The sequence below is a fragment of the Anomaloglossus baeobatrachus genome, chromosome 6, assembly GCF_048569485.1.
Source record: "Anomaloglossus baeobatrachus isolate aAnoBae1 chromosome 6, aAnoBae1.hap1, whole genome shotgun sequence".
Lineage (NCBI taxonomy): Eukaryota > Metazoa > Chordata > Amphibia > Anura > Aromobatidae > Anomaloglossus > Anomaloglossus baeobatrachus.
The window spans coordinates 181226976-182380408 of NC_134358.1; the positions used below are offsets into that span (position 1 = coordinate 181226976).

Consider the following 1153433-nt stretch of genomic DNA (forward strand, 5'->3'; position numbering starts at 1 on the left):
CAGCTCTTCAGGTAAAGAAACCGACGTGTTTATTTCATCATGCAGACACAAAGAATGACATGACCAGCACTACGCGTTTCAGGTGAAACACTCACCCTTAATCATGATGCTGGAGAGACGGCGCTACAGAGTTTATATGCAAATGCTAATTAGTGAAACAGATGTTTAAATCACTTAAGCACCTTACATACTTGGAAATGAAGTTTCCATGAAGATTATTACATAGATATAAAATATGATACAAATTTTCAAATCTAAAAATAAAAAAAATAATCTAAAATTTAAGGTGGATTTTCAGCAATACACTGTAGATTTTCTCCATTTGCGAATGAAGGGTTCAAATATTGGGCACATTGAAACATGCACCTATAGAAAAAAAGTATCAGGAATTACAATCTTGCACGCAGCAAGTCATCACCCCTTACATACCATTAAAGCCATACCAGTAGGGGAAACCCAACGGGCATATAGAAATTGTAATTCACAAATAACTTTACAAGCTGAAGTAAACACAATCAACTCAAGACTTAAAAAAAGAGGATACAAGAACTGGATGCTCAGTAGAGCACAGAAAATTGCAAAATTAAAAAACATTCCAATTAAAGCTCCCATCCAGATCTCATCTAAAAACCAATCGATTGCCAATTCAGCTATTACTCTAGCATTACAATATAGCAACCAGTTTGCAGATATACGAAAAATCTTTTTCCGCAATTTAAATACATTGAAAGCAGATATAACCCTAAAAAAAATTCTTGATAACAATTTCAGAGTAGTTGCCAAAAGAGCAAAGTCACTGGGTGATAAATTATCCCCAAGTGACATTAATAACAAAAAATCGAATCTTATAGGCACTAACTGGTTGTCCCTGAAAGGTTTTTATCAATGTGCAAGAAGACAGTGTAAGTTGTGTCCATTGACTCCCAAAAAGACTGTATCTTTTTACAACAATGCTGGCAGTAGCCATGCGATTAACACTTTCATAAATTGCAGAAGTACTTACATAGTTTACCTAGCAGAATGTACAACCTGCAAACTAAAATATATATATATATATTGGAAGTACAAAACGGGAACCTCACATACGCATATGTGACGCCCTGGGCAAGCCAGGGGTCACAGGTCATGCACCAACACACCCTACATCCCAGTCAGGAACACCAAAGCTAAACTAAAATCCTTGTTGCCTTCCTCCAGGGGCTGATGTTCACACCAGGGGGTGGGCCAGGCGGTTGGCTCCGCCCACCGAGGAGTTCACAGCTCTGGAGGCAGGAAGTACCAGGCAGATTAGCCCAGGCAGGGCTCAAGTAAAGTTCAGTTTAGGAAGTGAAGGAAGAAAAGTGGTAAAGGAGGAAAGCAAGAGTGGTGACAGGAAAGAAAGAGAGTGGAAAGCCTGAAGGGTCCAGCTGTGTGTAGGACCAGGTCAGCAAGGTCAGCAACGACGGTGACTGTCCAGAGGGGTGACTGTTCGGGAGTTCCTGGAAGGACCGTGGACGGGTAGTGACCCGGTGGTCTGGAGCAGCGTGCAAAGGACAGTCAGCACCAGGGCAGGGGCCTCTCGGACCTCGGCAGGGCTAGGAGTCGCCATAATTTGCCAAATCCGTCAGTGAAGGGGACGTTGATCCCTCAACAACCAAGTCCCGATTGAAGGCAACAGTCCAACCAGTAAAGAGGAATACCGCCACCGCCAAGGCACCAGTTCCTCAGGGCCAGCGTCTGCGGGCAAAGTAGAGCTCCCCCGGTCCAGCTTGAAGCCGGGGAGCGGGTTACCGGTGGGGACCCATCGCTACCAACCTAGAAACATCAGGTGCAGGTCAGAGGGACATCACCATTACCTACTGGGAGAGCAAGTGCAGCCGTCCGTGGGAACCGTCTTTCCAGCCGTGTGGTTTACCATAAAACTGTGTCAACGTCTCAGGCTGAGTGGGTACCACAGTGCCGCAAGGCACAGCGCTGCCCCCGCGTCCCTGTGCCCACCAGGCCCTGAATCTCCCTCACCATCACCGGGCCCCGGGATCACCAACCCCTACCCACGGAGGGGCAACGCAACATCTCGCTGCTACCCACCATCATCCCCGGGCCTATAGAGCAGCGGTGGTGAAATCACCACAACCGTGGGTGGCGTCACGGACAATAAACAATTCCCACACCCAACAAACCCCCTTTCACTCACGGGCGAGGAGTGCCGCTCGAGAACCCCCGGGATCCGGCTCATAGCTCGAGCCACCACTGAGCAGCAGCTGCCGGACCCGAGCAGAAGGGGTGAGCGTAGTGTGCTGACACCCTCCTCCCCGCCCGCGACACATAAAAGAACATTTATATGACATAACACATAAGAAAACCTCTAGAGGCATCTCCCAATTATCAAAACACTTCATTAATAAACATCAGGGCAAAATTGACACCCTACAGGTATACGGCATAGAAAAAATAATAGGTCACACAGAGGGGGTGACATAGAAAAATTCTTGCGTAAAAGAGAGGTCTGGTGGATATTCAAACTGGGAACTACTTTCCCCCATGGTTTGAATCTCCGCAGAGACCTTATGATTTTTTACTAAATAAATAATGAAAAAGTTTGCCATATCATTATATTGTAAAAAAATCCCTGTACTTTATAAATCAACTATCAATTACAAATTTATCAATCATTAATAGTATAATATCGACTTGATATGTGGACACTGGGCTTTTAAATGTTTGTTGGCAACCAACCAGTTGCAACACAAAAATCTATCCCTAAATGTGTGATTTACAATTCCAATTCACATTACCTGCGGCTTGTGAAACTCCTGTGCGGTGCGCATCTATGGTCATGGTATGATCCTTCTTGCTTTGCCCGTGGTGCATAGTCCTTTCTATGACGGTTGGGGTGCTTGCCAGCCGCAAGGTATGTTTTGTTCCTTTTTAAAACGTGAGGTTCAAATTTCAATGTTTGCGATATCAGTCACTCTGCTAAATTTATGAATGGGCGCACTGCAGACTCAATCGTGTCATTCATGGAGTGTAGTTCATTCTGTCAGTGGTAATCTACCAGCTGGCCACTGCAGTAAATGTATATGGTCGGCTTTGCTACATATTGAGCACAATTAAAGTAATGAACATACCAGTGATAATCTAATACAAATAGTTATAAACAACAAAATATTTTAGTAGTCCTTATCTGAGTATAAAATATACCCAAATCTTATTTACATTAATGCAGCCTATCAATGAAATCATCTTTATAAAAATTGAGAATTGGTCTCTCTATTCAAGAATATAAATTCATCAAAACAGAGAACTCACACAAAAATGGGTTATTTAGGTAATTTTGGTCACTTTGCACTTAGAATTATGTTCAAAAGAAATACGATATATGTATATATATATATATATATATATATATATATATATATATATATGAAAAATAAATTATTATACATAAAAAAAAAAAAATTCTTATGTGCATTTTTACATGTGCAGATTCATTTGTGTATGATCATGTGCTTGCACACATTTCATGTGCACACACTTTTAGATGCTATATCTGCACATGTATATTGGCACACTATAATCAGCATGCCAGAATTTATGTATATTTTTAATCTAGTCCAGAAATTTGAAAATTTGTATCATATTTTATATCTATGTAATAATCTTCATGGAAACTTCATTTCCAAGTATGTAAGGTGCTCAAGTGATTTAAACATCTGTTTCACTAATTAGCATTTGCATATAAACTCTGTAGCGCCGTCTTTCCAGCATCATGATTAAGGGTGAGTGTTTCACCTGAAACGCGTAGTGCTGGTCATGTCATTCTTTGTGTCTGCATGATGAAATAAACACGTCGGTTTCTTTACCTGAAGAGCTGGATATTCTTCCTTTTTTCCTACATTGTACCGGGCTGTGGCAGTGCCTGTCCGTGCTCCAGGACGAAACCGGGATTGAGCTTTCACACGGTGAGCTGATATATAATATTGGCAATCCATCTATGGTTCATTTTGATCATCGTCAAACTGTCTGCACTTTCCGTGGATAGTTGTGTGCGAGTACCTGTTATTATTGACCCTGCTGAGCTGAAAACACGCTCAGACAATACAGTCGCAGCAAGGCAAGCTAGCACTTCCAAAGCGTATAAGGTGAGGTCTGACCAAGTGTTGAGCTTGGAAACCCAATAGTTAAAGGGACCAGTAGACTCTGAAAGCACGCTAATACGGTCACCTACATAGTCTTTCACCATCTTACTTAAGTGTTCCCTCCTTGTCATAGTTCCCCCAACCGGTATCTGGTTCTGAATTGATGGTTTGTGGAAAATGGACCAGTTTTGGCACATTAGTCACCTGCCAGAGTTGCTCCTACTATGCGTAGCCCTCTTTTGTAATCCTGTTGCGTGAAATGAGAAGCTACCTCTTACGCCAGCATGATCTGAGGGTAATCGTTTCATCAACTGCTCCACTACAGCCCTCTTGAATGTGTCCGTAGTACAATCCTCATTTGCCTCGACAAGTAGCAAAGTGAATTTGTCTTTGTAGCGTGGGTCAAAAAAGGTACATAACCAGTATTTGTTGCTACCAAAATGTGGACTAGCCGACAGTCATGAGAAAGGCAGTGTGACATGAACTGTGCCATGTGTCCCAGACTCCGAACTGGAAACTTTTGTGTGTCACTGCTAAGAATACATTCTGTCTCCCTAAACCTCCTCTCCTTTTCAGTCTCTCTCTCCTCCTCCTGCTCCTCCTCAGGCCATCCATGCTGGACAGCCCTGAAGCTTGGGTTGTCAATCCCTTGGTTACCAACTTCAAAGCATTCCTGTTCTTCATCATCCTCCTCATCCTCATGATGCTGACCAAAGGTGGCCAGAGCCTGTTAGCTGAGGTTATGCAGATTACTAGCAACCATTGTGAAGTCTGGATCCACAGACACCTCCACTTTGATCAGTCAGACCATCCAGAGAGCGTTTCAATATACAAATCAGTGGAATGGTAATGCTGATAAGAGCATCATCGCTGCTCACAATGTTGGTACAGTGATCACAATTCTCTAGGACCTGAAAAATGTCTGCAATCCACACCCACTCTGCAGTACTTATGTCTGGCAGCTGCGTCTAACGGGCATGTTCCAGCTGGAATTGGGATACTGCCCTCTGCTGATCATGGATCCTAGCCAACATATGATAGGTTGAATTCCATCTCATAGGGAGATCACATATTATTCTGAGACGAGGCAAGTGTAAGCGCTGCTGCAGCACTGCCAGGCCAGCAAAAGAGGGAGATGACTTGCGGAAATGGGCTCTAATACGTCGTACCTTGGTAAGTAGGTCTGGTATCCCAGGGTATTTTTTGATAAAGTGCTGAACTACTAAATTTACAACATGGGCCATACAAGGAATGTGTACAAACTTTCCAAGCTTTAAGGCTGCCACCAGATTACGACCATTATCGCACACTACCATCCCTGGACGGAGGTCAAATGGTGCAAGCCACTCATCTGTCTGTTCAGTTATTGCTTTCAAAAGCTCAGGTGCCGAGTGCGATTTGTCACCAATACGGATGAGCTTCAGTAGACCGTGTTGTGCTTACCTGAGGCAGTGCTGCAGAGATCCCAGGTGGGGAATGATGTTGACGGTTGGATACCATCAGATGTTGAGGAGGATGCACAGGAGCCAGATGAAGAGTAGGAGGAGGAGGGAGTTGTTGCTGTATAGGAGGCTACTGAAACTGTGATTGAAGTGGAGCCCGCTATTCTGGGCGTCGGAATTATATGGAATGTTGCCAGCTCAGACTCTGTACCAGCCGCCACCAGGTTCACCCAGTGTGCCATTATTGAAATGTAGCATCCCTGTCCACTTCCACTTGTCCACGTGCCTGTGGTTAAGTGGACCTTCCCTGTTATAGTGTTGGTGAGAGCCCGTTTGATGTTAACGGACACGTGATTGTGGAGCCCGGGGATGGCACAACGTTAAAAATAGTGGCGGCTAGGCACAGAGTACCGATGTTCTAACAAAGCCAAAAGGTCACGGAAAGCCTCTGTTCCCACAAGCCGATATGGCAACATCTCAAGGGCTATCAATCGTGCAATGTGTGCAATTATGGTTTCTGCCATTGGGTGTGTAACGGGGTATTTTCACTTCTTTTCGAAGGTCTGTGTTATGGACAACTGAACGGAAGGCTAGGACACCGAAGCGGATGTAGGCATTGATGATTGAGTTTGGCCAACATCAGTTTGGGAGAAGGAGGCATCAGCGCCACCTTCTTGCATACCAGTTTGGGAAGCAGGCAGCAGAGGGGAACTGGCAGAGTTTTGAGTCTGGAAATCGTGTTTTTCACCTAGAGCTTTCAATCACCTAGTGGTGTACTTGGCTAACATATGGTTTCTCATGCTGGAGGTGCCCAAGCTGGAAGTATTTCTGCCTCTGCTAAGCTTGGTCTGACAGATTTGACAAATGGCAACCATTTGGCCCGAAGGACTCTTGGAAAAAAACTCCCACACAATCGCAGCTCTGACCATTGGACTCTGAGATGGCACAGGTGGTGCACGGACCCTTGGACTCTGAGATGTAACAGGTGGTGCACGAACCCTTGGACTCTGAGATGCCACAGGTGGTGGTGTCATGTGCACAGTTGATTGATCTCTGGCAGTGGTCGAAACCCTATCTCTTACAGCCTTTTTGCGGACTATGGGCACATGCTCCTCTGCACTGCTGCTCTCGCAATCCATGCCACCCGTCCATGTTGGACCAGTCACCTTATCATCGACCAGGTCGTATTCAAATTCATGAAGGTCAACATCTTTGGTAATGGAGGTTTCAGGCTGACCTGAGGGCAACTGTGTCTCATCAGCCTCCAACACTTCCACCTGATTGTCCAGCATGTCACGGCCAACAACATGGCTTTCTTCTGGCCTTGGGTGCTCAAAGATCTGTTCATCACTGCACACCATGGTCTTATCTGCATTGGTGGTGTTGCAGAGGCAAGAAAGGTCAAAGGGTCCTGTAAACAGTTCCTCAAAGTAACCTGCTTTGGGGTCATATGATTCCTTAGAATACTGATGTTGTGAGGAAGGAGGACCATGCTGAGGATTCGATGGGCCAGCCTCTGGGCTACTCAAGTCTGTCTTTGTGGACCCTTGGGATTTGCTACTCGAAAAGTAACTGGAGGTATTTTCTGCTAGCCAACTCATTAGCTGCTCGCACAGTTCTGGGTGCACGAGTGGTTTCCCACATGGACAAGAAATTGTGCTAGGAAGGCAGAGGTAGATTAAGCAGGAACCTTTTTCTTTGGCTCGGTCACAATGATTGGTTGACCACCACTGTCACTATCACCTCGTCCACGGCCCTTACTGCCTCTTTTTCCCATTTTTTTGTTTCATTATTTGAAGGTGAATACTGTAACGTGACCTTTTGTACAGGCAGTGGTGCCAGGTTGTTAAACTTGTGTTAATAGTTTCCCACGATAGATGTTTCTGTAAGTCTAAAACATGCAAGGTACCTTTATTGGACAAAGTACCACTTGGAGGAGTCGACAAAGATGTTGTGAATGTCTTTCAGCCCTTAAAGAAAACAGGGTTTGACACCACTTTTATTTTAGTATTGAATTTTGGCACTCAGACTGTGATTTAGTAAGAGCAGGACGCTATGTAGGTTCTGTAAGATCTGAAGCCATCACCAGAATGCTAGGTTGCTGCTAGTAAGGTATTGGCTTTCAGCCAGAAGTATAGCCACTGACACCGAGTAGTAATTAAAATTTGGTAAGACTGACACTGTTTTAATAAGAGCAGGACACTATGTAGGTTCTGTAAGATATGAAGCTGCCACCAGTATGCTAGGTTGCTGCTGGTAAGGTATTCGCCTTCAGGCAGAAGTAGAGCCACTGACACCAAGTATTAATTAAAATTTTGGAACACTGACACTGTGTGTTAGTTGCAGCAGGCCACTATTTAAATTCTGTAAGATATGAAGCCACCACCAGGATGCTATATATTATGGTATTTGGCTTCAGGCAGAACTACAGGCTGTGACAGCAATTTTTTTTTTTCTTTTTTTAAACTTACACAATTTTTTTTAGCAGTAGGGTACTATGGAGTTTATGTACGCTATGAAGCCAACACAAAGACGCAACTGTGCTGGTATGAATTGAGATGGTGGCTGACAGGCACTACACTACACCTGAACCCATTGTTTTGTCAATTTTGGGACCTTTTTTAGGAAGTTGTAATACCTATTCCCAATACAACACACACAAAGGATGTAGCAGTGCTGGGATTGTTGATTATTGGTAGCAGATGTCAGGACAGCTTTAAATCTGCCTGTGAAAAAGCTGTCCCTATATTACACACTGCAGTAACAGACTGTATGCAGCACTAATAAGAGGATTTTTTTTTTTGCTGGTTTAAAATAGGAACGGATCTCACCGAAAAAAGCAATGCACTACCACTTAAACTAAAGCTATTTTTGCTATTTCTTCACCTGCTAGCACCTAATGCACACTATCTTCAGCCCTTAAAAGGACTATTTTGGATTTGGCAGCAGGAATGCTATATCAAACAACGCACTGCACTGTCCCTATATCTGGTTCTACGATTTACACAGCCGCTAGCAGCTAATGCAAAATATATTCCCTTAGAAGGACTATTATTAGTTTGCTGGATAAATACTCTCCCGCACACAGTACAGTCTATCTACACCGCCAGCTCAGGAATGAATGCGTGCACAAAATGGCGGCAGCCTTATATAACCCCTATGATGCTGTTCGGCCAAGCCAATCACAGTAACACCACAACAAAGATGGCTGCAGCATTACTGTGAGGGCAAGCAATATCAGATGTGTTCATTGGCTGGAAAAAGGCGCCAGGAAGTCAAAAATGAAAATAAAAGTATCGAAATGAATACCATATTAGCCGTCGGATAGCGAATACCTCGAATACCCCATTATCCGTTGGATTCCGAATAGTGGCGAATACATCCGCTCATCCCTAGTGTCATTGTATTATGCCCCTTTAATGGCTTGACAAAATCTCAAAACTGACGATAAAATAGATTTTACTGTGCAAAACGATAGGAAACATTCTTTTCTGTATAATGACATGTTTCTAAGGCTAAGTTCACATTTCCGTTGATTTGTATCAGTCACATGCGTCGCTTGACGCATGTGACTGATGCGCTGTTCAACGCTGTACAACGGATGACAAAGAACAGAATTCTTTGTCAGATTCCGTTGTGTGCGCGGGGCGGAGTTTTGGGGCAGAGCCGAGCGGGGGGCGGGGCCAGGCGCTGAGGATGTCAGTGGAAGTGCTGCGGTCTGCATGGCTGGGGACAGGTGAGTGTATCTGTGAGTGAGTGAGTGTGTGTATGTGCATGTATGTATGTATGTATGTATGTATGTATGTGTGTGCACATGCAAAGTGCGGGAGGGGGCGGAGCCGAGCGGGGGGCGGGGCCAGGCGCTGAGGATGTCAGTAGAAGTGCTGCGGTCTGCATGGCTGGGGACAGGTGAGTGTATCTGTGAGTGAGTGAGTGTATGTGCATGTATGTATGTATGTATGTATGTGTGTGTGTGCACATGCAAAGTACGGGAGGGGGCGGAGCCGAGCAGGGGGCGGGGCCAGACGAGGGTGTCAGTGGCAGTGCTTGTCTGCATGGCTGGGGACAGGTGTGTGTGTGTGTGTGTGTACATACATGTGCGGAGTGCGGGAGGGGGCGGGGCCGAGCGGGGAAGTGTCGGCCTCCCTGCACACGTAACCAGCCTAAATATCGGGTAACAGCAAAGCACCCGATGTTTACCTTGGTTACCCGATATTTACCTTGGTTACGGGCCTACACCGCTTAGCGCTGGCTCCTTGCACCGTAACCAGGGTAAATATCGGGTAACCAACCAAAGCTGGTGACGTGTGCAGGGAGCCAGAGAGCATGCGCAGCGAAATCCGACGGATCTCGCTGCTCAAAAAACGTTACATGCTGCGTTCTCCCCGCCCGGCGGTCAGTCGTTCCACGACTGATCAGTCGGGCGGAGGGTGCAACGCAGCATCATCAGTCACAATCCGCTGCTCATACAAGTCTATGGGAGCAGCGGAATCCGCTAAACGGATTCCGCTGTTTACAAGAGCAGCGGATTGTGACTGATAGATTTTAGCGGAAATGTGAACTTAGCCTAAGGCAAATTTAACTAGAGAGAAAAACTGCCTGCTCCACCTTTTTGGCTATATTCACATTTAGCGTTCTTTAAAAAACCACATCAGTTTCCAATTTCAGTCAGACAAAATAAACAATTGTCTGCATTAGCTTTATGAAATCTCATCCATTTTGCTGGCGTAGGAGGTGATCGAGTTGCCCATACCCCTGATGAGTAGTGTGCTGTATTATTGTATTGTATGCGAAGTGTTTTATATGTTTGCTCAGCGGCGATGCTGCAGGAGGATGTTTCTCCGACATACAGTCAGGGCCAGAAATATTTGGACAGTGACACAAGTTTTGTTATTTTAGCTGTTTACAAAAACATGTTCAGAAATACAATTATATATATAATATGGGCTGAAAGTGCACACTCCCAGCTGCAATATGAGAGTTTTCACATCCAAATCGGAGAAAGGGTTTAGGAATCATAGCTCTGTAATGCATAGCCTTCTCTTTTTCAAGGGACCAAAAGTAATTGGACAAGGGACTCTAAGGGCTGCAATTAACTCTGAAGGCGTCTCCCTCGTTAACCTGTAATCAATGAAGTAGTTAAAAGGTCTGGGGTTGATTACAGGTGTGTGGTTTTGCATTTGGAAGTTGTTGCTGTGACCAGACAACATGCAGTCTAAGGAACTCTCAATTGAGGTGAAGCAGAACATCCTGAGGCTGAAAAAAAAGAAAAAATCCATCAGAGAGATAGCAGACATGCTTGGAGTAGCAAAATCAACAGTCGGGTACATTCTGAGAAAAAAGGAATTGACTGGTGAGCTTGGGAACTCAAAAAGGCCTGGGCGTCCACGGATGACAACAGTGGTGGATGATCGCCGCATACTTTCTTTGGTGAAGAAGAACCCGTTCACAACATCAACTGAAGTCCAGAACACTCTCAGTGAAGTAGGTGTATATGTCTCTAAGTCAACAGTAAAGAGAAGACTCCATGAAAGTAAATACAAAGGGTTCACATCAAGATGCAAACCATTCATCAATTCCAAAAATAGACAGGCCAGAGTTAAATTTGCTGAAAAACACCTCATGAAGCCAGCTCAGTTCTGGAAAAGTATTCTATGGACAGATGAGACAAAGATCAACCTGTACCAGAATGATGGGAAGAAAAAAGTTTGGAGAAGAAAGGGAACGGCACATGTTCCAAGGCACACCACATCCTCTGTAAAACATGGTGGAGGCAATGTGATGGCATGGGCATGCATGGCTTTCAATGGCACCGGGTCACTTGTGTTTATTGATGACATAACAGCAGACAAGAGTAGCCGGATGAATTCTGAAGTGTACCGGGATATACTTTCAGCCCAGATTCAGCCAAATGCTGCAAAGTTGATCGGCATGGCCAATTCTTCAGGCCGATCCGATTTTTGCCAAAATCTTACCCACTAAACCTAAAATTACCTTCCGCCGCTCCAAGAATCTCAAGGACCTTTTGGTCCATAGCCATTACAATGTCAGTGGACAGAAAACTCTTTGGAATCTCCCCTTAACAAGAAACAACCAAAGTGGGTGCTCCCCCTGTGGCTCCTGCGTCGCCTGCCCTAATATATTGACTTGTCAGGATTTCACTGACTCTAGTGGCAAAAAATCATTTAAGATCAAGAAATCTATTAATTGCAACACTAGAGCAGTGATATACTATGCTACATGCCCATGCCCTAAAATATATATTGGGCTTACCACCAGGAAATTAAAAATTAGAGTCAGAGAGCATGTATTGGGGATTACGGCGGCCCCCGGAGAGGATGATGTATTGAAACTAAAAACAATTCCCCGGCATTTTTTGCAGTGCCACAATGCAGATGGGACATTGCTGAAGGTGAGGGGTATTGATGCAATTGATCTGGGGATCAGGGGTGGCAATCTCAGTAAACGCCTTGCTCAACTTGAGACCAGATGGATATGGACACTTTCTACTATGTATCCATCTGGTCTCAATGAAAATATGAGTTTTGTTCCTTATCTGTAGAATTGGTGTTTTTAGGTTACTTTGGTGGTACTTTCTTTTAACTGGTTTTATTTTGTTATTTTAGGTGGCTAAACTACAGTTAACGTTGATAATGACCCTTTGACATCATTGATATGGGGCTATATCGAATATACGGATGGAATCAATAGATGGATATAACTGGAATTCCTAAGCAACATGAATTAACATGATTATGTGGAATGTATGTGTATGTATGTATGTATGTGTGTGTGTGTGTGTGTATGTATGTATGTATGTATATGTATATATATGTATGTATATATATATATATATATATGTGTATGTGTATGTGTATATGTATGTGTGCATTTATGGTTATCTATTCACATGTTACCTATATAATTTACTTGTCTACGGTATGTTGTGCTAATGTGTATTTTATTGCATGATCCTATTATTCAATTTTTTGTATAGGTAGAATCTGCTGGAATTAGCTGCTATGATGATGTTATAGATGTATTACATCCTGATATATATATGTCTCTTTTTTGGTGATATTGTTACACCATTGGATTGAAAATTCCGGTGATTCTATATTTGTTTCCACTATTATATCCACTTTTGGTCCCCAGATGAATTACATGCCCTGTTATCTATGTGCATATGATTTGTACGCATGCTTGCTATCTTTCCTCCTCGCCCTCCGGCTCCCGTGTCTTTATGGCTTCGGAGAGTGCTGATCACATCATGTGGTCGGCTCACCCTGGGTCCTGACGTGGCGGCCGTTTGTTGATGAGGATTGTTATGGCAACGCATGCGTCATTTACCTGGTCATAGCACACCGATTGGTGGACATACATTTAAATACTGACGTTTACCGCCTTTATACTGCCCCTGGACGAAGGTGTGTTGCCGAAACACGTGTAGGGCGTCTTGTTTTTTGCTGGGTATTATCCACTATTCTATCTTTAATATATCAGGTAATAATATCATTGATTTCTCTATAATGCTAATGCGATCACTGTTAGCCTGACCAGATTGTTATCTGCAATGTTTGAGTCAGCGTGATTCTTTCTCTGCTGTGACTGCTTAATGATGCCGTGGAGTGCTGGGCTGCGATAGTGTTGTTGCTGGATATATGCAGGGACCTGCAATGTTTTACGGGTCAGCTTAATTCCTCTGCTGTGACTGCTAAACAATGCCCCTTTACTGGACTGGATAATTGCGTCACTCCATACAATTAGAAACCTGATTTACAACATAACATCAGATTTATAGGACTCTCATTAACCCTTGAATCATATAATCTCTGCACATAATAATAGATGCATGTCCCTAGCTAACCCTCCTGTGGGGTTAAATACAATTGTCGGGTTGGTGTAGCCACCTGATTTAAACCCTTTATACATATCCAGGAGATAAATTTACATTTTAGTAATCTTAAACATCTGCTATAATTGTGGGTTAACACTGACTCTCTAACAATATCGGCACCTTCTTCATATTATATTAAGTAGGAACAAAATAGTTTCCCTACTAGCAGAGTGATCAATGACAGCTGGAGGAAAACTACAACCTTTAATCCACAATTCTATGCAGCTATAACTGGAAAATTTAGCCCGTGGTGCTGTGTCAATTATATTGCAGAGATGTATATATTATTGGGTTTTCTTATGTCCTAATATAACACACTGGATTTATAAGGTGGTTGTATTCAATCCTTGATTTTTATAATGTCAAAATATTAAATAGTGGGTTATGCTGGTAATTGCAAACCGTTATGACTATAGTGGATGTTGGATTGATGCAACCACCTGTTTTGATTCCCTGGATATGTCCGGCAGCAGTATCTCTATTTTAGCGCTGTACCTAATTCTAACAAATGTGCGTTTCTCCTATGTCTGCTGACTGTGCTGCTGATTTCAGCAACGTCTGCAGCCTACTATGATACAACTTATGTACAGATACGATTTTATACTCATACAATATTGCAGGATGTATTAATATCATGGCATAGTATATTTGATTAAAGTATATCATTAGGTATCTGTTATAAAGGTTGGAGGCTGCATAATACTATTTGGACAACTGGTCTTTGTCATACTTTATATGTTACAATATTTTGGAAAGCCGATGATTGTTCATTAATAATTATAGGTGGATTTGCCCAGTTTGAATTTTGTTTTTATGGTGTTTTTTACCTGCACCTGATAATAAAATAAATATTGCACATTAATGGACTGTTTGATCGCCTCTTTTTCCTCTTTCTTGCTAATTGTTAATTGCGATTGTCCTGATAGTCCTGATAATCCATATATTTAAAATAACTCATGAATATGTAAAATTATGATAAAAATTGGATCTATGTGGATATTCGGTATGGTCTTAATGTTTGTATATCAGCCAAATGCTGCAAAGTTGATCGGACGGCGCTTCATAGTACAGATGGACAATGACCCCAAGCATACAGCCAAAGCTACCCAGGAGTTCATGAGTGCAAAAAAGTGGAACATTCTGCAATGGCCATGTCAATCACCAGATCTTAACCCAATTGAGCATGCATTTCACTTGCTCAAATCCAGACTTAAGACGGAAAGACCCACAAACAAGCAAGACCTGAAGGCTGCGGCTGTAAAGGCCTGGCAAAGCATTAAGAAGGAGGAAACCCAGCGTTTGGTGATGTCCATGGGTTCCAGACTTAAGGCAGTGATTGCCTCTAAAGGATTCGCAACAAAATATTGAAAATAAAAATATTTTGTTTGGGTTTGGTTTATTTGTCCAATTACTTTTGACCTCCTAAAATGTTAGGAAATCTATGCTTATGGTTTCTTCTGAAGGGGTTCTTGGCTTATATGTACGTGACGCACAGCTCAATCAGAGCTGAAAAGGCCAATCCATATATGTGTGGCCAGATGACGAAAACCGTTACGGTTAGGGTACTGTGAGACTGAAAATAGTGCGCATAGCGCAAAATGGAAATTCCTTGAAAAACTTGTATATGGCTGGGTAATATATTATATTCAGGTCATAGTCCAAAACAATAATTTTGAGGAAAAATGCTTGTTTTTTTCATAGTCAGAGGTTCTAAATGTTCAGGAACATGGGCTAAGCAGGGAACTGTGGGTATAGCGGTTGCTGGGTAACAAACCTAGGTATGAGGAAACCTGAGGAGGTGAACCGCGTGTGTGCCCAGTGCGTCCGGCAAGGTCCTTGCCCACAGTTCCCTGTGCTATATGTGCTATACCCACAGTTCCCTGCTTAGCCCATGTTCCTGAACATTTAGAACCTCTGACTCTATGAAAAAAACAAGCATTTTTCCTCAAAATTATTGTTTTGGACTATGACCTGAATATAATATATTACCCAGCCATATACAAGTTTTTCAAGGAATTTCCATTTTGCGCTATGCGCACTATTTTCAGTCTCACAGTACCCTAACCGTAACGGTTTTCGTCATCTGGCCACACATATACGGATTGGCCTTTTCAGCTCTGATTGAGCTGTGCGTCACGTACATATAAGCCAAGAACCCCTTCAGAAGAAACCATAAGCATAGATGAGATCTTACCATTGATTCTCCACGGGATACCCCATATCCCCAATTGTAGGCAATAGAAGAACTAAGACATTTGACTGCGCACATCAGCCCTGTCCTTTCATATATATCAGGACTACTATACATTTAGTCAGTCTGTCCGACCAGATGAAGGCCGAAACGAAGGCCGAAACGTTTTAAGGCGGACCTTCTGCAATTGTACCTCTTTTTTTCAATAAATAATCTGAGACAAATACAGACGTTTTACTTCTTGACTTTCCATTGCGAGGCATAACGGTGTGCCGGAGTTACCCTCTTTATATACCACATGCAAGTGGACTACTATCCTAAAATTTCGTCAGATTAGTACAACCCTACTCTGCCTATAAAATCAATCAGCTAATAGCCTCCCTGACATGTTTCACCATAACTGGCTTCATCAGGGTACGTGTATGTGGTGTCTGGTTCACGGCCGGACACATTATTCAGCAAACATATTAGGTTTGCTCTACTTGCTAATTTTAGATTGGTCTATTTATTTTGTGAATAGAAATAAAAGTTAAGTTTTATCCATCTTTAGTTAGAGTACCTCTAGTTGCCCTATGGGCAAATTTTGTTTGTGTTAATAACCCTATGCTGATTGAGGATATAGATTGAGGTTTCAGTGTTTGAGTATGATGCTCGAGCACAAGTGATACTTGATAGAGTAGCGAGTGTGCCCGAGCACCCTGATGCTCAATCAACTATTGAGCAGCGGCGAGCACGCTCATGCATCACTAATAGTAACACCTACATGGTGTAGAGTGTAAGCATGCTGTGCCTTGACCTGTTTTCCTATGAGGGGGTATATTCACATGACATTTGCATGAGGCTGGGGTCGATCAAATGCCAATTACAACATATGAGGCTATGCATATGCCCAGGGGTGGGATTCAAATTTTTAACAACAGGTTCTCTGTAAACCCCAAGCAGTTGAAAACCACACCCATTCAGTAACCACACCCATTTTGTTAGCCACACCCATTTACATGCACTTTCCTCAACCAAAAAATACAAGTAATTTAAAGTATAATCTCTTTCCCCTTCTTCCCCTCCTCTACCTTCACTCTCCTGCCAAGCACCAGTTGTTCCAGTCACTGTCAGTCATATTTTATTAAACGGGTTTTCTACAATTTTTAAAAATTATTACAAAAGGAGCCATGCTAAAATTGGAACGGACGACCTTCCCCATACAGATCCCGTCATGCCTGCTTTCCCCCTACAAAATCCCATCATGGCTTTTTTTTCCATCAAATTTTATCCCATGGCTCCTTTCCCCATATAGTTACCATCTATGCGGCCTCCTCCCCCCATATAGCTTCCATCTATGCAGCCTCCTCTCCCCATATAGCTCCCATCTATGCAGCCTCCTCTCCCCATATAGCTCCCATCTTGTGTGGCCTCCTCTCCTCATATAGCTCCCATCTTATGCAGCCTCCTCTCCCCATATAGCTCCCATCTTTATGCTTCCCCTCTCCCTGCATCTTTGGCTCACTGAGCGCTTACGTGCTCCAAGCACCAGCGGCCTCTCCTCTGTTTTCCGTCCTCCTCCACGGCTCGTCTCTACATGCTGACGCTGACAGACGGCAGGAGGAGGAGTTACCTCCTCACACTGCCGTGACCTATGTAGCATCAGCGCGTCGCTGCATGCCGGGTCAGGGAGCAGACAGGCTCCACTGAACCCGGAAGTGCGGCGCGGAGGTACAGGGATTCATTTGTGCTAGTGTCTTAATGAGACACTAACACAAATGAATACAGGGAACCGGATCACCAGAGCTGTTTCTTGCCGGTTCTGGGAACCGGCTGCTATTTTAACCGGTTCCCCAGAACCGGACAGAACCGGCTGAATCCCACTCCTGCATATGCCTGTCAACATGCCATAAATTTCTAAGGTAGAAATATTTAAATGAGAATCTGAATTGCAAACAGACACAATCCATAGACAGGTGTAACACTATTTCTAGAGGAATACGGACATGATTTTTTAACCTGTTCAATTTAAGGTTTCAGTGTCTATACTTTTGTAATGCAGAGATGGGTCCAAGAGGAGAACAGTTCGATTATACTGTATAAAGGAACAGATTTTGAAAGCATGTCCTTGAGCTCTCTAAAAACCCCTGTCTGAACCAAAAAAGTCCACTATGTGATATTATGCCATTGTTCATCAAATAATGAAGCATCCTTATTGAGATATTTTTAATAAGATTTAGTTAATTTTTGTTAGTGTTTTAATACTTGAAATGCTCTTGTGGTGATAAATCACTTTTTTTTCTTAAATTTCTTAGCACAGGATTTGCGCCATCAAATAATAAAATGAATTCAGTAATATGCCAGAAGAATTAGGTTGGGAATTAACATACAACAAAGGCTTATGCTCATGAGCTAAGTACACATGGAAATGAAACCCGGGACATCCTGGCAGCAAGCATTGTTTAAGGCAAAGCAGATCCAAGCTGGAGAATTTTAACATTCCTAAAATCTGACACAACCATGTCTCCTGTGTTTAATTTACTGTGACATTCATTGTGAATTTTGTGTCACAGCAGGAGGCTGTATAGGAGATAATTAGTTCTAACAATGAATTCATCATATTTATTGTATATTATATATGTAATATCCCAGATCCCAAAATACAGAATTGCATTTGTGAAGATTTTCCAGCCAAAACTGGAACATATTTTAGGAAATCAGCTCAACTATGGTAAAGTGTCCTTATGTTGCTGATAGAAGAGGTTGACAAAATGTCCATGGGATAACAGCTTCTCAAAAGTTAGTTCAATAAGGGCAACAAATACCAACTCTCTGTTGTAATTTTTGTAAAAATAGCTGGCTCAAAAAAAAATTATGCAAATATATTTTCAAGTGGAACCCTAAATATTCACTAATATATGTATATAGGAAATATTGCGTATAAGTTCTCTTTCACTGCCTTTTCAGTAGTTACATAAAATGCCCAGCCTGAGGCACTGCTTTACACAACTGGATGAGCACAGGTGTGCACACACAGACTTTAAAGGGAACTTGTCACCAGATTTTGGCGTTCTAAACCAAACTAGCACCTTAAGCAGCACCTGAGCTGCATTCTATAAAGGTGCATCTTATGCCTTAACTCCCCCGGTAGACCCCACAAATACCATTATAATATCTCCCGCCATGTATGCAAATTCATAGGTCCAGTCCAATGGGTATCCTATTCTGTGGTTCCTGTCCCTCCTTTCAGCGCTGATCTCTGTCCCCCTTTGATAATTGATGTGGATGATGCCACCAGCGCTATCCCCGTAGCCGGACAATGCACTTTCAGAGACATTACCGAATCAAGCAGGCGCATTTTGCTCTGCCCTATTGCGGGGAGAGCCGAAAACATAGGTGTGCCTGTGTAAACTGGCAAGTTCTCTGCGCAGGCGCGAGATTTTGCCACAGATACATGGATGACGCAGGTGACGTGATCCACATCACCGAGCAAAATCTCGTACCCTCAAGTGATCCCATATTAGAAATATCACTGTGTAAAGAATTCATCTAGGGGAGTAGTGAGTATTTTGAACCCACAGGTGCCTCACAGAATTTTATAACATTCGGACGTGGACATATAACATTTCAGTGCAAAAATGAAATTTTTGTATTAGCTGCTAATTTGCCAGTTACACAAGGGTTAAAAGGTGAAAATGGACCTTACAATTTGTTGCACTATTTCTCCTGAACGCGATGATGCCTTCATATGTCATCAGAAACTACTGTTTGGCCACACGGCAGGGCTGAGCAGGAAAGAGCACTATGTGGCCTTCAGAGCACAAATTTTGATAGAATAGTTTGCAGGTAACATTTTCAGAGCCCCTCAGGTTCCAGGAAGGCAGAAACAAACCAAAAGTGACCCCATTGTTGAAATTGCACCTCTCAAGTTATTTATCTATGGCTGCAGTGAATATTTTGCAGTATCCACGCCACACTCTTTTTCTGGAAAATTACAAATATGCCAATTAAGTGCCCATATATTGTGTCATCATATATTGTAGCGCCCCTATACATTCCATCCACATATATTGTAGTGCCCCAATACATTACATACCCCAGGTAAAGTGCGCTCTGCATTTACACATGGTTGGTTACTGTGGTTTAACTACAAAGAGGCTCAGAAGGAGGGGGGGTATTTGGGTTTGGGAGCACTGTATTTTTATCTGGGAGTACGAGCCATATCGCTTTCCCAGAGTCTTTGTTCAACCGGTAACGTGGGACCTCCTATATTTAATTTACAATGATAGCTGATAGATCTGAATGGGGACGGGTTTTGTGGGGGTAAGTTAGTGGTTTTATTGGTAACATTTTAGGGTACAGAACATTTTTTGATCTCTTTCAGTACAAGACTGGGATCACATTCTTGTGTTCTACACTGAGCACTTAAATTAGGTTTCCATTTAAATCCCCCAACAATGACAATCTGTTTGGCATCTGTATGGTTGGTGTCCATCTTGTTAGGCATGCACAGAGCTCTGGTTGTCCACATTTGTGTGCTAAAAAGATGACCAAAATGATAGGACACTACCAAAACAGAGAGCAGACAGAGTCAAAAAGTGTCTCTATCTGCCTCATTAGAGTGAGTGGTTCCAATGGGGATTTTGTCTGAATCATGAACACCCTTATGTAAGTGCTCAGGGAAGAGCGCAGGATAAATATCATCTGACATTTATTCACATTTTTGTGAGGTAGAATGAAGAAAAAGATAGAAGTACAGGAATAGTTCTTATTTTTATTTTTGCGTGGATCATAGTACGGTATTAGTGACAGGATGGATTTATTTGGTAGGTCGGTGTGATTTCAGCAATACCAGATTATATAATTGTTTTTATAGTCTGCTTCTATCATACAGTAAAAATGCTTTTCTATAAAAAATAGTTTTTCCGACGCCATATCCTGAAAGCTGTAACTTTTTCATTTTTGGGTGCAAACAGGGCTGTAAGAGAGCTTATTTTTTGCATGGGAAATTGGAGATTTGTTTAGGTACTATGTTGGAGAACATAAAACATTTTGATTGCTTTTAAAGGGAATCTGTCAGCAGGTTTTTGATACTCCATTTGAGACCAGCATAATGTAGAAACAGAGACCCTGATGCCAGCGATGTGTCACTTACTGGGCTGTTTGCTGTCATTTTGATAACATCAATCTTTTCTCTGCTGCAGATCTAGCAGTTATACAAAGGTCATGAATAGTCCTTCTACAACTTCTCACAAAATAACTCCACGTCAAACTCCATGGCACCCACATGTCTGACCAAAGCACGTTCATATCACTGATGTCACCACACAATCCACAAAAGAAACAAAATCACTGACCTGGTGGATTATTTACAATAAAAACATTCTTTTAATAGTATATTTCAAAAGCAACCTATATCCACCAACAAGCGTAGGTCTGCCTGGTACAACCATTAGAATATAAAATGCTTCAGATTTAGAATAGTAAACTCAATATACTATCGTTTAGCCCTGCATATATCAGACCTTTATTTTTATCATAGTCCACTGACCATAATTTATTTCTCAGCTATAAACATTTATATAGTGGCTCGATTTATGTGTTTAATCTGAATGCACCATTCTACATTAGTGCATCTGAACAGACACCTCCAACTCATCTGCATTTCTAAGAAAAAAACTTAATTTGATTTCCTTGGCTTATCTTTAGGAGGCATCATCTTTCCATGTCCTGTTGTGTTCCATGTCCTGTTGTAACATTCATTTAAATGTTGTGTTTGGTCTCAGTAATTCATTTGTAATTTGCCTGAAGAAGGAGCCTCTGTGCTCTGAAAGCTTGTTAATATAATTTTTCTGGTTAGCCTATAAAGGTATCACTCCTAAAATACTTTTGTCATTCTTGGGACATAGTATTTCAATTGATTTTTCTGGCTAACACGGTACCACAATATTACCCTGTATTGCACATTGCAGTGGTACTAAAAGACTAAGGCGGGCTTTGCACACTACGACATCGCAGGCCGATGCTGCGATGCCGAGTGCGATAGTGCCCGCCCCCGTCGCAGCAGCGATATGTGGTGATAGCTGGCGTAGCGAAAGTTATCGCTACGCCAGCTTCACACACACACTCACCTGCCGTGCGACGTCCCTGTGGCCGGCGACCCGCCTCCTTGTTAAGGGGGCGGGTCGTGCGGCGTCACTGCGACGTCACACGGCAGGCGGCCAATCAGAGCGGAGGGGCGGAGATGAGCAGGATGTAAACATCCTGCCCACCTCCTTCCTTCCGCATATCCTACGGAAGCCGCAGTGAGGCCGGTAGGAGACGTTCCTCGCTCCTGCGACTTCACACACAGCGATGTGTGCTGCCGCAGGAGCGAGGAACAACATCGGACCGTCGCGTCAGCGTAATCATGGATTACGCCAACGCTGCACCGATGATACGATTAACGAGCGCAAAAGCGTCGTAATCGTATCATCCAGCCTTTACACACTGCGATGTCGCATGCGATGCCGGAAGTGCGTCATTTTCAATTTGACCCCACCGACATCGCACCTGCGATGTCGCAGTGTGCAAAGTGCCCCTAAGAGTCCTGAAATGGTTAATTCATTATCGGTTGGGCCTGGTACAAATATTATAAAACATGTAACTACATCATATTAGTCTCCAATAAATATCCACCCTGATCATAGAATAGGACAAATTCTGAGAAATATACAATTCTCCCAGTAACTCAGATTACACTATATATTATCTCATTATTTCTACACGTTACCCCCACTAAATGAGCTGTGTATTCCTCAGGATTTAACACTAAAATACCCAGTATCCACTGGAATTACATTCATTTCCAAAGTATTTTAACAGTGAGCTCTGGTATTATTTAAAATTACAAAAGTAATCAGTCGTGCTTCCTAACATGTGTGCAGCATTATTCCTACCGTAGCCCGTTATCCCTATATAGCACTACTCTCATATAAGCATACTGTATTTCCTAAGCATTAACTTTAGTTTATACTTTTGTCAGGAATACGCAGATACTGCCACATCGCATCCTGATACTACATGCAATGGCTACAAATATGGACCAGTGGTTGTACCAGGCAGACCACGCTTATTCGTGGCTATAGGCTGGTTTTAAATTATACTATTAAAAGAATGTTTTTATTGTAAACTAGAAGGTGGCCCGATTCTACGTATTGGGTATTCTAGAATTTACGTATTGTGTAGTTCATGTATGATTTTTGTTATATATATATATATAGATGTTGTTGTGTGTAGTTACCAAGTGTTTGTGTAGGGGCTGTACATGTTCTGGGTGTTGTCTGGGTGTGACGGGGGGGTGAGAGCGGTGTTGTATGTGCGTTGCGTTGTTTGTGGAGCGCTGTGTGTCTGTAGCGTTGTGTGTGTGTGTGTGTGTTGCGCGGTTTGTGTGTGTGTGGTGTGTTTTGGGGGAGGTATGTTTTGTGCAATGTGTGTGTTGTGCGGTATGTGCGTATATTTGTGTGTGCCGCGGTGTTTGTGTGTTGGGTGTTGTGTGTGTGCAGCGTTGTCTGTGTGTGTGGGTGTCTGTGTAGGGCAGTTGTTTGTGGTTCCCAGTGTGTGTGTGTGGTGTGTTGTGCAGTGCACGCGCGTGTGTGTGTGTTGGGGGGAGGTGTGCACTTCCCATCGTGCTCCATCCCCCATGCAGCGCACTCCCCATCGTGCTCCATCTCCCATGCTGTGCACTCCCAAACGTGCTCCATCCGCCATGCTGCGCACTCCCAAACGTGCTCCATCCACCATGCTGCGCACTCCCAAACGTGCTCCATCCGCCATGCTGCGCACTCCCAAACGTGCTCCATCCGCCATGCTGCGCACTCCCAAACGTGGTCCATCCGCGATGCTGCGCACTCCCAAACGTGCTCCATCCGCCATACTCCGCACTCCCCATCGTGCTGCATCCCCCATGCTGCGCACTCCCAAATGTGCTCCATCCGCCATGCTGCACACTCCCAAACGTGCTCCATCCGCCATGCTGCGCACTCCCAAACGTGGTCCATCCGCCATGCTGCGCACTCCCAAACGTGCTCCATCCGCCATGCTGCGCACTCCCAAACGTGCTCCATCCGCCATGCTGCACACTCCCAAACGTGCTCCATCCGCCATGCTGCGCACTCCCAAACGTGCTCCATCCGCCATGCTGCGCACTCCCAAACATGCTCCATCCGCCATGCTGCGCACTCCCAAACGTGCTCCATCCGCCATGCTGCGCACTCCCAAACGTGGTCCATCCGCCATGCTGCGCACTCCCAAACGTGCTCCATCTGCCATGCTGCGCACTCCCAAACGTGCTCCATCCGCCATGCTGCGCACTACCAAACGTGCTCCATCCCCCATGCTGCGTGTGGAGACACGGGGCTCAGTGGGTGCTCTCGTCCACTAAAACCCTTTAGAAAGACAGCGTGGCTCAGGGCTCATCCCAACTGAACGCCGGCCTCCTTAACCGTGGGCATAACACTACTCAGACAACACAGGCTGAGGGAACCACAATAATTAGACTTTATTGGATCCCCAAACAATTAACGGCACATAACACATAACCAGCAAAACACAAATGTAACAGGCAACAGAGTCTCACCCTTCCGCTGGCTCACCAGGGATTTAGAATGTCCTTGCCTCAGAGGTTCCAGGGCCGCTTACTCCAGTCCAGCAGCACCCCGCTTTTGGTGGGCACCCACCGAGAAAGGAATAACGCCAGATTTAGGAAGCTGTGTGAGGTCTGCAAAGTCTGTAACAGGTGACTGAACTGTCCCAACCTGAGTGTCCTCCTTAGGTAGTCCTGGTATGATGTTACAATCCTGGCAGCCGGAGTCGAAATCCCTAGGCTGTGGATATGGTCTCCAACCGGAACCGGAGCCCCTAGATTGAAGCCATAAGATATCCTGATCCTCTAGTCAGCTCCAAAGAGCTTAGACTGGATCCATCAGCATCCATCAACCTTCATCCACTTGGATACACTGCGTCCTCATCGATTGGTTGGACAAGATTGCTTCTCCCATTGGAGGAATTTCAAGCTGCATGGACAATGTTCATTTAAATGATGTGCATAGAAAGACTGAGGGTGTAAATGTAATCTGGGAGTCACCGACTAGACAATGGCTACTAAGGTAATTACATTATCAATACACAACTACAATACAATGGTTACTGGAAATGTCTGGAGAACAATACGTCTAGCTTTCAGTGGCCAACACAATTACATTGAGTCAACAAGAGTCTTGTAAAAACAATGAGGGACTTCTCCCCCATCTATAGACAATCTATCATGCTGTCTGGCTGGATTTTAAGAAACTTTAACCCATGAGAGTCCATGTCGTCACATTCCTCCCCCTTCTTAATATTAGCCAGACATGATAGGCTTCCGATCATCCTTCTCCTCTTGACGGCATTGTCCTTTTTAATGGTGAGGTCAGCAACAGAGGCTTGCATCTATACACCTCCCCCTGATTACCTCCCCCAAGTTGAGCAGCCATATTGTGGGCAAGCACTAAGGTGGGGTCCATGAGTTGGGCCTGCACAAATCTCCCACTATCAATCCTCCCCCAGTCAATAGCCACAGTGTGGTTAGGCTTACTCACGGTTCTTGGCTCAGAAGTCGATGATGGAGACCGGGAATGCAAACCATCCCTGGAAAAGATGTTAGAAAGATCCACATCAGGGTCCTGCTTGGCTTGGAGGTGGGTGATGGCTTCTTCAAACTGACTGGCTAGTCCTTGTCCTAGGTCATTCTCCAAAATGACTGGTGTGAGCAGGTAATTCACAAGCCCCACTTTCACTTCCCTTTGAGTGGTATCCGAAACAACAGGCTTGGTGGGGCCATCTATGAACCCCACTTCAACTTCCTCCTGGCTAGTCCCCGAAACAACAGGTGTGTGGACGGTGTCCATAAGCTCCACATCAGCCTTGCTCTGGTCAGTCTCCACAATGTCAGGTATGGGGAGGCTGCTCACAATCCCCACATCGATCACTTCCTGGATGGTCCCCAAAATACCAGGTGTGGGGAGGCTATCCACAAGCTCCACCTCGACCTCTCCCTGGTCGGTTTTTAGGTCCAACTGCACACATGCCAGAGGGACGTCTGAGCGCTGGCCCTCAGCCAGGGAGATGGATAATTGGGAATCTGGTACAGGGTCTTCTGGGGAAACAATAACTGGGCTTACCAGAGTGATGGAAGATCCAATGTCTCGAAGTCCCTGAGCCTGTATATCACCGACCTTGACCGTCTGGATGTGGGGATGGAGGTTGGCTGGTGTACGGTGTCCGACCTGCCGTAGGGTGTGGACTGGATAAATCACTTCCTCAGCTATTGGTGTTTCTTGGGAGTAGCATTCCTCAGGTCTCGTTGGTTCATCTCGGCATATGTTGACTGGTTGGAGTGGCAGACGGGCTCCAAGCATGCGGCCTCGGTTTTGGAGACAATCTTTATCTAGATGTCCATTGCGCCCACATGTATAACAGCGCCATAGATTGGGCGAGTCACAGGCCCTGTTTGTAGTCCTTCGTTTTGGCGCAGCTTCTGCTGGGTAGCGGGACCATCCTTCTCGACCGGCTGGTGTTAGCAGTACTACAGCTGGAATCCCATAAACATATTCCAGAACATAAGCCCTCTCTTCTCTTGAGGATCTAGGCCCCAATGCATCCAACAACGCTGTGGCTTGGGCCATTTTGGACAAAGTTGATTCCCAATTGTCACTAGATCCATGATGTGGCACATAGTTTAAATCCTCTTGGTCAATATCGGCGGAATCCTCATCGTCCTCTGCATCATTCTGGGCATCCCAACGGACTAATTTCTGGATCAAGGCTGACCGAGTCTCAGCGTTCCAGTAGATAATCTTTCGCCTCTGGCACAGATCCTGTAGCATCCATTTACTGCAGCGGTCGTAACTCCTCTCTTGTCCTTGTCCCATGGCTGAGCTGGTGGGGTTGGACATGGCAGCGTCCGAAACCTGAATGCCTCCCCTATGGCCTGCTGGGTATGCTTATGTGCCTCCCTGGTTGTTGAGCCCTGGACGGTGTCCGAAAACACCAGTCCGCTGCAGCTCCCCTGGGTAAACCTGGCTGAGTAGTATCCCACTGCTGCCACCAATTGTGGAGACACGGGGCTCAGTGGGTGCTCTCGTCCACTAAAAGTCGCCGCCTTTAGAAAGACAGCGTGGCTCAGGGCTCATCCCAACTGAACGCCGGCCTCCTTAACCGTGGGCGTAACGCTACTCAGACAACACAGGCTGAGGGAACCACAATAATTAGACTTTATTGGATCCTGGGAGTCACCGACTAGACAATGGCTACTAAGGTAATTACATTATCAATACACAACTACAATACAATGGTTACTAGAAATGTCTGGAGAACAATACGTCTAGCTTTCAGTGGCCAACACAATTACATTGAGTCAACAAGAGTCTTGTAAAAACAATGAGGGACTTCTCCCCCATCTATAGACAATCTATCAGGCTGTCTGGCTGGATTTTAAGAAACTTTAACCCATGAGAGTCCATGTCGTCACACTGCGCACCCCCCATCGTGCTCCATTCCCCATGCTGCACCAGCATCAGCCTCTCTACCCGCAGCATCAGCCTCTCTCCTCCCAGCATCAGCCTCTCTACCCGCAGCATCAGCCTCTCTACCAGCAGCATCAGCCTCTCTACCAGCAGCATCAGCCTCTCTGTCCCCAGCATCAGCCTCTCTGTCCCCAGCATCAGCCTCTCTCATCCCAGCATCAGCCTCTCTCCTCCCAGCCTACCCCAGCCTCAGCCTCCCCCAGCATCAGCCTCTCTCCTCCCAGCATCAGCCTCTCTCCTCCCAACATCAGCCTCTCTCCTCCCAGCATCAGCCTTTTCTGTCCCCAGCATCAGCCTCTCTCCTCCCAGCCTACCCCAGCCTCAGCCTCCCCCAGCATCAGCCTCTCTCCTCCCAGCATCAGCCTCTCTCTTCCCAGCATCAGCCTCTCTCCTCCCAGCCTACCCCAGCCTCAGCCTCCCCCAGCATCAGCCTCTCTTCTCCCAGCATCAGCCTCTCTCCTCCCAGCATCAGCCTCTCTCCTCCCAGCCTACCCCAGCCTCAGCCTCCCCCAGCATCAGCCTCTCTCCTCCCAGCCTCCCCATGCCAGCCTTCCCCAGGATCAGCCTCTCTCCTCCCAGCCTCCTCCAGCACGCCGTGCTCCTCTGCCAACACTCACACACCCGATCGCATACACTCACACACACCCGATCGCATACACTCACACACACCCGATCGCATACACTCACACACACCCGATCGCATACACTCACGCATACACACATTGACGATATCGCACATACGCGCTTATACTCACAACATCCGGAGATACCATGCTTCTGGCCATGTGATCCTCCGGCAGGTCCTGGAAGCTCACAGCACAGTATCGCCGCCGAGAAGCAAGCGATATCCCAGGATGTTATGAGTATGTGGATGCGATGTGATGTGTGTGTGAGGTGTGTGTGTGTGAGGTGTGTGTGTGTGTGTGTGTGTGTGTGAGAGCGAGTGTGATCTGATGTGTGTGTGTATGTGTGTGTGTGTGCTGTTATGTGTGTGCGTGTGTGGATTTTCCGCCGCTGCAGGACCTTGATGCGCTGGTAACTATGCTACCATGGTTACCAGCGTATCTCATCCCCCGCTCGCACGGGAGCCCACACCAGCATACGCCGGCCAGCCCCAGCAATGCGAGGGTATGTGTCGGCTGGTTTGGCGGCGTACGCTGATGTGGGCTCCCAGGGGTACAGTACTCACCTGGTAGTCGTGGCTCCCTGACCGTGTCGGTTCGGGGAATGCGTGGGGGGGCGGGGCCAGAGCTAGCGTGCATTGCGTGAGGGGGGCGGGGCGTGGCAGAGTTGCCAATGCCTGCAGGGTGCCGGGGCGAGAGGCCAATCTGTGGGGGGGCGGAGCCTGGGCGAGCGGCCGGCCAATCCGTGTGGGGGCGCAGCCTGGGCGAGCGGCCAATCTGTGCGGGGGGCGGGGCCATGGCGAGCCCAGCGGCCAATCAGCTTTGTGTCACCGTAAGGACACAATTTTGGAGCAAGACAGACAGACAGAATAAGGCAATTATATATATAGATAATCCACCAGGTCAGTGATTTCAAAGCACGTTCATCTCTGGTACACAGAACCCGTCTCCTTCCTGAACAGTATAATGGCTAGACATTCTAATCTTGCTTGTACTTGCGTATACTTGTTTGTACAGATGAACGAGGCACCTTCAGGTATCTGGATATTGCATTCAAGGATGAATCAGACTTGAGCAAGTCCACAATTCTCTTCCTGAGATCTTGGCTGATTTCTTTTGACTTTTCTAGGATGCTACACAAAGAAGCAGTGTGTTTCAGGTGTGCATTAAAAAACATCCACAGGTGTGTCTCTAATTAACTCAGATGTTGCCAATAAACCTATCAGAAGTTTCTAAAGACATGGCATCATCATGGGCTGTCCCATATTGTTTAAAGGTATAGTACTCGGAGTGTATGTAAACCTTCAATTTTGAAGAAAGTAATAAAAATGCCTGAAAACATTCTTTCTCTCTCATTATACTGGTATTTGGCAAATTTAAATAATATTGGTTTCTAATTGACCTAACACGGAAAAAGTGTATTCTGATTTCATGTCAGATAGTAAGAAAAACATGCAGATGTGTCTTTTTAGATAGTGTATGTAAACTTCTGGTTTCAACTGTATGTTCTCATGCCAAAGGTGTGCCTGCCTATATAGGTGACATAAGTCACATCCAGCCATCCATCCAGTGCCTGCATTATCAGACATCAGTAACCTAGTGGATGTAATAGGTGGGCAATTCTGGGACAAGAGGAGGTGTAGTGGGCATTTTCAATACAGCGGGAATAGATCAGGCTCAAGGAACTGTGCAAACTGAATTTCGTGTGTGAATACCCAGTGATTGGGCCGGATATTGCAATCTAAGCACTGTCTGTGTTTCATGGACGCGTGAATTTGACCTTACACAGTTGTGAGTGAAACATCTTTATTAATTCTGCACTTTGGATTAATCTGCTTGTTTGTAATATTTCACATCCTGGATAACCTTTTTAAACTCCTGGCTAACACTTGCAGCACTGAGACAAGGGTCTGAATCTGTATATTAAAAGTCTGGATATAATATTTTCATAGAAATCCGACTAAACATTTCACATGATTTACCATATGACATTAATTAACATATTCCCTGTGTTTCTATAAACAATGTGAAAAAAATATGCATATGTTAAAAAAAGCTATATGTGCAAATAAATCCCTCATATTCCAGCTATTTAAGGATTTAACTTTAATCATTCCAGAAGTCAACAGCTTTCAAAGTTAACCCACAACCTATAAATGTAGTCTTCAGATCTTTAGCTTTGCCCTGGGGAAAGCAACCAATTAGGGTATTTTTCTAAATGCCGAATGTCTGGGTTTGTTTTTGACTTACATTTTCAAGACAAGTTATGCCAAACTTAGTTAAAATATATTTAATCTAAAATTTAAAGTATAATATGAATTCACTGGTTATGAAACCTCTCATTAAATACATTACTGCACTTATGCTTCCAATATCTCAAGTTTAAAAAAAAATACTTTTCATTAAAGGAGTATTCTAATTTTTATGATTTTTTTCACTATTTATTCTATTATAGAAAAGGAAAAAATACAATTTTCTAAACACATGTATGAGTCTCATGAATGTCATATAACTTTGTTGCTAACTAAAGGCCACATGACTTTTGCCATGTTTATCCCTCTCAGCACTTTGAAAGAGATGACTGCCCCATGGGCTGTATCATTGACTATGACTGGGGCCCACTGTAATGTTAAATAGGTTCTTCACTACTTATATATTGAGCCACTGCATTGGTCATTGATATCAGATTAGTGGGGGTCAGACACCTGGCAGCCCCACTGATAAGCTGTTCTTGGTGAAGGCAGTGGGTGGATGTAAGCGGTTACTGTTATGATCTGGTCACGTGGACGATCACAAAAATCCCATCAGCAGAAAAATACAAGAGTAGTTGGAACCTGAGCTGACCGCAATCCCTTATCTGTCAGACCACACTAGAAGTAGCCGTGGAGCGTTCCTAAACACACCTAGATGCTTCGTCACAGCCGAAGAAACTTACTGCACCTCACAGATAAAAATGAGGAGTAGTCCCCAAAGAAATAGCAAGCCCCCAACAAATAAAGCCAACGGTGATGTAAGAATACACAATACACAGATTGGAAATATAGATTAACAAAGGTGAGACCCGACTTCCTAGATAGAACAGGACAGGACAGATAACTGATTGCGGCTAGCAAAAAACCCTGCAAAAATGCCAATCTACTGATGATAAAAATACTGAGACCATACGGACTCTCCCCCACTATATTAGGTACTCTTGTGAATAATGGGAGAAACAAAATACCAAAAAACACAAGAAGTAAAAAAGTGCAAATAATCAAACAAAACAGGGAGAATCTCCCTTTTCTTGCAGTGGGGCCTGCAGAGGGGGAACCCCCATGCTCATTAAAACAGAAAGACAATTCCTCTCCTGCAAGAAAACAGACTTTAAATAAAATAAAAAACAAACACCCTTAGGTGTGGATCAGGCAATAAAGCAAAGAACTTGCAACTTATGTGGAATGGTACAGGCACAGGATTAATGGAAGAACAAATCCAAGCCAATTCAGAGACTGAGGAACAACATCTATCACCGGCCACAGCCGTCAGAAACTACTCTTCTATATAACCCAGGCTGATCTGCAATTGGGCTTCCCAAACTCCCAATTAACTCCCACACCTGTTGAGTCACAGTCAGGTTCACCCCCAATCCTGACCACCACAGGGAGCGCCAAACCATCACACCCTCGGATGAAATCACAATAAGTTACGGTGCTAAAAAGCACAACTTCTTCAACTGTATAGCAACAGCGGGGGTGAGGGGGATGTGTTGCACTTGTGCACTTATTCAAAACATATTCACTCCTATTTATTTAAATAGGTACAGAATAACAGTACCCAGCCACAGCTACTATACAATTAACAGAGATCTCAACTAGATCACATCCAGCACCAAGAGCAGCAGATCGTCGGGAGTGCTAGGTGTTAGACAACCACCTTAGCAGGGCCAGACTGGGACTAAAATTCAGCCCTGGCAATTGGGGGTAAACAGGCCCACTTTTCGCGTGTTGAATGTGTAATATCTTTGTGCACTTGTAGGTTGGGTAACACGACCATATAACATGTAGTCACGGCTGCGTCCAGTACTACAGCTCAGTCCTGTTTATTGCTCTTAGTAGCAGGACCTGGTGAAGCCACTATTTCCCTACAGAGATGGGTCTCGCAGATAAGGAAGAGGATGCTGCCTGGCCTGCACACACTGCTGAGGAGCGCGGCGGTGACTGTAGATACAGCGGCCCACTACAGGCACCGGCCCACTACAGGGACCGTCCCATCTGGCATTTGCCAGAATTGTCCTATAGTCAGTCCAGGCCTGCACTGTTATGATCCGGAACCATGGAAGACCACCACAAATCATTGGTAAAAGGTGACAAGAGCATTGGCAACTAATCTGGCCGCCATCCCCTTACTAACCATCACAACTAGAAGTAGCCGAGGGGTGAACTAACATCCTGTGCACCGCGAACCCAGCCAGAAAACTAACTATCCTAAAGGAAGGAAAGATGAATAACTCTCTGCCTCAGAAAATAGACAAGAATAGCAAGCCCCCCACATTCAAAGACAGCGGTGATATAGGAAAAACACAATGCACAGATAGATGACAGGATTAGCAAAACATGAGGCCCCCACTGACTAAAATAGGAAAGGACAGGAAAGGGACTGATGGTGGCCAGAGTAAAACCCTGCAAAATTCCAAATTCCTGATAGTACAAAAAGGCCCTCAGATCGCACGATCTGAACTCCATCCTATACCAGGTGCTTTTGTCATACCAATGAACAGAAAACAAGAATCATAACAAATTCAATAAGCCACAAACACATGGACCCAAAGGATCTATACTCCAAACAGAACTGCAGGCAGTTCCCCAGCCAAGCGACTGAGGGGAAAAACTCTACATGCAAATAAACTGAAAACAACCACAGCAAATGACAAACCCAGATAAGAGCAAAAGAACCAAACAATAAATAAAGAGCAAGCACTTATCTGGGGTAGATGTGGTGTGGAGCAGAATGAAGCAGGCTGGTGATACAAAGAACAACTGACATCCGGCATAGCCAGCTATCAGACCAGGATTTAAATAAGCAGAGAGTTAGCAAAGGAAACGCCCATTGCACAACACACCTGGTCCAAGTCCAAACCATTCCTGGCCACCAGAGGGAGTCTCCCAGCAGCCAAAACATAACTAACATTCACAACACTGCACCTTAGGATAGATCATCAATATGAAAGAACCCTTTAAAGTACAGGTATGTGAGCAGAATTGTAAATTTATGTATATTAGAAAAAAAAATACATGGCTTACTATTATTTACATATATTAAAATTTAAAACAATTACAAAAAACCTTTAGCTATTTGGTTGCTGTCATCATCCTGTATTTTTCTGTTATATATAGTGACCAGAGATAAGTTATTAAAGCGTTGTTTCTATCTCTACCTTTCATTGCTAAGACAGGAATAGCTGCTTTTAGGTCTTGACCATCAGAGATGAGGCTACAAAAACAGCATGTCATACCTCAGTTTCAGGACTTGATCAAGTGACCTTTTGCTGCTTAGCAAATCTTCTATTCTGCCTAGCCACAGCCTGTTCGGTTTCTGTCCAACAGCTGATTGTGCTCTTACTTTTGCTTTTCTTCCCTTGAGTTGCTGCTGGTCAGGTGTTTCTCACTTTCCTATTTTGTCTCGGTCCTATCATAGCTTGGGTGGGGCTATTTATACTCCCCGGCTTTCATTGCTGACCATATTTCTAGGTGGATTTTAGCTAAGGAGTTCCAGCCCTGTAACTAAAGGATTTTGCCTGCTAGGCAGAGACCAGATGCATTACTGTTCTGTGTTTGGTTATTTATTTTCCCAACATCTTTCCTCTGTCCTCAGGTTGGTGGGAGGTTTCCCTTGCTTTCCTTTTTCTCCTTTTTCCCTTCTTGTCATGTGCTTTAAGTTTGCCTTAAGTTTCCCTTAAGTTTTAAACATACCAACCAGGGCTATAGCTTTAAAGGGGTGTTCTCAAGATGAAGTTTCAGGAGTACACAGCTACTGGATTCCTGCTTTACAGGACAATGCGCTCCTGAAGATTGACTGCTTAGATCAACAATGCTACCATGCCACCATTCTGAATAGTCAATCTTTATTAACACATCACTCTTTAGTATTGTGCTTTCTCTCTCACAAAGCTTTGCCGCTGCAAGAAGCACAGGAGTACTGAGGCTGGTTGCAGTCAGTAATTAGTTTAGCTGCAGAGTGGAGTGAGCTACCTAAAGCATAGTCCAGGCCTACACAACATGCGTTCCACCATCATGGGCGATATATTTATGTATGCAACATTATAATGATATTTTATTTTTAGGGACACTGTGTCATGAAGCGCTTCTGAAGATAGAGAAGAGGGAAGTCTGGAGAGATGAGCTCTGGATATGAAATCTCATAATAGCCTTATTATTGTTAAGGACATACTGGAAGTTAAGGGTTCATTCAATACAATTGTATACGGTGCTGACCTGTCATTGCAATTGTTCGCTGTACTAATCTTGGTAATGTGTTCATGTACTGATGGTGGATCTGGAGCTGCATTCATGCACTGATGTTGGTTCTTATGCTACATTCATGTACTGATGGTGATTCTGGTGAGATAAAATAGCAGAGTTGGAGGGCACAAGTTCAAACCTTGAGATCACCTCTGGCACATATTTGAAAGGATATCAGTATAAGAAGAAAAGAAAGTGCCAACAAAATGGGGATCACCATACAAAAAAATATTTTTTATTGAAATACAAATATAGACAAACTCTAGAGAAAAGAAGGTTAAAGGTTAGGTTAAAAACATTTAAAATCCTTTTGGAAATGCATGAATACCCCACATCCCCCAGTAGATCCTACCAATAACAATTCAATATACTAAGGTATCCCCATGTAATAGAATAAGGCAATAAAGTTAGAGCAACAAGGCTGTACAGGCAAGGAGTTTTGTGCGCACAGCAAGAATAATAATGAAGAAACAGAACAAAATGACAAAATGTAGAAAAGACGGCCTGATTAAGAAAAGCCCTGGTAAATACAAAACCAATAAAAACACCTGGTAACATAAAATACAGAATGAAAGGCTTTTCTGCAAGAGTAATATAACAGGGCAAAAGGTAAAAATGTGCCCTGTACCATAGAAAAAACCCAACAGCTGCAGTAATTATTAAGACCTAGAGAACACACTGAGAAGATATAGTCTAATATGAGCCCAATACCTAAATACAAGCCAATGCTACAAAATAACATACCACCATGGAGGTAAAATATGTAGATAATAAGTTGCTGAATAGGAGGGGGGGTGCAGCCCCATGCGTATCGTCAAAAGGAATTTTTTTGTATGGTGATCCCCGTTTTGTTGGCACTTTCTTTTCCTCTTATAATGATGGTGATTCTGGTGCTGCACTCATGTACTGATTGTGTTCTGATGCTGCTTTCATGTACTGATGGTGGTTCTGGTGCTGTGCTCAGGGTGGTTTTGGTGGTTCTGATTCATGTGCTGATGGTGGCTCTCATCTTGAATACATGTAGCAATCCATATTGTGCTTCTTGGCTACTGTACAATTTCAAAATCCTTAAAACGTAAGTGTTTTGAGCTATAAGGAGGATTGGGGAGTTCTACTTGATTTCTACTCCAAAAATGCAATTTAACTAAACATGGGTTCAGACTAAATTTTTGGAGCAGAAGTTTACCAAATCCTCCTCAAAAACTCAAAACTTGGTTCACATTATGTAGAAATGTACAATTTGTGGTTCTGGTGATGTGTTCATGTAAGTTATCTTTTACATTTTTTAGGACCCTTGGAATTAGTTCGGATGGCAATGTGGCTGTTGGGTCAAAAAATATTGTCCACCCCTGGCATAGACCGTGCTTATGCTTCCCACTCCTTATCTGGGCAACTGGTCACACTGGGACTGCAGGGTGGCTAATAACCTAAGCAATGAGCTGTACACTGTAAAATTAAAATTCCCTCCATTCTTGAGAATGGAGAAGATTTTTAATAAGGGGTCAATTGCAAAGATGCTTGTTCTTTTTTTAAGCACTTTGCAATTTTAGCCAGTTATGAACTTAAGGCAACTCTTTAAAGGTGAATCTGAAATTTTCAAAGTAATTATTTTATAAAAGTAAACACAATTAATTTTCAAAAGACTTTCACAGTAAAGATATTTCCAAATGTATATAAGAATGTGTCATTCAACAGGAGGAATATAATTTGCTGATAGATTATAACATGAACAAAAGGACAGTGTTATTTATAGGTAAACACTGTTTGCGAGTAATATGAGAAGAAATAAGAACCCAGACCCATTATGTAAGCGTCTAAACCTCCCAGGTGGCCACTATCTCAAGGGCATGTTCTTCTGCCTCACATTCCAAAACACTGCAGATCAGAGAACATGATCAACCCTGACTATTCATGAAAATCAATTTTAGAGTGATTAATGAATCACCAAATTGATCTACTGAAAAGGCAAATACTTTATATCTTCATAAATACAGCAATGTTTCATTGATGACTCAATATATGTGTATCAGAGGCTAAAAAAGTACAAGGATTATTATTACCCTTCTTTGGTCAACTTTTCTTTAAGGAAAAGTGTCAGTCAGTGAATGCTAATGCTTTGCAATTAACATTTGTTTTATTTCTTGTTGTCTAGTTCATCTCACCTTCCAAGTAAATTACTGGTTGAGCATACTGTATATATGTTCAGCTTCTATATATATATGGCAGACTATGCAGCTGCAATTGGGCTCTGAGTTAGGGGTCCCCACCAAATATGCAGGCAGCACCCCCTGACTTCTGTAAGATTGGAGCTTATTGACCAACTGAGTCTTTTGTTTCTTGGCTGGCAGTACAGAAATTATTGGGAGTAGACCATTTGGGTTTGTTTTGTTTGTAAAGTGTTTATGTGTTTAATACTTTTACTTCTAAAGTCTGTCTCTCAGGTTAAAAAAAACAATATTTTAGGAGTTAATTCATATATATTTTCCCAAATGTGCCCTGCTATAGAGGTAAAAGTGATTATTTGCCTTGAAGATGGATTCAAACAGGTAGATTTGTGTTCAACATTTTTGTGACTTTCATCTGAATGGGGTTTGCAGAATCCATGTGCTGCCTGGTAAAATACCTATAGCTGGAGAAATTTAATAAGATTTTCTGCAACAAAAAGCTGATTGTAATTTTACACTCAGGGCTCAACTGACTCTAGTTAAAGGCGCATTCCAGAATAGGGGCCTATAGGGGCCTCTAGACCCTTAGGACCAGGCATGTCCATATGCGACGCATGGAAATAATGCACCAACCTACTGGCATTAACTTCCCACATTCTTTTCTATAGATGATAACACTTCCAGTGTACTAGGTATTAGAGAGAGCGACTAACAAAATGAGAATCAACAATTCTTGCCACCTGAAACTCTAAATCACCATCAACAATAACAGGAGGCGACGGTGAGGGTAACGTCTCCAAAGGCACGATATATTTCTTGAGCAATGACCTGTGAAACACATTATGGATTTTGAGTGCTTGCGGTAGGTCAAAATGATAGGCCAACAAATTAGTAACGGTTATCACATTGTACGGACGAATGAACCTAGGACCTAGTTTTCAAGAAGGAATTTTCAACTTGATATTTCTGGTAGACAGCCATACAAAATCATTCACACACAAGTTCTGACCTCACAAACATCTTACATCAGCCATGCATTTGTTTCTGTCCTCCATAACCTTTATGTTGCTTTGTATCCTTTGCCATACAGAAGAGCACAACAATGAAAATTGTTTCTCACCAGGAATCCCCGAAAGCTCATCTCTACTGAAAGCACAGAACTGAGGGTGAAAGCCGTATGCACCAAAAAATGGTGACCTACATGTGGTCAAACAGTTTTTGCACACAATCATTTGGTGTTTATAGCAGTCAATGTTTACATTTGTGTAAGTTTACAAAGTCGATGGTTACAAATTTTCATAATACCTTTTTGTGCTGGTATTATAATTAAAACCAGGTTATTCTGCAAAGAGAGTTCCTGTTTACATTGATATATTGATTGGCCCGTTTGCACAGTAACAGTCAAGATTTACATCAGACTTTGTTTACTATTAATTAAAAACTGTATAGCACTTTTTTGGCTGGTACTTTCCATATTAGCTTGTGTTACACATAACTTGGAGGCACTTAGCACTTTATATATTCAAGAGTAAGTAGAACATCAGTTTATATAAGCTCAGGGATCAAACCTATTTTTCTGGACTAAATGACAGAAAATAGGGGGTTCCAACTGTCTGGGTCATTGTCACCCTCATGACAGTGCAAAGTCATTGTATTGATAAGGACAATTAGGTGTATATAGATTGTAACGTGTATTGTCACTCCTGAATTCCCAGACTAGCTGCACCTAAAGGTCCAGTCACACTAAGCAACTTACCAGCGATCCCAACAACGATAGGGATCGCTGGTAAGTTGCTAGGAGGTTGCTGGTGAGATGTCACACTGCAACGCTCCAGCGATCCCACCAGCAACCTGACCTGGCAGGGATCGCTGGAGCGTGGCTACACGAGTTGCTGGTGAGCTCACCAGCAACCAGTCACCAGCCCCCAGCGCCGCGTGGAAGATGCTGCGCTTGGTAACCAACCCGATATTTACCTTGGTTACCAGCTCACGCAGCTACACGTGCAGAGAGCAGGGAGCAGCGCACACTGAGCGCTGGCTCCCTGCTTTCCTAGTACAGCACACCTGGGGTTAATTACCCGATGTGTGCTGCAGCTAAATGTGCACAGAGCAGGGAGCAGCGCACAATGCTTAGCGCTGGCTCCCTGCTCTCCTAGTACAGCACACATGGGGTTAATTACCCGATGTGTGCTGCAGCTAAATGTGCACAGAGCAGGGAGCAGCGCACAATGCTTAGCGCTGGCTCCCTGCTCTACTAGTTACAGCACACATCGGGTTAATTAACCCGATGTGTCCTGCAGCTACATGTGCACAGAGCAGGAGCCGGCACTGACAGTGAGAGCAGGGGAGGCTGGTAACAAAGGTAAATATCGGGTAACCAAGGACAGGGCTTCTTGGTTACCCGATGTTTACATTTGTTACCAGCCTCTGCAGAAGCCGGCTCCTGCTGCCTGCACATTTAGTTGTTGCTGTCTCGCTGTCACACACAGCGATCTGCGCTTCACAGCGGGACAGCAACAACTAAAAAATGGCCCAGGACATTCAGCAACAACCAACGACCTCACAGCAGGGGCCAGGTTGTTGCTGGATGTCACACACAGCAACATCGCTAGCAACGTCACAAAAGTTGTTCGTTAGCAGCGATGTTGCTAGCGATGTTGCCTAGTGTGACGGGGCCTTTAGACCAGCATAGGGATATAAGGGCGAGCCGTCGGTGAGTGGGGTTGCCATTACGTTAATCTAGGGTGCCAACCTCTGCGGCAAGGAAGGGGAACGATAGGGCTCTGGCCATTCCTAATCCTAAATCATTGCACTGTGTCCATGGCTTTATGTTTTACAAATTGTGTTTTTTGGGGAATTTTCTGATTTTAAAAAATAATAATAACGTGATTTTAGTTTTTTTTTCCTTTGGTCTGTATGATTGATTACCCCTTCGTTGTATCTCAGTTGGTAACTCAGCCAGGGGTAAGTAAGATGGCCAAACTTCCTGATTCTCAGACACAAAACACCTAAGGTACGTTTCTAGACTTTGATTCAGATGTTCTGTCTGATTATTTGATTGCGAATAGAACACCAAAGAAAAGGAAAGCTGTACCCCCAGGCGAATACAAAACGCTTTCCAAAATTTACAAACAAACTGGGTCCAACAGTTTGACACCACATCAGTGGGAACCCCATGAAGCTTCACGAGCTCAGTGAAAAACACTTGAGCTAAAGTCTTAGGGTTAGAGAGCGTGGGTAAGACAATAAAGTACACCATTTTACTAAACCTATCCACTACTGCTAAAATTACAGTTTTTCCAGTGGATGAAGGAAGGTTAACATTAAAATCCATGGATAAATGTGTTCATGGTCTGTTAGGTATAGCCAATGGTAGGAGAGACCCAGATGGATGAGTATGCTGGATCTTAGAATACACACAAACATTGCAGGTAGAACAAAATTGACCCCATTCAGATGCAACTTTGGCCACCAAAAATTATGAGAAAGGAGATCCAATGTCACTTTACTACCTGGATGATCTGCAAGAGCCAAGTTATGATGCTCTCCTAAAATTCTGAGTTTCAGATACAAAGGCACAATCTCTCTGAAGGACAAGCAGCAGAGACGTCCCCCTGAGCCTTCAATACCTCACCCTAAAGATCAGAGCACATGGTGGAAATAGTAGAGAGAAGAGTGTTCAGACAGTTCTTCTTACAGAAATCACTCCACCCTGTAGTCTCCCTGAATTGCCAATTAACCACCAGATTGTGCTTAACCAGCCAGAGGAGGCCCAGTACTATAGTGGCAGGAAGGCCTACAAGAACATAACACAACATAACTTAATTGTAAAGGACCCCTTTGCAAAGGTTCAAGTTATACACAAATCGTATCAAACTGCCCTGCCCAAGAGATGCAGAGTTGATTGCAAATATGGGAATTAGGATTTCACCAGAACACTACAAGAGAGGAGAGACCATGAGTCTTGACCAATCCACCATATTTGCTCCCACACCATTATCCAAAAGAATGGAAATAATCTCAGTCTTCATACCCATAACAACCTCTGCAGGTAGGACACACTTTGTTGCACCTGTGAAGGAGATATACACTCTCAGGCCGCAATCCTTCACACAACCTGGGGTATGAAATCTTTCAGAATAATTATTTTTCAGTTTATCTATTGAAGGATATGCACCAATGAATGACCTTTTTGTCCGCAAAAGAAACAAATCCCCCCATCTTGCGGTGAACTGCAGGTGACCCAGACTGAAGAGGGACTCTCGCTAACTGCATGGGTCCATCTGGAACAATGGGAGAGCTTTCAGTCCCAGGGAGGTCTTTAGAAAAATGAAGTCAACACGGGTCTATCCCTTAGGCGTCTGTGAATCCGGATGACTAAAGCCATGGTGACCTCTAAAGACTTGTGCTTCATACATAGCCAGGGCATTTTCAAGTCTTTCAGACAGGCCTTAACAAATATGGCTTCTGAGGGCGGGATCATTTCACCTGGTGTCAGTACCCCATCTGCAGAACTCTGAACATAATTCCTCTTCTGACTGACCCCCATACCAAAGCTTACGTAGCTTGGACACAGCAAGGAAGACTCAGTCTAGGTCATTATAAATAAGCCACAAAGAACTCATCTAGTGACTGAAAGGACTGAGAACTGGTTAGAAAAGAGAAGGTCCATGATTCGGGAGCTCCTTGCAGAATAGAAACAACAATCCCAACCTGCTGTTCCTCACTGACTGAGGAGCGAGGGCGAAGCTTGAAATTTAGTTTGCAAACCTACCTGAAAACTACAAATGTTTCCCTCCCCCCAGCAAACCTGTCCGGGAGGGCTACCTTGGGCTCAGGTTCAATCTGGCTGGAAGCCAAGACCAGAAGACCTGCAATCTGCTGCACCTGCTGCACAACCTGTGACTGCAACTCCATCACGTCCAGAGAAAAACTCTGCTTTTGTCATACAAGAGACACAACTACTGTAGATTCATAGTGGAATCTCAGGAGAAAAAAATATATATATTTTACTTTAAGGTCAGCTATAATGTCACACAGTGACTACCAGGGCTCCACCAAGTATAAGGCAACTCCTGGCTAGCACCAAAACACACACTGTATACCAGGAACACGATACAATGGTGGGCCCTGGCACTAAGGGGAGGGGAACGGGGTCACCTCCTAACACCAGGGGGTGATCCCTACAATCTCTAACGTCTCTACACAGGTTTCTTCCCCCCTCCACCAAACATGTGCCTAGGCCCTCGCTGACCATAAACTCACCCTTAGGCTATGTGCGCACAGTGCGTTTTTCGCGGCGTTTTTGCGCGTTTTTCGGGTGCGTTTTTTGGCCTCAAAACTGCAGGACTTTGCTTCCCCAGCAAAGTCTATGAGTTTTCATTTTTGCTGTCCGCACACATCTGTTTTTTTTCAGCTGCGTTTTTGTGGTGCCACAAAAACGCAGCATGTCAATTATTCCCGCGTTTTTCACTGCGCTTTTCATCCATTGAGTTCAATGGGATGTTGAAAGACGCAATGAGAAACGCAAATAGCTGCGTTTTGGTGCGTTTCTAAGACCAAAAACGCAGCTATAAACGCAGGAGGTGGGTAGTAAAGTGACGTGTACAGGAAGAGGATTCCTTCTGTCAGTATATACAGAAGCGTGAATCCTCCCAGTACCGTCACTGCCGCTTCCACCTCCCGTCCTGGGCATGTATGCTGCCGTGCGGCGCCATGTCTGGGCAGGAGGTGGAAGCGGCTGCAAAAACAAAAGTTAACAGTAGAAAAAAAAAAAGTTATACTCACCTGTCTGCAGACTCCCGGTGCCATGCCTGCTCCCATCTCCTCTCACGGTATCGCCACCCCCGCTCCGGCTGTGTGCAGACGGCCGGGAAACCTCCGATGGATGCAGGACCTGGCGATGGATCACCTGATGCAGTCACCTGACGCATCAGGTGATCGTAAGTATCGCGGTGACGCGGGCACCCGGCAGGTATCAGCTGATGCGTCAGGAGACTTCATCCCTGATTACCGGCAGCTGCTGCAGCGATCAGACGGGATCAGACTCCTGCCCCATCGCTGCAGGAGCTGCAAGTAATCAGCACATAAGTGAGTATTATTTTTTTTTTTTTTTTTGCACCGATGCATCAGCTGATTGTATAATCGGCATTTATACAATCAGCTGATGTGTGATGGGATTCAGGCACTTGATCCTGACACATCATCTGATCGCTTTGCCTTCCAGCAAACCGATCAGATGATATTGGATCTGGATTGGACGGCGCGGGACCCTGACCCAGGATTACTGCGGAGGGGGGGGTTCTTTATTTCAATAAAGATGGAGTCACTAATTGTGTTGTGTTTTATTTCTAATAAAAATATTTTTTTGTGTGTTGTGTTTTTTTTATCTTTACTAGAAATTCATGGTGGCCATGTCTAATATTGGCGTGACACCATGAATTTCGGGCTTAGGGCCAGCTATACAGCTAGCCCTAACCCCATTATTACCCAGCGAGCCACCCGGCATCAGGGCAGCTGGAGGAGTTGGATACAGCGCCAGAAGATGGCGCTTCTATGAAAGCGCCATTTTCTGGGGTGGCTGCGGGACTGCAATTCACAGCGGGGGTGCCCAGAAAGCATGGGCACCCTGCACTGTGGATTCCAATCCCCAGCTGCCTAGTTGTACCCGGCTGGACTCAAAAATTGGGCGAAGCTCACGTCATTTTTTTTTAAAATTATTTCATGAAATTCATGAAATAATTTAAAAAAAAAGGGCTTCCCTATATTTTTGGTTCCCAGCCGGGTACAAATAGGCAGCTGGGGGTTGGGGGCAGCCCGTACCTGCCTGCTGTACCCGGCTAGCATACAAAAATATGGCGAAGCCCACGTCATTTTTTTTGTTTGGGGGGGCAAAGAAATCCTGCATACAGTCCTGGAAGGAGGATGCTGAGCCTTGAAGTTCGACAGCTGCTGTCTGCTCTCCTGCATACACTATTGGATGGAGGATGCTGAGCCTTGTAGGTCTGCTCCCCCTGACTCTCCCTCAAGCATACAGTCCTGGATGGAACATGCTGAGCCTTGTAGTTCTGCAGCTGCTGTCTGCTCTCCTGCATACACTATTGGATGGAGTATGCTGAGCCTTGTAGTTCTGCAGCTGTCTGCTCTTCTGCATACACTTGTGGAGAATGAAGAACACATTGAAGAAGGAAATGACATCAGACCTTTTTTTTTTTGTTCACTGATAAAAAACGCATAAAGACGCAGTGAGCAAAAACGCAGCAAAACGCAGCAAAAAAACACACCAAATCGCGGCAAAACGCGTGCGTTTTTTGCCGCGTTTTTTTGACGCGGGTGCGTTTTTTGCAGTTTTTGCTGCAAAAAACGCACAAAAACGCAGCGTCAAAAAAACGCAGTGTGTGAACCTAGCCTTAGTAGTGAGCAACTACACTACGTCAACATTAGGATGGAAAGACAAACAGGGAAGAAAGACACAACAAATAAAATTTTGGCAGGAACATCTCAGCTGCAACCGAAGCAACACCTCAGCTTTTTCCTGAGACTGGTTCATTCCAAGTGGACAGCAATAGGAATGAGCTACATACAACATGAAATGGAGTGAGGAGTGGATATTTATAGCAGAAGGGAGTGGCTGTAGTTGAGGTTACCTTGCAGGATAAAAAAGAACCTTTGCCACAAGATCACATCAGGCCATGCCACACTTGTAACACTCAATCTGCACTCCATTCATTGTCTACAAAACTGCTGGAGAAAGCAAAGACTAATTGACTTTTGCTGGCAGTCCCATAAACAACGAATCTAGTAGAGTCCTTTTGTTTGGATCGTTCTGAGTCAGACCACTTAGAACTTATCAATCCATTGGATTTATTTTCTTACTTAATGGTAAGTTATCCACCAATCCTATACTTAGGGGATGACTTTCAATTCTAGCAATGCTCCATTAAATGCAAAAGTAGAATTCTGTCACAAAAAACTTTGTGATTATGTGTCTTGCTAAATTCTACTAAAAAGGGGGCTGAAAGCCCGTACTTACGAAGCGCTCGCTGATATCCTAATCAGGCACGAATACTAATATTCTTTATAGCAAGATACTATTTATTTTAATAGCACATGAATAGTTAATGGTACATAGGCATTTAGAATCTTATATAATAACAGAAATATGCATCAACATTACCGTTTGTTGTAGCAATCCTTTCACATCGGAGGGAACTCGAGTTAATGATAAAGGAATCAACATCATGGCATCTTGCATCACAGGAACAGTGCGTACGTACACTTCAATGTCCTGGAAGGTTTTCCCTTAACATTAAACGAGTCCGGTGTATTTTTATAGGAAAATTTGTAGGTTGTGTTTAACTGGTCACCAGCATGTGACAGCTGAGTCATGTTCATGTAACTTGACCACAAACTGTTGTGGGCACCGGCAGCTTCCTGCACATTTCCTGCACATCCTGCCAGTTGACAACTGACCGACCACAGTTTGACCATAGTGTTAGTGAAATATTGCAATGAGCCGTAAATTTCATATGCAAGCTTCCTTAAACCTGTCTTTAAGCCAACCACAAGTTTCCGGTAAGTGGAACTGTAAATGTTACTTCCTTATTATCTAAAAACTGCTTCAAAACCTGGTTGACATGTATTCCTTGGTCATCATATCGGCCTTCCAAAGGACTTCTCTTTGATACTGAATTATTGATAGGTCAAATAATATCTGGGATCACTCCTATCTTTTATGATTATGATCCCTATCTAATAGTCATTCAAACTTCAGTCATATCACATTGGTATCACAATCGGTCCTTGATCCCAGGGATTATTTTCCATCATCAGTATTCCACTAGAAGAAGATCACTCGGAATATACCATACCATGACCAAGAAATATTGTTTGCCACAAATTTTGTTTTCTTGGTTTGTTTAGATAAACGTTGAATCACAAATATAATCACTTTCACTACTTTTGTACAGTATATTAAAACTAAAAGCAATATTATCTGAAAAGCTCCCTTGAACATCATGTGTTTTGGCATTTGCTCGATATTCAAAGGAATCATTACACATTACATTTCCCGATATGTTACTACAAGTTTCACTAGACCCATTTATGAACATATTGGCATAAGGCCATAACATATCATGAATTGTCCTTTCCACTAAGCTGGGTTTAAAAGCATCTACAGTATTTATAGCTGTCCCAAAACTTATTTTTATATTCCCCATAGAGATGAATCCCAGGTTAGTCAGTCCAGTCTTATATCTTAGTACCCAAATTCCTCCCTTAAAAGCCAGATATTGCAAATTGGTGACTGTTGTATTCAAATTGCCTTGCCACCATGGAAGATTGATCCATCCCACTATGGAAATGGGTACTGTAGTATTCTATAGACGAACAGTTCGAGTGTCTTTATCAGCAAGATGATCAGAACAACTTTTCTACTTTAAGATTTCCTCCATCGATACCGGGACATCCAGATAAGGGATACTGGTGGCTGTAACCGGAGAATGTGTACAGATCCAGCAATCTGTGTGTTGAAAATGTGATGGTGCATCAGAAATTCATTCGCCATAGGTTCCTCCTGATGTAGACTTGTCCATCCAACGACCAGAGAGGCAAACATCAAACACAGGAATTTCTCCATCTCATCACTATCGAGCTCTTCCCAGTAACCGATACCATGGATTCCGCTTATTTACCACACCTTCTGCAAATAAAGATGCACTATTATTCTCGTAAATAACATTTTTCTTGTGGGACATATTCCCACTTCTCCACTCCTGGTCTCATTATCAGGAGAGTAAGATCTTTTCCGACCGCTATTACCTCTGTCTCTGAGGGCGGTCCTTGGAGGTTTTGAATCCATATTTTTGCTCCTACATTTTTAATATTAGAGGATCCAAAACCTTTAATACCCCGTATTGTTAATTCTGCCGGGGCAGTTCCTTCTCTTATTTCAGACAAGTTTATTGGAATTATCAACATCTGAGCCACCTTCTGGTGTTTCATCAAGATCAAAGGTTCATTTCCAAAATTTAGCATCAGTACCTTGATTTCTCCCTGATAATCTGCATCTATTACCCCTCCCACCACTATGGCTCCTTTTAACACTAAACTAGCAGTGGCTATTTGACCATAATGATCCTTTGTTATCTGGCAACCCAATCCTGTTGAAATTGGTTTTACCTTACCTGGGGGTACCACGACAGTTTCCAATGTACTGAGGTCTAAACCTGCTGAATAAGGTGTCGCTCTTTCTGGTGTGCCCAAACAGCTGTACCTTGCCTTGTCAACTGTTGGACTGATTTGTCTGATGGTTGCTGCTTTATCTGCTTCTGAATTAAACAAACGTTCAAGTGAGTTAGTAGGGACATGAGCATCGACATGAAATACAGTGGTCTTGGTAGATTGAATAATCCCTTCAATGTCTTGCCACACTTCCCTGACCATCTCAAACACATTTTGCTATTTCTCTCCCCATTGGAACTCATATTTTTTACTCGTTACTTTGTACAAATGAGCCAACATTTGTCCCAAATGAGGGATATGTTGTCTCCAAAAATCAAACAATCCAATATAAGACTGAGTCTCCTGTTTGGATTTAGGGACCGGAAAATTAATAATTTTCTGTCTGGCATTGGGCAAGATCTCTCTGTGCCCCTTGTTCCACTGAATCCCTAGAAATGTTACCACCTGAGACGGTCCTTGAACCTTGGCATCACTGATTTCCCATCCTTTACTCCACATATGAGCAACCAGTTTTGTCAATTGATCTTTCACACTTTGCTCATCTTGTCCTTGTATCATTATATCATTGATATAATGTGAAATCTGCATTTCCTTATGACAAGACATAACCCCAAAGGAGAATTTTCCTTTGGTTCGATTAAGAGTCATCCATTTTAGGATATCAATTCCCAAAATATATTCTGGTATAGGTACTACCAGTACCGTATACTGCTTGATAAGTAAATTACCTATCTTCAAAGCTACCTGTGTCTGAACCCCGGTGATCACTTGACCACCTAGTCCAGCAATTTTTACTCGAGGTCCTTTTATTTTTTCTGGGTTTCCATGAATTAAAGTAGCCTCCGCCCCCGTGTCAATCAAAGCTGGGACTCTTTGAACATTTCCCCCTTTCCAATGTATGCTAAGATTGACGTAGGGACGTTCGTCCCTTTTTATCAATAGGGGGGCTTGGCTGGCTACCTATGGTAAATCACTTCCTTCTGAACTTTCATTTGCACAGACTTCAGTCTGTGTATTAGCCCTTCCTTCCGTGACCTTTGTGGCCACGGCTGCAGCCAGTTCTTCCCATGGATAAACTGACTGAAAATCTTCCCAAGACACTTTCTTTGGGGGTTTTTCCCCTTTTCCTTCTGATTTCTTTACCTTGGGGGTTTTTGAGCCCCCTTCCACATTTGTAGTGGTCACTTTCTTTGTGGATAGAACTTTCTGTTTGTACAACTTCCATAATTCTCCTGTCTCCTTTCCATCAATCCTTTCCTTATTGATCCCGGCTTTAAGCAAAGCCTGGAACATGTCTTTGCGACACACCCGTGGGGCCTCCCTACTGATTTTTCTTTCCAATCAGGATTGTTTGGCTTACTGTTACCAACATGGCCTCCAGGGGATGGTTTATCCCACTGTCCCATATCCTGTAACTCCCTCATCCTCCCTAGAACTACACCGATTGATTCTCCAGTCAGCGCTACAGTTAAGGTTAAAATAACTGTTTTGTATGCTGGAGGGGCATGTTTAACCAGCATATTTCTTATGCTGGCTGTCAATGGGTACTGGAGATAATCATCATCCATTCCCAAAAGAGGAAGAGCATTCCTCATTGCTTCTTCCTTCAGCCTTTCCATACCATCTTTTAAGGTATACCAAGGTTTATCATTGATAGGAAAGTCTGCTTCTGATGGATATTTGTCCAGAAAAGCATGGGCTAAGATCATGATTAAGTTTTGAGTACCATGCTCATTATGATCAACAAAATAATTTTTTATTGATCTCTGAATTTCTGGGTCACGAGACATGGTGACAAATTTTGCCACATCTCCGGCGTCAAAGTGCACTCCACCTCCTCCGAGATCGTGCACCCAGACCAACCAGGGAATTTCTCCTTCTCCTGGTTTTTGTCTAAACTGTGTTAAAATGCTATCAACTTCTCCCTGAGAGTAATCTTCAATGGTTACTCGATTTTTTACATGAGGAATCGTTCTCTCATTTATGATGGCATTACCATCTTCGTCATATTGCAGATTCCCCTGACCATCCCGGACATGTTCCCGGATGATCTCATTCTCTGTCCTCTCTAGGCGCCTCCTTACTGGGTTAGCCTGAATCTTCCCTTTATGGTAATCCTCCTCATCAGATGATGAAGATGAATCCCACACATCCCCATCCCAAGTATCGGGATCCCAGTTTATAGAAGCTGAGACGATACTTTTATGTACTTTGGTTTTATTTACCTTTCCTCTTCTTTTCTTGTACTTATTTTGAGCAATTTTTATGGCAGCTTTTTCTGCCACATTCTGATAATGTTCCAATTTATCCTTCAACAGTCTGGTATTACATTCCAGAACTGTTTTCAGGCCACCTAATTCTATCATCTTTTGTTCCATCTGGGAACTTTTCTTCTGCATCTTTAGATTACGCTCATGCATTACACTATATGCACTTGCCAAAATCCAGATGTGCCGTGCTAAAGACACTACATCACCTGCTTTCACAGGGACACTACCGAATACATTTACATCAGTAGCTTCACTACCCTTAAGCTTGTCCTGCCATTGTTCTGCCAATCCACAAGACACTACATCACCTGTTTTCACAGGGGCACCACTGAGTACATTCACATCATCAGTAGCTTCACTACCCTTAAGCTTGTCCTGCCATTGTTCTGCCAATCCACAAGACACTACATCACCTGTTTTCACAGGGGCACCACTGAGTACATTCACAACATCAGTATCTTCACTACCCATAAGCTTGTCCTGCCATTGTTCTACCAATCCACAAGACACTACATCACCTGTTTTCACAGGGGCACTACTGAGTACATTCACAACATCAGTAGGTACACAACCCTTAAGCTTATTCTGCCATTGTTCTGCCAATCCACAATTGACCAATTCATGTGCTATAAGATTGTAGGGAGCCTCAATCCAGCTCGGGATCTCCACAACAACCTCCTTAACATTATCCTTATGTTTTCTGAACATTTTGACACTATGCAAAAAGATTGAAAAAATATATCTGGAAATTTGCCAAATATATGTTTTTAATTTCTAAATTACAAAAATTCGTTAATTACTTCTTATAGAAGTAATCCTGCCGACTACGCCAATTTATGTATCCTGCCGACTACGCCAATTTATGTCTTGCTAAATTCTACTAAAAAGGGGGCTGAAAGCCCGTACTTACGAAGCGCTCACTGATATCCTAATCAGGCACGAATACTAATATTCTTTATAGCAAGATACTATTTATTTTAATAGCACATGAATAGTTAATGGTACATAGGCATTTAGAATCTTATATAATAACAGAAATATGCATCAACATTACCGTTTGTTGTAGCAATCCTTTCACATCGGAGGGAACTCGAGTTAATGATAAAGGAATCAACATCATGGCATCTTGCATCACAGGAACAGTGCGTACGTACACTTCAATGTCCTGGAAGGTTTTCCCTTAACATTAAACGAGTCCGGTGTATTTTTATAGGAAAATTTGTAGGTTGTGTTTAACTGGTCACCAGCATGTGACAGCTGAGTCATGTTCATGTAACTTGACCACAAACTGTTGTGGGCACCGGCAGCTTCCTGCACATTTCCTGCACATCCTGCCAGTTGACAACTGACCGACCACAGTTTGACCATAGTGTTAGTGAAATATTGCAATGAGCCGTAAATTTCATATGCAAGCTTCCTTAAACCTGTCTTTAAGCCAACCACAAGTTTCCGGTAAGTGGAACTGTAAATGTTACTTCCTTATTATCTAAAAACTGCTTCAAAACCTGGTTGACATGTATTCCTTGGTCATCATATCGGCCTTCCAAAGGACATCTCTTTGATACTGAATTATTGATAGGTCAAATAATATCTGGGATCACTCCTATCTTTTATGATTATGATCCCTATCTAATAGTCATTCAAACTTCAGTCATATCACATTGGTATCACATTATGTGATCAATTATGTTATCCCCCGAGAACCACTGGCATTGCCGTTACCTTGATTCTTTACATAGAACACTCATTGAAGGCAATGCTTGTGAGAACAGACTGTCTGTTCAGCAGCACTTGACATCAGACTACCTGATCGCTAAAACCTGCACTATAAATATACTGTACATTGACATTGTTTTAAGAAACAGTATCCTTAGGCTATGTGCGCACGCTGCGTTTTTTTGTGCGTTTTTGGCTGCTAAAAATGCACAAAAACGCACCTGCATCGAAATTACACATCAAAAACGCATGCGTTTTTACCGCGATTTGGTGCGTTTTTAGCTGAGTTTTGCTGCGTTTTTGATCTGTGCGTTTTGCTGCGCTTTTCCAATGCATTGCATGGGCGGAAAACGCAGAAAAACGCAGGAAAGAATTGACATGTCCATTTTTTTTTCAAGCTCAAAAACGCAGCTTAAAAAAACAGTTGTGTGCGGACAGCAAAAATGAAAACTCATAGACCATTTGCTGGGGAAGCAAAGTCATGCAGTTTTGAGGCCAAAAACGCACCCGAAAAACGCGCAAAAACGCCGTGAAAAACGCACTGTGCGCACATAGCCTTAAGCAGTTAAAATGAACTTTTCATTCCACTTAAAACAGTACTTGCATTATAATTAGTCAATTGATGAAAAAAAACTCTGAACTCTGACTACAGATATGCTGATATCTACAGATATGTTATAAAGCTCTTTAATGCATCAGACATTGAATTACAGGTTAGTTGCCTACAGGTCGGTATTGGAGTTACCTCTTTCTTCCATCAATTTGAATACTTTTCCCTGGAAGCATTTCCATGAAAGCCCAAGGCTATTTCCAAGTACGAACCGTTATTTACAGACGAGTCGTGGGTCTCCTGACTAAAGTTGATAGTCTCATAGGCATATATGAGGCTGTCACGTTTGGATCAGGAGACAAGCAGCTGGTCCACAAATCACGATAAACTCTTGGACCATGAAGCATGGATGTGTGAATGCAGAATAAACCCTAAACCAGCTGGATTAAGGTAAATTAGCAACCTTAAAGGCAACCAATCACCAGCATTTTCGTATATAACTTAAAGCCAGTGTTATACTGGCACTATCAGGCTGATTCTCTGCATACCTGTAGTGGTCAGCTCGGATGTATAGGTTTTGAAATCCAAAAAAAGTAAAGTTTATAAAATTAGCTGCTTGTTGAGTGACAGCAGCTGAGGAGCAGATAAAATATTCATAGTTAACCCCTACCCCTGTTAGAATTAGCATAAGTATTATACAAGCAATTCACTTTGTCTCTTGCAGGACCTGTGTGAGGTCATACCCATGTGACCTGGTATCCAGCTTCTGGTCACATGGGTATGATGGGGTGGTGGGCAGCAATTGGTAATAAAAATTAATTTTTAATTAAATATATTAAAAATGACTCAAGGTCTGATTGTTCACCCATGCAAAAAAACCACAATGACTGGACAAATGAACAATTTGGGTTTCGTATCAGGAAATTTTTGTATAAATAAATTTCACAGGGAAAATATATAGTCAGATATTCTATACTCTTATGGAACCTCACTAGTGGTTCTCTTACCCACAAAGTCATGTGATTTATAATCAAAAATTCTGACTATTAGTACCTCAAATTGTTGTGCGGAATCTGACAGAAGTAGGGTATCATACCTTGACCCATCCTCTCTGGCAGAAGCATATATGGATATTACCTTAATTAGGGCATAAGGCATAAACATCCACAACAGATTATTTTAGCCTAAAGCAAAAATCCATGAACGTGCTCAATGCTCTCCTTCTCTTCCCAACACGTTTCCTCTTTAGCGATTCATCAGGGGAATATATTTGGATGCTTATCAAAGGAGCATGGAACTTGTTTTATCCCTGTGCATGAGCTTCCATGTCACGCTATGTCAGGGGCCGCACTTCCTATGGAGTCCACGTGTGCTGGTTATTTATCTAATCACATGGGTATGACCCCACACAGGTCCTGCAAGAAACAAAGTGAATTGCTTGTATAATACTTATGCTAATTCTAACAGAGAGAGAGAATAATTTTGAATACTCAGCTGCTGTCACTCAACAAGCAGCTAATTTTATAAACTTCACTTTCTTTGATTTCAAAACCAAAACATCCGAGCTGACCACTACAGGTATGTATAGAATCAGCCTGATTGTGCCAGTATAGCATTGGCTTTAGCTTATATACGAAAATCCCGGTGATTGGTTCACTTTAAGAAGTGTTCTTCTTGCCTTGCTATAGTACTATTCATAAACAGTTTTCAAACAGAAGACCTTTCTAAAGATGATGATAAATGATGTACAATCTCTCCTTAAACAATTGGGCTGTAAATTTGAGTTAAGAATGAAATAATTGTATACTAATTTAGTTAATATGGATTTCCTGTGGATATAATATATGCAATTTCTGGAAAAAATGTAACTAAACCCAAAATTGCAAATGTATCACTATATATTTAAATATACTTTCATTGAATTGCACTCAAATACGTAGGGGCTATTTGGTGTTGCTCATCTTCACATCGAAAGGTGAGTGGTTCCAATGATCCTGCTGATATCACACACCTGCCATATGCAGAATGTGCATGACACCTCCAATCATGTATTCATCCTGGCAGGCATGTGTGGAGACATCACCAGCGGCACTCACTTCCCGATGCGGACACAGACAACTCATTTAAGATGTATATTCCACCCAGCAGCAGGTAGTGGAAATTATGCTTGAGATTAAACTGTTTACAGTCGTTAATATGTTATTTTTATACCCAAATGTGGTCTTACTCATCAGTGTTAATCGAAGAGATTTAAACCCTACATGATGTGTATACTGTGTATAACAGTCTGTCATCATCTTTATTACTTCCTCCTCACAACCAAGTATCACTTTATTCTGTTTTTCTTTAAAAAGAAAAATATTATGAAATAATCTGTATTTTCTCACCATTGCTTATAGTTGTTACATTAATCAGCAGGAAACCTACCTTTATAAATATTAATTTTGCAGGAAGTGAACCGGGGAAACTAGTTTTATTTTTCATAGTTCTGTGTAACAAATGGTTTCAATTTTCAAGCCACATGCAGTCATACTTCAGCAATGTCTGAAAACATGTGCTCTCTGTGGGGTACCATATGCTTTATTTATATTACCAGTTGGCACCTCTCTGCCATCCTTGTCATACATTCTTGAAATCTAATGATCTTATCTAAAAGGTCCTCAATTGATTCCTGTAAAGGCATTACTGCCAGTGAGTTACCAAACAGGTAAGAAAAGCTGCAATATGAAAACAATATAAGGGCTCATTCAGACAAACGTATTAAACGTTTGTGCACTGTTCACATGCAAAACGGGAAGCATACGGACATCATAGGAACCATTGTAAGTCAATGTGATAGTTCACATGAATGTTTTAAACACATGGACTGATGTTCTGAGCGTAATAAAAAAAACATCATGTTCTACTTTCCAAGAACAGCAAGTCAAGCAATCATCAGCATGGAGCCCCAGATAGATTAAGATTGACAGTCATTTTGAGTTTCTTCCATTTTCTAAAAATTCCGCCAACAGTTGTTGCCTTCTCACCAAGCTGCTTGCCTATTGTCTTGTAATCCATCCCAGCCTTGTGCAGGTCTACAATTTTGTCCCTAGTGTCCTTAGACAGCTATTTGGTATTGGCCATAGTTGAGAGGTGGGAGTGGGATTGATTCTGTGGACACAAGTGCAGAGTAGGAGGAACAACAGGTCTGTGAGAGCCAGAATTGCTTCTGGTTGGTAGGTGATAAAATACTTGTTCCTGCAATAAAATGCAAATTAATTATTTAAAAATCATACAATGTGATTTTCTGGATTTTTGGGGGTATTTTGGTCTGTCACAGTTGACGTGTACCTACGATAAAAACGACAGACCTCTCCATTCTTTCTAATTGGGAAAACTTGCAAAATCAGCAGTGTATCAAATACTTATTTTCCCCACTGAATATTATATGTAACTTTTAAAAACCATGTATAAAATCACAAACAAAAAAGTGCAAGGTAAAGAAAATGCATATATTCTAAAAATATTCCACCTAAATCACATCTCTTTATAGCGTATACAAAAATAGTGATAGTGATTTGGATCTTGTTTTTTTGATCAAGGATAACCCTAAACGGTACCACTAACAGGACACCAGATCATTACATACCACAAAATTCTTATAATCTTAATGCTAACTATATTCAGATTACAGTGGTGACTCAATTATCATGTAGGATCACAATGGTGACATTCAAATAACTAATATCACAATGGTGTTGTCAAATCAGGAGGGTCACATCATCAGGTTTCCTCCTTGTACTAGGCACTATCCCTACAATGAACCTGGTTCTGGCCCTTCTGACATCAAGACTACCACACTAACAAGCTGACCAGGTAATATCAATGATCCTCTTGATCCCTATCAACAGCTTCCCTACGCATTTCCATACAAGGTTTCATCAAAGGAATCGCTGCATAGATTGCAGGACTGTCCACAGGATATGCAAACCCATACTAAGACTCATGTATTTGCTCCTATACCCAAATTGTCTCTTCAGGGAGGAAGGAGACGAACTCTAGTGCCACCTATTGGCTTGTTAAAGAGCCACTTTTGGCTTTTAGGAATGCTACTTCCAATAGGAGGCACTAGAGTTTCATGACTTACACACTCAAATACACACCAGATTGCTCTCCCCAATGGGGACCAAGCTAGGGTAGGGTCTTAAGGTAGCCTCCAAATATGGGGGCACCACCCACCATTGACAGGGACCCAAGGGAGGAGCAGCCACTAGGGGGAGTCAGGAGCCAACACAACAGTGAGAAGTTTTCCAGCAGGAGAGGACAGTGCTCTGTTGGGACACAGGAGTTGTTCTTGCGGTTGCCAAGGTGTGAGCTTAGTTGCTCCCTCGGAACTGGCGCCATGCAGGGTGCAGGTCCCTAGGGAAGATCACACATCAAGTTGGTTTTCCAGAATCTGCCAGGAAGGGGGGGTTTCAAGCTTCCTTGGCCACAAAGAGCACGAAGGCACATTGCCAGATAGCATCCTGGGCCTTGGACAGCACCAGGCCCCATTGTGGAGTCGCAGTACCTGCAAATACGGACAGGAGTACTACTCGAGACAGACTGGGGTCCCCAAGAAGCTTTAAGCCATGGGGATCCAACACACAGGGCGCTAGGAGGAAGGGACCCACCGAGCATCATACCGGACTGACCTCCAAGAGAATTTGGGTTCGACAGAGCCCATCGCAGTGAGTGACCAGTACTACCCGAGCGGCACAAAGAGTGAGTAAAGACACCTGGAACCGCAGCATCTGACTCGGACTCTTATTACCGGCGATGCCGCCCCATGCCTCGGTGCTAAAGGCCTTCGCCATCACTATTCCCCTCATCATCCTCCCCGGGGCCTGCTCCACCTATGGTGAGCGACTCCATCTCTGCTGCTATTACCATCTGCCCCAAAGGACAGCGACAGCAGCGGCGGCTAATCTCTGGCCGTGTACCACAGGTGGTGTCACGACATTTACACTACTGCTACCCCCATCATCTTCCCTCCTTATTGGTGTACACCTCAGGGAACGAAGCTGGGCATGCCACCGCGACATCCCAGATCATCACTCCGGCCCGGCGACGAGTAACTCAGGTACGAGACCCCGTGCCTGATTCCCCCTGCCCCCTGAGTGCTACACATACATTTCGATTTCTTGGTGTAGTTTTAATTATTTTGGACTTTTAATAGGTTTTTAATAAAATTTGCCATGCTTTATCCATTTTACCCTTTTTTCTCCAGTTTTTCTGTGATTGTGATTATATAGTATATGCTATATGTTTTGAGGGGTCCTCTCACCTCTTTATTGAATGTACTTTGTGAGTAATTACTAATATTAAAAAGGTTTTCCACTACTAATTTCATCCCCTTTCATATGTCCTACCTTCATATGTTCTACCTCTTTGTTACAATCAATTTTCTAATATATTTCTATTACCTGCCCTGCTCCTGTAAGCTTATGCCTGGGTGGCTCATCCAGTCTTCCTTTATGATTCTCACTCTGCTACTTTCCGATCTGGAAACCAGAGTGGGATGAACTGAGCAGTGCAGATCATCGGTGGTAGCAGGACTACCTCTCAGTGACAGCAATCTGGGCATATATCCTCAGATCAGACTTCTCTTTCCTCTCTGCCTGAATCCTGCCAATGCTTTGCAGTGCCATGCCTTCAGCTGACAAGACCTGTGATGTGCTGCTTTTATTAGAAAGCATACAGCTCAGCTTGTCAGCTGAAAGGATGGCATTTCAAAGCTTCAGCAGGATCGTGGCAGAGAAGAGTGAAGCTTGATGAGAGCCTGGTCATGCACGGTGCAGACTGACTCTGCCGAAGCTTTGAAGTGCCGCTGCTCAGTTTGTTTTATTCTAGTTTGCATAACAGAAATAGTCATGCCACAATAGACTAAATGACCCACATAGAGATGAGCTTACAGGAACAGGGAAGGTAACAGAAATATATTAGAAAATTGAAGGTAAGAGTTAAGACATGTGAAAGAGGTGAAGTTAGTAGTTGAAAACCTCTTTAAGGGTATGTGCACACGATCAGGACTCACTGCGTCCTGGAAGCAGTGGGTCCTGACCTGCGTGGCTACGAGTCTTCTCCACAGGAGAACGCAGGAGACCACAGCTGCTTGTACCTACGATCAGGGTTGGGTGCGCTGTTGAAAAGTTGAACATTGAAAGGAAAGTGGAAAGCATTAACAAACAGTTTCTCATGTAAAAATTTAAAGGGAATCTACCAGAAGAATGTCCCCCCCATAACTATTTAAAAGTTCATTTTGCACTTTCAAAAACAAGTCTATCAATACTTTTAAATGTCCAGTCCCTTCCTCCGTTACTGAAAAATCAGTGGTTGAATAGATCTATACATGAGGCTGAAGTGCTTTTTATACGTTGAAGCTCTTCCCAAGTCTCTGTTATTCTGGCTCTATTCTCCACCCAGCTTCAAGCAAAGGAGTTGTCCATTCGGGAGGAGGAGGCGGCGCAGGAAGGGGAAAAGAGCTGAAGTGACAGAAGCTTCCACATATTGAAAACACATCAATCTCTGATGATTTCTCAGTAACATGGAAACAAACTGGCCAAATAAAGGAATTTCTGGACTTTTCTTGTTCTATGCGAAAAAATTACGTTACTTTTATTCTGTCTGTAAGTACATCAACAAAGCCAAACCAGAAACATCCCTGGTAATATTACAAAGCTGTCTGTAGATGGGCTTCTGGCTTGGCACTAATACCTGGTCATGTTGCAGACGTTTAAAGGGTCGAACATTTCATACACATTATGCTAAAGTCATCCAACCCTGCCATTATTGGGAGATCGGCTGACAGACTAATGTGTATGAAGGCCTCTTTAATCTCCACCAACACATGGTGTTAGGAGAGAAGATTGGCACTTTGGAATTCCAACAGCCAATGGTTTTGTTTTTGGAGGAGATAAACTTGCATGTTAAGATAGTTATATAGGTTGAAAAACAATATCGGTCCATCATCTTCAACCTTTTTCCACCAGCTATATGTGGCGCCCTGGACAACTCAGGACATCACAGGTACTGCAACAACACACCCCACACCCCGGTTAGGAACATCAAGGTCAGACACAAATCCTTGTTGCCTCCCTCCAGGGGCTGATGTCCACACCAGGTGGGGCGGAGCCATGCGGTTGGCTCCACCCACCGAGGAGTTCACAGTCCTGGAGGCGGGAAAAGGAAAGAAGAACAGTTGAGAGAGTAGAGAGTGAGAGTCAGGGGAAGGAGTAGTAGAGGAACTGACTGGTCGTGTCCGGGTACGTGGCCCGGGCACAGAAACAGCAAGGTTGGCAGAGGGTGGTGACCGTCTGCAGGAGAGGCTGATCGCCGTACAACCGTAAGGACCGTGGACGGGCGGTGGCCCACCGGTACCGGATCGGGGAGCGAAGAGAAGCCAGCACCATCCGGCAGGGCCTACGGACCCCAACCAGGCTAGGAGTTGCCGTAAAACCGGTCAAATCCATCAGCGACGGGAACCTCCGGGGTTTCCCAGCAGTAAAGACCCGACTGAAGGCAACCGTCCAAACCGTGAGGGAGATAAAGCTACCGCCAGAGCTATAGCTCCCATGGCCAGAGCCTGCGGGCAAAGGAAGGGCTCCCTTAGTCAACATACCGCTGGGGAGCGGGCTATCAGTGGGAAGCCATTGGGGCCGAGAACAGAACACCGGTGCAGGGAGAGACAGTTCCCGCCAACCTAACGGGAGTGACCGCCGCAGCCGTCTGTGGGACTCGTCCATCCAGCCGTTTGTTTTACCAGAGACTCCGTGTGCGTTACTGGCTGAGTAAGTACCACCGTGCCGTCTGGCACTGCGCTGCCCTGTGACCCTGCACCCGGCCAGGCCCCGCAACCCACCTTCCGACCTCCACCACCGGGCCCCAGGACCACCAAACCCCCCCTACCCACAGAGGGGAGAAAACATCTCAGCTGCTCCCTGTCAACGCTCCCGGGATCCCCGTACAGAGCAGCGGTGGTGTCCCAACCTCACCACAAACCGTGGGTGGCGTCACGGACAATATCCCTAAACCAAACCACCCCTTTCACTCACGGGCGAGAAGTGCCGCTCGAGTCCCCGGGATCCGGCCCACCGCTCGAGCCACCGACCGAGCGAGCAGCAGCAGTAGCCGGGCCCGAGCAGTGGGTGAGCGCAGCGCCCTCCCCGCCTGCGACATATACATTCTCTATTGCTGCTTCGAGAGAACTCTAATAGCAGCATTCTCAGGAAACACAGGAGCCCTCAGCTGATTCTTCCTGTTTATGGGAAAATCGGAAGGGAAAGCTGTAGTTTGAAATAGTTTTTGGCCAAGAACTATCTCATGTGCATGGGAGCCTTAAATTACAAATTAGCAACCACTCCAAAATGGTAGTTGGGAGATAACTTTCACACAGAATGAAAGGAACTGATTTGCACAATTTATCCTGTTACATAAATGGCTCATTTCATTGTGAGGTTTCCATGGTAGAGGATCTCTGCTCAAGGATCATGTATACAAAATAGATAATTGAGTGTTAGTCATTTGATCTTAACATGACTATATCTTGAGACCTAGGTTATTAAAAGCCTCAGCTATAAGTACAGCTTTGCGTGATATTCAGTGACTTAATGAGAATTAACTTCCCTTGTGATGTTCATTGAACATCATAAGATCAGTGATTGTTAATTGTCTACGTTACACAATTTATAATAAAAATAGATTCATCCTGTTACCTTATATGACATTTCCTTAGATTAGGGTAAATTAAATGAATGGGCACTTAAATAAAGGTCCGTTTTGTTTTATAAGCTCTCTCTTCTCTCTTAGATGTGTGTGAGATAAAAACATTTTGTGCCTTATTATAAAGTCTGCTGTACTACATTCCTCTTGAAAAAAGAACTTGAGATCAACATTTGCAAATGTTTAGCCATCGCGTACACAAACATAAAGCCTCATTCAGACATCTGCTTTTTTCACTTATGAGAAAAAATGAATCTAATTTCATCAGTGCTTTATGGTTTCTTAGTTCTTAAGGCTAAAGCCAGACATAAGTCCTCCCAGTTCAACCAATAACGTAACATTTTGATGCAGAGGAAGGCAAAACCCCATAATTGCCCATTGTGAATCAACGTTCCATCACATAATCTATTACCTATAGTAATATTATATTTTTCATTAAATGCATCTAGGCCAAAAATTGAACTTTTTTTTAGTGAATCAACCATTACAACATCATGCGGTAGAAAGTTTCATTGTCCCACTGCTCTTACAGTAAAGAATCTGTCTGTGATTATGATTTAACCTTTTTTCCTCTAGACTTAGTGGATGCCCCTTTGTCCAAGTTGTAGACCTTGGTGTAAAATATCAATAAATATATCTCTGTACTGTCCATTCATTTATTTGTACATTATAATCAGATCGCTCACAAGCCTTTGTTTTTCCAAACTAAATATCCACAAGTTTAAAAACTTGTCTGGGTATTGGCATCCACCCATTCCCTTAATATCCTTGGTTGCTCTTCTCTACACCCCTCTTTAGTTCAGCTATGTCCTTCGTACAAGTCAGGGACCACAATTGTACACAGTATTTTAAGGGGTACTTTGCACACTACGACATCGCAGGTGCGATGTCGGTGGGGTCAAATCGAAAGTGACGCACATCCGGCGTTGTTGTCGATATCGTAGTGTGCAAATCCTTTTACATACGATTAATGAGTGCAAAAGCGTCGTTATCGTATGATCGGTGTAGGGTCTGACATTTCCATAATTTTGCAGCCATGTCGGTACGATGTAGTTCCTCGTTCCAGCAGGCAGCACACATCACTGTGTGTGAAGCCGTAGGAGCGAGGAACATCTCCTTACCTGCGTCCCAGCTGCATTGCGGAAGGATAGAGGTGGGCGGGATGTTTACGTCCCGCTCATCTCCGCCTCTCCGCTTCTATTGGTTGCCTGCCGTGTGACGTCGCTGTGATGCCGCACGACCCACCCCCTTAGGAAGGAGGCGGGTCGCCGGCCAGAGCGACGTCGCAGGGCAGGTGAGTGATATGTGAAGCTGACGTAGCGATAATATTCGCTACGGCAGCAATCACAAGATATCGCACCTGCGACGGGGGCGGGGACTATCGCTGCAGCGTCGGTAACACATTGTTACCAATGTCGTAGTGTGCAAAGCCCACCTTAGTGTGGCCGCACTAGTGACTTGTGCAGAGGTAAAACTATGTTCTTCTTATGAGCATCTATACCTACTTTAATTATTTTGTTCACCTTGGCAGCAGCTGCCTGACACGTCACTAAAGTTGAGTTTGCCGTCCACCCATACTCTCGTCTTTTTCAGTAACAGTTTTTGATTTTCATCAGTGTTTGGCCACAGTCCACAATAAACATGGACATATGATAAGCACTTGTAATGCTTGCGGGTGTGAGTGGGGAGTGGACCCACTGGGCCATACCACACAGAATACCTGAGGGGCGTGACTATGGCTCATAGCAGTTTTCACCAGAGCCACTGAGGGTGGATTTGCGCTGCAGGTAGAAATCAAGTGTCTCTCAGGGACTCTCAATGCTATGACAGCAGATCCCAGGGGTATAGACACGCACAGTCTCTGATGAGGCAGGTGCAGCCGAGATGGCAGATGCAACAGGATCGGTCAATAAGGTACTATGTTACAGCAGCTGGTACAGCAGGATTGGCCAATAGGGTACGATGCAGCAGCGGTGACTGGGATGTCAGGCTTGGCTGATATAGTATGAAGCAGCAGCTGCCAGGACTACAAAACAGACAGCTGTAAAAAACACAGCAGCAGCACATAGGTAAGGGACCTGAACAATTAGCAACACATCTCTAAGATTCAACCACATTGCCCAGGCATCTCCCATAAGGGGAGGGTGCCTTAAATACCTGATGGCTTTCAGCCATAGGCTGAGAGACACTTCCAGGAAAGTGTGCTCTGGCCCTTTCAGAAAAGGTGTGGGCACAGCCTAAGAGTGCTCCCAGGAGGCCTCTGCAGCGTATGCAGGCCCTGGGAGTCAGCAGCATGGACCAGGGCGGGGGGGCATTACAGCATGATAGTTCATAATGAGTATGTGATCCATCTGTGAAAAACACATACTGAACACATATATGAAAAACAGACATATAAATGAGGCCTAAGTCAAATAAGGGATAATTTATTTTTATGGTGAATGTCCCCATTGTATTAACTCTGTAAATATGCAGGCACTTTTAGTTTTTGCATTTCCTTTTTATTTATTTCTTTTTAAAGAGTCTACTCATAACGTTCATTTATAAACATATGAGGGCTTTTTGTGGGACAAGTTGTAATTGCATTGCAAAATAGGAAAATATCCAAATACAGTAAAAAAAGTAATCCAACATTGTTTTTAGAGCTTCAGTTTTCAGGCAGTTAATTGTGCAATAAAAATGACCAGGGAACATGATTTTCAGGTCACTCTGATTACCACAAATATATAGTTGTTTTTCTATTTTAGTGGCTTAATTTTTTTTTTTTTTAACAAAAAAAACTATTTGGTTTCTCTTAACATATTCCAACAGCCATAACATATTACAGTTGTGTGAGAATGCTGTTTTTACTCATCCCCATCTGACCTGGATTAGACTATAGGCCCCCCTAAGGTCAAGTTTAAAGAACCATTTTCCATTGGCAATCTGATTAAATAGGTCAGGAATGAGTGTCAGGGCATACGGATCATGAACTGTTAACAAAAAGGGAGAGAGCCAGCACTGCTTGAGAATGGCATGCAAACAATTAAAAGTGAACATATTATTCCAACTGTACTATAATACAAAATAATTGATCAATTCTTTGAGCCACCCCTGCCACGTCACGGCAAATCTCAATAAGGGGGGTCCTACTCTATATTTAATATTTACATTGTGCCATGCAGCCTCCTAAATTCATTAAAAGCAGAACCATATTGAAGCAACACATATGTGACGCCCTGGCTGGGCCAGGTAGTCACAAATAGGTCCCTGCACTACACCTTTCCCTCACAGGGGACATCAGCCAGCCTTTAAAACCCTATTCACCCCTCTCAGGGCTAGATGGACACACCAGGGGGCGGAACCAAGTGGTTGGAAGACATCCACCAAGGAGTCTGGACAGCCCAGGGGCGGGAAAGTAAACAGTACAGTGTTAGAGTTCACGTTGGAGAGGAGTGTGGGCTGGAGCTGGGTGCAGCTCCAGCAGAGGCGAATACCCCAAATTGAACGGCGCCAGGATAGGAGCCCTGGTGCCAGTGGCTAGGAGGCAGACGGCGGTCTCCGTCTGCAGGAGCCAGGAAGACGGCTCGTTGGAACCGAGGTGGACCGGGACAGGGTAGTGGCCCACCGGTACCGACCCGGAGAACCAACTCGGAAACCAGAGCACACAGGGGGGTACTCGGAACCTGAAGCTGGGACCAAAAGCGACTGGAACTGGTTAATTTACCGATTGAGGCCAGGACTAGAGGTCCTGTCTTACCCAAAGTCCTTATTAGAAGACAACAGCCCACCGAGGGGGATAGAAGGCCACCGCCAGGGCTCAGAGATCCCACGGGTCAGTGTCTGCGGGCAAGGGCTCCTTAGGCCACATCCAGCCGGGAGCGGACTCCTGAAGTTTCAAGCTCAGGCAGTCCACCATCTTACAAAGGTGCATGAGAAATACAGAGACCACCAGCCGGGTGGGAGACCAGAACGCAGCCGGCTGCGGGCACCGACCACCATCACCTTGGTTTACTAGAGACTTGTGTGTTTCCTTCAATAGTGAGTACACTAGCACCCTGCGGTCGCCCACCTCCCTGCCCCAAAAACCCAACGGGTCCTGGGGCCACCATCCCTGCCCACGGAGGGGTTAACAACTTGCTGCACAACATCTCCCCTGGGTGCCCCTGCAACTGCAGCGGTGGTGTCCAACCTCCCTACACACTGTGGGTGGCGTCACAAACTTAATACGGCTCAGCCCGTACATATACGTCCTACATCCACCACTATAACCCCCTTTTTGATTGAAGTGACCGCAAGACCCCCGGGTCCGGAGAACCTCGAGCCACCCACAGAAGGTCCGGATCCGAGCAGCTCGGCTGCTGAGAGCGGGGCGGTACACATATACCTGTAACATTTCAGAAATCGCTTCCATGTTTTCAAGGAAAGGCAACTGCGAATGAAGGCAATCCAGGTCACAGCATGTGCAGCAAACACCACACACGCCAGGACAATGTCAGAACTAGCCCTCACAGTGCCAGACCAAGGTCCATGAATGAAGGCAGAACAGGTCCAAGTATAAGGTGCTTAATTAACAAAGCCTGTGGACAAGGGGTTGAATGTGAACAGCCACCAATATATAATTTTGATAGAAGCAGAAGGAATTTTCAAACCAATCCAGGCATGCACGGCATGGTGGGAGTCAGCCACCGGACCAGTAAACAACAAAAAGTGGGGGAGCCAGCACTGCACTGAGAATGGCATGCAAACAATTAAAAGTCAAAATTCACATATTATTCCAACTGTACTATAATGCAAAATGAGATTTTTAGCAAATAATTGATCAATTTTTTGAGCCACCCCTGCCACGTCACAGCAAATCTTGATAGGGGGGTCCTACTCTATATTTAATACTTACATTGTGCCATGTGGCCTCCTAAATTCATTAAACCATATTGAACCATATTGAAGCAACACATATACCTGTAACATTTCAGAAACCTCAAAAAAATTGATCAATAATTTGCTAAAAATCTCATTTTGTATTATAGTGCAGTTGGAATAATATGTGAATTTTCACATTTAATTGTTTGCATGCCATTCTCAAGTAGTGCTGGCTCACCCCTTTTCTGTTGGATCTTCAACTGTTGTCTGGTTGAGCTCACAATGTCCACCATCCTTGTTTTTAACAAAGAAGAAACCAGCAGACATCGGAGACGAAAATGGCCTAATGTGCCCTTTAGCCAAACTCTACGTAATATACTTGTGACGCCCCTGGCCTATCAGGTCGTCACAGGGTACTGTGCAATCTGCCCTTCTGTGCAATATCCACCTCCTCCTTGGTTATGGGTTCCCAACTAAATAGTGTTGCCAACATCAGTCAACTAGGTGGCAGATTGTGCTCCGGGTCTAGTAGGAGCTGGACCCCCGGTTGCAGGGGATCGTGACAAGGGGCACAAAACTGTCGAGGAGGACAGCCGGCAGCCTTGTACCATCACCGGGCTGGGACCAGGGCATGACGGGGTACGTGGACCCTAGGTCAAGGAGTAGCTTCAGGCAACCTGACAATTTACTCGACGAGAACGGGTCCTTCAAGATCCGCTCTCCATCAGCTCCAAAATCGGGGTACTAGCGCAACAAGGGGGATAGGTCTTTCCACCAAAACGGTCCAGAAAATCCCAAGCGTGAACCCTGAAATCAAGCTCCCACAGTTAGCCACACTGGGGAGCGGGACCCGACTAGTTTTATGCTACCGGGACCAAAAGAAGAGAGAACTTAGTGCCAGGAGTAAGGTCACAGATCACCAGGCAACATCAAACTAGCTCCCCTCAGCGGCAGCGGTGTTCAGAACTTTGGTTTATCCAGTTGTCGGTGTGAGCTTTTGGATTGAGTGAATATGCAAGTGACCCCCTTAACTCCCCACGGCACTCCCCGAACACCATCACCGAGTCCCGGGGCTTTTCCCCTACCTGTGGAGGGTTCTAACACCTGGCTGCCCAAATCCATCACCCCCGGGTACTCCCAACTGCAGCGGTGGTACTCCAAATTACCACATATCACGGGTGGCATCATGAACTCTAACACAATCCCCTGTAAATACCCCCTTCATTTGAGTGGCCGCACGACCCCCGGGTCGGAGACCCCTCGAGCCACCATGGATCCGGATCCGAGCAGCAAGGCTGCTGACACGGGGGCGGCATACCTCAAAAACCTGGCGTCACTAACAGGATATGAGCAGGACCCAATTACCTGGGTGACGTGCACCTTGAAGACCTAAACCGCGAGTCAAAATTCCCGTTTCCCGCCATTTCCGCCATCTTTTGGAGCCAAAACGCCGTCTTCACCACAAAAGTGCGCGAAGCCAAAGCCCCACCCTTTGTCCTGAGAGTAAGCCCGGAACCGGAAGTTCCCAGAGGGCCACAGCATTGAGGAGAGTGCTGAGCGAAAACCGAGGGGTGTGATGGCATGTAGCAGCAGCGGAAGAGAAGCAGGGAAGCCAGGACTCTGCCATAACGTTCCTGGACAGCGCAGAGGAAAGATAGCGGAGCAGAGCTGGTCACCGAAACATGCTGTGACCGCAACCTGGATTGAGGAAGAGATGGAGCAGCTGTGCAGGAGAATGCGGATGCAATTTCTGTTTATACTGGACCACTGGAGGGAAGAGATGAGGAGCCTGACGATGCGGTGCAAGCCCATGAGATTGAGATCCCCCGTGAAAAGACGGTAAGCGGTTACTCAGTCCCTATTGATTGCCCTAATCTGGCCGATGCGGCTGAGGGATCTGAACCACCCTCGCTTCTGTTGAGCACTCCGCCGTCACCAACCCCGTCCTCCCACCATGGCAGTGGAACCTTCAGCCCCTGTATACGAAGCTACAGCTACAGAAATCCCGGTTCCGTCTCTCGACTCAGTCACGACAGCGGTTACCCCGACACCGGCCAGACCAGACCCGGTCACATCACCGGGCCTGTCCTTAGAGGCGGAGCACCCGGACTCTGCAACCCCGGCTGTGGAGCAGTCGGTACATCTACCCGATGTAGCGGAGGTGGAGCCTGAAGAGTTGCCGGTTCCATCTCTGCGCGGCATCCTAACGGCTGTTGAGGCCGCAAGAGTGCACCTAAAGCCAAAGCCAGCTAGGGGGTCGAAGCCAGACGCTGACGCCCCCTACTGGGAACGACCCTTCCAGAAGTTACAGATGGAGATAACATGAGACCGGCGACAACGGAAGCTTGCTACCCGTACACGGAAAGAAAAGGAGCAGGTGAGGAGTGTTGCTTCCCGAGTCCGGGGGCCACAGTGCCGTGGTCTAGTGGATCGGTTTGACCCCGTGCAAGGATGGGGGTTCATCCGGGAGGCAGGCCACACAGCCGGGGTGTTCGTGTCCCAAAGGGATGTTGCACAGCACCTCCCCAGGGAACATCACGAGTGGAATTTAGAGCCCGAAGAAATGGCTACCTACACTCGACATTGTGGAGAGCGGGGCTGGTATGCCCTAAAGGTGACCAAGCATGTCATGTATGAGAAACAGTTTGTGCTGGCGTCGGTAGTACGTAGTCGCAAAGAAGCATGACTATGGGACTAGGTAGTTTAAAATATGTAAATGTTATTACAGAATGTTAGGTATCTGTGTTTTTGTTTGTTATTTTTCAAAGTTTATTACTTTCCATATAGAAAAAGTAAAAAAAAAAGATAAGCGCTTAATCAACAGGTTTAAATGAACGAAAGAGGTTACCAGATTGTCGAGAAGATTCTGTACAGTGTGTACCCCGGTACATGAACTTTATATTTTTGCACCAATGTTTATAAAAATGGACCATGGTCATAGGACTGGTTGTGACCAACACAAACTTGTGTTCTTGTAAATAGTTGCACCTCCTGTGCCTACCAGAGTCATCTATCCCAACATCCGGGACCTTAACCAGGTCACGGACCCACAATAGGTTTGCAGGTCAGTGTGTTTGGGTGGCGGGTTAATGGGATCCGGGACATTGGGACTGGACTGTTGCAGGAAGAGGCTGCAACGGCGCAGGTTCAGCCTCCACTAATAACGAAACCGGTAGCGTTCCATCGTTGGAATGATGAACTCTAAAGTTTGGTAAAGTTCAAGTGTCCAGCCTCCCTAATGTGGGAAGTATAATGTAAATAAAAATGTTTTTCTACTTTTACAGTTTTGAAAAAAAAAAGAAAACTTCTGATGTCCTGTAGCTCAAGGACGAGCTACGTTTAACCAAGGGGGAATGTTATGCCCCTGGACTATCAGGTCATCACAGGGTATTGTGCAATCTGCCCTTCTGTGCAATATCCACCTCCTCCTTGGTTATGGGTCCCCAACTACATGGTGTTGCCAACATCAGTCAATTAAAGTCCTAGGTACACACTGCACTACACCCACCAGACACACCAGTGGACGGCCTGAGCGGAATATGGTCGCCCACTTGGGGGGTTGGTTAAGGGGAGGTCAGGCGTGTCAGTCAGTTGAAGTTTGGAGTTTGAGAGTGAATGAGAGAGGAGGTCAGGAGCCGGGCTCCTTGGAAGCAACTAGGTGGCAGATTGTGCTCCGGGCCTAGTAGGAGCTGGACCCCCGGTTGCAGGGGATTGTGATAAGGGGCATGGAACTGTCAAGGACAGCCGGCAGCCTTGTACCATCACCGGGCTGGGACCAGGGCATGACGGGGTACGTGGACGCTAGGTCGGGGAGTAGCTTCAGGCAACCTGACAATTTACCCGACGAGAACGGAGCCTTCAAGATCCGCTCTCCAACTGCTCAAAAATCGGGGTACTAGTGCAACGATGGAGATAGGACTTTCCACCAAAACGGTCCAGAAAATCCCAAGCGTGAACCCTGAGAGCAAGTTAGCCACACTGGGGAGCGGGACCCGACTAGTTTTATGCTACCGGGACCAAAAGAAGAGAGAACTTAGTGCCAGGAGTAAGGTCACAGATCACCAAGCAACACCATCGGGGACGGGACCCAAACTAGCTAACCTCAGCAGCAGCGGTGTTCAGAACTTTGGTTTATCCAGTTGTCGGTGTCAGCTTTTGGACTGAGTACGCAAGTGACCCCCTTCACTCCCCTCGACGCTCCCCGAACACCATCACGGAGTCCCGGGGCCTTTCCCCTACCCGTGGAGGGTTCTAACACCTGGCTGCCCCAATCCATCACACCCGGGTACTCCCAACTGCAGCGGTGGTACTCCAAATTACCACATACCACGGGTGGCGTCACAAACTCTAATACAATCCCCTGTAAATATCCCCTTAGTTTGAGTGGTTACACAACCCCCAGGTCCGGAGACCCCTTGAGCCACCGCGGATGCGGATCTGAGCAGCCCGGCTGCTGACACGAGGGGCGGCACATACTCCTTCAGAGCTAATCTCTCAGAGATCAACAAATTACACAGTATGCACGTGGGCAATTTTGAGCCTGGTCTCAACCTTATGGTGCATTCATAAGGACTATGCGGCGGCAACTACTGTGACAACCCTTCTCAGAGAACCCATCACCAAAATCTGAGAGAGGATCTGGAAGACTATAGGTAACCGCCGAAATACAGGTTCCTAGACAGTGTTTTGTACTTCATTTAATTATGTCTTCGGTTTTCCAATCAACAGTGGGGTTATGTAATGAAAACCAGGGGAACCCTAATTCAATTTATGCAGGAAGGTTTTTAATCACATAACAAGATATGAGCTATGAAAGGAGTACCCCTATATGGAGTTCCAGCCCCTGTACACATTCACTCACCTGAAAATGAGGTGACAAATCAATGGAAAAATCTGTACCAGATTTCATAACTTCTTCACATCTAACCGAGAAGAGTGAGCAAACTGTTCATCAATTATGGTTATCCCTGAACCACTATCTAGAAGACTGTAATAATAAAAAAAGAAGTAAGGTTGACCAGAGACTGTCAGCAGTAGAATTTTTTTTAAAAAGTCCAAGTTTATTTTATACACGTTAAAATACAGTGCAGCATGTTGCAGCCACAGGGCTAAACTTTAGGAGCAACAATTCTATGCGTTTCAGCTATAGGAAGCCTAAAGGCCCCGTCACACGCAACGACGTATCTAACGATATATCGCCGGGGTCACGGATTCCGTGACGCACATCCGGCATCGTTAGTGACGTTGTTGCGTGTGACACCAATAAGCGACCGTTAACGATGGAAAATACTCACCAAATCGTCCATCATTGACACGTCGTTCATTTTCAAAAAATCGTTGATTGCTGAGGACGCAGGTTATTCTTCGCTCCTGAGGAACCACACATCGCTACGTGTGACACCACGGGAACAACGAACAACAGCTTACCTGTGGCCGCCGGCAAAAAGGAAGGAAGGAGGTGGGCGGGATGTTACGGCCGCTCGTCTCCGCACCTCCGCTTCTATTGGGCGGCCGCTTAGTGACGCCGCTGTGACACCGCACAAACCACCCCCTTAGAAACGAGGCGGTTCGCCAGCCACAGCGACGTTGCTAGGCAGGTAAGTCCATGTGATGGCTCCGAACGATATTGTGTGCCACGGGCAGCGATTTGCCCGTGACGCACAAACAACGGGGGCGGGTACGCTCGCTAGCGATATCGCTGCGTGTAAAGCCCCCTTTAAAATAAAAAATAAATAAATCTTTATTTTTATATAGCGCTAACATATTCCGCAGCACTATAATCATGGATGTGTCCTTTTTTGCCACTGAATAAACAAACTACCCCCCTTTTTGGAGTTGAGTGTTGAGTAAAACCCATCCACCGAAACATTAGGAATTGTTGATAAATCTATGGTTAGTAGACCAAATTTTGAGCATTCTATTTAAATCTTGCCCTGACACTCAGTTCTTGCCAATTAGAAGCCTACGGACTCTGGTTTCTCCTGTTGATCTATATTATCTGACTTGACTGCTTGTTATCTGTAATGACCATGGATTGACTAGGCCTTTCATCTGCCTGATGATTCTGCCTCTGATTCCATTCTGCTGGTTCTGGCATTGGCAATCCAGCTAACTAAATTCCAGTACTGACTTCTGACTTCATACTTGGATTGGTCTCTTCTGACTATCCCCTGCCACTTTGCTCTACTGGTGAGCAGCTGCTTTATAGAAACAACCCAGGAGGCCCTGCTATAAATCCAGATTCCTGTAAAGGGGTTAAAGAAGAGAGGAGAGGGTGTGCCTCTGAGACCTGTAAAGCAGAGTGTCTTGTGCCAAATGTGTCCATGGAAGCCCTTTCTAGAGTTGCCAGATTTCCAAATACAGACCTCCATAATGAGTGTTTGGCTTACAGTTATAGTATGTGTATGGCCAGCTTATAGTGAATCTGTCAGAAGGATTTCACTTCCAATACTATTTACATGACCATGTAGCTCTTTCAAAACATATCCAACATTACATTTGTGACGCCCTGGCGCCGCCAGGCGGTCACATAGTTTAGGCCCCCGCACAACACCTTCCCTCACAGGGTTAAACCTTGCCAACCAAATCCTAGTCACCCCCCCCAGGGTAGGAAAGGCACATCAGTGGGCCAACCAGGCAGATAAGAAACGCCCACCTAGGGGCCTAGAGAACCCGGGGGGGGCAGGAAAAACAGTTAGTTAAGTCAAGGTCAGTGAAGTGGTAGTAGGAGCGTGGAGGAGAGGAGATAGACTTAGCTCAAGTTCACTGGCGCTGGGGTTGGAGCCCCGGCGTATTGGCTAGGTGGCAGATGGTGGTTCGTGTCTGACAGGAGATGGGAAGACGGCATCCGCCAGGGCCCAGGAGATCCTACGGGTCCGCGTCAGCGGGCACGGCTCCCGACCAAAGATACCAGAGCGGACTCCCGTGTTCCACACCGGGAAGTCCCTTTTACAAAACACAGTGCAGAGGAAAGTGACCAGACCATCATCCTAGGTGGGGGACCCGAGTACACCAGGCCGCGGCGGCCGGCCACCAGCACCTTGGTTAATTATTGGACTTGTCTGATTTCTTTAAGCGTGAGTAAACTGAGACTCCCTGGTCTGACCAGGCGCGCCGGCCCCTGCCATCACCGTCCCTTGCACCGAGTCACCAGGCCCCAGGACAACCATCCCTACCCACAGAGGGGTTAACATCCAGCTGCCATTCCATCGCCCACAGGTGCCCCACAACCGCAGCGGTGGTGTCCCTCTTCACCACACACCGTGGGTGGCGTCACAGACTGACTACGGGAAATCCCGTACAAACACGTCCTTTTCATTTGAAGTGTCCACGTGACCCCCAAGTCCGGAGAATCCCTCGAGCCACATTACGGGTCCGGATTCCAGTATCCCGGCTGCTAACGACGTGGGGGCGGCACACCTCAAAACCTGGCATCACGAACAGGATTGTAACCCATCCACCTACCTGGTGGAAGTGCGCCCTGTTCTGGACTGTCAGCGGTGCTTCGCTGCAAAATTTTGAAAAGCCACCATTTTGCCGCCATTTTTAGGCGTGAAAAATGACAACCCAGCATCTTCTTTCCCGAGAAAGGGCGCGAAGCTGAAGCCCCGCCCCCTGGGAACAGGGCCGGAAGGAAGTAACACCCTGAGGCCGAAAACGAAACTAAGATCCACGCGAAGAGAGTGTTCGCAAAAGACCAAGGGGGCGGGCAGAAGACCTGCGGCATGTGACCCGAGGCGATAAGAGGAAGGGACACCAGGACTCTGCCATCTTTTGTTCCTGGACACCGACAAGCAAGGATGTCTGACCGGTCCGGCAACCCGACTAAGGAGGAACCTGCTCCCGGGTCGGCTGACTGGGTGGAAGCCCAGACTGCGAGGATGTGCCGCAAAATCCAAGCACAGGCCAATTACCTGCTGGCGAGATGGACAGCCGAGATGAGGGTTCTGGCTGCTGCTGTGCGGGCACGGGAAGAGGAGATGACCTCGGAGGAGTGGGTAAGCGACCCACGCCCCTATGTTCCACTTGAACCGGCCCAACTGGCTGAGCAGCTCGGTCTGCCCCCATTCGCCATGTCGCCTCCCTCGCTGCCCGTACCTGTAGTTAGTGCCCCAATCGATCCACTGCCCCAATTCACGGCAGCGGAATCCATTGCATCTGCCCGCAAGGACCCGGCAAGGGAGTCCTCAGGCCACGAGCATACCACCCGAACCGGCCATGAGCAAGCCCAAAGCCCGGAAGACATCCCCTCCGGCCCCGAGCCCGGACGCGCCAAAGATGACATCACCCCCGGCCCTGAGGATGGCCGTGCGCATGACGTGACTGGCCCCAGCAGTCTGCTTGGCCGCATCGGAGGCAGAGCCGACCCAGAAGTCTTTCAAAGTTGTTATCCACAATATTACTGCATACCCAGTCCCGGTTGTGGAGCAGCCAGGACGCACTTGCAGGGAAGCCGAGCAGGCTATAGTGGAACGGAGCTCTCAGCTGAGAATGGAGCCGTTCGTAGCCGGCACCGAGAGCATCTGCATGAACTGAGCTTCTGAGCAGGGGGAGGAGCCTGAAGACCATGCTCCATACTGGTAGCAGCAGCAGAAGAAGCTCAGGAAGGAGATTGCTGCTCGGGAAAAGAGAAAAGCGGAGGTGCTGTCCCAGACATACCTGGAAAAAGACCACCTCTGGCAATCCACCTTCCGAGTACGGGGTCCGACCTATCGTGGGCAGGTCCGCCACTTTAACCCTGAGCGCGGGTGGGGGTACATCTACGAGCCGGGCATGGATGCTGAAATTTTCGTGTCCCGGAGGGATGTAGCCCCACACCTGCCCACAGGACACCCAGATCGAGACCTGGAGCCCAGAGAGTTGGTCTCGTACAACCGGCACTGTGGAGAGAGGGGGTGGTTCACCCTAAATGTAAAGAAATGGGTGAATATTGATGGGCAGCTGTGCCTCCATCCCCCTTCACCATCTTCGGCAGCAGAGGATGAGTGGTATGTGTCCCCGTTGGGATAGTTAAACAGTTCTGCAGTTATCTTCATTTAAAACAATGGACCAAGGCCGTGAACTGGCAGGCCAACCCAAAAACTATTGGGCCTTGTAAATATGACCTAACACCACCTTCTTGATCCGCACCGACCCGGTCGCCGGAGAGGCTGATTAGAAGAAGGGCCTGCGGTAGAGTAGGCCAAGGCCCCATCATCAATGCAACCGGTGACTCCCCTCCAGACCGTGGAAACCCGTAACAAGGACTGTCGGGTAATGAACTTATTACCCGGCCCGTGTGGACGTTACCCGGACCCGTTCCTGGACTTGGGCAAAGGGTTGCGCACCTGTTTTTAGCGGTGCCACCAGGGAACAGGTTGTTTTGGGTGGCGGTGGGCGAAAAAGAAGGTGGCCCGGTCCGTTTAAAGTTTGTAACGTTTAAGCTATGTACCTCCTGTACCGGGAAGAAATGTTTTAAAATTTTTTATTCATGTTTAGGCTGCTTTCACACAACCGGCTTGAGCTCTGCGGCTCAATCCGGCTGTGCAAGCTATGCAGCGGATGCGGTGAAGACACCGCATCCTTTGCATAAGTTTTTCCCATGCGGCCCGTCCGGTTTTTGCCGCTTGCGGCATGCTACTGATCATGCGCAGTGGCAAAAACCGCATGCGGCGGCCGGATGCGGTTTTTGCCGCATCGTGCCGCATCCGGCCGCCATAGGCATGCATTGAAAAATGCGCCGCATCGGCCGAATGTGGCGCGATGCGGGTTTTTTTGCCGCATGAAAAAACGTGCTAGGCAACGTTCCATCCGGCCGCCGCATCGCCTAAATCTGCCTAAATCTGCCGCATGCGGCAAAAACCGGATGGAACGCAAGGCCTTGCGGCACAATGCGGCACTAATTAAAGTCTATGCAGAAAAAACGCAACCGGCAGCAAAAAAAACCGGTTGCGATTTTCCTGCAAAGTGCCGGAGTGTGCCGCATTGCAGAAACCGAAGGTGTGAAAGCAGCCTTACTGTTCAATACATCTTTTCCATTTTTACCAGGTGCTGTTTAACAAATGTTGGTGGTCGGACAGCCAAGACAGACAAGCGGTCACACAGTTTAGGCCCCCGCACACCTTCCCTCACAGGGTTAAACCTTGCCAACCAAATCTTAATCAGCCCCCCAGGGTAGGAAAGGCACACCAGTGGGCCGGACCAGGCGGATGAGAAACGCCCACCTATGGGTCTAGAGAACCCAGGGGCGGGAAAAACAGTTAGTTAAGTCAAGGTCAGTGAAGTGGTAGTAGGAGCGTGGAAGAGAGGAGACAGACTTAGCTCAAGTTCACTGGCACTGGGGTTGGAGCCCTGGCGTATTGGCTAGGTGGCAGACGGTGGTTTGTGTCTGACAGGAGACGGGAAGACAGCAGCCGGAGATCCGAGGTGGACCCTGGCAGGGTTGGAGCCCGCCGGCACCGACACCGGAGACCCAAACCAGAAACCGTGCACAGAGGGGGTACTTGGACCCTGAAGCCACGACCGGAACCAACAGCCTAGCTAATTATCCAATTGAGTGCAGGATTATAGGTCTTGTCCCAACCAAAGTCCCAAAAGCAGACAACCACCCACAGAGAGGGATAGGGCATCCACCAGGGCCCAGGAGATCCCACTGGTCAGCGTCAGTGGGCACGGCTCCCGACTAAAGATACCGGGAGTGGACTCCCATGTTCCACACCGGGAAGTCCCTTTTACAAAACACAGTGCAGAGGAAAGTGACCGGACCATCATCCCGGGTGGGGGACCCGAGTACACCCGGCCGCGACGGCCGACCATCAAACACTTGTCTGATTTCTTTAAGCGTGAGTAAACTAAGACTCCCTGGTCTGACCAGGCGTGCCAGCCCCTGCCATCACTGTCCCCTGCACCGAGTCACCAGGCCCCAAGGCAACCATTCCTACTCACGGAGGGGTACATCCAGCTGCCATCCAATCGCCCCCGGGTGCCCCACAACCGGGTGGTGGTGTCCCACTTCACCACACCGTGGGTGGCATCACAAATTAACTACGGCAAATCCCGTATAAACACGTCCTTTTCATTTGAAGTGTCCGCGTGACCCCCGGGTCCGGAGAATTCCTCGAGCCACATTACGGGTCCGGATCCGAGCAGCCTGGCTGCTTCCAACATGGGGGCAGCGCACATTTACATGTCCAGTCCATTTGAATTAATAAGCAAATGAAGCTAAAAATATGTTATGAAGCCTCTATCACTCCAGCTCTATTCCCTGACTAGTGATACCTCCTCCTGCTTGACTAACAACGTCTATGTGACTTCAGGTAAAGGAGGAGGCGGCACTGTGTGCCAAATATTATTATTATTATTATTTATTATTATAGCGCCATTTATTCCATGGCGCTTTACAAGTGAAAGAGGGTATATGTGAAACAATCATTAACAGTACAAAACAAACTGGTATAGGAGGAGAGAGGACCCTACCCGTGAGGGCTCACAGTCTACAGGGAATGGGTGATGGTACAATAGGTGAGGACAGAGCTGGTTGCGCAGTGGTCTACTGGACTGAGGGCTATTGTAGGTTGTAGGCTTGGTGGAAGTGGTGGGTCTTGAGGTTCCTCTTGAAGCTTTCCACGGTAGGTGAGATTCTGATGTGCTGTGGTAGAGCATTCCAAAGTATGGGGGATGCACCGGAAAAATCTTGTATGCGATTGTGGGAAGAGGAGATAAGAGAGGAGCAGAGAAGGAGATCATGTGAGGATCTGAGGTTGCGTGCAGGTAGGTATCGGGAGACTAGGTCACAGATGTAGGGGGGAGACAGGTTGTGCATGGCTTTGTATGTCATTGTTAATGTTTTGAACTGGAGTCGTTGGGTGATGGGAAGCCATAAGAGCTGAAGTGACACAAGCGTCATATATAAATAGTTAGTCAACCTCATTTGCATATCAATTCAAATGCTAATGTCTCAATAACACAAGAATGTACTGGCCATGTAAAGGTATTGCTGAACTCATCTTGGAAAGAGCTACATGCACATATATATAGTTTGGGGAGTGAAATCTTGCTAACAGATTTCCTTTAACAATACTATATGGAGAGAAGGTATGCACACCAGTGACTATGTAAGGGGAATATATGAAAAGAAGAAACTGCTGTGTGAATACTGACATGAAAAATCCAATAGCTATATGTAAGAATGAAAATATGAAAAATGGAATCTGCATTACTGCCATGAACATATGAATAAAGAGAAATTTAGCTACTGAATTGATCAATGCAACAGAACCCCAACACTACGCCAAAGTATTTCTCTAGCTAGTGTGTGTCCTCTCATTCAGTTAAAAAACTTACCGTGTATGGGAAGCTGAGACCCAGGCTATATATACGATGTGGATTGGCAATAGGTGTGGGTGGGGCCGTGTTCACAAACGAAAGACTATATGCACATATATATAGTTTGGGGAGCGAAATCTTGCTAACAGATTTCCTTTAACAATACTAACTCAATGAATATTCAAATAAAATGGTTGTGAATTTGTGCACATTCACTAATCATTAGAACCAGTGTTTCAGTATATAAAGTGTGAACCAGCATACAGCAGATTAGAAAATCACTAGTCACTCACATAAGGTTGCTGTTTATTTCTAAGTGACCACAAAGAGTTTCAAGATCAAAGTGTCCCTACACCCATCACCTCAAGACAGCTGTAAGACCTAAACAATTCCTACAGATAGTGGGGACCCTATTGTTCAGTGGCTGTTTCTTTCATTATCTGATAACTTATATATATAGGTGGGAAAGTGAAATGAGATCTAGCATAAAATAAAGTCAATAATTTAATTATTTTGATTCACATCTGCTGATATTACGAGTAACGAGAATAACTTTTCAATCTGCCATGAATGTGCTTGTAGTGAAACATGGCGAGCATGGCAGTATACCAATTAAAATATCAAAGCTTTTTTTTTACGTGACCTTGTAAAAGGTCTTTTGTTATTTCCCTTTCAAGCACAATTACAGCATATTGAGTATAATTTATGCCTATATCTCTCACTAACCTACTCTCAAAGAAGAAAGCATGTGATATTTTTATCAGTTTAAAAAGGAAATCAAAATGCTTCCACATCAAAGCTGCTGTGTCACTAGAATCCTCAGAACTGGTGGAATACATAAAATTGTGGCTCTTCTGAAGATGAAACAAAAAATGATTGCAATTGAAGAACAACAAAGGCAAAGCTTTGGTTCACAAAGGGACACTATTAAGCCCTGCTAAGGTTGACTCTTTGCCAAACGATTCAAATTATCTCCACTGGTGCAGCTAGATTTTTCCCCTACTTTTTATTTTTTTTCATTTCTGGTCATATGTTATATTCCTTCAAAGCAAAATTGTTACTTTTTGCTTATCTGGATCAGTAAAAACACAATATATTTATATTCGGTCTCAATGAAAAGTCTGTGATCTTTACATGAATGCATTCCATGGAAATCTACTCATAAAAGCCAAGTCTAAAACACATAAAAGTCAATAAAACATTTAATATAAGAATTGCACATAGGAAATGTTCAGTATTAATTCATCCCCGTGCCTCATGGTAAATATATATAATTCTTAAAGCTCTGATATTAAAAAAAAAAAAAATACAGCACATTTCAAAATTTAAAGCATATTTTTTCATTAGAAACGGAATAGAATAAAAATTATTTAGAGCATGTGTTTCAGGATGTTTAATAAAATCCATAAATTGTTTTTTGCTAAAAATTTAGAGCCGCTGGCATACCATGTGTCTACTGTAAGGTCCATACAACAGTTTATACACTCAAAAGAAATGCAGGAGGTCCGTTATTATTACATCAGCATGTCATTACTTGTTTCTTGACTGCTCACATATATGTGTTGTTTTTTTTTAATCAGATAAATTTTTATTTTTCACCAAGTATACAAAACATGTGTTATATTTTCAGCAATAACGAGCAGAACTATAAACTTTCCCTCCCCAACATCCCCTCCCCCTCAGCGTACATATTACCCATATCAATATCAAAGATCTTACATTTTAACCCTTCAGTAGCATATATTGGAATGTATAGAACTAAATATCTCTGCCCATAGTCCAACATCTCCCAACTCTAATATTTATCCATATTGCAACCACGGATTCCACAATCTATCAAAAAGTGCAAGTTGTTTCCTTTTCCCATATATGCTTCTCTCCATTCGAACAATATGATTAACATATGCGACAAATTCCCCTCTGGTCGGTGGGTCCCCCTGCATCCAGTGTTTGGCAATTAGATTCCTTGCCGCATACAGCAGTCTGGCTATCACTATTGTAAAATTGTTGTCTGCTCTAATTTCCACCATGTGACCTAGAAGACATACCAGGGGTTGTCTGGGAAGTTTACATCTATAAGCTCCTTCTATTCTATTAAGAACAGTTTTCCAAAAGGGTGCCAACTTGGGGCACATCCACATCATGTGGAAAATGCCGGCACCTTCTCCATTACATCTAGGACAGTCGGAGTTACTCCTCAATCCCATTTTACACATAATTAGCGGGGATCTATATGCCCTATGTACCACGTAGAGGTGGGATAATCTTGCTGGTTCACTCATTGATAATTTCGGTATGTATTCCAAAACACTATCCCATACCTCATCAGTGATCCTGTCTATCTCTGCCTCCCAATTAGTCCTAGTGTTTACACTAGATCAAGCAAATATGTATGCAGTAGGTCCCTATATATAGTAGATATGATTCCTCTTGTGGGTCCACTACTACACACATATTTCAGTACTAGGTCTGCCTGTACCAACAATGATTGCTTAACCCCCTGAGCCACCACTGCATGCGCGAACCGTTTGTACTGGTACCACCCAAGTGGGGATATCCTAAACATCCTGTATTTGTGTAAACTATTTCAGACGTCCCTGGCTAAGAATTTGCCCCATATACCATATACCTTTACGTGCCCATTCCTTAATTTTGCCTATCTTGTATATCTCAGAGCAGTTTTCATTGTCCCACAACGGAGAAAATTCAGTTATTGCTGTAATCCCTCTTATTTGCTTGATCTTCCTCCATATTCTATTCATCAGGCTAAGTGTGGGGCTCGTTTTTCCTACTCTCCCAAATGATCCGTCCTCCAGTCCGAACACTAATCGTTTCCGATGCAGAACATGCCCTAACAGTCTGGATGCTGGGTCTACCACCCCTAAATCTGCCCATCCCCTGAAATGTTGACTCTGAGCTTCCAGATAATATATTCCCGGATTGGGTAGTGCTAGCCCCCCCCTCATCCTTCGGTCTCTGTAGCGTCTCGAGTTTAAGTCTAGCTTATTTGTTCTTCCATATTAGAGCATGGAACATGGAATCAATCTCCTTAAAGTGACTCTGAAGGATCCAAAAAGGAGAATTGTGAAACACATAGAGTATCTTGGGCATAAGCATAATTTTAATAAGATTAATCTGTCCTATTACTGATAAATAAAGCTTATTCCAAGCAGTTATCTTACTTCGCAGTTGCTTCAGCAAAGGGACTAGATTAATAGTAATGTAGTTTCCAATTGGCATGGATACCTGAATGCCCAGATATCTAAACTGGTCTACAACCCGCAGTCTGTTGACCTCATCACTTAGGATCGATCTATCCACTCCCGCGTCCACCTGAAACAGATTCGATTTGGTCCAATTGATAGTCAGTTCAGAGATCCCCCCGTACCGCTCGATCACCTGCATGGCACAGCTCAATGATGCCCCTGGGTCTCCCAGAAATAATAGAATGACATCTGCATAGAGGGCTATCTTCTCTTCTAGATGGCCATATACAAATCCCTTTATGTCTCTGCTCTGCCGTATAGCAGCCGCCAGTGGTTCCACTGCCAGAGCAAAAAGGAGAGGCGAGAGCGGTCATCCTTGGCGAGTACCCCTTTTTAAATCCACTGTGTGTGACAACATTCCATTAATCCTCACTTTAGCTACTGGTCTAGCATACAACAGCTGTATCCAGGATATAAAATTAGGGCCAAATCCCATATGTCTTAGCACTCCCCACAGATATCCCTATTCCACACTGTCAAATGCTTTAGGAGCATCTAATGAAGCTATTACTCTCTGTCCCGGATTGTCCACCGGTAGTTGCATGTTAAGGTATAATCTTCGTATATTTTTTGCCATGGATCTATTAGGCATAAAACCCGACTGATGCTGGTGGATTAGGGAAGAAATCACTTCTGTTAATCGATTAGAGAGTACTTTGGCCAAAAGTTTTACATCCGTCGTTAACAGTGAGATGGGCCTGTATGATTCGGGGAGTTTTGGATCTTATCCTCTTTAGGTATTACTGTTATTATCGCCTCCCTCATAGACTCTGGCAGTGTCCCCCTCTCCCTTGCCTCCTCCAAGACACTCAGCAAATTGGGTAAGAGTATTTCTTCCAGAGATTTGTATACCTCTACCGGCAGACCATCTACCCCCGGGGCTTTTTCATTTGCCATGCCATGCAAAGCTCGCTCTATCTCCTCAAGTGTGATAGGGCCCTCTAGACTGTGTTTCTCTGTCTCTGTATTTTGGGTAATGTCATTGCACCTAAGAAAGCCTCTAGGTCGCTCTGTCTCGTCTCCCCTCTAGTGGAATATAATTCCTCATAAAAGGCTGCGAACGTGTCCAGAATATCTACCCCCTCCGTAACCAAATCTCCCGTTGTGGTGCGAATGCAATGCACAAAGGATGATTGTCTCTGAGTTGCCGTCACCACCGACAACAGATGTCCCACCTTTTCTCCCTCCGCATAAAAGTTCTCTTTTTGAAAAGCCTGCTTCCTAGCTACTTTCTCCAATAGCACCTTATTAACTTCTTCCTGCCCTGCTTTTAGCTTCTGTCTATTCTCTGGTGTGGGCTGTGTTACCATCTCTGCTTCTGCTCCCTTTAAGGCCTCTAAGCAATCAATTTCCCCCTGTCTACTACGAGACTTACACCGACAAACGTCTCTAAATAAAAGGCCTCTCAGGTATGCCTTCATGGCGTCCCAAACTACCAATGGATCCGCACTACCTCTATTAAGGGCAAAATATTCCAGAATCTCACTGGCTATACCGTCCACGTCAATACTTTTTACCCAAACCGGATGTAGCTTCCATTCTCTTGTTAGCCTCTCCCCTACTCCCCGTTTTTTAATAGATACCAGTATTGGACTATGATCCGATATTACTCTAGCCAAATATTCAACATTTGAAATTCCAGAATCCATCATTTCATTTCCCAAGGCCAGGTCTATACGGGAAAGCGTACCATGGGTCGCTGAGTGACAGGAAAAACAGGTCATCCCTAAATTCCTTATCCTCCAAACATCTAGCAACCCCAATTCTTGAATAAAGATAGATACTAAATGCTGTTGCTCCGTCCCTCCTCGCCTCCAGTGAGTTTCTGCTTCTGTCCCAATATGCATTTATGACATTATTAAAGTCACCGACCAACAAGAATGGCAAATTCCCCCATTTAGCTGAACGCTCGCTCACCTCTCCAATTTTGACACTAGTGTAAGGCGGTGGAACATATATAGCAGTAATGCATAGTAATTGTCCATACAACTTACAGATCACCATTACATATTGTCCCTCTGTGTCCATCCATGTCTCCACTTCTTCATATAGGGCGGATCTATGGACCAACACAGAGACCCCTCTAGCATAAGTAGAAAAAGTAGAGTGATACGCCTTTTGCACCCATCGCTTGTTCAGTACATTTGTCGTTTCGCTCGTCAAATGTGTCTCCAATAAACACATTATTGATGGTCTCTGGTCTAGCATATATTTTATCGTGTCTCTTCTACCTCTACCTGACAGTCCCCTTACATTCCAACAAATATTTTATTCTCCTCTCCCATGTTGAAAATTACTAGTTATCTTTAACCTTTGTTAGGCTGCATAATTTTGCCAAAATTTCTCGACCCCTTATCTCGGAAGGTGGTGGAGATATTTTATTGAAATTTGGCCAATATATTCTGGACCAAAACTGCTAAGATGTCACAAAATTTCAGCCCTCTATGGCTTTTCGAAAAAAAAAAATTATTGCAATTTAAAAAGGGAATAGTTACAATTGTACCTATTCAGCCGGACGAAGGTTAAACAAACATCCTGTCCCTCTGTACGCTGAGTCTTTCCCTTCGCTAACCCGCCCCTTAGAACCACCCCAACAAAACTTCTCCACCTCCGATTTACATCTTTAACTCCGTTATAGGGAATGAGGTCTGTCTCCCACAGACCGGTCAACCTCCTTCCTCCTTTTCTCTCATACCAAACCTGTCACATCCCAGTGAGTAGAACCAGAATTGTCCAGCTTAGTGGTAGGAAACTTCTCCCTGCCCCATATAACACTCAGGGACAGGAGCAAGAGATCAACAATAATAACCTGGAAGAGAAAGGAAAAAAAAAAGGGGGGGGTGTACCGTCACTGCCATAAAAATGGGCTTATAAAGTCTCCTTCTCCTCTAGCATATGCAAATGCTTATGAGTAGCCAGTCCTGTAGTCCAGGAAAATCATGAAATTGCAGTGTCACTCATAGCCAGCTTCTATCCTTCTGCTGTTTGCAGCTTCCTTGCATTGATGTCTATCCATTTCATGGCCTCCTCTGGATCAAGGAAAAAGTGCACCTTCTCCAGTGCTGCTACTCAAAGTTTTGCTGGGAACATCATGGAATATTTAAAGGGAACCTGTCATCAGAAATGTAGCTTAAAACCTAAACATTTCCCCCTCTGCAGCTCCTGGGCTGCATTTTAGCAATGTTCCTGTTGTTTATGTGCCCCCTTTCTGACCAAAATAAAGACTTTATAAAGTGGTACCTTTTTGTATTGAAATCTTGATAATGGTACACGGGGGCGGGCTCTCTGGTGGCCGTTAGTCTGCCTCCTGTCGCTTTAGGCCGTCCCCCATCGCTCCATTCCATACTTCAGAATGCCACCCACTGCGCCCGAGGTGCCGCCCACGCGAGGACCGCTGGTCACGTGTGTCGCAGGCACGAGATCATGGGCGGCGCTGAGACTTCTCCTGCTGGATGCCGGTACCTTCCCCTGCCCTCCGGTGTCACGATAATCGTCAGCCGTGCAGTGGCTCCAGCGGTATCATGGTGAGTCAGCAGGAGAGTGTCTCCCTGTGTGTGCTCACATCCCGGTCCAGGCTCCGCCCCCCCATATATATGTGTTTAATGATTTATTATGCCTATGTAGCACCCCACAGGGCCTCAGGGGTTACTCGTCACCGGACCAGTGGTTTAATGGGGTTCGCTGTCACTGGCCTGACCCAGCTCTGTGGCCCCATTTGCTACATGTAAAAACAGGTGCAAGGGTGTCCGGTGTAAAAGGGGGATGGAAAGAGGGTGAAGGGTCCCTGGGAAGTACGTCACCGGTTGCATTGGTGACAGGGATCTCAGCCTCCTCCACCACAGATCCTCCCTATGACTTTTTCCTCTCCCAGGAACGGTGTTGGATGGGGATGGGGGATACTTTGCAGTACAACCCGTGGTGTGCGGCCAGGGATCAGCTGCCGCTGCGAGATGTTGCTCTCTTAGGGACTGGTGTTCACGCAGCTCAGGTAGTCCAGCTGCCCACAGGTGGAGCGAGTCCCGGGGAGGTCGGCGGCATCTGGGGAAAGGGGCCGTAGGCGCTGAAGCGCGGGGAGATGGCACCGGTAAGAAGAGGCTGAGGCAGCAACTGCGGGTCCATGTCATTTACTTACAGTTCTTTAGAAGGCTGCCCTCTGTGTACCTGTCACTGCCATGCTGGGCCCCAGCTGATCCCGGGTAAGCAAGAAGCAACCACCAGTGTCCGTGAAAATGTAATACCTTTCTCCTCTGCATGTGTAGTGTAGTGTGGATCCCCAAGGCATGAAGCGACTTGGGGACTCCAGTTCCACATTGTGTCCCATTCAAAATGGGGTTAGCCCGGGGACTACCTACTCTTCCCGCGACCCTTCAGAATCTGATGAAGCAACCTGAAGTATGGTCCATCCTAGGGCTCTGCAACCTGACTGCACCAGTCCCAAGGGAGCGGTTCAGCTTCCTCTCGGCTGCCGTGTTCTCAGTCTCATAGATCACCCGGTGGTCTCATTTACTCCCAGTCTACCCGGTTCCGGTTCCCTCCAGCCTGTCCACTTCTACGAGTAAATGGTGTTCCGGCTCTCTCTGTCTCCTTTCCCCTGGAATAGCTCTCAAGCACTCATTCCAGTCGGCCCCTCTGAGGGGAGCCTTCCGGCGCGCCCCTCAGAGCTCAGAGACCTGTCTCCTTCTGTGTCCCAGACTGACTGATCTGTCTCGTTTTTCTGTCTGCTCTTTCTCCTCACTCCTAGTGCCCCCACCCTCTGGTGACACACCCTGATCGGGAATTCCCCACTGCCATGGTAACCACCTCTGCCCTAGGTTCAGTGTGAAAGCACCTGGTTTCCAAATTGTGTAACTTGATATGAACACAGGATGTTGTGTAAAGCTCCAAACACCAGCGGTTAACATCCTCTAACCTGGATCAGTACAGCACCCTAAATCAGATGCAGTACCCTGTAGTGACTGAGGCCTCAGGGGTGCCACAACTATTTTGTGGATTTTTTTTCTAATTGTTTTTTCATATTACAATCATGGTATCCTTACAATGTGATTGGTTGTTTTAGGTGTGTTTGTTGACCCAGAAACGCATCAGCAACGCCACTTCTTTGCATTAAAGTGAACCTGTCACGAGGTTTTTCCCTTTTGAGCTGCGGCCACCACCAGTGAGCTTTTATAGACAGCATTTCATAAAGCTGTATATTAGAGCCTAGGTCACTCTGTATAACCTAAAAAATACCTTTATTATTCTCACTTAGGGGGCGGTCCGGTCCATTGGGCGTCGCTGGTTTCAATCCGGCACCTCCTCTCTTCCTTCCATCGCCATCCTCCTGCCCACCCTGTGTGCATGACACGTCCTGCATCATTCACACAGAGGTTTCCATTGCACTCCTGGCCATGCACACTTTGATCTTCCCGGCTGAGAGCAGAGCACAGTACTGTAATGCACAGGCACCATAAAAGGTCAAAGTCCGCATGCGCCTGCACATTACAGTACTTTGATCTGCCCTCATTCGGGTAGATTAAAGTGCACATGGGCAGAAGCGCAATGGAGGCCTCTGTGTGGATGACGCAGGACGCATCATACACACGGGGCTGTGCAGAAGGACGGCAATCGCACAAGATGGAGGAGGTGCAGGACTGAAAGCAGCGACACCCATCGGATCGATCTGCTCCCTAGGTAAGTAAAATAAAGGTGTTTTTTATATTATACAGAGCGACCTGGGCACTTATATGCAATACTCTAGAATGCTGTATATAAGGGCTCACTGGTGATGGCCGCAGGTCATAAAGGAAAAACCTGGAGCCAAGTTCCCTTTAAGATGGTGAGTACCAAGCTGTAGTGGGAGATAACTGAGGAGGGAGGAAAATAGATCACTCACACCATCTAGTTTAGTATGTGGGTTGCTTTTGAAGTGAGGAACTTGTAAGCAGTAGTTTCCCTATGTGCATACTAATGCGCAAGAATATCCATGCACACAACTCACTTTTGCATAAAAAAATAGACATGTATTCCACATACCCCTGGCAGTGCAAAAAGTTGATTTTTAGATTATGAATGATGGCAAAGCTTGTGTTAATTTTTTGTGTGCCAGTGTCTATTGAAAATAAGAAATGCACTATAATTAGACATACATGTAACTTTCTCCTTGGCTGATCATTCATTCTCAGAATTCTCAATTCATTCGTAATGTCTGTATTCATTGAAGACAGATTTTCTCATCTCTGAGATCAGAGATGATAGTTGGTGTTTACAAGATTCAATGGAGAGTGGAGGGGGTGGAAGGTCAGAGTCAGGCCCATTCTGCAGTAAGTTCTCCGGAGACACCAGGAACACTTTAATGCACTCAAATAGATGAATTCTACTTCATCACACAATTACTGCAACTGTTCCAGATAGCCGCCTACAATCATTTCTGGTACTCAATTGCAATTCTTCAAAAGCTATTGTTTATCTCCTTCTTTAAATAATATTTAAATGAAGTGATTTCAGAACACATCGACACGCTGTTCTTAGCCCGCTAGGATAAAGTTTCCATAGCACTTCTCTAAAGCCTCTCCTGGATGACTGCAACAACAATAAGTGTCTAAACACATCATTCTCTCTATTTTTATGTTACTTCTGCACCAAACCGTGTATACTGCATTTTAGTGGAATGGTAAGGTCTAGAGATTGACCAGCCAAACAGTTGTGTGTTTCTGTGAATGGACCGGGTGTACATGGGCCTCCACATCACAATACTCCATGTTGGACACCCTCACACGCTACACTTCTGCCCTCTGCAGAGCAGCACTAGACTGGCAGGGAAGATATGAGGAGTCTCAAGCGGGCTTTACACGCTACGATATTTCTAGCAATTGCTAGCGATATCGGACACAAAAGCACCCGCCCCCGTCGTGCATGCGATATCGTGTGATCGCTGCCGCAGCGAACATTATCTCTACGGCAGCATCACATGTACTTACCTGGTCGGCGGCGTCGCTGTGACTGCTGAACAATCCCTTCCTCAAGGGGGAGGTGCGTTTGTCATCACGGCGACGTCACCGCGACGTCACTAAGCGGCCGGCCAATCAAAGCGGAGGGGCGGAGATGAGCGGGACGAACATCCCGCTCACCTCCTTCCTTCCTCATTGCGGGCGGGACGCAGGCAAGGTGAGGTTCCTCGCTCCTGCGGTGTCACACACAGCGATGTGTGCTGCCGCAGGAACGAGGAACAACATCTTTAAACAACCATTAACAATTTTTGGTTTTAGGACGACCTCTCTATGGTGAACGATTTTCACCACTTTGGAGGACGTTTAAGATCGCTGGTAAGTGTTACACGCTGTGATACCGTTAATGACGCCGGATGTGCGTCACTAACGACGTGACCCCGACGATAAAACATTAACGATATCTAGCATGTAAAGCGCCCTTCAGTCATTTTTTTACACTGCTGTTGCCAACTAAAAGCTGAGCTCTGATTGGTTGCTATGGGCAATGCCAAGACTTATATTAAGGAAGTTCTGGTAACTCTGTGAGTAGTTAAAAGGTCGATATTGACTTTCAGGATTAATAATTTCCGTTTCAGGTTTAGCTTCTTATCCTAAGTCATGTGCCAAAGCTCATTAAAGTGTTGATAATAACTGTTAGGTTTTCTACATCCAATAGGTGGCACCAGAGATCAAGTTCTCCTGAAGACGCAATTTGCATATTTAGATTCCAAAAGGAGCATTGCATGACCTATAAGTCTCCTTACTCTGGCTTATCACTCTCAGCAAGGAGAAAATGACCTCTCTACACCCCCAGTCAGAGGCAACATACCTAGTCAAATCAGATCTCCTGCTTCCACTGACAAGCATCACGTGTCTGCACATGGATTTTATGGTTTGGCTTCTTAACTAAAGGTGGTGTCACACACAGCGACGACGACAACGCCGTCGCTGCTACGTCACCATTTTCTGTGACGTTGCAGCAACGTCCCATCGCTGTCGCTGTGTGTGACATCCAGCAACGAGCTGGCCCCTGCTGTGAGGTCATTGCTCGTTGCTGAATGTCCTGCTTAATTTTTTGGTCGTCGCTCTCCCGCTGTGAAGCACACATCGCTGTGTGTGACAGCGAGAGAGCGACGAAATGAAGCGAGCAGGGAGCAGGAGCCGGCGTCTGGCAGCTGCGGAAAGCTGTAACCACTGTAAACATCGGGTAACCAAGGGAAGACCTTTCCCTGGTTACCCGATATTTACCTTCGTTACCAGCCTCAGCCGCTCTTGCTACTAGTGCCGGCTCCCTGCACATGTAGCTGCAGTACGCATCGGGTAATTAACCCTATGTGTACTGTAGCTAGGAGAGCAAGGAGCCAGCGCTAAGCAGTGTGTACGGCTCCCTGCTCTCTGCACTGTGACATGTAGCTGCAGTACACATCGGGTTAATTAACCCGATGTGTACTGTAGCTAGGAGAGCAAGGAGCCAGCGCTAAGCAGTGTGCACGGCTCCCTGCTCTCTGCACATTTAGCGACGTTATGATCGCTGCTGCGTCGCTGTGTTTGACAGCTAAGCAGCGATCATAACAGCGACTTACAAGGTCGCAGTTACGTCACAGAAAATGGTGACGTAACAGCGATGTCGTTGTCGCTGTGTGTGAACCCGGCTTAACTAACTCATTTGGAAAGACTTGTTAAATGGTCAATATTGACTTGTAGGATTGCTACATCCAATAGGTGCAGCCAGAAATGAAGAACTCTTCCTTCTGAAATTGAATAATTACAAGGAGTCCAGATCAGCAAGGACGATAAGAAGTGTTTTTTTATGTAATAGGAAAGTCTTCCTATTATTTTTTTAACTAAAACCCTAGATTTAAAAAAAGCATAAAAACACGTGCTAAAATCCTGCACACAATACTATTTCTTTATCCTACTCACATACAGTATATAGCGCTATTAATTGCACAGCGCTTTACAAACGTATCTCCCGTCATTAGATGACTTGTGATAGCTGTGGGATCTGAGCTTCACATGAACTTGTGAGACTCTGGATTATAAATGGGATTGCTTTCTTTTGGTGTAGCAAGGGTTAATGGCATTTACCTTGCTGGTAACTCCTGGTTAGTTCATCTCAGCTGCACCCAGTTTGTGACCAGTCCCCTTCCATTTAAATAGTCACATAATCCGTAACCTGATACTGGTAATAGATTCCTTCTATTCTGACCACCTTGGCGGGAGGAAGTCTCTAATAGCTGCTGGAGATCAGCTGCCAGAGTTCTGTTGTTGGAGCCATGTCGTCTGCAGCCCTGGTGTTTGGCTGCAGCAGTCAAGTTTGTTTCAAATCCTTTTGTGTATGTTGCCCTGTTTGTCCTCCTTCTGCTATGTTATAATACAGTAGCGGTGGTGTCTAGTGTACTCACTGGACTTCTCACTAGACAGTGTGAGTGGAGGGACATTTAGGGACTAGGCAATTGACGGCGACAAGGGGAAGACCTCGTATAGGGACATTGGGAGAGCACAGGAGCCAGATCCAGGTTAGTGTCAGGAGGTGTCCCATCCCCAGGTCCCTGTCGTCATGGTCTTCCTCTCCCTTCCTATCCCGTTGTAAACTCTGCACAGGACATCCCCTCATCCATGAGTGACATGTAATCATCACTGTCCTCATTGGGAATCACAATCTACATTCCCTATCAGTACGGTCTTTGGAGTGTGAGAGGAAACCTGAGAACTTGGAGGAAACCCACACAAACATGGGGAGAACATTCAAACTGCTTACGGATGTTGTCCTTAGTGGGATATCATCAGCCTGCCACATGAATGTCTCATCCTGTACTGTGATACAGAACAAATAATTGCCTTTTTCTAAAAGATCTATATTAGGATCTGTGGCTCCAATTTAGGATTTGCTAAAGTCACATTTCTTTTTTGTCTTTTCGTATTGTTAACATTTTTTTTGTGCCAAATTCTTTAAAATGGCAGATGTAGGTCACGAATTGCATGCAAAATAAAAATGTTCTTTTCTGTCCTTAACACATTTATATAATAATATAATAATCTTTATTTCTATAGCGCCAACATATTCCGCAGCACTTTACACATTTAGCAACATATTAGTGTAAGTCACATATTTAGCAAAATGACGTAAAATTTGCACCAAAATAACTGTCGTACATAAAAGCACTATTGAGGGAAAAGGAGCACATTTGCATTAAATTTTGTAATTTTTTACACACAAGTCGACCATCAGGGTTTTCGATAGGGGGGTACTCTGACTACGGATACTTTACTCTCGATGGCGTTATCACAGGTGGTCGGTCCCGGCTTCGCGCCCTGGGCACTCACTCTGAGGCTGTGGAATGGGGTTCAGGGATGATTTTGGGGATATACGTGACGCCACCTGTGGTGTCTGGTAAGCGGGATATACCAGCGCTGCCCGCGGCCGACCTCTGAGGCGATGGTGACGGCAGCTTAAGATCTCTCAGCTCCCCACAGGTGGAGATTTCTTACCTTAGGGTGGCGGGTTGCTGACCAGGAGGGAAGTGACCGAGCGGTGATGGCTGCCTTCTTCTCTGAAGGGTCCTGTAGAACGGCGGAGAGATGACACACCGAGTCCACATCAGCTTAAACAAGTCCTTTTTACTAGCATCTGGTTTATTTTGCACAGTTCACAGCAGCAACAGTTCGGTTACCAGAAGGCCAATGGTCACAAGTTTCGGAGGAGATTTGATGACAGAGTCTCTCTCTGAGGTAACCTTTCTTAGTTTCTTTCTCGGTCTCTGCTCTGAGGGCTCTGTGACTCCCTCTTTAACCCACTCGTTAGTCTCGTCACTGGTTTTCCCAGGGGTCTGATGCTGCACGATTTCTTTAACTATCCCGCAACAGCGTCGTGAACTCGGCTTGGGGTTAGTAGTCAGAGTCTTGATGGGTACCGGGACGCCTCTTATTTAGGATCCCAGGTTAATGGTCAATGGTTTTGGGGATAAACGTGACAAACCTCCTCGGTCCCGTTATACCGGTGTCGACCTGAACTCTTCAGCCGGCTCTCGCCAGACCTAAAGCGTCCCCTTTCCGTCTGGGTTACCCCTTTTCCAGTGTCTTTCTTTTCTTTTGGGGCACTCTCGCTCAGGACGTCGGGCCTATGTTATTTCTAGCCCTTCTTTCAGTCATCAATTTACTCTCATCTCTTCTTGTCACTCCTTACTGACTGACTGTTAACTGACCAACTGTCACCCCGTCGTCCTGGCAACCACATCGCGTCTCATGCTCAGATAGGCTCCACCCCCCTATGGACCTACTATATAAACAGTCCCAGGAATGTGAAGGTAGGGGCTGCTGAGTCAATGTTACTCAATCTAATATAAGACTCTGCATTTTTCCTCTCTTTCATCTGTGACCAAAGGGCACTGCACCTTGATGTTAAGGTGCTGTATTCCCCTGTAGTGCCTAACCACAGGGGCGCCACACACACATTTGATGAAGCAGTCTAAAACACATGGAAATGATACATTGACGTAAAAAAATCTAAGAAAATACTTTAAAAGGTGCAAATCGATTGATCAATTTGTAGTAAATCAAAAAGTTACTTACTGATAGAGATATTCAGTCCAAAAAATAGCAAAACTGCAGTAATGGATCAGGCCCCATGTTTCTGAATGTGTAAGTAGACACTTCTGCATTCATGTTGTTACTAAAAGATAACATTAAAGGAAAACTGTGAAGTCAAAAGGAGCTAATAACCTGCAGATATGGAGTTAATCTACAGCCTTGGGCTTTCAGTCATAGAGGTGAGGTCTGAGCAGTTTCAATCACCACTTAGTTGTAAGTCAGTGCAGGGCCATGGTTACAGCCACCGCTCACTGTATACTGAACAGTAGCTGCTCCGGCGGCACCTCTATAACTGAAAGCCCATAAAGGCTGCCAAGAAGAATAAATTTCATTTTCTACAGGCAGCCGGGCTTTCAGTGTGGCAGCCAAGCAGGTTTGGAACGCACCTATGTACTGAGCCAGATACCTGACCCTAGGATGACTTTAGAGCTGGGCTCTAGAGATGGGAATGGGTGGGATGAGCTCTTCATCAATGCCACTAAACACTAAAGAAGACACAGGGAGCACACACATGGGCAAAGTGCATGAACAACTCATCTCCAGATGCCTCAGGAAGATGTTCAGCAAAGAACAGCAACGATCCTACAGATGAGTACAAGCCACTTGCTTGCATCCAGAGCTTGAGAAGGAACTAAGTATCACCAGACCAGCACAAGTCCAGGGAAAATGAGAGTGTTTAAACCCAAGGGGAAATACAGATGATTAGCAGGTAAGAGGAGCTCCGAAGGGCCATAGAGGGAAAGGAATGAAAACCCAGCAAAGGAAATACCTAGTACACTAAATACTAACAGCTGGAATAATAGAAAGTCAGGGACCATTTTGCCCAACCAAACACTGTGACCTTCTATTGCCGGACACCACAGGACTGTCTGTCACTATGACATGCTCATACTGGAACGCGTGCTGAATTGTTCAATGGCAACATGATGCTACACGTTTCCCCGTAATTGGGTGCATTTTTGCTGTACAATAGGCACACAATATTTTACACCATATTTATTTATGAAACATTCTTGCTTTTTGCTAGTATAGCTATGGAGGATGGTGGGGGCTATACTGTGCATAAGATATTACTAATTTTAATAGCCACTTCTAGTAGAGGGTAGCATCTGTCTGCAGGCAAGCGACCTATTTGCAAGGAAATCCCACCACTTTTTAACTAAGAGAAATGTAGATAACCAACTATAGATAAAAGAATATCTTAGCACAGAGAAATATTTGTAGGCTCAGTAACTGTGTTATAATGTGCATGCTGCACAAAGTGTACAATATGGCGATATACCAATATTTGCACTGTTCATTATACATTTGGGCAATGTCTAGCAGGCTTTGAATAAAATATTGAACAAAACACTCCCTTTTCTGTCTAGTTCCCTGTAGCAAAGTATGGCTGTACATGGACACTCATGGGCACTGTCTTGGTAAGCATGAGGGCATTGTAGTTATTATCGGTATACTTTGTGCAATAAATACAGTAGGTACCATAGAACGGTAATTTAGCACTTAGCTCTCTTTGGATAATGTGTGATGTCTGTGTATTATCCACATGAGCACTACCAGGGCACAACCAAATCTGAAAATTCTGTTTCTCTTCTTTCATTTCTACAACACTATTAGACATGCAGAATGGATCTCATCAGCATAGACAATATGAGGACTTTTTTGTCACTTTATTGGGCATTTTCTTATCTTTCCATAGTTCACTGCAGTTGTTTTATTATATCTAACAAAAAAGGAAAAAGCATTAGACCACATCCCTATTTATCACTCAAATGCCAAAAGTCCTGCACTCAAGTGGCCACAATAGAAGACTTACACTGCCCTCTTGTGCTAAAAGCTGGAAATACCAGCATATTGAAAGAAATACTCTGTATATACACTAAACATCATAGTATATACAATTTTCCATATATATGTATAGAAAGCCTCTATAAAATAAAAATGATGCACAAAAAAGCCTGCAAACTCTTTGCTGAAGACAAGCAGACTCGGGACATGAATTACTGGAACCATGTCCTGTGGTCTGATAAGAATAAGAACTTATTTGGTTCAGATTGTGTCAAGCTTATGTGTGGCAGCAATGAGGTGAGGAGTACAAAGACAAATGTGCCCTGGCTACAGTCAAGCATGGTGGTGGGAGTGTCATGGTTTGGGGTTGCATGAGGGCTTCCAGCTGTAGGAAGCTACAGTTCATTGAGGGAACAATGCATTCCAACATGTACTGTGACATATTGAAGCAGAGCATGATCTCCCCTATGGAAACTGGGCCACGGAGCAGTATTCCAACATAACGACTGCAAACACACATCCAAGACGACCACTGCCTTGCTAAAGAAACTGAGGGTAAAAGTGCTGGACTGGCCAAGCTGTCTCCAGAACTAAACCCAATTGAGCGCGAGGTCCTTAACATCCAACAGCTCTGTGATGTCGTCATGTAGTAGTTAAAAATTCCAGTGGATTCCAGTGGCTCCTGTGGAAAATAATTCTGTGGCTCCATTCCCAAGAGAGTTAAGGCAGTGCTTGAAAATAATGGAGGCCACACAAAATATTGACACTTTGGGCACAATATGGCCATTTTTACATAGGGGTGTACTCAATTTCATTGTTAGCAGTTTAGACACTAATGGATGTTTGTTGAACTATGTATGGGTAAACCAAATTTTCACTGTTATACAAACTGTACACTGACTAGTTTACATTGTATCAAAGTGGCATTCAGTGGTGTGAAGAAGTGTTTGGCCCCTTCCTGATTTCTTATTGTTTTGCATGTTTGTCACACTTAAATGTTTCACATCACCAAATTTAAATATTAGATAAAGATAACAACTAAACACAAAATGCAGGTTATAAATGAAGGTCTTTATTATTAAGGGAAATAGAAATCCAACCCTACAGGGCCCTGTGCAAAAAAAAGTGATTGCCCCCTAATCCTAATAACTGCTTGGGCCACCCTTAGCAACAATTGCAATCAAGCATTTGTGATAACTGGCAACGAGTCTTTTACAATGATCTTAAGCTGGGTTTACACACTGCAACATCTCAAAAGGACATCGCTGTAACGTCACCGGTTTTGTGACGCAATAGCGATGTTGTTTGCGATGTTGCAGTCTGTGAATCACATCAGCGACCTGGCCCCTGCTGTGAAGTTGTAATCGCTACAAATCGTTCAGGACCATTCCTAGGTCCTTTGTTTCCCGCTGTGCAGCATGCATCGCTACAAAGTTTCAGTGTGTGAAAGACTTTGCAGCGACTTTGTTAGCAACTTCCCTTTCAAAAAGCTGCTTATCAACGTCCCCAACAACCAGCTAGGTCGCTCTGCAGGTCCGGATCGCTGTTGTGTTGTTGGCCAGGTTTGCCTGTTTGACAGCTCACCAGAGACTCACCAGAGACTTAGGGAGGTCGCTGTTACGTCACAAAACCGGTGACGTTACAGCGATGTCCTTTGCGATGTTGCAGTGTGTAAACCCAGCTTTAAGCAATTTTGGCCCACTCATCTTATCAGAATTGTTGTCAGCCACAATGAACCACCTTTTTAAGGTCATGCCACAGCATCTCAATCAGATTGTCAGGACTTCAAATAGGCCACTCCAAAGTCTTTATTTTTATTAAGCTATTTAGAGGTGGACTTGCTGGTGTGTTTTTGATCATTGTCCTGCTGCATAACCCAAGTGCGCTTCTGCATGACGTCATTGACCTCTTTGATGAGTCGTTGCTACACTTTTGGGATAATTTTGGTCGGCCAGCCACTCCTGAGAAGGTGCACCATTGTTCCATGTTTTCGCCATTTGTGGTTAATGACTCATTGTAGTTCGCTGGAGTCCCAATCACTTTTTTAGACAGGGCCCTGTAGGTTTGGATTTCTTTTTCCCTAAGTGTCCTTTTACACATAGTACGTACCAGCAATCCCACCAGCGATCCACCCTGGCAGGGATCGCTGGAATGTCGCTACATGGTCGCTGTTGAGCTGTCAATCAGGCAGATCTCCACAGCGACCAGCCATCAGTCACCAGCGACCCGTGTAACGACGGCTCCCTGCACACTGAGAACTGGCACTCGTTGGTCTTCTGCCATGAAAAACGCCGATGCGTGCTGCACAGTGGGAGACCAACGAGCAAAAAATGGTCCTGATCGTTTTGTCATGATCAGAGACCTCGCAGCAGGGGCCAACTCGCTGCTGCTTGTTACACACAGCGATATTGCTGGCGAGGTCGCCGATACGTCAAAAAACCTGTGACATTTCAGCGATCTCGCTAGCGATCTCGCGATGTGTGACGGGGGCTTTAAAAAAAAAAAAAGAGCTTCATTTAAAATCTGCATTTTGTGTTTACTTGTATTATCTTTGATTAATATTTCCATTTGTTTGGTGACCTGAAACATTTAAGTGTGACAAACATACAAAAGAAATCAGGAAGGGCAAACACTTTTCACATAACTATATCTTCAGTGCTGTCCCATGAAGTGATGTAAAATATTTACAAAAATGTGAGGGTTGTACACACTTTTGTAATATACTGGGTGTATACATATACATTTTAGCTGTTTATCAAAACATATTCAAGATAAAGTTATATAATCAATATGGGCTTAATGTGATGCTCTCAGCTTTATTTTGAGGATATTCATATTCTATTTGGATAAGAGTTTAGGAGTCACAACTCTTTAACATGTAGCTGCCTCTTTTTCAACGGAGCAAAGGTAATTGGACAATTATCTTGAAAGCTCATTAATGGAATCATGGACTATTCCCTTATTAATCCAACAACAATTAAGTAAAAGGTCTTTCGCTGATTCCAGGTGTGGCATTCATATTTGGAAGCTGTTGCTGTGAACCTACAAAATGCTGTCAAAGGAGCCCTCAATGGAAGATAAACAGACCATCAATAGGCTGAAAAAAAGTAGTCCATGAGAGAGATAACAGAAATGTTAGGAGTGACCAAATCAACAGTTTGTACATTCTGTAAAAGAAAAAAAGGAGCACTGGTGAGCGTGGAAGTCCAAAAGGTCTGAACGTCCATGAAAGACAACAGAGGAGGATGATCATAGAATCCTTTCTAGGATGAAGAAAAACCCGTTTAATTAAATCTAAAAGTCTACGCTATGAGTAAGTGCTGATACTGGCTTAGCTGTACCAAGGCTAGGCCAGTATTTACGTCTATGGCTCTTTGCTTGAGAACTATTTTGTTTACAACTCTACGCTTTAATTGCATCTCAGTTGTTTCACTGTAAATAAAAAATATTGGCAAGCAGAGCCCAAATGACGAAGATTTGATCAATGTCCGAGTATTTCTGGACCTAACTGTGTGTGTATGTATATATATATAATATATATATATATATATATATATTGTGATGACCTGGGCCCTGAACGTCTTGGGGCACACGTCTGGCAGCGGGATCAAGACACACACAAGCACTTTGTCACTTAAAGAATCTCGGTGATTTATTCACATCCTCATAAACCACGCAGTGTAATGGGCCACAGCCACTTTCCCACAGGACAATGTCTCACTGTCTGTTTAAACTGCTGATTGTTCATACAGTTCATTCTCTGGCATCAGCCAGTATAGTCCCCTTTCTGGGGTGTTACCTGCCAGTAGGTTTGCAGGCTGTCAGTCTGCCTCCATCCAGTCCAGGGAGACTCTCACACTGGGCTCAACATCCCGGCCCTTGTACACGTTCCAATTCCTCACAGCCTCAGTGGATTCTGCAGCTCCCTGACATTTCAGAGCTCTCACTAGCTCTGTATGCACAGGATCTCCTGCACATGTGCTCCAACCAAGATGGCTCCCACTAGCACACAGAGATCATGTGACAAACGACAGCTCCATTAAATCCCATGAGACACACCTACGTATGGGAGGTATGTGGATGGTCAGTCCCGCCCATCACTTCTGACCATCCCATGAACCCAGCCCTGAATGTGTACAACAATCCTCATGGAACTACAAGTCCCAGAGAAACATTCCAGGTTCAGATCACAGAGGATTTCCCCCTCTGTGACACATACCGGCCATCTACCACATTGCATCCTTACATATCCCCCCCCTCTGTTCCAACTTGTAGGGTGGAACACTCGACAACCTACAGTGACCCTGAGACAGGGCATTAGGGAAACCATACCCTACCAGTCGAATGGGCCCTCTACGAAAACTTGGAGTTTCTGCTCCTGACCGACTATCCGCCACTGTCACCAAACCCTCCTCAGTGAACCCTCTTCTCAGACACGTCCGCCGGTCCGACATATCGTTCCATAACTGTCTCCAACGGTCAGTGTGGTAGTGAGACACCCCATCAGTCAAAACTACCGTGCGGCCTGACTCTGCGCTAACCAGTCCACTAGAGGGGCTCTTGTCCAGGTACCTCACAACCGAGCCGACAGGAGATCTCCCACAACTAGACCCTGCACACTCTCTGTTTGCCAATCTACTATGGCCTCTTCTCTCATGACGTCTTAGGTCACCTTTCCATCTCCGCCTTTTCCCACCACCACTTTTGGCTATGGACCAGTCACTCCCTCCATCTTTTCTTTCAGATTTTGTTTTAGAGGGCTTGGACCCTTCAGAGTCTGTGCCATAGCCTGATTTATAGGTAGGTCTTCTATGACCTAGGCTCCTTTCCCTACAGGACCTACTTCCCTTGCCAGTGAAGGCAACAAGTTCATCAGGTGGACCACCCTTCTTCTCTGGGCCCTGGCCCGAAAGCGGTCGTGACCTCAAACTCACTTGACAAAGTGTCTCTGCAATCTTCTGTCTTTCAAGATCCATTTGCTTTAGTTCTTCCAGGTATCCCAGGCGGTATTCTAGGAGAACTCGTACGTTTTCAACACACTCCTTTGTTCCCGCCATGACACATGGAACCATACCAACTTCACAGGATAACCTGGCTTTATGATAAACCTTAAGTCTTACTCTCGTCACACCGGATGTATCAACCATCTCCTGCATGACTCTTCCATTTCTGCCAATCAGTTTCTTGACAAGTTCTCTGGGCACTTGTGTGACCTCTTCCACAAAGTCCAACAGCCTTCGAGCTGTTTTCACTGCTTCTTCAGTTTTCCCATAGATTTGGAATGTTCCACTGTGCTCTTCTAATTCAATCGCTGTAATACCTGGAACCTTCCTGGCTTGCTGAATGTTACTTTTCAGCGCTCTTAATGCGAGCCCAATTAATGATTTCTTCACCACCACAACTTCCTGAAATTCTGCAGTGAGCTGCTTCATACACTCCAAGCGTCTGGTGTCTTCTTCCATCTGTGCCGAGATGAGCCATTTCGTGCGAAGACACTGCAGGTGCATGTCACTCAGGATAGCCACCCGCTTCTTTGTGACATTACTGGCAGAGCACACCACCAACCGACAAGTCTCTGGGGCAAAGTACACTTCACAGGCCCCTACAGCCTTCTTAAACGTCTCATGCATCGACTTATGGGCACAGGCTTTTCTTAGGTCTTCGGGCACATCTACCATGCACTTAAAGAATGGACCGGTTTCTTGACCTTCAAGGAAATTAGACCATTCCTTTGGTCTCTTGCATCTATCTTTTTCTCTCATGCACGGCTCCACCTCTTGAGTTACACACTCTTCCGGTTCTGCTCCAGCCTCAGAGCCTTTGGGTTTGCTACTCTTCTTAACCAAGACAATCTCTATGTCTTCCATCTTGGTCTTACCAGGCAGGTCACTCAGGCTATCAGTTCCTGATAAGACCTCTGGTCCAGACTTCACCTCATCAGAGACTCTTTTCACTTCTGCAGCACCAGCTGTCTCTTGGGTCTTCACTGCGTTACCTTCAACTTCCTTGCGGGTCTCTGCAGTGTCACATTCAGTCCTCTTTTTTTCTGCAAGGGTGTCACACCCTTCAGCGTGGTACTCTGTTCCTCTTAGACCTTTGGCCCCGTTTTCACCCTTCATCACCCCAACACTGGGTAATTTACCGGTCTGCTCACCATGACCTCTATGGATTTGTACTTCACCAACTTTCTCCAGGATTCCTTGTCCTGTATTACCCTCTAGGATTTCACCTCCTACAGTGCTCTTGTCCGACAGACCTTCTGCTTCATGCTTGGAATCTATAGGAGACACCACCATTACTGCTTTGGTTGGCTCATTTTTTGACATTTCACCCTGCTGATGTCTGTCGTTACAATGTGTCAGTTCAGTTTCTGATACCTCTTTCTTGTGTAGGACATCGCTGTCTGACTCTACCTTAGCAGTTGCTACTGGCAATGCGTTTTCCTCGACCAGGTACTTCACTTTCTCTGCACCCTCAGACGGGATACCTTGCACAAGCTTTTGGCGCTTATTACGTCTCCGGCGTCTGGAGGAGGTTTTACCCTTCTCAATTGTCTGTACCTCACTGCACTCTCTTGTCCTTTTATAAGAGTCAGTGTCCATTCTGGAGTCATCGTCACTCCCCCTGGCGTCCTGGACTATCATGTCCCCACTTAACCAGATATCTGCCTCCCTTTCTGGAGCTACCCCGTTTTTAACGGTCACACTATTGGTTATTCCCTTAGTCCCTATGTCACCAAGTTGGGTCCGTCCATTTTCTTTGGTCACCCCTAACTTAGGACAGTCAATTTTAGAAGGTACTATCTCCTCCTTACCACACATAACTCCACAACAAGGACCCCTTTTCACCTCCCAATGTGGTAGGGTTTCCTTTGGGCTGTTCTGGCTCTTACACAAGCAACCGGATACGTCCCCCTGCTTCCACAAGTGCACAAATAATTTAGAGTCCCAACCTATAATAATTGGGTGCAGTAAATCTGAGACTACACCAACATCATGAGAACCACTGTCCCTGGCTGTCTTTATGACCACGCTGGATACTGGGTATTCTGTCTCATTATTGTGGGTGCAGCTGACGTGGATCTTCCTTCCAGGAATCAAGTTGACATCAGAAGTGGCCCTCACCAGGGTCACCAAGCTCCTTGAGTCTACGACCCCTGTTACAGATTCCCCATCCACTTCCACGGAACACAGACGTGGCTTCTCGTCGGATGGGTGGTCTATACCGCAAACCGGGCACTTGTGGCATGAACACTGTTGTCCCTGGCTACAGTCCATCTTCGCCACTTCACCCTTGGATTTGGGATGCTCTGCACCATTTTGGGGGACCACCGCTTTCTGGGACTCCTCCCCCTTTTGGGCATCCACCCCTTTATGGGACTCCATCCCCTTATGGGCAACCACCCCTTTATGGGGCTCCACCCCCTTATGGGCAACCACCCCTTTATGGGACTCCACCCCCTTATGGGCAACCACCCCTTTATGGGACTCCACCCCCTTATGGGCAACCACCCCTTTATGGGACTCCACCCCCTTATGGGCAACCACCCCTTTATGGGCTTTCTGTGGCTTCCTTGCAGTGTCCTTAGATCCCAGTTCACACCGTTCCCCTTTATCTCCCTGGGTACCCTGTGCCCGTACTGGCCCCAGAAGGGAACTCACAAACTGGTCCACTGCTGCCACATCTCTGCGCACTGACAGCTCCTGCTGTCCACACACAAGGAACTGGTACAGCTCCTCCATAACGTCCAGGCTTGCGGCTCCACTCATGGTCGCTCAGCTTTCCCGGAACTTCGTGGACCCGCCGATCCACCGCAAGCTGCTTGAGTGCGCCGTCAATTTTCGTGGACCCGCCGATCCACCGCAAACCGCTTCAAAAAATGTTTTCGTGGACCCGCCGATCCACAGCAAGCAGTCCGTATCCACAAGAATATGTCCTAGGCCGTTGCCCTTAGCAACCAGGCTGTGTTGCCCCTAGCAACCAGGCTGTGTTGCCCCTAGCAACCAGGCCATATGCCCGCGTTCTCCACCATAATGTGATGTTGCACCTTGCACATTGGGGGTTACTCACTCAGCATGAGGGCTTCAGGTAAACACGGGAGGCACATCCTTATTCTCAGGCTGCTTTATTCAGACTTTACACAGCATACTGCCAGGACTGCATACAACAATGGCATTACAAGCAGGATACAGGCACGTTCCCCAAACACCAGGTCTCCTGGTTCAGTCCGGCACAGAAGTCCCAGCCTAGCCTTCTCAGACAGCAGGTTTCCACACCTCCACCCCCAGACAAACTCGGTTACTTCCTTCACCACAGGAAGTTCAGAGCAGGGCCTTGCAATTCCGGCTGGCCTCAGTGGATTCTGCAGCTCCCTGACATTTCAGAGCTCTCACTAGCTCTGTATGCACAGGATCTCCTGCACATGTGCTCCAACCAAGATGGCTCCCACTAGCACACAGAGATCATGTGACAAACGACAGCTCCATTAAATCCCATGAGACACACCTACGTATGGGAGGTATGTGGATGGTCAGTCCCGCCCATCACTTCTGACCATCCCATGAACCCAGCCCTGAATGTGTACAACAATCCTCATGGAACTACAAGTCCCAGAGAAACATTCCAGGTTCAGATCACAGAGGATTTCCCCCTCTGTGACACATACCGGCCATCTACCACATTGCATCCTTACAATATATATATATATATATATATATATATATATATATACACACACAGTATATATACTGTATATGTGTACACACACACACAGACACACACACACACAGACGCACACACACGTCCAGTAATCCTCTGATAAAACGGGTCAAGCAGCAATGCATTGGCAAAAAAGTTGTGCAAACACAACGTTTTTGTCCATTTTTAAATATGTGTATTTAGCTGGATCAGTTTTTTAACATTGGAGTCTACGGAAAACAGATCAGTTAACAGATTTCTATTTATCTTCCATTTAAAACTGATCCAGTAAGCAAAAAATGGATCGTTCACAAATAAAAGAAAGACAGATGGATTAAATAGCAATCCATTAATGGATCTGTTTCTATACATTCCAGTGTGAAAAAAAAAATCTAGCTGAAATAAAATTTTTTAAAAACGGACAAAAAAGTTGCGTCTGCACAATTTTCTTGACTACAGATTGCTGCTGGATCCGTTCTAACAGATAATTACTGGACGTGTGAACATAGCCTGTGTGTGAACACCCTCTTATAGTTGGGATGTGTTATGTTGAGAATAAGTCAATCACATTTACAATCATGTTAACTTAAGCCAGCTTTACACCTTACAATTAGGTATGCGATCTCGTATGTGATGTGACACGCCCAGGTCGCATATGCGATCTAATGAGATTGCACGTAGGTCGTTCATTTGCTGTCACACGTGCGTTAGTATTCTATGTTAAATTGATCAATTTTGTGTGCGATCCTTTAGATCATGTGTTCTGTGACGTATGCATTGGGCACCTTTTTTTTTTTTAATTTATTGACTTGCCAAGCGTGTGTAATGTGTAGGGGATGCGTTTTTACTATGTCATCTGCCGTTCAGCTCTGCTACATGGCCGCTGACAGCAGACACAGACAGCCATGTAGCAGCGGTGAATGGTAGATGACAGCAGACACAGACAGAGCCGCACTGTCAGAATGAACTGGGGTGAACCTCACCCGACTTCATTGTCATGCTGCGGCTCTGTCTGTGTCGCGTCCCGATTAGCGGTCACCAGTGAAGACTCACCGGTGACCGCTAAACTCCTGAGTAAGTGAATTGAGCAGCCCTCTCTCATACTCACCGATCCCCGATCCCCGGCTCTGCACGGCATTCACACTGCTGAGGCGGCTTTTACTGTTTTGAAAAAGCCGGCCGCCCATTAAACAATCTCGTATTCCCTGCTTTCCCCGCCCACCAGCGCCTATGATTGGTTACAGTGAGCCACGCCCCCACGCTGAGTGACAGGTGTCACACTGCACCCAATCACAGCAGCCGGTGGGCGTGTCTATACTGTGTAGTGAAATAAATAATTAAATAATTAAAAAAAACGGCGTGCGGTTCCCCCCCAATTTTAAAACCAGACAGATAAAGCCATACGGCTGAAGGCTGGTATTCTCAGGATGGGGAGCTCCACGTTATGGGGAGCCCCCCAGCCTAACAATATCAGCCAACAGCCGCCCAGAATTGCCGCATACATTAGATGCGGCAGTTCTGGGACTGTACCCGGCTCTTCCCGATTTGCCCTGGTGCCGTTGGCAAATCGGGGTAATAAGGAGTTATTGGCAGCCCATAGCTGCCAATAAGTCCTAGATTAATCATGTCAGGCGTCTATGAGACACCCTCCATGATTAATCTGTAAATTACAGTAAATAAACACACACACCCGAAAAAATCCTTTATTAGAAATAAAAAACACACACATATACCCTGGTTCACCACTTTAATCAGCCCCAAAAAGCCCTCCTTGTCCGGCGTAATCCAGGATGGTCCAGCGTCGCATCCAGCGCTGCTGCATGGAGGTGACCGGAGCTGCAGCAGACACAGCCGCTCCGGTCACCTCCACGCAGGTAATGAAGACAGCCGCGCCATCAGCTGAGTTGTCACTGAGGTTACCCGCTATCACTGGATGCAGCGGTGGATGCAGCGGTGGCCGCGGGTAACCTCAGTGACAGATCAGCTGATCGCGCTACTCACCGCCGCTCCGGTCAGCTCCAGTCAGCAACTGAGGTGAGTAGCGCGATCAGCTGAGCTGTCACTGAGGTTACCCGCGGCCACCGCTGCATCCACCGCTGCATCCACCGCTGGATCCAGTGACAGCGGGTAACCTCAGTGACAGCAGCTGATCGCGCGGCTGTCTTCATTACCTGCGTGGAGGTGACCGGAGCGGCTGTGTCGTCTGCAGCTCCGGTCACCTCCATGCAGCAGCGCTGGATGCGACGCTGGATCATCCTGGAGTACGCCGGACAAGGAGGGCTTTTTGGGGCTGATTAAAGTGGTGAACCAGGGAATGTGTGTGTGTTTTTTATTTCCAATAAAGGATTTTTTTCGGGCGTGTGTGTTTATTTACTGTAATTTACAGATTAATCATGGAGGGTGTCTCATAGACGCCTGACATGATTAATCTAGGACTTATTGGCAGCTATGGGCTGCCAATAACTCCTTATTACCCCGATTTGCCAACGCACCAGGGTAAATCGGGAAGAGCCGGGTACAGCCCCAGAACTGTTGCATATAATGTATGCGGCAATTCTGGGCGGCTGCTGACTGATATTGTTAGGCTGGGGGGCTCCCCATAACGTGGAGCTCCCCATCCTGAGAATACCAGCCTTCAGCCGTTTGGCTTTATCTGGCTGGTTTTAAAATTGGGGGGGACCGCACGCCGTTTTTTTTAATTATTTAATTATTTATTTCACTACACAGTATAGACACGCCCACCGGCTGCTGTGATTGGGTGCAGTGGGACACCTGTCACTCAGCGTGGGGGCGTGTCTCACTGTAACCAATCATAGGCGCCGGTGGGCGGGGTAAGCAGGGAATACGAGATTGTTTAATGGGCGGCCGGCTTTTTCAAAACAGTAAAAGCCGCGTCAGCAGTGTGAATGCCGTGCAGCGCCGGGGATCGGTGAGTATATGAGAGAGGGGGATAGACTGACATGGACAGAGAGAGAGGGACAGAGATAGTGACTGACTGACAGAGATTAGTGAATGACAGACATTGTGAGGCGCTTCAGAATGCAGCTTTTCAGCTGCGCTCTGAAGCAGACCTTTTTTAAGCTGCGGTGCAGAGCGCACACATGCGCACATAGCATCAGACATCACAATCGTATGATGGATGTCACACGTTACAATTCACTAGTTTCGTACAACAAAACGTCCAATGTATGAGGAATAAACGACGTGTATGCGATCACCGTATTTTCGTTCAATATCGATCGCATGTAGGTTTCACACGCAAATACCTCACGAACGATGCCGGATGTGCGTCACTTACAACTTGACCCCGACGACGGATTGAAAGATTTATTGAAGTGTGTAAAGCAGGCTTAATATTCAGTACACAGCTGCCATAATTTAAAGCAGACCTGGGCAAGGGGCGGCCAGTGCAGATGCAGAGTGCCTGCAGGAGGGGGGAGCAGTGTGAGTGCAGGAGGAAGGTGCAGAGTGCCTGCAGGAGGGGGGAGCAGTGTGAGTGCAGGAGGGAGGTGCAGAGTGCCTGCAGGAGGGGGGAGCAGTGTGAATGCAGGAGGACAGTGCAGAGTGCCTGCAGGAGGGGGGAGCAGTGTGAGTGCAGGAGGAAGGTGCAGAGTGCCTGCAGGAGGGGGGAGCAGTGTGAGTGCAGGAGGAAGGTGCAGAGTGCCTGCAGGAGGGGGGAGCAGTGTGAGTGCAGGAGGAAGGTGCAGAGTGCCTGCAGGAGGGGGGAGCAGTGTGAATGCAGGAGGACAGTGCAGAGTGCCTGCAGGAGAGGGGAGCAGTGTGAGTGCAGGAGGACAGTGCAGAGTGCCTGCAGGAGGGGGGAGCAGTGTGAGTGCAGGAGGAAGGTGCAGAGTGCCTGCAGGAGGGGGGAGCAGTGTGAGTGCAGGAGGACAGTGCAGAGTGCCTGCAGGAGGGGGGAGCAGTGTGAATGCAGGAGGACAGTGCAGAGTGCCTGCAGGAGGGGGGAGTAGTGTGAGTGCAGGAGGAAGGTGCAGAGTGCCTGCAGGAGGGTGGAGCAGTGTGAATGCAGGAGGACAGTGCAGAGTGCCTGCAGGAGAGGGGAGCAGTGTGAGTGCAGGAGGAAGGTGCAGAGTGCCTGCAGGAGGGGGGAGCAGTGTGAATGCAGGAGGACAGTGCAGAGTGCCTGCAGGAGAGGGGAGCAGTGTGAGTGCAGGAGGACAGTGCAGAGTGCCTGCAGGAGGAGGGAGCAGTGTGAATGCAGGAGAACAGTGCAGAGTGCCTGCAGGAGGGGGGAGTAGTGTGAGTGCAGGAGGAAGGTGCAGAGTGCATGCAGGAGGGGGGAGCAGTGTGAGTGCAGGAGGAAGGTGCAGAGTGCCTGCAGGAGGGGGGAGCAGTGTGAGTGCAGGAGGGGGGAGCAGTATGAGTGCAGGAGGACAGTGCAGAGTGCCTGCAGGAGGGGGGAGCAGTGTGAGTGCAGGAGGAAGGTGCAGAGTGCCTGCAGGAGGGGGGAGCAGTGTGAGTGCAGGAGGACGGTGCAGAGTCCCTGCAGGAGGGGGGAGCAGTGTGAGTGCAGGAGGAAAGTGTAGAGGCCTGCAGGAGGGGGGAGCAGTGTGAGTGCAGGAGGATGGTGCAGAGTCCCTGCAGGAGGGGGGAGCAGTGTGAATGCAGGAGAACAGTGCAGAGTGCCTGCAGGAGGGGGGAGCAGTGTGAATGCAGGAGGACAGTGCAGAGTGCCTGCAGGAGGGGGGAGCAGTGTGAGTGCAGGAGGAAGGTGCAGAGTGCCTGCAGGAGGGGGGAGCAGTGTGAATGCAGGAGGACAGTGCAGAGTGCCTGCAGGAGAGGGGAGCAGTGTGAGTGCAGGAGGACAGTGCAGAGTGCCTGCAGGAGGAGGGAGCAGTGTGAATGCAGGAGAACAGTGCAGAGTGCCTGCAGGAGGGGGGAGTAGTGTGAGTGCAGGAGGAAGGTGCAGAGTGCATGCAGGAGGGGGGAGCAGTGTGAGTGCAGGAGGAAGGTGCAGAGTGCCTGCAGGAGGGGGGAGCAGTGTGAGTGCAGGAGGGGGGAGCAGTATGAGTGCAGGAGGACAGTGCAGAGTGCCTGCAGGAGGGGGGAGCAGTGTGAGTGCAGGAGGAAGGTGCAGAGTGCCTGCAGGAGGGGGGAGCAGTGTGAGTGCAGGAGGAAGGTGCAGAGTGCCTGCAGGAGGGGGGAGCAGTGTGAGTGCAGGAGGATGGTGCAGAGTCCCTGCAGGAGGGGGGAGCAGTGTGAATGCAGGAGGACAGTGCAGAGTGCCTGCAGGAGGGGGGAGCAGTGTGAGTGCAGGAGGATGGTGCAGAGTCCCTGCAGGAGGGGGGAGCAGTGTGAATGCAGGAGAACAGTGCAGAGTGCCTGCAGGAGGGGGGAGCAGTGTGAGTGTAGGAGGACAGTGCAGAGTGCCTACAGGAGGGGGGAGCAGAGGAGCAGCACTTGTGTCTTATCAGGTCCCCCGTGTGCCTGCAATAGAAGAAGCAGATGCACAGGGGACTCAGAGAAGGCAGCCAGAGGAGCCCTCAGGCTCTGCTGCTGCAGTGATACCAGCCTGTGCCCTCAGCACCCCTAGGGCCAGTATGTATGCTCTCCACTGGCCACCAGGGCCAGTACGTATGCTCCCCACTGGCCAGTACGTATGCTCCCCACTGGCCACCAGGGCCAGTATGTATGTTCACCACTGGCCACCAGGGCCAGTATGTATGTTCCCCACTGGCCACCACGGCCAGTATGTATGTTCCCCACTGGCCACCAGGACCAGTATGTATGTTCTCCACTGGCCACCAGGGCCAGTATGTATGCTCTCCACTGGCGACCAGGGCCAGTATGTATGCTCTCCACTGGCCACCAGGGCCAGTATGTATGCTCTCCACTGGCCACCAGGGCCAGTATGTATGCTCTCCACTGGCCACCAGGGCCAGTATGTATGCTCTCCACTGGCCACCAGGGCCAGTATGTATGCTCTCCACTGGCCACCAGGGCCAGTATGTATGCTCTCCACTGGCCACCAGGGCCAGTATGTATGCTCTCCACTGGCCACCAGGGCCAGTATGTATGCTCTCCACTGGCCACCAGGGCCAGTATGTATGCTCTCCACTTCCCACCAGGGCCAGTATGTATGCTCCCCACCAGGGCCAGTATGTATGCTCCCCACTCGCCACCAGGGCTAGTATGTATGCTCCCCACTCGCCACCAGGGCCAGTATGTATGCTCCCACTGACCTCCATATTTTCATTGAATCTTTGTATTGTTTCACTTACTGTTTGTTTATGGAGGGTTAGTGTATATACCGTACTATATACAGTATTGGGTAAAACTGAGTTTATTATATTAGTCCGGCCCTCTAAAACCATCCCAATTTCTCATGCGGCCCCTTGGGAAAATGAATTGCCCACCCCTGATTTAAAGTGATTCTGAATAACTCCTTATAAAGTTTTTTATCTAGTAGGATTTGCCTGATATCGTCTGAGCATTACAACAAGAGTCATGGCATATAAACAGCTTACAACACAGCAAAGGGATCTCATTGTTGAAGGGTTCAGTCAGGAGAAGGCTACAAAAAAATTCCAAGACATTATATATACTATGGAACACTGTTCATCAAGAAGTGGCTTAAAACTGGCACAGCAGTGACATTAACTTGAACTGGATGTATATCAAAAATTGATCAAACAACAAGAAGAATATTGGTCCAGGAGGCTGCAAAGATACCTACAAGCAAGATTATTGAACCTGCAAAATATCTGGTAGGTACTAGTTGTGTACTACAACAATCTTTTGTATTCTTCATATGGCTAGCCTGTGGGTAGCCAGGCAAAATGGAAGCATTTTCTTGAAAAGAACAAACATAGGAACCCAATTATATTTTGCCAAAACCGAAAAGAAGTACGCCAAAAGCAAGTAGGATAACACATTACAGTCTGATGAGACCAGGGTTGAACCTTTTAGCCATAATTCCTAACAGGTATGTTTAGCACAAAGCCAAGACTGCACATTACAAAAAGAACATCATACTATCAGTAAAGCATGGTGGAGGCAGTATTATCCTTTGGAGACCTTTTTTTGGCAGCTGGAACTGGGGCTTTAGTCAAGGTGAAGGGAATTATGAACAGTTCCATATATCATTCAATTCTGCATCAAAACCTTCACGCCACTGTTAAAAAGCTGAAAAGGATTTCCACCTATCAACATGATAACAACCCTAAAGGGGGCTTTACACGCTGCGACATCGCTAATGCGGAGTCGTTGGGGTCACGGAATTTGTGACGCACATCCGGCCGCATTAGCGATGTTGCTGCGTGTGACACCGATGAGCGATTTTGCATCGTTGCAAAAACGTGCAAAATCGCTCATCGGTGACATGTCCGTTCTCGATTATCGTTACTGCAGCAGTAACAATGTAGTTCGTCACTCCTGCGGCAGCACACATCGCTATGTGTGACGCCGCAGGAACGAGGAACCTCTCCTTACCTGCCTCCCGGCCGCTATGAGGAAGGAAGGAGGTGGGCAGGATGTTCCGGCCACTCATCTCCGCCCCTCCGCTTCTATTGGGCGGCCGCTCAGTGACATCGCTGTGACGCCGCACGGACCGCCCCCTTAGAAAGGAGGCGGTTCGTCGGTCACAGCTACGTCGCCGGGCAGGTAAGTATGTGTGACGGGTCTGGGCGATGTTGTGTGGCACGGGCAGCGATTTGCCCGTGTCGCACAACAGATGGGGGCGGGTACCCACACTAGCGAGATCGGGACCGATATCGCAGCGTGTAAAGTAGCCTTAAGCATACCTTCAAATCAACAAAAGAAGAGAAAAACAAAGTTTTGGAATGGCCTAGCCAGAACCCAGATCTGCATCTAATTGAAAATCTATGGGTGACCTGAATAGGGCACTGTACACAGGAGATGCCCTCATAACCTGACAGATTTGCAGCACTATTACAAGGAAGAGTGGGCAAAAAATGCCAATTCTAGATGTTCCATGCTGATAGATTCCTACCCATAAAGACTGAATGCTGTTAGAAATTCAAAGGGTACTTAAACAAAATATTAGTTTAAGGGTGTGCATATTTATGCAACCACATTATTTTAGTTCTTTATTTTTCTTTTTCCACCTGAAAAGATTTCACTTTATTTTCCAATTGAATTGTACAGACTATGAGTGATATAGATGGGAAAAGTTCTGAAATGATTCTTTATATGATTTTTTTTACATGACCCTCATCAGTATTTTCTGCATATGAGAAAATTGACCTATTTTTTTGATCAGGCTGTGATTAGAGTTCTTAGCATAGTGTGGGATGACTATCATTAATTTTTCTTGTACGTAGAGAAAATAAAAAACTAATTTTCACTGATGCTTTTATGACAGTCAGTAAAAATTAGACTGCACTCAGACGTCATTAAACTGCGGTCTTATTTTTTCAAGGACCCTTAGGGGTACTTTGCACGCTGCAACATCGCTATTGCAATATCGTCGGGGTCAAATCGAAAGTGACACACATCCGGCGCCGGTAACGATGTTGCAACGTGTATAGCCTAGATGCACCGATAAACGATCGCAAAAGCGGCGAAAATCGTGATCTGTGTAGCGTCGGTAATTTTCATAATGTCGCACCAATAGGAGATACGATGTTGTTCCTTGTTCCTGCGGCAGCACACATCGCTGTGTGAGAAGCCGCAGGAGCGAGGAACATCTCCTTACCTGCCTCCACCGGCTATGCGGAAGGAAGGAGGTGGGCGGGATGTTTACGTCCTGCTCATCTCCGCCCCTCTGCTTCTATTGGCCGCCTGCCGTGTGACGTCGCTGTGACGCCGCACGACCCGCCCCCTTAGGAAGGAGGGGGTCGCCGGCCAGAGCGACGTTGCAGGGCAGGTAAGTGCGTGTGAAGCTGTCGTAGCGATAATGTTCGCTATGGCAGCTATCACAAGATATCGCATGTGTCGCGGGTGGAGGGGATGCGCTCGCCACGCTCGGGTCCACGGCTGCTGCTGCTGCTCGGTGGCTCGAGCGGTGGGCTGGACCTGGGGACTCGAGCAGCACTCCTCGTCCATGAGTGAAAAGTGGGTGGTTTGTTTTGGGAGATAGTTCGTGACGCCACCCACGGGTCATGGTGATTATAGGCACCACCGCTGTTGGTGACGGGGATCCCGGGAGAGATGGTAGGGAGCAGCTAGGATGTTGTCCCCTACGTGGGTAGGGGTTGGTGATCCCGGGGCCCGGTGGTGTAACGGGGAGGCTGGATGGCTGGGGGTGCAGGGTTGCAGGGGCAGCGCGGCGCGGTGACGGATGGCACTGTTGTACTCACTCAGACACAGATGCACAGAGTCTCTGGTAAACCAAACGGCTGGATGGACGGGTCCCGCAGCCGGCTGCAGTGTTTGTGCTCTCCCCGGACAGTGTGATGGTGGCTGTCTTTCTCTGCACCTTGTTAGAATGTTCTGACTCCTGTGGTTGCCCACCGATAGTCCGCTCCCCGGCGTATAGGTACCGAAGGAGCCGGTTTTGCCCGCAGGCGCTTGCCCTTGGATCTCTAGCCTATGGCGGTGGCTGTATATCCTCACGGTGTGGACTGTTGCCTTCTGTCGGGTCTTGGTTGTTAGGAAATCCCTGGGGTTTCGGTCACACTCGGATTTGACCGTTGTCGGTGGCTCCAAGCCTAGTCGGGGTCCGATGGCCCTGCCTGTGTGCTTAGCTTCCCTCCGCTCCCCGGTTCGGTACGGGCGGGCCACCGCCTGACCCCATTCCTACGGTTCCACAGAGATCCACTAACTCCTGCAGACGGCCACCACCGTCTGCAAACCTTGCTGTTTGTGTCTGGGCCCCTACCCAGACACCGACAGTTTCTGACCTCTCACTTTCACTGTCTACTTGGATCTCTGTCTCTTTTCCCGCCTCCAGGCCTGTGAACTCCTCGGTGGGTGGGGCCAACCGCCTGGCTCCGCCCCGCCTGGTGTGGACATCAGACCCTGGAGGGAGGCAACAAGGGTTTTTTGTCTGACTGGTGTGACTATCCAGGGGAGGGGGTGTGTATGGTGTTATGTCTGTGACTACCTGGCTAGTCCAGGGCGTCACACATGTGCGACGGGGGCGGGTACTATCGCGCTCGGCATATCCAAAGTACCCCATAGACTTGACTTGCTGAAACTTAGATAAAAAAATCAGACATGTTTCTGTGATTTTCCATGGACCGCTTGATCCGCCAAAAATCACAGACGTATGAATGGCCCCAAGAGCTATCATATGTATGAGTGATATCTGTAAAAACCATGGATAGTACTCGTAAGATAACATCAAATGTGTAAATGAGGGTCCAGTCTCACCTCTTGGATTAGATATTTATGGCATATCCTTTGAATCTGCAATAGATATCTAATATGGGAATATGTTTCTAAGTCTATGTTTAGAATGATACAAAAAACAATAAGGAAAAGCTCACCCTGAAGGAATGCCTAAGTCCTTATTATGCCTTCCTTCAGATCCAAGCAGGATACCACATAGCCAGCCGCACAAAATGATCCAATAGAGAAAAAAATAAAAGATTATTCATCACACCGGCACTAACAATATCGACCTCATAGGTGGTTACATAGGAAAACAACACGTTTCGGCAGCGATGCCTTCTTGTGGTCTTATTGCTATTGTTACAGAAAGACTTTTAAAACAAAATACCTCCCCATGTTTAGAATGACTTTATAATCAGTGCGATGTCCACTGTGCAATGAGAGTAGGAAGATTAATGGGAACAAAATAATTAATAGTAAAAAAAAAAAAAAAGACCCAGGTAAACACTTTAACCCCTTCACGACCATGGACGGATTTTTCCGTCATGGATCGTGTCCCGGTAAGCCCCGCCCCCCGCAGGCAGGCGGCGTGGATCGGCACACATATCAGCTGTTTTCAACAGCTGACATGCGTGCCTACATGTTCCGAGTGGAATCGCATTCCACCCGGAACATTAACCCCTTAGATCTCGCTGCCAAAGTCTGGCAGCGAGATCTATATGCGCGCGGCCATGTTTTTTACTTACCGCCGCCCCCTCCGGACGTCACGTGAGTGATCACGTGACGTTCGGTGGTTGCCATCGTAGCACAGGGTCATGTGATGACGCCTGCTGCTACTAAGTTTCACTTTCCTTTTTCCTCGGCACAGAGCAGAGGAAAAAAAGAAAGTGACTATTTCTGCTGTTTACAGCGGTATAGCTATGATCAGCAGATAGCGATCAGAAATCGGATTGCTGATCGCTATAGCCCCCTAGGAGGACTAGTAAAATAAAATAAAAAAAGTAAAAAAAAAGTTTTAAAAAATTAAAAAAAAAACCAAAACCTAAAAGTTCAAATCACCCCCCTTTCCCCCCACTGAATATTAAAGGGTTAAAGAAAAAATAAAATATACACATATTTGGTATCGCCGCGTTCAGAAATGCCCGATCTATCAAAATATAAAATCAATTAATCTGATTGGTAAACGGCATAGTGTCAAAAAAATTCCAAATGCCAAAATTACGTTTTTTGGTCGCCGCAAGTTTTACGCAAAATGCAATAACAGGCGATCAAAACATAGCATCTGCGCAAAAATGCTACCATTAGAAACATCAGCTCGAGACGCAAAAAATAAGCTGTCACTGAGCCATAGATTCCAAAAAATGAGAACTCTACGGGTTTCGGAAAATGGCGCAAAACGTACGCCACTTATTGGACAAGCTTGTGAATTTTTTTTAACCCCTTAGATAGAAGTAAACCTATATATGTTTGGTGTCTACAAACTCGCACCGACCTCAGACATCATACCCACACATCAGTTTTACCATATAGTGAACACCGTGAATAAAACATCCCAAAAACTATTGTGCCATCACACTTTTTTTGCAATTTTTCCACACTTGGAATTTTTTTGCTGCTTTCCAGTACACCATATGGTAAAACTTATGGTTTCATTTAAAAGTAAAACTTGTCCCGCAAAAAACAAGCCCTCATATGGCAAGATTGACGGAAAAATAAAAAAGTTACGGCTCTCGGAAGAAGGGGAGCAAAAAACAAAAACGCAAAAACGGAAAGTGCCCCGGGGCTGAAGGGGTTAACTCCTGGACCACATTCTTCAAATCTCAGTGCTTTGTCCCCCCCCCGGTGAGCTAACAAAGAATTAAATGCCAGTGTGACGCCCCTGGACTAGTCAGGGCGTCACAGAGGATTGCACGCTCTTTACTCCATCAGCATCCAAAAATCCCAATCACACCACACCCTGTCACACACACCAGTGGGCTACTAAGCTGGAATAGGGCCGCCCACCTAGCGGTCAAGCAGACAGGTGGGAGGTGACAAGTCAGTCTAGCGTAGCCCTCAAGCAATGAAGAGCTAGGGGGAGCGTGTGGCTCCCTGGGGAGTTAATGGTTGGGTTGCAGACGGTGGTCTGGGCCCGGAGGAGTCGGAGATCCGGTCGCAGGATATTGGGACTGGGTGCCTGGACTAGTCTTGGAGGACAGTCAGCAGCAAGTACAATAGCCAGTCTGGGACCGAACGCATAGCGGGGTACTGGACCCTAGCTCGGGGAGAAGCTTCAAGCAACCCAGCAATTAACCTGCGGAGGATAGGGCCTTTATGGACAGTCCCCATGAGGCTCAGAGATCGGGGGCACTAGCGCAACGAGGGGGATAGGGCTTTCCAACCAAAGCAGCCCACTGAAATCCCAAGCGTGAGCTCCTGAGAGCACAGCTCCTTCACTCAAAAAGTGGGGAGCGGGGCCTGAACAGCTTCAAGTTTACGGGCAACTTGGACACTACAAAAATTTGTGCATGGAGGCAGGCTCCGGACCATCAGGTAGCGCTGCAGGGGACGGATACCCGGACGAGCTTCCCCAAGAGGGCAGCGGCACCCAGAGACTTGGTTTAACACGTTGTCAGTGTCTGCTTTTGTATCTGAGTGAGTACCCGATTACCCCCTACCCTCAGCGAGCCTGCACTCCCTTGAAATCCCACCATCCAGAGTCCTGGGGCCTTCCCTACCCGTGGAAGGTAACGTCATCTGGCTTCCCCCCCATTCCATCACCTCGGGTACTCCCACAGGCAGTGGCGGTACTCCCTGTGACCGCACACCACGGGTGGCATCACAAACTATATTTCCCCTGTAAATAACCCCCCTTTTGCATTTAAGAGTGGCCCCTAGCCCCCGGGTCCGAAGACCCTCGAGCCACGAGTAATCACCCCCGGATCCGAGCGGTTCGACCGCTGCTGGGTCGGCACACAAGAGTCATATGACATTGTTTATTACTGTATATTACACACATGCACAGCTAATAATTATGTATAGCACACAAGACACGCCCACGGGGATTACTCGTCACCGGGCCGGTGTCGGTTTTGGTTGTCACTGGGACCTGGTCCGGTGTCAATAAAGATGGAGATGATGGGAGTAGTTATGTCACGCCACCTGTGGTGTGGGCCAGTTATCAGCCGCTGCTGCAGAAAGTCTCTCTCTTCTGGGGCAGATGGTGACCCAGCTCGGGTGTTGCAGCTCTCCACAGGCAGAGCTAGGCCCCAGGGAGGATGTTGGGAGTAGTAGTCGCCTATGGCGCAGGGGCACGATGTTGAAAGCGCCGGCAGTGATGGGACGACACAGAGGGTGCAGTTCAAGTTCTTTACTAACTGCTAACACACCACCGTTGGAGTGCCGGGCTGCGCTGCGATGGGCTTCAGCCGATCCCGGATACTTCGGAGGTTGAGGCCGGTGCTTCCTTCTGTTCATTCCCTTTCGAGTGGTCTTCCCTCCACCCCAGCTCCTGGGCCGTGGAACGGGTCACGGGTGCCTTCCGCATTCCCCATGAACCCTGGGATCCCCCTTCTTCCTAAGAACCCGGGTCGAGCCTCCAGCTCCAGACCACTGGCCCCTGACTATCCGTGTCTGTGCTTGTCTGTTCCTGAGTACAACCTGACTCGGACGCTGTCTGGTGCTCACTCCCCACTGCTGGGGCTTGCTGCCGGAGACTCCCTGTGTGTGTGTCTGATCGCTCCTAACTACCCCTGTTGGTGCCCCGCCTCCCACGTTCCTGAACTAGTGGAGAAGGGGTCCCATGCCTGGTGATGGCCACCCCCACACCTACCCTAGCCCAGTCCCAGTGGAAGAGCTCCTGTGTTATGTCATGGATGGTGTATTGTTTGTGGTTTACCGGTGCCGACCTCCTCCGCATTCGAAATGAATACTGCACCTCGGGTGAGGTGCAGTACCCTGTGGCGCCACAAACACATATGTCGCGGGCGGGGAGGACGCCGCCGCTGCTGCGCTCTCGCTAACGCTCGGGTCCAGCACTGCTGCGGTTGCTGCTCGGTGGCTCAAGCGGTGGGCCGGATCCAGGGACTCGAGCGGCGCTCCTCGCCCATGAGTGAAAGGGGTGGTTGGTTTGGGGGATTTAGTCCGTGACGTCACCCACGGGTCGTGGTGAAGATGGGCACCACCGCTGCTGGTGACGGGGATCCCGGGAGCGATGGTAGGGAGCAGCTGGGATGTTGTTTTCCCCCTCCGTGGGTAGGGGGTCGGTGGTCCCGGGGCCCAATGATGTGACGGGGAGGCAAGGTTGCAGGGACAGCAGGGCGCGGTGCCGGTTGGCACGGGTGTACTCACTCAGTAAGAAATGTACAAAGTCCTCGGTAAACCAAACGGCTGGATGGACGGGTCCCGCAGCCGGCTGCTGTGTCTCTCCCCGGACAGGTGATGGCAGCTGTCTTTCCCTGCACCTTGATTTTCTCAGTTGACTACTATGGATCCCCAACGGTAGTCCGCTCCCCGGTGTATGGGTACCGGATGAGACTGTTTGCCCGCAGGCGCTGGCCCTTGGGTCTCTAGCCTTAGGCGGTAGCTGTATACCCTCACGGTGTGGGAGGTTGCCTTCAATCGGGACTTTTGCTGTTAGGAAACCCCTGGGGTTCCGGTCACATTCGAATTTGACTATTGTCGGTGGCTCAAAGCCTGGTCGGGGTCCGATGGCCCTGCTTGTGTGTGCTGGCTTCACTTCGCTCCCCGGTCGGTACCGGCGGGCCAATGCCCGACCCCGGTCCTACGGTTCCGCGTTGCTCCACCGTCTGCCAACCAGTGCCCGGGCCACAAACCCAGACACCCAAGTGTTTACTCCTCTCACTTCCACCTCCTGGACTAAACTGTCACTTTTCCCGCCTCCAGGCTTGTGAACTCCTCGGTGGGTGGGGCCAACTGCTTGGCTCCGCCCCACCTGGTGTGGACATCAGACACTGGAGGGAGACAACAAGGGTTTTTGTTTGGCTGGTGTCCCTGTCTAATGGGGGTGGGGGTGTTTGTGTGTTATCTGTGACGACCTGGCTAGTCCAGGGCGCCTTACATACAGCTCTGATCCTTGTATATTGTTAAAAAAATATACTCTTAAATATATTTTCCTTCAAATACGTAAAAGCGCATGAAAGAAAAGAACTTCAAAAATGTAAAAAATAAATGTATTTTATCTATTTATAAATAGTTGCCAGGGTTCAGTTACAGAAAGGAAAAATAATATACTTTGATAGCTTATGTAAAGAGTTCATTTAGTCCATACTGATCAATGGGAAGTCTTTACCCATCTTTCTTTGGTTTCTGAATGGCAAGGCAGGGGATGTCATCTCTTAGCGTGTCTTCATCTTGCAGCCTCGAGTCTTCTTGACAGCAGGCAATGTGGAGGAGCGACCAAGTAGCCCCCTCCATCGTGTATTATATACCAGCTGCTCAGTCCATATAGGGTTGGTTTAGTTAAACATAGTTCCATATGACATAATGTTCTAGAAGCTACCAGAAGCTTCTGGAAGGATTTATATATATCCTTCCATGCTCAGCATATATATATATATTCAATATGGATATTTTAATACTTATTCCTTATAAAAACTTTATTAATATACTATGCCCTCCAACATAAACAGAACTATGAACTTATATGTCCTCCTATAAAATATTTGATAACTAGATGTATTAATTTTAAGGTTTTTACAATTCCCCCTTGAAGCGGGTGGAGTAACCCCGAAAGTTAATTAATACGTCATTAAAATAACAAATCTTCTTTCCTTATTTGGCGATAATGGATTAATATCAATAATAATGATGAATAATAATTAATTTGCATTATTCATGTTATAAGTTCAATAATATAATAATGTTGATTCCTGTTATGATAGGCCATGACTGATCAATCATATAAAAATATATAACTATACTTCGCTAGACCTAAAAAGAAATGCAAAAAAAAAAACAAATCCGGTCACCATTTGATGTCCTATGAGTTGATGTCCTCTTATCTCCGATGTAATCCAGCATAAACACAGTCTCTTAGAAATAACTCCTTTGATAAAAATGAATGGTTACCGATTTAGTACAGTCCCGTATTGCGTTTATCATTGTTAGATCAAAGTCCATAAACTTTATTTTTTTATTACAAAGTCCATAGCCAATGTTGATAAACCACAGTTCATGAGTGTAGAAGAATAGCAAAAGTCTTTGATGTCTGTGCAGTGTAATTTACATTAGTCACCTTTTATCCTTCATGCTGCCTGTTGTCAAATAACCCAGGAACAGATGTTAAGACGTTCTTGGTCAGCATGACAGGGGTTAACTTTAACACGTCATTGCTCTTCTTAGTAACTTTAGGGAGGTCTTAATGCACAGACCATGTGTCATTGTCCATCCTTGAACCATAGGACCATTGTGTTTCTGAAGTGCAAACACGGTAAGTGTATTTTGTATGTTACACAGTCTTATTTGAGACGTTACCTTATGGACCTTTTTGCAGAATTCCTTTTAACTTTAGGAAAATTATAAAGTCTTTTCATCTTCTATAATCTTGATTGAAGACTGATTCATTCCCTAATCTAAATACCAAATATGGCAATAACTATCACTAATAAATGTCACAGCGTATCATAACTCTAATACTATAATACCATGTCATTATTATTATCGTAAAAGTATTAATATAATTGATACTCAGAATGATAAAATACTGCACAAGGGTATAGACAATAGTATTCTCATGTAATGACCTTTTTTGTCATTGGTGTATTACCCTTCCAAACCCATAGGTGGCAATGTGTTGAATGTAACCAAAATATAATATAAAATATGAAATAATGTAATGTGTACCTATAACATGTATCATATTATAAATATGAAAGGCAACAATGTGGCTTTTAGTTAGATCATTTGTAAAATTATAAACCAAAACAAATAACCTTTTAGGAAAGACTGGATGATTCCATCAAAACACAATAATACCCATTATAAATTATTATTGATTAAAAATATAATATATATTATTTGTAAATATAAGAAGGTAAACCTAGATATACCTCGATCTTCCATCTTTATTACTCTAATTTAATCATTTGATTTGTCTATTATTTATTAAATAACCTACTATAAGAAAATGTGTAACTATAAGTAATATTTCATCCTTATTGTGTTAACATACTAATATAAAAAATAATGTATAACTAGGAAGTAAACAATTGTATATATTGATGAAGGAAGTATCTTTTCTTCCAAAAAATGGAACTTTTCCCTTTTAATATGATTCATATTTAATAAAGTAATATTCTTATATTAGATATTACTGAACTAAATATTGAAGTGTTCTCTCAATTGAGATATTTAAAATCTGAAGAAAAAATAAAAATTGTAGAATTTAAGATTTTGATTAAAAATATGAATATTAAATAATAATTAATATAAAAAAAATAGGAATAAAAGGAAAAATGAGAATTGGAATAAAAATAAAAATTGAAATAAAAAATAAGGCCTTCTATGTATATAACACCTATGTCTTTAATAATACATAACCTTAACATTACCAGTATCTTATAGGATTTCCATACCTATCATATAAAAATAATTAAGTCATGTAACCTTGCAAATAATACACTTCTCTTCGTATATAAATGCATTATGATATACTTCAAATATGTTTTTTATTCCCAATTCTTCCTTTGTACTTGAAATATTAATTATTAAAGTATCCTGTTAACACATATATTATCAAATATAAATGTGTGTGATTGAGACCAAACCTCTCCCTTTCAATATCATGAATTATGATATTATAAAAATTAATATGTTTAGATCAAATTAAATTAAAATTTGTGTGGTATATCTTCAAGACCATATTATAAATATCACTTTCATATTTGAAAAGAAAAATTATTACCAATCTATGTATCAGTAAAAGAAGTGACTAACACAAAAGATCCTAGCATCTCTATATTAAAGAAATATGTCTAAGAATAATATATATATCCGGTATAAATTCCTTCATTTATACTTATGTACTATAACTTATTATCTAATAGTATACATACATATATTATAACCTCGAAGTTAAAACAAAAATTCCCTTTTTTTTTTTTCTCTGGATCCAAGTACTTTGACTTTAGCATTTGCAGCTGCTCAAACAATCAATCATTCATAGACACATCTATGCACACAAGACTGTCATAGTTCTTTAACATATACTTCTACATAGAGACTGACAGACACATATCCCTTTTTTCCAAGTATTCTATGCGCATTTCAAAAATTATGTTACTAATTTGAAGTACTTCTCGAAAAAAAATAAAAATTCCAATGTATTACATGCTGTACATATGACCATGGAACAAACATTTATTATTAGCTTTAGTAATTCAAGCCACACATGGTCTGGTTACGTGCAAAGAACACCATTCCAAAACAGCAAGCAGTTTTACTACACTCCAAAGCTCAGATTACATTTCTAATAACTCTAAAGAAGATGTATGTATATTCATAAAAGAAACATTAAAATAATAGTTCTCTGGCAATTGGTACCTGAGAAAATAATTATTATTATTATTCGTGCTTTCGCGATTAATCTTACCCAATAAAATATATGTTACCTGATTGAGTGAGGACAAGAACAAATGTATAAATGAAAAGTTAATACTTCATCAATCTGCTTTACTGATAAATTCTGAGGGAAATAAAAGAATAAAATTATTATCATATTTATGATAAAAATGAAACACTTAAAATCTGTTACTTTCTCTTATTGTTTTATTTTAAATATTATTATTCATATACAGAGATCAAATTATTAATTTATAACATTAAACTATCATTTTACTAAATGAAAATCTGACCTTGATTTACTATCACTACCTTTAATATATATATATATATATATATATATATATATGTGCATAGATTCACTGTATATGAATAAACATATTTATCAAACAATAAAATTAATTTACCCAGAAATCCACTTTATTTAACTGAAGACCATACCTAATTTTTTCTTCAAAGATTCGATTTATTAGATTCCCTTTGAACTTATAGGAATCTCTGAACTTATGTAATTCAAGGTTTTCTCTTATTTGAGAGAGAATGTCTCTCTCTGAAAAACCACCCAGCTGTCGCGGACTATCAAACCCTAACCCAGGGAAAGAGTCTGCACAAGACACCTGTTTCTGTCTTTCAAAGCTATTACTCATCATTTGTCTGGGATTTTCAATCCCAGTGACCAATCCCTTCACTGGTGACAGGGGTTTTTCCTGTGAAAAAATACTTTTAGATGATAAAAATTGGGGTGGATTGTATGGTTTATAACACGTATGCATCTTCCTCCGAATTGCATACACCCTGTCACAGAAATATCTGGATCTGGGAGACACTGTTGGTTTTTCACGGAAACTCTCCCTTTTTCGTGTTGGTTTTTCAGAATTAATTAATTTCTGTCTTGATTGACTTTGGCGACTTCTAACAAAATTGATAAATGTCGTACATTCGAATAGGGACTTTTTATTTAATGCCACCGCACAAGCTGCATTATCAAGGAAATTAAATTTCTTGATGAATAAACGTATCATTCCATCCAATCTGACATTTGGAATGACCGCCCTATACAAACGTTCAAAAACGGACATAAATGAGAACGTACTCTCATTCTGTTCAATTTGTAATTCCTTCAACATCTCATAGTTTGCATCAGATTCATTCCTTGCACAGAAGATGAGATATTTCAGCCTTATGATATCGTTATCATTTGAACAATCAAATGTCTCATTGTCAGAAGACTTTTTTAATGCCAATTGTCTAAAGAAATGCTGAGGTAACCACATACGGAATAACTGATTCGTCTCACTATTGGTTAAATTTAACTTCTCAATGGAACTTTCAAATATCTCTGAATTTCTGCAAACATGTATTTTAGGATTATATGCGGGAATTAATTTGCATATGTCCAATAAATTTTTTCTAAGTTTAATCCCTAACTTGGCCTGTTCTATTTTTAGAAACTGATCGTCGCCATTTTCTCTCTCCACGTGTCCTTTCTGCACGTCTCCCACTCTGGCTCCTCCCCCTTCTGGCTTCTCTACGTCATTTCCTGCTTCTTTCCCAGTATGCTGAAAATGACCTTGATTACGTAGCACATGTCTGCCGCCATTATCAAAATTCTGATTTGAAAAATCACAGTCTAAACCTGATTTATCACTTCCAACATTACAGTCAGAATTCACAATATCACTGACTGACATTCCAGGGTCTAAGCAGTCTTTGGATTTCTCTGTCACTGACTCTCCTGACAATTCAGGTTGTCTATTTCCACCATTTTTACATTTTTCTACGATCAACTTGTGAAAATCATAGACTAAATGACAGACATTTCTGATTTTCTGTTTCTCTCTATTAAAAGACCTTGCACATTCTACACGTGAATTCTCAAGGTCACACTCCTCATAAAAGCGTAACCAAATCTCTTCCACATTAGAAATATCTGAATAAGTGAACTGAAGTTTACTTTGCTTAACATATGAAGAGATAAAATCCATTTTCTTACCTGAAATAATCAGATGATCTGATGGATGATCCTGTAAGACTTGATTCACCTTGTTCAACCCGTCCAATACTTCTTATGGACTGACTCTATCTTTCTTGCTCAAAAATACGTCAAAAGTTAACTTCTGTGGCTTTATAAAGTCTTTAAAGTTCATTTAAAAAAAAAACATTAATGCAAATTGACTTATACGTATTTCCTAGGTTCTGCGTGATTTTTATAAATTGTCGATTCCTGATCTTTTGCAGGAGATATATGTCTCTGTCTCTCCCCCCGTATGCAAAGTGAAGGAAGAAGCACAAAAAATGTAGAAAAAACACGAATGACCTGGCTCGCCAAAATGTAAAAAAAAATATACTCTTAAATATATTTTCCTTCAAATACGTAAAAGCGCATGAAAGAAAAGAACTTCAAAAATGTAAAAAATAAATGTATTTTATCTATTTAAAAATAGTTGCCAGGGTTCAGTTACAGAAAGGAAAAATAATATACTTTGATAGCTTATGTAAAGAGTTCATTTAGTCCATACTGATCAATGGGAAGTCTTTACCCATCTTTCTTTGGTTTCTGAATGGCAAGGCAGGGGATGTCATCTCTTAGCGTGTCTTCATCTTGCAGCCTCGAGTCTTCTTGACAGCAGGCAATGTGGAGGAGCGACCAAGTAGCCCCCTCCATCGTGTATTATATACCAGCTGCTCAGTCCATATAGGGTTGGTTTAGTTAAACATAGTTCCATATGACATAATGTTCTAGAAGCTACCAGAAGCTTCTGGAAGGATTTATATATATCCTTCCATGCTCAGCATATATATATATATATATATTCAATATGGATATTTTAATACTTATTCCTTATAAAAACTTTATTAATATACTATGCCCTCCAACATAAACAGAACTATGAACTTATATGTCCTCCTATAAAATATTTGATAACTAGATGTATTAATTTTAAGGTTTTTACATATATCACACACATGCACAGCTGTGATCCTTGTATATCACACAAACATGCACAGCTGATCCCTGTATATCACACACGTGCACAGCTCTGATCCCTGTATATCACAAACGTGCACAGCTCTGATCCCTGTATATCACACACGTGCACAGCTCTGATCCCCGTATATCACACACGTGCACAGCTCTGATCCCCGTATATCACACATGTGCACAGCTCTGATCCCTGTATATCACACACGTGCACAGCTCTGATCCCTGTATATCACACACGTGCACAGCTCTGATCCCTGTATATCACACACGTGCACAGCTCTGATCCCTGTATATCACACACGTGCACAGCTCTGATCCCTGTATATCACACACGTGCACAGCTCTGATCCCTGTATATCACACACGTGCACAGCTCTGATCCCTGTATATCACACACGTGAACAGCTCTGATCCCTGTATATCACACACGTGCACAGCTCTGATCCCTGCATATCACACACGTGCACAGCTCTGATCCCTGCATATCACACACAGCTGACCCCTGTATATCACACACAGCTGATCCCTGTATATCACACACACACATGCACAGCTGATTCCTGTATATCACACACACACACATGCACAGCTGATTCCTGTATATCACACACACACACATGCACAGCTGATCCCTGTATATCACACACATGCACAGCTGATCCCTGTATATCACACACATGCACAGCTGATACCTGTATATCACACACGTGCACAGCTGATCCCTGTATATCACACACATGCACAGCTGATCCCTGTATATCACACACATGCACAGCTGATCCCTGTATATCACACACACGCACAGCTGATACCTGTATATCACACACACACACACACACCTAATCCCTGTAGATCACACACACGCACAGCTGATCTCTGTATATTACACACATGCACAGCTGATCCCTGTATATCACACACATGCACAGCTGATCCCTGTATATCACACACATGCACAGCTGATCCCTGTATATCACACACACGCACAGCTGATACCTGTATATCACACACACACACACACACCTAATCCCTGTAGATCACACACACGCACAGCTGATCTCTGTATATTACACACATGCACAGCTGATCCCTGTATATCACACACGTGCACAGCTGATCCCTGTATATCACACACATGCACAGCTGATCCCTGTATATAATGCATTGCGCTCTGCTACACACATCATTTCCCTCTCCTGGGAAAACTCCACTGCTGCAGCCTGACAGCCCCGAGCCTGACTCTACCTACACCACGTGACTGATCATATGGCGATGACGTCATGTAAGGTCCTGCAGCCGCCACTGACTTTTGCCTTCCGCCTCCTCCGGTTCCGCCTCCGGGTGACGTATGATATTATTGCCGGAGCTGTCATGGCGGCTCAGAAGATCAATGAAGCTTTAGAGCATCTGGCGAAAGCGGAGAAATGGTAAGAGGAGGCCGGAGAGGGACTGTGCCGCCTGGTGTGGCCCCTGCTGCCATCATGCCCCTGTGTGGGGCCGGGCATCCTCCGCCCTGTATTCTGCCAGCTCATGTTTATGGCCTGTGGTTCTCTGTAGGACCCGGTGATAATGGACAGCTCTGCTCCTGTGCCGCGGGGCCCCCTCGCTCTGCTCCTGTGCCGTGGGGCCCCCTCGCTCTGCTCCCGTGCCGCGGGGCCCCCTCGCTCTGCTCCCGTGCCGCGGGGCCCCCTCGCTCTGCTCCCGTGCCGTGGGGCCCCCTCGCTCTGCTCCTGTGCCGTGGGGCCCCCTCGCTCTGCTCCCGTGCCGCGGGGCCCCCTCGCTCTGCTCCCGTGCCGCGGGGCCCCCTCGCTCTGCTCCCAGCTGCCTGGGTCCTGCCATGTCCTTCCTTATAGCTCTGCCATTCAGGAGTGTAGGAAAGCTGGGTGATGGCCTCCCTGTCTCTGTGACTCAGGTTTCCTCCCTGCATTCCTGGCTTCCTCGGGATCTTCCAGTCCTGAATGTTGAGCTGCAGTGCCCGGACCTATAACTATCATCTTGGGCATGTACAGGGGTCCTCTTGGTGGCCAGTGACTGAGGACTTCCCTTACTGCCTCAGTCTTCTTTGTGAAGCTCCTCATTTATGGCGGTTCTGGAAGCTCGGGGATTATCAGATTATCGGGTGCAGATTTCCAAGACTTTCTCTATTTTCTTTTCTTTTTCTCATTGTATTTTTCATTGTTTTTATAGTTTGAAAACCGGATTCTTAAAGTGGAAACCAGACTATGACAGCGCCGCGTCTGAGTATTCCAAGGCAGGTACGTACAGAAGTGACCGCAGCTGAGGAATGGGGGACATAATATTGGTGACACCGGGTGGGAGCACAAAGCGTGATCTCTCTGTCCGAGAAAAACAGTCCGATTATGCGAACCAGACTCTGATCAGTGGGATTCACTGTTCTCAGAGGTGGAGAGAAAATATATGTTTCCCTTCCTTCTCCATCCGGTCTGTATGTGACAATCGCTTCACACTGATGTCATCTGAGCGCAGTCTGATGTTTTCCACCCAACCATAGACTCACTTGGCCAATTTTGATCTTACACTCAAATCAAAATTGAACGTATCTTTTTTTTTTTTTATTTCCTTGGACCACTCAGTCCAAGGAAGACATCGGACATGTGCACGGTCTCGTACAGAATCATAGATTCAAGTGCTGTTCATGAAAACCAAGGATAGGAACATCGGTTGTGTGCACGAGCCGTAACTGTGAGCAGGACTGCAGGGAGTTGTATTGTTAGAGGGGTCCTCTGGCCTCATGATAAAGATGACATCCTCAGGATTGATCATCAATTCCAGACTGGGGGATCTCACTGCGGGCACCACACTGATCAGCTGGTACAGCATCCCTGCCGAATTGATGGGCTCATTTTTGGTTGACTGCATGGTGCAGAATTGTTCTACATTGTACGCTAAATTCTGGTATAATTTTTAAGAGATCTGTGCCTGAGATGGAGGGGGAAAAAAGTCCCATGTCTTTTACAATTTTTTTTTTTTTTATAAAAAAAAAAAAAAACACCTTATGTTACTGTCACAATGCCAAGAATGAATCTGCCCATAAGAGTCTGTCTCCCAGGCTGCATGGTGACAGCTGTCAGATTTCATAGGCTATGTGCCCACGGGAGCTCGTACCTGCAGATGTATCCGCAGGTACGGCCGCAGGTTTACCGCAGCTGCCCACTACAGCGGAATAGCTGCGGTAAACCTGCGGACTTTCATGAGGTAAACCTGCGGACGTCCTGGCATCTATCTCCATAGTGGAGAGCCAGGATTTCCGCAGGTAATTCCGCAGGAATAACTGACATGCAGTTGTGTGCGGCTGCGGGACATCCGCAGCATATTCCGCAGCCGCACATTCCACAGCATGGTCACAGCACTCCCCATGTCCCATAGGATAACATGGGAAGTGTCTGTACCTACTGAAACCTGTGGATTTATCTGGAAAATCCAGATAAATCCGCAGGTTTTCCGCGGCAAAATTCGCAGAAGCAAGCTCTCGTGGGCACATAGCGATAGTGTATTTACAGAGTTAAATTGCTGTCATCGGAGGAAAATCTGTTTTTTAACTAATGTATTTTTCTCAATTGAAAATATAAGATTAATCATCACTTTTTTTTTTTTTTTTTTTGTATGGCTATATTCACACGTGTTTTTTTTTTTTTTTTTTTTTATGAAAATTAAAAGTTGTTTTTTACAGCACCAGCTAAAGCTATAACATTTCAGAAATCTCATGCACATGTTTCTTTTATTTTTTCCTGACTGATTTGGAAAACTGCTTTTTTAAAAAAAAAAAAAAATGCACCTTGTCCGTTGCAGCATTTTGCAGCATTTTTTTCAGTTCTAGAAAGTGAAAATGTTAGATAAACATTTCTGTGAAAATGTCAAAGTAAAAATGCCCTACCAATGTGTGAAAGTAAATAATGTCCTATCAGTTCCTCTCCCATCCTATCTTTCATGAACACATCCAACCATGTTGTGCTTCACACATGAATCCAGCTTTTTGATTTAGAATAGTCACTATTTTTTTTTTTTTTTTTCAGTCATAAAAAAACATTTTTCCCCTAAACACTCTGATCTAGTTGCCCTTTTTTTCAAAAATATTTTATAGTTTCTCATGCATCTTACGTTGGTGGCCTAGCACCTTGTATAACCTGATCTTGGGATCATGAAAAAAAACAGCAACATAGTTAGGAAAACCGGCAGCTTTTTTTAATGCCAAGAGATCAGGTTTTGGCTGCAGAAGAAAAAACAGTGTGAACACAGCTTATGAGTGTTTTGTTTTTTTTTTTGTTTTTTTTTATTCTTTTAGAAAAATTAAACCAATATACTTGTGGTGGTGTATAATGGCCTTGGTTTGCTCATCCAGGGTACAACGTTTGCACCTGCAGTAAAAGGGCTAAGGCACATTTAGGCTACTTTCACACTTGCGTTCAGCGCAGTCCGTCACTATGGAGAATAGCGCAGTCCGTTAACGCACTGCGCTATTTTCCATAGACTTGTATGAACGACGCACTGTAATGCAAGTGTCAACATTGCATCTGCTGGACAATGCAGCGTCGTTATTTTGATGTTGCGTCGGGCAGAAGGAACGCAGAATGTAACTTTTTTTGAGCAGCGGAATCCGTAGGATTTCACTGCGCATGCTTTTTTTTTTTTTTTTTTTTCTTATCACATAAACTTTATTTTGTCTCTCGGTGGTCGAACGTTCAGCCGAGCGCCCGCCCGCCCGCATGTGAGAGCGCTCAGCTGAGCGCCCGGCCGCCGGCATGTGAGAGCTCTCAGCTGAGCGCCCGGCCGCCGGCATGTGAGAGCGCTCAGCTGAGCGCCCGGCCGCCGGCATGGGAGAACAATCAGAGATGTGAGAGCAATCTGAGCACCCGGCCGCCGGGTGATCAGCTGATCGTTCACAATAGTCTGCTGCCGGTAAACTGTCAAGAAGAAAAAAAAAAAAAAAAAGCCTTCTGTTGTTTTGTACGATTCATTGCATCCATTGTGCCATTATATGCAACGCATCCGTTACACAACGCAATGCAACGGATACCGTTCAACGCAAGTGTGAAACTAGCCTTACTCACGGGTTGTTGAGGATGTAACTATGGATGCAGCCATTATGTTGTGGTCATTACTTGTACAGTCAGGGTTCCGTGTCTGATGTGTCCAGAGACGTCTTACTCTCGGACACCTGCCAGGACAGGACTACTTTAAAGATTAACAAAAATAATTGCTGTGAATTACATGACTACTTGAGCTTTGTTAAAGGGATGTCCAGACTTAGGTTTCCTGCTCATTACCTTGGCATATGGACAGATGTCACCACTTTTCTGAGGCGACAGTCTGCCTCCTGGTGAATACCGCACCGGAGTCTTATAGATTATAATAGGACCTCTGCACGTTCTTCTAATGTATGGCGACTGCCTCAGCAAATGTACCGTCCAGCGTCTCTACCTCTGATACCAGACAATTGCCCGAGTCCTGTTGTCTAACTAAATGTCAATCGTTATATGTTGAAAAGTCAGTAATATTCTGATATATTTTCCTTCATTTCTTTATTATTTTTAAGATCTAAAATTACTGTCAGTCAATGGAAACCTTCTTTCTTTCCAGACTTATCCCTAATGAGGACTTTTTACACATTGTCGGTGTACACAGGTCTAGCTGCACAATCTGCTGTGAAAGTTTGTTACAGTGTATCAGTGTAGGTTGAGTGTTCGGTGAGAGCAAGCGAAGGTATCCAGCCATTTGGATAGAAAACATATTAGTAGAGCTTAAAAGGTTCCAGATACATTAAAAATGGTGCCTCAAGGCAAAAATCAAGATGTACACTGCCTACAAGTAGTATTCAACCCCCTGCAGATTTAGCAGGTTTACACATTCGGAATTAACTTGGCATTGTGACATTTGGACTGTAGATCAGCCTGGAAGTGTGAAATGCACTGCAGCAAAAAAGAATGTTCTTTCTTTTTTTTTTTTTTTTTTTTTTTTAAAATTGTGAAAAGTTTATTCAGAGGGTCATTTATTATTCAACCCCTCAATCCACCAGAATTCTGTTTGGTTCCCCTAAAGTATTAAGAAGTATTTCAGGCACAAAGAACAATGAGCTTCACATGTTTGGATTAATTATCTCTTTTTCCAGCCTTTTCACCGCACCCCGTGTCACTGACCGTACACTGTGTGCACAATTATTAACCTGTTTTTTTTTTTTATTTTTAAATGATTCATTGCATTATTAAACAACTACATCGCTGTCCGTCAAACCGAAAGGTTAATAAACCTGAAAACTGAATATATGAAAAAGTGACGTTTTGTCTTTCTTAGGAGACTACCTGTGTGTGCAGAATTATCCGGCGACTATTAGGCTATGTTCACACAACGGTTTTGCTGCATTTTTTTTCCTCATTTTTATGCAAATATAAAGCTGCACTTTACAGTACCAGCAAAATCTATATTCCAGAAAAAATATGCACACACAGGCACATATTTGCTTTTTTTTTTTCTTTTCTCCGATAAATGAAACTAAATTTATTTAAACATGTACTATATACACGACACATCAAAAATGCAGCAAAACCTGTTTTCCGTAAGCAGCTTTTTTATTGCCAAGAGAGCAGGTTTTACTGCTAAAACAACAAACAAACAAAGCAGCGAAAACTCAACGTGTGAACATAGCCTTAGTGTGCACAATTATTATGTCACTAAACGAAAAACGTAACTTTTCCCATCTCAATTGTTTATTTTCATCAGTTAAAGTGAGAATAATAACCAAACAACTCGATCCGTGTGTGTGTGTGTGTGTGTGTGTGTATATAATATATATATATATATATATATATATATATATATAAATATATACAAAGCAAGAAGGCCTGCGGAGACACCATCACATGTTTCTCAACGCTGGCAGGAAACTAGCCAGGTCTTTCACCGGGAAGGAACAACCACGGGAAGAGCAGTCTCCAGTCAAGGAGACCACCTATGCCAAACATGGTATCCATCCACAGACAGCCGTTTCGGGGTATTTGCCCCTCATCAGTGTGGAGTAGGAAGCTTGCTTTGAATATTTCCCAGGGGGCATTGCTCTAGAATCACTGCGTTGAGAAACACGTGATGGTGTCTCCGCAGTGGTGGATGTTGATCTCCCTAAGGTCAACCATCCTTGCTCAAATATATATATATATATATATATATATATCTATATATATCTCAGTGGCCAATATAGCCCCCTTCTTTTCAAGAACTGTTAGCTTCTTACAGTAGATATCCATGACTTTGGAATTTTTTTTCCTTACAAAGCTATGATTTTACAGTAAGGCAGTTGCTACCTCCCTGGTTGTGTTTGTTTTTTTTTTTTTTTTTTTTTTTTTGTGCCCAGCGCTGATCTCTTCCGGCTCAGAGCGATCACAGATGGCCCCTGCCAACAATGCAGCAGCTTCAATTGACATCACGTCATTAGAGCAGCTTCTCTTCCGCTTTGCTCTACTCACAGGTGTCACTGACTGTCATGCTGATTGACTGCCGACTCCATGCTGGCTAAGGCTATGTGCGCACGTGTGCGCTCTGCACCGCACCGAAAAGGTGCGCTTCAGAGCGCAGCTGAAAAGCTGCGTTCTGAAGCGCATGGTGCCGGCAAGAACGTGCGCTCTGCCTGCAGCTCCTGCCATAGACAGAGCAGGGGCTGCCGGCAAAGCGCACGGAAGAAGTGACATGTCACTTCTTAGAACGCAGCGATTCGGGCAGCAGCCGAAGCGCTGCGCTCTAATATGCCACGTGCCTACGGCCCCTGCACAATCTCCATAGATTATGCAGGGGACGCAGGACGCATGCAGTTACGCTGCGCTACAAAGTGCAGCGTAACTGCATGAATTACGCACATGTGCGCACATAGCCTAACTGCAATCTTCTTTTTTTTTTTTTTTTTTTTGCCTAATTCTGCACACCTTGATAAAGTGTTGTATCTTGGACAGCACCCTCCCGAATTACGCAAGTACACATCACCTGATCTGCTTCATACAATAAGCATTCAAGATTTTGCCTTTTGGAAGTTGGAAAATCAGCGTAAAAATGATATGGTGAAAGTACTCCCCTGTTAATGGTGCACACATTGCAGTTTAGCGCCTCGCCTCTCCTCTCTATAAGAACATGATCATAACATTCTTCAATATAGATCATTATCTGATTGTCCTAAATATCACATTGATGCTTCCCCTTATAAGTCTGTCCCTGTCTTTTCAAAACAGATATGGCACCCGTGTTGTTCAGTTACGACCAGACATTATAATAATGATTAGAAAAAAGCCTTCCATCTTTCTGGTTAATGTGTATGCTTTTGTATAATGATATGATGGTTTTACTTGTTTCTTACAGCTGTTGCCTTTAAAAATGCCAAACAGTACGACCAGGCCAAAGATGCCTTTTTAAGGGAGGCTGAATCTCATGAGAACAACAAAGCGTATCCTTTTTTGAAATATCAGTTTGGTTTTTATACACCATGGATACACAATTACAATAAAAAAAGTAGCATTTAAAGTGAAAATAAAAAAGCAGCTTTTAAAGAGAAAATAAACTATTATTATTTTATCCAGCATGGAAAGTTGTCAAGCTTTACTACTCCCCTTTAGGCTGCTTTCACACTACGTTTTTTTAACATGCGTCATGAACGTTTTTTTGCTGTAAAAGCGGATCCTGCTTTTACAGCAAAAAAATGCATGCAAACGCATGTTATTTTGCAGGATCCTGTCACTGGATGTTTAGGGGCGGGCATTGGAGTCATGTGATCGGGAGTGAGGGGAACTGAATGGGACAGACTGGGAGCCGGCATCTGACAGCTGCGGAGGATCGTAACTAAGGTAAACATCGGGTAACTTGTTTGGATGCCTGATATTTATCTTGGTTACGAGCGTCTACACACGTAACCAACGTAAACATCGGGTAACTAAGAGAAGTGGTTACCCGATATTTACCTTGGTTACGAGTGTCCGCAGCTCTCAGGTGGGGGGGAGACAGAGAGAGGGAGGAGAGACAGGGGAGAGAGATGGGAGGAGAGAGAGGGAGGGGGAGAGAGACACTGATCACGGAGGCTGGTTTCTGGGCATGCTCAGTAGAGCAAGCAGGATCCTGTCTATCAGTATGCCAGCGTTCACATGCGTTTGCGTGCTGTTTAGTCAGGATCCAGCAATTTGCAGTATTTGGACGCAGCTCAAAAACGCTACAAGTAGCGTTTTTGGAAAATGTTAAAAAACTGCAACTCGCTGGATCCTCACTATAACGCACGCAAACGCATGTGAACGCATGTTAACGCGAGTCCATTGCAAATGCATTGAAATGAAAACGCATTTGCACTGGATCCGTTTTTGCGTTAAAAAAACGTTCATGACGCATGTTAAAAAAACGTAGTGTGAAAGCAGCCTTATTTGTGGATCTGGCAGAATTCCTGTAAAAAATTGCATGCAAGTGGCTTCCAAATTCCTGCTTTTGCCCAGTCTATTTAGGCTGCTTTCACACATCAGTTTTTTAGCATCAGGCACGATCTGGCGAAAAAAACTGATGCGGCGAAAAAACAGATCAGTTGCATCAGTTTTTTTCCATCAGTTCCGTCAGTTTTTTGACAGATCCGGTGTGATACTGAGCATGCTCCGTTCAAAAAAACGGATCCGGTGGCCGGATCCGCTTTTTTGCCGCATTACGCCGGATCCGGCGTCCATAGGCTTCCATTATAAAACACGCCGCCGGATCCGGCACGATCCGTTTTTTGTTTTTTTTTTTGCCGGACACAAAAACGTTCACTTCAACATTTCATCTGGCCGCCGGATAAGTACATTTTGCCGGATCCGGCAAAAAACAGATGAAACGCAAGGCCATCAGGCACAATCCGGCGCTAATGAAAGTCTATTGGGGGGAAAAACTGATCCATCGGCAACAGGCGCCGGATCCGTTTTTTCATGTTTTTGCCGGGTTATGCCTGATGGCAAAAAAAACCGATGTGTGAAAGCAGCCTTAGGCTAATTTCACACATCAGTTTTTTTACATCAGGCACAATCCGGAAAAAAAGCGGCTAAAACTGATCTGGATCCGTTTTATCCCCATTGATTTGTATTCGCGCCGGATTGTGCCTGATGGCCTTGCGTTGCATCTGGCTTTTGCCGGATCCGTCATAATTGCCTAAAGCGGCGGCCGGAGGGAACGTATCTTGTAACGTTTTTTTGTCCGGCATAAAAACCGCATCGTGCCGGATCTGGCGCGATACGGCGTGTTTTACAATGGAGGCCTATAGACGCCGGATCCGGCGTAATGCGGTAAACGGATGCGGCTGCCGTATCCGTTTTTGTAAACTGAGCATGCTCCAATGTATTGAAAAAAAAAAAAACGGACCCAGCAAAAAAAACGGGCGAAAAGGATGCAAAAACGGATGCGCCGGATCCGTTTTTTGACATCAGTTTTTGCATATTCTGCACCGGATCCGATGCATCAGGCACACGCCGGATTGTGCATGATGCCAAAAACTGATGTGTGAAATTAGCCTTAGCCAGGCTCCAGCTGCATTGTTATCAGAACTGCTGATGAAAGGGTCAGCTCCTGTGTCCTCTGAGTGTTTTGCGTTATGGACTGCAATGCACAAACTGGCCATGTGTCTCTTGACCCAAACTCAGTTGGGGGAAAGTGGGGGGTGCATCTTATAGTCTGAATGTAGGGCATGGCTGCGGGGAATGAGGGTGCTGCAGTGGAGCGGGTCAGCAGCAGCATGTGCATGCTGTAGCAGCGCTTGCCGTGACCACTTGGGCCTGCTCATTTCATATGCACGCCCATCCTCCCGCCCAACATCTCTAAGCGCTGAAGCCGGCGCTGACAGGTGGGCTGGGGGTGCGCACATAGTAAACAGCTGGCCCGCGTGATCACCCCTGGCAACTACAGTCTGGAGTGATCATGTGCGGCTATATTCACTGTCCCTCTGCCCCCCGCATATCATAATCAGTGCGGGGGGCAGTGAATAATTACGGTATACTGACCGGTCCCTGCAGCATCGCGATGTCCTCCTGTCTGCCGGCCGCTGATGTGTGTGTGGAGAGCGGTGAGCACAGCGATGATGTCATCCCTGTACGCACCGCTAGTATCCACACACAGGCGAGTCGGCAGACAGGAGGACATCAAGATGCTGCAGGGGAACGGCTCCACACAGGTCAGTGGCGCTACTGCTGACACAGAGAGGAAGATGATCGATGCTGCAGGGAGTGAGGAAAGGTGAGTATAAACGTTTATTTATTTATTTTTTTGTGCGATAGGATACAGGCCATATAGCAGGATGAGGGCATATACCAGGATGGGGGTATATTATGAGCAGGATGGGGGGGGCTATACCAGGATGAGGGACATATATACAAGGATGGGGATGATATACAAGGCAGGAGGATCATTACCAGGATGGGGTACCTTTTGTACAGAATTTTATGACATTACCCCCATAATATTATCAGCAGCAGTTCCTCGCCCCATAATAGTGTCATGACCACATTTTTTGCTTAAAATTTTATTTTCCTCCTCTAAAACTAGGGTGCGTCTTCTGGTCCGTTGCGTCTTATAGTCTGAAAAATATGGTATATATCCATGATCCGACCATGACACATGGACGTCTGAATGAGCCATAAGTGACATAAGTGTATTTCTGTACTGATGGTTGTTTTGGTGATTTAGTCTTATTGGTTGTGATCCTGTATACATGCAACAATCCATAACTTATAAGATCACGTGATACATGGCTGTGTTAATACTGTTGTGCCATCTGACAAGTTAAGGTCTCTGCATTTCTATTGATTGAGATCAATAAAGGTGTTTTCCAGGTTTGTCATGAAAGTTTGCAGTCACTCAATATGACTGCAGACTTGAGTCCTCAAAGTGCACACACCGTACGCTATCCGGATTCTCCTGTGCCAGTGGCAAGTGCGGCTAGTCATGTATGAGATTTGTATATTTTTAGCCACATTTCGAGTAGACATGCATGTCCTCTCTCAATACAAGTGAATTGAGCGAGGCAGAGCATGTCAAGTCGCCACATGACAGCATGAATGCAAATCACATGCTTGGGATTGAGAGATCTCCCACTCTCAGCTCTCGCATTGTAAAATAATTACAGCTTGCAGTGCACACGCTGTGAAGATTAAGAAGTCTGCAGTTGCATAAAGTGACTGTAGACTTAAATCACAGACTTGATCGACCCTTTTACTGCTCCTAACATAAATGTAGGAACCCCCTAACTTTTTAGATGGTACAATAATTTATTAACATGGCTATATATTGCATAATCTTACAAGTTATGGATTGTTACATATGTACAGGATCAGAAAATCAGTACAGCACAGGAATACATCACCAAAATCAGTATATGAACACAGCACCAGAACCACCAGTAGTACATGACTACAGCACCAAGCTTAGTACAGTGATCCATTGTAATAGCAGGTTAGTTCCACATCCAACTATATTACATGAACCTATAATTCCTAGTATGTTTTTATTTTATTTTTTTTTTTTAAAGAGGTTTTTCCACTATCAAAGTTCATTTTAATCAGTAGATCAATAATATGTTCCACAATTGAATGTGGTGTTTTGTTTTTTTTTTGTTTTTTTTTTAAAAAAAAAAAATCCTGTGCCGAGATTTTATATATGTGCCCCTGCTATGTTCGGGGCAATGACCTTGTCTGACTGTACAGGAACATGGTCTGATCATACCACATCTCTTGGGCATGGGAAGAAGAAAAAGAAATTATGCAGGTCACATCATGGGATTGCAAATAATTCTTTCTTCATTTTCTTTAAATTACATAATAAAAAACAAAATCCAGCACTCAAACGGATGAACTGAAATCACTTGAGGCTTTTATTTTAATGATCCAACATACATTTGTGTGATAGTGACATTTCGGTCTGTTTGACCTTTATCAAACTCACTCTATAAAAATAAAAGGTTATATGGTATATAAGAAAACATGACTAAATATAGAGAATCCTTACAGAAAGGTTCAAATATTGCTCATTATGGGCGGCACGGTGGCTCAATGGTTAGCACTGCAGTCTTGCAGCGCTGAGGTCCTGGGTTCAAATCCCACCAAGGACACCATCAGCAAGGAGTTTGTATGTTCTCCCCTATTTGTGTGGGTTTCCTCCGGGTTCTCCAGTTTCCTCCCACACACCAAAAACATACTCACAGGGAACCTAGATTGTCTCCATTGGGGCTCACAGTGTTGTCATTGTATGTAAAGTGCTGTGGCATTATTTGCGCTATATAAATGAATAAATATAATTATTATTTTTATGTAATCATGATAGCCTGACCACGCTGCTAACGTCGCCCTGACCTGGAAATGTCGGGGGTCAGACCTTCAAATATTCTCTCGCCTGAAAGAAGAAAAAACAATTGAATTAAGATCCTGCGTGTCACAGCTTCTTTGTGTCTGTCTGCTTAGAAAACATGAGGCACACTCCCAGTGAGCTGGAAAATGTAGTCCTGGCAGATGTCTCTGATGCTGCCCCCTGGAGGCTGTGCCTGGGGCAAATACCCTTCCTGTTCTTCCCTCACATATGCCCCTGCCAATATGACTTGGGCTTGTTTTCCAACATATCTCACAGAGGCTTGATCACTTAAAGGGGTGGTTCACCCATCTTTTTTATTTTGTCTATGGATGTAACTTACCATTTTGGGAGTCTTCTTACTTGGTCTCTATTTCCAGTTCTGGCACTGAGCGGCACTATCCTGCACGCTCAGTGCCTGTCACATGACCCCTGGAGCTGTGGCCGCCAGCATCCTCTGATGTCCCGACCAAGTTCCGGGCTCTCAAACTTGACGCTTACGTCAGAGGAGGCTGGCACCACTCACACTGACTGGGCTGTGGGCGGTGACTACCGCACGTCACAGCCCAGCATCGAGGGGAGGATCCAGAGAGCTTTAGGCTGTGTGCACACGTTGCGTTTTTTACCGCGGAAGCGCTGCGTTTTGAACCGCAGCGTTTCAGTGGCAAATTGCATGCGTTCAGCTTTCCCAGCAAAGTGTATGGGAAAGCTGAAAAATCAGTGCACATGCTGCGTTTCTTTCCGCAGCGTTTTGGATGCCAAAAATCGGTGCGGAAAGAAAAGCAGCATGTCACTTCTTTTGTGCGTTGTGGCTGCGTTCTCTCCCCCATTGAATCAATGATGTGGGGTCAGAACGCAGCTACACCGCATGGACCTGCATTTTTGTTGCGGTCCGCGGCCTTTGTCGGCACGCCAGAACGCAGGCATTTACCTGGAAGTGAGGTCAAGAGGCTTCCTGTTGACCTCACTTCCTGGCAAAGCCCCCGGTGTCGCCAAAGTGCCCGCCCCGACCACCGCCCCCCCCCCCTCCCGAAAATCCAACATGGCCGCGCGCACAGTAGCGCACCGGCCGCCCTGCTCCTATGTTATCTGTCGCATGTGCCTTGAGACATGCGACAGAAAAATGCACCCAGGCCCTGCCCGTTCACCCCCTATTCCCCCCGGTGTCATACATACCTGTCCGGTCGCAGCGCTGATCCCCCGCGGCCCCCTCCTTCACAGTGCACGCTGGCCGGTCACATGAGCAGATCAGCTGACAGCCAGCACAGTGTTCAGTGTGAGCTGTGCTGGCTGCTCGCACTCTGCAGCTGTGACCCGGGGAGAGTGGGTGCAGATTTTTGGCACCCACTCTCCTCAAATGGAGGGTCTGCCCTCCTAGAAAATGGGGGATACGTTCCCTGAACGTGCCCCCATATTATAGAAGGTCCAGAGCCGACGTGGGACATCCAAATGGATTTCTGCGGACCCATTTTTTTTTTTATTAAATTGGAGAACAAGGGAATGATTTGGGGAGTGTTTTTTTTTCTAATAAAAAAATTTTTGTTGTCTTTTTTTGCTTTTGTTTACTGTCAATTAGTTATGTCGGGTGTCTGATAGACGCCGTGACATCACTAATTGCTGGGATTGATGCCAGGTGACATTACACATCTGGTATCAACCCCATTTATTACCCCGTTAGCCAACGCACCAGGGCGCGGGATGAGTTGGGGCGAAGCGCCAGGATTGGCGCATCTAATGGATGCGCCACTTCTGGGGCGGCTGCGGCCTGCTATTTTTAGGCTGGGAAGAGTCCAATAACCATGGCTCTTCCCACCCTGAGAATACCAGACCCCAGCTGTCAGCTTCACCTTGGCTGGTGATCTAATTTGGGGGGACCCCACGTTGTTTTTTTTTTTTTATTCTTTATTTATAAATAAAAAAAAAAAAAGCCTGGGGAGCCCTCCAAATTGATCACCAGCCAAGATGAAGCTGCCAGCTGTGGTTTGCAGGCTACAGCTGTCTGCTTTACCCTGACTGGCTATCAAAAATAGGGGGGACCCCACGTCATTTTTTTCTTGGATAAATACTAAGCTAGGCACCCTTTAGTGCCACATGAAAGGTACTAAAGGTGCCAGCTTAGAATATGCAGGCGGGGGTGGGACGTTCTATATATTTGACATCCCTTCATCCATTGACGCTTTTTAGGCTGTGTGTCCACAACCAGGGTTTGCAGCGTTATGGGCGCTGAGTGTTTTCCCTGCGTCCATAACGCTGCGTTGTGCAGTAGAAGCACAGTGGAAGGATTTTGGGAGATCCCATGCCCACTGTGCTTCTTTTCTCCGCAGCATAAACTGACCGGTAGCGTGGCTTCCCGAGCCTCAGCATGTCAATTTATGCTGCGGAGACGAGAGTGTTCTCTGCAGGTAGCATAGAGCTCCACAGCAGCCTGAACCCAAATCGTGGGCATGGGCAGCTGCAGGAAGGCTGACACTGTACTAGACGCCGTGTCGCTGGATCATGGCCACATAGCCTTAGGCCTCTTTCACACGTCAGTGATTCTGGTACGTTTGTGCTTTTTTTTTAAACGTACCAGGATCACTGACATACGCAGACCCGTTATAATGAATGGGTCTGCTCACACATCAGTGATTTTTCACTGCACGTGTCTCCATGCGGCGTACCCGCGTGTGCGTGATTGCCGCACGGAGACATGTCCATTTTTTTTTGGCATCACTGATGTTCCACGGACCACGCAGTGGTGTGGTCCGTGAAACACGTGCCAGAAAAAAACGTGCTTTTAAAATAAAAATCATTTTAACTCACCCGGCGTCCAGCGATGTCCTCTGCAGCCCGTGCAGCTTGCTGCTTCTGAGCCGGCTCATTATTGTCGCGCATATTCATGATGCACGACACAGCCGACCCGGAAGCAGCTGCTGCGGGGGTCAGCGCCGGCCGGATGCTGCACCGCGGGAGCGATCAGCACCATGGAGAGCGGGAGCGGGTGCAGGTGAGTTAATCTCTAAGTGCAATCACGGGCCACGGAGAACGGAGCCCGGATTGCACTTAGACAACCCATGTGTGCCGTGATTCACGGCACACGGAGGGACATGTGCGTGTTTTACATGCCAGTGAAAAACGTCAGTATTTTTCACTGACGTGTGAAACGGGCCTAAAAGTGAGAATATTGTTGCTACAGCAACATTTTTGGTGAAGTAGCTGTGGATTCAAAATGCTTAATATACTCCTGAATAAAATCCTTGATGGGTGCAGATTCCAAAATGGGGTCACTTGTGGGGGTTTTCTGACGTATAGGTACCTAAGGGGCTTGGTGCGCGAAGTTTATTTTAACTTTTCCAAAATTCAAATGGTGCTCCTTCCATTCCAAGCCCTCCCATTTATCCAAACAGAATGTGGAGAAGGAAATGACATCACAGGTTTTTTTTTCCAAAGGTCTGTGTTCAACCAACTTTATTAACACTGACCAGTCTTAAAAAACGCACCTAAAAAAACGCATGAAAAACGCATGCGTTTTCGATGCGTTGTTTCTCAAAAAGCATTGTTTACAATTCTCCCCTCTGCCAGAGGGTGCGTTTTTTTCCGCGCGGAAAAAAAAGCAACGTGTGCACATACCCTTAGTGTGGAGCGGTGAATGTAGAGCGGCGCCGCTTACCATCGGTCAGCTGTGGGAGGTGCGGGCTCCAGTGTGCAGGGGTAAATGCAGAACAGTCTGCTTTACCATCAGTCAGCTGTGGGAGGTGCGGGCTCCAGTGTGGAGTACAGGGGGGGGGGTTCCTCAGCTGAAATCCCCCACCCCCCCCCCCCCCTGCCACGCATGTGAATGATCACACTATCCACCCGCCCGCTGTGCTCAGCTGTCAGGAGAGCCTGCGGTGTCGGCAGTGTGATCATATAATCCTACCAGCAGCACAGGTCCCAGAGTGGAGACGGTGACATGCTCTGCTCTTACACATAGTGTGCTATATGTCACTATCTTGCTCCACTCTGGGACTTGTTGTGCAGGTGACCGGATGATGAAAGCTCTATTACCATGATTAGGCAATGCACACAGGAAGGAGGGGAGGGAACTGTTTTGGTGGAGATCTGAGGGGAGGGAACAGTTAGAGTGGGTGTGAGATAGATTGCTAGTTACTGCAAAGGATTATGGAAGTTGTAGTAACTGAACCCAGGAAGTCAAGAGAGCGATTAACCCCATCAGAGCTGGAGCCAGAAATGAGGATGTTCTGCTAGAGCACAATAAAAGGTAATATTCGTAAAATAACATGATAGATGTGTGGAGAGGCACATAGCAAGATTTATGAGGAAAAAAAAAAAATCGGTTTTGGTAACTGGACAACTTCTTTAAAATGTAAAGGTCTAATCCTCACTTTTTAATATCTTCATGTCCCTTTACATCATTGCTGAACAGTTTTTTTTTTTGTTTTTTTTTTTCAATGTGATGGGGCACCTTATGTGGCCGGAATAGGCTACAGCCATTCTAGAAAACTGTTGCAATAAATGTGCATACTTGACCCGCAGCAACGTTAAGGTTGATGGTACGTGTCAAAACAACATCCTTATAACTGACAGTGCAATTTGCTGTCATCTCTCCCCAGGCAACCAACATTTACACCCCATCATCCACAAGATATAAAATAGAAAGTGATTCATCTGACCAGACCTCCCTCCATAACTGCTGTGTGCCCATTTTAGGTAATTTTGGTGGTGGAAAGAGGTCAATGTGGGCATTCTGAGCGGCCATACCTGTGCAGCCCCATATGGATTACAATGAGCTGTCTAACTGTTCTCACACTTCTTAATAATGAACAGAATTAGGCTGCTTTCACACTACGTTTTTTTTAACATGCCTCATAAACGTTTTTTTGCTGCAAAAGCGGATCCTGTTTTTGCAAAGAAAAACACATGTTATTTTGCAGGATCCTGTCACTTGAAGTTTATGGGCGGGCATTGGAGTCATGTGATCGGTAGTGAGGGGAACTGAAAGTGACAGACTGGAAATTCAGACGCAGCTGAGGGCAAAAGACAGGAGAGAAAGAGAGAGGAGAGAGAGAGAGAGGAGGGAGAGATAGGAGAGAGAGTAGAGCAAGAGGAGAGAGAGAGATAGGAGAGAGAGATAGAGAGTGAGATGAAAGAGGAGGAGAGAGAAAAGAGTGAGGGAGAGGAGGCAGAGAGACAAAGAGAGAGACTGTGATCACGCCAGGTTGGTTTCTGGCCAAACAGGATCCTGTCTATCAGCATACCACCGTTCACACGCGTTTGCGTGCAGTATAGTCAGGATCCAGCGACTTAGTGTTTGGACGCAGCTCAAAAACGCTACAAGTAGCGTTTTTGAAAAATGTTAAAAAACTGCAAGTCGCTGGATCCTCGCTATAACGCACGCAAACGCATGTGAACACATGTTGACGCGAGTCCATTGCAAATGCATTGAAGTGAAAACTCATTTGCACTGGATCCGTTTTTTGCGTTAAAAAACCGTTCAGGACGCATGTTAAAAAAAAAAGTGTGAAAGCAGCCTTAAGCGGGCTTTACACACTGCGATATCGGTCCCGATATCGCTACTGTGGGTACCCGCCCCCATCTGTTTCGCGACACGGGCAAATTGTTGCCCGTGCCGTACAACATCGCACAGACCCGTCACACATACTTACCTGCCTGGCGACGTCGCTGTGACCGGCGAACCGCCTTCTTTCTAAGGGGGCGGTCCGTGCGGCGTCACAGCGACGTCACTGAGCGGCCGGCCAATCCCGTAACATCCCGCCCACCTCCTTCCTTCCGCATAGCGGCCGGGAGGCAGGTAAGGAGAGCTTCCTCGTTCCTGCGGCGTCACACGGAGCGATGTGTGCTGCCGCAGGAATGAGGAACAACCTCGTTACTGCTGTAACGATTTTTGAGAATGGACCCCCATGTCACCGATGAGCGATTTTGCACGTTTTTGCAACGATGCAAAATCGCTCATCGGTGTCACACGCAACGGCATCGCTACAGCGGCCGGATGTGCGTCACCAATTTCGTGACCCCAACGAGTTCGCATTAGCGATGTCGTAGTGTGTAAAGCCCCCTTTACTGTTTTGGGCAGTTTGTGCTACAGGAGCTTTTCTGTGAGGTCTGACCAGATGATCTAGCCTTCACGCTCCTTGGTTTCATGACCAGGTCCCCAGCTCGTCAGGTGTCCTTTTCTTGGACTACGTCTGGTAGGCGCTAAATACTAGGAACAGAGACAAGAACTGACATTTTGGAAAAGCTCTGGTCCAGTCGTCTAGTCATCACAGCATGCCATGTGTCCGAGGCACTCAACTCCTTACACTTGTTTGTTTGTTTTCTCCTGCTTCACGGTTTACTTTTTACCTGATATATATCCAACCTCTGACATGCAATTGTCACAAAATGATCACTGTTCCTCACACTCACAGACAGTGATTTTATGGTTGGGGCTGATTGGTATATAATGAGATGTTAAGGAATGACAGGAAGATATTTAGCTAGCTCAGCAGCAGTGTTACGGGTTTGCAGATGCCTTCTCGTCCTGATGAGATGTCCCATATTCCAGGCCTCACCCGACCATACTGTATGCATCATGTAATTAGAATATTGTCAAGTTTTACAAAAGTGGGAACCAAAATTAACTTGAGTGTCTTGTGGGGTTGGAGAGTTACTAGTTAGTAGATGTGAATGACTGGAGTGTCACCATGTACATGGCTCTAAGGACTAACTGGCTTTACACAGATGATTGCATGCGGCACCCATTGCTACCCATGTAGCACGCAGTCTACAACTGGTCCCAGCATTCTTGTAACTTCATTTATTTCACATTTTGAAACCTTAACCAAATATTACCAGTCTTTTTCATGCTGCAAAGTAAGTATAATCTAAATACTGTAGCTGGCTGTGGATTAAAGGGGACAATAATGTAGATTACTATGTGGAAACGGCTTTAATTCTTTGCTCACAGTTAATCCCACTGAGCTACAGATTTGTAACATGTCCCCTTCTGATTTTTGGCAGGCGCAGTGTTATCATGGGCTTTGTGTGGATTCGGTTGTGCAAATACTGCAATATGCACAAAGTGCCTGGCCTCAGTAGTGGTAGAAATGTGTGGAGACATCCATGTATTCTGCTGACTGCGATCTGCACCAGGATTTCATGACCACAATGCCGTCAGTAATCCGAACAGGAAACATCAGTGTGTATTGGTAACATATAGGGGTTCACCTGCTTAAGAGACCCCCAGAAAGCTCCCACCTGTTCATGATTTGCAGACATGACTTCATCTGAATCAGGGTCATGTTATAATACATGTGTAATGCAACAGCTTCTGAAGAGGAAATGTCTGGCTGGCAGCTGATACACACGTCGTCAAAATTGTTGGTACCCCTCATTTAATGAAAGAAAAACCTACACTGGTCACAGAAATAACTTGACTCTAACAGAAGTAATAATACATAAAAATTCTATGAAAATGACCAAATGAAAGTCAGAAATGGCTTTTAAACCATGCTTCCACAGAATTTTTTTTTAAAATAAAATTGATGAAACAGGCCTGGACAGAAATGATGGTACCCCTGAAAACAATGTGACAAGAGACATGTTAAATCAAGGTGTGTTGTTTAATTAGCATCACAGGTGTCTGCAATCTTATCAGTCAGTGGGTCTGTATATAGAGCTACAGATACTCACTGTGCTGTTTTGATGACATTGTGTGTACCACACTCAACATGGACCAGAGGAAGCAAAGGAAAGAGTTGTCTCAGGAGATTAGAAAGAAAATTATGAAATTAATGGAGAGCCATAAGAGCAAACAGATGGACCCTATTATAGTCAATGAGGTCTGTTGGGTGCCATTAATGTCTGTCATGAGACAGATCCAGCATGTTCTTCATTGTGCTGTAGAACGAATCAGAACAGTGGAAATTACAATTGCAAATGTAAGCTGAGCCTAAACCGATTAGTAGGGTTGTATGTGAGAAGTACACCATTTTATAGGGTGTTTGGATCCTAGAATGTTAGAGTTGAAGGGACCTCCTGGGTCATCTGGACCAACTCCCCGCTCAATGCAGAATTCACTAAACCATCTCACAGGGTAGGTAGTTTTGCTGGGTCTCCTCTAACATTATGTTCTGGGAATTATACTGATACAATGTCATGTGTCTATAAGGTCAACACCAGGATTTCCTGGTAATAATTTTCTGATCTAGTTAATCACATAATTTTAGTTCTATCACGGTAGAGACCTCTTATTGTCCATAAGTGCAGAACTACAGAGTGCGGCTCCTGTATGCAGTATGACCCAGGCGTTTTGCTATGTTTTATTGTAACCCTGACATATACCTGATGGACGGAGCAGGACAGGTATTCTTTTATGTCCTCCATCTGGATAATAAGGGGTCTGTTTGATTTATGTGCTGAGAGCTTTTCTGCCGCATGTGACAACCATACAATGCTAATACAGCGGTATATACAGTAATCTGTAAGGTTGGAGGGGGTGGTGGTAGTTCTCGGTACTATACGGTCATGTCTGACGTTATTCGTAGGTTTCACTATATATTACTGTAATTTCCTGTAACATCCTGTACCATCCATTATTTTATTTTAACAGAGCTTATGAACAAGCAGGGATGATGCTAAAGGTGAGATTTGGCTGTGGAGTTGCTGCCTGACTTCTTGGCTGATTTTGATTCGTTTCTGTGAGGTGGCCTTAAGGCCCTGTCACACACAGAGATAAATCTGCGGCAGATCTGTGGTTGCAGTGAAATTGTGGACAATCAGTGGCAGGTTCGTGGCTGTGTACAAATGGAACAATATGTCCATGATTTCACTGCAACCACAGATCTGCCAAAGATTTATCTCTGTGTGTGACGGGGCCTTTAGTGCTGTGATGTTTAGAGCATTAGATCCGCAGAACATTCATACATTTAGTTTTTTGGGGGGTTTTTTCTATTTCATTATTAGGAGATGCAGAAACTTCCTGAAGCCATCCATTTGATAGAGAAAGCCAGCATGATGTTCCTGGAAAATGGCACTCCTGACACCGCTGCCATGGCACTAGAACGGGCCGGGAAGTGAGTCCATCAGAAATAAGCCGGTCTGCTCCACTCGGTCCTGAATTGAAACGAGAATGACTCTTTATATCGTTTGATTTCAGGCTCATCGAACACGTAAATTTGGAAAAAGCCGTGCATCTATATCAGCAGTCTGCAAATGTCTTTGAGGTACGCTTGTGTTTTTATATTTCTACATTAGTTATGTAAGAGCACCCTAAAATGAATGGCAGATGCACAAGTGGATGAGTGGACGCACTGTACAGGTATCTGCCATTCATATAGAAGAGGTGGTGCCTGTGTGCCAGTTATACACTGAGTTATAAAGGTTAGACCTTGTCCATTGTCATTAACCCCTTCCCGACATTGCTTTTTTCATTTCTGTTCTTCTTCTTCCAAGAGCTGTAACTTTTATTTTTCCATCCACATGCATGTATGAGGGCTTGTTTTTTGCAAAATGAGTTCTACTTTTGATCGGCACCATTCATTTTATCATATCATGTACTGGAAAGTGGGAAACAAGTTCAAAGTGTGGCGAAATTTCAAGGGAAAAAAAAACAAAAGCGCAATTACGCATTCGTTCTTTTGGGTATTTTTACCTGCAGTACTTATTACAAGCTAAAAATTATAACTTTTTTTTTTTTTTTTTAAGTCCATGGAACTGTGTGAAAGCTTGTTTTTTGCACCTTGAGCCAAAATTTTTATGAGTACCATTTTGGGGTAGATATGATGTTTTGATCGCCTCTTATTCCATTTGCTTTCCAGTGGTACAGCAGCCAAAAAAAAAACATTTACCAATTAGCTTAACTCCTTAACGACCCATGACGTACTCGGTACGTCATGGATCGTGTGCCGTTAATCCCCGCCCCCTGGCGTGGGCGGCGGCGATCCGCGCACATATCAGCTGTTTTCAACAGCTGACGTGTGCCTGCTAGCCAGGGGTGGAATCTCTTCCACCCGCGGCCATTAACCCCTTATATTTCGCTGCCAAAATCTGGCAGCGATATGCATATGGGCGCCGCCAAGACAGTTACTTACCTCGCCCCCACCGGAAGTCACGTGACATGATCACGTGACTTTCGGTGGTTGCCATCGTAGCACAGGGTCTTGTGATGATGCCTGCAGCTACGAAGTTTCACTTTCGTTTTCACCCGGCTCGGAGCAGGGTGAAACAGGAAGTGACTGTATCTGCTGTTTACAGCTGTATAGCTGTGATCAGCAGATGGATAAGAGCGATCGGATTGCTGATCGCTATAGCCCCCTAGGGGGACTAGTAAAATAAAAAAAAAAGTTATAAAAAAACCTAAAAGTTCAAATCACCCCCCTTTCACCCCATTGAAAATTAAAGGGTTAAAAAAATAAAAAATATACACATATTTGGTATCTCAGCGTTCAGAAATGCCCGATCTAGCAAAATATAAAATCAATTAATCTGATCAGTAAATGGCGTGGCGGCAAAAAAAATTCCAATACCAAAATTACATTTTTTGGTCGCCGCAAATTTTGCGCAAAATGCAATAACAGGCGATCAAAACGTAGCATCTGCGCAAAAATGGTACCGTTAAAAACGTCAGGTCAAGACGCAAAAAATAAGCAGTCACTGAGCCATAGATCCCAAAAAATGAGGACGCTACAGGTTTTGGAAAATGGCGCAAAACGTGCGCCACTTTTTTTTTTGGACAAGCTTGTGAATTTTTTTTAACCCCTTAGATACAAGTAAACCTATACATGTTGGGTGTCTACAAACTCGCACTGACCTGAGGCATCACATAGATACATACGATCACACTTTTTTTTGCAATTTTTCGGCACTTGGAATTTTTTTGCCGTTTTCCAGTACACTATATGGTAAAACATATGGTTTCATTTAAAAGTACAACTTGTCCCGCAAAAAACAAGCCGTTATATGGCAAGATTGATGGAAAAATAAAAAAGGTACGGCTCTCGGAAGAAGGGGAGAAAAAAACAAAAACGAAAAGTGCCCGGGGGCTGAAGGGGTTAATTAAGCTTATATTTTGATCATACATTTGCAAACCATGCAATACCAAATATGTGTATATTATTTTTTTTTTTTATTTTTTTTGAGAGCCAGAACGAGGCCCTCATAGACTTGTATTGATTTGTGCACTCCATGAACACTGGCAATTTGTGATCAGCAGGAAGCTCGAGAGACCGTCAGAAGCGGCGGTGATAAACGTTGAAGCTGCCGGGGGGGGGGGGAGTAAAAGAAAAAGGTTGTGGGACTTAGGCTACATGCGCACGCTGCTCTTTTTTGCTGCTTTTTTGGATGCAGTTTTGTCAGCAGAACTTTCTGACATTTGACTTCCCAGCAAAGTCTATGAGAAGTCAGATTTTCTATGCGCATATTGCAGTTTATTTGTCAGCAGTTTTTTGTCAAAATTTTGTGACAAAAAAAAATGCAGCATGTTCATTCTTCCTGCGTTTTTGTCAACATTTGTCACCCATTGAAATCAATGAGGGCATCAAAAATGCAGGAAAAATGCATGCTAATCAAAAGTGGTGCATTTTACCTGCCTTTTACCTGCATTTTTGGTACCAGAAACGCAGGTGATTTGTCAGGAAGTGAGGTAACAGGCAAGTAGTCCCGCCCCGTCCTCCACGTGTTCCCCGAAGTACCGCTGTCCCCAGGGGAGATGATGTGGAGGACGGGGACTATCAGCGGCGGCGGCAGCGAGAGGGAAAAATCAATGTTTTCAGCTGTCAATGTCCATCCCCCTCTCGCTGCCGATAGTCCCGTCCTCCACATCATCTCCCCTGTATGTGCACGCACAGGAGAGATGATGGACCCCTCTCGCTGCCACCGCCACTGATAGTCCCGTCCTCCACGCTCCTGTCAGCTCCACGCAGTAGCGCGATCAGCTGAGCTGTCACTGAGGTTACTCGCGGCCACCGCTGGATTCAGCGGTGGCCGCGGGTAACCTCAGTGACAGCTCAGCTGATCGCGCGGCTCTCTTCAGTTGCTGCGTGGAGCTGACCGGAGCGGCAGTGTCTGCTGCTTCTCCGGTCACCTCCATGCAGCAGAGCTGGAAGCGAGGCTGGACCATCCTGGATTATGCCTGACATAGAGGGCTTTTTGGGGCTTATTAAATGGGAGAACGAGGGAATTTGTTTGTGTTTTTTATTTCTAATAAAGGATTTTTTCAGGTGGGTGTTTATTTACTGTCACTTACAGATTAATCATGGAAGGTATCTCGGGGAGACGCCTGACATGATTAATCTAGACTTATTGGCAGCTATGGGCTGCCAATAACTCCTTATTACCCCGATTTGCCAACGCACCAGGGCAAATCGGGAAGAGCCGGGTACTGTCCCAGAACAGCCGCATCTAATGAATGCGGCCATTCTGGGCAGCTGCTGACTGATATTGTTAGGCTGGGGGGCTCCCCATAACGTGGAGCTCCCTATCCTGAGAATACCAGCCTTCAGCCGTATGGCTTTATCTGGCTAGCATTAAAATTGGGGGGGACCGCACGCCAATTTTTTTTTTTTAATTATTTCTAAAAATTTTTTTTTTTTCTTTTTTCAATTCAACAAGCTTTATGGGCTTGTTTGAACTGAAAAATACATTAAATAATTGACAAAACTGCAGCCAAAAACGCACCAAAAAAGCAGCAAAAAACGCACCAAAAAAGCACCTACATTTTTTTGTGACATTTCCAGGCTCTCTCTGACAAGGTGCAGTTTTGGCTGCAGTTTTCGCTGCAGTTTGTGAACACGAAAAAGAAGCAGCGTGCGCATGTAGCCTTAGGGATACTTTACACACTGCAACATCGCATCTGGAATATCGTTGGGGTCACGTCGTTAGTGACGCACATCCGGCGCCGGTAACGACATCGCAACGTGTAAATCCTAGATGCGCCGATAAATGATCGCAAAAGCGCCAAAAATCGGTGATCTGTGTAGCGTCGGACATTTTCATAATGTCGGGTCGACCGCAGGTACAATGTTGTTTATCGCTCCTGCGGCAGCACACATCGCTGTGTGTAAACCCGCAGGTGCGACAAACATCTTACCTGCGTCCCGACGGCAATGCGGAAGGAAGGAGGTGGGCGGGATGTTATGTCCCGCTCATCTCATCCCCTCAGCTTCTATTGGCTGGCCGATTAGTGACTGTGACGCCGAACACACCTCCCCCTTGAAGGAGGGATAGTTCGGCAGTCACAGCGACGTCGCCGAGCAGGTATGTGCGTGTGAAGCTGCTGTAGCGATAATGTTCGCTACGGCAGCAATCACCACATATCGCATTTGCGACGGGGGGCGGGTACTATCGCGCTGGACATCGCTAGCCGATGCTAGCGATGTCGCAGTGTGTAAAGTACTCCTCTGGAGTGATGCTTTAATGGAGGAAAGGATGGGTGATTTTGACTTTTGTATAATTCTTTTCAGATTTACTTTGTACTTTATTAGTTCCCTTAGGTGCATAGTAAATGCTGCTAACAGACATTGACAGCGGCATTTATCAAGATAACAGCTGTGGTTGGAGTTCCGCACCATGTGCAGCTGTGAGAGGCAGATGATGGCTAATTATCCGCTATCATCTGCCAGGTAAGATGCATGCTTTTCTTGCGAGCCTGCATCAAAGTCAGAAAGCTGGCATATGCTGTAAATCTACATAAATATAAAGTAGATGTGTATTCCACCATTGGAACCTGCATTTGTTTTAAGAACTAGTGAGTTATTTCACAATCAGTGGTTACATGGTCATAATCGCCATTGATTTGTAAAGGATATCGCCTCTCTCAGATGGCGGCGTGTAACGGGGCCCCATTGTCAAGCTAGATGAAGGTTCCACTGGTGAGATCTGCAATTGGTATATATTTATCCTGCGAATAATGGCAATACCCCTTTTAATGGCATATGTAAAAGGTGCAACATATAAACCTCTACATGTATTCCTATTCCTTTTTCCTGTGTAAGTCTTAAAACATTAAATCTGGCATGAACCCTGGGTGCAGATTGTATGTGTTATGTCTAGGAAACTATATGTACGTATACTAGCAGTCCGGGCTCCCTAATATTTATGACCACTGAATCTGATGATATCATATTGGGCAATGCTCAGCCCTCCGCATGCAGTGGCCATGCCTGCTCAGTGTCGGTCTGTCATGGAAGGAATGTAGGAATCCTTTTTTTTTTTTATGTTTCGGAAGGGATGAGATTTTATTTATGGATACTAAGTATTATGACATAGTAGATTTGTAACGACTCTCAGAAGGGTCAATGTAGGTTTAACACAGTTTGACATTTCCAAGAGTCTCGCTAATTCTTCACCGTGGAGGAAAAATCATTGAGAAGTCACCAGGAAACCTACAAACTCTCCTGTAGCTTCAGAAAAATTGCCTAGTTTACTTGGGGCATTTTATTTCTCAAAGCGAGAATTGCACCCTAAAAAAAATTGAACTTTGAAAGACTTTTTTTTTTTTTCTCATAAATTTAATTTACCTACAGTTTTTAAAATATTGTTTTACACTTTCATCCAATCCTCAAACTTTCCTACAAAGTGATCTTTCATCTCTTATGTCTGATTCCTCCTCATCCTTACACTGTGTGCAGACTTATTAGGTAAATGAGTATTTTGATCACATGATACTTTTTATACATGTTGTCCTACTCCAAGCTGTATAGGCTTGAGAGCCAACTACCACTTAAGTAAATCAGGTGATGTGCATCTCTGTAATGAGGAGGGGTGTGGTGTAATGACATCAACACCCTATATAAGGTTTGCTATTAGGCAACTTCCTTTCCTTTGGCAAAATGGGTCAGAAGAGAGATTTGACAGGCTCTGAAGAGACCAAAATTGTGAGATGTCTTGCAGAGGGATTCCGCAGTCTTGAAATTGCCAAACATTTGAAGCGTGATCACTGAACAATCAAGCGTTTCATGGCAAATAGCCAACAGGGTCGCAAGAAGCGTGTTGGCAAAAAAGGCGCAAAATAACTGCCCATGACTTGAGGAAAAATCAAGCGTGAAGCTGCCAAGATGCCATTTGCCACCAGTTTGGCCATATTTCAGAGGTGCAACGTTACTGGAGTATCAAAAAGCACAAGGTGTGCCATACTCGGGGACATGGCCAAGGTAAGGAAGGCTGAAAAACAACCACCTTTGAACAAGAAACATAAGATAAAATGTCAAGACTGGGCCAAGAAATATCTTAAGACTGATTTTTCAAAGGTTTTATGGACTGATGAAATGAGAGTGACTCCTGATGGGCCAGATGGATGGGCCAGAGGCTGGATCAGTAAAGGGCAGAGAGCTCCACTCCGACTCAGACGCCAGCAAGGTGGAGGTGGGGTACTGGTATGGGCTGGTATCATCAAAGATGAACTTGTGGGACCTTTTCGGGTTGAGGATGGAGTGAAGCTCAACTCCCAGACCTACTGCCAGTTTCTGGAAGACTACTTCTTCAAGCAGTGGTACAGGAAGAAGTCTGTATCGTTCAAGAAAAACATGATTTTCATTCAGGAGAATGCTCAATCACATGCATCCAACTACTCCACAGCGTGGTTGGCCAGTAAAGGTCTAAAAGATGGAAAAATAATGACATGGCTCCCTTGTTTACCTGATCTGAACCCCATAGAGAACTTGTGGTCCCTCATAAAATGTGAGATCTACAGGGAGGAAAAACAGTACGCCTCTCGGAACAGTGTCTGGGAGGCTGTGGTGGCTGCTGCACGCAATGTTGATCGTAAACAGATCAAACAACTGACAGAATCTATGGATGGTAGGCTGTTGAGAGTCATCATAAAGAAAGGTGGCTATATTGATCACTAATTTTTGGGGTTTTTGTTTTTGCCTGTTAAATGTTTTATTTCTAATCTTCGTGCAGTTATATTGGTTTACCTGGTGAAAATAAACAAGTGAGATGGGAATATATTTGTTTTTTATTAAGTTGGGTAATAAGTCTGCACAGTAATAGTTACCTGCACAAACAGATATCCTCCTAAGATAGCCAAATCTAAAAAAAACCCGACTCACAACTTCCAAAAATATTAAGCTTTGATATTTGAGTGTTTTGGGTTGATTGAAAACATAGTTGTTGATCAATAATAAAAAAAATCCTCTAAAATGCAACTTGCCTAATAATTCTGCACACGGTGTATTCATGAAACGTAATTGTCTACATTTCTTTAGCAGGTTATGTCAGCTTTCGGAATTAACTATGATGACTTGTGCAAAAGTTTAGAATTGCACAAAAATTGTATTTTTTTTTTCAGCATTCTGCAGTTTTAAATTACCGTATTTTTCGGACCATAAGACGCACTTTTTTTCCCCAAATGTTGGGGGAAAGTTGGGGGTGCGTCTTATGGTCTGATTATAGGGCTGCGGCTGAGAATGAGGGTGCTGCGGGTCATCGGGGGCACGAGCAGGCAGCAGCAGCGCCTGCCGTGACCACGTGGGCCCGCTCATTACATATGCACGCCCATCCTCCCGCCCATCTCTCAGCGCTGAAGCCGGCACTGACAGGTGGGCGGGAAGACGAGCGGGGACGCGCGCATAGCAAAGAGCCGGCCGCATGATCACCCCTGGCAATTACAGCCTGGAGTGATCATGTGCGGCTGTATTCACTGCCCCCCGCGTGTCATCATCAGCGCGGGGTGCAGTGAATCAGTACACTCACCCGTCCTCGTGTGTGGAGCCGCCCCCTGCTGCACGCGATGTCTTCCTGTCTGTGCCGGTCAGCTGATCTGTGCTGAGCTGGTCAGCTGATCGGCACAGACAGGAAGACATCGCGATGCAGCAGGGGAACGGCTCCACACACACACAGGTCAGTGGCGCAGAGAGGAAGATGATCGGTGCTGGAGGGCGTGAGGAAAAGGTGAGTATAAACGTTTATTTTTTTTCTCTGTGCTATAGGATACAGGCCATATACCAGGATGGTATATGAGCACGATGGGGGCATATAGCAGGATGGGAGTATATGAGCAGGCAGGATGGGGGGGGGTATGTGAACAGGATGGGGGGGGGGGGGGTATGTGAACAGGATGGGGGGTATATGAACAGGATGGGAGTATATGAGCAGGCAGGATGGGGGTATATGAACAGGATGGATGGGGGAATATGAGCAGGATGGATGGGGGGGTATACCAATAGGATGGGGGTATATCAATAGGATCGGGGTATATGAACAGGATGGGAGTATATGAGCAGGATGGGGGAATATGAGCAGGATGCTGGTATAGGAGCAGGATGGGGGTTTATAGCAGGATCATATACAAGGCAGGAGGATCATTACCAGGATGGGGTACCTTAGTAGAGAATTTGGGGACATTACCCCATAACAGTGTCAGCAGCAGATCCTCGCCCCATAACACTGTGTCATGACCACATTTTTTGCTTAAAGTTTTATTTTCCCATTTTCCTCCTCTAAAACCAGGGTGCGTCTTATAGTCCGGTGCGTCTTATAGTCCGAAAAATACGGTACATGTACAATTTTTAAGAAAGATTATAAACCAGAAATGGTGAAAAGCCTGGCACAAATGTATGTGAACTCGATGCGGCACTGATTTTGTACATTTTCCAGAAAAGTGACCCTTACGATGGAAACAATAATCTGAAGAATTCCTGGACGATAATGCAAAACAATCCAAAACTGCTTAGGTCACAATCACCAGGAGTTGCATTATTCTGTATGGAGGGCTGCGGGTGGGGGATCGCATTATTTTGTATGGAGGGCTGTGCGGGGGAGGGGGGGGGGGCATTATTCTGTATGGAGGGCTGCGCGCGGGGGCCCCCCCCCATTATTCTGTATGGAGGGCTGTGCGGGGCGGGGCCATTATTTTGCATGGAGGGCTGTGCGCGGGGGGGGGGGGGCATTATTTTGTATGGAGGGCAGGGGGGCATTATTTTGTGGGGGGGGCATTATTTTGTATGGAGGGCTGCACGGGGGGGGGGCATTATTTTGTATGAAGAGCTGTGCGGGGGGGCCCATTATTCTGTATGGAGGGGCTTCGCGGGAGGGGGGGGGCGTTATTTTGTATGGAGTACTGTGCATTGCAGGACTAATAGACCTGATAAATATATGCAAATAATGAAAAAATGTAAAAAAAATATTGAAAGCATCTCAATTTATTCAGTGTCAAGTATTTGCATATCATTAACAGGTCTATCGATATTGTGATGGAATATTTCTTTCTTGGTAATGCAATTTCATTGATAAGTAGAGAAAAGTTTGTTTTGCATGATCTCTGGGTTCAGGTCTCTAAGTATCCCATCTTTTCTGGACACTGTCGGAGAAATTACATAATTGCAGCAGAACACCATGAATTATTACTGCCTTTTACATGTAACGTCTTCATTGGTAAATTTTAAGTATTATATCTTCCTTCCCTTCACAGAATGAAGAACGTTTACGACAAGCAGTGGAACTTCTAGGCAAGGCTTCAAGACTTCTAGTGCGAGCTCGCCGGTAATGTTTTCATATATACAGTTGAAACCAAAGGTTTACATACATCTAAAAAGACACATCTGCATGTTTTTCTCACTGACATGAAATCAGAATAAACCTTTCCCGTTTTTTTGGTCAATTGGGAACCAAAATTATTTATATTTACCAAATTCCATAATAATGAGAGAGAGAGAGGCTGTTGTAAGACATTTTTATTACTTTCTGCATTGACATTGGTGCATAAGTTCTTTTTTGTGGTTGACCATTGAGTATAATATTGTCTCCCAGCAATTGTGAACATAGAGGACGATAAACTTCTTTTATTGCAGCTCTGCCACTTTATTCTAGTGATTTCTGGGGTCCTGACTTCTGTGACCCTGTCAATGCTGCCAAGTAGAGCTACCACAATCTAAGTAAAGTGTATTCCTGTCATCACCAATCCAGGCAAAACCACTGGAATAGTCTCAGTAATGTAATGACTTCTACATATAATAGATAATCCAGTTAGCGCTGATGCTGCCTTTGACATATGTACAATACAAATGCAATGATTTGTAGCTTGACCGCCACCTTGTCTGTTACAAAGATGTTATGTTCATTTACTGATGTTCTGTTCTTTCAGGCTTGATGAAGCTGTAGTGTCCATACTAAAAGAAAAGAATATGTACAAAGAAATAGAAAATTATCCCACATGTTACAAGGTATGGAGCACGATCATCTAGACTTTGTTTCAAGCATATGATACTCGTGCATACTCGCCTATGGCAAGTACCAGGTGGGGGCAATATTAAAATCACACCTGAAACCATATAAAAAGTATATAAGAAGTTGACTCCATATTTGCATTATGTGTCTGTGTGTGCCAAACTAAGTATGGAGAGCAGAAAGGGGAAAAGAGAACTGTCTGAGGACTTATAATCTTGAGACTGTTGATATTTTTCAACAATTTTAGTTCTCAAATCTATCTTCAGAGATCTTGTTCCTTTGTCCATGGTGTGCAACATAATGAAGAAATTGACAACCCACGGCACTGTAGCTAATCACCCGGGACGTGGAGGGTAGAGAAAAATTGATGAAAGGTTCCAACGCAGGATAGTTCAGATGATTTATAGGCAGCTCCAATCAAGTTCCAAAGAATTCAAGTTGTCCTGCAGGCTCAGGGTGCATCAGTTTCAGTGCAAACTATCCGTCGACATTTGAATTAAATGAAAAGCTATGGCTGGAGACCAGGAGGACCCCACTATTGACACAGAGACATGAAAAAAGCTAGACTGAAGTTTGCCAAAATGTACGTGAGTAAGCCAAAATCCTTCTGGGAAAATGTCTTGCGGAGATATGAGACCAACATAGAGCTTTTTGGTAATGTACATCATTCTACTGTTTACCGATAATGGAATGAGGCCTACAAAGAATAGAACACAGTACCAAATAGTCAAATATGGTGGAGATTCAAAGATGTTTTAGGGATATTTTGCTGCCTCTGGCACTGGGTGCATTGACTTTGTGCAAGGCATCAAGAAATGTGAAGATTACCAAAGGATATCGGGTTGCTATATTGTGACCAGTGTCTGAAGAATAGAATAATAATCACAAATATACTTCAAGTAGCCCCCAGTAATATAGAAATGAAGCGCTGGAGAGGTCTGACGTGGCAGCAATGAGTCTGAATTTAAATCCCATTGAATACCTGTGGAGAGATCCTAAAATTGCTGTTGGGAGAAGGCACCTTCCAATAAGAGAGACGTGGAGCAGTTTGCAAAAGAAGAGTTAACCAAAATTTTCATTTGAGAGGTGTAAAAAGTTTATTGATGGTTACAAGATTCGATTGATTGTAGTTATTTATTACAAAGGGTGTGCAACCAAATATTAATTGAAGGTACCAACAATTTTGTCTGGCCCATTTTTTGGCATTTTGTGTGCTATTATGTCCCAATTTGTTTTTCTAGTTTTTAATAGCAATAATTTCCTAAGAGAAATACTTAATTTTCTGGAACAACTTCAAGGATGCAACACTTTCGGCCATGACTGTAGGGCTGAAATTACTTTTATTTTCAAGTTATTTCAGTGACCATTGTTGTTTCCTTCCTTTTAACAGAGTATATTCAGTGTGTGTGTGTGTGTGTGTGTGTGTGTGTGTGTGTGTGTAGATATATAGATAGATTAGATACAGTGCCTACAAGTAGTCTTCAACCCCCTGCAGATTTAACAGGTTTGATAAGATGCAAATAAATTAGAGCCTGCAAACTTCAAACAAGAGCAGGATTTATTAACAGATGCATAAATCTTACAAACCAACAAGTTATGTTGCTCAGTTAAATTTTTAATAAATTTTCAACATAAAAGTGTGGGTCAATTATTATTCAACCCCTAGGTTTAATATTTTGTGGAATAACCCTTGTTTGCAATTACAGCTAATAATCGTCTTTTATAAGACCTGATCAGGCCGGCACAGGTCTCTGGAGTTATCTTGGCCCACTCCTCCATGCAGATCTTCTCCAAGTTATCTAGGTTCTTTGGGTGTCTCATGTGGACTTTAATCTTGAGCTCCTTCCACAAGTTTTCAATTGGGTTAAGGTCAGGAGACTGACTAGGCCACTGCAACACCTTGATTTTTTTCCCTCTTGAACCAGGCCTTGGTTTTCTTGGCTGTGTGCTTTGGGTCGTTGTCTTGTTGGAAGATGAAATGACGACCCATCTTAAGATCCTTGATGGAGGAGCGGAGGTTCTTGGCCAAAATCTCCAGGTAGGCCGTGCTATCCATCTTCCCATGGATGCGGACCAGATGGCCAGGCCCCTTGGCTGAGAAACAGCCCCACAGCATCATGCTGCCACCACCATGCTTGACCGTAGGAATGGTATTCTTGGGGTCGTATGCAGTGCCATCCAGTCTCCAAACGTCATGTGTGGGGTTGGCACCAAAGATCTCGATCTTGGTCTCATCAGACCAGAGAACCTTGAACCAGTCTGTCTCAGAGTCCTCCAAGTGATCATGAGCAAACTGTAGACGAGCCTTGACATGACGCTTTGAAAGTAAAGGTACCTTACGGGCTCGTCTGGAACGGAGACAATTGCGGTGGAGTACGTTACTTATGGTATTGACTGAAATCAATGTCCCCACTGCCATGAGATCTTCCCGGAGCTCCTTCCTTGTTGTCCTTGGCTTAGCCTTGACTCTTCGGACAAGCTTGGCCTCAGCACGGGTGGAAACTTTCAAAGGCTGTCCAGGCCGTGGAAGGCTAACAGTAGTTCCATAAGCCTTCCACTTCCGGATGATGCTCCCAACAGTGGAGACAGGTAGGCCCAACTCCTTGGAAAGAGTTTTGTACCCCTTGCCAGCCTTGTGACCCTCCACGATCTTGTCTCTGATGGCCTTGGAATGCTCCTTTGTCTTTCCCATGTTGACCATGTATGAGTGCTGTTCACAAGTTTGGGGAGGGTCTTAATTAGTCAGAAAAGGCTGGAAAAAGAGATAATTAATCCAAACATGTGAAGCTCATTGTTCTTTGTGCCTGAAATACTTCTTAATACTTTAGGGGAACCAAACAGAATTCTGGTGGTTTGAGGGGTTGAATAATAAATGACCCTCTGAATAAACTTTTCTCAATTTAAAAAAAAAAAAAAAAAAAAAAAAAAAGAAATAACATTCTTTTTTGCTGCATTTCACACTTCCAGGCTGATCTACAGTCCAAATGTCACAATGCCAAGTTAATTCCGAATGTGTAAACCTGCTAAATCTGCAGGGGGTTGAAGACTACTTGTAGGCACTGTAGATAGATTCAAACGTCTGGTTTTGAATGCAATATCTACATAGGTGTATAGAGGCCCATTTCCAACAACCACCACTCCAGTGTTCTAATGGTACATTGTGTTTGCTAACTGTATTAGAAGGCTAATGGATGTTTAGAAATCCCTTGAAAACCCTTGTGCAAGTATGTTAGCACAGCTGAAAACAGTTTTGCTGATTAGAGAAGCTATAAAATTACCTTCCTTTTGAGCTAGTTGAGAATCTGGAGCATTACATTTGTTGGTTCCATTAAACTCTCAAAATGGCTAGAATTAGAGAACTTTCATGTGAAACTCAACAGTCAATTCTTGTTCGTAGAAATGAAAGGTATTCAATGCAAGAAATTGCTAAACTGAAGATTTCCTACAACGATGTGTACTTCTCCCTTCAGAGGAGAGCACAAATAGGCTCTAAGCTGAGTAGAAAGAGAAGTGGTAGGCCCCGCTGCACAACTGAGCAACAAGACATGTACATTAGAGTCTCTAGTTTGAGAAATCTACGCCTCGTAAGTCCTCAACTTATCAGACAAATTTGCTTCTTAGTCTGCCAGAATTGATTAGACATTATCAAAATTGTCAACTGTAATGTAAAATCTGTATTTAGTGAAGACTTTCCCATTCCTGAGACTGGAGATGGCAGATGTTACTTAGATCTTTAGGACAAATCCTTAGGATTGGATATCAGTATCAGATGAGTGGAGGTCTGACACCACCACAATCAGCTGTTTTTACCAATGGTGACTTCCAGATGTAACTTGTTTGTTGTGGAACAGCACAGTTCCATACACAGTGTAGTGGCCGTTTTCTGGTACTGCAGCTAATTATAGGCAGCTGTCACAGAATTGCTCTGAATTTTGTCTGTAATTGAAAAAGCTTTTTACATGAGTGAAATCCTAGGGATCAAAGTATTCCTGACACAGATGCCTTATGAGTTTTGCCCTTTGAAATAACCTTTCCTATTGCTGTCTGTATTTTCTTATTTTCTATAGAAAACAATTGCTCAGGTGTTAGTCCATCTTCATAGGAATGACTACGTGGCTGCAGAGAAGTGTGTGAGAGAAAGTTACAGGTAAGAAGATCTGTGCTGAAAGGGACAGGACCTGGAGGATGGGGGGGGGGGGGGCGAGGAACCTGGAGGATGGGGGGAGGGGGCAAGGAACCTGGAGGACGTGGGAGGGTGGGCAAGGAACCTGGAGGATGGGGGGAGGGGGCAAGGAACCTGGAGGATGGGGGGGGTGAGCAACCTGGAGGATGGGGGGGGCAAGGAACCTGGAGGATGGGGGGGGGGGGCAAGGAACCTGGAGGATGGGGGGGGGGGCAAGGAACCTGGAGGATGGAGGGGGCAAGGAACCTGGAGGATGGAGGGGGCAAGGAACCTGGAGGATGGGAGGAACCTGGAGGATGGGGGGGGCGAGGAACCTGGAGGATGGGGGAGTGGGGGGGGCGAGGAACCTGGAGGATGGGGGAGTGGGGGGGCGAGGAACCTAAAGGATGGGGGGGCGCAAGGAACCTGGAGGATGGGGGGGGGGGGCGCAAGGAACCTGGAGGATGGGGGGGGGCGCAAGGAACCTGGAGGATGGGGGGGGGCAAGGAACCTGGAGGATGGGGGGGGCAAGGAACCTGGAGGATGGGGGGGGCAAGGAACCTGGAGGATGGGGGGGGGGCAAGGAACCTGGAGGATGGGGGGGGGCAAGGAACCTGGAGGATGGGGGGGGGGCAAGGAACCTGGAGGATGGGGGGGGGGCAAGGAACCTGGAGGATGGGGGGGGCGAGGAACCTGGAGGATGGGGGAGTGGGGGGGCGAGGAACCTGGAGGATGGGGGGGGGGGCAAGGAATCTGGAGGATGGGGGGGCGAGGAACCTGGAGGATGGGGGAGTGGGGGGGCGAGGAACCTGGAGGATGGGGGGGGGTGGCAAGGAACCTGGAGGATGGGGGGGCGAGGAACCTGGAGGATGGGGGGGGGCGCGAGGAACCTGGAGGATGGGGGGGGGGGTGGCAAGGAACCTGGAGGATGGTGGGGGGGCGCGAGGAACCTGGAGGATGGTGGGGGGGGGCGCGAGGAACCTGGAGGATGGTGGGGGGGGGCGCGAGGAACCTGGAGGATGGTGGGGGGAGGGGCGAGGAACCTGGAGGATGGGGGGGGGGGGGCGAGGAACCTGGAGGATGGGGGGGGCAAGGAACCTGGAGGACGGGGGGGTGGGCAAGGAACCTGGAGGATGGAAGGGGAGAGGAACCTGGAGGATGGGGGCGGCAAGGAACCTGGAGGATGGGGGAGTGGGGGGCAAGGAACCTGGAGGATGGGGGAGTGGGGGGCGAGGAACCTGGAGGATGGGGGGGGCGAGGAACCTGGAGGATGGGGGGGGGCGAGGAACCTGGAGGATGGGGGGGGGCGAGGAACCTGGAGGATGGGGGGGGGGGCGAGGAACCTGGAGGATGGGGGGGGGGCGAGGAACCTGGAGGATGGGGGGTGGGCGGGGGGGCGAAGAAGCTGGGGGGGCGAGGAACCTGGAGGAAGGGGGAAGGAACACGGAACCTGGAGGAAGGAGGACGGAACCTGGCTGTATTTACCTTGTATACCGGCCATTGCTCCCTTCATTTACATAGCAGAAAACAGGATTTCCACTGAAGCGAGTAATATATACAGTTCATTGCTATCTGCCAGTTAGGCCGCATTTACACTTAGTAAATCCAAAACATAAACTATTGAAAGATTTACACTTCTTCTGTGATCCGCTTCTAGCTTTTACTTGCAAAATAGGAATGTGAATGTGCAAGTGTAAATGGAATGATTGGGCAAACACGTAAAGGTCACAAGCGAGGGCATTAATTATAAACAATAATACACCAGGGATCTTATACATCGAAAACATGAGAAACTCGAGTCAGTATCAAAATACACATTTATTATTTAATATTGGTACATACAGAAAAGTTTTTGGGGTTTTTTTTGTTTTTGTTTTTTACTAAAATATTGTGTTTAGTATCACAGTAATCAGATCCCAATCAAAAAAGGCTAATCCGTTAAGTCCACTACAGGGTCATCATTTTACTTGTTGACCGAATATTAATGATCACAAATTTTATATGTAGTACTGAAAAGGTCAATCGTACAATAATGAATTCCCACTTCCCTACTACATATTCAAGACAAGTAAAGGGCTTTCTTTTAATTTTCTGAGACAGAGAGACAGCAACCAAGTGGGCATCGCAGTAAAAACATCACTCCATCTTAACATAAATTTATTTTCCCCGCGATGACCAGTAGATGGCAGCACAACTATGTCAGAAGTTAATCAAAGTTGTCCCTTTTTCAATAAATGGTAGTATAATCAGACAATCAGATTCATACAATATATGTATAATATAACTCCTTACTACATCTTGGGGATGCAGTGGGGGATCTCCCAGTGGGTATGCACCAATGCATCCAGAATATACCTTAGCAATAGACAAAGTTGCTGGAGTAATTAAACAGCCTTTATATCTATTGTTACCCTTAACTTATCTAATCACAGTCAAACAGGAAATTATATAAACTTGTAAAAATAGTGGCAGAAAATGTGCCTAGTAATTACCCATAATAAGAGTGGAGCAACCGGATAGCTCCCCGACACGTGTTTCGCAACTTGCTTGTTCACTCCCCCCTTCATGATATTTGCTGTACATACTGTATATGGTGCTATGATTAGAGCTAGCGGCATCATTATCATCAGCGTGTGTCAGCTGGTGCTGATGGTTACCATGGCAACCTGAGGCCCAGTAATGGCTTTCGGTTAAGTGAGCCATTGTGACTTGTAAGGCTCTGCAATAAACAGGGTCTAACAGGCAAAGTATCAGTATCCATATCTAATATCCTGTACTACAGAAATATTGCAGGGTACTAGATCAGCGATCAGGCAAGTAAAAGTTCCATATAGGAAGTAAGGAAAAAAAAAATCCCAAAGCTCAAACATTTCAATAGTAAAGTATGAAAAGGTAATAAAAAAATATTTTGCCAGAAAAAAACTTATGTAAAAAAAAAAAAATGCATATTTGGTATCTGCGCCTCCGGATCGGCCTTAGCTACAAACCTGTACCAGCATTTTCTCTATAACGACACACAAAAATGGAAGAAAAGGTGATCACCTCATCGTATAGTAAAAAAATGGTATCACTATAAATGTCATCTCGCCCCTCAAAGAATGCGGCCCCTCAACTTCACGTGTCCTGGACCTTAGCGTATGTTCAATCAGCAGTTTGTTTTCACTATGCTGCTTGTGTGCATAAGGGAACGTGTACGGACCATTGGTGCTAGTGTACATGAGCAATCGTCCAACAGGATCTCATCTCTAGAAAAAAATGCCAACCTGCATTGTTCAGGTCTGTTTTTGTATGGGAATAGGTAACGTATTGGCAGGCAGCTCCGCAATGTGGATGAGCGCAGATAGCGGTGTATGAATCCAGTTACAGCAGGAATCAGCGGGGGTGCCTGGCCAGATTAGGACAATTGTCTGACCCTAGTCTATAAGGGTGGCTTTACATGCTGCGATATCCGGCCCGATATCGCTAGCATGACACCCGCCCCCATCGTTTATGCGCGACGGGCATATCGCTGCCTGTCGCGCACAAAATCGCGCACCTCCGTCACACATACTTACCTGTCCTTCGACGTCGCTGTGACCGGCGAACCGCCTCCTTTCTAAGGGGGCGGTCCGTTTGGCGTCACAATGACGTCACTAAGCGGCCTCCCAATGTAAGCGGAGGGGCGGAGATGAGCGGGACGTAACATCCCGCCCACCTCCTTCCTTCCGCATTGTGGCCGGAGGCAGGTAAGGAGATGATCCTCGTTCCTGCGGCGTCACACGTAGCGATGTGTGCTGCCGCAGGGACGAGGATCAACTTCGCCCCAGTGACAGCAGCGATAACTGGCAGCGGACCCCCATGTTAACGAGGAGAGATTTTGGACGTTCTTGCAACGATCCAAAATCGCTCCTAGGAGTCACACGCTAAGACATCGCTACAGCGGCCGGATGTGCGTCACAAAATCCGTGACCCCAACGAGATCGCTGTAGCGAAATCGTAGCGTGTAAAGCCTGCTTTAGGCTCACCACGTGCATGGTTTATGCTATCTATCGCACCCAATCAGATCAGATTTTTTTTTTTTTTTTTCATGGTCAAAGCTATGCCGAAAAAGAAACAAAAGCGGAAATCTAAATGATTGCTATGGCCAACAAATCATTTTGATGCCGTTTTGTAGCCTTTGCAGCCAGATGAGATTGGTAATGCTCATGAAGCCTCCATTATATACACAGTCTGCTCACATTAATTGTGCTCATAAGTACGTCTTCTGCTTTTCCATTTCTTATATTTTAGTGCAGGACCAGTCAATAACGTAGTTTTGCAGAGTAAGCAAGTTGCTAATAGTAAAGTGGTTCATGCTTCCTTCCTTGACAGCTGTCAGGCGCAGCGTTCTTGTGCAAAGAGCTTTTTCATTGAATTACTGTGTATTGTTTAGTATGGAAATCAATGATAACTCAATTGTGTGACCTTGTCTACAATAAAACAATTTACTAACCCAATGGATTGCATCACTAATAATGGACATACATTTTTTTACATTGTTTCCTAAGGAAAAAGGTCACAAAAGGTGTCAAATATTCTGCAACCTTTAAATGACTTTCTCAACTTTTGTGATTAGATTCCACTGCAATCCATCTCTAGACTAATGGATGCATATTGAATTGATAAGGTAGTTTTGTGGTTACCTACACTTTGACCTGAATAGTCTACATGGATTTTGAAGTTGTTAATTCTGTTCATGTAACGGAAAACTATAGTCTCATCTTGGGGAGATTCATTCCCCACCAAGGCTACAAAATCCCAGTGCAGCTGTGGCACTCGGATCAGACGCTCTCTGATCAGACCATAAAATAAAGTGGAGGGAGCAGTAGTACATTTTATTGTGAGCCGCACAAATAGTTTTAGTATCACTTGAGATGAATAATGTTGTTGAGACCAGTGGTTGTCAGAATTGTTTCTTCTCATTGTATCTCAAAGTACTGCATTAAAAGTAGGATTTTTGTGTACTCACCGTAAAATCTCTTTCTCTGAGTCTTCATTGGGGGACACAGGACCATGGGTTATGCTGCTGTCACTAGGAGGCTGACACTAAGTAAACATAAAAAAGTTAGCTCCTCCCTAGCAGTATACACCCCGGGCCGGAGGCGGGCTCAGATCAGTTGGTGCACAAGCAGTAGGAGGAGTACCAGAATCACCATACATAAACACAAGTTGTAACTAAAACAATGCAGCCGTGCAAACAAGAGGTCTATGAACATAAGACCGCTGAAAAATAGCAGGCAAATGCAATTGAACAACCAAAAAACCAAGCAGGGTGGGTGCTGTGTCCCCCAATGAAGACTCAGAGAAAGAGATTTTACGGTGAGTACACAAAAATCCTACTTTTCTCTATCGTTTCATTGGGGGACACAGGACCATGGGACGTCCAAAAGCAGTCCCTGGGTGGGAATACCGAAAAACCCGCAGATAGGAAGAAAACAACAACCTCCCTCGGCGGGCTTGCACTATAATTGAATGCTGCCACCCTATTACAGGTGTGCAACTGCTGCCTGCAAGACCTTTCTCCCAAAACTAGCATCTGCCGATGCTTGGGTGTGAACCTGGTAGAACCTAGTAAAGGTGTGCAGGCTAGACCAGGTGGCGACCTTGCAGACCTGGTCGGCCGACGCCTGATGCCTAATCGCCCAAGAGGCTCCCACTGCACGGGTAGAGTGTGCCCTTACCCCCCGCGGCGGAGACTTGTCCCGAATCCGATAGGCCTCTGATATGGCGGAACGGATCCATCTGGCAATTGTGGCCTTGGATGCCGATTCACCCCTCTTGGGACCAGAAGGGAGGACAAACAGACCATCTGACTTACGGAACGGCGTGGTTCTGGAGACATAAATTCTAAGTGCACGCACTAGGTCCAGGGTGTGCAAGGACCTCTCCAAGCTGTGAGAGGGGCCAGGACAGAAGGACGGAAGAACGATTTCTTCGTTCAGATGGAACAGGGAGACCACCTTTGGGAGAAAAGCGGGATCTGGCCGGAGAACCGCTTTGTCCTGGTGAAAAATCAAAAAGGGGGAACGACAAGAGAGAGCTGCCAGCTCTGACGTCCTGCGAATAGAAGTGATGGCAACGAGAAACACCACCTTCCAAGACAGGTGAGAAAGGGAAGATTCTCGCAAGGGCTCGAATGGGGGGCCCTGAAGTGACCCTAGGACTAGATTAAGGTCCCACGGCTCTAGAGGCCGACGGTACGGCGGTGCCAGGTGGGCCACTCCCTGGATGAAGGTCTTAACCTGTGAACGAGCGGCCAGTGGCTTCTGAAACAGGATTGATAACGCCGATATCTGGCCCTTTAGTGTTGCGAGCGAGAGACCCGCATCTAGGCCTGACTGCAAGAATGCCAATAGGGAAGGAAGGGAGAAGGCGAGAGGAGAAGAAATATTATGCTCTTCACACCACCTGAAGAAAACCTTCCACGTGCGGTAGTAAATTTTTGATGAAGATGGCTTCCTGGCCCTAATCATTGTCTGAATCACTCTTGAGGAAAAACCAGCCTTAGCTAGAACCCAGGATTCAATGGCCAGGCCGTCAAATTTAGGACCTGTGAGTTCTGATGGAAAAGAGGTCCCTGCTGCAGGAGATCTGGACGATCTGGAAGGCGCCACGGAGCGTCTGCGAGGAGCTCAGTTAGTTCCGCGAACCATGCTCGCCTGGGCCAGTCCGGAGCCACTAGGATGACCGGTATTCCTTCCGCCTTGATCTTCTTGAGGACCCTCGGAATTAGAGGTAGCGGAGGGAAGATGTACAGGAGACTGAACTGGCTCCATGACAGGGTGAGGGCGTCGACTCCTAAAGCCAAGCGGTCGCGGCATCGCGCTACAAATTGCGGAACCTGACGGTTGAACCGGGAGGCCATTAGGTCCACGTCCGGAACTCCCCATCTGTCGCAGATCTGGTTTAAGACTTCCCGGTTGAGGGACCATTCTCCGGAGGCGAGGCCTTCCCTGCTGAGGAAGTCCGCCGCCCAATTGTCCACGCCTGGGATGTGTACCGCTGAGATCAGGGAGTGATGACACTCGGCCCAGTGCAAAATCTTCTTGACTTCTCGCATCGCCCCGACACTTCTTGTGCCGCCTTGGTTGATGTACGCCACCGCCGTCGCATTGTCCGACTGGATCCTGACCGGGCAACCCTGTACTAGGTGCCGAAACTGCTGCAAGGCTAGCCGGATGGCTCTTATCTCCAAAATGTTGATCTGGAGACAACTCTCCCTCGGTGACCATCGGCCCTGCGCTGTGTGATGCCGAAACACTGCTCCCCAGCCCTGGAGACTGGCGTCGGTGGTCACTATCTTCCAGTGGAGCGGGAGGAAAGACCTTCCTGATGCGAGGTTGCGTTGATTGAGCCACCAACGGAGGGAGTGGCGGGTCTCCGGCGAAAGATGAAACCTGCGGTCCAGAGAAAAGGGAGATCTGTCCCACTTCTTCAGCAAGGCCAGCTGGAGGGGCCGGAGATGGAACTGTGCAAAGGGTACCGCTTCCATCACCGCCACCATACGACCGAGGACTCGCATGCCGAACCTGATGGAAACTTGGCGCTGACGCCGGAGAGCGCGGAGGCCTCGTTGTAGGGAGGACATCTTCTCCTGTGTGAGGAAAACTCGCCCTTGGATGGTATCGAATACCATGCCTAAAAAGGTGATCCGACGGGCCGGGGTCAGTGAGGACTTCTTCCGATTTATCAGCCACCCTAACCGTGAAAGGGTGTCGATCGTGACATGAACCCCAAGACAGTCCTCGAAGGAAGAGCCCTTTATCAACATATCGTCCAAGTACGGGATGACCATGACACCCCTGGAATGCAGGACGGACATGGCAGCAGCCATGATCTTCGTAAAGACCCTGGGTGCGGATGCGAGGCCGAAGGGAAGAGCCGTGAACTGGAAGTGATCTTCCGCTATCGCAAAGCGGAGGAACTGTTGGTGAGAGGTGGCTATCGGGACGTGAAGATAGGCGTCTTGAATATCCAGCGATGCCAGGAATTCGCCTACCTCCATGGACGCGATGACGGACCGGAGTGACTCCATTCGAAACGGCCGAGGCCTCACCGACCTGTTTAGAAGCTTTAGGTCGAGGACGGGACGGACAGAGCCGTCCTTTTTGGGGACCACGAAAAGGTTGGAATAGAACCCCTTGAAACGCTCTGCGGGAGGGACTGGTACGCTCTGCGGGAGGGACTGGTACTCCGGCTTGGAAGAGGGAGTCTATGGAGTGAAAGAACGCGCGAGCCCGCGCGGGAGACTCGGGAGGGCGAGATAGGAAAAAACGTCTCGGTGGCTTTGCTTCGAATTCTATTTTGTAGCCTGATGTGATGATCTCTCTGACCCAGGCATCGGCGGTCAGGGGGATCCACACATGCTGAAAACGAGACAGACGCCCTCCCACAAGTCTGGCGCTGTTGCGCGCCGACCGCGAGTCACTTGGAGGAACGTCGGCGGTAACCAGAAGAGGATCTCGTGGACTGGCGGGGGCGTGAACGCCAGGCGGGATTGGTCTTGAATGACGGGGTCTTCCTGTCTCTCGGAGGAGAGCGGCTTTTCCACGGCTGGGGATTGGAGTTGAAGCTGCGAAAGGGCCGGAAACGAGCGGTGGGGCGCCGATTCTGGAAGCGCTTGGGGCGCAATTGGGGGAGATGTACTCTTTCCTCCCGTTGCATCGGAGATCAACTGGTCGAGCCTATCTCCGAAGAGACGCTCCCCTAGGAAGGGCAGGGAAGTTAGTGACTTCTTAGAGGCCGCATCCGCGTTCCAGGACCGGAGCCAAAGGGCTCGACGGATGGCCACATTGTTGCTGGCGGCCTGGGTCGCGCAACTTGCAGACGCCAGGGCTGCATTGAGCAAGTACTCACCCGCGCGGGAAATCTGCGAGGCGATGGGAACCAGGTCCGGATTGGCAGGAATGGCGCGGAGACCGCAGCGTAGTGTGTCCGCCCAGGACATCAGGGCCTTCGCAACCCAAACCGAGGCAAAGGCCGGAGAGAGGGATGTGCCCGCTGCCTCGAAGGCGGAACGGGCCAACCTGTCAATAGTACGGTCCGTAGGGTCCTTTAGAGACGTACCGTTAGTGAGTGGAAGGACTATGTGAGAAGACAGGCGGGAGATTGGGGGGTCGACCACAGGGGAGCCTGCCCAATCCTTTCGAAGACCCTCAGGAAAGGGATAATGCAAATCGATGGACTTACCGCTGGTAAATACCCTGTCCGGCTGTTGCCTGTGGCTGCGCAGTAACTCAGCGAATTCTGGATGTCCGCTGAATGTGTTCTGTGCCCGCTTCACCCGCTTAAACGAGACCTGGGTGCTCTGGGAGGAGACGGGGTCCACCTGTACCTTCAAGGTCTGGTTTACTGCTTCTATCAGGCTATTCACCATGCGCCGAATATCAGCCGCCTGCTCTGAGTCCTGCAGGGGTGCCGCATCGGAATCATCATCGGAGCAGTCAGAAGCCTCCCTGGAGGACTGACGGTCTGGACCTGGGGATGAAGGTGAAACCTGGGAAGAGTTTGAGGACGAGACCTGGCGGGTCCGTTTCTGAGCAGCAGAGGAGGACCCTGCAACGGGGCTCACCTGCTCCGGAGGCGATTGCGCCGGGTCTGCGGGAATCTGGGCGAGCGACGGCAGCAGGCGCAGAGCTTGCGTGATGGTCCGAGAAGCCTCAGAGAGGGAATCTACGGACTGGAACAGGGACGCTAGCCAGTCGGGGGGGGCGGGACGCAGGGCCCTGCAGCATATGGCGCTGTGGCGTCTGCGGTATCAGAAGCGTCGGCCGCGGAGTCCTGCGGAGGCTGCGCGTCTGTAGAACAGACGGAGCATAGTGGGGCGTCCTGACCCTGGGAAAATTTGGACTTGCAGGAGGAGCATGCAAAAAATAGAGCAAAGGGGGCCTGCTTGGATTGGGTGGGCTTAGCCTTAGGCATGGTGAAAACAGGTACTCTCCCTGGTGGCTGCTAGGAAGGAGACAGGAGAGGGTTAACTCGTCCCTAAACTCAGAATGCTACCTAGTGAGGGCTACTCCTTAGGAGCAGAGCTTACCCAGGTCCTGCGTGCTGCCCACCAGTCCAGAAGGGGAAGTCCAGGAGAGCTGGCCAGAAGAGTCAGAACGCCGGCGCGCTGCAGCCTCAGGGGACCAGAGGCAGGCTAAAATGGCGAGGGGACGCTGGAGGGGGCTGGGGGAGGAGCAGGATTCCGGCGCGAAAAACCGGAGGATTCACAGCCCCCATTATCAGCCAGGAGGCAGAGCAGTGGGAGGATACAGAGGGAGACGACCGGCGGCCAATAGCGATGCAGCGGGGGCGTGGCTAGGACGCAGGAGCGACTAGGCCGAGACCGGGGACTAAATTTATGGAGAGGGCCGGGGGAAAGTGCAGGAAAGGTCGGTCCTACCTGCAATCGGCGGCGCCGGCCCAGCGATGGATGCGGTGCAGGCAGGGCTCCCTGGCCCTGCCTGTGTACAGCGCTGCTCGTCCAGGAAGGCTCCGGGGGAGAGCATGCTGAGGCAGGGTAGTGGACATCATGATGGGGGTAGCAGCCCCCTTTCAGGAGAAGGCAGCGTGACAGGGCCCCATCTATTACACACGCTGCGGAGGTTCCATCCCTGCTGTATTCCCCTGTACGCCCTTTGGGGTGATACCGCAGGGCGAATCAGGGGTGCCCACAAAACAACCTGCCCACACGCGCACCCCCGGGAGTGGTACCACGGGGACAGACGGGGGAGAGGGCCCGAAGTCTCAAGCCCCTGCGACCCTGGGGAGTGGTACCCACAGGGCTGCGGAGGATGAGTGAAGCGAATACCTGCAGAGAAAAAGACGACAGGTATGAGAGTGATGAGCGGCGCCGAAATAAAAGAAAAAAGCGCAAAAACATACATGGCTGAGGGGGGCCGAGACAGCCCACATCAGCCTCCTATGACACTAAGCTAAAACTGATCTGAGCCCGCCTCCGGCTCGGGGTGTATACTGCTAGGGAGGAGCTAACTTTTTTATGTTTACTTAGTGTCAGCCTCCTAGTGACAGCAGCATAACCCATGGTCCTGTGTCCCCCAATGAAACGATAGAGAAATTACCATTATTCACTATTTTCTCAATAGTCATTTCCTCCTTGATTGATTGTGGCACACTAAGACTCTATTTCTTTCTATAGTATTCCAGGTTTCAGTGGTAGTGAGGACTGTACTGCACTGGAACAGCTACTAGAAGGCTACGATCAGCAGGACCAGGACCAGGTGTATGACGTTTGCAACTCTCCCCTTTTTAAATACATGGATAATGATGTAAGTGCCCACAGGTTATATTCTCCTTTTGACCCCTGAAACTTTAGTGCATGTATAAAAGCTCTTTTTGTCCAACGATTAAAGGCAACCTGGTACCAGTTTTTGAGTATCTTAACAAATGCCACCACCTTTGTCCACTCCTTTACAGTAGCCCACAAACATGGCTATCATCTCTATAGGTCTAAAAATACCATTCAAATTTCTTCCACGTTGTATGATAATCAGAAAGGTCCAGGTATTATGGCTAAAATCGAAGACCTGGCACTTCTGTAGGTGGTGCACAAGTAGGATCCAATCACATCAGCAATGTTAAAGAAAATTTGGCATTCAGATCTTTATGCAAAAAGAAGTGAATTCCAGAGCATAAGCAGCACAAAGTTTCTGTCCACAACAGACCTTCCTCAGTGAGTGAGCACTCACTTCAGAGGTGAACATCACAAGGATCACACAAGTGCCTGTTCCTCCCAGGAGACTCCTAGACTCATCCACCACTGCACACTGGGGAAAAGGTCTGTTATGGACCAAAATGTTTGTGTTGCTTATTCTCTGGGAATACATTTTACTTCCTTTTGCGTGAAGATCTGAGTGCCAAGTTCTCTTTAACAGATATTATGGCTGACATCTATTCACAATGTTCACCTTTTACCTGCTCCATTGATCACAATATATTTTCTGTGGATCCAGTCTGTTAGTATTATACTTTATTCATCCTTTTGAATGAAACAAAACGTCAGTTACCAGCATAGCTGCTAGTAAAAGTATGGCGCAGTGTAACCAGTAAGGATCAAGTGCTTGGCGGAGCATCATGGCCCCTTCAGATGGGTGTTGAGAGCCATGCCCCCTCTGAACTAATGTTGATGTCCACACCAATTTGCCTTTTCTAGTACCTATAGGACTTCATCATAAGAGACAAAGAAAAAACAGCTCACCAGACCATGAATGGATAATAGCAGTGCCCGGATATCCTGGACCGGTATCTAGATGTATATAATGAAGTAGAAAAAATGAAGATTCCAGCACCGCTCAGTAAGATTTAAAACCTAGCTTTATTAGGAATAAAAGTTAAAAGCCATGGAAAAACATCCATTTAACTCCATAAGTAGACTAGGTAAGTTTCTGCATCTACGCGTTTCAGGCATAACATGTTTTTTCGTGACATATTGTACTTCATGTCAGTGGTAAATTTAGGCCGATATTTTTTGCGTTTATTTGTGAAAATTTTGGAAATTTTGCGAAAATTATGAAAACTTCGCAATTTTCAAACTTTGAAAATTTATACCCATAAATCTGAGAGATATGTCACACAAAATAGTTACTAAATAACATTTCCCACTTGTCTGCTTTACACCAGCGCAATTTTCGAAACAACATTTTTTTTCGTTAGGAAGTTAGAAGGGGTCAAAGGTCATCAGCAATTTCTCATTTTTCCAACAAAATTTACAAAATAATTTTTTTTAGGGACCACATCACATTTGAAGTGACTTTGAGAGGCCGAGGTGACAGAAAATACCCAAAAGGGACCCCATTCTAAAATCTGCACCCCTCACTCTGCTCAAAACCACATCCAAGAAGTTTATTAACCCTTTAGGTGCTTCACAGGAACCAAAGCAATGTGGAAGGAAAAAAATTAAAATTTTACTTTTTAACACAAAAATGTTATTTTAGCCATAACATTTTCATTTTTACAAGGGAGAAAAGAGAAAGTGCACCCTACAATTTACTGTGCATTTTCTCCTGAGTAGGCAGATACCTCATATGTGGTGGAAATCAAATGTTTGGACACACGGCTCGGAAGGCAAGGAGCACCATTTGAATTTTTGAGTGCAAAATTAGCTGCACTCATTAGCGGACGCCATGTCGGGTTTGAAGACCCCCTGAGGTGCCTAAACAATGGAGCTCCCCCACAAGTGACCCCATTTTGGAAACTAGAGCCCTCAAATAATTTTTCTAGATGTTTCGTAAGCACTTTGAACCCCTGGGGGCTTCACAGAAGTTTTATAACGTTGAGCCGTGAAAAGAAAAAACATTTTTTTTTACCACAAAACGGTTGCTTCAACTAGGTAGCTTTTTTTTTCCACAAGGGTATCAGGAAAAAAATCACCATAAAATTTATAGTGCATTATTTCCTGAGTACGGCGATACCTCATATGTGGTGGAAAGTAATTGGGTGCATGGCGGGGCTCAGAAGAGAAGGAACGCCATTTGACAGCAAAATTGGTTGGAATCATTAGCGGACGCCATGTCACGTTTGGAGACCCCCTATGGTGCCTAAACAGTGGAGCTCCCCCACAAGTGACCCCATTTTGGAAACTAGACCCCTCAAGGAGTTTATCTAGATGTTTAGCGAGCTCCAAGGGGCTCCACAGAAGTTGATAATGTTGAGCCAGGAACACAATTTTTTTTTTTTTTTCACCACAAAACTGTCACTCGAACCAAGTAGCTTTTTTTTCCACAAGGGTATCAGGAAAAAATGCACCATAAAACGTATTGGGCAATTTCTCCTGAGTACGCAGGTACCTCATATGTGGTGGAAAGTAATTGTTTGGGCGCATGGCGGGGCTCAGAAGAGAAGGAACGCCATTCGACAGCAAAATTGGTTGGAATCATTAGTGGACGCCATGTCACGTTTGGAGACCCCCTATGGTGCCTAAACAGTGGAGCTCCCCCACAAATTACCCCAATTTTGGAACTAGACCCCCTCAAGGAATTTATCTAGATATTTGGTGAGCCCCTTGTACCCCCAGGGGCTCCACAGAAGTTGATAACGTTGAACCGTGAAAATTTTTTTTTTTTTTTAACCACAAATTTTTTGCATCAATCAGGTAGCTTTTTTTTTTTTTTTTTTTTTTTTTTTTTTACAACGGTATCAGGAAAAACTGCGCCATAGAACGTATTGTGCAATTTTTCCTGAGTACGTAGATACCTCATATGTGGTGGAAAGTAATTGTTTGGGCGCATGGCAGGGCTCAGAAGAGAAGGAACGCCATTTGACTTTTCAAACGCACAGACGCGGTGCACTAATCGGCCGCTGCAGGACGCACGGTCGGATGCGATACAAAAAGCGTCAGGGATACGGAAAAAAGTCACGCCAAAAATTGAGCAGGGATGCCGATCCGTTATGTGCATCCCTGATCAGCGCTCGGCGGGACGCACGGACAGATGCGATACAAAAAGCGTTGCAGATACGGAAAAAAAGTCATGCCAAAAATTGAGCAGGGATGCAGATACGTTATCTGCATCCCTGATCAGTTCTCGGCGGGATGCACGGACGGATGAGGTGTAAAAATGGACAGCATACAGGAAAAAAAAAAAAAGTTATACTCACAGTACCCAGAGGATTAGCAGGAGGATCACTGACCAGAAGAGCTGCAGAGGAACAGCTATACAGGAGCAGCAGGCAGGATGCTGGGCAGATCAGCAGAATGCCCAGGAAGGACCCAGCGATGGAGGCAGAGGTGATCGGGCCAGTTAAGACCTCGGACGAGCCGGTGGAGGGAGCTGCAGAAGCAGAATAGAGATAATGGGGGAGGCAGTCAGATCGCAGGGGGAGCAGATCGGGGCGTGGGGGGGTCAGATCGCAGGGGGGCACGGGCAGGGGCCAACACGGGAGCGCGCACGCGCTGCAAGGTGAGCACAGTACTCACGTGCAGCAGGAGCGGTGACCTCAGCTACGGCGGCGGCAGCAGCGGTGGCGTGGTACCACAAGTACCAGCCACTGCATGCTGCAGACATGTTGGGGGAGGGCTCGCAGGCCAGCACAGGCCTGGGGAGGGCGGCCACTGGCAGATCAGACCGCCCCACTGCACACTGATTGGAGCGATTGCGCGTCATAGCACGATCGCTCCAATCAGTGCTGCAGGGGCTGGGGGCGACATTTTAGAGCTCCGGCTATGATTTGTTGAAGCTGCTAGAGCAGATCATAGTCGGATCTCACAGTATCGCAGTAATTCTGGCATTATTTTTGCCGAAATTAGTGCGAACGATGTGGTTGGCGGTTCAGATTTGAACAGCCAATCACATCGATCGTCGATAGGGGGTGGCGATGCCACCCCCCCTGGGGTCAAGCAAAGGTCCCCTGCTGTAAGAAACAGCAGGGGACATCATTTGAAAGCCGTTGCTATGGCCACGGCAATCAAATGAAGTTTAGGCCGTAAAATTACGTCCCTGGTCGTTAAGTCACGTTAAAATAGGACGTAATTCTACTGCCCGCGTTCGTGAAGGGGTTAAAGGCATGTGCCTGAAACGCGTAGTCGCAGACTCTTATTGGTCTACTTTATGGAGGTAAATGGATGGTTTTTCAATGGCTTTTAACTTTTATTCCAAATAAAGCTGTTCTAAATTTTACTGAGCGGTGCTGGAATCTCCATTTTTTTTTTTTTTTCTACTTCAAGACTTCATAATAGTTGTTGAAAATGATAAAAAAGACATGGTGCCTCCTAGCATAATAAAGTTATTAGAAGGTGGAGACATAGTTGGTTTGTGGGGAATGGGCTCATCTTTAGGCTTCTACAAATACAGGCACAGTCCCGGTAAAGGCTTTCCTGGCATTGTGGTTTGTCGGCTACTTCGCTTTTCCACAGTGACGGTGGACAAACACAGCAGGATAAACAACAATGTAGAAAAAAAGTTCAGGACACGGTCACTGCTAATGGTGACTGTCCAAAGAATAGATGATGCCATGTAGGTTGATTTCTTAGTAAAATATTCAGTCTAGCAAATTGATATCTTCATCAGGCTAAAATACACCAAATACTTCATCACTAGTCCCCGTGTCCTGCACTTTTTGTTACATTATCTATAGGACTTGAAACATCAATCACTTAAAGACCTACATAATTCTCTAAGGTCTCATTCAGATACAAGTATTATCTGTGGGTTTTCACAGACTATAACAGGTGCTATGGGGCCATTCACATGTTCATGATTTATTTTTTTTTCCGGTCTGTGGAAAATCGCAGATAGAAAAACAAATGACATGCGGATCACATTCTGATCAAAGTCTGGTTTGAAAAGTCCCCCATTTTTTTTCGTACATGAGAAAATCATACATCTGAATGAGCCTAACAAACAGTGGATTTTTGTTTTGTGTGTTTTTTGTTTTGTTTTTTTTTTGTTTTGTTTTTTTTAGCCCCCACCTCCCATGTCTAACACGTTAAAGAGAACCTACCACCAGGATTTTGCAATATGAAGTAAAGGCAGTGTCATACAGGCACTAGGAGGCTGAATCCAGGCATACCTGTTGTAGATAGATCCGATGACTGGTTGATGAAATATCTTGAATCAAAGTTGCAGAAATGCCCTGCACTTTGTGTACACCTGGGGCAAGCCTTTGTGTGTCGGCTCCTTGACGTTTATTCCTCCTGGCTTTCCTCATTTTCTTATTTTGAATCTCACGCCATGCCGCCGCTGCTGTTGTTGGCAGCGCATGCACATTGCCACAGTAATTCTGTCTTCATTAAAATGGCACCAAAGTCTGCGCTTGCGCATACCGTGATCTTTTAGTAAAGATACTGCGGTGAAGACTGAGAGGCATCGGCGCATGTGCAGTTTCTTCAATAACATGGCGGCGGAGTCCGCGGTACGTGCATGCGCTGACTCAAATGCCATTTTAATGACAGAATTACTATGGCAGTTTGCATGCGCTGCTATCAACAACAATGGTGGCATGGCGCGATATTCAAACAAGGAAAAGGATGCAAGCCAGGATGCCGCCGGAGGAGGAATCAACTGCTAGGACCTGACCCTCAGGCTCGCCCCCCCAATGCACATGTCAATTTAAGAGCAGTGCATTTTTATAACTGTAATTAATTATATTTCATCAATCAAGCAGCCGACCTTTCTACAACAGGTATGTCTGGATTCTGCATCCTACTGCCAATAAAGCACTGCCTTTACCTGAGATAGAAAAATCCTGCTGGTTGGTTCTCTTTTTAAATTTTAGCAATTGATATTAAAAGCAGCAACTCCAGAGATAAATGGTAAGGATCAGAGTTTTTCTAATCCTGGTAGCCTGGTATTCAGTTATTTCACTCACTAATATGCGGAATGCAAAAAGTAAAAGCATATGGAAATGGTGAATATAAAATGGCAATATTGTGGAACTAATTAGGTTTTTGCCTAATGTATAGAAAAAACAAGCCACATTTTAACATTTTAATTTTTGTTATGACAGTATGCCAAGCTGGCACTGAGCTTGGTTGTTCCAGGAGGTGGCACCAAAAAGAAGTCTCCAGCAGCCTCACAGAACGGTGTATCACAGCCGGCACCACAGGGCGGCTCCCAAGTTGAAGAAGATGATGATGAATATGCCGGAGGCCTCTGTTAGGATTGTCCATCTCGCCAAGGCTGCTCACATGCATATCTGACCTATAGTCCATCCCTTATATCTACAAAATACACCACAGCAGATATAATATGAGATGTTTAATGATTTGCTTCATTTTATGGCATTATTGTGAAAAAATCTACTTCTACCACATTCTGTCTGTACAAAAGCTCCACTGTATTTAAGAAAATGGATATGGATCAATATTCTTCCCTGCTGCACAGTTATCCTTTATATCCTTGTAGCATGTACCTTTACTTTGTCATTGACAATTGATTGGGTGCGTTTAATTATTTTGTTTGTACAAATGTGTTTTCCTGTAAATTACTGGAAGTAATTGTGACATGGCTATTAAATATTTATAACTCTAGCCATATGTATGTGCTTCAGTGCCACCATTTGTACACCTTCTCACAGGTATCAAGATCTAGGTCAGCGGCTCACAATCTTTTTTTGGACCGAGGGCCATATTGTCAGATTAACCTACCCCATGGGCCACAAAGAAACCTCATAAATATCTGATGGGTACTAATTCCAGTTTTATGACTTCCATAGAACAGGAGGTTGGAGATATTTCTCTCTCCCATTCACAATCCAAAAAGGAAAAGACCATGGATTCAGGTTTCTCCATTATAGCTTACGTAAGACGCTGTCACAGGGGAATGATTCCCTTTTTCCTATAAACTACAATGCTTAGGCAGCACTGATGCATGGACTCCTCTTTACTAGTGATAGCGAATAGTAACGATTTGTGTTCAGAGTATTCCTAACGAATCCCAAAGTACTATTTGGGTATAAGTCACAAATATTGACCCTAATGTCGGTTTTCAGTAAGCATAATCCGAACACAGTTACTATTCGCCCATCACTACTCTTCACTTGTTCTCCTTACCTAGATGTTGACTTAGTCTCAAACACAGTGCACAATTAATAATTACCTGTCCCTGTGGTGCTACCTGACACACCTCCCTTCCATGCAAAATACATATGTGTAGACACCAAACACTGTCAGGCAAGGGTCAAACAGGCTTTGAAGACCATATGTAGCCCCAGACTGCAGGTTGTGCAACACTGATGCACAGTTCAGTCTCCTTCAGATTGGAGTGTTAACTGGTGATTCTCCTGACACAGAAATACACAGAATTCAAAGCACTCATTTCAGAAATGCCAATGCTTTACAATATGCCTCTCTGGTCTGTAACATGGGCACTGGTAAAGAGGCATTGGACAAGACCTGTCAACCAGTGGCCTCTACTGAATATAACTGAATGCAGTAGGGCTTCTTAGCAGAGCTTATTCTCAAGGAAACATGGTTGGGGGGATAAGTTTACCCTCCATAAAGCAGACATCCCTTCCGAGGAGAATCATACTTACCAGATCCCGGACGTCTGCGTCATTCCCAGGTCCCCCTGCAATCTTTGGCGAGCGCTCCCAGCAGGTATGCTCCACACAGTCCTCCCCTGCTTCTGGCCGACACACATCAGATCGCACACATACCACATCCAGTGATACTGATTGCTTATGGCCGGCAGGGGAACCTGGGACACAGTGCAATGGAGTGCGATTACCTGCGGAGGAACGTATACATGCATTCCACCCAGGTCCTTGCTCTTCACTGCACTACGTCCCAGGTTCCCCTGCTGGCCAGATGCAATCAGTATGACTGGATGTGGTGAGTGTGTGTGCGCGATCTGATCTGATGTGTGTGCGATTTGTGTGTGCGGGTGTGTGTTCCACCACAGGTCCTTGATGCATTCCACTGCAGGTCCTCCTGTTCGGCATCTGGTTAATATGATTGCGAGATCTTCTATCTGCTTTCTTTTTGGTGGTGTCTACTTTTTATAATGAAGTTTCCTGCAGTGTCTTTAACTATTTGTTAGCTGCATGGACACTTCATTATTGAACTGCAACTAGGGTTTATTTTCAGGGTAAGGCTTATATTTAAGCCTTACACCAAATGTCTGAAAATTCCTGCTAGAGATTATTTTCAGGGAAACCTGGTACTATGAATATCCATTTAATAATGGCTGTATAATCCTTTTTTGAAGTTGACCTTCCTGATATTACAATTAACTTTTAATGTGTCCATGTAGATATGAACTGGTAAAGAACTAAAACCTCATAAAAAATATGCAGCCATTCTGACGTTGATTTTTCAAAGAAAGTACTCCAGTCTGATCAGGTCTAAGACTTATTAATGTATGCAGTTCATATTTTAAAATCTGGTGGCAGATTTGCTTTAATCGGAATGCGATCACATAACCGTTGTCTGTAAATATCATAGTAATGAAGAGCAATTCAAAGAGGAGGAGGATTGTGCACCTCAAAATGAAACCAGCAGAATTTGGCTGCTTCTTAAAGAAACAGTGTTTCCACTGTCTATTGCGGGGGGAGCAGGACGGTTTCTGCTATTGTTGTGGCCCAGCCACTTGAATAGGTCATAGCTGAAATGGACAGATGTGGCTCTGTTTCTGGAAAAAAAAATAAGTATGATCTTACTAACGTATCGGGTAGTCTAGAATGTGTATGTAGGTTAGCAGATTGAATAGTAAGGTAATGAATGGACTGGATGGGTTAGGTTTAATTTAGTAGAAGGAACAGTTTAGATGAGTCTAATGTTTAATGATGTCCATGGCTTGTAATGAAAGAAGGCCATGAATAGTGTAAAGTTAAGTAAAAATATGCTGATGCTGTGATGTGAACCAATGCTGGTATGTGCCCCCCATCGTGGTGCAGCCACCATCCTGACAGGTGCCCCCATCCTGCTGGGTAAGAGCGCTTTCACACTTGCGTTCATCGCAATCCGCCACTATGTAGAATAGCGCAGTCCATTAACGTACTGCACTATTCTCCATAGACTGGTATTGATGACGTACTGTAACGCAAGTGTCTGCGTTGCATCCGCTGGACGACGCTGAGTTGTTATTTTAATGCAGCTTCGGGTGGAGGGAACGCTACATGTAGCGTAGCGTTTTTTGGGTCGTTAAAATAACGCACATTGACTGACAGATTCCATTGGAATCCGCCAAGGTATCTAATGATTGTCTGTCTATAGTGGCGGATTCCACCGCTATGTGCTAAGTGGCGGAATCCGCTGACAAATTCCGTCACGTTCTACTGAGCATGCTCAGCATGTCCAACAGAACGATCTAAATCATTTAAAATCACTCCTGGTCTCTCTTCTCCCCCCCCCTTTCCCTCCCTCTCTCATACTCACCGAAAACGGGCGCGGCGCTGCACTGCTGTCACAAAGCTCCGGCGGCTTTTCCTCTTTTGAAAATGCTGGCCGCTCACTATTCAATCTCGTATTCCCCCGCCCACTGGCGCCTATGATTAGTTGCAGTCAGACTCGCCCCCACGCTGAGTGACAGCTGTCTCACTGCAACCAATCACAGCTGCCGGTGGGCGGGTCTATATCGTGCAGTAAAATAAATAAATAAATAATTTAAAAAAACGACGTGCGGTCCCCCCCAATTTTGATACCAGCCAAGATAAAGCCACATGGCTGAAGGCTGGTATTCTCAGGAAGGGGAGCCCCACATTATGAGGAGCCCTCCAGCCTAACAATATCAGCCAGCAGCCGCCCGGAATTCCCGCATCCATTAGATGCGACAGTCCCGGGACTCTACCCGGCTCATCCTGAATTGCCCAGGTGCGGTGACAGTAGAGGTAATAAGGAGTTAATGGCAGCAGCCCATAGCTGCCACTAAGTCATAGGTTAATCATGGCAGGCGTCTGCCCGAGATACCCTCCATGATTTAACCTGTAAGTTAAAGAAAATAAACACACCTGAAAAAATCCTTTATTTGGAAAAAAAGACAAAAAAAAAAACCTCTTTCACCACTTTATTAAACCCCCAAATACCCCTCCAGGTCCGACGTAATCCACAGAGGTCCCACGACGCTTTCAGCTCTGCTACATGAAGCTTACAGGAGCGGCAGTAGAACACGACCGCTCTCTACCAACTCCACGCAACAACTGAAGTGAGCCGCGTGATCAGCTGTGCCCTCATTCAGGTGACCCGCGGACACAGCTCTCGGGTGGAGGACTGCAGCTGTGGCCGCGGGTCACCTGACTGACGGCACAGCTGATAGCGCGGCTCACTGCGGTTACTCAGGTGATTTGCGCTTACCTCTCTCTCTCTCCTCCCGACCGCAAATCTTTTCCCAGCGAAACATTAAAAAAAAAAAAAAAAAACGCAAAGCGTTCTTTTACAGGAATCAGTTACTTTATTAACACACTATTTGCAACACAACACAAGTGTGAAAGCAGCCTAATGTGTGCGGGGTGGGTGGAGCCGAGCAGGGCCATGGCGCTGAGGACGTCCGTGCCGGGGATTGCATGGCTGGGGAAAGGTGACTATCCGTGTGTGTGTGTGTGTGTGTTCAGTGTATACATGCGGGGGGGGACGGAGCAGAGCGGGGAAGTGTCGGGCGTCGTCCTGTCGGTCCGTAGTTCAGGCTGTTCAGTTAGGCTCCCTGCACACGTAGCCAGGGTAAATAGCGGGTAACTAAGCAAAGCGCTTTGCTTAGTAACCCAATGTGTACCCTGGTTTCGTGCGCAGGGAGCCTTGGCTGACCCGTTGGTCGCAGGCTCATTAGCGCACACGCTGTGGCGACGGTTGTCACTGTAATGACGTCATTTTGGAGCAAGACAGACAGAATAAAGCATATACATAGATATATAATAAATATATATATATATATATATATATATATATATATATATATATATATATATATATATATATATATATATATATATATATATTTTAAAGAGAACCTGTCATGTCTCTAAGTGATATTAACAAGCAGTTATATGGTTTACCTGCAGGTCAGTAGCGTTATGTTATCTGGCTGCCTTACAGAAAGTGCGGCTACTGGGAGAATATGAGCTATATTCTTTCTGGGAGCTGCCAGCTTTTAGTCATTTAGGCATGCCACAGCACTCTGACAGCTTGCTCTGCAGAATATCTGCGCAGAGAGAGTTCCAGGGCGTGCTTACAGCTGACGATCACTGAGTGCTGAGCGGTTATTGTACCCACTCAAGACGCCCCAATATGATAGTCAGTGGCTCCCATGCGAAATATGGTTCATTTTCTCCTGGTAGCCGCACTTTGTATAAAGCAATCCAACAGCAATGTAAATCTATTGACCTGCAGGTTAGTATCATTTGTGGACAGAACAGATTCCTTTTAAGCAAGACTTGTCAACCTGAGCTGTTATGTACAAATATAAATTTTGTCTTGTAAAATATTTCTATTGCGGACTACTGACCTTCTCCATAAAAGTGTGTGTGTGTGTGTGTCTCTATACAGGTAAAATATATCTTTGTACCGTGTTAGCCAGTAAAGATAAAAAATGTTTTAAAAGAACTGAAGTCCTCAGTGGTTGATACCTTTTAATGGCTAAATGAAAAGATGGTAATAATAGCAAGCATTCGAGACTACTCAGGTCTCTTCATCAGGCATGGTATAACACAAAATCTGAAGAGTCACATATAACACATATAACTTGGTGGTTTTTTGTGGTTTTTTTGGTTGTTTTACTGCACTATTCTATGTCCTGTTGTGTATAAATATGTGACTCTTCAGATTTTGTGTTATACCATGCCTGATGAATAGACCTGAGTAGTCTGGAAAGCTTGCTATTTATTACCATCTTTTCAGTTAGCCATTAAAAGGTATCAACCACTGAGGACTCTCAGTTCTTTTAAACAATTTTTTGTGTGTCTATATACATAGTGTGTGTGTGTAATATATATATATTAGATATATATAGATATATATATATATATATATATATATATATATATATATATATATATATATATATATATATATGAGAGAGAGAGATATAATATAATTTTTTTATTTTTTTTTTATTTACCAAGGCCATTGTTTCTTATTATAAATGTGACTACATGCATGGCTTGCATAGATCAGACAGTAGGGGGAGCTATTCCTCAACCTGAGCAATGTGCAAGAATGAAGTGGAGCACAAATCCCAGAACCTCGCCCTTGTCTGGTATTAGATTCTCTAGTGTTGGATGTTACCCTTATTGCATAAGATTGCCTTATGATTTCAATAGAAAGTATAGAAAACTCATGAAAATGGATTCACATTTCTCTAAATACATTTTGCTCCTTCTTTTTTGTTACATATTTTATTGGCAATGATTTTATTGAACCAGTTACACTAATATAGTGAAAGTCATGAGTACAGTGAATAATCAGACGTCCGTCCCCCCCCCCCCCCCTCCCCAGTATATAGTCTGAAGACCCCCATACCAACAATTCGGGTATATTGAGCACGTTCCATAAGGGTAAGTTACTTATTGTTTCTGATGCTGCAACCTCTCACCGCTAATGAGGTAAATTACGGTACATGGCGGTTTTCATTTTGTTTTTGAGTGATTCACACCCCCCCTGTGTATTATATCGGGTTTTGTTTGTCCTGTGTTTTATCATGTTTTCTCATGTGCTGTTTTTGTCTCTTTTTATTTAATGTGTTGTTTTCATTAAAACTGCTGTTTTGGACACTTTGTTACTTAGCTGTGAAAAACAATATTAGTAGTCATGTGCGGACCACATAGGTTTTTATTTAGTTTCTTCTGCTGAAACATAAAGGTCAATTGCAATGTCTCTGTCCAGGATTAACCCCAGAACAATCCAGAACACATACCTGTGCTATATAAAGGGCCACGAATAACACCTGTACCCATTGTGTGGTTTGAACATGATAATGCCTATGGGCCTCATTCATCAGAACTGTCTGTGTTGCCCATAGCAACTAACCAGAGCTCAGCTTTCATTCTCCTTCAGCAGTGTAAGAAATGACTGAGACCCCTCGTACCTTCCCTGCCAGTGTAGTGCTGCTCTGCGGAGGGCAGAAGTGTGTGTGGGGATGTCCAACATGGAGTATTAAGACAAAAAGACTATTGGTACTACCTAACATGCAGTGTGAACAGGTGCATAACTGAACATGACATTCATAAAAGCTAAAGGATTATATTCTCTTAGCAGGTTCCTATTTGCCCATACACATGGACTTCTTTTTAAACCCAGAGAGAGGCTTCAGTTCAGTGTAGGTACCCAGTATTATAAGATATACCGTGACGTGGCTACTGTTCACATTGCATCTTTGTGAGTGCCGTCAGTCTTTTTGTCTAGATTATGAGGCCATGCCTTCATGACTGTGCACTCCCTCCCCCCCCCCCCATTAGCCACAGGTAAGATTGTATTCTCTATAGCAGGTTCCTACTCGCCCATACACAGGAGGTTTTTAAACCCAGATAGAGGCTTCAGTTCAGTGTAAGTTCCCAGTAATGAGAGATGCCTTGACGTAGCTACTGGGCAGATATAAAAATGGCCATTTTTGTATGGTAAATATTTTTTTTTTCTTAGATTTCCTTTAGCAGTAATGCATATCTATATTCTTATATTTATGGTTTGCATGCTTTAGCATTACAGAGTGAAACTCCTTTTTTTTTTTTCTCTCAACATGGAATATTGTGATAGTGGAGGCCTATGTACACCAGGACTATTCACAGAAACACATGACTGTATCCTTGGTCAATTCAAAATAGTTTAGTTCCAAACAAAGCAGTATACATGGTTTATTGTGGAAGTGGATTAACCCAGGACACACAGAAAGTGCAAAAATAATGTCCAGAATATTGAAGGTGTGGTTTGCGAAAGGAGATTCTGGATATGATAAGTTAGGCACAACATACTGGTGTAAGTACACCACTGCTAATGACTAGAGTTGAGCGCGGTTCGTGGTTCTCCAGTTCGCGGCTCGAGTGATTTTGGGGGCTTTTCTAGATAGAACTAGAACTCGAGCTTTTTTGCTAAAGCTCGATAGTTCTAGATACGTTCGAGAACGGTTCTAGCAGCAAAAAAAACAGCTAATTCCTAGCTGGCTTTCCGCTGTAATAGTGTAAGTCACTCTATGACTCACACTATTATGACATTTCAGTGTATAGTGTGCGGGAACAGCGCATTCAGATCACTGCTGTATGTATAATGGCGATCGCCATTTTTTTTCTTTTTCTCCTTGTCTTCCTTCCCTAAGCGCGCGCGTGCGTGTAGTGGGGCGGGCCAGCATGTCAGCCAATCCCAGACACACACACAGCTAAGTGGACTTTTAGCCAGAGAAGCAACAGCATGTGTGATAGGATGTCCATGTCACATGTCCCTGCATTATAAAACCGGACATTTTCCTCCAGCACGCCATTATCTGCCTTCTGCGTCCTTGGTGTCAGACATCACTGGCGCAGCTCCTATCGCCGATACTGCTGTATACGCTCCATACACAGCGCTGGACAGCATAGGGATAGCACTTTCTATCAGTCCTTTTAAGGGCTCATACCGGCAGGGTCAGAGCCATAGGTGACAGAGTTTAAAACAGAGTTTAACAGCTACACAAGATGACAGCGTCTGTGTAGCTAAGGTCAGGGATTTCCTCGCTGCATTTCCTCATTAGGAGGGATAGAAAGGCAGGCTTCCTTTCCTCTACCCAGAGACCCACAACCCTGCCACTGTACCCTCCTGCCCTTTGCACACTCAAACTCATTGTTACTAAGCCATTATACTAGCAAACACTGAGTGAACTTAGTGGCATCCTAAACGTGGCTGTTGGACTTCTGTATCGTCCCACAAGTGCAAAGATATTTGCAGCACCTCTGCCTGCATTGCACACTCAAACTCATTGTTACTTACTAAGACATTATAATACCAAAAATTGAGTAAACTTAGTGGCATACAAGAAGTGGCTGTTGTACTCCATTAGTGCCCCACTGGTGCAAATCTATGTGCAGCACCTCTGCATGACACCCACCTGCCCTGTTTTTAATAAGCTATAATGATAGCAAAAAATACTGCCATTTAGTGGCATCATAGAACTGGATGTTGTATTTCATTATTGTCCCACTGGTGCCAAGCTATTTCTAGCACCTGTGCAGGACACCCTCATGCACGTTTTGCTACGCTAATGTTATAGCAAACTCAGGGAATTCATTGCTGCATTTGATAATTCGGAGGGATAGAAAGTGAGGCTTCCTTTAGCTTTTCCTTCTGTTCATAGACAGCATCTCCAAGTCCACACCCGAAGAGCAATTTCTCCTCCACGTGTAAGTGTGGAGAGGCAGCTAGTGCGCATGCGTGTGTCGATTTACCCCAGCTGCAGCCTAACTACAGTGTTTCGCCTAGTGAGTATGCTCAGCCTGACTGTGCCATTCCTGAGGCTAAGTCTTCATTTCGGGATACAGCGCATGCTCCCACACTTAGTGTGAAAAGCCTCTTTGCACAGGTACTTGCATTCCGTGCCGGGTCTAAGTCCTGTTTTGTGCTGAGACACCATGCTAAAGCTGATAGTCTTTTTTCAGAGACTCTATTTCATGCAACTGACCATGCTCAGGCACTTACTGCATCAGAAACTAGGTCCGGTAATGAACTCTTTGGCCCTGCCCCTGATGTGGGGGGGCCCATATAGACCACAGGGCATCAGGTGTCCTGACGATGTGGCCAGGCCACTCCCAAATGGCTTGCAGAGGCCCGCCCCTATGACTTGTCACCTCATTATTGATGGTCAGACGATGACTGGTGAGGTGTTTGTGTCGTGGCAGCCATGAGGTCATTATTGAAGTTGCGGTTCCAAATAGGACGCTAGTTATGCCACTCCTGACGTGTCACTCTGCTTTTGTCTCCAGGAGGTGCATTGTGGTCCACCCTGGTTTGGGGCGGACCCAGGTTATAAAACGGGCTGGAGCCAACAAGGAGGTGCGCAGTCTTCTATTATGCTCCGAAAGAGCACACCTCCATGTGTTGAACCCATTGCGGCTTTAGGCCAGAGGTAGGCAGGGATAGGGCGTCGATGCAGGCAGCCACCACAGTTGGTAACGCAGAACGGTTAAGACCAGCTCCTGTCCTACAAGTCCTGCTTGTGCAGCCCAGTGGCATTAACAGGCCTGCTGCTGCTGATGCGCCTGCTGTCCACAGGTCTGGCCACAATGCACACGGTCAGCGTACTGAATGGCCCCTGTGATGTTAACAGAGAGTTCCTGGGCTGGGTGGGCGTGTGGACCCTGTGACGCTAACAGGGCTCCCAGTCTCAAGATCCGAGTGGCGTCTAACTCGGTTCAGGCAACTATTAGTTTCATAGCCACACAGATCTGTATCCTCCACCTAACCTTCCAGTTGGCAACCTCTCCTTTTCCATCTGGGAGCACGGTGGACATTGACTGCTGATGGGGATATATACCTTTCTCTTTCTTTTCTTATTAATTTTCGTTATATAGCGGTAACATAGTATATACCACCTTATCCAAATCTGCCAGTCCCACCGTAACAGATGGTGTTTCTTCATCAAATGTTACTTTTGCTTAACCAACGGACAAAAACTTTTTTCCCCTTTCCAACACACCTGTTCCCCTTTCCACCAGCATTTGTCCTTTTTCAACTCATTTGGTATATGACCAAAAGTGCAACTCTGCAGGGACACCGTACTCAATGCCATCTCAGCACAGCAGCCAGCCCTCGGTCCCTCAGATGTGGACAAGTAAAAGCCCATTTCCTCCTATCCATGACAAAGCGTTGAGATTCACTCTGTGCAGCACTGGTGTTTACTGGAAAAGCAGATCTAAGAATCTGTACCACCTTCTGCAGATACTCCTGTATACGTGCGTCCCTTTCTATGGCAGGAATTATTTCGCCAAATTTTGTCTTGTACCGGGGATCTAACAGTGTGGCAACCCAGTAGTTAGCATTACTTCGAATTCGTACAATCCGAGGGTCATGTTGTAGGTAGTGCAGCAAGAAGGCGCTCATGTGTCTTGTGCATCCAGGAGGACCAAGTCCTTGGTGTGTTGGTGGCAGAGAGGTGAGAATCGTGCCTCCTTCCTCTGCCCTCTCCCCCCAACCTCGCACAACCGAAATGTGAGCAAGCTCTCACTCATCTGCTGAGTCTTCCATGCCCATCACCAGTTCATCCTCCATTTCTTCATGGGCTCCTGCACCTTCCTCAACAATTTTTGCTGATACTATGCGCCCTGTTAATCCCTCTCCCCCACCGTCCCTTGACTTCCGCCTAGGTGCCGCTCACCGTCTGGACCTTGTAGATCTTATTATCCCTTCTGCATATGACTCCTCCTGTACTTCCTCCCCTTCCTCTTGGACCAACACCTGACTCCGAATAATGCATACAGTGTGCTCCATCTTGTAGATGACCAGAATTGTCACGCTGAGAATGGCATCGCCAGTGCTAAAGATCTTCGTCGATATTTGTAAACTGTGTAGAAGGGTGCATAGGTCCTTGATCTGACACCACTCCAGCAGCGTGATCTGCACCACCTCTGGATCAAGTTAGCCCAGGGTATATGTCATACCGTATTTCAGCAGGGCTCTGCGGTGCTGCCACAGACGCTGAAACACGTGCAGATTCAAATTCCTGCGTGTCGGAACATCGCATTTCAGGCGTTTAACCGCCAGACCCTAAGACTTCAGGAGCGATGAAAGCTGTTGAGCTGCTGGGTGCGAAGGATGAAAGTGAGCACATAGCAGCGTGCCCGCTGCACAAGGCCATGTAGGCCGGGATGGTATTTTAAAAATTGCTGGAGAATCAGATTCAACACGTGAGCCATACAAGGCACGTGTGTCACATTGCCCTGACGAAGGGCCGCAGACAGGTTTGCATCATTGCCGCACATGGCTGTTATGTCACCAACGTAGTCCACTCAATCAATTTGTACTCCGGTCGCCAGGTGACAACGTGTTCCTTTCGTGCATAGTGCTGATGATGGGAAAGGAGTCGATGCCAGCGGCGCAGGTGGACGCAGGTTATGGTCACCCACTGGGTTTCGTTACCTTGACAGATACAGAACCACAGGCTGAATGTAGGTGGTGGGTATCTCACAGATGAAGTACCATCATTCAGCTACAACCAATGGGAAGACACCACACCCTTTTTTAGGCCCCTCCTGTCTGCAGACCACTGCCAGACAAAGCTATGAACCTCTTGTTACTGTTACCCCCAGTTCAGTTTTATGAGTTTGTGTGCTTGTTACCTGACTACTTTTCCTGCTTGCTGTTTATGTACCTCGTTGGCCGATCCGCATTTCACCTCTGCTTGTTTTCTGATTAAGTCCTGGCCATCCCATTCTGTTCCTCTTCCTCAATTAATGTTTTTGACCCTGCATGACTACTATTCTCTGGAACTGCAGCCTTCCACAGGTATTGATCAACTTGGGCCCTGTGTAATTCCAAATCACTGTATAGGGGTTAAAGGGTTTCAGGGTTCTGGGTGTCCAGCTTGGTGAGTGGCTTGCCTCTAGCCTATCCTTTACAGCCCATCTGAGTGTGTCAATCCAGGCAGGCGTTACACCGTGCCCTCTGCAGAAGGCCATGTAGGCCGGGATAGTGTTTTAAAAATTGCTGGACAACCAGGTTCAACACGTGAGCCATACAAGGCACGTGTGTCACATTGCCCTGAAGAAGGGTCGCAGACTGGTTTGCATCATTGTCGCACCCGACCTTCCCTGACTGCTGGTTGAGTGTAGACAACCATTGATGAAACTCGGTCTCACTCTCCAGAGCTAACCGTCCACAATTCCTCAGCGGTGTCTCACATTTCCCCTACATTTCAAAGTAAACATTTGACCGCCTGATGGCCTTGAGCTCTGCTGCCAGCATAGTAAGGAGGTGTGTGGGATTCCTTGGGCGCAGTTACAAGGAAGGGTGGCCTGACCACACAGGGTTTTTGGCCGAGGTGGAGGACCCACACGGGGTTAAGGAGGCAGAAGCAGTGGAGGAACTTGTACATACAGAGGAAGGATTGACACACAAGTCGTGGGGACGGCAAGACTTGTACAGCAAACCCTTCTCCATCTCTCACTATAGTTACCCAGTGCCCAGTCAGCAACATGTAACTCTCCTGTCCATGCTTACTGGTCCAAGTATCTGTGGTGAAATGCACCCTGTCACACACAGAGTTTCTCAAGGAATCGGTGAGGTTGTGTCCGGCCTGCTGTGGTAGCGCGGGCACGCCTTTCTTGGAGAAGGAGTGACGACTGGCTATCGGCTCTTGGGGCACTGCAATGGGCATAAGGTCTCAAAAATCCTCGGTCTCAAAAGGGTGTAGAGGCAGCCTTTCTGTTGCCAACAAGTTGCAGATGATGAAACTCAACCTCTTAGGCATGTCATGCCCTTCGAAAATCATGTAAAACACAGCGAGGGGACTCCAACCACAGTCTCCCTCGTTGCCACTAATTGGGCCACACACACCCCACTTGACTGGCATCAGTTGACCCCCTTTTGAAAAAGAAAAAGATGCTTTGCATGAAGCACTCTCAAAAATACGCGTGCCTTTCCCGTCCCCTGGATGACCCAGGGGAAGAAAAGTCCTCTGAGAGCCATGACTTGTTCATCTTGGTTCTTTTAGAAACACAGCGAGGGGACTCCAACCACAGTCTTCCTCGTTGCCACTAATTGGGCCACACACACCCCACTTGACTGGCATCACTTGACCCCCCTTTTCAAAATGAAAAAGATGCTTTGTATGAAGCACTCTCAAAAACATGCGTGCCTTTCCCGTCCCCTGGATGACCCAGGGGAAGAAAAGTCCTCTGAGAGCCATGACTTGTTCATCTTGGTTCTTTTTTCAAAAGCGAGGGGACTCCAACCACAGTCTCCCTCGTTGCCACTAATTGGGCCACACACACCCCACTTGACTGCCATCACTTGATCCCCCTTTTCAAAATAAAACAGATGCTTTGCATGAAGCACTCTCAAAAATACGCGTGCCTTTCGCCTCCCCTGGATGACCCAGGGGAAGAAAAGTCCTCTGAGAGCCATGACTTGTTCATCTTGGTTGTTTTACAAACACAGCGAGGGGACTCCAACCACAGTCTCCCTCGTTTCCACTAATTGGGCCACACACACCCCACTTGACTGGCATCACTTGATCCCCCTTTTCAAAATGAAACAGATGCTTTGCATGAAGCACTCTCAAAAATACGCGTGCCTTTCGCCTCCCCTGGATGACCCAGGGGAAGAAAAGTCCTCTGAGAGCCATGTCCACATTGTCAGTGGACAGACACGTGTGCTTATCTGCCAGCAGACCCCCAGCAGCACTGAAGACAGGTTCCGAGAGAACGCTGGCTGCAGGACACGACAAGATCCCCAAGGCGTACGTGGCAAGCTCAGTCAATTTATCCAGATTGGAAGCCTAAAATGAGCAGGGCTCAAGTTGCACAGTAATGGCATCGATGTTTCCTTGCATATACTCATATATCTGTGTCTCCTCCTCTTTTTCCTTGTCCAGCTCTTTTGTTTTCGCATGAGTATATGTCCTTGTCACTTTCCCATGTGTTTGTGTTGTGTTGTGAGTTGTTTGTCACCTTTTGGACACCTTTGAGGGTGTTTTCTAGGTGTTTTTATGTGTTTGTGATTGTCTGCCATTGTTTCCTATGCAGTTCGAGTTCGGTTCGTCGAACGTTCGACGAACCGAACTCGAACGGGACCTCCGTTCGGCGAACCGACCTCGAGCCGAACCGCGACCGATTCGCTCATCTCTACTAAGGATGCAGTCACACGGCCATATAACATTAAGGACAATCGCATCATAATGCTAGGCCTGGCTGGGGGCCCTACTGACCTGAGTGTGACACCATGTAGTTCTAAGCAGCTCTCACACTCGGGTCAGCAGAACCACAGCCAGTCCAAACATTCTGATGCATTTGTTGTCGATGTTATACAGCTGTGTGACTGCACCCTAACAGAGACTATTCAGAGTAGTAGTGATTCATCACTACTCTCTAGGTCTGGTCTTTGAGACCATTTTCAATCCAACTACAAAACACATTTTCCAACATAAAGACCATAATTTACACATTAAATGGACAGTGTCAATTGCCTTTGCAAAGTCCAAAAACACTGTATCCAAGGCTACCCCTCTGTCCAAGTTTCTATTCACCTCTTCCTAAACACTAATTAGGTTAGTTTGACAACTGCTGTCCTTGGTAACACCTCACACTGTTCAAGACCACGTCCAAGAAATGTATTAATCCTTTAGGTGCTTCACACGAAAAAATAAAAATTTTACTTTTTCTCCCACAAAATGTTACTAAGCCATAAAATTTTGCATTTTCACAGGTGTATTAGGAAAAAAAAAGCACCAAACAATTTGTTGTGCAATTTTTCCTGAGTACCTTGATACCTCATATGTGGTGGATATCTACTGTTTGAACGCACAAAAGGGCTCAGAAGGGAAGGAGCACCATTTGGATTTTTGAAAGCAAAATTAGCTGGAATCAATAGTGGAACCCTTGAGTTCCCCCACGAGTGACCCCATTTTGGAAAGTAGACCCATCAAGGAATTTATCTAGATGTTTGGAGAGCACCTTGAATCCTCGGGTGCTTCACAGACGTTTATAACGTTGAACCATTGTATTGCAAATATAAAAATGGCTATTTTCAGTCCATACATTATGTTAAACTATATAACATATTGTTCATACAGACAGTCAATGTGTTCATTGTGACAAAATCTTTTGATTTATTTAACCCAAATATCTACTGTTGATTTATGTGATTCTTGAGAGTTTTGAATTGTGTGGGTTTATTGCTCCATTGTCTGATGTTTGAGTTGTATCTCTGATTCATCGAATTCCAAAGGCTGGCCACGGGAGGGCAAAGGTGAACTAGTCTAGAACACATTAACAACGCTTGTGTAATATTGTGCAAGCCACTATTTAAGCTCCGAGAAATATGGCAATGACAGAAGATATTTGTGTACTTGTATGCGTGGGATGCCCGATTCAGTGTTGGGACTTCCAGGAGTTCTCTGTCTTTCTCGTGCTTCTCCGACTAATGTTCCAGACAGATGAAGTTCAAAAGCTCCTTGGTGATGTAAGTATTTAACTTGTTTGTTATGTTCAATATACAAAAGTGTACGCAATATCATACTTTTCCTTTAATTTTGTATTTTATATTAACCTTTAAAGAAAGGCAATTAAGTAATTTTATTATAAAGTCATATCTGAACCTTAGTGTTAAAAATTTGGCAAAACAACAGTGAAAATAAAAAAAATACATTTTTACCACAAAATTGTTAGTTCAAACATAGCTTTTTTTTCACAAGGGTAACAAAAGGAATTTGTTGTGCAAGTTCTCCTGATTAAGCTGATACCCCATATGTGGTTGAAAACTACTTTTGAGGTACAGTGCAAAGTGAAGAAGGGAAGGAGCGCCATATTGGAGTGCAGATTTAGTTGGAATGGTTTCCGGGTTGCATGTCCCCTGAGGTGCCAGGACAGCAGAACAACCCCCCCCCATAAGTGACCCCATTTTTCAAACTGCACCACTCAGTTAATTCATCTAGGGGTGCAGTGAGCATATTGACACAGGTGTGTCACAAAATGTTATATTTATTTTTTATACTATTGGGTGGTAAATAAAAAATAATTACATTTTACCTCTAAAATGTTGTTTTAACCCCAGATTTCTAATTTTCACAGGGGGAATAGGTAAAAAAAAAAGGCCCCTTAATGTGTTACACAATTTCTCCTGTTTGACTGCACCACAGGGCACCACGATTACCACGATACCAGATTTGTATAGTTTTTTTAGGTTTGGCTACTATCACACTAAAAACGCTTTTTTACAAAATAAAGGTTTTTCGCATCGCTGAACTTTGAAACCTATAGCTTTTTTTTTTCCGCCGACAGTCATGTAAGGGCTTGTTTTATGCAGGATGAGTTGGAGTTTTTATTGGTACTATTTTGGGCCTCATAGTAGTTTTTGATTGCTTTCTTTTCCACTTTTTGTTGGGCAGAATCAAAAAGAAACAGCAACTAAGGAATAGTTGTTTTTTTTTTATTTTATTTTTTACACCGTTCACCATGACAGTTTTATTCTTCAGGTCAGTACGATTACAGCAATATCTCAATTATGTAGTTTTTTTGTTTTGCCACTTTTATACCATAAAAACTATTTTATAGGAAAAAAACAAAACCGTTTTTACATTGCTGTATCCTGAGAGCTATAGCTTTTTTTATTTTTTTGGCTGACAGAGCTGTATGGCAGCTTGTTTTTTGCGGGACAAGATGATGTTTACAGCTGTTCCAGTTTTATTTATATATGACTTTGATCTAGCTTTTTACAACTTTATTTTTCAGCTGTATTATAAAAAGACATTGTTTTTGCTACTTTTTTTTATTTATTATTTTTTTACGGTGTTCACTGAAGGGGTTAACTAGTGTGACAGTTTTCTAGATTTCGGGTTGTTACGGATGGAGCGATACACATTTGTGTACTTTTTTTTTACACAAATATTACTATTTAGGCTATGTCCGCACTTTGCGTCGTCCTAAACGCATGTCAAAACGCACATTTTGGCAGTAATTGATTTTGCCAAAGTTGCTTTTGTCCACAAAATAGCGCTAAAAATGCATTCGTATTTACAGCGTTTTTGCCGCGTTTTAGCGCTTTTTACATGCTTTTCCATTGCGTTTTGACAGGTGCATTTTGAACATAAAGACACTGCTAAATAAAGTTTAAACAGTCAAACCTAATGAAAAAATAGAAAAAAAGGAGCACATTTAATTTTTGAAAAAATAAATAAAAGTTATATTTCATATAATTATGGCGGTTTTATACAATTTTGCGGAAAAATATCAATAAATTAATATTTTTCTTTAATTTAATTGTCGGACTGTGTGTGTGTGTAAAGGGACATATTATTCAATGTCAGAAAAACATGCGTTTTGTAAGTCCAAAACGCATGTTTTCAGCACCTAAAAAGCATGTAAAACGCTGGAATTTTGATTTAGCTTGCTTTTTGCCATTTCTTATTGACTTCAATGTTAGCAAAACGCAACCAAAATGGCAAAAACAATTAACATACTGCTTCTTTGAACGCATGGTTTTTGCCACAAAATATGCAAATTAAACGCAGCGTTTTGAACTGCAAAGTGCGGACAGCAAATCCACATTTTCCATAGACTTTGCTGGAAAAACAAAACGCATGCCTTTTGGTATGAAAACGTTGCAGTTCAAAACAGACTTAAAATGCACCTGAAACGCAGGTGAAAACACAAAGTGCGGACACAGCCTTAGGCCTGTGCCACACATCCGTGCCTCCGGCACGTGTTTGTCATTTTTTACACGTACCGGCGGCACGGAGACACGTACAGCAATGCTACCCTATTGTAGCAGGCACACACACGTAAAACCACACGGAACGTGTGTCCGTGTGCGTTTGTACGTGTGTGCGTTTTTGAAAGCGCTGACATGTCCGTTTTTTCACCGGCAGCACGGGTGTCACACGGCCCGCACCCGCACCACACGGGTGTAGTGTGGATGCGGTCCCGTGTGACACGCGCCGGAGAAAACACACGTCAGTGAAAAAAAAACAAAACATTAACTCACCTTCTCCAGCCCTCCTGTCTCTGCCGCTGCTGCCTCTTGCTGCCGACCGCCGCTCATTATTCTCATTGAATATTCACTTCACTGCCTGGCAGCAGCAGCAGCGGGGAGACGGGAGGGCTGGAGACCGAGGATCAGCACCACGGACAGCAGCGCGGACAGCAGGAAGGACCAGGTGAGTATGATAATTACCGGTTCTACGTGTGCTATCGCGGATAACACACGTAGAACACATGTGGCCTGCACGTACCAGAGACACGTACTTACCTGCACGCAACACGCAGGGAAAATACGTGTCTCTCGGCACGTGCGTGAATTTCACGTGAGTGTGGCAGAAGCCTTAAACATATGTAAATAATAAGCTCCGTAACACCATACAGTGATTGTTGTGGATATGGATTCTGCCGAATCCCCACTGATGACACAAACTCAGGATCATAATAAATGCAAAAAAGGAAGATAGAGTTTTTATAGTGCAAAATCGTACAAAAAGTTTATTGAGACATAGGGTGAACATCCATTAAAAGCACATAAAAAGTACCCAGACCAGGTCTTAGGCTATGTGCGCACGTTGCGTCGGAGTACCTGCAGTTTATTCTGCACGTTTTCCTTCCCTTGGTTTTTGACCAAATGGCTTTTGACCATTTTTTAGCGCTAAAAACGCATGCGTTTTTACCGCGTTTTTAGTGCGTTTTTAGCGCTTTTTACCTGCGTTTTCACCTGCGTTTCTGCAAATGCGTTTTCGAGATCAAGACACTGAGAAATAAAGTTGAATTAGTCAAAAAGAATGAAAAAAGAGAAAAAAAGTATAAAATTAACTTTTAATAAAACTATATGGGAAATTATCATTTTTAATGAGAAAATAGTGGTTATGCACATTTTATCAGAAAAATAGGTGAAGTTTCTAATTTTTTAACATTTAAATTTTCGGTTATTGTGTGTGTGTAAAGGAACATTAGAACCCATTAAATTTTGTCCAGAAAAGCATGCATTTTTGAAGCCAAAAATGCAGTGGAAAAGCAGGTAAAAAGCATGAAAAACGCAGGAAATGTGATTTTGGTTGCGTTTTGCCATTTCTCATTGACTCCAATGTTAAGGAAACGCTGCAGAAATGGCAAAAACAACTGACATGCTGCTTCTTTTTCAGCATGGTTTTTGACCACAAATATGCAAATTAAACGCTGCAGAAAAAAAAGCAAAGTGCAGACAGGATTTCTGCTTTTCCCATAGATTTTGCTAGCAATCAAAAACGCATGCGTTTTAGCGCAAAAACGCTGCTGCTAAAAACGCTGCAGAAACGTGGGAAAAAACGCAACGTGCGAACATAGCCTTGTATACAAATTGCTAGGGATTCAGGATATATAAAGCGTTTACAAAATTGTAAGACGGTATTGTTATTCTAATATATTCCATATTGGACAATGCCCATAATGGATCCCCTCAGAATCCCCAATACGTTAATATACAAACAATATTAGGCAGTGGATAACTACCAACGGTGATGGTAAAAGCAGAATAACGGATGGTCATGGGAAAGACCCTCAGGAAAATGCCCAACGTACAGATCGAAGTGTTTTGGTATTAATCCTTCATCAGGGGAGAGGCATCCTGGTTGTGTCCCCCAATTCACCGGGTTTAAATAGTGGTAGTAAAATCTGGGCCTACCGGAAGTCCAGAAATGGCGCTCGCGCTGACGCGCTGGTCACATCCCGCAAAACATCAGTCGTCACGTCATAATCGCGCATGCGCGGGAGCGAGGACGCATCGCCATGGCTCTCGTGCAGGCGCGAGACGTCTAGACAGCGGAAGTCATGCGAGGACGAGCTCCGGAGCCAGCGCGTTCGCACTGGGACCGCCAGGTAACACTGAATGGTAAGTAACCTATAGTGACTGCTATACAATAACGGACAAGTTATATGAGATTCACAATATAGCGCCGGATACATGGATCAAAGTGTTTTTCTCTTTTCAGATGGTGCGAATTTTTCATTCCATCTTTATTCATCCTTATGTTTATTCAAGAGAACCTCGATACAAAAACAAGGCACTATATTAGCCTATAAGTGAAAGTATAAATAAACCCATTGTTAATCTAGGGACACAAGATATCTAAAATCATTAAAACGCTAAGGATGTAGGTGAAAAAAGGGGGTAGACAGAAGCACTAAACAAGACAGAGACCAGAAAAGTATTCCTATAGTATACATGTATACATGTACGGTATATATGTACAAAACTTGATATACCCACAACTGTACACACGCGTTTATCCATGATCTCACAAGAATGAGTAATAACTGACAGACTCGTTGAGCCTCTAGGGGCCAGACTGTCCAGAGTCACAATCCACTTGGTCTCACACTGTGCCAGGCGCTTTTTGAGGTAATCACCCCTGATCCCATCCTCTATGGCATCAATGGCCCTAATTTTCAATTTAGAGGGGTCACAGGAATGGTGAGATCTAAAGTGCCTGGGTAGTGTCTTAAGCAAAGTGGGATCTGTCTCTGACTTGGCTGCAGCAATGTCCCTCACATGCTCCCTGACCCTAATGCGGAGCTCACAAAGGGGTTAACTAGTGTGACAGTTTTCTAGATTGGGTTGTTACGGATGCAGTGATACACATTTGTGTACTTTTTTTTTTACACATATTAATATTTATTGGAATTATATTTCTCAATTTTTTTGTTCTTTATTTTCTTATTTTTTTTTTACAAATATTTTTACTTTTTTTTTATTTTTCACTTAATCCCTTTATAGGACATTAGCCCACAATACTCTGATTGCAGCTGCAATGTTCTGCAGTGCTCGATCACAACAGAACATCACAGCTGTCAGAGCTGGTCTGAGAAAGCCTAAGGCTATGTGCCCACGCTGCGGATTTTGCGCGGATTTTGCGCGGATTTTGCCGCGGATTTGCCGTGGATTTCCCGAAAATCTGCAGCAGCAGCACTTCCAAGCCATTTCAATGGCATTTTGGAAATGCTGTGCCCATGCTGCGGATTTTTCCGCTGCGGATTTGCCGCGGATTTTGATCCGGAAAAATCTGCAGCATGTCAATTGTTTGGTGCAGATTTGGTCCGGATTTTTGGTTTTGAATGGGGGAAAAAAAAAAAAAATGAAATCCGCATCAAAATCCGCGGCAAATCCGCGGTAAATTCGCGGCAAATCCGCACCCGCGGTAAAGTCGCGGATTTTCAGGCAAAAAAATCCGCAGGGACATTCTAGCGTGGGCACATAGCCTTAGGCTTGAAACACATCTATGCGAGTAAAATCGGTCCGACTGGGCTGAAAAAAACTCGGCTGATTTTAGTTCACGTTATGTCCGAATGCAACGCAAGTGCGATGCTTTTTCTGAATAAATTAATGATTTTACTAGCGTGTGTAATGCGTGTGTAATGCGTATTTTTTACTATGTCATCTGCCATTCAGCTCTGCTACATGGCCGCTGACCAAAGGCAAGAAACCTGTGGAAAAAAAGCGCATAGGGTCTTACCCTGATAAACAGGGGGTATAGTGAAGAGTAATCCTACTCACCTATTAGAGTTGTGAAAGGCACAACTCCTGTAACCACATATATAGATCAACGGCAGCAGTAACCCGATTGGCAGATAACAGAGAGAAATAGCGGAGATGGGTTTTTAAAAACCGCGCCAGAGATCCCAGATGTAAACTTGATCAATGTACACTTTATTTCGGCATAGGTATACGCGTTTCAGGGGTCTCAGCCCCCTTCCTCAGGACCAGCAAGCACAAGATACATCAAATCTCTTTTTTTTTTTTACAAGTTTATTAAAAAATTGCAAAATAAGATATGAATAATGCACAACATTTTAATTATATTTTTTTGCAGAAAACACCCAAAAACTTTTTTTTTCAAAATTTCAAACAAAGATATGAAAAACACACAAAGGTATATAAATCTAGAGTAAACTAGCTGCAGCTATATTTCTTTTCTAACTTTTTCTTTTCAATTTTGAACGTCAAAGGAAAACTGGAGACAAAACAGGCCCTCCGCCACGCCTGAAGACCACAGACACCGATGCCAAAACAGACGACTCCCTTCACCATTTCACTCCCACGCGCCCCAGAGACCCCAACTGTCCCATTCCTCAGGGAAGAAGGAGACAGCCGGGGTCCCCGAAACGCGCAGGAACGAAACAACAAAAAGAATCATCCTTCCCGACACCAACGTCTGCGGCCCCCAAGCACGGCAAAAACCCGTCTCCTCTCCAGTCCTCCTTTGACGTTCCACTTGTGCAACAGGGCTGCTGCTGGACCGCTCAGGCGCGCACTCTTTGTTGTTTAAGGAGTTGTGACTGGCACAACCCGATCAGGTGAGTGCATCACTTCTATATGATTTTGCCCAATACATCGGGTAAGACCCTATTGCGCCTTTTCTCTCCTATTTAGTTTTTCTTTTCAATTTTATTGGTTTTCCAAATAATTTTCACATGTTATCTTTTCTGGAAAATGTTCTTTACAGACATTTTCCCAACAAGTGGTGCAATATCGCTCAGTTTTCCTCTCTAAGTTTCTTGGAAAAATGAAACAACGCTTTTGTTCTCTTTCTCCTGGCCCTGGAATATCCTGAAACAGCATGCCACACCCTTTCATTGCTTCTTTAGTTTGCTTTGGCAACCATTTCATGTTGCTTTGCTCCATCATGTGAGGCATTACAAGTTCATGGCAAAGGTCCTTCAAGAATAGGCGTCTCCTGTCCTTCCTCTGTGCATGGAATTCTGAATGAGTTTCTGTTTACATAATGAATGAATTCAGGGCTGCTACATCATGGCCGCTGACAGCAGACACAGACAGCCATGTAGCAGAGCTGAATGGCAGATGACAGCAGACACAGACAGAGCCGCACGATCAGAATGAACTCGGGTGAACTTCACCCGACTTCATTGTCATGCCGCGGCTCTGTCTGTGCCGCGTCCTGATTAGCTGTCACCTGTGAAGGACTCACCAGTGACCGCTAATCCCCGGAGTGACTGAAGTGAGCAGCCCTCTCTCATACTCACCGTTCCCCGATCCCCGGCGCGGCGCTGCACGGCGTTCACACTGCTGCGGCGGCTTTTACAATTTTGAAAAAGCCGGCCGCTCATTAAACAATATCAAATTCCTTGCTTTCCCCGCCCACAGGCACCTATGATTGGTTGCAGTGAGACATGCCCCCACGCTGAGTGACAAGTGTCTCACTGCACCCAATCACAGCAGCCAGTGGGCGGGTCTATACTGTGCAGTGAAATAAATAATTAAATAATTAAAAAACCGGCGTGCGGTCCCCCCCAATTTTAATACCAGCCAGATAAAGCCATACGGCTGAAGACTGGTATTCTTAGGATGGGGAGCTCCACGTTATGGGGAGCCCCCCAGCCTAACAATATCAGTCAGCAGCCACCCAGAATTGCCGCATACATTATATGCGACAGTTCTGGGACTGTACCCGGCTCTTCCCGATTTGCCCTGGTGTGTTGGCAAATCGGGGTAATAAGGAGTTAATGGCAGCCCATAGCTGCCACTAAATCCTAGATTAATCATGTCAGGTGTCTCCCCGAGAAACCTGCCATGATTAATCTGTAAATTACAGTAAATAAACACACACACACCTGAAAAAATCCTTTATTAGAAATAAAAAAACACAAACAAATTCCCTCATTATCAATTTAATAAGCCCCAAAAAGCCCTCCATGTCCGGCGTAATCCACGGACCTCCAGCGTCGCTTCCAGCATGAAGGTGACAGGAGCTGCAGCAGACACCGCCGCTCCTGTCACCTCCACGCAGCAACTGAGGTGAGTAGCGCGATCTGCAGAGGTGTCACTGAGGTTAATCGCGGCCACCGCTGGATCCAGTGGCGGCCACCGGGTGACAAGAGCGGCGGTGTCTGCTGCAGCTCCTGTCACCTTCATGCTGGAAGCGACGCTGGAGGTCCGTGGATTACGCCGGACATGGAGGGCTTTTTGGGGCTTATTAAATTGGTAATGAGTGAATTTGTTTGTGTTTTTTATTTCTAATAAAGGATTTTTTTGAGGTGTGTGTTTATTTACTGTAATTTACAGATTAATCATGGAAGGTTTCTCGGGGAGACGCCTGACATGATTAATCTAGGATTTAGTGGCAGCTATGGGCTGCCATTAACTCCTTATTACCCCGATTTGCCAACGCACCAGGGCAAATCGGGAAGAGCCGGGTACAGTCCCAGAACTGTCGCATATAATGTATGCGGCAATTCTGGGCGGCTGCTGACTGATATTGTTAGGCTGGGGGGCTCCCCATAACGTGGAGCTCCCCATCCTGAGAATACCAGCCTTCAGCCGTATGACTTTATCTGGCTGGTATTAAAATTGGGGGGGACCGCACACCGGTTTTTTTTTATTTAATTATTTATTTCACTGCACAGTATAGACCCGCCCACCGGCTGCTGTGATTGGGTGCAGTGAGACACCTGTCACTCAGCGTGGGGGCGTGTCTCACTGCAACCAATCATAGGCACCTGTGGGCGGGGAAAGCAGGGAATACGAGATTGTTTAATGAACGGCCGGCTTTTTCAAAATAGTAAAAGCCGCCGCATCAGTGAGAAAGCCGTGCAGCGCCGCGTCGGGGAACGGGGAGTATGAGAGAGGAGGGGAAAATGACTGACAGACTGTGAGAGAGGAAAGAGTTCTGCCCAGCGCAAGGGGGAGGAGAAATACGTCAGTAAATTTACAGGTGCTTTATTTTGCTTGGTTTCCAATAAAACGATCATATAAACATATGAACAGTTAAGACATAGTCCTCCGTGGATATTGACTCAACAGCGACGCGTTTCGGCTACTGGAGTGTAGCCTTTGTCAAGTGGCTTTAGTATGTGAACTGAGTCCTCTTTATACCCATACATGAAAAAGTCCTCCAAACAAACAGGTGCAAGTTCTTGCTGAATTCCTCAGGGTTAACCCATGATGGAACCACAGGCTCAAGGTGTATCACAGTACATTGCAAATATATGGGTTCAAATGGAATATAAAAGAGACATGCACATTGTATAACAGTTCTCTCATATCAACAGACACTGCTTGAGTGTTACATTATAATATTCATATGGTAAAAGTTACATAAAAAATATACAAATGTATAACAGAGTGATGTGAACTATTACCAAAGAGAGTGTGTCACAATATAAATGCATTGCCATAATTGCTCTGTTCCATGGAAATGACAGAATAACATATGTATTTGATATTCCATACCCAACAATCTATGCACAAATACAATTATATCCAGAAAAAAAAAAACCTTAAGTATACGTATGTTTTACTATTTATTTATTTATTGTATATCATCTATAATTGTTGTTCTGTTATTTTTAAAGTTTTATTTTTGTATATATTAACCTTTATTTAATCAATTATATATGTATTTCATGCTACGGAGACATGGCAATCAATTGTATTGCAATATCAGATCTTTGCGTATATTCAGACCATTTGGCTGCCTAGTTCCCAATTTAAAGATCCAAAAAGACTCACGATTTAGGATTTTACGTCTATAACATCCCCCTCTGATGGGTTTGTGAACCTTTTCTATGCCACAAAAGCTGAAACTACTGTTGTCACCTCCGTGTACTTCAGAAAAATGTTTTGATACCATTGAAGTACCAATTTTATTCGTTCCCAAGGCATCAGATAAGTGTCGCCTTATGCGTTTCTTAAGGGGACCAATAGTGCACCCTACATACTGAATTTGACATAGGATGCATGTTATTAAATAGATTACCCCGGTGGTGTTACAGTTAATGAATCCATTAATGTCATAGGTATGGCCATTGACTATAGAGGTAAATGTTTTCGTCCTACCAGCATAAGAGCAAGAAATACATATATTGTGATGACATTTGAAGAAGCCCTTCAGGTCCAACCATGTGGAGCTCTTCTGAAGGGGAGATTTTAAAACACTTGGGGATACCATGTTACCAATTGTGGGACCTTTTTTTGGAATGTATCTAATATCACACTTGGTTAATACTTCCCTGGTTGTCAGATCACTGTTCAAAATGGGAATGTATTTTCTCACAATTTTTACAATATCATTAAAATCCTCACTGTAAGTGGTGACGAAGTTTATGACATTATTGTCATTACTACATGGGGGTTTTACCCTAACTATTAGCAGTGACTCACGTTTGATCCGAGAGACCTCCTCATATGTCCTAGCTAACAAATCTTTTGGGTAACCCCTATCTCTTAGATCATTGCACTTGTTCTTTAATACTTCATCCAAATACCTGCTATCTGAACAATTGCGTTTAGTTCGAATTAGCTCCCCCTTAGGGATGTTAGTAGTCACATGCCTAGGATGACACGAACCATATCTCAAAATGGTGTTCTCACTTATGTCCTTGTGATAAGGAGTAATTAGCACATCTGGCGTACCTCCGCCGGCCTGCAGGGTGATGTCCAGGAAGTTTATTCGGCTTTGATGATAATTTGATGTAAAACGCAAATTAAAATCATTGCGGTTGATATACTCAATAAACGGACCGATTTCCTCCTGGGTACCACCCCATGCCAACAGGAGGTCGTCAATGTACCTTCCGTACCATATTATTTGCCGTTGCCATGGGTTACCATCGTTCATCAAAAAAATCTCTTCCCAGAAACTCATAACGAGGTTAGCAAGGGAGGGTGAATATTTCCCTCCCATGCTAACGCCCTGTTTCTGGATGTAAAAAGTTCTATTAAAGAGAAAATAGTTTTTATTCAAAAGATATTTAGTAACATCAAGTATAAAGGACTGCATGTGATTGTCATAGTCGCTATATTTGCATAGAAAATGTTTGAGTGATGTCATAATGACCTCATAAGAGATAAGAGGGATAAAGAGCTACCACATCTGCTGTCAGCCATGTAAAACGATCTTCCCATTGAAAATTTTCAAAGGTACAAAGGACACTTTTAGTGTCCCTTATGTACCCCGGCAAAGATTTGACCAGGGGCTGCAAGGTATGATCTAGCCAGGCCCCTATTCTCTCCGATAGAGACCCTATGGCCAACACAATAGGTCTGAATTTCGTGGGGAATCCACCTTTATGCACCTTGGGGAGGGAGTGGTAGATGGGGATGACAGGATTATCAACATATAAAAAATGCATTAATTTTTGGGTAATAATCCCCATCTCCACTCCATCCCATAGTACTGATAGCAGTTCCTTTTGGAAAAATAGGGTAGGATCCCCCCCCCAAAATCCCATAGGTGTTACTATTGCTAAGAAGTTCTACATTACACTTTATATACAGATCCGTGTCCAAAATGGTGATTGCGCCCCCCTTATCCGCCTTTTTGACCGTGATATGCCAGTCATTTTTTATTTCTTGTAAAGCTGCTTTTTCTAGTTTGGTGAGATTAGATCTAATGTCCCTGTGCGAGGAGTGCAGTTTTACCAAATCTTCCTCAATGAGGTCTTGGAATCTATCAAAAATCAAGGGTCTGGAATTAATGGGATAATAATCAATATTGTGTGTATGAAAGGAATTCATGTTTGCTTTAATAAAGCCACCACTTTCTGCTTCCAATTGTCTCAAAGAAGTAATACCACACAATTCTGAAAAACTGGGAATTAAAGTGGTAGTGGCAACATTAATCCCATCCATTCTATCAATATCAGTAGTGACATTTTCCCCTTCACAACCCAAAAAATGAAATTTCAATGTTAAATTGCGTGTAAACTTATTAATGTCTAACAAGGTAGAAAACAAATTAAAGCGTGTTTTAGGCTATGTGCGCACTAGAAATGTGAAGTTTCTCAAGAAAATTTCTTGAGAAACTTCTGGGAGTGAAAGATTTCCGGACCTCTGGAAAAAATCCGCACCAAATCCGCATGCGGATTTGCCGCGGATTAGCCGCGGAATAGCCGCGAATTTGCCGCGATTTTCCCGCGGGTGGTTCCCTGCGGATTTTGCAGGCTGTACTGCCGAAATCCGCAGGGTACCTGCGGAAAAGAATTGACATGCTCATTTTCTCAAGAAATTTTCTTGAGAAATTCTTCTCAAGGAAATTTCTTGAGAAAAATCCGCACAGTGCGCACAGCCATTTTTTTTTCTCATAGAATTTGCTGGGAAATGTCTGCACAAAGATTGCAGACATTTCTCAAGAAATTTCCGCGGTAAATCCACAGGTAAAACGCACTAGTGCGCACAGAGCCTTAGGAGCAAATCCCAAACCTTTGGAGAGCGCAGACAAATGTTCAGGTTGAAAAATTCTGGTGGTAAGGTTCCAAATGGTGTTCATATTTTCTTTTTCCTGGTAGATTGCCTTGTTTGCATTGTGCTTTCTACCGGCTCGCCGTCCCCGTTTTTTGACTGCAATGGACCCAAATCGTCCTGGCTGTCACTCTGATCCAATTTTTCAGATGAGGAGTGAGTGAGGGAATCTCCTGATGTCTCCGGATAAGAAAAACTGACGCGTCTTTTGCCTTTATTCCTTTTAAATGCAAATTTGGATCCAATTCTAAGTTTTTTCCACGTATAAACTTGATTTTTTGAATAATCTTCGTTATCTCGTTCCCATTTGCGTCTTTTAATATCCACAATTTTATTTTCTAAATTTTCAATGTTGTTAGACATTTTCTTCATTAGGTTCTCATAATTGTCGGGTTTAACCACATTAGACATTTTTTCTTCTATCTCAGTGATGGTTTGTTGTATTTTCACTAACTCCAATTGCTCATATTTAATAATGCAGTTCATCAAACTCAATGAGCAGGTAGACAAAATGTCATTCCAATCAGTAAAAAATTGATCTGGATAAGGATAAGTGCAGTCTTTCGTGATTCTTAAACCTCTGGGCACCATTTTTTTATCCACATAATTACTGAGGAATTCAGCATCCAACCATAATTTTGTTTCTTTTGTTTTTTTTTGCTATTAGTTGTTTGTATAGGTTTTTAAAGTCCTCATTAGCAATATCCCCTGGAGGAGTTGCTTGATTCTTATTCAGAAAAACATTTTGTACCAAGCGTTTGCGTCTTTCCTGGACTGACATTACGGGTTCCTGTCCGGTGTCCATATTGCAGAAAAATCACCAAGGACAAAAATAACCCCGTTATGGAAGCACAGAGGAGCACGAAAAACCAGCAGTTCAAGAGACAATAAGAAAAACTTTCAGCTCACCCATTCCATGTGCTCAGATTTCCCTCTGCTGCTCGGGCTGCAGGTGCTGTTACCTGAGTATAATGAAGAGGAAAGAGTTCTGCCCAGCGCAAGGAGGAGAAATACGTCAGTAAATTTCCAGGTGCTTTATTTTGCTTGGTTTCCAATAAAACGATCATATAAACATATGAACAGTTAAGACATAGTCCTCCGTGGATAGTGACACAACAGCGACGCGTTTCGGCTACTGGAGTGTAGCCTTTGTCAAGTGGCTTTACTATGTGAACTGAGTCCTCTTTATACCCATACATGAAAAAGTCCTCCAAACAAACAGGTGCAAGTTCTTGCTGAATTCCTCAGGGTTAACCCATGATGGATCCACAGGCTCAAGGTGTATCACAGTACATTGCAAATACATGGGTTCAAATGGAATATAAAAGAGACATGCACATTGTATAACAGTTCTCTCATATCAACAGACACTGCTTGAGTGTTACATTATAATATTCATATGGTAAAAGTTACATAAAAAATATACAAATGTATAACAATCAGAGTGATGTGAACTATTACCAAAGAGAGTGTGTCACAATATAAATGCATTGCCATAATTGCTCTGTTCCATGGAAATGACAGAATAACATATGTATTTGATATTCCATACCCAACAATCTATGCACAAATACAATTAAATCCAGAAAGAAAAAAACAAAACAAACCTTAAGTATACGTATGTTTTACTATTTATTTATTGTATATCATCTATAATTGTTATTCTTTTATTTTTTAAGTTTTATTTTTTATAGACTGTGAGAGAGGGACAGAGATAGTGACGGACCGACAGAGAGAGAATAGAGACCGAGAGGGAGAGACCGACTGACAGAGAATAGTGCTTGACAGACATTGTGAGACATCACTCGTTTCCAGTGTTTTAGGAATTGTGAGAAATGTATTTAGAAAATCGGATGTCACTAGGATGGTGTGAGTGCCGGTCCGTGACATCCGATTATTTACACGCTCCCATAGACTTGCATTGGAGAAACTCGCAAAAAAGCAGCATGCTGCGATTTTTTTCTCAGTCTGATTTGGACTGAGAAAAAAAATCGCAAATGCGAGCTGAATCATTGACTAACATGTGTCCGATTCCAATGCGAGTTTTTCTCGCATTGCTCTACTGCGAGAAACTCGCAAGTGAGAAGCAGCCCTAACACTAGAAGTCCCAGAGAGGGGTCATTTAACATTTTTACCTTTGGAACCCAGAGACGGGTCGAATGACCTGAAGGATATTAGCTAACATCCTATAATCACCGTCTTTTGTTCTGTAATTAAGGCCATTACTGTCGCACCACAGGAGGTTGTTGTTTTCCAACCTCCTGTGGTGCGACAGTAATGGCCCCAATTACAGTTTGGACTAAGGGTCATTTGATCCTCTTTCGGGACTTCAGGGGGGAGCTTGAAATTTCTGGGACTTCTAGTGCTAAGTGATCGTACTGCTGAAATGATCACAAAGGCTTTCTGTAGTCAGGTGACCTGGCGGTCGTCATGACGACCTTGGGTCACCATGACAACAATCGGGCCCTCGCAAATATGTCTCGAGGGTCCCGATTGGAGGGGAAAAGGAGCACGTTCCCTCTCCCAGTGCCCTAAGCTGCGCAATCGGTATCAATAGCGGCATTTAGGGGGTTAAAGAACCAGGGATGGTGCGGAGACTGTCCCTGGCTGTAAGGGCAAGGGCTCATCTGTATGCCAAGTCCCTGGCATCGATCGCGTGTGCACAGCACCCTGTGCCCCTGCTATTGCCAGGACGTATCAGTATCTTCTTGGTCATTAAGTAGTCAAAAAATAGGATGTACTGCTACCCTCTTAGTTGGGAAGGGGTTAAGTGTATAGCAGAAATATACCACAAAAGTCTCAGAAGTGACCAGAAGGTATATTTGCTACTAAATGTTCAAACTTACTTTCACTTGATGTTTTTTGGTCTTTTCTGCCCAGTTTGGATGTTTGTGTATCTTGCATAGCAATCCCTGCTGTGGTCTCTTCGTAATTGCTGAATTAATCAATAATGCAAATTGTGTCCTACATCCCAGCAGACACTTCCAAAATATTAACATCTGGCTCTAGGAGAGCTCATGTGCCATATTTTTCTAGAGCAATACTTTTGAAGTGTCTCACCAGTTAAACATGGCATGTGGACAGAAGACAGGTAAGAATTTCCAGATACTTAAACAAACATGCTTCCGGTTCAGCTCTATTATCAGCACTATTTGTTATAACGCTTTGCCTCATATACTGTATATTTAGCTGCTGCTTCCTCTCAACTCTACCTCCCTCTTGCACATTCTTTCAAATGAGGTAGCAAAAACCTGCAGACAGATGCCCTTTAACTCTCATCCTTCAGCACATTGGAAACCTGCCAATCTTATTCAGTCCTCGCCTTCTCCCGTCTCTTTTAATGGTGTACTCTGGAACTCACAGTCAGAGAGCAACAAACTTCTCTACATTCCAGATTATTTCCTTTCCAATTCTCTTATCTTCCTAGCTCTTATAGAAATCTGGATCCAGCAGTCTGACACCACTGCCACTGCTGCTCTTTCGTATGGTAGCCTACAATACTCACATGCCCCCAGTCATGAGTACTGACCAGGTGAAGGTGTTGGACTGCTCTTTTTATTATAATGGGCTTTCCAGATTATCCGTCCTGTACCCTCACATATATTTCATTCCTTTGAAGTCCACAGTGTCAGACTTTTCAAACTCTTCTCCCTGTGAGTGGCAGTTGTGTATCACCCTCCGGGCTCCTCCCATAAGTTCCTTGATCACTTTGCTACTTGGCTTCCACACTTTCTATCCTGTGAAATTACCACTGTCATTATGGGGAACTTTAACATCCCCACTGATGACCCGCTCTCCCCATCTGCCCCCAATTTTCTTTCTCTAACTTCCTCTTCTGGCCTTTTACAGCTTACTAACTCTCCTACACATGAATATGGAAATATTGGACACTGGACCTGATCTTCACCCGACTCTGTTCTGTGCATGACTTTAATAATTCACCTCTGCCCCTCTCTGTCCACAACCTTTTTTACTTTTCTGTCAAGAGCCATCTTCACAGCCAGGACACTCCACTTATCACACCATAAATCTAAGGGCCATCAATACCCAGCAACTTATGAACAATATACAGTCATCTTTAGCTCCCATCTCCTGTCCAGGCTCGTCATTGTCGCATTATAATCTAAAAATAATTCAGGTGGGTACTCCCAAACTTCATGGTGCTCATATCATGGAATGGAATTCCAGAATAGGCAACATATAAACGATCATCACTCACATAAATCTTGTTCCTTTTGTTATTTTCCAAGTGAGAGATTACATATACAGTGATGTGTTTTGGTCTTATATCAGACCTTCCTGAAACAATGCATTGATATGTCACATTATAATAATACATTCCAGAGTGCCCTGGATGAAGCTGCACCAGCTACTCACAGAAAGACCCAACACAGACAGCAGAAAACTTGGCATATGCTGCAAACACATTTTCTCTAGCGCTGGTCAAGGTATGTCGAGTGGCTGTGGAGAAAATCACTTTCAGCACAAGACTTCATCCACTATAAGTTCATGCTCAAATATTATAACTCTGATCTCCATCTGGCCAAAGAAATCTACTTTACCACTCTCATTGCATCACTAGCCAACAATCCAAAACGGCTTTTCAATACCTTCTAATTGCTCCTAAGCCCTAAAGTGCAGGCCCTGGTCACAAACCTCAGCTCTGATGATCTGGCCACTCTTTTCTTACAAAAAATCACGCACATCCGTCAGGACATTTTTACAAAATCCCCTCATATTCTGAGCCTCCTTCCACCCTGCACCTGAAGCTCATTTTCCATCTTAAAGCCCGTCACAGAAAAAGTGACCAGGCTCCTTGCTTCTTCTCACACTATAAAAACTCACCAAAAAGGAGCCAGTATGTGCACACACAGAGTGTGGTGAGCCTTCCTCATAAAGATGACTGCAGCCCAGGTGCATGATGCTGATGATACAGCCACACAGCCTCCACAGCAAGGGGAAGGGGGGCTGTTTAGCATAAGACATGCACACTCATAAGGCTTGCACTAGGAGCCCATCATATAATGAGTGAAATGCACAGTGTCTGAACTGTAACCTACAAATGACGCCAAAAACCTAGGTCAGGCAGGCTAAAGAGCACTATATAAGTGCATCTCACACGGATACACGAGATGCACAGTGTCTGAATTATGGCCTATAAATGACGCACAGCACCAGGTCAGGCGGGTCAGTTACCACTATATGAGTGCATAACACATGACAGGCTCACCATTTAACCACCCTTCTTCTCACACTATAAGCTGCACAAGTGACCTTGTGCCGCCCCTGTGTAAGCAGTCAGGCTGCTCAGATCCGGATCCGTGGTGGCTCGAGGGGCGTCCGGACCCGGGGGTCGTGCGGCTACTCAAATGAAGGGAGTATTTACAGGGGATTGTGTTTAGAGTTTGTGACTCCACCCGTGGTGTGTGGTAAGGAGTACCACTGCTGCAGTTGGGAGTACCCTGGGGCGATGGAGTGGGGCAGCCAGGTGTTGGGACCCTCCACGGGTAGGGGGGATGCCCCGGGACTCGGTGAAGGTGTTTGGGGAGTACCGTTGGATGCGAAGGGGTCACTTGCATACTCACTCAGTCCATAAAGCTGACATCGACAACTGGATAAACCAAAGTTCTGCACACCGCTGCCGTTGAGGGGAGCTAGTTTGGGTCCCGTCCCCGATGGTGTTGCCTGGTGATCTCTGACCTTCCTCCTGGCACTAAGTTCATTTGCTTGTTGGCCCCCGGTAGTATACAACTAGTCGGGTCCCGCTCCCCAGTGTGGCTAACTGTGGGAGCTTGCTCTCAGGGTTCACGCTTGGGATTTTCTGGACCGTTTCAGTGGAAAGTCCTATGCCCCTCGTTGCGCTAGTACCCCGATTTTAGAGCGGGTGGAGAGCGGATCTTGAAGGCTCCGTTGTCATCGGGTAAATTGTCAGGTTGCCTGAAGCTACTCCCTGACCTAAGGTCCACGTACCCCGTCGTGCCCTGGTCCCAGCCTGGTGATGGTACAAGGCCGCCAGCTGTCCTCCTCGACAGTTCCGTGCCCCTTGTCACGATCCCCTGCGATCGGGGGTCCAGCTACTACTAGGCCCAGACCACCGTCTGCTACTAAGTGGCTTCCAAGGAGCCCGGCTCCTGACCTCTTCTCTCCTTCACTTCCATAACTTCACTGACTTACTCCTGACACTCCTGACCTCCCTTTAACCAACCCCCCCAAGTGGGCGACCCTATTACACTCAGGCCGTCCACTGGTGTGTCTGGTGGGTGTGGTGCAGAGTGTACCTAGGACTTTACTAGCTGTTGTCGGCAACACTATGTAGTTGGGGACCCATAACCAAGGAGGAGGTGGATATTGCACAGAAGGGTAGATTGCACAATACCTTGTGACGACCTGATAGACCAGGGCGTCACAACCTTATTCCCTCACATCTCCTTCAGTCTCTCTCCCCAGCTGTCACTTCCTACCAAACTAGAATATTTAACCATTCTTTTTCGTCAGGTATCTTTCCCTCAACAGTCAAACACGCAGCCACAACCCCTCTACTTAAACCAGAACTGTGCTGCTTAAGGCCCCGTCACACTAAGCAACATCGCTAGCAACATCGCTGCTAACGAACAACTTTTGTGACGTTGCTAGCGATGTTGCTGTGTGTGACATCCAGCAACAACCTGGCCCCTGCTGTGAGGTCGTTGGTTGTTGCTGAATGTCCTGGGCCATTTTTTAGTTGTTGCTGTCCCGCTGTGAAGCACAGATCGCTGTGTGTGACAGCGAGACAGCAACAACTAAATGTGCAGGCAGCAGGAGCCGGCTTCTGCGGAGGCTGGTAACCAATGTAAACATCGGGTAACCAAGAAGCCCTGTCCTTGGTTACCCGATATTTACCTTTGTTACCAGCCTCCGCCGCTCTCACTGTCAGTGCCGGCTCCTGCTCTGTGCACATGTAGCTGCAGGACACATCGGGTTAATTAACCCGATGTGTGCTGTAACTAGGAGAGCAAGGAGCCAGCGCTCAGTGTGCGCTGCTCCCTGCTCTGTGCACATTTAGCTGCAGCACACATCAGGTAATTAACCCGATGTGTGCTGTAACTAGGAGAGCAGGGAGCCAGCGCTAAGCGGTGTGCGCTGCTCCCTGCTCTGTGCACATTTAGCTGCAGCACACATCGGGTAATTAACCCCATGTGTGCTGTAACTAGGAGAGCAGGGAGCCAGCGCTAAGCGGTGTGCGCTGCTCCCTGCTCTGTGCACATTTAGCTGCAGCACACATCGGGTAATTAACCCGATGTGTGCTGTACTAGGAGAGCAGGGAGCCAGCGCTCAGTGTGCGCTGCTCCCTGCTCTCTGCACGTGTAGCTGCGTGAGCTGGTAACCAAGGTAAATATCGGGTTGGTTTCCCGATATTTACCTTAGTTACCAAGCGCAGCATCTTCCACGCGGCGCTGGGGGCTGGTCACTGGTTGCTGGTGAGCTCACCAGCAACTTGTTTAGCGACGCTCCAGCGATCCCTGCCAGGTCAGGTTGCTGGTGGGATCGCTGGAGCATCGCAGTGTGACATCTCACCAGCAACCTCCTAGCAACTTACCAGCGATCCCTATCGTTGTTGGGATCGGTGGTAAGTTGCTTAGTGTGACTGGACCTTTACTACAGACTGGTCTCTAATCTTCCCTTTATCTCTAAACTCCTGGAATACTTAGGCTGTGTGCACACGTTGCGTTTTTTACCTCGGAAACGCTGCGTTTTGAACCGCAGCGTTTCAGTGGCAAATTGCATGCGTTCAGCTTTCCCAGCAAAGTGTATGGGAAAGCTGAAAAATCAGTGCACACGCTGCGTTTCTTTCCGCAGCGTTTTGGATGCCAAAAATCGGTGCGGAAAGAAAAGCAGCATGTCACTTCTTTTGTGCGTTGTGGCTGCGTTCTCTCCCCCATTGAAATCAATGATGTGGGGTCAGAACGCAGCTACACCGCATGGACCTGCTTTTTTGTTGCGGTCCGCGGGCTTTGTCGGCACGCCAGAACGCAGGCATTTACCTGGAAGTGAGGTCAAGAGGTTTCCTGTTGACCTCACTTCCTGGCAAAGCCCCCGGTGTCGCCAAAGTGCCCGCCCCGACCCCCGACCCCCCTCCCGAAAATCCAACATGGCCACGCGCACAGTAGCGCACCGGCCGCCCTGCTCCTATGTTATCTGTCGCATGTGCCTTGAAACATGCGACAGAAAAATGCACCCAGGCCCTGCCCGTTCACCCCAATTCCCCCCGGTGTCATACATACCTGTCCGGTCGCAGCGCTGATCCCCCGCGGCTCCCTCCTCCTTCACAGCAGACGCCGGCCGGTCACATGTGCAGAGCAGCTGACAGCCAGCACTGTATTCAGTGTGAGCTGTGCTGGCTGCTCGGCACTCTGCAGCTGTGACCCGGGGAGAGTGGGTGCAGATTTTTGCACCCACTCTCCTCAAATGGAGGGTCTGCCCTCCTAGAAAATGGGGGATACGTTCCCTGAACGTGCCCCCATAGTCTAGAAGGTCCAGAGCCGACGTGGGACATCCAAATGGATTTCTGCGGACCCATTTTTTTTATTAAATTGGAGAACAAGGGAATGATTTGGGGAGTGTTTTTTCTAATAAAAAATTTTTTGTTGTCTTTTTTTGCTTTTGTTTACTGTCAATTAGTTATGTCGGGTGTCTGATAGACGCCGTGACATCACTAATTGCTGGGCTTGATGCCAGGTGACATTACACATCTGGTATCAACCCCATTTATTACCCCGTTAGCCAACGCACCAGGGCGCGGGATGAGTTGGGGCGAAGAGCCAGGATTGGCGCATCTAATGGATGCGCCACTTCTGGGGCGGCTGTGGCCTGCTATTTTTAGGCTGGGAAGAGTCCAATAACCATGGCTCTTCCCACCCTGAGAATACCAGACCTCAGCTGTCAGCTTCACCTTGGCTGGTGATCTAATTTGGGGGGACCCCATGTTGTTTTTTTTTTATTATTTTTATTTATAAATAAAAAAAAAAAACCTGGGGAGCCCTCCAAATTGATCACCAGACAAGATGAAGCTGCCAGCTGTGGTTTGCAGGCTACAGCTGTCTGCTTTACCCTGACTGGCTATCAAAAATAGGGGGGACCCCACGCCATTTTTTTTTTTTGTTTTTGTGATAAAAACTAGGCTAGGCACCCTTTAGTGCCACATGAAAGGTACTAAAGGTGCCAGCTTAGAATATGCAGGGGGGGTGGGACGTTGTATATATATTTGACCTCCATTGACGCTTTTTAGGCTGGATGCCCACAATCGGGGTTTGCAGCGTTTTGGGCGCAGATTGTTTTCCCTGCGTCCATGACGCTGCGTTGTGCAGTAGAAGCACAGTGGAAGGATTTTTAGAAATCTCATGCCCACTGTGCTTCTTTTCTCCGCAGCATAAACCGACCGGTGGCGCAGCTTCCCGAGCCTCAGCATGTCAATTTATGCTGCGTAGATGAGTGTTCTCTGCAGGTAGCATAGAGCTCCACAGCAGCCTGAACCCAAATCGTGGGCATGGGCAGCTGCGTTCTCCCGTGGGAAACACTCACATCTCTGCAGGAAGGCTGACACTGGGTACTAGACGCCGTGTCGCTGGATCATGGCCACATAGCCCAACAGTGAGAATATTGTTGCTACAGCTACATTTTGGGGGAAGTAGCTGTGGATTCAAAATGATTAATATACTCCTGAATAAAATCCTTGAGGGGTGCAGATTCCAAAATGGGGTCACTTGTGGGGGTTTTCTGACGTATAGGTACCCAAGTCTTAAAAAACGCACCTAAAAAAACGCATGAAAAACGCATGAAAAACGATGCGTTGTTTCTCAAAAAGCATTGTTTACTATTCTCCCCTCTGCCAGAGGGTGCGTTTTTTTCCGCGTGGAAAAAAAAGCAACGTGTGCACATACCCTTATTCTACTCTCAGTTAATCCACTACCACTCTCTTCTTGATCCTTCACAATCTGGTTTCTGTTCTTTACACTACTGAAACTGCCCTAACTAAAATCTCTAATTACCTATTAACAGCAAAATCCAATGGCTACCACTTCCTGTTGTTTCTCCTAGATCTCTCTGCCACTTTCAATACTGTCGATCACCAGCTTCTCTTCACCATGCTCCTCTCTATCGGCCTCAAAGACACCGCTCTCCCTTGGTTCTCCTCCTACCTCTCTGACCGCTCCTTCACTGTATTCTTTGCCGGCTCTTACTTCGTTTCTCACCTTTCTAACTGCAAACACTCTGACTGTCGCTCTTATGTATTCTCATGTGGACTACTGTAACTCTCTACAGATCAGTCTCCCTCTAATCAAACTTTCTCCTCTACATCCATCCTAAAGACGGCGTTATACGCTATGATATATCGTGGGATTGCATAAGTGATCGCACCCGCCCCAAGCGTTTGTGCGTCACAGGCAATTCATTGCCCGTGGCGCACAATGTCATTAACTCCCGTCACACATACTTACCTCCCGACGTCGCTGTGGGCGGCGAACATCCTCTTCCTGAAGGGGGTGGGACGTTCGGCATCACAGCGACGTCACACAGCGGCTGCCCAATAGAAGCGGAGGGACGGAGATGAGCGATCGGAACACCCCGCCCACCTTCTTCCTTCCTCATTGTCGGCGGGACACAGGTAAGCTGTGTTCGTCGTTCCCAGGGTGTCCCACGTAGCGATGTGTGCTGTCTCAGGAACGATGAACAACCGGCGCGCACAAGGAGGAACGACATTATGAAAATGAACGACGTGTTAATGAGCAACGATAAGGTGAGTATTTTTGCTTGTTAACAGTCGTTCGGAGGTGTCACACGCTACGACATCTCTAACGATGCCGGATGTGCGTCACAAATTCCGTGACCATGACGACATACCGTTAGATATATCGTAGCGTGTGACGGGGCCTTAAGTGTGGCAGACAGTGTCAAATTTCTGTCCAGCTGCTTCACCAATGCCTCCATCTTGTGCTAGTCATTACACTGGCTGTCCATCAGCTACAGAATACAATACAAACTTATATCTTTCTCCCACAACGTTCTGCACCACCCAATACCTCATCCTTCACTCTGTCTCTCACCCTACCCATCCCTTCCGTTCCACAACTGATCTTAAACTAACATCATCCATAATCCTAACCTCACATTTCCCTTTCTAGACTTTTCTTGTGCTGTGTCAGTTTTCTGGAATCCAATACCCCAAACGATGTGACTAATATCTAGCCCACCAAGAGAATAGGTGTATCAAACATAACTAAGAAAAAAAGTCCCTAAAAACTTTACCTTTATTTATATCATTTAAAATGTGTCTCAAACAACAACAAAAAAATCTATAAAATACCATGCCAAAAGATATTTTCAAAGAATAGAACTATCTAGTACACAGAAAAGGGAGGAGAGCTACTAACACTCTATGATAAATTCTCCTTCCTGTGAACTACCTAGCAGCGGAGGTTGGCACCCTAAATTATCAATATGGCGCCCCCACTCGTCGTTGACTCTCCCTCGTCTCCCCTGACTCACCCTACCACATACAGTATTGAAAAATGGTGTTCATGCCTAGGCAAAGTGCATATAGTGCTAACAAACAATGCAAACAATTCAGGGGGGCTACTTATCACTTAGATGTGCAGAAACCAAGCCTCAACGCGTTTCCCATTTTGGTTCATCAGGAGGCTGATATAATCTTTGTGTCAATCCAATAGCATGATGAGATGATGTTGAGGGTATACCGAACACAGACTTTAAAAAAGAAACCAAGTTAGGGTGCTTTACATATGCATACCACTTGTGCCGGGTATCACTGTGCTCAGGTATGCTCGTTGCTCAGCCCAGTGCAAGCCGCTTGCAGTGTTTTATTTTCTCACAGGGGGTAACAAGAGCCTGATCAGATGTAGTATGTACAAAAAAATATGGAAAAACCCATCCACCCTCTCCTGGAAGTGTTCTGTATATGGCTAACCGTATGTGGGCAGGGACCTGAACTGCCCGATTATGATTTCTTTTGGGGTTCAGGTCAAGTCCAGGTCCCAAACTGACCTTTATATAAAGTCCGGATGAAGCCGCCGAACCGAATTCCACGGGTTCGCTCATATCTAATTGGGAGTGAAACAAATAAGGAAAACAGTGGTATGGAGTGAAGAGGATAAAGCAGACCCTGTGATTTGAAGCACCAAAATGAGCTGGAGAGGATGTGATTGAGGAATAGAAAGAAATAACACTGATAAGAGGTTTTCTGAGTGCTGTAAATTTATTTATTTGTTTAAATAATGAAGAAAGCAAAATATGTAGTTTAATGTAGAAATAGCAGTACAGACCTTAGGATGGCAAGAGCCGTGAATTCACATGAAAATTATTTTTTAAAGTATAAAACAAAAAACATTATAAAATATATACTGAACAAAAATATAAATGCAACACTTTTGTTTTTGCTTCGATTCTTAATGAGCTGAACTCAAAGATCTAAGACTTTTTCTATGTACACAAAATGCCTTTTCCCCTCAAATATTGTTCACAAATTTGTCTAAGGCCCCCTTCACACTTCCGTGAAAAACACGCACGTGTGTTATGGGCCGTTTTTCAGGTCCGTATCCCGTTTTTGTGACCATTTTTATGGTCCGTGTGGCATCTGTGTGAATTGCGTATGCTAGCCATGTTTGTGTGCAGAACGTCCGTGTGTGCGTGTGGAATTAACGTGTATGTGTACGTGGAATGTCCGTGTGGAATGTCCGTGTGTGATGTCCGTGTGTGTGATGCACAATGTTGTTTATAAATGTCGGCTGACAGCCGACAGAGATGCGCGATGAGAATGAACTCGGGTGAACTTCACCCGACTTCATCCTCATACCGCGGCTCTGTCTGTGTCGAGTACTGATTAGCGGTCACCTGTGAAGGATTCACCGGTGACCGCTAATCCCCCGAGTGACTGAAGTTTCCCCCCCTCTCTCATACTCACCGATCCCCGATCCCGCTGCACGGCATTCACACTGCTGCGGCGGCTTTTACTATTTTGAAAAAGCCGGACGGTCATTAAACAATCTCGTATTCCCTGCTTTCCCCGCCCACCGGCACCTATGATTGGTTGCAGTGAGACACGTCCCCACGCTGAGTGACAGGTGTCTCACTGCACCCAATCACAGCAGCCGGTGGCCGTGTCTATACTTTGCAGTAAAATAAATAAATAAATAATTAATAAAAACGGTGTGCGGTCCCCCCCAATTTTAATGCCAGCCAGATAAAGCCATATGGCTGAAGGCTGGTATTCTCAGGATGGGGAGCTCCGCGTTATGGGGAGCCCCCCACCCTAACAATATCAGTCAGCAGCCGCCCAGAATTGCCGCATACATTAGATGCGACAGTTCTGGGACTGTACCCGGCTCTTCTCGATTTGCCCTGGTGCTTTGGCAAATCGGGGTAATAAGGAGTTAATGGCAGCCCATAGCTGCCACAAAATCCTAGATTAATCATGTCAGGCGTCTCCCCGAGATTCCTTTCATGATTAATCTGTAAATTACAGTAAATAAACACACACACCAGAAAAAAATCCTTTATTAGAAATAAAAAACACAAACATATACCCTGGTTCAACAATTTAATCAGCCCGAAAAAGCCCTCCATGTCCGGCGGAATCCAGGATGGTCCAGCGTCGCATCTAGCTGTGCTGCATGGAGGTGACAGGAGCTGCAGCACACACAGCCGCTCCTGTCAGCTCCACGCGGCAAATGAAGAGTGCCGCGTGATCAGCTGAGCTGTCACTGAGGTTACCCGCTGTCAACACTGGATCCAGTGACAGCGGGTAACCTCAGTGACAGCTCAGCTGATCTCACGGCTCTCTTCATTAGCTGCGTGGATGTGACAGGAGCGGCGGTGTGTGCTACAGCTCCTGTCACCTCCATGCAGCAGAGCTGGATGCGACGCTGGAGGTCCGTGGATTACGCCGGACATGGAGGGCTTTGTCGGGGTTAATAAATTGGTGATGAGGGACTTTGTTAGTGTTTTTTATTTCTAATAAAAAAAAATTTCGGGTGTGTGTGTGCTTTTTAACTGTCACTTACAGATTAATCATGGAAGGTATCTCGGGGAGAAGCCTGACATGATTAATCTAGGACTTATTGGCAGCTATGGGCTGCCAATAACTCCTTATTACCCCGATTTGCCAACGCACCAGGGCAAATCGGGAAGAGCCGGGTACAGCCCCAGAACTGTCGCATCTAATGTACGCGGCAATTCTGGGCGGCTGCTGACTGATATTGTTAGGGTGGGGGGCTCCCCATAATGTGGACCTCCCCATCCTGAGAATACCAGCCTTCAGCCGTATGGCTTTATCTGGCTGGCATTAAAATTGGGGGGGACCGCACGCCGGTTTTTCTAATTATTTATTTATTTATTTTACTGCACAGTATAGACACGCCCACCGGCTGCTGTGATTGGGTGCAGTGAGACACCTGTCACTCAGCGTGTGGGCGTGTCTCACTGCAACTAATCATAGGCGCCGGTGGGCGGGGAAAGCATTGAATACGAGATTGTTTAATGAGCGGCCGGCTTTTTCAAAATAGTAAAAGCCGCCGCAGCAGTGTGAATGCCGTGCAGCGCCGCGCCGGTGATCGGGGAACGGTAAGTATGAGAGAGGGGGGGAAACTGACCGACAGACTGTGAGAGAGGGACAGACAGACAGAGAGACCGACAGAGAGACAGAGAGACCGACCGACGGACTCAGGGAGATTGCCGACATACACAGAAATAGAAAGAATGGCCGACATCACTAGAAATAAAAACACAAAACGGACACGGACTATAGGTAGATGCATACGTGTTTACTAACGTGTGTGCACATACCCATAGACTTTCATTGTGTCCACGTGTGCGTGCTCCATGCAGATAACGGACATGCATCCGTGCAAAACGCAAACACATACGGATCACGGACACGCACACACTGACATAATGAAATAACGCACGTGTGACCACAATCATAGATTAACATTGGTGCATGTTTGTCCGTGTCTCCGGTATATATGGAAACGGAACAAACACGCACGTGTTTCACGGACGTGTGAAGGGGGCCTAAATCTGGCATGTCAGGGGTGGCATATCAAGATACTTATTAGACAGCATGATTATTGCACAGGTGTGCAAGGTCTCTAACATCCACCAGCTCCGTAATGTCGTAATGGACGATGGAAGAGGATTTCAGTAGCAACTTTTGAAGCTCGAGTTAACTCCATGCCCAAGAGAGTTAAAGCAGTGCTTGAAAATAATGGTGGCCATACAAAATAGTGAAACTTTAGGAACAATTTGACCATTTTTATTTGGGATGTACTCACTGTTATTGCCAGTGGTTTAGACATTAATGACTGTGTTGAGTTATTTAGAGGGCACCAAATTTATACTGTTAAACAAGCTGTACACTGACTACTTTACATTGTATCAAAGTGTCATACCTAGTGTTGTCCCATGATAAGATATTAAATAAATACAAACGTGAGGGATGTACTCTTGTGATATACTGGAGGGGTGTACGTTTGTGATATACTGTACTTCTGTTTCTTCACAAATAGAGATGGGTGAATCCGGAGATGTTCAGGTTTGGTGGGTCCGATTCAGGACTTGAATCCCAACATCTGACTGGACGCCGAACCTCATATAAGTCTATGGGGACCCAAACATTGTGCTATAAAATGGTGGTAGAAAGGGCTAGGGAACTGCAAAGCAGGACAGCTATACTTGCCGAGTCTCCATACGGCTTTCACACTGCTTCTGGGTTTGCTCATTAGATCTCATGCATATTCACTGCTTCCATACCCACCCTCTGTGATAGCGTCTGTGATTGGTAGCAGTGTATTGCCTACATAAGCTGTTTTTTCGTGACCACTTTCCAAAGAAGTGCAGTAGATTGCAGTATATTATCTTTTTCCTTGCTAACAAGTGTCACACACAGTCACTGTTCTTCTACCGGTGTTCTATCGATTGTGAATATAATACATAATAGACATTGCTTTGGACCGCCAGTGACTTTTCATTTTTCAAATGTAAAAGATGAAATTTTTTTGCCTGAGATACAAAGGAAATGTGTCCTTTTTAATGTTGTGCCTATAGAGATCATTTCATCTTCAACTTGCTTAGAAGTTCACAATAACAGTCATTTTGACCAGGGGTGCCCAAACTTTTACATGCCACTTTAAGAACTGTAAAGATGATATTAGCAAAAATCTATCCATTTTTCTGTCAATGTTTATATAGTTAATATAGTAACTCCAGCCAGCAAGGAGGGAATATTTAAGTGAATATACAGCCTGTGGGCTTGGATGAGACCACATTACATGGGATAGCCTGCTGGGTCCCGTCATACAGTATGTTATATTACTGGGCCCCTTCACTCTTCTGTTTTTGTGAGTCAGCCTTTCTTGCAATACTTGTTGATTTAACAGTAAAAGAAACCCTCCAAGGATAAAACAAATCTGGAAGCAATTGAAATGTTGGAATAGTTATACAAAAGCTCATGGCTAGTTGAACTGTTAGAAAAATGAAAGTGTATTAAGCCTATTATTTCCCAGCCTTATCCTCTGACGCTCCTATGGTTGAACCTTAACCCTACAAAATTCCAGGATGTTGTAGGTAAATAAACTTAATTAAAAAATTGTGTTAATAAATGGAGAGAATAGATATCATGCTCAGATTTCTCTCTTCCAAACTGTTAAATTAAGAAAAAAATCATAAAATATACAATCTCACAAAACACAAGCATTTTAACAACTAAAGGATGACTGTAATAAAGGGAATTGTGTATCACTACCATAAGTTTTCAATAGCAGTACATGGCTGATGAAAAAAAAAATTAGAATCAGGAGGAATCCCCGAATGTACAACAGAAATACAGTGTGAACAGGGCCTAAGGCTGCACAAGGGTGACTTTCATTGTTTTTTGCTCTCTCCACGTTGTGCCACTCCAAAACTTATTGCTGTACTTAGGATATTTAAAGACATTAACAATAGTTAATTTCTTGTTTAATCCCAACACTCAGGAAGGTTACACGTAAGATAATAGACAAACAGTCAAATCAGGTACATGCAGTATGGGAGGCCTGCATAAGGCAATAGAGCCACCAGCAAAACAACCATGGGAGCACTGTTTAAAGGGGCAGTATTACTCTCCTACAATTTATCTTAAAGGGAACCTCTTATGCCATCCAAGCTAGCAGCATTCACATTTAAAAATCAAAATTCCCTTCCTAACCAGCCCTGTATAACATCAGTCTCTAAAATCAATGAAAAAAAAAAGTATTTATTACCTCTGTTTTTTGTATGCAAATTAGTGCCTTGACTAGTTGAAGGGGGCGTTAGCTTCCCAGAATAGTCTCTTTCCATGTTATCACATCACTGGGCTTAATATCATGATTTCCAAGAGTCGGCATCATTGCAGCTCCTGGAAATCTGGCTCAGTTCAACAGCGTCAGAGTGCTTCTTAAATCAGGTTTACACATCCTGACTTCAGAGAGGTGCATTGCGTATAATCAGAAGTGCAGAAGCTGGTTCCGATCATGCATAGTACACCTCTCTGAAGCCGTGACGCGTACACCCGGCTTCTGGGGAGCACTGACGCTGCTGAAATGAGCCACGTGCATGAGCAAGATTTCCAGGAGCTGGCTATGACGGCGGCTCTTGATCATGTTAGCATGCCCACCGGGGTGTAACAACATAGAAAGAGGGCCATTAGTCAAGGGAAACAACACCCATCGACTAGTCAAGGCCCCAATTTGCATACAAAAAATGGAAGTAATAAATGCCTTTATTTACACATTGATATTAGAGAATGATGTTATACATTGCTGGTTAAGAAGGGAATTTTGATGTGCAAATGTGAATGTTGCTGGGTTGGGTGGCATAAAAGATTTGAGAGGTTCCATTTAAAATAAGAGATTTTACTGTTGTAAGATGGTGGCCAAGTTCCTAACCCTGAAGACACCAAATTTGTTCTTGAATATATATATATATATATATATATATATATATATATATATATATTCACACACAATATATAGTTGTATAAAAATAAATAATTTAAAAAAATTACGTAGCGCTCCGCAGTATTTTTGTTTCTCAGCGCACATAAAGGAGACGGTTACTGGCTGCCACCCCCGTCTGCCTGGCTATACCTTGGCTGGCAATAAAAATACAGGGAAGCACATTTTTTTCTTTTAGTTATTTAAAAAGCGTGAACTTCCACTGCATTTTCTATTGCTAAGGGTAATCCAAGTAGCTACTAGCTGCTAACCCCTAGTGCTTGCTGTTACCTTCACTGGCAATGGAAAATCCAGGGAAGCTCTTTTTTTTTTTTTAAGTTTTTTGTCCAAAAAATAAAAAAAAGAATGACGTGGGCTTTGCCATATTTTGTATTCCAGATAGGCGCAGCAGGCAGGTGCAGGCTGCCCCCAACCCCTAGCTGCCTATTTGTACTCAGCCGGGAACCAAAAATATAGGGAAGTTCATGAAATAATTTAAAAAAAACAACAAAACAACGGGGGCTTCGCACCATTTTTGTGTCCAGCCAGGTACAACTAGGCAGCTGGGGATTGGAATCCATAGCGCAGGATGGCTCAAACTTTCTGGGCCCTCCCCGCTGAGAATTGTAGTCCGTAGCCGCCATAGAACATTTTCATAGAAAAAGAAATGCTTTCATAGAAGTGCCATCTTCTGGCGCTGTATCCAACTCCACCAGCGGCCCTGGTGCCGGGTGGCACACTGGGTAATAAGGGGTTAATACCAGCTTTGTTTTACCACCTAGTATTAAGCCCGAGATTCTTAATGTCACGCCAAGTTTGACATGGCCATTAAGAATCTCCAATAAAGGGTTAAAAAAAGACACCACACAGAGAAAAAATACTTTATTAGAAATAAATACATAGGCACACTCCATGTATATTACTCCCTCTCACCCCTCCTCGATCCTGGTCTTCTGTCTTCTTCAACCAATCTAGCTCTGCTATATCAGGAAGCACAGGGGAGGAAGACTCAATGAGTGAGCGGAAGTTGTCGGTTGGTAAGCGGTGACGTCACCGTTGCCACCGTTGCCATAGTAACCTGATGGGCGGGTTACTATAGCAACGGTGATCTCCGATCACCTGATTCCAGGCGCCGCTATTCATCAGCTGTGGTAGCTAATTCCTGCATGTGGGCTGACTCTGTAGAGCGCCGACATGCAGGGACGGTGAGCCAAGCATGTGCCTAAGCATCTCGCTGGTACACAGCGCTCGCCAAGTATACTGAATACTGAGATGCTTGGGCGAGCACCGCGTACCGGCGAGATGCACTGACAGGACCTAGCATGACGTCATAGCCATTTGACCCAGTCTGTAGCCAATACAACATTCACACGTGACTGGTCACATGCTATGACATCACGGAAGGTCCTTTTGTTTTCGAGCGACACAACGATGATTGTACTTGGAAGCAGAAGTAAAAGGAGACAGTGTCTGCAGGACACGTCGTGGCAGCTGTAAGTATAATGACAATGTTTATTATTAACTGTATTCTTTATTTTACAGCCCCGCCACCCTATCCCATAATTGTAAAGTCAAAGATCAGTGATCGGGGGCTTCATAATACTATATAGTTATTTGTATGTTGTTGTGGGTTTTTTTGTGACCTCTTTCATGAGTCTTTGGTGCGCTCTTGGGGTAATTTTGGTTAGCCAGTCACTCCTGATAAGGTTCACCACTGTTCCATGTTTTCGCCATATGTGGATAATGGCTCTCATTGTGGTTCACTGGATTCCCAAGGCTGTAGATATGGCTTTATAACATTTTCCAGGCTGATAGACCTCAAACTACTTTTTTTCTCATTTGTTACTGAATTTCTTTGGATTGCAGAATGATGTTTAGCTTTTTAGGATCTTATGGTCTACTTCACTTTGTCAGGCAGGTCCTATTTAAGCGATTTCTTGATTGAGAACAGGCAGTAATCAAGCTTGGGTGTGGCTAAGGAAATTGAACTCCGCTTCCCAAAGATGTGATAAACCACAGTCAATTTTTTTTAAGGAGGTGGGGAATCACTTTTCACACAGGGCCCTGTAGGTTTGGATTTCTTTTTCCCTTAATAATAAAGACCTTCATTTATAAACTGCATTTTGTGTTATCTTTGTCTAATATTTAAATATATTTGGTGATCTGAAACATTTAAGTGTAACAAACATGTAAAAGAATAAGAAATTAGGAAGGGGAAAACACTTTTCCACACATAGTACTCAAAATAACAAAGAAAAAAACACTGGCATCACCCAAGCAGTCAATATCACAGACAAAAAAGACAAATTGTAGAAAAAAAGATGATGTGGTGCAAAACACATGGAAATCAGATTGCACTAACCATCCGTAAAACACATCTTTATTTAGAGTACATTAAAACTCCAAGCAGGACTGCATGGCAAGGACACAGCTTGCACATACAGCAGCCATTTTGCGTGCTCCACACTCTTCTACAGGTCACGAGAGACCTGCAGAAGCGTGTGGAGCACGCGAAACGGCTCCATGCGCTTCTACATTTTTCTTGACTGTATATACCGTGTTTCCCCAAAAATAAGACATCCCCCGAAAATAAGACATCCCAGGAGTTTTCAGGGAAGCTTTAATATAAGACACCCCTTGAAAATAAGACATAGCTGCGGTCAATAATGAAGTGTAATGCAGCGGTGAAAGAGTTAAAGACACTGCAGGACACTTCATAATAGGCAGCGGGCACCCCCAGAAGAGAGAAGACAGAAGAAAGAAGACCCCCGATCATACTCACTAGATGCCGACCGGGAGCAGGTGAGCGCATCAAGGTCCTGCAGCGGCGGAACACACACACACACACACACACACACGAACAGACACACACCTCACACACACATCAGATCGCATCCACACACTCACAACATCCGGCGATATCGCTTGCTTCTCGGCGGCGATACTGTGCGTGCAGTGACCTTCCAGGACCTGCCGAGGATCACATGGCCGGAAGCATGTGGTATCTCCGGATGTTGTGAGTGTGTGCGCGCGTATGTGCGATATCGTCAGTGTGTGTGTGAGTGTATGCGATCGGATGTGTGCGTGTATACTGTCTGATGTGTGACTGTGTGTGAACATAAGCGATCGGAACTGTGAGTGTCGGCAGGAGGCAGAGGAGCACGGCGTGCAGCACAGCTGCCGGGATCGTGGGGTGGGTGGGAAGAAGTGGGGTGGGTGTGTGTTTGTGTGTGAGTGAGTGTGATCTGATGTGTGTGTGTGTGATCTGATGTCAGCCAGATGCAGAGGAGCACAGCTGCAGGGAGATCACAGGGAGAAGTGTGTGTGTGTGTGTGTGTGTGAGAGAGATCTGATGTCGGCCAGACGCAGGGGAGGCATGCAGCACACCTGCTGGGAGATCACAGAAGGATCTGGGAGCCATACAGACGCCCGGGGCTGGTAAGTATGATGATCCTGGGAAGGGGGGTCTGCTTTTTGTGGGGGGTAAACTTACCCTCAACCATGTCTCCTCGAGAATAAGACACCCCCTGAAAATAAGACATAGTGCTTTTTTCAGGGCAAAAAAAAATATAAGACAGTGTCTTATTTTCGGGGAAACAGGGTAGTACTGTTGTCAGAGACTAGGAAGGAATTAGGTTTTGTGAAAAAGTTTGATTTCTACCCAATCTTTTTAACAGTAGTCATATGATAATGCCAAATCAACATATAGTAAATGCATCAAACAGTACAATAACAATCTTGCTATTTTATAGGATTTATTTATTATATTTTAACATGCAAACAAATATGTACATTTAAAAGGCAAGTTATTATTGTGGTCCTGAAATATCTTTTTTAAATGATGTACCCTCTATCTCTACCACCATAATAGAATGTGTTTTATGTAATCTACAACATGCTAAATATATTTAGTGATTCCCGTTTCCTTCTGATTAAAGAGAACAGTGGAGATAGGTGATAATGCCGCGCCACAGATCACTTCAGGAGCAATAAGATTAACGTATCTTTATTGGAATAGGTCTACGCGTTTCAGGAGCCACGCTCCCTTCCTCAGGACCGTGAAGAACCAAGAGACATCAAATTTGATGTCTCTTGGTTCTTCACGGTCCTGAGGAAGGGAGCGTGGCTCCTGAAACGCGTAGACCTATGCCAATAAAGATACGTTAATCTTATTGCTCCTGAAGTGATCTGTGGCGCGGCATTATCACCTATCTCCACTGTTCTCTGTTATCTGCCGTCGGGTGGCTGCTGCCTGGATTAACGATTTACATGCTGTCAAAGGGGTTGTGACTTGCACAACTCCATCTGGTGAGTATTGACTCCCCTTCCCTCACCCCATATTATTGGGGTAATACCCTATTTGCGCTTTTTGTCCACAGTTTTATACAGTTTCCTTCTGATTAAAGGAATCATGAAGGGTTTCACCATAACATTATCATAGCGCGGCCTGGACGTTATGTTTATAAATGTGAGTGCTACCGATGATCTAACCGCAGTTGTTTGCAATTTTGGTTTTGTTCTCTCATTTACATCACACAACACTTGTCTAAGCACATTCTTAAAGTGGCTAAGTGTTTAGTGTTATAGAAGGTGGATACTGAACAAAGGCGCTATGTAGCTGGAATACCTAGAATACAATAGAAAGGAATATAGACACATTCAGCACATTGCACAAGTCAAAACTCTGCCAAACACATTCCAAAAAAGTGATGTCTCCTTATTTTCGACAAAGCTTTCTCCTCAATAGTGTATTTATAGATTATCTATCACAATATTAACACAGACGAATATTAATTCAGTTCATGACTTTTACTTCATATAGCCAAACAAGGCTATTACAGTTTGGTATGTTTTACAGGCTTCTATTCCAATTCATTAAGTAGTAATGTAAAATAATAATCATAAAGATAGCTTCATAATTTAATCACTTCACCCCCAGGTGATTTTCTGTTTTTGCTTTTGCTCCCCTTCTTCCGAGATCCGTACCTGTTTTATTTTTCCATTAATAATCTTGCCAAATCATTGCTTATTTTTTGTGGAGACTTCTTTTTGGTGTCACCTCCTGGAACAACCAAGCTCAGTGCCAGCTTGGCATACTGTCATAACAAAAATTAAAATGTTAAAATTTGGCTTAAGTTTTTCATATACATTAGGCAAAAACCCAATTAGTTTCACAATATTGCCATTTGTTATTCACCATTTCCATAGGTTTCTACTTTTAGCATTCCACATATTAGTGAGTGAAATCATTGAATACCAGGCTCCTAGGATTAGAAAAACTCTGATCCTTCCCATTTATCTCTGGAGTTGCTGCTTTTAATATCAATTGCTAAAATCTAAAGAGAACCAACCAGCAGGATTTTTCTATATGAGGTAAAGGCAGTGCTATACTGGCAGTAGGATGCTGAATCCAAGCATACCTGCTGTAGAAAGGTGGCTGCTTGGTTGCTGAAATACTTTTAATCCCTTCACGACCGGCTGATTTTTCGCTTTCCGTTTTTTTTCGCCATTCTTCTTCCGAGAGAAGTAACGTTTTTTATTTTTCAGTCAATATGGTCATGTGAGGGCTCATTTTTTGCAGAACGAGCTGTACTTTTAAATGAAACCATGAGTTTTACCATATAGTGTAGTGAAAAAGGGAAAAAAAATTCCAAGTGTGGAAAAACTAGCAAAAAAAGTGCAATTGCACAATTGTTTTTGAAATATTTTATTCACCATGTTCACTATATGGTAAAACTGATGTGTCAGCTTGATGCCTCACGTTGGTACAAGTTCATAGACACCAAAAATGTATTTTTATCTAAGGGGCTGAAAAATTCACAAGTTTGTCCAAAAAAAGTGGCGCATTTATTGCACCATTTTCCGCAACCCATAGCGTTCTCATTTTTCTGGATCTGAGGTTTAGTGACTGCTTATTTTTGCGTCTTGAGCTGCCGTTTTTAAAGGTACTATTTTTGTGAAAATGCTACGTTTTGATTGCCTGTTATTGCATGTTGCGCAAATTTTGAGGCAACCAAAAAATGTAATTTTGGCGTTTCGATTTTTTTGCGGCTACGCAGTTTACCGATCAGGTTAATTGATTTTATATTTTGATAGATTGGGCATTTCTGAATGCGACGATGACAAATGTGTATATTTTTTAAACCTTTTAATTTCGAATGGGGTGAATTGGAGGTGATTTGAAATTTTAGTTTTTTTTTATAACTTTTTTTAACTTATTTTTTATTTTACTAGTCCCCCTAGGGGACTATAAGGATCAGCAGTCTGATCGCTTGTTCATTTCTGTAGCTCACAGCTGCACAGCTGAGGTCTGCAGAAATGCTGCTCTCCTCTAACACACAGCGCTCTGCCGGCAGTGGGTGGAAGTGACTCATGATAGCTACAAGAGTCATCACATTACCCTATGCTACCATGACAACCATCATCTCCAAGTGATCACGTCACGTGACTTCCGATGGTGGTGAGTGAGTACGCGCTTACACACACGCCGGGCATGTAGATCAGGCTGTCACAGTTTGACAGCCGGATGTAAGGGGTTAACAGGCGCAGGTAGATTGCGTATTCACACATTAGCTCTTCAAATCAGTTGCCATGTGCGGGGATCTCAGCCGGCAGGGATTACCCAGTACGTCATGTGTCGTGAAGAGGTTAATATGTAAACAAGTTAACATTGCAAATGTAGTTGGATATGCATAGAAATATATCGTCAGTTATGAGCCATCAGGTTGATTCAAGTCAGCAATGGCAGTATTTCTCCAATCTGCTGCTTGAGTTTTAGGCCCCTTGGTGGCCATATCTTTTGACGCTAGCTGTCCTATTTCTTTCTAGTCTTTTATTATTTCTTTAATATTAGTGTTTTGAAATTGAATGGTCATAATTGTTACGGAGTAAGGTAACGGCCATTTGACTTGTTTGTATTCCTTAGCAAAATTATTTAGTTATCTTGTAATTTTATAACATTTTGTCTCAACTTCCTTTGTATAGCTGTGTAGACTTTAAAGAGAACCTGTCAGCAGGATTTAGCACTATAAAGTAAAGTCATGGTCATAAAGATGTTGATTTAATGGATGCCTACAGTGAAGGAATCCGATTTGTGGTTGTTGAATAATCTTCCTCTAAACTTTTCATCTGATGACGTATTCTTTGTATTGGTGTGCATTGGGACGGGATGTGGGGTCTTCTTCTCTTCCCCTCTGCCTGGTGCCTCTGTTTCTACTACTGATGATTATTCAGTAACGTGCTTCTTTTTTAAAACTCCACGCTGCTACCCCTATCATTGCAGAGGGTGGGACATGCCCAGTGTGATTCTCCAGCCGGTCTGCAGGTTTTCAAGAAAATGCGAAGGCGGCGTATTCGTAAACTGAGATTTCAGCTCAATGATCTCTTCAGTAAGCCGAAATCTCAGTCTGCGCTGCCCCGCAGCCATTTTATTGAAGGCCATACTCGGTGTGATTCTACAGATTGTCTTCAATAAAATTACAAATACAGATGGAACATGTCACTTGTGTGTTTACACACATAGGGAAGAAAATGCAGGAATGTAGGGCTATTATAACTTGGTCAGTGTCTGATTGTTCCAGTTTATTGGCAATGTACATTTAATTGTCCATAAAGAGACTGCCTATAGTGTTATAGTGTTTTAAGAGATTTGTATTATTTTTGGATGATTCTTAAAGGAAATCTGTCAGCAGATTTTTGCTATGTTCTCAGAGCTGCATGATTTAAGCAGAGAGCCTGATTCCAGCGATGTACCACTTACTGGACTGCTTGATGCAGTTTTGATAGAATCCCTGTTTTCTTTGCTGCTTTAACAGTGATCAGGGTACTGAGCCGTGTGTCACCCCGCCGTTTGATAAATATCTTGACCGGACAACTTAAAGGGAACCAATCATTAGGATTTTCGTATATATCCTAAAGCCAGTGCTATAGTGGTCAGCTTGGATGTTTAGGTTTTGAAGAATAAGAAAGTAAAGTTTATAAAATCATTAGCTTCTTGAGTGACAGCAGCTGAGGATCAGATAATATCTGGGAGGTATTCATACTTATCTCCCCCTCCTCTTAGAATTAGCATAAGTATACAATCGATTTAACTTTTCTCTTCCAGGACCTGTGGTGAGGTCCGACCCATGTGACCAGAAGGGGCAGGACCTCAGGAAACAAAGCTGTTACCAGCTGGTCACATGGGTATGACCTCACACAGATCCTGCAGGTAAAAGTAAATCGATTGTCTAATACTTATGCTAATTCTACCAAGGGGAGGGGATAACTATGAATACCCCCCAGATATTATCTGATCCTCAGCTGCTGTCACTCAAGAAGTTGAAGATTTTATAAACTTTACTTTCTTGGATTTCAAAACTTAAACATCAGAGCTGACCACTACAGGTATGTATAGAATCAGCCTGATAGTGCCAGTATAGCACTGGCTTTAGGTTATATATGAAAATCCTGGTGATTAGTTCCCTTTAAGACCAATTTTAAGTGACTACTTTTCTATAGTGGTGCTTGAATGCTTGTGAACCCTTTAGAATTTTCCATATGTCTGTATAAATTTGACCTAAAACTACATCAGATTTTCACAAAAGTCCTAAAAAGAGATGAAGAAAACCAAATCAAATAAGTCAAAAATTTTAGACTTTGTTATTTTTCAAGTAAAGGTAGAAGGATCTGATATCACATGTCTGAGTGGCAAATGTTTCTGAACTTCTGCTTTCACTATTTGGGGAGACTCCACCATGTGCAGTGATAACGGCATTTAAATGTTTTTGGTAACTGTTCATTTGTCCTGCACAGTGTCAGACTGGGGTGGCAGAGTTTCACCAGTAACATTGACTCTAGGGGCCCAGTAACCAACTGCATGCAAATATTGCATTCACAAATTTTACCTGTGCTTCTGTATAATGATATACTGGGTAGTTTGTAAAATGAATGATGAGATGCTTCCTTTATCTGTATGTAGGGAAACAAGTGTATTGTTCCAACTACTGATCATAGTTTGGGGTTAAGGCCGGAGTTCCACTTGCGTATGACACGTGTGAGTCTCGCATCGCATCACCCGACACGGCTTGATGCTCTCTGGACACGAGCGTCTCAGCTGCATAGAAATACAGCAGTCGACCCGCTCCTGTCAGGAGAGTGCGGCCGTGCCAGGGTGATGTGATGCGAGACCCGCGCGTGTCATACGCAAGTGGAACTCCGGCCTAAGAAACATTCTACTGCAAGGAGGCACACCGGTGAATTCTACTGTGGGCCAGTCCAAGCCTGGTCCTGCATATTGGCTTGGAAGAATTTTATCTCATTCCTTCCCACAAAAGAGCTTCAGGTCTGTTATGTTGGTGTTTTTTTCCCCATAAACTGCTTACTTCAGGTCCTTCCACAACATTTCTATTCAATTAAGGTCAGGACTTTGAAACTTGAACATTATTCTTCTTTAAACATTATTTTGTATAACCAGTTGTGTGCTTTAGATCGTTGTATTTCTGGATAACCCACATTCTTTTGAGTATCAGTTCATGGACAGATGACCTGACACTTTTCTTTAGAATATCCATATAAAATTCAGAATTCATTCTTCCATCAATAATGGCAAGTGGATTGAGCCAAGATGAAGAAAAAGAGGCCCAAACCATGATACTACTAACAATGTGTCTCACAGATGGTATGAGATTTTTAAGCTGTGATGAAGTGCAGGGGTTGAGACCATTTTTTAGAATTTCGCATCTTGTCAGTAACTTCATTAGAATTACCCCGCCTGGGATCTCATTATCTTATTATTGTATGTAAACAACTGTATCAGGCGCCTTCAAACCCTTATCTAATGTCCTTTTTAATGCTCTTAATGTTGCTATTTTTAGTTGAAATTTCTGCAGCTCAGAGATTTCCTGAACGTCAAGTATTATCTTGTGGGAAATTCTTCCCATAGGTTTACCCAGATCGTATTCTTCTGAGAACAGCGACATTTTTTTTTGCCAAAGATTGAGTCAAATAAAAACCTTGAAAATATATATTTTTTTCTCTTAACATTATATCATAAACCTCAAATATTAGTATATTAGTACATTAACCATACCATCTAGCTTCGGAAGACTAACTTTTTCTTTGTTCAGCTTCAAGGTGCCAGGAAATGGTTTTGGTTTATAAATGGATCAAGTACACAGTTTCTACAGCATACCAATGTCTTTGCTTAACATCACCACTGTACATAAAAGCTCAACAGCAGTGTCAATTTTGGAGTAAGACCTCACTTTGAATCAAAACTGCTAGTAGGTCTCATGATCTTCTGCTCATTTAGTTCTTTATGCATTGGACATGTCTTCTTCAGATCCAGCATTTTAGTGTAAGAGCGCTATGGTCTTTCCATACAGGTAAAATATATCTTTGTACCGTGTTAGCCAGTAGAGATAAAAAAAAGTTTGTTTAAAAGAACTGAGAGTCCTCAGTAGTTGATACCTATTAATGGCTAACTGAAAAGATGGTAATAATAGCAAGCTTTCGAGACTACTCAGGTCTCTTCATCAGGCATGGTAAACCTTATCAATTTCTTGATTTGAACACTCCTAACTACTTTTTACTGACTTACCAAAGCACTAAATTGGTTTTGTAACCTCATTGAGCTTTGAACTTCATAGGCAGGTGTATCTTATCATGGGAAAAGGTATTTAAGCTGGCCACTTGCAAGTTGTTCTCCTATTGGAATCTCCTATGAAGAGTGGCATCATGGGCTCCTCAAAACAACTCTCAAATGATCTGAAAACAAAGATTATTCAACATAGCTGTTCAGGGGAAGGATACAAAAAGTTGTCTCAGAGATTTAAACTGTCAGTTTCCACTGTGAGGAACATAGTAAGGAAATGGAAGAACACAGGTACAGTTCTTGTTAAGCCCAGAAGTGGCAGGCCAAGAAAAATATCAGAAAGGCAGAGAAGAAGAATGGTGAGAACATTCAAGGACAATCCACAGACCACCTCCAAAGACCTGCAACTTCAACTTGCTGCAGATGGTGTCAATGTACATCGGTCAACAATACAGCACACGTTGCATAAGGAAAAGCTGTATGGGAGAGTGATGCGAAAGAAGCCGTTTCTGCCAGCACGCCAAAAACAGAGTCGCCTGAGGTATGCAAAAGCACATTTGGACAAGCAAGTTACATTTTGGATGAAGGTCCTGTGGACTAATGAAACAAAGATTGAGTTGTTTGGTCATACAAAAAGGTGTTATGCATGGAGGCAAGAAAACATGGCATTCCAAGAAAAGCACTTGCTACCCACAGTAAAATTTGGTGGAGGTTCCATCATGCTTTGGGGCTGTGTGGCCAATGCCGCCACCGGGAATCTTGTTAAAGTTGAGGGTCGCATGGATTCAACTCAGTATCAGCAGATTCTTGACAATAATGTGCAAGAATCAGTGACGAAGTTGAAGTTACGCAGGGGATGGATATTTCAGCAAGACAATGATCCAAAACACCGCTCCAAATCTACTCAGGCATTCATGCAGAGGAACAATTACAATGTTCTGGAATGGCCATCCCAGTCCCCAGACCTGAATATCGTTGAAAATCTGTGGGATGATTTGAAGCGGGCTGTCCATGCTCAGCGACCATCAAACTTAACTGAACTGGAACTGTTTTGTAAACAGGAATGGTCAAATATACCTTCATCCAGGATCCAGGAACTCATTGAAAGCTACAGGAAGCGACTAGAGGCTGTGATTTTTGCAAAAGGAGGATCTACAAAATATTAATGTCACTTTTATGTTGAGGTGCCCATACTTTTGCACTGGTCAAATTTTGTTTAAATGCGGATTGCACATTTTCTGTTAGTACAATAAACCTCATTTCAATCCAGAAATATTACTGAGTCCATCAGTTATTAGATATATGAAACTGAAATAGCTGTTGCAAAAACCCAAATTGTTATAAAGAAAAAAGGTTAACATTAATAGGGGTGCCCAAACTTTTTCATATGACTGTATCTTCTTACCATTGTTAGGGACATACTGGTTCTTGCAGGTTCATTTAAAAAATTGTTTAAAAGAACTGAAGTCCTCAGTGGTTGATACCTTTTTAATGGCTAACTGAAAAGATGGTAATAATAGCAAGCTTTCGAGACTACTCAGGTCTCTTCATCAGGCATGGTAAACCATGCCTGATGAAGAGACCTGATTAGTTTCGAAAGCTTGCTATTATTACCATCTTTTCAGTTAGCCATTAAAAGGTATCAAGTACTGAGGACTCTCAGTTCTTTTAAACAAACTTTTTTATGTTCTTTCCATTCATTCCTGAGTTGCTACTAAATTTCCTTTACTGCTGTTAAAAAACAGTAATTAAGTTTATATCACTATTATTGCTCTTTGCTTTTTGCTGTTTTTAAGTGGAATTACTGGGTCTAAGGGGCACTTTGCACACTACGACATCGCAGGCCGATGCTGCGATGCCGAGTGCGATAGTGCCCGCCCCCGTCGCAGCAGCGATATGTGGTGATAGCTGGCGTAGCGAAAGTTATCGCTACGCCAGCTTCACACACACACTCACCTGCCGTGCGACGTCCCTGTGGCCGGCGACCCGCCTCCTTGTTAAGGGGGCGGGTCGTGCGGCGTCACTGCGACGTCACATGGCAGGCAGCCAATCAGAGCGGAGGGGCGGAGATGAGCAGGATGTAAACATCCTGCCCACCTCCTTCCTTCCGCATATCCTACGGAAGCCGCAGTGAGGCCGGTAGGAGACGTTCCTCGCTCCTGCGGCTTCACACACAGAGATGTGTGATGCCGCAGGAGCGAGGAACAACATCGGACCGTCACGTCAGCGTAATCATGGATTACGCCGACGCTGTACCGATGATACGATTACGACGCTTTTGCGCTCGTTAATCGTATCATCCAGCCTTTACACACTGCGATGTCGCATGCGATGCCGGAAGTGCGTCATTTTCAATTTGACCCCACCGACATCGCACCTGCGATGTCGCAGTGTGCAAAGTGCCCCTAAGGGTATATTTTTCATAAAGCATATATGACTTATAGAGATAAGTGAACCCGAGGTTCGGTGTTCAGTGTTCGCACCAAACACAGACTTTAAAAAAACAGAGATTGTTTTTTTCATTTATCTAAAGTCCGGCTGAACACACCAAACCTAACTTCCATGGGTTGGCACATTTCTAATGACTTTTTGTATGCCTTATTGACATCTACCATATTTATATTTTCCTAAAAGGGAATTCTGCTTTAAAGGTGTTCTCCAAGAATGAGATAAAATGGAGTCCCTAATACAGTTCCATCTGCAGCATGTTCTAGTTACGCGTCAGACTGAAGACTTGCAGCTCCCGAGACCTGTATTTTAACTGAGAAAAGCTGTATGACACATACCTCAGTCAGCAGCCAAGAGCACAGCTGTGACATGTCAAGAAATAGGTTTTAACCCACGTTGTGCTCAGTGAGATCTCCAGCATAATCCTCCTTATACTCTAACAGGCTGCCAGCTATATAGCGGTGCATGGAGACTAGCTGCATCCAACTGGAAAACAAATAAACACTGAGAATGAAGGTGCAGATGTTGTCTGAGGAGGAATAAATATATTTCTTCACATATAACAGCCATGTTCCCGGTCAACTGAGGTATGTGTGATATAGCTCTTGTCAGTTGAGACACAGGAGTAGGATGGATTGCAGCATGAACTATATTAGGTACACTATTTTATCTCATTCTTTGAGAATCCCTTTAACAGCTGTCCCCTTTTCCAGATTCTCATCTCTTGGCCAGAGTGGAGAGGTGTTACATAGTCTTCTGCTCTAGAACACCTATTCTCGCCTACATTACACAGTCAATTGATGTGATTAAGTACTATGTAAGACACACTATCCCCTGTGGTTGTGCTGCAGGAAAATTAAATATCTACTACCATGATATCCTACAGATAATAGCTGATCTTTTGGGGTCAAATTAAGAAGGGCGTTTTACATTAGGTATCTTTTTTAACAAGATAAAAAAAATGTCCTTTTTGTATTTTACTAATAGAGACAATCAGATGAATATTTAAGTTTTCTACAATTTGGCAATTGTGACAACCACAGTTTGTATTGTCAAGGTAGCCTGGGCTATAGATTGTTCGTTCAAATGTAATAAGATTATCTGTGTATGTAAATAATCAAAATATAGATGTCATTGCATAATTATCTGTGTGTCTATATGACAAATGCACAGATGCCATAATATGATTCTAAGCTGTATGGTCAAGAAAGAGTTAACCAAGGACGAATGGACAAATGTACAAACAATAAACAGAGAAGGTGTTAATGCTTATCAGTGGTTTCACACAAAGAGGGAATGTATTATCCGTGGGATGAAATGTGGGTTTCTATGTCCCTACGCACCTCCCTGTACTGTTTTGATGTGTGAGAAAAGACAGATTGATACTTTTGTACGTCTGAAGGTTGAAATGTAATACTAAAATCTGAGCTATTGAATATCCGAGCCAGACGCCTATACTGGCTCAAAGAGTGAACACAGTTTCTGTGGTCATTGCTTCTGAGTTATTTATTATATCTGCGCAGATAGCTAATTTGGACCCTTCCTGTGGATTTGCCCTGAACAAAGACTCCATTAGCAGTCTTACCTAAATTTCTCCCTTGACAGTTGGCGCATCCAACGTGGAACCCCTCAAAGGACGCATTGCCAACCTGGAAATACCGATGGTTTGGACGTCACGGACTGAGATCTCCCTCTCCTCCAACCAGGCTGATCACCTCTGACCCCGGTAACTGTTACATACTGTGTATTCACTGCCATTGTGGTTGGTCTTGGAGAGGAGGGGGTGATGGGCTGTGTGTCCTTATCGGTGTTAAAGGTACCTGATTGTGACTCAGGGGTAGTGCCCGCTGGGGCTCAGTAGCACGGTCCCAGCCCTGAGGTGTGGATCGAGAGTGTCACACAGGATCCAGAGGACGGTTGTTAGGGCAGGAAAGATGGTGGTGGCCGGATATAGCTAGTTAGACTAACCCAACCCGGTCTGTAATTAAAGACGCGGGGGGGGGGTACACCAGTGATCTGCTATTTTTGGAAGATCAGTGCTCCAATTTTTAGGAAGATCTGTGACTAAGTTTTTGGGATATTTCCTGAAGTTTTTGGAAGATCAGTGCCTTAATTTTTGGGAAGATCTGTGACTAAGTTTTTGGGCTAATTTTTGACCAATATTTGGAAGATCAATGCTCTAATTTTTAGCGAGATCTGTGATAAATTATTGAAAGATCAGTGACCAGGTTTGGGAGACATTTAGCTGAGGAAGCGGCTACTGTAGAGGTGTGGCCTTAAGTTCCGGCCGGACTGTAACGCACACCGCATAGTCATAAATTAGTGTAATCCGGACACCACCAAGATAGCAAAAATGTTCAGACAGAAAGCTGAAAGGCCTGAAGGTAATAAGAGATTGTTGGTTGATGCAAAATTGTTTGGCAGAATAGCTCAGATATTGCTATCAGAAGGATACATTGAGGTCGAAGATGAAGATGAGCAAGGGGATGTTGTGTTTTACTACAGGTTACCCAAGTCTGAGCATGGTTTTAGGGGCACTCGGGAAGGTTGTTTTGTTGCTACTTCGCCACCTGATCCTCGACAAGCCCCGGAGCTACTCACAGATGTTGCGGTCCCACCCACTGGCCAGAATCCCTTAACTCTTTCTGTACTGCCCACACCAGCCTTGGTTCCCTGCCCCAGCACCCACCTCACAGTTAGTAAAGCCACCCCCCACAACTCTCACATTGACCCCGACCACTCCGGTCCACTGTTTTTCAGTCCACGATATGCCCAGATATTTACTACGCCTTCGTACTGGAGATCTGTTCACACAAGAGATAGGGGTGTATGTATGAGAAGTGTTTGCAGCGAGACGTGGGAGTGACAGGGAACGGTGGGGGCTAGCCAGCTCATCAGAAGTCGTAGAGAGAAAAAAAAAACTGACTGAGTAAAAAAGGACAAAAAAAATAGTTCCAGCAGATTTACAAAGCTGTTTGTGTCTCACGTACTAATGAGTGCTTTTCCCGGCTGGTGGTGTGGGTTTTCTTTAACCCTTAGAGTTCAAGATTTCACAATAGATTATTAATAGTATCCTGCTAATACCTAAATAGTTAAATTAATTTTGCAGGAAAAATTCAATTTCTTGAAAAATACAAATTAGTTTTTTTGTTTTTATGGTTATATTTTTGTTTTGTGTTTCTGCATACAAACTGCCAGTATTTTATTAATTGGTTTTCCTTTGTTTTATAGATACAGTATATACGAACCGTGTTGTCTATTGTAAGGTTTCAAAATTCCCCAGTAGTGTATAAGTCATATTCATTGGTTGTTTAATCATATTGTCTGCTGCTATAAAACTGTGAATTTTGTCCAATTGGTACATAGAAAAACAAAAACAAAAAATAAAGGGGGAAGAAGATATCTATTATATTTTCCAGCCGTAGAAGGCGCAGCAGACATATTGGATAGGCTTTAAAGCTGGTCTTTCTTTTGTAACAGTCATGTCATATTTACTGGACTTCTATGAAATATGTCTGTTATAAGAATGATCTAATGAATATATTTTTTAGTTTTTGTTTTTATAGATGGAATAAGATGCTGGTCGATTCTACACTGGATATGCTACAGTTTACACAATATGAGGTAGTCTAAATTTGAACCACTCCCTCCCCTTCTATCGGTACAGGAGGACGTGACATATTAATGCCCTCTCTGGTGGGTGGAGCAGAAGTAGGTAAAATAGTCAAATGTGTATGTAGGATGTAGATCTTTCCTGTTGTCAAATGAGCTAGGTATGCTGAAGATAAAGTCTAGATCTGAGCTGATGGAATCAGATGGAGATCCCCGCAAAGGTGCAGCTGACCAAGAAGCAGTGAATGGGCCTAGAGTTGAGGAGTCCTTTACCAATGCATATGGACCATACCTCGGTGGCACCTGTCATGTCAGTGACTTCTGTCACTCCTTCTGTTCTTAAATCCCTACAGGAACAAGCGAATCAACAAAGAATCGAGTGCGTGACGCAGGGAGCCAGCTGACTGAGGAAAGTCTGTGGATAAAGTGCGGTAAGCAGAGGCATGAGATCTTTTCTCAATGATGGCCCAGGTAACATGGACTAAAATCTGTGAAAGACAGATATCAGTGTGCGCTTTGGTGACACCAGGGTTCAGTACCCAGGTGGGCAAACTCACCCAGTCTTGTAAAACACGTCCTTCAAACAATGTGAAAAAAAAACTGTAAAGAGTCCGCAGAAGTATCCCGCACCTCCTCTACCCATTTTTAGAGACTGCAAACTGATTATAGATGTATATCATGAGCACGTTGTATGCAAGTCTGTGCGTGTTGTGTAGATTTCTTTCCAGGTTTGGTCAGAAGCATTCCAGTGCAGAAAACGATGTTAATGCTGAAAATTCACATAATGCAAGTAGTATGTAAAAGAAAAAAAAAACTAAAAACTAACAAGTTGTGAACCAAATGCATGTTTTGTTTCCCCTTAGTAATAAACAGGTCTCTATGTAAAATCTTTTTTGGTTTAGCACAAGGCACGTATAATTTTTATATGATTGACTAATAGTGAAATAAACAAGTGTATTTTCTAATTTCAGATCCTAAATCAGAGTTAGTAGTATATGGTTTTCAGTCAGGAGACTGATTAATCCTAAAACGACAAGCGAGAAAGAGCCATGAGTCAAGATTAGATGAGTTGATCCAGCTTCTCCCAGCCACAGAAGTTTCGATGAAGCTCAACAGCAGGACAACATGGATTCATGCCTCGCATTGCAGAAGGGTCGATCTACCGGAGCTGCACTGAGCATCTTGCTTGTATTTATCCTTTTCAAAAGACCTGTACAGTCTCAGACCATCATTGCCAAAACAGTTAGAAGAGAGGACTTGGAGAGCCTTGAGACATGAGAAAGTCCAACTACAAAGGGTGAGGACTCACCTAGGGGTCCTTGGTCTCAAACCGGTGAAGAAATCCTTTCCCGTCTCCACCCATGCCTCAACGTTCAGTCAGGCAGGTTTTCCCAATAGATCTTTCTTCCTCTTTTGTTAAGGGAACACAGTACCCTTAGTATTTGGAAATGGCAGAAGTGAGTCTTTAGGGGGGACTGTTGAGGGTACGAATTGAGAAACCTAAAATACTTAATTCAGCCATTTCACAGACCCAAAAATGTGGTTTAGTTGATGCAACCTAATAATTTCTAAATGTTTTTGTTTCCTACTAATTCATATATGAATATATTCAGTGATTTCCCTTAATACAAAATGGCAGCTGTGGACTCTCTTATCTCGTGAAAAATTTTTTGGAAGAGCGTATCCCATCAGGCTGATGTCTCCCCGACCTAGTCTGCTAAGCACTGGCAGTGACACGCGAGTTAACGTCACATCTCAGAAACCAATGGACCTGAAACAACTGAAGCAGAAAGCGGCTGCCATTTTACTCATTATTCCAGAAGGCTTCTCTAAAAGGCACTTTACATGCTGCGATATTGCTATCGATATTGCTAGCGAGCGTACCCGCCCCCGTCGGTTGTGCATCACGGGCAAATTGCTGCCTGTGGTGCACAACATCGCTTACACCCGTCACACGGACTTACCTTCCCTGCGACATCGCTGTGACCGGCGAACCGCCTCCTTTCCAAGGGGGCGGTTCGAGCGGCATCACAGCGACGTCATACGGCAGCCATCCAATAGAAACAGAGGGGCGGAGATGAGCGGGCGGAATATCCCACCCACCTCCTCCCTTCCTCATTGCCGGTGGACGCAGGTAAGGAGATGTTCGTCGTTCCTGCGGTGTTACACATAGCGATGTGTGCTGCCACAGGGACGACGAACAACCAGCGGCATGCACCACCAACATTATTATGAAAAGCAGCGACGTGTCAACGATTTTTGACGTTTTTGGGATCGTTGATCGTCGCTTCTAGCTGTCACACGCTGTGATGTCGCTAACGACGCCGGATGCGCATCACAAACAGCGTGACCCTGACGATATATTGTTAGCGATGTCGCAGCGTGTAAAGCACCCTTAAGTTAGCGCTACAAACTGTTCACATGAAGCATCATCATGCTTTGTTTTTTTATCAAGAGCAGATCACCTAGGTTCACGAGATGGCCCTAAATGGACTAGCACTGACCAAGTATCCTCCTTTTTGTTTCATATCCGGAAAGAAGAACCATAGACAATCTGTAGCAAATGTTTTTTGATTTCAAGATAAGATTTAGATTCAATCTTCCTTGGTCAGGATAATGTGCCCTAATGAAAGTAATAACGCCAATCCTAATAGCTCCTATAAATCATGAAGCTATCTTTAATAAATAAAATAAGTTCCAAGGGGGTGGGGTCACAAATAAGTTCCAAATAAAATATATCTAAATGGGAAAATTGTCAAATTTAAGGTTGACAACATTCACAGATATCTTATTAAGGGGGGACTGTGAAGGTAGCCTGGGCTATAGATTGTTCGTTCAAATGTAATAAGATTATCTGTGTATGTAAATAATCAAAATATAGATGTTATTGCATAATTATCTGTGTGTCTATATGACAATTGCACAGATGCCATAATATGATTCTAAGCTGTAAGGTTGAAATGTAATACTAAAATCTGAGCTATTGAATATACGAGCCAGACGCCTATACTGGCTCAAAGAGTGAACACAGTTTCTGTGGTCATTGCTTCTGAGTTATTTATTATATCTGCGCAGATAGCTAATTTGGACCCTTCCTTTGGATTTGCCCTGAACAAAGACTCTATTAGCAGTCTTACCTAAATTTCTCCCTTGACAGTATCGTCTATCACAAAGAATTCAAGCACCTTATATTCCATTTTCCTTTTTATTTCCTATTTATAGTTTCCTCTTTAAAATACACACATAATTCATATAAATATGTATTACCTTACCAAAATTGTATGTTTCCATTGACTCTTATTAAGATTTATGACAAAAAAAAACAGATTGTGAAAAAAATTTATTTTAAAATGTTTCTTTGTAAGAAAAAAGCAGCCATTGGAAAAGTCCCATGTCACGCAAACAGTATTCTACAAAGGTCCTCCATTATCAGTACAATGTTACAGCAGTTATATGACCATAGCACCTGCTGCTTCATCATGCAATGTGAAATTCAAGGAAGTAAAACAGTTTTTTTCATTAATAACGTAGAGAAATAAATACTTGTAAGGTCATTCTAACTTCCAGGGAACAGCTCATTGTTGGATGGCTAGAATTTAGTGGTTAAAACATTCTCTCTAAAGGATTTGTTTAATGACATGTGAAAAGGTCCACTTTAAGCAGCAATATCCAGAAGAGGTTCTCCTAATGGATCCTTATTAGGGATGATCGAATACCTCAAATATTCGGCTTCGCGAATATTTGCCTAATAGGTCGCCGTTATTCGACTATTTACGAATATTTGATGCGCAATGTAAGTCTATGGGAAACCCGAATAACAACTATTCAGAACTATTCGGGCTTCCCATAGACTTACATTGCGCATCGAATATTCGCATATCGGCGACCTATTCGTCGGATATTCACGAAGCCGAATATTTGAGGTATTCGATCATCCCTAATCCTTATGTTTTGGTGATAAAATAATGCTAGGTTGAATATTAAACACCACAAATTACTATATTTATTATTGGACTCCAGAGCATGATGTGAAATCTAACGTGATGTGAATACCACACCTATTCTGGTGCTGCTTTGAGTGTCCCAGGTACTTACTACCAGTGAGGACAGCCACTTTGTTAAAACCAACACTTGGTAGCATATCGGTGCTAATACTGTTGCTGCTAACAGTTACTTGCACTATTATTTGTACCAATTATATTTAGGTAAAGGAAACATATTATAATTACCGATACTGTTAACAAAAAGGCTGCCCTATGGTGCATACATGACAAATATACTATAAAGAAGAAATAATGAATAATAATGAGCAGTAGCAATTCCACTCTGGGCAACCATTTTCACTATTCACTATAACATGGGCCACATTGAGAACTACATAAGTGCATGCCTTTTGCATATTACATATTGCAATTTACAAACAGTGTTAATTAAATAGTAGCCCTTAATTAAACTATAAGGAATGTTGAGGTTAAAAAAAAAAAATCTCCAGTATTTTACGCTTATTTTGGCTGCAAATAAAGAATGCAATGACGTTATTTTCAAGTAAATGTTAAGCATATTGTAAGCAAACAAGATTCTGTGTGCTTTATGACTAGCCACTGTTTTCTCCATGTATTACCTAAATGGCTGCTTATCACGTTTACTTCTTCTTTTTTTTTAAGTTGTGCCATTTTTCCCGGATGAAGAATGTAAAGGTTGAGAGATTAGAAATAAATAAAGTAAAGGCCATTTTTAATTAGGGTAAGCGTTGGACATAAAAATAAGACTATAGTGAAAAGAACGATGAATATGTCATGTAAACATTTTCTTTCTCTGTTTATAAAACAAAATGTACAAGCCCTAAAAAGGTAGAGTTAGAGGCATGCATCCCAGCCTGTAACAACAGTGTAACAAGTAATTATGATATATTCATCTTAAAGGAACCGCTGTTGGCATGGCCTTGAGCTATCTCTAAATACTTTTTTTTATTATTATTTTTGTTTATTTTTTGTTGTTTTCCTGAGAAAAAGTCAAATAATTGATGAAAATATTCTGTTGGGAAGTTCCAATAAAATAAGGCAGTTAACAAGATTGTCAGTTAGTGTTTTACTGAATGTAGAGTGAGGCTTTAATGCATAAATAATGTTTCCCTATACCATACAACTACCATACAACTGTGCAGTCATTTATTTACCCTTTGCTGCAGTAAGTCTTGTCAGGATTATCAAAAAAAAATAAAAATGACTGCCATTTCCAGGGTATAGGACACTCGAAAGCAGCATATTGCACATTTCAAGAGATGTCTCCGGAGAAGAAACACTTGTACAGATGTATATTCCCGCTTTGGCTTTGTATTGGTCCTACCTTGGAAAGACTTAGATATCTAATGAAAAGTTTCTGTGATGTTGTTGGCTTCAGATAAAAAAAAATACCTGATCCTCTGTTACTTAGCTTTTTCGCACTTTATCGGTAACTGCTCCTTCATTGCAAAAGTCCAAGCTCTTACGAGAGCCATGGCAATATTGTGCTTTTAATAATCCAAATGAAGTCAACTGAATCACTGAGTTCATTAATATTATTTATTTTTTTCTCTTGTCCATTTGATCATAGTTTCTGGTGAACGGTATAAGAATATTAATTTGGCATATAAATCTTCTTCCAGTTCCAATTCTCCAGTCTCTCTTACTAGGAAAATGTCTGTGCACAGTTTAAGGATACGGTCCACGTTTGGTAGTTCCTCAAACATTATGGAGTGGGATATTCCGCTGAAGAACTCTCGAACAAATTTTCCTATTACGAGTACCACAGAAGCGTACAATCCCATAATTCTGAAAATAACAATATAAGGCATGTTAATCACATGCGGCTTGTTCGGTAGTCAATAAATATATAGTAAACATTAGTTACTTGTCTGTGTTAGGTCATATTGATTTAACCCCTTCACCCCCGGCCGATTTTCCATTTTGTTTTTGCGTTTTTTTTGCTCCCCTTTCTCCGAGAACCGTAACATTTTTGATTTTTCCATCAATCTTGCCATATAAAGGCTTGTTTTTTGCAGGACGAGTTGTTCCTTTAAATGAAACCATAAGTTTTACCATATAGTGTACTGGAAAACGGCAACAAAATTCCAACTGCTGAGAAATTGCAAAAAAGTGCGATTGCATAATTGTTTTTGAGATATTTTATTCACCGTGTTCACTATATGGTAAAACTGATGTGTTGGTGTGATGCCTCAGGTCGGTACGAGTTTGTGGATATCAAATATGTATAGGTTTACTTTTATCTAAGGGGTTAAAAAAAAATCTGAATTTTGGCCAAAAAAGTCCCACACGTTTTGCGCCATTTTCTGCAACCAGTAGCATTCTCATTTTTCAGGATCTATGGCTCAGTGACTGCTTATTTTTTGCGTTCCGTTTTTATTGGTACTATTTTTGCACCGATGCTACGTTTTGATGGCCTGTTATTGCATTTTGTGCCAAATTTGTGGTGACTAAAAAACATAATTTTGGAGTTTGAATCTTTTTGGTCGCTGCCCTGTTTACCGATCAGATTAATTGATTTTATATTGTAATAGATCGGGCATTTCTGAACGCGGCGATACCAAATATGTGTATATTTTTTATTTTTTTAACCTTTTAATTTTCAATGTTGCAAAAGGGGGGTGATTTGAAGTTTTAGGGTGTTTTTATTTTTTTTTACCTTGTTGTTTTTTTTTTACTTTTTTTTATTTTACTAGTCCCCCTAGGGGACTATAAGGCTCAGCAGTCTGATCGCTCATTCTTTTCTGTTGATCACAGCTACACAGCTGAGATCAGCAGAAAATTTCATCTCTCGTCACTGGCAGCAGCCGGCAGGGCATGCTAGCTACAGGAGTCATCACATGCTACCATGACAACCATCGGCTCACAGTGATCACGTCACTGCGACGCTGATGGAGCCCGGTAGGTACAGATGTACCACGCCGGGGATTTAAATGGGTCTGTCACATTTTGACAGCACCATTTAAAGAGGTTAATAGACAGGGGCGGAACACGGTTCCATTCGTGCCTGCAAGACACACGTCAGCTATACAAATCAGCTGACCTGTGTGCGGATCACCGGCGAATTAGACTATGACCGCTTAGGACGTAATATTACTGCCCGCGGTCGTTAAGGGGTAAAATTGGAAATTATATGAAAGAAATCATATATAGTAAGTCTCAGAATATGGCATCAATAGGATCCATAGCTGAGGAATATTTCTTTTGCCACCTAATATGAGAGCAGCATAATGTAGGAGCAGAGACCAGGATTCCAGTGGTGTGTCACTTTCTAGGCTGGTTTCTGTATTTTTTTAAAAAAATGTTATAAGCCAGTGATCATAACTAGAGGACTAATAGGCCTGCAGTGATGTAGACTTTCATATGCATCAGCTCTCTATAACCCTTCCCCCACCACTGATTGACTGCTTTGTGTGCATAGGCAGAAAACTGCCATTCAGTGGAGGGAGGGGGTTAGGCCGGTTTCAGACGTCCGTGTTTTAGGTACGTGTGACATCCGTTGTTAACACAGATGCCACACGTACCCATGTTATTCTGTACTGGTACTCACACGGCCGTGTTTTCACACGGACCGTGTGACATCTCAAGTCCCCACACGCACACACAGAGACATGTCTGTTTTTTCTCTGGCAGTTCGGGTGTTACACGGATCACAGACTGATGTGATCCTTGTGACATCAGTGTGACACGTACTGGAAAAAACACAGGTCTTTTTAATAAAAATTATATAAATAATAATAAATATTTTTTTATATATTTCACTGAATATTCACTGCACTGATTAGCTGGAAGCCAGACCACTGCTGGAGACTTCAGTACCAGGGACCGCATCGCTGGGTGAGTATAGAGCAGAGTGTGTGTGTGTAGTGAGAACCTGGAAGCTGGAGCATCGTGGGGGGAGCATCGGAGAGTCATCATAGTTTCAAATGAACTCTGATGAACCCGTGAAGCTGTAGTGCGGGTGTCGTGGAGGTATCATCAGGATGTCATCATAGTTCATTGGGAACTCCAATGACCTCCTGGATGTCACTGTACTTGCAGAATAATCACCTGTCCCCGCGGTGCTTTCCTTGGAGGTGCTGTACCCAGCGTTGTCCCCGCAATACTCCAGCTTCCAGGTCCTGAGTGCGGTGAATAATTAATGAATATAATGAGCGGCGGTCAGGAGTGGGAGGCAGCAGAGCCGAAGAAAACAGGTAAATATGGAAAAAAAATTATTTCAAAGACCCGTGTTTTCTACGGTACCTGTCACACGTGTAATGCTGCCACCAGGGGGAGCCAGAGCTCTGTAGCATAATACACTGCACAGAGCAATGAGAACCAGGAAGTGAATTCACAGCGTTCTCATGCATTACCTCAAAGCACAGCTGAGAAGCAGAGCATGCAAGGAATAGTCAGACAGGCTGGGTCAAACACCGTACGGGCAGAAGCAGGACCGGAGGAACGAGCAAAAGCGGTGTCAAAGTCAGGTCAAGGTCAGTATCGGAGGAAGCAACCGAGTGGGGAAATAGGAGAGGGAACAGAGGACAGGAGGGACGACCAGGGGATGGAACACAGACAAGGGCACGGGGGCACAGGAACAGACAGATCAGGATATCACTCACAGGACCAGCAATCACAGGCAAAGCAGTGCTAAGCTTATAGCTGGCACTGATTCACTGGAAATGCCAGCTTTTAAGGCATCCAGGGTCTGGAAGTGAGGTTCGAGAGAAGGCTCCGCCCCCTAGCCATGTGGACAGGGAGGCGAATCATGACAACACGTATGCAAACACGGATGTCACACGTGTGACACGTGTTACACACATATGACACACATATGACCATAACCATGTGTGTGACTTGTACATGATTAAACACGGACGTCTGAAACCGGCCTCATATCGACCTCAGCATTCAGAGAACTGCTAGATTTATAGCAGATAAAACTGTGATTTTATGGTATTAAAATAACAGCAAGCAGCTCAGTAAGTAAGTAACACATCATAAGAATCAGGGTCTCTGCCCCTACATTAAACTGCTCTAAGATGGGGAGCTAAAACTGTGTGATGGATTAAATTTATCTAAATTAATTAAGCATTTTAAGTGGGTTTTCTGATGAAAAGAGTTCTATGAAATAGAGATGATGGTAAAAATGATAGATGTCAGAGTTCAGAAATCTCAGCACTTTTTGAAGGTTAAGGTAGAAAAATATAATACATCTCTTATTTGGCTGGTATACCTGTTTTGTGTTGCAAAATTATTTACCTCATCCCAGATATAACTATGGTTCCTCCTGGTAATGGCTGTCAGAAAATGTATTCATTTTTAGCTATTGCTACAAAGTGAATTCAAAGCTTTGTATCAGAAAAAAGGAGCCTGAACCATATGTGATGATTTGTTCTGAAATTCACCAGCAGAGAAATAGGGACCTAAACCGATCGTGAAAAAGGAGTATACTAAACTGATATGGTATATATGTATATATATATATATATATATATATATATATATATATATACATACACACACACATACAGTTCAGACCAAATATTTGGACACACCTTCTCATTCAAAGAGTTTTCTTTATTATCATGACTCTGAAAATTATAGATTCACATTGAAGGCATCAAAACTATGAATTAACACATGTGGAATGAAATACTTACGAATTGCTAAACAACTGAAAATATGTTTTATATTCTAGGTTCTTCAAAATAACCACCTTTTGCTTTGATTACTGATTTGCACACTCTTTGCATTCTCTTGATGAGCTTCAAGAGGTAGTCACCAGAAATGGTCTTCTAACAGTCTTGAAGGAGTTCCCAAAGAAGCTTAGCACTTGTTGGCCCTTTTGCCTTCACTCTGCGGTCTAGCTCACCCCAAACCATCTCGATTGGGTTCAAGTCTGGTGACTGTGGAGGCCAGGTCATCTGGCGTAGCACCCCATCACTCTTCTTCTTAGTCAAATAACCCTTACACAGCCTGGAGGTGTGTTTGGGGTCGTCATTGTCCTGTTGAAAAATAAATGATGGTCCAACTAAATGTAAACCGGATGGAATAGCATGCCGCTGCAAGATGCTGTGGTAGCCATGCTGGTTCAGTATGCCTTCAATTTTGAATAAATCCCCAAAAGTGTCCCCAGCAAAGCATCACCACACCATCACACCTCCTGTTCCATGCTTCATGGTGGGAACCAGGCATGTAGAGTTCATCTGTTCACCTTTTCTGCGTCGCACAAAGACACGGTGGTTGGATCCAAAGATCTCACATTTGGATTCATCAGACCAAAGCACAGATTTCCACTGGTCTAATGTCCATTCCTTGGGTTCTTTAGCCCAAACAAGTCTCTTCTGCTTGTTGCCTGTCCTTAGCAGTGGTTTCCTAGCAGCTATTTTACCATGAAGGCCTGCTGCACAAAGTCTTCTATTAACAGTTGTTCTAGAGATGTGTCTGCTGCTAGAACTCTGTGTGGCATTTACCTGGTCTCTAATCTGAGCTGCTGTTAACCTGCGATTTCTGAGCCTGGTGACTTGGATAAACTTATCCTCTGCAGCAGAGGTGACATTTGGTCTTCCTTTCCTGGGGCGATCCTCATGTGAGCCAGTTTCTTTGTAGCATTTTATTGTTTTTGCCACTACACTTGGGGACACTTTCAAAGTTTTCCCAATTTTTTGGATTGACTGACCTTCATTTCTTAAAGTAATGATGACCACTCGTTTTTCTTTACTTAGCTGCTTTTTTCTTGCCATAATACAAATTCTAACAGGCTACTCAGTAGCTGTGTATCCACCAGAGTTCTGCACAACACAACTGATGGTCCCAACCCCATTTATAAGGCAAGAAATCCCACTTATTAAACCTGACAGGGCACACCTGTGAAGTGGAAACCATTTCCGGTGACTACCTCTTGAAGCTCATTAAGAGAATGCCAAGAGTAGTGTGCAAAGCAGTAATCAAAGCAAAAGGTGGATACTTTGAAGTAGCTAGAATACAAGACATATTTTCAGTTGTTCCACAATTTTTTGTGAAGTATTTCATTCCACATGTGTTAATTCATAGTTTTGATGCCTTCAATGTGAATCTACAATTTTCAGAGTCATGAAAATAAAGAAAACGCTTTGAATAAGGGGTGTCCAAACTTGTGGTCGGTACTGTATGTATATACTATACACACATATATATATATGCATACAGACACACACAATTCTGATAACTTCTATAATAATCGGAAGATTCTTACCCATATCCAGCTAAGAATCCAAGGCTTGGAGGACTGACTTTGTCACTGAAAACAAATAGTTCCAAGCCAACTTTGCTTGAAGAAAGCTTCTTAGTCTGATTAAGAACCCACCACTCTCGAGCAAATTCACCAGTACCATTTCTCTCAAGAGAGACAGTAATATTTGTGAATTTGCCATCTGTTAAACAGAAGAAACACTTAGCATGAAAACATATGTTGCCTATGACATCTATTATTTGATTGCAACCTGAAATGCACTTTTCGCAGCAGACAATACTTACTGTGGAGCAGCTGCCGTAAGGGCTTTGCAATAGAATCACTTGGTGCTTTCACATACCATGGATAGATGTGTTCAAGCGTTCTAGCATAAAAAAAAACAAACAACAAAGATATTGAAGTGCAACATAAATACCAACCAGCTCTGCCAAATATGTAAACCAATAACCAGGCCAAACACAACATGGCACAAAGATCAATGATCTGCAGAAATCTTGGTATTTTTGTTCTATAAAGACATATGCACTTGAAATTAAATACAAAACCTTTTGTTGTAAATCTTTTATGCTGTAAAACGTGCAAGTATGCAGGATGTCAACAGCATGCTAGCATCAGGTATCAACTTGGTTGCTCCTGTTGAACACAGCAGAAGGCGACAAATCAATAGACAACCCTGGTACACCAATGTCACAAAAAAACTGCAGCAAGCTGTGCAGACATGATGGTCAGGGGTACTGTCGTCCAGTGACCTGGCTGTCTTTAGAGAGAGAGCGCGGACAGAGGCTCTTCCAATTGAATGTCTTTACTCCTTCCCCGTGGTCAGAACACTACTCAGACAACACAGGTGAGGTTACCTTGTAAGACATTATTAAATTTCCAAAACAGAACATATAACATGCAAGATGTTGCAAGTGATAGAATCTCATCCTTCCGCTGACTCCCCAGCTATTAGAACCTCTGTGACTTTGGGGCATCCAGGGCTACTACCTCAACCAGCATCAGCCCACTTTTGGCGGGCCCCCACTGAGAGGAGACAGCGGTAAGCTTAGGAAACCAACCGAGCACAGCGAGATATGTGACCAGGTGACCGGATAGTCTCCATCTGGGTTCTCCAAATGAACTTGTGGACTCCGTATTGGATAGTGAAGCAGTCCTGTAATCCACCAGCTAAAAACCATGGACCCCCAGCTAAAGTCTTTTAGAATCACTGGGAATAGGAGCAGGCCCCCTTTTACATGCCTCAGCTCCAGATGATTCAGACTAGTACACTGTAGGGGGCTGATTCAATCCACAATCAGCAGGCATTCCACAAATTAGCATACAAAAAGGGCACTGGACAGTCCCACATGAAACAATGGCCCATGTTCCTTGACTCACTGAACAAGGGAACAATATGTCTGACATAATTAAGAATAGTTTACCCACACACAAGTGGCCAGATATTTCTTACTGATGCTGAGTTGTCACATTCCTCCACCTTTTAATTAGTGTCGGAGACTGCTCGATCCCTGGCAAGGGTCACTGTTGATGGGGCTGCCAGATGTGATAGGCTTTTGATCATCCTTCTCTAATTCTTGGGTCAGTCCGTCAACATTCCCATGATCTTTGCCTTTTTATGTGAGACAGAAAAATTATAGTACCACAATTGAATAAGTATCCATTGTCAAAGCAGTCCAATTTAGCCAACTTAATGGATTGTGGTCAGTGAGGACCATGAACTCCTTGCCATCGAGGTATGGCTGAAATTTTTTCAGGGCCCATACTATGTCCAAGCATTCTTTTTCTATTGTGGCATATGCCCTCTCCTGGTCCAACAGCTTCCAAGAGAGACGTTAATCGGTGTTCTTGACCATCGGCCCCTGCTTGGCTGCACACAGCTTCTAGTCCAGTATCCAATGCATCTGTTTGAATAATGAACCGGCAGTGGAAGTTGGAAACAGTGAGGACTGAGCTCTGGTCCAGCTTGACTTTCAACTGTAAGAATGCAAACTAAGAATGTGTTGACCTTTTCTTGGTTGACTAGGCGGGGTCACTGGGTAATGGTTTCAACTTTTGCGGGTACAGGATGAATACACCTACTTCACAACTAATGTCCCAGTACCTCGGCAATCCTCATCTGGCATTTGTCATGTCAGATGGTGAGTTGGGCTTTGGATATCCTCTGCAGCACAAGGGACAAGTGCGGAAGATGCTCTTCCCAGGTGCCGCTGAAGATAGCAATGTCATCCAGGTAGGCCTGACATCCCTCTAGTAATTGGTCTACCACTCTTTGGAAGGTAGCCGGGGCATTCTTCATAATAAATGGCATACTGGTAATTCATACAGGCCAAAAGGGGTGATGAACACAGACTTCTCTTGAGCCTTTTTGTGAGTGGGATCTGCGAGAATCCCTTGCTCAGAATGACGTTAGATATGCTCCTCCCAACCTCTCCAGTAGTTAATCAACTCAAGGCATCGGTTGGGGGTCTGTAACGGTAACCTTATTGAGTCACTAAAATGCACACAAAAGCAATTACTTTTGTCCTTCTTGGGCACCAACTCTACACTGACCGTCCATGAGCTATGGGAAGAAACTATGACACCCATTTTCAACATCTCATCCACCTCGGCCTTCCTCATTGCCAACACTGGAGGTGTCACCCGGTAGGTGGGTTGTATGCCCCTGTGTTGACATGATGCTGGACCAGGGGTGTTCGAGAAGGCCAACTCCTGAATAGAGGTCCAAATGTTCCCAGCAGGCTTGTTAACTGCTGCTTCTGTGATGGACTAAGACATTCTCCTAATGAGATATCCGTTTCTACCATTCTCCTTTTGGACTCCCCCAGTAAGTCCAGGATCTGGTTCATATATGGGTCATCTAAAGGGGACAACAAATAGTTGATGACCTCCTGTTGCTCATAAGCTTTTAACATGTTGACATGGTAGGTCTGTTCATGAAAACCTGCACCATCCAGGGCCATGGTGTAGTTAGTATTACCACATTTCCTGGTAGCATTGAATGGACTTGACCACATGGTTTGCAGCTTGTTTTCCTATACTGGCTCTAGTACTAGAACCTTTTTCCCAGTCTTGATGTTTGGACTCCACATACAGGCTAATGAACTGCTTGAGAGTTCCATAGAACCGCTTACACAAGCTGTTACTTTCAAGGTGGTAGGGTGTGGTGCGCCTTGGAGCAACTTCCATGTTTCTCCCAGATGGTCTAAATCAGCTTGCTTTGGAACTGGTCAGCCTGGTCGATCGATATCTCTTACAGTAATCTACTTGACTAAAGGTATCTAGTAGTGCTTTAGCCCCATGTTCCGCATCTATGGATGACAGGCCAATGGCTTCTGGGCAGCAGGTGGCAAAGTTGACCAGGGTGAGAATGCACCTTTTTCAACTGTGGCTGGGAATGGCTAAGGGGCCTACTAAATCTATGGCAACCCTCAGCAATATTTCACCTATCAAGGACATTGACTGGAGCGGGATACAACAGGGGGCACAATGGACAAGTATTTCTGTAGCACTTGAGTGAGCCTTGGCCCAAAAAACTATGCATCAGGTGACCCTGGGTCTTTCTGACCTCCATGTGCCCAGCTTCAGGGAAGTCATTTCCCAAACGCAGGAGTTGGGGGGTCAGTGCTGCTGGGGTACCACAAGCTGATGGATACAGGTACAGAATTTATCTAGGGAGGATGTAGGCTTTTCCCAATATGATAGCCCCGACTCCCATCTATACACCTCCCCCTGATTTCTTTCCCCAGATCAGGCAGCCATACTGGTGAGAATCTCTAGGTTTGGCGTACGTGAGTTCGGCTTCCCTAAACTCTTAACGATCTATCTCTCACCAGTCAATGGCCACAGTCTGGTCAGGTGTGTGCATTGTTGCCAGCTAAGAGGAGGTTGATAGAGACTTTGAATGCGGATTATCCTTGTAAGAGGTGCAGAAGGATCTGCATCAGGGTGCTGCTTGGCTTGGTTGTGGGTGATGACTGTGACAAACTGGTTGGATAGTCCTTGTCCTAGGTTATTCCCCAAAATAACAGGGGTGGGGAGGCCGTGCCACTTCGATCTCTTCTTGGTCAGTACCCCAGTTCAGCTGCACACGTGCCAGAGGAATACCTGAGTGCTGACCCCCAGCCAGAGAGATGGTCACTTGGTGGGCTCATAAATGGTGTTCTGGGAGACAATATCTGGGCTGACTAGGGTGATGGAAGACCCAAAGTCCCAAGGCCTTGATGTTACCGACATTGATCGGCTGGATGTGGCAACAGAGGTTGGCTGATATAGGGTGTTGACAGGCCGTATCACTTCCTCCGCTGTTAGTGTACTCAGGAGAAAGCCTCCTTTAGACCCCAATGGCTCATCTCAGCAGACATTGATGGGATAAGCTGTCAGAAAGGCTTTACCCATGGGGCCCCAGCCTTGGAGACAATCTTTGGAAATTTGTCCAAGTATTACATGTATAACAGTGCCATGGGTTGGGCAATTCACAAGCTCCATTTGTCCTGGTGGGGCTTCTGCTGGATAGCATGATAATCCTGCTTGAGTTATTGGTGGCCACTCAAGTCGATGATTGAGGAATCTCCTGGGATTGGTTGGCATATTGGATCACAAGCAAGGTTGATTCACTGTAAACTCATAAGGCAACTGGGCAGCTTGCTCTGGGGTGTCAGGCTTCTTCAGCATTCACTCTCATATTTCTGTGGTCATTATCTCCATAAGTTGCTCAAGCACCAACACGTCCCAGAGAGCAGCATCGGAGTGAGTAGCCTGACAATCAAGCCAGCGGTTGCACTGCTGTCTGGAGTTGACTGCCAAGTTCTACAAAGAAGGCACCCTGGCGAGACAAAGTCCAGAACTTGATGCAATATCTCTCGGGGTGATGGTAAAAATGGCCATCACTGTATCCTTAATAGTCCAATAGTTCAGGCAGTCCCGAGGCCCACCCAGTCAAACAAGTCCACAGGTATCTAGCCCAATCAGCTGTGGGCACCTGGAGCATCAGCATCAGGGTTCATCAACTGCAGTGCTGGACTCATTAAATATTGGCATGTTCCTGTAGCGGAGGTGATTTCCTTGGTACCACCATGGAGACCACCATGGAGGTAGGGGCGGCACTGGCAGAAGAGGAACTGGAACTCCCAAAACTGATTCCATAACACAAGCACTCTTCCCGCATAAAGCTATGGGCCCCAATGTGTCAAACAACTCCTAGATTCGAGCTGCTTTCTGACTGGGTTTTAGAGTCCAGACTGCCACTGGATCCTTGATCTGGCAAGCATTTTAATTTCTTTGGCTCAATCTCGGCAGGGTTTCGTCATTCTCAACGATGTTCTAGGTATCCTAGTGACTAATTCCTGTATCAAATCTGACCGAGTGTCGGTGGCCCGGTATTTGATCAATCGATGCTGGCACAGCTCCTGTAGTTGCCATTTCCTCTTGCTGCTGTATATCCACTTCAGTCCTCTTTCCAAGGCAAAGCTGGTGGGGTGGAACAGGATAGCATCCGCAATCTGTATGCCTTACCTATGGCCTGCTGGGTATACCTATATGTCAGCCTGTTGAGGGCCCTTAGACGGGGGTCTAAGAACATCAGACCCTTGCAGCTCTCTCAGATCAGCCGAGCTGAATAGTATCTAACTGCCGCCATCAGTTGTGAAGACATGAGGGTCAAGGGTGCTCTTGTCTTCTGGCCTGTCAGTCTTTAGAAAGACCGCATGGACCTGAGCTCATCCCACTGAGTGCCAGTACTCCTTCCCCATGGGCAGAACACTACTCAGACAACACATGGTAAAGTTACCACACTTTAGTAAGACTTTATTGGGATCCCAACATAAAACAGAATATAGTATTTTGTGGGCACCCTCTGAGAGGAGATAGTGGTATGATAGTGGTAGGAAGCCAACCGAGCACAGCGAGGGAATGTACCCAGGTGACTGAATAGTTCCAACCTAGGTTCTCTAAACGAATTTGTAGACTCAATGTTAAGTAGTGGAGTAGTTCTGTAATCCACCAGTTGGAACAATGGTCCCTAGGCCACAGTACTGTAGAATCACTGGTGACAGGAGCAAGCCACTTTTTTAGATTCCTCAGCTCCCATTTCAGGACACTATGTCCCACAGGATTTAATATTCCCTCATTGTTCGCTAGTTCAATTGTCCACAAGATGACCCAAACTAGTACACTGTAGTGGGCTGATGCAATCCAAAATCCAGCAGGCAATCTACAAATTAGCATACAAAAAGGGCACCTGACAGTCCCACATGAAACAATGGCCCTTGTCCCTTGACTCAATGAACAAAGGAACAATAAGTCTAATTAATTAATTAAGAATAATTCACCCCCACACAAGTGGCCAGATATTCCTTATTGACATTGAGTTATCAAACAAGCATACAGGGTTGCAAAGTTGATTCACCACATTTAAGTAAACAATTTTCACATTCAAGTTGGCTCTCACCTTTGCTAAACAGGAATATTTAACAAATCATATATATTCTCTATCCCACAACCCTAAACATTTAATCAACCCTTTTAAATTCTTCCTCCATAAATCTCTGCCCTCTCCAACATTCCTCATTTCTGTAGAAGATTTTGCTGCTCACTTCAAAATAAAGATCAACCACATCAAACAAGACTTTAATGTACAGCCATCTCAACCATTCTGTGTAACAAATCAATGCCCTTCTCCGATGTCCTTCTTTACCACCATTACTGAGGAAAAACGTTTTCATTTTCTTTCCAAATCACAAGTCATCAGTTGTGCACTTGATGCCATCCCAAGCCACATCCTTGCTAACCTCATCGCCACGCTTATCACAGCCCTAACTCATCTCTTTAAAGAATAAGCTTAGGTGTCTTCCCTTCCGCGTTCAAACACGCAACAATCATACCTATCCTTAAGAAGTCATCATTTGACCCAACTTTTATCTCCAACTGTCTCCCAATATCGTTACTCATGTTCGCTTCCAAACTCCTTGAAAACCACATTGATCTTTCTTTCCACCTCTCATATAACGCACTCTTTGATAACCAACAATCCAGCTTCTATTCCCGCCACTCCACTGAAACCTCCTTAACCAAAGTTACAAATGACTTACTAACTGCAAAGGGGAGAAACAATATTCTATACTTCTTTATCAGTTATTTGCCTTTGACACAGTTGACTACTTCCTTCTACTATAAATCTTCTTTTTTGCAGGCATCAAAGGTCTTGCCCTCTCCTGAACCTCCTCTTACCTCATTAATTGCACATTTATCGACTCCCATTCCCACACTACATCTTCATCCTGCCCTCTCTCTGTTGTGTCCCTCAACACTCTATCCTGGGAACTTTACTCTCTTTATCTATACCTTTGGTCTGGCATAACTTAATAAGTCCATGGCTTCTAGTACCACCAGTATACTGATGACACGCAAATTTACCTCTTTGGAAAAGATGTCACCTTTCTGCTACCCAGAATCCCAAAGTGTCTATTAGCCACACCTTCTTTATTCTCATCACGTTTTCCAAAACTCAATGTGGACAAAATTAACTCATAATCTTTTCTCCATCTCAATCAGCCCCCCTACCAGACCTATTATAACTATAAAAAAATAGAATTCTTTCGTCTGTACAGCAGGGCCACTGCATAGATGTAACCCTTGCCTCTGCCCTGTCCTTCAAACCGTAAATCCAAGCCCTTACTGCCACCTCCAATTCAAAAATATTTCCAAAATTTGTAGTTTCTTAAACCTTGAATGTACTACAATGTTGGTGTGTGCTCTTATCTCTGGCCCTGACAACTTCCTGCAATATACTGCCCAAGGACTAAGGCTGTGTGCACACGTTGCGTTTTTTACCGCGGAAACACTGCGTTTAGAACCGCAGCGTTTCAGTGGCAAATTGCATGCGTTCAGCTTTCCCAGCAAAGTGTATGAGAAAGCCGAAAAATCAGTGCACACGCTGCGTTTCTAAACGCAGCGTTTTGGATGCCAAAAATCGGTGCGGAAAGAAAAGCAGCATGTCACTTCTTTTGTGCGGTGTGGCTGCGTTCTCTCCCCCATTGAATCGATGATGTGGGTCAGAACGCAGCTACACCGCAGTGAGCTGCTTTTTAGTTGCGGTCCGCGGGCTTTGTCAGCATACAGAACACAGGCATTTACCTGGAAGTGAGGTCAAGAGGTTTCCTGTTGACCTCACTTCCTGGCAAAGTCCTGGAAAGCCCCCGGTGTCGCCAAAGTGCCCGCCCCGACCCCCGACCCCCCTCCCGAAAATCCAACATGGCCGCGCGCACAGTAGCGCACCGGCTGCAACCTACTCCTATGATTTCTGTCGCATGTGCCTTGAGACATGCGACAGAAAAATGCTCCCCAGGCCCTGCCAGGTCACCCCCTATTCCCCCGGTATTCCCCCTTACCTGTCCGGTCGCAACGCTGATCCCCCGCACCCCCTCCTCCTTCACAGCAGACGCCAGTCAGTGCGGTCACATGAGCAGAGCAGCTGACAGCCAGCACTGTGTTCAGAGAGCTGTGCTGGCTGCTCGCACTCTGCAGCTGTGACCCGGGGAGAGTGGGTGCAGATTTTTGGCACCCACTCTCCACAAATGGAGGGTCTGCCCTCCTAGAAAATGGGGGATACGTTCCCTGAACGTGCCCCCATATTCTAGAAGGTCCAGAGCCGACGTGGGACGTCCAAATGGATTTCTGCGGACCCATTTTTTTCAAATTTTTTGATTAAATTGGTTAACGAGGGAATGATTTGGGGAGTGTTTTTTCTAATAAAAATTTTTTTGTCATTTTTTTTGCTTTTGTTTACTGTCAATTAGTTATGTCTGGTATCTGATAGACGCCGTGACATCACTAATTGCTGGGCTTGATGCCAGGTGACATTACACATCTGGTATCAACCCCATTTATTACTCCGTTTGCCAACGCACTAGGGCGCGGGATGAGTTGGGGTGAAGCGCCAGGATTGGCGCATCTAATGGATGCGCCACTTCTGGGGCGGCTGTGGCCTGCTATTTTTAGGCTGGGAAGAGTCCAATAACCATGGCTCTTCCCACCCTGAGAATACCAGACCCCAGCTGTCAGCTTCACCTTGGCTGGTGATCTAATTTGGGGGGACCCCACGTTATTTTTTTTTTTTTAATTCTTTATTTATAAATTAAAAAAAAAAGCCTGGGGAGCCCTCCAAATTGATCACCAGACAAGATGAAACTGCCAGCTGTGGTTTGCAGGCTACAGCTGTCTGCTTTACCCTGACTGACTATCAAAAATAGGGGGGACCCCACGCCATTTTTTTCATTTTTTTTTTTTTATAAATACTAAGCTAGGCACCCTTTAGTGCCACATGAAAGGTACTAAAGGTGCCAGCTTAGAATATGCAGGCGGTGGTGGGACGTTATATATATTTGACATCCATTCATCCATTGACGCTTTTTTGGCTGTGTGCCCACAATCAGGTTTTGCAGTGGTTTGGGCGCTGAGTGTTTTCCCTGCGTCCATAACGCTGTGTTGTGCAGTAGAAGCACCGTGGAAGGATTTTTAGAAATCCCATGCCCACTGGGCTTCTTTTCTCCGCAGCATAAACTGACCGGTGGCGCAGCTTTCCAAGCCTCAGCATGTCAATTTATGCTGTGGAGACGAGTGCTCTCTGCAGGTAGAATAGAGCTAAAGTCCACAGCAGCCTGAACCCAAATCGTGGGCATGGGCAGCTGCGTTCTCCCGTGGACAACACTCACATCTCTGCAGGAAGGCTGACACTGTGTACTAGACGCCGTGTCGCTGGATCACGGCCACATAGCCTAAAAGTGAGAATATTGTTGCTATAGCAACATTTTGGGTGAAGTAGTTGTGGATTCAAAATGCTTAATATACTCCTGAATAAAATCCTTGAGGGGTGCAGATTACAAAATGGGGTCACTTGTGGGGGTTTTCTGATGTATAGGTACCCAAGGGGCCCTGCTAATGTGACATGGTGCGCGAAGTTTATTTCAACTTTTCCAAAATTCAAATGGTGCTCCTTCCATTCCAAGCCCTCCCATTTATCCAAACAGAATGTGGAAAAGAAGGAAATGACATCACAGGTTTTTTTTTCCAAAGGTCTGTGTTCAACCAACTTTATTAACACTGACAAGTCTTAAAAAACGCATGGAAAACGCATGAAAAACGCATGAAAAACGCATGCGTTTTCGATGCGTTTTTCTCAAAAAGCATTGTTTACAATTCTCCCCTCTGCCAGAGGGTGCGTTTTTTTCCGCGCTGAAAAAAAAGCAACGTGTGCACATAGCCTTACACTCTTACACCTCTTCAGTCTGTTCTTAAGCACGCTGCACAATTAATTCACCTCTCCCCCCACTTCGGCAATCCCTTCTCTGGCTTCCAATCTAGCAAATTCAGTTTAGGGTATGTGCGCACGTTGCGTACTAGCCCAGCACCGTAAAAGGTGCGCTTCAGAGCGCAGCTGAAAAGCTCCGTTCTGAAGCGCATGGTGCCGGCGAGAACGTGCGCTCTGCCTGCAGCTCCTGCCATAGACAGAGCAGGAGCTGCCGGCAAAGCGCACGGAAGAAGTGACATGTCACTTCTTTTTGCGCAGCGCTTCGGCAGTAGCCGAAGCGCTGCGCTCTAAAACGCCACGTGCGCACGGCCCCTGCACAATCTCCATTGACTGTGCAGGGGACGCAGGACGCATGCAGTTACGCTGCGCTACAAAGCGCAGCGTAACTGCATGAATTTACGCAACGTGAGCACATAGCCTAAACAACTTACACGGCTATTCATAATCTGTCTCCCTTATATATTTCCCAATTAACCTCCTGATATTTCCTTACACTTAATCTCTGGTCCTCACAAGTCCTCCTTCTGTACTGTGCTCTTGTGCATTCATCACCCAATCGTCTCCAAGACTTCTCCACCATCTTTTGGAACTCAGGGCCTCAATATATCCGATTATCTCACAGATTTGGAACTTTGAAAATGGACCTGAAAATTCATCTATTTAAAAACGCCTACAGCCTGCAATAACCCCACTGCCACCTCACTACCACTGGAGCTGCTGCAACCTGCAGACCTACTGTCTCCTTCCCTAAAACCCTGTGGACTGTAAGGTCATAAAAATAAGGTCCTCTTCCCCTCTGTACCTGTTTACTTTTTTTTTTTTTTACATATATGTTATATATGTAACCCCTTTTTTTTAACATGTACAGTACCCTGGAATTAAGGGTGCTTTAAAAAGAAATTATCATAATAGTAATATGTACATGAACAGAATTCAAAAGCCTATATTTAAGCCAGGTAGGGTATGGATATTGTTGTTTGGTTAATTGAGTCCACACATGGTTAACACCATAACACTGCACCTGAAAAGAATCAGAAGGGGACATTATCATCTGGCGTTATATTCAGTTTTCAGGTCTGTAAGTGCAGATGAACACAGATCAGCATAGATGTACGAAGGTTTTTACATTTTACATGTCCACAAATGGAACTTTTTTAAATTCTGTTCTGGTAATGGTCCTTTAATATGTTGAAATATGTCATTGCATTAAATGGTTTTATTTGAAATGCTGTAGATAAGTTAAAACCATAAGTGATCCTTAGAATATGTTGTTTGTTTTTTGCTATACTTACACATTTCTTGAAACTGTTGAGTTCATCATCTCCGCAAGGTCTTTTCGTGTACTATTGGACAAATAAATAATTTCCTTCTCACTGGTGACTTCTGCTTTAGCTCCAAGGTTCATATTTCTAAATTGGTGTATAAAAGATAAACTGTGTTACTAGTTACTATTCAGTGGAGATAAGTTCTCACACAATCTGATCATGGCTACATCTGTTCTTATTTTAGAGGTAAACTGTTGTTGACTCTGCAGCCTTCAAATATTCCCATAATGTGAAACCAGAAGTGATGAGCAACCACTAACTTGCTTGGGTGCTCGGCACTCAAATCGAGCAAACCACAATGCTCGTGTTCTCATCTTGAGTAAAGAGTATATTGAAAGTCAATGTACAACTCAAACATTTTTCCAGGATGCGCTACCAGGACTTTGGGGGGGAGGAGGAGGAGGGCATAAAAAGTATTGAAATGGATGGATACAACGCTCAAATGGAATGAGAACAGCATGGGGATGCATATTTAACTCCGAGGTCGCTGTTGGGAACAATGTTATTAGAATATTACGTCACATTCACAGACTGACAATAAAACATACAAAACCGAGGATAAAATGGATTTTATAGGAAAAAATGGTAGAAAACAATTTTTCATAATGATTTGTATGTAATGCTAATTAAAAAAAAATGGAAATTTAAAAAAAAAAACGCCTCCTCCATCCCTTATGCTATGTTCACAAGTAGCGTTTTTGCTGAGCTTTTATACATTCTCATTGCTTTCAACGGTGAATACACCATTAACCGGTAAATGTAATTTTAACAATTTATTACCTTAACTGGGTATGTGGTGTGTGTGACATGGCCATAAACATCCTGTTTAATTTATGAAAAAGGGACTCTGAAACTCACAAAGCCTATGTGGACAATGCAAGAACTGCAAAAACACAGAAGGAAGAGGCACTCCAATAAGCCCTGTATTAGACAAAAAGGAGAACCTCATACATATTCTGTTAAAAATGTTAGGTAGTGGGACTCCTACACTCATAAAGACCATGCAGGAAGTGCAAAACCTGTCCAAAAATTACAAAGAGGGACTGCAATACACCCTGGAAGACACATTGAGGAGAATCTCAGAATACATTTTTTTCCCACTATTAAGCAGTGTGACTCTAACACTAGTAAAGCCTATGCACTATGTGCAAGGGCTGCCAAAAATTAGAAGGAGGGACTGCAATACAGCATGCAAAACGATGAGAGACTCTGATTCAATTCTGGACAATTTGAAAAACATTCTAACTTCCAAACTGGGAAAGCCTATGCACTCCGACAGAGGCCTAGCTAAAATGACAAGGAAGGATTGCAATACAGCCAGCAAGAGACATAGTTCGGTATAAGTGGAGTGGAAGGAAAGGGTTAATCCGCGCTTCCTTGTGGATAGAGGAAATCACTCGGGAGAAGTAATCTTCGTGATTTTATTAATTCAATGCGTTTCAGAGTCTATACGACTCCTTCTTCAGGCATCAACATGATGTATAGTACAGACCAAAAGTTTGGACACACCTTCTCATTCAAAGAGTTTTCTTTATTTTCATCACTCTGAAAATTGTAGATTCACATTGAAGGCATCAAAACTATGAATTAACACATGTGGAATGAAATACTTAACAAAAAAAGTGTGAAATAACTGAAAATATGTCTTATATTCTTCAAAGTAGCCACCTTTTGCTTTGATTGCGGCTTTGCACACTCTTGGCATTCTCTTGATGAGCTTCAAGAGGTAGTCACCAGAAATGGTCTTCCAACAGTCTTGAAGGAGTTCCCAGAGATGCTTAGCACTTGTTGGCCCTTTTGCCTTCATTCTGCAGTCAAGCTCACCCCTAACCATCTCGATTGGGTTCAGGCCTGGTGACTGAGGAGGCCAGGTCATCTGGCATAGCACCCCATCACTCTCCTTCTTAGTCAAATAGCCCTTATACAGCCTGGAGGTGTGTTTGGGGTCATTGTCCTGTTGAAAAATAAATGATGGTCCAACTAAACGCAAACCGGATGGAATAGCATGGCGTGCAAGATGCTGTGGCAGCCATGCTGGTTCAGTATGCCTTCAATTTTCAATAAATCCCTAAAAGTGTCACCAGCAAAGCAACCCCACACAATCACACCTTCTCCTCCATGCTTCACGGTGGGAACCAGGCATGTAGAGTCCATCCGTTCACCTTTTCTGCATCGCACAAAGACACGGTGGCTGGATCCAAAGATTTCAAATTTGGACTTGTCAGACCAAAGCACAGATTTCCACTCCTCTAATGTCCATTCCTTGTGTTCTTTAGCCCAAACAAATCTCTTCTGCTTGTTGCCTGTCTTTAGCAGTGGTTTCCTAGCAGTTATTTTACCATGAAGGTCTGCTGCACAAAGTCTCCTCTTAACAGTTGTTCTAGAGATGTGCCTGCTGCTAGAACTCTGTGTGGCATTGACCTGGTCTCTAATCTGAGCTGCTGTTAACCTGAGATTTCTAAAGCTGGTGACTTGAATAAACTTATCCTTCGCAGCAGAGGTGTGTTACGGGGGGCTGTCTGATAATAACCTAAAGGAGTATCAGACAGTCAGGGTCCACCATGCAAAGACTCTGCTGCAGACTATGGCAGAGTGCAATACCTCTGTTAACTCACAGAAGGATATAAGTAAGTAAAGCAATTCCTCCCTTACTTGGAGGGTGTGTGGAATGATCTCTGTTAATAATCACAGAGACAAAGGCAATGTGTGCGAAATGGCACCTACCTAGGTCCACTCTTCTAGTGGTGCAAAAGAGACGAACAGCAGCGTAAGCCGCACAAAGCTCCTACCTGCGTTCGCTCCACTAGTGTGCGAGGACACGAACCACTAGATATGGCACCTGCCTAGGTCCGCTCTTCTAGTGGTGCAAAAGAGACGAACAGCAGCGTAAGCCGCACAAAGCTCCTACCTCTGTTCGCTCCCCTAGTGTGCGAGGATACGAACAACTGCTAGTCGCAGTATAAGGAACGTTACCCTAGCGGCAACGTCCACCTACGAGTCGAACCACAAGGCCCAGCCAGACCATGTGCCTCAGGCACCTGCCTATGTCCGCTCCCCTAAGAGGTAAGGATACGGACAGCAGCCGAAGCTGTAAGGTATAAGAACGCTACCCTGCCGGTAGCGCTCACCTAGCATAGACAGAGAAATGCCTAGAGGAACGCGCACAGAGCGTCTACTCTTATGCATGAACCAAGAGGACTGAGCGCCATGCGGCGTGTGTCAGGGTCTTATATAGACTCTGTGCCTCATCCAAGATGGAGGACACCAGAGCCAATCCGCTGCCAGAACGACAGGAGTGACATCATGCTGGCCTATCACCGAGCAAGGCATCACAAGCACATGACCAGCGACCAATCGGCATAGAAGGTGTCAGAGACATGTGACCTCGTGTCAGCGATGATGTCACCCGCACATGTGCAATGGCTCCAAGATAGGACTTAGTCTCCGGCGCTCGCACATGTGCAGTAGCAAGAAATCTGGACTTAGTCTCCGTCGCTCGCACATGTGCAGTAGCAAGAAATCTGGACTTAGTCTCCAGCGCTCGCACATGTGCAGTAGCAAGAAATCTGGACTTAGTCTCCAGCGCTCGCACATGTGCAGTAGCAAGAAATCTGGACATAGTCTCCAGTGCTCGCAGCAACCGTAACAAGGTGACTCTTGGTCTTCCTTTGCTGGGACGGTCCTCATGTGAGCCAGTTTCTTTGTAGCGTTTGATGGTTTTTGCCACTGCACTTGGGGACACTTTCAAAGTTTTCCCAATTTTTCGGACTGACTGACCTTCATTTCCTAAAGTAATGATGGCCAGTCGTTTTTCTTTACTTAGCTGCTTTTTTCTTGCCATAATACAAATTCTAACAATCTTTTCAGTAGGACTATCAGCTGTGTATCCACCAGACATATGCACAACACAACTGATGGTCCCAACCCCATTTATAAGGCAAGAAATCCCACTTAATAAACCTGACAGGGCACACATGTGAAGTGAGAACCATTTCCGGTGACTACCTCTTGAAGCTCATCAAGAGAATGCGAAGAGTGTGCAAAGCAGTAATCAAAGCAAAAGGTGGCTACTTTGAAGAACCTAGAATATAAGACATACTTTCAGTTGTTTCACATTTTTTTGTTAAGTATTTAATTGCACATGTGTTAATTCATAGTTATGATGCCTTCAATGTGAATCTACAATTTTCAGAGTCATGAAAATAAAGAAAACTCTTTGAATGAGAAGGTGTGTCCAAACATTTGGTCTGTACTGTATATCTCCTGGGTCCGCGGCAGCCATCGTGGTTATCCTTTGTGCTTTTTTGGTAGTTCACAACTATACTAGGTGAGTGCGTCTAAGCATATTATTTCAATTTCTGCCAAGATAAGACACCATCTGCCCTCTTTGTTTTTCCAGAAATAATTTTAGCAAGAGACATAGAAGAGAAAGTCCCACCTAAACTGACAAGGGGAGAAGGCAATTAAAGCCAGCAAGAGACATAGAGGAAAGACTCTGATTTAATTCTGGAACAATTTTAAAAACATTCTGACTCCCAAACTGGGAAAGGCTATGCGCTCATAGAGAAGCCTAGTAAAAAGAATAAGGACGGATAGCTATACAGCCAGCAAGAGATGTAGAGGAGAGACTCTGATTAAATTCTGTACATACGCTGTGGTTTTTACTGTGGTGTTGCTGCATGTTTTGCTGCAGAAAATATTCATAACCTTTCTGCAGTCCTTCCCCAGCAAAACCTATGGTAAAAAAAAATGCTGTGGGCACACTGCGGTTTTTATCACCTACAGGTTTTTCTGCATGTTTTCTGCAGCAAAAAGAATTGCATATCACTTCTTTTCCGCAGGTACCTACGGTATTTCACTCAATTGACTGTAATGTAATCATGAAATACTGCAATGAATAACGCAGGTAGCAAAATATATGCGTTTCATTGCGTTTTCCTGCGTTATTCCTACGGTATTTTTCGCGTTTTTCAGGGCATAATGTTCATCACTACCCTGCGTTTTTCAAGGAAGTGATGTTATTAGGAGAGGAAGAGGAAGTTGAGCAGAATAAACACACACATATCATATACAGACACATACATACAAACATACAATGCACATAGAAATCAAACGTGCATATTAAAAATAAAAAAGGAAAAAGAAGCGTGGGTTCCGCCGTATTTTTAACGTCCAGCCAAGGTAAGCACACAGCGGCGGCCCGGTATTCTCAAACTGGGGAGGGCGAGGGCCATGGTTAATGCCCCCCCATCCCACAGCCAAGAATATCAGCCCGACGCTGCCCCGAGAATGTCACATCTATTATGCGACAGTCCCGGCCTGTTACCGGCTCTTCCCGATTGCCGTGATGCGGTGGCAATCGGGGTAATAAGGAGTTAATGGCAGCCCATAGATGCCACTAAGTCCTTGGTTAATCATGGCAGCGTCTATGAGACAGCTCACATGATTAACCTATAAGTAAAGTAAATAAACACACACACCGAAAAAATCCTTTATCTAATATATAAAGCTAAGTTTATGTATGTGTGTATGTGTGTGTGTATGTGTGTGTGTGTGTGTGTATGTCCGCTAAAGGAATCCGCACCATCGCATTTACAATCACGAAATTTTGCCCAGACACTCCATGTGACCCAGGGAACGTCATAGACTATGTTTGCCGTGAAAATTTAACCCCGCACTTTACAGTTACCCTCTAAAAAACTGCCTACATTAAAGTGAATAGGAGCCTGGAACTACTGGTTATTAATAGGAGCTGTGATTTGTTGCTATAGGAACAAAGGACAGTCACAGTATAAGAAGCTTATGTGTGAGGTAATATGATGTCGGTGGGGAGATGGATAGAGAGAGGGACAGAGAGACAGACAGAGAGAGACAGACAGACAGACAGGGAAGGAGACAGACAGGGAAAGAGACAGACGAGAGAGAGAGAGACAGACAGAGACAGATGGTAAAAGAGACAGACAGAGACAGACAGTAAAAGAGACAGACAGACAGACGGGAAAAGAGACAGACAGACAGACAAACGGAGAAAGAGACAGACGGGGAAAGAGACAGAGACAGATGGGGAAAGAGACAGACGGGGAAAGAGACAGAGACAGACGGGAAAAGAGACAGAGTGAGACAGATGGAGAAAGAGATAGACAGAGACAGATGGAGAAAGAGACGGACAGAGACAGACGGGGAAAGAGACAGACAGAGACAGACGGGGAAAGAGACAGACAGGGAAAGGGATAGACAGGGAAAGAGACATATGGAGACAGATGGGTAAAGAGACAGACAAAAACAGACAGACAGATGGGGAAAGAAACAGACAGATGGGGAAAAAGAAAGACAGCAAAAGACACAGACAAAGACAGACTGGGAAAGAGACAGAAAAAGAGATGGGGAGACAGACGGGGAAAGAGACTGATCTGGGAAAGAGACAGCTTGGGAAAGAAACAGAGAGATAGAGACAGACGGGGAAAGAGACAGACAGATAGAGACAGACAGATGGGGAAAGAGACAAAAGGGGAAAGAGACAGAAGGGGAAAGAAACAAACGGGGAAAGAGACAGATCGGGAAAGAGTCAGATGGGGAAAGAAACAGAGGGGGGAAAAGACAGACAGAGACAGACAGACAGAGATGGGGAAAGAAACAGACCTGGGAAAGAGACAAACTGGAAAGAGACAGATGGGGAAAGAAACAGAGAGATAGAAACAGACAGGGAAAGAGACAGGGAAAGAGACAGACGGGGAAAGAGACAGACGGGGAAAGACAGAGACAGACAGATACAGAGATAGACAGACTGATACAGAGACAGACAGAGAAATAGAAACAGGCAGAATGAGACATAGACACAGTGACAGTTACTATCCTGGGCAACGCCTGGGTACTACAGCTAGTTTGAAATAAAACACAAAAAGCCCCCTTGGTCGCCACTTTATTAACCCCCCCAAACACACAGCTCAGGCGTAATCCACAGAGGTCCCACGACGCTTGCAGACTGATCCAGCTGCGTCTGACACATAGTACTCAATGCAGCCTCGTAACGAGACTGCAGGGGTAACTCCAGGTCATTTCTCAAAATCAGTGATGTCAACACATTACCGCTTGCGAGAACTTCAAGGCCTCACCAGCAGTAATAGTGATGTCACCGACCGGCAGTGACCCTGCTGCAGGGTCACTGCTGTATGAGAAATACTGTGGGAGAAACAAAAACAGAAATAAAGCTAATATCTATCTATCGATCTATCTCTCTATCTGTCTATCTATCTATCCATCCATCCATCATTCCAGCTAGCTAGCTATCCATCTATCATTCTATCTATCTATCTAGCTATCCATCCATCCATCCATCTATCTCCCTATTATCTATCTATCTATCCCTCTATTATCTATCTCTCTATCTATCCCTCTATTATCTATCTATCCCTCTATTATCTATCTATCCCCATATTTATCTATCTATCCCTCTATTATCTATCTATCCATCTATCTATCTCCCTATTTATCTATCTATCTAGCTATCCCTGTATTATCTATCTATCTATCTATCTATCTATCTATCTATCTATCTATCTCTCTATTATCTATCAATTATCTATCATTCTATCTATCAATCCATCTATCTATTATCTATCTATAATTCTATCCATCCATCTATCTATCTATCTATCTATCTATCTATCTATCTATATCAATCTTCAATCTATCCATCCATCCATCCATCCATCCATCTATCATCTATCTATCTATCTATCTATCTATCTGAGGCCTAAAACACACATCCGTGAAAACCACGTCCGTGTAAAACAGGCCGGTTTTCGGGTCTGTTTTCCGTTTTTTAGGTCCGTTTTTATGGTATGTGTGGCCTGCGTATGTATCCCGTATGCTAGCCGTATGTGCGTGAAATGTCTGTGTGCGCGTGTGAAAATTAACTGACATGTGTTTGTGTTGTCCGTGTGGAATATCCGTGTGTGATGCAAAATGTCGTTTACTACATGTCGGCAGACAGCAGACAGAGTAGCGGGATGAGAATGAAGTCGGGTGAACTTCACCCGACTTCATTGTCATGCCGCGGCTCTGTCTGTGCCGTGTACTGATTAGCGGTCACCGGTGAAGGATTCACCGGTGACCGCTAATCCCCCGAGTGACTGAAGTGTCCCCCCCTCTCTCATACTCACCGATCCCCGATCACCGGCGCTGCACGGCATTCACACTGCTCCAGCGGCTTTTTCTAATTTGAAAAAGCCGGCCGCTCATTAAACAATCTCGTATTCCCTGCTTTCCCTGCCCACCGGCGCCTATGATTGGTTGCAGTGAGACACGCCCCCACGCTAAGTGACAGGTGTCTCACTGCACCCAATCACAGCAGCCGGTGGGCGTGTCACTATGGAGTATAGAAATAAATAAATAAATAATTAAAAAAAAACGGCGTGCGGTTCCCCCCAAATTTAATACCAGCCAGATAAAGCCATACAGCTGAAGGCTGGTATTCTCAGGATGGGGAGCTCCACGTTATGGGGAGCAACCCAGGCTAACAATATCAGTCAGCAGCCGCCCAGAATTGCCGCATACATTATATGCGACAGTTCAGGGACTGTACCCGGCTCTTCCCGATTTGCCCTGGTGCGTTGGCAAATCGGGGTAATAAGGAGTTATTGGCAGCCCATAGCTGCCAATAAGTCCTAGATTAATCATGTCAGGCGTCTCCCCGAGAAACCTTCCATGATTAATCTGTAAATTACAGTTAAAAAACACACACACCCGAAAAATCCTTTATTAGAAATAAAAAACACTAACAAAGTCCCTCATCACCAATTTATTAACCCTGACAAAGCCCTCCATGTCCGACGTAATCCACGGATCTCTAGCTCAGCTGCATGAAGGTGACCGGAGCTGCAGAATACACCGCCGCTCCTGTCAGCTCCACGCAGCTAATGAAGGCAATAGCGCGATCAGCTGAGCTGTCACTGAGGTTACCTGGATCCAGCGGTGGCCGCGGGTAACCTCAGTGACAGCTCAGCTGATCGCGCTACTCACCGCCGCTCCGGTCAGCTCCACGCAGCAACTGAGGTGAGTACCGCGATCAGCTGAGCTGTCACTGAGGTTACCCACGGCCACCGCTGGATCCAGGTAACCTCAGTGACAGCTCAGCTGATCGCGCTATTGCCTTCATTAGCTGCGTGGAGGTGACAGGAGCGGCGGTGTCTTCTGTAGCTCCTGTCACCTGCATGCAGCAGAGCTGGATGTGACGCTGGAGGTTCGTGGATTACGCCGGACATGGAGGGCTTTGTCGGGGTTAATAAATTGTTGATGAAGGACTTTGTTAGTGTTTTTTATTTCTAATAAATTATTTTTTCGGGTGTGTGTGTTTTTTAAATGTCACTTACAGATTAATCATGGAAGGTTTCTCCGGGAGACGCCTGACATGATTAATCTAGGACTTATTGGCAGCTATGGGCTGCCAATAACTCCTTATTACCCCGATTTGCCAACGCACCAGGGCAAATCGGGAAGAGCCGGGTACAGTCCCAGAACTGTCACATATAATGTATGCGGCAATTCTGGGCGGCTGCTGACTGATATTGTTAGGCTGGGGGGCCCCCCATAACGTGGGGCTCCCCATCCTGAGAATACCAGCCTTCAGCCGTATGGCTTTATATGGCTAGTATTAAAATGGGGGGGGACCGCACGCCGTTTTTTTAAATTATTTATTTATTTAGTTTACTGCACAGTATAGACACGCCCACCGGCTGCTGTGATTGGGTGCAGTGAGACAGCTGTCACTCAGCGTGGTAGGCGTGTGTGACTGCAACCAATCACAGGCGCCGGTGGGCGGGTAAAGCAGGGAATACGAGATTGATTAATGGGCGGCCGGCTTTTTCAAAATAGTAAAAGCCGCCGAAGTTTTTATAACAGCCGTGCAACGCCGCGCCGGAGATCGGGGAACGGTAAGTATGAGAGAGGGGGGGGACTGACCGACAGACAGCTAGAGGGACAGATAAGACAGAGAGACCGACCGACAGACATAGAGACCGACCGACGGACTGAGGGAGAGAACAAAACAGAAAAAGAAAAAAGACCGACATCACATGAAAAAAGCACAAAACGTACAGGGAGCAAACAGAGATGAGTCCGTGTCACTCGGACGTGCGCACAGACCCATTGACTTTCATTGGGTCCGTGCTGCGTGTTGCGTGCAGAAAACGGACATGCTGCCGTGCAAAACGCACACAGGTACGAATCACAGACACGGACAAACGGACATGCATCAAAAACGCACGTGGAGCTTTTATCATATAATAACATTGGTGCACGTTTGGCCGTGTCTCCAGTATACACGGAAACGGACCAAACACGCACGTGTTTCACGGATGTGTGTTTCAGGCCTGAAGTAAATGACACTTTTTTTTTCAATGTGCTTTATTGCATAGAATGCATTAAAACACATGTACCAACCCGCGGCAAAACCGCGGCAATACAGGGTTCGGGTAGTAGGGTGCGGTTTGCAGCTTTTTTTTTATCGTAATGGGGTAATCTTTCAGAGCCTGCGGAATTTTCTTAAGACAATTCCATTTTCTTTTGCGCACAGGGCCTTACTTGTGTTCTTGATTATATTTGTGTAGGGATTAAACTTGGGACCAACTTGGGATCCAACAGTTTGGTAGTGTAGTCAGTATTATGAACTGTTCACTTCTGCTATGGGTGGATTTAAATTTAGCTTTAAGCTGCAGAATGATCTCTGAATCAGTGTCATTTTTTCCTTCACCTTCTACTGTTTCACCTACCACATTAAGGATCTTTTTTCTTTTTTTTTTTTACTTTTTCTAATTTTTGTTGGCAATATCCTGGATAATGTTTTTGTTTTTTTTTGCAATGGGCAATTCTTCGATGTTAGAAAGTGATTTATTCAAATACTCTATTGTTAAATCAGGATTTATAAAATCCTTTGTGTTGGAAGTAACAGGTTCTTTGAAATTTTCTGCCTGCAGAGTATTTTTCTCTTTTGCAAGTTGCTTTCTACAACTGTCACAAATTTTCATGCCTGCATTGATTGATGGATTTATATGAAACATCCAATCTTGTACAGGCCTAAGATTTTTTTATTGTTGTGTGTCCAGTTTTTTCAAAAGGATTACAACAGCATATATTATAAAATTATGTTCCTTGAAAAGTAGCAGCCATTGCTGTGTAAGAAAAATACAGATAATATTACGTAAGGAAGATGGGTAATAAAAATAAAGATTTACAATACACTTGAGATATAACTGTGTTACTATAAAGTGAGTATTAGAGCTAGCGCACACAGGTTTTTTGTCTGCGGATAAACGCTGCGGTTTTGGCATTTTTCTACCCAATTTTCACTATATCTGCATTAGTTTTTTTTAATCGCTAGTGAAAACAATGGCAGCTTTTTTTTCATATAGTGATAAATCACTGCAATAAACGCAGCATTTAACAGTTGTGCAAGCAGTGATTTACTCAGTCTGTGAGTGTTTAAAAAAACACTGCATGTGTTTAACCCCATTGAAATCAATGGGGGGTGTTTTTCTGAACAATAATCACTCAGAATACTGTAGCGCTGAGTATGTATTAACCCTTAAAAAGAAAAGCATTAAACTAATAATATAAATTTACTCAAACTTTAAACACACTCACCAATATTGTAGCACACCAACTCCCTTGATGCCTGTGTAGAGAACGGTTTGTTCAAAAGTGAACAAGTCCTGGCATGGCGTCCACATGAAAGCTCTGAAGCTCTGTCTTACTTTTTATATTTTTAAATATGATCCCATTGTGATCCCAACTTGAATTATGGTACAGATGTGGCCAGGAACATAGCAGGCACATGTGCATTTTTTGAAATTTTAAATTAACCATTTTTTTTTGGAAACTCGTTTTAAAATTTTGCATTTGCGTTCGTACGGGTAAAATATTAACAGAGATACTCTTGTGACATATCTGGTGAAAGCCTGTATAGTTTTGAGTAGAATGGTGTTTATTTTGTTTCTCTATCTTTTTTCTAGCCTGAGTTATGAGGAGAACTGTAAAGGCAGGCAACACTGAAATTTGCACTTTTTCCAAACTTTAAAAATCAATTAAAAAAAAAATATCTAGATTTTTTTTTTCTTCACATTTTGCATTCACTGACAGACTATGACTAAATAACAAAATCTCAAAAGAATTAAAATATAGAGGTAAAAATCATTGGTTCACTTGACATGGAATGGCCCATTTCCTAAGGTCCTGGGCATCTCTAGCAGCAGAAGAATAGAAAAGGTTCATCGAGTGGAATCTCCGCAAGGTAACCAAGACAAAACGGCTAACAAAAGACCAAGGCAAGTTATTATGAAGTATTTGGACTTCACAGATAAAAACGCCATTATCCAAGCTTATAAAAGAATGAAACAACCCTTGATGGTACATGGCTCCAAGCAGCTATTGTTTGAGGACGTTTCAGCAGAAATGACAAGACAGAGGAGGTTCTGTGCATCGGTCTGCATGACCCTTTAGAAGCAGATTGTCCGCTTTCAGCTAAGATACCCGGTAACACTTCATATAATACAGCGGGATGGCTCCTCGCGGGCGTTCACTAACCCAGAGAAAGCTGAACAGTTCTTCGAGCAGATGATGGATATGCGCAAATCTTGTAGCCCTGCTGGAGAAACAGGGAGAGACGAGTCGAGCCCAAGAAGAACATCGGAGGAAAGGAGACCAAAGGAGCAGAGGTCCAGAGACAAGACTAAAACACCTTCATCAGCATTCTGACAGAGGTGCGAGAACGTTATCCAGTGAATGTACTATAATGCTTTGTAATCGTACTATATGATGGCTGACATTGAGTAACTGTTCAGTAAATTGTCTAAATTATGTTGGTCCAGGAATGGTAATGGCAGGAAGGACCGGAGACATAGGTCAAATAGACCAAGGGAAGTCCTGTTATTACTATATGTCATTCCCCAAGCTCTCATTTCTCTTCTCTTCCCCTCTTCTTCCCCTCTTCTTCCCCCTCCCCCACCTTTTTTCTCTTCATAATCCCCCAATGTTTCGATACTAAATTTCCAAACAGAGTCCCTTACAAGACATATAGAGAAAACAAGGTGGGAGCAGGAAAGTGGCCTCATAGTCAGGAAGAAGAGGCGTTCAAAAGCTATGCTATGGAATGATTACATTTTGTTTATGTGCAAGGCTAGGTGGCCAGTTCCAATAGCCACCACTAGTCACCCTCAGTTTAGTTATGTATCATAATTGTGAAAGAAGTTAGGTTGTGTGCAAGTTATTGTGTTTACTTTAATGAAGTATTATTCACAGGTACTCAAGATAATGCAATGTGTAGACACGGGAAAGTGTAAATGTATTTGGAAAATGTGGCATCCTATAACCTATTTGATTAGTTTATGCGTGTTATAACATGGAATATTAAGGGGCTACAGTCCCCCCAAAAGCGCATGATTGTCCTTAGACACTTGAAAAGGCTAAGACCAGATGTTGCCCTACTGTGGGAAACCCACATGGGGAAAAAGTAAAAATTATGGGTAGGAAAGGTATTCGGCTGTCCCTCAGTAGAGAAAAGCGGGAGTCCTCACACTAATCAATAAATCCTTCAAGGGCGAATCTCACAAAATCTACAAAAATGCAGATGGCAGATGATACGTACTTTCATTGACACTCCCCTGGGGGTTTTAATACATATACATCAAACGACAGCAATAAGAAATTCTTTCATAAACTGGAGGCCAAATTACTGGGAGATATGTACCCACTAAGAATCCTGGGAGGAGACCTGAATGCAGTAATTAATGTCCATGAAAACAGGAAACATACAAAAAAGAAGTTAGGTAGTGTCACTAGCCACGATAAAGTTATCCCTACACTACTACAATCAACAGGCTTGAATTCACACATTTTTCACATGGAATTGAGTCATGGTCCAGAATCAACTATGTATTGTTGTCCCCTTTTGTCATGCCTAGGGTACAGTTGGTTAACACTTCAGATATGATGATCTCCGATCACTCTCTGGTAATATTAGACCTGACAGAGAAGTATCCAAAAGGGTTAGATTTTTTTGTAGAGGTTCCCTTCTTATATGTAAAGTAACAAGGGGTTCATACTCAAACTGAAAGAGTGGTGATCGGAATTTCTGAGGGATAACGAGGGATCAGACAGGCCTATTCTGGGAAACATCGAAAGCGGTGGTAAGAAGAAGAAGAATCTCGCTCACTGCCGCCATTAAAAAAACAATTCACAAAAATTTTTAACTAATGACCAACAAACTAAGAGAGGCGTACTTACAATTCCATATGTCCCCCTCTGATAAACATAGAGAGATCTAGTAAAGGAACAAAGGAGCTTCAATAGCTGGGCAGAAAAGAGAGAACACTTGTACACAACATCCCTAGAGGTAAACTTACACAGATTCGGGAATAAAGCATGGAAGCTGATGGCTAACTTAGTCAGACATAAAAATTTCAGCCAAGGCACACTACAACTGAAAGATGATAAAGGGATAATACACACGGACCCTTATAGGGTAATTAAAATCTTAGAACTATACTACAAAAACTTGTATCCTGAAAAGACAGAACAAAATTTACATTCAACTCTGCTAGGTAGCCAAACACTTCTGAAATTAACGGAAAATCACAGGCAGCAGCAATCTCTCAAGAGAGAGATTCCCTTTTCACAAATGGTGATGTTACATTTCAAATAATATATTCAAAAAAGAGGTGAAAATTTATCACACTGTCTATTTCTAACATGTATATCATACATTAACAACCAGATCATCAAGTTTCATATCGTGTGAACTATAACACTAAAATATAAAATTTAATAATTGTGTGCATGAATACTTTATTATAGGAACTATAGATATCTTGGTGGTACATTGTTATGTACTTTTTATATTTCTGGGTTTTTTTTGCCTTGATTCTCCTCTCTATCCTGTGGTGTTTAGTCAGGTGACCAGGCTGTTACCTGCGTGCCATTTTTTTAATTCCAAATCGATTCTGTTCTCTCTATATATAGCTTATTACTACACTGGCTTGTTGTACACTTGTGATTTATCTTGAGGAAGGAGGCATAGCCTCCGAAACCCGTTATAAAATCACCTTCAGTAATCTCTGTCTGCTCCATGAGTCTGGCAGCGCGGTGTTAACCCCTTCACTTCGTTTATCCATCATACGGGGACTGCTGCAGCCGAGGATTTCTAAGCTTGTTCTGTGGTTGTGACTGATCACAACCCATGAAGGTGAGCAATTTCCTGTTTTACATCCCTCTATTCCACAAAGATAAGACCCCATATTACCCCTTTGTCTTTTTCAGTAATTTGTCAAGTCTATGATAGAAAAAATATCTCCAACACTAACAGATTTATACAATAAAATATTAGGGGGAAAGAGGAACTGAAATCAAGCAGCTTAGAGTACATCACACTCATTCCAAAACCCGGAAAAGATCCAGTGAACCCAAGTTCTTATAGGCCTATATTTGTGATAAATCTAGATATTACGCTCCTATCGAAAATAATGGCAGACAGGCTAGCGAATATTATGCCGGAGTTAATTTTGCATTCACAAGCTGGTTTTAGTAAGGGACAATCGGCCACATCTAATATCCGTAAAGTATTATTAGCCTTTGACAGAGAGAATTTAAGATCTATACATCAATAATGCCCTGCACTACTAGCCATCGATGCTGAAAAGGGATACGATAATGTGAGATAAAGGTGGCTGTACAAAGTGCTGCACAACATGTTATTCCAGGGATCCTTCTATACTTATGTTCATTCGATTTATAACGAACCGAGAGCTCAAATCTATATCCCAGGTTTCCCTTTGTGTAAGGGAACTAGACAGGAGTGCCCACTGTCCCCGTTATTGATTAATCTCGCCTTAGAACCGTTGACAAGACTGCTGGACAATCCGAGCACGTTTAGAGGAATTCAGATACGAAAAAGGACGATTCAAGCCACAATGTTTGCAGATTACATCCTCCTGTTCTTGTCGAACACGGGTAGCCAAGTGTCAAATATCTTGGACATTCTGACGTCATTTGGAGTTAACTCAGGGTTTAAGATTAATGCCTCCAAATGCGAGTTGCTGTTCCTAGGAAACCCGGACCCAAGAGGACCTCAAATTGCAGCTAATTGGGGACTGAGTACAATATAGCCAAATCACACATAACATATTTGGGCTTAAGAATATGAACATCCCCGCTTCCTTATATAACTTAAATATTCCACCTATAATAGTGAATATATGTCGTGACATAAGAATATCATACTCTAAAGCGGGCTTTACACGCTATGACATTGCTCAAGCGATCTCGTTGGGGTCACTGAATTGGTGACGCACATCCGGTCGCTTTAGCGATGCCGTTGCATGTGACACCTATGAGCAATTTTGCATCATCGTAAAAACGTGCAAAATCGCTCATCGGTGACATAGGGGTCCATTCTCAAATATCGTTACTGCAGCAGTAACAAAGTTGTTCCTCGTTCCTCCGGCAGCACACATCGCTCCGTGTGACACCGCAGGAACGAGGAAGCTCTCCTTACCTGCCTCCCGGCCACAATGCGGAAGGAAGGAGGTGGGCGGGATGTTCGTCCCGCTCATCTCCGCCCCTCCGCTACTATTGGGCGGCGGTACAGTGACGCTGCTGTGACGTCGCTGTGACGCTGAACGAACTGCCCCCTTAGAAAGGAGGTGGTTCGCCGGTCACAGCTAGGTTGCAGGGCAGGTAAGTAGTGTGACGGGTCCGGGCGATGTTGTGCGACACGGGCAGCGATTTGCCCGTGTCGCACAACCGATGGGGGCGGGTACGCATGCTGGCGATATCGGTCACGATATTGCAGCGTGTAAAGCGCCCTTTAAACTCCTCTTTCTCTGGCTTCCTCTGGAGAAGGAAACTACCTAGGTAAGTAAGCAGAAGTTAATGGCGCGAAAAACAGTGGGAAGCCTCAATCTACCGAATTTCAGAGGTTACAACCTGGCATGCCTTTCCAGGTATATTGTGGATTGGATTTATTATATGGATAGATATGCCGCTTATACATGGGAAAGAGAATACGCCAAACCCTGGGATCTGAAAGCCCTCATACATGCCCGACATTCTAAACTAAAGTTTTTTTAAACCTGCATTTGGGGATCCTCTGCCATTCTCCCTTGCAGATCCTCTCTAGTTCTGTCAGGTTGGATGTGAACGTTGGTAGACAGCCATTTTCAGGTCTCTCCAGAGATGCTCAATTGGGTTTAGGTCAGGGCTCTGGCTGAGCCAGTCAAGAGTGCTCACAGAGTTGTTCTGAAGCCTCTCCTTTGTTATTTTAACTATGTGCTTAGGGTCATTGTCTAGTTGGAAGGTGAACCTTCGACGACAATTGAGGTCCAGAGCACTCTGGAAGAGTTTTTCTTGGCCGCATTCATCTTTCCTTCAATTGCAACCAGTCGTCCTGTCCCTGCAGCTGAAGAACACCCCCATAGCATGATACTACCACCACCATGTTTCACTGTTGGGATTCTATTGGGCAGGTGATGAACAGTGCCTGGTTTTCGCCACACATACCGCTTACAATTATCACCAAAAAGTTCTACCTTTGTCTTATCAGACCAGAGAATCTTATTTCTCATAGTCTGGGAGTTCTTCATGTGTTTTTTTGCAAACTCTATGTGGGCTTTCATATGTTTTGCACTGAGGAGAGGCTTCCGTTGTGACACTCTGCCATAAAGGCCCAACTGGTGGAGGACTGCAGAGATAGTTGACAATGACCTCACTGCTTCACCGTGCGAGGCTGCCGCCTGACCACCGTGCAGAGCTGCCGCCTGACCACCGTGCGGAGCTGCCGCTTGACCACTGTGCAGAGCTGCCGCCTGACCACTGTGCGGAGCTGTCGCCTAACTTACACCACCCCTACTGTCTCCTCCCTAAAATCCTATAGAATGTAAGCCTTCAAGGGCAGGGCCCTCTTCCCTCTGTACTAGTCTGTCTACTGTATATGTAACTTGTATATGTATTCTCTATGTAACCCCTTCTCATTTTCAGCACCATGGAATTAATGGTGCTCTAAAAATAAATAATAATAATAATAATAATAACCTAATAATGACCTCATGATTCTCATTTGGTTGACATGCACTGTGAGTTGTGATGCCTCCCAATCATAGTAATGCTAGTAGCTAACATGGTACAGTATTACTGTGATTGGCAACCAATTCCTGAATGTTTATTGGCCTACCAACAGCAGCAAATCATAGGGGGGGGGAGCCTCGAGCATGGAACCGGAGTATCGAGCATGTTGAGCACCCTGATGTTCGATCGAGTACCGAGCAGTGCCGAATATGTTCGCCCATCCCTAGTAACCACTGCACAAAGCTGCTACAGTGAGTAAGAGCTACATTTGTACATTACATCTTATGTTACAGCTCTGGACTAAACAGACAATTCTACACAAATTTACATAAATTGGTGAACACGTATTGTTTTACTTACCTTTGAATTGTCCAAGAGACAACAAGTGAAAACGGATGCTCCACATTTTCAAGACTTCTAATCATTGAGATTCTACTTGGAGGGCTGATGGTCCATAAAGAATTTGAATTCCCCTCTAATTCTGCAATGGTAATATCTTCTATTCCATAATTTTCCAGAAACTGGAGTGCCGCCTGTAAGAGATTATATTTTAGTACAAGTTACAGTAAAAACCTAATTGATAAGCTGAAATATACTGCAGTTTTTTCTGTTTAACCACACAAAACTTTAAGATTTCATATAGACATAAATGAGCTTTAAAGGGAATCTGTCACCAGGTTTTTGCCACCTAATCTGAGAGCAGCATAACATAGTGGCAGAGATCATGATTCCAGTGGTGTGACACTTACAGGGCTGCTTAGTGTGGTTTTGATAAAATCACTGTAGATCAGCAGAAAATATCATTAGAGAACTACTTGGCATGCTGCCAGGTAGTCCACTATATTTGTGAGCTCTGTATAAATGCTAGATCTGCATCAGAGAAAACATTGATTTTATCAATGACAGCAATGAGCTCAATAAGTGACACATCACTGGAATCTGGGTCTCTGTCTCTACGTTATGCTGCTCTAAGATGGGAGAGCAAAAACCTGGTGACAGATTCCTTTTAAAGGAAATATGACAGCTGATACATGTGGCCTCATTCACAGTCAGCATGTATCAGACGCTGGCTGCATAATTTCAGCCATATACACTACCATTCAAAAGTTTGGGGTCACCCAATTTTGTCTTTTCCATGAAAAATCATATTTTTATTTATCAAATATAGTCTAGACATTGACGAGGTTAGAAATAATGATTTTTACTTGAAATAATAATTTTCTCCTTCAGACTTTGCTTTCGTCACAGAAAGTTCCTTTGCAGCAATTCCAGCTTTGCAGACCTTTGGCATTCTAGCTGTTAATTTGCTGAGGTAATCTGGAGATATTTCATCCCATGCTTCCAGAAGCCCCTCCCACAAGTTGGATTGGCTTGATGGGCTCTTTTTGCGTACCATACGGTCAAGCTGCTCCCACAACAGCTCAATAGGGTTGAGATCTGGTGACTGGGCTGGCCACTCCATTACAGATAAAATACCAGCTGCCTACTTCTTCCCTAAATAGTTCATGCATAATTTTGAGGTGTGCTTTAAGTCATTGTCCTGTTGTAGGATGAAATTGGCTCCAATCAAGCGTTGTCCATAGGGTATGGCATGGCACTGCCAAATGGAGTGATAGCCTTCCATATTCAAAATCCCTTTTACCTTGTACAAATCTCCTACTTTACCAGCACCAAAGCAACCCCAGACCATCACATTACCTCCACCATGCTTGACATATGGCGTCAGGCACTCTTCCAGCATCTTTTCAGTAGTTCTGCGTCTCACAAATGTTCTTTTGTGTGATCCAAACACCTCAAACTTCGATTCGTCTATCAATAACATTTTTTTCCAATCTTCTTCTGTCCAATGTCTGTGTTCTTTTGCCAATATTAATCTTTTCCTTTTATTAGCCAGTCTCAGATATGGCTTTTTCTTTGCCACTCTGCCCTGAAGGCCAGCAAGCTTGAGTCGCCTCTTCACTGTAGACTTTGACACTGGTGTTTTGCGGGTACTATTTAATGAAGCTGCCAGTTGAGGACCTGTGAAGCGTCGATTTCTCAAACTAGAGACTCTAATGTACTTGTCTTGTTGCTCAGTTGTGCAGCGGGGCCTCACACTTCTCTTTCTATTCTGGTTAGAGCCTGTTTGTGCTCTCCTCTGAAGGGAGTAGTACACACCGTTGTAGGATATCTTCAGTTTCTTGGCAATTTCTCGCAAAGAATATCCTTCATGGCTAAGAACAAGAATAGACTCTCGAGGTTCACATGAAAGTTCTCTTTTTCTGGCCATTTTGAGAGGTTAATAGAACCAACAAATGTAATGCTTCACATTCTCAACTAGCTCAAAGGAAGGTCAGTTTTATAGCTTCTCTAATCAGCAAAACTGTTTTCAGCTGTGATAACATACTTGCACAAGGGTTTTCAAGGGATTTCTAAACATCCATTAGCTTTCTAACACAGTTAGCAAACACAATGAACCATAAGAACACTGGAGTTGTGGTTGTTGGCCTCTATACACCAATGTAGATATTGCATTAAAAACCAGACGTTTGAAGCTAGAATAATCATTTACCACATTAACAATGTATAGAGTGTATTTTTGTTTAATTTAATGTTAGCTTCATTGAAAAAAAATGTGCTTTTCTTTAAAAAAAAAGGAAATATCTAAGTGACCCTAAACATTGGAACTGTAAAGTATGTTTAACTCTATCATATCCCTAAAAATGTGTCACACTTTGAAGTAATAGAATTAAATATTTTTAATAATTCAGATTTCAAAACATGAATAAAAAATATATTAGATAGAAAAAATATTGGCAATACAAAACAATGCATAAACACTGACAACCAAGATGGAAATATACAGGTGCAATTAATGGATCCAATAAGAAGGGATTGTACACAAACGAGAACGAGCATAAATGTACCATTACCTATGGTGGATATTACTTCATGTCACTGCATAAGTGATATGAATTGTGTTTTTGACATTGTTCTATAACATTAAACCAGATTTAAATATTCTACCTTTTGTATCCCTAAGGGATGAGATATGAGTGAAATATCTTATGAATTATATGCACTTTATCCACAAGACACTTTGCGATGTGTGCTGCCACAGAAACGACGAACAACATGCGTCCTGCAACAGCAACGATAATCGGGAAAGGAACGACGCGTCAACAATCAACGATTAGGTTAGTATTTCTGATCGTTACTGGTCGTTCGTGCGTTTCACGCGCAACGATGTCGCTAACAAGGTCGGATGTGCGTCGCGAATTCCGTGACCGCAACGACATCTCGTTAGCAATGTCGTTGCGTGTAAAGCGGTCTTTAGGGAATCACAGCTTTAACTGCATGTATATCTTTTCACTAAGTCATTATTGTGCTCAGTCAATGAATTGAGAGCAATGTTTTACTTACTGTGTCCTTATTAATACTTTTTGTAAATGTCAAGTAGAATGATGAATTCATATCGTGTAGCTGGTTCTGTTGAGCACTCATAGTGAAAATAGGCTGTAAAACAAAAAATAATACATAAATTAATGTCTGGCAAGATTAGAAGAAATATTGATCCAAATAATAATCTACAGCCATTGTTACTCAATATAAGAGTTATTTTCGTCCGTCTATTGATTTGGATTTTTTTGTGACTACTTATGAAAAATATATTTAGTTTGTCTGCAAATCGAAAAACAAGGCAATTGTACGCACATTCTTCACTATGTTTTTGTGCTGTGACCGTATTTTTAGTCTAAGTTCCGTCCGTATGTAAGGGTACGTTCCTGGAAGACACTGTGTTCTAGATGCAATGTTATCACATAGTGCCCACGATCAGGGTTCTGGTCGCTGCTGACTTCTGCTGTGTTCTCCCCCCTGAGAAGACTCGCATCTCCGCAAGGAAAAATTGACATGCTACAGACATGTGACGGCTCGGAATGCCGTGCATGGGTGATTTTTCTCTGCATACAAAAGATCAAACAATGGAAAGGAATAAAGGGTTAATCTCCTCTGATCATTGTCCTGATGAAGACGTCTTGATGACTTTGAAACATGTTGACCAAAATGTCATATTCTATCCAGGGGCGTAACGACTGCGGTCGCAGCGGTCGCGACTGCAATCGGGCTCCACAGGTTTCAGGGCCCGGCGCCCGCCCTTCAGTGAAGCAGCTGGGTCCTCTTAGTGAGAGAGGAACTGTGCTGTTTATTTACTTTCAATCAGTATCACAGTTACCAGGGGAGGGGGGCCGTGCTCAGAGCTGTGATACTGGTAACTATATCGGCGCTTGCAGTGCACCGATATAGCTAATATCTGCAGTAGTGCCGGGGGACATGATTTTCCTGCACTGCCGCTGATGACAGCGATGAGCGCATGCAGGACATCAGAGTCCCAGCATGGTAACGTCATCGCTAAGCACCAGGACTTTGATGTATTGTGCACACCATAACAGCGCTGTGATCTGCCAGTGCTCGGGCAGATCACAGGTGAGGAGAGCATGATGGGCTTTTTTTAAATGCAGTATGGGGGACATTATATATATCTAGGAGCCAGGCTGGGGGACCACATATATGTACCAAGATAGGGCTCAGGTTGGGGAACATATATAGACACCAGCATAGGGGCCAGGCACAGGGGGACATATATATATATATATACAGTATGTATATATCTATATATATATGTATATATATATACACACACACACATATATATATATATATATATACATACATATACATCCCAGCCTGGCCCCTATGCTGGTATGTATTTGTCCCCCAGGCTGGGCCTATCCTGGTATATATATATATATATATATATTTATATACACACACCGTATTTTTTGCTTTATAAGACGCACTTTTGTTCCCCCAAATTTTGGGGGAAAGTAGGGGGTGCGTCTTATAAACCGAATATACAGATTATATGCAGGGTCCAGGGGAGGTGGAGGCCGCTCTGGAGCTGTGCTGGGGGGGCTGGGGGGGTTGGTAGAGGCTTGTGAAGCTGTGGACAGCGGCTGTGCATATTATATGAGCGGGTGCAGGAGATCAAAGGCAGCCTTTGATCTCCTGCACCCGCTCATATAATATGCACAGCCGCTGTCCACCACCATGGTGCTGAAACTGCACCGCAACGATGGGCTGGGGGAGCTGCGCATATTATCTGCCTGTGCTTACTTTTGATCGCACATGCCCCCTCCCCCTGTGTTAGCTATGGCCCCCATGCTGCTGCCCATAGTAAAATAATAAACTCTTTATTCACCTCCTCCAGCGTGTCTGCCCGGTCTCCCTCCTGCTGCTGTGATCTTGCACGCAGAGATATCTCTCTCTGCTGTCCCGATCACATGACTGGCACTAGAATCAGGAAGTAGGAAGTGCAGGAGACACTGGAGGAGCTCAACCCCGAGGAGGGTGACACCAGACAGGACACTGCTGCAGAAGGTAAGGAGTTTATTTTACTAAAAGCAGCAACATGGGGGCGATATCTAACAGTGGGCCTGTGTGCCTGCAAACAGTGGGCCTGTGTGCCTGCAAATAGTGGGCCTGTGTGCCTGCAAACAGTGGGCCTGTGTGCCTGCAAACAGTGGGCCTGTGTGCCTGCAAACAGTGTGCCTGTGGGCCTGCAAACAGTGGGCCTCTGGGCCTGTAAACAGTGGGCCTGTGGGCCTGCAAACAGTGGGCCTGTGGGCCTGCAAACAGTGGGCCTGTGGGCCTGCAAACAGTGGGCCTGTGGGCCTGCAAACAGTGGGCCTATGGGCCTGGCCACAGTGGGCCTGTGGGCCTGCCACAGTGGGCCTCTGGGCCTGTGGGCCTGCCACAGTGGGCCTGTGGGCCTGCCACAGTGGGCCTGTGGGCCTTACTGGGGGACGTGTTCAATATAAGGTGGCCATATCCAGATTAAGGTGGCTAATTTTAGGATGAGGGGGCTATGAGGGACATATACCCTATATTATTTGTTAGACGGACACTGGCATTATAAGACGGACCCCATTTATTAAAAAATTCTCTATTCCTTCACCAAATTTGGGGGTGCGTCTTATAATCAGGTGCGTCTTATAAACCGAAAAATACGGTATATATACATACACACACTGTATATATATATACACACCAGGATAGGCCCGGCCTGGGGGCCATATATATATATATATATATATATACCAGGATAGGGCCCAGCCTGAGGAACATATATATATATATATATATATATACCAGGCTGAGGCTCAGGCTGGGGAACATGTATATCAGGATAGGAGGACCCAAGCTGGGAGACATTTTATATGTATTGTAAGATGGCGACCGGCCTGATTGTGAATGGTCGGTATGTACCATGGAAGTGGTATGATTCTGAAACTCCGTGCTGGTACCTGTAGTGTCACAGGTTATTATGGCTGCTTTCACACTTGCGTTGTTTTAAACCCGTCAGGTCCGTCGTTGCGATGCAACGACGTGTCCATAATTTTTTAGATGTCAACTGACACAACTGATGTGTTATTTCACAGGATTCCATTCACATGAATCCTGTGAAAAAACTGATCCGTCGCGTCAGTTACATCCGTTGTGCATCTGTTTTTCACGGATCCGTCGTGATCCGTTTGTGTTTAGGACAGCCCAATGGGTGTGCCAAACATGCTGGGCATGCTCAGTAGAGCATGACGGAATCCAGCACTGGATTCCATCATGTGATGGATTACGACGGAATCCAGCACCATAGACAGCCATTATAGCTATTGATGGATAGCGACGGAATCCTGTAGAGTGCGTTTTTTTGCCGCTCCAAAAAACGTTACATTCAGCGTTGCTCCCGCCTGACGGTTAGTCAGTAAACAAAACGACTGATCAGTCATGTGGCGGATGCAACGCAGAGCCATCAGTCACAATCTGTCGCTAATAGAAGTCTATGGGGAAAAAACGGATTCCTGCAAAATATTTTGCAGGATACCGTAATTCCTCAAGGCAACGGATTGTGACTGATGCAAAACAACGCAAGTGTGAAAGCAGCCTATCATGGTGTTCATAGGGCCCAGGATCATGGATGACCAGAAAGATAGGTGGGTCTGGTCAATTACATACCCCGTCCATGGGTGTGTTGGAGGTCACTGCTGACTTCTAAAATGGAGTCTGATGTTTGACACAGGAGAGAGAGAGTTTCGTTTGCAGGCTGCAGAGCAGGGAGCTCTGGGTGTGTCAGTCTGTGTGGAGGCTGAACAAAGGTCTGTGGAAATCAGTCTGTAAGGAGACTGCAGCCATGCTGGTCAGTGAGGTGGCCACAGGGACGAACCTCTCCTGGAGGAAAATACACTGGCAGGGGCAAGTGTGAGTAGGCGGCCTTACCTTCCTATGGACGCTAATGGACTAAAAGCCCACGGTAGGTGGCATTACCTGTATTCCTTTGAAGCCAGGAGAGGCTTGTTATGTTTATGTTTTCCGTTTATGACAAGTATTTTAATAAACGGCTGGAATTTTTATAAAGATACTGTGTCTTCCTGTGACCCTGCCTATGCCTACCTGAACAAATCCTTACATTATGGTGGAGAATGCGGACATGCGGCCTGGTTGCTAGGGGTAACGCAGCCTGGTTGCTAAGGGCAATGGCCTAGGATGTATTTCTGTGGATACGGACTGCTTGCTGTGGATCGGCGGGTCCACGAATATTTGTTGAAGCGGTTTGCAGTGGATCGGCGGGTCCACGAAGTAATGGGAAAGCAGAGCGGCCATGAGTGGAGCAGCATGCCTGGACATTATGGATGAGCTGTACCAGTTCCTTGTGCATGGATAGCAGGAGTGGTCAGTCTGCAGAGATGTGGCAGCAGTGGACTAGTTTGTGAGTTCCCTTCTGGGGCTAGAATGGACACAGGTTGCCCAGGGAGATAACAGGGAACAGTATGAACTGGGGACTAAAGACACTGTAAGGAAGCCACAGAAAGAGCAGAAGGGTTGGAGCCTCAGAACACCCAAAAGGGAGGAGTACCATAAAGGGGTGGTTACCCATAAGGTGGTGGAATTCCATAAAGGGGTGGTAGCCCAAAAGGGGGTGGAGTCCCATAAAGGGGTGGATGTCCAAAAGGGGGAGGAGTCCCAGAAAGCGGTGGTAACTGAAAATGGTGCAGAGCATCCCAAATCCAAAGGCGTAGTGGCGCAGAAGGACTGTCACAAGGGACAACGATGTTCATGCCACAAGTGTCTGGTTTGCAGTATAGACCACCTATCCGACGAGATGCCACGTCTGTGTTCCATGGAAGTGGATGGGGAATCTGTAACTGGACTCGTAGACTCCAGGAGCTTGGTGACGCTGTTGAGGGCCACATCTGCTGTCCACCGGATTCCTGGAAGGAAGATCCACATCGGTTGCACCCACAATAATGAGAAAGAGTACTCGGTATCCAGCGTGGTCATTAAGACAGCTAGGGACAGTAGTTCTCATGATGTTAGTGTGGTCTCAGATTTACTGCACCCAATTATTATAGGTTGGGACTCTAAATTATTTGTGGTCTTGTGGAAGAAGGGGGAAGTGTCCGGTTGCTTGTGTAAGAGCTGGAACTGCCCAAATGAAGCCCCACCACAGCAGGAGGCTAAAAGGGGTCCTTGTTGTGCAGTTAAGTGTGGTAAGGAGGAGTTAGCACCTCCTAAAATGAACTGTCCTAAGTTAAGGGTGACCAAAGAAAATGATGGACTGACCCAACTTAGTGACATAACGATCAAGGGAATAACCGATAGTGTGACCATTAAAAACGGGGTAGCTCCAGAAAGGGAGGCCGACACCTGGTTAAGGGACGTGTTATTTCAGGACGCTAGGGGGAGTGATGATGACTCCAGTAAAAACACTGACTGAAGAAAAGTGACGTACGTGATGAGTACAGTAAGGGACAGATAAGTGAGAAGGGCAAATCCTCCTCCTGATGCCGAAGACGTAATAAGCGCCGAGAGGTAACGCAAAGTATACCGTCTGAGAGGGCAGAGAAGGTTGAGTTCCTTGTTGAGCAAGGATCGTTGCTAGTGATAACCGCTAGTGTAGAGTCAGACAGCGAGGTCCTGCAAGAGAAAGAGGAATCTGAGCTGACACATTGAAACGACAGAAATCAGCGGGTGGAAATTGCAGAAAAGGAATCAACCAAGGAAGCACTGGTGGTGTCCCCTATGATTTCCGGGTGTGAAGCCGATTGTCAAGTATGAGTCCTACAGGATATGAAATCCTGGAAAGCACTGAAGGAGAGGACAATCTAGAGAGTGGTAATGGAGAGAAAAACCATGAAGATCATGGTGAGCCGACTGGTGGTCTATCCAGTGTTGGGATGATGAAGGCTGAAAACACTGTCAAAGTTCTAAGAGGAACAGAGTACCACGTTGAAGGGTGTGACACCCTGGAAGGAAAAAAGGAGAAGATTGAGGGGGACACTGCAGATCCTCAAGAGGAAGTTGAAAGTAATACAATGAGGCCCCAAGAAACAGCTGGTGCTGAAGTGGAAAGAGCCTCTGAAGAGGTAAAGTCTGGACCAGAGGTCTCATCCAAAGCTGAGAGCTTGACTGACCCAGCTGGTAAGACCAAGATGGAAGATATAGAGATTGACTCCACTAAGAAGGAAACATTGGAGATCAAAAGCAAAGAGAATCCCAAAGGTTCTGAGGCTTGGGGCTGAACCTGAGGAGTATGTAACTCAAGAGGGGGAGCCTTTGGTAAGAGAAAAAAAGGGATGCTAGAGACCAAAGGAACAGCCTAATGGCCTTGAGGAAAAAGGAACCCGTTCAGTCTGTAAGTGCATGGTAGATGTGCCAGCAGACTTAAGAGAAGCCTGTGCCAGTGAGACGGTGCATGAAAAATTCAAGAACGCCATAGGAGCCTGTAAAGTGTACTTTGCCCCAGAGACTAGTCGGTTGGTGGTGTGCTCAGTGAGTGAAGCTATGAAGAGGCGGGTGGCTATCCTGAGTGACATGTACCTACAGTGTCTTCGTGCAAAATTGTTGATCACGGTACAGGAAGGAAGAAGCCACCAGACGCTGGGAGCGTATGAAGCAGCTGACAGCATTTCAAGAAGTGGTGACTGTGAAGAAACAGTTAATTGGGCTTTGAATACGAGCACTGAGAAGTAACATTCAGCGAGCAAGAAAGATTCCAGGCGTTACCGCTGTTGAAGTGAAGGAAGACAGTGGAACATTTCAATTTTACGGAGAGACTGCAGAGACAGTGAAAACAGCTCGGAATTTATTGGAGTTCGTGGAACACGTCATACAGGTATCCAGAAAACTTGTCAGCAAGGTGATTGGAAGAAATGGAAGAGCCATGCAGGAAATGGTTGATAAATCTGGAGCTACAAGGGTGAGAGTTAATGTGTATAATGAAGCCAAGATACCCTGTGAGGTTGATATGGTTCCATTTATCATTGTGGGAACAAAGGACTGTGTTGACAATATGCAAGTTCTCGTAAAATATCGCCTGGGATATCTAGAAGACCTGAAGCAAATGAGTCTTTGAAGACAGAAAATTGCAGAGAAGCTTGATCAACTTAGTGTGAAGTCGCGATCGCTTTCAGGCCAGGGCCCAGAGAAGAAGTGTGGTCCACATGATGAACGTGTTGCCTTGACTGGCAAAGGAAGTAGGTCCTGTAGGGAAAGGAACCTAGGTCATAGAAGACCTACTTATACATCGGGTTATGGCACAGACCCTGTAGGGTCCAAGCCCTCTAAGACACAATCTAAAAGAAAAGGTGGAGGGAGGTGGAGGGAGTGACTGGTCCATAGCCAAAAGTGGTGATAGGAAAAGGCGCAGATGGAAAGGCTGAGACGTCATGAGAGAAGAGGCCATCGTAGATCAGCAAACAGAGAGTGCACAGGGTCTAGTTCTAGGGAGATCTCCTGTCAGCTCGGTGGTGAGGTACCCAGACCATAGCCCCTCTAGTGGACTGGATAGTGCAGGATCAGGCCGCATGGAAGTTTCAGCGAAAGCAGTGTCTCACTACCGTTTGAGACGGTCATGGGGAGATAGGTCTGACCGGAAGATGTGTCTGAGAAGAAGGTTCACTGGGAAGGGTTTGGTGACAGTGACAGGTGGTATGTCAAGACCTGATGCTCGAACTTGTCAAAGAGGGCCTACTCGACTGGTAGGGCAAGGTTGCACTACTGCCCTGTCTCGGGGCCCCTGTAGGTTATCGAGTGTTCCACCCTACAATTTGGAACAGAGGTGGGGAAATGTAAGATGGCGACGGGCCTGATTGTGAATGGTTGGTATGTAACACGGAAGTGGTATGATTCTGAAACTCCGTGCTGGTACCTGTAGTGCCACAGGTTATTCTGATGGTGTGGGTCTGGTCATCCACATACCCCGCCCATGGGTGTGTTGGAGGTCACTGCTGACTTCTAAAATGGAGTCTGATGTTTAACACAGGAGAGAGTTTGGTTTGCAAACTGCAGAGCAGGGAGCTCTGGGTGTGTCAGCCTGTGTGGAGGCTGAACACAGGTCTGTGGAAATCAATCTGGAAGGAGGTCACAACTCAATACATTCGTTATATAATATTAAGTGTAATTTATGCACTGGAGCAAATGTAATTTAATTTGGCTATTCTGATGACAGTTTTTCACATGAAACAAATGTCCAAATATAAAAAACTGTAACATGTAGTAATATTTTGTGAATTTCGGCTGAGACGCAAATTCAGATCTTTGGGTGTGCAAAACATTTTTTGGATCCCATACAGATCAGTCATGCATTTTTTACAGGTACACTGCAATTCTTAACATAAGAAACTGTATTTGACCTTGACATTTTTTTTTAATTGCTGGTGTATGAAACTGAATGCCTAATGAAAGGCAAGTAAAATATATCTTTGTACCGTGTTAGCCAGTAGAGATAAAAAAATTGTTTAAAAGAACAGAGAGTCCTCAGTGGTTGATACCTTTTAATGGCTAACTGAAAAGATGGTAATAATTGCAAGCTTTCGAGACTACTCAGGTCTCTTCATCAGGCATGGTATAACACAAAATCTGAAGAGTCACGTATTTATACACAACAGGACTTAGAATAGTGCAGTAAAAAAAAAAAAAAAAAAGGAAAAAAAAAAAAAAGAACAAGTTATATGAAACAGAACTATCTCTATGGCAGGGGGACAAGCTGTTCTAGCCATAAATACTGCTGCAGTTCAGTGTGAAAGTTTTATTGTCCTTTGATAAGGGTCTGGTCCAGGGCTGTGACATGCTCGGATGGTCAGAGGAGCACATCTTTTAACTGATGTAAAAAGACATGAATCCATGAGACACATTCATTCCTTCTCTGAATGTGTCAAAGGTCATCATAAGTTTGTACTCCCATAGTCTCCTGTCTCTCTGGGACTTGAAGTTTCCTTTCAACACCAGCAATTTCATGTCCATGATGCTGTGGTCTGGGTTACAAAAATGTTTGGCCACAGGTAGATCCATCCTTTTTTCTCTAATTGTGTGGCGGTGAGAATTCATCCTTGTCCTGAGCTGTTGTCCTGTCTCCCCTACATACAGACCCCCAGTTGGACATTTGGTACATATAATTAAGTACACCACATTGGTTGTGGTGCAGCTGAACGTACCTGGGATCTTGTAGTCCTGATGTGATCTGGGAATCTTTATCTTGTCCGTTGTCAATATTAATGGACAGGTCTTGCATTTTTTCTGGTTGCAGGGAAATGTTCCTGTTGGTGTTGGAGAGGACAGGGAGCTTCTGACAATGATGCTTCTTAGATTTGGGGGCTGTCTAAAACACAGAAGTGGGGGGTCTGGAAAAATAGATTTTAACCGGGCATCTTTTTGCAGTAATGGTTGTAGTTTCCGTGCAGCTCCTCTAAACACCTCCAGATGTGGATTGTAGGTGACTACAAGAGGGACCCGGTTGTTCTCTTCTTTGGTTTTATAATGTAACCTTATCCTTATCAAAGGACAATAAAACTTTCACACTGAACTGCAGCAGTATTTATGGCTAGAACAGCTTGTCCCCCTGCCATAGAGATAGTTCTGTTTCATATAACTTGTTCTTTTTTTTTTTTTCCTTTTTTTTTTTTTTTACTGCACTATTCTAAGTCCTGTTGTGTATAAATACGTGACTCTTCAGATTTTGTGTTATACCATGCCTGATGAAGAGACCTGAGTAGTCTCGAAAGCTTGCAATTATTACCATCTTTTCAGTTAGCCATTAAAAGGTATCAACCACTGAGGACTCTCTGTTCTTTTAAACAATTTTTTTAATGAAAGGCATATAGATTGCATCAGTTTTTGTCTGTCTGAAAATCGTAGTTTTTTTCTTTTTTTTTAATACTCTTGTGAACATAGCCTAAAGGTATTGTCACACTTAGCGACGCTCCAGTGATTCCACCAGCGATCTGACCTGGCAGGGATCGCTGGAACGTCGCTACATGGTCGCTGGTGAGCTGTCAAACAGGCAGATCTCCACATCGTTCAGAGATCAGCCACCAGTGACCTGTGTAACGACGCTGTAATTCGTAACCATGGTACACATCGGGTTACTAAGCAAAGCGCTTTGCTTAGTTACCCGATGTGTACCTTGGCTACGTGTGCAGGGAGCAGGGAGTCGGCTTCTAGAAGCTGCGGACGCTGGTATCCAAGATAAATATCGGGTAACCAAGCAAAGCGCTTTGCTTGGTTACCCGATGTGTACCTTGATTACCAGCGTCTGCAGAAGCCGGCTCACTGCTCCCTGCACATTCAGATAGTTGCTCTCTCGCTGTCAAAGACAGCGATGTGTGCTTCACAGAGGGAGAACAACAACCAAAAAATGGTCCAGGACATTCAGCAAATACCGGCGACCTCACAGCCAGGGCCAGGTCGTTGCTGAATGTCACACACAGCAACATCGTTAGCAAGATCGCTGTTGCGTCACAAAAACCGTGACTCAGCAGTGATGTCGCTAGTGATGTCGCTTAGTGAGACGTGGGCCTTTAAAGTGGTTTTCTTATCATACAGAATAGCTGATCACCATAGATCAGACTAAAGCGGGCATTACACGCTACGATATATCTAACGAGATGTCGGCGGGGTCACGTCGTAAGCGACGCACATCCGGCATCGTTACTGATATCGTAGCGTGTGACAGCTATGAATGAGCAGAAATACTCACCTTCTCGTTCATCGTTGACACGTTGCTCATGTTCTAAAAATCGAACGTCTTGTTGTTCAATGTTCCCGAGGCAGCACACATCGCTCCGTGTGACACCCCGGGAACGATGAACTGCAGCTTACCTGCGGCCGCCGGCAATGCGGAAGGAAGGAGGTGGGCGGGATTTTTACGTCCCGCTCAACTCCGCCCCTCCGCTTCTATTGGCCGGCCGCTGTGTGACGTCGCTGTGACACCGAACATCCCCCCCCTTCAGAAAATGGATGTTCGCCGCCCACAGCGAGGTCGTTTGGAAGGTTAAGTACGTGTGACGGGGGGTTACAGCATTGTGCGACAGGGGCAAGAAATTGCCCGTGCCGCACAAACGATGGGGGCGGGTGCGATGGCAAATGCGATCGCACGATAAATTGTAACGTGTAAAGCAGGCTTTACAGCTCAGTTTGCTGTGTATGGCCATTTATTTCCTTCTTGATTGTTCCAGTTCTGACTTGTGACAACCATGGGAACATGAAATTCAATGAATAGACATGTTTTCGCCTTTGAAATCTTAAGTCAGTTTAATAAAACTATCCGCCCGCTCAGATAATCATTAGAAGGCCGATTCCTTTGCATCTTTCAGATGGACATACCATTGAAGACTCCTTACCTTGATGTGCATTGGCGTGATGAGATCACCACACTGTGGACCTCATCACTCTGCTTTCGTCTCTATTGCGCTGGGAAGGCAGCGAAGACAGCGAGGAACGCAAGTCTCTATATAGTGGAAGATTGTATAGACTTTATTGCAGATGGTGGGGTTGTTAAGGCACAGTATGGTGAAGCAGGGTGAAGAGAAGGAAAAAGTGTGAAAGGGGCCGTAGTATAGAAAAGAAGTGGAGCACCCCATGGGGTCAGGGGGAAATACTCGTCATCGGGCTGGGGAGGGTTAGGGGATGTCACGGGTGGGCCTGCCAAGTTTTGTGACCCCGAGGTGTCCACAAAAAGGGAGAAGGATGCGAGATGGTAGGGATGATGAGGATGATGAGGTTTAGGATGTTGAGAGTAGTAGTTGTCTCGTGGCGCCACCTGTGGTACGCGGGCCAGGAATCGTCCGCCACTGCAGGTGTTGTCCTCTGGGGCAGATGGTGTCGCAGCCAGGATGGTACAGCTCCTCACAGGTAGAGCTAGGCACCAGGGAGGATAATGGGGGTGGCGGTAGTGGCCGTTGGCGCCGGAGAGTGGGGCGCCGCAATGAAGGACTGACTGAGTGGTTGCGGTTCAAGATTTTTACTCACTGTCCTGTTGCCCTGGAAGTGCTGGTCTCTGCCGTGATGGGCCCCAGCTGATCCCGGATAATTTGGAGGTCACCGCCAGTGTTCCCACTGTGTGTCCTATCTGGTTGGGGTCCCTCCAATCCCGTGGATGGAATGTGGAATGGGCTGCGGATGTTTCCTGCATTCTCCACAGAACCTGGAATCCCCAGTAGCTGTAGAGGGCCCAGGCTGAGCTGGCTGCTCCAAGCCACGGGTCTTTTAGAACTCCAGAAGTGTGAGGAAGAAAATGCCTGGACCGAAGTCCTGACTTTGCTCCTTACCCCAAGCGGTGCCCGGGGTCAGACTGCTCAAGTGTAAAGATGCTGCTCACTTTTCCCCAAGTGGTGCCCGCCCCCCAGGTGGTTGTCCTAGTGACCGGGAAAGTCCCATGCCTCGTGATGGCCAACCCCCTGTCTACCCAGGACAAATCCAAGTGGCAAAGCACCTAACTGTGTGTGGTTTGTGAATGTGAGAAACACCAGCGATTAATCTCTTCCTTACCCGGGATGAGTACTGCACCTTCAGTGAGATACAGTACCCTGTGGCGACTGAAGCCTCAGGGGTGCCACAGAAGCACTGTGTGAGGACAGTGTGGAGAGGTAGCAGTGTGGGGGGACAGTATGGAGAGGGACACTATTGGGAACAGTAAGGAGAGATGGGAGCATGAGAGGAACAGTATAGAAAGGTGGAATCATGGTGGGACAGTATGGAGATGTGGGAGTGCGGGGAGGGAGACAGTATGAATAGGTGGGAGAATAAGGAGATAGTATGGAGATGTGGGAGTGTCTGTGAGGGGACAGTATGGAGAGGTTGGAGCATGGGGGAACAGTGAAGATGGTGACAGCATGCGAGAGCGCAGCCATTGTTTATAAGGAAGAACACTGGCAGTTATAATTAATGAGAGGACATTGTGGTGGCTATAATTTATAAGGGGGGGCAGTGTGGAGATAAAGTACTATAAGAAAGACAGGGTGGGAGTCATATTTTGTGCAGACATCACAATGAGGGGCAATTATTTATTTAGAGGCAGAAAATGGGAGATATTTTTATTCATGGGGCAAAATTATTACACTTATTTTTAAGGGCTTTGTGTCTGGATGTCCTGAAGAAGTGATCTATTCGTGATCTATTTCAAGTGTTTATTTCTGTTAATGTTGATGGTTATGGCTTACAGCCAATGAAAACCCAAAAGTCATTATCTCAGAAAATTAGATTATTATATAAGACCAACTGAAAAAAATTATTTTAAACTCAGAAATGTTATTCTACTAAAAAGTATGTACAGAAAATGCACTCAATACTTGGTCGGGGCTCGTTTTGCATGAATTACTGCATCAATGCAGCGTCTCATTGGAGGTGATCAGCAGTGTGGACATTCCATCTCCAAAAACATTTCCAATGTGGAAATTTCCATCTCCAAAAAGCTTTTCTGCAGAGATAAGCATGAAGTGCTCAAAAATGTCCTGGTAGACGGCTGCACTGACTTTAGTCTTGATAAAACACAAAGGACCTACACCAGCAGATGACATGGCTCCGCAAACCATTACTTATTTTGGAAACTTCACACTAAACCTCAAGCAGCTTGGATTGTGGCCTCTCCACTCTTTCTCCAGACTATGGAACCCTGATTTCCAAATGAAATGCAAAATTTACTTTCATTTGAAACACCTTGGACCACTGAGCAACAGTCCAGTTCTTTTTCTCCTTGACCCAGGTAAGACGCTTCTGGCGTTGTCTATTGGTCATGAGTGGCTTGACACAAGGAATGCGACACTTGTAGCCCATGTCCTGGATACGTCTGTGTCTGGTGGCTCTTAAAGCGCTGACTCCAGCAGCAGTCCACTCCTTGTGAATCTCCTCCCAAATTTTTGAATGGCTTTTTCTTAACAATCCTTTCAAAGCTGCAGTTATCCCGGTTGCTTGTGCACCTTTTTCTACCACACTTTTTCCTTCCACTCAACTTTCCATTAATATGCTTGGATACAGCACTCTGAACAGCCAGCTTCTTTGGAAATGACCTTTTGTGGCTTACCCTTCTTGTGGAGTGTGTCAATGACCTCCTTCTGGACACCTGTCAAGTCAACAGTCTTCCCCATGATTGTGTAGCCTACTGAACCAGACAAAAGGACCATTTTAAATGCTTAGGAAGCCTTTGCAGGTGTTTTGTGTTAATTATTCTAATTTTCTGAGATAATGACTCTTGTGTTTTTATTGGCTCTAAGCCATAATTATCAACATTAAGAGAAATAAAAACTTGAAATAGGTCACTCTGTTTGTAATGACTCTATATAATATATGTGTTTCACTTTTTGTATTGAAGAACTTAAATAAATTAACTTTTTGAGGATATTCTAATTTATTTAGAAGCACTTGTAAATTATTTGAATCAGAGAAGACATCACTTGAAAGGTACCTAGATGTAACTGTTTATTTGAGATGCTGAGTATAATCTGTACTTTGGTTTCTCTATGGTGCACAGTCTGATGATAGCTGGTAACAGCAACTTCTATTACAGTCATATGAAAAAGTTTGGGCACCCCTATTAATGTTAACCTTTTTTCTTTATAACCATTTGGGTTTTTGCAACAGCTATTTCAGTTTCATATATCTAATAACTGATGGACTGAGTAATATTTCTGGATTGAAATGAGGTTTATTGTACTAACAGAAAACGTACAATCCGCATTTAATCGAAATTTGACTGGTGCAAAAGTATGGGCACCCTTATCAATTTCTTGATTTGAACACTCCTAACTACTTTTTACTGACTTACCAAAGCACTAAATTGGTTTTGTAACCTCATTGAGCTTTGAACTTCATAGGCAGGTGTATCCTATCATGAGAAAAGGTATTTAAGGTGGCCACTTGCAAGTTGTTCTCCTATTGGAATCTCCTATGAAGAGTGGCATCATGGGCTCCTCAAAACAACTCTCAAATGATCTGAAAACAAAGATTATTCAACATAGCTGTTCAGGGGAAGGATACAAAAAGTTGTCTCAGAGATTTAAACTCTCAGTTTCCACTGTGAGGAACATAGTAAGGAAATGGAAGAACACAGGTACAGTTCTTGTTAAGCCCAGAAGTGGCAGGCCAAGAAAAATATCAGAAAGGCAGAGAAGAAGAATGGTGAGAACAGTCAAGGACAATCCACAGACCACCTCCAAAGACCTGCAACTTCATCTTGCTGCAGATGGTGTCAATGTGCATCGGTCAACAATACAGCACACGTTGCATAAGGAAAAGCTGTATGGGAGAGTGATGCGAAATAAGCCGTTTCTGCAAGCACGCCAAAAACAGAGTCGCCTGAGGTATAGAAAAGCACATTTGGACAAGCAAGTTACATTTTGGATGAAGGTCCTGTGGACTAATGAAACAAAGATTGAGTTGTTTGGTCATACAAAAAGGTGTTATGCATGGAGGCAAGAAAACATGGCATTCCAAGACAAGCACTTGCTACCCACAGTAAAATTTGGTGGAGGTTCCATCATGCTTTGGGGCTGTGTGGCCAATGCCGCCACCGGGAATCTTGTTAAAGTTGAGGGTCGCATGGATTCAACTCAGTATCAGCAGATTCTTGACAATAATGTGCAAGAATCAGTGACGAAGTTGAAGTTACGCACGGGATGGATATTTCAGCAAGACAATGATCCAAAACACAGCTCCAAATCTACTCAGGCATTCATGCAGAGGAACAATTACAATGTTCTGGAATGGCCATCCCAGTTCCCAGAACTGAATATCGTTGAAAATCTGTGGGATGATTTGAAGCGGGCTGTCCATGCTCAGCGACCATCAAACTTAACTGAACTGGAACTGTTTTGTAAACAGGAATGGTCAAATATACCTTCATCCAGGATCCAGGAGCTCATTGAAAGCTACAGGAAGCGACTAGAGGCTGTGATTTTTGCAAAAGGAGGATCTACACAATATTAATGTCACTTTTATGTTGAGGTGCCCATACTTTTTCACTGGTCAAATTTTGTTTAAATGCGGATTGCACATTTTTTGTTAGTACAATAAACCTCATTTCAATCCAGAAATATTACTGAGTCCATCAGTTATTAGATATATGAAACTGAAATAGCTGTTGCAAAAACCCAAATTGTTATAAAGAAAAAAGGTTAACATTAATAGGGGTGCCCAAACGTTTTCATATGACTGTATCTTCTTACCATTGTTAGGGACATACTGGTTCTTGCAGGTTCATGTAAAAAATTGTTTAAAAGAACTGAAGTCCTCAGTGGTTGATACCTTTTTAATGGCTAACTGAAAAGATGGTAATAATAGCAAGCTTTCGAGACTACTCAGGTCTCTTCATCAGGCATGGTATAACACAAAATCTGAAGAGTCACATATTTATACACAACAGGACATAGAATAGTGCAGTAAGAAAAAAAAAACAACAAAAAAACAAGTTATAAGGTTATAAGTTATTAGGTTCATGTAATACACATGTATATGGTGAGGGCTGACCTGACATTGTAATTGATCACTGAATTAAAGGAAACCTGTCACCAGGTATTTCCTTTATGAGCTGCGACCACCACCAGTGAGTCCTTATACAGTTGTGCTCAAATGTTTACATACTCCGGCAGATTTTTTGCTTTTTTGGCCTTTTTTCAGACAATATGAATGATAAAACAAAAACCTTTTTTTCCACTCATGGTTAGTGGTTGGGTGAAGCCATTTATTGTCAAAGTACTGTGTTTACTCTTTTTAAATCATAATGACAACCAAAAACATTAAAATGACCCTGATCAAAAGTTCACATATCCTGTTGATTTTGGCCTGATAATATGCACAGACATTGACACAAATGGGTTTGAAATGCTAATAAAGGTAACATCCTCACCTGTATTCTATTTGCTTGTAATAAGTGTGTGTGCATAAAAGCTGAGTGAGTGTCTGGGATCCAAACAGACTCTTGCATCTTTTATCCAGCCACTGACGTTTCTGGATTGTGAGTCATGGGGAAAGCAAACAAATTTTCAACGGATCTACGGGAAAAGATAGTTGAACTGTATAAAACAGGAAAGGGGTTCAAAAAGATATCCAAGGAATTGATAATGCCAGTCAGCAGTGTTTAAACTGTAATTAACAAATGGAAAATCAGGGTCTCTGTAAAAACTAAACCACGATCAGGTAGATCAACAAAAATTTCGGCCAGAACTGCCAGGAAAATTATTCGGGATGCAAAGAAAAACCCACAAATATCATCAGCTGAAATACTGGAAACACAAAAAACTAGTGGTGTGGCTGTTTCAAGATGCACAATAAGGAGGCACTTAAAGAAAAATGGGCTGTATGGTCGAGTCGCCAGAAGAAACCAAATACTGCACAAATACCACAACGTATTTCTCCTACAATACGCCAAACAACACAGAGACAAGCCTCCAAACTTCTTGATCAAGCTAATTTGGAGTGATGAGACCAAAATCAAAGTTTTTGTCCACAACCATAAAGGTTACATTTGGAGAGGTGTCAACAGGCCTTATAATGAAAGGAACACCATTCCTACTGTAAAGCATGGAGGTGGATTGCTGATGATGTGGGGATGCGTGAGCTGCAAAGGCACAGGAAACTTGGTCAAAGTTGAAGGAAAGATGAATGCAACACGTCATCCGCAAATACTGGAGGCAAATTTGCACCCATCAGCCCGGAATCTGCACATGGGACGTACTTGGATGTTTAATCATGACAACGATCCAAAACACAAGGCCAAGTCGACTTGTCATTGGCTACAACAGAACAAAGTCAAGGTTCTGCAGTGGCCATTTCAGTCTCCTGACCTCAATATCATTGAGCCACTCTGGGGAGACCTCAAGTGCGCAGTTCATGCAAGAGAGCCCAGGAATTTGCAGGAACTGGAGGATTTTTGCCAAGAAGAATGGACAGCTTTACCATCTGAGAAAGAGCCTCATCCACAACTACCACAAAGACTTCAAGCTGTCATTGATGTTAGAAGGGGCAATACATTGGCATAAAAACTGGGGTATGTGAACTTTTGATCAGGGTAATTTGAATGTTCTCGGTTGTTATTATGATTTTAAAAAGGAAAACACAGTAGTTTGACAATAAATGGCTTCATGCAACCACTAACCATGATTGGAAAAAAGCCAAGAAAGCAAAAAGTCTGTTGGGGTATATAAACTTTTGAGCACAACTGTATACAGCATTCCAGAATGCTGCTGTATGTAAGAGCCCAGGCCGCTCTGTAAAATGTAAAAAAGAGTTTAATTATACTCACCGATGGGTGTCGCTGCTCTCTGTCTGGTGATTCCTCCATCTTCTGCAGTCGCTCCTGAGCACTTTAATCTGCCCTGAAAGACCACTTATGCATACACAATACAATACTTTGATTTGCCCTCAGCCGGGCATAGAGAAGTGTGCATGTGCAGGAGCGCAATGGAGGCCTCTGTGTGAATGATGCGGACACGTCATGCACACGGGGCTGGGAAGAAGGACAGCGATCGCACAAGTTGGAGGAGGCGCCGGACTGAGAACAGCGACTCCCATCGAAACCGACTGCCTCCTAGGTGTGTATAATACAGGTATTTTTTTACGTTTTACAGAGCGACCTGGGCTTTTATGTACAGCATATGACAATCAAATTTTTATATTACATTTTTTTTTTCAATTGTTATTTTTTTAAATTGTTAAATTGTTTTTTTTGGGGTTTTTTTGTAACATTTAGAAATATTGCATATATTCCACTGGACACTATGCCTAATACTTTATTCATACTTGTTCTGTACAAATTTCAGCAGTCATTATCATTACAAACCGTGACAGATAATGCCTCTATACACAGCAGATAACACATGATCCATCATTCACAATAGATGATAGTCCCTTCTCAGGACAGAGCCAGTCTACTGCTGCCTATGTCCATGTGGCTACAGAATTGAACAGGAAGTACAAATCCAGTATTAGGCGTAGTAGCAAATGTTAAAATTGCAAGTTTCGGATTTTTTTTTTTTTAGATATACTATAAATCGGTATTTGAAAAATAAATATAAAAAACATTATTAGACATATTCAAAAAATACATTTAATATAAAAACCTCATTTGAAGAACAGCTCATTTTCTGATGACACAGTCTGTTTAAATAAACTCATTAAAAAATGATCAGGCTTACCTGGAAACCTCCCAGAGATATTTTAATGGACACATCCAGTGGCTTATTTATCACACCAGCCACTGACTTTATTAAAGACATGAAAAGCAAAGGGAACCAAACAATGCATATCAAAAGTACTATGATCATGCCGCCCATTCCATACTTGACTACTTTTTTCTTCTTCTGACCCCTTGGCTGTGGATACCTCTGCAGAGAAGGAACGTGAACACAGTAATTAACAGTAACTTAGAGCCAAAAACAAACTTAAATGGGGTTGGCCAGCATTTAGATATTCATAAAAAATCTTTAGGATAGGCCATCAGGGCCAGTGGACGTCCAAAAAGTGGCACCAAAGAATCAGCTTTTTGCAACGCCACCACAGGCTGGATACACACAGTGTGTAGAACCACACAGCTACAGTTAGGTTCAGAAATATTTGGACAGTGACACAATTTTCGCGAGTTGGGCTCTGCATGCCACCACATTGGATTTGAAATGAAACCTCTACAACAGAATTCAAGTGCAGATTGTAACGTTTAATTTGAAGGTTTGAACAAAAATATCTGATAGAAATTGTAGGAATTGTACACATTTCTTTACAAACACTCTACATTTTAGGAGGTCAAAAGTAATTGGACAAATAAACCAAACCCAAACAAAATATTTTTATTTTCAATATTTTGTTGCGAATCCTTTGGAGGCAATCACTGCCTTAAGTCTGGAACCCATGGACATCACCAAACGCTGGGTTTCCTCCTTCTTAATGCTTTGCCAGGCCTTTACAGCCGCAGCCTTCAGGTCTTGCTTGTTTGTGGGTCTTTCCGTCTTAAGTCTGGATTTGAGCAAGTGAAATGCATGCTCAATTGGGTTAAGATCTGGTGATTGACTTGGCCATTGCAGAATGTTCCACTTTTTGGCACTCATGAACTCCTGGGTAGCTTTGGCTGTATGCTTGGGGTCATTGTCCATCTGTACTATGAAGCGCCGTCCGATCAACTTTTTGACATTTGGCTGAATCTGGGCTGATAGTATATCCTGGTACACTTCAGAATTCATCCGGCTACTCTTGTCTGCTGTTATGTCATCAATAAACACAAGTGACCCAGTGCCATTGAAAGCCATGCATGCCCATGCCATCTTGTTGCCTCCACCATGTTTTACAGAGGATGTGGTGTGCCTTGGATCATGTGCCGTTCCCTTTCTTCTCCAAACTTTTTTCTTCCCATCATTCTGGTACAGGTTGATCTTTGTCTCATCTGTCCATAGAATACTTTTCCAGAACTGAGCTGGCTTCATGAGGTGTTTTTCAGCAAATGTAACTCTGGCCTGTCTATTTTTGGAATTGATGAATGGTTTGCATCTAGATGTGAACCCTTTGTATTTACTTTCATGGACTCTTCTCTTTACTGTTGACTTAGAGACAGAAACACCTACTTCACTGAGAGTGTTCTGGACTTCAGTTGATGTTGTGAACGGGTTCTTCTTCACCAAAGAAAGTATGCGGCGATCATCCACCACTGTTGTCATCTGTGGACGCCCAGGCCTTTTTGAGTTCCCAAGCTCACCAGTCAATTCCTTTTTTCTCAGAATGTACCCGACTGTTGATTTTGCTACTCCAAGCATGTCTGCTATCTCTCTGATGGATTTTTTCTTTTTTTTCAGCCTCAGGATGTTCTGCTTCACCTCAATTGAGAGTTCCTTAGGCCGCATGTTGTCTGGTCACAGCAACAGCTTCCAAATGCAAAACCACACACCTGTAATCAACCCCAGACCTTTTAACTACTTCATTGATTACAGGTTAATGAGGGAGACGCCTTCAGAGTTAATTGCAGCCCTTAGAGTCCCTTGTCCAATTACTTTTGGTCCCTTGAAAAAGAGGAGGCTATGCATTACAGAGCTATGATTCCTAAACCCTTTCTCCGATTTGGATGTGAAAACTCTCATATTGCAGCTGGGAGTGTGCACTTTCAGCCCATATTATATATATAATTGTATTTCTGAACATGTTTTTGTAAACAGCTAAAATAACAAAACTTGTGTCACTGTCCAAATATTTCTGGCCCTGACTGTACATTTACTGTGACATGACCATCCCTGGGTTCTGCAGCACAGTTCCCTTTCACTTCATTAGAACAAGGAGCTCCACTGTTTAAGCTCTCTTCACTGTCTACATACAGCCGCCAAAGGAACTGGAAACAGCTGTACTGTGGAGGTGCCATGTGGCAGACCCCACTGATCTGACATTGATGACCTATCCTAAGGATTGGACAACCACTTGCAAATGTGTACTCTGGTCTGTGCTGTATAATAAAAAATAAGCTGGAATAAAAAATGATATATTACAATAAGCAACCATGATCATGAGACCACAGTAAATAACCTAAAGATCAACCAACCAATCAATCAAGCTTCTATTCATCTCTTTACTGAGACATGTGAATATAAGAAGACATTTTTTAGTCTAAAACTATTTTCTCACTCATATTATTTATTATAATATGTCTTTGTAGGGGTTGAAGTGACAACAGCCTGCATCTATTAATAGGAAAAGCTCATTTAGGCTACGTTCTTAGGATGAGTATTTGTGGAGTTTGTGCTGCTACTAATTTTCTGCATTTATTAGGTAAATTAGGTTACTTTCAGTTTTTCCTTTGCACTTTTGAGTGCTTTTTTACATGCATTTTTATCTTGTTGAAGCGGTTTTCATTTTTTCTTGTTATGTTTATAATAAAGCTTTGTTTTTGATAACTTCTAGTATTTTGGCTTTGACAAAACTTTATTGTTACAGTCATGTGGATTAGCTGCGGATTTTATACATCTTATGGGAAAGATAATTAGAATATTCTATATGAAAAATTCACACGAAAAATTCAGTGCACCTATAAAAGAAATTAACTTGTTTCCACAAGTCAGTTTACGCAATGTAAAGAAAAGCACAGTGGGCATGAGACTTTTATAAATCCCTTATACTTTGCTGGACCTGTAAGACGCTAAGTTCTTTGCATTTGCAAAAATGTGCAGTGTCAAAAACTCACTAAAAACTCATTGTGGGAACTTAACCTAACTTTATACTGTAGGCTTCCCCATGTTGTAACTGTAAAAAAAACAATTGTTAAAATTCAACTGCTTTATGCCGTTATGAGTTCATTTAGAATTCAACTACAACTTTTAACTACTTTCTGACTGTGAAAACTCAAGCATTTCCATGCTGGAGCCCCTCTCACCACAATCAATTGCATAATATGCCTTTATGGTAGGTATGACCATGACTTCTGCACTGAACAAGGGAACTTTGGGGATAGTAGGAGCTGCTCTGTTATGGTTTTGATAGATTAATGAAGAATAAGCAACAGTTTGCTGACATTTAATTTGTTTTCTCATAAGAGATAAGAAGTGTTCCAGGTATCTGATAAACACACAGATACATGACTTGGTAGTACAGTCATGGCCAAAAGTTTTGAGAATGCTACAAATATTAATTTTTACAAAGTCTACTGCTTAAGTTTTTCTAATGGCAATTTGCATATACTCCAGAATGTCATAAAGAGTGATCAGCTTAACAGCAATTACTTGTAAAGTCAATATTGGCTAAGAAAATGAACTTTAACCCCCAAAACACATTTCAACATCATTGCATTCCTGCCTTAAAAGGAGCAGCTAACATTGTTTTAGTGATTGTTCCATTAACACAGGTATGGGTGTTGATGAGGACAGGCCTGGCAATCAATCAGTCATGATTAAGTAAGAATGACACCACTGGACACTTTAAAAGGAGGCTGGTGCTTGGTATCATTGTTTCTCTTCAGTTAACCATGGTTATCTCTAAAGAAACACGTGCAGCCATCATTGCTCTGCACAAAAATGGCCTAACAGAGAAGAGTATCGCAGCTACAAAGATTGCACATCAGTCAAGAATCTATTGCATCATCTAGAACTTCAAGGAGAGAGCTTCCATTGTTGCCAAAAAGGCTCCTGGGCGCCCAAGAAGGACCAGCAAACGCCAGGACCGTATCTTAAAACTGTTTCAGCTGCGGGATCGGACTACCAGCAGTGCCGAGCTAGCTCAGCAATGGCAGCAGGCTGGTGTGAGTGCTTCTGCACGCACTGTGAGGCGGAGACTCTTTGAGCAATGCCTGGTTTCAAGGAGGGCAGCAAAGAAGCCACTTCTCTCCAGAAAAAACATCAGGGACCGACTGATATTCTGCAAAAGGTACAGGGAATGGACTGCTGAGGACTGGCATAAAGTCATTTTCTCAGATGAATCCCCTTTTCGATTGTTTGGGACATCTGGAAAACAGCTTATTAGGAGAAGAAGAGGTGAGCGCTACCACTTGTGGGCAATCATCAAGAGACGGGTGGACAAACAAAAACCAACAAATTCTGGCAAAATGCAAGCATTGCTTATGCAAGAATGGACAGCTATCAGTCAGGATTTGGTCCAGAAGTTGATTGAGAGCATGCCAGGGAGAATTGCAGAGGTCCTGAAGAAGAAGGGGCAACACCGCAAATATTGACTTGTTGCATTAACTCATTCTAACTGTCAATATAACCTTTTGGTACTCCTAATATGATTGCAATTATATTTCTGTATGTGATGTAAACATCAGACAAACACAATTAAAAACCAGAGGGCAACAGATCATGTGAAAATATAATTTTGGTGTCATTCTCAAAACTTTTGTCCATGACTGTAGACAGTCTTGAAATCCCCTATTGGTCCCTACAAATAACTGGTCCATTATAAGCCAATATTTTATTCTCTAATCACTTCCACACTGTTTGGAAACTGTAGCTGAGTTTAAAGCACCAGTCCAGCGTACTCCTTATTGCACCGCTTGCGCCTTGCTTTAAAACAAAGTCCCCTGACCCCAGTCTTATACTCAGCTTCCGGCGGCTTTAACATCTATAGCTACACTCAGTCTTGGCAATTTCTGACCTGCCGACAGCTCCAGTTTTTTATGAAGCGCGCCAGAGGTAACAACTCAATTCAAGTCTATGAGAGACTTGTTCTGGCCTCATTTGGGCTCTCTCAGATTTGCACTGAGCGCTTGTAAAGTAACTTCTGGCTTTCAACCAGTCAGAAGTTACTGTCACAAGATGGCGCCGTGGCGTCAGTAAAAGGTAAAGCCGATGGAAGGTGAATAAATGACAGGGGGCTTACATTTAAATCACCACTCCAGTGCTAAACCCCCCCCCAAAAAAAAACATTGACGTGGTGATTTAAAGAGGTTTTAATCCACATGATAGGTCATCGATAGTACAGGGTGAGCCATTTATATGGATACACCTAAATAAAATGGAAATGGTTGGTGATATCAACTTCCTGTTTATGGCTCATTAGTATATGGGAGGGGGAAACTTTTCAAGATGGGTGGTGACCATGGCGGCCATTTTGAAGTCGGCCATTTTGGATCCAACTTTATTTTTTCCTATGGGAAGAGGGTCATGTAACACATCAAACTTATTGAGAATTTCACAAGAAAAACAATGGTGTGCTTCGTTTTAACATAACTTTATTTGTTCATTAGTTATTTACAATTTTATGACCACTTAAAAAAAATGTTATCAAAATGCTGCCCATTGTGTTGGGCAGCACTTTGAACACATTTTATAAGTGGTCATAAAATTGTAAATAACTAATTAACGAATAAAGTTATGTTAAAACCAAGCACACCATTGTTTTTCTTGTAAAATTCTCAATTCTGTAGATTAGTGGGGGTCTGACACAGACATGATCTCTGATAATGCAGCTCATCTCCCATTCACATCAATAGGAGGTAAGCATCAGTACTGGAGAACAAGTGTACAGAGCTGAGTTGTTCTGTCAACATGCAAAATGTACTTCTATCGATTGCAAAATTTGGTAACAACTGATTGTTGGGCTGCTGAATGTTGGACCCCCAAAATTTTAATATTCAAGGCCTACCCTAAGGATATCCTTAGGCCATCAATATCACAGTCCTGGGCAACCCAGTGAATTGTGCCGATTGTGGGTGTCTTGCAAATGTGTTCAGCTATTACCATAGGAGATGTGATTATGTATAGGCATGTTTTCCATAAAACACTGTTTTATTAAAAGAAAAGAAACAGAAGAGTCTACCTATCTGTACCCATCTCCCAGCTTTCAGAGTTTATATCTGGGGGACTAAATAGAGCATGTAACAACAGGTTGTCTGACGCTAATAACACTTTTGTTTATACAAAAATCAGAAAAGTTCTATTCTTTGAGCTGAAATTGAACCATGAGCTATGTTTTTTTTAACATTCCAACATAATGACTGTACATTCTTTACCTTTTCTGACTCACGCCAGCATTTCAGTATAAATATGTGAGCATAAATATCCTCCACACAAATCCAGCTGGAAAGACTGAGTGTAGTGTCAGTCCATACCCAATCCATGACAGCTCTCAGCTCAGTTAAAAATGGCACCAGGCGAAAGCTGAGGAAAAAGATCACACATCATTAGAGCTGTGCGGCAGAATTAGTAACCAATCGCAAACACATTGTGAAACACATTCCTGGGTAGACATGAATTGCATGTCTCTGAAATGTTCAGTCTACTTCCCATTTGAGGTTTTCACAATTTTCAAGTAATAGGATGAAGTTAGAACAGACTTAGGGGTACTTTGCATGTTGCGACATCGCTACTGCGATATCGTCAGGGTCAAATCAAAAGTGACGCACATCCGGCGCCGGTAACGGCGTTGCAACGTGTAAAGCCTAGATGCGCCGATAAACGATCGCAAAAGCGCTGAAAATCGGTGATCTGTGTAGCGTCGGTCATTTTCATAATGTCGCACCGATAGGCGATACGATGTTGTTCCTCGTTCCTGCGGCAGCAAACATCGCTGTGTGTGAAGCCGCAGGAGCGAGGAACATCTCCTTACCTACCTCCACCGGCTATGTGGAAGGAAGGAGGTGGGCGGGATGTTTACGTCCCGCTCATCTCCGCCCCTCCGCTTCTATTGGCCACCTGCCATGTGATGTCAGTGTGACGCCGCATGACCCACCCCCTTAGGAAGGAGGCGGGTCGCCGGACAGAGCGACGTCGCAGGGCAGGTAAGTGCGTGTGAAGTTGCTGTAGCGATAATGTTCGCTACGGCAGCTATCACAAGATATCACATGTGCGACGGGGGCGGGTACTATTGCGCTCGGCATCGCTAGCCGATGCTAGCGATGTCGCAACGTGCAAATTACCCCTTAGAGTATAGCCAAATTGTGCAGTTGTAGTGTGGTAGCAGCGCGTCTGAATCTCCATCTGCCCACCATCTGCCCAGAATGTGACAAAATAGTTTGGCAATTGGCCATCGGAGTTTTGAGACATGTGCGACCAGTCACACAAATTAAACTTCTCTTAGTGGCAAATCTGTCCAAAATGTGTAATCGATTCCAATTTGATTTAAAATAAAAGAGCTTGTCAGGGCCCCAATTCTTAAAAACCACCTCTATTTTCCAATCATGCTCCTAATAATCCAGACAATACTTGCTATTATCACAGCAAGATCAGAAAGGTCAAGGCTTAACATCATTTACTAAAATTCTGATTTTAGATTCTATAAACTAAGAGCAGACAGTCTAAATATGTGCCAGATTTATAAAAAAGCTTAAACCACTACAGTGCTGGCCAAAAGTATTGGCACCCCTGCAATTCTGTCAGATAATACTCAGTTTCTTCTTGAAAATGATTGCAATCACAAATTCTTTGGTATTATTAACTTCATTTATTTTGCTTGCAATGAAAAAACACAAAAGAGAATGAAACAAAAATCAAATCATTGATCATTTCACACAAAACTCCAAAAATGGGCCAGACAAAAGTATTGGCACCCTTAGCCTAATGCTTGGTTGCACAACCTTTAGCCAAAATAAATGCGAACAACCGCTTCCGGTAACCATCAATGAGTTGCTTACAATGCTCTGCTGGAATTTTAGACCATTCTTCTTTGACAAACTGCTCCAGGTCCCTGAGATTTGAAGGGTGCCTTCTCCAAACTGCCATTTTGAGATCTCTCCACAGGTGTTCTATGGGATTCAGGTCTGGACTCATTGCTGACCACTTTCGTAGTCTCCAGTGCTTTCTCTCAAACCATTTTCTAGTGCTTTTTGAAGTGTGTTTTGGGTCATTGTCCTGCTGGAAGACCCATGACCTCTGAGGTTGACCCAGCTTTCTCACACTGGGCCCTATTATGCTGCAAAATTTGTTAGTAGTCTTCAGACTTCATAATGCCATGCAAGCGGTCAAGCAGTCCAGTGCCAGAGGCAGCAAAGCAACCCCAAAACATCAGTGAACCTCCGCCATGTTTGACTGTAGGGACCGTGTTCTTTTCTTTGAATGCCTCTTTTTTTTCCCTGTAAACTCTATGTTGATGGCTTTTCCCAAAAAGCTCTACTTTTGTCTGACCAGAGAACATTCTTCCAAAACGTTTTAGGCTTTCTCAGGTAAATTTTGGCAAACTCCAGCCTGGCTTTTTTATGTCTCGGGGTAAGAAGTGGGGTCTTCCTGGGTATCCTACCATACAGTCCCTTTTCATTCAGACGCCGACAGATAGTTGACACTGTTGTACCCTCGGACTGCAGGGCAGCTTGAACTTGTTTGGATGTTAGTCGAGGTTCTTTATCACCATCCGCACAATCTTGCGTTGAAATCTCTCGTCAATTTTTCTTTTCCTTCCACATCTAGGGAGCTTAGCCACAGTGCCATGGGTTTTAAACTTCTTGATGACACTGCGCACCATAGACACAGGAAATTTCAGGTCTTTGGAGATGGACTTGTAGCCTTGAGATTGCTCATGCTTTCTCACAATTTGGATTCTTGGATTCTCAAGTCCTCAGACAGTTCTTTGGTCTTCTTTCTTTTCTCCATGCTCAATGTGGTAAACACAAGGACACAGGACAGAGGTTGAGTCAACTTTAATCCATGTCAACTGGCTGCAAGTGTGATTTAGTTATTGCCAACACCTGTTAGGTGCCACAGGTAAGTTACAGGTGCTGTTAATTACACAAATTAGAGAAGCATCACATGATTTTTCAAACAGTGCCAATACTTTTGTCCACCCCCTTTTTTATGTTTGGTGTGGAATTATACCCAATTTGGCTTTGACAATTTTTTTTATTTTTTTTCATTGAAGACCAATTAAATGAAGATAATAATACCAAAGAATTTGTGATTGCAATCATTTTCAAGAATAAACTGAGTATTATCTGACAGAATTGCAGGGGTGCCAATACTTTTGGCCAGCACTGTATGACTGATTTGGTGCATTTTAAGACTATCTAGCCCAGGGGTCTCAAACTCGGCTGAGTGTATGGGCTGCACAGTGGAAAAAAATAATTTTGGGGGCCACATTCTTTGCAGGACAAAGTGACATTTTTATTGGTACCATATATAATATAATTTTTTTTTTTTTTTTACACACTTTTGGATCACTGATTTTGAACATTTTCACTTGTTTGTTATAGTAAACGTGCACATTCTTTGTTTAAATATATATAAATATATATATATATATATATAAAAATTGTTTTTTGTTTTTTTTTTACATTTTATTCCTTTCTTGTAACCAGTAGTCTTACAATTAGCACTATATAGAAATTTTGACCAACATCTTTTAGTAATGTTCCCCATCTTGTTGTAACGTGCCCATCCTTGTCCCCTTGTAGTATTGTGCCCCATCCTAGTCCCCATCCCACAGTAATGTGCTCATCCGTGTCCTTATCCTAAAGTAATGTTCCCCATCCTTGTCCCCTTGTAGTAAAGTGCCCCATCCTACTCCCCATCCTAGAGTAATGTCCCCATCTTATCGTAATGTGCCCATCCTTGTCCCCATCCTATAGTAATGTCCCCAATCTATAGTAATGTGTCCATCCTTGTCCCCCATCTTATAGTAATGTTCCCCATCCTTGTCCCCTTGTAGCAATTTCCCCATCCTATAGTACTGTCCCATTCTATAGTAATGTCCCCATTCTATAGTAATGTGCCCATCCTATAGTAATGTGCCAACCTTGTCCCCATCCTATAGTAATGTCCCCAGCCTTATCCCTATTCTATAGTAATGTTTCCCATCCTTGTCCCCTTGTAGTAATGTCCCTATCCTGTAGTACTGTGCCCATCCTAGTCCCCATCCTATATTAATGTGCTCACCTTGTCCCCATGCTATAGTAATGTGCCCATCCTTGTCCCCATCCTATAGTAATGTCCCCATCTTATCGTAATGTGTCCATCCTTGTCCCCCATTTTATAGTAATGTTCCCCATCCTTGTCCCCTTGTAGCAATGTCCCCTTCCTATAGTACTGTCCCATCCTATAGTAATGCCCCCATCCTATAGTAATGTGCCCATCCTATAGGAATGTGCCAACCTTGTCCCCATCCTATAGTAATGTCCCCAGCCTTATCCCTATTCTATAGTAATGTTTCCCATCCTTGTCCCCTTGTAGTAATGTCCCTATCCTGTAGTGCTGTGCCCATCCTAGTCCCCATCCTATATTAATGTGCTCACCTTGTCCCCATGCTATAGTAATGTCCCCAGCCTTGTCCCCATTCTATAGTAATAATGTCCCCATCCAATAGTATTGTTCCCATCCTTGTAATGTCCCCATCCTATAGTAATGTCCCAATCCTATAGTAATGTCCCCAGCCTTATCCCCATCCCATAGCAATGTGCACACTTTGTCCCCATCCTGTAGTAATGGGGGGGGCAGTGGCTATAACTCACTGATCGCTCTCCTCACCTTCCACAGACTCTGGAGTGAAGCTGAGGCGAGTGGTCTCCGGCCCCAGATCCACAGTGATTGGACAGATCGGTCACAAGGCCGGTCTCTCCAATCAGAGCTGGGGGAGGGTGAAACAGAGGTCACCCAGCTCCAGCCAATGATCAATGCTACAGCTGCACTGACCATGGCTGGATTTCAATGTTTTAGCCATTTTCAATGGCTAAAACATTACAGTGACTGTGATTGGCTGACGAACGCCACTCAGCCAATCACAGCCTCCGTAGGTCCGGGGAGGAGACACCACCCCTCCTGAGGTCCCCTCCTCGAATCTAAGGTATTTACAAAGCGATCGCAACCACCGGGGCTCCGGGGCCGCGATTTCGCCATGACGTACTGGGTATGTCATGGGTCCTTAAGAACCAGGGAGCCAAGAAGTACCCAGTAAGTCATAGGTCACTAAGGGGTTAATGTGCCATCCTTCACATACACACACACACACACACACACACACACACACACAAAAATACCATTCTTCTCACCTGTCCCTCGATCCCTCGGCTGCCTCATCTCTGCTTCGTGCCGCCCCCAGGACCCTTCCACTGTTCACTATCGCGGCCGGTGCAGGGGCCGCAGCCACTGTCTGCGCTTTGTCAGATTATTGTATTGCCTAAGCGAAAGCGCAGCGTCTGCAAAACATTCATTTGACATAAAGCGCAGACAGTGGCCTGATCTAGCCTAACTAAGAACTAGACCGTAATGATAAATATGATCCATAATGCACAGCAAATTTCTGCATATGGGGCTGCACAGCTGCTGATCAGTAACAGTGTCCATGCTGCCATTTGTCCACCACCAAAACGACTACAATGGGCATGTGAGCATCATAACTCAAACAAGAAGTAATGGAAGAAATAAGTCTGGCCTGATGAATCATGTACTCTTTTATCGCATGTTTCTTGGCCAGTGCTGAATACCAGAGAAAGAAATGGCACTGTGGGTCTTAAAGGGAATCTGCCAGCAGGTTTTTCCTATCTCATCTGAAAACAGCATGATGTAGGCAAAGAGGCCCTGAATCCAACGATTTATCACTTCAGTTCAGCCATTTTGACTCAATCCAAGATTTTAGATTTTGCATGTAGCAGATCCCATACAGCTGCCCCCGCCCACACCAGGCTTTTAATGTACATTTGCATAGACAGAGGCTGCTAATCACAGAAGGGAGCGGAGTTGGAATACAGCTCACATGCTCCTCATTCATACCAATGAGAAAGCTAAGAGGCTTAAGCTGGTGTCACACATAACGACGACGACAACGACGTCGCTGCAACGTCACCATATTCGGTGACGTTGCAGCGACCTCAACAGCGACGTCGCTGTGTGTGACACATAACAACGATCAGACCCCTGCTGCGAAATCGTTGCTCGCTCCTGAATGCTCGAAGTCATTTTTTGATCGCTGCTATCCCGCTGCGCCATGCTGATAAGCTGATAATCCTTGTGTTTGACACCGCAGCAGCGACACTACGCTACGTCTGAAACCACACAACGACCGTCGACGTCGCTATGATCGCTGCTCCGTCGCTGCTTTTTCTAACATGTTTGACAGCTTACTAACGATCATCTATGGTCGCTGCTACGTCACAGAATATGGTGACGTTGCAGCGACGTCGTTGTCGTCGTCGTTATGTGTGACACTAGCTTTAAACTAACATTGCAGGTAAAAAAAAACAGACTTTGTGATAAGAGAAGCAGGGCTGAATTCTCTGTTTTCATTCTTACAGCATGTTGTCTTCAGATTGCATAGCAAAAACCTGCTTATAGAGTACCTTTATGACTCATGTTACACTGAATATGCCCCTAGTTTAAATCCATTAAATAATAACTTTATTACATTTAATATGTGGCTTCTTACCCTTGAAATAAGAACAAATTGACATAGTTATAACTTTTTGTGAGAAAGTTTCCAAGAACACGTGTTGGGTATCCACAGCGGATTTGATAAGCTGATAGTCCAAAATATATGCATTTCACAAAATACCATATCTGTGCAACAGTGTTCTGGCTGAACTTCCTGAAAAAAGAAAACAAAAGAACAAGATGGTGAACTGATTAATGGCTATTGACAACATCCCATGGGCACAAGATTGAATAGTAATTTACCTTTCTGTTACTCCAGGTAAAATGAAGAACATCCAAAAATGGATACCAAACACCAGGATAACCTGAAATATGACTTTGCCCATCACAGTTTTTCTAAGATAGAGAGCACGGTCCACAACCATTGTGCCAAACTGTATTAAAACCATCACCAAGAATGCTTCTGGTACCTGGTCTTCTGACAAAGAGGAGGTAATGTCTGCAGCAGCCGAATGTTTCTAGAAATACAAATGTGGTGGTATTAGTTGTGTTCCAAAAATGTCTGTTTTCATTATCATAGGCTTATTCTTTTGCTTTCTACATCATTTGTTATCCTACATGCAGTTTGTAACAAAGTTTATATTTGTTAATCTTCATACAGTGAGACTGTTAACAACTAAGCCAACTGTAAGGAAAACTCAATCATTTGGTTTCGTAGTGCTGTACTAAAAGATTACTCAACTAATGGGATTTCCACTACTATAAAAAAGAGAATTTTGTTACTTACCGTAAATTATTTTTCTTATAGTTCCGTATTGGGAGACCCAGACCATGGGTGTTTAGCTTCTGCCTCCGGAGGACACACAAAGTACTACACTTAAAAGTGTAGCTCCTCCCTCTGAGCTTATACACCCCCTGGTAGCCAGTCCTAGCCAGTTTAGTGCAAAAGCTGAAGGAGAATAGCCACCCACAAGTAGAACCGATTAAGAACCAGAACCACCGGAGACGCTGTCCACGACAACAGCCGGTGATAACACACGGAACAAGAAAATTGCCAACAGGCAACAGGGAGGGAGCTGGGTCTCCCAATACGGAACTATAAGAAAAAGAATTTACGGTAAGTAACAAAATTCTCTTTTTCTTTATCGTTCCTTTGGGAGACCCAGACCATGGGACGTTCCAAAGCTGTCCCTGGGTGGGAATAAACAGAAAAAAAATGAAGAAGTAGGCGGAGCCTAACTTCACAAGTGGGCGACAGCCACCTGAAGGATGCGTCTGCCCAAGCTCGCATCTGCCGAAGCATGAGCATGCACTTGGTAGTGCTTCGAGAAGGTATGCAGGCTAGCCCAAGTGGCAGCCTGACAGACTTGTTGAGCCGTAGCCTGGTGCCTGAAAGCCCAAGAGGCACCGACAGCTCTGGTCGAGTGTGCTTTGATCCTCGGCGGGGGAGGCACCTGAGTACTCTGGTAGGCGTCCGAAATGGTCGATCTAATCCAACGGGCCAAGGTCGGCTTAGAAGCAGAGAGACCCTTGCGCCGCCCTGTGGTTAGCACAAAAAGAGAGGTGCACCGCCTAAGCGCAGCGGTGCGAGACACATAAATCCGGAGAGCACGCACCAGATCTAGAGTATGCAGCGCTTTCTCAAAGCGATGAACAGGGGCCGGACAGAAGGAAGGCAAGGAAATATCCTGGTTAAGGTGGAAGGGAGAGACCACCTTAGGAAGAAAGTCTGGGGTCGGACGGAGAACTACCTTGTCTTGGTGAAAAACCAAAAAAAGTGACTCAGAGGAGAGCGCAGCCAAATCAGAGACTCTCCTGAGAGAAGTTATGGCAACTAGAAAAGCCACCTTTTGAGAAAGACGATACAAAGAAACCTCCCTAAGGGTCTCGAAAGGGGGTTTCTGCAATACCGTGAGGACCAAGTTAAGGTCCCAGGGATCCAAGGGCCGCCGATAAGGCGGAATGATGTGAGACGCACCTTGCATGAAGCTGAACCAGCCGGGCGAGATGCCGCTGGAACAGCACTGATAGAGCTGAGACTTGTCCCTTGAGAGAGTTGAGGGACAGTCCTAGCTGCAGACCGGACTGTAAAAAAGACAGAACGGTCGGCAAGGAGAATGGCCAAGGAGAATGGCCGGAAGAGCGACACCAGGACAGGAAAATTTTCCAAGTCCTGTGATAGATCTTGACGGAGGAAGACTTACGGGCCCGAGTCATAGTGGAGATGACTTCAGGAGGAATACCAGAAGCCGTCAAAATCCAGGACTCAAGAGCCACGCCGTCAATTTGAGTGCCGCAGAATTCGGGCGGAAAAACGGACCTTGCGAGAGCAGGTCTGGACGGTCCGGAAGATGCCACGGCATCTCCACGGACAGTTGGAGCAGGTCCGGATACCAAGCTCGCCTGGGCCAGTCCGGTGCAATGAGGATGACTCGACGGCCCTCTATTCTGATCTTGCGCAGGACTCTGGGCAAGAGAGCTAGAGGGGGAAACACGTAGGACAGACGAAAGTGGGACCAGTCTTGAACCAGAGCGTCTGCGGCGAAGGCCTGAGGATCGTGGGAGCGAGTCACGTAAACCGGAACCTTGTTGTTGTGACGGGATGCCATTAGGTCCACGTCCGGAGTGCCCCACTTGCGGCAGATTGACTGAAACACTGCCGGGTGCAGGGACCACTCGCCACCGTCCACGGATTGACGGCTGAGATAATCTGCCTCCCAGTTTTCTACGGGATGTGGACTGCGGATATGGTGGACTTGGAGTCCTCCGCCCATTGAAGAATGCGTTGGACCTCCAACATTGCCAGGCTGCTGCATGTCCCACCTTGGTGATTGATGTAGGCAACCGCTGTCGCGTTGTCTGACTGGACTCGAATGTGCCTGCCCGCCAACAGGTGGTGAAAGGCTAGGAAAGCTAGAAGCACAGCTCTGGTTTCCAGCACATTGATTGAAAGAGCTGACTCGGACGGAGTCCAAGTGCCCTGTGCTCTGTGGTGGAGATGTACCGCTCCCCAGCTGGATAGGCTGGCATCCGTGGTGAGAATCACCCAGGACAGAGTCAGGAAGGAGCGTCCTTGGGACAGGGAGAGGGGTCGAAGCCACCACTGAAGAGAGCTCCTGGTCCGTGGCGACAGAGCCACTAACCTCTGTAAGGAGGAAGGCCGCTTGTCCCAACAGCGGAGAATGTCCATCTGCAGAGGACGCAGATGGAACTGGGCAAAGGGAACCGCCTCCATGGAGGCCACCATTTGACCCAGCACCTACATCAGGCGCCTGAGGGAATAACGGCGGGGCCTCAGGAGAGAGCGCACCGCTAGCCGGAGAGACTGCTGTTTGATTAAGGGCAACTTCAAAAGTGCCGGCAAAGTCTCAAACTGCATCCCTAGGTACGTGAGACTCTGGGTCGGAGTCAGAGTGGATTTGGGAAGATTGACAATCCACCCGAATTGGGCTAGGGTGGCGAGAGTGAGCGAAACACTCCGCTGACAGTCTGCGCTGGATGTACCCTTGACCAGAAGGTCGTCCAGATAAGGAAACACTGCTAACCCCTGGAGGTGCAGGACCGCAATCACTGCCGCCATGACCTTGGTGAATACCCGAGGGGCCGTGGCTAACCCGAAGGGGAGAGCCACGAATTGGAAATGATCCTCTCCTATCACAAAACGTAACCAACGCTGATGTGACACTGCGATTGGCACATGTAGATAGGCATCTCTGATGTCGATGGACGCCAGGAACTCCCCTTGGGTCATAGAAGCAATGACTGATCGCAGAGACTCCATGCGAAAATGCCGCACCCGGACATGCTTGTTGAGAAGCTTGAGATCCAGGATGGGCCGTAAGGTACCGTTTTTTTTTGGAACTAGGAAGAGATTTGAGTAAAAACCTCTGAACCGTTCCTGAGCGGGAACTGGGACAATCACTCCGTTTGCTTGCAAGGATGCCACGGCCTGCGAGAAGGCGGCGGCCTTGGAGCAGGGGGGAGTTGAGAGAAAAAATCTGTTTGGAGGGCTGGAAGAGAATTCTATCCTGTAGCCGTGAGATATGATGTCTCTCACCCACTGATCGGAGACTTGCTTTAACCAAGCGTCGCCAAAGTGGGAGAGCCTGCCACCGACTAAGGACGTGGCTGGAGCGGGCCGAGAGTCATGAGGAAGCTGCCTTAGTGGCAGAACCTCCTGCGGATTTCTGCAGACGCGCTTTTGGGCGCCAGTTGGATTTCTGATCCTTGGCTGAGTTAGCGGACGAGGCGGAAGGCTTAGAGGATGACCAGTTGGAGGAACGAAAGGAACAAAACCTCGATTGATTCCTACCCTGGGCGGGTTTCCTGGTCTTGGTTTGTGGCATGGAAGTACTCTTCCCGCCAGTAGCTTCTTTAATGATTTCATCCAGCTGTTCACCAAACAGCCGTGAACAAGCAAAAGGGAGCCCAGCAAGAAACTTCTTGGAAGAAGCATCTGCCTTCCACTCTCGAAGTCACAAAATCCTGCGGATAACAAGAGAATTAGCTGAAGCCACTGCAGTGCGGTGAGCAGCCTCTAGCATGGCAGACATGGCATAAGATGAAAAAGCTGAAGCCTGAGCAGTTAAGGTAACCATCTCAGGCATAGATTCCTTGGTGAGGGAATGCATCTCCTCTAGAGAAGCAGAGATGGCTTTGAGAGCCCACACTGCTGCAAAAGTCGGGGAAAACGCGGCCCCCGCAGCTTCATACACAGATTTGGCCAGAAGGTCAATCTGACGGTCAGTGGAATCCTTAAGTGAGGTGCCGTCAGCCACCGACACAACGGTCCGGGCTGATAGCCTAGACACCGGAGGGTCTACCTTTGGGGAGTGAGACCACTCCTTGACCACCTCAGGTGGAAATGGAAACCGGTCATCAGAACCACGCTTTGGAAAGCGTTTGTCAGGGCAGGCCCTGGGTTTGGTCACAGCGGTCTGAAAACTGGAGTGGTTAAAGAACACACTTTTCACTCTCTTAGGCAAGGTAAACTGATGTTTTTCTGCCAAAGAGAGTTGCTCCTCTGACACTGGCGGATTGAGATCCAGCACAGAATTAATAGAAGCCATCAAATCACTAAGATCTGAGTCACCCTCAGAGAAATCGATGGGATACATAGCCTCCGAGCCACCAGTGAGGGCATCCTCCTCATCTTGAGAGTCAGCTCTTGAGACAGAGCCGTGGGATGGGGAGGGGGAGGAAACCCTGCGCCTTCTCTTAGAAGGACGGGGTCTGGGATCAGATGATGAATCCTCCGTGAGCTCCGATGGACGGAGGTCAGAGGATAGGAGTCCTCTGTCAAGAGTATTAGAGGCACCCTGTGAGGGAGGCTGATGCATATTCATCAAAGTCCTGGACAAAAGTCCCATGGACTCAGCAAATGACTGGGATATGGACCTAGAAAAGGACTCTACCCAGGCCGGGGGTTCAGTCACAGGTGCAGCAGCAGCCTGAGAGACCACAGGGGGTGAGACTCCAGGCTGTGGCACCGCCAAGTTAGAGCAACCATCACAGTGTGGATAAATGCTCGGCTCAGGCAGCAGGAGCTTACATGCAGTGCATGCAGAATAAAGCTTTGGAGCCTTGCTCCTTGTGTGAGACATGCTGCTGGAGTGGGGGCTTTGCAGAGAATGAACCCCAGGGAGAATATACAGAGGTCCACAACCGGAGACCGGCTGTGGCTTACCAGACCGCTGAGCGCGGTGTTGTGTGCCCTCCAGATCCCGAAGCCCGGTCCCCCAGTCGCAGCACCTCAGCAGAGATGCAGAATGCAGGATGTCCCAGAGCAGAGTGTACTCTGCCTGAGAAATGACTAGGGGGCGTTCCTATAAAAGAGCGGGAACTGGAGGGCTATAGAGACCTGCAGGGAAGGAGGGACGCCCCAGCAGTGGGGAGTGTCCCTCCCCTGTGTAGAACGGCCGCCGGGAGGAGCCGAACCTGTCCCTCTGCATGAGTGACATGCGAGGGCAGGAAAATGAAACTAGGCCTCCAGCGAAGCCGGGGCCTAAATTTAAGCGGCGAGGCCGACAAGCAGGCACCATCGGCGCGGTTCTCAGGCAAAAGCTAGAGAATCCGCCGGAAAAGTTAAAACAATCACATACAGCATACTCTCCCCTTACAATAAAGAACCGGGACCCCCAACATAAACGTCTCAGGTACTTAGCTGCTGAGACGCAGGGCCATGTCCCTGGGGATGAGTGCTCCGGTCCAACAGAATCCTCAAGGGGCTGTGGATGGAGACCGGACTCCTGCCAGGCATGGAGACCGTGCTGGCTCCCACTTCAAGCCAGAGCCCAAAAGGGATGGTGAAGGAGCGCGGCATGTAAGGCTTCAGCCTTGTAAATCAACGTTACAACACCACCGACACAGTGGGGTGAGAAGGGACATGCCGGTGGTCCAGACATGGACCCGCTTTTCTTCAAACTCTTTCCAAAAGTCAAACAAATCAGATGAGAATGCATGTGTGGATGTATGCCTCATGACACAAAGCAATAAACTGGCTAGGACTGGCTACCAGGGGGTGTATAAGCTCAGAGGGAGGAGCTACACTTTTAAGTGTAGTACTTTATGTGTCCTCCGGAGGCAGAAGCTAAACACCCATGGTCTTGGTCTCCCAAAGGAACGATAAAGAAAGTGAATGTTAATGGTGCCAGGGTGGTGGAAGGAAAAAAAAAACCTATACACACACCTCAATAAATCTGGTCTCACTCCTCTTCGCTCTGTTATGTACCCCTCGACTCCACCCTTAACTTTCTGTCTTGAGTTACCATCTTTTGCTTAAACAGAATGTGAAAGCTGCAGGTATTGATACTAGGGGATCACCAGGAGATACATAATGGAGTGCAAATGAGCACTGCTGGGCCAGAAATTAGTATAGCTATATTTTTTTACACCATCTTTGGCCCAATAATATTAACTTCTATAGTAGTGGAGAATAAATTATAACTATAATATTCTATCAGTAATGTATGCTTTCTTTAAAAAAATAATAGCAATAAGCAGTGGAATAACTACAGTCCGATTGGCCCCCCTGCATGTTGACCAGATGCAATTATTCGTCCTGTCCCTGCAGCTGAAAAACACCCCCATAGCATGATGCTGCCACCACCATGTTTGACTGTTGGGATTATATTGAGCAGGTGATGAGCAGTACCTGGTTTTCTCCACACATACCACTTAGAATTATCACCAAAATGTTCTATCTTTGTCTCATCAGACCAGAGAATTATATTTCTCATAGTCTGGGAGTCCTTCATGTGTTTTTTTGCAAACTCTATGCGGGCTTGCATATGTCTTGCACTGAGGACAGGCCACTCTGCCACAAAGGCCCGACTGATGGAGGGCTGCAATGATAGTTGACTTTGTGGAGCTTTCTCCCATCTCCCTACTGCATCTCTGGAGCTCAGCCACAGTGATCTCAGAGTCCTTAGTTACCTCTCTCGCCAAGGCTCTTCTCCCACGATTGCTTTGTTTGGCTGGATGACCAGGTCTATTAAGAGTTCTGGTGGTCCCAAACTTCTCCCATTTAAGGATTATGGAGGCCATTGTGCTCTTAAGAACCTTGAGTACTGCAGAAATTATGTTGTGACCTTGGCCAGATCTCTGCCTTGCCACAATTCTGTCTTTGAGTTCCTTGGGCAGTTCCTTTGACCTCATGATTCTCATTTGGTCTGACATACACTGTGAGCTATGAGGTCTTATATAGAAAGGTGTGTGCCTTTCCAAATCAAGTCCTATCAGTTTAATAAAACACAGCTGGACTCCATTGAAGGAGTAGAACCATCTGAAGGAGAATCACAAGGAAATAGACAGCTTGTGGCTTAAATATGAGTGTCTGAGCAAAGGGTCTGAATACTTATGACCATGTGATACTTCAGTTTTTCTTGTTTACAAAATTAGCAAATATTTTTACATTTCTGTTTTTTTGTCAAGATGGGGTGTAGAGTGTACATTAATGAGGAAAAAAAAATGAACTTTTTGTAATTTACCAAACGGCTGCAATGAAACAAAGAGTGAAAAATTTAAAGGGCTCTGAATACTTTCCGTACCCACTGTATATACCCATCCTGGTATATATGTTCCCCACCCTGGTATATATGTCTCCCATCTTAGGCCCCATCCTGGGTTATATGTCCCCCATCCTGCTATATACAGTGTCATGTAAATGTTTATGCATCCCTGGTCAAAATTACTGTTATTGTGAACAGTTAAACAAGTTGAAGATGAAATAATCTCTAAAAGGCATACAGTTAAAGATATACATTGGCCAGCAGCTGACATCGGCATGCGAGCCATTGCACATGACGTTGTTGTCATGCTTCCCCATTCACGTGCATGCTAACGTCAGTTGCCAGCCACTGTTTGGCCAATCTCTATGCTGACATACATTTTAATTAGATGTGTGCCCTCAGATCCACATCCAACTTAAGTGCCTCTGCGACCTCTGCAACTACAATCATTTCTAATAATAATAATAATAATAATAATAATAATAATATTAATAATAATAATAATCCCTGCCAATAACCCAACTTCTATTTCATTTTCCCTATTTCTCATAAAAGCTGTTATAGTTACAAAAACTAATTATGCCATTACAATTTTCTTCCTATCCTAAGTTTCATTTGTAACTTGAATACATTTTCTTTTCCTCATTTTCTATACTACAAGTCTAAGGGGCACTTTGCACACTACGACATCGCAGGCCGATGCTGCGATGCCGAGTGCGATAGTGCCCGCCCCCGTCGCAGCAGCGATATGTGGTGATAGCTGGCGTAGCGAAAGTTATCGCTACGCCAGCTTCACACACACACTCACCTGCCGTGCGACGTCCCTGTGGCCGGCGACCCGCCTCCTTGTTAAGGGGGCGGGTCGTGCGGCGTCACTGCGACGTCACACGGCAGGCGGCCAATCAGAGCGGAGGGGCGGAGATGAGCAGGATGTAAACATCCTGCCCACCTCCTTCCTTCCGCATATCCTACGGAAGCCGCAGTGAGGCCGGTAGGAGACGTTCCTCGCTCCTGCGACTTCACACACAGCGATGTGTGCTGCCGCAGGAGCGAGGAACAACATCGGACCGTCGCGTCAGCGTAATCATGGATTACGCCGACGCTGCACCGATGATACGATTACGACGCTTTTGCGCTCGTTAATCGTATCATCCAGCCTTTACACACTGCGATGTCGCATGCGATGTCGGAAGTGCGTCATTTTCAATTTGACCCCACCGACATCGCACCTGCGATGTCGCAGTGTGCAAAGTGCCCCTTATACATCAACTTATTGTTAGATATGAAACAATTCTGAAACTATTAATTTTATTTGGAGCCATACGAGACACTTGGCAATTCCTTTGGTATGATGACTTACGCCAAATGCCCAGAAGCCAAATATAATTACGATAAAGTCTACAGTATCTGCCAGGAACATTAACACATAGACATCTGTCACAGCACTGTAGTCTGGATGAATAAGGTTGTAAAAAAATTGTCTGATTGGCAAATATATCTGAAGGACTCTGGAAAAAAGAAGAAAAAAAGCTGCAATCAGTAAAGGTAGGAAAGTTTGTTTTAATTCATCTATTGTGTAGGTTTTAAAAGACACAATTACGGTACAATTAAAATGCAATGACATCACTTTACCACAATTTTTTGAGAAATGGGTTACATTACAGTATTTTTTCTTCAAAGAAAAAGGAAATGCAAAGTGAGACTGTCACCACCAAAAGGCTAGCTAAACCACTTATACAGGTAGGTTTTAGCCGCTATATAAATCATACCTGTAGTATAAATTTTAGTGGGATTGCTGCGAGACAAAAATTCCCCAACATAGTTTGATGCAAATGTGGGGGCTTTTCAGCACCATTGGCCAACGTTATGTACCCTCAATCTGCATACTGATCACTGTCAAATTTTGATTTAGAGCTGCCTGAACTAAAGCAGTGGCACACCAGCTGTGACACCGCAGGAGCCCAGCCATTCTCAGGATCAGTGTGAGCCACAATCCGGCCCACCACATCATTTTATGTTGCCTGCGATCTGGGTTGCTAGTAAAAACCTGGGTGCTTTTCCCTATCGATCATAGTGTCTGGCAGAAAAAAGCCCCATTCCTGATTTTTTTTAACATTTTCTGCTAGTTTGTATTGAGCATGTGCTAAAGAAGCTGCCATGATCAGTACAAATGGTAGATGCAACAATGTATTGGCTCATGGTAGGTGTGAGATAATTTCTATCATGTGTTGTAGGCATCGATGTGTTCCATGGCAAGTCCCTGATACGTTACACCGCAGGTCCTTGCATTCCAATGCATCTCAGGTCGCCGGAGCAGAGTGATATCACGGGATGTGATTGTTCCACTGCAGGTCCTCGATTCATTCCACTGCAGGTCCTTGTGTTCCACAGTATCCCGTTCGGGGTCTGATGAGTATGATTGTGGGGTCTGAAATCTCTCTTTTGGTGGTGTCTACTTTCTTTAATGAAGAGTCCTGCAGTATTCTTTAACTTTTTTAGCTGCATTGACACTTGATTGAACCACAACTAGGGCTTATTTTCGGGGTAAGGCTTATTTTCTGGGAAACACGGTACCTAGGAACAGCTCTCGTGTAGCACTTCTACTCAGGCATAGCTCCCTTACAACCCTTGGCCAGTTTGTGCATTGCAGTTCGTGCTCGTACCGTGTTGCATCGAGATCTGCATAAGCTCTTACAATTTGTAGTGGCCCTGTGAAGGCAAAAATAACGCTAATGTGGCTCTCTGTGAAAATGAGTTTGACACCCCTGGTCTAAGAAGTAATTCAATAATCACTCAGAGGCCATGACAACAATGTGACATGACTATCTAGACACTATTGAATTACATCAATAGTGTTACACCATATATAATTGAAACTAGAAGTTTACATACACTATCTAAAAAGGCATATATGCATATGAGAAAAAGGTTCCTGCTCCACACATGTGCCAAATCACGGCATATGGATGCCCATACGCACCTTCAACACGGTCCGTTAAAAACGTGTGTGTTTTGCACGGACGTGTGATAGAGGCCTCAGGTAATGGTACCAAATACTAATGAAATGTATGTAAACTTTTGACTTTGCAGAAAGTAATAAAAATGTCTTAAAACATTCTCTCACATGTTGGCATTTGGCAAATATAAATAATTTTGTTCCTAATTGACCTAAAACGGGAAAGATTTATTGTGATGTCAGAAAGTGAGAAAAACATGCAGATGTGTCTTTTTAGATAGTGTATGTAAACTTCTGGTTTCAACTGTACAGTATAGCCAAGAGCGTAAGATGTTGAACATATATGGCTCCATCATTGTTCAGGCTCATGGAGGCCATGGCAACATCATGTAATATGCAGCAAACAATCTGGTACGATAGAAGCCACCTTATATTCCCAATAACGACCACAGCTTCTAATTAATGGATGAATATGCTCTGTCAGACCATTTATGCCCTGCAACATGATTGCAGGTTTTAGATTGGTGGCTATGGCACCTGGAAACCTAAAAAGGCCCGCATGTCTGTCATGTACAAAAGCCAGAGACAAGGACCAGTGGGATGACTGTGACTAGAATTCTGAAAGGCACACATATTATGTAAGCTATCAAAAAATTACACAAGCTGTTTAAGAAATTGTGAATAATCAATTACAGCATAACACTGCATTTGATGTAGATACTAGTGATGAGCGAGTATGCTTGTTACTACTCGGTACTCGCACGAGTATCACTGTACTCGGGCTACTCGGCGGGTACCGAGTAATTTTGCAATACTCGTGCTTTACTCGTGGTCTTCATCCCTGCATGTTGGCGCTCTTTTGAGAGCCAGCCCTCATGCAGGGATTGGCTGGCAGACCACTGCAATGCCACAGCCCTGTTAGTTGTGGAATTGCAGTGATTGGCCGGCCCGCACAGCGTGACTGAGCCTTTATACCGGCGGGCGCGCTGTGCTCTGTACACAGCCATCTCATATTCCCTGCTTTCCACGCCCACAGACGCCTATGATTGGTTGCAGTGAGACACGCCCCCACGCTGAGTGACAGGTGTCACACTGCACCCAATCACAGCAGCCGGTGGGCGGGTCTATACTGTGCAGTAAAATAAATAAATAAATAATTAAAAAAAACGGCGTGCGGTCCCCCCCAATTTTAATACCAGCCAGATAAAGCCATACAGCTGAAGGCTGGTATTCTCAGGATGGGGAGCTCCACGTTATGGGGAGCCCCCCACCCTAACAATATCAGTCAGCAGCTGCCCAGAATTGCCGCATACATTATATGCGACAGTTCTGGGGCTGTACCCGGCTCTTCCCGATTTACCCTAGTGCGTTGGCAAATCAGGGTAATAAGGAGTTAATGGCAGCCCATAGCTGCCAATAAGTCCTAGATTAATCATGTCAGGCGTCTCCCCGAGATTCCTTCCATGATTAATCTGTAAATTACAGTTAAAAAACACACACACCCGAAAAATCCTTTATTAGAAATAAAAAACACTAACAAAGTCCCTCATTACCAATTTATTAACCCCGACAAACCCTCCATGTCCGGCGTACTCCACGGACTCCGGCGTCGCGTCCAGCTCTGCTGCATGGAGGTGACCGGAGCTGCAGAAGACACCGCCGCTCCGGTCACCTCCACGCAGCTAATGAAGGGAATAGCGCGATCAGCTGCTGTCAGTCAGGTAACTCCCGGCCACCGCTGGATCCAGCGGTGGCCGCGATTAACCTCAGTGACAGCAGCTGATCGCTATACTCACCTCAGTTGGTGCATGGAGCTGACTGGAGCGGCGGTGAGTAGCGCGATCAGCTGAGCTGTCACTGAGGTTACCCGCGGCCACCGCTGGATCCAGGTAACCTCAGTGACAGCTCAGCTGATCGCTATACTCATCTCATTAGCTGCGTGGAGGTGACCGGAGCGGCGGTGTATTCTGCAGCTCCTGTCACTTCCATGCAGCAGAGCTGGACGTGACGCTGGAGGACTGTGGAGTACGCCGGACATGGAGGGTTTGTCGGGGTTAATAAATTGGTAATGAGGGACTTTGTTAGTGTTTTTTATTTCTAATAAAGGATTTTTCGGGTGTGTGTGTTTTTTAACTGTAATTTACAGATTAATCATGGAAGGAATCTCGGGGAGACACCTGACATGATTAATCTAGGATTTAGTGGCAGCTATGGGCTGCCATTAACTCCTTATTACCCCGATTTGCCAACGCACTAGGGTAAATCGGGAAGAGCCGGGTACAGTCCCAGAACTGTCGCATATAATGTATGCGGCAATTCTGGGCGGCTGCTGACTGATATTGTTAGGGTGGGGGGCTCCCCATAACGTGGAGCTCCCCATCCTGAGAATACCAGCCTTCAGCCGTATGGCTTTATATGGCTGGTATTAAAATTGGGGGGACCGCACGCCGTTTTTTTTAATTATTTAATTATTTATTTCACTGCACAGTATACACACACCGGCTGCTGTGATTGGGTGCAGTGAGACAGCTGTCACTCAGTGTGGGAGCGTGTCTCACTGCAACCAATCATAGGCGCCGAAAAGCAGGAAAGCAGGGAATACGAGATTGATTAATGAGCGGCCGGCTTTTTCAAAAGAGGAAAAGCCACCGGAGTTTGAACAGCCGTGCAGCGCCGCGGCAGTGATCGGGGAACGGTAAGTAAGAGAGAGGGGGGGGAACTGACCGACAGACTGTGAGAGGGGGACAGACAAGACAGAGAGAGACAGACCGACGGGAGATAGAATGAAAAAAAAAATGACCGACATCGTTAGTAAAAAGCACAAAACGTGCGTTTTGGACATCGGAGTGCCACACAAGGTTTTCACGTAAAATCTTTCATGTATTAATCTCAAAAAGTAACATACACCAGCTCTATCTCACTATTGGGTATGTGCCCTTAACATTTCCGCCATGAAAATTCATTTTGGTGTCATTTTGGAAGGTTTTCTGGTGAGTCCGTAAAAATGGCGTAAAACTTGGACAAAATTGTTCACAGCTGTGACTTTTGAGTGATAAATGCTTCAAGGGGTTTTCCCCATGCTGTTGCCATGTCATTTGAGCACTCTTCTGAGACTTTTGTGACATTTTTAGGGTTTCTACATGCTGCCGGGGGTCATTTCACAAAAATACTCGGGTCTCCCATAGGATAACATTGGGCTCGGTGCTCGGGCCGAGTACACGAGTATCTTGGGAGGCTCGGCCCGAGCTTCGAGCACCCGAGCTTTTTAGTACTCGCTCATCACTAGTAGATACATATTAAATAAAAAACAGTTAACAACTCAGTGTTCAAAAATTATAATCTTGTCTGTATCATGAAAACCAGAAGCCATTTCTCCCAGGGTTGCCCCATTTGTGACTAATTAAATATTCAATGTTGTAGAAAACAAATATATAGCTACAATAAAATGGTGTTAAAAATGAACATAGAACATTTATAGGAAGAAATCGTTTTTGTGGGAATACATTTCTGGATTTAAAGGGAGTTATCAGATGATTCATCATATTTATTTTAAATTAGTTTTTTTGTCATTCAATTTTTTCCTTTTTTCATATCACTATTAAAAAAAAATAAATAAATAAATAAAATTAGAAAATAGCTTGCAGTTGCACTTTGGCCACCAAGCTAAAACTTCCTGTTCTGAATGGATTATTTGTTAGTACTAACAAAGGCATAATGAAAGGTAACACTTAAATATACATAACATAGAAACACAATATTCAGACTAGGTGATAATCACATCTCACCTCCTCCCCCTCTCTGCACTGTGACCTCTGCACTGATCACAAAGCATACCTGGAAAATGCTCTAATGTTAGATAATAAGTAAGATCCTGTCTATTCCTGTCTATGGTCAATATAGAGATGGATAAGGCAGCAGCCCATTGGCAAAAAAGTTGTCCAAAGTCAACTTTTTTTGGTCCGTTGATTGATTTTTGCAGGATCCGTTTTTTTAACATGGGAGTCTATGGAAATCAGATCTGTTAAATAATTGCTATTTAGTCACATAGCTATTTAGCCAAGATAACTAGCAATGAGTTAATGGATTGATTTTCTATAGACTGTCATATTAAAAAAAATGGATACTGCTAAAATCAATTTTTATAAAAACGGACAAAAAAAGTTATGTTTGCACAACTTTTTTCCCAACAGATTGCTCCTGGTTCCATTTTAATGGAGAATTACTGGACATGTCAACTCAGCCTAACGCCTTATGTGCACGCTGCGTTTTTGACGCTTTTTTTGGTCAGTTTGTTGCCCAAAATTGCATGTGCAATTGCATGTTCGCACGTTGCTTCTTTTCTCCTTGCAGTTTTGGGTGCAGAAAAAAGAAGCAGCATGTTAATTCTTTGTGTGTTTTTCTTCTGTGTTTTTTTAGCCCTTCGAGCCATTGAATACACTAAAAAAAAGCTTTGTATGCGTTTTTTTGTGTGCATTTTTAGGTCCATCAGGCGAGATGGCTGCCAACAAATTTATGTACAGAAAGTTGAATAAAAAAAATTTACCATCGAAAACTTAAAACAGATTAGAAAAAAAAGATTCAATTATTAAAATAATAATATAGATGATATATTAAGTTTTACAATACAAGACTTTCCAGTACAATATGCAGAGGAAAAAGTTAAAAACTTCTTACATTTTAATAGCCAATGCTTTTGCTTTAATGAGCTGCTCCCTAAGTTTTTCCATCAACAAGTCCTTTCTGGATTTTTGCTTGATGCTTGATATACTGCTACCCCTCTGACTGCTGTTTCTTGTGCTGGTGCTGCCTGTAATATAAAAAGAATTGATAAATGTAGAATCTTTACCTTTATCAAAATGTATCTAATATATTTGGTTAATTCGCTGTACAACTGGTGTAAATTAGTAAGTTCAGATATTAAGTTTGGAGAAGGAAATGAAGAGAACTGATTAAACATATAAAATTCTGAAAGATATTTACGTATTTACAGAAACTATCCAAAATGTAATTGGAAAAATATCTTCACTTGTAGGATTACCATTTCAATGAGTTTATCTGGTGCACAGATTGCACATTCCCTTGTTTAATATTTTGCAGCTGTTAGAGGCTACCTAAGGTTGGAAATAAGAAGAAGAAACACAACCTGCAGATGCCGTCACACAAAGGACTGCAAGTAGGAGCCTGGTTGCAAACCTTAACATAAACTGACCTTTTATCTGTTAGGCTATGTGCGCACGTGTGCGCTATGCACCGCACCTAAAAGGTGCGCTTCAGAGCGCAGCTGAAAAGCTCCGTTCTGAAGCGCATGGTGCCGGAAGAGAACGTGCGCTCTGCATGCTGCCTCTCCCTATAGACAGCATGCAAACCGCACGGAAGAAGTGACATGTCGGGCAGCAGCCAAATCGCTGCGTTCTAATATGCCACGTGCGCACGGCTCCTGCACAATCTCCATAGACTGTGCAGGGGACGCAGGACGCATGCAGTTACGTTGCGCTGCAGATCGCAGCGTAACTGCATGTAATACGCACACGTGCGCACATAGCCTTAGCGTTAACAAGCCTGCACCCTACATTACTTTACACTCCCACAGTGAATATTCTCTCAGCTGCAAAATGTCACCACAAAGTACGTTTATGTATTTATGAGTAGACATGAGCATACCCGAGGTTCGTTGTTCGCACCAAACACAGACTTGATGTAAAACCTAGAGTTCGGATTCAGAGTTTGGATGCTTTATGTATGAACACCACTCTCGCTGGATCATTGTGCTCGAGTACGATCAAAATGCAGCCCAGTGCAAGCAGTGCTTGAATGGCTCGCCTTATGTAACAACAGCATGATCAGATGTAGTGTGCAGTAAAAAAAATAAATAAAAAAAGAAAAATCCTGCCCACCCGCCCCCGGAAGTGTTCTCTTTTTAGCTGGCTGTATGTGAGCGGAGACTTAAACTGCCCAAATGGTGATTTTCATTGGGGTTCAGGTCAAGTTCCGATGAATCCCCTGAACAGAACTTCCATGGATCCACTCATCTCCATATATGAACATCAATTTCTAGGTTATATTATCACAATATGCATTATATATGCCGACTCTATTTTACCAATTTTACCCAAGAAAGTGAAAAACCAGAGTCTTTAACGCATACTTTTTTTTGCAAAACTAACTAAAATATATTTTATTGAATTTACATACTGTACATATAAAAAGACACATACTAGTTTCAGTGTGATTAAACAAACCAGGTTAGAGAAACCTCAACCATAGAGACATATATATCCAGAAAAAGTTAGAAGAAAGTGCCAGGTTCTAATCAGTATCAGAGAGAGATCATTCTAGTGATATAACATGGCTGAAAATACAATTATATTCAAGTAATTATTTGTTTAAATTCAATTATTTTTTACAGTCATGGATATTACAATATTACAATTGTAAAAAATGTCTAAACATTATTAATATAATTAGTGACTAAAGGACCCACATATATCTTTTTAACCTGTGCCTTTAGCAGTAATAGGCTATTTTCACACTGGCCATTTTTGCAGCGTTTCTTAGCTACGGATTTGCCTTGGTTTTATGCAAATCCATGCTAATAAAACGCTGCTTTTTACAGTCCCAGCAAAGTATGAGATTTCTGAAGTCTCATGCACACACAAACACATCAGGATTTTTTCCTGATAGTTTTGTAAAACACCTCCGGTTTTACTGCGTTCTGAGAAGAATGAACATGTCAATTCTTTTCAGCGCTTTTGCTATGGTTTTCACCCTAGTGACAGGTGGACTCGCAGATACCCTGTGAGTCCACCTGTCACTAGATACCCGGAATTGATCCGGAATATCTGGTCAGCACTAAAATGGTGGTGAGGATAGGGGGATTGGAGCAGGCACGGTATATTTACCGAATCCCGCTCCACTTCCCCGCTCATTCCATATTCACTGCTTTCATATGTGATTGGTTGCAGTCATATGCACCCCCAGAGAATGAGTGAGCCGCGCACTCAGAGGTCACCTCACTCAAGCTATTTATGGTCACAGATATCGCCAGTGACCGGGAATCACCTGAGTGAAGTGACTGTTGATCGTGTGGCTCATTCATTCTCTGGAGCTCACAGCAGGCAGTCCTGTTCTATGGTGCTCACTGTGATCTTCAGATGTTGCAGAGCTGAATCGATGTGGGACCTCGTGTGGATTACGTCGGACCTGTAGGGATGATTACAGGGTTAATAAAGTGGTGAAAGAGGGTGCTTTTGTATTTTATTTCAAATAAAGGACTTTTTCAGTGTTTGTGTTTATTTCTTGTCACTTATTACAGATTGGGGATGGGGGGTGTCCCATAGACGCCTGCCATTACCAATCTAGGGCTTAGTCGCAGATATGAGCTGCGGTTAACCTCTTATTACCCCGATTGCTACCATACCAGTGGAATTCAGGAAGAGCCAGATAAAGTGCTGGCATTGTCGCATCTAATAGATGCGACAATCCTGGGCGGCTGCAGGCTGATATTTTTAGGCTGGGTCTCTCCAGCCTGAGAATACCAGCCCCCTGCTGTGGGCGTTATCTGTGCTGGGTATCAATATTGAGGGGGACCGCACGCTGTTTTTAATTTAATTAAAAAAACAGCATGGGGTCCCTCTAATTTTGATATCCAGCCAAGATAAAGCACACAGCTGGGGTCTGCAGCCTGTGGCTGTAGGCTTTATCTGTGCTGGGTATCAAAATATTGGGGACCCTACGTCATTTTTCTTGTATTTATTTTTTACTGTACGATAGACCCGCAGACTCCAGTGTGGAGGGGGAAGCAATGAATATGCATGAGGCTAATGAGTGGCACCGGTAGTAGGAGGGGCCGCGGGAGCAGGTACGGATGATCTTAGAATGTATGGGCTACTTCCAGGTTAGTGGGTGTTACCAGCTGGGTTATTGGGCATGACTAGCTGGGTTAGTGATCTTGGCCGTGTCTTCTGCCTTGCACTTCAATCATTCTTCGCCCCCACTCCATGCCCCCCATGTGACAGGAGCCTGAGCAAGACGTCATACCTGGAAGGAGCCTGTACACTCTAGTATCTACTGGAGACTGGTAAGCTATTGCACGCTTGCTTTACTTTTTTTTTTTCTTCTTTTTACTACCAGACTGCCGGATCCAGGTCAATACAGGCCCAGCCCAGCACTTGGGTACTCTTGAACTCTTGCAGGTATTGACATCACAATAAAAAACGCTGTAAAAACACCACAAAACCCGCACTAAAACCACAGATCACTCTCAGGAGACATCCTGCCACAAGGTCAGGTATTGGTCAGGAAAAATACACTGCAAAAACGTCCTGTGTGAACATATCCATAGAGTTCACCTCCTATATTTGATTGAAACCACTTAGAGGCACAGTAGAACAATGGTGCTTAGAGTGTAATGGTGTATGTAAATACAACAGGTTCCTTAGTGGGCAGCCAGCCTCAAACTTATTTAGTATGTAGAATCAATAGAGGTCCATTTGTCACTAATTATATTAACAATGTTTATGAATTTTCACAATTGTAGTATCCATTACGGTAAACAAATAATTGAATTTAAACAAATAATTACTGGAATACAATTGTATTTTCAGCCATGTTACATCACTAGGATGATCTCTCTCTGATAATGATTACAACCTGGGGCTTTCTTCTAACTTTTTCTGGATATATATATGTTTCCAGGGTTTGGGTTTCCTTATAATACTTATGATAATTCTAACAGTGGGAGGGGATAACTATGAAAATATTATGTACTCCATTGCAACAGCCACTCAACAAGCAGCTAATTTTAAAAACTTTACTTTTTTGGATTTCAAAACCTAAACATCCGAGCTGTCCATTACAGGTATGTATAGAATCAACAACCCAACCAAAATAATGATTGGGTATGAAGTGAAAGTGCAAAAAGTTTTTTATAAAATTCAAAACCTTATTGATATAATTTCAGAAAGAATTATCTAAAACAGGAAAACCCACGAAGTGGGGCACAAAATCCCAGGTGATCATCGAATAATAGTCACAGGTTGTTTACAATCAATTTGTTAGAAGGTAAGATAGATGTCACAACCATATACTCATATATAACAGACCAATATCATATAAATGCCTATGGAGCTTATAGTTGTCGCACACCCTCCGATAACGCAAGCCATATACCCTTATTTCTAATACATATTGATTGGTTCAAAATACCACAGGCTTATGCTCAGAAGGACAGACAGCGATAACCTTCTATATCAAGGTCTTACTGTTATTCAAAATGGCTCAAATGACATACAATACACAATTTAATCCAGATTATAGATGTTAATTTGTATATATTAAAAAGCCACCTGCAGATAAATGCCCCCACGGTCCGCCGCGCCACCCGCCCGTCAGCGGTACAGGCAACCAAGAAACCAAATAGTAGTAAATGTATCACAAATACCAGTTACCTATATACTGACCGGCCGGTGGCACAGGACACCCATACAGGCAAACAGCTGCAGTAGGAATAGAGTCCAATTTTTATCTAGATAACCTTAGATTACACAGCTTGACCATTCAATTATAACAGTTATACGGGAGATGCAATCACTAGCTCACCATTAATGCTGTGGTTATGAGATAATGACAATACAAAAGGTATTTTACCTGTAGATAGAAGGATCACCTGGCCATGTGCTCCACCACCCCTGACGCCGTTTCGCCTCGCTTTTTCAAAAGGGCCCCTTTTGTACAATACCTTTTGTATTGTCATTGTCTCATAACCACAGCATTAATGGTGAGCTAGTGATTGCATCTCCTGTATAACTGTTATAATTGAATGGTCAAGCTGTGTAATCTAAGGTTATCTAGATAAAAATTGGACTCTAGTCCTACTGCAGCTGTTTGCCTGTATGGGTGGCTTGTGCCACCGGCCGGCCAGTGTATAGGTAACTGGTATTTGTGATACATTTACTACAATTTGGTTTATTGGTTGCCTGTACCACTGACGGGCGGGTGGCGCGGCGGACCGTGGGGGCATTTATCTGCAGGTGGCTTTTTAATATATACAAATTAATATCTATAATCTGGATTGAATTGTAAATTGTATGTCATTTGAGCCATTTTGAATAACAGTAAGACCTTGACATAGGAGGTTATCGCTGTCTGTCCTTCTGAGCATAAGCCTGTGGTATTTTGAACCAATCGATATGTATTAAAAATAAGGGTATATGGCTTGCGTTATCGGAGGGTGTGCGACAACTATAAGCTCCATAGGCATTTATATAATATTGGTCTGTTATATATGAGTATATGGTTGTGACATCTATCTTACCTTCTAACAAATTGATTGTTAACAACCTGTGACTATTATTGGATGATCACCTGGGATTTTGTGCCCCACTTCGTGGGTTTTCCTGTTTTAGATATTTCTTTCTGAAATTATATCAATAAAGTTTCGAATTTTATAAAAAACTTTTTGCACTTTCCCTTCATACCCAATCATCATTTTGGTTGAGTTGTTGTTTTGGAGTAGTTTGAAGAAGTGTGTGTTTTTGATAAAGGACAATTGATATTTATATGTATAGAATCAGCTTGATAGTGCCAGTACAGCACTGGCTTTAGGTTATATACGAAAATCCTGGTGATTGGTTCCCTTTAAAGCTTGGGCAGAAATGGGTCTTCCAAATGGACAATGACCTGAAGCATACTGCCAAAGTGGTTACAAAATGGCTTAAGGTTAACAAAGTCAATGTTTTGGAATCGATATCACAAGGCCTTGATCTCAATCCTGTTGAAATTCTATGGGCAAAGCTGAAAAGGCCGGTATGAGCAAGGTGACCTATACAAATGGCTCGGTTACACCAGTTCTGTCAGGAGGAATGGGCCCAAATTCCTACAAGCAATTGTGAGAAGCTTGTGGAAGGATATGAAAAAATGTTTGACCCAAGTCATACAATTTAAGGGCAATGGTACCAAATACTAATGAAATGTATGTAAACTTTTGACTTTGCCGAAAGTAATAAAATGCCTTAAAGCATTCTCTTTCTCATTATTCTGGCATTTGGCAAATATACAGTGGGGAAAAAAGTATTTAGTCAGCCACCAATTGTGCAAGTTCTCCCACTTAAAAAGATGAGAAAGGCCTAGAATTGATATCATAGGTAGACCCCAACTATGAGAGACAAAATGAGAAAACAAATTCAGAAAAACACCTTCTCTGATTTGGCAAGATTTTGTTTTCAAATTATTGTGAAAAATATGTATTTAGTCAATAACAAAAGTTCATCTCAATATTTTGGTTTATATCCTTTGTTGGCAATGACAGAGGTCAAACGTTTTCTGTAAGTCTTCACAAGGTTGGCACACACTGTTGGTGGTATGTTGGCCCATTCATCCATGCAGATCTCCTCTAGAGCAGTGATCATTATTTGGTGGTCTACCTATGATGTCAAATACAGGCCTCTCTCATCTTCTTAAGTGGGAGAACTTGCACAATTGGTGGCTGACTATATACTTTTTCCCCACTGTAAATCATTTTGGTAATCCTAATTGACAAAAAAGGGAAAGGTTTATTCTGATTTCATGTCACATAGTGAGAAAAACATAAAGATGTGTCTTTTTAGATAATGTATGTAAACTTCTGTTTTCAACTGTGTATATACACTGTGTGCAGAATTATTAGGCAGATGAGTATTTTGATCACGATACTTTTTATACATGTCCTACTCCAAGCTGTATAGGCTTGAGTGCCAACTACCAATTAAGTAAATAAGGTGATGTGCATCTCTGTAATGAGGAGGGGTGTGGTGTAATGACATCAACACCCTATATAAGGTGTACTTAATTATTAGGCAACTTCCTTTCCTTTGGCAAAATGGGTCAGAAGAGAGATTTGACGGGCTCTGAAAAGTCCAAAATTGTGAGATGTCTTGCAGAGGGATGCAGCAGTCTTGAAATTACCAAACTTTTGAAGCGTGATCACCGAACAATCAAGCGTTTCATGGCAAATAGCCAACAGGGTCGCAAGAAGCATGTTGGGCAAAAAAAGGCGCAAAATAACTCATGAATTGAGGAAAGTCATGCGTGAAGCTGCCAAGATGCCATTTGCCACCAGTTTGGCCATATTTTAGAGCTGCAACGTTACTGGAGTATCAAAAAGCACAAGGTGTGCCATACACAGGGACATGGCCAAGGTAAGGAAGGCTAAAAAACGACCACCTTTGAACAAGAAACATAAGATAAAACGTCAAGACTGGGCCAAGAAATATCTTAAGACTGATTTTTCAAAGGTTTTATGGACTGATGAAATGAGTGACTCTTGATGGGCCAGATGGATGGCCAGAGGCTGGATCAGTAAAGGTCAGAGAGCTCCAGTCCGACTCAGACGCCAGCAAGATGGAGGTGGGGTACTGGTATGGGCTGGTATCAAAGATGAACTTGTGGGACCTTTTCGGGTTGAGGATGGAGTGAAGCTCAACTCCCAGACCTACTGCCAGTTTCTGGAAGACAACTTCTTCAAGCAGTGGTACAGGAAGAGGTTGGTATCGTTCAAGAAAAACATGATTTTCATGCAGGACAATGCTTCATCACATGCATCCAACTACTCCACAGCGTGGCTGGCCAGTAATGGTCTAAAAGATGAAAAAATAATAACACAGCTCCCTTGTTCACCTTATCTGAACCCCATAGAGAACCTGTGGTCCCTCATAAAATGTACGATCTACAGGGAGGGAAAACAGTACACCTCTCGGAACAGTGTCTGGGAGGCTGTGGTGGCTGCTGCATGCAATGTTGATCGTAAACAGATCAAACAACTGACAGAATCTATGGATGGTAGGCTGTTGAGTGTCATTATAAAGAAAGGTGGCTATATTGGTCACTAATTTTTTGGGGTTTTGTTTTTGCATGTCAGAAATGTTTATTTCTAAATTTTGTGAAGTTATATTGGTTTACATGGTAAAAATAAACAAGTGAGATGGGAATAGCTTTGGTTTTTATTAAGTTTATTAATTTTTTATTAGTTTTAATTTGGAATTATTTTTGTTTTGTGTGAACCTTTTCTTTCTGAACCTCAGTTTTGGAACTTCTAAGAAATTTTTCTCCAGTACCTTCTCCTTCTGAACCTTGGATCCTCTAGAATGTATCCCTTGGATGTATGCTGAACCCTTGGATTTCCCTTGGATGTATGCTTCTGAACCATGGATCCTCTGAAATGTTTCCGTTAGATGTATGCTGCTACCCACAGCTATCTGGATATACAGTATATCTGTGATCACCTTTGTAACCTAGGACTGGTATTATATGCACCTACTGCCAGGCGGCCACTACCTGTCTGGGAATTGGTACAGCTATGTCTGGAGGTGAACACTGTATGCCATCTATTACAGACAGGCTTGGTGCGACAAACATGGGCAAGGATTTGATTGATGTCTCAAAGTCTGTTCCTAAACATGTTGTTTATTCAAGGGGCAGACTTCTGGAGCTGTGCAGGCTAATGTCTTCTCCTGCAGTGGGTAGACCACGTGTCCTATGTGAGGTAAGGAGACCTTTCAGAGGTTGCAGAGCGGGCAAAAAACTTAAGGCAAGGTGAAGACGGTTTAAACCTGTGGTCCCGACCATCATCATGGGGAATGTTCAATCACTGGGAAATAAGTCGGATGAACTGCTGGCATTAATTCGGACCCAGATGGAGTACAAGGAATGCAGTTTGATGTGTTTTACTGAAATTTGGTTACATGGAGAGATCCCTGACTCAAGTGTTTCAGTACCAGGATTTCACATGGTCCGGGCTGATAGAGACATTATGAAGAGTGGCAAAAAAAGGGTGGAGGAGTTATACTCTACATAAACAACGGATGGTGCAATTAGGGGCATGTGACAATAAGGGAGCGCCATTGTTGTCCGAACATTGAACTGCTAGCAGTTGGCCTCAGACCTTACTATATTCCTAAAGAATTCTCGCTTGGAATTGCAATAGTGTTGTACATACCACCATCAGCAAACCATGAGGCTGCCGGAGAAATGCTGTCAGGAGTCATTGCTCGGCTCCAGATGAAACACCCCAACTCGCTTACTGTAATCTCTGGGGATTTTAATCGGGCTAAAATTTCAACTTCTTTACCTAAATTCTATCAATTTGTTAAATGTACAACACGTGACAAAATTATTTTGGATTTACTTTATGCTAATGTCAAGAATGCATATTCATCCTCTGCCCTGCCGCCCTTGGGGAAATCCGATCACAATCTTATACTATTGTCACCAGTCTACCAACCTGTTGTTAGTAAACAGCCTGCTACAATTAAAACAATTAGAATGTGGAATCCAACAAATGAACAGGTTCTACAGGATTGCTTTCATCTTACAGACTGGGATGTGTTGCTTGGGACAATGGGCGAGTATACAAATGTTAATGAAGTGGTTGGTAGAGTGACTGACTACATTAACTTCTGCATTGATATGTTGGTGACTGTTAAAAAGATTAGGTGTTTTGCAAATAACAAGCCATGGATAACAAAAGAATTGAAGCATTTGCTCAACAGGAAAAAAAAAAGGCATTTAAATTAGGCGACAAAGAGGAAATTAAAATGATACAGCATGAATTGAAGTATAAAATAAAGGAGGCCCAGGAAATCTTCAGAATTAAACTTGAAAAGAAACTGTCCCACAATAATTTCAGGGAGGTTTGGTGAGGAATGAAATTACTGAGCATAAAAATAAAGTACAAAAATAAATAACATAAACACAAACGGTGTATATAACACTGAGGACAAACAAAATAGTTACATGTACGTAACAGTGTACATTGCAATATTCAAATTCATATTCTTTGATAGAAAAAGTCTCATACATATATTCATTTCATATATGTGACAATTTATACATTATTCTGTGATAAATAAATTTCATATTGACTCAGACTTTTTTGAAAATTAAAACATGAAAATGAAGAGAAAAGGAGTAAAAATGAAGAAAGAGAAGAGGAGCCAAAGGGAAGAACAGGTGAAGGAAGTTGGTTTGTATAGAGTTAATGGAAGGAGGATGTGTAGTAAATGTCTATAACAGTGAATGAGTATGGTATTTTGTTTGTCCTCAGTGTTATATACACCGTTTGTGTTTATGTTATTTATTTTTGGACTTTATTTTTATGCTTAGTGCTACTGAGGAAGGTCCAATTTGGACCGAAAACGTTCTTCAAGCACAATAAATACACTTTTTCATCATACTTTGGGAGTGCCTTGTTACTTCTTGTTTTATGGCTTTGGAACCTGAAGTGCACCCCAACATCTTTTGAAAATATATACGAAGGAAGTGCCGTTTTCTTCTTCATAGGATGATGATAATGAGATGAATGAGTATTTCAATAGATTTAGCAATACATGTGTAACGCCAACTGACAGAGGATGTGAATCTGGTGCAAATTCTGCAACATTGATATTGGAGGATGAGCAGATTAATTTCAGAGTCTCCGAAAATGATGTGAGGAGGCAGTTTAAGTCACTTAACATTGGTAAAGCTGCAGGGCCAGATGGACTCAGTCTACGTGTCCTTAAAGTGTGTGCAGACCAGCTGTGTACGGTCTTTACACACCTATTTAATGGAAGTCTACAAACACTGAGGGTACCAGTGTTATGGAAAACTTCCTGTCTGGTTCCGGTACCCAAGACTACTTCTCCTGCAACCCTAAATGACTATCGTCCTGTAGCCTTAACATCTCATGCTATGAAGGCCTTGGAAAGATTTGTGCTTGCTCACTTGAGTCCGAGGGTGAGGGCTTTTATTGACAGTTTGCTTACCGGCATAGATTGGGGGTGGACAATGCTATTCTTTCTCTGTTACATACTGTACATTCATGTTTGGAGAATGACGGAACCACTGTGCGAGCGATGTTCTTCGATTTCTCGAGTGCATTTAACACCCTGCAGCCACTTTTACTACACAAAAAGATGACTGATATGAAGGTGGAGGAGGGGATGAGAAATTGGATAACTGATTCCCTATCAGATCGGCCACAGTTTGTACAGATGGGAGCAGTTGTGTCTAGCAAATTATTGAGCAGTGTAGGTGCCCCTCAGGGAACGGTGCTAGCGCTTTTTCTATTCACACTGTATACATCAGACTTTCAGTATAAATCTGATTTTTGCCACCTTCAAAAATTCTCGGATGACTCCGTGGTTGTGGGATGTATTAGGGGGGACCAGGGGGATGAGGAATATAGAAGGGTGGTGTTGAATTTTGTGGATTGGTGCCATGGTAACTATCTACAACTAAATGTTAAGAAAACTAAGGAGTTGGTGGCCAACTATAGCAGGAGAAAGATGGAATGTTTACCAATCACTATTGCTGGTCAGGAGGTAGAGCAGGTGAAGAATTACAAATATTTGGGGGTCCACCTGGATAGCAAACTGGACTGGAGATGCCACTCAGAGATGGTCTACAAGAAGGGAATGAGCAGATTGTATTTCCTAAGGAAACTGAGGTCTTTTAATGTGTGCAGCAAAATGTTAGAAATGTTCTACCAGTCTGTAGTGGCAAGTGCCATCTTTTTTGCACTCATATGCTGGGGTAGTAGTGTGCGGGTCTCTGATGCTAATAAGCTGAATAAGCTTATCAAGAAGGCAAGCTCTGCTGTTGGCTCCAATCTGGACTCTTTTGAGGAGGTAGTGGAGAGAAGAACTCTGAAAAAGTGTATGGCGATTTTGAATAATAATGCACATCCATGATATGAGCTATTCATGAGACAGAAGAGCACCTTCAGTAACCGGCTAATCCTTCTGAGGTGTAAGAAGGAAAAATATAGGAAATCATTTGTGCCAACTGCTATGGGAATGTTCAACAATCACGTTAGTGTTAAATCATCATAGGTGAATGTCTACTTTATTTCTTCTACTTCCAGTTCACCCGCTGTGTATGTCCTAATCTAATGTATAACGTTCTTCTGTCAACTCTACTGTCTTGTCAATTAAGTAATTCATGTTATGATTTAAGTTGTGCTGCTGTGATACCATAATTTCTCACGGGATCAATAAAGTGTATCGTGTATGTATGTATGTATGTATGTATGTATATGTATGTATATGTATATAATTATATATATATATATATATATATATATATATATACTAGCTGTAGTACCCGGGCATTGCACGGGATAGTAACTGTCTCTCTGTCTCTCTCCTAGTCTCTGCCTGTGTGTCGCTGTCTGTCTCGCTGTCTGTCTCTTTCCTTGTCTGTCTGTTTCTATCTCTCTGTCTGTATTTGCATGAGTCTATCTGTCTCAATCTCTGTATCTGTCTCTCTCTCTGTCTCTTTGCCTGCTCTGTCTCTTTGCCTGCTCTGTCTCTTTCCCGCTCTGTCTCTTTCCCGCTCTGTCTCTTTCCCGCTCTGTCTCTTTCCCGCTCTGTCTCTTTCCCGCTCTGTCTCTTTCCCGCTCTGTCTCTTTTTCCGCTCTGTCTCTTTTTCCGCTCTGTCTCTTTTTCTGCTCTGTCTCTTTCCCGCTCTGTCTCTTTTTCCGCTCTGTCTCTTTTTCCGCTCTGTCTCTTTTTCCGCTCTGTCTCTTTTTCCGCTCTGTCTCTTTCCCGCTCTGTCTCTTTCCCGCTCTGTCTCTTTCCCGCTCTGTCTCTTTCCCGCTCTGTCTCTTTTTCCGCTCTGTCTCTTTTTCCGCTCTGTCTCTTTTTCCGCTCTGTCTCTTTCCCGCTCTGTCTCTTTTTCCGCTCTGTCTCTTTTTCCGCTCTGTCTCTTTTTCCGCTCTGTCTCTTTTTCCGCTCTGTCTCTTTTTCCGCTCTGTCTCTTATTCCGCTCTGTCTCTTATTCCGTGCTGTCTCTTATTCCGCGCTGTCTTTTTGCCCGCGCTGTCTCTTTGCCCGCGCTGTCTCTTTGCCCGCGCTGTCTCTGTCTGTCTCTCTCTATCCGTCACACCACCGACATCTTTTTACCTCACACATAAGCTTCGTATACTAACAGTTTTATTTTGCTCCTATAGCAACAACTGACAGTTGCTATTTATAGCCTGCAGATCCCAGCTCCATTCAGATTAATGGAGGCAGGATTTTTGTAGAGTACCGTATTTTTCGGACTATAAGACGCACCTGACCATAAAACGCACCCTGGTTTTAGAGGAGGAAAATAGGAAAATAAAATTTTAACCAAAAAATATGGTCATGACACACTGTTATGGGGCGAGGATCTGCTGCTGACACTGTTATGGGGGTAATGTCCCCAAATTCTCTCCTAAGGTACCCCATTCTGATAAGGATCCTCCTGCCTTGTATATGATCCTGCTCATATACCCCCCATCCTGCTAATAATATACCCCCCATCCATCCTGCTCATGATATACCCCCATCCATCCTGCTCATGATATACCCCCATCCATCCTGCTCATGATATACCCCCATCCATCCTGCTCATGATATGCCCCCATCCATCCTGCTCATGATATGCCCCCATCCATCCTGCTCATGATATGCCCCCATCCATCCTGCTCATGATATGCCCCCGTCCATCCTGCTCATGATATGCCCCCGTCCATCCTGCTCATGATATGCCCCCATCCATCCTGCTCATGAAATGCCCCCATCCATCCTGCTCATGAAATGCCCCCATCCATCCTGCTCATGAAATGCCCCCATCCATCCTGCTCATGAAATGCCCCCATCCATCCTGCTCATGAAATGCCCCCATCCATCCTGCTCATGAAATGCCCCCATCCATCCTGCTCAAGATATGCCCCCATCCATCCTGCTCATGAAATGCCCCCATCCATCCTGCTCATGAAATGCCCCCATCCATCCTGCTCATGAAATGCCCCCATCCATCCTGCTCATGAAATGCCCCCATCCATCCTGCTCATGAAATGCCCCCATCCATCCTGCTCATGAAATGCCCCCATCCATCCTGCTCATGAAATGCCCCCATCCTGGTAAATGGCGTGTATCCTGTGGCACAGGAAAAAAAAAATAAACGTTTATACTTACCCTTCCTCACTCCCTGAAGCACCGATCTCTGTCTCAGCTGCAGCGCCGCTGTGTGGAGCCGTCACCGGTGTCTGCAGCATCGCGTCTTCCTGTCTGTGCCGGCGGTAAGCTGATCGATTCTGGTGGATACTAGCGGCGCGCACAGCGATGACATCATCGCGGTGCGCGCCGCTAGTGTCCAGATCAGCTGACCGCCAGCACAGACAGGAAGACGCGATGCTGCAGGGGGGCGGCTCCACACACGGTGACGGGTGAGTACACTGATTCACTGCACCCCGCGCTGATAATGATGCACGGGGGGCAGTAAATACAGCCGCACATGATCACTCCAGGCTGTAGTTGCCAGGGGTGATCACGGCCGGCTGCTAATTATGCACGCACCCCCCCCGCCCATCACCCCGCCCACCTGTCAGCGCCGGTTTCGCTGACAGATGATGGGCGGGAGGATGGGCGTGCATATGTAATGAGCGGGCCCACGTGGTCACGGCAGGCTGTTAAAGCCTGCTCGTGCCGCCGATGACCCGCTGCACCGCGGCACCCTCATTCCCCGCAGCCTTGTAGTCAGACCATAAGACGCACCCCCCACTTTCCCCCAACATTTGGGGGGAAAAAAGTACGTCTTATGGTCCGAAAAATACGGTAACTGGAAAGCACGGGGTTAAATTTTCCCGCCCAAACAGTCTATGACGTTCCCTGGGTCACATGGGGTGTCTGTGCAAAATTTCGTGATTGTAATGCGACGGTGCGGATTCCTTTAGCGGACATACATACACACATACAACACACACACATACACTCAGCTTTATGTCTAATATATAAATCTGAGTGTATGTGTATGTGTGTATGTATGTCCGCTAAAGGAATCCGCACCGTCGCATTTACAATCACGAACTTTTGCACAGACGCCTCATGTGACCCAGGGAGCGTCGTAGATTATGTTTTGACAGAAAAATGTAACCCCGTGCTTTACAGTTAGTCTCTAAAATCCTGCAGCCATTAAACTGAATGGAGGTGGGAGCTATAGGTTATTAATAGCAACTGTCAGTGGTTGCTATAGGAACAAAATAAACTGTTAGTTGAAGCTTATGCGTGAGGTTATATGATATGTCGGTGGAGAGATGGATAGAGAGAGACAGAGAGAGACAGAGACGCAGACAGATGGGGAAAGAGACAGCCCTGGAAAGAGACAGCCCTGGAAAGAGACAGCCGGGCAAAGAGACAGCCGGGGAAACAGACAGCCGGGGAAACAGACAGCCGGGGAAACAGACAGACACAGAGATAGAGAAAAACAGACAGACACACACAGAGACAGACACAGAGATAGAGAGAAACAGACAGACACACACAGAGACGGACACAGAGATAGAGAGAAACAGACAGACACACACAGAGACAGACACAGAGATAGAGAGAAACAGACAGACACACACAGAGACAGACACAGAGATAGAGAGAAACAGACAGACACACACAGAGACAGACAAAGAGATAGAGAGAAACAGACAGACACACACAGAGACAGACACAGAGATAGAGAGAAACAGACAGACACACACAGAGGCAGACACAGAGATAGAGAGAAACAGACAGACACAGAGATGGAGACCGATAGACTGATACAAATACAGGCGGAGATAGAAATAGTCAGACAGAGACATAGACACAGACAGACAAGGAAAGAGACAGACAGACAGCGACACAGACAGATAGGGAGACAGGGAGAGAGACAGAGAGACAGTTACTATCCCGGGCAACGCCCGGGTACTTCAGCTAGTATTAGATATATCATATCACTCTTTAATGGTTAATATTGCACCGTGTTGGTTGACAATTACCTCTTTTTGATCTGTGCGACGATGAGTAACTAGACCTGTGTGAAATTTGGGACCCACTACTAGAACTCTTCCTCCGAATGGCTGCCTTCTCCTCGGGAAAATGGACATGGATGGATTCTACAGATGCTGCAAGGTTAACTGATTTTAGGGAGCCTACGGAATCTCTTCTTCCTGATCCTTCTGACATTTCATCATCTGTGTCTTCCTTGTGGGTAGCATTATCACTCATATCATCCTCATCCCAAAGACCGTGACACTAATAGAATAGAGGAAGTCTTGTTAGATTCAGATACACAGGAAAAATACATTTAATCCGTACAGGTGTTTCATGGTCACTATGGTACTTATGTCTCTGGTTTTGCGGATCACATGCACTGAAAATAACTTAAATATGAAAAACAATAAGTCCTGTATATTTAATATTGAAAGAGAACTTATCAATAGTCTGGTGTTGTTTTTTTATTTAAAAAAAGAGTGGGCAACCTCAGAATGGTGGAATTTCTAAATAGCACCTATTAACAAAAGAGGTCCAACGTGTCCCTAATGTCCGGCTAAGTGACCAGGCATTCAGAGTGAGATCCCACAACTCTTCGCTTAGCTCCTCATGGTGAAAAAGCGAGAACTTTGCAGATCTATGCTAACCAAATTTGCCTTATTCTTTAAGCTGGTACAGAACAGTAACATGATTAGAGTGGTTATTATTAAATAACAGCTTAGTAAAGTAAACAACAGCAACGTCAGTGCAGTGTAGAGAACGACATCTGACGAGATCTCTCTCTTTCACAGAGGGCCATTGAGGGTTGCAGGATTACACTCTGTATACTGGGATCCCATAACATGGAGGTGCCCACTCGACTTTTGCACCAGACGTTCTTTAGCAGACATGGGTTGTCATGGCAACCCATCGGCGCCCCGCAATCACGTCAGAGGCGCACCGACGGACGCAAAGAATGATGTGCCATCCTGCTGACACTTTACATGCCACTGTCAGGGATTGACAGTGGCATTTAACCCATGGCTGTAAGAGGCATATTATGGCTGACTATCACAGCTATCATCTGCCGGCAAAGGTGCGGGCTTGGCTTGCAAGACCACATCAAAGTCAGGGAGCCATCACATGATGTACCAGTAAGTCATACATTGGTATGGGGTTAAATACAAAGGGCAGCCCAAGCTAGTGATAAGTACTTTTTAAAGGGAATTTGTCACCAGGTTTTTGCTCCCCCATCTGAAAGCAGCGTAATGTAAAGATGGGGACCCTGATTCCAGTGATGTGTCACTTACTGAGATTTTTGCTGTCATTTTGATAAAATGAATGTTTTCTCTGCTACAGATCTAGCAGTTATACAGAGCTCATGAATATGCTGGACTATCTGGCACCACACCAAGTAGTCCTCTAATGATAATCTACTGCTGATTAAACAGAGATTTTATCAAAACTACACTTAGCAGCCCAGTAAGTGACACATCGCTGGAATCAGGATCTCTCCACCTACATTACGCTGCTCTCAGATTATGTGTAAAAACTTGGTGACAGATTTCCTTTAAATATGAGAACTAGTGATGGGTGAAAACTGAAATATTCAGGTTCGGATTATTCGTCTTAAATATTTCGTACTATTCGTGTATTTGTCAGGAATAACAAATCTAATTCAAGCCAACAGGAAATTCTAAGAATTTTAAGGTAGATCCTGCCAGGATGGCTGGCAGGGCTATAAAAATGCTGAAATAGATGGAAAGTTATGAAATTGAATAGGAACAGAATAGGAAAGATGCAGGGATGCATATCTGAAACAGATTGCGTCTGGGAACAATGTAATCAGAGTATTACATCACTTTTTTTTTTAATTATTTATATAAATACTCATTTTTGATAACCAGCGCAGCTAAAGCAGACAGCTAGGGACTGGTGTTCTCAGGCTGGGAACTCCAGGAACCTTAAATGGAATCTGTCACCAGGTTTTTGCTCCCCTATCTGAGAGCAGCAAAATGTAGAGACAAAGACCCTGATTCCAGCAATGTGTCAATGAGCTGTTTGCTGTCATGTTGATAAAATCAATGTTTTCTCTGCTGGAGATCTAGACGTTATACAGAGCTCACGAATATGCTGGACTACTGGCATCAGGCCAATTTGTCCTCTAATGATAATGAACTGCTTATTAATCAGTCATTTTATCAAAATTAAACGAAGCAGCCCAGTAATTGACACATTGCTGAAATCAGGATCTCTGTCTCTACATTATACTACTTTTACATTAGGTGACAAAAACCTGGTGACAGATTCCCTTTAAAGGCTCCTTTAAGGTTTCCGGGCCTCACAGCTACCGGACTGTCAGATTACTGTAGCGACGAGTCTTGCAATTCGACAGTCTGACAATCTGGCAGTCACGTCACTGGAGTTCACACTAGGGGGCTCCCCCACTACTCTCAGTCAACTCAGTTGAATCCGCTGCTGTATTGCCAGACTGTCGGATTGCTGAACACTGCCGCGCTGTAGTTCGGCAATCCGGCAACAGGTTCAACTGAGTTCACTTTTTGGGGTTAATAAATTGTTGAAAGAGGGTGTGTTTTTTTTATTAACATTTAAAATAAAATATTTTTATGTTTTTGTTTTTATTTTCTTTTTACTTATCAGGCTGGTAATACTGGGGTTCTCATAGACACCTCTCCATTACCAACCCAGGGCTTGATGGCACCTGTGATTTTTGTCAAATCACAGCTGACATCAAGCCCATTTATTACCCTGATTGCCACCACACCAGGGCAATCGGGATGAGCCAGGTAAAGCACCATAATTGGCCCATCTAATGGGTTGTTATTTTTACTTTCCCAGCCTGAGAATACCAGTCCTCAGGTATCTCCTTTACCTGCGGTGGTTATCACAAATAGCCGGAGGACCGCCCATCATTTTTTTCCCCACTGTGCCTGCCAATTACAGTAATGCCAGTAGCAAAGATGGCTATGGCATTTCTGTGATTGGCAGGCAATCCCTGCATGTTTAGTGGGTGAAAATCAGGTGCCAAACATGTGGAGGGGACTTGAAACTCGAGGGGAATACCAAAATACTAGACGAGTAACAAATATCCCGAATACCTTAATATTTGTGCGAGTAATTAATAGTGCCGGATATATTCACTCATCACTAATGAGAACAATTGTATCCTTTATATGTAATATTTAATTTTATATCAGCAGAACTAAGCATCGAAACCAGGAATTCCCAAAAAGCTTGACAAGCGCTCTCGTCTTTGTGGTGTGATAGCTGTCTAATTTTTGGGGAACACAATTACTAGTTATCCCATCACAAAAATTGAAGTTCTGTGTCCCTTGCTTAAATGAAGCAAGAATGTGAAGCATGTGAGCTACTGTCCATTTAGACCAAAAAGGCTGAATGCTAACCATATTTTTGTAATACATCCAAATTACAAGATATTGTCAATCTGATAAAAAAAATGTTGCCCAGTGTGTGCTTTAATGTCAGTTATCACAACTATACCATTTTTTTCATATTTAAAAATGACAAATAGCAATATTCAGTCTGATAAATCCTACCTTCAAAATAGATCTATGAAAAAATAATGCAAGGAGTTGAACCAGGTCGTAGTGTACATATCCTTCTTTCTTCTCCACACCAATTATATTAGGAGCAAAATAAGGTTTGTCTTGGAGCACAGCTGGAATTTTATGCCATGGGAAAAATCCAAATTGGAAGAAGTACTTGATAACAATTGCTACCTATACACGAAACATGATTAAAAACGTTAAAATCACAGCTATTTACTGTAATTATGTTTTTCCATACACTCATTTTTCCCTTTTCTCTAAATTATTTCCCATCTTGGACAATCAAGCCCCTTTTTTCTGGGAAATACACACAACTTCTTCCTTATCTGGTATTTGTGTTGTCTGGCTAGCTTGCCAGTTTATTTCTAGAGAATTTTGGTTGGATAATGTTGACCATAATGCCTACCAAAACCTCTCCATTTATATCTGTGGTTAAAAATGCAAATATCAAATTTGCTTGTCCCTCACACATAAACCCCACACAACCTAAGACATTACAACTAGAAATGGGTGAATAGTAACCATTTGTGCTCGGATAATGCTTACTGAATACCAAGTACTATTCCAGTATTCGTCAAGGTAAGAAAAATGTTTGGGTTCTCCATTGACTTGCATTAGGTTTGTTAATTATGATTAGTGATTGGTGAACACACATGCAGCTTATTATTATTATTATTATTATTGTTGTTGTTGTTGTTGTTGTTGAAATAAATAATTTTAAAAAAAGGCGTGCAGTCCCCCCAATTTTGATACCCAGCCATGATAAAGCACGACAGCTGAGGGCTGGTAGTCTCAAGCTAAGGAGAAACATGCTTATTGGGACCCCCAGCCTAAAAATTGCAGCCAGCAGCCGCCCAGGATTGTCACATTCATTAAATGTGACAATCCTGGCTTTTTACCCAGCTCTTCCTAATTGCCATGGTGTGGTTGCAATCAGGGTAATCACTAAGCCTTAGATTAGTAATGGGAGGCGTCTATGATACCCCCCATTACTAATCTTTAAGTGAAAAGAAATAAACACAAACACCCAAAAAATCCTTTATTTGAAATAAAATACAAAAAAAACCCTCTTTCACCAATTTATTAACCCCCAAAACACGCAGGTCCGACATAATCCACACGAGGTCCCACAATGATTCCAGTTCTGCTACATCTGAAGGCATGGCATGCAGCCGTAGAAAAAAACACGCCTGCTGTAAGCTTCAGGTACAGAATGAATGAGTCACACCATCAGCAGTGATATCCCTTTAGGTTATTTGCAGTAACAGCTGGAGGTTCCAATGGTCCTCCACCTATGATGGCAGGTAACCTGACCTCAGAAGAAACATGTCATCACCAAATTTGCATATCTTTGCCCAGAAACCAACCCCCCCCCCCAAAAAAATGGTTTTGACGCCGTTTTAGTACGGTTTTCTACCCTTAAAATTATTGACTGTTCATGTCTTTGTCAGTGGGCAAACTTACAAAATCAGCAAGGGATCAAATAATTATTTCTTTCACTATACAGATAGGGTCTGTGAACACAAGCAGTCAGACACTGTCACACAGGCTGAGGGGCGCATCTGACAGCAACCAATCACAGATGACAGGCCTGCCGGTGGGCTGGGGAAGCAGTGAATATGTAGGAAGCTAATAAGCGGCCCCAGAAGAAGAGTGAGCTGCTTCGGGAGCATTTACAGCTGTGCCGGAGACTTGGTAAGAATAGCGCATTTGCTTACTTTTATTTTTCCTTTAATTTTTTATTTCCTGGGTTGCTGGACCCCAATCATTAGCCAACGTTCCCTGAAAACTCCGACCCCAGGTCTGGCACCTGAATACTTTTGAAACAGCACGCATCTGGACTTTTGCAGTCTGGGTCTGCCCATCACTATTCCTGATGAATACTGGACAAGTACTTTGAGATTCGTTACAAATAATCTAAATACGAATAGATACTATACAAATTTTGAGATGATCTGATCTTCTACAGCGGAATAGTAGCCATAAACTCTCAACTTGTTACTCTTGATCTCATATCCAGATGATTATGAACCCCCACCATCTCTTTCCAATGGAAAGTTGCTATTCAGAAGTCAATTTGTCTCAAGCAGAACAATGTACACTTTGCTATTTTCACAAGTCCTGTATTCCCAGCAGAAACCAAGGGGAAAAATACAATCTTCTGTCATCTGTCACCCAGTCTATACAGTATGAGGATTGAGGATCTCACTGCATCAGTGGAGAACGGACTCCCCCAAACCAAATAATTACCTGGAATTTCATTCCAGAATTTAGAATTTGATATGTTACATGGACTTCTCACACATAGTCTTTTAGTAAATAAACTGATAGGGAAATACCCTTCCATAATCATCTAGACTACAATCACATTGTTTTTCTACTTTTCTTAAGACCTCCTCTCTAGTTCCTCCTGTCTTTGTCTTTGCTATGTTTGCCTTTTTTGATATAGAAAAATATTTTTCAATATTTCTAAGATTTGGCCATTTTAGCTAAAGGTATTGCCAAAATGAATATTATGGAACACATTGTATAACCCATATCCTACTATGATGATAAACATGCAATCTATAAATAAAATTACAAAAATTAAGGTCTATAAGTGAAAAGTTAGGTCACTTTAGATCAAAGTTTAGATCAGAGTTGCCAACATGACACTATTTTTTTTTCTGGATGGCTTGTTAAAAAATTACAGACAGACAACATATTTTAAGGAAACAGTGAAACTTTTTGCAGCTTGAAAAAAAAAGTCGCCTTATTTTTTTTATGGACCGAAGAAAAAATAGTATTTTTACGGACTGTCCTGGAATTTATGGATAGTTGGCAACCCTGATTTTAGATGGTTGTAATGGCTCCATTCAGAGGATTCAGCATCCATATTAAAACTGCAAGATATAAGCGGTGCAAGTGAACTAAGATCACAATTGCACCCTGTGGTGATCTTGAAAATTAGCACTGAAATTTGAATATGCCCACATAGGTGTATATGGTGCTGTTTCTCCATATCAAATGCCCTCGGAAGTAAAAGTTTGTGCAAAATTTTAACTATACCATTTACATATGAAAACTTATTTTTACTGCTTATTTGAGAACAACACGTATCGTATGGGAATAGGAAGCATTTACATACCTCAGTATATACAATGGCAGTCATCCAAAACCTTTTACTGGGGCGTGGAACAGATAGCATGGCCCACAAAAATATGAGAATTGGGAGAACCAGTGTTATCATAGAAGCAGAAATCATATGGTTGAGGATGATCACAAAATAGCAAACCATTTCCGATCTGGCCACTAAGGTATTGTAGAGAGCATAAATTAGCTGCAGCAAGCGTGGCTGCCCCGTATAAAATTTTTCTGAATCTTCCAGCTCATCATCTTGAAACATCCTATCAAAAAAAAAGAAATTGTCAACAAATTTGAACAAACAAATTAATACTGTCAATACGGAAAAAAAAAGAACTCAAGGATTTGGTCTCTAAGATTTACAATGAGGTCTTGTGAGAATAAAAAGTAAGAAAACAATGTAAAAGAAATAGAAACACCTACTTATTTAGAAGAAGGTCACTTGCTGTCAGTTCATGTGTAAGAGTAGGCAGAAGAGTATCATGGTACTTGTCAATGTGGCTGTCATCTGGACTTAAAACCATCAAATTATTGTCTGCAGATTCATCATTAGAAGCAAACGACAGCTGCTCAAAGCTCACAGCTTTGCTGTAAGATGGTGGAAGATCTCCATCAGCTGTGGAATATAATGGCAACTCTGTATCAGGCGTATAGCTAGATTCCTCTAGGTCAACACAATATTCTTCGTCAGATGGAGCTATTCTTGAAGGTGGACTTTTGCCATCTTCTTCCTGCTCATCTTCTACTTCTTCTATAGTTTCAGTTGTCCCCTGCCTGGAGTAGACCATCGTACACTGTGTCGGTTCACTATTTAGGAAAGACAAGCTGTTAAATTTGACAGTAACCTTGCTGAATCTAAATGGTGATTAATAAATAATATGATAAGGCCATTCTACAGCTTAATAACATCAGGTGTAATTCTATTGTGACTTCTGAATGCTTTTTTGTCTTAAAATGAACTGTCATTTACACTCCTGCAGAGAACAAACCACGCCATACTGTATATTTCTCCTTAGAATATTAGCTTTTGCATTTATTTTATTACTTGAATCTAAGCCTTTTTTAATCTACCTTTTAGATAATATCCATAAAATGCTTAAAGGGAACCTGTCACCCCTTTTTTGGCGTATAAGCTGCGTCCACCACCACCGGGCTCTTATATGCAGCATTCTAACATGCTGTCTATAAGAGCCCAGGCCGCTGTGAGAACATAAAAAACACTTTATAATACTTACCTAACGGTCTCGCGGTGGGCCATATGGGCATCTCCGTTCTCTGGTGCCGGTGCCACCTCTTTCGGCCATCTTCGTCCTCTTTCTGATGCCTGTGTACATGACGCATCTACGTTATACACAGTGGCCGATCCTGCGCAGGCGCACTACAATACTTTGATCTGCCCTGCTCAGAGCAGATCAAAGTGCATCTGCTCAGGACCTGAATGCCAGTGAGTGTGGATGACGTTGGACGCGTCATGCACTGCGGCTAGAGAAGAAGGAGAACAAAGATGGCCAAAAGAGGCAGCGCCGGCATCGGAGAACGGAGACGCCCATATGGCCAACCGCGCGACCGTTAGGTAAGTATTATAAAGTGTTTTTTATATTCTCACAGCGGCCTGGGCTCTTATATACAGCATGTTAGAATGCTGTATATAAGAGCCCGGTGGTGGTGGCCGCAGCTTATACGCCAAAAAAGTGGTGACAGGTTCCCTTTAAAGAGAAACTGCAGCCAGATTCTTGCCACCTAATCTGAGAGCAATTTCATCTTTAGAAGACTAATAAACCTGCTGCCAGGTAGTCCTCTATATTCATGAGCTCTGTATGACCTCACACCCACCACTGATTGGCAACTTTTTGTGCACACTTTATATGAGCAGAAAGCTGCCGATCAGAACTGGCAGATCTGCAGCAGAGAAAACAGTGATTCCATCAATATGACATCAAACAGCTCAATAAGTGATACATCGCTGGAATCAGAGTTTCTGATTCTAAATTATGCTGTTCTCATGTTAGGTAGCAAACACCTGGCAACAAATTCCCTTTCAATAGTAATTATCTCATGTGAGGTTATTAACAGAAATACTTGCCACAGTCCTTCCTCTTAGGCTAAAGTAAGTTTTTGTATTCAGTAGTCTGTAGTGGAAGGGAGAAAATTAACATCGACACAACAGGTATAGCCTGCTATGTAGCCACATCCATTGTTAACAAAAGTTCAGATATCAAAATATGTGTGGATAATAAAGGGAAGGATATATTCAGTGTTGGGGAGACGAGGGGGCACAATGGTTCATAAGGGAATGTAAAGTTTTATATGGAACTATAAAAGTATACTTATCATTAACATAGGCTTTCAGTGTCAGATTTGTAGAGGCCTGACTCTCACACCCCTGCAATCGGCTAACTTGAAGAGACTTAGCACTCCATCAAGGACTGATTCCCTATCATTGTGTACCAAGCACAACTACTTACTCCTCATATAGTGGCTGTTCTTGGAAGTGCAGGTTATTACAGCTCCATCCCACTCAGATGAAGGCAACTGAGCTATATCACGAGGCACCGCTACTGAGAAGTATGAAGCCTTGTAAACCATGAAGAAGCCTAGCCTTTTAAGTCACCTGATTGGCAGAGGTATCACGAGTTGGACCTGCACCCATCTAACTTTAACTGACTAAGGATAGGCTATCAATACGGTAGTACACAAAGATACCATTAACCCTTAAAGACCACTGATTTGTTTTAATTTCTGCCTCACAGTATTTGGTCAGCCATAACTTTTTTTAGCTATAAGTTATGGTTTAATTTAAATACCTTTTTTTTTGTTAATGAAAGAATGCTTGTAAATGGAATTTCGCCACTGTTTTTGTCAGTTTCTTACCATCTCACACATTTATAGAATAATTTTATACCTAATGTGTAAGTTTTTTACTGTTATTTCTATTCAGTAAAATGATTTGTTTAATGAGAAACTTTATTTACTTAGTTTTTATGCAAATATATTTTACTTTTAAACATTTTTTTTAATGTACCTATGACAATTCTGTAGCTGCCATCTCAAGAAAAGAATGGGCAGCCACAAAAGGAGGATTTTAGTAAATAACATGTATTATAAAAATGCCTAAAAGTGTCCTTAATTGCTCCATGAAGGACCTGATTTTTGCTAGAAAATCCCAGGTTGGGGCCCTCTTGCAGTGAAAACAATATCTCACATGTTATTGCCAGATTGCACAATTTGAACTAAACAAGCTCTGCTATATCCGTTAGGCCGGTTTCAGACGTCCGTGTTTAATAAGGTACAAGCCACACATATGGTTATGGTCACACATGTGTCACACGTCTGACACACGTGTGACATCTTTGTTTGCATACGTGTGACACATACCGGACAAAACAAAGGTCTTTGAAATAACAAAAAATTCTATATTCACCTGTATCCATCTATTTTCTTCGGCTCTGCTGTCTCCTGCTTCTGACTCCCGATCATTATATTCATTGATTATTCACCGCACTGAGGAGCTGGAAGCCGAAGCATCGTGGGGACAGCACTTGGTACAGCATAGCGGGGACAGGTGAGAATTCAGCAAGCAGTGTGTGCAGTGACATCCAGGAGGTCATTGGAGTTCTCATTGAACTCTGATGACATCCTGATGAAACCCCGGCGACACTCACGCTACAGCGGGTGTCAGGATGGTGACTTCACAGGTTCCTCAGAGTTCATTGGGAACTATGAGTCCCCGATGCTGTCCCCATGATGCTCTAGCTTATAGGTCCTCACCAAACACACACACACATAGCGCACACATGTATGCACTGAGCACATATACACACATATGTATACAGTCACACATAGGAGACACACATGGATACACCGAGCACATACACACAATAGTGCACATGCATGTATACACTGAAATGCTCTGGCTTCCAGGTCCTCAGTGCAGTGAATACTCAGTGAATATACAAATTGTCTCTCCAGTAAAGGAGACAAACTCTATCAGTGAATATAATGAGCGGTGGCCAGAAGCGGGAGGCAGCAGAGCCGAAGAAAACAGCTCTGGATACAGGTATATATAGAAAATCTATTTATTTAAAAGACCCGTGTTTTCTCTGTTACGTGTCACACTGATGTCACACGGATTACATCAGTGTGTAATCCGTGTGACACCCGTGCTGCCTAGGAAAAAACGAACATGTCTGCGTGTGTGCGTGCGGGGCCACAAGGGGTCACATGGTCTGTGTTTAAACACGGCCATGTGAGTAACTCCAAAGAATAACATCGGTACGTGTGGCATCCATGTTAAAAACGGATGTCCCACGTACTGAAACACGAACGTCTGAAACCAGCCTTAGTAAGTGGTTACAGCACCTGTGCTACTCCAATGATGTTACTGTTTGGTAACTGGTAGAACGTTGGGTTCTTTAAGTTCCATTAGAAACACTTGTAGGCATTTTTAATATGAATTATTTAGTAAAATAATCACTCTCTGTTTAATCATATACAGTATCTAAACAGTATAACATCACATGTAAAAGGTACACGCATCTAGTACATAGCGGACTGGGCTGGACATAATGAATCTACTTTAGGCCCTGGTTGGCAGAATAAAATAATCACCTGCATAGCCTACAATGCCAAATCACCAGCCCAGTGATGAGAGGCAAAGGGAGACCACTCCTTTGTCAGTACAGTGATTGGCATTGATAGCTGTGCAGAAACTTTGCAATAATTACTGAATAACATTTTACTTGATTATTTACACTTAAAGAGAACCTATCAACATGATTTTATACCCCAAAATGAATGGCATTTATATAAAGGTGCTTTAATCCCTTACTGACATATGACTGGTACGTCAAATGCCAGCTGTCTGACTTTGATGCGTGCTTGCACTAAAACCCGCATCTTTGCCGGGAGATCATGGCTGAGTTATTCATTATCTGCCTTTAACAGCTGTGAGAGAGTAGAGCTGTTTACCCTGTTAAATGCTACTGTCAATCTTCGACAGTGGCATTTAACATGCACTGGTAGGGGGTGCGTCATATTATGTGCCCATCGGCACGTCTGTGACTTGACTGTGGAATGCTGATGGATTGCCATGAGAGCAGGGGGTGGTTATCACTACAGTACCCCTGTGAACATCAGCACACAGCTGGCGTTTATAATCAGAGGATTACATCAACAATATCTACTCACATATCTCGGCCTCCTGATGAACCCATGAAGCTGGAAACATGTTGGGGCATAACGCAAGTTTACCTGCACTGACTAAGCTAAGTAACCTACAACTACCTACGTTACTTCTACCTGCCCTATTAAATATTTAAGAAGTGGTAGAATTTGTTTATGCTGAGCTAGGGGAACGGGGAACCACTATCCTTTAAGGTGTAAATCCTTCGTTGGTAGGTAGGTATATTAGCTTCTCAGGGACAACATAGGGAAAGTGCAGTTTTAATCACTTGGTTTATCACAAATTTTGTAATGTCTATTTTAATGCATATCTTTTAAAATTTGTTTTAAAGTATATCTGCTTTAAGGGGATTTTTCTATGTTGTTTTTTGCATTTGGGTGGGCACTACACTTACAGCTCTCCTGCCTCTCTGCCTTTTCCTCGACTGGCCGCTGTCAGACTCCTGTCTTTGACTGACAGGTCACTGAAACATGAGTAATCTGTCAGTCAAAAACAAGAGGCAGGCTGGGAATATGGAGAGGCAGGAAAGCTTTAAGTGTAGTGCCCGCCCAAGTGCACACACAACCATTAGCATACAATTTCCAATATGCATTTTTCCATAACACCAAAAAGGATTTGTACAAGAACATTAAAGATTTAATCAGCACTAAAGCACCTTTACATACCGTACTTTACATATATGCCATTACACTCCTGATGACAGGGTCTCCAGGTAAAGTTGTGCTCAAAGGTTTACATACGCCAGCAGATTTTTTGCTTTCTTTGCCTTTTTTCAAAGCATGTGAATGATAACACAAAAACTTTTTCCCCACTCATGGTTAGTGGTTGGGTGAAGCCATTTATTGGCAAACTACTGTGTTTTTTCTTTTTAAATCATAATATGACAACCAAAAACATCCAGATGACCCTGATCAAAAGTTCACATACCCTAGTGATGTTGGCCTGATAACATGCACAGAAGTTGACAAAAATGGGTTTGAATGGCTAATAAAGGTAACATCTTCACCTGTGACCTGTTTGTTTGTAATCAGTGTATGTGCATAAAAGCTGAGTGACTTTCTGGGATCCAGACAGACTCTTGCATCTTTCATCCAGACACTGACGTTACTGGATTGTGAGTAATGGGGAAAGCAAGAGAATTGTCAATGGATCTATGGGAAAAGGTAGCTGAACTGTATAAAACAGGAAAGGGATACAAAAAGATATCCAAGGAATTGATAATGCCAGTCAGCAGTGTTCAAACTGTGATTAACAAATGGAAAATCAGGGGTTCTGTAAAAACCAAACCACCGTCAGGTAGACCAACAAAAATTTTGGTCACAACTGCCAGGAAAATTGTTAACATCAACTGAAATACAGGCTCACTGAAAAAAACGGTGTGGCTGTTTAAAAATGCACAATAAGCACAATAAGGTGGCACTTGAAGAATAATGGGCTGCATAGTCGAGTCGCCAGAAGAAAGCCATTACTGCACAAATGCCACAAACTATCTCACCTACAATACCCCAAACAGCACAGAGACAAGCCTCCAAACTTCTGGAACAAGGTAATTTAGAGTGATGAGACCAAAATCGAACTTTTTGGCCACCACCATGAATGTTACATTTGGGGAGGTGTCAACAAAGCCTATGATGAAAGGAACACTATTCCTACTGTAAATCACTTAGGTGGATCGCTGATGATGTGGTGATGTGTGAGCTAACAAGGCACAGGAAGCTTGGTAAAAGTTGAAGGAAAGATGAATGCAATATGTTATCAGCAAATACTGGAGGAAAATTTGCACTCATCAGCCCAGAAACTGTGCATGAGGCCTACTTGGACGTTCCAACATGACAACGATAAACAAAAAACAAGACCAGGTCGACCGGTCATTGGCTACAGCAGAACAAAGTGAAGGCTCTGGAGTGGCTATCTCAGTCTCCTGCCCTCAATATCATGGAGCTACTCTGGGGAGAACTCAAGCGCGCAGTTCTGTCATGCTCCGTCCTGTGCCGTCCCCAAGCGCTGTGACTCTGGTTCCTGCTGGCCATGGGGACCGGGGGCATCTCCGCAGCGTCACCAGGGCTGGAACGGCTTCTGTCCGTTCTGTACTTACCATTTCCAGCAAGCTGACACAGCTCCCACGCGTGCCCTGCTCTCCTGCATCCACAGTAACACTGCAGAGTCCTGCATGCAAATAGGATCATGTGATCTCTGACTCACTCCTCCCTCTGACATCATCGCTGTTTTGAGGGCAATTCCCTCCTAGCCTATTGCTGAGCAGCTCTGTGTATATAAAGCACCCCCCCACTTATGGGAAGTGCTTGGGCAACATTTTCTATCCTTAGGTATGTTGTCAGTGTAGGGGTTGCACTGCATACCTCTTCCTGTGCCTCTTACTAATGTGTCATTTTTTATCCTTAGATTTATTCTTGTTTGCTGAGCCTCTGGAACTGCTGCTTCTCTGTTGTCAAAAGGACTCGTAAGCTGTGCCTCCTTCCTGGTCTCAAGCTCAACTTTTGGCTCCACGTCACACACAGCCTTGCGGTAACAGCGGTGCCGCACTTGGAGGAGCCACTTCCACTTCCTTCAAGTTTGCCGTGTCTTCGCACGTTGTGCTGTGCCATTGTCTGGGTACACTAACCAGAGACTTTGCTCTTTCCCTGTGATGCGGTGAGTCATAACCACTGTCTTGGAGATTTGTGCATTTAGATCCCCTGGGGTTGGGTTGGACAGCCCCTATATAGGGGTTTGCTCCTGGTTGCTTCTCCAGGGGAGTCCGGTGCATGGTCCGGTGGAGCCTCTCCCGGTCACCTTCGCACTCCTTTCCTATTTAAGGATTCTTAATAAACCTAGTCTATTGCTCACCATCTACGCTCTCCTATGTCCTGCTTGTGGTCAGCGAGCTGCGGTCTAGTAGGTTCACACATCCATGCTCGCCGTGCTGCGGTGAGCATTATAAATTCATGCAAGAAAGTGCAGGAATTTACAGGAACTGGAGGATTTTTACCAAGCAGAATGGGCAGCTTTACCATCTGAGAAAATAAAGAGCCTCATCCACAACTACCACAAATCACTTCAAGCTGTCATTGATGTTAGAGGGGGCAATGCACGATATTAAGAAATTGGGTATGTGAACTTTTGATCAGGGTTATTTGGATGTTTTTGGTTGTTATTATGATTTAAAAAGAGAAAACACAGTAAGTGGCTTCACCCAACCACTAACTATAAGTGGGAAAAAAAGATTGTGTTATCATTCATATTCTCTTAAAAAAGGCTACGAAAGCAAAAAATCTGCCGGGGTATGTAAACTTTTGAGCACAACTGTATATTGGTGCTATCAGTCAGCATGATGGAATATACAACATTATTGTACTATCGAACTAATATACCTCTAAAAGTACATTAAATTAAATGTTAGCAGTCAACTACTCTCATCATATACTCTATAAATGACAGCAAAATCTTTAGCCTATAATATGAGAGGTGTTGATATAAGCGGTAGCTCATATTACACAGCACTAGAACTGGTCAATAGCACTAGTACTGTGATCAATGTGTTACACAAAAATGAAGTCTAAGTACATCTGGCATTTACAATTCCCCTTTACAATTTTCCAGTATTAGATCAAAGATGTCAAAAGATTTTCTATTAAGATCCTTGTACAACCAACAACTAGAAAAAAAGAAATATACACACATTTAAACTACATTATTCAGTGCAGTTAGGTGTAACAATGGCAAAAACACAGCAACACGTGCTTTAAATGCATTACTACTATAAGATGGATAAAACATGTTGCAGAGTTTTAACACAAGGTTTGTACCTAAATACAATGCTAATGTAGCAATTATACCATGGCTACATGCAATATGATGGAAAATACAACCTAGGTAAAAGGAAATGTGCCATCAGAAAAATACTTATTCTTCAAATCTGTTTTTTTATTAATGGGGTTGTCTGAACCAGAAAAAAACGTTATGTTAAGGCATAGACCTTCCAGCGTCCACATGCCGATCCAGTGCAGGCCAGTAGGTAGGTCTTTGTCCACTCCAAAAGCAATGCCTACTCCATTCTGAAGTCAGAGGCCCACTAAAGACTTTAACTAGCTGCAGTGGTAAAGGGTTTCTCTACATAGGATCCATTGATGGTACCAGAAGGTGAGTACTGTTTTTTTATTTTAATAGTATCCATGCCTTCAATTTTTTTTTTCTATACCGGACAAGCCCTTTAAATATTTTTATGGAAAACATGTTTACTGAAAAAAAAACAAAAAAAAAACAATTGATAACTGATAAAGGGCCTTATCACTATGAAATTCCCACACTGACCATTCGGCCTAATATTAGATGTGTTCTTTTTCGACTTTCTATTCTTTTCAGTAGCCACATGGACACAAGCAGCAGATTAATTCTGACTCAATTTGTTAGAAATAAAATACTTTCTAGCCATGGTGTGATATGGATAAAGGTCATTTTCAAGGCAGGAGTAAGAGGTAAGCTGTGAAGTCTAGTGATGGGCGAGCACTAAAATGCTCAAATGCTTGTTACTTGATTCCAGCTGGTCAAAAGCTCGGACGAGCTCAATGCGAGTAACAATCATTATGGAAAGTCAATGATTGGGAAGTTCTGCTCTCCGCTCACATACAGTCAGCTATAAAAAGAGCATTTCTGGAAGGAGCGAGGTTTTTTTATTTGTTTCTTGGACACACTACGTCCAAGAATGTTGTTCTATCCCATTGAAGAGCCAGAGACTGCGAATGGTCCACCCTGGGGACCCGCACACATCATGCAGTGAAGCAAGCCTGTGCATTGTTGTCGCTGTCTTATAGACTAAATATCCAAGCACTTGCGATACTCATCCGAGCTCCACGAGTACCCGAGCACCCCTATGCTCGAGCGAGGAATAAGCAGTGCTCAGTACGCTCGCTCATCACTAGTGATACCCCCTATTGTGAATGGTTGCTCCTGGATTATTTACCATGTATAGAGATGTTTCCTTTCTTCATAATCCTGTTTGTGATGATGAGATGACTGAAAAGTCATCTGTCCAAACCTGGATAAAATAATCTAGTATTAAGCTTAATGGCCAGTGTGATAAATGCAAGATTTCATTGTTTTTTAATTTTATGATATTGGCAATTGAAAAAACCTCTATCAATTTAAAAAAACAAAATACATTTGTCATAAAAACATGATTTAAACAATAGGTCATTTTCTGAAAACACATCCCCTTTAAAACAAATGCTAGAATGATGCAATAATGTGGCTATAGACCAAAGAATGAGTGAATAAGGCATGCATGGATAAGGCACCTTGATGCTACACTGCCACTGTCAGCAGAGGAAGAGGACATGTCCATGCTGTACATTTTACGAAGCCTAGGTCTGGCGCGCTCACTTGTTTTTGGTACAGCATCTGGTCCATCTAAATCATCAAGTGTGGACTGCCTTGAGAACAGCATGGTTGCTTCAGTGTTGCAGCTAGCGGCGCAAACAGTCACAGAGACAATTAATAAGTAAAAAAGCAAGCAAAATGTTTAACACAGTCTAATGTGATATTATGCAACTAAACATCAAGCACAAACAAGCATTCATGAACACATATTAATTACACATGAAAGTACTGAAGATGCCATGTATACATAAATAAAAGAATGAGTAAGAGATGTAGACATTATACATTAACAATATTAATGTGTATAAAATATACGACTTTCTGTCCTTTATTAAACTGTCTAAAAGAAAATCTTCACTTTCGGCCAAATGAAAGCTGAGTCGTGAAAGATTAATGCGGGCAACATGGCCAGTTTTTTAATAAATGAAGTGTATTTGGCTTTGGTTTCAACTTCTACAGTAATTACAATATAGTAAATGGTGCCCACTTGGTAAAATAAATAAAAAGGACCCCGGTATTTTGACGGCATCAACCTTTACCAATCATTCTACTAGTATTTGTCTATAAATGAGTCTAAACGTTGAATTGTTTATTTTCCTAAAAAAATATGAGGTGTTAAAGGGTATGTCCATCTTAGCAGCACTTAGCAATGTTTTTTTGCTTGAATGCAACTAAAAAAATGAAATAACATTAGAAATGATCTTAAAAGATTAAAATGCACCTGCAGAAGCAGTACAATGCTCAGCTACCTCCAGCAGCTTCATAGCAAATGAATGGAGCGGGTGAGTGCATACTTGACCTCCACTCCATTCAGAAGGGGGTCTGCAGAAACCCATTAATGGAATTCATTTGAGTTCCAACAGTCGGACGCCCTGTCATCTGAAAATTTTTCCCTGTCCATTCGATAGGTTATAGTTTTCATACTCAATATAAACTAATTACCGTATTTTTCGCTTTATAAGACACACCTGATTATAAGACCCCTATGGATTACATACGTTCCCCTGGGCTGCCTATGGCCCCCTATGGTTGAATACATTCTCCTGTGCTGCCTATGGCCCCTTATGGATTGCATATGTTCCCCTGTGCTGCCTATGGATTGCATACGTTCCCCTGTGCTGCCTATGACCCCTATGGATTGCATACGTTCCCCTGTGCTGCCTATGGCCCCCTATGGATTGCATACATTCCTCTGTGCTGCCCATGGCCCCCTATGGATTGCATACGTTCCCCTGTGCTGCCTATGGCCCCCTATGGATTGCATACGTTCCCCTGTGCTGCCTATGGCCCCCTATGGATTGCACAAGTCCCCCTGTGTTAGATATCGCCCCCATGCTGGTGCCCATAGTAAAATAAAACACTTTCCTTACCTCCTCCAGCGCTGATCTCCCTCCTGTCTCCCTCCGTGCTTCTCTTCCTCCACTTCCTGGTTTTTGCTGCCGTCATGTGATCGGCACAGCAGAGTGATCTCATCTCTGCATACCTGACCTCCAGTGGAAGCAGGACACCGTGGAGAAACGCTGGAGGGGGTAAGTAAAGCGTTTTTTTTTTTAAATGAGCAGCACCATGGGGGCCATATCAAACACAGGGCGGGCATGTGCCATCACAGGGGGGCGCAGGGATATATAATATGCACCGCTCCCCTAGCCCGTCACCTCGGTGCGGTTTAGCAGCACAGGGATGAACAGCGGCTGTGCATATTATATGAGCTCGAGCAGGAGATCTAACGCTGCCGCCCGCAGCGTTCACCTGCCCCCAGCAGCGCTCCAGAGCTGCCCCACCTCCCCTGGACCCTGCAGTGTATATATCTATATATATAATTGCCTTATTCTGTCTGTCTTTCTGTCTTGCTCCAAAATTGTGTCACCGTGACAGTGTCGTTAGAGTGACAACTGTCGGATTGGCCGCTGGGCTCGGCCTGGCCCCACCCCCCCACAGATTGGCGGCTCGCCTCGGCCTCGCCCCGCCCCCCGCATGGATTAGCCGCTTGCCCCGGCCTTCCGTACGCATCGCCCGCTCCAGCGTACACCGGCTCCCGGTACACATGTGCAGGGAGCCGGCATACGCTGACGCCTCGCCCGCTCGTCCCCGCCACACGTTGGCACACTCGGCCCTGCCCCCGGCTGACATAACCTTGCGATGCTGTGATCGTGACGGAGCCGGTGTACGCTGGTAACCATGATACACATCGCGTAACTATAGGAAGCGCTTCTCTTAGTTACCCGATGTGTATCATGGTTACCAGCGTACACCGGCTCCCGGTACACATGTGCAGGGAGCCGGCATACGCTGACGCCTCGCCCCCTCAGCCCGGCCCCCGGCACACGTTGCCACGCTCGGACCCGCCCCCGGCGGCCCCAGCATGGGGGATGGAGCACGATGGGTGGTGTGCAGCATGGAGGATGGAGCACGATAGGGGGTGCGCAGCATGGGAGATGTAGCACGATGGGGGGTGCGCAGCATGGGGGATGGAGCACGATGGGGGGTGTGCAGCATGGAAGATGGAGCACGATGGGGGGTGTGCAGCATGGAGGATGGAGCACGATGGGGGGTGCGCAGCATGGGGGATGGAGCACGATGGGGGGTGCGCAGCATGGGGGATGGAGCACGATGGGGGGTGCGCAGCATGTCGGATGGAGCACGAATGGGGGGTGCGCAGCATGTCGGATGGAGCACGATGGGGGGTGCGCAGCATGGGGGATGGAGCACGATGGGGGGTGCGCAGCATGGGGGATGGAGCACGATGGGGGGTGCGCAGCATGGGGGATGAAGTACGATGGGGGTGCGCAGCATGGGGGATGGAGCACGATGGGGGGTGCGCAGCATGGGGGATGGAACACGATGGGAGGTGCGCAGCATGGGGGATGGAGCACGATGAGGGGTGCACAGCATGGGGGATGGAGCATGATGAGGGGTGCGCAGCATGGGGGATGGAGCACGATGGGGGGTGCGCAGCATGGGGGATGGAGCACGATGGGGATGCGCAGCATGGGGGAATGAGCACGATGGGGGGTGCGCAGCATGGGGGATGGAGCACGATGGGGGTGCACACCTCCCCCCAAAACACACACACCGCCACACGCGCACCGCACAACACACCACACACACACTGGGAACCACAAACACCGCCCTACACAGACACCCACATACACACAGACAACGCCGTACACACACAACACCCAACACATAAACACCGCGGCATACATAAATATACGCACATACCGCGCAACACACACTGCACAAAACATACCTCTCCCCAAAACACACACACGCACCCCACAGCCACACAAACCGCGCAACACACACAGCACCACACACACAGAACGCTGCAGACACACAGCGCTCCACAAACAACGCAACACACACAACGCAACACACATACAACAACGCTCTCACACACCCCCACACCCAGACAACACCCAGAACATTTACAGTGCCCTTCACAAACACTGGCAACTACACACAACAACATCTATATATATATATATATACATATATATATATATATATATATATATATATATATAACAAAATTCATACATTAACTACACAATATGTAAATTCTAGAATACCCGATGCGTTAGAATCGGGCCACCTTCTAGTATATATATATATATACACCCCCCCCGTATATTCGGCTTATAAGATGCACCGCCTACTTTCCTCCAAAATTTGGGGGAACAAAAGTGCGTCTTATAAAGCGAAAAATACGGTATGTAGTAAATAAATGACGATGAGTTTATAGTCTGAGACTATGAAAACACAGAAATCTGTATAAGGCAGACCTAGGCAAAGTGTGGCCCACAGGCCCCATCAGGCCATTTGGCTGTTCCTGTCTAGCCATCAGACTGTGATCGCAAAAGGGCTGAAAGTGGTACTGAACTAAACGCTTCCCAATCCTCCCTCCCCGACAGGCTTCACAATTTCGATACTGTTCTTGAACATGCAGACCTCATTGAGCACAATGGTGGAACAGGGATTTGTCAGCTCTTTTTTAACCACTCAGGCTGTATGTTTTTAATTTATTGTTTACTGCTTGTCTGTCAGTTCTTGGGGGATGTGAAATGTAGTATAGTTGTATCAATTAGCTACGTCGCTTACCTCATGTGCAGGGCATTGCAGCAGCTTAGGTATCCATGTTACGACCGCTCATATAGTGTCAGTTAGTTAGTTGCTAGTGGTCGTACCCATGGATTCTTAAGCTACTGTTATGCCCTGCATATGAGGTAAGTGATGAAGGTAATCGGGAGAACTATACTACTGTACATTTCCAATTGGAGGTATTTGCTAACATTATTATTATTACTACACCTATTATATATTGGGATACGATCTTGGCGATGGGAATACCCCTTTAAGGCTGAATAACAGGGGCAGTATGATATACTGATTTTTATAAACTTTTTTAAAAACCAGTAAATTATATTGTTTTGGTTAGCTCCTAAACGTAATGTTACAATTACCCTATTGAAACATGTATTAGCAGCAGTAGTGCTATTTAACTACTATGAAGAAGTGAAGGAACAGCATTTTCCAAGGAGCGATGAGTAAAATAACAAAAACTTTATTCAAAGCATGTTAAAAACACAAAATAAACTGCAGCATTATAACACTGACGTGTTTCTGGAGCACAAAAAGATGCTCTTAGTCATAGATTTCTTAATCATTGATTCCTATGACTAAGGGCATCTTTTTTGTGAGCCCGAAATGCGTCAGGTATAATCATGCTACAGTTTATTTTATGTTTTTAACATGCTTTGAATAAAAAAAATAATAATTTACTCATCGCTCCTTGGAAAATGCCGTTCCTTCACTTCTTTGTTTCTATTTTTCTGGTGGACATCTTACCAGGGGATCTAGTATCCATTTCTTACATCGTACATTGAAACTGCTATACGCAGTGTGGTGAGCTTTTTACTTTTTGTTTTGCTATTTAACATGCTTCCTTCTGCTCAATATTAACTGTTAAAAATGTATATATAATAATAATGATGATGAAGATAATGATGATATTACTACAACTATTACTACTGTTAATAATAACACTGAGCAGAATTAAGTTCGGCCTGTTGGATGAGCCCTCCTTAGCTGTCACAGTTTCTCATGTGGTCATTTGTGAAAATTAATTTCCAGTCCCTGGTATAGAGTATATCAAAATGACAGAATATTTTTAAGCAAAATTATTTCCTATTCTTACTTTTCTAGACATATTAAAACAATAAAAAAATTATCAACATACAGTATTCTTTCAATTTGTAGACAGCTGTGATTCCTTAAAGGGTTGTACCTAGATTAATGATGACTTGGGTTCCACTGCCGAAACCCCAATAATCACAGTAGCATGAGGCTCAAGTGCTCTGATTTAATGCAGCAGAGGTCGAGCATGTACCGTGTCACTGTATGGGTCTCACAGAGATACTATAGTGCAATACTCAGCTACAGTTCTTCTTAGTTCTATTAACTTTCAATGGAGGAGCAATGTGTATGTTCTACCACCACTCAGTTCATACAATTATAGACCACCTCTTCCCAATTTTAGTGATCTTTAAGGGTCTCAGCAGTGAACCACAATAACCTGCCAGCCAGCTATTAACTAGTTAGCAGTGATGGGCGGACCCGGACTGTAAAAGTCTAGATCCACACGGTTTCAAAAGCACCCAAGTGCCAGGCCCGGAATTCTCAGGGAATTCTGGGCATTAATCCGGATCCGGCAACTCAAGTAATAAAAAAAATAAATAAATAAATAAATAAAAAATGGAAAAATAAAGAAAATAAGAATGAAGCAAGCGCTTCATACTTATCGAGGCTTCGGCAAGACTGTAACTGTTCCCGCGGCCGCTCATTAATTTCTGGAGCCGCTCATTACCTTCATTATATATGCCCTGCTTTCCCTGCCCACAGTCATCTGTGATTGGTTACAGTCAGACGCACCCGCACGCTGAGTGACAGCGTCTGATGCTTCCAATCACAGGCGCTTATCTTGGCTGTGTAGCAAAATAAGAGGAACTGCATGCGGTTTTTTTTTAATTATTTAAATATATGATTTAAAAACACGGCGCGCAGTCCCCCCCCCAATTTTGATATCCAGCCATGATAAAGCTCGACAGCTGGGGGCTGGTATTCTCAGGCTGGGGAGACCCATGTCTGTGAGCTGCGATTAACTCCTTATTACCAAGATTGTCACTGCTCCAGGAAAATTGGAAAATAATTAAAAAATAAAAGCCACATGCGGTTCCTCTTATTTTGATACATAGCCAAGAAAAGCGCATGGCTGGGGACTTCAGCCTGCAGCCTTGGGCTTTATCTGTGCTGAGTATCATAATGTAGGGTGACCCTACGCCAATTGTTTTATTTATTTATTATTACTGTACGATATAGGACTACAGACCGAGTCTGTGATTGGAAGCATCAGACGCTGTCACTCAGTGTGGGGGCGTGTGTAACTGTAATCAATCGAAAAAATAACTACAGAGACCGGTAACGCTTTCAATTTGCAGGATATGGGGCTGTGTGAGGGCTTATTTTTGTGCCCTGAACTGCTGTTGTCACTGATACAATTTGGGGTAGATACAGTGTTTTATTCACCTCTTATTGCTTTTTATTTCAATGCTAAGGTGGCCAAAACTTTTAATAGTATGATTTTTTATTGTTACCCTGTGTACCGATTGGATACATTTATTTTATATTTTGATAGATCAGACTTTTGCAAATGCAGCAATACCAAAAATGTGCATTTTTTAATGTTATTTTTACTGGGGCAAAAGGGGGACAATTTGAACTTGTGTTTATGCTTTTGTTTATATTTTTAAAAACAGTTTTTTACTTATCACTGTATATAATAATGTGTTAGTTGACTTGAAGCCGCAATCATCTGATCGCTTGTGCTGTACATAGGAGTGCATCAGCATTGCTATGTACAGAGAAAATCACGGTGTCCTATGAATACCAGGTAAACGCTGGGTTTCACAAGAGAATCATAATGACAGATGGGAGGGTCTTCAGCAGACAATCAACTGTCATAACAACCCATCGGCACCCCATGATCATGTCACGGGCATACCAATGGGCTCATGGAATGACATGTCCCCCTGCTGGAGCATGTTTAAAGGTGCTTCACCTTTGCCTTTTTAAAGCACATGATGGCTAATAAAATTAGCCATAATTACACAGGAAAGATGCAAGCTCCGCATGCGAGCCTGAATCAAATTCAGGGACATGACGCTTGATTTAATTTACAAAGAAGTACAAATACAAGCACAGGAACTCTAATGAATGAGATGTGCAACTCCTGTATATCTAAAGTGATACATATTTTATTGAACACAGTGCAAATATAAAACCGTCAAATCACAAAATACAATTCCCCTTTACAATAAATAGGGGATCCTCTCCCACAATCCTTATACAATACTTTGGATATACAGGAGTAGCAGATCTTATTCATTTAGCGTTCCGGTGTTTGAATAATAATAATAATAATAATGTATGTGTACTTCTTTGTTCTCATGATTTTCAGTACACTGCACGGATAATCTGTTTATTGGTATTATTATTATAGGTGGTGCCTATCCACTTTTATGTGCCTATACTTGATTTAATTTACGTCATATGTCGTGAACAGCTTAAGGCTTAATATTTGGATTCTATTTTATATTAGAGTTTAGACAGAAAACTTTTTGTTGCATAAAATCATTACATTTAGATGATATTCACTGACTTTCAGCAGTATGTAAATTGAGCAATCACTCCAGCTATATTAAATTAAGTCACTATGTTGTAGCCTTTTAAAATTCTTTCCTATTCAAACAACACTCATTGCAACCTGCACAACCTACTTGCCGCCATTGCCACCACATACCCGCTCCTTGTTTCACCTTGTGTCTCAGACTCCTATAGAATGTATGCAGTAGGTGCAGCATATCCTATGTAATGTATTTACACCTTCCTCAGTGTCTCCTATGTGATGTATGTATATCAACCTCAGAGTGCTATGTCATGTATGTACACCATAAACAATATAAGGGAAAGCTCTGCTACAACCATGTAATATGTTGGTGCCCAGAAAAAATATTGTAACAATAATACTAAATATTTCCAGCACACACAGGAGAAGGATGTCAATATGATTTCGAAGAATATTTTATTTTCATATTCTGCAAAAGGAGTCAACCAAAATGCCAAATTATGTTTATACACCAGCCTCAGTGTGTCCTATGGGATGTATAGACACCAGCTTCAGTGTGTCTTATGTGATGTATAAACATCAGCCTCATTGTATTTTATGTGAAGTATATACAGCAGTTTTTGTCTCCTATCTTGTATGTATATAAGTCTCACTGTCTCCTATGTGAACTATGTAAACCAGTTTCAGTACATCCTATGTGATGTATATCAGACTCAGTGTGGCCATGTGATGTATGTACACCCTTGTCAGGGTAACCTATGTGATATACAGTTAGGTCCAGAAATATTTGGACAGTGACACAAGTTTTGTTATTTTAGCTGTTTACAAAAACATGTTCAGAAATACAATTCTATATATAATATGGGCTGAAAGTGCACACTCCCAGCTGCAATATGAGATTTTTCACATCCAAATCGGAGAAAGGGTTTAGGAATCATAGCTCTGTAATGCATAGCCTCCTCTTTTTCAAGGGACCAAAAGTAATTGGACAAGGGACTCTAAGGGCTGCAATTAACTCTGAAGGCGTCTCCCTCATTAACCTGTAATCAATGAAGTAGTTAAGAGGTCTGGGGTTGATTACAGGTGTGTGGTTTTGCATTTGGAAGCTGTTGCTGTGACCAGACAACATGCAATCTAAGGAACTCTCAATTGAGGTGAAGCAGAACATCCTGAGGCTGAAAAAAAAGAAAAAATCCATCAGAGAGATAGCAGACATGCTTGGAGTAGCAAAATCAACAGTCGGGTACATTCTGAGAAAAAAGGAATTGACTGGTGAGCTTGGGAACTCAAAAAGGCCTGGGCGTCCACGGATGACAACAGTGGTGGATGATCGCCGCATACTTTCTTTGGTGAAGAAGAACCCGTTCACAACATCAACTGAAGTCCAGAACACTCTCAGTGAAGTAGGTGTATCTGTCTCTAAGTCAACAGTAAAGAGAAGACTCCATGAAAGAAAATACAAAGGGTTCACATCTAGATGCAAACCATTCATCAATTCCAAAAATAGACAGGCCAGAGTTAAATTTGCTGAAAAACACCTCATGAAGCCAGCTCAGTTTTGGAAAAGTATTCTATGGACAGATGAGACAAAGATCAACCTGTACCAGAATGATGGGAAGAAAAAAGTTTGGAGAAGAAAGGGAACGGCACATGATCCAAGGCACACCACATCCTCTGTAAAACATGGTGGAGGCAACGTGATGGCATGGGCATGCATGGCTTTCAATGGCACTGGGTCACTTGTGTTTATTGATGACATAACAGCAGACAAGAGTAGCCGGATGAATTCTGAAGTGTACCGGGATATACTTTCAGCCCAGATTCAGCCAAATGCCGCAAAGTTGATCGGACGGCGCTTCATAGTACAGATGGACAATGACCCCAAGCATACAGCCAAAGCTACCCAGGAGTTCATGAGTGCAAAAAAGTGGAACATTCTGCAATGGCCAAGTCAATCACCAGATCTTAACCCAATTGAGCATGCATTTCACTTGCTCAAATCCAGACTTAACACGGAAAGACCCACAAACAAGCAAGACCTGAAGGCTGCGGCTGTAAAGGCCTGGCAAAGCATTAAGAAGGAGGAAACCCAGCGTTTGGTGATGTCCATGGGTTCCAGACTTAAGGCAGTGATTGCCTCCAAAGGATTCGCAACAAAATATTGAAAATAAAAATATTTTGTTTGGGTTTGGTTTATTTGTCCAATTACTTTTGACCTCCTAAAATGTGGAGTGTTTGTAAAGAAATGTGTACAATTCCTACAATTTCTATCAGATATTTTTGTTCAAACCTTCAAATTAAACGTTACAATCTGCACTTGAATTCTGTTGTAGAGGTTTCATTTCAAATCCAATGTGGTGGCATGCAGAGCCCAACTCGCGAAAATTGAGTCTCTGTCCAAATATTTCTGGACCTAACTGTACAGTATATACACCAGTCTCAATGTCTCTTATGTGAAATTTACACAGCAGTTTTTATCTCCTATGTGATGTACATGTTGTATGTAGAAAAGCCTTGCTGTCTCCTATGTGATGCATGTATACCAGTCTTGTTGAATATACCAGTCTTAGTGTCTCCCATGTGATGCATATATAGCAGCCTCAGTGTCTCCTTTGTGATGTATATACAGCAGTCTCCGTGTATCCTATGTGATCAATAAACAGCAGCCTCAGTGTCTGCTATGTGATGTATGTTCAGCAGTCTTGGGTTCTTTGTGATATATACATCAGTCTTAGTGCGTTCTGTGATGAATATTCAGCAGTTTGAGGATCATTTGTGAAGCATACAGCAGAGTTTCAATGTATCCTATGTGATGTATATTTAGCAATCTCAGTGCCTATGAGATGTCCTAAGTCCTATAAGAGTCCTATGAGATGTGTACTACAAACCTCTCATTTCTTTAATTCTATAAATGTAACGTGACCAATGATGAATTTCCAATTTTGAGGAGTCCTGCAGTGTAATATGCAACTCTGTTCAGAACACTTTACTGCTGTAAGATCTTTTCAAAACATATCACAAAGAGTCAACTGTCCTCCAGACTGACTGACGCAAAAGTGGAAAAGCAGTTGAGAGTAGCAATATCACCAATATCGCCTAACCTCACACGGCTCACCAAACAAAGCAATTCCAGCCATCACATTAAAGGGTGAGTTATTTAAATTTAAAATGTTCTGTAACTTTTAGCATGCTGGATAAGTAATGTCAATATTGCTTCTTTCATTCTAAGGGGTACTTTGCATGCTGCGACATCGCTAGCCGATGCTAACGATGCCGAGCGTGATAGTCCCCGCCCCCGTCGCACATGCGATATCTTGTGATAGCTGCCGTAGCGAACATTATTGCTACGGCAGCTTCACACGCACTTACCTGCCCTGCGACGTCGCTCTGGCCGGCGACCCGCCTCTGTCCTAAGGGGGCGGGTCGTGCGGCGTCACAGTGACGTCACACGGCAGGCGGCCAATAGAAGTGGAGGGGTGGAGATGAGTGGGACCGTAAACATCCTGCCCACCTCCTTCCTTCCGCATAGCCGGTGGACGCAGGTAAGGAGATGTTCCTCACTCCTGCGGCTTCACACACAGCGATGTGTGCTGCCGCAGGAACAAGGAACAACATCGTATCTCCTATTGGTGCGACATTATGGAAATGTCTGAAGCTACACAGATCATTGATTTACGACGCTTTTGCGATCGTTTATCGGCGCATCTAGCCTTTACACGTTGCGACGTCCTTACCAGCACCGGATGTGCGTGACTTTTGATTTGACCCCGATGATATCGCAGTAGCGATATCGCAACGTGCAAAGTACCCGTAAGCATCAGTAGGCGCTCCAGAGGTTGAAATGTTACGTGTGGTCATTAATGGAGTGTCTAATCAACATAATACCAATGTTTATTATGTGGAAACCCCTTCCAGCCTTTAGGTGTACTGTATCATAGTATCCCCAATATTATGATCTCATTAATGTATATAATGTATATAATAATATACAGTATATCACAAAAGTGAGCACACCCTTCACATTTTTATACATATTTTATTATATCTTTTCATCCAACAACACTGAAGATATGACACTTTGATACAATGTAAAGTAGTCAGTGTATAGCTTGTATAACAGTGTACATTTGGTGCCTGCTAAATAACTCAACACTCAGCCATTAATGTCTAAACCACTGGCAACAAAAGTGAGTACACCCCTAAATGAAAATTACCAAATTGTGACCAAAGTGTTAATATTTTATGTGGCCACCATTATTTTCAAGCACAAACTTACCTTTCTTTGGAGGGCATGGAGTTTAGTAGAGCTTCACAGGAGCCATTGGAATCCTCTTCCACACTTTCTAGACCACATCACGGAGTTGGTGGATGTTAGAGACCTTGTGCTCCACCACATTCCATTTGAGGATGCCCCACAGAGGTTCAACAGGGTTTAGGTCTGAAAATATGCTTGATTACTTTAGCACCTTAACCCCCAGTTTCTTTAGCAAGGCAGTGGTTGTCTTGGATGTATGTTTGGGGTCTTGGAATACTGCCCAGTTTCTGAAGGGAGGGGATCATGCTCTCCTTAAATATGTCACATTGCATGTTGGCATTCATGATTCCCGCAAAGCCATGACAATCCCACCACCATGCTTGATTGGAGGAAAGACACTGTTGTCTTTGTACTCCTCACCTGGTTGCCGCCAAACAAGCTTAATATCATCTGAATCAAATGTGTGTATCTTGATCTTATCAGACTACAGCACATGGTTCTAGTAATCCATGTCCTTAGTCTGCTTGTCTTCAGCAAACTGTTAGTGAACTTTCTTGTGCATCATCTTTAGAAGAGGTTTCCTTCTGGGACGACAGCCATGCAGAACAATTTGATACAGTGTGTGGCGTATGGTCTGAGCACTGACAAGCGGACCCCACCAGCCCTTAAACCTCTGCAGCAATGCTGGCAGCACTCATGCATCTATTTTGTAAATACAACCTCTGGATATGACGTTGAGTACATGCACTCAGATCTTTGGTCGACTATTGTGAGGCCTATTCTGAGCGGAACCTGTGTTGCTAAACTGTTATATGGTCTTGACAACCATGCTGTACTTCAGTTCAGTTTCAGGGTGTTGGCAATCTTCTGTAGCCTAGGCCCTCTTTATGTAGAGCAACAATTTAAAACCTGAGATACTTCTTTGCCATGAGGTGCCATGTTGAATTTACAGTGACCAGTGTGAGAGAGTGTGTGAGCGATAACACCAGATTATCACACCTGCTCCACGTTCACACCTGAGACCTTGTAACACTAATGAGTCACATGACACCGGGGAAGGAAAATGGATAATTGTGCACAATTTGGCCATTTTCACTTAGGGGTGTACTCACTTTTGTTGACATTAAGGGCTGTGTGTTGAGTTATTTAGAGGGTACTTCAAATTTACACTGTTATACAAGTTGCACACTGACTTCTTTACATTGAGTCAGTGTCATATCGTCAGTGTTGTCACATGAAAAGATATAATAAAATGTTTATAAATATGTGAGGGGTATACTTACTTTTTTATTTACTCTATAGATGAACAACTATTTTTAAAAGGAATATGTCACCAGCTTTTTGCCACCTAATTTGAGAGACAGAGATCCTGGTTCCCGCGATGTGTCACTTACTGGAAGACATGAGCCGATGTTTTGAAATTCAAATTTGCCAAGTTCGTTACATTTTCCCTCAAAATTTTGATTCCTACAGAACAAATTCATTGATCTCAGGAGCTTACACTCTACAGAAGTGAGATCCTTACACAGTGACTCTGAAGATGAAAAACAATGTAATGGCCCAGGTACTGACCAGCACTGTACAAGGTATGATAATCTGCAAGATGTTATAGCAGCAGTGCATTATGGGGAGGCCCAAACAGCCACACAAAAAGACTATGGCCCACTCTCTGATGTTTCATTAGTGTTACAATCGGTGCCAGGAAAGGTTTTTTTGGAAAATTGCAAATCGAATCTCAAAAATTTTGAAATTGCATGAAACCACAAATTTCAGGAAATTCGACTTGAAGTCGATCCTATGTGGATCGATCCGCTTATCTCTACATATTGAGCTGCTTGTTGCAGTTTTGATTAAATTACTGTTTTAATCGGCAAGAGATTTTCAGTAGAAAAGTATTATAATTACTGCCATGTGGTCCTCCATAGTCATAAGCTCTATATACCCCTGCTCTCACCACCGATTAGCAGCTTTCTGCTTATGCAGAGTATACACATAAATCTGTCAATCAGTGGTGTGGGCAGGGTTATAGAAAAGTCAGCATTCAAAGATCTGGTAGATAAAACAATAATCTGATAAAAACTGCAGTGTGCAGCCCAGTAAGTGATACATCACTGGAATCAGTGTTACGGCTGCAACATCATACTACTCACAGAAGAAGTAGCAAATACCTGGTGACAGATTTCCTTTAAAATAAAGTGGCCAAATAGTTCCTCCACAAAAAGGTGAAAATCATCTTAAATAGTCAAACTTTACATACATACATATTCACATTATTGTCCTGGATAGCCTACTTCCCAAGCAGTCAAACTCAGCAATTTTATGAGTTGCTTCAGCATTCAAGTAGATTATGATTCACAATCTCTCAATATATCAGTATAAAACATCATAATGCATTTTTATTATTGATAATGTTCATATTCTATAAAATTACATTTCATCTATCACTTTCATGAGTAGTTTATGTACCTGGACAAGCTATCATGAGAAGCAGCAGAGTCCGCACTGTCCATCCTGTGACTTGCAATTTTTCCATGGCTTTGATGACCAGAAGCTGTACCAGGCTGGTCATCAATCCTGTCTAGTCCCGACTCTCTAGACATTGTCATCATTATGTGGTTTTGGTAATACATATGAATGCTCTCCCGTGTGGGAACATTTCCCTAAATAATTAATAAATAAATATTAATTGCAATTTAAACTTTTTAAATCTATCAACATACCCGATATTTATGTTAAAGAAATATTTCAAATAAGTAAAAATTGATATCAAATGAATATGCTAAAATATTTTACGATATAGTAAATGAAATATTATTACATTGCACAATTCTGAAATTTACCATAATAATGGTCAGGAACATACTTAAAGTTTCTGTATTATTTCCTATATTGAATTTGATCTCTTAAACATCCACTACATTGAACTGTTGTTTAAAGGGAATCTGTCAGCAGGTTTTTTTGTTACTGCTATCTTCTATCTACTACTATCTGAGAGCAGCATTCTGAAACTAATCATGTTTAACTTAGATTACTGGGTGCAGCCTTTCTGACATCTAAAGGCCACTTCACACATAACGACATCGTGAACGAGATCATTGCTACGTCACAGTTTCTGTGACGCAACAACGACTTTACTAGCGATCTCATCATGTTTGACACGTACCAACGATCCGCTCCCTGCTGTGAAATTGTTGGTCGATGCTGAACAGCCTGGTTCATTTTTGGCTCGTTGGAGTCCTGCTGGGCAGGATGGATCTGTATGTTTCACACCTACCTACGATTTCGTTAACAACCTAGATTAGAACTTTAGTGTGGCACGTAGGCGTGTAGTTGCGTCCCCGTTTCCGCGCCCCTTCTGCACCGATTGGTTGGCGCTGATAAACACTCAGGAACAAAGGAGGGATGAATCCGGGTGCAGATGCAGCTTCCATCCGAAAAGCAAGCAAGCAACCGGGTACAAAGTACGAATTAATCAGGGTGGAGTCGCAGGTTCTATTCTCAAAGCAAAGCTCAAAAGAAGTGACAAAGGATGACGCGATAAAAAGTTACCTTTTAGGCCCATCCACCCGCCCAATCAGAACACAGTATTGGCCACCAATCGGAGCGGAGTGGTGTGGAAAAGGCAACGCAAATGCACGCCTACATGGCTCACTGCGTTTCACTACGCCCCTAATCGAGATCGGAATCGTTACCACAGCTGTTGTGTGACAGGTTCCCGACGATTTACAAGATCGTTATACGGGTCGCATGCTCATTCCTAAAGTCGGTGTGTGTGAAACCTCACATACGATTTCACCAACGACTCAGCAACGATCCGGGAACTGTGACGTAGTAGCGATCTCGTTCACAATCTCGTTATGTGTGACTGGACCTTAAGAATTGAGTTTAGTTAAGCTGGGAGAACTGTCCTGCCCACACCAGGCTCTCAATAGAGATTGTGCATTGACTGTGAGATGTCTATCACAGCAAAGGGCATGCCAGACAACATGGCCGGAGCTAGCTAGCCACACCAATGATAAGAGCCACATAAAAAATGCAGCTTCAGATCTGCAATAATAACGCATTAAATAAGAGGAAAAAGGCATCAAAAATGCAATAACCAGAGACGATTGGTGTAGTTTGGTGCGGACACCTGCAGAAAACAACAAACAGTATTTATGCAATGTATGATTTCGTCCTTACAGACACAAAAAAGCCAGATATCATATAGTGAAGCTACATAAGGATGAGAAAGTTCTGGTGCATGACTATGAATGAATAACCCAAAACATTAATTCATAGGTCCTGACTAGTGATGAGCAGGACACACAGATGTCACACCAGTCTTGGATAATCCAAAGCGCACGGAGGTAAGCAAATAACAGCCTCCAATCCAGCCAACGGGGACCACTGAGCTGGACTGGAGTCCTATGAATCGATCCTCTCATCTCTTGTCCCAACCATCCAGGATGTAATGAACAGTCCTGGATTTGAGTCTACACCCTGTAGTCTTGGATGTCTGCTAAATGCCCCTCACTGCCACCAGCCCTCTGACATCTTCTACTGTCAGGGTATAAAGAAATGGCAATGTATGTATCAATCAATGCACAGAGGTATGTAGCTATCACATAAACATTCTGTTCTGTTGTGAGCCTTTCTGTAGTATTGTTTCATCTATATGAAGAAAATAGATCAATGGCTACTTTTTCATGTTTTGACCATGGTAATGTTTGGACCTGACATTCTATATCCTGTAAACATCTAATCTTTCTTACAAAGCTAAGGGGTACTTTGAACACTGCGACATCGCTACTGCGATATCGTCGGGGTCAAATCGAAAGTGATGCACATCCGGCGCCGGTAACGACGTCACAACGTGTAAAGCCTAGATGCCCTGATAAACGATCACAAAAGCATCGAAAAACGGGGATCTGTGTAGCGTCGGTCATTTTCATAATTTCGCACCAATGAGAGATACGATGTTTTTCCTCGTTCCTGGGGCAGCACACATTGCTGTGTGTGAAGCCGCAGGAGCGAGGAACATCTCCTTACCTGCCTCCACCGGCAATGAGGAAGAAAGAAGGTGGGCGAGATGTTTACGCCCCGCTCATCTCCGCCCCTCCGCTTCTATTGGCTGCCTGCCGTGTGACGTCGCTGTGACGCCGCACGACCTGCCCCTTAGGAAGGAGGAGGGTCGCTGGCCAGAGCGACGTCGCAGGGCAGGCAAGTGCGTGTGAAGCTGCCGTAGTGATAATGTTCGCTAGGGCAGAGATCACAAAATATCGCATGTGCGACGGGGGCGAGTACTATCGCGCTCGGCATCGCTAGCCGATGCTAGCAATGTCGCAGCGTGCAAAGTACCCCTAAGTCCTAGTGACAGATTTCCAGAGACATCAAATTTGAAAGAGGAGCAAATAATTCAACTCAAACCTCACAGTATATTATAATGAATACAATAATGTACTCAATTTACAAAAGACAATTTTATTCAAATAGTCAACAAAATGTGCATGGTTTACCTTTTTAATTTCTCTGGTCAGCATGCAACGTTCTATTCTTAGCACATGGGAGATATCAATGTGTTCTCGAGAAATTGAGTTGAGCCAGGCAGTAAAACTATCAAGGGATGCCAGGAAAAGAACCCAGGTAAACTTCAAAATGTTAAATATCCTTTTGATGACATTATCTGTAAAATATAATTAAAAGAAAAATGTCTTAAAGGCAGATTTCTATTACCAGTCTACATGCCATTTTTTAGATGCTCCAACTATGGCACAAACTCAATATAAGTGTTTCAAAGGAAATATAGTTATTATAATGGATTTATTTTTTAGTTTTTGCAAATGATGAATGGCTTTCAAAACAAGGAAAATTAACCCTGTTGGATCACTCATGCTTCCAGGAAGGAATGCTACTAACTATCTGCCCTATAAACTGAATATAATAATGTAACAGTTAAAATTATGTTTAATACATCACAAGAACACTGCTTATGCTTTCTTATATGAATACACATTGGAAGGGAATGATATTAATAAATGTTAATAAATGAAGCTTAACTGCTGAAAGCGATTATTGGAAGCAAACTCTTGACAAATGTGTGCATTTATACAGATTACTGAAAGGCTTACAGAAACTAACCCAAAAAGTACATTCAACAAGAAATTGTCTCAGATATCTTCTTGAACAGTCATCCATATACCGGTCTGTATGTGTGCTTGTTTATCCAATCACTCCCTGCTACTTCGTAGCATGTGGCTTTTGAGGTATTGCAAAATATACTAAGTTTAAGTATTTTTCCTATAAGTTTTAGGGTATTGACCTTTGTACTAACCAAAGTCTTGGCAAGGATAAAGTTCTTGGTTCTTTTCTAGGATAGTTGCCAAGCTTCTAACATTAAGACGCACAAATGTCTATGAGTAAAATATATGGACCCTTAAGCATAACTATATATAGATGTGCAGTGTAAGGACTGTTTAAGATTTATGAATAAGTATTAGAGAAATCCTCACATTTTATGATTTAAGAACTAAGCCCCAGAGTTGTATATATTGTAGACTCATAGTGACTCTGGAAACAATCCGTAATCACACGTTTTCCTGTATCTGACTAATTTACCATTCATTTGAAACCTTCATAACTATAACTAAACTCTGCATCATTTATGCTCTGTTCATCCCGTCATCATGAGTTCTCAATGACTTTTAAGAAGACTCTCAGGCACAAATATCTGCAGTCCTGATTTTGGCAGAACAACGTCGCAAACCAAACTGCAGATGGGAAACTACGCCAGAAACGCGTCAGTGTTTTCTATGGATTATTAGTAACACTATGATATGCTGTTTGTTTTTTACTATCAAGATGGAATGAAATTTGGATGTTTTTAAACTAGTAATCAGGATTGTGCAGTTTTCTCTACCTTTTTCATTAATCAAGGCCAAGGTCTGCAACTTTACATGGCACTCCATATCCGGAGAACAATTTTTATTAATTTGAGCGGGCAATGGGATTACAAATGTGATAAGCCCTTATTTTTTCATGCTCTTGTATATAGGGGTTACAAACTAGTAACAAAAATAGGTATTATGGGTCAGAAATACAAATTTGGAATAAGGGCTTAAATGGGTTTTCTGGTCTAAATCAAGAAGTCTGCATTCACTGTATATTACTACACACTTGTGAAACCTCACATCACACACTGTGTGGTTTGAGGATTCGCCGGTGACAGAGCTGGTAACAGAGGTCACATGGCGGCGAATATGTGATATGCATACTTCCAGACACATTTCAATTAGTCGGGTGCAGCCTCTCTCAATACATGATGATTACCTACTCTGACAGTACACTCGTGGCTGAGTCAGTTCTTGCGACTACTCTACTGAGCCAGTCCACCATGGGGGGGTCAAGGCTTAAGGTATTTTCCAGAGAAAAGACGAAGTCCGAGTATGACTAAACTAGGTTGTTTAGGCAGTGCATCTCCAGTACATGGTACAGCAATGACTGCACCACTAGCAACTTGAGCAGATGGGAGCTGAATTGGCATACAAGCAGGTGACTGTGAACATATGGTTGTTTCCTGGCCATACAATCTGGTTTGGATATTTGATGGTGTGAAGGAGAAGGAGTAGTTGGAGTATGGCAAACAATCCGTGATGCTGATGATGACGTTGACAAAGTACTATTTGAGCATGCAGCATGGCTAGCACAAATATGAGCACAATGAGAAAGGGTAGGAGGACACCTTAAAGTGAACCTGTCACCAGGTTTTTCCCTTATAAGCTGCGGCCACCATCACTGGGCTCTTATATACAGCATTCCAACATGCTGTATATAAGAGCCCAGGCTGCTGTGCAGAACATAAAAAAACACTTTATAATACTCACCTAGAAGGTCGCTCTGGTGCACAACAGTCAGATGGGTGGCACTGTGCTCCAGGAATCAATACCACAATGCCGGCGCGTGTGTATGACGTAGACGTGTCATGCACCGCGACTTCAGAATAAGGAAGACCAAGATGGCTGAAAAGGGAGGCGCTGGTCCCGGAAAACGGCGCCACCCATCAGACTGCTGTGCACCGAAGCGACCTTCTAGGTGAGTATTATAAAGTGTTTTTTATGTTCTACACAGCGGCCTGGGCTCTTATATACAGCATGTTAGAATGGTGTATATAAGAGCCCAGTGGTGGTGGCCGCAGCTTATAGGCCCTAAAACTGCTGACAAGTTCCCTTTAAGCCTTGCTCATTTAGCTGGCTTTTCCCACATTATGCTTTTTCCACAATGGCAGGTGGTGCTGTTTCATGTTTAGGAACTGGAGCCTTTTCCAATAACAACATCTGAGGTTTCACCTGCTCCCAAGCTTACCACTGGTGCTGGAATATCTTTTGATCGAACATTGCCTTCTTTCTTTATTGCTGACACCACCAACTTCCTCATCTGAGAACATCACCTCCTCATCACCCTGATCTGGTTCCCAGGTTCTATCCATCAAACAATCACGATCTTCCTTTCATTGGCTGACAGTTCTCATGTCCTGAGCTCTTTGCCCAAACCTTACCTTCTGTTTGTCACTTTTAAATTTGCCCTAACTTAGAGTGCTACTACCTTGGCTGCCATTAGTAGTGTCCCTACTACCACAGGTAACAACACAGCTAAGCATTTGCATCATGTCCTTCACCTCCTCTTCCCCATCTCAACCAAGTACAAATACTGACTGTTCTTCTCATCGCATAAATCAATACGAAGAAGTTGTTGTTATGAACTATCTTCTTTATCACCCAGAGTGCTTTATCTTAAAATACTAAGTGGTAATAAAGATAGTAATATTACTGAAAGAATTGAAAGTCAATAAAGCAAAATATTATTGTGGCGGAGGAGGACTGTTTAGAACACTACCTCAAGCTGATAGTATCACTGTTAGATGTTGCACCATCCTGCTGTGATAATATGAGAGATGTGCCATAAAAAGTCCTCCGCTAATATGTTTGTCAGAGGTAAAGGAGGTCAACTATGACCTGCGTTTGGTAGTTCTACTGTAAGAACTGGTGGTACCAATGGTGGTGGTGATATTGTATCTTGTGGCTCCCACATTCTTATTGCCAAAAACCATGTTATATGTTTTTCTTTTACATTAAACCATCCATTTCCATCTTTTCTTTTACCATACTTTTTTTTACTACACTATAATTAACTTTTTCTCTGTATTCCACCACAATTCCTGACTTCCCAAATAGTACTGAACAAGAAATGCTAATTACAAATCTAAAAAACAACAGCATCAACAATTCACAGTATTGATATTACATTTACAGATGTCAAATTTGTCTACTTAAAGGGGTTATCCGGCTTATTTTGACTTTTTTTTTATTATTTCCCTATTGGGCTACATTGGGGCAGGTAAGCAGATAGAGAGCACTTACCTGCCCTGCTGTCAGCCCCTCTTCCCCGGCTCAGAGTGGTCATGTGACCACTCCTGCCGCGATTTTCTGCTTCCTGTCATTTCATGTCAACATGAAAGCAGTGATGAGAGGGAGCGCAGCGCTGCTTCTCCTCACTGTCCCGCTGTCTGTGCTCTCTTCAGCACAGCGGTGACGTCACCACTGTGCTGATATGTCCAGAGCACAGACAGCGTGCGAACGTGCAGGAGCGGCGGGGACCGAGGATGGGTGAGTATGCATTCCCTACATGTGTTCCCTATGGGGGTGGGGGTGGGGTCGGTACAGAGCGCCGTGTGTGCGTGCGGTGCAGAGCCATATGTGTGTGTGGTGCAGAGCCATATGTGTGTGTGGTGCAGAGCCCTATGTGTGTGTGCGGTGCAGAGTCCGATGTGTGTGTGTGTGCGGTGCAGAGCCCTATGTGTGTGTGTGTGTGTGCGGTGCAGAGCCCTATGTGTGTGTGTGTGTGTGCGGTGCAGAGCCCTATGTGTGTGTGCGGTGCAGAGCCATATGTGTGTGTGTGTGTGTGGTGTTCAGAGCCCTATGTGTGTGTGGTGTGCAGAGCCCTATGTGTGTGGTGTGCAGAGCCCTATGTGTGTGTGGTGTGCAAAGCCCTATGTGTGTGTGGTGTGCAGAGCCCTATGTGTGTGTGGTGTACAAAGCCCTATGTGTGTGTGGTGTGCAGAGCCCTATGTGTGTGTGGTGTGCAGAGCCCTATGTGTGTGTGGTGTACAAAGCCCTATGTGTGTGTGGTGTGCAGAGTCCGATGTGTGTGCGGTGCAGAGCCCTATGTGTGTGTGCGGTGCAGAGCCCTATGTCTGTATGCGGTGCAGAGCCCAATGTGTGTGTGGTGTGCAAAGCCCTATGTGTGTGTGGTGTGCAGAGCAATATGTGTGTGTGCGGTGCAGAGCCCTATGTGTGTGTGGTGTGCAAAGCCCTATGTGTGTGTGGTGTGCAGAGCCCTATGTGTGTGTGGTGTGCAGAGCCCTATGTGTGTGTGGGGCGCAGAGTCCGATATGGGGCTGTTATTTGCAATGCTGTAGTGATAACAGGTCAGGTGCTGGGGCAGAATACTGACAGGGAATGTGTGTGCAGAGGGAGGGGCTGACTGGGGGCGGGGCTGGACAGTGAGGCCGGGCGGTGCCAGCTCTGACTGAGGTTTTAGCACAGGAAGTTATCATGTTTGCTTGTGCTGAATGTAAACAAAGAGCTGCAGAGAATAAAGGGATAATTCAAGAGGAACAAAAGTTAGAAAACACATTTGAAAGCAGTGATGAGAGGGAGCGCAGAGCTGCTTCTCCTCACTGTCCCGCTGTCTGTGCTCTCTTCAGCACAGCGGTGACGTCACCACTGTGCTGATATGTCCAGAGCACAGACAGCGTGTGAACGTGCAGGAGCAGCGGGGACCGAGGACGGGTGAGTATGTATTCCCTACATGTGTTCCCTATGGGGGTGGGGGGGTCAGTACAGAGCGCCGTGTGTGCGTGCGGTGCAGAGCCATATGTGTGTGTGTGCGGGCCAGAGCCATATGTGTCTGTGCGGTGCAGCGCCATATGTGTGTGTGTGGTGCAGAGCCCTATGTGTGTGTGCGGTGCAGAGTCCGATGTGTGTGTGTGTGTGCAGTGCAGAGCCCTATGTGTGTGTGTGTGTGTGCGGTGCAGAGCCCTATGTGTGTGTGTGTGTGTGCGGTGCAGAGCCCTATGTGTGTGCGGTGCAGAGCCATATGTGTGTGTGTGTGTGTGTGGTGTGCAGAGCCCTATGTGTGTGTGGTGTGCAAAGCCCTATGTGTGTGTGGTGTGCAGAGCCCTATGTGTGTGTGGTGTGCAGAGCCCTATGTGTGTGTGGTGTGCAGAGCCCTGTGCGTGTGGTGTGCAAAGCCCTATGCGTAAGTGGTGTGCAGAGTCTGATGTGTGTGCGGTGCAGAGCCATATGTGTGTGTGCGGTGTAGAGCCATATGTGTGTGTGCGGTGCAGAGCCCTATGTGTGTGTGGTGTGCAGAGCCCTATGCGTGTGGTGTGCAGAGTCCGATGTGTGTGCGGTGCAGAGCCATATGTGTGTGTGCGGTGCAGAGCCCTGTGTGTGTGGTGTGCAGAGCCCTATGTGTGTGTGGTGTGCAAAGCCCTATGTGTGTGTGGTGTGCAGAGCCCTATGTGTGTGTGGTGTGCAGAGCCCTATGTGTGTGTGGTGTGCAGAGCCTTATGTGTGTGTGGTGTGCAGAGCCCTATGTGTGTGTGCGGTGCAGAGTCCGATGTGTGTGCGGTGCAGAGCCCTATGTGTGTGTGCGGTGCAGAGCCCTATGTCTGTATGCGGTGCAGAGCCCAATGTGTGTGTGGTGTGCAAAGCCCTATGTGTGTGTGGTGTGCAGAGCCATATGTGTGTGTGCGGTGCAGAGCCCTATGTGTGTGTGGTGTGCAGAGCCCTATGTGTGTGTGGTGTGCAAAGCCCTATGTGTGTGTGGTGTGCAGAGCCCTATGTGTGTGGTGTGCAGAGCCCTATGTGTGTGTGCGGTGCAGAGCCCGATGTGTGTGTGGGGCACAGAGTCCGATGTGGGGCTGTTATTTGCAATGCTGTAGTGATAACAGGTCAGGTGCTGGGGCAGAATACTGACAGGGAATGTGTGTGCAGAGGGAGGGGCTGAGAGGGGGCGGGGCTGGACAGTGAGGCCGGGCGGTGCCAGCTCTGACTGAGGTTTTAGCACAGGAAGTTATCATGTTTGCTTGTGCTGAATGTAAACAAAGAGCTGCAGAGAATAAAGGGATAATTCAAGAGGAACAAAAGTTAGAAAACACATTTGAAAGCAGTGATGAGAGGGAGCGCAGCGCTGCTTCTCCTCACTGTCCCGCTGTCTGTGCTCTCTTCAGCACAGCGGTGACGTCACCACTGTGCTGATATGTCCAGAGCACAGACAGCGTGCGAACATGCAGGAGCAGCGGGGACCGAGGACGGGTGAGTATGTATTCCCTACATGTGTTCCCTATGTGGGTGGGGGGGGTCGGTACAGAGCGCCGTGTGTGCGTGTGGTGCAGAGCCATATGTATGTGTGTGCGGGCCAGAGCCATATGTGTGTGTGCGGTGCAGAGCCATATGTGTGTGTGTGGTGCAGAGCCCTATGTGTGTGTGCGGTGCAGAGTCCGATGTGTGTGTGTGCGGTGCAGAGCCCTATGTGTGTGTGTGTGGTGCAGAGCCCTATGTGTGTGTGCGGTGCAGAGTCCGATGTGTGTGTGTGCAGTGCAGAGCCCTATGTGTGTGCGGTGCAGAGCCCTATGTGTGTGTGTGTGCGGTGCAGAGCCCTATGTGTGTGCGGTGCAGAGCCATATGTGTGTGTGTGTGTGTGTGTGTGTGTGGTGTGCAGAGCCCTATGTGTGTGTGGTGTGCAAAGCCCTATGTGTGTGTGGTGTGCAGAGCCCTATGTGTGTGTGGTGTGCAGAGCCCTATGTGTGTGTGGTGTGCAGAGCCCTATGTGTGTGCGGTGTGCAGAGCCCTGTGCGTGTGGTGTGCAAAGCCCTATGCGTAAGTGGTGTGCAGAGTCTGATGTGTGTGCGGTGCAGAGCCATATGTGTGTGTGCGGTGTAGAGCCATATGTGTGTGTGCGGTGCAGAGCCCTATGTGTGTGTGGTGTGCAGAGCCCTATGCGTGTGGTGTGCAGAGTCCGATGTGTGTGCGGTGCAGAGCCCTATGTGTGTGTGGTGTGCAGAGCCCTATGTGTGTGTGGTGTGCAGAGCCCTATGTGTGTGTGGTGTGCAGAGCCCTATGTGTGTGTGGTGTGCAAAGCCCTATGTGTGTGTGGTGTGCAAAGCCCTATGTGTGTGTGGTGTGCAGAGCCCTATGTGTGTGTGGTGTGCAGAGCCTTATGTGTGTGTGGTGTGCAGAGCCCTATGTGTGTGTGCGGTGCAGAGCCCTATGTGTGTGTGCGGTGCAGAGCCCTATGTCTGTATGCGGTGCAGAGCCCAATGTGTGTGTGGTGTGCAAAGCCCTATGTGTGTGTGCGGTGCAGAGCCCTATGTGTGTGTGGTGTGCAGAGCCCTATGTGTGTGTGTGGTGCAGAGCCCGATGTGTGTGTGGGGCACAGAGTCCGATGTGGGGCTGTTATTTGCAATGCTGTAGTGATAACAGGTCAGGTGCTGGGGCAGAATACTGACAGGGAATGTGTGTGCAGAGGGAGGGGCTGACAGGGGGCGGGGCTGGACAGTGAGGCCGGGCGGTGCCAGCTCTGACTGAGGTTTTAGCACAGGAAGTTATCATGTTTGCTTGTGCTGAATGTAAACAAAGAGCTGCAGAGAATAAAGGGATAATTCAAGAGGAACAAAAGTTAGAAAACACATTTGAAAGCAGTGATGAGAGGGAGCGCAGCGCTGCTTCTCCTCACTGTCCCACTGTTTGTGCTCTCTTCAGCACAGCGGTGACGTCACCACTGTGCTGATATGTCCAGAGCACAGACAGCGTGCGAACGTGCAGGAGCGGCGGGGACCGAGGACGGGTGAGTATGTATTCCCTACATGTGTTCCCTATGGGGGTGGGGGGGTCAGTACAGAGCGCCGTGTGTGCGTGTGGTGCAGAGCCATATGTGTGTGTGTGCGGGCCAGAGCCATATGTGTGTGTGCGGTGCAGAGCCATATGTGTGTGTGTGGTGCACAGCCCTATGTGTGTGTGCGGTGCAAAGTCCGATGTGTGTGTGTGTGCGGTGCAGAGCCCTATGTGTGTGTGTGTGTGCACGGTGCACAGCCATATGTGCGTGTGTGGTGCAGAGCCCTATGTGTGTGTGTGCGGTGCAGAGCCATATGTGTGTGTGTGTGTGTGGTGTGCAGAGCCCTATGTGTGTGTGGTGTGCAAAACCCTATGTGTGTGTGGTGTGCAGAGCCCTATGTGTGTGTGGTGTGCAAAACCCTATGTGTGTGTGGTGTGCAGAGCCCTATGTGTGTGTGGTGTGCAGAGCCCTATGTGTGTGTGGTGTGCAGAGCCCTATGTGTGTGTGGTGTGCAGAGCCCTGTGTGTGTGGTGTGCAAAGCCCTATGCGTAAGTGGTGTGCAGAGTCTGATGTGTGTGCGATGCAGAGCCCTATGTGTGTGTGGTGTGCAGAACCCTATGTGTGTGTGGTGTGCAGAGCCCTATGTGTGTGTGGTGTGCAAAGCCCTATGTGTGTGTGGTGTGCAGAGCCCTATGTGTGTGTGGTGTGCAGAGCCCTATGTGTGTGTGGTGTGCAGAGCCCTGTGCGTGTGGTGTGCAAAGCCCTATGCGTAAGTGGTGTGCAGAGCCATATGTGTGTGTGGTGCAGAGCCATATGTGTGTGTGCGGTGTAGAGCCATATGTGTGTGTGCGGTGCAGAGCCCTATGTGTGTGGTGTGCAGAGCCCTATGCGTGTGGTGTGCAGAGCCCTATGTGTGTGTGGTGTGCAGAGCCCTATGTGTGTGTGGTGTGCAGAGCCCTATGTGTGTGTGGTGTGCAGAGCCTTATGTGTGTGTGGTGTGCAGAGCCCTATGTGTGTGTGCGGTGCAGAGTCCGATGTGTGTGCGGTGCAGAGCCCTATGTGTGTGTGCGGTGCAGAGCCCTATGTCTGTATGCGGTGCAGAGCCCAATGTGTGTGTGGTGTGCAAAGCCCTATGTGTGTGTGGTGTGCAGAGCCATATGTGTGTGTGCGGTGCAGAGCCCTATGTGTGTGTGGTGTGCAGAGCCCTATGTGTGTGTGGTGTGCAAAGCCCTATGTGTGTGTGGTGTGCAGAGCCCTATGTGTGTGGTGTGCAGAGCCCTATGTGTGTGTGCGGTGCAGAGCCCGATGTGTGTGTGGGGCACAGAGTCCGATGTGGGGCTGTTATTTGCAATGCTGTAGTGATAACAGGTCAGGTGCTGGGGCAGAATACTGACAGGGAAAGTGTGTGCAGAGGGAGGGGCTGACAGGGGGCGGGGCTGGACAGTGAGGCCGGGCGGTGCCAGCTCTGACTGAGGTTTTAGCACAGGAAGTTATCATGTTTGCTTGTGCTGAATGTAAACAAAGAGCTGCAGAGAATAAAGGGATAATTCAAGAGGAACAAAAGTTAGAAAACACATTTGAAAGCAGTGATGAGAGGGAGCGCAGCGCTGCTTCTCCTCACTGTCCCGCTGTCTGTGCTCTCTTCAGCACAGCGGTGACGTCACCACTGTGCTGATATGTCCAGAGCACAGACAGCGTGCGAACATGCAGGAGCAGCGGGGACCGAGGACGGGTGAGTATGTATTCCCTACATGTGTTCCCTATGGGGGTGGGGGGGTCGGTACAGAGCGCCGTGTGTGCGTGTGGTGCAGAGCCATATGTGTGTGTGTGCGGACCAGAGCCATATGTGTGTGTGCGGTGCAGAGCCATATGTGTGTGTGTGGTGCAGAGCCCTATGTGTGTGTGCGGTGCAGAGTCCGATGTGTGTGTGTGCGGTGCAGAGCCCTATGTGTGTGTGTGTGTGGTGCAGAGCCCTATGTGTGTGTGCGGTGCAGAGTCCGATGTGTGTGTGTGCAGTGCAGAGCCCTATGTGTGTGCGGTGCAGAGCCCTATGTGTGTGTGTGTGCGGTGCAGAGCCCTATGTGTGTGCGGTGCAGAGCCATATGTGTGTGTGTGTGTGTGTGTGTGTGGTGTGCAGAGCCCTATGTGTGTGTGGTGTGCAAAGCCCTATGTGTGTGTGGTGTGCAGAGCCCTATGTGTGTGTGGTGTGCAGAGCCCTATGTGTGTGTGGTGTGCAGAGCCCTATGTGTGTGCGGTGTGCAGAGCCCTGTGCGTGTGGTGTGCAAAGCCCTATGCGTAAGTGGTGTGCAGAGTCTGATGTGTGTGCGGTGCAGAGCCATATGTGTGTGTGCGGTGTAGAGCCATATGTGTGTGTGCGGTGCAGAGCCCTATGTGTGTGTGGTGTGCAGAGCCCTATGCGTGTGGTGTGCAGAGTCCGATGTGTGTGCGGTGCAGAGCCATATGTGTGTGTGGTGTGCAGAGCCCTATGTGTGTGTGGTGTGCAGAGCCCTATGTGTGTGTGGTGTGCAAAGCCCTATGTGTGTGTGGTGTGCAAAGCCCTATGTGTGTGTGGTGTGCAGAGCCCTATGTGTGTGTGGTGTGCAGAGCCTTATGTGTGTGTGGTGTGCAGAGCCCTATGTGTGTGTGCAGTGCAGAGCCCTATGTGTGTGTGCGGTGCAGAGCCCTATGTCTGTATGCGGTGCAGAGCCCAATGTGTGTGTGGTGTGCAAAGCCCTATGTGTGTGTGGTGTGCAGAGCCATATGTGTGTGTTCGGTGCAGAGCCCTATGTGTGTGTGGTGTGCAGAGCCCTATGTGTGTGTGTGGTGCAGAGCCCGATGTGTGTGTGGGGCACAGAGTCCGATGTGGAGCTGTTATTTGCAATGCTGTAGTGATAACAGGTCAGGTGCTGGGGCAGAATACTGACAGGGAATGTGTGTGCAGAGGGAGGGGCTGACAGGGGGCGGGGCTGGACAGTGAGGCCGGGCGGTGCCAGCTCTGACTGAGGTTTTAGCACAGGAAGTTATCATGTTTGCTTGTGCTGAATGTAAACAAAGAGCTGCAGAGAATAAAGGGATAATTCAAGAGGAACAAAAGTTAGAAAACACATTTGAAAGCAGTGATGAGAGGGAGCGCAGCGCTGCTTCTCCTCACTGTCCCACTGTTTGTGCTCTCTTCAGCACAGCGGTGACGTCACCACTGTGCTGATATGTCCAGAGCACAGACAACGTGCGAACGTGCAGGATCGGCGGGGACCGAGGACGGGTGAGTATGTATTCCCTACATGTGTTCCCTATGGGGGTGGGGGGGGGTCAGTACAGAGCGCCGTGTGTGCGTGTGGTGCAGAGCCATATGTGTGTGTGTGCGGGCCAGAGCCATATGTGTGTGTGCGGTGCAGAGCCATATGTGTGTGTGTGGTGCAGAGCCCTATGTGTGTGTGCGGTGCAGAGTCCGATGTGTGTGTGTGTGCGGTGCAGAGCCCTATGTGTGTGTGTGTGTGCGCGGTGCACAGCCATATGTGCGTGTGTGGTGCAGAGCCCTATGTGTGTGTGTGCGGTGCAGAGCCATATGTGTGTGTGTGTGTGGTGTGCAGAGCCCTATGTGTGTGTGGTGTGCAAAACCCTATGTGTGTGTGGTGTGCAGAGCCCTATGTGTGTGTGGTGTGCAGAGCCCTATGTGTGTGTGGTGTGCAGAGCCCTATGTGTGTGTGGTGTGCAGAGCCCTATGTGTGTGTGGTGTGCAGAGCCCTATGTGTGTGGTGTGCAAAGCCCTATGCGTAAGTGGTGTGCAGAGTCTGATGTGTGTGCGATGGAGAGCCCTATGTGTGTGTGGTGTGCAGAACCCTATGTGTGTGTGGTGTGCAGAGCCCTATGCGTATGTGGTGTGCAGAGTCCGATGTGTGTGCGGTGCAGAGCCCTATGTGTGTGTGGTGTGCAGAGCCCTATGTGTGTGTGGTGTGCAGAGCCCTATGTGTGTGTGGTGTGCAGAGCCCTATGTGTGTGTGGTGTGCAAAGCCCTATGTGTGTGTGGTGTGCAAAGCCCTATGTGTGTGTGGTGTGCAGAGCCCTATGTGTGTGGTGTGCAGAGCCCTATGTGTGTGTGCGGTGCAGAGCCCGATGTGTGTGTGGGGCACAGAGTCCGATGTGGGGCTGTTATTTGCAATGCTGTAGTGATAACAGGTCAGGTGCTGGGGCAGAATACTGACAGGGAATGTGTGTGCAGAGGGCGGGGCTGACAGGGGGCGGGGCTGGACAGTGAGGCCGTGCGGTGCCAGCTCTGACTGAGGTTTTAGCACAGGAAGTGGTCATGTTTGCTTGTGCTGAATGTAAACAAAGAGCTGCAGAGAATATAGGGATAATTCAAGAGGAACAAAAGTTAGAAAACAAAAAATAACAATGTAGGGGTGTTTTATATGACAATACAGCACAGATTAGCTTAACAAAAATTTTTGAGTTTATGTCGGACAACTCCTTTAAACAAGTGTCTGAAAAAAATATTTGTTTGTGACATGTACACTTTGTGAGGTGGACAATTAAGGATAAATATCTGGATATTTTTGTATTCTCTTTTGCATTATTTAACACAATTCTAGGTACATGTCTAAAATAACATCCCTAGTATTATGGGACAAGATTACAGCACCTCTCCCCTGATAAAGATAGGAAAATATTGATCCATCAAAACGTACGTTGGGTTGTTTCTGAGATTCCACTGTGCAGAGACTGACTGTCGACATCGCTACAATGGCAAATTTGCCTTTCTAATCTCATCACCATCTGCTGGGTATGATTCCTAGCATCACATGGACTTTGACTATGTATAACATGTAGATGCACTGTGTGGAAGAGACCTTATACTGTATGAACATTTGGTTTAATTGTTCCATTTATATTGTCATATTAATATGTGATGGGTGACAATGACCATGATTTTCATGGGGTGGTCACATCCAGTAGGGTATGGTCTTGGCTTTTAATGAATTTTTAACAAAAATGATTTTCACCTTTTCTAATAAAATTGTACTATTTTTTGCACTTTAAACTCTCCTTTCCTTTTTCCCTAATCCATAAATTATATGTCTGGGGCATGCAACATTCACATAAAACACACTGGAATACATTTATTTATAATTTAGTAACAAAAAAAAAAGTTAAAATACCTGGTCCATCTGATTTCTTTTTTCCGTCTTCTTCTTTGTCTTCACAATCTATAATAATATGACCTGGAGATTAGAACAAATTAAAGTAAATTAGCTTACACTGTTTTTTATTTCCATTTCTGTACCAGCACTGCCATGTTGAAGACTTGTAGAAGTATTTAATGATGATATTATAAGCAAACCAGTATATGGTAAGACAGTCTTGTCGGACTTTACACTATGGAAGTTTTTTCATCAATAACATACATTTTACATTGTTGAATATTTGGGTAACATCACAATTTGTAAGTATTTCAATACATCAAAAGAAAGATGTGGGGGACTGTAATGACATTGTTTTTATTTATTCTGAGAGAATATGTGTATTGAGGGAATGCTTTAATCTGAAAAAAAACTTTTAAAAATTTCAAGGGATGTTGCACTCCTAAAGATTGACAATCCAAGCTGGCAGCATTTTTGAACTGCTGACCCAAGCTGTGTGCCTTCCTATGCTGCCAGCAGAGGTATCTTAGACTCTTCAACATTGGATGAGCACAGGGGCTCTGAAGTCGGCTGAATCCAGTTATAAGTCAGTTTCATAGCAGCACTTGCAAGCTGAATAGCAAAGAGCTTGCAAGCACTGTGCTTAAAGGGAACCTGTCACCAGAATTTTCGCTATTAAACTAAAAGAATCCCCTTCTGCAGCTCATGGGCTGCATTCTATAATGGTTAATCTTGCTACTGGCCCCCCTTTCAGACCTAAATAACAACTTTATAAAATATTACCTTTTGCTATGGTAATGAGGTTTGCTGGCCCCGTGGGCGGGCTGTATTTCTGTTATCCCCCCTCCTGCCACTGTTCACCATCCTCCAGTGTTCATTTACATAGATGAGGCCGCTGCCCTCATGTTCAGCAGTGCTCCTGAAGTCTCGTCATCACCAGCGTCATCCAAGTAGCCGCCCATCAGTCAGGCGAACGGCGAACAGCGGCAGGAGGGGGGATAACGGACGAAATACAGCCCGCCCACCGAGCCAGCAAACCTCATTACCAAAACAAAAGGTAATATTTTATAAAGTTGTTATTTAGGTCTGAAAGGGGGGCCAGTAGCAAGATGAACCTTTATAGAATGCAGCACATGAGTTGCAGAAGGGGATTCTTTCAGTTTAATACCGAAAATTCTGGTGACAGGTTCCTTTCAGTGCATCAAATTCTGGCCACTGCTGATAGACTGCACAGGTTGCCGTAATCTAGGCAATAAGCAGTAAACTATAGAATTGACAATCATTTATTCATTTACAAACACTTTCCATTTTACCAATTTATCATGTTGCAACAACACCTTTTAAGACATCATGCGATCTCAACTCCTAAAGGATGATTGTTCAGTTCTACATGTTTTTTTTCTAACGTTTCTCCAACAAAACTCACTTCATCGAAATTAGTGTTTTAGCATGAGACAGTAGTAAAAACTGGAGAAAAAGTGTAAATAAATCTGGCATATGTTTAGAGATTACACGTTCACTTCCATATGTGTATAAATTTGACCTTACATTGCTGAAGCAACCATGAAAATGAGGTGTCTTTTAGGATTGTAGATATATAGACATGGAAATTGCTGGGACATATGCTAAAAATAAGACAAACCCACAACGGTCACTGAAATAAGTAGAAACTGAGAAAAGTACAGCGGGTGAAATACATATTGAACGCTTTACAAATTTTCTAAGTAAATATCTTTCTAACAGTGTTATTTTTTCACCAAATATCAGTAACAACCCATCCAATCCACACAGGCAAAAAAATCTAACCACGGACATACATAGATTAAGTTATGTGTAATAATGAGAAATGATAGGGAAAAGGTATTAAAAACATGAAGACAGAGGGTTGCAAAAAAAAAAACAACCATGGAAAGTCATGATACCAGTTGAAATATATCAGTAATTAAAAAGCAATCCTGCCAGTTAGTGAAAAATAATATCAGCTGGTTCAACAGATGGCCTATAAAAAGGTGTGTCATTACCAAGGTGCCACACAATAAACATCTCATGATGGGTAAAATCAGTGAGCTGTCTCAAGACCTCTGCAACCTTATTGTTGCAAAATATACTGATTACATTGGTTACAGGACAATTTCTAAACTACCAAAGGCTCTAGTGAGCACTAATGGGACCATAATCCAGAAGTGGAATGTACATAATTTCATCATATACCAGCCAAGATCAGAAGCTCTCCACAAGATTTCAGACAAAGGAGTGAAAACAATTATCACAAGAGTTGTCCAAGAACCAATGACCACCTGTGGAAAGCTACAGATAGAGCTAAAGAAAATAAGCAGGTACAATTGTTCATGGCCTGCATGTACACTCACCACGCAAAAATTCATTGCTTAAAGGGAACCTGTCAGCAGAAATTTCGCACTAAACCTAAAAGATTCCCCCTCTGCAGCTCCTGGGCTGCATTCTGGAAAGGTTCCTGTTGCTATTGTGCCCCCTTTGAGACCTAAATAAATACTTTATAAAGTCTTACCTTTTTGTATGCAAATCTATTGCATGCATCTATTTCCTGCTCCAGGGAAAGATGGGTAAGAGGTGACGTGGGTTCATCTGGCCAGCACTTGCGCATACCGGTGGAGGCAGAGTGAGAGGCGTGGGCACGAGATTATCGGCGGGTACTTGCTGATGACAATCACAGCGCCGCCCATAATCTCACGCCTGCGCAATCACGTCACCAGCGGTCACACTGTGCACAGTGCTCAGTCCCGCGAGAGTGGCACTGGGCATGCGCGAGACCTCGGGAGCACTGGGCGGCGTCCTCAGGTATGGAAATGAGCGATGGGGGACGGCGTAAAGCGGCAGGAGGGAGAATAACAGACGCAAGACAGCCCGCTCCCGTGACTATAAAAAAAGATTTGCATACAAAAAGGTAAGACTTTATAAAGTCTTTATTTACATCTCAAAGGGGGCACAATAGCAACAGGAACCTTTCCAGAATGAAGCCCAGGAGCTGCAGAGGGGGGAATCTTTTAGATTTAGTGCGAAATTTCTGCTGACAGGTTCCCTTTAACAAAAAGCATGTTCAAGAGTGTTTAATGTTTGCTCAACAACCTTTAGGGGCACTTTGCACACTACGACATCGCAGGTGCGATGTCGGTGGGGTCAAATTGAAAGTGACGCACATCCGGCGTCGCAGGCGATATCGTAGTGTGTAAAGCCTTTTTGATACGATTAACGAGCGCAAAATCGTCGTAATCGTATCATCAGTGTAGCGTCTGTCAATTCCATAATTTGGAAATGACCGATGTTACGATGTTGTTCCTCGTTCCTGCAGCATCACACATCACTGTGGGTGAAGCCGCAGGAGCGAGGAACATCTCCTACCTGCGTTCTGCGGCTCACGCCAGCTATGCGGAAGGACGTGGGTGGGATGTTTACGTCTCGCTCATCTCCGCCCCTCCGCTTCTATTGGCCGCCTGCTGTGTGACATCGCTATGACGCCGCACGACTCACCCCCTTAATAAGGAGGCGGGTCGCTGGCCAGAGCGACGTCGCAGGGCAGGTGAGTGCATGTGAAGCTGGCGTACCGATAATGTTTGCTACGCCAGCTATCACCATGATATCGCAGCTGTGACGGGGGCGGGGACTATCGCGCTCGGCATCGCAAGCATCGGCTTGCGATGTCGTAGTGTGCAAAGTGCCCCTTAGACAAGCCTGTGAAATACTGGAAGAACACAGTTCGGTCAGATGAGACCAAAATTGAACTCTTTGGATGCCATAATACACAACACATTTGGAGGCCAAAATGGACTGCATATCACCCCCAAAACACTATACCAACAGTGAAGTTTGACGTGGACGTCCAGAGAGATTAGCTACAATACCATGGGATGTAAACTTCTTGATTATATTCGCACTATGGACAAAGGAACATCAAGATATCTGGAGATGGACTTGTAACCTTGACATTGTTGATATTTTTCAACAATTTTGGTTCTCAAATTTTCAGACAGTTCTCGTCTCCTCTTTGTTTGCCATGGTTAATTGTGGCATACACAGACATACAATCAAAGCTTAAGTCAACTTCTCCACTTTTTATCTGGTTTCAGGTGTGCTTTTCATACTGCCTACACCTGTTGCCTGCCGCATCTGAGTTTTTTATTATCATTATTATTATATAATTATTTTTTATTATTATAGCGCCATTTAATCCATGGCACTTTACATGTGAAAAGGGATACACATGGTATGGACAAGTACTATCATAAACAAAACAAGGTACAGGAGAGAGGAGAGTTTGAAAGAGAATCACATGTTTTAAACAAAGTTGTTTACTCACAATTTTGGAAAGGTGCTATTATATTTGCCCTGCCCATTTTTGTAGGTGTGAAATTATTTCCAATTTACCTTTTTTGTGTTGTTCCAATACACACAAAGGAAATAAAAATGTATATGACAAAGCAAGTGTAAGTGCAATAATTTTCTGGGAGAAATACTTCATTTTCTAGAACATATACCGTATATGGTTGTGTGTGTGTGTGTGTGTGTGGTGTGTGTGTGTGTGTGTGTGTATTGTATGCCTTTACTGTATGTATAACAATACTAACCTGTGACTAGCTCTGAAGTATAACCTATTTCACATGTAAAAAATATAGGTTAAAACACACAGGTGTTCATGAATCCTTACTAAATTCTAGAAACTGAATAAAAAATCTTAATCGAATTTTATAAATATCTTGCAAAGAGTGATTACTGTGATTATTACCTTTTGCATTATTTTTCCTTCTCAGTTCCCTTTCCTTTTCTTCTTTGTTTTCCTTGCGTCTTTGTCTCAGGGCAGTTTTTGGATTTGTGATCCAGGCTTGATAGATAAACTAGACAAAATACAATGTTTTTGCAGTGAGATTTACAGACATACTAAATAATGTATTAAAAAAGATTGTTCCTATCTATTTTTTATCAGTTAGCATCTATATGATGCATTTGTAAATGTCTAATAATGGAGCCATTAACACTAAAAGTCCCAGAAATTTCGAGCTCCCGCCTGAAGTCCCGAAAGAGGGTCAAATGACACTATACAGTAAACTGAATAGAACTAACTAGAAACTAAATGGCTAAACTCAATGGAAAACAACAACCTCCTGTGGTGCGACAGTAATGGCCTTAATTACGGGGGACATTATTAAACAAAAGAGCAAGGATGGGGAGACATTATTACAGAATGGGGACATTATTACAAGATGGGGCCATTATTAAAGAAAAGGGCAAGGATGGGGGTACATTATTACATGATGGGGACATTATGAAAGAAAAGGGCAAGGATGAGCACATTATTACAGGATGCGGGGGCATTATTAAAGAAAAGGGCAAGGATGGGGGACACTACTACAGGATGAATGACATAATTACTATTATTAGTTTATGGTAGCAAGTGGGGCACATAATTACTGTATAGAACCAAACGGGGGAAATTATTTTTTACGTAGACAATTGGAGAAAATTAATACTGTATGGGCGCCAGAATAGGGGACACTATTACACCACAATAGGGGACATTAATAATATGTTGCATTGTGGCAGATATATTATTATTATTAATTTATGGAGTCACATGCATTGTTTGAACTGCATTAGGGCATAAAAGATGAACACTGTATGGAAGAACTAATTTACATAAACAGATAAGAGGACTTATCCACAGACCTTTTGATATGAGGTATACTGGAATGACTATTTTCAGCAATCTATAACCTGTATGCCCATATTTATAGGATACATAGCTCAAAAGTGATGACAGATTGCTTTTAAATCTTCTCCAGGAAAAAAACTATTTTCTTAAAACAAAATGGTGCTGCATCTGTCTACAAGTTTTGAGTGGTATCGCTCTTCAGTCCTATTAATTCCAATTGAGCTGAGTAGCAATATCAGGCACAAGTCAAGGACATGTTTGGGGCACAACTTTTGAAAAAGAAAGCAGCCATATTTTGTTGTATAATTTTGGACAACCCCTTTAAAAACTGCTCCTGCAGCCAATGCATCTGTTTATCAGTGAATATGTACATTTGTTGGTTCTAATCACACAAAACAAGTTATGACTTACACTGTGCACAATTTTAGTGTCCTTTAAAAATGATAAATTAATTACAACAAATTTAATGAAAACCGTGAACTACCTGATTGTTAATATAAACAAAAATTTGAATGAAAAGTTGTCACGCAAAAAGATAAAATAAATTGAAGAGTCGGATGGAAGAACGATCAGGGTCCATACATTTTCAAAATTGAGATACTAGTACCACCTGGTGAAAGGTAATTGTACCAATACGCTACCTTTGAAAAGTTGGAAAAACAATCATGGTCCAGTTTTATTTTACAGTTGCAAATATTTATTATATTCAGGTTTAATAACAATCACAGTGAAGGTGGAAAGAACAAAGCAAACAGCTTTTTTTTTTGGACCTTGATCGTTCTTCCATCTGACTCTTCAATTGTTTTTGTCTTTGCTTTTATTTTAGCAGTATAACACTTACTTTGAACCTTATAAACATAAAACATTAAAGATTATCATTTGTTCTGACAAATGAAAATCATTTTAGATGGCATTGCATAGTTTTGAGCAACATGCATTGTAATACAGAAAAAGCTTAATACTGAAATGACCCGATCATGCATTAATCCAAGCAACAGCTAGTAAACATGCATATGACAACATAAACACACCTGGTTCTCAGGAAAGCTGGAGTTTACAGAGTTAATATGTTAAACTGATTTAGCAAAACAATATTGGTTACCAGACACGAGCATTGGAAGCATTCCCCTACATATGAATAACAAGTGGACAAAAAGGTTTCTTCTTTGCATTATCTGTCGAAATAAGTAATGCGCTGCGGATCAGATGTTTGGTGAAATTTCGATATTATTGGTCCAAATGAGATAAAAAGCAAATTCAAAAAACCCAAACAAACACAGGTGATCATTGGGCCACGCAGGATCTTTTTTGCTTGTTTTGCCTTGACCTACCCAATCTGTAGTTTTTGACTAATAACGCTTATGATTTTAAGTGCAGAGTAAAGGCTTTATCCCTGAGACAAGCTGCAGAGAAGTCCAAAGGTTTTTTGGAAATCTACACATGTATACTAATAAAATGCATACTGTAGAGGCCATACAAGTATATCTCAATAAATTAGAAAATCATCAAAAACTTAATTTCTTTCAGTAATCAATACAAAAAGGATACGCATATATTATATAGAGTCATTACACATAGAGTGATCTATTTCAGGTGTTTATTTCTGTTAATGTTGATGATTATGGTTTACAGCTAATGAAAACCCAAAAGTCATTATCTCAAAAAATTAGAATAAATACCACAAAACACCTGCAAAGGCTTCCTAAGCATTTAAAATGGTCCCTTAGTCTGGTTCAGTAGGCTACACAATCATGGGGAAGACTGCTGACTTGACAGATGTCCAGAAGGCAGTTATTGACACACTCCACTAGGAGGGTAAGCCACAAAAGGTCATTGCTAAAGAAGCTGGCTGTTGACAGAGTGCTGTATTAAAGCATATTAATTGGAAGTTGAGTGGAAGGAAAAAGTGTAGAAAAAGGTGCACAAACAACCGGGATAACTGCAGAATTGATAGGATTGTTAAGAAAAGGGCATTCAAAAATTTGGAGGAGATTCACAAGGAGTGTACTGCTGCTGGAGTCAGTGCTTCAAGAGCCATCACACACAGACATATCCAGGACATGTTAGAACAACTCAGAAAACTAGTCTCCCAAATCAGGAAACACACCAGTGGTTCATGTTTAAAAATTTAAATTTTATTACATTCAATTAAAAAAACATTAAAAAACAGAGATATCCTGTAAGGAACCAAGTTATACTCAGATAAACACTGTCATTCATTAGCCAGGAAGCTCAAATACCCATAATTATACCATTAAAAAGCTTTAATGGTATAATTATGGTATAATCAGCATTGGATCATATTGTGTCTGTATAGGTGTATCCCAGCAGCACTTGTCCAAGGATTTTAGTTTAAGAATAGCAATAGTGGGATATGTTGCTCTGGGTATTTGAGCTTGCTGGCTAATGAATGACAGTGTTTATCTGAGTATAACTTGGTTCCTTACAGGATATCTCTGTTTTTTAATGTTTTTTTAATTGAATGTAATAAAATTTAAATTTTTTAACATGAACCACTGGTGTGTTTCCTGATTGGGGAGACTAGTTTTTTGAGTTGTTCTAACTTGTATTTAGTAGTGGCATGAAGTATATTAGGTGGTTGTGGATTATATCCAGGACATGGGCTACAAGTGTTGAATTCCTTGTGTCAAGCCACTCATGACCAATAGACAATGCCAGAAGCGTCTCACCTGGGCCAAGGAGAAAAAGAACTGGACTGTTGCTCAGTGGTCCAGGGTGTTGTTTTCAGATAAAAGTAAATTTTGCATTTCATTTGGAAATCAATGTCCCAGAGTCTGGAGGAAGAGTGGAGAGGTCACAATCCAAGCTGCTTGAGGTCTAGGGTGAAGTTTCCACAATCAGTGATGGTTTGGGGAGCCATGTTATCTGCTGGTGTAGGTCCACTGTGTTTTAACAAGACTAAAGTCAGCACAGCCGTCTACTAGGACAATTTAGAACACTTCATACTTCCCTCTACCAACTAGCTTTTTGGAGATGGAAATTTAATTTTCCAGGAGGACTTCGCACCTGTCCACACTGCCAATAGTACCAATACCTGGTTTAATAACCACATTATCACTGTGCTTGATTGGCCAGCAAACTCACCTGACCTAAACCCCATAGAGAATCTATTGGGTATTGTCAAGAGGACGCTGAGAGACACCAGACCCAACAATGCAGACGAGCTGAAGGCTGCTATCAAAGCAACCTGGGCTTCCATAACACCTCAGCAGTGCCACAGGTTGTTCGCCTGAATGCCACGCCGTATTGATGCAGTAATTCATGCAAAGGGAGCCCCGACCAATAATTGAGTGCATTTACTGTACATACTGTTCAGTAGGCCAACATTTCTGCGTTTAAAATCATTTTTTCAGTTGGTCTTATATAATATTCTAATTTTCTGAGATAATGACTTTTGGGTTTTCATTGGCTGTAAGCCATAATCATGAACATTAACAGAAATAAAAACTTGAAATAGATCACTGTTTGTAATGACTATATAATATATGCATTGCCCTTTTTGTATTGAATTACTAAAATAAATTAACTTTTTGATTATATTCTATGTTATTGATATGCACTCGTATGATCTATATAGTAGCTCCTAATGTTTAATGGAAATAAGTCAGTTGCATTAGTATTTCTGTCTTATTTACAAGTAAAGGCTGCTTTATACCAGACAATCTATCGTGCGATAGATCGTCGGGGTCACGGTTTGTGTGACGCACATCCGGCATCGCTGGCGATGCCAGCCTGTGTGACACCTCCTAGCGACGCAGTATCGCTCACAAATCGTGAGTCGTGTACTGGTCGCTAGGTTCCATAATATCGGTTCTGAAATCGGGCGCCGGTTGTTCATCGTTCCCCTGGCATCACACGTCGCTCCGTGTGACACCACGGGAGCGATGAACATCGCGTACCTGCCTCCCGCGTCAGCCGCCGGCTCTATGTGGAAGGAAGGAGGTGGGTGGGATGTTTACATCCTGCTCATCTCCGCCCCTCCGCTTCTATTCTCCGGCGGCCGTGTGACGTCGCTGTGACGCCGAACGTCCCTCCCTCTCCAGGAAGTTGGACGTTCGGTGCCCACATCGTGATCGAACGAGAGGTAAGTACGTGTGACGGGGGTTACCGACTTTGTGCGCCACGGGCAGCGATTTTCCCGTGACGCAAAAAGGACGGGGGCGGGTATGATCGATTGTGAAATCGCACAATTGGTCGTACCATGTAAAGCAGCCTTAAGAGTTTAGTAAACATGTGCTTATAAATTTATTATGCATTCTGCACTGGTTACCTTTGAAAGAGGAACATAAACGTTCCCTGCCTTGAAGCTGTAGGATAATTATGTGCCAATGAAGTTAAGGATATGCTCACACTACTGGAGAAAAAATGTTTTCCAAGTTCAGTCAGTCATCTTGTGCTTAGCAGAACTGCTTACTAAACAGACAACCTTGATCTTTCAAATTACCGTACTGTTCTAAATCAGGCTACAATACGGTAAATCTGTTCTTCTTGGATTGTTGTAGACTCAAGCATGACAGATGACTTAAAGTGACTTGTCACATGTCACAAAAGAGGAGCGTACGGTGACTATCCTATTTTTAAATTGGGTTCTCCTTTTAGATTAAAATGTCACTAGATTTTGACAGATTGTAAGACATGTATTGGACATGACTTTGACTGCAGTCTCATGGATGCACTTAAAGGGATTGTCTTATCACAACAAACTCATAAGCCCTTAGGGCACCTATGACACACTCTGGTCCGCAGGATTATTTTATCTGGCTCACGAAGCGAGGTACCCATTATTCTGTATGGAGGACTATGTGGGGCCCATTATTCTGTATGAAGGACTATCTGGGGCCCATTATTCTGTATGGAGAACTATATGAGGCCCATTATTCTGTATGGAGGACTATGTGGGGCACATTATAGTGTATGGAGGGCTATGTGGGGTCCATTATTCTGTATGGAGGACTATTTGGGACCCATTATTCTGTATGAAGGACTATGTAGGGCCCATTATTCTGTATGGAGGACTATGTGGGGCCCATTATTCTGTATGGAGGACTATGTGGGGCATATTATTTTGTATGGAGAGCTATGTGGTGCCCATTAGTCTGTATGGAGGACTATGTGGGGCCCATTATTCTGTATGGAGGACTATGTGGGGCCCATTATTCTGTATGGACGTTTATGTGGGACCCATTATTCTGTAGGGACGAATGTGTGGGGCCTCTTATTCTGTATGAAGGACTATGTGGGACCCATTATGCTGTATGGATGTCTTTGTGGGGCCCATTATTCTGTATGGAGGGCTATGTAGGGCCCATTATTCTGTATAGAGGCTATGGAGGGCTATGTGGGCGCATTATTCTGTATGGAGGGCTATGTGAGGCCCAAGATTCTGTATTGACGTCTATGTGGGACCCATTATTCTGTAGGGACAAAAATGTGGGGCCTCTTATTCTGTATGAAGGACTATGTGGGACCCATCATTCTGTATGGAGGGTTATATGGGGCCTATTATTCTGTATGAAGGACTATATGGGGCCCATTATTCTGTATGGAGAGCTTTGTGGGGCCCATTATTCTGTATAGAGGGCTGTGTGGGGCCCATTATTCTGTATGGGACTATGTGGGGCCCATTATTCTGTATGGAGGACTATGTGGGGCTTATTATTCTGTTTGGACGTCTATGTGGGACCCATTATTCTATAGGGACTTAATTGTAGGACCTCTCATTCTGTATGAAGGACTCTGTGGGACTCATAATTCTGTATGGAGGATGGAGCCTAATATTCTGTATGGGGGCTATGTAGGGCCCATTATTCTGTATGGAGGGTTATGTGAGGCCCAAAATTCTGCATGGAGGACCATGTGGTGCCCATTCTGTATGAAGGACTATGTGGGGCCTATGATTCTGTATGATGTATATATGGGACCCATTATCCTGTAGGGACAAATATGTGAGTCCCCTTATTCCATTGAAGACCCATGTGGGGCCCATTATTCTGTATGGAGGGCTATGTGGAGCCCATTATTCTGTATGGAGGACTATTTGGGGCCCATAATTCTGTATGGACGTCTATGTGGGACCCAATATTCTTTAGGAGTGAATATGTGGGGTCTCTTATTCTGTATGAAGGACTATGTGGGACCAATTATTTTGTATGGGTGGTTATGTGGGGCCTTTTATTCTGTATGAAGGGTTATGTGGGGCCCATTATTCTGTATGAATTTGTGGGCCCCATTATTCTGTATAGATGGCTGTGTTTGGGCCCATTATTCTGTATAGAGGACTATTTGGTGACCATTATTCTGTATGGAGGACTATGTAGGGCCTATTATACTATATGGAGGACTGTGGGGGACCTGTGACTAGGTTGGCCCACGACTTTGTCTAAGTTTTTAACGTTGGCACTCGGTGTATTTGAGTTTGACAGTCCTGCCATAGGGAATATGGACAACACAATAGTGAGGTTCCTCATTCAGGACCCCTCTCTGGCCAGAATAAATAGCAACACTGTTAGAAGAATAATAACCAGGTCAATGTAGTCACTATTTTCATCTGAAGCTCATATAATAGTTTTGACTTATAACTGACAGAACTGCCTTTGATAGCAGTGTAAGCATAAATTATGTACTTATGTATTTAAGTGTAATGCTCATGGGTGCCTTATGGAATGGCTATTCTTTTCACCATTAGCTAACATAGCAGACTAGTTATCACCATGTTATCAGCATTTTACTTTTTTAATATGGATTTTAGCACTTTCTATCATTAAGACCAAATAATGCACAATGATGGCTCTTGATCCTATAAGAACAAAACCTTTCTCTAGTAGCAAAACAAAACTTGGTCTGATGATTTTTACATAACCTAATCGGCACTTTTGCAGACTCTATACTATTTGGTTATTAAGAAGTCTTACCAGCTTCCTGAGAAAATAAAAAAAGAAATAAGGAAAATTGTTTTTCTACTTCCACCTCTATTGGTACATGCACTTGGATTTTACCTTTCAATAACAGTAATGAGAATGTCATGGAAAGATAACAATGCCTGCATTTGCATTTCTCCAAAAACACAATGAAATTTGGTGTTGGGCTTATACAAACTTAGACGTTTTTGCAAATTGATTACTGGAATATTAAAAGTAACCGAATTTCTGATTTTAATACTGATTACACGTCTGCCCATACATTTAAAGAAGAAGAAATGCAGAGGAGGCATTTTGAAGGGTACAGTTGAATAACGCTCTACCCCCTACCAACACAGTTAGCACACACTATTTAATTTCCTAATGAATACCTTTGCAGCTCTGATTAAATACTGAAGAATTGTTTTAGGCAGTTTAATGACAGACTTTGGCAAGGCTAAAAGGGCTGAAGCAAACTTTCCAATAGCTCTCTAAAAGAAGGACAAAGCAATAGGAATTAGTATGAAACAGTTAGTATACAATGACCATAGTGTAATCATACATTAAAGCACATGAACAAAGTAACTACGTGAGCCTGAATTAAGCCAGTCAATGGTTAGTTAGTGACCAGGTATAAATATATTGTAACACAGGAAAGTCCAGCTCAAATGAATAGTTTCTTCTTTATTTCTTGAGAATTTCAAGTTCACGGACATCAAAATTTTCACAAGGAAGCTGCTATAATGGCATATGCATCCATGTGTTACTGGTGTGTTTCCACCTTTAATAATGATGCCTGATGATGATGGCATCATGATGAAGGGTGGAAACACACCAGAAACACGTGAATGCATATGCCATTAGCCATTATAGTGGCTTCCTTGTTAAATTATGATGTCCCGTGTACTTGAAATTCTCAAGAAATAAAGAAGAAACTGTTCATTTGAGCTGGACTCTCCTGTGTTACTTGTTCGGTTGTCAGGCCGTGGCAGGGCCTTTGTCCGGGCTCTAAGCAGAGAGTGGATGCAGAGATGGTGAGCTGGATTTGTTGCTACTTTTACATAAATATATTGTATTACATCCTTATTAATGAACACACAGGTTATTTGTGGTTTCTTTAACTCCATCATGCATGGTTGGTCTTAGTTTGTTAGAAATGACAACACCAGAGTCTTGATGTATTTACTTCTTGCAAGACTGATACAATGAAAACATTTAAGTATTGTACAAATACAACCTATTTTGTAGAAAAATATACAGATGTAGGACGCACCAACTTTATCATTATTTATAATTACGCCAAGCTACGCTTTCTGCTCCATCCTACGGTGACCATGCCGAAACAAGAGAGCAGCTAAAGGGGTCACCAAGTTGTACAAATTACTCAATTGTTTCTAATAATAGTCATCATAATACTAATAATAGAAGAATATAAGTTAAAAAAAAACACAATTGTTTATGCTATTGTACATAATAACCCCAACATCTGTACATTTCATTTTAGTTAAAGGAGAGTTTTATTTTTTTATCACATAAGCCATTATTATACATAAAATAAAGATAAAAAAGAATCAAGTCACATGTAAGTACTGCAATTCATCGAAACAAAAGCTTTTCAAGCAACAGTAAGCAATGCCAAGATTTGCTTCTTCACTTTTCTCTTTCTTGTGTTATTGAAAAATAAAAGCTCTGGATACAATTTTATTTTTCAGCAGGACCCTCCTAGCAAAAGTGAAGACAGACATACATGGAAAACACCTTTCCCAGAACAAAGGGTTTTGTCAATGCTATAGGCAAGCAGCATTGAAACTGAATGAAACCACGTGTTCATTGCAGTCATTATACACATAGAAGACAATAAAACATAATTCTCATCAAGCTTGTCTTGACAGCAAAACTTTGTGTCTGCCGTGCACAAGACATCTTTCTGTTCCATTAATACCTACCTGGAAAGCAGATTTTCTTCTGACCTCATCCTCGTCCTTCACTTCATCTTCTTCCTCTTCTTCACTGTCCGTCTCAAATAAATAATAATCACCGCTTCTGACCACTAAGTAAAATAAAGCAGTTACTCACTTGTAGAAAAGCTGTGAAGCATTTTACTCCCACCACCAATATTATTGTTTCTTAGATCTTACCACTAACATGTGCACTCAGCACATACAGTATACTGTAGACTTTCACAAGTACAACAACTTTTGGCTGTACTACTGTGGAAACATTAATTGCAACTGACCGACCCCTCGCCAGAGAAAAAACATCAACTTGTCAATGTTGAACGTGAATAAAAAACTGGAGATACATCGTGTTAAAAACATGAATGACTAAAGTTGGATTAGTGCCTGTAAATTAAGAAAGACCTTTTCGCCTCCATGTTAGTAAGTTTATTAAATAACCTATGTCTTATATCCTTGAGCAGAACCTTTATTTCTGCATTGACTATGGTTTCACCAAGCCTAAGAAAACACAAAGATGGCAAAATGAAAGATGGTAAGATGGTTGGTGAGCGTATTCAACACTAGCCACGTCATTACTCTCTATGTATAGATAGAACTGCTAAAGTAATGAGTGGCTTTAAGCTTAACGCTCAGGTAACAATCAGTGAAAGAAACTTTGAGAAATTGACATTTTGCCCTTATTATTTGTCATTAATTCAGCAAGTACTGGAATAGTAGCAAGTCACATATGTGTCTGTCTGTGCTTAGGATATAATACAGCTTCTGGACATTTTTAAAACTACTGACATAGCGGTAAAGGTGACAAAAATATACTTTGCAGTGGAGTTTCTACAGGAAGTTGCTACAGTGGGTGCTAATATAGAAGGTTCATAAATAAAGTGATGTACGGCGTGTTCTATGTGTAAGGTTTCTGGTAAGCACTAGAATAAATATTGCACACAGTGCGTACTATACATACATTAACAGTGCTGACCAACTACAAGTATTAGTCATGTTTCATCACACTGTGAAGCTTATTTCTGAAAAGATCACTTGGGATGGGTTCATTTATAACATTTGGGATTGGTACTTTTTTTTAGCTATGAAGATCACACTAACAGAGAAAAATGTGCCTATCTGACTCAAAGAGATGTCCTGAGTCACAACTGAAGACTCCAGATAGAAAATTGAGCATAGGAAAGCTTTGTATCTATTTTACCATCTCGTTCCTTCCAGAGGTTCTGTACTTCTGATATGTAAATGAAACAGCTACTGTCCACTAATTTGTGATTTAATACATTCTGGATCAAATTAAATGAGTTGTCCACTAACAGGCCATCCCTTCTGATTTTATTTTTTTCCCCAGGTAAAATAAAAGACCCTGTACTCATAACTCATTCTGACGCCATTTCAGCGCTGTCAGTAATCACGGCTCAGGGCTCATGTGAAATTTGATGTCAGGTGAGCTCCGCATCCATTCACTGCTGGCTTCGCTCTCCTCGCCATCAGACAAAATGAGCAATCAACAGGAAATGAGCGCCAGCTGCAGCATCACTTCCTGTTGATTGACTCAGTTGGTCCGAAAGCGGCGAGAGAGAAGCTGGAGGTGATTGAACGCTGGGCTTGCATGATGTCATAATGTCACGTAAGCCAAAAACCAAGATTACCAACAGCACTGGAACAGCGCCAGAATGGGAGGGGAGTACAGGGTCTATTTTCCCTGGGGGAGAGAAGTTGAATCAGAAGGGGTTGTTCTAGTAGTGGACAACCAATTTAAGGTATTAGAAAGTATTAATTCATTGCTGACAAGGTAAATTGTCCCCACAGGCATTACGCTTATGGCTTGCTGTAACCAAGGTTCTATCCAGATATTTAAATATGTAATAATAAGAGCAAAATGAGAGGGAGATGTTGCAAATGGAAGCAGTTCATTTGGGAAATGACATTGAAGCACAGGATCATTTGGGCACCAGTTTCTTTAGGTTCTTATGACCATAATATCAGTAAGAACACTGAGTAATAAAAGGTAAAATATAAATCTGATACTGAAGATTGAAATAAAAAAATGGAGAATGAGTAAGGGTTTTAGGAAGCTGACTGGTAGAGGAACCAGAAAGAAGCATCATCTCCATAAGGTTTAATGAACCTAAAGCAGTAGCATCCAAATGTCCAAATGTCCAAAGCCCAAATCACTGCTGCCCAAATGAACTGAGCCCAACAGTCTACACCCAAATATCAGTGCTGGTGATACAAACTCTTTGCAGACTTAGTAAAGGCTTTTTACTTATGCCACAAATTAATTACATATTAATAAGAGTCATATTCCTCATGGTAATGGTTTTGATGCGTAGCATATTCTTGAATAGGGCTCTTAAAAATACATTTTTGAGAAACATCTTTTTTTTCTTATCTGTGTCAGTATAAATATGGGATAAAATAGTGTCATAACATAATGTCATTTCTACTTTAAATGGTTTCAGAATGCACATTTACTTGATGTAAAAATTGTAATTGCAACACTGTATGCCATGTCTATACCACACAGTTTCTAAGAACCAATTGACTGTCAAATACTGATATATAAAGCAATGTATTCTATGAAGTTTCTATTGGCAGTCAAGGAAGACAATTTTAATGGGCTGGCCTTTATTTTCAAATTCTCCTTGAATACATTTTTTTGTAATTTTTGTCCTTAAAGAAGCAATACTCCTAAAAGCCAAGACACTCATGTGGCCTAAATTGCAAACAGGCAATAAAAAAGGACAATTGTTATTCCCCCCCCTCATACACTTAGGATAAGCCATCAGACGTGGCCTATATTGTTAGTATAGGACATCACAGGGGGTCTAACTTTAGGCATTCACACCAATCAACTAATTGGGGGGTGGCATATGCTTCAGGGAATGCTGTATGTCCTCTACTGTTTACTGTGCCATGTTTTGTTGCTTGTTCCCGTTGACTTGACTTGGACTACGTTGAGTTGAGCTGCAGAATAAGGCACAGCCTCTTCAAATATAAATAGCTGCGCATTCATTGGAGCACCATGGCTCGTTTAATCAGCTCATCGACTGGATCCCAGAAATGAAACCCCCATTGATGTCACATTAATGGCTTAAAGGCTTAATATTTTTTTTATGTAAAACCTCTTAAAAGAGGTTGTACCAAATTTAGAAATTATCCCTTACCCATTGAGCAGGGAATACATTTCCGACAGCTGGGGTTCCATCTGTTGGAATCACCACTGATCCAGAGAATGGTGCAGTGGTCAATTATGTGCACCTCTGCTCAAAGAATTATTAATGGGAGTGCCGAAGACCAGATGAATGATGCACTTGGTTACCTTCAGTGGTTCAATTGAGAATGAATGCAGCGGAGGTACGCATGATTGACTAGCACGCAAGTACCAATATGAAAATAATGAAAACATTTGTAGAAGATCAGAAAATAGAGGCCATTGTCACAATTTACAGATTAGACTGGTTTCTTCAACAATATAGTGTTGTAAAGTTAATCAGAACAGAGAATCACTTGGCACAGTTTATTTGTGACTCCACATACTTGGTCACATACACAAGGATCCTAACGAAAACTCATAAATATAAATTTTAGCTTTCTGAAGGGGATGTCTATTGGCAATAGACTATTTATGATCTGTATACACCTGTCAGACAAAAGGTAGCAAAGTAAGTAACTTTGTCCCTAGTCGTGTCCACATCTGGACGGACACAATTGTTATATGATAAGTTACAATAGTGTAATGTATAAACTTCAACATGGTGAAGCCCACTAGACCAGCAAACTCATCACTAGTCACAAGTGTGCCTATTTATCATACGCCATAACAGACAGTGGCGCAGTCTTTAGCGTAAGACCATGTTAAGCTAGCATTAGCATATAACAAATCTGACATCTTCCTGTAATAGACATCCCTCGTTCCTTCTAGCAATTTACTTAACCTTCTGTGGAGACACAAAGTCTAAACCATGCATTAAAACAAACAGAATATTCTGGTCAAGGATATAAGACCCAAATCCATATACTTGGTAAATTATCAAGAAAACCTACTGGAAGCATGATCAACCCAAGGACGCCACCACTGCTTTTTTTTGCCCTTGACTTTCTCTTTTGTTGCTTCTCCTATAATGAAATACGTTAATACATTAATGTTAATGAGATGCTCAACATTTCCAAATAAAGGTCAGATACTGATGACAATGCATTCACATGTTTTACAGCGCTATGTAAACAGACAAATCATTGCATTTGCCTGTGCTATTAAAGGTTCAATTTAATTGTCAGATTAAAAATGAGAAATGTGATTTAAAGGGATTGTCCAAGCTTAAGGCCCCATCACACACAACGAGATCGCTAATGAGATCGTTGTGAAGTCACAGTTTCTGTGACGCAGTAACGATCTCACCAGCGATCTCGTTATGTGTGACACCTACCAGCGATCAGGTCCCTGCTGTGAGATCACTAGTCGTTGCTGAATGGTCCGGACCATTTTCTTCAAAGGCGATGTCCTGCTGGGCAGGACGCATCACTGTGTTTGACACCTACCAACGACCTCCTAACACAGTCCCAACGCCCGCCGAGATCGTTATACAGGTCGCTGATCGTTACTGCATCATTGGTAAGGTCTGACTGTGTGACATCTCACCAGCGACCTCCCAGCGACCTCCCAGCGATCCTTATCAGGTCGTATCATTTTCGGGATCGCTGGTAAGTCTTTGTGTGTGACTGGGCCTTTAGATAGTGATGATTTAGCCTTAGGATAGGTCATCAATACTAGATTGGTGGGGTTCGGCACCAGACACCCCCACAACCAGCGATTTTTCAGGTTCAGCCTTGGCCGGATGTAAACAGTGTACAGAACTGGAACATCACAGCTCCCTACACAGTATGTTTATTGGACACTGCAGCTCAGCTTTTATTGAAGTGAATGGGAGCTATTCACCAGCATCTAAGTCTTGGGCAACCCTTAGGAAAGATTAAATGATAAATCAGTTAAAAATAATTAACTATTATTGTGTTTTGTATATACATATTAAATAGAGGAGATCTAGAGTTTAGCAGGGTAGTTAGTAATACCAACCAAACCAATTTTAGCTACCTTTACAGCCTTTTTGAAGAAAAACTGTGGCCGGTATAGGCAAGTCATTTTTGTGCATAGTTTTGTTAATACTAGACCTGAAGAAAGAAAATGGCCTGCTGTATTCAATATGCAATTCAATCTATTATCTTTTTTTATCTATACTGTATTTTGTTTTTTGGAGCTACTGCTGCCATGTCTCTTGTCTTTCCTACATGGTAGATCTTCTAATTAAATTAGCAGCCCTAAAATTATAAAACCCATATAAGAATTGCTAGTAATCAATCACAAATGTATATTTTTACAAAAAAACAATTTACGTGGAGATGCTTAAATAACATCTTTTTTTAGCCCCTTTAGTAAAGAAGTAATAAACTGCATGAATGTTAACAAGATATTTAAATATACAATGCATTAATTATACCAAACTGAAAAATGTTGTCATTTCATGTATGAAATTTGCAATTTTCATTTCACCCTTAAATGTTATACAATACAAAATTATATTGTGGTACCATGTTAGCCAGAAAAAACAATGTAAATACTTTCATGCTAAAAATGACAAAAGTATTTTAGGAGTGATACCTTTATTGGCTAACCCCAAAAAATATATTTGCAAGCTTTCAGAGCACAAAGGCTCCTTCGTCAGGCAGGTAAACCAGCCTGGCGAAGGAGCCTTTGTGCTCTGAAAGCTTGCAAATATTTTTTTTTGGGTTAGCCAATAAAGGTATCACTCCTAAAACCCTTAAATGTTGAATTATCATGTAATATAAAAGTACCGTACCTTCATCATCCTCCTCATCAGGTTTCTGAATTTCATGGCCTTCTCCTGACTCCTGTGCAAGACTCAACATTCTTTCTTTACCTTTTTTGTATTTTTCTTGCCTGGCTTTAATATGATCCATCCTGGTAAAATTTAAAGTGTTTACATACCGAGTACACATGCAACATGTTCCATACGCAATCAATACCAATTGTGTTAAGCTGTGCTATGAAATTCTCTCAAAGATAAGGGCTCATTCAGACATCCACGTTTTTAGTTTTCACAGTCAGCATTTGTACCTACATCAGAGAATGGGGCTCTTTACATGTCCATGATTCTTTGCAAACAGAGACGTCCGCACAAAAATGCAGAGACATGTATGATACTGATCTGAAGGTTGAATCAAAATCAGTAATGCAAGCCTACGGGTTCATGAAATAATTGGACAGCAATCGGATGCCATCCGAATGTAGTCCAGTTTTCATGGACATTTAGATAGAAGGTGGTATTTTTTTTTTCTTTATGTACGAAAAAAAACTGATGAAACTAGGACCAGACTAGAACTAAACGCTGATAAAACTCAGATGTAACACATGACGTAAATCACTGACAAAACTTGGTCAGTTTTTCTCGTATGTCAAAAAAAACTGACATATGAATGAGAATTAACTGACAACCCAGTGCACACACGCACAGGCGATTGCATTACTTAAATGCTGTTATGAGAAAATGACAGCGGCATTTAAAAAGTTAAACAGCAGCAATCGGAGCTCAGTCTGGATGCTGCTACTACAGGGATATATTGGCTACGTAAAACAGGTGGCATCTCGCCCCCATTGGTGCGAGCTCAGCTCATAAGCTCACTCCATATATGGGCACCCTACCTATGATGTCACATGTCATGAAAGGGTAAAAATTCTGTAATAGAAAGTCAGATCTCAGATAAAAATTCTTTACATCAACAATTTAATTTTTAGTCACAAAATTCCTAGTTTTAATTATGTTGCAAATCAGAATTCTAACTTATTAATTACAGCATTTAAACTTTTTAATTTTTGTTTGACAATTACAGTATTTTTTGAACTATAAGATGCAATTGTTAACAGGAAAAACTCTTGCTAAAAAGTGTGAGCACCTTATAGTCTGGGAGACAGGTTCCTGTGATGGAGGAGAACACTGACACCGCATCCTCCCCAATCACAAACAGAACTGTCCTCTTGCTTCCTGCTCCACACTGATCAGAGCAGGAGAGGAACGTAACCAGAACCTGAACCGAGGCTGCTGGAATGGAGCAGCTGAAGGACCATGAATAAATAAAGGACCTTTCAGGTCATGTACCTGAAAGGAGCTGCAAGGTGTGGTTGTCATGATGTATTTTACCTTCTCACTGTATTTGCTGTAATACTATGTCTTGGGATGTAAGTGACCATACCTTCCCCCCAGCCTGTATCATATTGCAATCAGACTTCAGCAGTAGCTATTGTCATTGATTTGGTGGGGGTTGCATATATATATTGTTCTTCTCAGCATGGGACTTCTCCAATCTACAAATTGGTAAACAGAACAGAGCCAGCAGTCTAAAGTCCATTCATGCATCAAATGGCCAGGGGGAGGTGTGCCCACCTAAGGGGCTGATCCCAGGAGAGAAGAACATGTTAGAGCAGTTAGTTGGAGCTCGGCTGGAGAAGGACTAGGATCTATAGCTGAGGCTGGATCCTGGGGTCTGTGTGTGTGGACTGTTACAGACTGGAGATCCGCGGCCACGTGGGATTGTGCTTTGTTGTTCACCTGTTGGACTCAAGGAACTCATATAAGGACCATTGCCCTAATTTCCCTGGCATCGGAATACCAGGCGGTGCCCATGGATCTTTTTCCTTTGTGTGGACTCTAAAGAACCATTTTATTATTGGATGTTTTATGCTCCCTGTCTCATTAAATCTTCTTGGATTGTTCATTGGTCTGGTGTCCCTTACTGCTCTGTCGCATACCCCGTCACAAACTGGTGGCAGCGGTGGGATCAGAGCAGAAGAAATGGAGGACAATGGCCAATCAACGTCTGAAACCAGAACCTCAGGATACAGGAACTGCACTGTGGTGAGCCTACAAACAAAGGCCCGTGAATTAGGTGTCAGCTACAAAGGACTCTTTAAGGAGCAACTAATTGAGGCATTGGAAAATGCTTGCCTGCAAGATGGCACCAAGGAATTTCCACAGCAAGGGGAGCAAAGACGGGAGCCGGAGGTAAATACCCAAAAAAGTCAATGGGTTGTGTGGTACGAGGAGGAGATGGCCTTGCTGGGAGAGGAGACCACCATAGAATATAAGATGGAGGTCATGCGTGGAGCTAAAGAGAAGGAGCGCAGGATGGAGGAGCTGGCATTGCTGGATAAGCAGCTCGCTGTGGAAGCCGCGAGAGGTTCCAGACAGACTGTAACCCCAGCACCCATCATGAGGGAACTTCCCTGGGTGTCCCGCAAAGACTTCAAGCAGTTTAATGAGGCTGCTGGTGACATTGACGGCTTCTTCCAGGACTTTGAGCATCAGTGTCGATTAATGGAAGTCCCAGAAAGGGAGCGCGTCCGGCATCTGGTTGGGCTCTTAGAGGGTGGAGCTGCTGCAGCCTATAGAGCTATGGACCCTCGGTGGAACTGTGAGTATGCGGATATTAAACAGACTATTCTAGAACATTATGCTGTAACGCCAGACACTTACAGGACTCAGTTCCGTACTTTAGCATGTGATGAGGAAGTGTCCTTCAAGATGTATGCCCACAAACTCAAACATCTGTGGCATCGTTGGCTGGAGGCAGAGGAGGCCTTAACCTTGGAGACCGTCCTCCAGGTCCTCCTAAAAGAGCAGTTTTACTTCAAGTGCCCCGCTGAGATCCGGGAATGGGTGCGTGAAAGGAGACCAGCCACTGTGGAGGAAGCTGCAGCTCTAGCTGATGAGGCTCTCACCATCAAGCCTCAGTGGAAAAAACTACTACCCAGTGAGAAAAAAACCACCAACCCCCCAACGCTGGCGGCCCCTGGTCCTTCTGGCCCCAATGTTCACCATCACCCTAGACCGTCAACTCATGGGGACCTTCGTGTGACTGTGCCTCGCATTACTCATGCTCCACCTTTGGGAATACGACGTGGAGGAAGAATCCCAGAGCGCAGATGTTATGGGTGTGGGCAGCCTGGGCACATGCAATTCCAATGTCCAGGTGTTCGGAGACAGAACAGCTACAGACCGCCTTTGCCTGTTCATTATCTACAGACACCTTCACCAGGAGAAGAGCTGGATTCTGTGCCTGATGACTTGCCAAGTGACTCAGATATCCTGGCTCCCCTACCCGGAGTCTATGGGGTGCGAGCTCCAGCCACCTGTTCTTCTGGTCTTCCGGACAAACATCTACAGGAGGTCGTGCTGGATGGCCAAAAAGTTGTTGGCTTCCGTGACACTGGGGCTTTCCTCACCATAGCCGATCCCCGAGTAATTCAACCACAAGCAATTCAAAAGGGACCAGGAATTGCCATTGAACTGGCAGGAGTTACCCAGAGATATATTCCAAGAGCGAGTGTGACCCTGGATTATGGCTTTGGGGCAAAACAATGTGTGGTCGGTGTGATGAGCGGCCTCCCTGCAGACGTTCTTCTAGGAAATGATGTGGGGAATCTTCATTGCCACTTTGTCGGTGCGGTAACCAGAAGTCAAGCCAAGAGAGCAGCCCATGTGGACGTGTACAACCCATCCATGGAAATGAGGCCACCAGAACTGCCATTACAACCGGTGAGTGATTCTTCTTGTGGGGATAATATGAATGTTACTTGGGATAAAGTTCAGTTCAGACAAGAAGTAGAGACTGACCCCACCCTTGCAGGTTTTAGAGCCCGAGCTGAAATAGGGCAGCTAGGGGAGAACGGAGAAAGAATTATCAGAGAAAATGGACTTCTGTATCGAGTTACCAACGCTGACTCCCTAGATAAACCCTGGACTTATAGCAAACAGCTGATTGTTCCTCAGAAGTACAGAATTCCCCTATTACACCTGGCTCATGACATTCCTATGGCTGGCCATCAAGGCAAAACCCGCACCGAGAGAAGATTGACTCAAACTTTTTATTGGCCGGGGATCTCCCAAGCAGTGGCGCATTTCTGCCGAACTTGTGACATATGTCAGCGTAGAGGGCGACCCGGAGATCACCCAAAGGCACCCCCTGCAACCGCTCCCTATAATAGAAGAACCCTTTCAAAGAGTAGCTGTTGATATCATTGGACCTCTGGCTAAACCAAGTAAATCTGGAAAGCAGTACATTCTCACTGTTGTGGACTATGCCACCCGATATCCAGAAGCCGTGGCCTTGTCAAGTATCTCTGCAGCCAAGGTGGCCGAGGCCTTGGTTATTATTTTCACCAGAGTAGGATTCCCCAGTGAGATCTTGTCGGACCAAGGCTCCCAGTTTATGTCAGAGTTGGTCCAGTGTCTGTGGCGCACCTGTGGAGTACGAGCGATCCGAACGACCCCGTATCATCCCCAAACAAATGGACTTTGTGAACGATTCAACGGCACTCTGAAGAATATGCTGAGGGCCTTCACGGACCGAGATTCAGACTGGGAGAAGTACCTACCCCATCTCTTGTTTGCCTATCGGGAAGTTCCCCAGGAGTCCACTGGGTTCTCCCCCTTTGAACTACTCTATGGAAGAAAGGTCCGAGGACCCTTAACCCTGCTCAAGGAATACTGGGAGGGGCAAGTTGAAGATACAGGAACCCCTGTTGTCCCTTATGTCCTAAAGCTGCGAGAAACCCTGGCCCAACTTGCTAGTTTTGCCCAGAGTCATTTGCGTATGGCTCAAACCAGACAGAAGACATGGTATGACCGTAAAGCACGCTATCGGGAGTTTGTAGAAGGACAACAATTCTTAATGATTGTTCCCCATCGGCAGAATAAACTGCAGACCACATGGGAGGGTCCCTTCCGGGTTCTCAGAAAACTAAATGATACCAATTACCTTCTTGCTTTAGATGATCAGGGGCTAAGGCAAAAGACTGTCCATGTGAATATGATTAAGGAGTACCATGACCGGAACATTCCAATGATAGCAAGCTGTCGGTTGGCTTCAGAAGATGGTCAAGAGGATGAGGACTCTCTACCTGATCTCGTGGAAGCAGCAAGAGCCCCATCCACTGTGGAACAGGTTCCCCTGGGAGATCACCTGGACTCCGTACAGAAAATCCAGATGCTGGAAGTGCTTCAACAGAGACAGGCTGCTTTCTCATCCCAACCAGGTCGAACCACCGTCACCCAACATCATGTGGACACTCAGGGCATCCGTCCCATACAACTGGCTCCTTACCAGATACCTGAATCAGTTCGAAACACCATGCAGCACGAACTGGAGGAGATGTTACAGCTTGGGGTAATCCAGGCCTCCCATAGCCCTTGGGCCTCCCCTGTGGTGTTAGTACCCAAGAAGGATGGGAGTACTCGATTTTGTGTGGACTATCGGCGACTAAACGACCATACCGTCAGCGATCCTTACCCAATGCCTCGTATTGACGAACTTCTAGACCGACTGGCTGGGTCCCGATATGTCACTACCTTGGATCTCAGTAAGGGATACTGGCAGATCCCTCTAACAGATGAAGGGAGAGAACGGTCCGCTTTTATAACCCCCTTTGGTCTGTATGAATTTCTAAGCATGCCTTTTGGAATGAAAAATGCCCCGGCCACCTTCCAGAGAATGGTGGACCAGATCCTCTGGGGATGTGGTGACTTTGCTTGTGCCTACTTGGATGATATCGCCGTCTTCAGCCAGACGTGGGAGGAACATCTGCATCAAGTAGCCGTTATTCTGGACCTGATTCTTGCAGCCGGCCTAACCATTCGACCCGATAAATGCCAATTGGGGATGGGGGAAGTCCAGTACCTAGGGCATAGAGTGGGAGGAGGGAAGCTCCGTCGTGAGCCTGCCAAAATCCCGGCTATTAGAGACTGGCCTGTACCCCAAACTAAGAAACAAGTTATGGCTTTTCTGGGCACTGCCAGTTATTACTGAAAATTTGTTTCTCATTTCAGCAGTGTGGCCAAGCCTCTTACCGACCGGACCAAGAAAACAATGCCCCGGCTAGTGATCTGGACTCCAGCCTGTGATGAGGCTTTTAACCGGCTGAAGGACGCTCTGGTCTGCGATCCTGTCCTGGCTGCTCCAGACTACAAGCGGAGATTTATTGTGCAAACGGACGCCTCTGCTTATGGACTGGGAGCTGTCCTCAGCCAGGTGAATGCAGCTGGGGACGAACACCCCATTGCCTACCTCAGCAGGAAACTGCTGGACCGAGAAGTGGCCTATGCAACTGTTGAAAAAGAATGTCTGGCTGTAGTGTGGGCCCTTCAGAAACTACGGCCGTATCTGTATGGACGAGAATTCACTGTGGTTAGTGATCACAATCCCCTCACCTGGCTGAACAGAGTCTCTGGGGACAATGGACGATTACTGCGATGGAGCCTGGCTCTGCAGCCCTATAACTTTACCATACAATATAGAAGGGGCAGCCAACACCAAAATGCAAATGGACTGTCCAGGCAAGAGGAGCCTTGAGTCCTGTCAGCCATGCCTGCGTGTGCTTAACCAGCGACCTGTAGAGGTCCCTAGTACGTACACAAGTTGGGAGGGGAAGGAATTGTCATGATGTATTTTACCTTCTCACTGTATTTGCTGTAATACTATGTCTTGGGATGTAAGTGACCATACCTTCCCCCCAGCCTGTATCATATTGCAATCAGGCTTCAGCAGTAGCTATTGTCATTGATTTGGTGGGGGTTGCATATATATATTGTTCTTCTCAGCATCGGACTTCTCCAATCTACATCTTGGTAAACAGAACAGAGCCAGCAGTCTAAAGTCCATTCATGCATCAAATGGCCAGGGGGAGGTGTGCCCACCTAAGGGGCTGATCCCAGGAGAGAAGAACATGTTAGAGCAGTTAGTTGGAGCTCGGCTGGAGAAGGACTAGGATCTATAGCTAAGGCTGGATCCTGGGGTCTGTGTGTGTGGACTGTTACAGACTGGAGATCCGCGGCCACGTGGGATTGTGCTTTGTTGTTCACCTGTTGGACTCAAGGAACTCATATAAGGACCATTGCCCTAATTTCCCTGGCATCGGAATACCAGGCGGTGCCCCTGGATCTTTTTCCTTTGTGTGGATTCTAAAGAACCATTTTATTATTGGATGTTTTATGCTCCCTGTCTCATTAAATCTTCTTGGATTGTTCATTGGTCTGGTGTCCCTTACTGCTCTGTCGCATACCCCGTCACAGTGGTAATGTACAGTGTGCGTGTGTGTTGGTGTATAAAAGTGCATGTAGCAAAGTTATGTATGTAAATGTGCATGTAGCAAAGGTATGTCTGTAAATGTGCATGTAGCAGAGCTCTGTGTGTCTATATTTGCATATATAGCAGAACTGTGTGTCTATGGCTGGTTTCAGACGTCCATGTTTCAGGTATGTGTGACATTCGTTTTTAAAACGGATGCCACACGTACCCATGTTATTATTTGCTGTTAATCACACGTACGTGTTTTCACACAAACCGTGTGACCTCTCATAACCCCGCACACACACACACGCAGGCATGTCCGTTTTTTCTCTGGAAGCACGGGTCACATCAGTGTGCGATTCATGTGACATCAGTGTGACACTTACCGGAGAAAACACATGTCTTAATAATAAAAAGATTTTCTATATTTACCTCTCTACGGCGCTACTGTCTTCCGCTCCTTATCACCGCTCATTATACTCACTGAATATTCAGTGCCCTGTGGAGCTGGAAGCCGGAGCAGCGCTGGGGACTTCAGTGCTGGGACCGCATCGCTGGGTGAGTATACAGCAGAGTGTGTGTGTGTGTGTATACATGCATGTGTGCTATGTGTGTGTATGTGCTCGGTGTATCCATGTGTGTCTGCTATGTGTGTATACATATGTGTGTATATGTGCTCAATGTATACGTGTGTGTGTGTGTGTGTGTGTGTGTGTAGTTCCAGAATATCGCAGGGACAGCATCGGGGACTCATCATAGTTCCAAATGAACTCTGATGAACCCATGAAGCTGTAGCATGAGTGTCGCAGGGGTTATCAGGATGTCATCAGAGTTCATTGGGAACTCCGATGACCTCCTGGATGTCACTGTGCTTGCAGAATACTCACCTATCCCCGCGGTGCTGTCCTCATTAATGCTGTACCCGGCGCTGTCCACAGCGCTGCTCTGACTTCCAGATCCTGAGTGCGGTGAATAATCGATGAATATAATGAGCGGCGGTCAGGAGCGGGAGGCAGCAGAGCCGAAGAAAAAAGGTAAATATGGAAAATCTTTTTATTTCACAGACCCGTGTTTTCTCTGGTACCTATCACACGTATGCAAACACGGATGTCACACGTGTGCCACACGTGTGCCACACGTGTGACACACATGTGACCATAACCATGCGTGTGACTGGTACCTGATTAAACATGGACGTCTGAAACCGGCTTATATGTGTATATGTAGCACAGCTGTATGTGTATAATACATACTGCAGAATAGCACTAACAATAGATTTATTACTTTCCATTCTACCCTAGTACATTAAAATTAGTTATAATGATGACCCCTACATTTTACACAACCAGGGAAGTTTTAATTAATAGGAAAAATGTTTTTCCAATTTTCTGCTGTCTAAAACTGGGTTGCAAGGTGTTTCCTATAGTTTGAAAAACACAGTATTAATTTAAATGCAATTCTATAAATTAAAAAAAAATATATATCCACATACTGTCTTTTCAGTTGGTCCATAGATTTTTTTTCCTCTTCAAGTCTTGCCTTTACAGCTTTGACAATAGTAGCCTGAAAGAGTTCGGCCCCTCTAAAAAGAGATAAAGGAAAGTTAAATAATTTAAACTTTTTCATAAAATTTGTTGTGATTATTATTTTTGATACTCCTGTATCACACTGCACACACTAGAAAAACACATTGTTCATTTTACTCATTTGGGTGCAACAATCTTCAGAGGCGACAGCTGACGTCGGCATGCAAGTCACTAGCAACGCATGGCCGAATTCATGAGGAAGTCAGCTGCAGGCTTCTGCATTGACTATAGAAGAGGACACTGCACATTATGGGAGCAGAGGAAGGTAAGAAGAATCGTGTTTCTTTTGCACAAAGACGTTATTACTTGAAAAGGCCCATGATGGAGGACATTATACTAGGATCGGGGACATATATTACTGGAAGGGGCCGAGGATGGGGGATATTATACCAGGATAGGGACATATTTTACTGGCAGGGGACAAGGATGGGCAATATTATACAAGGATGGGGGACATATATAAATGGAAGGGGCTTAGCATGGGGAACATTATACTAAAATAGAAGGCATTATAACAGGAAAGTTAGACATTACACCTGGAATATGCTCAGGATGGAAGACAATATAGCAGGAAAGAGAGACATACTGTATATATCAGGGAAAGGCCTAGGATGAGGACATTATATCAGGAAAGGGGTACAGGATGTAGGACATTATTAGATGAAGGGGTAAGGATCATGGACATTATTACAGAATGTGGGACATTATTACATGGGGTGGGTGAACACGTATGTCTTCTAAGGATTTGGAATGCTACAAGGGCCCACACATCTGACAAACATGCAGCTGAGCGCCCAGGTCCAAGTTCTGCACCAATGCCCATCGGACTCTAGTTATGCCACTGCTAGGAAGTGTTCCCTTGCCAAGCATTCCAAATTTTTGTACTGACAAACACATTATTGGTCTCCTTCCCAAAAAAGTTGATTCAAATTACAGTTTTTTTTATATTTGCATAGTGAATAAAACATTATCTATTACATACCTTGAAGCAAGAATTTGGGAAGATTTGATATCTGCAACTACATGTAGGAAGTAATAGCTCATGAATACTCGTCTTTGCAATAAAAGGAATGCAAAACATATACTGTCCCAGATGATGCCAGCCTCACCACTTGGTAATTGGCAGATATCTTGGTTAGTTGCTAATGGAGTAAAAATAGGGGGTAAAAACAAAATCACAATAAGTAACTGCATAAGCAGTAGATCACAAAAGTGAGTACATATCTTTTTGTAAATATTTTATAAAATATTTTTATGAGAACACAAAATATGACACTTTGATACAATGCAAAGTAGTCAGTTTATGGCTTGCATAATAGTGTAACTTTGGTGTGCCCTTTAAATAACACAACATAGAGCCATTAATATCTACACATGTGGTAAAAATTGTTGGTAGCCCTCGTTTAAAGGGAACATGTCAGGTCCAATATGCACCCATAACCACGAGCAGTCCTGGGTGCATATTGCTAATCCCTGCCTCACCATTCCTGTATACAGTCGCATAAATAAAGCCAATATGCACCCATAACCACGAGCAGTTCTGGGTGCATATTGCTAGTCCCTGCCTAACTGTCCCTGTATACACTAGCATAAAAAAAGAGATCTTTAGAAAAAATATTTCTAAATATCGTATATTGTATGCTAATGAGCGAGGGGGCTAGTCCCCTGGGCGTTAGTTCCCCTGGCTAGTAGGCTCCATTAGCATGTAAGCACGCTCCTGTGGGTGTGCTAACATGCTAATGAATGCACAGCGTCAGAGGATGACACTCACTCACCTCTCCACTGCCATCCCCGCCCGAAGCTGGATTTCGGCTCAGTGTGCATGATCCCGGACTTTCGGTCATGCACACTACTTCAGTTTGAAGCCTGGATGCGTACACCCGGCTTCATAATGTGCATGACCGAAACTCCGGGGTTGACTAGCCAGGGGAAGTAACACCCTTGGGACTAGTCCCTGAGTTCATTACTATACGATAAAATATCTTTAGAAATACTTTTTCTAAAGATTTCTATCTATGCTACCAGATACAGGGACGGTTAGGCAGGGGAACAGCAATATGCACCCAGAACTTCTTGTAGTTCTGGGTGCATATTGGACCTGACAGGTTCCCTGTAATGAATGAAAAACCCACAATGGTCATAGAAATAACTTGAATCTGCCAAAAGTAAGAAATAAAAATTCTATGAAAATGAACAAATGAAAGTCAGACATTGCTTTTCAACCATGCTTCCACAGAATTTTTTAAAAAATATAACTCATGAAATAGGCCTGTACGCAAATGATGGTACCCCTGAAAATAATGTGACAAAAGCAAATTATAGACAAGCATGTTAAAGGTAAAGGTTATAAGACCATCTCCAAGCAGCTTGATGTTCCTGTGACTATAGTTGCACATATTATTCAGAAATTTAAGATCCATAGGACTGTAGCCAACCTCCATAGACGTGGCCGCTGGAGGAAAATTGATGACAAATCAAAGAGATAAAACGAATGTTAATAAAACAGCCCAGAAAAACTTCTAAAGAGATTAAAGATGAACTTCAAGATGAAGGAACATCAGTGTGAGATTGCATCATCCGTCACTATTTGAGCCAAAGTGGACTTCATGGGAGACAACCAAGGAGGATACAATTGTTGAAAAGAAAAACATAAAAAAGCCAGACTGGAATTTGCCAAACTCCATGTTGACAAGCCACAAAGCTTCTGGGAGAATGTCCTATGAACAGAAGAGACAAAAATAGAACTTTTTGGCAAGGCACATCAGTTCTATGTTCACAGACGGAAAAATTAAGCATATCAAGAAAAGAACACTGTCCCTACTGTGAAACAAGGAGGAGGCTCTGTTATGTACTGGGGTTTCTTTGCTGCAAATGGCACAGGGTTTCTTGAATCTCAAGACTATCAAGGGATTCTAGAGAGAAATGTGCTGCCCAGTGTCAGAAAGTTTGGTGTCAGACGCAGGTCATGGGTTTTGCAACAGGATAATGACCCAAAACACACAGCTAAAAACACCCAAGAATGGCTAAGTGGAAAGCATTGGACTATTGTGAAGTGGCTTTCTATGAGCCGAGACCTAAATCCTATTGAGCATCTTTGGAAAGAGCTGAAACACGTCGTCTGGAAAAGGCAGCCTTCAAACACAAGACAACTGAAGCAGTTTGCTCTTGAGCAGTGGCCAAAATACCTGAGAGGTGCAGACGTCTCATTGATAGTTACAGGAATCGTTTGATTGCAGTGATTACCTCAAAAGGTTGTGCAACAAAATATTAAGTTAAGGTTACCATCATTTCTGTCCAGGCCTATTTCAAGAGTTTTATTTTTTTTAAAATTCTGTGGAAGCAGAAAAGCAATGTCTGACTTTCAATTGTTCATTTTCATAGATTTTTAATTTATTATTACTTTTGTCAGATTCAAGTTATTTCTGTGACCAATGTGGGTTTTTCTTTCATTAAATGAGCGGTACCAACAATTTTAACCACATGTGAGAATGTCCCTAAGTGAAAATGGCCAAATTGTGCCCAATAAGTCATATTCCCTCCCTGGTATCATGTGACTCGTTAGTGTTACAAGGTCTCATTTGTGAATATAGAGCATGTGAGTTTAATTTGGTGTTATCACTGACACACTCTCTCATACAGGTCACTGGAAGTTCAACATGGCACCTCTTGGCAAAGAATTCTCTGAGGATTTGAAAAAAATAACTGTTGCTCTACATAAAAATGACCTAGGCTAGAAGAAGATTGCCAATACCCTGAGCCTGATTTGCAGCAGGATGGTCACAGCCATATAGTGATTTAACAGGACATGGTCTACTCAGAACAGGTATCGCTATGGTCGATCGAAGAAGTAGAGTGCACATTCTCAGCATTGTATCCAGAGGCTGTCTATTCAAAATAGATGTATAGGGTGCTTTACACGCTGCGACATCGCTACCGATATATCGTCGGGGTCACGTCATTCGTGACGCACATCCGGCGCCGGTAGCGACATCGCAGTGTGTAACACTAATGAGCGACCATCAATGATCGCAAAATCGTTCCAAAACGGTGATCGTTGACATGTCGTTCATTTCCTTAATATTGCTGCTGCCACCGGTACGATGTTGTTCGTCGTTCCTGCGGCATCACACATCGCTATGTGTGACACCGCAGGAGCGACGAACATCTCCTTACCTGCGTCCACCGGCAATGCGGAAGAAAGGAGGTGGGCGGGATGTTATGTCCCGCTCATCTCCGCCCCTCCGCTTCTATTGGCCGGCCGCTTAGTGACGCCACAGTGACATCGTTATGATGCCGAACGCACCTCCCCTTTGAGGGAGGGATTGTTCGGCGGTCATAGCGACGTCGCTGACCAGGTATGTGCGTGTGACGCTGCCGTAGCGATAATGTTCGCTACGGCAGCGAGCACCAAATGTCGCACGAGTGACGGGGGCGGGTGCTATCGTGCTCGACATGGCTAGCAATCGTTAGCGATGTCTCAGCGTGTAAGGTACCCTCATGACTGCAGCCAGCATTGCTGCAGAAGTTAAAGGGGTGAGTGGTCAGCCTGTCAGTGCTCAGGTCATACGCAACACAATGCATTAAGTTGGTCTCCGTGGCTGTCATCCCAAAAGGAAGCCTTTTCTAAAGATGATGCACAAGAAAGCCCGCAAACAGTTTGCTGAAGACAAGCAGATTAAGGACATGAATTACTGAAACCATGTCATGTAGTCTGATGAGACCAAGATAAACTTTTTTTTTTTCAGATGGAGTCAAACGTATGTGGCAGCAACCAGGTGAAGATTAGAAAGACAAGTATGTCTTGCCTACAGTCCAGCATAGTGGTGGGGGTGTCATGGTTTGGAGCTGTATGAGTGCGGCCATCTGTGGGGAGATACAGTTCATTGAAGGAACCAAGAATTCCGAAAAGTATTGTGACATACTGAAGCAGAGCATAATCCCCTGCTTTGAAAACTGGGCTGCAGGACAGTGTTCCAACATGATAATGACCCCAAACACACCTCCAAGACGACCATTGACTTTGTTAAAGAAACTTAGGGTAAAGGCTTTGAACTTCCCAAGCATGTCTTCAGACCTAAACCCTATTGAGCCTCTGTGGGGCATCCTCAAACGGAAAGTGGAGGAAAGCAAGTTCTCTAACATCCACTAGCCCTATGATGTTGACATCATAGGAGGTGTGGAAGAGGAATCCAGTGGCTCCTGTGAAGCTCTAGTGAACTCCATGCCCAAGAGAGTTACGACAGTGCTTGAAAATTATGGTGACCATACACAATATTTGCACTGGGCAAAATTTGGACATTTTCACTTAGGAGTGTACTCACTTTTGTTACTAGCGGTTTAGACATGAATGGCTGTGTGTTGTTATGTAGAGCACACCAAATTTATACTGTTATACAAACTGTAAACGGACTGCTTTACATTGTATCAGTGTTATATCTTCAGTGTTGTCCCATGAAAGATATAATAAAATATTTTCAAAAGTGTGAGGGGTGTATTCACTTTTACAATATACTTTATACAGTTAGGTCCAGAAATATTTGGACAGTGACACAAGTTTTGTTATTTTAGCTGTTTACAAAAACATGTTCAGAAATACAATTATATATATAATATGGGCTGAAAGTGCACACTCCCAGCTGCAATATGAGAGTTTTCACATCCAAATCGGAGAAAGGGGTTAGGAATCATAGCTCTGTAATGCATAGCCTCCTCTTTTTCAAGGGACCAAAAGTAATTGGACAAGGGACTCTAAGGGCTGCAATTAACTCTGAAGGCGTCTCCCTCGTTAACCTGTAATCAATGAAGTAGTTAAAAGGTCTGGGGTTGATTACAGGTGTGTGGTTTTGCATTTGGAAGCTGTTGCTGTGACCAGACAACATGCGGTCTAAGGAACTCTCAATTGAGGTGAAGCAGAACATCCTGAGGCTGAAAAAAAAGAAAAAAATCCATCAGAGAGATAGCAGACATGCTTGGAGTAGCAAAATCAACAGTCGGGTACATTCTGAGAAAAAAGGAATTGACTGGTGAGCTTGGGAACTCAAAAAGGCCTGGGCGTCCACAGATGACAACAGTGGTGTATGATCGCCGCATACTTTCTTTGGTGAAGAAGAACCCGTTCACAACATCAACTGAAGTCCAGAACACTCTCAGTGAAGTAGGTGTATCTGTCTCTAAGTCAACAGTAAAGAGAAGACTCCATGAAAGTAAATACAAAGGGTTCACATCTAGATGCAAACCATTCATCAATTCCAAAAATAGACAGGCCAGAGTTAAATTTGCTGAAAAACACCTCATGAAGCCAGCTCAGTTCTGGAAAAGTATTCTATGGACAGATGAGACAAAGATCAACCTGTACCAGAATGATGGGATGAAAAAAGTTTGGAGAAGAAAGGGAACGGCACATGATCCAAGGCACACCACATCCTCTGTAAAACATGGTGGAGGCAACGTGATGGCATGGGCATGCATGTCTTTCAATGGCACTCGGTCACTTGTGTTTATTGATGACATAACAGCAGACAAGAGTAGCCGGATGAATTCTGAAGTGTACCGGGATATACTTTCAGCCCAGATTCAGCCAAATGCCGCAAAGTTGATCGGACGGCGCTTCATAGTACAGATGGACAATGACCCCAAGCATACAGCCAAAGCTACCCAGGAGTTCATGAGTGCAAAAAAGTGGAACATTCTGCAATGGCCAAGTCAATCACCAGATCTTAACCCAATTGAGCATGCATTTCGCTTGCTCAAATCCAGACTTAAGACGGAAAGACCCACAAACAAGCAAGACCTGAAGGCTGCGGCTGTAAAGGCCTGGCAAAGCATTAAGAAGGAGGAAACCCAGCGTTTGGTGATGTGCATGGGTTCCAGACTTAAGGCAGTGATTGCCTCCAAAGGATTCGCAACAAAATATTGAAATTAAAAATATTTTGTTTGGGTTTGGTTTATTTGTCCAATTACTTTTGACCTCCTAAAATGTGGAGTGTTTGTAAAGAAATGTGTACAATTCCTACAATTTCTATCAGATATTTTTTTTCAAACCTTCAAATTAAACGTTACAATCTGCACTTGAATTCTGTTGTAGAGGTTTCATTTCAAATCCAATGTGGTGGCATGCAGAGCCCAACTCGCGAAAATTGTGTCACTGTCCAAAAATTTCTGGACCTAACTGTATATTAGTAATTGCTTTCATATCTTATATCTTACAGATTATAATGCATAGAGATTAAATTTAATTATGTTATGGCTCCCGTTCATTTTCCTCCCTCACTTCTCTCCCTGGAAAAAGACTACCGGTTGAAACGTGCGTAGGAGGTTTCCAGACAGGGCGTTCTTCTGCCTAGGTAACACTATTCTTATAATCATTAATGTGGTTACAACAATTGTATTATATGGGTCCATTCTTGTAACATCAAGCGGTCACTTGTGTCTTACCTTTTGCTAGGATGGGGTTAATGGCTATATCCTCCATGTCTGTTGTTTCTGCTTAGGAGGAGCCCCGTTTATTACTCTATGTATTGACCCTGATTACCTTGTATGTTGCGTGAATTATCCACTGCATGGCCCCATTGTTCCACTCCATTGGTTCATGTTTGATTATTTGGTAATATTTACCCCTGAGTGCAGCAGCTGCCCTCTGTCTCCACTCTCTAGCTGTCATCTTGCCACTATATTTGTACTAATGATTTTTGTTAATAAAATTTACACATTGCTTCTTCAATGTTGGTTTGCACATTTTCTCTATATGATTTCTGATATTTTGCGCTGACAGATAGGTCTGAATTTTGATTATACCTGTTTCTGACCTATATTTCTAGCTAATTTGCTGATATTGTATCAGTGTTATATCTTCAGTGTTGTCCCATGAAAGATATAATAAAATATTTTCAAAAGTGTGAGGGGTGTATTCACTTTTACAATATACTTTATATATTAGTAATTGCTTTCATATCTTACAGATTATAAAGCATAGAGATTAAATTTAATTATGTTATGGCTCCCGTTCATTTTCCTCCCTCACTTTAAAAACAAACAGATAATTTATCTATCACAAAGAACACATGTATTGGACCACAATACTTCAGATAAAAATACAAAGCTTTCTTAGATATACATTAAAAGTCACAATTAAAATAATTTATGATAAAGTGTTAAAACATTCCACACAGAACAGTTGGTGCCAGGTAATTCCGGCCCCCATATGCAGTGTAAGGACTGGGTGGGAAAAGAAAAAGATGCGAAAGAAAAAGTTGTTCCAGCTCCTGGATAATAAAATTCATGGTACTTTATTGAAAATGTTTTAAAAACATGAACAGTAACGTGGGGTGTTTGATAGAAAAAGTAATCTGCTTTGAACTCTATCCGGCATTTCTTGACCAAGTTTCGTCAAAGAATGCCGGAAAGTGTTAGAAACATATTACTTTTTCTTCCTCCACCCCATGATACTTTGTCATGTTTTGAAGAACTTTTCAATAAATTACTAAAAACTGTATTATCCAGGAGCTGGAACAATGTTTTCTTTTGCATCTGTCATCCACGTTTTTGGTCTAAACGCGGTTCTGTGCATACTGTGCATATTCAACATAAATGCTGAGCTGTCTATTAATATTTTTTCTTTTTTTTTTCGTAATCCATAATTTTAAAGTTGTGTGTTATTTCTAACATAAGCCTTTAATCACAAGTGATTAAAATGAATGAACATCACAGTTTCACTATATTGCCACTTCATTTCCCACTTGAAAGATAATAATTCTTTAAGTTAATAAAATTGTGTTAATATTAACTACTTACGGATATCATAACCTTTTACCGTGCATGCCAGACTGAATGCCTGAATTAACCAGCAACTGTTTTCAATTAGTGAGTTTATGTAGCCACATGCCCCTATCTGTAACATGAAACACATTTTATAGGATGAGAATAAGTGGGTGTAAATTAGCAACATACATAGTGTGCAAACATGTAAAAACTAAATGAACACTTCTCTTAACAGATATCAGACCAGGAATCATCTGCAACACCAGGGAACGTGTTCCATGTCTATATATTCACTTACGCACAACAATTTTCCATATTTTACTCACGTATTTTACAATTTACATCAACACAGACAATGGAGAAGATGCAGACATTAAGTTCTCTATCTTCTCCACTGCACTCCGATTGTCACATGCGAGAGAATTGGATCACAGTAAACCGATACTCGGCTCAAACTCTGATCAGAATTTGTGCCAATTGTCATTAGCATAATTCACCCAATTCTCTCGCATGAGAAAATATACACCCGTGTGAGTGCAGCCTTAATATCACCCATTAACTATATAATTCAAATGAAAAATAAACAAATTATTTTGGTGGAAAAATTTAAATAAAGAACTAAAATAATGTGGTTACATAAATATGAACCCCCTGAAACTAATATTTTGTTGAAACACCCTTTGCATTTATGACACTTTTCAGTCTTTTTTGAGTAGCAGTCTATCAGCATGACACATCTAGAATTTGCTCTAGATGTGTCACTCTTTGCTCACTCTTCCTCAAAATAGTGCTCCAATTCTGTCAAATTACGAGGGCAGCTCCTGTATACTGCCTCTTCAGATCAACCCACGCATTTTTAAATGGATTCAAGTCTGGGCTCTGGTTGGCTCATTCCAATACTTTGATCTTCTTCTGGCAAAGCCATAATTTTGTTGATTCGGAGGTATGCTTAGGATTGTTGTTGGGTTGAAAGGTGAAATTCGTCTTCAATTTTAGTTTTTTAGCAGAGGCTTGAAGGTTTTGTTGCAAAATTGATTAATATTTGAAACTGTTCATAATTCCTTTTAACTTGATGAAAAACAGCCCCAAAGTATAATTCTACTCCTAAAATGTTTCACTGTGAGTATGGTGTTATTTTGGCTTTACACCAAACTTAACTTTTGGAATTATGGCCAAAATGTTCAACGTCGGTCTCACCAGAACATAACATATTTCCCCCCATGCTTTTGACAGCGTTGAATTGAATATTATTAACACACAGCCTCTCTTGGATATTTTTCTTTGTAAAAACAGGCTCATGTCTTTCCAGCCTAACCTACCCCACCAGCTAGGCATATGAAGAATAGGGGAGATTGTTGTCATATGCTGTATAAAACACATAATTGTCAGAAATTCCTGCAGCTCCTTTAAAGTTGCAGCCTCCCGAAGCAATTTTCTTCTTGTCTTTTCCTCTATATTTGTGGGACATACAGTAGTTGGTAATGTCACTGTAGTGCTAATTTTAAGCCCCTTTTTGATGACTGTGTTCACAGTGTTTCATGGTATATCTAATACATTGGAAAAAAAACTGTACCCTGACTGATAACTTTCAACAGTGAGATCCTTTCGCTGTGTTGTAAGCTGTTTACAGATCATGGCTTTTGCTGTAAAATGAAACTAAGAAAATGTCAAGAAAATACTATTAGAACAGCTAAACTTTACATTGGGTTGATCACTGGGTCAGAATAACTTTAAATTATAGCAGCTGTGCACTGTCTACTATTTAACAGGAGTTTAACATTTATTTTGTCAGATAGCACTTGGCCCAATGTTATACTATGGGGAAGTGCCGACTTGCACTTTTTTTACTCGTGCCGATTTGGCATACTAGTCTTATCAGAGTTTGAGCTGAGTGTCATAAGCATAATTGGGCCAATTATCTCGCATGAGAAAATATATGTCCATGTCACCTCAGCCTTAAGGTAGAAAGTATCTAAAATGATTCTTCTTGGTATGATTTTTTTACATGACGAAAATCTGACATTTTTACAGGAGCTTGTAGACTTTTTATATCCTCTGTACATGTATAAGTAGCGTTAGTGTAATTGACACTTCACTCAAAAACATTAGCTTATTGTTCGATTCACAAGTCTATGTAGCTCATGCACCGATAAAACAGATATAATTATGGATATACTTACAGACAATATGTTTTTCATGGTTATAACAAAAACATTGTAGGCTATCAACCAATCCCAGTAGCGTAATATACTTCGTATAGGCTTTAGCAGCAGGTCTCCCCCAAATAGTAGAAAGTAGAAACAGGCCACCAAATAGCCCATGCAGAATATACTGATCCTTGTTGTTCCCGTAATGAATATAATGGTGAGGACAAACCAGAAGAGATAACTGAATATAATTACTTTGCACATATCCAGATAAGACCTGTAAAAGAATGTTAGACATTGATGTCAATTTTAATGAAAATTATTATAGTTCGGTATATGAAAATACCAAACTATGCTTCTAACCACTTATAAAACATCACCATCTGTTAAAATATGGGATAGTAATTGTCCAATGTACATGCTTGTGTGAGCGCAGGCCATTAGTTATGTCAAGAGCTGAGCACAGTGAAATGTGGACAGCCTGTTAGATACTGCATGCAGCGGACACTGTGCGCATACCTGCAGTGGATGAAGTCAGGGACTGGATTGTGCTGACTAAATGATGCTGCGTCAAGATTCATACATATTTCCACATTATCCCCTGCCATTATCCGTACTGCTGCCTTATTTTCATCATCAAACACTTGCCTTTGAAAAGATGCGCAAAGCAATAGCATGAAGTCATCTAAAAGATAGGAAAAATATAAATAATGAGCTGTATTACGATTACTTATTAATCCATACATTTAAATAAGCTGACTCATTGTAATGTTTAGAAATAAAATAAAAAAGAGACTAAAGGTCAAAACAAAACTTCCTAGGTGCGAAAGCGCGATCCTATTAAGACACTGGTTAATACAACGCACTTATAACCTTGCTGGCAAGTGCCTATTGTACTAATTTATTAAGAGAATGGTAGGCTCCCTATCGAAAATGTTCTTGGTCAATGTTGGTCTAACCACTGGTACCTGCATCTATCTTGACAATGTGGTTCTGACAGACGCTGCTGTCAATTGAGAGGTGGTTGGAATTGAAATTCATTTGTATGGGAAATCTGACTTCCTCTCCACTAGAGTTGAGCGCGGTTCGTGGTTCGTGGTTCTCCAGTTCGCGGCTCGAGTGATTTTGGGGCATGTTCTAGATCGAACTAGAACTCGAGCTTTTTGCAAAAGCTCGATAGTTCTAGATACGTTCGAGAACGGTTCTAGCAGCAAAAAGCAGGGCTTTTTACAGCTACAGTGTGCAGGAGCCATCGCTGGCAGCCTGCCACAAGCTGGTAACCAAGATAAACATCGGGTATCCAAGCAAAGCGCTTTGGTTAGTAACCCGATGTTTATCTTAGTTACGTGCAGGAAGCCCACACTTTCCCGCTCAGCTCGCTCCGCCCCCTCCTGCCCGCGGCATGTACACATACATACACAAACACACACACACACACACATCCCCCCCCCCCATCCCCCCCATCCCCCCCGCCCGCCCGCTCGCTCGCTCGCTCGCTCGGCTTACCTGCGGTGATGAAGTCCCGCCATCCCGACCTCAGCGCTGTCACTGTCCTCCATGGCCGCCGCTTGTCACATCACCTATCGCTTCCGACCCGAGACTGACTAGCGGTGACGTCACGGACCTCTCGCGATACTTGCTGTGAAGGCGCCGGTCATTGACCTCAGTGACAGGTGCTGTCAGTGTGCTGGAGATCAGCGCAGGTAATGTACCTCGCTGACAGCAGCACTTGTCACCCCCCTGCAGTGACCTGGGCTGACCCATTGATGTTAGCTCAGGTCACTGCACTGCTCTCCCAGTCAATGGGGAACATCCTGCTCTTCATTGACTGGGACAGTGTGGATCGTCATGGCAACCCCTTGGATTACACCAGACCTGGATTTGTTTTTCAATCTAATAAATTGGTTAAAGAGGGAATGTTTTGGGGAGTGTTTTTTCAAATAAAAATGTGTTTGTCGTCTATTTTTTTTTATTACTGACTGGGTTGGTGATGTCGGGTATCTGATAGACGCCTGACCTCACCAACCCCAGGGCTTGATGCCAGATGACATTACACATCTGGTATTAACCCCAAATATTACCCCGTTTGCCACCGCACCAGGGCGCGGGATGAGCTGGGGCGAAGCACCAGGATTGGCGCATCTAATGGATGCGCCACTTCTGGGGCGGCTGCGGCCTGCTATTTTTAGGCTGGGGAGATTCCAATAACCATGGACCTCCCTAGTCTGAGAATATCAGGCCCCAGCTGTCTGCTTTACCTTGGCTGGTGATCCAATTTTGGGGGACCCCTACGTGTTTTTTTTTTTAATTATTTATTTAATTTAAAATAACAGCGTGGGGTGCCCTCAGTTTTGGATTACCAGCCAAGGTGAGGTTGCCAGCTGTGGTCTGCAGGCTGCAGCCGTCTGCTTTACCCTAGCTGGCTACAAAACTAGGGGGAACCCTATGTCATTTTTTGTTCATTTTTTTGGCTAAATACAAAGCTAAGCACCCCTTAGTGCCACATGAAAGGTACCAAAGGGTGTTCCACTTTTTCTCCATTTTTTTCTCCACTTTCTCTCCACTTTTTCTCCACTTTTTCTCCATTTTTTTCTCCACTTTTTCTCCACTTTTTCTCCACTTTTTCTCCACTTTTTCTCCACTTTTTCTCCACTTTTTCTCCACTTTTTCTCCTCTTAATCTCCACTTTTTCTCCTCTTATGCTCCACTTTTTCTCCACTTTTTCTCCACTTTCTCTCCACTTTTTTCTCCACTTTTTCTCCTCTTATGCTCCACTTTTTCTCCACTTTTTCTCCACTTTTTCTCCTCTTATGCTCCACTTTTTCTCCACTTTTTCTCCACGTTCTCTCCACTTTTTTCTCCACTTTTTCTCCTCTTATGCTCCACTTTTTCTCCACTTTTTCTCCACTTTTTCTCCTCTTATGCTCCACTTTTTCTCCACTTTTTCTCCACGTTCTCTCCACTTTTTTCTCCACTTTTTCTCCTCTTATGCTCCACTTTTTCTCCACTTTTTCTCCACTTTTTCTCCACTTTTTCTCCACTTATGCTCCACTTTTTCTCCACTTTTTCTCCACTTTTTCTCCACTTTTTTCTCCACTTTTTCTCCTCTTATGCTCCACTTTTTCTCCACTTTTTCTCCACTTTTTCTCCTCTTATGCTCCACTTTTTCTCCACTTTTTCTCCACTTTTTCTCCACGTTTTCTCCACTTTTTTCTCCACTTTTTCTCCTCTTATGCTCCACTTTTTCTCCACTTTTTCTCCACTTTTTTCTCCACTTTTTCTCCTCTTATGCTCCACTTTTTCTCCACTTTTTCTCCACTTTTTCTCCACTTTTTCTCCACTTATGCTCCACTTTTTCTCCACTTTTTCTCCACTTTTTCTCCACTTTTTTCTCCACTTTTTCTCCTCTTATGCTCCACTTTTTCTCCACTTTTTCTCCACTTTTTCTCCTCTTATGCTCCACTTTTTCTCCACTTTTTCTCCACTTTTTCTCCACGTTTTCTCCACTTTTTTCTCCACTTTTTCTCCTCTTATGCTCCACTTTTTCTCCACTTTTTCTCCACTTTTTCTCCACTTTTTCTCCTCTTATGCTCCACTTTTTCTCCACTTTTTCTCCACTTTTTCTCCACGTTTTCTCCACTTTTTTCTCCACTTTTTCTCCTCTTATGCTCCACTTTTTCTCCACTTTTTCTCCACTTTTTCTCCACTTTTTCTCCTCTTATGCTCCACTTTTTCTCCACTTTTTCTCCACTTTTTCTCCACTTTTTTCTCCACTTTTTCTCCTCTTATGCTCCACTTTTTCTCCACTTTTTCTCCACTTTTTCTCCACTTTTTCTCCTCTTATGCTCCACTTTTTCTCCACTTTTTCTCCACTTTTTCTCCACGTTTTCTCCACTTTTTTCTCCACTTTTTCTCCTCTTATGCTCCACTTTTTCTCCACTTTTTCTCCACTTTTTCTCCACTTTTTTCTCCACTTTTTCTCCTCTTATGCTCCACTTTTTCTCCACTTTTTCTCCACTTTTTCTCCACTTTTTCTCCACTTATGCTCCACTTTTTCTCCACTTTTTCTCCACTTTTTCTCCACTTTTTTCTCCACTTTTTCTCCTCTTATGCTCCACTTTTTCTCCACTTTTTCTCCACTTTTTCTCCTCTTATGCTCCACTTTTTCTCCACTTTTTCTCCACTTTTTCTCCACGTTTTCTCCACTTTTTTCTCCACTTTTTCTCCTCTTATGCTCCACTTTTTCTCCACTTTTTCTCCACTTTTTCTCCACTTTTTCTCCTCTTATGCTCCACTTTTTCTCCACTTTTTCTCCACTTTTTCTCCACGTTTTCTCCACTTTTTTCTCCACTTTTTCTCCTCTTATGCTCCACTTTTTCTCCACTTTTTCTCCACTTTTTCTCCACTTTTTCTCCTCTTATGCTCCACTTTTTCTCCACTTTTTCTCCACTTTTTCTCCACGTTTTCTCCACTTTTTTCTCCACTTTTTCTCCTCTTATGCTCCACTTTTTCTCCACTTTTTCTCCACTTTTTCTCCACTTTTTCTCCACTTTTTCTCCTCTTATGCTCCACTTTTTCTCCACTTTTTCTCCACTTTTTCTCCACTTTTTTCTCCACTTTTTCTCCTCTTATGCTCCACTTTTTCTCCACTTTTTCTCCACTTTTTCTCCACTTTTTCTCCTCTTATGCTCCACTTTTTCTCCACTTTTTCTCCACTTTTTCTCCACGTTTTCTCCACTTTTTTCTCCACTTTTTCTCCTCTTATGCTCCACTTTTTCTCCACTTTTTCTCCACTTTTTTCTCCACTTTTTCTCCTCTTATGCTCCACTTTTTCTCCACTTTTTCTCCACTTTTTCTCCACTTTTTCTCCACTTATGCTCCACTTTTTCTCCACTTTTTCTCCACTTTTTCTCCACTTTTTTCTCCACTTTTTCTCCTCTTATGCTCCACTTTTTCTCCACTTTTTCTCCACTTTTTCTCCTCTTATGCTCCACTTTTTCTCCACTTTTTCTCCACTTTTTCTCCACGTTTTCTCCACTTTTTTCTCCACTTTTTCTCCTCTTATGCTCCACTTTTTCTCCACTTTTTCTCCACTTTTTTCTCCACTTTTTCTCCTCTTATGCTCCACTTTTTCTCCACTTTTTCTCCACTTTTTCTCCACTTTTTCTCCTCTTATGCTCCACTTTTTCTCCACTTTTTCTCCACTTTTTCTCCACTTTTTTCTCCACTTTTTCTCCTCTTATGCTCCACTTTTTCTCCACTTTTTCTCCACTTTTTCTCCACTTTTTCTCCTCTTATGCTCCACTTTTTCTCCACTTTTTCTCCACTTTTTCTCCACGTTTTCTCCACGTTTTTCTCCACTTTTTCTCCTCTTATGCTCCACTTTTTCTCCACTTTTTCTCCACTTTTTCTCCACTTTTTCTCCACTTTTTCTCCTCTTATGCTCCACTTTTTCTCCACTTTTTCTCCACTTTTTCTCCACTTTTTTCTCCACTTTTTCTCCTCTTATGCTCCACTTTTTCTCCACTTTTTCTCCACTTTTTCTCCTCTTATGCTCCACTTTTTCTTCACTTTTTTCTCCACTTTTTCTCCTCTTATGCTCCACTTTTTCTCCACTTTTTCTCCTCTTATGTTCCACTTATTCTCCACTTTTTCTCCACTTTTTCTCTACTTTTTCTATGGTCGGTCTACCCATTAGCTCTGCCATGCATAGTGTAGCTCTACACCTACTGCACATGTTACTTTATGATTGACATCTCTTTCGTACCAGAGCTGTCTAAGCCTACTCTGACCCCATATTTGTCATTACTATATTGTCCTTGTACTGTATTATGACATTTGTATCATGTGTTTCATTTCTTGCTGTGTTGCAATTTTTTTGCTGCATCCCAATTGTACCTCTACATTGTTCGAGTTTATGTTATTGTTCTCTCACTCTTATGTGATACTGATTATTGTCATTTTTCATGATTACATGCAGATAAGTCCAATCTGACGAAGGCTCAGGCCGAAACGTCATTTGTAACTTGTTTTGGACAAAAACATATATGCTTATGAAAAAAAAATTTTCTTAATACGGACCAATAAAGAGTGATTTTGCATTACTATCCATTGTGACTTACTGACTTAGTCTGGGAGATATAGAGTGCCGAGGTTACTCACTAATTTTATCTATTATTACCTCTGAGCACCTATATACCAGTGAGCAGAGCTTCCTCTACAGTAGTTCTCCTGATTAGGCATGCCCTTACCTCATGAGCAGGGCATTGCAGCTTTGGTAGCAACCATTACGACATGGACTCTGCTGCTGTGGACCCGGGGAGAGTGAGTGCAGATTCATTGCACCCACACTCCTCACATGAAGGGTCCGCACTCCTAGAAAATGGGGGATACGTTCCCTGAGTGTCTCCCCCCCATATTCTAGACGGTCCAGAGTCGTCGTGGGACCCCTTTATTTTTTTTCTTACAATAAATTGGTGAAAGAGGAAATGTTTTGGGGACTGTTTTTTCAAATAAATTTCTTTTGTCGATTTTTTGTTTTTGTTAGTACTGACAGTTTATGATGTTGGGTATCTAATAGACGCCATGACATCACAAACTGCTGGGCTTGATCTCAGGTGACTTTACAGCTAGTATCAACCCGATTTATTACCCCGTTTGCCACTGCACCAGGGCACGGGATGAGCTGGGGTGAAGCGCCAGGATTGGCGCATCTAGTGGATGCGCCACGTCTGGGGTGCCTGCGGCCTGCTATTTTTAGGCTGTGAAGGCCCAATAACTATGGACCTTCCCACCCTGAGAATACCAGACCACAGCTGTCCGCTTTACCTTGGCTGGTGATCCAATTTGGGGGGTCCCCTACTTTTATTGTGTAATTATTAATATTTATAAAATAATTATAAAAAAGAGCCTGAGGGGACCTCCACATTGGATCCCCAACCACGGTAAAGCTGCCAGCTGTGGTTTTCAGGCTACAGCCGTCTGCTTTACCCTAGCTGGCTATCAAAAATGGGGGGACCCAACGTAATTTTTTTTTTTTAACTATTTTTTAAATAGAAAAAATTAATGGGCTTCCCTGTATTTTGATTGCCAACCAAGGTAACGGCAGGCAGATGGGGGTGGCAACCCATAGCTGTCTGCTTTATCTGCGCTGAGAATCAAAAATACCGCGGAGCGCTACGTCATTTTTTTAAAGATTTATTTTTACAGCACTGTGATGTCCAGCAATCAAAATACAGGGAAGCCCATTTTATTTTTAGTTATTTAAATAAATAATTAAAAAAAATATATGTTAGCTCCCACTGCATTTTTTGTATTGCTAGCTAAGGGTAATCCAAGCAGCTACTGGCTGCTAACCCCCACTGCTTGGTGTTACCTTCACTGGCAATGGAAAATCCAGGGAAGCATTTTTTTTTTTTTTTTTTGCCAAAAAGCTACAAAAAAAGGACGTGAGCTTCGCCATATTTTTGTATGCTAGCCAGGTATAGCAGGCAGGTGCTGGAAGAGTTGGATACAGCGCCAGAAGATGGCGCTTCTATGAAAATGCCATTTTCTGAGGTGGCTGCAGACTGCAATTCGCAGCAGTGGGGCCCAGAAAGCTCAGGCCAACCGGTGGTGCGGATTCCAATCCCCAGCTGCCTAGTTGTACCTGGCTGGACACAAAAATGGGGCAAAGCCTACGTCATTTGTTTTCTAATTATTTCATGAAATTCATGAAATAATAAAAAAAGGGCTTCCCTTTATTTTTGGTTCCCAGCCGGGTACAAATAGGCAACTGGGGGTTGGGGGCAGCCGTACCTGCCTGCTGTACCTGGCTAGCATACAAAAATATGGCGAAGCCACATAATTTTTTCAGGGGGCAAAAAACTTCTGCATACAGTCCTGGATGGAGTATGCTGAGCCTTATAGTTCTGCAGCTGCTGTCTGTCTGTATGGAGAAGAGCAGACAGCAGCTGCAGAACTACAAGGCTCAGCATACTCCATCCAGGACTGTATGCAGAAGTTTTTTGCCCACCAAAAAAATGACGTGGGCTTCGCCATATTTTTGTATGCTAGCCAGGTACAGCTGGCAGCCACGGGCTGCCTCCAACCCCCAGTTGCCTATTTGTACCCGGCTGGGAACCAAAAATATAGGGAAGCCCGTTTTTTTTAATTATTTCACTTATTTCATGAAATAAATAAAAAACAAATGACGTGGGCTTCGCCCTATTTTTGTGTCCAGCCGGGTACAACTAGGCAGCTGGGGATTGGAATCCGCAGCACAGGTTAGCCCGAGGTTTGTGGGCGCCTCTGCTGCGGATTTCAGTCCGCAGCCGTCCCAGAAAATGGCGCTCTCATAGAAGCGCCATCATCTGGCGCTGTATCCAACTCTTCCAACAGCCCTGGAGCCGGGTGGCTTGTTGGGTAATCATGAGTTAATACTGGCTTTGTTTTACCAGCCAGTATTAAGCCAGAGATTCTTAATGTCAGGCACGTTTGACCCGGCCATTAAGAATCTCCAATAAAGGGTTAAAAAAAGACACCACACAGAGAAAAAATACTTTAATAGAAATAAATACACAGACACATTAGAGACTCCATCTTTATTACCCCTGTCAGCCCTCCACGATCCTGCTCTTCTGTCTTCTTTCTTTCTAGTGTAGTAGTAGTGACGATTGTAGTGAGGAAGGATGAGATTCACCAGCTCATCACTTGGGGCTGGGGAACCTCCATCCTAACTACAATGCTCACTACAATCGGGAAGCAGCGTGCAGCCTTCACTCCGTGAGTGATCACTGCTGGCTGCTAGCGGTAACGCTGACAGACGCGTTACCATAGCAACGGTGCTCTCGGAGCCGCGGTTAGCGGTGACGTCACCGCTAACTGCGTTGCTATGGCAACGGTGATCTCCGTTAATGACCGGCTGTGTCAGCCGGTCCCTAACGGAACGGGGAGTCGACCGTGTGCTAGAGCATGTCGTCGGTACACGGCGATACACATATGTGCACCGTGTACCGGAGAGATGCACTCGCAGGTCCTACATGACGTGTCATAGTCATGTGACCAGTCTGTAGCCAATGAGATAATAGCCACGTGACTGGTCACATGGCTATTTTGACGTCACGATAGGTCCTGCTTCTCTGCTGGCAGTGCAGGTCACCGGGAGGATTCAGCGATCATCGGATGGAATAGCGGCAGGAGACAGAGTGCAGAAGGGATCGCGAGGACCGGTAAGTGTTATGGCAATGTTTATTAACTGTTTGTGTACATTTATAATGCATTTTTATATGTTTGTGATTGCCTCCCATTATAGCCTATACGTTCGAGTTCGGTTCGTCGAACGTTCGACGAGCCGAACTCGAGCCAGACCCCCCGTTCGGCGAACCGCCTCGAGCCGAACCGGGACCGGTTCGCTCATCTCTACTCTCCACTGACCACAAGGAAAATCAGGGTCTTGTTCTCAGTGGTCTCATTGTTGTGACCCACATCTCAGCACATACCTTGGATATGCCATAAATCTATGAGACGAGAACACCCATTTGTCATCTACAGCAATATGCTGTAATATTACAGGCTAACAATAACAGGATATGGAGCCCTATTGTACCTGCACATGCCTCTGAATTTTATACAGAAAATGTTTACGTCAAATTTCTTGTCATGAAATGCAGAGAATATTTACATAACATGGTGCCATACATAAGTCATATTGCGCTATAGCAAGATAGGAACCCTCTAAAAGGTTCGCCGTGACGTGGCATGGAGCTCTGATCATAATGTTAACTCATAATCTCGTGGTCACTTTTGTAAATTTTGCCAAGGCCACAATAGATCAATGTATAAGATTTGGATGTGTGGTCCATGTCTTGTTTCTTTCTACAACTATAGCATATTGTCCCCTCTTTTTTTTCTTTTAAAAAAAGTGCTTTTAAATTTGCAGAAGACTGCAAGCGGGATCCAACCTATTTTGCGCTCAGGTTTTTCGGCTGACACAATTTGGAAGGTGACATTTTTGTTTAGATATATTAACTTTGTGTTGATACTATGTGGTGGCCATTTTTTCTGTGGTGCTGAGCTTGTGGGGTGGTGTAACCTGGAGCTATGGGGACTTTGCCCTGCAATATGGGTGCTGGTGGGCTCTTAGGTCATTCCCTTTTTTGGGGGGGGATTTCAACACTTGGCACTACATCTGACAAAGTTAGCGTTGAGACTATTGAGACATTGAGACTATTTTAATATTATTAGTCACTCAAATATGGATGAATTACTAAGTGCAGTTTTGTAGGTTCTTTTTAGTATCATTAATAAAGGTTAGGTTTTACCCCTTTTTCCAGTAAATATACCTCAATAGAAGGAATTATCGGTAATTGGTCTTCATTTCAAAGAGCTCCAAAATTTGCATGAACAGTCTTAAAGGTAACCTATCAGTTCGGATAATGCTATTAACCCACGACATATAACATATAGTTATATCATATGTTGTGTACCTGCCTTTGATGGAGACTCGCACCCTGAGACCACATCCTTTTGGCAGATTATGGCTGAATTATTCAATCATCTTCTACCTATATGAGCAGAGCTCCACCCGTGGCAGTTACAATGTTAAGTGACTGCTATAAATCTCTGACAATGGTATTTTACCAGTGCTGGCATGAAGGCATGCCATCCTCTGCGCTCATTAGGGCACCCGTGATGTAATCGTGGAGAACCGATGGGTTGCCATGACAACCGGTGGTCTGCTGAAGACCCCGTGCTTGTTATTACAAGTCTCCTGTGAAAGCCTGTGTTTAGCTGTGCATCATTTTTCAAATGTAATTTTATTTTGTTTGTTAGCATTGCTAACAGTTTAGCAGCAATTTCTCATTTTTTTTTTTAATTTACAAAGTGTTTCTTTAGGAACCTACTCAGCTTTAGGCCTCTTTCACATGTCCGTGAAAATCACGCACGTTTTTCACGGACGTGTCAAAGGTGCGCATTGCCCTCCGTGTGCTGTGTTTATTGCACACGTGTGTTCTCCATGTGTTATCCGTGATAATACACAGAGAATGGGATCTTTCTGCTCACCTGTCCCTGGCCTCGCTGTCCGTGGTGCTAATCTTCGCACTCCGGTCCTGCCGACTCCCCGCTGCTGCTTCCGGCCGCAGTGAAGTGAATATGCAATGAGTATAATGAGCAAGGGTGGGAAGCAAGTGACAGCAGCGGCAGAGACAGCAGAGCTGGAGAATGTGAGTACAGAAATTAATTTTATTTCACAGGCACATGTGTTTTCTCCGGTGCGTGTCACACGGATCACATCCATGTGGTCCGTGTGACACCCGTGATGCCGGAGAAAAATGGACATGTCTACGTGTGGAGCACACGGGCACACGTATGCTCTACACGTACACACGGTCCATGGCAAAACACGCACGTGAGCGCAGACCTATTGATTTGAATGGGTCTACGTGTGCTCATGTCTCAGGCACATGAGGAAATGGATCAAACACATACCAGAGACACGTATGTGTGAAGGAGGCTTTAAATGGACTTTGAGTAGCCTATATATTGGAAACTCTTCAGAAGTGATACCATTTTAAAAACCGCAACCCTCAAATCCTTTAAAACTGCTGTCAGGAAATTTTTTAACCCTTCAGGTACTATACACAAATTAAGGAGAATTGGAATGAAAAAAATGTTTTTGACGCCGTTTTGGTGTGGTTTTCTACCAAGAGGTGCAAATTTGGTGCTGAAATCTAATGCAGATATTTCAGCAAAAAAATTGCCCCTCCTAGCAGAAAACTGCACTGAAATGGCGTCAGAACCGGGTTTTTTTTTGCATTTTTGGGCCAAGACATGCAAATTTAGTGATGACATTTTTCCACCATATTCATGCACCTAACCTACACCTCCTGGGAAAAACAGCGCATCAAAACTGCGTGCGGTATGATGCGGTAGTGATTAGTGATGGGCAGAGTCGAACATAACTGGGATCGGCGGGACTAACCGGATTTTTAAAAAAACATGTGTCCGGCCTGGAATTGTTCCCAGATATCCGGCCAGATGCTGGTCCCGAAGGTAAATATCGGGTAACCAAGGAAAGGGCTTCTTGGTTACCCGATATTTACATTGGTTACCAGCGTCCGCAGAAGCCGGCTCCCTGCTCACTGCACATTTAGTTGTTGCTCTGTCGCTGTCACACACAGCGATCTGTGCTTCACAGCGGGAGAGCAACAACTAAAAAATGGCCCAGGACATTCAGCAACAACCAACGACCTCACAGCAGGGGCCAGGTTGTTGCTGGATGTCACACACAACAACATCGCTAGCAAGTTGTGCCTCAGCAGCGATGTTGCTAGCGATGTTGCTTAGTGTTACGGTACCTTAAGAGTGACTGCAGACTTATCATTCGAGACAGGACAACCCCTTTAATGTAAAATCCCTTTTTCACTGCAGTAAAATTGACAGTCATGTACTTATTGTGTGGTGACCCAGCAAAAAAAGTGCAAGGCTCAATTGCTAGAATTATATGGCAATGTGCTATATACTGCAACTTTACATACTTACAAACGAGAAATAGAGGGTTAGGTCTCACAATAAAGTCTGGAAAGTACAACCATTTAATTATATTGGAATTAAAATTGGCTCCATGGTGTCTCCAAGGATAATCTAAAACCAGAGATAACATATTTAAAAACAATTATTCTTTGGCATAAGAATAACTTGGCAAAATAAAAAAAATTGTGCTAACAAATACTTATGGATGAAAGATGATATTTTACCTTTACATGGAGCCGGAGGAATGCCAATACACATGAAGTACTGGAATGTAATAATACAAGCGAGAAAGCAGCAATATTTATGCCAGACTTCTGCAATTGCTTTTCTTCTGCGTCTGTACAGTACGGCAAACAGCCAAAATGCATGGATCATGGCAAAGAAATCCATCCTTTGACCAATTACATTAACAGACAGCAAGAAGCAAGTCTGCACAAGAAAATGAAAATGACAATTTTGTATAAGACTGCATTTAGTGTAAAGTTACAACTTTAAAGGTTAGGTGTTTTTATTGGAAGCCTGATGAACTGGGATTTATACCGTGTGTTTGCTCCCACAGTATTTCTATTACAAATGTTATTCTTTAAGGTTTAAAAGAAACCTGTCATAGAATAAATGATAGAATAGATGATATTTATAATACCTGCAGCTACAGTGCAAATACCAATGTCATTATATGTGGCTATTTAACTAGAAGTTTGCGTGCAGGGAGAAAATGAAATGATATTCTCTTTGCACCTGCCTGCTTCCAGTGAAGTATCGTGTGGGCTGTGTGCAGTTAATGTTCTGTACACAGTGAGCGCACTGTCATAACTCCCCCTGCTCCTGGACTGACATCCTACTCAGCACATATGCTGTATAGCAGGATGTTAATCAAACAGTAGGGAAGAGTGATTACAGAGCGCTCACTGGGTACAGAGGGCTGACTGCTCATAGCTCCCACACTTCTTACTTGACTGGTAGCAAGTGTCTGCAGGGAGAATATAATTTCATTTTCTCCTGGCAGCCGTACTTTCACTAAGACAACAACATATAATTAAAATGGTATATACCTGCAAACTAGCACTATGGCTTTTTTTTAAGCTCAAGCTTTCTTTAATGTTGACTAGCAAAGAAAAGTTATTGTTAAAATAGAATGTTGTCCAAAAATTCAAAAATGTATTTTCACCTCACAAACCCCTGGTACTCATGTACCAATGCCACTGGGCGCTCTCCTCACATCAGAAAGTGGAAACCAGGAAGAGAGAAGCAGGGAATCGGTAATGGGAGTATGCTATTGGTAATGGGAGTATGCTATTTAATTTATATTTGCAATTTTTGTATCAGATTTTGCGCTCAAAATCTATATTGAAAGTAAAAACAAGCTGTATGTGAATATAATCTACTGCACAAATGATTTTTTTTGTATAAAACAAGATAACATAAAAGTCTTAAAATATTTTTCAAATAAGTAATTTAGTTTTCACCCCTTTTAAAGACGTTTTTCAAATGTTTTCTAATAGCAGATTTCACTGTTAAGGGTACTTTATACGCTGCCGGCTAGCGAGCGTACCCGCCCCCGTCGGTTGTGTCAAAACGCTGCCCGTGGCACACAACATCGCTAACACCCGTCACACGGACTTACCTTCCCTGCGACATCGCTGTTGCCGGCGAACCACCTCCTTTCTAAGGGGGTGGTTCGTGCGGCGTCACAGCGACGTCACACGGCAGCCATGCAATAGCAGAGAAGGGGCGGAGATGAGCGGCTGGAACATCCCGCCCACCTCCTTCCTTCCTCATTGCCGGTGGACGGAGGTAAGGAGATGTTCGTCGCTCCTGCGGTGTCACACATAGCGATGTGTGCTGCCGCAGGAACGACGAACAACATTGCTACTCACCAGACAACGATGTTTGGTGTTTGGACAACCTCTCCAACACCAACGATTTTTACTACTTTTGCGATCGTTGAAGGTCGCTCGTACGTGTCACACACTGCAATGTCGCTAACGACGCTGGATGTGCGTCACAAACACCGTGACCCCGACAATAAATCGTTAGCAATGTCGCAGTGTGTAAAGCACCCTTTAAATGCTTTATGAAAAGTCTTACCTCCATACCAAATTTGTAGAAAAAGTAGTTTATGAAATACTTGGCACAATTTATGATCCCGTCATCCAGGTGGAGCCTTGTGATGTCATGAAATATTGTTCTTGTGACTGGTGCTGTCAGATTGTTTCTACACCTGTAATATTCCTGATGTCGGTAGATAGTCACTTCAAAAGCTAATATGAACAACATGAGTAAATTATTCTGTAAGGAAGAAGAAAGTGAAAGTTACATATCCACATCTACATATTTGCCATAGTATTTTTATCCCAATAAGTAATCCAAAAATGAAAATGGTAATCCACCCTTGGACAACAGGTATGCAGTCAGACTGAGGAATGCCCTACCGCAAGAGGTAGTAATGACAAGTACAATAATGGCTTTTAAAAAAGGTCTGGATGCTTTTCTCACAATAAATGGCATTATGCGTTATATATAATCTAGTAATAGAGACTGTGTAACTGGTGGAGAAAGGTTGAACTTGTTCAATCTATGTCTATTTTTAACTTGATTAATTATGTAACTCTAAATCCCCATAGTACACAGTATGCACACTGTCAGGATTCTCCTGTGCTGGCGCCAAGAGCAGGTGGGCATGTGACTGCAAGTAAGCAATTTGCATACAGTCAATCATGTGCCAATTAGATATGTATGACCTTGATCACTATGAATTGAATGAGGCCAGATACATCTAGGAGGAATGTAGCCTGAAGTGAGCAAATCCCATACTTGCGGCCACATGACTGCCTGCTCCCAGTGATGAAACAAGAGAATCCTGACAGTGTGTGTACTGCATACTGTGAAGGTACACAAGTCAGCAGTCACATACAGTGACTACAGACATATACCCCGAGGTCATACAACCCCTTGAAGTCCCATAGGATCAATATAAGACTGCAGGTGAATTACTAAATTAGAAATAGCAACATTTTAGCATTGTAGCATTAGCGTTCTCTACATCTCTGTATGTAGCTTTTGTTGTAGTTATGTACAACTCAATATGTAGCTTTATACTTTATGTAATTTTTAAAAAACAACAACAATTTTTTTATTAAAATATTTTTTGGGGAAGGAATGGCTTTTGTTTATTTGAATACAAATTATTGCACTTAATTTCGCTTATCTTTTGTCCCTCTAGGAGACTAAAATCAGGAATCCTTGGATTGCTTAAATAGTGCTTTAAAATTCAGAGTATTCCAAAGCATTATTACCTGTTAGCAGGTAAACTATTAGACCACACCTCTGCCGCAGCCCAATACACATGTACCATGGCAGACCTGGGGCCATTGTTAGGCAACTGGCTCCCAAAGAAGATCGAATCTCATAGTGCCAATAGCGAGACAGAAGGAATTCTCTATCTTGAGTTAACTACTTAGATGCCATGGCTGCTAATCAACACAACATTTAAGAACATTGAACATGCTGATCAGGACCACCCTCAATGCTCTCCAGACGTCCTTCTTTCAGTACTTGCAGAAGAGATTGAGCAGGGTGAGCAAGGTCCAATCTCCACATCACAATCACATGGCGAAACTCACATATGCCACATCACACCCTAATAGAAAGTGGTATATTTCATTAGGACATGGAAAGGCAAAGGAGTGACAGAAAGCGGCTAACAGCCAACAGTCACATATATAGGACATCTGTTTATAATAGGAGCTACAGTGCTGTGCCACATCTGTTGTATCGCTGACCACAAAGCTCGCCTGACAGAACCTAGTGGCTTATAATAGAGTCCCTTGAGGTTCCCTCATTTTGACAAAAATAGAAATGCATGCTGTGCTATTCTTGCTGTCATATCTCAGAATTATAAATCAATGCTCTAATCCAGGGGTCCCCCCAACCTATAACTCATGAGCCACATGTGGCTCGCGGGCCTGTGATGTGTGGCTCATGGCTGTCTTCAAGCTTGGTGCATAAGCATCAGGTCTAGGAAACAGCTATCATGAGCAGGTGTCTAGATGGTGACTTTTGTGAGTAGCTCCACACAGAAGAGCAGATATGAATGGGGGTAAGGTTGGAACCCCTGGATCTTGATATACGGCCTCGATGTGATTTCTGTGGAAAAGCTATTGCTGTCATTATACTGGTAATGGGGACTCTACTGTCAGGAGGCATCAGCTGGATATGGCTCTCGACCCTGTCTCAGAGCTGAATGTGGCTTGTGACAGTCTTTCAGAGCTGAATGTGGATCTTATGGTCAGAAAGGTTGGGGACCTCTCCTCTAATCCATGCCATCAACGTAAGAGGAAACATAACCTTATCTTTTTCTTTCCAACAGAGATTCCCTTATTTAACCTAAATGTATGTTGTGCCTGTGGATTTCATACAAATAAAGCACTACACATTTTCGATGTCTCATCTCTTATTATTAGGAAAATGATCAATTTTGAAAATATATGAAAGAAAAGCAAATTACCCGTAAGTATGAAAGAAGAGGCACAGACTTTTTTAGTCCTACCCATGCCGATGGATCAATTGGACCACTATAGAGGAGTGACTTGTTAAGGTCTTCTCTGCTGTCAATATTTGTCTGATTGGGAGAAGGCTGTAACATAAAGGTACATGTTATACAGCAGACTAATACCAAAACATATTCCCACTATAGATTAATATGATTTTCAATGTATAAATGCTTGTTTCCTAACATGATACAGCTAGAGTATATATTTGTTCCGTGTTAGCCAGTATACAGAAAACAAAATGTTTAAAAGAACTGAGAGTCCTCAGTGGTTGATACCTTTTAAAGGCTAGCTGAAAAGATGGTAATAAATAGCAAGCTTTGGAGGCTACTCAGGTCTTTTCATCAGGCTCAGTATAACACAAAATCTGAAGAATCAGATACAGTATTTATACACAACTAGACATAAAATAGTGCACATCACGTCACTTGTCTTATTTACTGCACTATTCGTTCTTATTGTGTATAAATATGTGACTCTTCAGATTTTGTATTATACTGAGCCTGATGAAGAGACCTGAGTAGTCTGGAAAGCTTGCTATTTATTAAAATCTTTTCAGTTAGCCATTAAAAGGTATCAACCCCTCAGGAATCTCAGTTCTTTTAAACATTTTGTTTCTAAACATCAAATTTATTAGGATTACTAGATATTTTAATGATACAAAATAATAGATTTCAGCTCACCTTCTATGGTCTGTATAGTGGGAAGAAAAACTCTCCTGCTGCACGGACTAGGCCTGAGGCAATTAGACAAGAAGTAAGGACAATGTCCAGCGCTGGAGAGTAAAGGCTGCTTTACACGCAGTGACATCGCTAGCGATGTTGTTCGTGAAAGCACATGCCCCCGTCGTTTGTGCGTCACGGGGAAATCGCTGCCCGTGGTGCACAATATCGCTAGGAAGCGTCACACGTACTTACCTTCATAGCGACGTCGCTGTGGGCGGCAAACAACCTCTTTTTTAAGGGGGAGGTTCGTGCGCCGTCACAGCGACGTCACACAGCGATCCGCCAATAGAAGTGGAGGGGCGGAGACCAGCCGCATTAACGACAAGCCCACCTCATTGTCAGAGGACGCAGGAAGGCTGCTTGTCGTTCCCGGGGTGTCACACGTAGCGATGTGTGCTGCCTCAGGAATGCCGAACAACCTGCGTCCAGAACAAGGAACGATATTTGGGAAATGAACGACGTGTCAACGATCAACGATTAGGTGAGTATTTTTGATCGTTAACACTCGCTCATAGGTGTCACACGCAACAACATCGCTAACGACGCCGGATGTGTGTCACGAATTCTGTGACCCCAACGACATATCGTTAGCGATATCATTGCGTGTAAAGCCCCCTTAACCAGATTCAGATTCAGCCAGGTAAATTTCCAAGTTTTAATATTGGTGTCTCAGTATAAAATATGACAGGTCATAAAAGTCACTCCAAAGGAAAAATTATGACATAGCAACATGTTTCTGCTACATGAGTAGCCTTTGTCAAGCCTTGGTTACTGTCCAGTGCTGGACATTGTTCTTACTTCTTGTCTGCTAGATATTTTAGAAACGACACATGTAATATGCAATTTAGTTTCTGTGTTCTGCATTTATCTTTCAATATATCTAATATCTGATTTTGTGTTTCATTTTTGGCTGTCTATATGAAATAGAAGATTGCAGGCTATCTAGGTCAAAGTGGAAATATTCTGACCATTGCTGTTTATGTAATATAACTTACCAGGGAACAATTGCTGGAAAAGTTCTGGGGGTCAATGGTTGCGAGTTGATACAACATTTTGCATACAATAATCACACAAGTCCAAACAGTACAGACACTAGATGCCAAAGGTCGTAACTGGGAATATGGTAAGGCAAATGCCCAGGCAGTCAAAAAGACATAATTGAGCAATGATACCTGCATACAATAAAGAAGAAATATTACACCAATAATATTGCTCCAATAACCATCAAGAGCAAAATAAATACTTTTAGACCTCCTTTGTGCCTGCCCATCTTCTCAATTTATGTGAGGTGAGGAGAAATATGGGCTAACCACCTGTAAGTTATATATGTGTGTCTGTTGGTATAATCTGCCTGGTAATGACTCTCTGCATGAATTTATTCCTGTCCCTGACTGACATGTCTGATTGAGCTATGCATTTACATATCAATAAGGGTGTGAGCAAAAATACAACTTTCTCTGGTTCTTTGTCAGGTGTATATCAGATCCCGGCTACCTGGATGACTGAATAAGCGCCTAAACCAGTTAGTCGTAACCAACCAGAGGCAGACACACCATTGAGGCAACCTATGGAGCCAAACCGGGGCCCAAGTGTTATGAGGCTACATCTACCTCCAAGCAGATGGAATTGTGCATTTAGCTGACTTATTGGCCTGTACAGGGGCTCTCTTCTGCTCCTCTGACCAAGTAACTGCTTGGCCCAGTAGACCTGGATTTAACATGAACAAGTGTCTAACTCTGTTTGCACAGTGTACGGTATTATTACTATTTCTTCTTCTATATGGGCATGTAGCTTTAAAAGAATATAAAGACAATTAATACCTTTGTTGCTTCAGCAGTCAGAAATCAAATTTTGGAGGTATATAAAAAGGAGGCTTTAGGGTGTGACAGTCCACATCCGGCACTACAGCCCTGCTCTGCATTCCCCGCTAAATGATACCCTTCTCTGGTGAATTGAAAGGTCATTGGTACTATTTTGTCATGTCTCTGCAATCAGTGTTCTCAATGTATCTTTGTAGTGCTTTACGATCTCTATGCACTGCCCATACCAACAGCCTATCAATCAACCAGAGGAGGATGGTGCGGAGTGGAAAATATAGATGGACGAGGTACTGGAAAATATGAACTCTGGCTAATTTGCAGGATTTGCAAAATGTGCCATTTTCACTTGGCTTCAAATATTGATGCATGTATATAACAGCCATGAGGCAGAACAAAACAAGCCAAGTGAGTTACTATTAATGTTTCATCATATGCGCCATTATCAGTTATAACTGCCCAACTTTAAAAGGACAAATATACAACCTCTAGAAAAGGTTTAAACAGGTTTTCTCCATTCAGCCTTTTGCATGTTATGGGCATGTATGTGTTAAAGAAAATGCAGCAGGCAATTACTGGGCTCAGCAGCTCTGCCATTTTAGACGGCATGATATGCTAAGTCCAGGACTTGAGCGTGGCACTGCTGAAGTTGAAGCAGTAGTTGAGACGCACCACTGGAGCGTCAATATCGATTGTTTCAATTCTTTTTAACATAGCTATGATGATGGTGTGTAAGAGGCTGAAAGGGAGAAACCCCTGCAAATGTTGCAATTCACACAAACAAAATCATAGTCCCCATTAAATGTCTAATAAAAAAATAAAGGTAAAGTTATTAAAAAAAAAAAATTAAATCCAACTAACAAGAAATGTAAAATATACCAAACAAATGCCCTACCTCTCTCAAAGTCACCCATATGATGTATGAAGTAACTATTTTTATTATATGGAGCTCCAGACACCACCAGGCAAAGACTTGCAACTTATGGAAATATTCCAAAAACTTTAGGAAAAGAACTGTCAAGCGATCAATAACTAGATGCCATTTATTTCTGGAATCTGAAGAAGAATAAAAAACACATATCTTCAAAATTTATATTGATAAAATAGTTTACTAAAGAAACACAATTGGTGCATTTTAGGATGAATGCTCTCTGCAAGACAAGTAAAAAGGCTAAAAATGTGATGCTTCTTTCCTTTATTGCCTCTTGCTTTATGCAAAATAATGTGATGCTCAAAGATATTGCCACTGCTTTCCTGATCCTAGAACCTAAAAACTTCCTTCAATCATAACCAAAAGGCTTCCAAAGACTTGATATGATACCTGCATAAGAAAACTAAGAAAGCAGTACAAGAAAATACAAGAACTTGCTTGAACAAAAAAAGACGTGTTCCAGCGTCAGATAAAAATTCCAGAAATACTTTGTTTTCCAAAATTCATAGTTAAAATCCAACAAGATAAGACATGGGTGTGAGGAACAAGGCAATGCGTTTCAAACACAAGCTGTGTTCTATCTGAAAGCATCTGGCTGTGAGAAAGAACCCAGTTTGCATTCGAAACGTGTCGGCTTGTTCCTCACGCAGCTTATGTCTTATCTTGCTGGATTTTAACTTGGAATTTTGGAAAAAAACAGATTTTTGTGTACTCACCGTAAAATCGTTTTCTCTTAGCCATCATTGGGGGACACAGGACCATAGGTGTTATACTGCTTATCCATAGGAGGACACTAAGTAAATGCAAAGATGTTAGCTCCTCCTCTGCAGTATATACCCCCTGGCCCAGCCAGGCTACTTCAGTTTTAGTACACAAGCAGTAGGAGAACAATAACAAAAAACGTTAGTGAATACTCATAACAAAAAGGTACTGAGAGAGAAAAAACTAAGGCCCAACAGAGCAACAGGGAGGGTGCTGTGTCCCCCAATGATGGCTAAGAGAAAACGATTTTACGGTGAGTACACAAAAATCTGTTTTTCTCTGACGCCTCATTGGGGGACACAGGACCATGGGACGTCCTAAAGCAGTTCCTGGGTGGGTAGACAATAAACAATGCAACCCAAGGACTAGGAACCAGTCCTAGATAGCCAGGAGCGCCTACTGAGATAGGTACTCCCCTGTCGTTTGCAGAATTTTCCTACCTAGGTTCGCCTCTGCCGAAGCCTTGGGTATGAACTCGGTAATGCTTTGAAACAGTAAGCAGGCTAGACCAGGTCGCAGCCTTACACCCCTGTTCCACTGAAGCCTGATGCCAAATGGCCCAAGAAGCGCCAGCTGCTCGCGTGGAATGAGTCCGCAGCCCACTAGGAATGGGCTTGAGTTGCAAGCAGTAGACTTCCTGGATCGTAGAGCGAATCCAGTGAGCCAGCGTTGCCTATGAAGCTGCCTGGCCTTTCAGAAATGACGAACAAGGAGTCCATGTTCCTAAAGGGGCTGTCCTGGTTACGTAATATCTGAGAGCCCTCACAAGGTCTAGCGAATGTAGAGACCTTTCCACTCTATGGACTGGGTGTGGACAAAAGGAAGGCAGAACTATGTCCTTGTTCAAATGAAACGGGGAAGTAACCTTCGGAAGAAAATCCGGAAGGGGGGGTAGAACCACCTTGTCCTGATGAAAGATGAGAAAGGGTTCGCGGCAAGAGAGTGCTGCCAGTTCCGAAACTTGTCTGATGGATGTAATCGCCACTAGGAATGTTACCTTCCAGGAGAGAAGAGCAAGAGAAGATTCCTTCAGAGGTTCAAAGGGGGACCTCTGGAGACCGTCCAGAATGAGATTGAGGTCCCATGGGTCCAGCAACCATTTGTACGGTGGGATTAGATGGGAAACACCCTGGAGGAAGGTCTTGACTTGCGGATTGTAAACTAAACGGCATTGATAGAATATTGAGAGAGATGAAACCTGCCCCTTAAGGCTGCTGAGGGCCAACCTCTTTTGCAACCTGACTGCAAAAAAATCAAGAATGCTGGGGATCGTCGGAAGCATAGGTTGGACATTAGATTTCCTGCACCGGGAAAGGAAAGTTTTCCACGTACGGTGGTAAATACAGGATGAAAGCCGGCTTTCGGGCACTGATCATGGTGGAGATGACTGCTGGAGAGAATCTCGCTCTTGTTAAAGTCCAGGTCTCAATGGCCAGGCCATCAGCTTCAGGGCTCTGGAGTTCTGATGGGAAATGGGCCCTTGAGTCAGCAGGTCTGGGATGCTTAAGAGGCGCCATGAGCAATTGTACTAATTCGGCGTACCAGGCGCACCTGGGCCAGGCCGGTGCTATTATTATCACCAGGACTCCTTCTGCCTAGATCTTCCTGATTACTCGCGGCAGCAGGGGCAGAGGCGAAAAACATGTAAGGTAGACGGAAGTGACTTCAGGAGGAGACTAGAGCATTCGCGCTGATGGACTGTGGATCACGTGACCTGGCTAAGAACGCAGGTACCTTTGCGTTCAACCTTGAGGCCATTAGACCCACGTCTGGCGTACCCCAGCGAGTGCAGATGTGTGGGAACACTTCTGGGGGAGAAACCACTCTCCGGTGGCCAGGCCTTGGCAACTTAGAAGGTCCGCCGCCCAGTTCTCTACTCCCGGTATGTGTACCGCTGAAACCACAGACCCCGTCGATTCGGCCCAGGTCAGGATCCTGAGGACCTCGAGATAAGCTGTCTTACTGCTGGTACCTCCCTGCCGACTGACATAGGCCACAGCTGTTGCATTGTCCAATTGGACCCGAATCAGACGACCTGCTAGCAGATGGAGGAACGACCAGAGCGCGAGAAAGATTGCGCTGATTTTCAGGATGATTTCTGGGAAGGGAAGACTCCTGGGGCATCCAACGTCCCCAAGCAGTGTGGCGCCACTATGCTGCTCCCCAGCCTAAGAGGCTGGCATCCGTGGTCAGGAGTATCCAGTCCACTTGGGAGAGAAAATCTCCCTCTCAATATGGAAGAGGGACGAAGCCACCAGCAAAGCGCATAGCTGACTGAAGGTGTCAGTTGAAAAGTTCGTCCAGGGAAAAGGGGCTCTTGTCCCAGGCAGCTAGAAGCGCAAGCTGCAGTGGGTGATGGTGTGGTTAAGTGAGCGGCACTGCCGCTATAGCCGCCGCTATCCTACCTAGCACTCTCATACTGAATCGTATGGAGCGAGAGGAGTACGTAGAAGGCAGTGTACCGCTTGTTGTACAGCAGTCGCCTTGTTTTGAGGGAGAAATATCAAGCCACGAAGGGTGTCCAGGAACATGCCCAGGGAGACGACTGTTTTTGACGGGACCGGGGATAATTTGACTGGAGTCAGAAGCCACCCTAAACGGGATAGGTTGCCCACAGAGATCTGCACGCTGGTTGAGCCCTTGATGAGGAGGTCATCCAAGCAAGGCAGAACAGCCACTCTCCTGGCATGAAGGGCACTCATGGCAGCCGCGATGACCTTGGTGAAGACCCTTGGTGCTGTGGCAGGGCTGAGGGTAGGGCCACAAAAGAAAAAACAAGTCCTGAACCGCGAAGCGGAGGAACTTTTGGTGAGCTGGGCGATGGGTATATGCAGGTACGCGTCCATGATAGCTATGGAGGAAAGGAATTCTCCTTTGACCATAGAGGTAATAATGGACCCTAGGAACTCCATTCTGAATCTCCTTACGTGCACATGTTTGCTCAGGTGTTAGAAGTCCAGGACGAATCGAACTGACCCGTCATTTTTTTGGGAACCACAAAGAGGTTGGAATAGACGGCCTTGAACCTCTCGCCATCCGAAACAGGTACTATCACCCCCGCCGTTTGGAGGGAGTGGATTGCTGAGGAGAAGGCCTCGCGGTGTTTTGGAGCCTTTGGGGGGTTTGAGAGAAAAGACTGACCCGGGAGTCGGGTCCAGAATTCAATGTGGCACCCATTTGTGGTCTGAGGCGGCAGCCCAGATGGAGGAGGACGAGACTCCTCGGTCTTTGTATAGACTGCCAGGACGAGGTGGACTTGGGGAGGGCTGAGAAAGTCAGGCCCTGCGTGTCTAGTATAAAACATCCTGGGCTGGAGTTGGGGGAGAGAGGTACTCTTTTCCTCCTGTGGCATCAGAAAAAAAGAGCCTGTCCAGATGATTGCCAAACCATCGGTCTGGAAAGGAGTACTGTGAGAGGCTTCTTAGGCTACTTTCACACCTCCGGTTTTTGCAATGCGGCACACTCCGGCACTTTGCAGGAAAATCGCAACCGGTTTTTTTTGCTGCTGGTTGCGATTTTCCTGCATAGACTTTAATTAGTGCCGCATTGTGCCGCATGGGCTCCCGTTCGGTCCGTTTTTTGCCGCATGCGGCAGATTTAGCCGATGCGGCGGCCGGATGGAACGTTGCTTGGCACGTTTTTTCGTGCGGCAAAAAAAACCGCATCGCGCCGCATTCGGCCGATGCGGCGCATTTTTCAATGCATGCCTATGGCGGCCGGATGCGGCGCGATGCGGCAATGTCCGCATCCGGCCGCCGCATGCGGTTTTTGCCACTGCGCATGCTCAGTAGCATGCCGCAAGCGGCAAAAACCGGACTGGCCGCAAAGGAAAAACTTATGCAAAGGATGCGGTGTGTTCACCGCATCCGTTGCATAGCTTTCACAGCCGGATTGAGCCGCAGAGCTCAAGCCGGATGTGTGAAAGTAGCCTTAGGGACCAAGTCCGCTCTCCATTATCGGAACCAGAGGGCCTTACGGATGGCTATGGTATTCGACGCGGCAAAAACTGCACAGGTAGCAGCGTTGAAGGAGGCCTGCATGAAGTACTCCACCGCCGCAGCCATGTGAACTGTTACTTCTGTGATGGTCTGAGGAAAACTGGTATTCCTGGTGCCCGTGCGACCCACACGGAAGGAGAGAGGGATCCGCAGCCTCAAGGCTGAGCGATCGAGCTGCTCCACCTGTCTGTCTGTTGGGTCCTTGAAGGAGGATCCATCAAGTTAAAGACAGGAGGGTCTTTCAGGCAGGCGGGAGGCCGAGGGAGGGGGGGGGTCCACCAAGGGTGGATCGGCCCAGCCCTTAGAGACAGCTAAGCCAAGAGGGTACTGGGACTTCATGCGTTTACGGATACCAAAGCGCCGGCAACATTTTTTCTTTTTTTTTTTTTTTTTTTTAGGTTTCTTCACCCTTTTAAAGGAGATCGCATTGTCAGTAGTAGTGGATGGGAGATCTTCCACATGCAGAGTTTGGTTGATTGCCGCAATAAGGGAGTCCATCGCAGCTTGATCGCTCGAGAAGGTTGAAACCAAGGAATCAGCCTGGTACAAACATCATTCCCCTTCTTCCAGCTCCTCAGAGACTGCGGAACATGTGGGAGAACCCCATCTGCGTACCTCCAAGGGAGAACCATAGGGGTCATGCCCTTTTTCTGATCTGCAATCGGTGAAGCAGAGGGTGAGTCTCATCAGAAGGAACCTCTATAGAGGTGTCATCAGTCTGCGTTCTGTCCAGGAGCCCCGAGGGCTGTGAGGACGATGTTGCATAGCCAGCACCAGGTTCTGGGAACTGTGCCCATTCCGGGGGACTGGGAGCCGTAGGCTCTGGGCTGGCAGCGGTTGCTGCGGTGGTGGCGGGGGGGAGAGCTACAGGAGCACCGGACTCACAGAAGGAAGAGGTGCTATCAACCACTAGTAGCTCAGTGTGGCAGGTAGTGCAGGCTGAATAATAGCTGTACATTAGAAGTCTTATAGTTGTTGCTGTAGTTGTGCAGGGCATAAAACATGTGACTGCAGCCCCTTGCTGATGAGGCACAACCTCTGATTGTAACAAGGGAGCAATGCTCTGCAGAGCTAATGTGAGAAAACAAGTGAGGATATAACTCACCCAGAATGCTGATGGCCCCTCCCCCCTTCCTGTGTCCCAGTTCCTGTGGGAAGGAGGAAGCCAGCTCTGAGAGACGCCCACAGGCTCTGATCACGAGAGGGAGCGATGCTCTGCAGAGCTCCTGTGTGAGGAAAGCTGCGCGCACTTTTGTGAGGGGGGCGTGGCTTATAGCGTGTCGGAGGTGGCGAGGCTTAGCTCCACAAGAACGCCGACATGAGAAAATATAATAAGATGGTGGGAAGGGACTCTCCTTCCCCCCTCCAGCCCTGCACAACAATAGTGGACAGAAAAAACTCTATAAGTGTACCGCAGATATGGGCACACTGAGTCCTGGGAGTGTTACGGTTGCTGTGGAACTGGAGACTATGTTCGGATTTCTTGCTACTGCACATGTGCGAGCACTGGAGACTATGTTCGGATTTCTTGCTACTGCACATGTGCAAGCGCTGGAGACTAAGTCCTATCTTGGAGCCATTGCACATGTGCGGATGACATCATCGCTGACACGAGGTCACATGTCTCTGACACCTAAGCTGATTGGCCGCTGGTCATGTGCTTGTGACACGTGGTCACGTCTCTGACACCTTCTATGCCGATTGGTCGCAGGTCATGTGCTTGTGACACTTTGCTCGGTGATAGGCCAGCGTGACGTCATTGCTGTCATTCTGGCAGCGGATTGGCTCTGGTGTCCTCCATCTTGGATGAGGCACAGAGTCTATATAAGACCCTGACGCACGCCGCCCGGCGCTCAGTCCTCTTGGTTCCTGCATAGGAGTAGACGCTCTGTGCATGTCCCTTGCGGCATGTATTCTATCTAGGTGAGCGTTATCGGGAGGGTAACGCTCTTGTACCTTGCAGCTTATGCTGTGGTCCGTATCCTCGCACCTTAGTGGAGCGGACATAGGCAGGTGCTTGCTGCACATGGTCTGACTGGGCCTTGTGGTTCTACTCTGAGGTGAGCGCTATCGGTAGGGTAGCGCTCCTGTACCTTTCAGCCGTACTGTTGTCCGTGTCCTCGCACCTTAGTGGAGCGGACATAGGTAGGTTTCCTCGCACACTAGGGGAGCGGTCATAGGCAGGAGTTTCAAGCTAGCAGCCTTGCTGCTGTCCGTATCCTTGCACCACAAGTGGAGCGGACATAGGTAGGTGCCATATTGCACACACTAAACCTAGTCGCTGTGACTGTTAACTGAGACAGGTGCTTTCACGCTCACAGATAAGGTAGTCGCTGTGACTTAAACAGTATACGCCGCTATTGGTCTTGGTGACACTGTGACGCAATAGTGTCAGTACCGCTTTGGTGGTACAGGTTTCCCCTATCCTCTGCCATACTCTGCAGCAGAGCTCTGCATGGTGGACCCTGACTGTCGGATAGCCTTCCATTCCCTTATTATCCGACAGCCCCCATAACAGAGAGCTCTCCCCCTCACCCCGGTTGGAATGCTATGCAGGAGTCTGCAATCAGCCCATGTGAATCCAGTCAGGGAGGATTTTACGTCAGGTCCAATTAATGTCAGGGAGGATTCCTGTCAGGGAGGATCACAGCTCCAGTGTGGAGATTCTGATGCCTGCTGTGCCTGGTCACACTTGGTGCAGAGCGTGTATCAACTCAGAGCCTGCCAGAGGGACTGAGGAAGTTTTTCATCTGCTCTGGAAAATCAGTGCCTGTGAGAACTGTGGTCCAGTGAGTAACAGCCCATGTGAATCCAGTCAGAGAGGATCTCACCTCAGGTCCTGTGGAGATGGCAGTCTGATGCTTGCTGCCTGGTCACGCTGGTGCAGAGCGTGTATCAATTCAGAACCTGCCAGAGGGACTGAGGAAGTTTGTCATCGGCTCTGGGATCTGGAAAATCGGTGCCATGAGACCCGTCGTCCAGTGAGTAACAGCCCAGGATCCAGCGTCGGAGGAGGGGGTACGGGGAGGCGACACTCAGCGTTCCCGCCTCTTGATGGTTTGGGGAAATCGGTCCCCAAAGGAAACCGTCGCCCTCTAAAAACAAAAAATTCTTGCTGCAGTAGTCTGCAGAGATGTGCCTCCTATAGACAATAAGCTAAAACTGAAGTAGCCTGGCTGGGCCAGGGGGTGTATACTGCAGGGGAGGAGCTAACATCTTTGCATCTACTTAGTGTCCTCCTATGAATAAGCAGCATAACACCCATGGTCCTGTGTCCCCCAATGAGGCGTCAGAGAAATAAAGTATTTACGGAATTTTTATCTGGAGTAGGAACAAATCATTTTTTGTACAAGCAAGTTCTCGACATTCACATTTCCTATCAGGACATGGTTCTGTGCACACAGAATCTCCTAAATTTATGGTAAGCTGACTTTCCAAAAACGTTTCTCCTTTGTTACAAGAAAATATACAATTGGCAAAAAATCTCAACTCTAAAGTGGGCTTTACACGCTACGATATCATTGCCGATATCGCTAGCGTGCGTACCCGCCCCCATCTTTTGTGCGACACGGGCATATCGCTCCCCGTCGCGCACAAAATCGCGCACCCCCGTCACACAGACTTACCTGCTCTGCGACATTGCTCTGGCTGGCGATCCGCCTCCTTTCTAAGGGGGTGGGTCATGCGGCATCACAGCGACGTTACACGGCAGGCATTCAATAGAAGCAGAGGAGCGGAGATGAGCAGGACGTAAACATCCTGCCCACCTTCTTCCTTCCGCATAGCCGGTGGATGCAGGTAAGGAGATGTTCCTTGCTCCTGCGGTGTCACACACAGCGATGTGTGCTGCCGCAGGAACGAGGAACAACATCGCTAATGAGCGTTAAACGATTTTGGTTTTAGGACGACCTCTCCACGGAAAACGATTTTGGACGCTTTTGCGATCGTTTTAGGTTGTTTAAAAGTGTCACACGCTGCGATATCGTTAATGACGCCGGATGTGCGTCACTAACGGCGTGACCCTGACGATAAAACATTAACGATATCGTAGCGTGTAAAGCCCCCTTAAGAGCTGCACACAAAAGTCTAGAAGGTATCAATAAATATCAGATCTATAACAGAGCGGCATTAAAGCCATATGAGGCAATAACATGTTAAGTACCCAATGCACTCAAATCCACAACTTATTGATAAAACCTGCAAAAGTCCAGCTCAAAGTAGGAGGACTTTTGCAGGTTTCATCAATTGTATATTTTCTTATCATTCTTATTATATTATATTTATAGTCCTGAATTGTATTCTATCTCTATGTTATTTGGTGTACTTTATTTATTATATCAGTTGTCTGTTTGGTTTATTATTCAGACTTATTTCTCGTGGCTTTAGTAACATGTTATTCCGAATCCTATTGTGGTAAGGCCTATTGTTTCTGTGTGGTGTTTACATCATTATATTTGTATTTTATTACTTTCTTACATATTTACTAATCATTAACAAAGATATCTTACATATTGTAAACTTTTATCCAGATCCTGTATTAGAGTAGGACTGCCCCAAAGAGATTTGCCGTGACGTGGCGAGGTAGCTTAAGAAATTGCAATTTTTTGCCAAAAATCTCAAATTTTTAAATAGTACAGTTTGGAATTTTTAGTGCAGTGTACATCTTATAATACATGCCATTTTTGAGTTGAGCTGGCTTTTTTGTTTTTTCTTCAATGAATTGGTTGGTGGCTGACCTCCACCTTTCTGTGCACCTCAATTTGGTTTGTTTTTCCACCTGTCTTGATTTTGGCAATTGGTGGCTTTTTACATTCAGCCATTAGGCCCTGTCCACAGGCTATTTAATTCATGCAGCACTTGCTTGGGCCTGTGCCGCCAACAGCCATGGCTCAGTCATGGGTACGGGGTTGAAAAGCACCGTGTAAGTGCTGCTATAAACAGTTCTACTTTTTCATATGTGAGGCCGTATGGCAAATTTTAAATAAAAATATTTTAGAGTAGGACTACCCCAAAGAGATTTGCCATGACATGGCGGGGTAGCTCAAGAAATTGCAATTTCTTTGCCAAAAATCTTAAATTTTAAAATAGTGCAGTTTGGAATTTTTAGTTCAGCGCACATCTTATAATACATGCCATTTTTGAGATGAGCTGGCTTTTTAGTTTTTTCTTTATTAATTGTTTGACCAAATATATTAGGGTAATTTTCAACCTGATAATTTTTGCGGCCCCCGAAGGTTGGTAGAAAAGTCCAAATGGCCCCCATAAGAAAAAAAGGTTCCCCACCCCTGCTATAAGTCAATATGCACCCCTGCATTGAGCTTTGTTGCAAAGATTAGTAATTAGTCATTGACATACAGGGTAGTTACTCCTTCTGGTTGATCTTTGCAAGGCAGTTTGTTTTGTTGTATGAAAGCATATTTCTATAAATGTATTAGGAAGAAGAAAGTGCTATAGCCTGAATGCCAAAAGTGACCTAAGACATGAGAAGAACTGGTTCCATCTATGGGAATTAATGATAATGTCAATACCTGATGTTTCCTCCTCTTCTGATTGTTCTTCCTCAGGTTCCTCCTCCTCCTCCTCATCATCAGTTCCTCCTCTACCTTTGTCTTCCCCTTTCTCCCACTCATCTCCTGAATCCTGATCATGATCTTTTTGATTTCCATAAACTTCCAAGTGTTTTTGCTCCTTTTCTTCCAACATTTCAGACTCTGTATTTAAGTTCATCATTGTTATATCGGGTAAACTTCCCTCTGGGTGAACCAATCTGTGGATTAAAACTACATGTTAATTGACAAATTTTCAAACATCTTGTGAGAAAAAAATCTTGGGCAAATAAAACAGACGCTAGAAATCGGAAGTATAATCTGTACACTTATGCGTCAACATTCCTAATATAGAAGAAAAAAAGGTATGGCTCATATGTGGACGGTGTTTATTTGCAAGGTTCTCAGTGATTGTAACACTTAAACTTGATATTTCCCCCATGGGAGAAAATAGTCAGAGTTTAAGAGACAGAAGCATGAAATGACAGCATGGCATTTGGCGCATTTCATAGCTTCATAGCACTTACTCATTTTGGTGAATTGGAATTTTTTTCTTGATGCTGCTCAAGAGCAATTAAAACAGAAAGAGAAAAGGAATATGAGAATTGGAGAGGAAAAGTGATAATTTTTCTAAAGTTAGTGCATGCTTCAAGACAATATCTAATGATGTCTTCTATTAGAAAATTTATAAACATGCATCGTGAGTATACCCATGCTATGTATGTATACTACACTAAACAAAATATAAAAATCAAACTTTTGTTACTGTTCCAATTTTTCATGAGCTGTACTCTTGAGCTGAAGATCTAAGTTTTTTGGATAGAAAAGGTTTTTTTTCTCTCAAATATTGTTCACAAATTTATCTAAATCTGTGTTGGTGAGCACTTCTCTTTTGCCAAGATAATCCATCCACCCCACAGATGTTGATTAGACAGCATGTTTATTGCACAGGTGTGCCTTAGGCGAGCAAGAAAAAAAAGGCCACTCTAAAATGTGCAGTTGTATCATGCAGCACAATGCCACAGATGTTGCAAATTTTGAGGGAGCGTGCGATTGGCATGCTGACTGCAGAACTTTCTACCAGAGCTGTTGCTCATGAACAGAGTGTTCATTTCTCTACTATAGACCATCTCCAAAAGGCGTTTCAGAGAATTTCACAATACATACAACCACAATCAGAACTGAAGACCATGTGTAACCACACCAGCCCAGGACCTTAACATCCAGCATCTTCACCTCCAAGATCATGAGACCAACCACCCAGACAGCTGCTGCAACAGTCAGTTTGAATAACCTATGAATTTTATCACAAACTATCAGAACCCATATCAGTGAAGTTCATCTGCACGCTCACGTTCTCATCGGGGTCTCCACCTGACTGTATACTGACTTCAATGGACAAATGCTCACATTGGATAGTGTCTGTCACGTTGGAGAGATGTTCTATTCAAGGATGAATCCTGGTTTTCAATGTACATGTCAGATAGCAGACTGAATGTATGGTGTGGGTGAGCGATTTGCTGATGTCAACGTTGCGAATCAAGTGGTCTATGGTGGTGGGGTTATGACATAGGCAGACGTATGTGATAGACAAGGAACAAAGGAACATTTTATTGATGCCATTTAAAATACACAGAGATACTGTGACGACAATCTGAGGACCATTGTTGTGCCATTCATCCATGACCATCATCTCACGTTGAAGCTTGATAATGCACGGCCTGCAGGGATCTGTACACAATTCCTGGAAGCTAAAAAAAAGTCTCAGTTCTTGCATGGCCAATAAACTCACTGGACATGTCAGCCATTCAGCAGGTTTAGGATGTTCTGATGTAGACGACAGTGTTCAAGTTCCTGCCAATATTCAGCAACTTTGCACAGCCATTGAACAGGAGTGGCCAACATTGTACAGGCCACAATCAAAAACCTGATCAACTCCATGTGAAGGAGATGTGTTGCACTGCATGAGGCACATGGTGGTCACACAAGAATCTAACTGACTTTCTGACCCTCAATACTATAAAACTGCACATTTTAGAGTGCCCTTTAATTGTGGCCAGCCTGATGTATACCTAGGAAATAATCATACTGTCTAATCAGGATCTTGATATGCCACACCCGTGACGTGGATGGATTATTTCGGCAAAGGAAGAGTGCTCACTAACAAAGATTTAGACAAAGTAGTGAACAATATTTGAGAGAAAAAGGCCTTCTGTACTAAGAAAAAGTCTTGGATCTTTGAGTTCAGCTCAAGAAAAATGGGAGCAAAACCAAAACTGTTGTGTTTAAATTTATGTTCAGTGTATGTTTATTGGCTTAAGTCTATAATTATACTTCTTAACTGATTACATTGCATCTTGTTACGTGCAGTATACATCTGTGCAATACTTTTTATGTGCCCTCATTTTGCTATAAGACATCCCATCTGTATTATAAATAATAATAATAATAATAATATTTATTCATTTATATAGCGCTATTAATTCCACAGCGCTTTACATACATTGGCATACCACAGATATTCTCTTAATTGGAAAGCTCATTCAGTATGTATTTCATGCATAATGACATTACTAGAATTGTTGAATATTTTTTCCATAATTGGCCTAATGTCTAATGATTTTAATGTGAATGGAGCTGATAGGGTCTACTTAGCAAACAGCTACATCCTAACAAGTGAGTTATTGATGTTAAAGAAATGATGCAAATCTACACAGAATGTTTAATTAAAAAAGCAATATGAGTTGTCAAAACAGAAATGAGTGAAACAGGCATCCGGAGAGAAGAAAATAATTGTGAATAAACACTTCTTTATCCCTTTGCTAGATATTTTGGGCCTTGTATTAAGTCTCCAGTCATTGTTCCACACATTGCTTTCCATTTGATGTACTGACACAGACAGTGTATATATATATATATATATATATATATATATATATATATATATATATATATATATATATATATAAAAAAAATAAATATATATATACTGCATATATATATATATATATATATATATATATATATATATACACAGTATATATATATATATATATATATATACAGTATATATATACAATATATATATATATATATATATATATATATATATATATATATATATATATATATATAGTATATATATAAAACTTAATAGGTGTAATGGAACCAGTTTACATTTCCTATATTCTTGCAAACCATTATAATTACGATACTATCTACAGGGATATGGTAACATGAGTATATTTTATTTTGTGAGAGTATTACATACTAAAAACATAATATTCATCATTCATTGGATTCTTAAATACAAGCCCTTTTATTTCGCTGTAGTATTGTTTGCAGCATTTGGCCAGTGTTAGATGGTATTTGAGTACCTACCTATTTATTATTAGGTATACACGCCCATTAACTTTGGCATGGCTACGAGTTGGAGATGAAGGCACAAGAATGTATGCAATGGAAATATGAGTTAAGAGAGAGAAGGAAAGTTGTTATATAAGATGAAATTGAACATGACAAGATGCATGACAGAGAGACAGGCAAGTAACAAAGATGAAATAATACTCAAGATTGACTATGTACATGAAATGAAAACAAATATAATGACTGCTTGTCTCACAAGTACAATAGAGAAGTAGTGCAACACTCTTCATCATACTTAAAGTAATCTTTCACCAGGTCTTTGCTATCCCATCTGAGAGCAGCATAATATAGAGACAGAGACCTTGATTCCAGGGATGTGTCACTTACTGAGCTGTTTGCTGTCAGTTTGATAAACTCAATGTTTTCTCTGCTGCAGATCTAACAGTTATACAGAGCTCATGAATATGCTGGACTACCTGGCAGCATGCCAAGTAGTCCTCTAATGATAATCTCCAGTGATTTTATCAAAACTACACTAAGCAGTCCAATAAGTGACACATCACTGGAATTTGGATCTCTGCCTTTTACACTATGCTGTGCTCCGATAAGGTGGCAAAAACTGGATGACAGATTCCCTTTATTATGACCATACAGACAACTTTTAGGCCCCCTTCAGATGTGTGTATAAAACATGTACATGTTACAACGAAACCAGGGTCATCAGTGTGCCATCAATGTACCAATTGTGTGCCATCTGTGTTTTTACGGTATGGCTAAAGAAAAAAAAATATTACAAAGCTTCTATACTTTCAAAGTTAGACATTTTCAGCACATGGATAGCACACAGATGCCATCCGTCTGGTGCACTGGCGGACACAGATGGAAGAGGGCCCCTGTGCAAGAACAGTAAATGGGCCCTTTAGTGTAAAGTACCTCATCATAATGTGCAATTGCACTCCTTACATCTTGACCCCTGAGCAGCTGCACCAATTATATGTCCGCCCCTGGTCTGCAGTATGTATTTTCACAGACCCATAGACATATTAGCTTATTAGCTCTTGTCACGTGTGCTGCCAGAATAAAATGGACATGTCTCCATGTGGTTCACACGTACAACCGGTGCCCGTAAAAATACGGACATGTGAGTAGCCTCATAGGTTATAATGGGTACTTATTGCATCCATGAAAAAAAAAGATGCCATACATACCGGAAACACAGACATGTGACGGGGGCCTTAGACATGGCAAGCATTTGGCAATCATTCTAAGGGTACTTTCACACTTGCGTTGTTTTCCTTCTGTTACAATCCGCCCAATTGGAAAACAGCGGAATCCGTTAACGGATTCCGCTGTTTCCCATAGACTTGTATGGTTGACGGATTGTACCAAAAGGACCTGCGTTGCTTCCGTTGGGCGACACTCCGTTGCTTCCGCCCAGCGGGAGGAACGCAGCATGTAAAGTTGTTTTGAGCAGCGGAATCCTCTGGATTTCACTGCGCATGCTCTTTTTTTTTTTTTTTTTTTTAAATCACAAACTTTATTTTGGCTCGCGGTGGCCGAACGTTCAGCTGAGCGCCCGGCCGTCGGCAAGTGACAGCGCTCAGCTGAGCGACCGGCCGCCGGCATGCCCAGCCACCGGCAAGTGACAGCGCTCTGCTGAGCGCCCACCCGCCGGCATGCCCGGCCGCCGGCAAGTGACAGCGATCAGCTGATCACCCGGCGGTCGGCTGCAGGGAGGGATCAGCTGATCACCCGACGGCCGGCAAATGACAGCGCTCAGCTGATCACCCGGTGGTCGGCTGCAGGGAGGGATCAGCTGATCACCCGGCGGCCGGCAAGTGACAGCGCTAAGCTGATCACCCGGCGGTCGGCTGCAGGGAGGGATCAGCTGATCACCCGGCATCTGGCAAGTGACAGCGCTCAGCTGATCACCCGGCGGCCGGCTGCAGGGAGCGATCAGCTGATCACCCGGCGGCCGGCTGCAGGGAGCGATCAGCTGATCACTCGGCGGCCGGCTACTGGGATCGATCAGCTGATCACTCGGCGGCCGGCTGCAGTAAGCGATCAGCTGATCACCCGGCGGCCGGCTACTGGGAGCGATCAGCTGATCACCCGGCGGCCGGCTACTGGGAGCGATCAGCTGATCGTTCACAATAGTCTGCCGCCGGTAAAACTGTAAAAAAAAAAAAATCAAAACGGATTCCGTTGTTTTGCAGCATCCGTTGTGCCACTATATGCAACACATCCGTTGCATCCGTCACACAACGCAATGCAATGGATACCGTTCAACGCAAGTGTGAAACTAGCCTTAGAAATGTTCTACTCAATCTCTCACAAGGACTCTTTGCTATAGGATGCTCTTTGCCTTTGGTCAGCTGATGTTTAAGACATTTGTTGCAGAGAAGTTATCGAAATCTGAACTATTAAAATGTTTGCACAGCCTTCTAGAGCAGTTCATATTTCCCTACCATGATCTACACTACATAATTTAGTATAGATGAATTTCAGAAAGATCACTAGTAATAGACAAGCATAATATTGCATGTTATGTATTTTTTCTATTGATTAATTAGATAACTGCAAATAAAATAGTTTTAGTCTAAAATGTCTATTTTTTTGCAAAATTATGAAATAATTGTAGAATCTCTAGATTTTGTCTAAAGAAGAAATGCCTAATTGTATAAAATCTTATAATCCTATACAGAAATATCTGTCAACTTATTTTAAACTTACAGTACTTTGTGATACATTTATACTATTGTTAAACACCCAATTATAGCCTTCTGCTTTCTTGTCTCTCTTTTACCTACCTGTAAATTGTGTTGTCCTGTTTGCTGGTGACAGCCTTAAGGTCCGTAAGCTGCAGGAAATTGTCATGAAAGTAATGTAGGTGTAATATACACACCAACAAAAAAGAAGTTGGGATAAAAATACGAGTGAACAAATCTGCCAAAGTAAACCTTTCTAAACCTAGATCTGCTAGCCTGAAAAACAAAAAGGAGTCCATTTAGTATCAGTGTAAGACGGAGGAATGCAAAACATCAACAGGAATAGAATCACATACATAACTTTTTGACTTGTTTCATAGTATAGTAAGCTTTTTTTCTGGGGGGGATGGTTGTGGCTAGATGTAAGTTTGATGTCTACAACAGTAAATTAGGAGAATGGTCACAAATGTGCACCTAGCCCACCTAGCATAATTGACAACTCGTCAAGTGTCCCTCCTGCCTGTAGCTGAGAACTCACACTGCTCAGTGCAAGCCACAGCTATTACTCAGGCTGGGTGGGGAAAAATTATGTACACTCTTACTGGTGAGCTCTCTCACTCGAATATGGTATCCAATTTTGGCCTCCACATTTTGAAAAAGATATTTGGGAGTAAATGGGGCTTTACACGCAGCGATATCGCTATCGATATTGCTGGTGAAAGCACCTGCCCCTGTCGTTTGTGCGTCACAGGCATCACTGCCCGTGGCGCACAATATCGTTTGGAGTTGTCACACGGACTTACCTGCCTAGCGACGTCGCTGTGACCGGCAAACCGCCTCCTTTCTAAGGGGGCGGTTCGTGTGGCGTCACAGCGACGTCACTAAGCGGTAACTTTTTGCTATTTTTTCACCTTTGTTTTTGGAACTGGGAGCAAGAGGCAGTACATTTGTGATATACTGTCTAGCAGTTTAATGAATATACAGTGGCATGTAAACCTTTGGGCATCCCTGGTCAAAATTACTGTTATTGTGAACAGTTATGCAAGTTGAAGATGAAATTATCTCTAATAGGTATAAAGTTAAAGATAACACATTTCCTTTGTATGTTAGACAAAAAATAAATATTTTCATTGTTTATATTTAAAAAATTACAAAAAAGCAAAATGGGCTGATGCAAATGTTTGGGCACCCTTGGAGATTTGTGTGTTCAAATAACTTTGACCAAATTTCACAACTTTATAAAAACCCAGCCTCCTCTAACACTGTGTCAAAAAACAGCAGCTATGGGTACTTCTAAGTAGCTGCCTACCACTCTGAAAAAGGTGGAACTAGCTGTAGTACCCGGGCGTTTCCCGGGATAGTAACTGTCTCTCTCCCAGATTCTGTCTCTGTGTCGCTGTCTGTCTCTCTTTCCTTGTCTGTCTGTGTCTATGTCTCTGTCTGTCTGTTTCTATCTGCCTCTTTCCAGGTCTGTTTCTTTCCAGGTCTGTCTCTTTCACCACCTGTCTCTTTCCCCACCTGTCTCTTTCCCCACCTGTCTCTGTCTGTCTCTTTGCAGGTCTTTCACTTTCCAGGATTACCACAACCAAGTCCAGGATCAACCCCAGCTGGGTAAGAAGTGAATAAACACCACAAATTGCTACAAATCTATTTCAATTTTTATTCATAATAAGTTTCATTCATATACAAAAAACAGAAGAGCCACCTGGGGGGTGCAGTGAAATCCAGATATAATTGCTACAAATTGTATCAACCAATAAAAAGGAACAACCCATCCACATATCATGATCACTATGTCACCAGACAGTTACCACGACTAATGGTTCACATGGCATAAATTATCAGTAGCTAAAATTTAATTTAACCCCTTAGTGACGGAGCTAATTTTCACCTTAATGACCAGACCAAATTTTGCAATTCTGACCAGTGTCAATTCATGAGGTTATAACTCTGGAACGCTTCAATGGATCCTGGTAATTTTGAGATTGTTTTTTCGTCACATATTGGACTTCATGTTAGTACCAAATTTAGGACAATATTTTTTGCGTTTATTTATGAAAAAAATTGAATTTTGGCAAAAATTTTGAAAATTTAGCAATTTTCAACTTTTGAATTTTTATACCGTTAAACCAGAGATTTCTGTGACACAAAATAGTTAATAAATAACATTTCCCACATGTCTACTTTACATCAGCACAATTTTGGAAACAAAATTTTTTTTTGTTAGGAAGTTAGAGGGGTTCAAAGTTTATCAGCGATTTCTCATTTTTACATTAAAAAATTTACAAAACCATTTTTTTAGGGACCACATCACATTTGAAGTGACTTTGAGAGGCCTAGATGATAGAAAATACCCAAAAGTGACACCATTCTAAAAACTGCACCCCCCAAAGTACTCAAAACCACATTCAAAAAGTTTATTAACCCTTCAGGTGCTTCACATGAAAAAAAGCAGTGTGGAATGAAAAAAAGCAAAAATTAAATTTTACCTAAAAATGTTGCTCTAACCCAAATTTATTCACTTTTAGAGGAAATAACACAACAAAATGGACCCCAAAACTTGTTCCCCACTTTCTTATGAGCGCGCCGATACCCCACATGTGGTCAGAAACCTCTGTTTGGACAAATGGGAGGGCTCGGAACAGAAGGAGCAATATTTGAATTTTGGAAAGCAAATTTGGCTGAAATAGATTGCGGGCACCATGTTGCATTTACAGGTCCGCTAAGGTACCTAAACAGAAGAAACCCCTCACAAGTGAAACGATTTTGGAAACTAGACCCCTCAAGGCTTCTATCTAGGGGTATAGTGAACATTTTAGATCCACAGGTACTTCACAGATTTTGTTAACGTTACGTTGTCATATTGAAAATTTTAATAAATTTTCTCAAAAATGTTGCTTTAGCATCAATTTTCTCACTTTTTCAAGAGGCAATTCCAAAAATTTGACCTCAAGGTTTGTTAACCACTTTTTTATGAGCGCGGTGATATCTCACATGTGGTCTGAAACCTTTGTTTGGACAAATGGGAGGGCTTGGAACGAAAGGAGCAATATTTGAATTTTGGAAAGGAAATTTGGCTGAAAAAGATTGCGGGCACCATGTCACATTTGGAGGTCCCCTAAGGTACCTAAACAGCAGAAACCCCGCACAAGTGACCCCATTTTGGAAACTAGGCCCCTCAAGGAATTTATCTAGATGTTTGGTGAGTACCCTGAACCCCCAGGTGCTTCACAGAATTTTATAACGTTGAGCCATGAAAATAAAAAAATAAAATTTTACCACAAAATTGTTATTTCAACCAGGTAGCTTTTTTTTCCACAAGGGTAACAGGAAAAAAATCACCATGAAATTTATTGTGCAATTTCACCTGAGTTTGGCGATACCTTATATGTTGTGGAAATCAACTGTTTGGGCGCATGACAGGGCTCGGAAGGGAAGGAGTGTCATTTGACTGCAAAATTGGCTGGAATCAATAGCGTACGCTATGTTGCATTAGGAGAGCCCCTGAGGTGCCTAAACAGTGGAGGTCCCCCACAAGTGGCCCCATTTTGGAAAATAGACCCCTGAAGGAATTTATCTAGATGTTTGGTGAGTACCCCTGAACCCTCAGGTGCTTCACAGAAGTTTATAATGTTGAGGTGTGAAAATAAAATAATACATTTTTACCACAAAATTGTTACTTCAACCAGGTAGCTTTTTTTTCACAAGTGTAAAAGGAAAAAATTCAGCATAAAATTTATTGTGCAATTTCTCCTGAGTATGCTGATACCTTATGTGTGATGAAAATCAACTGTTTGGGTGCAGGGCTCGGGAGGGAAGGAGCGCCATTTGACTGCACAATTGGCTGGAATCATTGGCGGACGCTATGTTGCATTTGGAAAGCCCCTAAGGTGCCTAAACAGTGGCGGTCCCCCACAAGTGACTCCATTCTGGAAACAAGACACCTCAAGGCTTTTATCTAGGTGTATAGTAAGCAGTTTGAATCAAAGAGTACTTCACAGAATTTGATAAGCTTAGGTTGCCATATTGAAAATTTTCATTTTTTTCACAAAAATGTTGCTTTAGCATCATATTTGTTACTTTTTCAAGAGGCAACAACAAACCGTGGACCCCACAGCTTGTTATCCAATGTCGTATGAGCACAGGGATACCCCACATGTGGCTAAAAACCTCTGTTTGGATAAATGGGAGGGCTTGGAATGGAAGGAGCACCATTTGAATTCTGGAAAAGTTGAAATAAATTGCGGGCACCATGTCACATTAGCAGGGCCCCTTGGGTACCTATACAGCAGAAACCCCCCACAAGTGACCCCATTTTGGAAACTGGATTTTATTCAGGAGTATAGTAAGCATTTTGAATCCACAGGTACTTCACAAAAATGTTGCTGTAGCAACAAATTTCTCACTTTTAGGCTATGTGGCCATGATCCAGCGACACGGCGTCTAGTACAGAGTGTCAACCTTCCTGCAGAGATGTGAGTGTTGTCCACGGGAGAACGCAGCTGCCCATGCCCACGATTTGGGTTCAGGCTGCTGTGGAGCTCTATGCTACCTGCAGAGAACACTCTTGTCTCCGCAGCATAAATTGACATGCTGAGGCTCAGGAAGCTGCGCCACAGGTCGGTTTATGTGGCGGAGAAAAGAAGCCCAGTGGGCATGAGATTTCTAAAAATCCATCCACTGTGCTTCTACTGCACAATGCAGCGCTATGGATGCAGGGAAAACACTCTGCGCCCAAAACGCTGCAAACCCTGATTGTGGGCACATAGCCTAAAATGCTACAATGGATGAATGGATAGATGTCAAACATATATAACGTCCCACCCCCCTGCATATTCTAAGCTGGCGCCCTTTAGTGCCTTTCATGTGGCACTAAAGGGTGCCTAGCCTTGCATTTAGCCCCCTAAAAAATTAATAATTAAAATAAACGACGTGGGGTCCCCCCTATTTTTGATAGCCAGCTAGGGTAAAGCAGACAGCTGTAGCCTGCAAACCACAGCTGACAGCTTCACCTTAGCTGGTGATCAATTTGGAGGGCTCCCCAGGCGTTTTTTAAAAAAAAAAAACAAAAAAACAAAAACGTGGGGTCCCCCCCAAATTAGATCACCAGCCCAGGTGAAGCGGACAGCTGGGGTCTGGTATTCTCAGGGTGGGAAGAGCCATGGTTATTGGACTCTTCCCAGCCTAAAAATAGCAGGCCGCAACCGCCCCAGAAGTGGCGCATCCATTAGATGCGCCAATCCTGGCGCTTCGCTCCAGCTCATCCCGCGCCCTGGTGCGGAGGCAAACGGGGTAATATACGGGGTTGATACCAGCTGTAATGTCACCTGGCATCAAGCCCTGGGGTTAGTGATGTCACGGCATCTAAACAGATACCCGACATCACTAACCCAGTCAAGTAATAGAAAAAAATAAAGACAAAAAAAAAATTTATTTGAAAAAAAACTCCCCGAAACATTCCTCTTTCACCAATTTATTGAAAATAAATACATTTCGGTCGCTGTAATCCATTTTGGAGGTCCCTCGGCGACTCTGGACCTTCTAGAATATGGGGGGCACGTTCAGGGAATGTATCCCCCATTTTCTGGAAGCGCAAGCTCTCCATGAGCAGTGTGGGTGCAGTAATCTGAGAATACTGCACTCACACTGCCCCGGTCCAACTTAGGGCAGAGTGACCTGTAGTAACCTCATTCCAGAATATGAGGGGCACGCTCACAGAACGTACCCCCCATTTTCTGGAACAGCAGTCTCTCCATGTGAGGAGTGTGGCTGTAGATCACTGCACTCACTCTCCCCCGGTCCACAGTGGAGCAGCCTGTGCAGCAGCGACATCAGCGTCCCTCGGCGACTCTGGACCTTCTAGAATATGGGGGGCACTTCAGGGAATGTATCCCCCATTTTCTGAGCTCTCCATGAGCAGTGTGGGTGCAGTAATCTGAGAATACCGCACTCACACTGCCCCGGTCCAACTTAGGGCAGAGTGACCTGCAGTAACCTCATTCCAGAATATGAGGGGCACGCTCACAGAACGTACCCCCCATTTTCTGGAACAGCAGCCTCTCCATGTGAGGAGTGTGGCTGCAGATCACTGCACTCACCCTCCCCCGGTCCACAGTGCAGCAGCCTGTGCAGCAGCGACGTCAGCGTCCCTCGGCGACTCTGGACCTTCTAGAATATGGGGGGCACGTTCAGGGAACGTATCCCCCATTTTCTGAGCTCTCCATGAGCAGTGTGGGTGCAGTAATCTGAGAATACCGCACTCACACTGCCCCGGTCCAACTTAGGGCAGAGTGACCTGCAGTAACCTCATTCCAGAATATGAGGGGCACGCTCACAGAACGTACCCCCCATTTTTTGGAACAGCAGCCTCTAGATGTGAGGAGTGTGGCTGCAGATCACTGCACTCACCCTCCCCCGGTCCACAGTGCAGCAGCCTGTGCAGCAGCGACGTCAGCGTCCCTGCTTGCAGGGATCCAGCTGACAGCCGCTGTCTGCGCATGCGCCGCCAGCTTTCAAGAAGGAGGGGCGTGATCGCGGGGACGGAGCACCAGCAGCCAGGTAACGTAAAACCGGGGGCTGGGGGGGGTGACGGCGGGACCTTGGGGACAATTTTCTGCCGCATGTGACGTGTCACATGCGTCAGAAAGAGCAGGATGAATGCGGCCGCGCGCTGTGCGCCGCAATCTTGCATGCTCCGCGGGGGGGGGGGGGCTTTGGAGGGGGAGGAGGAGCGCTCTAGAGAACCGGAGGGGGCTCCGGTAAACCAGAGGGCTCCGGTGGACCGGAGGAGGGGTCAGGGGTAGGACATTTCCCTCCGATCTGAAATGTTTCATCATTTCAGATCAGAGGGAAATGAATGCACTGGCAGCGGCAGCAGCAGTTTTCAGCGCGCGTCGGCGCCATCTTGCAAGCTCTGGAGAACCGGAGGGAGCTCCGGGGGACCAGAGATCTCCGGTGTACCGGAGGAGGGATCAGGGGGAGGACATTTCCCTCCGATCTGAAATGTTTGATCATTTCAGATCGGAGGGAAATGAATGCAGAGCCGGCGGCGGCGGCAGTTTTCGCCGCGCGTCGGCGCCATTTTGGATGTCCGGTGGGGGTGGGGGGGTGGGGGTTGATTTCTCCGGTACCGGGGGCTTTGGGGGCACTAGGGGCTTATATTTCTTTATCATCTGACATGTTTGATCATGTCAGATGAGAAAGAAATCAGTATTATTTGCCATTTTTTTTTTTTTTTAATGTTGTCGCCGGTATACGGTGTATACCGGCGATCACATTATCGGGGTCCAAAAAAGACACCCGGATTCATAATCTTGGGGGTCTCAGCTACCTCCGGTAGCTGAAACCCCCGAGATTTTTCGTCACTGGGGGGCGCTACAAGCTTTTTCCGGCCTGACGTCTCAAGACGTCGGAACAGAATAAGTACCCTGTTTTTCCGACGTCTTGAGACGTTAGGCCGTCGCTATGGGGTTAATACCGCCATATTTAACACCATAGTCCATTAAGGATCTATTGTATGTTCAATTAGTGATCCCAAATTAGTAGATGAATACACAGTATTGTTAAATAATGGTGACATATACACAGTATATAGTGGAAAGATTATGTATCTTACTTTTATCTTTATAAAAGCTTACCAGAATTCAGCTATATTGTGTACTCGAATCAATTTCCACTTAAACCGTGTATATAGATAAACCAACAGTACATTAATCAGTCACACAGCTGACACCTAGTAACTAGTATGTCTATAACAGTTACATGGACTTGTAAAGCCACCATATCAGTGACGACAGCTGTCAGATATACACTATACTATATCATATCTGGCGTCACAAATATCGTTTCCAATACTGATCAGTTTACATAAATAATTGAATACCTGGATAGGTGGTTCCTGAATGGATTCTCTAGCCACGCGTCCCGCCACCCCTAATGTACGTTTCGCCGCTCGCTTTCTCTTTTGAGAAAGTTGATCCTGGACTGGGTTGTGGTAATCGTGTTTAATGAAGTGTGCACAATAATTTTGGACCTTTAGTTGAATAACTTTCTCTTTCCAGGTCTGTCTCTTTCCACGTCTGTCTCTTTCCAGGTCTCTCTGTCTCTTTCCTCATCTGTCTCTTTCCAGGTCTGTTTTTTTCCAGATCTGTCTTATTCCCCAAAGATTATAGATTAATGCCCCCCATCACCATATAGGTGCTCTGGAGAAAAATATAGTAATCTCAAGGAGGAACTCCGGCACACTAACCCAAGGGGAGGAAAAGAACAAGAAAAAGAAAAACAACGTCCTTGCAGTCAAATAAATTTTATTGGTGTACAAGTTGAAAAAAAATGGTCAATCTGACATATTGATCAGTCTAAAAAAATGACGTTTCAACCTATTCAGCTTTCATCAGACAGGGCTTAGTTGGGTCTCTTACAGTGAAGGTGTGTAGTACCCGGGGAGGCAGCCAGATGCTTCTCAACCATCCGTTACTTGGTTGGGATGGAGCCAAAAATAAAGATAGCACTTAAAGATATGTGAAATGCCCAGAAAGAATGTATTTTTATAATAAGCGGGTCTGTGAAGGAATAAGAGAGGACATGAGGACATACAATGAAAGGCCCTGAAGGGCAGGAGCAGAATCTGCTGCCAAATGTGCTGTTCGCATGTGTGTCCCGCTGTCCGCATGTGTGTTCTCATAGTTTGTACAGCAGGCTGCCTTTTCTTAATATAAACGGAGGTTCCTAATACTGAGGTCCACGCATGCTATAGCTCATATTCATCTTAACCTGCTTGATCTGCAGGCTGTTGTCCTTGTTAGGCATATTTAGCCTTAACAGCAGGCTTCTGAGTCTGATCTAATTAACAGGTGTCAAATCGTGTGTCGATATTCTGTCGCAGACCCACATATTATAAAAATACATCCTTTCTGGGCATTTCATTACAGATCTTTAAGTGCTATCTTTATTTTTCGCTCCATCCCAACCAAGTAACGGTTGGTTGAGAAGCGTCTGGGTGACCCATCCCCCGAGTACTACTCACCTTCACTGTAAGAGACCCAACTAAGCCCTGTCTGATGAAAGCCAAATAGGCTGAAACGTCATTTTTCAGACTGATCAATATGTCAGATTGACAATTTTTTTTCAACTTGTACACCAATAAAATCTATTTGACTGCAAGGACGTTGCTTTTCTTTTTCTTTTCCCTTGGGTTAGTGTGCCGGAGTTTCTCCTTGAGCTGTCTTATTCCCCGTCTGTCTCTTTCCTCGTCTGTCTCTTTCCAGGTCTGTCTCTTTCCAGGTCTGTCTCTTTCCAGGTCTGTCTCTTTCCAGGTCTATCTCTTTCCCCGTCTGTCACTTTCCCCGTCTGTCACTTTCCCCGTCTGTCTCTTTCCAGGTCTGTCTCTTTCCAGGTCTGTCTCTTTCCAGGTCTGTCTCTTTCCCAGTCTGTCTCTTTCCCCGTCTGTCTCTTTCCCCGTCTGTCTCTTTCCCTGTCTGTCTCTTTCCCCGTCTGTCTCTTTCCCCGTCTGTCTCTTTCCCCATCCGTCTCTTTCCCAGTCTGTCTCTTTCCCCATCTATTTTTATCTGTCTCTCTGTCTGTCTCTTTCCCCGTCTGTCTCTTTCCTCATCTGTCTCTTTCCAGATCTGTCTCTTTCCCCGTCTGTCTCTTTCCCCGTCTGTCTCTTTCCAGTTCTGTGCCTTTCCCAGCCTGTGCCTTTCCCCGTCTGTGCCTTTCCCCGTCTGTGCCTTTCCCCGTCTGTGCCTTTCCCCGTCTGTGCCTTTCCCCGTTTGTGCCTTTTACCCGTCTGTGCCTTTTACCCGTCTGTGCCTTTTACCCGTCTGTGCCTTTTACCCATCTGTGCCTTTTACCCGTCTGTGCCTTTTACCCGTCTGTGCCTTTTACCCGTCTGTTTTTGTCTATCTCTCTGTCTCTTTCGCCATCTGTTTCTTTCCAGGTCTGTTTCTTTTCAGATCTGTCTCTTTCCCCATTTGTCTTTTTCGCCGTCTGTCTCTTTCCCTGTCTGTCTCTTTCCAGGTTTGTCTCTTTCCAGGTCTGTTGCTTTCCCCATTTGTCATTTTCGCAGTCTGGGTCTTTCTAGGTCTGTCTCTTTCCAGGTCTGTCTCTTTCCAGGTCTGTCTCTTTCCTCGTCTGTTTTTGTCTGTCTCTTTTCTCATCTGTCTCTTTCCCAGTCTGTCTCTTTCCAGGTCTGTCTCTTTTCAGGTCTGTCTCTTTTCAGGTCTGTCTCTTTTCAGGTCTGTCTCTTTTCAGGTCTGTCTCTTTTCAGGTCTGTCTCTTTCTCCGTCTGTCTCTTTCCAGGTCTATCTCTTTCCCTGCCTGCCTGCCTGTCTCTGTCTGTCTCTTTCTTTGTCTGTCTCTATTTCTCTGTTTCTTTCCCCATTTGTCTCTTTCTAGGTCTGTCTCTTTTCCAGGTCTCTCTTTCCCCATCTGTCTCCCCATCTCATTTCCTGTCTCTTTCCCTGTCTGTCTCTATCCCCATTTGTCTCTATCAAAGTCTGTCTCTTTCCTCATCTATCTTTGTCTGTCTCTCTGGCTGTCTCCTCTTTCCCTGTCTGCCGGTCTCTGTCTGCCTGTCTGTCTGTCTCTTTCCCCGTCTGTCTCTTTCCCCATCTGTCTCTTTCCAGGTCTGTTTCTTTCCAGATCTGTCTCTTTCCCCGTCTGTCTCTTTCCCCGTCTGTCTCTTTCCCCGTCTGTCTCTTTCCCCGTCTGTCTCTGTCTCTTTCACTGTCTGTCTCTGTCTGCATCTTTCACGGTCTGTCTGTCTCTATCCCTCTGTCTCTTTCCCTGTCTGTCTCTCTCTGTCTCCCCACCGACATCATATTACCTCACACATAAGCTTCTTATACTAACAATGTCTTTTGTTCCTATAGCAACCAATCACAGCTGCTATTAAAACCAGTAGTTCCAGTCTCCATTTACTTTAATGGAGGCATGTTTTTTTGGAGAGTAACTGTAAAGCATGGGGTTAAATTTCCCAGTCAAAACATAGTCTTTGATGTTCCCTGGATCACATGGAGTGTCTGTGCAAAATTTCGTAATTGTAAATGCGACGCTGCGGATTCCTTTAGCAGACATACACACATACATACTGTACATACATAAACACACACACACATACATACATACGCGCAGCTTTATATATTAGATAACAGTAATTTTGACCAGGGGTGCTCATACTTTTACATGAAATATTGAAGTCATGCCATAAGACCACATACTGTATCAATCTTTTTTTTTTGGGGAAATGATTCCTAATTTCCTTATTAAAACACATACTTGTTAGGGCTCATTCAGATGATTGTTCCATTTGTTCTGATCAGTTCCTTTTTTTCGGACCAATTGACAAGACCAGTTTTTAATGTGTTTTGTGTAGGATCGGATGGCACATAGAAGTGCTTCCATGCACCATCCGTGCCCGTATGTCCGTTCCGTTATTATGGAACATGTCCTATTCTGTTCTGCAAATTGTTGACTGTGAAACAATACAAGTCAATGGGTCCGTAAATACAAAGAAGTGATAGGGAAGCACTTCCATGTGGCTTCTATCTATGGATGTCGCTGTGTGGATGATGAGCGCTGTCTTCATGAGGTTAGCTAAGTTCATTACCTGTAGTGATGATTTCCACTGAACTCGTGACATCAGTGCTCGTCACTGACTTCCATGCCACTGGCATTCTCGCCTCATGTCTTGAGGGCAGCCTGAGGCTGTGACTAGCGGTTACGTCACAGGGTCCTGCGATACTTCGCATGAGAACGCGGCGGTCATTGAACTCTGTGATGAGTGCTGACATCACAAGTTCAGTGGAGAGCATCATCACAGGTAATGAACTGAGCTAACCTCATGACGTCAGCGCTCGTCATCCCCTGCAGTGACCTGGCCTGACCTTATGATGTTAGCTCAGGTCACTGCACTGCTCTCCCAGCCAATGGGGAACATTCACTGGGAGAGTGAGTATGGCTCATCGTGGGACCCCCTTATTGTATTACACTGGACCCGGATTTGTTTTTTCTTTTCAATAAATTGGTGAAAGAGGGAATGTGTTGGGGAGTTTTTTCAAATAAAATTTTTTTGTTGTCTATTTTTTTTTTATTACTGACTGGGTTAGTGATGTCGGGTATCTGATAGACATCGTTACATCACTAATGCCAGGGCTTGATAGCAGGTGATATTACACAGCTGGTATTATCCCCATATATTACCCCGTTTGCCACCGCACCAGGGTAATGGGATGAGCTGGGGCGAAACGCCAGGATTGGTGCATCTAATGGATGTGCCACTTTTGTAACAGCCGTTGCCTGCTATTTTTAAGCTGGGGAGGGTCCAAGAACTGTGGACCTCCCTATTTATTTAATTAAACTTAAAATAAAAGTGTGGGGTTCCCTCGGTTATGGATTACCAGCCAAGGTGAAGCTGCCAGTTGCGGTCTGCAGGCTGCCGCAACCTGCTTCACCTTAGCTGACAACAAAAAATGAGGGGGACGCCAGAACATTTTTTGGGGGAAAAAAATGAATTTGTGGCTAAATACACGGCTAAACACCCTTTAGTGCCACATGAAAGGCACTAAAGCGTGCACGATTACAAAATACAGGGGAGTGGGACATTATATATGTCTTTATTATCTATTATCTATCAGCTATCTAATTATCTATCCTGCTACCTATCTATTATCTATCTATCCAGCTATCTATCCCTCTATCTATTATCTACCAATCCAGCTATTATCTATCCAGCTATTTATCTATCTATCCCGCTATCTATCTTTTTAGCTTTTGACTGTATGTAACCCTCCTTTTGCAGTCCGCAAAAAAAAAAAAAAAACAGAAGGCACACGGATGTAAAAATGGACCAAATACGGAACGGATGCGATTGTCACACGGATATACAGTTAGGTCCAGAAATATTTGGACAGTGACACAAGTTTTGTTATTTTAGCTGTTTACAAAAACATGTTCAGAAATACAATTATATATATAATATGGGCTGAAAGTGCACACTCCCAGCTGCAATATGAGAGTTTTCACATCCAAATTGGAGAAAGGGTTTAGGAATCATAGCTCTGTAATGCATAGCCTCCTCTTTTTCAAGGGACCAAAAGTAATTGGACAAGGGACTCTAAGGGCTGCAATTAACTCTGAAGGCGTCTCCCTCGTTAACCTGTAATCAATGAAGTAGTTAAAAGGTCTGGGGTTGATTACAGGTGTGTGGTTTTGCATTTGGAATCAGTTGCTGTGACCAGACAACATGCGGTCTAAGGAACTCTCAATTGAGGTGAAGCAGAACATCCTGAGGTTGAAAAAAAAGAAAAAATCCATCAGAGAGATAGCAGACATGCTTGGAGTAACAAAATCAACAGTCGGGTACATTCCGAGAAAAAAGGAATTGACTGGTGAGCTTGGGAACTCAAAAAAGCCTGGGCGTCCATGGATGACAACAGTGGTGGATGATCGCCGCATACTTTCTTTGGTGAAGAAGAACCCATTCACAACATCAACTGAAGTCCAGAACACTCTCAGTGAAGTAGGTGTATTTGTCTCTAAGTCAACAGTAAAGAGAAGACTCCATGAAAGTAAATACAAAGGGTTCACATCTAGATGCAAACCATTCATCAATTCCAAAAATAGACAGGCCAGAGTTAAATTTGCTGAAAAACACCTCATGAAGCCAGCTCAGTTCTGGAAAAGTATTCTATGGACAGATGAGACCAAGATCAACCTGTACCAGAATGATGGGAAGAAAAAAGTTTGGAGAAGAAAGGGAACGGCACATGATCCAAGGCACACCACATCCTCTGTAAAACATGGTGGAGGCAACGTGATGGCATGGGCATGCATGGCTTTCAATGGCACTGGGTCACTTGTGTTTATTGATGACATAACAGCAGACAAGAGTAGCCGGATGAATTCTGAAGTGTACCAGGATATACTTTCAGCCCAGATTCAGCCAAATGCCGCAAAGTTGATCGGACGGCGCTTCATAGTACAGATGGACAATGACCCCAAGCATACAGCCAAAGCTACCCAGGAGTTCATGAGTGCAAAAAAGTGGAACATTCTGCAATGGCCAAGTCAATCACCAGATCTTAACCCAATTGAGCATGCATTTCACTTGCTCAAATCCAGACTTAAGACGGAAAGACCCACAAACAAGCAAGACCTGAAGGCTGCGGCTGTAAAGGCCTGGCAAAGCATTAAGAAGGAGGAAACCCAGCGTTTGGTGATGTCCATGAGTTCCAGACTTAAGGCAGTGATTGCCTCCAAAGGATTCGCAACAAAATATTGAAACTAAATTTTTTTTTTTGGGTTTGGTTTATTTGTCCAATTACTTTTGACCTCCTAAAATGTGGAGTGTTTGTAAAGAAATGTGTACAATTCCTACAATTTCTATCAGATATTTTTGTTCAAACCTTCAAATTAAACGTTACAATCTGCACTTGAATTCTGTTGTCGAGGTTTCATTTCAAATCCAATGTGGTGGCATGCAGAGCCCAACTCGCGAAAATTGTGTCACTGTCCAAATATTTCTGGACCTAACTGTATATGAGGACCGGAAAAAAACAGGACGGTGAGTGCACCTTAATGTAATTTTTTTTTTTTAGTAAATGTATTGTTAATGACCCTGGTCAAGGGAATGAGTTCTTGTTCCGCTTATATAGATCTCAAAATGCCAATATTCCTTGTTAAATTGATATGTATATACAGTATTTGAATGGGATTTAAAAAATGATGTATCTTTCATTAATGTTACTTCTTCCATGCACAACGGTTCATTCATTAGGACAGCAGTGTCCAGTACTGCAGCTCAGTCACCTAGAAGTTAATGCAACTGAACCCACTACAAAAGGAGCCTACATCTGACACTGCTGTGTTACAGTGAGCCTATTCTTCTGCTGTGTCAAGGTTCTCTGCTGAGTGTCAGGGTTTTCTGCTAGTATTTTGTTTTTCATCCACTAATGGACGCTATTAAAAAAATACAATATTTCATATAAAATGACCATAAAGCTAAACATAATACTATATATAAGATTGCCATATTGTAGACACAGAATAATTAGTGCTTCTTTGACTTGAATACCCCAATATAATAGACAGCATTGCTACTGTTAGATCACACATGGTCCTTAGTGTATTATTTGGACTTTAAGCAACACCTTTTATTTTCCCATTAAATACTAATAGTGCATAGTGATAATAAAAAGACAGACGTACTTATGTTCATCTAATCCTGTCATGTTCATCCAGAGAGGTGGGAAGGATTCAAATTGATAGGTATAAATTAAAATAAGCACCAACATGGTGTAAACTACCACAGACATCCAGAAATATTTTAAAATCCGTCGCCACCATTCATAGTGCACCTAGAAAGTAGGAAATAGACATGAGGCACGAGTCTCAATAGTAAAAACATGCAATGGAGAAAGGACATCCAAATGAAAAAGGTATTACATATGGATAGGAGATTTGTCTAAGGAAATGAACTCATTCCTGAATGATAGCGGTCAGAATTTAAAATGCCAGGGAGCAAAACTGTTTTCTAATCCAGCATCCAAACAGGCTGCTTTCACAAAGGTGAGCACACCCCTCACATCTTTGTAAATATTTTATTAGATCTTTTCATGGGGCAACACTGAAAATATGACACTGATACAATGTAAAGTAGTCATTGTACAGCTTGTATAACATTGTAAATTTGATGTGCCCTTTAAATAACTCAACACACAGCCATTAATGTCTAAACCGTTGGCAACAAAAGTGAGTACACCCCTAAGTGAAAATGGCCAAAGTGATAGTATTTTGTGTGGCCACCATTATTTTCAAGCACTGCCTTAACTCTCTAGGGAATGGAGTTCACTACAGCTTCACAAGAGCCACTGGAATCCTCTTCCATCCTCCATGATGACATCATGGTGTTGATGGATGTTAGAAACCTTGCATTCCTCCACCTTTCCATTTAAGGATGCACCACAAATGCTCAATAGCGTTTAGGTCTGGAGACACGCTTGGCCAGTCCAACATCTATACCCTCAGTTTCTTTAGCAAGGCAGAGGTCATCTTGGTGGGGTGTTTGGAGTCATTAACCCCTTTAGCCCCCAGGCGTTTTGCGTTTTTCTTTTCTTTTCCTCTTTTTCTTCCAAGAGCCATAACTTTTTTTATTTTTCCATCAATCTTGCCATATAAGGGCTTGTTTTTTTGAGGGACGAGTTGTAGTTTTAAATAAAACCATACGTTTTACCAGATAGTGTACTTGAAAACAGCAAAAAAATTTCAAGTGTGGAAAACTGCAAAAACAGTGTGATAGCACAATAGTTTTTGGGATATTTTATTTACCATGTGCATTATATGGTAAAACTGATGTGTCAGTGTAATTCCTGAGGTCGGTGCGAGTTTCGAGACTCCAAATATGAATAGGTTTACTTGTATCTAAAGGGTTAAAAAAAATCACAAGTTTGTCCAAAAAAAGTGGCGCATTTTTCATGATCTACGGCTTAGTGATGGGTTATTTTTTGCGTCTTGAGCTGACATTTTTAACTGTACCATTTTGCACAGATGCTACGTTTTGATCGACTGTTATTGCATTTTGCGCAAAATTTTCGGCGGCCAAAAAACTTAATATTGGCGTTTGGAAATTTTTTGCCTCTACGTAATTTACCGATCAGATTAATTGATTTTATATTTTGATAGATCAGGCATTTCTGAATGCGGCATTACCAAATATGTGTATTTTTTTTAACCCTTTAATTTTTAATGGGGTGAAAGGGGGGTGATTTGAACTTTTAGATTTTTTTTTTTAATTTTTTAAAACTTTTTTTTAACTTTTTTTCTACTAGGTCCCCTAGGGGACTATATGGATCAGCTGTCTGATCTCTTTGCCATATCTCCAGATCACAGCTACAAAGCTGAAAACTGCAGATATGCTGCTTTTCTTTCAATGCCAGCACTATTCCGGCATTGAGAGAAAGTGACTCATGTTAGCTACAGGCGTCATCACATGACCCAGTGCTACCATGGCAACCACCGGAAGTGAAGTGCTCACGTCATGTGACTTCCGATGGGGGCGGGGTAAGTCATCGTTATGACTGCGCGCAGATTTTGGCAGTGAGATGTAAGGGGTTAATAGTAGCGGGTGGAACGGGATTCCACTGTTGAAATCAGCTGATATGTGTGCGGATCGCCGCAGCCTACCCACGGCAGTAGGTGGGGATTAACCTCACACAATCCATGACATGGGTTGCTAAAAGTTTAACATGTTGGAATATTGCATTGCAGCCCAGTTTCTGAAGGGAGGGGATCATACTCTGCTTCAGTATGTCACAGTACATCTTTGCATTCTTGGTTCCCTCAATCAACTGTAGTTCCCCAAAGACGGCAGCATTCATGCAGCCCCAAACCATGATACTCCCACCACAATGTGTGATTGTAGGCACGACACGCTTGTCTTTGCACTCCTCCCTTGGTTGCACCACACTGAGCACTGACAGGGTGACCCCCCCACCCCTTTAACCTCTGCAGCAATGCTGGCAGCACTCATACATCTATTTTGAAAAGATAACCTCTGGATATGACGCTGACCAGGAGCACTCAACTTGTTTAATCGACCATGGCAAGGCCTGATCTGATTGGAGCCTGTCTTGTTAAACCAATGTGTGGTTTTGGCCACCGTGCTACAGCTCAGTTTCATGGTATTGGCAATTTTCATATAGCCTAGGCCATCTTTATGTAGAGCAACAATTATTTTTGCAGATCCTCAGAGACTTCTTTGCCTTGAGTTGCCAAGTTGAACTTCCAGTGACTAGTAAGAGGGAGTATGTGAGCGATAACACCAAATCTATCACACCTGCTCCCCATTCACACCTGAGACCTTGTAAAGGTAATGTGTCACTTGACATCAGGTAGGGAAAATGACTCATTGAGCACAATTTCGCCATTTTCACTTAGGGGTGTACTCACTTTTGTTACCAGAAGTTAATGGCTGTGTTTTGAGTTATTTAAAGTAATTCACCAAAAAAGACATAAATTCAGAAAAAAACTAAAAAAAACTCAACAGAAAAAAAGCCCCTTATGATAAAAGTTGGGGTATCACAGGTGCAGAATACCAATGAGACAACCACTCACAGCCTACCAACTCTTGTGAGTTTTTGAGTTCTTTCTGAATTTATATCCTATTCTGTGAATTATTTTAACTATAGTGTAGGGACTCGTAAGCGTGGGGACCCTCGACGTTTGGGTTACGAGCTTATGTATTTTGGCCAAAATATGGACCAATACCTCACATTTATTATCATTTTATATAATTTTCTATTGCAGAATTTTCAACAGGATGCAGCCAGGCCTTTGGGGTGTCTGTCCTGTGTGTCAAACCACTTATATAGTGCTGGGCAGCCCGCCTGATCTAATAGTAGTACCTGTTTGACTGGCGCCCTATGTATAACCTCATTAGTGTGCATGTTTAATACCAGCAACCACCCCTTCCATGAGTTGGTAAGTTGTGAGTGGTCGTCTCATCGGTATTCTGCACCTGTGCTACCCCCACCTATGTAACAGGGGGCCGGCTGCATCCTGCAAGTGCATTTGCCATTTTGACTTGTGTTGGCTGGTGGTTTTTTCTCTGGTGAGTTTTGTTGAGGGTTTTTTTGAGTTATTTAGAGGGCACATCAAATTTACATGGTTTAAACAAGCCTGACTACTTTATAGTCTTCCCCGAATAAAGATTTTACATTAGAATTAAGAATTTTGATAATGACTGTTCAATTCTGGCAGAGAAAGAAGCAAATTTGTCTGATGAGAAATATTACAAATTAGCTTTTTTTCATGTGTACTATTGATTTATTAAATAGAAATTAAAACAATGGTTACGCTTGAATGAAAACATACAGTTGTACATGAATAGTACCTGATACAGAGCTACGCAGAACAAGAACAACATCATATAGATGATCTTGTACATGACTATTTTCCCTTCAAAACTGACAAAGAAGAACATTCCACCACAGATGTAGATCCAATACTTCACAAACATTGCCATTACTATGTTCCCTAGCACCTTCATAATATCATTTTCATCATCTTCTTCTTCTGTTTTTTCTATTTCTTCTTCTAGAAAAAGCAAAAATAATATCGGAAATAAAAAATAAAAAGAATTATTAAAGAATTACAAAGTAAAACAAATCGCACCTCCCATGGCAGTCACTCATTGATTATCCTCACTGTCAAAAAGTTTTTTGTAATACCTAATCTGTATCTTCTCTATCAGTTTCATTTCACATAACCGTAGTCTTGTCAATCCCATACTTAATGAGATACTTTATAAAATGCTTTGCTCAAATCGAGATATACTAATTTACCTCATTTCCCTGATCCACCCAGTCAGTGATTCCTTCATAGAAGGAAATTAGATTAGTCTGGCATGACTTGTTTACTACAAAACCTTGCTGGCTCTGGTTAGTTACTGTATTCTCATCCAAGTACTTCCATACATGCTGTTTAATAATTGTTCAAAGATCTTTCCTGGTATAAAACTAAAGCCTGCTTTACACGAGACGACCGATTGTGCGATAGCACGATCGATCGTACCCGCCCCCGTCTTTTTTGTGTCACGGGCAATTAGTTGCCCGTGGCGCACAAACTCGTTTAACCCCCGTCACACGTACTTACCTTCCGGATGACCTCGCTGTGGGCGACGAACGTCCACTTCCTGGAGTGGGAGGGACGTTCGGCGTCACAGCGATGTCACACGGCAGCCGGCCAATAGAAGCGGAGGGGCGGAGATGAGCAGGATGTAAACATCCCGCCCAACTCCTTCCTTCCATTTAGCCATTGGGTGCCGCGGGAGGCAGGTAAAGCTGCTGTTCATCTTTCCCGTGGTGTCACACGGAGCAACGTGTGATGCCACGGAAACGATGAACAACCGCCGCCATTTTAATTAAACAATTTTATGAAACCTAGTGACGAGTACACGACTCACGATTTGTGAGTGATACTGCGTCGCTAGGAGGTGTTACACAAGACGACGTCGTGTACGATGCCGGATGTGCGTCACGAAAACCGTGACCCCGACGATGCATCGCTCGATCAGTCGTCTCGTGTAAAGCACGCTTAAGGCTCACTGGCCTGTAATTTCCTTACTCCATCTTCTTCACTTTTTGAAGATAAGGACATTTGTCCTTCTCCAATCTTCTGGGACTTTTCCAATTCTCCAGGAATTTTCAAAGATTCTGACTAGTGGTTCTGCAATTTCCTCTATCTATCTCATTCAATACCCTAGGATGTAATTCTCCTGGATCAGCAGGTATAAATTAATTGAAATTAGCTATGTGTTCCCTCACCATGTTTCTGTTTATAGATAATGTGGATTATTTTATTCCTTTGACAGTACAGTGAAAATCAGTTAAAGTTACATTTGCTTTCTTAGAGAACACAGATGCAAAATAGGAATTTAAAAGTTTAGTCTTCTCAACATCATTTTTGACCACTTCACACTTTTCATCATGTAAAAATCCTATAGCCTCTTTGACTTTTCTTTTGTTTTTGACAAATAGCTAAAGAAACATAATACCAAATCTAATCTGATGATCACTCTATTTTGCATCTTTCTGTCCTTGTGAATTTCTAGCATACTGGAACAATGCCCTATAAAGAAGTTTAACAAAATCAAACCTTCTGGATTACTGAATATCAGATTGTTTTCCTACCTTTTTCTTGGCTCCCAACTTTTATTTCTGATAATGTTGCTTCTTGTGCTTTTAACATTTTTTGCTCTGTAAGGTGTTGTCTCAACAAAAGCCAGAAAGTAACATTGAAGAGTATCTATATCAAATAAATACAAAAAAAGAGATATTTAACATTTTTTTATATGAATCATAGATTATTCTCATTTGCCATTTTGCAACTTGTGAAGGGTAAAAGACAAATATGCTCTATGAGCAGTGATGAAGAACAAGAGACTAGGGATGGGTGAACCCCCCCCCCCAAGGTTCGGGATACTCGCCCGAACGTTTTGTAAAGTTCGCGTTTGGGTTCTGATAGAACGCGAACTTGAGTCCGAACCCCGAACTTGGACTTTACAGTTATGTGATGAGGCAGGGGGGGGGGCTGTAAAATAAAGAATACAGTTAATAATAAACATTGTCATTATACTTACAGGTCCCGCAATGTGTCCTGCAGACTCTGTCTCCTGCCGCTTCTCCTTCAGAGTACGATCATTGCTGTGCCGCCCGGTAACCAATGGACCTTTCGTGATGTCATAGCATGTGACCAGTCATGTGTGTATTGTCTCATTGGCTACAGACTGGTCACATGGCTATAACGTCATGCTTGGTCCTGTCAGTGCATCTTGCCAGTATGTGGTGCTCGCCCGAGCATCTCAGTACTTAGTATACTCGGCGAGTGCCGTGTACCGGCGAGATGCTCATGAACATGCTTGGCTCCCCGTCCCTGCATGTTGGCACTCTTTACAGAGTCAGCCCACATGCAGGGATTGGCTGCCACAGCCGGAGAAACGCGGCGCCAGGAATCAAGTGCAAGTGATCGGAAATCACCGTCGCTATAGTAACCCGCCCGTCAGGTTACTATGGCAACGGTGGCAGCGGTGACATCACCGCTTACCAACCCGCAGCTTCTGCTCACTCATTGAGTTATTACACAGCAAAGGGGAGCAGAAGCGTTCTTCCTCCCCTGTGCTGTATGATATAGCAGAGCTGCATGGGTTGAAGAAGAAAGAAGACAGAAGACCAGGATCATGGAGGGGTGAGAGAGAGTAATAAACATGGAGTTCCTGAGTGTTTCTGTGTATTTATTTCTAATAAAGTATTTTTTTCTCTGTGTGGTGTCTTTTTTTTAACCTTTTATTGGAGATTCTTAATGGCCGGGTCAAACTTGCCTGACATTAAGAAAATCTGGCTTAATACTAGCTGGTAAAACAAAGCTGGTATTAACGCCTTATTACCCAGCGTGCCACTCGGCACCAGGGCCGCTGGAAGAGTTGGATACAGTTCCAAAAGATGGCGCTTCTATGAACGCGACATTTTCTGGGGCGGCTGCAGACTGCAATTTGCAGCGGGGGGCCCAAAAAGCTTGAGACAACCTGCGCTGCGGATTCCAATCCCCAGTTGCCTAGTTGTACCTGGCTGGACACAAAAATGGGGCGAAGCCCATGTTGTTGTTTTTTTTTTAATTATTTCATGAAATTCCTGACATAATTAAAAAAACGGCTTCCTTATATTTTTGGTTCCCATCCAGGTACACATAGGCAGCTGGGGGTTGGGGGCAGCCCGTACCTGCCTCCTGTACCTGGCTAGCATACAAAAATATGGCGAAGCCCACATCATTTTCTTCTTAGTTTTTTGGCAAAAAAAAAAGGCTTCCCTGGATTTTCTATTGAAGGTAACACCAAGAAGTGGGGGTTAGCAGCCAGTAGCTGCTTGGATTACCCTTAGCTAGCAATACAAAAAATGCAGCGGGAACCCACACATTTTTTTAAATTATTTTTTTAAATAGCTAAAAAAAAAATGGGCTTCCCTGTAGTTTGATTGCCTGACATCACAGTACTGTAAAAATAAATAAATCATTAAAAAAAATTATGTAGCACTCCGCGGAATTTTTGATTCTCAGCGTAGATAAAGCAGACGGCTACGGGCTGCAACCACCATCTGCCTGGCATTACCTTGGCTGGCAATCAAAATATAGGGAAGCCCATTAATTTTTTTGTATTTAAAAAAATAATAAAAAAAAGATGCGTGGGCTCCCGCCTTATTTTGATCGCCAGTCAGGTAAAGCCAGGCAGCTGGGGGCTGGGATTCTCGGCAGCCCGCAGCCGCCCCTGGAAATGGCGCATTGTTTCTTTGCGCCATTTACAGGTGCTTTACCCGGCTCGTCCAGCGGCCATGATGGCAGTGGCTCGCTGGGTAATACAGGGGTTAACCCCAGCTTTGTATTCTCAGATGGTACTAAGCCCGAAATTCATGGTGTCACGCCAAATTAAACATGGCCACCATGAATTTCTAGGAAACACTAAAAAAAACACAACACAGAGAAAATGTTTTTATTAGAAATAAAACAAAAACATTTAGAGATTCTATCTTTATTATAAAAAAAATCCTTAGTCCGACGTAATCCACAGGGACAGCCATGTCAGCTTCATCACTGTGCACAGACACAGTCTATACACAGTGAGAAGCAAAACGCAATGTCAACTCTGCTTCATCACTGTGCACAGACACAGTTTATACACAGTGAGAAGCACAGAGAGCCATGTCAGGTCTGCTACATCGCTCTGGACAGAGCGATGAAGCAGACGCTGACAGTGAGGGGATGATTGCACTTGCGTCTTGCATTGCATCACCCCACTCTCCCGACAGCAGCGCTTCAACTGTGGAAATACATACAGCTGACCCGCTGCCGTCGGGAGATTGTGCGCCGTGATGCGATGACACTCGCATCACGGTGCACCAGGACCTTTGATGACGTCATACTCACGTGACCAGTCTGTAGCCAATGAGGTAAGACAACATTCACACGTGACTGGTCACATGGATATGACGTCACAGTCATGGCAGGTCCTTTTAGCCAGAGGTGCTTACCGGATGGCACATTATTGATCGGACAGACGCAGAAGCCGAAGCACTGGGAGGCAGAGTTTGCAGGACGCGTCGCGGGACCTGTAAGTATGATCACAATGTTTTTTTAATAACGTGCTTTTTTTTTTTTTAACAGCCCCTGGACCCGAACTGTAACACAAACTGTAACACGAACGTCCCAGAAAGCTCGAGTTCAGGGTCGTGTGTACGAACACCATGTGTTCGGTACGGACCCCAAACTTTACACTTCGGGTTTGCCCATCCCTACAACAAACAATAAATAATGGAGTCTAAATAGTGTGTAAATATCATGAGCAGACACAGCTGTCACAACTATTTTAATAACGGAAGCCATTGTGTTAATATGAACATAGACTTAGGCCAAGGCATCATGGCATTACTGTACAACTACGTGCCCGTGAAGACAGATTGTGATATTTTATAACTTTGAATGTAATGTATGTCTAGTAGATTGCATGACATTGAATATGTACATGAAACAGTCTGTAATAAATCTGGACCTAATACTTGCTCTGGCAAATACTATGGATATTTTACATAAAACTACACTACAATCCTGCAAGAAATTGCAAGAAATTGCAGTAAAACACATCACATGTAATATGTTGCTGTGAAGTAGTGGCATAAGTAGGACTTTTTTTTTAACTTAGAAACTCCAGAAGTGCATACAATATATTGCAGTTCACATCCTATTATTATTTGTATATTTAAAATTGTCTCTACAGGTAGATGAAAAAATGTTTATGCAAATTGTTCACCTTTGATGCCAGTTCATCTGGATTCCTATGTTCAAGAAGTCCTGAAATATTTTTAAGTTCTGTTAACTCTATGCTCCAAATGTATTGTAAAGTTATCAATAAATTGCCATAGATAACCATAAAGGGTGAACTAAGCATAGCATATTTCCTTCTATCACGAATCATCCAGAGGGCGCAAGACCAGATTAGCAATACAAAGGTTAACCAGCTGTGATATGTAATACTCCAGGCCTTAAAAAAAAAAGAAAAAAAATACATGTTATTGAATCAGGAAGCCGTGAACAAATAAACCCAATTTCAACTTTGTATAATTAAGTATAGACCACCCAAGAGAAGCACGGTTGCTCAGAGGTTATCATTGAAGTCTTGCAGCACTGGGGTCCTTGGTTGAAATTCCACCAAGGACAAAATCTGCAAGGAATTTGTATGTGTGGGTTACACTCTATAGTCTAAATACTGATAGGGAAGATTTCTCTTATAAACATATAATATTTAATCCCATTTACAAATCCTAAAATATGCATTGTCAGCACTTCTATGGAAGGCAAATTAGACATAATTTCACACAAAACTCCAAAAATGGGCCGGACAAAATTGTTGACACCTTTCCAAAATAGTGGGTAAACAACTTTGTTTCAAGCATGCGATTCTCGTTCAAATTCACCTGTGGCAAGTAACAGCTGTGGGCAATATGAAAATCACACATAAAACCAGATAAAAGGGGAGAAGCTGGCTTAATTTTTGCATTGTGTGTTTATGTATGCCACACTAAGCATGGAAAACAAAAAGAGAAGAGATCTCTCTGAGGACTTGAGAACCAAAATTGTTGAAAAATAACAATCTCAAGGTTACAAGTCCATCTCGATGTTCCTTTGTCCATGGTGCGCAACATCAAAAAGAGATTTACAACACATGGCACTGTAGCTAATCTGCCTGGACGTTGACAGCAAAGAAAAAGTGATGAAATGTTGCAATGCAGGATAGTCTGAATAGTGGATAAACAGCCACAATCCAGTTCCAAAGAAATTCAATCTGTTCTGCAGGCTCAGGGTGCTTCAGGGTCAGCCCGAACTATCTGTCAACATTTGAATTAAATGAAATGCTATGGGAGGAGAGCCAGGAAGACCCCACTGCTGACACAGGGACATAAAAAAGGTAGACTGAAGTTTGCCAAAATGTACTATAATAAGCCAAAAAAGCGTGGTAAAGCGTGTTGTGCACAGATGAAACCAATGTAGAGCTTTTTGGTAAAGAACATCATTCTTTACTGAAAACGGAATGATGCCAACAAAGAAAAGAACACAGTACCTACAGTAATATTTGGTGGAGGTTCAAAGATGTTTGTGGGTCTTGTTGCTGCCTCTGGCACTGGGTACCTTGACTGTGTGCAAGGCATCATGTAATCTGAAGAGTACCAAAAGTTGGGTTTGTGTCTTAGATCATGGGTCTTTCAGCAGGACAATGACCCTAATCATATTTGAAGAAGCATCTAGAAATGGATGAAAATCAAAAGCTGGAGAGTTCTGAAGTGATAACAATAAGTCTGGATCTAAATCCCATTGAATACCTGTCAAGAGATATTAAAATTACAGTTGTGAGAAGGCACCCTTCAAATATGAGAAACCTGGAGCAGTTTGCAAGAGAAGAGTGGTCCAAAATTCTAGTTGAGAGGTGTAAGAAGCTTCTTAAAAGGGTGGTTCAGCCATATTTTTTATTTTCTAGATCGATATTATGTTGAGAAACAATGTTTCTCTCAAATACTTTATGTTGGCAATAGTGCATGTGAGAGGGGCTATTACAGACCTCTGTTCCCCCATGCCTGACCCCAGGCGTCTGTGACCTCTGGGATCCGGTGACGTCACGTCAAGTTCCGGATCACGTCACATCATGGCAGTCGGCCACAGTCTTCCTGACTCACTGGGCTGTGGGTGGTGTTTCACCGTTTGTCACAGCCCAGCGTCTCCTGCTTGTAGTGCTCTGCTGTGAGGGAGGAGGGAGCAGATGGGCTGTGACGAGCGGTGAAACACCGCCCACAGCCCATCACTTACGGACACTGCGGCCGACCGCGGTGTAACAGGAACTTGACGTGACATCACCGGATCCCCGAGGTCACGGAGCGCAGGGGTCAGGCATGGGCAACAGCGGTCCGCAATATCGCCTCTCACAGGCATTATTGCCAACATAAGGTATTTGAGAGAAACATGGTTTCTCAACATAATATCGATCTAGAAAATAAAAAATATGGGTGAACCACCCCTTTAATGGTTAGAGAAAATGATTGATTGCAGTTATTTATTCCAAAGGGTGTGCAACCAAATATTAAGTTGAGTGTGTCAACAATTTTGTTCAGATCTGTACTGAAGTTCTCTGTGAAATTATGTCCAATTTGCCTTTTTCTTTCTCTCGTGTGTTGTGCAAATACACACAAAGGAAATATAACAAAACATGTGTCACTGCAAGAACTTTATGTTTCTGGAACAATTTCAATGGTGTCAACACTTTTAGCCATGACTGTATATATAAATGTAAAGCATTGCTTCTCATTGCCTTTTTTTCTGAATTAGCATAAATACTTTATTTAGCAAGCAATGTTATTCTCTTTTATTGTATGCTGAATATTCTTACATATCTAAAGATGTAATTTGGCCGCTATACAGTATGTAAGCAGGTCCTTAGTGTTTTATAACTATGCACTATGCAAAATGCTGATATAAAAGAAGCAACCAAAATAGCATTTTTATCAACATACCATCATAGAAATAAGAGCACAGATGTAACTCTGCTTCATGATGAACTGCAGCGCTACCACCATAACATGAACTTTAGCGTTTTCCTTTTTCTCAGATACATTTTCTTCCATTTCCTGTTCCTCCTCTTCTTCTTCTTCTTCTTTCTTTTCTAATGGAAAACATGTTAGTAATTCTCCATCATAAAAAATACGGTGAATTTACATGAAACGCACACTCATGGCTGTTACAGTGTTAGTGAAGCAGTCATTGAGCTCTTGGGTTTCATTAGTCACCTGTACAGGTCTTATTCTACTGAGCAAAATGGCAATGAAGAATAAGCACTAGTGACAGTTGTAAAAGAAGGTGTACTGGTGGCCACTACATTGTTAAAGTGAAACAAAGCATACCAGGTATGACATGATGGTCATCTATTTTATGTGGTTACTCTATGTAAAATTCTGTCGACTTTTTTGGCAATTTCTAGCTGTGCCTCAGTGACCGTGCCTTAGCTAGAGTGCAATGTAGCGGATACCAGTCACACAACCTGAGTCATTTCTGATGCCAAGGACTCATGCTGATTCTTTATTTATCAAGTATCAGCTGTCACAAACTAGGCATAAAGCAAATACATAGAATACCAATTTACATAACAGCAAGGAAGAAATGATTCAGGTCTAGAAACCAGCATTATCGTCTCATTTCCATGAATATTGTGAGATAATTTAGCTTTAGAGGGCTTTTCCATAAGTCATTACTGTTTGATCAGTGCGGCATTTACTGTACACATGTGGCTACACCTTATAATTAGTAATGTGCGGACTCGCATATAAGTCTATGGAGGCAAGAATATGACGCTTAAAAATAGTGGTAAAAGGGATAGGGGAATTGGAGCAAGCACGTTATACAGGGTGGTCCAAAAGTAGGTGGAAAGTATGTGTAATAGGGTTATCAAACATGGTGTGAAAGTGAAACTGACTCAGTTGCCCTTAGCAACCAATCAGATTCCACCTTTCATTTTCCAAAGAGTCTGTGAAGAATGAAAGGTGGAATCTGATTGGTTGCTAAGGGCAACTGAGTCAGTTTCACTTTACACCATGTTTGATAACCTTATTACACATATTGTCAACCTACTTTTGGACCACCCTGTAGTTACTGAGTGTCCGGCGCAGCTGTAACTGCTTCCAGGCCGCTCATTAGCCTCTTACATGTTCACTGCTTTCCCTGCCCAGTGGCAGTCTTTGCGTCTGTGATTGTTTGCAGTCAGATAGCGCCCCCAGCCTGTGTTACAGGGGGTCTGACTGCTTTAAATCACATACCCTGTGTGTGCGTCTCTATTGCTGTAAAAATAAATTAATAAATAAAAAATGGGATAGGGTCCCCCATATTATGATACATAGCATAGATAAACCGTACAGCTAAAGGCTGCAGCCCCCAGCAATGCGCTTATTTTGGCTGTGTATCAAAATAATAGGAATCACATGCGGCTTTTTTTAAAATTATTTAAATAAATAATTTGAAAAAAACAACACGAAAACAATTAGTTGCCCATGGCGCACAGAGTCGTTAACCCCCTGTCACACGTACTTACCTCCTGAACAACGTCGCTGTGGGCGGCGAACATCCTCTTCCTGAAGGGGGAGGGACGTTCGGCGTCACAGCGACGTCACACAGCGGCCGTCCAATAGAAGCGGAGGGGCGGAGATGAGCAGGACGTAACATCCCACCCACCTCCTTCCTTCCGCATTGCCGGTGGGACGCAGGTAAGCTGTGTTCGTCGTTCCTGGGGTGTCACACAGAGCGACGTGTGCTGCCACGGGAACAATGAACAACCGGATCACAGAAGGAGGACCGACATTTTGAAAATGAACGACGTGTCAACGAGCAACGATAAGGTGAATATTTTTGCTCGTTCACAGTTGTTCATAGCTGTCACACGCTACGATATGTCTAACGATGCCGGATGTGCGTCACAAATTCCGTGACCCCGACGACATATCGCCTGATATATCGTAGCGTGTGACGCCGGCCTTAGGCTGGGGAAACCCATGGTTATCTATGCTGGTATCATAATATCATGGAACCCTACACCAATTTTTTTTTTGTAATTTTTATCGTACGATATAGATCCACATACCAAGTCTGTAATTGGAAGTGTCAGAAACGATGTCACTCAGCGTGCGGGAACGCCTAACTGCAACCAATCACAGATGCCGATGGGCAAGGAAGCAGTGCATATGCATGAGCCTAATGAGTGGTCCCGGAAAACCTGAAGTGAATGGGTGGCTGTCGGAGCAGTTACAGCCGTGCCAGAGGCTCGGTAAGTATAGAGCCGCTCGCTTTATTATTTTTTTCTTAATTTTTCCTTTTTTTTTTTGTATTACTCAAGTGCTGAACAGGGATCATTACCCAGAATTCCCTGAAAATTCCAGGCCCGGGTCTGGCACCCGGATACTTTTGAAACCGCTCGGATCCGGAATTTTACCGTCCGAGTCAGCCCATCAATAGTTGTGAGCGCATGGGATTTGTTACAACCATATTGTACTTTGCTATGGGATTTTAATGTAGATTCTGCCACTAGAATTTTATAAAAAGTTATCCGACATACGAATTCTCTTCCACATAAGTCACATTTCAATTTGACAGATTTTAACACATTGGATAACTTTACAAATCTGTACCCTTACCAGAGATTTCATCTGTATGATCCCATTTGTATTGAGGTGTTGAGTAGACATCTATTTTAGTAGGCCCGTTTTCTATAGGGAGGGACGTATTTATTGTATGATAATCAACTGGTGTCCCATTAACTGTTACAAGCAGTACCTGTGAAGCAGCAATTAGCAAAAAGTAATTGAGTCATATTTCAAGATTAACTTGCTCCATACAATACAACAGAATAATGTGCACCCCAGTCTAGGGTGACTTATCTGCCATGTTACAGTATATGGCTATTTTGGTTTTCACTAGATAACTTTCAAATGTTTAGAGCTATTTTCAATTTTTTGTTTGCAAACATACAGCATGTAATGCTACACTTTTCTGGTGTCTTTAACTGATTTCTAGGCTGTGTGCACACACTACGTTTTTTGGTGTAGTTTTGTTACAAATCTGCATGCCTATGTTTATGCCAGCAAAGTTAATGACAATTCTGAAGTGCTGTGTGCACGTTGCTTATTTTTTCCTTACAGATTTGGTGCAGAAAATAATCTGCAGCATGTCAATTCTTGATGCATTTTTGCCTGCGTTTTTCAGCCCTTCCACCCATTGACTTCATTATGAAAAATGCATGGCAAAAAAATGCCACGTTTTTTGGCATGTTTTTTTTCTGCCAGAAGCTGCAGACTTGATGCAGAAATTGTCTGCACCAAATACTCAGCCTGCGCACATATCCTTAAAAAGAGAGACATGTGGAGGTCAAATGTGGGCTGTGAATACATGGGTAATTCTGGTAAGCACTAAAAACAGTTTGCCGCCTCTTCTGGGGTCGTTAGTCTGGTTATTCCAAATGTAGTTTGCTCTAGGTGAGGTTTTTGTATTAATTTTCACACAGCCATCTTCATAGGTAAAAGTGCATAATAAAATGCATGTGTGTATATAAAAAAACACATGAAAGTCATGTGCCTGTATTACAATACAGCTGTATGTATTACAGAAGCAGCATTGTGGGTGAGATTAATCAAAGCAAACTTGAGCAGAAAACACCACTGCAGTTCGCAACAAAGTCCACATGGATTTTGCTGCTGCAGATGTTTTGTTGCAGATTTTATGCGGTGGGAGGTCTGGAACAGAAAGGTCCTATAGCAATGTACCACAAATGTAGAGTCCTAATTAAAGTCCTCTAATGTGCTTACATCTGTTTTATCATCTGACAAAACTTATTAAAACTCCTGTTTTTGGTGATCAACCTCCCAATATCTTAAGACAGCTTAATTTTAGAACTGAACATACGGTTATTTTGGTATGTGATGATATGTGTATGATTTATGGAAGATCAATTGTGAAATATACTCTTGCTTGTATACTAACATCAGATGGCTTGTATTCATCTTGAGTCATGGAAAGTAGCTGCAAAAAGCAAAGCAGGAAAAAAAATTAATGGTAGCCACAATGACTACACTGCCCTGGAAAGCAACCAACATAGAGACAACAAATACATTGTAAAAAGGAAAGCAGAAAACAACACACAACTGGCATTAAAGTAAAGCAGTAGCTAAAGCACAAAAATACAATGAAAGACAAATGGATCATACTGTATATACTATGATGTAAAACTTGTAAAACATAAAAATGAAATGGAATGAAATACTTAACAAAGAAGTGTGAAACAACTGAAAATATGTGTTATATTCTAGGTTCTTCAAATTAGCCACCTTTTGCTTTGATTACTGCTTTGAAACTCTTGGCATTCTCTTGATGAGCTTCAAGAGGTAGTCACCGGAAATGGTTTTCACTTCACAGGTGTGCCCTGTCAGGTTTAATAAGTGGGATTTCTTGCCTTATAAATGGGGTTGGGACCATCAGTTGTGTTGTGCAGAAGTCTGGTGGATACACAGCAGATAGTCCTACTGAATAGACTGTTAGAATTTGTATTATGGCAAGAAAAAAGCAGCTAAGTAAAGAAAAACGAGTGGCCAGCATTACTTTTAGAAATGAAGGTCAGTCAGTCTGAAAAATTGGGAAAACTTTGAAAGTGTCCCCAAGTGCAGTGGCAAAAACCATCAAACGCTACAAAGAAACTGGCTCACATGAGGACCGCCCCAAGAAAGGAAGACCAAGAGTCACCTCTGCTGCGGAGGATAAGTTTATCCGAGTCACCAGCCTCAGAAATCGCAGGTTATCAGCAGCTCAGATTAGAGACCAGGTCAATACCACACAGAGACTTTGTGCAGCAGGCCTTCATGGTAAAATAGCTGCTAGGAAACCACTGCTAAGGACAGGCAACAAGCAAAAGAGACTTGTTTGGGCTAAAGAACACAAGGAATGGATATTAGACCAGTGGTAATCTGTGCTTTGGTCTGATCAGTCCAAATTTGAGATCTTTGGATCCAACCACCGTGTCTTTGTGCGACGCAGAAAAGGTGAATGGATGGACTCTACATGCCTGGTTCCCACCGTGAAGCATGGAGGAGGAGGTGTGATGGTGTGGGGGTGCTTTGCTGGTGATACTGTTGGGGATTAATTCAAAATTGAAGGCATACTGAATCAGCATGTCTACCACAGCATGTTGCAGTGGCATGCTATTCCATCCAGTTTGCGTTTAGTTGGATCATCATTTATTTTTTAACAGGACAATGACCCCAAACACACCTCCAGGCTGTGTAAGGGCTATTTAACTAAGAAGGAGAGTGATAGGGTGCTATACCAGATGACCTGGCCTCCACAGTCACCAGACCTGAACCCAATCAAGATGGTTTGGGGTGAGCTGGACTGTAGAACTTTTTCAAGACTGTTGGAAGACCATTTCCAGTGACTACCACTTGAAGCTCATCAAGAGAATGCCAAGAGTGTGCAATGCAGTAATCAAAGCAAATGGTGGCTACTTTGAAGAACCTAAAATATAAGACATATTTTCAGTTGTTTCACACTTTTTTGTAAAGTATTTAATTCCACATGTGTTAATTCATAGTTTTGATGCCTTCAATTTGAATCTACAATTTTCAGAGTCATGAAAATAAAGAAAACTCTTTGAATAAGAAGGGGTGTTCAAACTTTTGGTCTGTACTGTATATATATATATATATATATATATACATACACACACACACACATATTATACTGTAGTGGCCGAAACAGTTGGTGCCCTAGAAAATGTTCCAAAAAATGAAATATTTCTTCAAGAAAATTATTGCAAATACACGTTTTGTTATACACATGTTTATTTCCTTTGTGTGTAGTGGAACAACACAAAACGCAGTGTAAAAAAAGGCATATTGGACATAACTTCACAGAAAACCCCAAAAATGAGTCGAACAAAAATGTTGTCACCCTCAACTTAATATTTGGTTACATGCCCTTAGGAATAAATAACTGCAATCACTCTCTTCCTATAACCATCAACAAGTTTCTTACACGTCTCAACTGGAATTTTGGACCACTTTTCTTTTGCAAACTGCTCCAGGTCGCTCATATTTGAAGGGAACCTTCTCCAAACAGCAATTTTATTATCTCCCCACAGGTGTTCAATGGGATTTAGATCTGGACTCATTGCTGCCACTTTAGAACTCTCCATCCATTTCTGGGTGCTTGTTGAAGTATGTTTGGGGTCATTGTCCTGCTGGAAGACCTGTGACCTAGGACACAAACCCAGCTTTTTGACACTAGGCTCTACATTTCCACCCAAAATCCTTTGGTAGTCTTCAGATTTCATGGCACCCAGTGCCAGAGTCAGCAACACAACCCCAAAACATTTTTGAACCTATACCTTATTTTACTGTAGGTACTGAATTATTTGCTTTTTTGGCCTCATTCCGTTTTCGGGACCAAAAAGCTCTATCTTCATCTTAACTGTCCGCAAGACGTATTCCCAGAAATAATAGCCTTTTTGTGTCTCTGTGTCATTAGTGTCGTCCTCCTTGGTCTCCTGCCATAGCGATTAATTTAATTTGCATGTCTCGCTGATACTGATGCACCCTGAGCCTGCAAAACAGCTGGAGCTGTTTGGAACTTGATCAGAGCTGCTTATCTACTATCTGGACTATCCTGCATTGCAACCTTCAATCAATTTTTCTCTACCGTCCACACCCATGGAGATTAGTTACAGTCCCATGGATTGTAAACGTCTTGATTATGTTGCGCACCGTTGACAAAGGAACTTCAGTATCTCTGGAGAAGGACTTGTAACTTTGATATTGTTGATATTATTCAACAATTTTGGTTCTCAAGTCCTCAGACAGTTCTCTTGTCCTTTTTCTGTCTCCATGCTTACTGTGGCACAAGCAGACACACAATGCAAAAATTGAGTCAGCTTCTCTCCTTTTTATTTGGTTTCAAGTGTGATTTTCATATTGCCCACACTTGTTACTTAACACCGGTGAGTTTGAACGACTATCACATGCATAAAACAAAGTTGTTCATCCACAATTTTGGAAAGGTGCCAACAATTTTGTCAGGGTCATTTTGGGGGTTTTGTGTGAAATTATGTCCAGTTTGTGTTGTTCCAATACACCAAAATAAATAAACATGTGTAGACAAAACGTCTGATTGCAATAATCTTGCAATAATCTTCTTAGAGAAATACTCTTTAGCACACTTTTGGCCATGACTGTATATAAAATATATACATATATACACAAGCACACATGTATATTTTGCATTTTAGCTACAGTTTTTCTTTAATGCAACATTAGCAATACAATAATTTGAGAATCATTTACTGGTACTTTATATGACACAATTATCACACAACGTTTTCTGTAATGGAACGTAATCTTAAAGGGTAAATAGTGACAGAGAACTGCTTTAAAAGGACTAGGGGAATTGGGTCTTAGTTTAGAATAAAAATAATGTTTCTGTGATAAATTAGGTGGATCATATTGAAAATTCTTTGGAAGAGAATAATTAATAAGGCCATAATTGAGTTACTAGTTGCCTAGAGCCAGAATATGGCATCTTTAGAGATGTTTAGCGGCTTGCTGTATGGGTCTGATTTCAAGAAAAGACAAAGCGTTTTTGTTTGATAGATTCTGACAACCTGTGGCTTGCTCAGTGAGTTGCCATTTTGCAGAGACCGTGCAAGTAATATGATGCCGTACAGGATTATAGAGCATGCCTAAAGCTCTAAAGTAGAAGGCAACAGGCCCTTGGTCATACAAACATATTTATGTTATACAATTGTCAGGAAAATGTTACGCTCATACACAGAACCAATGAATGATTCAAACACAAAAGCAACATTGTCAAAGTTACAATAAAATGCACCACAAGTTTTGGGATAAGTGTGATCTAAATTAATTTTTTTACTGATGTGTCAAAAATTTTGTAATATAACATTACTAGCAGCATCAACTTTACACATGAGGGATTGATCCACAGAAACCCTTTTTATTAATTTTACGATCTGTCAATTAGACCTCCAAGGTCTCACGCCACTACCAAGAAAAAGGAGTGGAAACTCTTTTCTACTTGTAGTTCCTTGCTCTTGGTAACAATGGACGTCTCAGAAATTGGACTGACCTCTGAATTAAAGAAAAACAAATACTATAAAGCACTAAATATTAATGTTAACCTGTTTCTTTCATGTGTTTTTGTTGTAAAGTGAAAAACAGTGATAAATGTATGGTATGTGCATTTGCTCTCTTCATATGCATTTGTGCATACAGTGTATCTAATCTTCTACCTGACAATGCTGAGGGCTAAGGTAAAGACTAAATTCTTACAATAAGACAATCACTGTTTTTTAGGCCAGGTTCATATTGCATTTAATTTCAACACCAATGGCTCCATCAGGGCCCACCATATGATATGCGGGACATAATTTTTGACTGTATGCATCTAATTGAGCCAGGACATGGTCAACTGTGGTTCGGTGCCGCATCAAATAGCCGTGTGTACGGCAGACAGTGATTCCATCTGCATCATTACAGTTAATAGCCCCATCGGCATACGCACAATTCTTGCTTTTCAGGGCTTCAGACGTAAGCCCCAGCGGAGCCACTGATGTGGGGATCAAATGCAATATGAATCCTGCCTAAGTATAATACTATCCAACAATGCAGAGTAATAAGTTTATAGGGTCAACCCTGAAATATGCATTGAGACCAATTTCCAGTATTTTCCTGCCCTTTGGTCACACAAGTGTACTTAGACCACACTACTGAATATTTTTATAAACTCTCTCATTTCTACACAGCCTTACTTTTCTCTCATCTGTGGGATATTGAGTAGCATACCACAGACTTCGTCTTCTCTCTGCTGTGAGTGGAGGTGAGCTGCAGTCTTCCTCACCCTCACCTTCTTCATTCTCCTTATTTTCTTCAAAAATCACCTACAAAAGTATAATACAATCATTAGAAAAGTATAACTTAAATCAAATTATATACAGATTTAGCTGTATATAGAAAATACGTTTGTTTTTTAATTTTTTTTACAACCACAAAGAACCACTAAAAAATATTAAATTATATTACCCTTTCTGTATAATTTATTTTTAATCCCTTCGGGATGCGGCCAATTTTCTTTTGTGAATTTTTGGGTTTTTTTCCCCTTCTTCCCAGAGCCATAACATTTCTCTTTTTATGTAAGACATATAGACATATGAGGGCTTGTTTTTTTGTGTATAAAGTGTTTTTATTTGATTTTAAAAGTTTATGAACAAACATTTAAGGGGGGGAGGGGAGGTTTAGGAAAGTCAACTTTATTGGGAAAACCTGGGAAAGATTTTGGGGTGGAAAAAAAAGGGGGGAGGACAGTAAGGGGAAAGGAATGAACAGTTTACATAATGATCACATTTTAAAACAATTTACTAAGTTTTACTAAAAATTTTTCCCATGCTTAATTACCTAAGAAAAGAGAACAATCATTCTAGATGTTTTTTAGTTGCAATGGACTCGTGAAGATATCAGTCCAGGGTTTCCATCTTGTGTTATATTTTCCTATTTGTTTTCCTCTTAATGCGAAGTTATATTCGTACGTGTTATGCAAGGACACTCTGTCTATGATATCATTTATAGAGGGCACTTGAGTTTGTTTCCATTTTGAAGCGATGGCTAGTTTGGTTGTTAACAAGATGTGGCCAATTATATGTCTGAATTTGACTGGGACTTGATCCAAACCTATTGAGAAAAGGACTAACTGAGGGGTTAAACTGATATTTAGTTTAGTAAGTCTTAAAATTAAATTTTTTATGTCCCTCCAAAGAAGGTCAAGTTCCTTTTTTTTTTAAATCAGATACTTTTTTATTAAAACAGAGTACATACAACAGAATAACAAATCGGCATCCAAATGAAATTTATCACATCTATTACCCCTTTAACTCCCCCTCCCGCCCCCCTCCCCCACCCCGGCAGCAACACTTCTCCCCGATACTACATCCCATATAGTACACACTTATAAAACCCTTCAACTGTAGTATAGCAACCATCCCGTTGTGCAGGAGGAACAACTAGTAACACAAATAAAACAAAACATACACATCAGAGGTCTCAGACGGCTATCCCCGTCCCATATCAGTTTACTGGTCCATCACTCGTCTTATTCGCATTGCAGCCAAGGAGACCAGAGCTTCTCAAACATTTTAACATTTCCCCTTCTTTCATACACTCCCCGTTCCAGCTGAAGAATACATTTCACCCTTTTAATGTACTCTCCCCTGGTCGGGGGGTCTTTTTTAATCCAGGACCTGGCGATTAGCTTTCTTGCCGCATACAGCAGCCTAGCAATGACAATTTTCATAGTATTTTCCACCCCAAGCTCCTCAACATATCCCAATAGGCAGATCACTGGTTCCCTGGGGAGGACACACCCATATGTTCTTCCTATCTTGTGGATAACCTTAGTCCAAAAGGAGACCAGTCTCGGACAAGACCACATCATGTGAAAAATACCTGCGTCAGATCCCTGACACCTTGGACACTCCGAATTCCTTTTCAACCCCATTTTAAACATCAGTAAGGGAGACCTATATACCCGGTGAATCACGTATAGGTGAGACAGTCTGGCCGGTTCGCTCATGGAAAGTTTAGGGACATACTTCAGGATACTCTCCCACACCTCCTCCGTTATCGGCCCAACTTCCTCCTCCCATTTAGATTTAGTTTTAATTGGGTATTCTAACAGAAAGGTATGTAGTATATCTTTATACGTGCCAGAAATGATCCCTTTAGTGCTTCCTCCGCCCTTACACACATACTCCAGTACCAGGTCTGTCTGTATGGCCACACTTTGTTTAGCCGCTTGGGCTGCAATCGCATGTTTTAATTGTCTGTAGTGGAGCCAGCCGGACGCTGGTAACTGAAACTCGCTCTGTAACTGCGGGAACGATTTCACAATTCCTCCGTCCAATATCTGATGCATGTATATCACACCCTTGCGTCTCCACTCCTCAATATTCCCCATTTTCCGAATCTCCGGGAGATTACTGTTATCCCAGATAGGTGTAAACTTAGTTAACCGGGTCACCCCTCTCACCCTTTTCAGCCTATCCCAGGTCTTATTTATAAGTGCCATTGTAGGAGATGTTCTACCCAGGAGCCCCACCGCACCATCCTCTAGTCCCATTACCAATGGACTTCTACCCACTATGTATTCCAGTACTTCTTTAATGCCCCCATCTTTCTCTCGATCAGACCAACCCCTGAGGTGTTGACATTGCGCCGCTATATAATACAATTCCGGATTTGGGATTGCTAGACCCCCCTCATCCTTCGGCCTTTGTAAAGTCTCTAATCGCACCCTAGGCTGCTTTTTACCCCACACCAGGTCCCTAAACAGCGAGTTTATCCCTTTAAATCTTTTCCTTGAAATACAAACAGGGGCATTGTGCAGTATGTATAGGAGTTTAGGCATTACTACCATCTTTAGTAAATTAACCCTTCCAACAACTGACAAATGTAGCTTGTTCCAGGCATCCACCTTGGTTCTCAATTTTTTAAGGAGCGGCCATAAGTTCACCTGTATGTAGTTTTCTACTGGCAGAGATATCTGGATACCTAGATATTTAAATTCGTCCACATTCTTCAATTTGTTAGCCCCAGTATCCTCATTTGTCCAGGCTACTTCCCCATCCACCTTAAAGAGGCTCGATTTAGACCAATTAATGGTCAGTCCCGAAACTTCTCCAAATTTCTCTATTATCTGCATGGCATGATCCAATGAGGCTGATGGATCCCCCAAGAAAAGTAATAAATCGTCAGCATAAAGAGCTATTTTCTCCTCTAAATGCCCATACTTAAATCCATGGATCTCCTTTGTTTTCCTAATGGCCGCCGCCAGAGGCTCTATTGCAATAGCAAATAGGAGCGGCGATAGTGGGCAGCCCTGCCTCGTTCCCCGGTGCAACTCAAACGCTGAGGAGGTCATACCGTTAACTCTAACTTTAGCAGTAGGCCTATTATACAACAGCTGCACCCACTTTACAAACCGTGGGCCAAAACCCATATGCTGCAACACTTTCCACAGATACCCCCACTCAACACTATCGAACGCTTTCTGGGCATCTAACGAAGCAATCACCCTCCGGCCAGGGTTGTCAGGCGGCAACTGTAGATTAAGGTACAATCTCCTGATATTAGCAGCTGTCGACCTATTGGCCATGAACCCTGATTGGTCCATATGGATTAGGTTAGATATAACTCCAGTCAGCCGGTTTGACAACACCTTAGCCAGAAGCTTCACGTCCGCTGTTAATAACGAGATGGGTCTATATGAGTCTGGAAGCCTCGGATTTTTATCCTCCTTAGGAATTACTACTATTATTGCTTCTCTCATAGATTCAGGCAATACACCTTCCCCCTCCGCCACCTCAAAGACTTTCAATAGTTTGGGTAATAGGATTTCTTCTAACTGTTTATAAATTTCAACTGGTAGCCCGTCTGCTCCCGGTGCCTTGTCATTGCTCATGCCATGCAGAGCGCCCTCCAGTTCATCAATAGTAATAGGTGACTCCAGTTTATCTCTATCCGCCACAGACAACACCGGAAGCTCACCTCGCTCAAGAAATGAGTCCACCTCTTCCACCCTCATCTCTCCGCTAGAAGAATATAGCGTGCGATAGAAATCTTTAAAGACCTCAAGGATCGCCTCAACCTCAGTGACCTGTGTCCCCTCCACCGTGTCCATACCATGCACAAATGAACTACTCCTTTGAGCTGCAGCTATGACTGATAATAGATGACCAACTTTTTCCCCCTCCTCATAAAAATGCAATTTTTGGAATGCCTGCTTCCTTGCCGCCTTCTCCAAAAGCATCTTATTAACCTGTTCATGCGCCTGCCTAAGATTTTGCTTCGCGTCCGTAGTAGTACTCCGGATTGCTTCCAGCTCTGCCTTATCTAAGGCCTCCAGCCTATCTTTCTCATCCTGCCTCGTCTGTGTTTTACGTTTACAGATATCCCTGAACAGGAGCCCCCTGAGGTATGCCTTCATCGCATCCCATACCACCAGCGGACCAGTGCTACCCTCGTTGTGGATAAAGAAATCCCCAAGATCCCGTTCTATATTCCCCATATTAATATGACGGATCCATGTTGGATGAAGCTTCCACTCTCCCCTCCTTCCCCCTGTCAGGGTCCCCCGTCGTATGGACACTAGAATTGGGCTATGATCTGAAATCACTCTTGTCAGATATTGCACGTCACCTATCATTGCATCCATCACATCACTAGCTAGAGCCATGTCAATGCGGGACAGAGTGTTATGCGAAGCCGAATAACAAGAGAAGCAGGATACCCTCCCATTCCTCACTCGCCAGGCATCCACCATTCCAAGTTCCCCAATAAGAGTGCCAAACGAAGTCATACAACTATCCTGAATACCTGGAGGTCTACTACTCCTATCCCAGTACAGGTCTATCACATTATTGAAGTCCCCCACCAGTAAAAAAGGGATTACTCCCCCCTTCTCAGAGAACTCCCTTATCTCCCTTAGTTTGGTGCACTTATATGGAGGTGGTATATATATTGCAGCTATACACATGAGTCTGCCAAATATCTTACACTTGACGGCCACACACTGTCCCTCTTTATCCACATACACTTCTATCTCTTCATATTGCACAGAGTTATGGATCAGCAGTGATACACCCCTTGCATAGTTGGAAAAGGTGGAGTGATAGGCCTTCTGCACCCATCTCCTATTTAAAACATGTGTTGTCTCCTTTGTTAGATGCGTTTCTAGTAGACATATTACTGACGGGTTCTGGTCTTGAACATATTTAATTATTGCCGCTCTCCTAGACCTATCTGATAACCCTCTAATATTCCAACTCAACACCTTAATTCTATCCCCCATTATCCCACCCAGTAAAACCATCAAACCTTGTAGTATCTCCCAATGCTGCCTCTACCCTACCCCTTTCCCCCTTCCCCTCCTGCTCCCCTCCCCTCCTACTCCCCACGACTTCATGTTTTTGAGTACTCCCGTGAAGCATCGGGTTTTCCAAACCTGGTCCATAATCCCTACTAAATTCCCCCCTACCTCCCTCGCCTTCCCCTCTTAGACACATTTTAAACCTCGTTCCTTTTCCAACAATTCTCCACTCCCCCCCTTTCTATGTATAATCATATTCCACTCAACCAATATAACAGTAAAATGGCGAACAGTAATTAAACTGGAATCTCAAATTGTAAATACTACCACCGCGCCAAATTAGGCAGTCCCCATGTCCTGCGAAGCTCACATCAAACCCTTCGCATTCCCCCTGCATACTACCTCAATCCCAAAGGGAAGGAGAAAAAAAAAGAAAAAACAAGAAGGGTCCCCTGTAAGCTCTTAAGGATGTTGTAGAGCCTCAGCCGGCCTTCTCCAACACACTGCAGATTCAGACAGTCAGCTCATTCCTTCAAACGGATCCGCTTTTCGTTTGCGTCCAACCACTGCATGGCTTCCTCTGGAGTTGTAAAAAAGTGCACCCGCTCCAACGCCGTCACTCTTAGCTTTGCCGGGAACATCATTGAGTATTGCACCCCCATCTCTCGCAGGCGCCTCTTTACTCCTGTAAAAGTCATACGTAGCTTTTGAACAGAAATGGAGTAGTCCGGGTATATGGAAATTCTCTGGCCGTCAATCATAAGATCCTCCATGTCTCTTGCCTTTCGCAGTATAGTGTCCCTGTCTCTGTAGTTGAGGAGCTTGGCTAGCATAGTGCGAGGGCCCCTGCCTGCTGGTTGTGGCTGCATCGGGACTCTGTGTGCACGTTCCACAGCATAGAGCTTGGATAAGACATTAGCACCCATTTTCCCCCTGAGCCAGTCTTCTACATATTCAGTGGGGTTTCTTCCTTCCGCTTTCTCAGGGATGCCGACAATTCGGATGTTATTTCTTCTAGAGCGGTTCTCTAAATCATCATTTTTTGCCATGATTTCAGCTATCTGCTGTGCAAATGTTTTTTCAGACTTTTGTAGTTTTGTAATATGATCCTCTGTTATCCCCACTCTCTCCTCTACAGCCGTTGTTCTCAGGTCTGCTTTCTTGAGGTCTTTCTTAATGTCAGCAACCTCTGCCTGTAATCCCTTAACTTGCTTCGTCAGGGAAGTCAGAGCCTCTTTACAAAAAGACACCACTGCAAAAATGTCCTTTAAAGTGGGGTTTTCTGGAGCCTGGTCTGCACTATGTGCTTCCTCTACTTCTCCTGTCTTATCTTGCTGCTGTTCACCATCCCCCATCTCATCAGAGCTGGCATTGTCTTCTCCCTCCTCACCTCTGTTATCTGTATGCTGATGTGATTTCTCTGAAGTCCGGGAAAATTTCTCCAGCCTTGCCGCGACCTGCATCCTTTCCTGACAGGCTGCATTAAGTTTCTCAGCTTCCTGCCTTATCATGGCACCATCCTGAGAGCTGGGGACTTTCCCGCCTCCATTATCTTTTTGCCTGTGACGGACCATGGCACCTCTCTGCATCCACCAGACTCACTCCAGATAAGTCCTCACCACCTTATCTTCCTGACAGCCGGCTGAGGCAGTGATAACAGCGGTATTCAGGGATTTATCAAGGGAGTTTGCAGGAGAGCTCCACAAACACGTCTCTTCACATTGCCGTCCAGGCCACGCCCCCAAGGTCAAGTTCCTTACAGGACCAAAATATGTGCGACAGATTACCTATCCCGCCGCAATTTCTCCAACAGTCTGATGAACAATTGGGGTTTTTTATGTTTAATTTATAGGGAGTAAGATACCATCTTGAAAGTACCTTGTAATGAGTCTCTTGGAGAGTGATACAAAGCGAATTTGAGTAAGTTATTTCTAACGCTTTCCGAAGCTGATCCTTGTCAAGTATAATATTGAGCTCATTTTCCCATGCTATTATGTTTGTTCCTTTGTTAATTCCCATGTCCTCATTAAATTTATTATATATTATATTTGTTTTCCATAATAAAAGACTTGAGGGATTATTTAGGAGGTTGGTTATGTCTATAGGGAGTGTAAAAGTAATTTTCTCTTTTATTAAATAGTGATTAATATTTTCCCAGTTTATAATTTCTGAGTTGGGGATTTTATACTTAGGCTATGTGCGCACGTAGCGTTCTGTCCCTGCAGAAATTTCTGCAGCGATTTGAACAGCACACGTGCGCTTCAAATCGCTGCAGAAAGAGTCCGTAATGAAAAAAAAAAGCCGATTTCATGCGCTCTGAGTGCAGCCCCTCCCATAGACAGAGGGGGAGCTGCATGCAGAGCGCATGAAAGACGTGACATGTCACTTCTTAGAATGCGCGCTTCGGGCAGCGGCCGAAGCGCTGCGTTCTAATACGCCACGTGCACACGTCTCCTGCATAATCTTCATAGATTATGCTGGGGACGCAGGATGCATGTAGTTACGCTGCGGTGCAGATCGCAGCGTAACTGCAGGCAAATACGCAACGTGCGCACATAGCCTGAGACTGTATTGTCTGAAAAGGGGCTAAAATATCCTCTTCTATGATTCCAATAAGATTACCAGTCCCTTGTTTTTTCCACTCCCTCAAGTTAAATCCTGGTCCAATAAGCTCCAAGACTTCTAGTGGTATATATTTTAAAGACGTTTCATCCTGAATCTTATCAAGCAGGTTTAACAAGTATTTCCATGATAGAATAGTGGTTTTTAATAATTGATTTTTGGGAACAGGTTTCTTTTTATCTATTAAATGTGAGATAATTAAAGCTTGTAGAGATTTGTTTTTATTCAAGAACTCTTCGATTTTCAATCATGAAGATCTGTTATTTTCCTGCAGCCATCTTTGGCTCATTTTGAGTATACTAGCATGGTAATAGGCAAAGAGATTTGGGAGGCCCAAGCCTCCTCTCTTTTTATGTTTCACCAATATATTATTTGCCACTCTTGGCTTGTTGTTGTTCCAAACAAAGGCTGTTAGAATTTTTTGAAACTTTTGAAACATTTTCTTTGGGATGATTAAATGGATTGACCTAATTATATATAAGAATTTGGGTAAAATAAACATTTTGAAAGCTAATATTTTCCCCATCCAAGACAGCTGTTTTTTTAATTTTCAAAAAATCTTGCTGAATTGTTTTGTATAGGTTAGTCATATTTGTTTGAATAATATCCTTGACAGGTTTCGTTAGATTGATACCTAGATACGAAACTTGTATTTTCTCCCATTTAAATGAGAATTCCTTTTGCTCTCCTGCAATTCTTCATCAAAATAAAGTCCTAAGATTTATGACTTTGCTTCATTCACTTTGTACAAGGAGACCATAGAAATTTATTTTTAAGGTTTTTATTATATTTCTGGTAGAATTCAGTGGGTCCAAAATAGTGATAAGAATATCATCCGCAAATAATGTAGATTTGTATTGCCTCTTATTAAGACTTATCCCTTTAATTTTTTCATTGAGTCTAACACTCTCTGTCAGTGGCTCTATGAATAAAGCAAATAGACTCCGAGACAAGGGACACCCTTGTCTGGTGCCTTTGAGAGGGGAAAATTGTCAGATAGTTGATTGTTTGTATAAATTCTCGCTGATGGTGACGTGTATAATGCTGTGATGCAGTTTAGTATTTGGTCTCTAAACCCAAATTTCTTTAGAGTGGCAAATAAAAAAAAACAGTGTACCCTATCAAAAGCCTTTTCGGCATCCAGAGCAAAAACTACTGAGGGAATTGTATTATTTTCTATATGTTTCATAATATTGATTACTTTCTGGGTTGCATCTGAGGTGTCTTCCTTTGATAAAACCAACCTGATCAAAGTTAACTAGATCAGGGATATAAGTCTGAATTCTTGAGGCTATTAATTTTGCCAGAATTTTTGTATGAGTGTTTAATAGGGATAGTGGCCTATAATTTGCTAAATCATCATGGTCGCCTTTCCCTTTTGGTAGGACTATAACCGTAGCATCTAGCATTTCCTTGGGAACCAAGCCTTCCAGAGCTGCTTTGTTTGAAAACTTTGTTAGGTGAGGCAAAAGTAGTTGGGTAAAAATTTTATAATAATCATTTTGAAACCCATCAGGGCCTGGTGATTTTCCTAGCTTTAATGACTTAATTGTGTTTGCAACCTCCATTTCAGTATATGGCAAGTTTAAGTACTCCAAGTCAGTTTTGGAGAGTGAAGGGAGTTGCAGGGAGTCTAGGAACTTATTGATTAGGTCCTCCGTTGGATCTAACAAATTAGGGTCACTCTTTAGGTTGTATAATTTTGAGTAGTATTGGGCAAAGGCTTCTGCTATGTCTTTTGGATGTTTGCATGTTTGGTTTAGATTACTTTTAACTTGTAAAATTCTAATTTTGTTTCTTTGTTGTTTGATTTTAGGTGCAAACACTTTAGAAGTCTTGTTATTTGAATGTTTGAATGGTAGTGGTTTGTTTTGACCCTTTGAATAATTTTATCAAATTCTTCTGATAACATAGTTTTCAATTCTATTCTTTGTTTTAAAATGTCTGAGTGGATTTCTGGAGTTGGTTTTTCCTGTTGTTTTATTTCTAATTCTCTAATTTTGTTGGTGATGGCTATTATTTTTTCTTTGTTTTTTTCTTTTAAGCCTAATATTCAGTTCTATGAGTTTTCCTCTCAGCACTGCCTTATGGGCATTCCAAACAGTGAACACTGAGATCTCTTCTGTGGTATTATCTTGAAAATAATTAGTAATGGTTTTTTCAATTTCATCCCTGTATAAAGGATGCTGGAATAAATATGTATTAGCTCTCCAAAGTCTGTCTTGTCTAATGGGTGGTCCGAGTTTAAAACTAAAAATGATTGGTGAATGATCTGACCATGACCTTTGTTCTATTGCAATTTTTTTAAACTTGGTTAAAGATGTTAGATTTGTAATAACTAGGTCAATTCGTGCAAAAGATTTATGCCTATCCGAATAATGGGTTTATTCTATCGAAGAAGAGTTAAGGCACCTAAACACATCAAAGAATTCTTCTCTTGCTAACCATGGATCTAAATTTTGTGAAAACATTCTTGTATGTGTTGAAGAGTCCAATTTTCCGTTAGGCACAACATTGAAGTCTCCAAAGACTACCAACTCACCTTTCTGGTATTCTGTAATTCTCTTCAGTAGTTTATTCAAAAAAGTAAATTGACCCGTATTTGGTGCATATTAGTTAACAATCATAAAGATATTATCATTAATTTTACACACTAATATAATAAATCTACCATGTTCATCTGACAGGACTGATAATTTTTCAAATGTCACCAAGTTTTTTATTATAATGCTCACACCTGCAGTTTTTTTTATATTTGCGGCTAAAAATATGTGTGGGAAATCTCTATTAGTAAATTTGGGAGTATTGACAGATGAGAATTTTGTTTCCTGTATGCCTACAATATCTACCCTAGATTCTTTTATTAGTTTCCAAGTCATGAATCTCTTATTGGGGCTATTAAGACCATTAACATTTAAAGACATAAAATTAACACTCATTTTATCATTTTTACTGCTGTTACTTCAATTCTCAGGTGGGAAAGATATTGAATATTTAAAATATTGATGAATAGACATGCAAATTTTGTGATCCTAATACTTGACCTAGAGAGGAAAAGAAGGTTAGAACAAACAAACAAACAACAGATAAACTTATAACTTGTAAACTGTTTCATGAATAGTCCGTGGATGGTGATTACGGTGTAAAAGAGCACCATCTCTATTGGAGCGAAAGTTTATGCCATCCCATTTACATCCATTGTAGATTATGAAATTGGATATATGCTGTACCTTATTGAAAAGTTTATTCGGTAACTCCTGGATAAGTTATGTGGATATTTTGTTCTTTTAGCTTCTTAAGGCCATCCTCAACGCTTTGTATCACATTAGTTTTCCCTTGATGTTGATAAAGAATTTTTATTGGAAAGCCCCATCTATAGCTTATCTTCTTTAGAATAAGAATTTCTGTAATTTTCCCCAATTCTTTTCTTTGATTCAGAGTTTTGCGTGACAAGTCTGCAAAGATCTTTAATCACTCGTATGGTAATGGTAATGTTTTGTTTTTCTTTAGGTAAGTCATAAGTTGTTCTTTTGTATGGTAGAAATGTATTTTGAGAATTACATCTCTAAGGGATGTCTGAGCTCAAGAAATTTGGTTTAGGTAGTCGATGTGCACAGTCTATTAGGAGGTCTAGTTCTGAGAGACTTGGAATTGCCAACTTCATAATATCTTTGATGTATTTTTTTAGCTCCTCATTTTTGATCAATTCTGGGATGCCTCGAATTTTAATATTATTGCGTCTATCCCTGTCTTCCAAGTCCGTCAACTTTGTCTTGAGAAATGTAATTTCTGCTTTCATTTTGTCCTGGTCTTTGGTGATGTTTTTTGTAGATTTTGTTAAATTCACCACCTCTGCCTCTGTACATTCAGCCATAAATGCCATGGATTCAATAGTTGATGTAACCTCGTTAAGTTTTTTGTCTATATCAGTCTTCAGAGAAATTATATCAGCCTTCACCGAATCTTTGAATGCGGTAAAAAGGTTGTAGAAAAAATACTTATCCATGGGTTGGTCAGTCAATTGAAAATTTTTAAGAGGATCTGGCTGAGAAGAAATTCCGCTGTCATCCCTCTTTTGTTTTTGATGACTTGGACTCAAGTCTGGGGATGAATCTTCTTCTATATCTTTTTTTTATGCCATTTCTTTTCTCTTATTTCGGGAAGATGCTGGGTCCCATAGCGTGGCAATTTCCCCTGTTGGGTCTTGTTCTTGGGACAATGAGTCATCCTTTACGGAATGAAGAACAAGTGTTGTTCCTATGTATTGTTTGTGTTGTCCTTGTCTACTTCCAGGTTTTGGTATTCCAGACGCAGCCACTCCTGGTTTTGGAATGTTTGATTTCTGTTTGTGAGTCACCATTTGTAAAATTGTAGAATTTGGAAGTATCTGTCAAGACTCAGCCTTAGAAGGACAGGTACACTGAGAGTTACGCTTTTTGCAAGTTGTGAGGGCCACGTAGCCACTCGAGTCCAGTGATCGCACGTAGGTCAGAATAACCGCTCAGATCCTCCTGACTTCCAAGGTTTGTTGCTAACTAAGCTTCTTCAGACAGAGCTTTCAAGTACCAGGGATTCTTTGTTTGGACTCAGATACCTTTAATTAGTTTTAATCCGGGCACAAACCACCATGACTCTGTAGTTTCTGTGCTGCCAGCACAGAATTTGTCAGATTGTTATATATTTCTTGTGTTTTGCCACACTTGTGCAGCCCCTCTTATTTCGTGGATGTAAAAATGTTCTTGTTCATTTTACTAGGGCTTGATATGGTGCTGGTTAATAAGTAACCATGAAAAGACCAGGTAGATTGATATGTGGGTAATTACTTATGTATTCCGCTATGCTAGGGCACAACTAGTATAATGCAGATTATTATAACTTAACAGTTGTTGATTTTATTTTGTGCACCCTTTCACATCATCCTGCAAGGTGTGGGTATGTTCTCACAAAAGTTCGCTAATTTTTGTTGAGGTTAAAATAGGGCCCAAGTCGAATCTTTGCAACAGTATGTAATTGCTTGTTGTATTGCAGGAAGCCTCCTTTCCGTCTCTAGAATTGAGGACTATAGGCTGAATGGTGCTGGCGTCAGAGAAGGAGCGATGATCAGACAGAGAGGGACATCAGTAGGTCTGGTAACAGAATTAGGGAGCACTGATGCTTAAATATAGATATGGACACTGGTGGACTGTAGGTGTTTAGAATGCTTTTAGCTTAGGAGCAGAAGTCTTTTAATAATACAGGGCAGGAGCAGCTGCACCTTCCATGCAGGTATATACCTCTGGTCCCACACTATTTACTGAGACATTGACAGAAACTGCACCCCACAGAAATAGTGTGTGTTAGATAATATTTCTGTCACAGATGTTTTTAATGTGAGGAATTGGGGTGAAATTTCCAGTAAATTGGGGACATTTTATTTGGTTTTTAAGTGAGACAAAAGTCCTTTCTGTCAGAATAGTTATGTGTATTATCAGCGGTGCTGTGGGACGTGAGGTACGAGGTTAATGTCTATATTTAATTATCTTCTTGTGATGTCATTAATTCATTGATGACTAAGATGTAAAAATTTGAGGTAAATGTTGGAGTTATAGATGAGGGTGAGTTAGTATCACAGTAGGGCTTGTTTTTTGCAAGACAAGATGTACCTTTCAATAATATCATTCATTTTAGCACTTAGCGTGCAGTAAAATGGGGACAAAAATTCCAAATGTGGAGATGTTGAGGAAAAAACCTGAATTCTGCTATTGTGTGTACAAGTTGTGGTAAAAATGACCTCGCAATATGATTTTCACCATTTGTATGATTACGGTGATACCAAACATTTCCAGTTTTTTTATTATTATAGTAGTGAACAAAAAAAAAAAGAATTGGGAGGGGGTTGTGTCAGGTTTTTCTAAAACCCAGACTGTTCTCATTTTTTGGTTGATGGAGCTGTGTGATGGCTTATTTTTTTAGACAAAATTTTTATTTATACCATTTTGGGATAGATATGAAGTTTTGATAGCTTGTGAAAGCATTTTTTTTCTTGTATTACAGAAACAAAACAAAGTGATTTTAGTGTTTTCGAAATGCTTACATTACAATGTTTACTGATTGTGCTAATTATTTTTATATTTTGATAGATTGGACTTTTCTGAATGAGGTGATGCATTTTAGTATCTTTATTTTTATTGGGGCAAAAGGTGGGTGATTTGAACTTTTTTTTTTTTAATTTTTGGGGTGATCATTGGGTCCAGTGAAGCAAGCACTGTCAGTGCTTCTTCATCTGTATATACAAGTAGTGGTTCAGGTAATAAACCATGTATATTTTCTCTAAGGGGAGTCTAGCTGTGTCTGACAGTCGGACCCCCAACCCCCCAGCTACACATTCTCTCGCAAGCTGCTTACTCTGCATTGATGTTTTAGAACATCAATACAGAATAAAGTTTGTATCGCCCGGTCAACTCAACTAAAGTATATGGCCTGTCCAACAGTATTTAAACCTACCTAACATCAATCTAGGGCTTATTTAATGGCTTATTGTTTCTAAGTCTAATCTATTGACGAAATTGCTCAGAAAGGGCCCGATTTTCAAACAAAGGTTGGGTGCGAACTTTTCAGGTTGTGGGATCCCGGCATGCAGATTGGGTTCCAAAAACCTAACATGGACCCTCACACAGTGAAATATCATAAAATCTTTTTCTTTGCACTAATAAAGCACTGAAGCGTAGTTTATTAAGCTGAACAGTACCCACTATAATGATGTTACCATCCAGTAACAGCTTACTAAAATGCATAGCAGCTTTGCATTCTTGTAAAAAGCGAGATCTTGCAATATTTCACTGTTTCATTGTAACAGTAGTTATAGAGTGTTGTGGGATCTCAGTCAGATTGCCGGGATCTCACAATCAAGAAGTTCTGACCCAACTTTTGCAAGAATGTTGTGCCCTTTCTGCAGGTATTAAAGGGAATCTGTCAGCAGGTTTTTACTACCTCATCTGAGAGCAGCATGGTGTAGGCAAAGAGATTCTGAATCCAACAATGTATTAATTAGAGTACTGGATGCAGCTGTTTTGACACATACAGACTGCTTACATTATGCCATGTAACAGAGCTGATAAAGTTGCTCCCGCCCACACCAGGATCTCAGTAAAGATTTTACATTGACAGTGCCGGACTTCTGCGCGCGTAACATTGTAGTCCAAGCAATGAAAAGTCCTGGTGCTAAAACAAATATACCAAATAAGCAACATATTAGACCTTGACAAGACAGGCATCCCTGAGTTCTATGTTTTAACCCTTACATCATGTTGTCTTCAACTTACATAGCAAAAACCTGCCGACAGATTCCTTTTACGGACTCTTTTGCACTCTTTCTGTCATGATCCAGGACCGGTATTCTCCGCTCCAGAGTTTCACATACCCGGCCTGGTCATGTCAGGGGTTAACTCCCATCAGCCTCATTCTGGTTTCAGGAGACACTATATATGGTCTCTGAACCTGTATTCTTGTGCTGGTTATAGTTTTGCTCTGCAGCCTGTGACTTGCTTTGGTGAGATTTCCTGGTTTATCTGACTCCTTGTTGTCGTGCCCTGACCTGTACCCTCCCCCGTTCGTCCATCTGTCCCAGCCCCTGAGTTCCCGCTCCTGTCTGTTGTTTGTGTTTCCCTCTGCATCCCTGATGTCCCGGCTTCTGACTCGGTTCTGTTTTCTGACTTAATTTTGATCCTCCCTATGCACTGACTTGACTTCCTGGCTAGACCCTGACTGTTTGACTACTCTATTGCCCCCTGGTGGTTTGCCTATTAGCTGCCTGCTGCGGTTACTCTGCTGTACTTCAGCTGCCTTTCTGTTACAGTGTAACTTTGACTCTCCTTTACTACTCTGCTGCCACCTAGTGAGGAATACGCTGTACTATATCTTACTAGCCCTTTGTACAGTGTGACACTTTGGACAATATTTCGAAAAATCACCAGTCTGTTGTCAACTTATTTATTAAATAAAATGACAAATCAGAGTCTAGTGATAGATAAGTCTCAGTTTAGTTTATAATGGAGACATGAGTGTTCTGCTTGATCCCTTTTTGACTGTAATGATAAATAATACAGCCTTATAATGCATTTTTTCAGGTTTCTGCCATTTTTTCTGGACACAGATTGTGTGGTCCTGCCAGTATCAACTATCTACATTAGTTTGCGTTGGGGATTTTGCACAATACTATAGAAAACTAATGCACCTCTGTAGCAGCAGTGCAAAATAGAGCCATTATACAGGCGGGTACATGAGAGGGTTTTTTTCCACTGTTACGCCTAATTTTGTAATTCTTCAAGGAGTTGTTTAACTAATCTGGAAAATAATCCTTTGCTCTTATTTTACTTAGAAGGCATTCATTTTGTTAAAGTATTAAGCACTTTGGTAGATAAATCTCTGAAATGCACAGGAAACGAGAATTAGACTGTACAAGGACAGGACAACTCAATGATCAATAGAGATCAATGACAAAGTGAAAATGCTAACTGACTTACAGTACTGTATTAGTCTAAAAACAAATAGGTCCATTAAGAGTTTGATACAGTTGTATTTAAGTGGTTTCTTTAATGTGTTTTCCTCGGAGCAAGAACATCCAATACACTGATCAATAAAAATAAATAATTAATAAAATGTTACACTTACGACAGGTTCCTGCAGCCAAAGACGTATCAGAGTTGCCAGCGTGTAATACAGTACTAACAGCATGACAGGGTTGGTATAGTGGTTCCAACGTATGATTGGATTTGCTATGAATTTCCATGTACTTGTACAGTTGGTCTGAACTATTGAAGTGACACCAAACAACCTATAATAGTAGGAGGAAAAATAAATATGGGAAACATTCTAATTACTGAATATTACTAAGAACAATAGACAGGTTATAGGACAAAACTTACTACTCAAGCTACATACACACATCGCTTTAAAGAATGACAACACCTAAAATTTTTCACTTTTTACATGACTAACAGGTCATTGACATGTTAGAAGTTTGAGGCTGAACAGGTACGGAGACCTCAACTGAAAGAGCGGCATAGTTAGATAAAGAGCTGAAAAGGGGCATTAGCTCTAGAGATCCCAACAATCAAGATATGTCACTATATGTCAAAAGTTTTTGAAAGTGTAGATACTCTTTAGAATCAAAGGTCTGTTTTTGTACCCAAAATCCATGACTCACTATTGGATTTCTATTTCAGATTTGCTAGAAATATTTAGCAACAGACTAAATGATTTTTAACATGAAAGCCAATGGATTCAATACTACGGTTAGCATCTGTCAAAGACATTCATTAAATGTATATGATACATTTGTTTAACGGATACTATCATAGCAGGTGACAGATACCTGTTACAAATGCTCAACTGAGGCATCCATCTGCCATCGGCTATAACAGCATCCATTTAATGGATATGTCATGAAAAGCAGAGACCAAATTGTCCACTTTAGACTGCTCAGAATTGGTACACTCAGCTGGCTGAAGCACTGAACCCCTGCATGAGTGTTGGTACCAAGGGGTGCTTTTTGTTTTTTAATTGCCTTCAGCTCGATGTCGAGCCACGATGACTTGATGGATGTATGCTCTGTAGGAAGATTGATCTTGTGCAAGACTAAATAGGTCCACTAGGGTCTTCTCAACTGTTATCAAGCCATCACATTGCTAGTCTTCTTCTTCACTTTCTTTCTTCTATTTTTTTCAACCGTGATGTCCTTCTCTAGTGGTGTGCGGGTTCATATACTTTCTATTGACTGCCAATAGAAACCTCCACATATCTGCAGCACCAATATTGGAGGGAGAACACCTATAAAAATAATTATAATATAGATGCTCTTTAAAAATAATCTGTCATATGTGGGCAGGCAGATGTAAATTCATTGACACCTTTATATTGTCTATCTGTTGCTGCATTCCTGAGGAGTTTGTGTTTTCATTTATACATAAATGATCACTTAAGCGCTCTGATCGCAACAAAGCACTTAACAATCCTCTGCATCTTGAGGTTGTTTCTCTCTCCAAAATGATCTTCTTTTTGCTTGATTGATAGCTCACTCTCTGTGACACATGAGGGGCCATGGAAGAAAATCAGATAGTGAGCTCTAATTAAAGCTAAAGAAGCTGGTGCTGGGCAGGAAAGCAACCAACCAAGGACACAGAGCCCAAGAAGTGCTCTCACACACCCAGGCCTCTTAACAACTTATTTGCATATAAATGAAAATGCTACAACAGTTAGAAGGCATCAATGGATTTACATTTCAAAGACCTGCATGCCCATGTATCTGGTTCGGAGGGGTTGATCTTACATACAGATTCTCTTTAAAGCTAGTCATTTGAGTCCCAATGCTTTGGATAAGAATGTTGGACTAATGCTTTTTTGGCTGAAAAATAGAGATGAGCGGACAGTGGAAATTCGGTTCGGTGAGTTCATCTGGTCTGTCCACATGCAACCAGCTATAAACAGATCAAGTCCGGGGACGAGTGACCTGGATTTTTCCATTATTTTTTTTGTACACACTTCATCAGATCATGGTATTGTTATCCCAATGCGCGACATTCAAATACTGTAAACAGCTGAACACCGAGCGTAACTGAGCAGAGCGATGCTCTTGTGAGGGATTTGCATAAGCGCCCGATCTCTGAACCCAAACACTGTTTTTTTGGTTCAAAAAGTCGGGTTCGCTCATCTCTACTGACAATAAATAGACAATCAAAGTTAGAGTCATAATGAAAGTGTTCATCTTCAGCTTTTATTTTTTTATCTCATACAAAATATCTTCACAAGGCAAGAAAGTTGTAAGCAACTATTTTCACCAGTGTAAATAATAAAACCTCCTGTATTTTTAGAGCAGACCCAGCAGGGGACACCCTTAATTCACGCAATCATTCCAAATCCATGCAAATGTTACAAAGCACACATAAGGTCAGTGACATCCGTGACAGAGCAATAAGCTTTCCTACATGGTTTACTACTAATCTGGAAAGACGCCAAGGTCTCCTTCTTGAGAGAAGCTATATCCCGTTTAAACTACAGAAGGCAAGTTAATGCGTCTTCTTTAAAAAAGTAATGTATTGATTGTCTGATGAGCCCTGTCCGTCTCTATTGCAAATCAATAAAATAGTAGTCCAAAAGTCAGCTGTTTGTGTGTTAAAGCCTACAGTGTGTACATTTAAAGCAGTCATATTGGCATTTTGAAAATTTCATGCAAAAATTCTGCTGTATGAAAGGCTCTCTTGTGATTAATATCCCCAGTTCAAAGAATTACAGTAGCAACAGCCAGGAAGCTATAAGCCTCTAAAATTACTTCTGGCTGATGGAAAGTGAAATCACAGGATGAATGAAGCCTGCTTACTCAATTTAGCAAAAACTAAACAAAACCACACGTTAATTAACATCTCCTCATCAGCAAACCATCTCCTAAAGCAGAATGTTGTTCTGTCTAAGCTCTGTTAAGCTGCAGTAGTTTTTAATTAAACATGAAACTGCTAATTTGAAATAATAAGGAGCATGGGAGAAGGAGAAAAGGAAGAGTGCTGATAGATATATATATATATATATATATATATATATATATATATATATATATATATATTATTGCAGTAAATATGCAAATTATATATCATGAATTTACTCCGAGCTTTTGCAGTAAAAAAAACCAAACAAACTGTGTGAACATTGTCTTCTCATGTGAAATAATTGTCATTTGAACATTTGTGATAAAATCTGGCAAAGTGTTAAAAAGTTTTCCAATGAATAAATGTAAATTTTCTCTTGTTACTTAGATCATGCAAAGCCTAGAATTATAAAGCTTTTTAAAATTCTTATGGTTCCTCCAACTTTCGATCCTATCATAATGTCCACCTTGTGTGCCAAGTGATGGTTACGTATGGTCATTGGCTCAGTCACACAGCCTGTATCCTTTTCTACATGATAGAATGAATAATGAAATTGTGCAGACCAGACCCCAAAATTTCAGGCACTGGATGTTGTTTTTTAGGACCAACTTGAATACATTAGGTCCATGTTCAGAGAGTGGAAAAAAACAACTGGGGTTACATAGATACTATATAGAGTAGCCTTCCACTGGAGCTCAAATAAAATTCCCTATGCAGGCTTTCCTCTATGTTCTGAAAGGTTACTCAAACAATTCTGTTAAAGGCAACCAGTCATGAGATTCATGCTGATCAAACCACAAGCAGCATGAATCAGAAACTGGCTGCAGTGTACACTGAACTATAAATCGCCACAGCATTTCAGAGAAAGCATACTTTGAAAAGATGACTGGTGATTATGTGTCTTGGATTACTAGTCTGAAGCATGTCTCTGGTGTTACCTCCCTGCCCTGCTGCCCTAGAGTGACAGGTTCCCTTTTTAGGTTAATATGAACAGAAATTGAATTAATTCATCTTATTACTTACCTGGCATAAAAATCACCTGGTGGAATGATCTCTTGAAAAAATTGAAACTGGTATAGATAAAGTCCGATCAAGTGCCCTGCACTAAATATGGCCATTAATACACATAGACAGCTGAATATCAGCGGATCAAATACTCGGCAACAGGACCACCATGTGCATAACCCCAAAAATACAAAGAAATAAACAGCTGAGGTCAAAGAAGGCACCATCATGCCTAAAAAGATCAAAAAGAGAAAAGTATTAATTACAATAATCAGAAAAAAATAACTAGGCTGTGTTCACACTGTGTGACCAGAAATCACAGCAAGCAGCTCTAATCTGTACTATGTGAACCTTAGAATAGATTATTTTTACAGAAAATGCCATGAGCTTTTACTTAAATTCTAAAGTCCGCAATACCCCCCTAAGAAGAGTGGGATACTTAAATACTGCTTAAAAAGGGTTTTCTTTAACCTAATATATCTACAAGGCATTTCCAGTAGCATAGTAGCATAAAATATCACATCACACTTATACAGAACTTCTACTCTGCTTCCCATAGATGACATCACTGTTTTTGAGTGCCTAATACAAAGGCTATACTAACCAAAGGATGGAATTGCCCTTTGCAATGAAAAGTGTTCAAACATGGAGGTAGCCATTTTTCCCTCTGTACTGTACATAACCAATTGATTAGTGTTTCAAATGTCATAATTAGTATTATGAATTAGAAATATCGGAGACATGTATACCATCAAATCATTAATATGACAATATTGTGTACGTGTTACAAATATTTAGAAATATTAGTGTTGAGCAAAAGGATTTAAAGAGTCCACATCAATGTTCTGCTCAAATGGACCAAGGCAGTACAAACTTCCTCAGCCGTTGTACCAGGCCAGAGTATACCCACAGTCCAGATTATACCTGGGGTTAAAGTGGCCTAGGCAGGATTATACTCCAGGATATAAATTGGCCTAAGTCAAAATATACCACCAAGGACATATTATAGCTTTACAGTAGCATTGAGTGATATACACAAGAATTACTTAGTTTTTCAACATTTTATTGGAGATTCAGCTTTGTCTGTAAGTTAAGCGAGAAAGCTAAAAGACTTAAATCTTAAAACTCTAACCACATAGAATTAAAATTGGAAAACTTTTGGTGTCATAGAGATCAGAATAAAACATGCATATATAGTTACAATACATAACATTAACTATGCACTGATGGGACAGCATCATCTACTGTCAGTTCACTGTAAGCACTGTACTATTTTACACCGCTCGGGTATAGAGTTTATTCCATAAGGTATAGTGAGGCCTGGGCCAGACTATACTTGGGTTCCATGTTAGATGGGTATATAATGGCCTGGAGGGGTATAGGTTGGCGTAGGCTATTTTTACATCCTGGGAATAGTTTGGCCTAGTACAGTTAATCTCCAGGCCAAACAATACCAGGGCTTAATCTGGGAAGATGTTCACTTGGCCTGCTACACCAACAGAGAATGGTGGTGTCCTGGACATGTCTTGTAAATTCTAGGCCCCGTAATGACACTACATAAGGCTTTGTCACTAGGAGGGCATAGTAACAACAAAAGTCAATCAAAATGGTTGTATTTCAGTTTTCACTACATTTTTCGGTTGCCACTTAGTACCAACGGGACCAGGGCCCTGCAAATCTTTTTAGACAATTGTAATAAATATGTTTGTGTGCGACCTGCAGTTATAGCAGACACCTGACACCTTGCACTCACGTGACTCAATTTCACCCACCTGATATATTTCTCAATATGGCTTGATTTTGGAGATATGCAAGCTTGACAATGCACATCTGTTTATGGCATTACTGAGAACTGAACGTGTGCATGTGGTGATATATTTAGCAACAAGGTAAAAATATTTGTTGATTACAGTTGGAATAAAATGGTGTAAATCTAACAACAAGCAATAAAAAAAACTAAAATAAAATTAAACAACATTTTTCAATTTATTTTTACAATACTATTTCTTATCTATGGATTAGCCCACGTGAAATTGAATTAAAAAACACCAAATCCATGCTATGCTATGGAAAAAACCCGAGATGGTAAGAAAAAATAACCACAACAAAATAATTGATTAGAATTGTACTGATTTAAGTGTGTTTCATAGTTCTTTATATTGCTATGTAAGGCATTCTTAGCATGCCACTTATTCTGTTACAACTACTATTATTTGTCTTTGTGCCAGTCCTTGCCAAAAGCACATCTTTCCTTTTAAAAGAAGTGTATGCTTCCTCCTACAAGATCAGCAAGCTCATAACCTGCTGCTGACAATGATGTCAACTTCATAATCTCAGCTGGTCCAAGATGTACATTACATTTACTAATTCATTTGGAAGAAAAACAATTTGCAAACATATAAACAAAATCCAATGCATTACTAATGGATGAGAGTATTAAACTCGTACATTGCTCTAGTTTGTGTCAACTCTATCGCTTAATATACGATAAATCTTGGTCACGTAGAGAACTAATTTTCTGGACAATTAAGTGGTGTGTAGTACACAGGTTTTTGCCCTTTTCAGCTCTGGACTGATTGGTTTCTCTGTCCACTGTTGCAAAATATATTAGTGTCATAAACGAAAGACAAACAAAGAAAATAATAATTCTAATAAAAAATAAATACATTATTAATAAAGCCCCCAATTAATACAGACTAGTGGTTTGTACACCATTCTTGATAAGTGTACTGTCGAGAAAGTTGTTCTAAATTCATTGAGAAGCATATGATGCTTCAAGAATTTGACACATCTTTTAATTGCCACTCACCTACCCCAAAATATACATTATTGTTGTAATTTACGCCCCTTTTGTGGAGTAAATAATGATGAATTTGCCGCTCGTACTTGGCTATGCACTTCTTGGCCAAGCTACACTCATTTTTAAAAAAGTAAGTAGAGTTGCCCAGGATTGGATTAAACCTGCAGTAGATCGTAAAATGTTTACACAACTACTAGTTGTACAAATAATTTGCAACATATCAAACTATTTTACACCAGAAGTCTACAAAAAAGTAGTTTGTTGAATTGGTATCAAAGTGTTTATTGGCATCAATAAAATAGCTAGCATCATAACGAGTTTTTTAGGAGCAAAAACCATTAAAATATCATACATCTCGATGTTAAGTAAAGGGTGCTTTACACGCTGCGACATCGCTAACGATATATCGTCGGGGTCACGACCTTAGTGACGCACATCCGGCGCCGTTAGCGACATCGCAGCGTGTGACACCAATGAGCGATGATCAACTAGCACAAAAACTTGAAAAATCGTTGCTCGTTGACACGTCATTAATTTCCTTAATATTGTTGCTGCTGCAGGTACGATGTTGTTTGTCGTTCCTGCGGCAGCACACAACGCTGTGTGTGACACCGCAGGAACGACGAACATCTCCTTACCTGCGTCCATCGGAAATGAGGAAGGAAGGAGGTGGGCGGCATGTTCCGGCTGCTCATCTCCGACCCCCCTTCTCTGCTATTGGACGGCTGCCGTGTGACGTCGCTGTGACGCAGCACGAACTGCCCCCTTAGAAAGGAGGCAGATCGCCGGCCAGAGCGGCGTCGCAGGGAAGGTAATTCCGTGTGACGGGTGTTAGCGATGTTGTGCGCCACGGGCAGCGATTTGCCCATGATGCACAACCGACGGGAGCGGGTACGCTCGCTAGCGATATCGGTACCAATATCGCAGCGTGTAAAGTACCCTTTAGACCACATTCATCATAAATATAAAATGACCTACAAAATGCTCTTTTTTTTTTTTAAATTAATAACTTTTTATTCAGGGTAAATAAAATAAACATTGGATATCAAAAACGTGTGAATTATCACACAAAGAACTGAAAGACATGCAAGCCTGTACCACTTTTCGAAATAGACACAGTAATACACATAAATGAACTTATTAAACAAACTAAGATATCTAGAAAATTCTTGAACCAAGGCATGGAATCACAAGTTACACGTGAGTTGTGTTCTTTGGATGTTGAAGCCATAATTTCCAACTGGACAGGAAGACTTGCACAAATAAGCAGTCAATTTTTTGTATGAACAAGTCTTTTTAATGGCTAAAATAACTTCCTCTAGGCTATGTGATTTCATTTTTTTTCATAGTCTGGTGTAGCCATTTTTGCGACTAGTAAAGTATGGGCAGTGAACACCCTCATTCTAGCCGGCACAAAATGTATATCTAGTAGAAGTAGAGCTAACGAGGGAGAGGGTTTGACTGTAATGTGAATAGTTGTTGAAATCAAATGAAAATCTATGAACCGGTCATAACGAGACAATCCTATAAGATATGCCATAAAGTACCATTTTGGCCACAATGGTGACAACATCTGAGGACCCTATGGCTAAGTTTCAATGGAGTGTAATACAGTATCAGCGGAGAAGGGTTTCCATATAAACCTCATAATATGCAGCAGACGAGAAGGTATGATTTTTGTACGTTAGGCTGTGGGTCCAATCTGATCCCGGGAATGCTTTGTTCAGATCTTTTTCCCGTGACAAGAACGGGGTGGATTTAACAAAGGTGTTTTTATTTCCAAGCAATGAGTATATAGGTTTGAAACTTTTTTGGGAAGAAAGTGTGTTAGACATTATTCAACGCTAACTTCTATGTGTATGAGAGGTATCTTTTGTAGGAAATGCCTTATGCGTAGATATTTAAAGAATTCGCAGTTACGGATTTGGAAGTTTAAGTGGAGATATTCAAACAACAGAGCAAAGGAATCAAACAGGAGGGTCTTTATTAACGTGATTCTGAATTTCCATAAATGTAGGTCTAATTCAGGAAATAGCAACTCCAGAGTCTCTATTGGGGCGATTGATAAAATAGGAATAAAGGGCGGGGGAGTATTGTTTATGGAATAAACCCCAATTTTAAATTCTAGATGATGTAGAGCAGAGAGCTATGAAAGAGCCTGAAGAGGCAATAAGGGATGTGCAGAGAAGGACTTTCAGATTTTTTTTAAGGCACTAATTTCGATTTAGTTTTTGTCCATTGATATAACAACTCACTTCCCCCCCAGATTTTGACTTAATCTAGCTGGGAGGCTATATAATAGTCATGCAGATCAGGGAAGCCCAGACTTCATAATTTCTTAGGTTTCTTCATTAAAAGGCTTGAGAAACAAGGTTTTTTTCCTCCATCCAGACAAAAGTGTTCAGTATCTGGTCAGCCTTATTGAAAAAGGATTATGGGTGGGGGATTGGTACAGTGTGGAATAAATATAGAAGTGTGGGTAAGGAGAACATTTGGAATGCTGCAATCTTCCCCACCCAGGAGACTTCATACTTAGAGATTTGTGACAGTTCTTACTCTAATGAGATCAGAAGGGGAGGGAAATTAGCCTTGTAGAGACAGATAGAATGGAAGGAGTTACCTGCATGCCTAAGTATGCGATTTGTTCTGACTGCCAATCTAACGTGAACTGCCTCTGCAATGACACTAACATGGTTCTCTGTATGTTAATTAGAAGTATTTGGGATTTCCCCTCATTGACTTTCTAGCAAAACAGAGTGCCAAAAACCTTAATTGTATTTAACGCTTCCCCAAGGGAGGTTTTAGGATCCTCTAGGGTTAGGATTACATAATCAGCGCAAAAGGAAATACAATGCAGGTAACCTAGAATATGTACACTGTTGATGTTGGGGTTTTACTTGATAGCCTGAGCTAGAGGTTTGCTAGACAATACAAATATTTGAGGAGAAAAGGGGCACCCCGTCTGGTCACATCTGAAATTTGAAAGTCATCAAAGTTTCATTTACAAAATCCCTCGCAAATGGAAATGAGTAAAAAGTGTTACTAGTCAGTAAGATCAGGACTCCGAACGCCATACGGTTCAGCAACAAGAAGACAAACCATCACCTCCCACGGCTGAATGCCTTTTTGTAATCTAGGGTGAACCAACACAGCTGGAACACTCAATCTGTCTATTACTTCTACGAAATCGATGCACCTTTAGATTATTTTCTGTAGGATGTCTCCCCTGAATGAAGCCAATCTGGTCTGTAGATATCAATGAAGGCAGGATGGGAGGTAGACGGAGTGCAAGACACTTTGCCTATATTTTCAGGTGTGTGTTAAGAAGCGAGATGGGCCTGAAATTTTGGGGGACATCTGGAATTTTACCTTTTGTGTAGTGTAATTGTTGGTGAAAGCATTTCACTTGGAAATGAGCCTGTCTTAATTACATTTTGAATGGTATCCAGAAGGGAGGGGAATAAACAGAAAATGTTTTGTAGTATTATAGAAACCAGGGTGGAAGAGAATATATAGTTTTGAAAAGTTCCTGTATAGTGTTTGGGGAAATTAATTTGTCTATCCGGGTCTGGGAAAGGGAGGGAAAGTTCAGTGTGGCTAAAAAGGAATCTATATCGGCTAGAGGAGGAGGTGTGGCCTCTGGGTTGGGGCATAAGTTATAAAGGGAGTAGTAATAGTTTTAAATTTGCCAGGCAGTTGCCAAAATAAACGTCCCACAATACCTTAATGAATGGGTGTTGAAGTATTAAAAGAAGATGAAGCAGTCCAGACTTTAAATGTCCATAGCAGATTCTAAAAAGTTCACATGCTTTCCTTAACCAAGAATCAGCAAAAACATTAGTGCATGCCCTCATCATCTCCCGCCTTGACTACTGCAACCTCTTGCTCTCTAGCCTCCCTTCCAACACTCTTGCACCCCTCCAATCTATCCTAAACTCTGCGGCCCGCCTAATCCACCTCTCCCCTCGCTACTCCCCAGCCTCGCCACTCTGCCAATCCCTTCACTGGCTTCCCATCACCCAACGACTCCAGTTCAAAACATTAACCATGACATACAAAGCCATGCACAACCTGTCTCCTCCCTACATCTGTGACCTAGTCTCCCGGTACCTACCTGCATGCAACCTCAGATCCTCACAAGAACTCCTTCTCTGCTCCTCTCTTATCTCCTCTTCCCACAATCGCGTAAAGATTTCTCCCGTGCATCCCCCATACTCTGGAATGCTCTACCTCAGCACATCAGACTCTCACCTACCGTGGACAGCTTCAAGAGAAACCTCAAGACCCACCTCTTCCAACAAGCCTACAACCTACAATAGCCCTCAGTCCAGTAGACCACTGCACAACCAGCTCTGTCCTCACCTATTGTACCATCACCCATTCCCTCGCGGGCAGGGTCCTCTCTCCTCCTATACCAGTCTGTTTTGTACTGTTAATGATTGTTGTACGTATACCCTCTTTCACTTGTAAAGCGCCATGGAATAAATGGCGCTATAATAATAAATAATAATAATAATAATAACAACAACAGAAAAAGTACAGGATTATTATGTCAATCCCCCTATTTCATCCATTATTTTTCTCTAGTCAATCATGTTTTCAACCTTTATTTTTGTCAGCCTTATATGTTTTGTATCAATAAAAACCAAGTTTATACATAAATATACAGCTCTGGCAAAAATTAAGACCACTGCACAGTTTTATAAAAATCAGTTTCTCTACATGTCGATTCCAGTGTCAGTTGAATTGCAACCAGCGTACACCTCATTCTACTGGCCAGGAGTGGCATAAGGTCACCCAAAAGTAGTGTGAAATACTGGTGGAAAGCATGCCAAGACACAAGACAGCTGTGATTAAAAATCATGGTTATTCCACAAAATATTGATTTCTGAACTCTTCCTGAGTTAACCCCTTCAGCCCCGGGGCACTTTCCGTTTTTGCGTTTTTGTTTTTTGCTCCCCTTCTTCCGAGAGCCGTAACTTTTTTATTTTTCCGTCAATCTTGCCATATGAGGGCTTGTTTTTTGCGGGACAAGTTGTACTTTTAAATGAAACCATAAGTTTTACCATATGGTGTACTGGAAAGCAGCAAAAAAATTCCAAGTGTGGAAAAATTGCAAAAAAAAGTGTGATGGCACAATAGTTTTTGGGATGTTTTATTCACGGTGTTCACTATATGGTAAAACTGATGTGTGGGTATGATGCCTGAGGTCGGTGCGAGTTTGTAGACACCAAACATGTATAGATTTACTTGTATCTAAGGGGTTAAAAAAATTCACAAGTTTGTCCAATAAAAGTGGCGCACGTTTTGCGCCATTTTCCGAAACACGTAGCGTTCTTATTTTTTGGGATCTATGGCTCAGTGACATCTTATTTTTTGCGTCTCGAGCTGATGTTTCTAATGGTAGCATTTTTGCGCAGATGCTACGTTTTGATCGCCTGTTATTGCATTTTGCGTAAAACTTGCGGTGACCAAAAAACGTAATTTTGACGTTTGGAATTTTTTTGCCGCTACGCCGTTTACCAATCAGATTAATTGATTTTATATTTTGATAGATCGGGCATTTCTGAACGCGGCGATACCAAATATGTGTATATTTATTTATTTTTTAACCCTTTAATTTTCAATGGGGGGAAAGGGTGGTGATTTGAACTTTTAGGTTTTTTTGTTTTTCTTTAATTTTTTAAAACTTTTTTTTTACTTTTTTTATTTTATTTTACTAGTCCCCCTAGGGGGCTATAGTGATCAGCAATCCGATTGCTGATCGCTATCTGCTGATCACAGCTATACTGCTGTAAAGAGCAGAAATAGTCACTTTCTTTTTTCCTCTGCTCCGTGCCGAGGAAGAATGAAAGTGAAACTTCGTACCAGCAGGCGTCATCACATGACGCTGTGCTACGATGGCAACCACCGAACGTCACGTGATCACTCACGTGACGTCCGGAGGGGGTGGCGGTAAGTAAAAAACATGGCCGCGCGCATATAGATCTCGCTGCCAGACTTTGGCAGCGAGATCTAAGGGGTTAATGTTCCAGGTGGAATGCGATTCCACTCGGAACATGTAGGCACACATGTCAGCTGTTGAAAACAGCTGATATGTGTGCCGATCTACGCCGCCTGCCCGCGGCAGGGGGCGGGGCTTACCGGGACACGATCCATGACGGAAAGATCCGTCCATGGTCGTGAAGGGGTTAAAACATTAGTATTGTTGTTTCTAAATGATTATGAACTTATTTTCTTTGCATTATTTGAGGTCTAAAAGCAATGCTTTGTTTTTTTGTTATTTTGACCATTTCTCATTTTTAGAAAATAAATACAAAATATATTACTTGGAAATTCGGAGACATGTCAGTAATTTATAGAATAAAAGAACAAATTACATTTTACTCAAAAATATACCTATAAAGAGAAAAATCGAAAATTTTGCAGTGGTCTCTTAATTTTTGCCAGAGATGTATATGTCCTCCTCCTGGTAGATATGTCACCTTCCTGGTATATATGTCTCTATCCTGGTATATATGTCTCAATCCTGGTATATATGTCCTCCTGGTATATATGTCCCCATGCTGGGCCCATCCTGGTATGCAAGTCCCGTGCCTGGAAATTATGTCCCGCTCCTGGATCCATCCTGATATATATGTCCCCATCCTGGTTAACTGGTCTCCTTCCTAGCATATATGTCCTCCTCCTGATATATATGTCACTTTTCTGGGCACCTTCTGTTATATATGTCTTCATCCTGGTTTATTTGTTCCCATCCTGGGATATATGTCCCATCCTGGGCCCCTCCTAGTATATATTTCCTCCTCCTGGGCCCATTCTGCTATATATGTCCCCATCCTGTTTTTTGACTCCTTAATAGTTACATAGTTACATAAGTTGAAAAATGACCTAGGTCCATCTAGTTCAATCTTCCTCTACCAATTATACATTTGTCATTAAGTCATATATATTCGACAATGTTTTATGTACTGAGGAGTATTATCCAGCCCTTTTTTAAAAGCTGTTATAGTATCTGCCATTACTACCTCTTGTGGTAGGGCATTGCACAGTCTGGCTGCTCTAACTGTAAAGAACCCTTTCCTATTTAGCTGCCGGAATCTCTTTTCTTCCATTCATAGGGAATGCCCCATGGGCCTTAGTATTGTCTTTGGAAGGACTAAGTCATGTGCCAATCCTTTATATTGACCACACATGTATTTATACATATAAATGAGATCTCCTCTGAGACATCTTTTTTCTAAGCTAAACAAATATAACTTTTTCAATCTCTCATCATATGGAAGGCCTTCCATTCCTTGTAGTAGTCTAGTTACCTGCCTTTGAACTAAATCTAACTTCTGAATGTCCTTTTTAAAATGTGGAACCCAAAACTGGATCCCATATTCCAGATGTGGCCTTACAAGTGATTTATACAGAGATAACAATACGTTGGGATCACGGGATCTAATCTCTCTTTTTATACACCATAAAATCTTGTTTGCTTTTGCAGCTGCTGCTTGACATTGAGTGCTGCTGCTCAGCTTACTTGTAACCAGAATACCCAAGACCTTCTCCTGTTCTGTAGTCCCGAGTATACTTCGATTTAATGTATATGTAGCTAAAGGATTACTTCATCCTAGGTGCATTACTTTACATTTATCAACATTAAACCTCATTTGCCAAGTATCTGCCTATTCTGACATCTTATCCAGATCGTTTTATAATATTGTACTATCAAGGTCAATTTTTAATATCCTACATAGTTTGGTGTCATCAGGAAAGGCTGACACTTTACTATCAATCCCATCCACAAGGTCATTAATAAAGAGATTAAAAAACATCGGTCCTAGCACGATATCATCTGCTGCAGCTAATCGGTAAGATCAGCTGTTCTCCAGTCCTATTGTGACCGCGTACTCCCGTGGTCACAATAAGCTCTGAAGAAGCGAGGGCGCATGCGCCGCCCTCTCAGGCACAAGACTAGGTAATGCGGGCTTCAGAAACATGGCGTTGGAGATAAGTGCTATGCCGACGCCATGTTACTAAATAGAAAAATTTGCATAGAGCCAGTGAGAGGAAGGAACAGGCGGCGGGGGGGGCGGGAATCCAGATGAATACCCACCTGGATATTATCAACAGAGGTGCAACTGTCAGTCAAAAAGATGATGAATTTTTAAACTTCACAAACTTGGATTTCAAACCCTAAACATCAGAGCTGCACAAAAATGGTATGTACAGATTGTGCCTGATAGTGCCAGTACTGCACTGGCTTTACCTTATATACGAAAATCCTGATGTTTGGTTCCCTTTAACTTGGTATTATATTTTAAGGGGCCGATACTATCCCTTGTTTTCCTGTTGGCATTAATGTATTTATTAAGATTTTGGGATTTATTTTAATGTCCTTTGCGATTTTTGTTACAGTACCTAATTTTTCTTGTTTGATTTCTTTTTTACATTTCCTATTCATATCTTTATAATGCTGAAATGCTATTTCTGTATTCTCAGCCTTCAAGAATATATATAATACAGTATATATTTCCATTTTGCTGGGCCCATTCTGCTTTATATGTCCACATCCTGTTTTTTGTCTCCTTCCTGGTATATATGTCCTCCTCCTGGTATATATGTTCCCTTCCTGGGCCCCTCCTGGTATATATCTGCCCATCTTGGTAAATATGTCATTATTCTGTATCTACCGCAAAAAAAATCATTTTATTCGCCTTCAACAGGTCCCACATTGCGTGGCGTTCTCTCTGCGCCACAATGCATTTCAGCTGCATGTGCGCCCTTAGACCCCTGCAATTGTCCCGCCCCATCTTCAGCTCATGGAGCACTTACCGTTTCCCTCCGGTAGCTGAAAATTCGCTACCACCGTGGCTCTGCATCACCCGCAGCAGTGTGATGAGGTTGCAGAGTGAGGAGCTCATTACACTGCTGAATGCTGGGATTTAGGATAACGCGGCCTGCTCTGACCCACTGCCCCTGGCTCCACCACATGGCTAATTTGCATGTGTTGCACTTGAAGTGCTTCACATGCAAATTAGCCATGTGTAGTGCCCGCAGCAATAAGGCGCAGGGTTTAATAAAGCTAAGTAATTACCCTGGGCCCAGTATACCAGTGAGGGTTGTAAAGCCCTGATGGTGGCCCTGTAGCTGATCCACTGGCCAGAATTGCCCATTCCCCGATGATGCAAGAACAGGCAGCTTTTCCTCTGTAGCATCAGATATGCAGGGACAAAGAATCTGGTCAGATCCAGCCAGCTTCAAAGCAACACTTACAAGCTATATTGCAAACAGCTTGCAAGTGTGAGATCCTTGCCTAGAAAACCGGCCACCTCTGAGACTGCAGACGTGGCAAGTTGCCGAGGCTACAAGCAGTCCCCTATAAAATTAAGAATCCCTGCATTCTTGAGAATGGAATGAATATTTAATTACAACATTAAATTCTTGCAAATTTTCCCTTTTTAAAAAAGATGAAACAAATACATTTAACAAATAAATTTATATGTGTACTTTAATATCTCTATAGCAATACTTTTCAAAAAGGAATCACTTAGTGTTATACCAACCTGTTATACCAAGTAAAATTGTAACAACTACTTTTCCAGCAGTGGCTATTATGTTGCCAATAAATTCTTTCAGTTTAGTGGCAATTGAGGCAACTTTGCGGAGAAGTTTTAGCTTTGCACTTTCTTCTGCCTCTTCAATCTCATTGTTTTCATCAAAATCTTCCTCATACATTAATGATTCATCGATGTCCGTTTTCCCAACTTCTGCCTAAATTGCAGAGTATGATAAAGTCAATTTAGCACATTTACATCACGGTAAAATAATCATAATATGAACAAAAGGTTGACAAATAACAGTTGCTGGTTATCTCTACTGCAGTTACCTAGATTTATGGCTAATATTTAGGTCTATACAAATTCTGAAAAGTTTATGTGAACTAAAGGGTACTTTACACGCTGCGATATCGGTACCGATATCGCTAGCGAGCGTACCCACCCCCGTCGGTTGTGCGTCACGGGCAAATCGCTGCCCGTTGCGCACAACATCGCTAACACCCATCACACGGACTTACCTTTCCTGCGACTTCGCCCTTGCCCGGCGATCTGCCTCCTTTCTAAGGGGGCGGTTCGTGCGGCGTCATAGCGACGTCACACGGCAGCCGTCCAATAGCAGAGGAGGGGTGAAAATGAGCGGCCGAAACATGCCGCCCACCTCCTTCCTTCCTCATTGCCCGTGGACGCAGGTAAGAAGATGTTCGTCGCTCCTGCGGTGTCAAACATGGCTATGTGTGCTGCCGCAGGAACGACGAACAACATCGTACCTGCAGCAGCAACGATATTAAGAAAATGAACGACGTGTCAACGAGCAACGATTTTTCATGTTTTTGCGCTCATTGATCGTCGCTCATTGGTGTCACACGCTACAATGTCGCTAACGGTGCCGGATGTGCGTCACTAACGACGTGACCCCGACGATATATCGTTAGTGATGTTGCAGCGTGTAAAGCACCCTTTAGGCTATGCGCATGCTGAGATTTTGTTGCAGATTTGGTGCAATTTATCGTGCAGTTTGTGGCTCAAATCTGCATGTTTATTCTTATTCCAGTAGTGATGAGTGAACTCACAGATATTCGGAATCGGTTGGACTAACTGGACAGCCTGGAATTGATCCCGGATATCTGGCCAGACACCAGCCCCGATATAAGTCTATGGGGACAAGAATCCGGCGCTTAAAAATGGTGATAGAAGAGATAGGAGGATTAGAGCAAGCAGATTATACTTACCAAGACTCTAGCACGCCTGTAACTGCTTTCATCCGGGGCCGCTTATTTACCTTCATGTATATTCACTGCTTTCCCCACCCACCAACAGTCCTGGCATCTGTGATTGGTTTGAGTCAGAAGCGCCCCCAACCTGTGTGACAGCGTCTGACTGCTTGCAATCACTGACCCTGTCTGCAGGTCACTGTAGATTGGTGTAAAATAAATAAAAAAATAGTTGTAAGGTCCCCCAATATTATGATACCTAGCATAGATAAAGCATATGGCTACAGAATGCAGCCCCAGCCGTGGGCTTATCTTGGCTGTGTATCAAAATGAGAGGAACTGCAACTTTTTTTTTCCTATTTAAATTATTAATTTAACAAAAAAAACGTGCTGTTCCCCCCAATTTTGTAACCCAGTCATGATAAAGCCAACAGCTGGGAGCTGGTATTCTCAGGCTGGGGAGACCCATGCTTATTGGGCCCCCACAACCTAAAAATAGCGGCCTGCAGCTACCCAGGATTGCTGCATCCATTAGAAGTGACAATCCCAGCACTTAACCCAGCTCATCCTGATTGCCCTTGTGCGGTGGCAATCGGGTTAATAAAGGGTTAATAAAAGCCCACAGCTGCCAGTAAACCATAGATTAGTAGTGTGAGACATGTACGAGACCTTTACATTACTAATCTGTAAGTGAAAATAAATATACACAAACACAGAAAAAATCCTTTATTTTAAATAAAATACAAAAAACATCATTTTTCATCACTTTATTAACCCAAAAGCACCCAGGTCAGACATCATCCACACGAGGTCCCACGACGATTCCAGCTCTGCTACATCAGAAGGCACAGCGCAGAGCCATAGAACAATGAAAGCCCACTGTGAGCTTTAGGCAGAGACTGAACCAAAGCAATCAGCAGTGACATCATTCAGATTATTTGCGATCATAGCTGGAGGGTCCCATGGTCCTTCACCTGTGATCGCAAGTAACCTGATCTCAGGTGACCTTACTAAACTCTGTGACCTCATCTCAGGTGATGTCACTGAGTTCAAAAACCTGCATCTCCTGGCAGAAAACTTTCTTTGTCAAGTGATGCAGATTTGGTGCTGACATTTTTACACCATATCTCTGCACCCAATCTACACCTCTTGACATTACTACCGCATGTGGTTTTAATGTGTTGGGTTTTTTTGTCAGGAGGTGTAGATTGGGTCCATGAATATGATGTAAAAATGTCATTCCCAAATTTGCATCTCTTGGCCCTAAAATGCAAAAAAATGGTTTTGATGCGGTTTCAGTGCGGTTTTCTACTAGAAGGTGCAAATTTGCTACTGAAATGTCCGCATCCAATTTCAGCACCAAATTTAAAATAAAACTGCACTGAAATGGCGTGAAAAACTTTTCTTTTTGCATTTTTTGGCCAAGAGTTGCACATTTTGGTGATTAAATGTTTACACCATATTCCTGCACCCAATCTGCACCTCCTGGCAAAAAAAAAAATCACCTCAGTGATGCATTTTTTTGCCAGGAGGTGTAGATTGGGAGCAGGAATATTCTGTTGAAATTTCATCACGAATTCAGCATCTTTTGGAAAAAAAGATGCTATTTTCTGCAAGGAGATGCAGGTTTGTGAACGCAGTGACCTCACCTGAGGTGAGTTTACCTGCGATCACAGATGAAAGCCCGTGAGAACCTTAAGTTTTGATCACGAATAACCTGAGTAACGTCCCCGCTCATCACGTGGCTCATTCATTCTCTGCCTGAAGCACACAGCAGGCGGTCATGTTCAGATGTAGCAGAGCTGGAATCGTTCTGGACCTCGTGTATATTACGTCGGACCTGGGTGTTTTGGGAGTTAATAAAGGGGTGAAAGAGGGTGGGTTTTTTGTATTTTATTTCAAATAAAGGATTTTTTCGATGTTTGTGTTTATTTGTTCACAGCTAACAGATTAGTAATGGAGGGGTCTCATGTATGCTTCCCATTACTAATCTAGGACTTAGTGGCAGCTATGAGCTGTTATTAATCCCTTATTACCCTGATTGACACCACACTAGGGCAATCAGGAAGAGCCGGGTAAAGTGCCAGGATTGTCACATCTAATGGATGTGAAAATTCTGGTTGGCTGCTATTTTTAGGCTGGGGGGCCCAATAAGCATGGGTCTCTGCAGCATGAGAATACCCGGCTATTGCCTTTATCATTGCTGGGTATCAAAATTGGGGGGGGACCGCATGCTGCTTTTTAAAATTATTAATTTAAATAGTAAAACAAAAGCCGCATGCGATTCCTATCATTTTGATACACAGCTGAGATAAGCACATGGCTGAGGGCTGCAGCTTGTAGTCATATGCTTTATCTGAGCTGGGTATCATAATACGGGGGAACCTACGACAGTTTATTTATTTGTAGACCACTATAATGACCCACAGAGAGGGCCTGTGATTGCAAGCAGTCAGACGCTGTCACACAGGCTGGGGCATGCCAAGACTGCCAGTGGGCAGGGAGGAAGCAGTGAATATGTATTAGGCTAATAAGCGGCCCCAGAAGAGTGAGCAGCCCAGAAGCAATTATATCCGTGCCGGAGACTCAGTAACTATAGCATGCATGCTTTAGTCTTATTTTTCCTTTATTTATTTTTTCCCGAGTTGCCAGATCTGGATTATTAGCCAGAGCTCCCTGAGAACTTCGGGCCTAGGTCTGGCACCCGTAAACCTTTGAAATCGCGTTGATACAGACTTTTATAGTCCGGGTCCACCCATCACTATATGCTAGCAAAGTCAATGAGAATTCTGAAGTACTGTGGACACATTGCTTTTTTTTCCTTGCAGTTTTGGGTGCAGAAAAAATATGCAGCATGTCAATTGTTGGTACATTTTTTCCTGTGTTTTATAGCTCTTACATGTATTGATTTCACAAAAAAATAACTCATGTCAAAAAAACACACCAAAAAAAAAACCAAAACGTACAGAAAACGCACCAAAAACGTATGCAGGTTTTGGTGCGTTTTTATGCCACAAGGTGCGTTTTTTTTTGCAGAAAATTTCTGAATCTAATCTACAGCGTTCGCGCATACTCTTACTGTTACTCACCTTTGCATCAAAGTTCATAGGAGACATCAGGAAATAAAATTTAGACATGTTCAATGTGAAGATATATAAATACGATACTCCTAGAAATATTACTTATGAGAATATTTCCTTACTATAGTGCTCTTTGGACACTCAGATGACACACAGACCTACAGCATGAGCTTAGAAACAGGCGATAAAAAGAACACATCCTTGGTTTAGAGGGCAAGTGTTCTATTTTTACAGTTTAAAGTACTGCAACATCATTATAAGTGATTGTCCTCCAAAAAAAATAAGAAACTTTTCTTATAAATGTGTCAATCATGAGAGATCTAACAAAGAAATCATATGGAAATCGGGTTGGAAGCACAGTCGGGGGGTTTGCACTTGGAAAAAGCAGACCGCAATTCTACACTAGATCTCTCACGACTTGTACAATGGATGACTACAGAAAAAAGTATCATTTTTATTGCTCCAACAAAACCACTACTTCTATGTGTAAAAATGTCCTCTTAAACATTCCTGTATAAAAACATGTAAATCTGTTGCAACTCTATCTCTTTATTAAAAGCAACAATTAACTATGAAAAACATCTCTGCAAAGCAACATGCAAGATGCAACAGAGAGAGGATATACTCTAAATGGCATACATATAAAAAACAAGGATCTGAGTAAAAACTTCTGATGTGTGCTTCATATAGTATAGCAACGAAAATGTCAAGGCAGCGATATATCCCAGGCAGGAAAACATTGGTGCCTGCACTGCAGCTGTTATTGATACTACAAGAGAGGGGCCAGAAACTCTTATTAGTCATCGCTGTGAAATTTTGTTGACATTCGGCTTTTAACTGTCTCATCTGATATCTATAAACACCAAAGTAAGGAAATGCCATCATTTTTCCATACAGAATCCATGAAGCAACAATACTCCTACTCCAAAGACAATCCATAGTGCTGTCAGGTGTGGGTACATCTGGCGGTGCCTGGTACCCGCTGCATACCAAGCTTTTTACATATTAACAATAAGGCCGCTTTCATGCAGTCAGTATTTGCAAGCCATGGTCAGGAGTAGATGTAAAATGTAGAACAGGTGGAAACCTTTTCAATATAGTTTATGTGCGTAATGTCCAATCCTAGTCTTGGCTTACATATGCTGATGCCAAATAATGACCAAACAACTGGCAGGTAAAGTGGTAGTGTACATTCATTTGTTTGCTATTGGCACTCTGTACTTTTCACAGATGAACGAAATTTCACATTGAACACATGTAGTAGACATGAAAGAGTCTAGAGATGCCATGGAGAATGTTAAGCTTTCTGCAACATTCTCCAGTATGACTGATTTGGGAGTGGGACAGTTATGGCCTGGGGAAGCATCTCATTGGAAATTCACACAAACATCCACGTTATAACCAACAGCAGGATGGCTGATTTTAGATTCAAAGGTGAAATCCTCAGACCTTAAGGTAGTGCAGTAGACCTTGGACTCTTCCTGCCACAGGACAATTCTTGAGCTCATGGGGCAAGAGTACATACGCAGTTTTTGAAGAAGAAAACATTAATCCCATTGACTGACCCTAATGTTCTTCAGACCTGAATCCAATTATTAATACATTTGCCACCGCCAAGTTGTAATACAGGCTGAACGGAGCCCACAGCAGAGCCATGGGCAAAATGACCCATGACTCACTTTGTAGGGAAACAAGGGGCTAACTTGTAGGAGGAAAAGAAAACACGGGCTGTGGAATGTCAAAAGTTTGGAGGGCTGGAGTAAGAATTAGTGGGTTGGTTAAGTTTGAATTGGGTATATAGGATCAGGAAGGGGGTTGTGGGGACTACCAGAGCCACGCGTGTGGCCAGTAGAAAAAGTCCCGCCCTCCCGCCCTGTATTGAGTTGGGGTGTGGGTTGTTAGGAGATAGTGTTGTGTTTTAATAAACTGTTCAGTGTCATTTCAGCAAGCGGTAGTGAGGTGGGTTCTTGTAGTTGGTGGCAAAATGGTGGTGGAGGGTTGTTAATCAGATGGATGGTAACCCCCCTCTTTTTTCTTTGGAATGGTAATTATCTGGCGGACTTTGTGGCTCTCTAGGGTGGGGTCCCCTGGGAGTTGAATAACAAAAGGTAGATCTCGCACAGGTTAGGGTTACCTTTAGGATTCTGGTGGCAGTGGAAAGGCGGCTCCAGGCCGTCGTATAGCGCAGAGTCTGAGGAGGTGCATGCTCTGAAGGTAGCTTGTATCCAAGGCAAATTCACATTTCAAGAAGAGAAAAATGAGCTGCTCCACTCCAGTGTGCATAAAAAACTTCGGCTTTATTTTATGAAAAGGTGTGTATTAAAAAATCAGCGGCAAAGCCGTGTGCAGGCTCCCCAGGACGATGGCCCTTTCGCACTATCAAGTGCTTCTACGGGTCCCTGAAGCACTTGATAGTGTAAAACGGCTGTCATCCTGGGGAACCTGCACATGGCTTTGCCGTTGCTTTTTTAATACACACCTTTTCATAAAATAAAGACGAAGTGTTTTATGCACACTGGAGTGGAGCAGCTCATTTTTCTCTTCTTCAATTGTGAATTTCACCTGGGAGTCAGTGTTAGGGAAATGGTTTTCCGGTAAGAGATGTCCCTGAGCCTGTGGTTGTGGCTGGGGGCAAGACCAGATGGTTTATTAATTTTATGGGAACGTCTGCCAGGTTTTTCGGAGCTCCAAGAACCCTTCTTGCTTAAAGAAAGTCTACTATTTATTTACTGTTATGTTTATAAAAAAATAAAGGGCCAATTTGGCCAATTTATCCAAGGTGGTGTCATGTGGTTATTGGGGGGGAAATCCATGAAAAAAGGGTAAAGTGAATAGTGTGTTGGTTGAAGTCGGGAAGGAAGAACGTACAATAGTGCAGTCAAGACTAATTTACTGATCCAGGTCTAGGAAGAGATTTTCCAAGAAAAATGTAATGTTTCATCAAGAGCATGCCCAGACATATGATTTGCCTGCATATTTGTTTTTTTTTTTTGTTTTTTTGGATTATTGGGGTGATTTGGATAAAATCCTTAAATGGTTAAAGAATTTGGCTTTCTTCGACAGCTGATATTTCATTTTTTTTCTGATCGAATTTAACCATTTATGTCGATACCGATTTTAAACTTGAATCTTTCATTCCTCCAAATCCGAGGTATAATTTATAATTCCCTTTTTGAGCAGTGTATATTTTCAACAAGACACCAGTCTATGATGAGTTTTCAGTGCATGATACATAAATTCATGCACTTTGTATGCGTCAAATCTCCATGAGTCTCAGCAGTACATGTAAATGAATGGGTTTTTTTTTAAGTTTAATACACTTATACCATTTCTGTATAATATGTATAAATAAACATATTTATATATATGTTCACATATTTGAAAATATGAGCTTATTTAGCTGCCCTCGTAAATTGCTTCATATCCTCTCTTAAGCCTGAGCACAACGAGTATGTTCAGAGTTTTCAAACTTATATTTCATGTTTCATACCTTTCCTCTTCCTCTCCAATTATTATCTGAATGAATGAACTACTCTGTGATATACATGGCAATTAGAAATGTAGCCTACACATAAGGGAAGTATAGAGATTATTTTTTGCCAGACTGGCTTAACTTCATTCACCTTTAGTCTGACAACATTTAGTCTATATTTGAAGGACTATATAAGGTTTGTTCACACTGTATTTGAGCCCACCATCAAAGTACAGTACATCAAAAGGACTGTTCAGCACATACCCCCAATGGTAGGCAGCAACATGAACACATAGTGTCATGTCACCAATTCCCAGTGTAAAAATAAAAAGTAGATTGCACAATGCCCATATTTTCTATTACATCTTTTTGCATTTTTTGTATTGCATCCCTCTGTATACTTTTCTATCCTTTTCTCTCCAGGAAAAAATAATATGAAAAATACATTCTGGCGTACTTAAATAAAACAAACACTCCAAGCATTATGTGAATAGAGCAATATGGATGCATTTAGCTTATGGGATGGTGGAAAATGTGATGTGAACAAAGTTGTAAGGCCATGCATGAAAAAACTAGGTGAAACACCATGTATGCACAAACAAGGTGAAAGGCCATGTATGCAAAAACATTTATAGGCCTTGTGCGCACTGGAAAACGGAATTTTCTTAAGAAAATTACACAGGGTCTGAAAGATTGCCGCACCCGAAAACTGCATGCGGTTTGCCGCGGTTTTACCTCGGTATTGTTCGCGATATTGCCGCGGTTTTGCCGCATGTGGGTTGGTACATGTGCTTTAATGCATTTCATGCAATAAAGCACGTTGAAAAAAAAGAAAAAAAAAAAGGTCATTTCCTTCTGAGATAGAAAGTAGATAGATAAATAGACAGATAGAGGGATAGATAGAGGGATAGATAGATAGATAGAGTCCCTGTGAGCACATGTTGCATTTCTCCCGAGCGGTAATGTGAGTTCACATGAACAGGAAATGCCCTGTGGTTACCTCTGCAGGCTCGTGGCGAGGCTGCATTCAGTCTGTGTCTTGAGTCACTCGCTTCTGGATGCAAGCAGCGCAAGACGTAGATTACGCCGGAGCTGTGGATTACGCCGGAGCTGTGGATTACGCCGGAGCTGTCTGTTGGGAGGGGTTAATAAACGGCTTTTTTGTATTTTATTTAAAACAGGATCTTTCGGGGTGTGTTTATTCACTTTACTTACGGGTTGATCATGTCAGCTGTCACATAGACGCTGCCATGATCAAGCCTGGAGTTAATGGTGGCGATGCGCTGCCATTAACTCGTTATTACCTGGATAGCCACCGCATCACGGCATCTGGAAGAGCCGAGGACACTCCGGGACTGTCGCATAATGCATGCGACAGTCCCGGGGCAGCTGCGGATGATATTCTCGGCTGCAGGAGGAGGGGGGACATTAACCCTGCCCCCCCCCCGCCCTCCCCAGCCTGAGAATACCGGGCCGCCGCTGTGTGCTTACCTCGGCTGGAAGGTAAAAATACGGCGGAGCACACGTGTTTTTTTTTCTATATTTCAGTTTGATTTGTATGTGTAGTCTATATGTCTGTGTGTGAGTGTGATGTGTGTTCTATGTCTGTGTTCTATGTGTGTGTCTGTGATGTGTGTGTGTCTGCTCCGCTTCCTCTTCCTGTAATGACATCACTTCCCTGTGGGATTTCACGATAACATTGCAGTCAATGGAGTGAAATCCCGCAGAGTCCTGCGGAAAAGAAGTGACATGCAATTGTTTTTGCTGCGGGAATCCCGCAGCAAAACATGCAGCTGTCAAATTCCGCATAGTGCGCACAGCATTTTTTTTTCCCATAGGTTTTGCTGGTGAATCACTGCAGAGATGTTATGAACATAACATGCAGCGAAACATGCAGCAAAACCGCAGGAAATCCGCAGCAAAAAACGGCAAGTGCGCACAGGGCCTTAAACAGTAAATCCATCGCAACATCTGAATGTGTAACATGATTTTATGATTTGGTGCAGACTTGCTATGGCTTTTATCAATCAAAATGAGCGATGTTCACTGAAGATGAGAACGGTCAATCATAGCTAATGTATTGGGTACGTTTTTCTGTAATCACAAGCTTCCCTTACATTTTACACATAGAAATTAGATGCAAATTGAGCATCTATTAGCTTCAAATCTATTTTAACCTGTAAAAACTTGCCCTATTGATACATAGCAAAATTTCATATACAGTCATAGCCAAAAGTGCTGGCACCCTTGAAATTGTTCCAGAAAAATAAGTATTTCTCCCAGAAAATCACTGCAATTATGTCACGCTCCCCGGGTCCCCTGCTCTGCTCCCCGGTCTCACCTGCCACGCTCCCCGGCTTCCCTGCGTCGCTCCCCGGTTCCTCTGTCCAGCGTCCGCCGCTCCCCGGTCTCCAGCCTCCATTGCCTGCGGTCCCCAGGCGTCCTGGTCCCCGCTCCCGGCGCCCGTCGGCTTCTCAGCCCCAGCCCGGCTCTCCTGCTTCCTCCTCACCGCTCCCTGCCCTGGCTTCTGGCACCCGGGCCTCGCGCATGCGCTTTAGGGTGCGCGCGCGGTCATTGACCCTTTCTTAAAGGGCCAGCGTCCACTGACAGGAAATTGAGCACACAGGTACAGGGTATAAAGGGGTTAGTGTCCAAGTGGGCGGGGCCTGTTCATCGTGTTTCCCAAGCTAGGAGTCAGGTCTCCTTGTGTTCCTGTGATATACTCACCTCTCTCTCTTCTAGAGCCGATCCTGCCTCGCCATCCGGTTCTGCCATATCCCGAACCCCGAACGCTGACTATCTGCCATCCTGACAGTCCGTTCCATCTCTGATCCCCGTGGTGACCCGTCCTCTCGCTCCATCGGTTCCGGACTCCGCCTGACATCATCTCGGCTTCCGAACCTGAGCTCCGTCACCCGGACTACCATCAGTGACTCCGTGGTCCCAGGGACTTCTCCATTCTACTCTTGTGCACGGACTGTCCTGCTACCCGTAGTGCTCCGGCTACCGGACCCCTTACCTTCATCAAGGAGTTCGGCCCAGTGGATCCACCTCCTGGGTCTGCCCGTCCACCTGGCCCTAACAGTAAGAACAGGCCATGGATCCCGCCGAAGCACTAGCGGCCTTGCAGGAAGAACTCACCCGCCAGCGTGAGACTCAGACCCGCATGCTGAACTTTATGTCTTCTGTGGACGCCCGCCTGAACACGCTACAAGCGTCGGTTACATCTTCAGCATCTCGGGCTTCCACTAGACAATCCACGGCTCCAGCTCCCGTGGCAGCCTCCTCGGATGCTTCCAGGCTTCGTTTGGCCTCACCACCCCGGTACGCCGGAGATCCCAAGACCTGCAGGGGATTCATAAACCAATGCTCCCTCCATTTCACGCAGCTGCCGCATTTGTTTGCCTCCGACCAAGCCAAGGTCGCCTTCATGATGTCCCATCTAGAGGGTGAGGCACTGGCGTGGATGAACCCCTTGTGGGAGAAGGAGGACCCTGTGACCACGAACATCCAGGAGTTCCTGCAGGCATTTCGTGGCACCTTTGACGAGCCCGGACGCGCCTCCGCGTCTGCCTCATCTCTTCTCCGGTTACGTCAGGGGACTCTGACGGTGGGTCAATATGCCATCCGTTTTCGCACCTTGGCTTCGGAACTCGGGTGGAACAACGAGGCTCTAACCGCCGCCTTCTGGGAAGGACTCTCGGGTCGAATTAAAGATGAGCTGGCTGGTCGTGACGTACCGACCACCCTGGATGCCCTGATTACCCTAGCGACTCGAGTGGACATTCGCTTTCAGGAGCGATCCAAAGAGGTGTCCCGTGAGAGACGTCCGGTACGGCATTCCTCTCCTCCGCAGAAGCCCACCGTACTTCAGTCAACGGCATCTGGTGTCTCCGTCCACGAGCCCATGCGGATCGACCGTTTGCGACAGTCTGAACAACGCCGAGCAGAGCGGCTCGCCAAGGGCCTCTGCTTCTACTGCGGAGAGGGCACACACCTTCTACGCTCCTGTCCAGAGAGGCCGGGAAACTCCAAAGCCTAGGGTTGGTAGGAGAGGCCACCCTAGGTGCTGGGACTCTCTCAGACCCGGTTACGTGGACTGTTCAAGTGACAACGGGAGAGACGCGGTTCACGGCCGAGGCGTACCTCGATTCTTTGGCAGCAGGCAATTTCATCCAGCAGGCCACGGTGGACAAGTACCAGCTGCCTGTTACTCCACTCGACAAACCCCTCGTGATTGCCTCTGTGGATGGGAGACCCCTCTCTGACACCATCTCGTGGATCACCAGGCCGGTCGAACTGCGTATCGGTGCCCTGCACACCGAGAACATCGCTCCCTACGTCCTCCCACACACGAACCGTCAGTCAGCTGGGGCACTGGTGAAATCACCCGATGGGGCTCTTCTTGCCATGAGAACTGTCTGAAGACCATACAACCCATCCGGCGACCTCCGGTTCCAGAGTCCCTACTGGGACTGCCCTCGGCCTATTGGTCCTTCGCGGACGTCTTTGACAAAAAGGAATCAGAGGTACTTCCGCCACATCGTCCTTACGATTGTGCCATCGACCTGCTCCCGGGAACTACACCACCTAGAGGACGGATATATCCGCTGTCTCCTGCCGAAACAAGGGCCATGTCTACTTACATCACAGAGAGCCTGGCAAGGGGATTCATTCGGAGATCCTCCTCTCCTGCTGGAGCAGGCTTCTTCTTCGTTAAGAAGAAAGAAGGTGACCTACGCCCATGCATAGACTACCGGGGATTGAACCAAATCACCGTGAAAAACAAGTACCCCCTGCCGCTCATCCCCGAATTGTTTGATCGGCTTAGAGGAGCTTGTGTGTTCACCAAGTTGGATCTTCGGGGTGCCTACAACCTGGTCCGCATCCGCTCTGGGGACGAATGGAAGACCGCGTTCAATACTCGCGATGGGCACTATGAATACTGTGTGATGCCCTTCGGCCTGTGTAACGCACCAGCAGTCTTTCAGGAATTGGTGAACGACGTGTTCTGGGACCTTCTCTACATCTGTGTGGTGGTGTATCTTGATGACATCCTGGTCTTTTCTCCGGACCTCCAGACCCACAGAGAGAACGTGCAGTTGGTACTACGACGACTGAGGGAGAATCGTCTGTACGCCAAGTACGAGAAGTGTGTCTTCGAGCAGTCTTCTCTTCCCTTCCTGGGTTACGTCATCTCCGATACCGGACTGCAGATGGATCCGAAGAAGGTCTCTTCCATTCTCAACTGGCCTCCTCCTTCTGGACTAAAGGCAATCCAACGCTTTCTGGGATTCGCCAACAATTACCGCCAGTTCATCCCTCACTTCTCGGCTCTGACTGCTCCTCTCTCCGCCTTGACCAAGAAGGGGGCTAATCCAAAGGACTGGTCACCTGCGGCCGACGCCGCGTTTGGCTCTCTGAAGCGGGCATTTGCCTCCTCTCCTGTGCTCCACCGTCCGGAGTTAAACCGACAGTTCACCTTGGAGGTGGATGCCTCCTCCTCGGGAGCCGGAGCAGTGCTCATGCAGAAGTCCTCCTCCGGGAAGATGGTGACTTGCGGTTTCTTCTCCAAGAGCTTCTCAGCGTCTGAACGCAACTACACCATCGGTGACCGAGAGCTATTGGCAGTCAAACTGGCTCTGGAGGAATGGCGCTACCTTCTGGAAGGAGCAGTGTACCCCGTTATTATTTACAGGACCACAAAAACCTGGAATACCTGCGGTCTGCTCAGCGACTGAACCCACGGCAAGCCAGGTGGTCCTTGTTCTTTGCCAGATTCGATTTCCAGCTCCATTTCCGACCCGCGGACAAGAATGTACGCGCAGATGCCTTGTCCAGGTCATTCATGCCCATGGAGCAGGAGGAGGAGACATCCCAGCCCATCATCTGCCCTAGTAAAATCATTCCGGTGACTCCTGTCACCCTGGCCCAGATACCGCCCGGGAAGACCTATGTCTCTGAGACTGACAGGCAAAAAGTGTTACACTGGGGCCATGCCTCGAAAATAGCCGGTCATGCTGGTCAGAAGAGAACATGGAGTACGATTGTACGTCATTACTGGTGGCCATCCCTTCGGACGGATGTCGCTTCTTTTGTCTCAGCCTGCTCCTCCTGTGCCAGGAACAAGACGCCCAAACACCTGCCATATGGCCGTCTTCTGCCTCTGCCTATACCCTCAGTTCTGTGGCAACACATTGCGATGGACTTTATTACGGACTTGCCACTGTCCTCCGGACACACAGTCATATGGGTCGTTGTGGATCGGTTCTCTAAAATGGCTCATTTCATCCCTATGGCTGGACTGCCCTCTGCCCAGGAACTCGCTGACGCCTATATACAACACATCTTCCGCTTGCATGGCTTTCCATCACACATTGTGTCCGACAGAGGAACTCAGTTCACCTCCCGCTTTTGGAGGGCTCTCTGCAAACATCTGGGAGTGACTCTGGACTTTTCTTCAGCCTACCATCCTCAGTCGAACGGCCAAGTGGAACGGGTCAATCAGATCTTGACCTCCTTCTTACGTCACTACGTCAACGCCCATCATGACGACTGGTCCACGCTTCTTCCTTGGGCTGAATTCTCCCATAACCACCACGTCAGTGAGTCCTTCTCCAGCTCTCCCTTCCATGTCGTTTACGGACTTCAGCCTTCCGTCCCATTGCCTGTATCCTCTTCCTCGGATGTCCCTGCTGCTGATGCTGTAGCCCGTGACTTTGCAATGATTTGGGACTCTGTCAAGGCGTCCCTTGGACGTGCTTCCCTGCGGATGAAGAGACACGTAGACAAGAGGCGTCTGGACCCTCCGTGTTTCTCTCCAGGAGATCTCGTCTGGCTTGCTTCCAAGTATGTCCGATTGAAGCTACCATCCTACAAGCTGGGACCTCGCTACATTGGGCCCTTTAAAGTCCTCAGCAAGATCAATGAGGTCTCCTACAAGCTGCAGCTCCCGGCCACGATGAGGATACCCAACTCCTTCCACGTCTCCCTGCTCAAGCCGGTTGTCCTTGGTCCCTTCTCCGCTGCTGCCAGTTCGGCTCCTCCTCCTATTGCCGATGACGACATCTATGCGGTAAGGGATATCGTGGCCATGAAAACCGTACGGGGCCGACAGTTCTTCCTGGTGGACTGGGCAGGGTATGGTCCTGAGGATAGGTCCTGGGAACCCCGGGAGAATGTGGGTACTCCTCTGATCCATGCCTTCCTGTCCCGGTTGCGGGGAGGGGGGCGTGGGGGGGGTGCTGTCACGCTCCCCGGGTCCCCTGCTCTGCTCCCCGGCTCACCTGCCACGCTCCCCGGCTTCCCTGCGTCGCTCCCCGGTTCCTCTGTCCAGCGTCCGCCGCTCCCCGGTCTCCAGCCTCCATTGCCTGCGGTCCCCAGGCGTCCTGGTCCCCGCTCCCGGCGCCCGTCGGCTTCTCAGCCCCAGCCCGGCTCTCCTGCTTCCTCCTCACCGCTCCCTGCCCTGGCTTCTGGCACCCGGGCCTCGCGCATGCGCATTAGGGCATGCGCGCGGTCATTGACCCTTTCTTAAAGGGCCAGCGTCCACTGACAGGAAATTGAGCACACAGGTACAGGGTATAAAGGGGTTAGTGTCCAAGTGGGCGGGGCCTGTTCATCGTGTTTCCCAAGCTAGGAGTCAGGTCTCCTTGTGTTCCTGTGATATACTCACCTCTCTCTCTTCTAGAGCCGATCCTGCCTCGCCATCCGGTCCTGCCATATCCCGAACCCCGAACGCTGACTATCTGCCATCCTGACAGTCCGTTCCATCTCTGATCCCCGTGGTGACCCGTCCTCTCGCTCCATCGGTTCCGGACTCCGCCTGACATCATCTCGGCTTCCGAACCTGAGCTCCGTCACCCGGACTACCATCAGTGACTCCGTGGTCCCAGGGACTTCTCCATTCTACTCTTGTGCACGGACTGTCCTGCTACCCGTAGTGCTCCGGCTACCGGACCCCTTACCTTCATCAAGGAGTTCGGCCCAGTGGATCCACCTCCTGGGTCTGCCCGTCCACCTGGCCCTAACAAATTACATGTTTTGTTACACATGTTTATTTCCTTTGTGTGTATTGGAACAACACAAAAAAAAAGAGAGAAAAAAAAGGAAAAATTGGACATAATTTCACACAAAACCCCAAAAAGAGGCAGGACAAAAATGTCATCTTTCCAAAACTATGTGTTATTAACTTTGTTTCAAACATGTAAATGCTCGTTAAAACTCACCTTTTGCAACTAAAAGGTGTGGGCAATATAAAAATCCCATCTGAACCAGATAAAAAGGGGAGAAGTTGACTTACTCTTTTTTACTCTTTTTTGTTAGTCTGTCTATGCCACACTAAGCATGGAGAACAGAAAGAGAAAAAGAGAACTCTCTTGAGGACTTGAGAATCAAAATTGTTTAAAAATATCAACAATTTCAAGGGTACAAGTCCAGCTCCATATACCTTGATTTTCCTTTGTCCATAGTGTGCAACATAATCAAGAAGTTTACAATTCATAGCACTTCAGCTAATTTCCATGGATGTGGACGGAAGATAAAAATTGATTAAAAGTTGCAAGGCAGGAAAGTCCGTAACGTGGATAAGCAGCCCCAATCAAGTTCCAAAGAAACTCAAACTCTACTGTAGGCTCAGAGTGCATCAGTGACAGCACGAGCTATCCTTCAACATTTTAATTAAATTAAATGCTATGGCAGGAGACCCAGAAGGACCACACTGCTGTTACAGAGACATAAAAAGCTAGACTGCAGTTTGCCAAAATGTACATGAGTAAGCCAAAATCCTTCTAGGAAAACGCCTTATGGACAGATGAAACCAAAATAGAGATTTTTGGTAAAGCACTTCTACTTTTTACCAAAATGGAATGAGGCCTACAAAGAAAAGAACACAGTGCATACAGTCAAATATGGTGGAGGTTCAAAGATGTTTTGAAGTTGTTTTACTGCCTCTGGCACTGGGTACCTTGACTCTGTGCAAGGCATCATAAATCTTAAGGTTACTAAAGGATTTTGTGTCATAATGTAGTGCCCCCTGTCAGGAAGCTGGGTTTGCATCCTAGGTCATGGATTTTACAATGACCCCACACATACTTCAAGAAGCCCCTAGAAATTAATGTAAACAAAGTGCTGGGAAGTTCTGAAGTGGTAGCAATGAGTCTAGATCTCAATCCGATTGAATACCTGTGTAGAGATCTTAAAATTGCTGTTGGGGCACGGCACCCAAATTCAAATATGAGCATCCTGGAGTAGTTTGCAAAAGAAGAGTGGTCCAAAATTTCATTTGAGAGATGTAAGAAGCTTGTTGATGGTTCTAGGAAGTGATTGATTGCACTTATTTATTCCAAAGGGTGTGCAGCCAAATATTAAATTAAGGGTGCCAACAATCTTGTCCAGACCATTTTTGTAATTTTGTGTGAAATTATGTCCAATTTATTTTTTACGTTTTTTTTTTTTGTTGTTCCATACACACAAATGAAATAAACATATGTATAACAAAACATGTGTAATTGCAATCATTTCCTGGGAGAAATACTTCATTTTCTGTAACAATTTCAAGGGTGCCAACACTTTCAGCCATGACTGAAGTTATCTCTTAAGGGTACTTTACACGCTGCGATATCGGTACCGATATCGCTAGTGAGCATACCCGCCCCCGTCGGTTGTGCGTCACGGGCAAATCGCTGCCCGTGTCGCACAATGTCGCTAACACCCGTCACACTACTTACCTAAAACCTATATAGCAATTAAAAAACAGCATAAAAGCAACCTCTACTCAAAATATTATGTTTTGCAAAGTGTGCACAGTACCAACATTCCAACCTGTACTTTGAAAAATGAGATTTTTGGCAAAAAATTGCAATTTTTCGAGCTACCTCGCCACGTCATGGCAAATCTACTTTCCTGCCTAGCAGCGTCGCTGTTGCCGGCGAACCGCCTCCATTCTAAGGGGGTGGTTCATTCGGCGTCACAGCGACGTCACTATGCGGCCGCCCAATAGAAGCGGGGGGCGGAGATGAGGGGAAAAAACATTCCGCCCCCTCCTTCCTTCCTCATTACCGGCAGCCACAGGTGCGAGGTTGTTCCTCGTTCCTGCGTTGTCACACATAGCGATGTGTGCTGCCGCAGGAATGACAAGCAACATCGCTACTGACCAGACAACAATAAATGGTAAGTGAACGACCTCTCACAGGCAAACGATTTTTGCCTCTTTTGCGATCGTTTAAGGTCGCTCATATGTGTTACACACTGTGACGTCGCTAACGACGCCGGATGTGCGTCACAAACACCGTGACCCCGACGATATATCGTTAGCGATGTCGCGGCGTGTAAATGGCCCTTTAGTCTATGTGCATATTATGAGTTTTTGACGCAGGTTGTTCCAGCAAAGTGGATGGACTTATAGAAATCTCCTGCCTCTGGGCTTTTTTTTAACTCAGTGTAAACTGATATGCGGTGCGAGTTTCAAAACGCAACATGTCAATTTCTCCTGCATGTATGCTGAGTTTTATGTGCAGATTTTCCCCACAGACTTGCTTAAATGGCAGAAAAAAATGCAGGTTAAAAAAACGCACAAGCATTTTTAGAGTGCTTCCATTTTGAAATCTGCTCATAAGTATATCAATAAAATTTTGCCAAAGCCAGATATATGGAGATACAGTCAGGGCCAGAAATATTTGAACAGTGACACAAGTTTTGTTATTTTAGCTGTTTACAAAAACATGTTCAGAAATACAATTATATATATAATATGGGCTGAAAGTGCACACTCCCAGCTGCAATATGAGAGTTTTCACATCCAAATCGGAGAAAGGGTTTAGGAATCATAGCTCTGTAATGCATAGCCTCCTCTTTTTCAAAGGACCAAAAGTAATTGGACAAGGGACTCTAAGGGCTGCAATTAACTCTGAAGGCGTCTCCCTCGTTAACCTGTAATCAATGAAGTAGTTAAAAGGTCTGGGGTTGATTACAGGTGTGTGGTTTTGCATTTGGAAGCTGTTGCTGTGACCAGACAACATGCGGTCTAAGGAACTCTCAATTGAGGTGAAGCAGAACATCCTGAGGCTGAAAAAAAAGAAAAAATCCATCAGAGAGATAGCAGACATGCTTGGAGTAGCAAAATCAACAGTCGGGTACATTCTGAGAAAAAAGGAATTGACTGGTGAGCTTGGGAACTCAAAAAGGCCTTGGCGTCCACGGATGACAACAGTGGTGGATGATCGGCGCATACTTTCTTTGGTGAAGAAGAACCCGTTCACAACATCAACTGAAGTCCAGAACACTCTCAGTGAAGTAGGTGTATCTGTCTCTAAGTCAACAGTAAAGAGAAGACTCCATGAAAGTAAATACAAAGGGTTCACATCTAGATGCAAACCATTCATCAATTCCAAAAATAGACAGGCCAGAGTTAAATTTGCTGAAAAACACCTCATGAAGCCAGCTCAGTTCTGGAAAAGTATTCTATGGACAGATGAGACCATACCAGAATGATGGGAAGAAAAAAGTTTGGAGAAGAAATGGAACGGCACATGATCCAAGGCACACCACATCCTCTGTAAAACATGGTGGAGGCAACGTGATGGCATGGGCATGCATGGCTTTCAATGGCACTGGGTCACTTGTGTTTATTGATGACATAACAGCAGACAAGAGTAGCCGGCTGAATTCTGAAGTGTACCGGGATATACTTTCAGCCCAGATTCAGCCAAATGCCGCAAAGTTGATCGGACGGCGCTTCATAGCACAGATGGACAATGACCCCAAGCATACAGCCAAAGCTACCCAGGAGTTCATGAGTGCAAAAAAGTGGAACATTCTGCAATGGCCAAGTCAATCACCAGATCTTAACCCAATTGAGCATGCATTTCACTTGCTCAAATCCAGACTTATGACGGAAAGACCCACAAACAAGCAAGACCTGAAGGCTGCGGCTGTAAAGGCCTGGCAAAGCATTAAGAAGGAGGAAACCCAGCGTTTGGTGATGTCCATGGGTTCCAGACTTAAGGCAGTGATTGCCTCCAAAGGATTCGCAACAAAATATTGAAAATAAAAATATTTTGTTTGGGTTTGGTTTATTTGTCCAATTACTTTTGACCTCCTAAAATGTGGAGTGTTTGTAAAGAAATGTGTACAATTCCTACAATTTCTATCAGATATTTTTGTTCAAACCTTCAAGTTAAACGTTACAATCTGCACTTGAATTCTGTTGTAGAGGTTTCATTTCAAATCCAATGTGGTGGCATGCAGAGCCCAACTCACGAAAATTGTGTCACTGTCCAAATATTTCTGGACCTAACTGTATAAAATAACAAAGCAGCTTTGTTTAAAACTTGACATACAAACAAGAGAAAAAACCAGGATAAAAATGTGTGCTAAAAACAATGCGCACAAAAACACAATGAAAAAACACAAGTAACCTAATTTACATAATAGGTACAGAAATGCTGTAAAAACTCATCACTAATAGGATTGTGATTGGCACAAGGCTACATATCAGGGGCTTTAATGTACAGTTTTCATTCAATCTTTCTCATTTTTTTGTTAATGGAGACATAACTGGAGTCTCCAAAGTAGATGAAATGCATTGTATAATCAGACTAAAAGAAATATGGAAGCAATAAGTAATAAAAAATCTGTACTCTACTGTATAACATATGCACTGGGTTTTAATGCGTTTTGAAGAAAAGGGTATTTAATCAGTAACATAATTATGTGTTACATCGGAGCAGACTTTTAATATGCAGTATTTCATGAAGTAAAACATTCTGCCAGATATCAGGCTTTTATCCAAGTCATTACCACCCTATTGGTTGCATACTTGGAGCTAACTTTCCTCCAGGCACTTTTATTAGGATTTTGAAATGTAAAGCAGGTGAATTGAGCTGGAAAGTATCCCAGGCCCATGAGTGCGATGTGAGTCTTAAGGATACAGAGGTGGTGAAAGTTTATTTCACAGCTGCAAGTGAAATAAATCAGTCATTTCTTCAGCAACCAATGATTTATGGTGCAGTATCTACAGAGTCTGACACAGAGAATGCTACTCAGATGTTCTACAAATATACATACAATAATCTACCAATGTCATTAGGTGAGCATATCACGATGCTTCTGCAAAGTCTAATTGAGTCTAATGGACACATTTAGCTATTCTGATGATGATTACAGTTATGTTGCTATATCACAACCTTCTCAGCAGAGATTACACTTCCTGAGGGGCCTTTGGTACAGCAAGAAGTTACATATAATGGTGAAGACCAAAGTAACTGGAAAGTAGTCGCAGGGCCTATGACTTTCACTTAATGGGAATCTGTCACCAGGTTTTTTCCACCTAATCTAAGAACTGCATAACGTAGGGGTGTGACGCCCTGGCCTATCAGGTCGTCACAGGGTATTGTGCAATCTGCCCTTCTGCACAGTATCCACATCCTCCTTGGTTATGGATCCCTGCCTGTTGGTGTTGCTAAGAGCCAAGCCAGTCAAAATCCAAGGAACACTTACACCACACCCACCAGACACACCAGTGGGGGGCCTGAAGGGAATAGGGCCACCCACTTGGGGGGTTGGTAAGGGGAAGTGAGAAGTGTCAAAAAAGGGGGAGTTGTGAGGTGACTTGAGAAGAGAGGTCACAGGTTGGGAGCTGGGCTCCTCAGTACTAGGTGGCAGACGTTGGTTTGGGCCTGGTAGGAGCTGGAACCCCGGTCGCAGGGGATCGTGTCAAGGGGCACGGATCTGCCGAGGAGGGCAGCCGGTGGCATTGAGCCATCTCTGGGCAGGGGCCAGGGCATGACAGGGTACGTGGACCCTAGGCCGGAAAGTAGCTTCACGCAGCCCGGTAAGTTACCCGACGGGGGTGAAGTCTTCAGGATTAATCCCTCACTCGCTCCAAAATCGGGGTACTAGTGCACGGATGGGATAGGACTTTCCCAAACACAGTCCAGAAAATCCCAAGCGTGAACCCTGAGAGCAAGCTCACTCCGTTAGCCATACAGGTGAGCGGGACCCGACTAGTTCCACACTATAGGGTCCAAATAGTGAAGAAGGTGCCAAGGAAAAGGTCACAGGCGAACAAGCAACACCAAGGGCACGGATCCAAGCGTGCTCCCTTCTTGCTGCAGTGGTGCTCAGAATTTTGGTTTACAAGCTGTCGGTGTCAGTATTCTTGGACTGAGTAAGTACGCAGAAACCCTTTCCTCCCAAACGGCACCCCTTCACCACCACCACCGGGATCCCGGGGCAAAAACCTCCTACTCACGGAGGGGTTAAACATCTTGCTGCCTCACCACCGCCACTGGGTGTCCCTAACCGCAGCGGTGGTACCCTATCTTACCACGCACCGTGGGTGGCATCACGGACTTCTAATGCCACTGTACATAACCCCCCCTTCATCGAGTGGCCGCGCGACCCCGGGGTCCGGAGACCCCTCGAACCACCGCGGATCCGTATCCGAGCAGCAGCCTGGCTGCTGGCATGGGGGAGGCACAGGGGCAGAGATCCTGATTTTCACAATGTGTCACTTACTTGGCTGCTTTATGTCGTTTTGATAAAATCACTGTTTAATCAGCAGCAGATTATTATTAGAGGACTACTTGGCCTGCTGCCAGGTAGTCAGCATATTCATGAGCTCTGTATAACTCCTACAATTGATTAAAATTACAGCAAACAGCTTAGTAAGTGACACATTGCCAGAATCAGGGTCTCTGTCTCTACATTATGCTGCTTACAGATGGGGAGCATAGACCTGGTGACAGATCCCTTTAAAGGTGTTTTCTCATCATAAATTAATAAAATTGAAATGTGCTTGTAAAAACAAGTAACTTTGCAAATTATCTCATTTTAAAAATCTGTCAGTTCTCGAGTACTGATGGATCATATACAGTGGAACCTCAGATTATGGGTAACCCGATGTGCGAGCATTTCGCTATACAAGCAAAGCTTGCTGCAAATTTGTAACTCTTTTTGTAAGCAATGCTTTGCTGTATGAGCAAATACTCACTGCACACACTTCCGGTTCCGTACTTTCTCCGCGCTCTGACCCGCTCTGACCCGCTCTGGCTGATTCTTGTGGTCCGCAGGCACATGGATCCGGTAACAATCGCAGCCGGTGCAGGGACTGCTGCTGTCTGTGCTTCATGTCTGCCGGCGCTGCGCTCTCTGCACACCTACAAAAGGCAGCGCGCTGACCAATCAGAAGAAAGCGGCTCATGTTTATGACGTCAGTGCGCTGGCCAATCAGAAGCAAACGGCTCATGTGAATGACTTCTGCTGCTGAAGCACTGACAGCGGCAGCATCGGCCACGATCATTACTGGTTCCACATGCCTGCGGACTGCAAGAACCAGGGAAGAGGCCGCCGAGGGAATGGAGGATAGGTGAGAATAATGTGCATGTGTGTGTTTATGTATGTGTGTGTGTGTATAGTAGCACAACAGGCAAGTTGTGGAACGAATTGTCTGAGTTTCAATTGTTTCCTATGGGAAAACTTGCCTTGCTATACGAGTAACTTGGATTACGAGCACACTCACAGAATGAATTATGCTCGTAATCCAAGGTTGCACTGTATTCTATCTATTTATCTCACTGCCTATGTTACTGACAACCTATGCAGACTATCAGAGGTGGCCGACTTTGCCACACTTGCAAGCTCTTTGGTATACAGATCATAAGCAGTGCTCTGAAGATTTATCCGGCTAGATCCAGTGTCCTCTTGCTCCTTTGATGCTACAGAGAAAAATTTCTAGCAAAAGAGAATACAGAGTTTGGTACAGAGACATGATAATGCTGCTAGTCCAAGCCGTCAATCATCAAATAAAACTTTTAACCCAATAACACACATAAACGTGTGCCATTTTTAAAAGCAAGAAATAAAAGTCCCATATGCAGTTTGAAAAAAGCCATCTAGGGGATACAATTAGCATGTGGAATAAGGTGCTCTGCTCAGATGAGATGAAAGTAGAACTTGTAGGGCTAAATGCAAAATGCTATGCATGGCGGAAAAGTAACACTGCATATCACGATGAACATAATGTTTATGGCTCGATTTGGGGATTTGATGCAGTGACCTGTTGCTCCATGGTCAGTTCTTATGTCTGCTGAGCTATTTTTTTTTCCTATCCAAATGCTGATGGTTCCAATTGTCTTTTTTCTTCCTTCTTAGTTCACTCCTTTCTAGGTGATTCTCATTTTGCCATTTTGGTCTACCCTCTCATGCTGGGTTTGGTTTTATATGTTCACCTTTCACTGCACTTCCTTGCTGGCTATAGCTCTAGATGGATTTGGGTTTAGGAGTTCCAGCCCTTTAGCTAACGGGTTTACCCTGTTGAGTAAACATCAGTTTAATTCCTGCAGTTAATCGGTTTATTTTCCTTCACACCACCTTTTCCTTTCACCTCTTTTAGGTTTCTGGGAGGTTTTTGCTTGATCTGATTATGACTAGTCTTCTTTAGCTTTCCCTCTCTACCTTTTAGTTTTCTCACTCTGGGTTTTTATATCTTCTGCAAACCTTCCCGTCCCCTTGTGAGCAGTGTGTTGCGGCCTCTCCTCTGGTCCTTCAGGAGGTAAGATAAACCTCTCAATGGCCTTTTAAGGAGTCAGGTCCAAAGTGGCATTTTAAGTTGTGCAACTAAGGTCTTTCTAGTCTGTTCAGGGACCAATTGGATGTGGGTGCGGCGTCTCCCTATAGTAAGCTTCCCTATTTCCGTTACCTGTGTATGAGAGTGCTTACGTTCATAACATTTATGATGACTGACAAAGTCTCTGTGGCTGAATTCAAGATCTGTAAGTTGGGTCAGGGAGACCATAGAGTTGAGGACTACTGCTCAGAGTTTAGATGCTGGGCAGTAGAGACCTCCTGGAATGTCCCCGCTCTTCAGAGTCAGTTCTGACAGGGACATTGAGATGAGATTTAGGATATGATGGTCTACCGTCCTTGTTCTCAGTCCCTGAAGGAGGTTACGGCATTTGTTTGTTTAGGCACATTTAAAGGCATTTCAGTGGCATCTTCCTAGTAGCTGAAACTTGTGAACCCATGCAAATATGTGCTTGCAGATATCCTAAGGCCTTGTGCGCACACTGCGTTTTTACCTTTTACCCGCGGTTTTGCTGCAGAAATTTCTTGAGAAATGTTTGTAACCTTTCTGCAGACATTTCCCAGCAAAACCTATTGGAGAAAAAAAATTGCTGTGCGCACACTGCGTTTTTTTCTAAAGAACAATCTTTCTGCAGAATTTCTTGAGAAAATTTCTTGAGAAAATGTGCATGTTACTTCTTTTCCGCAGGTACCTGCGGTTTTTGCCATAGATAATGGTAAAAACCACGGGGACCAACTTGAGGAAAATCCACGGCAAAACCGCGGCAAATCGGGGTATAAACGCGGGTACGGTTTTACCGCGTTTTTTACCACGGGTGCGGGATTCTTTCAGGGGGTCCGTTTTTTTCTCAAGAAAGATGCACTTTTTAGTAGTTCAGCGCTAAGAGTACCAGCTTGTTTTTGTTTATACTCTGCTCGTTCGAGTTACATCATGGTTCAATATTTCAAATATGATGAGTTTCTAAAAAAAAAAGGAGGAGACTCTAGAATTAAAGATGGTTTTATTTTTACACCTGCATTTGAGGATTCAGGTGTTTCCTGAAATCTAATTAACCATGATTTCACTGCAAATTGCAGTTAATATTTCTTTTCTCTTGGCCTTGCCATTAAAGTTTCAGCTACTGATAACTCCCCTCTTTCAGAAAGTCACATTGCTTTGAAAGTCAAGAATCCATGTATGAAGGTAGGAAGCTTATTAAGAGCTTATCAGTCATAGTCAAGCCTTTAACTGGCATAACTAAGAAGGGAACAGATTTTTCTTCTTGGTCAGCTGAGGTGGTAAGTTCTTTTTTGGCTATCAAGACAGTATTCACCAATGAACCTGTTTTCAGTCAATCTGAGGTCTGTTTGCCTTTCTTTGTTGAGGTAGACACTTTCTCTAATGAATGGGAGCTTTCACAGAAAAAAGTGAGTATCTACATCCTTCTCCTTCTTACACCCAGAAGTTCACTCAAGCGGGATCTTATTATGATATATGTGAATGAGAACTTCTGTCAGTTACAAAAGCCTTTGAGGAATGAAGACATTGGTTGGAGTGGGCAAAACATAAGTTGACTGTCTTTATAGATCATAAGAACCTAACGAGTAAAAGGGTAACAATGTTTGAACTTTTCACTTTCATCTCACCATCCACTACAGCTTTGAACTTGAGACTACCTTCATTTTAGGGTACTTTCACACATCCGGATTTTTGCTCTGCGGCACAATACGGCGTTCTGCAGAAAAACCGCAACCGGCTTTTGTAACGCCGATTGCGGTTTTTTTTGCATTGACTTACATTAGTGCCGCATTGTGCCGTAGGGGCTTGCGTTCGGTCCGGTTTTTGCCGCATGCGGCAGATTTAGCTGATGCGGCGGCCGGATCGAACGTACCCTGCAACGTTTTTTGCTCCGGCAAAAAACACCGCATCGCGCCGCATCCGGCCGCTGCGGCGCATTTTTCAATGCATCCCTATGGAGGCCGGATGCGGCGCGATGCGGAAAAAAACGCATCCGGTCGCCGCATGCGGTATTTTCCACTGCGCATGCTCAGTAGCATGCCGCAACCGGAAAAAAACGGACCGGCCGCATGTAAAAACTTATGCAAAGGATGCGGTGTTTTCACCGCATCCGTTGCATAGTTTTCACAGCCGGATTGAGCCGCAGGGCTCAAACCGGATGTGTGAAAGTAGCCTTATAGACAATCATCTTGCTATCTCATACATATATTTGACTTGCAACTATTTAGCAATGTCACTGCATTGTTACTGTTTTGTTCCTAGTGGTGTAAACATGTTTTTCTTCCTATATACTAAAAATTATAGCCTGTTCTCACATTCCCTAATAGCTCAGTGTTTTATTAGGTTGATTCCCAAGAAAAGATCACTGGTTTGAATGGAGGAGCAGCCATGAAGAAGATTTCCCAAGAAAAGAGAAACAGCATCATACAGCTCATCGATTCCAGTCTCTAGGCCAAGAAAATTGTCAAACTGCATCATAGTAAATAAGAGCTAGAAAGAGAAATTGCACAAAATAGGGTCTTATTCAATTAAGATGAAAGGAGAAACAACTCAGAAAGGCTCACCTTGTACGGTGTGCAAGGCACAACCACCATAAAACGCCTGAGGCCACTGCAGAACCCACGTGGAAATACAAAAAATAGAAAGAAGAAAAGGGTTCATCTCCTGCGCCGCCAAACCAGTGCAAATGATCAGGTCCTGATGAAGAAGCCTCTGAAGGCTTTGAAACGTGTTGACCAATAAATCATATTTTGTCTACATCATTTGGGCTGGTTTGGCGGCGCAGGAGATTAACCCTTTTCATCTTTCCATTGTTTACGAACTGCATCATGTGAGTGTTATAACAGTTTGAAGAATATGAAATGAAGTCTGACCATCCAATGAAAAGCCAAGAGGTGGACATACAGGCAAAATATCAAAGTCAACAAGTAAAAAAAAATTGAAGGGACACCTGGCCCTCAAGACATAACTGAGGAGGATTTCAAAGGGGATAGGGAGTATGAGGTAAAGCGAGTTCTTGGTTCCAGGAAGGCCAGGCACTGTCTACAGTATCTCGTTAAGTGGAAAGGTTATGTTCCCTGATAATAACTCCTTGATTGGTTCGTAGACTCTTCATGCAGATTGCCTGGTGAGTGAGTTTTGTCAGCGACATCAGGCAGTAGAGGCATCTGAGGGTCAAGTGGCCCACCATAGAAGGGGGTTACTCTCATGGCTTGATTTGGGGATTTAATCAAGTGACCTGCTGCTGATGGTTCTAATTGTTATCATTCTCTCTTGTTGGTTTACTACTGTCCTTTTGTTTCTCATTTTCCCGTTTTGGTCTGTGCTATCATATTCTGGGTTGGGTTGTATATATTCACATTTTTCTCCACTTCCTTGCTGCCTATACCTCTAGGGGGACTTGTCTTTAGGATTTCTAGCCATTTCTGTTCACCCTTTTAGGTTTCTAATAGGTTTCTCTTGATCCACTTATTTTTGGTCTCTTTAGTTTTCCCTATTTTATATGAATGTGTTTTAGTTTTTCATTATGGGTTTCTGTATCTTGCTGCATACGTTCCTCAGCTGGCAGTGTGATGCAGCCTCTCCTCTGGTCCTTCAGAAGGTACGAGAAACCCTTTGATGGCCTTTTCCAGACTCAGGTCTAAGGTGTTTAAGGTGTTCGGCTAGGTTCTTTTTGGTCTATTCAGGGACCAGATGGGTGCAGGTGTGACGTTTCCCTTTGTCCATTACTTGTGTGTGAAAGTGCTTACGTTCATGACATTATAGCCAGCCATTAGTGTGTTCTGGGGTGTCAGCATGGATACAGTTAATGCCTTGGCCACACAATCACAAAGGAAAACCTAAAGAGCAAGAAAAAAATTACCCATTCCTTAAGGCGTTAAAGCACATTCTGGCTGGAGATGTGGAGTATTGAGGGTCACAATAGGGGCTTTTCAAGATTCTGGAAAGATGCTGTGGATGGCTAGGAAAGACACAGTATCAGATACCATTATGGAAGAAAAAAAAGGAAACTCAGTGTTTGTGGTTGCTAATGAATCCAGAGGAAAGACAGTGAGCAGGAGCTTGGAAAGAGGAATTTTATTGACAACACAATTCGGAGTTGTTCTAATATCATCAGGTATAAAATAGTGAAGCAAATAGACACATTATAAAGTGAGTACGAATGACAATGCTGGGATACTCTCCCATAATTAGAAGACATGGATGATTGAGTAAAGCATTGGTATTCAGAGATTGAAAACTTTTTTAACAAATGAGGGAAAAATATATATATATATATATATATATATATATATATATATATATATATATATATATAGTAATAGAAAAAGAAAAAGCAATTTAGACGGCTATTATTTTTCACATAATTCTATATATCCTACTACAGGGTTACAGTTTATGTTTTTATAAAAAAAAATTATGAGAATGGATCTCTACTTACCAATTCTTCATTTACAAACTGTGCATTGTATTGTGCATCTTCCTCAGTCACTGATTTTAGGATAAGTTTCTTGCAAAACAGCCAAGTGGCCAAACTGGCAATAAACATGCCAATGTCTGGTACAAAGACTCGGATTCCATTGCCAGCATCTGCTCCTTTTACACTGTAAAACAAAAGTAGATTTTATAGTCAATGAGTAGAAATAAAATACCGTATAGCCCAATAAATTGAATGAACTGTGGAGATTCTAACCCCAACACTACAGTACATGATAAAATAGTTGGAGTACAGTTACAATGAGAATGTAGGTGTATATTTTACTATTGCCTCTGTCTCCATCTGAAAACATTCCAACAATAAATGGTTGAGTTTTCCAAACCTTTAATGGTGACGACCCAGTGTTGCTATAGAAGCGATCAGGTCCCTGTGATTACATTACAGGGACCCGATCGCCAGGGAAAGGTAAGCAATCCCTCTCCTTGCCTCCTGAATGCTGTGATAGCATTAATCGCAGCATTCAGGGGATTAAACTACCGGGAGCGGACGTGAGACTCGGCGGCAATCGAGGGGGTACAGCGCCTGAACCCCCGCATTCGCATTGACTAAAAAAAAAAAAAAACACCATGGACAAACTCATGGAAAAAACACAAATCAGATAAAATAAATGCACTTTTTTTTCTGCTGCGTTTTTCCTGCCAAAACATGCAGTTTTGTGTGCAGAAAATCTATACAGAAATCTGCTACATGGGCACATAGTCTAATCTGTCCTTAGCAGCAAGGTTACTGACACTAATCTGACAATACCATATTGTAGAGCCAGAGATCCTGATTCCAGAGATGTGTCCCTTACTAAGCCACTTGCTGTAGTGTTGAAAATAAACATTGTTTTATCAGAAAGTGATTATCATTAGAGGACTAGTAAATCTGCTGCCATGTAGTCATCCATATTCATAGGCTCTGTATAACCTTACACTCACCTTTGATTGGCAGCTTTGTGCCAATGCACAGTGTAGAGCTAACTGTCAATCAGTGGCGTAGGTGGGGTTATACAAAGTGCTGCATTCAGAGAACTACAGTAGATCTGCAGCCTATAAAACATTTACGTTATCAAAACTTCGGCAAGCAGCGCATTAAGTGACACATCGCTGAAATCACAGTCTCTGCCCTTACGTGATGTTGCTCTCAGATGGGATAACATAAACCTGATGACACCTTTTTTTTTTTTAAACATCCCCATTAGCTAATCTTAGACAATCATGCACTAAACTTTCTTCTCTACTTACAAATTGATTTTCAAGGAAGACGCATAAGTTACTATTTCCTTTACCTATTTGCGCATTTTCCAAGATAGATTTGTCAGAGCTCTCTATCCTTTTAAAGGGAACCTGTCAGGTCAAAAAAGCATTATAACCTACAAGCAGGAGCATGTGTGAGCTATTAACCCCTTCCTACCCATCCTTTTCTTGTAATACTGTGTAATATGAAAGTAATAAAATACGTTTTATTACTTACATATTCCCTATGTAAATAGCATAGGTCTCTAGCCCCATGGGCATCGCATTTCCCTGTGGGCTTTTGCATGCTTTCCATGGTATCATGCCCCTGCAAGTGTGATATCATGAATTTACATGAGTGACGTCACGTCTGCCCCTGCAGAATATCGTGTGCGTGCACTTACCATACTCGCCGCCTCATCCTGGTGTTTTCTGGTCGGCTTCTGACGTGCACTGCGCATGCTCAGAAGACTCCTGTGGTTACTGACATGCACAGTGAGCGTCTGAACCCGGCAAGTAAACACCAAGATGATGCGGCGGCGAGAATGGTAAGCGTGCGCACGCGAGATTCTGAAGGAGCAGATGTGACGTCGCTCATGTAAATTCATGATATCACACTTGCAGGGGCATGATACCATGGAAAGCATGCAAAAGCCCACAGGGAGATGCGACGCCCATGGGGCTAGAGACCTATGCGATTTACATAGGGAATATGTAAGTAATAAAACGTATTTTATTACTTTCATATTGCACAATATTACAAGAAAGGGATAGGTAGGAAGGGGTTAATAGCTCACACAGGCTTCTGCTTCTAGGTTATAATGCTTTTTGACCTGACAGGTTCCCTTTAAGGTGATTCTTCATAAGCTGAATCAGCATGTATGTCAGGGACATATTTCCATTGTTTTTATTTTTACAAAAAAGACTAGAACAATTGGAAACTCCAAAAAGCAGTTCATGCTTACATTGCTGTTACTGATAATAATTAGAAAAACAAATATTTATCTGCTCCTTAGGGTGGACTAGATTGTGTATTAAGGATGACCCTAAATCCCATTCATTTTTTACTTTCCTGACGCTTAGTTGAATTTGATGGACATGTGTCTTTTTTCAGACACATCATGTAACGAGTTTTATAAAACACTTGATCGAGCGAGCTTTGTCAGTCCTATCCACTGACTAATCCATTTGGCATTGAATGTGGGAATACAGAGCAGGATATGTGTAGGTGCTTAAGTGATAATGCACATCCTCACTCAGCAAAGCGAGAGTAACAAAGGAAATTACACATTTTTCCTGTCAAAACATTAATTTAGGCATGTTTTATACAATTGGAATAGCGTTACTACCTACCCTTTAAAAAGATGTTTGAATATAAAAATATGCAGAAGCTTCAGCCAATATTAATGCTCTCTGATACTAATGGAGAACATAACTTTTGGACTTTACCTGGTAAAACAAGGGAGCCTTATTTTGCCTAAGCTTCAAAACGAAAATGTGTCAAAATAAAACCAGCATCTTTCTACAAAAATATCTAAATTTACTGTGTCTTCATAGCTAGAAACAAACATTTCCGCAGTACACAGTGTGTAGTTCATATAGAAGAAAAATATACTAGAAAAGGACAGAATGGAAAACTTTCATTCAAAGGAAAGGAACTGAATTAAAGGGAACCTGTCAGCAGATTTGGGGCCTATAAGCTGCGGCCACCACCAGTGGGCTCATATACAGCGTTCTAACATGCTGTATATAAGAGCCCAGGCCACTGTGTAGAAGGAAAAAAATCACTTTATAATACTCACCTAAACAGTTGCGCTGCAGTGCAGTTGGGTCATATGGGTGTCTCCGTTCTCCGGTGCCGGCGCCTCCTCTTTCGGCCATCTTTCTCGTCCTTCTTCCGAAGCCGGGGTGCATGACGCGTCCTATATCATGCACACGCGCCGGCATTGAAGTCCTGCGCAGGCGCACTTTGATCTGCCCTGAGCAGGGTAGATCAAAGTATTGTAGTGCGCCTGCGCGGAACCGGCGAGTGTGTATGACGTAAGACGTGTCATGCACACAGGCTTCAGAAGGAGTACAAAGATAGCCAAAAGAGGAGGCGCTGGCACCGGAGAAAGAAGACGCCCATATGACCCAACTCCACCACAGCGACTGTTTAGGTGAGTATTATAAAGTGATTTTTATGTTCTACACAGCAGTCTGGGCGACTTATATACAGCATGTTAGAATGTTGTATAGGCTCCAAATCTGGTGACAGGTTCCCTTTAAGGTGTGTGCCACATGGAAATTTTTGTTTCCTTTCAGGAAACAATACTTCTTTGTAGACCTTTTTGTCTTTTTGTATCCTGAAGTGGTTTTAACAAGTTTTTTAAGTGTTTTGAAAAAGTTTTTTCTAGGAGTGTTTTGGGGATTTTTTTGCCGCCTTTCATTGGACAGCGCCTAGTTTGGAGTGTATTATATTAAGAGTCTTTGAGAACAACAGACATGCTCTTTACTTTGTTCCACCTGGTGTTGTTAAAAACCTTAAGGCTATGTGCGCACGTTGCGTTTTTTTCCGCGTTTCTGCAGCGTTTTTAGCAGCAGCGTTTTGGCGCTAAAACGCATGCGTTTTTGATTGCCAGCAAAGTCTATGGGAAAAGCAGAAATCCTGTCTGCACTTTGCTTTTTTTCAGCAGCGTTTAATTTGCATATTTGTGGTCAAAAACCATGCAGAAAAAGAAGCAGCATGTCAGTTGTTTTTGCCATTTCTGCAGCGTTTCCTTAACATTGGAGTCAATGAGAAATGGCAAAACGCAACCAAAATCAACTTTCCTGCGTTCTTCATGCTTTTTACCTGCTTTTCCACTGCGTTTTTGGCTTCAAAAACGCATGCTTTTCTGGCATAAAATTAAAGGGTTATAATGTTCCTTTACACACACACAATAACCGAAAATTTCAATGCTAAAAAATAATACACTTTACCTATTTTCCAGTTAAAATGTGCATAACCACTATTATTTCATTAAAATTGATAATTTTTCATATAGTTTGATTAAAAGTTAATTTTATATTTTTTTTCTCTTTTTTCATTCTTTTTGACTATTCCAACTTTATTTCTCAGTGTCTTGATCTACAAAACGCATCTGCAGAAACGCAGGTGAAAACGCAGGTAAAAAGCGCTGAAAACGCACTAAAAACGCGGTAAATACGCATGCGTTTTTAGCGCTGAAAAATGGTCAAAAGCCACTTGGTCAAAAACCAAGGGAAATAAAACGTGCAGAATAAACTGCAGGTACTCCGACGCAACGTGCGCACATAGCCTAAAGGGTACTTTACACGCTGCGACCTTGCTAGCGATCTAGTTAGCGATGTGAAATTCTAGATCGCAAGTGCGATCTTTTGAGATCGCACATAGGTTATTTTACGCATGTGCGATCTCGAAAGATCGCACTTGCGATGTAGAATTTCACATCGCTAACGAGATCGCTAGCGAGGTCGCAGTGTGTAAAGTACCCTTAAGTGAGTATTCCAGCATGACAATGAACCTAAACATACTGCCAGAGCTACAAACATACATAGATTAAAAAAAGACCTAGGTCCATCAAGTTCAACCAATGGAACGGTTTACATCAAAGCTTATTCACGTGTGTGAATGGCCCTTTCACAGTCCAGACCTAAAACTCATTGAGAATCTGTGGCAAGACTTGAAAATTTCTCTTCACAGATGCCTCCATCCAATCTGACTGAGTTAAGCCAGCTTTACACCTTACAATTAGGTATGTGATCTCGTATGCGATGTGACACGCCCAGGTCGCATATGCGATTGAATGAGATTGCATGTAGGTCGTTCATTTGCTGTCACACGTGCGTTAGTAGTCTATGTTAAATTGATCAATTTTGTGTGCGATCCTTTAGATCATGTGTTCTGTGACGTATGCATTGGGCACCTTTTTTTTTTTATTTATTGACTTGACAAGCGTGTGTAATGTGTATGGATGCGTTTTTACTATGTGATCTGCCATTCAGCTCTGCTACATGGCCGCTGACAGCAGACACAGACAGCCATGTAGCAGCGGTGAATGGCAGATGACAGCAGACACAGACAGAGCCGCACAGTCAGAATGAACTCGGGTGAACCTCACCCGACTTCATTGTCATGCTGCGGCTCTGTCTGTGTCGCTTCCTGATTAGCGGTCACCAGTGAAGACTCACCGGTGACCACTAATCTCCTGAGTAACTGAATTGAGCAGCCCTCTCTCATACTCACCAATCCCCGATCCCCGGCGCTGCACGGCATTCACACTGCTCCGGCGGCTTTTACTGTTTTGAAAAAGCCGGCCGCCCATTAAACAATCTCGTATTCCCTGCTTACCCCGCCCACCGGCGCCTATGATTGGTTACAGTGAGACACGCCCCCCACGCTGAGTGACAGGTGTCACACTGCACCCAATCACAGCAGCCGGTGGGCGTGTCTATACTGTGTAGTGAAATAAATAATTAAATAATTAAAAAAAACGGTGTGCGGTCCCCCCCAATTTTAAAACCAGCCAGATAAAGCCATACGGCTGAAGGCTGGTATTCTCAGGATGGGGAGCTCCACGTTATGGGGAGCCCCCCACCCTAACAATATCAGCCAACAGCCGCCCAGAATTGCCGCATACATTATATGCGACAGTTCTGGGACAGTACCCGGCTCTTCCCGATTTGCCCTGGTGCGTTGGCAAATCGGGGTAATAAGGAGTTATTGGCAGCCCATAGCTGCCAATAAGTCCTAGATTAATCATGTCAGGCGTCTATGAGACACCTTCCATGATTAATCTGTAAATTACAGTAAATAAACACACACACCCGAAAAATCCTTTATTGGAAATAAAAAACACACACATTCCCTGGTTCACCACTTTAATCAGCCCCAAAAAGCCCTCCATGTCCGGCGTACTCCAGGATGGTCCAGCGTCGCATCCAGCGCTGCTGCATGGAGGTGACCGGAGCTGCAGCAGACACAGCCGCTCCGGTCACCTCCACGCAGCTAATGAAGACAGCCGTGCGATCAGCTGATCTGTCACGGAGGTTACCCGCGGCCACCGCTGGATCCAGCGGTGGATCCAGCGGTGGCCGCGGGTAACCTTAGTGACAGATCAGCTGATCGCACGGCTGTCTTCATTAGCTGCGTGGAGGTGACCGGAGCGGCTGTGTCTGCTGCAGCTCCGGTCACCTCCATGCAGCAGCGCTGGATGCGACGCTGGACCATCCTGGAGTACGCCGGACATGGAGGGCTTTTTGGGGCTGATTAAAGTGGTGAACCAGGGAATGTGTGTGTTTTTTATTTCCAATAAAGGATTTTTCGGGTGTGTGTGTTTATTTCCTGTAACTTACAGATTAATCATGGAAGGTGTCTCATAGACGCCTGACATGATTAATATAGGACTTATTGGCAGCTATGGGCTGCCAATAACTCCTTATTACCCCGATTTGCCAACGCACCAGGGCAAATCGGGAAGAGCCGGGTACTGTCCCAGAACTGTCGCATATAATGTATGCGGCAATTCTGGGCGGCTGTTGGCTGATATTGTTAGGGTGGGGGGCTCCCCATAACGTGGAGCTCCCCATCCTGAGAATACCAGCCTTCATCCGTATGGCTTTATCTGGCTGGTTTTAAAATTGGGGGGGACCGCACGCCGTTTTTTTAAATTATTTAATTATTTATTTCACTACACAGTATAGACACGCCCACCGGCTGCTGTGATTGGGTGCAGTGTGACACCTGTCACTCAGCGTGGGGGGCGTGTCTCACTGTAACCAATCATAGGCGCCGGTGGGCGGGGTAAGCAGGGAATACGAGATTGTTTAATGGGCGGCCGGCTTTTTCAAAACAGTAAAAGCCGCCAGAACAGTGTGAACGCCGTGCAGAGCAGCGCCGGGGATCGGGGATCGGTGAGTATGAGAGGGGGGGTAAAAGGGATAGACTGACATGGACAGAGAGAGAGGGACAGAGATAGTGACGGACTGACAGAGATTAGTGCATGACAGACATTGTGAGGCGCTTCAGAACGCAGCTTTTCAGCTGCGCTCTGAAGCAGACCTTTTTTTAGCTGCGGTGCAGAGCGCACACCTGCGCACATAGCATCAGACATCAAAATCGTATGAGGGATGTCACACGTTACAATTCACTAGGTTCATACAACAAAACGTCCAATGTATGAGGAATAAACGACGTGTATGCGATCACCGTATTTTCGTTCAATATCGATCGCATGTAGGTTTCACACGCAAATACATCACGAACGATGCCGGATGTGCGTCACTTACAACTTGACCCCGACAACGGATTGAAAGATCTATTGAAGTGTGTAAAGCAGGCTTTAGTTTCAAAAGAAGAATATGCACAATTTTCAGCTTCTAGATGTGCAAAGCTGTTAAAGACATACCCCAAAAGACTTGTAGCAATAATTGCAGGGAGAGGTGGTCCTACACACTATTGACTCCGTGGGGGACCATCTCAATTCTTAGATATATAATTCCAAAATATTTAGAAAACCATGTATCATTTCCATTACACTTCACAAATACTGGCTACTTAGTGTTGGTATAGCACAGAAAATGGCACTGAAATACATTTCTTTGTTCATGTAGCATGAAAAAATGGGGTATGAATACAATTACAAGGCACTATATATACGTATGTGATATCACTGTGTCTATAAAAGTTGAATCTACCAAAGTATAAAATTAATTAAGCCGAGTGTTAAACATAATGGAAAAAAAACCCCGTCAGAATTGAGGTACTTTGGTTGCTGGAATTCCGCAATTAAAAGTGCAATGATATGGAAGCGAAATGTATTAAAAAGAAGATGAGGTTAAAAAAACTAAAGGACAAAAAGGAAAAACTGCCTGGTCGGGAAATGGTTAAAAAAAAGTTTTAGGTCGGCAAGTTGTGAGTATGGCAAGCCCTCATTTCAGACTGGAAGGCGCTGAGGTGCAGAGTTAGCAGTTACTGGCTACACACTATGTCTAGAACTCTACAGGCTTCTATCAGAGCTTCCTTTGAGTTCTCCTTCCAGACATAGATGCTTTCTTTTCGCCTGGTTAGGTAATGAGAACGTTGTGTACCTCTCAGACTAAACATGAATGCTTTTTGTTACTCCTACAAACTTATTTGACAACCAAATGTTTTTGTTGCAGACTTTATCCCTCAAATATTTGCAGTACTAAAATATAAGAAATGAGTCAGGTAACTATTTAGGCATTTCCTTGTGTTGCTGCTTCCCCCTGAATTTGCAATTGTCTAAAACAGATTATTGGGCTTTATATATGAAAGTGCTAAAATAAGGTCCTGGTGTTAACAAAACTACCAATCAGATCACTGCTCTTATCTTTTAATCTGTGCAAAAGTTAAAAAAAAATTAGATACTGAATCTGTTTGCCCTGGGTGATTACTTTATGTAGTATATCTCAACTAGTAATTTTCTTAGCACACATGAGATCCAGGGATGCTAGGGCCAAACCTTCTGCTTCCTTTATGCAGTAGATTTTATTCCGTAATTGAGGATTATTAGGCCGCTTTACACGCTACGACATCGCTAAAGCGATGTCGGTGGGGTCACGGATTTTGTGACGCACATCCGGCCGCTTTAGCAATGTCGTTCTGTGTGACACCTATTAGCGATTTTGAATCGTTGCAAAAACGTTCAAAATCGCTAATTGTTTACATGCCCCCCCTAATCTCAATTATCGTTGCTGCTGCAGGTACGATGTTGTTCCTCGTTCCTGCGCCAGCACACATCGCTGTGTGTGACACCGCAGGAACGAGGAACCTCCCTTTATCTGCATCCCGCCAGCAATGAGGAAGAAAGGAGGTGGGCGGGATGTTTGTCCCGCTCATCTCCGTCCCTCCGCTTTGATTGGGCGGCCACTTAGTGACGTCACTATGACGCCGAACCCACCGCCCCCTTAGAAAGGAGGCGGTACGCCGGTTACAGCGACGTCGCTATGCAGGTAAGTAGTGTGACGGGTCAGTGCGATTTTGTGAGCCACGGGCAGCGATATGCTCAAGTCGCACAAACGATAGGGGCGGGTATGCACAGTAGCGATATCGGTACCGATATCGCAGCGTGTAAAGCGGCCTTTAGTCTACACTTCCCAAGTAATTTATGTATGCTTTAAGCATAAAGATCACAGGTGATACGTTGCAAATAATGACATGTAGCATTTTAGTAATAAAGTTAATTATGCTCATTAATTCTTTAATTTGGAAAATTATAAGACAAGTGGGTTTGATCGTCAAAAGCGAAGTGGTTAAGGTCAGATTTATTAATCATAACTGGTGAAAATGACACAAATCTGGGCCTCAAGCTTTGAGTGGCATGCGCCTTATATTAAATTTTTCATAAAAGTCTCAAACTACAGTATCTTCTTCTTTAGGCCCTGTGCACACTGGGAAATAACTTTTTCTTATGAGAAATCCGCAAGTTCTGGCAGAATACCGCACCCGTGGTGAAAACCGCGGTAATAACGCACCCGCCGTTTTGCCGCGGGTTGGTACCTACTGTTTTTTACTATTTCTATGGCAAAAAACGCAGGTACCTGCAGAAAAGAAGTGACATGCTCATTCTTTTTGCTACCGCAAAACCTAGAGCTAAAAAAAAACGCAGTGTGCGCACAGCATTTTTTTTCCATAGGTTTTGCTGGGGAAGGACTGCAGCAAGGTTAGGAACAAAAACTGGACCTTTTCTGCCGCAAAAAACGCGGCAAAAAACAGTGTGAGCACAGGGCCGAGAAGGTTTTTTTTATCAAAATGGGCCAGTCAGGTCCACAGAGTGTGGACATGATCCTCTCTGTGTGCCTGTTATATTGCATACACTGCCGTGCAGGAGCTGTCCTTTTTCACACCTAAACAGTGCATGCTATAATTTGTTCCCCAAGTTCCATTGATTCCTGTGGAAAATTGCTGATGTCCACTAGCACACTGGCTACAATTCATCCATGTGTCGTCCAAGAACAAGAACACCACATAAACACAAAATATACTTATTTGAACAAGACCTTACTAAAATTGACTTAAAACAGTTGTGATAAATGTGGCCATGCTGTTGTGAAAATAATGCTGCTTCTAACTTGAATGCATGGCTAAATTCCTGGCCCCTGGACAATTAACTGAATCATGTTTATGTATCACCGGCTTCTTCACTGACAGCGAATAAGAAATATACATTCACAAGTCAATTGTGGTGTGAGTCATTACATAAGTCCTACAAAAGAAGCAAGTCACTCATGCTGGGTTATTCTACTCAATATCTACCAGCTGGCCCAATATTTATAGTCTTTAAACATCTGCATCTCAAGATAATGGTCACCCAAAATCAATATGACCATTACCAGGCTAAATGCCATCATAGATCACAACTATTATCCTATGGAAACAGTCATCATTAAGACAAGTAAGTAGATCAAAAGGAAGTCACAAGGAACATTCAAAATGAATGACCCAGATGCACTCTACAGCTTGTCTTCACCAGAAAACATATTGGCACTTATGGAGAAGGAAAACAATGTCTGGAAAGCGAAATACAGGAGGTAGTGCAAAAACATACTGCTGTACTGCATATTCTGAGTCTGGTTTTCAGTAAAATGTTTGTATTCTGTGGAGGACACTGTTCAATGGCAATAGACTAGTGGTGGGCAAGGACTAAAATGACCGAATGCTTATTACTTGATTATTATTGCTGATCAGACGCTCGAACAAGCTCGGGCAGAGTTTGCTTTTCTTGGTCACACTATGTCTAAGAACATTGTTTTATCCCCCTGAAGAGCCATTTAGAGACTGTGAATGGTTCTCCTAGAAGAGCCTGCACACATTGTTCAGTGAAACAAGCCTGTGCATTGTGGTTGTTGTTTCACGGATGAAATATCCGAGTTCTGCAAGTACCCGAGCACCCCTATGCTCGATAGAGTAATGAGCAGTGCCAAGCACATTCACCCATCACTAAATATAAATATATACAGTATGTATATATATATATATATATATATATATATATATATGTAGATATAGATCTATACATACACACATTAAAAGGTTAATAAGTTGATGGCACAGCACAATTTAAATACCCATAAACATACAGCTGCACAATAATTGATGACTTTGCGAAATTGAGATCACAAACGTTGTGCTATCAGTCAAAACTACTGTCAATATAGTCACACAGTAATTCGGTGTGGTTGGATTTTGCCCACTATCATGGTACCTTGCCGGTCCCCATACCAACACCTTTGCTATCATTAGTTGCGATGTAGTTAAGTGATATTGTGATTTTATATTGCGAAAGTAAGTCATCATGTAGACCTATAGCTGTAGTGCCATGGAGCTGACTCGATTAGTTGTGACTACCTGCTTTTCACACCAAGGACAAAGCAATTCACAAAGACGTGTTGTTAGATGGCTAACATTAGTCATTCTATTTATGGGAATTTATTGACTGTATGATGCCATTAAACTTTGGTCCAAAGAAGATGATATTTTCTGTTGGATTAAAGAAAAATCTTGTATACTATATTAAAAGCTTGTTCAGGGTCAGAAAAAGGTGTGTCTTTTTTTAGAAATGGTGTCACACTTACCCACAAGTTGTTTGTAGTATTGATACCCTGTCCCATTCAATTCAATCAATCAGTACTGCAATAACAGATACAACCCAAGTACAGTGGAACCTTGGATTACGAGCATAATTTGTTCCGGGAGTGCGCTCTTAAACCAAGTTACGGTTATATCAAAGCAAATTTTTCCTAGGAAATAACTGAAATGCAGACAATTCGTTCTACAACCCAAAAATATTTACAGTATTTATACAAACTTATTACAGTAATATAAAATAATGTTCAGTATTCATATAAAATTATTACAGTACACCAAAACAAAATACTGTACAGAAAAAAATCTAACAAATTAAACTGCACATTAGCTTACTAAAGAATTGTTGCTATACAGTAGGTACAGTAAAAGTAATATGCTGTACTGGTTAGCAGAAAGTGCAATACTGTATCCACAAATGCAAATTGATAGACATGCTATATAGTATATACTGTACTGTACAATGGTATACTGTGCACAGTATACAGTAAATATGTATAGAAAGTTACCTCCAGAGCGTGGTAAAAGGACAGAACCGGAAGTGTGCACAGTGAGTATTTGCTCTTATTGCAAATCATTGCTCTTAAACCAAGTTACACATTAGTAAAAAGCTTTGCTTGTCTTGCAAAACGCTCTCAAACCAAGTTACTCATAATCCAAGGTTCCACTGTATAACCATAGCATTGTTTCTGGAAGAAGGCAGCTACATTTTACTAATAATGGACAGCACTTTTAAAATGATCTTAGAACAAGGCTTAGGCTGGTGTCACACTTGCCAGTGACTCATGCGAGGATCGAATCACATCACCCGGTATGGCCTGCTGCTCTCAGCTTGATGTATTTCTATGCAGCTGCATGTTCATGTACAGAGAGTGCTGGGTGATGTGACTCGATCCTTACTAAACTTACGCTCGAAACACTTGCAAGTGTGATTCCAGCGTTACAAGTATTTGTGACGAGGTTTTGGTGGGGCATTTGTTTTAAACAGGTTATCTACAAATTTTACATTAATAGCCTATCGCTAGGATAGGTCATCAATGTCCGATATCTTCGTTGATCAGCTGTTCCTGGTGCCACCGGCGGTAGCAGGTAGCCAAAAATGCTTAGTTAGTTAGAGCTACACCATCAACTGATAGCGACCGCCGCCGGGTACTGTGAACACCACATCTTATTCAAATCAATAAGAGGCAGATGTGTATTATCTGCCGGCGGTCCACTATCACAAGACAGGTAGCTCCGGAACTATGCATTTCTGGCTGCTGCTGCCACCAACGGCACTGGGCACAGATGATAGGTGGGAGTGATGGGTGTCAGACCCTGGTCGATTAGACATTGATGACCTATCGTAAGGATAGGCCTTCAGTGTAAAAGTAGTGGATAACCTGATTAATGAAGTCATGAGATTTTGTCAATGGTGATTTTAAGCTATTTTGCTTTATGAAGATATATGGATGTCATAGAAGGTGGTCCTCTAATCACGAACCTCTGTTATTAACAGCTCTATAAAAAAGTATACTACACCTCAAGACTACATATCTTGCAAGAGCTGATGCATGTAGTGGTTCTCCAGATAACTCAATGGGGATAGCAAAATACTGCAGTAGATCCTGATTGGTCATCAGTATGTGTGGACATCATGTATGACAAGTCATGTTGCATAAAACTAGTTGAAGATAATAAGTTCAATAAAATTACATTTATTAAAGGAGTTGACTAGTATTAGAACAACCCTTTATCATTCTCCATGTTTTGCCCCATTAAAGAAAAAAAGCTTATACTCACCTCCCGTATCAGCATCATTCCAGGGGAATCGGAGCTTCATCTCCCGGGGCTCATTTGAGGTTGTGACATCATGCAAGCCCTGCAGCCAATCACAGCTGGTTTCTTTCTCCCTGTCTTCGAACATACGAGCAATAAATAAAAAGCAAGAGATGCGGCTGGCCTCTCACATTTTGTGGATTACTCATATGTCTGAAAGCGAGGAGAAAGAAGCCTGTGTTCATTGGGTCCGGAGCTTGGATGATGTCACAACCTCACTTGAGCCTTGGGAGCATCGGCAACGCAGGAAATACGCCGACACCGGAGGGGAGTATAAGCTTTTTTATTTTAATGGGGCAAAACATGGAGAATGAGAAGGGGTTGTCCGAGTAGTAAACAACCGATGTAAGGTTTACTAAAATTTATTGCTTCCAAAATCAAGCAAACAGAAAAACAGCTTATGTACTTGACCATGTCAGTTGCTCAAATTATATTGAAAAATATATTCATTAACTGGACATATGTTTATTCTAAAAGTTTCTCAAGATTCTCAGAACCAATATCAATATCAGTAATGACAACCCAGTCATATCCAAATTAGACAGCAACGAGGAGTTTATGAAAAGCTTATTCCAGCAATGTGCTATTTTCTACACTGAAAATTACAATTCAGTTCGTAACAGTTCTTTGTTTACTTCTTTTTTACAAATGATACCTGTACATTTTATCATCACTGAAAACTATAGGGAACAAGTGTCAGCAAAGGCTAATAAGAATACTGACAAAGCTTTTAATATATTTGACACTTTTTTAATGCATAATGTTTTTGGTATACACCATACGTTGCACTATGGTGGTGCAATTTGTACTATAATGTTGGGCCCATTTTGCGTAAAATGCCACCAGACTATAAGGATAGTGCAACATTTATAATTCTCCACATAATATACTCTATACTTTAATTCAGCTTACAAAGCATACAAATGAGTTCTACATACCTTTCAAAACCTATCTGTCGAAGTGTCTTCTCCCATGTTGTACCTGTAAAGCAGATCCAAAAATATCACAGATAGTTAATTTCTCAATATTTTGTAACAAATACAATAAAAGATAAGCGGACATAAAGCAACAGAAAGCAAGCTCTGTTTCAAATTAATAATCGTAGAAGTATAACATTGCTTGTATTTCCTTTGGATAGAATATTTTAGGTTTAATAATAATGGCCTTTTTTTTGCACCAATGAAATTAAAGAAAGCAAATGATGAAAAAAAATTAGGTTAAACTCTATTGCATTCGAAGTTGTCTAACTTTTTTAATTCAATTGTACACTAATTTGAGCACCTGGACATTTTTAAGCTTTCAACTTATGGACAGACAATGACTTTGGATTAGTCACAGATGGAGCAGCTAAAGATCACTCTCTGCTCCCACTACATCGCAGGGTAATAGAAGTGAGTGTGTTCAGAAGGGAATCTGTCAGCAGGTTTTTGCTATTTAATCTGAGACGAGAATAATATTTTCCAACAATGCCTGATTACAGCGATGTGTCACTTTAGGCTGTGTGTTGCAGTTTCAACACAATCAGTATTTTATCAGCAGGAGGTTATCACTGCTTGACTAGGTGTCCTGAGCAGGCCAGTTTAGTTAATTTATGTAACCCCACCCAATCACTGACTATTCACAGTGTACACAGGAAGCTGGCAGTCAGGGGTGTGAGCCGCTTATACACAGCTCAGCACTTTGACCACTTCTACATCTAGAACAGAGAAAACAAGAATTCTATCTAAATGATATCGAGCAATCCAGTAAGTATTACATCCCAATCAGGCTCTCTGCATCTAGATCCTGTTGCTCTCATATTACATAGCAAAAGCCTGCTAACAGATTCACTTTAACTTATACATGAGCACAAAGCCCGCTTTACACGCTGCAATATATCTTACAATGTGTCGGCGGGGTCACGTCGTAAGTGACGCACATCCGGCATCGTAAGGTACATTGCAGTGTGTGACAGGTATGTGCGATTGCGATTGAACGGTAAAACGTTCATCGCATACACATCGTACCTTTGTCTAGAATTGCACGTCAGATTGTTCATCGTACCCGGGGTAGCGCACATCGCAGTGTGTGACACCCCGGGAACGATGAACAGATCTTACCTGCGTCCTGCGGCTCCCGCCGGCAATGCGGAAGGAAGGAGGTGGGCGGGATGTTTACGTCCCGCTCATCTCCGCCCCTCCGCTTCTATTGGCCGGCTGCCTCGTGACGTCGCTGTGACGCTGGACGTCCCTCCCACTCCAGGAAGTGGATGTTCGCCACCCACATCGAGGTTGTATGGAAGGTAAGTACGTGTGATGGGGGTTAATCGTTTGTGCGGCACATTCAACAAATTGAACGTGCCACACATATGATGGGGGCATTGCAAATCGCATACGCTATCGCATGCGAAATTGCAACGTGTAAAGCAGGCTTAACAGTACATTTACAATATGACTATGTCCAATTACTTTTTCTTTTTTTTTTTTTTTAAAGGTTGTTCTTTAATTGTTAAAATGACACAAATACAACTCCAAACAGTTGATTTAATTTTTCTCAAGGCAAGCTGCAGAGGCTTTTTTTTTTACTTTAAATTTAGGCATACAGACAAGGAAACCTTGCAAGATTGCTGGAAAAAAATATCTGTGCCAATCCTGTTTACGATATTTACCAATGATAAAGAACCGATATGCAATGTTTTCAGCAGGAATAAGTAATGTGTATATTAATGAATATGCTAAATACAAATAGATTGTAGTATGAAATGTTGCAGTCATAGTAGAGAACTTTGGGGATCTAATAATAGATAATATGGAAGAATATAACACATATAATATATATATATATATATATATATATATATATATATATATATATATATATATATATATATATATATATATATATATATATATATTTCTAATTAAATTACTATTTAAGCAGATTTTAAACAAGAATTTTCCTGGTTAACTCTTTTATTAATGGCGGATCATGAGAATTTTCTTATTTTTGACAAGAAGAATGATAGACATGTTCATATATCTGACCATACATTTGCATGCCAAAGTCAATGCTATCTCGTGGGCAGAGATAAGATACTGTATGTTATAAAATGTATGTACATTTGAACTGATTTTGCCCGGAGTAGTTCAACACATGCAAACATGTAGCTGTTCCCGTTACACCACAGTTAATTCCATGCCAGGTAGAATTACCAGGCAGATAGTGAGACTTCTGACCTCATCACGTCCTGTTATCACAGAAATTTACTGTAGTTCCAAAAATGTCACTTTTCAAACAGGACACAAAGAGGATGTGTGCAATTGTCCCTCAACAAGATTTTCTACACAGCAGGTGCAGCTGAAAATCAATATTTACAATGGAAATGCTGATCCCTAATGCTAGAATATCCAGATATCAGCATGACATATTTATAGCTAACTGTACCAAAAGTGTAAATAAATCCACAATATGGCTGACTATTGTATCAGGGACCCTCTCTTTCAGAAAGAGCAGATAGATACTGAACAATTAGCTTTTGTAGTGGCTCTTGTCTATAGATGAGTGACCTTGATAGAAAAACATTGGAAAATTTCAAAATCGTACAATCCTTGGTGGGATCGGGTCGGGATCAAAGAACCGAACATTTGACCGAAAAGTCGGAAATGTTTGACTTGGTTTGGTACATGTTCAGTTTGCAGAAACTATCCTCTCCCAGCTCCATCACAACCATGTCAAGTATTGGCATAGCTGTGATTGGCCAGGGAAATCACTGTAAAAAAAATGCTAACCAAGTCTCCCTGCAGATGTAACGCTACTTCCAGGTTCACTCATTATCCCTAATACATATTCACTGCTTTCCCCACCCACCAGCGTCTCTGATTAGCTGCAGTCAGACCACGCCACCACCCTGACAGCATTTGTAATTGGTTGGAATCACACACGCTGTCTGCGTCCTTAGACTGGTGTAAAATAAATCAATTTAAAAAAAATCGCGTGCAGTCCCTCATATATTGATACAGCACAGATAAAACCCATGGCTACAGGCTGCAGCCCCCAGCCATGCGCTTATCTTGGCTGTGTATCAATATAAGAGAAACCACATGCAGCTTTTTTTTTAAAAAAAATAAAAATAAAAAAAAAATTAAATATATACATTTAAAAAAGGTGTGCAGTCCCCCCCAAATACCATACCCAGCCAAGATAAAGCTCAACAGCTGCTGGCTGGTATTCCCAGGCTGGAGATACCCAGGTTTATTGGCCCCCACAGCCTAAAAATATCAGTCTGCAGACACCCAGGATTGCCACATCCAATATATGACAATCCCAAAGCTTTATCTGGCTCTTTTGAATTGCCCTGGTGCGGTGGCAGTCAGGGTAATAAGGGGTTAATGACAGCTCACAGCTGCTGCTAAGCCCTAGATTAGTAATGGGGAGGGTCTATGAGACCCCCATTACTAATCTGTAAGTGACAAGAAATAAACAGAAGCAGCAAAAAAATCCTTTCTTTGAAGTAAAATTGGATCCAAAGCCCATGTTCAGCCCAGTCTTAGGTCACAAGGGGAGCGGCACATGGGAGGTACGTAGGATCATGAAAATAAGAGCAGATATTTTGAGTTGGTCTGTTCTCTGGGAGGTTGCATTGTGCAATGCGTGGGAAAGTCCCAAGGAAATCAGTGGCTCCACAGCTCCTCCCATGTGCCAAGCCAGCACCAGACCTAATCATAACGGTAACTGATCCATCGGCGTATCTGCTTGCAACCATAACTTAATCGTAACTATATTTCTGGCATAACATCTTTAAATCTCATCTTGTATATAGTCTATACTCTAGTGTGTCCTTATGGTGATTAAATATAAAATTTAATCTTGGGATGTTTCCCTGAACCTCATGTCCGTGAGCTCGGTTTAACATTACACGCTAACTGGACTGGTTTCTGGCCCGATATAGTCCTGCTAACGGACCAGGCCTATATCTAACAAGGAACTGGTGGCAGTCTACAGTACTAGACTGGCAGAATCCTGTTTCATTAGGGCTAGTGAAAAGTTTCTATCAGCCCGTCGGGGTTGTGGGAGAGCTGGGTGCCGTGCTGGAGGTTGCGCAGCCTGATCTGTCCCTCCTCTCTGTACCTCCCTGTGCTCTGAGTTCAGGTTACCTGCTGTCACAAGTGGAGGACCGTGGGAACCTCCAGGCATGAATTCAAAGATCCTGAATGACATCAGCGCAGATCGCTGCGCCTTAGTCTCTGCCTGAAGTTACATGTTCTATGACCGCACGCTGTCAGTTCAGATGTCAGATGTAGCAGAGCTAGAATAGTTGTGGGACCTCGTGTGGATTACACTGGACCTGGGTCTTTTGGGGTTAATAACGTGTTGAAAGAGGGAGTGGGTTTTTTGTATTTCATTTCAAATAAAGGATTTTTTTAACTGTTTGTGTTTATTTACTTTCACTTAACCTCCCCATTACTAATTTAGGGCGTAGTTACAGGTGTGAGCTGTCATTAACCCCTTATTACCTGATTGCCATAGCACCAGTACAATACGGAAGAGCCAGGTAAAGTTATTGTACCAGAAGGAACTTTTGCTATGCTGAAACAACATAGAAAAACACAATGTGCTCTGGAAAGACAAAGTAAAGATAGGGGTATATGACCTCATTACCAGTGATGAGCGAATACTAAACATTCAGGTTTGGGTTATTCGTACAGAGTGCATAGAACTTTTCCAGTATTCGTTACAAATAACAAAGCTAATGCAAGTTAATGGGGAACCAGAGCATTTTTCTTCCATATTTCACAAAAAAATGCACCAGTTCCCCATCGACTTGCATTATTTTTATTGTTTGTGACAAACACTAGAATAGTACTAGGTATTCAGAATGAATAAGTCAAACCCGAATAGTTAATATTCACTCATAGAAATTGTACATAGAACATTAGAGTTGGAAGGGACCTCAAGGGCCATTGGGTCCAATCCCTTGCGAGTGCAGATTTTCCTAAATCATACCAGCTATGTTTATCCAGCTTTCACTTGAAGATTTCCATTGATGGAGAGCTCACTACCTCCCGTGGTCACCTGTTCCACTACCTGACTGCCCGCACTGTTAGATAGTTTTTCCTAATGTCTAATTTGAATCTCCTTCCTTTTAATTTCATCTTTTACTTCCTTGTGCTAATGATAATAGGGTAGTTCCTTCTGCACTGTGAATACCTTTCAGATATTTGTAGACCGCTATTAAGTCTCCTCTCAGCCTTCTCTTTTGCAAACTAAAGATCCCTAGTTCTTTTAGCCGGTCTTCATATGACATGGTTGCAGACTTTTTACCATCTTGGTTGCTCTTCTCTGGACTTTCTCCAATATATCAAAGTCATCATTACTCATTACTAGATCCTGATAAGTGTACAATAAGATATGGATCACAACCATAAAATAGGAAACTTAGCACTCAATATATTATGAATCACTTAACAAATGTTCTTTATCTTGTAATGGTAGTTGTGATGAAACGTTTGCGCATCTTTTTGCTTATAATATATTGATTCCCGAATATTCTTCAATACTTTACTACAGCACTTTTTGCATGAGCCCTCCATTATTAATAAGAGAAAAAAAAAATGTTGCTAAAAAAACGTGACCTGGTTTAAAATAATTTACCATATTTCCAGTAATGATTGTGTAGAGTGCATTCCACACATTATTCAGTTCTGTTAAGAAGTGATTGCATTCCCTATCTGATCTTCCATCCGCTCTATCCAGCACTGATTTATTTATCCATTAACATCCTTAGCCATACTGCTTTGTGCAGTGTGAATCTCCCAAAGTGTTCTTTAGAACGTTTAATCAGTGCAGTATAATCCATTTTTATTCCTTAAATCACTCCCATTAGATTACCATGCATAAATGTTTACTCCATATTACAGACGGTTAATGTCCTCTTGGACTTATGTTACTACTGCAGAGGCAATATCACATTTGTTACTTTAAATGTGTGTAAGACAAGGAGTAGAAGTAGACTTTGCTGGATAGTCAAGCTCTAATTAATTTAATGAGTCCTGAATTTGTAGCATCAGGGAGTCCAATGACAAAATGCATCAAGACCTTCCTCACAGAAATCAGAGCAGCTCAGGAGTCACTCAATATTATGCATTTATTGTAAGTTGGTGAGGAAGTAATCAAGTTCATCCATTGTACAGCTTGCTGTTTTATTTTCTACTAGAATTTCATTGTAACCCATTAACATGAACTTTTACTGTACATGTTAAGAGATAAGTAAGATAAGTACAAAAGTGTTCCAGCTAATTCTATCTATACAATACATTGTGGAGACGCCACTTTTCATGAAGGGTTCACTGTTGTACAAAGCGCCAAATTCATTAAATAGGTGGTCCGAAACTAAAATTTATTTAAATCCTAAATATCTGCTTGATGTCATAATCTCATTTTTTTCTAATATACTTTTTTTAAAAAATTCTCTATCATTTCCGCACTACTATATCTAACTGCTTAAGGCCGGTTTCACACATCCGGCTTTTCGCCGGTTTGCCGGATCCGGCGCTCTCCCGTACAGTGACTACAGTACAATGACAGCGCAACAAGCGCCGGTCACGTGCTGTCATGTGACCGGCGCATGTGACCCGGAAGTTACAGCGCTGTCACTGTACTGTATTGTCTGTACGGGAGAGCGCCGGATCCGGCAAACCGGCGAAAAGCCGGATGTGTGAAACCGGCCTTATTTTATTTTTTTTTACTTTCTGTATGATGACGCTTTGTTTGAGAATCCCAGTGCAATACCATAACCTCTGTCCCACACTGAAATAAAGCATCATTAGTGACATCTGTTTCATGGTTTTGGCTAGTCCCTCCTCTACTGTGTCAGTTGTCAATCACGACGGATGCCCCATCTCCTCTCCAGCTCCACTAAATTGTAACCCAAAGATTTCATGATGCCTTGCACACAGTCAAGGCTCCCAGTGCCAGAGGCAGCAAAACAACCCCAAAACATATTTTATCTTCAACCATATTTATTGTAGGTACTGTGTTTTTTTCTTTATAGGCCTCATTCAAATTTTGGTAAACAGTAGAATGATGTGCTTTACCAAAAAGTTCTATCTTGGTCTCATTTGTTCAAAAGATGCTTTCCCAGAAGGATTTTGACTTACGTTATGACAATCTTCAGTATAGCTTTTTTATGTCTATGTGTCAGCAGTGGGATCCTCCTGGATCTTCTGCCATAGTGTTTAATTGTATTCAAATGTCAACGGATAATTTGCGCTTACACTGATGCACTATGAGCCTTAAGGACAGCTTTAATTTCTTTGGAACTTGATTGGGGCATCCAGCATCTGAACTACCCTGTGTTGCAACCTTTCATCATTTTTTCTCTACCATCCATATCCAGGGAGATTAGCTACATGCCATGGGTTGTAAACGTCTTGATTATGTTGTGAACTATGGACAAAGGAACGTCAAGATCTAAGGAAATGGACTTATAACCTTGAGAAATTGTGGATATTTTTTAACAATTTTGGTTTTCAAGTCCTCAGACAGTTCTCGTCTCTTTTTGTTCTCCATGTTTAGTGTGGCAGACACAGACATACAATGCAAAGATTGAGTCAATGTCTCCCTTTTTAGCAGTTTCAGGTGTGATTTTCATATTGCCCATGCCTGTTACTTGACAAAGGTGAGTTTGAACGAGCATCACATGCTTGAAGTAAAGTTGCCTACTCACAATTTTGGAAAGGTGCCAAACTCTGCTACAAAGGTTAGGTTAGAGAAACCAATTTTACGGGCAGTGGACAGTGGGTAGGTAATCACTGGTACTTTGTAGTAATGTGGAAGTGATGTCAAGAGAAGTGTGTCAGCCTAGCGATGGTAATGAAAAACAAATCTGTTGATGGCTTGTCCAATAAGAGCAGTGTATTGAGAAAAGAAGAGAAGGCCTAGGACTGAACCCTGAGTAACCCCAACCAAAAGGGGAAGAGTCTCTTTGACTCTAGCAGCAAAAAGGTAGAAAGAGAACCAAGAGAGAATGGTGTCCTTGAGGCCAATAGAGTGGAGCATAGTGAGGTAAACCTGGTGGTCCACAATGTAAAATGATGCAGAGAGATTCGGGATAATCAGCAGGGAGTAGTGGCCATTAGATTTAGCTGTTAGTAGATCAAAAGAGACTTTAGTAAGGGCAGTTTCAGTAGACTTGTAAAGAGCAGAAACTGGATTGCAATGGATCAAAAAGGGAGTTAATCTGAGAGATAGTGGATTAGATGGAAGTGGCCAAGTGTTCCAGGAGTTTAGAGATTAGAGACAGATCAGTTCTTGACAGCTTGAAAGTTCTGGTCAGGGAATTTTTTTAGTAAATGGTTTAAGATGCCATAGCTGAAGAGTTAAGCCTGCTTTACACAATGCGATCCAGAATACGATATCGTATGCGATCGTACCCACCCCCATCGTATGTACGGCACGTTCAATTTGTTGAATGTGTCGCACAAACGAATAACCCCCCGTCACACGTACTTACCCTTCCACATGACCTCGATGTGGGCGGCGAACATCCACTTCCTGGAGTGGGAGGGACGTTCGGCGTCACATCGACGTCACGCGGCAATAGAAGCGGAGGGGCGGAGATGAGCGGGACATAAACATCCCGCCTACCTTCTTCATTCCGCATTGCCGGCGGGAGCCGCAGGACGTAGGTAAGATCTGTTCATCGTTCCCGGGGTGTCACACACTGCGATGTGTGCTACCCCGGGTACGATGAACAACCTGACGTTCAATTTTTAGGAAATGAACGACGTGCATGCGATGAACGTTTTACCGTTCAATCGCAATCGCACGTAGCGGTTACATGCTACAATGTAACTTACGATGCCAGATATGCGTCACTTACGACGTGACCCCGCCAACACATCGTAAGATATATTATAGCGTGTAAAGCGCCCTTTAGGGAAAGACATTGGAAGAAAAAGAGAGGCTAAATATTTTAGACAGGTAGGTAGTGACAGGGGATTGAAAAAGGTGAAAAGTAATAGTGTCACTATTACAGATAGTCAAGCGAGAAGATGCCCGGAGCTGGGTAACTTCTTCTCCAGTGACCGGTGTCGCGGGCGGAGGGGCCGCGCTTGCTACGCTCGGGTCCGCGGCTGCTGCTGCTCGGTGGCTCGAGCGGTGGGCCGGACCCGGGGACTCGAGCAGTGCACCTCGCCGACGAGTGAAAAGGGGGTTGGTTTAGTTGGGGAGATAGTCCGTGACGCCACCCACGGGTTGTGGTGATAGTGGGCACCACCGTTGCTGGTGACGGGGATCCCGGGAGCGATGGCAGGGAGCAGCTAGGATGTTGTTTCCCCCTCCGTGGGTAGGGTTGGTGATCCCGGGGCCCGGTGGTAATACGGGGAGGCTGGATGGCTGAGGTGCAGGGTTGCAGGGGCAGCGCGGTGCGGTGCCGGATGGCACTGTGGTACTCACTCAGGTACAAATTCACAGTGTCTCTGGTAAACCAAACGACTGGATGGACGGGTCCCGCAGCCGGCTGCAGTGTCTTTGCTCTCCCCGGACAGGTTGATGGTGGCTGTCTTTCCCTGCACCTGTATATGTATGTGTTGACTCCGATGGCTTCCCAACGGTAGTCCGCTCCCCGGTGTATAGGTACCGGAGGAGCCCCGTGTTGCCCGCAGGCGCTGGCCCTTGGATCTCTAGCCTGTGGCGGTGGCTGTGTATCTAGGTGAGATCCACTAACTCCTGCAGACGGCCACCACCGTCTGCCAACTTTGCTGACAGTGCCTGGGCTCCTACCCAGACACTAACAGGTTCTGTCCTCTCACTTTCACACGCAAACTTAATCTGTCACTTTTCCCGCCTCCAGGCCTGTGAACTCCTCGGTGGATGGGGCCAACCTCCTGGCTCCACCCCACCTTGTGTGGACATCAGACCCTGGAGGGAGGCAACAAGGATTTTTGTTTGACTGGTGTGAACTATCCAGGGAAAGGAGGTGTGTGTGATGTTATGTTTGTGGCTACCTGGCTAGTCCAGGGCGCCACACCGGTTCAAAGCCGGAAAGTGAACTTGGTGTAGAGTGCAAGGTTAAAGGAGCCAAATATTGGTGACTTGGGAGACATTTTCCTGTAGGATATGATCATTTTATTTCTTTGAAATAATTGGCCAGATCTTCAGCGCTGAGGTTTGTGATAGGGGCCTGTAATCCTGTACTTTAGGACTGAGGAAGGAGTGTAATGTGTCAAATAGTCATTTAGGATTGTTGAATAGTGTGGTGATAAAAGTGTTAAAGTAGGCTTATTTGGAGAGGTGAAGGTCAGAGTTATATGTTTTAAGCATAAGCTTATAATGGATGAAATCTTCTGCAAAAGGAATTTTCTTCACTGATGCTTGGCATACTTGGATCACCAAAGAAGAATACATGTTTACAGCGCTTGCCAGATTTGCCAATATCTGTGCTCAATTGTTCTGTGTGTAGAGGGTGCAGCTTCATCAAAGGCATTTTCCAGTGATTTATTATAATGTTTCAAAGCCAAATTGGGACATGAGAAGGAGGAGATTTGAGCCAATGATGAATGTAAATTTTTCGTAAGTTGCTGGATATTGATGGCACGTATATTTCTGTATGTGTGGTAAAGGGGTGTCCTGAGTGTTGTGACAGTTATTAGTGGAGAAGAAAGAAGGTTGTGCTCAGAAAGTGGGAGAGGGGAGTTAGTAAGATCATGCACTAACCAGAGCAGGGAGAAGAGAAGACCAGGTCAAGTGTTTTCCCAGCTTCATATGTAGTAGAGTTAGTAAGCTGTGAAAGACCAAGAGAGGAGCTTAGAAACAGAAGTTGAGTGGCAGATGGAGAGAGCAGATTATCAATTGGGATGTTAAAGTCCCTCAAAGATGTGAGTGGGAATGTCACAGGATAGAAACTGTGGAAGTCAGGTGGCAAAGTGTTCAAGCCATCGGTGGGAGGGGCCCAGAGTCTGGTACACATCTGCCAATTGCAGAGCGAAGGGGTGAGAAAGTCTGGCAGTATGTACCTCATGTTAGAATGTTGGAAGAAAGCAGACACCAGAATGTCTACCACCAGGCCACCGATAGCAGTCACATAGCAGAGCTTCTATTGGCGGTGTACCACCAATGTGTAGCTTATTTACATCACATATTAGTATAAGACTGGTTTATGAGTTGCCAATCTTAGTAATGTCAAGGCATGATATCTTTTTTGTTAATTTCAGTAAAATTTTTGAACTTTGCCATTAATGGCTCACTATAAAAACTGAAAATAATACATAGAAAAAGGCCACTTAATGTATGGAAAATGTGATTTCTTTGTAACTCTAATAACTTTCCTGCAATGCCAATATGTTCTCATAACATTTCCATCAACTACAGTATTACTGTATATCCCCATTTGCATTATTGTCAATAAATATAATTATGTTTGCCACTATTCAAGCCATGCAGGCATTTAAGCAAATTTCTAGTTAAACACTTTCAAAACCACTTGGCATTTGCAATTCGGTGTCTAAATTCAATTTGTTTTCCTTTTTGGGGGGAAGGGGTGCAATTAGAATTTCTGCTATGGGACCCCATGATTGCTATGTACACTCCTGACCTCACTTAAAACAAAATTTCAGATGTAAATTCAAGTAACCAAATTTGACCGAAAAGATAATATTTCTACTTTAATTCTAAAAATGTTAACACTTTGCATTAATTTTATATCAATATACACAGTTTGAAGCTCACGGCATGCTAATCATGCTCATCACAGCTGTTGGATGGGGTGGGGGGTGGAGGGGATAATAATTTGATCTCTTACTGTGATGCAGATACCAGACATATTTTTCACATTTACTATTTGAAGAATACGTATTGAGTCTGTTGAGAAACACTACTGTAGTCACTTAGCCAAACTTAGTGCATAAACTACTGTGCTGTGTCTGTCTTTATATATACTTTAGATCTACAGTTTATGAAAATGTGAATATAAGTGTAAATGTTTAGATCTGTTAGAGCAAAGGTGGGCATATTAGTCGCAAGTTTGACAGAATGCAGAACATGCCACTTAAACACTGTCAATTTATTATTTTCACTATATGTGTTATAAAGGAAGCACGTTAACAACTTTAATTACAGATTTATTAACAAGGCAGTAACACTTTTTATAACATAAACTGTTCATCTCTGTAAAGAAATATTGTCCAATCCTTAGACAGGGCCATCTACGTAGTACAATGCTACAGCACCTAATTATATAACTCACATTAGAAATTCAGTTAGCAGTACAATGACTATATCAGATCCTACTCCTTATTTCAGGACCGAGACCTTTAGATTATTGAATGTTCACAGCAAAAAATATCATTAATTTTGTTATAATTTTTTGTGTGGAATGGACCACAGTTTAATCTAGCACCAAACCAGCCTCTAATTTTATTTTATATTTACTGTGTAATCGATGTGTCTGACCATATAGGTACATTGTCTGATCATACCACAGCTCTTGGACAGAGGAGGACACAAAAGAGATTATATACCGTGTTTCCCCGAAAATCAGCCCTATTCCAAAAATAAGCCCTAGCATGAGATTTCAGCATTTTCGAAGTAAGGCTTAAATATAAGCCATACCCAAAAAATAAGCCCTAGTCGCGGTTCATTAATAAAGTGTATATGCAGTTAAAAAACTTAAAGAATACTGTAGGAGACTTCATTATAAAAAGCCGACACCCCCAGAAGAGAGAAAAAAAAAGACAGAAGACCCCGCGATCATACTCACCAGACGCCGAACGGGAGGACCTGTAGCGGATCACACACCCACACACATCAGATGACACACCCACACACATCAGGTGGCCCACCTAAACACATCAGATCACACACCCACACCCACTACATCCAGCGATATCGATTGCTTCCAGTCGGTAGAGTGAGACGCAGTGCAGTGGAGTTCGAGGACCTACGGATGGAACACAAACAGGAACTGTGTCTGGAACGCAGAGATTTGTTCCACCCGCAGGTCCTTGCGCTCCACTGCACTGTGTCCAATGATTCTCTGCCGGCCGGAAGCAATCGATATTGCTGGATGTGGTGTGGGTGTGCGATGTGATGTGTGATTGTGTATGTGCAAGATCTGATGTGTTTGTGTGTATCAGTGTGCATGAGTGTGTGTGTGATCACGATCTGATGTGTGTGAGTGTGTCAGCCACAAGCAGGGGAGGACAGCATGCAGCATACCTGCTGGGAGCACCCGCCGAGGATTGCAGGAGGACCTGGAAGCCACGCAGGTGTCCTGGTCTCATAAGTATGAGTCTCCTGGGAAGGTGGGGGTTTTACATTTTTTGAGGGGTAAACTCTCCACCAAATGTTTTTCTCCGAGATAAAGCCCTACCCTGAAAATATGCCCTAGTGCATTTTCAGGGACAAAAAAAAAAATATATAAGACAGTGTTTTATTTTCAGGGAAAAATGATGGTAGCACAGATCACAGCTGATTCTTTCAGTGAGGTAAATTATTTCTCTGCCTGTTTTTAAACAAGTTTAACAAGCTGTGTCTCACAAAATTAATCAGCTGTGATCCCATGCCGTCCTGCCGGTATACTTTCTTTTGCTTCCTCACCTGCCTAAGAGCTATGATCAGACCATGTCCCTGTACGGTCAGACACAGCCATTACATAGTATATAGCAAGGGCAAATACAATGAAGGAAATAAGTATTTGATGCCTTGCTGATTTAGTAAGTTTGCCCACTGAGAAAGACATGAAGAGTCAATAATTTAAAGGGTAGGTTAATTTTAACAGTGAGAGATAGAATATTCAAAATAAAATCCAGAAAATCACATTAAATATAATATATAAATGTATTTGCATTTTGCAGAGAGAAATAAGTATTTGATCCCTGTGGCAAAACAAGACTTAATACTTGGTGGCAAAAGCCTTGTTGGCAAGCACAGCAGTCAGACTTTTTGTGTAGTTGATGATGAGGTTTGCGCACATACCAGGAGGAATTTTCGTCCACCCCTCTTTGCAAATCATCTTTAAATTATTAAGATTTTGAGGCTGTCGCTTGGCAACTTGGAGCTTCGGCTACTTCCATAAATTTCCTATAATCTTGTCTGGGACATCCTTAGAAAGCTCTTTGGTCTTGCCCATGTTGTAGAGGTTAGAGTCTGACTGATTAATTGAGTCTGTGGACAGGAGTTTTTTATACAGGTGACAATTTAACACAGCGATCTGTAATGTAGGTAACAAGTTGATTAGGAACATCTAAGTGTGTGTAGGAGCCAGAACTCTTAATGGTGGTAGGGGAATAAATACTTATTTCTCTCTACTAAATGCAAATAATTTTATATAATTTATACAATGAGATTTTCTGGATTTTATTTTGGATATTCTCTCTCACTGTAAATGTTAATCTACCATTAAATTATAGACTGTTCATGTCTTTGTCAGTGGGCAAACTTACAAAATCAGCAAGGAATCAAATAGTTATTTCCTTCACTGTATATATAAGATTATCTCAGCACAGGAGCATTTTTTTTTTAACACATTCAATTGTGGAACTTATTATTATTCCAAGATCTATTGATTAAAATTAACTTTATTTGTGGGAAAATCTCTTTAATTATTTGAGTTTTCTGACTTTAAACAAATCATTCCTATACATTCCTATAGATATCTTGGGTCTCATTTTTTCACATGTAATAAATGTCTCCTGGCCTTTGTAAAGTAATTGGAAAAACTAAATCATGAAGGAGCGATCGGGGGCTCTACCGAGGCTGGGGGTTGTAGTCGTGACACCCCGACCATCTCACTTGACGAAAAAGGGATAATGTGTGTAGAGGTGGTAGAAGGATGCAAGCTCCCAGGGGTGCTGCAGAGTTTACCTCTGGGTTAGGATACAGTCCCGGTAAAGGCGCTTTCACACTTGCATTCAGTGCAATCCGCTGCTATGGAGAATAGTGCAGTCCGTTAACGCGCTGCGCTATTCTCCATAGACTTGTATAGACGACGCACTGTAACGCAAGTGTCTGCGTTGCATCCGCTGGACAACGCTGAGTCGTTATTTTGACGCAGTGTCGGGCAGAGGGAACGCTGCATGTAGCGTTTTTTGGGTCGCTAAAATAACGCACCTTGACGGATTCCATTAGAATCCACCAAGGTGTCTAATGATTGTCTATGGGGGCGGATTCCGCCGCAATGCACTAAGCGGCGGAATCCACTGACGGATTCCATCATGTTCTACTGCGCATGCTCAGCATGTCCAGCAGAACAATCTAAATCGTTTAAAATCACTCCTGGTCTCTCTCCCCCCTCTCACCCCCTCTCTCATACTCACCGATCACCGGCGCGGCGCTGCACGGCTGTCACACTGCTCTGGCGGCTTCTCCTGCTTTTGAAAATGCCGGTCACTCATTATTCCATCTCGTATTCCCTGCTTCCCCCACCCACCGGCGCCTATGATTGGTTGCAGTCAGACACACCCCCACGATGAGTGACAGTTGTCTCACTGCAACCAATCATAGCCCCGATGGGCGGGTCTATATTGTGCAGTACAATAAATAAATAATTAAAAAAAACGGTGTGCAGTCCCCCCCAATTTTGATACCAGCCAAGATAAAGCCACACGGCTGAAGGCTGGTATTCTCAGGATGGGGAGCCCCACGTTATGGGGAGCCCCTCAGCCTAAAAATATCAGCCAGCAGCTGCCCGGAACTGCCGCATCCATTAGATGTGACATTCACAGGACTCTACTCGGCTCATCCTGAATTGCCCTGGTGCGGTGGAAATCGGGGTAATAAGTAATTAATGGCAGCCCATAGCTGCAACTAAGTTCTAGATTAATCATGGCAGGTGTCTATGAGACACATTCCATGATTAACCTGTAAGTGAAAGTAAATAAACACATACACCCAAAAAATCCTTTATTTGGAATAAAAGACAAAAAAACACCCTCTTTCACCACTTTATTAAAATTCCCAAATACCCCTTCAGGTCTGGCGTAATCCACGAGGTCCCGCAATGCATCCAGCTCTGCTACATGAAGCTGACAGGTGCGGCAGTAGAACATCGCTGCTCCTGTGAGCTTAACGCAGAATCTGAAGGGAGTCTCGCTGTCAGAGGGGACATCACCGAGGTAGTGCCGGCGTGTGTGCAGTGATTATGGGTGCTGTAGTGTCTGCGTGTGCGGTGATGATGGGTGCAGTAGTGCCAGGGTGTGTACAGTGATGATGGGGGTGGTAGTGCCTGCGTGTGTGCGGTGATGATGGGTGCAGTAGTTCCGGGGGGTGTGCGGTGATGATGGGTGCGGTAGTGCCTGCATGTGTGCGGTGATGATGGGTGCAGTAGTGCCGGGGTGTGTTCGGAGATGATGGGGGCGGTAGTGCCTGTGTGTGAGACGTGATGATGGGTGCGGTAGTGCCGTGGGGGGTGCGAGGATGATGGGTGCGGTAGTGCCTGCGTGTGTGCGGTGATGATAGGTGCAGTAGTGCCGGGGTGTGTGCGGTGCTGATAGGTGCAGTAGTACCGGGTGTGTGCGATGATTATGGGGGCTGTAGTGCCAGGGTGTGTGCGGTGATGATGGGTGCAGTAGTGCCGGGGTGTGTGCGGTGATGATGGGTGCAGTAGTGTCGGGGTGTATGCGGTGATGATAGGGGCTGTAGTGCCTGCGTGTGTGCGGTGATGATGGGTGCAGTAGTTCCGGGATGTGTGCGGTGATGATGGGTGCAGTAGTGTCGGGGTGTGTGCGGTGATGATGGGGGCTGTAGTGCCTGCGTGTGCGGTGATGATGGGGTCTCTCTCTCTCTCCCTCGGCTAAAGAAAACTTAATGCAACGCATTATTTCACAGGAATCCGTTGCCTTTATTATCACACTATTTGCAAGGCATCAGTCACATGCGTCACACAACGCATTGTGACGGTTGCCGCACAACGCAAGTGTGAAAGCGACCTAAAAGAGAGGCAGACTCCAGTTTCTTATTCAACATCTGCACTTTAATGGTTTTGCAAGCACCTGCCTTTTCCAAAACAGGGCACATTTTCTTCACTGGACACATCCATTTCCTCACTACTTTCATTACCTCAGTTGTCAGAGTGTTCCATCGGCCTCCTGGAATACCAGCCCTTCTCCCTGTGGATACGGGTGCTCTGGCCATGCTGATTTCCCACTTTCCGGAGTTCCTCAGCAATCTTACATGGTGGCGGTCCCTAGGATTTAGCCCCACGCCTGCTGCATCCGTGTCTTATTCCACCAGTCATCAAGCCACAAGCCTTCTCCACATCAGGTTCTGATCTCCCTCCACTCCGTTTCTTTGCAGTCTCTTGCTTCCTTGTCCTCTTCACTACTCCTGTCTCTATCTGAACTCTCCAAAACTACACCTCCTCCTTTTTCTACTCTCTGCTGGGCTCATCCACTCCCCCTCCCAACTGAACTATGGGGGTGCTGTGCCCTCTAGTGATAAACTACAGAACTCCAACCCACCTTTCTAATAACATGAGGACAGGTTGTCGGGGGTGTTGTGGGGTTCCTGCAACCCCCTTCCAATCATATGCCTGGTCTTTGTATTTATACCTGTAAATTTGATTACTAAAGATCTTATACTAAACGGGTAAATCCCCATATCAAGTAATATACAGACTAGAGGATAACTTGCTGATTGCGAGGAGTCCAACTATTGGAACCTTCAGTGATTCAGAGATCAGGGCTCTGAAGGCCGACAATAAGACTCTGTAAGCCCTCTTTTGAATAGAGCGTAGGTGCACATACTCCTCAGACTATATGCTTGTGTTGTGTAACTCTTTACGTGTGTAACTGTTTTGTTCCGAAAACTGACATTTACTCACAAAAACTGGCTAAAAAAAGTAAAAGTGAGAAAAACAGGCAGGTATTAAGTGCCCCAGATTTTGTAATTATTTATACAAAATGAGTCACCAACTTTATTTATCAACACATAAGATAAATGACTCAGATACTTTAGTCGTCCAAACTATTTTCCAGGAAAATTGCTCTCACACACTTAACAAAACTGGAACAGGGATCCACATTTTCTCAGTTCCTGACAGATGTTTGAATCAATACCTGCCCAGGAAATCAGATGTTATTTCTTCATTGTGTATGTTCCCTTGATACAGGCAATACTGAACATGTTTCTCTTTATTTTACACCAATAAAAGTATACAGTATTTTTCAGACTATAAGATGCACTGGACTATAAGACGCTCTTAGGTTTTAGAGGAAGCAAATCATGTTACTGCCAAGACCACAGTCACACACCGACGTCCGCTGCCAGCTAATCCAAAATTAATATTAACTACTCCCCACGCCCATTATCATATTACTCCATTACTCCCCACGCACATCTAATGTGATGCGCCAATTCTAGAGCGGCTGTGGGCTTATATTTTTAGGCTGGGAAGGGCCTAATAATCATAGAGCTTCCTAGCCTGATAATTTGAGCTCCCAGCTGTGCTTTACATTGGCTGGTTATCAAAAATAGGGGGAACCCACACTATTTTTTTTTAAATTATTTATTTATTAGGTTAAATAAGACTAAAAACATTCTTTAGTGTCACATGAAAGGCAATAAAGGTTGTAATCGTACAAGCCCTGCTCTAATCTAAATCAACTCACCCTGAAATGCTTTCTAGAGGACAGTGTGCCAAGAATTGTGCACATGGGACTCATATAAGATGTGATGTCGCAATGTGGCTGGCCAATCACAGCAATGCCAATAGCCAACATGCCTATGGAATTGCCACGTATGGAAAGCAATTGCCACATGTGTATTGGCACTCGGGCACCCGCAATACTCAATCAAGTTATGAGGGTCTCGAACAGCCCGAGGCATGCTCGCTCATCACTACTCGACAGAAAATAGATTAGTTAGCTCGAGACTCCAAGTATGCCTACATGTGATCGCCACTTGCACGGGGTAATACAGGGGAATCGTGATTGTGTACATCACACACAGTCACTATTTGGCAGTATGCAGTCACATTTCTTCTTAGTCCAGAAAACCCCATTTCAAAGTTTAATTTTATCCTATTTGTTGTTCCCTCAAAGCCCTATGCACATGACAAGTATTATCCATGGATCTCTATGGGTTCTACTATACAACAATAATGCTGTGACTGTTTTCGAAGGTATATATGGATTAATAAGTCAAATTTGGCGTAGGTCCAAAATCTGATAAAAAAAAAAAATCAAAAACATCTGTATGCCTTCACAGTATAGAATCGAAAAAGGTCCTGTGCTTACACACCAGTACAAACAATTCAGCCATGCACATTTTGCCAAAGTAGGCAGAGTAATATATATTATATTATTTTATTATATTTTTCAAAGTTTTTTCTTTTTTACCTTTTTTTCTTAGCTGTGTTAGGGACTTTGAGACCTAATAATCACCCAAACTATCATGATTATATTGCATTAAGCTATGATAAACAACGGAAGATGCATTAAAAATTTTATAGCAATTTTACTCAGATTATATATGTATTCATTGTTGGTGGGATATACTGCTTTGATAAGGGATCTTAACATTGCAAGAAATCCTCAAAATTTTAATTTGCGGTACAGTTAATTTAAAAGACAGAACTGCATTTCAGCCATGCAATAGACTTCTATAAAATGAAAAGTATTGTTGATGCTATAAAGATAACAATCCAATTTACATCCTCGATCTGAACAGCCAATGGTCAGTCATAATGAAGTGATCTTATCTCTAGAGAAAATAAAGCTCGTCACTACATCAACACATGGATGTTCCCACTGACTTGGGAGGATGGATCAAAAAACAGATGGAAATTGTTATATTATCTTTAGGTTCACATCAGTTTGAAAACATGTGTGCACACTTATTGGCTAATTTCTTAGGTTACCCAGAGATTTGAAAAATGTTTTCAACTAATTAATTACATTTGCTTAACATTGTTTTGTGGGAAACAATACAACATGCCAAAATCAAATCTACTTTCAATACTTAAACTTAAAGGGAATTTGTCACCAGATTTTTGCCACCTATTCTGAGAGCAGAGACCCTGATTCCAGCGATGTGTGGGCTGATTAGTGTAGTTTTGATAAAATCCCTGTTTAATCAGCAGTAGATTATCATTAGTGATGGGTGGACCCTGACTGTAAAAGTCCGGATCCGCGCGGTTTCAAACGTACCAGGCCCGGGCCCGGAATTCCCAGGGAACTCTGAGCATTGATCCGGAGAGTTGGTAAATAAAAAAAAAAATAAAGGAAAAATAAAAAGAAAATAAGAATGAAGCAAGCACTTCATACTTATTGAGGGTCATGGTTATTGAGCCCCCAGCCTAAAAATAGCAGCCTGCAGCCACCCAGGATTGCCACATCTATTGGATGTGACAATCCTGGAACTTTACCCGGCTCTTCCCAATTGGCCTGGTGTAGTGGCAATAAGGATAATAAGGGGTTAATCACAGCTCACAGCTGCCCCTAAGCCCTAGATTAGTAGAGGGAGCCATCTATGAGACTCCCCCCCATTACTAATCTGTAAGTGAAAAGATTTAAACACAAACACCGAAAAAATCCTTTATTTGAAATAAAATACAAATAACACCATGTTTTGCCAATTTATTAACTCCCAAAACACCCCAGCACGTATGACGTAGTCCACACGATTCCAGCTCTGCTATATCTGAATTCCCAGCGAGCACCATAGACCATGGCTGCCCACTGTGAGCTTCAAACAGAGACTGAGTGAGAAACTCAATCAGTGGTGACGTTGCTCAGGTAAGTTATGGGCACAGCTGGAGGTTCCTAGGGTTTTTTTTGTATTTTATTTCAGATAAAGGATTTTTTTGTTGCAAATTAGTAATGGGGGTCTCATAGACATGGCGTTGGAGAAGTGATGGGGGGACTTACATACATAGCATTGTAGAAGTGGTGGTGAAGGACCTGTGCTGATATCATGATCATATGACCGTAAGGGGCGGAGCTCCGCAGAGAAATTATGTTGAAGGACCTGTGGTGTAATCACTTACAATGTGAGGGGCGTGACTAAGTTAAAAAAAGAATCATGCGTGAGCTTGAGTGACAGTGACTTATCCCAGCAAAAATGCCACCCCTATGACTGAAAACTAAGGTATTTACTGCATTCACCTAAGCATATAGAGTCTTTTTTTTTAAGATAAATACATTGGTTTGTTTTTTTAAAACCAAGTTATGGATGCACATTGCATTATTTAAAACACATTTGGGGCGGTTTAATATCAAAACCGACATGACAGGTTGCCTTTAACTCTTTACATGCTGCGGTCGTACTCTCTCTGTCAGCCCATCAGAACCCCCACAGTACGACTACGTGGTGGAGAGAGGTTATCATGGTGGCCAAAGGCCTAACAACGGTCTCTGTGTCTGCCATATACAGAAGCCATATATCCATCAGATCTTGCCAAGTGCAGGGTCTAATAGGCTTAGGCTCTGTGCCCACATGTGCGTATTGCATGCAGTTACGCTGCGATCTGCACCGCAGCGTAACTGCATGCGTCCTGCGTTCCCAGCACAATCTATGAATATTGTGCATTATCCATGCCCACGTGGCATTTTAGAACGCAGCGATTTGCATGCTGTTAAATCGCTGCGTTCTAAAAAGCAACATGTCACTTTTTTGGTGCGCTTTGCATGCTGTCTCCATTCTGTCTATAGGGAGAGGCAGCATCCAGAGCGCACAAATTCTGCAGTCGGCAAAGTTTCAGAACGAAGCCTTTCAGCTGCGCTCTGAAGCGGACATGCAGTGACGTTACGCTGCTGTGCAGAGCGCACACAAGTGGCCACATAGCCTAAAAGTCAGTTAAACACTGACAGGCTTAGTAATGCACAGTAGAACATAAGTTGTACAGTGTAATATCAATGTGATGATAGCATTTCATGTTCAAGTCCCCGTATGGCACTAGTAAAAACCAAAAAGTGTATTAACTGAATAAATAAAAATTTTTAAAGTTAAAAAAATTGTTAATTTACAAACAAACAAAATGCAATGCATACCATAGCAAAAACAACACATATTTGGTATTGCCACATTCATAGTGACTAGGGATGATCGAATATCACAAATATTCGGCAATATTCGGCTTTGCGAATATCTGACGAATAGTTCACCGCTATGCTAATATTCAATGTGCAATGTAAGTCTATGGAAAACCCGAATAGTTGCTATTCGGCAACTATTCGGGTTTCTCATAGACTTACATTGCGCATCAAATATTCGCAAAGAGTCGAATAGCGGCGATCTATTCAGCGAATATGGGCGTTGTCGAATATTTGCGGTATTCGATCATCCCTAATAGTGACCCATTCTATAAAACTATTTCATATGGTTTCTTTTTTCATGTCCATTCATTTTTGATCTGATCATGTATTCTGCTTGTTACCCCAATCTATCGTTTTCTGACATGACACTGTTCTTCAACTTGTTTGTTGTCTTTGATTCCTATGATATAGACCTGGAGACACTGTACTTTCTAAGGCTATGCTGCCGCAATGAGCTTTTAGTGACTTTTTGACGCTGCAGAATTTCGGCACCTATTATGTAAATTAGGTTACTAGCATTTCTCATATGTGTTTTTATCGTGTTTTTGACAGGGTTTTTTTGGGTCTCTTGTTGGTATGTCATATTTTAAACATAGCTGCTTTGTTTTTGATACTTTCTGGTATTTGGCTTTGACACAACTTAACTGTATCAATAAAGTGCAGATTACATGGTTTTTAATTTGTTTCTGCACTTCATGCATTTCCGTTTTTTACCTGCATTTTTTCTGTATCTAATGCAAGTCTGAGGGGAGAATCTGCACATAAATCTCAGCGTATCCACAAGAGAAATTGACATGTTGAGAATTTAAAACACGCACTGCAGATCAGTTTACGTTGAGTAAAATAGAAGTACAATGGGCAGCAGAATTCTATAAATCCCATCCACTTTGCTGGAACTGTAAGATGCGGTGTCAAAAACTCACTAAAAACTCATCATGAGAATGTAACCTGAATTGTGAAAAAGTACCACACAGCAGACATCTCCCTATTAAGGCCCCATTACACGCAACGACGTATCTAACGATATATCGCCGGGGTCACGGCATCGTTAGCGATGGCGTTGCATGTGACAGCAAGGAATGACCGTTAACGATGGAAAATACTCACCAAATCGTCCATCATTGACACGTCGTTCCTTTTCAAAAAATCATTGATTGTTGAGCACGCAGGTTGTTCGTCGTTCCTGAGGAAGCACACATCGCTACGTGTGACACCTCGGAAGCGACGAAGTACAGCTTACCTGCGGCCGCGAGCAATGAAGAAGGATGGAGGTGGGCGGGATGTTACGTCCCGCTCATCTCCGCCCCTCCGCTTCTATTGGGCGGCCGCTTAGTGACGCCGCTGTGACGCCGCACGAACCGCCCACTTAGAAAGGAGGCGGTTTGCCGGCAACAGCGACGTCACTAGGCAGGTAAGTACGTGTGATGGATCCTAACGATATTGTGCGCCACGGGCAGCGATGTGCCCATGATGCACAAACGACGGGGGCTTGTGCTTTCACCAGCGATATCGCTAACGATATCGCTGCGTGTAACACCCCCTTTAGTGTTGAGAGAGTACCTAACTATTTGTAATTGCAATGCTATTAGCAAGTACTGTCCTCTACTCGCATTTTCATTACGAATAGCGGGCGCAATGTAAGTCAATGGGAAATACTTGCTAAGCAGCGAATAACCCGAAAGCCATACTATTCACTATTCGCATGAAAAGTACGGCTTTCGGGTTACTCGCTACTTAGCGAGTATTAAATCATATTAAAATTGTGAACCTATTGCCTCCCCTTCAGGGATTTTAATATAGAGAGCAGCAATGGATTATACCATAGCCCATTACTGATATTGAGAGCTAGATTATAGGCCTTTTTCTAGCCACAATATACTAATTATTGAGGGGCAAGCTATTACTGCTACAAAGAGTAAGAGAAACTAATACTCATTGAAGCCCTTAATTACATTTAATAACATGTGCTGTGCTTTTGAATTTATAATGCTAAATATTAAATGTTATGTTTAAATGTACAAAATTAGTCTTTAGTTTAGGGGTCTTTTGTTGCTTTTGGCAACATGTAATTAATTAGCTCCACTGTTTAGGCACATCAGGGGCTCTCCAAATGCGACATGGCATTTGCTAATAAGTCTAGCCAATTTTGCAGTCAAATGGTGCTCCTTCCCTTTTGAGCCTCGTGCCTAAACAGTAGATTTCCACCACATATGAAGTATCAGCGTACTCAGGAGAAATTGCACAATAAATTGTTTGGTGTATTTAGAAAAATAAAGCTATCTGGTTGAAGTAACAATTTTGTGGTAAAAGTTTATTTTTTTATTTTCACGGCTCAACGTTTTAAAATTACGTGACGCACCTGGGGATTCAAAGTGCTCACCAAACATCTACAAAAATTCCTTGAGGGGTCTGTTTTACAAAATCGGGTCACTTGGTGGGTTTCTGCTGTTTAGGTACCTTAGGAACCCTACAAATTCAACATGGTGCCGAAATCTATTTCAGCCAAATTTACTTTAAAAAATTCAACTATTGCGCCTTCTGTTCTAAGCCCTCCCATTTGTTCAAACAGAGGTTTATGACTACATATGGAGTATCACAGCACTCATAACAAAGTGGGAAACAAACTGTGATGTCCATGTTTTGGCGTTACCTCTTGAAAAAGATAAAAAAAAAGTGATGGTAAAGCATCATTTTTGTGAAGAAAAATGAAAATTTTCAATACAATGGCCTAATGTTATCAAATTCTGTGAGGTATCTGTGGGTTCAAACAGCTCAGTATACCCCTAGATAAAATCCTTGAGAGGTCTAGTTTCCAAACTGGGGTCACTTGTTAGAGGTTTCTGCTGTTTAGGTATCTTGCAACATGGTGCCCGCAATATATTTTGGTCAAATCTCTGTTCCAAGATTTAAATATTGCTCCTTCTGTTCTGAGCCCTCCCATTTGTCCAAACGGAGGTTTCTGACCAAATGTGGGCTGTCAGCGTGCTCAGAAGAAACATTGTAACAAATTGTGGGTTCCATTTTGTTGTATTATTTCTTCTAAAAGTGGAAAAAATTGCTTGAAAACAACATTTTGGGTAAAATTATAAAACAATTTTCATTCCACATTGCTTTAGTTCCTGTGCAGCACCTGAAGGGTTAATGAACTTCTTGGTGTGATTTTGAGTACCTTGAGGGGTGCAGTTTTTAGAATGGTGTCACTTTTGGGTATTTTCTGTAACTTCGGCCTTTCAAAGTCACTTCAAATATTATGTGGTCCCTAAAAAAATGGCTTTGTAAATTTTGTTGAAAAAATGGGAAATTGCTGATGAACTTTGAACCCTTCTAACTTCCTAGCCCCACAAAATTTGATTTAACCCCTTAACGACCTTTGACGTACTGGGTGCGTCACGGTGACATGGTGCTAAACGACCCATGACGTACCCAGTACGTCATGGCGAAATCGCGGTCCCGGAGCCCCGGGGAGTCCAATTTCTTTGATTAAACGGTAGATTCGGGAAGGAGGGGACCTCTGCCTGACCTCAGGAGGGGTGGTGCCTCCTCCCCAAACCTACAAAGGCTGTGATTGGCTGACAAACGCCGCTCAGCCAATTACAGTCACTGTAATGTTCCAGCCATTGAAAATGGCTGGAACATTTAAATCCAGCCCTGATCAGTGCTGCTGTAGCACTGGCCATTGGCTGGAGCTGGGTGATCGGTGCTTCACCCGCCCCTAGCTCTGATTGGAGAGATCGGTCTTGTGACCGCTCTCTCCAATCCATGTGGATCTGCGGCCTGTGACCGTCCCTGGAAGCCGAGGAGAGCGGTCTCTGCGGGTGCCCATCGGTAAGTTGCCGCCCGCCCCTGTCCCCCCCCTGTCCCCGATCGCCCTGCCAGCCCCGCCGCTGTCTCCGATCGCGCCCGCCGCTGTCTCCGATCGCCCCGCCCGCCACCGCCGCTGTCTCCGATACCCCCGCCCGCCACCGCCAGCCCCGCCGCGGCTCCGATCGACCCACCGCTGCTCCCGATCCACCGCTGTCCCCGCCGCCACGCTCCCGATCCACCGCTGTCCCCGCCGCCACGCTCGCCACTGTCCCCGCCGCTGCTCCGGATCCACCGCTGTCCCCGCCGCCACGCTCGCCACTGTCCCCACCGCTGCTCCGGATCCACCGCTGTCCCCGTCGCCACGCTCGCCACTGTCCCCACCGCTGCTCCGGATCCACCGCTGTCCCCGCCGCCACGCTCGCCACTGTCCCCACCGCTGCTCCGGATCCACCGCTGTCCCCGTCGCCACGCTCGCCACTGTCCCCACCGCTGCTCCGGATCCACCGCTGTCCCCGTCGCCACGCTCGCCACTGTCCCCACCGCTGCTCCGGATCCACCGCTGTCCCCGTCGCCACGCTCGCCACTGTCCCCACCGCCGCTCCCGATCCACCGCTGTCCCCGCCGCTGCTCCCGATCCACCGCTGTCCCCGTCGCCACGCTCGCCACTGTCCCCACCGCTGCTCCGGATCCACCGCTGTCCCCGTCGCCACGCTCGCCACTGTCCCCACCGCCGCTCCCGATCCACCGCTGTCCCCGCCGCTGCTCCCGATCCACCGCTGTCCCCACCGCCACGCTCGCCACTGTCCCCGCCGCTGTCGCACCCACCTTTTTCAGCCGCTGCTGCCCCCGAATCGGCCCCCACTGTTCCCGATCGGCGGCCGCCGCCTCCTTCATCGGCTGCCCCTTCTCCATCACCACTACACCTCCTATCCCTCCATGTGCTGCAAGCCACCCTCCCCCCACATGTGGGGGGAGGGTGGCTTGCAGCACATGTGGGGGGAGGGTGGCTTGCAGCACATGTGGGGGGAGGGTGGCTTGCAGCACATGTGCTGCAAGCCACCCTACCCCCACATGTACTGCAAGCCACCCTCCCCCCACATGTACTGCTGCAAGCCACCCTCCCCCCACATGTGCTGCAAGCCACCCTCCCCCCGGGTCCCCCCTCCTCCATGTGCCATCTCTCTCTCCCATCAGACTATGCCCTCCTCCCCAATCTGCTGCCTGCTCTCTCCCATCCTCTTCATCTACTGCCCCCTCTCACCCTCCTCAATCTGTTGCCTCCTTCATCTGCTGCCTCTTGTCTGCTGTGATCCTGCTGCCTAGATCCATCCTGTAAGGTAGGTATCCCCATCTCACCTCCCTCCCCCCCATCCTCTGCCGCTCCTCCATCCGCTGCGCCATTTCCCATCTTCCAGCCGCTGTGCCCTTTCCCATCCTCTGCCGCTCCTCCATCAGCTGCGCCATTTCCCATCCTCTGCCACTTCTCCATCCGCTGCGCCATTTCCCATCATCCATCCGCTGCGCCCTTTCCCATCCTCTGCCGCTCCTCCATCCGCTGCGCACTTTCCCATCTTTCATCCGCTGCGCCCTTTCTCATCTGCCGCCCCGCACTCTCGCATCACATTATCCAGCGCAGTTGCTCGCTTCCAGACTGCAGTGGATGATGCGATGCGAGACTCGTGCATTGCTCTCACGTTTGGCACTGGTCTTAGTGGCAGGCGCTCTTTTTTTTTTATTCATTTTTTTTTTTTTACTGATGTCTGTAATTTTTATTTCGCCAAACTAATTTTTTTGTATGGGGGGGGGGTCTAGTTTCCAAAATGGGATCACATGTGGGGGAGCTCCATTGTTTAGGCACCTCAGGGGGTCTCCAAATGAAACACGGCGTCTGCTAATAATTCCAATCAATTTTACTGTGAAATGGCGCGCCTTCTCTTCTGAGCCCCGCTGTACGCCCAAACAATTGATTTCCACCACATATGAGGTACCTGTGTACTCAGGAGAAATTGCAGAATACATTTTATGATGCATTTTTTCCTCATACCCTTGTGGAAAAAAAAGCTACCTGTTTGAAAAAACAATTTTGTGGTAAAAAAAGAATAAAATATTTTCACGGCTGAACATTACAAACGTTTGTGAAGCCTCCAGGGGTTCAAAGTGCTCACTAAACAGCTAGATAAATTCCATGAGGGGTCTAGTTTCCAAAATGGGGTCAATTGTGGGGGAGCTCCATTGTTTAGGCACTTCAGGGGGATCTCCAAACGCAACATGGCATCCGCTAATAATTCCAACCAATTTTGCTGTGAAATGGCGCTCCTTGCCTTCCGAGTCCTGCCGTGTGCCCAAACATTTGATTTCCATCACATATGGGGTATCTGCGTACTCAGGAAAAAATGCACAATACATTTTATGGTGCATTTTTTCCTGATACCCTTGTGATAAAAAAAGCTACCTGGTTGAAGCAACAGTTTTGTGGTAAAAAAAAAAAAATTTCTTTTCACGGCTCAACGTTATAAACTTCTGTGAAGCCCCCAGGGGTTCAAAGTGCACATCAAACATCTAGAAAAAATTGTTGAGGGCTCTAGTTTCCAAAATGGGGTCACTTATGGGGGAGCTCCATTGTTTAGGCACCTCAGGGAGTCTTCAAACCCGTCATGGCGTCCGCTAATGAGTGCAGCTAATTTTGCACTCAAAAATTCAAATGGCGCTCCTTGCCTTCCGAGTCCTGCCGTGTGCCCAAACATTTGATTTCCACCACATATGGGGTATCTGCGTACTCAGGAGAAAATGCACGATACATTTTATGATGCATTTTTCCTGATACCCTTGTGAAAATACTAATTTTTATGGCTAAAGTAACATTTTTGTGTTAAAAAAGTAACATTTTCATTTTTTCGTCTACATTGCTTTGGTTGCTGTGAAGCTCCTAAAGGGTTAATAAACTTCTTGGATGTGGTTTTAGATACAGATTTTAGAATGGGGTCACTTTTGGGTATTTTCTGTCGCCTAAGTTTCTCAAATCACTCCAAATGTGATGTGGTACCTAAAAAAATTTTTTTTTGTAAATTTTGTTGGAAAAATGAGAAATTGCTGATGAACTTTGAACCCTTCTAACTTCCTAACGGAAATTTTTTTTTTTTCAAAAATTGCGCTGGTGTAAAGCAGACAAGTGGGAAATGTTATTTAGTAACTATTTTGTGTGACATATCTTTTAGATTTATGGGCATAAAATTTCAAATTTTGAAAATTGCAAAATTTCCAAAATTTTCGCCAAATTTCCGAAATTTTTACAAATAAACGCAAAACATATGGGCCTAAATTTACCACTGACATGAAGTACAATATGTCAAGAAAAAACAATCTCAGAATCGCCAGGATCCGTTGAAGTGTTCCAGAGTTATAACCTGGCAAAGTCACACTGGTCAAAATTGCAAAAAATGGCCGGGTCTTTAAGGTGAAAACAGGCTGGGGGCTGAAGGGGTTAAAGAATTGTGCTGATGTAAAGTAGACATGTGGGAAATGTTATTTATTAACTATTTTGTGTGACATAACTCTCTGGTTTAAGGACATAAAAATTGAAAATTTGAAAATTGCAAAATTTTAAAAAATTTCATCAAATTTCAGATTTTTCACAAATAAAAGCAAAAATTATTCTCCTAAACTTACCACCATCCTGAAGTACAATATGTCACAAAAAACAATCTCAGAATCACAGGGATCTGTTGAAGCGTTCCAGAGTTATAAACTCATAAATGACACTGGTCAGATTTGTAAAATTTGGCCAGGTCATTAGGGACAAAATTGGCTTTGTCCTTAAAGGGTTACATTTATTTCTTTAGCAGTAATTCATGTCCAATTTCCAATATTCAAGGTTTACATACATTGGCATCTCAGAAAGCAACCTGTATATTTGTTAGAGTATATTTCATGTTAAGTTTCTAGCTGTTTATATTTGTCTGTTACGAAGTAACGTCAGTTTTCTCATTTTAGTTTTATAGATTGGGTTGTTCTGGATGTGGAAGTACCAAATATGTGTACTTTTTTGTTTATTTTTGTATTACATTAATATACATATTTATTTTTGGGGGTTTTTTTATGCTTTTATTTCACTTTTTTATATGGGACATTAACTTTTATTACTCTGATTGCTGGTATAATGTATTGTAATGCACAAGCATGGCAATACATTATACCTGCCAGTGCTGCACTGACTGAAGCCTCTGAGACCATGCTCCTGACACAGTCTAACAAGCTTGCCAAAGTTGGCAGACCCAGAGGTAATCGTGATGACTTTCAGTTGCAATGGCAATGATTAGGCCCCCGTGATCATGAAGCAGGAGTCATAATTGGGTGGGAGAGGGAGCGGAACAAATAGAGCATATAGGTAATAACATATGGACATTAATATAGTGTTTTAGCACTATTTTGCACATACCCATAAAGTGACATCTCCTGCTGGTATGACGCCAACCCCCCAACCCCAACGTGCATTTAAGCTGATTATCTTTTTTCTTACTAGAATACACCTTGAGCATTTCTTTTCTTTTTTTGTATGATATATGTTGCTCTTTGTCCTCCCAGATTTTCATTCTCAAAATTCTCAGTTCCCAGGTAAAATCTGTCTTGAGTGAATATTGTAGAAGGGAGAGACAGGGAGGCGATAGAGACAGCGCTCATCCTTCCCCCCTCTCTCCTCCTTTCTGCATAAAATATAAGAATCAACTGCTATCTCCTATCACAGTAATATCACTGTATTCACTAAGATAGAAATTGAGAATTTTGATTATGAAAGATCAGTCCAGAAGGAGAAAGTAGGAGATTTTTCTGATAAGATATACTACAAAGTTGCCTATTTTCATGTGCTCTATTAAATTTTGAAATGAAATGACAATCACGCTTTAACTTAAAAAGTGTTCTGTAAACCAAAAAACTAGCTCTCTTTCGAATAAAAAATGAGAAATCTTTGTTTAGGCACAAATGAGGCTAAAAATGTTGGAAATGAGTAAATGAAACACACTGATAAAATATCTACTTACAGTTATAATCAGGGTTTATCGTCTTTCTGGCCTCCAAGCTGTTTATTGTAATTTGAAAGATGATGTGCAGCAACAGAAAGGAAAGACTGGTGAAACATAGGGATTTTAATAACCGTCCAGTATGTCCTGTAAAATAAATAATTCATTATATCAGAAACTTTTATCAAAGAAACTTTACTTTCATATAAATGACAAATGAATGTATATATTGTAAGAAAATATAAAATCCAGGCGCAATAGGTATGTGGAAACTATAGGTTGTATGGGTGCTTTCCCATACGCACTGCACTTTGCTATGGTACCGTAATTATCTGCACGGGTAAACGGGTAAAAACAATTTGCAGTGATGTTTCTATTGTCACCTTTTTATAAGTTCATTATCTGTGACTTTTAACATGTATTTATTTTTGATATTTAGCACATCTATAGGTAATCTATATTAGCTTCTATATGAGCACATGAAATAATATCATAGATCATTCTCCATTCCACTGCATGTTGAAATACTGAAATTGTGTAAAACCAGAAAATTCTCATCTTTAGGCTATGTTCACACTAGAAAAATGATTTTTCTTAAGAAATTTCTTAAGAAATTTCTTAAGAGTGCACCTGTGTTAAAAAACGCACCAAAAACGCACCTGCGTTTTTGCCGCGTTTTCGGTGCGTTTTTGGTCCGTTTTAGGTCCGTTTTAGGTCCGTTTTTGGTGCGTTTTTACCGCTGGTTGCTCCCTGCGTTATTGTGCCAATTATCTATGGCAAAAAACGCAGTTAGCTGCAGAAAAGAAGTGACATGCTCATTCTTTTTCTTAAGAAAATCTACTGAAAGAATTTTCTTAAGAAAAAAACGCAGTGTGTGCACAGCTAATTTTTTTTGCCATAGGTTTTGCTGGGGAATGTCTGCAGAAAGGTTACAAGAATTTCTCAAGAAATTTCTGCAGCAAAAACGGACCAAAAACGGACCAAAAACGCAGGTAAAAAACGCAGTGTGTGAACACAGCCTTAGGGTTCATTCAGAGACACCTGATTTTTCCACATATCAGAAAATGGGCCTAGTTTTGGAGAAGAGTGTGGTCTGAGTGTCACCAGTTTTACTCACATGTGGATTAAGAAAAGTTTCTTCAGCTTCTCCTTCTGACAGTCCGTGGACCACTCGGATGTTATCTGACTGCGGTCCAATTTTTTCACAGACCCTTAGGGGTACTTTGCACGTTGCGACATCGCTACTGCGATCTCGTCGGGGTCAAATCAAAAGTGCCGCACATCCGGCGCCGGTATCTACGTCGCAACGTGTAAAGCCTAGGAGAGAAGATGAACGAGCGTGAAACAGTCAAAAATTGGTGATCTGTGTCACGTCGTTAATTTTCATAATGTCGGTGTGTCCGCAGGTACGATGTTGTTTGTCGTTCCTGCAGCTCCACACATCGCTGTGTGTGAAGCCGCAGGACCGACAAGCATCTCCTTACCTGCGCCCGCCGTCCACCGGCAATGCGGAAGGGAGAAGGTGGGCGGGATGTCATCTCCGCCCCTCCGCTTCTATTGGCGGCCTGCCATGTGACGTCGCAGTGAAGCCGCACGACCCGCCCCCTTAGGAAGGAGGCGGGTCACCGGCCAGAGCGACGTCGCACGGCAGGTAAGTGCGTGTGAAGCTGCCGTAGCGATAATGTTCGCTTCGGCAGCTATCACAAGATATCGCAGTTGCGACGGAGGCAGGTACTATCGCGCTCGGCATCGCTACCATCGACTAGCGATGTCGCAGCGTGCAAAATACCCCTTAGACTTGCATTGCTGACTTTGATCTGACTCTCAAATCAATATCGAATAAATCCAAGATTTTACACGAATCACACAGTCTGCAAAAAAAATCACGAACATGTATATGGCACCATAGACTCTCAGTATGAGTGCTGTCCCTAAAAACCACAGATAGCAATCGTACATGAAAAAAGACTGAATGAGGCCTTTGTATAAAGTTAATTAAAGAGGACCAACCACTAGGATGTTCATATATAAACTAAAGCCAGTGCTATGCTGGTGCTATAATGCTGATTCTAAACATACATTTAGTTGTGAGATCGGATGTATACTTTCTGAAAAACAAGCAAGTAAAGTTTGTGAAATGCACTGTTTCTTGGTTAATAGGTGCTGCATAATATATAATATGTGGGTCCGGTTTTGCTAGTTATTCCCATCCCTGTCTACCTGCTTGTCCTTCCTCCTCCTGTCTGTTATTACATAGGGAGGAAGGACAGGAGGGAGGAAGGACAGGCAGGCAGACAGAGGCGGGAATAACTAGCAAAACCTGACCCACATATTAGATATTCTGCAGCACCTATCAATCAAGTAACAGTGCATTTCACAAACTTTACTTGCCTATATTTCAGAAAGTATACATCCGATCTCACAAATAAAGGTATGTATAGAATCAGTATCATAGTGCCAGTATAGCACTGGCTTTAGTTTATATAGCAAAATCCTGGTGGTTTGGTCTCTTTAAGCGTGAAAGTTTTTAGTTTATGAGTGTGAATAAAAGACATTATTATATTTGTGTAATTTCACATTTGTAATTGTTGCTGATACCAATTTATAGTTTTATAACTGATACTTACATTGCAGAAAATAGATGCAGTGCTGGAAATTTCTGTGGTTATAGACCGTAACTAAATAGTTTAAATTTAGTTTCTTTCATTTAAATGGAACCTGTCTGGTGAGAATTCCCTGCCTAAAGGCCCCGTCACACTAAGCAACATCGCTAGCAACATCGCTGCTAACGAACAACTTTTGTGACGTTGCTAGCGATGTTGCTGTGTGTGACATCCAGCAACAACCTGGCCCCTGCTGTGAGGTCGTTGGTTGTTGCTGAATGTCCTGGGCCATTTTTAGTTGTTGCTGTCCTGCTGTGAAGCACAGATCGCTGTGTGTGACAGCGAGACAGCAACAACTAAATGTGCAGGCAGCAGGAGCCGGCTTCTGCGGAGGCTGGTAACCAATGTAAACATCGGGTAACCAAGAAGCCCTGTCCTTGGTTACCCGATATTTACCTTTGTTACCAGCCTCCGCCGCTCTCACTGTCAGTGCCGGCTCCTGCTCTGTGCACATGTAGCTGCAGGACACATCGGGTTAATTAACCCGATGTGTGCTGTAACTAGGAGAGCAAGGAGCCAGCGCTCAGTGTGCGCTGCTCCCTGCTCTGTGCACATTTAGCTGCAGCACACATCGGGTAATTAACCCCATGTGTGCTGTACTAGGAGAGCAGGGAGCCAGCGCTCAGTGTGCGCTGCTCCCTGCTCTCTGCACGTGTAGCTGCGTGAGCTGGTAACCAAGGTAAATATCGGGTTGGTTTCCCGATATTTACCTTAGTTACCAAGCGCAGCATCTTCCACGCGCCGCTGGGGGCTGGTCACTGGTTGCTGGTGAGCTCACCAGCAACTCGTGTAGCGACGCTCCAGCGATCCCTGCCAGGTCAGGTTGCTGGTGGGATCGCTGGAGCGTTGCAGTGTGACATCTCACCAGCAACCTCCTAGCAACTTACCAGCGATCCCTATCGTTGTTGGGATCGCTGGTAAGTTGCTTAGTGTGACTGGACCTTTAGTTAAGGCAGATCAGAAGGGGGTTAGAATTACCATTCAGATCTTCTCATTGTCAAGGGTATCAGTCAACAGTAAACAAAAAAAAATACCATTATTATGTTGTTTTGTTCCAGTTCTCTGGCGAAGAGATACAGCAACCGCTATTTTCCAATTGTATCACCTGTTCAATTAATTGATCAGCACAATCAAAGGCCAAATGGGACATCAAACAAGTAGACAGTGGTAATGTCTGAAGTACAGTCGTGACTGCTCAGTGCCGTGCCCTACCCCAATGATTAGAATGGAGTAAGGCGCAGTACGACTATGTTATTTTCTGATTTCACCGCTAGCTGAAACCAATAAGACTGATCTGGAAGATGATTCCAACCTCCAGACTGCTCTGCATTACTTAGAAAATTCCATATTGCCAGATATAGGTGCTTTTATGTGGAATGAGTTGTATTTTTTCATTATACCAATTTGGGGTACAAATACCATATTGACTAATGTTGCAATCATAAGGTTATCATTAGCGAATGTCTATAATGTTTTGTTATACTAATTATACCAAAGTACTAACAGGCAACACCATAGCATATAGTTAAAGGGAATCTGTCAGTTGGCAAAAAGACACTGAATCCAAAAATGTATAACTTTCTCTACTGGGGCAGAAGTTGTGACACAATCAGAGTTTTTAGATTTAGCAATGCAGCAGACCTCAGAAAGGTAACCCGCCCAAAATAGGCTCTGCATGTACAAAGTCTATAGGTGCTAATCAGAGGGGGAGTGCGCATGGTCAGACTAATGTCCAGGTGATAAATCCTTCACTATAAGTACACAGCACAGTAGGGTAATACATGACACATCTTGAACTCTGCGTGTCGGCCTCTATCTCCTGCTGTCTTCACATTACATAGCAAAAACCTTGTGACTGATTTCCTTTAATCCTTCATGGCCTAGGATGTATCGGTACGTCCTAAATCATGAAAGGGTAATCACCGCCGGCTGCTGTGGTGAGCCGGCGGTGATCCCTGGACATGTCTGCTGATTTCAGCAGCAGACATGTGCGGCTAACAGGTGCAGGTGGATCCGCAATCCACCTGTGCCTGTTAACCCCTTAGATTGCAGTCAAAATGTGACAGTGCGATTTAAATGCCAGCATCGGGTAATGTGCACTTACCCGCCGCCATCGGAGGCCCGTGACGTGATCATGGGGAGCCGATGGTTGCCATGGTAGCGATGGGTCATGTGATGACTCCTGTTGCTATCATGACATAGTTCCTGTTAGAGCCGACAAAGCAGCAGCACAAACAGGAATGCTGCATTTCTGCTGATTAGAGCAGTGCAGCTCTGATCAACAGAAATGAACAAGCAATTAGACTGCTGATCTTTATAGTCTCCTAGGGGAACTTGTAAAATTTAAAAAAAGGTTTTAAAAAAAATGATAAAATAAAAGTTCAAATACCCTCCATTTGCCCCACTGAAATTTAAACAAAAAAAATAATGCCCGATTAAAATATAAAATCATTTAACCTGATCGGTAAATGGAACGGCGCAGATAAAAAAAATTCCAAATGCCAAAATTATGGTGTTTGGTTGTCGCAAATTTTACAAAAAATGCAATATCAGGCGATCAAAATGTAGCATCTGCACACAAAGAGTACCATTAAAAATGTGCCAGCTCAAGACGCAAAAAATAAGCTGTCACAGAACCACATGTCTCGAAAATTAAGAACGCTACGGGTCATGGAAAATTGTGGAAAAAGTGTGCCACTTTTTTTGGACAAACTTCTGAATGTTTGTTTAACCCCTGAGATAAAAGTAACCCTTTACATGTTTCGTATCTACAAAACCAAATCATACCGACCCAAGTGAACATGGTAAATAAAATACCCCAAAACAATTGTGCACTTCTTTTGCAATTTTTCTGCACTTGGAATTTTTTTTGCCATTGTCAGTAGACTTTATGGTAAAACTCATGGTTTCATTTAAACGTACAACTCGTTCTGCAAAAAAACAAGCCCTCACATGGCAAGATTGACGGAAAAATAAAAAAGTTATGGCTCTCAGAAAAAGGGGAGCAAAAAAACAAAAATGAAAAATCGCCTGGTCATGAAAAGGTTAAGGAAGAGTTGGGTACCTTTGTTAGATTTCTGAGTGTAACGACAGCGCATTGATACACAATACATTGTACTTTGTGGGGCACTAGTGGGGAAAAACATGTAGCTCCAACCTGTGATTAACCATCTAGATGTAGTAGGATATGGCTATATTTCAAAGATGACAACTGTTAGGATATTGCAAATGTAGCTCCTATGCTGTTGCCATCCACTGTATATAATGTTACGTCAATCTGTCCATGTCTATTATGTAGTAGAGTTCAGAAAGCTAATTGTTCATTGACAATGCGCTGTTTATCAAACGAGCAGATGTGGTTGGTCTAGCAGGCAGTGAGCTGTAGTCTGGGTAGTGATAATCACCTGGTGATAAAACCTTCATTGTAAGTAAACAATACACTGACTGATAAGTGACACGTTGCTGAATTCAGTATTTTAACCCATGCATCATGCTGTCCTCAAATTATATAGCAAAAACCTGTCATCAGATTCTGAGTGAGTGCCAAACATCCCTTCTAAAGTAAGAGCTTCATAGGTAAAACAATTCAGCACATACATAAAACACTTAACACAGTCAGAGCCTTCATAAAATAGATAAGTGATATTGCCACACAGTGTACTTACAAATAGATGAAATACTGTTCCCATAACTAATGCAACCATATCAAATCCTAAATAATGCAGTCATATGTACAAGTACATAATGAAAAGTCCATATAAAAACATTCATGCCTTGTCTCAAGTTGTGACGGGATCACTAGGGAAAGGGGAGCCTAAACTGATCCTCAAGCTAGGGGAACTCTAGCTGATCCTGATCCCAAAGGTAGATCTCAAGGTGACGATGCTTGGGCCACATTCCTTGCCCTAGCTCTTGAACAACCCTGGCTTAGTGGCCCCCCTCCCTCCACAAAGTAGAGGGCCAGGACAGGAGTGGTTAATCCCACACGAAAAAAAAGACGGGGGAAAACCAAAATTCAAACCGACACCAATCACTCACAGTGGTATAGACTATATGTGATCAGGAGGAAACTAAAGGAAGGGAGGAAATAATCAGACTAGAGTATTTCCACAACACCCCAAACAGCACACAGAAGTTCAACAGCAACTGTATAACAAAGCACAAGGACCAGGATCACATAAAGCTATAAGAGGCATGGGAGACCAGGCTCCACCATATTAAAAGGGGTGGAGGCGACTGTGATAGGTCTCCTGAAATATGTGACTTAAGCAGCAATCCACAGGCTAGCAGAAATTAACTCCCACAAGCCCGATTGCTAACGAGAGAACAGCTGGTCGACACCAGAGCCTGTCTGTGCATCTCAAAAGTAGCATCATGTGGAATTTCCGACTGCTGTGTGAACAGCATCAGATATAACCTGACACTCGGTGACTTTGAGCAAGACACTGTGACATACCTCGAGTTATAGCATCATCAGAATACGCCTTTAATTAATGTGATAAAAAATAGATCTTTAAAACCTATGGTGTTGAATGCCACATGTAAACAGTAGGTTCTCTTTAACTCCTTACGGACATATGATGTACTGGTACATCATAATCCAGCTCCCTGACCTTGATGCGGCTACCAAGCTGAGTTTGCATGTTTCCCAGCAGATGATGGCTGGTATTTCAGCAGTTATCTGCCTCTAACAGCTGTGGATGGAGAGGAACTACACCTGTGGGTGTTAATCTGTTAAATGTAAATTATACAAAAAAATGAATAACAGGAGATCAAAACATTTTAGCTACCCCAAAATTATATTAATAAAAATATTGTCTCTAGGCGCAAAAAAAAAACAAAACAGGCCCTTAAATAAGTCCATATCCAAAAAAAAAAATGTAAACAGCTCTTGTAAAATGGTGGCAAGAGAATTTTTTTCGCTCGATCGTTTTGTAAAGATTGGGATCGAGATAACATGAACTTGCGGCCGATCACCGAACACGGGCTTTACAGTTATGGGATGGAGGGTGGGGGGGCTGTAAAATAAAGAATATAGTTAATAATAAACATTGTTATTATACTTACAGGTCCCGCAACACGTCCTGCAGACTCTGTCTCCCGACCGCTTCTGCTTCCGAGTCCGATCATTGCTGTGCCCCCGGGTTAAAGGACCTTCCATGACATCATAGCCATGTGACCAGTCTGGTGTGAATGTTGTACAGCGAGAAGCAGGCTGACAGTGAGGGTATGATTGCACTTGCGTCTTGCATGCCATCACCCCACACGGCCTGATGCTCTCAGGACAGGAGCGCCTCAGCTGCATGGAAATACATGCAGCTGACCCGCTTCTGTCTGGAGATTGTGCGCCGTGATACGATGCGACACTCGCACAGTGACAGTAAAACTTCAGTTAACAGGACCTTCAATGACGACATAGTCATGTGACCAGTCTGTAAGCCAATGTCTGTACAACATTCACACCAGACTGGTCACATGGCTATGATGTCATGCAAGGTTCTTTAGGCAGTGCTGCTTACCGGGGGGCACAGCAATGTTTGGAGGCAGAAGCAGAAGCGGCCAGGAAACAGAGTCTGCAGGACGCTTCGCGGGACGGGTAAGGATGATCATAATGTTTTTTAATAATGTGCTTTTTTTTTTTTTTTTTTACAGCCCCTGGACCCGATCTGGACCCGATCTGTAACAAGAGCGATCGGGATCGTGTACACGATCACTATGTGCCCCTGAGAAGTTGTTGAGAATCATATTGCCAGGTCATTTTTACTGAAAATTAAAGTTATAAATAAAAAAAAACAAAAACAAAACACAATTCTGGCATTGCGCTTTTATTGCTACTTCACAAAAACTTGGAATGTTTTACCTGCTTTCCAGTATAACACATGGTAATATGGATGATATCATTTAAAAGTACAACTCGTCCCACAAAGAAACAAGCCACCATATGGCTATGTACATGAAAAATAAAAACTATGGCTCTTGGAATAAGGGGAGGAATAAACAAAAGTGCAAAAACAGGAAATTGCCTGGTCTTGAAGGGGTTAAAACACTTTAAATTTACAAAATTTTTATTGGCCTTTGCTATGATGATTAACTTTGCTGCATCTTCGGTTAAGAGTAGAGTTGAGCGCGGTTCGTGGTTCGTGGTTCTCCAGTTCGCGGCTCGAGTGATTTTGGGGCATGTTCTAGATCGAACTAGAACTCGAGCTTTTTGCAAAAGCTCGATAGTTCTAGAAACGTTCGAGAACGGTTCTAGCAGCCAAAAAACAGCTAAATCCTAGCTTGGTTTCTGCTGTAATAGTGTAAGTCACTCTGTGAATCAAACTATTATCACATTTCAGTGTATAGTGTGCGTGAACAGCGCCTTCAGATCACTGCTGTTTCTATAATGGCGATCGCCATTTTTTTTTTTTTTTTTTCTTGTCTTCCTTCCCTAAGCGCGCGCGTCTTGTGGGGCGGGCCAGCATGTCAGCCAATCACAGACACACACACACCTAAGTGGACTTTGAGCCAGAGAAGCAACGGCATGTGTGATAGGATCTGCATGTCACATGTCCCTGCATTATAAAACCGGACATTTTCTTCACGAACGCCATTATCTGCCTTCTGCGTCTTTGGTGTCAGACATCAGTGTCGCAGCTCCGTCCTCCTGAGTCCTATAGCCGATACAGCTGTATGCGCTGCATACACAGCGTTAGACAGCTTAGGGAGAGCACATTCTAGCAGTCCTTTTAAGGGCTCAAAGCGGCAGGGTCAGAGAGCCATAAGTGACAGGTCCTGCAAACAGCAACAGCGTCTGTGTAGCCCAGGTCAGGGATTTCCTCCCTGCATTTCACCATTAGGAGGGAATAGAAAGGCAGGCTTCCATTCCTCTACCCAGAGCACCACAATCCTGCCACTGTACCCTCTTGTCCTCTGCACACTCCAACTCATTCTAAGTAAGCCATTATACTAGCAAACATTCAGTGTACCTAGTGGCATCCTATACGTGGCTGTTGGACTTTGCTATAGTCCCACTAGTGCAAAGACATTTGCAGAGCACGTCTGCCTGCATTGCACACTACAACTTTTTTAAACTAAGCAATTTTACTAGCAAACACTCAGTGTACCTAGTGGCATCCTATACGTGGCTATTGGACTTTGCTATAGTCCCACTAGTGCCAAGACATTTGCAGAGCGCATCTGCCTGCGTTGCACACTCCAACGAATTATAACTAAGCCATTATACTAGCACACACTCAGTGTACCTAGTGGCATCCTATACGTGGCTATTGGACTTTGCTATAGTCCCACTAGTGCAAAGACATTAGCAGAGCACATCTGCCTGCATTGCACACTCCAAGTTTTTTAAACTAAGCAATTTTACTAGCAAACACTCAGTGTACCTAGTGGCATCCTATACGTGGCTATTGGACTTTGCTATAGTCCCACTAGTGCAAAGACATTTGCAGAGCACGTCTGCCTGCATTGCACACTACAACTTTTTTAAACTAAGCAATTTTACTAGCAAACACTCAGTGTACCTAGTGGCATCCTATACGTGGCTATTGGACTTTGCTATAGTCCCACTAGTGCCAAGACATTTGCAGAGCGCATCTGCCTGCATTGCACACTCCAACTAATTATAACTAAGCCATTATACTTGCACACACTAAGTGTTTTTTAGTGGCATCCTATACGTGGCTATTGGACTTTGCTATAGTCCTACTAGTGCCAAGACATTTGCAGAGCGCATCTGCCTGCGTTGCACACTCCAACTAATTATAACTAAGCTATTATACTAGCACACACTCAGTGAACCTAGTGGCATCCTATACGTGGCTATTGGACTTTGCTATAGTCCCACTAGTGCCAAGACATTTGCAGCACGTCTGCCTGCGTTGCACACTCCAACTAATTATAACTAAGCCATTATACTAGCACACACTCAGTGTACCTAGTGGCATCCTATACGTGGCTATTGGACTTTGCTATAGTCCCACTAGTGCCAAGACATTTGCAGCACGTCTGCCTGCGTTGCACACTCCAACTAATTATAACTAAGCCATTATACTAGCACACACTCAGTGTACCTAGTGGCATCCTATACGTGGCTATTGGACTTTGCTATAGTCCCACTAGTGCCAAGACATTTGCAGCACGTCTGCCTGCGTTGCACACTCCAACTAATTATAACGAAGCCATTATACTAGCACACACTCAGTGTACCTAGTGGCATCCTATACGTGGCTATTGGACTTTGCTATAGTCCCACTAGTGCCAAGACATTTGCAGCACGTCTGCCTGCGTTGCACACTCCAACTAATTATAACTAAGCCATTATACTAGCACACACTCAGTGTACCTAGTGGCATCCTATACGTGGCTATTGGACTTTGCTATAGTCCCACTAGTGCCAAGACATTTGCAGCACGTCTGCCTGCGTTGCACACTCCAACTAATTATAACTAAGCCATTATACTAGCACACACTCAGTGTACCTAGTGGCATCCTATACGTGGCTATTGGACTTTGCTATAGTCCCACTAGTGCCAAGACATTTGCAGCACGTCTGCCTGCGTTGCACACTCCAACTAATTATAACTAAGCCATTATACTAGCACACACTCAGTGTACCTAGTGGCATCCTATACGTGGCTATTGGACTTTGCTATAGTCCCACTAGTGCCAAGACATTTGCAGCACGTCTGCCTGCGTTGCACACTCCAACTAATTATAACTAAGCCATTATACTAGCACACACTCAGTGTACCTAGTGGCATCCTATACGTGGCTATTGGACTTTGCTATAGTCCCACTAGTGCCAAGACATTTGCAGCACGTCTGCCTGCGTTGCACACTCCAACTAATTATAACTAAGCCATTATACTAGCACACACTCAGTGTACCTAGTGGCATCCTATACGTGGCTATTGGACTTTGCTATAGTCCCACTAGTGCCAAGACATTTGCAGCACGTCTGCCTGCGTTGCACACTCCAACTAATTATAACTAAGCCATTATACTAGCACACACTCAGTGTACCTAGTGGCATCCTATACGTGGCTATTGGACTTTGCTATAGTCCCACTAGTGCCAAGACATTTGCAGCACGTCTGCCTGCGTTGCACACTCCAACTAATTATAACTAAGCCATTATACTAGCACACACTCAGTGTACCTAGTGGCATCCTATACGTGGCTATTGGACTTTGCTATAGTCCCACTAGTGCCAAGACATTTGCAGCACGTCTGCCTGCGTTGCACACTCCAACTAATTATAACTAAGCCATTATACTAGCACACACTCAGTGTACCTAGTGGCATCCTATACGTGGCTATTGGACTTTGCTATAGTCCCACTAGTGCCAAGACATTTGCAGCACGTCTGCCTGCGTTGCACACTCCAACTAATTATAACTAAGCCATTATACTAGCACACACTCAGTGTACCTAGTGGCATCCTATACGTGGCTATTGGACTTTGCTATAGTCCCACTAGTGCCAAGACATTTGCAGCACGTCTGCCTGCGTTGCACACTCCAACTAATTATAACTAAGCCATTATACTAGCACACACTCAGTGTACCTAGTGGCATCCTATACGTGGCTATTGGACTTTGCTATAGTCCCACTAGTGCCAAGACATTTGCAGCACGTCTGCCTGCGTTGCACACTCCAACTAATTATAACTAAGCCATTATACTAGCACACACTCAGTGTACCTAGTGGCATCCCATACGTGGCTATTGGACTTTGCTATAGTCCCACTAGTGCCAAGACATTTGCAGCACGTCTGCCTGCGTTGCACACTCCAACTAATTATAACTAAGCCATTATACTAGCACACACTCAGTGTACCTAGTGGCATCCTATACGTGGCTATTGGACTTTGCTATAGTCCCACTAGTGCCAAGACATTTGCAGCACGTCTGCCTGCGTTGCACACTCCAACTAATTATAACTAAGCCATTATACTAGCACACACTCAGTGTACCTAGTGGCATCCTATACGTGGCTATTGGACTTTGCTATAGTCCCACTAGTGCCAAGACATTTGCAGCACGTCTGCCTGCGTTGCACACTCCAACTAATTATAACTAAGCCATTATACTAGCACACACTCAGTGTACCTAGTGGCATCCTATACGTGGCTATTGGACTTTGCTATAGTCCCACTAGTGCCAAGACATTTGCAGCACGTCTGCCTGCGTTGCACACTCCAACTAATTATAACTAAGCCATTATACTAGCACACACTCAGTGTACCTAGTGGCATCCTATACGTGGCTATTGGACTTTGCTATAGTCCCACTAGTGCCAAGACATTTGCAGCACGTCTGCCTGCGTTGCACACTCCAACGAATTATAACTAATTTACATTGTCAGGGATATTTATTCTTTATTATTCTGCTGTTAATAAAGCTAGACCACCACTGCAATCTTCACCACCTCTCAATTTTTACTACCACATTTTCAGTCCACAATCTTGTCGCAATCAACATGAGTGGCAAAATGACAGATGCTGGTGGAAAGGGGAAGAGGCGTGGTGGAAAAGGCAAAAAAGGTTTTGTCAGTGGGGAAGGTGCCAAAGCTCCATTATCATCTGCTGAAGATAGACCATCTACTAGCAAAAGTAAGATGTCTACTACTTATTGTGGACAATCCGATGTGCTCCCTTTTTTACGGACACGAACAAGAGGAACAAAGGTAGATGATGGGCAAAAAAGGAAAATGCTTGAATGGATCTCAAGTGGTCCAACAAGTGCCCTCTCAGCCACTTCAAGTACCGCATCCAAAAAACACCATTCCTCTGAGTTGTCATCCCAATCACACTTGATTTCTCCCAGCTCTGAAGTCTCCATCAGCCCTGCACAGTATGGTGGAACTGAGATGGCTGAGTCTGCAGAGCTGTTCAGTCACACTATAGCCTGGGAATCAGAGGTCTGCTCCCAAGCTACAGTGAGTACAGAACAGGAAATGGTCTGCAGTGATGCCCAGAACCTTTGTGACTCAGATTCAGGCCGTGAGGACCAAGTTTCTGAGCATAATGTTGACCCTTTGTCACAAACTGTAACACCTGTGGTTATAGACAATGAGGAACATACTGATGAAGATGAGACGCAGATACCCGATTGGGATGACAACTTAAATATTCGGTCAGGGCAAGAAGAGGCTCGGTCTGAGGGGGAGGGGAGTGCGAACACAACAATTGATGATGACGTTCTAGATCCCACCTACTGTCAACCCCCAGTCAGGCACTCGAGGAGGTCAACAGAGGCGGTGGAGGAGGATGCAACCGACGACGAAGTTACCTTGCGCCTTCCTGGTTAGAGTCGGAGCACTGGTAGCACGTCTACAACTGCATCCTCAGCCACCACTCTGCCTATGAGCATTATTCGGGGTGGATCAACAGGTCGCATGGCCTCTAAGCCTTGCCTAGCCTGGGCCTTTTTTCACATCGAAAAAGATCGCCCAACTCATGTGATATGTAACATTTGTCATGATTCTGTTAGTAGAGGTCAAAACCTCAGCAGTTTGACAACTTCTTCCATGAATCGTCACATGAATAAATATCATAAGTCCCGGTGGGAAGCTCACCGTGCTGCAATGCCGGCTAGCGGAGCGAACCATCCACCGCCCGCCCCTTCCAGTGCATCCGCGCGCTCTTCATCTTCTAGGACTGTGGGGACAGCTGTCACACCTGTTTTTCCACGCAAAACTTCCACCACTGTAACCGCAACAGGCAGTTTGCTTGTAAGGTCGTCAGTTGGTTTGGAAGGGGAAACAAGTGAGTGTGTACAGCTCTCTCAGACATCGATAGCACCAACGTTGGATGAAGGCAACATCATGTCTCCGCCTGCACTTTCCTCACAAACCTGCATTTTTCCAGGGACACCCTACTCAACACCGTCTACACACAGCAGCCAGATCTCTGTCCCTCAGATGTGGTCAAATAAAAGGCCACTTCCTCCGACCCATGACAAAGCTAAGAGGTTGACTCTATCCCTCTGTAAGCTGTTGGCTACCGAAATGCTGCCTTTCCGCCTAGTGGACACACAGGATTTTAGAGACCTTATGTCTGTCGCTGTGCCCCAGTACCAGATGCCTAGTCGCCACTACTTCTCTAAGAAAGGTGTGCCCGCGCTACACCAGCATGTCGCACACAACATCACCGCTTCCTTGAGAAACTCTGTGTGTGAACGGGTGCATTTCACCACCGATACTTGGACCAGTAAGCATGGACAGGGACGTTACATGTCGCTGACTGGGCACTGGGTAACTATGGTGATAGATGGTGAAGGGTCTGCTGCACAAGTCTTGCCGTCCCCACGACTTGTGTGTCAATCCTCTGTCTGTCCAAGTTCCGCCACAGCTTCTGCATCCTCCACCTCATCTGGGTCCTCCACCTCCGCCCCAAGCCTGCCTGGTCAGGCCACCAGCGTTCTCACTGCGCAGAAGGAATCACGCACGCCTCATTACTATGCTGGCAGCCGAGCGCAACGGCATCAGGCGGTCTTTAGCTTGACATGTCTTGGTAATAAGAGTCACACAGCTGAGGAGTTGTGGTCAGCTCTGCGGTCCGAGTTTAATAAATGGTTGTCTCCACTCAACCTGCAGCCTGGTAAGGCCGTGTGCGACAATGCTGCAAACCTGGGTGCGGCCCTTCGCCTGGGCAAGGTGACACACGTACCTTGTATGGCTCACGTGTTGAACCTTGTCGTGCAGCAATTTTTAACACACTATCCCGGCCTAGATGGCCTTCTGAACAGGGCACGAAAACTGTCTGCTCACTTCCGGCGTTCAAGCGCCGCAGCTGAGCGACTTGCATCGCTACAGAAGTCTTTCGGCCTGCCGGTTCATCGCCTGAAATGCGATGTGGCGACACGCTGGAATTCAACTCTCCACATGTTACAGCGACTGTGGCAGCACCGCAGAGCCCTGGTGCAATACGTCATGACGTATAGCCTGGGCCAACGAGATGCAGAGGTGGGGCAGATCACCCTGATGGAGTGGTCTCAGATCAAGGACCTATGCACCCTTCTGCACAGTTTCGACATGGCGACGAATATGTTTAGCTCTGACAATGCCATTATCAGCATGACGATTCCAGTCATTTACATGCTGGAGCACACGCTAAACACTATTCGGAGTCAGGGGGTGGGACAACATGAAGGGGAGGAACTACAGGAGGATTCATATGTGCAAGGGACAACAACATCACCAAGGTCCAGACGTTCATCATCACCAACGCAGCAGGCATGGGACCATGGGGAACAGGGATCGACAAGGGCGCATAGTAGCAGGCGAAATGTTGAGCAAGGTGCAGGAGAACATGAAGAAATGGAGGACGAACTGTCCATGGACATGGAAGACTCAGCGGATGAGGGAGACCTTGGTCAAATTTCAGTTGAAAGAGGTTGGGGGGAGATGTCAGAGGAAGAAAGAACGGGTAGCACCTCTATGCCACAAACACAGCGTGGACTTGGTCCGCATGGCTGCGCAAGACACATGAGTGCCTTTTTGTTGCACTACCTCCAACATGACAGTCGTATTGTCAAAATTAGAAGTGATGATGACTACTGGATTGCCACACTATTAGATCCCCGGTACAAGTCCAAATTTTGTGACATAATTCCAGCCATAGAAAGGGACGCACGTATGCAGGAGTATCAGCAGAAGCTGTTACTCGATCTTAGCTCGGCTTTTCCACCAAACAACCGTGCAGGTGCAGGGAGGGAATCTCCCAGTTGTAACTTGACAAACATGGGACGGTCTCGTCATCTTCACCAGTCTACCCGTACCAGTAGGACCGTATCTGGTGCCGGTAACAGCAATTTTATGGAATCTTTTCATAATTTTTTTAGACCCTCTTTTGCAAGGCCACCAGAGACAACAAGTCTGACACATACTCAACGGCTGGAGAGGATGATACAGGAGTATCTCCAAATGAACATCGATGCCATGACTGTGCAACTGGAGCCTTGCTCCTTTTGGGCTTCAAACATAGAAAAATGGCCAGAGCTCTCCAGTTACGCCTTGGAGATTTTGTCGTGTCCAGCTGCCAGCGTTGTCTCTGAACGTGTATTCAGTGCTGCTGGGTGTGTGCTGACAGATAAGCGCACGCGTCTGTCCAGTGACAATGTGGACAGACTGACGTTCATCAAAATGAACAAGTCATGGATCCAGAAGGAATTTACTACCCCTGTGTCATCCTGGGGAGAGTAAATGCTTGTGGATTTGGAATGTGCTTGATGCAAATCAAAACATCCTGTTTGCAACTAGGGCCCAAGTGCTGCCACTGATGGGGTGGGTGTCTGTGTGGCCCAATTTTTGGAAAAAAGGGAGACTCCGCTTGGAGTAACCCTTGCTTGATGTGTTTTTAAAAGAAGCCAAGATGAACAGAGCTGGGATCAGGAAATACTTTGCTACCTACCCCGGTGTCATCCTGGGGACGGATAAGAATGGCGTATTTTTGAATGTGCTTGATGCAAATCAAAACATCCTGTTTGCAACTAGGGCCCAAGTGCTGCCACTGATGGGGTGGGTGTCTGTGTGGCCCAATTTTTGGAAAAAAAGGGAGACTCCGCTTGGAGTAACCCTTGCTTGATGTGTTTTTAAAAGAAGCCAAGATGAACAGAGCTGGGATCAGCAAAGACTTTGCTACCTACCCCGGTGTCATCCTGGGGACGGATAAGAATGGCGTATTTTTGAATGTGCTTGATGCAAATCAAAACATCCTGTTTGCAACTAGGGCCCAAGTGCTGCCACTGATGGGGTGGGTGTCTGTGTAGCCCAATTTTTGGAAAAAAGGGAGACTCCGCTTGGAGTAACCCTTGCTTGATGTGTTTTTAAAAGAAGCCAAGATGAACAGAGCTGGGATCAGGAAATACTTTGCTACCTACCCCGGTGTCATCCTGGGGACGGATAAGAATGGCGTATTTTTGAATGTGCTTGATGCAAATCAAAACATCCTGTTTGCAACTAGGGCCCAAGTGCTGCCACTGATGGGGTGGGTGTCTGTGTGGCCCAATTTTTGGAAAAAAAGGGAGACTCCGCTTGGAGTAACCCTTGCTTGATGTGTTTTTAAAAGAAGCCAAGATGAACAGAGCTGGGATCAGCAAAGACTTTGCTACCTACCCCGGTGTCATCCTGGGGACGGATAAGAATGGCGTATTTTTGAATGTGCTTGATGCAAATCAAAACATCCTGTTTGCAACTAGGGCCCAAGTGCTGCCACTGATGGGGTGGGTGTCTGTGTGGCCCAATTTTTGGAAAAAAGGGAGACTCCGCTTGGAGTAACCCTTGCTTGATGTGTTTTTAAAAGAAGCCAAGATGAACAGAGCTGGGATCAGGAAATACTTTGCTACCTACCCCGGTGTCATCCTGGGGACGGATAAGAATGGCGTATTTTTGAATGTGCTTGATGCAAATCAAAACATCCTGTTTGCAACTAGGGCCCAAGTGCTGCCACTGATGGGGTGGGTGTCTGTGTGGCCCAATTTTTGGAAAAAAGGGAGACTCCGCTTGGAGTAACCCTTGCTTGATGTGTTTTTAAAAGAAGCCAAGATGAACAGAGCTGGGATCAGGAAATACTTTGCTACCTACCCCGGTGTCATCCTGGGGACGGATAAGAATGGCGTATTTTTGAATGTGCTTGATGCAAATCAAAACATCCTGTTTGCAACTAGGGCCCAAGTGCTGCCACTGATGGGGTGGGTGTCTGTGTGGCCCAATTTTTGGAAAAAAAGGGAGACTCCGCTTGGAGTAACCCTTGCTTGATGTGTTTTTAAAAGAAGCCAAGATGAACAGAGCTGGGATCAGCAAAGACTTTGCTACCTACCCCGGTGTCATCCTGGGGACGGATAAGAATGGCGTATTTTTGAATGTGCTTGATGCAAATCAAAACATCCTGTTTGCAACTAGGGCCCAAGTGCTGCCACTGATGGGGTGGGTGTCTGTGTGGCCCAATTTTTGGAAAAAAAGGGAGACTCCGCTTGGAGTAACCCTTGCTTGATGTGTTTTTAAAAGAAGCCAAGATGAACAGAGCTGGGATCAGCAAAGACTTTGCTACCTACCCCGGTGTCATCCTGGGGACGGATAAGAATGGCGTATTTTTGAATGTGCTTGATGCAAATCAAAACATCCTGTTTGCAACTAGGGCCCAAGTGCTGCCACTGATGGGGTGGGTGTCTGTGTGGCCCAATTTTTGGAAAAAAAGGGAGACTCCGCTTGGAGTAACCCTTGCTTGATGTGTTTTTAAAAGAAGCCAAGATGAACAGAGCTGGGATCAGCAAAGACTTTGCTACCTACCCCGGTGTCATCCTGGGGACGGATAAGAATGGCGTATTTTTGAATGTGCTTGATGCAAATCAAAACATCCTGTTTGCAACTAGGGCCCAAGTGCTGCCACTGATGGGGTGGGTGTCTGTGTGGCCCAATTTTTGGAAAAAAAGGGAGACTCCGCTTGGAGTAACCCTTGCTTGATGTGTTTTTAAAAGAAGCCAAGATGAACAGAGCTGGGATCAGGAAAGACTTTGCTACCTACCACGGTGTCATCCTGGGGACGGATAAGAATGGCGTATTTTTGAATGTGCTTGATGCAAATCAAAACATCCTGTTTGCAACTAGGGCCCAAGTGCTGCCACTGATGGGGTGGGTGTCTGTGTGGCCCAATTTTTGGAAAAAAGGGAGACTCCGCTTGGAGTAACCCTTGCTTACATTGTTTTTAAAAGAAGCCAAGATGAACAAGTCATGGGTCAGCAAAGACTTTGCTACCTACCCCGGTGTCATCCTGGGGATGGATAAGAATGGCGTATTTTTGAATGTGCTTGATGCAAATGTAGCTGTGAAGTGTACAACTGGGGCACAACTGCTGCCACTGAAGGGGTGGGTGTGTGTGTGGCCCAATTTTTGGAAAAAATGGAGACTCCGCTTGGAGTCACCTTGCGGTGTTTTACATGATTTTAGAAGGGCGTGCCATGCCTATATCTGTGTGTCCTCCTCTTTTTCCTTGTCCAGCTGTTTTGTTTTCGCATGAGTATATGTCCTTGTCACTTTCCAATGTGTTTGAGTTGTTTGTCACCTTTAGGACACCTTTGAGGGTGTTTTCTAGGTGTTTTTCTGTGTTTGTGATTGCCTGCCATTGTTTCCTATGCAGTTCGAGTTCGGTTCGTCGAACGTTCGACGAACCGAACTCGAACGGGAGGTCCGTTCGGCGAACCAACCTCGAGCCGAACCGCGACCGGTTCGCTCATCTCTAGTTAAGAGATTCAGCTCAAAAACGAACACATCGATACTAGAAAAACATTCTGTCTGTAACATACTGTGAAGTATGGTCAATGAAATTTCACTGGCAAAAAATGAAAATGTGGTGAAATGAAATATTAATCATTTTTAACACAGTTCACTTCTATATTTTATATATTATGATTCATTGCGTTTCTTGTACTCTCACAAAGCTAAAAGTTCCCCACCTAAGAGAAACATCTCAATGTTTGCTCCTGTGAATCAAACCACTGTTTACTCGGACTCGGCCTGACCTGCCTCATCGAGTTTATATTCCGTGGTTTTGAAAATAGAATCTGGTACACGGGCAGAAGCAAACAATAATAAATATGTATGCGTAAATCTAAAAAAGAATTACGCAGAAAAGCAACAGGGCAATATGATATTGTTTGCCTGAACTTGTATTTGCTTCCACCGCTTGGTGTGTTTTGTGGCTTCAGATGATCAAAATTGTAACCCTTGTCTTGGCACAGTTTTTGTTAAGTTTGCAGGTTATTTATTATGATCATTCCTTGGATAACTTCACGTTTAATATTTGTTTACTAGGGCTAAACAAGGTATTGGACAAGGACAATTCTAATTTTGGTCTTAAAGGAAATGTTCACTGTGTTACCATTAGTTTACTCTGTTAGATAGAAAAAAGCATTACAAATAATTTATGGAATTGAGAAGCTTCAGTGCGTAGATTCTACTGTCAAATACTTTTTATTTCCTAAATGAATAGTATATATGAACATAAGAAACTTTGTAATACATCTCATCAGACCAATCTGCTTCTTTCTCCTCCTGGATTGATATTTCATTCTTAAAATTCTCAGTTCTACAATAAAATCTGTGTTCATTGAAGACAGATTTTTATATTCCCGAGATAAGAGATGACAGTTGCAACTTACAAGATTCTATTGCAGAAGGAGAGGCAGGGAGGAAGGGGCGGAGCTAGAGGTAGAGCTCCTCCTTCCCCATCTTTCCTCTTTTCACAACTGCCATCTCCTATCTCAGGAATATAAAAATATGTATTCAATGAAGACAGATTTTACCCGGGAACTTAGAATTTTAAAAATGAAAGATCAGACAAGGAGAAAGAAGCAAATGTTCCTGATAAGATATATACAAAGTTGCTTACTTTCATGTGTACTATTGATTTATGAAATAAAAATTAAAACGAGAGTCACACTTTAACAAACTGGTGTCGGTTTTATTCTAATTAACAATCAATAAGATAATAGGACAACCAGTATAAAAAAAGTGTTATACATAAAAACCTTAATTATTAAAATATCATATCTTTATTATAATCTAAGTAAAAGAACATACCACATGAAAAAAAATCACAATTGTGACAGACAAAAAGGAAACAGAAATGGATAATAAAAGCTATCACCGATTGAATATCAGCAAATAAATCTCTATCCCCTAATAAAGGATATAAGAAAAAAATAAATATATCTACAGTGCCTACAAGTAGTATTCAACCCCCTGCAGATTTAGCAGGTTTACACATTCGGAATTAACTTGGCATTGTGACATTTGGACTGTAGATCAGCCTGGAAGTGTGAAATGCACTGCAGCAAAAAAGAATGTTATTTCTTTTTTTTTTTTTTTAAATTGAGAAAAGTTTATTCAGAGGGTCATTTATTATTCAACCCCTCAAACCACCAGAATTCTGTTTGGTTCCCCTAAAGTATTAAGAAGTATTTCAGGCACAAAGAACAATGAGCTTCACATGTTTGGATTAATTATCTCTTTTTCCAGCCTTTTCTGACTAAGTAAGACCCTCCCCAAACTTGTGAACAGCACTCATACTTGGTCAACATGGGAAAGACAAAGGAGCATTCCAAGGCCATCAGAGACAAGATCGTGGAGGGTCACAAGGCTGGCAAGGGGTACAAAACCCTTTCCAAGGAGTTGGGCCTACCTGTCTCCACTGTTGGGAGCATCATCCGGAAGTGGAAGGCTTATGGAACTACTGTTAGCCTTCCACGGCCTGGACAGCCTTTGAAAGTTTCCTCCCGTGCCGAGGCCAGGCTTGTCCGAAGAGTCAAGGCTAACCCAAGGACAAGAAGGAAGGAGCTCCGGGAAGATCTCATGGCAGTGGGGACATTGATTTCAGTCAATACCATAAGTAACGTACTCCACCGCAATGGTCTCCATTCCAGACGAGCCCGTAAGGTACCTTTACTTTCAAAGCGTCATGTCAAGGCTCGTCTACAGTTTGCTCATGATCACTTGGAGGACTCTGAGACAGACTGGTTCAAGGTTCTCAGGTCTGATGAGACAAAGATCGAGATCTTTGGTGACAACCACACACTTGACGTTTGGAGACTGGATGGCACTGCATACGATCCCAAGAATACCATCTCTACAGTCAAGCATGGTGGTGGCAGCATCATGCTGTGGGGCTGTTTCTCAGCCAAGGGGCCTGGCCATCTGGTCCGCATCCATGGGAAGATGGATAGCACGGCCTACCTGGAGATTTTGGCCAAGAACCTCCGCTCCTCCATCAAGGATCTTAAGATGGGTCGTCATTTCATCTTCCAACAAGACAACGACCCAAAGCACACAGCAAAGAAAACCAAGGCCTGGTTCAAGAGGGAAAAAATCAAGGTGTTGCAGTGGCCTAGTCAGTCTCCTGACCTTAACCCAATTGAAAACTTGTGGAAGGAGCTCAAGATTAAAGTCCACATGAGACACCCAAAGAACCTAGATAACTTGGAGAAGATCTGCATGGAGGAGTGGGCCAAGATAACTCCAGAGACCTGTGCCAGCCTGATCAGGTCTTATAAAAGACGATTATTAGCTGTAATTGCAAACAAGGGTTATTCCACAAAATATTAAACCTAGGGGTTGAATAATAATTGACCCACACTTTTATGTTGAAAATGTATTAAAATTTAACTGAGCAACATAACTTGTTGGTTTGTAAGATTTATGCATCTGTTAATAAATCCTGCTCTTGTTTGAAGTTTGCAGGCTCTAACTTATTTGCATCTTATCAAACCTGCTAAATCTGCAGGGGGTTGAATACTACTTGTAGGCACTGTACATATATGAAATATACCGTATATGTTATCACGTTAGCAGGTAATACACCACTTAAAAGGCACATGCATAGGGGTTCTGGACGGCGGCACAATACATGTGAACATTTCAGATGCACAGCAATAAGGGTGACTCCTTTCTTTAATGAAATTAACTTAGGGGAGGTCTTGTTATCTAAATGCACCACTGGCCCGACCAAATTCACCTTCTCTTCAAGGCTGTTCCCCAGTGTCCAGTACACAACTGCTGCATTATAGCTGTTTCAGTCCCAGAGTACCTCCAATCACCTGCTTTAGACTCTGTTCACACAGGGCGTTGGTTTGTTGCATTTTTGCAGCATTTTTTAGCATGGTTTTTGCCTTGGTTTAATGCAAATCCATGCTAATAAAATACTGTCTTCATAGTCAAAGCAAAGCCTATGAGATTACAGAATTATAATGTGTGGGCCCCTGAGGCTTCAGTCGCCACAGAGGTACTGCACCTCATCCAGAGGTGTGGTATTCCATCCTGGGCATGGAGGAGATCACCACTGGTTCACACAAAAGCACAACACCCTCATGGCAATGGGGTGATTATACCCAAAGCCAGGCTGGGGGGGTGGAGTCCTAGGAGTGGGAACACAATAGTAGAAGTGGGAACACAATGCAAAGTGTAAAGTCTGTGAGGAGCAGTGGAAAAACTAAGACCTGCAGCCTGAAGCTGGTGCAGCTCAGCCCGAGAACAGACAGGAGTCCAAGAGACCACGGGAGCTAACCCTCAGTGGCCAGTTCCAGAACCTACGTACTCCACTAGCAAAACCAGCAGCTGAGATGACTTCAAGCACAGCAGCCACATCTGCACACGAATTCGCTGGAAGGTGATCCAAAAGGACCATGGGATAGAGCTTGACACACCAACCCAACAGGGTCCACGGACACTGGCATAGGGTTCAGTGAGCGAGGGCGCAAGGCAGGAGGGTGAAGCAAGTGCAGAGACGACTAGGGAAGGGACACTTAAGAAAAGTGCACCGGATTCAACCTCCGAACTATCCGGGATCGGCTGGATCACAATAAAACCCCAGCACTCCAAAAGGTAGTCACTGGCATGTCATGTTACCCTGGGAACTGCTACAGTGAGTACAAACCTTGAGACTGCACCCCTGTGTCGCTCCGTTATTCGCCTGTGCCCACCATCATAGACTACTACTACTACCACCCCCATCTTCCCTGGGGCCCAGCTCTCCCTGTGGAGAGCCAAACCATCTAAGCTGCATCCCCATCTGCCCCGGGTAGCCCCATTTCACAGGTGTTGTCACAAATAAACTGTAATTATCACCTTCCTATTTCCTAAACAACACCGCCAGGGTCACGGAGCCGGGCCACGCCACCGCGCCCCAGAAGCAGAACCGATGCCCGATAACGAGTCACCCCATGGCCCTGGTGCGGGCGTGTCACTTGCACACACACACAAAACACGTGTGGTGTTTTCGTGACAGTTTTGTCAACCGACCTCATTTTTGCTGCGTTATTAAAAGAGTAAACATGTCTATTCTATTCTGCGGTTTTGCCTTACTTTTTCACCCTAGTGATGGAAAGGAACCAGGATGACTGATCCGTGTACATGAAAGAATGGTTGAGGCCATGTATCATGAAATTTTTAGTGCAAACCTCCTTCCATCAGCAAGGGCATTGAAGATGAAATGTGGCTGGGTCGTTCAGCATGATAATGATCCCAAGCATACCGCCAGGGCAACGAAGGAGTGGCTTCATAAAAACCATACAAAGGTCCTGGCGTGGCCTAGCCAGTCTCCAGATCTCAACCCCATAGAAAACCTTTGGAGGGAGTTGAAAGTCCATGTTGCCCAGCAACAGGCCCAAAACATCACTGCTTTAGAGGAGATCTGCATGGAGGAATGGGCCAACATACCACCAATAGTGTGTGCCAACCTTGTGAAGACTTACAGAAAACGTTTGACCTCTGTCATTGCCAAGAAAGGATATATAGCAAAATATTGAGATGAACTTTTGTTATTGACTAAATACTTATTTTCCACCATAATTTGCAAATAAAATCTTGCAAAATTAGACAACGTAATTTTCTGGATTTGTTTTTAAGTGGGAGAACTTGAACAATTGGTGGCTGACTAAAAACTTTTTTCCCCACTGTGAGGCGGGCTTTGCACACTACGATATCGCAGGTGCGATGTCGGTGGGTCAAATTGAAAATGACGCACTTCCAGCATCGCATGCGACATCGTAGTGTGTAAAGGCTCGATGATACGATTAACGAGCGCAAAATCGTCGTAATCGTAACATCGGTGCAGCGTCGGCGTAATCCATAATTACGCTGACGCGACAATCCGATGTTGTTCCTCGTTCCTGTGGCAGCACACATCGCTGTGTGTGAAGCCGCAGGAGCGAGGAACATCTCCTACCGGCGTCACTGCGGCTTCCGTAGGATATGCGGAAGGAAGGAGGTGGGCGGGATGTTTACATCCCACTCATCTCCGCCCCTCCGCTCCGATTGGCCGCCTGCCGTGTGACGTCGCAGTGACGCTGCACGACCCGCCCCCTTAACAAGGAGGTGGGTCGCCGGCCAGAGCGACGGTCGCAGGGCAGGTGAGTCCATGTGAAGCTGCCGTAGCGATAATTTTCGCTACGGCAGCTATCACAAGGTTATCGCCGCTGCGACAGGGGCGGGAACTATCGCGCTCAGCATCGCAGCATCGGCCTGCGATGTCGCAGCGTGCAAAGTACCCCTGAGTCTATGGGAACCAGAATCCAGCACTTAAAAATGGTGGTGGAAAGGCTAAGGGGATTGGAGGAAGCATTTCATACTTACTAAGTCACCAGCACATTTGTACGCTCCCATGGCCACTCATTCACTCCCGGGGCCGCTCACTACCTTCACTGCATATTCACTGCTTTCCCCACTGACTGGCATCTGTGATTGGTTGCAGTCAGATGCACCCCCAGCCTGTGTGACAGCACCTGACTGCAACCAATGACGGCCTTTGGGTCTATCGTGCAGTAAATATAAATAAAAAAATTGGCACAGGGTCCTCCCACATTATAAAACCCAGCACAGATAAAGCCTATGGCTACAAGCTGCAGCCCCCAGCCGTGTGCTTATCTTGGTTGTGTATCAAAATAAGAGGAACTCCATGCTGTTTTGTTTTTTTTTGTTTTTTAATTATTTAAATAATTTAAAAAAACAGTGTGCAGTCCCCCCAATTTTGATACCCAGCGGTATTCTCAGGCTGGGGAGACCTACAGTTAGGTCCAGAAATATTTGGACAGTGACACAATTTTCGCGAGTTGGGCTCTGCATGCCACCACATTGGATATGAAATGAAACCTCTACAACAGAATTCAAGTGCAGATTGTAACGTTTAATTTGAAGGTTTGAACAAAAATATCTGATAGAAATTGTAGGAATTGTACACATTTCTTTACAAACACTCCACATTTTAGGAGGTCAAAAGTAATTGGACAAATAAACCAAACCCAAACAAAATATTTTTATTTTCAATATTTTGTTGCGAATCCTTTGGAGGCAATCACTGCCTTAAGTCTGGAACCCATGGACATCACCAAACGCTGGGTTTCCTCCTTCTTAATGCTTTGCCAGGCCTTTACAGCCGCAGCCTTCAGGTCTTGCTTGTTTGTGGGTCTTTCCGTCTTAAGTCTGGATTTGAGCAAGTGAAATGCATGTTCAATTGGGTTAAGATCTGGTGATTGACTTGGCCATTGCAGAATGTTCCACTTTTTTGCACTCATGAACTCCTGGGTAGCTTTGGCTGTATGCTTGGGGTCATTGTCCATCTGTACTATGAAGCGCCGTCCGATCAACTTTGCGGCATTTGGCTGAATCTGGGCTGAAAGTATATCCCGGTACACTTCAGAATTCATCCGGCTACTCTTGTCTGCTGTTATGTCATCAATAAACACAAGTGACCCAGTGCCATTGAAAGCCATGCATGCCCATGCCATCACGTTGCCTCCATCATATTTTACAGAGGATGTGGTGTGCCTTGGATCATGTGCCGTTCCCTTTCTTCTCCAAACTTTTTTCTTCCCATCATTCTGGTACAGGTTGATCTTTGTCTCATCTGTCCATAGAATACTTTTCCAGAACTGAGCTGGCTTCATGAGGTGTTTTTCAGCAAATTTAACTCTGGCCTGTCTATTTTTGGAATTGATGAATGGTTTGCATCTAGATGTGAACCCTTTGTATTTACTTTCATGGAGTCTTATCTTTACTGTTGACTTAGAGACAGATACACCTACTTCACTGAGAGTGTTCTGGACTTCAGTTGATGTTGTGAACGGGTTCTTCTTCACCAAAGAAAGTATGCGGCGATCATCCACCACTGTTGTCATCTGTGGACGCCCAGGCCTTTTTGAGTTCCCAAGCTCACCAGTCAATTCCTTTTTTCTCAGAATGTACCCGACTGTTGATTTTGCTACTCCAAGCATGTCTGCTATCTCTCTGATGGATTTTTTCTTTTTTTCAGCCTCAGGATGTTCTGCTTCACCTCAATTGAGAGTTCCTTAGACCGCATGTTGTCTGGTCACAGCAACAGCTTCCAAATGCAAAACCACACACCTGTAATCAACCCCAGACCTCTTAACTACTTCATTGATTACAGGTTAACGAGGGAGACGCCTTCAGAGTTAATTGCAGCCCTTAGAGTCCCTTGTCCAATTACTTTTGGTCCCTTGAAAAAGAGGAGGCTATGCATTACAGAGTTATGATTCCTAAACCCTTTCTCCGATTTGGATGTGAAAACTCTCATATTGCAGCTGGGAGTGTGCACTTTCAGCCCATATTATATATATAATTGTATTTCTGAACATGTTTTTGTAAACAGCTAAAATAACAAAACTTGTGTCACTGTCCAAATATTTCTGGACCTAACTGTATGTTTATTGGGCACACCCTCAGCCTAGAAATAGCAGCCTGACTGCATCTGACTGCAAACAATCACAGACACCGCGGTGGACGGGGAAAGCAGTGAACATGCATGAGGCTAATGGCGGTGGGAGCAGGTACAGCTGAGCTGGAGACTGGTAAAGTATAGTGTGATTGCTTTATTTTTTTTTGTGTATTTTTATTTTATTTTTTTATTACCCGAGTGCCGAATCCAGATCAATCCTGGCCCGGGCCAGGCAAGCAGGTACTTTTGAACCCCCTCGGGTCTGGACTAAGGCTATGTGCGCACGTCTCTGTGTTCTATTCGGCAGCGGTTAAGTCACTGCATGTGCGTTTCAAAACGCAGCCGAAAAGCTGCGTTTTGAAAGCATTGTGCATGCGGAATTCATGCGTTCTGAATGCTTGCTCTGCCATAGACAGAGTGAGAAAAGCATCCAGAATGCACAAAAGACGTGACATGTTGCTTTTTAGCAGCGTTTTGGCAAAATATTTCAGCAGCCGAAACGCTGCGTTCTAAAACGCAAATGTCGTGGGCGGGGAAGGACGCCGCTGCGCTCGCTAACGCTCGGGTCCGGCGCTGCTGCGATGGCTGCTCCGTGGCTCGAGCGGTGGGCCGGATTCGGGGACTCCAGCGGAGCTCCTCGCCCGTGAGTGAAAGGGGGTAGTTTGGTTTGGGGATTTGGTCCGTGACGCCACCCACGGGTTGTGGTGAGGTTGGGCACCACCGCTGCTGGTGACGGGGATCCCGGGAGCGATGGCAGGGAGCAGCTTGGATGTTGTTTTCCCCCTCCGTGGGTAGGGGTTGGTGGTCCCGGGGCCCGGTGAGATGACGGGGAGGCAGGGTTGGATGGGTGCAGGGTCACTTGGACTGCGCAGCGCGGTGCCAGACGGCACAGTAGTACTCACTCAGCCACAAAGGTACGCAAAGTCTCTGGTAAACCAAACGGTTGGATGAACGGGTCCCGCAGCCGGCTGCTGTGGCTTCTCCTGGATGGTTAGTGGTGGCTGCCTTTCCCTGCACCTTTGTGTATGTTCGGTCCCAATGGATTCCCACCGGTAACCCGCTCCCCAGTGTATATATGTGCCGGAGGAGCCCTTTTGCCCGCAGGCTCTGGCCCTTGGAACTCTAGCTGTGGCGGTAGCTGTATTTCCTTCTGTTGGTCGGACGGTTGCCTTCAATCGGGTCTTGGCTGTTAGGAAACCCCTGGGGTTCCGGTCACTGACGGATTTGAGCTCTAATGGCGGCTCCAAGCCTGGTCGGGGTCTGCAGGCCCTGCCTGTGTGTGCTGGCTTCACTTCGCTCCCCGGTTCGGTACCGGCGGGCCACCGCCCGTCCCCGGTCCTACGGTTCCGTGTTGTTCTGCCTCTCCTGCAGACGGCCACCACCGTCTGCCAACCTTGCTCTTGGTGCCCGGGCCACACACCCGGACACGGTCAGTCTGCTCCTCTACTACTTCTTCACTCCTTACTCCTTCACTTCCCTAACTCAACTCCTCTCACTGCACTCACTTCCTTCTCCCGCCTCCAGGACTGTGAACTCCTCAGTGGGTGGGGCCAACCGCCTGGCTCCAAGCCACCTGGTGTGGACATCAGCCCCTGGAGGGAGGCAACAAGGATTTTGTGTCTGGCTGATGTGCCTGTCTCAGGGTGGGGGTGTGAGTTGTAGTACCTGTGACGACCTGGCTAGTCCAGGGCGCCACACAACATGCGGATGGAATTTGCACAATCTTCATAGATTGTGCTGGGGACGCAGGATGCATGCTATTACGCTGCGGTGCAGAACTCAGTGTAAAAGCATGAAAAAAGCACACGTGCGCACACAGCCTATGTCCGGGCATCACGAGGGAGTGCAAAAAAATGCCGCAAAAAAAACCCCAACACTCTAAACTGCCATAAAAACCGCACCAGAAGCCTGGCCAAAAACCATACCAAAAACACAGAAAACAGCAGGAGATTTCCTGCCACGATATAAGGTTTTGCTGCAGAGAAAAGCGTAGCAAAAAAAGGCCCTGTGTGAATTTAGCCTAAGAGAACTTGTTATCACAGGAAACTATGTCAGGTACATACATTATTCACAAACAAACAAGACGCAATTCACATTACATTACAACTACGCGATGGGTATCTTCAGGGGGAATGCGACACTCAGTCTACCTCCTTACACATATGTGCCGCCCCCACGTCAGTAGCAGCCGGGCTGCTCGGATCCGGATCCGCTGTGTGGCTCGAGGGACTCTCCGGACCCAGGGGTCACGCGGACACTCCAAATGAAAGGGGACGTATTTGTACGGCATTTGCCGCAGTCAGTCTGTGAAGCCACTAACGGTGTGTGGTGAAGTGTTGCACCCCAGCTGCTGTTATGGGGCACCCGGGGGCGATGGGATGGCAGCTGGTTGTTAACCCGTCCGTGGGTAGTGATGGCTGCCCCGGGGCCGGTGACTCGGTGCATGGGACGGTGATGGCAGGGGCCGACGCGCCTGGTCAGACCGTTGAGTCTCAGTTTACTCCCGATTAAAAAAAATCAGACAAGACCAATGGTTAACAAAAGTGCTGGTGGCCGGCCGCCGCGGCCGGGTGTACTCTGCTCCCTCACCCAGGGTGATGGTCTGTGTCACTTTCCTCTGCACTGTATTGTGATATGGTGGACTTCCCAATGTGGAACACGGAAGTCCGCTCCTGGTACTTGTGTTGGGAGCTGTGCCCGCGGACGCTGACCCGTGGGATCTACCGGGCCCTAGCGGATGCCCTACCCTCTCTGTGGGTGGTTATCTGCTTTTGGGACTTTGGTTGGGACAGGACCTGTAATCCTGCCCTCAATTGGTTAATTAGCTAGGCCGTTGGTTCCGGTACTGGTTTCAGGGTCCAAGTACCCCCTCTGTGCACTGTTTCCGGGTTGGGTCTCCGGTGTCGGTACCAGCGGGCTCCAACCCTGCCCTGGTCCACCTCGGATCTCCGGCTGCCGTCTTACCGTCTACTGTCAGACACGGACCATCATCTGCCACCTAGCCAATACACCAGGGCTCCAAACCCGGTATCTCTGCTCTTAGACTGCACTTTCTCCTCCTGCTCCACTCCACTTGAACTTCAACTCTCTTTCTCACACTTAGACTTCAACTAACTGCTTTTCCCGCCCCGGGTTTTCCAGACCCCTAGGTGGGCGTTCTCCATCTACCTGGTCCCATCCACTGGTGTGCTTTTCTTACCCTGGGGGGGTGACTAGGGTTTCAGGTCGGCTGTATGTAACCCTGTGTGGGATGGTGGTATGTGGGGGCCTATCTGTGTGACTACCTGGCATTGCCATGGTGTCACACATACATGAGACCATTGGCGTAACTAGAATCTGATGGGTTCCGATGCAAAATTTGGACCTGCTCCCCCCCACATGTTGGTCAGATATATGGGACTTTGTAGCATTCTAAATCATATAAAGACATACGAGTTGCCTTCACTTCCCCTTCATTATGGAGTAATGTCTCCAACCCTGCACTAATGTAATCCATCTTGGGCCCTTTCCTGGTAAATATGTCCCCATACTGATAAATAAGTCCCCAATCCTGGTAAATATTTCCCCCATGCTGATAAATATGTCTCCCATCCTGGTCCCATCCTGGTACATATGTGCACCAATCCTGGTATATATGTCCCTCATCCTAGTATATATGTTCCCCATCCTAGTATGTATATATCTTTCACATCCTGAAATATATGTCCTCAACCTGGCACGGTTGCTCAGTGGTCAGCACTGCAGTCTTGCAGCGCTGGGGTCTTGGGTTCAAATCCCACCAAGGACACTATCTGCAAGGAGTTTGTATGTTCTCCCCGTGTTTGCGTGGGTTTCCTCCCACACTCCAAAGACATACAGATAGGGACTCTAGATTGTGAGCCCCAATGGGGACAGTATTGCCAATGTATGTAAAGCGTTGTGGAATTAATAGCGCTATATAAATGAATAAAATTATTATTATTAATTATCCTAGTATGTATGTCCCATATTCTGGTACATATGTCCCCATCCTAGCATGTATGTTCCCCATCCTGTTATACAGTATATGTTCCCTATCCTGGGCGCATCTTGGTGTATAGGTTTCCATCCTGGTATATATATTCCCCAACCTATTATATATGTCCTATTCTAGGCCCATCTTAGTATGTATATCCCCATCCTTGAATATATGTTCCCCATCCTGGTATACGTGTCTACCACCCTGGGCCCCACCCTAACAAGTTCTTTCTCCTCTCATGGGAAATATGACCCCATCCTGGCCCCGTTCCTGTTGTATATGTCTTTATCCTGGGCAACATCCTGGTACATATAGCTCCCGTTCTTTCTCCATCGCATAAAAAAAACTCCAAAACATTCTACTCATCTTCCCAGACTCCCACATTATGTGGCATCCTGCTCTGTAGCCGGCATAGTAGACGACAGCTGACATCGCGTGCCTGCTCTGTTGACGCACGATGTCACTGTCATGTATCAAAGTCAAGGGCATGCTGATGCCTCTAGCCGTTTGGCAGTGTGTATTGCAGTGCAGGGACCCGACAGATCTCTGTGCCGCAATGTATCTCAGTTGGAAGTGACTGCAATCGTCATGCCCCTGCATAGTACATTTCTAGAAGTCAGGGAGATGATCAAGATGTGGTTATTTGCACAATAGCAGTCTCAAAATAGCTTACTAGCTTTTACATGAAACATCTACAGAAAACACTATTGTAAATTAACTGAAGAACATGAAATAAGACATTGTTAGTTAATTCAGTTAAGAACAATTAAAACAAGAAGTCCTATAAATGGAACTGGCCATACTTCATGTCAAAATCTCAACTTGTTTAAAAAAAAGCAAAAAACCCCCCACATAATTACAATGCAAGGAATACTGCAAACATTTCACTTTTAACTACTGTGATTCAGTTTTCCCATTTATTCTGCTACTGACATAATTGCCTAATTTCAAAATTCATTTCATGTCTCCTTTTCATACAAAAATACTGAGAAATTGTCAAGTGCTCTCTTATAAGTTATATCTTACAGAACAATATGCCCATGGTTTAATTTTTTATTTTTTTTGTGTGACACACCTGGGGAAATATAACAATAGAGGAATTTGGGGTCACAATAGGAATATTATTGTAAGGTACAAAGGGGGTATTATAATAAGGAGGCATGAGCAGACACAGGGAGAAGGGGGCCCTGTGCTAGAACAATATGTGGGCCCTGTACAATGCAATAGCTCATCAAAAAGGTACAATTCCACCTGCTTTGGAGGCAAAAGTGGGCCCCCTTTCCTCTCGGACCCCTGCAGCTTCACGGGTTAAACCAATGGTATGCCTGCCCATGTAAGGATACACAATGGGGTCAATATTATAAGGAAGCACAATGGGAGGAGTAGTGGATAAATGAACTCACTGCCTAGCCAAAAGTACAGCAAAATGAATAGGGGCAATAAGCAAGAGTAGAAAAGGAGATGGATCCAACTTTAGAGTGGGTTCCAATATAATCAAAATCTGCAATATTAGTTTTCAAGAAATATTAAAATCCAACAGTAAAACCAAGTCAGACTTGGTCTTCAAATATTGCAAACAGTAAATATAAATAACCTTATTAAAGCACAAGAAGAAACAATTGGAGAAAAGAGTAAATGGTAAGTGGTAAAGATATTCACTAAAATACAAAAACTAAGTTCAATATTTTTCTTGTTAGGTTTTAGAGGACCCTATCAGGTCCCCTGATTGTCAACAACCACTAATATATGGTTATTAATGAGGATTTCTGTATTCTGATCATGTGTTTTATGTGCATAATAAGCCAGCAATGTCTGGAGGAGCATCTCTTCCCTGTATTAGTTATACCTGAGAACCCCTAATCTCGCCTTCCTGGGTATGACTGACAGCCTGAACAATGATCCTATCATTAGGCAAGCTGTCAGCTGTCAGTCATGCCCAGGAAGGAAACTGATATATATGCCATTGACAACTTTCATTCTATTTCTGTAACACATATAAAAGGATTTTATTGGAACCTACTCTGGTGAGGAATCCACCTTCTTCTTCATTGTTACATGGATTACACTTTGTCTCTAGGCTACATGTCATTTTTGAGCTGACACATACCAAATTTTCTTTTAGTAGTAGTATAGACTGTAGTGAAATTTGTGGCAGATTACATGCTTGCCTCAACAAGACAGAATTAAAGTTGCACATAATGAAAAGGAAATATTTTGGTACTGAGCTACTAGGACCGTCTTCCAAAACAGGATTCTCATAGAACTACTCTTTACCCATCTTGGCATGCTGTGTGTAGTGTCTACTTGTATTTATCTATATCTATATCTATATATATATATATATATATATATAGATATATATATATCTATATATATATATATATGTATATATATACAGTATATATATATATATATATATATATATATATATATATGTATATATATATATATATATATATATATATATATATATATAAACTGTAAAGAGCTACACATGTTTCTGCACCCAAATGAAATAGGCATGGCCATTCAAGGGATCTCATGAAGTTGGGCATGAACATGAAGGGAGAATGACAGAGAGGAGGAGAGCTCAGAGAACATTTTGATCACACAGGTTAGTATTGTGATAAAGGAGACTTTAATTGGCTAAGCTATAAGTAATTAAAAAAATCCATATTATTTAACAAACTTTTCAATCATTTCATAACAAAGTTATCTTTACAGGCTTCAGAAAAAAGAATAAAGCACACTGTAGTTGTATATATATAAAACTAAGGATAAGAAGTTCTCAAATTAAAACATGATGGATAATAGAACTAATCATGGTAAGTAGAAGGTATTTGGTATCAACAGAAAGGACATTTTAAGCAATGATGTATGTGGTGAAGCTGATGTGGAAATGAGGCATTGACAAGTAAAGTATTTGGGATAAACAGAGTGAGAAGGAAGGCTGTCAAAAGGGTTCCGTTTTCAGAGCAAAGCTTGTGGTAATGTTCCTCTTTAGTTCACCTCCAGTTCAACTCCAATATATCATTACCTTGAGCAAAAAATTCAGCTATTTCTCCGTCTACGTGCCATACTAGATGTTATTCTACTCCAATATAAACAGCTTTTGGGAACACTATTGAAGTTATCCTAGATGGAGAAGCTAATCCACTAAAAAACAACAAAGCTGCTGGTAGCAGTATGCTTCGGTATCATGTAAAGGGATAAAGGGAACCAACCATCGGGATTTTGCTATATAAAGTAAAGGCAGTGCCATACTGAAACCAGGATGCTGAATCCAAGCATAGCTTTCGTTGAAAGATCGGGTGCTTGGTTGCTGAAATATCTTTAATGAAAATTGCAGAAATGCGCTGCACCGGGGATGAACATATCATTGGTGCAACCTGTGCAGTAGCACAGAGCCCATTTCCATCAACAAAATATGTAGAATTGTGCATTCTACGGAGCTATTGGATTGTAAACCTGCCATACCTAAAACCCATAGAGAATATATGGGATATTGTCAAGAGGAAGATAAGAGACATCAGACCCAACAATGCAGACAAGCTGAAGGCTACTATCAAACAACCTGGATTTCCATAACATCTCAGCAGTGCCACAGGCTGATCGCCTCCATGCCACGCCGCATTGATGCAGTAATTCATGCAAAAGTAGCCACAACCAAAAAATGAGTACATTTACTGTACATACATTTCTGAGTTTAAAATCATTTTTTCAGTTGGTCTTATATAATATTCTAATTTTCTGAGATAATGACTTTTTGGTTTTCATTGGCTGTAAGCCATAATCATGTATACATACAGTTAATAAACATTAATAACACTTACAGGTCCCCGTGACGCGTCCTGCACTCTGTCTCCCGGCGCTTTTCCTTCCGATAATCGCTGCGTCCTCCCGGTAACCAGCACTGATGATAGGACCTTCCGTCATGTCAAAAAAAGCATGTGACCAGTCACGTGTCTATTATCTCATTGGCTACAGACTGGTCACATGGCTATGACGTCATGCTAGGTCCTGTCAATGCATCTGTCCGGTACACGGTGCTCATTTGTGTATCTCCGTGTACCGGCGAAATGCTCTGGCACATGGGCGGCTTCCCCGTTCTTGCATGTGGGCACTCTTTACAGAGTCAGCCACATGCAAGGACTGGCTGCCACAGCGGGTAAATTGTGGCACCGGGAATCACGTGATCGGAGCACCGTTGCTATGGTAACCCGCCTGTCAGCGGTGACGTCACAGCTTACAGCACGCAGCTTCTGCTCACTCACTGAGTGATTAGGCTGCACGGGAAGCAGCAGCGTCTTCCTCCCATGCAGTGCTGTCTGATGTAGCAGAGCTGCATGGGTTGAAGGAGAAAGAAGACAGAAGACCAGGATCGCGGAGGGCTGACAGGGAGTAATAAACATGGAGTCTCTAATGTGTCTATGTATTTATTTCTATTAAAGTATTTTTTCTCTGTTTTTTTTTTTTTTTTTAACCTTTTATTGGAGATTCTTAATGGCCGGGTCAAGCTTGCCTAACATTAAGAATCTCTGGCTTAATACTAGCTAGTAAAAGAAAGCTAGTATTAACTCATTATTACCCAGCAAGCCACCCGGCTTCAGGGCTGCTGGAAGAGTTGGATACAGCGCCAGATGATGGCGCTTTAATGAAAGCGCCATTTTCTGTGGCGGCTGCGGACTTCAATTCGCAGCAGAGGGGCCCAGAAAGCTCGGGCTAACCTGTGCTGCGGATTCCAATCCCCAGCTGCCTAGTTGTACCTTGCTGGACACAAAAATGGGGCGAAGCCCACGTCATTTTTTTTCTTTAAATTATTTCATGAAATTCATGAAATAATTAAAAAAAGGGCTTCCCTATATTTTTAGTTCCCAGCCGGGTACAAATAGGCAGCTGGGGGTTGGGGGCAGCCGTACCTGCCTGCTGTACCTGGCTAGCATACAAAAATATGGCGAAGCCCACGTCTTTTTTTTTTTAGTTTTTTGGCAAAAAAAAATAAAAAATGCTTCCCTGGATTTTCCATTGCCAGTGAAGGTAACACCAAGCAGTGGGGGTTAGCAACCAGTAGCTGCTTGAATTACCCTTCGCTAGCAATTCAAAAAAATGCAGCGGGAGCCCATATATTTTTCTTTTAATTATTTATTTAAATAACTAAAAAAAAATGGGCTTCCCTGTATTTTGATTTTCTGACATCACAGTACTGTAAAAATAAATTATTAAAAAAAATGACGTAGCGCTCCGCGGTATTTTTGATTCTCAGCGCAGATAAAGCAGACAGCTATGGGTTGCCACCCCCATCTGCTTGGCGTTACCTTGGCTGGCAATCAAAATACAGGGAAGCCCATTAATTTTTTTTATTTAAAAAAATAGTTAAAAAAAATGACGTGCGGTCCCCCCACTTTGATAGCTAGCTAGGGTAAAGGAGACGGCTATAGCCTGAAAACCACAGCTGGCAGCTTTACCGTGGTTGGTGATCCAATGTGGAGGTCACCCCAGGCTATTTTTTTATAATTATTTTATAAATAATAATAATTACAAAAAAATAGGGTCCCCCCAAAATTGGATCACCAGCCAAGGTAAAGCAGACAGCTGTGGTCTGGTATTCTCAGGGTGGGAAGGTCCATAGTTATGGGCCCTTCACAGCCTAAAAATAGCAGGCCGCAGGCGCCCCAGAAGTGGCGCATCCACTAGTTGCACCAATCCTGGCGCTTCACCCCAGCTCATCCCGTGCCCTGGTGCGGTGGCAAACGGGGTAATAAATGGGGTTGATACTAACTGTAAGGTCACCTGACATCAAGCCCAGCAGTTTGTGATGTCATGGCGTCTATCAGATACCCGACATCACAAACTGTCAGTACTAACATAAAAATAGACAAAAAAAAATGTGTTTGAAAAAATACTCCCCAAAACATTCCCTCTTTCACCAATTTATTGTAAGGAAAAAAAATAAGGGGTCCTACGACAACTCTGGACTGACTAGAATATGGGGGGACACGCTCAGGGAACGTATCCCCCATTTTCTAGAAGTGCAGACCCTCCATGTGAGGAGTGTGTTTGCAATGAATCTGCACCCACTCTCCCGAGTCCACAGCAGCAGAGTCCATGTCGTTACTGTTGCTACCAAAGCTGCAATGCCCTGCTCATGAGGTAAGGGCATGCCTAATCAGGAGAACTATTCTACATTTCCAAATATTGGTATTTGCTGATATTATTGCTATTTCACCTACTGTATATTGGGGATAGGATCTTGGAGATGGAATACCCCTTTAAGTCCAGTTATCCAGCTGAATGAATACTAAACAACAGAGCTCGCTATTTAGACATGGTTTTTTTTGTGGCATATAACGGACTCTCATGTTTGGTAGTCGTTCAGCAGGGCAACTATAAAATCAAATACCTCCATTTGGAAATGTAGTATAGCTCTCCTGATCAACTATGTTCTTTACCTCATGAGCAGGGAATTGCAGTAGCTTACAGATGCATGGTAACCGCCACTCACTGTGTCTGAACACAGGAAGCTGAGCTGACAGCCTATTGTGAAGGAGGGGGCAGGACCTAACCCACAAAGGCTCACCCTGCTGCACACATGAGTCAAAGTGCAGTGCATTTCTGCAACATTGATTACAGATAATTCAGCAACCAAGCATCACATCTATCTACAATATCCTAGCGCCAGTATGGCACTGCTGAATTTACTTTATATAACAAAATCCTGGTGATTGCTTCTTCTTAACAGAGGTCAAAGGGATCTTCACGTCCTATCACTATACAATTGGCTGTGGTCTGAGGTCCTACTCCCAACACGTGTTTGATGCTGACTATGTCTCCTGACAGCAGCTGCCGGAACTGAGGTCCAGTTGCTTTTAACCATTTAAACCATAGGTGGACATATCATTGGTGCAAGGTTCTTTCTACTATACAAAGAATTAGCTTAAAAACAAACCCCCAAAAAATATTGATGGAAGTGCATGTTTTACATTAAATTTCTTGATTTTTAATAGTAATTTGCTTTCAAATTTTGGATTACATTACAATAATACTCCCTGGTGAAAAAAGGACCACATAAAAACAAATGCCAGGAAGTACGAACAATGCCACCTAAAAATAGTGCAACAAACCACAGTATAGTTGTCTGGTTTACAGTTACCAAAATGAAATATTAAAATAGGTATGCAAAAGTAAACTGTGTAATTTTTTCTATGCCTCGGTGCAATGAGTTGTGCGCTGTGACCTCCTACTGCTACAAGTATAAAATGGCACCTCTTGGACTGCCCCCGTCTTTTGTACTTCCTCATTGGCTGCACTAGACCATGTGATGTGATAAATGCAGAAAATGATAGTAAAGACGACATGGCCATGCCTGATGCCATTAGTCCTGTCCCCGAGTATTCAGCAGTATATGAAATAGTGCAAGGTGTTATTTTTTTTTTACACATCCTTTTTCTTGCCGATACTTGCAAATCAAATTGCAGGGTACTACAAATGTCTGGAAATTCTACTCAATATCTATCTTCTTTAAATTGATCCATTCATCTATACTGTGGGGGCTAGGTTAAAAGTAGGGTTGCCAACTTGACTTTATTTTTTCTGGACAACTTATCTAAAAACCATGGACAGACAATATTTTTTCTAAACACATTGAAAAACTATAATAAATCAGATGATTATAAGTGATATATGTCTAATGCTCATAATTGTGATATGAAAAAATCAGCAGCATTAACTATAAACTGTAAATGATGATAATTACAGTCAAAATAATCTGTATAAGTCTCATGGGGCAAAACAGTGACCTACTTATACGGAAAGCTCTGTAATTTCTGGATGGTTGGTAACCCTGGAGTAATCCTTTTTTGCTTACCAACAGAAAATTAGCAGGAACAATACACTTGTAAACGTGCTCCAGTGTGGTTAAAATTGAACGTTCTGAATAAAGCGTGTGCTTCAATGAAAGGCAAATTTGGTCCGTATCACCTCTTGAAAGTTTGCCATACAACCATTTGCTTTGGAACATAGCACAAACAAAACAGAAGCCATTACTAAATAAGTCTGTAAAAATGTCCTTTTTAAATAAATTGCACTTTGCGTATCATATTACGGCTCACACAGCAGGGGCTGTTCACATGTGTTTTAACAAAATGTACTATAAACAAAATATTTTATACAAATCTTCCATTAGCGCTCACTGACACAAAAATGCATTAACACAAGCATTATCTTTTTACAGATCCTGAATAGAAACCTGCATTTCACCGCTGTTTTCACTGCCAGATAAGCAATTAATGGTCTAGAAATGTTATCTTACTGTTCATTACCAATTCATTTGAGACACAGCCTTTCTAGACAGAGCCAGCTACAGTACACAATCCATTGCTGCTTTTTCTCTGTTTCATTACATCTCTCTAGGGTTTTCAGTGCATTTGTAGAAATTTCGATTACTACCTTCCTGTGACATTGACCTTCCTTAAATAGTGATGGCTGTGTGTATACATCCCTTTGTTTTGCATGAAATAGGCCAAATTAAAGAAGTTGTACAGAATTAGAAAGCCACAAGAACTCTGCAAAAACACCCTCACAGGTTGTGTATGGTATGGCAACGCCACCTCATTCACTTCACTGGCGCTACGCAGGATGGCGGATATCTACTATACAATCCACATCATTATCCTATAGAAAGTTCCAGGATTTTATTTGCTCATATAAACATGTAAAGCCAACTCTGCTAACAGTATTGTTCAGATTATTTTAAATCGCCATTATGATTGTATTTGTGTACCAAAGTACACCAATAATAACATATAGGCTTTATTGTAAGATTTTCTATGGGATCACAAATGACAAATATGTAAATGCTTTACTATTTTTTGGGAGATATTAGTGTTAGCATCATTAAGGCTGCTTTCACACATCCGGTTTTTGCTGAGCGGCACAATACGGCGCTTTTCAGAAAAAATGCAACCGTTTTTTTTTTGCCGCTGGTTGCGTTTTTTCTGCATAGACTTGCATTAGCGCCGTATTGTGCCGCATGGCCTTGCGTTGCGTCCGTTTTTTGCCGAATGCAGCGTATTTAGCCCATACGGCGGCCGGATGGAACGTTGCCTGGCACGTTTTTTTGTGAGCGAACCCTTATAATATTATCTATTTAAAGCAATTGTCAATTAAAGCTGCCCTTCTGCTATTGACTGCATGGACACTACCACTTGGAGCATTCAAGTCAAGCATCAGTTATGTCATGGTATACGAAGGGTCTTAAGCGATATTGATGATGTGTCTACGTAGACCTCAATGTGATAGGAAACACATGAGCACGGCCCTTCATTAATCTGTGACAGCAGCATGTAATATGTACTGACAGGGAGGTGCATCATTCTATGTGTCCATTGGCGCACCCATATCACTATCGCAAGGCGCCAATGGGTTGCCATGACAGATGTGTGGCTGGGGTCTATAAGAAACTGTGATTTGCACTATAAATAGCAAATACTGTTTGTTGTTGTATATAGTGGAAGTGATCCCATTATCACAGGTTCAAGCTTAGTGGACTAATAAATACAGTAAAAAGTAAAAAAATGTTTTTAAAAAATAAAAAAAATATATTAAGGTCCAAATCACACCCCTTTTCCGCCAATGAAAAATAAAAGACACTTATTTGATATAGCTGATTTGTAAGTCTGATCTATCAAAATATAAAATAACTTATGATCAGTAAATGACGTAATGAGAAAAAAGAATCCAGATATCATAATTATGATTTTTCAGCTACCACAACATTGCAATAAGAGGTGATCAAAACATTGTATCTGTCCAAAACTAGTAACAATAAAAATGTAAGCTGAGGACGCAAAAAATAAGCCCTGACTCAGCCCCATCGACCAAAAATTAAAAGTATATGGGTCTGTAAAAATGATGATACACATGAAAATTACTTTCATTTACAAACTTACAATTTTTTTTTCAGCACTTAAATAATAAAAAAAAAAACCTATGCATATTTGGAATCAGCATAATTGTGCTGACCTGGAGAATCATATTGTTAGGTTTCCTCCTGTCTGATTACATTCTTTTCTATCTCCTTTCCAAGTGCCCAACTTCCTCCTCCCATTTAGATTTAGTTTAAATTGGGTAGTCTAAAAGAAAGGTATGTAATATATCTTTATACGTGTCAGAAATGATCCCTTTAGTGCTTCCTCCCCCCTTACACACATACTCCAGTACCAGGTCAGTCTGTATGTCCACACTTTTTTTAGCCGCTTGGGCTGCAATCGCATGTTTTAATTGACTGTAGTGGATCCAGCCAGACGCCGGCAACTGAAACTCAGTCTGTAACTATGGGAACGATTTCAAAATTCCTCCGTCCAAAATATGATACATGTATATTACACCATTGCATCGCCATTCCTCAATATTCCCCATTTTCTGAATAAACACCTTGATTTACACTTACTCTGTGAATCCCTTCTCCCTCTTGCAGACATAGGTTCCCTACAGGATGCAGACATTGCTGCTGGTTTATATAAAACCACAATAGCTGCAGATCTTGAATTGGCCGCCTCCATCATACATACCAAAACTTGTACATTCAACAGGCAACCATGGCACACCAGCCTGACTAAATAACTGAGACAAGTTTCCAGGGTTGCTGAGCAGAGATGGAAGAGATCCAAATTCAATGAGCACTAAATCATATAGAAAAAGTCGCTCATCAATTTCACCTCCACGCTCACTGCTGCAAAACAAACCTACTTCTCATCTTCTCCTCTCTTATACCCTCCCTGTCTCATAAGCCTAATACTTTCAGTTCTCTCTTCTGTCCCCAGCACCTACTCCCTCTCCTTTCATCTCAAATGAAGATTTTGCCTCATTCATCAAGCAGAACATTGACAACATCAGAGAATGCTTTAGCCTAAAGTCCCCACAGCCCCTCCTCATAACCACTCAGCTCTCTTCCTCCAAATCCAGCTTCTCCACTATGACAGAAAATAAACTTCTCTCTTCTCCATCTACACCTTCGGCCTGGGACAGCTCATAGAGTCCCAAGGCTTTCCATATCACCTCTATGCTGGCAACACAAAGATCTACATCTCTAAACCTGAGAATCCCTCACTAATAACCAGAATCCCAAAAATCTCTTTCTGCTAGTTTATTTTTTTTCTCTGCTTGATTTCTAAATTTAACATGGATAAAATAGAATTTATCATCTTTCCTCCATCTCACTCAACCCCCCCAACAGATCTATCCATCAAAGCCAATGGCTGCTCACTCTCCCCAGTCACTCAAACTTACTGCTTCGGGTAAACCCTTGACTCTGCGCCCTCCTTCAAGCCCCATATCCACGCCCTTTCCACCTGCCAACTCAAACTTAAAAATATTTCCTTGATCTGTACATTCCTTAAACATGAATCTGAAAAAACAGTAGCACATAACCTCATCATCACCCACTTCGACTACTGCAACTTCCTACTTCTATGGCCTTCCTCCTAACACTATAGCACCCCTCCAATCTATCCTAAACTCTGCTGCCCGACTAATCGACCTGTCTTCCCGCTGTTCCAGGGCCTCTTCTCTCTGCCAATCCCTTCACTGGCTTCCCATTGCCCAAAGACTCCAGTTCAAAACCCTAACCATCACATACAAAGCCACCAGCAACCTGTCACCTCCATACATCTGTGACCTAGTCTCCCGGTACTTAGCTACATGCAATCTCCGATCTTCACAAGATGTCCTTCTCTACCCTGCTCTTAACTCTTGTTCCCACAATCGCATACTAGATTTCTCTCGTGCCTCCCCCATAGTCTGGAACTCTCTACCCCAACATATCAGACACTTTGCTACTGTGGAAACTTTCAAAAGGAAAACCTACCTCTTTTGACTACAACCTGCAGTAACCCTCATTGAATTATATTGTAGGCTGTGAGCCCTCGCGGACAGGATCCTCTCTTCTCCTGTACCAATCTGTGCCTTGTACATTTCATGAGTTTTATACTTGTTTTTAGATTGTACACCATTTTCACATGTACAGCACCATGGAATAAAAGACATTAATATAAAAATAAATAATAATAAGTATAGCAAACATTGTGAATAAAAATTCCCCGAAACAATTGCAGAATTGCTCTTCTATTGCTTTTTCACTGCACTTGGAATTTTTTTTCCAGCTTTCTAGTAGATCACAGGATAAAATTAATGGTGTATTTAAAATCGCAACTCGCCTCGCAAAAAAATAAGCCATTATATGGCCATGTTGACGGTTAGATAATAAAACTAAAACAGAAAATCACCCCATCAGGAAGGAGTTAATGGCGTTTTGACATGTTTATTTCAGAAGCTTTGCAGGTGATGTTTTTAAATGGTATAAATATGAACATCAAATTATGTTTAATCTTTCTTTATTAAAGTAAACAAGAGAATTTACAGGAAGAAAAAGAAGAAGATTCAAATATGTGATTATTTCATGTCAACTTACAGAGAAGAGTATAAGCCACATCCTAACTAACACCCCTTCTTTTACTATCATAAGGCACGCATATGACATGTAACCACCTTTTATAATACAGACAATCTCCTTCCAAAGGAGAACTATGCCTCAAACAAAGCGAGGCTACTGCAGAAAAAAAAAAAGAAAAGGAAAAAATTTGAAGATTTAACGTGAACCAGAGAGAAAGGAAAGTAGCAAGGGGGAAAGATAAGAAAAAGAAGAGAAGGAAAAGGGGGAGAGAAGAGCAACAGAAAGAGAGGGAGGGAAGGCATGGTAGGGATTACTTCCCCAGTACTCGGGCCGCTACATTGGACTAACGTAACACATGTCATGCGTAACCAATAAGGTTCTGAAATGGTAGGGAATTAAGAGCCAGGGTCCAGGGTGTCCAGATCCTAAGAAATGTATCCACTGAGTCATTGGTTTCTGCCGTTAGGGACTCCATCCTGTGGATGATGGCCATCTCCGCATACCACTCCCTCACAGATGGCACCCCAGTCGATCTCCAGTATCTCGGGAATGAACATCAAATTATAATACAGAATAGGCAGGCACGACAAATGACAACTATCACAAAATACAATATCTACAAATAGATTTAAAAAAAAAAAAGGCATCGGCAAACAAATGCTCTATAACCTGAGCTAAAAATAAATATAATTTGTTATAAATTAATTTAATTTAATAAAAGTACTTATAAAGCACTTACTGCCATGTCATTTGAGATCAAAACACTCAGTGGTTAGGTGAATGAGGTCTGCTATATTGTAATGGCAGCTTTCTATACACATCACTTAAATTTATAATTCAAAATATTTTTCCTAGTATGAGGAACACTCTCAAATGGCTCTTTCTGGCAAATGGAATATGAGCAGCTATTAATTGCATCATGTTATGGAAATTTTTAAGTCTACCTAGTTTTTGATATTGCAATTTTCAACAGCCTACGGGCAGGTTCACATGACCGTATTTTCGGTCCGACTGCGATCCAACAGAACATTGGATTAAGCTCATACCAATAATATTCTATGGGGCTGTGAAAATGTTGAATTTTTTTCCTTCGACCGAGTCTGTCCGAGGAAAAATTAGCAGCATGTACGATTTGCATTCATAAATCAGATTGCATTCAGCCATGCATGTTAATGAAAAAAAACGGAGCACACTCAAATGACATACAAGTGTGATATGATTTTAAGAGACTAACAGAATGGAGCAGATGAAGAATTTTATTTTCTCATTTTCTCCAAATCTGAGAAAATCAAATCACACTTTGATCACACATTGATTAGGGATGCGCGAACCCAAACGGTAAAGTTCGGGGTCTGTACTGAACATCAGGTGTCCGATGCTCTAACTCAGGCACAGAATTTTTTTTTAAAAGTCTGTGGTTGAGTTTTTGTGCTGTTCATATCCTAATAAAGTTTCTTTATGCTCGTGAAAAATTCTGTACCTGCCACTGACTGGCAGTAACCCCTATGGAGCTTCGTTCTGACCGCAAGTGACCTATGAAGCCTTGTTCTGAGATCATTCTCAAAACAAGTCTCAATAGGGGTTACTGACAGTCAGTGGCAGGAACAGAATTTCTCACAAGAGTGAGAAATTCTGGGCTGCCACTCACTGGCAGTGACCTATACAGTAGAGTATTGTTCTGAGAAAATGCTCAGAACGAAGCACCAAATGAATTGATGGGCATTGTGGGGCATTACTCCATTGGATTACATTGGAACTTCCAGGATTTATTTTTAACCCCTTCCAGATTCTTGAAGTACCTATACATTATAGAAGTCGGTCAGTTTCCGACCAATGACGCATGGTTATCTCATGGCAATCGCGGAGGTACCCCCGAGATCGCTGCCAGGTCTCTGGCTGATGTTACAGCTGAGACCCGACACTCACTGCCAGTAGTGGTGCCAGCACTGCTCCTTGAAGATTAACCCCCAAAATGCTGCAATCAATTTGATCGCAGCATTCATGAGTCAGGGAGAGAGATCACTTACCTCTCCCTGGCGATCGGGTCCCTGTAATGCAATCACAGGAACCCAATCACTACCATGGTAATCCGGGGTGGTCACCATGATGACCCCAGGTTACTGAGCTACGGATCGCCTCACAGACCATGCCAGGAGTGCAGCACTGACAGATCTAATCCACTGCAGTGATTGAGCACTGCAGTGGATTAGATCAGTGATCAAAGTGCTAAAAGTTTATGTCCCATAAAGGGACTAAGTAAAAAAGTTTTAAAAAATATTTTGTAATTGTATTTTAATGATATTTAATAAATTTTGTATATGCAATTTTATTATACAAAAAAAAATATTTTAGCCCAATACTTTGGTAATTTATGGTGTTATATAGTAACACGCCTGTCAGGTTACTATTGCAGCGGTGACGTCACCGCTTACAACTCTGCTCACTTACTGAGTGATTAGACTGCATGGGAGCAGCAGCGTTCTTCCTACTATGCAGTGCTATCCAATGTAGCAGAGCTGCATGGGTTGAAGGAGAAAAAAAACAGAAGACCATGATCGTGGAGGGGTGAGAGGGAGTAATAAACATGGAGTCTCTAAGTGTGTCTGTGTATTTATTTCTAATAAAGTATTTTTTCTCTGTGTGGTGTCTTTTTTTGAACCCTTTATTGGAGATTCTTAATGGCCGGGTAAAACTTGCCTGATATTAAGAATCTCTGGCTTAATACTAGCTAGTAAAACAAAGCTAGTATTAACTCCTTATTACCCAGCATGCCACCCGTCACCAGGGCCACTGGAGCGTTGGATACAGCGCCAGAAGATGGCGCTTCTATGAAAGCGCCATTTTCTGGGGCAGTTGCGGACTGCAATTCACTGCGGGGGGCCCAGAAAGCTTGGGCCAACCTGCGCTGAGGATTCCAATACTCAGCTGCCTAGTTGTACCTGGCTGGACACAAAACTAAGGCGAAACCCATGTCGTTTTTGTTTTTTTAAATTATTTCATGAAATTCATGAAATAATTAAAAAAAAGGGCTTCCATATATTTTTAGTTCCCAGCCAGGTACAAATAGCTGCAACCCCCAGCTGTTGGCCCCCAACCCCCACCAACAGCTGGGGGTTGGGGGCAGCCGTACCTGCCTGCTGTACCTGGTTAGCATACAAAAATATGGCGAAGCCCAAGTCATTTTTTTTTAGATTTTTGGCAAAAAACTTAATGCTTTCCTGGATTTTCCATTACCAGTGAAAGTAACACCAAGCAGTTGAGGTTAGCAGCCAGTAACGGCTTGGATTACCCTTAGCTAGCAATGCAAAAAATTCATTCAAAGGCCACACATTTTTTTTTAAAAAATTATTTATTTAAATAACTAAAAAAATGGACTTCCCTGTATTTTGATTGCTTGACATCACAGTACTGTAAAAATAAATAAATCATTAAAAAAAAATCATGTAGCACTCGGCAGTATTTTTGATTCTCAGCGCAGATAAAGCAGACGGCTAGGGGTTGCCACCCCCATCTGCCTGGCGGTACCTTGGCTGGCAATCAAAATACAGGGAAGCCCATTATTTTTTTTTATTTAAAACAATAATTAAAAAAAAAAACAAACGCGTGGGCTCCCGCTGTATTTTGATCACCAGTCCTGTAAAGCCAGGCAGCTGGGGGCTGGAATTCTCTGCAGCTCGCAGCTGCCCCTGGAAATGGCGCATTGTTTCTTAGCACCATTTCAAGGCACTTTACCCGGCTTGGCCAGCAGCCATAACGGCGGTGGCTTGCTGGGTAATAAAGGGGTTCATACCAGCTTTGTATTCTCAGATGGTACTAAGCCCGAAATTCATGGTGTCACGCCAAAATAGACATGGCCACCATGAATTTCTAGGAAACAGTATAAAAGACACAACAGAGAGAAATTTTTTTATTAGAAATAAAACAAAAAACATTTAGAGACTCTACATTTATTATAAAAAAAATCCTTAATCCGATGTAATCCACAGGGATAGCAATGTCAGCTTCATTACTGTGCAGACACAGTCTATACACAGTGAGAAGCAAAACGCAATGTCAACTCTGCTTCATCACTGTGCACAGACAGTCTATGCACAGTGAGAAGCACAGAGCCAAGTCAACTCTGCTTCATCACTGTGTATAGACAGTCTATACACAGTGAGAAGCACAGAGAGCCATGTCAGCCTGCTGCATTGTTCTGGACAGAGCGATGAAGCAGAGGCTGACAGTGAGGGGATGATTGCACTTGCGTCTCGCAGTGCATCACCCCACTCTCCCAACAGCAGCGCTTCAGCTGTGGAAATACATACAGCTGACCCGCTGCCGTCGGGAGATTGTACACCGTGATGCGATGACACTCGCATCACGGGGCACCAGGACCTGTGATGACGTCATACTCACAAGACCAGTCTGTAGCCAATGAGGTAATACAACATTCACACGTGACTGGTCACATGGGTATGATGTCATAGTCACGGCAGGTCCTTTTAGCCACAGGAACAGCAATGATCGGGCGGACGCGTTAGCAGAAGTACTGGGAGGTAGAGTTTGCAGGACGCCATGGAACCTGTAAGTATGATCAGAATGTTTTTTTTATTAACATGTTTTTTTTTTAACAGCTCCTGGACCCGAATGGTTACACGAACTGTAACACGAACGTCCCAGAAAGCTTGTGCTTGTGTTCGTGTGCACGAACACCATGTGTTCGATACGGACACGGAACTTTACAGTTCGGGTTCGCCCATCTCTAATCATCACTCATACTAATGTCTCCATTTCAAAGCGTGGTAGCCCTCATTTTTTGAACCCACAAATATAAAGATGTGCCATGTACTCCAAAATGGTACCAATACAACTGTTCGAACATCAAGCAAAAAACAAGACCACATAAAGCTTCATGGATGGAAAAAGAAAAAATGATGAGTCTCGGAAAATGTCAATACAGACCAGATATTTTGTTTTACTTTTTGTTTATACAAGGTCCGATTTATTTTTTTTCACTTAATAAAAAAAAACAAAGATCTACTGTATCTATGTGTGGTATTGATGGTAGTGCATGCCGTAAAAACAAAACAGGAAAAAACATGTCAGAATTTGATTTCTCTTCACAATCTTTTTCTGTTCTCCAGTACACTGAATTTCAGAATGAATGGTGACACTCCAATCTACAGCTTGTTCTCCAAAAAAACAAGCTTCCACATGGCTATGTCAATGGAAAAGTAAAACAGTAATGGCTCTTGGAGGAAGGTTAGAAAAAAACAAAAGCACACGAAAAACAAATAAAAATTGGATGAACGACAGAGTTAAGGTTTGCTCAAATCTGGCTATAAATATGTAGAGTGCAATCAGATAAAAAAATCGAATTGCACTCTCACCAATGTTGAACCATAAGTCAGTGCTGATCTGCAATTTTTTTCAGCGGTTTTCAGCCAGAGGATAAAATTGCAGCATACTGTGTATGTTTGTGTAAAGTGGCCAAGACTCTCCAATGCAAGTCTATAGGTGCGAGGAAAACATGGACCATCCTTATGTCGTCATACAGATACATTACTATTGTGTAGCATAGAACACCATAAATGATCCTGTTAAATGATTTTAGAATAATAGTTGCTGAGAAAAAAAAACACATGTTCTAAGAATTTCACATGCATTTACAGTATATGGATGCTAGGTGATAAAAAAAAAAATGCACACTCATTGCACTTGTATTACATATGGAATACCAAGAGCATTTCTCTAGTCCAACTTTTCTGGATGAAAATAGGAATAATTTTATAGACGCTGATAAGAGTGCACCCTTAGGCCTGAAACACACATCTGTTAAAAACACGCACATGCCGTGAGACACGTATTTACCCTGCGTGTTGCGTGTGGTAAGTACGTGTCTCGGGTATGTGCGGTCCACGTGTGTTCTATGTGTGCTATCCGCGATAGCACACGTAGAACCGGTAATTTGCATACTCACGTGGTCCGCGCTGCTGTCCGTGGTGCTGATCTTCGGTCTCCAGCCCTGCCGTCTCCCTGCTGCTGCCGGCCACAGTGAAGTTAATATTAAATGAGCATAATGAGCGACGGTCGGCAGCAAGTGGCAGCAGCGGCAGAGACAGGAGGGCTGGAGAAGGTGAGTAAATGTTTTGGGTTTTTTTCACTGACACGTGTGTTTTCTCCGGCGCGTGTCACACAGGACCGCATCCACACTACATCCGTGTGGTACGGGTGCGGGCCGTGTGACACCCGTGCTGCCGGAGAAAACGTGGACATGGCAGCGTGTACAAAAACACACACACGTACAAACGCACACGGACACACGTTCCGTGTGGTTTTACGTGTGTGTGCCTGCTACAATAGGGTAGCATTGCTGAACGTGTCTCCGTGCCGCCGGTACATGCAAAAAATGGCAAACACGTACCAGCGGCACGGATGTGTGTCGGAGGCCTTAAAAGTATTTCTTGGTGTGAAAAAAAAAATCTTACTGGAGGGAGTGCTGCACTCAGAGTTCCACTGCGTTTTTAATTGAGTCTCTGGTGTTAGTCACACCTTATGGACTCTAGGTACATCTTCCAATGAGTCTTATGAGATATGTTTGAACGTGAGATTTCAGCACAGTGAAATTGCAGTTCATCACTGTATTTTTACAAAGAAGCAAACATAAATTAGAAATGTTTTATATCGGTCTTTGAACTGCATTTCATAAATGGCATCTATAATCAAATGAATAAGATATCTACACTGTAAATGTGTTTAATGTTGCTGTTTGTGCACATTTATGTGCAGTGCATATTTTTCCATCAGAAATAAACATTTGGTGGTTCCCATAAATAACAATGCCACAAAAAGTAAACATTTTACTGAAGTATTTTGTATTTTTCTGCTCAATACGTTTTCAGTGTGTAAACTGAAAATATTTGTCCGGCATAAACTATAGATTGTTGTTGTAAGGCAAGAAACTTGGAAGGTTAAAAATAAACAAACTGTCAACTAACCACTAATTGAATTTTCTAATATGACTCACAGTTTAGAAATTGCCTACAATTTAATCACAGTCCACCCAGAAAGATCAATTAAAAAGCAGACCTAACATTTGGCAAATTCCATGTACAAGATGGAGATGCAGCAACTGAAGCAGCTTCTCCACAGGGATTTATGAATGAACAAAGCTGTGATTTAGGAAAGGGAGATAAAGTTCATCTTGTGTTTCCTTACAGAAAATTCCTTTGTTGCTTCCCATCGCCTACAAGGAGTGGGGGCAGCCATATTGTTGGCTGAGCAGTTATATATAACTAAATACAGAACATCACGAGAATTTACAAGATTCAATGCTGGTCTTTTAAGGATTTGTCAATCTGCATTCACTGTGATGACAGAAATTTCTCTTGAGCCCAGCAAACTACTTTAAAGGGATTATCTGGGACTCTTTTTTTTGTCATGGGGCTAAGAGCTGACAAGGAGGTAGTTGCCTACCTGCCTGTTCTGTCCAGTGCCGGTCACGGACTGCTTCTACCGGTGATTCTGCTGCTTTAATTGACCTGACGTCAATATCGCTGCTCTTCATCTTCTAGGCTGCGCAGTCGACAGGGCGTGACAGCTGACATCATGCTGATCGTCAGACAGCTCCCTGCCATGATACAATGGGGATCTGGCTGTCATTCAGCATCATATTGACAGTTATGCCCCATCAACAGAGCAGAGTGGAAGGGAAGCAACATCTCTGTGATGTGACCAGAAACTGTCGAATCGCCAGAAGTAATTGTCTGTGACTCTCAGAGATCGGTGCAGGGTAGTACAGGCAGGTAGTTAGCAACTACTAAATTCTAAGGGCCTAAATTAGTCCTGGATAATCCCGTTAACCCCTTCACCTCATAGACATTTTTCTCCTTCCTAACCAGGCCAAATTTTACAATGCTGACCAGAGTCACTTTATGTGGCATTAACTCTGGAATGCTTCAACATATCATAGTGATCCTGAGACTGTTTTTTTATGTAACACATTGTACTCTGTGTTAGTGTTAAAATTTATTCAATATTTCAGTTTACTTACAAAAATATCCAGAATTTGACAAACAAAAACACAAAAATAGATAATCATATCACACAAAATCGATAATAACAATTGCCGCATATTTACTTTACATCAGCATTAATTTTGAGACCTAATTTTATTTTGCTAAGAAGTTAGAAGCGTTAAAAGTTTATCTGCAATTTCTCATTTTTCCAACAAAATTAAAAAAAACAACAATTTCCTTATTGACCACATCACATTTAAAGTGACTTTGAGTGACATCATTCTAAAAACTGCACCCATCAAACTGCTTAAAACCACATCCAAGGAAGTTATTAACCCTTTAGGTGCTTATCAGGAATTAAAACAATGTGGAAAGAAAAAATGACAATTTTACTTTTCCCCACAAAAATATTGCTTTAACGCCAAATTTATCATTTTCATAAGGGTAACAGGAGAAAATTGCTGATACAATTTGTTGTGCATTTTCTCCTAAGTACGCAGATAGCTAATATGTGAAGCAAAACTACTGTTTTGGTGCATAGCAGGGCTCAGAAGGGAAGGAGCGCCATTTGACTTTTGGAGTGCAAAATTGGCTGGAATAGACAGCGGATGACATGTCTCGTTTGGAGAACCCCTGATATGCCTAAACAGCGGAAACCCCACAAGAGACCCCATTTTGGAAATTACACTCCTCAAGAAATTTATTTAGAGCAGTGATGATCACCTTGAATCCACAGATGTGTCACAGAATTTTACAACGTTAAGCATGGAAATGAGAAAATTTTTGCCAAAAGAATGTTGTTTTAACCCCAAATTTTGATTTTCACAAGGTTAACAGAAGAAAAATTTCCATACAATTTGTTGTGCAATTTCTCCTGAGTAAAGCCAGCTTTACACCTTACAATTAGGTATGCGATCTCGTATGCGATGTGACACGCCCAGGTCGCATATGCGATCTTATGAGATTGCACGTAGGTCGTTCATTTGCTGTCACACGAGCGTTAGTAGTCTATGTTGAATTGATCAATTTTGTGTGCGATCCTTTAGATCATGTGTTCTGTGACGTATGCATTGGGCACCTTTTTTTTTTATTTACTGACTTGCCAAGCGTGTGTAATGTGTAGGGATGCGTTTTTACTATGTCATCTGCCATTCAGCTCTGCTACATGGCCGCTGACAGCAGGCACAGACAGCCATGTAGCAGCGGTGAATGGCAGATGACAGCAGACACAGACAGAGCCGCACTGTCAGAATGAACTCGGGTGAACCTCACCCGACTTCATTGTCATGCTGCGGCTCTGTCTGTGTCGCGTCCCGATTAGCGGTCACCTGTGAAGGACTCACCGGTGACCGCTAATCTCCTGAGTAACTGAATTGAGCAGCCCTCTCTCATACTCACCGATCCCCGATCCCCGGCGCTGCACGGCATTCACACTGCTCCGGCGGCTTTTACTATTTTGAAAAAGCCGGCCGCCCATTAAACAATCTCATATTCCCTGCTTACCCCGCCCACCGGCGCCTATGATTGGTTACAGTGAGACACGCCCCCACGCTGAGTGACAGGTGTCACACTGCACCCAATCACAGCAGCCGGTGGGCATGTCTATACTGTGCAGTGAAATAAACAATTAAATAATTAAAAAAAACGGCGTGCGGTCCCCCCAATTTTAAAACCAGCCAGATAAAGCCATACGGCTGAAGGCTGGTATTCTCAGGATGGGGAGCTCCACGTTATGGGGAGCCCCCCAGCCTAACAATATCAGCCAACAGCCGCCCAGAATTGCCGCATACATTAGATGCGACAGTTCTGGGACTGTACCCGGCTCTTCCCGATTTGCCCTGGTGCGTTGGCAAATCGGGGTAATAAGGAGTTATTGGCAGCCCATAGCTGCCAATAAGTCCTAGATTAATCATGTCAGGCGTCTATGAGACACCCTCCATGATTAATCTGTAAATTACAGTAAATAAACACACACACACCCGAAAAAATCCTTTATTAGAAATAAAAAACACAAACACATTCCCTGGTTCACCACTTTAATCAGCCCCAAAAAGCTGTCCATGTCCGGCGTACTCCAGGATGGTCCAGCGTCGCATCCAGCGCTGCTGCATGGAGGTGACCGGAGCTGCAGCAGACACAGCCGCTCCGGTCACCTCCACGCAGCTAATGAAGACAGCCGCGCTATCGGCTGAGCTGTCAGTGAGGTTACCCGCTGTCACTGGATCCAGCGGTGGATGCAGCGGAGGCCGCGGGTAACCTCAGTGACAGCTCAGCTGATCGCGCTACTCACCGCTGCTCCTCTCACCTCCACGCAGCAACTGAGGTGAGTAGCGCGATCAGCTGAGCTGTCACTGTGGTTACCCGCGGCCACCGCTGCATCCACCGCTGGATCCAGTGACAGCGGGTAACCTCACTGACAGCTCAGCTGATCGCACGGCTGTCTTCATTAGCTGCGTGGAGGTGACCGGAGCGGCTGTGTCTGCTGCAGCTCCGGTCACCTCCATGCAGCAGCGCTGGATGCGACGCTGGATCATCCTGGAGTACGCCGGACATGGAGGGCTTTTTGGGGCTGATTAAAGTGGTTAACCAGGGAATGTGTTTGTGTTTTTTTTTCTAATAAAGGATTTTTTCGGGCGTGTGTGTGTTTATTTACTGTAATTTACAGATTAATCATGGAGGGTGTCTCATAGACGCCTGACATGATTAATCTAGGACTTATTGGCAGCTATGGGCTGCCAATAACTCCTTATTACCCCGATTTGCCAACGCACCAGGGCAAATCGGGAAGAGCCGGGTACAGTCCCAGAACTGTCGCATCTAATGTATGCGGCAATTCTGGGCGGCTGTTGGCTGATATTGTTAGGCTGGGGGGCTCCCCATAATGTGGAGCTCCCCATCCTGAGAATACCAGCCTTCAGCCGTATGGCTTTATCTGGCTGGTATTAAAATTGGGGGGGACCGCACGCCGTTTTTTTTAATTATTTAATTATTTATTTCACTGCACAGTATAGACACGCCCACCGGCTGCTGTGATTGGGTGCAGTGTGACACCTGTCACTCAGCGTGGGGGCGTGTCTCACTGTAACCAATCATAGGCGCCGGTGGGCGGGGAAAGCAGGGAATACGAGATTGTTTAATGGGCGGCCGGCTTTTTCAAAACAGTAAAAGCCGCCGGACCAGTGTGAATGCCGTGCAGCGCCGGGGATCGGGGATCGGTGAGTATATGAGAGAGGGGGATAGACTGACATGGACAGAGAGAGAGGGACAGAGATAGTGACGGACTGACAGAGATTAGTGCATGACAGACATTGTGAGGCGCTTCAGAACGCAGCTTTTCAGCTGCGCTCTGAAGCAGACCTTTTTTAAGCTGCGGTGCAGAGCGCACACCTGCGCACATAGCATCAGACATCACAATCGTATGAGGGATGTCACACATTACAATTGACTAGGTTCATACAACAAAACGTCCAATGTATGAGGAATAAACGACGTGTATGCGATCACCGTATTTTCGTTCAATCTTGATTGCACGTAGGTTTCACACGCAAATACGTCACGAACGATGCCGGATGTGCGTCACTTACAACTTGACCCCGACGACGGATTGAAAGATCTATTGAAGCGTGTAAACCAGGCTTAAGGAGATACCTCACATGTGGTAAAAAAAAACAAAACAAAACATTTTGGGCTGATGGTAGGGCTCAGGAGGGAAGGAGCGCTACTTGAATTTTGAAGCACCATTTTGGCTAGAATAGACATGTCAAAACAGCAGAAATCCTTACAAGTGACTCCATTTTGGAAACCTCACTTCTCAAGGAATTCATATAGGGGTATGGTGGTCATTTTTAAACCGCATTCAATTGTATAACATAGGGGTGAGTAAATTAAAAATTCCCATTTTTTTCAAAAATGGGTAATAGGAGAAAATGAGTAGTACAATTTGTTATGCAATTTTTCCTGAATCAATACCCCAGATGTGGTAGAAAACTACTTTTGAGACACAGTGAAAAGACACGATCGTCAGCCCTGATTACATTGCACCTCCTCTCCTAGCCCCTTCAATGCTGCGATCGCTATTGATCACGGAATTTAGGGAGCAGTCAGGGGAGGTGCAGGTATTGGCCCTGGTTGTGACAGCTGGAGCACAGCTATCATTTACAACGTGCTCCTGGTGGCATTTATGCGGGCATACCTCCTGTGCCCGCACGGTCGCCATGATGTACCCATACATCAAAGGTCTGGAACCCTTCCAGACCATGATGCATGGGTACGTCAAAGTTTGTGAAGGGGTTAAGTTGGCTCTGACAATAGTGTTATAAAAACCACATAAGACTCAGTAACATTGTGTCATCTTTATTTTTGCTGACTTGCTCATAATACTTCCCTCTTAGTAGAACCTTTTTATACATGTGTTATTTACATTAATTATGTGTCAGGAAGCAAGCATTGTTATTAATTATTCAACATTTCAATCATAAATTTTCTTTCAGTCCTGCAGTGTAAGCTTATAGTTTCTACTAAGACTATGCTTCAAATTCACCTGCACGGTTAGAAAGCATTGTAGAAATTGATTGTTATGGTGATTCTGAGTATATCTGCAATATTTATTTATTACTTGAAAGTGATTGTCTCATCTTATTAAATGAGTAAAATTGCAAAGTGCTTTTAACCTCTTATTGCTGAAACCTGTTTTCACCTTCTAAAAGATAACCATTTTTCAAATAATTTTAATTGTGAATTTAGGTTGATAAAATTTGATTTAATTTATGAAAATATTAGAAATTTGGCAAGATAAAAATAGCAAAATTAGCAATTTCAAAATTTGAATTTTTTTTGCCCTTCATCCGCTTTATATTTTAAAAGCCCTTTCATTTTGATGTTAGAAGGGTTACATTTTAGCAATAGTTTTCATTTTTTTCCAACAATATTTACAAAACCTATTTTTTTACACTGACTTTTTAGTTTCAAATATGTTTTATTGTTTTATATCAACAAAATATGGAAAAGGAAAGTAGTTATCAATATATATGCCTCTTAACATATAGGTTGAAACAAAGTAAAGGGTACAGAGGGCACAACATCATTAGAGATTACAGGTTCCAAGTTGATAACTACTTTTCAGAAAAGGGAAGGGTGTAGGAACTAGGAGGAGGGGAAAAGAGGAAGAAAAAGAACTCCCGAGGTGAATAGGATATATACAACAGGGGAGTAACAAAAGAGGCAGAAGGAGAGATGTGAAGTTGAGGGGAAAAACAAATATGGAAACGTAGAGATAGGAATGTTACTATGTTAAATTACATATGTTTGGTACTCTCTTGACTATCACTCTAAGGGTGCACTCACACGAACGTATGACTCGCACGATTATCGGATCGAATCACCCAGCGCGGCTGGCTTCTCTCCTCACAGGAGCGGGTCTGCTGCATGTATTTCTATGCAGCTGAAATGCTCCTGTCCAGAGAGTGTGCAGCCGTGCCGGGTGATGCCGATGCGAGACTCGCCGAGTCACTCACAAGTGTGACTTCGGCCTAAGGGTGTCATTGGGAACAGAATACTTCATCACAAGTTATGTCAGGGAGACAAGTGGAAGGCTTGGGTGAGGTTTTACACTGACTTTTTAAGTTTAACAATTTCTTCCAGATGCCTACATGTCAGAAAATCTCCAAAAATTATACTATTTTAAAAACTGCACCCTCTAACATTTGAAAAAAATGAAAAACGTACAGTATTCAAACTAAAATTTTGCTTAAGCCTCAAATTTTTTATTCTCACAATTTGTAATCAGAGATACTGTACTAAAAAAATTGTTAAGCACTTTCTACTGAATGTGCAGATGCCCCATATGTCGACAGAATTTACGGCACCCTTTTGGCTTATGACAGAGCATAGAAGAAAAGAAATGCTATTTGAATTTTGGCTCAAATAGATTGCGAATGCTAAATCACATTTTCAGAGCTCCTGATCTACTGAACAGCAGAAATCCCTCACTTGTGATACTATTTTTAAAACATCCTTTAAGAAATTAATTAAGGGGTTTAGTGACCGTTTTACACTCACAGGTGCATAATGAAACTTTACAACATTGGGACATGAACATTAAAAAGAAAAAAAATTCCGGTAAAATATTCCAGCCCCAAATATTTCCCTTTTACAGGGGTAGCACAATAAAGTGGGCCAGGAAATTAATTTAGCAATTTTTATTAGGAATGTTGATACCTCAGATTTGGTTCAAAACTACTGATAGAGCATAGGTAGAAAGGTGTGCTAATTGACTTTTGGAGTAAAATCTTGGCTGGAACAGATTTGAGACACCATGTTGAATTTGCAGTGCCTTCTCCCCTCTCACCTCCCTCACCGCGTACCAAACAGTAGAAACCCTCCACAAATGAAGGCATTCTGGAAACTAAACCACTCTACTTATGACATTTTATAGTGATGTTTTTAGACCTACAGATGATTTTCAGAAGTGTATTAAATTTGTGCACAATAAATGAAAATTCAATTTTTCCACTGAAATAATGCTTTACACCCAAATATGTTTGTTTTTTTCACAAGACATAAAATAAAAATATGTAAAACACATTTTCCCAAATGTAGCAAAAACCTACATTTAGTCTGTAAGTACTTTTTGCACATTAGACGCTAGTCACTACACAGACAAGTTAAGAGGCAGGATAGTCAAACGTTCCGGGGTGAGGTACAAAGAGAGCATGTCAAAATTAAGGGAATAGACAGAGGCATAGTCAGGTAACGGTACGGAGTCAGAATACCTGCAGGGCAGAGGATCAGAGCAAAAGGACAAGGCAAACGAAAGGTAAGATGACAGTCAGAGGTCTTGAAACAATGATCAGAACACCAAGCACAGATACAAGCCTGCAAGCACCACTGAACTGAATGCCTAGACTGGCAGTACTCTGGGGAAAACTGCTCAGTCAAATAGTTGGGCAATTAAAAGGAACAGGAAACACCTACAGAAACCCAGAACTTCCCGATATGAGATTGAACAACTGAGCTATAAGTCAATACACTGACAGTAAGAAAACCTCAACTCCAGGTTGAATGACTGAGTTGTCACTCACCCATCTGACAACACAGCACGTTCTGTTCATAGAGCGGAGAAATCATGACAGAACTTTCGGCAGGGCTTGGAAGGGAAGAAATGTTATTTGGCTTTCGGAGCACAAATTTGACTGGGATTGTTTCAGCTGCCACTTGAAGCACCCGGAAGGTGCCAGAACAGACGAAAAACACCCAAAGTGCACCCATTATCTTTTTAATCCACAGATGTGTGGTGCCCTGGACTAGCCAGGTCATCACAGATAACACACAAACACCCCACCCCCCTTAGACAGGGACACCAGCCAAACACAAAACCCTTGTTGCCTCCCTCCAGTGTCTGATGTCCACACCAGGTGGGGCGGAGCAAAGCGATTGGCTCCACCCACCAAGGAGTTCACAGGCCTGGAGGCGGGAAAAGTGTCCAGGTGGTGGAAGTGGAGTTTAGTCCAGGTGGTGGAAGTGAGAGGAGTGAGCACTTGGGTGTCTGGGTTTGTGGCCCAGGCACTGACAGCAAGGTTGGCAGACGGTGGTGGCCATCTGCAGGAGTGGTGGAGCAACGCGGAACCGTAGGACCGGGGTCGGGCGTTGGCCCGCCGGTACCGACCGGGGAGCGAAGTGAAGCCAGCACACACAGGCATGGCCATCGGACTCCGACCAGGCTTGGAGCCGCCGACAATAGTCAAATCCGAATGTGACCGGAACCCCAGGGGTTTCCTAACGGCAAAAGTCCCGATTGAAGGCAACCGCCCACACCGTGAGGGTATACAGCTACCGCCTAAGGCTAGAGACCGAAGGGCCAGCGCCTGCGGGCAAACGGGCTCCTCCGGTACCCATACACCGGGGAGCGGACTACCGTTGGGGATCCATAGTAGTCAAACGAGAACATCAAGGTGCAGGGAAAGACAGCCACCATCACCTGTACGGGGAGAGACACAGCAGCCGGCTGCGGGACCCGTCCATCCAGCCGTTTGGTTTACCGAGGACTTTGTACATTTCTTACTGAGTGACTACACCCGTGCCATCCGGCACCGCGCCGCGCTGTCCCTGCAACCCTGCACCTCACCAACCCTGCCTCCCCGTCATATCATCGGGCCCCAGGACCACCGACCCCTACCCACGGAGGGGGAAAACAACATCCTAGCTGCTCCCTACCATCGCTCCTGGGATCCCCGTCACCAGTAGCGGTGGTGCCCATCTTCACCACAACCCGTGGGTGGCGTCACGGACTAAATTTCCCAAACCAACCACCCCTTTCACTCACGGGCGAGGAGCTCAAGCCACCGAGCAGCAGCCGCAGCAGCGCCGGACCCGAGCGTTAGCAAGAGCACAGCAGCACCGTCCTCCCCGCCCGCGACAGATGTGTCACAATTTTTTTAATTCTGGGCAATGGAAACAATGTTTTTTTGTTTTTCCACTAGAATTATTTTTGTTTTAGATCCTATTTTTTTTTATTTTCGCGCAGCATAATAGAAGGATATGTAAGGTAACATTTATAAAGCAATTTTCAGAATTTTCAGAGGAATACAGCAATACTCAATATATGTTTGGAAACTATTGCTTGCAAACATGGGAGGGCTTGAAAGTAAAGAATTTAGCTTTTGAAGCACAAATTTGGCAGAAAAAGTTTGCAGATGACACTTGCAGAGCCCACCAGGGTGCCTGAACAGCAGAAAATATACAAAATGACCCCATTTGGAAAACTACACAGAAAATTCATCTAGGGTTGTAAAGAGCATTTATTTTATCCTAGAAATATTTTCACCTTTTTTTTACCCTTGGGTTGTATGAAAATGAAAAAGTAAATTTGTTTCAATAATAAGTAGTTAGGACAAAATATTTAAACAGTAATTTTAATTTTGATGTCATAAATCAATAGTTCTCATGAAAATACGACACTTTATAATATAGCTTATAAAATAATCTGCCTATATCTCCTCTCTTCTCCTTTCCCTTCCTTCTTTATAGAATCTCACCAGTAACAACTGCCACTTCCTATCAAAGCAATATAATAATCTGTCTTCACGGAATACAGAATTTACCCAGGAATTAAGGATCAAGAAAGGGTCAGTCAGAGATATCTGAGGTGGTTGGAAGGTTTATGGAGGGCCTTTTGATTGCGAAGTGTAATTCTGCCACCAGGGGGAGCCAGAGCTCTGCAGCAGACGACACTACACAGAGCAATGAGAACCAGGAAGGAAATGCCCAGCGTTCTCATGCACTGCCTAATCAGCACAGCTGAGAGGCAGAACTGCAGGGTATGTGAGGAATAGTCAGACAGGCTGGGTCAAACACCGTACGGGCAGAAGCAGGACCGGAGGAGCGAGCAGAAGCGAAGTCAAAGTCAGGCTAAGGTCAGTACCGGAGGAAGCAACCGAGTGGGGAAATAGGAGGGGGGACACAGGACAGGAGGGACGACCAGGGGCAGAACACAGGCAAGGGCACGGGGGCACAGGAACAGACAGATCAGGATATCACTCACAGGACCAGCAATCACAGGCAAAGCAGAGCTAAGCTTATAGCCGGCGCTGGTTCACTTGAAGTGTCAGCTTTTAAGGCATCCAGGGGCCGGAAGTGAGGCCCGAGAGAAGGCTCCGCCCCCTAGCCATGTGAATAGGGAGGCGAATCATGACATGAGGGAGACCTAAATTGATGATGGACAAGATGTTGGAATCTTTGTTGGGTAAGTCTTTGATTTCCCCTACCCAGTTATTCTCATTAAAATAAATCAATTTATTCAAACAATAGGCAGTGGATGTTTGGCACATTTACATCCCAAAGATATTCACTGCACTCATTACTTATCAGTTCACAACTCATATAGTAGAATTATTTTTTGGTCAGTCACCACTTGTTGAGCTGGGGCCCTTACGCTTCTGTTGGCACCATGGCCTGGTTGGATCTCTCTTTTTTTCACTCTTCAGCCACCAACCATTTAATGAAGAAGTTCTTCAGGTAATCAAGACATAATAAGAGTCCATGTACAGACAGATACTCTACTAAGATTTACAATCTATTTGCCCCACAACTAACACCCTTCTTAACCATAGTATTTAATTCAGTCTCAGCTACAAATCTATTTCCCACACAAACTCTTGAGACACACATTTCTCTTATACTGAAACCTGGGAAAGACCTGACATTATGTTCTAGTTACTGACCAATCTCTCTAATTACATTGATGTTAAACTCTTTTCTGTGATAATTGTCACAAGACTAACACCCTATCTGGTTATACACAACTATCAGATGGGGTTCGTACCTCACAGGGAGACTAGGGACAACACAATTAAAACTCTACAACTTATCACACATGCCAAAAATAAAAAAATCTTGTATTTTATCAGTTGATAATGAGAAAACTTTGACCAGGTTAGTTGGCCGTTTCTACAAAGTGCTCTTAAGCTAATTAACCTTGGTCCTAACATTCTTAATAAAATAATTGCTTTGTCCCATGATCCCTCAGCCAAAGTTCACTGTAATGGTACTTACCCAGACTACTTTGGGGTTTCTAATGGGACCAGACAAGTGTTCCCACTTCCCCTTCACTTAACATTATTGTAATGGAACACTTGGCAATTGCTTTAAGAGACAGCCCCAATATCCATGGAATCTCTGTTGGATACAACTCACATAAAATCCCACTGTATTTGGATGATCTTTTATTATACACCGCAAACCCTAAAATAACCTTACACTCTATACTCTAAGGAGTTTGAAACCTATAGTTTTTGAGTAACTTAAAAGGTTAATCTTTTCAAATAAGAAATTCTAAAATACTAATTTCTCACATGATAAAATACAATTGCTACAAAGGTCTTTCCCCTTTAGGTGGTGAAAACATCTCCCTGAAATATCTTGGTTAACAACTGTCATCAGATCTATCCCAGCATTTTCATCTTAACCATAAGCCTTTACTTAAAGCACATCATGAATGATCTCAAATGTTATAAAAAAGCGAAACAGTCATGGTTCAGTGGAATCAATGTATTAAAAATTGACAACCTCCTTAAAATTTCTTTACTCATTTCAATCGGTTCCAATCACACTCCCCGGCACATTTCTTAAACAACTAAACATAATTTGGAACAATTAAGTTGACACCTGGCCCATAGACTTTTGTCCAGATTTAAACACCAAGGGGGAGGCAAGGCAAGGTTGAGTTTTCAGCTCTATTATTCTGTTCAGCTATGATACACGTCTGGTGGATAGGTTTCATAGTGGTGAGCAGAAGCATTGGTTCACTTTAGAATCTTCATTGTCTCCCCCCCGGAATTTAACAACTTTGCCAAGGATCTGTAAAAATTCCCGTCTCTCAAAGGGATCATCCTCCTTAATAACATGGTACCTTCTTTGAGTTTGGGATCAACTTATTAAGAAACTCAAGATTTCTGAAATATCTGGTCTATTGACTCTGATCTTTGATAATCCAAATTTTTCAACTGGAGTGGTAGTTAAGAAATTTCTGGCTTTGGCTTTCAGCCCTAAAATTAGACTTCAACAGGTCCTCACAAACTCTTTACTCTACCATTTTTAAAATAGCTCTCTACCTTGACCAATCTATACGAAGGATTTCATATCTTCAGCTTCAACTCTTCCTGTTGACCTTCGAACCAGTCCATTTGCTCAGATCTGACTTTACTCCTTTTGATTCATTGCTGATAGTTGATTCGGCACCAAATCACACCATCTGCCAAATATACTAAATTCTATCCTTTACGTCTAGTGTAGACTCGTGGTTCGTGAAGGTCGGGGAGAGGGAGATTGGGTCAGTTTTCTTGGAGCAGCAATGGAACAAAGCTGTGCACATAGGCTATCTATAGCTTAAAACATACAAGAAAAAACTAAAATAAGATTACCAGATGGTATCACTGCCCAATCAATCTCCACAGAATTAGGCTATGTGCGCACTTACCGGATTTTGCGGCGGATTTTCCGCGGATTTGCTGCATGTTTCGCTGCAGAAAATGTTCATAACATCTCTGCAGTGAATCACCAGCAAATCCTATGGAGAAAAAAAATCCTGTGCGCACTGGGTGGAATTTGACAGCTGCATGTTTTGCTGCGGGAATCCCGCAGCAAAAACAAGTGCATGTCACTTCTTTTCCGCACATCGCTGCGGGATTGCACTCCATTGACTCCAATGTTAATCATGAAATCCCGCAGGGAATAACGCAGGCAGCAAATTCTGTGCGGTTCACTGCGTTTTCCTGCGTTATTCCCTGCGGTATTTCGCGGTTTACCTCCGGTAATGTGCATCGCTTGTCTGCGGTTTTGCAGGGAAGTGATGTCATTACAGGAAGAGGAAGCCGTGCAGAGAGTAAACACACACACAGATCACAGACACATCACAGACACAGAACATATAGACACAGACACATAGAACACACATAGAAAGAAAACGGAAATATAGAAAAAAAAGAACGTGGGCTCCGCTGCATATTTACCTTCCAGCCGAGGTAAGCACACGGCCCGGTATTCTCAGGCTGGGGAGGGAGAGGGGCAGGGATAATGTCCCCCGCCTCACTCCCCCTCCCGCAGCCGAGAATATCAGCCGCAGCTGCCCCGGCACTGTCGCATGCATTATGCGGCAATACCGGCGTGTCCTCGGCTCTTCTTGCCACCGTGTAGCAGTGGTGGCAAGGTAATACAAGGGGTTAATGGTGGTGGGGCACCACCGCCATTAACTCCAGGCTTGATCATGGCAGCGTCTATGTGACAGCTGACATGATCAACCCGTAAGTAAAGTGAATAAAACACAGACACAGAAAAATCCTTTATTTTAAATAAAACCAACAAGCCTCGTTCACCCTTTTATTAACCCCCCCCAAACAAAGCTCCGACGTAATCCACCGCTCCGGCGTAATCCACAGGGTCCTGCACTGCTGACATCCAGCCGCGACTGTCACAGACACAGCGCTGAATGAAAGCAGCAGACAGCAGAGGTAATTACCGGTCATTTCCCACGGCCGGTAATGTGAACTCACTGCCGACCGTGGGAAATGCAGCGATCTGTCATCTATATCTATCTATCCCTCTATCTGTCTGGCTGTCTATCTATCCCTCTATCTATTCTTCTGTCTATCTACTATCTCAGAATTAAATGACTTTTTTTTTTTTTTTTTCTTCAATGTGCTTTATTGCATTGAATGCAATAAAGCACATCCCAACCCGCACACGGCAAAACCGCGGTAATACCGTCAATAATACCGCGGTAAAACCGCAGCAAACCGCGGCAAACCGCATGCGGTTTTCGGATGCGGTTTCCCACGTTTTTTTACCGCGGGTGCGGTAATCTTTGAGAGCATGCGGAATTTTCTCAAGAAAATTCCATTTCCCAGTGCGCACATAGCCTTAATCCCTCAGGTTCCAGTAAATTCTGGAGGTGTGAAATAGCAGAAGGCACCATGCTCCATAATTGGTGGGATTGTTCCTCAATTCACCAACTTTGCAATAAAATCTTTGATGTATTCAAACATCTCTCCTTTTTATGCTTTAGAGACGTTCACTTTCACGTTTGTAGCTTCCTAAATAATTTATTGCATTATAATTTCATTCAAAGATTAAGTAATTTATCATGCAATTGTGTAGTATCCCATGGTATATGCAATTAGAATACAGTTAAATGTGAATTCTTGTACATATTTATTCAATGTCAGTTTTACTTTTATTTTATTAACCTGATGAATGTTGTTGATGTACAACAATAAACAAATTTCTAAAAAAAAAAAAAGAAAGTACTCTGTAATAGCAACAATCTAATGTAGATGGGATACTTTGATATCATTCATAGTTTCAGTATAAAAATCATAAGCCCTGATAAACAACAGGCAATTTGATCTATTCACGTTGTTTTATAATCTGGCTTAGTGGTCCCTAACCTTTTTTACCTCGACAGGCACATTCAGCTCTGAGAGAAGGTCGCAAGTCACATCTGGACCTCCTCCAGTAATGACATCTAGAACTGCACATTTTTGCTATAATAACCAACATAAATTCCCTACTGAAAGTGCGCCAAGATCTTCTAGCCAGTTTGCTTACATCTAGAGGTTCCCAATTTTCTTACATTTTGTATTCTTGCATTAAAGCACACTGACAACACTATTGCATCCTGCTTCAAGTACCTCCTCCGACTGGCAGTATCATACTAAGTCCTCCTCACCATATTTATCCTCCCTCTAGCCACCGTCAGTACATGCACATTCAGTTCTGCTATTCTGTGCAGGCCTACCCAGAAAAGTCACCTTCTCTTCATAGCTGCCTACTAGAACTTGTGCTAATGCACCCAGCTGACAGAAATTAACACATCATGGACTCGCGAGCCACATATAGCTCTCAAGACACAGGTAGGGGACCACTTCTCTAGCTGAATACCACTTCTGCTTGTTGTATAAGCCATTTAATAACAGTAAAATACCTTCAAAAAATAAAGGGCAGTGCTCTAAACGAACAAAGAGATTGTTGGAAGTTATGGATGTGCTGTACTTACCTATTAAATTATATAAATTATATTATCTAAGAGTAATTTTAATGCTACGCATACATATGCTCGGGTAATATTAAAAAATCATATCTCACCTTGCATTGTTATCTTGGTCGGTTCCGAAAATAAAGGAATAAGCAAGAGGTAAATGAGGTAGACGAATGATATTCCATTGTACCGGAACATGCATGCTGTGAAAGAGAGAAGGCAATTTATGAGTGGCTGGTGTTGGCAGCTGAACTGTTACATTACATTCCCTACACATTATTCTTTAGGCATAAAATAGTTGTTTGTCTCTTAACATCTTGTCTATAGACATATGTATATGAATATGAAGGTAATTAGACTTCTCTATTCTCCATAGAAGAGACATACACTCCAAATCAAGCTTTATTCTTGTATAATGATGTAATGTAAGTTCATTTTGCAATTCCTTTAGTTTTCTATCTCTGCTTTTATTAATTGAATGGGAACCTTTGGGGGTTTTCTAACATCGAATCTTTGAATTGCTTTTTCAATATTTTAATCCTAGCATATAAATAATGAAGATTCTCAGGTAATTACAATGAGACATATTGAAAATAGTGAGGAATCGATAAGTATATTAGAAAATTGCAGAGCTTATCATTATAGAATGATAAATATTTACTCAAACAGCTTGCACCTCTTTGATGAACAACCCATGAGTACATTTAGTTTACAGACTTGGCCATACTTGCTGAAATTAAAACACCCCTTGAAAGGAGGTCACAGATATAACAACATTCATAACCATAATGATTCATAGATTGACTCTAATTCATGGAGATTTGACCTATTGACAAAAACAACTAAACAATGAATTGTAGACTCTTATGTCAGCCATGGATTTAGATATGGTGGTCATTACGGAAACCTGGCTGGAACAAAGCTGACTGGGTGACAAATGTAGAGGGTTACTTCATATTTAGTAAGAACAAGAAAAACAAAAAAGGTTGAGAAATGTATAGATTTGTTAAGTCTAACTTAAGATCTGTGCTTAATGACGACATTGGGGGGAACTGCAACCATGTAGAGTCAGTATGGGTAATATGGTTAATATATACACGGGAAGGGCAATAATGGAAAGCTGGTAATAAGAACTTCCTATAAGCCTCTCAATTCAGCTGAACAGGTAGAGGGTGAAATGCTGCAACAGATTAAAGGGAACCTGTCATCAGAAATTTTGCTTTAAACCTAAAAGTTTCCCCCTCTGCAGCTCCTGGGCTGCATTCTAGCAAGGTTCCTGTACTTTTTGTGGCCCCTTTTAAACCAAATTAAATACTTTATAAACTTGTACCTTTTGCTATGTAAATTTTGTAAATCGTCCATGGGGGCAGGCTCTCTGCTGACCGTTGCTGTTCCTCCAGCAGATTTACGCCGCCCCACAACGCTGAGTTTCAAATCTCAGGACGCCGTCCCTGGGCGCTCGTGGTCCGCGCATGCGCTGTGCGACTGTAGCGGGACTGTGCACTGAGTGCACGTGTGACCGCTGGTGACGTTTTGCGCAGGCACGAGGTTATGGCCGGCGCTGTGAGTGTCATCAGCAAGTGCCGCCCATAACCTCGTGACCGCACTTTCCCCTCTTCCTCCAGCGTTCTGCGCAAGCGCTTGCTGGCTAGATAACCCGACGTCACCTCTTTCCCATCTTGCCCTGCTGCAGGGTAACATGGGAAGGAGGTGACGTCGGGTCATTTGGCCGGCGAGCGCTTGCGCAGAACGCTGGAGGCAGTGGGGGAAAGCGCGTCCACGAGATTATGGGCGGGCACTTGCGATGCAATCACAGCGCCGCCCATAATCTCGTGCTTGTGACACACGTCACCAGCGATCCTGGCGTGGGCGGCACCTCGGGCACAGTGGGCAGCGTCCTGATGGATGAAATGGAGCGTGGGGGGACGGCGTCAATGTGCTGGAGGAACAGCAATGGTCAGCAGAGAGCCCGCCCCCATGGACGATTTACAAAATTTACATAGCAAAAGGTACAAGTTTATAAAGTATTTAATTTGGTTTAAAAGGGGCCACAAAAAGTACAGGAACATTGCTAGAATGCAGCCCAGGACCTGCAGAGGGGGAAACTTTTAGGTTTCAAGCTAAATTTCTGATGACAGGTTCCCTTTAAAAGGACAGCAAATAATTATAATCGGGACCTTATTATTGGGGATTAAAACTATCCAGACATTGAGTTAGACATAGAATCTTCTGGTTGTGCTAAAAGCTGCAAGTTCTTATCTACAATTCAAGTCAATTACCTCTCTCAGTTGGTAGATGACCCAACCAAGGGAGATATTTGGCTGAATCAGATCATGTCAAATAAAACAGATACAATTTCAGATCTACAGGTCTGGGATCACTTGGGCAGCTGCGACCATAAGCCCTTTTTAAACATGGAAAAAATTGCATGGAGAATTGCAACATCATTCGATACATATTCACAGTGTAAAAGCTGCCTGAGATCGTAATATCGTTCAATTCTCACAAAACCAAATCTTTCAACTTGCTTAAAAATTATCATTTGTCGGCATAAAATTTCACCATGTAATAAGTTGCTACCCCCAGAGATTGAAAGTAAAGTGTCAGCCTTTGCTGATGACACCAAACTATGTAGGATATTAAAAATTGACATTGATTCAATATTCCAAATGATCTGGATAAGATGTCTGAATGGGAAGACAGTTGGCAAATGATATTTAATGTTGAGAAATGTAAAGTAATGTACCTAGGAAGGCATAATCCTATTGCTGCATATACATTTAATGTAAGTAAGCTTGGGACTACAGAACAGACGAACTAGGGTATTCTGCTTACAAGTAAGCTGAGAAGCAGTGCTCAATGTCAAGCAGCAGCTGCAAAAGAAAACAAGATATTAGAGTATAAAAAGAGTTTAGTTTAGTTTTAAGAGATTTAGTAACATAATATATACCGTAATTGGTGGAGGAAGGTTAAACTAGATGGACACAGTTCTTTTTTTTAACCTATGAAACTATGTAAATATGTATTTTACATCTTTTTAGTACTACTGAGTAAATGCTTCAATTCTGTAGAGGGTTTTTTTTAGAAAGAAAATACAAAATTTTCCTGTATTTTCAATGTTTAATATTTCTTGTAAAGGTCCCCTCCGAAATATTTTTTTTTTCGCTTGTAATCAGTACAAAAAAATGCTCCCAGGTCTCAAACTAATGTTTGGCAGGCACTTTATGTGTCCTCTGCTGATAAGAAGAAGCCACATCTATGGCTATGTGCGCACGTGTGCGCTCTGCACCGCACCTAAAAGGTGCGCTTCAGAGTGCAGCTGAAAAGCTCCGTTCTGAAGCGCATGGTGCCGGCAGAGAACGTGCAGGCTCTGCATGCTGCCTCTCCCTATAGACAGCATGCAAACCGCACAGAAGAAGTGACATGTCACTTCTTAGAACGCAGCGATTCGGGCAGCAGCCGAATCGCTGCGTTCTAATATGCCTCATGCGCACGGCTCCTGCACAATCTCCATAGACTGTGCCGGGGACGCAGGACGCATGCAGTTACGCTGCGCTGCAGATCAAAGCGTAACTGCATGTAATACGCACACATGCGCACATAGCCTAATAGACCAATTTATATTTTCTCACCTGCACAAAATCAAGACTTTGTCTTCAGTTCATGAACAAAAGGATCCAAACGTGGATCTGACTACCCGGCATGTGTAGTCATGTGTAGCAGAGACAGTCACTAGACACATACACTGGATGTTCTAAGAGAAATTCAGAAAAACAATATAGATGCCATTTCAATCCTCTAGACCAGGAGTTTGAAACATGGACATGGTTTCAAATTTGGACATTTAAATGAGCCACATATCATTTTTTTTTTAATTTTTCATTTTTTACAAAAAAAAATTGTATCTGCCAGTATATATATATATATATATATATATATATACTGTATATATATATACAGTGCCTACAAGTAGTATTCAACCCCCTGCAGATTTAGCAGGTTTGATAAGATGCAAATAAGTTAGAGCCTGCAAACTTCAAACAAGAGCAGGATTTATTAACAGATGCATAAATCTAACAAACCAACAAGTTATGTTGCTCAGTTAAATTTTAATAAATTTTCAACATAAAAGTGTGGGTCAATTATTATTCAACCTCTAGGTTTAATATTTTGTGGAATAACCCTTGTTTGCAATTACAGCTAATAATCGTCTTTTATAAGACCTGATCAGGCCGGCACAGGTCTCTGGAGTTATCTTGGCCCACTCCTCCATGCAGATCTTCTCCAAGTTATCTAGGTTCTTTGGGTGTCTCATGTGGACTTTAATATTGAGCTCCTTCCACAAGTTTTCAATTGGGTTAAGGTCAGGAGACTGACTAGGCCACTGCAACACCTTGATTTTTTCCCTCTTGAACCAGGCCTTGGTTTTCTTGGCTGTGTGCTTTGGGTCGTTGTCTTGTTGGAAGATGAAATGACGACCCATCTTAAGATCCTTGATGGAGGAGCGGAGGTTCTTGGCCAAAATCTCCAGGTAGGCCGTGCTATCCATCTTCCTATGGATGCGGACCAGATGGCCAGCCCCCTTGGCTGAGAAACAGCCCCACAGCATGATGCTGCCACCACCATGCTTGACTGTAGGGATGGTATTCTTGGGGTCGTATGCAGTGCCATCCAGTCTCCAAACGTCACGTGTGTGTTTGGCACCAAAGATCTCGATCTTGGTCTCATCAGACCAGAGAACCTTGAACCAGTCTGTCTCAGAGTCCTCCAAGTGATCATGAGCAAACTGTAGACGAGCCTTGACATGACGCTTTGAAAGTAAAGGTACCTTACGGGCTCGTCTGGAACGGAGACCATTGCGGTGGAGTACATTACTTATGGTAATGACTGAAACCAATGTCCCCACTGCCATGAGATCTTCCCGGAGCTCCTTCCTTGTTGTCCTTGGGTTAGCCTTGACTCTTCGGACAAGCATGGCCTCGGCACGGGTGGAAACTTTCAAAGGCTGTCCAGGCCGTGGAAGGCTAACAGTAGTTCCATAAGCCTTCCACTTCCGGATGATGCTCCCAACAGTGGAGACAGGTAGGCCCAACTCCTTGGAAAGGGTTTTGTACCCCTTGCCAGCCTTGTGACCCTCCACGATCTTGTCTCTGATGGCCTTGGAATGCTCCTTTGTCTTTCCCATGTTGACCAAGTATGAATGATGTTCACAAGTTTGGGGAGGGTCTTAATTAGTCAGAAAAGGCTGGAAAAAGAGATAATTAATCCAAACATGTGAAGCTCATTGTTCTTTGTGCCTGAAATACTTCTTAATACTTTAGGGGAACCAAACAGAATTCTTGTAGTTTGAGGGGTTGAATAATAAATGACCCTCTGAATAAACTTTTCACAATTTAAAAAAAAATAAAAAAAGAAATAACATTCTTTTTTGCTGCAGTGCATTTCACACTTCCAGGCTGATCTACAGTCCAAATGTCACAATGCCAAGTTAATTCCGAATGTGTAAACCTGCTAAATCTGCAGGGGGTTGAATACTACTTGTAGGCACTGTATATATATATGTATATGTCAGGACCGGGAGGACTGGTGGACCCAGGAGGTGGATCCTCTGGACCGAGTACCCCACCGGGGGGCAGGGTACACGGCAGCCGGAGCACTGGCGTGGCCGGGACGGGTATGACCAGGTCACCAGGGTCACGGAGTTCTTGAGGATAATACAGGAAACAGGCACAGGTACCCGGTAGCAAAAGACAAACAGTAACAGGGCACAGCACAAGGGACCTGAGCACCTAGCTCAGAAGACAAGCTTCAGGACACGTTGATCAGGCCCCGCCCACATGGAAAGGCAAGTCTTATATACCCAGCACAGCCCTATGTCATTTCCTGCTTCAGGTGTGCTGGGCCTATAAGACCAGGAGAGTGGGCGCGGCCTGGTCCTATACAGAACCATGAGGCCAATACTCAGAGTCAGACTCCTGAGACCAGGAGCAGGACTCAGGGGAGCAGGAGCGGGAGCGGCAGCCATGACTGGTGGACACATGGAGTGGATCAGTGGGTAAGGAGTGGTGCTGGGACACGGGGAGCATGACAGTATATATATATATATATATATATATATATGTATATATATATCCACACATATATATATGTGTGAGGACATAGGGATATTCTGAGCTATAAGCCATATTCCTATAGCCACCATCTTGTCAGGGTTGTGTGTGACTGGGCCTCCAGGTCTAAAGAGGCTTCAATCAGTATGCTAATTAACTTGAGGAAATTTTCTATTAGCAGTGGAGTGAGCAAAAGGCAATCTCCTATGATATGGAAATTAGGTGTCCTGTTCAGGCCTTGAGAACAAAGGGGGAGGAAGATCCCCCTCGGTGACCCTGTAGAAGAAGTTCCTAACTAGTTAACAGGCAATCTGAATACGTGAGACAGACAGGCACCAGGAATAAATGTGTAATATCTCGTGAGCCGTGCTTCCTATAAATATGTCAAGCAGAAATATGGCATCCCGGCATGCTGACGATTTCAGCACATATTTTATATAGGTGTGGGACCTTTGTAGGTATACCAAATTTGATACGGGCCAGTGGGGAACCAGCAAACTACCCATGTGTACTATCATTGTAAAGGTAAAATCATAACTGTAAAAATGAGAGCATTGGTGTCCGCCTACGACGTTCCCAGGCAAAGTTATGGACAATAATCGCTTTGGGATATTATTTTAGAGTCAAGACAGGGGTGGGGCAGTGCTCCCCTGTGAGGTCACCAAAAGGGGAGGGGACATGGATTGAGCCAGTTTAATAAACCCAGTTCAGACATTTTTAGCTTGTCTTTGCTCGGGGGTCAAGTGTACTATACACCTATGAGAAAGTCCCTGGAACCCTGGTCGAACGGCGCCCCCCTGTGGCCAGACGCATAAGGTAACTGCCTGATCTGCCTCTGTTTGTAACCATGCCTTATTTGTAGATGTACTCTGACCTATGTATATATTCTGTAAATTCCATATTGTATATATTGTAGTTTCTAGTGTGCCATTTAGGGCGATTAAAATATATAATTTAATCTTGGACTGTTCTGTTATCTCGATCCTGAATTCCACATCTGTGTGCTCGGCGTAATAGTTATCGTAATTGATTGGTGGCAGCGAGTTTATGGCAAGGATCATTGTGGGGCAACCAGTGAGACCTGAGGGAGGTTTAGATATATTCCGTCTGCAGAGGTCGGGGGAATATATACCTTACTCTCATCGGGAGCCCTTCTATCATCGACATAGTAGAATAGCTGCCCCCTTGCTTATTGTTGGGCAATCCATAATTGGCCTGACTATAAGAGGGGCACTAGAGAGCGCGTCACGTGCTCTGTCTGTCGGGTGGTAGAAAGGAGGGGTGTGACTTCCGCTTCCTACCCCCGTTTCGTGACAATATATATATATATATATATATATAAAATACATGAAAAAGCTACATTTTTCAGGTTTTTATTTACTTTTGTACAGTGTTTATAGCATGGATTATGGTGTTGTTTTATAGCTTGGTTCTAGATGCTGCAATACCAAATGTGCACTTTTTTGTTTCCTTTTATATTTACATAAAACAGCTGTTTTATTGTCAAAATATTTTTCTGTTGCTTTCGAATTCATTTTTTTTAATTCTTCATTCACAGAATTTATTTTCCTTTTTATAGACCGAACTTTAACTTTTTCTTGCATGATCGCCAATCTAATATCTTAAAATGCTTTTGTACTGCCGGTTATTAGATTGGCAGTTTTTTTACATTATTATTACTATTATTATTAATAATTTATTTATCTATTATTATAACATCATTTATTCCATGGCGCTTTATATGTGAAAAGAGGTATACATCGCATGGACAAGTACAATAATTATAAACAAAACAAGGCATGGGCTGGTACAGGAGGAGAGAGGGCTCACAGTCTACAAGGAATTGGTGCGGATACAGTAGGTGAGCGCATGACACATTGTATGTTAGACCCTTCTTATTTCAGGGCCTTACAAGCCACCGTAGCTGGCTAACTGGGAAAAAAATCTCACCTCGCCATATTCACCTATAACCAGCTTACAGCTGTGACATGCTGTGCTTTAGCGTGAGGTCACTAGGGCACCCTCCTTCGGCCTACCTTTAGGAGCTCTGATGCTCGGCAGGCAGCAGATGACAATAGTAGGGGCCACAAACAGTGCAGAAGATACGCGTTTGAGACTCCCACTTTTGACAAACATTTTTTTTTAATTAACAAAGCCCTAAAATGTATGCCAATTCACCAGCAAAATATCAGAGTAATGGCCTGACAAATCTTACTGCATTTGAAGGAATAAATATTTAAAGGCCAGATCAGCTCCCCTAACATTATGTCAAGAAAGGTCCGCATACCCTATATAACGCCATTAGATATTTATTTAGGTACAGGTATCGTAAATGCTCTGTGCAACTGGAAAAAATAGACGCAAAATTCAATATTCATCTGTGATCCCTTTGCCTCACTCTCAACAAAGTATATTAGAAGAAAAGTTTAACTCAGTGCACTAACTTTCAGAGTAGGTAATACTTTAGTGCAAAGCGTTAATCAAATGCTTCTTTCATTTTGGCCTTAAATAAAATCTAAAGAGTAAACCTCTTTTATACACAACAGGCATTCTAACACCTTGAGTTGTAATCTTCTACAACAGGCCAAGGTTGTATCTGGCAATAACATGAATAGACCCTGTGTTCTCCCAAACTTCAGTTCACCTGGTACCACGTGAGACTCCGGTCTGTGGAGCACTGCGCCTGGAACATGAGTTTAGTTTCATGTAGCGGAGCTTATGGTAGGGATACAGATGTTGCACGAACTTGCCTGTTTTCAACACAGAGAGGCTCATCAAGAAGGCAATAAAAGTTTAATCCTTGATGTAATGATTTCATGGCTAGATACGGTAAACCAATATTTTCACAACTCAACATTTCAACAGAATTTGACATTACTGTGAAAAAAAAATTAAAGGCCTTTTGTAAAACCTTTTAAATCCTTCCAGAAACTAAACTAGGAAACATAAGAATGGACTCTAATGATTTATGACCTGTCTACATTCATTTCTGCCCTTTCGCTTTGAGTAAATTAAATTGACATTAAAAACTTCTGTTGGGAGAGTGAACTGGCAAGATGACAGCTTAACAATCTGAGGTTAACATACATCAATCAACCTTAAATCATATCACAATATATTCTATACAAGAATACGAACCACAGTATTCAGCAATGTTCCATGAGCAACTTAAGTGCATAGACGAGTGGTGCAGCATATTATTGGTTTACTTAATATATTTAGAAACTGTAAGAAATCAATACATACTCTGGAACTTTCCTTTCCAATTCATTTGGTAGATTTTGGATGGACAGACATATGCATAGACATAACATATTTATAAATTATATTAAATATGTCCAATATTCACCAACATGGGATAAATAATGAAGCCCAAATCCCTCTGAATATGGCTACTATATAGTTCCCCATTAGACATGCACACATACAAGACCTTTCAAGATTATGTGACATTGTTTTATGTTTTGATTTTGGGAGCTTAAAGTGAACCTGTCACGTGGAAAAAATGCTATTAAGCTGCAGATATGAGGTTAATCTGTTAATCTGCCAGTTAATAGCATTCTGAACTTGCCCTTTGCCGGCACATAAAATCCTGCTGCTGGGAGGTAATTAACTATAATCCTCCCGGCAGCAGCGGCGCAGATTCAGTCACCACTCTGCATCCTGTATATGGAGAGAAGCGGCTGTAACCACATCCCCTGCACTGTCAGCTGGTTCTAATGCTGTAATGCTGAGCAGCTGACAGTCAGTGGGGGGGGACACATTTACAGCCGCTGCTGTAGATTCACAGAATGGTGACAGAACATGCAACGCCGCCGCCCCCGTGACTGAAACTGGAATGCTGCAGGGAGGATTAATGTTCATTTCCTCCAGGAAGCAGGGTTTAATGTGCAGGTGCCAGGTAGGTTCAGAGTGCTATTAACGTGCAGATTAACCTCATATCTGCAAGTTAATAGCAATTAACAAAATATCTCGATTATACAAAGTAGTATGAAAGCAGGAGATACACTTCTCTCAGTTAGATCCTTGTCTTGGCAAATTGTGATCTAAAAAACCTAACAATTAAAGTATAGCAAATATGACAACAGTCCTTGTGAAAAATGCCTGCAAGGAGGAGCTCCATCATTGTGTTTGTTTCCTTATGCAGATTTTTTTCACTACGGTACCTTTTTTTACACTTTTTTAGACTGCATTTGACAACATTGCTTTTACTTTCATATCAAATTTGAGAGAAAGCTGGGGGACAAACAAGAGCAACATGTAGATATTAGGTGAAAGGAGATGTGAGTATGCTGCTCTGCAAGAAATATTCAAATAAAAATATCCAAAGGATCCAGAGTGATCTAGTAGAAGTGCTAAATGGACAAAACCTTGAATCTCATTATAATCAATTTGGACTCTTTGGCATCACTGGTGTCAGACATGTGACAGATTCGGTATAAGGTTAAAGGAGATGCGGGAATGGTGCACTGTTGGCAATATTCAAATAAACATATCTAAAGAACCCAGAATGATGTTGTAGAAGTGTGTTCTTCATGCATTTCAAAGTTTAATACTACTTATACATCATGAGAATGAGAGAAGTGTACACAATAACAAAAAGCAGATTTAAATGTTTCAGAAATTAAAAAAATAGGCATCAACAGGAAAAACGCCCATTAAAGGGAACCGGTCACCACTTTTTCGGCCTATAAGCTGCGGCCACCACCACTGGACTCTTGTATACAGCATTCTAACATGCTGTATATAAGAACCCAGGCCGAGGGTATAACATAACATAAAAAACACTTTATAATACTTACCTAATGGTCACGCTGTGGGCCTTATGGGGGTCTCCATTGTCTGGAGCCGGCGCCACCTCTTTTGGCCATCTTTGTTCGCCTTTTTCTCTAGCTGTGGTGAATGACGGGTCCGACGTCATACACACTCGCTGACATTCAGGTCTTGAGCAGGCGCACTTTGACCTGCCCTGAGCAGGGCAGATCAAAGTATTGTAGTGTGCCTGCGCAGGACCAGCAAGTGTGTATGACGTAGCCGCGTCATGCACCCAGGCTTCAGACAGAGGACGAAGATGGACGAAAGAGGAGGCGCAGGCACCGGAGAACAGAGACGCCCACAAGGCCCACAGCGCGACCGTTAGGTAGGTATTATGAAGTGTTTTTTATATTATACCCCCAGCCTGGGCTCTTATATACAGCATGTTATAATGCTGTATATAAGAGCCCGGTGGTTGTGGCCGCAGCTTATAGGCCAAAAATGTGATGACAGGTTCCCTTTAAGGGGTGTGAACACTTTATCCCTTGTCTATACAAATAAAACTGGATAGAAAAACAAAAAAGTCTGATTAGAAAATAAACTTTGGAATCTGAATATATGCATTAAAAAAATCTAAATTAGTTAAAAAATGAAAAAGAAGAAGGGATGGAAGAAAAACGGGAAAATAAGAGGTTGTTGTGAAGAAAAAAAAATTGAGAAAACATTTTAATGAAGATTTAATGAAACAGTAAGTAATTAAATTTTTTCACAAAAAAAGGATAAATGATTCACACCACCTAATGGGCATTTTTCCTGTTGACACCTGTTAAGAGTGCTAATGTTTCAATTTTAGTGTCTCCTCCCGTCCACCAGAGAGGTGTCTGCTCGGTCTGGAAAAAGGATTCTATGTGGAAGAAGAGAGGGAGCGAAAGCAGGAAGTGCAAACAAGATGCCAGGAAGATTCAGAGTTGCGGTGGCTGGATTTTCTTGTGCTGGTCTACATTCGCTGGACTGATAGAGACTGTCTGCTGAGTGTTGGGCGATCAGAGACCACTCAGCTACAGTATGTACCGGGCATTCAGAGATTGCTGCCAGAGAGAGAACTGTAACCAGAGCAACCTTCCGGGTAACGCGAGCCTGCCACCTGACTCTCTGTGGTGTTGAAACCTGGCAGGACTTCTCCAGATCCAATACCCCTGGACCCATTTTTTGGTACCGTAAGTCCTGAACTCAGGCCCCATGCATATTTTTTCGATTTTTGCAGGAAATGTGTACACACTCAGTAGTTTTGGCGCCAAATCGGTTGAGATACACTGAAGCCAGTTACACAGGACTGAACTTGAGCTACTGCAACATTGCTGTAAACAAGTGTTCAGGCCCGGGTTCCCTGCTACTGTGCACATGTGAGAAGGGGAGAGGGGGAATAGTGATTAGTTAACTTTGTCAATCATTGTGCTGGTCCAGAGACAGGTCAGGCTGTACACTCAGTGAATTACACTCCTTACTAGTTTAGAAGTTTAGAAGTTTTGTGATAGCATTGTTTAGGTTTCCTGTCAGGTAAATTGTTCCAGTAGTTCCTGAGACATTGAAAAGTATCACTAGACTAGCACATTGATCCTGGCTTCCTGAGCTGGGTGTTTGTACAATTGTTTGTGGTAAATTCTGACCGTTATTCCGTGTTGCATCTCCCACACCCCAATCGTATATAAAGAAAGAGTTCGTACTCAGTCATTGTCTTGTCTCGTTCCAAGTCTGCGACCCACTATATCCTGGGAGTAACCCCTCGGGTCCACACGTCTATTTTTTTCATTTCTGAAATATTTGTCTGTTCTTTGCTACTCTGTACACTTCTCTCATTCTCCTGATGTAGAAGTAATACTAAACTTTGAAACACACTGAGAATACCCTGCACTTCTACATCATTCTGGATTCTTTGGATATCTTTATTTGAATATTCCCAACAGTGCACCATTCCCGCATCTCCTTTAACCCTATACCGAATCTGTCACATGATGGACACCAGTAGCGCCAAACAGTCCAAACTGATTATAATGAAATTCATCGGTTTTTGTCCATTTAACCAAAACAATAACTCATGGTGATTAGAGTCTAAGGAAGCGGTGATCAACTTTGTATTTTACATTAAACTTTTGGTAGTGATACCTGCAAACAACTTTATTTGAATTTCTTTTTTTTTCAAAATTCATCTGGTTCTTTTCTATATTGAGTAAATGTTAAAGCACTTAACCCATTAAAAAAAGGCATTTAGGGCTGTGCATAAATGATGATATTGTAGTCATAATTGAGCATTAGGTGGTTTTGTTGCAGATAATAAGCTCATACAATTTACCTCCTTAAAATTAGAGGTGTTCTGTAGCCTTAGAATTCTCCTTACTACCATAGCATTTTGTTGTTGATTATGTGATGCAGCGCCACTGTTTGGCTTTATCTTTGTGATAGTCTATTTATAATTTTTTTTCCAATAGTTATTTTTTAAAAAATGCGGTGAGCGGACCCAAACTTTAAAGTTCAGTGTTTGTACCGGACAAAGGCTTTACAAAAATAATCAGTGTTTGAGTTCGGGTGCTTTACGTATGCAAACCACTTGAGTAAACATCGCAGTGCTCAGTCCAGTGTGAACCGCTTTCAGTGTTTGAACAGCTCACACTGGGGGTAACTACAGCGTGATTGGATGTAGTGTGCACCAGACAAAACCCTGCCCACCCTCCCCCGGAAATGATTTGTTTATGGCTGGCTGCATGTGGGCGGAGAGCCAAACTGTCCAATCAGTGACTTACAATTGGTATCGGGTCAAGTGGGTCCAGGACAGGACTTTATCTAAAGTCTGGCTGAACCCAAAATTCAACGGATCTCATCATCTCTACTCACCATTCTTAACTACCAGCTTTTCTAAACAGATTACCAAACAACTGATGAACAACCATATTATACACTCATTGAGTGCAATGAGTTTAGGTAGATTTAAAAATCATTGATATTGGTAGCACATTGAGTCATGTAAAAACATTATACAAATAACATGATATTCTGCACACAAAGAACAATGATATTGACGGTCTTTTTATGGGTGTACAACATTTGATGGCCTGTCTAAACAGGATAGTAAAAGACCGCCTATTCACTTACATATAGCCAATTGTGTAAATGCGTCATTACCGCTTGTCACCAACTCAGCTGAACCAAGTATCTTTACATGAAAAACTAAAAATGAAACATTTTGGATACATTTCTCATTGGAAAAAGCTGCGTAGGATTTGTTCTTATTTATTAAATCTAAATGCAAATAGATTATAAAATCAATGTTGTAGCTCACAAAAGAAATAATGTTTTCAAGAAGAAAAAAAAGAATAAAATGCAGCAAAAGGAAAAGTTAAACTGAAGTTTTAAGAACTGGAAGTGCTGGAGCAGCTAAAGAAATACTGCAAGGTAAACAGATGGGGATTTTCATCCCATTCAAGTCAATAAAGCTATTCACAGCTGGTTGAGCAACTAAAATACTTCCTGCTGTTCTAGGCAATCATAGAAATAAAGTGTAAAATTTCACAGCTCCAAAGCCATCCTTCCTCTGACAGAGTATGATTTATGCGGCTTCAGAAATGAAATGATACCAAGTGATGGTGCCATTGAAATTTTAACATACCATGCAGTAATTATATTGTTTGGACCAAACAACTAGGATACGTTGCAGTAGCCCAAAGCTGTCAGGTCAGTTGGCTGGGTATCAAAATTGTGGGCGAGGGGGGCGCACACAGCTTTTAAAAATTATTTATTTAAATAATGTTTTAAAAAAGCCACACAGGGTCCCTCTAATTTTAATACACAGCCAAGATAAGAACATGGCTGGGGGCTGCAGCTTGTAGCTGTATGCTTTATCTGTGCTGGGTATCATAATATGGGGGACCCTATGCCAATTTATTTATTTTTACCCTATAGGTACATAGACAGCGTGTATGATTCACAGATGCTGTCACACAAGGTGGGAGGCGCCTCTGACTGCAAGCAATCACAGATGCCGGGACTGCTGGTGGGCGGGGGAAGCAGTGAATATGTATGTGGGTTAATAAGCGGACCCAAAAGAAGTGTTACAGCCACGCAGGAGACTCGATAAGTATAACGTTCCTGCTTTATTCCATTTTCTTTCTTTGTCCTTTATTTTTTTTTAACTACCCGGGTGGCCGAACTGGTTACACATAATTCCCCGAGAACTCCGTGTTTAGGGTTTGTGCACAGACACTAGGTATCGATATGGATCCCAAACTTTACAGTTCAGGTTCACCCATCCCTACTACTACAATTCAGGTTCACCAATCCAGCAAGTCAGAACTTTCAGATACAATATGGCGCCACGAGACTGGAGCAGCCCTGACAAAGCATGAAAACATTGGAGGGTGAGCATAATACAGTGGACTTACATTTAAAGTGCCACTCCAGTGCAGAAAAACCCCCAAAAACTCTGGAGTGGTGCTTTAAACTGTGAATACTGTGAATCAACTGGATTATCCACGGTAGTGCATTCCAGACACAAGAGATGTCCTGGACACAGGAGTGGTAGATTGGGATTATAGAAGATGTTAGCTTTAGATCATTAGCATAATGGACAGCACGGGTATGGTGGTAGATAGAGATAAGGGTGAAGTAGGGTCTTTCAGAATTGTGTGGTGCTTTGTGAGTGAGAGAGGGATACATTTATATTGTACTGTAGCGGATAGCCAAATCAGTGCAATGTCTGTCACAGGGTAGAGCTTTTTATAAGAAAGGACCTAGTTAGGACTGAACTTTGAGGAACCTGAGCAGTAAGGGGAAGAGAAGGAGAAAAAGAGTCGGCAAATGATAGTGATTGAGCAGTCAGAAAGATAGAAGAAAAACCAAGAGAGAGTGGTATACTTGAAGCAGATAGATCGGAGCATATTGAGGAGGAGCCGGTGGTCCACAATGTCAAATGCTGCAGAGAGATGCAGAAGAATCAAAATGAAGGGGTAGCCAGTAGATTCTGCTGTATATTGTGGGATCACATCCCTTGATTAAAACTATCAATATATAGCTGACAACGATGATTCTTATCACAACATAAATGGTACAAACGCTTTGCTTGTTTGTCAGCTGATTGATGGAATCTTCACATGCACTGTTATATGGATTGAGCATTCTTATAAACCCTTGTTCATGATAAATTGTCCAATTTAAATAGGCCTTAAATCAATTAATACTATTTACATACTACTACCAATATATAATACATACAATATTCATTTAAAAATTTTAGTATTAATATTTCTTGTTAAATTAGGAAATCAGAAGTGTTCATAGATCGTAGTCCTCTACGGTTGGTAAAATCCTTGAGGGTTTCTTGAGAGATGCTATACTGGAGTATCTCAAGAAAAATAACCTTATGACAGAGTATCAACATGGGTTTATGAGGGATCGATCCTGTCAAACAAATTTGATCAGCTTCTATGAAGAGGTAAGTTCAAGTCTGGACCAGGGAAATGCAGTGGATGTTGTGTATATGGACTTTTCAAAAGCTTTTGATACGGTGCCACACAAAAGGTTGGTACATAAAATGAGAATAATGGGGATAGGGGAAAATATGTGTAACTGGGTTAAAAACTGGCTCAGTGATAGGAAACAAAGGGTGGTTATTAATGGTACGTACTCGGACTGGGTCTCAGTTAATAGTGGGGTACCACAGGGGTCAGTATTGGGCCCGCTTCTTTTCAACATATTTATAAATGACCTTGTTGGGGGCATGCGGAGTAGAATTTCAATATTTGCAGATGGTACTAAACTCTGCAGGGTAATCAATACAGAGGAGGATAATTTTATATTACAGCGAGATTTATGTAAATTGGAGGATTGGGCTGAGAAGTGGCAATTGAAGTTTAATGTAGATAAATGTAAGGTCATGCACTTGGGTAGAGGAAATAACATTTATGATTATGTACTTAATTGTAGAACACTGGGTAAAACAGACACAGAAAAAGACTTGGGTGTATGGGTGGATGGTAAACTTCACTTTAGTGGACAGTGTCAGGCAGCTGCTGCCAGGGCTAATAAAATAATGGGATGTATTAAAAGAGGTATAAGTGTTCATGAAAAAAATATAGTTCTACCTCTGTACAAGTCACTAGTGCGACCGCACTTAGAATACTGTGTACAATTCTGGTCACCGATATATAAGAAGGACATAGCTGAACTGGAGAGGGTGCAGAGAAGAGCGACCAAGATTATTAGAGGAATGGGTGGGCTGCAATACCAAGACAGGTTATTAAACTTGGGGTTATTTAGTTTGGAAAAACGAAGGCTTAGGGGGGATCTAATCACAATGTATAAATATATGAGGGGACAGTACAGAGACCTTTCCAAAGATCTTTTTACACCTAGGCCTGCGACTGGAACACGGGGGCATCCGCTACGTCTTGAGGAAAGAAGGTTTAATCATAATCACAGACGAGGATTCTTTACTGTACGAGCAGTGAGACTATGGAACTCTCTGCCGCATGATGTTGTAATGAGTGATTCACTACTAACATTTAAGCAGAGCCTGGATGCCTTTCTTGAAAAATTTAATATTACCAGTTATGTATATTAGATTTTATGACAGGGTATTGATCCAGGGAACTAGTCTGATTGCTGGATGTGGAGTCAGGAAGGAAATTTTTCCCCATTGGAACTTGTTTGCCACATTGGGTTTTTTTTTGCCTTCCTCTGGATCAACATGTTAGGCTACGGGTTGAACTAGATGGACTTAGAGTCTCCCTTCAACCTTAAAAACTATGATACTATGATACTATGATAGATCATGTAAAGAAAAAACTTACTGTTACATCTTATACCAATAAAGGCCTAGAACATAAATACATATATACTCCATCACTAATTGTTGTTTCTTATTTATATATATTTTTTCTATTTAAATTAGGAAATTAATATTCTTTTCTAGCAAAGCATGTCGTTGTGGAAAATGTGCAGCTTGCCTTTAAGTTCTGTACATCTATAGCTTAATATGTTCTGACCTGCGATTTTAGATGCTGCTGGAAGCTCACCTTTTATATAGCCACAAAAATGTACTATTGATCCTGTTATGACCTCAACAAAACAAAGCTGCAAAGGGAATCTAAGGACAGAAGCGCAAAAAAATATTTTACAAAACGCTCTTCTAATGCTTTTGTATAAAACAATTGTAGTTTATTGGTCAGAAAACTCCTGCAAATTGTTTCAAAATAAAAGTAAACTGTTCCTTACTCACCTTCCCAGGTCAAGCATTTAGTTTCCAACGCGGTTTCTGATATCTGAAAGGCTACATTCTCACGATGCGCGTTTGGTGAGTCTTGGACGCTGCATATTTTCACAGATTTGAAAAAGCAGAGTCTTAGGCTATGTGCCCACGTTGCGTTGTCCCTGAAGAAATTTGTGCAGCGATTTGAACAGTACATGTGCGCTTCAAATCGCTGCAGAAACACTGCGTAATGAAAAGCCGATTTCATGTGCTCTGGATGTAGCCTCTCCCATAGACAGAGCGGGGCTGCATCCAAAGCGCACAAAGAAGTGACATGTTGGTTTTTAGAACGTAGCGATTTGGCAGCATGCATATCGCTGCGTTCTAAAACACAACGTGCGCATGGATTATGCACAATCTTCATAGATTGTGCTGGGGGCGCAGGATGCATGCAGTTACTCTGCGGTGCAGAACGCAGCGTAACTGTATGCAATATGCACACGTGGACACAGAGCCTTAAAGTTTTAGCAAAGTGGATATGACTTATAGAAATCTCTTGCTCACTGTGCTTCTTTTGTGCTCAGCGTAATCTGAATTGTGTATGTTTCAAATCTATATTATACCAATTTCTCTTGTGGGTACACTGAGTTTTCTGTGCAAGTTTTCCCCATAGACTTGCATTAGATGTCGAAAATCTGCACGTAAGAAACGCACATGCGTTTTTAGTGCATTTCCAAGACATAAAACACGCATGAAATCAGAACGTAAGTATATCAATAAAGTGTTGTCAAAGCCAAATACCAGGAAGTTTAAAAAATAAAGCAGCTTTATTTAAAGCATGACACATGAAAATAAAAAAACAAAAACAGCAGTGTCAAAAACAGAATAAAAATGCATGTTAACCCTTCCACTATAGGCGATTTTCCGTTTTTCATTTTTTCCTCCTCGTCTTCCGAGAGCCATAACTTTTTTATTTTTCCGTCAATATTGCCATATGAAGGCTTATTTTTTGTGGGACGCGGTGTACTTTTGAATGACACCATTGATTTTACCATATAGTGTACTGGATAATGGGAAAAAATTTCCAACTGTGGAGAAATAGTGAAAAAAGTGAAATTTCACAATGGTTTTTGGAGGGGGGGGGTTATTCACCATGTTCAATATATGGTAAAACTGATATGTCCGTATAATGCCTCAGGTCAGTCCAAGTTTGCAGATATCACTTGCAGATATCATAGCGCTTTTGTCGCCATTCTCCGAGACTAGTAGCGTTCTCATTTTGGGATCTGGAGCTCAAAGACAGTTTATTTTTTGTGTCTTGAGCTGATGTTTTTAATTATACCATTTTTGTTTAGATGCACTGTTTTGATAGCCTGTAATTGCATTTTAACCCCTTCACCCCAGACGATTTTCCGTTTTTTTTTGCTCCCCTTCTTCTGAAAGCCATAACTTTTTCATTTTTCCGTCAATATTGCCATATGAGGGCTTATTTTTTTCTGGGACGAGTTGTACTTTTGAATGAAATTATTAGTTTTACCATATAGTGTACAGGAAACGGGAAAAAAATTCCAAGTGTGGTGAAATTGCAAAAAAAGTGAAATTGCATGATTGTTTTTGGGATATTTTATTCACCATGTTCTCTATATGGTAAAACCAACATATCACTTTGATGCCTCAAGTTCGTATGAGTTTGTAGATCCCAAACATGTATACTTTTACCTTTATTTAAAGGGTTACAAAAATTCAGAAGTTTGTCTAAAAAAAGAGTAGCGCTTTTGGCGCCATATTCTGAGAGCAATAGCATTTTCATTTTTCGGAATCTGGTCTGGGGCTCAGTGATGGCTTATGTTTTGCATCCTGAGTTGATGTTTATAATTATACTATTTTTGTGTAGATGCTACTTTTTGATTGCCTGTTATTGCATTTTTTAAAAAAAAATTGCGGTGACTAAAAAACGTAATTTTGGCGTTTGGAATATTTTCTCACTGTGCACCAATCAAATTAATTGATTTTATATTTTGATAGATCGGGCATTTCTGAACGCGGTGATACCAAATATGTGTATATTTTTTATTTTAACTGTTTTATTTTCAATAGGGCAAATAATGGGGGGTTATTCAAACTCCTAGGGCTTTTTTATTTTTTCATATTTTTTAAAACATTTTTTAATATTTTTTTATTTATTTTACTAGTCCCCCTAGGGGACTTTATGAATCAGTAGTCTAATCGCTTGTTCATTTCTATTGATGAGAGTTGCACAGCTCTGATCAGCAGAAATGCAGCGTTCCTGTGAGAGCCAGCACTCTGTTGTCTTCTTACAGGAAGTATATCATGATCGCATCAGAGGTTATCACATGACCCCGAGCTACCATGGCAACCATTGGCTACCGTGATCATGAGGCCTTTGATGGCAGCGGGGAATGGCGTGATCCCCACTGCTGCAATTTAAATTGGGCTGTTAGTATTGACACAATCTTAGATTAAAGAGTCTTTAAATTTACCAAGTGTGAAAATACCCAAGAAACAGACGTGATTGAAATGTATAAACATTTTATTTTCAATGAATTCATAGGATCGCCGGTCCCCACGTGTATACCTGGGCCAAATTTGGTGATCTGCCAGCTGGCTAAGCCATTCTGCCTTGTTAGGCTATGCATTGAGACTTTTTCTATCTCTTTGCCAGCAACTTTTTGCACTTGCATTTGGGCATTTAGCTGCCTATCTAGGCACTTGTGCAGATCAGTTGTGAGATCTGGTATCCTTTCCTGGGTCACGTGGGGTTTCTTCCCCTTCATCACTCCTCATACTCTGGTTTTCTTTTTCTTTTTTCTATGTTATACCCTATGAATTCATTGAAAATAAAATGTTTATACATTTCAATCACGTCTGTTTCTTGGGTATTTTCACACTTGGTAAATTTAAAGACTCTTTAATCTAAGATTGTAGCATTTTCTGAGTTGTTGCCTATTATATGTTACCTACGGTTCCTATATGCTTTATATTGTTAGTATTGGCAGCGTAATCTAAGTGGCAAGCAGGCGTGGGTGGATCGCAGATCCACCCGCACCTGATAGCCGAACATGTCTGCTGTTCAAATCAGCAGATATGTGTGGGGACCACCGTCGGCTAACTGCAGCAACTGGCGGTGATTACTGCAACATGACCAATGACGTACCAGTACGTCATTGGTCATGAAGAGGTTAATACAATGTTGTAGTGACCAAAAAATGTAATTTTGGAGTTTGGATTTTTTTTTCTCTCAATGTAATCTACCGATCAGATTAATTGATTTTATATTTTGATATATCGGAATTTCTGAATGCTATGATACCAAATAAGTGTACTATATATTTTTTTTATTGTTTTTTTTTCAATGGGTCAAAATAGGGGGGAGATTTGTAATTTTATTTATTTTTTCATATTTTCTTAACCTTTTTATTTACATTTTTTTATTTTACATTTTTTATTGATTTTACTAGTCCCCCTATGGGACTTTATGGCTTTATGGCTACACTATCCGATCACTTCTCCTGATCAGAATCATACTGCAGCATCGCTTTGATTAGGATAAATGCTGCTCTCCTGTCAGTGCGGATGCTCTGTCAGCTCTCACAGGATGTGAGTCATGGTAGCATCAGGGGTCATCAGCTGATCAACCAGCCAAGGTAATGCAGATATCTGAGGGCGGGTATTATCACGGTGGGAAGACCAATTATTATTTGGCCTCAATCTATCTGTTTTACCTGCCCTAGTTAACAAAAATAGGTGGGACTGCACATCTATTTTTTTTAATTTATTCACCGTCCACAACTGTTTGCAGGGCAACTGCCCTTGTTTTGCTTCGTTTTGCAGCCCCCAGCCCTTACTACGACCATTTTATAGCACACAAGTTTGGGTTATATGGGGTTTGGCATCCAGGGTCTATTTCGTGTAAAGTTTGGGTCCGGAACCAAACTTTTTTTGAAAGTCCAGCCGAACCCGAAAATCCACGGGTCAGCTAATCACTACTGGTCACCAAAAGATTTTCAACGTTTCATCAACCTTTTTCAGCCAATTTTCTTCAATGTTTGGTCAGTGCTTCAGTTTTTACCATCATTTTACTGATAAAAATATAAATAAATTGCAAAACTTCTACCCACTGCAATGATAATCACAGACAGGGCACGCACTGCACACTGATGTCATCACTGTGCTGTCCGTGATTGTCATGGACCAATAGACTGGTATGGGTAATTTTATATGTTTTTATGACTTTTTGCAGATATACAGTCTGCAAAAAAATATGGACCTGTAAACAGCCCTACAGATTATAGTGGGTATATGTTCTATCTGTGATACACACAGATGTGCGTGATTTGAAGCTGTCTGAATGAGACCCTATAGTAGTAGTACAGCAGAAACTCAACAAAGAAATTATACAGTCACTCACCATGACTACAAGTTTGTTTTATTTCAAATCTGTTTTATTGATGAAACTGTTGTCAACATACAAACATATCATTTGTGCAATTACAATACATAAGCATCATTTTCTCAATGCCGGGATAACATCCAGAAATTGTTACATTACTAAATTTCTTGGAATTCTTCAAATTATCTTTGTGCTATTACCATACAACCACTTGTAAATTATAGGTCAGAATTTTACTTCTTTTGACTTCCCGTATCCTAATATACTCATTCTCCTTGTATGTCTATTGTCTTATGAATTATTGATAAATCTTTTCATATAAAAAATGAAACTAGAAAAATGCAGATTAATGTTCAGAAAAGAAAGAAAGAAGAGGAAAGATATAAGCATAAAGAAGAGGAAATTAGAGAAAAGGGGGGAGGGGGGGGGAAGCAAGAAAAGAAAAGAAAAAAGGGGGGGGAAGGAATGAGACTCCCCACCGTTTCTCAGCTCAAAAAGCTCGCCAAACTCTCCACAAACTCTGGGGACTCCATGAACATAATCCATGGTCTCCAAACTGTAGTAAATTTTTCTGTGTTCCCATTTAGTTCTGCTGTCAGCTCCTCCATTCTCTGGAGGTTTGTCATCTCCTCCAACCAATCCAGCACCGTAGGGCATCTAGTCTGTTTCCAAAATCGTGGGATAATCATACGGGCAGCCGCCAGGCAAAATCGCAACATGTCCCTTTTTTGTGTTTTAATAGCTCCTGGGAGCATAGAAAGAAGGGCAACCTGGGGGGATTTTTCTATTTCACCTCCGCTCATCTTTTTGTACAGGTAGAACACTGAGTCCCAAAAGGGTTGCAGCTTAGTACAGCTCCACCATATGTGTAGCATTGTACCTGTGTCTGTGCCACACCTCCAGCACACATCAGACACAGAGGGAAATATAGCATGTAATTTAGTCGGGTAATGGTACCACCTTGTGAGAATTTTATAACTTTTCTCTTGAGCGGCGTACGCCAAGGAAAGCTTGTGGGTCCACAGGTACGCTCTGCTCCAATCGTCCTCTGCAATATCCTCTCCCAGTTCCTCTCCCCACCTACAGACAAAGTGAGGTTTATCCACCCTATTTCTCTGGTTCAGCATTTTATAAATGAGTGAGATGCCATGTCCAGGTGATGACCCCTGTAAAAATATTTTCTCAAAAGGAGTAGGGGGTGTCCTCATCCTTCTCTCCCTGTCCTGGTACGAGAGGAAAGATTTCAACTGCATATATTCCATCCAGGAAATCTCTCTCCGTGTGGCCTGCATGGAAGTATAAGTTGGTAGGGTGTGTCCCTGGAGCACGTGACAAAAACGAGTATCATCCGCCCGAGTAAATCCCCCGAATCTATGGGAGTGGAGTCCTGGGGGGAACTTCTTATTACCGAATACGGGGGTAAGTGGGCCCTGCTCCTGAGAGAGAGATCCCTTTTTTATCTCTCCATCCCACATCCCCATCGCTGTCCGCGTGAACTCCATTCCTTTCGCTATCTGGATCCTACTTTCTTTCTCTAACCATGGAAGTAAATGTAAGGGAGTTCCCAGTACATCCTGTTCAATCACCACCCATTGTTTCGAATTACCATGAAAATGCCAGTCCAGTAATCTCGTTAGGATAGCTGCCTTGTAATATAACTGAAAATTTGGGAGCCCCGCCCCCCCGTCACTTTTGTGTCTGGTCAGAGTTTTAATTCCTGTTCGGGGTCTCCTGTTCCCCCAGACAAACCCAGACAAGGCTGTCCGGATCTTGGAGAAGTAACTTAGCGGTAGCTGTATGGGTATTGTCTGAAACAGGAACAGGAACCTCGGTAACACATCCATTTTTATCGCGTTTATACGCCCAAACCACGTCAATCTCTTTTTGTCATATTTCTTTAAGTCCCTGATTGTCCTTTCTAATAAGGGGAAAAAATTGTGATGTACAATTTTTGCTGGATCCCTAGGTACCATAACTCCCAGATATTTTAAAACTGACGGTTGCCACTTAAAAGGGAAGTTTTGTGATACTCTCGCAAGGTCTTCTGCCGATAAAGTCACGTTCATGGCCTCTGATTTGGAAAAATTTACTTTGAAGTTGCTTAAGTTGCCAAACTGTTCGAACTCCTTAAGCAAGGACGGGAAGGATATGTGTGGTTGGGAAATGAACATGAGAAGGTCATCCGCGAATAGAGCCAGCTTACGGCTCTCCCCCCCCGCCTCTATCCCGTGGATGCTTGTGTTGTTTCTCAGGGCGACCGCAAGGTGCTCCATGACTATGACGTATAAGAGGGGCGACAGTGGACATCCCTGTCTCGTTCCATTGTGGACCAGAAAGGATGATGATAGAAACCCATTTGTCCTGACTTTTGCTGAGGGTCTCGTATACAGGGACGCAATTCTACCCAAAAATTTCTGACCCAAACCCACCTGTCTCAAGGCTGCCATCATAAAGCTCCAACTGACCCGGTCGAAGGCCTTCTCCGCGTCCACTGAAAGTAAACACATGGGGAGAGACTGAGCCCTCGACCGAGCCATCAGGAGGAACAATTTGTTGGTGTTGTCCCGTGCCTCCCGGCCTTTTACAAATCCCACCTGGTCTGTATGTATTATCCCAGGCAGGGACAGGGCAAGTCTGTTGGCAAGTGCTTTAGAGAAAAATTTCAAATCTAAATTAATCAGTGAGATGGGTCTGTAATTTGTAACCAGCAAGTGGTCCTTTCCCGGTTTGGGGATAACACATATGTGTGCTTCAAGAGACTGTGCTACCCACTGGGAGTTTTCAGATATGGAGTTAAATACTTTGGTCATGAACGGGGATAACTGAGTCTGAAAAATTTTATAGAACTTGGGGGTAAACCCGTCCGGACCTGGGCTTTTGCCTGAAGGAGAATCCCTGATAATAGATGCCACTTCTGTCTCTGTAAAGTCTGCTTCTAGGTTTTCAACCTCAGTATTGGGTATAGTCGGCAGGGCTGTTTTAAGTATGTAATCATTTATTTTAGTCTCCAAAGCTTCTTGTGGCATATCCCCAAATTTGCCCCTTATGTTGTAAAGGTCACTATAATATTTTTGAAACTGCTCCGCTATGTGGATTGGGTTCTGAGTCAAAAGGCCGTCCGATTTTTTGATCGTAGGGATGTGACTGGGGTCCCCCCTCGGATGTAATAACCTAGCTAGTGGTCTGCCACATTTGTCCGCATATTCATACATAAATCTTTTTAGTCTATTCCTGTGGCGCTCGTATTGTCGGTCCAGAATGGATTTAAGTTCCTCTCTGTTTTTAACTAGCTCTGTCAGTGTCACCGGGGATAATGTCTGCTTATGGATCTTCTCTAGGTCTGAAATATTCTGAAGTAGAGACAGAATGGTTTGGGCTCTCTCCCTCTTAATCCTAGCCCCATGTTTGATCAGAATCCCTCTCAACACACACTTTAGTGTCTCCCATTGAACAGGTAGGGTAGTAGTGTCTCCTGAGTGTATCTCCAAGAATTCATCTATTGTGTTCTGCAGGTCTTTCAAGCATCCCTGGTCCCTCAGCAGACTATCATTCAACCGCCAAGACCACGGCCTCCCAGGCCCATCCGGCATAGTGAGGCTCAAAAATATGGGGGCATGATCTGACCAAGAGATACTGCCTATAGAGGCCTGTATCTGCCATGTCAGGGCCTTCTGACTTACAAGGAATAGGTCTATGCGGCTGTATGAAGAGTGAGCCGGGGAAAAATATGTGTAGTCACGGTCTACTGGGTGTAGTGTTCTCCATACATCCACTAATCTGAGTTCCTGTATACAACGTTTAACCTTCGTTAGTTTCCTTATTGAGAGAAAGTTATGTCCCGACGTTGTGTCTACCTTAGGGTCCAAAGTGAAGTTTAAATCACCGCCCACGATCACGGTCCCTTCTGCGAATTCATCCAGTGATGACAGGAGAGAGGAGCAGGTCGTCGCCGGATCTCTATTCGGTAGATACCAATTGACAATGGTAAAGATGGATGAGTTAACATTAATTTTCAGGAATATAAATCTTCCCTCCGTGTCCACCCGTGTATCTAGAACTGTGTGCACTAGGGACTTATGGATGCCTATGGACACTCCCTTGGATTTTGACTCTGGGTTGGAACTGTGGACCCAGTTAGTGTAATATCTGTCTCTAAAGATGGGGAGGTGGCCCGTTTTAAAATGTGTTTCTTGGATCAATAGTATATGGACTCTTTTTTTGTGCATGTCAAAAAATATCTGGGAGCGTTTTTGCGGGACATTAAGTCCCCTCACATTTAGTGAACCCCAATTAATCTGCGTCATTTCAATGCGGAGGAACGGTGGGGACTCTAGGGATAGGTTCGGGGATTAGGGAGAGAGAGAGAGAGATGTGCAGGCAAGTAGGATAGGAAGAGCAGGGAAAAAGAAGAGGAAATAAAAGAGAAGAGGTAAGAAGGTCGAGAATACAAAAGAAACTACCAACAAAGCAGTAGAAACCAAAGGCAAGGAGGTCAGAGTGCCTCCCGCCTGCAAGGTTACAGCAAGACCCTAACGTCGGGTCTAAAAAGACTAAAAGTAACTGTATAGGTATAAGAGAATACCAAACTGTCTAACCTAGGGATGGTGAGACTACGCCACTCCTTTATGGCGTGTTATCCCAATCAGGGAGGGAACTTTCTACAAAGGAGCCCCCTGCCCCGGACTAACAATAAGCAATTATTCAACTTAGTTTGTCAGCCAGAGCCCTATATAATGTGAGGACACAAGGTCTAGAGAGAATATTGTGCTATACACCGTCAGGGGGTGCCCCCCCGCCCCCTCTTCCAGGAAGGCGGGAGGGAACCCCCCCCCCTCATAATCAGAAAGACTTAATCCCCCTGGCAAAAAAAATTATAGCAAAACTGGGAGGTACATTCTATTGAGAAACAACCCAATGAATTTTTGTTTATGAACCAATAACTCCTTAAACATCAGACTGGTCTTCCTCTTCGAGGGCCACGCATCCGATCACCATCTGGGGCAGCACCCCAAACCCCCATTGGAAACACCGGCCATTCCTCTATAGGCACCAATGGAATGTCCAGGGCTGCAGCAAACGATGGCATATCAGTCGGGTTCCTAAGAACATGCATTCTTCCCGCATGTCGGACCTGCAGGCGGAAGGGAAATCCCCAGCTGTATTGAAACTCATACGAACGGAGCATGTCCAGGAGAGGTTTCAGTGCTCTCCTTCTTTGTAAAGTGAAACGGGATAAGTCCTGCAGAATCTGGACTTGGCTCCCCTCGTATGCTGGTGAAACTCCACTGCGCAGCTTAAACAGGATGGCCTCTTTAAGGACATAACGGTGGACCCTGCAAATCACATCTCGTGGTCTGTCATTCTGTGTAGGTCTAGGGCCAAGCGCTCTATGCACTCTGTCTAGCTCCAGGGGTTGGCTTGATGGTTCACCCAGGATCTCATTAAACATCACTTGGAGGGCTCTCTGGAGATCCTTAGGTTCAACAGACTCTGGTAAACCCCGGACCCTTAAATTGTTTCTCCGGCCCCTGTTTTCAGCATCGTCCATTGCTTCCACCATATATTGTATTTGGCAGGAGTGTTGATCCAAAATGGCCCCTTGTGCCTGAGTGGTGTCTTCTATATTCTGTATTTTAGCTGCCTGTATTTGGTTCTGAGTGTCCACTCTTTCCACCTCCCCCCTCAGGGCCGACAGCTCTGTGCGGTATGCCTGTTCCAGCCTTGCTATATATGTCTCCATATCTTCTCTGGTGGGCATAGAAGAGATGTGTGCCCGGATTTCATTAAGTTCTGTTAGCACTCCTGGTTCATGTGATCTTATTGTACTTGTGGCAGGCTCTAACTCTGCTTGCATTTCCATATCATACACACTTTGACTCAGGCTGTGTCTCACTGAAGATAGGAGATTTCCACTAGCAGGGCCCTGTTCCCCATTTGCAGCATTAACAGCCTCTGCTTGAGATTTATTATTGTCCTCCTTCTGTGACAGGGGTAAGGGCACCTCTCCCCCCTCCTGAGGCCTCCCCACTGCAGGTCTGCAATCAGCAATGGTGGGGGTTGTACCCATGCTCCCTGCTCCAGGGCTCCCCTGTACCTGGACACGCTGGCTGTCTGGGGTTATCAGCTGCCTCTCCTCCACTGCCCGGGTGCTTTCCTCCCTCTGTCTCTGCTGCTGCTGGGGCTTCCCCTGCCTCTCCATCTTGGGAGATGTCTGCAGTGCTGTCCTCTGCTTCGGCCCGGTAAGGAAGCCTCTAATTCCCTTCTCCTCTGTCCGTGACGCTCCTCTGCTGGGCCCCTGGGAGCTCTCCCTTCTCCTGCGCTGCATATCTTTTTCTTCCAGGCTCTTGGGCTGGTTTAATTGTCAGTAATGTAGTCCGGTGGCAGGAGCTGAGACAAACACGTCCTCACTCCTCCATAGCCAGGACACGCCCCCCGACTACAAGTTTGTTTTATCTTCTAATGGGAAAGTAAAATTATATCTGGGGATTGACGTTGTTATAGAAAGCATTATATTTTTAAATTAGTTGTCTTTTACACTTACCAAGAGCAAAAAAAAAACCATGTTCTTTCTAGTGCTGGCAATTGATGCTACTCTTAAGCCTGCTTTACACGGTACGATCGATTGTGCGATTTCACAATCGATCGTACCCGCCCCCGTCCTTTTTGCGTCACGGGCAAATCGCTGCCCGTGTCGCACAAAGTTACTAAACCCCGTCACACATACTTACCTCTCGTGCGACCTCGCTGTGGGCGGCGAACGTCCACTTCCTGGAGTGGGAGGGACGTTCGGCGTCACAGTGACGTCACACGGCCGCCGGCCAATCAGAGCGGAGGGGCGGAGATGAGCAGGATGTAAACATCCCGCCCACCTCCTTCCTTCCACATAGAGCCGGCGGCGGCCGCGGGAGGCAGGTGAGCTGCTCATCGTTCCCGTGGTGTCACACGGAGCGACGTGTGCTACCACGGAAACGATGGGCGACTAAAGTAACCGATATTATGGAACCTAACGAGCAGTACCCGACTCACGATTTGTGAGCGATACTGCGTCGCTAGGAGGTGTCACACAGGCCGGCATCGCCTGCGATGCCGGATGTGCGTCACAAAAACCGTGACCCCGACGATCTATCGCCCGATAGATTGCCTGGTGTAAAGCAGGCTTTACTTCCAATCCAGTCAGCTGTATTGGCTGCAGGTTATATAAAATGACCGCATACATTTTAAAGAGCAGAAGTCCCTTAGTACTACTTATAAAGCAGCAAAATAACTAGAAGCCCTTTGCCAGAAGCTGACTCCATGTCCACTAGAGTCAGCATGATGTAAGCTGGTGATTAAATCCAAGTCATCCACGAAGAAATATTACTGGCACATAAACATATGCTGCTCACTTACATGATATATATTAAAAACAATGGGTTCATATGAATCCCTTACGTGTGCTAAAGGCAAGAATGTCACATGATTATATTTAGATATCAAACAGCTTTCTGTTTAAATCAAAGACTCACAATACAAAAACTTAGGATAACAAAATGCAAAAGAACATCTTTAAAGAGGTTGTCCATTATTAGGACAATCCTTTCTGATTTCACTTGTCTCTCCCCATTAAAATAAAAGACAATGTACTCCCGTCCCATTCTGGCGCCATTTCAGCGCTTTTGGTAATTGCAGTACGGGGCTCAAATGACATTGTGACATTACGGAAGCCCCACATCCAATCGCCGTCGGCTTCTGTCTCCCGGCCTTCGGATCAAATTACTAAATCAACAGGAAGTGATGCTGCGCTAACTTCCTGTTGATTGCTCATTTGGTCCTAAGGCCGGGAGACAGAAGCCGACAGTGATTAGACGAGGGGCTCCCATGACGTCACAATGTCACTTGAACCTCGAACCAATGGGTACAGACAAAGCAGAAATGGAAGGTGACTACAGGGTCTTTTATTTTAACTGAGGGAAGCAAGTGGAATCAAAAGGGGTTGTCCTAGTAGTGGACAACCCCTTAAAGGAACTGATGTAAGAAGGTGCAAATGAAAACAACTATATACAGGTGTCTTTACTCTCAATTCTTCTAGGTTGTTTCAATTTAAATGTGTCCTTTGCATAGATACCATGATGATCATTCAGGGTGCAAAAGTGCTGGCCACAACACATTTTATGAACAATCACTCCACCAAGAAATAAGTTCATGACCTGAGAAGCAATTTCACAATCCATCTCCACAAATTCTTGCCTATAATTGCTTGTAATCAGCAAACACATGGGAAATTCTGTATTAAGTCCTTTCCTTCGTTGCCAGCAGTGTGATATCTAAACACAATCCTTGGTTGCAAGCTACACATTCTGGAGATCAGATATTATCCAGGTAAGTTTATCTAAGTATATAACCATTATATAAAGTGTAAAGTTTAGGTTTATTCATTTATGTACGTTAGTAATATTTTCCATTTTTGTACATTTTGAGGCATGCCACAACCTGTTCCTATCACTTATATCATTTAAAAATGATTTCTTTTGGATTATTCTATGATGAATGACTGTTGTTGTAACAGCAATGATTACAATGTCAATTACTGATTGATGGGCTGCGGTGCTTCTGCGTGTATACAAAGAAAAACATCAGTGACTGATGAGGGTGGAGGGTGACACAAGTAAAAATGGAAGGACTACTCATCTTAAAAGTAAGAAACAGGAGGAGAAAGGAGTTTTTTGAATGCAAAATTAATTTATTATAGACAAAGGAGGGGATTGGCAAGAACGTTTAAAAACAGTTTATACAGGGCAGGAAAAGCGGCAAGATATAAATGTCAGTTCAAAGATGTATACATGATGGCATCAAGCAAAGATAAAATGCACAGACCCTGCTAGGAGATACAGTGATCCCTCATAAGCATCATATAGGATAAATCTATCAAAAATATAAAGTGCTACAGTGCAAGTAATTCATTAATACAAGTTTATCAAATAAAATGCATAAGCAGGTTTCTGCATAGACTATCCTATATGTGAGAGGCTTAGAGGCCTGTCCTAAAAGGAGTCAGAAAACATCACAAAAATGTTGCATACCTATTTAGAAGGACAGAGCAGGGAATCGCCAGCGCCGCGTTGGTGCCCGGAGTAACGAAAATACCCCCCAGCCCACCGACACGTGTTTCACCAGGAGGGGGCAAGTGCACCCCAACTCACGGCTTCATCAGGGAGGGAAGAAATTAATTGTTCAATATGAAGTTTGTGCTGGCTTTTAAGGGACCTTGATTTGGTACTCTTCTTGCCTATTTTTCTAAAATGGTGTTTTGGAGATTTGTTCTATCATCTTAAAAGTACAGTGGGCTAAAGGGTGCTTTACACGCTGCGACATCGCTAACGATATATCGTCGGGGTCACGGTGTTCGTGACGCCCATCCGGCGCCGTTAGCGACATTGCAGTGTGTGACAGCTAGGAGCGACGATCAACGATTGCAAAAATGTCAAAAATCGTTGATCTTTCACACGTTGTTCCTTTTCATAATATCGTTGGTGGTGCATGTCGCTGGTTGTCCGTCGTTCCTGCAGCATCACACATCGCTATGTGTGACACCGCAGGAACGACGAACATCTCCTTACTTGCGTCCACAGGCAATGAGGAAGGAAGGAGATGGGTGGGATATTCCACCCGCTCATCTCCGCCCCTCTGCTTCTATTGGACGGCTGCCGTGTGACGTCGCTGTGACGCCGCACGAACCGCCCCCTTAGAAAGGAGGCGGTTCACCGGCCACAGCCATGTTGCAGGGAAGGTAAGTCCGTGTGACGGGTGTAAGTGATGTTCTGTGCCACGGGCAGCGATTGCCCATGACGCACAACCGAAGGGGGCGGGTACACTCGCTAGCGAAATCGATTGCGATATTGCAGCGTGTAAAGTGCCCTTGAGTCTACTATACACCTTCTAAGATCTCATTTCCACAGCCAATATTTCCAAATACAAGAAAAATGTACCAACCATTCTAATAAGACTGTGATCAAAGTTTGATCAGAGTGTGGTACGAGTCTCATCCAATTTTCTCATATGTAGAAAAACTTAAAAAACTTAATTTCTCAACCTTCTCCATTCTGACAGGGTGTGAAAATTGGACCGCACTCGGATGTCATCTGAGTAGAGTCTGATTTTTTTCACGGAAAGAATAGACTGGCATTGCCAGTTTTGATCGAACCCGCCGATCAAAATCAGACCTACCTCCGCATTTTTCCACTGACAGATATGGCAGCAAAAATCACAGACATGTGAATGGCCTCATAGACTATTACAGGTACGAATGCTATCCATGAACACCATTGACATGTGAATGAGGCCTAAAGGCCCTGTCACACATAGAGATAAATCTGCGGCAGATCTGTGGTTGCAGTGAAATTGTGGATAATCAGTGCCAGGTTTGTGGCTGTGTATAAATGGAACAATATGTACATGATTTCACTGCAACCACAGATCTCCCAAAGATTTATCTCTATGTGTGACGGGGCCTTTAGGCTCTATTATCCAAATAACAATTTTTATTTTAGACTATAGAATTTGCAATTTAGACAAACAGTACAGGAAAGCTTTGACCATACTATGCTGCCCTCAAACAAGGCAGCATGGCTTAGTGACAGATCTACATAAGCTGTCTATACTAGGGATCAGCAAATTAATTTGATGAAAATTGAACTCAAATTTTATTAAATTAGCAGTTTATCTCGAATTTGATGAATGTGAGATTCAATCTGTGCAAAGAAAATGCCCACAGACTTCATAAACATTGCATCAACTTCAGAAGGCTGACATCACATCACATGCTATATCACAGCCAATCAGGAGGAATTATCAGCCTGCACAATGGCTTATGTAGGGAATGCAGCAGCTATTTTACCTTGATTTACAATATTTACAGGGTGTGAGAGCTTACAGCTCAGCAATAAAGATAGGAAGACATAGCCCTAAAGTTCCCGACCTGTGTCTCAAGAGCCATATGTGGCTCAGTGTAATTTCTGTGGAAAAGCTTTGTCTGTCATTAAACTGGTAATGGTGGCTCTGGGTGTCACTACTGTGAGGGGGGGGGGGGCTAGATATGGCTTGCTACCCTCTCAGAGCTGAATATGGTTCTCAAGGTCAGAATGGTTGGGGACCAGTGCTCTAAATCATTGGACAAATAGTACAGAGAGTAATGTGTGTAACAACTGCAGCAGTGAAGATGAGGGTACTAGTCTGTTAATAAGACCGGAGTCACACTTGCGAGTGACTCGCATCGCATCACCCGGGCATAGCTGCACACTCCTGACAGGATTCGGTAAGCTGCATGTATTTCTATGCAGCAGACCCACTCCTGTTAGGTGAGTGTGCCGCTGTGTCAGGTGATGCGATGCGAGACTCGTGCGAGTCACTCGCAAGTGTGACTCCGGCCTTATGTAGAAATTCATATGATAGGGGAGAGAGATAGAAGAGGTGCTGACGGCAATGTCAGACTCAGTGTGACTGATAAGAGATAAGTTGTGGCTGGCCTCTATCCGGCTGCATTTGAACTACAATTACGTATACAAATTATGTTTACATGTTGCGTTTTTGGAGCATTATTTTTATCATGTTTTTCTATGCCATTTAAAAGCTGCTTTTTTTTGGTACCAGAAAAAGCTATTAAATATCAGAAATGTCAAGCACATGTTTGTTTTTCCTGATTGAATTCGAAAACTACAGCATTTGTAAATCTGTAGAATGTCAATTCTTTTAGCGTTTTTGCAAATTTTTTTCACCCATAGAAAGAAATGATAAAATGAAAAAGTGTTTCAAAAAACGCAATGACATTTTTCGCAGCATATTTGCAGTGTTTTTGGTGAATACACTAACTTTATTAAACATGTGCAGTAAAGCATACCTGTAGGCTATGTGCGCATGCTGCATCTTTTTTTGACAACAAAGATGGAGCGTTTTTATTTTTGTGGTGACTACAAAGAACAGCGTTTTTGGCCTAAAAAAAAACCGCAGAAGTCCTCCACCTGTCAGACCTCTACTGAAGTGAGTGACGGGATTAGCGCTGACATTACTCAGGTGATGTGCCGTGGCAGATGGAGTCCTCCACCGCTGATCTCGCAGCTCACTTCAGCCGCGGCCTGATATGCGGTCACAAGTGGAGGACTCCAGCTGTCACCGCACATCACCTGACTGAAGTCACCGTTGATCTCGCGGGTCACTTCAGCCGCGGCTAGATTTGCGGTAACAGGTGGAGGACTCCAGTCAGGTGAAGTGCGATGATAGCTGAGTTCTCCACCTGTTACCGCAAATCCAGCCGAGACTGAAGTGAGTGTGAGATCAGCGATGACTTCAGTCATCCAGAAAAAGAATGCGGCAGCTCACAAGGTATGTGGCCAAAAAACTTTATTCTGCTATCGCAGACAAGCTCAGGAACACTGGGGGGAGGACGCAGTGCAGGGATGGGGTGCGACCGGTGAGCAGGGAAGGAGTGAATATGTTTTGAGCCTAATGAGCGGCCGGCTTTGGAAGATGAAAGAGCTGCCGCGGCAACAGTGTGACAGCCGACTGGTGATCAATGAATATGAAGCGCTTGCTCCTACCCCTTTGTGGCCGATTCTGGTCCCCATAGACATTATATGGGGAGCAGTATCTGGACAAATACCAGCAATCAATCCCCGCCGACCTGGAGTCTAGTCAGAAAAACGCTCCAAAGCTCATGTAAAATAACAACTTGCGTTTTTCATTGCAGTTTTCCACACCTCATTGAATTCAATGGGTGAAAAACGCAGTGAAAAACTCCAAAAGAATTGACATGCTGCATCTTTGTGGTCACCACAAAGACGCAGCCATAAAAAAAACTGCAACATGCGAACAGCAAAAATTAAATCTCATAGACTTTGCTACAGAAGGAAATTCATTTAGTTTTGAGACCAAAATGTTACAAAAAAAACATGGAAAAATGCAGCAAAAAAAAAAAGCCGCATGCACACATAGCGGTAATCTGCAGCCAAAACATGCATCAAAAACACAGTGCTAATGTTGAAAACCTGGCATTTTGAAAGCAACATTTTACTGCCAAGAGGGCAGGTTTTGGCTGAAGAAAAAAACATAAAAAAGCCATGCGTGAACATAACCTTACACATTTGTTTTCTTCACTCATACTGCATTAGAAAGTAGCAGCAAAGCAGCACAATATTTTTTACAGGGAACAAAATCTAAAATCAGTTTTAGCCAGAGATGGTGTGCTTACAAATCTGCTATATTTTTCATTTCTTGTGCAAATCCTATTTGTGAAGGTGAATGTTATTGTTTTTGTTTGTTTTTTTTTGCTTGTTTGTTTTTTTAAAATTTCCTCATAATATAGACATTTAATTGCAAATGTCAACCTGACAAAGAGTGTGTTACAAGCATTTTTTTTTTTTGCACATCTGTTTTACTAGTAAAATGTATATGTTTACAAACCACACCATACTATAATCGCAGGTGCTGTATTTTTGGACCTTCTTAACATTTCTTAATTTTGTAAATTTTGGAAAGGAAGATTGAAGTTTGTTAAAAAAAAAAAAAAAAATAGAAGAAAAATGCATGTCAGTTTTTTGCACACCTGTTTTACTTGTCCAATTTACCAACTGTACAAGGCATACCTATATTATGGCCTCCTGCCACACTTTACTTTCTGCATGTGTACTTACCTACCTAACATTTGTTAACTGTTATTTTTTTTTTTTTTTTTAAAGTTAAAGGGAACCTGTCAGGTCCCTTACGCGTTCTAATCTACAAGCAGGGTGATGTGTGGCCTAGTAACCCCTTCCTACCCATCCCTGTGTTGTAATATTGTGTAATATGAATGTATAAAAATACATTTTATTACTTACATGTTCCCTATGTAAATGATCAGAGGCTCTAGCCCCCTGGGCGTCGCATCGCCCTGTGGGCGTTTGCATAGTTTCTGTGGTATCACGCCCCTGTGGGTGTGATACTATGGATTTACATGAGTGACGTCACCGTCGCTCCTTGAGAACCCACGTGTTCGTGCTTACCATTCCTACAGGCTTGTTATCTGGGTGCTTGCTTCTCGGCTTGACGCACTCTGCGCATGGTCCGAACCGCAGGAGTCTTCTGAGCATATAAAGTGCGTGTCTGAAACCGAGAAGCAACATGCGGGATCTCAAGGAGCGACGTGGACGTCGCTCATGTGAATCCATGGTATCATGCCCACGGAAACCATGTAAACACCCACAGGGCGATGTGACGCCCATGGGGCTAGAGCCTCTGACCATTTACATAGGGAACATGTAAGTAATAAAACATTTTTATACATTCATATTATAGAATATTACAACACAGGGATGGGTAGGAAGGGGTTACTAGGCCACACATCACCCTGCTTCTAGGTTAGAATGCATAAGGGACCTGACAGGTTCCCTTTAAATGTTATTTACAGTGTTGTAGAAAAACTTTGGTAAAATAAAAAGTTGAAATAGCACTGTAAGATAAAAATAAACATATGCCATATCAACAAATGTGAGAGCCGCCAGAAGCACCACCAACACCACTGGCATCAGCTGTTCAGGCAATAGTACTACCAAGTGCAAGCCCCAATTGTCCTCCTTTACTTTCGGAAAGTACATTAGTAGGAAGAAGTGGAGGAAGCTATGGAATATGGAAAAATTATGGAATATATTGCACAACATTCATCTGAGAAGGATGATGTTGCCTCTGACAGCGACACTGTTAGTTTCAGTTACTATTCTAAAAAGAATGGTCTGTTTAATCACAACTAAAAATGCATGATTTTTGGACTATTTTTTTATTTAAAAAGCTATGAAAAGTTTGACAGTGCGCTGTGTTATTTAATGGCTTGTTTGCTACCGTCTGTTTCTATGGTTAGGTCACTTTCACATTACTAAAGCTGTGATTGTATTAAAGAGCTTGAATACAGTTGGATATAGTCCCAGGAGACCTCAGAGTTTTACACGTCTTTTGAGGGCAACTGGAAGCTTTGTAATATTGTGAATCTTGGTAAATAGATTTACTGTAAACCGAATGTTTTAGAAAAATTTGACATACCTGGTTAATTCAAATTTCAAAATATTTTATAATCTCTAATCTATATACATATGTTTGGTGATAGAGCCCGCAAAGGGAAAAAGAGGTGACAGATGCAGGCTACTTCATGTAATGGACAGACATTGTGTTATTCCTCATATGAATACATAAAGCAGCCTATTCTGCAAAGCAGTGTACAAATCCAGCCCTCAGAAGCCCCCAATATTGAATGTTTTCAGGATTTCCTTAGCATTGCACAGGTGCTGGAATCATCACCTGTGCAGCTGATTAAATTATCACATGTGCAATACTAAGGAAATCCTGAAAACTTGTAATATTGGTGGCTCCTGAGGACTGAAGTTGTACACTGCTGTAAATTATAGACTTGAAAGTATAGTTAATTGAATTGGTGCAAATCGATTCAAATAACCTAGTCTAACAGCCATGTCACTAATCTATCACTATTGGACTGAACCCCTGAGAATCATCTGCTACCTCCCGAGATCTGCAGCAATCCTTTATATAGCAGGCCTGGCATACCGTCTTTGTTATGACGTGATGAACATGTGGCATAGGCTAGCTAATCAAATAAAGAACCAAGGATGCTGTTAGCTAAGAGGTAGATTTAGGGGCTCCCATCCAGCAGCCACAGATTAACGACGTGGCCACTGTACTTGGTCCTATAAATTGATTTGCTCCAACTCTAATAGTTGCCCTTTAAGAGTTGGTAACTGTAGTTTTTGGGTTTTTTTTCTTCAAAAAGTTGGCCGATTCAGTAGTGATACATGTGTTTTTATGTTGCAGATTTCCATTGGATCACATCACATAGCAAATGTCATTATTAGTGATTGGTGAGCACTAAAATACTTGGATGCTCATTACTTGATTCAAGCTGGTCAGATGCTCGGACAAGCTTGACGAAACTAACAAGAATTATGGAGAGCCAAAGACTGACATAATCATGTCTCTGTCCACATACAGTCAACCATAAACAGAGCATTTCCGGCGGGAGGGATTTTTATATTTTTTTTGAACACCACGTCCAAGAACGTTCAGAGTCTGCAACTGGCTCACCTTGGCGTGCCTGCAGACATCAGGCAGGAAAGCAAACCTGTGCATTGTGATTGTTGTTTCACGGAAGAAATATTCGAGCACCCACGATGCTCAGCCAAGTTCCGCAAGTACCCAAGCACCCCGTTGCTCGATCGAGTAACGAGCAGTGCCGAGCATGCTCGCTCAACACTAAATCATTACTGATCATAAAATTATTCCGATTAGGAATTATGTGCACTCATAATTTGTATTAAAGTACATTACTGTGCAAAAGTTATATGTAGGTGTGGAAAAATATTAATATCATTAATTATTCATAAAATCATGGATTTTTTAGTAGTCCACTGTATGAGTAATTTGAACAAGCCTATATCAACACAAGATTATGGTTGATTCTGCAAGAAGTTTGGAACTATCTTCCTGCTGAGTTCCTTCAAAAACTGTGTGCAAGTGCCCTTTTTTGAAGGCAAAAGTTGGTCACTCCAAATATTGGTATGATTTAGTTTTATCTTGTTCATTTACTTTCCATCATCTTAATTGATAAAAATAAACTATAAACACTTTTATTGTTTAACGCATTTCACTTTGCAGCATTTTTCCACACTTGTCTAAAACCTTGTATACTAAATAAATTGTAAGAACACATAAAGATCTCTGTGTTGATGAAAAGGCTTGTAGACAAAGTTTGGCCTTGGGCAAAAAAATTGGACCTCAATCTTGAAATAATTTACAAACAACACAATCACATTCAGTAAATTCAAAAATTAAAATAAAATGAAGCAGCTGCAGAGAGGTTACTTGAGAAATCTGCAGCTGCTCTTGCTGGCTGTGTGCTACTACTGGAAGTACAGTAGCACAGAGGTGATCCAGCAGATTTGACAAATGCTACAAATAGAAGCAGCTACAGAGGGTTCTCGCCGCTGTATCCCCTCTGGTACTGCTCTTGCATGCTGCTTGCGGTGTCTGTACTAGTTACTTGATCTTCTGCGCTGCTATCAGAAGGTAGCACATAGGGAATTTAGAAACTTGTACATATGCACAAATGGAATGAATGAGGATCAAGTAGGCCTGTCGGAAGCAGCAAATAAAAGCGTGATCTTTAGAGCTTTGTCACTGTCGGGCTCAAATGGTATGATACCCTCACAGTTCACACCACTCAGTATGAGGTCCCACAGCCTCTTACATGTACTAACAAATAAAGTAAAAAAGAAAGAAAAAATACAACTATTCCACTAGCCTTGTTGCCCCGATGCACTGCTCCAGTCTATGGAACATGTAGATTGAGGCTCCATTTCTGCAATGTAGTGATGTCATCCTAATTCATCCATTCATCCTAATGCACAAACTGAATGGTGGAACAGGGGACCTGATGCACCACACTATTGTATTCATCTCTATCTGCATCCTGGGTATGCTAAAATTCAGACCCTGGGCAGCTCCCCCCACTCATGCACCACATAGCGACTGCACAGTCTACCGCTATTAGCTAGCTCTCCCAGTCCTAGATTCACAGCTACACTGTTCAGTACTACTGTGTTATTTCCCACATGTCTCTGCTACTTCTGAAGTTCTATGTGCTATCCAAGGGAAAAAGAGCAAGTATTCCTTTGTCTGCTCAGTGTATGGGAGACGTCAAAGAAGCTAGTTTCTATACACTAGGTCAAATTTAATTACAAAACAAATATAGGGCATACACCGGAGAAATCTTGCAAAAGATGCAAGATACAAGTCACATATTGACCAGAGAAAGTGTTAATCCTCATGTACACACATATGATAACTTAAATAGGCAGGAAAATACTTTTTTTTTTTTTAATTATTGTCCTATCCTTACGATAAGCCATCAATATCTGATTGGTGGGGGTGCAATCCCTCCAATCAGCTGTTAGGACATCAATAGAAAACTATAGTTCATTTTTATGCAGAGTAATTGAAATAAATGTCTCAAATGTTATTCACATAAGTATTCCAATACAGATAAAAGGGAAACTAAAGTCTATGTTAATATAGCTGCACATGCACCCTATTAGTTCTTGTACAGGCTGTATTGCTATTTGCAAAGTCCCTAATGGTACCTGAACAAGCTGTAATATCTCTAGTCGCATCACTAAAAACCAACTACTCAGATCTGTCTGCCTAAAAGGCCGTCAACTTGTTCCTCGTACCTCCTGAGGAATCAGAGGGGAGTTTGCTATGCTACTGTACATCAAGAAAAGAAAAGTGTGCAGAGATAGGCACGGGGTAAGGAAACCTAAAATACGTGTGCATGTGGAAAAGGTGAAATAGCAAATGCAAGCTAGGATAGCCTTCTACAAAACCTAAGAGCAAACAGGAGAAGGCATAGTTAAGATAAATGATAAACCCAGAGCAAATACCACACAGGTCTCTGTCTAACAGGCAGCAATACCTAGCAGCAAGGCTACAACTCCGTAGCAGGATACACATAGGAATATAGCCAGCAGAGAAGGCTAGTATCAGAGAGTAGAAATAGCCCCACATGGGATTTCAAAGATAGGACTAAGAAAATGAGCAAGTGAAAACACCTGATAACCAGAAACCAAAAGGAGAGAAGTAAAAGAAAAAGACCATCAACATTTGGTCAGCGACTGGAGATTTGCACAAACTTTGCTGACTGTCATGGCAGCATTGGACTCTGTTCAGATTTCAGATTCTGATATTCAGCCCAATGGTTTCTCTGGTGTCTGGGGTCAACACAGGCAGACTTGGGTGTCGACTTGCTGTGTGCTGATTCATAGGCAGGCTAGCAAGATTTAATCTCTGCTAGTCTGTTTGCTCCTTTAAACACATGTTGTGGGGGCTATCCCACCTGCTCTTCTCCTATATATCCTGGTGGAATCATTCTATCCATGCCAGCTATAGTTTATTTCACGTTGGTCTGTGAGGTGTTGTGTCCCAGACTCTCTGGTGAAAGTTGTGCTTTAGTGTGACAATTGCTTTGTGTGGTAGTTTTGTACTTCCTTCCTGCTCTTGTTTTTTCTCCTGAATCTCTTTCTGTCTTTACCTTTTGTGTGTTCCCACTGTGTGACAGAGTTTTAGTTTTTCCCTTGTCTGTCTTTATCTGTGGTTTTCACCACACCGCTGTCCCGTCCCTTCCTCAGGAAAGGGGGAATCGGATGAGGACTGGTCAGGGGCAGGGTTAGGAAGGAGACTCAGGCCTCTCCACCATTAGGAGTATCCCTGAGATTAGGGATACTATAAGATTCCCTAGATTGAGGGACAGCTTAGGAACCCTGGTTTCCCACCATCCCAAAGTCATCCAGTCAGGCTGTGGCTCAGCTGGGAAGGAAACTGACCATGGTGCATAAGGTCACTGGATCAAGTCCCGACCCAGATGACACAAATATATCTCTATATTACCACTGTAAAGATCTTTCTTTTTTCCTTAACATAACCAATCAAAATAAAAATCTATTGTGGATATGACTTAATTGAAATTAAAACTTTTCCCAACACAAGAATATTTAAATAAGATAAGAGTCCTCTATACAATTATTATTGAAATAAGGCAGGAATCACCAAATTATTAGGTACACAGTAATACACATACTTTCAATGTGGATACAAACAATCATTTATCCCACTATGAAAATGCTGTTATATAAATAGAAATTATCATTCACATTTGCAAAGCTATGGGCCTCCAGTGTAGAAATGTACCACAAATTAGTGTAATGTTCCCAAGCAAAAAAATAAACGTGATCTATAAAAAAAATGTTATAACATTAAATGAACTACAAAAACAATGACAGTAATGGCTATACTATTACTAAAAGCTGCTTTGCGACGCTACTGTTGGTCTATGTACAGAAACAAAAGCAAATCTCCCTGTCCTGTAGACTAAACATTGTGAAAGGATTTGTTTCTCTTTAACCCCTTAAGGACGAAGCCAGTTTTGTACTTAATGCCCAGGCCATTTTTTGCAATTTTGACCAGTGTCACTTTATAAGGTTATAACTCTGTAACGCTTCAATGGATCCTGGTGATTCTGAGACTGTTTTTTCGTGACATATTGGGCTTCGTGTTAGAGGTAAATTTAGGATGATATTTTTTTATTTTATTTGTGAAAAAATCTGAAATTTGACAAAAAAATTAAAAATTTTGCAATTTTCAAACTTTTAATTTTTATGCCCATAAACCAGAGAATTATGTCACACAAAATAGTTAATAAATAACATTTCCCACTTGTCTACTTTAGATCAGCACAATTTTTGAAACAACATTTTTTGGGGTTAGGAAGTTAGAAGGGTTCAAAGTTCATCAGCAATTTCCCATTTTTTCAACAAGATTTACAAAACCATTTTTTTAGGGACCACATCCCATTTGAAGTGACTTTGAGAGGCCTAGGTGACAGAAAATACCCAAAAGTGACACAATTCTAAAACCTGCACCCCTCAAGGTACTCAAAACCACATCCAAGAAGTTTATTAACCCTTCAGGTGCTTCACAGGAACTAAAGTAATGTGGAATGAAAAAAAATAAAAATTAACATTTTACCTAAAAATGTTGCTTTAGCACTAATTTTCTTACTTTTTCAAGAGGTAACACCAAAAATTGGACCTCACACTTTGTTACCCACTTTCTTATGAGCGCGCCGATACCCCACATGTTGTCAGAAACCTGTGTTTGGGTAAATGGGAGGGCTTGGAATGAAAGGAGCAATATTTGAATTTTGGAAAGCAAAGTTGGCTGAAACAGATTGCGGGCACCATGTTGCATTTACAGATCCCATAAGGTACCTAAACAGCAGGAACCCCCCTCAAGTAACCCCATTTTGGAAACTAGACCCCTTAAGGCTTCTATCGAGAGGTATAGTGAGCATTTTGGACCCACAGGTACTTCACAGATTTTGATAACGTTACGTTGTCATATTGAAAACTGTCATTTTTTTCTCAAAAATGTTGCTTTAGCATCAATTCTCTCACTTTTTCAAGAGGTAATTCCAAAAATTTGACCCAAATGTTTGTTACCCACTTTTTTATGAGCGCGGTGATACCTCACATGTGGTCTGAAACCTTTGTATGGACAAATGGGAGGGCTTGGAATGAAAGGAGCAATATTTGAATTTTGGAAAGGAAATTTGGCTGAAAAAGATTGCGGGCACCATGTCGCATTTGGAGGACCCCTAAGGTACGTAAACAGCAAAACAAACACCACAAGTGACCCCATATTGGAAACTAGGCCTCTCAAGGAATTTATCTAGATGTTTGGTGAGTACCCTGAACCCCCAGGTGCTTCACAGAAGTGTATAACGTTGAGCCATGAAAATAAAAAAATAAAATTTTACCACAAAATTGTTACTTCAACCAGGTAGCTTTTTTTTCACAAGGGTAACAGGAAAAAAATCACCATGAAATTTATTGTGCAATTTCTCCTGAGTTTGGTGATATCTTATATGTGGTGGAAATCAACTGTTTGGGCACACGGCAGGTCTTGGAAGGGAAGGAGTGCAATTTGACTGCAGAATTGGCTGGAATCAATAGCGGACACCATGTTGCATTAGGAGAGCCCCTGAGGTGCCTAAGCAGTGGAGGTCCCCCACAAGTGACCCCATTCTGGAAAATAGACCCCTCAAGGAATTTATCTAGATATTTGGTGAGTACCCTGAACCCCCAGGTGCTTCACAGAAGTTTATAATGTTGAGCTGTGAAAATAAAAAAAATACATTTTTACCACAAAATTGTTACTTCAACCACATAGCTTTTTTTTTAACAAGAGTAAAAGGAAAAAAAGGAGCATAAAATTTATTGTGCAATTTCTCCTGAGTATTCTGATATCTTATGTGTGGTGGAAATCAACTGTTTGGGTGCACAGCAGGGCTCGGAAGGGAAAAAGTGCCATTTGACTGAACATTTGGCTGGAATAATTAGTGGACGCTATGTCGCATTTGGAAAGCCCCTAAAGTGCCTAAACAGTGGATGTCCCCCACAAGTGACCCCATTCTGGAAACAAGACACCTCAAGGCTTTTATCTAGGTGTATATTGAGCATTTTGAATCCACGAATACTTCACAGAATTTGATAAGCTTAGGTTGCCATATTGAAAATTTTCATTTTTTTCACAAAAATGTTTCTTTAGCATCACATTCCTCACTTTTTCAAGAGGCAACAACAAATCGTGGCCCCCACAGGTTGTTATGCAATTTCTTGTAAGCGCAGGGATACCCCACATGTGGCCAAAAACCTCTGTTTGGATTAATGGGAGGGCTTGGAATGGAAGGAGCACCATTTGAATTTGAATTTTGGAAAAGTTGAAATAAATTGCGCGCACCCTGTCACATTAGCAGGGCCTCTTGGGTACCTATACATTAGAAACCCCCCACAAATGACTCCATTTTGGAAACTGGACCCCTCAAGGATTTTATTCAGGAGTATAGTAAGCATTTTGAATCCACAGGTACTTCACAAAAATGTTGCTGTGCAACAAATTTCTCACTGTTAGGCTATATGCGCACGTTACGTAAATACATGCAGTTACGTTGCGCTTTGTAGCGCAGAGTAACTGCATGCGTCCTGCGTCCCCTGCACAGTCTATGGAGATTGTGCAGGGGGCACGTGGCGTCTTGGAGCGCAGCGCTTCGGCTGCTGCCCGAAGCGCTGCGTTCTAAGAAGTGACATGTCACTTCTTCCGTGCGCTTTGCCGGCAGCTCCTGCTCTGTCTATGGCAGGAGCTGCAGGCAGAGCGCATGGAATCGTCTTTTTTTTTTCTCTACGGACATTTTCTGCAGCGATTTGAAGCGCATGTGTGCTCTTCAGATCGCTGCAGAAATTTCTGCAGGGCTAGTACGCAACGTGCGCACATAGCCTTAGGCTATGCGGCCATGATCCAGCGACACGGCGTCTAGTACACAGTGTCAGCCTTCCTGCAGAAATGTGAGTGTTGTCCATGGGAGAACGCAGCTGCCCATGCCCACGATTTGGGTTCAGGCTGCTGTGGACTTAAGCTCTATTCTACCTGCAGAGAGCACTCTTGTCTCCGCAGCATAAATTGACATGCTGAGGCTCGGGAAGCTGCGCCACAGGTCGGTTTATGCTGCGGAGAAAAGAAGCACAGTGGGCATGGGATTTCTAAAAATCCTTCCACTGTGCTTCTACTGCACAACGCAGCGTTATGGATGCAGGGAAAACACTCTGCGCCCAAAACGCTGCAAACCCTGATTGTGGGCACATAGCCTAAAATGCTACAATGGATGAATGGATAGATGTCAAACATATATAACGTCCCACCCCCTGCATATTCTAAGCTGGCGCCCTTTAGTGCCTTTCATGTGGCACTAAAGGGTGCCTAGCCTTGTATTTAGCCCAAAAAGAAAAAAAAGAATTAAAATAAATGATGTGGGGTCCCCCCTATTTTTGATAGCCAGCTAGGGTAAAGCAGACAGCTGTAGCCTGCAAACCACAGCTGACAGCTTCACCTTGGCTGGTAATCAATTTGGAGGGCTCCCCAAGCTGTTTTTTTTTTAATTATTTATAAATAAATAAATAATTAAAAAAAAAAAAAACATAGGGTCCCCCCAAATTAGATCACCAGCCAAGGTGAAGCTGACAGCTGGGGTCTGGTATTCTCAGGGTGGGAAGAGCCATGGTTATTGGACTCTTCCCAGCCTAAAAATAGCAGGCCGCAACTGCCCCAGAAGTGGCGCATCCATTAGATGCACCAATCCTGGCGCTTCGCCCCAGCTCATCCCGCGCCCTGGTGCGGTGGCAAACAAGGTAATAAATGGGGTTGATACCAGATGTGTAATGTCACCTGGCATCAAGCCCAGCAATTAGTGATGTCACGGCGTCTATTTGATACCAGACATAACTAATTGACAGTAATAAAAAAAAAAATTGACAACAAAAAAAATATTATTTGAAAAAACACTCCCCAAAAACATTCCCTCTTTGGCCAATTTATTGAAGAAAAAAAAAAAATCGGGTCCCTGCTGTAATCCATTGTGAAAGACCCGCGGCGATTCTTGACCTTCTAGAATATGGGGGGCACGTTCAGGGAACGTATCCCCCATTTTCTAGGAGTGCAGACCCTCCATTTGAGGAGAGTGGGTGCAAAGAATTTGCACCCACTCTCTCCGGGTCACAGCTGCAGACTGCCGAGCAGCAGCAGCAGCAGCCAGCTCTCTGAGTCAGACACAGGAAGGAAGCTGTCAGCCGCGCTCTGCAGTGTGACCGGTGTGCACTGTGAAGGAGTAGGGGGCCGCGGGGGATCAGAGCTGCGACAGGTACGGGGGACACCGGGGAACACCGGGGTGTGAATAGGGGGTGACCTGGCAGGGCCTGGGGAGAAGGTTTCTGTCGTATGTGTCATAGCACATGCGACAGAAACCATAGGAAAGGGGGAAATGCGGCCGGCGCGCTGCTGTGCGCGCCGGTATGTGCGGCGCCATGTTGGATTTTCGGGAAGAAGGGGGGGGGGACACTTTGGCGACACCGGGGGACCGGAGAGGACTGGGGGATGAGATTTATCTCCCATCTGACATGTTTGTTTATGCCAGATGGGAGATAAATGATTTTTTTACTGGCGCGGTCATTTACTGTAACCTGATCATCGGTATATGGTGTATACCGGTCATCAGGTGAGCGGGGACCGGAAAAAACGGCCAGAATCATGATCTCCAGGGTCTCAGCTACCCCCGGCAGCTGAGACCCCGGAAATTTTCTGACTCTGGGGGGCGCTAGACCCTTTTTTCCGACCGCCGTTAAAAAGCGGCGGATCGGAAGAAGTACCCTAATTTGTCGCCGTTAAAAGGCGTATCGGCGGTCGTTAAGGGGTTAAGTTACTGAAATAGAGAAGAGTAAATAATTTAGATTTGGAATTAGGTTATTTTCTATATAAGTTAATGTGCAATTACATATAACCTCAAACATGTAAGCAACTCATGTATATTAGGAGAAAGTGCAATGAAGGATTGCTTGAAAACTGGATCTTCACAGTCAACCCTGATTTTCAATAATCAGCATTTGTGGTTCCAGGACTCTCATCATCGCTCTCAAGGAAACACGTTTCCTTCACTTTCTTTAAAAGAAATCATCTGGAACCTGTTAAAATTATGGCAAATTGCCTTGGATTTCAACCAAATCTTCACCATGAAAATGAGAAAATGTGTTTCTCTAATACTCTACAATAATTTGTAATATATCTTGTTTTAAAATGTTCTATTGTGTTTATTTTTTTATACTGGGTCATTTTCACTTAACAAGAAACTTTGGTGCAAGAAGAAAAGCAAATAGTAGTATTATAAATAATATATACTGTATATATAAATAAATACATAACTATATATACATGTATATATATCTATATATATATATATATATATATATATATACACACACACACACACACACTGCTCAAAAAAATAAAGGGAACACTTAAACAAGGATTTTGTATTTAAGTGTTCCCTTTATTTTTTTGAGCAGTATAGATACATACACATATGTGATTGTAAAGGTGTATGCACACATCTTTTTTCGGTTGAATTCTACTCTGATTTAAACTTGAGAAACCTCTATAAAAGCATCAGATATAAGGAACAGAATGCACAGCAATGTCAGAACGACACTGCTGTGCACATGTTGCTTCTCGTGTCATATCTTCAGAATCCGGAAACCCCTGAATTAGTTAAAAGAAGTGATCTTCCCAAACTTAAATGATTTCCTTTACAAAGATGTCCGCTCTCTATACTTGAAAAGATAGAGTGAAAGAAAACAACTGCTTGCACTTTACTGAAGTGGCTTTGCTGTATTCACAATACCCTAAGGCTATGTCCGCAGTTTGCATCGTCCTAGTTGCATTTCTAAACGCACGTTTTGGAATTAATTGAGTTTGCCAAAGTTGACTTTTTCCTTAAATTAGCGCTAAAAACGCATGCGTATTTACCGCGTTTTAGATGCGTATCTAGCGCTTTTTACATGCTTTTTCCCTTATGTTTTGACAGATGCGTTTTGAATAGAGTTGAGCGGATCAATTATAATACGGGTCCGACGGTTCCGGATCGGGTTGCCGCCGAAGTCTGGATCCGATCCGGAATCCGTGGCTATGTAACTGAATGGGGAGCCGGATCCGGGACGAGAGAGAGAGAGAGAAAGAGAGAAAGAGAGAGAGAAAGAGAGAGAGAGAAAAAAATAAAAAAATTCCGGATCGTGCACCCCGAATCCCGGGTACTGGTCGGACTCGGATCGGACTCTCGAACCGCGCGGATCCGGATTTTGCCGATCCGGGTCCGCTCAACACTAGTTTTGAACATCAAGACAATGAAAAAAAGAGAAAAAAAGCAAAACATATAATTTTTGAATTAATAAAGAAAATAGTTACATTTCATGAAATTATAGCGGTTTTATAATATTTATTGCTAAAATAGCAATAAAATCATAATTTTCATTAATTTAATTGTCGGACTAAGTGTGTGGGTAAAGGGACATATTATTCCATTATTTTAATGTCTGAAAAGAATGCGTTTTTTAAATAAAAAATGCAGTGTTTCTGCACCTAAAAAGCAGGTAAAACGCTGGAATTTTGATGTTTGTTGCTTTTTGATACTTCTCATTGACTTCAATGTTAGCAAAACACTGCAGAAATGGCAAAAAACAATTGACATGCTGCTTCTTTGAACGCATGGTTTTTGCCACAAATTATGCAAATTAAACGCAGCGTTTTAAAACGTAAAGTGCGGACAGGAAATCTACATTTTCCATAGACTATTATGGAAAGGCAAAACGCTATTATTGGCTCCAAAGTTATTCTGCAGCAGGACAATGACCCCCAAACATTCAGCGAAATCATAAAAAACGATCAACATAAAGAGCAAGAATTCCCATGAAGTGACAATATAGTCTTTATCTCAACCTTCAAAAACTGTGTGAAAGTGTACCTAGAAGAATTGATTCTGTTTTGAAGGCTAAGGTTGGTCATATCAAATATTGATTTAATGCATTTTAGTAATAAAAATAAACTATTAACATTGTTATTTGTGAAAGCATTCTTATATTGCAGCACCTCAATTTGTAAAACAGCCAGAAGAGTTAGGCTACGTTCACATGTTTTGACATTTTGTTTATCTACAAGATGCGCTTTTTCTTCCATTTTTAATTGGACATATAACTGAACTTGAACAAACCCCATACTAATTAAAGGAACTCTGTCACTAGGTTTCCACAATGTAACCTGAAGACAGCATGCTTCAATAGTTAAAACAGAGACTCCAGCCATGCGTCTGTTATCTCAGTCTTTTTTTGTTTACCTGTTATGTTAGCTTAAGCCTGTTATTTTTATCATTAGTTTGTCTCAGCAGCTTGTGAGCTCTAAACTAACTCCACCCTTTCTGTGATTGGCAGCTTCTGTCTCGGGAAATGTACACTGAAAGATTGGTGTGGGTGGGGACAGCTCCCAGAGCTCTGCTACAAACAATATCTAAAATCTTTCACTGTCTCAGAACGTCTGCAAACAGAAATATAAGTGATACATCATTGAACTCAGGGCCTCTTTGCCTACATCTGTCATGCTCCCCGGCTCCTGACGGCGCTCCCTGCTCACCGCTCCGGTCTCTGGTCCTCTCCTCCACAGCCTTCCTGCTCCCTCTCCCTCGCCTGCGTCCTCCATGCATCCTGTTCCCCGCTCCCGGCGCTCCTCTGCGACGCAGGACACTGTGCCGGACACTCCTGCTTCCTCTGCACCGCTTCCTATCCTGGCTTCTGACACACGGGCCTCGCGCATGCGCATTAGGGCGCGCAGTCATTGACCCTCTCTTAAAGGGCCAGCTTCCAGAAACAGGATATTGCATATGCAGGTCCAGGGTATAAGAGGATTCCCCTTCCAGGTGGGTGGGGCCTGTTCTATGTGTTTAGTAAGCTAGTAGTTCAGGTCCCCCTTTTGCCTTGTTCAGTACTAACTCTGTCTGTCTCGCAGAACCTGTCCTGCCACGCCAACTGGTCCTACCCACGACTGCTCCAGAACCCCTGTCGGTGACTGTTGGCTGATATTCCACTACCTCTTCAGTCCCGCCAGTCTCTGGTCCCTGGCTCCGTTTGGTGACCTGTCATCTCGCTCAGCTGGTTCCGAATTCCGTCTAACATCTCTACCCGGCCTCTGACCCTAAACCTCGTCACTCAGACTACCTTCTGGAACTCAGTGATCCCAGGGACATCTACTGCCCAGTTCTCTGTATGGACTGTCTTGCTACCAGGAGTGCTTCGGCTGCCGTGCATCAAGGCCCTCTGGCGGGGTGACCGGCCTGGTTGCCTCACCTGGGGAATCCGGTGTACGGTCCAGTGTTTCCACCACCAGGACCTAACAACATCATGCTACTCTCAGATGAGGTAGCAAAAACCTGCTGACAGATTCCCATTAATGGAGTCCCTTTGCTTTCACTTGCATCAGTAATGCAATGGATCCATTTTGAAATGTACAACTGCAGGTGTGAACATTGCCTAATTAGACTGAGCATCAGGAATGATAAATTACGTATTTTATTTACAAAAACATAAAACACAACATAAAACACATATAATTCAGATACTATGTATGTTTCCATTTTATTTTTGGTTTGTAGTTGCTCAAATAATAATAGTGAAACTTATTTTCATACAAATCAAATAAAAAAAAAAATGAATGGTTTATGATGAGATTCTATGTGTCTGTAGGTATTATTCCACCGATACAAGTGGAGCCTGCACAGGTTAGGTAGGTGTGCATCTAAAATGTTTTATTTTTTCTTTTTGTAGTGAAATATACATATACAAAATATAATATATTCTACATTGCACTAAGTAAATTCTGCATATGTTAAAAGTTGTACTTTGTGAAACGCTGCGGATGATATGTTCCAGGCCTATAAGAAGTTACCAATTCTAAATCCAATAAAATGTTGCAACGTAATTAGACATGAGCACTGCCAATGACCTGTAAAATATGCCAACTGGAACTGCTGCTCCTCAGAGTGCCAGGCTCTCAGAGGTCTACTGCACTAAGTGAATACAGCATGAGTCATTAGATACAGTGTCCTGATACATAAAAACTTTGAAAAGGATTGCATATAGTGACAAACTATTGTCCATTTTCTTCAAGATAAGCTTGAAAACAGAAGTGATCTGATCTGTCGCTGGCGTGTTTTCTTAAAACACTTTTAAAGCCTGGTGAAATAAAACAACTGAACTCTACTTCACTTAAGTACCTAATGATAACTTGTCTTGGTGATTGTTTTAAGTGAATCTGACAAACATAGAGGATAGCAGTGTAATATAGTATTAAAGAGGAGATTTTGTACAGTGAACATTCCTCTAACAGGCTCTTACACGTCTGACAGACAATGTCCAGTTATTAAGAACGTGTAAAGGAATTTTATGTCTCACAGAAATGACTGAATGTTGAGCATCAGTTTACATCGTCATGTTATATTTGCTTTTGCACAAACATCATTCCTACTTGTATTAATACAATCCAGTAACACGCTATATAGCTCAATGTAGACATTAAACATAGCTCCAGTTTCAGACACGTCACACACGGCATGCAATAATGTCAGATATTTTCATCAGTGAAGGTTTAGGTGCTATGAACTCCTCCAATCACTGTAATTTGCAGAAGCGCTATGCTTCAGAAAGGTTAGGTTAGTATAAGGCTATGTGCCCACGTGTGTGCGCTCTGCACAGCAGCGTAACGTCACTGCATGTCCGCTTCAGAGCGCAGCTGAAAAGCTCCGTTCTGAAACTTTGGTGACTGCAGAATTTGTGCGCTCTGGATGCAGCCTCTCCCTGTAGACAGAATGGAGACAGCATGCAGAGCGCACGAGAGAAGTGACATGTTGCTTTTTAGAACGCAGCGATTTGGCAGCATGCAAATCGCTGCGTTCTAAAACGCCACGTGGGCATGGATTATGCACAATCTTCATAGATTATGCAGGGGACGCAGAACGCATGCAGTTACGTTGCAGTGCAGAATGCAGCGTAACTGCATGCAATACACACACATGGGCACAGAGCCTTAGGCTATGTGCGTACGTTGCGTTTTTTTCAGCGGAAACGCTGCGTTTTGAACTGCAGCGTTTTCAGTGCCAAATTGCATGCGTTCAGCTTCTCCAGCAAAGTCTATGAGAAAGCCGAAAAATCAATGCACACGCTGCGTTTGTAAACGCAGCGTTTTGGATGCCCAAAATCGCTGCGGAAAAAAAAGCAGCATGTCACTTCTTTTGTGCATTGTAGCTGCGTTCTCCACCCATTGAAATCAATGATCTGGGTCAAAATGCAACCAAAATGCACTTGGACTGCATTTTTTTGCGTTCCGCATGCTTTTTTGACAAGCAAAAAGCAGGTCTTTTCAGTCTCTGTCAATGTCGGTCAATCTCTGTCTGTGGATGTCAGTGAATCTCCCTCTGTCTGTCGGTTGGTCGGTCTCTTTCTCTGTCAGCTGGTCGCTCTGTCTGTCCCTATCTCTGTCTGTCGGTCAGTCTCTCCCCCTCTCTCATACTCACCGATCACCAGCGCGGCGCTGCACAGCTGTCACACTGCTCCGGCGGCTTTTCCTCTTTTGAAAATGCCGGCCGCTCATTATTCAATCTGGTATTCCTTGCTTTCCCCGCCCACCGGCGCCTATGTTTGGTTCCAGTCAGACACGTCCCCACACTGAGTGACAGCTGTCTCACTGCAACCAATCACAGCCGTCGGTGGGCGGGTCTATATCATGCAGTAAAATAAATAATTAAAAAAAAAAACGACGTGCGGTCCCCCCAATTTTGATACCAGCCAGAGTAAAGCCACACGGCTGAAGGCTGGTATTCTCAGGATGGGGAGCGCCACGTTATGGGGAGCCCCCCAGCCTAACAATATCAGCCAGCAGCCGCCCAGAATTGCCACATCCTTTAGATGCCACAGTCCCGGGACTCTACCCGGCTTATCCCGAATTGCCCTCATGTATTTGGTTCAGAAATTTTCTGCACCAAATCAGCATCTTCTGGCAGAAAAATGCATGAAAAATGCAGTGCGTTTTTGATCAGTTTTTGGTGCATTTCTGCATGAAATTTTTCTCATGCGTTTTTCAAAATTAACTCAATGGGTGGAAGAGCTGAAAAACGCAAGCACCAAGAATTGTCATGCTGCAGATTATTTTTTCTGTACCAAATCTGCAAGGAAAAAATAAGCAATATGTGCAGAACACTTCAGAGTTCTCACTGAGTTTGCTGGCATAAGGATAGGCATGCAGATTTGTGACAAAACTGCACCAAAACACGCATCAAAAAATACAGTGTGTGCACATGGCCTTATACAGCCCCAAATAAGCTATATGAACATGATATGCCAACCATAGGATACTGATGCAGCTGTAAAAATGCGGTGGTTTAGGGGCATTCAAACCTGCAGGATTTCCAAAGTGGTCAAAAAGGAATATACTGCAGGTTACATGCTAAGGCTCGGTTCACATAGTATTTTCCACTACAGTAAATTGATCAGATGGTGGTTACATCTGAATCCCCGCAAAGCAGGATTTGGGCATATGTGCCAAAGGCACCAATTTCTGTGCCATGTGCGCACGTTGCGTTCTGTCCCTGCAGAAATTTCTGCAGCGATTTGAACAGCACACATGCGCTTCAAAACGCTGCAGAAAGAGTCCGTAATGAAAAAAAAAAAAAGCCGATTTCATGCGCTCTGAGTGCAGCCCCTCCCATAGACAGAACGGGGGATAAATGCAGAGCGCACGGAATAAGTGACATGTCACTTCTTAGAACGCTCGCTTCGGGCAGCAGTCGAAGCGATGCGCTCTAATACGCCACGTGCGCACATCTCCTGCATGATCTTCATAGATTATGCTGGGGACGCAGGACGCATGCAGTTACAATGCGGTGCAGATCGCAGCGTAACTGCATGCAAATACGCAACGTGCGCACATAGCCTTACAATGCAGTCGGAGTCATTGTGTTCTCCTTCGTGCATCATTTTCGGCTGTATGCCTATTAGAGGCAGGCAACATGTTACAGATGACTAACTTTCATGTTGTCTGACAAACTATACACGTCATAACATGTGAATAACCCCTTAACTGAACACTGTAGTGGTTAAAATACATATTTGAGCAAACTAATATCAATAATACAGCCTAATCCCAGGATGGATCTTGATTTGTCATCTCTAGATAGTCTCTACATTGATTCTAGTCACAAACCCAACCGTACTAATGGGAGAGACCTATTAAGCAACTAAACTAAAGTAGTGCAGTGAGAAATGGCCAGGATTACGCTAAACTAGTCTTCTCTCTTCCAACTGTCCCACCAACTCCTCCGACGTTTCATAGATAAACATACTTTGCGACAATCGTGCAGCCAGGTTCTGATACATGTTGCCCATAGTTTGGCCAACATGAACCGAGTAACAGGGTCCCTTCAACTTTTTAAAATGCTTCTAATCTGTTTTATTTTTTTACTGAAAGCAAAAATAATTCACCACTCTTTCATTGGGATAGCCGAGTTATTATTCAGGGTCAGTTGTGAAACACAGTCAATGTTAGGTCCCTGTAAACCTAGGTTCACATGCATACAGTGCTCTCCACTAACAGTATTTGCCTTTTTCAAACGTGCACAAAAATGTGTCAGACAGGATTCCAAAACAAACCCCCAACGTGGTGCTCAGCGGAGAGAACTGTACTAATGTGAATGTAGCCGAAACTGTGCTTTCATAAACAATGAGATGACCTGGGCAGTGTAATGCTTTGTAAAGATAGAAAGTAGTAAACTTCACAGAAATGTCTGAACTCCAGCAGCAGTTACACATCTGCTATACATTGTAAAACAACACAAATAAAACTTGGTAACACATAACAAAGGAATTCATTGAAAGCTGTTCTGTGCTGTGCAGATTGAAAGCACACCAGAGAAAGCACACATGCCTTAAGAAATGCTCCACATTTCTCTGCCTTTCTGTATGCAGCATGTAGGATACTATGACCTGGAGTGTCCTAGCTGAATGTAAACACATGTAACCTCTGGGGGATACACTAAATGTGTACTGGCTGTAATGTCTACAGCTGCTCTCACAGTAGGTAAAAAGAAATTATTTAAATATACAAAGTAGTAATACGGTAACACAATCCTTTTCCATACAGGTGAAGTGAGAGGCCAGAAAGGCCTCTGGCTGTGTAGTCGTGGCAGCAGTGCATTCAAGGCACATCCCTGGCTTCATCACTCCTTCAATGTTGGGGACTAGCTTGGTGGGACAGTGTGTGTCAATGTCTTCGTCTGGCGATGCACAAACAGTCCTCAGGCAGAAGTTGATGCCAATAAAAGATAACATTTATTTTTCACAGATGCAATCCGGACAGCACGGCAATTCCTGTGGAGCTGGGGACAACCTGCCCAAACGCGCCCTCTAGTGGGGATATGCCCTGGGTACTCCGCTTCTCCGGGCTCCCACTCCTAGGTCAAGCACACACCGGACCCACACCAGCGGAATAGACCTTGAGGTTGCGTCCTCCTCCGTTACTCCGGCGTCCCCTGATGTTCCGCTCATACACACTGCCACCGATGGTCACACACTGCTGTCCCGGATCCGACTCCCTTCCACACACACAGACCTTCCCTAGCCATACAGCCGACTCCCCCTCCCCGGTGGCGACAGCCGTCCCACCCGGCCACTAGGGGGTGCCCTAACACTAAAATACAATACAATAGTAAAATACAACATTTTTATTAATAACACTTCCGGTCTTTCAGTAGGGGTTATGAGCACCCACTACACAGGTCTAAACAACGCCCTTTCTTTTCCTTTGTCTGCATTCCTTTATTAACCCCTTTACAACCTTGCAATTTTCCATGTTTGGTCTTTAGGTTTTTCCTTCCCTTCTTCCAGGAGCCATGACTCTTATTATTCCGTCCAAGGGTTGTGTTTTGCTGGACGGGTTGTACTTTTGAATAACATCATTCATTCTGTCATGTAATGCACAGGAAAGCGGGGAAAAAAAGAGTCCAAGCAAAAAAAAAATGCAATTCCATAATTGTTTTTTCGTTTTTTGTCTTTTTTATTTACCATCTTAACAATATGGAAAACTGACTGGTCAATATGATTCTCCAGGTCAGTACGAGTACGCAGATACCAATTATGTATCGTTTTATTTTATTTACCTGGTGGGAAAAAAATTCAGAGATTTGTAAGAAAAAAACCCATTTGCATTTGTTGTCATTTTTTGGGACCCGCAACATTTTCATATTTTGGGATCTGGGGCCGTGTCATGGCTTATTTTTGTGCATTATGCTGACATTTTTATTGATATCATTTTGGGTACATACAATGTTTTGATCGCATCTTATTGCAATTTTTGCAGTGGACAAAAAACGTAATTCTGGTGTTTTGAATTTGGATGGATTCATTTATTTTATATTTTGATAGTTCTAACTTACAACTATACCAAATATATGTAACTATTTTTTAAAAATTTGTTTTATTTTTAATAGGGCAATACGGGTTGATATGAACTTTTGTATTTTTTTCTTTCATATTTTTTTAAAATGGAGGTTTATAATGGCAAATAAATAAATATCATCAGCTGACCCCCGTCTGTCATGACAACCCAAGTATATATACTTGCCTTTATGTTTATGGATCACTCTAAACTACATATGTCAGCTTCTGCTAAATTTTTCAATCTAAGGTAGAAATTTGTTGCGCTAGAATATAGTAATAAAGGGAACCCGTCAATAAGTTTTGGTACCTCATTTGCCAGCAACATGTAATGTAGGCAAAGAGATTCTGAATCCAATGATGTATCACATATTTTACAGGGTGCAGCCGTTTTCACACAATGAAGGAATTGAGTTTTAAACAGGTAGCAGAGCTGAGAGAGCTGTCCCGCCCATACGAGGCTCTCAGTAGAGATTGTGCATTGACTGTGAGGTGGATGGGGCATGTCAGACTGCTCAGTAAGACCCGCAACACACATCCGTTTAATTTGTACGTGTATGGTATGTATTTGCACGTACCGGAGACACGTACACACGGAGACCCATGTTATTCAATGGTAGATGGCACACACACGTAAAATCACACGGAACGTGTGACCGTGTGGTAAGAACGTGTGTGCGCTTTTCTACACGGACGACATGTCCATTTTTGGCCGGCAGCACGCAGGCATGGACCCGCTTTAGTCTATGGGTCCGTGCCTGCACGTACCGCACATGGAGTATGTCCGTGTTCAGCACGTTTCGTGCGTGTGCGTTTTTACACTAGCGATCTTATTTTTTGTTTTTTTTAAATTAAAGTCAGTATACTTACCTTTTGTTCTTCTGTTCTCAGTCATACTTACATTGGCACTCGGTTTTTTTCTTCCCCCGGCTCATACCGCTCCCGGATCACCAGCGCGGCGAGGAACAGCTGTGCAGAGAATACGCGGCAACAATTACTTTGAATATGCCGGCCGCTCATTAATCAATCTCGTATTCCCTGCTTTCCCCACCCACAGATGCCCAGCGTACTCCAGGATGGTCCAGCGTCGCTTCCAGCTGTGCTGCATGAAGGTGACCGGAGCTGAAGAAGACACCGCCGCTCCTGACAGCTCCACGCAGCTAATTAAGGGAATAGCGCGATCAGCTGAGCTGTCACTGAGGTTACTCGCGGCCAACGCTGAATACAGCTGATCGCGCTATTCCCTTCATTAGCTCCGTGGAGCTGTCAGGAGCGGTGGTGTCTTCTGCAGCTCCGGTCACCTTCATGCAGCACAGCTGGAAGCGACGCTGGACCATCCTGGAGTACGCCGGACATGGAGGGCTTTTTCGGGCTTATTAAATTGGTGAACAAGGCAATTTGTTAGTGTTTTTTTTTTCTAATAAAGGATTGTTCGGGTGTGTGTTTATTTACTGTAATTTACAGATTAATCATGGAAGGTATCTCGGGAAGACGCCTGACATGATTAAGCTAGGACTTATTGGCAGCTATGAGCTGCCAATAACTCCTTCTTACCCCGATTTGCCAACGCACCAGGGCAAATCGGGAAGAGCCGGGTACAGTCCCAGAACTGTCGCATATAATGTATGTGGCAATTCTGGGCGGCTGCTGACTGATATTGTTAGGCTGGGGGGCTCCCCATAACGTGGGGCTCCCCATCCTGAGAATACTAGCCTTCACCCGTATGGCTTTATCTGGCTGGTATTAAAATTGGGGGGGACCGCACGCCGGTTTTTTAATTATTTATTTATTTATTTTACTGCACAGTATAGACACGCCCACCGGCTGCTGTGATTGGGTGCAGTGAGACAGCTGTCACTCAGCGTGGGGGGCGTGTCTGACTGCAACCAATCACAGGCGTCTGTGGGTGGGGAAAGCAGGGAATACGAGATTGATTAATGAGCGGCCGGCATATTCAAAGTAATTGTTGCCGCGTATTCTCTGCACAGCTGTTCCTCGCCGCGCTGGTGATCGGGCAGCGGTAAGTATGAGAGAGGGCTGCTCACTTCAGTCACTCGGGGGATTAGCGGTCACTGTTGAATCCTTCACAGGTAACCGCTATTCAGTACGCGGCACACAGACAGAGCCGCGGCATGACAATGAAGTCGGGTGAAGTTCACCCGAGTTCATTCTCATCGCGCAACTCTGTCTGCTGTCAGCCGACATGTATCAACGACATTGTGCAACACACAAACGGACATTCCACGTACACATACACGGGCATTTTACACACAAACACGGACATTTTACACGTACACACGGCTCGCATACGCCATCACACGGATGCCATACGTACCGGAGAAACGCCCCAAAAAAACGGAACACGGACCCGAAAAACAGACCGTGTCACACGGACGTTTTTTTTGCGGAAGTGTGTTTTAGGCCTAATGGAGTTTCTAGTCCTGTAATGTTAATCACAGGATACTAAAGCCACTAGTTTAAGTAAACAATTGCACACACACAGGTAAGAGACATAATTGCCTTTTGTTTTTAACCCGTACATCACGCTGTCCTCAGCTTACAGAGCAAAAACCTGCTGACAGATTCCCTTTAAAGAGGTTGTCCATTACCCTAATGTTTTTTTTAATTTGAAAATAGCAGAATAAAGGACACAAGAGCCTAATTTCAGGGATATTTTACTTATTAGGCTGTGTTTTTAGTTTTAATACGATAAACATTTTATCAGCAGGAGATTATCACTGCTGGACTATGCAGAGAAGACCAGCTAATCTGTGTAACCCCACCCCTGTCACTGATTGGCAGCTTGTTCACAATACACAGTTTACACAGCAAGCTGCCAGTCAGGGTTGCGGGTGGAATTATATTTAGAGCATAAGATTTTGCTCTGCAATATCTACATCAGACAAAACAGGGATTCTATAAAAATGACATCAAGCAGTCCAGAAAGTGACACATCTCTGGAATCAGCCTTTTTTGGCCTGTATCCTGCTGCTCTCAGATTATAGCAAAAAACCTGGTGATAGATTTCCTTTAAGGATAATGCCATTACAGAACCCCATGACCTTTTCTGCCAGTTTCATGTTGTTTTATCCCTCTCTGCTTCACTTCCTGTCCTCTATCATAAGCTCTGCTGCCATGGTAATCACTTCCTCTGCTCCCTTAGGACTACATTTCCAGTCATTTTTTGTGCTGGGCTGATATCCAGCAGTGGCTACATCCCCTGTATTACTGCCTAAATCTCTCCCACTCCTCCCCAAGTTTCACAAACACAGCCACAGCGGACAGTACCATGCAAAATTTCCCTGAAAAATGCTCGAGTTCCCCATTGACTTCCATTATACTTGGGTACTCAAGGAAAGCTCATCTGAGAATCCAACTGCTTGTTACAACTACTGAGCAACCGAGCATGGCAGTTATCACTCGTCACTTGTAACAATGTTTTGAACTTTTGACTTTCTCACCATCTACTACAGCTTTGATGTGAGACTACCTTTATTTTATAGACAATCATCTTGGCTAGCTCATACATAAATATGACTTCCAACTATTTAGCATATGATTAGTTATGCAGATTCTTGTCATGTCACTGCATTGTTACTGTATTGCTCCTGGTGGTGGAAAAATCTTTTTCTTCCTGTATACTACAAATTACAACCTGTTCTCACATTCCCTAATAGCTCAGTGTGTTATTAGGTAGAATCCTAAGTGAATCGAGGAGCAGCCATGAAGAAAGTTTCCTAAGAAAAATGAAACAGGATCATCCAGCTCATCGATAGAGGTTTCTCAAGCAAGAAAATTGCCAAACTGCATCATGTGAGTACTATGATAGTTGGAAGAATGCAAAATGAAGTCTAACCATTCAAAAGCCAAGATGTTGACATGCAGGCAAAATATTGGCATTCAGAAGTTGGCTCATCACAAAAGTGATCTGTATCTGTCTCAACAACGGGGCCCAAAATTGGATAACTGATCAGAATTCCAATTACTTTCTATGGGAATGTACCTCCTCACTGACAGCAGCATGTCACAGTACTCTGTTGTTGAGAAAGATGGCAGCGTGCTAGTGTGTTATGAGTAAACAAATAGTGAGTTGGATGCACTCAACGGCAAATTCGCACAGGGCACCAATGAGACGAAGGCCGACCCTGACATGAACTGTACAGTCATGCCATCCAGCACAGTTATAAATTATTTTATACAATATAAAGGGTGGTAATTGAGTTCCCCCGTGAGTAACAGGCAAAAACAGTAGTCAGGTTTATCTCTTAACAAGGAGGCTCAGAGGGTTAAAAATTACAGAGTAGTGTAATACCAAACATTCTTAAAGGCACAGTACTTAAAACTTGATAGATATAAACATGTGGTTCTCTTCTTGGACTCAAAAGCATCAATTTTATTTCATGAGATAAATGGTATGTTTTTAAAGGTTGCGAGAATTTTTTGGTACATTGATGGCTGGCTCATACAAGCATGTAAATAAAACAAGTTCAAGCTGCTACAAAAATGGATTGCATTCGGACCAAGGTTATTCAGTGGAGTAGTGTAGATCTGTTTTTTTTCTTAGCTGTATTCGGCATGAGACAAAAATCACAGCATGTTGCGATTTGATTCTGAAATCAGTGCAATGTGAGAAAAAAAATTAGATGTCATACGGACCATCAGGATGGCCTTTGATTGTTACGGATATTGCTATGATCTGGTAACTGTGGACGATCACGAAAAATCCCATTAATCAGGAAAAAACAAAACCACAAGAGTAGTTGGAAACTGAGCTGACCGCAATTCCCTATCTATCAGACAACACTAGAAGTAGCAGTGGGATGTTCCTAACATACCTAGACACCTCATCACTGCCTGAGAAACTTGCTACACCTCAAAGATAGAAATGAGGAATCCTAACTTGCTTCAGAGCAGTCCCCAAAGAAATAGCAAGCCCCCAACATGCAACACCGGTGATGTAAGAAAACACAATACACAGATATAAAATATAAATCAGCAAATGTGAGGCCCGACTTACTAGATAGAACAGGACAGGACAGATAACTGATTGCGGCCAGCAAAAAATCCTGCAAAAAATACCAATCTCCTGATAATAAAAAATACTGAGACCACACGGACTCTCCCCCACTATATCAGGTAATCTTGTGCTAGACTCTTAAAACAGAACTGCAGATATAAATGGGAAGAAACAAAATCACAGAACAAATAATATTCTAAAGTGCAAATAATCCAAACATGAACAGAGAGCAAGCTCCCTTTCTTGCTGGAAGAACTGCCCTGCTCACAAAAGCAGAAAGACAGATGCTCACATACAAGAAACCAAACACAGAACCAAATGGAATAAGCAGAAACACTCTTAAGTGCAAATCCAGCAATTAAGCACAGAAACAGTGAACTTTTCTGGAGTACATTCAGGCACCAAATAAATGGGAAAACCGGCCAACACAAGGTACAAAATGCTCTCCTAAATAGACTAGGCTGATCTGCAACAGGATTTCCTGGATTCCCAATTAATTCCATCACCTGTCTGAATCACAAATTCAAACTCCGCTTAATTACCATTCCTGGCCACCAGAGGGAGCTCCACACCTGCACCCAATCGGATGACATTCACAACAGGATATTATATTATTATTTATTATTATAGCGCCATTTATTCCATGGCGCTTTACAAGTGAAAGAGGGTATACGTACAACAATCATTAACAGTACAAAACAGACTGGTATAGGAGGAGAGAGGACCCTGCCCGCGAGGGCTCACAGTCTACAGGGAATGGGTGATGGTACAATAGGTGAGGACAGAGCTGGTTGCGCAGTAGTCTACTGGACTGAGGGCTATTGTAGGTTGTAGGATTGGTGGAAGAGGTGGGTCTTGAGGATATATTACAATTCTATAAGATGGGAAACTGTAAATGGTCCTGTAAAAGATTAATAGCTGTTGAAAAAAAATGATTACATACAGATGACAAGTGAGAAAAAAATTGTCCCACTTTTTTGTACGCTCATGTGACCCCAGCCTAATACCCACCAGTGTGCCACTTTCCTTTTCAGGGTCATATAAGTTATAAAAATCTGAATTTCTGTGGCCACCACAAGGGGGAGCCCATCATATAAACATTTATACACCTTCCTTTGTCATTTGGAAAAATATAAAATTCCTGTGGAGCAAATGACCTCTAGTGGTTGCAACAAAGCAGAATATTATCATAAACTATCTTCTTCAGTCACAGTCGTGACCTGGATCTAGGATTTTCCAGCCCTACATTAGCTGCTAAACTATGTTTGTGTTGTATATCAACTACTAAGAAATGTTTGCAATCATTGCGTAATGTATACCTTATTAAAAACATAAAATAGTTGGTACCATAAAACATTAAAAATATATGATGAACCACTGGCTACTACTCTGTGTGATCTGCTTTACATCAGACATAAAACAAAATACCAAGCTTTACAAGTTTTGAAAATAGTCTACTTTATGCTATGTTCAGATTTAATATGAAAAGCAAATCCTGCTTACATGCAGCCAGTCATAAACAGATCATTTCCAGGGGCGGATGGGAAGGGTTTTTACTTTTTTTGGTGAACGCTACATCTGATCATACAGTTGGTACTCACAGTACGAGCCGTTCAAACACTGCAAGTGGCTCACACTGGGCTGAGCCCCGAGTATACCCGAGCACAGCAATGCTCTCACGAGTGGTTTGCATAAGTAAAGCACCCGAACTCTGCTTTTGGGGAAAGAGTGTGTTCGGTACGAACAGCGAAATTTGGGTTTGCTCATCTCTAGTAGTGACTCAATGTCACACCTTTCACATGTGACTAGTGAAGCACCTTTTATTAGATGAATAATATCCTCCATCTCTTTTAGGATTGTCAGAGTTTCCTTAGTAGTGTTTCGCCCCCGGTAGACCTTTAATGTCTTGGTGGTGGCTCCGAGTGGCAATGTGGCCATGCTGGATGCGAGTGACAGGCTTTTGTATTGGGGAGTAAAAATAATATTTAAAAAGGGGAGAAAGAAAATAAAATAAATTAAGAGTTTGTAATGCCAGTTGGCATGTTTGACTTTGATATGGCCGTGTACTGCTGGTGGGCCACAGGAGTTAGGTGGTAATGCGCAGTGCCAGAGAGTTGTCCTCTTGCCCCCCTGACTAGGACTTGGTAACGGGGTATGTGTTGAGGTAGGGATGGCGCAGCAAAGAATAATTCAGCCAGAGACAGGACAGGGAGCTTTTACCTTTTACTGAAGCTCTGCAGGGTGTTATCACAGCATACAATGATGGGGGTACTTCCTGTCCTGATGAGTGTTGGTTCCTCTGCTGTGTGGTAATAGTGTACTCTTCCTCTGCTACTAATTCCCTACCTGGGAATAGGTATCTTGGGATTCCCAAGACAAGAACAATCTGGATTTGTTATCCCTTCTGGCGAGCAGGTGACTGGAATTCTGCAGGAAAACTCACTATTTCTTCTAGAAGTTTCCAGACTCACACATGCCACTGTGCTCCCAGGAATTTCACTGCCCCTTGTAAAAAGACTGCAATATGCCAGTTTGTCACCGACCTTGAAAGCATTGGTGACCTAGGGACTTATACCCTGCCAAGTGTAGCTGGCCCTCCAGAGGTTTTTGCAGTTACCTCAGGACAGGACCTCTCCTTAGTACGCTCCTCACTTCACCTCACACAGACTCACTCTGACTGACTGAAATTACCTCAGAACTAAGCTCCCCCCAAATCTCCTTCTAGGGCTCAGTTTGAACTGTTGGTTTTACCTCAAAAGAATAGCCCTAGTAAGGGACTGTATGGAAATGTGTGTTTTGTGGTGAACAGCAGGGAAAACCATATCTCATCGACGCAAACAATACATGTTAGACAGATGGAAATATACATGTAGTTATCTGTGGTGACTAGGCACAGGGCGCATCAGTAGCCTATTTAAAGTGCCACTCTGGCAAGAACACGCAGCCTTTAGGGTTGGCCAGCTCTAGTTTGATAAAAAGATGTACAATTTTCTGACTTAGTTTGTTCTTTGGCTGGTGCCTAAAGAAACGTTTTTGCGTTGTTCAGAGTAGTCTTTGGTTTTATGATGTCATGTTTTCAAGAACTAGTTGGGCATATCAGTGACACTTGAGAACTGTTACCATAATATTTCTTCTGTAATTGTCAGAATGATTCACTCTATGGTTTGATTGCTTTGGAAAGGGGCATAACCATGAACCAGGTTATTCTAGGCAAATTCTCAAGTCACGGTTTTCTCATCTCCTTTGACAATATGCTGGCCTGTTCCACAAACTTAAAGCCAACTGTGTCAGATTGCATATCAATCAATTAAACGTATGCTACCTCCACATAGAATATGGGGTATGTAAATATTTCATATGCTTGTAGACAGGTACACTCCCTGAAAAGTAAGAGGTGCACTGGTCCTATCATATTTATATCATATGCTGTATACAACTAAGGATATGGAAGCAATAAAATAAAACATACAGATGATCAATGCTTTATGTTTTATTAGCAAACAATCTTTTTCCTTGTAACCCACTTATTTACATATACCAGTGAATAAAACCTTCCCATGACTTTCATCCTCTAACATGTACTTTAAGAAAGATCACAAGAATCTGGAGTGATTAAACCTGGAGAAACATGAGGCTACCATGAGTCATCACAAGGTTATGGTGTTATGAGACTGTAATGGGTGTGGAGCCGCAGGAGTTATATGGTCGTAAGTATCAAACAACATAGCACTGAGTATATTTCTTTCAGACCACCAAGAATAAGCTATTGAGACATTCTGTACATAATTTTGAGCAAAATGTTGAAAGATTATAACTTTCAGATCTTGTGTCTGCCATGTCTAAGGCTGGTTTCACACTACGTCTTTTTAACATCCGTTGAAAACGTTATTTTAGCGGAAGTACGGATCCAGTGCAAATGCGTTTTCATTTCAATGCATTTGCAATGGACTCGCGTCCACCTGCGTTTACCTGCGTTTGCGTGCGTTATAGTGCGGATCCGGTGACTTGCAGTTTTTTAACATGTTTCAAAAACGCTACTTGTAGCGTTTTTGAGCTGCGTCAAAATCCTGCAAGTCACCGGATCCGCACTATAACGCACGCGAACGCAGGTGAACGCTGGCGTGCTGATAGACAGGATCCTGCTTTTGTACTGAGCATGCCCAGAAAGTACTGAGCATGCCCAGAACCAGTCTCGCGTGATCTGTCTCTCTCTCCTCCTCCCTCCCTCACCCTCTCTCTCTCTATCTGTCTTTCCCCCTTCCTCCCTCCCTCCCTCTCCCCCACCTGAGAGCTGCGGACACTCGTAACCAAGGTAAATATCGCGTAACCACTTCTCTTAGTTACCCGATGTTTACGTTGGTTACGCGTGCAGGCAGCCCTGCTCCTAGCAGCTGCAGACACTCGTAACCAAGATAAATATCGGGTATCCAAGGCCGATGTTTACCTTGGTTACCAGCGTCTGCAGCTGTCAGAAGCCGACTCCCAGTCTAGCTCCCCTCACTCCCGATCACATGACTCCAATGCCCGCCCCTAAACATCCAGTGCAGGATCCTGCAAAATAACATATGCGTTTGCATACGTTATTTGCTGTAAAAGCAGGATCCGTACTTCCGCTAAAAAAACGTTTTCAACGGATGTTAAAAAGACGTAGTGTGAAACCAGCCTAAAGCATCAGATTAATTGTTACACTAAAGATTTACAGTGCCTACAAGTAGTATTCAACCCCCTGCAGATTTAGCAGGTTTGATAAGATGCAAATAAGTTAGAGCCTGCAAACGTCAAACAAGAGCAGGATTTATTAACAGATGCATAAATCTTACAAACCAACAAGTTATGTTGCTCAGTTAAATTTTAATAAATTTTCAACATAAAAGTGTGGGTCAATTATTATTCAACCCCTAGGTTTAATATTTTGTGGAATAACCCTTGTTTGCAATTACAGCTAATAATCGTCTTTTATAAGACCTGATCAGGCCGGCACAGGTCTCTGGAGTTATCTTGGCCCACTCCTCCATGCAGATCTTCTCCAAGTTATCTAGGTTCTTTGGGTGTCTCATGTGGACTTTAATCTTGAGCTCCTTCCACAAGTTTTCAACTGGGTTAAGGTCAGGAGACTGACTAGGCCACTCCAACACCTTGATTTTTTCCCTCTTGAACCAGGCCTTGGTTTTCTTGGCTGTGTGCTTTGGGTCGTTGTCTTGTTGGAAGATGAAATGACGACCCATCTTAAGATCCTTGATGGAGGAGCGGAGGTTCTTGGCCAAAATCTCCAGGTAGGCCGTGCTATCCATCTTCCCATGGATGCGGACCAGATGGCCAGGCCCCTTGGCTGATAAACAGCCCCACAGCATGATGCTGCCACCACCATGCTTGACTGTAGGGATGGTATTCTTGGGGTCGTATGCAGTGCCATCCAGTCTCCAAACGTCACGTGTGTGGTTGGCACCAAAGATCTCGATCTTGGTCTCATCAGACCAGAGAACCTTGAACCAGTCTGTCTCAGAGTCCTCCAAGTGATCATGAGCAAACTGTAGACGAGCCTTGACATGACGCTTTGAAAGTAAAGGTACCTTACGGGCTCGTCTGGAACGGAGACCATTGCGGTGGAGTACGTTACTTATGGTATTGACTGAAACCAATGTCCCCACTGCCATGAGATCTTCCCGGAGCTCCTTCCTTGTTGTCCTTGGGTTAGCCTTGACTCTTCGGACAAGCCTGGCCTCGGCACGGGTGGAAACTTTCAAAGGCTGTCCAGGCCGTGGAAGGCTAACAGTAGTTCCATAAGCCTTCCACTTCCGGATGATTGTGGAGACAGGTAGGCCCAACTCCTTGGAAAGGGTTTTGTACCCCTTGCCAGCCTTGTGACCCTCCATGATCTTGTCTCTGATGGCCTTGGAATGCTCCTTTGTCTTTCCCATGTTGACCAAGTATGAGTGCTGTTCACAAGTTTGGGGAGGGTCTTAATTAGTCAGAAAAGGCTGGAAAAAAGATAATTAATCCAAACATGTGAAGCTCATTGTTCTTTGTGCCTGAAATACTTCTTAATACTTTAGGGCAGTGATGGCGAACCTATGGCACGCGTGCCAGACAGGGCACGCAGAGCCCTTTGTGTTGGTACGCGCGCTGTTGCCACACTGAGCCACTTTGATATGCTGGTGTGATCGCGCCAGCAGATCAAGGTGGTGTTTAGCAGAGGAGACATTTCTCCTCGCTCTGACTGACACTCCTCCTCTCCTGGGCTGCAGGCCTGTTGCCTAGGAGACGGAGGAGCGTCAGTAGGCGGCGCCGGGGTCTTGTGGACTGGCCGCGCGGGAACTGAAGTGACTGAGGACGCAGCAGCGGAGGATGGGGGCTAGAAGGTGAGTTTTCTTTTTTTTTTTTTTTAAGCTGTGTGTGCGGCTGTGCCAAAGTGTGGGGGGACAGAGCCAGCACGGGGGAAACATGGGGAGCACGGGGGACAGAGCCAGCATGGGGGGAACATGGAGCGCACGGGGGACAGAGCCAGCACGGGGTATACCGAGCACGGGGGAAACATGGGGAGCACGGGGGACAGAGCCAGCACGGGGGGGGACATGGAGCGCACAGGGGAAACGTGGGGATCATGGGGGACAGAGCCAGCATGGGAGGGGAACATGGAGCGCACAGGGGAAACATGGGGAGCATGGGGGACAGAGCCAGCACGGGAGGGGAACATGGAGCGCACGGGGGAAACATGGGGAGCATGGGGGACAGAGCCAGCACGGGAGGGGAACATGGAGCGCACGGGGGAAACATGGGGAGCATGGGGGACAGAGCCAGCACGGGAGGGGAACATGGAGCGCACAGGGGAAACATGGGGAGCATGGGGGACAGAGCCAGCATGGGAGGGGAACATGGAGCGCACGGGGGAAACATGGGGAGCACGGGGGACAGAGCCAGCATGGGAGGGGAACATGGAGCGCACAGGGGAAACATGGGGAGCATGGGGGACAGAGCCAGCACGGGAGGGGAACATGGAGCGCACGGGGGAAACATGGGGAGCACGGGGGACAGAGCCAGCACGGGAGGGGAACATGGAGCGCACGGGGGAAACGGGGAACATGGAGCGCACGGGGGAAACATGGGGAGCACGGGGGACAGAGCCAGCATGGGAGGGGAACATGAAGCGCACGGAGGAAACATGGGGAGCATGGGGGACAGAGCCAGCACGGGAGGGGAACATGGAGCGCACGGGGGAAACATGGGGAGCACGGGGGACATGGAACGCACAGGGGAAACATGGGAGCACGGGGCAGAGCACGGGGCATATACAAACAGAGCACGGGGCAAACATGGGAACACGGGGCAGAGCACGGGGCATATACAAACAGAGCACGGGGCAAACATGGGAGCACGGGGCATATACAAACAGAGCACAGGGCATACAGAGCACAGGGCATACAGAGCACGGGGCAAACATGGCTGCAAAGATGGGGGAAACGTGCAAAGAGGGAGAGAAATTTGCAAAGAGGGAGAGAAACGGCTGCAAAGATGGGGGAAACATGGCTGCAAAGATGGGGGAAACATGGCTGCAAGAATGGGGGAAACATGGCTACAAGGATGGGGGGTAAACATGACTGCAAGGATGGGGGGAAACAAGCCAGGATGGGGTACATTTAGCAGGAAGGGAAACATGCCAGGAAGGGGTACATTTACCAGTATGGGGGATACATTTACCAGAATGGGGGGAAACATGAAAGGATGGGGGAAAACATGCCAGGATGGGGGTACATGAACATGCCAGGATGGGGAACATTTAGCAGGAAGGGTGACATTTACCAGGATGGGGTAAATTTACCAGGAAAGGGGACATTTACCAGGATAAGGGAACATGCCTGGATGAGGTACATATACCAGGATGGGGTCATTTAACAGCATGGGGGAACATTCCAGGATGGGATACATTTACAATGATGGGGTGCATTTACCAGGATGGGGTACATTTACCAGGATGGGGTACATTTACCAGGAATGGGGTACATTTACCAGGAATGGGGCCATGATGTGGACAAATATACCAGAATGTAGGAAATATATATCAGGATGGGGGACATGTTTACCAGGAAGTGGCCAGGAAGGGGGACAGACCTACACAATGAAGGGGGGGGGGAGGGGGGAGCAACTTGTACATCTTTATGGGATTTCAAGATGTTCAGACTTTGAAATGTAGATGTGGATTACAGGGTGACATTTGATTGCATTCTATGCTAAAATCTCTAATATGCTGCAATTTTTATTCCAGAAGGAATAATCCAACTGCTGTGTCTGGAAAGGGCAGGGGCTCAGCTTCAATCTGTGGTAAGCATGCACGAGCGTGATGCCCCCTGCTGAAGAGAAGATGGCAAAGGTAAGGTTACAATCAATTATTTACATAATAGGATTGGTTGGCACTTCGGAAAAAAAAAATGGGTTTAGGGCTACAGTTTGGGCACTCGGCCTGTAAAAGGTTCGCCATGACTGCTTTAGGGGAACCAAACAGAATTCTTGTGGTTTGAGGGGTTGAATAATAAATGACCCTCTGAATAAACTTTTCACAATTTAAAAAAAAAATAAAAAAAGAAATAACATTCTTTTTTGCTGCAGTGCATTTCACACTTCCAGGCTGATCTACAGTCCAAATGTCACAATGCCAAGTTAATTTCGAATGTGTAAGCCTGCTAAATCTGCAGGGGGTTGAATACTACTTGTAGGCACTGTATATGAGCAGATTAATGGGGAACTTTTTTTTTTACTATAAGACAATGAAACTCTCCACTAGAGATGAGCGAACCCGTGGAAGTTCAGTTCGGCTAGTGCAGCTAAATCGAACCTCCATGGGTTCGGGCTTGACCCAAACCCAAATGGAAGTCACTGATTGGCAGTTCGGGTCTCTGCCCACATACAGCTGTTTTAATTTTTTGGGGGGCATGCACACTATGTTGATCATCCTGCTGTTACCCCCAGTGCGAGCTGATCAAACACTGCAAGTGGCTTATACTAGGTTGAGCACTGAGCGTACCCGATCAAAGCGATGCTTGCGCGAGTGGTCAGCATACGTAAAGCATCCGAATTCTGGGGGGGGGGGGGGGTTGGAAAGTCGGTGTTCACCTGAAAACCGGTGCTAATAATGCTGCTATGGATTTGTCACCAGATGTTGGTAACAACCCATCCAATCCACAACATACAGGCAACGAAATCAAACAATAGATGTCCATAAATTAAATTATCTGTAATAATGAGAAAAAAATATTGAATACATGGAAAAAGACAGGTGCAAACATCCATGGAAAGTCACGACACCAGCTGAAATCTATGAGCAATTAAAAAGCAAGCCTGCCACATAGTGAAAATAATATCAGTTGGTTCAACCAATGGCCTATAAAAATGGGTCTCATTACCAAAGTTCCACCCAAGAAACATCTCATGATGAGTAAAACCAGTAAGCTGTCTCATGAGCTGCACAACCTTATTGTGCAAAACACACTGGTGGAATAACAAGCAAAAGAATTTCTAAACTACTCAAAGTTTCAGTAAGTACTGTTGGGGCCATAACCTGGAAGTGGAAAGAACATTATTTCACCATAAACTGACCACTACCAGGTGCTCCTTGCGAGATTTCAGATAGAGTAGTGCAAATAATAATTAGAAGAGTTGTCCAAGAGCCAAGGCCTACCTAGGGAGAACTACAGAAAGACCTGGAATCAGAAGGTAAAATTGTTTCAAAGAAAACAATAAGTAATGCACTCAACCTCCATGGCCTGTATGCAGCTCACCACTGAGTACTTCATTTTTCAAGCACCTTTAAAGTTTGCTCAACAACATTTAGACAAGCCTGTGAAATATAGTCTAGTTAGATGAGACCAAAATTTGAACTCTTTGGATGCCATAATACACACTATGCTGGAGGCCAAAAGGCACTGCATATAACCCCAAAAATACCAAACCAACTGTGACGTTTGAAGGTGTGAACATCATGGTGTGAGGCAGTTTTCAGCATTCCACACTGGCACACTTAATATAATTGAAGGAAGGATGAATAGACAAATCTACCTATACATTCTTGCTAAAAATCTGCTGTCATCTTCCATGATGTTGTAAATGAAACGAGGGTGAACATTTCAGCAAGACAATGATTCCAAACACACAGACAGGAAACTCTCAATTGACTGAAAGAAAATAAAGCTGCTAGAATAGCCCAACCAATCACCTTACCTATGTCCAATAGAAAATGTATAGAATGTACTAAAGCTCAGAGTCAATGGAAGGAGCCCAGGGAACCTTAAAGATTTGAAGAATGTTTGTGTGGAAGAATGGGCAAAAATCACACATGAGCAATGCATGCCACTAGTTTCTCTATAAAGGAGGTGTCTTGAAGGTGTCATCAAAAACAAAGGCTTTTGTATGACGTATTAATTAAATTTCAGTTAGTCCCCCTTCACAGGTTATTGTTTCCGATACATGTGGCATCAATTCTCACTTGTACTGGAGGCATTTTCACACACATAGTTACATAGTTACATAGTTACTTAGGTTGAAAAAAGACCTAGGTCCGTCTAGTTCAACCTTCCTCCACCAGTTCTACATTTAGTCACTAAGTCATTTATAACCAACAATGTTTTGTGTACTGAGGAAATCATCCAGCCCTTTTTTAAAAGCTGTTATAGTATCTGCCATTACTACCTCTTGTGGTAGGGCATTCCACAGTCTGACTGCTCTAACTGTAAAGAACCCTTTCCTATTTAGCTGTTGGAATCGCTTTTCTTCCACTTGCAGTGAGTGCCCCCTGGTCCTTAGTACTGTCTTTGGAAGGAATAAGTCATGTGCCAGTCCTTTATATTGACCACACATGTATTTATACATATAAATGAGATCTCCTCTGAGACGTCTTTTTTCTAAGCTAAACATATCTAACTTTTTCAACCTCTCATCATACGGGCGGCCTTCCATTCCTTGTAATAGTCTAGTTGCCCGCCTTTGAACTGACTCTAACTTCTGAATGTCCTTTTTAAAATGTGGAGCCCAAAACTGATTCCCGTATTCCAGATGTGGCCTTACAAGTGATTTATAGAGGGGTAACAATACGTTGGGATCACAGGATCTAATCTCTCTTTTTATACACCCTAGAATCTTGTTTGCTTTTGCAGCTGCTGCTTGACATTGAGTGCTGCTGCTCAGCTTATTTGTAATGAGAATACCCAAGTCCTTCTCCTGTTCTGTAGTCCCGAGTTTACTTCCATTTAATGTATACGCAGCTATAGGATTACTCCGTCCTAGGTGCATTACTTTACATTTATCAACATTAAATCTCATTTGCCAAGTATCTGCCCATTCTGACATCTTATCCAGATCTTTTTGTAATATTGTACTATCCAGGTCAGTTTTTAATATCCTGCATAGTTTGGTGTCATCGGCAAAGACTGACACTGTACTATCAATCCCATCCACAAGGTCATTAATAAATAGATTAAAAAGAATCGGTCCTAGCACAGATCCCTGCGGCACCCCACTGCTGACTATGGCCCATTTAGAGAATGTACCATTTATGACTACTCTTTGTTTCCTATCTTTTAGCCAATTCCTTACCCAGTTGCATATTGTGTCCCCTAGTCCTTGCTTCTGGAGCTTTAGTATAAGGCTATTATGTGGTACAGTATCAAATGCCTTTGCAAAGTCCAAATAAATCACATCAGCTGCATTACCAATATCCAGGTTTGAACTTACCCCCTCATAGAACCCCATACTCATTATAATCTCAGTTGATTTTCACACCTCCGTGTTTTCACATAGACTATGTGTCCATGTGATCCATGTAGGAGGTAGTCGTGTTCCCCCCTCAATTCTACTGAGTTTTAGGTCAAGTGCGTTTTATATCTGCTGAGCGGCGCTGCTACAAGAAGATGCGGTTTCCTCAAATGAAGCAGAGTTGTGCAGCAGCCGGGGCCACCTAGAGCTGAGGTCTGGTAAAAGCCAAATGTATGTATATTGTGTTGTATCTGTATCTGTAGTAACTATGTATATGTTAATGTGAAGTGTGACTTGTTATCGGCTATTAATGTGTTAACAGTTTAATGTAGAGTACAGATGTTATGTACATAGACTTTGATAGTAAGTGATGTAGCAGTGATGTTGGAGTCCTTGGGAATAGAGGGAGATAAGAGTAAAGGTAGGAGGAGTGACAGACGGCCAGAGGGTTGGCTATAGAGATGGGTCTCTAAGCAGTCAGGTCTGCAGTGGGGTTCATGGAGTAAATCCAAGACCTTGTAACTTGGCTCCATTGGGAAAAAAGTACCCTCCAAGGGTCCAGAGCCTATGGCTAACATCAGAACAGGCTTAGAAGAGTCCAGGAGCTAGACAGACATCCAGAGCAAGCGTACCTCAGAACCGGCCTAAGATAGTCGAGTGGCTAAAAGCCATCGGAGGCAGTGAGATGATCACAGGTAGACGTAGAGAGAAGAACAGGAGGAAAAAGGAGGCATAGGCGCGGCAGTTGAAGGACTAGGTCCCAGTCAGCGGTATAGGTTAGACAGAGTGCCCCGGGAAACAGTGGCCGCATAACCGTAGTGTGGCTATGTCTGTCGTGAAGGTGGTAGAAGCAATAAACCATATACACTTATTTTGCCAAGAGTCCTCCAGTGGCCTGTGCCTATCTACTACAACTATGATGATAACCAGCTGTGGGGTGGTAGACACTGCACTGAAGAGCACAGTAAGTGTTCCACACCCCACCTGAAGCGGTCTACAAGCACTGGCTTTCCCAGGGAAAAGGAGTCTCTCTCACGGCCCGGCATCCGCACCTTTCTTCAAGTGGCATGCGAGCAGGGTCATTCCCTGCACAACCTGTCAAGATGGGCTGCGGGGAAGATGACTGAGATGAACAAGTGATGGGTCATGAACACAAGGACAACAGAACATGGCCTGAATTCGAGCTTGAGCCATGCCCAATGTGGATGGTATCAGAGAAAAAGAGCGCAAAGTGCTCTCCATGTGCTTGGAAGCTGGGGATGAAGAAACGGCATGTATTCAGTGTTGCCCACCTCCAGTGGGTGCACCAGAGGGAAAGAAAAAAAGTGCAAAGCACCGCCTTATGTATTCAGAAACTGAAGAGAAAGAAACACCACTTGGGCAGTGGTGCCAGCCTTCAGCAGGTGCATCAGAAGGAGAGATCGCCATACCCAAGAAGCTAATGGGTAAAGGGAGGTTGCTTTGAAGAAATGGGAGAAGGAACCGGAAGAGTTCCCACACTGGAGGGTCCGGTCTGGAAAATGGAGAATCCCCCAACAGTATTGGCTGGTGCCATTAATAAAGCTGGCCTGGGAGAAGCTGAAAGAACCATGGCACAGGCGCCGGCGATGAAGGGGATGGCTGTAGATGGGCCGACCAGTCGTACAGAGCCAAGTAGAGAGTTGGATGCAAGTCTGGTGGCATAAGGAAAAGGTTGGAACCCGATTGCCTGTTGCACTTCAACATGGAACTGTTTCACATTCCGTGGGGTCCGGTCAGGAGATGCAGCCCCGGAGGCTGGACCAGAGCAGTCAAAAGTACTTTGTTTTTTTCTTTGTCCCCCATCCCTAGTTGTTTTGCGCTTGTTGCGCTCACCTCTGCTGGATAAATAAGACTGTGGGCAGGTGAAAAACCCGCTCACGTACTACACCGTGGACTTTGCTCTGGCTCCTTACCTCATAGGCTTTACCCCCAAAGAATTTGCCCCATGGAACTTTCCCCATACACAGTGCCAGAGCACCATGCTAACCATCAGAGACTGGCATCTGCAGAGAGGAAAGGAGGTGGAAGGGACTTGCAAACCCTGTGCAGTAGGTCCAGGACTGTCACACGCCCCCACTGGAAATGGGCAGGTGAATGGACCATGCCACCGATGGCGGAGAATGTTGCCTGCAGCAGGCTGCTTAAAAGTGTGTGCCCTCATCTGAACTTGGATGAGCAAGACTCTGAAGGTGGAAGAAGGTGGAAACCGTTTACAGTTATTTTTAGAGATGAGTGAATCATTTTTACGCTGGTGGGCCCAATAACTATGCGGTCGCTCTTATTCTGATACACAGGCAAGATAAGCGCACATCTGTGGGCTGCAGCCTGTAACCATGGGCTTTATCTGTGCTGGTATCAATAGATAGGGGCACCCTATGACAATTGTTTTATTTATTTATTTATTTAATACCACGACAGAGACTTGCAGACAGGGTCTGTGATTCCAGCCAATCACAGATGCTGTCTGGGGGCGCAGTCACAATATCAAATTTACAGAAAAAGAGAGAGTACATGAATAACACACATGATGTTAAATTATACACATTTTTATCTCTTTTAAATATATAAATTAAATACTCAATCACATAATTAGCATACATTCCTGAATAAATCTAAACTGTAACAGACACAAATGGAGTATTATATTTATGAAAAATAAACAACTTTATTGATATCAAAGTACAAGATATTCAAATAAACCCAATATTATATAAGGGAGAGAAAGGTATACCAGGAAAAATCCAAAAATACAGTGATTTAAAACTGTCATCGTATTTAACATAACTTACACATCTGTAACACATAAAAACCATTTACTTCAGTGTCATGTCACACGGACGGCACAAAAGTACACACAGATATCACACGGCTGACCCACACATACACACGGATGGTCAAAATGGAACGTGTCACAAGTGCGTTTTTTATGCGCACATGTGAAGGAGGCCTAAGCGTGTTCAATAGTTTTTCCATGTCTCATTTCTAATTATTACACATCACTTAATTTATGGACATCTATGGTTGGATTTTTTTGCATGTGTGGATTGCATGGGATGTTACCAGCATCTAGTGAGAAATTCATGTCAATAATTGGCTTCATTCAGCAATGTATAACATTTATTGCCATGTGATAGGCTATCAGTATTTTGCAGCTGTGACGTCAAACCATCCTATAGCATTGTGACTTGTCAAAATCCTGGTAATAACAGCAGCAGATGCTTTGGAGCTGATATTAAAACTTTTGATATTTACAGTCCTTTTAGCCATCCATAAATAGGTACAGGCTTTTTTCTTTGTCATGTCACTAGACTTTCATCCCATTTTCATTGAATTTCCACAAAACTTGTGTCCTGACATATGTAACTGTCTCTTGTGTTATATACATTTCTCTTCCAGTTTGTTGTTTTCCTTAATCAGTAAACATTAGAATTCAGGCCAATCATTAAACGATCCCATCTGTCCATTAAGGCCACCCACTTGTGCTGAAGCACTGTGTGTGTGGGCTGCTTTCTCTCTGGTCCTGAGGAATATTCACTATTTAAATTTAATATAGTTTTATCTCATTTTGTTTAACATAAATATTAGAATATCAAAGCAAAATATTATTCTTGCTGCTCAAGTAGCTTCTGGATTAGATTATCATGATTATTTTAAGAATTTATTATTTCTGAAACTAAAATTGTCCTGACTTGGTTCCAGATTCCTTTGCATTCATATCCTGTTTAAATGCTAATGCTTATTGTAACGCGCTGACCTGTCCCTGCATCGTTCACCACTCTGACTCAATTCCTAGAAGCGGCTCTGATGGCGGTGCTTCCTCTGATGCTGGACGGTAATACTGTATATATGCCACCCAGCAAATATGACTGATACTGTTGTGTGGGTCATTGATGATAATGGAGTTGGTCAGGTAAATAGCATTTACCGATTTAATAAGTTGCCGTTAAAGAAAATCAGTCACCAGTTTTTGCCACCTAATCTAAGAGGTCAAAAACTGCCTACACACATATATATACACACATACATATACAGTGGGGAAAATAATAATAATAATAATACACTGACAAATTTTCAAGTTTTCGCACCTACAAAGAATGGAGAGGTCTGTCATTTTTATCGAAGGTACACTTCAACTGTGACAGATAGAATTAAAAAAGTACAGAAAATCACATTGTATGATTTTTAAATAATTAATTAGCAATTTATTGCATGAAATATGTATTTGATCACTTACAAACCAGCAAGAATTCTGGCTCTCACAGATCTGTTATTTTTTCTGTAGGAAGCCCTCCTACTCTGTACACATTTAATTGCACCTGTTTGAACTTGTTACCTGTATAAAAATCACATGTTCATGTGACGCCCTGGACTAGTCAGGTCGTCCCAGGTAGTCACACACAACACCACACCCCCTCCCGGTTAGGTGACATCAGTCAAACTAAAAGCCTTGTCACCACCCTCCAGGTTTGATGTCCACACCAGGGAGAGCGGAGCCAGGATGTTGGCTCTGCCCACCGAGGAGTTCACAGGCCTGCAGGCAGGAAAACACACAGTCTAGTCTAGTTCAAGTACAAGTGTAGAGCAGTTAAGTTCACGGGCAGTCCTGTGTCCAGGTCTGCCAAGAAACTACCGTGTGGCTGGGTTGGAGCCCAGTCACCATTGGCAAGGAGGCAGATGGTGTTGGCCACCTGCAGGAGTTGGTGGAACCGTAGGGACCGGGGTCCGGTGGTGGCCCGCCGGTACCGAATCGGGGAACCGATTGGAAACCGGAGCACCAGGAGGGGTACTCAGACCCAGTACAAAGCCCTGAACCGACAGGGCCGAGTCAAATCAACTGATTGCGGATTGGACTTAAGGACTTATCCCACACAAGCCCCGTTAGAAGACAACAGCCCAACCATACAGGGTAAAGCCACTGCCAAGGCATAGAGACCCAAAGGGCCAGCATCTGCGAGCAAACAGGCTCCTTCGGCATATACAAGTCAGGGAGCGGACTACCGGTGTCTAGGCATAGGAGTCACAGTCAAACATTTACAAACAGAGGTGCAGGAGAAAGGCAGAAACCACCAACCTATTTTGGGAGAAGCTGCAGCCGGCTGCGGGCCCCGTTCATCACTCCATTTGGTTTACCAGAGACTCCGGTGTCTTGTGTCAGAGTGAGTACTCCAGTGCCTTCGGGCCGCGCACTGCACCGCAACACTTCACCCTGCACCCAGGCCCTTGCCATCCGGGCCCCAGGACCAACACCCCCTACCCACGGAGGGGTCAACACCTAGCTGCGCCATTACACCGCTCCCGGGAGCCCCCCATACCTTCACCGCAGTGGTGGTGTCTACAATCACCACAACCCGTAGGTGGCGTCACGAACTTACATCCCAAACCAAACCACCGCGGCCCCGGCCGTGGAACTCATCACCCAAGTCCCCGCGTGTAGCGCCAACTTCCTTGCAGAGCGACGTGACCCCCGGGTCCGTGAGAGGCTCGAGCCACCACCCGCAGTACGAGCACGGATCCGAGCGGCTCGGCGGTCGCAGCTGAGCCCGCCGGGCGGTACATCCACACACTCAATCAATCACACTCCAACATCTCCACCATAGCCAAAACCAAAGAGCTCTATAAGGACACTAGGCAAAAAATTGTAGACCTGCAAAAGCTGGAATGGGCTACAGAACAATAGGCAAGCAACTTGGTGAGAAGGCAACAACTGTTGGTGCAATTATTAGAAAGTGGAATAAACACAAGATGACTGTCAATTATACTCAGTCTAAAGCTCCATGCAAGATCTTGCCATGTTTAGTAAGGATGATACTGAGAAAAAACGGACTTGGGGAAGGTACGGCATTGAGGCGAGACACACAACTAACAGGGGTTACACCACAATAAACAAGGGGAACATTGGGAACACTTAAACAATGGTGGGCCCTAGTGCTAGTGGGGAGTAAGATGAGACACTTCCTGCACTCACCTGCAGCTGCACCCTGCACTCCTAGCCAGTCCCTATACAGGCTCCTCACATGTCACCGAGCAGCATACCTGAAGCCTTGAGAGACTATGCAGTATACCCCGGCTAGTGACCTATCAGGTAAGGATCACTAGTCCCACCGCTGCACTAATACAACATGAAGAGGATGGTACAACAAACAGAGGAAACAACAAAGGATAAAGCCCAAAATCACAACTGCAGTCAAATACCAAGACTACAGCCTACACCGCTTGACTGCAACAAGGGCTCAGCAGCTCCTTCCACCTTCAGGCCAAGCTTCAGAATTAATTCAGAATAACCGGCGCCCTCTACTGGAAGATGTGACCATATATTGGTCAAAGGGAGAGCTCAACAAATAGAAACACCTAAGTCAGAAGCTGCTGGAAAGCAAAACTGACATTAACCCTTTCAGCACCAAAAGAAAGGGAATACGTTTAATGTAAGGAGTCGCAGATGGTAAAGAGAGACTCTTTCCCAGATCCTGTCACAAGTCTCTATATGCAGAGAGACTGCCATGACAGAACTACATAGGATGAATTGTTAAATTACCTGAAAAGAGTTGGGACCCCAGTCTCAAAGATTACAATTAGTAACACAATACACCGTCATGGATTAAAGGGAACCTGTCAGCAGAAATTTCGCCCAAAACCTAAAAGATTCCCCCTCTGCAGCTCCTGGGCTGCATTCTAGAAAGGTCCCTGTTATTATTGTGCCCCATGTGAGACCAAAATAAAGGCTTTATAAAGTGGTACCTTTTTGTATTCAGATAGTGTAAATGTGACACGGGGGCGGGCTCTCTGCCGTCCGTTATTCTGCTTCCTGGTCCTGTATGCCGCCCCCATCGCTCCTTTCCATAGCTGATGCACCGCCCACTGCTCCAGCCATCCCCGCGCATGCCCAGTGCCAGTCTCACGGGACTGAGCAGTGTGACCGCTGGTGACGTGTGCGCAGGCAAGTGATTATGGGCGGGGCTGTGATTGTTATCAGCAAGTACCCGCCCATAATCTCGTGAGCGCGCAAACCTCACCAGCGGTCAGACACACTGTGCTCAGGGTAGTGCTAGACTGTATAGGCTGCTTCCAGGGATGACGTCCCTTTTGTCACGTGATAGTATTTTGAACACGCCCCTATCACGTGACAAAAGGGACGTCATCCCTGGAAGCAGCCCACACAGTCTAGCACTACCCTGAGCACAGTGTGTCTGACCGCTGGTGAGGTTTGCGCGCTCACGAGATTATGGGCGGGTACTTGCTGATAACACTCACAGCCCCGCCCATAATCACTTGCCTGCGCACACGTCACCAGCGGTCACACTGCTCAGTCCCGTGAGACTGGCACTGGGCATGCGCGGGGATGGCTGGAGCAGTGGGCGGTGCATCAGCTATGGAAAGGAGCGATGGGGGCGGCATACAGGACCAGGAGGCAGAATAACGGATGCCAGAAAGCCCGCCCCCGTGTCACATTTACAGTATCTAAATACAAAAAGGTACAATTTTATAAAGCCTTTATTTTGGTCTCACATGGGGCACAATAATAACAGGGACCTTTCTAGAATGCAGCCCAGGAGCTGCAGAGGGGGAATCTTTTAGGTTTTGGGCGAAATTTCTGCTGACAGGTTCCCTTTAAAATCTTGCAGGCCACACAAGGTCCCTCGGCTCACGCCAGCACATGTCCAGGCCCATTTAAAGATTGTCAATGGCCATCTGGATGATCCAGAGGAGGCATGGGAGAAAGTCATGTGGTCAGATGAGACCAAAATAGAACTTGCACCAGCGACACATCATCATTGACTAGTGATGTATTTTCCATTGCAAAATAGTATGCAGTCTTTCATACTCAGAATTTCAGGTCTTTTATAAGTGTCTCTTACATTGTGAGGCACCTTTTTATTTGTGCTGTTTCAATAAATGTAATTATCGATTGTAATTTTTGGAGGTCACTATATACATACACATACATTCACACAGTTTACATTTTCATACACTATCTAAATAGACACATCTGCATGTTTTTCTCACTATATGACATGAAATCAGAATAAACCTTTCCCATGTTAGATCACTTAGGAGTACCACATTTATTTACATTTGCCAAATACCAGAATAATTAGAGAGAGAATGTTTTAGGGCATTTTTATTACTTTCTGCAAAGTCAAAAGTTTACATACACTAAGAGTACTATGTCTTTAAACAATATAATAACTGTAAGAGGGGAAAAAGCGCAATAGGGTCTTACCCAGTATGAGGGTAGATAGACAAGAAAAGGATACACTCACCTGGTGAGGTTGTGCCAGTTACAACCCCCTATAATCGCTTGTGAGTATCTGGTGGTTTAGCAGCGGCCCCGGAGAAAAATTGTGATATATACAAGTATAGTAAGAACGGGTTTAATGCCGCGCTAAAAACCACAGATGCTGTAGATAAAAAGATTTCCTTTTATTTTACTGTTCTACGCGTTTCACAGACATCTCCGTCTCCTTCCTCAGGAAAAAGAAATCATGATTTCTTTTTCCTGAGGAAGGAGATGGAGATGTCTCTGAAAATGTAACCCATGGAAATCAAAACCCCGAATATCCATGCCAGAGTAAACACACCTGCACCTTCAGGCCACATACACAACCCCAACACCACTGAGAGACTGCCTAGTAAGGTAACAGGTAAAAGGGGAGGGCACTGATTGGATAGTACCACCCAGCCTGTAGGGAGAGACCCAGCGATGGGGAGGGGCCAGTGGTCAGTTGTAAAAGGCGGGAGGAAGTGGTGTGCAGTCAGTTAGGGAGAGTTGAAGGAATCAGTCTTTGTCAGGAGAGTCTGAGGATAACAGAGAGCAAGAGAGAGGGGTGTTTGATACTGCGCCAAAAGATCACTGGAATAGATGTTTCCATCAAATCAAAGAAATTTGATGTTTGTCTTTCCTGACGGTCCTGAGGAAGGGGGCAGTGGCTCCTAAAACGCGTAGACCTGGATGAAATAAAGATACATTAATCTAAACATCTGTTCCAGTGATCTTTTGGCGCAGTATCAAACACCCCTCTCTCTTGCTCTCTGTTATCTGCCGTTTCGGGTGGCTGCAGCCTTTGATCAGATTCTACATGCGACTACAGTTGTTGTGACTTTCACAACGGAATCTGATGAGTAGTTTCACCCTCCTCCCACCCCTTATATACTGGGCTAAGACCCTATATGCGCTTTTTTTCCACAGCTTTCTTGTCAGGAGAGTCTGAGGAGAGAGTCTGTGAAAGTCAGTCAGAGAATGAGGTGAAGAAGGAAGTAAAGGAGAAGAGGAGAGGAGTAGTAGTCGGAAGGAGTAGAAAGTGAAAAGACAGAAAAAGACCTGCAGTGAGAACAGAGTGCTGTGAAAAGGAGAGAGGATTGTGAGGTGAGGAACCGGGAACTCCACGACCTGTGGGCCCCCTGTGGAAGTACGAGACTCCAGGAACCACAGCGTGTCCATAGAAGGACGGAACCGAGCACACAGACCTTAGCACAAGGCAGGGTGCAGATCCCTAGGACAATGAGACCCTTTATAGACATTGTCAATTCTGCCAGGTGAAGGGATCTCCAGGGTTCTTCACCACCAAAAGAGTCTGAAGCATCAGCAGCAAAGAGAGGACCGGGGGACTGAACCCCTTAAATAGTCCAGGCTGCCTGCAATAGGACCAAGAGAAACAGAGGGGTTCCCAAGTAGCTCTAGGCCACGGGAGCCCATCAACAACAAGTGTGCACGGAGGACAGCGAACCCAGGTCACAGCTGACACGGATAACAAGGGGAGCAGATACACCTGGAACCGGCACCCGCGGGTTGAGGTACCATCACCGCAATGTAAACAAAGCAAGTTAAACTACAACACTGGTGTGGACTGTTTTCTTGACGGTGTGCACTCACATAGACTGTTTCCCCACTACAACCCCCATCATCCAATGCTGGGGCCTGTCCCTGCTTGCGGAGGGCTCTAACCATCCAGGTTGCATCACTCCAGCAGCCCCAGCAGAAACCTGCAGCGGCGGCCCCAAATAACCTGGCCGCACACCGTAATTGGCATAGTCGACAAAAAAACTCTTTTTATTTTATTTTCTGTTCTTTAAAAACCCCTTTTATTTACTCCAAAAGACACCGTCAGGGTCACAGAACCGGACCCCACCACGGCTGACGTCCCCTGACTAGTCCGGCCCGGTTCTGAATCCCCCGGCCCTGAGGCGGGCGTGTCACCAGTGTGAACCATCTCATACTCCGGCTCACTTTTTTGTTTTTATGTAGTCCCTTGTATTTAGTACAAATAGGGTGTGGCCCTCACTCTCCGTGAGCTGGGCATTTCATTCTATGCATTACATGGCTGTGTGTCCTGTTGGGACCCGGTCACTCTCAGCTCTTATTCACATTGAGACCTATTTTCACCCATAGTAAGGTTTTAATATTAGAGAGTGTAGGTACTGTCCCAACTGGGTACACCTTGACGTTTGGTGGGATAGCTTTATGGTTTTTTTGATCAAAAACAGTGTTTACTAAGCACCCTATGTTTATATGCACTATGTTTTTATTCAGTTACAGCAGGGTATACATCCACAGATTTTTTTCCCCTTGGTTTTTCTTCGTACTTCCATATGTATGTCATATGTTGGCTCATTGCTTTTGATTAGGGCGCTGAAGCCGAGCCCGCATCCTTCCTGGCAGATGATGGATATTCAACCATTAAATTCATCTAACAGCTCACGGTTGTTAACCTTTTAAATGCCACTCAAATTAATGAAAAGATGAAGCTTTTTAATTGTGATCAGTAGGTAACGGTCAAACATGTACACAATTACCTACTGATTACAAATAAAAAGCTCCATATTTTCATTAATTTGAGTGTTTGGTTGCTTTTATGTATTATATACGGAGTGGGACCCTATCTAAACACTTTCTTCCTTCTGGAGAGCTGTATTTCCTGTCTCTATGTTAAATGCCACTGTCAATCTGTAACAGCGGCATTTAATGCATGCATTCTGGCAGGAGGCGCACTGTTTTAAACCCTGTCGGGCTGCTGTGACAGCAGGGGTTTGCTGAAGGCCCCTTTATCTGTCATCATAGTAATCCTGTGAAAATCAGCACGTGGCTGGCTTTCACAGGAGACCGTGATTTCTGCTATGCACAGCAATGCAGTGAAATTGCTCTATATAGCATAAGTGATCAGATGATCTCAGGTTCAAGTCTCCTAAGGGGACTAAGAAAAACAGTGAGAAGTAAAGAGAAGTGTTTTAAATAAAATATAAAACTTCAAACTGCCCACATTAAAAATTAAGAAAAAATAAGAAATAAAAAATCCATCTATTTGGTATGGCTGTATTTACCAAAGGGCAAACTATCAAAACATAAAATAAATTAATTTGATCAGTAAATGGTGTAACAAGAAAAAAATCAAAACGGCTGCTACAACAACACAAAAAAAAGTAATAACAGATGATCAAAACATCGTATCTACCCACAATGATATCAATAAAGATATCAACTTGGGGCTCAAATAAACAAATCCTTACTCAGCTCCATATCCTGAAAACTTAAAACATTATGACTCTCAGTAAGTAGAGACACAAGACAAAAGAAATGTAACCACTTAAATATGACAAAAAATATGCATGTTTGATATCTACGTATTCGTAGTGAGAATTATATTGCCAAGACATTTTCAATGTAAAATGAGAGCTGTAAATAACAACAAAAAAAAGTTAGAATTGGGCTGTTTTTGCTATTTCGCCACATTTGTATTTTTTTTCCTGGCTTTCCACTACATCACATGATAAAATGGATGGTGTAATTTAAAAGTACAAATTGGCCCACAAAAAAAGTCATCACATGGCTATATTCATGGAAAAATGAAAGTCAATAGAGTAGTCGATGGAGTAATATTTCTGACATTAGAAACCCCAACAGTTTTTATGAAGCTGACATGCGTGCAGTCACGTCTCCATCTTGCTCCTCACCAGCTGTGCCCATTTTGGTAGAGCAGCTAGAAACTCACATACATATGACCATAGTTGCAACTATTCAAACTGTTTTAAAAAGGCATAAAACAATTTGATGAATCGGCCCCAGAGTGTCCCATGGATGGATTGGGTCCCCTTCAGTCATAGTATAATGGCTTATCTCCAGGAGACAACACCTGTAAAAACACAACACATATTGTTCTGCAATAATTGTGATGTAATTGTGTACTAATAGTGTGAGAGATAATATATTATGGAATGATGTCATATTAGAAGAATAAAATAAACTTTCCAGTGGTTACTTAAGTAACATACTTAATTGAGAAATAACTACACACAAATATTCTAGTCTAGTAATTCTGTTATCCCACAGAAAGAAAATGCTCTGTGTATTTCATCACTTCAATAAATTAAATTACCAAGTTCTGCTCTGTGTTCTCTCTAGGGCTCAATCATTATTTTTAAGCGCCTGTTTCTTGGTTAGTAAAATCATTCTGAAATTGCATTGACATTATCAGTTACAGCAAATGAAAAGCAGCAGTCCGCTGTCCAGTGCTGTCAACTAAAAAAGACATGAGTAATTACAAAGATCTGGTGAATGAGCAGATATAATTAGATGTGTGTTTGTGCAATCCCCAGAGTTTAAAGTGCCACAAATAATCATACATTTCTGTACAAGAAGACAAAAATCAGAGTCAGAAAGCATGCTTGCTAATGTTAACAACTAGTCTCTCTGGTGAAGTTTTTCCAGACATTTCCAGTACCGCACTCAAAGCAGTTATTGAGTCAAACCTTCCTGTAAATGAACCTCAAAGATAACGACTGATGATTAAGGGATTACTACATCAACAGATACAGTTTACATCTATGTTGCGATAAACACCTCAAATGGATGTGTCACCTCTCCAAGCTATTTTGCAGAAATGCAGATATACGCTATGAACGGCAGTTTCAGACATCTGCTTAGCTATAGGCACTAGAAATACCTTTGTCAGAAATGTACTCATTTACTTCCATGAGTAAAAAAGTGTTTTGTGCATGGTCTGGGATACGTGTAGATGACTGTGCAGGGAAGAGGTGAGCTGTCACCCATCACTGTGTCAATACTAGATCATGAGTTATCAGCCTCCGTCTTTCTAACAGTTAACTTAAAGGCTCTTTCAGACATCTGATTTCCGCATATGACTGCTATCCATGGTTTTCACTCTATGGGTCCATTTACATGTTCGTGATATGTCAGAATGAATGTCATGAGTTTTTCTTGTATGTGGAAGAAATAACAAGTTTCTCCACCTTCTTCATTCTGAGGGTCAGTGACAATAGGACCGCTCTCAGATGTCATCTGAGTGTGATCCAATTTTTTCACTGATCTAATTTTCATTTGACACTCAGATCAAAATCAGGCATATCCGTGGCCATCCGAGAGCGGTCCAATTGTCACAGACTGTCAGGATTGAGAAAGCACAGTAACTTTTTTATTTCCTCCATGTACGAGAACAACTGATGTCAGTTCGGCCACATTCTGATTAAAATCCGATCCCAGTTTGATCAGAAAAATCGAGCCGTTTTAGTCACTTGTGAAAAATTTAGACGCGTGAATGAGCTGTAATTGTAATGGCCCTGTTACACAAACTGATTCAGGGTATTAAATACTGGCATATTGGCTATATACAGGCCTATTTAGACAGAAAAAGTGATCATTCTATGCACACAGAATGACTGTTTATATGATCGTTCTGTGCCCATAGAACATCACGTTGTTGGCAGCACATCACCTGTTTACACAAGGCAATGTGCTAATGATTACAATGATTTTTAAGCCTGGCTGATGGTTTTCTGGACTGTTTAACCGGTTGTTATTCAGAGACGAACGTTTTGAGCTTTGTCACTAATTATTGACTTGTCTACATGGACCATCATCCTACTTATGATGATAATAAAATGACTGCTAAGACGTAATCTATACAGAACAGGAAGTGTCAGACTATATTAATCTTCTTACCAACATCTGCCATACATAAATGGGGCATGTTGGTGCTGATGTATGGAACAGGCTGACTAGCTAAGCCTGCTCCAAACACAAAAACGTTCCAGTTGTTTTATACAGCCAGCACCTGTCTATAACAACTAGATCCAATCGTTGCAGTTTAATCATTTAAAGGCTGCTGTCAACCTCTGCTACTGGCATTTGTGTCCCCCCACAACATGTTTGTGAGGTGCCGATTGGTTGGCATGGCACTTGGTGGTCTACTGAAGGCAACCAACCATGCCATCTTTTAACTGCTATGAATAGGAATGAGTAAATGTCAGTATATACTGCAATATTGAAATTGAAGTACCATCAATTCTCATTATATGCCAGTACTGTGAAGCCAATGACTAATACCCACTGTGAACTTGTAAGGGAAGTAAGCTAGATGGTGAGACATTCTAACTACTCTCAAAACTGGGCATCTAAGGCCGGTTTCCCGACAGGAACTCAATGACCTGACTAGAGTAAACAGATCAACAAGCTTTCCATTGATCGTTTCTATAGAGGCACAAGACAAATGTTAAAAAGTATTTACAGCAGTTCAACAGAAAAGTTCAACAATCTTTTGACTCATTACCTCTCAGACATGTTCTGCATGTGATATACTACCAGTTGTTAAACAACCTTTGTATGGGTGAATAAATTCCCTTTAACAAAATGATCAAAGGGGCAAAAAAAAACCCTATCATTGAGATTACTACAAAAACTTGACATTTAGTATATTTAATTCATATCTATAGAAGTTGATCCTAACTATTAAAAACACACATGTGGGTACATATTATTTGCGCTGGTTGAAGTGTTTCCTTATTAAACAAGAACTACATTACTCGTATATCTACGAGTGTACACCGTGTGCAGAATTATTTGGCAAGTTGTGTTTCAGAGGATTATTTTTATTATTGAACTATGTTCTCGATCAACCCAAAAGACTCAAAAATATAAAAGCTTAATATTTTTGGAAATTGGAGTGGGGTTTTTTTTAGATTTGGCTATCTTAGGAGGATATTTGTTTGTGCAGGTAACTATTACTGTGCAGAATTATTAGCCAACTTAATAAAAACCAAATATATTCCCATCTCATTTGTTTATTCTCACCAGGTAAACCAATATAACTGCACAAAATTTAGAAATAAACATTTCTGACATGCAAAACCCCCCAAAAAATAGTGACCAATATAGCCACCTTTCTTTATGATAACACTCAACAGCCTACCATCCATAGATTCTGTCAGTTGCTTGATCTGTTTACAATCAACATTGCTTGCTGCAGCCACCATAGCCTCCCAGACACTGTTCCGAGAGGTGTGCTGTTTTCTCTCCCTGTAGATCTTACATTTTATGAGGGACCACAGGTTCTCTATGGGGTTCAGATCAGGTGAACAAAGGGGTCATGTCCTAATTTTTTCATCTTTTAGACCTTTACTGGCCAGCCACGCAGTGTAGTTGGATGCATGTGATGGAGCATTGTCCTGCATGAAAATCATGTTTTTCTTGAACGATACTGACTTCTTCCTGTACCACTGCTTGAAGAAGTTGTCTTCCAGAAACTGGCAGTAGGTCTGGGAGTTGAGCTTCACTCCATCCTCAACCTGAAAAGGTACCACAAGTTCACCTTTGATGATACCAGCCCATACCAGTACCCTATCTTCACCTTGCTGGCGTCTGAGTCGGAGTGGAGCTCTCTGCCCTTTACTGATCCAGCCTCTGGCCCATCTATCTGGCCCATCAAGAGTCACTCTCATTTTATCAGTCCATAAAACCTTTGAAAAATCAGTCTTAAGATATTTCTTGGCCCAGTCTTGACATTTTATCTTATGTTTCTTGTTTAAAGGTGGTTTTTTTTCAGCCTTCCTTACCTTGGCTATGTCCCTAAGTATGGCACACCTTGTGCTTTTTGATACTCCAGTAACGTTGCAGCTCTGAAATATGGCCAAACTGGTGGCAAATGGCATCTTGGCAGCTTCACGCTTGATTTTCCTCAATTCATGGGCAGCTATTTTGTGCCTTTTTTACCCAACACGCTTCTTGCGACCCTGTTGGCTATTTGCCATGAAACACTTGATTGTTCGGTAATCACACTTCAAAAGTTTGGCAATTTCAAGACTGCTGCATCCCTCTGCAAGACATCTCACAATTTTGGACTTTTCAGAGCCCGTCAAATCTCTCTTCTGACCCATTTTGCCAAAGGAAAGGAAGTTGCTTAATAAGCACAACTTATATAGGGTGTTGATGTCATTACACCACACCCCTACTCATTACCGAGATGCACATCACCTGATTTACTTAATTGGTAGTTAGCTCTCAAGCCTATACAGCTTGGAGTAGGACAACATGTAAAAAATTATCATGTGATCAAAATACTCATTTGCCTAATAATTCTACACACAGACTATATATTGATCAGTGTTTGATTCATCATTTCTAAATCCATCGTAGCTGCAGTCCGCGATCAAATATTGAATAATATACTGAGATAAGTACATGTAGTCACACTTGCAATTAAGATATATGTCTCATTGCCTCTCCAACATGTTTCACATAAGAGAAGTCATCAAAAGATGAAGGCGGTAAATGACTCTTTTCCTCTCAGACCTGCTAATGCACGTGATACTTTTCCTGGCTCAGAGGAAAAACCGGATGCACAGCTCAACTCAGTCAAAAGCTGGGTGCTGCAGCCTGCATGAAACCAGGAATGGGAAGAAAACAGAAAGCTCATGCATAACCGGCGCGCAGCCCAATCATATATAATAGTCAGTGACTGGCTCGTATGCTAGTATAAACATAATTTTATTAAGTCCAAAAACACACACTACACAAAAACATGATAAAACCAATTAAAATTGTGCAGAATAGCACAGGTGAAGACACGTTCCCTCTGGTATCAGGTGAAAATTGCCATATAAGAAGTCAGCATAGAACAGCTGACACCTATATATATATCAGATGACAATTGCACAACTCATGAATTCAGTATACAAACAGGTGAATAATGACAGTATATGTACCCCAAAGGTTCAATACATACATATCATGGACACATCATATATAAGTAATACATCACATGGTAATGAAATCTGAGTGATCACATGAATTGGGCTATGAATGATAAGCCATTAAGGGAGTATCAATGATGTCCCAAATGTTCTATTAAATATACCTTATCAGAGTCAAACAGTGGGACCTGATGGTAACATGAGGAAGATCATGCAATAAATAATCATCACCTAGTATATTCAATCAAAGTATACTACCCATAATGTGGAACATGAAAGAAAAGAGTCATGGCAACACCAGGGGGAGCGTGGCCAGCCCCACGCGTATCGCTGCGGACAGCTTCATCAGGGGAGGGTGTGGAATGGACCATGTGCAAGGGTATATAAAAGAGCCTTAATTGTCTAATTACAAACAAGTGGTAAAAGATGAACGCATCATTGGTGGTTACTAAGGACGCTACACATGTGTGAAATAAACATACCATTGGTGGTTACTCTGGATGTTAAACGTGCACGGAGTAAATATACCATTATTGGTTACCATAGACGCTGTAAGTGCACGGAGCTGGGCGCTGCCATGACCGGATATGACGTCATATCCGGAATCCCGATATCCTGAGGCTACATTAGTACGGCCGATACAGAGAGACAAAAAGTAATCGCCCGGTGGGCATAGTGAGAAATACAGGGATCCAATACATCATAAATGCGTAAGGCAAGAGGCGTTTCAAATAATATACAGAGACCTAATTGTCACCGCAACCGGAAGTGATGTCATATGCACATTTAAACGATCTCAGAGCCCTGCGCATGCCTACTGAGGGGATCCCTGAAGGGCATCCCCAGCACAGTGTATATCGTGCATCCATCATGGGACCTTCAATCAGGCAACCAATTAATTTAAAACAAATGCCCGAGGGCGACAGTACCTGCACGAGTATATCATGATAGGTGTTGAATCCCACCCATATCCACAGGGACCCCCCTGTACCCATACACATTAACAATTAAATGTGTGGTACCACCTACTTGATATGGCCACCAGTTAATACCACAAAAATGTGGATTTATTATATGTACATGTTATTCCCAAGTAATAGATCATATAAAGTAGAGACCCCCCCAAAACACATTCTTCTTCACTTTAGTACCGCAATTGCGGATTTACGTGTGATCCTCATCCAAGAAGTCCCCCAAAGTACTACTCAATAGTCCCAATTAATACACACCAGATGGACATATAATACCACATCAAACTATGAGACCTCAGGTTATTATAAATACATGGTGTCTCCATGTGACAGCTCGTTCAGAAAGGGATAGTCCCCTTTAGCCTTATAGGTCCCGCAAATGCGGGTTTGTGGGAAAAGGGGAATCAAATCAAGGATACCGCTGGATAGTGATCCATGGGGATGAAAACACACATAGTAGTATTTCATACTGCCATTATTTATGAATAATTATTGTTCTATATACATAGTATCAAATTGACAAATAACCAATACCACAGTATGTGGATTTATCAGGTGATCTCTGAGAAGCTGGGCTGGGGGATCCCAGCCTCTATATGTCCCATCTCAGTGGGACAGAGGCCATAGGGAAAGGGAGAAAAAAGGAAGGAGGGGGGGGGGGAAGGAGGGGGAGGCCAAATGGGAGCCAGGCTGTGCATACCACCCAAGGTGATGAAATTAGGTCTAATATTCATGAAGGGATAACCCTTCATAGTAATATGAATCGAGGTCACTGCGTCAATTGATATGTCCATACCCTACTCATCCTATTCAATTCGAGCTGAGGCTATGGTGCCAAGATTACATCAACTCTCCCGTGAAGGAGAACCAAGTTCAGATATTTCAACATGTAGGTCGTATCACATGTCTCAATTGTCCATCAAGAATATTCTGTAGTTCTCCAAAGGAGGTTAGCAGGTTTCCATAAAGACCCACCCCTACCACTGCTTGTAATTTTCTGAAGCCCCACCAACCGTAAATTACGACACGAACCTCCATGTTGTCTGAGGAAGTGTGCAGCCACAGATGTCAGGGTTTTCCTAACCAGAAGCCATTTCAGGAGACCCACAACAAGATTGAACAGAGGACAGGCCATCAAAGGATCCTATCCGTGTGGTGAGTGCAATATATGTCAATTTATGCACCCAACCCGAAATGTGTTCATCAACCCCACTGACTCTACCCCACATTCTCTGTCGACATATATCAACTGTAAGACTACTAATGTTGTGTATGCCATTATATGCCCATGCCAGAAAATCTACGTGGGACAGACCTCTCAGGAATTACGAAAAAGAATACAAAAGCACATTTCGACGATTAATTTGGCGAAATCAGACGAGAAGAAAGGGAAAACCCTGACATCTGTGGCTGCACACTTCCTCAGACAACATGGAAGTTCGTGTCGTAATTTACGGTTGGTGGGGCTTCAGAAAATTACAAGCAGTGGTAGGGGTGGGTCTTTATGGAAACCTGCTAACCTCCTTTGGAGAACTACAGAATATTCTTGATGGACAATTGAGACATGTGATACGACCTACATGTTGAAATATCTGAACTTGGTTCTCCTTCACGGGAGAGTTGATGTAATCTTGGCACCATAGCCTCAGCTCGAATTGAATAGGATGAGTAGGGTATGGACATATCAATTGACGCAGTGACCTCGATTCATATTACTATGAAGGGTTATCCCTTCATGAATATTAGACCTAATTTCATCACCTTGGGTGGTATGCACAGCCTGGCTCCCATTTGGCCTCCCCCTCCTTCCCCCCCCCTCCTTCCTTTTTTCTCCCTTTCCCTATGGCCTCTGTCCCACTGAGATGGGACATATAGAGGCTGGGATCCCCCAGCCCAGCTTCTCAGAGATCACCTGATAAATCCACATACTGTGGTATTGGTTATTTGTCAATTTGATACTATGTATATAGAACAATAATTATTCATAAATAATGGCAGTATGAAATACTACTATGTGTGTTTTCATCCCCATGGATCACTATCCAGCGGTATCCTTGATTTGATTCCCCTTTTCCCACAAACCCGCATTTGCGGGACCTATAAGGCTAAAGGGGACTATCCCTTTCTGAACGAGCTGTCACATGGAGACACCATGTATTTATAATAACCTGAGGTCTCATAGTTTGATGTGGTATTATATGTCCATCTGGTGTGTATTAATTGGGACTATTGAGTAGTACTTTGGGGGACTTCTTGGATGAGGATCACACGTAAATCCGCAATTGCGGTACTAAAGTGAAGAAGAATGTGTTTTGGGGGGGTCTCTACTTTATATGATCTATTACTTGGGAATAACATGTACATATAATAAATCCACATTTTTGTGGTATTAACTGGTGGCCATATCAAGTAGGTGGTACCACACATTTAATTGTTAATGTGTATGGGTACAGGGGGGTCCCTGTGGATATGGGTGGGATTCAACACCTATCATGATATACTCGTGCAGGTACTGTCGCCCTCGGGCATTTGTTTTAAATTAATTGGTTGCCTGATTGAAGGTCCCATGATGGATGCACGATATACACTGTGCTGGGGATGCCCTTCAGGGATCCTCAGTAGGCATGCGCAGGGCTCTGAGATCGTTTAGATGTGCATATGACATCACTTCCGGTTGCGGTGACAATTAGGTCTCTGTATATTATTTGAAACGCCTCTTGCCACACGCATTTATGATGTATTGGATCCCTGTATTTCTCACTATGCCCACCGGGCGATTACTTTTTGTCTCTCTGTATCGGCCGTACTAATGTAGCCTCAGGATATCGGGATTCCGGATATGACGTCATATCCGGTCATGGCAGCGCCCAGCTCCGTGCACTTACAGCGTCTATGGTAACCAATAATGGTATATTTACTCCGTGCACGTTTAACATCCAGAGTAACCACCAATGGTATGTTTATTTCACACATGTGTAGCGTCCTTAGTAACCACCAATGATGCGTTCATCTTTTACCACTTGTTTGTAATTAGACAATTAAGGCTCTTTTATATACCCTTGCACATGGTCCATTCCACACCCTCCCCTGATGAAGCTGTCCGCAGCGATACGCGTGGGGCTGGCCACGCTCCCCCTGGTGTTGCCATGACTCTTTTCTTTCATGTTCCACATTATGGGTAGTATACTTTGATTGAATATACTAGGTGATGATTATTTATTGCATGATCTTCCTCATGTTACCATCAGGTCCCACTGTTTGACTCTGATAAGGTATATTTAATAGAACATTTGGGACATCATTGATACCCCCTTAATGGCTTATCATTCATAGCCCAATTCATGTGATCACTCAGATTTCATTACCATGTGATGTATTACTTATATATGATGTGTCCATGATATGTATGTATTGAACCTTTGGGGTGCATATACTGTCATTATTCACCTGTTTGTATACTGAATTCATGAGTTGTGCAATTGTCATCTGATATATATATAGGTGTCAGCTGTTCTATGCTGACTTCTTATATGGCAATTTTCACCTGATACCAGAGGGAACGTGTCTTCACCAGTGCTATTCTGCACAATTTTAATTGGTTTTATCATGTTTTTGTGTAGTGTGTGTTTTTGGACTTAATAAAATTATGTTTATACTAGCATACGAGCCAGTCACTGACTATTATATATGATTGGGCTGCGCGCCGGTTATGCATGAGCTTTCTGTTTTCTTCTCACTTTTCCTGGCTCAGCACATCACTTACACAGTGACATCTCTCTTCCTCCAACCGGGCCGTGCCGGCTCACTGTCAATCTCCTCTCAGTGGGGTGGCTTAAAGCAGTACACTGAAACAACTACCGTGTTTCCCCGAAAATAAGCCCTACACGAAAATAAGCCCTAGCAGGAGTTTTCAGCAAAGCTTAAATATAACACCTACCCCAAAAAAAAGACCTAATCGCAGTTCAATAATAAAGTGTCCATGCAGCTAAAAAAAGATACTGCAGGACACTTCATTATAGAAAGAAGACATCCCCCAAAAGAAAGAAGTAAGAAGACAGGAGACCCTATGATCATAGGTCACCAGACATCGACCGGGAGCAGCAGAACGCATCAAGGACCTGCGGCGGAATGCACACTCGCACACATCAGATCACACACACACATCAAATCACACACACACATGAGATCGCACACATGAGATCGCACACACACTCACGACATCCAGAGATATCGATTGCTCTTGTCAGCATAAGAACTTGAGATGCTGTGCAATTGAGCGCCAGGATCGGCGGGTCAAACGCATGGAGGAGCCAGCAGTGGAATGCATCATAGAGACAAGAGAGCAGAGAGCTCCCTGCTGACCGGAAGCAAGTGGAATCACCGAATGTGGTGAGTGTGCGCGCACGCGATTGTATGTGCAGTCTCATGAGTTTGTGTGTGTGCGTGTGCGATCTGATGTGTGAGTGTGTCACCAAGAAGAAGGGGAGGATGGCGTGCAGCACACCTACTGGGACCGCCTGCCGAGGATCGCAGGAGGACCTGGGAACCATGCAGACACCCGATGTCTGGTAAGTATGATGATCCTGGGAAGGAAGATCTGCATTTTTTGGTTGGAAAACTTTCACTCAACCAAGTTTCCCCAAGAATAAACCCTACCCCAAAAATAAGCCCTAGTGTTTTTTGGGAGGCAAAAAAATATATAAAACAGTGTCTTATTTTCGGTTAAATACGGTAATGTGCACATTCCCCACTTACAAGATATTCAGGGTGCAAGCTCCCAACAGCTGTTCATGTTCTTTGCAACTTACCAGGGGAAATAGACCCTTTATACCCTGTCACACTCTAGGGGAGTTCTGATGCTTCCTCCATGTACCGAACTTTGCCTGTCTGAAACAGGTTCTGCAATCACAATCAATCAGCTTGTTGCTCACACAAATCACACAGGTGATTCTACTACAACCCCTTGAACGTTCTCCAAGTCACCAGAGAACTAATGCAGATATACTGTCCAGTCATATGGCCCAATCATATATGATTCAGGTAAATGTTGCCCAAAACATCACACACAAACATGTCATAACATGAACAAAGACATATTGTTAGGTAAATGCCCAAATACATGAAACAACATGGCAAAAACATTAATAAAATATAGAATCTTTTAGTCCGGGGCTTAAAGGCCGAAAAACAATGGTGTTAGCTGTCTCATCTCACAATGCTCTGAATCTATGTCCTTGTGTACTTTTTATATAATAGATTATTCTCCACTTTTTTATTATTTTTTTTTGTTCCTATGTTTAGGTGTAATTTTAAATCAGGATAGAGAATTCAGAAATTGTGCTCCAAGTGAGAACAGTCATTGGATATATTCTAAGTATTCCGTCTTCATTGAAGATGTTACAGTTCAGTAATTATTAAACATTTACAGTAGGTGATTTATGTTACTGTGAAATGGTGTTATTTTGTATCATGAGTTCTTACTATAATCTAGCTTCTCGGAATGTCTACTACTCATTTCTCTGCTGAAAACACATAGATTATTGGGTTTCTGTCCTTCTTTCTGCTCGGACCTACATACTCTGGGGATTCAATCTGTTCTGGCTCCTCACTCGGCATTGTGAAGGAAACAATGGAGACAAGTACATTATTTTAATGTTCTCTTGCTAATCAGTGGTTTATATCCCTCCATAAACAACAGGGCTGAAGTGAAGCCTTAAGACTAAAAGCATAGAAGACTTGCCTGAAACAGCTCTGTGCAATACACTCATCAATACTGCACCATCAAATAATATATCAAAATAAAAAGAATAACATTGCACCAAAGCAGTTGTAGGGATGTAACATACTCAAGTGACATCACTACAAATAAAATCTGTATATAATTTAGGCTGCATTAAATATACAGTAACACTTGTTTTTTTATTTGGTCAGCCTTTAATTGATAACTTGGGGTCATGGGGAAGAACATAGACGAGAACAGCAAAATCTCTATGTTAACAAGAGTCAATACACAGATGTAAATTTTATGATAACCAGTACATAGAGATGAGCGGACCCATGGCAGTTAGGTTCGTTGGGTTCAGCCGGACTTTAGAAAAAGTTCTGTTTTGGACCTGGGCTTGACCTGAACTTCAAAAATCACTGATTGGGCAGTTCGGCTCTACACCTGCATAAAGCCAGGCATTAACGGACCACGTCCGGGGGTGGGTTTTTATTTTATTTATTTTTTGTATATACTACATCCTTGGGTAGGGGGGGCTGTTATTACCCCCAGTGTGAGTCGTTCAAACACTACGAGTGGCTCACACTGGGCTCAGCACCGAGCGTACCAGAGAACAGCGAAGCTCACTCAAGTGGTTTGCATATGCAAAGCACCCGAACTAGAACACTGATTTTTTTTTTTGTAAAGTCGGGTCCGTTCATCTCTACCAGTACATTATAATATCTGGCAATATGCAAATATCTTGCACAACTTTCCTCACGTACCATTGGTAGTTCTAAACAAAGATCCAGAAATAAAGATCATAGGAACACTACATTTATTTTTCCATCAACCTGTATATGCAGTGTAAAGTAAATTCAAAGCACAAACAATAATTTCAAACATAATGCACTTGTCAACAAAATTAGTGTCATTGATAGCAAGTAAGGCAGTCCATATGAAAGGCTGTAAGATTAGAATAAATTGGCGATAGTAACTTCAGGTGAGTAGTTAGTAAGAGTTAAAAGAGTCTTCTCCTCTACTACAGGTGCTAAGTAGGAAATATGCTGTTCAGTTGAGGTTTAACAGCAAGCCTGGGCTGTTCTCCGTAAACGAGCAGTGTCTATGTGTAGCTCTAATATGAAAGGATTGAGCTTGAAAAGCTAATGACTGCTTGTTGCATGTTGGATCATATAAAGAATCAACACACTCTTTAGGGTATGCTCCATGATCAGTAATAGTTGTACAATAGAAGCACAGTGGATGGGATTTAAAAAAATCCCATGTTCACTGTGCTTCTTTTCTCCACAGCGTAAACTGACATGTGGTTTTCCAAGCTGCAGCATTTCAATTTAAGCTGTGGAGATGCGAGTGTTCTCTGCAGGGAGACAAAGTCTACAGCGGCCCGAACCCTGATCACTGGCACGGGCTGCTGCAGTCTCTTGTGGATAGCACTCGTGGCCCCGCAGGAGAGGACATGCTGCATCCAGGACACAGCATATCCTGATCCTATGCATCCACCCTTAAACAAACGTTCATTGATTGTGGGAAAGACTGTATCACTGTATCATAGAATATGAAATACAGTTTTATAACATTTTAATCTTTTCATTTACAAGTTTACAAGTTGTAATCCAGCGAAATACAACCCAATTGACATGAGTTGTGAGTTGGCAAGGAGTTTGTATGTTCTCCCCGTGTTTGCGTGGGTTTCCTCCGGGTACTCCGGTTTCTTCCCACACTCCAAAGACATACAGATAGGGACTCTAGATTGTGAGCCCCAATGGGGACAGTGTTGCCAATGCATGTAAAGTGCTATGGAATTAATAGCGCTATATAAATGAATAAAATTATTATAATTATTATTATGAGTTAAAGGAGGAGCCCATATACTTTGCACGTGGCTACCTTCCACCCTCAAATACGCCATCAATAGTGATGAGTGAGCATTCTCTGCACTGTTGGTTACTCGATTGGGTTGCTCAGGTACACGTGGAGCTCGGCCGAGCATTGTGGGTTCTCAGATGTTTTGTCCGTGAAAGAATGACCACAAAGCACAGGCTCCCATCACTGCGTGATGTGAGCAGGCACCCCAGGGAGAGCCAGTCTCCGAGTGGCTTTCACTGGAGGGGGGGGTGGTAATGCAATGTTTTTGGATGTTGTGTGTCAATAGAAAAAAGCTTTCCCTCCCCAGTTGGAAATACTCTATTTATGACTGGCTGTATGTAAGCAAAAACCCGAACTGGTCAAGCAATGACTTCCATTATACTCGTGACGATAATTGAGCACTTTAAGGGTATGTGCGCACGTTGCTTTTTACCTGCTTTTTACCTGCTTTTTTGCTGCTTTTTCTTCTGCGCTGTTTAATGCCAAAATGGATGTGTTCTTCTATTCAAGCAAAGTCTATGGGAATTTGGGTTTCTTGTTCACACTATGTTGTTCAAAATGCTGCCTTTTTGTGGCAGAACTTTGGTCAAAAACTCAGCTTTTCAAAGAAGCAACATGTCAATTGTTTTTGCCATTTGGGTTTTGCACTGCAGGTTGGTCCCTGCGGTTTTTTTATGCTGAACTGCAATAAATAATATAGATAATAGATAGATAATCGATACATAGACAGATAATGGATAGAGGGAAAGATGGATAGATGAATAGATAGATAGATAGATAGATAGATAGATGAGAAAGACCTATATAATGTCCCACCTCCCTACATATTCTAAGCTGGCACCCTTTAGTGACTTTCATGTGGCACTAAAGGGTGCCTAGCCTTGTATTTAGTCAAAAAATAAATAAATAATTAAAAAAAAAATGACGTGAGGTCCCCCCATCTTTTGTAGCCAGCTAGGGTAAAGCAGACAGCTACAGACTGCAGACCACAGCTGTCAGCTTCAACTTGGCTGGTAATCCAAAACAGAGGGCACCCCACGCTGTTATTTTATATTACATAAATAATTTAAAACAAAAAACGTGGGGTCCCCTCCAAATTGGATCACCAGCCAAGGTAAAGCGGACAGCTGTGGTCTGATATTCTCAGACTAGGGAGGTCCACTGTTATTGGACACTCCCCAGCCTAAAAATAGCATGCTGCAGCCGCCCCAGAAGTGGCGCATCCATTAGACGTGCCAATCCTGGCGCTTCGCCCCAACTCATCCCGTTGCCATGGTGCGGTGGCAAACGGGGTAATATATGGGGTTGATGCCAGATGTGTAATGTCACCTGGCATCAAGCCCTGAGGTTAGTGATGTCACGCGTCTATCACATACCTGACATCACCAACCCAGTCAGTAAGAAATAAAAAATAGACAACAAAAAAAGTTTTATTTGAAGAAATACTCCCCACATTCCCTCTTTCACCAATTTATTGACAAGAACAATCAAATCCGGGTCCGGCGTAATCCAATAAGGGGGGGGTCCCACGAAGATCCATACCATAGTAACTGTCCCAGTAAGTGAAGAACAGAAGGTTCCCCATTGGCTGGGAGATTAATGCAGTGACCTGAGCTAACATCAATAGGTCAGCCCAGGTCACTGCAGGGGATGCCGAGCGCTGCCAGGAGGTGAGATGAGATCATTACCTGCTGTGATCATCTCCTGCAGTCCTGCCATCAGCGCTGTCACTGCCTTCTATGCCCGCTGCATTGTCAGCAGTATCGCGAGAGCTCGTGACGTCACCGCTAGTGACAGTCTCGGGCCGCTCGCGAGACGGGCATAGACAGCAGTGACAGCGGTGACGTCAGGAGGCAGGAGATCGTCACCGCAGGTAATGATCTCATCTCACCTCCTGACAGCAGCGCCCGTCATCCCCACGGCTGCATGCACTGCTGTGGCTGCAGCGTGACAAGCTGCTGATACTGCGGGCAGACACTGACACTGCAGGGCAGGCAGCCGCGGGGCTGGAGCGGGACACAGACTGCACGGGCACCTGGAGGTCACACGGAAGTGCTTCTCTGCGGCGTCCAGGGAGTGTGACGTCTGTGTTTACTCTGCTCCGCTTCCTCTTCTGTCATAATGACATCACTCCCTGCAAAACCGCATGCAGCAATGAACGATACCGCGGGTAAATCGCAGCTATACCGGGGGTATAGCATATCATTTGCTACCTGCGGTATACCCCCGGAATTTCGCGATTACATTGCAGTGAATGGAGTGAAATACCAGGAATATACCGCAGGTACCTGCGGAAAAGAAGTGACATGCACATTTTCTCAAGAAATTTTCTCAAGAAAATCTTCACAAAGAATTTTCTTGAGAAAAAAAACGCAGTGTGCGCACAGCTATTTTTTTTTTCTCATAGGTTTTGCTGGGAAATGTCTGCAGAAAGATTTCAAACATTTCTCAAGAAATTTCCGCAGCAAAACCGCGGGTAAATCCGCGGGTAAAACGGCCTAGTGTGCACATAGCCTTAGTGAGCTGGGCATTTAATTCTGTGCATCCCCTGACTGTGTGTCCTGTTAGGACCTGGTCACTCTCAGCCCTTAGTCACATTGAGGACTATTTTAGACCCATGGTAAGGTTTTAATATTAGAGAGTGTAGATACTGTCCCAACTGGGTACACCTTGTCGTTGGTGGGATAGCTTTATGCTTTTTTTGGTCAAAAAATATGTTAACTAAGTACCCTATGTTTATATGCACTATGCTTTTATTTAGTTACAGCACGGTATATTTTCACAATTTTTTCCTTGGTTTCTCTTTGTCTTATGGCCAGTGTGAACATGAGCTCACAAGCTCCATGTATACTATCTCATACTCCGGCTCACTTTTTTGTTTTTATATATCTACTTGCAGCTTGCAGATGTCACAGCATGTTAGGCCACTGATTTCTACCTATTTAAAAGATTGAGAAATTAACAATATGTGTAAAATCCTACTACTGCAGTGATTTACAGGAAATTTCTATAAATTTCAAAAGCAATAGCCAAACATTGAGCCAGCAAGGTATATCTTTGTCTAGTAAGAAAAATAGGAATTGGTTTTGCTCATAGGAATTGTTCCATAAGGAGAGTAGAGGGAAGATACCCATGAAGGGTTGTTGTATCATAATAAATTCTAAAATGCATATTTTTTGGTAGAGATTGAATAATTTTTACAGCATAAAATGTAAATAGAACAAAAAACCCTATAAAAAGCATGGTTTATTTAAAGACCCTTTAGCAGTAATGTTTGCATTAACTGTTACAAATGTGACATGGAACATGTTTATAATGAACATAAATACTCTCCAGGCACAATTAAAAAGATTTATGGCTCAACAGTGAGGAGAATATTAGGGCTGCCTAAAAGGTGATCCTGGAGCTCTATCTGACAAGCAAGTCGCTTATTGGTCCAAAGGTACAAGAGGTTATTTAGTGTCAATTCCCACAGCGAAAATGTTATCAGGCCAGCCCTTCATTTCACTTTCCTGTACCATTTCTAAGCTCAACTACGATTTGATATTTAATTTGATATGGTTTTAGAAAAATGTTCAGGAGAGGAGAGAGAACGGCAGACTACTAACTGGACAGGGAGATGGCTGTTGGGATTGAGACTTCATGTAATAAAGCAGCCTTCAATGTATTGTAATACATGCAATATGAAAAAGATAAGTTCGGTGAACGCGCCACATGTGCCTGGACGTCGGTACACGATACAGAGGGAGGCCCTAATCATGGAAAAAAAAGTAGAAATTTATTAAAAACTATTAAAATTGTTCAATGTACAATGCGTTTCTACTATTACACCTTCTTCAGGTACATGTGGCCAAAAAGCGTTGTGCATTGAACAATTTTAATAGTTTTTAATACATTTCTACTTTTTTACCACAATTGGGACTTCCCTCTGTATAATTTACCGACATCCAGCCACAGGTAGAGCATTCACCGACATTATCTTTCTCACTTGTCTTCTGTTTGGGGTCCACTGGAGGACTCCTATTCAGCAGGCCGGATTAGCTAGCTGCAGCCTACCGGGATGGAATCTGGAATTATGTTTTCCTACATGCTTGACTTGTCTACCGAAAGGTGGGTGTGATAGCATCCCAACACCTCTTGTCAATCTAACCACTACACCCAAACATGACACATGCTTAAGAAATACAGGCAAAATAATTAAAATATATATCAGAAATGTGTTAACTCCCAAACTAAATAAAATGCACTAAACATGTAAAGCTGTCCAATGCCATTGACAAGGTTCCTGGCCACTTTTAACAATACCACCTCTCCGACCATCACCGATCCCAAGAAAGTACGTCTTAGGAATGAAGAGGTAGCTGCGCATGGAAGTTTCAACAGCATGCAGTTTCTAGTGGCATGTGTATGTGGTCACCCCTCCATTACAATGGGGCATTTCAGAGTCTTGCTACTGAGATTGATGAGCGTTCAACTGCTGGACTCGCATTTTAAAATTTTGGGAACTAAAATAAATTGCACACTTGATTTATATATAATGCACTACATAAATAATGCTGTACACAGTCTCTTTAGTTAAGTGGGTCTGCCCTTCTGTATAAATACAAATATTAGTTTTCGGCAATCTAAAAAGCAGACTATTTTGGCACAATAGACTGATGTTAGCTGGTTTCCTTTAGCTCAGCATACATTTACAGAAAGATATATACGCAGTTGTGACATATATTTATAACTTTTAGGATAAAAATGTAATCAATACTTTTGCAGTACATCTCTAAAGTGCTATGACTCATGGCTCCATGCATGTAAGACTGCACACCCAGGTGAATGCTTACAGGTAATTTTCTCCTCTTACATACCAGCTGTCAACACCTCCCACACTTTCATAGACAAGGTAAATGCCTGGCCTACGAGGATGTGCAGCTGCTGGATTCATCCTTTGTGTTTTATTGCTCAGGGAAATAATGACACAATGTCATCTGAACAATAGGATTTGTTAGTTTGTTACAAAGAACAAACAGCTTGCTTGGAGTCCAAACCATACTACTGACAGATATACTGAATATAGTCTCCGTAACTCAATAGACATGCACTTATACAGTGCGCCAGTCCTTTAATGACATTCATCTGCATTGAAGAACCTCCACCAGCAAGACGTGGTTGATATTCAATGCAAAGGAGACATACTACTAACTCGCTTGCATGGAACACATGGTAACATTTTATTATTGTCATGAATGGATGTGACAGGGCATCTGGCATGAAAAGACCATGAAAGTAATTTGATAGCTAAATTGTACTTTGTACCCCTCCCTGAACATCTGGTAGGCTCCCTTTAGAGGCAAGGCATCTACATATTGCAGAAGGGTTTTCAGGTCTCCTGGACAGCACACAACCTCTAGCAGAGTGGTCCCCAACCTTTCTTACCTTGAGAGGCACATTAAGCACTAAAAGAAGCCCTCAGAGCAATGACACTCAGATATTGTCTCCCTAATACAGTAGTGACAACCAGAGCTCCTATTACTAGTATAAGGAACATCAAAGATGTCACACCATGGCAGCATATTTATATCCAGGGATGCCCATATTACCCCAATTCAGTATTCTCTCATAAAGGACTCAAACCACAATATTGCATCCAGTTTTATGCACTCCTCAAGCTGGATATTAAATGATACTGCCAGTTAAAGATTCAGATCTGCTCTTCTATGCAGGGCTACTCACAAAAGTCAACATTTGGAAAACTGCTCTTACTAGCTCTTTGTGAGATCTGATGAGAATGCACCAAGCTGGCAGACAGGCGCAGCCCCATATCACAGGCCCGCGGGCCACAGGTTGGGGACCCTACTTATACATGTTTTTTATGCTGTTATGTTAATTCTTCAGTTGTTCACTGTTATGATTGTTGGTGGTTATGGATTTCTCTCTTTTTACAGTAGCAGTCCTACTACATTGTTATGCCTCCTCATGTAGTAAAAGATTCTGTCTGTATCCCCATGTACCAAAACGTATCCACATACAATGTGCATGGGGGCAAAATGTGGTCATTAATGGAATAGATTTATATTTATAACTATTGGAAGAATAAAATCGCATAGGATCCCCTCTAATTTTCATATACCAGCCAAGGTACAGCAGACAGCTGAGGAGTGCAGCCAACGGCTGCTGCTCTACCTGTGCTGGTTATGAAAAATAGGCGGAAGCCTATGTGATGTCATCCATGTGATGGTCGCATTTTATTTGTGCTGCCGGAAAAAAATGGACATGTCTCTGTGTGGATCACAGGGACATGCAGGTGTTTCACACTGACACACAGTCCATATGAAAACACAGAGGTGTGAATATCTCCATTGATTCTAATTAGTATGCGTGTGAATGTGTCTTCAGAACGTGTGAAAACGAACACCACAGGTATCGGAGATAGGAACATATGAAGAAGGCCTAAAGCCCCCGTCACATTTAACGACTTTCCAGCGATCCCGACAATGATACGACCTGATAAGGATCGCTGGTAAGTCGCTACGTGGTCGCTGGTGAGATGTCAAACAGTCAGATCTTCAAAAAGATGCAGCAACAATACAGCGACCGTAGTGACCTGTATAACGATCTCGGTGGCACGTGTCTGAGCTCTGAGTCGTCAACAAGGTCGTTGGTAAGGCGTCAAACACATTGATGCATCCTGCCCAGCAGGACCTCGACGATCAAAAAATGGTAGAGGCAAATCCGACACACCAGCGATCTCACAGTAGGGGCCTGGGCACTGCTATGTGTCAAACGTAGCGAGATCGCTACCAAGGTCGTTGTTGCGTCACAGAATCTGTGACTCAGCAGCGATCTCGCTAGCGATCTCGTTATGTGTGAAGGTACCTTAAGTGTGAGCCTGTATATTCTGCACTCTTCAATTACTTCTTGTTTTTACATTGTTAAACAAAAGATATATTGGGCCATCGGGGGTCACCTTTGTTGAGTTGAATTTGATAATAGGGAGGACTAAATAATTTTTGTTTAAATGATAGTATTACATTATCGCTTTCATAACTTTAGTGAATAAGACAATATTTACTTTCCTCACATATACTGACCTGTGCATGCTTTGTGAATAACTGAACAAAAACACAGAATTCATTTTTGTGTGCATCTAATAGTTCAAATTCATTAACCTGCCAAAATTCATAACTAAAACCACTTGCCTTTGAAGTTGTTATTGGCTCTTGCTATAACCTTCAGGCTACGTTCCCAAGAGTAGTTTTAGGTGACTTTTCGACACTGCATATTTTCACTGCATGAAAAATGCATCTTACAGTTACAGCAAAGTGGATGGGATCAATAGAAATCTCCTGCTCACTGTGCCTCTATTTTACGTTGCATAAACTGATCTGCAGTGTGTTTTTTAAATCCACGGCATGTCAATTTCTGTGCAGATATTCCCCATAGACTTACATTAGATAAAGAAAATCCACATGTAAAAAATGCATGTAATTTACACCTAAGATTATCAATAAAGTTTTTTTAAAATCTAATACTAGGAAGTTTCAAAAATACGTTAGCTTTATTGCATGACACACCAGTGCCAAAAAACCTGCAGTCAAATATGTGATAAAAATGCATGTTAAAAAAACACACGCAGAGATGCAATGCAAAAACACAAGTAACCTAATTTGCATAATAGATGCAGAAAGGCAAGATAAATAACTCACCAAAAGCTGATAATCTGAATGTAGCCTTAACCCCTTTACAACCAGGGATGTACTGGTACGTCCTTGGTTGCCTCCCTCTGGTTACTGCCGGCTCTGACAGCGAGCCTGCAGCAATCCCCACACATGTCTGCTGACTCCCGCTTGTTAATCCTTTAGATCTCGCTGTAAAACACTAACAGCATGACTTATGAGGGCAGCAGTGGGATTTGCACTGTTCCCACCGCCATCGTCGGCCCCATGACGTGATCACGTGGCATCAATGGGTTGCCATGGCAGCGCAGGGTCTGCTAATAACCCATGACACTGCCATGACTCACATTCTGTGAGAGCCGACAGAGTGGCAGGACTAAAGGGGGCTTTACACGGTAGCGATATCGCTAGCAATTTCTAGCGATATCGAGCGTGTAAGTACCCGCCCTGTCGCGCATACGATTGTTTATGATCGCTACCGTAGCGAACATTATCGCTACGCAGCGTCACACATACTTACCTAGTCGGCGTCGTCGCTGTGACTGCCGAACAATCCCTCCTTCAAGGGGGAGGGACGTTCGGCATCATAGCGACGTCACGGCAACGTCACTAAGCGGCCGGCCAATCAAAGCGGTGGGGCGGAGCTGAGCATGATGTAAACATCCCGCACACCTCTTCCCTCCGCATTGGGGCCGGCGGCAGGTAAGGAGACGTTCCTCGCTCATGCGGTGTCACACATAGCGATGTGTGCTGCCGCATGAGCGATGAATTACATTGCTAAACAACCCTTACCGATTTTTGAGTTTGGGACGACCTCTCCATGGTGAACGATTTTCACCATTTTTGAGGTCGCCTAAGGTCGCTGGTAAGTATTACACGCTGCAATATTGTTAATGACGCCGGATGTGCATCACTAACAATGTGACCCCGACGATCAAACATTAACGATATCGTAGCGTGTAAAGCCCCCTTTACAGGAGATGAGCATTTCTGCTGATCAGAGCGATGCTGTCCTGATCAGCAGTAATACACAGGCGATCGGACTGTGCAGTCATAAAGTTCCCTAGGGGGACTAGTAAAATAAATAGAAAATGTAAAAAAAAGGTTTAAAAAAATAAAAAAACCTAAACGTTCAAATCACCCCTCTTTTTTTGCCTCATTGACAATAAAACAGTTAATAAAAATACTCATTTTTTGTATCGCCGTGTTCAGAAATGCACAATCAAAATATAAAATCAATTTTCTGATCGGTACAGTTGAGGTGAGAAAAAAAAATTTCAAACACCAAAATTAAGTTTTTTTGGTCGCCATAACATTTCTTTAAAGTGCAATAGGCAATAAAAACATTGCATCTACACAAAAATGGTATAACTAAAAATGTCAGCTCAAGATGCAAAAAATAAGACATCCCTGAAAGTGAGAACACTACACGTCTTGGAAAATGGCAACAAAAGCACTCTTTGTTTTTGGACAAGCGTTTGAATCTTTTTCACCCCTTAGATAAAAGGAAAAGTATACATGTACATGTTTGGAATCTATAAACTCGTACCAACGTGACGCATTATATGCACACATCAGTTTTACCATATAGTCAACATGGTAAATAAAAGAGTCCAAAAACAATTGTGCAATTGCAATTTTTTTACTATTTCTCCACATTTGATTTTTTTTCCCATTTTCCAATGCGCTGTATGGTAAAACTAATGGTTTCAGTCAACAGAACAACTTGTTGTGCAAAAAAACAAACCCTCATATGGCAATATTGACAAAAAAAATAAAAAAGTTATGGCTCTCGGAAGAACGGGAAGAAAAAACAAAAAGGAAAAAAAGAAAATCACCTGGGGGTGAAGAGGTTATACGTTTGCAAAATAAAAAATAAATCTACAAAAGCAATGAGAGCTGCTTAGGTCAGATAACAGCTATCTCCTTCTAGACACCCGAACGCTCAGCTTAGGCTGCTTTCACACTACGTTTATTTAACATGCGTCCTGAACGTTTTTTTGCTGCAAAAGCGGATCCTGCTTTTACAGCAAAAAACGCATGTAAACGCATGTCTTACTTTGCAGGATCCTGTCACTGGATGTTTAGGGGCGGGCATTGGAGTCATGTGATCGGGAGTGAGGGGAACTAAACGTGCCAGACTGGGAGCCGGCTTCTGACAGCTGCAGACGCTCGTAACCAAGGTAAACATCGGGCTTGGATACCCGATATTTATCTTGGTTACGAGTGTCTGCAGCTGCTAGGAGCAGGGCTGCCTGCACACGTAACCAACGTAAACATCGGGTAACTAAGAGAAGTGGTTACCCGATATTTACCTTGGTTACGAGTGTCCGCAGCTCTCAGGTGGGAGAGAGAGGGAGGAGAGGAAGGGGGAAAGACAGAGATAGAGAGAGGGAGGGAGGAGGAGAGAGAGACAGATCACGCGAGACTGGTTCTGGGCATGCTCAGTACTTTCTGGGCATGCTCAGTACAAAAGCAGGATCCTGTTACAACGCAACTCAACGCATTCTGCTAGGCAGGATCCAGCGCTCATTGAAATGCATTGCAGCTCGCGGCGCAATGTGAAGGATCCTGTGAGATGCGTTATTTTGACAAAGGTAAAAAACGCTACAAGTAGCGTTTTTGAAACATGTTAAAATAACGCAAAAGTACGGATCCTGTGTCTAACGCACGCAAACGCATGCGAGCGCAGGTGGACGCGAGTCCATTGCAAATGCATTGAAGTGAAAACGCATTTGCACTGGATCCGTTTTTCCGCTAAAAAAACGTTATGGACGGATGTTAAATAAACGTAGTGTGAAACCAGCCTTAGTCCAGCAGCACTGCTATCTTCTCTATAGAATTGCTGCCAAACTCCTCTGACAGAAGCTTCTCTTACAGAGAACAAAAGGATCGGCTGTCAGAATTTCGACCAGATTTTTCTTTAGGCCTAGGACACACGGTGAGAAAAACGGTGCGAGTGGAATGCGATAAAAAAATTGCATTCCACTCGGACTAATATGTGCCCGCTCCCATGAGCGATTATTTTCTCAGCTCTAAGCGGACCGAGAAAACAATCACAGCATCCTGCGGGTGGAATGCAATCCTGTTCCACTCGCACCCATTCAAGTCTATGAGGCGAGAAACATCGCACTGCAATTCTCGCATCAGCCGGCAACGAAGGAGATAGGGAGATAAATCCCTCCCCTCCAGAGCGCCGGCCCCCCTGCAGCTGTGGTCTGATCCCTCTGTGCTGCGAGTATGAGCCGAGTGTCCATGCGGGGACTCGCACATAACCCCGTGTGGCCTCAGCCTTATCCAGCAACAGATGATGTTAAGGATTGCAAAAAATGTTTTTTGTTTTCTTTTTTTTTTTTTTTTTTTTTTTTTTTTTAAATGGAGCATTTTCTATGCATAGCATTCCCTGGGATTTCCCATAAGCTTCTCTAAGGCTATGACACAGCGTTTTTAGACATTTTTGCCATGGTTGTGCACAAAAATTTACAGTAAGAAGAAATACTTTAAATCTGTGTTTTAATGCGTGTTAGAAAAAGTGCCATGTCAATTTTTGGGTGGCTCACTTTACAACTGTTTTAAATTGTGACATATTTGCTGGGGTTCATATTGTTGTATTAGTGTGTTTTTTTCTTTTCGCAATGATTTTGCAGATGAAACATAACAGAGAACACTCCCCACTGCTACACCCAATATTGTATGTTCACATGGAGTTTTATGCCAATTTTGAAGCAATCTAATTGAAATTTCACATCAAACAGTAGTGAAAGAATATTTGACACAAATATTTATGTGGATAAATGCTATGTACGTCTTCCTGCCTTTGATGCAGGCTCGCACGGCAAGCCCGCATCTTTCACTGCAGATAAAGCAGAATTATTCAGCATTCATCCGACACTAAAGGCCCCGTCACACGCTACGATATGTCTAACGATATGTCGGCGGGGTCACGGAATTTGTGACGGAATTTGTGACGCTCTGGTTGTTCATCGTTCCCGAGGCAGCACTAATTGCCCGTGACGCACAAATGATGGGGTCGGGTATGATCACTCGTGCGATTGCACGATAGATCATACCGTGTGACGCCGCCTTAACAGCCGCGGTTGGAGCGGCTAATCTGATAAATGTCGCTGTCAATCTTTGACCCCTCTAACCCACTCAATCGGCATGCCCGTGACATGATCACGGGATACAGATGTGTCTTCAGAACAGCCAGGACTCTCAGCCTGTGGTCTTGCTGTATATAGAGATAGTCCCAAAGGGGACTATTATATACAGTAAAAAGTATTAACAAATATAATAAAAAATAAAATTATAAGTTTAAATCACCTCCTATTTACCACATTAAAAATTAAATAAATAACTAAAATAAATAAATAAATAAATAAATAATACACATATTTGGTATAACTGAGTTCGTAAAAGTTCGATCTATCAAAAAGAGTAAAAACACTGCATGAAAAAAACAAAACAGGTTTTTCAGAATTTGATTGGATTATACAGTATGTCTTATAGGTGACATGTTGATTAAGCAAAGGATGTGGCTTATTCTAGAAACGATGTTTCCAGTTTATGGCATAGCATCTTTTAGAATAAGAGCCTTACTTGCCACCTTCTCACGCAATCATTCAGCCTCGATGAATAAAAGAACGCGCTGTTACGCAGTTACAGTAAATATTGATACAATGTGAGCATTATTAAAAACTAGGTAACTCCTCCTAACCCTGGGGGCACTAATAAAACACCTCATAAACAAGCTAGAAATTCTTAGAAAGGTTTTACCTGATTAAAAAACACCACCTCATAAGTGTATACAAATTATTAAAGGTGAAAAAAGAACCTCCCTGATGTCTGCAGATGGATTCCAGACACTGCTGTAAAATACAATAATATACCCAACCCCCTACCCCAGGGAACCTTTTTTTATTTCTTAATCTGCACAGCAGCCAAGCACGCCAGGCACAGCACCTGGAAACACACTGCAACTTGAGACAATGGAGCTCTTTATTTTATGTCTTAATTGCCTTTTTTTTCCCATTTTTGTTAAATCTAACAATCAGAAGATAACTAGAGCTGCCGTTGTGGTAATGCTAACAGCAATATTAATCAAGAAGCCAACTGCGATTAAATAACCAAATTGTCTAATCACGGTAATAAAAATATTATTAGGTAGAGGCATAGGATCTGCAGGCTGTACACATTGCTAAGTCTACACAGTGACAAATGGTTTTTTCAAGTTTTTTTATATGTTTTATCTTGCAGACTATAATAAATCTGCAAGGGAAAATGCATCCCAGCGAAGTCTCTGAGAATCCTGAAGTGTTCTGCACACGTTGCAGATTCTTCCTTTCAGATTTTGGTGCAGAAAAAATCTGCACCATTGACAAGTCAATTGTTTCAGCGTCTTTTCCAGCGTTTTTCCTATCAGAATGCAAAAAAAAAACCACATAGAAAATCCCATTAAAAAAACACAAAAACGAGGAAAAAAACGTGTTTTTTCCTCAGCATTTTTCCTACCATGAGATGCAGTTTTAGGTGCAGAAAATCTGCAAACAAATTTGCAATGTGGGAATATACCTTTACACAGACAACCCAGAAAATTTAATATACAATACTTCCTTTCACCTGTGATGGCGCTGCAGGGAAACTGAACACTTTAAAGGTAACATGTCACCTGGAAAAATGCTATTAAACTGTAGATATGGGGTTAATCCGCAGGTTAATTGCATTCTGATCTTGCCTGGCGCCTGTACATTAAACCTCACTGCTGGGATGTAATAAACTTTACTCCGGTTTCAGTCACGCAGGTGACACCGGCGCGAGTTCAGTCACCGCTCTGTGTATGGAGAGCGGCCAATGTAACCATGCCACCTGCACTAACAGACAGCCGCTCAGCATTAGGGCTCATGTCAATTTGCGATTGTCATGTGCGAGTGCGATCCGATACAAAATCGGATTGCACTCGCACCAGTGTTAATCTGTGGGGCAGTGTTCTCTTGCTTATTTTTATACGGCACAAATTGTGCTCTTGGTGCAATCACAGCATGCTGCGTTTTGTAGCGAGTCTCAGCTCACGCACCCCTATGGGAGCGTGTGAAACATTGCACTGTACTCGCATGTTATGCAACTACAGTGTGATATATGCAGAGACAGACAGCGGAGGAGATGGGGAGAAAGTGTTCTCTCCATCTTCTCTGCACCTGTGATGCGATCGCAAGATCGCATCACAGTCGCATGACCGTCGGCTGACACCGCAGCAGAGGGTCATTAGCATATCGCTTCCCATGCTCTCACATCGGAACGGTACACAAGTGGACATGAGCCCTTAGGAGAGGAGACTGATACGGTGCGACACCTGTGATTAAACCCAGAACTCTGCCGTGAAGAATAAAGATAATTTCCTCCTGGAAACATGAAAAAAGAGTCTGAGTTTTCTGGATGAAAATCAGGCAATTTTTCATATGCTTGTCTGCCCCTTGCCTAAAGCCAAGAATTGCAACCAGCGAACAGCACTAAAGGAACACATTCAATAACCCATTGACATTTTTCTTTAATTTAAATAATTGTTAAAATATGTAATATACAGGAATAAAATATATGTATAAATTTGTAGCTCTCAAAATCAATGGTTAAAATCTGCCTGAATCATCATACGACTCTCCGTATTTGTAAACTATGATATATTTCATAAGATTATTCCCATTAATTGATTATTGAGGGAGATTTTTGTCTTCTTAACAAGATTACAAAATATTTTTGTCTCAATGCTAGAATTTTCTGCATGAAGTCCAGCTAAATAATGAATAATATAAGCATTATTGCTAAGGCACATCTGGTGAAAATTAGACCGACCTATTAAGCTATTTGTGGTGTCAGTGGATTTCCCGGCTTTTCTTCCATCTGCTTTAAAACACGTGATAAAACTCAAATCCATATTCTGGGATATAGCTCATGTAATATAAGTTAAATATTCAGGTCCATAAGTACAGTTCATTTATTAGATACTACTGGACATCTGCAGGCAAGAGTAGTGACCACTGACATAAACCGTCATATAACATAAAGACTTCAGCAATTGATTTAACACTCGCAGTTTATTTGGTTTCATGACTAATTATTGACATTTAGGGTCTGCAGTCTGCATAGCGTGCCCTTTACCCTTATGTGGATTTGACCTTTTAATTATCTCTATAATACAGTCACTAGAGAGTAGTTTAGCTGACCAATATATCTGCTATTCTCAGCCAGACACTAAACATTCAATATGAAAAGGAATAATGCAATTCTATGGAAATCCAATAAGCAAGGGTATAGGTCTACATTTTGTTGAGCATCAGTCATTGTGGATCAGTAGGGTTCTTAGCATACTTTTTATGGTTTTTCCATTACCGCACAGTCTCTTTTGCGATGTCTTATGTTAATAGATTACTATTCAAATTCAAGACTGTACAAACTTTTCTATAGTCTTCATCTTTGCTGTTTATTTGCAAAGTAAATTCATTGATCCACATGCATTCTAATGTAGATGTATTTCTAATTTTATTACATATATTAAAAAATGGTTCTTTTATATTAAAGCTGTTGTCTGGGCAAAGTGAAGATTTTCCCAATTGTATGGTGTGTTAAAAAAAAATAACAACAAAAAATGCTATACTCAATTGCCAGCTCTTCCTGGGATCCAGCGCAGACTGTTCTGTGGCTTCCACATACAACAGTAAAAGGTCATCACCATTCAGGATTGCTGGGACCTTCAAGTGGTCAGTTGAACTTTGCAGTGTGTCATTAGTGACGTCCTGAGTGCTGTGGAGAATCATAGGTCTCAGCCACCGCTCTGAACTGTGACAACTTATGCGGCTGCTTAACTCTCTCCTCCTTTGGACAAATCGGACATCCGGAGAACGTTTCTGCTCTCTCACTTCCTCCAGGCGACTGATTTGTCCAAAGGAGGGGTGAGTGAATCGGCCACTGATTGACTGCAGGTTTCACATGGCATGGTTATGTCCCAGGAGAGCCAGTGCCGACACTTCTGGAACAGCGCCGGCAATGGAGGGGAGTATAGGCTATTATTCTATGAGGGTGGAACAAAGGGATTGAAAAGGGTGTTGTGGACAATGTCTTTAAAGGGCACCAACCAGCATGATTTTATATATAAAGTAAAGCCAGTATAAGGCTATGTGCGCACTCTGCGTTTTTACCTGCGTTTCTGCAGCATTTTGAACTGCAACTAGGACGACGCAAAGTGTGGACATAGCCTTCTACTGGCTCTAGGATGCTGAATATAAGCATAAGTTCAGTTATGAGATAGGATGTTTTATTTCAGAAATATGTGCAAGTAAAGTTCCAGCAATGTATTGCTATTTGATTGACAGGTACAACAAGGGCGGGAATATGTGGGTCAGGTCTTGCTATCTATTCCCGCCCCTGTCTGTCTGCCTGACCTCCTCCTCCCTGTCATAGACATTAATTCCAGTGCAGGCAGACAGGGGCGGGAATAGATAGCAAGGCCCGAAGGTCATATTCCCTAATTGTACCTGTCAATCAAATAGCAGTACATTGCTGGAACTTTACTTGCACATATTTTTGAAATAAAACATCCAATCTCAGAAGAAAAGGTATGGTTACATTCAACATACTAGCGCCAGTGTAGCACTGGCTTTACTTTATGTATGAAAATCCTGATGGTTGGTTCCCTTTAACTCGACTAATGTCACATTTCATTTAAAGAAGTGGTTTATCCATATTTATTATTGGCCACAACAATATTATGTTGAGAAACAAGGTTTCTCTCAAATAACTTGTGTTGCCAATAATGCCTGTGAGCGGCGCTATTGCAGTCCGCTCTTCCCGCTATTGCAGTCTGCTCTTCCCCATCTCCTGATCCCTGGGCTCCGTGACCTCGGGGATCTGGTGATGTCACATCAACTTCCTGCTCACCTGACATTACCGCGGCCAGCCCCAGTCTCCGTGAGTCACTGGGCTGTGGGCAGAGCTTCACCGCTCATCACAGCCCAGCATTCCTCCTGCTTGCCCGCTCTGCAATGTAAGGAGGAGTGAGCAGGGAGGTGGTGCGCTATGATGAGCAAAACTCTGAAACGCTGCCCACAACCCAGTCACTCAAGGAGACTGGGGCCGGCCGCGGTGATGTCAGGTGAGCAGGAAGTTGACATGACCTCACCGGATTCCCGAGGTCACGGAGCCCAGGGCTCAGGCAATGGGGAAGAGCAGACTGCAAAAGCGCCGCTCACGGGCATTATTGGCAACACAAAGTATTTGAGAGAAACCTTGTTTCTCAACATAATATCATTGTGGCCAATAATGTGAACCACCCCTTTAAAGAAAGTATGCTATAGTCAACATTGCATCAAACAACAGAGGTATTACTATGTGATTCAACTGAGTTCTACTGCTTACAAAATACACTAACATATGGAGTGAAAGCGATGGAGACAAATCCAACCCTCTTGCGGTCTGTGTGAATTTCTGATAAGTGCTTTAAGTCAGGGAGGCTTGGAAGTGTATATTTCTTATCATTAACATTTACTGGCTTTTGATTAGAGAAGGAATATTAGGTAAACAATTCCAGATCTAAATGTACAACAGAAACATTACCACAGATCACGCTTTGGAGCAATTCCTGGCATGTCTTAAATTTTTCATTGCTGTTTGGAAATAGGAAAAACATTCTGAAGAATGGCTGATTAGTAATAATAAAGTCACATTCACCCACGGAGTATTTGGTGAGTTTTTTACCTCCATATTTGTAAGCCAAAACCAGGATTGGAAGAGTCAGAGGAAAAGTATAATAGAATCATATCACCACTTTTGTATTTCTTACCTGCTCCTGGCTTTGGTTTGCAAATACTGAGGTAAAAATCCTCACCAAATGCACAAAGTAGCCTAAAGCAGTCTACTGTACTAAGGTTTACCTACAGACTCTGTAACTTGTTAGGGTTTTTGCTTCCTGGTCTATCCTGTCATATTTAACTGTTTTCTGACTGGTCGCTATGTGCAACACCACTATTTGTTTACAGTTTAAAAAAAAAAAAAAGAGTCAATTTACGTTGAGTCATTCTCCACAGAAACTGCCGCAAGAAGTCACACCTCAATGTTTTTTTGTTTTATTTCTTGTTATACACAATTGGTGAAAAAAAATATTTGTGTCTGTATGCTGGTTTGTTTTGTTGATGTGCCAAAATTGTACCATAATTAAATTTCTGCAGTGTTACAAACAAAAAATGTTGTGACAAATAAAAAATCCTCCTAGTCATTCGCAAATGAGAAAATGTTAAGAAAAATTAGCATCACAAGTGGTTGCTACCTTTGTCTGACATCAGATATTTCCACTCTGCAAAAATATATACTGTATATAAAAAAGAAAAATTGTCATTTTCAATAAAGTACTTGAATTTTGAAAAATAAAAGAATGGGAGATTTAAAACCTTCATGTCAAACCTGTTCTCAACCTCCTGACCAGGCCGAATTTTTCAAATCTGATATGTATTACTTTAAGTGCTGATACCTCTGGAACATTTAAAAATATGCCAGTAATTCTGAGAGTGGTTTTGTGACATTGTGTATTTCATATTAGGAGTAAATTTAGGTGTATATGATTTGCATTTACTTATGAAACATTCTAATATTTGACAAAATTTGTATGCTCTTAACCCCTTTACAACCCATGACATGCTATGCAAATCATAAATCATCTCCCTGACTTTGATGCGGGCTCACAGGCCAAGCCCACATCTTTCCCTGCAGATAAAAGCTGAATCATTTGGCTGTCATCTGCTACTAACAGCTTAGGTGGAGCGAGACTTCACCTGTGGCTGTTAACCTCAATCTCTGGCAGCAGAATTTAATGTGCACTGGCAGGGGGGATGCGCTTTTCTCAGTGCTCATTGGCATACCAGCAATGTAGTCATGGGAAGTCAATGTGTTGACACGACAGCCAGGGGTTAGCTGGTTCAATGATGTCACCTGAAGTCAGGTTACCAGTGATCACAGGTAGAGGACCATGGGAACCTCCAGCTCTGACCGCAAATAACCTGAGTGACGTCACCGCTGATCCCTGTGGCTCAGTCTCTGCTGAAGCTCACAGCAGAGCCGGAATCGTTGTGGGATCTCGTGTGGCTTACACCAGATCTGGGTGTTTTGGGGGTTAATAAAGGGGTGAAAGTGGGGGGGAGTTTGTATTTTTATTTCAAATAAAGGATTTTTTTGATGTTTATTTCTTTTCATTTACAGATTAGTAATCGGGGGTCTCTGACGCCTACCATTACTAATCCAAGCTTTAGTAGCAGCTGTGAGCTGTTATTATCCCCTATTACCCCAATCTTGTTATGATCCGGTAACCGTGGAAGATTACAAAAAACTCCCATTGGTGAAAAAACACCAAGAAACAGGAGTAGTTGGAACCTGGGCTGACTGCAATCCCCTAACTATCACACCCCACTAGAAGTTTCTAAAAACCTAGACGCCTCATCCCAGCCTGAGAAACTAGCTACGCCTCACAGAAGAAATGAGGAATCTACGTTGCCTCAGAGAAGTCCCCAAAGGAGTAGATAGCCCCCAACATATAAAGATTACGGTGATGTAGGAAAACAAAATACTCAGATAGGAAAAATAGATTTAGCAAAGGTGAGGCCCAACTAATTTGATACAAAGGAAAGGAAACTGATTGTGGTCAGTTCAAAATCCCTGTAGTAAAAATGACCCTGGAGGTCAAACAACCTCACCCCCACTATATCAGGTATTCCTGTAAATAATGAGAGAACAAAATACCAAAAAGAACACAAAAAACAAAAGTGCAAATAATCAAGTTAGACAGGGAGAAACTCCTTTATCCTGCAGGAGAGCTAGCAAAGGGGGAACCCCCATGCTCACACCCAAGAGAAACCAAACTCCACCTGCAAGAAAACAGATACAAAACAAGGCAAAGAAAAACAAATACCCTAAGGTGTAAATCAGGAAGCAAGGAAAAAACTGACAACTTATCTGCAAAAGCCTTGCTCAGGGAAACAGGGAAGAACAGAACTCCAAGCCAGGAACAGAGACTGAGGAAAATACAATTATAACCGACACCAGCAAGGCAAAAAGTGATCTCCTATATAGACCAAACTTGTCTGCAATAGGACTTCCCTAATTCCCAATTAACGCCGACACCTGTCTGAGTCACAGGCCCAGACTCAGCTCCACTACCATTCCTGGCCACCAGAGGGAGTTCCAAAACAGCACCCACACAGACAACATTCACAACACCGACTGGCACCACACCAGGGCAATTGGAATGAGCCAGGTAAAGTTCCGGATTTGTCATATCTAATGGATGTGACAATCCTGACAATCCTGGGCGGCTGCAGGTTGCTATATTTAGTCTGGAGGGAGCCCAATAACTATGGGCCTTCCCAACCTGAGAATACCAGCTCCCAGCTGTCAGTTATATCATGGCTGGGTATCAAAATTGGGGGTGACCGCACGATGTTTTTTAAAACAATTTATTTAAATAACTTTAAAAAAAGCCACATGCGGATCTTCTTTTTTTGATACATACCCACGGCTGGGGGCTGCTGCCTGTAGCCGTATGCTTTATCTGTGCTGGGTATAATGATAACGGAAAACCCTACATTATTTTTTTTATTTACCTATTTTTATACTAATCTAGATGCAGCCAGCGTGTGTGATTGAAGGCAGTCAGACACACTGTCGCACAGGGTGGAGACACTATTTGACTGTAACCAGAGATGAGTGGATTGCCAGTAGGTAGGGGAAGCAGTGCATATGCATGAAGATAATGAGCGCCCTGGAAGTAGAGTGAGAGGTCTCAGAAGCAATGCACAACCGTACAGAAACCGGTAAGTATGAAGCTCTGCTTAATTCCTATTTTCTTTATTTTTTGTTTGATTTTTTTTTATTACACAGGTGACCGGATCTGGATTTTTACCCGGAGTTCCCTGATAACGCTTGTCCTGTGGTTGGTGCTTGGGTTTTTTTCAATCCACGCAGATCTGAACTTTTAGGCCCTGTGCGCACGCTGAATTTTTTACTGCGGTTTTGCTGCATGTTTTGCTGAAGAAAATGTTTATAAGCTTGCTGCAGTCCTTCCCCAGCAAAACCTATGGTAAAAAAAAACCGCTGTGCGCACACTGCAGTTTTTTTTCACCAACAGTTTTTGCTGCATGTTTTCTGCAGTAATAAGAATTGTATGTCACTTCTTTGTCACTTCAAAAACCACAGTTAACTACCCGCGGCACTACCGCGGCAAAACGCAGTAAAACTGCATGCGGTTTTTGGGTGTGGTTTGCTACGTTTTTTTACAGCAGGTGCGGTAATCTTTGAGAGGGTCCGGAATTTTCTTAAGAAAATTACATTTTCTAGTGCGCACATAGCCTCATAGCCTGGGTTCACCCATCACTAATTAAGAAAAATTCCCTTCTGTGTGTCTGTCAATATTGCTGTTACTTATGGTTCCCCATACTGTTTTGTTTTGATTCCTTCTCAAAATCTCTACCTAATGTGTCCAGTGCTGGGGATCACACATGCTCGGATCCAAACGTAGCTTCCTTAGGGCTAGTTTCTTTTATCTTTGCCAAGGGGGCAAAGCTCAAAGGGTAATAATATAAAACAGCCTAAAGATGACCCCAAAAAAATCATGTGAGCCATGTCCCCCCTCAGGGGAGCAGCAGGAATTAAATAGGATTAAAAGCTGGAAACTTTTCTCCTGACTTAGACATAGCACGTCATGAGTGTGAGTTCCCACATCATGATGTGTTATGTACATAATAGATTAAAGGGAACCTGTCAGGTCCAATATGCACCCAGAACCACGAGCAGTTCTGGGTGCATTTTGCTAATCCCTGCCTAACCATCCTTGTATCTAGTAGCATAGATAAAGGAATCTTTAGAAAAAGTATTTCTAAAGATCTTATATCGCATGCTAATGAGCACAGGGACTACTCCCAAGGGTGTTAGTTCCCAGGGCTAGTCGGCTCCATTAGCATGTTAGTACGCCCCTGTGGGTGTGCTATCATGCTAATGAATGTGCAGAGTCAGAGGATGATCTCACACACCTCTCCGCCGCCATCGCCGCTCAACGTTGGATTTCGGCTCGGTGCACATGACCCTGGAGTTTGGGCCATGTGCACTATGAAGCTGGGTGTATGCGTCCTGGCTTCAAACTGAAGTAGTGCGCATGACCGAAACTCTTGGTTCATTCACACTGAGCCAAAATCCAGCGTCATCCTCTGACGCTGCACATTCATTAGCATGTTAGCATGCCCACAGGGACGTACTAACATGCTAATGGTGCCAACTAGCAAGGAAAGCAACACCCTCGGGACTAGCCCCCACTCTCATTAGCAGACGATAAAAGATCTTTAGAAATACTTTTTCTAAAGATCTCTTTATCTATGCTAGTGTATACAGGGACGGTTAGGCAGGGATTAGCAATATGCACCCAGACCTGCTCGTAGTTCTGAGTGCATATTGCACCTGACAGGTTCCTTTTAAGAGATAGAGGTGCCATAACAAGGTAACAATGTCTTAAATATTCCATAGACATACATTTTATGTTATCTTTCTTCTAACACTATAAATTACTATTTCACAATGGGACGACCTCCTCAGGCTAAATTCACGCTTCCTAATAATTTTCAACATTCTGCTGAGTAGAACAGTCCTCATTCTATGTAATAAAGGCACCTGACAACCCCGGAATTACAGCAACAATTTTTCCCCATTTTCTCTGTCAAATCAAATAATTTATGAAGGATTAGAAAAGACACCTGAATATAAAAGGCAGGACTGTTTCTCATCAGATTTTGCACGGGCTGCTCCAAGGTATATGATGTCATCCTTCCAACGTGACAACTCTTGTTTTGAGGTTAAAAGGCAGTACATAAGATAATAGTCTATGGACTTGAACTGCGATCGGCCAGGAGAATGTGTATTTTTCTTGGATTACTTTCTATCCTACCTGTCATGTTATTTTTAGAACTGGTTTAAATTTATATATTGGATTGAGCATTCCACAGCTCATCCCACCTTCTTTACATCTGTCAGTACAGGTGAAGTGAAAAATGTACATTATATTAAGCAGAGTCAATGAAAAAGACAAAGTTAGAGCAATAACCCCTCCAGAGGATCATCTGCACTTTCCATGCACTAGGGTAAGTACAGTGTTTGAAACAATGTTTTCCTACAAGACTGTGAATTGATTGTTGAAAAGAGAAAAAGAAGCCCTGCGCCTGCACATAGTTTCTACCCACTGGACTTGACAAACGTCATAAAACAATAATATATTAGCAGTTATTAATTAAGCCACTAGAATTTCTAGACTTCTTTTAGAATTCACCATGGGGGCACTGCAGAAACAAGTGTTTAGCATCATATGCACATATGATACAGATTTATATATCTTTAGTAGAGCTGAGCGGATTGTTCATAATCCGGGTCTGGCGGATCCGTCGCAGGTTGTGAAAGAGGTCCGGATCCGATCCGGAATTCGGACCAATGTAAGTCAATGGGGAGCGGATCCGGGGGACAAGAGAGAGAGGGGAGGGAGAGAGGAGAGAGAGAGGAGAGAGAGAGGAGAGAGAGAGAGAGAGAGAGAGAGAGAGATAGAGAGAGACTTTTACAGTTCGGGTCCGCTCAACACTAATCTTTAGACATAGAAGTTAAGGATAAAACAAAAGTTAACTGCTCAAATATTATCTAGGCTAGTATTATGGCACCATGGTTGGGTATTTTCATGTATAGTGCACTGGCTACAATGAATCACACATGTGTTCTTCTGAAATCTTCTGCAAGGCACAGCTGCAAGTAATTTACAGGTTTATATAAAAAAAAATAACCTCTACAAGCCTTATAAACTTATTGTACACAATAAAGCCAATGAGAACGGGTTGTAGGATTTAAAATCTATGGCAATTTCATTTTTTCATATGATTTCCTAAACAGAAACCCTGCCTATGAACCCTGTTAGGACAATAGGACCCACTGTAACAGTCAGCCTGTGCTGCATGTAGCTGTCCATTTATTACACCCTTTTTGAATGGATTGGAGAAGTTTAGAGAAATATTCAGCACAACTAACAAATGTTACTGGATTTAAAGATGAGGTTAGCTAATGCTTCTCTTTATTCTGTCAATAAGAACACGTTTTTCAAACTCAACATTTCTAAGCTTTTTGTTACGGAACTTGCAAGCACAGCTCTGAAGAAGGCCAGATCTAGTCACAACATCTTTAGTGTCCCTGCTTGTCCCACGTTGTAGAAGCTAATTCTGATTACACCATAGGAGAGCACACAGTTTTGGGCTGTGGTATAACCATGCTACTGGTCTAAAATATCAAGCTGGAGCACTGTACCCTTTATCAAGACTAATGATGGGCGGACCATGATTGCATGGGGAATGGGGGCTTGCTCCAATACCCCTATCTATACTACCACCAATTTTAACCACCATATTCTGGTCACCATACACTTAAGTGGGCTTTACGCGCTACAATATATCTAACGAGATGTCGTCGGGGTCACATAGTTTGTGACGCACATCCAGCATCGTTAGTGATATTGTAGCGTGTGACAGCTATGAACGAGCAGAAATACTCACCTTCTCATTCATCGCTGACACGTCGCTCATTTTATAAAAATCGCACGTCCTGTTGTTCATTGTACCCGGGGCAGCACACATCGCTCCATGTGACACCCCGGGAACGATGAACTGCAGCTTACCTGCGTCCCGCCGGCAATGCTGAAGGAAGGAGGTGGGCGGGATGTTTACGTCCCGCTCATCTCCGCCCCCCCGCTTCTATTGGCCGGCCGGTGTGTGACGTCGCTGTGATGCCGAACGTCCCTCCCCCTTCAGGAAGTGGATGTTCACCGCCCACAGCGAGGTCATCCGGGAGGTAAGTACGTGTGACGGGGGATTACAGCATTGTGCGAGACGGGCAAGAAATTGCCCATGCCGCACAAACGATGGGGGTGGGTGCGATCGCAAATGCGATCGCACGATTTATTGAAGCATGTAAAGCAGCCTTTATATGGGGACCGGTGTCTGGTGAGATATCCGGGATCAATTCCGAGCAAGAAACTGTTTTTTTTTCAAACCCGGTTACACCCAACAATCCCGGATGTCTGCGAGTCCGCCCATAACTAATCATGATGGCAGCTGAAAGGTAATGCAGTGAATTGCTCTTGATCAACTTGAGATGGCCCCTTTAACAGTAATGTGGATTCTGAATTATTGGGGTTTTTTAAGGGAAAAAGATGACATTGAAATTAAATTAGTCATTCTTTTAATGGTTCAACAAACTCATATTTTGTGTTTTAGGAACTTTAATTTATACCTCCGCAAGCGAAGTGTAATTCTGGTGTGAAGGTATACAATTATTAGTTAGCAGCATAATGTAACATATCTAAAGCTCTTATGGCAATTTACAGCACTATGTCAAATGTGTCCTTGCAGTGTGAACTATGCTACTTGACATTATATTATATTAAATCATCACTTATGCAAGTTTTGCCTTTTAAACAAATAACATGAATAAAACCTCTCTCTTGAAACTCAATATCAGTGGATAAATGACTGTGCACACATCTGAAAGCGGCATGGTTATAAGCACATGAAATGTAAAACAGTTAAAATAGCAAACTTATGAAAATTTAGATCTTACAATGCAACACTGAGCTGAAAAAGGATAACTGATGCAGATGCAACTCATAAAGCAAATATGATATTAGGAAATAAGACATTGGCATAGAAGAGAAGCAGCAATTATGCAGTCTTAAAGGGAACCTGTCAGGTGCAATATGCACCCAGAACCACGGGCAGTCCTGGATCCATATCTTTAAGCCCTGCCTAACTATCTCAGCATCTAGCAGCATACATAAAGAGATATTTCGAAAAATGATTTCTAAAGATCCTTTATGATATGCTAATGAGCGCAGGGACTAGTAGCAGAGGCGTTAGTTCCCCCGACTAGTCTGCCCTATTAGCATGTTTGCACGCCACAGGGGTGTGCTAACATGATAGGCTAAGTTCACATTTCCGTTGATTTGTATCAGTCACATGCGTCGCTTGACGCATGTGACTGATGCGCTGTTCAACGCTGTACAACGGATGACAAAGAACAGAATTCTTTGTCGGATTCCGTTGTGTGCGGGGGGCGGAGTTCGAGGGCAGAGCCGAGCGGGGGGCGGGGCCAGGCGCTGAGGATGTCAGTGGAAGTGCTGCGGTCTGCATGGCTGGGGACAGGTGAGTGTATCTGTGAGTGAGTGAGTGTATGTGCATGTATGTATGTATGTATGTATGTATGTATGTATGTATGTGTGTGCACATGCAAAGTGCGGGAGGGGGCGGAGCTGAGCTGGGGGCGGGGCCAGGTGCTGAGGATGTCAGTAGAAGTGCTGCGGTCTGCATGGCTGGGGACAGGTGAGTGTATGTGTGAGTGAGTGTGTGTATGTGCATGTATGTATATGTGTGTGTGCACATGCAAAGTGCGGGAGGGGGCGGAGCCGAGCGGGGGGCGGGGCCAGGCGCTGAGGATGTCAGTAGAAGTGCTGCGGTCTGCATGGCTGGGGACAGGTGAGTGTATGTGTGAGTGAGTGTGTGTATGTGCATGTATGTATGTGTGTGTGTGCACATGCAAAGTGCGGGAGGGGGCGGAGCCGAGCAGGGGGCGGGGCCAGACGAGGGTGTCAGTGCTTGTCTGCATGGCTGGGGACAGGTGTGTGTGTGTGTGTGTGTGTGTGTGTACATACATGTGCGGAGTGCGGGAGGGGGCGGGGACGAGCGGGGAAGTGTCGGCCTCCCTGCACACGTAACCAGCCTAAATATCGGGTAACAGCAAAGCACCCGATGTTTACCTTGGTTACCCGATATTTACCTTGGTTACGGGCCTACACCGCTTAGCGCTGGCTCCTTGCACCGTAACCAGGGTAAATATCGGGTAACCAACCAAAGCTGGTGACGTGTGCAGGGAGCCAGAGAGCATGCACAGCGAAATCCGACGGATCTCGCTGCTCAAAAAACGTTACATGCTGCATTCCCCCCGCCCGGCGGTCAGTCGTTCCACGACTGATCAGTCGGGCGGAGGGTGCAACGCAGCATCATCAGTCACAATCCGCTGCTCATACAAGTCTATGGGAGCAGCGGAATCCGCTAAACGGATTCCGCTGTTTACAAGAGCAGCGGATTGTGACTGATAGATTTTAGCGGAAATGTGAACTTAGCCATAGTCAACGCCCAGTGTCATGCGCGTACCTGTGTTTGTTGTCACCATCTCAGACGCCGAGTTTGGGATCAGTGCACAAGACCAGAACTCCTGGCACCTCCGGTTAAGCGCACTAGACCTCTGTGAAGCCGGGACGCGTACACTCGGCTTCATAGTGCGCATGACTGGAAGTGCCGGGACTTCTGATCAAGCGCACTGACCCTAAACCCGGCGTCTGAAGAGTTGACATCGGACACAGATACGCGCATCACCGTCGATGACATTGGGCATTGAATAGCATGTTAGCACACCCCTGTGGGCGTGCAAACATGCTAATTGGGCAGACTAGTCGGGGGAACTAACGCCCTTGTGACTAGTTCCTGCACTCATTAGCATGTCATAAAGGATCTTTAGAAATATTTTTTCTAAAGCTCTCTTTATGTATGCTACTAGATGTTGGGTCAGTTAGGCAGGGATTAGAAATGTGCACCCAGAACTGCTTGTGGTTCTGGGTGCATATTGGACCTGACAGGTTCCCTTTAAGTAACAAAAGAAATCAAATGTTAAAGTGAACCTGACTAGGCCCCCGTGCCCCCAGAACCACCAGTAGTTGTATCTTGCTATCTAAATACACTGCCTAACAGTCCTTTTATTACATTGCACACATAAACTGATCTATAGAAAAAGTATTTCCAAATTCCAGTTATGATATGCAAATTAACCCTTTGACTAGTTGATGAGGTGTTAGTTTCTACAGACTAGTCACCACTGTTGGCATGATAACATGATTTACAAGAGTCGTCATTACCAGTGCTATGCAAACCTTGCGAACGTGCATGGCAATGTTCACTCACATCACTGAGCCTCTGAAGCCGGATGTACCCTTTCGGTTTCAGAGAGACGCACTGCGCATGATCAAAAGTGCAGAAGTCAACATGATCTGCCTTGTAAATCATGTTATCAAGCCAAAAGGGACGTGTTAATATGCTAAATGGGCCTCCTAATCTGGGGAAACTAATGCCCCATCGACTAGTCAAAGGGTTAATTTACATATCATAAACAGACTTTAGAAATACTTTTTCTAAAAATCTGTTTATGTGTGCCAAGTAATAAAGAGATTGTTAGGCAGGGAATTTAGAAAGGAAGATACAACTGCTGGTGGTTCTGGGGACATGGGGGACCTCTCAGGTTCCCTTTAAGAAGTGTATAGTAGGTTATAAACAGTATGCACTCTATAATTTTCCCGAATTCAGGCTTATTCCAAATTTGGTAAAATGCTGATCTTGAGTAATTGAATTTGTCATGGATGAATAAAGAAACCACAGATCCTCCAAACGTCTCTACTCCATAGAAACAAAAAAACTATAAAAACACGAATGTTTGCTTTTTTTTTTTACAAGGGTCAACAGAGTCTAAAATATGGAGCTATTTACTCACGAGGGGACAAAACTGATCCATATCACATAAAGTGAAAAACTGACTTTCATTCATGCATTTTACATAGAAGACTAGAAAAGCAGATTGTTTCACCATTCTGTTTGGTTTCAAATAAATATTGCCCTATTCAGGAACAAACTTTGACATCCAGTCATTTCCTATTCATTTGTATGTCTTCAATTTCACTACTCAAATAAAATATTCATGAGAAAATTGCCATAAAAGTAATTTTAAATATTTGGAGTTATAATACTTTTAGTCATTTTGCCAAAATCAACACAAGGAAAATGGCAGAATTTCAAAAATGTGGTGTCGTGTCCCAACATAATGGCAAAGGGGTAGTAGAGCTCCAGAAATGTGACTTGTAAATGGAAAGTTATCAAGCATCAGAAGGTGATAATTCAATAAAGTTATATTTAACAAGTGAGGTAACTATATATTAATTACCATTAGTTACAAAGTTAACTTTTAACTCCCATATTACAACCCCTGGCAAAAATTATGGACTCACCTGGCTCTGAGGATGTTCATTCAGTTGTTTACTTTTGTTTAAAAAAACAGATCACAGACATGGCACAAAACTAAAGTAATTTCAAATGGCAACTTTCTGGCTTTAAGAAACACTAAAAACAATCATGAAAACATAATGGACTAGCCAGTAACGGTTACTATTCAAGACCAAACAGGGGGAAAAAATTATGGAATCACTCAATTATGAGGAAAAAAATCTGGAATCATGAAAAAAAGACAAACAAAAGAACACTCCAATACATCACTAGTATTTTGTTGCACCACCTCTGGCTTTGCTTGCAGTCTTGGAGGCATGGACTTAATGAGTGACAAACATTACTCTTCATCAATCTGGCTCCAACTTTCTCTGATTGCTGTTGCCAGATCAGCTTTGCAGGTTGGAGCCTTGTCATGGACCATTTTCTTCAACTTCCACCGAAGATTTTCAATTGGATTGAGATCCAGACTATTTGCAGGCCATGTCATTGACCTTATGTGTCTTCTTTCAAGGAATGTTTTCACAGTTTTTGCTTTATGGCAGGATGCATTATCATCTTCATAAATTATTTCATCATCCCCAAACATCCTTTCAATTGATGGGATAAGAAAAGTGGCCAAAATTTAAATGTAAACTTGAAATTGTCTTTCCAGGAAAGGAGACAAACTCTAGCGCAGCGCCACCTATTGGAAGTAGCGATCCTAAAATGTAACCTTGGGCATTTATTGAAGATGTAATGACAGACATCTCCCCAGTGCCTTTACCTGACATGCAGCCCCATATCATCAATGACTGTGGAAATTTACATGTTCTCTTTAGGCAGTCATTTTTTTATTTTTTACCTTTTCTGTATTTAAATCCCATTTCCTTTAGGCGATTTCTTACATTTCGGTCACAGACATTGACTCCAGTTTCCTCCCATTCGTTCCTCATTTGTTTTGTTGTACATTTCCTGTTTTGGAGACATATTGCTTTAAGTTTCCTTTCTTGACGCTTTGATGTCTTCCTTGGTCTACCAGTATGTTTGCCTTTAACAACCTTTCCATGTTGTTTGTATTTGGTCCAGATTTTAGACACAGCTGACTGTGAACAACCAACATCTTTTGCAACATTGCGTGATGATTTACCCTCTATTAAGAGTTTGATAATCCTCTCCTTTGTTTCAATTGACATCTCTCATGTTGGAGCCATGATTTATGTCAGTCCACTTGGTGCAAGAGCTCTCCAAGGTGTGATCAATGCTTTTTAGATGCAGACTAACGAGCAGATCTTATTTGATGCAGGTGTTAGTTTTGGGAATGAAAATTTACAGGGTGATTCCATAATTTTTTCCTCATAATTGAGTGATTCCATAATTTGTTCCCCCTGTTTGGTCTTGAAAAGTAACCGTTATTGGCTAGCACATAATGTTTTCATGATACTTTTTTTAGTGTTTCTTAAAGCCTGAAAGTTCCCATTTGAAATTACTTTAGTTTTGTACCATGCCTCAGAGCCATGTGATTCCATAATTTTTTCCAGGGTTTGCATATATCATCACCTTTTTTGTGGTTTTGGTCTACAGCTAAAAAATCCACTGTACATTACTGTCAGCCAAAAGGCCACGTATTCAGCCATCAGTCATATCTCCTGACTTACATATTGGATAACATTCTGCGGTTGGTAGATGGTTCATATGTTTTTTTATGGTGAGTTTGGAAAAAGCCAACCACATACTCCTCTAGTAGTGGCATTTCTGAAACAGTACATACGAGATCAGGGGAAAGAAGACTCAGGGAAGTTGGATTTCATATAGGAGGGGGGAATCATATTTCGATTAATAAAATTGGTTTCTTCCATATGCTTGCTCATGCCACGTATACGGTCATGACCGAAAGTGTTGGCACCCTTGAAATTATTCAAGAAAACAAAGTATTTCTCCCAGAAAATTATTGAAAATTCACATTTTTGTTATAAACATGTTTATTATTTTTGTGTGTATTGGAACAACACAAAAAACCTGAGGAAAAAATTGCAAATTGGACATAATTTTACATGTATCTCCAAATATAGGCTGGAAAAAATAGTTTGCACCCTCAACTCAATATTTGTTTGCACACCGTTGGAATAAATAACTGCAAAGAATCGCTTCCTATAACCATCAACAAACTTCTTACACCTCTCAACTGTAATTTTGCATCACCTTTCTTTTGCAAATTGATCCAAGTCTGTCATATTTGAAGGGTGTCTTCTCTAAAGACGAATTTTAAGATCTTTCCATTGGTGTTCAATAGGATTTAGATCCTACCACTTCAGAACTCTCCTGCGCTTTGTTTCCATCCATTTCCAGATGTTTCTTGACGTATGTTTAGGGTCATTGTCTTGCTAGAAGATCCATGACCTAGGGCGCAAACCCAGCTTTCTGATACTGGGCAATACATTGCAACCCAAAATTCTTTGGTAATCTTCATATTTCATGATGCCTTGCACATAGTCAAGGCATCCAGTGCGAGAAACAGCAATATAAAACCAAAACATCTTTGAACCTCCACCATATATGACTGTAGGTACTGTGTTCTTTTCAACCATATTTCCAGGTAATTTTTACCGCACGATGAGTGCTATAAAAACAAAACCCAAAAATCCATTGAGAAATTGCATTTTTTTATTACTTCATCACAATGAGAATTTTTTACTAGTGTTTCAGTATATTATATGGTAAAATTAATTGTGCCATTCAAAACTTTTTCTACAAAAAAAAAACCAAGAATTCATATGTCTACAACAGAAAAATATAAAAGTTATGGCTCTTCAAACAAGGCGAGGAAAAAAAAAAATGCAAAACGAAAATAATCTCTGCTGTTCATGGATATTCGGTACGTGATGGTGAATTTATGAAATTTTTCAAATCCATACATACAGTCAGGGCCAGAAATATTTGGACAGTGACACAAGTTTTGTTATTTTAGCTGTTGGTCAGAAATACAATTATATATATAATATGGGCTGAAAGTGCACACTCCCAGCTGCAATATGAGAGTTTTCACATCCAAATCGGAGAAAGGGTTTAGGAATCATAGCTCTGTAATGCATAGCCTCCTCTTTTTCAAGGGACCAAAAGTAATTGGACAAGGGACTCTAAGGGCTGCAATTAACTCTGAAGGCGTCTCCCTCGTTAACCTGTAATCAATGAAGTAGTTAAAAGGTCTGGGGTTGATTACAGGTGTGTGGTTTTGCATTTGGAAGCTATTGCTGTGACCAGACAACATGCGGTCTAAGGAACTCTCAATTGAGGTGAAGCAGAACATCCTGAGGCTGAAAAAAAAGAAAAAATCCATCAGAGAGATAGCAGACATGCTTGGAGTAGCAAAATCAACAGTCGAGTACATTCTGAGAAAAAAGGAATTGACTGGTGAGCTTGGGAACTCAAAAAGGCCTGGGCGTCCACGGATGACAACAGTGGTGGATGATCGCCGCATACTTTCTTTGGTGAAGAAGAACCCGTTCACAACATCAACTGAAGTCCAGAACACTCTCAGTGAAGTAGGTGTATCTGTCTCTAAGTCAACAGTAAAGAGAAGACTCCATGAAAGTAAATACAAAGGGTTCACATCTAGATGCAAACCATTCATCAATTCCAAAAATAGACAGGCCAGAGTTAAATTTGCTGAAAAACACCTCATGAAGCCAGCTCAGTTCTGGAAAAGTATTCTATGGACAGATGAGACCAAGATCAACCTGTACCAGAATGATGGGAAGAAAAAAGTTTGGAGAAGAAAGGGAACGGCACATGATCCAAGGCACACCACATCCTCTGTTAAACATGGTGGAGGCAACGTGATGGCATGTGCATGCATGGCTTTCAATGGCACTGGGTCACTTGTGTTTATTGATGACATAACAGCAGACAAGAGTAGCCGGATGAATTCTGAAGTGTACAGGGATATACTTTCAGCCCAGATTCAGCCAAATGCCGCAAAGTTGATCGGATGGCGCTTCATAGTACAGATGGACAATGACCCCAAGCATACAGCCAAAGCTACCCAGGAGTTCATGAGTGCAAAAAAGTGGAACATTCTGCAATGGCCAAGTCAATCACCAGATCTTAACCCAATTGAGCATGCATTTCACTTGCTCAAATCCAGACTTAAGACGGAAAGACCCACAAACAAGCAAGACCTGAAGGCTGCGGCTGTAAAGGCCTGGCAAAGCATTAAGAAGGAGGAAACCCAGCGTTTGGTGATGTCCATGGGTTCCAGACTTAAGGCAGTGATTGCCTCCAAAGGATTTGCAACAAAATATTGAAAATAAAAATATTTTGTTTGGGTTTGGTTTATTTGTCCAATTACTTTTGACCTGCTAAAATGTGGAGTGTTTGTAAAGAAATGTGTACAATTCCTACAATTTCTATCAGATATTTTTGTTCAAACCTTCAAATTAAACGTTACAATCTGCACTTGAATTCTGTTGTAGAGGTTTCATTTCAAATCCAATGTGGTGGCATGCAGAGCCCAACTCGCGAAAATTGTGTCACTGTCCAAATATTTCTGGACCTAACTGTATGTGCTGATCAAATGAAAAACCCCTTTAAACAGACCCTGTAAGTTTGTCTTGTGACTGAAATAATCCCAACTATTTTTACATATCATATGCGCAGTGCATATCAATATGCACAGTGGATGCAAGAATAATGTTTGCCAAACCAACATACTTGCAAATAGCATTTTCTCGTATTGTAAATTACCAGGAAACATTAGATGCAATATATCTAATGGATACTATTTCTGTTTGTTGCCGTGGGCAAAACATTTCAGCAATTCAGCTGTTATCTGTTTTCAGAGTACACACAAAAGAAGTTGAGCTGCTGAGGTGATTGTCCTGTAAACTTTGAAGCATTTTGAGTAAAGGTGCTCTCTGTTCACATGTCCAGTTATGTTTTCCTTTGACTTTTGAACCTATAACACAACTATGGAACACTTAATTGGACACAGAGCCTAAGGGGCACTTTGCACACTACGACATCGCAGCTGCGATGTCGGTGGGGTCAAATCGAAAGTGACGCACATCCGGCGTCGCAGTCGATATCGTAGTGTGTAAATCCTTTTTGATACGATTAAGGAGCGCAAAAGCGTCCAAATCGTATCATCGGTGTAGTCGGTCATTTCCATTAATTTCGGAAGGACCGATGTTACGATGTTGTTCCTCGTTCCTGCGGCAGCACACATCGCTGTGTGTGAAGCTGCAGGAGCGAGGAACATCACCTTACCTGCATCCTGCGGCTCACGCCTGCTATGCGGAAGGACGGAGGTGGGCGGGATGTTTACGTCCCGCTCAGCTCCGCCCCTCCGCTTCTATTGGCCGCTTGCCGTGTGAAGTCGCTATGACACCGCACGACCCACCCCCTTAATAAGGAGGCAGTTCGCCGGCCATAGCGACGTCGCAGGGCAGGTGAGTGCATGTGAACCTGCCGTAGCGATAATGTTCACTACGGCAGCTATCACCATGATATCGCAGCTGCGACAGGGGAGGGGACTATCGCGCTCGGCATCGCAAGCATCGGCTTGCGATGTCGTAGTGTGCAAAGTGCCCCTAATACTATACTGCATGTTATATCTTGGGCTGTATTACAATGGGTTACTCTTACATAGACTAACAAAAACATGTTTGCTTAGTGTAGCATACAGCATGCAATTGGTCATATCAGTGAGCAGTATAGTAAAAATTCAAGGATCTTAAAGAGGTTTTCCACTGCTAATGTAACACCCTTTCATTTGTCCTAACTATTCCTAACTAACACTTTCCTATCTACTATGTACCCTGTTCCTGTAAGCTACTCTCTTTCAATTTCCTGTTATGATGTTCTGGCTTTGATTTTTACGGTCTAGAGACAAGAACCGGACAAACTGAGCAGGAAAATGTCACTAGCGGGGGCGGGGCTGCCTTTGAGTAACAGCAGTCTGGGCATGCATCCTCAGATCACACTCAGCTGATTTACAGTGCAGTACTTTCATGTGACAAGCGCTGCCATGTGCTGAATACACAAATGATAGGCACATCGCAGCGCTTGTCACATCAAAGCCTCGCTCTGTAAAGCAGGCTGATATGATAGTGAAGTGTGACCTGGGCATGCATGCCCAGACTGTTATCACTCACAAAGAGACAGCCTCTACCCCACCAGGGACTTGCCCTGTGCAGTTTGTCTGATTCCAGTCTTCAGACTGGAAGGATCAAAGCCAGAATATCAGCACACGAATACAGGAGCCACAGAGAAGTATTAGGAATAGTTAGGACAAAGGAAAGTGGGTCACATTAGTGATGGAAAATCCCTTTAAAATGTCACTTTGTTCAATGTCATACTTTATTGAATATTAATGAAAAGTTTAATAATAAATACAATCACATTGAGCATTGAACTACACAAACGCCACTAAAACATGTTTAAAACAGTGGAAGATATTTTGGAGATACGCTGAACTTAAGTCAAGAGAAAAACTTATTAATCCTTTTTCTTAATTCACTTGGGGCATAATGAAGATTATTTGACACCTAAAAGGTCTTTATACTAGGTAAATAAAACTTTCTCTCTCAATGTCAGTTACTTTCGAAGGAAGTGAGAGTGAAGTGGCTGCATACTGGCTCACGTGACATAACATTATGTGAGCCTCGGGAGAACAGGTGCTGAAGTCACTGGAATGGTGACAAATGACACCATTACTTATTTAACGAATCATAGGCCAAAATCCAGAAGTAACAGAAGCACTTTACTGCTTTTATAAGACTTAAGTGGGTAAGTAGGTGCACTTGATTAACTGCCTTTCAGTAGGTGCCCTTTGGTAAAAGCAGAAGTTTTGCCTTTTTGCTGGTCTGGTGCATTCTGACATGTGTTAATACAATGCCAATGAGGATAGACATCAACAATGAAAGTAGTAATTGTTACTTCCCATAAATTTGGGAAGGGATATTAGGTTATTAGACTATTTTTATACAATTTCGAATCCATCATTCTACAATGAGAGAGATTATTAACAAGTGGTAAACAAGACCATTGACAATCTTCCCAGGAGTACATATCACAGCAAATTAAGACCAACGTCAGATTGTGCAATGCTTTAAAAAAAGGCAAACTTGCAAGAGCTACAGCTCAGACGCTAAAGGCCTCAGGTGCCATGTTGATGTTCAAGTTCATGACAAGATAATAACAAGGACTAAAACTTAACTTTTAATAATTCAGATAAAATTGTCAATATTACATAATAGTGCAGTAAAATTGCCAAATGGCTATAAGTTGAAGTGATCTCACCCAGATGTTCTCCAGGGACAGAAGGACACACCGATCCAGGGTTGGTCACAAGCGGAAAAAGCCGGGGTAAAGCATTGGGAGATGATAAGATATAAACCCTGTCGTGCCCCGTGCCAATGCTTCCGCCCTGACAAGGGCAGCGCCCAAATGAGCTGTCTGCCCCACAACCAAAGAAAAAGCGTTCTCCCAACGCGTTTCCCTCCAGGTAGAAAGAGTTCCTCAGGGGAGAATAGAGAACCAATTGATCAACCTGCAGTGGCAGGGATCAAGGGACTGATCAACCTGCAGTGGCAGGGATCAAAGGTAAAGGCTATGTGTCCAAATACAGGGTGGCACCACCCTGTATTTGGACACATAGCCTTTACCTTTGATCCCTGCCACTGCAGGTTGATCAGTCCCTTGATCCCTGCCACTGCAGGTTGATCAATTGGTTCTCTATTCTCCCCTGAGGAACTCTTTCTACCTGGAGGGAAACGCGTTGGGAGAACGCTTTTTCTTTGTTTGGTTGTGGGGCAGACAGCTCATTTGGGCGCTGCCCTTGTCAGGGCGGAAGCATTGGCACGGGGCACGACAGGGTTTATATCTTATCATCTCCCAATGCTTTACCCCGGCTTTTTCCGCTTGTGACCAACCCTGGATCGGTGTGTCCTTCTGTCCCTGGAGAACATCTGGGTGAGATCACTTCAACTTATAGCCATTTGGCAATTTTACTGCACGATTATGTAATATTGACAATTTTATCTGAATTATTAAAAGTTAAGTTTTAGTCCTTGCTATTATCTTGTGTGAATTGGACTATTGGGCATTATCTACCTGGTTGCAGGTTTTTGCTGTTATACATTATCAAGTTCATGACAGAACAATTAGAAAACAGTGAACAAATATGGCTTATTTGGATGGGTTACCTATATAAAATCTTTTTTTTTTTCTAAAAAGAAGACAGCATAGCTAAAGTTTACAAAACTGAAATCAGAATAAGCCTGTTGACAGACAAGACCAAGATTTAATTTTTTAGCCATAATGCCTGATGCCATGTTTGACGAAAACCAAACTCCACATAACAGCACGAACATCTCATATCAACTATCAAATACAGGGTGCTATGAAGGTGCTTGGTGACTGTACTGAAAGTGCGGCACCCAAGAGAAAGGGTGAACTTTATTTCTCCAGACAGCTGCCAGCTATCAGTCATCCAGGTGTGCCGACATGCTTACAGGCACACAAAGCAGAGACTGCTGTCAGTCAAAGTGCCAGGGCGTACTTATAGCCATCACTCAAAGTACAGAAATAAAGTTCATTGTCTCATGAGTGCCACACTCTCAATACAGCACCCAAACACCTTAATAAAGCTATTAACCTGCAGAATAACCCTATATCTCCAGGCTAATAACATTATTGGACCTGACAGGTTCCCTTTAAATTGTTAAACTTAATGTGCACCAATCACCAGGATTTTCTTATATAACCTTAATCCAGTGCTATACTGGCACTATCAGGCTGGTTCTATACATACCTTTAGTTGTGAGCTCGGATGAATAGTTTTTGAAACACAAGCAAGTAAAGCTTGTAAAAGGGCTGTGGAGTCGGAGTCGGAGTCGTGGAGTCGGAGTCGGAGTCGGAGCTAGTTTTGGGTGGAGTCGGAGTCGGAGTCGGAGTCGGTAGAAATGTACCGACTCCGACTCCAGCTTTAAAGAAAATGTATTAATATTTCATAATTGAACTTTCATATGAATTTTATAAATGTTACTCAATTATTTATGTTCTATCAAACTATGAACAGTGATAAGCAGTTCTGCTGGAGATAGAGACATTTCTTATTTCTTGTGTGTCACTGTTCACTGCCCTTATCTATTCTTATACTTGGTTAACTTCATGCTGCCCCAACCCCCCTACTTACAATGTATGAAACTGAAAGTGAAAATGTGTTGCTAATTCTTAGTAGTAAAGCTCCTCCTCTAGACTAGATCATACTAGGTGTGCATCTTCTTCCAAGCATCTCACAGCTGCCTGCTACTCAGAAGAGGAAGACTGTAAGAAGTATTATCCTTTCAACAAACTTTGCATCAGTTAACTGTGAGTACATGAGGAATAATAATAACAGTATTAGGCTGGTTTCACACTACGTCTTTTTAACATCCGCTGAAAACGTTTTTTTAGCGGAAGTACGGATCCTGCTTTTACAGCAAATAACGTATGCAAACGCATATGTTATTTTGCAGGATCCTGCACTGGATATTTAGGGGCGGGCATTGGAGTCATGTGATCGGGAGTGAGGGGAGCTAGACTGGGAGGAGGCTTCTGACAGCTGCAGACGCTGGTAACCAATGTAAACATCGGCCTTGGATACCCGATATTTATCTTGGTTACGAGTGTCTGCAGCTGCTAGGAGCCGGGCTGCCTGCACACGTAACCAACGTAAACATCGGGTAACTAAGAGAAGTGGTTACGCGATATTTACCTTGGTTACGAGTGTCCGCAGCTCTCAGGCAGGGGAGAGAGAGACAGGAGAGGAAGGGGGAAAGACAGAGATAGAGAGAGAGGGTGAGGGAGGGAGTAGAGAGATAGACAGATCACTGGAGACTGGTTCTGGGCATGCTCAGTACTTTCTGGGCATGCTCAGTACAAAAGCAGGATCCTGTTACAACGCAACTGAACGCATTCTGCTAGGCAGGATCCAGCACTCATTGAAATGCATTGCAGCTCGCGGCGCAATGTGAAGGATCCTGTGAGATGCGTTATTTTGACAAAGCAAAAAAACGCTACATGTTGCGTTTTTGAAACATGTCAAAATAACGCAAAAGGACGGATCCTGCGTCTAACGGACGCAAACGCATGCAAACGCAGGTGGACGCGAGTCCATTGAAAATGCATTGCAGTGAAAACGGATTTGCACAGGATCCGTACTTCCGTTAAAAAAACGTTTTTAACGGATGTTAAAAAGACGTAGTGTGAAACCAGCCTTACTGACCAGTATATCAGTTGTACGACCTGGCAATAATTTTGTACAATTGTTTTTAGGAAAAACAATTGTCATTTGGATTGTGAATGCAGAATTAAAAACCTGAGAATGTCAAAGAAGCATCACATTAAATCAGCTGTATTTGAACATTTCACCATCACTCAAGATAGAAAACATTATGTCTGTCAGTGTATGACAAATGATCCAGACGAAAACAAATGCTGTGAAGCCAAGATAAGTGCATATTCAGGCAAAGATAAAAATGCTCCTACCAGAGCTTCTAATCTAAAGAGACATTTACAGCGCTTCCATCCAGAAGTACTAAAAGCAGTGGATGAGAAAGACTGCACCCAAACCAAAGAACCAGTGCCCAGCTCTTCCAGCCAAACAGAGGAGCAGAGAACTTTGCAGCCATCAGTTGCAAGATATTTTGTCAGTGACAAAGTTACTGTGACAATGACAGTAGATACATTTAAAAAACAGATCATAGAGCTTGTTGTAAAGGATAGTGTGCCTATTTCATTATTTTCACGACCAGCTTTTATGTGTTTGAATGGGGAAATGGCCCGCAAGCTTGGTGTTTCTCTGGAGAGAGAGAGTATTAGAAAATTAGTAATCGAAGAAGCTTTTAAACAAAAGGAAGAACTTAAAAAAACTCTCAAGGGACGCTTTGTGTTTCTTAAAATGGATGCCTGCACACGTCACAGAGTGAACTATTTTGCCATCAATGTCCGGTTTGTTTGTGACAAAAATGAAATAATTACCAAAACATTGGCAGTAAAAGACACCAAAGCTCATCACACCAGTGAGTTTCTCCAGGTCTTGGTGGAAAAGGTTCTGCAAGACTATGAACTTAAAAAAGAGCAAGTTCTTTCTGTCGTAACTGACAATGCTTCAAATATGATAAGTGCTATTAAGCTAATGAATGAGAGTAATGATGGTGACCAGCAGCTAGAAGAACATTCTGGGTCCACTGACACAGAAATGTTTGAAATAGAGGAACACAGTATTGTAACTGAGGAGCAAACTGAAGTTGCTTCAGATGAACTGCAACATGATAGTTTAGATAATCTTGTTGAAACTGTGTCAATGCGATCTTTCATTCATCACATGCGCTGTGTTGTGCATACGCTACAGCTGGCTATAAGAGACAGTCTGCAAGAAGGACATGCTGCTGCACTGATTGGCAAGGTGAGAAAATTGGCTACTGTTGCCACAGAACCCCTAAAGTTGACTCAATTTTGAAGAGACGTGCTGGAAAAGGGGCAATTATTGATCAAGCCACACGATGGGGCAGTACTTACTTAATGATTCAGCGCTTGGTTGAACTGAAAACCTTTCTTGTAGACATGGCTAATCCTCAACTGACGCTAAATGAAAGTCAGTGGAATCAGGTGACTGAGCTGGAAAAATTGCTAGAGCACCCATTTACAGTGACTAAAAAATTACAAGCAGAGGACTTAACTCCAGGTATTTTCTTAAAGGAGTGGAGGAACCTGATGTTTCGCCTGTCCCAAAGAGGAGGGTTAATTGCAAGTGGCATTGCTACATCAATGAAACGGAGAGAGGAGCTACTATTACAAAATAACATTCTTTTGGCAGCTGTTTATGTAGACCCAATGCATCGGATTCTTCTAGATGATCAACAGCTAAGTAAAGGGAAAGAAGCTCTGTTTGAAATAGCAGTAAGGATGAAAGGGTTGCAGAACAGTCAGGAGGAACAAGAAGAATTTGGTCGTCCTGCCACATCTTCAGCCTCATCATCAACTGATGAAGAATTTAATATCGAAAAATATTTGGATCACAAGGACCGTGCAAAGCGTTCCCGCATGGAAGAGTCATCCCCATCAAAGAACACAGCCAGTACATTTCAGCAGAATTTTTCATGTGCACTAAAAGAGATTGAGAAATTTGATCGTTCATCAAAAATAACAGTGCAACAAGCGATTCCCCTGTATCCTGACATTGTCAGAGATGTTGCCCGAGTGGTCACTGCTTTGCCACCAACCCAAGTTAGTGTAGAGAGGTTGTTCTCTGCTCTCAAAATAATTAGATCAGACTTGAGGGCATCCATGAAGGAGGATCTGACAGAGGCTATACTTTTTCTGAGGACAAATGTATAGATTTCTTATTAACAGCATAACAGTGTTTATTGAAATTTACTTACAGTTTTGAAAAGTTTATAACAGTTATTTGCTATATTCTAATTGTGTTCTAATAAATATAGTGTTTGCTCTAAGTGGTCTGATTATTTATCTGATGGTGAGAAACTGAATAAGCTCCATGTTAATATTTTACAACAGTAAATTTATTGTTACGAAGTGGCCATTTATGAAGGAGTCGGAGTCGGAGTCGGAGTCGGAGCCGGAGTCGGAGTCGGAACCTGATAAAATCCAGGAGTCGGAGTCGGAGTCGCAACTGTGTCTTACCGACTCCACAGCCCTGTAGTAAAATGTACAGCTTTTTGATTGGCAGCAGGTGCCAAGCAGCTAATTGCTGGGATGGGTTCTGATAGTTATTCCCGCCCCCCTGCCTGTTTGTTCTTCCCCCTTTTATTGATGCTAATTCCATTATAGTATTTTATTAATGGTTGTGACTATATCCCAGTGGCTAGAAGGATCTTGGACATGACTTGCTTGGTTAGTGGGAGTGACTTCCTTAGTTAGTGGGAGTGACTTACTTAGTTAGTGGGCATGACTGGCTTGGTAAGTGGGCGTGGTGATGTTTCTTCCCGTCCGCTATAATGATGCAAAGGGGGGTTTCGCCACCCCTGCACCCGCTCATATGGGTGTTTTAACCCCAGATATCCGCTTCTATTATAATCAACTCCATATGTTCACATGAACTTAGAAAAATAATATTGCTTCCTGGTATCAGCTATGTTGGTGGAGGTCCCGCCTCTTCTGGTCACATGGATATAACGTCAGCCATTACCTTTTACTAATATCTTCACTAAGATGGCTAGAAGGACCTCTGCTGACATCATACCCATGTGACCAGAAGGGGAGGGGCCTCCACCAACATAGCTGATACCAGAAAGCAACATTATTTTTCTAAGTCCATGTCGTCCTGGAGTTGATTATAATAGAAGCGGGGTCTGGGGGAATCCCAGATGGGGGGCTGTGGGGGGAGGGGCGAAGACCTCCTTTGCATCATTATAGTGGACAGGAGAAAACATCACCATGCCCAATAACCAAGCCGGTCACGCCCTCTAACCAAGACAGTCACACCAAAGGTCCTTCTAGCAACTGGGATATAGTCACAACCATTAGTAAAACGCTATAATGGAATTAACATAATTCAAAGGGGAGGAACAACAGGCAGGGAGCGGAAATCACTATGAAAACCCACCCCAGCTATTATCTGCTCCACAGCTGCTGCCAATCAAAAAGCTTTTCATTTCACAAACTTTACTTGCTTGGATTTCAAAACCTATACATCCTAGCTGACAACTAAAGGTATGTATAGAATCAGTATGATAGCGCCAGTAAGCACTGGCTTTAGTTTATATAAAAAAAATCCTGGTGATTGGTGCGCTTTAAGAGATCGCAGAAAGCTCTAATCTCTACAGCTACAGGTAGATAACGACTATGTAACACAGCCGGCATCTGCCTGGTATGAAGCAGGCTAAGCTCCTGTGCAGGCTTCAGACAGCTCTTAGTGACCTATGACGAAAATATGCATCATCGGTCATTCGGGGGTTGAAACAGCTCAAATTTCAAATTAACACATAAAACAGAAGCTATTTTTATTGATCGACACAAACATAGAAGCCATTGATGTCTAGCTGTTATTGCTTTTTAAAAGGGCACAGTGACATTAAATATTTAAGAAATGCTCAACAAGCACGTTTCCCTTCTGTGGTGCACAATTAGCAAAGTAGATTTTCCCTGTAATGTTAAAAAAAAACTTAAGCAAAAGAATTCAAAATACAATGATTGCCATCAATACGGGACCTTGAGTCTGAAAGTCATGTGATTACAAAATGTTGCAATGGTCAATCATATTACTAAATATTATCATGTGAACTTTGCAGAGAATAAAAAAAGGTTTAATGTTTGAAACGTCAGAATCATATGTACAATTTAATAACAATCACAAGTGTACCTGCAAGGCCATTCACTGTGACAACTATACTGGAATACGGTAGGAGTGTTCAGAAAGAAACGGCATCTATGGTATGCGCATGGTAGAATGATGTCAAAGTTTTGGAGTTAGAAGAAATTTTAGTCATAAAAAAATAGGCAAATGTTTCTTTTCATAAAAAAAAAGACTCCTTGACAGGCCGTTAAGTGCGTCACTGATGAATAGATCCTTGTGACTTTGCATGCTTTCCTTTTGCTAACTATGCTTTTGATCCTGTCTCACTTTTAGGTGGCCTGTTATTTCACTAAGTATTGGCACTCTCCACCAGAAGTATACTGTTGCTACAAGTTTTAGATCTAGTAACACATTTATCATATAAATCCTGCAGATGATGATGTGATTTTTGTTTAAATATTGTTGGAAAAGCTAAGCAATTTATCCCTGTGGCCAATATTGTTTATACTGTCAAAAAGAACATTTAGCTTCCTCATTCTCACAATGTTGGGAGTGCGTGACAATAAATGAGGGGTTTCTAAAAAACTGAATGAGGCTTAAAAGGGGTTGTCTAAGACATTTACATTGATGGCCTATCATTAGAAATCTCACTGGTGTGGGTGGGACACCTGTCACCCCCTCAAATCAGCTGTTCCTGGATGTGTTCAGTTACAATACAGCTCCATCAATGGCATAGTGGCCGCAGCCAAGTATTGCACATCCACTTTGTACTCGAGTCAATATAGGGCAGATGTGCTGTACCTGGCCATAGATACTATAGTGTTGTCAGAGCTGTACAACTCTGCAATTGAGGAAAGAAGTTCCAGGGCGGCACACAGGGATGAACGGTGCTCAGGTCTATGGAAGGCATCCACAATCAAAATTGAAGAAAAAGACCGGCACTCTTTTTTATAAATGTAGATTCTTTTTATTGTACAATTCTGCAATTGAGCACATCCAGGAGACAACATCATCGGAAACAGCTGAATGGCAGGGGTGATGAATGTCGCACCCCCACGGATCAAATATTGATTCCTAACCATAGTGTCAAGCTGCCACCAGGGCGAGTCGGAGCTCTGCAGCAGAAGACACTAAACAGAGCAACGAGAACCAGGAAGTAAAATACACAGTGTTACATAGTTACATAGTTACTTAGGTTGAAAAAAGACCTAGGTCCATCTAGTTCAACCTTCCTCCACCAGTTCTACATTTAGTCACTAAGTCATTTATAACCAACAATGTTGTGTGTACTGAGGAAATCATCCAGCCCTTTTTTGAAAGCTGTTATAGTATCTGCCATTACAACCTCTTGTGGTAGTGTATTCCACAGTCTGACCGCTCTAACTGTAAAGAACCCTTTCCTATTTAGGTGTTCTTGTACACTGCCTCACAGCAAAGCTGGGGAGCAGAGCTGAGGGGCATGCGAGGAATAGTCAGGCGAACCGGGTCAAGCACAGTACGGGCAGAATGAGGACCGGAGAAAAGAGCAGAAGCGGAGTCAAGGTCAGGCTGAGGTCAGTACCAGAGGAAGCAACCGAGTGGGGAGGTAGGAGAGGGGACAGAGGACTGGAGGGACGATCAGGGGACGGAACACAGACAAGGGCACGGGGGCACAGGAACAGACGGATCCGGTATCACTCACAGGACCAGCACTCACAGGCAAAGCAGCGCTAAGCTTATAGCCGGCGCTGGTTTACTAGAAATGTCAACTTTTAAGGTGTCCAGGCTCCGGAAGTGAGGCCCAGGAGAAGGCTTCGCCCCCTAGCCATGTGGACATTGGCTAGTGGGACATTGCCTAGTAAAAGACTATGTGAGCAAGGATGGTTGACCTTAGGGAGATCAACATCCACCACTGCGGAGACACCATCACGTGTTTCTCAACGCAGTGATTCTAGAGCAATGCCCCCTTTGGCATAGGTGGTCTCCTTGACTGGAGACTGCCCTTCCCGTGGTTGTTCCTTCCCGGTGAAAGACCTGGCTAGTTTCCTGCCAGCGTTGAGAAACATGTGATGGTGTCTCCGCAGGCCTTCTTGATTTGAATATTTCCCAGGGGGCATTGCTCTAGAATCACTGCGTTGAGAAACACGTGATGGTGTCTCCGCAGTGGTGGATGTTGATCTCCCTAAGGTCAACCATCCTTGCTCACATAGCCATGTGGACAGGGAGGCGAACCATGACGCATAGGCCATCAATAAAAAGACAGACAACCCCTTTAAAGTTGATATTGTCTATACACATTAGTTGAAAGTCAGCCAGATATAACAGCAATCTAATAGTAGGGGTGTCTCAACTTCCACCCAATGGCAGATGGTAGAGGAAAAAGGGATCTGATAGGGAATTTAGATTGTAAGCCCTAATGGGCAGTGACTATGGTGTCTGTAAAGCCCTGTGGAATTAATAGTGCTATATATAAGTGAATAAAATAAATAAATTAGGCACGTTGAATTTCAATGTGCCCAATCCCCAGTAGTATACACAGAAATCAAGGGGACTCATAGGAAATAAAAAAGAGATGCCATAAACAAAAACAAAACAAAAATTCACTAAGTGATTGCTATTAACATTGATGGTAAGTATGGTATTTTTGTTGTGAGCCTACATTTACACCATACGCACAGTATTTATACAAAAAACCCACACTCACCACAAATGCTCTGAAGACCAATCTTCTATCTTTAGCAGTCTACAAAACAGTGAAAGGGGACCAGAGATGTGCATGCCTGACCTCTGCTCCGAGAGGGGCACTACAGAGTTCTCAGGATCACTAAGGGCCCCAGTGATCAGGCAGTTATCCCCTAACCTATGGCTTGAGAATAACTTTCAACTTGGTACAAACCCTTTAATTTGACAAGTACTGTGTAAAGAGAAATTTGTTTACAAAAACATGAGTAAATACATTTCTTTTTTTCACTACATTTTGTGTTATTTCAACAGTATTGACTGTTGTACCCTTGAGATCTATACCTAGAACTAGTCACCTTTCTGTATTTGTCTTAGTAATATGAACCAGTGTGTTATCTTTATTTTAGCTAAAATGTTTTTGTAATATCTCGCTACCTTACTGTGCACTGAAACAAATGCATGTACAAGATGCAACGAAAAAAGATCTACAGTATATATTACAATCGTTTATCCTAATTTTAGCTGCCAGTAACATGAATGAACGCAACATTTAAATAAATGGAAGAATAAGGATAGCTATAAAAATTCTCATAGAATATACAGTACATTTTATTATGTCATGGCTACACAATTGTTGGTAGATAGCAGTATAAAAGAATATAACTACCATCTTAGGCGGGCTTTGCACGTTGCAACATCGGTAACAATGTGTTACCGATGCTGCAGCGATAGTCCCGCCCCCGTCGCACGTTCGATATATAGTGAAAGCTGCCGTAGCGATTATTATCGCTACGGCAGCTTTACACAAACATACCTGCCGTGCGACGTCCCTCTGGCCGGCGACCCGCCTCCTTCCTTAGGGGGCGGGTCGTGCGGCGTCACAGTGACGTCACACGGCAGGCGGCCAATTGAAGTGGAGGGGCGGAGATGAGCAGGATGTAAACATCCCGTCCACCTCCGTCCTTCTCATTGCAGCCGGGAGGCAGGTAAGGTGAAGTTCCTCGCTCCTGCGGCTTCACACACAGCGATGTGTGCTGCCGCAGGAGCGAGGAACTACATCGTACCTGTCGCTCCCCCGGCATTATGGAAATGTTGGAGGCTGCAGCGATGATACGATGACGACGATTTTGCGCTCGTTCATCGTATCATCTAGGATTTACACACTACGACATCGCAAGTGACGCCGGATGTGCGTCACTTTCGATTTGACCCCACCGACATCGCACCTGCGATGTCGTAGTGTGCAAAGCCCGCCTTACACTGTTTCAAAACATGTTATGTTCCACTTATGTTATATTTTGATCACATTTTTCTCCTTTGTATGTTTGCTTCTCTACATCATACCAAGGCAGTATGATTTATTGTATACACCAGATTCATCCATACAGACACCTAAAGAATGTACATAATGTACATACATTTTGCAACGGTTTAAAAAGATATACATTACTTCTGGTCTTGATATTCCTTGACATATGAAAGGCTCACAAACATATAAGGCCAACATATGTTTTAAAGAGCACCTGCCGCCTCTTCTGAGTAACAATTCCCTACACTATTTCTTAGAATTACATTGCCCCATTTCCCTGTTATTTTTCCTAGAAACTTAAGAATATATTGAAAGCTGGGTGCTACCAGTTGAAAAGTTATTCCAAATGACTTCTGTAAAAACTATAACCGGAAAACCCCATTGAGGTTAAATTCCCATGCTGAGTTTTTGGTGAAGTTTTTACACTGCATATTTTTGCTGCAAGAAAAACGCAGCATTTTTACATTTCCAGCAAAGTGGAGGTAATCTATAGCAATCGCATGCTCACTGTGATTTTTTTCACACTGTATATTTACATATACTACTACTACCGTATTTACCTATTTACTTACTATAGGGTCTATAATCATTTTGTTTTTCTCTAGGGTTTTGTCTGTGAAATCAGAAATCACCACAGTGTGAACGTGGCCAGACTAAGGGGCACTTTGCACACTACGACATCGCAGCTGCGATGTCGGTGGGATCAAATCGAAAGTGACGCACATCTGGCGTCGCAGTCGATAGCGTAGTGTGTAAATCCTTTTTGATACGATTTACAAGCGCAAAAACGTCCAAATCGTATCATCGGTGTAGCGTCGGTCATTTCCATAATTTAGGAATGACCGATGTTACGATGTTGTTCCTCGTTCCTGCGGCAGCACACATCGCTGTGTGTGAAGCCGCAGGAGCGAGGAACATCACCTTACCTGCGTCCTGTGGCTCACGCCAGCTATGCGGAAGGACGGAGGTGGGCGGGATGTTTATGTCCCGCTCATCTCCGTCCCTCCGCTTCTATTGGCTGCCTGCCGTGTGACGTCGCTATGACGCCGCACGACCCGCCCCCTTAATAAGGAGGCAGTTTGCCGGCCAGAGCAATGTCACAGGGCAGGTAAGTGCATGTGAAGCTGCCGGAGCGATAATGTTCGCTTCGGCAGCTATTACTATGAAATCGCAGCTGCGACGGGGGCGGGTGCTATCGCGCTCGACATCGCAAGCATCGGTGTGCAAAGTGCCCCTTAGGCACACCTTTGCAATAATCATAGTGTCTAATCAATATCTTCATATGCCACACCTGAGGTGGATGTATTATCTCGGCAAAGGAGAAGTACTCACTAACAAAGATTTAGACATAGATATTGTGAACAATATTTCAGAGAAAAAGGCTTTCTGTGTACATAAAGGTCTAATGCGGGCATCACACGGGACGATCTATCGTGCGATCGCACGAGCGATCGCACCCGCCCCCGTCATTTGTGCAATTAGTTGCCTGTGGTGCACAAAGTCATTAACCCCCTCTCACACGCACTTACCTCCCGGACGACCTCGCTGTGGGCGGCGAACATCCTCTTCCTGAAGGGAAAGGGACGTTTGGCGTCACAGCGACGTCACACAGCGGCCGGCCAATAGAACAGGAGGGGCGGAGATGAGCGTGACGTAAACATCCCACCCATCTTCTTCCTTCCGCATTGCCGGCGGGACGCAGGTAAGCTGTGTTCATCATTACCGGGGTGTCACATGGAGCGATGTGTGCTGCCCCGGGAATGATGAACAACCAGAGCACAGAAAAAGGAACGCCTTTTTGAAAATGAGCATCGTGTCAAAGAGCAATGATAAGGTGAGTATTTTTGTTCGTTCACCGTCGCTCGTAGCTGTCACACGCTACAATATATCAAACGATGCCGGATGAGCGTCACTTATGACGTGACCCCGCCGATATATCGCCCGACATATCGTACCGTGTGACACCCGCATTAGACTTTTTCTGATTTCAGCTCAAGAAAAATGGGAGCAAATACAAAAGTGTTGCGTTTATATTTTTGTACAGTATATGTTCCTCATCCCAGGCCATCCTGGTATACATGCTGCCCATACTGGCATATATGTTCCCTTCCTGGCATATATGTTCCCCTTCCTAAGCTCATCATAGTATACATGTTCCCCATCCTGGTATATGACCCCCATCCTGGTATATGTATAGCCCATCTTGGTATATCTGTCTCTCATCCTAGTATATGTTCCCCATTCTGGACCCATCCTGGTTTATAAAGTATGTCTTCCATCCTGGTATATAGGTATACACAGGATGTCCCCATCCTGGTATATATGTTCCTCATCCCAGGCCCATCTTGGTATATATGTTTTCCATCCTATGCCCAATCTAGTATGTATGCCCCCCATCCTGCTATATATGTGGCCCATTCTAGTATACAGTGGGTCCGGAAAGTATTCAGACCCCTTTAAATTTTTCACTATGTTTCATTGCAGCCATTTGGTAAATTCAAAAAAGTTCATTTTTTATCATTAATGTACACTCTGCACCCATCTTGACAGAAAAAAAAACAGTAATGTAGTACTTTTTGAAAATTTATTAAACAAGAAAAACTGAAATTTCACATGGTCATAAGTATTCAGACCTTTTGCTCAGTATTGAGTAGAAGCACCCTTTTCAGCTAGTACAGCCATGAGTCTTCTTGAGAATGATGCAACAAGTTTTCACACCATTGGGGATCCTCTGCCATTCTTCCTTGCAGATCCTCTCCAACTCTGTCAGGTTGGATGGTGAACGTTGATGGACAGCCATTTTCAGGTCTCTCCGGATATGCTCAATTGGGTTTAGGTCAGGGCTCTGGCTAGGTCAATCAAGAATAGTCAGAGAGTTGTTCTGAAGCCACTCCTTTGTTATTTTAGCTGTGTGCTTAGGGTCATTGTCTTGTTGGAAGGTGAACCTTCGGCCAAGCGTGAGGTCCAAAGCACTCTGGAAGAGGTTTTCTTCCAGGATATCTCTGTACTTGGCTGCATTCATCTTTCCTTCAATTATAACCAGTCGTCCTGCCCTGCAACTGAAAAACACCCCCATAGCATGATGCTGCCACCACCATGTTTCCCTGTTGGGATTGGTATTGGGCAGGTGATGAGCAGTGCCTGGTTTTATCCACATATACCGCTTAGAATTATCACCAAAAAATTCTAAATTCATTTCATCAGACCAGAGAATCTTATTTATCATAGTCTGGGAGTCCTTTATGTGTTTTTCTGCACACTCTATGCGGGCTTTCATATGTCTTACACTGAAAAGAGGCTTTCGTCGGGCCACTCTCTCATAAAGACCCGACTGGTGAGGGCTGCAGTGCTGGTTGACTTTGTGGAACTTTCTCTCATCTCCCTACTGCATTTCTGGAGCTCAGCCACTGTGATCTTGGGGATCTTCTATACCTCTCTCATCAAGACTCTTCTACCACGACTGCTCAGTTTGGCTGGATGGCCAGGTGTAGGAAGAGTTCTGGTGGTCCCAAACTTCTTCCATTTAAGGATTATGGAGGCCACTGTGCTCTTAGGAACCTTGAGTACTGCAGACTTTTTTTTAACCTTGGCCAGATCTGTGCCTTGCCACAATTCTGTCTTTGAGCTCCTTTAGCAGTTGCTTTGAACTCATGATTTTCAATTGGTCCGACATGCACTGTGAGCTGTGAGGTCTTATATAGACAGGTGTGTGCCTTTCCAAATCAAGTCCTATCAGTTTAATTAAACACAGCTGAACGCCAATGAAGGAGTAGAACCATCTCAAGGAGGATCACAAGGAAGTGGACAGCATGTGATTTAAATATGAGTGTCTAAGCAAAGGGTCTGAATACTTATGACCATGTGATATTTCAGTTTTTCTTGTTTCATAAATTAGCAAAAATATCTACCTACATTTCTGGGGGGGGGGTTAATGAGAAAAAAAATGAACATTTTTAAATTTACCAAATGGCTGCAATGAGACAAAGAGTGAAAAATGTAAAATGGTCTGAATACTTTCCGTACCCACTGTATATTTGGCTCATTCTGATATATATATGCCCCATTCTTGTGTAGATGTTCTCCATCCTTGTATATATGTTCCCCCATCCTGGTGTATATGTCCCCCATACTGGTGTATATGTTGCCCACCCTGGTATATATGCCCTCATCGGTGTAAATATGTTCCCCATCCTGGTATACATGTGGCCCATCATAGTATATATGTCTCCAATCCTGGTCTATATACTAAATATCCCCCATCCTGGTATGTATGTCCTCTATTCTAGACCTATTCTAGTATACACTGCCAAGCAAAAGGGTAACAATGCTTTGAACCTTTGATTTTCAGGCTTCATATCTCAACATCCACTACAGCTTCGCTTCCAACGTGAGTCTACCTTTATTTTATAAACAATCATCTTAGCTATCTCATATATAAATTTGACTTGCAACAATTTCTCATATGCATTGCTACTGTTATTCTCCTGAAAGTGGAAAAATCTTTTTCTTCCAGTATTTTTCAAATTATAACCTGTTCTCATATTCCATAATAGCTCTGTGTATTATTAGGTTGATTTCCAAGCGAAATTTTACTGGTTGTAATCAAAGAGCAGCTATAAAGAAGATTTCCCAAGAAAAAAGAAGCAGCAGCATCCAGTTCATTGATAGCTGTCTCATGGCCAAGAAAATTACCAAACTGCATATGTGAGTGCAATGACAGTTTGAAGAATAAAAAATTAAGGCCTTCCAGCCATTCAAAAGCCAAGATGTGGAAGTCTAGGCAGAATATCGGCATTAACAAATCGTCTCATCACAATGACTATCAATTCTGACGCAACAAACACGGCAATGGAGGTGGCTTATATGCTTTGCAATAGTGAAATTACAGATGTGTCTGCAAGCACCATGTGACGCATGTTACACAAGTCTGGAATGAGGGCCCGAAAAAAGGTGAAGATGCATCGACTTCAATATCATCATAAGAAGCATCAGCTCGAGTTTGCAAAAAAGTTCGAAAATTTAATAGTAAAAGATTGGAAACTGGTGACTTGGCTGAAGAGACAAAAGTCAATAGACTGGGCTATAATAGGTGCAAATGGGTCTGGAAGAAACAAGGGGAAAAGGGGCTAATGGATCAAGTTATTAGAGGAACTGTCAATTTTGCTGGATGAAGCTTGATGATATATGGTTGTTTAACAGTCAAAATTGTTGAAAATTTGACCAGAATCGATGGTGGCCTCAATACTGAGCTATATGTGAGTATCCTACAAGATGAGTTACTTCGTACACTTTAGTACTATGGGTTTGAAAAGCACAACATAATGTTCTAGGAGGATAACGACATAAAGCATACATCGACATTGGAAAAGATATGGTTCAATGACAATGAAGTAGAGGTGCTGGACAGTCCCCAGACCTCAACCCAATTAATACTTGTAGGCAGAATTGAAGAGCTGTATGCATGAGTCGTCCGATATCACTCCATTTTGGACATCGGGAACGTGTAGAAGAGACGTGGGATCAGACTGTGGATAAGACATGCTTAAATCTGTTTGAGAGCATGCCCTGAAGGATTCAGGCAGTGTTGAAAGCCAAAGGTAGATTTACAAAATACTATTAAAACAATAACAATATAGTAACAATGTAGTGACATAACAAGAAGCTGTAGAACTAATCATATGCTAAATAATTGCAAGTTAAATTTATGTATGAGATAGCCAAGATGATTGTCTATAAAATGAACGTAGTCTCACACTCAAAGCTGTAGCGGATGCTGAAATACAGAGCCTGAAAGTCAAAAGTTCAAAACATTGTTACGCTTTTGTTCTTCAATGTATATGTGACACATCCTGGTATACACTACAGTTCAAAAGTTTGGGGTCATCCAGATAATTTTGTCTTTTCCATGAACAATCATACTTTTATTTATCAAATGAGTTGCATAATGAATAGAAAATATAGTCCAGACATTGACTAGGTTAGAAATGATGATTTTTACTTGAAATAATAATTTTCTCCTTCAAACTTTCCTTTCGTCATAGAATGCTCTCTTTGCACCAATTACAGCTTTGCAGACCTTTGGCATTCGAGCTGTTAATTTGATGAGGTAATCTAGATATATTTTACTCCATGCTTCCAGAAGCCCCTCCCACAAGTTGGATTGACTTGATGCACACTTTTTGCGTACCATACGGTCAAGGTGCTCCCACAACAGCTCAATCTGAGATCTGGTTACTGGGCTGGCCACTCTATTACAGATAGAATACTAGCTTCCTGCTTCTTCCCTAAATAGTTCATGCATAATTTGAAGGTGTGCTTTGAGTGATTGTACTGTTGTAGGATGAAATTGGCTCCAATCAAGCGCTGTCCACAGGGTATGGCATGGCGTTACAAAATTGAGTGATACCCTTCCTTATTCAAAATCTCTTTTACATTGTACAAATCTCCCACTTTACCAGCACCAAAGCAACCCCAGACCATCACATTACCTCCACCATGCTTGACAGATTGCGTCAGGCACTCTTCTAGCATCTTTTCAGTTGTTTTGCATCTCACAAATGTTCTTCTGTGTGATCCAAACACCTCAAACTTCGATTCGTCTGTCCATAATACTTTTTTCCAATTTTCCTCTGTCCATTGTCTGTGTTCTTTTGCCCATATTAATCTTTTCCTTTTATTAGCCAGTCTCAGATATGGCTTTTTCTTTGCCACTCTAACCTGAAGGCCAGCATCCCGAAGTCGCCTCTTCACTGTAGACGTTGACACTGGTGTTTTGCAGGTACTATTTAATGAAGCTGTTGTTGAGGACCTGTGAATCGTCGATTTCTCAAACTAGAGAATCTAATGTACTTGTCTTTTTGCTCAGTTGTGCAGCGGGACCTTCCAATTCTCGTTCTACTTGGCTAGGCTCTTCTCTAAAGGCAGTAGTACACGCCATTGTAAGAAATCTTCAGTTTCTTGGCAATTTTTCGCATGGAATATCCTTCATTCTTATGAACAAGAATAGACTGTCGAATTTCACATGAAAGTTCTCTTTTTCTGGCCATTTTGAGAGTTTAATGGAACCAACGAATGTCATGCTCCAGATTCTCAACCAGTTCAAAGGAAGGTCACTTTTATAGCTTCTCTAATCAGCAAAACTGTTTTCAGCTGTGCTAACATACTTGTACAAGGGTTTTCAAGGGATTTCTATACATCCATTAGCCTTCTAACACAGTTAGCAAACACAATGTACCATTAGAACACTGGAGTTGTGGTTGTTGGATATGGGCCTCTATACACCTATGTAGATATTGCATTCAAAACCAGATGTTTGCAGCTAGAATAGTCATTTACCACATTACAATGTATAGAGTGTATTTTTGTTTACTTTAATATTAGCTTAATTGAAAACAAATGTGCTTTTCTTTCAAAAATAAGGAAATATCTAAGTGACCCTAAACCTTTGAACTGTAGTGTATATGTCTCCTATCCTGGTAGATATGTTTCATATCCTGGTATATATGCCCTATACTGGTATAATTGTCCCCCATCCTAGGCCCATCCTGGTATATATGTCTTCCATCCTGCTATATATGTCTTCCATCCTGGTATATATATGTCCCCCATCCTGGTATATACAGTGCTGCTCACTATTATTGGCACACTTTTATTTTTTCATACACTGTATAATATCTTGAGAACTAAATGGAACTGTACCAACATTATACCTTCAGGATTTTTTAATTACTGGTCCAAAGTAATACAACAATAAAACATTGTCAATTTACATGTGACAATTTCAAAGAAGAAACAGAATAAACAGCATGTGCAGCAATAAAGACACCTCTAATTAATACTTGGTTGCTCACCCTCTGGCAATGATAACAGCCTCCAAATGTTTCTTGTAGCTATCTATAAGCTTCTTGCACTTTTCAGCTGGTATTTTCTCCCACTGTTTCTTTGCAGTTTGTTCAAGCTCTTGAATTTTTGCAGGGTTGTTTTTCCCAATGGCAGATTTTAGCTAACCCCAAAGATTTTCAATGGGATTGAGGTCAGGACTCATTGCTGGCCATTATAAAGCATTTTTTTCTTTTTCAACCATTCCTGTGTACTTTTGGATGTGTGCTTTGGGTCATTGTCTTGCTGGAGGACTCATGATCTTCAACTCAAACCAAGTTTTGTTACACTGGGAAGGTCATTTCACAATAAAATCTTTTAATAATTCTCTGATTTCAAGACTCAAGTTATACAGTCAATGCCTCCAGCACCAGACACAGAAAAGCAACCTCACAGCATTATGGATCCTCAACCATGCTTGACTGTTGTTAGGTTGTCCTTTTCCTTATAAGGCTATGTGCAAACGGGGTAAAGTGTCCTGCGGTTATATCCGCAGGACATTCGCAGGATCTCCCAAAAAACCACAGCACAACTTTGTCTGTTTACATGCTGCGGTTTATTTGCGGAATGTCCTGCGGATATGGTGCGGGCATTCTGCATTAATACAGTACCATGGCTTCGGCACTGCATCCTCAATGCAGAACAAGTGCTGAGTGATCGGGGCATTCATACCTTTATCACGCAGCACTTCTCTCCGTCTCCGGCCTTGTTTACACTGTGAATAAGAAGGTGGGCGGGCCTGAACTAGCTCCGGCTGTCACATGACCGGAGCTCGTGCAGGCCCCGCCCACCTCCTCCTTCCTGCTCCTGTGTACCGAGGGAAAATGACCGGGTGTCTGCTATCAAGGCAGGTAAGTATGGGACCAAGACAGGGGATTTCCGCAGGTAATGCCGCAGGAATAATTGACTTGCAGTTATGTGCGGCTGCGGGATATCCGCAGTATATGCCGCAACCGCACATTCCGCAACGTGAACACAGCACTCCCCATGTCCCATAGGATAACATGGGGAGTGTCTGTACATGCTGAAACATGCGGATTTATCTGGAAAATCCAGATAAATCCGCAGGCTTTCCGTGGCAAAATCCACAGAAGCAAGCTCCCGTGGGCACGGGGCCTAAGATTCATTGCGCCATCTGTAATAAGGTCTAGTTTTGTTTCATCTGTCCACCGAACATTTTCCCACAAGGATTGTGGTTTGTAAAGGTACTCTTTGACAAAGATCAGTCATTCTTTTTTATCTCTTTTCTTCAGCAATGGTTTCTTTCTTGGCTTTCACTCATAAATTTCTGTTTGGTTTAGTGTGCAGCGTATGGTACTTGTTGAAACCACGATCCCTGACTGTTCCATGTTGGCCTTCACGTCTTTGGATGTTTGATGTGGTATTTTTTCCACCATTCCCACCAAGCTTAGAAGACATCTCTTGTCAATTTTTCTCTTTTCCCCACGTCCAGGGAGGTTCTTCATGGTTCCATGCTTGGCAAACTTCTTAATAACATTGTACCCTGTTGAAACTGGGATAACAAGGTCTTTGGAGATGGCCTTATACCCTTTGGAAATCTTGTGTTTGATAATAATAGCAGTTCTGATGTCCTCAGACAGCTCGTTTGTCTCCACCATTGTGACAAAGGAGCAGAACCCACCATGTGGCTTTTTAAAACACTGAAGTCATCATTCTTTGGCTAATTCATATCACATGGGCACTGACAATTTATAACAGGTGATTTTCATTTGTGATTTACTGCAGCGAAATGTGTTTCCATACTAATTTTAATGTAAAGGGTGCCAATACCAGTGTCACAGCAGCTTTATATTTTTCTACTTTTCTCTCCCATTATTTTTTGTTCTAAATTGATTTTGCTCTTTTGTATTTAACACGAGTGCTCACAAAATAGCTGATTCCCTTGATTTATTTTTTTCAGGAGATATTCCCCATTATGTACTTAAAATTCATGGGTGCCAATAACAATGAGCAGGACTGTATGCATCCTGTTCAGTTGCTGATTTTTTTTAGCACATAAACCCCCCCCACAGGTCTACTCCCCTTCCCTCTGCTCCTCTAGAGTGTGCCTTTCTCTTCTGGAGCCGGCAACTGACTTCGGTGTGTAAGTGACGAGCAGGGCATAGCATCACTGCCATTCGCCCCCAGTCACAGATGTGCCAATGTCAGCTGCCAGCAGCTGATTGACCAGCAACTTGTATTGCTCTGCAGGGACCTGGGGGGTCTCTGCACAACAACACACTTCAGCCGAATATGCATTTCAGGACTGCACATTGGTGGGACCCCTCCATCATCGGGCTCAGTTGCGACCTCTGTGACCGCAATGTTTACGCCCCTGTTGTTGTGGTGCAGCCTTCCTAAGAATTCATCATACTTCACATTATTTTATCCACTAGGTGGAAACATGAAACTACAAAACATAAACTTCGTATAAAACTTAATGTTCACAAATTAATGAAGTGAGAAATCTTAAAATGTAAAACAAAATAGTACTGGTGCAATTCACAAAATAGATGGCATCATGAGGCAAGCAGATTATGTGGCAATACTGAAGCAACATTTCAAGACATCAGCCAGGAACTTAAAGCTTGAGAGAAAATGGGTGTTCCAAATTGACAATGACACAAAGCATACTGTCAAATCCTAATTGACCTAAAACGGGAAAGGTTTAGTCTCACTTCTCCAAGCATGTGGCTGTGCAGGGCACGCTACATGACGGCCATCACTTTAGCTAGCAGTGACACAGCCGGGCCAACACTGTTCCTTTAATTCTGCTTGTGTGACAGCCTGGCTGTATCACTGCTAGCAGACACAGCTGCACTATGTGTGACACCCTGGACTATCAGGTCATCACAGGGTATTGTGCAATCTGCCCTTCTGTGCAATATCCACCTCCTCCTTGGTTATGGGTCCCCAGCTATATGGTGTTGCCTACATCAGTCAATAAAATCCTAGGTACACTCTGCACCACACCCACCAGACACACCAGTGGACTGCCTGAGTGGAATAGGGTCTCCCACTTGGGGGGTTGGTTAAGGGGAGGTCAGGAGTGTCGGGAGCAGTTGAGTTGGAGAGTGAAGTGTGAGGAGGTCAGGAGCCTCCTTGGAAGCAACTAGGTGGCAGACGGTGGTCTGGGCCTAGTAGGAGCTGGACTCCGGTCGCAGGGGATCGTGACAAGGGGCACGGAACTGTTGAGGAGGACAGCCGACGGCCTTGTACCATAACTGGGCTGGGACCAGGGCACGACGGGGTACGTGGACGTGAGGTCAAGGAGTAGCTTCAGGCAACCTGACAATTTACCCGACGAGAACGGAGCCTTCAAGATCCGTTCTCCACCCGCTCCAAAATCGGGTTACTAGCACAACGAGGGGGATAGGACTTTCCACTAAAAATGTCCAGAAAATCCCAAGCGTGAACCCTGAGAGCAAGCTCCCACAGTTAGCCACACTGGGGAGCGGGACCCGACTAGTTTTATGCTACCGGGTCCATCTAAGAAGAGAATTAAGTGCCAGGAGGAAGGTCACAGATCACCAGGCAATACCATCGGGGACGGGACCCAACCTAGCTCCCCTCAGCGGCAGCAGTGTCCAGAACTTTGGTTTATCCAGTTGTCGGTGTCAGCTTTATGGACTGTTTGAGTACGAAAGTGTCCCTCTTCGCGCTCCCTACTGCACCCCTCTAGCTCCCATCAATGAGTCCCGGGGCATCCCCCCTACCCATGGAGGGTTCTAACATCAGCCTGCCCCACTCCATCTCCCCCGGGTACTCCCAACTGCAGCGGTGGTACCCTACATTACCACACACCACGGGTGGTGTCACGAACTCAAAATATACAATCCCCTGTAAATACCCCCTTCGTTAAGTGGCAGAACGACCCCTGGGTCTAGACGCCCCTCGAGCCACCGCGGATCCGGATCCGAGCAGCCCAGCTGCTGACATGGGGGCCGCACATATGCACTGTGTGCGGCCATGTTTGCAGAAGAAGGTCCTGCATAGCTGCTAGGGGGAGTGTCCCAATGTGCCCCTCCGACGGCTGCCGTGCACTGCTGCTTCAGTTTTAGTTGATTGTGACATTCATGCTACAGCTATTAGTGCTAAGGTCAGCAGCACAATGGCATGAACCATGGAGCCCAGTGATTGGCTGAAGTGTTTGTCAATGTGACATCACCACTGTAGACAGTCAAAAAAGACAGGAGTAGCGACAAGAGGCAGCGCTGAACCCAGGGAGGGTGAGTAAGATATCAGTTTGTTTTTTTTCAGCCACTGAGCCTATCAAAGAACAATGTTTTAAAGAAGATAACCCCCTTAATTGATTTAGTGCCAGCACAATCATTTCAAATGCTACTTCCTTAGCACAGAAATATTATAAAACTGGACTGACATTACATGGCTACGTTCCTACGATGAGCTTTTGGTGAGTTTTTGATATTGCAGAATTTCTGTACATCTCATGTAAATTTGGTTACTTGCGTTTTTTTTTACATGAATTTGAATTGCATTTTTGACTGCGGTTTATGTCTCTTGTTGGTATGTCAGGTTTTAAGCAAAGCTGCTTGTTTTTGATAAGCTACTTCCTCGTATTTGGCTGTGACGAAATGTTGTTGATATAATGTGAGAATTACATGCGGTTTTAATGTGTTTCCACAACACAAACGCATTAAAACGCCGTAAGAAAATACACAGCATTAAAAAAACTCACCATGGGCACACTGCCTAAATCAGTCTCTTTTCCTCAGGTTAGAAGTGAGCAAAGAAAAAATACAAACCCGCACTCAGCTTTATGGAATCAGTAACTGCTATATAGAGGAACTAGCAATGCATCCTATGGATCAATACAATTACTGCAGGCATTATGAAAGCATCTGGATAATGTGTTTCTAATCACTTGTTCATCTAAAAAAAACAGACACAACAGATGCTTTAAATTCAGATACAAAAATGGTATATTACCTATAAAACATATTACCTTAAGCCGGGCCACACGGGGGACTACTGCAATCCTCACATGACACTCGGCTCACACTGGCAGAAAAGCGGGAGCCGAGTGTCATGAGAGCGTCACTGCGACTGAGGTCCGATCATGCGATCGGACCACAGCTGCGGGGAGCGAGCCGGCACTGAGGAGGGGCGGGCCAGCACTGAGGATGGGCGGGCCGGCACTGAGGAGAGGAGGGAGGGATTTATCTCTCTCTCTCCTCCGTTGCCGGATATTGCCATTCTTGCCCTGCACTCGCGGTGCAGTGGGATTTTTCTCTCGCCCCATAGACTTGAATGGGTGTGAGAGAAACAAGGATCGCATTACAGTCGCAGCATGCTGTGAATCTTTTCTCAGTCCGATTATGGCTGAGAAAATAATCGCTCATGGGTGCTGGCACATAGGCTAATATTGGTCTGAGTGGAATGCGATGTTTTATCGCATTCCACTCGCTCCGATTTTCATACCGTGTGTCTTAGGCCTCATGGTTCAAAAGATTAGGCTCTGTTCACACCTGGATTTTTGAATTCCACTTGTGTGTTCTGCTGTAGGAACAGGTCATTACTTGACAGATGCAAATGGCACTAGAAGAACCCTATTGACTATAGTGGAGGGTCTTCCTTATTTCCATTATGGTGGCTGTTAATTTACCAAAAAAAGTAGCAGAAATTTCATAAATCTCAGGGCTGAAAAGATTGGATTGTGTAAACATATTTTACTTAATTTACCAAGCACTTTGTAAAATACTTTTAAACTATACTTTTGTCCTCATCCCTTTCCCCAAAGAAGCTTGCAAACTAATTTCCCTAACTCAGACACCCACTATATTGGGCGAAAATCCTTGCAAACACACAGAGAATGTACAAACTCCATGCAGACATTGAATCCAGTTCCTCAGGTATTTCACACACATCATGCTTATTTATGTGGAAGTCAATATTATGACAATACAGCACATTTCTAATACTGGAGATGATCACTTTTAGTACTGATTATAATAATGTTTTAGTACCATAGACAACATGTTATCTTTAGGATGACAAAAATCACTATATTGAGTTTTTCTGTAATGCAGTTTGTTTACTCTAACAGTCTTTATACAGTTAATTCCTTCACAGTCTTATCTTGACACTGCACCCTGACTTATGTAAAGGCGGAGACAGCGCACGAGGAGGAGTAAATTCACTATCAGCTGCAGGCACCGACCGCTGCACATTCTCCAGACACATAATTTCAACAATGGAGCTGATCCTTCAGTCGGAGCAAACTGAGGGTATAAACTAAGCACATGGCCTTGTAGAAGATACACCCACTGTAACAGCTGTACCCCTAGTGTTATAATCACTGCCTCCGTTCTGCAGAAACAGAAATGTAATTGCATATGGCAGTTTGACTTCTCAATGCACCCTTAGAAGGTTCACCATTCCACCCACTGGTTTTGCACCATTTTGAACACTGGTTTTGCACCATTACGCCTACTGATTTTGCATGCCCTGCCTGACCCACACGTGGTTTTGCATGCCCTGCCTCACTGGTGATGTACTGTGCTGACTTGTCTGGGGAAAGCCCTGCCTACTCAGAAAACTCAGGCAAGCCAGCACTGTCAATCACAAACGAGAGAGATGGGGACATGCTAAACCAGTGGGCTAAATGATGCAGGAGATGTTTAACCATGCCAAGGTTGCATTACACACCATAGTTAGCATATGTGATTAAACTTCAATTTCTACAAAACAAAATTTTGGCTTCTCAGTGCATCCTTAGAAGGTGCACCACTGCTCCCACTGGTTTGCATCATTTTGCCCACTGGTTTTGCACCATTTTACCTACTGGTTTGCATCATTTTGCCCACTGGTTTTGCATCACTTTGCCCACTGGTTTTGCATCACTTTGCCCACTGGTTTTGCACGCCCTGCCTCCCTCACTGGTGATGGTCTGTGCTGACTTGCTGGGAGAAAGCTCTGGCTAATGAGAATACTCAGGCAAGCCAGCGCTGTCAATTACAAGCAAGGGAGGAGGGGTCATGAAAACCAGTGAGCTAATTGATGGAGGAGATGTTTAACCATGCCAAGGTTGCATTACACACACACACACACACACACACCATGATTAGCATATGCGATTAAACTTCAATTTCTATAGAAACACTAGCCATGTTTAGAGTGGCTGTATCCTCTACAAGCACATACAGTATGCTTAGTTTATTAAGTTTATACTGACCGTTTCGACTGAAAGACTGTGATGCACAGAAGAAGTGAATAAGTCATTTCAAATCTAAGATAGGTAGATAATTGTCTATGACACAAAATGGTTAGTCTAGTTAAAGGAATCCTGTCAGTCCAAACTGAACACTATAAACCAGGTTATTATATATGTAATGTATTAAATGTATATATATAAAATATGTATGTATCTCTCACTCTCCGTCTCTCTATCTGTGTTTCTGGAAATATTGAACTGATTACTAATGTACATGCTGCATATGCAGGCGAATACCCAATAGGGCTTTGTGCATAAAACCCAACTCAACGCAAACCTTCAATATATTATTTCCTCCAACATCCCAGCCAAAGTGGTGGAGAGTTCATGTCTAAGACATTTACATTGATGGCCTATCATTAGAAATCTCACTGGTGTGGGTGGGACACCTGTCACCCCCTCAAATCAGCTGTTCCTGGATGTGCTCAGTTACAATACAGCTCCATCAATGGCATAGTGGCCGCAGCCAAGTATTGCACATCCACTTTGTACTCGAGTCAATATAGGGCAGATGTGCTGTACCTGGCCATAGATACTATAGTGTTGTCAGAGCTGTACAACTCTGCAATTGAGGAAAGAAGTTCCAGGGCGGCACTCAGGGATGAACGGTGCTCAGGTCTATGGAAGGCATCCACAATCAAAATTGAAGAAAAAGACCGGCACTCTTTTTTATAAATGTAGATTCTTTTTATTGTACAATTCTGCAATTGAGCACATCCAGGAGACAACATCATCGGAAACAGCTGAATGGCAGGGGTGATGAATGTCGCACCCCCACTGATCAAATATTGATTCCTAACCATAGTGTCAAGCTGCCACCAGGGCGAGTCGGAGCTCTGCAGCAGAAGACACTAAACAGAGCAACGAGAACCAGGAAGTAAAATACACAGTGTTACATAGTTACATAGTTACTTAGGTTGAAAAAAGACCTAGGTCCATCTAGTTGAACCTTCCTCCACCAGTTCTACATTTAGTCACTAAGTCATTTATAACCAACAATGTTTTGTGTACTGAGAAAATCATCCAGCCCTTTTTTAAAAGCTGTTATAGTATCTGCCATTACAACCTCTTGTGGTAGTGTATTCCACAGTCTGACCGCTCTAACTGTAAAGAACCCTTTCCTATTTAGGTGTTCTTGTACACTGCCTCACAGCAAAGCTGGGGAGCAGAGCTGAGGGGCATGCGAGGAATAGTCAGGCGAACCGGGTCAAGCACAGTACGGGCAGAATGAGGACCGGAGAAAAGAGCAGAAGCGGAGTCAAGGTCAGGCTGAGGTCAGTACCAGAGGAAGCAACCGAGTGGGGAGGTAGGAGAGGGGACAGAGGACTGGAGGGACGATCAGGGGACGGAACACAGACAAGGGCACGGGGGCACAGGAACAGACGGATCCGGTATCACTCACAGGACCAGCACTCACAGGCAAAGCAGCGCTAAGCTTATAGCCGGCGCTGGTTTACTAGAAATGTCAACTTTTAAGGTGTCCAGGCTCCGGAAGTGAGGCCCAGGAGAAGGCTTCGCCCCCTAGCCATGTGGACAGGGAGGCGAACCATGACGCATAGGCCATCAATAAAAAGACAGACAACCCCTTTAAAGTTGATATTGTCTATACACATTAGTTGAAAGTCAGCCAGATATAACAGCAATCTAATAGTAGGGGTGTCTCAATGGCAGATGGTAGATGGTAGAGGAAAAAGGGATCTGATAGGGAATTTAGATTGTAAGCCCTAATGGGCAGTGACTATGGTGTCTGTAAAGCCCTGTGGAATTAATAGTGCTATATATAAGTGAATAAAATAAATAAATTAGGCACGTTGAATTTCAATGTGCCCAATCCCCAGTAGTATACACAGAAATCAAGGGGACTCATAGGAAATAAAAAAGAGATGCCATAAACAAAAACAAAACAAAAATTCACTAAGTGATTGCTATTAACATTGATGGTAAGTATGGTATTTTTGTTGTGAGCCTACATTTACACCATACGCACAGTATTTATACAAAAAACCCACACTCACCACAAATGCTCTGAAGACCAATCTTCTATCTTTAGCAGTCTACAAAACAGTGAAAGGGGACCAGAGATGCGCATGCCTGACCTCTGCTCCGAGAGGGGCACTACAGAGTTCTCAGGATCACTAAGGGCCCCAGTGATCAGGCAGTTATCCCCTAACCTATGGCTTGAGAATAACTTTCAACTTGGTACAAACCCTTTAATTTGACAAGTACCGGTACTGTGTAAAGAGAAATTTGTTTACAAAAACATGAGTAAATACATTTCTTTTTTTCACTACATTTTGTGTTATTTCAACAGTATTGACTGTTGTACCCTTGAGATCTATACCTAGAACTAGTCACCTTTCTGTATTTGTCTTAGTAATATGAACCAGTGTGTTATCTTTATTTTAGCTAAAATGTTTTTGTAATATCTCGCTACCTTACTGTGCACTGAAACAAATGCATGTACAAGATGCAACGAAAAAAGATCTACAGTATATATTACAATCGTTTATCCTAATTTTAGCTGCCAGTAACATGAATGAACGCAACATTTAAATAAATGGAAGAATAAGGATAGCTATAAAAATTCTCATAGAATATACAGTACATTTTATTATGTCATGGCTACACAATTGTTGGTAGATAGCAGTATAAAAGAATATAACTACCATCTTAGGCGGGCTTTGCACGTTGCAACATCGGTAACAATGTGTTACCGATGCTGCAGCGATAGTCCCGCCCCTGTCGCACGTTCGATATATAGTGAAAGCTGCCGTAGCGATTATTATCGCTACGGCAGCTTTACACAAACATACCTGCCGTGCGACGTCCCTCTGGCCGGCGACCCGCCTCCTTCCTTAGGGGGCGGGTCGTGCGGCGTCACAGTGACGTCACACGGCAGGCGGCCAATTGAAGTGGAGGGGCGGAGATGAGCAGGATGTAAACATCCCGTCCACCTCGTCCTTCTCATTGCAGCCGGGAGGCAGGTAAGGTGAAGTTCCTCGCTCCTGCGGCTTCACACACAGCGATGTGTGCTGCCGCAGGAGCGAGGAACTACATCGTACCTGTCGCTCCCCCGGCATTATGGAAATGTCGGAGGCTGCAGCGATGATACGATGACGACGATTTTGCGCTCGTTCATCGTATCATCTAGGATTTACACACTACGACATCGCAAGTGACGCCGGATGTGCGTCACTTTCGATTTGACCCCACCGACATCGCACCTGCGATGTCGTAGTGTGCAAAGCCCGCCTTACACTGTTTCAAAACATGTTATGTTCCACTTATGTTATATTTTGATCACATTTTTCTCCTTTGTATGTTTGCTTCTCTACATCATACCAAGGCAGTATGATTTATTGTATACACCAGATTCATCCATACAGACACCTAAAAAATGTACATAATGTACATACATTTTGCAACGGTTTAAAAAGATATACATTACTTCTGGTCTTGATATTCCTTGACATATGAAAGGCTCACAAACATATAAGGCCAACATATGTTTTAAAGAGCACCTGCCGCCTCTTCTGAGTAACAATTCCCTACACTATTTCTTAGAATTACATTGCCCCATTTCCCTGTTATTTTTCCTAGAAACTTAAGAATATATTGAAAGCTGGGTGCTACCAGTTGAAAAGTTATTCCAAATGACTTCTGTAAAAACTATAACCGGAAAACCCCATTGAGGTTAAATTCCCATGCTGAGTTTTTGGTGAAGTTTTTACACTGCATATTTTTGCTGCAAGAAAAACGCAGCATTTTTACATTTCCAGCAAAGTGGAGGTAATCTATAGCAATCGCATGCTCACTGTGATTTTTTTTCACACTGTATATTTACATATACTACTACTACCGTATTTACCTATTTACTTACTATAGGGTCTATAATCATTTTGTTTTTCTCTAGGGTTTTGTCTGTGAAATCAGAAATCACCACAGTGTGAACGTGGCCAGACTAAGGGGCACTTTGCACACTACGACATCGCAGCTGCGATGTCGGTGGGATCAAATCGAAAGTGACGCACATCTGGCGTCGCAGTCGATAGCGTAGTGTGTAAATCCTTTTTGATACGATTTACAAGCGCAAAAACGTCCAAATCGTATCATCGGTGTAGCGTCGGTCATTTCCATAATTTAGGAATGACCGATGTTACGATGTTGTTCCTCGTTCCTGCGGCAGCACACATCGCTGTGTGTGAAGCCGCAGGAGCGAGGAACATCACCTTACCTGCGTCCTGTGGCTCACGCCAGCTATGCGGAAGGACGGAGGTGGGCGGGATGTTTATGTCCCGCTCATCTTCGCCCCTCCGCTTCTATTGGCTGCCTGCCGTGTGACGTCGCTATGACGCCGCACGACCCGCCCCCTTAATAAGGAGGCGGTTTGCCGGCCAGAGCAACGTCACAGGGCAGGTAAGTGCATGTGAAGCTGCCGGAGCGATAATGTTCGCTTCGGCAGCTATTACTATGAAATCGCAGCTGCGACGGGGGCGGGTGCTATCGCGCTCGACATCGCAAGCATCGGTGTGCAAAGTGCCCCTTAGGCACACCTTTGCAATAATCATGGTGTCTAATCAATATCTTCATATGCCACACCTGAGGTGGATGTATTATCTCGGCAAAGGAGAAGTACTCACTAACAAAGATTTAGACATAGATATTGTGAACAATATTTCAGAGAAAAAGGCTTTCTGTGTACATAAAGGTCTAATGCGGGCATCACACGGGACGATCTATCGTGCGATCGCACGAGCGATCGCACCCGCCCCCGTCATTTGTGCAATTAGTTGCCTGTGGTGCACAAAGTCATTAACCCCCTCTCACACGCACTTACCTCCCGGACGACCTCGCTGTGGGCGGCGAACATCCTCTTCCTGAAGGGGGAGGGACGTTTGGCGTCACAGCGACGTCACACAGCGGCCGGCCAATAGCACAGGAGGGGCGGAGATGAGCGTGACGTAAACATCCCACCCACCTTCTTCCTTCCGCATTGCCGGCGGGACGCAGGTAAGCTGTGTTCATCATTACCGGGGTGTCACATGGAGCGATGTGTGCTGCCCCGGGAATGATGAACAACCAGAGCACAGAAAAAGGAACGCCTTTTTGAAAATGAGCATCGTGTCAAAGAGCAATGATAAGGTGAGTATTTTTGTTCGTTCACCGTCGCTCGTAGCTGTCACACGCTACAATATATCAAACGATGCCGGATGAGCGTCACTTATGACGTGACCCCGCCGATATATCGCCCGACATATCGTACCGTGTGACACCCGCATTAGACTTTTTCTGATTTCAGCTCAAGAAAAATGGGAGCAAATACAAAAGTGTTGCGTTTATATTTTTGTACAGTATATGTTCCTCATCCCAGGCCATCCTGGTATACATGCTGCCCATACTGGCATATATGTTCCCATCCTGGTATATATGTTCCCCTTCCTAGGCTCATCATAGTATACATGTTCCCCATCCTGGTATATGACCCCCATCCTGGTATATGTATAGCCCATCTTGGTATATCTGTCTCTCATCCTAGTATATGTTCCCCATTCTGGACCCATCCTGGTTTATAAAGTATGTCTTCCATCCTGGTATATAGGTATACACAGGATGTCCCCATCCTGGTATATATGTTCCTCATCCCAGGCCCATCTTGGTATATATGTTTTCCATCCTATGCCCAATCTAGTATGTATGTCCCCCATCCTGCTATATATGTGGCCCATTCTAGTATACAGTGGGTCCGGAAAGTATTCAGACCCCTTTAAATTTTTCACTATGTTTCATTGCAGCCATTTGGTAAATTCAAAAAAGTTCATTTTTTATCATTAATGTACACTCTGCACCCATCTTGACAGAAAAAAAAACAGTAATGTAGTACTTTTTGAAAATTTATTAAACAAGAAAAACTGAAATTTCACATGGTCATAAGTATTCAGACCTTTTGCTCAGTATTGAGTAGAAGCACCCTTTTCAGCTAGTACAGCCATGAGTCTTCTTGAGAATGATGCAACAAGTTTTCACACCATTGGGGATCCTCTGCCATTCTTCCTTGCAGATCCTCTCCAACTCTGTCAGGTTGGATGGTGAACGTTGATGGACAGCCATTTTCAGGTCTCTCCGGATATGCTCAATTGGGTTTAGGTCAGGGCTCTGGCTAGGTCAATCAAGAATAGTCAGAGAGTTGTTCTGAAGCCACTCCTTTGTTATTTTAGCTGTGTGCTTAGGGTCATTGTCTTGTTGGAAGGTGAACCTTCGGCCAAGCGTGAGGTCCAAAGCACTCTGGAAGAGGTTTTCTTCCAGGATATCTCTGTACTTGGCTGCATTCATCTTTCCTTCAATTATAACCAGTCGTCCTGCCCTGCAACTGAAAAACACCCCCATAGCATGATGCTGCCACCACCATGTTTCCCTGTTGGGATTGGTATTGGGCAGGTGATGAGCAGTGCCTGGTTTTATCCACATATACCGCTTAGAATTATCACCAAAAAATTCTAAATTCATTTCATCAGACCAGAGAATCTTATTTCTCATAGTCTGGGAGTCCTTTATGTGTTTTTCTGCACACTCTATGCGGGCTTTCATATGTCTTACACTGAAAAGAGGCTTTCGTCGGGCCACTCTCTCATAAAGACCCGACTGGTGAGGGCTGCAGTGCTGGTTGACTTTGTGGAACTTTCTCTCATCTCCCTACTGCATTTCTGGAGCTCAGCCACTGTGATCTTGGGGATCTTCTATACCTCTCTCATCAAGACTCTTCTACCACGACTGCTCAGTTTGGCTGGATGGCCAGGTGTAGGAAGAGTTCTGGTGGTCCCAAACTTCTTCCATTTAAGGATTATGGAGGCCACTGTGCTCTTAGGAACCTTGAGTACTGCAGACTTTTTTTTAACCTTGGCCAGATCTGTGCCTTGCCACAATTCTGTCTTTGAGCTCCTTTAGCAGTTGCTTTGAACTCATGATTTTCAATTGGTCCGACATGCACTGTGAGCTGTGAGGTCTTATATAGACAGGTGTGTGCCTTTCCAAATCAAGTCCTATCAGTTTAATTAAACACAGCTGGACGCCAATGAAGGAGTAGAACCATCAAGGAGGATCACAAGGAAGTGGACAGCATGTGATTTAAATATGAGTGTCTAAGCAAAGGGTCTGAATACTTATGACCATGTGATATTTCAGTTTTTCTTGTTTCATAAATTAGCAAAAATATCTACCTACATTTCTGGGGGGGGGGTTAATGAGAAAAAAAATGAACATTTTTAAATTTACCAAATGGCTGCAATGAGACAAAGAGTGAAAAATGTAAAATGGTCTGAATACTTTCCGTACCCACTGTATATTTGGCTCATTCTGATATATATATGCCCCATTCTTGTGTAGATGTTCTCCATCCTTGTATATATGTTCCCCCATCCTGGTGTATATGTCCCCCATACTGGTGTATATGTTGCCCACCCTGGTATATATGCCCTCATCGGTGTAAATATGTTCCCCATCCTGGTATACATGTGGCCCATCATAGTATATATGTCTCCAATCCTGGTCTATATACTAAATATCCCCCATCCTGGTATGTATGTCCTCTATTCTAGACCTATTCTAGTATACACTGCCAAGCAAAAGGGTAACAATGCTTTGAACCTTTGATTTTCAGGCTTCATATCTCAACATCCACTACAGCTTCGCTTCCAACGTGAGTCTACCTTTATTTTATAAACAATCATCTTAGCTATCTCATATATAAATTTGACTTGCAACAATTTCTCATATGCATTGCTACTGTTATTCTCCTGAAAGTGGAAAAATCTTTTTCTTCCAGTATTTTTCAAATTATAACCTGTTCTCATATTCCATAATAGCTCTGTGTATTATTAGGTTGATTTCCAAGCGAAATTTTACTGGTTGTAATCAAAGAGCAGCTATAAAGAAGATTTCCCAAGAAAAAAGAAGCAGCAGCATCCAGTTCATTGATAGCTGTCTCATGGCCAAGAAAATTACCAAACTGCATATGTGAGTGCAATGACAGTTTGAAGAATAAAAAATTAAGGCCTTCCAGCCATTCAAAAGCCAAGATGTGGAAGTCTAGGCAGAATATCGGCATTAACAAATCGTCTCATCACAATGACTATCAATTCTGACGCAACAAACACGGCAATGGAGGTGGCTTATATGCTTTGCAATAGTGAAATTACAGATGTGTCTGCAAGCACCATGTGACGCATGTTACACAAGTCTGGAATGAGGGCCCGAAAAAAGGTGAAGATGCATCGACTTCAATATCATCATAAGAAGCATCAGCTCGAGTTTGCAAAAAAGTTCGAAAATTTAATAGTAAAAGATTGGAAACTGGTGACTTGGCTGAAGAGACAAAAGTCAATAGACTGGGCTATAATAGGTGCAAATGGGTCTGGAAGAAACAAGGGGAAAAGGGGCTAATGGATCAAGTTATTAGAGGAACTGTCAATTTTGCTGGATGAAGCTTGATGATATATGGTTGTTTAACAGTCAAAATTGTTGAAAATTTGACCAGAATCGATGGTGGCCTCAATACTGAGCTATATGTGAGTATCCTACAAGATGAGTTACTTCGTACACTTTAGTACTATGGGTTTGAAAAGCACAACATAATGTTCTAGGAGGATAACGACATAAAGCATACATCGACATTGGAAAAGATATGGTTCAATGACAATGAAGTAGAGGTGCTGGACAGTCCCCAGACCTCAACCCAATTAATACTTGTAGGCAGAATTGAAGAGCTGTATGCATGAGTCGTCCGATATCACTCCATTTTGGACATCGGGAACGTGTAGAAGAGACGTGGGATCAGACTGTGGATAAGACATGCTTAAATCTGTTTGAGAGCATGCCCTGAAGGATTCAGGCAGTGTTGAAAGCCAAAGGTAGATTTACAAAATACTATTAAAACAATAACAATATAGTAACAATGTAGTGACATAACAAGAAGCTGTAGAACTAATCATATGCTAAATAATTGCAAGTTAAATTTATGTATGAGATAGCCAAGATGATTGTCTATAAAATGAACGTAGTCTCACACTCAAAGCTGTAGCGGATGCTGAAATACAGAGCCTGAAAGTCAAAAGTTCAAAACATTGTTACGCTTTTGTTCTTCAATGTATATGTGACACATCCTGGTATACACTACAGTTCAAAAGTTTGGGGTCATCCAGATAATTTTGTCTTTTCCATGAACAATCATACTTTTATTTATCAAATGAGTTGCATAATGAATAGAAAATATAGTCCAGACATTGACTAGGTTAGAAATGATGATTTTTACTTGAAATAATAATTTTCTCCTTCAAACTTTCCTTTCGTCATAGAATGCTCTCTTTGCACCAATTACAGCTTTGCAGACCTTTGGCATTCGAGCTGTTAATTTGATGAGGTAATCTAGATATATTTTACTCCATGCTTCCAGAAGCCCCTCCCACAAGTTGGATTGACTTGATGCACACTTTTTGCGTACCATACGGTCAAGGTGCTCCCACAACAGCTCAATCTGAGATCTGGTTACTGGGCTGGCCACTCTATTACAGATAGAATACTAGCTTCCTGCTTCTTCCCTAAATAGTTCATGCATAATTTGAAGGTGTGCTTTGAGTGATTGTACTGTTGTAGGATGAAATTGGCTCCAATCAAGCGCTGTCCACAGGGTATGGCATGGCGTTACAAAATTGAGTGATACCCTTCCTTATTCAAAATCTCTTTTACATTGTACAAATCTCCCACTTTACCAGCACCAAAGCAACCCCAGACCATCACATTACCTCCACCATGCTTGACAGATTGCGTCAGGCACTCTTCTAGCATCTTTTCAGTTGTTTTGCATCTCACAAATGTTCTTCTGTGTGATCCAAACACCTCAAACTTCGATTCGTCTGTCCATAATACTTTTTTCCAATTTTCCTCTGTCCATTGTCTGTGTTCTTTTGCCCATATTAATCTTTTCCTTTTATTAGCCAGTCTCAGATATGGCTTTTTCTTTGCCACTCTAACCTGAAGGCCAGCATCCCGAAGTCGCCTCTTCACTGTAGACGTTGACACTGGTGTTTTGCAGGTACTATTTAATGAAGCTGTTGTTGAGGACCTGTGAATCGTCGATTTCTCAAACTAGAGAATCTAATGTACTTGTCTTTTTGCTCAGTTGTGCAGCGGGACCTTCCAATTCTCGTTCTACTTGGCTAGGCTCTTCTCTAAAGGCAGTAGTACACGCCATTGTAAGAAATCTTCAGTTTCTTGGCAATTTTTCGCATGGAATATCCTTCATTCTTATGAACAAGAATAGACTGTCGAATTTCACATGAAAGTTCTCTTTTTCTGGCCATTTTGAGAGTTTAATGGAACCAACGAATGTCATGCTCCAGATTCTCAACCAGTTCAAAGGAAGGTCACTTTTATAGCTTCTCTAATCAGCAAAACTGTTTTCAGCTGTGCTAACATACTTGTACAAGGGTTTTCAAGGGATTTCTATACATCCATTAGCCTTCTAACACAGTTAGCAAACACAATGTACCATTAGAACACTGGAGTTGTGGTTGTTGGATATGGGCCTCTATACACCTATGTAGATATTGCATTCAAAACCAGATGTTTGCAGCTAGAATAGTCATTTACCACATTACAATGTATAGAGTGTATTTTTGTTTACTTTAATATTAGCTTAATTGAAAACAAATGTGCTTTTCTTTCAAAAATAAGGAAATATCTAAGTGACCCTAAACCTTTGAACTGTAGTGTATATGTCTCCTATCCTGGTAGATATGTTTCATATCCTGGTATATATGCCCTATACTGGTATAATTGTCCCCCATCCTAGGCCCATCCTGGTATATATGTCTTCCATCCTGCTATATATGTCTTCCATCCTGGTATATATATGTCCCCCATCCTGGTATATACAGTGCTGCTCACTATTATTGGCACACTTTTATTTTTTCATACACTGTATAATATCTTGAGAACTAAATGGAACTGTACCAACATTATACCTTCAGGATTTTTTAATTACTGGTCCAAAGTAATACAACAATAAAACATTGTCAATTTACATGTGACAATTTCAAAGAAGAAACAGAATAAACAGCATGTGCAGCAATAAAGACACCTCTAATTAATACTTGGTTGCTCACCCTCTGGCAATGATAACAGCCTCCAAATGTTTCTTGTAGCTATCTATAAGCTTCTTGCACTTTTCAGCTGGTATTTTCTCCCACTGTTTCTTTGCAGTTTGTTCAAGCTCTTGAATTTTTGCAGGGTTGTTTTTCCCAATGGCAGATTTTAGCTAACCCCAAAGATTTTCAATGGGATTGAGGTCAGGACTCATTGCTGGCCATTATAAAGCATTTTTTTCTTTTTCAACCATTCCTGTGTACTTTTGGATGTGTGCTTTGGGTCATTGTCTTGCTGGAGGACTCATGATCTTCAACTCAAACCAAGTTTTGTTACACTGGGAAGGTCATTTCACAATAAAATCTTTTAATAATTCTCTGATTTCAAGACTCAAGTTATACAGTCAATGCCTCCAGCACCAGACACAGAAAAGCAACCTCACAGCATTATGGATCCTCAACCATGCTTGACTGTTGTTAGGTTGTCCTTTTCCTTATAAGGCTATGTGCAAACGGGGTAAAGTGTCCTGCGGTTATATCCGCAGGACATTCGCAGGATCTCCCAAAAAACCACAGCACAACTTTGTCTGTTTACATGCTGCGGTTTATTTGCGGAATGTCCTGCGGATATGGTGCGGGCATTCTGCATTAATACAGTACCATGGCTTCGGCACTGCATCCTCAATGCAGAACAAGTGCTGAGTGATCGGGGCATTCATACCTTTATCACGCAGCACTTCTCTCCGTCTCCGGCCTTGTTTACACTGTGAATAAGAAGGTGGGCGGGCCTGAACTAGCTCCGGCTGTCACATGACCGGAGCTCGTGCAGGCCCCGCCCACCTCCTCCTTCCTGCTCCTGTGTACCGAGGGAAAATGACCGGGTGTCTGCTATCAAGGCAGGTAAGTATGGGACCAAGACAGGGGATTTCCGCAGGTAATGCCGCAGGAATAATTGACTTGCAGTTATGTGCGGCTGCGGGATATCCGCAGTATATGCCGCAACCGCACATTCCGCAACGTGAACACAGCACTCCCCATGTCCCATAGGATAACATGGGGAGTGTCTGTACATGCTGAAACATGCGGATTTATCTGGAAAATCCAGATAAATCCGCAGGCTTTCCGTGGCAAAATCCACAGAAGCAAGCTCCCGTGGGCACGGGGCCTAAGATTCATTGCGCCATCTGTAATAAGGTCTAGTTTTGTTTCATCTGTCCACCGAACATTTTCCCACAAGGATTGTGGTTTGTAAAGGTACTCTTTGACAAAGATCAGTCATTCTTTTTTATCTCTTTTCTTCAGCAATGGTTTCTTTCTTGGCTTTCACTCATAAATTTCTGTTTGGTTTAGTGTGCAGCGTATGGTACTTGTTGAAACCACGATCCCTGACTGTTCCATGTTGGCCTTCACGTCTTTGGATGTTTGATGTGGTATTTTTTCCACCATTCCCACCAAGCTTAGAAGACATCTCTTGTCAATTTTTCTCTTTTCCCCACGTCCAGGGAGGTTCTTCATGGTTCCATGCTTGGCAAACTTCTTAATAACATTGTACCCTGTTGAAACTGGGATAACAAGGTCTTTGGAGATGGCCTTATACCCTTTGGAAATCTTGTGTTTGATAATAATAGCAGTTCTGATGTCCTCAGACAGCTCGTTTGTCTCCACCATTGTGACAAAGGAGCAGAACCCACCATGTGGCTTTTTAAAACACTGAAGTCATCATTCTTTGGCTAATTCATATCACATGGGCACTGACAATTTATAACAGGTGATTTTCATTTGTGATATACTGCAGCGAAATGTGTTTCCATACTAATTTTAATGTAAAGGGTGCCAATACCAGTGTCACAGCAGCTTTATATTTTTCTACTTTTCTCTCCCATTATTTTTTGTTCTAAATTGATTTTGCTCTTTTGTATTTAACACGAGTGCTCACAAAATAGCTGATTCCCTTGATTTATTTTTTTCAGGAGATATTCCCCATTATGTACTTAAAATTCATGGGTGCCAATAACAATGAGCAGGACTGTATGCATCCTGTTCAGTTGCTGATTTTTTTTAGCACATAAACCCCCCCCACAGGTCTACTCCCCTTCCCTCTGCTCCTCTAGAGTGTGCCTTTCTCTTCTGGAGCCGGCAACTGACTTCGGTGTGTAAGTGACGAGCAGGGCATAGCATCACTGCCATTCGCCCCCAGTCACAGATGTGCCAATGTCAGCTGCCAGCAGCTGATTGACCAGCAACTTGTATTGCTCTGCAGGGACCTGGGGGGTCTCTGCACAACAACACACTTCAGCCGAATATGCATTTCAGGACTGCACATTGGTGGGACCCCTCCATCATCGGGCTCAGTTGCGACCTCTGTGACCGCAATGTTTACGCCCCTGTTGTTGTGGTGCAGCCTTCCTAAGAATTCATCATACTTCACATTATTTTATCCACTAGGTGGAAACATGAAACTACAAAACATAAACTTCGTATAAAACTTAATGTTCACAAATTAATGAAGTGAGAAATCTTAAAATGTAAAACAAAATAGTACTGGTGCAATTCACAAAATAGATGGCATCATGAGGCAAGCAGATTATGTGGCAATACTGAAGCAACATTTCAAGACATCAGCCAGGAACTTAAAGCTTGAGAGAAAATGGGTGTTCCAAATTGACAATGACACAAAGCATACTGTCAAATCCTAATTGACCTAAAACGGGAAAGGTTTAGTCTCACTTCTCCAAGCATGTGGCTGTGCAGGGCACGCTACATGACGGCCATCACTTTAGCTAGCAGTGACACAGCCGGGCCAACACTGTTCCTTTAATTCTGCTTGTGTGACAGCCTGGCTGTATCACTGCTAGCAGACACAGCTGCACTATGTGTGACACCCTGGACTATCAGGTCATCACAGGGTATTGTGCAATCTGCCCTTCTGTGCAATATCCACCTCCTCCTTGGTTATGGGTCCCCAGCTATATGGTGTTGCCTACATCAGTCAATAAAATCCTAGGTACACTCTGCACCACACCCACCAGACACACCAGTGGACTGCCTGAGTGGAATAGGGTCTCCCACTTGGGGGGTTGGTTAAGGGGAGGTCAGGAGTGTCGGGAGCAGTTGAGTTGGAGAGTGAAGTGTGAGGAGGTCAGGAGCCTCCTTGGAAGCAACTAGGTGGCAGACGGTGGTCTGGGCCTAGTAGGAGCTGGACTCCGGTCGCAGGGGATCGTGACAAGGGGCACGGAACTGTTGAGGAGGACAGCCGACGGCCTTGTACCATAACTGGGCTGGGACCAGGGCACGACGGGGTACGTGGACGTGAGGTCAAGGAGTAGCTTCAGGCAACCTGACAATTTACCCGACGAGAACGGAGCCTTCAAGATCCGTTCTCCACCCGCTCCAAAATCGGGTTACTAGCACAACGAGGGGGATAGGACTTTCCACTAAAAATGTCCAGAAAATCCCAAGCGTGAACCCTGAGAGCAAGCTCCCACAGTTAGCCACACTGGGGAGCGGGACCCGACTAGTTTTATGCTACCGGGTCCATCTAAGAAGAGAATTAAGTGCCAGGAGGAAGGTCACAGATCACCAGGCAATACCATCGGGGACGGGACCCAACCTAGCTCCCCTCAGCGGCAGCAGTGTCCAGAACTTTGGTTTATCCAGTTGTCGGTGTCAGCTTTATGGACTGTTTGAGTACGAAAGTGTCCCTCTTCGCGCTCCCTACTGCACCCCTCTAGCTCCCATCAATGAGTCCCGGGGCATCCCCCCTACCCATGGAGGGTTCTAACATCAGCCTGCCCCACTCCATCTCCCCCGGGTACTCCCAACTGCAGCGGTGGTACCCTACATTACCACACACCACGGGTGGTGTCACGAACTCAAAATATACAATCCCCTGTAAATACCCCCTTCGTTAAGTGGCAGAACGACCCCTGGGTCTAGACGCCCCTCGAGCCACCGCGGATCCGGATCCGAGCAGCCCAGCTGCTGACATGGGGGCCGCACATATGCACTGTGTGCGGCCATGTTTGCAGAAGAAGGTCCTGCATAGCTGCTAGGGGGAGTGTCCCAATGTGCCCCTCCGACGGCTGCCGTGCACTGCTGCTTCAGTTTTAGTTGATTGTGACATTCATGCTACAGCTATTAGTGCTAAGGTCAGCAGCACAATGGCATGAACCATGGAGCCCAGTGATTGGCTGAAGTGTTTGTCAATGTGACATCACCACTGTAGACAGTCAAAAAAGACAGGAGTAGCGACAAGAGGCAGCGCTGAACCCAGGGAGGGTGAGTAAGATATCAGTTTGTTTTTTTTCAGCCACTGAGCCTATCAAAGAACAATGTTTTAAAGAAGATAACCCCCTTAATTGATTTAGTGCCAGCACAATCATTTCAAATGCTACTTCCTTAGCACAGAAATATTATAAAACTGGACTGACATTACATGGCTACGTTCCTACGATGAGCTTTTGGTGAGTTTTTGATATTGCAGAATTTCTGTACATCTCATGTAAATTTGGTTACTTGCGTTTTTTTTTACATGAATTTGAATTGCATTTTTGACTGCGGTTTATGTCTCTTGTTGGTATGTCAGGTTTTAAGCAAAGCTGCTTGTTTTTGATAAGCTACTTCCTCGTATTTGGCTGTGACGAAATGTTGTTGATATAATGTGAGAATTACATGCGGTTTTAATGTGTTTCCACAACACAAACGCATTAAAACGCCGTAAGAAAATACACAGCATTAAAAAAACTCACCATGGGCACACTGCCTAAATCAGTCTCTTTTCCTCAGGTTAGAAGTGAGCAAAGAAAAAATACAAACCCGCACTCAGCTTTATGGAATCAGTAACTGCTATATAGAGGAACTAGCAATGCATCCTATGGATCAATACAATTACTGCAGGCATTATGAAAGCATCTGGATAATGTGTTTCTAATCACTTGTTCATCTAAAAAAAACAGACACAACAGATGCTTTAAATTCAGATACAAAAATGGTATATTACCTATAAAACATATTACCTTAAGCCGGGCCACACGGGGGACTACTGCAATCCTCACATGACACTCGGCTCACACTGGCAGAAAAGCGGGAGCCGAGTGTCATGAGAGCGTCACTGCGACTGAGGTCCGATCATGCGATCGGACCACAGCTGCGGGGAGCGAGCCGGCACTGAGGAGGGGCGGGCCAGCACTGAGGATGGGCGGGCCGGCACTGAGGAGAGGAGGGAGGGATTTATCTCTCTCTCTCCTCCGTTGCCGGATATTGCCATTCTTGCCCTGCACTCGCGGTGCAGTGGGATTTTTCTCTCGCCCCATAGACTTGAATGGGTGTGAGAGAAACAAGGATCGCATTACAGTCGCAGCATGCTGTGAATCTTTTCTCAGTCCGATTATGGCTGAGAAAATAATCGCTCATGGGTGCTGGCACATAGGCTAATATTGGTCTGAGTGGAATGCGATGTTTTATCGCATTCCACTCGCTCCGATTTTCATACCGTGTGTCTTAGGCCTCATGGTTCAAAAGATTAGGCTCTGTTCACACCTGGATTTTTGAATTCCACTTGTGTGTTCTGCTGTAGGAACAGGTCAATACTTGACAGATGCAAATGGCACTAGAAGAACCCTATTGACTATAGTGGAGGGTCTTCCTTATTTCCATTATGGTGGCTGTTAATTTACCAAAAAAAGTAGCAGAAATTTCATAAATCTCAGGGCTGAAAAGATTGGATTGTGTAAACATATTTTACTTAATTTACCAAGCACTTTGTAAAATACTTTTAAACTATACTTTTGTCCTCATCCCTTTCCCCAAAGAAGCTTGCAAACTAATTTCCCTAACTCAGACACCCACTATATTGGGCGAAAATCCTTGCAAACACACAGAGAATGTACAAACTCCATGCAGACATTGAATCCAGTTCCTCAGGTATTTCACACACATCATGCTTATTTATGTGGAAGTCAATATTATGACAATACAGCACATTTCTAATACTGGAGATGATCACTTTTAGTACTGATTATAATAATGTTTTAGTACCATAGACAACATGTTATCTTTAGGATGACAAAAATCACTATATTGAGTTTTTCTGTAATGCAGTTTGTTTTCTCTAACAGTCTTTATACAGTTAATTCCTTCACAGTCTTATCTTGACACTGCACCCTGACTTATGTAAAGGCGGAGACAGCGCACGAGGAGGAGTAAATTCACTATCAGCTGCAGGCACCGACCGCTGCACATTCTCCAGACACATAATTTCAACAATGGAGCTGATCCTTCAGTCGGAGCAAACTGAGGGTATAAACTAAGCACATGGCCTTGTAGAAGATACACCCACTGTAACAGCTGTACCCCTAGTGTTATAATCACTGCCTCCGTTCTGCAGAAACAGAAATGTAATTGCATATGGCAGTTTGACTTCTCAATGCACCCTTAGAAGGTTCACCATTCCACCCACTGGTTTTGCACCATTTTGAACACTGGTTTTGCACCATTACGCCTACTGATTTTGCATGCCCTGCCTGACCCACACGTGGTTTTGCATGCCCTGCCTCACTGGTGATGTACTGTGCTGACTTGTCTGGGGAAAGCCCTGCCTACTCAGAAAACTCAGGCAAGCCAGCACTGTCAATCACAAACGAGAGAGATGGGGACATGCTAAACCAGTGGGCTAAATGATGCAGGAGATGTTTAACCATGCCAAGGTTGCATTACACACCATAGTTAGCATATGTGATTAAACTTCAATTTCTACAAAACAAAATTTTGGCTTCTCAGTGCATCCTTAGAAGGTGCACCACTGCTCCCACTGGTTTGCATCATTTTGCCCACTGGTTTTGCACCATTTTACCTACTGGTTTGCATCATTTTGCCCACTGGTTTTGCATCACTTTGCCCACTGGTTTTGCATCACTTTGCCCACTGGTTTTGCACGCCCTGCCTCCCTCACTGGTGATGGTCTGTGCTGACTTGCTGGGAGAAAGCTCTGGCTAATGAGAATACTCAGGCAAGCCAGCGCTGTCAATTACAAGCAAGGGAGGAGGGGTCATGAAAACCAGTGAGCTAATTGATGGAGGAGATGTTTAACCATGCCAAGGTTGCATTACACACACACACACACACACACACCATGATTAGCATATGCGATTAAACTTCAATTTCTATAGAAACACTAGCCATGTTTAGAGTGGCTGTATCCTCTACAAGCACATACAGTATGCTTAGTTTATTAAGTTTATACTGACCGTTTCGACTGAAAGACTGTGATGCACAGAAGAAGTGAATAAGTCATTTCAAATCTAAGATAGGTAGATAATTGTCTATGACACAAAATGGTTAGTCTAGTTAAAGGAATCCTGTCAGTCCAAACTGAACACTATAAACCAGGTTATTATATATGTAATGTATTAAATGTATATATATAAAATATGTATGTATCTCTCACTCTCCGTCTCTCTATCTGTCACGCTCCCCGTGTCCCAGCACCACTCCTTACCCACTGATCCACTCCACGTGTCCACCGGTCATGGCTGCCGCTCCCGCTCGTGCTCTCCTGTGTCCTGCTCCTGGTCTTATGAGTCTGACTCTGAGTCCTAGCCACATGGTTCTGTATAGGACCAGGCCGCGCCCACTCTCCTAGTCTTATAGGCCCAGCACACCTGCAGCGGAAATGACATGAGGCTGTGCTGGGTATATAAGACTGGCCTTTCCATGTGGGCGGGGCCTGATCAACGTGTCCGGAAGCTTGTCTTTAGAGCTAGGTGCTCAGGTCCCCTTGTGCTGTGTCCTGTTACTGTTTGTCTTTTGCTACCGGGTACCTGTGCCTGTTTCCTGTATTGTCCTAAAGAACTCCGTGACCCTGGTGACCTGGTTATACCCGTCCCGGCCACGCCAGTGCTCCGGCTGCCGTGTACCCTGCCCCCCGGTGGGGTACTCGGTCCAGTGGATCCACCTCCTGGGCCCATCAGTCCTCCCGGCCCTGACAGATTGATCAGGCCATGGATCCCGCTGGAGCGCAAACATCCGAGCTGGCTGAGCTGCGCCAGGAGCTGGCACAACAGCGTGAAACCCTGACCCGGATGCTGAAATTCCTGGCGTCCGTGGACCACCGGTTATATACGCTGCAGACCGCCGCCTCGTCTGAGTCCACGCAGCAACCAGTCTCTACGTCCGAACCCGTTGTCTCTGCGGCCTCGCAACTCCGCCTCGCGGCACCGCCTCGCTATGCTGGGGACCCCAAGAACTGCCGGGGGTTTTTGAACCAGTGCTCGCTGCACTTCAAATTACTCCCGCACCTCTTCGCTTCCGATCAAGCCAAGATAGCCTTTGTGATGTCCCACCTGGAAGGCGAGGCGTTGTCCTGGATAAATCCGTTGTGGGAGAACGAGGATCCGGTGACGACCGACATCCGGGAATTCCTTCAGGCTTTTCGAAGTACCTTTGATGAACCGGGACGCAGTACCGCGGTTACCTCCTCGCTCCTCCGGCTACGCCAAGGAACCCTGACGGTGGGCCAGTACGCCATCCAGTTTCGCACGCTTGCCTCCGAGCTAGGCTGGAACAACGAGGCATTGACGGCAGCCTTCTGGGAGGGGCTCTCCGGTCGCATCAAGGATGAATTAGCCGGTCGTGACGTTCCCCGTACTTTGGACGCTCTGATATCCCTAGCCACCCGGATTGACCTCCGTTTCCAAGAGCGAACCAAGGAAGTATCCCGGGAGAAGCGACCAATCCGTCACATCTCCGTTCCGCAGAGGTCTACCGTTCCCCCGCCACTGCCGTTCTGCGATTCTACTCCTGAACCTATGCAAATAGACCGGCTGAGCCAAGCCAAGCAACGCCGTGCAGAGCGACGCACCCGGGGCCTGTGTTTCTACTGTGGAAGCGGTACACATCTGCTTCGTTCTTGCCCGGAGAGACCAGGTAGACCCCAAGTCCAAGGGATGGTGGGAACCGCCACCCTTGGTACCGGAATCCCTTCAGCCCCGGTTACACAGACTGTCCAGGTCACGACCGAGAAAACCCAGTTCACGGCAGAGGCTCACATTGATTCGGGAGCAGCGGGTAATTTCATCCTACAAGCTACCGTGGACCGTTATCGGATACCGGTCATCCCGCTTGCAAAACCCCTCTGGTTCGCCTCCGTGGACGGAAAACCACTATACGAACCTGTCCGGTACACCACCGAACCCGTGAGACTGTGTATTGGTGCCCTGCACACTGAGACTATTGCGTTATACGTCATCCCGAGAATGGCTCCCGCGCTCCTGCTGGGTCTGCCCTGGCTACATCTTCATGACCCTGACATTAGTTGGCGCTCTGGCGCAATCACTCGCTGGAGTCCCTCGTGCCATGATAACTGTCTACAGCCCGTTCCTCAGCCCCTGGCACCTGACCCTGTCATCTCGCAAGAAGGAGAGGAAAGGACGCAGTCCAGCGTTGTACCACAGATCCTGGCACTTATGCCTGTGGTGCCACCAGAACCCGAAGTGACGACGCACTCCAGCGTCGTTCCACCGTCCCTGACGATTGAGACTCTAATGCCACCGGCTACCGGGGATGAGTCACTGTCCTGTGCCCGGTCCGAGACGCCCGGGCCGGTCGTCCACGATGCCAGTCCTGTTTCTGACGGTCCTCCTCTTCCCGTTGCCACTGCTGGGAGATCGGCTAAGCGCCGTGCGGCTAAGAAGGCGGTACGGGGTCAGCGGTCCTTCCCCGCCTTTGCGTTATGTCCCGGTCCGGTGTCTCGATCCGGGGTGCCCCTGGGGTTCTGTGCTCGGAGGGGGGGGCTTAGAGGGGGGGGTACTGTCACGCTCCCCGTGTCCCAGCACCACTCCTTACCCACTGATCCACTCCACGTGTCCACCGGTCATGGCTGCCGCTCCCGCTCGTGCTCTCCTGTGTCCTGCTCCTGGTCTTATGAGTCTGACTCTGAGTCCTAGCCACATGGTTCTGTATAGGACCAGGCCGCGCCCACTCTCCTAGTCTTATAGGCCCAGCACACCTGCAGCGGAAATGACATGAGGCTGTGCTGGGTATATAAGACTGGCCTTTCCATGTGGGCGGGGCCTGATCAACGTGTCCGGAAGCTTGTCTTTAGAGCTAGGTGCTCAGGTCCCCTTGTGCTGTGTCCTGTTACTGTTTGTCTTTTGCTACCGGGTACCTGTGCCTGTTTCCTGTATTGTCCTAAAGAACTCCGTGACCCTGGTGACCTGGTTATACCCATCCCGGCCACGCCAGTGCTCCGGCTGCCGTGTACCCTGCCCCCCGGTGGGGTACTCGGTCCAGTGGATCCACCTCCTGGGCCCATCAGTCCTCCCGGCCCTGACACTATCTGTGTTTCTGGAAATATTGAACTGATTACTAATGTACATGCTGCATATGCAGGCGAATACCCAATAGGGCTTTGTGCATAAAACCCAACTCAACGCAAACCTTCAATATATTATTTCCTCCAACATCCCAGCCAAAGTGGTGGAGAGTTCATATCTCAGATTCTTTAACACCTCCCCCCCTTTCCACCCCCGGAAGAAAAACTTTACCTTCAGTCTCGCCTTCATTTTCAGGTTACGAATGGAGATAGGTAAAATAATAATGAAACTGCCATAATATAAATGCATGGATCCAGTCACTTGCGTTTTGCGTTTTTTTGCAGTCAGCCGAAAAACGCTGATGTGAAAGCAGCCTTAGGCTACATGCGCATGCTGCAGTTTTTTCTGCACACAAACTGCAACCAAAACTGCAGCGAAACTGGACCTTGTAAGAGAGAGCCTGGAAATGTAAAAAAACCTGACATGCAGTATTTAAACGCAGGACAAAAACGCTACAAGTAGCGTTTTTGATCCAAGGTAAAAAACTGAAAATCAACGGATCCAGTAACGCATGCAAACACATCTTAACGTCATTCCATTGACAATGCATTGAAAAGACAACGCATTTATCAACAGGATCCAGTCACATGCTGTTTGCGTTTTTTGAACATCCTTCAAAAAAACGCTGATGTGAAACCAGCCTAAATCTAAAAATTCTGATTGTGTCAGAACGACTGCAACCAGTAATCTAAGGCGGGCTTTGCACACTACGACATCGCAGGTGCGATATCGGTGGTGTCAAATCGAAAGTGACGCACATCCGGCGTCGCAGTCGATATCATAGTGTGTAAATCCTTTTTGATATGATTAACGAGCGCAAAAGCGTCGTTATCGTATCATCGGTGTAGGGTCCGACATTTCCATAATTTGGCAGCAGCGACAGGTCCGATGTTGTTCCTCGTTCCTGCAGCAGCACACATCGCTGTGTGAGAAGCCGCAGGCGCGAGGAACATCACCTTACCTGCGTCACCGTGTCTCACGCCGGCTCTGCGGAAGGACGGAGGTGGGCGGGATGTTTACGTCCCGCTCATCTCCGCTCCTCCACTTCTATTGGCCGCCTGCCGTGTGACGTCGTTGTGACGCCTCACGACTCGCCCCCTTAGGAAGGAGGCGGTTCGCCGGCCAGAGCGACGTCGCTGGACAGGTGAGTGCATGTGAAGCTGCTGTAGCGATAATGTTCGCTACGGCAGCAAACACAAGATATCGCTGCTGCGACGGGGGCGGGGACTATCGCACTCGGCATCGCAGCATCGGCTTGCGACGTCGTAGTGTGCAAAGCCCGCCTAAGTGACACATCGTTGGATTCAGGATCTCCTTATCTACATCATGCTGCTCTCAGAAGAGGTAGCAAAAGCCTGATGAGCTGACAGACTCCCTTTAAATGTTATAGGAGAAAGGGTAACTTAAAGTAACTTTGTCTCTATGGGGATGGTGAGCATTTCAGGATCCAGCACAGGTAGAAGTGTCTGTGTTTTGAATGCTGCAAGAATTAGTGGTTTAAATGTGTCATAACCTATCCAGGAAAGGATGAAATCTTCTACCCAAATGCTTATTGAGCCCAAGCCTGACCAGCAGTTATCAGAATTATTTTGGGGTCTGGAGAAATCAATCAAAAAATGTTTTATTTAATATTCATGCAGTCGCCCCTTACCATGTAGTACATAACAACAAATACAGCAAGTAGAGAAAACAGAATGAAAGAAGCGTGTAACTGCCATTGACTTCAATACATTGCAACCTATCTGAAAACTGCTAGTCATTGGCAAACCAAACCCCTCCTGACCACGCAGCCTGGAGCTCCATTATAGATGTTGATCTCAGAAACAAACAGAATAGCGCAGCAAGTTCCAAATCCTGTAACTGTGTATCAATAACTATATTGTATGTAACACATCCAGCAGTGTCAAATGGGCAGAAAAATGGAGGATGAAATTTATAGGCACAAAAGCCAGACATTAAAAAAAAGTAATTTAAAAAATCCAAGGGCTTGCGACTAATTAAGAATTAGATATATGAAAAGTAGAGTTCAGCACCATTAGCATGACACAACTCAAATCCGGGTGCAGAAGCAAAAATTGACTTGTGAAGGGATATTCAGCTGCTCCACCTTGCACAACAGTAATATTATAACTATATGAAAAGAATGAAAAATAGGGGACACTCACCATCCCGTAAAAAAAAATTTACATTAACAAACCTGTAAAAACATGGATGCAGGTGCAAGCGGGAGGGTGGTTTTGTGGACGATGGCCGTTTCGCACACAGTTGCGCTTCATCAGGACCTGTTGATTCGTACCTGTGCTCAAAACAGCTGTTGTCTATAATCCACAGGATTGAGAATAAAAAGGTTTTTTATGGGATGGTGAGTGCCACTTAGCTTTTCTTCTTTTCACTTCGATATTATATTACTAATTGAGAATTAGTATAGCAAAAACTATAATATGACCCAACAAAACAATGCTGTAATGGTAATCTGAATGAATGGACGAATGAATGGTGTTGAAGGGGGGAGGGGTTGATTGGACGGCACAGTGGCTCCGTGGTTAGCATTACAGTCTTGCAAGCGCTGGGGTCCTGGGTTCAAATCCCACCAAGGACACCATCTGCAAGGAGTTTGTATGTTCTCCCCGTGTATGTGTGGGTTTCCTCCGGTTTCCTCCCACACTCTAAAAACATACTCATAGGGACTCTAGATTGTGAGCCCCAATGGGGACAGTGTTGCCATTGTATGTAAAGCGCTGTGGAATTAACAGCGCTATATAAATTAATAAATATTATTATATTATTTCTTTTTCAAGTATTGGACATTGCTTTGCTTTAAAGTTTAAGTTAGAAAGCATTTTAGCAAGACACTACCATCAGGGAATCACATGTGGAAGATTTTTTCAGATTTTCGGACTCTTCCTTTTTACCTGAATCCATGCACATGCTTGAGAAATAACCCCATTCACATGTCTAGAATAGATTTTTTAAGGTTTTTTTAAGAACTTTCTGAAATAAATTCTGCTAGCACAACACTCCTACAATACTTTTCTCATTTTGGAGCATAGAAGTATTTACGTGAACCCAATAATATACGGCTGCATCACAGGGGTCTTGTTTTGCTCCCCTCTGGTTTAGCGAAGCCTAAACACAGTGCTATAACCTTCATGATAAGAAACAGTGTAACTCACTAGGGAAAGATAATCAGCAGTTAACCATTCATAAAAAGATGCACTATTACTAGCAATAATATTATTTCAAATAAAAAAAAACATAATTTATTATCCTAGAAACTAAAGTCATTGGTTATTCTTGTTAAACAGGAATCATCTTATTCCCATATTGTGAGAATACAGAGTAAATATTCATTCAGTATAACTTGGGAAATGACTGAGCACATCATTACTTGGAGTGGTGTTCCACTATAAAACAAGAAAAGCAATTACACAAGCGTCCACTGAATATTCCATAGCTTTCCATTGTGTAGCTGAGTACAGAATCATTACTGTGTGCACATCATCCAACAATTGAGTGTTTCTGAAATATTAATGTTCCTGAGAATAACTGCTAATCGCTCGTCTGGATCCATTTATTCACTTTTTACTGTCTGTAAACTGTGGTAAAAGTTGTTATGTTGCCTATAATTGTTCCATAGGAAACTACTGCAAGTCTGCAACATTAGGGAAGCGTTCATATTGCCCCGAGACAATGATGGTGGTAGGAAATGTCACCTTCCAATAATGCGTGAAAGGTTTAACATACGCATGACACATTGTTCGATTATACAAACAGAATGTTTAAGGCTGAGTTCACATGTCCTGTTGTCATCCGTTCGAATGGATCCTGCAGAGATCCGTTAGGAAACTGATTTCTGCCGGATCCATTTTATTGAACATGGGAGTCTATGGAAGACGGATCCGTTAACGGATTGCTATATATCTTCCATTTGTAATGGATCTGGTAAGAAAACAACAGATCAGATACAAATGCAATGAAAACAGATGACTAAATAGCAATCCGTTAACGGATCCGTTCTCCATAGACTCCCATGTTAAAAAACAGATCCAGGAGACATCAGTATTTTAACTGTGGACAAAAAAGTTGTGTTTGTAGAACTTTTTTGACAATGGATCTCTGCAGGATCCTTTCTAATGGATGATTACAGGACATGTGAACTCAGCCAATAACAAATAAATGGTCCCAACTGTAACTTGGTCATTGAGCTTGGGACATTGTTGCATTTTGGCCGGGGTAAATTTTCGTCATTCTTTCAAACCAAAAACATATTCAGCCCTGGTGCACCTTTGAGGTTTTATTTATTTCCATATTTGAAGGTTGGTTTCAGGTATGTTTCAGTTTCTTCCTGTAGTGCAGCCAGAGTTGTGGATTTTCTGCGGTATATAATTTCCTTTAGGTTCCCCCACAGGTAGAAGTTGAGGGGTGTTAAGTCGTGTGGCCAAGGTTGGAATTTGCCTTTGTCGTTGTATTTCACAGACATTCTCAAATTTCCAATACAACTTCGAAATGGTCTTGGGTTACTCGAATGTCAAGCGTGCTTCCGCCATGATACCTGGCTTTCCTCACCACCACATGGACGATCTACTAATGATGCCACTAAAATACATCTTTATAGACAACATAATTCTACATATTGTTGTCATAATTCAATTCAGATTTTTTTAAAAGGGCAGAAATAACCACAAGTGAGGTGCAAATACATTTTTTAGGGGCTACCTAGAGATGAAAATATGTTTTTGGACTAAATGAGTGACTAAAATTTACCTCAGCCAGAAGGCAAAAATTGGTTCAACCTTAATGAATATATAATATTCTCAACTAATATATACCGTGTATGACGCCAAGTTGAGAATGACGAGGCTGCGGCAGGAAATATTACTCTTTGTGAGGAGAGACAGCCTGGAGCGATATCTGCCGTGTCCAACACCAAGCAATTTATCACCAGCAGTGAATGGAGGCGATGATTTGGGGGAGATAACTACTAAGGAAACAGTACACTGGATTTCCCCGAGTAACCTCAATTATCTGACAAGAGCGACAGCCACCAGGTATAAAACAACCATTACTAACTGCTACCTGGAGGGAGACTTTATATAATGCAAGCAGTCACTTATCAAATATGTTATGTGTGCTTATGTGTAAAATATATATAATGTGTGTGTATGTATATATATACACAGTATATATATATATATCTATATATATATATATATATAGATATATATATATATATCTATATATATATATATATATATAGATATATATACACACAAGGATTATATATAAACCTTTTCATAAGTGATCATGCTTTGTACTGTATATAATGCCCCCCTCATCCTTTTGAGGTAAATGTGTCAAAAAAGATCTATATGCAGTATATTACACTCATCTGATAGATGGATAGATAGGGTCAGGAGAGAGGCACACTTACAGATTTTTGTAGTCTTTATGTATAAGACGTTTTGGTGGTAACCTTGGGGGCTTTGCACCCCTCTTTGCATAGAAAAGTGCTGCTTTTATTGTTCTATCTCTCGATACAAAAGATAGGTAGAGAGAGATACGGTAGATAGACAGACAAAGAGATGAGACGTGGATATATAGATGAGATATGGATGGATATATAGATAGATAGATGAGATATGGATGGATAGATAGATGCGATATGGATGGATAGATAGATATATGGATATATAGATAGATGAGATATGGATGGATATTTAGATAGATAGATAGATAAGATATAGATGAATATCTAGATATATAGATGAGATATGGTTGCATAGATAGATAGATAAATAGATGTATATATAGATAGATAGATGCGATATGGATAGATAGAAAGATAGATAGATACATGTATGTATATAGATAGATAGACGAGATATGGATGGATATATAGATAGATAGAAAGATAGATAGATGATATATAGATAGATATAGATAATAGAGATAGATAAATATGAGACGGATAGATACAAGAGATAGATGATAGATAAGCGATAGAGAGGTAGATGAGAGATGGATATATAAATATATAGATGAGAGATGGATAGATAGATAGATGATAGAGAGAAAGAGAGATAGATAGATAATAGAAAGATAGATAGAAGAGACAGATCGGTAGAACAGAGATAGATAATACATAGATATAGAAAAGAGATGGATAGACAGAAGAGATAGATAGATAGATAGATAGATAGATAGATATAGATAGATAGACATCGATAGATAGATAGATAGATAGATAGATAGATAGAGGAATAGATAGATAGACATAGATAGATAGATAGAGATAGATAGACATAGATAGATAGATAGAGGAATAGATAGATAGACATAGATAGATAGATAGATAGATAGAGATAGATAGACATAGATAGATAGATAGAGGAATAGATAGATAGATAGATAGATAGATAGATAGAACACAGAGATAGATAATACATAGATATAGAAAAGACATGGATAGATAGACAGAAGAAAATGATAGATAATAGATAGATGATAGATAGATTAATAGATAGATATAGGATAGATAGAAAGAGGGATAGAGTGATAGATAAATACAGTAGATAGATTAATAGATAGATATAGGATAGAAAGATGAGAGATAGATAGAAAGAGGGATAGAGTGATAGATAAATAGACAGATATAGGAGAGATACATAGATAATAGCTATCTGTGCTAATTAGACATACATAGGTGACTCCCCTATAGTCCATGTCGCCTGCCTGTGAGGGATATGGGGTCTCTTGTCGCACATTAGCACTTTCTGCCCCCGCTGTGGTGTATGGAGGTGCTGTTACTCTGACAGAAAAGTCTTGAAAAGTTGTTGCTTCTTTTGTCGTCAGTTGCTCCTCTGCAGAGCTAAGGACTGATCGGGCATGTCCCCTCAGACACGATACATGAGTCCGGCACGGCTCACAGACGCACACAGGGCGCAGACGATTGGTATTTTTGCATTGGACACTGATGTCCCTGAAACTCACCCACGAGCAGGCAGACTGGCAGCAGCAGCCTGAAGATGAGCCCACACACCGTCTCGGAAGCCATCGCAGTCTGGGACCTTCAGAACGGAGCCGGTGAGCAGGACGCAGGATGCGGGTCGCCGGTAAGTTCCCTCAGTCCAGCCAAGGCATCAGGCAGTGAGCGTCGGTCATTTGGGCAGCTCCCCGCACTGCTGGCTCTCAGCTCCGCGCCGGCATCCTGCAGTCAGGGCACTCGGTGGCAGCAGCCTCCCACCCCCGGCCACATGCAGCATGGGCGCCTGGCAGTGAGGGGCTCTCTGGAGTGTGCACCCTGCCTCTCCTCTCTGCTGTCCTGACCCTTTCCTCCCAGTCTGTCAGGGGCTACAGTCCCCACCTCCAAACTTTAACTCTCTACACCCCGAGCAGCCCAGAGTCTCCAGAAACTTGTTACATTGTAGCTAGGCAAACATAAAGAACAAGGAGTAATCCCAATTATTGGGGTGTTTACTATACATAATACCCCTTAGTTGCTAATGTATTGTTTGCTTATGTATTTCCCATTATTTTCCTGCTCATTGTCTGATTTTTATATCACAGGGTTTTATTTTTATTTTTTCAGTATAAGAAATTCATTAGATAAATAACGCATGCAGATCTGCTACATACATGTATATTACAGGTGTATGATGCCAAGCACAGAATATATTCCTTTATGTCTGTCGCAGCCCCCCAGGTACTGATAAGTTGGGTAGGACCTTGTTTTTAGTTTAGGAATCCCAACAGATCCCAAAATACCCTGGGAGACCCTAGAAATGCCCCTTATAATGGGTCTATGTCTTGTTACTCACCCACAACAAGGCAGAGCGGGAGCAGTAGTCGGAAGATGAGTCCACACACCACTTGTGATGCCATCACTTCGAGGACTTCTTATTAAAACTACTTGCGAGATCAAATGAAAGCAAAAAGTGCCGTGCGGCTGCTATTAAATTCCCATAACCTTTATGTCCACCCAAGGGCACAGAACGCCTTTAAGCATTGCTTTGGGGGTGGCTAGATGCTGTGTCCTGGCATCTCCAGGACATTAAATCCCAGGACGAGTAAGGGCTCTGTGCTTACGTCCCTTTAGTCTTTCTTGCTTAGACCAGGTTTTCTTACTCTGCTCAGTGAAAGGAGTAATCATGGTTTCCCATTATAAAGCAAAATATCAGTAGTCCTAAAATGATATGTCAATTCTTATTTGTGTCCGCCGAATATTTACTGTTCTTCTATTCCAAAAAAAGCTAAAGGTCCCAGGTCATGGATGCTTCAGACAATTTCCATCCTTTATCCCCATGAGGACCCGCAGCTATGTGGCAGAGGGGTAAGGTAATTCATCCTAGAAGCTGTGATGGATCATTGTGGTCCAGAGGCTGGTGGTGGCAGCTCTCATTGCTCCATGGGATGCTGCAGTGTCGCTGTATACCAACTGTGCTGGGTATTGGGATTGCCAGAGCCACTCCTCAACACACCGCACTGACGAAGCTATACAGGCTCCTCTGTGTCACACACCACCACCTTAATGAAACTTTGCTGACCCTGCCCTATACAATCACATTCAACCAATGGTTATTTTACATCCAGAAAAGCTGCCCAATCAGATAGAAAAGCGGGCGGAGGTTTGGCATCTTCCTTAAAGTCAGCATTAGGGAGGCATACATACCATAGACAGTGCTGTAAGTGTTTACACAATAATAATGCTATTATTAATATTATTAATTATTTACATATCACCTTAAGACTTTACAAATTAGGCTACAGTCACACTTACGCTTTAACATTCTGGTTGTCTCTTCTTTTTTTAGGAACAGACAAAAGGAATCAATGTGAAGAATGGATCCGGTGTATAAATGATGCAAACAGAAACAGAGGGACCCCAATGATTATTATGGGGTCTATCAGTGTGTCCATTTTTAGAACAGAAGATAAAACCCATCATACAGAATGGTTTCTGCCATTCGGTAAATTATGACACATAAAGGAACCCAGACAGATCCCATAATAATTAATCAGCTCACGCTGATTCCATTTGGAAAAATTCGGCAATAGATCAATTTTCAGATATGAGCCTGTACTGTATGCACAAGGGTTCAGTTCAGTTTGTAGCCATATTGTGCACTAATTCTTTAGCCAAATGACTTTTCACTTTAATTTCTCATTCTGCTGTTTTATGCCCCATCAGACAATAGTGCCTGAGTAACACTGCAACTATGTAGACCGAGGAAAGGGCAAATATACCTGCAAGGAGCAATGAAGGGAAATCATATGGCCCACATAGTGATTGGTATTCTTAGGGAAGAGGGGAGCACAGGAATCGGTTAGGGAAGCAGAAAATTGGATTGGGAGTATGTCTGGTTGCATTATAAGGGGTATTTAGAACAATAATAGATGTAACATTCGTAAGAAAAAGTAAAAAGTAAGTGAGAGGATGATGAGTGGGTCATCAAAGGGAGATCTCTATATGTGCACACTCAGAAACCCATCTAAAAGAGCATGAAGCAAAAGAATGAACATTTGCTTTGCAATGTCCATACGATCTGTTGTGCATATGTTCAGTCTTTTTGAACTTCTTTTACATCTTCATAGGCTTGAACTGACCCATAGGGGAACAATGAAACCCCCGGTGAGTCCCCCACTCCCACCTATGTGCAGTAGTCAGCATAATACAGTTGATTCACTATGTACAAACAATGGCAGCATGTATTCATTCATTTAACAAACTTACACAGTTTCATGTCAATGATACAGAGTCAATGTTACTGATGGTCCCTTGACACCGCGGACCGACGCTGCCGCTTTAGATTTCCAAAGAGATAAAGTAGTTAAAAGAAGTGACATGATGATTCTTAAGACGGCTTCCGCTTGGCAGCTGCTTACTATTTATACATACAGTTAAAAAAAAACTATCCGCAGAAAACATCAGAAAATACACAACTAAAAAAGCCTCAGAAAAAATCCCATCAGCTTTTTCCTGACGGGGAGGACATAGGCTGTGTGGCAGGTCTCTGTAGAGCTCAAAAGCCAAGAAGGTTGTCTTGAAAGACCAGCAGCTGTCCTCTTGAGATTACTGTAAGCTGTCAGGTCACCCAACCATGGTGTTGTATGTTATTAAACTACGACGAATGCCATATTTATTTTCCCTAAATGCCACTTTTATTTTTTGTGGCTTTTTTATGTGGATCCATTGGGGTTTCAACTATGTGTTACATTGACTGGTTAACCCCCAAAAATACTACTGCAGTATAACTAGGTAGAAAGGCGATAGGCAAAATTGAGAAGCAAACAAACAGAATGTCACTGTTCATACCACATGTTCTGTGTATTTCTCATATTATAAAAACAACATCTTCTGTGTAAATGTTTCATTATCCTTTATTACAGCATGTTCTTATGGATGGTGTATGATTCAGTTTGCTATACATTGGTATATGCAATGGCTTTAAATATGATATAAAGCCTGACAATAGTGCCTAGATTATATAATAGCGGTAACATGCTAGAATTTACTCAGTCAATAAATCAGGAAAAAGTACTTCTGTTGCTATATAGACCTGATGCACTTTCAAAACAGGCAGCAATTTCATCATCAAAATCTTTGCTGCCTCAACGAAGTAATATATTTATCAACTTCAATGTTTTGTGTGACCACGGTTTGCCTTCAAAACATCATAAATTCTTCTAGATACACATGCCCACATTTTTTTAAGGGGCTAGGCAAATGGATGTTTCAAACATTTTTGGAGAGCTGATGAAAAATCTATAGGGGATGAAGTCTTGTGCAAATCCTTCAGTGAATTCATCTAACCCCAGATTAACTAAATCAGTGGTTCCTAACATTTTTTCTACCAGAAACCAGTTTCATGCAAGACAATTTTTCCATGGCCCATTGGGGGAATGGAGTTGTGGAGTGGGTTGAAGGTTTCGAATCTTACTTTTTTTAACGGCCTTCAGCTCGATCTCGAGCCATAGCTACTTGATGTATGAACACTCTGTAGGAAGATCAATCTTGTGCAAGCCTAGATAGGTCCACTAGGGTATTCTCCGCTGTTATCTTGACAGTATCAAGCTATCATTTTAGAATCACCGTTGTTTCAGGTGCCCCACATCCTTTATATGCGGTATTGCTCTTGGTGTGTCAAGAGTGGGAGAAGAGAATGGCATTGACAATTCAAGACAATGGGCAGCACTTTGAGCACATCCTTTAGTGGGTTACTGTTGTTGTTCCATGTCACAAACGTGTTAATATCTCGATGAATAAAGCTATGTTAAAAATGAGCACACCATTGTTTTTCATGTGCAATTCTCTGTGTTTGATGTGTCACATAATCCCCTTCCCATTCAAAAAAGTAAAGTTGAATTCAAAATGGCTTTGCAGATGGCTGCCATGGGCATCACCCGGCCTCAAATGTTTGGCCCCTCCCATGTATTAATATGCCACAAATGGTAAGGTGGTATCGGCAACCACTCCCATTTTATCAGGGTGTATCCATACTTATGGCCCACCCTGTATATTATTTTTATATTTCATTTTTGGCAATATTTTTTTTCATAATCACAATCTGTAATAAAATATAAAAATAGAAATCTTTCAATTTTCACACTGGCCACTTGGGCTTTTTTAGACTAACTGTTGTTTCAGGAAATCCACATGTATTTTAGCTGCAAAATACTCAGGCCCTATCTTTTGTTTCGAAGCACCTAAAAATCATGGTCAAAGGTCATTGTAAAAGTCGGGAGCGCAGGGTCAGGTGTGATATTGCCAATTTTGAATGGTGGATACTGTGTTAATAGTTGTATATAGAGGTGTTTCCTTTCTTTGTAATCCCGCCTCTGCTAAAAAGGAAGCTGCTGAAAACTCTTCCTGAATAAACAAGTAGTATAAGTCTAAAAAGCCCTAGTAACAATATCAAAATTACTAATTTTGTTTTTTAATAAAGCTTGTGATATGATATAAAAAAAATCAGAATCTTTTAAAAATAGTACATGTAACACAAAAACCTGATTTAAACAATTTGTCATTTTACGATGAAAGCTTCTTTTTAAAAGGAGTGGTTAATAAAGGGGGCTTTACCCGCTATGATATCGTTAATGAATTATCGTCGGGGTCACGTTGTTTGTGACGCACATCCGGCGTCATTAACAATATCGCAGCGTGTGACACTTATGTGCGACCTAAAACGATCGCAAAAGCTGCCAAAATCGTTTGCCGTTGAGAGGTCGTCCTAAAACAAAAAATCGTTTACCTCTCATAAGCGATGTTGTTCCTCGTTCCTGCAGCAGCACACATCACTGTGTGTGACACCGCAGGAGCGAGGAACATCTCTTTACTGCCTCCATCGGCAATGCAGAAGGAGGAGGTGGTCGGGATGTTTACGTCCCGCTCATCTCCGGCCCTCCGCTTCTATTGGCCGCCTGCCGTGTGACGTTGCTGTGGCGACGCACGACCCGCCCCCTTAGAAAGGAGGCGGATCGCCGGCCAGACCGACGTCGCAGGGCAGGTAAGCCGTCTGACGGGGGAGCGCGTTTTTGTGCGCGACGGGCAGCGATATGCCTGTGTCGGTCGCATAAATGATGGGGGCAGGTACGCACGCTAGCGATAACGGTACCGATATCGTTACCGTGTAAAGCCCCCATAATTTATGTATGTTTGTAGTAAATGGTCTAGTTAGAACAACTAACTGAAGGGCATAGTTGCAGGTTTATGGGGCCAACAATGTTAAGATACAACCTTCTGCATATTGGTGGTAAAATGTGGGCTATAAATATTTACTTACTTATTTTAAGGAAATTGCATCAGAGACAAAGCAAGAATATTTCAGATTTTTTTATAAATAAGCCCTGATAATGACTAATTTATAAATGTAAATAATTGATTTGTGATCAGTTACTCCAATACATTGACAGGCACAGTACTCTTGATAAGAAAACAGCCACATCAATCTTGAAAGAAAGTGTGGAGAAGGCTTGGAACGGCTCATGATTAGTGTTGAGCGGACCCGGATCCGCAATATCCGGATCCGCACGGTTTGAGCGCCCGATCCGAGTCCGACCAGTACTCGGGATTCGGGGTGCACGATCCGGATCCGTTTTTTGTTGTTTGTTTTTTTCCTCTCTCTTTCTCTCTCTCCCTCTCTCTCGTCCCGGATCCGGCTCCCCATTGATTTACATGGCCGCGGATTCCGTATCGGATCCGGACTTCGGCGGCAACTTGATCCGGATCCACCGGACCCGGATTATGACTGATCCGCTCAACTCTACTCATGATTCATAGCACACTGCATCCTCTCTAACACATGGTGGCGGCAGTGTGATGACAGGGCACGCATGGCTTCCAATGGCACTGGGTCACTAGTGTTTATTGATGATCTTACTGAAGACAGAAGCAGCCGGATGAATTCTTAGGTGTAAAGGGCAAGACTTTCTGCTCAAATTCAACCAAATGCATCAAGGTTGATTGGACGACGCTTCAAAGTACAGATTGACAATAACTCAAAACATACTGCTAAAGGAACCCAGAAGTATTTTAAAGCAAAGAAGTGGAATATTCTGCAATGGCCAAGTGAATCACCAGATCTGAACCCCATTGAGCATGTATATCACATACTTAACACCAAACGTAAAGAGGACCAACCACCAGGATTTTCATATATAAACTAAAGTCAGTGCTATACTGGGCTATAATGCTGATTCTAAACATACCTTTAATTGTGAGATCGGATGTATAGTTTCTGAAATATAGGCAAGTAAAGTTTGAAATACACTGTTATTTGATGATAGGTGCAATGAAATACCTATTAGGTGGGTTTGGTTTTGCTAGTTATTCCTGCCCCTTTCTGTCTGCCTGGCCTTCCTCCCCTTGTCTCTGTGATATACTGTAATTAGTATAAATAACAGAGACAGGAGGAGGAAGGACAGGCAGGCAGACAGGGGTGGGAATAACTAGCAAATTCTGACCCACCTATTAGATATTCCGTTGCACCTATCTTCAAATAATAGTGCATTTCACAAACTTTACTTGCCTATATTTCAGAAAGTTCCGTATTTTCCGGCACATAAGATGACTTTTAACCCCTGAAAATCTTCTCAAAAGTCGGGGGTCGTCTTATACGGCGGTGCACGGTGCCATCATGGCTTTACTGTAGTTTACACACAATAAAAGATAATCTCACTTCTCCTCCTTTCCCGCGGTGCCTTCAGCTGCTTCTTGCAGACCGCAGGCACACAGACCCCTTTGTGATAGCGTCCGATGCACGGAGTGGCCGCTGCAGGATGTCGTCATGGCTTTACTGCAGTTGAATGCTTTACGGCGCCACAAAGCATTCAACTGCAGTAAAGCGCTAACAGCAGCTGTGGCCCCGTACACTGGACACTATCATGGAGAGGTCTATGTGCCTGCGGTCCACAAGAAGCATTTCTCCATGATCGCGTCCAATACACAGGGATTTACAGCAGTTGAATGCTTTGTGGCGCCATAAAGCATTCAACTGCAGTAAAGCCATGATGACATTCTGCAGTGGCTGCTCCGTGCACTGGAAGCTATCACGGAGGGGTCTGTGTGCCTGCGGACTGCAATAAACAACTGGAGGCACAAAGGGAACGGAGGAGAGGTGAGAATATCTTTTATTGTGTGTAAACAATGGCATAATAGGGGACAAGAAGATGACCAGTAGGATGACATAACTAAACAATTGGCTCATTACTGCAGGGGACATTAATAAACAATGGGGACATTACTGCAGGGGACATTACTAAACATTGGGGACATTACTGCAGGGGACATTACTAAACATTGGGGACATTACTGCAGGGGACATTAATAAACAATGGGGACATTACTACAGGGGACATTACTAAGCAATGGGGACATTACTGCAGGGGACATTACTAAACATTGGGGACATTACTGCAGGGGCCATTAATAAACATTGGGGACATTACTGCAGGGGACATTAATAAAAATACCTGATTGAATAATGAAGCAGCAGCCATTTTCTAAAGAGGAAAAGACGCCGCAGATTTGTGACAGCCGTGCAGCGAGACGCCCGTGATCGGTGAGTTGGAAAGAGAGAGGGATTGTGCTGGGGACGCAGGACGCATGTAGATTGCAACGTGTGCACATAGCCTTACTGTGAAAAGACACGTTTTTGTTGATCGAACCGTTCTCGAACTTAACTCGAACTGTCGAGCTTTTAGCAAAAAGCTCGAGTTTGAGCTCGAGCTCGAACACCCCCCAAAGTCACTCGAACATGAAATTGGCGAACCTCGAACCTTGAACATTGCTCATCTCTAGTAGTAAGCATGATAATAATATTAATATTAGCAATAATAGTAAAAGCAAATACCTCCAATTAGAAATGTAGTGTAGTTCTCTTGATCTAGCCATGTATCTTACCTCATGTGCAGGCCAGCTTAGGTATCCAACTAACAAAATGCCACTATATTATTCAATGTAAACATGGATATCTAAGCTGCAATGCCCTGCACATGAGGTAAGAGACATAGCTATATCAGGAGAATGATACTACATTTCTAATTGGAGGTATTTACTAATACTATTATTACACCTCCTACATATTGGGATAGGATTTTGGAGATCGGAATAATCCTTTAAGGCAGAAACAAGCAACAACTGAAGTCAGCTGCAGTAAAGGCCAGCAACGCCTTTACTGATAGTTAGATATATAGATAGATAGATAGATAGATAGATAGATACAGTGCCCTGCAAAAGTATTTGGCCCCGTTGAATTTTTCAAACTTTTCCCACATTTCAGGCTTCAAACATAAAGAACACAATTGTGAAGTTGAATGAAATTTATTGCTTATTTTAAACTTTTAAAAAAAATAAATAACTGAAAAGTGGGACGTGCGATATTATTCGGCCCCTTTACTTTCAGTGCAACAAACTCACTCCAGACATTCATTGAGGATCTCAGAATGATCCAATGTTGTCCTAAATGACTGATGATGATAAATATAAGCCACCTGTGTGTAATCAAGTCTCTGTATAAATGCACCTGCTCTGTGATAGTCTCAGGGTTCTGTATAAAGCACAGATAGCATCATGAAGACCAAGGAACACAACTAAAGTTGAGCGCGGTTCGCGGTTCTCCAGTTCTAGGCTCGAGTGATTTTGGGGCCTGTTCTAGATCGAACTAGAACTCGAGCTTTTTGCAAAAGCTCGATAGTTCTAGAAACGTTCGAGAACGGTTCTAGCAGCAAAAAAACAGCTAATTCCTAGCTGGCTTTCCGCTGTAATAGTGTAAGTCACTCTGTGAATCACACTATTATGACATTTCAGTGTATAGTGTGCGGGAACAGCGCCTTCAGATCACTGCTGTTTGTATAATGGCGATCGCCATTTTTTTTTTTTTTCTTGTCTTCCTTCCCTAAGCGCGCGTGTAGTGGGGCGGGCCAGCATGTCAGCCAATCACAGACACACACACACCTAAGTGGACTTTTAGCCAGAGAAGCAACGGCATGTGTGATAGGATGTCCATGTCACATGTCCCTGCATTATAAAACCGGACATTTTCCTCCAGGACGCCATTATCTCTTCTGCGTCATGGGTGTCAGACATCACTGTCGCAGCTCCGTCCTTTGTCCTATCGCCGATACAGCTGTATGCGTTCCATACACAGCGCTAGACAGCTTAGGGAGAGCACTTTCTATCAGTCCTTTTAAGGGCTCAAACCGGCAGGGTCAGAGCCATAGGTGACAGGTCCTGAAAACAGAGACAGCGTCTGTGTAGCCAAGGTCAGGGATTTCGTCGCTGCATTTCCCCATTAGGAGGGAATAGAAAGGCAGGCTTCCTTTCCTCTACCCAGAGCCCCACAATCCTGGCACTGTACCCTCCTGTCCTCTGCACACTCCAACTCTTTTTAACTAAGCCATTATACTAGCAAACAGTCAGTGTACCTAGTGGCATCCTAAACGTGGCTATTGGACTTTTGTGTAGTCACACTAGTGCAAAGATATTTGCAGCACGTCTGCCTGCATTGCACACTCCAACTCTTTTTAACTAAGCCATTATACTAGCAAACACTCAGTGTACCTAGTGGCATCCTAAACGTGGCTATTGTACTTTTGTGTAGTCACACTAGTGGAAAGATATTTGCAGCACGTCTGCCTGCATTGCACACTCAAACTTTTTTTAACTAAGCCATTATACTAGCAAACAGTCAGTGTACCTAGTGGCATCCTAAACGTGACTATTGTACTTTTGTGTAGTCACACTAGTGGAAAGATATTTGCAGCACGTCTGCCTGCATTGCACACTCCAACTCTTTTTAACTAAGCCATTATACTAGCAAACAGTCAGTGTACCTAGTGGCATCCTAAACGTGGCTATTGGACTTTTGTGTAGTCACACTAGTGGAAAGATATTTGCAGCACGTCTGCCTGCATTGCACACTCAAACTCTTTTTAACTAAGCCATTATACTAGCAAACAGTCAGTGTACCTAGTGGCATCCTAAACGTGACTATTGTACTTTTGTGTAGTCACACTAGTGGAAAGATATTTGCATCACGTCTGCCTGCATTGCACACTCAAACTCATTGTTACTTACTAAGACATTATAATACCAAAAATTGAGTAAACTTAGTGGCATACAAGAAGTGGCTGTTGTACTCCATTAGTGCCCCACTGGTGCAAATCTATGTGCAGCACCTCTGCATGACACCCTCCTGCTCTGTTTTTAATAAGCTATAATGATAGCAAAAAATACTGCCATTTAGTGGCATTATAGAACTGGCTGTTGTATTCCATTAGTGCCCCACTGGTGCCAAGCTATTTCTAGCACATGTGCAGGACACCCTCCTGCTCTGTTTTTAATAAGCTATAATGATAGCAAAAAATACTGCCATTTAGTGGCATCATAGAACTGGCTGTTGTATTCCATTAGTGCCCCACTGGTGCCAAGCTATTTCTAGCACCTGTGCAGGACACCCTCCTTCTCTGTTTTTAATAAGCTATAATGATAGCAAAAAATACTGCCATTTAGTGGCATCATAGAACTGGCTGTTGTATTCCATTAGTGCCCCACTGGTGCCAAGCTATTTCTAGCAACTGTGCAGGACACTCTCCTGCTCTGTTTTTAATAAGCTATAATGATAGCAAAAAATACTGCCATTTAGTGGCATCATAGAACTGGCTGTTGTATTCCATTAGTGCCCCACTGGTGCCAAGCTAGTTCTAGCACCTCTGCATGACACCCTCCTGCTCTGTTTTTAATAAGCTATAATGATAGCAAAAAATACTGCCATTTAGTGGCATCATAGAACTGGCTGTTGGACTCCTTTATTGTGCCACTTGTGCCAAGCAATCTCAAGCACCTCTGCATTCTACCCTCATGCACATTTAGCTATGCTAATTTTTTAGCAAACTCAGGGAATTCCTTGCTGCATTTGATCATTAGGAGGGATAGAAAGTGAGGCTTCTTTTACTGTCCTGGTACCCACAGAACACGGCCCCTGTACCCATCTGTCCACTTTTGCCACGCTATTTAATTTGCCCAAAGAGCTGACTCTTTTTCTGCCATCCTAAAATTGTCTGGAATACTAAGTTAGTGTTCCTTTGCTGCCAAGCAAGGTACAACACATGTGCATTCTACTCTCCTTTCCATTTCTGGAATGCAATTATTAACTGCAGGTAGTCCAGCCAATCTGTGACGAAGGTGCAGGCGTGGATATAATGTAGCCTGCATCCAATGATGGTTCTCTCGATGTCTGACAGCTCAACAATACCTTCTGTTTCCAATTCCAAAACAAGTGATGACCTGCCAATCACACTCCCTGTTGCGGGTAAAGGAGTGGAAGTTCAGTGTGAAAAACCATGTGTGACTGCTGTCCCCACAGTCACAGATGATGAAGAGCACGCAGATGCACTTGATGGGGCAGGCGGTGGTTGCACAGGCACGCTAGGCTGCATTGTAGCACAGTGAAATTCACATTGCGACTTATGCTTCATTTTAAGTCGTGTACAGGGTGGGCTCCCCAGTATGCAGCAAAACCAGGCAACAGGAAAAGGACTCTAGGCAGTTGGGTTGATAAATGATTGTTTAACTTTACCAAAACAAACAATAAGAACCATGCATACAATTTAAATAATTGAACAATCTATTCTGTTGCCTACTACCTGCTAATCCCTCTGTGTAGCAGTAATTGTGTGTTTGTGCGTGTGTGTGTGTGTGTGTGTGTGTGTGTGTGTGCGAATACGACTTACCAGTGGCGCATCACAAGAGCTTCCAAGTTACCTACCTAAACATAGACAAAACACATTACCCCCCCTGAATACCCTTGTTAGCTGAAGCCTCACAGATAATGCAGATGATAACAGTGTGAATGCAAACCACACAGCTCTGCAACACAGTCATGGAAATCTTGAAAAGCAACAGTCAATGCAAACATGTGTTGCTGTCCCTCTATGATTTAAACTGTATGTGACAATTTGACAGTGCAGAGGCAGCAAGTCTTATTGTCTATAAATAGTCGGCCTACCCAGAACAGATATGTGTTTTGCTAATAAAACAAAGTGTTGCGTGCCCGCATTATTGTCTGGGCACAGCCTACCGTACCCGGGTACTCTGATGTCCAGTTGCCAGAAATACAGACTTTACGCTCCTCTCACGGTAAACAGTATAGACAGCACTGTAAGAATGTTGGTCTGTGGCACAGGATGCTGCCTACTGGCATTACGGGGCTCATCATCAAAGTACAACATGAGTCCCCTCACAATTGAACGAAGTGTTTCCGCGGTGGCTCCTTGCTGTAACACACACCTTTAGCTTTTCCTTCTGTTCATAGACAGCATCTCCAAGTCCACACCCGAAGAGCAATTTGATATTGCTATAGTGACCAAACAAAGGCAGATCCAAAATAACAGCAGCCCCTTGTGTGTAGTCTGCAACAATGCATGCAATGGCAAATTAGCATGTTGCATTGACAGTGGCTAAAGCTGAGCAATACACCTTCACGCTATCAATTCATATCCATGTGACACTTCATGGAGGAACTACTCAAAGGTGTGAGTTTTTGCCTTCTACTTACAGATTGTTGACAAATCTTACAGATTCCATGACTTGGGTGATCCTTTGCGATGTCCAAAAATTCACAGGCTAGGCAAGGCTTTCAGCCCATGCGACCTGCATAGCCAACACGACTTCTGCTCAGAGTCAAAGTTGTGGTCCAGGATTCAGTTGTTGACGTGCTTCCAGTACTTTGTCTCTGGCCAGGAAGACGCAACGTAGCCTTGTCGTCAGTAGCATCCTCCTCCACCTCCTCTGCTGACCTCATCGACTGGCTGACTTTGGTTTGACAGTAAATGTGGTCACCAACCTCATCAATAACCCTGTGTGTTTTCATTCCCCTCGTCCTGAGTCCTCCGAGACAACCTCTTCCTGCCCTGACCGAATAGTAAAGTTGTCATTCCAATCAGGTATGTGTGCTCCTCATCATGTTCCCCATTGTCTCCACCAGGAGGATTTACTTTTTGGAAATGAGGGTGTAGATTAGGCTCAGCACCTTCTTCATCGGGGCCTGGATCCCACTCACAAAGCTTCTGGCCATCTGTGCAGATCATTTCCCCTGTCTCATGGAACTCGCTACCTCAACACGTCAGATTATCTGCTACACCCGCAAGCTTCAAACTGAATCTGAAAACTCATCTGTTCAGAAATGACTATAACCTTCAATGCCACCACCACAATACGTACTTGACGCTCAACCTAAACCACTCCTACTGTCTCCTCCCAAAAATCCTTTAGAATGTAATCCCGCAAGGGCAGGGCCCTCTTCCCTCTGTACCAGTCTGTCTATAGTTACTTGTATATGTATTCTGTATGTAACCCCCTTCTCATGTACAGCACCATGGAATCAATGGTGCTCTATAAATCAATAATAATAAAAATAATAATAACTTCCTTGTCTGTACTCATTGCAGCTTTGTAGCAGACCTCTGATTCCCAGGCTATAGTGCGACTGAACAGTATGCAAACTCAACCATCTCTGTTACCCCATACTCAGCAGGGCTGGTGGAAACTTGAGAGCTGTTAGGAAGCAAGTGCGATTGGATTGACACCACAGAGGAATGGAGTATTTGGGATCTTGAAATTGGGGTGGAGGAGAGGCCACTTTATGGAGCACATGAGATCCATTGAAGCAGCTGCTGTTTTGGCCTCATCTACATTTGTTAGCGATGGTTGTGTCAGTGAAAAAAAGAATCATATCAGATTATCCATGGGAAGAAGTACACCTGTTCTTTTGGATGGTATTTGTTGTTACAAAACCTGTAACCTGAAGCCTGCTGCGGTTTCATTTGCGCCCAGGCGTCAGCTGCCATTTAGGGCTGTGCCTTGGGTTGTCCAGCTGGCTACTTTCTCCTCCACATCTAAGTGTGGAGAGGCAGCTAGTGCGCATGCGTGTGCCGATTTACCCCAGCCGCAGCCTAACTACAGTGTTTCGCCTAGTGAGTATGCTCTGCCTGACTTTGCCATTGCTAAGGCTAAGTCTTCATTTCGGGATACAGCGCATGCTCCCACACTTAGTGCGAAAAGCCTCTTTGCACAGGTACTTGCATTCCGTGCCGGGTCTAAGTCCTGTTTTGTGCCTAGACACCATGCTAAAGCTGATAGTCTTTTTTCAGAGACTGTATTTCATGCTACTGAGCACTTACTGCATCAGAGACTAGGTCCGGTAATGAACTCTTTGGCCCTGCCCCTGATGTGGGGGTCCTATATAGACCACAGGGCATCAGGTGTCCTGACGATGTGGCCAGGCCACTCCCAAATGGCTTGCAGAGGCCCACCCCTATGACTTGTCACCGCATTATTGATGGTCAGACGATGACTGGTGAGGTGTTTGGGTCATGGCAGCCATGAGGTCATCATTGAAGTTGCGGTTCCAAATAGGATGCTAGTTATGCCACTCATGACGTGTCACTCTACTTTTGTCTCCAGGAGGTTCATTGGGGTTCACCCTGGTTTGGGGCGGACCCAGGTTATAAAAGGGGCTGGAGCCAACAAGGAGGTGCGCATTCTTCTATTATGCTCCGAAAGAGCACACCTCCATGTGTTGAACCCATTGCGGCTTTAGGCCAGAGGTAGGCAGGGATAGGGTGTCGATGGAGGCCACCACCACAGTTGGTAACGCAGAACGGTTACGACCAGCTCCTGTCCTACCAGTCCTGCTTGTGCAGCCCAGTGGCATTAACAGGCCTGCTGCTGCTGATGCGCCTGCTGTCCACAGGTGTGGCCCCTACGCACACGGTCAGCGTACTCAATGGCTCCTGTGTTGTTAACAGAGAGTTCCTGGGCTGGGTGGGCATGTGGACCCTGTGACGCTAACAGGCCTCCCAGTCTCCAGATCCGAATGGCGTCTAACTCGGTTCAGGCTACTATTAGTTTCATAGCCACACAGCTCTGTATCCTCCACCAAACCTTCCAGTTGCCAACCTCTCCTTTTCCAACTGGGAGCACGGTGGACACTGACTGCTGATGGGGATATATACCTTTCTCTTTCTTTTCTTATTAATTTTCGTTATATAGCGGTAACATAGTATATACCACCTTATCCAAATCTGCCAGTCCCACTGTAACAGATGGTGTTTCTTCATCAAATGTTACTTTTGCTTAACCACCAAATCCACGGACCAAAACTTTTTTCCCCTTTCCAACACACCTGTTCCCTTTTCCATCAGCATCTGTCCTTTTTCAACTCATTTTGGTATATGACCAAAAGTGCAACTCTGCAGGGACACCATACTCAACGCCATCTCAGCACAGCACGCATCCCTCGGTACCTCCGATGTGGACAAGGAAAAGACCATTATCTCCTATCCATGACAAAGCGTTGAGATTCACTCTGTGCAGCACTGGTGTTTAGTGGAAAAGCAGATCTAAGATTGCGTACCACATTCTGCAGATACTCCTGTATACATGCGTCCATTTCTATGGCAGGAATTATTTTGCCAAATTTAGTCTTGTACCGGGGATCTAACAGTGTGGCAACCCAGTATTCAGGATTACTTCGAATTCGTACAATCCGAGGGTCATGTAGGTAGTGCAGCAAGAAGGCGCTCATGTGTCTTGTGCATCCAGGAGGACCAAGTCCTTGGTGTGTTGGTGGCAGAGAGGTGAGAATCGTGCCTCCTTCCTCTGCCCTCTCCCCACAACCTCGCACAACCGAAATGTGAGCAAGCTCTCACTCATCTGCTGAGTCTTCCATGCCCATCGCCAGTTCGTCCTCCATTTCTTCATGGGCTCCTGCACTTTCCTCAACACTTTTTGCTGATACTATGCGCCCTTGTTAATCCCTCTCCCTCACCATGACTGCCGCATAGGTGCCGCTGACCATCTGGACCTCGTAGATCTTGTTATCCCTTCCGCATATGACTCCTCCTGTACTTCCTCCCCTTCCTCTTGTCCCAACACCTGACTCCGAATAATAATTACAGTGTGCTCCATCATGTAGATGACCAGAATTGTCACGCTGAGAATGACATTGCCAGTGCTAAACATCTTCGTCGACATTTGTAAACTGTGTAGCAGGGTGCATAGGTCCTTGATCTGACACCACTCCAGCAGCGTGATCTGCACCACCTCTGGATCAAGTTATCCCAGGCTATATGTCATACCGTATTTCAGCAGGGCTCTGCGGTGCTGCCACACACGCTGCAACATATGCAGATTCCAATTCCTGCGTGTCGGAACATCGCATTTCCGGCGTTTAACTGCCAGACCCTAAGACTTCCGGAGTGATGAAAGTTGTTGAGCTGCTGTGTGCGCACGATGGAAGTGAGCACATAGCGAGCGTGCCCGCTGCACAAGGCCATGTAGGCCGGGATGGTGTTTTAAAAATTGCTGGAGAATTAGGTTCAACACGTGAGCCATACAAGGCACGTGTGTCACATTGCCCTGACGATGGCCCGCAGCCAGGTTTGCATCATTGCCGCACACGGCTGTTAAGTCACCAACGGAGTACGCTCCGTCAATTTGTACTCCAGTCGCCAGGTGACAACGTGTTCCTTTCATGCATAGTGCTGATGATGGGAGAGGAGTCGATGCCAGCGGCGCAGGTGGACGCAGGTTATGCTCACCCACTGGGCTGCATTACCTTGACAGATGCAGAATCTCTGGCTGAATGTAGCTGGTGGGTATCTCACAGATGAAATACCATCATTCAGCTACAACCAATGGGAAGACACCACACCCTTTTTTATGCCCATCCTGTCTGCAGACCACTGCCAGACATAGCTATGAACCTCTGGTTAATTTTACCCCCAGTTCAGTTTTATGATTTTGTGTGCTTGTTACCTGACTACTTTTCCTGCTTGCTGTTTATGTACCTTGTTGGCCGATCCGCATTTCACCTCTGCTTCTTTTCTGATTAAGTCCTGGCCGTCCCATTCTGTTCCTGTTCCTCAATTAATGTTTTGACCCTGCCTGACTACTATTCTCTGGAATTGCAGCCTTCCACAGGTATTAATCACCTTGGGCCCTGTGTAATTACTAATCCCTGTATAGGGGTTAAAGGGTTTCAGGGTTCTAGGGGTCCTGCTTGGTGACTGGCTTCCCTCTAGCCTATCATTTACAGCCCATCTGAGTGTGTGGATCAAGGAAGGCGGTACACCGTGCTCTCTGCAGAAGGCCATGTGGGCCAGGATAGTGCTTTAAAAATTGCTGGACAACCAGGTTCAACACGTGAACCACACAAGGCACGTGTGTCACATTGTCACAGCGAAGGGCCGCACCCATGTTTGCATCATTGTCGCACCCGGCCTTCCCTGGCTGCTGGTTGAGTGGAGACAACCATTGATGAAACTCGGTCTCCAGAGCTAACCGTCCACAACTTCTCAGCGGTGTGACTCACATTTCCCATACATTTCAAAGTAAACCTTTGACCGCCTGATGGCATTGAGCTCTGCTGCCAGCATAGTAAGGAGGTGTGTGGTAGTCCTTGTGCGCAGTTACAAGGAAGGGTGGCCTGACCACACAGGGTTTGCGCCAAGGTGGAGGACCCACACGAGGTTGAAGAGGCAGAAGCAGTGTATTAACTTCTACATACAGAAGAAGGATTGACACAACTCATGGGGACGGCAAGACTTGTACAGCAGACCCTTCTCCATCTCTCCCCACAGTAACCCATTGCCCAGTCAGCGACATGTAACGCCCCTGTCCATGCTTACTGGGCCAATTATCTGTGGTGAAATGCACCCTGTCACACAGAGTTTCTCAAGGAATCAGTGATGTTTAGTGCGACATGCTGGTGTAGCGCGTGCACGCCTTTGTTGGAGAAGGAGTGGCGCCTAGGCATCGGCTCTTGGGGCACTGCGATGGGCATAAGGTCTCGAACATCCTCGGTTAAAGAGGTTGGAAAGGCAGCATTTTGGTAGCCAACAGTTTCCAGATGCTGAAAGTCAACCTCTAAGCCATGTCATGCCCTTCTAAAAGCATGTAAAACACAGTAAGGGGACTCCAACCACAGTCTCCCTCGTTGCCACTAACTGGGCCACACACACCCCACTTGACTGGCATCAGTTGACCCCCCCTTTTGAAAAAGAAAAAGATGCTTGGCATGAAGCACTCTCAAAAATACGCGTGCCTTTCCCGTCCCCTGGCTGACCCAGGGGAAGAAAAGTCCTCTGAGAGCCATGACTTGTTCATCTTGGTTCTTTTAGAAACACAGCGAGGGGACTCCAACCACAGTCTCCCTCGTTGCCACTAACTGGGCCACACACACCCCACTTGACTGGCATCAGTTGACCCCCCCTTTTGAAAAAGAAAAAGATGCTTGGCATGAAGCACTCTCAAAAATACGCGTGCCTTTCCCGTCCCCTGGCTGACCCAGGGGAAGAAAAGTCCTCTGAGAGCCATGACTTGTTCATCTTGGTTCTTTTAGAAACACAGCGAGGGGACTCCAACCACAGTCTCCCTCGTTGCCACTAACTGGGCCACACACACCCCACTTGACTGGCATCAGTTGACCCCCCCTTTTGAAAAAGAAAAAGATGCTTGGCATGAAGCACTCTCAAAAATACGCGTGCCTTTCCCGTCCCCTGGCTGACCCAAGGGAAGAAAAGTCCTCTGAGAGCCATTACTTGTTCATCTTGGTTCTTTTAGAAACACAGCGAGGGGACTCCAACCACAGTCTCCCTCGTTGCCACTAACTGGGCCACACACACCCCACTTGACTGGCATCAGTTGACCTTCCCTTTTGAAAAAGAAAAAGATGCTTGGCATGAAGCACTCTCAAAAATACGCGTGCCTTTCCCGTCCCCTGGCTGACCCAGGGGAAGAAAAGTCCTCTGAGAGTCATGACTTGTTCATCTTGGTTCTTTTAGAAACACAGCGAGGGGACTCCAACCACAGTCTCCCTTGTTGCCACTAACTGGGCCACACACACCGCACTTGACTGGCATCAGTTGACCCCCCCTTTTGAAAAAGAAAAAGATGCTTGGCATGAAGCACTCTCAAAAATACGCGTGCCTTTCCCGTCCCCTGGCTGACCCAGGGGAAGAAAAGTCCTCTGAGAGCCATGACTTGTTCATCTTGGTTCTTTTAGAAACACAGCGAGGGGACTCCAACCACAGTCTCCCTCGTTGCCACTAACTGGGCCACACACACCCCACTTGACTGGCATCAGTTGACCTTCCCTTTTGAAAAAGAAAAAGATGCTTGGCATGAAGCACTCTCAAAAATACGCGTGCCTTTCCCGTCCCCTGGCTGACCCAGGGGAAGAAAAGTCCTCTGAGAGCCATGACTTGTTCATCTTGGTTCTTTTAGAAACACAGCGAGGGGACTCCAACCACAGTCTCCCTCGTTGCCACTAACTGGGCCACACACACCCCACTTGACTGGCATCAGTTGACCCCCCCTTTTGAAAAAGAAAAAGATGCTTGGCATGAAGCACTCTCAAAAATACGCGTGCCTTTCCCGTCCCCTGGCTGACCCAGGGGAAGAAAAGTCCTCTGAGAGCCATGACTTGTTCATCTTGGTTCTTTTAGAAACACAGCGAGGGGACTCCAACCACAGTCTCCCTCGTTGCCACTAACTGGGCCACAACCCCCCACTTGACTGGCATCAGTTGACCCCCCTTTTGAAAAAGAAAAAGATGCTTGGCATGAAGCACTCTCAAAAATACGCGTGCCTTTCCCGTCCCCTGGCTGACCCAGGGGAAGAAAAGTCCTCTGAGAGCCATGACTTGTTCATCTTGGTTCTTTTAGAAACACAGCGAGGGGACTCCAACCACAGTCTCCCTCGTTGCCACTAACTGGGCCACACACACCCCACTTGACTGGCATCAGTTGACCCCCCCCTTTTGAAAAAGAAAAAGATGCTTGGCATGAAGCACTCTCAAAAATACGCGTGCCTTTCCCGTCCCCTGGCTGACCCAGGGGAAAAAAAGTCCTCTGAGAGCCATGTCCACATTGTCAGTGGACAGACACATGTGCTTATCTGCCAGCAGACCCCCGGCAGCACTGAAGACAGGTTCCGAGAGAACGCTGGCTGCAGGACACGACAAGATCCCCAAGGCGTACGTGGCGAGCTCAGGCAATTTATCAAGATTGGAAGCCTAAAATGAGCAGGGCTCAAGTTGCACAATAATGGAATCGATGTTTCCTTGCATATACTCATATATCTTTGTGTCCTCCTCTTTTTCCTTGTCCAGCTGTTTTGTTTTCGCATGAGTATATGTCCTTGTCACTTTCCCATGTGTTTGTGTTGTGTTGTGAGTTGTTTGTCACCTTTTGGACACCTTTGAGGGTGTTTTCTAGGTGTTTTTCTGTGTTTGTGATTGCCTGCCATTGTTTCCTATGCAGTTCGAGTTCGGTTCGTCGAACGTTCGACGAACCGAACTCGAACGGGACGTCCGTTCGGCGAACCGACCTCGAGCCGAACCGGGACCGGTTCGCTCATCTCTAAACACAACAGGTAGGTTCGTAATACAGTTGTGAAGACGTTTAAAGCCGAATTTGGTTACAAAAAGATTTCCAAAACTTTCAACATCCCAAGGAGCACTGTGCAAGCGATCATATTAAAATGTAAGGAGTATCATACCACTGCAAATCTACCAAGACCTGGCCGTCCATCCAAACTTTCATCTCAAACAAGGAGAAGACTGATCAGAGATGCAGCCAATAGGCCCATGATAACTCTGGATGAACTGCAGAGATCTCCAGCTGAGGTGGGAGAGTCTGTCCATAGGACAACAATCAGTCGTACACGGCACAAATCTGGCCTTTATGGAAGAGTAGAAAAGACAAAGCCATTTCTCAAAGATATCCATAAAAAGTGTTGTTTAAAGTTTGCCGCAAGCCACCTAGGAGACACACCAAACATGTGGAAGAAGGTGCTCTGGTCAGATGAAACCAAAATCTAACTATTTGGGCACAATGCCAAACTATATGTTTGGCGTAAAAGCAACACAGCTCATCACCCTGAACACACCATTGTCAAACGTGGCGGCAGCATCATGGTTTGGGCCTACTTTTCTTCAGTAGGGACAGGGGAGATGGTTAAAATTGATGGGAAGATGGATGGAGCGAAATACAGGACCATTCTTGAAGAAAACCTGTTGGAGTCTGCAAAAGACCTGAGACTGGGACGGAGATTTGTCTTCCAACAAGACAATGATCCCAAACATAAAGCAAAATCCACAATGGAATGGTTCACAAATAAACGTATCCAGCAAAATCCACAATGGAATGGTTCACAAATAAACGTATCCAGGTGTTAGAATGGCGAATCAAAGTCCAGACCTGAATCCAATTGAGAATCTGTGGAAAGAGCTGAAAACTGCTGTTCACAAACACTCTCCATCCAACCTCACTCAGCTCGAGCTGTTTGCAAAGGTAGAATAGGCAAGAATTTCAGTCTCTCGATGTTCAAAACTGATAGAGACATAGAACAAGCGACTTGCAGCTGTAATCGCAGCTAAAGGTGGCGCTACAAAATATTAACTTAAAGGGGACGAATAATATTGCACGCCCCAATTTTCAGTTATTTATTTTTTAAAAAAATGTAATATAAGCAATAAATTTTGTTCAACTTCACAATTGTGTCCCACACTTGTTGTTGATTCTTCCCCATAACATTAAAATTTTTATCTTTATGTTTGAAGCCTCAAATGTGGGAAAAGGTTGAAAATTCAAGAGGGCCAAATACTTTCTCAAGGCACTGTAGATAGATAGATAGATACAGTAGATAGATAGATAGATAGATAGATAGATAGATAGACAGATAGATAGATAATAGAGATAGATAACGTACGGTGTTGTAGTTTTGTGACAAAAAGTAATTTTGCTAATTTCTGTAAAAGATGTTCATAAAAAATGTAAAAGAAAGTTGCTTTTGTGATCCGTCTCACTCTCAAATTTTACTGTAAAATCAGTTACAAAGCTACATTTAAGTGGTTTATGAGTATGTCTAATTGATTAAATTTATATAATTCCAAGAAGATTTTAATAGAAATGTGTAAAAGAATACTTTATTTGTTTTTTGTGTTAAGTAAAATAACACAGTTACAGTACATGCACATTTACAGGATGTGCAGGGAGCTTGCATACTTTAACATCATAATATTATAAAATATCTCCACATGCTAACAGGGGTGAATACAATATATGAAGCTGGCACAGTTGTATAGGGGCCTGAAGGTAAGAATGGGCACTCTGACATTACAGTCACCACATGCGATAAAATCTACCAAAAGAAAACAGTCATAGAACTATTATCCATAAAAAGTACCATTTATTTGAAACATAATAGTATCAATAATGTGAATAACAAATGAGGAAATCTCTAGAGCACAGAAAAAAAAAAACCTTACAGAGGTAGGGAGAATATAGAGGGACATAACATGAAAAATATACATACAGGAAATTTTATAGAAATTAAAAAAATAACAAAAAGTAACCATGTGAAGCTTTCGGTGTCTCAAATATAACAATTAATTACCCACAGTGGGACTGACAGTATATAAACAGTGTAATCTGTACATCAGTATGTCGCGGGCGGGGAGGAGGGTGTCAACGCTGCGCTCTCCCACTGCTCGGGTCCGGCCGCCGCTGCTCTGCGGCTACTGCTGCTCGGTGGCTCGAGCGATAGGCCGGATCTCGGGGACTCGAGCGGCGCTCCTCGCCCGTGAGTGAAAGGGGTGATTTGTTCGTGGGGGATTTGATTTAATGTCCGTGACGCCACCCACGGTTGTGGTGATTGTGTGGACACCACGGCTGCTCTGTCTGGGGATCACGGGAGTGGTGGTATGGAGCAGCTAGATGTTGGTTTGCCCCTCCGTGGGTAGGGGGTTTTGGTGGTCCCGGCGTCCGATGATGGGGGTTTAGAGTGGTGGACAGGCGGGTTATGGGGCCTGTGGAGGTGCAGGGACGCAGGGGCAGCGCTGTGCCACACGGCACGGAGGTACTCACTCAGCCCAAGGAGGATGACACAGTTCACGGTAAACAAACGGCTGGTTGGATGGGTCCCTCGGACGGCTGCGGTGTAGATGTTCCCTGCAAGTTAGCGATGATTGTCTCTTCCCTACACCTAGAAACGGTTGTGGTAGCGATGGATTCCCACCGGTAACCCGCTCCCCAGCTTGGATATGAGCCGGTGGAGCCCCTCTTCTTGCCCGCAGGCGCTGGCCCTGGGAAACTGGTGCCTTGGCGGTGGCGGTGTCTCCCCTTCACGGTTGGACTGTTGCCTTCAATCGGGACTTTGCTGCTGGGAGACCCGGAGGTCCCCTTCACTGGATTTGGCAAATTACGGCGACTCCTAGCCTTGCCGGGATCCGAAAGGCCCCTGCCAATGGTGCTGGCTTCTCTTTGTATACCGCTCCGGTACCGCCGGGCCACCACCCGTCCACGGTCCTTTCGGCAACCTCCGATCAGCCTCTCCTGCAGACGGTCACCGCCGTCTGCCAACCTTGCTGTCTCAGTCCGGGGCACACACCCGGACCAACTTCAGGCTCTGTTGCTGTCACTTTCCTTCACTTCCACTCCTGTCACTTGCTCCTTTACCACTTCCTTCTACTCTCTCCTCAACTCTCAACTGAACTTCAGCTCTGCCTGAGCTCAACTCCACTGAACTCTCCACTGAACTCCTAACTGAACTCACTGGTTTTTCTCGCCTCCAGGACTGTGAACTCCTCGGTGGGCGGAGCCAACCGCCTGGCCCACCCCCTGGTGTGGACATCAGCCCCTGGAGGAAGGCAACAAGGATTTGTGTTCTGACCTTGGTGTTCCTGCAGGGAATGTGGGGTGTGTGGTGGTGTCATGACCTGTGACCCCTGGCTTGCCCAGGGCGTCACAAGTACGTATTGTATATACAGTACCTTGCGAAAGTACTCGGCCCCATTGAATTTTTCAACCTTTTCCCATATTTCAGGTTTCAAACATTAAGATCAAAATTTAATCTTATGGTGAAGAATCAACAACAAGTGGGACACAATTGTGAAATTGAACGGAATTTATTGCTTATTTTAAACTTTTTAAAAAAATAATAAACTGAAAATTGGGGCGTGCAATATTATTTATCCCCATTACTTTCAGTGCAGCAAACTCACTCCAGAAGTTCATTAAGGATCTTTGAATGATCCAATGTTGTCCTAAATGACTGATGATGATAAATATAATCCACCTGTGTGTAATCAAGTCTCCGTATAAATGCACCTGCTCTGTGATAGTCTCAGGGTTCTGTTTAAAGCGCAGATAGCATCATGAAGACCAAGGAACACAACAGGCAGGTCTGTAATACTGTTGTGAAGTTTAAAGCCGGATTTGGTTACAAAAAGATTTCCAAAGCTTTCAACATCCCAAGGAGCACTGTTGAAGCGATCATACTGAAATGGAAGGAGTATCATACCACTGCAAATTTACCAAGACCTGGCCATCCAGCCAAACTTTCATCTCAAAGAAGAAGACTGATCAGAGATGCAGCCAAGAGGCCCATGATCTCTCTGGATGAACTGCAAAGATCTCCAGCTGAGGTGGGAGAGTCTGTCCATAGGACAACAATCAGTCGTACACTGCACAAATCTGGCCTTTATGGAAGAGTGGCAAGGAGAAAGCCATTGCTCAATGATAGCCATAAAAAGTGTTGTTTAAAGTTTGCCACAAGCCACCTGGGAGACACACCAAACATGTGGAAAAAGGTGCTCTGGTCAGATAAAATCAAAATTTAACTATTTGGGCACAATGCCAAACTATATGTTGGTTGTAAAAGCAACACAGCTCATCACCCTGAACACACCATCCCCATTGTCAAACACGGTGGCAGCATCAGGGTTTGGGCCTACTTTTCTTCAGTAGGGACAGGGAAGATGGTTAAAATTGATGGGAAGATTTATGGAGCCAAATACAGGACCATTCTTGAAGAAAACCTGTTGGAGTCTGCAAAAGACCTGAGACTGGGACGGAGATTTGTCTGCCAACAAAACAATGATCCCAAACATAAAGCAAAATCCACAATGGAATAGTTCACAAATAAACGTATCCAGGTGTTAGAATGGCCAAGTCAAAGACCAGACCTGAATCCAATGAAGAATCTGTGGAAAGAGCTGAAAACTGCTGTTCACAAACGCTCTCCATCCAACCTTATTCAGCTCGAGCTATTTGCAAAGGAAGAATGGTCAAGAATTTCAGTCTGTCAATGTACAAAACTGATAGAGGCATACCCCAAGTGACTTGCAGCTGTAATCGTAGCAAAGAGGGGCGCTACAAAGTATTAACTTAAAGGGGACGAATAATATTGCACGCTCCAATTTTCAGTTATTTATTTTTTAAAAAAGTTTAAAATAAGCAATAAATTTTGTTCAACTTCACAATTGCGTCCCACTTGTTGTTGATTCTTCATCATAACATTAAAATTGTTATCTTTATATTTGAAGCCTGAAATGTGGGAAAAGGTTGAAAAATTCAAGGGGGCCGAATACTTTCGCAAGGAACTGTATGCAGTGCTTACCAATGCAATGAGCCAATTCTGGATTTGGTGTCCATTTTCTCCAGGGAATAAGGTAAGAGATGTAAAGTCATAAGGAAGTAAAACACTATAGCTTTTCAGTTCCATGAACGATGTGGCTTATTGGATTTTGGCTCTTGTACACAGATGTTGCAGTATCTAAGGTATTTGAAATAGAACTATAGCTGATGTTGGGTCCCATCCGAAGGCTATGTTCCCATGTTGTGTGACTGCTGTGCTCTTTCTGTTGCATTTTTGTGCAGAAAATAAGATGCATTTAACAGTTAATGCAAAGTGGATATGATCTTATTAAAACTCAGGAAATGGCCTCATGACTCATGATGATTTTAACACCTTCCCGACATTGGTGTAATAGTATGTCTGGCTGGGGATGGCAAAGGGGCCTACTAAATCAATGGCAACTTTCTGGAATGGTTCACCTATCAATGGAATAGATTGGATAAGGTGTTTCTCCCATCTATACAACTGTATATACTTCCCCCGATTTCCTTCCCAAGGTCGAATAGCTGTACTGCGGACAAGCTCTAGGGTGGGGTTAGTGAGTTGGGCTTCCCTAAACGCCTACGATCTATCTCCCCCCAGTCAATGGCCACTGTCTGCTTAGTTGTGCTCACTAAGTATATATAAGTATATATAGTTCGTGACGCCACCCGTGGTGTACGGTAATTGGGAGTACCGCCACTGCCATTGGGAGTACCCGGGGTGTTGGAGTGGGGCAGCAAGATGACGTTACCCTCCACAGGTAGGGGAAGGCCCCGGGACTCTGGATGGTGCTCTGGGGTGCAGAGGGAGTGCAGGCTCGCTGTTTGCAGGGGTCAGTCGGGTACTCACTCAGCAATAAAGCAGACGCTGACAACAGGGTAAACCAAGTCTCTGACTGTCGCTGTCTCTTGAGGGGAGCTCTTCCGGGTCCCGTCCCCTGCAGCACTGTCTGGTGGTCCATGACCTGCCTCCTGGCACAAATTTAGAGTGTCCTTTGTGGCCCGCAGCTTGGAGCTTTCCGGGCCCCGCAACCCAACTAAGTGAAGGAGCCTGCTCTCAGGGGCTCACACTTGGGCTTTCAGTGGGCTGCTTGTTTGGAAAGCCCTATCCCCCTCATTGCGGTACTGCCCCCGATCTCTGAGATTGGTGGGAACAGTCCGTATAGGCCCTGTCCTCCGCAGGTTAATTGCTGGGTCGCCTGAAGCTTCTCCCCAACCTAGGGTCTGTGTACCCTGTCGTGCCTTCAGTCCCGGACTGGTGATTAGGTCCAGGCTGCTGACCGTCCTCCAAGACAGGTCCCAGGCACCTAGCCTCAATCCCCTGCGACCGGGGGTCCGACTCCTCTAGGTCCAAGGTCCAAACCACGGTCTGCGACCTAGTCTGCTTCTCCCCTGGGAGATACAACCCAGCTTCCTCAGAGCTTCTCACAGCTCGAGGGCTACCACTGAACTGACTTGACACCTCCCACCTCCCTGCCTGACCTCTAGGTGGGCGGCCCTATTCCTGCTTAAGCAGCCAACTGGTGTGCCTGACAGGTGTGGTGCAAGGTGTATCTAGAATTTGTGAATGCTAGTGGAGGCAGTACTGCAGGATGGAGACCCAGAACCATAGGGGTTGAATACTGCACTAAGAGAAAGAGCGTGCAGTACCCTGTGATGACCTGAATAGTCTAGGGCGTCACACAAGCAAGGCTAATGTTCTTATTTTTACACTGAGAAAATCTTTGTAGAAAAAAGTGACAAAACTTTTATTTATTTATTTTTAATCATTTTGACCGGAATGAAAAGTTATGAAACTTTTCCAATGTTATTAGGGTATTTGTATTTTACTCTGTAAAAAAAAAATGCAAGTAAGTGGCTTTTCCCAGACAATTTGCTTGCCTTTAGCTGCATTGACATCAGAACATACTCATCTGGAGTACAGATGATAGCAGTGAAAGGATCAGCACTTGTTTACTCTGTTTCAGAGTTCTCTGCTTATCTTAACAGCCTTATCCCCAGAGACAGTGAGACCTTTTCATTGCCGGCATCAATACTCTAAATGAATACTGTGAGGTATCAACCGGCTGTATTACAAAAGGCCGGTATGTTTTGCAGAAGCGTGGGTGCTCTGCAATGTGAAACTGGCTGGGACCTGTGGTTCCACAGGATTGCATTCATGCAGAGCCATGGAAGGGTGTGTGATGCTGATTACACACTCCTTACCACCTGTGGGTGTGGCTCCAGGGGTTAAAGCAATCCTGTCTCTGAACCTGGGTGGAGAGTGTCGAGGGCAGTCTAGGGAGAGACTGGCTCTAGACTTCCAGTGTGTGTGCTGGAGATGGAGAGAGCAGAAGCAGGGTGTTTTGCACTCCTCCGGAGACCTTCTTCTGAAGGAAGGGGCTTTTAGGTCCATGTGTAAAGCCATGTGGCTGGAGCCAGGGGGAACCTGGAAAGGACACTAGCCACCTTAAGAGGAAGGTAACTGGGATTGGACCTGGGGTCTGGATACTGACAAGGGTCAGTGACACATGGGTGGCAGTCCAAAAGTGTGTGGACTTTATATTATGTGTTGGTCTTTGAGGAGAAAGCCAACGAACGGCATCTTTATGTTATGTGACCTGATATGGTTTATGGACCTGTTAATAAACCAGATGGTCTGTTAAAGAGACCAATTACTCTGGCGTGCTTTAATCCCGCTACCTGATGTGTGGCCCACATACACTTGGGGCCCACATTGTCACATTATGGTGGAGAATGCGGGCATATGGCCTGATTGCTAGGGGCAACGCAGCCTGGTTGCTAAGGGCAATGCAGCCTGGTTGCTAAGGGCAACGGCCTAGGACATATTCCTGTGGATACGGACTGCTTGCGGTGGATCGGCGGGTCCACGAAAATTTTTTTGAAGCGGTTTGCGGTGGATCGGCGGGTCCACGAAAATTGTCTGCGCACTCAAGCAGCTGGCGGTGGATCGGCGGGTCCACGAACAGGGACAGCGCTCTCAAGCACCTGGCGGTGAATCAGCAGGTCGTTGGGGACCTGTGCTGCAGTGGCGAGAGTCAAGCGACTGGAGGTTCCAGGCCAGCCGGAATTGCGAGGCCCTGCTTGGTGAGCAGTGATACACCACAAGCTGGAGACCCTGGTTGTACGGGCGGTACAACCCGGAAAGGTTAGTGGTTCTCTAACCCCCCCCCTGTCTTTGACCACCGGGTATTACCCATTGGAGCGCCCCTCCTGTTCCTCTTTTCGTTGCAGCATGGAGGAGCTCCTGAACCAGCTGCTGCAGAGCCAGCAGCACCAACAGCATGTGCCTGGAGGTCCAGTGACAGCAGTGGGGGCTAAAAGCCAAAAAGAGGGAATGGTCCCTGCAGACGTTGTGGAGGAGCTGTACCTGGTCCAGGGACAGCAGGAGCTGTCAGTGTGTAGCGATGTCGCAGCCATGGACCAGTTTGAGCGTACCCTTCGGGGGCCAGTATGGACACTGGGTGCCCAGGGAGACAAGGGCAAACGGTGTGAACTGGGGGCTAAGGACATTGCATGGAAACCGCAAAAGGGGGCGGAGTCCCAGAAGGGAATAGTTGCCCATAAGGGGGTGGAGTCCCATAAAGGGGTGGTTGCCCATAAGGGGGTGGTTGCCCATAAAGGGGTGGTTGCCCATAAGGGGATGGAGTCCCAGAAAGCGGTGGTCCCCCAAAAGGGTGCGGAGCATCCCAAATCCAAGGGTGAAGTGGCGCAGATGGACTGTAGCCAGGGACAACAGTGTTCATGCCACAAGTGTCCTGTTTGCAATATAGACCACCCATCCGACGAGAAGCCACGTCTGTGTTCCGTGGAAGTGGATGGGGAATCTGTAACAGGAGTCGTAGACTCAAGGAGCTTGGTGACCCTGGTGAGGGCCACCTCTGATGTCCACTTGATTCCTGGAAGGAAGATCCACGTCGGCTGCACCCACAGTAATGAGACAGAATACCCGGTCTCCAGCGTGGTCATTAAGACAGCCTGGGACAGTGGTTCTCATGATGTTGGTGTAGTCTCAGATTTACTGCACCCAATTATTATAGGTTGGGACTCTAAATTATTTGTGCACTTGTGGAAGCAGGGGGACGTATACGGTTGCTTGTGTAAGAGCCGGAACAGCCCAAAGGAAACCCCACCACATTGGGAGGTGAAAAGGGGTCCTTGTTGTGCAGTTATGTGTGGTAAGGAGGCGATAGCACCTCCTAAAATTGACTGTCCTAAGTTAGGGGTGACCAAAGAAAATGATGGACGGACCCAACTTAGTGACATAAGGACTAAGGGAATAACCGATAGTGTGACCGTTAAAAACGGGGTAGCTCCAGAAAGGGAGGCAGATATCTGGTTAAGTGGGGACATGATAGTCCAGGATGCCAGGGGGAGTGATGATGACTCCAGTAAAGACACTGACTCTAGTAAGGTGACAAACGAGTACAGTGTGGTACAGATGGGCGAGAAGGGCAAAACTTCCTCCCGACGCCGAAGACGTAATAAGCGCCGAGAGGGGGCACAGTGTAGGCCGTCTGAGGGTGCAGAGAAAGTGATATGCCTGGTTAATGAAAACATGGTGCTAGTAACACCTGCTACGGAAGAGTCAGACAGTGATATCCTGCAAAAGAAAGAGGAATCAAAGACTGAACTGACACATTGTCACGACAGAAACCAGCAGGGTGAAATTGCAGGGGAGGAACCGACCAAAGACGTAATGGCGGTGTCTCCTATAATTTCCATGCATGAAGCTGGAGGTCTGTTGGATGATAGCGCTGTACGAGATGACATCCTACAGAACAATATAGGGGAAGGAATCCAGGGCAGTGTTGGTGGAGTACAAATCCACAAAGGTCATGGTGAGCAGACTGGTAAGCTACCCAGTGGTGAAGTGATGAATGTGGAAAATGGTGCCAAGGTTCTAAGAAGAACAGAGTACCGTGCTGAAGGGCATAACACCCTGGTAGAAGGCGATGCTGTAAATGCCCAAGAGAAGGCAGAGGGTGACACTGCAGAGACCCAAGTGGAAGTTGGAGGGAATGCAGTGAAGTCCCAAGACACAGCAGGTGCTGTAAAAGCGGAAAGAGCCTCTGAGGAAGAGGTGAAGTCTGGACATGAGGTCTCATCAGAAGCTGAGAGCCTGACTGACTCAGTGGGTAAGACCCAGGTCGCAGACAAGAAGATTGGCTCAGCTAAGAGCCTGAAACCCAAACGTTCTGAAGCTGAGATGGAAGAAGCCTCAGAAATAGTGTGTCGTAGACCAGAGAGGTCCGCAAGTGAAGACTCATTCAAGAGGATGAGCAAAGACCATCTGCAACAAGAGATACTTCTTAGGCAGGCTACTGAGAGTCGAGTAAGGGAGCTGGAGAAAGAAGTGGCTGAGCTCCGAAGTCGCTTGGCAGAGTACCAGTCCAAGTCCCAGGGAGCCTTGGAGCAGATGGAGCAGCGAGTGTCAATCCTGACCAAACATGTTGAAGCAGAGGAGGCCAAAAGAGAGCTGACTCTGGAAGCTAAACTTGACAAGCATGTGGCAGGGATGAATGAGACTTCTGTAGTCAAGTGCATGGTGGATATACCTAAGGACTTAAGAGAAGCGTGTGCCACCGAGTGCATGCATGACGAATTTAAGAGAGCTGTGGAAGCGTGTGAGGTCTACTGTACCCCAGGGGCTGAACAGTTAGTGATATTGTCCACCAGTGAAATTACTGGGCAGCGGGTGGCTATTCTAAAGGACATGCACTTCAGATGTGTTCGTATGAAGTGGCAGGTCCAACTGCAAAAGGAAGAAGCCACTAGACAGCTAGAGTATAAAAGGAAAGCGCAGAGTCTGGCGGAAGATATTGTCCAAGTACCCCGGGCTCTGGTGGGGAGAGTCATTGGAAAAACCGGACGAGTCATGCAAGACATGGTGAATAAATCAGGATTGGTGAGATTAAGAATCCCTGCTGCTAATGAGAGCAAGATACCCAGGGAAGCTGGTATGGTTCCGTTTGTTTGTGTCGGGACTGTAGAGAGTCTTGGAAACATTCGAAGCCTTATTGAATATCGGGTACACCATGTACGGGACATGGAGCGGTTGTGGCAAGAAAACCTGAAAATTAAGGAGCAGCTTCGCCAACTGTGTGGGGGACAGCAGCCGTCTTCCACCCGTTGTTCAGGGGAAAGAAGTGGAAGATGGCGTGTCGGTCCAGTAGTTCAGACGCGCGATAAAAGGAATCGCCGACAGAGTGGTAACATACGATGTACTGTAGATAGTGGCCGCTATGAGCTTAGAGTTCCCGACAGTAGCCTTGGGGGTACTCGAGAAAGCCTAGGTTCGGACAAGACTGTAGGTTTGACTGGGGACATGTCTCTCTACTACGGTGACCCTGGGAGGGGGTCAGGGAGAGAACGGTCTGGAAATGGGACGTCCTTTAACCCTAGGTTGACCAGACAGGGTTTGGTGACAGTGTCGGGCGATGCCTCAGGGACTACTGCTCTTGGACGGCCCTCTCAACTGGTGGGGCATGGCAGCGGGGATGCCCTGTCTCGCGGCCCCAGGTCATTGGCAAGTGTTCTCCCCTACGGGTTTGAACAGAGGGGGAGGGTATGTGAGGTATCAACCGGCTGTATTACAAAAGGCCGGTATGTTTTGCAGAAGCGTGGGTGCTCTGCAATGTGAAACTGGCTGGGACCTGTGGTTCCACAGGATTGCATTCATGCAGAGCCATGGAAGGGTGTGTGATGCTGATTACACACTCCTTACCACCTGTGGGTGTGGCTCCAGGGGTTAAAGCAATCCTGTCTCTGAACCTGGGTGGAGAGTGTCGAGGGCAGTCTAGGGAGAGACTGGCTCTAGACTTCCAGTGTGTGTGCTGGAGATGGAGAGAGCAGAAGCAGGGTGTTTTGCACTCCTCCGGAGACCTTCTTCTGAAGGAAGGGGCTTTTAGGTCCATGTGTAAAGCCATGTGGCTGGAGCCAGGGGGAACCTGGAAAGGACACTAGCCACCTTAAGAGGAAGGTAACTGGGATTGGACCTGGGGTCTGGATACTGACAAGGGTCAGTGACACATGGGTGGCAGTCCAAAAGTGTGTGGACTTTATATTATGTGTTGGTCTTTGAGGAGAAAGCCAACGAACGGCATCTTTATGTTATGTGACCTGATATGGTTTATGGACCTGTTAATAAACCAGATGGTCTGTTAAAGAGACCAATTACTCTGGCGTGCTTTAATCCCGCTACCTGATGTGTGGCCCACATACACTTGGGGCCCACATTGTCACAATACATTCTGATATCAATGCAGCTGAAGGCAGGCAAAAGGATTTGGGATAAGCTGGGGTTTGATAGCCACTTGTGTACTTTTTCTTACCGAATGAAGAAAAATCCCCTAATAAAATATTTTGCAAAGTTTCATAACTTTCAATATTGAACAAAATTACAAAAAAAATATTGAAAGTTTAATTAATCTTTAACTGTGGAAAATCGCTTTATAGATTTCCCCAAGAGCTAAGTGGCTAAAGGTATGATAAAATTAGAATGGTGGGTTTTACAAGTGAGTTGGCCACTAAATAAAGACACATGAAGCCTGATTAGTGTGAAATCTTCTTTTTATCAAGAAAGGTTGCTTAGTGTAAGCTATAGCTAGAAACATAAACCTTTCAGAAGACGAGTTAAGGAGATACATAGGGGATGAGGAAAGGCTACAAAAGAATTGTTAAAGTCTCATAAGTACATCAATTCATGGTTAGACAATATTCCTACAAGTGGAGACCATTTGGGTATGTAAAAATATAGAAGTCAGCTCCACCCATTGTAGGCAATTGAAGGATTTCATGGTCAGCATCTAGGAACCGCCCTGGTTTAGGCCGGAAAGCACCAAGAAAGACTGGAATTGTTGCTAACTTTTTTTTTATAGGGGAACTGCCAACTAAGTTTATACTATGCGTAGAGTGTTAAATACTGAAAGAGGGGAGAAAACACCAAGTATAAGAACAAAAAAACTGCTATAGATTCTAAAAATGGCAAAACCCACTGTTCATATATGCACCATTAGGCCAGAGTCACACTGGCGTATGACTCACACGAGTGCAGTGAGAAAATTTCACATTGCACTCGGCTCCATGTATGACAATACTGCCGCTCAGATCTACGAGTTTTTCCTCAGCCCTAATCGGACTGAAAAAATGTGCAGCCTGCTGCGATTGTCTGTGAGTCATTCATCACTCGCAGCTATATAAGTCTATGGGTGTGAGTGAAACATTGAACTGCACTCAGATGACATTCAAGTGCAGTGTGATATACGAACAGGCTGACAATGGAGGAGATGGAGAGATCACTCTTTCCCTCTCCTCCACAGCTGTGATCCTATTGCAAGATCAGATCACAGTCGCATGACACTCCGCTCACGCTTGTGAGAGTGCTGAAATTGCTGATACTCCAACTGCAGTGTCTCCTCCTGGCCACCACAGGGACGTCTGCTCAGTCCTAAAGGAGGATTTTGTGAGGAGAAAAGGACAGGAAGTGAGAATACAATGAGGGAGAGAGAATGAGAGAGAAACTGGTGTAGTGGCTGCCTGTCCCTACGTTGTTTTCAAGTCCCTGGACTGCTGGAGAGAGCCTGCTAATTGCTGAGTGAAGAAAGCCCATGCAGCTAAGTGCCTATGTTCATAGACTGTTGCCAGGGAGAGGCTGATCTGCTTCTGAGGCCTTTCTTTGAGACTGTGACTTGAGCCTGTCGAGGACTGTCCCTGGGATTGTCGGTGCCAGAGAGAACTGCTGCACAGCGAAGCCCTGCAGTGAGCTGTCCCCATGATTGCTGGTGCTATAGAGGACAGTTGTGGACCCAGACACAGATTAGATACCCCTTTGCCCGGAGACCTTCCTGGATAAATACGTGTAATAGTAAGTTCTGAGCTCAGGCCTGGCCTATATCTTTTTGTTTTTGCAGATAAGTGTGAACACTGACTCGTTAGTGGTTTTGGCGCCAAACCAGGTCTAATATATATATATATATATATATATATATATATATATATATATATATATATATATACAGTTAGGTCCAGAAATATTTGGACAGTGACACAATTTTCGCGAGTTGGGCTCTGCATGCCACCACATTGGATTTGAAATGAAACCTCTACAACAGAATTCAAGTGCAGATTGTAACGTTTAATTTGAAGGATTGAACAAAAATATCTGATAGAAATTGTAGGAATTGTACACATTTCTTTACAAACACTCCACATTTTAGGAGGTCAAAAGTAATTGGACCAATAAACCAAACCCAAACAAAATATTTTTATTTTCAATATTTTGTTGCGAATCCTTTGGAGGCAATCACTGCCTTAAGTCTGGAACCCATGGACATCACCAAACGCTGGGTTTCCTCCTTCTTAATGCTTTGCCAGGCCTTTACAGCTGCAGCCTTCAGGTCTTGCTTGTTTGTGGGTCTTTCCGTCTTAAGTCTGGATTTGAGCAAGTGAAATGCATGCTCAATTGGGTTAAGATCTGGTGATTGACTTGGCCATTGCAGAATGTTCCACTTTTTTGCACTCATGAACTCCTGGGTAGCTTTGGCTGTATGCTTGGGGTCATTGTCCATCTGTACTATGAAACGCCGTCCGATCAACTTTGCGGCATTTGGCTGAATCTGGGCTGAAAGTATATCCCGGTACACTTCAGAATTCATCCGGCTACTCTTGTCTGCTGTTATGTCATCAATAAACACAAGTGACCCAGTGCCATTGAAAGCCATGCATGCCCATGCCATCACATTGCCTCCACCATGTTTTACAGAGGATGTGGTGTGCCTTGGATCATGTGCCGTTCCCTTTCTTCTCCAAACTTTTTTCTTCCCATCATTCTGGTACAGGTTGATCTTTGTCTTATCTGTCCATAGAATACTTTTCCAGAACTGAGCTGGCTTCATGAGGTGTTTTTAAGCAAATGTAACTCTGGCCTGTCTATTTTTGGAATTGATGAATGGTTTGCATCTAGATGTGAACCCTTTGTATTTACTTTCATGGAGTCTTCTCTTTACTGTTGACTTAGAGACAGATACACCTACTTCACTGAGAGTGTTTTGGACTTCAGTTGATGTTGTGAACGGGTTCTTCTTCACCAAAGAAAGTATGCGGCGATCATCCACCACTGTTGTCATCCGTTGACGCCCAGGCCTTTTTGAGTTCCCAAGCTCACCAGTCAATTCCTTTTTTCTCAGAATGTACCCGACTGTTGATTTTGCTACTCCAAGCATGTCTGCTATCTCTCTGATGGATTTTTTCTTTTTTTTCAGCCTCAGGATGTTCTGCTTCACCTCAATTGAGAGTTCCTTAGACCGCATGTTGTCTGGTCACAGCAACAGCTTCCAAAAGCAAAACCACACACCTGTAATCAACCCCAGACCTTTTAACTACTTCATTGATTACAGGCTAACGAGGGAGACGCCTTCAGAGTTAATTGCAGCCCTTAGAGTCCCTTGTCCAATTACTTTTGGTCCCTTGAAAAAGAGGAGGCTATGCATTACAGAGCTATGATTCCTAAACCCTTTCTCCGATTTGGATGTGAAAACTCTCATATTGCAGCTGGGAGTGTGCACTTTCAGTCCATATTATATATATAATTGTATTTCTGAACATGTTTTTTGTAAACAGCTAAAATAACAAAACTTGTGTCACTGTCCAAATATTTCTGGCCCTGACTGTATATACCACGCAGCAGTCACCGTTGCAGTACTGAATTTTACTGGTTGTCTATCTCTGCTAGCAGGGGTTTAACCCCCGGGGTACTTTCCTGTATTGCTCATATGTGTGGGGGAAGGGTGGGGAATTGGAGTTTCTATTAAGATTGTTAATTGGTGTGCTGGTCCAGGGACAGCTTCTTACTACACCCACTGATTTACACCTTCTGGAAGTTCCTGGTTAGGTAAATTGTTCCTGCTGATTCCTGTCCCACTGGAATTGGTCTCTGGCCCAGCACGCTAATCCTGGTTTGGTATCCGGGTGTTTGTACATTTATTGGTGTCTATACTCACTTTGCATATTGAGGTTCACCTCCTGTTTCCCTACCGGGATATAAAGAGTTTACCGTTAAAGTTAGTCTGGTCTCATTCCTTGTTTTATGACTCACTGTATCTGGGAAGTAACCTCTCGGTATCACTCGCTCGCAGCAGAGTGGGAGCCGATGGTAATTAGCATATCAAATCCGATGCTCTCGTATCGCATGCCATACGCTAATGTGACTCCAGCCATAGAAAGATGATGAAGAAGAGTAATGTTCTTTAAAGGATACCATTGCTGCACAAAAAACATTACAGCCATTCTCACGATTGATCAAGACCCCAACATATTGCACCTGGACAGATTTTTAAGACACTGAGGAATCTTAATGTTCTTCTCAGAGCACCATGAAAACTGTGTGCCATCTGTTAATTAGGGTGCTTGCTTATTGGTACATAATCTAAAATAGATTTAAGAATAGTTGAAATGTTGTAAACAAAATATCGCTAAGAATATTTCAGTGAATCCTAAGTACAAAAAAGAAACATTTTATTAATTTCTTGATTCGGACTATTTTGTACAACATAAAAAGTGCCGTATTTTGTTCTTTGGTCCTGTAAAAAAAAAAAAAAAGATACTAAGCTTAGAGCAACAAATTTTTTTTGAGCCCTTGCTGATTTTGTAAGTTTGCCCACTGACAAAGACATGAACAGTTTATAATTTTAAGGGTAGGTTAATTTTAACAGCAAGGGAGAGACTATCCAAAATAAAATCCAGAAAATCACATTGTATAAGTTATAAAAAATATATTTGTATTTTGCAGAGAGAAATAAGTATTTGATCCCTCTGGCAAACAAGACTTAATACTTGGTGGCAAAACCCTTGTTGGCAAGCACAGCAGTCAGACTTTTTTTGTAGTTGATGATGAGGTTTGCGTACATGTCAGGAGGAATTTTGGTCCACCCTCTTTGCAGATCATCTCTAAATCATTAAGATTTTGAAGCTGTCGCTTGGTAACAGGAGCTTCAGCTCCCTCCATAAGTTTTCTATGGGATTAAGGTCTGGAGACTGGCTAGGCCACTCCATGACCTTAATGTGTTTCTTTTTGTGCCACTCCTTTATTGTTTTGGCTGTATGTTTTGGGTCATTGTCGTTCTGGAAGACCCAGCTACGACCCCTTTTTTAATGTCTTGGTAAAGGGAAGGAGGTTGTCACTCAGGATTTTACGGTATATGGCTTCATCCATTGTCCCATTGATGTGGTGAAGTAGTCCTGTGTCCTTAGAAGAGAAACACCCCAAAACATAATGTTTCCACCTCCAAGCTTGACAGTGGGGATGGTGTTCTTTGAGTCATTGACAGCATTTCTCTTCACCCAAACACAGAGAGTTGAGTTAAGGCCAAAAAAGTTCAATTTTTGTCTCATCTGACCACAGCACTTTCTCCTAATCACTCTCAGAATCACCCAGGTGTTCATTGGTAAACTTCAAATGGGCCTGCACATGTGCCTTCTTGAGCAATGGGACTTTGCAGTCACTGCAGGATTTTAACCCATTACAGCATAATGTGTTATCAATGGTTTTCTTGATGACAGTGGTCCCAGCTGCCTTGAGATCATTAACAATTTCCCCCATGTAGTTTTAGGCTGATCTCTCACCTCCCTCATGATCCTGGATGCCCCACAAGGTGAAATTTTGCATGGTGCCCCAGATTGATGTCGATTGACACTCATTTTGTATTTCTTCCATTTTCTTACTATTGCACCAACAGTTGTCTCCTTTTCACCCAGCATCTTACTTATGGTTTTTTAGCCTATTCCATCCTTGTGCAGGTCTATGATCTTGTCCCTGACATCCTTAGAAAGCTTTTTGTTCTTTTTTTTTTAACTTCGTTTTATTAATTCCAAAAACATGTGGTACAGAATAAATCACACATAGCATTACTTTCCAGGAATGTCTGTCAATAGCATGAACAAATAGTAACATTAACGGATAAGGTAATAAGATTTTCATAGCACTATCTGCACCTCTGTCGACCTTGTCAACTGCATGCTACAACACTGATCCTGCCAGTACATACTGATATATATATAGCATGTAGTCAATTTTAATCAATGTAATCTGTAGTCTCTAAACCTAAAGAAAACGAAAATTAGTAACAATAACTATTCCTATTCTATACCGCCTAGCTATGCCACTGGAATGCGCTTCATTATCCAATACTGAGTATGAATCTATTATTGTAACAGTAATCAACCTGAGGCTTCTTCGAGTGTGCCGGGGGAGGAGTTCCACATATCCCAAATTTTCCTGAATTTTTCCGGATGTCCTCTATTAAAGTATACCACCCGCTCATATGGAATTATCGAGTTAACCAGTTTAATCCAGGCTCGCACAGTTGGATTTGAACCCCCCCATCCACCTCAAGGCAATTAATTTCCTGGCCAGGAACAATGTCTCTCTAAGAGGTATTCTTATGTAGTGATCTCCCATCCCGTCCTCCATTACTCCAAATAGGCACAACAGAGGGTTGCATGGAACAGGCATCAACACCATTGAGGACAACTGGGAAGTCACTTCCTGCCAATACGTGTATATGATTGGGCAATTCCACACCATGTGCAGAAAGTTTGCGTCTGGTCCATGGCATCGTGGGCATTCCGACGATCGGCGCTGGCCCATAGTAAATAAGCGAGTGGGAGTTAAGTATGCCTGATGTATAAAATAGCATTGTATCAATCTATTGTTGATGGACGGAGATACCATAGTTGGAGACTCCAGTACCTCATCCCACTCCTCTCCCTGTAGACAGGGAATTAGGAGCCTCCATTTATCCTGTACCGGCAACGGCACCGATTCCACTCCAACCGATAACAGGTGTGTATAGATAGCTGAAATCATACCCCGGGGCCCCTGTGACTTCAGTATGCCTATCATTGGGAACGACGATATCAATGCCCCTGACCCTGTCCTCCGCAGGTGAGATTGAATCGCTGTACGGAGCTGCAGATACCTAAAGAATTGTGAGCGTGGAACATTATAATCGGTTTGTATCTGCCCAAAAGATTTAAAAACAGCAGTTCCTGATACATAAAGATTTCCCAACTCGAGGACTGTATGAGCTATCCAAAACTGTGCCGACGGGTGGTCCTTTAGGGTAGGAAAGTAACCATTGCCCCATAACGGAAACTCTGCCACTGCCCCCTCAAAGAGCGTTACTTTTTTGGCTTGTCGCCACACTGATCATGCCAACCTTAAAATAGGCAACAGCCTCGGGACATTCGCCCCGTCCGACTCCAGAAAGCCCAACAGACAGTCTGCCCCTACCACACGTGCCAAATGATCCTCTGAGTTAGGCAGCTGACAGTCCAGCATCCATGTACCCAGCATCTTGAGTTGTCCTGCTAAATAGTATAGGAAAAATTCTGGTAAGGCCATCCCTCCCAATGTCTTAGATATCTGTAGGATGGACATCCGGAGTTTAGGCCGATCCTTCCCCCAAATAAAGGATGAGGTGAGTGAGTTAAGTGTGGAGAAGAAGGACCTGGGCACCAGCACCGCACTATGTTGCAGAGCATAGCTAAGCTTAGGAAGCAAAATCATTTAAATTAAATTTATCCTTCCGACCACTGAGAGTGGCAATTTTCCTCATAAGTTATACTTAAGTTTGACATGATCTAAAAGTGGTAATATATTCATCTTAAGATCCATTGTGTGGTCTTTCTGAATATGTATACCTAAATATTTGAAGCTAGATACAACAGGCAAGGGTGACATATCATCCATCGGGACCTCTGACCCATGTGTTAATGGCATTAGGGCTGACTTGTCCCAGTTAATATAAAGGCTGGAGAATTCTCCAAATCTATTTATAGCTTCAATGACTACTGGCAAAGTGGCACGTGCCCTATCCATGAAGACAACCATATCATCTGCGTATAGGCCAATAGTGTCTGTGCGATCTGCTATGGTAATTCCAGTGATAGATGGATGAGTACGGATCCAAATTGCCAAGGCCTCGATAACTAAGGCAAATAGGGCAGGAGACAAAGGGCACCCCTGACGTGTACCTCGTCCCAAAGAAAACGGTGCAGATGATACATTATTGATTATGAGTCTAGCTGTAGGGGATCTATATAACATGTGAATCCAGTTACTGAACTTTGGGCCAAAAGCAAACCTCTGGAGACAAGCTGACAAAAAAGGCCATTCCACTGAGTCAAATGCCTTGGCCGCATCCAGCGAAGCCAAGGCCCACTCGTTATCTGGAACCAATGTACTGTACTGCACTATAGACTGGACCCGTCTAATATTTATAGAGGTATTTTTCCCTGGCATAAAGCCGGTCTGATCCGGATGTACTATGTCCAGTATGACAGAGTTGAGCCGGGATGCCAATATTTTGGTGAAGATCTTATAATCAACATTAACTAATGATATAGGTCGATAGGATCCATACTCCAAAGGGTCCTTTCCCTCTTTCTTCAAAACAATAATATGTGCCTCATAGAAGGAAGCAGGCAACAAGCCATCATCAGAGAAATGCGAGAAAACTTCCAGAAGAACCGGGGCCAGGGTCTCAGAATGCTTGACATAGAATTCTATTGGAAAGCCATCCGGGCCCGGGGCCTTCCCCCTTGCCATCTCAGATATGGCCGTAGTTATCTCTTCTATTGTAATATCTGCATCTAGGAGCTCGCACTGTGCCTGACTCAAAGTGGGGAACTCTAAATCTGCAAGATAGTCTAAGCAGTCCTGCGTTCCATGAACGCTTCTGGAGCTATAAAGTGTTTTATAAAAGGTGCAGAAACTTTGTAAAATGTCTGCTGGGGATGTGACAATAGTACCATCAGCTTCTCGTATACCCAGTACTGTATTAGAAGCGTTTTGCTGTCTAACCATATATGCCAACAATTTACTTGACTGGTTCCCCAACTCAAAATATGACTGCCGAGTAAAAAACAGTTTACACTTAGACTTGGTCTCTGAGTGTTGCACATACGATCTATATGAACGTAACCATTCCGTCCTATTCCCCTCTGTCGGGTTTGATATATACCTTGCCTCTAGGGTCCTAAGTCGCCCCTCAATTTCTTCGTCTTCTTGTTTAGTCAACCGTTTTATATATGTAATAGTCGAGGACAGACACCCACGAAGATAAGCTTTGAGGGTATCCCACACCAAGTTATTTCAGGGTTTAGGGTGGGCTGCCAAGAATTCCTCTAGTTGAAGCAGGGTTCTGTCACTTTGATCAATTAATTTGAGCCAAAAGGGACTTAGCCGCCAGGAAGGTCTATTAATAGTCTGGTCAAATTTAAGAGTCAGGGTCACCGGACAATGATCTGAAATACCCCTTACCCCATGGACCACATTATCCACCCAGGTTGCTACGTTGCTCGACCCAAAAATATAGTCCAGACCAGGACAACGTGCGTCTCGTGGAAGAATGGCAGGTGAACTCCCGTGTATTAGGATGTCGCAGCCTCCAGAGGTCCACCCACCCTCCTCCCTCTATGCACTGTCTTAACTCAGTCAAAGTCGAGGTCGCGGGCCGCGCTACCCCATCTAGCCTAAACCTATCCAAGTCCTCGTCGACCACTAAGTTAAAGTCCCCCATACATAGGATATACGCATCCGGATAATTAAGGGCGAAGCTTAGCGCTTGTTTGAGAACTGAAGTACGGGCAGGTGGGGGATTATAAATACATAATAGAACATAGTCCCTGGAATCTATAGATGCAAATACAAATACAAACCTCCCTTCTGGGTCTCTTCTAACCACCTTGGCGTCCCACCGAACAGATCTATGTACCAAAAGGGAAACTCCCCTAGAATAGCTGGTGTGAAATGTATGTGCCACCCATTGTACCCATGGTTTCTTCACCACCTTATCCGTGTGCCTTGTGAGGTGGGTTTCGACCAGCGTCACCAGCTGAGCCCCACAACGCCTGATTTGGGAAAAGATCTTAACCCGCTTTTTGGGTGACCCAAGGCCACGGACGTTCCATGTTGTAAAAACTAATTCTGGACCCATGTTATACGTCTTGCCTCTATATGACCAGGATCACAGATACAAGTATGTAGATCTTGTATGCCGCAGAAAGGACTCCTCCCCCAGCATTCAGCCTCTTTTTCAGATTTCTCTCGGTCACATCTTATCCTACAATAAAATATATTTAGCACACCAGCAGCATTATGGATATCCCTGTAAAAAAGCGGGGTTAATAACCATATAACTGTTAACCAAAAAAAACAGCAACAAGCTCCGGAACCTCTTCTCGGAGTCCTATTAAGTATCCCAATTACCAATGGGGATACCGTCACTGAACACAGTGTCCTAGTATAGGTGGTGTGGGAGCGCAAGATTCAGGGCTCCCATCCTGCCAGCATCCAGACCCCAACGCATTTCTCCAGCCCCGAGACACAAAAAAGTCCAGAATAGCTTAAGAGAAACGATAGTAGAGAGAGGGAGTCACAGTAAGGAGGGAGCCCCAAAGGAAAAAACCTCCGCCATTTGAGCACAATCTCAGCGCCCTTTGTTCCCCGACCCCGGATGGAGCCGGAGCCAGTCCTCTGCTTCCGAGGGAGTGGAGAAAAATAATGAGGATCCTTCATGTACTATGCGGAGCCGTGCAGGGTATAGCATGGAATATGCAATGTGTCTGTCCCTGAGCTTCTTTTTCACCTCCAGGAAATGAGCTCTTTGTTTCTGGAGGTCCACAGAGAAGTCCGGGAAGATTGAAAGAGTGGTGTTGTTGTATTTGAGTGGGCCCTTCAGTCTAGCCAAACGGAGAGTTGTATCCCTGTCCCTACAATTGAGAAGTTGTGCTAAGAATGGCCGCGGTGGCGCACCCGGAGGTAAGGGCCTGGTCGGGACCCTATGTACTCTCTCAACCGCGAAGGTGGATGAAAACTCGTCCCCAAGAGTAGATTTGAGCCACTCCTCCAGGAAGTGTTCCGGTTGTTGACCCTCAGATTTCTCAGGCAGCCCAATTATTCTGATGTTATTGCGGCGCATACGATTTTCCAAGTCATCCGCTTTCTGGCGCCACGAATTCATGGACCCAGCCACCTTTGTCAGTTTAGTGGCCAGTGGTGTCATTTTATCCTCTAGCTCAGATACCCTTGTCTCGACTTCAGTAGTACGTGTTTTCAGGGTCTGCAGATCCTGACGTAAGAGGCCCATTTCCGTGCGTACCTCCTCAATCTTCCCCGAAAGAGAGGTTTTACACGTGGATATCGCCTCCAACAATTGTTCATATACATGTCTTAGGGTCAGATCATCTTGGCCTCCTTTATCCTCTGCTGTTGGTTTCTGATCCCCATGGTTCTCTGAACCCTTGTGAGAAGTATCCCTCATAGCTCTGGGAGTGTCTGAGGGGTTCCCTCTAGCAAATTCCTTGAGCTTGTCAGCGGCTCCTGAGTTCTTGGGGGGGCTCATGATGCCTCTCCAGGTATATATGTAATCAGGGAGAGGGCGTTTGTGGCCTCCTGCCCACCTCCCAGTAGCTGGATGACAACTATGGAGTTAGGTATCAGCGATGAGGGTCCCCAATCCAAGCCCCTGTATTATATGTGGCTAGCAGTTTGTAGCTGGGTTATACTGTGGGGGATGGGAGAGGGGAGAGGAATTCTTAGAGGTGTACTGTGTCTGGGGAAGAACCGTGGGTCCCTTTTTAAAGGGCACACACCATAGATCCTCCAGCACATATGGGGTTAAAGTCCCTTCACCGCTGCTAGGCTGTGTAAAGCTGGGTTTACACACTGAGACTTTCTAGCGATCCAACCTGCGATCTCAACCTAGCCGGGATCGCTACAAAGTCTCTGGTGAGCTGTCAAACAGGCAGACATGGCCATCGACCTAACAGCGATCCGGACCTGCAGAGCGACTAGCTGGTCGTTGGGGACGTGTCAAAAAAGCAGGTGAACTTCACCCGACTTCATTTAATGCTGCGCGGCTCTGTGTGCCGTGTAAATAAATAAATAATTAAAAAATCCGGCGTGCGGTCCCCCCCTATTTTAATACCAGCCAGATAAAGCCATACGGCTAAAGGCTGGTATTCTCAGGATGGGGAGCTCCACGTTATGGGGAGCCCCCCAGCCTAACAATATCAGCCAGCAGCCGCCCAGAATTGCCGCATACATTAGATGCGACAGTTCTGGAACTGTACCCGGCTCTTCCCGATTTGCCCTGGTGCGTTGGCAAATCGGGGTAATAAGGAGTTATTGGCAGCCCATAGCTGCCAATAAGTCCAAGATTAATCATGTCAGGCGTCACCCCGAGATACCTTCCATGATTAATCTGTAAATTACAGTTAAAAAACACACACCCGAAAAATCCTTTATTAGAAATAAAAAACACTAACAAGTTCCCTCATTACCAATTTATTACCCACAACAAAGCCCTCCTTGTCCGGCGTAATCCACGGTCCCCCAGCGTCACGTCCAGCTCTACTGCATGCAGGTGACAGGAGCAGCAGAAGACACCGCCGCTCCGGTCACCTGCACGCAGCTAATGAAGAGAGCCGTGTGATCGGCTGAGCTGTCACTGAGGTTACCTGGATCCAGCGGTGGATCCAGCGGTGGATCCAGCGGTGGCCGCGGGTAACCTCAGTGACAGTTCAGCTGATCGCGTTACTCACCTCATTTGCTGGTGATTTCCCCCCCTCTCTCATACTCACTGATCCCCGATCACCGGCGCTGCACAGCGTTCACACTGCTCCGGCGGCTTTTCCTTTTTTGAAAAAGCCGGCCGCTCATTAAACAATCTCGTATTCCCTGCTTTCCCCGCACACCGGCAAATGTGATTGGTTACAGTGAGACACGCCCACACGCTGAGTGACAGCTGTGTCACTGCACCCAATCACAGCAGCCGGTGGGCGTGTCTATACTGTGCAGTAAAATAAATAAATAAATAATTAAAAAATCCGGCGTGCGGTTCCCCCTATTTTAATACCAGCCAGATAAAGCCATACGGCTAAAGGCTGGTATTCTCAGGATGGGGAGCCCCACGTTATGGGGAGCCCCCCAGCCTAACAATATCAGTCAGCAGCCGCCCAGAATTGCCGCATACATTAGATGCGACAGTTCTGGGACTGTACCCGGCTCTTCCCGATTTGCCCTGGTGCGTTGGCAAATCGGGGTAATAAGGAGTTAATGGCAGCCCATAGCTGCCAATAAGTCCTAGATTAATCATGTCAGGCGTCTCCCCGAGATTCCTTCCATGATTAATCTGTAAGTGACAGTAAATAAACACACACACACCCGAAAAAATCCTTTATTAGAAATTAAAAACACAAACACATTCCCTCATTACCAATTTATTACCCACAACAAAGCCCTCCTTGTCCGGCGTAATCCACGGTCCTCTAGCATCGCATCCAGCTCTGCTGCATGCAGGTGACAGGAGCAGCAGAAGACACAGCCGCTCCTGTCACCTGCACGCAGCTAATGAAGAGAGCCGTGTGATCGGCTGAGCTGTCACTGAGGTTACCTGGATCCAGCGGTGGATGCAGCGGTGGCCGCGGGTAACCTCAGTGACAGCTCAGCTGATCGCGCTACTCACCTCATTTGCTGCGTGGAGCTGACCGGAGCGGCGGTGAGTAGCGCGATCAGCTGAGCTGTCACTGAGGTTACCCGCGGCCACCGCTGCATCCACCGCTGGATCCAGGTAACCTCAGTGACAGCTCAGCCGATCACAAGGCTCTCTTCATTAGCTGCGTGCAGGTGACAGGAGCGGCTGTGTCTTCTGCTGCTCCTGTCACCTGCATGCAGCAGAGCTGGATGCGACGCTAGAGGACCGTGGATTACGCCGGACAAGGAGGGCTTTGTTGTGGGTAATAAATTGGTAATGAGGGACTTTGTTAGTGTTTTTTATTTCTAATAAAGGATTTTTCGTGTGTGTGTGTTTTTTAACTGTAATTTACAGATTAATCATGGAAGGTATCTCGGGGAGACGCCTGACATGATTAATCTAGGACTTATTGGCAGCTATGGGCTGCCAATAACTCCTTATTACCCCGATTTGCCAACGCACCAGGGCAAATCGGGAAGAGCCGGGTACAGTTCCAGAACTGTCGCATCTAATGTATGCGGCAATTCTGGGCGGCTGCTGGCTGATATTGTTAGGCTGGGGGGCTCCCCATAACGTGGAGCTCCCCATCCTGAGAATACCAGCCTTTAGCCGTATGGCTTTATCTGGCTGGTATTGAAATTGGGGGGGACCTCACGCCGGATTTTTTAATTATTTATTTATTTATTTTACTGCACAGTATAGACACGCCCACCGGCTGCTGTGATTGGGTGCAGTGACACAGCTGTCACTCAGCGTGTGGGCGTGTCTCACTGCAACCAATCATATTTGCCGGTGGGCGGGGAAAAGCAGGGAATACGAGATTGTTTAATGAGCGGCCGGCTTTTTCAAAAAAGGAAAAGCCGCTGGAGCAGAGTGAACGCCGTGCAGCGCCGGTGATCGGGGATCGGTGAGTATGAGAGAAGGGGGGACACTTCAGTCACTCGGGAAATTAGCGGTCACCGGTGAATCCTTCACCGTGACCGCTAATCAGGACGCTACACAGACAGAGCCGCAGAGTCGCTGTAAAGTCCCCTTTACACACTGAAACTTGCTAGCGATGCATGCTGCACAGCGGGAAACAAAGGACCTAGGAATGGTCCTGAACGATTTGTAGCAATCACAACTTCACAGCAGGGACCAGGCCGCTGATAGGTTTCACACACTGCAATGTCGCTGGGGAGGTCGCTGTAACGTTTCTCACAGTGAGAAATTCATCACTGCTCTCATAGCATTTATAGAACTCAAGCAGTGGGAGGTCTGCAGTATACATCACATAGGAGACACTAAAGGGTACTTTACACGCTGCGATATCGCTATCGATATCGCTAGCGAGCGTACCCGTCCCCATCGGTTGTGCAACACGGGCAAATTGCTGCCCGTGGTGCACAACATCGCTTATACCCGTCACACGGATTTACCTTCCCTGCGACGTCGCTGTGGCTGGCGAACCGCCTCCTTCCTAAGGGGGCAGTTCGTGCAGCGTCACAGCGACGTCACACGGCAGCCGTTCAATAGAAGTGGAGGGGCGGAGATGAGAGGGTGGAATATCCCGCCCACCTCCTTCCTTCCTCATTGCCGGTGGACGCAGGTAAGGAGATGTTCGTTGTTCCTGCGGTGTCACACATAGCGATGTGTGATGCCGCAGTAACGACGAACAACCAGCGGCATGCACCACCAACAATATTATCAAAAGGAGCGACGTGTCAAGGATCAACGATTTTTGCCATTTTTGCGATCGTTGATTGTCGCTCCTAGCTGTCACACGCTGCGATGTCACTAACGATGCCGGATGTGCGTCACAAACACCGTGACCCCGACGATATATCGTTAGCGATGTCGCAGCGTGTAAAGCACCCTTAAGACTGTTGTATATACATCACATCTGAGATACTAAAGGCCCCGTCACACGCAACGACGTATCTAACGATATATCGCTGGGGTCACGGATTCTGTGACGCACATCCGGCAACGTTAGCGATGTCGTTGCATGTGACACCAACGAACGTCCGTTAATGATCAAAAATACTCACCTTATCGTTGATCGTTGACACCTCGTTCATTTTCATAAAATCGTTGATTGTTGAGGACGCAGGTTGTTCGTCGTTCCCGAGGCAGCACACATCGCTATGTGTGACACCTCGGGAACGACGAACTACAGCTTACCTTCGGCTGCCTGCAATGAGGAAGGAAAGAGGTGGGCGGGATGTTACGCCCGCTCATCTCCGCCCCACTGCTTCTAATGGGCGGCCGCTTAGTGACGCACGCCCCCTTAGAAAGGAGGTGGTTCGCCGGCAACAGCGACGTCGCTAGGCAGGTAAGTATGTGTGACGGCTCCTAACGATTTTGTGCGCCACGGGCAGCGATTTGCCCGTGACGCACAAACGACGGGGGCGGGTACACTCGCTAGCGATATCATTATCGATATTGCTGTGTGTGACGGGGCCTTAAGACTAAAACATATACATTGTATAGAAGATATTGAGGCTGCAGTATATACATCACAGTAGTCATGGGGACATGTACATCACAGAAGATGCTGGGGCACATACATCACAGGAGACACAGGAGCATATTCAGTACATCACAGGAGATGCTGGGCCACATATATATCACGGCAGACATAGGAACATATACATACATCACAGGAGACGCTGGAGCATATACATCACTGGAGATCCTACGCATATACAGTGGGTACGGAAAGTATGCAGACTCCTGTAAATTTTCACTCTTTGTTTCATTGCATCCGTTTGGTAAATTAAAAAAAGTTCTTTTTTTTCTCATTACTCTTCACTCTGCACCCAATCTTGACAGAAAACCCCCCAGAAATATAGGTATTTTTGCAAATTTATTAAACAAGAAAAACTGAAATATCACACAGTCACAAATATTCAGACCCTTTCCTCAGACACTCATATTTAGATCACATGCTGTCCATTTCCTTGTGATCCTCCTTGAGATGGTTCTACTCCTTCATTGGAGTCAGCTGTGTTTAATTAAACTGATAGGACTTGATTTGGAAAGGATCACACCTGTCTATATAAGACCTCACAGTGCATGTCAGACCAAATGAGAATCATGAGGTCAAGACAGAGGTGTATCTAGGCTTTCCGACACCTGGGGCAAGAATTCAATTTGGCGCCCCCCCTCCCCCCATGTGACCAATTATTTATATGTGATTTGCACATTTAGTCACATGATGACGAGCTGCTCTTAATAATTCTCTCAATATTCAAAGAGAAACGTAGGAAGAAAAGCTAATTGTCTCATGCAAGTATGAAAATCCCATATGAGTGGAGTGGCCATGTGGTATCTGCTGGAACCAGAAGCAGAGCTGAATCCTGACAGGGAGTATATTACATGCTGTTAGGATTAGGCTACACTGTTTAATTTTATCAGTAAAGGGCTTCTCCAGGTTTGAGATAAAAAAAATGCAGTCATTGTGTGTCACTCTATGTGACTGTAGACTTCTGAATTCTCACATTGCACACTGTCAGGATTCTCTGGTGTCGGCGGTGAGTGGGAGGTCACGAAACTGCAAGTATGTGATTTACATACACGTTGTCACGTGCCGACTAGACATGTATGGCTTCACTGAATAAAAATGATTGAGTAAGGCCGGACACATCTAGTCAGAATGTGGCCAGAAATATAAAAATCTCATACTTGCGCTCATATGACAGTTCACTCTCATCACTGGCACCGGAGAATCCTAAAAGTGTGCAAGCGCTTTGAGAATTCAGAAGCCTGCAGTCACCTAGAGAGACTGGAAACTTTAATCTCAAACCTGGACAAGACTTTACTTATACAATTAAGAAGTGTAGCCCAATTCTAAGTAAAGGAGTTGTCCAATCTCACAATGTATGTGTCGCGGGCGGGGAGGAGGGTGTCAGCACACTACGCTCACCCCTTCTGCTCGGGTCCGGCGGCCGCTGCTCAGTGGTGGCTCGAGCTGTAGGCCGGATCCCGGGGGTTTCTCGAGCGGCACTCCTCGCCCGTGAGTGAAAGGGGTTGGTTGTTGGGTGTGGGGATTGTTTATTGTCCGTGACGCCACCCACGGTTGTGGTGATTTCACCACCGCTGCTCAATACGGGGATCCCGGGGATGGTGATGCGGCGCAGCCAGGTGTTGTGTTGCCCCTCCGTGGGTAGGGGTTGGTGATCCCGGGGCCCGGTGATGGCTTGGTAGGTGCAGGGCCTGGTGGGCGCAGGGACGCGGGGGCAGCGCTGTGCCTTGCGGCACTGTGGTACTCACTCAGCCTGAGACGTTGACACAGTTTGTACGGTAAACCAAACGGCTGGTAAGACGGTCCCACGGACGGCTGCAACTGCTCTCCCAGTAGGTGACAGTGATGTCCCTTTTCCTTGCACCTTGTGTACTTGTTGGTTGCGATGGGTCCCCACCGGTAACCAGCTCCCCGGTTTCAAGCTGGACCGGAGGAGCTCTACTCTTTGCCCGCAGGCGCTGGCCCTAAGAAACTGGTGCCTTGGCGGTGGCGGTGTCTCTCTTACACTGGCTGGGCTGTTGCCTTCAATCGGGACTTGGTTGTTGGGGGATCTGCGTCCCCTTCACTGACAGATTCGGCAATTTATGGCGACTCCAAGCCTTGCCGGGGTCCGAGAGGCCCCTGCCCTGGTGCTGACTGTCCTTCGGAACACTGCTCCAGACCACCGGGCACACAGCCTACTGGGTCCTTCCAGGAACTTCCAAACGGTCCCCCTTCAGACAGTCACCGCCGTTGCTGACCTTGCTGACCTGCCCTGCACTCAGCTGGACTCTTCAGGCTTTGCACACTCCTTCTGTTCTGTCACCACTCCTGCTTTCCTCCTTTACTACTTTTCTTTCCTTCACTTTCACTTAGTTGTTTACTCCTTTCTAGCCCTCAGCTAGACTTCACTCTTGCCCTGCCTGGGCTAATCTGCCTGGTACTTCCTGTCTCCAGGGCTGTGATCTCCTCGGTGGGCGGAGCCAACCGCCTGGCCCACCCCCTGGTGTGAATCATCAGCCTCTGGAGGAAGGCAACAAGGATTTTTGGTTCAGCTTTGGTGTTCCTACCTGGGATGTAGGGTGTGGTGGTGTGTGACCTGTGTCCCCTGGCTTGCCCAGGGCGACACATTCCCCCTTAGCAAAATGCAGACCGTCCGCGGGCTGCCGTCCAACACTGGTTTTATTTTTCTGTAAAAGATAACATAATAATAATATAACATATTTACATTTTTAATAACTCTTCCCAAAACGGGAGGCACATTTCTTTAACGTTGCATAACGGTTTACGGTTACGGTTTCCGCTCTCTCCCACCCAAGCAACCTGGCCCTGATGCTGCCCCTAAAACCCAGGCAGCACCCCTTGACCCACAGTCCAGCACACGGTACCCGAGCGGGATCTGTCCTTCCCCTCCAGAGGGTAGCCACCGGTTCCTTTGGTGGCTGGGCCCCAGCCTGCTCTGCTGAGGGCCCTCCCTCCAACCTGCCTCTCCGGAAGCGGCAATACGGAAACGGTAACTGCAAACAACATATTTACATGCCACTTAACGTTTGTGGGTGCCCTGCAAGTTCACGGGCTTGTCCATGGATAGTTCCCATGCAAAATAACTTTTTAAACGGTCCCACAGGGACAACGGTGCCGGCTCCAGCCGGTTCAATCAAACAGAAAATCAGGTAACTTCTTCGGTAATTTTACTTATCATCTTTCAACTTTTTAAACAAACAAACACTCTTTACATTCCCTGACCCCTTGTACTCACAGAACGGTCTCCCTGTACCTAAGTGGAGGTCTACCTAGGTTGGAACGGGTGGACCTTCGGGGACCGGTGTTAGTGGTGCTAGACAGTGGGGTAGAGGGAACAATTGGCTCCTCCTCCCGGCTACAGTGTGGGGCAGGCGGAGGCGTAGGGGAGCTGGGTACAGGTTCATCCCTGGGCACTGGCACTGGTTCTGGCTCACGGTTAACCGCTTCCACTACTTCTTCATCCACGGGTTGTGGGAACAGTATCACTGGAAGAATCACCGCGCCGTTCTGTGTAGGCCAGTTTGCTGGGAAGTCACCCATTACCGTGTGGATTACCTCTGCTGCCTTCTCCGCTGGTGGAGGAACCGGTACTTCAGCCTCTGCCTTCAACGCTGGGGGGCACCTTTTTAGATGGTCCCGGGAAACTGTGGCCAGGGTGCCCCCTTGGTCACGACTGATCTGGTAGGCCTTCCCATCTTCCCATTCTGTGGGTTGTATGACGTAAGGGACTTGCTCCCACTGATCATCCAGCTTGTGGGCCTTCCTCTTCCGTTTCAGCACTACATCTCCTGGCTGGAAAGGACCCGCGGACGCCTTCTGATTGAACCGGTGCTCCTGCTGTTCTCGACTTCGACTGAGGTTTTTCTCCACATACTCCTGGATTTGCCGGTATTGTGCTCTCCTCCGACTTTCCCACTCCGCCGTCGAAGGGAGTGCTTCTGGGGCCTCCAACCCCATCTCCAGATCCACCGGCAGGCGGCCAGGCCGAGCCCTCATCAGATACGCTGGGGTGCACTTCGTCGAGCTAGACGGGATATTATTGTACATGTCGACTAAGTCGGGTAACTTTTCCGGCCACAGATTCCGTTCTTCCAGCGGTAGCGTCCTGAGGAGCCCCAGGACCAAGTGGTTCATTTTCTCGCACATGCCGTTGGTTTGGGCGTGGTACGGAGTGGTCCGGATCTTCTTGCAACCGTACAACTGGCAGAATTCGTGGAACACCTCTGCTTCAAAGGCCGGGCCTTGGTCAGTCAGCACCTTTTCGGGATACCCATGGGGTCGGCAAAAATAAGCCTGGAACGCTCGAGCAGCAGTTCGACCAGTCAGATCCTTAACGGGGACTACCACCATAAATCTTGAGTAGTGGTCCACAATGGTCAATGCGTAGGTGTACCCACTTCGGCTAGGGGTGAGCTTGACATGGTCTAGGGCGACCAAATCCAGCAGCTGATGGGTGACTATTGGATGCAAGGGTGCCCTCTGGCTAGTCTCGTCCTTTCTCCTCAGCGTACAAGGACCGCACTCTCGGCACCAGGCTTCCACTGATTTACGCATCCCACTCCAATAGAACCGCTCCCTCAACAGCATCTCCAGCTTCTTCCACCCGAAGTGGCCAGCACCATCATGGTATGCCCGCAGGACAGTAGCGACGTCAGCTTGAGGAATGACCAACTGGCATATTTTCTCATGGGTCTTCGGGTTGATCAGCTCACGGTACAGCCTCCCTTGGTGTAGGTAAAGCCGTTTCCGTTCCTTCCACAAGCGTTGGGCTTCGGCTGGGGCGGCAGGGTCTATTCCCGTAGCACCTTGTTCCACCAGAGTCTTGACAAGGCGAACAGCCGGCGCTTGGTCCTGAGCTTCCTGCCACTCTTGACTGGGCCATGGGTCCAGATCCACTCGTTGCTGATGTACTTGTACTCTCTCAGTAGGCGGCTGGTGAAACGCAGGCAACTCAATCTCCTCGAGGTTGTCATCCTCGCACCCCTCTTCTGACAAATGGGGCATTCGGGAGAGTGCATCCGCATTTATGTTGACGCGACCGGCTCGGTACTTTATGGTGAAATCATAGTTGGCTAGCCGGGCTACCCACCGCTGCTCCAACGCGCCCAACTTGGCCGTGTTCAGGTGAGTCAGCAGATTGTTGTCCGTAAACGCGGTGAATGTTGCTGCCGCCAAGTAGTGGCGGAACCGCTCCGTGATAGCCCACACCGACGCCAATAGCTCGAGCTTGAAGGAGCTATAGTTCTCAGGGTTCCTTTCAGTCGGCCGGAGTTTTCGGCTAGCATAGGCAATCACCTTCTCCCTTCCATCCTGGACCTGGGATAGGACCGCTCCTAGCCCCACGTTACTAGCGTCCGTGTGGAGGATGAACGGGCGCCCATAATCAGGATACGCCAGGACCTCTTCTCCGGTCAAGGCCGCCTTCAACTGGCAAAAGGACTCTTCATGCTTGTCCTCCCACGACAGTGGGGCTCCAATGGGTCTACCACCTTTGGTCTGTCCCATGAGGAGATCTTGCATGGGGGCAGCCATCTTCGTATACCCCTTTATGAAGCGCCGATAGTACCCCACCAGACCCAGAAACTGCCTTACTTCCCTTACTGTAGTTGGTCTCGGCCAGCTCTGGATGGCAGTAATCTTCTCAGGGTCGGGGGCGACACCATCCGCACTCACCACATGCCCTAGATACTGCACCCTGGGTTTCAGCAGGTGGCATTTAGAGGGCTTCAATTTCATCCCGTACTTGGCAAGGGACGCGAACACCTCGGCCAGGTGCTCCAGATGGGCCTCATACGTCTGGGAATAAACAATCACATCATCCAAGTACAGCAGGACGGTCTCGAAGTTTAAATGTCCCAGACAGCACTCCATCAGCCGTTGGAAGGTTCCGGGGGCATTGCACAGCCCAAACGGCATGCTATTGAATTCGCAAAGCCCCATCGGGGTGGTGAAGGCGGTCTTCTCCCGGTCCTCTGGGGCCACGGCCACTTGCCAGTATCCGCTGGTGAGGTCAAGGGTCGAGAAGTAGTTTGCAGTTCTCAGTGCAGCCAAAGACTCTTCAATACGAGGTAATGGATAGGCGTCTTTATGGGTTATCTGGTTGATCTTCCGGTAGTCCACACACATCCGCATGGTACCATCCTTCTTCTTGACCAGTACCAACGGAGCGGCCCAGGGACTACAGCTGTCCCGAATAACCCCTGCCTCCTTCATATTCCTCAACATATCCTTGGCACACTGGTAATGTGCAGGGGGAATAGGTCTATACCTCTCTTTGATAGGGGGATGTTCACCGGTGGGGATGTGGTGTTGGACCCCCTTGATCTGCCCAAAGTCTAGGGGGTGCTTACTAAAAACCTGTTCGTACTCCTGCACCACCCTGTATACCCCTGCCCTGTGATGTGTAGGGGTATCATCAGTGCCTACATGTAGCTGTTGATGCCACTCCTTTGTCTCCCCCTGGGGTGGGGAAGTGCCGGTGGTAGGTGGGAGTGTGGATGGACTGGCTTCATGGATAGTGTGAGGGTCCAGGGTGAGCAGCTTGGCAATGGTGGCATACCGGGGAAGCCTGACTTCTTCCTCTCCACAGTTCAGCACTCTCACAGGCACTCTCCCTTTCTTCACATCCACCACCCCTCGGTCGGCCATTACAGTGGGCCAGTGCTCGGAAGGCATGGGCTCCATCATCGCAGGGTAGTCACGCCCCTGAGGCCCTACTGCTGCCCTACACCATATCATCATCTCACTCCTAGGGGGCACAGTCAATGGAGCAACATCCATCACTCTCACTCCACCAATCTCCCCTCCTGTTGAGCTTACATGCTGGCGGTACATCAGGGCTCGGATCTCACGCTGCACAGCCCTCTGCCGGCTCCCTGCCGCTGTGGCGGCCAGCTGTTGTAATAGGGTTAACACATCAGCCATGCAGTGCTCCATCACATTGGTTCCCAGCACTATTTTCGGGTTATGATCACTGGGCTCATTCATGATCACAATCATACCCTGGTGTTGCAGTTCGGCTTGCCCCACTGTCATAGCCACTTGTTTATACCCCACCTGGGTCAATGGGAGTCCATTAGCGGCAATCAATGTTATACTATTGTCTGGGGGCGCCAGTTCGTCTACGGCCCAATACCGCTGGTACAACGTGTACGGTATGGTAGTTACCTGTGATCCAGTGTCCAAGAGAGCCATCACTGGTATGCCGTCCACAGCCACGGGGATGATAGGGCGGGCCCCGATATATCGGTCCCACCAGTCCGGGGGGCCACGATGTTCTACTCCTGAGGATTGGCCTGGGGCCCCAGGGGTTGCTCGTTTAACGGGCACTGTCGGTAGTAATGACCCGGCTTACGGCACTTGTAGCAGATTGGGGGTCTGCTCCGCGGGTTGTTAGCACTTTTCCGCTGCATCCAGGGAACATCCTCGGGACTGTCAGCAAGCTGTATCTGCGCCGGAGGCTGAGGTCTGGTCAGAGGTTGTAGTGCAGCCAGGATTTTGGCAAGGTCTCCGTCCATACGATGGATCTGGGCTGCCAGTTCTTCCACTGTGCTGCTCGGGGCTGCAGGTGTTGGAGAGGTTGATTTGGCTGAGGCCGCCACAACGGGAGCCGTCTCGACGGGCCACGGGGCGGGTTCCAGAACTTCGGTTGCTGGGGGCTGTAGTGCTTTAATGGCCCGCTCCTTTAACACAGCAAAGTCCACATCAGGGTGTTCCAGGGCCCACAGCCGGAGTTGTTTACGATCCTCAGGGGACCTCATCCCCTGCGCAAATTGCTCCACTAACATCTTGTTGCTATCCGCCTCATTAATAGGGTTCGCCCGCTTCAGCATGCGGAGGGCGGTCTGCAGACGTAGAGCATAGTCCCGAATGCTATCCCCAGCTCATTGCCGGCACTGGTAAAACTGCATCCTCAGCTCAGCTTCAGTCCGGGTCTCGAAGGCAGTCTGTAGCTTCTCAAAGATGGTGGCTACAGAGAGCCGGTCCCCCTCGGCCCAGGTCTCCGCTTCCTGCTCCGCCGCACCGGTTAACTGGCCTAGCACTATCGCTGCACGTTGCTTATCAGTCAGGGGGTACAGCTCTAGCAACGGGTTAAGCTTTTTCCGGAAGGCCTGTAGGGCATCCGGTTTCCCGTCATACTGCGGTAGCCAGGCAGCTCCGGGCGCATAGGGCAAGGAGAACGGCATGACCTGAGCGAGCGTGGGGGCCGCGGCACCTCCCGCCGGTACGGCCGGGACCTGGGCAGGTCCATTCCCATCCGCGGGTGCCGCTGCGGCTGCGACCACCGCTCCTCCAGCGGCTCCGTCGGGCGCAGACATCTTGTTTCCGTCCCCCTTAGCTCTTTCCGGCCCCTCCTCTCTCGGGGCGGGGTTTTGGCCTTCGCACCTCTGCTACTCGAGAAGACGCTCGAGCGGCAACTTTTCGCGCCAAAGATGGCGGCTTCTGAAATTTTTCTGCCGGATATCTCCGGCGGTAACAAGGCGCACCTCTACCAAACGGCAGAGCGGTAAGATCCTGTTCGTGATGCCAAGTTGTCGCGGGCGGGGAGGAGGGTGTCAGCACACTACTCTCACCCCTTCTGCTCGGGTCCGGCGGCCGCTGCTCAGTGGTGGCTCGAGCTGTAGGCCGGATCCCGGGGGTTTCTCGAGCGGCACTCCTCGCCTGTGAGTGAAAGGGGTTGGTTGTTGGGTGTGGGGATTGTTTATTGTCCGTGACGCCACCCACGGTTGTGGTGATTTCACCACCGCTGCTCAATACGGGGATCCCGGGGATGGTGATGCGGCGCAGCCAGGTGTTGTGTTGCCCCTCCGTGGGTAGGGGTTGGTGATCCCGGGGCCCGGTGATGGCTTGGGAGGTGCAGGGCCTGGTGGGCGCAGGGACGCGGGGGCAGCGCTGTGCCTTGCGGCACTGTGGTACTCACTCAGCCTGAGACGTTGACACAGTTTGTACGGTAAACCAAACGGCTGGTAAGACGGTCCCACGGACGGCTGCAATTGCTCTCCCAGTAGGTGACGGTGATGTCCCTTTTCCTTGCACCTTGGTGTACTTGTTGGTTGCGATGGGTCCCCACCGGTAACCCGCTCCCCGGTTTCAAGCTGGACCGGAGGAGCTCTACTCTTTGCCCGCAGGCGCTGGCCCTAAGAAACTGGTGCCTTGGCGGTGGCGGTGTCTCTCTTACACTGGCTGGGCTGTTGCCTTCAATCGGGACTTGGTTGTTGGGGGATCTGCGTCCCCTTCACTGACGGATTCGGCAATTTATGGCGACTCCAAGCCTTGCCGGGGTCCGAGAGGCCCCTGCCCTGGTGCTGACTGTCCTTCGGAACACTGCTCCAGACCACTGGGCACACAGCCTACGGGGTCCTTCCAGGAACTTCCAAACGGTCCCCCTTCAGACAGTCACCGCCGTTGCTGACCTTGCTGACCTGCCCTGCACTCAGCTGGACTCTTCAGGCTTTGCACACTCCTTCTGTTCTGTCACCACTCCTGCTTTCCTCCTTTACTACTTTTCTTTCCTTCACTTTCACTTAGTTGTTTACTCCTTTCTAGCCCTCAGCTAGACTTCACTCTTGCCCTGCCTGGGCTAATCTGCCTGGTACTTCCTGCCTCCAGAGCTGTGATCTCCTCGGTGGGCGGAGCCAACCGCCTGGCCCACCCCCTGGTGTGAATCATCAGCCTCTGGAGGAAGGCAACAAGGATTTTTGGTTCAGCTTTGGTGTTCCTACCTGGGATGTAGGGTGTGGTGGTGTGTGACCTGTGTCCCCTGGCTTGCCCAGGGCGACACATATGTATTGTTACTTGTGTACAGGATCAGAACTAGTAACAGCACCAGAACCACCAGAGGTACCGAAATACATAATTAGAACCCCCATCAATACAGAAACACAGCATCACAACCACCAGCAGCACAGAAATTCATCATCCGAACCACCAGCAGTACAGAAATACATCCATATAAACCCATAAGTTTAGAAACACAGCATCAAAACCCTCATCAGTACAGAAATACTTCATCAAAACCACAAGAATGGTACATCAATTGTAATGTCAGGTCAGACACATAGACAATTGTATTGCAGGAATCTACAACTTCCAGTACATCCTTAAAGGGAATTTGTCACCAGAATTTTAACACCTAATCTGAGAGCAACATAACGTAGGGGCAGAGATCCTGATTCTAGCAGTGTGTCACTTACTGTGCTGCTTAATCTAGTTTTGATAAAATCACTGTTTAATCAGCAGTAGATTATCATTACAGGACTGATTGGCATGCTGCCAGGTAGTCTAGCATATTCATGAGCTCTGTATAACTGCTAGATCTCCAGCAGAGAAAACATTGATTTTATCAAAATGACAGCAAAGAGCTCAGTAAGTGACACATCGCTGGAATCAGGGTCTCTGTCTCTACATTATGATGCTCTCAGATGGGGGAGCAAAAACCTGGTGACAGATTTCTTTTAACAATGGTAAGGAGATATTTGGGAGTTATCAGTCATCATCAGACTGAGGACTATACAGGAACTACAGTAAGGTCTCAGTTCCACTTGCGTTTTGCATGGACGAGTGCAATCCGATAAAACATCGAATTGCACTCGCACCAGTGTAAAATTATGGGTCAGTGTCCATCTGCGATTGATTTTTCATGATATATTGGCATGATAAAAGAATTGCAGCATGCTGCGAGTGTCTGAGAGTCTCAGCTCACACACCCATACAGGTCAACGGAAGCGTGTGAAACATCGCACTACTGCACTTGGATGTCATCAGAGTGCAGTGCAATGTACGCAGAGACAGGCCATGGAGAAGGGGTAGAATTACTCCATCCCTTCTTCTTGTCCGAAGCTGTGATCCAATCGCAAGATTGGATCACAGTCGCATGACACTCGGCTCATGCTCGCAGCAGAGCCTGAGCCAAGGGTCATTAGCATATCGCATCTGATGCTCTTGCATGGGAAGTAATGCGCAAGTGAGACTGAGGCAATGCGAGTGCAACAGATGTGATATGCTAATGACCCATGGCTCAGGCTCTACTGCGAGCGTGAGCCGAATGTCATGCGACTTTGACCCGATCTAGCAATCAAGTCACAGCTGTGAAGGAGGGGTAGGGCGCTGCAGAGGAGAGGGAGGGGTTAATCTCTCCATATGCTCCATTGTCAGCCTGTGTGTATATCGCACTGCACTTGGATAACATTCGAGTGCAGTCCGATGCTTCTTGAATGGGTGCAAGTGATAACGGTCCTCGCAGACAATCGCAGCATGCTGCGACTTTTTCCTCAGTCCGATTAGGGCTGAGGAAAAACTCACAGATCTGAGCTGCACCATTGTCTTACATGGGGCCGAGTGCAATGCGAAATTTTCTCACATTGCACTCGTGCGACTCATACGCAAGTGTGACTGTGCCCAATCATTTACATTCAGGTACCTTATAGACGATGTTGTCTCTGATTGGAGTCATCTTGTCCATGATGACTTTTTACATTCACAGCTCGTCTCTGCAGACTTCCATCTTCTCCAGAACATCCTGGCATGATACCCTTAAAAATAGCAGAATGATTATAATACTCCTATATAAAAATATCTGCCCTACGCTGTGCCCCTGAATAAATAATGGCCCCTCACTGTATTCTTTGCACAAAACATGACGCGCACACACAGTCCCTCTTATGGTACATGCGCTCCACAGTGCCCTCTCTATTTTCCATACTGAACCCACTCTTCACACTGTCCTCTACACTGTGTCACCCTTATACTGACCAGTCTTTATACTGTGCCTCCTTATCACACTCCCCCTCCTTGCTATGGCTTCACATTATCCTCTCATGCGATCCCCTTTCCTTGACAGCCGGACTCAGAGAATAACCGACTCCCACTACGGGGACGGCAAAATGTACCCGCAGGCAGGGCTGGCTCCAGGTTTTTGTGGGCCCTGGGTGAAAGAGTCTCAATGGGCCCCATCTTCACATAGACATGCACATACATAAATATTTACACATACAAGCATACATACATATACATATTTAAAGACAAATTCACAAGAATACATATAAGCAGACATAAATCTATACAAAGTCATATACACTGACATACATAGACACACATCATACATGCACACACAGACAAATTAGAGATATTATTAATATGGGTAAGCCGGCAGCAGCCTCACTCACCTCCCCTGCTTGTCTCCGTCCAGCGCCTCCTCGGCATGTGTCTGTGCCGCGCTGATTGGTGGCCATTACTAACAGACATGGCCACACACAGATCACACTTACACTGCTGTATACACATCACAGGAGAGGCTGGGAACATACAGAAATGGGGACATACAGCTCTAGAGAGGGGCATTCAGATCTGAGGTGGTATAGAGCACTGGGGTGGGGGCGTACAGCTCTGGGGGGTTTATATAGCACTGGGGTGGGGGACGTACAACTCTGGGGGGTTATACAGCACTGGGGTTGGGAACGTACAGCTCTGGGGGGTATACAGCACTGGAGTGGGGGGACAAACAGCTCTGGGGAGTATACAGCACTGGGGTGGGGGGAGATACAGCTCTGGGAGGTATATAGCACTGCAGTGGGGGGAACAGTCAGTTCTGGTGGGTATACAGCATGGTGCTCAGGGGACAGAAAGGTCTGAGGGGTATACAGCACGGGGGTCAGGGGATAGACAGTTCTGGGGGTATACAGCACTGGGGTCAGGGGACAGACAGTTCTAAAGGGTATATAGCACTGGGCTGGGGTGAATAGACAGTTCTGAGGGGTATACAGCACTGGGGTGGGGTGAATAGACAGTAGTTCTTGGGGTATACAGTACTGGGATCAGGGGACAGACAGTTCTGAGGGGTATACAGCACTGGGCTGGGGTGAATAGACAGTTCTGAGGGTATACAGCACTGGGGTCAGGGGACAAAAAGTTCTGAGGGGTATACAGCACTAGGGTGGGGTGAATAGACAGAAGTTCTGGGAGTATACAGCACTGGGGTCAGAGGACAGAAAGCTCTGAGAGGTATACAGCACTGGGGTGGGGTGAATTGACAGTTCTGGGGGTATATAGCATTGGTGTGGGGTGAATAGACAGTTCTAGGGGTATATAGCACTGGGGTGGGGTGAATAGACAGTTCTGGGGGTATACAGCACTGGGCTCAGGGGATAGACAGTTCTGGGGGTATATAGTACTGGGGTGGGATGAATAGAGAGTTCTGGGGGTATAATCACTGGGTAGGGTTAATAGACAGTTCTGGGGTTATATAGCACTGGGTGGGGTTAATAGACAGTTCTGGGCATATATAGCACTGGGTGGGGTTAATAGACAGTTCTGGGGTATACAGCACTGGGTGGGGTTAATAGACAGTTCTAGAATATACAGCACTGGGTGGGGTTAATAGACAGTTCTGGGGGTATACAGCACTGGGGTGGGGTTAATAGACAGTTCCGGGAGTATATAGCACTGGGTGGGGTTAATAGACAGTTCTGGGGTATACAGCACTGGGTGGGGAGGTTAATAGACAGTTCTGGGGGTATACAGCACTGGGTGGGGTTAATTGACAGTTCTGGAATATACAGCACTGGGTGGGGTTAATAGACAGTTCTGGAATATACAGCACTGGGTGGGGTTACTAGACAGTTCTGGGGTATATAGCACTGGGTGGGGTTAATAGACAGTTCTGGGGGGTATACAGCACTGGGGGGGGTTAATAGACAGTTCTGGAATATACAGCACTGGGTGGGGTTAATAGACAGGTCTGGGGTATACAGCACTGGGTGGGGTGGTTAATAGACAGTTCTGGGGGTATACAGCACTGGGTGGGGTTAATAGACAGTTCTGGGGTATACAGCACTGGGTGGGGTTAATAGACAGTTCTGGGGGGTATACAGCACTGGGTGGGGTTAATAGACAGTTCTAGAATATACAGCACTGGGTGGGGTTAATAGACAGTTCTGGGGGTATATAGCACTGGGTGGGGTTAATAGACAGTTCTGGGGGTATATAGCACTGGGTGTGGTTAATAGACAGTTCTAGAATATACAGCACTGGGTGGGGTTAATAGACAGTTCTGGGGGTATATAGCACTGGGTGGGGTTAATAGACAGTTCTGGGGGTATATAGCACTGGGTGTGGTTAATAGACAGTTCTGGGGGTATATAGCACTGGGTGGGGTTAATAGACAGTTCTGGGGGTATACAGCACTGGGGTGGGGTTAATAGACAGTTCTGGGAGTATATAGCACTGGGTGGGGTTAATAGACAGTTCTGGGGTATACAGCACTGGGTGGGGTGGTTAATAGACAGTTCTGGGGTTATACAGCACTGGGTGGGGTTAATAGACAGTTCTGGAATATACAGCACTGGGTGGGGTTAATAGACAGTTCTGGGGTATACAGCACTGGGTGGGGTGGTTAATAGACAGTTCTGGGGGTATACAGCACTGGGTGGGGTTAATAGACAGTTCTGGAATATACAGCACTGGGTGGGGTTAATAGACAGTTCTGGGGGGTATACAGCACTGGGTGGGGTTAATAGACAGTTTTAGAATATACAGCACTGGGTGGGGTTAATAGACAGTTCTGGGGGTATATACCACTGGGGTGGGGTTAATAGACAGTTCTGGGAGTATATAGCACTGGGTGGGGTTAATAGACAGTTCTGGGGTATACAGCACTGGGTGGGGTGGTTAATAGACAGTTCTGGGGGTATACAGAACTGGATGGGGTTAATAGACAGTTCTGGAATATACAGCACTGGGTGGGGTTAATAGACAGTTCTGGAATATACAGCACTGGGTGGGGTTAATAGACAGTTCTGGGGTATATGTGTCGCCCTGGGCAAGCCAGGGGACACAGATAACAACACCACTACACCCCACACTCCAGGTAGGCACACCTGCTAACCAGAAATCCTTGTTGCCTCCCTCCAGGAGTCTGTGATGCACACCAGGGGGTGGGCCAGGCGGTTGGCTCCGCCCACCAAGGAGCTCACAACTCTGGAGGCAGGAAGTAACCAGGCAGATTAGCCCGGGGAGGGCAAGAGGCAGTCCAGTCAGGGACATGAACGAGTGAACAGCAGATTAGCCCAGGCAGGGCTTGAGTAAAGGAGCAGTTTAGCTCAGGAGGAGCTTGAGTGAACAGCAGAGTAGCCCAGGCAGGGGCTAGAGGAAACAACCAGAAGTGAAAGTGAAGGAAAGGAAAGTGGAAAAGGAGGAAAGCAAGAAGTGGTGACAGAGCCTGAGAGCCCAGCTGTGTGTAGGGCTAGAACAGCAAGGTCAGCGACGGCGGTGACTGTCCGGAGGGGGACCGTTTGGAAGTTCCTGGAAGGACCCCGTTGGCTGTGTGCCCGGTGGTCTGGAGCAGTGTTCCGAAGGACAGTCAGCACCAGGGCAGGGGCCTCTCGGACCCCGGCAAGGCTAGGAGTCGCCCAATTTGCCGAATCCGTCAGCGAAGGGGACGCAGATCCCCCAGCAACAAAGTCCCGATTGACGGCAACAGCCCGACCATTACCGGGGAGACACCGCCACCGCCAAGGCACCAGTTTCCCCAGGGCCAGCGCCTGCGGGCAAAGTGTAGAGCTCCTCCGGCCCAGATTGCAGTCGGGGAGCGGGTAACCGGAGGGAATCCACCGCTACCATCAGTCAAACAGGTGCAAGGAAGAGAGACGTCACCGTCACCTACCGGGAGTGCAGGTGCAACCGTCTGTGGGACCGTCCTACCAGCCGTTGGTTTACCGTACAAACTGTGTCCGTGTCTCAGGCTGAGTGAGTACCACAGTGCCGCAAGGCACAGCGCCGCCCCCGCGTCCCTGCGCCCTCCAGGCCCTACACTTCACATCTCTTCACCGGGCCCCGGGATCACCAACCCCTACCCACGGAGGGGCAACACAACACCTGGCTGCTCCCATCACCATCCCCGGGACCCCCACACTGAGCAGCGGTGGTGCCATCACCACAACCGTGGGTGGCGTCACGAACTATAATCCCAACAAACACCCCCCTTTCACTCACGGGCGAGGAGTGTCGCTCGAGACACCCCGGGATCCGGCCCGCAGCTCGAGCCACCAGGAGCAACTGCCGGACCCGAGCAGAAGGGGTGAGCGCGGTGTGCTGACACCCTCCTCCCCGCCCGCGACAACTTGGCGTCACGAACAGGATCTTACCGCTCTGCCGTCTGGTAGAGGTGCGCCTTGTTACCGCCGGAGGTATCCGGCAGAAAAATTTCAGAAGTCGCCATCTTTGGCGCGAAAAGTTCCCGCTCGAGCGTCTTCTCGAGCAGTAGAGGCGCGAAGGCCAAAACTCCGCCCCGAGAGAGGAGGGGCCGGAAAGAGCTAAGGGGGACGAAATGGCGGCTGGCCGCATGTAGCCGCGGCTACAGAAGCAGGGACGCCAGGACTCTGCGGCCATTTACTGGTTCCTGGAAGAAGCCGCTGCTAAAGATGCTGAGTCCGACCAACAACACCGTGGTCCCCGCGCCTTGCATCGCGGCGCGGGTGGAAGTCCGGACCGTCCAGCTAAGCAGCCGTCTGCAGGTCCGCATGCAGCTCCTCCTGGAGGAGTGGGAGGCCGACATGGTGGAAGTTGTGGCTGCTATGTGGAGATGCGAGGTGGAGGAAGATTTGGAGGAACGGGTAAGAGACCCACGTCCCTGTATTCCCGAGGGATCGGCCGCTGCGGCTGAGGGGCCCGGCTTACACCCGTTCACCCTGCTGCCTCTCCCGCTACCCGCGTTAGCTGCTGCTGCCCCGCCACTAGGCCCGCTACCACCACCACCGGTAGCGGTACCCTGCCAATCCGCCCCGGCGGACCGACCTGCAGCAGAAGCTCATGACCACCCTGAACCGCTTCTATGGAAGAAGCCAAAGGCTGAGCCCGTCAGCAAAGATGCACCGGAGGCACGGCGGGGATGCAGCTGCCAGGAGGCAGAGGAGGCCATGTCACAGCGGGGTCCCTCATTACTGAAGGTGCCGGTCGTAGCCGACACGGAGGGACTCTGGCTGGGTCCGTCCCCCGCACACGCTGAACCGGAGCAAACAGAAAGTACTCCCGGCTGGGAGCGGCGGCAACAGCAGCTGCGCAGGGAGATCGATGCCCGAGAGGGGTGTAGAGCGGATGTGCATGCCCGCATGAATATGGAAGAAGATCGCCTGCAGCGAGCTACCATTGGGGTCCAGAGCGGTGCACCGTGTGAAGGTGGCACTAGAGCCCCACGAGTGAGAATGGACTGCTGAGCCGCAAAAGGCAGCGGAGTGCCGCTGCACAGTCCCCGTTGGGACCACCTTGCTTGTTTAAAAAGTTTGAAAGTTTTACTGAAGTTGAAAAAGATAATGAAAATGATCCGAAGAAGTCACCTGATTTGTTGTTGATTTGCAACCGGCTGGAGCCGGCACCGTTGTCCCCGTGGGGACCGTTTAACGTTTAAAAATGCATGGGAACTATCCATGGACAAGCCCGTGAACTCTGCAGGGCAACCACAAACGTTAGTGGCTTGTAAATATGTTGGGTACCGTTACCGTTTCCGCAATGCCGCCTCCGGAGAGGCAGGTTGGAGGGAGGGCCCTGAGCAGAGCAGGCCAGGGCCCAGCCACCAAAGGGACCGGTGGCTACCCTCTGGAGGGAAGGACAGATCCCGCTCGGGTGACTTGTGCTGGACTGTGGGTCAAGGGGTGCTGCCTGGGTTTTAGGGGCAGCATCAGGGCCAGGTTGCTTGGGTGGGAGAGAGCAGAAACCGTGACCGTATACCGTTGAAACGTTAAAAGTAAAATGTGCCTCCCGTCTTGGGAAGAGTTGATTGAAAATGCTTATGTTATGTTTAACCTGTTATCCCCTTTTTACAGAAAAATAAAACCGGTGTAGGACGGCAGCCCGCGGACGGTCTGCATTTTGCTAAGGGGGAATGTGTCGCCCTGGGCAAGCCAGGGGACACAGATAACAACACCACTACACCCCACACTCCAGGTAGGCACACCTGCTAACCAGAAATCCTTGTTGCCTCCCTCCAGGAGTCTGTGATGCACACCAGGGGGTGGGCCAGGCGGTTGGCTCCGCCCACCAAGGAGCTCACAACTCTGGAGGCAGGAAGTAACCAGGCAGATTAGCCCGGGGAGGGCAAGAGGCAGTCCAGTCAGGGACATGAACGAGTGAACAGCAGATTAGCCCAGGCAGGGCTTGAGTAAAGGAGCAGTTTAGCTCAGGAGGAGCTTGAGTGAACAGCAGAGTAGCCCAGGCAGGGGCTAGAGGAAACAACCAGAAGTGAAAGTGAAGGAAAGGAAAGTGGAAAAGGAGGAAAGCAAGAAGTGGTGACAGAGCCTGAGAGCCCAGCTGTGTGTAGGGCTAGAACAGCAAGGTCAGCGACGGCGGTGACTGTCCGGAGGGGGACCGTTTGGAAGTTCCTGGAAGGACCCCGTTGGCTGTGTGCCCGGTGGTCTGGAGCAGTGTTCCGAAGGACAGTCAGCACCAGGGCAGGGGCCTCTCGGACCCCGGCAAGGCTAGGAGTCGCCCAATTTGCCGAATCCGTCAGCGAAGGGGACGCAGATCCCCCAGCAACAAAGTCCCGATTGACGGAAACAGCCCGACCATTACCGGGGAGACACCGCCACCGCCAAGGCACCAGTTTCCCCAGGGCCAGCGCCTGCGGGCAAAGTGTAGAGCTCCTCCGGCCCAGATTGCAGTCGGGGAGCGGGTAACCGGAGGGAATCCACCGCTACCATCAGTCAAACAGGTGCAAGGAAGAGAGACGTCACCGTCACCTACCGGGAGTGCAGGTGCAACCGTCTGTGGGACCGTCCTACCAGCCGTTGGTTTACCGTACAAACTGTGTCCGTGTCTCAGGCTGAGTGAGTACCACAGTGCCGCAAGGCACAGCGCCGCCCCCGCGTCCCTGCGCCCTCCAGGCCCTACACTTCACATCTCTTCACCGGGCCCCGGGATCACCAACCCCTACCCACGGAGGGGCAACACAACACCTGGCTGCTCCCATCACCATCCCCGGGACCCCCACACTGAGCAGCGGTGGTGCCATCACCACAACCGTGGGTGGCGTCACGAACTATAATCCCAACAAACACCCCCCTTTCACTCACGGGCGAGGAGCGTCGCTCGAGACACCCCGGGATCCGGCCCGCAGCTCGAGCCACCAGGAGCAACTGCCGGACCCGAGCAGAAGGGGTGAGCGCGGTGTGCTGACACCCTCCTCCCCGCCCGCGACATATATAGCACTGGGTGGGGTTAATAGACAGTTCTGGGGGGTATACAGCACTGGGTGGGGTTAATAGACAGTTCTGGGGTATACAGCACTGGGTGGGGTGGTTAATAGACAGTTCTGGGGGGTATACAACACTGGGTGGGGTTAATAGACAGTTCTGGAATATACAGCACTGGGTGGGGTTAATAGACAGTTCTGGGGCATACAGCACTGGGTGGGGTGGTTAATAGACAGTTCTGGGGGTATACAGCACTGGGTGGGGTTAATAGACAGTTCTGGAATATACAGCACTGGGTGGGGTTAATAGACAGTTCTGGAATATACAGCACTGGGTGGGGTTAATAGACAGTTCTGGGGTATACAGCACTGGGTGGGGTTAATAGGCAGTTCTGGGGTATACAGCACTGGGTGGGGTGGTTAATAGACAGTTCTGGGGGGTATACAGCACTGGGTGGGGTTAATAGACAGTTCTGGAATATACAGCACTGGGTGGGGTTAATAGACAGTTCTGGGGTATATAGCACTGGGTGGGGTTAATAGACAGTTCTGGGGTATACAGCACTGGGTGGGGTTAATAGACAGTTCTGGGGTATACAGCACTGGCTGGGGTTATTAATAGATAGTTCTGGGGGTATACAGCACTGGGTGGGGTTAATAGACAGTTCTGGGGGTATACAGCACTGGAGTGGGGTTAATAGACAGTTCTGGGGGTATACAGCACTGGGGTGGGGTTAATAGACAGTTCTGGGGTATACAGCACTGGGTGGGGTTAATAGACAGTTCTGGAGGTATACAGCACTGGGTGGGGTGGTTAATAGAGAGTTCTGGGGTATACAGCACTGGGTGGGGTTAATAGACAGTTCTGGGGGTATACAGCACTCGGTGGGGTTAATAGACAGTTCTGGGGATATACAGCACTGGGTGGGGTTAATAGACAGTTGTGGGGGTATACAGCAGTGGGTGGGGTTAATAGACAGTTCTGGGGGTATACAGCACTAGGTGGGTTTAATAGACAGTTCTCGGGGTATACAGCACTGGGGTGGGTTTAATAGACAGTTCTGGGGGTATAAAGCACTGGGTGGGGTTAATAGACAGTTCTGGGGGGTATACAGCACTGGGTGGGGACAGGACATTCCACTCAGCGTGAAGTTGATGCTTTGGCTCCTGTCTGACAATGTCTTCATCTGTGGGTTGAGCCTAGAATGTATGGGCTCCTTAAAGGTCAGTGGGCGTGACCAGCTTCATGACAAATTAAGTCATACCTGGAAGGAGCCCGTACATTCTAGCATCTACCTTTTCTATTGGACGCAGTGCACACTGCATGTTAGCTCCGCCCACAAATGAACTTAGGCCCTGCAGACCACAAAGAAGGCTGCGTTCAGGTGTGGATGTAAGCCATCAGCCAGGGAAGTGCGGTTGCTAGCTGCATGAGCGCTGCGGGCCCCGGAACTCGGCCTAGGGGCCGCAGCATACATCACCGCCCTTGCTGAAAGGTGCTGCCGCCATCCCTGGCCTGGGGAGACTCAGAGTGCTGCATCAGTCGGTCCGACAGCGCTACCCCTGACACTACTCCCGGGGCAGATGCCCCACCAGCTCCCCCCTAGATACGACTCTGTCAAAGAAACTGCCCAAGGAGCTAAGAGAACAGTGGCCTCCATAATCCTTAAATGGAAGAAGTTTGGGACCACCAAAACTCTTCCTAGACCAGGCCATCCAGCCAACCTGAGCAATCGTGGGAGAAGAGCCTTGGTGAGAGAGGTAAAGAAAAACCCCAAGATCACTGAGGCTGAGCTCTAAAGATGCAGTAAGGAGATGGGAGAAAGTTCCACAAAGTCAACTATCACTACAGCCCTCCACCAGTTGGGACTTTATGGCAGAGTGGCCCGACGGAAGCCTCTCCTCAGTGCAAGACATACGAAAGCCTGCATAAAGTTTGCAAAAAAACACATGAAGGACTCTCAGACTATGAGAAATAAGATCCTCATTTATGGAATAAGTGGCGCTATAATAATAAATAATAATAATAATAATAATTCTCTGGTGTCATGAGACGAAGATATAACTTTTTGGTGATAATTCTAAGCGGTATATGTGGAGAAAACCAGGCACTGCTCATCTCCTGCCCAATACAATCCCAACAGTGAAACATAGTGGTGGCAGCATCATGCTATGGGGGTGTTTTTCAGCTGCAGGGACAGGGTGACTGGTTGCAATTGAAGAAAAGATGAATGCAGCCAAGTACAGAGATATCCTGGAAGAAAACTTCCTCCAGAGTGCTCTGGACCTCAGACTTGGACAAAGGTTCACCTTCCAACAAGACAATGACCCTAAGCACACAGATAAAATAACAAAGAAGTGGTTTCAGGACAACTCAGTGTCCATTCTTGACTAGCCCAGCAAGAGCCCTGAACTTAACCCAATTGAGCAACTCTGGAGAGACCTGAAAATGGCTGTCCACCAACGTTCACCATCCAACCTGACAGAACTGGAGAGGATCTGCAAGGAAGAATGGCAGAGGATCCCCAAATCCAGCTGTAAAAACTTGTTGCATCATTGCCAGGAAGACTCATGGCTGTGCTAGCTCAAAAGGGTGCTTCTACTCAATACTGAGCTAAGGGTCTGAATACGTATGACCATGTGATATTTCAGTTTCTCTTGTTTAATAAATTTGCAAAAATTTAGACATTTCTGTTATTTTTCTGTCAAGATGGGGTGCAGAGTGTACATTAATGTGAAAAAAAAGAACTTTTCTGAATTTACCAAATGGCTACAATGAAACTAAGAGTGAAAAAATTAAAGGGATCTGAATACTTTACGTACCCACTGTACATCACAGGAGACACTTAGGTATATGTATCACTGGAGATGCTGGGGCATATACCTTACTAGAGATGTTGAGGCATATACATTAGTAGAGAGGCTGGGGACACATACATCATAGGATACTTTAGGGGCATATACATCACAGGAGACACTGGAGGCTTATACAGTTCAAACCAGAGGTTTACATACACTATCTAAAAAGACACATATGCATGTTTTCCTCACTATCTGACATGAAATCAGAATAAACCTTTACCATTTTAGGTCAATTAGGATTACTAAACTTATTACATTTGCCAAGTGCCAGACTAATGAGAGAATGTTTTAAGGCATTTTTATTACTTTCTGCAAAATCAAAAGTTTACATACATTTCATTAGTATTTCATATCATTGCCCTTAAACAGTATGACTTTGGTCAAATGTTTTGAATCTTTTACATGCTTCTTACAATAGTTGGTAGGAATTTGGGCGCATTAACCCTGACAGAACCGGTGTAACTGAGCCATGTTTGTAGGTTGCCTTGCTCGCACCTGCCTTTTCAGCTTTGCCCTTAAAGTTTCAATAGGATTGAGGTCAGGTATTTGTGATGGCCACTCCAAAACAATGACTTTGTTATCCTTAATCCACTTTGTAACCAGTTTGGCAGTATGCTTTTGGTCATTGTCCATTTGGAAGACACATTTCCGCCCAAGCTTTAATTTCCTGTCTGATGTCATGAGTTGTTGATTCAGTATTGCCACATAATTTTCTTTCCTCATGATGCCATCTATTTTGTGAAGTGCACCAGTCCCTCCTGCAGCAAAATAACCCAACAACATGATGCTGCTAACACAGTGTTTTACAGTTGGGATGGTGTTCTTAGGCTTCAAAGCCTAAAACCCCGTCTCCTACTTGAGCAGCATGATTGCTGGACATTCCCATCTTGTTTCTACTTGTGTATAATTATTTGTTCAGATGAACGAGGCACTTTCAGGTATCTGGAAATTGCACCCAAGGATAAACCAAACTTGTGCAAGTCCACAATACTCTACCTGAGATCTTGGTTGATTTCTTTTGACTTTCCCATGATGTTACACAAAGAAGCAGTGTGTTTCAGGTGTTCAATAAAATACATTCACAGGTGTGTCTCTAATTTATTCAGATGTTGCTAATAAACCTTTCAGAAGCTTCTAAAGACATGACCTCATCATATGGGCTGTCCCATATGGTTTAAAGGCATAGAACTCTAAAGAGCCATTTACACGCTGCGACATCGCTAATGATATATCGTCGGGGTCACGGTGTTTGTGACGCACATCCGGCGTTGTTAGCGACATCGCAGCATGTGACACCTATGAGCGACCTTAAACGATCGCAAAGGAGGTAAAAATCGTTGGTCAGTGATACGTCGTTCATTTACCAAAAATAGTTGTCTGGCCAGTAGCGAGGTTGCTTGTCGTTCCTGCAACATCACACATCGCTGTGTGTGACACCGCAGGAACGATGAACATCATCCTACCTGCATTTATCGGAAAGGAGGAAGGAAGGAGGTGGGCGGCATGTTTCGGCCGCTCATCTCCTCCCCTCCTCTTCTCTTGGGCGGCCGTTTAGTGACGCTGCTGTGACGCCGAACGAACCGCCCCCTTAAAAAAGCAGGCGGTTCGCCAGTCACAGCGATGTCGCTAGGCAGGTAAGTCCGTCTGACGGGTGTAAGTGATGTTGTGCGCCACAGGCAGCGATTTGCCCGTGTCGCACAATCGCTCGCGAGATCGCAGCGTGTAAAGCACCCTTTAGTGTATGTAAACTTTGACTGTGCAGAAAGTAATAGAATGCCTTAAAACATTCTCACTCTCTCATTATTTTGTCATTTGGCAAATATAACTAATTTTGGTTCCTAATTGACCTAAAACAGGAAAGGTTTATTCTGATTTCATGTCAGATAGTGAGAAATGATAAAAACATGCATATGTGTCTTTTTGGATAGTGTATGTAAACTTCTGGTTTTAACTGTACATCAATAGGGAGGGCTGTGGCTATATGTGGGACAGGAGTGCATTCCACACTAAAGGGTGCTTTACACGCTGCGACATCGCTAGCGATTGCTAGCGATGTCGCGAGCGATAGCACCCGCCCACGTCGTTGGTGCGATATGTGATGATCGCTGCCGTAGCGAACATTATCGCTACGGCAGCATCACACGCACATACCTGGTCAGCGGTGTCGCTGTGACCGCCGAACAATCCCTCCTTGAAGGGGGAGGTGCGTTCGGCATCATAGTGATGTCACTGCGGCGTCACTAAGCGGCCACCCAATAGCAGAGGAGGGGAGGAGATGAGCGGCCGGAATATGCCGTCCACCTCCTTCCTTCCTCATTGCCGGTGGACGCAGGTAAGGAGATGTTCGTCGTTCCTGCGGTGTCACACATAGCGATGTGTGCTGCCACAGGAATGACGAACAACATCGTATCTGCAGCAGCAACAAGGAACGAAAGGAACGACGTGTCAACGAGCAACGATTTTTCACGTTTTTGCGCTCGTTGATCGTCGCTCAATGGTGTCACGCGCTGCGATGTCGCTAATGGCGCCGGATGTGCATCACTAACGACGTGTCCTCGACGATATATCGTTAGCGATGTCGCAGCGTGTAAAGCACCCTTAACTCTGCCTACAAAGTATGTCCTGACATCTTTTGGACATGAAAGAATACATATATTGCATTTGAGTGTCCTTTTAGCCTTCACTCTAATACACTGGTACATTTTTGTTTTTAGTGCATAAATAAATATAGTTGACTGACCTTTCCTATGCAGCGGTATCCTAAAAAAGAAAGTTTACTTGGTGGGATTAATTTTAATATTTATTATTATTATTATTTAATGTTTTTAAACAGCAGTAGCCCTACGTTGCGGTGGTGTTTCCATTGTATCCCATTACAGTGGGCTGTGCAGTCTTGCAGGCAAAACAGCTGTGTACCTGCAATATATAATAATGTGCAGAGTAACAGTAGAAGTCTACAGAGTCAACCTAACTTTATTTCAGATTTGATTCTATTTCGGCCTTAGAGAAAAAATGTGCAACATCTGCGCAAAAATTGTACCATTAAAAATGTCAGCTTGAGACGCAAAAAGTAAGCCATCACTGAGCCCCAGATCCGAAAAATCAAAGCGCAGTGGATCGCAGAAAATGGCGCAAATAGTGTGCCACTTTTTTTGGACAAACGTCTGAAAACTTTTTAACCCCTTAGATAAAAGTAAACCTATACATTTTAGGTGTCTACGACCTCGTACTAACCTAAGACATCACACCGAAATATCAGTTTTACCATAATCATACACTTTTTTTTGCAATTTTCCAGTACACTATATGGTAGAACTTATGGTTTCATTAAGTACAACTCATACCGCAAAAAACAAGCCCTTATATGGTAAGATTGATGGGAAAAAAAGTTACAACTCTCAGAAGAAGGGGAGCAAAAAAAAACCCACAAAAAGGAAAATGGCCCGGGGGTGAAGGGACTAAACTTCTGAATAATATGTGCAACTGTAGTAACAGGAACATCAAGCTGTTTGGAGATGGTCTTGCAAACCTTGCTTTTAACATCCTTGTGTATAATTTTCTAATTTCCGTGGCTTTCTTTGGTCTATACTCGGAGTAGTACACACCATGATACCAAAGAGCACCATGACTGCTTTTCACCCTTCAAATAGGCAGACTGACTGATTACAAGTTTGTAGACACCTATGATGCTATTTACAGAACATTCTTTAGTTTAAGATTTCCCTTTTGTCAAATTATTTGCAATATTTTCTAGGAGTAACATCATTTTTATCCAGCCCATTTTCATTAATTTGATTTTTTTTAAAAATTTTTTTTGAAACACGTTCAATGCATTTGAAGGACCACTTTATCGTGTTTGTTTTCTTGATTGGTGCTTTAAATGTAAGCCCCCTTTTCCCCTGTCATATACTCACCTTCTGTTGTCTTTACCTTTTACGGTCTGGTCCTGTGGCACCGTCTTGTGATTGTAACTTCTGACCGCCGTTACATCACAATAATAATATAGATTTCTGGCATACACAAATTCGTGATGAAATAATATAATGGAGCAGTAATGGGGCCGCAGTGCAGCCTGTACACCGGAGTTTCTCCCAGACACCCTGCTGCTGTTATATGGCGCCAGCACGTCACCTCACTAACGCAAAAACAGATTCACTACAGCCCTAGCACTTACTCTGCCTTGCTCCTGCCCACAAGGCATCCATTACTGCTCTACAGAGCTTCCTAGTGTCCACCCCAGGATCCATTTTGCCCAGACGAAGGCTCTGAATGTAAGAGCCGAAACGTTGGTAAAACTGGCGGTGTGGCTCTTTTGCAGAGATAATTTACAAATAAATTATATTATTTCATCACAAACTTGTGTGTACCAGAAATCTATATTATTATCTCCTTTTTCTGAGCACCAATCTATGTATGGTTGCAGCAGAGCTTTATTTATTTAACACTAATGATGAGCGAGTACGCTTGTCACTACTCTGTACTCGCACGAGTATCACTGTACTCGGGCTACTCGGCGGGTACCGAGTAATTTCGCGATACTCGTGCTGTACTCTTGGTCTTCATCCCTGCATGTTGGCGCTCTTTTGAGAGCCAGTACTCATGCAGGGATTGGCTGGCAGACCACTGCAATGCCACAGCCCTGTTAGTTGTGGAATTGCAGTGATTGGCCGGCCCGCACAGCGTGACCGAGCCTTTATACCGGCGGGCGCGCTGTGCTCTGCACACAGCCATCCAGACAGTCAGTGCAGGGAGAGTGTTGCTGCTTCAGGGAAAGGTTTGCGGCCCTTTATAGTTAGTTCCGGAGCAGGGCTGCAAACAGTGTGACCAGAAGTCCTTCTCAGGACTATTGTAGCTGTATACAGGCAGGCAGGGTTTAGCCAGGTCGGAGTACAGGAGAAGAGTCCTTCTCAGGACTATTGTTGCTGTATACAGGCAGGGCAGGCAGGGTATAGCCAGGTCGGAATACAGGCTAGTGACCAGAAGAGTCCTTCTCAGGACTATTGTAGCTGTATACAGGCAGGCAGGCAGGGTATATAGCCATTCCTAGTGGTGACCGTATACCAGCCTTCATCATATCTGGGGCTGGTGTACACAGTCTAAAACAGTCCTGATAGTGTCAGACTTCTCAGTAATTGTCGCTCCTAAAAAGCTGTTAGGTTCTTAGTGCGTCCGTGCGTGCATTTAAAAACCGCACGTGTGTGCCTGTCGGTGGCAGCGTACAGGTGCACTTGTGTGCGTTTTGCACAAACTAGTATATAACGCACAAGTCTAGTGAATAATACACGTCAGTCAGCAGTGTCTGATAGTGTCAAACTTCTCAGTAATTGTCGCTCCTAAAAACCTGTTAGGTTCTTAGTGCGTCCGTGCTTGCATTTAAAAACCGCACGTGTGTGGCTGTCGGTGGCAGCGTACAGGTGCACTTGTGTGCGTTTTGCACAAACTAGGATATAACGCACAAGTCTAGTGAATACACGTCAGCACTAGAGTTGAGCGCGGTTGGCATTCTAAACGTGGCTATTGGACTTCTGTATAGTCCCACTAGTGCAAAGATATTTGCAGCACGTCTGCCTGCATTGCACACTCCAACTCATTGTTACTAAGCCATTATACTAGCAAACACTGAGTGTACCTGGTGGCATACTAAACGTGGCTATTGGACTTCTGTATAGTCAAACTAGTGCAAAGATATTTGCAGCACCTCTGCCTGCATTGCACACTCCAACTCATTGTTACTAAGCCATTATACTAGCAAACACTGAGTGTACCTAGTGGCATCCTAAACGTGGCTGTTGGACTTCTGTATAGTCCCACTAGTGCAAAGATATTTGCAGCACCTCTGCCTGCATTGCACACTCCAACTCATTGTTACTAAGCTATTATACTAGCAAACACTGAGTGTACCTAGTGGCATCCTAAACGTGGCTATTGGACTTCTGTATAGTCCCACTAGTGCAAAGATATTTGCAGCACCTCTGCCTGCATTGCACACTCTAACTCATTGTTACTAAGCCATTGTACTAGCAAACACTGAGTGTACCTAGTGGCATCCTAAACGTGGCTATTGGACTTCTGTATAGTCCCACTAGTGCAAAGATATTTGCAGCACGTCTGCCTGCATTGCACACTCAAACTCATTGTAGCTAAGCCATTATACTAGCAAACACTGAGTGAACCTAGTGTCATCCTAAACGTGGCTATTGGACTTCTGTATAGTCCCACTAGTGCAAAGATATTTGCAGCACCTCTGCCTGCATTGCACACTCAAACTCATTGTAGCTAAGCCATTATATTAGCAAACACTGAGTGTACCTAGTGGCATCCTAAACGTGGCTATTGGACTTCTGTATAGTCCCACTAGTGCAAAGATATTTGCAGCACGTCTGCCTGCATTGCACACTCCAACTCATTGTTACTAAGCCATTATACTAGCAAACACTGAGTGTACCTAGTGGCATCCTAAACGTGGCTATTGGACTTCTGTATAGTCCCACTAGTGCAAAGATATTTGCAGCACGTCTGCCTGCATTGCACACTCCAACTCATTGTTACTAAGCCATTATACTAGCAAACACTGAGTGTACCTAGTGGCATCCTAAACGTGGCTATTGGACTTCTGTATAGTCCCACTAGTGCAAAGATATTTGCAGCACCTCTGCCTGCATTGCACACTCCAACTCATTGTTACTAAGCCATTATACTAGCAAACACTGAGTGTACCTAGTGGCATCCTAAACGTGGTTATTGGACTTCTGTATAGTCCAACTAGTGCAAAGATATTTGCAGCACGTCTGCCTGCATTGCACACTCAAACTCATTGTAGCTAAGCCATTATACTAGCAAACACTGAGTGTACCTAGTGGCATCCTAAACGTGGCTATTGGACTTCTGTATAGTCCCACTAGTGCAAAGATATTTGCAGCACCTCTGCCTGCATTGCACACTCCAACTCATTGTTACTAAGCCATTATACTAGCAAACACTGAGTGTACCTAGTGGCATCCTAAACGTGGTTATTGGACTTCTGTATAGTCCAACTAGTGCAAAGATATTTGCAGCACGTCTGCCTGCATTGCACACTCAAACTCATTGTAGCTAAGCCATTATACTAGCAAACACTGAGTGAACCTAGTGTCATCCTAAACGTGGCTATTGGACTTCTGTATAGTCCCACTAGTGCAAAGATATTTGCAGCACGTCTGCCTGCATTGCACACTCAAACTCATTGTAGCTAAGCCATTATACTAGCAAACACTGCTGCCACTTTAAGGGCCGTAGTTGCATTGTCAGTGATAATTATTGTTGTTTATTCTGCTGTTAATAAAGATAGACCACCGCTGAAATCTACACCACCTCTCAATTTTTACTACCACATTTTAAGTGCACAATCTTGTCGCAATCAAAATGAGTGGCAAAATGACAGATGCTGGTGGAAAGGGTAAGAGGCGTGTTGGAAAAGGAAAAAAAGGGTTTGTCCGTGGTGAAGGTGGCAAAGCTCCATTAACATCTGCTGAAGATAGACCATCTTCCAGCAAAAGTAAGATGTCTACTACTTACCGTGGACAATCCGATGTGCTCCCTTTTTTACGGACACGGACAACTGGAACAAAGGTAGATGATGGCCAAAAAAGGAAAATGCTTGAATGGATCTCAAGTGGTCCAACAAGTGCCCTCTCCGCCACCTCAACTACCGCATCCAAAAAACACCAGTCCTCTGAGTTGTCATCCCAATCAAACTTGCTTTCTCCCAGCTCTGAAGTCTCCATCCGCCCTGCACAGTATGGTGGAACTGAGATGGCTGAGTCTGCAGAGCTGTTCAGTCACACTATAGCCTGCGAATCAGAGGTCTGCTCCCAAGCTACAGTGAGTACAGAACAGGAAATGGTCTGCAGTGATGCCCAGAACCTTTGTGACTCTGATTCAGGCTGTGAGGACCAAGTTTCTGAGCATAATGTTGACCCTTTTTCACCAACTGTAACACCTGTTGTTATAGACAATGAGGAACATACTGATGACGATGAGACGCAGATACCAGATTGGAATGACAACTTAAATATTCGGTCAGGGCAAGAAGAGGCTCGGTCTGAGGGTGAGGGGAGTGCAAACACAACCAATTGATGAGGAAGTTCTAGATCCCACCTACTGTCAACCCACAGTCAGGCACTCGAGGAGGTCAACAGAGGTGGTGGAGGAGGATGCAACTGATGACGAAGTTACCTTGCGCCTTCCTGGACAGAGTCGGAGTACTGGTAGCACATCTACAACTGCATCCTCAGCCACCACTCTGCCTCTGAGCACTAGTCGGGGTGGATCAACAGGTCGCATGCCCTCTAAGCCTTGCCTAGCCTGGTCCTTTTTTGACATAGCAAAAGATCGCCCAAATTATGTGATCTGTAAAATTTGTCATGGTTCTCTTAGTAGAGGTCAAAACCTCAGCAGTATGACAACTTCTTCCATGAATCGTCACATGAATAAATATCATATGTCCAGGTGGGAAGCTCACCGTGCTGCAATGCGGCCTAGCGGAGCGAACCATCCACCGCCGGCCCCTTCCAGTGCATCCGCGCGCTCTTCATCTTCTAGGACTGTGGGGACAGCTGTCACACCTGGTTTACCACGCACAACTTCCACCACTGTAACCGCAACAGGCAGTTTGCTTGGTAGGTCGCCAGTTGGTTTGGAAGGGGAAACAAGTGCGTGTGTATAGCTCTCTCAGACATCGATAGCACCAACGTTGGATGAAGGCGACATCATGTCTCCGCCTGCACTTTCCTCACAAAGCTGCATTTTTCCAGGGACACCCTACTCAACACCGTCTACACACAGCAGCCAGATCTCTGTCCCTCAGATGTGGACAAATAAAAGGCCATTTCCTGCGACCCATGACAAAGCTAAGAGGTTGACTTTATCCCTCTGTAAGCTCTTGGCTACCGAAATGCTGCCTTTCCGCCTGGTGGACACACAGGATTTTAGAGACCTTATGTCTGTCGCTGTGCCCCAGTACCAGATGCCCAGTCGCCACTACTTCTCTAAGAAAGGTGTGCCCGCGCTACACCAGCATGTCGCACACAACATCACCGCTTCCTTGAGAAACTCTGTGTGTCAACGGGTGCATTTCACCACCGATACTTGGACCAGTAAGCATGGACAGGGACGTTACATGTCGCTGACTGGGCACTGGGTAACTATGGTGATAGATGGTGAACGGTCTGCTGCACAAGTCTTGCCGTCCCCACGACTTGTGTGTCAATCCTCTGTCTGTCCAAGTTCCGCCACTGCTTCTGCCTCCTCCACCTCATCTGTGTCCTCCACTTCCGCCCCAAGCCTGCCTGGTCAGGCCACCAGCGTTCTCACTGCGCAGAAGGAATCACGCACCCCTCATTACTATGCTGGCAGCAGAGCGCAACGGCATCAGGCGGTCTTTAGCTTGACATGTCTTGGGAATATGAGTCACACAGTTGAGGAGTTGTGGTCAGCTCTGCGGTCCGAGTTTAATAAATGGTTGTCTCGACTCAACCTGCAGCCTGGTAAGGCCGTGTGCGACAATGCTGCAAACCTGGGTGCGGCCCTTCGCCTGGGCAAGGTGACACACGTGCCTTGTATGGCTCACGTGTTGAACCTTGTTGTCCAGCAATTCTTAACACACTATCCCGGCCTAGATGGCCTTCTGACCAGGGCACGAAAACTGTCTGCTCACTTCCGCCGTTCAACCGCCGCAGCTGAGCGACTTGCATCGCTCCAGAAGTCTTTCGGCCTGCCGGTTCATCGCCTGAAATGCGATGTGCTGACACGCTGGAATTCGACTCTCCACATGTTACAGCGACTGTGGCAGCACCGTCAAGCCCTGGTGCAATACGTCATGACGTATAGCCTGGGCCAACGAGATGCAGAGGTGGGGCAGATCACCCTGATGGAGTGGTCTCAGATCAAGGACCTATGCACCCTTCTGCAGAGTTTCGACATGGCGACGAATATGTTTAGCGCTGACAATGCCATTATCAGCATGACAATTCCAGTCATTTACATGCTGGAGCACACGCTAAACACTATTCGGAGTCAGGGGGTGGGACAACAGGAAGGGGAGGAACTACAGGAGGATTCATATGCGCAAGACACAACAACATCACCAAGGTCCAGATGTTCATCATCACCAAGGCGGCAGGCATGGGACCATGGGGGACAGGGATCAACAAGGGCGCATGGTAGCAGGCGAGATGTTGAGGAAGGTGCAGGAGAACATGAAGAAATGGAGGACGAACTGTCCATGGACATGGAAGACTCGGCGGATGAGGGAGACCTTGGTCAAATTTCAGTTGAAAGAGGTTGGGGGGAGATGTCAGAGGAAGAAAGAACGGTTAGCACCTCCATGCCACAAACACAGCGTGGACTTGGTCCGCATGGCCGCGCAAGACACATGAGCGCCTTCTTGCTGCACTACCTCCAACATGACCCTTGTATTGTCAAAATTAGAAGTGATGATGACTACTGGCTTGCCACACTATTGGATCCCCGGTACAAGTCCAAATTTTGTGACATAATTCCAGCCATAGAAAGGGACGCACGTATGCAGGAGTATCAGCAGAAGCTGTTACTCGATCTTAGCTCGGCTTTTCCACCAAACAACCGTGCAGGTGCAGGGAGTGAATCTCCCAGTTGTAACTTGACAAACATGGGACGGTCTCGTCATCTTCAACAGTCTACCCGTACCAGTAGCACCGTATCTGGTGCTGGTAACAGCAATTTTATGGAATCTTTTCATAATTCTTTTAGACCGTCCTTTGCAAGGCCACCAGAGACAACAAGTCTGACACATAGTCAACGGCTGGAGAGGATGATACAGGAGTATCTCCAAATGAACATCGATGCCATGACTTTGCAAATGGAGCCTTGCTCATTTTGGGCTTCAAATCTTGAAAAATGGCCAGAGCTCTCAACTTACACCTTGGAGATTTTGTCATGTCCAGCTGCCAGCGTTGTCTCTGAACGTGTCTTCAGTGCTGCTGGGTGTGTGCTGACAGATAAGCGCACGCGTCTGTCCAGTGACAATGTGGACAGACTGACGTTCATCAAAATGAACAAGTCATGGATCCACAAGGAATTTACTTCCCCTGTGTCATCCTGGGGAGAGTAAATGCTTGTGGATTTGGAATGTGCTTGATGCAAATCTAGCTGTGAAGTGTACAACTAGGGCACAAGTGCTGCCACTGATGGGGTGTCTGTGTGGCCCAATTTTTGGAAAAAAAGGGAGACTCCGCTTGGAGTAACCCTTGATTGCTGTGTTTTTTTAAAATGATCCAAGATGAACAAGTCATGGTTCAGCAAAGACTTTGCTACCTACCCCGGTGTCATGTTAAGAATGGCGTATTTTTGAATGTGCTTGATGCAAATCTAGCTGTGAAGTGTACAACTGGGGCACAACTGCTGCCACTGAAAAGGTGGGTGTGTGTGGGGCCCAATTTTTGGAAAAAAGGGAGACTCCGCTTGGAGTAACCCTTGCTTACAGTGTTTTTAAAAAGGAGCCAAGATAAACAGAGCTGGGATCCGGAAAGACTGAGGGTACTTTCACACCTCCGGTTTTTCTTCTGCGGCACAATCCGGCACTTTGCAGGAAAATCGCAACCGGTTTTTTTTGCTGCCGGTTGCGATTTTCCTGCATAGACTTTAATTAGTGCCGCATTGTGCCGCATGGCCTTGCGTTCCATCCGGTTTTTGCCGCATGCGGCAGATTTAGCCGATGCGGCGGCCGGATGGAACGTTGCCTGGCACGTTTTTTCGTGCGGCAAAAAAAACCGCATCGCGCCGCATTCGGCCGATGCGGCGCATCTCTCAATGCATGCCTATGGCGGCCGGATGCGGCGCGATGCGGCAAATACCGCATCCGGCCGCCGCATGCGGTTTTTGCCACTGCGCATGCTCAGTAGCATGCCACAAGCGGCAAAAACCGGGCGGGCCGCATGGGAAAAACTTATGCAAAGGATGCGGTGTTTTCACCGCATCCGTTGCATAGCTTGCACAGCCGGATTGAGCCGCAGGGCTCAAGCCGGATGTGTGAAAGTAGCCTTAGCTACCTACCCCGGTGTCATCCTGGGGACAGTTAAGGATGGCGTATTTTTGAATGTGATTGATGCAAATCTAGCTGTGAAGTGTACAACTGGGGCACAACTGCTGCCACTGATGGGGTGTCTGTGTGGCCCAATTTTTGGAAAAAAGGGAGACTCCACTTGGAGTAACCCTTGTTTGCTGTGTTTTTTAAAAGGAGCCAAGATGAACAAGTCATGGTTCAGCAAAGACTTTATCTACCTACCCCGGTGTCATGCTGTGGACGGTTAATTATGGCGTATTTTTGAATGTGCTTGATGCAAATTTAGCTGTGAAGTGTACAACTGGGGCACAACTGCTGCCACTGAATGGGTGGGTGTGTGTGGGGCCCAATTTTTGGAAAAAAAGGGAGACTCCGCTTGGAGTAACCCTTGATTGCTGTGTTTTTTTAAAATGATCCAAGATGAACAGAGCTGGGATCAGGAAAGACTTTGCTACCTACCCCGGTGTCATCCTGGGGACGGTTAATTATGGCGTATTTTTGAATGTGCTTCATGCAAATCTAGCTGTGAAGTGTACAACTGGGGCACAACTTCTGCCACTGAAAAGGTGGGTGTGTGTGGGGCCCAGTTTTTGGAAAAAAGGGAGACTCCGCTTGGAGTAACCCTTGCTTACAGTGTTTTTAAAAAGGAGCCAAGATAAACAGAGCTGGGATCCGGAAAGACTTAGCTACCTACCCCGGTGTCATCCTGGGGACAGTTAAGGATGGCGTATTTTTGAATGTGCTTGATGCAAATCTAGCTGTGAAGTGTACAACTGGGGCACAACTGCTGCCACTGATGGGGTGTCTGTGTGGCCCAATTTTTGGAAAAAAGTGAGACTCCACTTGGAGTAACCCTTGCTTTCTGTGTTTTTTAAAAGGAGCCAAGATGAACAAGTCATGGTTCAGCAAAGACTTTATCTACCTACCCCGGTGTCATGCTGGGGACGGTTAATTATGGCGTATTTTTGAATGTGCTTGATGCAAATCTAACTGTGAAGTGTACAACTGGGGCACAACTGCTGCCACTGAATGGGTGGGTGTGTGTGTGGCCCAATTTTTGGAAAAAAGAGAGACTCCGCTTGGAGTCACCTTGCGGTGTTTTACATGATTTTAGAAGGGCGTGCCATGCCTATATCTGTGTGTCCTCCTCTTTTTCCGTGTCCTGCTCTTTTATTTTCGCATGAGTATATGTCCTTGTCACTTTCCCATGTGTTTGTGTTGTGTTGTGAGTTGTTTGTCACCTTTTGGACACCTTTGAGGGTGTTTTCTAGGTGTTTTTATGTGTTTGTGAATGCCTGCCATTGTTTCCTATGCAGTTCGAGTTCGGTTCGTCGAACGTTCGACGAACCGAACTCGAACGGGACCTCCGTTCGACGAACCGACCTCGAGCCGAACCGGGACCGGTTCGCTCATCTCTAGTCAGCACAGCATTGCAAAATGCGTAAGGGCGTTGGCAACGAACAAGGAAGTGGACGTGATGGTGGTGCAGGCAGAGGCCGAGGTCGTGTGCAAGCTCTAATTTCGCCACAACAAAGGGCCACATCTACTCGCTCGCACGTCCTGTCCCAAATTCTTGGGGACCGCAGCAGTACACCGCTCTTGAACCAAGACTAGTGTCAACAGGTTGTTAGTTGGATAGCGGATAATGCTTCCAGTCAGATTGGCACCACCACAAACACTCTGTCTTCCACACAGTCAAGTGTCAGTAGCCGTGATACTGCACCGCACATTTCAGAACCTGATCCTCCTTCCTACCACCAGGCCGAGTACACGTCCACGGACATTACTGATCCCACACTTGGACACTCGGAAGGGCTGTTCACGTTTCCATTCGTACATTCTGACCTCTCGCCAGCTCCTGTTGAAGTGGGTCATGATGAGATCGTATGTACAGATGCCCAAAAATTTGAGCAGCCACGTTCTCACGAACTTGGCAACGTGTCTCAACAAGGGGTGGACGATGATGAGACACAATTATCAGGAAGTCAGGAGGAGGAGCAGGGTGTGGAAGAGGAAGACGACGTGGTGGATGATCCAGTAACTGACCCAACCTGGCAGGAGGATATGCAGAGCGAGGACAGCAGTGCGCAGGGGGAGGGAGGCGTAGCATCCCAACAGGCAGTAAGAAGCAGGGTGGTGGCCCCAGGCAGGAGTCAGGCAACCGTTCCCCGGAACAACAACACGACACAAGGTGCCTGTACAAATGTTAGGTCTTCCCGAGTCTGGCAGTTTTTTAAGTTGGCTCCAGATGATTCTAAAAAGGCCTTTTGCAACACCTGCCATGCCAGCATCAGCAGGGATACCAAAACAAGCAGCCTGACCACCACCAGTATGATCAGGCACATGTCAGCCAAGCACCCGACTTTGTGGGATGTACAACAGATGATGTCACTGCTACGTCTTCGCTTGTTGTGCATGCGAGCCAATCCCCGTCCATGCTGCCCGCAAACAAGCCTCCTCCGGCCCTGCACCTGCAGTTGCCCACGCAGAAATAACACCATCATCAAGCACGTCCTTGTCCCAGCACAGCGTTCAGTTATCCATTCAGCAAACCTTTGAACGCGGGCGCAAATACACTGCCAACGCCCCACATGCCACAGTTCTAAATGCTAACATTTCGCGACTGCTTGCGCTGGAAATGTTGCCTTTTAGGCTGGTGGAGACAGAAGCATTCCGCTACCTGATGGCGGCAGCTGTCCCACGTTACTCGGTCCCCAGCTGCCACTATTTCTCCCGGTGTGCTGTCCCCGCATTGCATAACCACGTGTCACAAAACATCACACGTGCCCTGAACAACGCTGTTTCAGCCAAAGTCTACCTAACCACAGACACGTGGACAAGTGCTTGTGGGCAACGCCGCTACATCTCGTTGACGGCACACTGGGTTAATATTGTGGAAGCTGGGACCCAGTCTGAGCGAAGGACGGAACACGTCCTTCTCACACCAAGGATTGCAGGCCCTACCTCAGTCAGGATTTCACCCACACTCTACAGCTCCGGAATGTCATGCTCCTCAGCCTCCTCCTCCTCCTGCGCATCCTCATCCACTTTACCCTCCACACCAGTCCTAAGCTGGAAGCACTGCAGCACTGCCTCGGCAAAGCGGCAACAGGCTGTGCTGAAGCTAATCTGCATAGGTGACAAACCCCACAATGCAGAAGAGGTGTGGACAGCTCTGAAACAGCAGGCAGATCACTTGCTCACACCTCTGAACCTAAAGCCAGGAAAGGTCATGTGTGACAATGGCCGGAACCTGGTGGCGGCTTTGAGGCGAGGCCAGCTGACAAATGTTCCATGCGTTGCCCATGTGCTCAACCTCGTGGTTCAGCGGTTTCTAAAGTCATACCCAGAGCTGTCTGATCTGCTGGTAAAAGTTCGCCGCCTGTCTGCACATTTTTGAAAGTCACCTACTGCTTCAGCCGGCCTTGCCGGCTTTCAACGCTGTTTGCATCTTCCGGCTCACTGACTGGTGTGTGATGTCCCCATGCGTTGGAATTCAACTCTGCACATGTTGGTCAGGATATGTGAGCAGAAGAGGTTAGTTGTTGAGTACCTGCATCACCTAAGCCGTCGGGAAATGGGTCAAACTCCACACATAACACCTGAGGAGTGGAGATGGATGTCCGACCTATGTACCATCCTCCAAAACTTTGAGGACTCCACCAAGATGGTGAGCGGCGATGACGCCAATATTAGCGTCACCATACCGCTTCTCTGCCTTCTAAAACGGTCTCTGCTCAAAAACAAACATGTTGCATTGCAGGCGGAGCGCGATGAGTTGGAGCAAGAAACAGTAGTGGGTGTGGGTGATAACACACAGCCCAGCCTCGTCTCATACAACGTGCAGTGTAGGACTATGATGAGGAGGAGGATGAAGACATGGAGCAACTCTCCGGCCAAATTGAGGATATGACATGCACACCAGTCATATCCTCGGTTCAGCGTGGCTGGCCAGAGGACAGGGTAGATGAGGAGGAGGAAGAGGAGGAGGAGGACAGCATGTTCAGTCATCGTGTTGGTCAGGATACTGAAGTGATGGCTGTTAAGAGTCTGGCGCACATGGCTGACTTTATGGTAAGCTGCCTGTCTCGTGACCCTCGCGTTAAGAACATCTTGGCCGACAATCATTACTGGTTGGTAACACTGTTAGACCCACGCTACAAGGAGAACTTTATGTCTCTTATTCCCGAGGCGGAGAGGTCAGCCAAAATGCAGCAGTTCCAGAAGGCCATAGTCACGGAAGTAGGCAAAGCATTCCCCTCACAAAACGCTAGCGGCATAGGTCAGGAATCAGTGGACAACCAAGGCGTACAGCCAAGAGGGGCACAAGTCCAATCCGCCAGAGGTAGGGGAACAGTCTTTAAGATGTGGGACAGTTTTCTCAGCCCCTCACGTACCACAGCCCCTGAGGTGCGGGGTAGTGCCACAAGAAATGCTAAGTTTGCCCAGATGCTCAAGGAGTACCTTGCAGATCGAACAACTGTACTCCGACATTCCTCTGTGCCTTACAATTATTGGGTATCCAAGCTGGACAAGGGGCATGCATTGGCTCTCTACGCCTTGGAAGTCCCGGCCTGCCCTGCCGCTAGCGTTTTGTCAGAGCGTGTTTTTAGTGCCGCAGGTGGAATCATTACAGATAAACGCACCCGCCTGTCAACTGAAAATGCTGACAGGCTGACTCTGATCAAGATGAACAAGGGTTGGATTGGGCCAGACTTCACCACACCACCAGCAAATGAGAGCGGAATTTAAATTTTGTAACGGGAATTTGCCATGTACCTCCCCTCACCCATGGGTACACACTTCTGGACTTTGGCTAATCGCTGGACTGCTCCTCCTTCTCCTCCTGCGCCACCATGATGACCGTTACAATAGTTAGGCCGTTGTTTCAGGTTTACCCCCAGTGGTAAATTTTTTCACCCATTCTTTCAGAATGGGCATTACAACGACAGCAGACCCGCTCCTTTGCAATGGGAACAATGTTTTGAGGCCCTCATGCACATCTCTATCCAGGGACAATGTGGAGCCTCCCAATTTTTGGCTGCCCTGCCAAAGGGTTATACTACAATAGACCCACTTCCTTACAATGGGCACTTCAGGTTTACAGGCCCTCATGCACGTCTCTATCCAGGGACAATGTGGAGCCTCCCAATTTTTGGCTGCCCTGCCAAAGGGCTATACTACAATAGACCCACTTCCTTACAATGGGCACTTCAGGTTTACAGGCCATCATGCACGTCTGTATGCAGGGGCATTGGTGAACCTCACAATTTTGGACTGCCCTGGCAAAGGAAAATACTACAAAGACTCACTTCCTCAAAATGGGCACATTAGACTCAAGAGGCCTTCATGTACGTCTCTTCTCAGGGACATCGGAGTGCCACACAATGTTTTCATGTAAAATCTTTCATGTAATCTCAAAAAGTAACATACACCAGCTCTATCTCACTATTGGGTATGTGCCCTTAACATTTCCACCATGAAAATTCATTTTGGTGTCATTTTGGAAGGTTTTCTGGTGAGTCCGTAAAAATTGCGTAAAACTCGGACAAAATTGTTCACAGCTGTGACTTTTGAATGATAAATGCTTCAAGGGGTCTTCCCCATGCTGTTGCCATGTCATTTGAGCACTCTTCTGAGACTTTTGTGACATTTTTAGGGTTTCTACATGCTGCCGGGGGGTCATTTCATAAAAATACTCGGGTCTTCCATAGGATAACATTGGGCTCGGTGCTCGGGCCGAGTACACGAGTATCTTGGGATGCTCGGCCCGAGCCTTGAGCACCCAAGCTTTTTAGTAATCGCTCATCACTATTTAAGACGTTACATCACAAGCTTCCAATGCATCTCTATGAGAGCCAGAACAAGGCCAGAACGAGGCTTTCAGAGATGCATTGAGTTGTGGCCTCTGGCATGAGCCATGAAATACTGGAGCTTCCAGCAGGTTACAAATTGCCAGAGATCACCAGAGTGGCGGTGATAGTAGGTGAAGACGCCAGAAGGTAAGTATATGACAGGGGTAAGGGGACTTAGATTTAAAACACCACTCCAGCAGTGCAATAAAAGAAAATGTTTGAGTGGACCTTTAAAGTGAAAATTACTTTTTCAGTTTCAAGTTATTTCAGTGAACTTTAACAGGAGTGTACCAACAAGTACTTATGTACTTTAGTCTGCATCATCATATCCTTAAAAAAAAAATCAATAATTAAAAAAAAATGTAAAGTATTAATGTTTTACTGTTTTGTTTAAATATTATTATTTGTTTTTAATTGAGAAAATATATAAAAAAATATTTAAAAGTTTGATATTTTCCACTCTTAAACAGTAGGGGGAGCAGCTGCTGAAATCCTACTGTAGAACTACTGTAGAACTAGCTCACATTACAACTGCAGTAAAAGAAGGCAGAATCTGCTCTCCTGTGTGTAATGTCACCCCCTCCCAATCTGGGTGTTTCCAAAAGGTTAAGAGAGAATGAAGTTTAGTATCACAGTGTGGAGGCATTTTGTTGGTGACCGCAAAGTGATCCTAATGTCTAAAGTGTCACTAAGGACAGCTGGCACAGTGCCCCACTGTATCCTGCACCGCACTGTATCCTGCACTGCACTGTATCCCGCACTGCACTTTATCCCACGCCGCCCTTTATCCTGCGCCACACTATAACCCAAGACCCTCTATATACTGTGCTGCCGGCCGGGATTGGAGGTCTGAGGTGACATGCAGCGAGGAGGGGTGATCTACAGCCTGAGTGGCACTGCACTACAGATGTCACACCGCGATCACTGCTTCCAGCCACATGCACTCACCTCAGACCTGCGCCCCCGGCAGCCTGTCCTGTCAGCCTGGTGTCTGTTCGTCTGTGCCGCCCCCGCATCAGCAGCCGGGCTGATTCGATCCAAATCTGCGGTGGCTCGAGGGATCTCCGGACCCAGGGGTCGGGGTCGCACGGCCACTCAGAATGAAGGGGGAGTATTTACAGGGGATAATGTGCAAAGTTCGTGATGCCACCCGTGGTGTGTGGTAAGGTGGAGTACTACTGCTGCAGTTGGGAGTAACCGGTGGTGATGGTGTGGGCAGCCAGGTGTTTAACCCCTCCACGGGTAGGGGGAATGCCCCGGGACTCGATGAGAGTGACGGGGAGGTGCCCTTGGAACGGTAAGGGTCAGCTGTGTACTCACTCAGTCCAATAATGCTGACACCGACAACTGTGGTAAACCAAGTTCTTGACACTGCTGCCACTTGAAGGGAGCACGCCTGGATCCCATTCCCATTGGTGTTGCCTGTTAGTCTGTGACCTTTACCATGGCACCTTGTCTTCATTGAAACTAATGGGGTCCCGCTCACCAGTATGGCTAACTGGGTGAGCTTGCTCTCAGGGTTCACGCTTGGGATTTTCTGGACCGTATGTGTGGAAAGTCCTATCCCCCTCATTGCGCTAGTACCCCGATTTTGGAGTGGGTGGAGAACGGATCTTGAAGGCTCCGTCCTCGTCGGGTAAATTGCCAGGACGCCTGAAGCTACTTTATAACCTAGGGTCCCCGTACCCCGTCGTGCCCCGGCCCCTGCCCGGTGATGGCACAAGGCTGTCCTCCTCGACAGTCCCCCTTGTCATGATCCCCTGCAACCGGGGTCCAGCATCCACTAGGCCCTGACCAACATTTGTCACCTAGTAGCTGTAAGGAGCCCAGCTCCTGACTTCTCCTCTTGAGAGTCACTGCACACTCTACTGCTCCTGACACTCCTAACACTCCTGACCTCCCCTTAACCAACTCCCCAAGTGGGCGACCCTATTCCACTCAGGCTGTCCACTGGTGTGTCTAGTGGGTGTGGTGCAGAGTGTTCCTAGGATTTTGATTAGCTTGTTCTTGGCAACACCGAAGGCCAGGGACCCGTAACCAAGGAGGAGGTGGATACTGTGCAGAAGGGCAGATTGCACAATACCCTGTGATGACCTGATAGGCCAGGGCATCACACCTCCCATCAGTGATCACAGCACAGACCAGCAAGGAGCATAGGCCCTAGGTAAGCACACGCGGGGAGGGGGGTGAGCAGCAGAGTGAGGGGTGAATGGCAGGGGAGGTGGGCGTGAGCGGAGGGGTGGGGAGCAGCATGCCAGGATCAGTTACGGTACAATCACTGCTGCTCGGCACCGGCAGTCACCCCATCCCGGCCGGTAACAGGGGGAAAGTGCAGCACACAGCAAAAATTACAGCGATCTCCTCCCTCTGCTGTAATCTGGACAGCCAAGGGGGCATGTCCAACTCACAGCAGAAGCTGTCTCTGTGTTAGTGAATAGGGTCGGAGCCCAACAATCAGAATCAATGCACAGAGGGCTGCAATAAATGAGGTGAGTAACACACAGCAGATCCAAGATGGCAGCCCCCAGTGTTTCAGTAAAAATATAATTAAATAAAAACTAAATAAACAGTGAGTTTAATTTTGTATTAAAAATACTTGATTCCATAATCACTATTATTAAGACAAAAATAAAAAAACCTGACACCTTCCCTTTAAATCTTAGTTCTACTATGACTTTGGAATATTGCATTTCTTAATTATTTACCAGAGTTATTATCAGTTGTTACTTGGAAATTGTTTATGCCTATGCTTGTTAAAGTAGCACTTACATAATGTTTATGTATTATTACTAGTATTACCAGAATAACTGAGAGGTATTCTTTATTTCATGCCTTTTCGTTGTATAAATGAATTGCATGCTGTTGCAGTGCCACCTGTTGAATGAATGGGGGAACAACAACCTTTTGTTTCTAAGGGATTTTCCCATCCAAACATAAAAATGAAATAGTAATGACGATATTTCACACAGTTATAATGTTTACTTTGTTGCTAAATTTGATCATTGTCTTGTTTGGATTACTAGTTCTATCACAATACCAATGACGTTGCTCACTTTTACTATTATTGTATACATAATGGCCAAAATAGAGCTATTTCCTGTGAAAAGTGAGTGAATAAAAATGCTAAAGACGTCTATCTTTGTGAACCTTTATAGGATTGCATTATTATTATTATTATTATTATTTATTATTATAACCCCATTTATTCCATGGCGCTTTACATTGGAAAAGGGGTAGACATAGTAGGGACAAGTGCAATAATCATAAACAATACAAGGCACAGACTAGTACAGCAGGAGAGAGGACCCTTCCTGTGAGGGCTCACAGTCTACAAGGGATGGGTTATGATACAGTAGGTGAGAGAGCGGCGCTATATCAGACTGAGGGTTACTGAAGGTTGAAGGATTATCGGAAGAGGTGGATCTTCAGGTTCCTTTTAAAGCTTGTCAAGGTAGACAAGAGTCTGATATGTTGGGGCAGAGCATTCCAGAGTATGGGGAAGGCATGGGAGAAGACTTGGATGCGATGGTGGGAAGAGGAGATGAGAGGGGTGTAGAGAAGGAGCTCTTGTGAGGATCAAAAGTTACGTGCGGGTAAGTACCGGAACACTAGGTCACAGATGTAGGGAGGAGACAGGTTGTGGATGGCTTTATTGGTCATGGACCCGAGGAAGCGTGAGAACACGCGAAACGGCTGTCGTCCATGAGGGGGCCCTGGTGTCAACTCTGCTCCTGCTTTTTTACCTGCATCATGAATAAATAAAGTCTTTTTTACTGGACGCTGGTGAGTGCTGCCCTATCTCTATTGTTGGACTCTATCCAGAAACTTTTTTTGCTTGGGGGATAAGCACCACTTGCCCAGTGTGTGTGGAGGATTACCGTCTGCCGTCTACAAAAGCAATACAGCTGATGCCCAGGGGTGGGTAGCTGCGGCAATTTCTGTTGATTGATCTGGCTTTATTGGTCATGGTTAGGGTTTTGAACTAGAGTCATTGGACAATGGGAAGCCAGTGAAGGGATTGGCAGAGAGGAGAGGTCGTGGAGTAGCAGGGGGACAGATGGATTTGTCGGCCTTAGTTTAGAATAGATTGTAGGGGTGTGAGACTGTTAGAAGGGAGGCCACAGAGCAGGAGGTTGCAATAATCCAGGCGGGAGATAATAAGGGCATGCACTAGGGTTTTGCAGCTTTGTGGCAGAGGAATGTACGAATCCGGGAAATATTTTTGACTTGGAGGCGACAGGAGGTGAAGAGGGCTTTGATGTGTGGCTTGAAAGAGAGATCAGAGTCTAGAGTTACTCCCAGGCAGCGAGAACGTTGGATTGGTGAACGTGAGAGTCATTGACATTGATGAATAGGTCGGTTGGGGGTGTTGAGTGAGGAGGATGAAAGATAATGAATTCTGTTTTGTCCATGTTCAGTTTTGGAAATCAAGCAGGGAAAAAGGATGAAATAGCAGACAGACACTTTGGAATTCTGGTTAGTAAGGAGGTGATGTCAAGTCCAGAGAGGTAGATCTGCGTATCATCAGCATAGAGGTGATACTGAAAGCCGTGGGCCTCTGCGAGCTGTCCCAGACCAAAAGTGTAGAAGGAGAACAGCAGTGGTCCAAGAACTGAACCTTGGACACCAACAGATAGGGGGTGAGATGAGGAAGTGGTGTGAAAGTGGGAGACGCTGAAAGTTTGGTCGGTTACGTATGAGGAGAAACAAGATAGCGCCAAGTCTGTGATGCCCAGAGACAAGAGAATTTGTATTAGAAGAGAATGGTCTACTGTGTCAAAGGCAGAGGACATGTCAAGGAGGAGGAGGACAGAGTAGTGTCGCTTGGCTTTGGCAGTTAGTAGGTCATTGGTGACTTTAGTTAGGGCAGTTTCAGTGTAATGATGTGGTCGGAAGCCAGATTGTAACCAGTCAAAGAGGGAGCAGGAAGAGAGGTGTGAGGACAGTTTAAGATGGACATGCTGTTCCAGTAGTTTTGAGGCATAGGAAAGAAGTAATATGAGGCGATAGTTTGACACAGAGGGAGGGTCAAGGGAGGGCTTTTTGAGGATGGGTGTGATGGAGGCATGTTTAAAGCATGAAGGGAATACACCAGTTGTTAGTAACAGGTTGAAGAGAGGAGTTAGGGTTGGGATGAAGACTGTGGTGAGATTGGGGATGAGGTGGGATGGGAGTGGGTCAAGCGAACAGGTGGTGAGATGTGATCTTGAGAGTAGAGTGGAATAGTGGAGAAGCTGGATTTGGAAGAAAAAGGCTGAGTAGTTATGAGGAGGGACTATGGGGATTGTGGACCAAAGCTTGCTCTGATGTTTGGAATAGCGCGATCAGCTGTATTCAGCGTTGGCCACGAGTAACCTCAGTGACAGCTCAGCTGATCACGCTATTGCCTTCATTAGCTGCGTGGAGCTGACAGGAGCGGCGGTGTCTTCTTCAGCGCCGGTCACCTTCATGCAGCAGAGTTGGATGTGACGCTGGAGGTCCGTGGATTACGCCGGACATGGAGGGCTTTTTCGGGCTTATTAAATTGGTGAACCAGGCAATTTGTTAGTGTTTTTTTTCTAATAAAGGATTGTTTGGGTGTGTGTGTTTATTTACTGTAATTTACAGATTAATCATGGAAGGTATCTCAGGGAGACGCCTGACATGATTAATCTAGGATTTATTGTCAGCTATGGGCTGCCAATAACTCCTTATCACCCCGATTTGCCAACGCACCAGGGCAAATCGGGAAGAGCCGGGTACAGTCCCAGAACTGTCGCATATAATGTATGCGGCAATTCTGGGAGGCTGCTGACTGATATTGTTAGGCTGGGGGGCTCCCCATAATGTGGGGCTCCCCATCCGGAGAATAGCAGCCTTCAGCCATATGGCTTTATCTGGCTGGTATTAAAATGGGGGGGGACCGCACACCGTTTTTTTAAATTATTTATTTATTTATTTTACTGCACAGTATAGACACGCCCACCGGCTGCTGTGATTGGGTGCAGTGAGACAGCTGTCACTCAGCGTGGGGGGCGTGTCTGACTGCAACCAATCACAGGCATCTGTGGGTGGGGAAAGCAGGGAATACGAGACTGATTAATGAGCGGCCAGCATATTCAAAGTAATTGTTGCCGCGTATTCTCTGCACAGCTGTGCCTCGCCGCGCTGTTGATCGGGGAGCGGTATGAGCCGGGGGAAGAAAAAAAACGAGCGCCAATGTAAGTATGACTGAGAACAGCAGAAAAAAAGGTAAGTATACTGAATTTAATTAAAAAAAAATAAAAATAAGATCGCTAGTGTAAAAACGCACACACACGAAACGTGCTGAACACGGACATACTCCGTGTGCGGTACGTGCAGGAACGGACCCATAGACTAAAGCGGGTCCGTGCCTGCATGCTGCCGGCCATAAACGGACATGTTGTCCGTGTAGAAAAGCGCACACACGTACTTACCTCACGGACACACGTTCCGTGCGATTTTACGTGTGTGTGCCATCTACCATTGATTAACATGGGTCTCCGTGTCTACGTGTCTCCGGTACGTGCAAATACGTACCGCACACGTACAAATTACACGGATGTGTGTTGCAGGTCAGAGGGGGTGAGACAGGTTTCAGTGATGCCGAAGAAGGAGAGTGTATTAGTGATGAAAAGATCATGAATGTAGGAAAGTTTATCGCAGACAGAGTGAGCATTCAATAGAGCTTCTGCTAGGGGGACTGGAGGAGAAGGGGCTGGGTGAATGGGTATAAGGTTAGAAGGGTTTCAAAAATTTGTTATAGATCGTGGATGGCATTTAGAAGTGACTATAGGGATGTGATGAGGAGTACCAGGATTTGGGGGAGATATCTCCAGCAGGGAGGAGAAGCTGAGAGAGTGTTAGTAGGTGGGAGCAGGAGAGGCCATGAGGTGGTCATGTGTGTCTGGAGACACAGGTTGTTTTGAGGAGGAACAGATCTGATGAGAAGGTGAAATGGGTGAGGAGGATGGAGGGAGAGATGACCTGTTCATTACTCGGTGTAGGGATCAGAGGGGAAGTATAAAGTGAAGTATTATTGGGGTAAAAGTGAAGAGAAACACAAACATTGTTTAAAGTGACTATGTATCCAATTACCTTTTGATCCCTTTCAGCCTAATTCTGGACTCTTAGGTATACTCTCCCGGATCCGTGCTTTCCTTAACCAAGAATCAGCAAAAACATTAGTGCATACCCTCATCATCTCCCGCCTTTACTACTGCAACCTCCTGCTCCCTGGCCTCCCTTCCAACACTCTTGCACCCCTCCAATCTATCCTAAACTCTGCGGTCCGCTTAATCCACCTCTCCCCTCGCTACTCCCCAGCCACGCCACTCTGTCAATCCCTTCACTGGCTTCCCATCACCCAACGACTCCAGTTCAAAACATTAATCATGGCATACAAAGCCATGCACAACCTGTCTCCTCCCTACATCTGTGACCTAGTCTCCCAGTACCTACCTGCACGCAACCTCAGATCCTCACAAGATCTCCTTCTCTGCTCCTCTCTTATCTCCTCTTCCCACAATCGCGTACAAGATTTCTCCCATGCATCCCCCATACTCTGGAACACTCTATCTCAGCACATCAGACTCTCCCCTACCGTGGAAAGCTTCAAGAGGAACCTCAAGACTCACCTCTTCCAACAAGCCTACAACCTTCAATAGCCCTCAGTCCAGCAGACCACTGTGCAACCAGCTCTGTCCTCACCTATTGTACCATCACCCATTCCCTGTAGACTGTGAGCCCTCGCGGGCAGGGTCCTCTCTCCTCCTATACCAATCTGTTTTGTACTGTTAATGATTGTTGTACGTATACCCTCTTTCACTTGTAAAGCGCCATGGAATAAATGGCGCTATAATAATAAATAATAATAATAATACACACGCCAACAATGTCTCAGCCGACATTTTAGGCCAAATATATAGTGTTAGAAAAGCACTGAAGTGGATCACAGAAGGGAGGGGCTGGTACTCATCCTGATTACTTAAATCAAAGCTGAGCCCAGATGTAGGATAGCAGAGGCACAGATAACAAGGGGTCATAAAGAAAAGTGAGAAGATGGGTTTCATGGAGTGGTCAGTTAGACATACCAGATAGAGAGAAAGCACGATACACAAGTGAAGTCAGATCATGGGAAAGGGGAGTAGTTGTCAGACATACCTGTGAAAGAGCAGACACGATGATTAGATGATTGAGAGCAGAATGATGAATGAATAAGTGCATAATATTGATTTCTGGCCTAATTCATTATTGCACACTTATAGATCCACACTTAGGTGGGCTTTGCACACTACGACATCGCAGCTGCGATGTCGATGGGGTCAAATCGAAAGCGACGCACATCCGGCATCGCAGTCGATATCGTAGTGTGTAAATCCTTTTTGATATGATTAACGAGCGCAAAAGCGTCGCTATCGTATCATCGGTGTAGGGCCCCGCATGTTCATTATTTGGCAGCAGCGACAGGTACGATGTTGTTCCTCGTTCCTGCGGCAGCACACATCGCTGTGTGAGAAGCCGCAGGAACATCTCCTACCTGCGTCACCGCGTCTCACGCCAGCTCTGCGGAAGGAAAGAGGTGGGCGGGATGTTTACGTCCTGCTCATCTCCGCCCCTCCGCTTCTATTGGACGGCTGCCGTGTGACGTCGCTGTGACGCCGCACGACCCGCCCCCTTAGAAAGGAGGCGGATTGCTGGCCAGAGCGATGTCGCAGGGTAGGTAAGTCCGTGTCACGGGGGTAAGCGAGGTTGTGCGCGACGGGCAGCGATTTGCCCGTGTCGCACAACCGACGGGGGCGGGTACGATCGCTTGCGATCTCGCTAGCAAGATCACAGCATGTAAAGCCCGCTTAAGTCTGCACGCTGCGTTCTGGTTTGACAAAAAACACGCACCCTCGGCAGACTCTTGACAAATGTAAAACACTGTGCTTGACAAAAAAAACGCAGTAAAAACGAATGCGTTTTTACTGTGTTTTTCTTGCATTTGGGCTGCATTTTGGACAGTGCGTTTTTAAAAGAGAAATAAAATATGATAGAATAAGATTTGATAGATAGCTAGAATAGATAGATAAATAGATAGATAGAGGGATAGATAGATAAAATAGATAGAAAGAATAGATAGCATGACTGCTTGCTGACAGCAGAAGCAGACAGAGACAAAGCCATGTGATGAGAATGAACTCTGGTGAACCTCTGAGGTCAGTGCCGCGATACAGCTGTGAAATCAGAGCTTCACCCGAGTTCATTCTCATTGCACGGCTCTGTATCTGTGTTGCGGCCTGATTTGCGGTCACAGGTGAAGGACTCACCTGTGACCGCAAATCACCTAAGTGACATCCCGCTGATTGCGCGGCTCACTTAAGTCACTCGGGCGACTTGCTGTCATAGGTGGAGGATGCCAGCTGTGGCCGCGGGTAACCTGAGTGATGTCACTGCTGATAGCACGACTCACTTCAGTTGCTGCGTGAAGCTCACAGTGAGTGCTCGTGCTCTATGGCCACTCACTGTGAGCTTCCGATGTAGCAGACCTGGAAGTGTCATTGGAGCTCGTGTGGATTACGTCAGACCTGGAAGGGTGTTTGGTGGGTTAATAAAGTGGTGAAAGAGGGTGGTTTATTGTCTTTTATTCCAAATAAAGGATTTTTTTGGGTGTATGTGTTTATTTACTTTCACTTACAGATTAACCATGGGGGGTATCTCATAGACACCTGCCATGAATAACCTAGGGCTTAGTGGCAGCTATGGGTTGCCATTAACTCATTATTACCCCAATTGCCACTGCACCAGGGTAATCGGGATGAGCCGGGTAAGGTACCGGGATTGTCGCTTCTAATGAATGTGGCAATTCCGGGTGGCTGCTGGCTGATATTTTTAAGCTGGGGGCAGCTTAAAAATGATAGGCCTTCCCAGTCTGGGAATGCCAGCCAGAAGCTGTGAAGCTTTATCTTGGCTGGGGATCAATTAGGGGGGACCGCACATCACTTTTTTTTATTTTGTTTTTTATTTATTTTACTGCACGATATAGACTCACCCACCAGCGGCTGTGATTGGTCACAGTCTGACAGCTGTCACTCAGCGTGGGGGCGTGTCTGACTGCAACCAAACAAAGGCGCCGGTGGTCGGGGGAAGCAGTGAATATGAGATGAGTTTATTGAGCGAATGAAGTGAATATGAGATAAGCTAATGAGCAGTAGGCATTTTCAGATGCAGGAGAAGCCGCGGGAGCAGTGTGACAGCTACGGCGCACCGATAATCAGTGATTGGTGAGTATGAAGGAGGGAGAGGGGGGGGGAGAGGGAGAGGGAGAGACTGAGGCCAGGGCCACATGGGGCACCAGTGCGATCCTCGCATGACACTCAGCTCACGCTGGCAGCACAGCAGAAGCCGAGTGTCATGAGAGTGTCCCTGCGACTGAGGTCCGACTGTGCGAGCGCACCTCAGCTGCGGGGGGCGAGCCGGCACTGAGGAGTGGCGGACCAGCGCTGCGGAGGGGAGGGATTTCTCTCCATCTCTCCTCTGTTGCCGGCTATTGCAATTCTCGTCCTGCACCCGCGGTACACCGGTGTACCGCGAGTGCAGTACGATTTTTCTCTCGCCCTATACACTTGAATGGGTGCGAGTGAAAGAGTCTCGCATTACAATCGCAGCATGCTGCGATTGTTTTCTCGGTCCGATTAGGGCTGAGAAAATAATCGCTCATGTGCGCTGATGTACCGCCCCCGTGCCAGTAGCTGGGCTGCTCGGATCCGGATCTGCAGTGGCTCGAGGGGCATCTGGACTCAGGGGTCTCGCGGCCACTCGAATAGAAAAAGGGGGGTATATACAGGGGGTATTGTATGGAGTAGTACATGACGCCACCCGTGGTGTGTGGTAACGTGGAATACCACCGCTGCGGCTGGGAGTACCCAGTGGCGATGGAGTGGCAGCCAGGTGCTTAACCCCTCCACGGGTAGGGGGGAATGCCCCGGGACTCGGTGATGGTGACAGGGAGGTGCCGTTGGGGAGGTAAGGGTGACTGGCGTACTCACTCAGTCCAATAACGCTGACACTGACAACTGTAGTAAACCAAAGTTCTGGACACCACTGCCACTGAGGGGGAGCACGCCTGGGTCCCGTTTCCGTTGGTGTTGCCTGTTGATCTATGACCTTTCCCTTGGCACCTTGTTTCTCACTGTTTGGTCACTGTAGCCTGAAACTAGTCGGGTCCCGCTCCCCAGTATGGCTAACTGAGGGAGCTTAATAAACAAAGAGACGTTGTCAGCTCACCCCTCTTCACTCCTGGACTCCACACCGATGCAAGGAACGCCCTGGCCAGGGCGAAAGGCAACATTAGAAAAAACAAGGATCCAGAATCATGGAGAATGGATGAATAAAACTTGCTTTTATTGGAATTCGTTAAAAACAGATATTCAATCCAGTGGGCACAGAGGCACAAGTACTGTAGCGGGTTATCCAACGCGTTTCGACCAGAGAGTCTTATTCATGGCATGTTCTCCATGATGCTGGATCCTTGTTTTTTCTAACTGAGGGAGCTTACTCTCAGGGTTCACGCTTGGGATTTCTTGGACCGTATTTGTGGAAGGTCCTATCCCTCTCGTTGCGCTAGTACCCCAATTTTGGAGCAGGTGTAGAGCGGATCTTGAAGGCTCCGTTCTCGTCGGGTAAATTGTCAGGTTGCCTGAAGCTACTCCCTGACCTAGGGTCCACGTACCCCGTCGTGCCCTGATCCCAGCCCGGTGATGGTACAAGGCCACTGGCTGTCCTCCATGACAATGCCGTGCCTCTTGTCATGATCCCCTGCGACCGGGGGTCCAGCTCCTACCAGACCCAGACCAATGTCTGCTACCTAGTACTTCCAAGGAGCCCAGCTCCTGACCTCCTCTTACTTCCTGACTCTCACTTCAACTCCACTGCTCATGACACTCCTGACCCCTCTTAACCAACCCCCCAAGTGGGCGACCCTATTCCACTTAGGCCATCCACTGGTGTGTCTGGTGGGTGTGGTTCAGAGTGTTCCTAGGATTTTGATTAGCTGGTCTTTGGCAACACCATTTGGTTAGGGACCCGTAACCAAGGATGAGGTGGATATTGCACAGAAGGGCAGATTGCACAATACCCTGTGATGACCTGATAGGCCAGGGCGTCACACTGACACACAGGCTAGAATTGGTCTGACTAGAATGCGATGTTTTATCGCACTCCACTCGCACCGTTTTTCTCGCCGTGTGGCTTTGGCCTGACAGAGAGTAACTGAGACCAACAAAGAGAGAGAAACCGAGACCGACAAAGAGAGAGAAAGACCAAGAGACCTGCGTTTTTGTTGACAAGAATGGATGCAAAATGCAAAAGAAATGCAGTGCAAATGCACAGCTAAACATTTTGGTTGCATTTTGACACACCTCATTAATTTCAATGGGTGCAAAATGAAACCAAAACGCACTGAAGAAGTGACATGTTTTTTTTACACAACGATTTGACAAATATTTGACAAACAAAACACTGCCAAAAAAAAGCAACGTGCACATGGAAATTTTGACTTCTCATAGACTTTGCTGAGGAAGCGAAATGCATGCATTATGTCATTGACACAGAGCAGTTTAAAAGCAACCAAAATGCAAGAAAAAATGCAATGTGCGCACATAGCCTAATAGCGACCGAGCACACGGCTGATATGGGACCCTTATGTCCGTGGGGCTTGGTGCCAATAATGATGTCACTCCCCAATCAGCACCTCACTTTCAATAATATCACATCCTATATGCAGATACCACTGAAAGTAATGATGGAACAGGTACCTGTCAAATCCTTGTTCCATCTTTCACTCTGAGTCTGAGCATTGAGTCCCACTGCAGTGTGTGTCAATGAAAACAAAAATTCAAAAATGTAAAATCTCCATGTCAGAAATGGGTTAAAGTAAGGGGTAAGGATGGGGGATTTAATAAAGAAAGGCTCCAGGATGGTGGACATTATTAAAGAAAGGTACCAGAACAAGAGACATTATTAAATATGGGTGCAAGTATGGGGGTCATTTTTAAAAGATAGGGGCCATGACAGAAGAAATTGTTACAGGATGGAGGCTAGGAAGGGAAATATTATTACAGAATGGGGCACATTATTAAAGAAAGGGACCAGGATGAGGAACATTAATACACAATGGGGCACATTATTAAAGAAAGGGACCAGGATGAGGGACATTAATACACAATGGGGCACATTATTAAAGAAAGAGACCACGATGAGGGACAATAATACAGAATGGGGCACATTATTAAAGAAAAGGACCAGGATGGAGGACATTATTACAGGATAAGGGCCAGGACATGGTACATTGATATAGGATGGGGCAAGGATGGGGTAAATTATTACAGGATGGGAGAAATTACTAAAGATATGGGCCAGGACGTCAGACATTATTAAAAAAAGGGACCAGGAGGGAGGACATTATTAAAGAAAGGGACCAGGATGGAGGCCATTATTACAGGATAAGGGCCAGGACATAGTACGTTGATATAGTGTGGGGTAAATTATTACAGGGTGGGGGAAATAGGTCAGGATGTGGGACATTATTAAAGAAAGGTGGACATTATTATAGGATTTGATCCAGGATAGGGGACATTATTAATTCTTTACTGATGTCCATCGTACATGTATGACACAATTTGATAGTGGGTATATGCTGCAGGCTCACAGCGTGAATTCACCCAATATATGCCATGCACTGCCTTTTTTTTTACAGCCAGGACCTGCCTCTAACAGCCACCCATGATTGTTAACCTGTTAAATGCTGCTGTAAAATTCTGACAGCCACATCAACAGCAATCTGGCATGTGGGCATGTCATTGTATATGCCCATCAGTGCACCTATGACATAATTTCAGGGAACCAATGGGTTGCTTTGACAGCTAAGGGTTCTGTTGAAGACGTCCATTCTTGTCACTATAGCATTCCCTTGAAGCCCTACTTGTGGCTGAAAAACATGGAAAAGATTGATATTTCCATATGGTATTGATAAGGAGCATCAAATTGCAAGGTCATTTTTACCACACAATGTATGTCGTAATAATAATTCCCAAAAACAATGTCAAAATTGAGCTTTTTTCACAATTTCAGTGCAATTGGATTTTTTTTCCCCATTTTCTAGGACATTATCTGATAAAGCAAATGTTGTCATGCAGCCTACATCTCATCCTGCAACAAATCAAGCCCTTCTGTCTATGTGGACAGAAATCTAGAAAAGTTACAGCTTTTGGAAGACGTCGAGGAAAAAATGTAAATTGGCTGCTTTGAGAAGGAGTTCATGAAAGGGGCCAGGATGATGGATATTATTAAAGAATTGATCCAGGAAGTCGACATTATTAACCCCTTCAGCCCCCTGCGATTTTTGTTTCTCGTTTTCAATTTTTCATCCCCTTCTTCCATAACCTTTTTTTTTTCCCATCAATATAGCCATATGAGGGCTTCTTATTTGGGGGATGAGTTGTACGTTTGAATGACACCATTCATACTGCCCCATATTTTACTGGAAAATCGGGCAAAAATACCAAGTGCAGTGAAATTGCAAAAAAAAAGTACAATTGCACAAATGTTGTTTGGATTTTTTATTTACAATGTTCACTATATGATAAAACTGACCTGACAATATGATTCCCCAGGTCAGGATGAGTTCACAGATACCAACCATGTATAGTTTTACTTTGATCTATGTGGTAAATTTCTTTTAGAAGTTTGGGAAAAAAAAAGAATAGCATTTTTGTCACCATTTTCTGAGACCTTTAGAATTCTCATTTCCGGATGTGGGGCTATGTGATGGCCTCTTGTTTGCATTTTGAGCTGACGTTTTTAATCATGCCATTTTTGGGTAGATATGATGTTTTGATCACCTGTTATTGCATTTTAATGCAATGTTCAGCCACCAAAAAACTCTAATTCTGTCGTTTTGATTTTTTTCCTCGCTACGCCCGTTACCGATCAAAATAATTGATTTTATATTTTGATAGATCGGGCATCTTTTAATACAGTGAAAATAAATATGTGTTTTTCTTTTTTATTGTTTTATTTTCAGTGGGGCAAAGGGGGCTGATTTGAACTTTTTTTTTCATATTTATAAAAATTATTATTTTTTTTTTTACATTATTTATTGATTTTACTAGTCCTCTTAGATGACTTTATGGCTGCACTGTTCAATCACTTCTGCTGATCAGAGTGAGGCTTCAGCGACAAGTTTCATCAGTTAACCCTGCACTGTCATGACAATGCTTTGTTCCCATGCTCACATCACAGGACCACTGATGTCCAGATGTCAGAGTATGACAGTGCAGTCTAAAGGCCCAGTTACACTAAACAACTTACCAGCAATCCCAACAACGATACAACCTGATAGGGATCGCTGGTCAGTTGCTAGGAGGTCGCTGGTGAGATGTCACACTAAGCGACGCTCCAGCGATCCTACCAGCAACCTGACCTGGCAGGGATCGCTGGAGCGTCGTGGAAGCATGCTGCGCTTGGTAACTAAGGTAAATATCGGGTAACCAACCCGATATTTACCTTGGTTACCAGCGCACACCGCTTAGCGCTGGCTCCCTGCTCTCCTAGCTACAGTACAAATGGGGTTAATTACCCGATGTGTACTGCAGCTACATGTGCACAGAGCAGGAGCCGGCACTGACAGCTGAGAGCGGCGGACGCTGGTAACAAAGGTAAATATCGGGTAACCAAGGAAAGGGCTTCTTGGTTACCCGATATTTACATTGGTTACCAGCGTCCGCAGAAGCCGGCTCCTGCTGCCTGCACATTTAGTTGTTGCTCTGTCGCTGTCACACACAGCGATGTGTGCTTCACAGCGGGAGAGCAACAACTAAAAAATGGCCCAGGACATTCAGCAACAACCAACGACCTCACAGCAGGGGCCAGGTTGTTGCTGGATGTCACACTAAGCAACATCGCTAGCACGTTGTGCATCAGCAGCGATGTTGCTTAGTGTGACGGTACCTTAAGGGGTTACCAGTCACGGATTTATCTCCAATACACCCGCGCCTGTTAGTTGCACACAGCAGATTAGCCGACATGTGCGGGGAAAGATGTGGGCTCATCACATGAGCCCACTTCAAAGGGAGGGAGGCAACCTTGGACGTATTTGTACGTCCTAGGTCATTAAGGGGTTAAAGAGAAGGGTCAGGATAGGTTGCATTCTTAGTTTTTTTACATTAGTTTTCATAAGCCAAAACCAGAAGTGGGATAACAAATAAAGAAGTGGTGCCCGTGTTTCTATTATACTTTCCCTCTGCTTGTTCCTCTCCTGGTTTTGGCTCACAAATACTAAGGTTAAAAACTCACCCAAGGCTCAACGTGCACACATGGTCATTTGAATTTAGTTATGCTACTGGTTTTAGGTAAATGAAACACTGAAGACGAGCATATCTTCAGAAATCCAGCAAACTGCTGAATTTTCAGATTTCCACTGGAGTCAGTCTTAAATTTAGAAAATTCTAAATCAATAATTTTAAAAATGTGTCAAACACTGATCACTATAAAAAAATTACTAATACATTTGTTATCTCACTGCCCTGAATGTAAGAAGCATTAGTCTATATTGTAACATATAAGTGCTACAGAAGATTTCATAGTATATAGTTCTTGAAGTAATTAGTTTACATAGCACTATATTGAAAAGTATCAACACATTATTAAAAGAATGCAAAGTATTTCCTTTCTGGAATTAATTGTCCTGGGAATGTACCATCCGCATAGTTACATGGCAGATTGCATAAAAGACTATTGTAGTCAAATTTCTAAATTGTTTTATAGTGCTTGCACATAACTAATTTAACTTCATGCAATGAAGTTATGCTGTCTAAAAATATACAAAACGAAACTTGTAAATTATGTTTGACCACATAGATCCTTGTAAATTGAATATCTGTTTTTTCTTACTTTTGTTTCCCAACTAATTTTGAGAAGTTTCATTGGAGTCCAAGATTTTGATGATATACTGTAATGTAATACTTTGGTATTGCAGTAGATCAGACAGTCACAGGTCCTAGTACTTTAACGGGATTAAATAAAAAAGTAAAAACAACTTGAAAACGCTTTGCAATTTTCTTATATCCTTCTCCTGCTTTGTCGGCCTCCACCATTCTTATTTTCAGAGTGCTAGGCAGCTGCTTAGAATAACCCATGGCTGCTGTTTTTTATCAGAAGGTTAGGTTTATTGATAAAGCTGTAAAATTCACATCACCTGGCCTTTCCTGTTAATGATAGTGAACAAGCCATAACCCTAACAGGCTAATTTAGATCTGAAACCTTGGTCAAAGTTATATGAGCACACAAATCTCTTTTTAAAATCTAAAAGATGAAAAAAAAATGTTTTGCCTAAAATTCAAAGGAAATGTGTCATCTTTAACTTCATGCTCAATTGATGGAAAAATTTAAATGGGGACACAAATCAATTTTTTTTTTAATTTAAAATTCTGCTTTTCTTTTACCACTTAAATATAAAAAAATCTATTCAAGCTTAGTAGAACAGTAATTTTACTGGAGAATTGCTCTGCTAGGTCACATTTACCATAACATCAATGATGTGAAAACAAACTCATAAAACCAATGGTGGAATTGCAGTATTTACCATTTTATCCCACTTGGAACTTTTACCATTTTGTTAAGTACATTTTATGGGAAAATTGATAATGTTATTCAAAACTATAACTTGTCCTGCAGAAAAATTAAGCCCTGCTGCAGATGTGTCAATAGAAAAATTAAAAATAAATGGCCCTTGAAAGAAGGGGAGGAAAATCTAAAGTTTAAAAATATAAATTACATGTGGAGGCAAGGGGTTAACATGCACGATTGCAACATAAAGGAGTAGTTATCAAATATATAAAGGAGAAAAACTGTCTGTGGATCTAAAGTCACTATGACCATTTCATGGGCATATAATCAATTGGTGCGATGGATGATATTTTGAATGTATAATCACAAGATTGCTAGGAAGTCAGTGCATATGAAATGAATTACAATCACAGCAAGGATTGTACAGTTGAAATCAATTTGCCTCATCCTTATTGTAGCGGCGCGGTAGTCAGGGCAAGGGCTTCACTGCTTCGCTCGCCCTGGCACGCTACAGACAAAGGTGGTGTAATGGGTGAGGAGGTGTTATGTGGTTGCAGCAGTACTTCTTGGTCACAAGCCAGTTTATCATAGTCTTATTCACACTGTGCGGTTCCGCATCCAGGGTTAACTATGTGCAGTTTTTAACTTCTGTGGATTCGTCTTTAATAACCCTGTACGTGTACACAATAGTTAAAAACTGCACGTAGTTTACTTGTAACATGTTTCAAACACCGTTTCAATTTGGTTGCAACAGGTTTCACACACGGTTTCTCATGAGGCATTAACATTGTAGTACAATCTGGCATAATGGCTGCAGACAAGTCCACACTGGCTACCAAGGAATATGGGGGTTTGGCGCTTCCTTGTCTTCTGTATATCCAGCCACATGGGTCATGAGACAACCCTACACGGCTATTGTTCTGCCTTCGTCCACGTGTGAGCTGTGTGGACTCCGGCATACAGCTAACCTTCATCCACTGTTTCAATAAACAGACTGTGTTGCCTTTAAGTCTTTATTTATTAAATGATGATGGATAGGTGGATGATCATAAGAAATGGATGATTGATTGGTAAAAACTATAACAAAAGATACAAATCCATATCAGTACAGGCATATCACAAATAACAGAATGACATACATAGTAGTACTGGTATTTACAGAATCTGCATAACATAGAGAGCAATGCATATGACTGAACACAACATTTACACTGCTGAAGCTGCCCTACACCTGCTCTGCATGTATCACAGCCTATGCAATCTGAGTAGATCCACTGCCACTTCACAGTGCCTACATAACAACTGTACACATATTCCAACACAAATATGTAGTCTAGTACAATGATTCCTACCGGGATCCATTAGTCAGGAGGAACGATTGAAGAAAAGGTACTGGAGCCAACCATAGCACCTCTGAATCCTATGGAGGCATCAAGACATCTGCGTCTCCAACTCAGTAAGGGAAGGGAAAAAGGGGCAGTCCAAGGAAGTATCTTTTCCTTAAAGCAACAGGCTCAAAACCACAGAAATACTGTAGAGAGGTATGAGGAAAACATAAGAAAGCCAACAGTGACCTCTTGTGGGCAACAAACGATATTACCCTTATCCTATTTAATGAATAGGAGACAGAACACTCCCCGCTTGGCGTTAACCAATGCCACTATTGGACTCCTGAGGGGATAACAACAACACAAGTTCAGTGACTGGTCTGGTGAACAGTTTGTTCTCTCCGAGCTTGCTCACTCTGACCTCTACCTTGCGTACTCTCCCATCCTTGCTGGGAAAGGGTTTGGTGACTAGGCCGAGTGGCCACTCATTTCGGTGTGATTGACTGTCCTTTACAAGTACCACATCGCCAAGTCTGATGTTTGGATGGTCTTTCTGCAATTTTGTTCTGGTTTGCAGAGTGGAGAGATATTGTTTCCTCCATCTGTCCCAAAAGGCATTGGACACGTTTTGTACTTGCCTCCATTGTCTTCTGTAGAGGTCTTTCTCGGTGAATTCTCCAGGTGGAGCTCCTGGGACACAGGTTTTCTGTGTAAGTAACATGGCAGGAGTAAGAACTGTTGAGTCTCCAGAATCTCCAGAAAGAGCTGTCAATGGCCTAGCATTCATGATAGCTGTAACTTCGGCCAAGAACGTAGTCAAGCTTTCGTGGGTAAGTCTGGTGTTTGCTTGCAAGAGGATAGAATCTAGAATCTTGCGTGCAATTCCTATCATTCTTTCCCAGGTGCCTCCCATGTGCAAAGAGTGTGGCGGGTTGAAGGTCCAGGTGCATCCTTGCTCACTTAGGTACCTCTCTACATTTGTAATGTCTAGATTGGAAGGGATTTGGAGTTCTCTTGCTGCTCCAATAAAGTTTGTGCCTCTATCAGAACGAATGTGCTTCACAGGGCCTCTGATACCAATGAAGCGTCGAAGTGCATTTATGAAACTTGAAGTGTCCATAGATTCTATTACTTCGATATGAACAGCTCTGACAGACAAACAGGTGAATAGAACTGCCCAACACTTTGCTTCGGCATGGACCTTCCTAGTGCGTCTTGTAGCTACGGACCAGGGGCCGAACACATCCAGTCCAACGTTGGTGAAGGGGGGTTCAGTACTGAGCCTGTCAGGTGGAAGATTGGCCATCTTCTGGTTTTGAAACATGCCACGAAGTTTGCGACACGTAACGCAGTTGAAGATGAGTTTACTCGCGCTTCTCTTCGCTCCGACTATCCATAGTCCAGCCGCTCGTAGACTCCCTTCGGTAAACAAACGACCTTGATGTCTCACCAAGATGTGATGATGTTGAATGAGCAAGGTTGTGACGTGATGACGTCCGGGAATTATTACCGGGTGTTTCTCTGAGACTTCTACCTTAGCTTCTTGAATGCGGCCACCTATTCTCAGCAGCCCATCTTTGTCAATGAACGGGTCGAGTTTCCTCAACGCACTGTCTCTAGGAATGGGTAGTCCTTTGTCGAGATTGTCTATCTCCTTGTTGTAGGCTTCATTTTGTACAACATGGAGTATTGTAATCTTGGCTTTCTCTAGGTTGGGAGCAGTAAACGCATGCTTGCAGTGATGCCAACCTTTACTGCATCTCTGATTTGTTGGTAGTTCGGACTTGTAAAACTGAGTCACGTGTAGTAAAAAAGTGATGGCTCTAACAAGTGAGTTCCAGGTTGAGAATCTACTGAACCGATGAGATCCGAGGTGACGTCCTGAAACCACTGTATGAAGAGCTGACACTTGAGGACGAAGGTCTTCATCGACATCTGGATCCACCAGTTCGAATGTATCGGGCCTGCTGATGTAGGATGTTGTTCGGTACAGGAAGGCAGGGCCTGTGAACCATGTAGTGTCCTTAAGGTGACTTGGTGCAACGGATCTAGTCGCATGGTCGGCGGGATTGTGATGAGTAGATACGTAATGCCACTGATCAGGGCGAGTTGATCTTCTTATTCTCAATACCCGGTTGCTGACGTAGACATAGAAGCGTCGTGTTTCGTTGCAGATGTATCCTAGTACCACCTTGCTGTCAGTGTAGAACTCTGCATCTTTGATCTCCTGATTCATTCCATCTGAGATAAGTTCAGCCAGCTCTACTGCAAGGACGGCAGCACAGAGTTCCAGTCTAGGTATCGTGTGTTCACGGAGTGGCGCCAGTTTTGTCCGACTCATGACGAACCCAATATGGATCTGTTCATTCACATCGGTGGTTTTAAGGTATACTACTGCTGCGATTGCTTTGACTGATGCATCGCAGAAGATACAAAGTCTTTGAGATTTGACTTCTGTGGATGGCACAGGAGCGTATGGTCGGTTCACATGAAGATCGGTCAAGGCCTCTAGAGACTTCCTCCACTCTGCCCACAGGTCTGCTTTTTCTGCCGGAAGTGGATCATCCCAATCAGATGTCTCTTGGGTGAAGTCTCTTAGCATCATTTTACCTTGGACGGTAACTGGAGCTACGAATCCCAGAGGATCGTACAAACTATTCACAAAGGAAAGGACACCTCTACGTGTGAAGGATTTTTCTTCTTTGTTGATCTGAAAGGTGAAGGCATCTGTCTTCAAGTCCCAAAGTAGTCCTAGGCTCCGTTGCATGGGAAGAGAGTCGATGCTCAGGTCTATGCCCTTCAGATCACTGGAATAGTCTTGAGAGGGAAAGGCTTCCATCAGTTCTCGGCTATTGGATGCAATCTTATGCAACCTTAAGTTGGACTGAGCGAGCATTTCTTGAGCTCTTTTTAGAAGACTGATTGCTGCCTCGTTTGTGGGTGTGGATTTTAAGCAGTCGTCTACGTAGAAATCCTTTTCCACAAAGGATCTAACATCCGACCCGTACTTCTCTTCACCTACTTTGGCGGAATTCCTGAGACCGTAGATAGCCACGGCAGGGGAAGGACTGTTCCCGAAGATATGTACCCTCATCCGGTACTCTATGATGTCTTTATCTGGGTCGTTGTCACGGTACCAGAAGAACCTCAGGTAGTTTCTGTGTTCCTTTTTGACGAGAAAGCAGTGGAACATCTGTTGGATGTCAGCCATAAATGCCACCGTATCTCTGCGGAAACAGAGTAGAACTTCTAAGAGTCTGTTGTTGAGGTCTGGACCAGATAGTAGGACATCATTCAACGAGACGTCTTCGCACTTGGCACTTGAGTCGAACACCACTCTTATTTGGCCTGGCTTTTTAGGATGGTACACTCCGAAGATGGGTAAGTACCAGCGTTCCTCGGAGTCTTGTAGTGTAGGTGCGATCTCTGCATGGTTATTTCGGAATATCTTCTCCATGAAGGTAAAGAAATGTTCTCTCATCTCGGGAGACTTCTTGAGCTTGTGTCTGAGGGAGACAAATCGACTGTAGACCTGTTCCCTGTTGTTGGGTAGGCGTTGTCTCCGTGGTCGGAATGGTAAGGGTGCCACCCAGCTGTTCGACTTGTCTTTGGTTATTTCTTGGTCCATGATATCCAAGAACATCCTGTCTTCTATGGACATTGCTGTTTTGTTGTCCTCTTTGGTCCTGTGGAAGACTGTACAGCCTATGTGGTCTTGTTCGCCCTCACAAGCGTGGTCTTCGTTGGAAGGAACTGCGAAAGGACATGGCAGAGGAGTACTGCTTGGTAATTCCTTTACCAACAGACTGTTGTGACATGGTCGGAAGAAAGACGGATGTCCATTTTCTAGTGTGTTGGTGAGCATACTGTTGACTGAGGCTGGCTTGTGTGCTCCTCCTAGACAGACATCTCCTATTACGACCCATCCTAGGTCAAGTCTCTGCGCATATGGAGCGTTCTGGGAGCCGTTAATGGACTCTCTAGCCTTATGCACACGTAGCATGTCTCTTCCAAGGAGTAAGGCTATTGGAGCTTCTGAGTCCAGTTCTGGAATCAGGTGAGCTATACGCTTCAGATGGGGGTGATGAGCTGCTACCTCTGACGAAGGTATCTCGGACCTGTTGTCAGGAATCTGGTTGCACTCCAGTATGGTGGGTAATGATAGGCAGGTCTGGCCATCTATGGATTCCACCTTGTATTCGGTTGCCTTCCTCCCCGCCGTCTCAACGGTGCCTGAACATGTCTTCAAGGAGTAGGGAGAACCGGGGCCCGCAATGTTGAAACTGCTGAAGAAGATGGACTTGGCAAGAGATCTGTTGCTCTGGTCGTCCAAGATCGCATAGATCTTAATTGCTTTGTCCCTGCGGCCTGCTGGGTAGACTCTGACAAGGCAGATTTTCGAACAGGACCTTCCTCCTGTGAGTCCTTTACAGATCTCCGTACATTGAGAGGTAACCACCGTGGTGTCTTCATCAGTGTTCTTCTGTTTTCCATCGTGTTCTTCTGCTTGCGGCAACACTCGTGTAGGTGGTCCAGGGTGTAAGGCTGTATTGTGATCCGTGCTGTCACATTCTGCACATTTCACGCTAGCTTCGCAGTTCCTGGCCATGTGCGATGTTGCAGCACAGCATTTGAAGCAGATGTTGTGTTCCTTGAGGAAGCCTTTGCGATCCTCTAGAGACTTCTCCCTGAAGGCTCTGCATTTTAGTAGAGGATGTGGTTTCCGGTGTAGAGGACACTGTTTACTGATATCCTGGGGTTTGTTCTCTTCTGGAGGATGCTTACTCTCTTTGTGAGCAGGACCTAAGGAGACAATGTTAGTTTTGTGGACTGCCACGGGTGTCCTACTGGGTTTGACACCGGGGGCAGTGGTACACGACAGAGTAAAATCAAAACTAGGGTCATTTCTGATTTTAGCTTGCTGAGCTACAAAATCTACAAATACAACAAAAGGAGGGAATGGCACGTTATGTGTTTGCTTATACCGTGAACCGTGTGAGACCCACTTTTCTTGTAGATTGTAAGGAAGTTTTTGCACTATCGGATTGACACCCCTAGCGGTATCCAAGAATGCCAATCCGGGCAAATCTCCTTCCTCTTGGGCAACCTGTAACTCCACTAACAGATCACTTAGCTCTCTTAGCCTTTGAAAGCCTTTGGGTCCTATCTTAGGGAAGTCATCAATTCTTTTAAACAGAGCATTTTCAATAACTTCTATGGACCCATAGCATTCATCAAGTCTCTTCCACACCAAGTTTAGACCTTTGGGTGGGTTTTTAATGTTAATGTCTCTTAGTCTTTTGGCGTGTTCTACCGATTCACTACCAAGCCATTTTACCAGGAGGTCTAACTCCTCACTACAAGAAAGGTCCAAACCTCTTATGGTGTTCTGGAACGAGGCTCGCCACGACCTATAATTCTCGGCACGATCATTGAACTTTACAAGTCCTTTTGTGACCAGATCTCGACGAGCAAAGAACTTTGCAAAGTCCATGGTGGCTTGGTCAGTGCTGGTGCGAGCCGGTGTATGGTCGTGTCTATTGTGTGGTGTATCACCATACCTGTAGGGTGTTTCCGCCTTCGGAAAGTCAGCATAGTACCTCCCCGGAGAGAAAGGTGTCTCTTTATGGTAAAATGGTGGTTGTACCTTCCGCCCTGTGGAATAGTAGTTTTGGTGAACCTCCTCGTGCTGTACACTCTCTTGCTTGAAGCGGTGTAATTCAAGGTTGGATGGCTGGCCGTCTGCGTAGTCTGTTTGGTGAAGCACATCTGAGCTGTCATCTATCCTGGAGTATTGGTAGATGTATTCTGCGACGCGCTGTGCTGGATCCTGCTGGTTTAGGTCCGGCCCAAGAACATTGCTACGTCTTCCTTCGGGTTGCTCTGCCGCTTCCAGGAACTCGGCCTTGGCTATTGCGGCCGCTGTCTCCTTTTCTACGGCAAGTCTTTCTAAAGTCAGTTGCAGACGTGCATTCTCTGCTTCTTGTTCTGATTGCAGACGTGCACTCTCTGTCTGTTTTAGTTTGAGTTGCATTTCCTGTTCAGCGAAGGAGGACCTCACTTTAGCTGCTTCGGCCTCAGCGCGGGCGACGGCAGCAAGCTCCCTAATTGAGGATTTAGTAGAGCTTGCCCGTGACCTTGTCTTCAGGGAAGACGCTCGGCTGACAGACATTGTGCACTTGGCTGCAGACTATTTTAGCGGGAAACAGAGTCTATTTGCGGACGGCCTTCCGCGTGGTGGAGAGTGGAATGGTGGTTTCTGGCGTACTGCGGTCTAGTCACTGCGGCTGTATGGTGGCTGCTGCGACATCCATATGCGGTACAGCGTGGATGTTAGCGGTCCCGTACTACAGCCTGCGACCGGCTATCTTTACTGGAGCTGGACTGCGCTCTTGTTCTATGTAGCTGTATGGCGGCTGCTGTAATACCCGTGTGCCGTGTAGCGTGGGTGTTAGCTGTCCCGTACAGTTCATACAATCGCTGCCTGCGACCAGCAGCCCGTTTTTACTGTTCTGCCTTCGTCCACGTGTGAGCTGTGTGGACTCCGGCATACAGCTAACCTTCATCCACTGTTTCAATAAACAGACTGTGTTGCCTTTAAGTCTTTATTTATTAAATGATGATGGATAGGTGGATGATCATAAGAAATGGATGATTGATTGGTAAAAACTATAACAAAAGATACAAATCCATATCAGTACAGGCATATCACAAATAACAGAATGACATACATAGTAGTACTGGTATTTACAGAATCTGCATAACATAGAGAGCAATGCATATGACTGAACACAACATTTACACTGCTGAAGCTGCCCTACACCTGCTCTGCATGTATCACAGCCTATGCAATCTGAGTAGATCCACTGCCACTTCACAGTGCCTACATAACAACTGTACACATATTCCAACACAAATATGTAGTCTAGTACAATGATTCCTACCGGGATCCATTAGTCAGGAGGAACGATTGAAGAAAAGGTACTGGAGCCAACCATAGCACCTCTGAATCCTATGAAGGCATCAAGACATCTGCGTCTCCAACTCAGTAAGGGAAGGGAAAAAGGGGCAGTCCAAGGAAGTATCTTTTCCTTAAAGCAACAGGCTCAAAACCACAGAAATACTGTAGAGAGGTATGAGGAAAACATAAGAAAGCCAACAGTGACCTCTTGTGGGCAACAAACGATATTACCCTTATCCTATTTAATGAATAGGAGACAGAACAGCTATGCTACTTCTTCAGGGTCACTCGTTGAGTCTAACTTCCAGTTTCAGTGGTCGTCAGTCAACCCTGGCTACACCACTGTCCGCACTGTTCCCACCTGTTTGATAGGGCGGTGCTCTCTGGTCCCTGAATTAACCTCGCTGGAGCTTTAAAGTTGCAATCTATCTTCGGTCACCTTGACTTCCTCCTGCACGTTACTTATTCCTGTTTCTCTCTGTCGCGGGCGGAGGAGGGGACGCCGCGCTCTCCCTACTGCTGCTCGGGTCCGGCTGCCGCGGCTGCTGCGGCCTGCTGCTGCTCGGTGACTCGAGCGATGGGCCGGATCCCGGGGACTCTAGCGGCGCTCCTCGCCCGTGAGTGAAAGGGGGTTTTTGGGTGTGGGGATTGTTTATTGTCCGTGACGCCACCCACGGTTGTGGTGATTTGGTTGACACCACCGCTGCTCTGTATGGGGATCCCGGGAAGGATGGTATGGAGCAGCCAGTTGTTGTGTTGCCCCTCTGTGGGTAGGGGTTGGTGATCCCGGGGCCCAGTGATGAGGTGGGAGATGCAGGGCTTGGTGGGGTGCAGGGACGCGGGGGCAGCGCTGTGCCTTGCGGCACTGTGGTACTCACTCAGCCTGAGACGTTGACACAGTTCTCGGTAAAACACACGGCTGGAAAGACGGTTCCCACGGATGGCTGCATTTGCTTTCCCCAGTAGGTGACGGTGATGTCCCTTTTCCTGCACCTAATGTTCCTGTGTTGGTAGCGATGGGTTCCCACCGGTAACACGCTCCCCGGCTTGGATATGGGCCGGAGGAGCCCTACTTTGCCCGCAGGCGCTGGCCCTGAGAAACTGGTGCCCTGGCGGTGGCGGTGTCTCTCCTCAATGGCTGGACTGTTGCCTTCAATCGGGACTTGGTTGTTTGGAGACAGACGTCCCCTTCACTGACGGATTTGGCAAATTTACGGCAACTCCTAGCCTTGCCGGGGTCCGAGAGGCCCCTGCCTTGGTGCTGACTGTTCTTCGTATACTGCTCCAGACCGCCGGGCCACTACCCGTCCGCGGTCCTTCCAGCAACCTCCGAGCAGTCCCCCTCCAGACAATCACCGCCGTCTGCTGACCTTGCTGTCACTGTCCTGGCACACAGCCGGACCAACTTCAGGCTTTACTACTGTCACTTCAGCTTCTCTCTTTAGCTTCACTACTACTTCACTTCTACTTTCACTTCCTCACTTAAGCTCTGCCTGAGCTAAACCCTATTCTTTCCACTTCTCCCTCCAAACTCTAACTGCCTGGTTCTTCCCGCTTCCAGGGCTGTGTACTCCTCGATGGGCGGAGCCAACCACCTGGCCCACCCCTTGGTGTGAACATCAGCCCCTGGAGGAAGGCAACAAGGATTTTGGTAGCCTTGGTGTTCCTAACTGGGGTGTAGGGTGTGGTGGTGTGATGACCTGTGACCCCATGGCTTGCCCAGGGCGTCACATCTCTCCACACCACTCTTTCCACTCTGCTACATCTCCACTCTTCTTGACGTCACTGCTCAACTCCCTCAAATCAGAAAATACCCAACATTATATTACCATCCGCTGTTGGCCACCTTCTTTTAATTAATTTTCTTAGCCCTGCTACTATACCTGAGGCCTATGCTTCCCCTTTTAACTAGGGAACCCAGGACTGGTGACATCTATTGGTGGCTGGTAGCACAGCACACACAGATACTTACGCAGGGAAATTAAACATACTACTACTACTGCTACTACTACTACTACTACTACTACTACTACTACTACTACTACTACTACACATATAAATACACATTATACACTCTTATAAAACAATTATGTCATCAGGGGGTTGTAGGCCTCAGTCCACTCTTCTATTTTATCTCCCCTGGCATCTGCTATTAAGAAAGTTAAGAGTTGGAATGCCATCATCCAATTGGATAGTCAGGTGGCCTAAAACTTGTTTCACACACAGTGTTTCCTCTAACTAGTCTGCATGTGCATCTGTTTTCACTGTGGAAACTAGATGTCATTGTTCCGATATGCAGAGCATCTTGTGCTCTGTTATGTTATGCGATACTCTCCTGCAGAGCTGGTACTTGCCTGTTCCGTCATGCAGAGCGTTTTGCAGGTTTAGATGCTGTGCTGTTTGTCTTGAGCTTCTGTGAATCGATTGTTTTTCAGCACTGGGTCCTACGCTGGTGCTGGGGGGGTTTTCCCAGATGCTTTCTTGTTCTGGGTGATTACTCTGCTTCATTAGGTAGCATGCTCGCCCGGAACGTCGCCAGTTGTATTTCCTGGTTCTACAGTAAGTGCCCTTAGCTCCCATTTCTGTACAGTTATCTGATCTTGGCTTCTCGAACCTGGACTGTAGTTGACTCTGCTCTGCTCCCTGCCTTGGCTTTGATGTTACCTCCTGGCTTCTGACCTTGGACCTTCTCCTGACCTTGTATTCCTCATGCTCCCTGTATCCTATACGTAATCTCCTGGTATCCTGCCCCTTGGCCTGCATCTTGATCTGATCTCTGCCTGCTTCCTGAGTCCTGTCATGTCCTCCTGGTTCCTGATCCCGGCTTGTTTGACCACCTCTCCGTTCACACTGCACGCAAGTAGTATCTAGCGCCACCTAGTGACTAGCATCACACTACTCCACATAGTGATGAGCATCACACTAAATTACACAAAAGATCATTTTACCTAAAGAAAGAACATGATGCTCAATTATTTGTAAAACATAATGATTAAATGTATGGTTTGTTTTAAGGTTAATCACTCCTACTAAGAAATAGTTGAAGCTGAATATATGTATGAAGAGAACTTATAAGAAAAAAAAATTACAATGTACTGTATGGAGATACTCTGACCTACAAGAAGACTGATAAATGTGCAAAATGCATTCAACAGCAATCATTATTGATTTGTACATCAAATATCGCCAAGCTTTTTATTGATGTTTTTACACAGATCCAATATCATCAACATATTTACTTCCTTTAATATGGATTATCTTCCATGTGAAGCCAGTCATGCAAGGATGCAAGGCCATTGACCCTTTTTACACACTCATAATGTTTTGTTGTTTTTTTTTATAATGTATTTAGTAATTGAGGTAAGATGCAGATGGGATAATAGTCACTGGCTGTCAATTTATTTTCACCTTAAGAAGAGGAACTTATTTCTTTTCCTATCTGGATAAAATGGTTTTCTGGTTAATGTCATGCATTTAAATCACCCCCTATACCCCTATAGGTTTTCACCACAAGGTGCAAACCATTAAACAGCCTTAGGCCCCCTTCACATGTCCGTGAAACACGTGCGTGATTTTCACAGATGTGTCAAAGATGCGTTTTCCCCTCCGTGTGCCGTGTTTATGGCACTACGTGTGTTCTCTGTGTGTTATACGTAATAACACATGGAGAACGGAAAGCCCCGCCTTACCTGTTTCTTCTGGAGCTGTCTGTGGTGCTGAATGACAGTGTCTGGCATAGGCCACGCCCCGCTGACGCTACTTCTGGCCCCCAGTGAAGAAGATGCGTTGTTCAAATTCACTGGGGGTTGGATGCAGGTGAGAGCAGAGACTGCAGGGCTGGTGAATGTGAGTTTGTGTTTTTTTTATTTTTAACATGACATGTGTGTTTCTCCGGCGCATGTCACGTGGGCCCGCATCCACACTACACCCGTGTGGTACGTGTGCGGGCCGTGTGACACCCGTGCTGCCAGAGAAACACGGACATGCATACGTGTGGAGCACACGGGCTCACGTGTGCTGCACCCGGAGGCACAGGCCAATGGCTGCACACGTGTGTGCACATAAACCCATTGATTTTAATGGGTATATGTGATGCCCTGGACTAGCCAGGTAGTCAAATACATAACACCATACACCCCCCCCCACCCTAGACAGTTACAACAGTCAACCAAAAACCCTTGTTGCCTCCCTCCAGGGTCTGATGTCCACACCAGGTGGGGCGGAGCCAGGCGGTTGGCCCCACCCACCGAGGAGTTCACAGGCCTGGAGGCGGGAGGAGCAGTGGATAGAGTTTGGAGGTGAAAGTAGGAGGACGCGAACTGCAAGTGTCTGGGTTGGAGCCCAGGCACTGACAGCAAGGTTGGCAGACGGTGGTGGCCGTCTGCAGGAGTTAGCGGAACTCTGCAGAGCCGTAGGACCGGGCTTGGGCGGTGGCCCACCGGTACCGAACCGGGGAGCGGAGTGAAGTTAAGCACACAGGCAGGGCCATCGGACCCCGACCAGGCTTGGAGCCGCCGACAATAGTCAAATCCGAGTGTGACAGGAAACCCAGGGGTTTCCCAACAACCAAGTCCTGTTAGAAGGCAACCGTCCGCACCGAGAGGATATACAGCCACCGCCACAGGCTAGAGATCCAAGGGCCAGCGCCTGCAGGCAAAACGGGCTCCTACGGCACCTATACGCCAGGGAGCGGACTACCGGTGGGCAACCACAGGAGTCAGAACATTCTAACAGGTGCAGGGAAAGACAGCCACCATCAGCCGTCCGGGGAGAGCACAAGAACACTGCAGCCGGCTGCGGGACCCGTCCATCCGGCCATTTGGTTTACCAGAGACTCTGTCATTGGTTGTCTGAGTGAGTACACCAGTGCCGTCCGGCACTGCGCCGCACTGTCCCTGCAACCCTGCACCCCCAGCCATCCAGCCTCCCCGTTACACCAGGCCCCGGGATCACCAACCCCTACCCACGGAGGGGACAACATCCTAGCTGCTCCCTACCATCTGTCCCGGGATCCCCGTCACCAGCAGCGGTGGTGCTAATAATCACCATGACCCGTGGGTGGCGTCACGAACAATCTCCCAAACAAACCACCCCTTTTCACTCACGGGCGAGGAGCGCTGCTCGAGTCCCCGGGTCCGGCCCACCGCTCGAGCCACCCAGTAGCAGCAGCAGAAGCCCCGGACCCGAGTGTGGCGAGCATGTCCCCTCCGCCCGTGACATATACGTGTGCCCATGTCTTCGGTACATGCGGGCACAGACCTAGCACGTACCGGAGACACGTGCGTGTGAAGGGGGTCTCAAAAATAGAAAAGCCAATAGACTTTGCCTAAAAAACATCTAAAACAGTCAGCCCGGTTCTGGAAAAACAATCTGTTCACATAGGGCGTTTTTTTTCATTGGTTTTATGCAAATCCATGCTAATAAAAAGCTGCTTTATACAGGACCAGCAAAAGCTATGAGATTTCAGAAATCTCATGCACATACAGACACATCTGCTTTTTTACTGACTGAAATCTCAAAATGCTGCGTTTTGGCTGCTTTTTTGAAAGACACACCATGTCAATTCTTTCAGCATTTTAAGCTTTTTTTCCCACCATTGAAATCAATGACAAATGAACAAAAGGCAGATGCGTTTTTTGGTGTGTTTTTGGTCAATAAACCTACTTTTATTTAAACTTGTGTAGCAAAGGGGGCTGTGACTCACTATGTAATGTGCCATGTTTTTATCTATTGTTAAATATGACATGTATATGTGATGCCCTGGCCTATCAGGTCGTCACAGGGTATTGTGCAATCTGCCCTTCTGTGCAATATCCACCTCCTTCTTGGTTACGGGTCCCTAACAAATGGTGTTGCCAAAACCAGCTAATCAAAATCCTAGGAACACTCTGCACCACACCCACCAGACACACCAGTGCACAGCCTGAGTGGAATAGGGTCGCAGACTTGGGGGGTTGGTTAAGGGGAGGTCAGGAGTCAGTCAGAGAAAGGGAGAGTGTAGAGTTGGAGGTGAAAGTGAGAGGAGCTCAGGAGCTGGGCTCCTTGGAACTACTAGATAGCAGACGTTGGTCTGGGCCTGGTAGGAGCTGGACCCCCGGTCGCAGGGGATAGTGACGAGGGGAACGGCATTGTTGTGGAGGATAGCCGGTGGCCTTGCACCATTACCGGGCTGGGACCATGGCACGACGAGGTACGTGGACCCTAGGTCAGGGAGTAGCTTCAGGCAACCTGACAATTCGCCCGACGAGAACGGAGCCTTCAAGATCCACTCTCCACCCACTCCAAAATCGGGGTACTAGCGCAACGAGAGGGATAGGACTTTCCACAAATACAGTCCAAGAAATCCCAAGCGTGAACCCTGAGAGCAAGCTCCCTCAGTTAGCCATACTGGGGAGCGGGACCCGACTAGTTTTAGGCTACAGGGACCAACCAAAAAGAAATAAGGTGCCACGGGAAAAGGTCACAGACCAACAGGCAACACCACCAGAAATGGTACCCAAACATGCTCCCCCTCAGCGGTAGCAGTGTCCAGAACTTTGGTTTACTAAAGTTGTCGGTGTCAGCGTTATTGGACTGAGTGAGTACGCAAGTGACCCTTACCTCCCCAACGGCACCTCCCTGTCCCCATCACCGAGTCCCAGGGCATCCCAATACCCGTGGAGGGGTTAAACACCTGGCTGCCCACTCCATAGCCACCGGGTACTCCCAGCCACAGCGGTGGTACTCCATCCTACCACACACCACGGGTGGTGTCAGAAACTCTCAATATACCATAACCCCTGTAAATACCCCCCTTTATTCGAATGGCCACGAGACCCCCGGACGCCCCTCGAACCACCGCGGATCCGGATTTGAGCAGCTCGGCTGCTGACACGGGGGCGGCACATATATGCATGTACCAGTTTCTAGATGAGTTTGAGTATAGAACTAATACTTATGTAGCTGAGTTAAGACTGTCTACCAGAGTAACAATGGCTGCCACCCAGCGGTCGAGTTATGACAGTGGCGAGCCAGTTCTAGATTAGATGTTAAGATAAGATAGAGTTAAAGTAGTGGAAGGGAGGAATGACAGATGGCGAGAGAAGTGGGAAAGGAGAGAAGCCTTGAGATTAGTCAGTTCTTAATTGGGTTCAAGTTGAGATGTGTCCTCGGTGCTAGGGCCAGTCAGGGAACTGGCCCGCAGCAGCAAGTAAGTGCCATGCACCCTGCCCGAAGTCAACTCCGCATTCCTTGCCGAAGGAGAATGACGCCCATGCGATCAGGGCTGCTGTTTCCTTCAAGTGGTGCTGCAAGCAGGGTCATTCCCTGCATAACCTCAGGGAGTAGGCTGCAGAGAAGATACCTAAGCTTAAAGGACTACCGTGAAAATAAAGATTGCACGACTTGGTCTGGAACAGGAGAGCTCCACCCATCGTGGGTGGTAAGGCAGAAAAAGGTACCCTGTTGGCTCGGAGGCTGGGGATTAAGCAATGCCCCATGTTTAGTGGTGCCCACCTCTGGTGGATGAACCAAAGAGAGAGAGTCCGCCTTTCCCAGGAAACTAAGGGGGAAAGGGCTGTGGCTCTGAGTAATAGGGTGGAGGACCTGGGAGAGGCTGGAACTGCATCCTGCAAAAGTGTCTAGATGAGTTTGAGTTTAAAACCAGTACTGTATGTTGCAAAGTTAAGACTGTCTATCAGAATAACATTACAGCTGCCACTTAGCGGTCAAGTTAGAGCAGCTACATGCCAGTTCTAGATTAGATATTAAGATAAGAAAGGGTTAAGGTAGTGGAAGGAAGGAGTGACAGGTGGTGAGAGAAGGGGGACAGGAGTGAAAACTCGAGGGTAGTTAGTTGTTGATTGGGTTTAAGTTGAGAAGATGAGGCCTTGGTGCTAGGGCCAGTAAGTGAACCCTGGGGTAACCTCGAGAGGTCCGGAGTCTACGGCTCACCCTGACAGGTTTAGATAGTTGTCCAGATACAGAGCCGTTATGGTCACGAAGCGGATGAAGGTGTGCAGCATTAGGGGAAGAAGGCACAGATCCTGAAGTATTGAGGTCACGGTCCAACATAGTGAGGGACAGCATGAAGAATAGTACCCCATAGGGAGAGGAAGGAAGGCCATGTTTGTCATAACAGTGTGTAGAATAAAAGTAAATGAATTCTGGTTGGCTAAGTGAACTCTGGTATGACATTTTTCACTCCACGTCAACGACGACTGGCAGCAGGGGTGATTGACACCAAGATTAATTGGACAGCACTTCAAAGTGCAGATGGATAATGACCTAATTAATACTATGAAGGCAAGCTGGGAGTTTTTTAAGGCACAGAAGTGGAATATTCTGCAATGGTCAAGTCAATCACCAGATCTCAAGCATATAGAGCATATATTTGCAATGCTTGAAGGGGTTGTCCTGTCTAAATTCATAAGTCTGTAGTCACGCTATGTGACTGGACATTTATGAATCCTCACATAAAATGCACTCTGTGCTGTGAAAATTTGCTGCTTTCAGAGCCAGGAACGGTGATCACGTGGCAAGAAGTATGTGATATGCATACTCCTGGCCAGAATCTAGCTAGAAGCCAGCGGCCTCTCTCAATACACTTGGTTGTGCTACAGCACTATTATGTATGTTAAAAATCACGTTTCCTATAACTGCCAGCTAAATGCTTGCTTTTACAGGAGACTTGTCATGACAAGCATGGGGGTCGTAAGCAGACCCGTGGCTGTCATTGCAATCTATTGGCAGTGCTGATGTGCTCAGCATATGTTAAATGCAGCCGACAGAGATTGACAGCGACATTTAACATGTTAACACGCACAGCTGTTAGAGGCAGATGATGATTAAATAATTCACCCATCATCTGCTGGGAAAGATGCAAGCTATGAGTAACGAGCGTGCATTGAAGGAAGGGACAGACATATGACGTAATTGTACATTATACAGTCATGGCCAAAAGTGTTGGCACCCTTGTTCCAGAAAATGAACTATTTATCCAAGAAAATGATTGCAACTACACGTTTTATGATGCACATGTTTGTTTCTTTATGTGTATTGAAACAGCACAAGAAAAGAAAAAAAAAGCAAATTGGAAGTAATTTCACACAAAACTTCTAAAATTGGCTGGACAAAATTGTTGGCACCTTTCCAACACATACAACTTTGTTTCAAGCATGTGATGTTCATCCAAATTCACCTGTGGCAAGTGAGAGGTATGGACAATATGAAAATCACATTCTCCCTATCAAGCCTAAGATATAGTTGATAGCATAACTTCGGCACACTGATATTGGCAAACAAGAAAAGTTCTTTTTAATTTAAATTCAAGTAATACACTGAAAATATATACAAACGTTTCGGCTTACAGTCAGCCTTTATCAAAGTTTTTATCTTGAGTTCGTATGAATCTATACGTGCATATTGCATGTGGCATGACAATGCACGTCGTGACTTATGTGTCACACAAGAAATATACAGGGTTACTGGAGTGGTAAATTGAATCCAATGGCATAATGAGATGACATGGACTATGGTAAACAATGTAAAGATAACTTTAGATGGTGGATAATGTGGAAATTAATCCTGATGTGGATGGGTGTCAGGAGAGCGAAGACTAGTTGAGCAATGGGCTATTGTGTGACACATAAGACGCAACCTAGCATTGTCACGCCGCATGCAATATACACATATAGATTCATACAAATTCAGGATTGTGAGAAGGGTTCCAGGGCACTGCTTAACATGAAGCCAGACATTCCATTCAATGCAGAGGAAAGTCTCGTATACTGGAGCTGAAAGCAAGCACTGGGGTGCCTATATCCAAATTAGCAAGTAACGCAAAAAGGCAGTAGAAAGTATGGCACTCACCAGTTTACTTTGCTGTGCAGGATCTTGTTTATTAAACAACGGAGGTTACATGTGCGGAGAGGGCTGGTGGGGAGAGGGAGTGTACGCTGTGGCAGACGACGGCCGTTTCGCACCTGTCCGGTGCTTCAGCTGGTCTGATTAGGTATGACATCATGTCCGTTTTATCCTCATCCAAAAAGATGGGGATGATGTCAAATAATTAAAATATATAATAAAAACAAACAATACATACAAAACTTGAATTTCAGCCATTATATACAGCGGACATATAGAAATCTATCAAAAATGAAGCAAAATGCTCATTAAATCAACCTAGAAATACACTAAGGTCATTTTTAACATTTAACCCTAGGGGGCCTGTTGCATTAAATCTCATAGCCATATGTATATGTCATTGATGGAAGGGTGCAACGATCTGCAGAGAATGACCATATGTATATGTCATTAATGGAGGGAGGGGTGCAATCATCTGCAGAGAACAGCCATATGTATATGTCATAGAGGGAGGGGTGCAAACATCTGCAGAATATATCCATATGTATATGTCATGGAGGGAGGGAAAGCTGCAAACATCTGCAGAGAATAGCCATAGGTATATATCATTAATGGAGGGAGGGGTGCAATCATCTGCAGAGAATGGCCATATATATATATATATATATATATATATATATATATATATATATGCCGTTGATGGAGAGAGAGGTGCAATCATCTGTAGAGAATAGCCATATGTATATGTCATTGATGGAGAGGTGCAATAATCTGCAGAAAAAACATACAAAACTTAAATTTCAGCCATAATATACAGCGGACATATGGAAATCTATCCAAATGAAGCAAAATGCTCATTAGATCAACCTAGAAATACACTAAGGTCATTTTTATCATTTAACCCTAGAGGGCCTGTTGCATTAAACCTCATTCTCTGCAGATCTTAGTGTATTTCTAGGTTGATTTAATGAGCATTTTGCTTCATTTTTGATACATTTTTATATGTCCGCTGTATATAATGGCTGAAATTCAAGTTTTGTATGTATTGTTTGTTTTTATTATATATTTTAATTATTTGACATCATCCCCATCTTTTTGGATGAGGATAAAACGGACATGATGTCATACCTAATCAGACCAGCTGAAGCACCGGACAGGTGCGAAACGGCCGTCGTCTGCCACAGCGTACACTCCCTCTCCCCACCAGCCCTCTCCGCACATGTAACCTCCGTTGTTTAATAAACAAGATCCTGCACAGCAAAGTAAACTGGTGAGTGCCATACTTTCTACTGCCTTTTTGAGATTCATACAAATGCAAGATAAAAACCTTGATAAAATCTGACTTTAAGCCGAAACGTTGGTATATATTTCAAGTGTATTAATTGAATTTACATTAAAGTGGACTTTTCTTGTTTGTCAATATCAGTGTGCCGAAGTTATTCTAGACACTATAGGATATTTACTTCAGAGCACCCAACGGGCAGTTGAGCAGGTTTATGCTCACAGTAAGGGGCACTTTGCACACTACGACATCACAAGCCGATGCTTGCGATGCCGAGCGTGCTAGTCCCCGCCCCCGTCGCAGCTGCGATATCATGGTGATAGCTGCCGTAGCGAACATTATCACTACGGCAGCTTCACGTGCACTTACCTGCCCTGCGACGTCGCTCTGGCCGGCGAACCGCCTCCTTATTAAGGGGGCGGGTTGTGCGGCATCATAGCGATGTCACACGGCAGGCGGCCAATAGAAGCGGAGGGGCGGAGCTGAGCGGGACGTAAGACGTAAACATCCCGCCCACCTACGTCCTTCCGCATAGCTGGCGTGAGCCGCAGGACGCAGGTAGGAGATGTTCCTCGCTCCTGCGGCTTCACACACAGCGATGTGTGCTGCCGCAGGAACGAGAAACAACATCGTAACATCGGTCCTTCCGAAATTATGGAAATGACCGACGCTACACCGATGATACAATTTGGACATTTTTGCGCTCCTTAATTGTATCAAAAAGGATTTACACACTACGATATCGACTGCGACGCCGGATGTGCGTCACTTTCGATTTGACCCCACCAACATCGCAGCTGCAATGTCGTAGTGTGCAAAGTGCCCCTAAGACTAAAGGGGGCTTTACACACTACGATATCGTTAATGAATTATCGTCGGGGTCACGTTGTTTGTGACGCACATCCGGCGTCATTAACGTTATCGCAGTGTGTAAAACTTAAGAGCGATCTGAAACAATCGCAAAAGAGGGCAACATCGTTTGGCGCGGAGAGGTTGTCCTGAAATAAAAAATCGTTTTCTGCTTTTTAGCCATGTTGTCTGTCGTTCCTGCGTCATCACACATCGCTATGTGTAACACCGCAGGAGCGACAAACATCTCCTTACCTGCCTCCACCGGCAATGCGAAGGAAGGAGGTGGGCGGGATGTTTACGTCTCGCTCATCTCCGCCCCTCCGCTTCTATTGGACGGCTGTCGTGTGACGTCATTGTGATGCCGCACGACCCGCCCCCTAAGAAAGGAGGCATTTCACCGGCCAGAGCGATATCATAGAGCAGGTATGTGCGTGTGATGCTGCCGTAGAGATAATGTTCGCTACGGCAGCGATCACCACATATCGGCCGTACGACGGGGCGGATGTTATCGCGCTCGACATCGCTAGCAATTGCTAGCAATGTCGCAGCGTGTAAAGCCCGCTTAAGAGATAGTCATCTTGGAACGAAAAGCGTAGACCCGTTGTCTCATTTTTCTGTTATGTATTTTTAATCTTCTCTTTAAATTTTTACATACTAAAATAAATGTGATTTTTTTAGTCTACTCATTTTGTGCAGTTGCTGGAACTTTTTCCTCTATTTAATATGAAAATCACACCTGAAGCCACATAAAAAGAGGAACTTGACTCAGTCTTTGCATTGTGTAACTGTGTGTGCCACATTAAGCATGGAGCCGATGAGTAGAGAGCTGTGGAAAAGAAGCGCAATAGGGTTTTACCCCAATAACACAGGGTGTAAATACAGGGAGCAGTAATACTCACCAAATGAAGTTGTGAAAGTCACAACTACTATATAGGCATGGAAAACTGGGATCACGGCAGCAGCAACCCCAACGGCAGATAACAGACAACAATAGAAGAAAATCGGGTTTTTATAAGCCTCTGATTTGATGTGTTCTTATGCCTGATGGTCCTGAGGAAGGGAGCTGAGACTCCAGAAACGCGTAGACTTGTGCAAAATAAAAGATCCATTAATCTGAATACCTGAGAAGTGATCATTGGCGCGGCTTATAACAACCCGATTTTCTTCTATTGTTCTACATTAAGCATGGAGAACAGAAAGAGGAGAAGATAAGTGTCTAAGGACTTGAGAACCAAAATAGTTGAAAAATATCAACAATCACAAGGTTATAAGTCCATCTCCATTGATGTTGATGTTCTTTTGTCCACTGTGCCCAGCATAATCAAGAAATTTGTAACCTATGGCACCGTAGCTAATCTCCCTGGATGTGAACAGCAGATAAACTATATGAAAGGTTGCAACACAGGATAGTCTGGATGGTGGATAAGCAGCCCCAATCAAGTTCCAAAGAAATTCAAGTTGTCCTGCAGGCTGAGGGTGCATCAGGTCAGCGCAAATTATTTGTTGACAATTCAATGAAAGGAAACACTATGGAAGAAGACCCTACGTCTGACACAAAGACATAAAAAAGCTAGACTGCAGTTTGCCAAGATGTACGTGCATAAGCCAAAATCCTTCTGGGAAAGTGTCTTGTGGACAAATGAGATCAAGATAGAGCTTTTTGGTAAAACATATTATAGTGTTTACCAAAAATCTAATGAGGCTTACAACGAAAAGAACACATATAGTCAAATACCATGGAGGTTAAAAAATGTTTTGGGTTGCCTCTGGCATTGGGTGACTTTGCTGTGTTCAAGGCACCCTGAAATCTGAAGATTAGCAAAGGATTTTGGGTCTCAATATAGTGTCCAGTGCCAGAAAGCTGAGCTTGTGTCCTAGGTCATGGGTTTTCAATCAGGACAATGACCCCAAACATACTTCAAGAAGTACCCAGAAATAGGTGAAAAGAAAGCGCTGGAGTGTTTTGAAGAGACCAGCAATGAGCCCGGATTTAAATCCTATTGGACACCCATCGAGAGATCTTTAAATTTCTGTTGAGAGAAGGCACACTTTATTATGAGAGACCTAAAGACATTTGCAAATGAAGTGTGGTCCAATATTCCAGTTGAGAGGTATAAGAAGCTTGTTGATTTTTAAAGTAAGTGATTGATTGCAGAAATTTATTCCAAAGGGTGTGCAACCAAATCTTAAGTTGAAGGTGCTAACAATTTTGGCCAGCCAATTTTTGGAGTTTTATGTATAATTATGTCCAATTTGCCTCTTTTTCCTTATTTCTTTGTGTTCTTATAGAAAAACATAAAGGAAATAAACATGTGTATAACAAAACATTTGTAATTGCAACATTTTTCTGGGAGAAATACTTTTTCTGGAACAATCTTGAGGGTGCCAACACATTCTGCAATTACTTTATTAGCTTTGAAGCATATGTAACTTTTTCCATCAGCCATATGTAGGCAGTTATGGAGCTTTTTCATCATGTCCCTTAATACCCTGAGAGCACTCAAAATTACTATCAGTGTTACAATCCTGTCTTTTAACATATTTGATGATTCTCCTTTCACCATATGTTCTTTGGTATTTTTAAGCTCACATGTTTTTAACAACAGCTGTTGATCCATGGGTTCCTTACCTTGGCACTCCATGTACAATTATCGTGCTCATTAAATTAAAACTTTCAAAGAATAATCAGAATAACAATGGAGTAGGGCAAGAAGCATTATACAAGAATTAATGTGCTTTTGTAGTACAAATATGATTATTTTACAATGGTTGCAAACATCCTATGGGTATTCTATTTAATTACATGATGACAAGTTTGTGCATTTGCCAATTATAAAAAGATTATGCAGTCTCTGCTGTAAAACTTTAAAACCGCAAAATCTACTTTAATGTTCTCAGCACAGTTCTAACTAAGGTAGCTCTAATACTTAGACTAAATTGAGTTGCTCAAATGACAATACATCAAAAACTGTTATCTTTGTTCGATAAGGAGATTTTCTCATGCAGTGCCAATTTGTTAACCAATGAACTCAGCAAAGTCAGCAAACTGATAAGGAACAAGCCTTGGCATTACTTGTCAATGAAAACAATGTACATTAAAGGCTTTAATAGCTACAGAATCACGATGTATCTATATACTGTATTTTGCTTACACATCATACACTTTATTAAAGGGAAAACTAAAGGCTACTTTACACACTGCGATATCGGTCCCGATATCGCTAGTGTGGGTACCCGCCCCCATCTGTTGCGCGACACGGGCAAATCGCTGCCCGTGTCGCACAACATCGCGCAGACCCGTCACACATACATACCTGTCCGGCGACGTCGCTGTGACCGGCGAACCGCCTCCTTTCTAAGGGGGCGGTCCGTGCGGCGTCACAGCGACGTCACTGAAACGTCACTGAACCGCCGCCCAATAGCAGCGGAGGGGCGGAGATGAGCGGGACGTAACATCCCGCCCACCTCCTTCCTTCCGCATAGCAGCCGGGAGGCAGGTAAGGGGAGCTTCCTCGTTCCTGCGGCGTCACACGCAGCGATGTGTGCTGCCGCAGGAACGAGGAACAACCTCGTTATTGCTGCAGTAACGAGATTTGAGAATGGACCCCCGTGTCGCCGATTAGCGATTTTGCACGTTTTTGCAACGATGCAAAATCGCTTATCGGTGTCACATGCAACGGCATCGCTAATGCGGCCGGATGTGCGTCACGAATTCCGTGACCCCAACGACTCCGCATTAGCGATGTCGTAGCGTGTAAAGCCCGCTTAAGATTTTACTGACTTGTTTTCTTATGAATATAGGCAAAGTGGTTGAACCCAATTAGAAAAACAAAGCTGCTTTATTACTTTTCATCCCTGAAAACCTACAATTTTGGCCACCAATCAGAGAAAGAGACCATTAACAACAACAGAACAACCAGGTAGTTTCTCAGTGGGAAATCAATACCTATATCACTACCCAGAAAAAATCCAATTGATTTTAAATAAAAATACATTTTTAGGACAAAAAAATACAAGAATACACAACATTATGAAGTGTAGAAATGAGTATTTGGCACATTAAAATAGCTGATAGTCACACAATGCACAGCTGCCAACGTGAATTTTGAACCATCATAGGTAATTATTACAAGAAAGCTGACAGTGTGCAATAATATTCATAATCACCCAGCAGTGGGGATAATAAACATATCAGGCATTAACTGTGCCACGAAAATGAATGATGAAACCTACATAGTAAGATGACATAGGCATAATATGATAGCAATGTGGAATAATGTAAAGATCAATAAGACGGCAAATGAAAATAAAAAATAATGAATATGTCAGGGACAAAAACCTGATAGAAAAGTAACTAAACTGCCAAATGCCAACAGATGATTATACCACATTGTTACATATTAATAAAGCCTTACCAATGGGACACCCTGACGTGTTTCGCCGTGGCTTTTTCCAAGGGCATATACTCATATGCCATATACTCATTTCTACATTTTATAATACTGTGTATTCTTGTATTTTTTTGTAATAAAGATTTATTTTGATTTAAAATCAATTGGATTTTTTCCAGGTAGTTTTATAGGTATACATTTCATCCCTGTTTCATTAAGTAAAACGTATCTATTATACTAGACCAGTGCAAGGACAATTGTGATGCTATAGTTGAAGGTAAAGCAAAATCAGCAAAACATGCAGTATATTTTTTCTGAATGTGAGCAATTCCTTGAAAAGACAAGTTTGAGATGAAATGTCTTCTACTTGTTCACTTCTATTGTATGATCTCTTTCCTAGTTGATTCCCATTTGTAAAAAATAAAACTAAAGTGGTTCTTTAGTTCAGGCAAATCCTTCCTTTATGTGCACCGAAATTCCTGCTTCGATTCCCATTAAGTTAATTTTAGTCATAGAGACACTTTGAACTTTCTACATAAAAATTGTTTCTACTCTTTAATTACCGAGCCAATTTTGACTTTAATGACCACGCCAAATTTATTGAAATCTGACAAGCGTCATTTTATGTGTTTAAAGGGAACCAATCACCAGGATTTTCATATATAACCTAAAGCCGATGCTTTACTGGCACTATCAGGCAGATTATCTACATACATTTAGTGGTCAGCTCGGATGTTTAGGTTTTGAAATCCAAGAAAGTAAAGTTTATAAAATCATTAGCTTCTTGAGTGACAGCAGCTGAGGATCAGGTAATATCTGGGGGGGTATGCATAGTTATCCCCTCCCCCTGTTACAATTAGCACAAGTATTATACAATTGACCTAGCTGGACCTGTGGTGAGGTCATACCCATGTGACCAGAAGGGTTGGGGCCTCAGCCAACAAAGCTGATAGCAGGAAGCAGCATTTTTCTTTTGGCTGAGGCTTTTCTGTGACTTCATTGAGCTATTTTTGGGGGTGGGGGAATAGGCAAATTAGAACTTTGGATATAATTTCTAAGTATGCCTCTGCCAAGAGATTATTATTTAAAAATCTGTAATATATATCTGTTTTTGTACTTTTGTATACTTTATTCAATTTTAAGGGGTTTACAATACCAGAGGAGGGGGTAATTGAAGTATTTAAAATGCATTCTTAAAAATGTTGTTGAAAGAACAAAGAAAGGGAAGAGGAAGGGAAGAAAGGGTAAGCCAAAAGGGGATGAGGGAAGGGGAATTTTAGGGGAGGAGAGAAGGGAAGGGGGGAGGGAATATAGCGGGGGAGGAGAAAGGGAAAGAAGAAGACGTTGAGGCAATTCGTTAAGTTTCAAAGTCAAGCAAGATTATAAACTTTTATATTCATTTAGCACAGTAAATAAACATTCAGAAATAACATGTTACATGTATTTTATTTAGAGAGTGTCAAGGAACTAAAGGGTGCTTTACACGCTGCAACATCGCTAGCGATCACACCCGCCCCCGTCGTTTGTGCGTCACGGGCAAATCGCTGCTCATGGCGAACAATATCGCTAGGACGCGCCACACCTACTTACCTTCCTAGCGACATCGCTGTGGCCGGCGAACAACCTCTTTTTTTAAGGAGGCGGTTCATGCAGCGTCACAGCGACGTCAATCTTCGGGCCACCAATAGAAGCGAAGGGACGGAGAGCAGCCGCATTCACGTCACTCCCACCTCGTTGCCAGAGGATGCAGGTACGTTGTTGTTCGTTGTTCCCGGGGGGTCACACGTAGTGATGTGTGCTGCCTCAGGAACGACGAGCAACCTGCGTCCAGCATGAGCAACGATATTATGAAAATGAACGACGTGTCAACGATCAGCGATTTGGCGAGTATTTCTGATCGTTAGCGGTTGCTCGTAGGTGTCACACGCAATGACATCGCTAACGAGACCGGATGTGCGTCACAAATTCCGTGACCCCGATGACATATCGTTAGATATGTCGTTGCGTGTAGAACGACCTTTAGTCAAAACAAGGTTTGGCATGTATTTCTTTGACCAAAGAGACCATCTTATTTTATATCTTTGATAGTTTTTTTCTTTTAACGCAATATTATACTCATATAAATTATGAGCTGAAACCCTGTCCGTAACTTCTGAAATAGATGATATTGTTTCTTCTCTCCAGTAGTCTGCTAATAAATTCTTGATAATTAAGAAAATGTGACAGACAATGTATCTATATTTTTTCTCGTATTATTCTAACCCTATGGAGAGAGTGACCAATTCTATCGATATCGCTAGTGAGTGTACCCGCCCCCGTCGGTTGTGCGTCACGGGCAAATCGCTGCCCGTGGCGCACAATATGGCTTACACCTGTCACACGGAATTACCTTCCCTGTGACGTCGCTGTGGCCGGCGAACCGCCTCCTTTCTAAGGGGGCGGTTTGTGCAGCGTCACAGCGGCGTCACTAAGCGGCTGCCCAATAGCAGAAGAGGGGCGGAGATGAGCAGCCGTAACATGCCGCCCACCTCCTTCCTTCCTCATTGCCGGTGGATGCAGGTAAGGAGATATTCGTCGTTCCTGCGGTGTCACACATAGCGATGTGTGATGCCGCAGGAATGACGAACAACCAGCGGTATGCACCACCAATGATATTATGAAAAGGAGCGACGTGTCAACGGTCAACGATTTTTGACGTTTTTGAGATCGTTGATCGTCGCTCCTAGGTGTCACACGCTGCGATGTCGCTAACGACGCCGGACGTGCGTCACAAACACCGTGACCCCAACGATATATCGTTAGTGATTTCGCAGCGTGTAAAGCACTCTTAAGATTTATATGTTTTGTAGTTATTTGCTTTAAGAGGCGTCTAACTTCCTTCCATAAGGGTTTAAGTAAAGGACATCCTCAGAAAATGTGGATAAAGAATCCATTTTTCCCACAACCTCTCCAACATAGTGGTGAGTTTTTAGCAGGAAATTTGCACAACTTTAGAGGGGTGTTTTTGTACTTTTGAATCTGTACAAACGAGATGAAGATGTAATATCCATTTATGTACATATAACTCATCAGGAATATTCAGGCATCTGTAAATTGTTGAGTCAAATAAAATACATAACTTCCAATAAAATTAAGTTTGCTAATTATTTTTTTTGTAGAGGAAATATCATTAAAGATAGTAACTCCAACACTACAATTTAAGAAAAAAATAGAATGCAAAAATCCATCCATCCATCCATTCATCCACATATCCATCCATCCATCCATCCATCCATCCATCCTTCAATCCATCCCTTTTAAAAAAGGATTAGGAATTCTTGCTTTGACAAAGGGCCATTTTCCTGCATTAAAACTACATAGAGCTACACATTCCACAATAATGTTTTGGCTGTGTCGCTTATGGAAATGGTTAATGCATTATGCTTGTGGTTATATAAAACAAATGATATAGTAACATTTAATTCAAACACAATTGCCTTGTGTTGAAAATATAAGGAACACCAGACATTTAAATTAGTTCCAGACTGAAAATGTGGTTTGAAGGTTTTATCACTGACTTTCATTGTGTCTGCCATGAAACCAAATTATTATGGTAGCTGGCAATGAAAACATTGTGTTTTTGGAAGTATGTCAGTAATTCTGAAAAATAAACAATTCTGAAGATTTTCAAAATAATGAGACAGTGATCATGATCAGCACTAAAAGCAAATATGCTATAAGGACATGAACTGGGAAAATTTGTTCTATCTGACTGATAGACAAGAGAGATAAAGCAATCTTTTCATCGCAGCCTTTGCTTTCATTTCTGCATTTTACTGTTTTCATTTGGGGAGTAACTTGAAAATTCCTGACCCCAGAGCAGAAAATTAAAGGCGATCCAACTACTAAAAAGTGTATATAGAATCATTATTATGAAGTCTAACATGGTGATATACAAATAATATTTTACCTAGCAACAGTGGCAATACAATTTAGAGCACCCACAAGCTGCACGGAGCATAAGCTTGGTGGCTTTATGACGAGGAATTACAGCATCGTTTTGGCCTCGTTTCCCTCAATTGGTTAGGCGGTGAAAGCCACTGATGATTGGATTCATTTGATTCTATCACAAAAGCCTCAGTTATGGACGCCCTTTCAAGGTGGAGCAGCTGCCGGCGCATCAGTGCCCCTTGTCGCGGCTCAGCGCCTTACAGGAGTCTGTTGGCTCTTTAATGAGGGTCACTGTAGATTCATTAACACCTGAAGGTTGAGCCCAAATGCACAATTTGTGGTAGGGCTCACGTGACAATCCAGTGTTTCAGGAGAAACAGACATCTGGAAAAAACTGCAGTACCTGGTACAGAAGAAAACACTGTTGCACATACACCAGATGTGGCATTAGTTAGAACAGTATCACAGGATAGAGGTGGAAAACTTTCTAATTGAAGGATTTTCCTCTAATTTTTTTATCGCTTTTCAGCCTTTGTCGGCTTTGCTCATTTTGCATAACTTGAAGTCAAGTGATTGAGCAGCCAGAGGTGGTATGCAAAAAGTTGTTCAAGGAAGTTCAGTTGTCACGGGTGGTGGGTACTTTTTCAGATCCACGTTTTGAGAATTTGAGGGTCTCCCCAATTGGCCTGGTCTCCAAAGAAGAGCAGGGTAAGTTCCAGCTAATTTATCATATGTCTTATCTTCCCAGGGACTCTGCGTCAATAAAGGGATATCAATAGAAAACACAGCTGTCTTGTATACAGCTTTTGATATAACGGTTCAGTGGCTTTGTTGCCACGGCATAGGGGCTTTGCTCATAAAGTCAGATATAGAATATGCCTTTCGTCTGTTACCAATAAATCTGACTTGCTACCATCTTTTACGGCGTAGTTGAGATGGCTTGTTTTTCACTGATAAGTGCCTACCGATGGGCTATTCAATTTTACATTATTATTTTGAGGATTTTCCTTCATTTCATGTATGGATGGTTAGATTTGAGTCTTGTGTACCATCTGTGATTCACTGTTTAGATGATTTCTTTCTTTTTGGTCCGACTAGTGACAATACGTGTTCTTATTTGCTACACATTTTCAGGCGTTTGATGGGACACTTTGGAGTCCCTATTACTGATGAGAAAGCAGAAAGTCCAACAACAAAGCTTTTGTTTCTGGCTATTGAGCTTGACACACTCTCTATTATTTTTCGACTAAGGGTACCGTCACACTTTAGCGACGCTCCAGCGATCCTACCAGCGATCTGACTTGGTCAGGATCGCTGGTGCGTTGCTACATGGTCGCTGGTGAGCTGTCAATCAGGCAGATCTCACCAGTGACCAGTGACCAGCCCCCAGCCAGCAGCGACGCGTGGAAGCGATGCTGCGCTTGGTAACTAAGGTAAATATCAGGTAACCAAGTGCTTGGTTACCCGATATTTACCTTGGTTACCAGCGCACACCGCTTAGCGCTGGCTCCCTGCACTCCTAGCCAGAGTACACATCGGGTTAATAAGCAAACCGCTTTGCTTATTTACCCGATGTGTACTCCGGCTACTTGTGCAGGGAGCAGGGAGCCGGCACTGGCAGCCTGAGAGCCGTGGACGCTAGTAACCAAGGTAAATATCGGGTAACCAAGCAAAGGGCTTCGCTTGGTTACCCTATATTTACCTTGGTTACAGCTTACTGCGGGCTCCCAGATGCCGGCTCCCTGCTCCCTGCACATTCAGATTGTTGCTCTCTCACTGTCAAATACAGCAATGTGTGCTTCACAGCGGAGGAGCAACATCCAAAAAATGAACCAGCACTGTGCTGAGCAGCGATCTCAGAGCAGGGGCCAGATTGTTGCTCAGTGTCACACACAGCGAGATCGCTAATGAGGTCACTGGTGCGTCACAAAAAAAGTGACTCAGCAGCGATCTCGCTAGCGATCTTGCTATGTGAGAAGTACCCCTAACAGACAAGAAGGTGCTGTCCCTTATTGGGTATTATGTAGTAGCCAGGAAGGTACAGTTGCGTCAAGTCCAGTCATTGTTAGGGCTGTTGGTTTTTGCCTGTGAAATAATGACGATGGGGTGGGTTTTTTCGATGAGTCTATCATTAATGATGCGAGGTATTCAAAGACCAGACCATTTCATTCGAATTATGGCACAAATAAGAGAAGACTTTTTCGTGTGGCACTGTTTAATGGCAGACTCTTGTGCCAGGAGGTCAAAGTGTCTAATATGAATGTACAGCTTTTTATTGATGCTGCTGGTAGCGTCAGTTTTGAGGCTGTGCTGGGTTCATGGTCAAATGTATAGAGTGAATCTATCCTAATTACAAATCTGGTCTTTCTCGAGCTCATCCCCATAATAGTTGTTGTAGAGATTTTGGGGCTGGTCTTGGATAAAAGGCACATTCTTTTTTTGACAGACAACATTGCAGTGGTGCAAGCAGTCAATTAATTGTCTAGCTTTATATTGCTAGTCTCAGCTTTGTTGCGGTATCTAGTTTTGAAATGGCTAAAATTGAACATTTGATTCAGAGACCACCACGTTTTTTGGCATAGATAACGGTATAGCAGATGTTTTTTCTTTTTTACAGAAGGATCGCTTTACTTCTGGTACTTGGTAGAATCGATTTGCTGCGTCTAGTGGAGTCGACGATAGAGCAGTGCACTTGGAGTAGTTACAGAACCGCCTGTGATACTTGGCAGAGAATTGCCGGTCGCAGTTTTCCATCTAATTCTCAACAACATAGAATAAAGGAAAGAAAAAAAAGAAGAGGACAACGGGGCGCCAAATCTAAGTGTAGATGTATGTAGACACAGATTGCAATGATCGTACGAATTTTACACTCACCGTGCAGATTTCTTCTGTTTTCGCTAGTATGATCTGTGTAATGGATCGACTCTCTTATTAACCCTCCAGTATGCAGCACGAATCCTCGGGAAAAACAATGAGAGTCCTGAACAGGTGCTCCCACGTGGGTAATGGAGTAAAGAAAAAATCCCTAATAATGTCCGTAATTGTCCGTTTTTTATTGAACCTATTAATAAACCCTTGTTCTTGAAGTTTTTGTAAACTTGCACTGATATCCCATTTATCCTCCGGAAGCGCCGAAAGGGATTTTTTTCTTTACTCCATTCTCAACAACATGTAGAGGTAACCTTGTCTTTGCTGGAAATCTGGAGACAGCAGGGTATTTCTGGAGCTACTGTACAAAAAGGGCTGAAAGGTATTGCATTCATGTTAAAAGTTTTGGGGAGTACGTGAAGTAACAAGGGATTTTGTTGTTAAACAGTTAGTGAAAGGCTGTAAAAATTAGAGACTGATGCAGAACTTTAGGTGGCCAGTGTTTTTTGCCATGTTGACCCGTATTTTTGGCATACACAATTACATATAACAAATTTGAGGCTTGTCTTTTCACAGTGGCCTTTTTGTTGGCCTATTCAGAGCCTTACAGGTAGGTGAACTAGTGGCACCTAGTGACAAGGGAAAAGGTGGTTTGCAGGCTGGGCTTGTCATCATTGTCAATGGTGGTTTAAAAATTTGTGTGCACAAGTCAGTAGGGTTATTGGTCCTGCTGGTGCTCAATTCCTGGTTCATGAGTCAGGAACATCAGTAGCAAGGTATTAGTTTAAAACAGTTTGATGAATTGCAGTTTGGCACACATTCCTTCAGGATCGGCGTTGCAAAGATGACTAATGTTCTTGGCTTAGGGGATGAAGCTATAAAACTGCTAGGCCATTGACAGGCTTGCTTCCCTATGTATGTTAGGCTCGATCTGTTGTAATGTATTTATTTGTTTTTTCCTGGATTACGTGCTACTAGTACAAATGGTTATGTTTCTTTTCAGATACACCTATTCCACATGTGTGAATTTTGGGTCATTCATATATTTTTTCAGTAAGTAACAGAACGGAAGGTTGAGGATTAAAATTGGGACAGCCACAGATGGAAGTGCATTGGCAAGGTCTCAGGGGTCTACTTTTGGCCCAGGTATTACCGTTAGTAACAGAGTTTAGCAAGTCGTGTTCACAACCTGTCATGTTGGTTATACACACCGGCGGAAATGATTTGGGGAAGATTAAGTTGTCTAATCTCACTACTTTTATTAAGTATGATTTTGCTAAGTGTAAAGATTTGTTCGCAAACAATTGTATTTTGGTTTCGTCATAGATACAGCCAAGGTTAGTTTGAAAGGGGGCTTGGAATTTGGCAGCCATGGAAAAAGCTTGTAGGTGGCTCAATATGAGGGTGTCTCATTATGTTAGATCCAATGGAAGGGTGGTTGTGTGGCATCGCACACTGGAAGGTGATAACAAAAATGTGCTTTTGGCTGACAGAGTTCATCTGACATATTTCTGTCTGGTCTACAAGATGGCATAGAGTTTGTGTTTGTATTGTTGGGTGGCGATGGTTCGAGGGTTGTGTAGGTATCACGACCTTCTCCTGTGGTGGTTTGGTTTATGGCCCTGAGGTATAACATACTCACTGTCTACTGCAATGATTCGGCATGGGTGTTTTTTGGTTAAATGTTTACAGGGTTAACATATATTTATAAATAAAGGTGTTTTTGGATTATTATTCAATAAAGCTGTGGCCAGGCCATTAGTTCACCCAACAATGGTGTCTGTGTCAACTTATTGGTACAATGCTTTGCAGTTTAAGGTGGTAACTGGAAGCAGTCTTGGAGCGCAACAAAGCACCAAAGCAATAAGTGAAGTGGCATAGGACTGCATAAGGTTAAGAAATAAATGTAGCAAACAAAGCAGTGTTTTGGTTAAGTGAACGTGCAAAGTGGGTTCCTCCCATTGTTTGCTCAGTGTTTGGACCATCACCACCCACCCTCCCTCTTTTTCTTCCTGGTATGTGGTCAATATTAACCCCTTCATCCCCCAGCGATTTTTCTCATTTTTCGTTTTTCCTTCCCTTCCTCCAAGAGGTATAACGTTTTGATATTTTTGTCAATATTGCCATATGAGAGCTTGTTTTTTGCAGGATAAGTTGTACTTTTGAATGAAACCATTAGCTTTACCAAATAGTGTACTGGAAAGCAACAAAAAAAATTCGAAGTGCAGTGAAATTGCAAAAAAAGTTCAATTGCACCATTGTTTTGGGGGTCTTTTATTCACCCTGTTCACTATATGGTAAAACTAACATGTCTGTATGATGCCTCATGCTGGCACGAGTTTGTAGATATCAAACATGTATACTTTTACTCTAAGGGGTTTAAAAAAATTCTGAAGTTTTTCCAAAAAAAGAATAGCGCTTTTGTTGCCATTTTCCGAAACACGTAGCGTTCTTATTTTTCATAATCTGGGGCTCAGTGATGGCTTATTTTCTGCTTCTTGAGCTGACATTTTTAATTATACCATTTTTGCGTAGATGTGATGTTTTGATCGCCTGTTATTACAGTTTAATGCCATGTTGTGGCGACCACAAAACGTACTTTGGGCGTTTGGAAATTTTTCTCACCACGCCGTGTACCTATAAGATAAATTGATTTTATATTTTGATAGATTGGGCATTTCTGAATGCAGCTATACCAAATGTGTGTCTATTTTTCACTGTTTTATTTTCAGTGGGGTGAAAGGGGGGTGGTTTGAACTTTTAGGTTTTTTTAAAAAATTTTCATATTTTTTAAAACTTTTTAAACTTTTTTCATTGATTTTACTAGTCCCCCTAGGGGACTTTATCACTGTACAGTCTGATCGCCTGTGCATTTCTGCTGATTAGAACAGCATCGCTCTGATCAGCAGAAATGCAACATTCCTGTGTGTGCCAGTGCTCTATCAGCTGTCACAGGAGATACGTCATGGTAGCATCAGGGGTCATCAACTGACTCCACACTACAATGACAACACATTGGCGCCCCATGATCATGTCACAAGGTCACCAATGGTGGCAGGGAACAGCGTGATGCTCGCTGTAGCCATTTAAATTGTGCTGTCAGATCTCTGTTCCACCTGGGTCTTTAAGCCTCACATATCCTCTGTTCAGATCAGCTGACATTATTATTATTATTTATTATTATAGCGCCATCAATTCTATGGCGCTTTACATGTGAGGGGGTATATATAATATGGACAAGTACAATAATCATAAACAATACAAGGCACAGACTGGTACAGGAGGATAGAGGTCCCTGCCCACGAGGGCTCACAGTCTATAAGGGATAGGTGAGGATACAGTAGGTTAGGGTAGAACTGGTTTTGTGGCGCTATATCAGACTGAGGGTTACAGCAGGTTGTAGGCTTGTCGGAAGAGGTGGGTCTTCAGCTTCCTTTTGAAGCTTGTCAAGGTAGGCGAGAGTCTGATGTGTTGTGGAAGAGCATTCCAGAGTATGGGGGAGGCACCGGAGAAATCTTGGATGCGATGGTGGGAAGAGGAGATGAGATGGGAGTAGAGAAGGAGATCTTGTGAGGATCGAAGGTTATGTGCAGGTAAGTACCGGGAGACTAGGTCACAGATGTAGGGAGGAGACAGGTTGTGGATGGCTTTGTATATCATGGTTAGTGTTTTGAACTGGAGTCGTTGGGCAATGGGAAGCCAGTGAAGGGATTGGCAGAGAGAAGAGGTTGGGGAGTAGCGGGGGGACAGGTGGACTAGCCGGGCAGCATAGTTTAGAATATATTGTAGGTGTGCGAGACTGTTAGAAGGGAGGCCACAGAGCAGGAGGTTGCAATAATCCAGGCAGGAGATAATAAGGGCATGTACTAGGGTTTTTGCAGCTTCTTGGGAAAGGAATGCACAGATCCGGGAAATATTTTTGAGTTGGAGGAAGCAGGAGGTGAAGAGGGCTTGGATGTGTGGCTTGAATGAGAGATCAGAGTCTAGGATTACTCCCAGGCAGCGAGCACGTGACACTGGGGAAAGTGAGCAGCCATTAACATTGATGGATATGTCAGGTAGGAGGGTTGAGTGAGGAGGAGGAAAGACAATGAAATCTGTTTTGTCCATGTTCAGTTTTAGGAATCGAGCAGAGAAAAAGGATGAAATAGCAGACAGACATTGTGGGATTCTGGTTAGTAGGGAGGTGATGTCAGGTCCAGAGAGGTAGATCTGTGTATCATCAGTGTAGAGATGATACTCAAAGCCGTGGGACTCTATGAGCTGTCTGAGGCCAAAGGTGTAAATGGAGAACAGCAGGGGTCCAAGAACTGAACCTTGGGGGACCTTGACAGATAGGGGGCGAGATGAGGAAGTGGTGTGAGAGTGGGAGATGCTGAAAGTTCAGTTGATTAAGTATGAGGAGATCCAAAATAGCGCCAAGTCTGTGATGCCCAGAGATGAGAGAATTTGTAGTAGAAGGGAGTGGTCTACTGTGTCAAAGGCAGAGGACAGGTCCAGGAGGAGGAGGACAGAGTAGTGTCACTTGGATTTTGCGGTGAGTAGGTCGTTAGTGACTTTGGTCAGGGCAGTTTCAGTGGAATGATGGGGTTGGAAGCCAGATTGTAACCGGTCAAAGAGAGAGCAGGAAGAGAGGTGTGAGGACAGTTCAAGATGGACATGCTGTTCCAGTAGTTTTGAGGCATAGGGTAGATATGGGGCGATAGTTTGACACAGAGGAAGGGTCAAGGGAGGGCTTTTTGAGGATGGGTGTGATGGAGGCTTTTTTAAAGCATGAAGGGAATACACCAGTTGTTAGTGATAGGTTGAAGAGATGGGTTAGGGTCGAGAGGAAGACTGTGGTGAGATTGGGGATGAGGTGGGATGGGAGTGTAACAAGCAGGCAGGTTGTGAGATGTGATCTTGAGAGTAGAGTGGAAAGATGATCTTCCGTTATGGTGGTGAAGTTGCATTTGGAGGAAGAAGGCTGAGTAGTTGTGAGCAGTGGCTGTGGTGATTGTGGGCCAAAGCTTGCTCTGATGTTGTCAATCTTCTGCTTGAAGAAAGTCTTCAGCTGAGATGAGAGGAGAGGGAGGTGGTGCCAGGGGGCGTAGGAGAGAATTGAAAGTATTGAACAGCTGTTTAGGGTTGTTGGATAGAGAGGATATGAGGGATGAGAAGTAGGTTTGTTTTGCAGCAGTGGGTGCAGACTTGCACGAAGTGCTCTATGGAATTAGACCTCTTCCATCAGCGCTTAGCAATTCTGGAAGCCCGTCTCAATTCTTTAGTCTGACTAGTATGCCAGGGTTGCCTGTTGATTGTGCAGGTTTTGGTGTGTGTGAGATGGGCAGCCGATTCGAGAGCTGCAGAGATGGTGGTGTTGTATAAAGTGGCAGCAGCATCTGCATCATGTGAAGAAGCAATGTCTGCAAGAGGGAAAAGAGACTGAGAAAGTGAGTTTAATTCAAGGTGATTGAGATTTCTGCGGGGGGTGTGAAAGTTTGTGGACTTGGAGAAGAGAGGGAAGAGAATGTGAGTAGGTTGTGGTCAGACAGGGGGAGAGGCGCATTAGAGAGGTTAGATAGAGAACAGAGGCAAGTGAAGATGAGGTCCAGCATGTGGCCATCTTTGTGAGTAGCTGCAGAGGACCATTGAGTGAGGCCGAAGGAGGAAGCGAGTGTTAGAAGTTTAGAGACAAAGGAGTGAGAAGTGTCAATGGGGATGTTAAAGTCACCCCTGATGATGGTGGGGATGTCGGTGGAAAGGAAATGTAGTAGCCAGGTGGTGAAATGGTCAAAAAAGGCAGTGACTGGCCATGGGGGGCGATAAATGACAGACAGTTGGAGGTTGGAAGGGAAGTAGATTCGTACGGAGTGCACCTCAAAAGAGGGGAGAGTAACCGAGGGTGGTAGTGCAATTGGTGTAAAGGAGCATTGGTTGGACAGTAGCAAACCAACTCCTCCACCATGCTTGTTACTGGGGCGGGGGGGGGGTGAGAGAGTTGGAGACCACCATAAGAAAGTGCAGCAGGAGAAAGTGTCAGAGGGGTTGAGCCAGGTTTCTGTGATGCTGAGGAAGGAAAGTTTATTAGTGATGAAAAGATCATGGATGTAGGAAAGTTTATTGCAGACAGAGCGAGCGTTCCATAGAGCTCCTGTTAGTGGGACTGAGGGAGCGGGGGCTGGGTGAATGGGTATAAGGTTAGAAGGGTTTCAGAAATTAGTGTTAGGGGTACTTTGCACACTACGACATCGCAGCTGCGATGTCGGTGGGGTCAAATCGAAAGTGACGCACATCCGGCGTCGCTGTCGATATCATAGTGTGTAAAGTGTTTTTGATACGTTTAACGAGCGCAAAAGCATCGTAATCGTATCATCGGTGTAGGGTTGTAGGGTGCATTTTCATAATTGCGTGGCAGCGACGGTACGATGTTCTTACTCGTTCCCCTGCGGCAGCACACATCGCTGTGTGAGAAGCCGCAGGAGCGAGGAATATCAGCTTACCTGCATCACCGTGGCTCACGCCGGCAATGCAGAAAGACGGAGGTGGGCGGGATGTTTACGTCCCGCTCATCTCCGCCCCTCCGCTTCTATCTTAGGAAGGAGGCAGGTCGCCGGCCAGAGCGACGTCGCAGGGTAGGTGAGTGCATGTGAAGCTGCCATAGCGATAATGTTCGCTACGGCAGTGATCACAAGATATTGCTGCTGCGACGGGGGCGGGTACTATCGCGCTCGGCATCGCAAGCATTGGCTTACGATGTCGTAGTGTGCAAAGTACCCCTTAGATTTTGGATGGCAGTTAGATGTGACAATCGGGATGTGGTGAGGAGGGCCAGGATTTGGAGAGATATTCCCAGCAGTGAGGAGAAACAGAGAGAGTGTTAGTAGGTGGGAGCAGGAGAGGCCATGAGGTGGCTGTGTGTGTCTAGAGACACTGGGTGTAAAGTGGAGGAACAGATCTGAGGAGAGGGTGAGATGGGTGGGGATGGTGGGAGAGAGGATTAGCTCATTACTGGGTGTAGGGATTAGAGGGGGAAGTAGAAAGTGAAGTATTATAGGGGTGAAAGTGAAAACACACACAAACATTGTTTACTGTGACTATGTATCCAGTTACCTTCCGATCCCTTCCGGCCCAATTCTAGCCTAATTCATTTTCTTCACACTTATAGATCCACAATTAGTGATCCACATGCCGACAATGTCTAGGCCGACATTGTGGTACAGATATATAGTGTTAGGAAAGCACTGAGGTGGATCACAGAAGAGGGGGCTGGTGCTCTTCTTAATTACTTAAGTGTACGGGGACATGTGCGAGGATTACCATGGGCTCGCCGACTGAGCCCGCGATTTCCGGGGGGACACGAACTAGGACGTATATATAGGTCGTGAAGGGGTTAATACTTATCACAGTTGGTGGGTTGTTTTTTTTGGCCCTGTGTATAACATGCTTACTGCCTAGGGCAGTGACTCAGCATGTTAAATAGTTACAAGGTCAAACATTTGTCACAATAAAGGTGTTTTTCGGTTATAATTATTCAACAAAGCTATGGCCATTAGTTCAACCAACAATGATGTCTGTGTCAACTTGGTACAATGGTTTGCAGTTTAAGGTGGGTAACTGGAAGCAGTCCTGCTGGAGCAACTGCTTTACAGGATTTATAAATGCATGAAGGTTCCTACTTCAACATTTTTTACTTCCACATATCTTAATGACATCATTAGATCTGCTTAGACAACATTATTAAATAAAAGAAACGAAAACAAAAATCCTGTGCTTTAAAATTCACATTTTTCACCTTGTTGTTTTTTGGATTTTCATTTGTGTTTAATCAAGTCAATAGATTAGTGTCACGATTCCTCCGCTCAGTGCAACTTGGATGCAATGAGTTACTCTTCGCTGTAGAATGGAATTGCGTGATGAGCTGTCAGTTTGGTGAGTCACAGCTCAGTTGTTCCACCTTGTTCCATCTAGTGCTGAGGTGTGCTGATCTGTCGAGGTGTGCTGAGCTGTTGGTGTGTTGAATGACATCTCAATTGTCCAATCTGATAATGGGAGATGCTAGTTTTCTTCAGGTATTCCCTGTTTTTTGTGATTGCCCTGCTACTTAGCTGAGCAGTGAATTCCAGAACACTGCCAGTTCTAGCATTTTGCTCAGTTGTGCTTGTTGGCCTAGTTTTTCTGTACTGGGTTCTGATCTATTGCTGCCAGACCTTGGACCTCATCTGACCTGGTAGTCTAACAATGCCTCTGTCTATCCCTTAATCCTTGATGTTCTATCCTGGTATCTGACCCTGGAACATTAGACTACCCTGACTCACGGCTTGTCCAGTGGCGTACCGCCAATGGTGGCAGGCCACACGACTGCTATTGGCTCTGGCAGATGAGGAGGCGGTTGTCCAATGTATTTTAAATATCTGTGTACAGGACAGAGCACATGTGCTACTCCCTATTCTGCTGCCGCCTCCACTCTATGGCTAAATTTGCATAAGCAAGCCCATTTAGTGATGTAGCTTTCCAGCCAGAGAGGAGCTTTACACGGGACCAGAAGCCATTGGTTGCCTGCAAGTTTGCAAGTTGTCTACTTATTGTCTACTAATTGGAGCTGGGAGCACAGCCTCTGGAGAGACTGAGCCGGGCCCGTCGGTGGTAGTGTTAAGATAAAGACTGATTATACATTTTAGTGTTTACCATTCTGCATCCCTACTTTTAAATAGATCCAGGCTTCAGCTATTTAAAAGTGGGGAGAGGGGGAAATGTGCATGTGATGCCACTCAATAATTAACTGCATTTTATTGTGCATCCAGCTTGGAAAACATGCATCCAGCTATTTACAGTGGTGAGAGGGGATAAATTGCTGGATGCACTTTTTGCACACTATCCCCCCTGTAATGTGCAAACTTTGCATCCAGCTATTTACAAGGGGATAATCATAGCTATATGCACTGTTTGCACATTAGAGGGGGGGGTGGATAACGTCACTTTCATCAGACGGCCCCTACAGTGACGCATGCGCCAACTAACCTCTCTATTGGATGGTACCACCTAGCCCTTCAAACCAATTTACCAGTGCTTATATAAAAACATCTCCCTCCTCCACCCAGACATGACGCCCGAAGAAGCAGGGTGAAACATACGTCGGGGTGGGGGAACATGAGATGCAGCAATTATTATTATCTTCATCACTTACAGGTATATTACTTTACCCCAGACTCATTTACTGTTATGATGATTTATTGCAGCCTGGTACTGATAGTTTCTAGTACACAATCAACATAGTCATATTGTATCCATATAGTTATCCACCTCAGATATTATCAACTACTTTTTAGGCGTTTAAATAGTTGAAAGCAACATACATTTTTTTACACTGTGTATTTTGCAGCTTGGCTCCATAGCTCTCCAGTTACAATACATTAGATTCCATTTACCTCGCTGCACAGTGCTATAGCTACAACACATATACGTATCATATACTCTGTTTACATCCTGCTCTTCGCCACTTTGCCCTCTTTGTCATTATGTTTTGACATACTTACCCACATGAATTTTGTGTACTTTTTTTTAAATATATTGATTGAACTTTTACATTTTCTGTAATCATCAATTACATACGTAGTGCCATTTATGTTCTGTGGTGCTGGTTTAGTCTTCAGTCCCTTTTTGTTTCGCACTATTGCTGTATTTTTAAATTATTTTATTTTAATGTTCTATAAAAAATTATTTTGTTATGCCAAATTGGTAGCTTCATATTTTTCTGGATGTACTGTATCCAGTTATTGTTGACTCATATTGTAATTGAAGCTCTTCTCAAGCAGGAAACGTTTTCCTTATAAGTGAGACTCTGGTGATATTTGCAAAGTTATAGCTGCAGCCAAAGCTTGTAAATTCTGTATTATTGAAGGAAATATGTTCCCAGGTTTATTATAACCCACTCTGAGAGCAGCAGGATCAAACCTCAATTCCAGCAATGTATCACTTACTGGACTTCTTTCTATAGATTTGAAAACATCACTGCTTGATCTGCTGCAGAGTCCTCTGAATGCTGAACTCTGCATAACCCCACCCACACTACTGATTGGCAGCTTTCTACATATACAATGCATAGGCAGAAAATTGCCAATCAGTGGTGGGGGCAAGGTTATATGGAAGACTACATGTCAGCAGGTTTACTAGTCCTTTAGCGATAATGTGATATAAAGCAAGCAACCCCGGAAGTGACACATCACTGGAATCAGAATCTTTGTCTCCACATTATGCTACTCTCAGATTAGATGGCAATAATCTGATCACAGATTCTTTTGTTTTAAGTAACAGACCTACCATCAAGAGCTAATGGGAATGTGTGCTTGATCAAAAATAAAACTAAAAACTAACAAAAATAATTGTTAGGGATGCAGTGAGTTGGAGGAAGCAAAGCGCAATCTGGGGTTTTATCCAAGAAAGATTATTAAAAAAAATGTTGTAAATGCTCACTTTGACAGGTTGTGTGAGTCACAACCAACTGGAAATAACCGAAATGACGGCTGCAGCAGCCCCGCGAATGCAACAGCAAACACCAGGAGAAGAAGAATGGGTATGGCTGCCGCACTGCCGTAGTCAGAGAAACATCCAGGAGTAGATCAATAGTGATTTATTTCTACGCGTTTCAGAGAGAACCCTGTCCTTCCTCAGGAAATCACACATTCATTGTCACGATTCACCTTTGTCTCTGCTCCTTGCAGAGCCATTGAGTTTTGTCTATTGCACGGTTGTTTGTATTTTCCGGTCCTTGCCGGTGGGCAGGGCTTGTTTGGTTCTTCGTTTCGGTAATCGTCATGCTTGATGTTTAGGCTGTTTCCACCAGAACTTTACCAGTGATAGTTCCTGCTCTGCAGTGTGTGCTTCTGGTTCCTGTGAGTTCGTTCCGATCCTCGTCCTGCTACGCCGACTCCTCTCCCTGTCCACTGATCCGTCCATCTTGTTTGTGCTCCCTGACTTCCTGACCCTTCGTTTGTCTTGTTCCCTCAGTCCTGCCTCCACCCTCTGTACTGATGTTTCCTTTCTGCTTTTGACCTTGGCTTGCTCTATGACTACGGTTCTGCTCCCCACCTGTACCTGACGTTACCCCCCGGCTATCAACCTTAGGCTTCCACGTCACTTCGGCTCCTCTTCCTCCTTTGCACTGATGTGACCTCCCGACTCTGACTCTTGGCGTGTACAACCATTCTGCTACCTCTCTGTCTAGATACTGGTGACATCTAATGGGCAGATGCCGCATTACACCTAGGATCTCTACATCTCTCCTGTGTACCTGCGCTCCCTGGTGGTAGCATTACATTTATGTTATGTGATTTTCCTGAGGAAGGAAAGGGATCTCTCTGAAATGCATAGAAACAAATCACTATTGACCTACTCCTGGATATTTCTCTGACTACGGCAGTGCGGCAAAATAAATTGTTACTGACGTTTTCACTTTCGACTCATTTTCACTTTTAGATTGGATTTCAATGTAAACCTTATGCCTGGCAATTTAATTCTACCTTGGATTGAGTTTCATTGATTCTACAAAATGCATATCACTTCATAGTAATTATGAATTCCACCAACTCTAATCACGACAAATGATTTTATATATTCAAACTGATGTTTCCTTTTCTGAAAAGAATACCATTGTAATGCTAAACTTAATGGATGAGTAACTAATTTGGAAGAATTAGTGGGGGATCATGATGGAAAACCAAAGGCCTCAAACCCTCATTGTTATCCAGTAAGATGCGTTCCATCATTAGACATGTTCCAGAATTTGATAAAAAAAGGCCTGTTGGTTCTACACCATCATGTCTACGCCAATAAAAATAAAAAACAAAACAATTTAACAACAAATAAAAATAATGACATTTGTGAACTAAAAATACAACAACAATTTGGTTATACAAGTCAGACAAGAAGGGGTGTATTCTGCTGTTGGATGCATCTTTTTGTAAAAAATTAGTTGATGATATTTTGGACAACAATGCCACTTAATGTAGATTGCAGTACTATCCCACTGATGTCTTTTCAATATACAATATGTTTGAGGAAGAACACCCTATTACACCAATTTGTCATTTCTAAAGCATACACAACGTATTTCCCCCACCCTTTCAAAGTCATGGGTTGAGGAACATTTGTAACCACTAGCATCCATGTTGCCAGGTTTTTTGAAGGAGAGCAGTTCAGTGTTCAAAGCTATAGATGTCTTTAAATGGCGAAAAAAGATTAGAGTTTTTTTTTTACTTGTGATATTTTAAATTATTTACTCATGCATTCCTCATTATAAGGCAACAGTTTGAAATTTCCCCTTAATAATTATAGTTCTTGAGATCTAAAATAATTTGTATCAATGGCCACACAATTTTTTCTGCTGCATCGCTTTTTCAGTTTTAATAATTAATTTTTTTTGCAGACGGAGAGAGCTCTAATGGAGTCACGTTTCTCATTGCTTGCAATTCTGTTTGTAGAATGGTGGGAGGAATGGTTTATTTTTTCTGTAGACAATCCCTTTGCAGAGAATTTAATTTGGTACAGTCGCTATGTGGACACTGTACTAATAGTGTGGTCCAGTAATGTAGCAACTCTGCTAAGTTTCCGATTACTTGAAATATAATAATTTACATTTCACTAATTCTTGTTGCTATTTAAGAATGGAATTTTTTTTATCTAGTTTTACCTGGTGACACTACATAAAGCCAAGTTCACACCTCTATGAAAAAGGTGGCAGGTAATAAAACACTGCATGCAACTAATGCTCTTCCCATCCACACTTGAGAATCAATCCCCTATGGTGAACTTATGAGAACCAAGCACATATGTTCAGGTAAATCTAGTCTTATTGTAAAGGGGTGTGAGGCTTGGCCACCTCAGACCTGCAAATCCACTGTGTATGAAATGCAATGTTCAAAGTTTATGTTATGTTGTAACGTGTTCATACAGCCACCAGGGGGTCACAATGTGTAAGCTGCTTCCCTGGTACTCCCGGTCTAGAAAGAGTTAGTGAAGGGGAGGGGCTTAGTTTGAAATATAATGGTTAAGAAGTCAGTTAGGGTGAAGAGAATTCCTAAGGGAGAGGAACAGCCTGCGTCTGTGAGAGACGTGGTGGAGAACCCCAATAACTTTAATTTGGTGTGACCTTCTGGGTCGAATCCAGGTGCCTGACACACAGTGTGGCCCAGGTGGTGGTCATTCCCTGGCAGATACCTAATGAATTCTCTTATTCAGTGGAAGGTCAGTGAGCCCTTCAAAGAAGAGTAGGTCCTGACTAACCGGAAAGATGGTTGATTCTGCCATGGATAGTAAAGCTGAAAGGGAGGATGAGGAGCTAAGATACCCCAACAGGAGCCCGAGTACCAGGCAGGTAGTTGGCCAGCAAAATGTACAAATTATCCATTGCTAATGGTAACCCCTTTGGAGTACAAGATTGTGCCCGCCTAATGCGAGATAAGACACTGCACTTGAAATTGACAAGTAAAGAAGTTTGGTTGAAAGAACCTGTGACAGTGTCAGTGCTTGTGACGCATGTGTGTCGCCCCCACGTCAGTAGCAGCCGGGCTGCTTGGATCCGGACCTGCAGTGTGGCTCGAGGGATTCTCTGGACCCGGGGATCACGCGGGACACTCCAAATGAAAGGAGGACATACAGTCAGGGCCAGAAATATTTGGACAGTGACACAAGTTTTGTTATTTTAGCTGTTTACAAAAACATGTTCAGAAATACAATTATATATATAATATGGGCTGAAAGTGCACACTCCCAGCTGCAATATGAGAGTTTTCACATCCAAATCGGAGAAATGGTTTAGGAATCATAGCTCTGTAATGCATAGCCTCCTCTTTTTCAAGGGACCAAAAGTAATTGGACAAGGGACTCTAAGGGCTGCAATTAACTCTGAAGGCGTCTCCCTCGTTAACCTGTAATCAATGAAGTAATTAAAAGGTCTGGGGTTGATTACAGGTGTGTGGTTTTGCATTTGGAAGCTGTTGCTGTGACCAGACAACATGCGGTCTAAGGAACTCTCAATTGAGGTGAAGCAGAACATCCTGAGGCTGAAAAAAAATAAAAAATCCATCAGAGAGATAGCAGACATGCTTGGAGTAGCAAAATCAACAGTCGGGTACATTCTGAGAAAAAAGGAATTGACTGGTGAGCTTGGGAACTCAAAAAGGCCTGGGCGTCCACGGATGACAACAGTGGTGGATGATCGCCGCATACTTTCTTTGGTGAAGAAGAACCCGTTCACAACATCAACTGAAGTCCAGAAAACTCTCAGTGAAGTAGGTGTATCTGTCTCTAAGTCAACAGTAAAGAGAAGACTCCATGAAAGTAAATACAAAGGGTTCACCTCTAGATGCAAACCATTCATCAATTCCAAAAATAGACAGGCCAGAGTTAAATTTGCTGAAAAACACCTCATGAAGCCAGCTCAGTTCTGGAAAAGTATTCTATGGACAGATAAGACAAAGATCAACCTGTACCAGAATGATGGGAAGAAAAAAGTTTGGAGAAGAAAGGTAACGGCACATGATCCAAGGCACACCACATCCTCTGTAAAACATAGTGGAGGCAACGTGATGGCATGGGCATGCATGGCTTTCAATGGCACTGGGTCACTTGTGTTTATTGATGACATAACAGCAGACAAGAGTAGCCGGATGAATTCTGAAGTGTACAGGGATATACTTTCAGCCCAGATTCAACCAAATGCCGCAAAGTTGATCGGACGGCGCTTCATAGTACAGATGGACAATGACCCCAAGCATACAGCCAAAGCTACCCAGGAGTTCATGAGTGCAAAAAAGTGGAACGTTCTGCAATGGCCAAGTCAATCACCAGATCTTAACCCAATTGAGCATGCATTTCACTTGCTCAAATCCAGACTTAAGACCGAAAGACCCACACACAAGCAAGACCTGAAGGCTGCGGCTGTAAAGGCCTGGCAAAGCATTAAGAAGGAGGAAACCCAGCGTTTGGTGATGTCCATGGGTTCCAGACTTAAGGCAGTGATTGCTTCCAAAGGTTTCGCAACAAAATATTGAAAATAAAAATATTTTGTTTGGGTTTGGTTTATTTGTCCAATTACTTTTGACCTCCTAAAATGTGGAGTGTTTGTAAAGAAATGTGTACAATTCCTACAATTTCTATCAGATATTTTTGTTCAAACCTTCAAATTAAATGTTACAATCTGCACTTAAGTTCACACAGTGCGTTTTTCGCGGCGTTTTTGCGCAGTTTTCGGGTGCGTTTTTGCTCAGAAAACTGCATGACTTTGCTTCCCCAGCAAAGTCTATGAGTTTTCATTTTTTCTGTCTGCACACAGCGTTTTTTTCAGCTGCGTTTTTGTGGTGCCACAAAAACGCAGCATGTCAATTATTCCCACGTTTTTCACTGCGCTTTTCATCCATTGAGTGCAATGGGATGTTGAAAGACGCAATGAGAAACGCAAATAGGTGCATTTTGGTGCGTTTTAGTGCGTTTCTAAGACCAAAAACGCAGCTATAAACGCAGGAGGTGGGTAGTAAAGTGACGTGTACAGGAAGAGAATTCCTTCTGTCAGTAAACACAGAAGCGTGAATCCTCCCGGTACCGTCACCGGCGCTTCCACCTCCGGTCCTGTGCATGTATGCTGCCGTGCGGCGCCATGTCTGGGTGGGAGGTGGAAGCGGCTGCGAAAACAAAAGTTAACAGTAGAAAAAAAAAAGTCATACTCACCTGTCTGCAGACTCCCGGTGCCATGCCCGCTCCCAGATCCTCCTACCGGTACCGCCGCTCCGGGTGTGTGCAGTCTCCCCGGGTACGTATGCCTTCAGGAAGCAGGACCTGGCGATGGATCACCTGATGCAGTCACCTGACGCGTCAGCTGATCGTAAGTCTCGGGCTGACGCCGGCGCCCGGCCGGTTATCAGAAGATGCGTCAGGAGACTTCATCCCTGAATACCGGCAGCTGCTGCAGCGATCGGACGGGATCAGACTCCTCCAATCGCTCTAAGAGCTGCCGGTAATCAGCACATAAGTTAGTATTTTTTTTTTGCACCGATGCATCTGCTGATTGTATAAACTGCTTTTGTACAATCAGCTGATGTGTGATGTGATTCAGGCACTTGATCCTGACACATCATCTGATCGCTTTGCCTTCCAGCAAACCGATCAGATGATATTGGATCCGGATTGGACGGCGCGGGACCCTTGACCCAGGATTACTGCGGAGGGGGGTTCTTTATTTCAATAAAGATGGAGTCACTAATTGTGTTGTGTTTTATTTCTAATAAAAATATTTTTCTGTGGGTTGTGGTTTTTTTAACTTCACTAGAAATTCATGGTGGCCATGTCTAATATTGGCGTGACATGAATTTCGGGCTTAGGGCCAGCTGATAATATACAGCTAGCCCTAACCCCATTATTACCCAGTGAGCCACCTGGCATCAGGGCAGCTGGAAGAGTTGGATACAGCGCCAGAAGATGGCGCTTCTATGAAAGCACCATTTTCTGGGGTGGCTGCGGACTGCAATTCGCAGCGGGGGTGCCCAGAAAGCATGGGCACCCTGCACTGTGGATTTCAATCCCCAGCTGCCTAGTTGTACCCGGCTGGACACAAAAATTAGGCGAAGCTCACGTCATTTTTTTTTTAATTATTTCATGAAATTCATGAAATAATTTAAAAAAAAAAGGGCTTCTCTATATATTTGGTTCCCAGCCGGGTACAAATAGGCAGCTGGGGGTTGGGGGCAGCCCGTACCTGCCTGCTGTACCCGGCTAGCATACAAAAATATGGCGAAGCCCACGTCATTTTTTTTTGTTTGGGGGGGCAAAGAAATCCTGCATACAGTCCTGGAAGGAGGATGCTGAGCCTTGTAGTTCGACAGCTTCTGTCTGCTCGCCTGCATACACTATTGGATGGAGGATGCTGAGCCTTGTAGTTCGACAGCTGCTGTCTGCTCTCCTGCATACATTATTGGATGGAGGATGCTGAGCCTTGTAGGTCTGCTCCCCCTGACTCTCCAGCATACAGTCCTGGATGGAGCATGCTGAGCCTTGTAGTTCTGCAGCTGCTGTCTGCTCTCCTGCATACACTATTGGATGGAGTATGCTGAGCCTTGTAGTTCTGCAGCTGTCTTCTCTCCTGCATACACTAGTGGAGAATGAAGAACATATTGAAGAAGGAAATGACATCAGACCTTTTTTTTTAGTTCACTGATAAAAAAACGCATAAAGACGCAGTGAGCAAAACCACAGCAAAACGCAGCAAAAAACGCACCAAATCGCGGCAAAACGCGTGCATTTTTTGCCGCGTTTATTTGACGCAGGTGCGTTTTTTTGCGGGTTTTTGCCGCAAAAAAAACGCACAAAAACGCAGCGTCAAAAAAACGCAGTGTGTGAACCTAGCCTAACACAGATTTAGATAAATTTGTGAACAATATTTGAGAGAAAAAGACCTTTTGTTTTCATAGAAAAAGTTTTAGATCTTTGAGTGCAGCTCATGAAAAATGGAGCAAAAACAAAAGTGTTGTGTTTATATTTTTGTTCGGTATAATTTACTTACAGTGGATAGGCTGCTAAGGGTTTTAAATTGTTTCTAGTTTTGATCTTTGAATAATCACTATGACTAAAAGCAGCTAGATGCCAGAAACGCGTCAGTTGTTTTCTATGGAATATACAGAATAAAATTTGAATGTTTTTATATAAGGAATTGGAATGTACAGGTTTTCTATCTTTTTCACTCAAGCTGATGTATGTAGATACTGTAGATACTGCAGTCTCATTAGAACACAATTCAACTTATATAGCAGTTTTATCAGAACATCATTTTAACTGGCAATGAAGCTGTAATTGTTCTGAATGAATACAGTGTAGGAGGATATGCTTCGAAGCTTAACAAGCGTAAAATCTTAAACTTTGTCTCATTATATTTGCAAGCAAACTGCAGCTTTTAGAGCAAAATTCTAAAATCGGATATAAGAAACAAGTGATTCACTTAAAGACCTGTTTATGATGTGCACATACTTGTAGGTCTATATATTCAAGCTTATCTAGGATTTCCAAATTAAGAATGCTATATTGTTTATTAGCTTTATGTTCTTGCAGGCTGTGTTTTGTTCATTTTATTAGGGTGGAAAGGGTTATACTAGCTACAGAAATAGTGACTGGTCAATGAGATTGCAATAATCTGACATTTCCCAATTTAATCTCAATTTATTTCAGCTTCAAAACAGTATCCATACCCTGCTTCATTGTCTGTACAAAATATTGCATTTTAAAGAAATGTTGCAGCCACCAAAAAACGTAATTTTGTTTTTTGGAATTTTTTTTCCCGCCACACAATGTACTGATCAGATTATTGGATTTTATATTTTGATAGATCAGATATTTCTGAACACTGGATTACCAAATATATATATATTTATATATATATATATATATATATATATACAAATATATACATATATATATATATATATGTATATATATATATATATATACACATTTTTTTAACTGTTTTGTTTTCAATGAGGCGAAATGGGGGTGATTTGAACTTTTAGGTTTTTGGGAGGTTTTAGTAAACCTTTTTTTAAATTTTTTATTTATTTTTCTAGTCCCCCTTGGGAACTATATCACGTTACAGTCCAATCGCCTGTGCATTTCTGCTGATTAGAGCAGCATCACTCTGATCAGCAGAAATGCTCATCTCCTGTGAGTACCAGCACTTTTTTGGCTCTCATAGTGAGTGAGTCATGACAGCGTCAGGGATCATCACCTGACCTCACACTACCATGACAACACATTGGCACCCCATGATCGCCGCTGCCCTTTAATTCGCCACTGTCGGTGCTGTTTGACAGCGTGATATAAGGGTTTAACAGGCGCGGGTGGACGTCTAATTCACCTGCACCTGTTAGCCACACATGACTGCTGATCAGATCAGCAGACATGCCGCCGGGGCCCGCAGTAACTGGAGTGAGGCGACCAAGGACATACTATTATGTCCTTGGTCATAAATGCATTAAAAAATAAATATATACAATAGCAAAAAAGCTGTTTGTTTAACATACTATTTTTTTAATTTTTTTTAAATTAAAATATATATTTTTTTTAATATAAGACCGGGGTCACAGAAGAGTACATTCTCTCTGTGAGAGAATTGGATCGATTGATCCGAGTGTCAGCTTAGAGTCATCCGATCCTCTGGCATGAGATAATTTTAGAACGGATGAGGAGAAGATGTTGAACAATATTTCACCATCTTCTCCATTCTATGACGTTGCGAAATTTGGACTGAACTTGGATGTTATCCGAGTGCAGTCCGATGTTTTACAGGCAACCATAGACTGGAATGAGTGTGCGCCATCTGATTTGCGCTGCCACTCGCAGCATGCTGTGCTTTTTTCTCTGTCGAATCGGCAAGAGAAAAGAAAGCGCTGATCAACACTGCTTAATTAAATAACATTGGTATGAATGCTATCGGATAAAATATCAGATAGCACATGTCCGCGTTAAATGGTGGAGTGAGCGAGCCTTAAGAAGAAACTAATTATGTAATTATGAATTATGTAATTCTGTGTAGAACACACTATCACAAGTCCCCTGTATTCCCCATGCACATGGTCGGTCACGTGACTGAATGTATGGAATTTACATAATTATGTTCATGTGCTGACTACTCTCATCCTGTTTTTTTCTATAGAAGAGAATTGAGAGAAACCGAATGAGAATAGTCAGCACAGCACATGACCGCAAGTATGCAAATCGCAATCATCTACTTGCACGGGGAATGAAGATGAATCATAACAGCACCCTACAGTCACACAGAGTAAATTCTGACTTTTCTTTTTTTTTTTTTTTAAAAAAAAAACCAAAACAATAACTTTTGTTAGGCAATGTTCCTAAAATGAGCTTTTTATGAGTTTTTGATATTGCAAAATGTATGCACCGATTATGTATCATAAATTAGGTTACTTGCATTTTTATACATTCATTTTTAATGTATCCAGGAGGAAAATCTGTACATAAAACTCAATGCAACATAAATTGACATGTGGCGAATTTGAATACGCAGCGGAGGTCAGTTTACCCTGAGAAAAAAAAGCACAGGGGGAAGCAAATTTCTATAAATCCCATCCGCTTTGCTGGAGCTGTAAGATTCTGCATTTTTGAACAGCAAAAATGTGCAGCGTCAAAAACTGAACAAAATGTAAGGCTGGAGTTACACGCGTGTATGATAAATCCGTCCCATTCTCATCCAAAAAAGTGAGATGATCTTTTCTCACTTGTCGTCAGTATGCTAGATCTATTACATCTGTTTTTTTGCTCGGCAGCTATTAGGCTATGTGCCCACGGGAGATTAAACCTGCAGATTTATCTACGGAAAATCCGCCGATTTTCTGGATTTTTCAGATAAATCCGCAGGTTTCAGCATGTACAGACACTCCCCATGTTATCCTATGGGACATGGGGAGTGCTGTGTCCATGCTGTGGATACGTGCAGCTGCGGAACATGCTGCGGATGTTCCGCAGCCACACGTAATTGCATGTCAATTATTTCTGCGGAATTACCTGCTGAAACCCCGGCCCTCCACTATGGAGATAAAGGCCGGCACTTCCGCAGGTAATCCGCATGAATGTCCGCAGGTTTTCCGCAGCTATTTCGCTGTACTACCACAGCTAAAAATAGCTGCGGAATCCGTTGAGCAGCTGCGGGAAACCTGCGGCCGTACCTGCGGATAGATCCGCAGGTGCGAGCTCCCGTGGGCACATAGCCTTAATCTTTCACAGAAATATTTACAGTTTACCATCTTGTTGAATTGTATTGTATCTATAAAAATCGGATGGCATATTGATGGTCCATATGATGTCTACTTTTTTTTTAAACTGTACTGAATTCAGATCAAATTGCAGCATGCAGAAGAGAAAAGAAACCCAGATCCGTACTGCATCATTGAATAACATTGGTTGAGTCCAATCCCTTTTTTTTTTTTATCAGATTGCACTCATACAATTTATACACTCATGTGAATGAGCCCTAAAAGAGATGTTTAGGAAGCCAAAGATATTTTAAAATTACTCTGCTAATAATAAGAAATAAAACAAACAATACTCACCATTACAGGCTTCTATTCCAACATTTAGCCAATCCTTGCTGGCCTCTATTTATGGTCCTCTTTGGACACACAATGAAGATGGTCAAGAATGCCTGCTTTGCCAGTCACTGGCTGAGGTTGTTGACCACTTCTGACTATTTCCACCATTTCCAGTGTATCAAGAAGGGAGAAGGAAATAGAGATCAGAGGGGACCACGTAAGAGTCCGAACTTGAGCAGGAGATTGGTGAGAATGAGTATAACTACTTTTATTCTTGATCTCTTTTTTTGTAAAAAGAATCATGCCTTGAACAACTGTACAATCCCTTTAAATGCATATAAGGAAGGAAAAAGAAAGAAGGAAAGACAAAGAAAGAAAGAAAAAAATCAAATGCTCAATTGCTTTCATTCTGGTCGCATAACAATAAAACTGTAGACACTGTTAAGATAAAATGTGGCAGAAAGTCAGAGAATTTCACTAATGCACAGAACACCTACTCTCTCTTCATCAGTGAGCGATGCATGTGCCAGATATTTAGAGATCGGAGAAAACAATATTCTCATTATCCTTCATTATCTTTTATGGTAGACATTGCTGATTCAAAGCGGTCACAATATGCAGCAACATACAGCCTATATGCAGTAATTTATTGGTTAAACTATAAGAAACTATACGGTGTGTCCACCCATATCCTGTCCACCGCCATTAACTTGAGAACGGTGGCAGTTATATGCATAAAAGTGGTGTCTAGGTATAGTAAAGTAGCCATGTGCTACACAATGAAACCACCTATAGCGCCACCTGGTGGAAAACAACAGAGTTAGCATTTTTATCTCGAAAATGGAACGAGATAGAGAAAAAAAGTGAAATGCAAAGTTGTAGGGCATCATCAATTCAATACCAATCGACACCTTGCATACAGAAATGCTATGATATGAAACCCATGACCCCCCGCCCCCCCCCCAAAACATTGAATGCTGGTCATACATATGGCGCTCATTTAACTTTGATGCTGTTAAAGTCAACCTGGTGTGGTCTCCATCATTTTGCACCCTCACAGCTCCCAGGCACTGCCCTACCTGCGGAGGGCCCAACACCAAAGCTGCCATTACTATCAGCTCTGGGAGTACCCACATTTAGCAGCGGTTTACGATACGATACGATACACTTTATTGATCCCGTGGGAAATTATGGTATCACAGCAGCACAACTTAAATCATAACATGAATTACTTAATTGACAAGACAGTAGAGTTGACAGAAGAACATTATACATTAGATTAGGACATACACAGCGGACATACACTCCATCCTTAACTGCAACCTGCAGGTGGCATCACATGACAATAACTTTCATCCCCTGGAAAAACACCCATTTACAAAAGGGGCCCAGGGCACGGCAACGGGCAGTGGCCACCAGAAGTGACATTCCCACATGCAGAGTCTGCCTGGGGCCGAGTACCCCATTCCCTGTGCGCTACACACATATACATATATATACACACTGTCATGATTGAAAGTGTTGGCACACATGCAATTGTTCAAGGAAATGAAGCATCACCCCCAAAAAGTTACTACAATTAGACATGTTTTGTTATACACTTGCTTATTTCCTTTGTGTGTATTAGGACAACACAAAAACAAAACAGAGAAAAAAAGGCAGATTGGACATAATGTCACACGAAAAAACAAAAATGGACCAGATAAGATTGTTGGCACCCTCAATTTAATATTTGGTTGCACACCCTTTAGAATAAATTACTGCAATCAATCGCTTCCTATAACCATCAACAAGCTTCTTACACCTCTCAACTGGAATTTTGGACTCTTCTTTCTCAAACTGTTCCAGGTCTCTCATATTTGAAGGGTGCCTTCTTCCAACAACAATTTTAAGATCTCTCCAGAGGTGTTCAATGGGATTCAGATCTGGACTCATTACTGCCACTTCACAACTCTCCAGCACTTTGTTTCCATCCCTTTCTGGGGGCTTCTTGACGTATGATTGGAGTCATTGTCCTGCTGGAAAACAATACAAGAAAACTGCTGCAAACATGATCAGGGTGCTAGCTAAAAAATACACAATCTATATAAAGTTCAAGCTGCACACCAAATTCAGAGAAATATGAATAAGCATAACTATTCTATAATACATAAAGAAATTAAAAACATAATTAGCCATATGAAAAATTGAAAAATGTGACATTGCATGTCTGCTGAGAATTATTTGAAAAAAAGAGATATTCTGCTAATGTATTGATCAATTCATTACTGCCCGATAACCACTTCGTGGTAATCTCTTATTTATCAGGTCCCTAACCAAATGCTACCTCTATGTGCAGTTAAAACCTGCTTGTGTATGGGAAGCCAGGGCCAGAGTATATAAGAAATTGAATAAACATGGCTAAAGGGCGGGACTGGGTTCCCAGACAGAAAAAAAACTGCATAAGAATTAAAAAGACTGCTGGAACACCATTGCAAATGTGAACAGGGTGCTAGCTAAAAAATACACAATCTATATAAAGTGAAAGCTGCACACCAAATTCAGAGAAATATGAATAAGCATAACTGCTCTATAATACATAAAGAAATGAAAAGCACAATTTCCTATATAGCTAGGTCTTTGGCTCCCCATATGGTGAATTGTATTTTTCATTTCTTTATGTATTATAGAGCAGTTATGCTTATTCATATTTCTCTGAATTTGGTGTGCAGCTTTCACTTTATATAGATTGTCCTGCTGGAAGACGCATGACCTAGGACACAAACCCAACTTTCTTACAGTGGGCACTACATTGCGACCCAAAATCCTTTGACAATCTTCAGATTTCATGATGCCTTGCACACAGTCAAGGCACCCAGTGCCAGAGGAGGTAAAACAACCACAAAATATCTTTGATCTTCAGCATATTTGACTGTCGGTACTGTGTTCTTTGTAGGCCTCACTTTGTTTTCGGTAACCAGTAAAATGATGTACTTTACCAAAAAGTTTAATCTTGGTCTAATCTGTCCACAAGATGCTTTCCCAAAAGGATTTTGTCTTACTCACATACATTTGCCAAACTGCAGTCTTTTTTAGGTCTTTGTGTCAGCAGTGGGGTCCTCCTGGGTCTCTTAACGTAGCATTCCATTCAAATGTCAATGGACAGTTCATGCTGACACTGATGCACCCTGGTTTCAGGTGTGATTTTCCTATTGCTCACACCTGTTATTTGCCACAGGCAAGTTTGAGAGAGCATCATGTGCTTGAAACAAAGTTATTTTCCCACAATTTTGGAAAAGTGCCAACAATTTTGTCCCACCCACTTTTGGGAGTTTGTGTGAAATTATATCCAATTTGCCTTTTTTTTCCTCAGTTTTTTTTTGTTGTTGTTACAATACACACAAAGAAATAAACGTGTGTAACAAAACATGTGTAATTGCAATTGTAGCGCCCCTGAAGCCATCAGGGAGCTACAAGGTACTGCATCCCCACCAGGATGCAGGGCCTACCCCCTAGGGACCCAGGAGACCAGTGCCGGTAACACACAAACACTCCAAATAATCCCTGTTTTTTTAGCAATTATCCCCCATAGAATGGTACCAGGCCGGGTCGGACCAATGGATGGCCACCTAGAGGTGGAGCCACTCCAGTCCACTAGACTACCAGGTGGGAGGGGTGGACAGTGGAGAGTCAGAGAGTGGAGAAGAGTGACAGTAGAAGAGAGATAGTGAAAGTGAGCAGATAGACTCACAGGAGTGAACAGTGACCTGAGGGTCCAGGCAGTTAGTTGCCAGTGGAGTACGATAGAGTACTCCCAGAACTACGCACCAATGAGGTACAGAATCCTAGGTCAGGCAAAAGCTCCAGGCAGACCTGATAAAATCTGCACAGTGAGGGGACCATCAAGGACCTCACTGACCTTGAAGTTTGGGACTCAGTAGCAAAGGGAGAACCGGGTACAGGACCAGAGACTCCAACACCACAGGGTTCACGCTACTGTCATACAGACTGCTGAAGAAGATAACCAGGAGTGAACCCCCAGCTGCTCTACACCATGGGGACCCACCAACCAAAGACAGGTGCAGGGGAAAGAAGCCACCAGGTCACTAAAACAGCACTGGAACTAAGGGGATCTGCGGTTAAGACCAGCCAACCTCGGGTGACCAGTTATCAGCTTGCAGTGAGTAAAAAGAACCAGTTACACTGAAACTACCATTGTGGCCTACCTTCTATCAACATTCACCTGCATCGCCTATCCTCTGGGGCCTGGCCCTGCTTGCGGAGGGCCCGCCCTAACACCAGCCCCAGTAGTGAAAACTGTGCAGCGACGGCTCTATTCTCATAGTCGCAACACTGCAAGTGGCGTCACGTATAAACTTTATTCAACAATCCCCTGTAAATAATTCCCCTTTTAAAAGGCACCCAGGGCACGGAAGTGGGCAACGGCTACCAAAGTGACATTCCCCAGTTATACACTGCCCGGGACCGTTTACCTCATAACCTTGGGCGACACACAATCATTTTCTGAGAGAAATACTTCATTTTCTGGGACAATCAAGGGTGTGAACACTATTGATCATGACTGTATATACTGTACATATACTGTATATTAAATTTAGTAATGATTTTGTTTGCTGTGCATTGGTGAACACCAAAGAAAATGAATACCTGAAGAAAACTATAAACCTTCATCTACATTTGATTTCATTATTTACAAAGAAACAGAAAAAAAATCCAGCTTACCGTGGATGCTGAGAGTAGATTCCTTGGTCGGTGCATGAATGATGTATGTGTCAGCACTAACCATAGAAAAAGTGAGTGTCCAGCATCAACGTCCAAATTGAAGGAGCACTTTAAAACCAATGCTTTGAAAAAATCTTGTTAAAATCATGAAGACATGTAAAAAAGGGGAAATATCTGAAATCAATACACATTACACGTTTTGAACATACAAGTTTTTAAGGGAAACATGTCACCAGGTTTTTGCCGCCAAATCTGAGAGCAGGATAATATAGGGACAGAGACCCTGATTCCAGTGATGTGTCACCTTGTTTGATGAATTGTACAATTTTATCATGAGTGTTGTTTGTCCTTTTTCATCTAATAAATTTTCATACTTTTTCATGAAAATAGTACTCTATGTGTGTTTTGTAGGCACAATTGTTAATGCCTTAGATGGCGTTTTTTCAGAATTATTGTCTGATATAGGGGTTTAGGTTTAGATCTGGAGACATGCTTAGCCAGTCCAGCACCTTCACCCTCAGATGTAGCTAACTGGAAGCCAGAGAGTGCCTTTACAGAATTAAAGCAGCTTTTCCAATATGACCCTGTATTTGTCCAACCTGACTTAGAACATCCTTTTATAGTGGAGGTTAGTGCCTCAGAGACTGGAGTGAGAGTGGTGTTGTCACAGGGTACACCGTCTCTCACTCAACTCTGCCCGTGTGCTTTCTTTTAAAAAAAATTTTCATCTGCTGAAAAGAACTATGATATTGGCAGTCATGAATTGTTGGCAATGAAATAGGCCTTCGAGGAATAGAGACACTTCTATATCTTGTTGTGGAGAGTCGTAAAAATCAAGAATTAGCCCCTAACAATACTACCAAAAATGATGTGTCTCGCCTGTTTTGTCTACGAGTTCTCCCTGAGTTTCACGATTCTGTCCTTGCATGTCACCCTGGGATTATTAAAACAATATGATTAATAACCAGGAATTTTTGGTGGCCAACCATTGTTTGAGATTGTAGAAAATATATTAATGCTTGCAAACCCACCCAGCAGGACTTCTTCAGTCCTTACCCACTTTAAAAAGTCCTTGGACCCCCTCTCCTAGGATTTTGATACTGATCTACCAGCCTCAAAAAGGAAATCTCTAATTTGTATAGTGGTAGACAGATTTAGCAAACAGTGTCATTTTGTTCCCTTGTCTGGGTTGCCAAACTCCAAAACTTTAAGTCAGTTATTTATCAGACATATTGTACGTCTATATGGGATTCCGGAAAATATTGTTTCAGATAGAAGGACTCAGTTTATAAATTCTGGAGAGCATTCTGTAGCAAAACTAAAAGTAAATTGTCCTTTTCATCAGCTTATCATTTAGAGACTAAAGCGGGCTTTACACACAGCGACATCGCTAGTGATGTCGCTGGTGAAAGTGTGACGCCCTGGGCAAGCCAGGGGTCACAGGTCACAACACCACCACACCCCACACTCCAGGTAGGCACATCACAGCTAAACTACAAATCCTTGTTGCCTTCCTCCAGAGGCTGATGATTCACACCAGGGGGTGGGCCAGGCGGTTGGCTCCGCCCACCAAGGAGATCACAGCTCTGGAGGCGGGAAGTACCAGGCAGAGTAGCCCGGGGAGGGCAAGAGTAAACAACAGAGCTTGAGTGAGGAGCTAAGTGAAGGAGTAACCAAGTAGTGAAAGTAGAAAAGTGGTAAAGGAGGAAAGCAAGTGAGGTGACAAGAAGGAAGGAAAGCCTGAAGGGTCCAGCTTTGTGTAGGGCCAGAACAGCAAGGTCAGCGACGGCGGTGACTGTCTGGAGGGGGACCGTTTGGAAGTTCCTGGAAGGACCCCGTTGGCTGTGTGCCCGGTGGTCTGGAGCAGTGTTCCGAAGGACAGTCAGCACCAGGGCAGGGGCCTCTCGGACCCCGGCAAGGCTAGGAGTCGCCAAATTTGCCGAATCCATCAGTGAAGGGGACGTAGATCCCCCAGCAACCAAGTCCCGATTGAAGGCAACAGCCCAACCTGAAGCAGAGAGACGCCGCCACTGCCAAGGCACCAGTTTCTCAGGGCCAGCGCCTGCGGGCAAAGTGTAGAGCTCCTCCGGCCCAGATTGTAGTCGGGGAGCGGGTAACCGGAGGGAATCCACCGCTACCGCAAGTCAACCATAGGTGCAAGGAAGAGGGACATCACCGTCACCTACCGGGAGTGCAGGTGCAGCCGTCTGTGGGACCGTCCTACCAGCCGTTTGGTTTACCGTACAAACTGTGTCCGTGTCTCAGGCTGAGTGAGTACTACAGTGCCGCAAGGCACAGCGCTGCCCCCGCGTCCCTGCGCCCACCAGGCCCCGCACCTCACAAACCATCACCAGGCCCCGGGATCACCAACCCCTGCCCACGGAGGGGCAACACAACACCTGGCTGCTCCGCATCACCATCCCCGGGACCCCCGCATTGAGCAGCGGTGGTGAAATCACCACAACCGTGGGTGGCGTCACGAACTATAACAATCCCCGCACCCAACAAACCCCTTTCACTCACGGGCGAAGAGTGCTGCTCGAGAAACCCCCGGGATCCGGCCTACGGCTCGAGCCACCACTGAGCAGCGGCCGCCGGACCCGAGCAGAAGGGGGCGAGCGTAGTGTGCTGACACCCTCCTCCCCGCCCGCGACAAATTGGCGTCACGAATAGGATCGAACCCATCCAGTTACCTGGAGGAAGTGCGCCTTGTTCTGGACTGTCAGCGGTGATCCGCTGCAAAATTTTTAAAGTCGCCATCTTTGCCGCCATTTTGGCCGTGAAAATCTCCCGCCCAGCACCTTCTTCCCCAAGCGTTTGGCGCGAAAAAGAGGCTCCGCCCCCTGAGAACGCGGGCGGAAGTGAAGCTCCGGAGGACCGGAAGCGAAAGGGAAACTTTAAAAGTTGCTGGAAGGACTGCTCCCGAGTTCCAAGGGGGAGCAGGAAGAAGGAACCGCAGCTTATGTGACAAGGACTGTAAAGGCAGGGACGCCAGGACTCTGCCAACATTTGGTTCCTGGAGAGGCCGCCGCAGCGATGCACCGACCCGTTACCCCTGTTACCGGTAGCGGAGCCCGCAGCGCCTGTTGGGGAGGACCCAGACCTGGGGTCCCCAGGCCTCACCTTTGTCACCACCCTGCCACCGGCCCCGGCAGTCCGCCCGGCCGCGACGGAGATGACGACGGCTCCGGCAGTCCGCCCGGCCGCAACGACAGCGAAGTACCGGTCCCATTGACCAATCTGGAGCCGTTCCTGGACTGGGGTCAAGGGGTGCTGCCTGGGCTTTAGGGGCAGCACCAAGGCTAGGTTGTTTGGGTGGGTGACTGAAGGACCCGTTACACAGTTATTATTAAAAGTGTTATTTGTTGTTGCAACGTTGAAGCAATGTGCATCCCGCTGTGGGAAGATTGAAAATGTTTAAAGTGTTTTATCCTTTTTCCAGTTTTAATAAATGTTGGTGCCTAGACGGCCCGAGGACGGGCCGTGTTTTACCAAGGGGGTGTGTGACGCCCTGGCACAGCCAGGTTGTCACAGAAAGAGTTAATCCTCCTTGGTAATCTGATCTCACACCGATGCAGCCAGACAAACCACAGCCCCCAGTGTAAGAGAAAAGCAGAGGAGAGGGGAGGGGCTGGAGCAGAGAGTGTGTGGAGAGCAGACAGGACAGAAGTCTGGAGCTGTAGCTCCCAGGCTGGGAGTGAAGCGTGCTCTGAAAGTGCCGGGACAGGCCGTAGTGAGGAAGGGGCCAGAACAGGTAGCCGGAGCAGGGCGGTGGCCCCTCGGTACCTGGGTACCCGGATCACTACAGGGGAGTGGATTCCCCGTTCCCGGCTGAGGAGAAAGAGGAAGAGAGTGGAGAGACAGACACTTGGCTGCAGGGAAAGAACAACAAGGGCTGCTGCACCGTGTGTGGGACACTAACACCCCCGTACCAAAGGCTGCGGACACCGGCAATTCCTAGTTTACCAGTGACTCCGTGTGACTTTCTTGTGAGTACACCCGTGCCCTCGGGCACCGCACTGCAGCACTACGCCCTGCTCCCTGCTTACCCTATCACCAGGCCCCGTGACAACCAACCCCCCCTACCCACGGAGGGGAGAAATAACATCTAGCTGCTCCATACCATCGCTCCCGGGATCCCCGTCCAAAGCAGCGGTGGTGTTCCAACTTCACCACAACCGTGGGTGGCGTCACGGACAATCTCCCTTACCCAAATCCCCTTTTACTGTGGAGCCTGGGATCACAGACCGGGTCACGCCACCGTGATACCCACAGAAGTGACTCTGTGGCCCGGATCTGAGTACCCCTGGTCCCCGGGCGACACATTTGGCGTCACGAACAGGATCTTACCGCTCTGCCGTCTGGTAGAGGTGCGCCTTGTTACCGCCGGAGGTATCCGGCAGAAAAATTGCAGAAGCCGCCATCTTTGGCGTGAAAAGTTCCCGCTCGAGCGTCTTCTCGAGCAGTAGAGGCGCGAAGGCCAAGACCCCGCCCCGAGAGAGGAGGGGCCGGAAAGAGCTAAGGGGGACGCGATGGCGGCTGGCGGCATGTAGTCGCAGCTATAAAAGCAGGGACGCCAGGACCCTGCAAGCATACCGTTCCTGGAAGGAAAAGAGAAAGTCACCATGTGGATGCCGTCCCGAAACACAGCTAAACTACAAATCCTTGTTGCCTTCCTCCAGAGGCTGATGATTCACACCAGGGGGTGGGCCAGGCGGTTGGCTCCGCCCACCAAGGAGATCACAGCTCTGGAGGCGGGAAGTACCAGGCAGAGTAGCCCGGGGAGGGCAAGAGTAAACAACAGAGCTTGAGTGAGGAGCTAAGTGAAGGAGTAACCAAGTAGTGAAAGTAGAAAAGTGGTAAAGGAGGAAAGCAAGTGAGGTGACAAGAAGGAAGGAAAGCCTGAAGGGTCCAGCTTTGTGTAGGGCCAGAACAGCAAGGTCAGCGACGGCGGTGACTGTCTGGAGGGGGACCGTTTGGAAGTTCCTGGAAGGACCCCGTTGGCTGTGTGCCCGGTGGTCTGGAGCAGTGTTCCGAAGGACAGTCAGCACCAGGGCAGGGGCCTCTCGGACCCCGGCAAGGCTAGGAGTCGCCAAATTTGCCGAATCCATCAGTGAAGGGGACGTAGATCCCCCAGCAACCAAGTCCCGATTGAAGGCAACAGCCCAACCTGAAGCAGAGAGACGCCGCCACTGCCAAGGCACCAGTTTCTCAGGGCCAGCGCCTGCGGGCAAAGTGTAGAGCTCCTCCGGCCCAGATTGTAGTCGGGGAGCGGGTAACCGGAGGGAATCCACCGCTACCGCAAGTCAACCATAGGTGCAAGGAAGAGGGACATCACCGTCACCTACCGGGAGTGCAGGTGCAGCCGTCTGTGGGACCGTCCTACCAGCCGTTTGGTTTACCGTACAAACTGTGTCCGTGTCTCAAGCTGAGTGAGTACTACAGTGCCGCAAGGCACAGCGCTGCCCCCGCGTCCCTGCGCCCACCAGGCCCCGCACCTCATAAACCATCACCGGGCCCCGGGATCACCAACCCCTGCCCACGGAGGGGCAACACAACACCTGGCTGCTCCGCATCACCATCCCCGGGACCCCCGCATTGAGCAGCGGTGGTGAAATCACCACAACCGTGGGTGGCGTCACGAACTATAACAATCCCCGCACCCAACAAACCCCTTTCACTCACGGGCGAGGAGTGCTGTTCGAGAAACCCCCGGGATCCGGCCTACGGCTCGAGCCACCACTGAGCAGCGGCCGCCGGACCCGAGCAGAAGGGGGCGAGCGTAGTGTGCTGACACCCTCCTCCCCGCCCGCGACAAAAGCACCCGCCCCCGTCAGTTGTGCATCATGGGCAAATCGCTGCCCGTGGTGCACAACATCGCTAGAACCCGTCACACGTACTTACCTGCTTAGTGACGTCGCTTTCGCCGGTGAACCGCCTCATTTCCTAAGGGGCGGTTCGTTAGGCGTCACAGCGGAGTTACTAAGCGGCCGCCCAATAGAAGCGGAGAGGCGGAGATGAGCAGGTAGAACATCCCGCCCACCTCCTTTCTTCCTCATTGCGGGCGGCCGCAGGTACGGTGATGTTCCTCGTACATGCGGTGTCACACATAGCGATGTGTGCTGCCGCAGGAACGACGAACAACCTGCGTCCTGCAACAGCGATAATCGGGATTAGAATGACTGGTCAACGATCAACGATTAGGTGAGTAATTTTGATCGTTAATGGTCGTTCGTGCGTTTCGCACGCAACTACGTTGCTAACGAGGCTGGATGTGCGTCACGAATTCCGTGACCCCAACGACATCTCGTTAGTGATGTCGTTGCATGTAAATCCTGCTTAATAGTCAGACTGAACCTGCCAACCAAACAGTCCAGTAATTTTGTCAGTGTTATATCTCTGACCATCAGTCTGACTGTGTAGAATACTTGCCATTAGCAGAGTTTGCCATAAATAATCAATATCAAGAATCCATTCACACATCTCCATTCCTCTGTAATCTTGGATATCATCACATTTTGGTTCCTTTGCAACCTCTGAAGTTGATACTCATGAGGATGATAAATCTATAAAAAACGTTGTAGCTTGTCTAGTCTGAAGTCAGAGAAAATCTGAACATGCACAGAATAGATAGACCTCATCGACTAATAAGAGGCGCATTGATGAGCTGAGCTTTGCTATTGGGGCAAGGTGTGGTTGTCTACTAGAAATGTCAAACACAAGGTTCCCTTTGCTAAGTAAGGTCCCAAGTTCACTGGTACTTATGAGATTATTGAGGTGGTCAATCCAGTGGCCTATTGTTTGAAACTCCCCCTTATTCCAAATTCCTAATGTCTTTCACAAATCTTTGAAATATTCTTTTCCAGTGCACCCTGTTGATGAACCCCCCTTGAAATTTGTTGGTTGTTGTAAGGATAGTCCTGGAAATGGACCCACTGGACCATGCACTGGACTCCCCTGCGACGCCGCCTCGAGGGAACCCCTATACAGGGACTGTTGGGCGTAACCGCAGAGGGCCTAGATGCACAGAAGCTGGGATCAGCAAGAATCACTGGATGCAGGATCCGATCTGGACCAGGTACAGGTTAACGGGATCAGGCAGAAGTCCAGAACTGAGACTGGTGCAGGTCACAAGGATTAGGCTGAAGTCCAGGAGCGGAGACTGGTGCAGGTTAACGGGATAAGGTTGAAGTCCAGAGGCGGAGGCTGGTGCAGGTTAACGGGATCAGGCTGAAGTCCAGAACCGGAGACTGGTGCAGGTTACTGGGATCAGGCTGAAGTGTGTGATCCGAACGGTACTTAGGATCTGCAAGCAGAGACAGAGTTACACTAAGCACAGGCATAAAGGGACCTTAACAACTAGTACAAGAGACAAGCTACAGGGACACGTTGAACAAGCACTGGCATGGGGAGCAGCAAGTCTTAAATACCCAAGGTTTCTTATTAGTGATATTCCAGACAGCTGTGCTGGCCCTTTAAGTCAAGGAGAGTGCACGCTCGCGCCTCCTAGTGTGCATGTGTGAGGGCCGCAACCCGGAAGTCAGAGACGAGACCACAGGAGGAGAAGTAGGACGCTGGGGCGCAGGTGGCTGCAGTGAGAGCGGGGTAGCAGGAGAGCGGGCTCGGCGGGGAACGGGGACCCCAGGGGTTGGAGCAACGGGTGGTGAGCGACGCAGTCGGGCCGAGAGCATGACAGTTGTAGGCAGACCCAAGTATGAAATGAAAAAAAATCGTTAAGTCCAGAACAGTAAGGCTATGTGCCCACGCTGCGGATTTACCGCGGATTTTGCCGCGGATTTGCCGCGGATTTACCGTGGATTTGCCGAAAATCTGCAGCAGCAGCACTTCCAAGCCATTTCAATGGCATTTTGGAAATGCTGTGCCCATGCTGCGGATTTTTCCGCGGCGGATTTGCCGCGGATTTTGATCCGGAAAAATCTGCGGCATGTCAATTATTGTTGCGGATTTTGGTGCGGATTTTTCCCATGCAAGTCAATGCAAGGTGTAAAATCCGCAAGAAATCCGCAGGTCTGTTCCCACAGGCTCTTTTTCCTGCGGATTTGGTGCGGATCTCGCAAACAAATCTGCAGGAAGTGATGTAGGATAGTGCAGGAAGAGGAAGTTTCACCATTTTGTAGTGTAGAGTAGTGGCAGTGTAGTCGTGTTGTGTCCGGACTCTGGATTGCCAGCTAAAAGCAGCTAGTTACAGGCTGCTTGCTTTTAGCTGGCAAAACAGGATCCCAGGTCTTTTTTCACAATTCTTTTTAAAAAAAAAAAAAATGTGCTCCGCTGTATTTTCACTGTCCAGCCCGATGCAAGCAAGCAACTGAGGGCTGTGCTTCTCAGCGGGATAAGGCTGAAGCATTCTCTGCCCCTCCCGCTGAGAAAAACAGTCCTCAGCTGCCCCTGAAAATGGCGGCTCCGTTGTGAAGCGCCATTCTCAGGTGCTGTACCGAGGCTCATCCAGCTGCCCTGATGCATTTGGCTGGCTGGGTAATATAACGGAGTTAATGCCAGTTTTCTGCAAACTGGCACTAAGCCCGAGGTTCATAATGTCATGCCTGTGTAGACACAGCCATTATGAACCTCCGTTTGGTAACAAAGAAAAGAAAACACTTTTTGAAAAATTTTATTTGAAATAAAAACACACAAACATCCCTGATTCCCATCTTTATTACTCCCTGAATCCCCCGACGATAATCCATGACAGCTCCGATGTGCACCCGGCTGACCCGGGCACTGGCGTCAGCCGGTCACAGCAGCTGTCAGTGTACGAGATGCTGCACAGCTCTCTTCTGTCTGCTGGGACCGGCTGACGTCCGTGCCCGGGTCACATGAGTGCACATCAGAGCCCGGCACATCAGCTGGTCGGTGTGCAGTCAGCTGACCCGCCCGCGCTCGCGAATTAAGTCAGCTGACGATGTGCAGTCATGTGACCCGGGCACTGACGTCAGCCGGTCCCAGCAGCCGTCAGTGTACGAGATGCTGCAAAGCTCTCTTCCGTCTGCTGGGACCGGTTGACGTCCGTGCCTGGGTCAGATGAGTGCACATCGGCCGACTATTCAGCTGTCGATGTGCACTCAGCTGACCCGCCCGCGCTCGCGAATTAAGTCAGCTGACCGGCTGACTTCTGTGCCCTGGTCAGCTGATGCTCTGAAGTCAGCTGACCCGAGCTCAGCTATGAACTGAGCTGACCCGGCCAGTGAGTTCTGCCGCTCCCAGCAGCCGGCAGAGAGCTTTCCTGTGATATTGTCCTGGATTAACCTCTGAGGCTTGGGAGTAATAAAGATGGGAATCAGGGATGTGTGTGTGTGTGTTTCTTTCAATTAAAATTTTTAATAAAGGTGTTGTGTTTTCTTTTTTCCCAAATGGAGGTTCATAATGGCCGTGTCTACACAGGCATGACATTATGAACCTCGGGCTTAGTGCCAGTTTGCAGAAAACTGGCATTAACCCCGTAATATTACCCAGCCAGCCAAATGCATCAGGGCAGCTGGATGAGCCTCGGTACAGCACCTGAGAATGGCGCTTCACAACGGAGCCGCCATTTTCAGGGGCAGCTGAGGACTGTTTTTCTCAGCGGGAGGGGCAGAGAATGCTTCAGCCTTATCCCGCTGAGAAGCACAGCCCCCAGTTGCTTGCTTGCATCGGGCTGGACAGTGAAAATACAGCGGAGCACATTTTTTTTTTTTTTTTAAATAACAGTGAAAGGGAACATGGGACCACATTTTTTGGCTATAAGCTGCGGCCACCACCACTGGGTTATTATATACAGCCTGTTAGAATGTAAGAGCCCAGTGGTGTTGGCCGCAGCTTTTCTGTATAAGCACACTGTGAGACTGCTAACAAAATGGATAATGGAGAAGAAAGGAGGGTTGGGACAGGAAATGACACAAAGAGACTTTTTTTTGCCTTCAAAACAGTCAAAGCTTTATTCAGAAACACATTAGAGTACAATGGACAAAATCCGCATCAAAATCCGCAACGAAATCCGCGTCAAATCCGCGTCAAATCCGCGTCAAATCCGCAGCTATGCTAAGGTGCGGATTCTGGGGGAAAGCTGCGGATTTTGAGGCACAAAAATCCGCAGCAACATTCTCTCGTGGACACATAGCCTAAGGAAATTGTTATTGTATCTTGTTCATTGGAAATGCTTTTCCCCAGAGGAAAGATCCTGTGTGTCTATCAGCTAATGACATCAATGCTGACAATCTTATCAGAAAGTTTCATTGTTCTTTCCCTGATAAGCCTGGTCTTAAAGCTGGGTTCACACATAGCGACAGCGACAACGACATCGCTGTTACGTCACCATTTTCTGTGACGTAACAGCGACCTTGTAAGTCGCTGTTATGATCGCTGCTTAGCTGTCAAACACAGTGACGCAGCAGCGATCATAACGTCGCTACATGTGCAGAGAGCAGGGAGCCGCGCACACTGCTTAGTGCTGGCTCCTTGCTCTCCTAGCTACAGTACACATAGGGTTAATTACCCGATGCGTACTGCAGCTACATGTGCACAGAGCAGGAGCCGGCACTAGCAGCAAGAGCGGCGGAGGCTGGTAACTAAGGTAAATATCGGGTAACCTGAAAGGTCTTCCCTTGGTTACCCGATGTTTACAGTGGTTACAGCTTTCCGCAGCTGCCAGACGCCGGCTCCTGCTCCCTGCTCGCTTCATTTCGTCGCTCTCTCGCTGTCACACACAGCGATGTGTGCTTCACAGCGGGAGAGCGACGACGAAAAAATGAAGCAGGACATTCAGCAACGAGCAACAACCTCACAGCAGGGGCCAGCTCGTTGCTGGATGTCACACACAGCGACAGCGATGGGACGTCGCTGCAGCGTCACAGAAAATGGTGACGTAGCAGCGACGTCGTTGTCGTCGTCGCTGTGTGTGACACCACCTTAAGTGTCTGGAGGTAAGAGGAGGGGGGGGGGTACTGTAACATTTGTGCTAGTTTCTGCTTTGGCTGGTAGGTGGCACCACACTGTTGTTGCAGGTGATTCTTAGTAGGATTGATGCTATTTCATTCATGGGACTTTGTGGCTTTGTCCAGGTTGGAAGCTACAGGGTTAATCGTGCTGTTTTAGTTTCAGTGTGCTGTCAGCAATGGGTGGCGTTGTTCTATTTAAACCCCAAAGAGCCAGCTCCCACTGCCAGTCAATAGATCTTCTATTCATGTTTATGCTTAAGGTAACGTCACACATAACAAGATCGCTAGCGAGATCGCAGCTGAGTCACGGTTTCTGTGACGCAGTAGCGATCCCGTTAGCGATCTTATGTGTGACACCTACCAGCGATCAGGCCCCTGCTGTGAGATCTCTAGTCGTTGCCGAATGGTCCAGGCCATTTTTTTCAAAGGCGATGTCCTGCTGGACAGGACACATCGCTGTGTTTGACGCTGTGTGACAGGGTCACAGTGACTGCTGAGATCGTTATACAGGTCGCTACTGCGACCTATATTGTTCCTGCATTGCTGGTAAGATCTGACTGTGTGACATCTCACCTGCGACCTCCCAGCAACTTACCAGCGATCCCTATCAGGTCGCATCGTTTTCGGGATCACTGGTAAGTCGTTGTGTGTGACTGGACCTTTAGTGTCCTGGTTTGTGTTTCAGTCCTGTACTCGTGTTTTACCTGCTTGTTTTATAATTCTGTTCCTGATGTGACCTCTTGCCTCTGACCTGGATTCCTGACTATCTTTCATGCAATCTTGTGCACAGCAGCTTTGTGGCCCTTAGGGTACCTTCACACTTTAGCGATGCAGCAGCGATCCGACCAGCGATCTGACCTGGTCAGGATCGCTGCTGCATCGCTACATGGTCGCTGGTGAGCTGTCAAACAGGCAGATCTCACCAGCGACCAGTGACCAGCCCCCAGCCAGCAGCAACGTGCAAGCGATGCTGCGCTTGCACGGAGCCGGCGTCTGGAAGCTGCGGACACTGGTAACTAAGGTAAACATCGGGTATGGTTACCCGATGTTTACCTTAGTTACCAGCTCACACCGATTAACTTAGCATGGGCAGGGAGCAGGAGCCGGCACTGGCAGCGTGAGAGCTGCGGAGGCTGGTAACGAAGGTAAATATCGGGTAACCACCTTGGTTACCCGATGTTTACCTTGGTTACAGCTTACCGCAGGCTGTCAGACGCCGGCTCCTGCTCCCTTCACATTCAGGATTGTTGCTCTCTCGCTGTCACACACAGCGATGTGTGCTTATCAGCGGGAGAGCAAAAATAAAAAAACGAACCAGCACTGTGTGTAACGAGCAGCGATCTCACAGCAGGGGCCAGATCGCTGCTCAGTGTCACACACAGCGAGATCGCTAATAAGGTCACAAAAAACGTGACTCAGCAGCGATCTCAGTAGCGATCTCGCTGTGTGTGAAGTACCCCTTACCCAGGGACCTCTGTTTAAGTCCAGATCCCAGTACGGGGATTACAAGGTGAAGGTCAGTGCAACCCCTTGGTTCTGGGAAACAGAGTAGCTTGTGTTAATCCTGTTTCTGGTAGCTATTTTGGAGCTGCCATGTGACTACAAAGAATGCACGCGTGACAGATCTGCAATGGAAAGGGGAGTAAAAAATAGGCTATAGTCTAAGATGAAAGCACTGCACATGGAGAGAAAAGTACAATATTGGAGTTATGTTGATACAAGGGAAGACATTAGCAGCCTGGATACATAGACTTCAGATCCATCCAATATTGCTTGGAGAGATTGTGCCGCCCCCACGTCAGCAGCAGCCGGGCTGCTCGGATCCGGATCCGCAGTGTGGCTCAAGGGATTCTCCGGACCCAGGGGTAGCGCGGACACTTCAAATAAAGGGGGGACGTATATATACGGGGGTTGCCGTAATCACCGTGATGCCACCCACGGTGTGTGGTGAGATGTAGCACCATGGCTGCTGTTAGGGAGCACCCGGGGGCGATGGGATAGCAGCTGGATATTAACCCCTCCGTGGGTAGGGATGGATGCCCCGGGGCCCAGTGTCTCTGTGCTGAGGATGGTGATTGCAGGGGCCGGCGTGCCCGGTCAGACCAGGGGATGCTGGTGTACTCACAGTCAAATAAATCACACGAGTCCAATGGTAAACCAAGGTGTTGGTGGCCGGCCGCCGCAGCCTTGTGTATTCTGGTCCCTCACCCGGGGTGATGATCTGTGTCACTTTCCTCTGCACTAGTTTTAGTTCTCCTTGGACTTCTCGGTATAGAACACGGGAGTCCACTCCCAGAACTAGGGGTGGGATCCTTGCCCGCAGACGCTGACCCGTGGGATCTAAAGGGGCCCTGGCGGATGCCCTATCCCCAGTTGGGCTGCTTGTCTGATTTTGGGACTTTGGGTGGGACAGGACCTGTAATCCTGTCCTCAACTTAATTAACAAAGTCGGTGGTTCCGATCTCTGCGTCAGGGTCCAGGTACCCACTCTGCACGGTTTCCGGGTCGGTTCTCCGGTGTTGGTACCGGGAGGCTCCTACCCTGTCCCGGTCCACCTCGGATCTCCGGCAGTCATCTTGCCGTCTCCTGACAGACACGGACCACTGTCTGCCACCTAGCCAGTATGCCGGGGCTCCAACCCCGACACCTTTCCTCTCTGGCTTCACTTGAACGTGACTTCTTCCTCTCTCCTCCAACTCAGCTCAACTCAACTTCAAACAGAGACTCTCCACTCTCTACTTTTTCCCGCCCCGGGTTCTCTAGACCCCTAGGTGGGCATTTCCTTTCCGCCTGGTCCCACCCACTGGTGTGCCTTTCCTACCCTGGAGGGGTGACTAGGGTTTTGTTGGCTCTGATGTAACCCTGAGAGTGATGGTGTTATGTGGGGGTCTAATGTGTGTGCGATACCTAGCGGCACCAGGGCATCACAAGATCGTCGCACAAGAGAAAAATCTGAAATCAGACGACAAACTAAATGAATTAATTCAACTTTCATTAACTAATAGTAACTATTACCATATGTAAAAATCATTTTTCCTTGTCAAATGTGTAAATAGACTTTAAATGCAAGGGCAGGCATATTATTGGTGCAGCCTGTGCGACCGCATGGGGGCTCAAGAGGTCAGGAGGCCCCTTACTACCTCCAAAGCAGGGAGAATTGTGCATTTTGATGATCTTTTGAGCTGCAGATGACTCATATATTGTTCTTGCACAAGTGCCCTTTTCTGGCTGTGTCCGCCAGCATTTAAATGTTATTATTGAGGGTCATTTTGAGTTGTGCAAAATATCTGCATGGTTACAGAAAAGTTTAACAAAAGCACTGTGCCTTTCAACGATCCCCAATTCAGAAACTAAAATGTGTTGTCATCTTTAATTTAATACCGTCAAAATGTTAATATGTTCCAATAACAATGTGACACTTTTACCATCAACTTTTGGAAACACCACTGGGAGACTTTTTAATATATGGCAAACCACAGCTATTACTACACATTAAAACAGTAAACAACCCCATATCTAGTTATGTGTGGACCTTGTGATTGAGTAATAGCTGATGTTTTATTGATGACCTTTCTTGCTAAAAAAAACAGTGAAAGACTTGTCAGCACCATCTCGCATTTCAGCATTACTGTTTTAGAGGACCTTGTAAAACATGAACAGATATGATGGAGGTAAAATGCCATTATGGAAGTCCGACTGGCATAAAAAAATCAATAAGGAGGAAAATGTTAAACATTGATTTTTACTGTAGGATAATTTTTAAATAAGAGACTCTTAAATTATACAGGCTCTGACAAACAACTTAAAGCTACCATTTGAGTTTCATAAAATATTAATTCTTTCACGTTGAAGTTTCCACAGCAAAAGTAACTTTAATAAACTAGGGAAACCTTATTTTAAGGCTGAGTAGTATGCTTCTATTTTAATGTCTGTGGTTTGCATCAGTGTATAACTCATTCAAATGTGTATCTTCTTTTAGATCTATGTAAGTTGCATACTAACCATCATCGTCCAGCTACCTGTTTAGGGGAAGTAAATTCTGCTATGGTACCCACTAGATGTTTTGCATTATATATGCTTGTTGAAGATGTGTCCCTTCATCTAAATATGAGAAGTAAATTATGTACCACAAAATTTCATAGATTAAAGGGGTTGTCTGTTTCAGGCATTATTGGCTCACAGACTGGTAACGTTTTAAAGCACCACTACAGCATTTTGTTGTTTTTCAGGGCTGAAGTGGCGCCTTAAATGTATGTCCCCCTAACCCCTGTCATATACACACCTTCCAGCTTTATAATTTTTTGGCGCTGCCCCGTTCTCACGGTACCATTTTGTGCCCATACTTCTGACTGGCCAGAAGTCAGAAGTTACATCACAAGGTCTCAGTGCAACTCTATGAGAGTGTCAAAGATATTGTTCATTGACAATGAAGTAAAGGTGCTGGATTGGCCTCCACAGTCCCCAGACCTCAAACCAATTGAACACTTGTGGGTAGAACTGAAAAAAAGCTGTATAAAAATGAATCGATCAGTAGGCACCAACATTGAGAACATGTAGAAGAGACCTGTGATCAGCTTTCAGTCAAGACATGCTTGAATCTGATCGAGTATCATATTTATCTGTACGGAGTTGGACCCTACCAGAGCACCCACCTTTGCATCAGAAGTGCCGTGTTACTTCAATTTTGAATCTGATTGAGAGCATACCTAGAAGGATTCAGGCAGTGCTGAAAGCAGGGAGACTGCAAACATAATTCATGACTCTCAAACTGGAAAATGATATGCAGTCAGTGCGAGACCTAGTCAAATGACCAGAAAGCATAGCAATACAGCCAACAACAGAACAGAAGATACTCTGAATAAATGTTATATCAAGAAACAGAAACCGCTCCCAACTCTGCAGGTATGCCGCAATGCACCTCGCTCAGTACAAACCCTGGATACAGGCACGGAACTACGGCAGCAAACCGCACAATAGTGAACCATAAAAAAACAGGAAAAAATCCAGCTAGGCATCCGCGGATAAAAAAAATAAAAATCACTTTTATTTGTAGCATTAAAAGTCTACAGTCCCTGACAAACGTTTTGTCGCTCATCCATATTATGTAAATAAAAGCTTATAACCTGACTTTAAATTCATCCATTGGTTTCATAAATTACTCTTTTGAAAGCTGAAACCTTCCCAAATTTGGTTTAGGTTATGAAAATAAAGTTGCTGCAAAGCTGAAATATTGATAATTTAATGAACACAGAAAGGTCAGATTTTGGCAAGATAAAAGTATTGTCGCCCACAGAAAGTAATGTAAAATTCAAACAAATAATTAACTTCTAATACAAAGATATGTTGCATAACATTGGTGAATGAAGTTGTGGAGCTATTAGAGCCATATTTAATATTTTGTGTGACTTCCACGAGCTTGAAGGACTGCATCCATGCGGTTCAACAATGATTCATACAATTTATTGATGAAGTCATCAGGAATAGCAATGAATGCAGTCTTACATGCCTCAGAGTTCATCTAGATTCTTTGGTTTTGTTTTCCAAGCTTCTTCTTTCATCCTACCCCAAACATGCTCAATGATGTTCATGTCTGCAATGAATGCAGTCTTACATGCCTCAGAGTTCATCTAGATTCTTTGGTTTTGTCATCCAAGCTTCCTCTTTCATCCTACCCCAAACATGCTCAATGATGTTCATGTCTGGTGACTGGGCTGGCCAGTCCTTGAGCACCTTGATCTATTTGCCAGGAGGAACTTTGTCGTAGATATGGATGTATGAGATGGACCACAATCCTGCTGCAGAATTTGACCCCTTTTATGATTGGGAATGTAAGAGATAGCTAATACGTCTTGATATTTTAGGTTATTGATCTTGCCTTCCACCTTGCAAATGTTTTGCACACCCCCATACTGAATGTAACCCTAGACCATGATCTTTCCACCACCAAACTTAACTGTTTTCTGGATCCAAACAGGCTCCAGTAGGTCTCCTGCAGTATTTGCGGCAGCTGTGGTGTAATTCAAGGGGAGATTCATCAGAGAAATCCACCTTCTGCCACTTTTTCAGCATCCATTTGTTTAGCAGGCTGTGGGACTTGGCAAATGTCACATGGTTTTTTAATTGCCTTTTGGTTAGTGCTGGCTTGAGGCACTGATTCGACCATGGAGGCCATTTCGAGACAGAATCCTAGAAACTGTTTTAGTTGACACAGGGACTTGAGGTGACCAGGCCATTTGGAGCTCTGCTGCAGTGGAAGAGGGGCTGGCTTTTGATTTTCTAACCAACAAACATTCCTCCTGAGCAGTTGTCTTGCGGAGTCTGCCGGACCTTGGCTTGTCAAAAACATCTTCAGTCTCTTCAAATCTTTTTTTAATTCTTTGTACTTGACGCTGAGACACATTAAAGGTGCCAGCCACCTCTGCAGTGGATCTGGTCTTCAGCCTCTTGATAAGCAAGGCTTTGGTCGCAGGGTGGATTCTTGGCATGTTGTCAGAGGTCAAGTTGCAGTTCAGCTGAAGGTCTGGGGTGCTGGGTTTCTTTTTATACACACCCACTAATTAACCGATCATTTAGTGAGCACACGTGATGATGTAAACTAGGATTGGGTGCATTATATGACAAGGCGACAAAACTTTTGTCTTGCCAAAATCTGACCTTTCTGTGTTCATTCAATGATCAGTATTTCAGCTTTGCAGCAACTTTATTTTCATAACCTAAACCAAATTTGAGAGGGTTTCAGCTTTCAAAAGAGTAATTTATGAAACCAATGGATGAACTTAAAGTCAGGGTATAAGCTTTTATTTACATAACATGGATAAGCGACAGAACTTTTGTCAGGGACTGTATAAAGGCACTGGCATATTCAAGCTGATGGTACAGTATGGCTCGGTGTGAGCCATAAAACATGATTTTTTAGGTAGCAGCACCATGGTCTGTAATGCTAGAATCCCTGCCTACAGGTCTCTAATACACTATCCCTACTCCTGCAGCTTGCTGTACACTACATGTAGCTAAGAAGGGTATGATTAGAGAATAGAACTGATTTTTTAGATAGCAGCAGCACAGTCTTTAAAGAGAATCTGTCAGCAGGTCTTTGCTACCTCATCTAAGAGCATTATGATGTAGGCAAAGAGGTCCTGCGTTCAACAAAGTAACACTTAGATTACTGTGTGCAGCCATTCTGACACAGTGAAAGATTTTAGATTTTCTATGTAGCAGTGCTGGGAGAGGTGTCCCCGCCCACACCATGTTTTTAGTGTACATTTCCATATAGAGAAACTACGAAGAAAAAAGGGGGCGGAGCCAGACTACAACTCACACATTGCTGAGACCCACTAATGATAAAGGTAATAGGCTTAAACTATTATTAGTAGATTTATTAGGCAGCAGCATGGTCTGTAATGCTAGAATCCCTTCCTACAGGCCTCTAATACACTATCCCTACTCCAGCAGCTTATCCTACACTAACTGCAGCTAAGAGTGGTATTATTAGAGAATATAATCGATTTTTAGCTATCAGCAGTCTGTAAGACTAGAATCCTTGCCTACAGGCCTCTAATACAACTACAACTCAAGTGCTGCTGAGACAAACTAATGATAAAGATAACAGGCTTATGTGGCGCCCTGGACAAGCCAGGGGCCACAGAGAACAACACTTACACACCCCACACTCCCGGTCAGGCACACCGAAGTCAGACACAAACCCTTGTTGCCTTCCTCCAGGGGCTGATGTTCACACCAGGGGGTGGGCCAGGCGGTTGGCCCCGCCCACCGAGGAGTTCACAGTCCTGGAGGCGGGAAAAGAAGGCAGATCAGTTTTGAGTAGAGGTGAGAGTGGAGTGAAGTGGCAGTTAAGCAGCCTGAAGTTGGTCCGGGTGTGTGGCCCGGACAGATTCAGCAAGGTTGGCAGACGGTGGTGACCGTCTGCAGGAGTGGCCTATTGGAGCTTGCCGTAAGGACCGTGGACGGGCGGTGGCCCGGCGGTACCGGACCGGTACGCAGAGAGAAGTCAGCACCATCCGGCAGGGGCTTACGGACCCCGGCAAGGCTAGGAGTCGCCATGAATTTGCCAAATCCGTTAGCGAAGGGAACCTCCTGGGTTTCCCAGCAGCCAAGTCCCGACAGAAGGCAACCGTCCAACCGAGAGAGGGAAACACAGTCACCGCCAAGGCTAAAGTTCCCAGGGCCAGAGCCTACGGGCAAAAGGGGCTCCTCCAGCACCCATCCAAGCTGGGGAGCGGGTTACCGGTGGGAACCCATTGGAACCGTTTACAGTACACAGGTGCAGGGAAAGGCAGTCACCATCAACCTGCCGGGAGAAACAACACCGCAGCCGTCTGTGGGCACCCGTCCATCCAGCCGTCTGTTTTACCGAGAACTGTGTCCTCATCATTGGCTGAGTGAGTACCACCGTGTCGTGCGTCACAGCGCTGCCCCCTCATCCCTGCACCTCACCAGGCCCCGTAACCCGCCTGCCATCCATTCCTACCCCATCACCGGGCCCCGGGACAACCAACCCCCTACCCACAGAGGGGAGAACTAACATCAAAGCTGCTCCCTGTCACCGCTCCCGGGATCCCCGTCCAGAGCAGCGGTGGTGTCACCAACTTCACCACAACCGTGGGTGGCGTCACAGACAATATCCCTAAAACCAAACCATCCCCTTTTCACTCACGGGCGAGGAACGCCGCTCGAGTCCCCGGGATCCGGCCCACTGCTCGAGCCACCACCGAGCAGCAGTAGCAGCAGCAGCCGGACCCGAGCAGTGGGTGAGCGCAGCGTCCCCTCCTCCGCCCGCGACAACTTGGCGTCACGAACAGGATCCTACCGTTCTACCAACTGGTGGAAGTGCGCCTTGTGTAACCGCCGGAGGTGTCCGGCCGAAAAATTTGTGAAGCCGCCATCTTGGGCGCGAAGAATTCCCGCTCGAGTGTCTCCTCGAGTAGTGGAGGCGCGAAGGCCAAAACCCCGCCCCTGTAGAGGAGGTGCCGGAAAGAAACTAAGGGGGACTGATGGCGTCTGGCCGCATGTAGCTCGCGGCTATACAAGCAAGGACGCCGGGACCCCGCGATCTGCTGAGCCCTGCAAAGGATGTCTGCCCCACCTAGCTATGCGGAGGCTACCGAGCCGGTGCCTGGAACAGTGGCATGGCTGAGGGCCCGAACGGCAGGGATCTGCCGACACTACCGGAGGCAGATATACAGGCTGATGGAGCAGTGGACCGCGGAGGTGGAGGAGGTAGCTGTAATCGCCCGGGTGTATGGAATGGAGGCAATGATGGAGGAGCTGGTGAGTGACCCACGCCCCTGTGTCCCCGAGGGACCGGCCATTGCGGCTGAGGGACCCGGTCTACCCCTGGCCCCCATGCCGCCTCCGTCTTCCTTTCCTGTGCACTGTGCTGCGCCAGGTCCGTGTGGCGTACATCCCTTCGTGGCAGTGACTGAGGAAGTGGCGAGCCCGGAGGCTGCGGCAGCTGGCGGCGACCCGCCTGGCGCAGGAACCGATGATAGCGACTCCGGACCGGACACAGAGCCTGTTTCCGAGGAAGACGAAGGGGTCGTTGCCCTGTGTGACATGGAGGCCACTTACATCCCCCGGAGTGGAAATAATGGGTACCGTGCGGCCCTTCCCCGTCGCGCCTGCTATGCGCTGGAGGGGCTGATCCCCGTGTTCCTCCACCCGGGGCCGGCTGAAGATGATGAAAGTGAGCAGTGAAATCGGCGGTCCTCCGCCTAAAAATTGTCCCCCGTTGGGACCACCAGTGTTGACAGTACCGTTTAAAAGTTGTGAATGAAAAAGAATGATTACCGTGAAGTTCACCTGATTGACCAACCGTGATTGAGACCGGTCATTGCCGGCACCGTTGTCCCCGTGGGGACTGCTCACAAGTTTTGCATAAGGGACTCCTTATGGACAAGCCTGAGAACTAGCAAGGCAACCACGAAGTTGTGGCTTGTAAATAAAAATGTTGTTTTAAGGCTTTCACCGTTGCCGCCTCCGGAGAGGCAGATTGGAGGAAGGGCCCGCAGTGGAGCAGGCTGGGGCCCAGCCACCATCGGAACCAGTGGCGATCCTGCGTCACAGCGCTGCCCCCTCGTCCCTGCACCTCACCAGGCCCCGTAACCCGCCTGCCATCCATCCCTACCCCATCACCGGGCCCCGGGACAACCAACCCCCTACCCACGGAGGGGAGAACTAACATCAAAGCTGCTCCCTGTCACCGCTCCCGGGATCCCCGTCCAGAGCAGCGGTGGTGTCACTAACTTCACCACAACCGTGGGTGGCGTCACGGACAATATCCCTAAAACCAAACCATCCCCTTTTCACTTACGGGCGAGGAACGCCGCTCGAGTCCCCGGGATCCGGCCCACCGCTCGAGCCACCACCGAGCAGCAGTAGCAGCAGCCGGACCCGAGCAGTGGGTGAGCACAGCGTCCCCTCCTCCGCCCGCGACACTTAAACTAACATTGAAGGTAAACAAAGAAAGACATTGAGATAACAGATGCAGGGCTTAAGGCCCCTTTACACACTGAGACTTTCAGCGATCCCACCAGCGATCCCAACCTGGCCGGGATCGCTACAAAGTCTCTGGTGAGTCTCTGGTGAGCTGTCAAACAGGCAAACCTGGCCAATGACGCAACAGCGATCCAGACCTGCAGAACGACCTAGCTAGTCAAACACTGGAAACGAGTGATGTGTCACAATATCTGTCAATCACTATTCTCTGTCAGTCGGTCTCTCCCTCTCGGTCTCTATTCTCTCTCTGTCGGTCCGTCACTATCTCTGTCCCTCTCTCACAGTCTGTCGGTCATTTTCCCCTCCTCTCTCATACTCACCGATCCCCGATCCCCGGCGCGGCGCTGCACGGCATTCACACTGCTGCGGCGGCTTTTACTATTTTGAAAAAGCCGGCCGCTCATTAAACAATTTCGTATTCCCTACTTTCCCGCCTATGATTGGTTGCAAAAACCGTGATGGTCTGGCTCACTGCTCAGGTGGTGCTCAGGAGAACTTAACAATAGATAAGCAAAAAAGTCCGGCACTCATTTGTGGTGAAAAATATTGGTTCTTTATTACATGTCAACGTTTCGGCTAATGCCTTCTTCATAGACTGGAAATTTCAATAAGAATAAAAAAATATATATGTCAGTACCATAAACATGTATATATTCTCATACATTTATATATCGGTAATCTCATATGACATCAATTGTAAAAATGGTTTATTTTACCTAATGAATGAACACGCTATTTTTAAGAAAGAACCTCAATTGTAGTGAAGTGCAGTATATCTAAAGGAAACACAAGAAAGCAACCAATTGTAACTGTGGAAACCATAGAATCAGAATCAAAGTCTGAAAAATAAACAATGGTATATCACATACCTAATGGAAGCTCACAGTATTATATGGCTCCATATATGAGAACATGCAATATTGGGTAGTGCAAACCGAGGTTTTATCTATGGGACAATAGTAAAGTTTCAAAAATTGGAAACTGCATCTTATATAAACAATTCAATCATGATATAGATTTACCTCAATGAGAGGAAAAAGAGGAAAGGCTGCTATATCCCAGTGGGGCAAAGTGAAAAGGCGCTATGTATAAGGAAAAAAGAAAAAGGAAATGTTAGAATATCTCACTAAAATGAGAAACAGGAACCACAAGATAAAGTACAAAGTTAAAGTCCCATAGACACATGCCAAAGTGAAGACAGACGCAGTGCATTACCTGTGCAGCCGGTGGTCAGCGGTGAATGAGGAACCATGTAGCCGCGAGTGAGGTTTTTATGTGAAAAGGGGGCGGGTCGTGATAATCATTTCCTTTATTATGGAACGCACGGTGAATCGCACGCCACGCGTGCGCAGAAGAATCCGGAAGTGCGCGCATGCGCAGACGTGGTAATGATTCATTTATGTTGGAACGCAGGGTGAGACGCACGCCACGCGTGCGTAGAAGAATCAGGAAGTGCGCGCATGCGCAGAAGCAATTTATGGTTTTACAGGCGTTCAGACACCTTGAAACTCCAAACAAGATGCAATTAAGTGCGTGTCTGTAAGAAAACAAGAGAAGGGCAAGATGTAAAGACTGGTATATACTAAATAATATGAGATTATATACTCATACAATATGCATAACGTATGCATATATCAAGGGTATAGGCAAGTGGGCCCATGCATAAATTCAATCTACACAGAGATTTGACTCCAAATATAACACCAGTATTTATTAGTTATCATGCATGAGTCCACTTGCATGCATACCCCTAATCCTCCAAAAATAACACCTAGAAAAAGCATAAATAATTAGAAACATCAGGCAGGACGGACCTCATATCTCATAATCAATAATTCTCATATTCCCTGTTGAGACAATGAGGGGAAAGGGTATTAAGCATGTGGATCCAAAAGGATTCTCTTTCTTTTAATTTTTTGACCCTATCCCCCCCACGCCTCGACATGGGAACATGCTCCAAGACTTGATACCTTAACTGTGAAATAGAATGTCCACACTGAATAAAATGAAATGGAATAGGCAACATAGTCAACTTGCACCTGATAGTGGACTTATGTTTTCCGATGCGGTCTCGGATATGCTGGGTAGTTTCACCAACATACCCGAGACCGCACGGACATTTAATTAAGTATACAACGAATGAAGTATCACAAGTATAGAATTCTTTAATGTGAAAAACTTTGCCGGTGCGGGGGTGTGTGAATTGACTGCCTTTTATGATATTAGAACAGTGGGGACAGTGGAGACAAGGAAAATTCCCCTGTTTGGGAGTAGCTAGAAATGTCTGACGGGATTTGAGGATCGTAGATCCTATATCAGCCCGAACTAGTAGATTGCGAAGATTGGAGGAGCGTTTATAGCTAAACAAGGGTAAGGAAGAAAACTCTGGAATCTGAGGGTATGATCTTGACAAAACCTGCCAATGTTTTAATATAATTTTCTTAATGGTAGAATGAAAAGGGTGAAATGTATTCACAAAGGAAATAAATGGACCATCTCTTTTAGACCTAGAAGTAGTTTGTAAACTCTGTTGTAAGGCAGAGTTGACAACCGGTAAAGGATAACCACGTTGTAAAAATTTATGAGTCATCTCATCATGTCTAATCTGACGTTGGGCCTGTGATGTAACTATCCTAGATACTCTTTTATATTGAGAAACAGGTAAGGAATTTTTAAGGTGACGTGGATGGCTGCTAGTGTAATAAAGCAGACTATTACGGTCGGTAGGTTTTGTGTACAAATCAGATGTAACGATATCATCTATGTATCGTTTATACATAAGGACATGATCTCGGAATGAAGGATGGGTATGAACATACATGGACTCAAAATGCGTCATATAGATATTTGCGTACGGTGGCGCAACATTTGAGCCCATGGCTGTACCTTTTCGCTGGAGATAAAATTGGTCACGGAACAGGAAATAATTTTTAGTAAGTACAATATTCAATAGGTCTGCACAAAATCCCTTCTGTATCGGAGAAAAATCGCTATAATTATCGAGAAACCAAGTGACGGCTTCCATGCCTAATTCATGATCAATAGATGTATATAAAGAGTTCACATCAAGAGTAACAAGGAAAGAATTAGGGGGAAGAGGCCCCAAAGAGCGTAATTGATGTAAAAAATCACCTGTATCACGAAGGTATGAAGGAGTCTTAGTCACTAAAGGTGACAAAATGTGATCAAGAGTTATAGCCAAAGGAGATAACAGGGAATCAATAGACGCCACAATGGGACGTCCAGGTGGATGCCACAAATTTTTATGCACCTTAGGTAAGGTGTAAAGGACAGGAACAACTGGACTAGTTGTTACTAGTTACTGGAATAGTAAAGTTTCAAAAATTGGAAACTGCATCTTATATAAACAATTCAATCATGATATAGATTTACCTCAATGAGAGGAAAAAGAGGAAAGGCTGCTATATCCCAGTGGGGCAAAGTGAAAAGGCGCTATGTATAAGGAAAAAAGAAAAAGGAAATGTTAGAATATCTCACTAAAATGAATAATGAACAATAGGCGGATACGTCTACATATTCGCCCATCCCCCGTGACCCCACTACTGACATCAAACAAATTATTTTGGAAAAGATCCATCACTACTCGTCCTTAGGCGTTATAGACGCCAAATTAGCTACCTATCTTAACAAGACTAGTCCAGTTGTTCCTGTCCTTTACACCTTACCTAAGGTGCATAAAAATTTGTGGCATCCACCTGGACGTCCCATTGTGGCGTCTATTGATTCCCTGTTATCTCCTTTGGCTATAACTCTTGATCACATTTTGTCACCTTTAGTGACTAAGACTCCTTCATACCTTCGTGATACAGGTGATTTTTTACATCAATTACGCTCTTTGGGGCCTCTTCCCCCTAATTCTTTCCTTGTTACTCTTGATGTGAACTCTTTATATACATCTATTGATCATGAATTAGGCATGGAAGCCGTCACTTGGTTTCTCGATAATTATAGCGATTTTTCTCCGATACAGAAGGGATTTTGTGCAGACCTATTGAATATTGTACTTACTAAAAATTATTTCCTGTTCCGTGACCAATTTTATCTCCAGCGAAAAGGTACAGCCATGGGCTCAAATGTTGCGCCACCGTACGCAAATATCTATATGACGCATTTTGAGTCCATGTATGTTCATACCCATCCTTCATTCCGAGATCATGTCCTTATGTATAAACGATACATAGATGATATCGTTACATCTGATTTGTACACAAAACCTACCGACCGTAATAGTCTGCTTTATTACACTAGCAGCCATCCACGTCACCTTAAAAATTCCTTACCTGTTTCTCAATATAAAAGAGTATCTAGGATAGTTACATCACAGGCCCAACGTCAGATTAGACATGATGAGATGACTCATAAATTTTTACAACGTGGTTATCCTTTACCGGTTGTCAACTCTGCCTTACAACAGAGTTTACAAACTACTTCTAGGTCTAAAAGAGATGGTCCATTTATTTCCTTTGTGAATACATTTCACCCTTTTCATTCTACCATTAAGAAAATTATATTAAAACATTGGCAGGTTTTGTCAAGATCATACCCTCAGATTCCAGAGTTTTCTTCCTTACCCTTGTTTAGCTATAAACGCTCCTCCAATCTTCGCGATCTACTAGTTCGGGCTGATATAGGATCTACGATCCTCAAATCCCGTCAGACATTTCTAGCTACTCCCAAACAGGGGAATTTTCCTTGTCTCCACTGTCCCCACTGTTCTAATATCATAAAAGGCAGTCAATTCACACACCCCCGCACCGGCAAAGTTTTTCACATTAAAGAATTCTATATTTGTGATACTTCATTCGTTGTATACTTAATTAAATGTCCGTGCGGTCTCGGGTATGTTGGTGAAACTACCCAGCATATCCGAGACCGCATCGGAAAACATAAGTCCACTATCAGGTGCAAGTTGACTATGTTGCCTATTCCATTTCATTTTATTCAGTGTGGACATTCTATTTCACAGTTAAGGTATCAAGTCTTGGAGCATGTTCCCATGTCGAGGCGTGGGGGGGATAGGGTCAAAAAATTAAAAGAAAGAGAATCCTTTTGGATCCACATGCTTAATACCCTTTCCCCTCATGGTCTCAACAGGGAATATGAGAATTATTGATTATGAGATATGAGGTCCGTCCTGCCTGATGTTTCTAATTATTTATGCTTTTTCTAGGTGTTATTTTTGGAGGATTAGGGGTATGCATGCAAGTGGACTCATGCATGATAACTAATAAATACTGGTGTTATATTTGGAGTCAAATCTCTGTGTAGATTGAATTTATGCATGGGCCCACTTGCCTATACCCTTGATATATGCATACGTTATGCATATTGTATGAGTATATAATCTCATATTATTTAGTATATACCAGTCTTTACATCTTGCCCTTCTCTTGTTTTCTTACAGACACGCACTTAATTGCATCTTGTTTGGAGTTTCAAGGTGTCTGAACGCCTGTAAAACCATAAATTGCTTCTGCGCATGCGCGCACTTCCTGATTCTTCTACGCACGCGTGGCGTGCGTCTCACCCTGCGTTCCAACATAAATGAATCATTACCACGTCTGCGCATGCGTGCACTTCCGGATTCTTCTGCGCACGCGTGGCGTGCGATTCACCGTGCGTTCCATAATAAAGGAAATGATTATCACGACCCGCCCCCTTTTCACATAAAAACCTCACTCGCGGCTACATGGTTCCTCATTCACCGCTGACCACCGGCTGCACAGGTAATGCACTGCGTCTGTCTTCACTTTGGCATGTGTCTATGGGACTTTAACTTTGTACTTTATCTTGTGGTTCCTGTTTCTCATTTTAGTGAGATATTCTAACATTTCCTTTTTCTTTTTTCCTTATACATAGCGCCTTTTCACTTTGCCCCACTGGGATATAGCAGCCTTTCCTCTTTTTCCTCTCATTGAGGTAAATCTATATCATGATTGAATTGTTTATATAAGATGCAGTTTCCAATTTTTGAAACTTTACTATTGTCCCATAGATAAAACCTCGGTTTGCACTACCCAATATTGCATGTTCTCATATATGGAGCCATATAATACTGTGAGCTTCCATTAGGTATGTGATATACCATTGTTTATTTTTCAGACTTTGATTCTGATTCTATGGTTTCCACAGTTACAATTGGTTGCTTTCTTGTGTTTCCTTTAGATATACTGCACTTCACTACAATTGAGGTTCTTTCTTAAAAATAGCGTGTTCATTCATTAGGTAAAATAAACCATTTTTACAATTGATGTCATATGAGATTACCGATATATAAATGTATGAGAATATATACATGTTTATGGTACTGACATATATATTTTTTTATTCTTATTGAAATTTCCAGTCTATGAAGAAGGCATTAGCCGAAACGTTGACATGTAATAAAGAACCAATATTTTTCACCACAAATGAGTGCCGGAGTTTTTGATTATCTATGATTGGTTGCAGTGAGACACGCCCCCACGCTGAGTGACAGGTGTCTCACTGCACCCAATCACAGCAGCCGGTGGGCGTATCACTATGGAGTATAGAAATAAATAAATAAATAATTAAAAAAACTGGCGTGCGTTTCCCCCCAAATTTAATACCAGCCAGATAAAGCCAAACAATATCAGTCAGCAGCCGCCCAGAATTGCCGCATACATTATATGCGACAGTTCTGGGACTGTACCCGGCTCTTCCCGATTTGCCCTGGTGCGTTGGCAAATCGGGGTAATAAGGAGTTATTCGCAGCCCATAGCTGCCAATAAGTCCTAGATTAATCATGTCAGGCGTCTCCTGAGATACCTTCCATGATTAATCTGTAAATTTGTCACGCTCCCCGGGTCCCCTGCCTTGCTTCCCGGCTCCCCTGCCTCGCTCCCCGGCTCACCTGCCACGCTCCCCGGCTTCCCTGCCTTGCTCCCCGGCTCCTCTATCAGGCGTCCCCCGCTCCAGCCCCCATCACCTGCGCTCCCCAGGCGGCTCAGTCCCCGCTCCCGTCGCCCGTCGGCAGCTCTGCTCCAGGCCGGCTCCCCTGCCTCCTGTTCACCGCTCCCTGCCCTGGCTTCTGGCACCCGGGCCTCGCGCATGCGCATTAGTGCGCGCGTGGTCATTGACCCTTTCTTAAAGGGCCAGTGTCCTCCAACAGGATAAGTCCCCTTTACACACTGAAACTTTCTAGCGATCATGCTGCACAGCGGGAAACAAAGGACCAAAGAATGGTCCTGAACGATTTGTAGCGATCAGCAACTTCACAGCAGGGGCCAGGTCGCTGATGTGTTTCACACACTGCAATGTCGCTGGGGAGGTCGCTATTACGTCACAAAACCAGTGACGTTACAGCGATGTCGTTTGCGATGTTGCAGTGTGTAAAGCCACCTTAAATGTGGCTAAGAACGGAATTAGTAGAGGATAGAATAGATTTTTAGGCAGCAGCAGCAAGGTCTGAAAGGCTAGAATCCCTGCCTATAGGCCTCTAACACGCTATCCCTAATGCAGCAGTTTGCCTTACACTAAATGCAGCTATGAGCGCTTTTACTGTAGAATATATTTTATTTAGCCCTGAAAAGGGCTGTTGATTTAATGTTGCCCCAGCAAGTATGCTATAACACTCTGTTCTTTCTCCATCAGAATCTCTCCCTTGTAGCTCCACTATTTCCTTGTAGAGTGCAGCAAGCGTGGTGTCACTGGGTCTTATATAGACCTGATAACGCTATGCGTTTGGCCAATCACACTAATGCCAGTAGCCAACAGACCTACGGCATTACCATAATTGGCAGGCAATCCTGCATGTTTAGTGGCTGAAAAAAAAAGCTGTGACACATCCGGGCTGAGACACGAGCATTGCACATGTGTACCAGCATACTTGATTGTGTATCGAGTGTCTCGAGCACCTCGATGCTTGATCGAATACTAAGCAGTACTCAGCATTTTTGCCCATCATTATCTGTCAGTGAGACTGGAACGGAGGTTTATCTTTCGAAATTATATAATGACTAAAAGCATACTGCTAAAGAAACACTCAAGTAGTTTAAGGGGAAACAAATAACTGTATTGGAGTGGCCTAGTCAAAACCCAGACCTTAATCCAATTGAGAATCTGTGGTCAGACTTGAAGATTACTGTTCACCAGAGTAAACTATATAACTTGAAGGAGCTGGAACAGTTTTGCTTTGAGGAATGAGCAAAAATCACAGTGGCAAGATAAGAAAAGATAAGAGACTTATTTAAAGAAATTTGCAGCTGTGATTGCAGCAAAAAATCCAGGTTGTGAGTTAGCAAAACATGAAAAATGCCAGATGGGGTTGGGGTGGGGGTGAATACTTTATCAAGGCACTGTATATGTTTGTAGTGGAGGGGTTGGCCTTTGATTCATTGTGCTCATTGTGCGAGAAGCAGGAATCATGTGTTAATCAAGTCAATTTCCAATGTAGTGTCGAAATTATTTTTGAAAATCAGTCACTTGTAAATATAAAGTTTCTCTGATGAAAAAAAAAGAAATGTTAAATAGTGATGAGCGGACCCGGACTGTTAAAGTCTGGATCCGCATGAGTTCAATAGTACCCAAGGACCGATCCCAAGTCCAGAGTTCTCAGGAATTTCCTGGTAACCATTCAGCAACCTAGGTAATTAAAAAAATAAAGGAAAGAGAAAGAAGAAAAAAAGGAGAAAGCAAGCCCGTTATACTTAACGAGTCTACCACGCAGCTGTAACACTGCTTCGGGCTGCTCACTGGTGGTTCCCGCGTCTTTGATTGGTTGAAGACCACACCTCCACCCTGTGTGACAGCATGTCTGACTGCTTGCAATCACAGGTGCTGTGTGCATCTCTATTGGTGTAAAAATAAATAAACAAAAAAATTGGAGTAAGGTCACCAGTATTATGATACCCAGCAGAGATAAAGTACCGTATTTTTTGGACCATAAGACGCACTTTTTTTCCCCCAAATGTTGGGGGAAAGTGGGGGGTGCGTCTTATGGTCTGAATGTGGCTGCGGGGAATGTGGGTGCTGCGGTGGAGCGGGTCATCGGGGACACGAGCAGGCTGTAGCAGCCTGTCGTGACCACGTGGACCCGCTCATTTAATATGCACGCCCATCCCCCGCCCATCATCCCTCAGCGCTGAAGCCGGCGCTGACAGGTGGGCGGGATGATGGGCGGGGGATAAACAGCCGGCTCGCATGATCACCCCTGGCAACTACGGCCTGGAGTGATCATGTGCGGCTGTATTCACTGCACCCCGTGCATCATCATCAGCGCGGGGAGCAGTGAATCAGTGTACAGTACTCACCGTTCCCCTGCAGCATCGCTCGTCCTCCCGTCTGTGTCAGCGGCAGCGCCGCTGATTGGAGCCGTCCCCATTACCCTGCTGGATCGCGATCATCTCCTGTGTTTGTGCCGGCGGCTGAGTGGAGACTAGCGGCGCGCACAGCGATGACGTCATCGCTGTGCACACGTGTCCACACGCAGCCGCCGGGACACTGGCACAGACACAGGAGATGATCGCGATCCAGCAGGGTAATGGGGACGGCTCCAATCAGCGGCGCTGCCGCTGACACAGACGGGAGGACGAGCGATGCTGCAGGGAGTGAGGTAAAGTGAGGTGAGTATGAACGTTTATTTTTTTTATGTGCCACAGGATGCGACCATACACCAGGATGGGGGCATATTATGAGCCGGATGTGGGCATATTATGAGCAGGATGGGGGCATATTATGATCCAGATGGGGGCATATTATGAGCCAGATGGGGGCATATTATGAGCCAGATGGGGGCATATTATGAACCAGATGGGGGCATATTATGAACCAGATGGGGGCATATTATGAACCAGATGGGGGCATATTATGAGCCGGATGGGGGCATATTATGAGCCGGATGGGGGCATATTATGAGCCAGATGGGGGCATATTATGAACCAGATGGGGGCATATTATGAACCAGATGGGGGCATATTATGAGCCGGATGGGGGCATATTATGAGCCGGATGGGGGCATATTATGAGCCAGATGGGGGCATATTATGAACCAGATGGGGGCATATTATGAAACAGATGGGGGCATATTATGAGCCAGATGGGGGCATATTATGAGCCGGATGGTGGCATATTATGAGCCGGATGGGGGCATATTATGAGCCGGATGGGGGCATATTATGAGCTGGATGTGGGGGCATATTATGAGCCGGATGGGGGCATATTATGAGCGGGATGGGGGCATATTATGAGCCAGATGGGGGCATATTATGAACCGGATGGGGGCATATTATGAGCCGGATGGGGGCATATTATGAGCAGGATGGGGGCATATTATGAGCCATATGGGGGCATATTATGAACCAGATGGGGGCATATTATGAGCCAGATGGGGCCATATGCCATGATGGGTTATATAGCAGGATGCGGCCACATGCCAGTATATAGCAGGATGCGGCCATATGGCAGGATTACGGTATATAGCAGGATGAGGGACATATACTGTATATACCAGGCAGGGAGGATCATTACCAGGATGCGGCACCTTAGTAGAGAATTTGGGAACATTACCCCCATAACAGTGTCAGCAGCAGATCCTCGCCCCATGACAGTGGGTCATGACCACATTTTTTGCTTAAAATTTTATTTTCCTATTTTCCTCCTCTAAAACCAGGGTGCGTCTTATAGTCCGGTGCGTCTTATAGTCCGAAAAATACGGTATACGGCTACAGCCCCAGCTGTGTGCTTATTTTGGCTGGGTATCAAAATAAGAGGAACCCCATGTGAATTTAAAAAAAAAATACATTAAAAATTTAAATAAATAATATTAAAAAATGGTGTGCGGTCCCCCCCCTTTATTAACCCCCCAAAACACCCAGGTCCGACATAATCCACATGAGTTCCCATAACGATTCCAGCTCAGCTGCATTACTGAAGTCACAGCGCGCGGGCATAGAACATGACCACTCACTGTGGGCTTCAGGCAAAGACTGAGCTGCAGCGATGAACAGTGACATCACTCAGTTTATTCACAGCTGGAGGCTCCCATGGTCCTCCACCTGTGACTGCAGGTAACCTGACCTCAGGTAACCTCATTAAACTTGGTGACCTCAGTGAGGTCACTGAGTTCCCAGACCTGCATCACCTAGCAAGGTATGCAGATATGGTGCTGAAATTTTTCCTGCACTCAATCTACACCTCCTGGCAAAAAAAATGTATCAAAACGGCATCATAACACATGCAGTTTTGATGCAATATTTTGCCAGGAGGTGTATATAGAGTGAAGGAATATGATGTAAACATTTCTGCACCAAATCTGCTCATGAAGAAATTCACATTACTGATGGGTGGATTTGCAGACACGTGGAATCGGCAGGCTCAACCAGGTTTAAAAATCCCTCATTTCCAGCCCAAAATTGATGCCAAATATCTGCCTAATCCCCATATAAGTCTATGGGAACCAGAATCCGTCATTTTTAAATTGTTGTAAAAAGGATTGGGAGATTAAAGCAGGCTTGTTATACTTACCTGTCTCCCATGCAGCTGTAACGCTACTTCTGGGGCCACTCATTAACCCTCATGCATATTCACTGCTTTCACCACCCACCGGCAGTCCTGGCATTTACCTGACATGATGATCTACTGCTGATTAGCAGTGAATTTACCAAAAATACACTAAGCAGTCCAGTAGGTAAAACACCAATGGCATCAGGATCTCTGCCCCTACATTATGCTGCTTTCACATTATGTGGCAAAAACCTGGTGACAGATTCCCTTTAAGTGGCTATTACTATTTATACTTTATCTTTGTTTATCATCTCTGGACTGTTTACGGACTTTGCTACTAGTATCTGACCTTGCCTTTATTATCAGATTTTGTCTTCTCTTCTTCCTTTGGTACCTCTTCAGCCCTCACATTTCTGACTCCTGCTTGCTTCAGTAAACTATCTCTACAGCAACCAAATAAAAATGCTAATACACACTACTCCTAGGCTATATTAAGCCCCGAGCTGGGCCGCCCTCTTCAGGCAAATTCGCCATGTGCTCTAGGCATTGTCAGTGGAGCAGAGTAGGGCACCAGTGCATCATCCGGTGGCCTAGCGTGCCGCAGCATGATGAGGTAATCACTCTGCGACCTCATCACACTGCTACAAGTAACATAGACCCGTGGAGGTGGTGAGAACATGGCAGCTGGCAGGGAAAGGTAAGCACTTCGTGAGCTGAAGATAGGAGCAGGAGATCACCGGGGGTGATAGGGGGCCCCGTTGAACCCATTCCTTGCCTTGCTTCAGCTGGATGTGCATCGGAAGCTGCACATCCAGCAGAAATCCATCGCAGCTCAGAGAGTACGCTGCATGGTGTGGGAGCTGGGGAGGGTGAGTAAAATGTTTTTACTTTGTTTTTTCTTTTCGAGGCAGACAAACATATCAGGAGGGGCCCCGGAAGGGGACATATATAATATGAGCAGAACATATATACCACGGAGGGGACAGAAACTAGGATGGATACAGAAACCAGGATGGAGACATATATAACAGGAAGGGGGCAGAAACCAGGATGGGGTCATTTATAACAGAATATGCCCAGGAGGGATATATATATATATATATATATATATATATACATATATTTATACTGTATCTATGCACACATGTTTTTTCAAGAGTGGCGGTGAGACTGTGGAAGGTTTGAGGGGTGGTGGTGGAGCTGAGGTGGAACCTGGGTGAAGTCTCAAGAGGGCCCCAAAATTTTTCCAGTATGGCACCCTGAAATTCCTTAGTGGCAGCCCTTCTCCTAGGATTCCCTGCAGTTAAATCCAGACCTACATGTCGAGGATCAAAGGTGAAACCTATATAATCCCTTTCATCTTGTCTTCAGATTAGGCTATGCAAATTGGATTGCAGGAAAAAAGTATACTATATGCTCCACAAATTGTGATAACCACATATACAGTGTGGTGTGACAGATTCCTTGTCCAAAGCATGACAACTGATTACTCGTTATAATTTAAAGTGAACAAGCCAAATTAAACATGATATCTGATCTGATGGTGGTACACTAAAATGGAGAGGGAGCTGAGCAGATAAATACATGATTTCCTAAACAAAAATCTATTATAGCTTGTATTGTATACAAGTCCCTGTGGTATAAGACAGTATATTCAGTAGTAGCTATCAATAAGGATGACCACGCACTGGACTTCTCAGCATAGGAATAGCAAAATACATATGAATCTGTAACACAGCCCCCAACCTTCCATGTGCCTCTGCACCCCATATAGCTATTCCCCTGGTGACATCTTAAAAGGATTAAAGATACCCAATTTCTTCAAGTTTCATCCGATGCTAAAAGGTCAGGTTGATGACATCAATGTGGTCAAAAGAATTTCCTGTTAAAACAAATCTGCTAAGAACCTAAATATCTTATTTTAGACATTGGTTTAAAAGAAGCTTTTATCTTCTCAGGCTGTCAATTGTTAGGTCAGTATTCACTCGTATTTACTAGGTTACAGAGCTCTGTTTTAATGTCATGCTCTACAATATAATACAACATACAAAATAATATATAAAACAAGTAATAAAAGCTGATTTTTTATTTAGAAAATGACAAAGTCATAAACAAAAATAAATTATTTTGATGAAAAGAGAATTCTTTCACACAGCTAATCTTCTGCCAGAGGAAAGAGTAAAAATTGTTTCCTCCTTAATTAATGAAGACCTATCACTGGATTATTTACATTCAAACGGAGTACCCCTCCAATTGCCACCATTTCATTGCTTTTGGAACATTTTTCTTTTTTTTCTTTGCCCCTCTGGTCCACCGTTATGCCCCTCCATTGAAATGCAAATTTTTCCTTCAACTGACTGGTTATATGCCACAGAATTTCTGTCATGGAGGATAAAGAGTAAGGCTATGTGCCCATGGGACTCTGTACCCGCGGATTTTGCCGCGGAAAACCTGCGGATTTTTCTGGATTTTCCAGATAAAGCCGCAGGTTCTAGCATGTACAGGCACTCCCCATGTTACCCTATGGGACATGGGGAGTGTCTGTGTCCACGCTGCGGAAAGTGCGGCTGCGGAATCTCCTGCGGAGATCCCTCAGCCGCACCTAACTGCATGTCAATTATTCATGCGGATTTACTTGTGGAGATCCCGGCCCTCCGCTATGGAGATAGAGGCCGGGACGTCCGCAGGTAAATCGTGTGAATCTCCGCATGTTTCCCGCAGCTATTCCGCTGGAAACTCGCAGCTAAAAATAGCTGCGGCTGCCGGCGGGCAGCTGCGGGAAACATGCGGCCGTACCTGCGAATATATCCGCAGGTACGAGCGTCCCGTGGGCACATAGCCTTAAAGCCCAAAGAGCTATTCTGTCTTTTATACCCAGGTAGTTGAAGGGAATACTTTCTTCTTTATAACCAGGGGGCAAAACTTTGAAGCCAAAGGGCACAGAAAAAAATTATTCCAGAATCAGTGGAAAAGTGGCAAATGGAGGAGGTACTCAGTTTAAATTAAAAAATTAAGTGAAAAGTTGTCTTTAATGAAGAATACTGTCATGGCTCAGTTTGGGGATTCAATCCAATGACCTGTTGTTGCATAGTCTATTCCTCTGTCTGCTGGGCGATTGCTTTTTCTTCCTTGTCCAAATGCTGATGAATCCTTTTGTCTTTGTTCTCCCTTCTTGGTTTGCTCCTCTCCAGGTGTTGCTAATTTTCTCATTTTGGTTGCCCTATCACATTTTGGGTTGGGTTGTATATATTCACCTTTCACTGCACTTCATTGCTGGCTATACCACTAAGTGGAATTGTGTTTATAAGTTCCAGACCTTCAGCTTAGGCCGGTTTCACACATCCGGCTTTTTGCCGTTTTACCGGATCCGGCGCTCTCCCGTACAGATAATACAGTACAATGACAGCGCTGTAACTTCCGGGTCACATGCGCCGGTCACATGACAGCATGTGACCGGCGCTTGTTGCTCTGTCATTGTACTGTATTAACTGTACGGGAGAGCGCCGGATCCGGCAAAACGGCAAAAAGCCGGATGTGTGAAACCGGCCTTAGGTGTTTACCTGAATTTTGTTATTTGTATTGTATCATATGGTCTGTACATGTCCCCTCTGAATTGTAAAGCGCTGCGGAATATGTTGGCGCTATATAAATAAAAATTATTATTATATTTTTACCTTTGGGTAAACACCAGTTGAGCTCCTATCAGTTTGTTTTCATTAACAGTACCTATTCCTGTCACCTTATATGAATGTGTGTTAGTTTTCTCACTTTGGGTTTCTGTGTCTTCCTGCACACCTTCCTGTTCCTATGCAGTGTGTTGTGACGTCCCCTCTGGTCATTCTGAAGGTACAAAAAAAATTGACGGCTTTTTCAAGAGTCAGATCCAAGATGGTGCTTTAAGTTGTGCGGCTTGCATCTTTCTAGTCTGTACAAGGACTAGTTGGATGAGGGAGCATTGTCACCCTGTAGTATGCCCTCCCCTTTTCCATTACCCTTATGTGTTTATTTTCATAAGAAAAACCTGCCGGAGTAATAATAAAATAAAAATTCAGCAAAAATGATAATTTTAAATATCAGCCATGTTTGCCAATATTCTATACTGTGGGCGTGCTATCATGCTAAAAGGCGGAATGAGTGCAGGAACTAATGCCCTTGCGACTAGTCCCTGCGCTCATCAGCATGACATAGAGAATCTTTATAAATACTTTTTCTAAACATCTCTGTATCTATGCTAGTGTATACAGGGATGGTTAGGCAGAGATTAGCAATATGCACCCAGAACTGCTCGTGGTCCTGGGTGCATATTGCACTTGACAGGTTCCCTTTAAATTTGTCTTGCTTTAATTTTAGGTGTTCTAACATTTTATTTTAGATTTTTTTCTAGATATAAGTTAAATATAAATTGCTATGAGTATGTCTCTAAAAAGGCATGAGTGTTGGGATTTTTGCAAATAAGAAAGATTTTTGTTGATTAAAAACATTTAACATTTCCCAAAGCAGCTGCAAAAAACTGTCTTCTGTTACACGTCCCTTGTACTCATACATCCCGTTTTAATCTGCATTGTAGATGTATTTACAAATCCCACAGTGAAATCTTAAAATAATGTTCCCAGGAGATAAGTGTGCATTGTATTTCCTGGAAAACCTGTCATGTTATTTTTTACTGACTGAAATGAACTCGAAGCATGTACTTCAAATAAACAATATATAATTTGCAGAAAATTGCTGGATGTTTTGGAAGCATGTTACAGTAAATGTATAGTATCTGCTTTGTGTGTGTTCAGCAGGTACTGGTCACATCCAGTTATACTTGAAACAGAGTATAATTGAATTGATATGTTATTATTCTTTCTCAGTATTCAAGTAGACCTAATAATATGTCAAAAATGTGTGCAAAGAGGAGAAATTTATCAATGTCTCACACATGTTTATTAGGGATGATTGAATACCTCAAATATTCGGCTTCGCGAATATCCGACGAATAGGTCGCCGCTAAGCGAATATTCGATGCGCAATGTAAGTCTATCGGAAGCCCGAATAGTTCCTAATAGTTGTTATTCGGATTTCTTTATGCTGATGACACACAGCTATACACCTGAGCCCCTGAGCTCACCCCCGCTGTACTACAGAACACAAGTGACTGCCTGACTGCAGCTTGCAACATCATGTCTGCTCTCTATCTGAAACTTAACCTTTCCAAAACTGAACTTCTTCTTTTCCCTCCATCTCCCAACCTTCCTAAACCTGACATCTCCCTCTCTGTGTGTGGCACAACGATAAGTCCTAGGCAGAAAGCCTGCTGTCTGGGTGTTATACTTGACACTGATCTCTCCTTCACCTCCCACATACAATCTCTTGCCCGCTCCTGCCGCTTGCACCTCAAGAACATCTCTAGAATCCGTCCCTTTCTCACAATGGAAACGACAAAAACCCTCACCGTGGCCCTGATCCACTCTCGCCTTGACTACTGTAACGCTCTATTAATTGGTAGAGTTGAGCGCGGTTCGCGGTTCGAGGTTCTCCAGTTCACGGCTCGAGTGATTTTGGGGGCTGTTCTAGATCGAACTAGAACTCGAGCTTTTGCAAAAGCTCGATAGTTCTAGATACGTTCGAGAACGGTTCTAGCAGCAAAAAGACCAGCTAATTCCTAGCTGGCTTTCCGCTGTAATAGTGTAAGTCACTCTGTGACTCACACTATTATGAAATTTCAGTGTATAGTGTGCGGGAACAGCGCATTCAGATCACTGCTGTATGGATAATGGCGATCACCATTTTTTTTTTTCCTTGTCTTCCTTCCCTAAGCGTGCGCGTGTAGTGGGGCGGGCCAGCATGTCAGCCAATCCCAGACACACAAACAGCTAAGTGGACTTTTAGCCAGAGAAGCAACGGCATGTGTGATAGGATGTCCATGTCACATGTCCCTGCATTATAAAAACGGACATTTTCCTCCAGCACGCCATTATCTGCCTTCTGCGTCTTTGGTGTCAGTCATCACTAGCGCAGCTCCTATCTCCGATACTGCTGTGTACGCTCCATACACAGCGCTGTACAGAATAGAAATAGAAGTTTCTATCAGTCCTTTTAAGGGCTAACACCGGCAGGGTCAGAGCCATAGGTGACAGGTCCGTGAAAACAGAGTTTAACAGCTACACAAGATGACAGCGTCTGTGTAGCTAAGGTCAGGGATTTCCTCACTGCATTTCCCCATTAGGAGGGATAGAAAGGCAGGCTTCCTTTCCTCTACCCAGAGACCCACAACCCTGCCACTGTACCCTCCTGCCCTTTGCACACTCAAACTCATTGTTACTAAGCCATTATACTAGCAAACACTGAGTGAACTTAGTGGCATCCTAAACGTGGCTGTTGGACTTCTGTATTGTCCCACTAGTGCAAAGATATTTGCAGCACGTCTGCCTGCATTGCACACTCAAACTCATTGTTACTAAGCCATTATACTAGCAAACACTGAGTGAACTTAGTGGCATCATAAAAGTGGCTGTTGGACTTCTGTATTGTCCCACTAGTGCAAAGATATTTGCAGCACGTCTGCCTGCATTGCACACTCAAACTCATTGTTACTAAGCCATTATACTAGCAAACACTGAGTGAACTTAGTGGCATCATAAAAGTGGCTGTTGGACTTCTGTATTGTCCCACTAGTGCAAAGATATTTGCAGCACGTCTGCCTGCATTGCACACTCAAACTCATTGTTACTAAGCCATTATACTAGCAAACACTGAGTGAACTTAGTGGCATCCTAAACGTGGCTGTTGGACTTCTGTATTGTCCCACTAGTGCAAAGATATTTGAAGCACGTCTGCCTGCATTGCACACTCAAACTCATTGTTACTAAGCCATTATACTAGCAAACACTGAGTGAACTTAGTGGCATCCTAAACGTGGCTGTTGGACTTCTGTATTGTCCCACTAGTGCAAAGATATTTGCAGCACGTCTGCCTGCATTGCACACTCAAACTCATTGTTACTAAGCCATTATACTAGCAAACACTGAGTGAACTTAGTGGCATCCAAAACGTGGCTGTTGGACTTCTGTATTGTCCCACTAGTGCAAAGATATTTGCAGCACGTCTGCCTGCATTGCACACTCAAACTCATTGTTACTAAGCCATTATACTAGCAAACACTGAGTGAACTTAGTGGCATCCTAAACGTAGCTGTTGGACTTCTGTATTGTCCCACTAGTGCAAAGATATTTGAAGCACGTCTGCCTGCATTGCACACTCAAACTCATTGTTACTAAGCCATTATACTAGCAAACACTGAGTGAACTTGGTGGCATCCTAAACGTGGCTGTTGGACTTCTGTATTGTCCCACTAGTGCAAAGATATTTGCAGCACGTCTGCCTGCATTGCACACTCAAACTCATTGTTACTAAGCCATTATACTAGCAAACACTGAGTGAACTTAGTGGCATCCTAAACGTGGCTGTTGGACTTCTGTATTGTCCCACTAGTGCAAAGATAATTGCAGCACGTCTGCCTGCATTGCACACTCAAACTCATTGTTACTAAGCCATTATACTAGCAAACACTGAGTGAACTTAGTGGCATCATAAAAGTGGCTGTTGGACTTCTGTATTGTCCCACTAGTGCAAAGATATTTGCAGCACGTCTGCCTGCATTGCACACTCAAACTCATTGTTACTAAGCCATTATACTAGCAAACACTGAGTGAACTTAGTGGCATCATAAAAGTGGCTGTTGGACTTCTGTATTGTCCCACTAGTGCAAAGATATTTGCAGCACGTCTGCCTGCATTGCACACTCAAACTCATTGTTACTAAGCCATTATACTAGCAAACACTGAGTGAACTTAGTGGCATCCTAAACGTGGCTGTTGGACTTCTGTATTGTCCCACTAGTGCAAAGATATTTGAAGCACGTCTGCCTGCATTGCACACTCAAACTCATTGTTACTAAGCCATTATACTAGCAAACACTGAGTGAACTTAGTGGCATCCTAAACGTGGCTGTTGGACTTCTGTATTGTCCCACTAGTGCAAAGATATTTGCAGCACGTCTGCCTGCATTGCACACTCAAACTCATTGTTACTAAGCCATTATACTAGCAAACACTGAGTGAACTTAGTGGCATCCTAAACGTGGCTGTTGGACTTCTGTATTGTCCCACTAGTGCAAAGATAATTGCAGCACGTCTGCCTGCATTGCACACTCAAACTCATTGTTACTAAGCCATTATACTAGCAAACACTGAGTGAACTTAGTGGCATCATAAAAGTGGCTGTTGGACTTCTGTATTGTCCCACTAGTGCAAAGATATTTGCAGCACGTCTGCCTGCATTGCACACTCAAACTCATTGTTACTAAGCCATTATACTAGCAAACACTGAGTGAACTTAGTGGCATCATAAAAGTGGCTGTTGGACTTCTGTATTGTCCCACTAGTGCAAAGATATTTGCAGCACGTCTGCCTGCATTGCACACTCAAACTCATTGTTACTAAGCCATTATACTAGCAAACACTGAGTGAACTTAGTGGCATCCTAAACGTGGCTGTTGGACTTCTGTATTGTCCACTAGTGCAAAGATATTTGCAGCACGTCTGCCTGCATTGCACACTCAAACTCATTGTTACTAAGCCATTATACTAGCAAACACTGAGTGAACTTAGTGGCATCATAAAAGTGGCTGTTGGACTTCTGTATTGTCCCACTAGTGCAAAGATATTTGCAGCACGTCTGCCTGCATTGCACACTCAAACTCATTGTTACTAAGCCATTATACTAGCAAACACTGAGTGAACTTAGTGGCATCATAAAAGTGGCTGTTGGACTTCTGTATTGTCCCACTAGTGCAAAGATATTTGCAGCACGTCTGCCTGCATTGCACACTCAAACTCATTGTTACTAAGCCATTATACTAGCAAACACTGAGTGAACTTAGTGGCATCCTAAACGTGGCTGTTGGACTTCTGTATTGTCCACTAGTGCAAAGATATTTGCAGCACGTCTGCCTGCATTGCACACTCAAACTCATTGTTACTAAGCCATTATACTAGCAAACACTGAGTGAACTTAGTGGCATCCTAAACGTGGCTGTTGGACTTCTGTATTGTCCCACTAGTGCAAAGATATTTGCAGCACGTCTGCCTGCATTGCACACTCAAACTCATTGTTACTAAGCCATTATACTAGCAAACACTGAGTGAACTTAGTGGCATCCTAAACGTGGCTGTTGGACTTCTGTATTGTCCCACTAGTGCAAAGATATTTGCAGCACGTCTGCCTGCATTGCACACTCAAACTCATTGTTACTAAGCCATTATACTAGCAAACACTGAGTGAACTTAGTGGCATCCTAAACGTGGCTGTTGGACTTCTGTATTGTCCCACTAGTGCAAAGATATTTGCAGCACGTCTGCCTGCATTGCACACTCAAACTCATTGTTACTAAGCCATTATACTAGCAAACACTGAGTGAACTTAGTGGCATCCTAAAAGTGGCTGTTGGACTTCTGTATTGTCCCACTAGTGCAAAGATATTTGCAGCACGTCTGCCTGCATTGCACACTCAAACTCATTGTTACTAAGCCATTATACTAGCAAACACTGAGTGAACTTAGTGGCATCCTAAACGTAGCTGTTGGACTTCTGTATTGTCCCACTAGTGCAAAGATATTTGAAGCACGTCTGCCTGCATTGCACACTCAAACTCATTGTTACTAAGCCATTATACTAGCAAACACTGAGTGAACTTGGTGGCATCCTAAACGTGGCTGTTGGACTTCTGTATTGTCCCACTAGTGCAAAGATATTTGCAGCACGTCTGCCTGCATTGCACACTCAAACTCATTGTTACTAAGCCATTATACTAGCAAACACTGAGTGAACTTAGTGGCATCCTAAACGTGGCTGTTGGACTTCTGTATTGTCCCACTAGTGCAAAGATAATTGCAGCACGTCTGCCTGCATTGCACACTCAAACTCATTGTTACTAAGCCATTATACTAGCAAACACTGAGTGAACTTAGTGGCATCATAAAAGTGGCTGTTGGACTTCTGTATTGTCCCACTAGTGCAAAGATATTTGCAGCACGTCTGCCTGCATTGCACACTCAAACTCATTGTTACTAAGCCATTATACTAGCAAACACTGAGTGAACTTAGTGGCATCATAAAAGTGGCTGTTGGACTTCTGTATTGTCCCACTAGTGCAAAGATATTTGCAGCACGTCTGCCTGCATTGCACACTCAAACTCATTGTTACTAAGCCATTATACTAGCAAACACTGAGTGAACTTAGTGGCATCCTAAACGTGGCTGTTGGACTTCTGTATTGTCCCACTAGTGCAAAGATATTTGCAGCACGTCTACCTGCATTGCACACTCAAACTCATTGTTACTAAGCCATTATACTAGCAAACACTGAGTGAACTTAGTGGCATCATAAAAGTGGCTGTTGGACTTCTGTATTGTCCCACTAGTGCAAAGATATTTGCAGCACGTCTGCCTGCATTGCACACTCAAACTCATTGTTACTAAGCCATTATACTAGCAAACACTGAGTGAACTTAGTGGCATCCTAAACGTGGCTGTTGGACTTCTGTATTGTCCACTAGTGCAAAGATATTTGCAGCACGTCTGCCTGCATTGCACACTCAAACTCATTGTTACTAAGCCATTATACTAGCAAACACTGAGTGAACTTAGTGGCATCCTAAACGTGGCTGTTGGACTTCTGTATTGTCCCACTAGTGCAAAGATATTTGCAGCACGTCTGCCTGCATTGCACACTCAAACTCATTGTTACTAAGCCATTATACTAGCAAACACTGAGTGAACTTAGTGGCATCCTAAACGTGGCTGTTGGACTTCTGTATTGTCCCACTAGTGCAAAGATATTTGCAGCACGTCTGCCTGCATTGCACACTCAAACTCATTGTTACTAAGCCATTATACTAGCAAACACTGAGTGAACTTAGTGGCATCCTAAACGTGGCTGTTGGACTTCTGTATTGTCCCACTAGTGCAAAGATATTTGCAGCACGTCTGCCTGCATTGCACACTCAAACTCATTGTTACTAAGCCATTATACTAGCAAACACTGAGTGAACTTAGTGGCATCCTAAAAGTGGCTGTTGGACTTCTGTATTGTCCCACTAGTGCAAAGATATTTGCAGCACGTCTGCCTGCATTGCACACTCAAACTCATTGTTACTAAGCCATTATACTAGCAAACACTGAGTGAACTTAGTGGCATCCTAAACGTGGCTGTTGGACTTCTGTATTGTCCCACTAGTGCAAAGATATTTGCAGCACGTCTGCCTGCATTGCACACTCAAACTCATTGTTACTAAGCCATTATACTAGCAAACACTGAGTGAACTTAGTGGCATCCTAAAATTGGCTGTTGGACTTCTGTATTGTCCCACTAGTGCAAAGATATTTGCAGCACGTCTGCCTGCATTGCACACTCAAACTCATTGTTACTAAGCCATTATACTAGCAAACACTGAGTGAACTTAGTGGCATCCTAAACGTGGCTGTTGGACTTCTGTATTGTCCCACTAGTGCAAAGATATTTGCAGCACGTCTGCCTGCATTGCACACTCAAACTCATTGTTACTAAGCCATTATACTAGCAAACACTGAGTGAACTTAGTGGCATCCTAAACGTGGCTGTTGGACCTCTGTATTGCCCCGCTAGTGCAAAGATATTTGCAGCACGTCTGCCTGCATTGCACACTCAAACTCATTGTTACTAAGCCATTATACTAGCAAACACTGAGTGAACTTAGTGGCATCCTAAAATTGACTGTTGGACTTCTGTATTGTCCCACTAGTGCAAAGATATTTGCAGCACGTCTGCATTGAACATCCAAGCTCATTGTTACAAAGCTATTATACTAGCAATTTATGCTGCCAGTTTAAGGGCCGTAGTTGCATTGTCAGGGATAATTATTGTTGTTTATTCTGCTGCAAATAAAGCTAGACCACCGCTGCAATCTACACCACCTCTCAATTTTTACTACCACATTTTAAGTGCACAATCTTGTCGCAATCAACATGAGTGGCAAAATGACAGATGCTGGTGGAAAGGGGAAGAGGCGTGTTGGAAAAGGAAAAAAAGGGTTTGTCCGTGGGGAAGGTGGCAAAGCTCCATTAACATCTGCTGAAGATAGACCATCTACCAGCAAAAGTAAGATGTCTACTACTTACTGTGGACAATCCGATGTGCTCCCTTTTTTACGGACACGAACAACTGGGACAAAGGTAGATGATGGCCAAAAAAGGAAAATGCTTGAATGGATCTCAAGTGGTCCAACAAGTGCCCTCTCAGCCACCTCAACAACCGCATCCAAAAAACACCAGTCCTCTGAGTTGTCATCCCAATCAAACTTGCTTTCTCCCAGCTCTGAAGTCTCCATCCGCCCTGCACAGTATGGTGGAACTGAGATGGCTGAGTCTGCAGAGCTGTTCAGTCACACTATAGCCTGGGAATCAGAGGTCTGCTCCCAAGCTACAGTGAGTACAGACCAGGAAATGGTCTGCAGTGATGCCCAGAACCTTTGTGACCCTGATTCAGGCCGTGAGGACCAAGTTTCTGAGCATAATGTTGACCCTTTGTCACAAACTGTAACACCTGTGGTTATAAACAATGAGGAACATACTGATGACGATGAGACGCAGATACCAGATTGGGATGACAACTTAAATATTCGGTCAGGGCAAGAAGAGGCTCGGTCTGAGGGTGAGGGGAGTGCAAAAACAACAATTGATGAGGAAGTTATAGATCCCACCTACTGTCAACCCACAGTCAGGCACTCGAGGAGGTCAACAGAGGCGGTGGAGGAGGATGCAACCGACGACGAAGTTACCTTGCGCCTTCCTGGACAGAGTCGGAGCACTGGTAGCACGTCTACAACTGCATCCTCAGCCACCACTCTGCCTCTAATCACTAGTCGGGGGGGCTCAGCAGGTCGCATGCCCTCTAAGCCTTGCCTAGCCTGGTCCTTTTTTGACATAGAAAAAGATTGCCCAAATTATGTGATCTGTAAAATTTGGCATGATTCTGTTAGTAGAGGGCAAAACCTCAGCAGTTTGACAACTTCTTCCATGAATCGTCACATGAATAAATATCATATGTCCCAGTGGGAAGCTCACCGTGCTGCAATGCGGCCTAGCGGAGCGAACCATCCACGGCCTGCCCCTTCCAGTGCATCCGCGCGCTCTTCATCTTCTAGGACTGTGGGGACAGCTGTCACACCTGGTTTTCCACGCACAACTTCCACCACTGTAACCGCAATAGGCAGTTTGCTTGGTAGGTCGTCAGTTGGTTTGGAAGGGGAAACAAGTGCGTGTGTACAGCTCTCTCAGACATCGATAGCACCAACGTTGGATGAAGGCAACATCATGTCTACGCCTGCACTTTCCTCACAAACCTGCATGTTTCCAGGGACACCCTACTCAACACCGTCTACACACAGCAGCCAGATCTCTGTCCCTCAGATGTGGACAAATAAAAGGCCATTTCCTGCGACCCATGACAAAGCTAAGAGGTTGACTTTATCCCTCTGTAAGCTCTTGGCTACCGAAATGCTGCCTTTCCGCCTGGTGGACACACAGGATTTTAGAGACCTTATGTCTGTCGCTGTGCCCCAGTAGCAGATGCCTAGTCGCCACTACTTCTCTAAGAAAGGTGTGCCCGCGCTACACCAGCATGTCGCACACAACATCACCGCTTCCTTGAGAAACTCTGTGTGTGAACGGGTGCATTTCACCACCGATACTTGGACCAGTAAGCATGGACAGGGACGTTACATGTCGCTGACTGGGCACTGGGTAACTATGGTGATAGATGGTGAAGGGTCTGCTGCACAAGTCTTGCCGTCCCCACGACTTGTGTCTCAATCCTCTGTCTGTCCAAGTTCCGCCACTGCTTCTGCCTCCTCCACCTCATCTGTGTCCTCCACCTCCGCCCCAAGCCTCCCTGGTCAGGCCACCAGCGTTCTCACTGCGCAGAAGGAATCACACACCCCTCATTACTATGCTGGCAGCAGAGCGCAACGGCATCAGGCGGTCTTTAGCTTGACATGTCTTGGGAATAAGAGTCACACAGCTGAGGAGTTGTGGTCAGCTCTGTGGTCCGAGTTTAATAAATGGTTGTCTCCACTCAACCTGCAGCCTGGTAAGGCCGTGTGCGACAATGCTGCAAACCTGGGTGCGGCCCTTCGCCTGGGCAAGGTGACACACGTGCCTTGTATGGCTCACGTGTTGAACCTTGTTGTCCAGCAATTTTTAACACACTATCCCGGCCTTGATGGCCTTCTGACCAGGGCACAAAAACTGTCTGCTCACTTCCGCCGTTCAACAGCCGCAGCTGAGCGACTGGCATCGCTCCAGAAGTCTTCCGGCCTGCCGGTTCATCGCCTGAAATGCGATGTGGCGACACGCTGGAATTTGACTCTCCACATGTTACAGCGACTGTGGCAGCACCGCCGAGCCCTGGTGCAATACGTCATGACGTATAGCCTGGGCCAACGAGATGCAGAGGTGGGGAAGATCACCCTGATAGAGTGGTCTCAGATCAAGGACCTATGCACCCTTCTGCACAGTTTCGACATGGCGACGAATATGTTTAGCGCTGACAATGCCATTATCAGCATGACAATTCCAGTCATTTACATGCTGGAGCACACGCTAAACACTATTCGGAGTCAGGGGGTGGGACAACAAGAAGGGGAGGAACTAAAGGAGGATTCATATGCGCAAGGGACAACAACATCTCCAAGGTCCAGACGTTATTCATCACCAACGCGGGAGGCATGGGACCATGGGGGACAGGGATCAACAAGGGCGCATGGTAGCAGGTGAAATGTTGAGGAAGGTGCAGGAGAACATGATGAAATGGAGGACGAACTGTCCATGGACATGGAAGACTCAGCGGATGAGGGAGACCTTGGTCAAATTTCAGTTGAAAGAGGTTGGGGGGAGATGTCAGAGGAAGAAAGAACGGTTAGCACCTCTATGCCACAAACACAGCGTGGACTTGGTCCGCATGGCTGCGCAAGACACATGAGTGCTTTCTTGCTGCACTACCTCCAACATGACCCTCGTATTGTCAAAATTAGAAGTGATGATGACTAGTGGCTTGCCACACTATTAGATCCCCGGTACAAGTCCAAATTTTGTGACATAATTCCAGCCATAGAAAGGGACGCACGTATGCAGGAGTATCAGCAGAAGCTGTTACTCGATCTTAGCTCGGCTTTTCCACCAAACAACCGTGCAGGTGCAGGGAGTGAATCTCCCAGTCGTAACTTGACAAACATGGGACGGTCTCGTCATCTTCAACAGTCTACCCGTACCAGTAGCACCGTATCTGGTGCTGGTAACAGCAATTTTATTGAATCTTTTCATAATTTTTTTAGACCCTTCTTTGCAAGGCCAACAGAGACAACAAGTCTGACACATAGTCAACGGCTGGAGAGGATGATACAAGAGTATCTCCAAATGAACATTGATGCCATGACTTTGCAAATGGAGCCTTGCTCATTTTGGGCTTCAAATCTTGAAAAATGGCCAGAGCTCTCCACTTACGCCTTGGAGATTTTGTCGTGTCCAGCTGCCAGTGTTGTCTCTGAACGTGTCTTCAGTGCTGCTGGGTGTGTGCTGACAGATAAGCGCACGCGTCTGTCCAGTAACAATGTGGACAGACTAACGTTCATCAAAATGAACAAGTCATGGATCCACAAGGAATTTACTACCCCTGTGTCATCCTGGGGAGAGTAAATGCTTGTGGATTTGGAATGTGCTTGAAGCAAATCAAAACATCCTGTTTGCAACTAGGGCACAAGTGCTACTACTGATGGGGTGTCTGTGTGGCCCAATTTTTGGAAAAAAGGGAGACTCCGCTTGGAGTAACCCTTGCTTACAGTGTTTTTAAAAAGGAGCCAAGATGAACAGAGCTGGGATCAGGAAAGACTTAGCTACCTACCCCGGTGTCATGCTGGGGACGGTAAATTATGGCGTATTTTTGAATGTGCTTGATGCAAATCAAAACATCCTGTTTGCAACTAGGGCACAAGTGCTGCCACTGATGGGGTGTCTGTGTGGCCCAATTTTTCGAAAAAAGGGAGACTCCGCTTGAAGTAACCCTTGCTTGCAGTGTTTTTTAAAAGGAGCCAAGATGAACAAGTCATGGTTCAGCAAAGACTTTGCTACCTACCCCGGTGTCATCCTGGGGACGGTTAAGAATGGCGTATTTTTGAATGTGCTTGATGCAAATCTAGCTGTGAAGTGTACAACTGGGGCACAAGTGCTGCCACTGAAGGGGTGGGTGTGTGTGTGGCCCAATTTTTGGAAAAAAGGGAGACTCCGCTTGGAGTAACCCTTGCTTACAGTGTTTTTAAAAAGGAGCCAAGATGAACAGAGCTGGGATCAGGAAAGACTTAGCTACCTACCCCGGTGTCATGCTGGGGACGGTTAATTATGGCGTATTTTTGAATGTGCTTGATGCAAATCAAAACATCCTGTTTGCAACTAGGGCACAAGTGCTGCCACTGATGGGGTGTCTGTGGGGCCCAATGTTTGGAAAAAAGGGAGACTCCGCTTGGAGTAACCCTTGCTTGCTGTGTTTTTTAAAAGGAGCCAAGATGAACAAGTCATGGTTCAGCAAAGACTTTGCTACCTACCCCGGTGTTATCCTGGGGACAGTTAAGAATGGCGTATTTTTGAATGTGCTTGATGCAAATCTAGCTGTGAAGTGTACAACTGGGGCACAAGTGCTGCCACTGAAGGGGTGGGTGTGTGTGTGGCCTAATTTTTGGAAAAAAGGGAGACTCCGCTTGGAGTCACCTTGCGGTGTTTTACATGATTTTATAAGGGCGTGCCATTCCTATATCTGTGTCTCCTCCTCTTTTTCCTTGTCCAGCTGTTTTGTTTTCGCATGAGTATATGTCCTTGTCACTTTCCCATGTGTTTGTGTTGTGAGTTGTTTGTCACCTTTTGGACACCTTTGAGGGTGTTTTCTAGGTGTTTTTATGGGTTTGTGAATGCCTGCCATTGTTTCCTATGCGGTTCGAGTTCGGTTCGTCGAACGTTCGACGAACCGAACTCGAACGGGACCTCCGTTCGGAGAACCGAACTCGAGCCGAACCATGACCAGTTCGCTCATCTCTATTAATTGGTCTCCCCCTAACTAGACTCTCTCATCTACAGTCCATCCTTAATGCAGCAGCCAGGGTCACCTATCTGGCTAACCGCTACTCGGATGCCTCTGCTCTGTGCCAGTCATTGCACTGGCTGCCCATATATCACAGGATCCAATTCAAACTGCTTGTTCTCACCCACAAAGCTCTCCACAGTGCAGCACCCCCCTACATCTCCACCCTCCTCTCTGTCTATCATCCCACCCGTTCTCTACGCTCCGCAAATGGCTTTCGACTAACATCCACACTAATTCGGACCTCACACTCCCGAATCCAAGACTTCTTCCAAGCTGCACCAAACCTCTGGAATGCTCTACCCCAAGAAGTTAGGACAAATCACAACTTACTCAACTTCAGACGCTCCCTAAAAACGCATCTTTTTAGGGTGGCCTATCACACTCTCTAGCCAAACTAATTTCACCTAATTCCTCCACAACTTATCAGAAAATTACCCCACGTCAAACTCCATGGCACCCAAATGCATCTCAAGGCTCTGGCCAACTGGTCCAGGAAGCCATTATCTATCCCCCATTTCCTTGAGATGGCTGGATTGTCATTGTAAATAAGCACTTGTACCTTGCCCCTCCCCCCATCTCATTGTAGATTGTAAGCTCTCACGAGCAGGGTTGCCTTTTTTCCCTTTAAATATTGTATCTTCTATAACTGTTACTTGTTTGTTTATGATCCTCCTAAATTGTAAAGCGCTGCGGAATATGTTGGCACTATAGAAATAAAGATTATTATTGTTATTATTATTATTATTTCCCATAGACTTACATTGCGCATCGAATATTCGCCAATAGTTGAAAAGCGGCGACCTATTTGGCAAATATTCGCAAAGCCGAATATTTGAGGTATTCGATCATCCCTAATGTTAACCTATAGTAACGGTGGCGTGTGCCAAAGTGCTCAGACATTTTTTATATTACCTACCACACAATTATACAATTGCACAATAATTTTCAAATTTACAGATAGATTTTTTTAAAAGCGTATTTCTAAAGATTTGATGAAAATGGCTCCTTATTTATCAATATAAAGACAGAATTTTCTTGCCCTATAAGGCTGAATCCAGCCATTCAGGTACTATTGTCTGAGTAATTCACTTTTATGGCTTCTCCTCTTTTCCTGTATGGCCATTTAAAGCGCACCAATCTCCAGGATTTTCCTATATAAACTAAAGCGAGTGCTGTACTGGCACTATCATACTGATTTTGTACATACCTTTAGTTGTCAGATTGGAAGTATAGTTTTTGAAATACAGGCAAGTAAAGTTACAGAAAAATACAGTTCTTTGATTGGCAGCAGCTGCCGAATAGCTAATATGTGGTTCGGGTTTTGCTATCTATTCCCGCCCCTGTCTGCTGCCTGGCTTCTCTAGATGCTACACTGTATGGGCTGCATTTCTAACACACCCCTATCACATGACAGACTCATACCTGGAAGGAGGCCATACAGTCTAGCATCTACAGATGCCAGGCAGCAGACAGGGGCGGCAATAGATAGCAAAACCTGACCCACATAATAGTTATTCGGCAGCCAATCAAAAAGCTCTAACTTTACTTGCCTGTATTTCAAAAACTATACATACAATCTGACAGCTAAAGGTATGTATAGAATTGGCATGATAGAGCGAGTATAGCACTGGCTTTAGTTTATATAGGAAAATCCTGCTGATTAGAGCACTTTAAGTGCCACTATCAATCCCTTCAATTGTTCATTTGTCAGTGCATGGACACACCAACCCCAATGTGACCACGGGTAGCTGCCATCTTAGTCATCTTGTGAAGACCAGCCACAGACACAAAGAAATCTGTAAAAAGTATTAAAAAACTTTTTAGACTTTATTCCATCAAAACAAAAACAAAATGGTAAGGACCCGTGCAGTAACTAAGGACCCTGTGTGGTCAGAAATGCGTAGTCTTGTTCCCAGTGCTGCTTTGTACCTGTGCGTTACCACTTTCTTTTTATTTTGTTGGAATAAAGTCTAAAAATTTTTTTAATGCTTTTTACGTATTTCGTTATGCTGGTCTGGACTGTTCACATTATGTTTCAGTAGACATTGATTGTGCACTCTAACCTGGTGACTTCTCTCAGTTTTACATCACTCTTCAACATTGCAATTGCAACACCAAGAATGAAAATTTGTGAAATAACGGAAATCCTAGGATTCATAAGCAAGTTAATGATATGTAAATTATGAAAAAACAACATTTTCAAAATATCTCAATTTATTATCAGGTATGAGCAGCATGCTCAGAAATACACCCACTACACATCTTGGCTGCTATCAGTGATGTTATTAATGGTTGTCTGTTCTGCTACACTGAATGGACTTGTGCATCACCCCGGGTTATGGGGTACTCGGTCCCGGGCGGTGTATAACTGGGGAATGTTACTTTGGTGGCTGTTGCCCGGTTCCATGCCCTGGGTGCTTTTTAAAAGGGGGAATTATTTACAGGGGATTGGTGAATAAAGTTTATATGTGACACCACTTGCGATGTTGCGGCTATGAGGATAGAGCCGCCGCTGCATAGTTTTCACTACTGGGGCTGGTGTTAGTGGCAGCCTGGATGTTAGGCCCTCCTCAAGCAGGGCCAGGCTCCAGAGGATAGGTGATGCAGGTGGATGTTGAAAGAAGGTAGGCCACAATGGGAGTTTCAGTGTAACTGGTTCTTTTTACTCACTGCAAGCTGATAAGTGGTCACCCGAGGTTGGCTGGTCTTAACCGCAGGTACCCTTTGTTCCAGTGCCAGTTTAGTGACCTGGTGGCTTCTTTTCCCTGCACCTGTCTTTTGTTGGTGGGTCCCCATGCGTAGAGCGGCTGGGGGTCTCCTCCAGGTTGTCTTCTTCAGCAGTCCGTATGACGGTAGTGTGAACCCTGTGGGGTTGGAGTCTCTGGTCCTGTACCCTTGTTCTTCCTTTGCTACTGAGTCCCGAACTTCAAGGTCAGTGAGGTCCTTGATAGTCCCCTCACTGTGCAGATTTTATCAGGTCTGCCTGGAACTTTTACCTAACCTAGTATTCTGGTGCGTAGTTCCGGGAGTACTCCACCGTACTCCACCGGAAACTAACCGCCTGGGCCCTCAGGTCACTGTTCACTCCTGTGAGTCCGTCTGCTCACTCTCACTTCCTTCTCTGACTCCTACTCTACTCGACTACTGTGTCTCTTCTCCACTGTCTGACTCTCCACTGTCTGCCCCTCCCACCTGGCCGTTTAGTGGACTGGAGTGGCTCCACCTCTAGGTAGTCAACCATTGGTCTGACCCTAGCCTGGTACCATTTTATAGGGAATAATTGGGGAAAAACAGGGATTTTCTGGAGTGTTTGTGTGTTACCTGCACTGGTCTTCTGGGTCCCTAGGGGGTAGGCCCTGCATCCTGGTGGGGATGCAGTACCTTGATGGCTTCAGGGGTGCTACAATTGGGCACATGGATCCTCTGTGGGCAGCTCCCTTTGCAGTTGCCAACCAAAGACATCTCAGATGTGCTCTTGCTGAGACAAGTCCGGAGATGCTACAGGCCATGGTAGCATATTTAGGCCATTCAGGCTGCTTTCTGTAGCACAACCAATATGTAGCCTGGCATTGTCATGTTGAAAAACAGCTCCTTCAACATTTTGGAGAAATGGACATACTACTAGTTCCATGACTAAATTAATTAAATGCCACATTGATTTACACAAAATTAAAACAATAAATAGCAAGGCCTTAAAAGGATTAAATGCTGTATTTCTGCAGTTAAATAATAAGTGTAATGTTCAATAAAAGTTTATGAACAATTATAGAATTTTTATAATTGATGAAATAAACTGCAAAGTAGATACATTTATTAAGTAAAGTAAAGGGAATCTATCACTGGGTTTTTGCTACTTCATCTGAAAGCAGTGAGATCAATATCATCTGAGAAAACGTAACAAATCACAACAAAAATTTTAGGAAAACTCCTAAACACAAAGTATCCAAGAAAAACTAGAGTCAAATTCCATGATATGAAGATAAAAGTAATTTTTTTTTTTACATAAATACACAGATTTGAAGATTATAATCACTATATAATGAGGAAAACACAGGTGCAGAAAAAAGAAAAGATGCATACCCAAGGACAAAGCGCAGTATCAGTATATCAGCATGGGTCAAAGTAGAATTTGATTAAATATTGCACAACGCCTGTATACTGTAGAATTAATATGCAAAAAAAATAATACAGAAAAGTAACAATAAAATCTTTATATATATATATATATATATATATATATATATATATATATATATACTAATATTCCACTATGCCCACTCTGCAAAAAACTGTAAAAGATAATAACACAAAAAAAACAATGTGGCAGATGGCAGTATTAAAACCAGTCTACAGTACATGTGGCCTCTATTGCTCAGTGTGTCACACTAATTCACGTGTCTCATCAAAGTTAAAAAAAGGACAACAATAATGATAACCAATAGTGTGAAAAGTGGACACACTCCTATCATTGATAATTAAACATCTAATATATAGACTATCGAGTAGTGATTAGGCCAAACATGGAAATGCAAGACTGCAATAATTAAAGCGACCACTAGAGGGCAAATAGATATTTCTAAGTATCACAATGATCCAGCTTACCCATATTATCCCATCTCAAGGGTAGATACAATCCACTGGGTCCCGACGCGCGTTTCGAATTGAGCTTCCTCAGGGACCCATCATCTGAAAGCAGCATGATGAAGAGATACTGATTCCAGTGATGTTGACTTTGTTAATTGGGTACAGCAGTTTTGTTAAAATCATTGTTTTTCTGGTGTAGAACCAGAAAGGCTCAGAAAGCTGATCTGTGTATAATTCTGTGCACACCATTGATTGGCAGCTTTCTGTGTACACTTTTTATTGAGATATAGCTGCTAATCAGTGGGGGAGAGGGGACTACAAAGAGCAGCAGATTTGTAGGAATGGTACTGCTAGTCCAGCAGCAACAATCTCCTACTGATAAAACACTGTTTTTTAAAATCTAAAGCAACAACCTAATAAGTGACACATCACTGGAATTAGGGTCTCTGCCTTACATACAAAAATGATTATAATTAAAATGTTACTTTTATTATCAACCTTAAAAAAATAATTATTGAAATAATCCCTTTCCCTAACCAAGAGTTTCCTTTATGGGATAGGAGAAGGTAAACCTGAGTCTCCATATTCAATTGGAGTACAATTTTCTCTTTTACAAAAGGGACAGTATATAATGGCAGTAAGGGCAACATTCAAGTTAAATAATTATTTTACTGTCAAAGTAGAATATTTTTCTAATTTTATAGTAAAAATTCTACTTAATAAGGCAGATGTATGTAAAAAATAACACTGATCAACAAAGATTTTGTCAAATGAGCACTGTTGGGTGTTTATAAAACATTTTTGGGTGCTGATTTTGACTCTGTAATCAAAATTTTCCTATCTGGTACCAGTCTTATATAATTCTTTTTCCCATAAATTTAGCCTATTTTGCCTCTTCTTCATAAATTACTTTTGCCTTTTAGGTGCTGGGATTGTTATACTTTTTCACTGTTTGTTGTGTCCCATGAAAGGGAACAACGTGTTGTATATAATTCTTGCATTGCATATTTTTCCTCCTATCAGGAAATTCCTTTATTGTTACTAGGTAGATTTAGACTGTATGAAGTTTGTCCCTATGTTCCTCCCTTAGTTGGCTTTTGTATAGAAAGCTCCTCCCTTCTCCTTCAGTTTAGTCTAGAGAGGAACCATTGCTGAAGACATGTCTATAACCCTGTACAGATTATTCCTTTTCACCTGCCTATACTATGTACTTAATACAAGATTCTAGAAGAAAACTACAGCGTTTCTCCTTGTCTTCCTACAAGTCATTGTTGGGCTAAGTTAAAGCTATCTGTGGAAGCCGTAGAGTGAGTAAAATCATACAGTTATCTAAGGGACTGATAATTAGAGCGGTTGGATTCACAGCTACCAGGAAGAGACAGAATAGTGAAAAGGATTAGCTGTGACCGGGATTAGTATACATATATCAGTAAAGAACCTGTTTCCAGGAGCGCTATAGTGCATACAATCCAGAGAAAGGATTACCCCAAGGGGCTGATAACAAGCCACAGCATAAAACTTTATAGCAGCTTCAGACAAAGTGCCCTGTAAAGTATTACCCTGTTATCAGAACTGTGTGCAGCTATAAACCAAGAATCACCCATAAGCTAAATATAAGCTGCAGCAGAGACTCTGCAAATACATTCTGCAAACAGACTGCTGGCTGCAGAGATTGCAACATTGTATTGGTTTCCCTGAAAACCAGTGCAGAGCAGCATTCACACTTCCTGATGGAGTCAAAGAGAACAATTTTACTACCTGATCTAAAGCAACAAGAGGAAGACATAGACTCACAATGAAATTACAGTGAAAGATCTAAGCGGTTGACCAAACCAATATGGTAGGTTAAAGAGAACCTAGAAACAGCCAGAAGTGGACTGCTCACCCACACAACATTATGGTGGCAAAGAGTGCAAAAACAAGTGACTGTTTTATCTGCGCCCGGTGCTCATGAGCTACCACCAGAGGGAGCCCTTGAACAACTGTACTCAACATACCAGTCCTACAAAGAGATTTGTAAAAAATATTCCTCTACCCTGCTGAGATCAAATACGTCTGAGTCTCAGAAAGAACTACAGGACTTACAACAGCTGAATGCTGAACGAGACCACACTGTGCGCGACATTGTGAGTGAGACTGAAGCAAAAATTGCGCAAATGTCAGGAGCGGCATCTTACAAATCCAGGTCTGTTAAGAGCTCAAGGCACTCACTCAAATCAGGCTCATCAAGGTACTCAACCCTCAGCGAGCAGCTCATTAAGGTGCGTGCCGAAGCAGAAACAACAAAAGTACAAGCCATCTTTGCCCAGAGAGAAGCAGAGATGAAAACAGAATCTGCACGCAGAGAAGCAGAGATGAAAGCAGAATCTGCACGCAGAGAAGCAAAGATGAAAGCAGAATCTGCACGCAGAGAAGCAGAGATGAAAACAGAATCTGCACGCAGAGAAGCAGAGACAATTGCAGAATCTGCACGCAAGGAAGCAGAAATTGAAGCCCTACAGAAGGAATGTGAACACGTGGCGGCAATGGCAAGGCTAAAGGTCTTTGAGCAAGCTCTGGGTGGGAGCCAAGAAGGCAGCGCCAGTTTGTGTGATGTCAACACAGAAGACTCACTTAAGCGTACAAGAGATTACGTGCTGAGCCACGCCGACGAACTGCCAACTACCATCAACATTCCCGTAAGCGCTAACACTTTGCCAGAGCCTCAAGACACTGATCCACCTACAGCTTCCAGCCTTCTAGGTCAGTCCAATGCACCTCAGACTTTCAAGCCTGAACTTGCTTCATATTCCAATGCACAGCCACACCCTGCAAATCAGCAACCTCCGTATGCCCATGTCTACATGCAACTTAACATGCCAGCAAGGCGCTACACTCCCAACAACTGTGTAGTTGCGACCCCATATACAACAGAGATTGTACACACCAAACTGATCACTGGTCTAAATGCCTACGCCACTCCGTACTTTCCCATGTTCCCGAACCAAGAAGCTACGAATCACGCAACCAGCACCACGCAGTCAGCAAATGTGCCCCCAACGTCGAAAAGATCAGACATGTCCGACTTTGCGAGGTACATGATCCGGCGAGAACTCACCAACACCGGTCTCACCAAGTTTGATGACCAGCCCGAAAACTACAGAGGGTGGAAGTGTGCCTTCAAAACTGCAACGCGTGACCTCGGCATTACGGCTGCCGAAGAGCTGGACTTGCTAATCAGGTGTCTAGGGCCACGGTCTACTGAGAGAATCAAGAGACTCAGATCTGTCTACATCAGCGACCCAACAACTGGTCTCGCAACCGCATGGGACAGACTAGAGAAAGGCTTTGGCAGTCCTGAAGTAATTGAAGATGCATTGCTGAAACAACTATATGACCTTCCCAAAATATCTGGCAAGGATGCTTCAAAGCACCAGGAACTCAGCGACCTGCTGTCCGAACTCCAGCTGGCCAAAACAGACAAACACCTACCTGGCCTCAGCTACCTGGACACCGCTCGTGGGGTGAAACCCATAGTCGCCAAGTTACCTTACAACGTGCAGGAAAGGTGGACTACGGTAGGAACAAACTATAAAAAAGAGCACCAAGTCTCCTTCCCTCCATTCTCCTACTTCTGCGAGTTCATCAACGGCATCGCGGAACATAAGGCAGACCCCAGCTTCACCTGTGGAGAACCCACCGGCTCCACTTCACCAGCTCCCAGATATGAGAGCACTCATCAAAATGACAGAAAACGTAGGGGCCCAGTATCAGTCAAAAAGACCAATGTTCTACCACCTACGCCAACGTCAGCACCAGACAACGGCAATGAAGGCGGGAAGGCAGAAAATCCAAACCGCCAGTGTCCTATTCACAAACTGCCACACCCCCTGAAGAAGTGCATTGGCTTCAGGAAGAAACCCCTCCAAGAACGAAAGGAACTCTTGAAAAGGTTTGGGGTATGTTTCAGGTGTTGTGCCTCTACAGAACACCTTGCCAAGGACTGTAAGGTTACAATTAAGTGCATGGAGTGTGACAGCACGGATCATGTACAAGCGCTGCACCCATCTCAGCCTGATTCTGCACCTACACCTTCTCCTACCACAAGTCATGGTGGGGAGAGTACAGGCCAAGCTGCAAACCACCTCACAGTATCCTCCTCGTGCACCGAAGTCTGCGGAGAAGATCTCTGGGACAAGTCTTGTGCAAAAATTTGCCTAGTAAGGGTATATCCCAAAGGTCACCCAGAGAGGGCCGTGAAGGTGTACAGCATCCTGGATGACCAGAGCAACAGGTCACTTGCCAGGTCTGAACTCTTCGACTTGTTCGGCTTAAAAGGAAATGCCTACCCTTACACACTAGGCACTTACAGCGGTATCTCAGAAGCTTGCGGAAGAAGAGCCAATGGTCTCGTGGTAACATATCTTGAAAATACCATAGAGATACCTCTACTGACACTCATCGAGTTCAACCAGATACCGGCTAACGGGAAGAGATTCCAACACCAGAGGCAGCTCTTCACCACCCTCACCTGAGAACTATCGCCAGGAAGATCCCAGTTCTTGATCATAATGCAAAAATCCTGATTCTGCTTGGAAGGAACATCCTCCGGCTACACAAAGTACGCCAACAAATCAATGGGCCACACGACGCGCCATTCGCTCAGTGCTACGACTTAGGCTGGGTGATCATAGGAAACGTCTGCGTAGGCAAAATGAAGAGTCCCGACGCGATCTCCTCCTACAAGACGCACATCCTCCCAAATGGTCGCGGCACTCACTTTCAACCATGTCCGCATCACTACTGGATGAAAGAGAGGCTGAGCGACACCAGGTGGCGACTGCAGCCTCCCGACTGCGCGGACGCATACCATCTCTGGGATGACAACTTCGGGTCAACAGTGTTTGAGTCTACAAATGAAGACAACAAGTTGGCACCGATGAGAGAAGACAAAGAATTCATAAAGATTATGGATAAAGAGTTCTCTCAAAATGACTCTAACAGTTGGGTAGCCCCATTACCCTTTCGGTCTCCAAGGCCAAGGTTGCCAAACAACTCCCAGCAAGCAACCGCAAGGTTCTCCTCTCTAAAACGCACCTTGAAAAGACAACCAGAGATGGAGAAACGCTTTGTCAAGATTATGCAAAATATCCTCGACAGAGATCATGCTGAACAGTGGCACCACATTCCCACCGGACAAAACCCAGCTGACCGAGGAACGAGACTCACTGCTGCGTCAAAACTCGGAGACAACATGTGGCTGACACCTCCAAGTAACTTATATGAGGAGACCTGTGATAACTACATCGGCAACATGTACGAGCTGGTGGAACCAGAATCCAACAAAGAAATTAGACCGGTCGTCTCCGCTTGCTACACTTCAGTGACATCAAAACAGAAGTTGAAACCTCATCGCTTCGAGCGCTTCTCAAGTTGGTCATCTGAGGTACGAGCCGTAGCTTGTCTTATTCACATCGTTCACTGTTTCACCGACTACAAGTCTTCAACGTGCCACGGCTGGCACATGTGTGTGATTCGTCCAGTCACCGAACTCGTGCTACTTTTACCGAAGGAGGACGTTACATGAACTAACTTTGTCATTGGATACTGCCATGGCGGGGAGCGTACCTTTCCTTACCCCTTCTGTACTGAGACACAACTGTCTGTGTCCATTTGAACCTTGAACTTTTCCTTTGGACTAAAACTTTACCTTTGGATTATTAGGTTGGAGGAAGAGTTGCATGTTTGCGGCTTCTCCAATCTGAAGATGGGTTTGTTGAACTTGGATTCATTTTTTACATTTTTCTACTTTTACATTTTTATGCAAGGACTATGCGTCATCAACCAAGCATGGACTTGAATTCAGTGCATTACCGTTGCATTTTTTTTTGTGTTTGTCTCTTTTCTCGTTACAGGTTTCGTGACATCGAGGGACAGGATCGACTCCTTACGTCTTAGAAGGACTTGTGAAATCATATGATTTCAGACGGGGAGTGTTGTGTGCCATGAATGGGAACAACGTGTTGTATATAATTCTTGCATTGCATATTTTTCCTCCTATCAGGAAATTCCTTTATTGTTACTAGGTAGATTTAGACTATATGAAGTTTGTCCCTATGTTCCTCCCTTAGTTGGCTTTTGTATAGAAAGCTCCTCCCTTCTCCTTCAGTTTAGTCTAGAGAGGAACCATTGCTGAAGACATGTCTATAACCTGTACAGATTATTCCTTTTCACCTGCCTTTACTTTGTACTTAATACAAGATTCTAGAAGAAAACTACAGCGCTTCTCCTTGTCTTCCTACAAGTCATCGTTGGGCTGAGTTAAAGCTATCTGTGGATGCCGGTAGAGTGAGTAAAATCATACAGTTATCTAAGGGACTGATAATTAGAGCGGTTGGATTCACAGCTACCAGGAAGAGACAGAATACTGTTCTTATGAAGTCTGTTTGTTTTTATACTTGGGCAACAAACAGAGCTTTGTTTTTTTTCCAAGGTTGACTAACCTTAGGGATTTGTGCGCTTTGGAGTTTCACGGCTTACTTACCAAAAAGCTTAATTATCTCACTGTCCTTTGTGAATATCAGTTGCATTTTTATTACTAAGTTTTATTTTAGTTTAAACTGTTGTTATAATAAATGTAATTTTAATTCTGTTGTCCTTATGCTGTGCTGGACATTTTGTGAAACATGTTGCGCAGTTGTGTAAACCACTCCAAAACTTTAGTTATATTTGTGGCAAAGTGACTTTAAAATCATGCAGAAGAAGCATAACACTGTTGGTGAAGGAAAATTATTTCCTGCATTTTCAGTGTTGGAGATCAAGACAAACTTTGGGCACCACATATTTGTTGCTCATCTTGCGTTACACTTCTCACAAGTTAGCTCAATGGTAAACCATGGCACACGGCTTTGTTATTCCAATAAAAGGAGCCAAGAGACCATTTTACAGATTGCTATTTCTGTATGACAAAACAAGAAATTCAGTGAAATATGCAAACATTCCTTCAGCAATTAGACCGGTCTCACATAGCTCAGAGCTGTCAGTCCCCACTCCACCAACATCTTAGACCTTGGATCTGGAAGAATATTTAGACGCTGATTTGGTTGAAAAAGAAGCTGAACGAGAAGATCCTGATTTTCTAGACAATGAGTCTGTGGAGACTCACAATCTAAATAATTTAGTTCATGATCTGAACCGGTGTAACAGGTATGACACGGTAACCAGGAGTAAGGGTACCTAGTCTGCCCCTTAGGATAGGGGCCCTAAACTGTCCCTTATTCCAGAGGTAGGCTTGATGGTAGCCAGGTCGGGATTTCCATTGTGGCCCTAACTCCTGAGCAACTCTGGTCTAACACTCTCGGGGAGGGCTGGAACAGGAGTAAAGAATCCCACAAATACCGACAGACGGGGAAAACCAAAGCTAAAACTCACTACAAGCACACAGCGTAAATACAATATATGCTCAGGGAAAAAGAAAGGACAGGGAGGAAATAAACAAACAACAAGGATATTTCCACAGCACACCAAATAGCATACAACTGTTCACCAACAACTGGGTAACAACGCACAAAGAGCAATAACGCTGGAGGAAAACTAGAGCTATCTTCAGGATATGAGGCTAGGTTCCACCATTTTTTAGATGGCAGAGGTGGCTGTGATAGGATGTCAGCAACCTGTGACTCCAGCAGCCATTCACCAGCCAGCAGGAATTAACTCCTGCTAAATTGAAGACCAAGAAGAACAAAACAGTTGACGCCCGACTCTGAGCAACTAAGAAGCATGAGGTTGCCTACCAGACTGTGCAATGTGTATAGTCTGGAGTCGCCATGACAGGCGGAGCTTTTGGCGTCAAGGTTCAAAGATTGACACTTGCTGGAGCAGGGGGCCAAAATATGTTCTTTCTGCCTTTGGCTGCAGGAGCATGAACACTTAATTTAAATGGAAGCAGACCTGGTTTACTGCAATGATGCACACTCTCTGCTAGATGCAATGGGACAAGAGCACAGACCTCAAGAATGGAGGCTTTTAATATACTCTTCAAAACCCAATTTAAAAGTGGTACTTTTGCATAATGGCAACAAAAATCCATGTGTTCCTCTTGATTATGGAGCAAGTCTGAAGGAAACATGAAAATATGTGCCTTCTGCTGGCAAAAATCCAAATTAAAACCTACAGGGGGAATATTTGTGCTAATCTGAATGTAATAGCCTTGGTGCTTGGGTTGCAGCTTGGCTATAGAAAGTTTTGTTGTTTTTTCTACAAATGGGACAACAGAGACTGCAAAAACCATTAAAAAAAACGTGTCCACCAAGAAATAGTTTAATTCTTGGAAGAAAAAATGTCCTACATCAGCCTCAAGTAGCTACAATAGTGACAATATACCAAATATAATGGAAATTAAGAACAAGCTGATACTACATCACAAATTTGAAAGGAAACATGCTATATATAATAATTCATTCGGCTCTTACCATAAAAGATGAGGAGTATGGTTAGACAATTTCATAGATACTAGATGATTATCGAATGCCAAATATATAGGATGACTTCTACTACTCTCTGACAACCTTATAAATGTATAGATTTTCTCAAAGACACTCTACTCCAAAGATACAAAAATCTCTGTTCCTCCCTACCCAACCCTCTCTCTCTTTCTCTATCTTTTCTCCTTTCCTTTACTCGTTATAATATTTTTTTCCCCTGCTTCTTTACTTAAGGTTAATTCTCCCTTTTACTACTTACCCTTCCCACCTTTTTTCTTTGATCTTTCCCAGGTTTGCCCCAATAAAGTTTTTCTTCTCTAATTTAACCTCCCTAACCCCTCCTTCCTTACCCCCTACATATACTAAATGGTTAATGTAAGTATACTTATTCATAACGTAGTCAAACCAATTTATTAATGAAATTAATTCTGTTTTATTTGCTCAAACTTAAAATACAATAAAAATGATTGAAACTCAAAAACAAGGAACAAGTTTCCACAAATCAGCGAGACCAAGATCAGGTGATGCACGGGGAAAATGTGTGTAGATGGGTAGGTAGCTGGCTTAGTGGTAGAAAACAAAGAGTGGTTATTAATGGCACATACTCAGATTGGGCCAGGGTCACTAGTGGGGTGCTACAGGGGTCTGTATTGGGCTCCCTACTATTTAATATATTTATTAATGATCTGGTGGATGGTTTACAGAGTAAAATATCAGTATTTGCAGATGATACAAAACTATGTAATGTAGTTAACACAAAGGAGGACAGTTTGCAACTACAGATGGATTTGAGTAAATTGGAGAATTGGGCTGAAAAATGGCAAATGAGGTGTAACACAGATAAGTGTAAGGTTATGCACATGGGAAGGAGAAACAGATGCTACAATTACTTACTAAATGGGAAACTGCTGGGGAAATCAGACATGGAAAAAGACTTAGCATCTTAGTCAATAAAAAGCTAAATTGGAGTGCCAAGTGTCAGGTAGCAGCCACCAAAGCAAATAGGGTGATGGGATGCATTAGAAGAGGTCTGGGGGCTTGAGATGAAAACATCATTCTGCCTCTGTACAAATCACTCGTCAGACCACACTTGGAGTATTGTGTGCAATTTTGGGCGCCGGTGCTCAAGAAAGACATTACTGAACTTGAAAGGGTTCAGAGGCGGGCTACTAAAATAATAAATGGAGTGGGTGCATTACAATACACGGAAAGGTTATCAAAATTAGGTCTATTTACTCTAGAAAAGAGAAGACTTAGGGGAGACCTAATAAACATGTACAAATATATCAGAGGGCCATATAGAGATCTCTCCTATGATCTGTTTGTACCAAGGACTATGACAAGAACAAGGGGGCATTCTCTTTGATTGGAGGAAAGAAAATTCCTACATCAGCATAGAAGAGGGTTCTTCATGGTAAGAGCAGTGAGACTCTGGAACTCTCTTCCTGAGGAAGTGGTGATGGCCAACTCACTGAATGAATTTAAGAGAGGAATGGATGCTTTTCTTGATAGCAAAAGTATAGAAGGTTATAAATAGCATAATCTTACAGGTAGATAGAAGAGCGACCAAGATTATTAGAGGAATGGGTGGGCTGCAATACCAAGACAGATTATTAAACTTGGAGTTATTTAGTTTGGAAAAACAAAGGCTTACGGGGGATCTAATCACAATGTATAAACATATGAGGGGACAGTACAGAGACCTTTCCAAAGATCTCTTTACACCTAGGCCTGCGACTGGAACTGGGGCATCCGCTACGTCTTGAGGAAAGAAGGTTTAATCATAATCACAGATGAGGATTCTTTGCTGTACGAGCAGTGAGACTATGAAACTCTCTGCCGCATGGTGTTGTAATGAGTGATTCACTACTAACATTTAAGCAGAGCCTGGATGCCTTTCTTGAAAAATATAATATTACCAGTTATGTATATTAGATATTATGACAGGGTGTTGATCCAGGGAACTAGTCTGATTGCCGTATGTGGAGTCAGGAAGGAATTTTTTTCCCCATTAGAGCTTATTTGACACATTGGGGTTTTTTTTGCCTTCCTCTGGATCAACATGTTAGGCTACGGGTTGAACTAGATGGACTTAGAGTCTCCCTTCAACCTTAAAAACTATGAAAACTATGAAATAAGCTGAGCAGCAGCACTCAATGTCAAGCAGCAGCTGCTAAAGCAAACAAGATTTTAGGGTGTATTAAAAAAGAGATTAGATCCCGTGATCCCAACGTATTGTTACCCCTCTATAAATCACTTGTAAGGCCACATCTTGAATTTGGGATCCAGTTTTGGGCTCCAAATTTTAAAAAGGACATTCAGAAGTTAGAGTCAGTTCAAAGGCAGGCAACTAGAAGGAATGGAAGGCCTCCCATATGATGACAGGTTGAAAAAGTTAGATATGTTTAGCTTAGAAAAAAGACGTCTCAGAGGAGATCTCATTTATATGTATAAATACATGTGTGGTCAATATAAAGGACTAGCACATGACTTATTTCTTCCAAAGACAATACTAAGGACCAGGGGACACTCACTGCGAGTGGAAGAAAAGCAATTCCGACAGCTAAATAGGAAAGGGTTCTTTACAGTTAGAGCAGTCAGACTGTGGAATACACTACCACAAGAGGTAGTAATGGCAGACACTATAACAGCTTTTTAAAAAAGGCTGGATGATTTCCTCAGTACACAAAACATTGTTAGTTATAAATGACTTGGTGACCAAATGTAGAACTGGTGGAGGAAGGTTGAACTAGATGGACCTAGGTCTTTTTTCAACCTTAGTAACTATGTAACTAAAAATTTATTATGTTTTATTTGCTCAAACTTAAAATACAATAAAAATGATTGAAACTCAAAAAAAAAAAAAAAAGTAGCTACAGAAAAAGTTTTCCCTATACCATTCCACATAAATCTTGGGCTGATGAAGAAGTTTCTGGTGGCAGTGGATCATGATGGCAAGGGTTGTGCATATGTCAGGAACAAGTTTCCACAAATCAGCGAGGCCAAGATCAGGTGATGCAGGTATTACAATGCTACAAACAATTGGGATGCAATATGTCTCTCAAGATACATTTAGAATTTTCCCCAATAATCTTGGAGATGTCAGTGGCGAGCACAGGGAGCGGCTTTATCTAGATATTGCGCTACTTGAAGGCCTTTAAAAAGGATAATGGAGCCCAAAAATGCTCGCAGTCTACTGTAGGGGACTAAAAAGGAATGTGCATGCAGCTAAATATTCAAGAAAATCAAACTTTTTTTTATTTAATTAAAAAAAGTAAACATTTATATTAGGTAGTTTCTGTTAAAAAAAAATTAATAAAAAAGTAAACTTTTGTAGGCCAGTGAAATGAGTATATGATTAAAAATGGTAGTGATGATTTTACAAGGATGTATGTGTGGAGTGATAATTCCTTCTGCAAATTTGACATCTACAGTAATTATTGCCAATTTAAAAACTTGCATAAGGGAGGATAGTATTCATAGTCACATTACATAGCAAAAACCTGCTGAAAAATTCCTTTTAAGATAGATGGATAGATGGATAGTTAGATAGATGGATAGTTAGATAGATGGATAGATGGATGGATGGATGATGGATGGATAGATAGATAGATAGATAGATAGATAGATAGATAGAAAGAAATACAATCACCTACCATGGTAGAACCTGTTATTTTTATCATCATAAAAATGGAATAGTCCGATACAGAATGACAACAGCTTACTAATCAATTTCCACTTGAAGATAAATATCTTCAGGATACCACAGCAGACGTCTAACTATTAGATCCCACCAATCTTTCCCTCCATTAAGGCATAGAGAGTGAAGACAAAGTACAGTGTGGGAAGGGGTCAATGCTAACCATATGTACAAAGTATGATAACTATTTCCTACTCTAATTAAAATTAAAAATGCATTTATATATTCCACACAAAGAGGATGAATAATTTAGTTGGTTCACATGCCGGAAACCACCATTCCTTCTTTACACAAGATATTGCCCTGGACTAGGCTAATTATTTTATGCCTTTTACAAACCATCATTACTTTTGTGGACATATGACTGTTTTATTGATGGAAAGATTTACATTAATCTTTATGCACCTAACACTTTATATTTGCTGATTCTACATTATGCGCATTTCAGCATGAAAACAATCAATAATGCCACCCATGACCTCATTGTTCTATGGACAATATTATACTCAAGAACAAGATCTCGGGGTCTAATTACATATTATTAAAGTACTTTTATGCTATTTTATTTGTTTATGAGAATCTATTAACTAGATATATGATCACAAGGGTTTCTTTGATTGAAACTCACAATGTTCATAGTGGATTGAAGCCACGAAGTGTCTCTATCCATGAGTTTTGAAATTCCATTATTATGCCACATTTTGTGCATAAATCATATTTAAAGGGGTATTTCCATCTCCAAAATGCTATCCCAATGCGTAGTAGACATATTAATAATAATATTAGCAATTACCTCCAAATAGAATTGTAGTATAGTTCTCCTAATATAGTCATGTCTTAGGTATCCATGCTTACAACCATGAGCAACTAACTAACTACCTGTTACTAAAGAACTGGATGTAACCATGGATACCCAACCTACAATGCCCTGCCCATGAGGTAAGAGACATGACTTTATCAGGAGAACTATACTACATTTCTAATTGAAGGTATTTGCTATTATTATTATTATTATTATTATTATGCTTACTACAAATTGATTTAGCACCTTGGAGATTGGAATATCCCTTTAAGTTTAGATAAACTTTGAGACCCTACACAAAAATGAAAACAATAAAACCCTGTTCATACTGAAAGTTCTGCCAAATTTATCATGCTTATATTACGGTTAAAGTGGACTATACTGCTCTATGAATGGTAAGTACAATATGGGAACAGGTCTGTTCTCATCAGAGATTGATTCCTAGCTGATGACTCTATGTGATTGCTTTCAAGGGATGATGAAACCTTGGGGAAGTGTTGTCCTCACGACCCCATGACCTATAATGTACCATGTACAGAATAATTGTCAAGGTGTTCCCGACATATGAAGTATGATGTACATAGCTGTGGACCCACACATCTGTATTTTGTCTTATGTGGCAGCCGAGACCCAGCACTCACAGCCAGGAGTGGTGGTTGCACTGCCCCAGGCTGTTTAACTCCCTAAATTCTACGATCAATAGCGATCACAGCATTTAGGGGTTGGAAGAGGGATGCACACTCCTCTCCAAAGCAATTGGGACCCCGTAACATGATTAAAGGGACTCTGACATTGCCATGGTGACCTTTGGGTCACCCATCTACAGGAAGCCTTTTAGACTATGCCAGGAGCATGATGCAACATGCTACTATCATTGTAAAACTGACAGGTGTAGTCCATTGCAATACTGGTGCACTGCAATAAATTATACCAGCAATCAGAGTATTAAAAGTCCCACACAGTGGCATGTAAATGTTTGGGCACTACTAGTAAAAATTACTATTACTGTGAACAATTAAGCAAGTTGATGATGCAATGATCTCTAAAAGGCTTAAAGTTAAAGATGACACCTTTCCTTTGTATTTTAGGCAAAAAAATATATATATTTTCATCCTTTTGATTTTAAAACTAACAAAAAAGGAAAATGGGCTGATGCAAAAGCTTTGGCACCCTGCATGGTTAGTACCTAAGATAAAGAAAACCCAAGGTGAAAATAATATGGACGTATACCCTGCTGTAACTAAATAAAGGCATAGTGCATATAAATAAGCAGGATATTTGGTAAACACTATTTTTGATAAAAAAAAATATGGCTTTACGCTTTTTGCTCAATCATAGTGTTTACCAAGTACCCTGTGTTCATTTTTATGCCCTATGCTTTATATAGTTACAGCAGGGCATACGTCCATATTATTTTCACCTTGGTTTTCTTTATCTCATGGCCAGTGTGAACATGCGCTTACAAGTTGCCTGTATACCAACTCATGCACTGGCTCATTTTTTGGGGTTTCTGTAATGCCTGCCTGGAACCTCAGTCTTAGGATGGCTGTCAAGAACAGAGTAGGGACTAGCCGCCCACTCAGCAGGTTCCGGAGAACCCCGAAAATCTTTAGCCCTTGTACAGGGATCTGGAATTACTACAGGATCCAGAAGGTCCCTGCCTGTGGAAGGTTGTGTCGCGGGCGGAGGAGGGGACGCTGCGCTCTCCCACTGCTCGGGTCCGGCCGCGGCTGCTGCGGCTGCGGCTGCTCGGTGGTGGCTCGAGAGGTGGGCCAGATCCCGGGGACTCGAGCGGCGCTCCTCGCCCATGAGTGAAAAGGGGATTTGATTGTGGGGATTTGGTTATTGTCCGTGATGCCACCCATGGTTGTGGTGAGATTGGTGACACCACCGCTGCTCTGGACGGGGATCCCGGGAGCGATGACAGGGAGCAGCCTTGATGTTAGTTCTCCCCTCCGTGGGTAGGGGGTTGGTTGTCCTGGGGCCCGGTGATGGGGTAGGGATGGATGGCAGGCGGGTTACGGGGCTTGGTGAGGTGCAGGGTCGCGGGGGCAGCGCTGTGCCGCACGGCACGGTAGTACTCACTCAGCCAATGATGAGGACACAGTTCTCGGTAAAACACACGGCTGGATGGACGGGTCCCACAGACGGCTGCGGTGTTGTTTCTCCCGGCAGGTTGATGGTGACTGCCTTTCCCTGCACCTGTGTACTGTAATGGTTCCAATGGGTTCCCATCGGTAACCCGCTCCACATCTTGGATGTGGGCCGGGGGAGCCCCTTTTGCCCGCAGGCTCTGGCCCTGGGAACGGTAGCCTTGGCGGCGGCTGTGTTTCTCTCTCACGATTGGACTGTTGCCTTCTGTCGGGACTTGGCTGTTGGGAAACCCAGGAGGTTCCCTTCGCTAACGGATTTAGCAAATTCACGGCGACTCCTAGCCTTGCTGGGGTCCGTAAGCCCCTGCCAGATGGTGCTGGCTTCTCTTTGTGTACCGGTCCGGTACCGCCGGGCCACCGCCCGTCCACGGTCCTTACGGTAAACTCCGATAGGCCACTCCTGCAGACGGTCACCACCGTCTGCCAACCTTGCTGATCCGTCCGGGCCACACACCCGGACCAACTTCAGGCTGCTTAACTGCCACTTTCCTCCTTCCACTTCCACTTCCCAAACTAATCTCTTCTCTCCACTCCTCAACTCATCTGCCTGCTTTTCCCGCCTCCAGGACTGTGTACTCCTTGGTGGGCGGGGCCAACCGCCTGGCTCCACCCCCTGGTGTGGACATCAGCCCCTGGAGGAAGGCAACAAGGGTTTGTGTCTGACTTTGGTGTGCCTGACCGGGAGTGTGGGGTGTGTGGGTGTTGTTCTCTGTGGCCCCTGGCTTGTCCAGGGCGCCACAGTTGCAATACCGAGAAGAGCATTCATCAGGCAAGATCAAACCAAGAGGTACAAAAAGTGACAAAATCGGCAGGCAAGAGCGTAGCCAGGAAATTAGGCTAAGGTCAAACTGGAGATGGCAGCAAAGAACAAAAATGGTAGGCAGGAAAGTAGTCAGAAAGCAGGCAGAGGTCAAAACACAGGAATCAATATACAGAGCAGGGTGAGGACTAGAGACAAGCAGTGATATGTAGACTATATCTGGCAGGAGCAGCAGACCACTGAAGGTATAAGAAGGGTGTGGTGCCTTCCAAAAGGCTGAAGCTGGAAGCTGATAACTTCACCTGGAAGGCACACACTACCACAGTCAGCCAGTGGTACTGCAAGTCCAAGGCTTACCGAGGTTGCTGTATGGGTGGAGACTGCGCTCACCAGAGACACTGGTACTGACTTTGCCTCTATTACCACCACCGCCCACCGTGGGAATGCAGCAGCGCCTGGTGACCGGAGCAGAAATCACAGAACGGAGACTCTGGTGGAGATATGACAGTGTCTGAACACTAGAACTACTGGACTCGTGACACCTATATAGAAATACATGATGCAAAGTAGTCAAAATGACTACCTCAGTAGTTTTAGTGTTAATGGTTAGAATCTAGTAGCACCCCTTTTGGCAAGTATCACAGCTTGTAAATGATTTTGTAGTCTTTCATTTATCGTTTTGAGGGATTTTCATCCTTTCTTCCTTGGAAAAGTCTTCCAGTTCTGTGAGATTCCTGGGTCGTTCTACATACACTGCTCTTTTGAGGTCGAGCCACAGATTTTCAATGATGTTCAGAGCAGATGATAGTGAGGGTCGTTGTAAAATCTTCTGTTTGTGTCTTATGAGGTAGTCTGTTGTGGATTTTAACGTGTGTTTAGGATCATTATAGAAGCCATCCTCTTTTCAACTACATTTTTTTTACTGATGGTGTTATTTTTGCATCAAGAATTTGTTGAAATTTCACTGAATCCATTCTTCCATCTACCCATGAAATGTTCCCGTGGCAATGGCAGCAACACAACCCCAAAACATGAGTGATCCACACCCAAGCAGGAGAGATGTTCGTTTTCTGAAATTCTGTGCCTTTTCTCTCTATATATACCTTTGATCATTATGGCCAAACAGTTTTATTTTAACTTCATCAGCGCACAGGACTTGTTTCCAAAATGCACCAGGTTCATTTAGATGTTCTTTTGCATACCTCTGACTCTGAATTTTATGGTGAGGGCGCGGGAGAGATTTTTTTCTGATGACTCGTATATGATGGCCATATTTTTGCATGTGTCTCTGAACAGTAGAATTGTGAACCACAACTAACTGAGTCTGCTAAATATTCCTGAAGGAATTTTTCTTGGTCTTCCAGACCTTTCTTGACCTCTACTGTTCTTGTTAACTGACATTTCATAATTAAACTGAGGAAAGGGCAACTGAAAACGCTTTGCTATCTCCTTATAGCCTTCTCTTGCTTTGTGTGCCTCCACCAATTTCATTTTCAGAGTGCTAGTCAGTTGTTTAGAAGAACCCATGGCTGTTGATTTTTGTCAGATGGTTAGAGGAGGCTGGGTTTTCATAAAACTGTGAAATTTGCATAACCTGGCTTTTCCTAACGATAATACAGAACAAGCCATGATGCTAATAGGATAATTAAGGTCTGAAACCTTAGTCAAAGCTATCTGAGCACAATAATCTACAAGGGTGCCGAAACTCTTGCATAGACCCACTTTCCTTTTTGTAATTTTTAAAATGTAAGAGATGAATAATTATATATATATATATATATATATATATATATATATATATATATATATATATATCTGATTTAATGTTTATCATCGCAATTTAGGTCCATCTGATCATCTCAGCTGGTTAATTTTAAAATATAACTGAGATCTGTTTTTCTGACTTGTTAAATGATACATATCTAGATGTGCTTAACTTTGCGGACAGCATATGGTTTTATACGGCATGGTTCCTCACTTAGCTGACCCTTATGAGGTCTTTTTGGATATACAGTACTGTACAAACATTTTAGTCAGGTGAGGACAAAAAGCCAGTGTAAATGATACAGGGAAAAAGTATTGAACACACTTACTGAAATGAATTTAATATTTCGTTCAAAAGCCTTTGTTGGGGATCAACAGCTTCAAGAAGCCTTCTGTATGGTGAAACTAGTTACTTTGCTCAGGTGTGATTTTGGCAAATTCTTCCACACAAACACTCTTCAAATACTGATGGTTTTGTGGTCTTCTCCTATGAATTCTGAGCTTCAGTTTCTTCCATAAATTTTCTATTGAATTCAGGTTAGATGATGGGCTGGGCTATCCTAGTAGCTCTTTTTCTTTCTCTGAAATCAATTGAGAGATACCTTTGTGTTTTGCATCATTGTCTTGCTAAAATGTCCACCCTCATTTCATCTTCATCATCCTGATAGATGGCAGCAGATTTTGATCAAGAATGTTTTTGTAGATTTGTTAATTCATCCTTCCTTCAGTTTGACAGTGCTGTATTCTGAAAACAGCCCCACAGCATGATGTTCTCAGTTCTTACCTCCAAACTTTTCTGTTGGTATAGTGTTTTTGCGTTGATATGCAGTGACTTTTGACCTCCAAACATGGAGTTTATTATGGCATCCAAAGAGTTTAATTTTGACCTTATCTGACCAGACTATATTCTCTCATGCTTGTGTCACGGGCGGGGGACGGATCACAACCGGGGGGCCGCTCGAGGTACTCGGATCTGGGCAGTGGCTGTGGCTCGAGTGGCAGCCAGATCCGGGGCTCGCGTAGCCGTCCGTCGCCCACGAGTGAAAAGGGGATATTTACAGGGGAGATTGTCTGTGATGCCACCCGTGGGTTGCGGTGATGGATGGTGACACCACCGCTGCCTAGATATAGGGGTGCCCAGGGCTGATGGAGCAGGGAAGCAAGGTGGGATCCCCTCCACGGATAGGGGAGGTGTAGTCCCGGGGCCCAGGGTAATGTGAGAGGTTGCAGGGAGCGGTCTTTAGGAGGCAGGAAGTAGAGCACTTACAGTTGGTAGTCGTGGTGCTGGATGAGGCTGTATTGATGTGAAGGGTCAGTAAACACAGATGGAAGAAATACTCAGAGTCCAGTACTTAACCAGAAATTGTCGGTGTCTGTAGGCCTTTGGTGCGGGGGTGTTCGGATCCCACACCCGGTACAAGAAGCAGGGCCCTCTCTCTCCTGCACTCCAGCTGACAGTCACCTTTTCCTCCTCGGTTTCGGAAGTGGGAAGTCCTTTCTCTGCACAAGTCCGCGTTCCCGGGAACACTACCGGTGGGCCACTACCCTGCCCCGGTCCACCACAGGTTCCCCTGAGCCTACTCTCCACTTGAGCTCCTAGGACTCGGATTTCGCTTTTCTTCACTTCCCCAGCAGCCCAGAAGCTACAACCCCTGTCTGCTCTCCTCTCACTCCCTTCTCCGACTGACCCTCCACTCCTCCCCTCCTGCTCTTTTCAGTTGCTACACTGGGGGGAGGGTGCCTCACTGCATCGATGTGGGATCAGATGGTACCAAGGAGGATTAACTCTTTCTGTGACTACTTGGTGTGCCAGGGCGTCACACTTGTTCAAATGTTGTTGAACAAATGTTAAGTGCCCTTTAGTGTGCTTTTTGTTCAGCAATGGAGTTTTGCGTGGTGAGTCTGCCATGGATGAGGCCATGGATGTTGAGTGCATTACTTTTTGTTTTCTTTGAAAAACGTGTACCTACTGATTCCACGTCTTACTGTAGCTCTCCACAGGCAATCCTTGACTCTTTGACAACTGTCCTGATAATTATTTTCACTCCTCTGTCTGAAATCTTGCTGGAAGCACCTAGTCATGACTGGTTTATGGTGAAATAGGGCCTTCAGTAGTTTAGAAATTCTTCTGTACTAATGCTATCAGTCTCTTTTGCAACAATATGGTTGCAAAGATCTTGAGACAGCTCACTGGTTTTATCCATCATGAGATGTTTCATGTGTGGCACCCTGGTAATAAGAAACCCTTTTATAGACCATCAGTTGAACCAGCTGATATTATTTTTATTTAAGTAGCAGGATTGCTTTCTAATTACTGAAAGGTCTCAGCTGGTGTCAGGACTTTCTATGGCTTTTTGCACCTCTCTTTCTTCATGTGTTCAATACTTTTTCTCTGTATAATTTCTCATTATTACCCATCAATAAATATATAGACATCTATGGTTTGATTCTTTGTCTATGTGGATTGAATAGATTCTTACTGACATCTGGTGAGAAATTCATGTCAGTTGTACTTTTAGAATTATATTTAGCTAGAAAACTAGTGCCACGTTCAATACTTTTTTCACCTGCGATACTATATAATGTGTTTATGTTTGCAACCATGTGTATATGTGTGACGGCAGGTGAGTGTGAACCCACTGTGCCACCAGCCGGGCTTAACCTAAAGGGGTGTGACTAAGCAACTGTAGGGGGGTCAGCGTTAGGCCCACCCCTGCATTTGTACCAAGTACACTGATGGTCTGCGTAACAATTGTAAAATGTAAATGCATTGTGTAGAATCGCCACCAGGTGGCAGTGTAGGTTGTCCTGGCACCTGAGTAGTGGGTAGGAAGAGAATAGGGAGTATAAAAGGAAGAGATAGAGGATAGAGGACAGGAGAGATATAGTATGAACAGCCCATTCTATAGATTCTGACCCTAAGGGTCACCCCTTGGCCGTGACGTGTGGGATCCATTCCGGATTGTCTAACTGCATCCCCAAGAAGAGGGGTTTAGTCCTGACGGTCGGGGGTCTGGCATCCGTATTACCTGGCTCGTAATAATCAACTACTTCCTCTGCTTACTGAAGGTCAGTGTGCCCTTAAGGAGTAGGGTATGGCTGGATGGCCTGGGCACGGATGGGGGAGCCCTGTTGGTTGCGGTCCTTATGTGATAGCGTCCCCTGTGGGTGGGGTGAAGTGGCTCAATGGACTTAATGAACCAGTCAGTGCCAGTGTGAAGTGAAGTGGAGGAATGATAGGCCTAGAGGTGTCAGATAGAACCCATGTGCATGGAATATGGACAGCTGCTAAATTGTGTTTGAGAAGAAGGAGTAGAAGGAACCCATATGGGATGAATACCGGTGCTGGAGGAACACGGACCAAAGTAATCCAGAAATTGAAGGAAAATAAAGTTTGCATGTTTGAGAGAAGAAACCTTGTCGGGACTTTATTTACTGAAAGAGAGAAAGTGGTGTTGCCTGAACGGTTATGGAATTCTCCTGTGTGTGGTGCGGCGACAGGGAGGCAAAGGGTTAATGGACGGCTGCGCTGCAGCCTGCTGACCCCTTCTATCATGACTATGACCACTGCCTGCCCATGCCCTCCACCACACAACTACCTGGTACAATGTACAAAGTGCACACATGCACAGATGTAGTCAAATAATCTGTGGGCGATGCAGGCAGCACAGAGTGAAATTACAATGCCGATCAAGGTCAGTAGCAGAGAGATTAGACTAAACGAGGAGACCAGCCAGGTAAAAACTGAAGAAACGGTACAAGCATGCACCTGGATAGAACACTAGAGAATGGAAGTAGCTAGGAATCCAAGTTCAGGCACCTTATGGAGGGAAGAACTTCCACCAGGGCATAAGATGGGGAAGCTGAACCCTGCAGGACACAGTCCTTAAGGATCCGGTGTCACCTCTGCATAGCTGGGTGGAGAGAGCAAGAAAATTCAGCAGAGCTGGAATAGCTGATAACAGGAGTCTCACCATGTAGACCCGAAGGCGGAGTGAGGCAGCCATGGTGGTGAGCTTGTCGATGTCTTTGTCGGGGGGAGTGAACGGAACCATGCAGTGATGCAGATGGTACACTGTATCTATATAGTAAGCACTGCAGAGATAAGCAGGCTAAGTCATTGGCAACTGTTTTCTAATTGTTACCCCAGGCTAAAATTTGCCAGCCATAAATGTTGATTTCAGTCATAAATGTTTACTCTGAAACACTGTGGGGTTTCAGTCAAACACATAGTCTAATAGTAGCTGGAGGCCGAGCTGCACAGGAGACTATTTGGACAGGCAGGTCAACAACAACTTCTCCCCACCCGCTATAGAATCCGCCAGTAATCCGTTTGTCTGAATAGCTTCCTTAGTGGCTCAGACCTGGTCAACCATTAAACTATGTTTTTCTGTGACTCTTCACACAGTTTCAGAGTTAACCGTATATTGATGAAATCATACAGCCATGATACGTGCTGCCCGAGAACTGGGCACCTGTCAGGTTCCCTTTAAGTGATTTCGGGTAAAGAGAAGTGCATCAGCAATAGCTCTGTTGCATATTATAGCTAATACAGTATACATATCTATTTCTGTGAACCTAATTTACCAGCAGTGTAAAGAGAAGTATAGGACTGCTAACTTAAAGCATTTTAACTGGCTGTTTGTATGCCTTTGTGCGCATAATGTTACTTTATTATCCGAGCTGAAGAGAGGAAGAAATACACAGGAGGCTTTGCTTACTCAATACAGTATAGTGCATAAAAAAAGCGCTTAAAACTTAGCAGTGATAGAACCGTTTAAAAATTCAGTAGTCCAGAGAAATCGATAAAATAATGTATAAAAGAATAATGACCCATTTTGAAATTATGATTTCCTTGCACAATCTCCATAAACAAATCAAATATTACAGTTAATAATGCAATGGCCTGTCCTCCACCATCTTTTCTATCGGTCTTGTCAGAAACAACTACGTATTTAGTAAATTTGTTGGATATTTAGCAAGCCATTCTTAATATAATGAGATATAGGGTCCTGGTATCAATGGATAATTGGGTGGAAAAAAAAGTCTACCAAAGAAAAACTACCACAACTTACCACAAAAAATGACTCAAGCGAAAAGTCTTCAAATGATTTATTAATGGGGATGTCCATTACTGAACATACTGACACATACCTCCCAGGTCAGTGCCACTCCTCCACTGTGAGCCCTGTATTCCCAGGTGGCTACGTTACATTGGAAGTCCATTCAAGTCGAATATTAAAGATTGCACTTAGGCTTTGTGCGCACGTTGCGTATTTGCATGCAGTTACGCTGCGATCTGCACCGCAGCGTAATATATGCGTCCTTCGTCCCCAGCATAATCTATGAAGATTATGCAGGAGACGTGCGCACGTGGCGTCTTAGAGCGCAGCGCTTCGGCTGCTGCCCGAAGCGCGCGTTCTAAGAAGTCACATGTCACTTCTTTCCTGCGCTCTGCATGCAGCCCCCGCTCTGTCTATGGGAGGGGCTGCACTCACAGCGCATGAAATAGGCTTTTTTTTTCACTATGGACTCTTTCTGCAGCGATTTGAAGCGCACGTGTGCTGTTCAAATCGCTGCAGAAATTTCTGCAGGGCCAGTACGCAACGTGCGCACATAGCCTTATATTACTTTGTTTATGTCCCAAGATTGCCATTGGCACAGGCAAACAGCAGAGGACTGGTGCTGGTCTTGGAGCTAGAGGCCCTGTCACACACAGAGATAAAACTGCTGCAGCTCTGTGGTTGCAGTGAAATTGTGGACAATCAGTGCCAGGTTTGTGGCTGTGTACAAATGGAACAATATGTCCATGATTTCACTGCAACCACAGATCTGCTAAAGATTTATCTCTGTGTGTGACGGGGCCTTAAGTATACTTTTTTTTATTTTTTTATGATGCACATTGGGAATATTCAAAATTGGTTATCCAGTGGTGGACAACCCCTTTAAGCACTTGGCTAATTCACCAAATGATTAGAAATTTAGTTATTCATAATGGTAAAACGGATTTAAATAAAAAAGTATCCAAGCTCATGTTGTGTGAAAACTAAGGCATTCCACAATATGCAGTTATATACTACCGGTATATCTAACTCTCTGTGGTATGCCTTCTGGTATTGATTGTACAATTATTGACTTATTGTAATTGCATCGATATTTCATACTTCAATGTATTCAGGAAACTCTTTTAAGGGGTTTCCAAAAAGAATATTTTATTACGGGATAGGTGATATATGTATCTACGGGATAGGTGATAGATGTATAAAAGTTGACATTGAAGTTCATTAAAATGAGGGTCCCGAAGTTGTCTCTTTACTGGTCTACCATGGTAAGAAGCTAGAAAAGAGGATTGAATGGAGGTGTTTGTGTCAATTTTATAGACTTTTACTGGAGCAGCAGAGCACATGTCTGACCACTGCTCCAATTAAACACATGACCCGTGACCACAGTGAGGTGGCCCAGTATACTGGGGAACACCCTTTTAACAATGGGTAACAATGGTTTGGTTCAGTCATAGTTTTTGCATTTATTATCTAAGCAGTGAATAAATGATAAGTATTTTATTAAAAAATAAAGTTTAGGAAGAAATAGGTTTTCCTTCATAATGTATTTTCAATGTAGAAGTGTAAAGGGTCAAGCGCGTTTTATTTTCAACTTATCCCCATATTTTCAGTGGTTGCCAAGGCCCCAAGTAATTGAAGGTAATCAGGTACACAAACTATTCTTATTTGGAAGATGATGTTCCTAAATTGGTTTCCTGGTTTCAAAACTAAGCTTATTCATCATACAATAAAAAATAGAGCAATTTTTGTTATATTCTTTGAGTATCCATTAATAGTTACATAGCCATACCAATGATCACTCAAGTATAAGGGTCATTAAACTTATGGTATCAAAGTTCTCTATTGTAACAAGAAGTGGTCACCAACTGGACTACAACGGCTGTTATATACTTCTGCTGGGATCTCCCAATGGTCTCCTGGCTTCCTCTTTCAGTGGGGGTTGTCTGGTGACTGCTGCAGCCAATTAGCAGCTACTGATCAGCTGCAGCCTTACATTCCATCCAAGCAAAAAGTAAGAATGCTTCCTCCAGCTCACTTAAAAAATCAAGGCTGCAGTTGATAAGTGGCAAGACTTGCCATTACAAGAAGCCTATTAAACCCTGCCATTAGTAGCGACTCCATAGATTTTAAATCAGTCTAAAACAATAAAAATTGGACAGAAGTATTGTATTGGTCTATAACAGATGTGAGAATTATGAGACTCCATAGTGGGTCTAATGAAAAAAGTAAACAAGGTAAAAAAAAAAGTTTTAACAATTAACAAATCCAAGTTCTAAAAATACTAGTTGCTCACTCCTTTACTAATTTCTTTAATATTTAAAATAATGGTTTGAAGAATAATAATGTATTTGTATTATTAAAAATGCTCCAGAATTGTTTTCTGAAGGATAATACAAGATTTACCGAAGGTGCATATAGATCTTAGATAATTGTCAGCCAAATCAGTAGTTTCCCCAACTACGTTATACACATGAATGCTTGGGTGAATACTCATGTGGTTTCAATGGGGAGAGAGGGGTAAGCAATTGCTCTATTCACTCCAAACACCTCTGGCAGCGGTTTAGGTCTTGTAAAAAAAAGAATCAGGTGTTTGAATATAGACTGCCTGATTCTCCTATTCCCTGACAATGTCTATTATACATTACATCAGGGGTACCCCAACCAGTAGCTCGGAAGCCACATGTGGCTTGCGAGCTCGTGATGTGTGGCTCATGGTTGTCTGACAGCTTTTTGTATAAATGCCTGGTCTAGCAAACAGCTATGAAGAACAGGTCTCCAGATGTTGACTTTTGTGTGTAGCTCCACACAGAAGAGCAGATCTCGATGGGGGTAGGCCAAGATCCCCTGGATCTTATTATATTATCTCAGTTTGATTTCTGTGGAGAAGATTTGGCTGTCATTATACCAGTAAGAAGGACTCTGGATATCATCTATTGTGAGAGTCAGGTGCTTGATGTGGCTCGCAACTAGTGATGGGCGAATATGAACTTTACAGTCCTGGATACCTAGTGTATGTGCCTGGACCCCGAACACTGAGTTCTCAGGGACTCCGTGTAATTGTTTAAATTTGGCTACGTGGACAGTTAAAAATAAAGGAAAAAGAAAGAAGATAAGTAATTATGCAGGAGCATTATTATTTACCAAGTCTCATGCACAGCTGTTACACAACTTCCGGGTCCGCTCATTAACCGCTCATGCATATTCACTGCTTCGCCCACCCACCATCAGTCCCGGCATGTGATTGGTTGCAGTCAGACCACACTCCTGTGTAACAGTGTCTGGGATTGTTTGGATTGTTTGGAATCAAATTGCTGTGGCTTTTTTTTTTTTTAATTATTTAAATAAATAAATAAATAATTAAATAAATTAATTAAATAAATAATTTTAAAAACCGGCACGCAGTCCCCTCAATTTTGATAACCAGCCATGATAAAGCCGACAGCTTGGGGGGACCGCATGCAGTTTTTTTTTTAATTATTTATTTAAATAATTTAAAAACAAGCAACATAGGGTCCCTCTTATTTTGATACATAATAATTTATTTATTTTTACACTATAGGGATGCAGACAGCATGTGTGATTCCAAACAATTACAGACATTGTCACACAGAGGGGGGCACGGTTTAACTGCAACCAATTATATGACGGGACTGACAGTGGGTGCAGGAAGCAGTGAGTATGTATGAAGGTTAATGAGCAGACCTAGAAGTAGTGTTACAGCTGCTTGAAAGAATTGGTATTTATAACAGTCCTGCTCTAATCACCCTAAAACTTTCTACCACCATTATACAGCACAATATTTGGGTCCCCATAGTCTTATATTGGGTTCAGCATCCATGCAGATATTTGGGTTCAAGTTCGGTCCCAAGTCCAATTTTTTTTTTATTAAATCTGGACTCACCAAACCCGAACATCTGCGGGTTCTCCCATCTCTACTCGCGACCCTCTCTCAGAGCTGAATGTGGCTCTCAAGGTTATAAAAGTTGGGGACCACTGCATTAGGTGGTCAACTAGTCAGTTTGGCCAAACATCCGATTCAGTCAATTTTAAAGGGAACCTGTTTGGTTTACACTAGATAAACCACGTAGAGAAGCTATCAGGCCTTTGCAATCCCTTGATATGAGCTCAGGTGCCCCACATACCTCCGAAAAAGCCTTTCATAATTATCCCACACTAATCTGTATCAGGAGGTCCATTAACCGATTCCTGTAGATAAGTTCTAATTATTCTCTTGAAATAGTCTCTTGAAATAGTCAAAGTTCTACATATTTTCCTACCTTTTCTTTCAATCTCTTTCATAAACAAGAAACCTTGTATGTATCAGCAAGATATAAATAATTTATACTACTTAATTTGCTTCTTCTTTTAATATTTCCTGTTCAAAATCTATAAATCTTTTAAATAATGAATTACTGTTTAGTAAAGCATGAAATTGGGGGTTGATGTCCATCATCTTTGTATGGGATAGTGAGCAGAAATTAGCAGTCGTTGCATATATTGAGTTCTATTTAAAGTTTTTTCCAGCTATGGTTATAGAAATTTAAGCTTAGTAACCTGTATTTATATAGATATTGCTGCGTTTTTTGTCAAATTGATGAGCTAATGACATCACTCTCCTAAGGTTATAAGTGTCTGTTCATAAATCTTAAATTGATTGTCAAGTGTTTCTTATGCTAGGGGAAAATGTGAACATTTCAGATGATCAGCAGCCACCGATTGACTAAAGACCAGTGGAGGACACAGAGTTGATAGTGAAGGGGACTATCAATTTTTTTTTCTACTTCCCCTTTAAACCTAGGTCCATTCTTTGTCTTTTTATATCAATAGGAGTATTGTAAGGAGCAGAAGAAAGAGGGGAAACATTTCCTAAGGAAATAAGACTGTAGTTCGATTTTATTATGTTTCTCGTGAAGACCTCCATACTAGCCACAGAATGCTCTATAAAGGTCTGGAAACTCTGGTTGCAAATCATGGAAAGGACTATATCTTATTGGTCTTGGACCATTACTTTTTTTTGATAACCACTGCTTGAAGTCTTGTAGGTAATTCAGTCTCTCTGAGCCACTATTCCATCAGCAGCACTCAGCAATTGATTCTTGGACATCACTAGTCATCATGCTCAGTTTTAGGGGGATGCAAAGTGGATAACTGTACAAGGTTTCTATCTCCAAAGAGGCTTAAAAGGAGGCAAACATAGAAACAATCTGTGGTGTATAATGTTTTTATTTTTGGACTATAATGTATAGTATTATATGGAAATTGTATTGTAATATTATGTTAGATCTAACCACTTCATGGAATAGGAAAATGACAGAAATAACTTATATTGTGGAAAGAAATCAGATGGGGAAAGAAGATCTCACACATAGTATTACTAAAGCTGTGGCTTCTTTAGGGGTATAGTGCAATATATGAGGCTCATAGTATCGTATATACAGTTGCGCTCAAAAGTTTACATACTCCGGCAGATTTTTCGCTGTATTGGCCTTTTTTCAGAGAATATGAATGATAACACAAATACTTTTTTTCCACTCATGGTTAGTGGTTGGGTGAAGCCATTTATTGTCAAACTACTGTGTTTTCTCTTTTTAAATCATAATGACAACCAAAAACATCCAAATGACCCTGATCAAAAGTTCACATACTCTGGTGATTTTCGCCTGATAACATGCACAGAAGTTGACACAAATGGGTTTGAATGGCTAATAAAGGTAACATCCTCACCTGTGACCTTTTCGCTTGTAATCAGTGTGTGTGTGTGTGTGTGTGTGTGTGTGTGTGTGTGTGTGCATAATAGCTGAGTGAGTTTCTGGCATCCAGACAGACTCTTGCATCTTTCATTCAGCCACTGACATTTCTGGATTGTGAGTCATGGGGAAAGCAAAAGAACTGTCAACAGATCTATGGGAAGACATAGTTGAACTGTATAAAACAGGAAAGGGATACAAAAAGATATCCACGGAATTGATGCCAGTCAGCAGTGTCCAAACTCTGATTAACAAATGGAAAATCAAGGGCTCTGTAGAAACCAAACCATGATCAGTTACACCAACAAAAATTTCAGCCACAACTGCCAGGAAAATTGTTCGGGATGCAAAGAAAAACCCACAAATAACATCAGCTGGAATACAGGACTCACTGAAAACTAGGGGTGTGGCTGTTTCAAAATGCATAATAAGAAAGCACTTGAAGAAAAATAGGCTGCCTGATTGAGTCGCCAGAAGAAAGCCATTACTGCACAAATGCCACAAAGTCTCCCGCCTACAATACACCAAGCAGCACAGGGACAAGCCTCCAACCTTCTGCAACAACGTAATTTGGAGAGATGAGACCAAAATCAAACTTTTTGGCCATACCCATAAACATTACATTTGGAGAGGTATCAACATAGCCATTAAAGGAACACCATTCCTACTGTAAAGCATGGAGGTGGATCACTGATGATGTGAGGATGTGTGAGCTACAAAGACACAGGAAACTTGGTCAAAGTTGAATGAAAGATTAATGCAGCATGTTATCAGCCAATACTGGAGGCAAATTTGCACCCATCAGCCCGGAAGCTGTGTATGGGACGTACTTGGACATTCCAACGTGACAACGATCCAAAACACAAGACCAAGTCTACCTGTCATTGACTACAGCAGAACAAATTGAAGGTTCTGGAGTGGCCAGCTTAGTCTCCTAACCTCAATATCATTGAGCCACTCTGGGGAATACTCAAGCGCGCAGTTTATGCAAGGCCCAGGAATTTACAGGAACTGGAGACTTGTTGCCAAGAGGAATGGGCAGCTTTACCATCTGAGAAAATAAAGAGCCTCATCCACCACTACCACAAAAGACTTCAAGCTCTCATTGATGTTAGAGGGGACAATACATGGTATTAAGAACTAGAGTATGTGAACTTTTGATCAGGGTCATTTGGATGTTTTTGGTTGTCATTATGATTTAAAAAGAGGAAACACAGTAGTTTGACAATAAATGGCTTCACCCAACCACTAACTATGAGTGGAAAAAAAAGATTTTATGTTATCATGCATATTCTCTGAAAAAGGCCAAGACTGCAAAATAATTTGCTGGGGTATGTAAACTTTTGAGCACAACTGTAAAAGTCAAAAAATTAGCCATCCCATTATCAGCTGTAACAGGTAGTGTTGCTGGGAACTGCATTCATATTGTGTATGCTTCAGCAAATACGTTGTGTAAAAACAGGGCAAAAGACTTGCAATACACATACGTGTACCGGAAGTGAACAAATAGGTGAACTGGGGCTCCAAGTGCACTTACACATATATACAGGGAAGAATGAAATGCGATCCAAGTACATGTGCATGCGCAGATATGGTAATGACATAAGCAACTATTGCGCATGCGCTAAATAATACTTAAAACTACTGCCACCTTAATAATTGTGTCAGAGCATGTGCTAGAATGATACAAAGATGGGGGTCTTCTGCGCATGTGTAAGATAATGCAGACAGATCAGATGAATAAGAAGACCTAAAGGCAATCTGTCACCAGGTTTTTGTTATGTAATCTGTTATGTAATCTGAGAACACTATGATACAAGTAAAGATTATCACTACAGGAAAAGCAACTTCATGCCTGCTAGTCCAACTGCGCTCCGCCTCCTCCCCTAACTAGTTTGCAGTTTTCTGTCAATATACAATGTACACAGAAAGCTACTAATTAGTGGTGTCGGTGATATTATACAGGGCTCAACATCTGAGCTCAGCTAGATCTGCAGAAAAAAAAACTGATTCTATTACAACCGCTGCACCTAGTTAACTAAGTGACGCATCACTGGAATCAGGGTCTGTGTCTCTGGCTAATGCTGCTGTGAGATTATACAGCAAACACCTGTGGACAGCTTCCATGCTGCTGCTCGAAAGTGAATTGGACAAGATGGCATAACCACACACAGACTGTAGAGAGGTATGGCTCTACTTTTGTAAGAGCGTTGGCGAGTTTTTCGGATCCTGTATAACCCCTTTAATTCTTGCATATCTCTATCTTACATTGTATGTAATTTACAATGATATCCAAGAATGAATAATTTCCAGTAAAAAGTTACAAACAAATAAAAGAAAATTTGTAAATGTGCCAGACAAGTGTTTACTATCAATATTTTGTGACTCTAGTCTGAGTGATTAAAAATCAAATAATTCCTTAAATGAAAACTGAGTCATTCAAAATCTTAGAAGCCTATGAGTAGGATTGTTATGGGAAAATATTTTAGGGTCACCACACATGGATTTCAATATCCTGTAGTTTGTCATGTACAAAATACATGTGTTATCTTAATTTCAGCAAAGTGTTTTTCAAAAGCACATTCCAAATTCATCCCAAATTTCAAAAGTAACAATATACAAACATTGCTCCAAGTGTGGCATTTGGAAAGTATTGTAAAATTTTTGCAAAGAATCACAGTTTATAATGAAATTCCACTCAAATATAAACTTCACATCTGGAAACTAATTTAAAAAAGAACACATATAAAGACATTTTCTTCAATAATTAGATATGATTTATTAGGATAGTGCTAATATATTTAGGAGCCCATACATTCTAGACATATATACACACTGGAGATCAAAATTAGAGAAAAACACACAATTTCCTAAATGTTAAGGTCATTGTGTAGTCCTATCTGATTATATCCTAACATGAGTAAACTAGCAGTATTTTAAGTTTACTTCATAAATTTAATTTTTTCAAACGCACATAATAAAAATGTTAATGAGATAAATGAAAAAGAACACTGATCAAAATTATAGAACACTTTCATATACCTGCAAGTATACCTTAATCTGGCACCTGCTGCTAATTTCCTTAATTATCTGACAAACCTTATTTAACTGGCAGCCAAAATTTCCAGTTTGAACTGACTTTTCAAAAATGGTGTACCATTCCAAAGTGACTGAAACCCTCCAGCGGCAGGTTGTCCAGATGAAGGCCAAAGGGGTGACCCTATCAACCATAGCAAGAGAAGTTGGTCATTCCAAATCTGTGATTTTGAGAATAATGCATCTTTACAACATCACAAACTCATTCAAGTCCTACAAGAAGGCTGGTCGCCCTCGAAAGACAACTGAAAGAGAGGACAGGTTAATGTGGATAATCGTTTCAACTCTACAGCTGGAATTGCTTACCAGTTCAACTCTGGATGGAATGGAGGTGTAGGGGAGCGTGGTGCAGATTGGAAGCAAGGGAGAACAGTGTACTCACGCAGACAGTGTTGGTAGTGATGCAACCACAAAGCAGACTCAGACACAAAGGTAAACCAAGTCTCTGGGTGCCGCTGCCACTTCAGGGGAGCTCGTCCGGGAGTCTGCTCCCTTTGGTATTGCTGATGATCTGTACCTTGCCTCCATGCACTGTATTTTAGATGTTCTGAGTGACCCCTATGCTTGCAGCTGTCGGGGTCCCGCTCCCCACTGTTAAGTAGGGAAACTGTTCTCTCGATGGCTGACACTTAAGATTTTAGTGGGCCGCATAAGCTGGAAAACCCTATCCCCCTCGTTGTGTTGATGCCTTCAATCTCTGAGCCTTTTGGGGAAAGTCCATAAAGATACTATCCTCCACAGGTTAATTATCAGGTTGCGTGAAGCTACTCCCTGATCTAGGGTCCAGTACCCCGCCGTGCTCAGTACCGGTTCGGTTACTAGGTACTCCGGTGACAACCGTTCCCCAAAACTAAGCCTGGCACCTTTCTCCAATACCCTGCAACCGGGTCTCCGACTCCTTCGGTCCCAGACCACCATCTGCAACCTAGCAAACGTCTCCCAAGGAGCTCCAACTCCCCTAGCTTCTCACTATCTGAGGGCAACAACTCAACTAACTCTTCCCCTCCCACCAGTCTGTCTGACTCCTAGGCAGGTGGCCCTGTTCCAGCTAGACCACCCACTGGTGTGCCTGACAGGGTGTGGTGTGAGGTGTGACCAGGATTTGCATGTTGAACTGTAATGATAATCTCCTGCTGAGAAAATGCTGACTATATTGAAACACCAAAAATGACACATCATGATCAGGGTCTCTTTTCCCACATTCTGGTGCTCTCTGATTACATAACAAAATCCTGGTGACAGATACCCTTTAATGTCCAAGATTATGATTCAGAATATGCCTCACGACCCTCAGTCTCTGTTCAGCATAAAGTTGTCAGTTTGGTAATTATTAATTTATGTAATCACATATTGCCCCTTTTCAAAGTAATACCTAGCTATTACGGGAACTGTATATGAGTTCTGGCAGCTAGCCATTCTACTTAGGTACCAAGGAATGCTTCGGTGTTCATCCATTCGCCCCTGTACAACGATCAGACTTTTCTAAGCCCCTTGAGTTGTGTAGATGGAATAGTTGCCAGCTAGTAGAACAAGTTGGCATTAAGATAGTAGACAAGATCAGTGAAAACCAGAGGGAAAGTACCAAGCGAGAATAAGAATCTAGGGACAAGGTCAAGAGGATAGCCAGTTTCAAAACCAGAAGGACGGAACTCAGCAGAAAAGAGAGTTATTAAATGAGTGCAGGGTCAAGTCCTAGTCAATATGGTTATCAGACAGCATAGTAATAGTAAATGAGGTGGGTCGGGCATTATAATTATCTATCAGGATTATAGCAGAAGGAGCAGAATAAATGTTTTATTTATTATTTGAAATTTTCACTGACTGGTTGCCATAATGAGATTTAAATGGGGCACCTTGCCCCTGGTTAGACACCAAACAAGAAGTGAAAAAGGTTTTCTCACTGGCCACTACCATTAGTCAGTCATCAAAGTGAAATGTACATATATTAAAATTGAATGTAAGGCTGGACAGAAATAACGCTGTCCTGCAGAAAGAGCCTACAAGTAATTAGCTGGTCAGCAAGAGTGCAGTAATAATGTCAGGACATTAGGAGGTGAGGATGCTGCTCACTGATGACTTCAGCTTTCTCCTTTCCATTTTCAGCCCACTTACCGAGTCACGGCCCTGAGAGCGGAAGAGAGTGCAGGTGAACGGCATTGTAACAGTAGCGTTTCTATTCGTACTGGAAATTCTAACCCCATAAATTTGTCCCCTCACGTCAATAGCACCCTAAGTGATTTTCAACCCTGAAAACAATCCCCCAGATCTCAGCTTCTTGCTGATATAGAAAGGAGTGTGAGATTAAAGAAGTGGTTTATCCATATTTATTATTTGCTAGATCGATATTATGGTGAGAAACTATGTTTCTCTCAAATACCTTATGTTGACAATAGTGTCTGTGAGCGGCACGATTGCAGTCCACTCTTCCCCATTGCTTGACCCCTGGGCTCCGTGACCTCAGGGATCCGGTGATGTCATGTCAACTTTCTGATCATGTGGCGTCACCGCGGCCGGCCCCAGTCTTCCTGAGTCACTGGGCTGTGGGCGGTGTTTCCCCGGTCATCACAGCCCAGCATGTCTCCTGCTTGCAGTGCTTTGCTGTGAGGGAGGAGGGAGCTGATGGGCTGTCATGCCGAGCTGTGCTGAGCGGTGAAACACCGCCCACAGCCAATCACTCATGGAGACTGGGGCCGGCCATGGTGATGTCAGGTCAGCAGGAACTTGACGAGACATCACCGGATCTCCGAGGTCACAGGCGCCCAGGGGTCAGGCGATGGGGAAGAGCGGTCCGCAATAGCACCACTCACAGGCACTATTGCCAACATAAGGTATTTGAGAGAAACATAGTTTCTCCACATAATATCGATCTAGCAAATAATAAATATGGGTGAACCACCCCTTTAAGTATCTGCCCTCAAACCTGGACGGTCTAGTTTTCTGATTTAACTATTTGCCTTAGTAAAAATCCATCTGAATATAATGTGCGTAAAGATCGATATGAAGAGAAAAAAAACCTCTTTGGATACAAATGTCTGTTAAGTAATTTATTGTCAATGATGTTATTTTTTGAAGTTACTTTTATTGCACTCCTCTAAAGTCACTCAACTTTGACATTCATGCAGATCACACCATAAACACATTTTCACATTTGACCTTCGTATAAGGCCTCTGCCACACTCACGTGAATTTCACGCACGTGCCGAGAGACACGTATTTTCCCTGCGTGTTGTGTGCAGGTAAGTACGTGTCTCTGGTACGTGCGTGACACGTGTGTTCTACGTGTGCTATCCGCGATAGCACACGTAGAATCAGTAATTATTATACTCACCTGGTCCTTCCTGATGTCCGCGCTGCTGTCCGTGGTGCTGATCCTCGGTCTCCAGCCCTCCCGTCTCCCCGCTGCTGCTGCTGCCAGGCAGTGAAGTGAATATTCAATGAGAATAATGAGCGGCGGTCGGCAGCAAGAGGCAGCAGCGGCAGAGACAGGAGGGCTGGAGAAGGTGAGTTAATGTTTTTTTTTTTTTTCACTGACATGTGTGTTTTCTCCGGCGCGTGTCACACGGGACCGCATCCACACTACACCCGTGTGGTACGGGTGCGGGCCGTGTAACACCCGTGCTGCCGGCGAAAAACCGGACATGTCAGCGCTTTGAAAATCGCACACACGTACAAACGCACACGGACACACGTTCCGTGTGGTTTTACGTGTGTGTGCCAGCTACAATAGGGTAGCATTGGTTAAAGTGTCTCCGTGCCGCCGGTACGTGTAAAAAATGACAAACACGTGCCGGCAGCACGGATGTGTGGCGCAGGCCTAATGCATATTGCCTAAAGCTTTTTAAGGCCTGCGCCACACATCCGTGCTGCCGGCACGTGTTTGTCATTTTTTACACGTACCGGCGGCACGGAGACACTTTAACCAATGCTACCCTATTGTAGCTGGCACACACACGTAAAACCACACGGAACGTGTGTCCGTGTGCGTTTGTACGTGTGTGCGATTTTCAAAGCGCTGACATGTCCGGTTTTTCGCCGGCAGCACGGGTGTTACACGGCCCGCACCCGTACCACACGGGTGTAGTGTGGATGCGGTCCCGTGTGACACGCGCCGGAGAAAACACACATGTCAGTGAAAAAAAAAAAAAACATTAACTCACCTTCTCCAGCCCTCCTGTCTCTGCCGCTGCTGCCTCTTGCTGCCGACCGCCGCTCATTATTCTCATTGAATATTCACTTCACTGCCTGGCAGCAGCAGCAGCGGGGAGACGGGAGGGCTGGAGACCGAGGATCAGCACCACGGACAGCAGCGCGGACATCAGGAAGGACCAGGTGAGTATAATAATTACTGATTCTACGTGTGCTATCGCGGATAGCACACGTAGAACACACGTGTCACGCACGTACCAGAGACACGTACTTACCTGCACACAACACGCAGGGAAAATACGTGTCTCTCGGCACGTGCGTGAAATTCACGTGAGTGTGGCAGAGGCCTAAAAGTGTTAAATATTTCCATTGGATTCCCACAAAAATCTGTTCGGCTTCACTATTGAATGCTTTGCTGCAGACACATAAGGATTTCCATTGATTGAAGGGTTTTCGCTGTCAGAAGGTTAAACTATAAAACATTCCCGTTATTACTGTCAATGACCCTTGAGTGATGTTAATGCACACCGGCTGGTTCTGATAACCACTTTCCAAAACCTCAGCATCATGACAAATACAGATGTAAAGCTAACAAGTGCATTAGTGGGAAGTCAGCAGAAAGTGCCCCGCTGTATCACATCTACCTGTAGGGGCCATTACAAAACGCTGGAGCTCTCGCCACCCACTAATGCAAAACTAATGAAGTTTGATTCACCTTTTTGGTGGATGTAATGCGCTTCCTTCTGTACAATCACATCATACTCCGTTTCGTATTTTAAAAATAACTATGGATGAGCTGACAACAACGTATAACTTTCTGTCTAGCTAAGCAATATTTATCAGAGTCTGTCCAGGGAATATACTTTTACTTATTTACTTTTCAGATCCATTACCGATATAACTTCTAGGCCTATTTTGATAAACTTATTAAAACTAAGGTAATATTTTGCTTTAGGAAACAAAATAAAGGGAAACCAAAACAAAATTGAAAAGTTTGTACATCTTTAGCTTAAGGCTATTGACACCTTTCACATGTGAAAAATGATTTTACCTAGTCTTACACTTTTCTATTTTGGGTGCGATATATGCTAGATGTGATGTTTCTATGTCATGGATGTTGACATCTTCCTTAGCTTCTGTGAATCAGCACAGATTCGTTCCTGGAGTGATTTTGTCTTCTATAACTTTTGAAGGATCAAAATAAGATATGGGTGTGTTTTAATTTTTAATATTGACAACAAGGTATGTAGCACCCAGGGGGCAGGGGGAATCAGGCAAGGGTCTCGTACCTGCATTACTCGTCACCGGGCCGGTGTGATAGTCTGAGATGTTGCGGTGGCCTGCCCAGCTTCATGTCCCGAGGTGTATACCAATAAGGAGGGAAGATGATGGGGATTGTAGTAGGAAGATTGTCGTGACGCCACCTGTGGTACGCTGCCAGAGATTAAGCGCCGCTGCTGTCGCTGTCCTCCGGGGTGGATGGTAATAGCAGCCGAAGATGATATCGCTCCCCCATAGGTGGGGAGGGCCCCGGGGAAGATGATGAGGGGAGTAGTGATGTTAAGGCCTTTGGCGCCAAGGCGCGGGGTGGCAACGCCGATAATAAGAGTCAAAGTCGGGTTACTTTACTCACTCTTTGTGATGCTTGCCCGGGTAGTATCAGTCACCCGCTGTGATGTGTCCCGTGGACCTCGGATAAGTTGGAAACAGTCACCAGTGTTTGAAAGAAGAAAGTCCTTCGACATCGTTGCCCTTCTAGCCTTGGGGAACTCGGCTGAGCACTCCGCTCCAAGCCGCAGGCCCTATGAAGAGAAGAGAAGAAAGAGGTGGTGTCATGTCCCAGAACTGGTGTCCCGGGTTGACTGACTCAAGTTTGTGTGAGGTTGCTCCTACTTCTACCCCAAGTGGAACCCGCCTCCCAGGTGGCTGGCTTCAGTGACAGGGGAAGTCCCATGCCTCGTGATGGCCACCCGCCTGCTTAAGCTGAGCCAACATCCCCCTGTGGAAAGGCTTCTAAGCTATAAGTAAGTATGAATGTGGAACAGCGGTGATTAACCCCCTCCTTACCCGAGGCGAATATCGCACCTTAAATAAAGTGCAATACACTGTGGCGACTGGAACCTCAGGGGCTTCTCAGGTATATGGAACAAATATAGAATGATATAAAATAATTGTTGGATTTATTTTTGTAACTTTCTAATTTCTGGACAATGAAGCCCCTCTGCTCGCTTCCTTGGAACTCTAAAAAAAAAGTGGCTATCCCCATTGTCGTTTTTGAGTATTACAGAAACAGCCAAGGATTTCACATTGCTTATAAACTACTATAAACAGCCACATTCATGGATAATCATTTATTCTTCTGAACAGAAAAGACAACCAAAAATGGGGTTGACATATATGTAGGTCTCCCGTTGAAGCACATGCGAAACATGTGTCGGGACCACATGTGAGGCTGACAGACTCCCTTTCTGGGTGCTATACATACCACAGGTAGGTCCTTCAGATGCCATTTTACCCACCACTATATGACTTTTTTTTTTTTTTTTTTTTCCTCTGAGATTATTCTGGTGGTGTTACATACTGGTGTATTCAGGCCCTGATCTGGACCTTATCCTGTTGGTTACTGTTTAATGTATGGACATTCCATCACTCCACTAGCCCAGGGGGTATACTATTGATATCTTTTTGTTACTTATATGCCCCCCCTGGATATAGTAATACTACTTTCTTACCAGTTTTAGTTAAGGGGTAGTCTGTCTCCCTCCCTGGGACCTTTTTCTCTCTCTGTCTCATCTAGATGGATTTTAACTATGTATGTCTAACTACTAACTGTCATCACATGTGATTTTTGAGATTTGCACTTTTTGTAAGAATAAAAACTGTATACTTTTTCACAACTGTGGTACAGTAGCTTCACTTAAAAAAAAACATGATAAATACCCCTTCTTGTTCACAAGTTTTTGTACGTATTCTATGGGGTCCATGTATATTACAACAAATATGAGGTCCGCTCTACTTGGTCTCTGTTTTTCTAAGCTATAAGTAAGTATGAATGTGGAACAGCGGTGATTAACCCCCTCCTTACCCGAGGCAAATATCGCACCTTAAATAAAGTGCAATACACTGTGGCGACTGGAACCTCAGGGGCTTCTCAGGTATATGGAACAAATATAGAATGATATAAAATAATTGTTGGATTTATTTTTGTAACTTTCTAATTTCTGGACAATGAAGCCCCTCTGCTCGCTTCCTTGGAACTCTAAAAAAAAAGTGGCTATCCCCATTGTTGTTTTTGAGTATTACAGAAACAGCCAAGGATTTCACATTGCTTATAAACTACTATAGACAGCCACATTCATGGATAATCATTTATTCTTCTGAACAGAAAAGACAACCAAAAATGGGGTTGACATATATGTCAAGTAGGAGCCATAAAATGGTTTCTTAGGCCACATGTGACTCCTAGGCTGTAGATTGTGCTTTTTTTTGGTCTTTACAATATGCAGTCAGTGACAAATAAACTAAAGATGTGGTTCACTACTCTGCAATAGTGGCCACATCTCTGTAAAACTGATAGGGAAGGTTTTTTCTAAATACCTTGTTCAGCCAATTCTGCCTCTAAGCGGTGCTATTGCGGTCCACTCATCTGAATGAAGTGACCCCCAGGCAGCTCTGACAATATAAATGATGTTACACGACAATCCCAGCTCTGTTAGATCCAGAAGCTGGAGTGATAAATGATGCCCTCAGTGAAAGTTGAAGCCACTGCCAGACTGTTGGATTGAGGTTCACAGCCAAGTCCTGCTCCAACTGTCCAACAGTAAGGTCCCCTGAGGTCACATCATGGGTGTGACCTCCGCTGAACTGAGTGATGTCACCTGCTTACAGCCTGCCCCCTCAGCTGTCAGTGATTCCCGAAGCCTGCACAGAGTGTACATGTTTTCCCTCTCTGCAGCCTCTGGATGTAGCAGACCTAAGGATCATCGTGGGACTTCGTATGGTTTACATTGGATCTAGAAGGGTGTTTTGGGGGTTAATAAAGGGGTGAAAAAGGCTGTGTATATTTTTTTTCAAATAAAGGATTTTTTTCAGTGTTTGTGTTTTATTTCTTTTCACTTCCAGGATTAGTAATGAGGGTGTCTCATAAACGCCTCCCATTACTAATCCAGGGCTTGATGAAAGGTGTCATTTTTTTTCAAATCACAGCTGTCATTAACCACTTATATTACCCTGATTGCCACCACACCAGGGCAATAGAGATGAGCTGGAAATAGAACCAGGTTTGGCTCATCTCATGTTATGTGCCAAATCTGGGCAGCTGTGGGCTGGTATTTTTAGGCTGGGGGAACCAATATCTATGGCTCCTCCCATCGTGATCATAACAGCCCCCACCTATCTGCTTTTGCATAGATGGTTATCAAAAATGCCTTTCCATATGCCTTTTTCCAAATTATTTATTTTATTTTAAAAAAAATGCCGTAGGATCCCTTCTGTTTTGATATCCAGCCACGATAAAAGTCACAGGTGGGACCTGCAGCCTGTAACTGTTAGTTAGTTACACTGGCTATCAAAATATGATGGGAGCCCATGCCATTTTTTTACAATTATTTATTTATTTATTTTTACCCTACCGTGCACTAAACTGATTGCATCCATCCACAAATGTGAACAAAGGGAGGGGGGATGCATGTATAGCAGTCTGCAACCAATCACATACACTAACATACAGGATGGGAGGGGGAGGCAGTGAATATTAATGAAGCTTATTAAGTAGACCGGGAAAAGAGTCTGACTGCAGTGTGATCCTCTGGAAAACACAGTATGTATATCTACCCTGCTCTTACTACCATTTAACTTCCATTTGTAGCCCCCTAGCTCTTACTACAGCCACTTTACAACCCAGAACTTTTCGTCCCCATTTACTTCTATGGGGTTCGTTGTCTGGGGGCTTAAGTTCAAGGTCAAGTTCGGCTACCGAACCCAATTTTTTTTTTAGTCCATGCTGGTTCTACAAACCTGAATATCCACGTGATCATTAATAAGGGGAAATACTGTAAATATTGAGACTTTACATAAATGATGTATTTGTCAATAAAAGTGTAAAAACTTCTGAAATGCTGATAATTCCACTTCAGTAACCATAGAAACATCTGACTAAATTATCTAAAAACACTGAAGCTGCAAACTTTGTGAAACCAAAATTTGAGTCAGTTTGAAAACTCTTGGCCAAGACAGTAATATCTAAGATAATTTTATCAATTGCATCTTGGCTGAAGGTCACCATTTTCCTATTTCCTGTAAATATGCATTTGTCTCCCATATAGAAGTTAAAATGTCTACAATATGTAGTGTAAGTGATTTTGAGCTGTGACTTATACATAATTTAAGTTTTTATTGAATAGATAATTGTTTTCTAGTTTTACTCCATTATGTATGTTTCCTTCTCATACAAACTGTTTATGAGCTACTTTACAGTACTTGAATTTATCATCATCTATTCCAGTTCTAAGACTGGACATTGCTCTCAAGGATTGTGTTGTTTGGGGAATTAAAATCTCTAAACCCCAGCGCTTTTAAGTAGACAGGCTACATGTACATACATTAAGCTGCTTCCTAGCAGATACTCCAAAACTCTCCTATTGATTAAACTATTCTACCTTAGAAAATGCATGGCTCCACACCAGTTCTCATGTAAGTATCCCAGTATTACTGGAAAGTTTTATTCTCGCCCTAGACTTTTTTTTGTCATGTCCAGGTGATTTCATAAACATACAGTAACAATGAGGGACAGTCCTAGATCAGGTAGATTTCATCCCAAAAGCTAAAATCCTTAATATGCAGAGATATCAATTGCATAAGGCAGTGATGGCCAACCTTTTAAGCTTGGTGTGTCAAAATTCGTAAGAAAAAAAAAAAGAGCATAACTTGGGTGGTGTGTAATTTCTCGAAAAAGCAATCATTTTGTGATATTTGTAGCTCTAATAACAAAACGTTATCTGATAATGACGGCTGGAGTGGAGGGGGAGAGGAGATAATGACTGCTGGGGGTAGGGGGAGAGGAGATAATGACTGCTGGGGGTAGGGGGAGAGGAGATAATGACTGCTGGGGGTAAGGGGAGAGGAGATAATGACTGCTGTGGGGAAGGGGAGAGGAGATCATGATTGCTGGGGGGGAAGGAGGGGAGGAGATCATGATTGCTGGGGGGAAGGGGAGAGGAGATAATCATTATGGAGATGATTAGCATAATCATTAGGAGATGATTATGTCATCCCGATCTATGAGACCGAACGCGACGATTTAACTAGAACTGCATGTGCCACCCCGGACCAGTCATTTCAGAACAGTTTAGCTGCACATGCAGTTCTAGTTAAATCACCGGCGGCCACAGCTTGTCTTATAGATCATGATGCGACTACTTGCCTCTGCCGCGTGTATCAGCAAAAATGGCTCAACGTGTCACCTCTGACACATGTGTCATAGGTTAGCCATCACTGACCTAAGGTGTTTTGTATCACTGGTATCTTTCTTCGACCTCAGAAATACTAAGCCAGTTATACTGACCTACAGTAAATCTACAAAATAAGTATAAGGAGAAGCTAAGAGCAGACCGTATAGGCAGCTTTGGCCCAATTACTTATTGAAAAGTGTAATTATTAATGGAACCCATAAATAAATAACAATAAACAAATAAATTATCACCTATAAGCCAATGAATCCTACTAATGGTATTTAGATATGATGCTCCCTGTATTATTGTATGGGCTATTATAGAGAAAAGTGACAATTTGTTGAAAAGTGTTGCACTTTATGTTATTATTATTATTAATTACTATATTTAAATATTTTTATAACGTTGCATGGCCTGTTTAAATGGACGCATATACATTAGATACATCATTCACTGCCATTCACAAACCCACTTAATATTGTTCAATTCCATTGGTGCCACTTTCTCCAACATCTTCAACACCACAGCAAAGGAAGCAAATAGTGTTCTAACTGTAAATGGATGTCAGAGATGGAGAGGGGGAGCCTCAGTGTCTCTAATAGCAGTCCATGGGTCTAAATATATACAATTACTCATCATAAATAAGTAATTTGTGAAAACCACATATGCTGCTCGACAAAAACACCAGCTTGTTCTGAGAATACAGACTTCTGGGTGTGCTTTCTATTTTGTGGTATAGAGAAAATGAGTGTTCCCTTACACCTACAGTGCTAACTTATAAGTGATGGGAATTAATGGGTTGCAGTAGTGTAAGGAGGTGATTTTGTGGTGCGGTTTAGTTTATTTTAGGAAACAGATGTTAAAGTGTTGTACTCTAAATGGATCACAGTTCACAAACCAAATCTAACAGTTATTCTAACACATTAAAGTATTACAACACCTCTCGTAACATTTGTACCAAGTGCAAATACTGTAGTGTTTAAAGAATCCACCATTCATAACATTCAGGGTGGTTATGCTGAATTGAGTATACAACATTTAATGAAGATAGTCCTTATATTGGGTATAAAGAAATATGAGGTGGGTACCCATAATGGCTCAAAGCAAAGCAGCATTAGGCCAAGTTGATTCCCGTTCTTCTAGGCAACTGTGGCAGTTGTGGCCTCCATTTCTTCCAGTCTCTTTCCTCTTTCTTGCTGCACCTGTCGCATCTTTGTAAATCATTAGGTTACAATATTCTTGGCCTCACTGAAAACAGGCATTAATCTCTGGGTTTACAGCACATTTCTGGATCCTCAGCAGTTCGAAATTTGTGTGATCCACTAATCTCTAATAACTTCTGTTATTGTGTTTCTGATGCTATATAACAGGGGTGGGGAACCTTTTTACTGCCAAAGGTTATTTGGAATTTTCTGCCAACCTTCAGGGGCTGCATCAAATTATGAACTTGAAAATTAATCTGCTATATTTGGTCAATTAATTAACTCACCTCTATTGTGCTGGCTGGAGCTGCTTCTCTTTGTTGCAGCTGTGATGTTCAGTGATATTGATGATGTTGTTTCTCACATCTGCTTTTCCAGTTTGTCTTGGTCTGGAGAGGCTGGGGGCATACACATCATAGGAGACGTTGGGGCATATACATCACAGGAGACACTGGGGGTACACATCACAGGAGGGGCTGGGTCATATACATCAAAGGAGAGGCTGGGACATACATCCCAGGAGAGGCTGGGACATATACATCCCAGAAGAGGCTGGGGCATATACATCCTACGAGAGGCTGGGGCATATACATCACAGGAGAGGCTGGGGCATATACATCACGGGAGAAGCTGGGGCATATACATCACAGGAGAAGCTGGGGCATATAAATCACAGGAGAGGCTGGGGCATATACATCAAAGGAGAATCTGGGGCATATACATCACAGGAGAGGCTGGGGCATATACAGTTAGGTCCAGAAATATTTGGACAGTGACACAAGTTTTGTTATTTTAGCTGTTTACAAAAACATGTTCAGAAATACAATTATATATATAATATGGGCTGAAAGTGCACACTCCCAGCTGCAATATGAGAGTTTACACATCCAAATCAGAGAAAGGGTTTAGGAATCATAGCTCTGTAATGCATAGCCTCCTCTTTTTCAAGGGACCAAAAGTAATTGGACAAGGGACTCTAAGGGCTGCAATTAACTCTGAAGGCGTCTCCCTCATTAACCTGTAATCAATGAAGTAATTAAAAGGTCTGGGGTTGATTACAGGTGTGTGGTTTTGCATTTGGAAGCTGTTGCTGTGACCAGACAACATACGGTCTAAGGAACTCTCAATTGAGGTGAAGCAGAACATCCTGAGGCTAAAAAAAAAGAAAAAATCCATCAGAGAGATAGCAGAAATGCTTGGAGTAGCAAAATCAACAGTCGGGTACATTCTGAGAAAAAAGGAATTGACTGGTGAGCTTGGGAACTCAAAAAGGCCTGTGCGTCCACGGATGACAACAGTGGTGGATGATCGCCGCATACTTTCTTTGGTGAAGAAGAACCCGTTCACAACATCAACTGAAGTCCAGAACACTCTCAGTGAAGTAGGTGTATATTTCCCTAAGTCAACAGTAAAGAGAGGACTCCATGAAAGTAAATACAAAGGGTTCACATCTAGATGCAAACCATTCATCAATTCCAAAAATAGACAGGCCAGAGTTAAATTTGCTGAAAAACACCTCATGAAGCCAGCTCAGTTCTGGAAAAGTATTCTATGGACAGATGAGACAAAGATCAACCTGTACCAGAATGATGGGAAGAAAAAAGTTTGGAGAAGAAAGGGAACGGCACATGATCCAAGGCACACCACATCCTCTGTAAAACATGGTGGAGGCAACGTGATGGCATAGGCATGCATGGCTTTCAATGGAACTGGGTCACTTGTGTTTATTGATGACATAACAGCAGATAAGAATAGCCGGATGAATTCTGAAGTGTACCGGGATATACTTTCAGCCCAGATTCAGCCAAATGCCGCAAAGTTGATCGGACGGCGCTTCATAGTACAGATGGACAATGACCCCAAGCATACAGCCAAAGCTACCCAGGAGTTCATGAGTGCAAAAAAGTGGAACATTCTGCAATTGCCAAGTCAATCCCCAGATCTTAACCCAATTGAGCATGCATTTCACTTGCTCAAATCCAGACTTAAGACGGAAAGACCCACAAGCAAGCAAGACCTGAAGGCTGCGGCTGTAAAGGCCTGGCAAAGCATTAAGAAGGAGGAAACCCAGCGTTTGGTGATGTCCATGGGTTCCAGACTTAAGGCAGTGATTGCCTCCAAAGGATTCGCAACAAAATATTGAAAATAAAAATATTTTGTTTGGGTTTGGTTTATTTGTCCAATTACTTTTGACCTCCTAAAATGTGGAGTGTTTGTAAAGAAATGTGTACAATTCCTACAATTTCTATCAGATATTTTTGTTCAAACCTTCAAATTAAACGTTACAATCTGCACTTGAATTCTGTTGTAGAGGTTTCATTTCAAATCCAATGTGGTGGCATGCAGAGCCCAACTCGCGAAAATTGTGTCACTGTCCAAATATTTCTGGACCTAACTGTATATGACACCCCACGGAGCTCAAGATAGGAGCATACCTCCGTACCTTGTATACTCATCGCCGGGCCAGTGGTTTGTAGAAGTCATGGCTTGACCCGGTTCCGTAGCCCCGTGGTGCACAGTAAAAGGGAGGTTAGCAAGGATAAGGCCGCCGCTGCATGGTACCTCGCCGGGGGAGATGTTGGGGTGCAGCCAGGATGATATCGATCCCCACAGGCGGAGCGCCCCCTGGGATGGAGAACGGGGAACTGTGAATTGCAGATCACAAGGTGACGACAAACAGAGTCAGAGACACTGGGTTGCGGGTTTCAGATTTTGTTTACTCACATATCCTGGGAAGGTGGCGTGCAGAGGAAAATATCCACCCCACCAATGTCTAAAACCTCCTCCTCCACATGAGAGAAGTCTGCAGGAGCCTTTATCAGATGGTGTTTATATACATGTTCTCTTACAACCACCCAAACATCTATGTGATCCACATGAATATATAAAGATAAAAGCTGGAAATATCTTCCATTGGAATACATGTACACGAATTCCTTCCAGCCAAAGGAAATCTAACCTGCTTCTAGACTTCATCCTCTGGAAAATCTTGTATCATAAACTATTCTTGGTGGTACTCCTTCCATACTGCTCCATTTTTTTCTTCTCTTCTGAAACAGCCCTCCCTCTTGTGGAGCGACTATACATGATAAAGGCCGTTGGGCCGAAACGTCCACCATCTTTTGTCGCCATCAAATAAATAATCACTTTTTTGCAAAGAAAAAAACTTTTTGTCTTCATTTTGTCAACAAGAGAGTGCAGTGTCTATTATATAATACGTTCTGGGACTATTGACCCCACACTAGCACCTCTAATGAAACCATACTCTAGCTGAGTGCACACCAATACCCTATAACTCTATTAAACATTCTGGAACAGGCCTCCTTATAATGCTCCAGGGCCCTCCAGGTACGCAGGTTTAGGGAACTAGAATGGTGGTCCCATCCCAGTGCGGGCTGCGGTGCCGGGCTCACCCTCCGGTCACCACTCACCAAGGCTCGCACCCGAGCAGTCCAAGTCATCTCCCCATCTTCTCCTGGTCCTGGGAAGGCAGGGTTCATGGCTCCTAGTGAATGTCCAACAAAGGGGGCGAGCACTGGTTTTCGCGCCCACTGCAAACCCACCCACGAAGGGCGGGTCAGTCCAGTCTCTGTTGGTAAGCATGGCGCCCATCCCATTCTCAATGGATGCCATTTTTACAGTCACAGTTCAGTAGTCACGGTGCCCACAGCAACGGGCACAAAATAAACATAAGATAGTCCAGTAAAGGCATGCAGTACCCATTGGATTGGGCACGCAATCCTGCCGACTACGCCAGTTGTAACACCCCACAGAGCTCAAGATAGGAGCATACCTTCATACCTTGTATACCCGTTGGCGGGCCAGTGGTTTATAGAAGTCGTGGCCTGACCCGGTTCTGTGGCCCCGTGGTGCACGGTAAAAGGGAGGCTAGCAAGGATTGTCCTGGAGAGGTAGTCACTGGTTACAGTGGTGACTGAGGTCCCGGCCTCCTCCGCTGCGGACGCTTCCTCCGACCTTTCCTCCTCCAGAAGTGGAACGGATGATGTCAACTATGCCACCTGTGGTGTGCAGCCATGGATAAGGCCGCCGCTATGTGGTACCTAGCCGGGGAAGATGTTGGGGTGCAGCCTGGATGATATCGCTCCCCACAGGCAGAGCGCCCCCTGGAAGAGAGAACGGGGAACTGGGAATCACCAGATAACAGGGCGACGACAAACAGAGTCAAAGTCACTGGGTGGCGGGTTTCAGATTTTGTTTACTCACAGTTCTTTCATACAATGATTACGTGTCGTTCCCAGGCAGGGCAGAGTTAAAGTCCTGTAGAGCAGCCTGTGGGCTTTCTCCCTCTGTATAGGCAATGTTAGGAGAATGAAACAACCACACAATCCAACTCAGATCCGGTAAAAACTGTAGACCTGTGGAAGCGTGATTATACACAAGACGGCTGTCGTCCTGGTAGGACCTGCACCCGGTCTTCATCCTGCGTTTTATATGCACCTATTTGTAAAATAAAGACGTTTTTTACTGGATCTGAGCTGTATTGTGCGGTTGTTTCATTCTCCTAACATTGGCTATATTGAGGCTCTTTATCCTTTCAACATGCACCCAGGACCGGTTTCCGTGAGATGTCCATTCCCCCAGGACTATTGTCAGGCTGGTTGTGGCGGTGCAGAACCATCTTTTCTTTTCTTTCTCCCCCTGTGCTCTCGTGTGGTGGTCCCCTCCTTGTCTCTGGAGCTCTTGGGACCCATTACTCTGCCACCCAAAGCTGCAGGGCTCTGTAGTTCATCCCGGCTAGCCACCTCTTCCATTCCAGATCTCTTCTGGCTAATGGACCTGGAGCCTCCTAACTGGCACTGTCCGCTCTCTCAGCTTAGGGGTCCTCAGCCATCCACTCGCCCGGTCCCTGGTAAGGAAAGGGTGTATGAACCGGTCTGGACTTGGTGGTTCCACTGCTCTGCCTCCCTGAGAGATAGACAGAGCTCCCTGAAGGAGCTGGTCACTACATGTCCTCTCTCAGTGCTTTCCCAAGGTGTTCTGAGGTAAACTCTCTGTTTGTAACTCCTTCCTACACGTGCCCCCACCTAAGGAATGTCCCCTCTGGCTGTGTGTGAGGCTGTGTGAAGCAGGAAATGAAACTTACTAAGATTTTAACCTCTGCTAGCCCAAGGTGGACGGATATTATAAAATACATAAAAATACAATACCTTGTAGCACCCAGTCTCAGGGGCACTACATATATATTCCAGGAGAGTTTGGGGCATACACATCACAGGAGGGGCTGGGGCGTATATGACACACCCACGGGGTCTGGAGTTACCTGTTACCGGGCCGCGGTTCTTCTGGGTCACCATAGTGGCCTTGCCCAGTTTACATGACCCCGGTGATGTCAATAAAGCTGGGAATGGAGACGATGGGAGTAGTTGTTCGTGATGCCACCTGTGGTGTGCGGCCAGTCATTAGCCACCGCTGCGGGAGGTCTCTCTTCTGGGACAGATTGTGACGCACCTCAGGTGTTGCAGCTCTCCACAGGTAGAGCTGGGCTCCTGGGAGGATGATAGAAGTGGTAGTCGCCAATGGTGCAGGGGTGCGATGTTGAAAATGCCGGCAGTAACGGGACTACACAGAAGGTGCAGTTCAAGATCTTTACACACTGGAAGCACAGCTGAAGATATCGCCGAACAAGCAGCCTGAGGGGGCGCAGCATTGAGCATGAGGAGGTGTGCAACATGCAGGATCAGGGGGTATGATACATGAAGGGTGGGTGAATGGAGCATGATGGGGTGTGCAACATGGAGAATCAGGGGGTGTGAAGGATGGAGCATGAGGGGGTGCGCACCATGTATGATCGAGGGTGGTGTACAGCATGGAGTATGGAGCATGAGGGGGTGCACAACATGGAGGATCAGGGCATGTGCAGCATGGAGGATGGGGGATGAAGCATGACAGGGTGCACATGTTGGATCAGGTGGTGTGCAGCATGAAGGATGGGGGGATTGAGTATGAGAGGGTGAGCGCAGTATAGCGAATGGGGGATACAGTATGGAGAATGGGAGGATAGTATGGAGAAGGGCTAGCCTGGGGGGCCACGGTTTGAGAATGTTGTAGCATGGGTGGAGCATGATATGGAGAATGCCTAGCATGAGAGGGCTCCATATGAAAAGGGTTGGCATGGGGGGGCTCACTATAGCGATGGGGTAGCCTCAGGGGGCACAATATGGAAAAGGAATAACATGGAAGGGGCACGGTATGGAGAAGGGGCATGGTGGGACTCGACTCATTATATGGAAGGGGTAGCATGGGGGGATTCGATATGGAGAATGGGTAGCATGGGGGGACTCGATATGGAGAATGGGTAGCATGGAGGGGAACTTGATATGGAGAAGGGGAGGCATGGGGGGACTCAATATGGAGAAGGGGTGGCATAGGGGACTCAATATGGAGAAGGGGTGGCATGGAGGGGCCTCAGTATGGAGAAGGGCTGGCATGGAGGGGGCTTGGTATGGAGAAGGGATGGCATAAAGGGGGCTTGATATATAAAAGGGGTGGCATTAAAAGGGCTTGGTATGGAGAAGGGGTGGCAAGAGGGGGCTCGGTATGGAAAAGGGATGGCATGGAGGGGGCTCAATATGAAGAAGGGGTGGCATGGGGGGGCTTGGTATGGAAAAGGGGAGGCATGAAGGGGGCTCGGTATGGAGAAGGAGTGGTATGGAGGGGGCTCGATATGGAGAAGGGGTGACATGGAGGAGGTTTGGTTCGGAGAAGAGGTAGCATAGAAGAGACTCGGTATTGAAAAGGGCTGGGGCAAAACAATCGCGGTCACAGGGGTCACCATTGCGACCGGACCCGGGGGTTCAGGAAGCCCGAGGACCTCAGCCAGTGATTCAATGGCTGCAGGCCACGCGACCGCTGGGAGCCTGTGACTCAGGAGAGCCCGGTGCCAGCGCTGGCAGCGGGCCCCCTGTTGAAAATCGCACTTTCAATTGTATAAGCATCACAGATGCCGATACAATTGAAAGCAATGATGAGAGACAGAGTGGCGCACTCCCTCTGTCATCGTTCTCCTGCTGTGTCTGTCTGCACTCTGCCTCTGACAGCTCTGCGGAGTGTGATGACGTCACCACTGTGTGATGTACAGAGCGGCAACACGGTGGACGCGCTGAGGAGACTGGTGCAGCAGGGGAACGAGGAGACGTGAGTATATGTATTTAATCATGGTGACAAGAGGGCTATGGGGGTCCATTAAACAATATGAGAGCTGTATACTACATGAAGGTACATAATACTATATGGAGAGTGTATTAGAATATATGGAGAGCTATGGGGAGTGTATTATAATGTATAGAGAGCTATGGGGAGTGTATTATAATGTATGGAGGACTATGGGGAGTGTATTATAATGTATAGCGAACTATGGGGAGTGTATTATAATATAAGGAGGTCTATGGGGAGTGTATTATAATGTACAGAGAACTATGGCGAGTGTATTATAATATATGGAGGACTATGGGGAGTGTATTATAATGTATGGAGATGTGGCGCCGCTGAGGCTTTAGTCGCCACAGGGTATTGCAGCTCACCAGAGATGCAGTATTCATCTCAGATATGAAGGAGGTCATTGCCGGTAAACCCCAATTCACCAACCTACACATGTCTAGTTTCCCTCTCACCAGGACTGGGTTAGGGATGTGTACCGCCCCGCCGAACTCAGCTGCGACCGCCGAGCCACTCGGATCCATGCTCGTACGGTGGGTGGTGGCTCGAGCTCCTCACGGACCCGGGGGTCACGTCGCTCTGCAAAGGGGGTTGGTGCTACACGCAGGGACTTCAGGGGGGGGGAAGTTCCACGGCCGGGGCCGCTGTGGTTTGGTTGGGGTGTAAGTTCGTGACGCCACCCAGGGGTTGTGGTGAATAGGTGGACACCACCGCTGCCGTTAACTAGGCCTCCCGGGGACGGTGTTGCGCAGCTTGCTGTTGACCCCTCCGTGGGTAGGGGAGTGATGGTCCCGGGGACCTGAAGGAGGTGCGAAGACGTGGGAGCGGGTGCGGGCGTATGATGGTGCAGTGCGGCGTGGTGCGCGGCCTGAAGGCGCTGGTGTACTCACTATGACACAATACACTGGAGTCTCTGGTAAACCAAACAGGATGATGAACGGAGTCTGCAGCCGGCTGCAGCTTCTCCTTGAACAGGTTGGTGGATTCCGCCTTTCTCCTGCACCTTTTTATATGAATGTTTGACTCCTATGCCTAAGCAACAGTAGTCCGCTCCCCGGCTTGCTGGTTGTCGGAAGAGCCCTGTTTGTCTGCAGACGCTGGCCCTTTGGGTCTTTATGCCTTGGCGGTGGCTTTGCCCTGTATGGTTGGGCTGTTGTCTTCTAACAGGTCTTGTGTGGGATAGGTCCTTAAGTCCAGTCCTCAATCAGTTGATTTGACTCAGCCCTGTCGGTTCGGGGCTTTGTACTGGGTCTAAGTACCCCTCCTGGTGCTCCGGTTTCCAATCAGTTCCCCGGTTCGGTACCGGCGGGCCACCGCCCGACCCCGGTCCCTACGGTTCCACCGGCTGTAATCCCAGCTCCTGCAGGCAGCCACCACCGTCTGCCTCCTTGCCAGAGGTGACTGGGCTCTGACCCAGCCACCTGAGTAGACTGTTGGCAGGCCTGGTCACAGGTCTGCCCTTGAACTCGACCTCTCTCCTTCACTGTCAAGACTACTCTCTTGTATGTCCTAGAACTAGAACTTGTGTCTTTCCCACCTCCAGGCCTGTGAACTTCTCGGTGGGCGGAGCCAACCACCTGGCTCCGCCCCCCTGTGTGGACATCAAACCTGGAGGGTGGTAACAAGGGTTTCTTGGTTGGCTGCTGTCACCTACTCAGGGAGGGTGTGTGTGTGTGTGTGTGTGTGTGACTACCTGGGACGACCTGACTAGTCCAGGGCGTCACAGTAGGGTCATTTAGGATGCTCACGATATCGTCTTGGGCCTCCCACCCACTAGCTCAGGAATCCGGGGGGTGGAGCAACTCTCCAGAGGCAGCAGGGCAACACACACAAACAAAAGCAGTTGAGAAACGACCGGGAACCAAGTGAGACACAGGAGAACATGGTCACTGAGGGGAGAGCTCATAGCTCTCTCAGGACCAGCTCACACCTTAGGGTGCGGAGCTCTAGACTGGTGGGCACTGCATTACTGCATTTCCCGCCAGCAGAATCCGCCGGGCAGAGGATTGCAGGTCTTCTGGCCCACACATAGCACCCGGGGGAAAGAAGCACATAGAGCTAGGAGTCGTAACCATAGGGCGGCTCCATCTACGGACTTGCGCTGCCTGCTATATGGGACAGGGGACTCAACAAAACACAAGCATTTGGGTCCCAGCGTAGCTTCAAGCTGCAGGGACTCACACAACACAGTGCAGGGAGGAAGGACTCACAGTGAATCCCCACCGGTTCTGACCTCCGAACTATCCGGGATCGGCTGGAGCTCATCACAGCAGAGTCCGGCAGTCCAACAGCGGGAGCAATTCAGTGAGTAAACAAACTAAACTGCAACCCCTGTGTCGTCTAGTCCTTCCCACGCCCCGTGCTCCAATACTGGAGGGGAACACTACTCCCAACATCCTCCCTGGCACATGGGCTCTGCATGTGGAGAGCTGGACCATCTGAGCTGTGTTACCATCCGCACCAGAGAGAAACAGATATCTCGCAGTGGTAGTGATAGCCGCACACCACAGGTGGCGTCACAAACACAAATATCCTACTCCCCTGTAAATAAACCCATCCCCATCTTTAATTGACACCAACGGGGTCACGGAACTGGGCCAGGCCGCTGTGACACCCCAAACCGGCCCGGTGTCGAGTAACCCAAAACCCCCAGAGACCCCGTGGGCGCGTCAGAGAGCTACAGGGAGTTAATTATAATATATGGAGAATTATTGGGAGACTATTATAATGTATGGAGAGCTATGGGGAGTGTATTATAATATATGGAAAACTATGGGGAGTGTATTATATTATATGGAGGACTATGGGGAGTGTATTATAATGTATGGAGGGCTATGAACAGTGTATGATAATGTATAGAAAACTATGGGGAGAGTATTATAATATATGGAGGACTATGGGGAGTGTATTATAATATATGGAGAGCTATGGGGAGTGTGTTATAATATATGGAGGACTATGGGGAGTGTATTATAATGTATGGAGAGCTATGGGGAGTGTATTATAATATATGGAGGACTATAGGGAGTGTAATACAAATGTATGGAGAACTATGGGGAGTGTGTTATAATGTATAGAGGGCTATGAACAGTGTATTATAATGTACAGTATAGAGAACTATGGGAAGTGTATTATAATATATGGAGGACTATGGGGAGTGTATTATAATGTATGAAGGACTATGGGGAGTGTATTATAACGTATGGAGAGCTATGGGGAGTGTATGATAATGTATGGACAACTATGGGGAGTGTATTATAATATATGGAGGACTATGGGGAGTGTATTATAATGTATGGAGAACTATGGGGAGTGTGTTGTAATATATAGAAGGCTATGAGCAGTGTAATATAATGTATGGAGAGCTATGGGGAGTGTATTATAATGTATGTAAGGCTATGAACATCGTATTATAATGTATAGAGAACTATGGGGAGTGTATTATAATATACTAGCTGTACTACCCCGCTTCGCCTGGGTTAATAACTGTTGTTAACGAAATAGAATGTATTAACAAAAATTTATTCTGCACACAAAAACCACAAAACAAATAGAAATGTACTTATTAAAAGGCAAAAACTAAGCTAATAGAAGCATTTCACAACATATATTTCAACACCACAGATATTCCACACAGATGTAACTAAATTGGCCAAGTAATGTGCTCCGTCTGTCTCTTTCCAGGTCTGTCTCTTTCCCCGTATGTCTCTTTCCAGGTCTGTCTCTTTCCCTGTCTGTCTCTTTCCCTGTCTGTCTCTTTCCCCGTCTGCCTGTCTCTGTCTGTCTCTTTTTTTGTCTGTCTCTATCTCTCTGTTTCTTTCCCATCTGTCTCTTTCTAGATCTGTCTCTTTCCCAGGTCTGTCTCTTTCCCCGTCTGTCTCCCCGTCTCTGTGTCTGTCTTTTCCTGTCTGTCTCTTTCCCTGTCTGCCTGTCTCTGTCTGTCTCTATTTCTCTGTCTCTATCCCCGTCTGTCTCTATCAAGGTCTGTGTCTTTCCTCATCTATATTTGTCTGTCTCTCTGGCTGTCTCCTCCTTCCCTGTCTGCCTGTCTCTGTCCCTGTCTGCATGTCTGTCTGTCTCTTTCCCCATCTATCTCTTTCCACATCTGTCTCTTTCCCAATCTGTCTCTTTCCAGGTCTGTCTCTTTCCAGGTCTGTCTCTGTCTGTCTCTTTCCAGGTCTGTCCTCTTTCCAGGTCTGTCTCTGTCTGTCTCTTTCCCCGTCTGTCTCTGTCTCTTTCACCGTCTGTCTCTGTCTGTCTCTTTCCCCGTCTGTCTCTGTCTCTTTCACCGTTTGTCTCTGTCTGTCTCTTTCCCTGTCTGTCCCTATCTCTCTGTCTCTTTCCCTGACTGTCTCTCTGTCTGTCTCTGTCTGTCTCTCTGTCTGTCTCTGTCTGTCTCTCTCTATCCATCTCCCCACCGAAACCTTATTACCTCCCATATAAGCTTCTTATACTATGAATGTCTTTTGTTGCTATAGCAACCAATCACAGCTCCTACTAATAACCTGTAGTTCCAGGCTCCATTTACTTTAATGGAGGCATGTTTTTTGGAGAGTAACTGTAAAGCGCGAGGTTACATTTTCCTGTCAAAACATAGTCTACGACGTTCCCTGGGTCACATAGGTGTCTGTGAAAAATTTCGTGATTGTAAATGCGACGGTGCGGATACACTTTTCGTTTCACTTTTTCCTTATTATGTAGATAGGGGCAAAATTGATTGGTAAATTGGAACGTGCGGGGTTAGAATTTCACCTCACAACATAGCCTATGATGCTCTCGGGGTCCAGACGTGTGAGTGTGCAAAATTTTGTGGCTGTAGCTGCGACGGTGCGGATGCCAATCCCGGACATACACACATACATACACACATTCAGCTTTATATATTAGATGGAGGACTATGGGGAGTGTATTATAATGTATGGAGTACTATGGAGAGTGTATTATAATATAAAGAGGACTATGGGGAGTGTATTATAATATATTGTGGACTATGAACAGTGTATTATGTATGGAGAGCTATGGGGAGTATATTATAATGTATGGAGAGCTATGGGGAGTGTATTATAATGTATGGAGGACTATGAACAGTGTATTATAATGTATAGAGAACTATTGGGAGTGTATTATAATTGGATGGAGGACTATGGGGAGTGTATTATAATGTATGGAGAACTATGGGGAGTGTATTATAATGTATGGAGAACTATGGGGAGTGTATTATAATGTATGGAGGACTATGGGAAGTGTATTATAATGTATGGAGAACTATGAACAGTGTATTGTAATGTATGGAGGACTATGGGGAGTGTATTATAATGGAGAACTATGAACAGTGTATTATGTATGGAGAGCTATGGAGAGTATATTATAATATATGGAGAGCTATGGGGAGTGTATTATAATGTATGGAGGACTATGGGAAGTGTATTATAATGTATGGAGAACTATGAACATTGATTGTAATGTATGGAGGACTATGGGGAGTGTATTATAATGTATGGAGAACTATGAACAGTGTATTGTAATGTATGGAGGACTATGGGGAGTATATTATAATGGAGAACTATGAACAGTGTATTATGTATGGAGAGCTATGGAGAGAATATTATAATGTATGGAGAGCTATGGGGAGTGTATTATAATGTATGGAGGACTATGAACAGTGTATTATAATGTATAGAGAACTATTGGGAGTGTATTATAATTGGATGGAGGACTATGGGGAGTGTATTATAATGTATGGAGAACTATGGGGAGTGTATTATAATGTATGGAGGACTATGAACAGTGTATTGTAATGTATGGAGGACTATGGAGAGTGTATTATAATGGAGAACTATGAACAGTGTATTATGTATGGAGAGCTATGGAGAGTATATTATAATATATGGAGAGCTATGGGGAGTGTATTATAATGTATGGAGGACTATGAACAGTGTATTATAATGTATAGAGAACTATTGGGAGTGTATTATAATTGGATGGAGGACTATGGGGAGTGTATTATAATATATGGAGGACTATGAGCAGTGTATGATAATGTATGGAGAACTATGAGATGTATTATAATCTTAGATTATATATATTATATCATCGGGATATCGAAGTATGGGAGGGCCAAGTGTCAGTGTAATTATCCTGTACCCCGAGCTTGGTATGCAGAAGCATGTCCTCATTTTCATATTAAATAAATGTTGCTTTTTCAGTAAATAGTAAACGCACCCTATCACTCCCTTTTTCAACTGCCCCCATGGTCTTGTTAGTGAGGCAATGTGCATCACTAAGGTCATGTGCGCACGCTGCGGATTGACCTGATGTTTCTAACATTTCTGCAGTCATTCCCCTGCAAAACCTATGGGTATAAAAAAATGCTGTGCGTACACAGCGTTTTTTTATGCGGATTTACCCACAGATTTTCCGCTGCAGAATTAATGTGCATGTGTGGCGCCCTGGACAAGCCAGGTCGTCACAGGTACTACACCAACACACCCTACACCCCGGCTAGGCACACCTAAGTCAAACACAAATCCTTGTTGCCTCCCTCCAGGGGCTGATGTCCACACCAGGGGGTTGGCCAGGCGGTTGGCCCCGCCCACCGAGAAGTTCACAGTCCTGGAGGCAGGAAAAGGAGTCAGATTAGTTTTGGAGAGGGAAGTGGTAGCAGAGGAGACTGACCGTGTCCGGGTACGTGGCCCGGACATACAGCAAGGTTGGCAGATGGTGGTGACCGTCTGCAGGAGAGGCTGATTGAAGTGAACCGTACGGACCGGGGACGGGCGGTGGCCCGCCGGTACCGGATCGGGGAGTGGAGAGAAGACAGCACCATCCGGCAGGGCCTACGGACCCCGACCAGGCTAGGAGTCGCCGTAAAACCGGTCAAATCCGTTAGCGAAGGGAACCTCCGGGGTTTCCCAGCAGCCAAGACCCGATTGAAGGCAACAGCTCACACCGTAGAGGGAAACACAGTCACCGCCAAGGCTACAGTTCCCAGGGCCAGAGCCTGCGGGCAAAAGGGGCTCCCTCAGCATCCATCCAAGCTGGGGAGCGGGTTACCGGTGGGAAGCCATTGGAACCGTAAACACAACACAGGTGCAGGGAAAGGCAGTCACCATCAACCTACCGGGAGGAGAACAACCGCAGACGCCTGTGGGACCCATCCATCCAGCCGTTTGTTTGACCAGAGACTCTGTGTGAATTACTGGCTGAGTGAGTACCACCGTGCCGTGTGGCATAGCGTTGCCCCCGCGACCCTGCACCTCACCAGGCCCCGTACCCGCCTGCCATCCCTAAAACCTTCACCGGGGCCCCGGGACAACCAACCCCCTACCCACGGAGGGGAGAACCAACATCCAAGCTGCTCCCTGTCATCGCTCCCGGGATCCCCATCCAGAGCAGCGGTGGTGTCACAACTTCACCACAACCGTGGGTGGCGTCACGGACAATATCCCCCAAACCTCACACCAATCCCCCCTTTCACTCACGGGCGAGGAACGCCGCTCGAGACCCCGGGATCCGGCCCACCGCTCGAGCCACCACCGAGCAGCAGCAGCTGGACCCGAACAGTGGGTGAGCGCAGCGTCCCCTCCTCCGCCCGCGACACATGTCACTTCATGTGGTGGCCAGAAGGACATACAATCCCCCTGTCCTCCAGATTCTGGTGATACAACATAAAGTTTGTTCCACCCTAGGGGACTGCACCCTGAACTGTGCCAGTCCCAAGGGAGCAATGTAGCTCTCTCCTCGGCAACCGTATTGTCTCCTCTGTACCACAGGAGCTACCAAAAAACCCATCCACTCATCTCCTCTTTTACTGAAGAACTACTCACTGTTGTGTCAGCTCCTAACTCCCCCTGGTGGCCGCTCCTCCCCTGATTCCCTTTCACTAGTGGGTGGCAGCCCCCCATGTTTGGTGACTACCTTAAGACTTGACCCTAGCCCGGTCCCCAATGTTGAGGGCAACCTAACTGTATGTATGAGTTTGTGTGTTGTGAAACCGGTAGCAACCTCCTCTGGACCCAGGATGAGTACCGCACCTTAAGTGAGGTGTAGTACCCTGTGGTGACTGAAGCCTCAGAGGTGCCACACTATAACCATGTAAGTGATGCACATTTTCTCACTAACAAGACATTGGGGGCAGATTAATATTTAAAAAAGATGCAACCTGTTCCCTTTAAGCTAAACTCTATATGCCTTGTATTATTTTTGCACGGAAGACATCTCCTATATAAATATTTCTGCAGTCTAGTTGTCATTTTGGGGTGACAGATTCCCTTTCAATCAGCTTAAAATTCATCTTACCAGACAAATTAAAGTTTTTCTCATGCATCGGGTGATTAACAGACTGTTTAGATAAATCAGTTTCCCATTTGAAGGAGTTTTCTCATGTTGGCAACTTATCCCCTATCCTTGGGATGGGGAATAACTTTCCAATACTGGAGGGTTACAACCACCATGGCCCCCAGATTTTCCGAGAACCAGGACCGAGGTCAATCATCCGCACTACCTCTTACCTCGTTCTTAATGGGGGGGCTTAGCCCACCGCTCTGCTGATCTTTGGTATTAGAATGAATGGAGCAGTGGTGCGGATAGTCACAAGCCATCAAGCAAAGAAGAACTGCTTACATTTTTGCACCAGGAGTGGCACAAGGTCACAAAAAAGCAGTGTGAAAGACTGGTGGAAAGCATGCCAAGACGCATGAAAGCTGCGATTAAAAATCATGGTTATTCCACAAAATATTGATTTCTGAACTCTTCCTAAGTTAAAACATTAGTATTGTTGTTTCAAAATGATTATGAGCTTGTTTTCTTTGAATTATTTGAGGTCTGAAAGCAATGCATTATTTTGTTATTTTGACCATTTCTCATTTTCAGAAAATAAATATAAAATGTATTGCTTGGAAACTTGGATACATGTTGTCAGTAGTTTATAGAAAAAAATGTTTACATTTTACTCAAAAATATACCTATAAAGAGAAAAATCAGAAAAACTGACAATTTTGCAGTGGTGTCTTAATTTTTGCCAGAGCTGTATATATATATATATATATATATATATATATATATATATATATATACATTTTTCACTCTTTGTTTCATTGCAGCCATTTGAGCCATTTGGTATTTTTTTGTTTTTTTCTCATTAATGTACACTCAATCGTGACAGAAAAAAAAACAGGAATGTAGAAATTTTGAAATTTTATTAAACAAGAAAAACTGAATTATCATATGGTCATAAGTATTCAACCCTTTGCTCAGTATTGAGTAGAAGCTCCCTTTTGAGTTAGTACAGACATGAGTCTTCTTGGGAATGAGGCAACAAGTTTTTCACACCTGGATTTGGGGATCCCCTGCCATTCTTCCTTGCAGATCCTCTCCAGTTCCGTCAGGTTGGATGGTAAACCTTGGTGGACAGCCATTTTCAGGTCCCTCCAGAGATGCTCAATTGGGTTTAGGTCAGGGCTCTAGCTGGGCCAATTAAGAATGGTCACAGAGTTGTGCTGAAGCCACTTCTTTGTTATTTTAGTTGTGTGCTTAGGGTCATTGTCTTGTTGGAAGGCGAACCTTTGGCCAAGTCTGAGGTTATCTCTGTACTTGGCTGCATTCATCTTTCCTTCTATTGCAACCAGTTATCCTGTTCCTGCAGCGGAAAAACACCCTGATAGCATGATGCTGCCACCATATTTCACTGTTAGGATAGTATTGGGCAGGTGATGAGCAGTGCCTGGTTTTCTTCACGCATACTGCTTAGAATTATCACAAAAAGTTCTATCTTCGTCTCATCAGACAAAAGAATCTTATTTCTCATAGTCTGGGAGTCCTTAATGTGTTTTTTTGCAAACTCTATTCTGGCTTTCATACGTTTTGCAATGAGGAGAGGCTTCCGTCGGGCCACTCTGCCTTAAAGGCCTGACTGGTAG

The 1153433-nt window shown here is 44.1% G+C and overlaps 2 protein-coding genes across 14 annotated transcripts; one reads left to right on the top strand and one right to left on the bottom strand.

Annotated features, from left to right (window-relative positions):
* Window positions 1-125563: 125563 nt before the first annotated feature.
* NAPG (NSF attachment protein gamma) lies at window positions 125564-178908 on the top strand. Its single transcript, XM_075316402.1, has 12 exons — window positions 125564-125715; window positions 126476-126543; window positions 132644-132728; window positions 144452-144469; window positions 146208-146238; window positions 146561-146670; window positions 146754-146820; window positions 156006-156076; window positions 156678-156756; window positions 160828-160907; window positions 172084-172213; window positions 178386-178908. Exons 1-12 carry the CDS (start codon window positions 125660-125662, stop codon window positions 178536-178538), a joined length of 948 nt encoding a protein of 315 aa, XP_075172517.1. The 5' UTR covers window positions 125564-125659; the 3' UTR covers window positions 178539-178908.
* Window positions 178909-245681: 66773 nt separating this feature from the next.
* On the bottom strand, window positions 245682-875947 carry PIEZO2 (piezo type mechanosensitive ion channel component 2). Of its 13 annotated transcripts, none has more exons than XM_075314547.1 (56): window positions 875268-875947; window positions 684591-684686; window positions 617648-617773; window positions 586737-586779; window positions 572101-572263; window positions 543324-543531; window positions 530988-531201; window positions 527218-527380; window positions 510839-510967; window positions 506011-506049; window positions 504669-504807; window positions 502005-502153; window positions 499256-499486; window positions 495594-495708; window positions 493796-493998; window positions 490114-490262; window positions 475009-475182; window positions 472214-472255; window positions 469360-469392; window positions 468815-469053; window positions 458491-458651; window positions 456774-456950; window positions 455011-455139; window positions 452592-452792; window positions 450728-450932; window positions 450513-450614; window positions 438510-438675; window positions 438024-438267; window positions 435877-435973; window positions 428069-428228; window positions 426993-427082; window positions 418219-418340; window positions 416408-416479; window positions 412352-412455; window positions 410798-410896; window positions 402565-402673; window positions 397824-397871; window positions 384291-384457; window positions 381259-381452; window positions 366772-366939; window positions 356719-357102; window positions 356300-356558; window positions 353161-353343; window positions 349609-349864; window positions 333492-333624; window positions 327222-327369; window positions 318156-318370; window positions 317908-318066; window positions 311576-311723; window positions 305301-305489; window positions 286207-286299; window positions 283165-283337; window positions 264661-264777; window positions 253350-253429; window positions 253069-253246; window positions 245682-247637 (listed from the first exon to the last, which is right to left on the bottom strand). In XM_075314547.1, the coding sequence occupies exons 1-56, from the start codon at window positions 875329-875331 to the stop codon at window positions 247385-247387; spliced, it is 8502 nt and encodes a 2833-aa protein (XP_075170662.1). In that variant the 5' UTR covers window positions 875332-875947; the 3' UTR covers window positions 245682-247384. The 13 variants fall into 13 exon arrangements, with proteins under 13 accessions (XP_075170662.1, XP_075170659.1, XP_075170660.1 ...); XM_075314544.1 differs by having other exon boundaries at window positions 397824-397886; XM_075314545.1 differs by lacking the exon at window positions 875268-875947 and adding an exon at window positions 874441-874729 and having other exon boundaries at window positions 397824-397886.
* Window positions 875948-1153433: the final 277486 nt, after the last annotated feature.

Excerpts from the sequence above, each read along its gene's own strand:
- NAPG (XM_075316402.1), top strand. The coding sequence starts at position 125,660 with ATGGCGGCTCAGAAGATCAATGAAGCTTTAGAGCATCTGGCGAAAGCG. Across the intron at positions 125,716-126,475 it reads CTGGCGAAAGCGGAGAAATG|TTTGAAAACCGGATTCTTAA; the intron begins GTAAGAGGAGGC and ends TTGTTTTTATAG. Across the intron at positions 172,214-178,385 it reads TTAAATACATGGATAATGAT|TATGCCAAGCTGGCACTGAG; the intron begins GTAAGTGCCCAC and ends TTGTTATGACAG.
- PIEZO2 (XM_075314544.1), bottom strand. The coding sequence starts at position 875,331 with ATGGCATCACAAGTGGTGTGTGGACTCATCTTCCGACTACTGCTCCCG. Across the intron at positions 469,054-469,359 it reads ATTCCAATTCACCAAAATGA|ATTGGTTCACCCAGAGGGAA; the intron begins GTAAGTGCTATG and ends TTTAATCCACAG. Across the intron at positions 384,458-397,823 it reads AAAGAAATCAGATGGACCAG|ATAATGTCATCAAAAGGATA; the intron begins GTATTTTAACTT and ends TATATTTTACAG.